The 1117190-nt window shown below is 46.2% G+C and overlaps 2 protein-coding genes across 8 annotated transcripts; one reads left to right on the forward strand and one right to left on the reverse strand.

Moving 5' to 3' along the window:
• The first annotated feature begins 44790 nt into the window (after positions 1 to 44790).
• Positions 44791 to 946761, forward strand: LOC144799177 (C-type lectin domain family 18 member A-like). 6 transcript variants are annotated; one of them, XM_078670425.1, is made up of 19 exons: positions 44791 to 44862; positions 93303 to 93385; positions 164827 to 164913; positions 269977 to 270078; positions 364218 to 364353; positions 367881 to 367965; positions 397068 to 397140; positions 441326 to 441368; positions 716167 to 716258; positions 719735 to 719968; positions 733671 to 733768; positions 786454 to 786575; positions 788462 to 788569; positions 805473 to 805565; positions 807476 to 807582; positions 849393 to 849522; positions 880266 to 880362; positions 914149 to 914240; positions 941469 to 946761. In XM_078670425.1, exons 9-19 carry the CDS (start codon positions 716247 to 716249, stop codon positions 941504 to 941506), a joined length of 1131 nt encoding a protein of 376 aa, XP_078526551.1. In that variant the 5' UTR covers positions 44791 to 44862; positions 93303 to 93385; positions 164827 to 164913; positions 269977 to 270078; positions 364218 to 364353; positions 367881 to 367965; positions 397068 to 397140; positions 441326 to 441368; positions 716167 to 716246; the 3' UTR covers positions 941507 to 946761. The 6 variants fall into 6 exon arrangements, with proteins under 6 accessions (XP_078526551.1, XP_078526549.1, XP_078526548.1 ...); XM_078670423.1 differs by lacking the exon at positions 164827 to 164913 and adding an exon at positions 533122 to 533308; XM_078670422.1 differs by lacking the exon at positions 164827 to 164913.
• Positions 269221 to 501097, reverse strand: LOC144799178 (fibulin-7-like). 2 transcript variants are annotated; one of them, XM_078670427.1, is made up of 8 exons: positions 500564 to 501097; positions 448113 to 448269; positions 435394 to 435600; positions 365464 to 365589; positions 364258 to 364371; positions 335582 to 335719; positions 335363 to 335501; positions 269221 to 270686 (listed from the first exon to the last, which is right to left on the reverse strand). In XM_078670427.1, the coding sequence occupies exons 1-8, from the start codon at positions 500627 to 500629 to the stop codon at positions 270326 to 270328; spliced, it is 1308 nt and encodes a 435-aa protein (XP_078526553.1). In that variant the 5' UTR covers positions 500630 to 501097; the 3' UTR covers positions 269221 to 270325. The 2 variants fall into 2 exon arrangements, with proteins under 2 accessions (XP_078526553.1, XP_078526554.1); XM_078670428.1 differs by lacking the exon at positions 365464 to 365589 and having other exon boundaries at positions 500564 to 501096.
• Positions 946762 to 1117190: the final 170429 nt, after the last annotated feature.

Raw genomic sequence — 1117190 nt, forward strand, 5'->3', positions numbered from 1 at the left:
TGGGAGGGGGGGATTGCTCGTGTGGCGCTCCGGACATGCTTCCGCTCAACATATACTGGGGGCCTGGCCACATCGGACGTGCTCTCTTATTATCAGGCGGCCCACCTGTTGGTCTTGAATGACTGGTGGTATAGTGACCCGGGTGACCCGGCCTATGCGGTGTAGCGATTCCTCATGGGTTCGGCGTCGGTCCACACGCTGCTGTATTTGGCAGTGCTCCGGCGGTGTCTTCCTTCGGCCACGCAGGTGGTTTTTTGCGTCTGGCGGAAAGCGCTGCGTAGAATGGGTTGGTGGAACGTGCTCACTCAGGAAACTCCCCTCTGGTCCAATGGTCGTCTGCCCCAGTTAGCTGCACTATTGGGTTTCCGGGGCTGGGATGCTATAGGCATCTCAACGTTGGGCGATGTGATGACAGGATGTACCCTTAAATCCTTCCAGGACTTGCAGAACGAATTTAAGATGCCCCGATCTCAATTTTTTAAATACCTACAGTTTTGGCACGCCTTAACGCCCTACTTAGCCGACCTTGAGCAGCTCCCTGATTTTAGTCCGCCGGAGGCTAAATTGTTTATGGGGGAACTACCCGATAAGAAACTCTCCCGTATCTATCAGACCCTGGTGCATCACTGCTCCTCCGATCTACACAAACTCAAGGCTGCGTGGGAGGAGGATCTCGGGGATTTGGAGGAAGAGGACTGGAATGAGGCTCTGGCAAGTCCACGGTTAGCAGCAATTTCCACTCGCTTGCGCTTGATCCAATTTAAATACCTGCATCGTGCGTACTTTACTAGACAGCGCTTATGGAGGGCGGGTATGGTGGGGTCCCCTGATTGTCTCCGCTGTGGTTCGGACGTAGGCACACTCCTTCATACTGTGTGGGGATGCTCCGCACTACAGAGGTTTTGGGATGGTGTCTTTCGATGCTTGTCTGAGGTGCTGGCCTGGGTGCTTCCACGAGTCCCCAGGTTGGCGTTGCTGAATGTTATGGAGGGTATAGGGGGCAATAGGTACAAACGACATTTGCTGCTTCTGGGCCTCGTCCTGGCTAGGAGATTGCCAGGGCCTGGAAGGCGCCACATGCCCCGCCCCTGGCCGCCTGGGAAAATGGTATGGACTTTTGCATGGGACTTGAGCAACCCATATTTTTGGCCAGAGGGTGCCCAGGCAAACATTTTAAAATTTGGAAGAGATGGGCTGAGTACCGAGGGCAGGACTTGGACCCTCCGCCTGATGTGACGGCTCTCCCGTCGCCTTGACATTTGGACATTTGGTAATACTGTGACGTGTCTTGAATTGACTATTTACGTTTTCTATACACGTATTTCTCATTTCTCTGTTAGCAGCAGCGCAATGGGGGGAGGTGGGGTTGGGGGGGTTAGTTTGTTCTGTAAATGTCTGCAGATGATATGCTTACTTTACTGATGTTGACAGAAGACTCCGGTGCTCAGGGCTATGCATTTTATGTGTGATCAGACAAATAAAAATCTGTTTAAAAAAAAAAAGAATGGAGTTCCAGGCAAGCCAGCCCCACCTGTGTCCTTGCCAATGGACAGCCCCAGCCTGGACATGCCCCATGGGACTCTTTAAAATGACTGTGATCCATGTGGGTGAGTGGTGTGAGCCTCACTACTTCCACATATTATTTGTGGTACATTCTACTTTCATTTGGCTGCGGCACACATTGACATTCTCATTGAATTTGGAGCTTTCTGACAAGTTGTACCACTCTGCTGTAAACTCACAAGTACTTTTTTGGTACTTTCCTCATCAATTTGGATCAAATGGTGTTGTGGTTGCTACAAGCATGCACGTTTAAAACAGCCGTCTAGACAAGGCGTTTTTTTTTGTTTTGTTTTTTTACTTTACTTCTTGTGTGTGATTCAGCCACATCGTTCTGCAGAGGCTTACAAAGAGAGTACAGCTTACTGATATTTGGAACTTAAATTTACGAGAGTCATCTTTAATGGTTAGTATCGATATGCACTTTCCTTGTCATTGTGTGTGCACTGGATCGGGATGTTTCTGCACTGAGCCATCGCTCTTCTCTCCCCTTACGTTTGTGGATTGTGTACACGCTTTGGACTGGAACCACTAAGTTTCACTGCCATGTTTTAGCATGTTTCACCTCTTCTGGCTTTTGTACAGTATTTTGTGATCTCGGTGCCGGCAGCAAGTGGGGGCCATCAGAGGGGAGACTTTGTGTTTGCCTCTACATTAAAGTCATACCCACTGTGTGCCCGGTTAAACCATTTTTGTTGCGGTTTAAATTTTATACATAGCGTGCGCACCTCACCGTGTTCGTGGTGTCACTCAAAGCAGCTGAGGAATCCCCAGTGATGACGTCCTCCATGTTCAGCTGCCAAGCGGTTGTCGGATGCCTGTCAGCTGGAAAATGCCGTGATCCACCCGGCGTGCATCACCGCTGCGTGCCGCCATCTTGTGGGAAGCAGCACTCGGATATCGGACCTCTGGAGTTCCCTATTTCAAAGCTCACTGTCGGATTGAGCATATTTCATTTTCCTGCACACAAGTTGTTTGCTCAAATGGGTAAGGTTCAAGAAAAGGTACATTTCAGGTTGTTTGACTTTCTTCGGTCTTCGGGTTTGTTCCGTTCGGCATGTTTGCCCTCACGTCTTGTGGGTGGAAATGATAACAGAAGTCTGCAAGGTTGCTTTTCGTTTTTTTTTTCCTGGGTAATGCTAATATTTCTTTGCCATTCCGTCACTGCAATTTTGGATATGCAATGGAGGACGTTTCTACTCAAGTAACCCGTGTGCTAATTAGTGAGGTCCTCTGGCTGCAGTTTCAGTATGACTTTTGATATATCCTTGTTTGTAGCATACATGTATGCAACACTCGTTACATGCATAGGTACCCTCACGCAAGGGGGGGGTTCTAGTCTAACAATTTTCGGGTGAGAGGTCGCTAACCGGTGATGGGGTACATGTTTAATATATCTACAAGTGGAAAAGAAGAAGAGTTTGCATTCCTTAGAATTTATCTTGTTGTTTTTTTCTTCTATAGCAAGTTATTTAGTGCTGCCACAATTTGGGTTTCTTTACACAAGGTTCGTTCTTGTCATTAAGCGGGTGGTAGTCACATTACACTACCTTACATGAGGGTTGTTTTGTTTGCTTTCTGGGTCCAGTGTTGGATTCACACTACGTTCTTTTGGTGTGGAGTTTACTGTGTGTATACAGTCTTCTCTGCAACCATAACATGGTCCATGTCCCCAGCCCACTCTTGCAGTTGTGGTAAAGTATCCGCTCCCCACTTCTGGGCAATATTTCTCTTCGCTATGCTCCACCCCATGGTGGCCCACTGTTGTTCAGCGTGAGTAAGGTCTGTCGCCTCCCAAATGTTGAGGAGGCAGAGACGGGGAGATGAGTGTATGGGTTTATCGCAGGCTCTAGTCATTTGCCGGATAACGTCTATCCAGAATCGTTGTATGTGGGGACACTCCCATATGATGTGTATAAATGTGCCTAATTGATTGCAGTGTCAAAGACAATTTGTATCTGGTCTCTTACCTAGCCTTTAGCATCGAAGTATACACGGTGTAAAATCTTAAGCTGGACCAGCCTAAGTCGCATCTGGATGGCTACCTCGCGTGGGGAGGATAGCGCTTCAATCCAGCCCTGTCCGTTATAACATCCAGGTCCGCCTCCCAGCTAGTCCGCAATTTCAGCATAGGATCCGGTCTGTTGTTAAGTTTGTTGTACGTTAGGGAGACAGCCTTGCTGTTCATTGGGTCCAGCAATAACCTGTCTTCCAGGGGAGAGGATTCCGGGAGGGGGGTGTCTGTGGGAAGGGCGCTGTCTATGGCGTGACTTATCTGGAGATATTGGAAATGCTCAGATGATGCTAGCTGATATTTGATTTGGAGTTCTGCAAACGAGGCCCTCTTGCTCTTAATCCACATATCTCCCACATTGGAAATCCCGATCATGTCCCACCTATCAAATCCGGCACACGCACTGAGGCGCCTCAGGATGTCGGGCTTCCACAGGGGGATAGCCTTTGTCAGGCGCCCACTCCATCCCATCCGCCGCTGGGCCCCATGCCACACCTCCACTGTACGGGCCGTAGGACCGGTCAGCCCTAGTTTCTTAGGGTTTGAATATAACGCTCTGTTGTAGCCTCCCTTCCCCATCAACCACAGATCAGTGCTAAAGCTGGGGTCTGTATGAGATCCAAACACCCATTTATTAATGTTGACCAGTTGAGACGCCTGGTAATACAGGCGCATATCTGGCAACCCGATGCCCCCATCGTACCACCCCATAGTGAGCTTGTGCATGGCAATCCGAGGTGGTTTATTATCCCATAATAGATTGCTAACTGTTACATCAATCTGCGAAAAGTAGGAATCAGGGACCGGAATGGGGGTGTTTTGTAGGGCATAAAGAAGGTGTGGCAGTGCGAGCATCTTGAATAGCGAAACTCTGCCCAGAAGGGTGAGAGGTAGGGTCTTCCAGTGGGTGACATCAATTTTAAACCTTTGCAGCAGTCCCAACAAGTTACGTTCATAAAAGGTTGCCTCATCAGTTGTTATAAAAATGCCCAGGTACCGAAATCCCTGGGTCACCACTGGGATGGTGAATCCCCGAGGACTCTGCTGTGGCTCTCCCCAAAGGGAATACATCTGGGACTTGGACGAGTTCATCTGGTAGCCGGAGTGGGCTCCGAATATGAGGAAAATGTGAAGAACGCAACGAAGTGAGCGCGCCGGCCAAGTGAGATATAGAAGAATATCGTCTGCATAGAGCAATATGCGGACTTCGTGTTCCTCTGTCCACTTAAAACCTCGATGCCCGGATCTCCCCTGATCCAGACCGCTAAAGGTTCAAGGGCCAGGGCGAAGAGGAGCGGCGACAGTGGGCAGCCCTGCTTCGTGCCACGACACAGAGAGAAGGAGCCCGAACGATGGTTGTTCACCGAGACGTGGGCGACCGGAAGAGTATACAATAATCTGACCCACCAAATCAACTTGGGCTCAAGACTGACGCAAGTCAGAACAGAGAACAGGTAGTCCCAGGACACGTTGTCGAACGACATTTTCGCATCTAGCGCGAGCAAAATCGCTTCATCCTCTATAGTCGCCACGCGGCCAATAATAGCACCATGCACGCGACGTAGGTTCTGTGCTGTGTTACGACCTGACATAAACCCCGACTGGTCCGGGTGAATCAATTCCGTGAGATACGGAAGTAGTCGGTTAGCCAGCACTTTGGCCAGGATTTTGGCCTCCACTGTTATCAATGAGATAGGCCAGTACGATGTGCATTCGTCCTCAGGTTTACCGGGTTTGTGGATAACCACAATGGGGGCCTCACGGATGTCGGCTAGGAGGAGGCCGGTCTCATAGCATTCATTGTACAGATTCAATAAGTGGGAAGCGAGCATCGTTGCCATTGCCTTGTCTGCCCGGATATCCTGAATTGCTTTCCAAACCTCTTCTACAGAGAAATCAGCATCCAAGGACTCCCTATCTTGTTGGGAGACAATTGAGACCACGATCCCAGCAAGGAGTTCTGTCACCAATGACGCTTGTGAATCCCCTGGAACTTCGTAAATTTGTACGGAGTATTTGGCGAACGTCTCCACAATGCCCGGAGAGTCAGTGATCAGAGCATCGTCTGGTCCCTTAATCGCGCACACCCATCTAGCCGACTGTTCTTTGCGTTCCAGCCATGCTAGCAATTTTCCAGTATGCGCGCCCTGTTCATATATTCTATGACGGGAGACAAGGATACGCCTGTTAGCGTCCTCGAGCAGCAGCTGCTTATAGTCATGCCTCTTAATATTAAGGTTGTGTTGAGTATCTTGATCAGGGTTCTGTGAGACAGATTGCTCAAGAGACTGGATGTCTTTTTCCAGTTCAGTCACACGCCGGTTGCGCTCTGCCCTATGGCCTAACATCAATGACAACGCTCTTCCCTTTATGACTGCTCCAAATGCCCCCCAGAGTGTTATTGCCGATTGCACCGATCCTGTATTTTCCTCAAAATAGTAATCAGTGTCTTTCCGAAGCTGTCTCTGACCTGTGGGATCCTCAATGCCCATGGCTGAATCCTGATGGGGCCTGGTTGTCTCACTCCGTGAGCCAGGAAGACAGTTACGACCGGAGAGTGGTCAGATATACCTCTCGCAAGGCAGGCTGAATTTGTAAAGTTATGAATGTGTTGTGCTTGGGTGAACAAGTAGTCAAGCCGTGAATGGCTGCCGTGCACACCTGAGCGGAACGTGAAGAGTGCACCCTGGGGGTGGTACCATCTCCAGACGTCCACCAGCCCCAGAGCATTGGTAAAGTCGTGTAGTTGCGAGTCATGTGTAGAGTCCCGTCTGGGTGGGGACCAGTCTATTTGGCCATCCATCACCAGGTTAAAATCTCCACCCATCACCAACGTACCAAGGGGTAGATTCAGAAGCATCGCACCCACGTCTGTCAGTGTCATGCATTGAAGACCCGGTGGGGCATACACTGAAATAACATTAAGAACTCTGCCCTCCCAGATGCCCGAGCAGGCTGCATACCTACCCTGCGGATCAGTCCACGTGTCTTGCACCATGTAAGGACAGCCCTTCCGGAGGAGAATCCCCACCCCTCTGGACCCAGAGGTAAAGCCCGAGTGCGTGATCATGCGATAACCCTTCCTATCTAGGGCCTTACAGGAGTTACCAATAAGATGGGTTTCTTGGAACAGAACCATATCCAGTCCCTGACCTCCCGCCAAGTGGTTCTGCTAGCGGTGCAATGTAGTGAACCAAGTGTTCCCGGTGTGCAAGGCTCCCCGTGGCGACTCACTGTGCTGCCTCAATTATGTTGCAACGCTCTGCGGCTTCATGAGTTGTAAGATTAGTGAACTGTGTGGCGATACTGATCTCAATGCCCCGATGCCAGGTGTAGTTTCGCACCAAGCTAGAACTGCATAGCCAATTACTGCGATTTGCTGCAAAGTAGCCCCCCCACAACTGCCCCCAGACAACGTAAACTCAAACTACCCCCATGACCCCAAACTTCCCCCCTCCCTGCCCCCCTGCTCAGCGAGACTAAAACCGCCCGTCACCCCCAACATGCAGAGTGCATGTCGCCCACCCATGAACAATCGTAGAGAACGGGGGAAACCCAACTCCCAGTTAGGATATTGTTATATGCAGGCATCCACCTCTACGTCTCCCCCATTATTGTCCCCGTTTAGAGGCATCTTCAGGAGGTCATGGCACCGAGACCATGAGGCTGCCGGAAAAAACAGTGCCAATCCCAAACAATCTTACCAACCACAGTCTCAGCGCCCTCCCGCGTGTCCCTGGGAGTCAGTATCAGAATGCGGGGGGGATCTTCTCTGTTGGTGCCAGTCAGTGTTATCATCTGCTGCTGAGAATGCCCTCTTGTCTTTCCTTTCAACTGTGCGCCAGCCATCAAGCCACTACCAGGCTTCCTCCGGACGGGTGAAAAACCGGGATTAACCATTTGCTTCCACACAAAGCTTGGCGGGGAACATCATTGCATATTTGACTTCTTGGTCTCGGAGAGTCTTTTTTACCTCCAAGAAACCCCGTCATTGTTTCTGGACTCTCATTGTGAAGTCTGGGAAAAATATGATTTTACTGTTCTCCAAGGTAAGTGGCGGGCCGCTCTTGCAGTCTGCAATATGACATCCCGATCTCGAAAGTTGAAAACCCTCGCCAGTAAAGGTCTTGGAGGAGCTCCAGGCTTCGGGCGTCCCCCTGGCACCCGGTGAGCTCTTTCAATCGTGAAGCACTTGGACAGTCCTCTGGGTTGGAGATGTTTCAGGACCAGTTCCTCCACAAAGAGATCTGCCGCCTGCCCCTCTACGCGCTCCGGTACACCAATAATGTGGACGTTGTTCCGCCTCTCGTAATCGTCCAGCTGTAGGGCCATCGCCTCGTGGGAGAAACGGAGGTCTTTGATTTCCTGCTGGAGCAGGGCGGTGTCCATGACCAACTCCTTAGTGGTATTCTCGACTGTACAAACCCTTTCTGTTATCTTCTTCATGTTCTCTCGAATCAGTGCCACATCCGTGGCCATTGTGTCAATCCGCACTTTGAGCGAGGTCGGTATCGCTGTTATGGCCTCCAGCAGAACCGTATTCCACGGCTCTGCTGTCTCACCCGGTGGTGCCACCTCTGTTCGGTCTTCATTTTGTTGTTTCTGCCAGGCGAACTTCTCCAAATTCGTCTGGGTCGTCACTCAGTTCGAACGGCCGGACACCATCATGAAGTTTCCAAGAGGACACTTCCGCTGATGTGGGCGCCGTCGCTACTCCTCGCCACCTGCGGTGAATTACTTCACCCGGCCTGTCGGGTTTCGCAGGAGGCACCTCACATAGACGGGTATCCGCTCAGGGCCGCCTGGCCGTGGCCGTGTATGGGGGGGTCAACACGTGCCTTTGTCCCAGCTATGGGCTGTCCTCCGGAGATCAGGGCACAGTTACTGTGACCGCAGGAGCTTCTTAGTACACGTGGTACTCCGTGCAAGCACTGGTAGAACTTCTGCTCCCACGGGTCAAGGGCTCCCCGGGTGAGGAGTGGTTATTCCAGGCATCCCAAGCGCACTTGTACCCCAACGCCGCTTCCGTGTCCAGTGCAATACTATCTAGGTTGGCGCAGTCGAGACCTGCTGCTGATAGTGTACGGTCCCACAGTCGTGACCACAGGGTCCCAGGGCCTCAGCAGCAATTAGCTTGGTTCCCTGTACCCCACCGGTCACCCTCCACCTGTCACCACGTCCGGCGCTTAGACACCGAGTCAGGCCACGCTCAGGGCTTCAGGTTGTGTCTCAAGGAGGCCTGAATCAATGTCTGTTGGACAGCCCCCGGCAGCGGAGCTGTGTGGAGACTCCTCTCATTGGAGATCACAGGCCCCTGCTAGCGTGTGTCCAGTAAAGTTAGTTGCCCCCAAAGCGGCTATTTAGCCGGTGGCCACTTCGTACACCCCTTCAGCCCGATGAAATGCCCCAGTGCCTTTCTGCCAGCAGATCGTGTATCACCCCCAGTTACCGGCCCTACTGCACGCTGCAACTCTGATCCGGGAGGGGATCCCCCGTGTGCACTTCTCTTTCAGCTGTACCTTCCCGCAATCAATTTGGTACTCTCGGGCCGTCCCAGGCCCCACACGTGCGTTGCGGTGTTGGCGCGCACCCCTGTACTCCTTGGGGGCCGCCGCACTCCACACCGGTCCCCCGCCACTCACAGGATCGTCAGGGGGAGCTCACAGCCCCTGCCGGAGCTCTGGTCTCTTAGGCCCCGCCGGGACGTCTCCCCCGTGATCGCCGGCAGCTCCTTCAATGTAGGCCGCAGCCGCTGCCTCTCTTAAATCTCGGGCAGTACGGCCTTGCTCCGCTGCCGGCTGGGTCACTCAGAAGGTCCCGGGTCCTGGAGCTCTCGTGAATGAGCCCGACCGATATGCAACAGATTTACTACGATGGGCACAGGGCACCCCAGGAGCACATCCCCGGCACCGGGCGGGAGGCGAGCCGATAGGAGCGGAGTGAAGCAGGATAGATCGGCAGTGGCGCTCCTGAGAGAAACTATGGAGCGGCCATTCCTGTTGGCGGTTAGCCACACCCCCAGAAATCTATTGTTTTTAATATAAACTTAAAAGGGACTTTCATCCCGCCTCCTCTCTTTCCTGGCTTCTCATTGGTTCCTGTGCTTGCAATTTACCTTTCCTCCATTTCTATTGCCTGTAGGATATTCGCCTGAATTTACCAATGGTTGTTCCTAATTTACGTCTCTTATAAATTTCCCGCCACCAAAATACTGTTAACATACGCTTTGGTGGAACTATATTTTCATAACGTTTTGGCTTTTACTCTTGTGACATATTTATATAACAATGTATCATCCGGAGAGATTAAGTGATTTTCAAAGAATCACAGGATGTCGCGCCGGGTCCCCAGCTCTTGAGTGAGCAGCTCTGCCCGCTGCGCCACATGCTCTCCCCCCTCCGTGTTATCTGTCAGGGAGCTCTTTCCTTCTCCTGGACGATGATTGAAGAAAACAGCTCTTTTTTCACTACATAGGCAAAACCGATGCATTACCAATGTTTGTTGTTTATGTTAGTGGGGAGAAATACCTGCTCGTCCTGCCAGACATAATCTGCCCCTTCACTCCCATACTCCCTAACCCCGTCAGACATAATCCGCCCCTTCACTCCTCAACCCCCGCTCTCCCCACACCTACCCAACATGAAGGCCCCATTTACATTGACCACATGCTCAAAGCAAGTGGTAAATGTTTTTGTTAAACCCCACCAAACTTGGTATTTTGTGTAGTTTCACGTCCGGTAAATCCGTTGCACACAGTAATTTCACATTTCATTGGTCTCAATTCTTAATTGCACGGTACTGGTGCAGCGTTACTGCACTGTACAATAAATTTTGCATGTGGATTTAGTTATGTAAAATGTAGCAAGCATCTCAGTCCATTTGGGGTAAAGTGAGCTCCTGATGTCAGATGGGGTACTGCAGTCTGGTCCTGTGAATAGAGAGGCAATGCCATGTCAGTCACTAATTGAGAGCCACAGGACAAGTTTATGTCAATGCATAACAACACATAACGTGTATTTGTAAAGCGCACGCCACCACGACGGGTATCTTAGCGCTGAACAACAGATATTTATTGTTGCCTACCTCAATGGTACTTATTTTATCGACCTCCGAAGGATAAAATGGACCCCCTGGATTTGAACCTATGACCATGAGGTGGAACACAGGGCCCCACAGTGGACGTATTAGTCCAAAAACCACCGGACCTTGCGCCCAAACACGTGTTTCCCCCATGAGAGCAAAAGCAGTCTCATGGACAGTACAGCATTTGGAATCGGGCACCGTTACTAAATCTTGGTGGTACTGTAGTTCTGGAAGGGCTCTCAATTTTTTATCGCGGCTCTGTACGCCGTTTTCCTGGGGAGGGAGTAGTCTAGGCGCCAGTATCTCTCTAGTTTTTTACATTGGCGTTTCTTTTCTTGTAAGTCATGGGAGTACAAGGGGGCGCTCTTAGTGGTGTGCTTTGGTTTCGTAACAGTAATGGGGAGAACGGAGTCTAGGGAATTTGAGATCCACTTGTTGAAGTTCTCATTGGCTGTGGAGGGATCCGCATTGCAGGGTGGTTTGAGGGAGTCTAAAGCTAATGTCCATTCTGCTAGGGGGAGTTGGGACCAGTTGCATTCCTTCCGGGTAGCTATATAGAATGCTTAATGGGGGGCTGGGCATCCCCAAGAGGCAGGGATTAGAAAATGGTCATTCCATGGCAGGGGCAAAGGGTTTCCTGCCAAAAGACCTGGACAGTTGGTGAAGATGGAGTCTAGGAGATGACCCTTAGAATGGGTAGGTTTCAGCACTAATTGTTGGAGCTGTAGTGCAGCAAGACTGGAAATTATTTCTAAGGCATTGTTGTCTGAGGTGTTGTCAAAGTGGATGTTAAAATCTCCCAGGAGAGTGAAGTTAGAAGAGCTACACACTAGGTTAGCTATGGAGGATGGTAGGGAGTCAAGGAACTGTCCCAGTCCCAGGAGGACGGTATATAAGTATTCCTGACAGAGTACTCGTAGGGGAGAAATCTAGGGTGAAATAAAAGACTTTCGCAGTTGGAGATTGGGTAAGGGGAGCTGCGGCAGCGATAGCAATCTTTGTAAATGATCGCTAAGCCGACTCCTCTTCCAGTTGTGCGGTCTTCACGCACAATTTGGTATCCTTTAGGTAGTGCCTGGACGATGTCGGGGTCTGACTCGAGATGGAGCCAAGTTTCGGTCAGAAACAGGGCGTCAGGACTATATTCTTCTAGTAATAGTGAGATCTGAATGGTGTGTTTTGGGAGGGATCTACAGATTAGAAGGATGATACTTTGCTGTGCAGTTTTGGTTAAGAGGACGGGGGAAGGCTGGAATCCGCAATGAGGGCATGTTAGGTTCTGGTGTGGTGGATTGCAGATGGTAGGACAGGGTGGTGGGACTTTTCCTCTGAGTTTGTGCAGTGAGTCAGAGCTCAGGGGTTGTGGCCCCTAGCCCCGGTCGGCCGCGGACGGGCGCAGACGGGCTTGCCATTGGCGCGCCTTCGGTGCGCCCGCTGCGCGGGACAGCCAGCATCTGATTAATGTAGAGGACGGGGCTCTTGGTCTCGTGACCGTCGGAGCTCCGCCTCTCTACGTCTCACCGGTAGGCAGGCAAGGGATTCAATTTCTACGTCACCCTCCACATCAATCAGGCGGTTAAGCCTGCGGTGGACTGGGGTGAGTACAAGTGTTTTTTTAAAAAGAAATAATCAGTGCAGTGCAGAGTGGTTAAAAAGAAATACGCCTAGAACAAGCACCGATTTTAAATCAATGTCTCCCTTAGTGCTTAAGGACTTAGTATGCTCGTTGCACTCTTGGCGCGCGTTTGCTGCGCGGGACAGCCAGCATCTTATTAATGTAGAGGACGGGGCTCTTGGTCTCGTGACCGTCGGAGCTCCGCCTCTGTACGTCCCACCGGTAGTCAGGCAGGCAAGGGATTAAATTTCCACGTCACACTCCACATCAATCAGGCGGTTAAGCTTGCGGTGGACCGGGGTGAGTACAAGTGTTTTTTTAAAAAGAACTATTCAGTGCAGTGCAGAGTGGTTAAAAAGAAATACACCTAGAACAAGCAGCGATTTTAAATCAATGTCTCCCTTAGTGCTTAAGGACTTAGTATGCTCGTTGCACTCTTGGCGCGCGTTTGCTGCGCGGGACAGCCAGCATCTGATTAATGTAGAGGACGGGGCTCTTGGTCTCGTGACCGTTGGAGCTCCGCCTCTCTACGTCCCACCGGTAGTCAGGCAGGCAAGGGATTCAATTTCCACGTCACCCTCCACATCAATCAGGCGGTTAAGCCTGCGGTGGACGAGGGTGAGTACAAGTGTTTTTTGTTTAAAGAAATATTCGGTGCAGTGCAGAGTGGTTAAAAAGAAATACGCCTAGAACAAGCGGCGATTTTAAATCAATATCTCCCTTAGTGTTTAAGGACTTACTGTGCTCGTTGCACTCTTAGCGCACGTCCGCTGCGCGGGGAAGCCAGCATCTGATTAATGTAGAGGACGGGGCTCTTGGTCTCGTAACCGTCGGAACTCCGCCTCTCTACGTCCCACCGGTAGTCAGGCAGGCAAGAGATTCAATGTATGTCAGTTACTCCCTCGCAAAACAGGCCCAAGGTCCCGCCATCCAGAGTAATATGGCAACAGGTAACCCTCTCATCTAGAGTGATATTTGTGGGAGAAATGACTTCAATGCTGAGAATTAAGTTGGTTGGCAAATGGAAGAGATGTGGAACTGGTTGGCAGTAGCACTTGCCACCTTGCTGACTGATTTAAGGTAATTGGCCGGAAAAGTATGGAACAATTAAAAGGAACGCCATGCAATGTGATAGGCTTACAGCCACTTTTGACAGCGAGGTTGTTGACTATTTGAATAAACAGTACATGTTCTGTTTAGAGGAGTACTTGACAATAAACTTTTCACAACTTAGGGTGTCCCATGATTTTGGACATATGCAGTCTGGCACTAAAGTGGAGGATAAATAATCTATGTTTTGTTTTGTGGCCTACCTCTCGAATTAGATACAAAAGAAAGGGGTGTCACTGCACACCTTACTTTTTTAATATAAACCTTGATAATACCAGTACTCCGTGGTTTAACTATGTATGCGTGCTACCGATATGTGGAGTGATTAGACCCCTATCACTCGGAATGTATGAAATGTGAAGAAGTCTCTGGACTACCAAAGTCTGAACACGGTGCACAGCTTAAAGGACAACAATCTGTTGTCTCTCCATTTATCTGAAAAATATTTTTGACAATAAACCAAAATGATTCGAATGTTCATTCAGAACAGTTGTTCATTATTTATCTGAAAATTTCAACACAGAAAAATAACTAATACATAGTCATAAATAATAAACAATTTGAACACAAAAGTGTCTGATGTGTCTCATTGAATTATTAATTTCCGCTAAACAACAGTACAACGAGGTAAATACTGATTAGAATAAACGAAAATCCCAATGCATTTTGGGTTCCAACATATGAACCCCTCGTCAGGGGAAAAAAAACAATGTTCATATATCAGCAAAATCCTCCAATTTTATCATCCGCAGGAAACCTGCAACACAAAAGTTAGCATCTATCAGCTCTCAGCTGTATGCATTATAATACACAAACCTTCACCTGTTACAGACTAGTGAAATAGAATTTGCCCTCACAGAATGTGTAGAACATGCGAAGAAATGAGTAAACGAAAAGAAAGAAACAACGGAAAAATATATGGGGCACCCAAAGGGTGAATAATGGTGTTACTTGTGCCGAACGCCTATGATACCAAATGCAGGGTGATGGTAGTGCGTGTTTTCCATGCTTTCTTTTCGTTTCGTTTCCTCTACCACCAGTCTGTTAAATTGTGCAAGGTAAACAAGCAGATCTCTATTCCCTTGGCGTAGATCCAGTAGTTCGTTGTCTACTGTCTGTGTGGAGGTTCGTTGGTCGAAAATGCGCCTGAGATCCTTCTCAAAGAGCTCAAAGGAATATAACACAGGATCAGCATTGGCCACAATGGTTGTGGACCAGGCTGCCGCATCCCCAGATAGATATGAAAGAATAAAGGCTACTCTAGACTCGGGTGTTGGAAACACAGCTTGTCTACATAAAAAATTTAATTTACAATGTGTAAGAAAAACAGGTAATTTCCGAGGATCCCCTTGATATTGCCCAGGGTGTGCCAAAGGAACCGCTATTTGTTGACATGCCTGTAAGTGGGAGGTATAAGTTCCACCCGTAGGAGAAGAGATCAAGAGTCAGCTCCCCCATTCTGTACTCGATCTAACCTTGGGACATCCCTATTACGTGTGACCGCAAGGTTTGGTTCTCCGCTCGCGCCAACTCTACCTGTCGTTGGAGATCCCTCAAGGTGTCGTTAAGAGCAGAAACGTCAAAAGAACCAGACGCCAATGTCTGGGACAAGAAAATAAAAGTTATTTGCGGTGGGGGGGAGGGTGTTTAGAGGCTTCGCATTCTATCAGGAACCAATCTGGAAAGATGAACCCGTTCTTCTCTCTGCTGGACACGCAGAGGCAGCTGGACCCCAACAATCCTCAGAAATCATCCAACGAACACTGAACCAGAGACACCAATGCTCATCCAATAATCTCAAGGGAAGGGGGTTTGGGAACAAACAATAAACTAAAATAAAAAGTTAAAACAAAATGCTAAAATTAAGAAAGAAACAACTGGTGCATGTTCGTGCCGGTGGAGAAGCAAACTCTGGGTCACAGAACAATCTGGGACATCTGTCCTAAAGCTAGGAATGAGTATGGAGACCAGCTCCTGCAGCAGTAGTAAAAGACATCAATAAGACCACAAATCATCAATGACATATATCATGCATAAACTTCTGCATTGGGTCACGATAAAAGAGTTTTTTTAGAATGATCAGAATAAATCGGAACTGCACTCACACCATATGGCGCTAAAGATAAATACACACTCACACAATATTCTGCCAATGAAGATTACACATAAACACACCATACATTCTTATTTCAATGAGATAAGACATAATCTGCATCCTTCAGCTGAAGTATGTCCAAGGCTTGAGAGCGTTACCAAGACCTTCTTTCAGCGAGAAAAACCAGAGACGTAACAGAATAACAATAAGCACTGCAATAATATTATACACTTCTATCAGCAAGAACTATGCACGAATTACATAACTGATATAAGGAGGAAATGACAAAAATCCAGGCAAGTAGCATAACGTAAGCTGAGTGGGAACAAGAGGGAACTGTGATATAGGAAGCAAAGTCAGGAAGTCTCTGAATGAGAAAGAGTTTTGTGTGCAGTTACCCAAGATCTCCCGATAACCAGGAATGAGCCAGGAGTCAAAACAATGGAATTCCACTGAGCACAAGAGTTAAATGTAGCCCAAAAAGGATTTAGACTTATCTGCGAGTAACAGCAGCAAAGATGGAACAGGACTTGTCCGACCAGCACCTGTATAGAAGAGCTGTCACGCTGCAGGATCTTCAACAGGAAACTCAAAGCGAAGCACTGAAGATGAGCCTGGGTGACAGTTAAATACCTTTTGCCAGGCTGATGAGTCATGGAGGTTGCGGAGTCATGGAGGCTTGTTGATTCACGGAGGTTGCTGTGTCATGGAGGTTGCTGAGTCACGGAGGCTGCTGAGTCATGGAGACTTGTTGAGTCACGGAGGCTGCTGAGTCATGGAGGTTGCTGAGTCAAGCTCTGGCGTGGCCTGGAAACAAAGATAAGGAAAACATCACCACATACCGAAGCAGAGAATTTAAGAAATATAAGTCAGCTTTTCTTCCTCAGGGAACACGGGGAGTAAAAGAGGGGACGAGCCGAGGGCGAGTGGCATGTGTTGAGAACCTGCTAGGAGCCCCAACCCGACTGCCAGTCTTCCTAGTTAGGGTGTAAGTGATTGAAATGCACCTAGCACCCTGGGGTTCACCCAGAATAGTTACCTCACTACTGCTGGAGTGCAGAAGGTGGTGGGAAGTCCGATGGATCCTGACATCTAGTAAGGCTGTTAGTGGAGTTGGGTGTATGGTTTGTGTTACCATGAAGGATATGTGTCGAAAGATCTCACCCCAATACACCAGAAACGGCCCGCAGTTCCATGCGAGATGCGCAAAGTCGGCGTTCACGGTGGCGCACCTAGCACACTTCTGTGTGGTGTTGGGATTGATCTTGCCCAACAATTGTGGTGTTATATAAACTCGGTGTAAATATTTAAAATGTAGGAGCTTAAGCTGGTAATTATTCGAGGGAAAGCAAGAGGAGGCTTGGGTCCTGTCACTGCCTGACCTGGACCACTACAATGTAATAAACAAAAAGAGATGGCCAGACAGGTTTGATTTTAACCACTACCCCGCCTAGTCTAACAAATTACTTGGTCGGACAACGATTTCGTTACGTGAGTTTATGCTTTATACAAAATTGTTTTGCAAAGAATTTTTCATATGTCATCAAAAAAGACACATTCATTGACGAATACATACATTTAAAAAAAATACACAAATGAAACAAATATATATCACAAATATATGTCACAAAAAACCACATAGACAACTGTACAATGCCTCTAATTATTTGATTACGAGGCACCAGTCCTTCATGTAAATACAAACAGACAAGCGGACATTTAAATTATTGCATCAGCCTACTTGTCTAAACCAGCCTAAGACTTGTAGTTTTACTCGAAAAGGTACTGATTATGGGGGCTAGGCAAGATGGATTATGCATTAGGAATACATTGTTTTGCCAGCCCCTTCTTTTTTTGTATCTTAGGCGTAATTATTCGAGACATAACGCATCTGTGCTCAACAATAATGCCATATTTCATCTGAAATCTGAATACCCAAAATCTCTCTCCCAGGCTGCATGTGCCCTAGCACCAACCACAGGTCGGAGAGATAGGGAAAGATGATACAAACGCAAAACTAAATGGGTAGTGTCCGAGGAAGCTATGACTAATGTGAGGGGTGGAAAGTCTGCTGGTTCCTTTTTCGCATCTAGGGATGTACAGACCCTGTGCTGGAGGAACCTGTCTGTGTAAGGAGCAATCTTTTGAGTGAGTAGCTCATCAGTGGTACACAAGTGGAAATATTTGAACAAGTCACCCACCGTACGGAGTCCATATTTAGTTAATGCATGTTTGGTGATGGTTTCAGTGGTGGGGGCAGCCACAGGTTATCCGCTAATGGTATATGTGCAGAATATAGAAAGTCAGTCTGGAAATATCTTCTTAGTTTTGTACAAGCCTAGCATGTGGTAGGTAGCGTCTGGATCTCAGTATGACAGTGAGGGAGGCACTGCGGCAATAAAGTGGATAAAGAATTGGGATGAATCTGGGATCTCTCCGGTTTAAGATACTGGAGTCGGGCATCCGGATGATACCAGTAATATATGAAATGGATTTGAGTGATAAGGTAATATACAAAAATCAGGAACTCCGAACCCTGCCCGTTCAAAGGGCATCAGGGTATTCCAGCCTATGCGCGGTTCCTTACCAGCCCAGATAAGTCATGCCATTACAACACTAAGTCGTTACAACGTCTTACTGTAGTGGGCAGAAGGTTTTGAATCCAACACTTTCCCTACTGTTGCACACACTGGAGTTGGAATAGTAAATTATACTTTTCCAAACTCCAGTGCCCCCCCTACAGCAAGTCATTGTAACAACTTGCATTGACTGGGATGTAACAACGCGTTGTTGTAACGACTTACGTTGTTATTGCATGCGTTGTAACGAGTGCTATTCACGAGGAAGTGTTGCTGTAGTTCATCTCCGACAGCCTTACGGAATTTGCTGTCTTGAAGGAACCAGGTGTTCAGCCTCCTGATGGGGCGTAGTGTGCCCACAGGTTCTCCTAGTCTGAGGAGAAGCGGTGAGAGATCCGAGATGCCCTGGGGCGGATGCTAATGTCGGAGACACTTCGGCACTCAGGGGCGGGCATGAAGACCAGGTCAATAAGTGCTTGTGTGTTGTGCACCGCGGAGGAGTGTGTATATTGGGAAGTTCTGGGGTTCAATGTCCTCCAGACGTCGCATATGCCAAGGTTTGCCGTCCATTCTGTCAATCTCTTTGCACATAGGATCCTGTTTGAGGAGGGGGTGCCTGTGGTGTCTAGGTGTGGCTGCATAACCGCATCGAAGACACCCTAATCACCGTCAAGCCCAGGGGTAGGGAAGATATGTTGTACATAGCGGCATTCAGGGTGGTTGTCAGGGTAGCCGGTGGCACATAGAGTGACACTAGGTTGATGACTGCTCCTGCCAGTGTCCTGGTCAGGGTCACAAAGCAGCTGTGAGGGTCACTTGTTACTTTAGTAGGTACGAAGGGGAGGGGGCACTTAAGAAAGATTGCTACCCCACGCGAGCCATGTTCAAAACCTGAGTGCCAGGCTCTGTCGAACCCATGTCTCGCAAGGAAGGGACAGTGGTTATCCATAAGGTGTTTCTCTTGGTGCAGAAGGGCGTCACAAGCATGTCTATGGGCATATCTCAGGACCGCTGTGCGTTTAACCCTCTCCAGAAGGCCATCGACATTTCAAGACAGGATTAGAAGGGGCGCACCCTTATATGGTGTATGCATCTTGGTCGGCATATGGAGACCCAGGAGGCTCATGATGCTGCTGGCCTGAAGGGTCAGGCTGGTCAGTGGGTAGGTGTGTGCAGAGCCCTAGTCGCCTGTCACGAGTGCTGTGTGTGCGCTTGTTCGGAGTGAGAGATTGAGTGCTGCGGTTGTTTAACAAAGGTGACACATATCTTGGGACAACGATCCTGAACCCCCGCCCCATCCTATACTTCTGGAAAGGAAGCATCTGTCACCCTGGTAACAGTGGTTTTAACAGAACTAAACTCTAAAGCTTAGTATGGAAGCTGTGTGGTGGACCCCTCCATATATCGGATATGTTCATCTCATCAATCGAATTCAGCTGGATACATCAGTTCTATTGGACAGTTCAACCCAGTTCCCAGGTAAATTAATCTCTGGGCGTATCAACTGGGATACTTGTCTTTAGATTGTTGGACTTTGGGAAAGATCGGTGTCCGTGGACCCAGCTCCTGGAGGCGTGGGGGGACTTCCCTCGGCAGTTGGTCTCTCAGCGGATCAACCTCGTTGTGGGGTTACATTGGCTGACGGTCCATGTAGTTTCCCCGGGTTATGGCTGGCAGCAGTGGGCGACGCCGATGGACCCCCTCAGGTGCTTCTACACCTGTGGGAGCAGGTGCGCCGCCTCCGAGACCCAGGGCTCGCAGACAGCACAACGCTGGATCGGGGCATCGAAAGGGAGACCGCCACTCAGGACCCAAGGGGGTGCTCCTCGGTCAGCCAGGTCCAGGCCGACTCGGGGGATTCAAAGAAGTGGGTTTTCGTCCTGGAAAATTACATGGAGACAAGCAGGGAAAAGCAGTGTATATTGATGATTGAGTGCAAGCAATTACTGTTTAACCTCTGTGTAGGATCGCTCCTGGAACTGTACTTCCCCGGTGTAGTCTGGGAAAATCATTATATTGTTGTGTCCTCTGTGGGTCAGGTTTGCCTGAGGCTGGGCCGCTTGTAGGATTGTGTCCCTATCCTTAAAATTGAGAATCCTAGCAATGATTGGCCGATGAGGGGCACCCGGCGGTGGTTTGGGTGCCAGCAACCGATGGGCCCGCTCCACTGCAACCATGCCGACAATGCACCCTCTGGTATCCAAGACCTAGTCCAGTTCTCGATACGAGTCGCTTCTTGACCCTGTTACGCCCCTTCGGGAAAGCCCACTAATCAGACCCCCCAGGATATAGCGGCATGGATTAGCAAATTTAGCGGCACAAAAATGGAAATTTAGCGGCACAAATATGGAAATTTAGCGGCAATTTTGCGGCATTTTATGTGGCCATTTTTCCTACAACAAACACAGATATCTTCGTTTTTTGAGTTATTTAACAACATGAAGCTATGTATATTTGGTTTCTTTACAATGTAGACACTTTGGGGCAGATTTACAAGCCCCTTGGGCTGCTTTTACGCCGCCGTTGCGTCACTTTTGTGACGCAGCGGCGGCGCAAAAGATGCACCATGGTGCGGGGTATTTACAACGTGACGCATCTCCCAGCCATTTCCAAACATATTCAACCGTTTGCAAACCTATCCATCATGTATCCTTCCATCTATCATTTCACTCATCCATCCCTTCATCCATCCCCTCATCCATCCTTTCACTCATCTCCGTTATCCATCCACCCTTTTACCCTATCCATTTGTACACTTATCCATCCACTCTTCATCCCATCCATCAATTCACTCATCCATTCAGCCATTTACCCTTTCACCAATCCAGCCATCCTTTCACTTACTAATCCTTCCACCCATCCACTCTTTTAGTCATCCATCCATCCTCCCTTTCTCTCTCCATCGACCCTTTCACTTAGCCATCCTTCCTTCCATCCTTTCACCCACCCATCATCCATCCATCCATCCATCTGTCCTTCCCCTCATCATCCATCCTTCCCCTCATCACCCATCCATCCTTTTCCCTCATCATCCATCCATCCTTTTCCCTCATCACCCATCCATCCTTTTCCCTCATCATCCATCCATCCTTCTACCCACCCACTCTTCATCCATCCATCCTTCCCCTCATCATCCATCTATCCATCCATCCTTTCACCCACCCCCTCATCATCCATCCATTCCCTCATCATCCATCCATCCATCCTTTCACCCACCCCCTCATCATCCATCCATTCCCTCATCATCCATCCATCCATCCTTTCACCCACCCCCTCATCATCCATCCATCCGCTGTGGAGCCAGAGAACCAGGTTAACAGAGCTGCACTGGCGCCAGAGTCAAGGTCATAGTTCAAGCGCTGTCCTCCCAAGTGGGTTTGTAAAGCTGCCAGGTGGAAGAAGCACATATACAACTGGAACAACAGCTATCTTTGTTTGACTTAGTAGTTTGTTGAGTAGCTTTGGCGACCGGTGTATGTAGTCAGAATATCTTTCCCCTCCCTTAACCTCTTTTACAAATTTGATTTGCATTGCAGTACTAATGTATCCTGTAACTGTAGTAGCTAGCGTTCTGATAGCTCACCGTGCCTAATTGAAACCAGTAATATGATCTATGAAATCTGCTATTCACCAAAAGACTTACAGAACAGTTGTGAAAATTGTCATGGTCCGATACTCAGTTAAATATAATTATAGTTCCTCTAGCATAGCAGATGTAGCAGTTTCAAAATCTGACATTTTTAATCCGCATTCACAGGGCCAAAAACTAAATTTAGCTAACCTCTCGATTGGGCATCCACATTGTAATTAGCACAGCAAAACAATTCTATGTATGAAATGTTAGCTTATTCTCCAGCAGGAAGAATTGTATGAGCTGACGGAGGTGCGGAGTGCAACTGCACACAAGGAACCCACCTGAAGTCAGCTGGAGCTCCACGCCACCCAAAGCTCCACGCACACTTCTAGAACAATTCTGAAGACCAAATTCCTTGCAAGTAAGAGCAAACTAAAGTAATTGTCAGACCCCATTCGGGTGCACGAGCAGAGGGCAGACGGGCTACTGCCACCAACTGGGGTGATTACGGTAATTAGGCAAACACAAAGAGATGTACGGAGCACTGAAGCTTTTCAGCCACTCGCCCCCAGTCACGGCGGAGACAGATTGCACAGACGGCGTGACTATCATGTATAAAGGAAGCTTATAGGAAACGCTCCAAAATGAAGAAATAATGCAGACAATATTGGGAAAATGTGTCAGACTTCATTTTAAGGCGTGTTTAATCTCAGTAGGCCCTGTATCCGTTATCGTGTAATTCTGCTCTGCAAGAATTCCTCACATAGTTTAATTACCTGCGTTTTTCTGCATGTCTTGGATGGCTCCTTTCCGCTTGTTAATGCTACACCACAAACGGTAATTAGGCAAACACAAAGAGATGTACGGAGCACTGAAGCTTTTCAGCCACTCGCCCCCAGTCACGGCGGAGACAGACACACCCTCCTTTCCATTGGCTCACGGCGGATTTCGCGGGCGTTTGTCCAAATATCGCGACATTTGCACGGATCGGCCGATTTCGCGATTTTTTTGCAAATCGCGAAATCGCGATAAGCTGGAGGGTCTGACTATTCAAGTTGCGCCTCGATCGGTTTTCTGAGTCTTCAGCCCTCTTATCCAGCTCTTTCATGTGGGATCGAAGTTGCGTGACTTGCTCTTCCAACTGGTGAACATCGTCTTTGACTGTGGAGAGGCAAGATTCAGCTTCTGAAATGCGGGCTGTGGCGTTTCGGAGGTCCTACTGTATGAGGGCCATGTTGACTTGCACCTCACCTATTTTGTTTTCAACAGAGGTCTGCGTGTGGCCTGTAGAATTGAAGATCTCCTTCTGGGAGGGGATTTTTCTCGATGACTGCATCGGCGGATCCGGGTCCATTTGTAGTGTATTGGTCTATTCTGGTTTGTGTTGCGGGTAGCTTCGCTCCTCTGTCTTTCCCCATGACAAATGGAAGTTAGGATCAATAACTCTTCATGGCCGTACTAGGACCACCCGGCCAGCCGCCGTCCAGGAACCTAGAACCAATCTCAGGCTTTTACCCTGTCAGTCATGGGGGTGCATATCCGGATCTCTTCGGAGGGGGGTGGGCGTGCGGTTGATTGCACCCTCCGCAGCTTTGGACGAGCGGACGCCCACTTGATCACCTTTTGGGGTGGCAGACAGGGCCTTCTGAGGGCCTGGGACTCTCAGTCGAGAAGCGCAATCTCTGGGGAGGGGGGTCCCTGGCAAGCAACCCCCACATTTCTTCCTTCTTGTAGTAGTCCATCAGAGGGCGCTGAGGAGGGGGCAATCGTACTACTATTTCTTCTCAGATCCGACCCTCCACCCGAGATCGTCTCACAATGATGGCGAGTATCTATTTTTCTTGTGTTGCGGATGAGCCAATAATCATCTAGTGCTGGCTTCTCTCCGGAGGGGCCTGCAACGTTGTCTTTCCCCTAGTTGAGTCCAGGGCACTGCGTCTGGTGCTCTCTCCCCCTTTCTTTAGGCTTGATCCGTTCACACCAGGGGGGGACTCCTATCTCCGGTGCAGGTTTGTTGCTTATGCGGGACCAACTTCCTCTCTGCAAATTGCCCAAAACCCACAAAGGGATGCCTTAGGGTCTTTTCCTCGATAGGCCCTTGCCCACTGCCAGTTCTGGGTCCCACTCTGCCTGTCAAGGGGAGGCACGTCAGAGGCTCTCTCCACTGCAGGCCTCTCCTCGAGGCCGCCCCCCAGGGCAGCGCCAGCCTCCATGACTTTGCTGAGCCAAGTTCTCTCTTGGGGGGGTCCTCTGGCCCCGCTGCTGGCACTCGGGGTCGCGAGGCAGACTCCGTCGCTTTGCTGGCATGCCCCCTCATGCTCCTTGCTTTCTGCCCCCTCGAGGTGTTTTCAGTGTCGGGTGGGGTAGGAGGTCCGCCACGGACCTCCCCGTCCCGAGGTCCGTCGCAAAGGAGGCAGATGCGCTGGGGCTCACCCGAAGGTATGGTGTCTTTACTTCATAGGGGGAACATTTGACAGCCCTCACACAGGCCCGGCACCTCGCCGTTCCTGCCTCCCTCAGCCGGCCTTGGGGCGTGTGCTCATCTTCAGAGGTTACTAGTGAAGGGTGGCTCCCGGGCTCCGCTGTCGTCTTGCTGCTTCCGCCTGTACCAGTCCCCCCCCGGGGGAGGGGGGGGGAGGGGCTTCTGCGCACCGCTGCTGTACCTCTGAGTCGCGAGGCAGGCTCCATCACTTTGCTGACATGCCCCCTCACGCTCCTACCTTTCCACCCCCTTTAGGTGCTTTCATGTCGGGTGGGGAAGGAGATCCGCTGCAGGCCTCCTGCCCCAGGTCTGAGGTCGATCGCAAATGTGGCCGATGCGCTGGGGCTCACCCGAAAGTATGTTATCTTTACTTCAGGTAGAGAGCGTTCGGCGGCATTCACACGGGCTCAGGGCCACACCGCTCCCGCCTCCCTCAGCTGGCTCCGGGGCATGCACTCCCCATCGGAGTTTGCTAGTGCGGGGGTGGCTCCCAGGGCTCTGCTGCGGTCATGCCGCTTCTGCCTTTACCGGCCTCCCCGGGAGGGGCACCTCACCGCAGTCACTTAGGGTCGCTAGAGGTTGCTAATTTATTTCAGCTCACCACTACGTGGACTAGGATCTCGGGTCCGCCATTTTGTTTTAGCTCGTCACTGCCGCCGCAGAGCCGGTCTACCCCAGAGATGTTGTTCCGCAGGGCCTGGAAGGTGAGTCAATCAGCTGTTACTGCTGGTGGACTGGCATCGGCTGTGTGGATTGCAGGATTATGCGCTGATGGGCCTGTGGACTCAGAGCAGATGATGGAGGGGTCCGGCGCACTCTTAAGAGAGTGACTGCCATCTTGACGCTCCAAGCCACGCCCAGCAGTAGTTTTCTCTTTAGTAGAATGCCCACCCCTGTGGAGCTTGTCGTAAATCCTGCATGTGCCACTATTTTATACCCCCACCAATCTAGGGCCCTATACGTGTTGTCCATTAGGTGTGTTTCCTTGATAAGTTCTACCCCAGGTGAGTGTTGTTTAATGAATTGTAACTCCTCGTTTTATCTTGTTGCCATGCCCATTTACGTTCCAGGAGAGGAAACAAATCTCTGGGTTAGTCAGTATTCCCATTTCCGCTCTTTACAGTGGTCACTGGTCGCTTAGTGACTAGCCTGTCTACATCTACACTGACATGTATACATTGTGCATCCCAAGTTTTCGCTTTTCTCTGTTGTAGAAAGTGATAAAACGTTCAATTCCCCCCTCTCCCACCCTTCATTCCCTCCCTTCCCAAACTGAGCTGCCCCAAACCCGCCTCCCTGCACAGCGAGCTCAAAACTATCCACCCCCCAAACTCTGCAGAGTGCCTATCACCCCCCCAACAACATTACACTAGAGAAGGGAAAGTGGGCCATCCCCCAGCTTTCACCCTGACCTCCTTTTATATTAGCACTGTCAAGAGCCAGGGTCTCCAACCGGTCGATCGCGAACTACCGGTAGCTCGCGGAGACCCCAGGAGTAGCTTGTGTAGCCCTTCAGCCTTTCCGGCTCCATTTGCCCGCCCTCACCCAAACCAGCCACTCGGATTGGAGCTAAGCTGGGGTGGGGGCAGGCGAAGAGGATGACGCTCCTCTCCTGGAGCTGCAGACTCCTCTCGTGAGAGTCTGACACTTGGGACGTCATTGTCTACTGAAAACGCGCTGGCATCGCACTGTCTGCCATTGTACGATGGGTGCCAGCGCGGAGCAGTAGGAGACGTAACTTCCACCACAGGTAAGCTCAATGGTGCTTTTATTGTTTGTAAGTGCAAAGATACTATATGTATTTTGACGAAGAAACAAAGGACATAACCAGAGGTTTGTTGCAGCGGAAACATATGCGGAGAAATGTTTGATTTTTGCAGTTCCAGAGGTCGGTTACCAGCTCCCAATAAAATGGCTGGTTAACCCATGGCAGCCATTTGTCAAAGGGAGGTGTCTACTCTGTCTGCACACTAGTGGATGTCCAGTGTTTACATCGGGAGATGACTTATGATAGTGCAATGAAAACAATCTCCATTGCTGAAAAAGGCACAAAAAACGAGTGGAACAGAGGGCAGAAGGGCTCAGAAAACGAAGGAAAAGCGAGTGGAACAGAGGGCAGAAAGGCACAAAAAACGAGTGGGACAGAGGGCAGAAGGGCAAAAAAAACGAAGCAAAAACGAGTGGAACAGAGGGCAGAAAGGCACAAAAAACGAGGGAAAAACTAGTGGAACAGAGGGCAGAAAGGCACAAAAAACGAGTGGAACAGAGGGCAGAAGGGCACAAAAAACAAGGGGAAAACGAGTGGAACAGAGGGCAGAAAGGCACAAAAAACGAGTGGGGCAGAAAGGCACAAAAAACGAGTGGAACAGAGGGCAGAAGGGCACAAAAAATGAAGCAAAAATGAGTGGAACAGAGGGCAGAAAGGCACAAAAATCGAGTGGAACAGAGGGCAGAAAGGCACAAAAAACGAGTGGAACAGAGGGCAGAAGGGCACAAAAAACAAAGCAAAAACGAGTGGAACAGAGGGCAGAAAGGCACAAAAATCGAAAGGAACAGAGGGCAGAAAGGCACAAAAAACGAGTGGAACAGAGGGCAGAAGGGCACAAAAACAAGGGGAAAACGAGTGGAACAGAAGGCAGAAGGGCACAAAAAATGAAGCAAAAACGAGTGGAACAGAGGGCAGAAAGGCACAAAAAACGAGGGAAAAACTAGTGGAACAGAGGCAGAAAGGCACAAAAAACTAGTGGAACAGAGGGCAGAAGGGCACAAAAAACAAGGGGAAAACGAGTGGAACAGAGGGCAGAAAGGCACAAAAAACAAGGGAAAAACGAGTGGAACAGAGGGCAGAAAGGCACAAAAAACTAGTCGAACTGAGGGCAGAAAGGCACAAAAAACGAGGGAAAAACGAGTGGAACAGAAGGCAAAAGGGACACAAAAAACGAGGGGGAAACGAGTGGAACAGAAGGCAAAAGGGACACAAAAACAAGGGAAAAACGAGTGGCACAGAGGGCAGACGGGCACAAAAAACGCATGGCACAGAGGCAGAATACAGAAATATAGGGGCAGCTAAGAACCGGACGCAGAACGGGCAGAGAGGCATGGGGGCAGCGAGGGGAACAGAAGGGAAAACGGGACAGAAGGAAAGACCGGGCAGAGAGAGCTGCGTTACAATGATTATTTCAATGACAACTATTACTGAAAGGTCTTAATTTTGGACCTTAATTTTGGACCTATTAATTGAAATGTCTTGAAGCGTCACAAATCCAAAGTCATTCCTTTTGGTGTTCTAGGGAACTCTTAAGTCAGGCCTGTCTTGGGTATTTTGTTCAAACCACAGTATGGGCTTTGATGAAATTAGGCTTAAAGTCAATTAAACTGGGCGTGGGGGGTCTCTCGGAAAAATGCGCGAGTTGCTTCGGGTTCAGTTGATCACGACGATTTTCACTGGCCAGAAGTAGCTCTGACTACACAAAAGGTTGGAGACCCCTGGTCAAGAGTGTCTAGATCCCAAAGCAGTTTCAATCCTAGGGGGTCATATCACAACCATTCATCTGTCTCGACTCTTTTCTATGTATTACCCTTCCATCCAGGACATCACGGTTCTCTTTCCAGCCTCTTGTCCTCTGCATCATACCATACATGGTGGTGCCTGTTCAGTAGATCCCCTTTCCACCATATATATTGTCTCTTATGTATCCAGCCATTCGGATGAAGCAGTTCATGTTTCCTACTTAAGGATCGTGTTCAGGGGACAATCTCTCGTCTTCTTGTTCTTTACTTCGGGGCTGTTGTCTTGACGGTTCTCCTGACCGACGTTCTTCCTGGGTCCTAACTCTTTGGTTTCCAATGGTTCTCCATCCAATTAGCCACTCCCTTGCCTCCTCAGGTGACTCAAAGAAACATGTTTTTCCCTCTGCCTCCACTCATAATCAGGCGGGAAAGGGCATTGCATATTTGAGTCCCTTGACCCTCAGTTCTCTTTTGACTTCAAGGAAACTTCGCCGAAATCTCTGTACCTTGAGCGTAAAGTCTGGAAAAAAGGTTATGCGCGAATTTTCATAGAGCACTCGGGGAGCACTCTGTGCTGTCTGTAGGATCACATCTCTATCCCTAAAATTAAAGATCCTGGCAATGATGGGTCTTGAGGCCCCTCCCGGTCGTGAGTGCCCTTCTGGTATTCTCTGGGCCCTTTCCACTAAAAAATATTTGGAACGTCCTCTGGGCTGCAGTTCCTTGGTGACCAAGTCCTCCACAAAGAGGTCTGCTGAGGGTCCAACTGCTCGTTCCGGGACCCCTAGTATCCGTATGTTAGTGCGCCACACTCTCCCGTTTAAATCTTCCAGGTGGGCCTCCACTGTAGCATTTAGCTTCTCATAGATCTTGGACTTACTTCTTATTGGTCTTCGTGGCTTGGTCTAGGGAGGGAGTAGTGTCCTCGATTTCTTTCACTCTGGAGTTTACATTTCGGAGGTCTGCCCTCATAAGTGAACCTTCAGTTGTGACCATGTCCATTCTAGTGTCAAGTGAGGTTCCTATCCCCTGAATTGTCGCCATTATATCTTGTAATGTTAGGGATTCTCCTTCTGCCGAGGTATGCCCCATTGCCGCCACTTGGTCTCGGACCTTATTACCTGGCTCTCTATCTTCTGTGAAGACAAACTGGTCTAGTTTTGCCTGATTAGCGCCTTTGTTGCATTTGCTGCCCACCATTATGGCTACCTCAATTTCTTCTGTAGGGACTAGCTACCAATGGCTCAGCTGGGAGAAAGGGAGGGGGGCTTTAAAAGACAGAGTACTCACCACCGCCTGCCTGTGGAGAGAAGGCTTACCCCATGCGGCATGTCTGTTTTCCCTCTGCCTTTGTGTAAAGTTTCTGCCCCCCTTGGTGCCACCGTTATGGACCCAGCTGTTATGCAACCTGTACTAAGGTACAGAATTCGGTGTGTCCTGAGTCGGTCTTAATTTGTGCACAGGTACTCGGTAAGGTATGGCCGGGTAGATTCGACTTTATGTATGCCAATCCACTTTGGGGCCAGTCTTGGTGCACAATCCGGTTGGTGCCACTTTACTTCCGCTTTGCTGTTCTCCTCCGATTCCTTACATGGATCAGCAATATCTACCTCACTGTTCTGGTTTTCCCCTCTCAGCTCCCCGCCCCTGTTTTGGCTTTGTGGGCCATGGGGGGATAATGCGATGCCTGCCACTGGTGGCATCTTCCCTGAGCGTCCCGAATCACCTGAGGGAGGTGCTTCCCCTCTCCGACCAGGCCGCCGGAGCTCCAAGACTCGCACCACCGATTTTCCCGGGACCACTGGGCTCCTCTGGATCCCCTCGATGACGCGATCAACACAACAGCGTCGGATCACCTGGCGGCGGTGCTTCCCCTCTTGACCAGGCCTCCAGAGGTCCAAGACTCGCACCACCTATTTTCTCAGGACCGCTGGGCTCCTCTGGTTCCCCTCGGTGACGCGATCAACTTGACAGCGTTGGATCGCTCCAAGGGGATGAATTATTGACGGAGAGTCAAAAAGGGTAGGTCAGATGTCGGAGCCACTTCACAGAGCGGCCATCTTTGCTGCCGGTTGGTCATGCTGTCGTAATTTGGCAGTACCTGAGTTAGCGTTAAGCTCAGCTACACGAACATTTCTGTTAACTTGACTAAACGTGCGGGGCCATTTTGTATTCGGTGGCTTCCATTTTGTATGAACATGCGGCCTCGTGGTCAGCGTGCCCTTTCGTGCTTCCTTCATGCCAATGAACCTTTACCCTGCCCAGCAACAGGCTATTTTTAGAACATGGTCAGTCTCGCGCATGCGTTCATCTGATCTTTGGACTAGAGAGTGGTCACTCCTTAGGAATGTTCCTCCCAACTGACCAGTGGTATTACACCCCTCCCGCATGTTGGCTGTGTTCCAAAAATGCCCTTATATGTACCTAAAACTGTTCTAATGTATACCACCTACCCTTTTATTGCTGTTAAACTGTATAAAAGAGGTCGCGCACCGATGTTCGGGGTGATACTTCTTGCATTACCGAAGGGTGCTGTAGGAATGTACCACCACCCCATGGGGTCCTAATAAACTTGTCTCTTTGCATTTTTAGTTTCCGTGCCAACTTCTGTTTTATGGTGTCCGAGTGTTTCTGCAAGTATGTAGACCTGATAGAACCCAATACCACAATTGGCGACCACGAAGGGACTCATCGGCGACTCGGATGCCCGAAGGAGAGGTCACGACGAAGGATTGGAAACTCGCTATGGACGCGTACGCTGCCACTGAGTGACCCGAGTCTTGGTACCCACGTTGTTTTTCCTTTCCTTCTGATCTGACCTTCCAGGTGGCGCCGGTCCCCGACTGAGATTCTGATCGTTTGGCTTGTCGTGTAGTGCCTGTTTTGGCTGATTCGGCTACGGAACTTGGCAGTTGGAATCTGGACATTTTTGAAGATATTTGGTAAGCTTATGTTTGGTAAGGTAGTCTATTGACACTTACTGTGGCTTTTTGAATTTGAATTTGAATTTATATGAGTTAGCTAACGTTTGGACCTATGACTTGAATTATATGTGGAGTGCACCTCACATAGGCAGGCATGTAGGGATATTTCTCTGCTTTTGAATTTGTTTGGACGGCACATCGTGCGTAAGTACCCTTAAGTGCCATTTTATGTAATATCGCGTTTTTCCGTGATATTTTGAACATGCCTGTTCTCAGCACACTCCGAGGAATGTGCTGCTTTGGAAATAGTACCACTTATCGATTAAATGAATCTCAGCCGGCTCCCCCATAGGGGACTCCTAATCGCGAAATGTACATTAAATTTGGCCTTCCTCCCATAATGTATAGCACGTTATGGCACAAATACACTAAACCTGATCGTGAATTGCAATGGCCACTACATGGGTCATTCGACTTGCGAAAAGTCCAGTATGTAGAACAGTGTTTGTTTCAGCGCAGGTCTAGACAGGATATGTTTGATTGTGTGCGTATGTGGGAGAAAGCGGTGCGTGAACGAATGAAGCGTGCAGAAGCCTTGGCGGACAAAGAGCAGCGAAAGGCTGCTCGGGATAAAGCTTTGCAGCTACAGGAGAAGGAATTGCAGGAACAGAAAGAGAAAGAGAGTCGAGAACGTAACTTACAGGTTAATGGTCAGTTTCCTATTAGACGTCCTCTTTATCCTGTCTTTACTAATGAATTAGATGATTTTTCATTGTTAGATCGTTGCCCGCCTCTGTATGTTCAGCCTACGGCTCCGGATGAGGACTTGGACGAGGATAGCCAGGATAAACAGCGTACCAGGTTACATACCGAGCGCATGACGGAATTACGTTCGATTGCTCGTAAACTTAACAGTGATATTATAACTGTGTCAGGGGTTAATGATCTTATGAGTCAGTGGTCTGACAAGGAACGGTTGTATTTTTTAAATCATTTTACAGATGAAGTTGTTGAGCGGTTTAGAAAACACTCTCCTGAGTTGGAACCTAAAGATATATCAGTTGGTCGTGAGAATTTTCGTAAAGGTATTTTTGCTCTTTCAGATGCGGACGAATTCTTCCGGCGGTTGGTTCAGTTACGAGATGAGGCGACACGATTGCGAGCGGCGAACAAGGCATCAGAGCAATCAGCGTCTGGATCGACGGAAAATACCCGAGTGTGCCCTATTTATGGATCAGATAAGAGTGTTGCGATTAATGTTTTGCCTATGCGGGAAGCTGCACCTTTGTATGTCCCTCCTAAAGGGGATGGTACGGATGAGGATAAGACGTCTAAGGATTCAAAGGGCTATTTTATATATAATTGGGTTTATACGCCATGGAATAGAGCAGATTTTATGGCACTTAAGAATGCTTTGCCTGACCCCCGTAAAAATCCAGCAGCTTTCTATGAAGGTGTGGAGGGTGCTATTTCTTCGTGTATTATGACGTTAGTTGATATCGATCTTTTCTTTGGGCTGATATTGCCTCCTGATATGTGGAGGATGATTCGTAAGTTTGACGATCAAACGATATTAGGTGCAGATTGGAAGGACATAGAGAGAGCTGATTCAGATAGGGAACCTGCATGTTAACCGTGTCAGTTGATTTTAGAATTACCAACAGCTATCTTGAATAAATTAAAAACGCTTGTCCCCCCTAAGAAAATAGATTGGACAGTGTTAGCGTCTTGTAAGCAGAAGTCAGACGAATCGGTTTCTGATTTCTTTTCACGTTTTGAGGAAGCATTCCATGATTACAGGGGTCAATCATTAACAGAGGACACGGGTAGGCACTTATTCGTAGATAAGTATGTGGCTAATCTCCTACCGGAGATTGCAAAGCGATTAAAGGCTAGTGAAAGTTCATGGACCACGGCAACGCCTGCCTCCTTATTGACTATGGCTCAGTATTATGAACGTCAGGAACTAGAGGCTAAAGAAAGTAGTGATAAGAAAGCGAAGGACTTAAAGACGAAAGAGATGTTGGCACAGGTTTGTGCTACGCAATCGAGAGGGAACGATAAGGGTAGACGAGGATCGTACGTTACGTCTCCCCCTCGTTCCGATATTTCTGAGGATCAGTGTGCATACTGTAAGCAGTTTGGACATTGGCCCGCAGATTGTCCGGTACTTCGTGAACAGCATAGTCAGAGGGGTCGAGGAAGTGGAAGGTCACGGAATAGTTATTCAGGATCAAGAGGTGGAGCGAATGATCGTGGTAGGTTTGAAGAGAGGGGTCGTGGTCAGGTTGAACATAATACTTTTGATCGGCGGAATCAATACCAGATAGCTGGAGGAGAAAATACTGAGTCACAGGATAATAGATATGCATAGGATTGCGTAGGATGGGGTGTGGAATCGGTTGAAGTACCAGTCGATCAAAGGGGTCCATATATATCAGCACATGTTTTGGGTTCTACTGCTCAGTTTCTGGTCGACACAGGAGCTACTCGTAGTGCTCTGTCTAAACACTTGGTTCCAAGGGCTCCCCTGTCTGGTGAAACGATTACAGCAATAGGGTTCGATGGAACACCTTCACTAAGCCCATTGTCTCAATCCCTTACATTTCATGTTGATAAATTCACTGCCCCATGTCCGTTTTTATTATCTCCAAATACACCAGATAATATTATGGGACTTGATATGCTAAAGCATTTTCGTGCAACAATACGCTGTGCCCCTGAAGGGGTGCGGGTCATTTTGAATGAAAACTACCCAGAAATTGAGAGATCGTGCCTCATGCAAGAGGCCGACGCATTAGCTTCCCTTCCAAGTACGTTATGGGCTACTTCCTATACTGATGTGGGTCAAATTATTATTCCTCCTGTGCGCATTACTGTGAAGGAGGGAGCGGTTTTACCTCGTGTTCCTCAGTACAAGATCTCTAGAGAAGGCGAAATAGCTTTGATACATATTGTGAATGACTTGATAACGGCAGGGGTGGTGGAGGAAGTTCCCTATAATGTTTGCAACAGTCCAATTCTTCCGATCCTAAAGAAAGACACAGATACTAAGATCTATCGTTTTATTATTGATTTGAGGGAAATTAATAAGATAGTTGTACCGCAGTATCCAGTAGTATCTGACATTACCACTTTACTTACTTTGGTTCCACCCACGGCTACTACATTTACAGTGATTGATTTGAAAAACGCTTTCTTTTCAATCCCTATTCATCCTGATAGCCGAAATTTGTTCGGCTTTACATTAAATAATAAATCTTATAGATTTTGTCGAGTTCCTCAAGGTTACACAGAAAGTCCTAGCATTTACAGTCAGGCTTTGAAAAGACAACTTGATTCATTTGATCTGCAGTCTGGGGTGGCACTAATCCAATATGTTGATGACATTCTGCTTGCAGCAGACACACAGGAACAATGCGAGGAGAGTACACTCTCCCTGCTTTCTTTCCTTGCGGAACACAATCACAAGGTTTCGCGGAAGAAGCTACAATATTGTAGACCAAAGGTGACATATATTGGTCATCTTTTGTCTAAGGAGGGACGTGCATTAACATCAGACCGAATTCAAGCAATCTTAGATACACCAGTCCCTTGCACGCAGAAGGATGTTCGTGCTTTCATAGGTTTGACGTCCTTCTGTAGGCAATGGATACTAGGATTTTCGTACATTGTAAAACCTTTGTTAGCGTTGCTGTCCAAAACTGCACCACTCCCCCTCGAATGGACGGACGAATGTCAAAATGCTTTTGAACAATTGAGACAAGCTCTTTGTTCTGCGCCAGTGTTAGGTACACCAGATTATACAAAGCTCTTTACATTGTATGTACATGAGAAGGATGGGTGCGCATTGTCAGTCTTGGTACAGTTACACGGAGATAAACAGAGGCCTTGCGCATACTTTTCAGCGGTACTCGATCCTGTGGCTCGAGGACTGCCTGGATGCCTTCGAGCAGTTGCAGCAACAGCAGTAGCTATACGGCAGAGTGAGGGAATAGTTTTGTCACACAAATTGTTGGTGTTAGTTCCCCATGCAGTAGATGCTTTGCTGAACCAAACGAAAACGCAACATCTAACCAGTGCCCGTTTAACGGGATAAGAATTAACACTGTTGGCGCCACACATTACATTGAAGAGGTGCGCCACTTTGAATCCCGCTACTTTATTGCCATATCCTGTTACTGAGGCCCAGGAGGAAGAACAACATGATTGTGTTTTTCTGACTGACGAACAAACAAAGGGTTGTGTCGATTTACAGGACACGCCACTTCCTGATGTACATGGGGAACTGTGGGTTGATGGATCGTGTGTGAGATTGCCAGATGGTACGGCTTCCGCAGCCTATGCGATCACGACACTTAAGACAGTGGTAGAAACAGCACGAATACCACAAAAATCGGCCCAAGCGGCTGAATTGATAGCCTTAACGAAAGCATGTGAGTTAAGCGCTGGTCTATGCGTGAACATCTATACTGATAGTCGTTATGCCTTTGGAGTAGCGCACGATTTTGGCCTACTCTGGAGGGAACGAGGGTTTATGACCTCACACGGAACACACATCATGTACGGAGAGTTGGTATGCGACCTCCTGAATGCACTATTATGTCCAAAGAAGGTGGCGATAATAAAATGTAGTGCACATAAGAAAGTGACAGACAAAATAGGGCAAGGAAATGCTTTTGCAGACCGCATAGCGAGAGAGACTGCCATGTTGCAAAATGACTCCCCTATGTATGTGGTGAAATCGCAAGCCGAGCGATGGCATGATGCTAGGGAAGAAATTCTAGACATACAAAAGTCAGCATCTAAAGTAGAACTTGCAACATGGGCAACAGAGGGAGTATTGGATGATGAGGGTTGTTGGAGAAGCAAAGACATGGAGAAATGGAAATTGCCTGCTGCTTACTTGCAAGCAATGGTTCAAATGACGCATGGGCTGGCGCATATTGGAGCTCTTGCAATTACGAATTTGCTTACACGAGTTTGGGAGCATCCTGAGATTGCCAGCACGGCTAGGAGAGTAGTGCAGACCTGTCTGATATGCCTACAGTACAATCCTGCTAAAGGGACCTCTACTCCTAAAGGAGGGTTTGTTCCACCTACTGCACCATTCAAAGTACTGCAAATGGACTATATCCAACTGGAGCGCTGTAATAACCTCAAGTATGATTAGTGGTGGTGTGTGCTTTTAGTAAATGGGTTGAAGCCTAACCCACAAAGGACAATACAGCATTAACAACAGCTAAGGTATTACTCAAAGAGTACTTCCCACGTTATGGTGTTTGTAAATTCTTGTGGAATGATAATGGTCCTCATTTTGTTGGGAAGATAGTGGAGCATGTCCTGATAGGATTGGGAATTAGACAAAAATTCCACGCTGTATTCCACCCGCAGTCAGCAGGTCTAGTAGAAAGGTATAATGCGATTCTGAAGCTGAAGCTAGCAAAGATCGTGGCATCCACGTCTTTGAAATGGCCGGATGCTTTGCCATTGGCATTATTGTCTATTAGATCAGTGCCACACTCTCGAACTGGCCTCACACCCTATGAGGTGGTGTTTGGAAGGCCCATGAATATCTGGGGAGTTCCAAAGCCTCGTTTGATACATGATGTGCCTTGTATAATGATGAACGATTATTTGGCACGATTAACAAATGATTTACTTTCTATTCATCAACAGGTTCGAAAAGCGCTCCCCGACAATTCCATTGGAGAGGCTCACAATCTTCGTCCTGGCGACCATGTCATGATCCGGGTGTTTGAGAGATCCAGCAGTTTGGAGCCGAGATGGCGTGGCCCTGAACAAGTGCTGCTAGCAACGCGAACGGCTGTGCGAGTCACGAATAAGAAGCGGTGGATACATTCAACGCACTGCCGACGTGTCTCTCCGGATCTGGTGAACCCTGAAGTGCTGTCCGATTACAGAGACATCTTGAATGCGGAGAAAAACCCAGCTGTTATGCCCAACGAGTCAGAGGGAGCCTTCCCGAATCACGCTATTTCTGGCGGAGTGAAGTACAATCTACGGCCAAGGAAATAATACATTTTTGTATTTTTGTGACTGGTTGGTAACCGTTCCGAGGTTTGTGAAAACGGAAGGCGGGAATATCAAGGGGGGGGGTCAGTTCTGTCCAGTGTAGCGACACCCGTCTTGAATCTCGGAGAAGACACCAGCGGCAGCCTCGGTTCTCAGCACCACATTCTTATTTTTAGTTTGGTTTTTGAAACTTTCGTTCTTTGTACTATGGCACCTATGACATTGAGAAATAGAAACATTTTGGGTGCAGTTCTTTTTGCTACGATTATGGTGGTAATAGCAGTAATAGCTTGGACTATAGAAAGACTGTTTCCTGCACGGGACTATTTACTGCCTACCACTCCAATTCCATCTGAACATTTCCATTTTACTTTGCCCTATCATGAGGAGAGACATAGACAGACTTACTTGAATAACAGTTTCATTCAAATTCTACATCACACACACAATATGACAAATACATCCAACTGTTGGGTTTGTGGGATGTTACCGGGGCATCAAAAGAAAGGAGGAACACCTCTTATTCCTCTTCCATTTTCCCACAATGGTTCATGTAATGCTTGGTAAACACTTCTCTTTACATTAAGATGGCCAACAAAAGGTGGACTACTTTTTCGATTGAACAAGGTTTGCTATAACGATCGAGATGGCTATCCACAAGCAGAAGGAACTAAATTCGAGTGGGAAGAATATCGACCGGACAATGTATCTACACCTCGTATCTTCACCAATCAGAGACTTACAAATATGACCAGTTTACATGTAATTACAGTTATTGATACAAAAGCAGACCTTTGTATTAGGAATAAGGGAACAATTCCGGTGGGAAGAAGTGAATGCAATGTTACTCTTGCCTTTGATACACCCAATGGTGTTTCATTTGTGGCCTCACGAAACACTTACTTTATTTGCGGTAATAAAGGTTATCATCGTCTTCCTCTTGGATGGTTAGGTACATGTTATATATCTTTTGTATTACCCCCTGTGTTTATTGCCCCACCTATGTACCATAATGATTTTGTATTGTATCACGATTTTATATTGAATAGAGTTAAGAGAACATTGGGTATTGATGATGTCGATCAAACCGACACCTCACTACAACAATATGTGGATTTTAATTTAGGGTTGTTCTCTTTTGTAGGTGCTGCCCTAAACAGCAGGAAAATTAGACGGTTAACACGTGTTGTGGAGGCAGTTGCTAATGAAACTGCTTCCGCTTTAGGGAATATAACTGAAGAGCTTCAGATTAAAAGAATCGTTACGCTTCAGAACCGGATGGTTCTGGACGTAGTGTTAGCTGATCGTGGGGGTGCATGCTGCATCATCGGAAGTAGTTGTTGTGTTTATGTGCCAGATAATTCGCCATCTGTGTATGATGCTATCTCTAGGTTGCACAAAATTGCCTCTGAAATTCACACTGACAATGGTACTTGGACTTTTTCTAGCTGGTTTTGGGCTCTGCTTAGTACCTGGGGCTGGAAACTGCTAACTGTTCTATGTGTGATTATTGGGATATTTTTCTTCTGTTGCCTATGTATTCAATGTGGTCCTACTTTATGTACTGTATGTATTACAGCCTGTATCCCATCCAAACGAGCTATTGCTAAAAATGCACAGATGAGTAATGCTGAAGTCAAGCAAATTATGCTGATCGATATTAATGATGAACATTCGGATTACTTCCGTTATGAGGTAGCTTCAGCTAAACGCTAAAAGGGTCGTCTGTCGTAATTTGGCAGTACCTGAGTTAGCGTTAAGCTCAGCTACACGAACATTTCTGTTAACTTGACTAAACGTGCGGGGCCCATTTTGTATTCGGTGGCTTCCATTTTGTATGAACATGCGGCCTCGTGGTCAGCGTGCCCTTTCGTCCTTCCTTCATGCCAATGAACCTTTACCCTGCCCAGCAACAGGCTATTTTTAGAACATGGTCAGTCTCGCGCATGCGTACATCTGATCTTTGGACTAGAGAGTGGTCACTCCTTAGGAATGTTCCTCCCAACTGACCAGTGGTATTAAACCCCTCCCACATGTTGGCTGTGTTCCAAAAATGCCCTTATATCTACCTAAAACTGTTCTAATGTATACCACCTACCCTTTTATTGCTGTTAAACTGTATAAAAGAGGTCGCGCACCGATGTTCGGGGTGATACTTCTTGCATTACCGAAGGGTGCTGTAGGAATGTAACACCACCCCATGGGGTCCTAATAAACTTGTCTCTTTGCATTTTCAGTTTCCGTGCCAACTTCTGTTTTATGGTGTCCGAGTGTTTCTGCAAGTATGTAGACCTGATAGAACCCGATACCACAATGCCCCCATCGGTGTGTAGTATTTTTAATACAGCACTAACCCGACTTCTTGGGTTGTTCATTTTCAAAAATCGCCATAGTAAACCTTTTATTTCCAGGGGGAACCACCATTTTCTGTGCTCTTACCTTATCCTACCAGCTCCTTACTACTCTATCCTCAGAGTAACAAATGGCAGAGCTGGAAAGTCATAATATGCACATTTGTAGATGTCAGCAAATTTCCAAGTGTCCCGAAATTCACAATGTCAGCTGATAAATACCCAAGAGTACTCACATGCTTTGTAGCAAGGCCGTATTTCTGCAAACGCAAATGTCTGACTCAGATGCATTTGATGCTTTTTCTATTAATTTCTCTATGGGGAAAGTATTCCCCTACACCACACCAGTTTGGTACTGACCCCGCCCCCCCTTATCTCGGGTGGAACTGTACCTTCCCACGCATGCTTGTGTGTGGGGAGGGGTGTCACCTTCCTTGTCAGGTACCCACCCTACAACGCCCACAACATGCCCTGTTGAAAAAATTTACTCACAAGCAAAACACAGAAAGAATTATAACTGCATTAACCTGTTTACTGTAGAAAAATCCAGGTCTTTTGAATCATTGATGTGACTTTGCACTCAAATGATGGTATTTGCATTCTTTAGCATCACTTAAGTGTGCAAATACCTTTTTGAATCAGGCCCTAAGTGTCTCCCTTCTGTTGGAGTCTTCGGCTAAGTGACGCCTATTGGATACTCTTGTGTTTAGATTTTAGATTGGAGCCAGTCAACTAAACCCAAGGATCTCTATCATCTCTCATTTATACATTACTATCAACATAGCACTCTGTCCAATTCCCATTCCTTCTACCACAACCTTCACCCCTTTCCTAATTAAGGCTTGCATCTTCTTATTACTTAATTGACAAGCGAGAAAGGCTGCTATGGACCTTGACACTTGTAGGTATTCATAGACCAACCTGGATGTCAATCCATGTTCTTCTTCACCTGAGTTGTGGTATGAAATATCTCTCACTCTCTCCTATTCTTCTTTTATTTTTATATTAACTTTCTAGAAAGCATTTTCTAGCAGAAAATCTAAAATGTACCCATGGCAGCTATGCAATTGTAGGAAGATCGCACTACATGTGTAAACTAGAAGAGCATTACTGCTTCTGATATTCAGCACCTCCATTTCCAGTGTTTACTTGTTACGTCTGATCATCTTGTCAAGAACCACTGAAAAATGTTTTAATTAAAAAAAGAGGTGGGCCCTTCTCAGAACCTCTACCTTGTATTGTACCACAAACAGCTGTTCACTATCAAATTGCTGCATTTTGATTGGCTGTTTGCTAGAGAATATCTACCAAGAAAAACCATAACTGGAAGCTGAGATGGCCTAAGAATATGCACATGCCACAGGTTCACTCCTGTGTGTGCAGAATAAACATTGTGGAATCAGCTGGCAAACTGTTGGGTCTACAAGAGTTTTCAGTAAACACAGGTTCTCAGGATCTGACTCGCGACACCTACTAAAATCCATTGCATAAGAAGATTCATGTTGTGTTGTTATTGTATTTTTCAGTTTTATCTCGGGGTAAGAAGAAAACCGAGGGCTCCTAATCATTAAAAACAAAGCATGAACTATGTTATGCAAATAGTGTGGCAATGGTGCATAAGTGCATAAGTGCATCAAAATCAGAGGTGCAGGGAAGGCTGAGAGCTTCTCAGTGAACTTAGTGCATTTCTAATGGTATGCTCATCAGGATCCAAAGGCAAATGGGAAGGCATACAGGACAGGGTGGTAGGAAGACTGTCAACAGGTTGATATTGAGGGGCTTATTTACAAGCCCCTTACGCCACTGGTGTGTCTTTTTCTATGCACCAGCAGCGCAGTGTCTCTGCCCATATTTACAAGGACACGCAAAGCCACCCTGCGTGGCTTTTCATGGCCTTATAAATACGGCTCCTTTTCACGCATCACTTTGCATGAAAGGGGCGTGCCATGGGTGTTGCTGTGGGTGTTCCCACACAACACCCATTGATTCTGCAGCAATCCCAGATTTATAATGCTTTGTATAATGTGTTAGAATCCTACAGCTCCCCTGGGCAGGCGTAAGGAGGCACAACAAGAAGAAATATTTGTATTTCTTCTCATTTTTTCCTCCTTATATGCGTGCTGCCATAGAAAGAGAAAAACCCCATCAGTGATTGTTTTTGTGCCGGAAGACAACAATCATCCCCGCGTTGGCACATGGCAGCCAATTGTGCACCAGCGCAAGAGAAAGCATAGGGATGGGTCGTATTGTAAATACGAAACATTCTTGTGCTTTTATTGTATTGTATTTTATTGTAAATGAGGCCCTGAGACTTTTGCTGAATTGATTGTCCCAAGGACAAAGTATTTATTTTTATTTTTTATTAGATTCAAGGTGACATAACAAGTTAATATATAGCATAGAGACAAATACATTATAAAGGCATGACAATACATATACCTGTGAGCACTCACATCACCAGTATCATGAATGCTGCTCAAAAATAACATTTACTAGAAGGTCAAAAGAACAGGGGGCAGGGTTACATACAGCTAGATTCATCAAAGACTCATTTTGCGAGTCTTTAATAGCGATTCATAAGGGATCGCTATTAAGGACTTGCAAAACGGGATTCATGTAGGAATTGCAAAAAATATTGCGATTCCTACATGTTCCTTATTTGCGATTAGCAAATTGCTAATCGCAAATAAGGAATAACTCCCCATGCATTCCTATGGGCCTACAGGCCCATAGGAATGAATAGGGAGTTATTCCTTATTTGCGATTAGCAATTTGCTAATCGCAAATAAGGATGCGATTTCAAGGGTGCCAGGAATGTCCAAAGGACACCCTGTAACACCCCTGAAATGCAACATTACACAGGTGTTGCGCACACACATGTCCAAAGGACATGTGTGTGTGTAACATGCAATAGAGAATAATGCACTAAAGTGCTTTATTCTATTTTTTTCGCTATTTACCACGAAGTCTGACTTCGTGGTAAATAGCGGCCAAATATTGCGAATTCGCAATTTCAAATTGATTAATGAATTGCATTTAAGGAATCTCAAATAGAGATTCCTTAAATGCAATTCCTCGCTAAAATGCGATTTCTATAATAGCGATTTTTGCATTTGGGATGATGAATCCCAAATGCAAAAATTGCGCTCGCAAAGGGCCAGATTCTCAGAATCCGGCCCTTTGCGAGCCGAATTCACGTTGATGAATCTAGCTGATAGTGCTTACAAGGTCGTAGACCAATGACCATCGTGGGTCCAGCTACACAGTTCAGGGGATCATTTGGCAGTATTGCCGGGAGTGGCAAATTGGGATCTTCCTGCTGGATCTAGGTTTGTCCTGTGTGAGGACTCGATTTGATATAGGCCTATTCGCTAATAGCAGGTACAGATGGGTGGTCCAACAGGTAGCCAAATATCCCGGGGCTGGAGGTTGCAATTTAGCGCAAAGTTCCATTTGTTCATTACAATATATTAGGTCTTTGAGCCAGTGTTTGAACTCAGGAGCTCTCTCTCTCTCTGCCTCATTTGCATGCCCCCAGTTGTTTGGCCAGGAGCAGGGCAGGGCTACAGACCTTCTCTGCTCAGCATCTATTTCTTTAACATATCCTACAATGGCAATTACTGAATTCGTCGGGACCTCCACCCCCATATTTCAGAGTTAGCACAACTAGGATCTCATCCCAGCATGTCATCTCAGCTTCAGCAGCCCAAGCTAAAGGGAGGAATCATGTCTCCGATTGTTTGCATGTAGTGCAGAAATCGATTCAAGGAGCAAGTATGAAGTGCAAAGGAAGATTGTTTCAGAGTCTTGGCTCATATGCAGAGAAACCATGCTGATGTGCTTGTTTTTTGGGACCCTTGAGGCCTGTCTGAAGAAATCAGTTTTCAGGTGTTTCCTCAAGATCAGTCTCTTAATGGTCTCTTGTGGGATTCAGTGTACTCCACAACAGAGATATTACTTCTTTGCAGTACTTCTACCTTTGAGGCCGCCCAACATGAGTTCCCGAAGGCTATCTACCCAACGTGGACAGCTTCTACTTTGCAAGTCTGTTACCACCTCCTTGAGGAGTTTATAACATTTCATTTCGTGGAGAAGTGTGGCTCACTGGTTAGAGGAGGCAGACCCTGAAGCAGAGGTCAGACCCGGGACCAGGGTTCAATTCCCGACGCGGCAGGGTCTTGAGCCCAAATATCCACGGACTCGATAGTTCTCGTTTCGGTGCCTACTCGAATCACGGGTTCACACTCTGCAGCTCTGGGCATTAGCTTGCTTAATCTCCACTACGGCCCCCCCGCGGCGGGATGCCTGGCTTTCACCTTGGGGATTCCCAGTACGAGTATCTCACAGGGAAAAAAGCCAGGACGGGTTCCCAAGGCAAGCGCCGAGATGCCTCCGGGTAATCGAGCGCTATATAAGAACGCATAATAATAATAATAATTAGTCTGGGACTATAATTGCGTTTGCAATCCACTGATACATCTCACTGTAAATCGCAAATAGGAATCAATTCGGATCACAAAATTGAAACTAAATTAAACGCAAATTAAATTTAAATTAAATTAGTTCAAATAATTGTAATACATAAAAAACACCATTTTGCGGTCAGAAACCTAGTTATTTGTGAATCACAGGGTCTGTGACGAAAAAATGGTTTCATACGCCTGACTCTTAATCTTAATAAATATGAAATGATAACAAGAAGATGTAACATAGTTAATGCAGCCACCCACCTAGGCCTCTGCCAGCAAGGGGTAATCATGTGTCCGTAAAAGCATCCTGGATGTTCCCATTTCCAGGGATAATATTGCCTGGGGCTCCAACAATCCTGGCAGCATATCACAAGCAAGGGTGTCAGAGTGTTTGTTGTAGAAAAACTGAAAATCAGCAACCAGAGAGGCCATGAGCTACAGGATCTGCTCTGGACTAAGGAAAAGAGATGGCTGAAAATCAGCAACCAGAGAGGCCATGAGCTACAGGATCTGCTCTGGACTAGGAAAAGAGATGGCTGAAAATCAGCAACCAGAGAGGTCATGAGCTACAGGATCTGCTCTGGACTAAGGATGGGATGGAGTAAATCAAGACCCAACATGGCTGCCAGAGAACGTGCATGGAAAGACGAGATTTGGGGAAGGCTCTGGCCTTACAAGAAGGTTGGAATTAAATGAAAAGGCCATGTGCTGCACCTTTCGAAATATTCAGAAAATGTAACCTATGCTCCCTAATTGTTCAGTGTCTATGTAGGTCCCACAAGTCAACAGCATGCTTGTAAACTGGCAAGCAGCGCCTCGTCGACACCGCCATCTCTGCTCCCATCACCTTGTTAATCCTGAATGGCAACCACAGCCCGCCGCCCCCGGGACCAGAACTCGCTGCCAGGCGGCTTGTCCAAACACCGACGCCCCCAGGGCTGCCCAGTAAAAATAGTCAGGTATGTGTGGCGAGTGGGGAAAAGATGACGCCTGTTCCTGACACCCCGTCCTTCTGTGCTTATTCCTGTCAGTGAGTTTAGGCATAACGGAGCCTAAGTAGCGAACACTTGGCAGACACGGGCACACTACATTCCTGCACTACCAAAGTACGTTTATGCCCCTGATTAGATTCATCCTTCTTAGAAGCTTAGAAAAATGTACTATTTCTGCACTAAAGAGTTTGTGACTGAGCGTGTCGTGAGTGCGGTGTGCACAGAAGGGGCCAGTGTGCATAAAAAGAGAAAACAGCACGGAATAGCATGACTAGAAAAGCCTAAAAACGTACCTGCACAAAGGCGCCAAGGACCGGAAGTCAAGTGTCAGTGAGTCATCGGAGGGTTCGCGAAGGTTCCATCCCAACGAGTCTATCATTGCGTATTTCCGCTTCTGCTACCGAGAAGCCTACTCTGCGCCGGGGGAGTTCTCCGGGTGTGGTCGCGTCTAGGGCAGAGACATGTAGGGTAAGAGGGGGCATAATCATTCAGACGTTTTGAACCAAAAAGGGCCACTGTAAACACAATCTCCCTAGGTGGGGATTTTTGTTCTTTTTTTATTTTTTATTTCAATGGAATTTTATTGAGAAAGAGTTTTGTATACAAGGTACAGTATACAGGAGTACAGCATAGGTCGCCCGAGGGGGCAAAAAGCTTGACAACATTATATGCCGGTTGGGTTACATACGGCCTTTTGTGAGAGCATGCGTGCTACATTCGTATACTCGGTGTGTGGCGTTATCAGCGGCCTGTGTATGTACCCCCAGGTGACGGGGAAAGGAAAGTGGGAAAAAGAGAAAGTGAGAAAGCGGGAGGAACACATTGTTCGAGTGTCGATGGAGTTGGCCAGGCTTTCCGCCTGCGGTGTGTGTGGTTGTATTATCCCCCTTGGATGACAACCTAGGGGGGCTTGTGTGAGGACAGGTAGTTGTCTAGGGAGAGCCACATTTCGCCTCTTGTGCAGGTTTTTGATGTGTGGTTTGCGGTTATGGTGTCCGCCCCCGCAGGAAGGTGATCCAGTTGAACCATACCCTGAAGGATGCTTTTCCCGTGTCCTTCCAGTTATTTAGGACTGTCTTGACCGCTGCTGTGAGTAGGAGGTCAATCAGCTCTCTGTCCTCTTTGGATTGGATTGATGGGGCCATGAAGGCCGTGGCCAACCCGTGGAAGTCTAGTTGTATTGAGAGACCTAGAGCATTGTTTATAAAGTCGCTTATTCTGTTCCAGTATCGTTTGACCTTAGGGCAGTGGAAGATTAGGTGTGCCAGGTCCCCTTTTTGTTTGTTACAATTCCAACACTCGTCACTGTCTCGTATCCGTATTGTGGCTAGGCGGGAGGGGGTCCAGTATGTCTTGTGTAGTAGCCAGAATTTAGTTTGTGATAGAGTGGTAGTGACTTTGTTGTGTGATGCTGACGTCCAGAGGTTAGACTTTTCCCTCTCGGTGAGACGCCTGTGGAGGAGTGACACCCAGTATTCTAAAGTTTTGTTATTGAGTTTGGATGTTCCTGGGTTTAGGAGCTTGTAGAGGTGGGACGTCTGGTGTCCTACCTTATTTAGGTTCGCTGCGTATTGTAGAATGGGGGGGGTCGCTTTGTTAAATTCTGCTCTTGTGATTGCCACCTTTATTTTGAGGAAATTGTAGAGCTCAATGTCGTTTAGTTTGTGTGTGTGTTTTATGGTGTCGAAGGTGATGTGTGTGTCTTGGGTGCTTAGTTGGTTGGGGGTGGAGATGGCATGTTTGTACCAGGATGGCATGTTAAGCGTTTTCTCGCGGTACTTTATTTTAGGGTTAAACCATATCGATTCCCACCTAGTGTTCTTAATGCTAGCGTCCATTTTCTTGTCTACTTTGAGGAGGGCGTTCCTGGTATTCTTAAGTATGGGATTGTTGGCAATTTCGGGGTGTTTGCTCGCTGTAAGTATGGCTAAGGGGTCAAGGCCATTTAACATTCTTTTCTCTAGTGAGAACCATGCTGGCGTGTTGTCTTGTTTTGGGACTAGCCAGTAAAGCCCCTGTTTGGCAATACATGCTGTTTGGAATGTCTTAAAATTTGTTTCGTTTAGCCCACCCAGGCTCTTGTTTAGCCTACGTTTTTGAAGGCTGATTCTGGGTCTCTTGTCTCTCCATAAGAAAGACCTCGAGAAAGCTGGGTGAGGCTTTTTGGTTCACTCTGGAACACAGAGATGGTCTGCCGAATGCACTACAGACAGTGGACTGGAGTGTGGTGACAACTGAATTTGCGTTCGCCGAAACATCAAGTATTTAAAAATGCTTCTAGGTTTTTCAGCAGATAGAATTCACCATTAATGATGAATTGATAAGTGGAAATATGCATAATGCTATTTAGTAAACCAGGATTCTTACAGCTGTTCTTGTTTAATGAAAGCGGATAATATCAGTTTATCCATTTTAACCCAATAAAGTTGACAACCAGGCAACCACACAGTCCCGGTTTCAGGAATTTTTATTTGGGTGGGCCAAGGGTGCACTGAGACGGGACGATAAACTCGGAAACGGGAGCACTGCAAATATGCCCAATACCTAAAGAAGAGATTTTGATGGTCCCGTAAATCACAATCGCTGAACCCGTAGGACAGAAAACGTGAAAGACGTCACGCTTAACTAATCATATTACGTCTGATATTATCCTGGTGACACAGATGGGAATACTGCTAAAAGCTGCACGTTAGAAGAAAGACTGAGAAGTTAGATCGAAAACAAAAACAAAAGGAATTGGAGGAAGGAATATATTCCCTGTATTGTGGTCAGATTGATATTTCTTGGTTCAAAAGACGCAAGGTGTATGTTTTACAGCTCAACCAACCTTAGAGCCCTGAAGAAGTCACAGTGGTGACGAAACGCGTTGGCTGCTAGCAATTTTTTGAACTTTCACCATGCTTATCCTTGAATAAAAAGCTCTACTTCATATTTGTCAAGATTTGGACTCCACTTCTTCCTGGAAAGCGTAAAAGTTGTATATGTGTAAATACTATTGCATAATTGAGCAAAAAATATAATGTATATATAATTTTCCTTGTGCGGGTCCTTTTGCTATTATCATTGGATGTGATGTTTTTCATCACACTTTAGGGGGTGTTTACGGGTCACGCCCTCGACCTATACGCACAGGCCATTGAGTACTAGATACTGGACCAAAAATAGTGGAATAGTGTGCAGGCAGTCAATAGCTCTGACCCAATTGTGTTGTGTTATTTATGCATTTGGGTGGGCCACTGCGAGCTCGATTTTTCGCATATATGTCTAAGCAGGCCTGCTTCAGGGCCCTCCTTTATCTCTTCTTAGTCTTACAAGGCCCAGTAAAACGCACTCTTTCCCAAATCTCTTTCTAAATGTGATCACTCTCAAAAAGTGTTTATTTCCATGTAATGTCCCTTTGATGGGAAGAGGAGGTTTCTGAGGTGGGAGTATGAGGCAAGTGACACTTCTCGGTCTCCCTCTGTGCGAGCCTTCAGGGAGAATCTGTCTTCATTACTACCTCCACCTGACCCCGGACTCTGCAACGCACTCCCTTACAGGCTTGATTATCCACTACTCCTCTCCAGTGCACCTTATCTCACAGATGGCCTTGGGTCCCAGCCCCCTATCAGGCACCATCGGGCTCCACTTTAATTTTTCCCGGTAAAAACATTAGGAAAATCACCTTCAAACTTAAAACATTGAATATAGCAGTAAATATAATTAGCACGCACTTTAAAGTATTCTCCACAGTAGCCCTTATGACCCGACTGCTAATTAAATAAACAAAAACAGAAAGGCCGGCTTCAACGCTGATGCGAAAGTTTTTTTGGGCGCTGCACCAATAACCTCTTTCTCCGTAAATACCTTTACTCCCACCTTCCAACAGTGCCCCTCATCTCCCAATGCTCCCTCTATTGACCTCCTCCTCGGATTCCCGCAAAGCCACACGCCACAAGTGCCCCTCCCCTCCTCATAGCCCCTCCCCCTATTGACCTCCTCCTCGGATTCCCTCAATGCCACCCTCCACCAGTGCCCCTCATCTCTCCCTAACTCCCCCTCCACCCCATGACCTCTTCCTCGGATTCCCTCACTGCCACCCTCCACCAGTGCCCCTCATCGCTCCATAGCCCCTCCCACTACCTCCTCCTCGGATTCCCTCACTGCCACCCTCCAACAGTGCCACTTATCTTTATGTTGCCCCTCTCTCATATGCATTACATTTGTTGCATAGCGCTACTCATATCAGTGTAGTGTGTGTCAGCACTTTACACAACGCACACATTATACAGATACAATGAATCATACAAGTATGTAAATCAGTCTATAGGGAATGTCACATAAGCCAATGAGGATTAAAAGGTGTATTAATCACATGTCATCCATACTGGTGGGCGGGATATTTTAAGAGGGTTTGGTCTGGGGAAACACAACCTTAGGATTTAAAGCGTATTCCATGGGGGTCAGCTTTACTGATAAAAATGTATATCTGCCCAAACATACTCATTTTAACAACATTAGAATAATGAAAGACTGGGGAAGTTCTAACTATATCACAAAACCCAAAAAGCGAAGTTCTAACTATACCATTCATGTTTGTATGCAGCTCTTAGATGACAGTTCATTGGTTATTGTCCTATGTTAAGATTGTAACTTCTGAACTGCAAGTAACACAAGGATCTCTGTGACAAAGGCAGTAACCCACTGAGCTATCAAGGGTTTTAAGTGGGCCAGGTCTCACTGGGTCTGAGCACCAGAAGTTTTTTTAAAGGGGCCTCAAAACGGGTCTCTATTGGGCTCTGTTTTGTGCGCTGGTCACAGGTAGTCCGTTATTTCCAGAACTGCAGTGAGAGCAGTCTGCTGTCACTGCAGTCCGGAAAAAAGTGCCAGGGCACAAAACAGAGCCCGATAGAGACCCGTTTTGCGACAGCAGGCACATCGGTGTACCCTGCTCACACTACTCCCAAATGGAATGTTACGGCATGACGTCATGCCAGGTGAGCGTTGTAGGGGGAAGGGAAATCCTTTAAAGAGTCATTTTCTCTCTGGATTTCCCTTCTCTTTTTGAAACTCAGGAGCAGCAACATTATTTTGATGTCACCAGTGCTTTAAGTGGAAGTTTTTGCAATTATATACAAATCAACAAGGAGAGAGGTAGGGAGCGAGCAACACTCTTTTTCCCCACTTGACATTATGAACAACAATGAAAGAGTGTTACTGGTTTGAAAACACAGGGGTATTCGAGCACATAGAAAAACAGCACCTATTTGGTGTGTCTAGAAAGCCCTCACTCACCGACCTGGTTGGTGACATGCTTTATCATTGGGCCCCACTGGGAGTGACCGAGTGCCACCCCAGTGTGCTTCAACGCCAGATTTACTGCGGAGCGGGTAATGTGATGATGTGGGAGCTAGGTGACAATCTAAGTGATTAAGGAAAGTGTGAAGTGGTGAGTTTAAAAATGTCTTAATTGTATCAAAAATTGTTTTATTGGCTGATCAAAGAGACATATTAAAAATGTGTTGGAGAACTAGACCAACTAGGTTGAATGGTCTGTTTCCAATAATATTAAGTGACGGTCAACATGTTTCTGCCAATGTCGGTTTTATTTACCTTGCATTCGTCAGGACCTATGGTGAATTATACCCCGGCGGTATGGACACGCTAAGGCCCACCCTACCAAGGGAGGTGAAAGTTAAAAGTCGTCTGAAAAAAGTGCAAATGAGTGGGACCACACAAATAACATTTTTTGGGTGGTTGGTTCCCTTTAGTGTCTCCGGATTCTTGAGACCACAAAAATTAAAATGCACTTGCGAGGTGAGAGAATATCACCACATAGACCTCGGGAGGGGGGGATGGCGTATTTGGCACACCGCCCGTGACGCCAGGCACCCGAATGTAAACGTGCACACTCCCTCTGAACCGGGTCTCGACGATGCAAGCCATAGTTGCTGTTATTTATCTTATGCAACTAACAACCATTGACAAAGCCAATAGTCCTGACTTGTAGGTATGATGTTACTTGTTGTATCAAATACCTGGCTGCAATGACAGAAACAGCAAAATACAAGTCGGGCCGCACACTGCTAAACACAGATTTTTAACGTACTGTTTTTAAGCCACGTCCTCAATTACATTGGCCACGCTCCTTTGAGAGAACCCCCAGTTTTTTCATCCCACTCAAAGCCCTGGAGCTATCCACATAAAATACAGTTCATCTGCATTTGAAAACTACTAATAGACAAATGATTGCTCTCCAGCAGGATTATTAATCACTAGCGTTATCTGGGCATTTTGTATTCTGATTGTTGTCCTGCATCGGCCATGATAATGATAAAAAGCATTTACAATGCAACGGTTTCGCCTTTGGAAAATTTAGAGCTATTGGCAATGTAAATGACAATGCCATTTATTTATCTGTTTTCAAAACCAACACATAAATACAAATTTTGTCATTTACAATGCCAATAGCTCAAACTTTTCCAAAGGCGAAACTGTTGCATTGTAAATGCTTGTTCTAGTTTCTGAATGAAACGTTGTTCTCCTGTTTCCTTAATATGAAAGACTCCATGCAGTCCTTTTGTATCTAACTGCTTAAACTAAAGCCTGTGAGCTATCTATAATCTCACCTCTTCATGATCGTACCGCCCCTAGCCCTAAAATGTAACTACCCACAGCCCTGCTCCCCCACCCCCAATCAGACCTGTGCCGATATACAAAACCCTTGTGTGTAGTTTTGTATATCTGTCTCTCTGCTTTCTGTAATTGTCTTCACCTATGCCCCGTCTGTGGCGCGCTGCTGTTTTCCACCTTTGTGTTTTATATTTATTACATACACTGCCTCAACTCAGTTTGAAACTCCTTGCTCCCTTCCAGCCACCCTGCTCCCGATTCTCTGCACAGCTTAATAATCCATCAACCAGCCCTCCGTATGTTACTGATGTCCCTTCTTTTGAAGTAAAAGTAATTGCAACTTTTCTGAAACGGGGAACAAGTTTCTCGTGATTTGTTTCCTACTGCATTCTTTTGCCTAATACTGTTCTCTCTTTCGCAATAAGATAGTGTTTCTGTGAATTCTACAAAAGATACACAGTGCAATGGGAGGGCTTCCGCTTTTAGTCCAGAAAATAAAATGCTCAAATCACTGATGCTGATCCTTTTTTATTTTAATAACTGAACAAACACTGTGTGCCTCAGTCACAAAGGCCCAAAGTGTTTAGTTATTTCTTATGTAAACGTGCGTTTGTTTAAGTGTCTGCATTTACACCCTTACAAAAAAAAAACACAGGGGTGTCCTAGGAAATGAGGGCACGTACTCCCCTCCTCATATCTTGGGAAAGAGTTTAACTCACTATCGCACACCTCAACACCACACAAGCAGAACGCCTAGGAATGCTGGCAGCCAGGAGCACTCAGCTGCTCTGGAGAGCGAGTAGGGAAATGTTATGCTAAATGCACTTGTACAGCGCTTAGTACCGCGTGCTCAATATCCACAGCGCTTAAATAATTCGTAGACGCAGATAACAGCAAGCTCAGGGAAGACAGACGAAAAATTCACACTAGTTGCTAATCCTGATGGCAGAGCGCGTTTAGTGGAATGTGTAACATGGAGCGGTGCGGAGAACTGCGGGACCCATGAAGGATCTCTCAATGTTTGTCCATGAAACATTTATGGGGGTGAATTTTTCGCATTCTTTAAAAAAATGTAATCCTACATTTCAAAGGCCCATGCTGTGGCATAGGAACAAAGACCAGCCCCTTATTCAAAACCTTTTCCTCGGCCTCTGATAATCCATAGACATGTTGACAAAACTTGAGGAATTCCTTGGGGACCCCCCAGCCTGCTGTGCCTTATTCTGGGAAAGTTGCTTGAGAAACAGGATCCTGTCTGCCTGGGCCCAACGTGTTTACTTCAAAATATCTCAACCCATAGGGGTTAGGTCTTCAGATTCCCTGTGATTGTGGCTGAGAGGAAACGTGTGATGTTCAGATCTAATCTTTGATTATTAAATGATGTAGTCAGATAATATATGAGCCGTTCTTGGTCGGACAGAGGTAGAATGCTGTAGCTCTCGGGGGGAGAGTAGGATTATTTTCGGATACTTAAGCACCAGTCCTAACACAAGAGATGCCCAGCATGCAGGCCCTGAATGGGTAAAAACAGGCAGTTCTCAGGATAACAAATGCTTTGGATATTTACATACCTATCTTGAAAGAAGGTTCATCCCGTTTCCTGGAGGGCAGGGGGTATTACCATGCAGCTCTCGGGATGATTTACGCTACTCAGATGATACATGGCCTGCTCCCAGGCATCACGGGGGTAAACCTTAACCGGCACTCGGGCTAATGATGTTTACGTTATTTTATTCCCCTTTGCGAGACCGCCGTGCTTCCGAAGAAATGTGCGACAGTAGTACAAAAAATCCACATAGGGTTTATTGATGAGGAAACGTGATTTTCTTTAAATCCATAAATTCTTTTTAAGGATCTGGAGTTCTAAAAGGTGTATACTGAGATGGGGGAAGAAGGTTGCAGGCAGTTAGTGGAAAAGAGGTACCCCTTAGAAAGCCTATAGTTGTTGCTCTCAAATTGGCAAGTAAGAATAACAAGGAAACAAGGAAAAAAGGTAGGAGAGGGTGAATGGTGCAAGAAGCAGACACTTCAAGGAGAATATCAAAGCGTTGGAGAGAGGCTTCATTTCCTAAGGAGGCCTAGAATAAACTCGTCATCACTTTTGTGCAAACAAAGGAGAGGAGAAATCACCTGCGAGCATATTGAAGAAAAAAAAGACGCAGATAAACAATCTCTCCTGCCAAGACACGGCAAAGAATAGCTCCTTCGCCACGCGATAAAATGCATTATACATTCTCCTAGATCACCTTTAAAAAGAGAATTCAGGCAATAAGTGGGTCAACATGTACGAAGATGAATCCCTGGTCCAAGCGCGTGCACAATTCTGCCGCTGTTGTAATGGAAGCAGTGCACGATTCCGATGATGGGCGAAAATGACCCATGCTTCAAGCAGGAAATCAAACAGCGCGTAACTGCTTAGAGTTAACACTTAGCAAGGAAAACATTTCTGAACTAGCTCTGGACCCAGTAGAACTGAAACAGAGAAAATAAGCAAACGCAGCCGTCCCTGTGCTGATGGTTTTCACGGAGCGCCGAGCCCTGGGGTACTGGGGTGTTAGGTCCGCCTGCGATCGGCGCTTCAACAGCAGACGTGGGAGGATACTCTCCAGATACCTGGCGCGAGCCAGACACCTGGGGGGGGAGCGGGACTTAGGAGAGCTGCGGGCGGGGGGAGGGAGGGGGGGAGCGGGACTAAGGAGAGCTGCGGAGGGAGGAGGGAGCGGGACTAAGGAGAGCTGCGGGCGGGGGGAGGGAGGGGGGGGCGGGACTAAGGAGAGCTGCGGGCGGGGGGAGGGAGGGGGGGAGCGGGACTAAGGAGAGCTGCGGGGGGAGGGGGGAGCGGGACTAAGGAGAGCTGCGGGCGGGGGAAGGGAGGGGGGGAGCGGGACTAAGGAGAGCTGTGGGCGGAGGGAGGGGGGGGAGCGGGACTAAGGAGAGCTGCGGGGGGAGGGAGGGGGGAGCGGGACTAAGGAGAGCTGCGGAGGGAGGGGGGAGCGGGACTAAGGAGAGCTGCGGGCGGGGGGAGGGAGGGGGGGAGCGGGACTAAGGAGAGCTGCGGACGGAGGGAGGGGGGAGCGGGACTGGAACAGAGCAACAGGTCATTTCGCATTCGGGGGCGTGTTTGCGTGCTCTCCCCTTCCCATTGGCTGGAAGGTAAAATTCCAGCCAATGGGAAGAGGAGAGGGCATGACTTAAAAAAAGACACGGAAACGCCCCCGAATCGCGTCAAGGCGGGCCCTGAACTCAGTGACGCTCCTCTCCTCCAATGGCTGGCCAGCATTTACGAGGCCAGCCAATGAACCCATGAGTTACTTTGATCGGAAAGCACATACGGGTTAGCTGTATAGTGGTGCTGAGGCTGTGGATGCAACAGAGTGGATGTAAACTAAGAAGCCGACAAGATCGATTTAGGTAAATTCTTTTATACTGTATGGGTTTTTGTAATGTTTATGGTTTTAATTGACTAATAAACTACCCTTTTTCGATTGTCATGTAATATTACATGTGAGTGAGGACAAGCCAAGACCAGGCTCAAGTCTGATTCTCTGGGCCCAGCTGGCCAAGGCACCAGTTGTACATCGACCCGGTCCAGCATGCCACAACAAACCACTCTGTTAAGATCTTGTGAGTGTATAAAATGGTAAATAACTTCAGAAGCATCATTTCTACAGGGGGCCAGTCAAATCCACAATAGAGATTTTTTTTCACATGCACTCTCAGCGTGGTGGCTGTGAACGCAGAGCAGTATACTCTTTTACTCGTTGGTGCTTTTCCCTGCGAACTGTGCATTTCCCTGCAGCTGAGGATTTACGGGAGTGAAGACCAGCAACATAGCGCTCTGATCGAGAGCAGCGCTTCCTGGATATTTACCGCTTGCCTTTGGGGGGACTGCAAGTCCCAACGTTCCCTCTGGCCCTGCACACCTGGCCCGGAACATCGCCATGCCCGCAGCCCCAGGCGTGATTTAACCGCCCCTATTTTTCCGCGGCGCAGGAGCGCGCAGGTGCGTCCCGGGAGAAGCCCGGGACAAGGGCGGGACCGATTGTGGCCGGAGTTGGCTAGGCTGGGCCCCCCCTCTTGGTCTCGCGGTAAGGGGTTTTTCTTGGACTTTCTCGGACATCGTTTCACAAAAGTAAGATCTACCCCTTGCTTGGTTTTCTTAAGTCTGGTCAACCTTGTTGATATATGCTATAGTGTAACTCCCTAGTGCAATTGTTTCAAACTTTGGAGTTTTTGTATTTGCCTATCTTTCATTGCTCCTTTTTAAACGCACAAACCAGGGGAAAAACAGCTTTTAGTAATGCCAGCAAAAAAGCAGGGGGTTCCCAAGCCTACGTTACCTAGTTTGACGGCCATCGACCGTATGCTCCAGAAAACTATCAGGGTGGTGGCTAACGCCATTGAGCATACGGAGAGACGTCTTTCACTTCCTGTTGGATCCCTCCTGCCTTTTCCAGCAACTAACACATCCACGACTACCATTAATTCACAGGGCTCACTTTTGGCCCCTTCCTTGTATCTCTCCCAGGCATTCACTACGTTCCAAATACCCACAGCAGCCCCCCTATTAGAGGCAACGTATCCCTAGAGTTCCCTCCCCCCACAACCAGATTATCTCTGACCCCCACTTTCTTCGCCAATGAGTCATTAACTGACCTCCCGCCTCAGGTTGAGGATCCTATAGCTACCGGGACCTGTGGTCTTTCCACAAGCCCAATTTCGACTCCTGCCCCTCCACCAAGTTTAAGGCATGTCACTCCTAGGGTCACAACCAGAGGCCAAAAAGCTAAATTCAAGGCAAATAACTGTAACTTAGAACATTCACTTACAACTGTTAAGAGGACAGCGGGTGCTCAGAAGCAAAAACTGAAACAGAAAAATACCGCTTCTATACTAAATACAACAAGGGGTTTAATAACAGAAAAAAGTGTGCCGGATGTTACCCCTGTTTCAATCAACCATAGCGGTCCTCGAGACAGTAGTAAGGACACGTTAGCCAGCCTAACTTTTCCATCACACAACGAGGGACTATTTAGCAAAATTGAGTTTCTAATGAAATCTCTAATGGCACCCCTCCTGGAAAGGGTAAAGCGCATAGGAGATAAATTAGACAACCTGGAGAATGTAATGGTTGTTGGCCAGACTACCTCAGGGCAGCCACCTAGAGTAGTACAGTCACAGCTCCCAACAAAGCAACTCTGCCCCCTAAACCGGAACACTCCTTCAAATAATAGGACTCAACCTTTACCTGACCGTAGCCGGTTAATAAAAAATACAAGGACTACTGAGGATCCTGAGGGTAGACCCACACAAAAAACCTTAAGAACAGTGGAACCAAAGAAATCGGGAGGGGTGGAGGCACTGCCAGGTCAAGGCATTAATCCAGAGGGACAGGCGGAAGCGACCCCTAGTGCAGTGAAGGACCTCTCTCCCCCTAAAAAGCCAAGCAGGTCCTTCACGCGTATAGATTTGCCCCCGCAATCTCTACCGTACACGGTAGTGTTGGTAGGTGCCCCGGAGCTATCCAGAGGAAGACTAGAATCTTTTCCCGAGCTACGAAATAAAGTGGCCCACTGGCTCAATAAGAACAGGCCCTTGCCTCCCGGCATGTCGGGGCAAATATTATTCGCTAGGAGGATAAGCTGGCTGGGTCATAGAAGAAAGGAAATCTCGGGGGATTGTATCGTCCTAAACTTTGGGGATAGGCGGGTCGTAGAACATATTTTCAGCTGGCCCACGCAGTTTACTGAGAGTAATATTCTCGCCAAGGACCTGAGCTTTTTCTACCCTCAACTTCCCCAATATATGCAATTAACCAACATAGAAGTTTTCCAAACAGAGTCTATCTAGATGGAGGGGGGGTGAGATATAATGTACCAACCTTTAATTATTTTGACAAGCTTTCGGACTTGGAGCAGGTAGATTGACTTATGTCCAGGTTCTTGATTCAACCTATAGTGGCCAATGTAACTGACAGCTCCTCACCCACACCTAGCTTAGAACATAGTGGTCCCATACTTAAAGAAGTTTTACCTAATCTCGCACAGCCCTGCTATAGCACGGTAGACACGGAAGCCGGCAGTAACTTTGTAACAATCCAGCTTGACCCTACTTTGGGCATCCTGTTTTGGAACATCGCAGGTTTACGCCTGAAGGTTGGAAACAGTACTTGGCTAGACTTTATCCACAACTACAGCATCATAAGTTTACAGGAAACATGGGCAATGGTGGAGCTCCACACACACAGGGGTACAGAACTTTCTTTTCCCCAGCCTTACCATCTACCTCGGGCAGGGCAAAGGGAGGACTGGACACTTATGTTTCCAACACCCTTCAACTCTTAAGTATTGACTCCGTTAAACTGGAATCAAATTATCAAATACTTACCCTTCATCAAAGTAAAGCTAGCGCCCTGGTAGTAGTAAATTTTTATAACAACTTACACGTGGACGACTTAGTAAAAACAATTAGGGAGATAGACAGTTGTCTGCACGAACTAGCTGCCAAAGTCCGTAAGGAGTTGATCATAATTTGGGGCGGAGACTTCAATCAGACCCTCTGTAAACATAGTGACAACCTACTCTGTGGGATTGTGGATGAAAACAACGACCCAATAACTCATTTTTCTCACACTCTTGTCGGGCACACCCTTAATGAAATCCTGAGTGGTCTAGTCCTTACCATCGTCAATGACCTGATAAATCCTCCAGTTCTAGTTGTCTCCACGTTTAACGGTAGAGGACGGCTAAGTACAATAGATTTTATATTTATATCAGGGACAGTTGGAACAGCCCTTATGAATTGTAAAATGCACGATACTGCCATTAGTGACCACTACCCAAACAGCATAACTTTAAAAGTCCACAAGGGCTATGAGAGGCCTAACATGAAATCCTACGAGCCCAGAACAATCTTCTAATGGACAGAACCAACGGCTATTCACTGAAATGGGAAAAAGTGGACCCGCAGGCTATTACAACAAGCCTGGTCACAAATTGCAGGCAAGAATTCGTAAATTGCTTAGATCCGGCGACCACTAGCGAGGGAATATTGGTAAACTTCTCTAAATTACTGACAGCAATCAAGGAAATTCTTTCTGTTAAAGTGAAAGCAGGGAAAACTAGAACTAAGGGGTGGTTTGACAGTTCATGCACCAAAGCACATCAAAACTTAAAAGTAGCCCTAAATAAAAAAAAAAGACAGAAACCCTAAGGATATTGCAGTTCTCAGACGGACTTACAAACAGGCCCTAAAGTCCAGGAAAAATATCCTCAAACAAGAACTCTGGACGCAACTTCATAGATCCTGCACCTTGAGGGACAGTGCTGCATTTTGAAGGGTCGTGAAGTCCCCCTTCTTAATAGACACTACAGACAAGCCCAGTATGGATGTAGCGATTGACGAGCACGTGTGGGTCGAGTATTTTGAGCAGATATTCGGCTCTTTGTTAACTGCAAATCAACCTACTCCACCTGGGCCAGAGCAGACCCATTTTCCATTGTCCATCCATATACTTCACGAGGAGGTAGAACTTGCCCTTAAGGCCAGCAAAAACGGAAAGGCCCCAGGCCCTGATGGGGCCCCAAATGATCTTTTCAAGTCCAACCTGGACCTATGGTCCCCTATTATAACAAGGGTTTTGCAGGCAACTTGCGATTTGGGGCTTATTGAATCCTGGTCCCAGTCAATCCTCATTCCCATCTTTAAGAAAGGGGTCCGGCAACTTCCATCTTGCTATCGACCAATCTCCCTTTTGGATTCGTTGGGGAAAGTGGCTGGTCGTGTCATTTTAGAATGCCTCCAATTGTGGGCCTCAGATAACAAAGTTCTCTCGGACCTGCAATTTGGGTTCCGCGAGGGGCTGGGAACTACTGAGCAAGCACTTAACTTATCCCTATTGATAGGGAAATATGTAAACGCCAAGGGAGGGGCTCTTTACATGGCATATGTCGACCTCTCCGCAGCTTTTGATTGCGTCAATCATAATAAGCTCTGGTCAATCCTGGCAGATATGGGTATAGAGTCTCCTCTTTTAATGTTTTTGCGTGAACTATACTCAGACGCAACTGCCATAGTTAGATACGGGGGGCGAGCTAACAAAGTTGTTCAGAGTGGATCGAGGGGTAAGGCAGGGTTGTGTCCTGACCCCGTTCCTATTTAATTTGTACACAAACGGCCTGGAAAATGCAATGCTGACGGGAAGCCGGGACCTCCCCACAATAAAAAAGCGCCCAATCCCGGTCTTACTCTACGGGGACGACGCGGTAATCCTGGCTCACACCCCCATGGAACTACAGTGTGCTCTCACAAGATATAGCACATATATGGCTAGCCTCAAACTAAGGATTAACATCAAGAAAACATTTGTCATGGTGGCAGGATCGAGGGCCAATAACATCAAGCCAGTGTTTGTCGATTCACAAAAGATAGAGAACACATCCACGTATCCTTATTTGGGAATAATATTTGACCAGAATAGCTCTTGGAAACCTGCCATAGAATCTAGGAAACTCTCCCTTATTAGAACAACTGCTGCGCTAGTTAAGTTTGCAAATAAACTGGGCAGGCCTATTGTAGAATTATTAGAAATCTACAGAGCTAAATGCACATCTAGTGCACTTTATGGGGCGGGTGTTTGGGGACACGCCAAAATTGATGAGGTACAAAAAGTAGAAAATACCTTCCTACGATTCCTCCTGGCAGTACCGCAGGGCACATCCACGTATTTTTTTTTTTGTAAAACTTTTTATTCGTGACTGTATCAGTTATTGTACATTACATTCACACATTACAAATCGAATCAGTCTTTTCCTTTTTCCTTAACAATAACTTTTGTAGCATATCATCCAAATTCACCGTCATCATGTCTTACAGTTCTCCGGGTAGTGCTCAATTACAGCGTTTAATTGTCTTACTTGTAACTTACATAGTCTGCTAAACCCCAACGTCCCTCCCCTCCCTCCCCTCCCTCCCCACGTCTCCTGGTCATTCTCGTACAGACACTCTATATGTCGGATCTGAAAGCTTCCGCCTGTGCAGGGAGCGTGACAGCTCGTAGGCTAGGTTATCCAGTGCATCATTTATCCGTGCCCGTGTACTTTGGCAGTCTATAGTTGTGTGTGTGTAATCATGCCGCTGGGTCTTGCGATATTTCTAGGTCTATCTCTTCCAGTTCTATCAGCATTTGGTCCCATTCTTGCGCTATGGGGTATTTGCGAAGGCCCCTGTCCTCCTCCCCACGCAGCGTTGCGAATTCAGCTTTGCCCCATTTCAGCAAGTCAGATCGCCATAATTCTGCATTCGGGGATCTGGGCGATTTCCACCTCATAGTAAGTACCCTGAGTGCCAATAAGAGCGCTAAGTCCATGAATTTCAGTTGTGCCTTACGTGTTTTGGGTCTGTTCCTGTGCCCTAACAGACAGGGCAGCGCCCCCTCAGGGATCTGCAGTGCTGTTACAGTGTGTAATGTGGTTTTGATCATCCCCCAGTAATCACGTATTTTCGGGCATGTCCATAGCATGTGAAGGATATGTGCTCATCCCCCTGGCATCTTGGGCAGCAGTGTGTAGTGGCAGGGAACATCCTGTGGAGCCTCTGGGGTGTGAGATATGCTCTATGGAAAACCATGGCCTGTATGAACTGGAACTTAACGTTTCTAGACACTCTCCTATGATGGCCAAGGATGAGTTTCCATTCCCCATCCGTTATGGGTTCCCCTGTGTCCGCAGCCCAGATCTCCCTGAGTGTGGGAAGGGGCGACGCCATATGCTCCCTAATGCCCACATAGAGCCATTTCACCAGGTGTCCCCCGTCCCCATATAATGCAGAAGGTGTACTAATTCATGTTGGTCTGGTTTTGTGCGTTGCGGAGCCCAAGCGCGCCGTATGTAGTGTGTCACCGAGGCATGTAAAAGGTATAGTCGCGGTGGGGCTCCCGTGAGCTGTACAAATGAGGCATGATCCAGTAAAGTGTCGTCTCCGAACAGGTCTCCTACTCTATCCACCCCAGCCTCTGTCCAGGGACGCAGTGTGCGTCGTGTCAGATTCCCTTGCGGCGTTGGGAGTCCCAGGAGGGGGATGTTATCCGCATAGGGAGGGGTCCCTGCTGTGTATTTCAGTGCCTTCCTCCAACAGGTCAGAGCCACATGTAGGAGGGGGTGGCAGTCTCTGGGGATCCTGGCAGTGGGTAGGAGGAGGGAGTGGAGATCCCCGCGTGCCAGCTTGCCCGTTGTGTAAGCGATCTCATGCAGGTCCCTGCCCGCCACACATCGTGTCAACCATTGGAGTTGGCTTGCATAGTAGTAACTCCGCAGGTCCGGTACGCCCAGGCCTCCCCGTCTGGTGTTCAATTGCAATTTTTTAAGACTAATTCTTCTCCTCCCCGAGCCCCAAATGAGGTTGATCAATAATGTATTTAGTGTGGTAAAAATTTGCTGTGGGAGTAGCACCGGCAGATTCACAAAATAGTACAGTATTCGGGGAAGTAGGACCATCTTAGAGACCGCCACTCGGCCCATTACAGATAGGGGCAGGGATGTCCAAAAGTTTACACTACCTCGGAGGCCATTGATCGCCCTTCGGACGTTACCGTCAATCTGGTCTTCCGAGTTCCGGTACACATTTATCCCGAGATATTTAAACGTGGTTGGTGCCACCTGGATCTCACAGGCACCGAACTGTATATGGGAAAGCTGTTGTCCGTCCCGGAAAAAGAAGCCTAGTGATTTTCCCGGGTTTATGGCTAAGCCGGATATAATCTCAAATCGTTCGAAAATAGTCGCCAGGTGTGAGTGGTCCCCACGTAGGTTCCGGAGAAACACCAATATGTCATCTGCATATATAGAGATCAAGTTATTGGTGTCTCCAACCGGTATGCCCTCCTCCGCAGCTCTAGTTCGAAGCGCAATTGCCAAGGGTTCTAGCGTCAGCACGAATAGCAGCGGCGACAGCGGGCAGCCCTGGCGGGTGCCCCTGTGAATGCCATAACTGTCCGAGGTATACCTTCCCGTGCGCGCCCTAGCTGTCGGGCTCGCATATAGCAAGCGAATCCATTTTATGAGGGCATCTGGAAATCCGAAGCGGCGTAGGACTTCGAACATAAAATCCCACGTCAGGGAATCAAATGCCTGTCGGAGGTCCAGGGCTATGCACCCAGCATGTGGTAAGTCCTGGGGGGTAGTTGACATTAGGGCGTGGAGTCGCCTCGAGTTTTGTGAGGTGTTCCTCTCCGGGAGGAAGCCACACTGGTCAGTGTGAATCAGGCCAGGGAGATGATTTTGTATCCGAAGGGCGATAGCTTTACTAAGGATTTTGTACTCCGTGGAGAGCATAGAGAGGGGTCTATAATTACTGACGTCCAGAATATCCTTGCCGGGTTTCGGGATAGATATCACCAAAGCCTGAATGGTCGTGGCGGGTAGGTGGCCAGCTTCGTAAGCAGTTTTATAAACTTTCTCCAGGACGGGTGCCAGTATGTCAGAGTACGTTTGATAAAACTCTCGAGGCAGTCCATCCATACCCGGAGTCTTACCCCTGTTAAGTGTGTGGATTGCTACTTTTATTTCCTGCTGCGTTATGGGTCCAGCTAGAGCCGTCTGGACTTCCCGGTTTAAGGCTGGGATTGTTAGTTCTCCCAGGAAGTCCATCATGCCGTCCCCGGCGTCTACAGGGGGAGGAGCATAGAGTTTTTCTAGGTGGTTCCTAAACACAGTGTTAATTTCTAGTTGTGTGTGTACCTGTCTGCCTGTTATATCCCGAATGCTCGTTATCGCAGGGCTCTCAGGGGCGTCTCTAATCAGACGAGCAAGTAAGGCACCGGATCTATCCGCTTCCGCCTGTTGGCGTTTCAGATAGTTCCTATAGTCCATCACCCTTAGGGTTTCCAGGAGTTCTGCGTGCTCAATGTTACATAACTGCAGGTCATCTTTACGATCAGGGTCCAGTCCTGCCGAGTTTCGAGTTCCCGCAAGCGACTTTCCACTACACAAAGTTTATCGTGAATTTCCTGTCTGGCTCCCACTAATCGGCCGATAGCAGCCCCCCTCACCACAGCCTTCATTGCATCCCACACTATCAAGTTCGAGGACGTAGAGTCCCAGTTTTCAGCGAAGTAGTCAGTCAAGGTGTCGGAGAGGTGTGTGTGCGAAACAGGCCATCCTCAAGTAGTGGAGGGTTAAGTCTCCAGGTAGGGACTGGCGAGGGTATCTTACCCCAGTGTAGGTCAAGTGTGAGTGGCCTGTGGTCTGAAAATGTTTTAGCAAGATAGTCCGAGGAGACACACTTGGTCGTGAAGGAGGTAGAGCAGACAAACCTGTCTATTCGGGTATGCAAGTTGTGCACAGGAGAGTAGTACGAGTATTCTTTGTGCATCGGATGTAGTGTACGCCAGATATCAGTCATTCCCCATCCCTGAAGCCATGTCCCAAACGACTCAGACAGTTTGTATATCCCTGTTGCCTGAAGGGGGGGGTGCGATCTGTCCAGGTCCACATCTAGTATCATGTTCCAATCACCACCCAGCAACCAGGGGACATCCACCCAGTCCGCCAACGCCCGGCCCACTGCAGTAAGGAACCTATCCTGATCAAAGTTCGGGGCGTAAATGCTACCCAAAACTACCACTTTCCCATACAGAGTGCCCCTCACCAGGACATAGTGTCCATGTTCGTCCGTTCGTCTTTCTAGCTCCACGAACGGAGTACCGTGGCGTACCCATATCGTGGCCCCCCTGGAAAAGGCAGAGTATGTTGTGGAGAATATAGTCCCTCTCCATTTCTTCGGTAGTAGGAGTGCCTCGGACTGTGTTAAGTGCGATTCCTGTAGGAATACTATGTGTGCCCTTTGGCGAAGTAAGAAAGCGTGTACTCTGTGTCTTTTCTGGACTGCCCCTAGCCCTCGCACATTCCAGGTAACCAGCCTATATTTCCCTCTTGTGTCAGCCATATCCCAATGTAGGTGTCGGAATGAGTGTCCTTGTATGTTGCAATATACATTTCTGCAGTGTCGACCAGAAGACGGTACCCTCCCTATCCCAAACCCCAACTCTTGAGGCGCAGCCTCTGAACCCTCCTGTGCCAAACAATAAACTTTGAAACAGAGCTAAACAAATTACGATGCGTACGCTTGTGGGGGGTCGGCGAAGCATGAGCCGTGTCCAAAGGGCCATACTCGTCCTTGCCGTCGGCTCAACGGTGCCGCCGGGAGAGTCATTTTGGAGCTGTCTAGTACTGGCTGCCGCGTTTTGCGGAGGGGGGAAGAGAGAAAGGGGGGCACCTCTCCATACAAATAATAATCTGCATCCGTGTATCTCAAGAGTGTGGGAGGTATGCGGTTCTCATCCTACGAACAATATATAGAAAGAAAGAGCTCCCTCCCCATTTTGGAACCATAAGTTACACATCATCAATGGAGAAACATATATATGTACCTTGTTCGTAGTTCCCCTCTCATCCCACCACCGTGCTGTATCAACAGATTACACATAAAAGGATACCAGTGTGACCTGAGTCTTCAGGTCCGTCCATATGAGGAGTTATTCGTGAGCATTGTCCAGAAGTTCTTCTGCCGTTCCGGGCGTTACATTCGGGAATAACACCATACTATTGTCCGAGTCTGAGTGTACAATGCTGTCTTCAGTGTCCGTGTTGATTGTCTCTCACTCCTCTCTGAAAGAACTCACCTTTGCAACAGCATCTTCTTGCCCCTGCTTCTGTTGGTGGACAGTAGGTTTAAGCCGTCTTGAGTCTTTATCTCGGGCGCCGGACCTGTCCTCCTCGCGAACTGAGCCTTCTCTGGATCCATTGGCCGGTGATCCTTGCGCTGAGCCCAGGGGCTCATCGATATCCATCACTTCCATCCACTCTTCCACGTCCGTGGGGCTTTCACAAAAAGTGAGTTTTGTTGTCGTGGATCACCTTCAGGCGCGCAGGAAATAACAAGGCGTAGCGAAGTTTGGCCTTCTGGAGCCTCTTTTTAACCTCGTAGTAGGAGGACCGCTGTTTCTGCACCTGGTTGGTGTAGTCCGGATACAGTGATATACGTTTGTTCTCGTACTCTATGATTGATTTTATGTGGGCTTGACTTAGTAGCATGTCCCTGTCTCGGTAATTCAGAATCTTAACGATCAGCGGTCGCGGTAGCTGTCCCGGTCTCGGTTGGCCAGTAGGGATCCTGTGAGCCCTTTCCACGCAGAAAAATGGCGACAGTCCCTCGGAGGCAACATTATCTCGGAACCACTGTTCCATGAATTCCGTCGCGTGGGATCCCTCACTGCGTTCCGGAAGACCAATGACGCGGATGTTGTTGCGTCGAATGCGTCCTTCGGCATCCTCCACGCGTTCCATCAGGGATTTGACCTGGTGTTGGATTTGTTGGATGGAGTCCGTGTGTTCCGCCACTGCCGGGGCAAGGTCCGCCAGCGTCAGGCCCTGGTCTTTATTTTTATCCACCAGCTTCCCGTGATCAGCTTTAAGTAAGTAGAGGTTAGTGGTGAGGGTGCCCATCTGTGTCTCCATCGCAGCCCTGGAGTCTCTGATCTCTTTGAGTATTAGATCTAGTTTGTCATCTTGCTGGGTAGCTGAGAGGGTGGAGGTCAATGTCAGAGGCGTAGAGCCGCCTGGGTCCGCATCCAGAGTGGGCCCCGTGAGTGTCCCATCCTTGCCCTCCGCGGCCTTCGCGCCCTTTCGTACCATGATGAGCGCCAGGAGGTCCGTGTATTGTCGGGGTCACGTCTTGGGGCGATCCTCTATCGTCCGCTGTGTGCCAGTCCCACAAGTGCTTGCCCCGCTGGCCACCTGTATCCCTAATACCCCTGTGCATTCGCTCTCAGGGCCCCAGCGCTCCTTTGGGGATCGTCTCCCACCTGTCCAGGGCAATTGCAGTTGTCTCCACGGCGCCCTCAATCCCAGCCAGGGTCTGCGTCGGTTTTCGGTGTCCCAGTCTCAGCAAGAGCAGTGGGGAGGAGGGGGGGCGAGACAAACAGAGGGGGGTGAGAAGGCCGATATCGCCAAGCAGTGTCGACTACAGTACCTTCGTGCCTTCCCCACTCATCGGCTCCAGTCGGGGGGGGGGGGGCTTCAGTGTTTGGGTCGGGTTCAGGGCCGTCCTCCAGCAGCTTCCACCGTCGGGCGGCAGGCCGTGTCCCCCAGCGGTCCCGCACCGGCGCCCTCAAGCCGGCGGCAGAGGTGTCGGGCCCCCGGCTCGTGGTTCCGCTTACCCGCTATTAAGCGGACGGGCATCTAGAACAGTGCTGCCAGACGGGCTGTAGTTTGCTGCGGCAAGCCTCCCTCAGCGTCTCGGGCCCAGTCTGCACTCAAGGCCCCGGTCTACAGCGTGGGACCAGGCCTCGGTCCCCTCCTCCTCCCAGGGCACTGGGATCTGCAACTCCTCGGCTTCACTCACCCACGCCTATGCAGTCGGGGTTACAGCAACAGGGATCGGCCACCGGCATAGAAGGCCCCACTCACCGCAATCTGTCTCGTCCTGTGCCCCGGGCACATCCACACTCGAGGTCCCGGCTCGTGTCGTGGCGCTAGGCCTCAGGGTCTCCCGCGCTGTCGTTCTGGGCCCTCCGCCTCCAACCTCCAAAACGTGCAGCGAGGCGGGCGGGGGATCTCAACAGCAAGTCGTGGTCGCCGGCGTGTCCAGGCAATCCCGCGCGTTTGCACCCGAGGTCCCGGCCTGCAGTCTGGGACCAGGCTCCGGGTTCCTCCTCCTCCCCGAGCACTGGGATCCCCAATTCCCCGACTTCGTTCCCCCACGCCTAGGCAGGCGGGGTTCCTGCAGCAGGGGCCGGGCTCCGGCGTAGGACGCCCTCCTGCACCACAGTCTACCTCGACTAGCGCCCCGGGCTCAGTCCGCACTCGAGGCCCCGGCTTGTGGCGGTGCGCTAGGCCTCAGGGTCCCACACGCCGTACTTCAGGATGCCTTAGCGGCAAGCCTCCAAAACTTTCAGCGAGGCGGGCGGGGAACCTTATCAGCAGGATGCAGTCTTCCGTGTGTGGAAACGACCCCTCGTCGCGGCCAACAGGATACTTAATCCCCCGGCGGCACCGGAGCTCTAACAGACTCCGTCCGCCATGATGACCTGCTAGCCACGCCCCCCGGGCACATCCACGTATGCCTGCCACTTGGAGGTGGGTATGTCCTAGATCTAATCCGGATTCAACCCCTCCTCCTGTGGCATCGCATTTGGACAGCACGCGAGACGACTCTCGCCAGGGAAATCATAGAGGATTGAATCTCCCTCGATATGTTACTAAAGATTAGCTGGATCGCTTATATTAGAAAATTCTTTAGTGACCTTGGCATGATTCAGTACTATCAATCCCCCACCACAATAGCTGTAATCCCACGTAAGAAGTTTAAAAAGATCTGTCTGGCCCATTTAGAATCTCTTCGACTTGTTAGTGAGGTTTCAAAAGTCTCGGTCCAGCACTCACTACAGATCCAAACAACACCTATGGTTCAGCCTTATTTAACATACAATTTCACGGGCTACGGAAAATTCCTAATAACTAGGTTCAGATTGGACAGCTTTCACCATCTGGTTACCTATCCTCAAATCAACATCTGGAAAAAACCTCTTCAAGCTTGTCCCTGTGATGACAGCCCCCCCAATCGACTATTCATATTACACTCTTCTGTAAATTCTATCAGGAACTGAGGTACTATTGGCTCTTGCCAATCCTCAAGATTATGGGCCTACGCAAGTGCTGCCCAGCTTACCTTGCTCTGCAATTCCTAGACGCTGAACCCTTCGCTAGAAGGGTAGCGATTTTTCTAAAGCTAGTCATCAAACATAGGCAGAACTTGCGCTGAACTAGGATTGTACTCCCTCGCCAGCTAGTCTTCCCCAATAACTGTCAGTATTGTAACTTGCTTATAGGGAGCCATCTTCTGAAATTTTAAAACTTCTTTTTAACTATTCATGTATTTTATCTGCTAGTACTGTTAAGAATCCTAACGTGTGTTATTTTAATAGTGTCTTCCTCTATATATTTATCTGTGGGATTTAAATTATTCCCTGACACAAAAATCCTATTGTATTTATTTGTCTAACAGCTTGTTTCTGGGTGAAACTGAATTATACATGCAATGAAAACACTTGATGTACAGTACGAAATTTTAATTTTTGCACTATGTTTATCCCCGTTTTACTAGTTGTCTCTTTAACGAAAAATAATTTTTACAGAAACATTTTTGTATATGAGTTTTACTATGCTTTTATGGTTGTTTTTCTTACACCCGAATAAAGCTTGTTTTGAATTGAATTGAGTCGCATCACTTTCTTCCACTGACTGTGATTTCCTGCTGCTCTACTTTCCGTCACCACTTGTCTTCTCTTCTTGGTTGCCCTCTTTCTGCCAGCTGTGTGTATCATAACCACTACTCGTTCTCCCCAGTTAATCACCTAGCAGCCAAGGAAAGTATGCACAACTAGAAACAACACTACGAAAGGTAAAATTAGTCAATGATTTAGACTTTGTGCTAAATATCATGGGGGGGGGGCAAAAATCAATAGGATAAAAAAAATCCTTGTACATCAGATAATGGCAGTTGACCAAAAACAGGTTCCTTTAGGAAGTTTGATAAGTCACAGCAGGAAGATGACAGGAAGGTTGAACAACTGCAGAGGGATGCAGGAAATTCAGGTAGGAGAACTAAAGTCAAACTTAAAAGACACATGCAGACTCACAAAACAGGGGACAAAAATTAGGCTGGTGGCGTGAATCCTTTCAGCCTTCATCCTACTCTGTTCAGGGTTCTTATTTTCTACGGTATTAACAGTTGATTTGTCATACCCTCGGAATCAAAACATTTCTGAAAGTTCACTATCAATAAGATTTTGCTTCTAGATTTGTCGTCTGTCATCTTTTTCTGTCCAATGGTTTCCTTTTAGAACTCGTGCAAAGTTTAAGGTTCTGACATGCACATTCTTCTGTTCCAACTTGTTGCCATTCCGACTAACTCCTCCACTTATTCTGGTGCCAGATTTAGCTAAAATGACCTCTGGTTTGCTAGTGGGGAATTTGGAGATGAATCTCAAATCTTTTAGTGCAACTCACATGATTATCAAATCGCCTTTTCTGCTTACCTTTCCAGACAAAAGTCAAAAAATCTCTGTTAATAATAATTTAGGCGCAGGCTTTGTGGTACTAGCTCAGTTGCTATCTGCTTCTCTAATCCATCTTTATCCTTCAGGAGGTGGCCCCTATAATCGGACACAACACTCTCGCTGATGCCGTGCAAGCTACTTTTTTTTAATAAAAATATATTTATTAACGACTGCAATGCAAAATGCATAGCATTCTGTTTGGCACAAAACTGTCCCCTGTATGGTAAACAGGCGTGAATCCCTGCCGAATTCATGTGAAAGTGGTACCCTGACTTTTTGTTTGGCCCTGTAACCACGCTAATTAAGCAGATGTGCAGAGGCCTGCACCTGTGCATGATAACACAATGTCCATAACCTGTTCTCTGACCTTGAGAAGCACACGATGCATGCCATCATAGTTGGCATAGGACTTTTGTCCACATCTTGGGGTTGTTATATAAAGCCGGGGTGGCTGCCTACCACGTTCTTTGGACTCTTTACTAATACCTTTTTATCTGTGTCAGGATAGAGCAAGGTCTACAGACCCCTCTCGTGTCAAGTTCTGCTTTTAAGTGAACCCCAGACCTTGTGCTGGGGATTTTGAGTAAATATTTATTGGGCATATGTGTTTAGACATGTAGGACATGTATGGTAGTAGGATTGTGCCTGGTAAGAGAGAGTCTGAATAGTGAGACAAATGGAATACTTTGTGCATGGCCCATGATATAGTATGGTACAAGACAGCTTTCCCAGGCAACGCAAGTGTATTGACTGCATTCCTGTGACTGAAAGGTGGAGAGCCTGACAGTGAAGTGAGAGAGAATGACCAGAGTGCTATGCTCAGAAATTCAGTGAGGGTGAAGGAAGTGACTCGAAACGGGTCACTCGGGCCGCTCACGACCACCTATATGCCTTCCCAAATAATGAAGATTCGGTCAGACAATTCGTTTATTCGCTATAAACTGCAGCAGACCCCAATCTGATCAGCCTCCGAAGAGAACCGTCGAGGGGTCTGATTTCTCTCCCCCTGGTCACATCAGTTATACATTTCTTACACTTTCAGAGACCTACCTAAACTGGAATTTTCCAGATCAGGCCATCGTGAACAATGGGGAACACATAAGATGGGCTGTGCCACCTGCCAAAGAACACGCTATCTTAGTCTCAAGGCCAGGCAGCAGCTCTATACTATACAAAACTGTGAGAACAGGCACATCTAATATCAAAAACACGTAACAATGAATAGCACATTCACTAGGACAGCGAAGCTTCAACCTTGAAGACTGAGAGTGAGAGGGGTGGGGTGGCCTGCTCACTGAGGCAAGCCTTACAGAGACAGACACTCGATCTTGGCTATGAAATAATATGGTGCCAATAAAGATGGAGCCATGCATGCTAACATAAGGAAAACGGGTTCAAACAGGGGAATAGAGCATGATAATTGCACGTGGTAAATGATTTATATTTCAAATCTAACAGACCCTCCTTTTTAGCATGCATCCTAAAGAGCTTTATTGGCGCTAGCAGGTCAGGGTCTTTAACAACTCTAAAGCTGGAGGCTAACGGTAATGGCCACAAACAAAATCAGTATTCAGATATTCCCTCATCAATATTAGGTAAATCATGTACTCCTTGCATCATAATGACTCGTGATCAGGATTTTGTCTTGGGGTCTGGGGCGTGGCTTAAACATTGATGAAAAGCATGCACAATTGGCTGGGAGACAGTGAATCCAGAGACAGCATGTCAAGATAACACCTGCAATGGCAATAAAGAAAGTGAGAATCTTCAAGCTCCAAGTAGCGAACAAGCCCCAGAACCAACCCGTAAGTGACCAAGTACCAATATCTTTGTGTATCTCAGATGCTATCTTATGTAACTTCTATATTGCAGAGTACACAGTGGGGGCGTGATCAGGGTGTACACACAGCAACTACTACAGATGATGCGACAGGCTCCACCCCGTTCAGCTAAGATAATGTCTAAAACCATCCGATTTTGAAGGGCAACAAGTCTTGTAGCCTGGACCTCTACTGTAATATTCGTTAGTATCCCAGCAGTTGTATTAATGACTCCTTCCACCACTCTTGTAAGTCTCCTAATATTGACACTATTTGTTATGGGACCCCATATAGGTAGGATACCTCTCATGGCATCTGTGAATTGTTGAATGTGCTGTCTGTCTGATCAGTGTAATCTGTGGTAATCATTCTCTTTATCCGGGGCCCAGGGGTGTCTCTTTGTGGCAGGCGATGGTCCTTGTGATTATTGGGAGGAGCTATGTACACAGACGGCAGAAGGTAAGGAAGGTAGCCCCTCCCCGACCACCCTTCAGGGAGCCACACATATCCATTAGACCCACAGACAAAATAAACACTGTGTGGTGGGATCAGGGGAGGACTTTGTGTTACTCTCAGATCGTAGGTAATGTTACACCTGCTGTCCCCTACCTTTATGTCCGCTGTCCTTTTAATATAAAAGGGAGCTGTAGGAGAGTAGGGTCTGCAATCCTATGATCACCCAGATTTTTGCTTTTTGCTGCACTGGTTTACGACTTTCCCTGGCTGTGGGCCTGCTAATCAGACCCACAGCCTAGCTGTTCTCTCTATCCAAATTGTACTCAGGTACTGAATTGGCACTGGGCCCTCTCCAAGTCCCTGTACCCAGGGCTGAGGTGCACCCAGAAGTCTCCCAGGGGCTGAAGCATGTATTATGCCACCCCTGGATTGACTAACTAAAACTGACACAACTGGCTGCACGACAGCTGGGGCAAGGTGGTGTACTCACCCTTTGCTTTAGATATAGTATACCTATATCTAACCCTAAAAATGGACACACAGATCTCCTATCAGTCACTCCTATAGCAGGCCTTAACGATCCTGAAGGCAGAGTGCTTGGAATCGTGTGAGATGGTGCTCTAGCATGAGCTGAGCCTGTCTGCGGCTTTCGGGATCCATCCCTTAGCCGTTTCCATGATATCGCATACCATATACTCTTAAGTGCATTATAATCCTCGCGGTTATGTGCCAACTCTGGTATCGCTTTATCAAAACATGTCGAGTAAGGTGTCATACGAATTGGAATACTAACCCCTCGCCAATTCTGGCGACGGGGTTAGCATTCCACCCTTCTAGAGGGACACGACATGCCTGTAACCTATAACCCGGTTAAAAGTCAGACAGAGCCTTAGCATCCACAAAATGGATGCTGCCACCGAGACACAAGTCTGCCCTCCTGCTGCTGGGAGTCCTCCCAGAGCAGGAGATAAGGACAAAGGGTTTCCTGCCAGGGGCGGTGCCAGCACCGTCCCAGACAGGGTTTTGTGTATTGTAGGTAGGCAGGGCTTTAGAGGAAGGTGACTGCACGTGGCACCCCGGTGCTCACTGTGCATAGGCTGGCTGGAACCAGTTCCAGGGTCACTCCAGACCCTGTGCTGGGGAAAAGCCCGCCAAGGAAGTGGGTGTAACCACCCCCCTCCTAGTCCCACTCATAGGGCAGGACTTAGTCGCGTGCCAGCCCCTTTTTACAGGATAAAGGTAGAGACTGGCCCCCTTCCAAATCAGATCATCTTTGAATCCTGAAACTACTTTCTGCGAAAGGAACTCAAGACTTCTTCCTAAGATTTCTCCCTTGTGACTAAGGAGTAGTCACCCTGCATCCGCAGGCACCATCTAAGAACACTGCGGTCTGCTGTAAGTCCTTCCTCCGGAATCCGACTGCCCAGCTCGACGAGAACCGGCTTCCCTGGCACCTCTGACCTCTACCCACCTCTACAGCCCAGCTGAGAACCGTGGGTGCGACGAGACCTCAAGGGACCGGCCATCTGCAAGACTGCACGACTTCTTTCCAGCAAGCCCGCCGAGTAATCTACTGGTGAGTGCTTTGGGGTCCGAGAAGCCCCGACTCTGAGCAGCTCCAGCTCCGAAGTGCAGCCCCCCAGCATCTCCATGATCTGCGTGGGGCCCTTCTGCTTTCCGCTGCTCACCGCGTTGTTTGGCTACTAGCCCGTTGGCTTGTGGCCTTCCTGACGACGCCCGACGACATTTCTGCTGCTGGTCTGGTTGCTCCAGACTGGCCCTTGCTCCCTTCCAGAAGAGGAGCACCCCGGACCCTCCTGGTCCACTCAAGACGCCATTTTGAGTCCACCGCGTGGGCTTGAATTAGCCAAGGCTTGTTGCCCAATCCTGGGTAACTTCGACGCCAACGACTTCATCCTTCGTGGGACAGCTCGCACCTCCATCCTGGTCGCCGACAACGCCTCCTGGTCCGAGAGACTGCAGAGCCCAGCAGCGCCCACTCACCTGACTGCGGTGACTTCGCCCGGTGCCATCCTGGTGCCCACTTAATCACTGGCTAGTGATTCAAGAACTTGGTCCACTCTGCTTTCAGGTTTTCTTCTTCCTTGATCCAGGCTTGGATCCATCGAACTTTTCTTCACTGGTCGCCTGCCAGCAACTTCTTCCTTCCAGGCTCCTGGTCCGGCAACGAGATCCCCGACGTCTTTTCAGACCTATGCAGCTGCAGCCCCTGGGCTAGGTAACTTCGGCACTCCGGTGTCCCAGCATAGCCTCACTATCCAAGGGTCAGGATCCACTGTCGTTTTCTCCCTACCAGGTCGGGTTCGCCCGTGAACACTAACTTTGTGAATTCTAGCTTCCATAGACTTTGTCCCGCATCCCGCGTGAGAGTGCACACTCTGCACCCGAGTCCCCTGGGCCTCCTAGTAGTAATCTAACGATTCCCTAGTCCAGTCCTAGCGATTCCAAAGCCTATTAGAACTGTTACTTACCTGCTAGTAATTCGCATTCCACTTTTAGCGTATATGGTTTTTCGTGCCCCTCGGGCATTTGTGTAACGTGCTAACTTAAAAGTATTTTTGTAAGAGTTTTGTTGTGTGCTTAGCTCCCTGTCTCATAAAGAGCCAGGGTAGTCTTGTTATAAATAAATACACTGTTTATTTTCATAACAACTTGTGTGGTGTCCTTTCACTGGGTGTTCAAGGGGTAATGTGATGGTAAAACAGCTGGCTTAACACGCCCTCTAGAGTCTTAGCCTTAGACTGCTCGTATCCATGCTACTAGGATAGCTGGTCTATAAGGTTGACTTACAACCAATCATCAATAAGGGTTGTTTGGACTGATATATAGTGATCACTAGAATAGTGAGCACTGCACATCAGGCCAACTTCTCACATTGGTGAGCAGCGGTTGGGATTTGAGCTTGCTGTTGTTTTACCACACATATCCTAAGAATATCTTGTGAAAGATCACATAAGTACTAAAGGTACATATAACTTAGCTTAGAATACTCTGAGTTCTACTGAACCAGCTGTTGTAGCTCCTAGGGCCTAGCACACCCTAAACTACAACTCTAGCAAGGGATCAGTAGGCAAACATATAGTGTAGGTAAGTGCACCACTTACACCTCACTAGAAAAGCATGTCGACTCAGGAGGACTCTACTGAGACTCCCCTGGTCAGTGTTGACCCTCCACAGGTCACTTCAAGATATGCAGCTCTCAGCTTTCATGAGATGAGACAGATCTGTGTCTCCAGAAAACTGAAGCAGGGGTCTAACCCCACCACTTCCTTTCTGATAGGTCTCTTAGAGACATATGATGCCAGAAAGCTTTCTCAGTTACATGAGAACATGCCAGCCTTAGAGGGAACCTCTGGGGATCCAGATCTCCACAACACTGATTCAGCAGTTGAGGAGGAGGATCAGGAGGTACTCTCTGGGGATGAGGTAGACAAGGGTCTTGAGGTAGTCAGAAGGCTAACTAGGACCAACTTAGACTTACTTGGGCTAGGATCTGGGGGCCCCCCAGTACTGACCCGAAGTGGGCCTAACCTTGGAGTTAGGAGAGATAGATCTCTTTCTAGGGACTCCAATAGATCTCTGCACTCTAATGCCTCTTCTCAGGGGAGAAGGAATCCTCCACAGAGGAGATTTACTTCCCCTCAGAGAAAGGAGCATGAAGCTAGGATGAGACAAGCTGAACTGAGGATTGAAAGGGAAGAAATTGCCCTGGCCAAAGAGAAGCTTGCCCTGGCAAGAGAGCAGCAGATGAGTGGGCTAGCTCCCACTGGTGGCAGCAATCTCCCAAGAGATAGAGAGAAGGGTTTAGATACTAAACACCTGACTAAAATAGTGCCCCCCTTTAAGCAAGGGGATGATATCCAGAAATGGATGGCTGCTCTGGAGAGGGCCTGCACTGTGCAGGGCATTCCCCAGAGTCAGTGGGCAGCTATACTGTGGCTCTCCTTTGATGGTAAAGGTAGAGATAAGCTCCTCACTACAAGAGTGGAGGATGCTAACAATTACCAGGTCCTGAAGAATACACTGGTTGATGGGTTTGGTTTAACCACTGAGCAGTACAGGTTGCTGTTCAGAGACACCCAGAAAACTCAGTCTCAGGACTGGTCTGATTTTGTGGATTGTGCCACTAAGGCTTTGGAGGGCTGGTTGCTGGGTAGCAAGGTTACAGATTACACAGGATTGTATAATCTAATGATGAGAGAACAAATTTTAAACAATTGTCAGAACCAGTTGCTGCACCAGCACCTTGTTGATTCAGATCTGACCTCTCCCCAAGAATTGGGAAAGAAGGCAGACAAATGGGTCAGGACAAGGATCAAGCAGAACCAGAACCAGAACCAGGGTGGTCAGAAGAAAGCAGACCAGAAGGGTAATGTTAAGAATGAGCAAAATGACCAGAAGTCTTCACCAGGTCCCCAACAAACCAAAGAGGGTGGGGGTCAGGCTTCCCAGAAGAAGAAGACTCAAGAAGGCCAGTCAAAAAGGTGGTGCCAGTACTGCAAAAGTAAATCTCACTGGTTTAGTGAGTGCACCAAAAGAGGAGGACAAACTCCTGCCACTACAGCTCCTAAAGCAACTGCACCCCCTAGTACAGTCAGTAGTGGTAGTGTCACTCCCAAGGCATTAGTTGGGTTAACCTTGGGTACTGAGGGGTCTGACAACTTAGTTGGCACACTCACTCAGGCTGTCCTTGTCTGTACAGGGGATATGGATATGTCCCCTGAAATAAGTCCCAATACTTTGGGCAAATACAGGCAGACACCTTTGATTAATGGCAAGATGGCTCAGGCCTATAGGGACACTTGTGCCAGTGTCACCATGGTGACACCTAACTTTGTGGACCCTGGACAGATCATGCCAGGTACTGATTTCCTGGTGACCAATGCCAGCAATGTCACTACTAGTCATAGTGTGGCAATTGTAGCTTTCTCCTGGGGTGGAGTGAAGGGACAAAAGAAAGTTGTAGTCAGTTCAGACCTCCCAGTTGATTGTTTGTTGGGCAATGATTTGGAGTCATCACAATGGTCAGAAGTGGAGCAGAGGACTCACATGGAGATGTTAGGCTTGCCAGCACATGTGCTTGCTGTGACTAGGTCACAGGCCAGAAGATGCCCTACTGAACAGGTGCTGGATCCTGAAATTATGGACCAGACACCTTCCAAGAAGAAGAGCAGTAAGGGTAAGGCTTTGCCTTCCCCCTTGCCCCAGGTTGAGGATCAAGTCTCTGAGGAGGCTGATCTAGAAGAGCTGAGGGAAACTGAGCCTAAAGAGCTTGAACTTGATCAAGTTGAGTTTCTGGGCTCAGGGGGACCCTCCAGAGCAGACCTGGGGAAGGAACAGTTGAGCTGCCCTTCCCTTGAACCCCTCAGACAGCAGGCTGCTGCTGAGGCTGCAGGGAATGCCACAGGTGCCCACAGGGTATACTGGGAAGATGGACTCCTGTACTCTGAGTCAAGAGACCCCAAGCCTGGTGCAACCAGGAGGCTGGTCATCCCCTTGTCTCTGAGAGGTTTCCTTCTCACCTTGGCCCATGAGATTCCCCTTGCAGGTCATTTAGGTCAGACAAAGACTTGGGACAGGCTTGTCTCACACTTTCACTGGCCCCATATGAATGAGAATACCAAATAGTTTTGTCGCTCATGTGTCACTTGCCAAGCCAGTGGTAAGTCAGGTGGCACAACAAAGGCCCCCCTCATACCACTACCTGTGGTGGGGGTTCCCTTTGAAAGAGTGGGGATTGACATTGTTGGTCCAATGGAACCCCAGACAGCATCAGGACACAAGTTTATACTGGTGGTGGTGGACCATGCCACCAGGTATCCTGAGGCTATTCCCCTTAGGACCACTACAGCCCCTGTAGTGGCAAGAGCCCTAGTTGGAGTGTTCTCCAGAGTGGGTTTCCCTAAGGAGGTCGTTTCTGACAGAGGTACAAACTTCATGTCAGGATATCTGACTGCCATGTGGAAAGAGTGTGGTGTGAACTACAAGTTCACCACACCCTATCATCCACAATGCAATGGGCTTGTTGAGAGATTCAACAGGACCCTGAAAGGGATGATTCATGGACTACCTGAACCTCTTAGGAGAAGATGGGATGTCCTGATCCCCTGCCTCTTGTTTGCTTACAGAGAGGTCCCACAGAAGGGGGTTGGCTACAGCCCTTTTGAGCTTCTGTATGGGCATCCTGTAAGGGGACCCCTGTGTTTGGTGAAGGAAGGATGGGAGAGACCTCTCAAAAAGCCTGCAACCAACATAGTGGACTATGTACTTGGCCTCCGCTCCAGGATGGCTGAGTATATGGAAAAGGCATCTAAAAACCTTGAGGCCAGCCAGGAACTTCAAAAAGCTTGGCATGACCAAAAGGCTGTACTGACTGTGTACCAGCCAGGACAGAAGGTGTGGGTGCTGGAGCCAGTGGCCCCAGCAGCTCTGAAAGACAAATGGTCTGGGCCCCACACCATCATTGAGCAAAAGGGAGAGGTTACCTACTTGGTGGACCTTGGAACTCCCAGGAGCCCTCTCAGAGTGCTCCATGTTAACAGGCTCAAGGCATATGTTGACAGGAAGGACATGAGCTTGCTCATGGCCACAGATGAGGGACAGGAGGAAGAGAGTGACCCTCTCCCAGACCTGCTCACTCAGAATCCTGATGATGGGTCAGTTGATGGTGTTGTCTTTTGTGGCAGCCTCACTGAACATCAGCAACAGGATTGCAGGCAAGTTCTGCAATCCTTTCGACATATGTTCTCTCTGACACCCAGCCAAACTGATTGGTGTACCCATGATGTTGACACTGGAGACAGTCTGCCTGTCAAGAGTAAAATCTACAGACAGCCTGATCATGTTAGAGACTGCATCAAAACTGAAGTGCAGAAAATGTTGGAACTGGGAGTCATTGAGCCCTCAGATAGCCCTTGGGCTAGCCCAGTAGTTCTAGTGCCAAAACCTCACACCCAGGGTGGTAAGAGAGAGATGAGGTTTTGCGTAGACTACAGAGGCCTCAATGCAGTCACTAAGACTGATGCCCACCCAATACCAAGAGCAGATGAGCTTATAGATAGATTGGCTTCTGCCAACTTCTTAAGCACATTTGATTTGACAGCTGGGTATTGGCAAATCAGGTTAGCTGAGGAAGCCAAACCTAAAACAGCATTTTCTACCCCTGGAGGGCATTATCAATTTGTGGTAATGCCCTTTGGACTGAAAAATGCACCTGCCACCTTCCAAAGGTTGGTGAATCAAGTCCTCACTGGGCTGGATGACTTCTGTGCAGCTTATCTTGACGATATTGCTGTCTTTAGCTCCACCTGGGAGGATCACCTGGTCCACCTGAGGAAAGTGTTAGAGGCCCTGCAAAAGGCAGGCCTCACTATCAAGGCCACAAAGTGCCAGATAGGGCAGTCACAGGTTGTATACCTGGGCCACCTTGTAGGTGGAGGCCAGGTTCAGCCACTGGAGAGTAAGATACAGGCCATCAAGGACTGGACTCCTCCAATCACCCAGACTCAGGTTCGAGCTTTCTTGGGCCTGACTGTTGTCAGAAATTATGGGTCCATAGTGACCCCCCTTAATGACCTGACAAGCAAGAAGATGCCAAAGAAAGTTCAGTGGACAGCAAGCTGTCAGAAAGCATTCAATGACCTAAAGCAGGCCATGTGCACAGCACCTATCCTCAAGAGTCCAGATTACTCCAAGCCATTCATTGTCCAAACAGATGCTTCTGAGTTGGGTGTGGGAGCTGTTCTGTCTCAACTGAATTTTGATGGTAATGATCAGCCTATTGCTTTCATTAGTAGAAGGTTGACACCCAGAGAGAAAAATTGGTCAGCTATTGAGAGGGAGGCCTTTGCTGTGGTCTGGGCCCTGAAGAAGCTGAGGGCCTACTTGTTTGGCACTCACTTCACCATTCAGACAGACCATAAGCCCCTCTTGTGGCTAAATCAGATGAAGGGTGAAAACCCCAAACTGCTTAGGTGGTCCATTTCCCTACAGGGGATGGATTTTACAGTGGAGCATAGACCTGGGACTGATCACAGCAATGCTGATGGGCTCTCCAGGTATTTCCACTTAGAGCAAGAAGACTCACCTGGTCAAGGTTAGCTTATTGTCCCAAAGTTTGGGGGGGGTCATGTAGGAGAGTAGGGTCTGCAATCCTATGATCACCCAGATTTTTGCTTTTTGCTGCACTGGTTTACGACTTTCCCTGGCTGTGGGCCTGCTAATCAGACCCACAGCCTAGCTGTTCTCTCTATCCAAATTGTACTCAGGTACTGAATTGGCACTGGGCCCTCTCCAAGTCCCTGTACCCAGGGCTGAGGTGCACCCAGAAGTCTCCCAGGGGCTGAAGCATGTATTATGCCACCCCTGGATTGACTAACTAAAACTGACACAACTGGCTGCACGACAGCTGGGGCAAGGTGGTGTACTCACCCTTTGCTTTAGATATAGTATACCTATATCTAACCCTAAAAATGGACACACAGATCTCCTATCAGTCACTCCTATAGCAGGCCTTAACGATCCTGAAGGCAGAGTGCTTGGAATCGTGTGAGATGGTGCTCTAGCATGAGCTGAGCCTGTCTGCGGCTTTCGGGATCCATCCCTTAGCCGTTTCCATGATATCGCATACCATATACTCTTAAGTGCATTATAATCCTCGCGGTTATGTGCCAACTCTGGTATCGCTTTATCAAAACATGTCGAGTAAGGTGTCATACGAATTGGAATACTAACCCCTCGCCAATTCTGGCGACGGGGTTAGCATTCCACCCTTCTAGAGGGACACGACATGCCTGTAACCTATAACCCGGTTAAAAGTCAGACAGAGCCTTAGCATCCACAAAATGGATGCTGCCACCGAGACACAAGTCTGCCCTCCTGCTGCTGGGAGTCCTCCCAGAGCAGGAGATAAGGACAAAGGGTTTCCTGCCAGGGGCGGTGCCAGCACCGTCCCAGACAGGGTTTTGTGTATTGTAGGTAGGCAGGGCTTTAGAGGAAGGTGACTGCACGTGGCACCCCGGTGCTCACTGTGCATAGGCTGGCTGGAACCAGTTCCAGGGTCACTCCAGACCCTGTGCTGGGGAAAAGCCCGCCAAGGAAGTGGGTGTAACCACCCCCCTCCTAGTCCCACCCATAGGGCAGGACTTAGTCGCGTGCCAGCCCCTTTTTACAGGATAAAGGTAGAGACTGGCCCCCTTCCAAATCAGATCATCTTTGAATCCTGAAACTACTTTCTGCGAAAGGAACTCAAGACTTCTTCCTAAGATTTCTCCCTTGTGACTAAGGAGTAGTCACCCTGCATCCGCAGGCACCATCTAAGAACACTGCGGTCTGCTGTAAGTCCTTCCTCCGGAATCCGACTGCCCAGCTCGACGAGAACCGGCTTCCCTGGCACCTCTGACCTCTACCCACCTCTACAGCCCAGCTGAGAACCGTGGGTGCGACGAGACCTCAAGGGACCGGCCATCTGCAAGACTGCACGACTTCTTTCCAGCAAGCCCGCCGAGTAATCTACTGGTGAGTGCTTTGGGGTCCGAGAAGCCCCGACTCTGAGCAGCTCCAGCTCCGAAGTGCAGCCCCCCAGCATCTCCACGATCTGCGTGGGGCCCTTCTGCTTTCCGCTGCTCACCGCGTTGTTTGGCTACTAGCCCGTTGGCTTGTGGCCTTCCTGACGACGCCCGACGACATTTCTGCTGCTGGTCTGGTTGCTCCAGACTGGCCCTTGCTCCCTTCCAGAAGAGGAGCACCCCGGACCCTCCTGGTCCACTCAAGACGCCATTTTGAGTCCACCGCGTGGGCTTGAATTAGCCAAGGCTTGTTGCCCAATCCTGGGTAACTTCGACGCCAACGACTTCATCCTTCGTGGGACAGCTCGCACCTCCATCCTGGTCGCCGACAACGCCTCCTGGTCCGAGAGACTGCAGAGCCCAGCAGCGCCCACTCACCTGACTGCGGTGACTTCGCCCGGTGCCATCCTGGTGCCCACTTAATCACTGGCTAGTGATTCAAGAACTTGGTCCCCTCTGCTTTCAGGTTTTCTTCTTCCTTGATCCAGGCTTGGATCCATCGAACTTTTCTTCACTGGTCGCCTGCCAGCAACTTCTTCCTTCCAGGCTCCTGGTCCGGCAACGAGATCCCCGACGTCTTTTCAGACCTATGCAGCTGCAGCCCCTGGGCTAGGTAACTTCGGCACTCCGGTGTCCCAGCATAGCCTCACTATCCAAGGGTCAGGATCCACTGTCGTTTTCTCCCTACCAGGTCGGGTTCGCCCGTGAACACTAACTTTGTGAATTCTAGCTTCCATAGACTTTGTCCCGCATCCCGCGTGAGAGTGCACACTCTGCACCCGAGTCCCCTGGGCCTCCTAGTAGTAATCTAACGATTCCCTAGTCCAGTCCTAGCGATTCCAAAGCCTATTAGAACTGTTACTTACCTGCTAGTAATTCGCATTCCACTTTTAGCGTATATGGTTTTTCGTGCCCCTCGGGCATTTGTGTAACGTGCTAACTTAAAAGTATTTTTGTAAGAGTTTTGTTGTGTGCTTAGCTCCCTGTCTCATAAAGAGCCAGGGTAGTCTTGTTATAAATAAATACACTGTTTATTTTCATAACAACTTGTGTGGTGTCCTTTCACTGGGTGTTCAAGGGGTAATGTGATGGTAAAACAGCTGGCTTAACACGCCCTCTAGAGTCTTAGCCTTAGACTGCTCGTATCCATGCTACTAGGATAGCTGGTCTATAAGGTTGACTTACAACCAATCATCAATAAGGGTTGTTTGGACTGATATATAGTGATCACTAGAATAGTGAGCACTGCACATCAGGCCAACTTCTCACAGGAGCCATAGCATCTACTACTGCCAAAGGAGTTGGCTTGTCCTCGGTAACATTGCGATCCTGGAAGTACTGATAGTACTCTGACGTGTTAAACTGTAGAATATTATCTCTCTCCACCTGAGACCAATTACCTGTCCTAATACCCTTGCTGCCTGTATGCAAGAACTCAAGAACAACCTACCAAACAGCTCTCTGCCTGTGGGGCACCAGGAGGGGCACTATGCTGGAAGCGCACATTTTAGGTCAAGGTATGAGATCTATTGTTGTTCTGCTCCTATACATCTGCCTGATGGGAAGAACGGGCCATGCTAAGTAAAGTGAACCATCCCTCACGGCTATTAACATGGGATAAGGGCATCAATAGTAAATTCTCACTTCTGTGGATCACCGAGGGCTATAATCCACATACCCAACACTTCGTCTTATTATAAGCAGCATGTGTCTGATGCAACATTTGAATGAAAACATTATCTTTATAGGACTTCCTGTGTTCCTCTTTGTGAGGCGCTAGAGTAACAAAAATATGTTCGGGGGGAGTAGGAGTAGTGCCAAGTAGAACACGGGCAGAATATTTCTCCTCAAGGAAGTATGTCAAACCAAGGACCAATATTAGGGAAATCAAGATGATCAGTATGAACACAACCTTATTTCTCACAGACCAGGTGGACCAAACGGGCCCACTTTGTGCAGAACACAAAGCAACAAAGCAGCAAAGGGCTGCTCCTCATTCTGTATGGTGTGGCAGAAAGGATACATGTATATCTTTTATGAATACAATAACAGAAAAGTCTTACACTTGGAGCCAAGCTGGAATAAAAGTGAAAAAAAGGAAAAAACCAAAGCAATGCGTTGTCTATTTATCGATGGCACTTTTGAGCACCGGCGTTGGAGCTTCGTCCAGCTCATTTTCCATGTTGCAGGGCAAACACCTCCTCCTCAAATACACTGTCTATTTACCCTGTTCGGTGACTGTCCGAGTAACGCACCACTTTATTTATCTCTAAAGCAATCGTTGGTACCACGGGCAGGGTACGGGTACCCTATTCTTTAGTAATGCAGTCCATCCCTACTAACCTAACTGCCCCTGTGGTGCTCTGTTTATTTCTTTAATTTTCCAGGGGCACAAATTGTATCTCAACACTCCAGGCACAGTAGGGTCGGAAAAGAGGGGGTCAGATTCAAGGGGACTAGAAGGCACAGAGGCAGACTCAGGTGAATTGGCAGATGGTAAACATGTCTCAATCAAAGGTGGACCTCCAGGCTGATAATCCTGGATGGTCTTAATTTCAGGTGGCACTGCTTCAGTCAGCACTGCATCACTTGCCTCTTCTGATGGTGCCCACGTAATCAGAGAATCTGAATAGGGAACAAATTGTGGCACTTTCTCTCCTTCCCATCTGCTACCCACTGATCATAGGGCAGCGGCAGGGGAATCCGTTTGCAATGGGTGGTATGGATCCAGTCTTTCCGACCGTCGACCTTAACGGAAGTCCTGGGAGCTAGAAGGACCTGCAGAGGTCCTTTCCAGCGTGGCTCAAAGCTGCTCCTCTGGAAGTTCCGAATTAAAACCCAATCCCCTGGCCGGATATCATGACCGGGAGTCTCTAGGTGCTGCTGCAGAGCCTCTGCAACGTGTTGGTAAACAGAACGTAGATTTTTAGTCAGCTCATAAAGATAGTTAATTAACAAGGGATATTCTATATCGGAAAATTTCCGAGGTCGCGGGACGCCCCAAACATTCACCAGGCAGCCAAACACAACCTCGTAGGGGGACAATCCTGTTCTAGAGTGTGCTGTGACTCTTGTAGACATCAATGCTAGGGCCAGAGTATCTGATTTGGTGAATTTTGGTGCCAAGTCAGGGAAATGTTACTGGAATCCTGGTGCCATCAAGAGTCTGTTGAGCATTTTGGTATCTACTGTTGAGAATTTGTCCCATTGAGATGGGAGGGAACTTCCAGGTTTTTCTGATTTTCTGAAATTAGTAACCTCATCCGTAAAGAAAGCCCTTCCTGTTAAAAAATCCACAGTAATCCCAAAACCCCTTCGGCAATTGAATATCGAAATAAATAAATTGATAGGGGATCAATATTTATTATTTAACCAGGAAAGGTATCACAAATTAGTTCTATTAAAAAGAAGGAGAACAAGGGTGAAGGCTAGACTGAAAAGAGATAAGGAAGATTCTTTATGGATTAAACTCCGGGAATCCTCTCATAAGGGTCAAGCCAGGACATTCTGGTCATTAATTGGCGAAGGTTGCGGTTCTAGATCCAGACCTACGCCAATTTCTATTGATGAGCAGACTTGGGTGCAATATATTAAGCTTTTGTTTAATAGTAATGGCTCGCAACGGGATTATGATTCTATATACGAGGACAATCTGCCCTATGATCCCCCATCCGAAAGGGATATAGAATTAGCTATCAAGGGCATGCGTTCTTCTGGCGCACAGGGTCCGGATGAGGTTCCTATTTCTGTTCTAAAACACCAGAGCGAATTATGGAGTAAAATACTTTACCCTGTGTTTAAATTTTGTTTTATTAGTGGTACTGTTCCTCCTTCTTGGAAAGGGAGCATACTAGTCCCTCTTTTTAAAAAAGGGGCCAGAGACCTCCCTCAAAACTACCGCCAAATCGATCTATTAGATGCTATTGGCAAGGTCTTTGCAAAATGTCTTCTTAATTTAAGTAACGATTGGGTGTCTAAGGCCGAAATCCTTCCCTATGAACAAACCGGTTTTAGGCAAAGGCACGGTACCCTAGATAACCTGACTGCACTCCAGGTTTTAACGGAGAAATATGTCAAGGTTCGTGGAGGGCGAGTTTATGGCGCCTTTATCGACTTCTCCACAGCTTTTGACAAAGTGTACAGAACTTTGCTGTGGGGAAAGTTATTCGATTCAGGGATGCCATCCACTCTTCTTAGATTAGTCCGTGCCTTGCATTCAGATACCTGGTGCAGAGTGTTGTTGGGAGGGGACAGAGGACTGTCTAGCATTATCCCAACAGCTAATGGGTTAAAGCAAGGCTGCCTATTGGCTCCTTTGTTTTTCTCCCTTTATATAGCTGATCTACCCCAGGATCTTTCTGCTAGTACAGGCATAGTTCCGAAACTAGGGGGCTCCCCAATCGTATGTCTTATGTATGCAGATAACATTTTGATTTTTGACCTAACGCCTAAAGGGTTGAACAATCGCCTGAATGCGTTGTACAATTATGCAGGAAAACATCATTTGTTGATAAATATTGTAAAAAGTAAAGTGATGTGTTTCACGGGTAGGAAGAACTCTAAATATGCGAACTTTCATTGGACTGTGGGGGGCCAAAAGTTGGAAGTAGTGCAAGCTTATACTTTTCTTGGCAAAATTGTTACGAGCAACTTAAGTGAAAAAGCTCACATAGCTAATAACACCCGGAAAGCTATTGTCCAGGGAAAGAGTTTGGCTTCTCTATATAAGGCTACAGGTAGAAGACATTTCTCGATACTGCTGGAAGTATTTTGAGCAAAAATTCCTGCCTCTCTACTGTACGGTATGGAGTTGATTGATATAAAAACCTGGAATTTCTTGAACTCCTCTGAAGGAAAAATCCTTCGTAGCCTTTTATCTGTCAATACTGCTAGTTCTACAGCTGCTCTTAGAGAGGAATTCGGACTACGTAGTAGCTGGGTTCAAGGTTTAGCGGGGAGTGTGCGCTGGGTCTTTAGCCTGGCAAAGGGTGAGCCTGGCACATTAAGACATTTTATAAAAATGGAGCTGCTGGGAAATTTTAATGATTACTCTTTCATTCTAAAATTTTTTAGATGTGCTGTGAGCCAATTACAACTAGATGAAGCCACTTTGTTTGCGTTATCTGCATATCAGTTGAAAACCCTCCTGAAGTCCGCATCTTGGGAATTAGGGTTTAGACTGGAGAGAGAGAATCGTATTCTAAAACAAGCATTGGCATAGCCAATAGGGCTCGCTTTTGGGACCTTATAAGTATTTAATTATCCAGCACGATATCATTGGTGCAACAACACTAACTGTTGCATGGCTAAACACTTATAAGGTCACAAAGGCGAGACCTATTGGCTATGCCAATGCTTGTTAGGACTTGAGCCCTGCAAAAGACTGTCGTCTAGATATACTTGAAAATGGATTTCTGCTCCTTGTACCACATCCGAGGGTAGGCCGTGGATACCCTCCCTAATGATATCAAACCATCGAGTACGAGTCAGTTATACATTTTGATCGACGGCATCGGCAATTGCAACATAAACCAGATTATTAATAACCTGCAAAAATATAGCGGTAGAGATGGAGCCAGTCTGCACCGTCATGCAATTCATTCCCGGTAAAGGATTCAGATCTGCCTGGGAAAAGCATACCTAGTACAATGTGTGTCAGTTTCATAAAGTTTGAAAAGTCAGTTTCCCTATACATAAAATTGACAGAATGCTCCGAGCTAACGATCGCACACTCTGGACATAAATGGCGCTTACATTCTTAAAATGTGGATGAACTGATGAGCGTTTAACTTCCTCCTTTACGAAGAGGCCTCATGGGGTGAAGCTACAGTGGCTGCATACCACCAGAGACCTACGCGCAGCAAGGGATGCGCAAGAGGCCTGGATGATGAAACCACCACAGCGTGTGACACGATTCGTGCTCAGGCCATAACAAGTTTAAGAAAAAAAAAAGTACACTGGGAGGGGGGAGAACGTGTTATCCAAGTGAAAGACAAGGGCACTGGGGGGGCGGGATATGGCGGAAGAGAAAGATGGGTTTGAAGTGACGGGAAGATGGTTGGAGTATTTAGAAGGGAGCAAAAGAAGTATGTGGGACAGAGCGAAACAAGGAGAAACACGAGAGAGACCTACGCGCAGCAAGGGATGCGCAAGAGGCCTGGATGATGAAACCACCACAGCGTGTGACACGATTCGTGCTCAGGCCATAACAAGTTTAAGAAAAAAAAAGTACACTGGGAGGGGGGGGGAGAACGAGTTATCCAAGTGAAAGACAGGGGCACTGGGGTGGCGGGATATGGAGGAAGAGAAAGATGGGTTTGAAGTGACGGGAAGATGGTTGGAGTATTTAGAAGGGAGCAAAAGAAGTTTGAGGGACAGAGCGAAACAAGGAGAAACACGAGAGATGGCCTGCGGCCGTCAAAGTGAAAGTACGGCCGGCGGAGGGCATTGCTGTGGGGAGGGGGGAGGAGAAATGCGACACGGCGGGCAGGGGAGGGGGCGGAGCGGGGAGAGCGGCATGAGGGTGTGAAGCAGCAGGGGCCCTTGAAGTGAAGCTAAGCTTCACTTCAAAGGTGTGGGAGGAGTGCTGCTGGTGATTGACTGGCGATTTGATGATGTGCACGCGCATTTTAGGTCAATGCGCAAGCGCATTGACCTAAAAGCGCACGGGCACAGCATCAAATCGCCAGTCAATCGCCAGTCTAGGTAAAGGTTATTTAAGCCCCTATAGTCTCGCTCTGCTCAATGCGCATGCGCATTGACAGGTCGCGAGACCTAAAAAGGCACCAGTCCAGTTATTGAATCCTGTCTGGCGGGGATTGCGCAACCCTATGTCTTTTGGAACATTCCTCATGGAGTTAGGCGTCTATTGTTTCTACTAAGGCAAGACTTACTTCCTTTGAAATCTCTCTTATCCAGATGGTATGGTTCATCAGCCTTATGTGACCTCTGCAATATGACAAATCAGGACCTGTTCCATGTCATCTTTGTTTGCCCAGCTCTAATGTCGCAAAGGCGAAAGTGGCTAAGACCCATATGTCTCCAATTGAATATTCTGTCTGCTCCTGCTTTTATTGCAGCCATGAACAACCCCCCTAATGAAATGTTTTGTTTTAAATTGTATAATTTTTTTTAATGTTTTCTGTCTTTGTATTAGGTGGGTGTTTCGACGTCCAGTTCACTCTGTATTTTTATCCCTTATTCTATGTATTGTAATATCACTTTTTAAATATCTTAAGGAATGTAATGATATGTTTTTTATGTGGATCTCAAAAGAGTTCCGTAAACATAAATAAATAAAACTTGAAACTTGAAGCCAGAGTATCGGGCCACTTTAATCCTCTACTCTCTTTGATCTTAGCCATTTTTAACTTGAGAATTCCATTATATTTCTCGATTTGTCTGGCTGATTGAGGGTGGTTCGCTGCATGAAACTTCTGTCTGATGTGCAACCCATCGCACACCAACTGGATGAATTTGGCATTAAAATGACTGCCGTTATCACTCCAGATCAAACGGGGCATCCCAAAGTGTGGGAAGAACTCTTTCAAGAGTACCTTTGCCGTCGCCATGGCGGTGTTCTTTTTTGTGGGATAAGCCTCAACCCATTTACTGAAAGCACAGACAACCACTAGTACATACTTCAGATTGTTCACTGTAGGAGAGTAGGGTCTGCTTCCAATTGTCCGCCCCACTTTTTGCTGTGATTCTCTGGTTTTTCGACTTTAATGTGGCTGTGGGCCTGCTAATCAGACCCACAGCCCAGCTGTTCTCTCTTTAAGTTTATACCATGTACTTACGGTACATACCAGATTGGTTACTGGGTCACTCTTGTGAGCCCCTGCATAGTGTACCATAGGTACCCAGGGCATAGGTGTACCCTAGGCCTACCAGGGGCTGCAGCATGTATTGTTTGCCTTCCAAACTGACACCACAGGTCTGTTCACACAGCCTGGGTAAGGTGGTGTAATCACCCCTTACTTAGATATAGTATACCTATATCTACCTTTAGATATAGACCCATTTACACCTATAAGCCACTCCTATGGTAGACCTCGACAATCCTGGAGGCAGTGTGCTTGCTTTTATGTTTGAGGGTGCCCTAGCATGAGCTGAGCCCCTCTGCAGCTTTCGGAACCATCTCCTTATAGCTGTTCTATGATATAGCCATACCATATACTCTTAAGTGCATCATAATCCTCGCGGTTAATGCTAACTTTGGTTTGGCTTTATCAAGACATGTCGTGTAAGGTGTCAAACACTTTGAAATTCTACCCCCGCCAATTCTGGCGACGGGGGTAGCATTCCACCCTTCTAGAGGGAGAAGACATGTAGTTACTGCTTTACCCGGTTAAAGTTAAACAGAGCCTTAGCATCACAAAATGGATGCTGCTGCCATAGACACAAGTCTGACCTTCTGTTGCTGGACGAAACTCCGGCAGGGGAGGCCTGGACAGTAGGTTTCCTGTCCAGGGAGGTGCTGGCACCTCCCCAGACAGGTGTTTTGTGTATTGGGCAGGGAGGACTGCATTCAGTGAATGGATCTAGACACTGCCTGGGGCACACAAGGTGCTCCATGCATAGCCCAGTTCAAACGAGTTGCTGGGGCACTCCAGCCCCAGCTCTGGCGCGAAACTGGATAAAGGGAAAGGGGTGTAACCACCCCCTTCTCATGTCCACCCATAGGAGGGAACTAGTCAGGTAATCCAGCCCCCTTTCTTAGTATAAGTATAGGAGTTGTGTCCCTGGGACTTTAGATTATCCTGGACGAATCTTTGAAAGACATATCTTGGACCTTCGACATTCCATTCTGACTGGAAGACGGAAGACATCTCCTTTGTGGTCAAGGAGTTACCACCCTGTGCAAACAGGCACCAACAGCAACTTCGCCGGTCTGCAGTTTCAAGGCTCCAACAGAACCCGAAGACTCTGCGACTCAAGAACTGGACTTCCAGACTTGTCTGACCCCGACCCACATTCACAGCAAAGCTGAGACCCGTGGCCGACACGAGAGACGTCAGACCGGACATCTTGGACATCCTGCATTTTGCTACCTGCACTCCTTTCCTGAAGCCTCAGTAAGTTGTGCATTGGGGGTACGAGAAGCCCCAGCCCCGAGCACCATTTGCACCGAAGCCCAGGCCCCCACACTCTGCGAGTGTCCCGTGGGCCCCGCCTTTGCATTTGAGCTCGACCCATCTTCCTGGTTCCTTACCCGTTGGCTAGTGAGCCCCCTAAAGACGCCATCTTGAATCTAACTTTCTTTCCTGGTTGCTCCAGGCTTGCTCCAGTTTCCCTGAAAAGGAGAAGCGCCACAGACCTTGCTGGTCTGCAACAGAGCCAATCTCGACATCCTGCGTGGATTGCGGTTGCCAAGGCTTGTTGGGTCCAATCTGGATACCGACACCGCAGTCATCTAGATCCATCATGGGACAGCTCGAATCCAGCGCCTGGTCATCGTCGATGCCTCCTGGAACTCGTGGCTGAAGAGACAAACTCACCTTCACCTTCAAGCACCCGACATCGCCTGGTTCCTTCCTGGTACCTTCCTGGTCACTGGCTAGTGACCCAGACTCTGTCCCCTCTACTTTCAGGTTCTTCACATCTCCGATCCACCCTTGGATCCACCCTGACAATTTTCCTCTGGTCGCCTGCAGCACTTCTCTGCAGCTCTCCAAAGAAAATGACGACATAACCCGACACGAAAATACACCTATGCACCCGGCTTCCCTGGGTGAGGTAACACGAGTACTCCGGTGCTCCCATGGGTCTTGACTCTCGAAGTGTCCTAGTTTAAATAAATCAAGCAAACCATTCAATACTTGACCAAATGCACTCCAACCTTGGAAATGTTATCATTTCGACATACGGGGTCAGCAGTTTGCAAATCCCTTTCACGCTAATGTGTGCAAGTCCATGTGCCATAGTGACCACAGGGAGGGCGTATGCATCTGGAAGCATCCATCTCTGCTCCCCAGATTTGTCTGTTCAACACCCATCCTCATCCAAATTAGCTGTGCTCTCCTGCCATATTGCTAACTCCTTAATTGTCACCTCACTCTAAATCTCTTTCACATTTTTTAGGGTATCCTCAAACATCCCTTTCTCAGGCACAAACCTAGCCGGGCCTGCTACAAACATCCTCTTCATCTTAGTCCAAGCACTCTCCTTCACTGTCTGATCCGCAAACGCATTCCCCCTCCCAAAATCATCTGTTATTGCATTGTCAGCACTGCATTTCACTGTTGCTAATTTCCTAGGAAGTGTCAAGGATGACAGGAGCCTGTGTATCAGGGGCCAATGTTGGACCTTCATGCCATGTGATGTCAAGAACCCCCTTTATGCCCAGAGTCACCCAAAGTTATAGGTCACTCCGAATGCATATTGGCTGTCAGTAAATATATTGACAGCCAATCCCTCGCTTAACTCACAAGCACGAAAAAGGGTCACAAGCTCTGCAGCTTGTGCTGACTGGTAGAGAACTTGTGATGTCTCAACTACCGTGCATAGGGTGGTAATATCATAGGCTACCGTTGTTGTGCCATCTGGTATGCCCAGACGTGGGTCCCTTGCTCACTTTGCCACTGGATTCAAACTAGCCTGGCTGATGAGGGCTGTTAGCCCGAAACCGGTCCCAGGATTCTTGTTTCCGGTCCAGGGAACATGGCTTGGCAATTCGGGCTGGACTGTTCCCATGAGGCACAGGGTCAAGACTGATTTGCATACAGCTATGTCTGAACTGGGATTCCAAAGTGAACTAAAGAATGATGATGGATTTAACCCAGATCTGTGACTAGGGGTGAGTGTTTGAAAAGTTTCAACACTCCGTCCATCATCTTTGGATTTGCTTTGTTCGCCCTAAATTGGCAGGGTATGCCCAGACGTGGGTCCAATGCTCACTTTGCCACTGGATGCAAGCCAGCTTGGCTGATGAGGGCTGTTAGCCCGAAACCGGTCCCAGGATGCTTGTTTCCGGTCCAGGGAACATGGCTTGGCAATTCGGGCTGGACTGTTCCCATGAGGCACAGGGTCAAGACTGATTTGCATATAGCTATGTCTGAACTGGGGTGGCAAAGTGAGCTAAAGAATGATGATGGAGTTAACCCAGATGTGTGACTGGGGTTGAGTGTTTGAAAAGTTTCAACACTCCGTCCATCATCTCTTTGTGTTTGCTTTGTTCGCCCTAAGTTGGCAGGGTATGCCCAGACGTGGGTCCAATGCTCACTTTGCCACTGGATGCAAGCCAGCTTGGCTGATGAGGGCTGTTAGCCCGAAACCGGTCCCAGGATGCTTGTTTCCGGTCCAGGGAACATGGCTTGGCAATTCGGGCTGGACTGTTCCCATGAGGCACAGGGTCAAGACTGATTTGCATATAGCTATGTCTGAACTGGGGTGGCAAAGTGAGCTAAAGAATGATGATGGAGTTAACCCAGATGTGTGACTGGGGTTGAGTGTTTGAAAAGTTTCAACACTCCGTCCATCATCTCTTTGTGTTTGCTTTGTTCGCCCTAAGTTGGCAGGGTATGCCCAGGTGTGGGTCTCTTGCTCACTTTGCCACTGGATTCAAGCTAGCCTGACTGATGAGGGCTGTTAGCCCGAAACTGGTCCCAGGATGTTTGTTTCCGGTCCAGGGAAGACATGGCTTGGCAGTTCGGGCTGGACTGTTCCCATGAGGCACAGGGTAAAGACTGATTTGCATATAGCTATGTCTAAACTGGGCTGGCAAAGTGAGCAAAAGAATGATGATAGATTTAACCCAGATCTGTGACTGGGGGTGACTGTTTGAAAAGTTTCAACACTCCGTCCATCATCTCTTTGTGTTTGCTTTGTTCGCCCTAAGTTGGCAGGGTATGCCCAGACGTGGGTCCCTTGCTCACTTTGCCACTGGATTTAAGCTAGCCTGGCTGATGACGGCTGATTAGCCAACAACCGGTCCCAGGATGCTTGTTTCCGGTCCAGGGAAGACATGGCTTGGCAGTTCGGGCTGGACTGTTCCCATGAGGCACAGGGTGAGACTGATTTGCATATGACCATGTCTGAACTGGGGTGGCGGAGTGAGCTAAAGAATATTGATGGATTAAACCCAGATCAGTTGACTGGGGGTGAGTGCTTGCAATGTTCAACACTCCGTCCATCATCCCCTTTGGTTTTACTTTATTTTATAAAATGCACATAATCATACCATGAATGTTATAAATTTCATTTTGTATAAAAGAAAAGTACATTTAGACTTTTAAAACATTTTTTAATCGATTTTACCACGGTTTACAATTTTTTTCAATGTGTACAATTGTCCTTTTTTCATTTTCACTTTTCCAGATGACGTACGCGGTTGAAAGTAACTTTCTACAGTTGATTGAGCGTCGCAGTGGAGATCAGATGCAAGGAAGAACTACTGTCAGGTAAGCAAGAATTTTCTTTTTAATTAAACATTGTGGCTTTTTTTCTTTATTGTAAGGGTAGTAGAGGGAGGTAGTTAGATGGATGCATGTATGTAGTTGTGTAATATAATGTTTTTAACACCAATTTAATTCCTATGTTTGTAGCAGTGTTACACAAACAAAAGGGTTTTAGAGTGTGATTTTTTTTATATTGAATTAATAACAAAAAATTAATATAAAAGGAAACTCTGTTTTTGAAAGATTTTCCTTTTTTAAACAAGCCATAGTGATTAAGTTGTAATGTATTTTGGCTGAAAACAAATTTTCAGCGTCGCATCCTTTTTAAAAAAGTGATACGTTTTCATGGATCTTCAACCACGTTGATTTTTGGTCTACGCCGAAGGGATTATTGTCATTTTTCGAATCTTTTTGACTTAAATTATTTTTTGGGTTAACATTTTTTTGAGGGGGGGAAGATTTTTAATGGAACCATTTTTTCCGTGGATTTTGGAGATTGGGACATTTTGGATGGCAAAGAAGATCATAAGTGGATTGCTACGCTGGATTTCTTGATGCGTTTTTTTGCCAGATTTGATCATTTTTTTGAGATTTTTTTTTTGGGACGTGTTTTTTAAAGAGGGCACACAGATTAATTTGCCCAAAAAACAAAAGACAATAGCAAACTGGGTTTATTTTTTAAACTTCAATGCGGGCATGGATGCAAATTGTGGATTATGGGAATACACTTTGGATATTAGGGGAGCTGCAGACTCTTGTTGGAAAGCTGATTATTAGATAGGAACAAGAGTTGAAGAAAGACGTCTGAAGGTAGGTACCCATTTATTCGAATCATTGTTTTAAAAATCTTTTTGATAATGAAATCCAATTACAGTGAATTTAAATAAACGCAAAACAGGCAAGTAAGATAAAGTTAGTGTTAGTGTTGGTCATTTTTAGAAATGTTTTATGTGAGCAATATTGTCTAGGTAGTCTGAAGCCACCATCAACAAAAACTGTTGTATTTGTCCCAATACTCTCTCAGACATTTCCTTTGTTTTTTTGTAATTCCTGAGTTCAGACTACCAGTCAATAATTGTGCTATTCTCATTTCTTTGAAACTTTGTAAGTTAGGGTGAGGTTTGCCAATTGATTTATTGAAGGAGTTGTGCCATCCCTCTATGGCATTATTGGTCTTTGCTCCTCCCTCTAAGCAGGACGTGTAACAGTTCCACCACTTGACAGGAAATCTCGGATTCCTTCTGCGACCGACCTGCTTAGATAGCCAATCCAGGTGCCTTAAAAGTAATTTAGTAGGATGCCCTGCAGTAAAATAACCTGATTCAGTAATTGACGTGTAGTATTAATCCATACTGTCAGGGGGAACAAAGCACAATGCTGTTAATTTTTTTTAAATTAAAATGACAATTTACTGTCTGATTTGTAATCCTCAACTAAGGATGTTTTTCGAATTTTTCGCCAGTATGCCTTTGAAAAGTGGAAAAAACATCCTTGGATTTAGGTTTCCGTGTAGGTTTTAGAAATCGTTTTAATCATTGATAATTCAAAGTCAACTATCACTTTTCTAGGACTTTTTTTTTTAGTTTTAGATTTTACTACTGATAAAAGTTCAGTGTAAGTTGAGGATTGTTTATCAAGGATTAAACAGTATACCAAAGGAACTACAGTGTTATTTATGTAGGCATGAATAGTGTATATTTGGGTGAATGGATGGGGTGTGGATCAAACATCCCATCCATCATCCAAATATCACTACTCTCCAATTTTAAAGGATTACGGGGTGTGCTAAACATTAGAATTATATTTTGAGGGGTTTTGTTGCCGTGCAATAAAAAGGTTTCATTAGTAACAGTGACAAATAGTTCTGAAGGAATGTTAACGTTTGGGGTGTTACACGTTGAGTGTTACTTGCCTGTTTTTTTCTTTGAAAAATTCTTCTTGAGTCTGGGATTGTTGGCATAGAACTAGCTACATGCATAGAAATGTATTGGGATACCTCCCTCAAAACTGTGCCACAGGGTTCATTGGAGGTTCATTCAAGTTCTTTCATTTGGTTAATGTTTTGTCTGACCTCAATCTCCATTGCAAAGGCAGAGTGGTTATGTTCTGTGGTTTTTTCAACACTATCTCCAAGAGTAACCGCTCTGCCTGTGCAATGGGATGCGTAATATGGCACACACCTCCACTAACTCCTGGGCACAGTTTGTCTCTCCTTACAATAAAGATAGCCACCATATTTTAGGAGACGATTTCCTCTTTTGGACATCAGATAGCTGGCTTGTCTTATTGATGTCATTATGGTGTTTTATGAAAAAGAAGATTGAAAAAAAGTTTTTTTGTAATTCCTTTCGAAAAGATTTTTTAGCCTGCAAATACATTTTTAGTAAAATGTATACATTTGTTTGTTGACATTACTGCAAACATAACCACAAGAAAGGAAGGTGCACTCCGATAGGAGTCAAACAGGAAACACACTTATAGTCCAAAAAAGTTATTCTTTTTATTCAAAGTTGGTTGATTAAAACCGGCACACAGCCAACGCATTTCGTTCCCTAGTGCCACGGGAACTTCGTCAGGGCTTCCTAAAATTTCTGAAAAAAACCACACATTTTCAAATACGGTCCTTTGGGGTGTGTATAAACACTAATACGAATAATTCGATTCAATTGGTCAACCTAATTCTGGATCATAAGACCTTAAGTCATTTCTTAAAAAAGGGAGAACGGCATCCAAAGTAGGTCACAAAAGTTAGAACAGTAGTTCACAATTGTAATGGTACATGTGTGCAGATAGAGCCCGCTATCAGTATCTCAGCGGCGGCAGACAGATGTCGAGCAGCATGGTAGCTAACGACAGCGTAAAATCAATATTACTAATACAATTGTGAACTACTGTTCTAACCTTTGTGACCTACTTTGGATGGCGTTCTCCCTTTATTAACACATTACTTCAGGTCTTATGCAAACCTGCTCTCTTGGATATTTCGGAGCCATTGCTTGAATCCATGCAAAAAAATGTTACGAATGGTTTATGATCCAGAATTACGTGGACCGACTGTATCTAATTATTTGTATTAGTGTTTATACACACCCCAAAGGACCGTATTTGAAATTGTGTGTTTTTTTCAGAAATTTTCTGATATTCCTAGTAATCCCTGATGAAGTTCCCGTGGTGCTAGGGAACAAAACATGTTAGCTGTGTGCCGGTTTTAATCAAACAACCTTGAATAAAAAGAAGAACTCTTGGGGGAGGAGCCAAGCTCCCGACCGTGATGGCCGCGTTGTAGCTCGGCTCCGTCGAACCTTCCTGCCTGAACTGTCTATCCTGCACCTTATCCTGCCCCGAGAAGTCTTATTTGCTGGAATATGGACTTATGACGTTTTGCTGGCACTCACCGTCTGCTCCGGATGTTCTTGAGTGCCGCGGATCCTGAGCTGCGCCCTTGTTCGCTTCGTGGCCTCCGGGGCGGGCAGGCCTGGTGCTCGTCTGCGGCACCCAGGCGGGGCGGAGCGCCGGGGCCGACCCCTTGGTGGAGGAGCGGGGTCGGCCGGAGCGGCCGTTGTGCGGTTGGACCGGTGGAGACTGACCGGGCCTGGTCTGGCTGTCTGGGGACCTGGTGGTGGAGTGCTGCCTTCCACGGACGGGGGTTGATCGAATGGACGACTCATCTCCCCTTTGTTCTCCTGTCCGGCCATCTTGAAACCGTCCGCCCGGTTTCGGCGGGCGGCGCCCGTGGGTCGGTGGCGCCGGCTGCCTCAATATTCTGGTGGCCTGCCTTTTTGCCCTGAGGGCTCCATTGCTTGTCGCCGGCTTGTTCCCATTGAGCTCTGTTGGTGGCCGGATTGGGGTCGGAGATTGTCGCGGCCGCGCCGGGCTGCAAAGATGGCGGCTCACACCCTGCATCTACGCCCATTTGGGGACGGCGACATTGGCTCGCCGCACGGCACGTTTGCTGAATACCGTAAAGGTGAGCCTACAGTTGGCGACGTTTTCGCCGCCTTGTGTTCCTGGCGTGCTTCCATGACTGTGCCTGTCGATGGGCTGGATGGTAGCCTTTGTTCCCGGCTCGTTGGGCCGTCCCCCGCGTGTGTGGCTTCGCCGCTTCATGGTGCTGTGGTGCCTTTCCTGGACATTGAAAATACTAAGGCCACCGCTTGTTTGGACGTACAGATGCCTGCTGCCTGGTATTGTCAAGAGTTCTTCCCTGTGGTGGATGCATTGGAGAGCCTCCAGCCGAGATCCGTCCGGATCGGTCTCGCCGGGTCCCCCGGTGATTTTTTGCCTCGGCCTGCCGAGCGGAGATCCTGTAACTGTTTCACCGGGGCAATTTTTTCCCCTTGGTCTGCGGAGCTGCGCTTGAGTTGCCTGCTGCTGTTGCTGTCCTTTTTTGCTCATCCGGTCCGAAGCCGTTATAACTTGTGTACTAGCTCGACGTTTGGAATCCCTGTTTTTCACCTCTGGCCCCTCATGTTCTGGTTCTTTGTGCACTCTGTGCCTATGGCACTGGACAGACGAGGACAGGGTTGAGATGAACTTGCACCGCCGGACTATTATTTTGTGGCGTGGCCGGATGACCGCCTTGCGGCTCTACATGTATGATTGCTTTCTTTCATATTCCTGGTACCTGTTTATTGTTTTGCAATGACTTTATCTTCTCGTGGGCTTTGAATGTGCTCAGACAGGAGAGTTGGGGGCTGATGGTTTTGATTATGTGTCTCCTCTCCCGATAGTTTTTTCCTTCCTTTCCCCTTCCTCTCTTTTGCCTATATGGTTTCTTCCTTACTTTGACTCTTCTATATTTCGGGTTTCCGGTTAGGGCGACAGGCACGCTGCTGGGGGGGTAGGCCGTAGCCTTCTGCAGGGGTGCAGGGTGGGGTGGGTGGGGGGGGTCTGTTTTTTTTGTTTTTCTCTTGTTCTTGGTTCTATGGCTCTTGTGTATTCTTTTTCTGGACGCTGCGTCTGCATGTAGGCCTCCTGGGGTGTTTTTTGCTAGCGTGGGCCCACGGCCTCCCTGCTACCGATGTTCATTGCGCATCCATTACTCCTGTTTCCTTTGGCTCCGTGGGCTGCCCCTTTTTCGTGTGCTTTACTTGCCATGGGGCCTATACTGTGGGGCCGCGTCCTCTTTTCCCTGTTTTTTTCAACCCTTTCTCCTGATGCTCTTTCCCTTTTTCCCCTTCCTTCTCTCTTTCCCTGGGTTGATGTAGCGGATGGCTTCGTATTGCAATCCTGACTTCCTTTCTATGTGTTGATGCGTATTTTTGTGGTAACGGGTGGGCGTTGGGCAGTGAATGGTATTGTTTGCTGATGTGGGACTCATGTTTTGCCGTTGCTATACTGTAGCTGTTCTTTTTTGAAACTCGATGTGTTTTGTTTCACTGCCTGTTGACGACCCGCCACGGACTTTTTGGACTTTAATAACTGCAATGTTCCTGCTCCTCACCCTATTATATTATAAAATTAACCTTCACTTTTCCTTCTCACTGTGGTTTCCTTGTGGCTATATGCCTCGCTTTGTTGCATTTGTTATATCGGAGACCTGCTGGAGTTTTTTTCCTGGCCTATGTGCTAATACAGTGTGGTGGCCGGCCCGATGGGTTGTAGGCCCGTATTTGTCAGCTATCTCTGCACAATAAAGGTTTTCAAAAAAAAAAAAAGAAGAACTCTTTTGGACTACAAGTGTGTTACCTGTTTGACTCCTATCAGAGTGCACCTTCCTTTCTTGTGGACTTTCTTACCAATTTGGCATCTTTCAACAGCGGATGCTGGGAGTCGTTGCACTTGTCTGTTGATAGATGTAACAAGTGGAATTGAGGTGCTTGACCTTGGTCAGCTGTTGTGTGCTTTATTGTTTTACTGCAAACATGTTTTATTTATTAGAGCTGTTCTTGAATGATTATCTATGTTGGCAATTTTTTTCTTTACAACCTGAAAAAGAATGACAATTCATTTTTTAGATTTCTTTTTGAGTGTTCTAAGAACTTGCTGATTTTATTTAGAAAAGATTTTTACTTTTCGTTGGTTTGATTGTCTGCTATGGTTTGTAGTTTGGTTCTTAGAAAAGAAAGAAAAATATCATTTTTTAAATGCAAAATAATTTTGCCTCACCTTAGTTAACTTGCTTGTCAGGTCTTTTGCAGTTTTTGCTTGTTATTTTCAAGTAGATTCAGTTGTTTTTATTCTTTTTCTGTGGTGTGACTTTGAGTTGGACTGAAATGAAAAGTTTTTTTTAAAAAGGTGATTTAGAAAACATTATCACTTTTGCTTCAGTTTTACAAATATTAATACGTTTGCAGTAACAGATTGTTGTTCATTTCAGTTCCTGCGTTGTAAGAAGAAATGTTGTGTTAAATTTATCTGAAAGAGACTATTAGTTATGGATCCCTTATCTTAGAATTACCCCCAGGCGTCAGACTGGATCTGGAGAATTTTTTCTCAGCAGTACCCCTGCGCATCGGTAGGTGGCATAGGTCAACTCCGCATTCGTCAATGGCGTTGTGATCTCCGTCGTGACTTTGCGGTATCTACTTAGACGCTGCCCCTGCGCGCTGATGTCTGTTCCTTCTTTTTAGGCACCAGCCAGCGGGAACGGTACCCATAGTAAATTTTTGACTAAATCATTTTTAGGTCGAAGCCTGCTAGCAGCGCATGCGCTGTAGCAGGCAAAGAGATATTGTCAGGAGGGGTTTTCAATGTGGCATGAAGCCACGCCCCTTTTTTCCATTGGTAGGCCTCTCGAAACGGAGGCCTGCCATTGGAAAAAGCTCCTGTTTTGCAGATTTGTCTGCTCTGGATACTGCCTCTCGAGGACTCCATGACCTGCCTTACGGTATCACGACAATATTTCTTGAAATATCGCCTTGGCAACCATGAGGCAGGTCAGGGAGTCCTGGAGGGGCGGGATTCAGTATCCTGTTTCCGCCCTGTTTTTTTTTGCGTTTGTGCCGTCATTTCGTTGGGAGTCCTCGGAGATGGAGGTTGTGGGGGTGAGGCGGTGCTGGTCAGTAAATGGTGCTTGTTTTAGATAGCCTTCCCTCTCCACCATCTTGTGATATACCTAGCTCGCATTTGGCTAGTTTTGCTCATTTGCCGGTTTCCATCAACTGTTTCCTTTTTAGTTACTCCCCTCTGATTTTGGCACCTTTTATTCTCACACTCTACATCATTACATCACCGTTTCCACCCCTAGCCATTTCATTGCTACAACCATATCTATTATTTCGCAGTCCGCTTTCTATACGCACTGTTGATGTACAGGTTTGTTTATATCCGGCGTTCAAAGGCCCGTTAACTTGCAGCGCCTTTCCATGCAGCCAGTACTTCCTCATGGATTACACCGCGTTCGCCACTTTCCGGTAAGATTTGGGCTTTTCACCCCACGCTCTGTGCGGTTTCCAGACAGGTATCCCGCAGGCACTAATTGGTCTCTCATTTATTTTTACAGCACATATTTGTGATGCTTATGAAAACGATATTCTGCCTTACTCAAGGTGAGCCACTGGACACTTTTTCACTCGCTTTCATCCCTATTTTCCAAGGAATTCGAGATTTTATACCATTACCATTATTTGTTTTCAGACTTTTAAATTGGTAATCCACATAACGAACATTTGGGTCACATCACTAAGAACATAGGTGAGCGATGTTTCCTTTTATTTATTTTCACCCTTGACGTTCTTTCGTCCCAGAGGTGTAACCGAGTCTCTTCGCAGACACCTTTTTCTTCCAATAAACGGGAGCACTAGGTGAGCCTTCATTCAAAAAGGTTGCGTTACACCAGAGCTTGATTCCTTCTCACTTATCTTCGCGTTTTTTTGCTTCACAGAGAGCATTGTCAGCGTCTTTTCTCTATTCACTAGGTGTTGGGATTTTCTTTCCTCTTTTTACCTATGACACTATATACGTTTGGAGGTTTCTGGACATTTACATTATGTTTCTGTATAATCGTATCAGTATTTTACCAAGGTTCACTGTCCACTATTTTGATTCCAAACAAGGCACTCCTTGGGGATTGTCTATTCTCCATGTACTTATGAATACATTTTATATTTTATATTATCTGCTTGATTACAGACCCGCCACTGAGGAAGGGTCCTGAAATGCACTGGGCTAGACATGAGGTCTTGTCATCAATGGGAAGACAGCAGAAAGTTCTATAGTCATTGGAATTTGGAAAAAAATGTTTGTGCTCTGTAAAACGTTTCGTTCGAACTGCAACTTTGTTTTATGTACAGCATGTACTGTTATTGATATTGAGTGGACTTTAAGCATAATGTGTTTTCTTAAGTTCACCAGTTTGATGTTGGGATTAATACAATAACAATTGTAACGAACATTAAGCTCTTATGAGTTTATTCATTTTGTACAATGTTTGGTATAGAAATTTATAACAAGCATTGGCATAGCCAATAGGTCTCGCCTTTGGGACCTTCTAAGTGTTTAGCCATGCAACAATTGAAGTTGTTGCACCAAGGATATTGTGCTGCATAACTAAATACTTATAAGGTCCCAAAGGCGAGACCTATTGGCTATGCCAATGCTTGTTGACTTTTGTCGACATCTTTTTTTGAGTCTCCGACTCCTGGTACACTTAGGGATGTCCTGTCCGCGGACCGGCTTCAAGCCTTGTGAGTCCTGTCACAAATTGATGTCCAAATATAATAACAAGTCAAAGAAAAAACCTGCCTATGAACATTCAATTATATGCCTAACTAAGAGGTCATTCAATAAACAGAACAATACCCCCCAGGACAGACCAAAGACATTTTATTACAAATATATAAAGATTTTATTAAGTCGCATAGATCATCTTCAATACATGAATATCAACCACATAGTGGATTGTTAAAATCAGATGCCAAAATATTCAATACAGTCCCACAAATAAAACATCAACTATCTAACCATCATACATGCCAAAAATTACATACAAACCATATCACATGCACGCTACGTATCAAAAGTACATAACAGCTCAGGCTGATCACGATGTAACAAATGAAGACAAATCATAGGGGAGATGGAAGGGAGATCAGTCGCAATATCCCCAGTGAGAAAACGCCAACGCGCGTTTCGGTGTGTGGCCCCAGCCGGGGCTACACCTTCATCAGGGCGGAGATGTACAAATCAAGTAGGACACAAAATCTGCGAACAAAGATATACATTTTAAAATTTTGCTTATCAGTTAATTCAAGATACATAACTGTCCGGGGAGCATAAAGAAAAATACTTCAAATGATTTAAAAAAAAACCACAAACAGCCTGGAATAAACTGCACCAATACACGTAATAGGAGACAGCATAGGACCTCAGACAAGTAAGCAACACCTGTGATGTTAAATAACAAGAAAAAGTGCAGTCTAGAAAGATAAAAAAAATACCCGTGTCAGATGAACACAGTGTGAGTAGAAATAGAACCAAAGGAATGTAGACCTATAGAGTCCATATACGCAGGCAAGAGCTGAATGTAGTTACATGCCAAAAGGACAAGAGATGAATAAGCAATGTTACAAGATAGAGTGTTGTACCATCACCCCCGTGACTAAAACTGATAATATTGTTGGTGGGTCTGAGGAGGGGTGTCTTACCAATTCAAGAAAGAGATATATCACATATCAGGAGGAGAAAAGCCCCCAAAGGATCAGCTAACTAGGGGCGCCTCAATTGCTGCTTCAGTGATATTCTGTAGAAAACATGGGAGTTATTAGAGCGAGCTAATGTTCCCTAAGAACATAAGGTACTATTAGGGTCCCATTCTATAACGACCACGTTCAGAGATAGCAATACCTACCGAAGTATAAAAGCCACAAGAGGTGTAAAATCACACTTGAGGTAGATGTATCCTGCAATAGGATACCAGACAATAAATCTTGATAGCAGGGAGCGAGGGGCTGAGGAGGCTTGCCCGGAGTCTGCTAGGCCCAAGTAGCAATGTCGAGTCTCTAAAAAAAAATTGATGTCCACCATGGATCCACACCTCGTGTGCCTGGACCACGACCCAAAGTCGTGCTCCGACTTTCGGGCCATGGCCCGAAGACTTTGCGGGAGAGGTCCCGAACGCTTCTGGGGGCCCGGCGGTCGGCTCCATGCCGCTCGAAGTCCCGGTCGAGAGGGAGGTCACGGGATCGGTCGCAGAGCCACCACCACCACCACCCGTCATCGAAGTCTTCGTCTTCGGGTAGGTCGAAGCACAAGAAGAAGTCGGGCCACGCAGACTCGGTTGTGGGCTCTAGGCCTTCAAGGCACAGGGCCACCGAGGATCCTAAACCTGGGTCGCTGCCGGTCGACCTCACAACTCCTCCACCGGCACGATTCTGTTGACAACTCGTCCACCTGCACCGGCAGTGCCACTGGCCAGCTTCATCCACTACCATCCCCTCGAATGAGAAACAGAGCCGGACCGGGGTCGACCAATACCGGATCCAGCGCTGGCAGGCAATTTTGTGCCTATTTTCTATCCTGGTATTCCCTTTCGCCCTGAGTGGCGGCCAGATGATGAGGATGAGGATTGGGAGGGGTCTGGAGACGCTTTAACAGACGAGCTCCAAGAGCCGGACTGGAGAGAGGAGTTTGGTGATGCCAGTGGTCTTGACACATCACCAGACCCTGGTATGCTTTCTCCCCCTACTGTGGCTACGGAGGAGGGAGCTTCTTACGCTGTGGTGTTGCGTAGGGCGGCTGAGGCCTCGGGCCTTGAGCTTCACATGGTGGCAGTCAGGACTAGCCTCCTGACTGAGGTGCTTCAGCCAGCGACAGCCTCTTCGGAGCCCCTATTGCCTTTTAACGAAGCCCTCACTGACATCCTACTGGGCACTTGGTCCAAGCCCAGCACATGGGCCCTTGTTTGCCGGGCACCACCGCCCGACTCCAGGCGACCCACTTTTCCTTCACCTGACTCTGGGTGACCCACTTTTCATCTCCCAACACCCTAACCCTGAGAGCTTGGTGGTCCAAGCCTCAATGTCTAAAGGCGCGCTCCCAACTGTTCCCCCAGATAGATAATCCAAGAAGTTGGATCCTCTTGGGAAAAAAATGTTTTCTTCCACCAGCTTAGGACTGCGGTCGGTGATCACTGCATGTCTCTTGGGCCGTTATACGTACAGGGTGTGGGATTTGGTCGCGCATGTGCTACCACAGTGCTCGGAGGAGGCCCAGACTGTACTCTCCCGTGCGCTTGTCGAAAGGAGGGACGCAGCAAAATTCTCCCTCAGCTGTGGGTAGGACACCGCCGACTCGCTAGGCAGGAGGATTTCCACGTCGGTAGCCCTGAGCCGCTATGCCTGGCTGAGGTCCACTGGGTTTTCAGGGGCTCACCAATCGACACTTTTGGACGTGCCCTTTGATGGCGGTCGCCTGTTTGGTGACAAGGCAGACAATGCGCTTGAGCGCTTTAAGGACTCTAGGGCTATGTCCAGATCCTTGGGCCTCGCTACCACCTCGTGCAACATGCAGTCTGCCTTTCGCCCCTTTCGTGGCTATGGAAGGGGTTCCCCACCACGTTCTGCCAGAGCCACAGGCCGGCACAAGCTACCCAGCCTCTGCGCGGCCTGGGACGTGGGACCCAGCGACTTGGTTCTGGGGCCAGCGGGTGGGCCGACCACCAGTGCCCACTCTACAGCAGCCTCCAAACCTTCCTAGTCCGACCCTTCAGGACCACCAGTTGCCAGTGGGCGGCAGGATCCGCCATCACCTCCCCCACTGGCAGAACATCACGTTGGACAGGTGGGTTTTGCAAATAGTCCAAAGGGACTACTCCCTCCCCTTTGACACTACCCCTCCATCCATGCTGCCTGCATCCTATCGCATGTCGGAGGATCACTTAGCCCTTCTCCATCAGGAAGTTGCGGCTCTCTTGCTCAAGGGAGTTTTCGAGCGCGCCCCTGTCCCAGAAGTAGGTTGTGGTTGCTACTCCCACTACTTTCTGGTGCCCAAGAAGGACAAAGGCCTGCGTTCTATTTTAGACCTCTGGGACGTCAACCGCTTCCTCCGGAAGGAGAAGTTCAAGATGTTTCTGGTGTGAACTTAGTTTGCAGACCCACCTCCAGCGTTGGTATAGCGGGGTATCTATTCTAAGGTAAGGAATCTATAACTAACTGTTTCTTTCAGATTAACAAGTTACTTACCTTCAGTAACGATATATCTGTAAGGATCATTTGTTAGTTATAGTTTCCTTACCGCCCCACCCATCCTCCCCATTCTGCAAACTGACTTCTAGGGTTAAGGATTTCATTTCAAGGGGCCTAGGTTTGTGAACCAGTGGTCAATGTCTTGCATGGCTCTGCGCTTCTGGCGTGGAAAGTCATGTACAGAACTGACGTCAGTAGCTATCGCGACTTCATCCCGGCAACCACGACGCAAACGACTAACGCGGAGTCGACCAACGCCACCTTCCGACGCGCAGGGGTACTGCTGACAAAAATCTTTCCGGATCCAGTCTGGCGCCTAGGGGTAATTTTAAGGTAAGAAATCTATAACTAACCTATGTTTCTTACAGATATATTGTTACTGAAGGTGAGTAACTTGTTCATCTATACATGTATAGATAACAATACACACATACATACAGTCAGATGTAAACATTTTAACCAAACAACACTGCATTGCAATGAAAGGTAGTTGGACAAATAAATGTGTGTTTCAAGGTGCAGTGTTAGTTTTTTCTGTGTCATCTCCTGGTACATTCAGTATCGGTTGTGCTGGGGGCATAAGGGAGGGCAGGACAAATAGCATTGGGGCATGTACCCCTTGTTATATTATGTTGTATGTATTTGTTGGAGTGGGCAGAATATGCTGAGTTTGTTTACGTGGAATCATGCTGAATCACATTAAAATTCTGCCAGATTCCCGTGAATTCTGCCACGGGGAGGAACGGACATTTAGTGCTATTTTCTTAGTGCAAAATGCACTCTTGTGTCCAAAGGTGGATGCAAGAATGCACTTTGCCTAAGAAAATAGCACAACCAAATACCACTCCGCGCCCTTGCATACTCTGCGGTGATTAAAACTTTTAATCACTGCAGATTATATAAGGGCACCAAGTGGTATGCAGTGGTTTCTAGACTTGAAAAAAAGACTTATTTTTTTATAGAAAGAAAGTAAAGTATGGAGGATGACAGGGGAGGGGAAAAGGAAGCAGTAGTGGGAAATAAAAGAAACACGACACAAAGTATAAAGGAGATACATGCAGAAGGAAAGAGATCACGAGGTGCTATAAGGATGAGGACGGCTGTAAAGGTGATAGAGAAGGGAGAATGGGAATAAAAAGGAGGAAAGGAATGAAGAGGGTGAGAAAATAGATTCAGGCGATACAAATGAGATAGCATAAAGGAAGAGCAGAGACAGCAAGAGAAATATGGCGTAATGAAAACCTAGCACCAGGATTAGAGATAAAATGTAGAAGATATGAATGATAGAGAGGATGGCAGAGAATGGAGAATACAGAGGCTGATCAGAAATAATAGTAAGGGAAAAGACAGGATGCGAAAGGGAGGAAAGCAGTAAAAAAGAGAGAGCAATAGAGAATAAAAATGTGAGTGTACAGAGAGAAATGCATAAATAGGGCGGGCAAAGGGAAAAAGAAAAAATGAGATGGGAGAGGAGAGGAGAGGACAGAAATGGAAAAAGAAAATATATTGGAATGAGAGATTTGTAAGAATGAGTATAGATTGGAGAGAAAAAATATGAACTACACAAATTGAGGAAGGAAGAGGATAGGAAGCGAGTGGTAGAAAGGGAGAGGAGATATTTGGGGAGAGGAGTTGGCCTAACGGCTAAGGCTCTCGACCTCGGACCTGGGGATCTGGGTTCGAGTCTCGGTAACGACGCCAAAAACCTACTGTGATTCTGGGCAAATCACTTAATCTCCCCGTACCTAAAATGAAAGTGTGTCCTCATGTAACGTAACTGGTGCTATGTAAAGCGCTCTGATACCTGATTCGGTACGGGTCTAGTTCGCGCTATATAAAACTCAAAAAAAAAAAATTTGAACATAGAATAAGTGTAGGCAGAAAAGAAATAGAGCTCAGCTTTGGAGGTAAGGTAGAAAGGGGGTTGAAAAGAGACAGGAAGAACATAAGGATGAATGAGGGATGATGGGAAGGAGAGAGAGTGGAAGCATCTGAGGAAGAAGTGAAAGGTAAGAAGGAGATGTGGAATGCAGATAGGAACTGAGACAGTGGCGTAACAATGGCCCTGCAGCCCCCACAGTGCAGTGGAGTCCGAGCATCAGGGGGCCCCCTCAGCATAGTACCACGGCCTGAGAGCTCCTGAGTGAGTCTTGAGGGAGGGGGGCCTCCATGTACTTTGCAGGGGGGGGGGGCTCAAGTTTTGTTACGCCACTGAACTGAGAGACCTGTAACCACAGAGATGCATTGGGTGCACTGGTGCTCAGTGCGGTCTCTAATTACAGACATTAGCTGCAGATGTACTGACCTTTACCAGCATTTTAGCTATACCAAATCTGCCAGTACCCACCAATAGTGCTACAAGACAGTGCAGAACACAAGTGCAAACAAAATTCATACTATCACTCTTCAAGACATGCCGGACCTCTGCATCAACTCACTTGGTATATTTCACACTTGTTCTTCAATAACTTAAGGAAAGTGACCACGAGACCTGCAAACACTTTCTTCATCACTACCCCAGGTCTGCAGACGGCTGGTAATGCTACTCCACTCTAAGCCGCTCCACTGTACAGCAATCTATGCCACTCTACTCCACTTTAGAACGTTCTACTCAACTCCTTCTATGCCACTTGACACAGCGTTGCTCCACTCTACTCTATAGCACACTACACCACTCCACTTTGCCACTCTGCGCCGCTCCACTCTATGTCACTCTATGCCCCTCCACTCTATGATACTCTATGCCACTCCACAACACTCTACTCCACTCTCTGCCCTTCCATTCTATGCCACTCCACTCTACGACACTCCACGACAATCGACTTCCCTCTATGTCACTCTACTCTACAACACTCTACTCCATTCCATGCAACTCCCTCTACACCACTCCATGCCACTTTACTCTGCTACACTCCATTCTATTCTACAACACTCTATTCCACTCGATGCCACTCCATGATATTCTGCTCCACTCTATGCCTCTCCACTGTACTCCTTCCACAACACTCCACGACACTCTATGCCACTCCATTCTGCTTTACTCTGTGCCACTTCACGATGCTCTATGCCACTCCACACGACTCTATGCCACTCCACACCACTCTGCAACATTCCACTCTGAGAATCTACTACGCTCTACTCAATGACACTCTACTCCACCGTACACAACTCCCTTTACGCCATTCCATACTACTTTGCTCCACTCTACGACACGAATCCACTCTACGAAACTCTTTGCCACTCCACTTTATGACTCACTACTCCACTGTAAGCCACTCCATGGACACACTACTCTACTCGTCACCCTACTCCACTCTACGCCTCTCCACTCTACAACACTCTATACTCTTCCATAACACTCCACTCTACTCCATTCCCTAACACTCTACACCACTCCACAACACTCTAATCGAATCTACTCCACTCCACTCTTATGCCAAACCACAGCACTCTATACCACACCACAACACTCTATGCAACTTCATGACACAGCACGTCACTCAACACCACTCCAGTCTACAACACTCCACTCTATTACACTCCACAACACTCTCCTCCACACCACTGACATTTACACATGCTGAAATACAGCCACTGGTTTACAACATGGCTAAAACAGATTGCAAAGCCAATTGCATAGGTGATATCTCTTGGCTTTGCCAATACTTGTTTCTCTTTGCTGTTAAATGTATCACGGGGACTACTGCTGATGCTGAGATCATTTGGATGCAGACAGCGAAAGTGAAGTGCTTCTACAGAGTAGTTAGCGACTGAGAAGGTATGGGCATTATGGGGGGCCCTTGAGTTCTTGTAGGGGGACCCCAAAGGTTTAGTTAGTAGTTACGCCACTGAATGGGCGTAAAATGGGCGTAAATGAAGGCCTTAGTTACAGCAGCTTCGAAGCCTTGAATCTATTGTAGCAGATTTCAGAGAACAGAATAGAAGAACTAGTACCTAATGAACATACGTTTTTTCATCCCGGAATGTTTTTTCATTCTCAGGCTTTTTTTTAAATCGAGTTCAAATGTGTTAAATAAACAGTGGCAAATCGAACAGGGTTGGCTTGTTTTTGAGCTCTTGCGATAATGTTAAGAATACAGAATCGATTGTTTTATGGATAGGATGCCCCTATGAGACAAATAATGTATTGTATGTGTGATGACCCAGAGTATTTTTGAACTGTAAAATTGGCCCTCTTGCATTTCAATGCAAGGACTCCATCAAAGAGCAGAAATACACCAAACCGCCAATAGCATGAGATGACACAGTATTACTCCTTTGGGCGAAGCCAGCGCCTACTCTATGGATTTTAAAAAATTGGTACCTATATGGCTAGGAGACAGACATACCTAGAAAGAGGCTCGACTTCAATGTCTTAGATTTCATCCTTTTGTGAAACAGGAAACACCTCTCACTGAACTGGGTACTAATGCCTTCGGTTAATTACAGCGCTTCGAAGCCCTGTAAAAGCCAGTGCTATGTTAAGAATAAGGGTTTCTTATCAAAGCCGCCCGATTCCTAAAGGACTAGCATCGACAAACCCTGAAACTCCCCCTGTCCCTCACTTCTGCCTTGAACGGCCACCTCTGCCCTATAGACAAACTCTCCCCTCAGCCCGAGGAGCGCCGCTGCTTTTAAAACATCTGTAAACATGTGTACACATTTCGTTGCAGTAATCAGCGTGGTTTCCTGGCGGGGCAGCGTGGGACAGGCCGTTCTCCTTGTTGACAGGGCCCGCGCTGGGCACCTGCACTGTTCCACTCGGGCAGGCCGTGAATGCAGCCCCTTGTGGGGCAGCACGGCTCACCCTCCGTGCCCTGTACCCTCCACCCACTCCTGCCAGCCAGCATCACTTCATCCCGCTGCACTACAAGGAGCGCTTTGTGGTGGGGAGGAGGAAAGGCAGGCAGGTCAGCGGGAAGGGAGCTTTTATATGGCTTCGCACTCACGGGCTGTTGGCAAATGGAAATTCAACATTGAGAAAGTGCACGTCAGAGCGAGACGCGACGCCCTAGCCACGAAAAGCAGGCTGGATAGGGCGTTCTGGAGTCTCCTGATGCCGAGTTATGAGAACATGGAGTGAGGACAAAATGTACATGTCCAATGCCCCTGGCCAAAGCTGATGTGCCGCCTTACCGCGCCTCCTCGAGGGGCTCCCGTACTCAAACAAAGGCCCCATCATGGTCATGCTGTCACGAGGGAATGGAGCACCCAAGCAGCAAATATCCCCCTGACTGAGTAGCCTCCCCGGGCTGCTGCAGGGCTGTGCAGAGGAAGGCACTCATTTATGTCCTTGCAGTGGACTTCATCTAATCTCTAAACAACTGGCGCAAGTTTAGGAGCTAGGGTGACCAACTGGCATGGGTGCAAATTCAGAACGGTGAGTGTAAAAATTCAGGACAAAGGGTCAAAATTCAGGACAAAAATTCAGGACAGGAGGTCAAAATTCAGGACAAAACTTCAGGGCAAAAGGTAAGTTTTACAGACACGTCAGGGGAGGTTGCGCATTAGTATAAAAGTAAGTAAATAGACAACCACTCAAGTACAAGTCAAAATAAGTTTATATTAGGTTGAGACAATCGTGCACTTCACGGTTATTCAGTATGCCCGCAGCTTGCTACCGTAGACAATTCAAAACTTGACAATGGTGAACCACACCTGAATACACACCTGAATACAAGTGGGGCCACTTTTATTGTTGATTGAAAACTACTGGATATACAAGGAACTTTGCAGTGCCAGCCCCCTTTACAGCCTCCCAGGGAAAAACCCGATGCCCGGTCCAGCCAGTCCGGCCTTGCTACCACCCTCCAATGGTGCCCCTCATCTTCATATAGACCGTCTCTTATGTGTATTTAAATTCTTTTATAGTGCTACTCATCCCAAGTATGTAGGGCAGGGTGTCGGAGTGCGTTTCATCACACACACATCATATAGAGACAATGACTCATATAAATGTGAAAGTCAATCTATAGGAAATGTTACTTAAGATAATGGGTGCTACAAGGTATAACCATTCTTTTATCTATCATTCAGTATTTCACCATTCATTCTGACCTTCCATCTGTATGCCAATCTATATCCAAACATATTCAACCATTTGCAAACCTATCCACCATGTATCCTTCCATCCATCATTTCACTCATCCATCGCTCAACCCCCCTTTCACTCATCCATCCACCCTTTCACCCCATCCATCCGTACACTCATCCATCCACTCTTCCACCCAGCCATCTATTCACTCATCCATCCAGCCATTTACCCTTTCACCCTTTCACCTATCCAGCCATCCTTTCACTTACTCATCCATCCACTCAGTCACTTATCCTACCACCTATTCACCCTTTCAGTCATTCATCCTCCTTTCTCTCTCTCCATCCCCCTTTCACTTATCCATCCATCCTTCCATCTACCCACCTACCCATCTATTCATGAACCATCCATTGGCCCTATTACTCATCCATCCTTTCACTCATCCATCCGTTCTCTCATCCATCCACCCTTTCTCTTCTTCACTCATCTATCCATCCTTTGTCCATCTACCCCTCTTTCACTCACTCATTAATCCTTACATCCACCCTTTCACTCATCCATCCATTCACCCTTTCACTTATCAATTCATCAATCATCCACCCATTCACTCATCCAGCCACCAATTCACTTGCCCATCATTAAATTCTTTCACTCATCCATCCATCCTTTCACTCACCCATCCACCCTTTTACCCATCCATCTACCCAGCCACCCATACATCCATCTATGTAACTTTTCTCTCAGCCATCCTTCCACTCACTCATCCATTCTTTCGTTCATTATCTATCCATTCACCCTTTCATTCATTCATTCATTCATCCTTTCACTAATCTATCCAGCTATTCACAGATTCCTTCACTTATTTACTCACTCACCTTTTCACATTATGAGCTGAGCCTTTGTCTGCAGAGTTGCAGACAGAAGAGGTCCATCAAGAACTTCACCCCTGCTGTAGTTCCTAAAGCAAGGGGTGGGGTGGGGGAGGGTTCACTTTGCCCCTGCACATAGGCAATCTGAAAACTTAGAAGTCATGAGTCATGCATGATGCACTGTGCCAGGATGTGTGTGAGGTGACTATGACGTGGTGTTGTTTCCAGGGCCTTAAGTGGGGTAACAAAAACTGAGGGGTCCCTTCAAAGGGGGTGTTTGATGTAATTAAGGGTGTGGCTTAAAACACCTAGGCTAAAAATCTGTGCTTAGCATAGTGTGCCGCCCGACTGGTATTATGTTGTTTCTGTCATTGCATCCAGATATATAATACAGCAAGTATTATTACACCAACAACAAGCCAGTACTATTGGCTTTGTCAATGGTTGTTAGTTGCTTAAAATAAAAAAAGCAGCAACCAAGGCTTTGTGGAATGTAATATTGAAAATGCGTCAGTTCTAAAATGATGAGATAGTGAAAGTACTATAACCCGTTCTTTTTAACTTGTTTCACAGGCTTCTTTATATGTACTGTATTCTTATGTTACAGCATGGGCGTTTTACCTTTTATACATCTAACAGAATGCCCTGCCGTACACTGAGGCAGGAGGACGCCACCACATGCTTTAACAGCCCAGCCCAGACTGCCCAGGGCCGGACTGGCTACCGGGCATTTTGGTGTGCTGCCGAGCTGGGAGCTAATTTCGTTGATGGGGACCTGCGTGTGCAGAACAAAGTTTGTTTTGCTTTTTTTATTTCAAAGGGCACGCAGGTCCCCATCAACGAAATCAGCTCTCACAGCAGAGAAATTAGCCCCCAGCTTTCCAGCACACAAAAACGCCCGGTAGCCAGTCCGGCCCTGAGACTGCCCCATTGTCATTCTGTATGTGACAATCACCCGCATACAGAATGACAATGGGCGTGTGGGACTGCTCTTGTGCTCGAGGACGAGTGGGAGGAGGCCCCATCAGGGGGCTAATGCTTCTTGCAGGGGAGCAGTGCTGCTCCCTGTATGGCCATAATTACGGACAAAAGATGTCCGTAAATGAGATCCTTACGGACAACGGACGTGAGGTCCAAATTACGGACAGTCTGTGAAATTTACGGACAGTTGGTCACCCTATTAGGAGCCTCTGCAACTCAGGCTCACACAGTGACTCCTCCTGCAGCTCCCCTCTGAGGGCACCATGTTGTGGGTGCGACCCTCTGACCATGAATGATGAGCTACGTCATCCGTCTAGAGGTCTCTCGCCAGCCTTCGTTTCAGGCTCTGGCACCAGCAGCCCAAAGATCGCTCATCAGGTCAGGCCACCCCCAGGAGCGAGAGTCTGTCCTTTTGAGCATAGAGAGATAATATGTGAATATAGGGGGCTGAGTGGCTGCCACTCCTGGGGTTCCAGCAGCGAATATTTCTGTCCTTTTCAATATCAACCAGGACATGTGTCCTCAAGCAGCTGCTAGGTCGCCAAGTGAGGGAGTTTGGTTTGGGACTTCCCAGCACACTTCTCAGCACACCGTGCATGTGAGATGACACTTTGCCCCTGAATAACCATATTACGAGTTCCAGAGAGCACTATTCCTGGTATAAACTCTGAGTAGTCTGGTGTCAAAATTACATGGTCTTGAAACACCAGACCTGATTGTACTAGGTGTAGATCCGCTCCTGGAAAAAACTATGTCTGTGCGTTGGGCAGGGGCTGCTCGCAAAGGCACAGCTCACCCTGCCTGTGCCCTCCTCTACTCCACCACTATGGAAGGAGCTGGCAGTACTCCCCTCAGAGAGGCCACAGGTTCCCCACTCCCCAGGCGCTCTTCCCACCCCTGCCCATCAGTCACCCGCACAGGACCCGCCACAGATATTTCTCGCCTCAGAGCAGGTGGTAAATATCAACATTAAGCTCCCTGCACATAAACTCTAAATAAGGCAGACATAATAGGTGCCAATTTTGGGGGGATGTAATGCAGCTGCTGTAGTTTTATAGGTCTCGCACACTACAATGCATGCCCTGCATGCGCTCTTGCTAGCGAGAGAAATCATATACAACAAGGGGCTTGCAGCCTGCCATTGCTTAACATTACTTGGCTTCATTATCAATCTTATTTGCTGCCTTCTATTGGCCAGCATTTGCTGGCTTCCCTTCCTTTTCTTTGTCTGGAGCATGGACCAAGTACTGACTGCTTCAGCTTGATTGCTGTCCTTTCACTGATAGCTATGGGATTTAGGCAATTACCGAAAGTGACAGCTCATGTAATAATTGAGTTTTATTGTGTTTTATTGTAAACTAGCAGCCCGTCCCGACGTTGTCCGGGTATGAAATAGAATGTGTGTAATGTGTGTATTTGGCAAGGGCAATTTATTTTAAAATCTCGCGGTAGACAACATTTTTTGTTTCATTAGAATAGGGACGGAGAAGGCCCCGCTGCAGCCCTGGTTGATGTTAGCAGGCGCGTGTAATTGGTGTAGTGATCCGCTGCCTGAGCCCGGCTACAGCCCTCGTTGATGTTAGCAGGCGCGTGTAATGTCGTTGAATGAGAGAGTTATCAGTCGCGGGTAAATCCGTTTAATGAGAGAGTTGAGTGACAGCGAGTAGGAGAGGCTGCAGTAATTGTCCCCGCAGACACGCTCATTTGCGAGTTCCCCCGCTTGAGGCCAAGATGCAGGCCTGTTTGATGTTAGCAGGCGCGTGCTCCCCCGCTTGAGGCCCAGCTGCAGCCCTGGTTGATGTTATCAGGCGCGTGTAATTAGTGTACTGATCCGCCGCCTGAGCCCGGCTAGAGCCCTGGTTGATGGTAGCAGGTGCGTGTAATTTCGTTAAATGAGAGAGTTCAGTAACAGCGCACAGGAGAGGCTGCAGTAACGTTACTTACCAGGCCTCCAGGTGAACGCGTTTGTCAGGCCCATAGCACACGGCCACAGCAGACGATCTTCTGATTAATGTACGACCCACATGGCATGAAGGGCGGAACGTAGCACACGCCAACAGAGTTTCTCACGCCCCCAGCGTGCCTCTTGATGCGGCGCAATTGCGTTCACATGGCATGAAGGCCGGACACACGCCCCCAGCGTTTCTCATGCCCCCATGGTGCCCCTTGATGCTGCGCAGCAACGTAATTGGCGCTTGTATGTACGACTCACATGGCATAAAGGGCGGACACACGCCCCCAGCGTTTGTCACACCCCCAGCGTTTGTCACGCCCACAGCCCACGATGTGATGACCGTACCACACGCCCCCAGCGTTAGTCACGCCCCCAGCCCACGCCCACAGCACAACGCAGACACGCCCACAAGGGAATACTTTGCTGGCACGGTTCTTTTACCTTTTAAATGTATAGAGGAGTTGGCCTAACGGCTAAGGCGCTCGACCTCGGACCTGGGGATCTGGGTTCGAGTCTTGGTAACGACGCCAAACGTCCTGTGATTCTGGGCAAATCACCTAATCTCCCCTTGCCTAACAAAAATGAATGTGTGTCCTCCTGTAAAGTAACTGGTGCTATGTAAAGCGCTCTGATACCTGATTCAGTTCTGGTCAAGTTCGCGCTATTTAAAACTCTGCAAAAAAAAGAAATATATATATATGGTGGCCGTCTGCATAGCCTAAGTCCTTCTGCTGCAGCTGCCCTTTCCAATGCTGTATTGGGTGTTGTGATTGGTGCTGTGGTTACTGAGATTACCCGCCTCAAAAGTTTGGGCTCTCTCTTTATAATATTAGTATGGATATTATTTCTGTGATCTTCTATGGTTTCTTGAACCGAAATAAAGATGAAATGATGATGATTATGGCACTACTTTGATCATTTTTCCTTCTTCCATTTCATTCTTGTTGAACTTCTTGCCATTTGTAGTAATGTTTTACTATGCCGCACACACTTCAAAGAAACCAGTTTCTCCTTTGAAATGGCTGTTTATTGTGACAACAGATGTTATGTGCTTTTATTATGACAACAGATGTTATCTGCTTCCAAATGAGATGGTATCTACTTCCAAATGTACTTCCGCTAAGGCATCGCGCATGTGAAGATGAACTGATTAGCTCAGAATCACAGAAATGTTGTGCTAGGACCTAAAAAGCATTTGCAAAGTCAATAGGTCTCACCTTTGAGATTATTGCCTCTGTCATTGCCTTTTGTTCATGCAGTTCAGCATGGGCATTGCCAATGATTTGTAGCCATGCTGTATAGCAGCGTGACTGTTGTGCAGCATGGCTAAAAATAATAATAAAAGGTCTGTGATGCATCAGCATGAATGCACTTTAAAAAAGGGTATAAGCCCAGGCCTCATCCTAGTGCTTTTTAGGTCGAGCCTAAAGTCAGTGTGCATGCGCTGCTCTTCGAGACTTGCTGTACTGGAGTATGAACATGAAGCTCCGCCCACTCTCCGCCCATATTTTTAATTGGCTTCTGTCTTAGTCCTTCGTAAATGCAGGTTTCTGATGCAGTAATCGGCTTGTTAGTCTCTCCATATTACCGCTTTGTCTTCATTTGTAACCTGATATGGCTACTGTTTCACGAGTGCCGCGCTGGTTTTGTTTTGCTTTTTTTGTCGTGTCTTTTTTACCTCTCCTCCACCCCACACTCTGCCCTCCCTCCCACTTCAAATAAGTAAGCAGGTTCCAGCCTTCATCACAGCAGAGCCAGAAGTACCGAGAGGGAGGGTTGTGCGGCAGCCTGCATCAGAGCAGGGGGCACTGCTGTCTGTGCCTGCCCTGCTCCTCGCAGCTGCCCCGGCCCTGGACTGGCTCTGGTTTCCGTGGAGAACTGCAGTATGAGGTCTTTATATCAGCGCGGGACCCTTTAACGAGTGGTGCGCTGGTTTTGCTTTGATGGGGGGGCTTGGTTATTAGGTCGCCTTTTGTCCTTCTATGTTGTGGCGTTTCTAAAGGGGTATTGGTTATTATGAAAAAATACATTTCCCAAGTCACTTCTTTACTACTGCCGGCCACGGTGGACCCTAATGTCCCTCGTAGTTTACTGCTCCATTTGGTTCGAGAACCACTTTCCGAACCCACCACCACCTGGGAAACCTTCCCTGCTGGAGCCGTATCACCCACCAGCCGGGCGGCTTCCGTGCAGCCGAACTTTCCATGAGCATACCATGGCCAAAACCCATGCTCTTCTTGCCAAGTTATGGGAGCCCGCGGACCGGACACAAAGTGCAGCCAAGCCTAGAGGAGCCCCCCAACACCTGCTCCCCTGATACCATCAGCCCCAACCTGGACTCGCCCAGCCTGTCCGAGAGTCCCAGATCTCCACACAGCGTCGCCTCGCGCATCAGCAACTACCTGCTGCTAGAGCCAATGGAGGGGGAACGCACCTTCCTGGCCATGGAACAGCACAGCGGACAACAGCTGCTCTGCAAGGTGAGTGTGCACTGCCCTGTTGTTACTGACCTATGAGCATTTGTGTGGTCATGCTAGGCATCACGTTGGCCAGCCGCCCAGCTGGCCCTAGGGTGTGCAAAGGCGACATGGCTATTTGGAGTTCTGCAAAACTGTGGGGTTGCGAAAGTTTGAGCGGTGGTTTCCGATACGGAGTACTGGCACTTAGTCATCAACACCGGCGTTTGAGCACCAGTTAAGGTTGAGCTGACGCCGAGACTCAAACCTGTCGCCATGTCACTTTAAAAAACAGCGGACGCCATTGTTTTTAAGCTTTCGGACGAAAACGCTCACAGCTGTCTGTCGTTTTAGTTTAATAGTTACAACTGTACTCCATAGGAGAGGCGGGTCGAGACACAATTTGGCACCCACACAATACCGCTCAAATTCTTTTCAAAGAGTGCTTATTAGGATTATTTTTTCCACCTCATTAATCATTGTATAATTATTCTTAAGGAAGCCTATGATTTGTCTGATGCTTAGCCACAAGCCTCGGCTTTGGGGTTCAAATTGCAGTACTAATGATTCCCATGCTCCATGCTATCAAATGAGTATAATTATAGAAATCACGTAGCTTCCAGAACCCTATATTGTTGTAGGACTGTAACACCCCCTGAGAAAACTGAAGACCCCATAACTTACAATCCTGAAGAGAGGTGTATGTGTGGCATATTGGGAGCTTATATGTTTTATAAAAATACTGAGTACGGGTTGCAATTGAAATTATGACCTTGTATCTTGTTTTACTTTGGTAATTTTGTTGTACGAAGAAACACTGGTAACTTAATTACACTTTCTATTAGCATATGATTTAACATAAAATGATCAAACTTCGAAGAAGAAGGGGCTACCAAATGTGTTAGCAAACTAACTAACGGGGCTTGGTAATAGGTGGAAAAATGTGGCAGTACTAACCCCCACTGCTCTATATCTAATTGTAACATGGCTTGTTTGCCCCTGTTTTTTTTACCCTTTTATAAACTCAAGAATAACTTTATCCAACTCCTTAATATATGAAACCAGCACTTTTAAAGGAAGATTTAAAAACAAAAATACCAGCAAGGGAAGTATTGACATTTTCACTAGGGAAACTCGGCCCACTAATGAGAGAGGCACTAACGACCATTTTTCTAGAAGCCTTTTTATTATCTAAGTAAGGGTATTTCCATAGTTCAGTTGAAATAATTGAGAGAAGTCAGCAGTGACATCCTAAGTATCTTATGGGTCGAGATGGCAAAAATGTAAGCCCAACTGGGAGTTCAGCTGCTGAAAAATTAAACAGGAGAGCCTCTGTTTTAGCCTGGTTTACCTTATAATCCCTCAAATCTGTAAACGCTTGGATTTCCTCCAACGCCATCTGGATATTTAATTTATCGGCCTTCAGATATAGAATCATATAATCGGCAAAGAGCTTGATTTATGCCATCCCTGATAAAGGGGCCAGGAATAATGTATTAGAGCGGATTTTTACAGCCAGTGGCTCAATAATAAGAGAAAATGGAGGGAGGACAGGGGGCAACCCTGTCTGGTGCCACGTCTAATCGCCACCTCTCCTACCTGATCTGCATTAATAATTATTTTTGCCACCGCCACATTATAAATTCCCCTTAGCATCTCAATTCAACAGGTTGGAAAGCCGAACTTCCCTAAAATTAAAAAAGGGCCTGCCAGTCCACAAGGTCGAATCCCTTTTCTGCATTCATCATTAAAATTGCCACTTTATCCTTGTTGACTGAAAAATAATCAATCGCCTGTAATAAAAAAAAAGTATCAGGTGCCATTATTCTACCAGGCAAAAAGCCTGTTTGGTCCGCGTGGACCACCTGTTGTGCACAGCCCGAGATCCTGTTTGCCCAGGTCTTCATAAAAAGCTTATAATCAACGTTCAGTAAACTTATTGGGCGATAGGAGGTTGGGTCGTTCGGGTCCTTATCATTTACAAGATGGAGATCACCACTGACTCCTTTAAATCTATCAGAAATAGGAGTCCCTGCCAAGATTTTGTTATACAAAGATCATAAAAATGGAGAGTGATCATCTAAAAACGTCTTATACACTTCCACCAGGATTCCATCATTACCATTTGCCTTAGCGCTAGCCATCCCTTTTATAGTTTCAATCAATTCTAAAAGTTCAATAGGTTTACCCAAGGCATTTGCTATCAGACTTTGTGATTTTAGGTAACTGCAGTTAGGTGAAGTTGTCCCCGAGATCATGTAGATCTACTATTTGGGTCTCAGCATAAATTTGCTTAAAGTGGGATACAAATATTTCAGCAATTTTGTCCTTATCCCCTACCAGATTTGCAGTACTGGGATCCCTTATTTGTGATATCAATTGCCTACTTTGTTGTGTTTTAGTAGACCATGCTATAAATTTACCTACGAGCTGGCTCTCTTCATAGACTTTCTGCTGAAATGCCTTACTCACAGAGATCTCTTCTAGGGTAAAAAAATGCTATTTTGCTCTTGATAGTTCCTGATGCAATATCTTTTCATTGGGATAACTTAAAGGAATAGAATTGAGATTTGTCCTAGCCTGGTCTACAGCTTTTTGTAATGATTCAATCTTTCGCATGCCTCTGTTTATATGTTTTTGCTTTATATGCAATCACCTCCCCTCGTAAAGAAGCCTTAAAAGCTTTTCACACCATAAAACCTGGGTCTGAATTAATATTTTCTGTAATGAGCCGCAGAATAAATTCTCGCGTTTCTATCAGCCATACTGGATCTGAGAGCAGTGCTTTATCAAAGTGCCACCTGGTGTTAATTATTTGGTGGGTGCAAAGGCGTATCACCAAAGAAACTATTGAATGGTCCGAAAAAGAGTTAGCAAAAAATATCAGACCCTCCTCTTACAAGTTGTTTATTTACCAGGAAGAAGTCAAGTCTTGAAGCTGTTTTAAACCTACCGGAACTGCATGTAAACTGTGTCAAACCTGGATGATCTACCGTCCAAGGATCTAAGACAAAATCTTCTTTCATAACTTTTAATAGTTTTGTAGTTTTTGTTTTTAATTGCTGCTTAACCTTATTTGAGATATCTAAACCTAGATCTTGTATAAAGTTACAATTTCCCCCCTAAAAGCACGCCTTGCTTGGTTAATGCACAAGCTCAACTTGTTAGCAAGCCAAATTGTGTAATTGAAACTTTAACAGAATTAGAATGAAAAGCAATTAAAAAGTTGGTTTTTATTCTGTATTCGGAGCATCAGAGCATCTCTCACAGTGTCCTTCTGAACTTGCTTATTGCTTTGGCAATCATTAAATGTCACTGGAGTCATGGACCTTCTGCCAATGTTACTGAAGCAGAGCACGCTGTAAGAATATTTTCAGAGCAAGTACTGGGAATGCTTTTTTGGTACAAAAAGCATTTTGTGATTATAGAATTCATTGCAGGTCTTAATGGGTTTTTTTTTTTTGCAGAGTTTTATATAGCGCGAACTAGACCCGAACCGAATCAGGTATCAGAGCGCTTTACATATTTTCCAGTTACGTTACATGAGGACACACTTTCATTTTAGGCACGGGGAGATTAAGTGATTTGCCCAGAATCACAGGAGGTTTTGTCGTCGTTACCGAGACTCGAACCCAGATCCCCAGGTCCGAGGTCGAGCGCCCAGCCGGTAGGCAGAGGTACAGATACAACCACAGTTCAAACACCAGAACTGAGAAGGTAAACATTTTTTTATTCTCTGGTTTGCACTCGACCATGTCACACACTGGTCTCTCTATTCGACACTGGTACATTTAAAGGCCTGTATGGAGACTAGAAGGGATTACATTTCATTTCTGATGTGCTCAGACCTGAATGTGTGGGGTAATTGGAATTGGATCCGGACCAATGAGAGATAGCACGGGTTAAGCACTGGAGGAAATCTCTTGGTTTTAGAAGCTAATGGAAAGATCTTGAAGCTGAAAGAGGATGCTGCTGAACCAGCACCAAAAGGACACCACAAAAGTCTGCAGTAGACGCTTGCACTTTTAAAGATTTCCTCGATGCTGAAGGAATGAGCCAGAAAACTTAGCAGGACGTCTCAAAAAAGTGATCCTGGCTCTTTTCTGGTATTTTCAAGATCTAGAATGAGACACCTGTGTGGATCATACTTGCATACGTGCAATTACTAACAAGGGTGTAACGAACCACCCGCTATTCCAGCTTAAGCGAGGGTGATACTCAGGGACATTACATTGTTTTATGGCACTTCTTAACATTTAACGTTGGCTGGTAGGTCAGCAGCAAGTCAGAAGTTAACAATAATAAATTCTGCAAAAATAAACTATAACAACACAGCAGTGGGGTGGAGACCAAAGGAAAACCTTAAAGCAGTCTAAAATGGCGACAGAGAGAAAGACAAACTAATAAAATGACGAGAAAGAGGCCAATGGATTGAGACAGTGCAAAAGAAATCAAGTGAAATGCAAATAACGAGGTACGGAAAAAGGAAGCATACAAGGAAAAGGGTACAAATAAACACAGGAAAAAAGATAATAAAAGAAAAGGAAGGAAGAAAATAAAGATTGAAGGGCGTAAAGAAGAAAAGGAAAGATCAAAGACATAAAATGAAAAAAACAAAGGTGAGAAAGAAGGAAAGCAGACAAATATAATGAAATAAAGAAGAAATGTTAGATTAATGGATTGCTGATTGAAGGAAAGAGAATGAAAGAATTGATGAATGTAAGGAATACAAAAAGAAAAGATACAAAGAAGGTGTGAAAGAATGCCAGGAGCAACATTAGAATAAACTTATATAAAGATAGTAGAAAGCTGGAAAAATGGACTGTTGGAATGAGGGAAGAATGGAAAGAAGGAAAGAAAGAATGAAATACAAATAAAAACAAAGAAAGATGATGTAAAGAAAGACCACTAGAAGCATGAAAAGAAAGACAATGGAAAGGATGAATAAGAGAAATAGGTCTATACTTATAAATGTGTAGTTTTTGGCCAAATCCCCTTTTAAAAGTGCTATAATAGTCATAATTTTGCACAATTTTCTATGAATTTTTCCCATGGTACAATTCCCATCGCACTTCATAGGAAGGGTTGAGATCCCTCACTTTACTCGCACATTTATTGCTAAGTATGGGTCAAAGTGAGGGGTATTTTATTTTCTGGCTACTCCCTTGATTACTAAGGTATGCACGTTTATGTGTGTGTGTGTCATGGTATTTCAGCCTTTGCTCACTAATGTTACTAACACAAAACCAGAATATAGTATAGTTAGAATGTGGTGTTAGTATCTTGAGATACAACCAACCATTGAAAGCTGTTTTAATCTAAGCAGTGACAAATATGGGGTCATATTTACTAGGAAACTGTTGGAGCGCTGCCATAAGCCAAAAAGGCTAACGCAGCGCTCTGACAGTTTACAAACGCAGGGATGCGCTGTATTCTTGTGAATACGGCACATACCTGCCTTTCCCTTAGCGCTGGCGCTAAATTTGGCTGCCTAGCACCAACGCAGGCACTCTTGCACCATTGTGCCTGGGTGCCTCGGTGGCAGGGAAAGATTGTTTATATGCAGGAAGGTGTCCCTTCCAGGACATAAACAATCAGTAATGGCGTTTTGTAACTTCTATGTGTGCTAAAGAATGCAGCACACATAGAAGTTGCAACTCGGTATTTCTTTTAATGATTGCTTATGTGCAGGAAGGGACACCTTTCTGCACCTAAACAATCAATGGCATATTGCTGTTCCTATGTGTGCTGCATTGCGCAGCACACATAGGAACAGCAATATTGAGGAGAAGTAAAGCATTTCTCCCCGTTTCCCCATGTTAAGACCAGGTTTTCCCTGCTCTTAATTTTGGTGCTGCCCCATATTTATGCCACCCTTGCAAATATGGGTCATTGTCAAAATCAATGGGTGTTAATTTCTCCTCGTATTTTTCTCTTTCTATGTATGCTGCATTCTGCAGCACGTATAGAAACAGAAAATCCTTTACAGATTGTTTATGTGCAGGAAGGTGTCACTACCTGCACATACACAATCACCCATGTAGCGCAGGCACCCTTGCAGCATGGTGCAAGGGTGCCTGTGCTAGTGCTAGGCAGCTTCTTTAGCGCCAGCGCTAGGGGAAACACCGGGGTGCACCGTATTTTTTTAAATAGGGCGCATGCCTGCATTTTGAAAATGTCAGACGCTGTGTTGCCAAATTTGGCTTTGCACTGTGCTCTGACATTCTCTTGTACATATACCCCGTGTGTTTTCAACTCAAAGGATTCATACCGTTGATCCTTACACCTGAAAGCAACAGTCACCCTCCCATGCCGTAGACATCCTTGAGCAGAACTGACCATATAATCATGGTTAATGTTCGGAGTGCCTAAATATTGTGAAAAGAGGGATAACAAACAAAAGGTGTATGACCAAAACTATTAAATACCTCCAGCTTAGCCCCCTCACTGCCACCAACTTCAAGGACACTCTTCAGTCGCTTCTCCCACCTCCGACACATTACAGTCAATATTTCCTCTTTCCTAGAGAAATGAGAACTGTATTAATGGATTGTATGATAGACTATCATATTGTAACATTTGTGCCCAGAGTTAAACCAAGAACTAGAATTTACTCAAGTTTGTGTAGCTTCCAGAAAAAACAAGCATTGGCATAGCGAATAGGTCTCGCCTTTCGGACTGTTTAAGTGTTTAGCTAGAGCTATGGGCTTAGTTATAAGCATTTCTGTTTCTGACTAACATACCGTTTGGACAGCTGTGCCTGTTGTGAGTTTGCCAATTTTTGGTAGTAGTTTTGTTGTAGAGTTGTGTTGTTGCTATGTAGTATGGCGAAACATATTTGGTGTAAGGGGGTGTTCAGTGAAGGTTTGTAAATTAGAGTGTAGAGTTATCGAGTGGTGTGTAGTGTAGTGGTGTAGAGTTGAGGTGAATGGTATGGTGTGTTATGGAGAGGTGTGTAGAGTTATGTATGTGTTCTGGAGTGTATGTATGTTTTATGTAGTGGAACTGCGTGGGTTGGAATTGTTAGTTGAGCAGCTTTAGGAACAAGGAAGCAGAGCGAGGAGAAGATCAGAAAGAGGCACAAGGAAGCAGAATGAGAAGAGTAGAGAGAAGAGCAGCATTAGCCACAAGATGGCAGAGTGAAAAGGTGAGGAACTTAAGCTACAAGGAGGAAAAGTGAAGACAAGAAGATCAACATGAGCCTCAAAGGAGCAGAATGAGGAGGAAAGAGCAGTATAAGGCACAAGGAAGGAAGTGAGGATGCGAGGATGGCATGAGGCATACGGAAGGAGAGTGAGGGGAAGAGAAGCAAGAGGCACAAGGAAGCAGAGTGAGGATGAGAAAATAGCACGAGGCACAAGGAAGCAGAGGTGAGGAATGGAGCAGCATGATGCACAAGGAAGCAGAGTGAGGATGAGAAAATAGCACAAGGCACAAGGAAGCAAAGGCGAGGAAAGGAGCAGCATGAGGCGCAAGGAAGCAGAGGTTAGGAAAGGAGCAGCATGAGGCACAAAGGAGCAGAGGCGAGGATGAGAAGAGCAGCAACACGCACAAGGTAGCATAGTGAGAAGAGGAGGGCACCATTAGTCACAAGAGGCATTGTGAGAAGCAGAGCAGCATGCGTGCAAGAGGGCGAAGTGAAGATGAGAAGAGGAGCTTGAGCCACAAGGAAGGAGAGTGTGGAGGAGAGAAGCAGCATTTGGCACAAGGAAGAAGAGTGTGGAAAGGAGAAGCATGAAGCATAAGTAAAGAGTGGGGAGGAGAGGCACAAGGAAGGAGAGTGATGAGAAGAGCAGCATGAGGCACAAGGAAGCAGAGGTGGGGAAAGCAGCAGCATGAGGCACAAAGAAGCAGGGGTAAGGATCAGAAGAGCAGCATACCACACAAGGAAGCATAGTGAGAAGAGGAGGGCACCATTAGTCACAAGAGGCATTGTGAGAAGCAGAGCAGCATGAGTGCAAGAGGGCAAAGTGAAGATGAGAAGAGGAGCTTGAGCCACAAGGAAGGAGAGTGAGGAGGAGAGAAGCAGCATTTGGCACAAGGAAGAAGAGTGTGGAAAGGAGAAGCATGAAGCATAAGTAAAGAGTGGGGAGGAGAGGCACAAGGAAGGAGAGTGATGAGAAGAGCAGCATGAGGCACAAGGAAGCAGAGGTGGGGAAAGCAGCAGCATGAGGCACAAAGAAGCAGGGGTAAGGATCAGAAGAGCAGCATACCACACAAGGAAGCATAGTGAGAAGAGGAGGGCACCATTAGTCACAAGAGGCATTGTGAGAAGCAGAGCAGCATGAGTGCAAGAGGGCGAAGTGAAGATGAGAAGAGGGGCTTGAGCCACAAGGAAGGAGAGTGAGGAGGAGAGAAGCAGCATTTGGCACAAGGAAGAAGAGTGTGGAAAGGAGAAGCATGAAGCATAAGTAAAGAGTGGGGAGGAGAGGCACAAGGAAGGAGAGTGATGAGAAGAGCAGCATGAGGCACAAGGAAGAAGAGTGTGGAATGGAGAAGCATGAAGCATATGGAAAGAGTGGGGAGGAGAAGAGCAGCATGAGGCACAAGGAAGGAGAGTGATGAGAAGATCAGCATGAGGCACAAGGAAGCAGAGGTGAGGAAAGGAGCAGCATGAGGCACAAGGGAGCAGAGGCGAGGATGAGAAGAGCAGCAACACGCACAAAGTAGCATACTGAGAAGAGGAGGGCACCATTAGTCACAAGAGGCATTGTGAGAAGCAGAGCAGCATGAGTGCAAGAGGGCGAAGTGAAGATGAGAAGAGGAGCTTGAGCCACAAGGAAGGAGAGTGAGGAGGAGAGAAGCAGCATTTGGCACAAGGAAGAAGAGTGTGGAAAGGAGAAGCATGAAGCATAATGAAAGAGAGAGGAGGAGAAGAGCAGCATGAGGCACAAGGAAGGAGAGTGTGGAAAGGAGAAGCACGAAGCATAATGAAAGAGTGAGGAGGAGAAGAGCAGCATGAGGCACAATGAAGGAGAGTGATGAGAAGAGCAGCATGAGGCACAAGGAAGCAGAGGTAAGGATCAGAAGAGCAGCATACCACACAAGGAAGCATAGTGAGAAGAGGAGGGCACCATTAGCCACAAGAGGCATTGTGAGAAGCAGAGCAGCATGAGTGCAAGAGGGACAAGTGAAGATGAGAAGAGGAGCTTGAGCTACAAAGGAGGAGAGTGAGGAGAAGAGCAGCATTCAGCTCAAAGAAGAAGAGTGAAGAGAAGAGCAGCATGAGACTCAAGGAAGGAGAGTGAGGAGAGAAGCAGCATGAGACACCAAGACGGAGAGTGAAAAGGAGAAGAGCAGCTTGAGGCACAAGCAAGGAAAGTGAGGAGAAGAGCAGCAGGAGGTAAAAGGAAGGAGAGTGAGACAGAGAAGAACAGCTTGAATCACAAGGAAGGAGAGTGAGGAGAAGAGCAGCAGGAGGCACAAAGAAGGAAAGTGATGAGAAGAGCAGTAGTTGGTACAAGGAAGGAGAGTGAAGAGAAGAGCAGCATGATGCACAAGGATGCAGATTGAGGAGAACAGTAGCGTGAGGCACAGGATGGAGAGTGAGGAGGAGAAGAGCAGCATGAGGCACAAGGAAGGAGACTGAGGAGGAGAAGATCAGGGTGAGGCAGAAGGACGCAGTGAGGAGGAAAAGAGCAGAGAGGCACAAGGACAGAGAATGAGAATGAGAAGAGCAGCGTGAGGCACAAGAACTGAGAGTGAGGAGGACAAGAGCAGTGTGAGGCACAATGAAGGAGAATGAGGAGAAGAGCAGTGTGAGGCACATGAAAGGAGAGTGAGGAGAAGAGCAGCATGAGGCACAAGGAAAGAGAGTGCAGAGAAGAGCAGCACGAGGTACAAGAAAGGAAAGTGAGGAGAAGAGCAATGTGAGGCACAAGGAAGGAGTGTGAGGAGGAGAAGAGCAACTTGAGGCACAAGGAAGAACTGTGAGGAGAAGAAGAGCAGCGTGAGGCCCAAGGAAGGAGAGTGAGAAGAAGAGCAGCAGGAGGTACAAGTAAGGAGAGTGAGGAGAAGAGCAGCAGGAGGCACAAGGAAGGAGAGCGATGAGAAAAATGCAGCATTATATACAAGCCGATTAGGAAGAGAGCAGTATTAGCTCAAGAAAGCACAGTGAACAGCCAAAGATGAACAGATCACATACTCGAGTAAGGGATGGAAGGAGTAACCACAGAAGCACGTTGTGGGGGGTGGTGGTAATTACCAGATAAGAACGAGCACAGCTCACTAATCATCTGGACGAGTGAGCTGGTGAAGAGTAGGCCTAGGTGGAGTTTGCAGAGTTTCACTTTGCGGAGTCACCAAAAAACTCAGCGGAATTCCACGGAGTTCTGCAGGCAGGTGGAGTATTGCGTGGCAACCCAGTGATATGCCGTAAAGTGAACACAATGAGCGACATGCTCCTGCCCACTTGCACTAACAGACAGAGACACTCGCTTTCTCTTTTGATTTTTGTGTTGTCAGTAGCATGGACTGACTTGATTACTATTAGATCATATGAGTTATATTTGTTCTTTTTATATTCTTTACAGCCCTGATGATGTCCCTGAGGGGACGAAACGCGTAGGCTGTAGCAGTGGAAAAATTATTTTTGCCTTTGAGAAATTTCTATGAATGACGGAAAGTTCATTCTCCTATACAAGTGGATGTTATGAAGTTATCAAAAATAAACAAGACTGTTGAATGAAACCATCAAGCAAGCCTGCTGAGAATTCTTTGTCTACATTTGAAAAGCAAAAATTGTGCTAAAAGTTATTTGTTTATTTGGACACTCCTTGGTTCACATTGTTCATAACAGACAGAGACGCTCGCTTTCTCTAATAGTCAAACAGCTGACACACTCATACCAAATAGCTAGCCCCTGGGCACATGGCTCTCCTGAGTGACTCCCACGTTTGTCTGTCCATGCTGCTGTGCTGGGCCATGCCCTGGTGTTGCAAGCTAGCAGCCCAGGAGTGGCGTCATGCGCCACTCAGGCAGCGGCACTTCTGAGTTCAAAGAAGGTGGAGGAGGGAGAGAGACTGGCGTGGGGTGTGAGCCAGGACAGCAGCTGCAGCAGGAGTATCAGGGCGGTCGCCTTTCCCTCACTCCTGCTTGCCAGCTGAGCTCACTGGGTAGCTTAACTGAGAGGCTTTTGGCGCTGGCTGAACAGGCTTCTCCATGTGCCCGGTCTGAGGTGTGATGACCATGAACTGCTGGATCATGTGAGTGACAATTTCAGACCTAATTACCAAGCAGTTTGTGTGTGCTTACTAAACGCTAAACATGAAGATACTTTTTGCACAGAACTGATTTCCAAGCAGTTGTGTGTACCTTCTTGACGCTAGTCCAGTATGTCCTAATTCCTCTCATACTCAGTCCCTGTAGCCTTATTTACACTCAACACCCCTCTGTTGAAACACCCGCTGCTTCCCCGTCTGTATTTACCCATCACGTTGTCCTTAGCTGCCCTGATTCAGTTTAGCCCCCTTTAAACTAATCCTGCCCTGAGCTCCCTTGCCTGACTACTATTTAAATGAGTGAATGAGGATTTTCTAAAGCACACAGCTACCTCAGCAGAGGGGTCCCGGCGCTAACAGAGTTCTTGCGTGTGGGCCAACTATCCCTGCCTGAAGAGCCAGGTTTTTAAAGCTCTCCAGAATTCTGCTTCTGATACCAGCAGAAGTGGGAGGGAGTTCCATGGTTTAGAAGACTGCACCGCAAAAGATCTGCCACCCAGTTGCGCATTACAGTATCATGGGACTTTCAGGAGTCGCAGATTTATGGATCTCAAGACTCGTTTTTGATGGTACTGCTGCAGACTTTTTTAGAGGTACCTAGGTCCCAAGCTTCTGGTGGCCCTAAATGCAAGGATCAGTGACTTGGATTCTATCCTCCTGATTATAATGAGCCAATGAAGATGCTTCAAGTGCGGAGAGATGTGGTGGCGCATAGGTACCCAACTGATTAGCCTTGCTGCAGAATTTTAGATAATTTGTAGCTTGCGCAATAGTTATCCAGATAGCCCCAAGTATAGGCTGTTTGCATAGTCCAGGTGAGATTGACTAACGCATGGACCACTTTCTTCCGATGTTCCTCTGGCAGAAGTTTAAGAATTTCCTTATTGCCCTCATCTTCCAAAAACAAGTGGACAAGATATGTTGTATCTGGGCAGAGAAAGAGAGCTCCTTGACCAGCCTGATTCCCAGATTCCTGGCTGATTCTGAGGGGGTGGGTTCAGTTCTGACGGCCACCACAGAGTGGGTGGAGGAGAGGACACTTCGCTAAAAAAGAGGACTTTTCATTTTCTCTGTGTTTAATTTCAGGCAGTTCTTATTCATCCATACTGAGATGCCTTTTAGGCATGCCTTAAAATTGTGAAAAGCCTCCACTGTGTGTTCTTTAAAGGAGAACACCAATTGCTTGTCCTCCGCTTAAGCCACCACTTTCATGCCCCAGGATTCGATCAGAGTAGCCAATGGGGCGAGGTAGATGTTAAAGAGCAACGGGCTGAGTGCCGAGCCCTGCTGCATAACGCATCTCAGAGGTTTCTGTGCTAAGAGAATAGGGCAAAGAAACACCTGTTGGGAGCGCTTCTCCAAAAAAGATCGGAGCCAGGATAGTGCTGTACCACGTACTCCGGCCTGATTGAGTCTACTGAGCAAGATTGGGTATAAAACTGTATCAAATGCTCCTGATAGACCCAACAGCACCAGCATGGCCGAGGTGCCTAAATCCATGGACTCTCGTATGAATTCAGATACTCCTGATAGAGCTCTCTTTGTGCTGTGTCCAGCTCTGAAGCCCAATTGGGAAGCATGAAGGAGACAGTTGGTTTCTATGAAGGTTGCCAGTTGCTTATGCACCATCCTATCCAAGATGTTTGTCTATACAGTTGAGGAATGTGGCGATGGGTCCATCAAAATGGCCTGTCTAGATCACCCTGAGGGACCCCTGCCTCCTTCCTCACAGACAAGTGTGAGAGATTCTGAAGGGCTGAAAGTAGGGAGAGAAGGGGGAGTGCATGGAGAACAGAGAGCCTCGGAGCCAAGACTAGGTAGGAAAGTACAGCCACAGAACAGGCCACCAGAGGGGCCCGCAAGGCTACCAAAAGCAAAATGTTCAAATTCCTGGTCAACTGTGTGATGAGTGAACAAAGTTCCAAGGAGTTGAAGTCACTGTTAAGCGCATGTGTAATGGGAATTTTGTTTTTATGGGTGTGGAGGCTGTACCAAATTGAGCTTGGGTTGGGGACCATTTAAGTGAAAGGCTGCAGTTGAAAAGGCTGTGACTTCCCGATCCTGGGCTAGTAAAGCAACCTCTGAAAGCGAGAGGTGAAGCATTTCGGACCCCAACATGGTTTACTGAGGGGTACATCTTTTCAAAGTTATATTGAGTAGGGGTGAGCGTCAGGCGGCAGCATGCCGGTAAACTCCGCTCCGCCAGGTGGGCAGAGTTTTTTGCTGAACTTTACACTCCAAGCGGAAAGCAGAGTGGCAAAAAATCTGTCGGTGGAGCGGTGTTTGCCACCAATCCTTAATGAAGAGGGCAATAGCACACAAGAAAAAAGCTAGGCTGAGGCTAAAAAGGAGACACTAACTGAAGGAAGGGATTATTAAAAAGTGAGCAGAAGTTAGGAAAGAATGGGGCAATTAAGCAAAAACAGAACTGGAGTAGAGCAGCCTGGGCTACGGAAGAGGAACTGCACTAGGCATAGTTGAGTAGCAGAAGGGTGAAGGTAAAGATCACATTATTTTCACTTGAGCACAGTAAGGAAGGACAGGATAGTGGTAATGGTGCAGCAGACGAGAGAGGCTCTGAAGTTGTGTTAAGTTCCAACACAAGCCCATCTATGTGAGGCTTCTGAAACGTGAGCTTGAGAGGTTCCGATTAAACGTCCAGACTGATCCCTTGAGCTCACAAGAGCACATAGCCAGCAAGCTTTGGCCGGTTATATGCAATAATGAGCTCTCGGTGTGGTCAACTCATAGTGGTGGTTGTTGCCATGGGCATTCATAAACAAAGCTGAAAGCCGGCCCGGCTTGTTAGGCTATGTGGATATTGGAGCATCACAAAAAACATAAACACAACAGGCAAGCTGCGGACTCTAACTCACATGGACCAGGTGCCTTCTGTTGTTTTCAGGGCTAGCAGTCGTTGATTAGCACAGGCCACCAGCTGATTGTTTTTTCCTGCTGCTGCATCCACTGAAACGGTCCCACAACACCTCTAGTGTTTTCTGACTGTGTGGCTGTCCTCTGCAACATCGGGTACAAGATGTTTTCACTGCTGGGGAATTGGTTTCCCCTCTAGATTACCAACGGCCAGCCCACCGGACACTTTGGGAAATGCAAAGGCATTGTTGCCTCAAGAGCCAGCTTGTTAAAGTGCCCCACCTGCCTTCCGGTCAATAGACCCACACCTTTAATGTAGAAGGTCCCATTTGGTCCGGCAGATGTCACGGCTGCACACGTAAAAGAGCAGCTAGGCTCAGGCTTCCCAGACTCCTCTGTTGACCACCCTGTCAGATCTGAGCCATGCAAAGCATCAGTACAGAGGCACAAACCTCCTGAGCACCAGAATGGTGCAGTCACTTGGAGCACAGTAAAGTCATCCCAGTGGGCGGCCGAGCGCTGTGAAAGTGATCCGGGTCTAAGCGTGTGCCCTCTTGCTGCCTCACTCGATGCACACGGAAAGGGAGGGGGAGGGAAACACTGTGTTTGTGCTTGGAGGGTAGGGGAGGGCTCCGAACGCAAAGCTGGAGGCGAAAAGCAATAAAAAACAAAGACGGGTTAAAGATCAAACAAGTAGATAAAGCTCTGCGTTCCTGAAACAGGCACAGTGCTGAGAGAAAATATTTTAAAGTCTCTTCAAAATCAATAAAAATAGAGGTGGGCGCGCTGTGCAGACAAAATAAAGGCGCAGCACTATACTTACTGATAGAGCGTGGCATGCCGTGCTGATCAAACAACAGCCAAAATTGCAATCACAGCTAAATAAATATAAAAAAGTGCCTTAAAACTAAACATATGGTTGTTAGTGAAAGGATCTATGTAGCAGGGGCAATCTCCAGAGCGGGAACAAAGCAGCTAAAAGGTGGGACCAATGTAAACATTCACCAACCGCAGCAAAGACATTTAGAAAGCCAGAGGAAGCAATCATTGAGAAGCACTGGGTGTGTTCAAAGCCCATAGAGTAAATACCATATGTCTCGAATACAACGCATGCGCGCTGCCTATGCTTGACCTAACAAGACCTTGGACATGCCCGCTGCACCATGTTCAGAGTGGCAGCCCTGCTAAGGGCCACTCATTGTGGGTTAGTATTACACATTTTAGTATCTCTCCCCTCATTACTGCACTAATATGCTATTTGTGCATTTAGGCTCCCTGTGGAAATTGCATGACGTGCTGGAGCTCAGCGTAGCAGTACAGCCAGCTCTGGTGACCTAAGCAGCTGTCAGAGTGTGAATCAGGCCCAGGCAGCCGCGGTGCGTCCATTGGGGCGTAGGGGCGTAGCCCCTCCAGCCACATGGACCCGCATCGCGGCCGCCGGCCGAAATCCTATCTAATACATTGCAACAGCAACACAGCAACAATAATCAGCCGCCGGGAGGGGGGGTGGCCTGCTGCAGCTTGAGTGACAGACAGTCCACACACTCAGGCTGCAGCAGACCGTAGTGCGCAAGTGCAATTTAGTTTGCAACTTGCCCAAGCATGCGCACTCACCGCACTGTAAGTTCCCCAGCGGGTACTTGCTCGCTTGCCACAGCCCGGGTTTACACAGGGCGACAGGGAGAGCAGCATATGTGCCACCCTAGCCAATCCTGGCGCTGCCTGCAGTGCCAGGATTGGCTGGTCCACCGTGCAGCATCCATCATTGATGCCGCGTGTGGGGGTGGCACACATACTTCAGCCACAACTTAATGGCCAATCACTGCATGGCTTCACAGTGAAGCCATGCAGTGATTGGCCATTTCGCCGGGATGCGTGGGTTTCGTTTACTGCGCTTCTGTTGTGACGTCGTGGTCCCTGGAGCTCAGCTCGTGACAACACCTCGCGCGCAGGCAGCAGAGATTGAAAGACGACCGCTGCCACCCTGTGCCACGCTATGCTGTCCTGCTGCACCACTGTTTACACCCTGGTGCCAGCCAGAGCCGGGTCCATGTGCACTGTGACCTGCACCAGAGGTAGAGAAGGAGCAATGCAAACGCAAACCCTGCCACATGCTTCTGTAACATGCTGTGCTGCTCACCCGTGCTGCTGTGGAGCACATGTTGAATACTCCACTATTCCACTGTCTTGTCTTGGACTCTGCCCCGCACGCCGCACCCTCGCCGGGGATGCACCACATCACAAGCCAATCCATTCCTGCCTGTTCATTGCTTACACTACACTGTACACATCAATCAATCAATCATGGACATTTATAAAGCGCACTACTTACCCGGAGGGTCTCAAGGCGCTTGGGGGGGGGGGGGGTGCCGCTACTGCTCGAACAGCCAGGTCTTGAGCTTCTTCCTGAAGGAAAGGTGGTCTTGGGTCAGGCGCAGGTCGGTCGGGAGGGAGTTCCAGGTCTTGGCGGCCAGGTGGGAGAAGGACCTTCCTCCTGTTGTCGATCTTCAGATGCGGGGGACGGCGGCGAGGGCGTGACTGGCTGATCGGAGGTGGCGTTTGGGAGCGTAGAAGTTGATGCGGTTGTTGAGGTAGCTCGGGCCTTGGTCGTGTAGGGCTTTGTGTGCGTGGGTGAGGAGAAGGAAGGTGATTCTCTTGTTGACGGGGAGCCAGTGCAGGTCTCTCAGATGTCCGGAGATGTGGCTGCGTCGGGGGATGTCGAGGATGAGTCTGGCTGAGGCGTTCTGGATCCGCTAGAGTCTCTTCTGGAGCTTGGCGGTGGTTCCGGTGTAGAGGGGGTTGCCGTAGTCCAGTCGGCTGGTGACGAGGGCCTGGGTGACCGTCTTCCTGGTCTCGGTGGGGATCCACCGGAAGATCTTTCGTAGCATGCGCAGGATGTTGAAGCATGACGAGGAGACGGCGTTGACTTGTCTGGTCATGGAGAGGGAGGAGTCCAGGATGAAGCCCAGGTTGCGTGCGTGGTCTGTCGGTGTGGGTGCGGTGCCCAGGGCGGGGGGCCACCAGGAGTCGTCCCAGGCGGAGGGCGAGGAGCCCAGGATGAGGACTTCCGTCTTGTCTGAGTTCAGTTTCAGGCGGCTGGTCATCATCCATTCGGCTACATCTTTCATCCCTTCGTGAAGGTTGGCTCTGGAAGCGGTGGGGTCGTTGGTCAGTGAGAGGATCATCTGGGTGTCATCGGCGTAGGAGATGATGTTCAGGTTGTGTTGGCGTGCGATGGGCGCGAGGGGGCTCATGTAGACGTTGAAGAGGGTGGGGCTCAGCGAGGATCCTTGAGGGACGCCGCAGATGACTTCGGTGGCCTCTGACTTGTACGGTGGTAGACGGACTCTCTGTGTTCTTCTGTCGAGGAAGGAGACGATCCATTCCAGTGCCTTCTCTTGAATTCCGACGTTGCTGAGGCGCTGCACTAGGGTGCGGTGGCAGACAGTGTCGAATGCCGCGGAGAGGTCTAGGAGGATGAGGGCCGCTGTTTCTCCGTTGTCCATCAGGGCTCTGATGTCTTCGGTGGCAGCGATGAGGGCGGTCTCGGTGCTGTGGTTGGCTCGGAAGCCAGACTGTGAGGGGTCGAGGGATCCATTCGTCTCGAGGAAGGCGGCCAGCTGTTTGTTGACGATCTTCTCGATGACTTTGGCTGGAAACGGGAGGAGCGAGATGGGGCGGTAGTTCTTGAGTTCGGTGGGGTCCGCTGTTGGTTTCTTTAGTAGAGCGCTGAGTTCGGCGTGCTTCCATTAAATGTGTGATGGCTGGCTTGGCTTACTAAGAGAGACAGTGATCTTCCAGCAGGAGACTTTGGATGCTGGCATAGGAGCCTCTTGATGGTCTGCTGAATGCAGAGACTTGCATCAAGAAACGGTGAAGAGTGCCTAGACCTCGAGTGGGCAGTCTAAGTCATCCTAGACCACACATTTATCAAATAATGCTGGCCGGGCAACTAAGAAACAGGCTGAGAACGAACACAAAGAAAAAGGTGCTAAAAAGACAATTACCTGAGAGCAAATGATATCTGAGCTGAGTAAACCGCAAGAGGCATAGAATGAAACCAAACCCCCCACAAAGACATGGCTCCCATAGGCGCATTTCTCGGGAGTTAACTTGTTGTGCAGATGAGTTTTAAACGCACACGTACATTGACTCGATAACGATGGAATATATTTGATGAATGGGTTACTGCTCTTTGCTGAGAAACATTAACTCCCAGCAAATGTCACCCAGTGGATATGAGAGACAGCATCCCGAGTAACACATTGTGGAAGGTAAGCTAATATATATTTCATGGCTTGTAACAGACATCTGTCGAGGGATCAGCTGCACTAAATAGATGCCTCGCTGTTATTTTCCCAGTTGTACCTTCTGGATATATTTGAACCAACGTTTAACAGTGTGCTCACCATGTTTAAGTAAGGAAACAGGTGGTAATTACTCCCTGGGTATCAGCAGCGCTGGGTGATGCGCTGTGCTCTGTAAACCCCTGCAGTCTTCAGTAGTACATACACTTCTGTTACACTATCGTACACTGTACCACCCTCCTGTCCCTGTGATCTGTTGCACTGCTTCTACTCCAGCCTCTCATACCGCCATTTGTTGTGGCACATACCACCAGTTGTGCAATGTACTGCATACTGTACTGTCTGCTCAATGAACCGTCCTAGAGTGCTGTCGACTACACTCTTCTGTACTGTGGCATTCAGTACTTTTACATAATGCTTGTCTGTTCTGTCGTACTGTGTACTGCCTTGCCAGCTTAGTCACACCATTCTGTTTTGTTATTCTGTCTTATTGCATCATCGTCTGCCCTACTCTGTCCCATCACAGTCCGTGTTCCCCTGTTCCAGCCTTTATTCTCTGTGGTGTATTTGTAATGCACAGACTGGCACGGGCTCTCTGCTCCTTTCCAAGGAGCTAATATCACACGCATTATTTCTCAGAAGTGGGGCGACTGCCCACCATGTTGGTGAAGCCCAGGTTAAAAAGGATTCATTTTCTGGAGGGTGTTGCACAAATTCATGTTCTGTTGTCTGAGTAACTGAAGTGGTGGTTGTCGGAAACATGTGCCGCTATGGGTAGAAGGTCGACCCTGTTTAATTTTACAGACTTAGTGTTGACAGACCTAAGCTGTAGAATCGAGAAGTGAAAAGGGCAAGCACGTGTATGGAACCTTTAACACACAATGCTGTCCTCTGAATTCATTTTTAGAATTAGGGTATTTATAGAAAGGCGTAGGTTACTGCACGCAGGGCAGCAGGCCTGCCCATATGAGCCTAGGAACCATCATGATCAGACAATATTTGGGTGCCAGACTGCTTCTATTGACGTTCTTCAGTACATTTTCCTTTTGATTCTGTTTTACCCTGTCTCAAGGTGCTTCAAATCAAATATAATTGCTTGCTGTGTATGTAGGCAACTGTGTGTTTCTATGTGTGTGAGCGGAAAGCAGACATAAATCACCTTGGCTAATCAAAGCACCATTGACCGCTCCACTTAGTACATGGTTTTGCAATTAGGAGGCTATTGAAACAGTTGTTTAGTTTTTTTTCACAGCATTAAGCTGTCGCTGGTTGTAAGTGCATGGCACTTCTTTTCCACTGAAGGGTTTTCAAGCAGCCCTTTACCTCTGTCTGAATTGTTGTATTGCATAGTGATTTGTTGGTGGCCTAAATGTTGACTTGGTAGTCGTGCCTACTGTCTTAGTTTGCCTCTTGAGTATTGAACGACCACTGATCTCTCACTGGCTGAAAGGACTTGTGTGACAAGCATCAGTTCCCAAAGTGGATGTGGTTTTTAATGGGATGGATGGATGTACGCTTTTAATGGGATATGCTAAAGTATTACCAAAGTATTCCTAAGTACCCCCGGCTCCTGGTTGTGCAAGCACACCCGCACACAGCAACCTCGAAATGGCAACAAAAACAAAAAAAACACTCAGAGATAGTGCAGGAGGCACTGAAAGGTTTGAAAAAAATGGAAGAGGAGTGTTGGGAAAGGGTTAGAAGGCATTGGAAGGTGTGCCAGGCAACAAATGGCTAGGGGCTAATGGGGAAAGGGTGAAATATTTTATAATAAGTTGAGCGGGATGGGGACGAGCGGAGGAAGCTATGGACGAGTAGAGGGAAGCAACAATGAAAGTGACGGGGTGGGGGAAACTAAAGGGGAAGCAGCACACAGAGGAGAGAGCAAGAGAACACACACATTCCTATGGTGTGTTGAAACTAAAAGAAGTATTTTCCCGAATTCAAGCAAATTCAGCAGTGGAGGGATATACAACCCAACCAGTGTGAGTATTGTTTCTGGGCAGGACAAATGCATGGATAACGAGGAAACAAGTAAAAAACAAATAGTTCCCTTAGTTATGCTGATTCCTCCAGTCTTAGTGGGTTTCTGCCTCACTATAGGTGTAGGACTCTGAATTATTCACACACAATCATCAATTCTCACTTTTAAGGATACTTGGCTCGAAGCAGAAAACCCCCAAAAAGCACTTACAATCTATAAAGTAAAAACATAACCATAAAGGAGTACATTCATCATTTTATTTATAGAAACATAGGGTGCAATGATAAACTAAGATCAATGAACAAAATGCTAGTGTTTTTTAGTTCGTTATTCTAACACAAATTAGATCTAGCTTATTTTATTTAATATCGCTATAATCCATCTCTCGGTTACACATTCAGTATTAAAAACAATTCATGATATACACTGTGTAAGTATAAGTGGTTAAAATGTTTTCACAAAAACAAATATTAAAAACAATGTCGACGCGTTTCGGTGGATCCTGTTGTGCGCACCACCTTCCTCAAGACAAATATAAAAACAATCTGTAAAAATAGAATTATAAAAAGATAGACCAAAGTCACTACTCATTTTTTGCAGTTTTATCGAGCAAGCAATAAAGCATGCACATTCCTACATCCTAACATTCTGACTTTACTCCTTGGTTATTCAATTCATTATTTTACTATGCATATACCTGTGTAATTGATTTGTTGGTCTCACTCCTAATGCCAGTATCCTCAGTTGTTTCACATTATTGGGATATTACTCACATCTCATTGACCCTCTTCTTACTTAATGAAGGGTGGTCATCCTCATCCATTCCAATTCTCAAGTATCATATTGATACTGAAACTCACAGCTCACATGCTTTCATCACTTATAAACACTTTTTTATTTATTTACACACCTTAATTTGGGCCGTAAAGTATTCCGGTTGTTAATTATTCTGGTCAATTCACTTTAGTTCAGCTACTTGGTCAGCTATTTAGAAAAATTGTAACCGGACAAAAACAAGGGAATTTTAAATTACTAAGTATATTCTGCCTTGCTTTATATTAGGTATTCTCTTTAGAGTTGGTACACTTACTCAGGACAGAGGCACTGAAAGGTTTGAAAAAAATGGAAGAGGAGTGTTGGGAAAGGGTTAGAAGGCATGGGAAGGTGTGCCAGGCAACAAATGGCTAGGGGCTAATGGGGAAAGGGTAAAATATTTTGTAATAAGTTGAGCGGAATGGGGACGAGCGGAGGAAGCTATGGACGAGTAGAGGGAAGCAACAATGAAAGTGACGGGGTGGGGGAAACTAAAGGGGAAGCAGCACACAGAGGAGAGAGCAAGAGAACACACACATTCCTGTGGTGTGTTGAAACTAAAAGAAGTATTTTCCCGAATTCAAGCAAATTCAGCAGTGGAGGGATATACAACCCAACCAGTGTGAGTATTGTTTCTGGGCAGGACAAATGCATGAATAACGAGGAAAGCCATTAAATCAGGCAGAGACAACTGAAATAGTCAACAAAGCCATACAATCACAAGCAAAGCGCAAACTCTTTTATGTATTGAAAACAATAGGTCTGCCTTCAGCCAGCTAAAAGCCAAAACTTAAAAAGAAACTCTACAAAAATAGATTTGGCAGCAAAACCAACCTGAAACATTAAGGCTTGCTGGAACCATTTTCAATGTAACTAAGAAAATGCAAAATGTAAACCAGTATCACGCTGTAAATTTTGCTCTGTCATTTCGCTTTTTTGCCCATGTAGGTTTCTTATTCCTCCCCTGTTTTTTGTTATTTGACTAGTTCATTCATCCTCTTTTGTATGGTTTAAGGGAGGGGTTTGTTTTGTTCTGCTTTAGAATATGCTGTAGAACCTTGCATGGTCATTCTGTGGTTATACTGAATAAGCAGCTACCTATGTTTTGCCATCTATTAATGTAATAACTGCACTTTCACAATTGCTTTATTAACCTTCCTGCTTTCTCAAATTTGCTTGAAAATGCACGATTTTTCTTCTTTTTTTTCAAAATTTTCTTGGGGGGGGTTATCCCCCCAAACCCCCCTTTTGGGGTTCGGGCTCGCTCGCTGCGCTCGCTACGGTGCTGTATGCAAATCACTTTGCGCCCCACCACTTTGAAATGTCACCCACCGCCCCTGGGCCCAGGGTCGAGAGCACGTGACTGGTAGCCATCAGTATCAAATCATCTCAACATGGGCTTGGCCTATTTACTTTATGTCTAGTATTCAGTCATTTACAGAAACTGTGTGCCAGATTCTGACCCTTTTTTACAAGTCGTCCAGCTCTCTATAAACTGATTGTGCCATTGTCAAGAAAGCAAGGGCATTATTTATCTGACCACTGGCCAGATACCGGTGGCACTGTGAGGCCTTGGATCAACATTAAGTGCAAGTTGCATGGTATGTTATGTCATGGTATAGTATGGTATGGTAGGGTAGGGTAGGGTATGGTATGGTATGATATCCCTACTTAGTAGATACCAGAATTTTAATAAGCAGATGCTGGGGAGAGGCACTCAGCAGTGATAGGCGTGCTTAAAAAGCCAGACGTTCAGGTTTCTTTGGAAATGATTAAGGTCTAATTTGTGAAGGTGATGATCTTGAAGAGAACTCCAAAATAGCGACGCCTATACCAAAAAATGACAGCCACCTCACTATTTTTCCAATATCTTGGAATAATAAGGAAATTACAAAGTGCAAATGTTAAAGTGCGTGAGGAAATGTATTTCTTAATCCTCCTGGCTACAAAGTAGTGTTCAGTTCCCCTTAGAGCTTTAAATATGAGGCAACTCGCTGTTTTATTAGTAACCGGTGTAGTTGGTTTACCAGCGGGAATGCATGTGTACATCTGGGAAGTTTGAAAAGTAGACGGGTAGCTGCATTTTGGATACTTGTAATCTGTGGAGGATGTTTCTAGGTAGTTGTAAATAAATGGCATTATCATAGTCAAGCCTGGGCAGGATGGTAGCCATATTTAAAATTTTCCTGACCTCAAGAGGGATGAGGGGGTGCTATTTTCCTTAGCGCTTTAAACAGAAATATGTGTTTTGATACGACAGACCCAACATGGACTATCATAGAAATATTGCAGTCTACAAGAACTAAGTGGGTTTTGGCAGATGTTCTGTGTCTGGGCAGCATCCGCAACAGTGAGTGCCTGCCTTATATGCTTGGTCGCTGCTGATTAATTTCTCAGCAGGAACATTAATCCCTTAAGGTAATCCATGTCAGTAATGCGGTCCCTCTTTACACTTTTATTTCATCTTGAATTCTCTAAGAATATTTATTTGCTTTTCTCAAGTGCCTCTGTAGGTTTTTCCCATGCAACATATGACTCTTGTATTATACATACTGTTGAGAGTTGCCTTTAGGTGGCTGGTGAGTTCAAGCTATGGTTCATGAAGGGGCACGATTAGAGCTCGGAAGTTGATAGCAGAGGCAGAGAGGGTTTCACTAATAAAACAAAAAATATTGGTGGACCACACAGAGTAGGCATTGCGTGAGGGGAATGTACATGCTAAGGTAAAATAAGCAGTCTATGGAATATGAAAACACACTGACTCATTTTAATAAGGTCAAGCTGAAGTTTATAGTTGCTGGTCATCTGCTTAATGCTCGGAATCCTACACTGTCAGCAGTTATTACTGAGACTGGGTATTTATAAAAAATATTATAAGCTTAATAGAAGATCTTGTTGGTTGACATTGATGGAATTTTGCGCCATGCAATCACCCCATTTAATGCTGTTATGTCTCTCAGTACTTGCTGAGAGGAAAGCATACCTCAAACTTTTGAATATTGAGGCTGGTCTGTGGTCAGTTAACGTTGCTTTTGATGATTTGTTTACCTTTACACTTCAATGTTTGTGGGGCTCTATTTTTTCACGATATTAGTAAGTTATTTGTGAAATTCCATTTAAATCCTTTTTAAGTCACATGATTGTTAAGTTTGTTTTTGTTACCATGAATTTCGGTGTATGTATTAGTAAAACACACAAGATGATGGACGGAATGTTGCACAATGGCTAAACATTCACCCCCAGTCACAGATCTGGGTTTAATCCATCGTTATTTTGCTCACCAAGCCACCCAAGTTCAAACATGGCCATATGCAAATCAGTCTGGACCCTGTGCCTCATGGGAACAGTCCAGACCGAACTGCCAAGCCATGTCTTTCCTGGACCGGAATCAAGCATCCTAGGACCGGTTTCTGGCTATCAGCCGTCCTCAGCCAGGATAGCTTGACTCCAGTGGCTTAGTGAGCAAGGGACCCACATCTGGGCATACCCTTCCCACATAGGGTGAACAGCAAAACACACAAGATGATGGACGGAATGTTGCACAATGGCTAAACATTCACCCCCAGTCACAGATCTGGGTTTAATCCATTGTTATTTTGCTCACCAAGCCACCCCAGTTTAAACATGGCCATATGCAAATCAATCTTGACCCTGTGCCTCATGGGAACAGTCCAGACCGAACTGCCAAGCCATGTCTTTCCTGGACCGGAATCAAGCATCCTAGGACCGGTTTCTGGCTATCACCCGTCCTCAGCCAGGATAGCTTGACTCCAGTGGCTTAGTGAGCAAGGGACCCACGTCTGGGCATACCCTTCACAAAAAGGGTGAACAGCAAAACACACAAGATGATGGACGGAATGTTGCACAATGGCTAAATATTCACCCCCAGTCACAGATCTGGGTTTAATCCATTGTTATTTTGCTCACCAAGCCACCCCAGTTCAAACATGGCCATATGCAAATCAGTCTTGACCCTGTGCCTCATGGGAACAGTCCAGACCGAACTGCCAAGCCATGTCTTTCCTGGACCGGAATCAAGCATCCTAGGACCGGTTTCTGGCTATCAGCCGTCCTCAGCCAGGATAGCTTGACTCCAGTGGCTTAGTGAGCAAGGGACCCACGTCTGGGCATACCCTTCCCACATAGGGTGAACAGCAAAACACACAAGATGATGGACCGAATGTTGCACAATGGCTAAACATTCACCCCCAGTCACAGATCTGGGTTTAACCCATCGTTATTTTGCTCACCAAGCCACCCCAGTTCAAACATGGCCATATGCAAATCAGTCTTGACCCTGTGCCTCATGGGAACAGTCCAGACCGAACTGCCAAGCCATGTCTTTCCTGGACCGGAATCAAGCATCCTAGGACCGGTTTCTGGCTATCAGCCGTCCTCAGCCAGGATAGCTTGACTCCAGTGGCTTAGTGAGCAAGGGACCCACGTCTGGGCATACCCTTCCCTCATAGGGTGAACAGCAAAACACACAAGATGATGGACGGAATGTTGCACAATGGCTAAACATTCACCCCCAGTCACAGATCTGGGTTTAATGCATCGTTATTTTGCTCACCAAGCCACCCCAGTACAAACATGGCCATATGCAAATCAGTCTTGACCCTGTGCCTCATGGGAACAGTCCAGACTGAACTGCCAAGCCATGTCTTTCCTGGACCTGGCTGAAGACGGCTGATAGCCAGAAACCGGTACTAGGATGCTTGATTCCGGTCCAAGGAAGACATGGCTTGGCAGTTCGGGCTGGACTGTTTCCATGAGGCACAGGGTCAAGGCTGATTTGCATATGGCCATGTCTGAACTGGGGTGGTGTGGTGAGCAACAAAACGATGGATTTAGGCCCAGATCTCTGTACTGGGGTGAATGTATGACGTTGTTCTGCATTCTGTCCATCAACTTTTGTTTTTGCATTATTATTAGTAATACATTGTTTCATTAGACTTTTTCTGTGTAAGCAATTACCATTTAAAAGATATGCATAATAATAACAATAATAATAATACATGTATTTATCGTGCCCTTGTTGCATTGATATGTGATCTAATCACAAGAACTGTCATACTTTGGGACATTACCAATACTTTATCATTTACCTTATAAAAAAGTTGTCATTTCTGTATATTATTTGTGTCTCCGTAATACATACAATATAATGACAGTGGCAATCTATTTAGTTAAAAATCATTATTTAAGCTGTTAGCGTTCCAGGATACCATTTGTTTTCGATTGGTCATTAGTTGTATTAAAAAATCAGTCTGCAGTGTAAGCAGTCTAATCTGTTCATTTAGTATTTGGTGGAGTAGATTGGCAGCGATCCCTCTCCACTATATGTCTCCCGCCCCAGGTAAAGATGTGGCACCTGATAGGTTTCTGATAACGGAGTCTCAGCTAGCATGCAATCAGAAGCTATGACCCTGCCCTGCATCCCATCTGACACAGGGCTTCTGGTCAAGGCGTCAGAATGTTCGTACTATCTAGAATTATTCTTCTGATGCATATAATTCTTGTTTATCCAAGGGGTATCCCTTACAAAAAAAACGTGCAATTTTTTTTAAAAAAGAACCCTCACCCACCAACCTAGTTGGTGGCATGCTTCATCATAGGGTTCCCACCCAGGGGGCCGAATGCCTTCTGGGTGTGCTACGATAACATTTGTAAGTTTAATCTTATCACATTTGAGCACACCTTAGCGTGTGTGTTCATATTCACAAGCTCAGGCTGAGAATTCAACTTGAGATTTCTGGTCCTGAAGAAAGCCAAACTATTGGGCTAGTATTGGTTGAAATATGTAGACCATTTTAATTTCTTGAGCACTTTTCACAAATTTTAAGGGACATACAAGATCATTTTTGCTCACAGACGTCAAATCTTTTAAGCCTACCCCAGGAATTGCACAATAAATGAACTTAGTACCCTGGAGGTAGTTTTCATTTATCATGTTCACACAAAAAAGAAAAAACCCTGGACTGCTGTAATCAGGCGTTGTAGCACACCCAAGAGGCATTCGGCCCCCTGGGTGGGAACCCTATGATGAAGCAGGCCACCAACTAGGTTGGTGGGTGAGGGTTCTTTTTAAAAAAACATTAAGGTTTTTTTTGTAAGAGATACCCCTTGGATAAACTAGATTTGCCAGTTGAGTCAGGAAAATACCTTTAGCTCGTTCTCATTGTTTAATATTTGAATTTGGGGAGACGAACAAGCCTTTGGACTCTCTCTTCTCTCACTCTTATGTTTGGTGCATATTATTCCTGCCCAGGGCCATCCTGCAAGGCATGGCAGGACGTGTGTCTTGGTTATGCTTTGCACTAGTAACTCATGTTATTGTGTAACACTGTCTGTTTTCCCTATGTTAAACTTGGCTCCTGTAACTGTTGGTAACTTTGTTAACTGTAACTCGCTGATCCTCATGTAAAGCGCTCTGATACCTCCGGGTCTAGCCAGCGCTATATAAAACTCTGCAAATAAAAAAATAAAAAAATTAATAAATGGCAGTCCTGGACAATAAAAATAATCAGTGACTCCACAAGCAGGATGAAAACACCTTATCATCACGGTGATTGATATTCTTTTTTAATGAGCTAAAGCCCTGGTTTGGAGTATTCTTTTTGAAAACCAAAGGAAAATGCTGACGGTTGTTATGATACGGTGTTTGGCTAGCCAAAATGTTCCCTAGCATTATGAAGGAGGTCTCTGCTTATGGGTCTTCTGCTGGGAAGGCAGAGGCAAGGTCATTTGCTGCAATAGTTAGCTGGAAGACTGCCGATGGTATAACTATATTTCATCAAGATCATAAAAGTGCATTTACATCATAAAAATAACAATCATGATATATTAAAAAAAACATACAGAATAAAAAAACAGCAGGGTTAGAAACTTAAGCCATTTGGCCGCTATCTCTTGGTGTAACAACACTCCGATTCCATTGATAACAAGATGATCAGGCCTATTCATTTCCATAGAGCAACGCAAACAATGCAGAATCATTTTTATAACAGACAAGGCATCAGTGCAAATTTTAGTAATAAAGTGCAATTTTCCTCACGTGAAAATAGATATTCTAGATTTTAAAATATAATCACACAGACGAAGAATAGAAACAGAAAAAAGCATTAAAAAAATCTACAGTATAAAATCAGCCATTTCTAGGCGTACCCGTCATTTACGCATAAGATTATTTAAATATTGTGGCTCGTGCTCTTCCATATGGATACACTTTCATCGCCATAACCAGTGGAAATATGATATTTCACCACTGAAAAAGTAACCACCCTGTAGCAATCAGTCTATAGCATCCTAGCTGAATCCAAGTACCTCCTAATGCCCAAATCTCTGCACAGCTGCAGCGGCAATTTCTTCTTCTGAAAGTCATAGGCTTAGCAGCAAAAATGGAGGTGAGTGATGTCTCCTTGGGGGACTTTGCAGGCTGGACAGTTTTACCGCTCCGGAATGAGCTAGTGCCCATTTAGCACATAAGACTGGTGTAGGGAGAGTATGGTACCTAAACTGCACATACAGTTTGCGAGCTAGGGGCGGACACATTTCATTAATTGACCTTTCATATGCAGGGAATGGTTTAAAATGTATACATTCTGTGGGTAAAATACCTCTGTTCCCTGAATGATATCAGTTGAAACATACTCCCAGTACATTGCTTTAGGATTCATTGTAGACAGACAGTTAAGTTCCTCCAGACAAGACCAGAATCTCTCGAGCCCCAATTTCCTTAGTGCCGACCTGACATAAGTTAGCCAAGGAATTTCTTTAACAGCTGGGGAGTACATGAGGTCCCTTATGGGTTTGCAGTAAACTTCTAGGGCAGACAAAGTCCATAGCCTGTGCCAGTATTGCAATGGCCTGAACTCAGCTTACTAGAGATCTGCCTAAAGGCCATGTCAGGAAACAGTGAGATCAAAGGCGTGCTCTGTGGAAGTGCGAAAAAGGACTTAATAAACCTGTTTTCCGATACAGTTAATATATTACACTTTGCATGCCCCCGATCTCCGAACTATATAAAACGGCTCCCAGGGCCTTAACATCATAAATCTCTATAGCGGGAGAGACCCATTTTTGAGTGAGTGACCTTCAATACTCTAGAAGTGTAGTGCAGTAGAGAGCAATTAGATTTTTGTACCTGTATGGTCCAGTCCAAGTTTGCTGTTAATCTTAGACCCAGGTAATCGAAGTTGCAAACCTGGTCTATGGGATCTTTGTTGACAAACAACTTACAATTAATGTTCTTACTTCGTGCAGGTTCAAGAACCATATATTTTATTTTTGCACTATTAAGCGCCAACCCACGCTCGTTCCAGAATTGTCAAAATCATGCAGGAGCTGTTGTATGTCTTTAAGTGATTTTGAGATCAGCAGTGTAGCATCTGCAAAAAGTAAGGTGGGTACATGCAGGCCTACAACTTTAGGGGAGTCACAACTGTCCCTATCGAGCCACATCACTACGCCATCTAAGTACAGCGAAAATAAGGTTGGGGCCAGGACGCAGCCCTGCCTCACCCCCTGCAATGTCCTTATGGGGTTGGTGAGTTGGCCCTGTTGCCCCCACCTAGCCCTTGCATAATGTTCTTCATGTAACCGTACAAGAATTGCCAATAGATTAGACGTGAAACCCATCTTATCTAGGGCTCCCCACAGCAGTGTTCTTGGGACTAGATCAAAGGCAGCACCGATGTCGATGAAGGCAAAAAAGGCACTCCTCTTTGATTGTTACCGCCTTCCAAAAGATACAACTGAAATGGAAGATCTGATCAACCATGCTAATGCCGCATCTGAACCCTGCCTAGAACTCGGAGGTTATATTTTTCTCCTTGGTCCAGTCCAAAACTTGCCTGCAGAAGATCTTCTGAGAGGGATCTATAAGACTAATAGGCCAGTCGGGATGGTATGTTGACCTTTCTTATAAATCAGAATAATCTCTGTGGTGAGCCAGGTAGGAGGGATCTTCATACCCTTTCAAATTTAATTTGGGAGATAGTTCATGAAGGGGCCCCAGATTCGCAAATCGGATTTAAAAAGCTCATTTGGGATCCCCCTTAGGGGCTGGCACTTTTTCTCGAAGAATGGACCGACCAGATGCCTCTGTAATTTCCCTGACCTCAAATTCCGAAGGTATTATGGTTCTCAATTTTCACTGCCAGAGCTACTTCAAAACCCAACCTTGCAGGGCCAGCACTGCATGAGTAAAAATTGCTAAAGTGCAATACCCAATCCTGGGGTTGTACAAAGTATTCCACTGGATTTCTCTCATCATATCCTCTCAATGCCAGAGTATTCCAAAATCTTCTGTTACCTTTAGAGCACATGGCAAAGGTCAACTCATACCAGAGTACATCTTCCCAAACCCTCTTGGCCTTGGTCACTTCTCTTTCGTAAATCGCCCTACAATATGCAAGTTGGGATTTATTTTTAGCTTTAACAACTAGCAGAAGCTCTGTCTTGGCCACCCTAAAGGATTTAGTATACCACTGGGCTTCCTTCTGGGGTTTAGGAGTACACTTAATGCCCTGCATCAAAGTGTCTCTTATTTAAGTAAATAGCGTTTCATGGGCTGTTTCCAAGTACGGGCCTCTCTCCAATGGAAGTAGACCAGCCAATATCACTAGCTGCTCCTTGGCATTGTTTACCACCTTCTTCAAGGCTCCTGGGTGTTTTTCAACCCATCCCCAACTGATAGCTTTTCCATTGTTGAAAAGCACCACATCCCCTAGTTGTGCATAGCCTTTGGTACGTGGGGCTTGAGCTAACAGGCCCAACATCGATAAACTAAGGGAATTATGATTGCTATTGATCCGTTCGACTTCTACCATATCATGCACGAGTGGCCATCCAGTCAAATTTATTAAGAAACAGTTGATCCGACTAGAATCGTCAGGTTGATTGTACGTATGGCTGCCCTTGCCATCCAACCTAGGTCTACTGTTTAGAGCCCTAAGGTAAAAATTTTGGGACAATGCCAACAGCTGTGCAGCCCTAGGTGTCCATTTCACTGTGGGAAGATCTATAGGAGGGATTTTCCATTTAGCATCCAGATCAGCTTTTAAATTTAAATGTGCAGGCACAAGTGGTTCAAACGTTATTGCAAGGGGTATGAGGGGCAACATGTAAACACAATAATTATAGGGTTTAAGTTTCTAAAACATTGAGTCCACATTGTAGTTTGTAGCTTTGGTGTGTCTTTATTACACAAGTGCTGGATTTTCATAAATGGACAGCCAACGCATTTCGCCCAAACATGGGCTTCTTCAGGGCGATTGCTTGGTGCTGTACTCTCGCCAAGGTTATAAAATAAGATCCGCAAATCTGTCCAGAAAGCCACCCCTTGCCTCTGACACAGACTAATCGCAGCAGAGACAGAGCACCCTGGTCGCTGACCCTCATCGGACCATGGGTTACCCTTAACTCAGGGAATATCTTCTTACAATTGCTATGTCCTGACGCGAACTGAACACATCGCCAAACCACCTGAAGGTCTTCCCCTGGGTGACAGGGTAGTGTCGATACAGAAAGAGGAGTACCCATTCTTAATGACCAGAGTTGTGCTCCAAGTCTCCTGGAAGAGAGAGATGTCATGGAGATCTATAAACTGCCCCCACTCAGAATCCCCAAGCTTAGGCCCAATACCAGCCACATTTCAAGAAAGGAAATTCCTCAAATTGGAGGTGGTAACTATGGAAGCTTCTTGTCCACCCAAGGCACTAGTCCTCTCCTGCATGTTTCCTCTAATCACCCATCGGAAGCCATTTGAGAGCTTGCACCCTCACTTCATATCAATTGGCTAGACACTCTTACGGTGGTTACTTTACGTTTTCCTTCAGGTATGTAAAGTTTGTATGAGCTTGCACTATCCATGGGGTCTAGATCTTGCACCCCATTCCCAAAGGAGTGATAGCCTACAGACGTTCCCTAAATATCAATAATGCCCAGTCAATCGATTTTGCCCAACCTGCCATACTCATGGGAGCTCTGATCTTCTGATCTTCGGGATTATAGGCAATCTGTTCCTTCCCTGTATTTAATATGTATTTGGGTGTTAGCAGTGCAGATTCTACGGGCATCCGTAGACTGAAGAACCATTCAGTGGTTGATGGTCTCCTGAGTCACTCTCACCAGATCACAGAGGATTCCAGGTATCACAATCTGCTCAACTCTCAAGATCTCGCTCTCCTAATGAGTGAGTGCCATTTTTTGACATTCTGAAACCAATTAATCACGTTATTGGTTAAGAAGTCCTGTCCTTCTCTATGTCTCTCTGTGACTTTGGGAATACGAGATAGGACGATCTGGGGCTGGTTTGTAAGTTGTGACTATATGAGCTGGGTCCCCCAAATACTAACCCTCCCTGCAACACTAACCCTCCCTGGCGATGATGATGGGGGGGGGGATGTATGCCTGGGACCTTATAATCCCTTATAGGTGCCATTGTATGAGTCTGAACTCCTTGTGATGTCACATCTTAGGTCACTTCTGCTCATATGCTCCCCACACACCCCTTCCTCCCTGGTGGAGGATATGAGTGTGCTGATGCACCCCTGAGCTCTCTAAGCAGTGATAGAAGAGAGTAACCAGATCGCAGATCCCCTTGATGTAAAGATCGAGGGGAGGGTTTCTAGTCGTAAGCCCCTGTGCTGGGTGGGGATTGAGATACCTTGGAGACATTACACCCCAATATACACATCGGTCTGTGTGACCGGTATAGGGCCAGGGCACAAGTCCTAAAAAAAGAAGTGGGGGGGGGGGGGGGGGGGGGTGCTGACGTCACGACAGGAAGTGATGTCACAAAAGGTGGCTTGCACCATCAGACTCATTGCCTCCCCTCGCTCACCCCTTAGATGCGATTGCATCAGAGAAGCCAGCGCGTGTGCAGCGTTCTGAATGGGCTCCGATCTCGCCCCAGAGAGGCCAAAGAGTGAATGTGTGGCTCCGTTTGCTCCAGTTATCGAGTTCCCGGTAAAAAAAAGTGGGGGACACCGTCCACCCGCGAGGTACCCTGACTCGAGCCCTGTATAGGGCTCTTATGCAACATCACCTTATGAATCTTCCCCTCCAAACCTTTTATAACCAATATCAGATCTTATCATGGCACAAGTCCTAAAAAGAGAGGTGGGGGGACACTGTCACCGGAAGTGACGTCACAACAGGAAGTGACGTCACGAAAGGTCGCTTGCACCATCGGGTTCATTACCTCCCCTCCTCACCCATTAGATGCGATTGCACCTGAGGAGTCAGCGCGTGAGCAGCGTGCTGTGAGCTCCGAGCTCCTCGTCCCAGAGACACCAAACTGTGAAGTCCAGCTGTTTGGCAGGGGGGACGGCATCCACCCGGTAAAATAAGTGGGGGGACGCCATCCAGCTATGGCCAGTCCGGGCCTGACCCCGACTCGAGCCCTGGATCTTATACCTCTTCCTTCAGGCCCACAATCATCTCCAACAATGTATCTGCATCGATGAGTGTCCTATGCACCTCTTGGTGAAGAAGAGTAGCCCTCTTCTCCCAACCCATACTCGTCATACCCTTGCATACTTAATATAGAAAATCTGTTTTCAGATATAACAGCCTATTGGCTAGAATCGGCGTCGTTTTCTCATTGGCCTGGTGTGCGATAGCTGGGGTCCAACAGTTTTTCACAGGAATTCAATCAAGGGTATTCCTTAATAAACACATCTGGCACCTTCTTCCTTGATTGGACCGGGCGATTTTGGATGCAGTGGAGGGGTTTAGTATCTCCTCAACTTCTCCCAATATGTCATCAGTTCTGGTCATCACACAGTTTCTCCTTGCTGATTTCAAACTTTCCTTTGCTATCAGAGAGCTAAAGGCAAAAGCAGCAGTCTTCCTTTTGCCAATTATCTGGGTTTAACGCTGGGGTTCTGTACGAGAAAGGATATCGGCCAGGCAGCATGCGCTATCAAAATGTAATTCGCCCGTAAATGGGAACTAGATAGTAGCAGTACATTTTGGGCGTGAAGTTAGAGGGTTGGGCTGGTCCGCCCTCGGCCGAGGCGTGTCCTGCGCAGTTGGGAAGCCGCTGAGGTGGGGTAGACCCGCCTATGGCCAACGTCGCGGTACTTGCGTCTCCAGGCGTGGGAATTTCTGGGAGGTGTAGTCTGCCCTAGCAGACTCCCATACTTGGGATCATGACCCCCAGCGGAGGTCCCACGCAGCAGGGAAGCCGGCGGTGCTAAAGTCGCTCGTCGGGGGTTGGCCCTCCCGCTGGGCAACGTCGCGATACTCGCGCCTCCAGGCGCAGGGATTTCTAGGAGCTGTTGTCTCCCCCCAGGCAGCAGCCACCAACACACGAAGGCACGGCCCCAAGCTGTCCAGGTCTAAATGGCCCTGTGAGTACATACAAAACTTTGTAGCAGTCTTTTCTCAATGCTTTTTTTTCTCTTCATCCCTCCAGCCCATTTTTGCTAAGTCATGAACCTGTTACCCTCTTTTTGATACGAACCCTGGCCCAAGGGCTCACAAAGCTATTATATATATATGTGTCACAACCACAGGTAGTAGGGGCTCCTACATCTATGTGGTTGCCAACTAAACAAGGTTTCTTTAAATGTACAACCTGCCGGGCCTGTAATTTTGGTGTAAACACTACTAAGTACAACACCCCTTTTAGTGATGGTGAACACAAGATTAAAGGCAATTATGATTGTCGTACGGAATTTGCTGTATATATACTTACATGTACGTGTGGGCTCAGATATGTGGGCAGCACTATCAAACCAGTGCATGTAAGAATATTGCAGCATATACGAGCGATCATCAATAGTGACCCCACCTACCCGGTAGCAAGGCATTTTAAAGCAATACATGACAAAAATATTAATTGCTTAAATTACTTTGTCATTGATGCGGTACCGGTACCCAAAAGAGGTGGAGACAGGGAAAAGCTTTTAAGGCAACTGGAGACGAAATACATTTTAAATCTGAACAGTAAGTCTCCAAATGGACTAAATAACACGGAAGACATGCACACGTTCCTATGAAAACTAATAAGTACACAGCAGAATACGGCAATAGTGAAATCAGATTTTTATGCAAATGCAGAAGTCAATCTCTCATTCCTAAGAAATTTTAAATACACTTACATTTTATCCATTATTTGTATATGCACAGAGCACTTTTTTGGACTAAATACAGATAACGTATGTGGTTTTGGGCCCGCGCTCGGTCCCAGAATCATAGAAAGTTATAGAATACTAAGTATGCTATATTAATTTTTTGGTGTTGAGGATAGTTTTCGATAGGCATTTTGCACATATAGGCGGAGGTTCCTCTATGTACTGTATTTGCGTAATTTTGCACATGTTTGGTTTTAAAGCATTTTATGCTGTTATTTCTTTAATAATTTGGTATTTTAGAAATTTATAATGAACCAATACGCAAGTTTGCACAACAGTAGATTGTTTTTTAAGCATTTAAAGCTGCTATATTTAATTATCTAAAATGAAATGAATTTTAGATTGTTTTAAATAATGTAAATACCATGAAATTGCATTTGCTCATATTTATTGTTTATTTAATATTTATGGCATATATTTTGCACATTCATGTAAAACGATCAATTATCAATGCCATTGAGAATATATAACAAAATGGAATTTTGTAAAGCATACATAAGAAGAAAAATGTATTGTCCTAAATAGTATTTCTTCACTTGTTATCACCACGTGGTGTAAATGGCTGCAAAAATTAAAAGTATTTATTGTGGAAGGCTACTGCATGGTCGCTATGTGATCAGGGTTACTTGGTAACCGAAACGCGTCATGCCAGAGAAGGATCGTGAGAAGAGAAAATAAAACTTCCTGAAATATTTACTTGCTGCGTGGTGGTCCGTTTTTCTGTGGTGTAAGCACGCCAGATACAGAATCTACAAGGATATATATATATATATATATATATATATATATATATATATATAAAATTGAGGGGCACGGATGAGCACTGATTATTTTGGCATGTAAAGGAATAGTTCAAAGTTCACCATGAATTTCCCTGTGTCTGCACTCTCCCTCCCTCTCGTTAGTTTAAAGTATCTTAAGCTAGATTATCATTTTTCTTGATTTCAGCCTTTCGTCTGCAAAACTACAAATGCCTTGGATTGATCTCAAGGGGGACCATGTTTTTGGCTGTGTTGTTCTTTAGGTTTCTCTGCCTCTCTCCAGTTGTAGATAGGCTCTGCTATTTGAGCTGATAGTGCCTTACAATGTTGGTCACGTGTTGTCTAAATTTTGGGATTTCAGTTGTCAGTGACGCTTCCCCACCTGAATCTGTACCGATACTGCGGATAGTATTTGCTTTTAGAAGCATGACTGTCCCCTTGGCTTTTGACTTCACAGCAAAAAAATGCTGGTTCGATTTAGCCTGCACCAAAGCGAAAACAGCCCTCGTAAATGCCTTAAAAAACTCTCCCTAGAGATTATCTCAAGATTCGTTCACTATGTAATGAGTATAAGTCATACAGTAGGGGAGGGTGAAAGATCTGAGAGCACAGGCGTTGGAAGACCTTGAGCAAGCAGCCAGTTCTGGCAGCAGCAAAGACTTCTGGGAAGTTGTAAACGCAACTTATTTTAAAGACATTAGTGACCCCGCACTAGATGTACACGTAGACGAAGAGGCATGGATGGGACATTTCGAAGGAATCTCTGGGCTACCAACTCCTCCACCTATATTAGTGCCCCCCCCCCCCCCAGAAATTTCACCGCAGGAAGGATTAACCTTCACTGTATCTGAGGTTCGAAAGGCACTAGAATCTTGTACCCCCGGTAAGGCTCCGGGGCCGGACGGCGTACCAATTGACTTCTTTCAATACGATTATGATATGTGGGCCCCCTTACTCACAAACATCTTTAACAGCATTCTGATAGTAGGTCCACCACCATCATGGAACCAGAGTGTAATTGTTCCGATTTACAAAAAAGGGGATAGGGGGTCCCCGAAGAATTACCGCCCCATATCCTTGCTTGATACCACTGCTAAACTAATGGGGCGGGTCTTACTGGCTAGATTGGAGGATTGGGCGGACTCGCATAACATAATCATGAAGGCACAGTATGGGTTCCGAAGAGGTATGGGGACAATTGATCGGTGCCTAAAACCTCTACCTAACCATAGGGAAATACTCGAAGGCTAGAAACGGAAGCTATATATGGCTTTCATGGACTTAACATCAGCCTTCGAGTGCATGTCACATTCTAGGCTATGGTCCATGATAGAGGTTATGGGCATAGACCCGCCGATCATTGGGTTTATCTGCCAGCTATATGCCAATGCTACTGCCTGTGTAAGGTATGGTAGAAAGGGGGAGTGCACTCGTCATTTCAAAATCAAAAAGGGAGTTAGACAGGGGTGTGTTCTCACCCCGTTTCGATTTTCAATCTATACGAATGGAGTCGAGTCCTCCCTGTCTGCTCTTTCATTGGATGTGCTAAAATTTGATCAAACCCCCCTCCCGATTCTGGAATACGCCGATGGAGTGGTACTGATGGCAAGAACTGAGTTGGCCTTACAAAAACTAATCAAAGCTTACTCCATCTTTATGGCTTCCCTTGACCTGAAAGTCAATGAAACAAAATCATTTATAATTGTGGCCGGAGAGGCTAGAGGTGAGAAACATCCCCACTTCAAGAAGGAGGGCAAGGAAATTAAGGTGGTGGACTCCTTTTCATATCTAGGAGTGCTCTTTGACAAGGACCACTCCAGGTCTAAATTAGTAAAAACAAGAGGCCAGGGCATGCAAAGAAGCCTCAACACTGTTAAGAGATTTGCAAAAAAGCTGGGCGTAAGCCCATTGGACGCTGTTAAAAACATATATTTAGCTAAAGTAAAGTTTAATATTTATTTATTTTAACCAATGTAAACATGTGTTCAATAACTTGAAATTATTTTATATGAGCTGTTGTGCTTTTATGGTCTATTTACAAAAGATCGAATAAAGCTGTGTGACTGACTGACTTCAGATTAGCGATTAATGTTGCTGGTTATTTTGTGGCCATGAAGAGGTCTCCTCATTTTCTAGATTCTTGAGAGACATATACTCAGAGTCTTTCACAGGGACAATTTCAGTGATATCTTTTGTGACTTATTAACTTCCTTAGCAGGTAAAAGCTACTCAATTTCTTGTTCCGCTGAGGTATTCTATTACAGTTGCCTCTGCCTTTTTTGCCGCCCTTCCATAATGTGCTATACATTGAGTCATACACTTTGTAGCAGAGGGTAGAACTTCACAAAGGCCCTCAAGTATATCCTCTACGTTTGACAATTTACATTTTGGGGTGTGGCTTTTCTTATCCCCTTCATGCAAAATATGATGTTGTCTTTGCGGAGGTTCACTCTCCATATCGGGTAGAGGATTTGCCTTTGCTTGAGAGTTCTTCTCACCGGGTGAGAATTTTGAAATCAGTGCTAATTGTTACGCGGACAGCTCAATGCTTTAACCACCTAATCATCTTCAGAACTGAATAGTAGTGATGCCTTTTTCAAAGACTGAACAGTGCTTGTATAGGGACTAACAAGAGACCACCTTGCAATATATTACGGGTGTCCTGGAATTAACCAGCATGTATGATAATTTTTTTATTCAGAATCTCCCTTAGACTGTGTATAATGTATGCTAATACAGATATCCCCTTACCTTTCCACCTGCATCCCCTTCCCTCATAACATCTACTGAGGGCCATCTATTGCGATATTTTTCCTACCGTAAATCATTTAAAATGTAACATTGTAATGTACTTTGCATGAAGAGCTATCAGTAGTAGTAGTAAGACCTGATTGAGCATTTTTACACAACTTAGGTGGAATTGGTGTACACTCCCAAGAGTCCGTAGAGTCTGCTTCTTTGGTGGCAGAAGTTGGCATTCATCTCAGAGGAGAGTTTTAAGCTGGTTTCTTTTATGCTCTCTTTATTTGCTTACTACGGGTCACTTCTGTTGCTTGCGCTGTTTATGCACAGTCGTACCTGGAAAGAGTTAGGCTGGTAATCAATGAGATAGAGTTGTGGAGTTTTGGGTAATGCTGAATGAATCCCTGAACTAATTCAAAGTAGGGTTTATTGTTACTGCTCTTGCAGCAGATTCTCATAGATTAATCCTGGGTTCCAAAGTCTGCTTGATTGTCTTTTGAGTTCCTTCAATTTCAAGATATTCTGCTGGGCCCATTGGCATCAGTTTCAGATGCGCTGTCATGCTTGGGCTATACTGTTGGAAGTATGTAATTCTCCTTGCGTTCCTTCAATTTCAAGAGATTCTGCTGGGTTTAGCTTCCCTTTCAGATGCGCTGTCATGCTTGGGCTATACTGTCGGAAGTATGTAATTCTTCTCTAGTTACACCTCCTGCCATCAGCAGGGTTTGTAAGAATAATTGTCTGTACACTCAGGATTTCTTTGACAATTTGAGTTTTAGGGAAGAAGTTATTTCTCAGACCGCCTGTCCCAGATTTGAACAAACACATCTTGATGCACAGGGGAGCTGGAATTCTGTATGTGTCCAGAGAACCCAGAAAGGTTGATCTGCAGTGTAAACCACCACCCTACAGTAGTTAATGCAGTCACTACATTTATCCAGTGGCGGCTGGTGACATTTGAAAGTGTTGAGGCGTAAAATGTCGGGATGGGGGTCCTATAGCAAGCAAGCCCAACATTTATAAGAGGCTTTCTCCACCCAAGAAAATGTTGAAAAAAAGAGTGAGCAAATGATGCATTTTCTAGCAAAGCTGAGAAAGCAAGAAGGTTAATATGGCGATTGTAAAAGTGTAGTTATGACATCAATAAAGAGATTTCATATGATAATGACGTAGGTATATCTCTCAGATTTCTTTGTTTATTGATATAGCTTTACAAAGGAAATCTGCTGAGGAAATGCAAGTTATTGTGATTTGTCGGACTGGATACAGAGACAGCAAGAAATAAATATGAAAAGGCAGTAGGGCATCCTTCAAGGCACTATAAGTCTCATTCAGGGGATGAAGACATGTTAGGATCAGCTCAGGCCACTGGCAACAGAAAACTGTCTTGGCTGATGCCTTGGGTTACTCTGGTCACGAGGTGACAAAGATGGTACCAAGGAGCATACAGATTGGAGAATTTCAGACTTAGGATAAGTAAGAAAAGAACAATAGAGAACTGTCAGGGAGTAATAGGAACAGGCCCTGCTCCTCAATGGCAGATGCAACTAACCGGGAGAGGCTGTAATGAAAAGTAAATGCTAACAGCAAGACAGTATTGCATACAAATCAGGGCCCTTGGCGGCAACAGGAAAAAATACTTCAACAATATAATAAATAAACCCAAGTCTGCAACATCAAAATACAAAGCACCCTGCCTAGTCTTTTTATGGCAGCCAGTCAAGGTGCCGCCACCCTGCCCACACTCCTGAAAAAGGCTGCGTCCGTTTTATGTCCTAGTGTACAATTGAAATGGATAAAATCAAGGCATGAGTGACCATGAAAATATGTGGTCTGGTGCATGACAAATGTATATGGTGAAAGTATATGTTTACTCCTGACTTACCAGGTGTAAGAAACACTTGCAGATAAAATTAAGGTTGTCCTATTCATGTGTCCTATGCTTTATAACTTTTTACATGTAGCTGTTGTGTCAAAATGCAAGAAAGTATTTAATTGCGTTGGTAGGAAAGCAACCGTTTAATGCACGCAGAGAAAGTAGTTAACCAATATGAGCTGTTTTGGAGGGGCAGCCAGTAAGGGGAGAAACTGCAGATAAATGCATCTTTGGAGAAAGCAAGGCCGTCTGCTCAATGATTGGTGAGGGCTCATGCTGTTTGTTGACAGTCACTGCTCCCTCTGAAAACACCCAAATAGTGTTTATTGAATTAGGGTGCCAACCTTCATTGCTCTGGAGACGGCCTTGCCTCTGACCTGCAGTTATCCTTCATTTAATTTTTTTCTTTGCTCTGCTCGTTTTCCAAAATTGAGAGATGGCATAATTTAATGATAAGCATCAGGATCAAACCCCTCATCTTTCAGATAAGGCTTTTGCTCCCCTGAACGAAATTTTCCTATAAATATTCACTGTCAAGCTAATAATTACATCTGACTCGGCCGAAGCAGATGCCTGCACTCCGGAATGCCCAGGCAGGCACTGTGGAAATCGCAGAAATTACCGTTAGCATAGACTGAAGCCATTTTCTTTGTGGTATCCATTTTAGTTAGCCATGTGTTAGCCATGTGCTTCTTCCGTCTTCACTGTTGCCTTCTTTTTTATTGTGCTTGAGTCATCAACTATAGTTAACTTTTTCAGTACTGAGCCAGAGCACTGCGCATGCCCAAAAAGGCCTGTAGCTGCTAGAATGCACCTGTCTTAGACGAAAACTATTACTGTCAGGCTGTTTTAACTGATGTAAGCAGAAATTTCTCCCCTCCCTCTTTGCTGACCAAGACATATTTGTATGCCCATGTTAGTCAATAACTATTCCTGCATATGCCTGTACCTCCTCTTTGAGTCTCCATGCTTACTCAGCGGTAAACTGAGTATATAAGGCCCATGGCCTCTGTATTCTTTGGACCATCTCATACAGTGCCCAAGGGTGTTGTATAGATGTAGTCCCACTCATGAGAGGTTGATAAATCTATTTCTTTGATATTACAGCTTCCGTGCCTATCTTTTCTTTGTTGGGTTAAGAACCAGTGGACAGATGAGGGTGAACCCCTGCACAAGTGAGCCCCTAAAAAGGCTAATTTCCACAAATTGGCACCCAATGTGGGACTCATCGGAGACGCGGCTATCCAAGGCAGTGGTCTTGATGGAAGACAGGAATCTACTGAGGAGGTACTCTGCACAAGGAGAAACTTTGTCTTTGCAGACCAACTTGTTTTCCGGTTTCCCCGATCTGACCCTCCTGGTGTTGGCCGGTCCCGACTGAGCTCTCCCTTGTTTTTTTCCCACTGACCATTAGCCTAGTTTAGCCCAGAGCTTGGCAGGTGGAGTTTGGAGACTTTGGTTTGGTAAGGTCGCTTAAGCAACACTCTTGTTTTGGATTTGCGTGGCCAAGATTCTGGTTTTGTTTTGTTTGTATATTGCAATTTACATAGGCAGGTAAAGAGGAGATGTTTTGTCTCTAATCTTGATATATTTGGGATAAGTACTATATTTGGGATAAGTACTACTTTAGTTATAATATTCTATTCTGTTATAATATTTTTGGCATGCCTGCTCCTAGCACACTTCGTAGAAAGTGTTGCTGTTTTGGAGGTACCAATATGGATCTAGAAAGTACTCAGCCGGCTCCCCTAGAAGGGGCACTTAATAAGTTTATGTATGTTAAACGGTATTTCTTCGATAATATATAGTACACTGTGGAATGAACATATAAGAACAAGGCCTTATGATATTTGTAACATGGAACAGTCTTTGGGCTGTTTACTTGTCTTGGTGCAGTCTCTGGACTGCTTTTCAGAGCTCTTTTGTTTGTAAATATGATTTACAATTGGTTTGGTTTGAGTACAGTCTGTGGGTTGCCTCTTCTTTTTGTTCTAGTGTTAATTTGTGGTTTGTGTGTTTGCGTGTCGATGAGGTTTGTGGACTGACACCGGTGGTGATGCTTGTGAAGTACTTGCTTGAGTGAGTAGTTACTGTACTTTTTGTGTAAGGATGGCTTGCCTTTGCAAACTGTGTTGTGTGTTATGAGTGTGTGGCCCCTTCTTGAAAATCTCTGGAAAGAGCTCAATTTGGTTTGTCGTCATTGTGTTCTGCAGAGGCCATTGGAAGAATTAAACTTTAAATTTCAAGGAATTATTTATATAAAATATGTTAACAGCTGCACGCTACTTTAGAGAGTAAAAGCAGTAACAAAGTATAGATGTGTGAACGTTCACCTATTATATTGCCACAATGGTAAAAAACTAGAATTAAAACTCAATAGGAAAAAGTAGGCCTCACAGAAAACAAAAAATGAATTTGCGTGTTGTACACAACTAGGACTCAATACAAAATGTTAAAGCATCATCCTTAGATGCATTATATTAAATATTAAAAGGCATTCACATTTTTTGAGTAATTGGTTGCTGCTAAAATAAAAGCGTCCTTATTTTACGACACTGCAGATAGATTTTGACTGGCTTGGAATGCCTGGTTTTTAACTAAGCCTCACTCCCAGCACCAGAAAGAGAACTTTTAACAGCTGCTCTATTTGTCTGTCCAGAGGAAGCTGTCTGTCAGAGCAGAGGTCATAAAACACAGCTGACGCAGTGGCAACTAGGTTTTAAAGCACGTCCATTAAAGACTACTAATTTTGAAAGTTCAAAATACAGCTTCATTATTGTGGATAAAAGAGAAAGGATAAAAGTAAGGATTTTCTTTCTTGTTGCTTTTCTAAAACGCACATCTGTGTATCTGATGGTAAATGATTACTGCTTTTTAAAAGACAAAGTGAAACACATTTTCTGTGATTCAGTAAAGCTCCTGTGCTTAGTTTCAAAGGAAGTTTTGTAAGTTTTATAAATAAATGCATTTAAAGACAAAAGGAAAGGAATTAGACTTGCTTTTCATATGTAGAAAAAAATGAAAGGGTTAGTGATCATTATTTATTTTTAAAAAAATGACTACATGAAAAAAAAAATTAAAAGTTATTGCACTAAAATCGTTTTTGCATTATTGTGATCTTTATAATGTCTAATAAATTCACTGTGAAAATTGAATAATATTCAGCACTGTAGAAAATTACCCCCTGCAAAGTATGTATTCAGATTTTAATGTGCACATTAAGATTTCTATCTCCAACTGGTTAAAATATGTTGTTGCACCACATTAAAAGGTTGAATATTAGTTTATCTAATAACACCAATATTACTGTCTCTTAGTGACAAACTTAAAATGTAGTATGGCCTAATGACTGCAGTGTCAAATACAAAGGCTATTAAAAGTAATGCAAAGAGTTGCTTTAGAGACATGTGAATTACATTGCGCGCCTAAATGCACGATAGTTCTGAGCGCATTATGGCTTTCTGAAAGCTGAAATTTTGAGCAAGTTCTTTCGGTACTAGAAAAGCACAGTGCACAAAAATAAAAAAAATAATAAGGCAGCAAAAGTTGCATCCTACCTTTAAAACTATCAACACGCAGGCACGGAGCAGGGATGCCCTTCAGTCATGCTTCTCGAGAGTTACTTTGAATTGTAAAGGCCGCATGGGAATAGCCTTGCTCAGACAGGGGACAACAGGTTTAAGGGTCAGAGGCCAAGTTCTGTATTTAGAACTGACCACCACTCATGAAAGCAAAATATCCACACAGGGAGTTTTGGAGCATTTTTTTAAATCTAACAGTGTGTGATTTCTACATTACACTATAAAAGCATCACAGCGTTTTTTGATTTGTACATGTACATATATAATTGTGTAAATGCAAGTTGTACATTTAGTCTTTAGCCCTTGTAGTAGTAATGCAAATAAATAAGTAAACAGGGCTGTATTTGATTGAGCGGGGAACATATTCCTTCTCAGCAGATTTGCTTCTATTTTGGTCTACAGCAAATAACACAGGTTAAGCAAATGCAAACTTCAGTGCCGCTTGTTCAACACAGGAAAAACATACATATAAGGTAAGTATACTTGTAAAGCGCACTGTTACTCCATCTCGGAGTGTCCTGGCGCTGTATACCGCTGGGGAACCCGTCCTGGCTTTCCCTGTGAGATGGTCCCTCCTGGGCACCTCCAAGGTGAAGCCAGGCATCCCCGGCGCTGATGGGGCTTGTAATGTTTTTTTTTTTTTGGTGGGGGGGGTTTAAATGTTTTTATTGATTTTGCAGTTTAAACAGAGCACATCATAAGCAACAATCCATCCTTATAATCTTTAGTACATGCTGACGACAGTCAACCTGCTTGTAATGTTGAAGAGTAGTTTAACAAATTAATTTCTTTGTATTAATTAAATTTCCTGAATCGAACATTGTAGGATAAAACACTATAGGTAATGTAAACTTTGCTCTAATGATGTCTGAGGCTATAATGTGCCTAGGAAAATGAGGGTCGAAAAAATTCTCAATTCGTGTTAATAATATTTAGGAAATCGTCATTAGTAATTTAACTACATTTAAGAAATGGAAGAATTTACTTTGTTGTTTCAATGAACTTATGGCCTTGATTAAGCCTTCTTGGAACAAGATTGGATACCACAGACCTGTTTTAGGTAACATTAGCTAAAGGAAATATTGCATATTCTGTTAGGAGCAGATGGGGATATCATTGTTTTCTTGAGAAATAATTCCAGTGTAGGAGATATGCAGGGTAGGGTTTATCCAATTGAATAACATTATCAAGGGGCAGGAGCGTCTGTGGGCCATGTGCCAAGAATAGCTCTGCCATGCATATAGAAATATTGATTTGCACTTAAAAATGTTGTGCTAGGGCCAGATAAAAAGGCCCTGAAATAAAGTTTGCATTAATGCGCTATTATGTTACACAGCTCAATAAGCTAAAGGAATTGGTAGTTGGTCATTAGATTAATGTTTTCTAGTTAGCCCAATGTGCTTGTACACCAAAGTTTAGAAAGTGTTACAGTCCAATAATATTGGACATGGCCTCTTTGGTGTGGTTTCTCCTAGTTATCCATCTCCTACAAGTCTGTCCGTGCCCAGCTGCCAAAAGGGGTGTGTATTGTCGACTGGAGGTCACCTGCTTAGGTTACCTGCTGTCAAAGGGGGGGAGGAGACTTGTAAGACATTGTCCTTTTTCTTGTTTTTTGTGCCTATTATGTGTATTATTGTGAGCTATTCTGCATGGAAAGTACGCAGGGCAGCTTGTTGTTGTGTTCTCTCTCTCTCTCGCTCTCTTGAGCTTGTTTAAGCTGCCTAGGAACGGCTATGAGACAATTGGTTGGGCTCGCTTTAGTCATTCATTTCACAACATGCTGTGCATATGTTCTTAAATAAATAGAGACAAAGCACCTCACCAGTGCACGTTTAATTGGATATTAAGTAATACTGTTTGAACAACTTGTTAGAATTAACCAAATGAATAAATAAATGACATGTTACTGCCCCTCCTGTCTGTAAACTGATGTAATATGGATAAGGATGAAAGGATGGCTAGAATAGACTGATGTTCCCTTATTTGACCTTTAAGGGGAACTATATGTGGGTAGTTTTTGTTCCAAATTCGCAGGTGGGAACACCATTATTGTTGATGTTATTATAGCACTACATAAGTCGCAGAGGTATCACGAGTCCCTCATTAGTTAGTTCATATAATTGAGCTGACAACTCTTGCTAGAGCTGGTAACTAGGTTTCTCCCCTGAATATGATATTACGTGGCCCAGATCATGAAAAGTATGATACATATGTGACACAATGCTAGGAAAGAAGCCCATATGCCCTTGGCACACATTTTTAAGAACAACATATTCTTTGCTTGTTTTCTTCTTTGCCACAACAAGTTCTGCTGGAGAGATGTATGTACTTACTATGTTAGGACTAATTGATCAGTTATTCATGTAATACAGATCTCTGTTACATTCACAGTTTTAGAGTTTCCCGCTACACCTATAATATGAGAGCATGGTCATAAAGCGCAAAACATTGTTGCTCTTACATAAGGAAAATAATTCTAGAAGTGTCCACAGTCCTGTACAATAGTGATAAAAAATCACAAGTAGAAGAAGTGTTGTGAACTATATGATTTATGGAACACAAGCTTGTTAACACAAGAAACACCAAATAATAGTTGTTTTGGAATTCCTTTTCTTTGAGGTTCTTCAGAAAAACAATATGGTGGCGTCTGAAATAGAATATCCTCTTTTGATTGATTATTTGTATGTTGTGTCTAAAGATTTTTGTTCTGTTTACTAACAGATATCTGCTGCCTTACAACAATTGCCAGAGGGGTCTGGACATCAGATCCAGCCTGGGGAGTCAGCACCAGTCCAGCTTGGAGCGGAGGTAATGGGAACCAGCACAAGCGTTGCTGGCAACTATAACAGCTGTGAAGGTGGAAGACCGGAAGAAGCATATACCCCTGCCACAGCTATACGACTCTTGGGCGAAAGACGGGGTCACAAATCAGGATGGAGAGCTGATTCCTTGCTTTGTCCCTTTTTTACTGATGCCCAGCTGAGAGAGGCACAGACCGTTAACAAGAGCAAGGAGGTTTTGTTTGAGGTGACCCCCCTCTGAAACAAGGGTTGCTTTGGATCAGTGCATCAGGTTTCTGAGTTTCGGTCCCCAACTGAAAGCAGGTCTGCACCTTTGTTGATAAGAAGGTGCCTGGGCACACTGGGTACAATCTGCGGTCCGACGAAAGAGCAGTGCGCCAGCGGAGCAACACAGGAGTTAGGGAAGGACTTGAGTTCAGGGTACAGGTGCTGTGCCTTTATTGCCTGTTAGATCAGAGTGGAGAATACTGATGTACTGCCTGAGAGACTGGACAGGATCATTGAGAGTATTCGCTCCGGAGGGTGATTGCACTATCCTGAAAGAAAGTTTTCCCTCAGCCTGGGCCGTGATTGTTTTTCCTGAGTTGCAAGTTGTGCAGCTCCACCATAGGCGAAGTGAACATTTGATGAACGATAGGAGCCTGCCTGTGAGGCTCAGATGGACACAGGGAGAAGACTCCCCTCTGGCTGGTTGTACAGCAGCTTCAATTCCCCAAGTACTTTTTTGTTAGCAATGTACCCCTTTGGTCGTCCCATTTTTGAGGAGGAGCAGCCCTTTGCAGCTCCTTGTCCTAATTCCCATGGCCCTGTTTGGTCCTCCTGGTCCCCCAACACAAAGATTGTTTTTGTGACAATTATTGTATTCGTATTCGGAATATTGTTGTTTCTGCAAAAAAAAATGGTGTGCAGTCTTTGATGAATACTACTCCGCTCCCCCCGAACATATCATTGGTACCCTAGCCCTCATAAAGAAGAACACCGGAAGGTCTATCAATTTCCACAGCACTAGGACTTCACTGAGCCACCCGGGCACACATCCTAGATTTACAAGCCAAATCATAAATGTGAAGACTGGCACTAAATGAGCCCTGTACTTTGGGCGAGTCAAATTAAATTATTCACCATAGGAATGTGAGCAGCTTTGCTATTTCACAACCTAACCGCGGCTACGTTTTAACGCAATTTTAGGCAGTGGAGTAGCAAAGTTGCTCCCATTCCTTTGAAGGAGTGAGACAGTTGTCTTCCAAGCAAACTTCTGTCGCGCCTACTTCTCTCACAGAAAGTGGCAAAAGTATGCTTCCTATATGATAGAGCCAGACAATTTTCCACCTCCACACAACCCACAATATCTCACTATTTGAAAACTGTTCAGACTTGCAACAGATGGAGCCTACTTGTCAACAGAGCAGTAGGTGTCGGGGCACCCCAACCCAGGGTGGAAAGGGCCCTCTGGTGGACGCCCAAATAAGGCTGCATTTTACTAATAGATTGTTAGCATAGGGCCTATTTCCCTTGCTTGCAGTTGGGCCCAAAGCATGCTTAGCTATTCCACTGTGCAATTTGATGCACTTAGTGAATGGAGTTAAGGATTTTTACCCCGCTGCCCTTCAAACATGCCCCATCCACAACTTTTATATAGTTTCTGGAGCTATTATGACCTTCGTGTAGGGTGCAGCACAACAAACATATGATTGTGTTAATATGTAGTAGGCACGTCAATAACATCCACGTGTTCACACCTGTTGATCTATGCTGCTAAATTGTGATTTTGCATTTGCAAGCACATGTACGCTTGCGATGTGCCCAGGCAGTCCGCCAAGATCTCCAGCAAAGGCAGAGCCAGGCTGTCTCTGCCCACATTTTTAGCGAACTCTTTCTTATACAGTTAGTCTCATGACTTTAAATTGGGATATTCAGAATAGAATTCACTAAAAATAGCTTGTGGCTTCCCTTCAGCCCTACACTCATTCCCAGATCATTGGGTTGGCTTTGTTTAGTTCACGAAGCTGGGGAAGGAAAGGAAACAACAGGGAAATTGAGATGTGTGAATTTATGGACTGTAGCCTCAAGATGGCGCAGCTCCTATTGCTTTTTTTGTTGTTCTTTTGGCCCTCATGTCCTTTCGTGAATAATTACTGTTTACATATGACTCGGCTGAAGCATATGCCGGCACTACGGTGTTATTCGGTCTGCTGAGCCACCTGGACCCGCATCCCAAATTTACAAGCCAAGCTGTTAAAGTGATAACTGGCACTATCAAGTCCACACGCTAATTTGACTCGGACAAAGCAGATGGACTCCGTAATGCCGTAAGCACCACTTCGCCAGTGTGCTATTCAGTCTGCTGAGCCAGAGCCGGGCCCACATCCCATATTTAAAAGCCAAATAGTGAAGATGGCGGCCTGAGCAGACGCTAGGTTGTCAGGCTCCCCGGCCCGGATCCCCTGTTTTGCCCTCTAACAGCGTATGGCCCCCGAGCTGGAGAGAGTCCTACCTCGCTGAGCATGGGCAGTGGATGCCCGTTACTTTGGTGGGGTGTAATCGCGGCACCATCGGTCCAAGAAGCCCTTTCCCTGCTGCACGGGTCCCCAACTGGTGCCCGGGAGTGATGGCGGCCTGACAGAAGAGAAGGCGCTCAACGTTTTTTCCCCACGGGTGCCCCACCAGAGAGCCGTCACTGAGGAGACTGCCACCGGAGCAGAGGCTGGGCACAAACACGGCGGGGCGAAGCAGCGGCGGTCTGGGGGACGTGCAGACGGCGGACGGAGTAGTCGCTAGCTGGAACTGCGCCTGAGTCGGTAGGTGCAAAAATCGAGCCCCTGGACCGTAGGCCTGAGACGGGCGGATGTGCTGGGCCCCGCCGAAGCTCTACCAGTGGTGAAGGGGCTTGAGTGGTGCTGTACAAAAGGGGGTGGTGATGGACGGAGCATCTGAACCAATCAAACACTCACATCCAGTCAAAAGATCGGGGTTTGACCCATCACTGTTCTTTAGCCCACTCTGCCACCCCAGTTCAGACATGGCTATATGCAAATCAGTCTGACCCTGTGCCTCATGGTAACAGTCCAGCCCGAACTGCCAAGCCATGCCTTCCCTGGACCGGAAACAAGCTTCCGAGGACCAGTTTCTGGCATTACAGCCGTCTTCAGCCCGGCTTGCTTGAATCCAGTGGCAAAGTGAGCAAGGGACTCACGTCTGAGCATACCCTGCCACATTTATGGCGGCCAAAAGAGGTACAAAAGGGGGTGGTGATGACGGAGCATCTGAACCAATCAAACACTCACACCCAGTCAAAAGATCTGGGTTTGACACATCACCGTTCTTTAGCCCACTCTGCCACCCCAGTTCAGACATGGCTATATGCAAATCAGTCTGACCCTGTGCCTCATGGGAACAGTCCAGCCCGAACTGCCAAGCCATGCCTTCCCTGGACCGGAAACAAGCTTCTGAGGACCGGTTTCTGGCATTACAGCCGTCTTCAGCCCCGCTTGCTTGAATCCAGTGGCAAAGTGAGCAAGGGACTCACATCTGAGCCTTCCCTGCCACACTTATGGCGGCCAAAAGCGGTACAAAAGGGGGTGGTGATGGACGGAGCATCTGAACCAATCAAACACTCACACCCAGTCAAAAGATCTGGGTTTAACCCATCACTGTTCTTTAGCCCACTCTGCCACCCCAGTTCAGACATGGCTATATGCAAATCAGTCTGACCCTGTGTCTCATGGGAACAGTCCAGCCCGAACTGCCAAGCCATGCCTTCCCTGGACCGGAAACAAGCTTCCGAGGACCGGTTTCTGGCATTACAGCCGTCTTCAGCCCGGCTTGCTTGAATCCAGTGGCAAAGTGAGCAAGGGACTCACGTCTGAGCATACCCTGCCACACTTATGGCGGCCAAAAGCGGTACAAAAGGGGGTGGTGATGGACGGAGCATCTGAACCAATCAAACACTCACACCCAGTCAAAAGATCTGGGTTTGACCCATCACCGTTCTTTAGCCCACTCTGCCACCCAGTTCAGACATGGCTATATGCAAATCAGTCTGACCCTGTGCCTCATGGGAACAGTCCAGCCCGAACTGCCAAGCCATGCCTTCCCTGGACCGGAAACAAGCTTCCGAGGACCGGTTTCTGGCATTACAGCCATCTTCAGCCCGGCTTGCTTGAATCCAGTGGCAAAGTGAGCAAGGGACTCATGTCTGAGCATACCCTGCCACACTTATGACGGCCAAAAGCGGTACAAAAGGGGGTGGTGATGGACGGAGCATCTGAACCAATCAAACACTCACAAGGGGCTGGAGTGGTGCAGCATCAGGGACTCCCTCGTTGTAGAGAAGGTGAGGCGCTGTGGCCCAGGCTCGGGGCGGGCCTGGCCCGTGCCAAGGGCGTGGAGCGCGGAGGAGGTGAGGCTGGAGGTGGAGGAGCGCCCTGTACGGGCGTCGTGAAAATTGAGCCCCAGGCTCTGGGGCCTACTTCGGCTGGACTGTCAACGCCACTGCGGCTAGGGTAGCGGGGCGGTGTCTGACCCTACGCAGCAGCAGAGCTTCACCTAGACCAGTCCAGGGGGAAAGCTAGCCCGGTGGCACGCACTGGCCCGGCGAGGAAGAGTCAGCACCCAGACGGTGAGGAGACACAAGAGGAGTGCGGAGGTACCTGCATAGCGCCCACAGCACTTTGATTACGCGGTGCCTAACATTGTCGGGACTCGGGGGGCTTGGGCCTGGCCCAGCAGACTGTGTGAGAGAGCGGCCTACCCTGCATTGTGTGGCTGCTGAGAGTGGGTTTGGGCGCACGCCTCCCACTGGCTTTTGAGTGTGACTGCAGGTGGCACAACAGGCCGGCGCGGAGAGGAGGGTGACTTGGGGGCCCGCGTTGCATCCTCCCTCGAGTGGACAGGCTGACGGGGCTTCCAGGGGGGTAGCGGACGGCGCATCATGGCCACGGTGGGGCGTCGAGGTGGGCGCACCATTACGGACATCCTTGTTAAGAACACCCCTAAGGGAGAGAAAGGCCCTCCAGCCCCAGCAGCAGCGAAGGAGCCCATGGGGCAGGAAGACGGAGGAGCCCCTATTACCAAAGCGTTCCTGGAGACTCTATTTAATTCCCTGCGCGAAGACTTCTTGATGCTCAAACAGGACATGGCCGGGGAATACCGTGAGCTACGACGCGATGTGGACGGCTTGGGAGAACGTGTGGCGACGATGAAGGACGCAGAACAAACCAGGGTCGAGGAGGTCGAACAACTGCAACAAGAAGTCATTCGCCTTCGTAAACAGCAAGTCGACCTTCAAGCACATGCGGAAGACCTCGAAAATGGCTCTCGAAGGAACAACATACGGGTCCGAGGCGTGCCATCCAAAGCGGAGAGGGACACTGTTACAAGATTTCTACAGGGCCTGTTCCGGGAGATTTTGGGGGAAATTGACGATTTTGAAATCCGTATCGACAGGGTAGGCCCAGCGCGCCGAGCACCTGCCTCACCACCGGACATCCTTGCCTTCCTCCCTGACTTTCCCTCGAAGGAACAAATTCTTAGAGAGGCACTCCAGAAGCAGCCCCTTCACCATCGAGGTTACCAGGTGGCGTTATACCAGGACCTCTCGGCCATCACCTTGCACAAGCGGAAATCCTTCAGGGTGGTTACATCGTTCCTGCGCGACAAAGAGATTCCATACTCCTGGGGTCATCCATTTCGGCTGATTTTCAAATGGCAAGGGGTCCTACATCAGCTACGATCCCTTCACAACACGTGTGCCCTGCTAGGCATTGAACTTGATGAAGACTCTGCGATGCAGGAGACACCTCTGCGACCCTCACAAGGGGGGTCATCGCGACCCTCTCGCGATGGTTGGCAACGAGTGGGCCGCAGGTGGTCACCCAAGGCCAATCTCAGGCCAGACCCGGCAACCATGGCCTGGGAGCAGGCATCAGCGTTCCAGGAGGTATCCAAGGAGGCAACGACACAGAACTGACGCAGCGGTAAAAGCGGGGCCTTCTTAGCACTGTGACCATGCGGGTTGGATGGGGGGACGGGAGGGGGGCCTACAGGGTCGCAACAGCCACATATTCCTCAACATGACGTTACCACAGGCCTGAACTGAGACTTGCTAAGCCTGGGACTATGACTTGTGTTTGAGGTTTCTTTGTTGGGGTTCGGGAGGGGTGTACTGAGCGAGTTACCCCGTTACAAGTTATTACCAATCACCTACGGATGATGGACAATGGGTTCTTGAACATTGGGTTTCAGGTTGGGGGGGGAGTTAGGGGGGGTCCTATTGTTTGGGGAGGGGGGGTGGGTCCCGTGTTCCTCGATCACAGTATGCATGGGGGAATTTTATTTGGCATTCAGTCTATGGTCCGCCTGGTACACTGGGCGTCTTAGTTTTAATGAGGCTGGGTGGTGCCAGTGTGAGCCTTCCGCTTCCTTTCCACTGGGTGGGGTAAATGTTGTCTACGGATATTAAGGTCCTCACTCTGAATGTGAGGGGATTGAATAACCCTGGGAAGCGCAAAGCGGTCCTCTCCTAATTGGAACATTCCCAGGCCGACATTTGTCTCCTGCAGGAGACACACCTCCTGCAGAAGGACTGCCCGCACCTGCGTTCCCGAAGGTTCCCTCACCAGATTTCTCCTCCGCAGTCACTAAAACGGCAGGAGTAGCCATTCTGGTGGCCCAGAGATTTAAGGAGAAGGTCATACAGAAGGAGGCCGAGATAAAGGGCAGGCTGTTGCTGTACAGGTTTGCATTGGGGGACCATACTTTCACTATTAGCTCAATTTATGCCCCTAACGAGGGCCAGGAAAGGTTTTTCCACTCAGCCCTTAGTGAGGCTACTGCCACACCAGATCATCATATTCTGTTGGGAGGGGACCTGAATTTGGTGTTTGACAATGTCCTGGATAGGTCATGTCAGCGCCACGCAGACCGGTGCGCTCTCGGCAGAAGGATTGGCCCGTCTCCGTGACTTGGGTTTTAGTGATCTATGGCGCAACTTCCACCCCCAGGGTCGCTCCTACTCTAATGCCCACAAAACATAAGCCCGATTGGATTACTTGCTAGCATCGGCTTCTGTACGGGCGATGGCGACAGAGGTTGAGATCGAGGCCGCCTCCCTCTCGGACCATGACCCAGTGACTGTAGTGTTGGCCTTCCCCACCATTCAGCGCGCGCAGCGAACATGGCGCCTTAGGGAGACTTTACTGCACAGGTCTGACGTAGTTACGAGAATACAGCGCGCCATAGCCGATTATCTTTCTCACAACAGCAATGCAGATACCACACTCGCCACGCAATGGGCGGCATTGAAAGCGGTCTTGCGAGGAGAATTTATTGTCATTTCAGCGGCAGATTATGTGGAGCGTAGTCGCAAGGAGCTCAGCCAGCGCACGAGGGAACTGGAGCAAATGCACCAGCGCACGGGGGCTCCACGCATTTGGAGGAAGCTTAAGGCAGTGAGGCAGCAGTTAGCAGCCATTGACCAGGACAGGGCGGAATTTACAGCATTGAGGCTTCGACATGCATATTACATGGGCGGGGACAGGTGTGGGAGATTGTTAGCCCACAAGCTGCGCGAGACTCGCCAATGCCATGTGGTTCGGGAAATACGCCGATCGGATGGCAGCTGTGTGTCTGATGACCCTAGTATCGCGGCGGCATTTAGCGACTTCTATACTGACCTGTACGCCAGCTCCCCTTTGAGCGCCTCGGATGCTGAGGCCTTTCTCGCCTCCGTCCCTCTGCCTGCCCTCACGACAGAACAGGCTGAGTATCTGGAGAGAGACATCCGTCCAGAAGAGGTCATTACTGATATATCGCGTCTTAAAGTAGCCAAGACACCGGGCCCAGATGGGTTTCCTGCACTGTTTTACAAGACCTTCTGTACGCAGGTCGCCCCTCTTCTCACGCGCCTCTTTAACACCTTCTCAGAGCCCGGGGCGATACCGGGGGATCTACTCCAGGCTTCTATAGCTGTGATCCCTAAGCCAAGGAAAGATAAATCATAATGTGGCGCCTATCGCCCCATCTCTCTACTTAATGTAGATCTCAAACTATATACTGGGATCCTGGCATCCCGACTGGTGCCCCATATGGCTGGCCTGGTTGATCCAGACCAGGCAGGGTTTATTCCAGAGAGGCAAACTTCAGACAAGACTAAGCGGGCTCTACATCTTATTGAGAAGGCGACCCGCATAGGTGGTGAATTTTTAATGCTGGCTTTTGACGCTGAAAAAGCGTTCGATAGGGTGCATTGGCCCTACCTGGAGAGAGTCCTGAGAAGGCAGGTTTAGGTGAAAAATTCCGCACGTATGTGCTGAACTGTTACAAGTTCCCGACGGCGGTGGTTCGGGTGAATGGGCACACGTCCCCTAGATTCCCCATAGAGAGGGGCACCAGGCCGGGGTGTCCTTTGTCACCTGTCATCTTTGCTTTGTACATGGAGCCCCTAGCACAGAGGCTGGAGGGGATTAAGTTTGGGAGCTTTGTTCATACGATCAGTCTTTATGCCGACAATGTCTTACTCTCCTTGTCTAATCCACGAGATTCCTCACCTGCCTGTCTGGAAGACCTGGAACTATTTGCGCGATGCTCTGGCTTCAAAATCAATATGAGCAAGTCTGAGGCCCTGGATTTATCTCTGGATGTCTCCACTCGAGAACACTTGCAACGTTCCTTCCCTATCCACTGGGCAACAGGGGCGATCCCTTATCTGGGGATTCAGCTGGCCCCTTCGCTCTCTGGCACAGTTACGATCAACTAGACTAAGCTGCAGCAGAAGATTCGACGGGAACTTGGGCAGTGGAAGCACTATCCTCTGTCATGGCCAGGCAAGATCGCGGCCATCAAAATGACAGTCCTCCCCCAGATTCTATATTTATTCCGTACTATTCCTCTCCGGCCACCGCCGGGTTGGATAAAACGGACTCAAGCGGAACTGGCCCAATTCATTTGGAATGGGCGTACACCGCGACTTAAACTAAGATTGGCGATGCTACCGCTGGAGGATGGGGGACTTGGAGTCCCGGTACTTCAGCTTTATTTTCAGGCAGCTCAATTGTGTCTCTTAGTGGAATGGAGTAGGTGGGAATCCGAGAAACATTGGTTGTTTCAGGACTAGGCTGTGGCTGGCCGCCCGCTACAGGAAATCCCATTTCTCAGGAGACAGCATCGTCCCCCCAACCTATATGCGTCCTACATCACGCGGGTTCCCCTGGAAGTTTGGGCCCAAACTAATGTCAAACATGAACTCACTACTTTTCCGTCCCCACTTACTCCCCTGATGGACAACCCGGATTTTACACCAGGTACCAACCCTGTGGCCTATGAGAGGTGGCGACCGGCTGGTTGTCGATGCCTCTTTCATATGTACTCACCGGACGGCGTGATTTCATTCACGCAGTTACGGCAATCACACGGACTGCCGGAGATTGAGAGGATGCGCTACCTCCAGTTCGTTACTGGGCACTTAGTGAGCAGGTGCACCTTGTAGCCGATAGACATCTATCATGCTATGAGCGCTGACTGATCACCCACACGACAGACAAGAAATTAATCTCAGACTTGTACAAAATGCTATTGGCTAAGTATACAAATACATATAATGCTGGTAAGGCGCTGTGGTAAAGAGAGTTGGGCAGAACGCTTAGCCATAAGAAGTGGGAGGGGATCTTCTACAGAGCGAGACACTCTGCATACCACATGGGGCTCACCGACACTCTCACGAAAATTGCAACCTATTGGTATTATACTCCATGCAATGGATTAAACCAAGTTGGCGGGGTTGCGGGCAGGTGGGTACGCTGGTCCACATCCTATGGGATTGCCCACACATTCAAGCATACTGGAAGCAGGTGTTAGATGCGGTTGATACGCATTTTGAGACTGACATCCCGCGCTTCCCATCCTATGTTCTTCTTCGACTCCCAAACCCTCTAACATATCCTTTGCGCTCTCGTAGGGGCCGGCTGATTGCTATAGCGCTAGGGTCTGCCATGCAAAATATTCTTGCACACTGGCGCACCGCACATATTCCTGCATTTACTGGCTGGCTTCACCCACTGTGGCATGTCCTTGGGATGGAAAAGCTCTCTCTCACCTTAGCCGGGGAGGGATCAAAGTATGTGAAGTTGTGGCAACCCTTCTTGTCCCTATTGGCCTCGGAATTCCATGAAGTCATGTGTCCCCGGTACCTCCGGCTGCTTCGCCTCACGGACACTTTGAATTCGACGGCGGATTGAGACTTGTCGGTATGAATGATATGAGTGGTGTGAATGATGGACTTGGAACACGGGGGGAGGGGTTGGGGGGGTCTGTTGTTTCTTTCTTATTTTTTCCTTCTTGCTATAATTCCAATGTAGGCATGGCCTTTCGTGCTGCAGAATAGCTTGCATGGACACAATCGCCTCTCTCGACATCATTTGTTGCTCCTTTCTCTTATTATCTTAGAGGTAATGTGCTAACTACAAGTGATGATCTTGTTTGCTATGTGCTGCAATTTTTCAATAAAAAAGATTTAATACTAAAAGCCAAATAGTTACGCAAATCATAAATGTGAAGACGGAAACCAAACAACTCACTCACTTATCTGTGTGTGGATTGGAATCAAGATGGCGATTGAAGTATGCAGCTCCTTTTCAAAGCAAGCAACGTATGCTTGCGGCCTCGCTATCTTCGTGCTGCACAGAGGAGCCTGAAACACAGCCTCCTCCCACCTCTGTATGACGTCACATGCACACACTCTGTGAATGTGACTGATCCTACTGTTACAGGAGCGCCTGGATTGACTGGGGCAGACAACTTCACTGCTCATACTGAGCCCGGGGGCTGCGGCGCCTTGAGTCACCCTTGGCTTCAGTATCACAGGTGAAGAGACACTGAGAGGCCTCCAATGCACATCAGGTTGTCCAGAGAGCTGCAGAAGCCCAACCTAACATTTATTTATTTATTTTTGCAATTTATTAAGCGCGAACGAATACCCGTAGGCGTCTCGGAGCTAGATTATTCACCTAATTTTCCCAAGATGAAAAAGGCTCCTGAAGGTTAGTTGTCGATATTACTGATTAAAAAGCCAGGTCTTCAATCTTTTGCGAAACTGCAAAAGTGAGGGGCTTGTCCTGATGTGCTGCGGCAGGGTGTTCCATAATTTGGGTGCTGCGACTAAAAAGCGGCGATCACCCCATGAAACTGTTTTTGAACGTGGAACCACTAGTTGGTTAAGAGTAGCAGATCGAAGCTGTCTGGCAGGTTTATAGGGTATCAGCTGATCCTTAAAATAATGTGGTCCTTGGTCATGAAGTGTCTTACATACTATGCAAAGTGATTTAAATTTGATCCGATTACGTATCGTCAGCCAATGATATTTCTTGATGGTGTCTGATATAGCCGAAAACTTGGGTGTTCCATAGAGCAGACGTACTGCTGCATTCTGTATTGTCTGAAGCTTATTGGTTACCCTGACCTGGGCATTTAAGAATAGGCCATTACAATAGTCAAGGGACGATAACACTAAAGAGCTAACCAATGTTTTAGCAGCTGCATCTGGCAGAAACGGGATGATTTTTCTGATCAGTCTTAATTTGTGATGGGCTGTTGCCGCTACTCTGTTCGCATGTGCCACAAAGTTGAGATCTGCATCAAAAGTTACTCCCTGGTTCCTGACCTTGAGGGCTAGACTAGGAGGGGCTCCAAAGGCTGATGGCCACCAGGTTGCTGACCAGTCTGGTAAAAGGGGTCCAAAGATGAGCACCTCAGTCTTTTCGGAGTTGAGTTTAAGGCAGTTGGATGCCATCCACTCTCCGATTGCTAGCATTCCGCGTTGGAAACGCTCTGCCACCTCGAGTCCATCGCCTTTAATGGCCAGAACCAATTGTGTCATATCAGCGTAAGAGGTTAGGCTCATCCCATATGCTTTGATGACATTAGCAAGGTCCGACACATAGATATTAAATAGTGTCGGACTGAGGGATGAGCCTTGAGAAACCCCACATAGTAGTGACAGCTTGGCAGATTGGTATGGCCCCAGGGTGACAGCCTGTGTTCTGTTGACCAGGAAGGATGCAAGCAGATCTCTCGCTGTATGGTGAATGCCCATCTTTCCGACACGGTCGACCAAGATCTTATGGTCGACCGTGTCGAAGGCCGCCGATAAGTCCAACAATACAAGTACTGCTGTCCCTCCCTGGTCTCGAATTGCCCTGATGTCGTCTGCAGCTTTGATTAAGGCGGTTTCAGTACCATGATATCTTCGGAAACCGAATTGTGATTCATCCAGTAGAAGATGTTTCTCTACATGCTCGACTAGTTGTTGATTCATGGCCTTTTCGATCACTTTGGCTAAAAATGGGAGGCTTGCAATGGGCCTATGGACTACTGTGCATGTGCACTTGTACTACTTCTGTCAGTCTGTCAATATTGTTAAGCTCCACCCCCTCCTCAGATTTGCACTGGCTTCTCCAGGCCTTGCCTCAGCCCTCGATGCTGTAACCAGCCATGGACGTGGCAGGTCTTCAATGTAATTCAAAACAGTTTTAGCAGTGTTATATTTAATTGAATTGGGGGGGGCAAAGGGGACCTAAATATGTGTGGCAACGCCCCCATGCCCTAACGAAGACACCGCCCCTGCACTTATCCCTCCACTGTCACTGCAATAGTGGCAGAGCCTTCAGCTCATCTGTATGCATTGTTGATGTCTTGTCCTGGATGAGAGGTTGTAAGCTACTACAGAAATGTAGAGAAGGAGGTGCTGGAGCCCTTCTCGCCTCAGACTCACAGCAGCCATCTTCCATAGATGATCAATAGAAGTGTTTAGAGATAGTTTGGTCAGTAATGACTCGCACCTTAGAATTGAGGCTTGAAAGCCCATTTTAGAGCGCTCACAGCCTCTTGTTCAGCAATTGCCTCTCTATCATACCCTAAATCCTTCTGACTCCTACTTGATGCTTTTTTAATGTACTTTATGGAATGTGTAAGGGCTAAACTGGATAATCCTAATTCGGTGACTTATATAAAGCAGTTTGATTGTGATGTTTGTCTATAGGAGATTTGGTCTGTTGACAATTTTTTTTATCAATGGTTTTGTTTCTTTTGTCAGTCATGCAATTGCGTCTCCTTGGGGTAGAGCTAAAGTTGGCCTACCCGTACTGATTGCTTTGAAAAGGGCCGGTGCAGTTCAGAATTCCCCATTTAAATCACTTCATTATTTGGCACTTTCTTTTGAACGACCACTGGTTAGGTTTAGATAGAATAGAATAATATTTTTATAAGGTTACATATTCAAATTCCCATGGATGATTTTAATGTATACTTGTGCAATTTACCCCCTGAAAGATGTCTGTGGGTTGGAAAAGTCCCAGGGGGCTGACCAAATGCATTTTTACAAACTTCAATAATATCATCATGAAAGTAAGTCTCCATTTCGTTTTTGATATCTGTAACACCTCATCTCCAGTAATTTCCACTTTTATTGGCAGGGGTCTTTTTTCTTCGATTGATTTTATGGTCATTTCAGATGATCTTTGTGCAAAGATGTTTGACTTTATGGTATGCCCTCACTGTGCTAGTAATCGCAGCCCTTTAATTCTGACCATGAGTGGTGGAGATGAACAAGTTACTTACCTTCGTTAGCGCTTTTACTGGCAGATACAATTTCTACCCGATGATTCCTCAACCTTTGAATATCACAATGTGCCAGCCTTACACGGAAACTTTTCTTGACATGTATCCCACGTTGATAAGGGCGTCACAATGCCCATTGCTCCGCTCGCGGTATCACGTGATGTCCCTGGAGCCATAAGAAGCCCTTGTCAGCATGCTGATGTCAGTTTTCACCCATTTTATTTGTGCCTTTGGAAGGCTTACTCGTGAAACCAACATCACAAATGCAATTTGAGATTCTAAACTTTAAATCAAAGATATATATCCTCGCATTTGTCTGTTGAGTGTTGTGGTAATATCCTTCTTTTCTTTCTAGCATTGTCACTGATGTCACTTATGGAATTGTCATATGTGTTGTAGAATGTTACACATGTAATGGAGAATGTTGTAGTGGACCTGAGTTCTAGATCAGAGAAGCGGTTGGAGCTGATCTGATCTAGACGCTTTGGTTTATGCTCCAGTGGGTCCTTGGATTTAACTTAAATAAATCCTATTTTAAACTTTTACTGCCTCCTCCGCTCTTTACAATGGCGACGAGGTTTATTTAATAATTTATGGACCCACTGTGTTACTGAGCGTCTTTTAAATTTCATCGATTTCATTTTAAAAAAAGAAACGGACCTACGGTGCGATCCTTTTCTGGTGCAGTCTGATGGGAACTGTTGACGGAGTTTTCTTGTGATTTCCAAGGTACTGTCTTTTCCATAAATATTAAGGATTTCGAGTCGCTGTCATTCAAGCGTCTCTACGGCAGTTGATCTGCTCGCGCTCCTGTGCGCTTCCAGTGTGATGACGTCTGTGATTGGCAACGGACTCCTGGAACGCATTGCTCATCTGGAACGCAGCGCTTGGTAGCACGCAACGTCACGGCCATTTTGGGAGTGCTTTTCAGACTCCTGAAACGCATCGTTCATCTGGAACGCACCGTAGCACGCAACGTCGCGGCCATTTTGGGAGTGCTTTTCAGACGATCAGCTGTTTTATGATGACAGCGTCGGCGATTGTCGAGCAGTGTAACGGCGTTTATCTCACAACGTCTCTCAAGCGGCAAATTGTGGTTTAGTGTCATCTTCACGGAGTATTACTTGCGAATTCAGTGATTCGCTCACTTTTATTTAAAATAAATATTTTGTAAAATAAACATTTTGGGAAGTGAAGTGTGGTAAGCTGGAGATCTTCACTTCTCTGTTTACTTCAGTGATGTGCACACTTTATTTATTTTGTGAAGTGCATGTTGCAGTCTTATTACTACTGTGATCTGCACACAATTTGTTTTCTTCTTTGATTGCTTTAACTTTAATCTGCACACGTTTTAAAAAGGTATTACAGTTTTATTGTTTTAGTTTTTGTTATGGCTACATCTCAGATTTGTAATCAACCCTCCATCTTTTTGGAAATTCCAGGAAAACCGAAGTTAAGGTGGAAGAAATGGATTGAGACTTTTGATAATTACATTGTTGCCATTGATGGTACTGGGTTTTCTGCTGCAAGGAAAAAAGCAATTCTTTTCAGTTATTTGGGCACAGCTGCTATTGAAATTTTCAAGAACCTTATACCTATTGCCCCACCAATTGAGGGAGGTGATAGATTAAATGTTTTTGTTGAAGCTGTTGCTAGACTTGAGAAACAGTTTGAACATGAACCTAATGTCATGATTAAAAGGCAATCTTTTCATAAGAGGAAACAGTCCGCTGATGAATCTGTTGAGGATTATGTAGCAGCTCTGAGGGTTTTAGCTGCAAACTGCGATTTTGGTGCCTATGTTGATACAGCGTTAAGGGATTAATTTGTGTTTAATTGTGCAGCTAAAAAAGTGCAAGAACGACTCTTAGCTTGTCGTAATCCTACTCTGGCAGAAGTAATTGATTTGGCCAAGGGGATTGAAAGATCAATTGAGTCTTCTAAGGTCATTGCTGCTAATGAAAACAAGAATACTAATGACACCTCTGTTTGTACTGTTCAAATGCATAGTAAGGGTAATTTTCAAACTAATAGAGTGTTAAGTTGTTTTAGGTGTGGGTCAAAAGCACATTTGGCGAACTGTCCAGATTGTCCTGCACTTAAAAAAAAGTGTACTAAGTGTGGTAAAATTGGCCATCTTACATCTTCATGTAGGATTCAAAGGAAAGGTGGTAAGTCTAATTACACTGTTAGTAGTGTTTCTTATGTTAATGATGATTTGGAGAATTTAGTCATCACTATTTATGATGATTCCTTTGATAGTCACATAAATAGTATTTCTCTTCCTTTCAAAGCTCCTTTAGGGATAGTTCATGTCGGTAAGATTGCCTTTGAAGCTATGGCTGACTCTGGTTCGCCGGTGACTATCTTATCAGATGTGTTCTTTTATGAAAAATGGAAAGGTGTCAAACTTGCTAAATCCGATATCAATCCTAAAGCTTTTGGTAATTTTGACATCAAAATGTTAGGTTTCTTTGAGGATTCGTTAAAATTTGAGACCCGTGTCATATTTACCAAAATTTATGTTGCAATTGATGGAAATAATATTGTTGGGTGGTATGATCTTGGTAAACTTGGCATTAATTTATGCCCAGGATCAGATCGTCCCATTCAGTTGAGAGAAATGCCTGTTAACAAGGTTTCTTTGGAATATCCTCTATCTTCCATTCTGAATAAGTATAAGAATGTTTTTGAAGATGTTGTGGGTGAGGTCAAAGGTTTGTCACACAGGATTAAACTTAAAAGAAGGAGCTTTACCTGTACAACACATAGTTCGTATGGTACCTTTGGGTGTGAGGGACAAACTCAAATCACATTTGGATGGTCTCTGTTCTCAAGGCATCATAGAACCTACTGATAGCTCAGAATGGGTTTCGGCTATCGTTATTGCTCTTAAGAAGAATCAAGAAATTAGATTGTGTGTAGATCTTCGATCTCTCAATAAAAACATTGTAGTGGAAACTTATCCTCTGCCAAGAATACAAGAAATGTTGGCTGCTGTCAATGGAGCGAATTTTTTTTCTATTATTGACTTGAAGGCAGCATACCATCAGGTTACTCTGGATCAGGATTCTAAAGATCTGACGGCGTTTATAACTCCGTTTGGGTTATTTAGATTCTTGAGGATGCCTTTTGGCCTGGCATCTGCTGCCAGTGTTTTCCAAAAGTTAATTGAAAATTTGTTTAGTGGAGTTAAAGGTGTCCAGTCTTTTCAAGACGACATTTTAATCTTTGCTAAGTCAATTGATGAGCATAATGTCACCCTGGAAAAAGTTTTGAAGATCCTAAGCAGCGAAGGCATGATGGTGAGCAAGGAAAAATGTAGATTCTTAGTTAAGGAAATTGACTATTTGGGCCATAAAATTACTCAGGAAGGGATTTGTTTGGACTGATGTCCATGATTCAGCTTTTCAGGGTGTGATTAAACTTATTGCTAGTGCTCCGGGTCTTTAAAACTTTTGATCCTGAAGGGAAGTCTTTTGTAACTGTGGATGCAAGCACGGTTGGATTGGGGGCTGCTTTCACGAAGATTGTTAATGGCAAGGAGAGAGTTATTTCGTTCATCTCAAGAGCGATTAGGGGTGCTGAAGTTCATTATAGTACAATCGAGAAGGAGGCTTTAGCCTGTGTGTGGGCTGTGGAGAAGTTAAAGAATGTTTTGTGGGGTAGGCCTTTTGTTTTGGTGACGGACCATAAGCCTTTGGTTTATATGATGGATGGCGTGAGGAGTGGTAGAGCATCTTCTAGGTTGGTTCGGTTGATAGCGAGACTGCAGGAGTTTAACTTTGAGATTCAGCATATTCCAGGTGGAAAGAATTTTGCTGCAGACTGTTTATCTAGGTTACCTCCACTTGGTGATTCTTGTGATGAGGTCACTGATTAGCAAGAGTGTGTAGTGGCTGCTTTGGATGCTGTAGAGTCCAGCAATTTTGGCATTAATGAGGATGAATGGAAGGATCATGTTGGTAAAGATAATTTGTTAGTTAAGTTCAAATCTTATGTTGTTAATGGATGGCCCTCTGTTAAAAATCTTGAATCATCATTGAGAAGTTTTGCACAAGTGGCGAATGAGTTATCTATTGAAAATGGAATTTTGTTGAGGAATGATTTATTTGTTCCACCAGGAAGTCTCAGGGAGAAGATTATCAAATTAGCACATTCAGGGCATCCTGGTGTTTCAGGTACAAAGAGGTTGCTTAAGTGTCATTATTGGTGGCCTGGTTTGGATGCCTCTGTTGAGAAGTTTATCAATAACTGTGCGGTGTGTGTTAGGTCTGACAAGCACTGGAAGGTTTCAACTGAACCATTGTCAATTTGTGAAGCTCCTACAGGTCCGTGGGAAAAGCTCTCTATTGACTTTTCAGGACCTTATGATTGCCTTTGCAGAGAAAATAGATTTTTAATTGTTCTGAAATGATTTTTCTAAATGGTTACATTATTCTTTTGTGGAGCATCCTAGTACTGATGTGGTTATTAGTTTCCTGGACTATGTTTTCAGGATTGAAGGGGCACACATTTCCATTAGGTCTGACAATGGTGTTCAGTTCGTTTCAAACAAAATGGAAATGTTTCTTAAAAAGTTTGGAGTGTCTGCCAAGAGGGCTCCTCTTTATAGTCCCCGTTCCAATGGTCAGGTCGAAAGGGCCAACAGATTTTTTAAAGAGGGGATCCAAGCTGCTTTGGAGAGTAATTTGGATGTTTTTGACTTTTTGAAAGAAAAAATTTTGAGTTATCATCTGACTCCTAACTCTTGTACAGGAGTTTCTCCTTTTTGTCTAATGAGAGGCAGACAAGCTAGATCTTTGTTTTTGCCTCAACTTAAAAACAGGAGCAATTTGACAGAGAGTTTTGAGTCTTCTATCTCTAAAGCTAGAGATAATATCACTTCTGCACGAATGTCAGGAAAGTCCTATCATGATGATTTTAATCATTGTAAGAACAAAGTTGTGAATGTTGGTGATTGGGTTAGGATTGTTAGTCCCTCTCACACGCCCAAAGGTATGTCCAAGTTTAGCAGGCCCTTTGAAGTGGAACAAGTTTCAGAATCCACTATTTTTATCAAGGGCAGAGGGTGGTGGAGTAAAAGTTCTGTGGTTGTTCTTAAACCTGGCCAAGAATTTTTTTTTGATAAAAGGGAAGAGGGTGAAGATGTTTGGTTTGATAATTCCTGTTCTGGTCCATTACAGAAGGAACAGTTTGCTTGTTCCAGTGATGGTCTTGGTTCTACTCTTCGTTCAGAGTCTGATCCTATTTTGGGTTCTTCTGTTTCTGATTGTGATGCTGGTACTAGTCCATCTGTTCTTGGATCACATGTTTCTCTTAAAAGATGTGTTAAGTTGCCAAAGAGATTTGATGATTATATTCTGGATTAATCTTTCTTTGTTTTGTTTTACTTTTCTTTTGTTTTGTTCTATTTTATTTTATTTTGTTTTATTTGTGGAAAAGATACATGTGGTAATATCCTTCTTTTCTTTCTAGCATTGTCACTGATGTCACTTATGGAATAGTCATATGTGTTGTAGAATGTTACACATGTAATGGAGAATGTTGTAGTGGACCTGAGTTATAGATTAGAGAAGCGGTTGGAGCTGATCTGATCTAGACGCTTTGGTTTATGCTCCAGTGGGTCCTTGGATTTAACTTAAATAAATCCTATTTTAAACTTTTACTGCCTCCTCCGCTCTTTACAGTTCAGTGCTGGGCACTGCTTAAGGAGCATGCTAAGCAGTGAATCCAAGGCACCATGGAATTGATCGACAGCGCTTGCTTCACAAAGTTAAAGGTTCAAGCAGTATTGAATGTAGTGAGCAGAGGTGAGCGCTGCTGTGAATATAATTTCAGCGTGGATGTTTTCAGCTGGCAGCAGTTGGATCAAAAGACACCCAGTTGAAAATTACTTATGATGTTTTGTAAATTTAAAAGACAATATAGGAAGCTGTCAGCAAAAAGATGCTGGCTTTTGGGAAAGGCTAAACAAACTGAGGCATTATAGACATTTTTTCAAGAATACAATCTGAAGTGCTAACATCAGGAAATAAATTAGACATAATGATTTTTACACAGTGGTTATCTAAATAATATAAAGTGTTCATTGCACTGTGAGCTATTTCCATACTGTCTTTTTAAAATTAGAAGAGTGGTTGGCAGTGGTCCGGTGAAAATACGGAGAGTTGTTATTTACGTCAAGAATCTGTGAAACAGTAAAAGACAATACAAGAAGGTGTGAGCTCTTGGATGCAGCCATGTGAGAAGGGCTGAATGGAAAGAATTGTTATAAGAGGAATTCCAACAATAAATTGTGCAGCGCTCTTGTTTTGAATGAACTATACTTCACAAATGAACTATAGAGGACGATTTCTACACTGTGTATATTCACACTGAAAGAACTCCACATTGCACAGACAATTTTATTTTATTTTCTTTCAACAAGTGAGTGCACAACAGAAAAGCATATTGACATTTAAGTTAATTCAAAGGAAAGACTGAATGAAAGTAACTTGGTCATGTAATTGGCATCACCTGTTGTGAGAGTTCAAATAGCGATGCAGAAATGGCGCACTTTGAGGTTGATCAAGGCTGCATGATCAGGCGAAATGCATTCCTGTTAGCAAGTGCTGTTTGCTCATAAAAATGACATTGCCTAAAGATATGAGTGCAGCTCTCTCATGATGTGGAAATAGGTGTTTTTAACATATATACATACACATATATATAGGTATATATATAGGTATATGTATATATATATATATATATATATATATATTTATTTATTTATTTATATATATATGTATATATAATCTTGCAGCCTCTATCAACCTCAAAGAAGATACAACCCTACTCCTCCCAGTTTGTTTATGCACCCCATTGCTGTAGTATTGTCTGTTAAGGCCTGCACGGACTGACCGCAACTGGAAGGGAGAAAGCCCTTGAGAGCCAGATGTATCGCCCGCAATTCCAACAGATTGATATGCTATTATCATTTTTCTGCAGACCAAAGTTCTTCTTTCTCCAGATCCCTCAAATTAGCGCCCCACCCTAGAGTGGAGGCATTTGTTATCACTGTGGCCAAACGGCTTACCTTGAGGCAGATCACTGGACACACCCCACCACTGAAAATCCGCTGCAGTATCTCTGGAGATCTTGAATGACTCTTTGAGATCTCAGTTGTGTTCAAACCACTGCCTGCGGAAGCACCACTGTAGTGCCCCCGTGCCAGCGTGCATGGGTTACCAACAGAATTTTGGAGGCTATCAGACCTAGCGGACACAAGACCTTCAGGACTGGAACCATAGCTCCATTCTAAAACATTGGGATCATAGCCGTAATATCCAGAATCCTCCTCCGAGGACAGTAGGATTGATTCACCGTAGTGGCCAGTACTGCTCCTATAAACAGACACCCGTCCTCCCACTGGTAATGCATGCTATAAGATGGGAAAACTAGGACTTCTTTCCTGTGACATTGGCTGTGGAGGAGGAGGAAGATGGCGGCTCCTCAATCTCTACCCGGCTCCGCCCCCTATAACTTCTGTGGAGGGATTGGATGGTTGCTGCTGCTGATATTGTTGCCTTCCACGAAAGGAGAAGTTCCTGCCAAACCCACAAAACCCAGAAACTGCCTGTATTCCCTGGACTGTGAATGAAGGCCCGAAGATCTAGCTGTTGCCTTTCTATCTTTGTCTCTTTCCAAGGGAGAATCTGCTTTGGTGTAAAACAGTCTTGAACCATCGAAAGGCAAATCCATCAGGGCATTTTGTATGTCCGGGGAGAAACCAGATCCTCTTAGCCAAGCGTGCCTTCTTGTAGCGACTGAAGTCCCCATCTCCCTTGCAACTGAATCGACAGAATCCAAATCGTACTGAATGACTTGTGAAGCTGCAGCCTGACCATCATTTAGCAGTTTGGTAAAGTGTCTCTGAACATCCTCAGGCTGTTTTGGGATTCAGTGACATACTGCCTGAGGAGAACACGTTCTTCAACTACTGCTCCATTTTTTTCGACTCCCTATCCGCTGGGGACGAAGGGAAAGACCCAGGAGTTAGCTTTGAAGTAGAAGCTTGTACCGCCTAACTCTCAGATGAAGTGTGAGAGGACAAAAGGAGTGGATCTTCTGGAAGTAGTTTATATCTTCGAGCACTGTGTCTAGAGACCGCAGAGGATGACATAGGCTTCCTTCAAATCTGTAGAAGAAGTAGAATGAAGTACTTTTGTGAGCAAATTAGACTTAAGCTCAGTAGATGGAAGAGGCAGTTCCAACATATCAGCCACCTTTCTAATGACTGAATGGTACAATGTAACCTCTGGTGGAGGAATGCCTTCTGGCGACAATAACTCCCATTCCGGGAAATTGTCTAAACCACTTGCCTCTGCTAAACCCTCAAAGTCTGAACCCAGAGACACAATCTCTCCTTCTTCCGGTTCAGGACCACTTTCACCAAAAAAAGTACTGCCCCTCCCCAGGAAGTCTCTGAGTCTTGCTTCAAAATCTATGTGTTGGTTTCAAAAGCAGCATTGGTAATGGTGCAGGTGATTTTGGTATCTGTGTCAAAGAGGCTATCGGAATTGGAGTCTGGAGTCGAGTGATGCGATGCTGGAGCCGTTACAGCCGGTGTTGGAGAGGGTGAAACGAACACCGGTAATACTTGCCGAACTCCATCTGGCAAAGGAGCCGCCTTCCTTGGCACAGGAGTTGGCTAGGAAACCTGGGACATCGGCATAAAAGGTAGGAACGATGCCTGCTGATATTGAGCCGGAAATCCTCCTAAGGAGTATGATAGCAGATTCATGAGGACCACAGGCGTAAAAGATGGAGTCATCGCCATGCTGAAAATGCTGTACATAACGTTAAAACAATTGGAAGGGTTGGCCCCTGGAGCACGGAAAGTTGGATACTTCTGTGTCTCTCGAGGAGATGGAGCAGGAGGAGGAAGTGGATCCACCTCCTGATGAGGACGTCCAGGTGAAGTCGTTGGCGGCCTTGGATTTGAAGGCGGTGCCGGAAAGGGTACTGGAGACTGGTCCGGTGTCACCTCACCTTGATCTTCACGCAACATTGGATGTGGCGACACCAACTTCGGAGACTCATCTCTTGCAGAAGACGGACATTGGAAACCATGATGCCGCTTATTTTTTTTCTCTTCGCTGTGACTTCCGACACCCTCTCGTCTCCTGTCTTGCTATGGCCATGAAAAGTTTCGCTTCTTCCTCCTTCACGTTTGCGGTTTATCTTTGGGCATGATGAACAGGCATCAAAGTTGTGGTCCGAACTCAAACACCAAAGACAGTCATCATGAGGATCAGTGATTGACATCTGACCCTCTCACTCTCTGCAAGGCTTGAGCCCAGATTTCCTAGGTGGATATATTTTTCCCAGCAACAATGTTGCAATTCCAGAAAAAACATAGAAAGAATCCTAACTCTCTGGAGAGGTTATCAGAAAACCGTTACACGTTGTAGGGACTGAAAAAAGGGAACTGACATCAGCATGTCAACAAGGGCTTCTTATGGCTCCAGGTACATCATGCAGTGGGCATTGTGATGCTCTTTTTGATGTGGGAGAGCTGTCAAGAAAGGTTTCTCTGGAATGCTGGCACATTGGGATATAACAAGGTGAAGAATCAGCAGGTGTGTTGCTGTGACCCAAAACAAGAACTAGTTAAAATAGAACTAGATCAATTCCACTGACCTGGCACAACTGGCACACAGCAGTGGTACCTATTTTTGACATTCTAGATGCCAATGAGGTCACCAATTTAATTCTAAATTCATTTGAGGAGATCAGCAAGGGTTTAAACAAATTAATGTCGGGGCTTCCTTGGTGTTCTGCAGAAAAACTGTGTAGGTGGTTTGATCATTCCTGTACAAAGTCTCCCAAGTCACTTAAAATTGCAGAACATAGACACCCATAAAATCCAACGAAAGTTAAATTATGTAGGGCTGAATGTAAAAGGGTGCTCAAACTTAGGCACACAGCCATCAGAGAGGGGGCCTGGGCTTTCTTAGTTTTTGCCAGTGCTTTGCTCAACAATGCCAAATTTTTAAAATGTTGTTAATGCTCCTTATTTTATGAACCTTCTGTTGTAATATGTTATCTTAATCTGCCCTCCGCCATCTCCCCACCTCCTCAGCACACCTCTCTCCTTACCTACCCAGTTGGTACCTTCCATCCTTAGAACAGTGATGTGAAGCCCATCTTAGAATGTTAAGAATCCTGCCTCCGAGTTGGTGTTGGAGGATCACTGAGAATAAACGTGAATACTTATTCTCTTGTGTCATCATTACTTAACATTTTGGCGACGATCTACGCTGTGTTGGGGGCAGATCCTGATCCTCTCCCCTTCATTCTGAGCCACCATGTAAATTTTGAAAGATCACTCTACATTACTCTTGAGATTCCCACGCAAGTATACGAAACGTTGACCTTATCAGTCATCTTGCGGCTAGTCCATCTTTTTCTGCTTCAACTTGTGTTGATTGCCACATACTTTGCCGGCTCTGGCACATCCGTTCTGATGTGTGTAGACTTTTATAATTTATGCCAATTTCTGGCTTGGCCTGAAGGATACTCCCATTGTTTGCTGTGTGTAAGGACAGTCTTTAGGTATCCTTCACCGGACCTGTACGTTGCAAAAAATGATCAGTGTTTCACGCTGTGTCTCCCTGCTTTCTGAGTCTTTCTTTACTGGGCTCTATTTACCGTTGAATCACCTGCCAGCCGTCTCCACAGCTAATTGACATTTTCAAGTGCGTGAGACAGTTTCCAACTCAGTTTCTCCTTCTTTATAACTCCACTCAGCTGTTTTTTTAGTTCACTCGCTGCAGTGTCTGTTTTCCTGCCTCCGTTCGCCATGTGTTGTGGAATGTGTTTCATTCCTTGAGGTGAACCACTGCCTTTCCCCCGCACAGAGGACAACAGCACAGCGGCCGATTCCTGTCAGCTGATCGACGTTCAGCGCTGAGGAAAATACCAGAGCCGCCTATTCCAGTCAGCTGACCGACGCTTCGCGCTGAAGAAAACACCAGAGCCGCCGATCCCAGTCAGCTGACCGAGTTTCACACTGAGGAACACAGCGAAACCGCCAGATTCCTTCATTCCACCACTTTTCCAGTCAGTGGACCAATGTTTCTTCGCTTCACCTCTAGCCAGTCTGTCTGCACAGGGTCACTCATAGTTCATTAGCGACGTCCCTGTGGTGTCTTCTGGTCGCTGATAGGCACAGCTTTCACTATTTTTCACCGTTGAACTCACACCTTGTTGTAGGCATTTACGCAGTGTGTTAAAACTGCTGTTTCTTCCCCCTGCTGCCTACCAAGCAGATTATCATTAAACGCCGCCCACACCAGGTTGAGTTTCAGCACCTCAAGTGAAAATTAACCTTTTATTGCCTGTCAAATCGCTGATAGGCACAGCTTCATTAGAGATATTCATTTAACTGCTGTTATCTTTTCTTTATCTCTACATAAAGAGAAATCCCTTATTTTCTCGATGCATTGAAAGAGGAACACAATAGAGTCCTGGAAGAGTCTCCTACGCCGACGACACCCAGCTGATCCTCTCCCTCACCAACGACCCCGCCACCGCCAGAGCCAACCTGCACGAAGGGATGACAGACGTAGCCAAATGGATGTCGAACAGCCGCCTGAAACTGAACTCGGACAAGACGGAAGTCCTCATCCTGGGATCTTCACCCTCCGCCTGGGACGACTCCTGGTGGCCCTAGGCAACGCACCCAAACCAACAGACCACGCACGCAACCTGGGCTTCATCCTGGACTCCTCCCTCTCCATGACCAGACAAGTCAACACCGTCTCCTCCTCGTGCTTCAACATCCTGCGCATGCTACGTAAGATCTTCCGATGGATCCCCACTGAGACCAGGAAGACGGTCACCCAGGCCCTCGTCACCAGCCGTCTGGACTACGGCAACTCCCTCTACGCCGGAACCACCGCCAAACTCCAGAAGAGACTCCAGCGGATCCAGAACACCTCAGCACGACTCATCCTGATCATCCCCCGCCGCAGCCACATCTCCGGACACCTGAGAGACCTGCACTGGCTCCCGGTCAACAAGAGAATCACCTTCCGGCTCCTCACCCACGCACACAAAGCCCTACACAACCAAGGCCCAGGATACCTCAACAGCCGCCTCAACTTCTACGCTCCCAAACGCCAGCTTCGATCGACCAGCCACGCCCTCGCCGCCGTCCCCCGCATCCGAAGAGCAACCACAGGAGGAAGGTCCTTCTCCTACCTAGCCGCCAAGACTTGGAACTCCCTTCCGACCCACCTCCGCCTGACCCAAGACCACCTCGCCTTCAGGAAGCAGCTCAAGACCTGGCTGTTCGAGCAGTAGCGGACCCCCTCCCCCCAGCGCCTTGAGACCCTCCGGGTGAGTAGTGCGCTATATAAATGCTGTGATTGATTGATTGACTGAGGAAATTAAGCAGAGCTGGGTTTACCACACAGCCAAATGCAAAATTGGGGTGAAATCCATAGTGTACCTTGGTCATACCATTACCAATGAAGGAATAAATCCCAAATCTAGTCTTTTGGATGTAGTTAAATTAGCACCAGCACCTTCCAACAAGGAAGAACGTAAGTCATTCTTTGGCTTAGTTGAATACATGTCCAAATATGTAAAAAAAAAACGTTGCTGATTGTGTACATTCCCTTGGGTCTTTATTAAAGAAGGGCACCCCTTTTGAATTGAATGTTGATTGTCAGAAAGAATTCTCACATATCAAGCAAGCCATCACGGAAGCACCTCTTTTGAGCATGTTTAATCCCAATGCCAAACCCACATTAACAACAGATGCTAGCATGAAGGGATTAGGTGCGTCACTCACACAGATTGTTGATGGGAATGAAAAAGTAATAGCCTTCGGATCTAAAACACTTAATGTCCCTGAGTGAAACTACTCCACCATAGAAAAAGAGGCTCTTGCCTGTTTTTGGGCGTTAAATCATTTAAAAACAATTCTACGGGGGTATTCCATTCACCATAAGAACTGGTCCTAAACCTCTTCTACCTTTGTTCTCCACCAAATGCATTTAGAAGGCCTCCCCGCATCTCTAAATGGGTGTTGGGTCTACAAGGTTTTAACTACAGTATGATATTTGTACCAGGTGAAAAGAACCAGGTTGCAAATTGTTTATCTAGACTTCGTATTGATGTAGAAGATTCTTACACTAAACCCTCTGAGTATGCTATTCTTTCTATTGTCATCAGTAAAGATGAGTGGGAGAAATGTGCACAGGACGACAACACCCTATTGCCTCTCAAATAATTCATTAGTAAAGGGTGGCCCAAGAACCTCAAAGAAGTTCTTGAGAATCTTAGACCTTTTTGGGTTGTAAAAGATGAATTGTCTATTATTGGTAACCACATACATAGGTGCAATAAGATCATACCACCTAAAGGCATGTATGAAGCCATCATTGAGATTGCTCACAAGGGTCATCCCGGCAGGAGTTTGACAAAAAGTAAGATCAGAAATGATTACTGGTTTCCCAATATGGACTTTATGACAGAAAAAGTAGTGAAGAATTGTTTGGCCTGTGGTTCCAGTGACGAAACCCAAATCACCCCTCCTTCCTATCCCTGTTTCATCCAAACCATGAGACAAGTTAGGACTTGACATTATTGGCCCCCCAAAATTTGCTTAATTTCTCTCAGAGATTCATGTTCATGTTAATTGACTATCATTCTCACTGGATTTACACCAAATCTGTTACAACTATCACCACTTCGGCACTTATTGAGTTCCTTTAGAACACATTTTCCAAACAAGGTATTCCCAACACCATAAGTACTGACAATGGAGTTCAATTTACTTCTGAAGAGATGAAACCGTTTTTGAGAACCTTATCCATCATTCACTTAAAATCCTCCCTTTTATTCTCCTAAGGACAATGGGTTGGTCGGAAGAGCCAATACGATGATAAAGGATACCATCCAACTGGCTTGTGTCTCCAAGAATTCTGTTGATGATGCCATAAGAAAGATGTTATGGTCATGCCACAGTACTCCGAATAGTGTTTCGGGGGTATCTCCTTTCACTTACCTCAAGGGAAGGCGTCCAGGCTCTAAATTGACTCCTAACTGGCTTATTGGGGGATGTCCTATATGGGTTGACAGAATGACAGTCTTAGACAAAGTTAATCTGTCATCAAACTGATTACAAATCCAAGTGCGATCAAAAATGGGGAACGAGCAACAGAGAATGGCACATTGGTCAGTGGGTTATTATCAAAAGACCTAATGTTAATCTTTCTAAAGTTTCTACTTTCTTCAAACCTTTAAGAATTAAACGTGTAAATAACAACTCTGTGTTATTGGAAGATAAAAGTACTTGGAGCATGGACAATGTTGCGGTTTGCTCCAAAGTGTGCACTCCTGAATTTAGCAACCTTAGAACCCTGATGTGAAGCACATCATAGAATTTTAAGAATCCTGCCTGCGAGTTGGTGTTGGAGGATCACTGAGAATAAACGTGAATTCTTGTTCTATTGTGTCATCATTGCTTAAGTCAAGTCAAGTCAAGTCATAACATTTATATAGCGCACTACATACCCAGAGGGTTTCAAGGCGCTTAGGAAGGGGAGGTGGATTATTTGTCAAATATCCACGTTTTAAGCTGCTTTCTGAACGCTAGGTGATTCTGGGTGAGGCGAAGGTAAGCGGGGAGTGAATTCCATGTTTTGGCAGCCAGGTATGAGAAGGATCTGCCTCCCATGGTGGTCTTGTTGATGCGAGGTACAGTGGCGAAGGCTTGGCTGGAAGAGCGAAGTTGGCGGGAGGGGGAGTAGAAGGACAGTCGAGAGTTGAGGCAATCTGGTCCGATGTCGTAGAGTGATTTGTGTGCGTGGGTAAGCAGTCGGAAAGTAATCCTCTTATTGACGGGTAGCCAGTGGAGGTCTTTAAGGTGACCAGAGATGTGTTCGTTGCGTGGGATGTCTAATATGAGCCTGGCTGAGGCGTTTTGGATTCGTTGTAGTTTCTTCTGGAGTTTAGCGGTGGTACCTGCGTAGAGGGTGTTTCCGTAGTCCAGTCGGCTCGTGACTAGAGCGTGGGTGACTGTTTTCCTTGTTTCGGAGGGGATCCAGCGAAATGTTTTTCTGAGCATGCGAAGAATGTTAAAGCAGGAAGAGGATACGGCGCTGACTTGTCTGTTCATTGAGAGTGAAGAATCCAGGATGACGCCAAGGTTCCGTGCGTGGTCTGTCGGGATGGGTGCATTTCCGAGGGCTTCCGGCCACCAGGAATCGTCCCATGCAGAGGGGGATTTACCTAAGATGAGGACTTCTGTTTTGTCTGAGTTCAGTTTCAGACGGCTTTGTTTCATCCATTCGGAGACTTCTTTCATTCCTTCGTGTAGGTTAGTTTTGGCGGTGCTGGGGTCCTTGGTGAGAGATAGGATCAGTTGAGTGTCATCCGCGTAAGAGATGATGTTGAGGTTGTGTTGGCGGGCGATGGCCGCGAGGGGGCTCATGTATACGTTGAAGAGGGTGGGACTGAGTGAGGATCCTTGTGGTACGCCGCAGATGATTTCAGAGGCCTCGGACTTGAATGGTGGGAGGCGGACTCTCTGGGTTCTTCCGGTGAGGAACGAGGTGATCCATTCCAGTGCCTTTCCTTGGATTCCGATGTTTCTGAGGCGTTGTAAAAGGGTGCTGTGGCAGACTGTGTCGAAGGCTGCAGAGAGGTCGAGGAGGATGAGGGCGACTGTGTCTCCATTGTCCAGTAGAGTTCGAATGTCGTCTGTTGCTGCGATGAGTGCGGTCTCAGTGCTGTGTTTGGCTCGGAAGCCAGATTGTGAGGGGTCGAGTGATTTGTTGGCTTCGAGGAAGGCGGAAAGCTGGTTGTTGACAGCTTTCTTGATGACTTTGGCCGGGAATGGAAGAAGTGAGATGGGGCGGTAGTTTTTGAGTTCGGTGGGGTCTGCTGTTGGTTTTTTCAGAAGGGCGGTGAGTTCAGCGTGTTTCCAGTCTTCTGGGAAGGTAGCGGAGTTGAAGGAGCAGTTGATGACGTCTCGGAGGTGCGGAGCTATGACGGAGTCTGCTTTGTTGAAGATGTGGTGGGGGCATGGGTCTGTGGGGGATCCAGAGTGGATGGAGTTCATCAGGCGGATGGTGTCCTCAGTGGAGATTGGGTTCCAGGTGTTAAGGGTGTTAACGGGGGGAAGATGGTCAGCTGATGGTAGGGTGGGTTGCCTTCCGGGTTGGTTGTCAAAGCTGTTGTGGATGTCAGCAATCTTGTTGTGGAAAAAAGAGGCTAGGGAATCACAGAGGGTTTGAGAGGGGGTGATGTCGTTGGAGTTGGCCGAGGGGTTGGAAAATTCCTTGACGATGTTGAAAAGTTCCTTGCTGTTGTGGGCGTTGTTGTCAAGTCGATCTTTGAATGCTGTTTTCTTGGCTTTTCGGATCAGTTGGTGGTGAGTACGGATGGCGCTTTTGAAGGCGTCCTTGTTGCTGGTGGATGGGTCTTTTTTCCAGGCCTTTTCAAGGGAGCGGCACAGTTTCTTGGATTTCTTGAGGTCGTCGTTGAACCATGAGGCCTTCTTGAAGCCAAGTTTATGTTGACGTTTTTTCAGTGGTGCTAAGGTGTGGGCGGTGTTGGATAACCAAAGGGTGAGGTTGGAGGCGGCTTCGTTGGCGTTAGAAGAGAGGGCTGGGGAGGATTGAAGGAGTGATGTGGAGATCTGCTCTGTGGTGATTTTGTTCCAGTTTCTTTGCAGAGTTGGTTGGGGGTGGTTGATGGGTTTCGGCTTGTTGTAGGTAAAGTGAACGCAGCTGTGGTCAGTCCAGAGGAGATCCGTAGTGTGGCTGAAGGAGACATGGTTGCTGGAGGTGAAGATGGGGTCGAGAGTGTGACCTGCGATGTGGGTGGGGGAAGTGACCAGTTGTTTAAGTCCGAGGTTGGCGAGGTTGTCCAAGAGGGTGGCGGTGTTGCGGTCGTTGATCTTTTCAAGGTGGAAGTTGAGGACTCCCAGAAGGATGTAGTCTTTGGAGGGGAGCGCGTGTGGGGTGATGAAGTCCGTGATGTCTTCACTGAATTTTGCGCGTGGTCCAGGTGGTCTGTAGAGGAGGGTGCCTCTGAGTGTGGTCTTGGGGTCGATGTGGATCTGGAAGTGAAGGTGTTCGGAGTTGGCGAGGTTGGCATCAGAGCTGGTTGAGATGCGGATTGTTTTCTTATGGACGATAGCGATTCCACCTCCTGTATGGTCGGTGCGGTCCTTGCGTGTGATCTTATAGTCATCAGGGATAGCGATGGCGATGTCAGGGGTGGAGGAAGCGTTCATCCATGTTTCCGTTAGGAAGGCGACGTCAGGAGAGATGGTGTCTAGTAGGTTCCAAAGGTCAATGGCGTGCCTGTGGACCGAGCGGGTGTTGAGAAGGATGCATTCTAGGTGGTTGGGGTCGGGAATCTGTGGTGTGGTAGTAGCGGAGATGTTGTCGGTGCCGCTAAATTTGCAGGAGAAGCAGGAGAACGGTCCATGGGTGCGTCCAGGAGCGGCTTGGACGCAGTTGGGGGCGCGACCGGGGTCAAGGGCTAGGAGGGTGGCGGCATCGTAGGTAACGCGGGGGGGCTGGGCAGCGCGAGGGGCAGGGGGTCTGGCGTTGGGCGCGGTCCTGGCGCGGACGGGCGTAGACGGGCTTACCTTTGGCGCACCTTCGGCGAGGCCGCAGCGCGTGGACGCTGCGCGTGGAGGCATTGGCCATAAATGGAGGGTGGAGGGGGCGGAGCGTGGGAGGGTCAGCAGTGAGGCGGGGTCTAGGTGCAGGGAGGGTCTGGGACGGGCCAAGGGGTCAGAGCAAAATGGCTGCAGGGTAAACAAATGTGCGTAGGTCAATTATCTCGAGCGCTGCAAACCTCGGTGTGCACCGCAGTGAAAGCGCTAGTGGTGAAAGTGAATGCCAAGTAGCGTTATCGAGCGCTGCCCCCAGAGTTACAGATTTCCAAAGTGAGTTGTTTTATTACACGAGCGCTGCACAGGCTTAACAGAACAACACAATGCTAATGATGTAACACAGGCGCGTGGATCACGAGCGCTACACAAGGCTGAGCATATACAGACAATGCTAATGATGTTACACGAGCGCTACACAAGGCTGAGCATATACAGACAATGCTAATGATGTTACACGAGCGCTACACAAGGCTGAGCATATACAGACAATGCTAATGATGTTACACGAGCGCTACACAAGGCAGATAAAAGAAATTAAACAGTGCGGCAGGTTAATTAGCAGTAATGAGAGCGCTGCACAAAGCTGATGCAAGAAATGAACAGTGCGGCGAGTTGATAAGCAGTAGGTCAACAATACCATCAGGAGAGGGAGGTGAGGGGAGCAGCCGTTTCTGCGCAGAGCAGGATGGCTTAACACTTTCCTTCGTCGTTAATCTTCTCTGTTATTGCCCCAATTAAATGGGAGGAACACTTTGTAAATAGACCACCCCTCCTGAGATCAAACCATGATTTTCAAACACGATGCTCTAGTGAGTCTTTTCTTTGAAATAGAGAATGTCAGGTCTGCAATTCATAAAAACGCAGGGAGGCGCCGGGTCCAGCTGGAGCCCCAGCAAATATTTTTAAGGATAATATAGATCTCTGGATACCAATCATTACAAATGTATTGAGGGGGTTATCAACACCCACCCACCGAGGGCTTGGAAGGAGTCTGTGATAATGCCAATTTTTAAAAAAGGGGACAAAGTGGTCCCAGCTTGTTACAGACCAATTTCTATCCTGGATTTGCTGCTCAAAGCGGCAGGGAGGGTTATTTTAGCCAGACTTGAATCATGGGGCCAAGATAATCATATTCTGTCAGCTGTGCAATATAATTTTCATTATAACTTGGGAACCATAGACCAATGTTTAAACCTTTATTTGTTAATTTGTTAGTACACAGTAGCAAGAACCGGGGCAATCCATTTAGCTTTGATGAATTTATCCTGTGCTTTTGAGGGAAGCTGTGGTACAAGATGTTGGACCTGGGTGAGGATTCTTCAGTTGTTAATTTTTGGCCCCACTCTATCCGAATACTTCTGCTTGCGTACGATACAGCCCTTCTGGTGAACGTTCAGATTCCTTTGGGATTGGGAGGGGTGTCAGACAGGTTGTGTCCTGACTCCTTTTCTGTTTACCTTATATATTAATGATCTTAATTTTCATCTTAGTTCACTAGGTCTGATCACACCCTAGAATGGCGCCCACTCGGTCCCAGTGCTCCTGGATGCTCCGCAGACAGGTTAAAAAAAAAAACACTGAATTCCTTTGTTAAATTTATGACGGACTTTCACTTGGACTTTTTTTTAGCAAAAACACGTGTGATGGTGTGCAGTCCCAGATCAACAAAATGGAAGTCTTTTTTTATTGATTCATTGCCAATCAATTTGGTTAAAATTATTCAATACTTAGGAGTTCCGATAGACTTAGGTCTCACTTGATACCACCTCACTACCATTAGAATGGAACAGTGTGAGAAGTACATTGAAGCCATTTTTAGATTTACAAAGAAATTATGCTTGAAAACAATAAAAGTAATCCTTGAGATGTATAAGAGTAAATGCATCTCGGTTACAAAATATGGGGCAGTACTCTGGGTTTATGCTGATCACAAGAGAATCCAAAGGCTAGAGCAGTGGCGGTTATTGTGTAAGGGCGTCGGGGCTCCGCCCCGTCACTTTCACCCCCTGGGTCGGCCATTGGATGAGTGTAGATTAAAAAGAATGGAATTTGTCTGTGTTTTTTATTTTTTTATTCACAACCACGAGACACACGCACCTCTTGTCTTTGTTGCTGTGGGTCTGATTTCTGATCAGTCTTGTGTCACTGCAAGCGGCACTGATCCTCTTAATTCACTAAAGATACTTGTGGGCGGGTCCTGCTGAGTCTTTTGCCGGGCAGACGAGCTCAAAGCCCTGAGGCCTGTGAGGTCATCAGCTCATCAAAAGACTTGCAGGTAGATTCATCAAGTATTTTTGCGAGCGCAAACGGTGCGAATTGCAAAAACCAGCCGTTTGCGCCCGCAAAAATGGCATTTGAGATTCATCAATGGTTCATGAACTCGCAATTTGAAAAATCGCAAATAATTGCGATTTATCAAATTGCGATCGCATTTAAGGAATCTCAATTAGAGATTCCTTAAATGCTATTCATGAACCTTTTAAAAATTGCGAAATCGCAATATTGGGCCGCTATTTACCGCGAAGTGTAACTTCGTGGTAAATAGCGAAAACTTAGAAAAATGACGTGTGTGCGCAACATCAGTCTACATTTACATTTCAGGGGTGCTACAGGGTGTCCTTTGGACACCCCTGGCACCCTTAAAATCGCATCCTTATTTGCGATTAGCAAATAAGGAATAACTCCCCATTTATTCCTATGGGTCTTTAGGCCCATAGGAATGAATGGTGAGTTATTCCTCAATTGCGATTAGCAATTTGCTAATCGCAAATAAGGAAGCTGTAGAAATCGCAATTTTTTTTGCGATTTCTACATGAATCCCGTTTTGCGAGTCTTTAATAGCGAATCCTTAATAATCGCTATTAAGGACTCGCAAAACGGGACAATGATGAATCTGGGGGTTAGCCTCGAGAACTAGTCTCCACCCCCTGATGATGTGGAAGTGAAGTTTTCCCTGGGTGCCTCAGGCTGAAACCCTGTTGTGCCAGGGGCTTCACGTCAGTCAGGGGATGGAGACAGAGGAGGGTTACCCCACCCTTTCCCAACTCCTCAGGGGGTGTCAGAGGGAAGATATTACTGTTTATCAGTGCCCATAAATCAGCAGCAGTGGTCACAGGGCTAGTCTTGAGAGATTTAATGTTCATGTGGCTGCGCCGCCTTAAATTTATAATACAAAACATATTTTCAGTTGAGTACAAAGCGTCTCCATTAGTGAATAAAGGGTGATTTATCAGTCTTAGAAAATAATTAAAGTCTCAGTTCTTTTAGAAAAGTAGCTGCGTAACAGCAGCTTTTCTGGTGAAAACATCCAATCTAATGAGTGGCTATATTATTAGAAGAGTGTGATGTTTGTAAAGTCTGGGTAACATTGCTTTTCGTGTATTTGTGTGTTTGGACATTGTCACTGTTGATCATGTTAGTGACATAAACAGACAGACAGGATAGCACGACAGACAGACAGGATAGCATGTGTGCAGTGAGGTTTTTTTGTAGCCTCTAGAGGGTTTTGGTATAACTCGAAGAATGTTGCTACTATGCACATAAATCAGAACCTGTATTCTGCCTCAGCAGTGAGTTACTAAACCTGCTGCATGATTTCTTTTTACATCTGTAGCAGAAAATGAGCTTGTGCTGTAAACCCCTCAGCTTGGTGGGGGTGGGGTGGTGCCAGATGGGAAAAAATCACTGGCCTTAAATCAGCAGCAGTGATTATGTGTGCTAGTCTGAGGCCCTGCCTCAACAGTAGTCAATCGAAATTTGCCTAGCGGCGTAACGGTAAGTTTCAATTCTATTAAGGGCTCGGAGGCGAGGATTATGCTTTTCTCTCTTCGCTTTTAATTTCATTAACCAACTCAGCAGCCAGAAAAGCAATATAAGTGACTTTTTTCTCACAAAAGCAAAGAAAAAATGCCATAAACACAATAACTTTCAACAACGCAGTCCGTGAACCACAAGTCGCATCAATCTCTGCCATACCGCAGCGTAGTCCTTTCACATTGTACATGGCCTCCCAGTGAAAAGGTCCTCCATCTTATGCAGCCCTCCTCTTTCTTCGCTGCTGCAGCTGGAGATAAGTACTATTTTTTCTTCCCTTATTGGATTACTGTATTATTTAAGAGTATTGGGCCGGTTATTGTAGGGATGTAGGTTATAGCTGCAAAGGCAGGTTTTTCCTCCTACAGATCCCCGTTTTTTTGCCGCGGGAGCGTTTCGAGCTCCTTTCGCGGCTGGCCCGCATAATCCGAGCCTCCGGTACTGACATAGAATTAGATTTTATGTGTATGTTCCTGCGCTTACATTTTTGTTGCTGTACTTTTTTGAACTTCTTCATGCTCATTCGTTGCCTGCATGATGTTTTAAAAAATCTCTAAACCATGCACTGAAGACTGCTTTTTTTGTTTTAAAATCTTTATCCATCAATGGATTGAACACTTTTGAGAGATGCTTTAAATTTGTTTGATTTGACAAGCCTTGAGACCTTATTTTGTATTGTCATTGAAAGTAAAAGTTTTTCTTTGTAAAAAAAAAAAAATTGCTAAACAGCAGCTCCTTTTGTGACATCTTTCAATTCAATGAATGACTGTGACGAGTGTGTGGTGTTCATATAATCTTGCCAACATCGATTTTTGTGTATTTATGTTGGGACATTGTTGATCATGTTAGTGTATGAACAGACAAAAATGCACAACAGGTGCAGTGTGGCCTTCGTGTGGAGGGTTTTGGTGTCACTGAAAGTATGTTGTTTTGCACATAAACCAGAGCCCAACCTCAGCAGTGAGTTACTTGGTTTGCAGCGTAAAGTATTTCTTTTCAGCTCTGTGTGGGTAAAGCTGGATCCAAAAGAGGGGCAACTAGGGATGCTAGGATTGTATGCAGCATCACCTCAAGAATGCAATTACTCTGGAGGGGGTGACTTCGGGACCACATTTTGCTGTTTGCTTCAATAATATGTTCAACCCTCACGATGAATCTTCTCCTTGCCATTGGTTAGTCAGATCCTTGAAATATGCGTGTTAACTGGCCTCCAAGTTTGCTGTCTCTCCCACTGAGAAACCAATCATGAAACGTCTTGCCATCTGCACACATTCCTTAAGAAGAAAGTCTGGCTTACCTACAAAGCTAGGAAATTTCCAAGGTACTTTAAAAGGTCGTGTACAAAAGCCTATGGAAGCTATTGCCTTTTGTTCCTTTTATCTTAAAGTTCACTGGAAATACATCATTTTATCCCATTGTTTTCTAAAGATTTACATGGGAAATCGTGAACAGCCTACCACAAATGCTGTGTCTCATTAAAGTGAACCCCAATGCTTTACCCTCCCTCCTCCGTGCACCGCCCAGCCTCACCACTCTCAAATTTCACTAGCTGCCACTGGGCTAGAGAGGCATTTATGCCAAGACTCCTAGCTGTTCCGTCTAGTAGCTCTGTTGTGGCTTGCCAATCCGAGCTGGAAGCCAGGTAAATTACAGATTTCATTAAATTACATATGTTGGCTTTTAATTTGGGGGAAATCTGAGAAATCATTTAATCACACTATTAGCTTAGATTGTCTCTTCTTGGAGAACAGCCTTCGAAACACATGGATCAGGTACATAAAGAAATGGGTTGGCCTGGATAGGCAACCCCTACATATTCTCTACCCCATTCCTGAAATCTGTGATCTCAGAGACCAAGTAAAACCACTGTTTATAGAAAAATGTCAAGAAACTAGAATTTTGGTAGAATCATCTAAATCCTCCATTGTAGATATTGTGCTCATTTCATCTTTCAATAATATTCAACCATACCTCTTGATTACACTTAATTCGTATCACAGATTTCTTTTTAGTCGGTTTAGGTTTAATGTAGTTCATTTTCCCTGAAAAGCTTATGTGGTCTAATCTACCCCCTGTCCATGCAATAATCGTTCTGTGCAATCATATATTCATTTTTTCTTTTTTTGTCAGCTTTACTCCAAACCCAGAAGGCACTTTCTGGTTCCAGTTCTATGGCACCTGAACATTAGGTCCTATATGATGGCATACACATGTTTACAACAAATATTTTTGGTGTTTGTGTTTTTCTCTTGTTCATTTTTTTAACTAACTGTATTAAAAGCAGGGGCTCCATTCATTGATGTACGTTCCACTTTTATGTTTTATCTATTTTAGCGACACATAAAGACGTGTTGTTATTAAGATTCTCTGGAAATTCGTTGTTATTGACTTTGTTATTAGAATGTCCTCATGGCAACAATGTCATGTTTTTTTTCTGTGTTTATGTATTATTTTGTCTTTTTTGGCATAGACATTGCAGAATAAAGTTGATTTGATTGATTGAGTGATAAAGCTATCTCTTCTAAAACAAGTATTTTCTCTATTTACACATAAAGATGCAGGGCAGGGTAGAAGGACAAGGGTGTTTAAAATTAATAACATAAAAAGCAGAATGGTGTAGCATATTTTGGGGGAAAAATCGATCCAAACAGAATTATATTGGTTATGTTTAATGGTGCCATAGAGTAGTGGAATTTGGCCAATACCAAACTATGGCACTTTGGTCACCCCAATATTATTTGGTTCCACTTGTTAGGACCCCCCCCCCCCCCTTTAGCCTAAAAAAGAAAATGTGCCCTAACAGAGAAAAGGACCTCTAATTAGTTATGCTCTATTAGACTAAGACTGTTGGTAGTAAGACAAACCTGTCACAGAATCGCTCTTCTGCATGTAAACATAAAATGGACTCTGTCCCATGTGCCTCAAAATCATTAAACACACACAATAGTTGTCATTTTACTATATAGAAGCTGGCTTGGTATATGGTGCACACTTATGTAAGTGGGCACCTTCAACCAATCTAGGTGACCCTTATGGTGGTTTTAGTGGTCTTTGACAACCTTAGAAAGCTCTCCAAGTGGTAGCTGTGGAGAGCAGCCTTCAGGCTTAGTCCAGAAGGACATGTATAGCAGCTTGTTTCACCTGAACATAATCTTATTGGTATTGATTAAGTGAAAAAGAACCACACACTATATTTATATAAATATGTATTTATTATAAGACATGAACGCATCTCTTATCTTATCTTAGGTGCAATTTGTAGAGCGCGCTGACGCCGAAGCTTCCTGGCGCTGGTAGACAGAATGGGTGGGTGAGGAGGAAGCGTGAGTGGCAAAGTTCTAGCTGAGGGAGGGGAAAAGGTGAGTTTTTAATAGTAATCCCGGGTCCGCAGCAGCGCTGGATCCGCTGCGCGGCGTGCTCGGGAGATTGAGTTTTGGTATGAGGAGCTTAGAGGGAGCAGAGTAAGTGGTTTAAAAACAGCAAAAGTGACACTCAAATTACTTTAAAACTAGCACAAAACACGCTCCCGGCTTTCCGCCTCAGGAGGTACAATCTATCGCATACAGATATCTCCTAGCCGGAAATATACACAATGCACCTAATACTTTTCAATAGAAACAGGTAAGTAGCACAGATACTCAGTGGTCGCCAGGGGGAGACCAAATCATTTACTAAAATAGTGGTATTTGAACTACGACTCAAGTCAAGACTATACCTAGAAGCCAAGGAACCACCGAGTTAAGTAACCAGGAACCCATTTGCCACAGGCTCAATACAAGTCAATGGGTAAGTCGCAGTTGCAACTTTAAAGAAGAAGGACCCTTCCCAGTGGACACTGAAGAAACCCAGTAGCAGACATAATGTTGGAGAGCCACCCCACCTGTGGATACCATAGGAACCGGGATACCTACACCAGGGAAGCTGGGTGCATAGGTGTGAAATGGCGTCGGAAACCGCCTTTAAACTCAGTGGAGGACTTAAGGAAGATGCTGCTGCTGGAGAAGGTGAAAGTGTCCGGTGGAACCCAAAGGTCGATTAAAGTTTAGACTTACCTGCAAGCAGAGGGGACAGAGTCTATGCCACTCAGGAGTGACCAGGAGACATGGAAGATAAATGCCCACCGATTTCGAGTGTTGCAGGAGAGCTGACGGTGACCTTGAAACTGCAGCTGGGAGGACTAGGTAATGCTGTGGAAGACCAGAAGCCGCTCACGAGCTGTCCCACGTCGGATGCCGAGAGTTGAGGGGCCGGTGGCTGATGGGAGCACCAACAAGCCTTTGCAATTGCAACCAACGAGGTAAGTGAAGAAGGTACAGTGTTGGGACCAGCAAGATCCAGGTGACTCATCACAAGCGGGGGAGTCAGGGCAGGCCCGAGCAATCAGGAAAGGCTGCAGAAATTAAAGGAGACCCTCAGGTGGACCCACAGGCTGGAGGCACTGGAGTCGCAAGAGGACCAGCTCATCAAAGGTGCAGGCCAACGGTGCAAGTGATGCGGTGAGGACTGGGATCTTGGTCACAGGAGATGCTCAAGGATGGGGCTACTTGGAGCCCGAAGATCTTGGAGGAAGGAGGCCAACAGGCCTTTGCAACAGCAAGTTGACACAGTGCATAGGGGTTCGGTTCCTGCGGCTCCGACGAGGGATAATGGCCTTAAACTTGGTGAGAGGACATGGCAGGCCTTGAGGAATGTAGAGAGCCACCACTTGTGTAGCTGCACCTTTCGGGGTCCGTGGGAGCCAGAGATCAGCACACCGGTCAGCTGAGTTGTGGTGCCTGCAGATGCAGGGAAGTGACTCCTTCACTTCAAGGGAGATTCCTTCAGGTGCCTTGGATGCCCACAGGACTTGGAATGTTCCTTATGGAGAACAGGCACTGACCTTGCAGCAGACAAGCAGGGCATCGAGATCAGGAGCCGCAGGAGTCTTCCCAGTTGCAGCCTTAATACCCAGAGAGAAGTCCAGAGTGCCCAGACGGTCGAAGAAGTGGTGTCTTGAAATTGATCTTGTCCCACGAAGAATCTAGGGACCCACCCTCCGGTAAGCCCTTAAGTACCCTAAGGAAAGAGTTGGGATGATTCAGGGTTGCCTCCCAGGTGAGGAGTCGGACAGTGGGGAAGATACTCCCATGTACTTTGTCCAGTTTCACACCAGAGTGGGAGCCGGTGGCTCCCTGAACTGGTTTGAACTGGACTATGCAAGGAAGGCACCAAATGTGCCCTTCAAGCAGACTGAGTGGCACTGGCATGCACTCCCACCTGGCACCAATACACTAAAACCTGTCTGGGAGATGGTCACATCTCCCAGTGACAGGATACCTATTGTCCTTCCTTCCTTTCCTCGAGTCTGGCTCAGCAGTAGGAGGGCAGAATCATCTCTCTGGTCAGCAGCAGCCATGTTGCGCTGTGCAGGTCTAGAAGACTGATACCATGAGCACTGAAGGCCTCCCGGTACATGGAATCATACCTCCCACACCGTTTACGGTGTGGGGGTCTTATTCCAACATGTTTGTATAGAATCATACCTCCCACACTGTTTACGATGTGGGAGGTATGATTCCCACATGTTTAATACCAAACATGACAGGGTTCGATACAGCCCGTTTAGAGATGGTCATTGCGAAATGACGCATGGCCACTCTAGGTATTGTAATACATGCACTTACAACCCGGGAGAATGGACTCCGAAGGTTGTAGGGGTGTCCTGCTCATGCAGGGTCACCCTCAGACTTAAAACCGAGTACCCTGACTTCAAGGTTGAAAGGCCTGCTTTAGGGGTGACTTATAGGTTGTAATTGCAGTGATCTTAGATATAGGGAAACCTGTATCTTTAGTAAGTGGTGCTAGCACCAGCTTACACAGGCAGCAATGGCAGGCCCGTAGTTTCAGTTTGAGTGGTTCCCTATGAGTCGCATAATGCATGCTTCGCCCATGGGGGACCCCTGGTGTAATTATGCCCTGGGTACCTTAGTACCATATACTAGGGACTGATAAGGGTACACCACTGTCCAATCTGGGATGTACCTAAGTACTTACCATACCAATTTAGGGGAGAAAGCACAGAGACTGGGGTCCTGGTTAGCAGGATCCCAGTCAGACTAGTCAGAAACAGCATAGCACCAGGCAAAAAGTGTAGGTAACCATAAACGCAGATCCTACTTTCCTACAATAGTTATGTATTATTTTTCTGCAGATGTGTGCATTAGAATGATGATTATTTTTAAACAACTGAGTGGGCATTATGCAAATTGGAGCAAATGTTGGATAAGGCCTGATCATAATTTGTCACAGGGTACTAACCGATTAGTTAATTCCATACCCAAATTGTCTAGAATGCTGTTTAGCCTTTTTACTGTATGGCTGTATTGCTTAACTAAATCTCAAATTATGCCACGCCGTGTATTGTTTCCCCACATTCCTCATACTTCCTGACATGCGATCAGCAGTCGGATTTCAGTGCTTCAGTATCTAGCTCCCCATATCAACCGGTTCATGTGTCTAACCACACCCTTACCTTGTACCTCTATGACTGATAATGTCTTATGGAACAAGGAGGGGTCACTTGTGATGAGAATTCTCGACCGGTTCGTATTATCTAGTTTCTTCTACCTGAGGTTTTTTACGGATTTTATTTTGCTGAGATAATTTTCGGCCTGTATGCAGTATCTAGTTTCTTCTACTGTATTGTATTCAAGCCAGGTTGGTCTGCGGTTGTGCTTTATATGCTGCTGTAATCTGGGGATTCAAAGACATGAAGGTTGGCCTTGTCTATGAATCGGGTAGTAACAACCATTAACCTTACCTTTCGCACTTTTGTAGATGGTACATCAGTTTGCTGAAGAAATGGTTTGCTATGTCTGGAAATATTGCACTTTACACTAACTTTCTTTTGTATACTCGATTTTAGATTATACGTTTTTAGGTCGAGCCTACAGCAGCGCATGCGCCGTTGATCGACTTTAAGTGAGGAGCTTTTCAAAGTCCTACCCACAAGCTTTTCCTGGCCTAAAGCTTGCGTGCATGTGCGCGTGAACAGGCGCAGCCACCATCTGCCATTCTTATCTCATTAAGCCTTGCTCTACTTCCATTACCCCCTCACTCCCCCCTCCTTTCTCCCCAGGGCTCGAAAAATCATAAAAAATGCAGTAGACCTGCAGGTCTAGTAACATACAAAATGTCCTCGACCTAAGTGAAATGCACTTGACCTCTGACTCAAAGCAGAGAAAATGTGACAAGTTAACAAGATTTAAAAGCATTTTTAGTGCTCATTTACTTTGTGAGTAATAAAGATGCTTTTAAATCTTGCTATCTTGTCACATTTCCTCTGCTTTCAGAAGCAGAGGTCAAATGTCAGTTTGTCTTCCTACTCGGCAGAAAGGGCGAGTAGGACCTAAAAATAGCTCGTCCTGAATTAATCTAACTCGCAAATGCAAGCGGTCGAGTGAATTTTTCGAGCCCTGCTCCCCCCGCCCTTCTCGTCAGTAGACATTTTCTGGTGCTTGTTTATCTATCCCTCGACCCTCCCCCTCCCCTCTGCTGTCCTTCCACCCTCCCGAGCTTATGCTTATTTCTTTCGTCTGCTCCTGCCCTTATAATTTTATGGAGAGGCATTGACTTCATTCACTTTCAGTCTGTGGCGCCTATTTCATTTGAAAATCTTACAAGCTGCTTTTTCTGTCACCTCTAATGTCAACTTCTAATAAAAAGAAAAAAGGTTCCTGGGTGGGGTAGAACTGAAAAATAAATAGATCATGTGAGACCACAACGCTTTTAACTTATTTGTTAACACTGTTTTTAAAAAAATATATATATTTATTTGCATTTTCCATCCACGTAAACATAACAAGCATGTCACATAAGATTGTCCATCATACCCTGCTCTCCCCCCACCCACCGCCCACCACTTCCAGTGCTGCACAAAACATAACACTTCATCTGCATATAATAACATGTCATCTACTTTCGGAACATGTAGCTGCATCCAAGTCCAAGTCCTTCCCCTGAATGCCAGGGCTGCTTGTAGAACAATCATCCCCTCCTCAAAGCCCCCCGTCCAGGCTATAATAACGTTGCCATTTCCCCCATACCCTATTAAACTTCTTTGGGCATCCTCGAGCCTTATAGGTAACCCTTTCTGCTGCCATATACATATCCATATTCCTCCTCCAGTCGTCAAGTCTCAGGGGGTTTGGAGCTCCCCAGACCCTAGCCATATCCCTTTCTTGGCCACCACCAATCCCAAAGTTAGAAAAATTACATGAGGTCAGGGCAAATCCACTTGACTCGTTATCCCCAGTAGAACCAGTTTAGGCTCCAGCTATAAGGTCGTTCCCAGTATGTTACCAAGCTCCCTCAGTATCTTGGCCCAGTAGCTCCGGATGACCCCACACTCCCAGATGGTATGATAAAAGTTTCCCTCAGCATGTCCACACCGCAGACAATTAGGCTCACTGGCTCTCCCAATCCTATGCAGACGGTATCTATCATAATAAACTCTGTGAAAATGTTTGAATTGGATACGTCGTAATCGGGATTTTATTGCCACTTCCCTAGGGTGCATCAGGGCAGTCTCCCAGTCGAGCGTATCCATCTCCACCAGATTCGATTCCCACGCACTTTTCAGTTTCACCAGTCCGTCCGGCATATTGTTAAGCAGGGTTTTGTAAGTCAAGGAAACTAACTTAGCTGGGACCTGGTCCTGCAGCAGGCGGCCTCTAGCGGAGCATACTCTGGCAATGGGCCCGAGAGCGCCTCTTCCGCCTGCCAGGCGTGGCGCACCTGCGCATACTTCAAAAACGTGTGTGGTGTAGGCCATATTCCGCCCTCAACACCTGGAAGGACTTCATAGCGCCCTGCTTCTGGAGGTCGCCCAGTACTGAAACCCCTATGTCGTCCCACCTTTTGAACCCTCTCAATTTATGGAGTTCCCTTTGCCATGTACAGGGCCATATTGGGGTTTGTCTCGACAGTTTGTGCTGCCAGCCAATCCTTCTTGTCGCCCTGTCCCATAACTCTACAGTCACCCGTGTCGCAGATAGTAGCGCTTCGTTCCCTTTACCCCATATATGTAGTGTAGATATGTGCGACGTTCCAATTTTTCCCTTTCCACCCTATATGTGGGGTGATCAACCGGGGCATGTAGCCAGTCATTTATCGGCACCAAATGTTCTGCCCAATAGTATGCCTCAATATTCGTTAGGGAAATCCCCCCATTGTACTGGTTCCTCTGTAGGGTCTCCAGTGCTATCCTAGGCTGTTTACCCAGCCAAAGCAACGTTCTAAGCCCCTCGTTTATTTCTTTAAACACCTGTCGAGGTAGGGGGAAGAATTCATTTTGCAAAGCATACAGGAACCGCGGCAGGGTGATAATTTCAAACATTGCCGCCCGTCCTAATATTGTGAGGGGGAGGGTCTTCCATCTAAGCGCATCATCCTCAAAGTTTGTGAGAACTCGTTGAATATTTTTCATATATGAGACAGAGCGGTCGCTCGTCATGTAGATCCCTAAGTATGTAAACCCCTCAGACGTCACCCGTAGCCCCCCGGGTATGGCCGGCCCCAAGCTGTCACCTCCGGGGCTGTACAGAACCGACTTATGCCAATTTATAGTATAGCCTGAGCGAGATCCATAGTGGCCCAACAATGTGAACAAACGTGGTATCGATACCTCTGGAGGTGTGATATATAGCAGGATGTCATCCGCGTAGAGCGAAATATTCTCTTCATAACCGTCATCTCGGGCAATTTTAAAGCCTGTTATCTGTTTATCTTGCCGTATTTCGCATGCCACCACCTCTATGGTGAGGGCGAACAGTAACGGTGACAGGGGGCATCCCTAACGGGTCCCCCTCCTTATAGGGAAGTCCCCAGATAACACTCCGTTAACCTTGACCCTCGCTCATGGGTCCGTATATAGAAGGGTCACCCATTTCCGAACTTCGGGCCGAATCCAAACTTTAGCAGTACTCCATCTAAAAAGGGCCAGTGCACAGCGTCAAACGCCTTTTCCGCGTCGAGGGAGAGAAATACATGGGGCTCCTTACGGTCACATACCTCCATCATCCAGTTATGTGTCCTCCTCAAGTTGTGCCTAGTTGCCCTGTCTGGCAGGAAGCCCGTCTGATCTAGATGGATCAGGTCTGTTACCAATTTTCTCAGTCGCAATGCCAGAATCGTCGCTAGGAGTTTTACCTCCACGTTCAACAGTGATATGGGGCGGTTTACCCTGCTTATATATAGGTACTATAGTGGCCATGCGTAGGTCTGGTGGGAACGTTCCTTCCTCCATCGCCCCGGTGAACAAAGCTAGTATATGCGTAGTAAGGAGGTCTGCCGTTTTTTTAAAGAATTCCGCGGGGAACCCATTAGAACCAGGAGATTTCCCCGGGCGTAGTTTAGCTATCGCCTCCCGCACCTCAGCGACTGTGATCTCAGCCTCCAGGCTCTCCCGAGCTTCCATCTCTAATCTGGGGGTCTCAACCACGTCTAGGTACTGACCAATCTCGGTCGTTGAGCCTAGCTCTCTTGCCTTGTAGAACTTCTCATAATAAGCTGCGAAAGTCTGCGCTATCTGTACATCCGTCCTTTGGGATTGGCCCCCCTTGTCCACCACCTGGTCTACCCACCTCGCCTCCTGCTCTCTACGACTCAGCCATGCCAAGAGTTTCCCGGACTTGTCCCCCACATCGTATAGTCTATGCAAGGTCGCCTGCGCCTGTGTCTTGGCTTCGTCGCTCGTCAGGGCCTCATATTGCTGCTGGGCATCCAGCACTTGTCGCAATGAACGCACTCCCCCGTCCACGACATGTCGCCGTTCGAGCTCCAAAATGCAAGCCTCAAGGTCACTAAGGTCCCCCTGCAGTCTCCTCTTGTCCTCTGCCAACCTATTCTGTACCTTATCTTGCATGATGGCCTTCAGAGCTTCCTAGATCGTCACCCGTGTCTGTACTGAGCCCAAGTTGTCTGCTAGGTACACCTTCACATCCGCCCTAAATCCCCACAACAAGTCCCTATTCTGAAGATCCCAGGCCGCCAGTCTCCAACTCTTGCCCTTCGTTCCTATTCTTGTCCCTATTGTCACCAACATTGGCGAGTGGTCCGAGATGCCCCGTGCCAGGTATTCTGCCCGGCTAGCAACATCCAGCGCACGGTGGGGTAGGAAGACATAGTCCAGTCTAGAATACACCTTGTGCGCCCCAGAGAAGTAGGAGTACATCCTAGCCTCCGGATGAAACCATCCCCAGGTGTCCGTCAGTCCCACCGTGTCTAGGAACCGGGCCAGAGGGGACTGCACCGAGGGGTCCGTTCTCCCTCCTGACCTGTCCAGCGGGGGGTGTACAACATCGTTGAAATCTCCTCCCACCATGTGTAGAGTGTCCGGCGTGTTCAGAATAATATCAGCTATTCCTGCGAGGGTTCTAGCCTGTAACTTAGGGGGCGCGTACACTGACAGGACCGTAATCTTCTGGCGTCTCCATGTCCCTGTTACCCCAACATATGTACCCTGTGGGTCCGTCCAAGTGTCTGTAACTATGATAGGGGGGGACTATCTAACCAGAATGGCCACCCCCCTGGAGCCCGATGTGTACCCCGCTTGGGCCAATACCTTATACGCCCCTCTAGTTAAAAAACTACACCGTGTCCCGTGCAAATGCGTTTCTTGGAGTAGTACTATGTCTGGGGCCATCCTCTTAACAAAGGCCATCACCAATCCCCGTTTTATCTTAGTGCCCAAGCCGTTCACATTCCATGTAAGGATTTTGATCGTTCCAGTGCCTTGCGCCTCCTCCCCGGGGCCACCTACTACTTCAGGGGACTTGGAACTGAGTCAGGACATGCCCTGGTTGGGCCCCGGTGTAGGGTGTACAGGTGTAGTGAACATTTTCCTATGTGACATGCTGAAAAAAGATAACCAGAACCATGAACCCCCCCAGCCTACCACCCACTGGCCCCCTCCCCTTCCCAACCCCTCTGCTAATTCCCCCCAGAAACTCCCCCCTCCCCACCCCTCTCCCCCTTTCAAACCCATCGCCATCATAAAGATAGAGATACAGCTGTCCAGGTGAAGGAGGTCTGTCACCCTCCCGCCACCACCCCAACTACTGACTTGCCTGCTTCACGCTCCTGCAAGAGAATTGTTAGAAGGCATAATCACAAAACTTGTAACTAAGAAAACAAAACGAAAGAAAAATTCAGTCCAATACAATCAAAACAAACAGATATAGGGGTGAGTGTTCAACTTGCGTGCTCTCGGCTTCAGTGTCCAAATTTGGCTGACCCGTGCGGTCCCTTCATCACGAGTTAGAGTCTTGTGGATCTCCCTGCGAAATCTCAGTGTCCTGGGTATTTCCCCGCTCCATGTCTTTTATGGCTGCCACCAGAGGATGCAACGAGCGCCCTTCCAGATCCTCTCCTTCTGAGTTGGTATCAACAGGTTCAGCCTCCTCCTCCGACCGCGCCTTTTCTGCCAGGCATCGAAAGCGTGAGCCCGTCAAGCAAATTGAATCCAAGAAGGCTGTACTTTTACGTCTCCTCCGCCTGGTTCCAGACACAGGGTATGGGGTCGCCGCAACCTCGCGGCTGTCACGTCTCATCAGTCTCTGCGGCTTCGATGACCATTGAGGATTCCCCCCAGGGTGGGTCCTGCTCTAGCAGCCTCCGCTCCCTCATCAGCTGCGGCCCCACAGGAGGGCGTTCCTCTAGCCATTGCCATGCCTCCTCTGGGGATTGAAAAAAATGGGCTTTCTCCTTATATATCACTTTCAGCTTTGCAGGGAATAACAGCATGTATTGTATTTGGAGGGTTCTCAATTTAGCTTTAACCGAATCAAAGCAGCGACATTGCTTCTGCACCTCTTGACTGTAATCCGGGAAAATCATTATGTGTGCATTTTCATGACGGATGTCCCCGAGCTTCCTAGCCTCCCGGAGGATCATGTCCCGATCCAAAAAGTTTAAGAGACGGGCAATGACTGGCCGAGGTCGCGCCCTGGCCGGTGGTCTCGCCAGCAGTGCCCTGTGCGCCCTCTCAATGACGAAACAAGTGGAGAATTTGTCTCTTGGGAATGTGCGAAGCAGCCAGGAGTGAAGGAACTCAGCCATGTTTGCCCCCTCAAGTCCTTCCCTAAAGCCCATGAAGCGGAGGTTATTGCGTCTCGCTCTATTTTCCGTTTCATCCACCTTCCATAGAAGCTGCTTATGTGAGGCTTGTAGTTCCACCCGGCCCTTTTTCAAGTCCTGCAAGTTGTCTTCCGCTTCTCCTATTCTGGTCTCCGAGGCCGTCACTCTTTCGGCTAAATTGCGGAGGTCCTGCTGCAGGAGCGTTTCTTCCGTTCCCACCTCCCCGATTTCGTTTTCAAGGGCCTCACTGGATGCTTCTATGGCATTCATCAGGAGGGCCGTGTCCGATCTCATGCCAGTCGAATCACTCTCCGCCACAGGGGGGGCCACGGCATATCTATCCAGGGTGCCCTGCTTAGGGGGTTTGGGGTCCAGATTCTTCTTGCCCATCATAGACCGTGGTACTGCCTCTTTCCCCCAGGGATCGCGCTGCCCTAGACCGGGGTCGTGCAAGGGTCCCAACAGCGCCACAGACCTCCGTCCTCAATACTCCCGGTCATCTCCGGTCAATACCAACCACTGCGCAGGCTTCACAGGTGGCGCAAGGGTACTCTTCACTGCCAGGCCCCTACGTCAGGCTCCAACCCCCTCACTGTGCCCACGACCAAGGGGTCTTACATCCTTGGTTGGAGATCCGTGCCCTCTCTATTCACAGTCAGCCAGGCCCCCCTTTCTAATATCTGCCTGATCACCTGTCCACCGGGGGGGGGGCAGGTGGGGGGCTTGCATCAGCCTCCGGTCCAGACCCTAGTCCCAACCAGCACTCCAACTCTCCGACTCTCTCCCCGTCTCCACTCTGCTCTGCTGGTCACTCCAGGTATCTCCAGTGAAGCAGGGCCTGTCTGCTCCGCAGGGGTCCTCACTCGCCGCAAGCGCAGGGAACTTCCATCTGTAGGTCCGGTCCCCGATCCGATCCTCTCTAGGCGTCAGCCATGAAGGCCTCTGGCACCAGGGCCGGCTCTTCTCCCCCCTCCGGTCTACATCAAGAAATGGTGGGCGTGGGCCGTCTCCCAGGGCCTCATCCGGGCCACTCTCACAGACTCTCTTTCAAAGACTCTCACAGACACTTACAGACTCACAGACACTCTCAGACTCTCACAGACACTCTTTCACATACACACTCTCACAGACACTCTCAGACTCTCACAGACACTCTCACACACACACTCTCTCACATAGACTCTCACAGACACGCTCAGACACTCTCACAGACTCACTCTTACAGACTCTCACGGACACTCTCTCACAGACTCTCTCTCATAGACTCTCTCTCACAGACTCTCTTTTACAGATTCTCACACTCTCTCTCACCGACACTCTCTCACAGACACTCTCTCCGGACTCTCACAGACACTCTCTCAAAGACACTCTCTTACAGACACTCTCTCACAGACTCTCACAAACACTCTCTCACAAGCACTCTCTCACAAACACTCTCCCACAGACTCTCTCCCACAGACTCTCTCCCACAGACTCTCTTTCACAGACTCTCTCTCCGACTCTCTTTTACAGACTCTCTCACACTCTCACCGACTCTCTCACCGACTCTCTCACAGACACTCTCTCGCAGACACTCTCTCGCACACACTCTCTCGCAGACTCTCTCTCTCAGACACTCTCTCACAGACACTCTCTCACAGACGCTCTCTCAGACTCTCACAGACACCCTCTCACACACTCTAACCACACACTCTCACAGACTCTCACACACACTCTCCCACAGACTCTCACAGACACTCTCTCACAGACTCTCTCTCAAACTCACAGACACTCTCACATACTCTCATTCAAAGACTCTCACAGACACTTAAAGACTCACAGACACTCTCAGACTCTCACAGACACTCTCTCACAGAGACTCTCACAGACACGCTCAGACACTCTCACACTCTCTCACAGACTCTCACAGACTGACTCTTACAGACACTCTCTCACAGACTCTCTCTCACAGACTCTCTCTCAGACTCTTTTACAGATTCTCACACTCTCTCTCACCGACTCTCTCTCACAGACTCAGACACTCTCTCAAAGACACTCTCACAGACACTCTCTCACAGACTCTCACAAACACTCTCACAGACTCTCTCCCACAGACTCTCTGTCACAGACTCTCTCTCACAGACTCTCTCTCAGACTCTTTTACAGATTCTCACACTCTCTCTCACCGACTCTCTCTCACAGACTCAGACACTCTCTCAAAGACACTCTCACAGACACTCTCTCACAGACTCTCACAAACACTCTCACAGACTCTCTCCCACAGACTCTCTGTCACAGACTCTCTGTCACAGACTCTCTCTCTCAGACTCTCTCTCTCAGACACTCTCTCACAGACACTCTCAAACAGACACTCTCTCACAGACTCTCAGACACTCTCTCACAGACTCTCACACACACACTCTCTCACAGACTCTCACACACACACTCTCACAGACACACTCTCACAGACACTCTCTCACAGACACTCTCACAGACTCTCACACACTCACACACACACACTCTCACAGACTCTCACACACACATTCTCACAGACTCTCACACACTCTCTTACACACACTCTCTCACAGACTCTCACACAGACTCTCACACACACTCTCACACAGACTCTCACACACACTCTCTCACAGACTCTCACCGACACTCTCACCGACACTCTCTCCGACACTCTCTCACCGACACTCTCTCAGACTCTTTCACAGATACTCTCTCACAGACACTCTCTCACACTCTCTCACTCCCACTCACAGACTCCCTCTCACAGACTCCCTCTCACACTCTCTCTCACTGACTGACTCACTCTCTCTCACCGACTGACTCACTCACTCTCACTGACTGGCTCACTCTCTCTCACTGACTGACTCTCTCTCACTGACTCTCTCACTGACTAAGCGCAACCACAGCATCACTCAGCAACACCACAGCATCACTCAGCAACACCACAGCATCACTCAGCAACACCACAGCACCACTCAGCAGCACCACAGCATCACTCAGTAACACCACAGCATCACTCAGCTACACCACAGCATTACTCACGGCCAACACAGCATTACTCACAGCCAACACAGCATCACTCACGGCCAACACAGCATCACTCACGGCCAACACAGCATCACTCACAGCCAACACAGCATCACTCACAGCCAACACAGCATCACATCACTCACGGCCAACACAGCATCACTCACGGCCAACACAGCATCACTCACGGCCAACACAGCATCACTCACGGCCAACACAGCATCACTCACGGCCAACACAGCATCACTCAACACCAACACAGCATCACTCAGCGCCACCACAGTATCACTCAGTGCCACCACAGCATCACTCAGCACCACCACACCAGTATCACTCAGCATCGCCTTTGCAATAGTACACCACCACATCATCATCACTCCGCAAGACCTAAGTATCATTCAGCATCACCTCAGTATTGTCTCAGCACCAGTCCCCACCACCACCACCACCACCACTACCACTATCACCTCAATATCACTCAACACCACCTCAGCCTGCTCTCGGACTCTGCCATCTGTTGAATTTCCCTTAGCGTGTGGCCACTGCTAATACAGGTACTAGTTCACAACCTTCAACTTCCAATTGTTTATGCCCCCTCAAAAAAAACTTTAATAAGTAAGTAAGTCTTTATTGTTTGATTATTAAAAATCTTACAATTGCAAATGCAGAAAACAAATTTAAATTAAGTTAAGTTTAAAACAGTTAAAATTACCCTTGCATCTTAAAATTCATTTGTTTCATAATAAATTACATTTTAAAAGTATTATTCTCCTAATTTCCTTTCCACTTTTAGTAGGAACCTTACAAAAGTAGCCCCCTCAAAAAAACTTTAATAAGCATTGCAAGAACAAAATAATAACGAGGAAATGTTTTATTGTACATACATTTTTTAATATGGTCGTTCTGTTGGACATAATGCCTTCTTGGTCATAAAAAAGGTAACAAAAATGCTTCTGGCACTTTTTTATTACATCTTTTTAGCAAGCTGCACAGCAGCCACACTTCTCTACAGCACAGTTTAATCACATTGGCAAAGTCAATAGCTCTGCCTAAACACTATAAGGCCCCAAAGGCGAGACCTATTGGCTAGGCAATGCTTGTTATACTGATTTTTATGTGTTTGTGCTCTTATGGTTTGATTTGTGAACTGAATAAAACTTTGATTGTTAGAAAACATGGAGTCGTTAAGCAGAAAATACAGCAATTGAGCATACAGTGTTAGCATTTGCATTAAAGCCATCTGCTTTCTTTAGGCCCTACCAGTGCTTAATTTGTGAAAGAATGAGTGCTGGTGCCCAAAGCCCTGCCCTAAAGCCTGCGACTAGTGCCATTGCACCTAACCACCTCATGTGTCTTTAATCCACAACCAAACACTCCATGCCCCTTTATCTCACTCTTGCTGGTCTAAGCTTTCTCTCTTTGTGACATATTTTTGTCTTTCTTGCCCCTTTGTGCATCATTCCCTTGTTTGCTTTCGGGAATTGTCTGATGAGGAAAGAAAAGTGCAGGTGCCCAAAAATTTGTGCTGCTGGGCCCCACCACCCCAAATTAAGCACTGGCTATGCCTACTACAGGCATTCCTTAACATTAACGCAGACATGTTCACATGCAATCAGGCCTGTCTTGTCCGTAACATGCATTATTATCACATGAAAACCCTGCAACTTAAAACACCCTCATCTTGTGCGTCGCTCATCATAATTAGGGCTCCCGGTTTTATGGTATTCATGTTTTTTAACACTTCCATCTGTATTTATCCATATTTATTTTTGGGCCATCTTATCGGCATTTATCCATATTTATTTTCTGTTTCAAAAATAAGTGTAGCTGTAAAATAGTATATTTCTGCGTTTATATAACTCTTCGACATGCACTAAAACATGGATACCTGTCACGTTTTAGCAAACTAAGCAGACACGTATAACAAAAGACTACACTCACAGGTACATATTAGCATCATACTACAAATGTTAACATATGCCTGTATTTAAGGAAATTTCATCCTGTATGTTAACCCGCAATGCTGTCTGCCTGCTTAGCTATTGCCTAGAATTCATGAAAGACAGCATGGAGAGTTTCTCACAAGAAGCACTATTTTCAGTATTTTTCCACTTTAAAAAATAAATTCAGACAGTAAACAAATTTTTTCTGTCTCTATTTATCTGTAAAAATCAGTATGACAATAATTTTTTGCTGTATTGAATGCAAGGTAAGACTTTGATCATTTAATTTCCCTGCTACTAATGTAGTAGTATTGTGTAGTGAATTGATGATGCTATAGGATAGGTTCTCAAACAGAAACAAATACCCTGTGAGTATTAAACTTACTACTCAGAGCTTCCAATCATCATCTGACGTTTTTTACGAGCCAAGGAAGTGGAGGTCCCCAGGGCCTGCTCTCAGTCTGACTCTTTTCAGTCTCTATGTGGTGTCAGTAGCAGATCTAATCACATCCTTCGGCTTCAAATTCTATGCTTATGCTGACAAAACTCAGTCACTAATTCTTCGTCTGCATGATGGACACGATTCCCTTCAAGTCTGCTTTGAATCTTGTATGGGAAAGGTTGCCAATTGAACGAATTCCAACTCACTCAGACTCAGATAAAACTGAGGTCATGGTGTTCGAAAATCCCTTCTGCTAGAACTCATCTTGGTGGCCTCATTCTTTGGGCGCTTGCCATTGTCCCAGTACGGTGTTAAGAAAAACAATGGTCTCATACAAGGTAAATTATTACAATATCACAATTTTACAATTAAGATTGGGATTACGAGTGTATCAATGGAAAGTTAAGAATTTTATTAGAAATTAAGTTCAACCCAAAAATAATATACGAAAAGGTGAGTGAGCAGGACATGACAGGGTAATGGGAAATCAGCCAATTTCTTTACCACAGGCAAGTGGCTTAAAAAGTGACTTTTAAATTTGTGAAAATGTAGGTAAGCAAAAAGTCACAATCAGAATTACATTTTATACTCCACAGTTAGATACAGATTACAATGTAGAGTTCAAAATGTGTGTGTTGATGACGTTTCGATCCCAGCTAGGTATTGGGATCTCATCAGGACTAAGTAATAAAACAAGCGCCTGAGAAGTTGCATGGATAAGTGTGGGGGGGGGAGGCAGGGAAAGGGTGTGGAGAGAAAACACGAGGAGGAAATTAGATTTAGAAGTATAACAAATGGCAAGGTCATGTATGGTTATAAGAGTGAAAATAGAATTAATATTTAAAGTAACAATATTTCTCTCAACTCTAGACCCCAACCCAATCCGACTTCTTTTATTCTCCATCTTCTGAAAATATGCCTTACTCGAAAAAAAATTCTGTTTAATGGAAACTTTTACCAGCAGGTCAAGAGTACTAGTATGGGCGCAGTTTTTGGTCCAAATTTTTTCTTACTATATATGGACTGGCTGGAAACACAGAGAATACTCCCCCCCCCCAATCTGTTCAGAATTAACATCTTTGAATGGAAGCGTAACATAAATGACATCTTCCTTATTTGGAACGGTACGGATGAAAGTCTGTTGGATTTTCAAGACTGGCTGACCACACACAGTAATGGCCTCAAGTTCACCCTTAATAAAAGTAAACATGAGGTGGCTTTCCTTGACGTGACCGTCATATCACACAATGGGACACTTGTGGTAAATAAATAATTAATTACGGTACTATTTTTCTATGCATTAACTATAACAGATAGCTCAATAAATAAGAGGCAGGATCCGTGATATCTGAGTCAGAATGGCTTTAATCGGATGGCTCGAGCCTAAAGACCATGATGTGGCATGGAATGGAATGGCAGCTGCAACGTCTCATTAACATTACATAGTATATATAGTAAAACAGTACAATTGCATTGCATACAGTAGGCGTAACAAGTGACAAACGTAAGATAAGAACATATGGGCGTACAAAGAAGGCGTGCACAGGGCGTGCACGAAGACATGTGATGTAAACGTCACAGAAGTGTCATGAGTGGGTGGATACATGGAGGGGGCTACCTGGGCAGCTGGAACCTTTAACCTACTGGTGCGCGCAAACGGGCCATGACGTGTAACTGGGGAGAGCTGGGGGCTCTGACTTCTGGCACTAGAAGAGGAGACTAAAGTCTGGGATGTCAGGACGACATGTACCTATAGCATATCTGATATCTCGTGTTTGGAGAACATGTTGCTTGATTCTAAAAGTCATCAGGGCAAAGGCTACTTGACACTAAGGCTGGTGCATGCATATATTTCTTTATGTATTGCGTGAGCTATGAATCTTCTATGGATACTAATTCAGTAATTCTCTTGCATGGAGACAGAAAGACTAGACTATAGATGAAGATGTTTATGCGGTTCGTTAGCTTAGGAATGTGAAGCCGGGGAGCTGAACTGATAACTAGGGCATAACATATTCTTGGCAGACAGGCAGGCAGGCCAGGCCGGGCACCGCGCTGCTTGGCAGTAAGTAAGTGAAGGGTCAGGGATGCGGGCGGGGCTGCCTCGCTCCTCGGAGTGATTCAGAAGACTTGAAGCTTGAATCTGGTGTCCGGACCCTATGAGGCCTAAAAACGGGGACAACTCGATGACTTTAACGTGCACAATGTAAAACGTTGGCAACATAGGCCTAATACTTGTTGCTTTCAGGGAGACTGGATAACTGGCATACTAACGTTGGACACAACTATAATTGCGTCTTTAATCTGGAGAGGGGGAACATATGCATATCGATCACGCACAAATAACATATAATGGGGAACACGTAGGGACACATGACAGGGCAAAATTCAATTTTCCTCATTCCCTCCTTGTTCCCTACGTTTCCTTCAGGAAACATCAATATTCATGATACCATCTATCTGTTCATACAGCATCATTTGCTCGTCTCAAATCTTTTTGGAACGGGACTTAGGACTTGGAATACAAGAGGTAGCGCACAAGCCGCAAATCGTAGGGCCACATTGTAAACATAGACAACAACTGAATATGATCATTACTACTATTCCTAGGAATGATAGTACTTTCCATCCCCAAGCAGATATTATACTCCAGAGCCAACCGGACCATGTCCAGGTGCCTGGATCCTGGTGCAACTGATGGGCTATTTTATGAAGTCTGGTGATAGCTGAATAAACAGACGGTGCGTTATTAGGAATGAAAATGCAACAACTAGATCCGATGACTCTACAAGCTCCGCCCCTATCGGCCAGTATGACGTCAAGAACGAGACGATTTTGAAGGACAACAAATCTCATAGCAGATTGTTCCTCAGTTAAGTTACCTAGAGCGGAAGTAGTCTCATTCACTACTGCTTCAAGGGTTCTGGTTAACCTACGTATTAGCTTACTATTCTGGATAGGTCCTATGAAGAAAAAGAAACCTTTATTGAAGTCTGTATACTGTTCTAATGCAGTTTCAGTTTGATCGACAATTGGGGACTCGATCTCCCTTCTATGTCTGATGTGTACTAGATGTGTATTTCTGTGATAATCGGATGGGGCTAGGAAAACTGGTGGCAGTAGGAAGGCAATGTAACATGTTCCATCCCAATCTAGGGGCAGACGTACATATGCGGTCTGACCACATACAAAATACGAATGACGTGAGGCTTTGAAATTAGATTTCCCACTGTCACTGTACTTGACCACAGTAGTACAATCACTGTGTCCTAGATGTACTGAACCATTCTTTCGGACACATAACTCGCCTTTTACTGGTAGGACTGTAATAGCAGGCAAATCTGGAGTAGTCTCGGACTGAACATTCAAAACCATGAAATTCGAGGAGTAATTACCTAGATCATATACTTCATTTTCTAGATCTAACCCTGTCCTATGGGAAAGACCTTCCTTGTCTGGGAAATATGTTCTATTCAAAAGGGACTTATCGTCTGAGGATGATGTTATCCTAAACCATGCTCCACACGTCCCATTGTGTGAAAACGGATAGGGAAAGAGTGGCAGAACTCCCTTCGGTGTCTGGTAAGGGGGGAGTCGACCACACACCCAACAATTAGTGGCATTGCTAGTCTGGTGTGAATAGTGTAACATTCGGATAAAAGTATTGTTGCGCATGGCAAGTCGGTAGGATAACTCGTGAGGAGGTAGTTCACTAAAGGTGTGCTCTACTGTATTATTAGAGGAAAGATGTACATGTGAATCAATAGAAGGAAAATATACATGTAAAACATAACTTATGCATGTAACCGTAAGACTCAGAAATAACATAAACAATAAAGTGATTACGCATCTGCTGCGCAAATTTTTACAATAACGTATTTTCTTAGAGTTTCGTCTAACTCTCTCACTAGGGGGGTCTATCTCATACATGTCAGGGACCTGTCTAACCGCTTCACCCGAGAGGGACTTAAACAATTAAACTGTCTGACTTGCTAGAGCGGAGCTTTAATTTATACTCCTGCTGCGGAGTTTTCTCTAACAAGGGGAGTTTAGAGTCAGTATCTGGGCAGTCCTTGAAAAAAGTCTTTGGACGGAGTCCATGAAAACGTTTAACGTGACTGGAGTGGAGCCATCCCTTGCGGCCCTCCACTTTGACGGCGGTCCTTGTGGTCATCAGAACAAGCTTCGGCTCTTTCCAGCGGGGTTCCAGCGGACTTGAACGATCGAAGTTTCGGATCAAAACCAGATCACCTGGAACGACCTCGTGCGGTTTCACCTGGGTGTTGTCTGGAAAAGCAGCCGCAACCTGTGAATGACAAGAGAGTAGTGCAGACATCAAGGAAGCCAGGTAATCTGTCAGCATATTACTGTCAACATCAGTAATTTTACGTGGCATAGGTGTACCCCACATGTTCGGGGGACGACCGAATACAACCTCGAAAGGTGACAGACCTGAACGGGAGTGAGCGACCATTCTCATATAGAAAAGGGCGACTGGCAGGGCTACCATCCAATCTACGCCTTTCTCGGCACAGACCTTCGCAATGCGTATTTTCAGAGTTTGATTATGTCTCTCAACGAGGCCAGCTGCCTCGGGGTGTCGTACACAATGGAACTTCCACTGGTACCCTAACAGAAGAGATACTTGTTTCATGAGTTCGGATGAGAATGGCTGGCCATTATCTGAATATACGACCCTGGGCAAACCATAGCGCGGGAAAAACTCACGAACCAACTGCCTGGCAGTGGTCGCGGCAGTGTAATCTGGGACTGGATATGCTTCTGTCCATCTGGACAAAGCGCATACAACTACGAGGACATACTTGAAACCTCGACATCGGTCCATCTGAATATAATCCATCTGGAGGACTTCAAAAGGGTGGTCAGGAGGATGGAATCCACCTTGTTCCACCGGAACACCTTTACCTGGATTGAACTGACAACAGATCATGCAGGTACGCACTTTCTGCTTGGCTGCTTCTCGTAAATGCTTGTTAAACCAAAGGTTCTGGATGCTGTCTAACATGGCTTTTTCTCCTAAGTGTGCTGGACTATGTGCGGTATTAATAATAACTTGAACCATAGAGTCGGGGAGAAACCATGTGGCTTTTCCCTTCGTCAACCATCCCTGATCTGTCTGGACCCCTCCTTGTTCAGACCATTTCTTGATTTCGTCTGGGGTAGCATGTGACTGTATGTCTAGCACGTCTTGTGTAGGGTCCTTGACTGTCATGCAAGTTGTCAGGACTGAAACGTCTGTCTTTGTCTTGTCAGCTGGAATGTCTGGAGTCTGAGCTGTAAGCTTGGCTTTTCGATCTGCTAAATCGTTACCTTGAGAAATGGTGTCAGTGGCTTTCGTATGTGCTTTGCGCTTCATAATGGCAATAGCTGTCGGTAAATGTATTGCTTCTAACAGAGCTTGAATGAGGGGGCCATGCTGAATCTTGGCTCCATGAGAGGTCATGAAACCTCTTTCTTGCCAGAGTACTCCAAAGTCGTGAACGACTCCGAATGCATAACCTGAATCGGTATATATGTTTACTTTCAGGTTCTTGGCTTGTATGCAGGCTTGGGTCAGAGCGATAAGCTCTGCTACTTGAGCAGACAGGGTGTCGATACGATGTGTTTCTATAACTTCAGTTTCAGTAGTCACTGCATACGCGGCGACTAGTTCTCCTGTACTTGTTCTCATACATGAACCATCCACATAAAGTGTCAGGTCAGGATCAGGTAATGCAATGTCTGTCAAGTCTTGTCTTGGCTTGGTCATGATGTTAATAACTTCCACGCAGTCATGTGTGGCAGGATTCGATGTAATCGAGGGTAACAGTGTAGCAGGATTTAATACGTTGCAGCGTCTGATTTCTATGTGTGGCTGAAACAGTGTCAATTCATAACCTGTTAAACGTGCAATTGTCAAGTGCTGAGTCTGTGTTCGGTTTAAAAGAACTTCCACGGAGTGTGGAACTTGTACTGTCAGGGAATGTCCTAACACTATGGAATCACTTTGTCTGATAGCTAGAGCTGTAGCTGCAACTGACTTGAGGCACGCAGGCAGTGCCTGGGCTACTGGATCTAATGTGCTAGAGAAATAAGCACAAGGCTTGTGTTGTCCTGCTTGATCTTGCGTGAGAACAGATAATGCTGTACCATCACCTTCAGTGACAAAAAGTGTAAAAGGCTTACTGTAGTTTGGTGTCGCTAACACAGGCGCATTACATAAAGCTTTCTTTAACTCGTTAAAAACAAGTGTATGTTCCTGGGTCCAAGGGAGGACAGTCGATGTGGCTGCCTCCTGTGTCGTTAACTGTATCAGTGGTTTAGCTAGATATGCATACTGAGGAATCCATTGTCTGCAGTAAGAAGTGAGGCCGATAAAAGCTCGTACCTCCTTCTGTGTCTTGGGCTGTGGAAGATGTGCTATTAACTGGATACGGTCTGGTGTCAACTGTCTACCCCTCTTGGACAGCAAGTGTCCAAGGTATACCACTTGCTGGACACAGAATTGCAGTTTGGAAGGGGAAACCTTGTGCCCCATTTCTGCCAGGAAATACAGGACTGTCAGTGACGCACGTTCGCAGTCACGTTCTGTACGGGCTGTGATCAATAGATCATCGACATACTGGAGCAGGGCAGTGTCAGTTGGCATGTGAATACTGTCTAGTTGTCTTTTAAGTGCTTGACTGTAAATACTAGGACTTTCTGTGAAACCTTGAGGTGCTCGTGTGAATTTATAGCTACGTCCATTTAAACAGAATCCGAAAAGGAACTGGCTGTCTGGATGAATGGGAACACTAAAGAATGCGTTCTTGAGATCAATAACAGTAAAGAACGTAGCTTCAGAATCAATGGCAGTCAATAGGGAGGAGATATCTGGAACCACTGGGTACTGGGGTATGATACACTTATTAAGTTCTCGAAGGTCAATCACTAATCGATAAACTGGAGGTGCATCTGGGTCAGTGCGTTTAAGAATCCGAATGATAGGAGAATTACATACATTGGAGTCAGTTTCTACAACTACTCCTTGAGCAATGAGCTCGTCAATAATTTTCGATAAGGCTGTTACAGCCTCAGGTGGTAATTTGTACTGGCGGATTTGTGGTAATACAACACCTGGTTTCAGAGTGACACGATATGGTGTAATATGCATACAACCTACATCAGTTGGACCTTGCGCCCATAAATGCTGTGGTACATTCAATAGTCTTGGATCAAAATCACGTAACACATAATGACCTTTAAAATCTCGTAAAAACAATCTCACTCCTTCCGGAGAGCAGCATATTACCGCTCCTAATTCTTTCAATGTTTTAATACCCAATAAATTTTCAGGACAGGATTTCGTAAGCAACAAATCTGTAGTTCGGGACAATGGACCAACTTCTAGGGAAACTGGTTTCGATATTTCATTAACAATAGGCTTTCCTGAAAATCCCAGGGAAACATTTCTTGAGCCTGAGAGTGGAGCCCCTGGAACCTCGTCATGACTGATGGTAGTCCTACTTGCCCCTGTATCAATCAGAAACTTTCTGTCTTTCCCTAATACTTGACTGTGTACATAGGGACCTCCCTCTTGATCTACAGGAACCATCGATGAGAGGCAAGCCAACTTCCCTCTCGAGGCTATTTCATGAATACTGCTGATATTCTGGATAATCTGACTGTGCGTACTGGTACATCTGTTGTGTAACGTGTTGTGTGGCAGCTATAGGCTGCGGTACTGTAACTGTCTGCTGTGCGTTCTGTGGTGGTTGCGTATTTTGCGGAACGTGTTCTTGTCTAGGAGGACGTGGTCTCTCTTTCGTCTTACCTGTAGCTATGTTATGTTTCAGAACTGCACATTCGTTTATATAATGACCTGGCTGTTTACAGTAATTGCATGTCCCTTTAACGGAAGCTGCAGAATGACTAGTCTGATTGTGGTAAATAAATAAATAATACCTCTATTTTTGACTGGATATACAATAACAGATAGCTCAATAAATAAGAGTCAAGATTCGAGGTAGCTGGAGTTTGCAGGTTTTAATCAGGCATAAAGGACAGGAACAGGACAACCTGCATGGGAATGGGATGGCAGCTGCCGGGGGCAGGGACAAAGGAATGGTAACTTTTAATAACAGTGCACAAGTATATATACTTAAACAAAATACATGGTATTCAATACAATAGGCGTAGCAGTGGGCAGGGCCTGTAGCAGTCGCGAAAGATAAGGCAGAAAGTAGGTGTAACAAGAGGCGTGAACAGGGCGTATACATAGACATGTGATGTAAACGTAACAGAATATGTCATAAATGGGGCGGAAACATGGAGGGGGCTACCTAAGGAGCCGGGACCTCTAACCTAGTGGTGCGCGCAAGCTGGCAATGACGTGTTACTAGGAGGAACGGGGGGCTATGACTTCTGCGCTAGAAGAGGAGACGGAAGTCTGGAGAGTCAGAGCGACATGTACCTAAACACTATCTAGTATCTGATGTTTAGAGAACATGTTGATAGAATCCAAAAGTTATCAGGGCAAAGGCTAACAGACACTAAGACTGGTGCATGCATTATTCTACATGTAGTGCGTGTTGAGGAATATTAACTGACCATTAATACAGTATTTCTCTTACATGGAGACGTAAAGGCTAGACGATGACTGAAACTATTGATGCGATTCAGTAGCTTTAGGAATGCAGAGAAGGAGAGCTGGACTGATAACTAGAATCATAACATACTCTTGGCAGACTGGCAGGCAGAGCCAGGCCGAGCCGGGCACTGTGAGGCAGGAAGTAAGTGAAGGGTCAGGGATACAGGTGGGGGCTGTATCGCTCCTCGGAGAGGGTTTAGGAGACAGGAACTGAATCTGAGTCCGGGCCCTTTTGAGGCCTAGAAACGGGGATTTTACAATGAAATAACGTGCACACTGTGAAACGTGGCAACATAACTTTACATAGGCCTGATACTCGTAGCTTTCACGAGAACTGGGAACTGGCATACTAGAGATGGACACAACTGTAATTGCGTCTTTAATCGATCATAGGGAATACATATTGCATATTAATCATGCACATATAACATAAGATGGGGAACACGTAGGGACACAGAACATGGCAAAATTTACTTTTCCACATTCCCTCCTTGTCACTACGTTTCCATCAGGAAACATCAATATTCATGATACCATCTATCATTTCATACAGTATCATTTGCTCGTCTCGAATTTTCTTGGAACGGGACTTAGGACGGGACTTGGGACTAGGAATACAAGAGGTAGCACAAATGCCGCAAATCGCAGGGCCACATTGTATACAGAGGCAGCAACTGAATATGATCGCTACTGCAATACCTAGAAATGACAATACTTTCCATCCCCAGGCAGAAATTATACTCCAGAACCAACCGGACCATGTCCAGGTGCCTGGATTCTGGTGTAACTGATGGGCAATTTTATGAAGTCTGGTTATAGCTGAATAAACAGACGGCGCGTTATTAGGAATGAAAATGCAGCAACTAGATCCGATGACTCTACATGCTCCTCCTCTATCGGCCAGTATGACGTCAAGAACGAGACGATTTTGGAGCACGACAAATCTCATAGCAGATTGCTCTTCGGTTAAGTTACCTAGAGCAGAGGCAGTCTCATTCACTACTGCTTCAAGAGTTCTTGTTAACCTACGGATTAACTTACTATTCTGGATAGGTCCTATAAAAAAGAAGAATCCTTTATTGAAATCTGTATACTGTTCTAGAGCAGTTTCAGTTTGATCGACAATCGGGGACTCGATCTCCCTTCTATGTCTAATGTGTACTAGATGTGTGTTTCTGTGATAATCAGATGGGGCTAGAAAAACTGGTGGCAGTAGGAAAGCAATGTAACAGGTTCCATCCCAATCGAGGGGCAGACGAACATATGCGGTCTGACCACAAACAAAATAAGAATGACGTGAAGCTTTGAAAATAGATTTCCCACTGTCACTATACTTGACAATAGTAGTACAATCACTATGTCCTACATGTGCGGAACCATTATTTCGGACACATAATTCGCCTTTGACTGGTAGTACTGAAATAGCAGGTAAGTCTGGAGTAGGATCAGACTGAACATTCAGAACCATGAAATTCGAAGAATAATTACCCAAATTCTAAACTTCATTTTCTAGATCTAACCCTGTTCTGTGGGGAAGACCTTGCTTGTCTGGAAAACATGTACTGTTCAGAAGGGACATATCTGTTGAAGATGACGTTAACATGGACCAGGCTCCACACGAACCATTATGTGAAAACGGATAAGGAAACAGTGGCAGAACTCCTTTCGGTGTCTGGAAAGGGGGGAGTCGACCACACACCCAACAATTAGTGGCATTGCTGGTCTGGTGTGAATAATGTAACATACGGATAAATGTATTGTTGCGCATAGCAAGACGATAGGATAGTTCGTGAGGAGGCAGATCACTAAACGTATGCTCTACTGTAGCATTAGGAAACTTATTTACATGAGAAATTGGAAAACATAAATGAAATGCATAACTCGTGCAGGTAATCATCAAGCTCAAAAACAATATAAAACTTAGAAAAACGATACATCGGATAGAGTTTTGACTAACTCTCTCACTATGGGGGTCTATCTCATACATGTCAGATACCTGTCTAACCGTTTCACCCAGGGGGACTTAGACAATTAAACTGGCTGACTTATTTTACTAGACCGGAGCTTACTTTTATACTCCTGCTGTGGAGTTTTCTCTAACAGGGAATCCTTTGAATAAGAGTCAATAGCGGGACAGTCCTTGATAATAGTATCTTGGCAGTCTTTAAAATCTTGACAATCCTTGGAAATGTTCTTGGAAACAGTTTTTAGTCGGAGTCCGTGAAATTTCTTGACATGCGACAGGTGCACCCACCCCTTCCTGCCTTCCAACTTGACGGCAGTACGGGTGGTCAGAAGGACTAACTTCGGTTCCTTCCAGCGAGGCTCCAGCGGACTTGAACGATCAAAATTCCGGATTAAAACCAGGGTGCCGGGAAGGACCTCGTGTGGCTTGACTTCAGTATTGTCGGGAAATGCAGCGGCAACCTGTGAACGACAAGAGTGTAGGGCAGACATCAAGGAAGCTAGGTAATCTGTCAGCATATTACTGGAAACATCTGTAATACTTCGGGGTCTACGTGTACCCCACATATTCGGGGGGCGGCCGAATACGACCTCATAAGGGGACAGACCTGATCTAGAGTGTGCGACCATGCGCATATAGAATAGGGCAACTGGCAGAGCTACTAACCAGTCTACACCTTTTTCTTGACAGACTTTGGCAATACGGATTTTCAAGGTTTGATTATGTCTCTCTACAAGACCTGCTGCTTCAGGATGGCGTACACAATGAAACTTCCACTGGTACCCTAACAGAAGGGAAACGTGCTTCATAAGTTCGGATGAGAATGGCTGGCCGTTATCAGAATACACGACCCTAGGGAGTCCATAGCGGGGGAAGAATTCACGAACCAACTGCTTGGCAGTGGTTGCGGCTGTGTAATCTGGGACTGGATATGCTTCTGTCCACCTGGACAAAGCGCATACAACTACAAGGACATACTTGAAACCTCGACATCGCTCCATCTGAATATAATCCATCTGGAGGACTTCAAAAGGGTGGTCAGGGGGTTGAAACCCACCTTGTTCCACCGGGACACTTTTACCTGGATTGAACTGGCAACATATCATACAGGTACGGACTTTCTGCTTGGCTGCAGCTCGTAAATGCTTGTTAAACCAAATGTTCTGGATACTGTCTATCATGGCTTTTTCTCCTAAGTGTGCTGGACTATGTGCGGTATTGATAATGACTTGAACCATAGAGTCGGGGAGAAACCATGTGGCCTTTCCCTTCGTCACCCATCCCTGATCTGTCTGGACCCCTCCTTGTTCGGACCATTTCTTGATTTCCTCGGGAGTAGCATGTAACTGGATATCTATGACATCTTGAGTAGGGTCCTTGACTGTCATACAAGTAGTCTGTTCTAGAGTGGATGTCGGTGTCTTGTTAACGGGTATGTCTGGTGTCTGTGCTGTAAGCTTGGCTGTTCGATCCGCTAGATCATTACCTTGGGAAATAATGTCAGTAACTTTAGTATGTGCTTTGCACTTCATGATAGCGATAGATGTCGGTAAATGTATTGCATCTAACAGAGCTTGAATAAGGAAACCATGCTGAATCTTGGTTCCATGAGAAGTCATAAAACCTCTTTCTTGCCAGAGCATTCCAAAGTCGTGTACGGCTCCGAATGCGTAGCGTGAATCTGTGTAGATATTAACTTTCAGGTTCTTGGCATGTATGCAGGCTTGTGTCAGAGCGACTAGCTCTGCCGCTTGAGCAGACAGGGTGTCAATACGGTGTGTTTCAATAACTTCAGTGTCAGTAGTCACTGCATACGCGGCTACTAGTTCTCCTGTGCTCGTTCTCATACATGAACCATCCACATAAAGTGTCAGGTCGGGATCTGGTAATGGAATATCTGTCAGATCTTGTCTTGGCATTGTCATAGTGTTAACAACTTCCACACAGTCATGTGTGGCAGGATTTGAAGTAACTGACGGTAACAGTGTAGCAGGATTTAGAACGTTGCAGCGTCTGATTTCTATGTGTGGCTGGAACAGTGTCAATTCATAACCTGTCAAACGTGCAATTGTCAAGTGCTGAGTCTGTGTTCGGTTTAAAAGAACTTCCACGGAGTGTGGAACTTGTACTGTCAAGGAGTGTCCTAACACTATGGAATCACTTTGTCTGATAGCTAGTGCTGTGGCTGCAACTGACTTGAGGCACGCAGGCAGAGCCTGGGCTACTGGATCTAGTGTGCTCGAAAAATAAGCACAGGGCTTGTATTGTCCTGCTTGATCTTGTGTGAGAACAGATAATGCAGTACCATCACGTTCTGTGACAAAAAGCGTAAAAGACTTACTGTAGTTCGGTGTAGCTAGAACAGGAGCTTGGCATAAGGCTTTCTTTAATTCATTAAAACTAAGTGTATGTTCAGATGTCCAAGGGAGGACAGTCGATACGGCTGCCTCCTGTGTCGTTAACTGTATCAGTGGCTTGGCTAGAAATGCATACTGAGGAATCCATTGTCTGCAATAAGAAGTGAGGCCGATAAAAGCACGTACCTCCTTCTGTGTCTTGGGCTGTGGAAGACTCGCTATTAACTGGATACGGTCAGGTGTCAACTGCCTACCCCACTTGGACAGCAAGTGGCCTAAGTAGATAACTTGCTGGACACAGAATTGAAGCTTCGAAGGGGACACCTTGTGCCCCATCTCGGCTAGGAAATACAGAACTGTAAGTGATGCACGCTCGCAAGCACGTTCAGAACGGGCTGTGATCAGTAGATCATCGACATACTGGAGCAGGGCAGTGTCAGTTGGCATGTGAATATTGTCTAGTTGTCTCTTAAGTGCTTGACTGTAAATACTAGGACTTTCTGTGAAACCTTGAGGAGCTCGTGTGAATTTATAGCTCCTTCCATTTAAACAAAAACCGAAAAGGTACTGGCTGTCTGGATGAATTGGAACACTGAAAAATGCATTCTTGAGGTCGATTACGGTAAAGAATATTGCCTCAGGATCAATAGCTGTCAACAGAGATGAGATATCTGGAACAACTGGGTACTGGGGAATGATACATTTATTAAGTTCTCGAAGGTCAATCACTAATCGATATACTGGGGGTGCATTTGGATCAGTACGTTTCATGACTGGAATGATAGGAGAATTACATACATTGGAGTCAGTTTCTACAACTACTCCTTGAGCAATGAGCTCGTCAATAATTTTGGATAAGGCTGCTACAGCCTCAGGTGGCAATCTGTACTGTCTGATTCGTGGTAACACTACACCTTGCTTGAGAGTCACACGATGGGGTGTGATTTGCATAAAACCAACATCAGTTGGACCTTGCGCCCATAGATGCTGCGGAACATTAGACAATCTTGGATCAAAATCTCGTAAAACATAGTGACCCTTGAAGTCACGTAAAAACAAACGTATTTCCTCTGGGGAACAACAAATAACTGCACCTAATTCTTTTAATGTCTTAATGCCTAACAAATTTTCTGGACATGATTTCGTGAGTAGCAGGTCAGTAGTTCGGGACAATGGACCTACTTCTAGAGTAACTGGTTTGGAAATCTCGTTAACAATTGGCTTTCCTGAAAATCCAAGGGAAACATTTCTAGAGCCTGAGAGCGGAGCCCCTGGAACCTCGTCATGACTGAAAGTAGTCCTACTTGCCCCTGTATCAATCAGAAACTTTCTGTCTTTCCCTAATACTTGACTGTGAACATAGGGACCCTCTTGATCTACAGGTATCTCGATGAGAGGCAAGCCTACCTCCCTCTCTAGGCTGTTTCATGAATACGCTTGATACTCTGGATACTCGGACTGTGCATACTGGTACATCTGCTGTGTAACATGCTGTGTTGCAGCGATAGGCTGCGGTGCTGTAACCGTCTGTTGTGCATTCTGTGGCTGAGAAGTCTGTGAAACTTGTTCTTGTCTAGGCGGACGTGGTCTTTCTTTAGTTTTACCAGTGGCTATATTGTGTTTCAGAACTGCACACTCGTTTATAAAATGACCTGGCTGTTTACAGTAATTGCATGTCCCTTTAACGGGAGCTGCAGGATGACTGGCTTGATTCGGACCCCTCTTCTGACTGTCTTGTGGAACAGATTGTGCAACTAATACTTTCATTTTCGTGTCTTTCATACGTTTCCTTTCGTGTTCTTGCTCTTCTCTGATTCTATTCTGGTGATACTGGAGCATCTGTAACATCTGTGACGGGGTACTAGCTTGCCATGTACTTTCGACTTTCAAAACTCGATTCTTAACTTGTGGACTTGAATTCTCGACTAATTTAGTAACAAAAAGATGAGGGTATGACTCGCTACTCGTCTTTAAACCACTGTTTATTATAAAACATTTCTCGAATCTAGAATAAAAATCACTAGTGTCTTCGTCTTGTTTCTGTTTACAGGCTGAGATTGCATCCCAGTCTTCCTTTTTAGTGGCTAGTAATCTTGGCAAAACTTGTATTAACAGTTCAGGTAATTCTTTACATTTATCTCCTTGACCGGTACCTGGTACACGTGTATTTTCTTCAGCTTCTAGAGCTGCCCAATCTATCTTTTTCTCTCCCACCTCCCATTCTTTCTCCTTGAGTTTTTCATATATGCCCGCGGGCAACAGGACCTTTAACATTTTAATTATATCTGGATACGTGTATTCTCCCATACGGAGCATGTCTTTTAATTCACGGTGGAACCCTGCTGGATCTTTGTCGTGACAGGGAATTAACTTTTTCATCTCTAAGAGTTCCATCTTTGTAATCGGGGTGTAAACAAATACTCGTTGCATTTCACCACCCGCTGTCCTAACTGGGTGTACTTCTCGTAACGGATGCTGTCTATCTATGTAAAACGGTTTACTTTCTGGAGGTGAGACATGAACAAAATGTGGGTTCAGAAACGTTCTATATTTATGGCGCTGTTCTAGAATGACACTAATTAAGTCGGTACCTAGACCTCTCCATTTATACTGGAGTAACTCGTTCAGAACATCATGTAACGGACCTGGATCGGAATGCTGACCCTCATACAATGTAATGAGGTGCTGGATCATATACATACCCACCAGTCGCTGCTCGGCTGGGGGCAGTTTCAGAAACATTTGTGCCACTATTTCGTCTGGAAAAGTGGTAGAATCAGTAATCCATCGGACTGCTGATCGGGCTAGTTCTTGTTCATGCATGGTACTAAGTTCACTATAACCGATTCGTGATTTCAGAATGTGATCGGTAGCTTGAAATACTTGCTCTAGAGAACCTTGTTCTGGTGCTGGAAGAGGAACAGTTTTCTTGTGTTCTAGACGTGAATGTCGGTCGGGAAGTCTAGCTTTACCTACATACGCTATTCTGGCGGTATTCTCGTCGTCTACCTCTTCAGTAGAAGAGTCGTTTTCTTTCTCGCTTACTTGTGCTTCTCTGCGTTGTTCGTGTAACCTTATTATTTCTTTACGTATTTTCTTGTACATACTCTCTATACTATTGAGTGTCTTGTGCTTACCCTCGGCTATATTATCACTCCACTTTGTCAGAACTTTCATTTCGGTCGGATCTTTAGTCGGGGAATCTTGTTCCCGTATTAAACAATTGATCAGAAACTTTAATAACATGAACTGGATCTCAGATTTTCTGTGAGACATGACTTCACCAATACTTTCTGGATCTTGTCCTTTACGAATGAAACGATACATTCTGTCTAGATCTTCTTTCATATTCGGTAGGGTGACCAAATACTCGGACACCTGCCTTATACGTACGGAATATACAACCATACTATCATCACCTGGGACCGGATCATAACGGCATTCGGTAAGAGCTCGTCTGATATCTGCAACAGACTGATGTTTGGGCGTGCGCTGTAACGCACGTTCATGTAACTCGACTGACGTTACACGTTTGTGTGGCGGCGGGGTTCCCGGAGGACCTCCTCCCGCGGCCCCTAAACTGGAATCGTCGACTGATACTCTTCGTGCTGGCAGAGTGACCAGTGTAGCGGGTACTTGTAATGTAGGCTGGACCGGGGGTACCGTAACAGGTGCTGTAACAGGTGCCCCGGTGACTGGAGGAGCATGAATTACATTATTTACAGGAGCTGGTGGAACAGGATTTGCATATTCTGGGACTGTGTCGTCCAAATAGGACGAGAGAAAAATATCAGCTGCGGTCGGTCTGTGACGTAGCTTGGTCGGAACTAAGGGTGGCGGAAAATTACTGGATGCCTCCGGGGTTGCTTTTGGCAAGCCCTCGGCAAGAAGAGGGTACATACCCTTAATAAGGGCATTCCTCTGTCTGTCTGACTGTTCGGATTTCCTTTTCGGTTCTTTTATGAGATTCTTTGCGCCATAACTCGATGGCATCTTTCTGTGACTGTCTGGCTTTCTTTTTCCATAATACTTCTTCTACTCGCATGATGCACTCGGCATCCCATGTGCCTGATACAGGCCATCTATATTTCTATTCTAATTCCTTAGTGTACTCGACCCATAAGTCTAGATATAATATGGCACTTATGCCATGCTTATGATACATAAAATGACCTGGACTGTCCCTAGGTGGGACAGGAACTGCTTCCTCGAGCAGACCTTTTCTAGTTCTTAACTGACGTAATTTTGAGAACAGAGGCATGACGTGAACTGGGATCTGGACACAATACAATACACAATGAACACAATAATGACTTGAGACTGATCACTCATACCACGACATGAAAAACACATTGAAATGACATTTAAAATAACAGTTCGAACAGAAACATTACCTGGAATACTTGAGAACAGAAACACATGAATTTCTTGAGACTAGAACTTACTAGAGTTACTAGATGCACTGCTGAAACAGTACGAAACATACCGGTCTCATAAAGAGACACGTCAGGACCCGCATCCACCTAGGTGGATACTTCGTGTTGGATTTGCGTACCCAAACCCATGGACCAGAGACAAATTAATTGACCCTGTCTAGATACTACCCCAGCAACGGTACTCACCGGGCAGCAAGAACGGAAGGCCTCGGACTGGACTGGACTGCTACGACGACGGACTACGAACTTCGGACTTCAGTTACGGGTGGGCCTCCGGATACCTCGGACCTTGGACTCTCGGCTTGGGCTCTGGTCGGGACTCGCCGCGTTCCTCCACCGCCTCGTCTGGATGCTGGACCGCAACCTCCGTCTCCTCCGTGGGCCTGAGGGATACTTGAAGCAGAAATATCTGCACGTGCACGGTATGGTTCCGTCACGGCTGCAGAGGGTCAGGGGGCTGGCGTGGCTTCTCCGGCGCGTGGGGAAAGGGCAAGTCCCTATTCGGGCGCCATTATGTGGTAAATAAATAAATAATACCTCTATTTTTGACTGGATATACAATAACAGATAGCTCAATAAATAAGAGTCAAGATTCGAGGTAGCTGGAGTTTGCAGGTTTTAATCAGGCATAAAGGACAGGAACAGGACAACCTGCATGGGAATGGGATGGCAGCTGCCGGGGGCAGGGACAAAGGAATGGTAACTTTTAATAACAGTGCACAAGTATATATACTTAAACAAAATACATGGTATTCAATACAATAGGCGTAGCAGTGGGCAGGGCCTGTAGCAGTCGCGAAAGATAAGGCAGAAAGTAGGTGTAACAAGAGGCGTGAACAGGGCGTATACATAGACATGTGATGTAAACGTAACAGAATATGTCATAAATGGGGCGGAAACATGGAGGGGGCTACCTAAGGAGCCGGGACCTCTAACCTAGTGGTGCGCGCAAGCTGGCAATGACGTGTTACTAGGAGGAACGGGGGGCTATGACTTCTGCGCTAGAAGAGGAGACGGAAGTCTGGAGAGTCAGAGCGACATGTACCTAAACACTATCTAGTATCTGATGTTTAGAGAACATGTTGATAGAATCCAAAAGTTATCAGGGCAAAGGCTAACAGACACTAAGACTGGTGCATGCATTATTCTACATGTAGTGCGTGTTGAGGAATATTAACTGACCATTAATACAGTATTTCTCTTACATGGAGACGTAAAGGCTAGACGATGACTGAAACTATTGATGCGATTCAGTAGCTTTAGGAATGCAGAGAAGGAGAGCTGGACTGATAACTAGAATCATAACATACTCTTGGCAGACTGGCAGGCAGAGCCAGGCCGAGCCGGGCACTGTGAGGCAGGAAGTAAGTGAAGGGTCAGGGATACAGGTGGGGGCTGTATCGCTCCTCGGAGAGGGTTTAGGAGACAGGAACTGAATCTGAGTCCGGGCCCTTTTGAGGCCTAGAAACGGGGATTTTACAATGAAATAACGTGCACACTGTGAAACGTGGCAACATAACTTTACATAGGCCTGATACTCGTAGCTTTCACGAGAACTGGGAACTGGCATACTAGAGATGGACACAACTGTAATTGCGTCTTTAATCGATCATAGGGAATACATATTGCATATTAATCATGCACATATAACATAAGATGGGGAACACGTAGGGACACAGAACATGGCAAAATTTACTTTTCCACATGATTCGTACCCCTCTTCTGACTATCTGGTTGAACAGACTGTGCAACTAGTACTTTCATTTTCGTGTCTTTCATACGTCTCCTTTCGTGTTCTTGTTCTTCCCTGATTCTATTCTGGTGATACTGTAGCATCTGGAGCATTTGGGACGGGGTATTAGCTTGCCATGTACTCTCGACTTTCAATACTCTATTTTTAACTTGCGGTAAAGAATCCTCAACTAGTTTAGTAACAAAAAGATGTGGATACGACTCACTACTTGTTTTCAGACCGCTATTAATAATGAAACATTTCTCAAATCTGGAATAGAAATCACTAGTGTCTTCGTCCTGTTTCTGTTTACAGGCTGAGATGGCATTCCAGTCTTCCTTTTTCGTGGCTAGTAATCTTGGCAAGACTTGTATTAACAACTCGGGCAACTCTTTGGCTTTATCCCCAAGACCAGTACCTGGGACTCGTGTGTTATCTTCGTTCTCTAACGCGGTCCAATCTATCTTTTTCTCTCCCACCTCCCATTCTTTTTCTTTAAGTTTTTCATATATGCCCGCAGGCAACAGGACCTTTAACATTTTGATGATATCTGGATACGTGTATTCTCCCATACGGAGCATGTCTTTTAATTCACGGTGGAACCCTGCTGGATCTTTATCGTGACAGGGCACTAACTTTTTCATTTCTAGTAGCTCTATTTTCGTTATAGGGGTGTAAACAAATACTCGTTCGAGCTCACCCCCCGTTCCCTTAACAGGATGCACTTCTCGCAACGGATTCTGTCTATCTATGTAGAATGGGGGTGAAACAGAAACAAAATGCGGAATCAGGAACGTTCTGTATTTGTGGCGTTGTTCTAAAATGACGCTAATTAAATCGGTACCTAGACCTTTCCATCGGTTTAGGAGTAACTCGTTCAGTACATTATATAATGGACCTGGATCAGAGTGCTGACTCTCGTACAGTGTAATGAGGTGCTGGATCATGTACATACCCACCAGTCGCTGCTCGGCTGGCGGTAGTTTCAGAAACATTTGAGCCACTACTTCGTCTGGAAACGTGGTAGAATCACTAGTCCATCGAACTGCTGTTCGGGCGAGTTCTTGCTCATGCATGGTACTAAGTTTACTGTAACCAATCCGTAATTTCAGAACTTTGTCGGTAGCCTGGAATACTTGTTCAAGAGAACACTGTTCCGGCACGGGAGGAGGAAAAGCTTTCTTGTAGTCTAGGCGTGTGTGTCTATCAGAAGGTCTCGTCCTACCTACATACGCTATTCTAGTGGGATTCTCGTTGTCTACCTCTTCGTCTGAAGAGTCATTCTCTTTCTCGGCTACTCTCATTGCTTCCTCCTTTTGGTGTATACTTATAATTTCTTTACGGATCTTTCTGTACATAGTTTCTATACTATTTTGTGTCTTGTGTTTTCCTTCTGCTATATTGTCACTCCATCTGGTCAGGACTCTCATCTCTTCTGGATTTTTATCAGGATGATCCTGTTCTCTTATTAAACAATTTATTAAGAATTGCAAAATCATGCCTTGAATTTCGACTTTTCTGTGTACCATAGCTTCGTGAACACTTTCTGGTTTCTCCCCTGTTCGGATGAAATGATATATTCTGTCTAGATGTTCTTTCATATTTGATATGGTAACCAAGAAGCTTGCAACTCGTCGTAAGCGTATGGAATATATTATCATACTATCTTCACCTGGTACTGGATCATATCTACAATCAGATCCGCAGTCATTGAAATATTTTCTGAGGGCTTCGTACGTAGTCACTTTCGGGGTACGTTGTAACGCTGCATCTCTCAGCGTCAGGCGTTTTGTTTGAGGCGGGGTGATAGGAATACCTCCCCCTGCCCCTCCTGAACTGGAATCGTCAATTAATACTGAATGTGCGGCTACTGGTAACGTGACTGGTAAAGCAGGCGTACGTAAAGTGGGTTGGTCCTGGGGTACTGGCACATTAACAGGACCAACGACTGGAGGCACAGTAATTACATTATTGACAGGGTGTTGAGGTTGAACAGGCGGGGTAGGATTCGGATTTGCATATTCTGGGACAGTGTCATCTAAATAGGAAGAAAGGAAAATTTCAGCCGCGGTCGGTTTATGACGTAGCTTAGTCGGGACCAATGGTGGCGGTAAATTACAGGACGCTTAGGCAAACCCTCGGCAAGAAGGGGATACATACCTTTAATAAGGGCATTTCTCTGTCTGTCTGATTGTTCTGCTCTAACTCGTTCACCTTCTTCTAGCAATTCCCTTTCTTGGGCTTTTTCGGAAGATTCCCTACTTAATTCTGCTTTTCTGAATTCTTTCTCTGTTCTTTTATGGGATTCTTTACGCCATAATTCTATGGCATCTTTCTGGGATTGTCTGGCTTTCTTTTTCCATAATGCTTCTTCTACTCTCATGATGCACTCGGCATCCCATGTTCCTGAAACAGGCCATCTATATTTCTCTTCAAGATGTTTGGTGTAATCCACCCATAAATCTAGATACAGTATGGCATCTAAGCCATGCTTATGATACATGAAATGTCCAGGACTGTCCCTGGGAGGGACAGGAACTGATTCTTCGAGTAACCCTTTTCTGGTTTTTATCTGACGTAACTTCGAAAACAGCGGCATATTTGAACCGTACTTGAACTTGAACACAATACACAATGAACACAGTGATGAAATAGCAAAACAATCACTCATACCACGACATCAAAAAACACATTAATAACAGTTACAACAGATACTACCTAATACATTGAAAACATAATACTTGAATTTCTCGAGAACAGACTTACTAGAATTACTGGATGCACTGCTAAAACAGTACAGAACATACCGGTCTCCTAAAGAGACACGTCATACCGTATCCACCTAGGTGAACACGTCGGACCGGATCTGTGTACCCAAACCCGTCGGACCGGGCACAAATTAATGAACCCGTCTAGATACCCCCAGCAACGGTACTCACCGGGAAGCAAACTGAAGGCCTCGGACTGGACTGCTACGACGTCTGGTTACTGCTACGCACTACGCATGCGCTTCGGGCTTCGGAAACAGGTGGGCCTCCGGATACCTCGGACCTTGCTCTCTCGGATTGGGCTCTGGTCGAAACGACCCGCCTTCCTCACCGCCTCGTCTGGATGCCGGACCGCAGTCTCCGTCTCCTCCGTGGGCCTGAGGGAGACTTGAAGCAGAAATATCTGCACGTGCACAGTAGGGGTCCGTCACGGCTGTAGAAGGGTCAGGGGGCCTGCGTTACATCGCCGGCGCGTGGGGAAGGGGCTCGTTCCTGTTCGGGCGCCATTTATGTGGTAAATAAATAATTAATTACCGGTACTATTTTTCTATGCATTAACTATAACAGATAGCTCAATAAATAAGAGGCAGGATCCGTGATATCTGAGTCAGAATGGCTTTAATCGGATGGCTCGAGCCTAAAGACCATGATGTGGCATGCAATGGAATGGAATGGCAGCTGCAACGTCTCATTAACATTACATAGTATATATAGTAAAACAGTACAATTGCATTGCATACAGTAGGCGTAACAAGTGACAAACGTAAGATAAGAACATATGGGCGTACAAAGAAGGCGTGCACAGGGCGTGCACGAAGACATGTGATGTAAACGTCACAGAAGTGTCATGAGTGGGTGGATACATGGAGGGGGCTACCTGGGCAGCTGGAACCTTTAACCTACTGGTGCGCGCAAACGGGCCATGACGTGTAACTGGGGAGAGCTGGGGGCTCTGACTTCTGGCACTAGAAGAGGAGACTAAAGTCTGGGATGTCAGGACGACATGTACCTATAGCATATCTGATATCTCGTGTTTGGAGAACATGTTGCTTGATTCTAAAAGTCATCAGGGCAAAGGCTACTTGACACTAAGGCTGGTGCATGCATATATTTCTTTATGTATTGCGTGAGCTATGAATCTTCTATGGATACTAATTCAGTAATTCTCTTGCATGGAGACAGAAAGACTAGACTATAGATGAAGATGTTTATGCGGTTCGTTAGCTTAGGAATGTGAAGCCGGGGAGCTGAACTGATAACTAGGGCATAACATATTCTTGGCAGACAGGCAGGCAGGCCAGGCCGGGCACCGCGCTGCTTGGCAGTAAGTAAGTGAAGGGTCAGGGATGCGGGCGGGGCTGCCTCGCTCCTCGGAGTGATTCAGAAGACTTGAAGCTTGAATCTGGTGTCCGGACCCTATGAGGCCTAAAAACGGGGACAACTCGATGACTTTAACGTGCACAATGTAAAACGTTGGCAACATAGGCCTAATACTTGTTGCTTTCAGGGAGACTGGATAACTGGCATACTAACGTTGGACACAACTATAATTGCGTCTTTAATCTGGAGAGGGGGAACATATGCATATCGATCATGCACAAATAACATATAATGGGGAACACGTAGGGACACATGACAGGGCAAAATTCAATTTTCCTCACACTACACAACACTTTACCTCAAACCTGCAGAGAAAAACACCCTATTGGCCTACAGCAGCCTTCACCCGAGATCCTTACGTGACTCTCTCCCATACTCACAATTCCTTCGCGTACGCCGTAATTGCTATCGCAAGGGAAATTATTTCATGGAAGCAAAGATCTTATCCAAAAAACTGACGAGTGGAGGCTACCCACGTAAATTAGTGAAAATAGCCCTCAAACGAGCCTGCTTTTGCCCCAGGGAGACATTATTGAGCTCCAAAGAAAGAAGCAATGGGGATAAAATAGTATGTGTCACCACATTTTCACCCATCTCCAATGCAGTGAGGAAATGCATCTTGAAACACTGGCCTACATTAAATGCAGGCAGCCTCAATTTAGAACGCCCTCTATTTGCTTTCAAGAAAATTAAGAGTATAAAAGACCACCTGGTAAGGGCAGACCTCCCCAGCACCAAAAGTAATCCCACTCTAAGGGAGGTGAGGGGGTTACCGCCTGTAATAGGCCACTTCAAATGTGGTGGGTGCAGCGTATGCCACCTCACTAGGGATACTAAAAAATGTGTGCATGCAAACATCAATGTCATTCTGACAAATTTTTCTAATTGCAACACTGTCAATGTAATATATGCTATTATTTGCCCTTGCAACTTAATGGATGTGGGCCAAACGACACAAAAGATCAGAATCCGGATTTGACATCACAGAAGCCGAGTGCGATGCAGAACACCGAATGCACCACTTGTTGAACACTTTACCGCCCTCAACCACACTGAAGATGACATAAGGTGGCAAGGGCTCACTGTGATTCAACAGCCCCCCAGAAGTACAAACATTGCAGGCATCCTCAATAAAGAGGAACTTAAATGGATCATACGAACGAACAGTCTCCACACAGGGCTTAATCGCTTGGAGGACTGGACCACTCTGCTATAACTTGGCTACTCTCATTGTTAGCATATGATGTCTTTATTTACTATGTATGCTTGTTGGACTTCTAACCCCTTGTACTGATACCATCTATATATGGATTACTGTTATTTTTACACCCTTCATTGTGATTAGGTTTCCTTGTAACCTTGGGATTCCCTAAACTCACCACTGGTTACCTACTGCTACAAGACTCATTGATTTTGCAACTGAAGTTTACCCTTTTTGTTTTTATTTACCCCTTTATCCTTTCTGTCCCCATGATGTACACTGTCGACATTAGGAATCGTTATTCTTCCTATCCTATCCTTCTATTTAATTGTTATCTGTCCTTCGTTTGTAGCCCTCACACTACCCTTTAACAACTCTTATCATTGACTCTATTTCCTACTGTAGACTTATGATTCTTGTCCCCCTAGTTACCAGGCAATTGATGCTAACCCCTTGTGCAATTAGAACTTCCATGTCCGTCTGTCGCATAATTTCCACACCTTGACTATTATGAAGCAAAATTAGCCTCACTGCCTTTGTTATTTTTGTATTTTTATTTATATATATATATATATATATATATATGTATGTATATATGTATTCTACCTTTCGTGCTTCTTCCCTTATCTTGGGTTCTACTACACTGCACTTACTACCTTGCACCGTCCACTTCCTATGCCCATTCAGGCTTCCTCCATTCACGTCATTACGCACACTTTTATTCCACACTCCCTTCCAAGATGGCCACCACTGTCCTCTATAACCTCTATCTGTTACACGCTCGCACCCTAGGGCATCGTCATATCCGGGCGCCGCTCCTACTTAGTGCTCATAGTCGCTGGTAATATCACTCGTATCATCTCTTATGGGTAGAGCACACAGAGCATTTGTTTCTTCTATTACGGGTAGAGCACACAGAGCCCTTGGCTTTTCGCCCTTCATTCTTGAAACACCGCCTATCCAGGTAAGCGCCCCTTGCAATTTACCGACCAAATCGGTTATTCCCCGTACCTTCGCCCGTTAATATACTCATTCCCCTCCCTCAGGCTTGGAACTACATTGCCCTACCGGCCTGGCGCCCTATCGTTCCCGGATGGGACACTACCTACCCTCCTTTGCCTCCGACATGCCGTTGGATCAGACCCCTCCACCTCTTCATCATTTCTCTGGTAGGACCTTGGGTTCTTTTTGCGCCCCCCCCCCCCTTATGTTTATCATATCCCCCTCAGGGTCCAAATTGATCTCTCCCTTCATTCCTAGATTGCTAACCCCCTCGTTGCCTCCAATTTATCTGGTATTTCTCCAGGCTTCAATCGACTTACCCTTCTAGTAAGTACCCGCTCATTTTTCCTTTCACTATAGCATATTCTCTGCTTGTTCCACCGCTGGTTTTTATCCGACCTTGTCACTCATATTGGTTCCACTGCACGTTGTTACCCGGCCTTCTCATTTATATTGGTTTTGGTCTGACCCAGTTGGAATCTGCCCTTTCACGCTTAGCGCACTATCACTCTACTCCTCACCTGGCCATAGCCAAGTGCATCCCCATTTTATTACAGGTTATTGCTCAATTCTCACGGTTCTGTTTACTGTCTTGCGTAATTTCACTTCTTATTCAATCTGGATTAATCGCATTGGTCACAAGCTTTCTATAGGACAGCGCCTTGCTCACGACCCTGCATTGCTTTAACCAATTTATGTATGTGCATTAATTGACCAGGCCTTTAACCTCCACCATCCAACACGTACTATTTTCCTGGTTGCTACAATGCCTCGTACGCAATATATCACACATTTATGCCTCCCGTGCCTTGTTTCTTGCTATTTATCCTTAGCATTGTTCCGCCGAGCGGTACTCTAACTTCAGTACCTTAAATGTTAATTCTATTTTGACTCTTATAACCTTACATGACCTTGCCTTTAGTTATACTTTTAGATATAATTTCCTCCTCGTGTTTTCTCTCCACACCCTTTCCCTACCTCCCCCCCCCCCACTTATCCAGGCAACTTCCCAGGCACTTGTTTTATTTCTTAGTCCTGATTAGATCCCAATACCTAGCTGGGATCGAAACTTCGTCGACACACATCTTCAACTCTATACTGTAATCTGTATCTAACTGTGGAGTATGAGATGTAATTCTGTGTAAGCTGGTCTATTGAGTCTATTTGCTGTGCCGCACCCATCACATGCACAGACTCTGTCTGGGCACCTTGCCGGGGAGAGAGCGGGGGGGGGCCAAGAAGGTGGGTGGGGAAGGGAAGGGGGGGAGGTCGGGAGGCTGGGTGGTGGGCGAGGGGGGAGAAAACAAAAAAAATGAGAGAGTTCTTACTGGTAATGTGATCATAAATGCAAAAGTAAATTTGAAACAAAGGATATATCTCCATCATGTATGTACTAGTTACTTGGACAGGTTGATGAGTTGGCAATGTTTGATATTCAGTTATGCCTAAGCTAAGGATTGGATCTCTTAATATAGGAGGATTAAATGATTGGAAAAAGAGGGGGAAGTTTGAACAGTACCTTAATGTGGTGAGCCTAGATATAATATGTTTACAAGAGACCCATCTACCCTGGAAGAAAAAACATTGGTTAAACTTTAAAGGTTATGAACTGCTGTCATGCTCATCCCAGACCTCCATGATAAGAGGGGTGGCCATCATCAGTAAAGTTGGGCTGGGGGGGCCAAAAGGTGTAAGGCGGATCCATTGGGTAGATGGGCCATATGTGAAATGAACTTGGGTATTACTATTTGCTCGGTATACGGGTCTAACACAGATGAGCCTGAGGTCTTTAGTCGTATTGAAAATGAATTAATTGACTGGCCAACCCCCATAATAATATGTGGGGATTTTAATATCTCAGCCAATTTCTCGGACGATAGTTCATACGTAGGTAGGAAGCCGAGGGTGTTTAGGGCGGTAACATCAATGATGCAGTCACATGGTTTAGCGGATGTGTGGGGAAATTTAGTGATAGGTGACCCAGGGTTTACTTACTTCTCGTATCCCTTCAATAAATACTCGAAACTGGATTACTTCATGGTCTCGACCACCCAGTTAAATAGGGTCCAAATAATTAAGCTTCCTAAAGTCCTGTCAGACCATAATCCTCTAGTTTTAACCATGGATATTAATAAACCGTACAAAGCCCCTAGGCCGTGGACCTTTGATAAAAAACTATTAGCAGATATGGTTTATATTAAATATATGAAAATATGGTCCCAGGCCTTTTTGATGCTAATAGGTACAGTGCATCTAGGGGAGTGGTTTGGGACAGCTTCAAGGCAGGATTAAGAGGTGAGACCATAAGTTATACTACTCGGGTTTGGAAAAAGTTCAACCGGGAAAAGGAAGTACTGATGGGAAAGTTGAGTGAGGCTTAGACACAACACAGACAAGATATAATTTTAGGTGTTCAATCTACGGAGAGTCTACAAAGAGTAAATTCCTTAAAAGCAGAGATCCAGAAACAGCTAGCTATAAAGGCGGCAGCTAATTATCAGTCGCAGAGATCAAGGCTATACAAAACAGGGGAGCAAGCAGGAAGAGCACTGGCTTTACGAATCAGACAGGTGGCGTCTAAGAATATAGTGACAGAAATAGAATACGAGGGCCAAAAATATGATAAATTTGATGAAATTCTAGAGGCCTTCAGAAAATTTTATCAAGAACTGAATCAGGAGGAGGTGGGTGCAGAGGTTCTAAATACAAGTTGGCCAGACATGGGTAGCAAATTAAAACAGGCCCATATCGATTCCTTGGAACAAGACATCACCATGTCTGAATTATTAGAAGCCCTGCAGGATTTGGCAAACGGGAAGGCTGCGGGTCCGGATGCTATACCGCTTGAGATGTATAAAAGTTTAAGAGATGAAACAGCACCGATGCTTTTAGATCTGTTTAAGGGTGTCATGAATACAGGCATAATACCCCAGACCTGGAAAGAAACCAACATAGTGATCTTTCATAAAAAAGGAAAACCAAAGACTAACCCTGGTTCCTATAGACCAATATCTTTGATCAATAGTGATAATAAGCTGTATGCAAAAATCATGGCCGTACGCATGGGGAGGATAGTTGCGTCCTTGGTTTCCCCCTGGCAGCATGGGTTTATCCCAGGAAGGGGTACCACTGACCATATTAGGAGAGCTATTACCCTATTTGATATCGGCGCTGCTAGGGGAGAGGAGGTCGCAATGATCCTCCTTGACGCGGAGAAGGCATTTGATCGCGTCAGATGGGGCTTTCTCTGGAAGGTCCTGGAGGCAAGGGGGTTTGGCCCAAGATTCTGCCAAGCTATCCAGGCTATGTACTCATCACCTATGGCAAGAATCCAACTAATGGGAGAAAGATCTGGTAAGATCAATATAACAAGGGGTACGAGACAGGGCTGTCCATGTTCACCAATTCTGTTTGCGCTTTATATAGATCCTTTAATTATACAAATGATGAATAGTGCGGCCATTAAACCAGTAGTCACTAATGGGTATCAGACTAAACTTCTCGCATATGCGGATGACTTAGCCGTTATTACCAAAGACCCAGAGTCAGCTATGAGGGAAGTAGTTAAGATAACCGGGCAGTTCGGAGGTGTGTCGGGTTACCGATTAAATGTGGACAAAACACAAGTATTATGCTCCAAAAAAATAGCTAAGCAGGATGTTAGATATGTGGACTCTGTAGTCTATTTGGGTGTAACAATAAACACAGAACCTGGAAAAATAATTAATGATAACTTTATACCACTCATGCATTCAATGGAAACAGATCTAAAAAGAATGGACTCACTCCAGCTGTCATTAATTGGGAGGGCTAACGTCATAAAAATGACAATGTTTCCCAAGGTTCTTTATAAACTTAGGTCAGTTCCATTTAAAATTGATGAGAAGGTTATTAAGCAGATCGAGGCCATATTTATGAAATTCCTGTGGCAGTATGGCAAAATAAGGCGATCAAATAGATATATGTCATTGCCACAAGAAAGAGGAGGGTTGGGACTCCCAGATTTAAAGAGTTATCATTTTGCATGTCTTCTTATAGATATGGCAATTCTGTTTCATCCAGGGGGCCCAACCCTCAGACAGGCGGGGATACCATCAATTTTTCAGCTACTATTGGGTAGTGAAGCAGTAGGGGTGTTATTGAGGAGAACCCAGAGGAGCTATTATAAGAAATATGGGTATAGGTCACTTGAAGATGTATGGCATATGTGGGCAATTGTTAAAAAAACCCTAGCTATACCCAGTTTTCATCATCTCACACCACTCTGGAATTCAACGTTATTCCCAAACCTTAGTAGGGATGGATCATGGCGCCACTGGGAGAATCAGGGCATCGTCACGTTGGGGCAAATAATGATTAGGGACGAGTGTAGATCCCTGGAAGAACTTACGCAGCATTACTCGCTACAAAGTTATCAAGAGTTTAAATACCTACAGCTTGTCAACAGAATTAAATCAATAAGGCCTCGTATCACTTTGACAAGGAGATGTGAACTATTGGAGTATTTAAAGTCGGGGGGTCATAGAATTAAGGATATATATAAAATATTTAGTGAAGCATCAATGGATGATATGGGTAAAATGGAAGCAGCCTGGTCCATAAAATTGGGGGATCCGGAAGTAGATCTTGATAAGGCCCTAGCGATGGATAAAAGATTTCTGCGTTCCTCGAATCTTAGGGCACAACACTATAAAACTTTATTTAATCTATACTACACGCCGGCAAAATTATTCTCCCGGGGGAAAGTGGCCGATAGTAATTGTCCCAGGTGTGGAAATGGTCCAGCTGACATTATACATATGTTCTATGGTTGTGAAAAATTAAATAGTATTAAAACTGAAATAGAGCGGTTTTTAGAGGAGCTGCTAGATGTTAAAATTAATCTATCCCCAACTGTGATAATAACTGGATGTGATGTGAAACTAAATATGAGCACTGAGGTTGAAGCTTTAGTTTTTATCTTTGTAGCAATCTTTAGGATTTTAATCAGTGCAGCATGGAAGGATACAGAAGCACCTACGTTTCAAATGTGGATGTGTAGAATGTTGGGTATTCACAACATTGAGGAAGCACTGTATGAACTAAAGGGAGCCAAGACAAGGGAAATGGGTATGCGACTTTGGGCCCCAGTAGCTGCCTGGAGAGCAGTAAGAGTTTAAAATGATTCCGTGGTATAGTAGCTTTTCAATCTGTTTTTTATATTTTTAAGGATGGTATATTTGTATGTATGTATTTATGATGGGAAAGAATTGGCTTTTACTATGTATCTGTAATCTATTTTGTATGAACTCTCAATTAAAAAAAGCAACAAAAAAAAAGAGATGTAATTCTGATTGTGACTTTTTGCCTACCTACATTTTCACAAATTTAAAAGCCACTTTTTAAGTCACTTGCCTGTGGTAAGGAAATCGGCTGATTTCCCATTACCATGTCATGTTCTGCTTACTCACCTTTTCGTATATTATTTTTGCTTTGAACTTAATTGTTAATAAAATTCTAAACTTTCGATTGATACACTCGTAATCCCAACCTTGATTGTAAAATTGTGATATTGTACTAATTTACCTTGTATGGGACCATTATCTTTCTTAACATATGTCCACCCTTGGTCCCTTCAGACTTTTAGGGTCTTTTTGTTTCTTTTTTTTAACTTGTCCCAGTACCAACAGCTGTAACACAATAGTCACCTTTGGTACCAATCTGTTTTTTAGTGCTTATATCCGGAAACTTACTTCCACTTCTTTTCTTATCATAAAAATACTAAAATAAAGTCTTACCACTCATCCCTAAAGCCTTCAGACAACAGTTTACCCAGTCAGTTATCATAAGCAGATTGGATTACTGCAACGCCTTGTTTGTGTGACTTCCTCTCTCTATGTCTCGTAGGCTACAACTCAATTTAAATGTGGCCCCCAGATTAGTATTGAATATTCCTAAATATTCTATCATCTCGCCGCATGTTAAAACACTTCACTTGCTCCCTATTAAAAAGAGATTGATCCATTTGTCCACACACAAGAAATATCCATCCATCCATCCTTCCCTCCCTCCACATGTCCCTGCTGGGCCTCTGCATTCTTCTACTTCTTATTTGGTCCCTCTTCCAAGGCTTCGGAGAGCCCGACTTGAGGTGCGTGTTCTTCTCTATGATAACCGTCAAGGCCTTTAACACTATCCATGTGGAACCAAATTTAATTCGGTTCTATAAAGCCTTGAAAACCCTTCTGATTTAATAATACATTTTGTCATTTGCCATTGTGTTTCAGTATATTTACTTATTGCATCGCCATGACACCTACAGGTGTTTTGCTCGCTGTACAAAACACAAACCAGTCAATCATCTCTTTATGGTGCTATCTGCAGGGAATTAGTAGAGTGCTGCGTCGCATCCCTGATGCACTTCTGTAGATGAAAGCTCTCAGGTAAGAAACGTGCAGACTCACAATAGTCTTTTCAGATGATCATCATTCTCAGTCGATGCATTGTGCTTGTGGGTTGTCTACAATCCATTCTTCATTTGCTACTTGTTTGATACTCAAAGCACCCTTTTCAGTCTATTGAACATATATTGTTTCTTCAGCACCCTCGCCACGTCACGGCTGATTCCACCTGTGCTTAGTAGACTAAATGTTATGCATCCGAGTGTTTGTGAAGCTAACGTTAACATATATTTGAATGTATTTAGAAATACATTTACTACTGCTTTTATGTGTGATACCAAGCCTGGTGGTTTTGAAACATGAAATCTAGTTTCTAGCTTTGAAGAAAAGCTGGCAGTTAGTTAAGTTGTCTTCAACAGCAGTGTATTTGTGTCTCGCTATGGGCAGTTTTTGTTGTATAATATTCGTTTGCTGATCCTACACTCCTGAGGCACAGCCGGGAGCTCTGTTCGCCAAAATTGTATTTCTTTTAAAAATTGTTGTTTTGAATTGTTTTTAAACTCACCACTCTCACCTTTTCTGTTCTGTTGGGGCACTTGTCGACACCCTGTGACACCCGCGCAGCTGAGATAAACGCTGCCGCGGGATTGAAATCTCCATTGCCGCCTTCAGCGAGCGAGCCTGTCTTCAGGCCACGCCCACTTTCTCGAGGCCACGCCTCCCCCTAGCCCCCCCCCGCCTACTTAACCGAGCTGACTAAGAGCTCGAATCAGATCCTACACTCCTGAGGCACAGCCGGGAGCTCTGTTCGCCAAAATTGTATTTCTTTTAAAAATTGTTGTTTTGAATTGTTTTTAAACTCACCACTCTCACCTTTTCTGTTCTGTTGGGGCACTTGTCGACACCCTGTGACACCCGCGCAGCAGAGATAAACGCTGCCGCGGGATTGAAATCTCCATTGCCGCCTTCAGCGAGCGAGCCTGTCTTCAGGCCACGCCCACTTTCTCGAGGCCACGCCCCCCACCTACTTAACCGAGCTGACTAAGAGCTCGAATCAGATCCTACACTCCTGAGGCACAGCCGGGAGCTCTGTTCGCCAAAATTGTATCTCTTTTAAAAATTGTTGTTTTGAATTGTTTTTAAACTCACCACACTCACCTTTTCTGTTCTGTTGGGGCACTTGTCGACACCCTGTGACACCCGCGCAGCTGAGATAATCGCTGCCGCGGGATTGAAATCTCCATTGCCGCCTTCAGCGAGCGAGCCTGTCTTCAGGCCACGCCCACTTTCTCGAGGCCACGCCCCCCCCCCCCCACCTACTTAACCGAGCTGACTAAGAGCTCGAATCAGATCCTACACTCCTGAGGCACAGCCGGGAGCTCTGTTCGCCAAAATTGTATCTCTTTTAAAAATTGTTGTTTTGAATTGTTTTTAAACTCACCACTCTCACCTTTTCTGTTCTGTTGGGGCACTTGTCGACACCCTGTGACACCCGCGCAGCTGAGATAATCGCTGCCGCGGGATTGAAATCTCCATTGCCGCCTTCAGTGAGCGAGCCTGTCTTCAGGCCACGCCCACTTTCTCGAGGCCACGCACGCCCCCACCCCTACTTAACCGAGCTGACTAAGAACTCGAATCAGATTCTACACTCCTGAGGCACAGCCGGGAGCTCTGTTCGCCAAAATTGTATTTCTTTTAAAAATTGTTGTTTTGAATTGTTTTTAAACTCACCACTCTCACCTTTTCTGTTCTGTTGGGGCACTTGTCGACACCCTGTGACACCCGCGCAGCTGAGATAAACGCTGCCGCGGGATTGAAATCTCCATTGCCGCCTTCAGCGAGCGAGCCTGTCTTCAGGCCACGCCCACTTTCTCGAGGCCATGCCCCCCCGCCCCCCCCCCGCCTACTTAACTGAGCTGACTAAGAGCTCGAATCAGATCCTACACTCCTGAGGCACAGCCGGGAGCTCTGTTCGCCAAAATTGTATTTCTTTTAAAAATTGTTGTTTTGAATTGTTTTTAAACTCACCACTCTCACCTTTTCTGTTCTGTTGGGGCACTTGTCGACACCCTGTGACACCCGCGCAGCTGAGATAAACGCTGCCGTGGGATTGAAATCTCCATTGCCGCCTTCAGCGAGCGAGCCTGTCTTCAGGCCACGCCCACTTTCTCGAGGCCACGCCCCCCCCCCCCCCCGCCTACTTAACCGAGCTGTCTAAGAGCTCGAATCAGATCCTAAACTTCTGAGGTACAGCGGGAGCTCTGTTCGCCAAAATTGTATTTCTTTTAAAAATTGTTGTTTTGAATTGTTTTTAAACTCACCACTCTCACCTTTTCTGTTCTGTTGGGGCACTTGTCGACACCCTGTGACACCCACGCAGCTGAGATAAACGCTGCCGCGGGATTGAAATCTCCATTGCCGCCTTCAGCGAGCGAGCCTGTCTTCAGGCCACGCCCACTTTCTCGATGCCATGCCCCCCCGCCTACTTAACCGAGCTGACTAAGAGCTCGAATCAGATCCTACACTCCTGAGGCACAGCCGGGAGCTCTGTTCGCCAAAATTGTATTTCCTTTAAAAATTGTTGTTTTGAATTGTTTTTAAACTCACCACTCTCACCTTTTCTGTTCTGTTGGGGCACTTGTCGACACCCTGTGACACCCGCGCAGCTGAGATAAACGCTGCCGCGGGATTGAAATCTCCATTGCCGCCTTCAGCGAGCGAGCCTGTCTTCAGGCCACGCCCACTTTCTCGAGGCCACGCTCCCCCCGCCTACTTAACCGAGCTGACTAGGAGCTCGAATCGGATCCTACACTCCTGAGGCACAGCCGGGTGCTCTGTTCGCCAAAATTGTATTTCTTTTAAAAATTGTTGTTTTGAATTGTTTTTAAACTCACAAATCTCACCTTTTCTGTTCTGTTGGGGCACTTGTCGACACCCTGTGACACCCGCGCAGCTGAGATAAACGCTGCCGCGGGATTGAAATCTCCATTGCCGCCTTCAGCGAGCGGGCCTGTCTTCAGGCCACGCCCACTTTCTCGAGGCCACGCCCCCAACCCCCCCATAAAAAAAATTGCATTTCACGGACGCGCAGCGGGCGCGCCGAAGGCGTGCCTAAGGCAAGCCCGTCTGGGCCTAGCCGGGCCCAGCCGGCCCCAGGCCCAGTCACTATGCCCAATTCTCCTGCTGGTCGTCTTTCCTACCCCAGAGACAGGCTCCTTGCACTTAACCCACCGAAAAACCCTAAGTGTAAGTACACCTATGCAGGAGAAAAACCTTTTATCAACTGTGACCTCTGCAACCCGGCGACTACCGTCGACGAACGCCAGGGCCTACAGCTCGGCCTCCTCAACTGCAGGTCCCCCCCTAAGCACTCCCATGAAATCAACCTCCTGATACATGACCAGGCCATCGATATACTGTTCCTTACGGAAACGTGGCTCACCCCCTGCTCTGACTCTGACATTGTCAACGCTCTACCACCTGGCTACCAAATACACACTCAGATTAGACCCCTCGGCAGAGGAGGTGGCCTGGCAATAATCTATAGAGAACAATTCTCCTGCAGAACCCACGACGGTAATATAGATAACTGTGAAAGCTGCCACTTTGCCTTACAGATATCCCCTGTAACCTCCCTCTCTGGCCTACTGATATACCGCCCGCCGGGACCCCCAGCCAAATTACCTAGCTCTCTTGCCGACACAGTCATCCAGATGGCAACCACTACTCCCAACTTTCTAATCCTGGGGGACCTGAACCTCCACCTACTTGACCCCAAGGATTTAACTGCCTCCGATCTTCTCCTCGACCTCACGTCCTATGACATCCGACTAGTGAACTCAGAGCCCACCCATGAAAAAGGACATCTCCTGGACCCCATTTTCACCAACATCCTCGACCTCAAAACCCACACTCCTCTTCCCCTACCCTGGACAGACCATTGCCTTATACCCATTCATTGGCATTTCTCTGTCCCACCTACCCTTTCGTCGAAAACCCGGGTCACCGATCGGCGTTGGCACAAACTTTCGCCAGAAGAATGGACCACTACACTCAGGGCCACTCTTCCCCCTCCGGCCTCCGACCCAGTCACTGCGGATAGTCAATTCAACACCTGGCTCACCCACTCATTGGACGATCTCCTCCGTAAAACCACCAGCTTAAAACGAGTCAAAAGAGTGAACCCGGCTCCCTGGTACACTCCTGATCTTAACCTTTTACGTAAGGAGTGCAAAAGAACAGAACGCTTATGGAGAAGGGATAAATCCACAGGTAAAAAAACCGCTTTTCGCACCTCCTTACAAAACTACAAACTCGCCCTTCGCAATGCCAAAAGCACTTTCTATGATGAAAGGATAAAAAACTCCTCCTGTTCCGCCAGGGAAACCTTCATCATTTTAAAAGAATTACTCAAGTCCCAGAGCCGCAACATGAGAAACTTCCAGACCCACAAACCTCTGAAGAGAAATGCCTCAACCTGGCCAAATTCTTTGATGAGAAAATTCAAAAAATTCTCGCCTCCCTTCCTCCTGTCGACCTCAGTCTCATCAATGAGAGCTGCACTGATTTGCACCCAGGCACCCCCTGCCTAAATTACCTTGGCCCAGTAACTATCGAAGAGGTTCTAACGACGCTAGCTACAATCAAAAGCGGCTCCCCTAGTGACCCGGTGCCCCTACGTATTCTAAAAAAAGTGGCCCCCACGATCGCCCCTCCCCTCACGGACCTTATCAATTCATCATTGCTCCAGGGAATAGTCCCCCCCAGCTGGAAAGCGGCCGTTGTCAAGGCGCTCCTTTCAAAACCTTCACTTGATCCCCTTGACCTGGCCAACTATAGGCCAATCTCCCTCCTCCCTGGAATCAGTAAAATCACTGAAAAGCTTGTCAACAAAAAGCTCTCGCAGTTTCTAGAGTCCAACAACTTGCTCAGAAACTCGCAAACTGGATTCCGCCCAGGGCAGGGCACAGACATCGCCCTGCTTGCGGCAGTGGAGGAGGCCAGAATCATCCTGGACGCAGGAGGATCAGTGGCAGTGATCCTCCTGGACCTCAGTGCGGCCTTCGATACTGTTAACCACCGGGTCTTAATCCAGCGACTCAAAAACATCGGTGTGGATGGTACTGCCCTGGCATGGTTCGCATCATTTCTAGACCACCGCTCCTTCCAGGTTTGGGAGAACGACACCCGCTCCCCCGCAACCCCCCTCCAGTGTGGAGTGCCCCAGGGCTCGTCGTTAAGCCCGACATTATTTAATGTCTACATGTCCACGCTGGAGGAGGTGGTCATCCCGTTCGGAGTAAAAATCATCAGCTACGCGGATGACACGCAATTAGTGGTGTCTTTGTCACATCCCAACCAGGAACCATCTAACCTCCATTGCTGTCTATCAGAAATTCAGGGATGGATGAACTGTTCGTCGTTGAAACTCAACGGATCAAAGACAGATATCCTAATCCTTGGCCAAAAGGGGACCTCCCTTCCCCCTAACATCTGGCCCCCCTGTCTGGGTGAACCTCCAGTCCCCAAAGCTGATATCAAAAGCCTGGGAATCTGGATAGAAAAAGATCTGTCCTTCAAGACCCAGGCCAAAAAAATCACTGGGATTTGCTTCGGGCTGCTTAAATCGATCAGGAAAATTTTGCCCCTGCTTCCTCCCGTCTCCCAGAAATTGCTCATCCATGGCCTCATCCTCTCAAGGCTGGACTATAGCAATGCCATACATCTGGGGGCCCCCGAAGCAACCTTCAAAAAATTGCAAAGGATCCAGATAGCCGCAGCACGGATCCTCACCAACACTCCGGCCAGATCATCGGCCAGACCAGCTCTGAAGTATCTCCACTGGCTCCCTGTGAGAGAGCGAGTCAAATTCAAGGCTCTCTGCCTGTACCATAAACTCCTGCAGGATAAAGGTCCCCCCCATCCTTAAGAAGTTAATCAGGCCCTACAAAGCCGCAAGATCCCTTCTCTCTGACCACAAACACCTTATCACTACCTTCATAGTGAAGAGGGCACGCACTGGCGGACGGCGTTTTTCGGTGAACGCGGCCCGCCTGTGGAATGCCCTCCCCCTCAATCTTAGGATGGAACCAGATTACCTCCGGTTCAGTAAATCTCTGAAAACTCACCTTTTCCCCTGATCTTTTCCCTTATGTCATCCTCTTGAGTGTCTTGATCTTAGCGCTCAGATGCTTACGGGTTACTACGCGCTTTACAAAACCTTAAATAAATAAATAGATTGCAATGCTATGCTTATTTCAATTTTAAGGAAACTAGGTTAACTAATTTGCCAAAGCCTGCATATGAAAATGTGTTACTATCTGGCCAGCGGAGTAAAGTAATTGCACTTTGCAATGGCGGATAAAGTTTATAACCACCACATTAAATTATTTCACATACAGTCACTAGATAACTACAGGCTTTCTTTAAAGAATAGCAAGTCTTTGCACATTTCACCAAATGTGTACCATTTTTCATTATCATGAAAACTTTAAAAAGATTTTTTTTTGTAGACACCTTCAATGTACAATAGATAATTAGATATCTTGGATTATATTAATTGTATAAAACAATTTGCATATATGCGATGTTAGTAAAGAAGTGGTACAATCCTCAGTGTTGAAATGCACAGGTTGTTCTTTCTACAACCAATGCAATGAATATGACTTCCTCCATGAATGATGCAGAAATTAATTTCCCAAATGGGTATACTCTTTTTCAAGAGGCTACCTTCGTACTGTAAGATGTCAACCAGTTTTGTAATAAAACCTTATTTAAGCCATGCAATACTCTTTTTCATATGGATTAAATGTAGACATTTCAAATTCCTGCACTGAGACTAAACTATATGTGGAGTCCCATTTACTCAACATCTTCTGATAATCATGTTAATTCCAAATTCTAAAGTTTGAAAAGAATGAGTTGTTGATGAGGTTCCATGGCACTCTGCGCGGTTTTATCACCTATAAAGAAGACTGTAATGCAAATATTGCTTTATACTGCTCTTCTTCATGCTTCAAATTTTCTAGTGTTTCTCTTACGATTTTTGAAGCAGACAATGTCAGTTCTAAAACTAAATAAATTTTTTCTATTACCATTTTGAAATAATCATCTATCTCTCTAATTTCTCTTGCTGAATCTCTTGAAGAATGATCTGATTTTTGCCATTCAGCCAGGGAAATCCAAGAAATAATATCTCTTTTGGACCTACTCTTTTGTTTCTGACCCCAAGAAAGGAACTCGCATCAATTTCTTCATGAAATGTTTATATGTGTTGTGTGACGGTGTCTAGTAAAGGATTACTAATGCCATGTTGACATAGTTTACCAATACTGTAAGCGTTAACATGGATCTTGCCATATCTAGGTTGTAGGATCCACTCTACTTCGGCAAATCTTTGATTATTGTCCCTTCTACGTAAGTTCTAATTACAAGTTCCTTTCTATTCAGTAAATTCTGTCTAGATATTGAATGGAATAAACAATCCTCCAGCACATAGAAAACCCCCAAAAATATTATGAGGTATAGTGATTCGAAAGATGAAGTATTTTGGGAAGTAACATGCAAGAAATAATGTTTGGTCCCTGAATTTGCCAACCGTCAGTCCCCACACCAATTTCAATGGTATTGTTTTTTCTGTGTATTCTACCACGAAAGCAGGTGAATATATTAATTTGAGTCTATAAAGAAGCACACAAGTCAGGTTTGTATAATTCTCATTAAAAAAGTAGGTGTTGGAATTGAATCAATGTTTTGAAGGGGGATTTACATAAGGGAATTGTCTAACACGTTCAAGTTTACTCTCCCACATTGGAGTGATGCAGTTGTCCCATTGATGGTGTGGGAGCACCATTTTTAAAAAACAATCAGCTTATTGAGTATAACGCCACAAATAAACATAGTTGTTCACTGTGAGATGGGGCTCTGCATCGTACATGGAAGCAAAGGTCTGTAGATCAGTTAGCAAGTTCTTTATAGTGATCCTATCCTATTTATTGCAGAACCGTTCTGGAAGTAGGGTGTGATCTAGGTTTATTGGAAGGTGTGTGGTAGTTGAATAGTCTTGCTAGGACCAGATCAGATAATCTAAGTCCTCCCAATAGGCATCATCTTGCAGCAGTGTGGCAGTCAGGCTCGAACGAGACTCAAAAAACACACTACGAGTGACTGTACAATCCTTGCTTACTTGGCATCCCAGCTGATAGATCACGAAATCCACTTTCTGGAACATATTCACCATATACCATCCGAATTAAGCACACCGTTGCCAGACAAATCAGGATTGAGATAACTGGCCTCATTATCCAGACATAAGTCCAAGGACACTTGGTGTAAGTCTCCATAACACACACAAACTCTATCTTCTATTTTGTTGTGAGTTCATAACTGGGAAAGTCTCACATTCTAATAGTTGTGAATTGGAATCTTTTGAATTTCAGACACTTGGATTAAGCAACTTTGCAATAGGTTCACAATTTAATGTTAATAGTGGTGCTGATGTTTCTGTAGCATTTATATTCAGTTCAGCACTTAAGGCATGTTGATTGTGCTCAGAAATGGTTGGTCTTCACTCTAAGGAGGTTCTGACTGGGTTTCATTTTTTGTCATCATCAATCGCACAGTCTGCATTTTTTTTAGGAAGTACCACTGGCCTGTTGTACTGCATCGACCATCTGATAAGGTTTCAGTGAATCAATGGACCGTTTTACTTCTTTACTGTGGTTATATCATAGTTCTCCAGTATTAGGGGTGTCTTTCATAGATTCACATGCTTGAATATCCCCCGTCGTCGAAGTGGGAGTCCCACGGTACATAAAATAGCAGTCATATATGCATGTATACATGAAAAATATAACTAATAAAAATATACATACATATAGTGCAGTAAATTGTAAATTCTAAAAGTACCATAGAACATAATAGGCCCATTGAAAAGCCTAAGGGAGAACTCACTTTAGTAGCATATCTGAGTCATTATGTGTTGGATCACATTCCAGCCAATCAGGCTGTAGCCTCATCTAGAACCTTCTCCTCAGAAGCCCAAGTCCTCAGATTTTCTACCGCACGTCGTGTGAAGGGAGTCTCCCTGAGCTCTGCTCAGTTTTCTTCAACTTTACCTGTTTTTTCTTCAAGAAAATGTCTTCAAACAAGAAATCCCTGTTTAAAGCCTGCCCTTTATGTGGTAAACTGCGCCTTTTCCACGAGGATCCACACAGTAAATGCATTTACTGTCTCTACCCAGACCATGAGGTGAAAAACTGTAAGTACTGTCGCACTTTCCCTCCTAAGACTCTGAGAGATAGAGAGGCCCGTCTCCTTCTGTGGCTACAGAAGTTGAAGACTTCGGAGTCTGTGGTTTCTGATGTAGAGAGCCTGTCATCTCTTACTTCAAAGTCCTCTCAGAAGCGTGGGGCTGAGACTGAGGTTCCTTCTCCTTTTCTCAAGAAGAGTAGACTGTTGGATCCCTCTAGGATTGTCTCCCCACAGGATTCGCTTCAGGGCACGTCTACGGGACCTGGTTCTCTGACGTCTGCGCCCAAAGCCTTACCTACCAGTAAGAAATCTGGTTTTGGCTCGTCGACGGGCTCGTCGACGCGCCCGTCGACGTCTTCAGCGTCGACGAAATCCATTTCTACCACCTCCACGTCGACGACGACATGTTCCATGTCCACCGGCGCTACGTCGACGACGACCACCTCGTCGACGGCGACCTCGAAGGTGAGACCCATCTCTTCAGTGGTGAAGATCTCGTCGGCGACCGTCAAGGATAGACCGTCGACGACGAAGCCGTCGACGCATCCATCGTCGGCGCATACACCGTCGACGAACACCAAGCCTCCACTCAGCGCCCCGTCGACGACGAAGCCGTCGACGCATCCATCGTCGGCGCATACATCGTCGACGAAGACCAAGCCTCCACCCAGCACCCCGTCGACGGGCCCGTCGACGGTGCCCCCGTCGACGACGCCTCCGTCGACCAGCACTACCTCGTCGACGGCCTCGTCGACGACTCTCACACCGTCGACGCCTTCGTCGTCGACGGCCAAAGCTCCACTCTCGTCGACGAATAAAGCCCCGCTTCCGTCGACGGGCCCGTCGACGGACAAGGAATCCTCGTCGACGAAGAAAATTCCGTCCTAGTCGACGCCGATGGCCTCGTTGTCGACAATGCACCCGCCTCAGGGTGTTGCTGACGGTGCCGCATTTACGCCAATGGGCTCGTTGGCGTCGCACCAACCTCTACCAAAAACGGCTTCCATCTACACAGTGGTTACTGCTTCTTCTTTGCGGACCATACCACTCATCCAACTGAGTCCTGTGAGGAGTGGCGCTCGTCTTCCAGACAAATTATTCCAGTCTGGTGAGGAAGAATCCGGAAACGATTCGGAAGTGGAAGGATTATTTACACAGGCAACAAGTCCTTCGGATTTGAACATTAAGTGCCAGGAATATAGTGACGAGGGTGATGTGGTGGACAATGTCGAAGATGGGACTGACTTGTTTCCTGTTGATACGTCCGAACCGGTGCCTTCAGAGCCTATTACCCAGATACCTCTGTCCTTGGTGATGAACCTTCAGCACATGCTGGATGATTATAACCGCAGGTTTCCTTCTTCTACTCCTGCTTCTCCAGCACCACTGCCTCCTCCGCAGCCTCAACCGCAACTCCCTCAGGCACCTACACCAGTTTCACCGGCTTCACCGGATGGTGCACGCCCTGACACTGGCGACGAGGATCCGGATCCTCACAACACAGATGACGACGACAATGACGCCGACATGGCTGAGTGGGACAATTATAGGGCTCAAACACCTTCCACTCCGCCCACCTCGCCTCTACATTCGCCCCCAGTGGACATGGCACATTTCCACAATTTGATGATCCGGGCTACAAAACGGTTTCATCTCAAAGTCGAACAACAACAGCATGAAAGTGACTGCTTTCTATATGACTTTAAAGACATCTCACAAAGGCAATCCCACACTATACCAATCGTGGAATATATTTGGAAGGAAGGCCTTAAATTGATGGAACGTCCCAATTCTGTTCCTGCGGTCTTACCCAGATTGGACAGGAAATACAAAGCACCGGCGTCTTCTCCGGCCTGCTTGGTGTCTCAACCGAAGGCAGATTCGGTAATTACTCAGGCTGCACAAAAAAGATCGCGCAATCCTGCAACGCCACTCACGTCTCCTCCTGATCAGGAAGGCCGCAAATTGGATTCCATAGGAAAGAAATTCACGACCATGGCGGCTACTACAGTGAGGGCGGCAAACACTCTGGCTATACTAGGCCGTTATGACCGCCAGATGTGGTCCGAGATTGCTGCATTGATTCCTCAGCTGCCTGAGGCAATCCGGACAGAAGCACAGGCGATTATTCACGAGGGGGAGTTGATTTCTTCCGAAATCATTGATTGTGCACTCGATATTTCCTCCACGGGATTTCGACAATTGGCGGGGGCTGCAGTTTTGAGGCGTCAAGGCTGGCTGCGCTCTACCACTTTCCGTCCTGAAGTTCAGGCAAGAGTCCTAGATTTACCGTATGACGGAGAATTATTGTTTGGCAAACATGTGGATGATGCCCTTGAGGCGATAAAAAAGGACACTGACACTGCGAAATCCTTGGCGAGCCTACAATACAAGAAACGGCCTTTTCGGGGTGCACGGGGTAGAGGCGGAGGCTCCTCTACTTTTCGTGGCTCAAGTCAATATCGTTCATTCAACACCTACAACGATAACAGACAGCGGGGTGCCTATCAATCTCAAACTCGACAATCCACCTCCAGGCCTTACCAAAGGAAATCCACTTATAGAGGTGGATCAAACACCAAAAAGCAGTGACTGCCTCAGACCCTTCCTTTTGCCGACCGTACATCTTGGAGGTCGCATCTCGAAATACTTTTACAAATGGTCCACAATCACCTCCGACCAATGGGTCCTGGACGTTATATCCAAAGGACATACCCTGGAATTCACAAAATTTCCACCCACTCATCCACCTTCGGGGCCACCACCCCCTCATTTCAAGGACCTTCTGGCCCAGGTGAACTTAATGATCAAAAAAGGAGCCATCGAACTAGTGCCGCAAGGTCAACGCGGCAAGGGGTTCTATTCCCGCTTTTTCTTAGTCAAGAAGAAGTCGGGGGAATGGCGTCCAATATTGGATCTACGAGCTCTAAACAAATTTCTAATTTCAAAAACTTTTCAGATGTTGACTCTGATCCAAATTCTGAATTTTCTCAATCCAAGCGAGTTCTATTCCACAATCGACCTTCAGGACGCTTACTTCCATGTGCCAATCCACCCCAGACACAGGAAGTATCTCCGCTTCACGGTCGGGCAGCTACACTTCCAATTCAAAGTCCTGCCATTCGGCCTCCGCTCAGCACCAAGGGTTTTTACCAAAATCTTGGCCCCCGTAGCTGCCTTCCTACGTCTCCAAGGTATTCAATTTTACCCATACCTGGACGACTGCCTCATCAAGGCAAGCACTTTTCACCAGACGGAGCAGCACACTCAAGTTTGCGTCTCCCTTTTCCACGCCTTGGGGCTGTCAATCAATTGCCAGAAGTCACACTTTCAACCATCGCAACGGAGAAATTTTCTCGGAGCCTTGCTAGATTCTCGGCAGGGAAAAGTGTTCGTTTCCCAGGAAAGACAGGACCGCATGTTAATGATGGTGCGCTCCCTCCAATCAAAACTGTCCGTTTCTGTCCGAATGTTCAAATCATTCCTTGGCATGGCCTCCTCGTGCATCCACCTCATTCCAAATTGCAGATTGCACATGAGGACTCTCCAGGAGGAACTGGACAGGCAGTGGAAACAGGTGTCGGGGTCCTTCGAGGACAAGGTCCTTTTAACACCTCGCATACAGAATGCGCTGGAGTGGTGGGCTCACCCTCCACACATATCTGCGGGCCGTTCATTCCAGGACGAACCCCCAACTCTGACGCTTACGACAGACGCGTCTCTCGAAGGCTGGGGAGCGCATCTCGACGGCATGTCTGTGAAAGGGAAGTGGACGGCAATACAACGAACTTGGCACATCAATCGTCTGGAACTCTTGGCGATTTTCTTAGCCCTCAAATCTTTCCAGAGGTTAGTGCGGGGACACACTTTGCTGGTGAGGACGGACAACACCACCAGCATGCACTACCTCAACAAGCAGGGCGGCACGAGGTCTCTTCCACTTTCTCAACTAGCACAAGAAATATGGGATTGGGCGATTCAACGTCAAATTCATCTCACAGCCATTCACGTGCCAGGTGTGGCCAATGTTCTGGCGGATTCTCTCAGCCGAGCATCATCAGACAATCACGAGTGGGAACTCAATCAGCCCACGGTCGAGTACATATTCCGGCGGTGGGGCCAGCCACGGATGGATCTTTTCGCGACTGCTGTCAACAAGAAATGCCCACGCTTTGCAAGTCGGCATCCCCACAGAGAGTCGAGCGGGAATGCATTTTCGATCGATTGGTCGAACGATTTCATCTATGCTTTCCCTCCACTTCCTCTGATCCCTCGATTGTTACACAGGATGAGGTTCCAACCTTGTCGCATCATCCTGATCGCACCCAAGTGGCCGAGACGTCCATGGTTCACGGACCTGCTCCTCTTCTCGCAGTCCGATCCGTTGCCACTCCATCCTCTGCCGCACCTCCTCACGATGCAGCAGGGACTAATTTGTCATCCGGATCCAGCATACCTTCAACTCCATGCCTGGAACCTGAGTACAATGAATTTGCACGTTTAACTATTGACAAGGACTGCAGGGAGGTGTTAGCGCGGGCTCGCGCACCCTCCACCATAAAAACGTACCAACTCAAGTGGAAACGTTTCTGTGTCTGGTGCCGCACCAAGGATTTGGACCCAATGACTGCAAAACCTGAACAAATTTTACCTTTCTTTTTATCCCTGGCAAAATCAGGTCTGTCCCACTCAACTCTTAAAGTGTTTCTGGCGGCGATTTCCCGTTTCCGCCATGATGGTTCCACATCTTTATGTTCTTCAAGGATCATTAAACAATTTTACAAGGGCCTTTTTAGGATGTTTCCACCTATCCGTCGCCCTCCGCCTGCCTGGCGCTTGAATTTGGTCTTATCTCAACTACTTCTACCACCATTTGAACCTATTCACTCGGCAACTCTTAAATTTCTCACGTGGAAAGTTGCTCTCTTACTCGCCTTAACGTCCTCAAGACGTGTCAGTGACATCCAGGCGTTTACCATACAGCCTCCTTTCCTAAAATTCTCCAACGAGGCCGTGACATTACGAACTAATCCTAAGTTCATCCCGAAGGTTCCCAGTGACTTTCATCTCAACGAACCTGTAATTCTGAAGACTTTCTTTCCTGCTCCGCAAACTCCAGCTGAGCGGTCATTGCATTCATTAGATTTGAAACGTTGTCTCAAATTCTACATTCAACGAACTGCACCTATCAGAAAATCGGATCAATTGTTTGTGGCATATGGTCCAACTTGCAAAGGACAACCTGTTACCAAGCAGACTATAACCAGGTGGATCTCCTCTACCATATCCTTCTGCCACCAACGGGCTGGAAAGCCCCTTCCTGCTCCTGTTCGAGCTCATTCAACTAGAGCAGTGTCTACTTCGGCTGCCCTTTTTGCGGGGGTACCCTTACGCCAGATCTGCAGAGCTGCTACTTGGTCGAGCAGCCATACTTTTACTAAGCACTACTGCCTGCAATCAACAGACGCCGCGGATGCGGCAGTGGGTCAAGCGGTGCTGCGGAATCTTTTCCAGTAAAGGTGAGCCTCTGTTGCTACCCGCCTCCAGTCATAAAGGTTTTTTCATAATTATGTTTTGGTATTTAGTGCATATTACCATATATATATATATATTTACCTTCTTTGCTTGATGTATTACCTTTATGACTCCTGTGATGTTTTTACTGCTTTCTACTCTATTCAAGCATGTGAATCTATGAAAGACACCCCTAATACTGGAGAAGAACTATAGTTACTTACCTGTAAACTGTGGTTCTCCAGTATTGGTGTCTTTCATAGATTCACATGCGACCCTCCCATCCTCCCCTCAGAGGCTCTCTTTCTCCTCAGGCACTTTTACTTACTCTGTGCTACGAAAATCTGAGGACTTGGGCTTCTGAGGAGAAGGTTCTAGATGAGGCTACAGCCTGATTGGCTGGAATGTGATCCAACACATAATGACTCAGATATGCTACTAAAGTGAGTTCTCCCTTAGGCTTTTCAATGGGCCTATTATGTTCTATGGTACTTTTAGAATTTACAATTTACTGCACTATATGTATGTATATTTTTATTAGTTATATTTTTCATGTATACATGCATATATGACTGCTATTTTATGTACCGTGGGACTCCCACTTCGACGACGGGGGATATTCAAGCATGTGAATCTATGAAAGACACCAAAACTGGAGAACCACAGTTTACAGGTAAGTAACTATAGTTCTTCTTGTTCCTTTTTTAGGTCGAGCCTGGGCAACGCATGCGCTGCTGGGAGGCATGCAGTAGTGGAGTAGGGCTTTTAAGCCCTGCCCACTCTCTGCCCTTATTTCTAACTGGCTTGTGTCATTCTCCTTCGTAAACGCTGGCTTCTGAGTAGTTATTAGGCATGTTAGTCCCTCCTTGGTACCTCCTTGTCTCCATGTGTTACATCCCATAACGACTGGACCTTTTACTTGTGTTGTTACATGGTCTGTCTTATAAGTTGGTGAGCACAATTTTATTTAATGCTCTTCCCCTGTTCCACCCAGTACCTCGCAGCATGCCTCCCGCTTATATTAACATTTTTACTAATGACGGCCCGCTTTAAGTATAGCGGCCGCATTTTGTATTTATTTTAGCAACGCGGTCCGTATTTTGTGGCAGCGCTTATTTATTTATTTTGCTTACTAGCGCCCACACGGCGCTTTCCCATTCCTAGAGGCAGCGCCCCTGTCTTGACACAAACTGCTCCAAAGATAGGTACGCAGCCGACTATATAGTGGAAGCGCGGCATGGGCGCTTTTACCTGGAAAAAAACATCTGTTTGTCAACTTGACAAACAGATGCTTTTCTTTTGTCAAAGTCCCCATGCCGCGGTTTCACTTTAATGTCGGACACGCACCTTTCTTTAGACGCGGCTTGTTTAACGAAAGGGATGCGGCCTTTATGAATGCGAAAGCGCTGCATAGGTGGTAGAAAAAAACTAATATTTGCAATGCAAAAGGTCTAGCATTTGCGAGAGTTTAAGCTATTGCATTGCCAATAGCTTAAACTCTCGTTAATGTGACACATATTGCATTGCAAATGATTGTTAACTAATACTACCACAGGTTCTCCATAGGCACACATAAACCCTTCCTTCATTCCAATATCTTACTTCAAATTCTCCGAGCTTCTGTAACCAGCCAGTTACAGCAGGCAATGATGGTCCTGTGGCAGACTCTCAGGCTTCATCAAGTACACTGCAAATCCTGTAACAGTTCAAGATGGGACATTCTTCCCTTCTGTGAGATTTGATGCATACATCCTGACTCCTAATATTTCACAAGGTGTACGGCTCAACAAAACATGTTGTGGCATAAAATGTAAAGCTCTGTGTGCAATATTTAGGTTATTTGTCTCCCCTTTGCCCTAGTTTTCTCTGAGGCCCTGGGTAGAAATTAAGTAAACACAATGTGTTTGAGAAGAAGGTGGCTCGGAATCCCCATAATGGCTCCAAAAAGCACAGTAGCCCAAAAACCTACACCCAAAATTAAAAAGTAACCACTGAAGTCAATTTTAATGATTTTATGGTGAAAGTTCTATTCCTAAAGCCTTGAAGTCTGGTTAATCCACTATGGATCCAGTAATCGGGGCTTGTGACACGTGGCACAGTTCAGAGAGAGAAGTTGGGGCTTCGAACTAGGGGTTGGCAACACTTGCTAAGAATCACTCTGCAGAATTCTGCATAGTTACAGAAAAAATCCGCAGAGTTCTGTGAGTGGGTAGAATTCGGCATGCCATGCTGCCCGTGCTAATTTTTAACACCAGGAGCTTGTTCCACGCCAAAGGACGCCGCTTTGTTCTGACGCTCGAGTATATTTTCTACTTGACCAATAGCTTTCTCTGCAGGAATGGTTGCAACTTGCCGCAACTGTCCACATTGAGGTCTCGCCGGGAGGCGTTCTAGTGCCTGTAAATCATGCTAGGGGATGGAAATTCTCGCACGCCAACTTAACGTTGGTGAGCTGCTTGGGAGAAAAAAACTCCTCCCCACTGCGGTTGGTGGAGTTTTGTCGGAACTTGCTTGGAAAGCGGAGTAGGCAAAACTCCACAGGCAGAGCAGAACGTTTACCCACCCCTACTTCTAACTCACCCCTTAAAGTCTAAGTTATGGGGACTGCTGATGCAAGAAACGTTAAAGGCCCATATCTTGATACTGCTGGTCTCAATACATGTTTTCGATTGAGTATGACATTTATGAGACCATCAAACCAACAGGATCCACCATATCATGATATCCTAAAATCATAAAGGGTAGAGGAAAATCCCATTGTACCAGAATCATGGTGACTCCCTCAGACAACAGGATGCTTCTCTTGAATCCAGTGGCCAATGCATTTGCCTGCAGATAAAAGGTATGCTTTATGCCAACAACTCTCTGGGCAGATGATTGCTGCTGCCATACTTGTTGTTTAATAGTAGTAGTAATTGTTGTAGTAGTAGTATTGGAGGTAAGAGCTAGTGTTGCAATAGATGGGTTTTGAGGGTTTTCTTAGGAGCATGGAAATGAAACACTGCCAATGCCTAATGTAAGGCTGTTACAAGCACCAGGCGCTCCCGCTGCAAATCGCCAGTCTCCTCTGCTTTTGCTTGTGGTTCTAGGTGTTAGAAGATGGTTACTCCCCGTGGAGCTGAGAGGATGGAGTGATAGGTAACTTTGTATCTTTTTTGGAGGTAGAGCCTTCCACACATTTGTAGATGAGGAAAGGGACTTTGCACTTGATTCTTTTTTGTAAGGAACACAAGTTCAGGCTTTTCAGGTGTGATATCACACATTATTGTTTTTTAGCTCAAAGATTAGGGGGCTAGATACAGTTTGGGCTTACTGCAGTTTTAAGATCTTGTACGAGGATAGACTATATACAGCACTGCCATAGTCGAGGCAGAAGTTGAACAGTACTCCTACAAGTACAAGTATTTATAGGGAAGTTACTGGTAGGCTTCTTTAAAGTAATTTGAGTTGTAAGAATTAGTTTTTTAGGTGAGCTCCCTTCTGAGAATCAAAGCCAAGGTCACCATCCCAAATGACTCCCACATTTTGTACTTTGGATTTGATAAGTATAGTCTGGCCATAGAAAGTAGGTGCGGTCAGACGGAGTTTGTTTGGGGAGGCATTGAAAGCCTATGACTTGAATTTCAGTTTTAGGCTCATTTAGCTTGAGGTTGGTTTGTCCACTCATAGTCTCAATACACAACAGACCTCTGGCGTCAGCTGTGAATTGACCCGTCTCTCCTGCGACTCTTGGGATATTTGAATGTCTTCCAGGTAGTATTTTAAGGTGATGGTAAAGGTGTAGGAGATTCTCGTGGAGTTTGATGTATATGTTTAATAATAAGTGCGACAGAGGCGATATCTGCCAGTGAAACCTCAGAGTTAATCGGGCTGGTACTCAGAGATCAGGACAACCCAAAATTAAGTATTATTTTCACGTTCAAAACCATCATTCATTGTCTTTGCTATGTGATCACTCCGCAATTATAGGGCCTGCTGTTTACTGCAAAATATAGACAGTCAATTGAAAGAGTGTGACACAGATATATCTCAAACATTAATTAATAAAGTGAGCAACACCAAATATACATGTTATTAGTTCTGTTCTTTATTTGATACAACCTGTAAAGTGTTATATTTTTCTGGCTTATTAATGTTCCACAGATAATGTCAATTGCTTGATTGGAAACTTCAATAGGTTTTAAAATGGAACATATTACATTTTCTTAATCCCCCTTGCGTTAGTGCACTGAGTGTACAGTACTTGTTTCTTCTGTTGCGCTCATGGAGTACATATTGCAAATGCGTAGTAATAAACTTTAGCTATAATGGATGTAAGCAAAAATCATATTAAAATAAGTAACATGTCTAAACTGTCTCCTTCTTAACTGCTTTTTCAGACTAAAACAATCTTGATTTAATGCAGTTTACTGTTGTGTTTCTAATTTGCATTTTCTTTAATGCCATGACAAATGAAGGTTATTTGCTTTTTCATTTCTTTCTTTCTCTTAACGTATTCCCTATTCTCCTGACCATTCTTTCTTTCCCGTGATATTGTCTCCCTTTTTTCTTTCATTCTTTCTGTTGTCATTCTCACTCTATTCTTTCTTGCTTTCATTTTGTCTCTTGCTCCGTCTCTGGTGATCTACACTCTTTATTCTGCATTCTGTCCAGTTTTAATTTCGCTATTATCAATACTATTACCTTCCATTATTTCTACTTTCTTTTCTGTTATATGACAGTCACATTCGTTTTGCTCCCCTTCATGATTGCACCCAATGCATTTTATAAATATATAGTGCTTTTGAAAGGAGCCACATGTTCAATATTGTTTTTCTTCAGGAATCAACAGATCAGGACATAATTGTGCAGAAGCAGCAGTGATATGAAACTGACCACAGTGCCTTCTCTGAGCAGATGGGACATCCTGGTGAAGGGTGACAGGTTAGTCCGTTTTAACAACCTTGCCGCTGTTATTCTTTTCTCTCTTCAGACTGCCAACATGATTTCAACCAAACTGGCTCTCTCACACATTGTTATTGTAATGCGAGTAACTTGGCTGTAGTACTATAAATGCTGATCTTACAATTTGAAAGGATCTCCAAGCACATGCGATTCAGGCCCAGGTCTCGAACCATGTTCAACAAATCCCGTTCCTCCAGTTGCCTCCATGATCTGTCCTGGTTAGCCTTTAGAAGTCATATTGGGATACAAAGATGGTGACATGAAAGATATGCCTTCCCAGAAGTGCCTTCCTAGACATCTCTGTCATTTCTAGCTCCACCTCTATGGTGGCTGGGCCAGTCACTGGGCTGTTCAGGGTGAGTACACCTGTGTAGCGGTCAGATCGCTCGACGGCAAGAGCACTGTGGCCTGTCCCACTAATGATGGCAAAGCGGAGGCTGTCCCCCATAGTGTGGCTGGTGGACATTGTGAAGAGGACCTTCGGCACTGACCGGTTGGAGTGGAGAGGTAGATAGTGGTAGGAGATGGAATTGGCAGCAATTCGGCATGATTTACTGTCCATTGGGCATGGGTTGCGCTCACACTGACTGAGAAAAGAAAAAGTGCAAAGTGAAAAAAAACAAAAACAAAAGATATAACACAACGCAAGTCACATATTTATATTTATATATTATTGACAGTTGAAGGACCACTGAAGCCTGTACTTCTGAGCAATGCTTTTATAACTATAAAAAAACTGTGAGGTATCTTAGAATGAAAATATAAATGTAATGATGTCCACTCTTGATGGACATTTCCTGCCCATATACCCACAATGTAAGCATACTTCTTTCCCTGCCTTGAAAGATTTGCTGCTACAAATAAGTTCTCTTGGAGACCTGAATTCAATCACCTCAGTTGTTCATAACCTATTTCAGTGCCACACACACCAGTCTTCAAAGGAACCAAAAAGACAATTGTCAATTATCAATTTTAATATAAAAATATATGTATAATCAATAAGTTCATCAACAAAAATCTCCCGCAACTCGAGTGAATTAATTAAAACTCATAGTGGAGAAATCCTTAACACCTATGCCTTTTTCTGCTACAACACAACAGAGTTTGCGTTAATGCCACACAGGAGGAACTTCTAAATTCAAGAGATTTTAGTGAAACATAAAGAACATCCCATTAGTGGCGTTGGCTATTGCTACATGTCTCGAACACATATTCTAAGGGTGGTCTTTATCGAAAATAGGATTTAGGGTTCATCTCCAAACTTAAAAAAAAGCCCGAACAGATTTGAGCTTGCCTTATCTTAGAGTGAATACAGGCACATACTGTTAAATCGTTAGGAGGGGTATATTCTTATTGTCATGAAGAATGTAGTCTTATCCTTTTATACCCACCCAAACGTGTCAATGCCTAGTTTTGTTAAATTTGAGGAACAAAGTTTCACATGTTGAGAAAAAATTAGACAACGTGTCATTTCAATGGATTTTTACAAATGAACATATTTTATGACAAATGTGCATGTCTTATGTGTTGCCTCTCCTGTTATTGTGTAGCTCTGATATATGTTTTTAATGATTTTGATTACTTGGTTTTATATTTATTTTTCTTGATTAACTTATATTTTTTATATTAAATTTGATAATTGAGGATTGTCTTTTTGGTTGCTTTGAAGATTGGTGCGTATGAGTGTGTCACACTGAAATAGGTTATGAACAACTGAGGTGATTGAATTCAGGTCTTCAAGCGAATTTATTTGTGATGGTTAAGTCTTATCTGGAACCCTATCTCTTGGAGTAGCGTGGCCCCTCTCTTTTGCATTCATGTTTCTGAAAGATTTGCCCCAACTCTAGTATATCTGCCCCTTTCTAATAACAGAAAGTAGCAACACTGGAGTTCCAAATCCACCGTAACCAGTTTCGTCTGGTGTGATGCTATGTTCACATTACGCAGCCAGCATAGCCGTGATCTTCAAAGCTTACCTATAATTCATGCTCCAGTCAGTGCAGTTTCCAAGAGTATACATTTGATCACTGGCACCTTTTAATAAAGGGTACTCCTTTCACATGCTGCATAGGTAAGCCCTGATCCACAATTTTCAGACTACAAATGCACAGACTATATCACTCCACTATTGAAAGCCCAACAGTGCTGTTGGTTTGAGGGCAAAACCTAGTTCAAGGCACCACAATGTTCACAAGGTGGAACTCCACTGATCTACACTACCTGATTAATGGCAATAAACCCATTCCAACCAGATACCTAAGGTCATTGGTTAACCACCTTCTTGCTGTTAGCCCAGCGAGGTACAAAAGTTTTGGGGATAGGTTACTACATGTACAAGGTTCTCCCCTGTAACCTCCTCCACATCCTTCCTGTCCTTGAAGCAGACTGCCTATGATTCAATAAGAAGCTCACATTAAACCTGTGCTGAATGGCATTTGGCCCAGACTATCCACGGAGGAGAGGGCTATCCTCAGATCCAAGGAACCTATGATTTCCTACGTTCTCATTCGCTCCGCCCTTCTCCAGCCGAGCGAATCACTCTGAAGAGCTAAAAAGTTGCATGAATGCTATACAACACATTTGAATAAAAAATGCTCCTTTTGTGCCTAACATGGACAACTATCAATGTCTCAGCGAGGAGCTTGCAGCTTAAATTTGATTGTCAAGGTGGTTCTATGTATGTATGCGGAGGCTGTCCTGAATTTACATCTGAGTGGCCCTCACTTCTAAAAGGTTGGCAGGACAATGTGAGAAGACTGTTACTGCAAACATTATGCTTTGGGGGACTCCACAGCAGAAATGGATAGTTACTCGCAAAGCAGTTCAGTCTCTGTTCTTTAAACTTTACAACTGTGTGCATTTCCCCAACCTACTTATATAATCCCTCAAATGATTTTGGGGTTGTCTTTTTAACTATTAATTGGCGTCCAGTGTAGTGGATGCAGTATGGGCAGATACCATGCACGATTTTTAGGATATCTTTGCATACATTTATTATAACTGGTTCCACTTTTTCCATATATTTCAAGTGAAAAAAAAGAAATATATATAGATATTGTCTGGATAGTCTTTCAAAGATAAAAACTTTTGCACATGGGACAAAGACACCAACAATATTTAAGTCAATTCGTTTACAATTTGAATATGCATGTATTCAGATATACACACACATTTCCTTCAATAATGTTCAGTGCTGCAGTTAGGATACGCTCAGTCCCAAAATGTGAAAACATATGTAAACAATGGTGCAGAAACAATTTGAAATAAAATTGTTCAAATTCAACCAAACAATAGCTTCAAGTGGTAAAACTTAAGTTAGAGGGCAGGGACCTCACACACGATTGCCAATTATCATAAGACATGAATCTTCGAAGCCACAGTCACTGATGAAATGATGACGTTCTGACCCGTGAGGAAGAATAAGAACGGTGATGACTAAACAAATATTTGAGAATGACGGAATGTGAAAGAGCGCAAGAATGGGGCTCTTGGGTGTCATGATCTTTGGCAAGGCCTACCTTCCTGCGCTTGGCAAGCGCGAGAGCGCAGTATTCTGAACTCATTGGTTCAAAGTTAATTCCAAGGAAGGAAAGGCTGGCAGGGCACTCGTAACATCAGAGCTGCTTGGCCAAACAGCTTGCATCTCTGGAGGATGCACTAAACATAAGCGGCGAACACGAGCTACATTTCTATTAAATATGAATCCACTGAATTCTCACAATACTTGGATGTATTGGTAGCCTTTTAAAGTTATCCAGGATGAGTTGCCTCGTAATTCTGAGCACCCTTGCTAGGCAATCAAGATACGTTGGGGTAGATTTACAACGCCCCTTGCGCCACTTTTATGCTGCCGTTGCATCACTTTTGTGACGCAGCGACGGCGCAAATCCAGGGCCATGGTGCGGGGTACTTACAACGTGACTCATCTGGGAGATGCGTCACGTTGTAAAGCCCTGCACCACATGTAGGCGTTCCAGCACGCGGGGCTGCGTTCCAGCGCAGGAACGCCTCCTAAAAGTGGCACTCAGCCACCTTTAAGGCCATGCTGCGTCAAAACCCTGCGCCTGCTTGAAGCAGGCGTAAGGATTGACGCAGCATTGTATGGATGGGCACCTCCCGAGCCTTGCTTGCGACGCAACTCCAGCAATGCGCCACCTTTACGGGACAGAAGCGTCGCGCATCTGTCCATTTTTGCCCCATGGTGTGCCTCATTGTAAATGCGACGCATCCATGGTTGCGGAGCCGTGACGCACAATACCTGGTGCATCCCTGCTGATATGCAGGGATGCGTCACTTATTGTAAATCTGCCTTGTTGTTGCTGAATCCAAGACCTTGTTGCCTGACCTTGTGGAAACCTTGCAGGCGGTTTTCTGTCGTAAAGCTGTTTTGAAGTTGAAGCTGACTGAATACAGCTAAGCATTCTAAAGAATTTGAACATACTCTGAATATGCGAATAGTTTGACAGTAGCATTTCAGAGATAAACCTTGAAGGAATATAAACAGTATTTTTGTTGCACTGTAGATAATAGGCTATTTTTTAAGCAAAATGTTGTGTTTGAAACAGTACAAACACAGCCCTGCCGGGTTCAACAGTGCAGTAAGGCGCTGTTATAGGTGCATAAAACAGTAATACATCTTCTAGTGCTGTAGACAACGTCAATGTTATCAAAGCAATGCACCCTACATTCATTTTTATAAAGACCTGTCGAAGTACAAACAATAACTCCCACCTACCCATCCACTTTTTCAGCTCTTCTGTGCCCCTGCCCCAATATCTAATAACATAGAAGATGCCAATCACACCGCAGCGTAAATGGATAGGTATGCCCAGTCCGGTCGCATCCAGCCCCACGTTGTGTGAAAAGAAGAGGTAGTTATGGCTGTCCCTCGTAAGGTACATTATCTGACACTGGTGAACGAGAAGGGGGATCCAATTCAGGTTGTTTGAGACAATACTGTAAGTGCTCCCAAGCCTGGCCCATCTATTGAGCCACGGCCCCATCTCACTTCCCAGAGTAATAGTGCACTCTTGTATCCTGCCCACCACATAAGTTACTCCCTCCACTTTGTTAATCTAGGGTCCCTAGCATCCTTCCAGTGCATACTAATCTCCCACTTTGCTAAGACCAGAGCTAAGTCTACAAACCTGGTGGTGATCTTACGTCTAGTAGGTCCCAGGAATCCCCCAACTAGGCAGGCCAGGGGGCTGCGTGGGATCGATCTTTGGGTTACATCATTAATACGTGCAACCAGTTCCCTCCAGTAATCAACCAGAAGGGTGTAAGCCCACACCATGTGCAGCATCTCTGCCCCATGTTCACCACACCTTGTACAGGACCCCTCAGTAGCTCGGAAGAGTCGGATGAGTTTATCGGGGGTGAGCTAAGCCCTGTGCAGGATGTAAAAGCAAATCAATTTAAAGCTGGCATTCCTGGACAGCATATATGTACCCATAATATTTTAGGCCTAGTACGCTTCTGTTTTTGGATATTAAACTATGTGAGAAATGGGAAGGATCCTCATCACTTTTAAATGCTGTTGGAATTGTAGGTTTCCGGACTATATGGTAGAATCAGAGAATGTGTACTCACACAACATACGTTCCAGGAATGACAGTGTTCCATCAATACTCCAGAGAGTCTGAGGCGTAGAGATTCTGTAGAAATATATCATTTGCTACAGCTAGGGTAGAGTACTCCAACCAGAGATACGTATTAATGATATTAAGATTATTTTTAGATGTCTACTGTAAACCAGCAAACTTGAAATGAAATGAAATGAAAAGTAAATTTATAAAGCGCAGTTGCTGCCCTGAGGCGTCCAAGCGCTAATGGCCAACAGTAAAATTTAACAAACAGAAAAGGAGGTTAGGGAGAGGCATTAAAAAGAAAAGTCTTCAGCTGTTTCCGGAAGGTGGAAATGTTTGTGTTGGATCTAAGTTCAAACGGAAGCGAATTCCTCAGATTGGCGGCGTTGTAACTGAACGTCCTGCCACCAGTTCTTGCCTTTTTTATTCTGGGGACTATAGCCCTACATGCCTGGCTAGAGCGGAGAGTTCTGCCAGGTTGATACTGTCTTGCTAGGTCCCGAGTGATGGCCGGTCCTGTGTCCCAAAAAGCTTGGTGGAATATACACAACGCCTTGAAGGCAATTCTTTGTCGCACTGGGAGCCAGTGCAGGCTAAGCAGATTAGACTTTGCCGACGTCCTTCGTGGCAACTGGAGCACGGTGCGAGCCGCACAATTTTGCACAATCTGGAGCTTGCGCAGTGTATAGTCCGGGGCGCCCAAGTAAAGGACATTATTAGAATCCAGGCGGGACTGAATTAGACCCTGGATGACCACCTGCTTTGCCACCACCGGCAGAAGGGGAAGAACTTTCTTCAACATCCTTAGGAGGCCAAAGCAAGTGGCCGCAAGTTTTATGGCCTGCGTATTAAATGAAAGAGTCTTGTCCATCCAAACCCCAAGGCTTTTTATATTATCCCTGGGTATTGGAGGGGTACCAAGACACGAAGGCCACAGGGAGTTGACCGCAATAGGGTTAGCGGGCCCCAGGAGCATCAGCTCAGTTTTATCCCCGTTCAGCTTGAGGAGAGAGGAAGTCATCCATCTCTTTACCTCCTCTAAGCATTTTAACAGACCACCTGGAGATGGCGGACCCGGCTCCTGCGCCAAACTTCAGTACCAGAAGAATAGACGTCAGCAACCAGCCGACTGGCAATACCCAGTGTTTTCTATCTCATTCCATTCCCTTTTCTTGGAGTTTACTCCGAACCAACATATTTCTATTGTGTATGGTTAACTGCAGATACGGAGAAGTGTGGAAAAGTATATTGCTCCCTTTGCATCTGGAATTGAGGGTAGTGCATTCTGACATTAGGTTGTATAACATCCAAGTGAGTTAACGCACTATTTTCAAATGATCAAAAGTAGAGAACTGAAAAAACAATTTTTAAAAAGGCTTTGCAATTTGCTGGTGCATAGTACATAGTCCAGTATGGCGATGCGGCAGCAGCTGTGACTGTGCGAGCTGATAACAAGTGAGGTTTCCCTGTTTTGTTTACATATCCTGAAAGTCTAGCATGGATTCAGCTATCCCTAATCAACGCTGGACATTACTGCACTTACTTAAACGTACTGTTGTATGGGGTGTGGACAAACAGACCACAACCAGTGGTGTAACATTAGCCCACACAGCCCCAGCGGTGCGGTTGGCCACCGAGCTCCAGGGTGCCCCCCTCCGGCAGTGTGCATGGGTGGTAGGGCCGGACTGGAAAGCCAAACCAGCGAAACCAAGCCCCCAGTAGCAAAAACAGCCCCCACCACTGCAAAATCGGCCCCCACCCTTCCCGCCTACCGGGGAATCGCCCCATGCCCGCTATGGCCAGTCCGGCCTGAGATCTCCCGACTGTGTCCGGAGCATGGAGGTCCCCTCCATGTACTTAGCAAGGGGACCCCCTCAAGTTTGGTTACGCCACTGACCAAACTTTTGTATTGGTTGAAGCTCAGCCATTATAGAAAATGCTGTTTTGTACTGCTCCTAGTATTTAAATTTTGTATTTAACTTTATAGATATTTTTAATGCTACAAATATAGTAGTTTCATTTTTCCTTACAAAGCCTTCTTAAAACATAACCTATAATAATGATAGAAATGTAAGTGATAAAGCCAGAAACATGAAAAGAGTGAGACACAAATGATACAAGTTATTAAATGAAAATCATTAAATGAATAGAGAAGTAATAAAGTTGGAACCTACTTATTAAAGACTTGCATGCAATGGGGTGCAAGAGCACGCAACACCTAAGTTAGATTTATCAAGCCACGCAAGGAAGCCTTCCTTGGCTTGACAGAGTCTAGAGTAACGCAACACATTGCAAGTCATTGTGTTGCGTTACTCTGCCCCAGGGAGGCATTCCATGGGTGAAGTGTGGGTGTTCCCACGCATCCACCTATGGCTTTTGGGTCGTTCCCAGATTTACCATTACTGGTAGACTGGGGAACGCTTCAAAATGCTAACCCTCCCCAGGGGAAGGGTAGCGAGGAGAAATATCTTTATTTCTCATCGTTACTTCCTTTTTCTATGTGTGGAGGAGAATTATTTTGTGCAGCAAGGTATCCTGCTTACAACGTAGGCACCCTTGCACCATGGTGCAAGGGTGCCTGCGTTGGTACTAGGTAGCTCATTGTGCGCCAGCGCCAGCGCAGGAAAGGGACAGGAATGCACCGTATAATGTTAGATACGTCGCATTCCTGCCCTTTCCCTATGACGCAGCGGAGAAAGGTGACTTGCTGCGCTGCATAATTTTTTTATAAATATGCCCCATAGTGAGGCTGCACTGGCAGGGGTAGCACATAACAAGATATAAAGAAAATGTTGATGTAATTGACTGCTTCACAAGGAGACTATGAAAGGCCAATACTGAACATTATTTTTCTAAATGAAGAACACATTTTTGTGACATAAGCGACCACCTGATAATATCAAACATTGGAGGATAAATTAGCACTGCTGGATAAAGAAAATAAGCATAGGAATGGTGGAAACAAGGTAGAAATCAAAGATAAAATCATACAGCATGGACATCCTTGACATGAAAGAGACTAAATATTAGAACATTTCAAACGTATAAATTACATATTAGCGTTTGTCAACTTGAGCAGAACCCGGTATTCTAGATGCCACTATTGAACTGTGAAACAGTGTTGAGTGTCTTGAGTTATCAATCCAGATTTTCTCAATTTATTTCCCCTACTTCTTCCTAATATGTGTGAGTTTTTCTATTGTAGGTGTTGGACTTGGCCCTCTCTGCAGGGTCAAGCCCAAACATTTTGCCTTCACCCATCCAGTTTTCGGAACCCATTGGAACCCGTTTCGGTTGGCTTTTAATACTCTGTGCACTTTACCACTGCCAACCAGTAGTGAAGTGCTTGTGCTCGCCCCCCAGAGCATTCTACAATTGGCTTACACCTGATTGGTATATTTAATTTACTTGTATGACCCTCATATATGGTACCACGGGTAACCAGGGCCTGTAAATTAAAAAATACTAGTGGGCAGCAACGCTCATTGTGCCACCCACTAAAAGTTGCCTTTTAAAACATGCCGCAGACCTGCCATTGCAGCCTATAGTACACTTTCAAACTTCAAATTCAACCTGGCAAAATAAACCTTTTGCCAGGCCTAAACCTTCCTTTTTAATGCATATAAGCTACCCCCGTATTTACTTTTTTTTAGCCGAGCATAACATGCAGCCTGTGTGAATATGTGGTATTTGTGACAGTTGGGTCTGCCAAGGTCCTGGCCTTTGCCTACAATGATTTTGTAGACATCATTGGAGTATGCCTGCTTTTCAAATCTGTAACAACTTGTGACCTGTTTTTGAATGTCTTAAGTGTGACTTCTGCCTCTGCTCCTATTAAATAAAGACCAAAATGTACTATACCAAAAGACACTTACCCAGATTAGAACAAGTTGATACAGAAGTTTAGATATGGTCAAGAAAAGCTTGGTGCTAGACCTTAAATGTAGCATCTGAAAGAGACTGTAGTTATAGATTCCTTACCTTAGAATTACCCTCAGTCGTCAGACTGGATTCGGCGAAATTACCCCTGAAAGTACCCCTGCTCGTCGGTAGGTGGCGTCGGTCGTCGTTGTCAGCGTCGTGGTCACTGGGATGACATCGCAGTGTCTACTTAGACGCCGCCCCTGCGCGCTGACGTCAGTTCTTCGTTTTCTGCACCAGAAAGAGCATATCCGGAGAGAGCGTGCCCCTTTAGTCTTTTTTGACTAAACCCTTTTTCAACTTTTTGTCGACGTCATTTTGAGTCTTTTGACTCCTGGTGTACGAGGGATGTCCCATCATCGGACCGGCTTCAAGCTTTGTGACTCATGTCACAAGTTGAAGTCTGTCACGGATCCGCACCTCATGTGCCTTTGGTGCCTGGAGCACGACCACGACCCAAAGTCATGCTCCGACTGCCGAGCCATGAATCGTAAGTCTGCGGGAGTGGTCCTGAAAGCTGTTGGAGGCCCGGCAGTCGGCTCTGCGCCGCTCGAGGTCCTGCTCGAGAGGAAGGTCACCGGACTGGTCGCGGAGCCATCACCACTCGTCATCGAAGTCTTCGCACTCCTCGTGTATGTCAAAGCACAAAAAGAAGGCGAAGAAGCATCATCGCTCTTCGCCTTCTCCAAGTCCGACGACCGACGTGACGCGGGACCCGTAGCATTGCCACTCTCCGGCTCCGCCCTCGGAGCCAGCTGGGACGGCTCTGTGCTTCCCTCCCTTTCGGGATGCCGGAGCATCCCCTGACAAACTTCTTACATTCTACGAAGCTCTCCACTCCATCTTTGGGCAGCCGGACTAGGCCGGCGTGCCTTTGGGCCCCGTGGACTCGGTTGGTGGTTCTAGGCCTTCGATGCTGGTGGCTCCAACCCCGGTGCCGCAGTACCCCCTTGGATCCAGGTCTTGATCCGGATCTGTGCCGGTCGACCTCATGGTGCCTTCCCAAGCAATGACTCAGATGCCGACTGTGACCCCAGCCGGTGTCGACCCCCAGCCTCACCCCTGACTTGGACACGGAGCCGGATGGGCACCGACCAACGCCAGTACCGACGCCGGGGAGTACTTTTATACTGCTGTTCTACCCTGGCGTTCCCTACCGCCCTGATTGGCAGGTAGACGAGGGTGATGAAGACTGGGAGGTGTGTTGCCCCTCTAGCAGACCAGATTGAGGAACCTGTGGGCTGGAAAGAGGAGTTGGGTGATGCCAGTGATCTAGATACCTCCGCAGACCTTGACATACATTCTTCCCCTACCGTGGCTACGGAGGAGGGAGCTTCCTATGCTGTGGTGTTGCGTAGGGCAGCTGAGGCCTTGGGCCTCGAACTTCCTACGGTGGCAGTCAGGATTACCTCCTGACTGAGGTGCTTCATCCAGCAGCATCCTCTTTGGCACTCCTACTGCCTTTCAATGAGGCCCTCACTGACATCTTTCTGGGCACTTGGTCCAAGCCCAGTACAGGGGCTCCTGTAGACAGGATGATTGCCCAACGCCACCGCTGCTCCGGGCCACCAAACTTTCCTTTCCCAACACCCTACCCCGGAGAGCTTGGTGGTCCAAGTCTCAACCTTAAAAGGCGCATTCCCTACAGCACCAACTGATAGGGGATCCAAGAAGCTGGACCATCTTGGGAAGAAGATGTTTTCTTCTGCTTGTTTAGGACCGAGGTCGGTGAACACCACATGTCTCTTGGGCCATTACTCGCACACTGTGTGGGACACGGTTGCACAATTGCTGCCACGGTGACCGGACGTGTTCTCCCACGCGGGTGCAGAGGGTAGAGACTCAGAAAAGTTCTCCATTCAGTGTGGGCTGGACACCGCCGACTCGCTAGGTCGAACGATTTCCACGTCGGTAGTCCACTGGCTTCTCTCGGGATGTCCATTTAACCCTTTTGGACATGCCCTTTGACTGCCGTCGCCTATTTGGCGACAAGGCAGACAACGCGCTCCAGCGCTTCAAGGACTGTAGACCTACAGCCAGATGCTTGGGCCTCACTGACCACCTTCCGCCCCATGCAGTCTGCCTTTTGTGGCTACGCAAGGGGTGCCCCGCCACGTTCTGCCCAGAGCCACAGGCCCGTGCAAACTAACCAGCCTCTGCTTGGCCGGGGACGTGGGACCCAGTGTCGTGGTTCTGGGAGTAGAGGGCAGGCCAGTCCACCAATGCCCCTCCGCAGCAGCCTTCAACCCTTCCTAGTCCGTCTCTTCAGGGCCACCAACTGCCAGTGGGCACTAGGATCTGCCATCTCCTCCCTCACTGGTGGAACATCACATCACACAGGTGGGTTTTGCAAATAGTCCGAAGGGGCTACTCCCTCCCCTTTGAGACTACCCTTCCCTCCATGCTACCAACACTTTATTGCATGTCGCAGGATCATCTGGCCCTTCTCCGCCAGGAAGTTATGGCTCTCTTGGCCAAGGGAGCCATCAAACACGTCCCTGTGCCAGAAGTAGGTCGTGGTTGCTACTCCCACAACTCCCTGGTACCAAAGAAGGATTAAAGGCCTGCGTCCCATCTTAGACCTCAGGGAAACCGGAAGGAGAAGTTCAGAATTCTAACCCTAGCTCAGGTCTTGTCTGCCCTCGACCCTGGAGACTGGATGGTACTGTTGGACTTGCAGGATGCTTATTTTCACATTCCCTTTCTGCCTGCCCACCGACATTACCTATGGTTGACGGTAGGCCACGTGCATTTTCAGTTTACCGGGCTCCCCCTTGGCCTTACCAGCGCCCCTCGGGTGTTCACCCAGGTGATGGCGATGGTCGCCGCTCATCTGCGCAGATCAGGAGTTACAGTCTTCCCCTATCTTGAAGACTGGCTTTTGAAAGTGGGCTCGCCCCTGGCTGTCATCTCCCACCTCCAGACTACAGCTGCCCTCCTGCATTTGCTGGGGTTCACTAGCATCGTGCCGAAGTCACATCTGATTCCCTCTCAGAAAACTCCTTTTCATCGGAGCAGTTCTGGATAGAGCGCAGTTTCTGGCTTATCCTCCCAAGCAGCAAGTCCAGGATATTCAGGCTATGATACAGATGTTGCAGCCATTATCCGGGTTTCAGTGAGATTGACTTTGAGGCTGTTGGGCCTCATGGCCTCCTGCATCCTGCTGGTAGATCATTCCAGGTGGCATATATGGGCTCTGCAGTGGGACCTGAAGTTCCAGTGGGCGCAGCATCAGGGGAATCTTTCCGATGTTGTCACATCAGCTGCAGTGGTGGCTCCAGAACCAGAATTGAGTCAACAACAGAACCCTCTACCTTCCCCAACCAGACTTCACAGTGGTTACAGATGCTTCACTTCTATGATGGGGCGGCCACATGGGAGAGGTGGAGAGCAGAGGTCTCTGGTCTCTGGCAGAGTCCGGGCTCCACGTCAACCTTCTGGAGCTTCGGGCGATTTGTCTTGCACTGAAGGCATTCCTTCCTTCTATCAAAGAAAGAGTAGCGCAGGTGTTCACGGACAACACCACTGCTATGTGGTACTGCAACAAACAGGGCAGGGTGGGGTTGGGTTGTGGACCCTATGTCACTGCTCTTTGCCTTTTGACATGGCTGAAACATCAGGGCATGACCCTGGTGGTTCAACACATTGCAGTCTCCCTGAACGCCAGGGCGGACGACATGATGGATCACGAATGGCGTCGTCACTTGGAGGTGGTGTAAGGTCTCTTTCAGCAGTGGGGAGAGCCTTGATTAGATCTATTCGACACCGCAGAGAACGCGCAATGTCAGCAGTTCTAAACATTGGAATTTCCATGGCGGCTAGCTCAGCTACACCTTTCGTCACGAGTGGAATTGCAGCCTCCTGTACGCCTTTCCGCCTGTACTACTTCTGCCCAGAGTGCTGAAGAAGATCAAGCGCGACCGGTCACAAGTCATTCTTGTGGCTCCGGACTGGGCACGAAGAGTCTGGTACCCAGAGCTCTTGAGCATGGCCATTGATCCTCCACTCAGACTGCCTCTTCGGGAGGATCTTCTTTCGCAGCAGCAGGGGACGTTCCTCCACTGAACCTGTCCAGACTCCACCTCCTTGCGTTGAGATTGAGCGGTGACAGTTGACAGCCTTCGACCTTCCTTCTGAAGTCTGTGATGTCATCTTGGCAGCCAGGCGACCCTCCATTAAAACGTTATACGCCTGTAGATGGAATAATTTGTGGCATGGTGCGCAGCAAAGGCTATGGATCCCCTTTCTGCCCCTCTTTCAGATCTCCTCCTCTTCATTCTTTCTTTATCCCAGCAGAGCTCTGCTCTGGACACTCTTTAGGACTATCTTTCGGCCATTTTGGCCTTTCTTCGCCTCCCTGATCAGCCTTCTCTTTTCAAGTCCCTGATTGTAAATAGATTTCTAAAGGGCATTACTCATCTCTTAACTCCTCCCTTCATAATGCCCCAATGGGACTTGAATCTTGTACTTACTTATCTCATCTGCGCTCCCTTCGATCCACTACATAAGTGTCCTCTTCATCTTCTTACTTTAAAGACTGCTATCCTGCTTGCCGTCACCTCTGCTCACAGGGGGAGTGAGCTTCAGGCTCTGTCCTCCAAGCCTCCCTTTCTTGCTGTTCATCCAGACAAAGTTGTCCTTCGCACTAGACCCTCTTTTCTGCCCAAAGTGGTCACCTCTTTCCACATAGGTCAGACCATCACACTGCCCACCTTCTTCCCTCCTCCACACCCTTTCAAAGAGAAGGAGAGACTCCACCATCTGGACCCAAAACATGCGCTGTCCTTCTACCTTGACCGCACCAAAAAGTTCCTGTGCACAAACATACCATCTCTTGATGGGTTGTCTTATGTATCAAGATCTGTTATTCTTTGGCAAAGAAGGAACCTCCGGTAGGACTGCATGCCCACTCTACCAGGGTGATGGCGGACACTACTGCTTTGGGACGTGGAGTCCCATTACTGATAACTGCCAGGCAGCCACATGGGCATCTGCACACATTTACAAAGCATTACTGTCTGGACAGCCAAGTCTTGAGAGACGGCTTCTTCGGCTGTTCTGTTCTCCTGGACTTCCTCATGTGAACTTAGTTCGCAGACCCAGCTCCGGGGTTGATATTGCTGGGGTATTTATTCTAAGTTAAGGAATCTATAACTACAGTTTCTTTCAGATGAACAAGTTACTTACCTTCGATAAAAATGGATCTGTAAGAGACATATGTAGTTATAGATTCCTTACCGCCCCACCCATCCTCCCCATTCTTGGGACTCACTTCTTGGGCCCTAGTAAGGTGCACCAGTGGTCAGTGGCTTGCATGGTTCTGCGCTTCTGGCGATGAAAGTGATGTCAGAACTGACGTCAGTGCGCAGGGGCAGAGTCTAAGTAGACACCGTGACGTCATCCCGGCGACCACGACGGATGAATGGCGTTGCTGTGCTGTACCTGTGAACTTCAGCAGTAGTATTGCCTGTTACATTTGCTGCATGGCTGACGTGTCCTCTGCAGTTAGAAAATGGTAGGGGTGATGCTGCAAGCGTCCAACTTCAGGCTGGTTTGCTATACGGATGAATCCCTGTCTGGGACACCACTCTTTATACTATTTCAAAATTCAAGAAATTTGCGTTTATATATGTAAGAATGTAGTGTTTTTTTGTTTACTGACGTGATGCAGCAACTAGCATGTTTCAACTGTGAGTGATTACCAAGCAGCTAAGTTTTTAGCATGCTCAAAGTCACAAGATGATGCTTTAATAAAGGCATACTTGCAGTTCCAAACCATATAACTCTGGTGCCGCTGGTTCTGTAGTAGGGGATCTCTGTGTATAGTCATAATCTAGTGAATAGTCCCGCCCATGTGCGTGGACCCCGGCAATCAAAAATAATCTCTTAAGTTGTCAAAAAATTGCAGAACTGCAAAGACACTTAAGAGAAAATTTAAAGACAAATAATGCAGCCTATATCCACAGGCTACACTGTCCAGTACTTCAACTAGAAATTCCACCAAAAATCCACAAACAGCAAAGCCTGTCCAGATTTCCCATGCTTTTACTGCAAAAAAAAACCCCTCAGAAATGATAGAGAGGAAGGCCTGGACAGACAAGCCCCATATGCTGCCATTATGTGGTTTAAACAGGATACTGTGCCTTTAAGGAAACCTTCTAGAACCTTCTCCCAGTATCCCAGAATGCATAGCAGGTCCCACTGACTTCAGTTCTTTTTTCCGGCTCCTGCTTACAGGACCCTGGCATTGAGCTCTCCCTTGTTTCAAGGGTTTATTGCATGTTTTGGCACTTTTGTATTCTAAAAGTGTTGCAGTTTACTCTCTTGGTTTTCTCTTCTCTTCTGTGTGCTGCTTCAGGTGTTTTAGGGCTCTAAAATGCCTGGACTCTTTGTGAAGTGTCCAGCATGTGAGAGGAAGAAGGCCAGAGGTGATCCACATGAGATCTGCATCGTCTGCCTCCCTGAAGATCATGTCCCTGAGGAGTGTGTCATCTGCCAGCAGTTTACAACTCGCACTCTGAAGGAAAGGGCGAAGATCAGGCTGTCTGGCCTTGAGGAGAGGCGCCTGCAGGCTGCAGGTGGGTCTGGGCAGTCAGGGAGGGTTCCCTCTGCCTCTGCTGAGGCCTCTGGGGGGCTCCCCAGAGGCAGGAAGCCCAGCAAGCGATCCAGGTCTCCGTCGACGTCGATAGCGTCGACGACGACGTCGAGAGGGATGACGGCGGTGTGCTCCCCTTCTCCCCGGGGCTCCGGGTCGAGACATCGGGACGACTCGACGTCGAAGCCACCGCGGACGAAGCCGCCGTCGACGTCGTCTTCGTCGTCGACGTCGAGGGCTTCATCCCGACGTCATGGACGGAGCAGGCATCGGCGCTCGCCGTCGAGGCGACACCGCCGGTCGACGTCGAGGGGATCCTCGACGTCGAGAGCATCCAGACGACGGCGGCGACGCTCGTCGTCGAGGGAGGACCGTTCGACGTCGCGGAGGCATGCGACGTCGCGGAGGAAGAGGTCGGCGTCGAGGGGTCGGCGTTCGACGTCGAGGGATCGGCGTTCGACGCCGAGGAAGAAGAGGTCGACGTCGCGGAGGCGGCGTTCGACGCCGGAGTCAAGGAAACGTCCTTCGACGCCGGAAAAGTGACGCTCGACGTCGAGCAGACGGAGGTCGACGTCTGGGAGTCGGTCAGGATCTCCAAAGCGTCGCAAGAGGGATTCTAGTCCCAGGAGTCACACTGCTTCCAGTGGGGGACGCAAGAGGAAGCGGTCTCCGGCTGAAGGGGCGGGCTCTCAGCCCCCTTCGCCTAAAGGATCACAGGGCACGGTGTACTCTGCGGTGTACACTCCTTCTCGGCCTCGGTCGACGCATACACCTGTTCCTAAGGCGGTCACTCCTCCTCATCTGCCTGAAGAGGATCCTCCGACACTGCCTCCACTTCCAGCGGACGACCCGCCGCCACCGGTCCCTCCGCGTGGGCCGGCACCGCAGCCGAAGGTTCCTCCGCCGAGGTCCACTTCGCTGCCGTTTTTGCCTGTACCTCCTAAGGGGACCCCTAAACCTGCACCCAAGGAGGCTCCGAGGGGGACCCCACCACGGAAACCGGTGGGGAGGCCACGGACTGGCAGGTCTCGCTCTCACTCTCGCTCTGGGAGGCGGGACAGGTCGCGACACAGATCATCCACGCGGTCGAGACGCCGCCATAGGAGGCGCGAGTCTCGCTCCCGCACGGGATCCTCTGGTTCCAGGGAGCGTTCCCCTACCCTGTCAGGATCACCGGATACGAGGGTGTCCCCAATTGATGACCTGGTGGCGTTCCAGGATGTCCTCTTGAGGGGCGCTGCGAAGCTGGGCATACCCCTGACGGTGCCCACGCCGAAGACGTCAGTGATCTTTGAGACATTGCACCAAAAACTCTCGTCTCGCCCTCTCCTGCCTCTGGTACCGGGCCTGGAGGAACCAGCTATGGATCTTTTCCTCACCCCAGCAGTGGCAAAGGCGGCGCCATCTAGGTTGCTGAGGAAGTACCGGGCCCCGGATTCGGATCCGGCTTTTCTGAGAGCGGAACCCCCTCCGGACTCCGTCATTGTGACGGCGGCACGCAAACAACATGCCTCCGCTCCGTCATCCACGGTCCCCCCGGATAAGGAGTCCAGGTGGATGGATTCGGCAGGGAGAAAGGTCTGTGGAACAGCCGCCACCTCCATGAAGGCTGCGAGTGCCACGGCGCTGTTGGGTCGGTACGCCCGCGCCCTCTGGGACTCCCTTGAGCGTTTTGCGGAGCACTTGCCTCGTGAACAGCGTGAGGATTTTCAGGAAGTGCTGAGTGAAGGGATGCTGGTGGCCAACCAGATCATCAGTGCGGCAGCGGACTCTTCCCTGTTGGCTGCTCATGGGTTTTGCCATGGGGTCAACCAGAGGCGTCACGCCTGGCTCCGTCTTACGTCCCTGAAACCGGACGCACAGCAGAGGGTGGCCAACCTGCCGTTCTCCGGCAAGTCTCTTTTTGGGCAGCATGCGGACGACGAGATGGCCCGCATGAAAGCGGAGGCCGAGACGCTCACGGCGGTGGGCCTCGAGAAGCCTAAGGAGACGAAGAAGCCGTACCGCCCTTTCCAACGGCGGTCCGGTGGACAAGGCCGTGGACGTGGCCAGGCTTCGGGACATTCGCAACAGCAACAGCAGTTCCGTAAGCCGTTCCAGAAGCGCCAGAGGGGCTGGGGAGGCCAGCAGTCGGCTCCGGCGCCCAAGGGCCAGGCTGGGTCTAGGCCCTAGGAACTTACTTCCCCCGGATCCGTTACCCACTCCGGTAGGGGGAAGCATCCAATTTTTTCTGGCAGAGTGGAGAAAAATTACTCAGGACAAGTGGGTGCTGAATATTGTTTGCAATGGATACAGTCTTCGGTTCACCAGCCCGCCTCCATCGATTCCTCCGGTCAGCTCGCGGTTTCAGCTGCTAGAGCTCCAGGTGGAGGCCGATACCCTGTTAAGGAAAAGGGCGATAGAAGACGTGCCTCTGTCCCAGAGAGGAAGAGGCCTGTACTCCCGGTTCTTCCTGGTTCGCAAGAAGGACAAGAACGAGTTCAGGCCCATTCTGGACTTGCGACAGGCAAACAAGTGGATTCGCAGGGAAAAGTTTTGCATGCTGTCGTTGCATCAGATTTATCCTCAGTTGCAACAGGGGGATTGGCTCTGTGCCATAGACCTACAGGATGCATACTTCCATGTGCCCATTGCACGCAAACACAGGAAGTTCCTGCGGTTCCAAGTCGGCACCAATCACTATCAATACACAGTACTCCCATTCGGACTGAAGTCTGCGCCGAGAACGTTCTCGAAGTGCATGGCGGTGGTGGCAGCGCACCTGCGGAAGAACAAGGTGTTTGTCTACCCGTACCTGGACGATTGGTTGATCAAGGCATCCTCCTTCTCGGAAGCGCGAGCACACTTCCAGAAGACGTGCGTTCTCTTGGACAAGCTGGGGTTGCACATCAACATGGCCAAGTCGGTCCCGACTCCGGTCCAATGCATACAGTACTTGGGAGCCTCCATCGATACGCTGTCAGCAAGCGTGTCTCCTTCGGAAGAGCGACGATTATCTCTCCTTCGGAAGGCTCAGGCTCTTATGTCGACTCCATCTACAACAGTGAGGACGGTGTCTTCTCTACTGGGTTCGATGGCCTCTTGTATCTTCCTGACGCCGCACGCACGACTGCACATGAGACCGCTGCAGGAGTGCTTGGAGGACCAGTGGGATCAGAGGAAAGGATCCTGGGACGACAGGATACGACTGTCTCTGCATGCTCTTCAGTCTCTGAAGTGGTGGTGTTCGGCGGAGAATCTCCTCAGAGGGGTTCCTTTTCACAAGGACATTCCCACGCAGACTGTCGTGACGGATGCTTCTCTCCTGGGATGGGGAGCGCACTCCGGGACTCTGCAGATTCAGGGAACGTGGTCTCCGGTGGAGGCCACTTATCACATCAACTTCCTGGAACTCAGAGCTGTTCACTTGGCACTGAAGGCCTTTCTTCCGTCCTTCCAGACCAGCTCCCTGCTTGTGCAAACGGACAACACTACCACAATGTACTACCTCAACAAGCAGGGGGGCTCGAGATCTCGCACTCTGTCACAGGAGGCGCAGGCGATCTGGCACTGGCTCCTGGCCAGAGGACTGACGATAACGGCTACCCATCTGCCAGGTGTGCAGAATGTTCAGGCGGACGAACTCAGCAGACTCATTCAGGAAAACCACGAATGGGTCATAAACGACGAAGTACTGGGAGAAGTCTTCGCAAGGTGGGGAACTCCAGACGTAGATCTGTTCGCCACCGCCGAAAACAGCAAATGCCGAGACTTCGCCTCCAGGTACTACCAGCCGGGGTCGCTGGGGAATGCGCTATGGATCAGCTGGTCGAACAGCTTTCTGTACGCTTTTCCACCCATTCCCCTGATTCCGGCGGTACTCATCAAGCTGGCCCGGTCCAGGGCTCGGATGATTCTCATTGCCCCGGAGTGGCCCAGGCAGTGGTGGTTCACGGACCTGCTTCACCGATCTCTCCTTCCTCACATTCGGTTGCCGTGCAGGCCGGACCTTCTCACGAAGTTCGGGGGGCGGATGTTACACCCCAGCCTCTCGTCTTTGAGTTTGGCGGCATGGCTCCTGAGATAGTGCAGTATGGACATCTGAATCTGCCCGAAGATTGCATGGACATACTGAAGGAGTCTAAGAGACCTTCCACTAGGACTTCATATGCTTACAAGTGGAAGAGGTTTTGTATCTGGTGCCAGTCTAGGAACCATGACCCTACAATCTGCAAGGAAGATGTCATCCTTCCTTACCTTTTACATTTGGCGCAGTCTGGCCTTAATGTTCATTCCATTAGGGTTCATCTTGCTGCATTGACTGCCTACAGGAAATGCCCTTCACAGACTTCTTTTTTCCAGATCCCTGTGATCAAAGACTTTCTGGAAGGATTGAAGAAGGTGTTCCCTCCTGTCAGGCTTCCCTCGCCTTCATGGGAATTGAATGTGGTGCTGTCCAGATTGATGAAGGAGCCTTTTGAACCCATTCACAAGGCTTCGTTGCAGCACCTGTCCTGGAAGGCGGCGTTCCTCGTGGCCATTACATCGGCCCGCAGGGTGAGTGAAATTCAGGCGTTGTGTTGTACTGAACCTTATACTGTGTTTCATGCTGCTAAGGTTGTGATGCGTACTCACCCTAAATTTCTTCCCAAGGTTATTTCTGATTTTCATGTCAACCAGACCATAACTTTACCTACGTTTTTTCAGAATCCTTCCTCTCCGGCGGAACGATCTTTGCATTCCCTGGATGTTAGGAGGGTGTTGAAATTTTATCTGGATAAGACCAAAGATATTCGTAGGTCAGACCAATTGTTTGTCAATTATGGATCAGTCAGGACGGGTCTTGCTACCTCTAAGCAGTCCATTTCTAGGTGGATTGTGTCCTGCATTCAATTGTGTTACCAAAAAGCTAATAAGACCTTAGGAGGTAAGCCTAAGGCTCATTCCACCAGGGGCAAAGCTGCCCTGACAGCCTTGCTCCGTAATGTGCCGATTGCAGAAATCTGCAAGGCCGCCACTTGGAAGTCGGTTCATACCTTTGCTAAGCATTACTGCCTGGACTCTGATGCCAGGGCAGACGCTCAGGTTGGGCAGGCTTCGCTGCGGAATTTGTTCGCACAGTAGTGGCGTTATGTTCTTTCTCCACCGCCGCTTTGGTGTGGGGATGGGCTTGCCATTCTATTCACTAGATTATGACTATACACAGAGATCCCCTACTACAGAAGGAGTAGTTTCTGTTCTGTAACTCCAGTTCTGTAGTAGGGGTATCTCTGTTATAGTCATAAGCGCCCGCCCTCCTCCCCGGTGGAGAATTGTTCATGTAAGTAATGCTACAGTTCTGGCGTTTTTACGCCTTCCAAAAGAACTGAAGTCAGTGGGACCTGCTATGCATTCTGGGATACTGGGAGAAGGTTCTAGAAGGTTTCCTTAAAGGCACAGTATCCTGTTTAAACCACATAATGGCAGCCTATGGGGCTTGTCTGTCCAGGCCTTCCTCTCTATAATTTCTGAGGTTTTTTTTTTGCAGTAAAAGCATGGGAAATCTGGACAGGCTTTGCTGTTTGTGGATTTTTGGTGGAATTTCTAGTTGAAGTACTGGACAGTGTAGCCTGTGGATATAGGCTGCATTATTTGTCTTTAAATTTTCTCTTAAGTTTCTTTGCAGTTCTGCAATTTTTTGACAACTTAAGAGATTATTTTTGATTGCCGGGGTCCACGCACATGGGCGGGACTATTCACTAGATTATGACTATAACAGAGATACCCCTACTACAGAACTGGAGTTACAGAACAGAAACTACTCCTTCCCCTCCAATGTATCATTTTCTTGTTCCAAGAAGTTTTCTGTTCATCCAGGGGAGAGTTACTGGACTTCACACCATAGATTCCAGCATTGCTTGCTGACTGCATTAAGAACTCACTAAAATAAACATTGGCAATGCAAACCTGTCGGGTTTCTAAATGCACTGTCAAACCAGACCAAAAAATGTATGAACGTTAATGACTGCCCTCCTCCCATCTGTGCTGCTGCTAGAGAAAAATGCCATAGATTTTCTAGTCATCTAAGACACTTTAATAGCACTGTAATGCCATGTGTGTTCCCCTGAAAGTTCATGCTCAAGCAGATGGATAAATAAACCAAATTATATATTTATTTATTTATTATTTTAGGAGTTTTGTATAGCGCTGGCCAGACCCGAGGGTGTCCGAGCGCTTCACAACTGATTTTAGAGCAGACACATATAGAGAGACACAAAAAAAAGGCAAAGGTATACGTAAAAGATCGACAGACTCCTTGAGTTTTGCGTCCTTGAGGTGGGGAGGTCCTAAAATAGCGTTGATGAGTGCACAATGTCCTGGGTTCAATCTCTTTCCTTGAGTTCTGCGTCCTTGAGGTAGGGAGGTCCTGACATAGCGTTATTGAGTGCACAATGTCCTGGGATCAATCTCTTTCCATGGGGAGGAAACGAGGAGGGGAGAGGGGATGAGGTAGATCGAGGGGGAACATTGTCAAGGGGTTTTAAAGTGCATTAAAAGGTAGGATTGAGGTGGAACATTGTGAGGTGCCAGCGGACTTCCGGTTTGTGCGTTTCATCGGCGATTCTCGTTTCAGGAAGGCACGGTTGAGGTAGAGGTCTTTTAGGAGGCTTTTGAATTTTATAAAGGAAGGGATAGTCCTGACATTGACTGGGATGGAGTTCCAGATTTTGGGTGCGATTCCAGAAAAGGATCGTGCAGCGGATTTTTGTTTGTGTGTTTTCATCGGGATGAGTAGGAGGGTGTCGGAACTCCTGAGGCTTCTTGTCTGGGCAGCTTTCTTGAGTTTGGAGGCTTCCCTGTGTGCAGGGCTTTGTGCGTGAGGCAGGCAGTTCTGAAGCTGGCACGCATTTCAACTGGGAGCCATTTTAGTTCTCTGAGGGCGGGAGATAAGTGGTCGTATTTCTTAACCCCGGAGACCATTCTGGCAGCTGCATTGAGGGTTGTTTTGAGTGGCGCTAGGTGGGATTGAGCTGTACCGGTGAGGGCTGCGTTCCCATAGTCGAGTCTAGATAGCACTAGTGATTGTGTGACTTGTTTGAGGTCCTTGGGCGGTATGAAGGGCATCATTTTGTTGAGAAGCTTTAGATTGAGGAAGGCACTCTTTGCGGAGTTCGTGATGTGGTCGGTCATGTTCAGTTTTGCATCAAGGGTGATTCCTAGAGATTTTATCGAGTTAGCTAGGATGAGATTGCAGTTGAGAGCATTGATTGATTTCAGCCATTCAACGATTTGGGGGTTCTCTTCTTTGTTGGAGAGAAGGAGGATTTCGGTTTTGTCTTGATTGAGTTTAAGGTGGTTTGTTGCTAGCCACTGTTAAATTTCTTTGAGAGTGTTGTTGAGTCTTTGAATGTCGTTGAAGGAGGAGGTTTCCAAGTGGATCTGGGTGTCGTCTGCGTATAGGTGAAAAGGGATGTTGGCTTCTTTGAGGAGGGTGGTGAGAGGTTCCATGTAAATGTTAAACAATTGAGGGGAGAGCACTGAGCCTTGGGGGACACCTCTGTTGACGGGGTGTAGCTCGGACGTGAAGGATTTGATTTTTATCCTTCGGGCGCGGTTGTGTAAGAAGGAGGAGACCCATTCTAGGACCACCTCATCTGCACCTACTCTGTCTTGAAGAGCCTTGATGAGTAGATTGTGATCCACCGTGTCAAAGGCTGCCGATAGGTCTAGGAGAATGAGTAGGCAGCATTTGTTAGCATCAAGGGATTTGTGGATGTCGTCCACGATGTTAAGGATCGCGGTTTCAGTGCTACAGCCTTTCCTGAAGCCTGATTGGTGGCAATCTAGTAGGTTGATTTTGTCTATGTGCTGCGTCAGTTGTTTGAGAACACACTTTTCCAGGATTTTTGATAGGAAAGGGAGGTTGTAAACAGGTCTGAAGTTGTTCAGGTCGGTGTGGTCTAGGCCTGGCTTTTTCAACAGAGGCATGACTTGGCCTACTTTAAGGCATTCTGGAATGCTGCCAGTTTTCGAGGAGCTGTTTATGATTTCGCTCCAGAGTGGGGCGAGTGAGAATTTCAACTTTTTGGATAATTGGGCGGGTAGAGGGTCGAGGGTGTGGGATGCAGGCTTAGAGGAGGAGATTAGTTTAAGAATCTCTACTTCGGGAACAAGGTCGAAGGATTTCCAGGCTTTCGATGGGGGCTTTTTCGTGTTGGTTTCGGTTGTTAGGGTTGGGTTTTTGCATGCGGGGTAGAGGTTGGTGTCAAGAGATAGTTCAATTTTGATGATTTTGTTGTTGAAAAAGTTGGCAAAGTTGTTGCACAGATCTTTGGAGGCCAGGACTGGGGTTGCAGAGATCTTGGAGGTCTGTTGCCTGATGATGTTAAAGAGTTCTTTGGGCCTGTTTTTCGCATTGTTAAGGGCGGTGCAGAAAAAGTTGTTGTTTTCCTTGTTGATATGTTTTTTGTAGTTCCTTTGAGTTGCTCGCAGAGGCTTGAGGAAGGATTGTTTCTTCATAAACGTTCAGTAGCTCTAAGTTGTCTCCTTTCAGCATTAATGTCCTTGTTAAACCAGGATCTTAAAGGAATATTCCTAGCTTTTTTCAGTTTCAAGGGGGCAAGTTGATTCTTTGATTCAGTGATTCTTCGGATTTGGAGCGTTCTTTTACCTGCAGTTTGCAGGGGACTAGTGCCATGAGTCCGGGGCATTCTAATGGTGCTTTAGGCTTCCACAGGGGTCCCTCTGTTTGGGGGAACCAAGAGATAGCCTAGGGCGAGTCTCAATCGGGCAGTTCCAGGAGTGTTGCCACAGGTGCAGGGTATGCCTATTTTGCTTGATGTTAGTCCTGTTGTCACTTAGACGGTCTCTTTGATACCGGTTGTTCAGAACTGAGGTTCTGGTGTCAAGGATGTCAATTAGTCCTAGATTTTGGGTAGTATGGGGTGGCAGTCAGCACAGTTCAAAGTTCAAAGTTCAAAAAGTACTTTATTCGGTTAAAAGACAATAACCATAAAAGCAACAACATGAAATTACAATTTACACAGGGATATTTTTAAAAAAAAGGATCTATTATAATTCATCGATACCAATTGTTTTCCGTAATTTAAAAACATGTTTAAAAAAGGCTAAAACTACTGCAACAGTTAAAACAGTGTCCATTCACTGAAATTCTAAAAATGCTGGGCGACATCTGTTTAAATTAATTTCTTTGAGGATTGGGATAATGAATTTCTTACGTGGTACAATATAAAATTTACAAAAAAATAAAATCTGCATATCAGATTGGGACGAAAATTAATCGCACGGGCACATAGGCAAATTTCGCAACCATGAATTCATTACTGGGAAGGACAAGAGTCTAAAAACAATATTTAGTCTAAAACGGGTCAAGAGAAATCGATCATAATTGGACATCGGCAGGGTTAAATACGGCTGTATTTTATCACCAGTTAATAACAGGAGATGCGAGATAACTGTCTTTTTCTTCATTTCATCTCGCCTTCTCTTCTCCTCGAGGTATTCCATACACAATTTTTTCAACAATTTTCTGGATATATTAACCATTGTGAGCGGATCATCGTAATAGTGTTGGCAACCAATTTCAATAAGAAAACGTTTAACGTAATCTAGCCAATAAAATCCACTCACATTTTCCAATTTTAACACATCCTGCAACATAGCCCGGTTCACGGCACACTCGTTTGTTGTCCATACCCTATGCCACAAGAGGATGGGTTGAGTTCTAATTATATCTGATATATGGGGTTGTCCAAGTTCAGTGTGGCAGATGTAGGTCGCAACACTTTGTGGTACTGTCAGAACATCCCTCATAAACTTATTTTCGGCTATTTGAATTGAATTTATGTTTGAATACCCCCAAAGACCCGAGCCATACAAAGCTACTGATGTACACGTGGCATTATATATAGTTAGGATTTCTCTTATTGGTTTCTTGCCCAACTTTTTAATAAAATTCTTTAAAGCCATTATTGTTTTTGAGAACAGAAGAGTTCTGGCCTTTACAGCACTTGTCCAAAACCCAGATTCATGGAACAAAATACCAAGGTAAGGGAAAGTAGAGGTGTTTTCCAAGGGAACATTATTTATCAACATTTTTCTCATCTGCTTTCCAGTTCTTGTACCACAGTTCATGGAGAAGGTTTTACTACAATTGATCTTTAAATCTAGACTCAACATGAACTTCTCAAAGGATGTTATTAAATTCTGTAGGGCCAAGGGAGTCCGTGCCATTAGGACTGCATCATCTGCATACAAGAGTGCAGGGATAGATCTTTTGCCAACCCTAGGCATATCCCTGCACTCCTGCAGCAGATGAAGCTCAAGTCCATTTATATAAACCAGAAATAAAAATGGAGCCAGGACGCACCCCTGGCGTACTCCGCGTCCAACGCCAAATTTTCTGGTACATTCGCCCCCCTTTCATAACGAACCAATGCTGTGGCTCCTGAATATAATTCTCTTAAAAAGCTAATGATAGAATATTCCACGCCCAGCCCTTTCAAGATAGCCCACAATTTAACGTGTGACACGCAATCGAACGCCGACGTAAGGTCGACAAACGTAAGGTACAGGCGTTCACCTTTTACCCTGGTATATTTTTGATGAACAATCATTAAATTTAAACATTGTTCGATTGTTCCTATGCCCTTCTGAAATCCAAACTGTAGGTCACTCATTATCCCATTCTCCTCAGCCCAATTTTGAAGTCTTTCCAGGATGACTCTGCCAAGGTTTTTATAGATGAATCTAGAAGGGAGATTGGTCTATAGCATACACAATTTTGTCTATCTCCCTTCTTGTATATCGGTACAATAACTGAGGTAAACCAAGACGGATTTAGTCCCTTTGCTAGTGCTGCATTGAAAAGTTGTACCAGCATGGGGCCCCAGATCTCGCTATTTGCTTTATACAAATCTGCTGGGATCCCATCAGGACCTGCGGCCTTGTCACCCTTCGTTGCTTTCAAAGCCATCATAACTTCCTCCAGAGTTACCACCAGCTTCTCGGCCCCTACCCCTATATTACCCATTGTACTAGGACCTATAGTAGGGCTTTCATCTTGGGACCTGTAAAGGTCAGAAAAATGTTCCACCCAATCCTCCTCAGCGATTGCAATCTCCATGCGCGCCTTAAGGTTATCATAGAGAAAAGGGGCATTTACGGCCCTCCAAAATGCAGATGCATCCTTGGACTGTGACGCTGCACATAGGGCTTCTAGGGCCTCCTTTTTTATAGCATTTTTCCTATTTTTTAAAGCCTCATTGTATATTTTCCTTAAACCTCTTATTTGTAAAGGATCTCGAGGTGTCCTATGAATAGCATGTTTGAAGTCAGTCAATGCCCTTGTACATGCTTTGTCAAACCAACTTTTATTACCCTTTGCCCGTTTCTTTGCCTCCACCCACAAACTATTTCTAATTGTTGAAGCTATAATGTTAAAATGCTCTATTATCTGTTCGCTATTAGAGTCCTCACCCAGGCAAATCGCGAAGCTGTCCGAACAAACATTTAACAATTTTCCTAGGAACATTTCTGGGACCACCTTACCCCATTTTAGATTATATCCATTCTGTCTCCCAAGGACCACATCAGGGACTGCACAGAGGAGACCCATCCTTATGCTGCTCGAAAAATGGGTTTTCAATCTCCATTATTTGCGGCCGATGGTCACTTAATGGTAACTCCATTGTCTTTAGCCTTTTAATCTTATGGCTATAACTATTTGAAGAAATAATGAAGTCGATAGTGGTCAATGCTCCTCTGCCAATCAATGTGGGCGCAAAGGGAGTTGGTTTTTGGGCAATTTCATTAGCATATCCCAAGTCGTACATAAACAATATTTCATTTAATAAGTCCCCGGTCAAGGAGTGGTCGAAATGTGTTAGATTGATCTCCTGCTCTAACATTAAACCGCAGATGCCTTGTTTGCCCTTTTTACAGAGTGGACAATTAAAATCCCCCCCAAAAAAATTATTACTTCCCTGTCATTGTTATCTATTTCATATTGTATATCCTCCCTCAGCATTTTTAGGATGCTAAGAATTTCATTTTTCGGGATATTATTGTAAAAGTGTATAACAACAAAATTAATTCCCTTCTTGTTGTTTATCATTATCACTTGATAGTAACTACATTTAGGCATAAAACAGACCTGCTCATACTTGAGCTGGTTTGAGAGGAACATAATTAGGCCTCCCTTTGCTCTCCCATGTTGGCCCCCCACGGCCGGAGTGAAGAAACTTCTATAGCCGCTTATATGCACTGGGTCAGTAGACCAGGTTTCTTGCAAGGCCAGAATATCGAGACCATTTATAACACTTTCCCAGGATGGGTTTTTAATTTTCTGCCTCAATCCTGCCACGTTCCAGACTAAAAGAGTACAGGATTTCCCATTTCCATTTACTGCATATTCACCCAAAGGGTCATTACCCAGATCCTTTCCGCATGACGGGGAACTAGCTCCTCCACATTTTCCCCCCTTCTTTAGGTCAAGGTTGCTATTCGTCTCGCAACCTTCCTCTTCGTTGTCGCCATAAGTTACTGCGGGCGCAATTTCTACTTGGATAATGTCCTCATTACCCTCCCATAGTTTCTGATCTTCTCTATTCCCCTTGATTTTATCAGTGTTCTCCCTTATTCCTAATGTTTTAATGAGGGGAGTATCCTTTTTGGGTCAATCCACAAATTCAAGGCCCGAAAATGCATCAAACCGATTGTGGGTTGATATATTATAAGCAGATATACCTCTATTGTCCCACAGGTAATTTTTTCCATAGTTAGGGCCTGGGGTTGGGGGATGAGTCAGCCTGGGATAGAAGTTAGATGATCTCTGTGGTTGGGAGAAAAAAGTCTGACTATGTCCATGATAGTCCAAACCAAAACTGTTTGCAGACTGCCTTTCCACTTCCCGGTCTTTCGGATATTGTGTTGGTATATATGGATAGAAGTAGCTACTGTGATGTGTAGAGATGGAATCACTACTTCTTGCATCGTACCAATCCCCGATGTGTCTGACAGCTCTATGATCTTTAAAATTTACGATGACTACATCCCCTTTCCTGTCTTTAGGTCGTGGACCCACCCAGATTGAGCGTCTAACATTTAAAATTTCCCCATTAATGTGGGCAGGCAAGGGTCTATTGTTACATAACCAATAGATAACTTTATTTCTTAAGGCTCGATGGTCTTCCTTAGTGCCTAAAGGGAGCTCAGGGACACCCGCCATAACAATCGCATAAGGGGCAGCTTCTGGCGGTAGATCTACTATTCTGTGTGATTGCCAGTTTATATTATACAAATTTCTTGCCCCATTATCCTTAAAAACCTTGCTTTGCAGGGGTTCTGCCTTTTCCTCTGAGGTCAGTTTATCCCTCCTTTGATCGCCTTCTTTACTTGGGAGTTGGGCTTTGGATACAGGCTTCTTCTTCAATGAGGGGGATGTCTGCACTTTTTTGGGGGAATCACAAGTTGGCTTTTTCCCAGCATGATTAGATTTTATAGAGATATTTGAACATAGTGGGGTTTGTTTTGTTTCTGACATCGTTAGGGCAACTGGCAATGCCATGTTGGTGGTTTGATATCTTAGAAAGGAACGTGGATCCACTCGCGTCTTAGTCGGCACTACCTCTGGGCGCATGCGTATAGCTTTGAGAAGATCATTGTTCCCACGGTTCCATGCTTCTCCACCAACCTGGCGATTTCACTTAGCGATACTATATGAGGCCCTGAAGAGAATCCTAAGGGAATAATTGGGATTCGAAACGCGTAGGCTTTCTGCCACATAACGTCTGCAAAAGCGGCTTGGTTATTTAATTAATTTTCTTACGCCGCTTGTACATTACTAATAACGATCTGTTTGAAGATTGAATTTATCTGATAAGAATGTACACCTGAAAAATTCTTTTTTTGTTATCATTCTAAAACTGTGACCGCAGATTGTGGCTTCATGCTTCTCTTGAAGTAAAGATTGTATATATATATTTTTTTAAGATTGTAATATATGTTTTTGTAGTCCTCTCCCTACTTGGTTTGAAAGTGTTTTGAATGCCTGAGATATGCCTGTAGCAGCGAATGATTGATGATTAGTACCCAGTTCTCCTATCTTTATGTGTCCTTTTTTAATATGTTCCTTTTGATGATCTAAAAATATAAGTCTGTTTTTCTAAAAATATGAAAATAAAAAGCTATTAAGTAGCAATTCCCGTTCTTGAATTCATTTTTCGAGTTCTGTTTGGTCCACTGTTTATTTAAATCAGTTGCATCAGCACTGGCACCCTATTCTTGTTTTTCGATAGTCTGGCTCAGCCTTGCTGATTGGAGCCCACCCGTAGTTGTTTTCTCATTATACAAACTCAGCAGATAAACGTGGGTACTGGTGGGCGAACTCAGCAGAGAAACATCAATGCTAAAATTAGCCGACACATCTCCTTTATCCTCAGTATCTCCGATATTCACTTGCCCAGTATGTTCTGCTATATGGTTTGTGGGATTTGGCGATAGCAAAGTCCCTATTAGCCCCAAGGATGATCGCTTTCCAGTCATTAAGTCCAAGGAGAGACCCCTCTTTAATTCGACTGTATCTACTCTTTTTTTGTAATGCTTCCCCCCACGTCTCAGTTGTGCTTTTCTATATTTTCTCGCCGGTTTTGGGGCTGGCGGTGTCTGCTCTATTTCCTCAATAGAGGTATCTGGCCGATCTTCATGCCTCTCAGCATGCACCTGAGCTATAGCCGTTATAACTTTCCTTACACCAGTAACGGAATTATTGGGCATAGCTGTATCCGCCACTAAGAGGGACATCTCTTCCTGTAACATTTTGGGACTCCCCCGCCCTAGAGAAGCCCTTCTATCATTATTAATCTGATTTACCTTCTTGATCATGTAATTATCCATGGTACCTAGCCCAGAAGCGATTTTGTCACTTTTACCTCTAAACATCTAATTGACTTATTTCTACCCTCAGTCTGAGAGCTGGTATGGCGGTACAGTCCTGAAACATTCGTCGCACTTTGCACGCACACCAAGTATTGTAATATGAGCTCTCACTTCAATACATATGGTCTTTCCCAGCAGATCCAAAGTCTGTGGCCCAGTTCAGTCTCTTCAGGCCTCTGAGGGCCACAGAGGGCCCGCCCTTTGCCCGGGCTTAGCCCGCGCGCGAGCCCTCGACGCGGGGATTGTCCTCCTTTTTCAAGCGCCTCCGGGCGCGGGAATCACAGCAGAGGACTCTGGGGGATGTAGTTTCCCCACCCCACGGCGGCCGCAAGGCTGTAGTTCTGCGGCGGCGGGGGGGAAACACCAAGGGCACCAGAGGGATCCTTTGGCCAACAATGAACAGGTAACAACGTTTTCCACCCACAACGAGTGATACTAGGACGCCCACTCCACCGGGGCTGTCCTCCTTTTTCAAGCGCCTCCGGGCGCGGGAATCACAGCAGAGAACTCTGGGGGATGTAGTTTCCCCACTCCACGGCGGCCGCAAGGCTGTAGTTCTGCGGCGGCGGGGGGGAAACACCAAGGGCACCAGAGGGATCCTTTGGCCAACAATGAACAGGTAACAACGTTTTCCACCCACAACGAGTGATACTAGGACGCACAGTGAAAGAGAAACAGAGAAACTGAGGCAACCAGTTGGGCAACCTCTAAGGTACCCACCTGGGTGCATGCCACATCACCCTCGACACAGGATTGGTGTCGGGGTGAGAAGGCACATTGTTTGATACCAAACATAACATATTTAGGCGGTACCATTCTGGACCGGCTAACCTTGGGCTTCCCTGGGTGCCAGTACATGTTATCCTGTGCACTGTCTGTCACTTATAGTGCCCTTCAACTGTAAAGGGCACAATAAGTTTATATAAGCTTGAACTTACATGTCCCCACCTTTGATTTCTTTTGTTTGATCTGTTTTTAGATTTTTGCAGTAGAAAAACACATTTCACCAGAATACTACATACATAAATGCCGCATAAATCCCAGTGTCACCTCAGGGAATCTCCTTAACAGCCCTCCACAGCATTTTCTATTTTTACATCATGCATGAAAAGCCATACGCATGCAGTGGTCCGTCTGTTCAAACTGACTGCACCTCTATAATCACGGGACTTGCAATTGCATCTGTAAGCTCAATCACATAATAGTTGGGAACCTGTGTACTCAAGGAGTACCTAGGTGAGTCCAAAGTTCACTTCACTTAATATGGCTGTCCCGTAAGTGAGAGCAAGTGCAGGATGCTATTATCCCCAGCTTCAAACATATTATGAAAGAACATACAAGTTGTAACCCATCAACAGAAACAAACTTTAACAAACTTCAGGCTGTTCCATACTCGGTGCCAATAGATTTTTCTAGTCATCTAAGACACTTTAATAGCACTGTAATGCCATGTGTTGTTATGTTTCATGTAGGTACCCTAGTATAGGCTCAGGTAGTCACGTGGCCTCTCACGTATATTCTCCCCTACCATTACACTACATAACGGTTCCTGGGACTGACCTTTACCCCGTTACGGTACTGCTTACAGGACGTAGGGTTTTTCCTGAATCCTAGCCTCAGTCATTATGCCTGCGGATTCTTGGAAACACAGCAGGACTAACATCTCCTGCATAATAACTATGTATAAGGGCATTCCTTTCGTCATCCTAAGTCCGACATGACACAGGAGGGTAGAACCCCTGCGGGTACCACTTTGGGTATATAAACACCATATCTTGCTGGGATAGACAGAGGAGAAAAGGACTTCTATGCCGACACACTGATGCTAGACGCTGAGGTTCCTGCACGCAGACACTCCAGCTCGCAGTGGTCTGACATCCCTTGTGGGGTGTCCATCTCGAGACCAAGACGGGGTCCCACAGTCTCTCACTTCAGGTAATGGGGTTGGCTTTGTCCTAGAGGGATTATTGGCTACACACCTCCATACATGCTAGGTACACTTAGGTACATCTAGTTAGGGTCGCATCGTAGGAGTACTCATTTTATTGTCATGTATTTTAATACTTCCTTGTATTAATTATTTTAGCACTATAGTCAAAATCTACCATCCTTTTACTCTGTTGGTACTTATAATCATTTATATCTGTTACTGTCTAATGGTTGTTTCAGCACACCGATTTTACACTAGAACGACACTGGTTCAATAAATGGTTATTGAAAAACGTCCCCACCGTTTATTCTGTGTATCTCTCTGAGACAAAGTGAACATGAGTGACTGAGCAAAAAGGGTGCACAGACATAATATCGACTCCACAATATCGAATGGACAAAATATCGAGTTTTAAATATCGTTTGGAGAAAATATCGACAGGACAGAATATCGACAGCCAAAATATCGTTTTTAAGGTAAGTGAAGTAATATCGACTGTAAATAATATCGAAAGTAAAAAATATCTTTTTTTATATAATATGTAATTATTTATAATGTTTTATGTCATAATATGTGTGAAAAGTGTCATTTTATGTTATAATTATTTTTAATTAATGATTTTTTTTTAATTATTGTGTAATTTTATTCTGTAGCGGGTTGTGGGTTTATAGGGGAATAGGGTGGGAAGTAATTTAATTATAATTAATTAAATATGTAAATTTATTAATTGGTAGTAATAATTAATTAATTGATAATTAAATATTATATGTTAATTATTTAAAATTTAATTGGTAATTAATTTAATTTAATTGATTAATTGCTAATTATGTAAATTAAAATAATGTATTTCCTGTAGCGGGTTGGGGGTTTATAGGGGAATAGGGTGGGAAGTAATTTAATTATTATTTATTAAATATGTAAATGTATTAATTGGTAGTAATATTTAATTAATTGGTAATTAAATAATATTTGTTAATTAAAATGTAATTGGTAATTAATTTTATTTAATTGATTAATTGCTAATTATGTTAAATTAAAGGGGTATTTTTAGGGTTCAGGGTCAGTTTTTAGTTTTTGGGTAAAGGGGTATTTTTAGGGTTCAGGGTCAGTTTTTAGTTTTTGGGTAAAGGGGTATTTTTAGGGTTCTGGGTCAGTTTTTAGTTTTTGGGTAAAGGGGTATTTTAAGGGTTCAGGGTCAGTTTTTAGTTTTTGGGTAAAGGGGTATTTTTAGGGTTCAGGGTCAGTTTTTAGTTTTTGGGTAAAGGGGTATTTTAAGGGTTCAGGGTCAGTTTTTAGTTTTTGGGTAAAGGGGTATTTTTAGGGTTCAGGGTCAGTTTTTAGTTTTTGGGTAATGGGGTATTTTTAGGGTTCAGGGTCAGTTTTTAGTTTTTGGGTAAAGGGGTATTTTAAGGGTTCAGGGTCAGTTTTTAGTTTTTGGGTGAAGGGGTATTTTTAGGGTTCAGGGTCAGTTTTTAGTTTTTGGGTAAAGGGGTATTTTTAGGGTTCAGGGTCAGTTTGGGGTTTTTGGGTAAAGGGGTATTTTTAGGGTTCAGGGTCAGTTTTTAGTTTTTGGGTAAAGGGGTATTTTTAGTGTTCAGGGTCAGTTTTTAGTTTTTGGGTAAAGGGGTATTTTTAGGGTTCAGGGTCAGTTTTGGGTAAATGATTTTTTTAGGGTTCAGGGTCAGTTTTGGGGTACAGGGGTACAGTGTAAAAATAAAGTAAAATTAAATGTACATTAATTTAATTTAATGAAATTAAATTAAATTAAAATATATTTAAATAATTTTAAATAATTTAAATTAAAAAAAAATATTATATACTTACCAATACTTACGTTGTAATGGTAGTGCGTTGTAAAAGTTGCGTTGTAACGTCATATATCCACTGTTATACTCTTTGCAGTGGGAATAGTAATTTTTACTCTTTTGTATTTGTACGTTAATAATATTGGCTATTATTTAATTAAATTTTGTTACTATATATATATATGTTTTAAGAAATATGATTAAAAAAATATTATTTTTGTACTTTCATTAATTATTTAATTATTAAAAGTTATTTTAAGTATTGTTAATTATATTTTAGTAATTAATTTTTTATATTAATGTAATTAAACATTGTTTTTATTAAAGTCGATATTTTTTACAACTATATTTTTGTTAACGATATTTTTTTACTTACCTGTTTGTACATACAAACTCGATATTTTGGTTGTAGATATTTTCTCGTCGATATTTTGGGTAGTCGATATTTTGGTAGTCGATATTATTTCAGTGATCCAGCAAAAAGTATTGCACTGTTTCCACGATCCCTGATGGGACAGAGTTGTCATGTTCGATAGTTGCTCAGAACTATTCTCTCCTTGGTAAGAGGGGTTTCTAGTGGTACTGTGACCTAGCTGGTATATGGGCTAACATCCTGGGTCGGGGTGTCTAGAATCAGTCCGGACACCAATCCTACAGTGTATGTTATCTAAACGCGCAGATCCTATATAGGTTTATAGGAACTATACAACATGGTGCCGCCAATGTTGGTTTGGTACTTATTTACCAGTCAAATCTGAGTAGTTCAGTTGTGTTGTTCTCAGAGACCCCTACTCACATTTCTCCAGAGGTGTCTGGAGTGGGAAGGGAACAATCCGCCACATCTGAGTAGGCTTATCCAATGTATTGGCTGTAGGTTTATCAAGCTTGAAGGATATAAAGTTCCTATTGTGCCGAAAACCTTATCTAAGTTTTCTTGAAAATTTTTCAACAATGACAGATAAAGATGACACTGCCCAAGCACTACGTGCGGGTGCAGGACTCGAGGAAGAACTAGAAGGCGACATTAACATTTCAGAAAATGTCAGAACTGCCCTTACTTTAAAACTAGCAGACTATGGAGTCTCAGCTAGGGGTGGGCCAGTCATATTGGTGATTGAGGCATACAGGACAGAGGTATTCTATTCATGGGTTAAATTTCCACAAGCAGATGCACAAACAAAAACATTTCATTCTTACACTGAAGATGAACCACCAGATGAATACTGTCCATACGAGGACATTGAAATTCTGCTCACCTACCAGGAGAACATAAACTGGTTTAAAGGCGCCCTTCTCCACACAAAAGACAAAGTAAGACTAGGTCCACTCTGAAGAGATGGAGCCACTTGGCCAGTCTTAGCGGCTTACACACCGCATCCAGACATTGATTCAATGCCTGTGGCAAACTTATGTCCACTTCATAAAGAAGCAATAAAAGTTTACAGAAACCTGACACAGTTTGTGATGAGAACACTCCACTTCAGTCAACAAGAGCTACACAAACAGGACAAATACATTGATCTACAACTAAAAGTACACCACAAGCGCTACACGCCATTATGGGTAAAATGCCCAGTAGATGTGAGCAAATGCCATTCTGGATATCTCAGAAAATAACACAGCCTAAGGCAGTATTTCCACACACAAGCCCTCAAGAAAAACACAGAATGTTAACAATCTGTTTGCCAATTAGGATGGCTCCTAAGATAGAGTATTGTACCTCTTGGGGTACAGTCTTTGCTGCCATATATATCAGAACTCATGGTGTCTCGTCATTGGCAGTAATACCAGATGTATTAAAACAATTACAGAATGAGTATGGAGCAGAACCTGCTCTGAACTTAGGGATGAAATTGTTATGAAAGTTTTTTCCAGGTATCATCTATAATATTAGCAAATATAAAAGGGGAGGCAGTGGCAATATGCCAACGCCTGAGTGATTTCACTCCTTTAAAACAGGAACGTGAATTACCTAAAATTATCAAAGACACCTATGCTGAGTTAGGTAGAGATAGTTTGGGAGCTAGAGCAACAACACCTCAACTCATGGGGGGTCCTGGAAATGAGAACACCAAGCAAGCACCCAATTCTTCCTAGAAGAAATGGGATAACAACAATAAAAAGCAAAAGAATAAATAAAAGATATCTCAATCCAGGCATGGGTCTCCTCAATAGGAGCCCTCAGAAAGGAGATACAACCTTAAGAATGGAGATAACATTAAAAAACCTGACAGGTATCAGGATACTGATAGACGTTCCTCTCGTTCCTTTCAGGGTTCACCAAAACACTCTGAGAGGGAAGGACAGTCCGAACACAGTCAAGAAGAAGAAGACTGTACAAAGTCCAGAGACAGACTATACTTCCAAAAAAGAAGAAAAGCCAAAATCAAAACCTCAATGTAAAAAGAAGGAAGTAGCAGGTCTTAAAGTTAGACATTCCCAGAATTCTTAGGACTCAACTTCTGAACGGGGAATGGGCTCTGACGATGCTATACAGCGCAGCAGAAGTAACAGTAGCTCGCCAGAACCTGATGGAATTTCTGGTGACAGCTGAGTAGAATGAGCATATCACGGTGGAAACACCTGATACAAGGGTAAGTGTCCCGTATAGGTTACATGAAATAACACTCCAGATGGAGTGGGACAAACCCAGAGTGGAGTGAGCGGTAGCCCTTGCTCCAGAATTATATCGCAACCATGTTGGGTGGGATGCTGAGTCAACTCACCATATAATCCAAGTAAAAACGACTCCAACTTTACAGAGACAGTACCCAATTAAACAAGAAGCGAAAAAATAGGTCAAGGAGTTCTTAGATCAACTTGAATACCAGGGTGTAATAGAAACGTGCACCTCTTCAATGAATAATCCTTTGTTTCCCTATATGAAACCCGATAATTTATACCCTCTAGTTTTAGACTACAGACATCTGAACATATGCGCTAAAATATTTGCAGTACAGAATGCACACAGTGCTGCATTAATGAATAACATTGTGCGGAAAAAAATACAAAACGACACTAGATATCTCAAATGGATTTTTCTGCCAACATATAGCACCTGAGAGCAGATATCTTACAGCATTCTCAGTGCTAGGTTCACAGCATCAATTTTGTCGACTCCCCAAAGGGTATAACAATAGCCCTGCGTTAATTTCCGCTAGGGTAACAGAGTTGTTTCAGAATTTGGATGAAGAGACATTGGCCTATGTAGATGATATTTATCTGACGGATAATGATTTATAGGATCACTTGACCAGGGTGAGCAACATAATTTAGGGGTTCGCCTCTGAGAGCTACGAATTCAACTTAAAAAAATACAAAATAGCCCACCTCAATGTCCTATTTTGGGATATGAGCTATCTAGTGAAGGGAAAAGCCTGGCAGCTAACTTTTTAGAAAAGTGTGCGCTGCTCCAACCTCCTAAATCTTTGAAGAACTCACAATCCATATTGGGATTTTAAAATGTTGGCAGAACATACATTTTAGATTACGCAGAAAAAGTAAAACCTTTCTACGATCTAATAAGACCTGATTTTCCATTTAGGCATTGAACACAGGAACACACAGATATCCTTTGTTCCCTACAAGCTGACATGATAGCTTCAAAACACTTGCAGACACGCGTAAATGTCCGCAACGTGGTGATCCGTATTATAGTGGATCAATCTAGGTACACTTACCTAACTGTCAAGGAAGGAGAAACAGTACCCAAAGCAAATAAATCACACTTGTACACAAATGCTGAAATGCGCTTTCCTTCTGAAGAAAAAATACTGACAGTAGTAGAGACCGCTGTTGTAAGAGAGAGAGCACTGGCTCAGGGAAAACGAATAATTGTCGTTTCTCCGGTACCGGCCTTAGAGGCAGCTACAAAGGCAAGCATTCCAAATGCCTTACATCCAAGATGGATACAAAAGGCTAATTCTCTCACTGCAACTGATGTAGAATACGGATATGATCCTAGTTTAAAAACACAAGCATTCCTGCAATATGAACAAGAATATCCTCTCCCGAATTAAATAATGCCTTTAGATCAGTATTAATATATCATTTACACTGACGGATATGCTCAGCCGGCCATAGGAAGTAAACCGCAATACAGTGCTGCATGCGCAATTGTGATGGGTTGTATGCAGGATGGCAAGTTCCATCCCAGCAGTACGAAGACAGTCTCTAGGAGACTGCACGGCACATCTAGCAGAATCAAAAGCCCTGTTACTGGCACTAATAAATACAGATCGAGAATTCCCCAGACTGATTGTGTCGATTCTTTTTATTGTGTCCAGTCATACAACGAATATCTTCACTACTGGGGTCAAAATGGGTATAAAGACTCAAACCGTGGCACAATTAAGCAAAAAATGCTATGGGAACAGGTAGCTGAGTTGAAAAACGAACACACTTGATACGCTGAGTGATCAACGTGATAGCGTTCACGTTGAAGGGAATTCATTGGCCGATGAAGCCGCAAAGTGGGCAGTACTTACTGCTGCCGTAGCTGCAATCACTCGTTCAAAAACGGAAATAGACGGACAGATTATGGTAGCTATCATTGCTTCACGCAAACACAGCACAGCCTTACCAAAAGGTTTTCAACTCCAGTATTCCTTCAAGTTAGATGCAAACAACATTCCGTATGCTCAAATTCCAGGAGTGGGGTATAGAGTAATTCCAAACATGGATCGCAGATTAGGCTTAATACTAGCTGCACACGAGGGTCTAGGTTCTGCACACACAGGGATTACAACAACAGTTTCTTTATTGAAACAGCGCTATTGGTGGACCACTGAGGCCCTCTACAATAGGATGGGGCTTACAAGTACATCTTAATGGAAGTGGATTCATACTCTAGATTCCTATGGGTATGACCTCAGCACTCTGCTGACGCTCGAACTGTTATAAAAGATTTGCTAGTCTTTATAGGGACATACTCATTTGGCATATTACATTAGGACAGTGGCCCTGCGTTTAGCTCTAGGGCTTACAAGGAAGCCATGGAAGGTTTGGGTATAGCATTGCAGTAGTCCTCTCTGTACCATCCCGAGCGAAATTCAGTTGTGGAAAGGAAAAACCAAGACTTAAAGCAATCTTTAACAGCAAGGGTATTAGGTTCAGGTGGTAGTTGGGTCAATCACTTATAAGGGGTCTAACGAGCCCTTATTAACATGCCAAGAAGTTCTCTAGGAGGCATCACTTCTTGCGAGGTCCTATTTGGGACAAGAATGTTGGTACCTGATCTCGATTATGAAAGCACAGTGGCGGATGAAAAACCATTTGACATCAATAAACATTTTGGCTGTTTTACAGGGTCTGAATGAATCCCGGGCACTACTAAGCAACGTACACGTAAAATGCACCGCCACTGGGGAAGTCCAATCAGTCACGGCAAGACCTGTCTAGATCCCAAAAGTCGGGGATCTGGTCAGAGAAAAGATCGAGGACAAAAAAGAATTTGGGCCATCATACAGAAAGCCTATACCTGTCCTGGCTGTCGAAGGAACAAGAACAGTACTACTTCCGCCTCTTGCTGGAAAAAAAGAAAAGAGATTTGTCTCCATTGATCTGATCAAACCACACTATGTGGCCGATACTGAATAGTAGGCCTAATGGGCTCCTGGGTAGGCGACGCTCTCCTCTCGTACCATGCAGGAAGTTCAGACAGAAAGACTCATAACATTTGAAGAGTCGCCAATAAAAAATGATGGAATTTCCAACAATGAAATGGAACTCGTTCCTCTGGAAACAGCACTTCAAAACACAAATGAAAGACAAATATCAATTCGGCATTAAACCAATGTCTACATCAATATGCCTCTACAAGAGACGTCTGCCAGTTCAACAAAACCTGCTGAGCTACCAAAGATAGATCGAACTGCATCTGGCTACTTCATAGATTTCGATACCTTCTCTCTTGATCCCAGTGAACCTGAGACAACGCCAGCTCCAGTTTCCCGTAAGCAACAAATTCATGATTTGTACACTTTTCTGAAAAAAACATATCTGGTATCACCATGGCTCCAGCTCTGGATAGTAACTGGAATACTGTTATTTCTGTTCTGGATTGGCCTAATGACTGTTTTTTGCTTACTCATAAATGGAAAATATTTCCCAGAATGCTCTGCAGTATCAAATGTGAACTTGGTTCTGAAACCTCATACATCATCTCATCGTGAACAAAGAGACCTGTTCTCCATGAACATTACAACTGTTCCAATTCCTGATGGTATAGTTTGGGACAAGGTTGATTATGATGTATTTGGTCTTACTGAACTTTTGAAGATGCCACATTTGTTTAAAATTTCTCTATATGATATCATTACCTCCAGTACATTTTCTGACGATTTGGACCTTCGAAACTGTAAATAATATGTTGTCTGATTTAGAACAATCTGCTGCATTTTCAAGCACTGAAATGTTAGAGGACATGGCTGATTTTGAAACTATGTACTGTTACCATCATTATGGTCATCACTTCCCACATAAGTCCAGTATCCCACAAAATGTTTTTACATACCACCAATGGGAACATTGCCCTACACCGCCAAAAGGTAGTTTGAAAACGTTTGCACAGAAATTTTTATTATTTTTCAGGGTTTAAAACTTCTGACCTGACCTCCTATTACTACAAGGTTGCATCTACAACTGCACAGAAAAATATGCTGACTAACATCAAACAGATGTATTCTGCATCCTTTATTTCCCAACTGTCTGAACAGGGTTTTGACTTATGAAAGGACACTATATGTGAGAAGTTGGCCTGGCATATGATGTCCACTAGTTCTAGTGGGCACCTTGCACCAGTCTAATCAACCCTTATTGATGATGGTTGTAAAGTCACCCTTATAGAGAGCTGTCCTATGGGTAGCAATGGTGAGCAGTCTTCAGGCTAAGACTTCAGAGAGCGAATTAAGCTAGTTGTTTTACCAATTATAATCTCTTGAGTACCAAAAGAAAGCACACCACACAAGGTATATATCAAATATATATGTATTTATTCTAAACACAACCCCTCTGCACTCTGTATGAGGTGAGAGGTAAAAGTACAATACAAGGAACTTAATTAGCATACGATAAGTTGCACAGTATATGTTATGCCCGAGGGGCCTCAGAAACCATATACTAAAATAGTGGTATAAGAACCACGTCTGAGATAGAAAGCAGGCCTAGTCCCTGTGGAATCGCTGGGGTTTCTAGGAACAACCAAGGGTTAGGAAGTAGGAGGCCCACGGAAGACGCGTGCAGTGTCTAAACACAACCATGGGTTACCATTGACTTTCTATGGGAAACAAACAAGTTACAAATTCACAATTTAAGGACACTTCTAAATGAACTACGATGAACCTTTTAGACTTAGACACTAGGAGGGCCAATACCCTCGAGATACCAGAGTACTCGTGTTACCTCACCCACGGAAGCCGGGTGCATAGGTGTCTTTTGGTGTAGGGTTTCGTCGTCAATTTCAGTGGAGATCTCCAAAGAAGTGCTGCAGGCGACCAGAGGAAGAGTGTTCGGGTGGATCCAAGGGTGGATCGGAGATCTGAAGAACCGGAAAGCAGAGGAGACAGAGTCTGGGCCACTAGCCAGTGACCAGGGCGGCGATAGAAAGATGCCACCAGATGTGGGTGTTTTCAGGTGAAAAGGTGAAGCTTGTCTCTTCAGCCACGAGGTCCAGGAGGCGTTGACAACGATCAGGAGCTGGATTCGGGCTGTCCTACGAAGGATCTAGTTGACTGCGGTGTTGGTATTTGGATTGGACCCAATAAGCCTTGGCAAATGCAATCCACACAGGATGCCGAGATCGGCTTCGGTGCAGACCAGCAAGGTCTGTGGAACTTCTCTTTTGGGGAGAAGTTGGAGCAAGCCTGGAGCAACCAGGAAAGCAAAGTAGTTTCAAGTTTTGTCTTCGTGGGGGCTCACTAGCCAACGGACTAGGAACCGCGAAGACGCGTCGAGCGGAAATGCACAAAGCTGGCCCACGGGTCACTCATGGAGTGGGGGCCTCTGAGCTTCGGTGCAAAAGGTGCTCGGGCTGGGGCTTCAAGCACCCCAATGCACAACTTTGGGATTCCTCGGGAAGTCGGTGCAGCTTGCAAAATGCAGGATGTCCAGGAGTTCCGGTCCCACGTCTCTCGTGTCCGCCACGGGTCTCAGCTTTGCTGTGAGCGAAGGTCGGGGTCAGAGATGTCTGGAAGTTCGTGTCCTGTGTCGCAGATTCTTCAGGATCCGGCGGAAGCCTCGAAAATGCAGACCGGCAAAGTTGCTGTTGGTGCCTGCTTGAACAGGGTGGTCACTCCTTGACCACAAGGGAGATGTCTTCCATTCGAAATGGAATGTCGAAGGTCCAGGATTTATGTTTCAGAGTTTCGTCCAGGGTAATTTAACGTCCTAGGGACTGGGATCCTATACTTATACTAAGTTTAGGGGTTTGACTAACTTGAAGGTCCCTCCTATGCGTGCACCAGAGGAGGGGGTGGTCACACCCCTTTCCCTTTGTCCAGTTTCGTGCTGGGGCAGAGGGCCCCAGCAACCGGTTTGAACTGGAAAATGCAAGGAGCACCTTGTGTGCCCTAGGCAGTGTCTGGAAAGCATTCACTGAATGCAGCCCTCCCTGCCCAAATACACGAAAGCTTGTCTGGGGAGGTGCCATCACCTCCCTGGACAGGAAACCTATTGTCCAGTCCTCCCCTGCCGGAGTTTCGTCCAGCAGCAAAAGGGCAGACTCGTGTCTGTGGCAGCAGCATCCATTTTGTGATTCTGGGGCTCTGTTTAACTTTAACCGGGTTTCACAGTAACTACATGTCTTCTCCCTCTACAAGGGCGGAGTGCTACCCCCGCCGCCAGGACTAGCGGGGGTAGTTTTCCAAAGTGTTTGACACCTTACACAACATGTTTTGATTAAGCCAAACCAAAGTTAGCATTAACCGCGAGGATTATAATGCACTTAAGAGTATATGGTATGGCTATATCATAGAACAACTATAAGGAGATGGTTCCGAAAGCTGCAGAGGGGCTCAGCTCATGCTAGGGCACCCTCTCACATAAAACCAAGCATTCTACCTCCAGGATTGTCGAGGTCTGCCTTAGGAGTGGCTTATATGTGCATATGTGTCTATATAGGTATACAGATATAGGTATACTCTATCTAAGTAATGGGTGTTTACACCACCTGACCCAGGCTGTAAGAACAGACCTGTGGTGTCAGTTTGGAAGGCAATCCAGGGGTGGCACAATACATGCTGCAGCCCCTGGTAAGCCTAGGGTGCACCTATGCCCTGGGTACCAAGGGTACACTATACAGGGGCTCACAAGAGTGACCCAGTTACCAATCTGGTATGTACCTAAAGTACATGGTATCAATTAGGAAAGAGAACAGCTAGGCTGTGGGCCTGATAAGCAGGACCACAGCCATACTAAAGTCGAAAAACCAGAGAATCACAGCAAAAAGTGGGGGTAACCATAGGAAGCAGACCCTACTCTTCTACACTATAGACACAAATTCAGTCTGGGGTTCTAAGGAATGGCAAGTTCAGGGAACAGAAGCACAATTTAGAGCGTGCCTCATTCCACAGCAGATAATATTTCTGAATGAAACTGTGCAACAAACTTCCTGTCTTTTGGATAACCAAGAACAAGAATTTGAACACACCTCTGATTCCCACACCTTCACACATCAATTTTACATCACGTGGAGCGGATACTATGGAATACATCATGAGGTACAATACTTCAGACCCCAATTGGAAGGGATGTTTAGTTTGGCCCACTGACACAAACAGATGCCAATCAAGATTCAGGGGTACAACTGAAGGGTTTAGGATCCATAGGCCAGACCAGTGCTATGTACAAAGAGAACATCCGGCGGTGGTGACATCATATGGTTTTGGGAAGTTGTGCCTTGATTGGATAAACACCTTGACACAGTCCCAGGTGAAACAGCACTTATCCTTTCTCCCAGATGAGGTGGATCTAAGGGATTTTTATTAGGTCCTTGAAAGCCACATCAGAAACGCTTCTATTACGCTGTCTATAATGAAATTTGGAAAATCTCTCAACAAGAAGCTGCGGAGAGACTTCGTGAAATAGATAGAATTAACCTAGAAAAGGTGTTAGCTGTAGTTGACAATGGTATGACTCCTGCTGGTGGTGATGAACTGTGCTTTTATGGATACTCGTATCCGAATAAAGGTTTAAAAAAAAATGGTATGACTACATTAAAATCCAGGATTTATTCACTGGGCAACATTGTATCTTCTGCTATATATATATTAGTACAGGATCTGTCCATACTACAGCACGGACAATCCTTGCTACGTTCTATTATGTTTTTAAGCTGGGTGCTGCAATCATTACGCGCTGGTAATGTGCCTTGGCGATTTATATAACAGTATGTCCCTATTTTTGGCATACCATCTAACGGAGAAGCAGATAAAGATGGCACAAAGGGGAGCAAAATATAGAATGCTGCGCATTGAAAGACTGGACAAGTTACCTTTTACTGTGGCAGAGCCACCATCCACAGAAGGGTTAATCCGTGGCTATATAAAACTACAGGTCACAACTTTCCAGTTTCAGTATTGCCTGAACAAAAAACAGGTGGGCAGATATGAAGTGATGGAATCTTGGGAATTGCCATACAGATTTCGATGCAGGATTGGGGACATGGAAGTGTTCCTTAGCGGTGCCAACTTTGAGAATTCTTTAAGTGGATCTCTCATATGCCAGGATATCATGCTTCACAGAACCTGTACCGGTTCAGTTGCTAACTTATCCTATCACTTGAAAGGCTCCCCAGCTGCCGTGATTAATCCATGTTCAAGATACTTTCGAATGGGAGTTACTTGATGCTGAATGACAAGGTTGTTGTGGGATGCTCACGGGCATTGCATATCCTGTCACTGTAAGCTCCAGGGTTACTTGCTGTATGCAAGTATTGTTTCCATCACCCATACAGTCAGGGAGGCGCTGTTATGGACTTTGTTTAAATTTTCCTTTTTACGGTTTGATACTCTGAGCCGAATGAAAGCTGTGCTTTTACAGAAAACCGTGCCTTTAACCTCCGCCCGAGAACTTATGATCTCAAGGTTGCAAGGTCCTCGGCTGAGATACAGGCACTAGTATGAACAAACTGCCCTTTCCATTTCACAGAAATAGTACAACTTATCTTTAACATGTATTCCTAACTTCATACACTCCATATTCAGGAGCATTTTTGAAGGGTTTCAGCTGATCCTGTTCCTCATAGCAGGTATCCCATTTTTCTGCTACGCAATGTATGTCCCAGTCACCAAGGAGATGGAAAAAAACTCTCTTGGAGCGCTGATACCGTGATCGCATGGTAATCCATCTGGACACACCTTGCCTTCGCGAACTAAGTGAATCTTGGTTCCTATCATTTAGATCAGTCTGGATCGACTGTATTATGCCTGTCCTCAGATGCCTGTCCTGCGGACAAGAATACGTGTTGGACCTCTATTTAACACTTCCAACAGTTGCGCCACCAGACGTTGATGCTTTACAGGACCGTATAATGGCCCATGTTCTGCAGTGTCCTCAGCGTATTCCAATTTTGATGTCTGCATTCTTAGAGCCACCACAGGATGCTTCAGGTCTTGTCAGAACGGATTCCGGCTCCTCAACAAATACTCAGGACTTGGATGATACACAAAAGGCACACAGATGATGGACGGAATGCAGAGCAAATGAAACATTTACCCCAAGTCAATAGATATGGGTTAAATCCATCGTTCTTTTGGATGACACACAGACATCCCCAGCAGAGTACGGTGGAACATCTGTGCTCGATTGACCTGATCTGCGAGGTGTTGCAGGGACCGTTGTCTGCGATTGAAGGACATCTTCCAGACAGAACACATAAACATTTGGCTCATCGTGTTCTGGGAAAAGTTGGCTTTTTCAAAAACAACCAAATTTGGAATTTTTCAACAAACAAGAGAGTTTTGCTAAAACTACATGGCTTTCAGTCGCTCATAGTTGTTCAAACTATATATACACAAACATATTTTAGTAGAACTTCGACAGCTTAAAATACGATTTTCGCAATTGTTTTGCATTTTTTAAATATTTTTTAACACACTAATGTTTTGAACTAATTTATTGTTTGCATACAAATGCCTACAAGTACATTAGAATTTTTCAGTATGTCGTCCAGTCGGATGAGGGGTGGGTGTTATGTTTCATATAGGTACCCCAATATAGGCTCAGGTAGTCACCTAACCTCTCACCTATATTCACCCCTACCATTACACTACATAACAGTTCTTGGGACTGACCTTTTACCCAGTTACGGTACTGCTTACAGGACATAGGGTTTTCCCAGAATCCTAGCCTCATCCATTATGCATGAGGATTCTTGGAAACACAGCAGGACTACCATCTCCTGCATAATAACTATGTATAAGGGCCATTCCTTCCGTCATCCTAAGTCCAACATGACACAGGAAGGTAGAACCCCTGAGGGTACCACTTTGGGTATATAAACACCATATCTTGCAGGGATAGGCGGAGGAGAAAAGGACTTCCTTGCCGACACACTCATGCAAGACTCTGAGGTTCCTGCACGCAGACACTCCAGCTCGCAGTGGTCTGACGTCCCTTGCGGGGTTGTCCATCTCGAGACCAAGACGGCGTCCCACAGTCTCTCCAAGTAATGGGGTTGACTTTATCCTAAAGGGATTCTTGGCTCCACACCTACATACATGCTATGTACACTTAGGTACATCTAGTTAGAGCCGCATCTTAGGAGTACGCATTTTATTTTTATGTATAAACTTGCTTGTATTCATTGTTTTAGCACTATTGTAGAAATCTACCATCCTTTTACTCAGTTGGTGCTTATAATCATTTATATCTGTTACTGTCTAATGGTTGTTTCAGCACACCTATTTTACACTAGAGTGACGTTGGTTCAATAAATGCTTATTGAAAAACGTCGCCACCGTTTATTCTGTGTATCTCTCTAAGACAAAGTGAGCACGAGTGACTGAGCAAAAAGTATTGCACTGTTTCTACGATCCCTGATGAGATGGAGTTGCCATGTTCGATAGCTTCCAAGAACTATTCTCACCTTGGTAAGAGGGGTTTCTAGTGGCACTGTGAGCTAGGTGGTATACAGGCTAACATACCCGGTGCGGGTGTCTAGAATCAGACCGAACACCAATCCTACTGTGTATGTTGTCTAAACGAGCAGATCCTATATAGGTTTATAGGAACTACACAACAGTGTGCGCCCCTGAAAGTTCATGCTCAAGCAGACTGATAAATAAACAAAATAATATAATATTATGTCCAGTGATTCTTCGGATTCGGAGCGTTCTTTTAATTGCAGTTTGCAGGGGACAAGTGCCACTAGTCCATTGCAGTCCAAAGGTGCTTTAGGCTTCTACAGGGGTCCCTCTGTCTGAGGGAACCGAGAGATAGCCTAGAACGAGTCTCGATCAGGCAGTTCCAGTCGTGTTTCATCATTGGGCCCCTGAGATAGTTTTAACTTATCACTTGTATTAATTTTGCACTCTGCCCCTCACTCACCCATTTGCTTAGTAGCATTCCCCACTCATAACACCTCAGCTCCTCGCCACCTACCCTTCTTGGTGGGGAGTCGTAGCCCTCATCCGGGCCATTGTGGGCCCGATGTGAGGAGGGAGCCCAATGATGAAGCATGTCACCTCCTTGAATAACTAATTTCCTGCCTGACCAAGTGCAAATGTGCCTGGGGCAGAGGGGGTCTGTTTCCTCCTCTGGGAGTCAGCCCTGATACATATCAGGGGCCATGCAGCCTTTGATGCGCACCACTTTGATCTGCCACTTCACTAGCCTGTTTGAGAGGAGAGAGCTGTGACCTCCTTCCTGTCAAGACTTTGTTCCTGACTCCTGGGAGTGATTACACTGCCTGGCAGGTGGTCAGAATCCTGTCTTGGTGGCAGCAAATGTGGGAAATGTAGGCTTGCCAGCCAGAGCACAGAGAAGCTGGGGCAACCAGGTGAGCAACCTCTAAGGTAGCCACCTGGTTGCATGCCTCATCGCCCTTGACACAGGATTGGTGTCAGGGTGAGAAGGCACATTGTTTGATACCAAACACAACATATTTAGGCAGTGCCATACTGGAGCTGCTAACCTTGGGGTTCCCTGGGTGCCAGTCCATGTTATCCTATGGACTGTCTGTCACTTATAGTGCCCTTTAACGGTAAAGGGCACAATTAGGTTATATAAGATTAAACTTGCATGTCTCCACCTTTGATTTTTTTGTTTGATCTGTTTTTAATTTTTGTAGTAGAAAAACACATTTCACTACAGAATACCACATACATAAATACCGCATAAATCCCAGTTTCACCTCAGGGAATCTCCTTAACAGCCCTCCACAGCATTTGCTATTTCTACATTATACATGAAAAGCCATATGCATGCAGTGGTCCATCTTTACAAACCGACTGCACCTCTGTAATCGTTGAACTTGCAACTACATCAGTAAGCTCAATCGCATAATAGTTATGAACATGTGTACTCAAGGAGTACCTAGGTGAATCCAAAGTTCTTTTCACTTAATATGGCAGTTCCGTAAATGAGAGCAAGTGCAGGATGCTATTATCACCAGCTTCAAACATATTGTGAAAGAACATACAAGTTGTAACCCATCAACAGAAACAAACGTTACCAAACTTCAGGCTGTTACATACTCAGCTCCAAGTTGAATACAGAGCGTGTCCAGGCTACTCGTGATGGTGAATATTTGGATTTTCAGCGTTTCGTTATGAGTCTCTTAGCCACCACCAGCCCCAAATCTATAAGTCAACTTGTGGCTCTGTACTTTTTGTCTTGTGTGAACAATCCTAATATACATGTTTCCAACTTGTTGGAAAGCCACCTTTTAGTGTGAGCAGCTAAGTGTTGACTCCCTCCCAATAATGCCTTAAAAAATGGCTATTGTATTAGTTGAAATCTGGCATTCCAAGGGACTATGAAGGGACTTGCCAGGATTATTTTCCATTCTGTGTTTGTGCGTGGGTGGCCTTAGTCAAGTTCCCATTTCGTCTGCAGCGGGGTGAGATCTGTTGCTGTGTGAAAGCGAAGCACATCTCAGAACCAATGGGTTAGATGCCTATCATTTCCCATGACATGTATATATTGGACTACTAGATTGGTTGGGGGTTCTTGTGAAATGTGCCCCCAGTTGTGTTGCAGTAGGCTCATCCACGAGGGATGCATGAGGAAGTGTCCTTGCGGTCATGTCCCCACCTTCAATATAAGGCACTCTGCCTCATGGGCTTTAAGAGGCCTTCCTTAGGGATGAGTGGCATATATCAAATATAGCACATTGATTTTCCTCACATGGTGAGGGCAAAGTCGAGTTCATGCAGTTTGCACTGCTCCTGCAGTCTGCAGTGATAGGCCTGCTGTCAGTAGTTTAATTGGGTCACTCAGGGGTGCAAGCCTTGGGGTCTCCTTTACCACCCATGCCCTGGGTACCACTTGTACCATACACTAGGGACTAATAAAGGGGTAAAGTCCTTGTTAAATGAAATTGCCAATTTACACATAATAGTTTTAGAGAGAGAGCACTGGCACTGGGCTCCAGTGTACTACCAGAGTCGTAACCCTCAGCATTGAAGCAAAGTGGGGGCTGACAATCCGAAAACTGCACTTTCCTAGAATCGCTGGTATTCTCACAGACTTTGCATATATCTCAACCTGGTTGTTTCTCCTTTCCTTAAATTATCTCTCTTCTCTGTTCATTTCGTCTAAGCCTGATAATGTCTTCCTGTCTCATGCTCTCATTGTCGGTCACCTCTCATTTTCACTTCTAGTCCAGCAACTTGTCACTGTCAGTCTTTTTGCCTCCTACACATTCTTGTCCATCATTTCAGACTCAAACTTCTCTTCCTCGCTTTCAAGACCTCTCATGTTACCTTTTGGGGACCCCTTCTCAGATCCTATTCTTGTTCTTTCTCCGCGTCCTCTCGATCTGTGTCATGAACCTTCGTAACTTCTCTCCTCCCTATTCCCATGGCTTTCCGAGTATCATATTCTTAATTCAGCATCATCTTCCACTTTCTCAACGGAGTATGCTTTGTCATCTGTTTCTTGTAGCATAGTTGGTGCTTGTCACTGTCCTTATCACGTTTCTCGCTCTGTTCCCAATGACTTTCTCTCTTGAGGCTATTGGTAGCAACTTGTCTGTTGTCTTCGCTCCCATATCTTTTGTTCTGCTTTTCTCTGTGCGCTCTTTCCCTACTCTTCTTTTTCTTTGTCTTGTCTTCTAAACACTGCACTACCCTCTTCAACTCTCATTGGAACACATATCAATGTCTGTTGTATTCTTGTCCCTATTGGACATTTGTCCTCTGTTGCTCTCTCTTTTTTCATCCCTTTCTCTCTCTGAACCTCGGTGCATGCTGCTCTGATTGCCGATACTTCTCAGTATTGCAATATATTTTTGTCCTTCATTCTTCAACACCATTTCAGCTCTTCTCTTTTTATTAGCCCAGTTCCCCTCATGTTGCACCTTTCCTGTGATCTCTCCTGTTCCCCTGTCAGGGCCCTTTCTACTCTTTTCTTTCTTTGTCTCCCATACCTGTTGTTCCTCTGCACTCCATCCTTCTCTCTTTAATACAACTTCTAGTGCAATATGCCACACTTTTCACTGAATTCTTGTTGGGTATGCTATCCCACAAATCTCTCCTGTCAGGTGTTTTTGTGCAGGCAGTGCCTGCTGCCAGTACCCCTGAAAGCGCTGCCCTCTTGGGAGTCCTGTGCTTCCCCCCTACTAGCAAGCACCCTCTCACCTCCTTCTCAGCCTCTTAAAGCAGCCTCCAATATCTTCTTCACCTCTGTAATTTCAGCTTTTGTCGGCTGTGTCTTACTCTCCATCTTTCTGCACGCTCAATTCCTGCTTATTAAAACAAAACTATAGGTGGTTTTGACCGAACTGCTCAATGTGAAGAACTATGTCACATAGTGGTAATTTTAAGTGTTCTGCATGTGCTCTTCCAAATGAGTTGTGCAGTCCAAAACAATTAAAACTGGACAGTAAATAGGATTATCCAGTTGTTCCAACTCAGCAGAATCTAGATATGGTGTAACCTCCTCGAGAAATACATTATTATCCATCACCGCCCCTTCCTGTTGCGCATATAATTCAGTGTAAAACTGATGAAAAATTGAGAAAATCCCTTGAGGGTCCTGACCCAGTGACCCAGACTTATCCTTCAACGCCACAATACAGCGAGAGGATTCTTTCATACGCAACCGTAATGCCAAGCACCTGCCAACTGCTTCCCCGTACTCATGATTTTGCTTTTTATAGACCAAGTATTTTCTCGCATTCTCCATATTCCACACCCCATGAATTTTAGCCTGTGATCTAGCAACGGCATTTTCTAACACCAGAATATTATTACCTCGCTGTGCTATCCCCAGAGTTAATTTTCCCTCAGCCTCTCTCAAAGCGAAATATAATGCCTTCATCTCTAGTTTGAACTTTCTTTGCTAATATAGTCAAAAACGTAATACTTCCTCCCTGAATCAGGCTTTAAAGGTGTCCCATATAATTGCATTGTGGGCTGACTGCCTATTATGATCAAGAAATTCCTTGATCCAACAAGACACATGTGCTCAGAAATCATCATTTAAGCAAAGTGGAAGAGTTAGAAATGGCAGTTAATAGTCTTGCCTTAGGGAAGTCTGCTGGACCTGATAAGCTCCTGGCGGAGATTTATAAGATTATTTTCAATCAAATAAAAGATTAAATGTTGACTACATTCAAGGCTGCACAGGAGGGATATGCTCCTAAATCATGGGTAGAAGCTACCATAGTGGTTTTTAGTAAAAAGGGTAAAGACCCCAAACTGGTTGGCGCATACTGAACAATTTCGTTGTTAAATTGTGACAGCAAAATATATTCGAAGATTTTGGCCACTCGTTTATCTAAGATTATTAGTTTATTAATCTCTAAAAACCAACATGGGTTTATACCATCTCGAGGGACAGTCACCCATGTGGATAAAGTGGTGACGCTTTTTGATTTAGCCCATACTGAGATTTAGGGTTAATTTTATTGGATGCTGAGAAAGCATTTGACCGGGTGGAGTGGGATCACCTGTGGAAACTGATGTCGTGACTGGGTTTTGGGAAAGGGTTTATGACTGCTCTACAGGTACTATTCACTTCACCGGTCGCTAAGATTGTTTCAATGGGCTTACTTTCAGAGCCAATCCGTATTACAAGATGCACCAGGCAACGGTGCCCTTGTTCGCTTTATACATTAATCCATTTGTCAAGAAGTTGGGTAACAGTTCCTTGTTTAAGCCCTTTTTTGTACACAATATTCCATATTCAGTTTTCGCCTATGCTGACGACATAGCGGTGACTTCGGTCGATCCATATTCTGCACTTCAAGAGATTGAGGGGTTAGCAATAGCTTTTGGTCCGGTATCTGGCTATAAACTTAATGTTACTAAAACTCAAATGTTATGCACTGATAATATTGCATTGGATGATGTCAGGGTTCTAAAAGAAGTGATATACTTGGGTATCAAAATGAGGACATCGATGCTTGAAGTGGTCGATGCCAATTGGACAGCGATGATACTTAGCATTAAGAAATCACTAGATAGATGGGGATGATTACACCTTACTCTAATCGGTAGAAGCAATATCATAAAGATGAATATCTTGCCTAAGGTTTTATATTTACTTGGATCTATACCTTTGGAAGTGTCAGGGGCCCAACTTCAACAGCTTCAATCTTTGTGTGCCAAGTTTCTTTGGGCTCATGGCAATCCTAGACGAGCTACTAGATTAATGACGTTACCAATTGAGCGAGGTGGCTTGGCTATCCCTGACTTTGCCTTGTATTTTTATGTGTGTTTTTTTGTTAAAGATGCGGGTATTATTAACTGGGGAGGATGTTGCTAATACAGCAGAGGCTCCTTTGATGTTTCAGATTTTGTTGGGGTCTGAGGCACGACAATGCTTTTTCAAAGAAATTGATGGCAGCTACTTTATGCGGATGAGGTTTAAAGTATTGGAAATTGCGTTTAAAGTATGAAAGAGAATACGTAAATTATGTTCATTGGAGAGATTATCTTATTTTACCCCCACGAACGCTATGAAGATGCTTCCTCCTATATTTTGGGATAGTGTTGCACTTGGCTGGAGGAGTAAAGGTATTCTACAACTAGGGGATTCTTTTGGCACCGGTGGGTTCCTTCTGTCCTATGAAGATTCAGTGAGACAGTATAATGTGTTTAAATCTCACTTTTTTAAATTCCTTCAAATTCGGGATTTCTTATGTCAGAAAAATGTTTTAGTAGCACCTAATTTACTGGCGACAGGAGAAAATCGGGGTGCTATATAAGATATTATCTTATAGAACAGATGATTTAGGAAAACAAACTTCTAAATGGTCTACGGTATTGGGGGTACACAATATATCCATAGAGAATGCCATATCAAGATCTATGGACACTCTTCTTTCCGCTAATTTGAAGGTGCAATTTTTTAAAACCGTTTTCAATTTGAATTATACTCCAGCACGTATGCTTAAGTGGGGGGTGGGTATGATGGCAAATGTTTTCGATGTGGGGGGGATAATGCGGATAGTCTTCATATTTTTTTAGTTGTAGTAAACTGTTAAGATACATCACGGATATTGAGAAATTTTTGTCTATGCTCATTGGGACTCCGATGAGTATTACGCCTGCTATCATGTTATTAGGGATCGGGCCAGATGTTGAAAAGGGGACTCCTTTGTACAAACACCGATATTTAATTGTTTATTGCCATGACGGTGGCCTGGCTGTGTATTGCCTCTGACTGGCTTAAATCTGAACCCCCTGCATTTGAGCGTTGGCGGGCAAAAATGTATAATTTATTTAATTTAGAACTGAGCTTATATTCGGTACAGGGGGCTCAGAAACTCAAGATTGGTTTATGTATCTGGGGGGATTTTTGTGACTATATGAATTTGTGACACTGTTAATTTATTTTATTCGTGTTACTGTGGAGCAATAAAATAAAAAAAAATAAAAAATGAATAAAACTGGACAGTAAAATTAGCCTTCAACTGAAGAAAATACTACCAAAGGTGTTTTCCTATATACCTTAGAGCCCTTTCAATATATTAAACAAAATGAAGGTGCTTTACCAGTAGCGCAAGTCAAAGCAGCTGCCTTTCTTGCTCAAAGCAACGTCTAATGGTTCTACTTTGCTCCTGTGTTGCTGTCCACCTCACCTCCAAGCCCCAGTGATCCGGAAAACGTGTCTACTGTGTTATCTAGGCACATGGTTTAAAGAGATGCAAACATGTGGCATAGTTAGATGCATTGGTATTCTCACCTTGAGTATGCACCATTCCACGTACAGATCTGGCGGCATCTATTCCATAAGTATCATTTGTTTTTTAACACAGAGAGGCTTGTATCAAAGGAGCAGAATTGGTCATGTATCTTCCTGGTGGCTTTTAAAGGCTTTTCATTTTGGTCAGACATATAATTACAATCATGGCAAGTGTCAGGGCAGTCAAATGTCATGCCAGTACCGCTACTCCATGACTGATTCCAGCCGAGCCCCAGCAGGGATGGGGTCGAATCAGTCATTACAGGGGAGTGCCTCTGAAAGGTTGGTAGAGCTGGGACAAATCCTGTTGCATACAAGGCTTCACCTCTGAGCCCCACATGCCCGAAGAAGGTAGACTTCTCAACTGGTCACCAGAGAAGCAGTCTACCGGATGACACATCTCAATCATGTGGGCAGTTGTACTGCTGTAGAACAGTTGGGGTCTAGCACAGTTTACATGCTTGCTTCAAGCCAAAGGCAAGTCCGTCTGTGTCAATCCATCCTGAGTCTGTGTGTCCAGCAACAAACTGTGGTGCCTTGAGCCTCGGAGACCTTTACAAAGGTTTAATTTGAAGAAATAGCTAGCTATGTGACTTTAGAGAAAAGTTTGCCGCTCTGATAAATACATTTCTTCAGCACATTATTATGATGCGGCTGTATACATCAGCTGTAACCAACCTTCCTGCCGAAATGTCTTGTTAGATCAAGAGAACATTGAAGTACCTGTCAGAACGCCCCCAGGGGAGGAATGCCACATGTGCCTGTCCAGAAGGGTGAAGCGTTGGAAAGTAAAGAAAATTCACTTAACTGTGCCCCACTAAACTGCTGCTCCTTGACCAAACATGAGTGACACATTTGTGATCTAATTGTCAACAAGCAGTGGGATTTGCTATTTCTTACTGAAGCTTTGCTGCATAATTACTTCCATTCTGAGGTAGCAAAGGTAACACCAAGACAGAAAGGGTAATTTAAGAATACTGGTGCTTCGCTGTTGATTTCATTGTACTGTTTTACTTTTCCTTCCCCGTCTGGAATTGGTGCTTCGTGTAAAGTAATTCTTGCCTTGCTGTATGTGTACTTTTCTAAATAAATAAAAATAAAAGAATACTGGTGCATCATAGTGCACTGAGTGGTGGTTTGAACAGGGTAGGCACCTCAGCTTTGTGAAACACTATTCCGTGTGGCCCTTGCCATGTAAGACTTCCTTCCATGATTGGGAGGATTAATAAGGTTGAGGTGTTGCCATTGTTTACAAATACCCCTTACCCTGCTACATCATTCTGGAGGATGAAGACTCTTGTAATGAGACACTAATTAGCCTTAAGTAATTTTGTCCTGATTATTTGGTGTTGGACACAGACCCCATAATGCAGCCAAAGAGTCCAATAGTGCTTTGATCAACCTGTATGGGTGATAATTATGGTCGTTTAGCAAACTTATTATGGCAGGAATTTTTTAGTTCCATTTTGATGACCTCATTGATAAAGATATGGCTAAATTTATGCAGTCCATAGAATCCCTTGACTTACAGCAGATTTTTATTAGGGCCACACACTGCAGTGGCGATACCTTTGACAGCATCTGGCCCACAGCAAACTTGGCATTGAGCAATTAGCTATTAATTTAGTAATGTAATAAAGAACTTATAGAACGCATGTTATATCAAAGGTATTGTTAGACTTGGCATCTTTTGGCGTGTTTCCCCTGAGTTTTTGCTTTCTGACCTCCCGATTTTGACTCTGTTTTTGCTGGCGTAGTGTTTCTGCGCACTTTTCTCACTGCTAATCAGTGGTAAAGTGCAAGTGCTCCTGTGGTAAATTGTGTTCTGGATTGGTATTTCCATGATTGGATATTTGATTTACTTGTTAGTCCCTAGTAAAGTGCACTGAGTGCGCCAGGGCCTGTGAATCAAATGCTACTAGTGGGCTTGCAGCACTGTTTGTGCCACCCACGTGAGTAGCCTTGAAAAGGTAACTCAGACCTGCCATTGCGGAGTATACGCGCAGTTTATAACTGCCATGTCGACTTGGCCAGTGCGCACACTTGCCAGTCCCTCAACTTCCTTTTTCTTACATGTCAGCCACCCCTAAGGTAGGGCCAAGGTTCCCCTGTGGGCCGGTTGCAGTGTATGTGAAAGGTATGACATGCCCTAGTGTGTGTGGCATGGCCTGATAGCAAATTACGGCCAATTTCTCACCCCTTACCTATACGCAGAGGTACGAGGCAAGGGTGCCCCCTGTCCCTGCTACTCTTTGCTTTGGCTGTAGGGCCCCTGGCTGTGTGGGTTCGGAGTGACCCAGTGTTCCGCGGATTTGAATGGTCTCAGGCAAAATCAGATCGCATTGCGCTGTATGCGGATGATGTCCCCTTCTTTTTAACAGACCCATGGTTCTCAGGCCTACGCTTCTTGCAAATCCACGGAATGTTTGGGGAAACTACAGGCCTCGACAATAAACCTGCTAAGTCCGTGCTTTTTCCAGTATGTGGCAAATAGGGGCAGGGCACCTGGGCGACGCAGCTATCAAACGCAACTGGGGTTTTTAAATATTTAGGCATCTTCATGTCACCCTGTCCAAAGATTTCCTGGGAACATAATATTTTTTTTTTTTAAATCTTTTTATTGTATAAAAATCAGCTCCAAAACATAGCACATCAGTTAGCGGTGGAAATTCATTGACAATGATTGACAAATGCAAGTACAGTCACAGTAAGATAATCAACCTACCCACCCTGGCCCACCCTCCCTCCAGACCTAGACCCTGCCCCTAAACTACCCCAATGAACCCCTCAAGGGATATCTGCAAGTACCGGAACCTCCCCCTCCCCGCAGTCCACTCCCACCCTGAAGATGACGCCCTGGTCAGTAGGGCTTCCAAATCCCAGGGGGAGGACAGGGCAGGGATGGAGCCGCCAATTCGCGGAGTTATAAAGGCACATCCCTCCGGTAGAAGGCTCCACCCCGTGCTCCTCTCACATCGGCTCCGCAGTCGGCTGCGAGTCCAGCCACTCCCCTCTATAGCGCCTCCAGGCCGCCCACACACTTTCCCATTTCGTAGGGCAACCTCGACTTTTGTAAATGACCTTTCCGCCCGCTGGCACCAATCCAGATCTCTTTCCCATTCTTCCACCGTTGGCGTTAGATCACTGCCCCACAATCGTGCGATGTTCCTTTTTGCTTCCATGCTCGCCAGGGCTAACCATACCTTGTCCCACCTCGGCCAGGTGATATCACTGGTAACTCCCAACACATGCCACCTAGCCTCCAGCAGCACCTCTGATCCCACCACTTCTGCCATGATGCCCGTTACACTCGACCAGTATGCCTTGATCTTCGCGCAATCCCACAGCATGTCCGGGACGTTGTTACTGAGTTTTTTATATGTGAGGGAGATTGCTTTATCGATCATAGGGTCCAATAACAATCTGTCCTCCAGTGGTGCATATTCCGGCAGCTTCTCCCCTGGGGTCAGATGACTGTGCAGAGCGAACTTGAGCTGCTGGTAGTGAAGGAATTCTCTGTTCTCCATCTGATATTCTGCCTGCAGAACGGTAAATTTCACCATCTCTCCCCGTTTCCAAACGTCCCCCAGCACGTTAATACCTATTAGGCCCCAACTGTGCAAGTCTCTCAGTTTCGCCACTGCCGGCAGGAAGGAGCCCGCCCATAAAGGAGTCTGTTCCATGAGCCGTGCCTCCCAACCGAGCACTTTAGTCGCTCGTTTCCAGACGGCGACCACCGCTGCCGTCTGGGGGGAAGAGGAGGACGGCCCCTCCTACCTCTCGTATATAGAGCTGCTAAGTACGTGTCGCTGCCAAAAGCCAGTCTGTCCACCCTGTAGGCTGGCTCCTCCAGCGGGGAGAACACCCATCCATTCACATTGATGAGCTGTGTCGCCCAATAATAGAGGCGGCTGTCTGGTATCGCCAGCCCTCCCTCATATGGGCCCCTTTGCAGTTTCTTGAGGGCTATCCGAGGACGTCCGCCACTCCACAGCAAGGAGCGCTGTTCAGACTCAATTGCCCTAAACACCTGGTCCGGGATAAGGAAGGGAGCGCATTGTAGAGCATAAAGCAAGCGAGGGAGGGCCATCATTTTAAAAAAGATGGCTCGCCCCATCAGCGAAAGCGGGAGGGACCTCCAATGCTCCACATCTCCGCGCAGCCGCTCCAGCTGCGCCCAAACATTCAGACGCAGGAATTCCACATCAGAGTGCGTGATCCAAATCCCCAGGTATTTGAAAACATCCTTCCAGGCGAATACTCCACAATCCGCCGGCAACTGGGGTTGTGGCCCCGCCAACACATGCCCCAGGGACTTGCTCCAATTTATGCGGTATCCAGAGTACATACCGAACTCTCCTATTATGCTCATCAGCCTCTGAATGGAAGCCGCTGGCCTCTGCACATACAGGAGGATGTTGTCAGCGTATAAAGAAATACGCTCCTCCCAGATCGATGCCCCACACCAGCGGATCCGTTCGGATCCAGTGCGCCAGTGGTTCCAGCGCCAGTGCGAACAAGGTGGGCGAGAGGGGGCAGCCCTGACGCGTGCCCCGACCAAGGCGGAATTCTCACGACAGCACTCCATTCGCCCGGACTCTCGCCAGCAGCGCAGTGTACAGCAGCCGCACCCATGCTCGGAAGTGTTCGCCAAAGCCCAATTTCTCCAGAACTGCGTAGAGATACTGCCACTCTATACTATCGAACGCCATATGCGCGTCGAGCGACAGCAGGGAGGCCGGCACCTCTGGTCTCGCAGAGATCCCCTGCACTACCCCAAACAAACGCCGGAGATTGAGACGAGTGCTTCTGTGAGGCATAAAGCCCGACTGGTCCGGGTGTATCAGGTGCTGTATAACCGCCCTCAGTCTCGTGGCCAGAATTTTACCGAGGACCTTGGTCTCGAAGTTCAGCAAGGAGATGGGCCTGTAGGAGCTACATAGCTCTTGCGGTTTACTGGCCTTATGTATCACCACGATCGTTGCCGACCGTAAGTCTTTGGGAAGTACCCCCACCTGCTTGGCTTCGTTGAACATACTCAGCATGTGAGGCGCCAGGCGGCTGGACACGCAACCAAATGCTTCCGCCGGGAACCCATTGGGCCCCGGCGCCTTTCCCACCTGCAAGTCTCCCATGGCGTCCTCCACCTCCTGGACCGTTATGGGAGAGTCTAGGATATCTCTATCAGCTTGTTCCAAGGCAGGCAGCTGCAAGGGAGCCAGGAAGTCGTGATACTCTTGTTCCTGTCGAACAGCGTGAGACCGGTAAACCGCCTCGTAGTATTGTGCGAATTCCGCCGCTATCTCCTGCCCCGTTACACGCACGGATCCATCCGGCCTTTGAATTCCCGGGATCCATTTACGATCTCGGTCCCGTCTCTCCAGCCAGGTTATCATCTTGGTTGCCTTGTCTCCCAGGTCGTATACTCGTCTCTGGACTGCCGGGGCATGAGATCCTGGGAACATAATATTAACTCGCTACTTGCAAGTCTAAACAAGGAAACAGCACTTTGGTCCTCCTTTCCCTTATCGTTCTACGGCCGGTCTGCCATTTTTAAGATGGTGCCCCTGCCAAGAATTCTCTACCGACTACAAAACTTTCCTTACAACATACGAGGTCCTGGTTTGCGCAAGTCAATGCCATACACAATAAATTCCTGTGGAACGGGGGAGCGATCCAGGTGGCACTCCATATATGCGCACAACCCACATACTGAGGGGGATCGCAGCAGCGGATGTATATACAAAATACGCCGCATCTCACCTCCTAATTATTAATGAATGGTGGTATAACTCCCCAACTGACCCGGCTTTTGCGCTGGAGCATGCAGCAATGGAGGGGGTTCCCCTTCTTCAGTTCCTATATAGCTCTAGGAATCTCAATATACTACCCCCTGCGAGTAAAACTGTAATTCAGCTCTGGTGGTACAAGGTGAGGCAAATAGGATGGCGTGGGACCCTGACCCAAAAAACCCTTTTGTGGCCAGGCACATACTTACGCCCAGTGACGGCCTTGCAGGGATTTCGCCAGTGGGACTTGGTGGGAATATCTACGTTAGGAGATGTGATGCAGGGCACTACATTGAAATCCTTTCAACAGTTGCAAGAGGAATTTCACTTAAGACACAATTCTATAAATATCTCCAACTGCGCCATGCGGGGAACGTCGTTTACGACGCAACTTTTAGTACGCAGTGCTATTACAACGCGGTCTTTAAATCGCATTCTATTACAACGCATGGCTCTGGGGGGCGCTCAAGGATAGGGAATACTTTTAATTTACTATCCAACACCTTCCCTAGTGTCAACGGGGACTGGTGTTGGAATAGTAAATTAAAATATTCACTATCCAACACCCTTTTCTGTTATGCGTTGTAAAAGAATGCGTTATAAAAACCGCGTTGTTACCGCATGCGTGCTAAAAGCATGCGTTGTAACAACGTACATCCGCGCCATGCACTGGACTCCCTGGTTCGTGCTCTAGAAACCCTACCAGAATTCCATCCACTTGAGGGCTGCCTACTGATGGGAGACCTGGGGCTCCATAAAATCAAGGAAATATATCAAACACTGACTACACACACACAAACAACACTTGATAAAACTAGGAGAGCAGGGCAAGACAATATCTCTGATTTGACAAATGCTTTCTGGGCCGAAGCCATAGTCAGCCCCCAGAGTGCCACGGTGTCTACACGCTACCGCCTCATTCAATTCAAGTACATACACCGGGCCTATTACACCCAATCCCGACTTTGGAAAATGGGAGTAATTAATTCCCCTACCTGTTTGAGAAGTTAAAGGAAAGAGGGTACATTTTTACACATGGTCTGGAGCTGTTCAGTGTTGCAGCCGTTCTTTAGGAGGTTGGCTTCTTGCCTTAGTGACATACTTTCATGGGAGCTCCTGCTAGATCCGAGACTTTTACTTTGACACAGCACTGGCTGGGTCGCGGGTAACAAATACAAAGAACATTTACTTTTTTTGTCTCTTACCATTGCCATACCCGACATAGCCCAACTATGGAAGGGGGTCTCCCCTCCGACTATGGGTAAATGGAAGGCTGAACTAAACAGTTGTATGGGTGCAAAGATTGCAGTGTTTCTGGCCCATGGATGCCCCCAGAAACATACAAAGATATGGACTTGTTGGGCGACATTCCGAGGGATAGACCTTCCCCCCTCCCATCTTTAGACCCCTGATTGAACTTACCACTCATACCAATGTTTGTTATACGTTTCATTCCGCATCATGTGGCTGTCTGCCTTAGGTCATATATAACTTTTACGCAATCACTGGGATCTAGGATTGTCTGCACTGTGTTTGTATTGTTATACCTGCAGTTCCTGCAGGAGTTACATTTGTTTAAATACTATGGTACTCCTGAATCATTTTGTTTCCTATAGGTACTTGTAGGGCAATGACCCATATTGCATCAGAAAAACCAAATCAAAAGTGTTATTTAAAAAAAACTAAAAAAACATAATACCTACAAGAAGTCAGGACTATTCGTTTTATCAATGGTTGTTAGTTGCATAAGATAAATAAGCAACAACTATGGCTTGTTAAATATAATATTGAAAAAGCTTCCACTTAAAGCCCTGGTGACACCACGACAATGTTGCGGCTCCTGAGTTTCATAAAGAGAAGTGAAATCCAGAAAGAAAATGACTGTTTAAAGTATTTCCCTGCCTCTACAACGCTCACCTGGTATAACGTCTTGCCGTAACTTCTCCACTAGTGATAAGTGAGTAGTGTGAGCAGGCGCACATCTATGTGCCTGCTGTCACTGCAATCTGGAAAAAAACAGACCGCCTGTGCCAGGGCACAAAACAGAGCCCGATAGGGACCCGTTTCGAGGCACCCTTAAAAAACTGCTGGTGCTCAGCACCGGTGAGATCCGGCCCACTTAAAGCCCTGGGCCAGGTGTTGGATAGACAAGCATATGATTCGCTAGAGGGAAATACAAGTGCTCTTTCTTCGGTTTCACTACAGTACGGTGCCTTTATATTCATTCCTTGCTCTTCTCTGCAGGATTGGGGTAATAAAGCCACTTTCATTTCAGGGAGGATAGCGACGCGGGAGATGAGTCTTCTGAAAGCTGATATTGTAGAGGAGCAGTAGGAATAACATGTATGTCACAAATGAAGCATCTGATAAACTGAAAATGGACACGTAGAACTTTTTTGTTTTTGCTCTTAGTCTTTCTTGTGAAATGTTAATAGATTTAGGTCTTGAGTTAGCAAAAGAATGGTCTAAGACAGCGTTTCTTAACCTTTTGACTTACGAAGGCACCCAGTGATTCACTACTGGAAGCCAGGGAACCCTGGTTTACCCATTTCTTTGATTCAGACCTCAAAACACTACACAAAACATGTATACATCAAATGTACACAAATTATGAAATTGATTTAATTCACATATATACAAAAATAAGCGAGCATCGACATTTTACTGTTGATGGGAAAGATAAAGCTTTTTAAAACCTAATTTTATTTTTAAAATACAAAGCAATATGCTAGCCTCTAGCATATCACTGTCTTTTTTGCTCCTCAGTTATGTTCTCTTTGTCAGCGCACAAGATTGCTGCTTCATCTGAGGTCACCAATAGTCCATACAAGAATTGCTGTATTTGTGCTTCTCCCACGAATCAAAATAATAATACCAATTTGATTTTTAGCTTCCAACTATCTCCACATATACAGAATGTTTTAAAAGTTTCAATTTGGCTTTTTTATGTACATATTTTATTAATCAGCTAATAATATTTAATTTTGTGAATAAATGCAGACCCTTTGAATAGGTGTCGCGGACCCCTAGGGGTCAGTGGACCACAGGTTAAGAACCACTGGACTGAGATGTATTCGGACATACAGTTCTTACCGTCTTAAATGACCCATATAAGCTGCAGTGATTCTAATAAGCGTGATAATATTATAAGGATATTACCTATGAACACATATAGCCCATTCCATGCGATAATGGTGTCAGATAACCAGAATCTAGGACACTTGTCAGACTATTCTTCCCAGTTGTGTATCATTCAGAGAAGAAACATCCAAGGTATTGCTCAAAAACTACAGTCAATTTATAATACAATTTAGAAAGATGGAATCAAGGCTCTTGGTTTACTTAACAAATGGATAGAAGACCTCCCAATTCCCAGTATTTTTTATGTAAATTTGATGTTTGAATAGGATAACAATTAAAGTCATGTACATAGCGTGAGGTGGTACTTGTGATGCCACTGCCATTGAGTTGCTATTCAACATTTCTTCCTCATGAAGAACCATGATAGCTCAAAAGTCTACACCACCAGTCATTTGGACCCGGTCCTCATGTCTTGGTTCTGCAGAGACAAAAGATTAGTATGCCACTAACGGAAGAAGACCACCATTTCAAAGAATCCCTGGTACGGAAACATCTCTGTGCGGGAAGGAACAGCGGAGCTAAGGCCTGAGAGGATCAGTGAATTACAGAGCGCACGGCATCTCCAGACATTGGCTTACAGCAGGATTCACTTTAGCAATTAAGAAGATACCAGCAGGATAGAAATGCTATGGGCCCGATTCACGTTTCTTTCAGTTAAAGGATGTGACTCAACCTGGAATGTTCAGCACTTTATTGTAGGGCAGCAAGAATACACCGATTTAATGACAGAAAAGAGCCATATATCAAGGCCTTCAACAGCTAAATCCATCCAGGGATGAATCCCTGTTGATATAATATATGCAAGGATCCGCCTATTCTATTGCTGTTAGAACTAGGGCCGACAAGATATGGAGAATCTTGAGCAGCTATGAGATGCTATGATACGCACATGGCCCAAGACTACGTTTCATACATAGCCATCATGAATTAGTAGGTCCCCAGGACCCAATATAGCCTTATTCTAGGAATGAGATCACAGAGATGCAATGTGGATATTACAGCGACTATCAGCACCTAGATGCGAATTCCTTCACGACAAGATCTAAACATGAAAAATTACTTACTTTTTCAAACTTTTCTGCCATGCTCAAAAATGTGTCCATACCTAATTTGAATGCAAGCACCACAGATAATCCACTCCCACTTGCAAATCTGTCCTTGTAAAATTTGTTTTAAAGCGTATTCCCTTCTGCTTCTTTTTTTTTTATCTTTGGAGACACACTTACTAGCTAGATGTCTTGACATAGCTGGTGTTCAAGCGTGTCTTTGGGCACTCCGGCCGCACGCACCGGAATCCCCCGTAGACATTGATGCACATCTCGCTCAGGCTGCAGTTGTGCTCATTATTGGCACATTCATCAATATCTGTAAAAACAGAGTAACACGCTGCAGGCGTATGCACAGGAAAGATCCATGACACACCATCTTCCAAAGACAGGACTTACCCTCACAACTGTTGATGTCTGTGTTGAGGAGGTATCCTGAGGGGCAGGCACAGCGATATGAGCCAGGAGTGTTGATGCACTCATAGATACATATACGGTTCTGGCGATTGATCTGGAATAGCTCACACTCGTCAACATCTAGAAAAAGGTGAAGCCATCTCAGTTACTGTTTGGAAACAAGTTTAAGGCGCACTGAAGCTGCTTGTCAAGCAGAGGTGTGATGGCCAGTGCCGAATTAGACAGTACGATAAGTGGCACATGGAATCAACCTCAGCCACTTTAAGTAGTCACGCTTGGCCACATTCCAATATATCTACCACATTCGCGCAACTACTGGCAAGGACCAACCATATGCAAATTAATACTGGACCTTCTCCAAAAGAGACAGCCCAGTTCTTACTAAATTTGGTTGACACAAACTTAAACGTAAGGTTCAGAACAAATAATAGTAGCTCACCATTAGTGCAACAACACTAAGCTGAAACAATCCAACGTCATTTCAAGTTTTGTTGGATAACAAACAAATAAAAGAAATTACCATCCAATATATTATTTTATAGCAAGATCAAGTAATGCAGGCTTAAAAATTAAATACAAAGGTTCCGAAAGGATCAAATATGTTTCTTGATGTTAGCGTTTTTGTGTGAACACTGACAGGACTCTAAAACGGCACAAGACATAGAAGAAATACAGGACTGATTCAGTCATTCAGTCACTTGATCTTTTACTTTTCAGTGTTCATATTACTTTGTTTACCCTCGCTGCCAGAGCATCATTACTTGGGCGCAGTCTACAGTACCAGCCAGCACATATCAAAAGCTCATGAAGTATCACATTGTTTTACAGCATATCCATCCTTATATTGATTACAACTTGATTATTATGAATCTGTACTGTTAATTGGCACATTGTGGGGTCCGTGTGGTGGCTTAGGTCACGCTTTGCATGTAATATTGGAATGTGGAAGGGGGCTGGGTTCTCTGGTCGGCAGTTATGCCTGGAGGCTAAGGGCAGCTGTACATATGGAATAAACTTCTGTTTTCCTACCAGTGTTGGCTTCCTTTCACTGGCAACTAGTGGCAGCACTGAGGAACTCACGAAGCGGAAGCCTCCCGGACAGTGGTCGTGGTCCTGGGCACCCGTGATGTTGACATGTCCTGAATTTGGCACTCTCATTTCCAGTCGGCGTCTACGTCTGAAGCGGATGTATGGTGGTTCCTGGTTCCCGGGTCCCTTGGTATTGGTGCGCCATTGATCCCGGGCAGATTTACAGAGGTTTTGGGTCAGTTTCACTTCCAATTGTTGTAACACCCTCATCAGCATCAGCAACATCCCGCCACCTCCATTTTGGTTTGGTGCAACGGCTAAAGTATTACGAACATCGCGTTGAAGTTGCACGCCGACGTCCAGTGCCATCTTAGTAAGGATTAACGTACGCCCCATCATTTACCTGTCTTGGATGCACGGTGACAGGCTCTCCTCTTCTCTTAAATGCGGGGGCACAGAAGGAGCTACTCACAAGTGGAAGCATCCTGTCTGTCTGCCTACATTCCGGCTCAAAGTGAAACAAACCATGACAAGCACACCCTGTATACAGTAATTTTTGTTTGTTAACAACAGAGTTAAGGGTAATTTTGCCTGCATTTTTACCCTCATTGGAACAAATGGTGACAGGCACACCTGGTATTCCGCAACTTTGGTGGTAATTTTGGGTTTTACGCCACAGTGCCATTTCAGCATTCCTAGTAGCAACTGTTTGGGCAACCATGGAAAAGATTTCTCCACCTTCAGAATTTTTGAGTGTCCCAGCGAAATGTGATTGCGGTACTAATTATATCCCATTTTTAAGATATCCTGGCTGCGAATTTCTTCATAATTAATGTATTTATCTTTGCTTATTGAGAGGTATATTTGTGCGGGTCTGTATGGGGCAGATGAATTTGTGGTAGCGAAGATCCTTAGATGTTTTTAGAGGCTAACTAATCTGCATATTTTTATTTTTATACCTGTTAATGTGTTCTTTTTGTATTGCTATTTTTAACTTGTTTTGAACTTTTATGATCTTTGTTTTAGTTGGATCGAATAAAGTAAATTGATGATGAAGATGAGTGTCCCAGGCACCCCAATATTAAGTTGGGAATGGTGGTATGAGGCATTTGAGGCCTATTTGGAGTCCATTGATGAGGATATGTTTACATCAAAGAAGAAAACATCTCTGTTGGTATTTAATTTAGGTGCTGCCGGCAGGAGTATCCTCAAGACATTGCTTGCTGAGACCGTACTGATGCGTGCAGGCACTTGTGAAGATGTAGGTGGTTATATCGTTGATGAGTATGGTTTTGTAGTGCTCACTCTGAATAAGCGATTTAACCTCAAGAAGAATGTGGTGTTGGAATGACACACATTTTTGCAATTGTTACCAAGCTCCAGGTGAACCTGGTGATGATTTTGTAGCCTTGTTACGCACCTATTGTGACCTCAAGGATGAAATTATAAGCGATCAACTAATTGAAAAAACTAACAACAAAAATATTCAACAGAGATTATTGTCCATCGAAGATCCTAGTCTGGAAGTAGCATTGACCATTGCTAGGAGTATTGAGCACTCTCAACACTGTATGAGGGAGATGGATGGAAGCATGTCTACGCATGAAGTGAACGCCATGACAATGAAATGTAGATGAAGGGAACGGAAACATTTTCAAAAAACCTTGTTTAGCCAATCCCTGGTCAAATGTTAAGATATCTAGTGAGCGTGTGGAAGTAGTGTGTTTCCACTGTGGTAGCCGAACGCATGTGAGCACCGCCAGACATTGTCAAGCTTCAAATGTTGTGTGTTTCAAGTGTGGTATACGGGGCCATTTCACAAGTATGTTTAAGTCATCCAAGAGTCAGAGAGGACAAGACAACACTGTCATTAAATTCATTGAAGATGGTGGTCAATCTAATGAAGATGGGAGTGTGATTCTAATGTTTTCTTCTTCATCATTGCATGTTGAGAATATAGTGTCACATGCATCACGTTGACAGAAGGAAACCTCTCATATGTGAGATTGTTATAAATGATGTTGAAGTATCAGTAATGCCTGATTCAGGTTTGCCGTTCATGTTGATTGGTGAATCTAATTTTGCCAGAATGAACATTTCTCGTTTGAGTGAATCTCAAGTGAAAATGTTTGTGTATGGGGGAACGAAGGTGGACGTTTTAGGTCAAGTTGAAGCTACATTGGGATTTGATAGCAAGACATCCACTGACACGGTCTTTGTAGCCACGGGTGGATCTAATTTATTGGAATGGAATGAGCAGGGAATTTTGGACATCATTTTGGACCCCAACCCTCCTGATTTGGTCTTATCCAGACAACTGTTACTGGAGGTATGTAACAAAGCGGTGTGCAATGTAGATGAATGTAAGTGGTTGGTGAAGAATCCTGGCATTTTCACTGATTCTCTTGGCAAGCTCAAAGGGTTTAAACATCGAATCATTTTAAAGGATAGTGCAGTACCCAAGGTACACAAAGTGAGGCGCATTCCCCTCAATATGAGGCATGAGCTTAAATTTGAGTTGGATAAGTAGTGCAAACTAGGCATAATTGAACCAATTGAAGGGTCTGAAGGGTTACCTCTGGTCATTTTAGCACGCAAATCTGACAAATCTTTGTGATTGTGTGTGGACTTGCGCAACCTGAATGCTACTATTTGGGTTGATGGGCAACTTTTGCCTAATATCAATGAATTGTTGTGTGGTATTTACAACTTTGGATATGTCGTCAGCCTACCATCAGGTGAAGTTATGTGAGGAGTCGAGACATTTGACTTCTTTGTTACCCCTGAAGGTGCCTTTCATTACAGAAAGATGCCGTTTAGCTTAGCCTCAGCATCTTCCAAAGGCTCATGAACAATTAGTTCAAGGGCATAAGTGGAGTGCTTTGCTTCCAAAACAATATTTTGATTTATGGAAGTAATAACAGTCAACATGATGATAGATTAGAGAAAGTGTTGGAAGTTTTGAATGCTTCTGTAGTGTAGTTCCTATATCCATGAGCATTGGAATAATATACACTATAGTTTTGACATAGGACTGAGGTCAGTATGTCTCTATTGAGTACATAAAACTTAATTACTTGTGTGTGCTAGCTAACTCAGAGGTCACTAGAAACTTCTCGAATGAACAAGAATGGATTCGTTTCTGACAACCGCATAAACATGACAACTTTGTTTCCCCTAGAATCGGAATTGTTCTCAGAATCGTGGAAACAATAGATAACAGTTTCACCCAGTCAATCGTGCAGGTTTCACTTCTACAGCGTTACACAGAAATAGATAGACGGGCGTTTCAATAAAAAGGGTCTTATTTCTCGTGCAAGAGATATGAACTGCTACAATCGTAAGGCAGAATGTGAAGTATAATACGTACAGCGTTAGAATACTGCTATAGTATGGCTTGTAGCTATGACATATATTCTGCTTTCTATTACCTGGCTGCTGGAGGAAACGCTGCCGGAGTGTCTGCCGCCTGTCACTTTGCCGCTTGACACTTGTTCGCCTTCCCGACCCACGCCTCGCGGCCCCCGCTCCGCGGGCGCCGCTCGTGGTTCCTGCACCTGTGCCTGATTAACTGCAGGGGGACCTGCCACTGTTTGCATCAGCTTTCGGGACTGCGAGGACCAGCAGGCGCAGCGCTTCTCAACTCGCCGCAGCTGGTCCTCTTCCCGCCCCTCCTGCCTGGACTTGAAAACTGCGGGTTGGAGGAAACTCTGCGTTGTGCTTTCTATTACCTGGCTGCTGGAGGAAACGCTGCCGGAGTGTCTGCCGCCTGTCACTTTGCCGCTTGACACTTGTTCGCCTTCCCGACCCACGCCTCGCGGCCCCCGCTCCGCGGGCGCCGCTCGTGGTTCCTGCACCTGTGCCTGATTAACTGCAGGGGGACCTGCCACTGTTTGCATCAGCTTTCGGGACTGCGAGGACCAGCAGGCGCAGCGCTTCTCAACTCGCCGCAGCTGGTCCTCTTCCCGCCCCTCCTGCCTGGACTTGAAAACTGCGGGTTGGAGGAAACTCTGCGTTGTGCTTTCTATTACCTGGCTGCTGGAGGAAACGCTGCCGGAGTGTCTGCCGCCTGTCACTTTGCCGCTTGACACTTGTTCGCCTTCCCGACCCACGCCTCGCGGCCCCCGCTCCGCGGGCGCCGCTCGTGGTTCCTGCACCTGTGCCTGATTAACTGCAGGGGGACCTGCCACTGTTTGCATCAGCTTTCGGGACTGCGAGGACCAGCAGGCGCAGCGCTTCTCAACTCGCCGCAGCTGGTCCTCTTCCCGCCCCTCCTGCCTGGACTTGAAAACTGCGGGTTGGAGGAAACTCTGCGTTGTGCTTTCTATTACCTGGCTGCTGGAGGAAACGCTGCCGGAGTGTCTGCCGCCTGTCACTTTGCCGCTTGACACTTGTTCGCCTTCCCGACCCACGCCTCGCGGCCCCCGCTCCGCGGGCGCCGCTCGTGGTTCCTGCACCTGTGCCTGATTAACTGCAGGGGGACCTGCCACTGTTTGCATCAGCTTTCGGGACTGCGAGGAAAAAATTTTAATATTTTATATTAATTCTTCTGGAAGTTGGTATTTTTGTATTACTATTTTGTGAGTTATACTCTTAAAAGATGTCTAAAAAATTGCGTTCAGGGAGGGAAGTTGGAGGCATATTAGCCTCACAAAAAGAGCCTGTCCGCATAAGAAATAAATCCGTGAACAACCCCCCATTGAAGGGTCAATGCCAACTACTTGATCTCTGGGATTTGCCGACCCTTAAGAACGATAATTTGTCGAAGAATAAAGCCACCGGTGTTAAGGCCCAGGAGGTTCATACCTCTGCCCTTATGTCTCCCCTGCCCACTTCGGTGATGCCTGCTGCATCACATTCTGTATTAGCGGTGTCCTCTCCTCTTGTTAATTTTGAAGGGAAGGGAGAAAGCAAGGCTGATCTTGTGGGACCTGAAGGAGATCATACGATTCATCCACTGCTGTCTTATACTCCGCAGATTGACAGGTCGGGTGGCGGTTTGTTGTCATTAACCACCGACCCTGAACTCTGTGGTCAATGTGTAAATATAGCTAAAGTGGAAACTCAGGCCCCCAGTAGAACCTCGGGTGGTGCGACCCCTTCCGGGCTTATGCTGTATAGTAGTACCCCCTCTTTAAATGATCAGGACACGTCTAATCTGTTAGATGCTTCTGGGTCTTTGGGTCTTAACCTATCGGGTATATGCCACCCTCAGGAGGCGTGTGAAAAACCTATCTCTGAATCCATGATTGCTCTGGAACAATTACTATCCTCGATATTAGCCCTATTGGGGAAATTTGTTGGCAGCTCAGATTGCATCTTGGATTCAGTTACCCAAATCTTGAAGGCTCTGTTACAAAAATCAACTGATATGAGAGGTGTCCCTCTCCCCATGACGGAATATAGCTTGCAAGCGGGAGAAATAAATGTCCGTGCACAAGTCGCTAATACGAAGGATGTGGCGACATCTCCCCAATTACATACTGTAGCTATCCCCTTAACTGCAGTGCCGAACTGCATTACGAACTCAGTCTTAGAGATTGAGGAAGAAAATAAATCCATTTCTGGTCTCAACGGGGTTCAAGACCTATTTCCCATCTTTACGTCTGAGAATAGAAAAGACGTGTATGATTCTAAACCTGTGGTAAAGGAAAAAATCGGCAAACATGGAAACAATAAAGGGAATAAAAAGAAACCAATTCGCAAATATAGGAAGAAAAGGCAGCGTCGAATAATATTTCAAAATTGTTCGGCTGAAGGGGAGAATGAAGTAGCTGATTTGGAACCCCGCTCATTATCCGCAAAGGCGGATGCTGAGTTGAACTCCTTCTTTTCTTCACCTTCAAATGGTGAATGCGAACCGGGTCCCTTAACATCTCAGGAGGTTTTGCTACGAATAGGGGGTCACTTGCCAAGTCAGTCTCTACCGCCTGTGAGTGGAGACACAAGTTATTTTCCACCTGGGACTCTTAATCCTTTGGCGCCTCCCTTTTCCATAGCTTTAGAGACTGATGATGGCCCTATAGTGGATTACCCCCAGTTTACATCAAAAGCTCCAGTGGACACCCTCGTCTTGGATTTTCTACCTTTATTTGATGTGGACCTTCCCTTAAACAGAGCCTGGCTACTTAAGCGCTTTAGTGAGAGTGAACGTCTCCACCATATCCAAACTAGGGATATTGAGTTGGTTACCCTGTTTGGTGAAGTCAAGGTTTCTAGTATAAGGGTTAAATTCTACTCACCTATTATTGTAAACCTGATACTGCAGCAAGCTGAGATCTTCCAACGCACGGGTATCGATATTCTCCCGATCTTTAACCTGGGCAACAATAAGTATGCGTCTGGGGAGGCATTTGGAGGAGATAAGATTAAGGGGGTACCCTCTTCGCTTGGGGATCTGAAGATTCAGGTCTCTAAGGGAAAACGTTTGGTCTTGCAAGCGGAACCACCCCCGTTAATGCAGACTTCCTCTCGTTTAGAGGATAATGATCGGTGGAACTGGCTGCACGGAGCCTTAACTACAAAAATTAAAGACAACCCCAGACTGTTTCAGCATCTTTAACACCCCGCTGAAAATTATTTCTTGGAATGCGTCAGGGAGCCATAGCAGCCCAGAGAAATTTGATTTCCTTTTTTCATTAGGAGCTAATGTGATTTGTTTACAGGAAACTTGGTGTGTCAATATGTTGAATGTGTCTAAAGATTTTTATGTCTTGGAAGTGCCTGCTGCCCCTTCCAAGAAAGGACACGCCAGGGGGGGAATTGCCTGTTTATTATCTAACAAATTGCAATGGAGATTCTCCCATCATATTGATTCCAGTAAACTTTTCCATGCTATAACTATTGAAAATTTGTTTAATGTTGGCATTAAGGCCCCTATCGTGATTTTAAATGTTTATATTCCTCCAGAAGAACGTTTTAATGTGTTAATGAAGCGGGTATTTCGCTATGTAGATCAAATCAAAAATGTTCCATCTCCCCCGGAGGTTTTGATCATGGGTGATTTGAATTGTAAGATTTCTAATGTTAGTCTGGAGCTTTTTAGGAATAAGTCTAAAGAAGAGGCGCACTTTGTTCCCCAAGCTCTCTTCCCTGAAAAGTCAGTGACAAATAAAAGAGGGAAGATCCTGTTAAAAGAATTAGCGGCCGTCGATGGGCTTATAGTAAATGGGAGATTCCCGTCGGACGTCCCTGCAAAATTTACTCATAAGTCTCCCTTTGGGTCTTCCATCTTGGATTATGTCATTGTTGACTATGGCCTGTTTCCATCTATTCTTGACCTTAAGACTATACCCACCCCCCTGAGTGATCATACTTTATTATTTGTAACTATTTCCTTAAAAACCCTGCCTACTGCACCTTGGTCCCTTAATGGCAGCGATGCTGCCTTCCATGTTTCGTCGGGAAGGTGCTATTGGAATTCCTCAGCCATTAAAGGGGTGCAGGAACTTTTATCCGATACCCTTTTAGCTCTTAATGAGTGGCGTGGAAACGAAATATTATACTTTGAAGAATTTTTGCGGAAGATTATTTCTTGTGCTAATAAATCTTCACGATCAAGAAGAGGGGTTGTAGTTCCCAGGACACTGTGTATCTTAAATAAGGAAATTAATAACCTTGTCCGGGAACAATATTTAGATAGAGGCATAGAACGTGGAAGAGAGATCTCCAGGCTAAAAAGAAAGAGAAGTAGACTTAAGCTAAAAATAAAAAAGGCTAAGGAAGACATTATCTGGATTGACTTACGGGAATCTGTTGTCCATGGCAGGATTAGAGATTTCTGGGCAATAATAGGTAAGGGGTGTGGGTCCAGATTAAGCCCCTCCCCTATTCCTATAGCGGAAGAGGTATGGACCACTTACATCCGGGACCTTTATGCAGGGAACTGTACTTCTGATACTATCGCCTCTGATGATATTTTAGGTGATGTTAGTACTATTGGTCTGATTGCGGATGGCCTTACGAACTATCCTTCAGTAAAGGAAATTGAGATGGCCATAAAAAATATGCGTGTCTCTGGGGCAATGGGACCAGATGAACTCCCCATGACGGTCCTTAAACAGGACCCGCTCGGGTGGAGTAAAATTTTGTACCCCTTGTTTAAAGTATGTTTCATGTCTAAAAAGGTACCCGCCTCGTGGAGGGGGAGTATCCTGGTCCCCATTTTTAAGAAGGGAACTAGGGATTGCCCAAGTAACTATCGCTTGATTGCTCTCCTCGACTCAATCGGGAAGGTCTTTGCGAAATGCCTTCTAGGATTCCTCTCCGCTTGGGTTGAGGAGAACAATATCCTGCCGTTTGCACAGACTGGTTTCCGCAGGAATCACGGAACCCTGGATAATCTTACTGCTCTACATGTGGTTACGGACAAATATGTACAGGTGAGACGGGGGACGGTGTATGCAGCTTTTATTGACTTCTCCACCGCATTCGATAAAGTGGACCGTGGAATGCTGTGGAGAAAATTGGCTGCGCTTGGTCTCCCGTCTCACCTGTTGGAGTTGGTGCGGGCCCTCCATACAGAGACCTGGTGTAGGGTCCTGTTGGGGGGTGAAGGGGGGCTTTCTGACCCAATCCCATCGGGTAATGGCCTTAAACAAGGCTGTTTATTGGCTCCCCTCTTATTCTCCCTATATACGGCTGATTTGCCCGCTGCTTTGTCTGCCACAGAGGGCATCGCCCCCTTGGTGGGGGGGACCCCTTTATCTTGTTTGATGTATGCCGATGATGTCCTCATTCTTGATCTAACCCCTAAAGGACTCTCAAATCGGCTACATGCTCTCCATAGTTACGCTGTGGCTCATTGCATGAAGATTAACATAACCAAGAGTAAAGTCATGTGTATAGTAGGTAAAAAGAGGTGTCGAGCTGCAGATTTTGGTTGGTGTATCGGGGGGCAAAAATTGGAGGTTGTAAAGTCATATATTGTTTTGGGGAAAATCGTTACGGCTAATCTGAGTGAGAAGCCCCATATAGAGCATTGCTCTCGCAAAGCTCTTGCCCATGGCAAAGGTTTAAACTTACTATACCATGCAACGGGGAAACGGCACTTTCCGATTTTATTGGAGGTGTACAGATCTAAAATCCCCGCAACAATTCTGTATGGCATAGAGTTAATAGAGGTGAAAAAGTGGGACTTCTGCCACAGGATTGAGGGGAAACTCTTAAGATCTCTCTCTGCACTAAATACTGCCTGCTCTCTGGCCGCCTGTAGGCTCGAATTCGGTCTAAGGAGCAGTTGGGTACAGGGTCTCTGTGCCCTAGTAAGATGGGTGGCCTGTCTTGCAAGAGCGGAAGTTGGGACACTGAGAGCACTTCTTAAAAGTGAACTATTAGGTAATTTCAATGAGTTCTCTCAACTTGTTCGTAATTTCAGAAAAGCCGTAACTCTTTTAAAATTAGATGAAACTATTCTTTTTGTGTATTCCCCTACACAGTTAAAACGTGTTTTAAAAACAGCCTCCTGGGACCTCTGCTTTCAATCGGATAAAAAATTAATTCATGGGAAAAGGAATGTAGATATCTTTCTTGACACTTATCTGATGAAGCAGCCACAACCTTATGTGCGATGGTCCCTCCCACACGGCATACGTAGATTTTGGTTCCTGCTACGCTACGATTTAATACCTTTAAATCTCCTGTTATCTAAATGGTATGGTTCCACCTCTTTGTGTAATCTATGTAATCTGAATATTCAGGATTGTACGCATGTTCTACTGATTTGCCCGGCACTATGTAAATTGCGCTCTAGATGGATAAAAGTTATTTGTCTCCGTCTTGGCATTTTAACCCATAAAGACTTTTTTCTTGCACTTTACTGTCCCCCCAATGAAATGTTCTGCTTCCACATTTTTAACTTTTTTAAAGGTTTTTTAGCTATTTATTAATAGTCCATGGAGATCCTCTTTTGACTTGCCAATTTTCTATTGCTGTGGTGTGTAAGTTAGTTTGTATGTAATTTAGGTACCTCTTGGGCGGACATTTGCCAGCATTTGTATTGCTTTGTACTGTATTTCTGTATATTTTATGTGGCCCTCTGTTGAGAGCCAAAACATAATAAATAAAATTGAAATTATGACATATATTCATAAATACATACATAAATAACACAAGCTAAAATGTGAATACTCGTCTGCTGCTTCTAGCCAGTTTTACCCCAGTGTACCTAACCTAAGTGTAGTACGAGGTAAGAAGTAGGTGCTGTTTTTCTATAGTCTAGTTTAGCTATAGTTAGTATTGCCAAGAGTCCCTCTAGGTTCTAGTATGCTTCATACCTTAGAATGAGAGAGTTTTGGAATCTCTTTCCGGGTCTCGATCTCGAACACCCCGCTAGGGGAGTACGAAACACTGGAGCTGGATTCTCTATGAGGAGGATGACAGCGTCTGGTCAGTGCATCAGGCGGGGACTCGAATTCCTTCCAATCTTGCCGTGGTGAGCAGCATCGAGCTGTGCAGCCGAGCCCTGGTTTGCCATGGCAAGTGAAGGTATATTTATACCTAGAAGGTGTTTAGGAATGCCAGTATTGACGTAAAAGTCGGGCAGAGGAACGTCATGAAAAACCCCTAAGGAATAGATGTTCATACATAATAAATGAGTTATTGGAGAAATCAATAATCCAAGCAGGGGAAGTCCTAAAGGCTTAAGAGTCTGGTTTTCCAAGAACTCGTTGTGACGTGGATGGACGGATGTAGGTGACCATGCCTGTGTTTGGTTAGCATGAGCAATGCCTAAATAAGGGCTGGATTTCTATGCCTAAATAAGGGCAATGGGAATTGTGCCTATATGAGGGCATAAATCGGGAAACCTATATACGGTATCTAAATCGACACACAACACTTCTGGTTCGACTTTGAAGAAAGAGAAATGTACCTTTTGCTGCGATGGGTTGGACTATCTTTGCCATCATGTTTCAAGTAAAGGAATCGAGCCCAAGTTAAAACTGTTAAGGGCTATTGAGGATGCATCTGTGCCTAGTGGTAAGGATCAACTTAGGTTGTTTCTAGGTTTGATCGAATACTATGGCAAGTTTGTGAGCAACATTTATAGCAAAATTGCATGTTTGCGGCAACTTTTGAAAAAGGTGTCAGAATGTTTTTGAATTGATAAAGAATGAGATTGTGACTACTTAACCCCTCAAACCATTCAACACCCACAACACATGCAATATCACTACCGATGCCAGCAACCATGGGTTGTGTGCTGTTTTGATGCAGAAAAGAAATTATGGCAAAAGGGAGATTATAGCTTTCGCGTCTAGGATGCTTCGTGGTGCTGAACCACCATGTTCCACGATCGAAAAAGAAGCTTTGGGTTTGTGTTGGGGGGTTTATACTTTAGGAATTTGGTGTGGAGCAGTCAGTTCATTCTATGTACTGATCACAAGTCTTTGGCTGAGCTTTTCAAAGCTGGCAGTGGTGGAAGGGCAACTCCTTGCATTGCAAAGTGGCAATATCGCATGTAGGAGTATCAATTTAACTTGCAATTTGTTACTGGCATCCGGAATTTCGCAGCGGATTGTTTGTCATGTCTGCCCATCAAAGAAGATATTGAGGAGAGTGAGGATGGTGAGGATTATTTGGAATTGGTGTGTTCTGTGAATGCTATTACTGGTGGTGTGTTGTCTGAAGAGGAATGGCATGCTGTTACTGACATAGATGAACTATTTTGCAGAAACTAATTATGTATGTGGTAGGGAAGTGGCCATAATCCTGTGCCATGGAAGAAGCACTAATCCCATTTTGGAGATCTTCTCATGAGTTCACTTTGCTTGGCGATGGCCTTTTTAGGTGTGACAGATTGGTTGTACCAGGTGAATTGAGGTCTAGATTTGTGGAATTCGCCCATGTGGGGCACATGAATATGCGAGCAATGAGAAGGAGAGTTTGTGAAGATTTTTGGTGGCCTGTGATTGACAAGGATGTGGAACATTAAGTGAGGGATTGTAGTGCGTGCATTTTGAGTGATAAGTCACTGGTTGTTGTGCTATTACCAGTTCAGGCTGTAGACGGCAATGGTGTGCCCTGGCATAAGTGAGCTTTCGATATATCCAGTCCGTTCGGAGTTCTTGGAAGTTCACCAAAGTACGCGTTGGTGCTGGTAGACTACATGTCCAAGTGGACTGATTTGAAATGTGTCAATAGTGTGAGTTCAAGTGTAATCATTAATTTCGTTCAGGAGAGATTTTTCAGGGAGGGTTTCCCTGAGGAGTTGGTGACTGATAAAGGTGTTCAATTGGTCTCCAAAGAGATGGATTAGTTTCTCAAATCTAATGCCATCAAACACATAAAAACATCTTTGTACCATCCTTGCAGCAATGGTCTTGTGGAAAGGGTGAACCGTGTAATCAAAGATCAACTGCAGCTAGCGTTGATAAATGGGTTGGATTGAAAGGAAGTTATTTGTGACATGTTATGGGCTATAAGAACAACTCCTCATGTCAGTACAGGTATGTCTTCATTTTCATTATTAAGTGGCATGGTGGAAGGTACCCGGTTCAACAGGGAATGGACGGGAAGAAACTTGATTGTGTGAAGGTAGGAAAAGTGTTGGATGTGCACAAGCATGTACAGGAAAAATATTGCGCTAAAGGTAATGGTCCTAAAAGAGACATTGACGTGAGCGTTGGTGATCTGGTCAGAGTTGTCATTCCTCGTCATGTGAAGAATGGTACCCTGTTCTAAGGTCGATTTTGTGTGTAAGAAAATGGGTGTGCAGTTGTTGGAGGCGGGTAGGTGCAGGGATATGGGTGGTAATCACATTAGCACTCCTCGAAAGAAGCGTGTACCCAAGAGATTTGAAGAATGTTATGTTATAATGCTGTGTAATTACTGTTGTGTTCATGCATTTTGTATCTTGTTTTTGTGATTTAGTTCCTCATTCTGTGGACACCCCATACCTTCTATGCCTTATACTTGTGTATGATGTTAGTTTTATTATAAGGAAAGGGTTTTGTGTTTTTTCTTTATTGTAAGGAAAGGGGATATGTGGGGTCTGTGCGGTGGCTTAGCTTGTGCTTTGCATGTAATATTGGAATTAGGCAGGGGGCTAGGTTCTCCGGGCGGCAGTTGCAGCTGGAGGCTCGGTGCTGCTGTACATATGGAATAAACTTCTGTTTTACTATCAGTATTGGCTTCCTTTCACACATCTCCCATTCCCATGCTCTGTTTAACAACTGCCCATCTGCCGTAGGGCTTTTGCCCATAATGTGTTAGCGTGGTCTGCCCTACTAAGCAAGAGCCTCTGATCGTGGATTTTCTTGACTCTCGTGTTGCTGAGCAGGGTAATTCAACAATGGCCCCCATGGGCATGGCGAATAATCCCGGCGTCTCAAGGCCATTGTTTTTTCAGTCCCTCTGGACACACTTGATATGGTATCTAGCTCTATTGGCTAGACCATTTCATCCTGACTCTGAAACATTTCAATAATCTTAATTTGCTATATTCTTTGGGAGGCATTGTCTTTGTCTTTTAAATCTGTAGTCAAGTCCTAGGCCTAAAGTGGGATGTGGTAAAACTAGTGACTGCTGTGGGTGCCAATAGGCCTGTAAGTAGCCCTGCTTAGTTAAATATTGACTGCAGCTGTTACATTCAGAGATACTGATCTCTACAGTGTAAGTACCTTTGAGACTCCACAATGGGTGCTAGTCCAATAGTGTATGTGACCTACTGCACTGAACAAATCACAAGCAACTGAGTCCAAAAATGGGTGCAGGACTCCAGAGCATTGGACTGTGTCTTAGCTGGACACGAGTAATCAAACCCCTGGTCACCAGTTACTTTGTCACCCGATCTTATTTATTTATTTATTTTTAGCATTTGTAGAGCGCACTGCAACCCTACGGGCATCCTGGCGCTGAGACAAAAAAGAAGAGAGCTGGACAGAGGAAGAAGAAAGAAAAAAGCAGCTAATATGAGAAATCATGTAACTGAGTCAGGGATCAAACTTTGGGGAAAAGCCACGTCTTGATTCTCTTACGAAGCAGAAATAGATTCTGTGTGCCCCTGATTTCCAGGTGAAGGCAGTTCCAGAGGCGGGCAGCTGCCACGCCAAAAGCTCTTCCCCCCCAGGGTTACTTTCTTTATCCTGGCAAGGCTGGCAGTGGATGAGCGAAGGTTACGTATAGGTTCATACCATTGGAGCCTGTCTTGAAGCAGTTTTGGTCCCTGTCCATGAAGTGCTTTGAACACTATACATAAGAATTTAAACAAAATCCTTTGAGTAACTGGGAGCCAGTGCAGTTCCACCAATGCTTGTGTCGTCGACGAGCGGCGTGCTCGAGGCAGAGCCAGCTTTTCTGCTGCCGGCTGGATGCTCTGGAGTCTGGCAATCAGATATCCAGGAGACTCTAAGAGCAGGGCATTACAATAATCCGGGCGGCTTAGTATAATGCTTCTGACTACCATGGTTCTAACCTGAACTGGCGGCAATGGTAGCACTTTCCGAAGTCCTCGGATGAGAGTGTAACAATCTCCCACCAGTTTGTTAACATGGGACTCCAGATTCAGCTTTTCGTTAAAGCTGATCCCCAGATTACGTACTGTGCTCACTGGTGTCAAAGGGCCATCCGTGGTTATTGGCCAAAAGTCAGTTGGCAATCCTCGTGGGATCCTTCCCACCGTACAGTGTAAAATTTCTGTTTTCTTGCTATTGAATTGAAGCAAGTTGTCTATAGCCATTTCACTATTTCAAGCATACAAACGTGAAACCTTTCCAGGGGATCAGCCTGGTTGCCGTCCAGGGACACCATGAGCTGGGTGTCATCAGCGTAGTTGACCACGCTGATGTTATACGTTTTTTTAATCTCCAGCAGTGGTCGCAGAAATGCGTTAAACAACATAGGGCTTATTGATGACCCCTGAGGTACCCCATGTTCATTTTTCACAAACTCCGATTGATACGGAGGGAGCGCTACGGCTTGCCATCTAACCGATAGGTAAGAGCGCATCCATCTCAGTACCCCACCTGTCACTCCTAGGATTTCCAGCCACGAGAGAAGTATATCATGGTTGACCGTGTCGAAAGCGGCGGACAGGTCTAGCAGTATTAATGTTGCCGATTGAACCCTGTCTGCCCACATTCGAAGGTTGTCTAAGACGGTCACCAAGGCTGTCTCCGTTCCGTTACCAGGTCTGAACCCGAATTGCTCCTCTTCCAGTTTGTTGTTTGTCTCCAGAAAGAGGGAGAACGCCCTACTAACTAGACATTCCAAGATCTTAACCGGGTAAGGTAATTGGGAAATAGGCCTATAGTTCTTCTGGCAGCCTGGGTCCAGTGTGTTTTTTTTAATAGCGGCGCGATAATGGCCTGCTTCCAGCTAAGTGGCACCACTCCGCTGTTAAGGGATTGGCAGCACAGCTGATATAAGATAGGAAAGATCCCTAATTTGAGTTCCTCCATTATCTTGTGGGGGATAGGCTCCAAAGGTGCCCGGAGGAGATTCCTAGAGCTACTCGGGCAAACTCCTCTTCCGACGATATCGTGAAACCATCCATGGCGACCTTAGGTACAGCCAAGTTAGAATCACTATCACAATTAAGGTTGTTCTCACAAGTCTCCCACTTTTCCTGCTCTGGAGGACCAGATGTGGTCATGTCTTTCAGGCCTTCCACGATCTTCTGGATAGCACGTCTTTGCGGAGGGTTCTTGATTGGGTTGGTGGACTTTTGGACATAGGGAATTCTAATAGGAAACATTATTTTCATTGTGTACTGGAAATGCAGTAAGTGTGGATTCAGCCCACTGAGTCATAAAGTATGGTACCCAGTGAAGAGAACAGTAACATATTTGGGTGCACATTCATTACATCTGAATCTCATGCACAACCCTGAATCTCTTGCAGGATAACGCCCTTACAAGAATCAATACATACCGAAGTCTGAAGATCACAGAGTCAATCCAAACACAGTGACTCAGGTTAACTATGGTCATATGACCAGTGTTGTAGAAAATGCGGCATGTACAACAGAGGGGCAATAAATATTTCAAGTTCTATCTGAACCCAAGAAAATGCTAGCCTCCTTGTGTTTCTGCATCTTACGCCTAACTGTTCTATTAGTATATCTGCCCATAAAATAGTTGTAGTCTTAAATATGACTGCATTTGAGTTTCCCATACTGACCATGTCCTTGAGTAAACCTTAACTACTCACCTCACTGCCTAGAGAGTCAAGTATCCAAAGGTTCTAACTTGGCTATCGAGTTAGAGTTCAACAGTATTATGGCCTTGCGCCATCCATTCGTAATGCCAGCACCCCCTAAGTATACTGCCCAATAAGTATTGACTGCCTAAGGACCCAAATAAAGGGCTTCACAATGGTGATCACCACATTCCAGAGTTTAGGTGACACTAAACACCACTTTAACAAGAGCCAGTTTATCAGCAGGAGGAATTAGTTAAGGTGACAGATAATATAAGGCAAAACCAAAGGGGATGATGGACGGAGTGTTGAACATTGCAAGCACTCACCCCCAGTCAACTGATCTGGGTTTAATCCATCATCATTCTTTAGCTCACTCCGCCACCCCAGTTCAGACATGGCCATATGCAAATCAGTCTGACCCTGTGCCTCATGGGAACAGTCCAGCCCGAACTGCCAAGCCATGTCTTTCCTGGGCCGGAAACAAGCTTCCTGGGACCGGTTTCTGGCTAAATAGCCAGGCTAGCTTGAATCCAGCTGCAAAGTGAGCAAGGGACCCACGTCTGGGCATACCCTGCCAACTTAGGGCGAACAAAGCAAAACCAAAGGGGATGATGGACGGAGTGTTGAACATTGCAAGCACTAACCCCCAGTCAACTGATCTGGGTTTAATCCATCATCATCCTTTAGCTCACTCAGCCACCCCAGTTCAGACATGGCCATATGCAAATCAGTCTAACCCTGTGCCTCATGGGAACAGTCCAGCCCGAATTGCCAAGCCATGTCTTCCCTGGACCGGAAACAAGCATCCTGGGACCGGTTTCTGGCTAACTGGGGGTGACTGGGGGTGAGTGCTTGCAATGTTCAGCACTCCGTCCAACATACCCTTTGGTTTTTCTTTGTTCGCTCTAAGTTGACAGGGTATGCCCAGATGTGGGTCCCTTGCTCACTTTGCCACTGGATTCAAGCTAGCCTGGCCGATGGCTGCTGATTAGCCAGAAACAGGTCCTAGGATGCTTGTTTATGGTCCAGGGAAGACATGACTTGGCAGTTTGGGCTGGACTATTCCCATGAGGCACAGGGTCAGACTGATTTGCATATGGCCATGCCTGACCTGGGGTGGCGGAGTGAACTAAAGAATGATGATGGATTAACCTTGGCTGCTAAGGCAATTCCCGCTGGGCGCTGAGCATCCTGGAAACCCATTGTTCATGACAAGGTCAGCTCGTCATAAGCACAGCTCCAGTGTACTGCATGATGAGCTGGCCTTGTCATGAGCATCCAAAAGGTTAAACCCAGATCAGTTGACTGCGGGTGAGTGCTTGCAATGTTCAACACTCAGTCCATCATCCCTTTTGGTTTTGACAGATAATATAAGTCATGAGTCCACAATGAGAAGCCTGAAACTGCTACTACTGTAGGAGAACTGTAAAGCCAGAGGCCTTTAGCCTCCTGCTCCTGGCCTAAATATTGATCAGATGCTGGCTACTTTTCTAGCCTCCCAGTCCACTGGGGATGGATCCTCTCAGTTAGAAAGAAGTATTAGAGCTAAGCCATCAGGGTATGTAGTCATTAGCCCAATCTCCACAAGTGCAGCAGTCCACAATACCACCTGTGCTTACTTTGAGGTGGTGGTTGCAGGTACCCCCCACCGGCACTCATTTTTGGGGAACGTCACTTATTTTCCCTCATCAGAATTTCACCCAGAGCTAGAGAGAGAAAAACACACAAGGGGAAAGAAGGAGAAAAACGGATAAGAGTGATGAAAAAGTGAGATGCAGAGGTAGGGAGTAATTGGTGGCGGATGAAAGTGCTATGAGGTGGAATCAAGACTATGCAGCCTTGGAACTTGGCACTCTGATATTTGTTCGGACTTCTGAACACAACTTTGAGCACCAGCCCTTAATCATTTACAAATTACCCACTGAATATCACCTTCCCCTACAGCACTTTCCCGTACTCAGGGTTAGGGAAGGCATCTGTAGGTTTACCACTCTGACATCCTAAAGTTTAGGAAAAAAGAAATGACCATCCTTGAGGCCAAGGCTAGTCGATGAAGAGATTGCCAGGAAATTTTTAGCTCCAGTAAATCAGGTTGACACAGCAGGATAAAGATGGCGAAGGAGAGGGACACATTTCTTGAGGAGAAAAAAACATGCAAACATCCTGAATATTAAAGCGTTAGAGGTGCTACTATAACCCATCCACCATCCAAAATGCCTGTGCAGACAGTGGTCACTCCACTTTCTGCCTCAATGTCCCTAGGGAGATTGTACCCTCAAAGCTCCAAAAAAGAGTGTACCTTCCTGCACTATTGGTGCTGATGAGTTGGGATTGATGAAAACTTTCAAATTGCAATGTAAAACAAAGAAGCTGGCTTTAGTTGAGAAGCAGCTCTACTAAGCCTTATACCCCTTAGGTGTTACAAGGCTAAATTTGAATTAAAGGAGGACAAGCATTTGAAGTATGAGAGAGGATAAAGCGCACAGACTATACTTTGTTTTGCAGCCCTTCATAGGTTGAACAACTAAGAAATTGATGTTCACTGGAGCTTAAGTTGTATTTGACTGACTTGAAGGAGTCTGCTCCCTAACAGCTAGTAATAGCTGTTTAAAAGTAGACAGCCATAGGTTTGGTTAAATAGAATATGAACATCAGTCTGCCTAGCCCAAGAGAAAAAAGCTCTTCAGCACCATGGCCAGAGGCCTGAAATAAAGTGTAATTGTCTATTCCTAGCATTCCAAACCAGGACAGAACCAAGGGGCAATGATACTTTCACCAGGGCCACAAGAGATGTGGGGCAAGGGAACCATCTCCTCGAAAATTGTTTGCTTTTTGTGTGGCTACAGGAGCCATGTAAAACAAGATTACTTCAGTAAGAATTCCACTCCAATCACTCAAATAGCCAGCCTCTTATTCCGCATTAAGAACTAAACCAATGGCCCAGTAGAGGTTGCCACAGTATGTTTGGACATGTTGGAGCCTAATCCTGAAATTTTAAATCAGACCCCAGTTAGCAGACACCAGCGACCCTACAATGTAATTTTAGATGGACAGGTCGTCAAGGCTGGGACTTTCATAATCATGTTCAAAGAAAGGTTTGTTGACCCCTAAACTTGTATTCTTGGTACAAGGAATAGGCTGCAATCAAGCTTTCTATATACTCACTGGTCCCTGCACAGCTGTAGATGCATGACATCTTGGAGTGGATACTAGTGTGAGTCAGGAACAATATTGGAATGGGCCTCCTGTTGGGAAATGACCTGATTGAGTTGAGGGTAGTGGACAGAGTTCTAACTTGTTCTCAGACTACTGACTACCTAGGAGCAACCAAAGAGGAGCTGTCTTATGCAGAAGGGCTACCTCAAATCAAAGACAACATGCTATTGCTATGGAGTCTCCACGGATACACCAGTGAAGAGCCCATTAATACCTGCTCTAGAAACAGTATTCTGAGCATCCTGCACTTGACTAGATGGTGGAGTCTGGATCCCTAGATGAGCAGCAGTGTTGCTGGAGGCCCCAGTTAGAGATGAGTTTTGGAAGACCTACTTATACTGTCACACTCCATTAAGCTTCTGGAAGCAGGCTGGTACCAAGGTGCAGTCAGAGAGCTGTAGGTGCTTATTGGTTGCTTGGGAAAATGGGGTCCCTTGTGATCCTGAATCTAATACTAGCACAAGGCTAGCAGTCCCTCACATCCACAGGAACCTGATGCAACTGGTCTATAAGGCACCATAGCTGGGCACCTGAGCTTGAAAGGTGTGAGCCAAGGCCAGACTGGCTGTATCGGGCATCAGGTGTTTCCTGGGGAGGCTGGAAGGGTAAGAGGCTGGTTTTGTTACTGGATGGCCGGTTTTGTTATTGGTAGGCTAGTTTTGCACTGTCGGCCCTTAGTAACAAAATCAGCAGAACAACAAAAGAAAAACAGAACTCACTTTCGTTTCCAGGCTCCCTGTGTTTTTAAAGCAGTGGCTGCAGAGTTCTTTGTATATCATTATCAAGCAACAATAAGCGTGTCATGATATCTCAGGCGATTAATCTTCCTGCTGGAGTTGTGTACCACATGAATAGGACACGTTACAACGCATACAAATACATTGCATGCCATTACAAAATGGTCATTACAACTACTGCGTTGTTACATCATATACCATTACAATGTAAGTCGTTACAGCGACTTGCTGTAGGGGGAGAGCTGGATTTTGGATAGTATAATTTACTATTCCAACTCCAGTTTGTGCAACAGTAGGGAAGGTGTTGGATTTTAAATCCAACACCTTCTGCCCCCTACAGCAAGTCATTGCAAGGACTTGCGTTGTATTGGTTTGCGATATAACAACGCGGTCTTTGTAATGGCACGCGATGTATTGCATGCATTGTAAATGATGTTTCCTGTACCACAGAGTTCACATAAATGTACTTAATGTGCATAGCTCTATGGGTTACTGCTTTTGTCATAAAGATCATTTTGTTACTGTGCAGTTTTTATGTGACACTAGTAATCCAGCACAGTTAACTATTGGTGTTCTCCTTGGAGGGGAAAAGAGCGGTATCTATTGATACCTTCCAGGAGTGCATGTGTCAAACTGCAGGCTGGCTTAAGAAAAACGCCCTACAATTTAATGAGGGAAAAACGGAGGTAATCTATTGTCCCACCACTAGATCGTCTCGACACCTACCAATAGAGTTTAAGCTCACTCCTGAGGGTGACTCTTTGGCTTGGCTAAAGTGGTGCGCAATCTGGGAGTTATGGTAGACGAAAACCTCCAAATGGATGTGCAGGCTAATAAAACTGCCAGTGTCTGCCTCTCTTTGCTACGAACATTAAGGAAAATCCTTCCCTTACTCCCTGCCGACACTCGTCCTCTTGTAGTGAGGAGCGTAATATTGAGTAGGCTGGACTATTGCAACTCCCTGTACTTGGGAGCACCACAATATATTGTACAGGGGTTTCAGAGAGTACAGTCGATGGCAGCAAAGCTGGCTTTAAATAGACAACGTAGGTCCTCTACGGCACTGGCCTTAAGAGACCTTCATTGGCTGCCCATTGGGGAGAGAATTTGTTTCAAATCCCTCTGCACTGTATATAGGGCAGTACATGGCCAGGGCCCAATTCCACTACAAGAAACATTCACCTGGTACAATCCAAGGAGGCAGCTCCGTTCTTCAAATTCTAGTCTGATTACTACCACCAGATTCAAGAGGTCTCGGAAGGGTGGTAGAGCTTTTGGAGTGATGGCCTCTCGCATCTGGAATGAACTGCCCCTGACCTTAAGACAGGCCAGCTCGCTGATCGGCTTCAGGAAGAGCCTAAAAACTTGTCTCTTCCCAAGGAATGTGTCTTAGTCTGTCTCTATGGATAATTGATTCTGGTTTTTCAGGACCCTTGTTTGATCCAAGCGCCAGGATACCCGTAGGGTGGCAGTTTTGCGGTATATAAGTATTCGTTCCATTCCATTCCATTCCAACTATGAACTGCCATCAAAGAGCTGCATGCAACCTACATGGGACAGGTTAGAAAGTTATGTTTTTTCCAGTCTTTCATTATCCTAATGTTGCTAAAAAGGGTTTGTGTAGGTAGAAATAAATTTGTATTAGTAAATGTAACCCTAATCACTGTGTTAAGTTTTGAATACCTAGTTTGTGCTTCTCTAGCCTAAGCACTCTCAAAAAATGCCTAAACCTCGTAGTGCCCTGGGTCTTATGTAAAGTTTTCTGTACATTGACTTACACATATATTACTCATTATTCTGTGTGTTTGATGTAGAGTGCTCTGACACCATAATCTGGTATGAGAAGCGCTATAAAACAAATGAAATACATGAGAGAGGGGCTAGGGAGAAATGAGGGGCACTGTTGGAGGGTGAGAGTGAAGGTACCATTGAAGGGTCCCAATAACGACTGTTGTATCCTTGTGCACTGTAAGCCTTTCATTTACTATGCTTTAAAAGCTAATACAATTGAATATATATATTGAATTGAAAAATGTGTTGTAGAATGCATCATTTTTGCTATTTCTCCCCAAATTTTCTTGGGGGGGGGGGGAGAATCCTCCAAACCCTACATGTAGTGGTTGGGGTCGCTCGCTAAGCAACCTAGAGAGGGCTGGTCTGACAAAATTTGCCTGGCTGCTTCGGATTGCCAGTCCGGCCCTGCCACTAGATCAGTAGCAAGTCCTATTCGGTTATGGCTGATTTCTGTCTAGAGAGGCATAGCGGGCATAAAAATGAACAACTGGAATACATCCGACTAATAAGCAGTGGTTGAGATTATTTCAAGCATTCCACCCATCACATTCGTTTTTCTAAGTAAATGGAATTAATGGCAACCGATTTGTAGTCCTGAAAAAGAGACCTTTTACAAGCATTGCTATGGAGAGACATTTCACTGGCTCTCTCTGGTAAAAGTCCCCATAGCAGGGATTATGTGTGGGTCATCAATCAGGGATCTGTATTTGATAGGGCGAGATTTACTGATGCTTGGTGAATAGTTAGGTCCATTGGGACCCCATGTGCTTGCTGTACAATGTGGTGGCATTCCTTAGGGTGATGTTGGACATGTCTGCTTCCATTTTCTACTTAAGATCCTCAGCCCTCACCCCTCACCAGCAAAACCCTAATTTTAAGAACAATTTTCAATTACATGTGCTTAAAATGACAAATGTTTTACAGGCTGTCCTGAATTGGCACTTATAAAATATTGCAATACTTTTATGTTGTCCCAGGCAAGTATGACTTTTTCAGTGAGAATGGGATCTGCTCCCGACCTCTCTGGTGTACATAGAAATAACAGCGCTCTCAGTTGCTTCTCCACTATCAGCAATGCGATTTTCCATGATCTGCTAGTGAAAGTTAAATCAGGTGACCCGTCTGACTGTTGTCACCCTCATATACTCAAGGACTGTCTCACAATTCATTCTGGCCCTGCACTTGCCTTATTGAATGAATCTTTTACATCTGGCATAGTCCCGTTGGCTTTTGAGAAAGCAGTAGTGGTACCCCCCCTGAAAAAAGCTGGAGCTGATCACGCGCTTCTATCTAACTACCGCCAGATTTCCCTGCTCCCTTTCTTGGCAAAGGTTCTAGAGGGCCATGTAGCCAAATGTCTTTCCAACTTTTTAGAAGAGTCAAAATATCTGGATCCTCATCAGGCTGGCTTTCAGCCAGCTCACTCTACCGAATCCGTGATCCTTGCGGTCATAGACACTCTCCGGGACAACGCAGATAGAGGCTACCCGCAGGCACTAGTTCTGCTGGATCTCCCTGCAGCTTTTGACACGGTCGACCATACTATCTTGGCCGACTGTGTCAGACAGGCTGGTGTTCAAGGGGCGGCAGCTCGCTGGCTCACTTCTTTCTTGGAGGATCGCTCACAGGCTGTCCGTCAGGGACACTTTCTGGCACCTCCACGAAAGACCATCTGTGGGGTCCCACAGGCCTCGGCCCTTTCCCCACACCTGTTTAATCTTTATATGGCGCCCAAGATCCAGTCTCTCAAAGATGGGAAGGTATCGGTTTTCAACTATGCAGATGATCTATAGCTTATCTTTAGGATTGACAACTCGCATAGCTCTGTCACCGATTTCCAGGACACCATGTTATACATCCAATGCTGGATGGATCACAACCATCTTAAATTAAATCCTGGTAAGACAGAGATCGTCCTTACCGGGGACAGCCATAAACACTGAGGCCCACACTACCGGCCACCTGAGCTTGGATCCCCTCCCCTTCCTTCTACATCGGCTAAAACCTTAGGAGTATCTCTTGACAGCGACCTCTCATTGAAAACCCAGGTTGGCGCGATTGTGTCCAAGTGTTTTTTTCAAATGCGTAAAATTAGGAAAATACACCGCTTTCTTACTCAGGATGCTCTGATTCAGGTCATATTAGCTACTGTCTTATCTCACTTGGATTATGCCAACTCTATGTATTTAGGCATGCCACACTACCTGCTTAAACGATTGCAGATAGTCCAGAACCATGCAGCCAGACTGGTCTTTAGACAACCTAAATGGCAATCAGCAACCCCTCTGTTGAAGAAACTACATTGGCTCCCCATTTCCCAGCGCTGTGTTTTTAAAACAGGGTGCTTTATTTTTAAATCCCTGCATGGCATTAGCCCGCCCGGTGTTTATCAACAGTATGATACTCCGGCACACCCCTTTGCGCAATTTAAGGTCTGCCCATCTTTCACTTCTTTCCCTTCCGGCGTTTAAACGGGTCCGTCAAGGTGGCCGCAGATTTGCCACCCTTGCCCCCAAACTGTGGAACTCCCTCCTGCTGGAAATACGGTCTTGCACAGATCTCTTGCTATTTAGGAAATCCCTGAAAACCTGGCTATTTGCACAGGGCTAGCTTTCATGTTCCTCTCTGACAGCTTGCGGAGCCTTTAGCGCCATTAATCCACCTGGCGTACATGCGCTCTATACATTTTTATTAACATTAACATATGCACCCCCAAAAACACTTGTTACAAAAAGTTTTCAAACCAAAATAATTTTCATTGTGATTTCTCAAAAAATTGGCTAAATAATATAGGTTGTAAGGGCAGTTACAATAATCTGGTAATGCATGCTTACATTTCATTCTATATGTTTAAGAATCTTTGACTGGTCGTTCCTTGCTTCTACCCTCCATCTATCTACTTTATTCATATATAATGAAGCGGACCATAATTGGAACCATAAGGTTACAATATTCTTTCAGAATCTAGTCTCACTCAGCAGTACAAAGGACAATGGCATCATCAAACTTTATTTTTGGGGGGAAATCCTATAAAATCCTTACATACAAAATATATTCAGTGAAGTCCCAGTTAAATAGAATCATAATGAAAATAAAATGTTAGATCATATCATTGATAACAATTCATAATGCTTAGAGAAAACATATTCTACATTGAATATCCATATTTCTTACATTCCTGTGTAATAAGTAGCAGCATTACTCAGATCAAAATTATCTAAATAGTCTAACTTCACATTAACCTTGGAAGTCACCATTTAATCAAATAGTATGCTTTATCACAATGGCAATTATATAAACTGCTGGGTTCTAGATTGTGTGCCAATACACTTATCAGTGCTCTCAAAGTATTTCCCCATAGTCTCCACTAATATAGAAGAAGCAGAGAAACCCTAACATCCAAGGTCAAAGAGAACACAGATTTATAGAACAATATGTCTTCTTGATAGGTATTAATGCCTGTCAATGTACTAACAAGTCCAGAGAAAGCGTGAGTATTTTTACAGAAATCACAGGAATCAGAATACAGAAAAATGTAATTCCTTAGTCCTTCATTAAGGATGCAACTGATAACATTCCACTATGACACTTTTCAAACATAGGGTCCCTTTCAGGAGACATGGCCAACTGACCCCGCTAACCGTAGTTCAAGGCCCCAATCACTCTTTATCAGCAAAACCTAATTTGATAATCGGTCAGACTCATGCTTGCACACCACTGGTTTGTAAACCACTACAATACTTTTCTTTGAACCCGGGTAACACCTTCTTACTTACAGCTGTCAGAAGTCAGACGGACTGGAATGAGACAGCAATGAGTGAAGATAAAGAATCAAGGAAGATGCTTGGTTTGATTGTCCTCTAGGAGCTCTTTGATAGATACTGTTTGGTTTATGTGCATGTGAGGACCTGGATGATGCTATCACGCTCAAGATCAAAAGAAAGGAACACCTGGGGAAGACTAATCAATCATCTAAGAACATACGTTTTAATAACAGCTAACTGTATGTAGCTGAAGTTTCCCCGGATCATTTCTCTAGATACAGATACTTTAGAAAGTTGTATTGTAGGCTGTATGACTATAATATTTGGGAATGACCCTTCACTCGAACTCCTAGCTAGTCAAATCTGTAACCCCTTTCTACAGGAACTTGCTACAATACAAGATTAGACTTGAAGGATTTGTGGAACTTCAAGGTTTTGCTTCTGTTGCTGGTCAAACACCTTTCTAGACAGATACTTGCAAATCTTTCCAAAAGAGGTAATAGGCCCTTGGAAAGAGAGCTGCGTCATCAGCAAAAAAGGGTGGTAACCACCAATCCGAACAGAGATGGAGCTTAAACGTAAGAAATAGTTAGCAAGCCAGAAAGATCGTGGAGTAAAGAGGAGCAAAAACAAAACCCTCATTTAATTAGAATAAAAGTAGAACAATAACTAGTTTGCTCTCAGTTAGGTCTGCAGCCAACCCAAGCAAAATTACTAGACTACAGGGAATGTAAACCACGTAAAAGACTATTTGCTACTGCTATGTCATGTAGCACAGTCCAATGTTTGGATCTCAAGCCTCTGTCAAATAAACTTTTCATATAAACAAACGTTTAAAGAGAGCTTTTTTCTTAAGGGTCCCATGCTTGATGATCAGGACATTTAATTGATAAACCTACCTATAACAGCCCAGATTCTTCTGAAAACTAAGAGGGAATTGAAATATAACATTATTGCATCTGATTCGTTCGTCATGGCTTGTCTTCAAGACCTTTTCATAGATCTTCAGTACAGTCTGTGAAACTGATTGGAGAAACTTCCTGAACCATTTTTAAAGATCAGACCCATTTCTGCTTCTAACCATGATTTGGGGAGTTGGTCCTTCATAACAAGCATGTTATTTTATCTTGAAACACTTCACCAGCACTACTTTCTGCCACACAGAGGTGCTGCTGAAGATTCCTGATTCAGTCTGATGCCTGGGGAATATTCCAAAGGTGAGGAATCTGCGGCTAGATACAGCCTCTACCAGAAAGAGTGTTACCGAAGGTAAGTAACTTGTTCTTTGGGGATCCAGGACAGTCTTGCACAAAGTTTTCTCCCTGCGTTGGGGACTCAATTCTGATCTGCCTTGCCCTGGTCCAAGGTGCTTTACTTGGCAGACCTGGGCAAGGAAAATCTGCGTCAGAAGGCACACCCTTAAAAGGATGGGCCTTTCAATACTGTACCCTAGCAGCCTTGTGGTAGATGGGTGGCTTGGAAAGGTTTTCTAATGGTGAAGCCATCAGGGGCTGAGAATCCACTGTTAGAAACCAAAAACTTTCCCCATCTTAACCTCAGGTGGGAGAACCACGATTTGGCAGAACCGGAGTTTTGGAAATGCCTTATGGATGACCCAGACTCTGTCTGATCCACAAACTCTACTCCTATTTCGAATTTATCTAGAATCAGTAGAATTAATTTATTGTGGGGCCCTCCTGTTGATATGTATTCAGCCAACGCACTGTGACTGCATTGCACTGCAAGCTATTTATTTGGATAATTTAATGATTTTTAAGATGACAGGATGTACTTTGCCTCCCTGTTTATGTTTATGATTATAATGTGTACTTTAACTCAATTATTTAATACAACATTTTGAAAACAAAAACATGCCTGAAAACCAACGCAGTGACTGCTATGTTTGATGCCTGGGATTTCCTGTCTTGCTTCCCACAGAATGATGGCAGCACCCCGCTAAGGTGTTTTACCGCCTTACCTTGGCAGATGCCACCAGCCTTGATCAGGAAGCCGCTGTCACAAGTGCACTGGCGGGATCCACCTGACTCGGCACAGCGGGGCTGGCGGCTGAACGGTGAGTTGGTTGCCGCGGCTGCAAGAGAGAAAACAGTACTTCAGTTTTTTCCACTTGATTTTATTTATAAACTCACTGTTTGCTAATCGGTAGGCCCATAGACACTGCTTGCAGAACAGGGAGCTCTGATTCAGGCCCTGCCTTGTAGTGACTCTACTGAGACACTGGAGATAAAGGTAAAAAGTCAACTAATATCCTGAAACAATCTACACCTACGCTGGCTGTAGTTGTCCACGGTCACACAAGATCTGACACTCCAATGGTTGATCTTTAGGGCCAAATTAACAAAGACTTTGCGATGACTCCTTCTTGTAGTCCTGCTTGAACTAAAGGACTACTACAAGAGTCACAACTACTCATAGCAAAATCTTTGTGAATCCGGCCCTTGACTTTAAAAAAAGAACAAACAAATTGAAATAACTGTGCTAAAGTAACCCTAGTAGTATCGTTCAGTAGCAGAATGTGAGGACATTCAGGAATGGGATAAAAGTAAGGCTTTTATATTTACTCTTTGTCAAGTCATTATATTTAAGCGAGACACAGATTTGTGGATTAAACTGCCTCCTAATCTCTTCTAAAGTTATTTCCTAGACATATGTTATTAAACCCGTAATAAAAGGCTCCAAGTACAATTTCTCCTCCCTAATCTTCTTTACAAAAAAACATCCTTTGAGCTACGCATATTTCTTCCATTTGTATTTCCTTGCTCGCTGGATGAACAAGATAGATGACTGTGATCAATATAACAAACACAGAGCCTCGCTGCAGAACTGCTGATTATATGTTCTGCCATGGCTTAATGTGAGTCTCTTGGTGGAATACTTAAGTGACTGCCTCGCTGCTCTGTAGGCCAGGCATCCTCCATTGACCTCCTCATCTTTGTTAGAAGGAATTAAGATGGAATTCCTAGGCATTTTATTCTGGCATAAAATGGCAGAATGGTTGCATACCTCATTGTGTCTCCACATGAGAGTAACACAACACTCAGGACTACCCCTTGTCTATCCTAGCAGAGACTGTATGTGCAATTGCATTTTGCCTACTGCTGCTTAGTTTGCATGTGTGACATGTATGTGCACGAATGTGTAGAGAGAGGATAGGAGCACCCACTGGGATAGACAGAGCTTTGGCAGTAAACCCCAGACCAGCCGCTGGGACACAGGCAGGCGAAGCGCTGATTGTCATTCACACAGGTGCCGCCGTTGGCACAGGGGTTACTAGCGCATTCATCGAGATCTGTGAAATAGATAGAGACAGAGACACTTTAGGCAATGGGCATAATTTGCAATCCAATTTTCTGCTCCTCTTGTGCAGAAGACAAGAAAAAAACACAGAAACATCAAATGTGACGGCAGGTAAGGAGTATCAGACCCACCTACTGTTAGGCACTCGTTCTCTACTCACAGACACTTCAAGTTACTGTTTCACCCTTGTTTACTGAGTGCAGTTGTTCCACTATTTCAGACTGAGGCCTTTTTAAATTTTTGTCTTTGTCTTCACTATTCGAGCTGGGTGGACTGTTCCATGCTCTCAATAACCGTAAGATATGTAAACGTCAAACGCAGTGTTTCATTTTGTTTTTGAGTCCCCTTCCCAAAATAAAGTCTCATAAAGAGCTTCAGGATTTTGCCATATGATGTATAAAAGTAGTGCAGAATAGATGTAGCACCAACTACAGTTTTTATATTATGTTTTAAAGAATTTCCACAGAAAGTTGTTTATATTAAGTTTCTTGCCGTGCACTCATTACAAGCTGCAAGGTGAACTTTGACTGATGACTCCCACTACAGCTACTAGTGAAGGCAGATGTGCGTTATATTGGCATGCGTTGTTTTGTGGTAGCAAGAGAGCACATGTCTGTACAGGGCGGGAGTGAGCAAGCTAGTTGTGTATGGGATGAACTGCCATATCCAGGAAGGTATCTCCTTTCCCCTTCCATGCCATCTGCCCAAATCCAAGGAATTCTTCTTATGCTGGCCCTGCAAAAGGAAAGACAAATCAAAGGACATGGAAACTTAGTTCTTGAGCTCAAGAGAGCAAATGGCTTTTTGGAGACCTGGCTAGTTCACCATGCAAATTACCACATTGTTCATACCCACATTATGTGCCTTGACCCACTGAGAGTCTTTCATATGGATCTTTTAAATGCAAAACATAGGAACCACTACAGTCCTTGTATTCCTGTGTAAAGATGTCCTGTTTCTCTAGGGACTCTGTCTCTTTATTTTCAGTTGCATTTCAAACACATCAAGAGATTCAGCCTTCTCTGACGGTGATTTCTAGTAATGGCGATTGCATCTTCATTCAGGGGCACTTCTGCATCCCCGGGTAGATGACCCATCAAGTTACGTGCAGCATAAAATGCCACTCTTCTGTGATGCATGGGCCTCTTTCAATGTTGACTGAATTACCTGTGGGTAATTCTGGATTCTCATTCTTGCTACAGCTGCATAGGAGTGAATTTGCTGACAGTCTCAGATGGAAATAGTGCTGGAAGACTGTGTGCTGGCCTAATAATGTGGTGCACATATAAAAGCCTTTTGCTGTCAAGCTACAGGTTGTGCCTACCAACTAGCAGACACAACGGATTCACTATGCCGAACACCATCTACAACTTGATATGGCAAAAACTAGTTGCCATTCTGCAGAGTGCACAGAAAGCCGGAGTTCAACCTGACACTTTTTTTGGGAAAAGCGACTGTGTATCAACAGGCAGTCAATACATTGGCTACCAGCCCAAACCAGGATAAAATCTAATTTATTGACTTCATTTGAAATCCGTTAACCCCAGGATACCTGCAATGGGAAACAGTGCACTTTTCCCACCAAGCCACTTATGCTATTCAGCTTGGAATGTGAACTCATGCATCACATCATCTTGTCTAATTGGTGGCCAAAGATTATCTTTGTTTGAATCTACTCTGTAAAATAAGAACCTACATAATATTAGGTTAGCATCTTTGTTAACACAGTTCAGATCCTTCCTGAAGTTCCACCTAATTGAGCGGTCATTTAGGGCTTCAGCACATAGCGATTGCTTCCATTAAAACCCTTTTATGAGTGTTTTCATTTCATCTCCCAAAAAGTGCAGAGCATTTCATATTTGCAGACAAAATGCAATTTTAAGATCTCTTAATAGATGAGGAGTAAAGGTTCATAAAAGCCCTTTTGTTTTTTTGCAACAAATCCTTCATGGCCTGTAAAATATAACATAAAAATATAAATACATGGGAGTGCTTGTCTCAAGATCTTTTGCAATTATAACAGACAATATTTATCCTCTAATACTGAAAGTTGTGAATAAATGGACTAATATCAGACAGTTTTATATTAGAAAACGGCTTAAAAAGTGTCCTCTTTTTCCTCTTCTTTTTAACATTGAAATTGAGAGCCTAGCAAAGATCTAACTGTTGCTGAGTAAGAATATAATGTTATCCTACATGCAGACATGTTTTTAGTCATGCCTAATCCTGCAACATGTATTTCTGCTTAAGTTGATATTATAAATGCATCTGGTTAATTTGCAGGCTACCAAATACTTTGGACAAAGTACAAAGTAATGAGCTTGATGGAGACTTACAAGAATCGAAAGACTGTGAATGGAAAATGGAGGTAGTTCAAACATCATTTAAATATCTGCGAAAGCTTATCTTAAGATCTTTAAAAATATTGTATTAGACAATTTATCTCTGTTAATAATGGAAATCAAAATAAATATGAACAGATCTGCTCTAAATTGAGAAATCTGGGAGGAAATCAGTAAGATAAGTGAATGAATATTATATGTGATACGTAATTTATATTTACATACACACAGTAAGTTCTTGACATAGATAAGATGTTTAGGAACTTTATCTGGAATCAGAAGAAACCATGTTTCTTCACTTAATGAACTGCACATTAGTGCACAAAATGGGGGGTTCATTATATGCAACAAAGCTTTAGTGGAGAGTCAAGTCTTGATGAAAGCCAACATTTCAATCAAAGCAACAGAGGATAAAAACCTAGATGGGCCATGCCAGAAAATTGCTTCTTTGGGGTGGGTGGTACAGAAATACTGATAAGATCATCAAAAAGCTAAGTAATAGTGATATTCTGTATGAGGTCAACCTAGGCATGGAGGTAAGTTGCCCATTACTAATGGAGGTCATCAGGAGGATTGGGGTGGGAGAGACATTCCTTGCCGTGGCTTGCAGTAGACCACTAGCTTACGTGCCAAGGGAACAACAAGCGGGTATGCTATGCTACACAGGCCGTCCAGTCCTGCCCTGTCTGTATGCTGATAATATCCTTTTGTTTGTCAAATTAGTCAAATTTTTATTTATTGCACAGTTACTTAAAACCATTTGCAATATAAATGCAAGGGAGTGATTCAATGACAGTTATAACTTTTTTCTTTCCGTAGCAAAACATAAAACAGTATAAAAGTTCAAAAGTTAATTAAGTTTAAAAGACATTATCACCGAAGTGTCACTTCTTTTGTACAGATTGAGAGTATTTTTGTGCAATTGTCTGATTCATTGTCTTTGTCAAGTCTAGAGCGAACGTCCTGCATATATCTCCCAATTCTGACCAGATCAGTTGTTAATGTGCAAATGAATATGGCTGTAACTGCTTATTATTGTCGTTCTAACACCTTTACGTAGCCATATGGGTTTTAGTAGCTTCCGCCGGGATTGTAAGAGCCCCGTGCAACAGCACATCAAAGGTGGCAGTGATTCTGTTTTGAAATCGCATATTCTGCATCGAATTTTATTTTCCAAGGTTTTCCAGCCCGGATTTAGCTCTTTTATTGGGAGAGATACAAGTCTAGCCCATTGATTTTTTTTTAGGGCCTTTCTCCCAAGTGCTTGATCAAGATAAGGCTGGGATTTATATTCCTTGTAGATTGCTATCACCCCAGATTGACCTCTTCCTTTTTCAAGATTTGTTAAATCGATTTCTCTTGACAATCTATTCCAATGTTTGTTTATTGCCTTTTTAATAATCGGATAGGATATGCCTTCCTGGCTCCAGTTTTGTATTGCCAAGTCCAAAACTTCTACTGCTTCCTGCAGATAAGCCTGCCATGGGTTGTGTGAACCATCATAGATGGATTTTAACCTGCTCTTCAAGCTCCCGTCCGGCGCTTTAAGTACAGAAAAGTAGTATTTTGCATGCACACCTAGGCATTCTTTGCTCTGGTGCACCAGGCCAAATTCCAGGCGAATCCCGCTATTGCGTGTGTATTTCGGTATTTTGAAAATACGTTTATACGCCCCACACTGTGCTTTATCCATCATTGTATTCATTTTGCCGGGGAAAGCCTGCTGGGCGTATCCCACGACTGCCCTTATTTTTGAATGTAATACCTTTCTGATTGGAATGGTGGTGGGGCTCTGCATTTTCTCTTGTAGCTTGCACAAAGCATATATTGTTGATTCCTCCTTAGATTTCATTTTATGTAAGTGCATATTAGATTTTCCTGAGTCGCTCAACCAACACCCAAGGTAATTGTAGAACTTTGAGACGGTTATTGTCTCCTTTCCCACGTGCCATTTTAGGAGTGTTTTTCTTTTACAGTTCCCGAAGATCAGAACTTTGGTCTTTTCTGGGTTTATCTTTAATTCATTATTCAGATTGTCGGCATTTAGAGCATTGAGGGTCTTTTGTAAACCTGTTTTTGTGTGATCCATCACCTCAAGGTCATCCGCATATTGTAAGATTTGAATTTTGCTGACACCAATTTTTGGAACTGCTAGGTTTGCACTTTGGATCATCTTGCCCAAGTCCGCTGTATATAAATTAAAAAGTGTTGAGGCAAGTACGCATCCCTGTTTTAAGCCCCGATTTGTAAAACACTTTTTTGTTGTGATGTTGTTTACCAGTTTGACTCTGATCTAAGTATTGCTATATAGTGAGATAATGGCATTAAGGAGGCCAGGTGGTGGTAATGGCAGCGGGAACATTTAAAGCGGTCACCTGCCTACATTCTCGAATGTTGAACGAGGGTTTGGAACCACTGACGGTACTGAAGCAAAAATGGGAGGCGAGTGTGGGAAAGCCCATACCGGACACGACATGGGGTAATATTCTGAGGAGGACGTGGAAGGGGAGCAGAAATGCTCGGTTTCAGCAGGTGCATTTCTTCGTGATGCATAGAGCTTACCTTACCCCGGGAAAGATCCGGAGGTATTTCCAAGTGCAGGACGCAGCGTGCCCTAGATGTCTGATGCCTGGTGTGGAACTGGATCATATGCTGTGGGACTGTCCGAAACTGGGCCTGTACTGGTCTGAGGTGGGGGAGCTTCTTAATGCAGTTACTGATCGACAGGTAGAATATGACATGGCGACATGTCTGTTGCTCTGGTTTCCTCATGCGCCCAAAACAAAAATCACTAGCAAGTTCATTGATTTGGGCCTTATCTTAGCCCAGAGGGAAATAACCTGGCACTGGAAGTCGAAAGATGGTCCATCTAGTAGGAGATGGGCGAGTGAATTACATAAATGGGCCCGTAGCGAAAGTACTGTTAGACTAAGGCAGGCCACCCGTACAGCAAATGAAAAGAGTTTGGAAATGGCACAGGCGTGGGAAGAGCTAGTGCGAGCGCTCAAGAACTATCAGGCAGAGGAGGAGGACTAGGTAGGGAGAGCGTTGAATAGAGCTCCATGAGACACAACAGTAGATGTGTATTGATCCGTCAGGTCTCTTCTGATTGTGGTTATGTATGTGTGCAATAGGCCCACACCAGCAGCAGTTAAGGGGGGAGGGATATGGGTGGGTTAGTTGGGGGTTCTAATGAGGGTTTAAGGAGTAACTGAATGCTTCATGAGTCATATGTTGACCCCTGTGCTGAATAGCAGATTACAGTGCTAGCTAACCTGAGGTAAGACACGCTGTGCTTAGCATGCCGGGAGACTCCTCAGAGAGGGATAGGGGGGGTAGACAGGGGCAATTGAATTGCGCTAGCACTGACGTCCACAATTGCCTATTGGGGTTTATGACCAGTTGAATGTTGTGAACGAGGGACAGGGAGATACAGAAAAACAGATACAAGACCATCTTGCCGAATAGATGCCATTGTTTTTCACTTTTATGTTTTTGGCAGTTCCCTAGCTAACGCCGCCCGGCCTCCGGGATGTGGGCTAAATGGCTGTGTGATGTCTATTTACCGACCTGTGATCTGCAGCGATCAGAGGCGGGGATGTCTGAAAACTGATTATGTATCTTATGACTCTGCAATAAAAACAAATTTTCCCCAAAAAAATTAAAAAAAAATTAAGGAAGCCAGGTGGAATTTGCCAGTTGCGCAATTTGGACCAAAGCTTGCCAAGTGGCACTCCGTTGAACGCTGCTGAATAGTCTACAAAGCAGGCATAGACTGGTTTCTTTTCCCTGCAATTGGCTTGCTGACCTAAATATGATATTGCTGTAATGTTGTAGCTAGTCGAGCAGCCTTTGCGGAACCCTGTTTGATAGAAGGGGATAATTTCATTTTCTTCGACCCATCTGGTTAATTCTGTCAGCAAGGTATTTGCATAGGCTTTCCCTTCGATGTCCAGCAGGGCTATTAATCTATAGTTCTTTGGTTCTGTGTTATCGCCCTTCTTGAATATGGGTTGTAGGATTGACCCGCGCCACGAGTCTGGCACCTTGCCCTGTAATCGGCATTCGGTGAATAGGCCGGATAGGACTCTCCCCCAATAATTTGGATCTTCCCTGAACATCGCAGCCGGGAGACTGTTGGGTCCTGGTGCCCCATCTTTCCTTATCTTTTTAATCACCTTTTCAACGACTCTTACGTCCTGGTCTTTAAGCATGGCTGTGTTTGTGGGTTCCGCATCGTTGTTTATGCTCTCTGTATACAGCATAGTGCTTCCACGTTTAGTGCATTCTTCCTTTTCCACGTATGTTGCGTCTACATGTCTCACCCATGCGTCGGGGTGTACGGCATTACTCCGGACTGCTCTATTATTATCCAGCTCTGCTATATATTGCCAGAGTTGTCGTTGTTTGTGAGGTTTTGTTAATTCGTGGATTTTGATCCACTCTTCTTCAAGCCTGTTTTGCTTGATTGTCCAGAGCAGTTGTTTCTGTTCTTTGTGCAGTTCGTTGTACTTATCCTGTGTATTTTTCGAGACGGCGATCTTATATGCTCTTTTTGCCCTTCTTAAATTACGAGTTATATCAGCCAATTTTTTAATATTGTCCGTGGATTGTGTAATGGTCTTCTCCTTAGGATTGGGCTCAGCTGTCTTTAGTCATGTTTTCAGATCATTTGTCCACTCTGACCAATTTTCCCTATTGGGCGCAACGCCTGGGTTGTTCCCTGTGTGTTCTTGTTTTTCATTCAAATATTTTAGAGCCGTCACCTGATGAGTGTTCCATTTTTTTCTTCTCACCAGGGCGTGTTCTTTGGCGCCTGCTGATTGGGAGACCGTTCTAATTCTTTCTCGTTCTTTGGTAGTAACATTAGGTTCTACCTGGAGTAATGCATGATCGCTTGTGTCATCTCTCTTGATTTCAAAATCTTCAATTTTGGGGGCTAGCTGGTCACATAGAAAAATATAATCAATTGTGGAGCTGTTCTTAAATGTAGTTCTCCTTTGGATGTTTAGGTCTGGCCTTTTTTGTAAGTACTCCGCTGAAGTAAGTTCGTAATCTAGTAAAAAGTTATTGAAAATTCTTTCAGCACCAGTTAGGTAATTCCTTTCGCACTGTTTTGTTCCTAAGTGGTGCAAATTGAAGTCATCCACAAGCAGTTTCGCCGAAGACCGATATGTGCATAGAATTTCCTGTATTGTTGTAATCAGATATTTTGTAGCCTTTAGTTTCCATTGGGCTGGTGTATTTAAATATACATTAATTAAAAGCAAAGATACAATGTTTTCCTTGATGCTTTTTCCTTCCATTAGCAGTGCTTGTAACATGCTTGAATTGGTGTTTATATTCCTAACAGTTAATTGTTTTGCGTGTTTGACATAAATCGAGATCCCACCTGATGGTCTTCCATGACGTTTATGTTTGGTGGCAAGTTTATGGAAACCCGCGTACCCTTCCAAGTGTAACGGTTCAGTTGCCCAGGTTTCTTGTAGGCATAAGATATCGCCCTTTAGCAATTTATTTTTTGCTGTCACTTGTCTAAGGGCTTTTTGTAAGCCAGCCACATTCCAGGAGACAAGTTTGAGACTTTGGTATATTTTTTGCACTTGACCGGGTTTGCTAGTGTTTCCCTCTGTTAACAAGTTTATCTGGACTTAGCTTTAAGATCCCCCGAGAAGTCCGCCTTGTACTCTTTAGTGTCAGGTATGACGAATGGAACTCTGTGTGTCACTGTAATTCCCATTATATTTCTCCCTCCATTGGGTTTTTTGGGGTGCCTCTTCTTTTATTGTTCTATGTGCGGTTGCTTCCCCCTTTTGTTTGTCAGGGATCAAGGGGTGAACCTCTGGCCCACTGTCAAAGTGGTAGTAGCTTTTGCAGAATTGTCTGAATTAACTGGAATAAATTGAAGCGTATAACCCTGCCAAACACTGCTAGCCTAATCGGAGAGGAGTTGGGTTTTGTTTGGACTACAGATGGCATCTGGGATCTGATATTAGTTGTGTGTATCTCTTTATTCGTATCTATTTTGAGACGTGGTAAGGGAGTTGGAGCATGGTCTCCCTAAAGCAGTGAGGCAACTGTTACATCTGGTTGTCCACCTATTGGCGCCGAGATGCTCCCTGGAGCGATTGTTAGCGCGGTACAAATGAGCCTTACATTTACATTTAAAGAAGAACTTTGTTTTTTTTAGGTGCTCCAGTACCTCTGTTGTGCATGATCTTCCATATCAGTTAAAAAGTATCTCCATACATTTGATTTGGGCAGGGAGGACAACCAATGGTGGTCTGGGGCACACTTTTGTACGGTCTTATGATATGTGTGTCCAAGCAGTACAAGACTTTCAGGTAAATTATTTGGTAGCTCAGGCTCACTATTGATGTACTCGTTTTCAGAGGCTGTGGTCCAGCCACAGGTGCAAATAGAGAGGGCATTGGCTCATCCAGCTGGAGTGACAGGAGGTCTGTGGGTCAGAGCATGGTTGGGTGGGCATGGAGATTGCTGGTAAAGAAGCTAGGTATGAAGATGGTTTACACCCCACAGTTGCAATGTGTGAATATCCCAGGAGTGCCGGTATCCTCGATCTAAGGTTTTATAAACGTGTGCATGAAGTGAACATTGTACAACTGGGTAACCTCCTCCAGTAAAATCAGTTTAGCACTTTGGCAGGTATTAAGGGTAAACTGGGGTATGTTGTTTTGGATGCGTTTTTGTATTTTAGAATTGAGCAAATGTTTTAGGCCTGTCTGTTGGGGTTCCCTGAGCATTCCCCACATTCTGTGTACTTGACAAAGCCAGCTGTATGAAAGGAAAATTATAGACTTGTCTCCACTCTGTATAAAAATGGTTTTGAGCTTACTGAAGGTTGACTTTGGACGAGTAAGGATAGGTGGAATGAAGTGGTACATGCACCAGTTACAACGAAGAATGGTTATACCTTTGTAGGCAGACTAAATCTATATCATGCAACAATAGGCACACGTTTCTCCATCTTAAAGAGCACCATTAAGTGTACTACCCCTGGCAGGTTTACATAACATGTGCGAAGACTCACCGAGGCAGTGTAATGCAGGTTGTTATTTCATGGTGTGGTACTGCAGCGAAGCCCTAGTGAGTTTGTAGGCAACAGCTGGTATGGGTAGGTGGTGTGGATGACATTTAGGTTGGTCACTTGAAAATGAAATGCTATATGAATCACTGTGAGGCAAGTAAATCCTCAGTTCAACATATCCTAACCATCCAGATCACTATGATCATTCAACCTTATTTAACATTCAAACTGAGTGGTTACAAAAGATTTCTATTGACCCGTTTTAGGTTTAACATCTTTCATCGATTGGTGACCTTTCCTCACACAAATGATTGGTCTAAGAACCTAGCGTTTCGTCCTTGTGATGAAGTATCCCTCCAATCCCCGATCCATATAGCCTTATTTTGACAATTTTACAAGGAACCGAGGAAATGGTGGTTACTGCCAATTGTAAACATTTTGGCTCTCCGTATATGTCGCCCTGCTTTCCTCGTTTTACAATTTCTGGAGGTAGAATGCTTTGCTAAAAACATTGCCTGTTTTCTCAAGTTTTGTATTAAGCACAGATCAAATCTTGATTAATTTCTGTTCTGCTAAAACTGCTTAAACAAACTTCGCACTATCCTCCAATTTATAACCTGTTTCCTATTGTTATCTCAATGTGGATTTTAATTCTGGGATCGGCTGGCTCGTCATCCTTTTTAACCTCTGTAATTTTAAACATGACAAAGTTTTATTCATTGTTTATATACATCTATTTATATATGTACTTTTATGTTTTTTTCCAACTTATAAAAAATCGAATAAAGGAATTTGAGATTTGAGAATGCATATTTATATTTAAACAATGAATAAAGTTTATTAAAACATAGCAATAAAGTCTTTCCCAAGGCTGGGTCCCTTTTAGGGGAAGGTATCATTATATATTTGTACTAATTATGTCTCATTGTAATTTGAATGTTAAAGCCTGCCTGCTTCACTACAATATAGTTTTCTTAGTGTACGCCTCTTACATTGCTCTCACCATACAGCAAATTAGATGAAGTAAGCTTGCGCCTAGCTTTGTAGACTCTTCAGCAAGGAGGGTAAAAGCCCATCTGTGACAAGTTGATAAGCAAGTGACAATCAGCCAAGCGATAGCATGAAATAATATTCAGCGTTGTCCAGTTGACTATTCATGTGTGAGACCCAATACTGTATTAACAGCCTCTCAATGACGCGCTCTACAGTAGTGCAATACACAAAAGAAAGGAGTGAAGTGACTGTGTGTTCTAACCAGGGAGCAAGCCGGTGCGCATAAAAGTAGGTACCTGGCAAGCAGCAAGAATAGAAAAATGCTAGATATGGGAAAATTATGACTGATCGCCAGAGAGATTGACTTCTGTAAAGACCTGACAGCGTTGTCTAAAGCCCTAATTATCGTTGCTGCAGGAGCAGCCAACCAGTGTTACACCTGACGGAGTCCCTGTGTGTGGAGAAGCGAGGCCGCAGCGGAGGCGAGAGGCGCGGCCCGGGGACTGCGAGGGACAGCGTCAGTAACATCAGCTGTTCCCTCTTCCCGCGTGAGCCGCGCCCCCTCCCAGTGCCCCGCCCCTTACAAGGCGTTTAAAACCTCTCGCGGCCCCCGCTCCGCGGGAGCCGCTCGCCAGAGAGACTGACTTCTGTAAAGACCTGACAGCGTTGTTTAAAGCCCTAATTATCGTTGCTGCAGGAGCAGCCAACCAGTGTTACACCTGACGGAGTCCCTGTGTGTGGAGAAGCGAGGCCGCAGCGGAGGCGAGAGGCGCGGCCCGGGGACTGCGAGGGACAGCGTCAGTAACATCAGCTGTTCCCTCTTCCCGCGTGAGCCGCGCCCCCTCCCAGTGCCCCGCCCCTTCCCTACACCTTACCTACTTAAACAGGGCCTAGCACGCGCATCGCGGGACGCGCGCGGGCGAAGCCCGGGCAAAGGGCGGGCCCTCTGTGGCCCTCTAGGGGCCTGAAGTGGCCGGGTCGGGCCACCCCCCTAAGTTCGCTCTTCGGAAGTCACAAGTTAAACCTAGGCTACACTCAGAGGAAAGTGGTAGTTAACACAAGTCAAGGATGACTAAAACCTGCAAAACCCCGATGGCCACTCGATCAACCAGCAGATTAAAAACAGTGAGTACACCTTTGCCCACTATAACCGCTATAGATAAAATGCTCCAAAAAACTATCAACGTAGTGGCGGATGCCATTCAAAATACTGAGAGGAGGCTCTCTCTGACGCCTAATCTATGTTTCCCAGATCTGTCCTCACATACTAGTGCAGAAGACCCAAACATGGAGGACTCAGTTTCATCACAGGAGTCCCTTCTTATGCAATCATTTTCAGAACTACCAAGATCGCATATTAAAGAAAAACCCTCTAATTCTTCTTCCACTGACCTATTAGCGAATACCCTGGATAACAGCCTTATGATTCTAACTAGTAGTGCAAATAACATTCAGCAAGAAAAAGATCCTGCTTCTGCACTGAAAGCTCAAACCGTGGAGATTGCCCCATTAGCTATTGCTATAACTGAAACCCAACCGTCAAAACAATGCAACACTCCAAAACTCAAGAGAAAAAGGCCCAGAATCATATTTCCTAAAAGGAAAATCCACCATATATTAGTTAAACCCAAGCGATCGCTCAAAGACATGTGGCAGAAGAATAGTCTAGAGAAACTCCCTGTCACAAAGCGGGGTGGGCCCCTATCAACTTCCCAACTAGTCTACGATGCAAGTGGGTATACCAATCCCAAAACTAGTATCTCTCTAGTTAATGAGGAAACAGGACATATCGAGAAGCAGAGTAGTGCAATCTTGCCAACAATGAGAGAGATCGAAGCCCTAATTAAAACAATATTACAACCCATTCGCCATCAGATCGACAATATAGAAAGGGCGCTGAGTAAATTTGAGAGAGCGCAAAATGACATATCCTCTAGTATCCTCAGATTGCTTAAAACAACTAACATGCCCACAACTTTTGTTCCATCTTCATCCACACTTAATGTAAAAAACTCAATAACAGTGAAAAAAGTAGACAATACATCAAAGAACATAGGAAAGACAAACCATGCACAACCTCAGAGATTACCCTTAACTGTTCACACACCAAATTCTCAACTAGCTCCTACCCCTACTGTGATCCCAAACACACCTATGCTTAACACACCTAATACTCAAATAGATGAGGATGATAGCGAGTGGGCTGCAGAGGGTCACCTACCTAGCTCCAACGTAGGTAAATCTGAGGACAAAAGTCGTACGGCCCCTCCCAATGGAAACACCCAACTCAAAGACATTGGAACACAGCCCCCCAGACCTACTACAACATGTCCACTAACACATATTAATCTGCCACCACAGGCCAACCCCTATACAATAGTTATGATTGGGGTGCCAAAACTTGCTGCTAACAGGGAAGAAACACGGGAGGAATTGAGGAACAAAGCAATGCAATGGCTTTCCATACATAGGCCTCTCCCCCCAAATATAACAGGCACCATCCATCATGTCAAAAGAGTAGAGTGGGTGGGTACTCGCTTTAAATCTACAGAGGGTGACTGTATTGTGGTCACCTTCAAATATCTAGGACCGGCGAAATTCATCGCAGGATGGAGAAGCACAGGGACAAAAAGCTTGATTCGAACCATGGGACTTAGCTACTTCTACCCAGTCCGTTCAGATCCCTATAGGAATAAAACAAATTATCACTATACCCAAGAAGGATCTTACAGGACACAGCAGAATAATCAACCCTGGCTGGCCTTTGTCCCACCCTGCCCAGATGCGCCAATGGGCCTAGACCAACATCCATATTCTCACTTATGGGGAAACAAAGTCCATAACTATCAACCAATTGAAACAGCTGAACGCCACGGGCATGGTTACCACCGGGCCTTTAACCACACAACCTCACAATATAATGACTACGGGTTCCCTACAGCCAATCGTTACGATGCTTTCCTCAGCTACGACCTACTGGAGGAGGTAGACTGACTGCCATTTGACCTGTTCCCTGTTTCACTCTCTGCTAAATCAATCTGCCTGGTAGGAAATATGAAGACTCCACTTAAAACTTCTAATCCCCTAGTGGCCATTTCTCCTAATATCACTTGCACAACGAACTCAAAATACTTAGTCAGCCCTAAAGCAAGCCATGATCTGTCCTCCCTAGTAGACGAGGCAGGTATCTCTTGCTTACCAACAGCTTGTAAACCTCATGTATCACCTGTAACTCCAAGAACGAACCTTGTGTTAAGGGACAACCTAGATCTGTGCTCTCCATTTGCTATAACACCTACATCAAACTTAGCACACTATGCCCCTAACACAATCAAGATACTGTCTTGGAATCTCGCAGGTTTGGCCTCAAAAATTATTGACCCGTCGTGGGAAATTTTTGTCAAAAATTACACCATACTGTGCTTCCAAGAAACATGGCTAATAGAAAACAACATCTTTATTGAGGGCTACCAAAGTTTCTTTGTTCCCGCATCTCCCTCCACCAGTGGCAGAGCAAAGGGGGGATTGGCAATATTCATTAGTCTGTCTCTTAAAATGCAGATCAACCAAGCACAGCTGGATAACAGGAACATGCAGGTACTGTCTCTCAGAAGGGGCAAGAAAGCTATAACTCTAATAAACTTCTACAATTCTGTCGCTAATTCAAACGATTGTAACCTTGTTAGACTTGAAAGTTACCTAAATGAATTTGGTTCAAAACTACCACAGGATAAAATCCTTCTTGGTGATTTTAATACACACATTTGCGGTAATCCTCTCTCAACCATCTTGGGATCCTTGGGCTGCGGACTCAGAACAGGTCCCCACTTCACACACTGCCAGCGAGGAACTAAACTAAACACTCTAACGGATACCATGAACTTGACCATGGCACTATCTATGAAAGACGACTCTTTCTCCTTTAAAGTTCCAACCTACAAAGGATCTGAGTCAGGGTCTTTTATAGATCATATTCTTCTTTCTGCTGGTGTTGCCCAACAGGTTTTAAACTTTGACATTATTGAGAGCATCCATAGTGATCACAATCCTTTGCACCTTGAATTGCAATGCGGCCCCTCAGTGCTCCATAAAAATATTAAGGACCCTGGGGCTCTTAAGTTGGTCAACAATAACCGCCGCTTAAAGTGGAACTTGGTAAATAGCGACAACTTGTATGAGGATGTTGCTCTATATTGTGAACATGAACTTAAGCTCTGTGCCTCAAATTCCGCTTCCCCAGAATCTATTTTATCCGCCTTTGCGGTTGTGTCCAAAAGAATAGAGCAACTACTGACGGTAACAACCAAAGGATCTTTTGCTCAACACCCTCGCTGGTTTGATCATGCTTGTTCCTCTGCAAACCGCAAATTAAAAGCTGCTCTTAAAAACAAACCGAGAGACTCTGCACTTATTAAGGCCCTTCGAACAGACTACAAAATGGCCCTTGCCTCACGCAAGAAGTTAATTAAAACTAAAACATGGGAATCTTTGCTCGACCCCTCTACTTTGGGCAACAGTTCAAAATTCTGGAGCATAATAAATAAACCACTTTTCGACAACCCAAATGATGAGAGTCTCGGTACAGTTATACCGGAGGATGACTGGATCACTCACTTTGGAGCTATCTTCAAGAGCGACGCCCCACAGTCTCCAGAACCATTTCATTTACCTGTAAGCAACCCGCTACAATTCTCGACTAAAGAAATTGAATTAGGGATACTTGGTCTCTCCAGTAACAAAGCCCCGGGCCCTGACGGTCTTCCACCTGACCTATTCAAATCTAACATCACTTTATGGGCTCCCATTCTTACATCTGTCATCAATGCCGGGGTCGAAGTAGGGGCTCCTAAATCTTGGGGAGCTTCTACTATCGTCCCCGTTTACAAAAAGGGGGACAGAACAAAAGCGGCCTGCTATAGACCAATCTCCTTGATAAACTCTGTTGCGAAGGTAGTGGGTGGGATTCTACTAAAGAGGCTGAATGCATGGGCCAATCAACACAACATAATGACCCCTACACAATATGGATTCAGACCAGGACACGCAACAACCACACAGTGTCTGAATCTGTATCTAATTAGTGGTAAATACACCCAAGCAAGAGAGGGAACTTTGTATATGGCCTTTATGGACCTTTCCTCTGCTTTTGACTGTGTCGATAGGAGCAAACTATGGGAAGTCCTGCAAAAAATGGGCGTAGAAAATAATTTGATCAATTTTCTGGCTGATCTACACAACGACACCCGTGCTAATGTGCGTTTTACAAGAGACATGAAAGTAACGAGAGATTTTAAAATCAATCGAGGAGTCAGGCAGGGCTGTATATTAGCACCTTTTCTTTTTAACTTATATATTAATGGACTTGAAGATCACCTGATAAAAACAGACACGGATTACCCTCGAATTGGCAAAACAGGCGTACCGGTCCTGCTGTATGCGGACGACGCTGTTCTTTTATCCAGAACCGCACTCGGACTCCAAAAATTACTGGATTCTTTTCTTCAATTCATGTCCTTACGTGGCCTAAATATTAACAATTCCAAATCTTTTGTCATGACGGTTGGTTTAACTCCCAAAAAACAATACCCCTTCTCAGTCAACGGGGAAAACATTCCACTTACAAAAACATTCTCGTATCTGGGTGTACTTTTCGATCATAAACTTAAATGGGGCCCTGCCATAACTAAAAAGAAAGGCGAAATACTGAGGACCAATTCTGGTATAATGGATTTCGCTCGCAAATTGGGTAACACTCCAGTGTCGGCCGTGTTGAAGCTTTATCAGGCAAAAAGTGTTGCGGTGGCATGTTACGGAAGTGAACTATGGGGGTTTTTACCAGTAGATACCCTAGTAGCTCTCGAAAATAACTTTCTGAAACAGGTTATTAGCTTACCAAAGAGTACCGCAAACTTCTCTATACATGAGGAATTGGGCACCCCGTACCTAGCTGACAAAATTGCTGCAAACCCTCTGCTTTGCTGGTTAAGCTGTTGGCGCAATACAGCGATTCCATTAACTCATAACATCCTAGCTGAAGCCCTTACTTGGGAAGGACAACTTAAGTTACCCTGGATGAAATACATTCGTAACTGCTGTAAAGATCTGGGCAGATTAGATCTTTACTTAACACCCCAGAATGCCACCAAGCAAGATGTCAACTTTGTAAAAAACACCTTTTACTTGAAGCGACAACTCTACAGGGAAGAAACTGAGCTCAAAAAGCCCAGCGTAAGGAGCCATGCACTAACAAAGACCTGTGTGTTCTCTGAACCTTATCTATCGTGGAATATATCCAGATACGAACGCTTCCTGCTGAGCAGATTTCGATTTGATCTCTATCATCTGCTTTTAGCTGTACCAAGTGGAGCCCATAGAGGTCAAGTGTTGCCAGCTTGCGGCTGCGACAACAAGTCTCCGCAAGACTTGGCTCACTTTTTATTCCTATGTCCTTATTACTCAAGTCCACGTAATATGTTTTTAAAACCGATGCTTAAAAAGATGAATTTTACACAAATTAAGCCCGCACTTCTATACCTTCAAATGTTGCATGAAGACAGTACTTTTTTTATCTGCAAGTTTTTAAAAACAGCCTTAAAGTATAGATCAAGTATGGAAGGATGACTCTAAATTGAATTATAATACAGATACAATTCCGTCTTGATTAAGTATATGCACATAGGACCACTGCATCATGTCTTTTTAATAATCGCTTATTACTTTTCTCTTTTAAGACTACTGGAAGATATATTTTTCCTTCTATGAATGAACTGTATTTTATTGTATTGTGTGCTTTTATGACTGCTTTCCTGTCAGTCGAATAAAGAAACTTTGATTGATTGATTGACTGATAAGGATTTTTTGAACTTGATGTGTTAAAGACAATCTAGAGAGGAGACGAGGCCTGGAATGCTAAATTGTTGTGTGTTTAATCTGGAGTCTGACATAACTTAACTGTGTATTGTTATGCCCCGTTTCCCTGATTGGCTAAAATTAAAATACTCATGAAAAATGACTAGAAAAACTCAAGCATCTCCCCCCAACTGATCGAGATTTCAAGCCTAGCCTAGTGGTAAGACCCAACAGATTCTGCTACTACAAACAAGACTGGAGTCTGCATGCATCACTATATCCATTCTTTGCACTTTAACGCTATCATATGACAATGGCCCATCTAACATGGCTTAGAATTACAATCCTCGCAATGCTAGCCTAAGCTTATTTTTAACAATTCTGTTAGGGCACATGCAACATCTAAAAATTCCATATTCACCAAAAGTGCTAGTGCTTCGTTACGGAGGTTTATATTATATTTCCTAAAAAGTGGTTTTAAAATCAAACAACGACTCCTATAAAAATTGAGACAATCTATTAAAAGATGAACATTACATTTTGGAACCGTAATCCACACTTACAGTTATTTTCAGCATCCAATTGTGCATCACTTTCTCGGACCTTAGATACCAAGGCCTTAATTACGATGCTGGGCAGACTTGAGTCCGCCCGACACCGTTTCAGTTTGGGAACGGGCCGACCGTAGGTCGATGGTTCTGAACACCCTATTACAAACTCCCATTTTGCTATGGAAGCTTGTGCAACGTCGGAAACCAGCCGAAGCACAAGCTCCCATACAGAAATAGGAGTTCCTGTAAATCCCTGCACCGTGTGGCAGGCACCTCACGATACCTGCGACATGGTGCATGGATTTACAGGGGGGCGCCATAGATGTCCCCCAACGCCAGGCCGCGAATGCATGGGCGCCCTGCTAGGGGCCCCCAAAGTCACTTTCCGACAGGCTTTTCCTGTCAGAAAGCCCATTTCATAATCCCGGCGGCCTCCGACTATTCAATTGGCTCCTTGAGCCCCTCGGAAGCCAGTCGGTCCAACCGGCCAGTTTAAACTCCGACAGCCTACATTGTAATTAGGCAGTTGGACTTTAAATCAAGGATGTCGGTCGGAGAGCCTTTGACCTGTGTGCGGAGACTTTCCGACTGACTTCCTAATGAGCCCCTGAATATTTAAAGCAAGCCAAAACTTTAATAATAATAGGTGTAGCTGGGCATCCAGGAGTGTTGATATATAAGGGATATATATAAGGGAACACCATAGGATTTTCCCAGGATTCCAACATATAGCTTGCTGAGGCCTTCCTCCTTATATACTCTACATCAAACGAGTGTGATGCTCTTCCACAGGTCTACTTCAGTTCACTTTTGGAGAGGAGAGATGCCTCAGTCAGCTAAAATGCCTCGATTTGTAAAGCCGCAGCGATTTTCGTTAATGTATTTCAGACCTGCACTGCCTATTTGAACTCACGCCTTACGATTTTGTTAGCGCAAAGGACAAATACCTTCTGGATCTCTGAGGCTGAGATTTTGTCCTAAAATCGCAGGGTTGATTTGCAGGCCAGGAATTTCCAGGCCTGCAAATCCACCGATCCACCTCCAATCTTATTGCCGGGCCCATTGCACTTTTTGGGAGACCGAACAACTTCTTCAAGCATTTACTCTCACGCTTCTCCCAGCTTGCCACCTTACTTAGGGACAACAACTCAGCCCCATAAAGGCATTGTGAGGGAACTATTGCATTATAGGCGGTTAAAAGAGGCCTCCAAGACGGACCTCTAAAGATGTATTTAAAACGTACTAGGCCTCCTATAGTTGAAGCTGCCCGAGACTCCACTAGTTCTTTATGTAGGGCTAGTTCAACCTTTTAGAGAATAACCTTCCTAGATATGTATGAGGCTACCACCTCCACCTTCTTTTTACCCAGCAGCCATTTAAACAGTTTTGAGTGTTTCCCAAAGGCAACTATTTTCGTTTTCTCCAGATTAACCTTAAGTTAATTTTCCTCACAATAAGTATTACATCTATCCAATTTACTCTGTAGATCTACTTGAGTCAAATCTAGGATAGCCAGATCGTCTGCATAGAGGAGGCACGAAATGTGCCTACCCCCCATTTTCAGAGAGAATGAATTGTGGAAGCAAGCACTCCAGGGAGATCTGCAAGGAACAAAGAAAACAATGTTGGTGCAAGGACGCAGCCCTGCCTTAGCCTAATTTCTAAGAGAATTCATTTCAACAGGACCCCATTTAGGTCAAGCTCAACTTGGGCACAATTCTGTGAGTGTAATCCCTGCTAAATTTGAAGTAAACTGGAAGGTTTTACCTGCTGAAGTAACTTTGCCCACAGAATACTTCGATCCACAAGATCGAAGGTCGAACTAAAGTAGACGAAACAGAACAAATTCCCTGTCTTTTCCATTGCCTTTTTCCCATGGCCCACAGGCTGAGACAGTGATCAACCATTGAAGGCCCTTGCTTGAAGCTGCCTTGTTCCATAGGGATCCTATCATTGTTCTCAATCCAAATCCTAAGGGAGATAAGAATTACCTTAGAGTACAATGTCGCACCAATGTCAAGAAGTCTTATTAAGTGGGAATTACACAAGACATCCATCTCCCTATTTTTTGGGAATTGGCTTGATTATTGCACCCTTCCAGCTTGGCAGGAATATACCAGACTTTGTTATAGAAACAAAGACTTTAGAAAAGAAGATTGCCCCCCACATTGGATTTGACTTTATAACAGTTGCAGGAAGATGATGTGGCCCTGCTAGAAATCTTGGAACTCCTTGTCCGAGAGGGAGAGAAAGATTAAGCAGTGAATGTCCTTTGGGTCAGAACTGATACTACTTGGTATCAGGCAGCTCAGGATCTTGGCTACCTAGGTGAACTCCCTTCAGTAACCGAAACATATCAGCAACATATTAGTGCCAACAATCCACAGCAAGACTAATGTTCCTTTAACACGACAGGACAAACACTTTTAGCAGAACTCCTTCTACTCTATTGAAGTGGACCAGCACTTTTCAGCATGGCTACCATCCTTCAATTGGTTTTAATAACGCATCCCAACACATATGCTATGCTATTAATGGCCCAGGACCTGCGCTTCTCAGGAAGGCTGATAACTTTTAAGACGACAGTAAAAGAACGGTTGAGCAAGACTTCCATAATTTTATCAATTAGTACTAAAACTTCTCAGAAGAGCAGCTTTACGTCATATGGACAGAATGAACACTACTTTAGGACTAATGGACATTTGTTGTGGTTCTCAAGCTACAGTATACATTTAGAGATCACTGGCAAACAAACCTAGAGCATAGACTGGAACAAAAGCAGTGGTGAACATTGAGTGATTTCACGATTCACATAATAGAAGGATAAGACTTTTTCTGTGAAACCAAGTTTATTAAATTATATTAGCAGATTCTAGAAAACCGTAATAGATGGGATACACAATACGTGTTCTTGTAGGCATAGCTAATAATACAAATTTTTACTGCTTAAGTTGGATTTCTCCCTGCTTGCAATCTCTCCATGCGAAACACAGTATATAGAGAACACTCATAGGATATTTTTTGAGAGCGAGAATAAATCATATGCATTGTTTGTGAACACTAGCATGTTTTAGAAATCTGAAATGTGAAAATTGGCACGTACACTCCAATATAATTAATACTCAAAATGTATTATAATTAATAGAAAGAGTAAGCCAACTGAGACTTTGGAAGATGTTGGTGATCAGGTCAATGGGAGGGGAGTATTTTATATGTTACCTTTCAACACGAATGGGTACTACCTCTAGTTAGAATTTTACATTGTATAGTAGCATTCCACTTTGTTCATCTGACACCAATGTAATCTGCGTTGAATCCATCATCGTTCTTAAGCTCAATTCGCCACCCCAGTTCAGACCCAGCCATATGCAAATCAGTCTTGACCCCGTGCCTCATGGGAACAGTCCAGCCTGAACTGTCAAGCCAGGTCGTCCCTGGACCGGAAACAAGCATTCTGTAACACCCCTCATCAGCCAGGCTAGCTTGAATCCAGTGGCAAAGTGTGCGAGGGACCCACTTCTGGGCAACCTTGCCAACTGAAGGCAAACACAAGGATATGATAGACGGAGCAGCAAACTTTTCTGACACTCTCCCCCAGTCACAGATCTGGGTTGAATCCATCATCATTCTTTAGCTCACTTCGCCACCCCAGTTCAGACACAGCTATATGCAGCATTCCTGAAGACCACATTGTGTACAGCACATATTACAGGGACACCCTAACCTGCCCAATTCCATGTAGAAGTGAAGGTGTGACCTCCTGACAAGCACAATTTCCAGGGTAGATTCCTAACTCTACTGCCCAACATTCACTGGACACTGAGCACCCCTCACTCACACCCTAGATTGGTTTGCTTGAATCGTAGGTGCTGAGTTGGTCATGTGTCAGATGTCTCAACCTTTCCTTCCTCGTAGTGGCTTTCCACATGTATGCTGGTAGACAGCTGGTAAAACAAGTGTAAGTCTCGACTGAGATTGAAAGTTTGATTAAACACTAGCTCCATGACATAATGATCACTTAACCCCAGATCAATAACCTAAAGGTTTGCTGCTACACCAAAATGTTCCATTGAAACAAAGATATAATCTATATGTGCTTTATTCCAATCATATGTAAATATAGTAGATGCGGGGCTGTCATTTGCAAAATGGCCATTCAATTTGATCAAACTGTGCTGCAAAAGGACTGATGTTAACTCCTTGGCTTTATTTGAGGGTTTCACACACAGAGACAACACACAAATGGGATCTCATAACAACACAATGAATCCTGTAAACAGCCATCAAAAGAAAAAAGTGGCATTTTTAAATTGAAATCTCCAACTAAAATCAAAATACACATTTAAACAAATTAATAATCCATTAGCTCTTTAGTCATGTGTTAATTGAATTAAAAAAAACTAGCAAACGGATACAGGACGTCTCTAATAAGGTGACCTTTTTGGTACTAAGGGCTAAGACAAATGTTAGCTGTCCTCCTGAGGCCCGACCTACTGTGGAAGACGATATGGCAACCAACTAATAACAACAAACTCTTCAAATGAGCGGCTCCCACAGCCAAATTTCTTGCAACATAAATATGGACTACTCCTCTAAAGTGCATTTACAGACAACTGAATTTCTAAACGTACTAAAACCATGAATATTCCAAATCAAAACTGTACTCGCTGCAGGTTGCCCAGGCATCTAATTATAATACCACTCAGTTCTTCTATTTCTGAAATTGTGCCTATTGCCTACATTATGCTTATGCTCTTTTATAAATCCGTACAAATCCCTTCTACCTTCCACTTCATCGTTGGTGAATGTTACTCTTATGATGTGCTTTGAGGAGTCCTCTCTTTCATAACACCGGCAATTTTCCTTACCAATATTGAACCTTGGCCGGTGCAGTAGTTCAATTTGTGTGGCGACCAAATCTCCCCTGTGATTTCTTAACGTTGGCTTAACAAATGAAGTAACATTTGTATTAATATAGCCGTAGAGCCCGCCGTAGCGGGCTCTACGGCTATTCAAGACCCGTTCCAGAGTTAAAGGCCTGAGCTGAAGACAGTGTGGGGGTTGGGGGGGGGGGTTTGAAGAATGTTTATGCACACAACTAAAGTAGCTACTTCGTTTTTGAGTTCAGTATGCTTTCATTCAGCTTCAGCCTCTTGGTAGTTATGCACAAAATTACTGGTGAGTGAATTTAGAAAAAGAAATAGCACTTTAAAGTTTAAAACTAATAACGGTGAACTGAATTTCAGGATTATATTGGGAAGTTTTTTTTAATTGACATTTAAAGATTGTTTAGTAACACAGGAAAGGAAACATACTTGTGGTGCAACTTTCAGGATGTTATAAGTACACCATCGACATCAGAGTGTCAATATCAGTGATCAATGCATCCGCCCTTATGGTCAACAGTCCCAGCCCATCTAGCCACACCACCGGCTGTAGGCAGCTCTCAAGCATACTGGAAAGTTAATCCCAAATCCAGATAAAAGCTACCTGAGAAAGAGGGTAGAAATCGCTAGGCAGTGTGGCAAATTTGTTGTGTAAAATATCGTCATATAAGTTCAACCAAAAACCCCATTATAGCAAGATTTAGCTTTCTACACAGATCCCGTAGATGTTCCATAAAGGATTATCTCCCTAGCAGTGAATTGGTGAACAAGCAACTCGTAACAGTTATTTTCTCTCTATCCCATTCCCATTACCTTTACGTCCCTCGTCCTCGACCCAGTCATCACTCATGAGGTATTCCATAGACAGGAAACAAAACAGGAAACGCTTTTAGGCTCCACCCCCCCTCCTGCCAGGTGCTATTTCATGCCCAACCACCAGAAGCACATCCTGTTTTGTTTCCTGTCGGTGGATTACTTGATGGGAGACGCTGGGGTGGGTGCTGGGCACTTACCTCCATCTTTGTCCTGTGGTTCCTCCTCTGCTGGGCTCTGGGAGGCTCCCATGGACCTTCGTGGGACTCTTTGGAGTGGGACTGCTGGGCTTCCCTGTCTCCTCCTTGGCTTGGTTGACCCGAGCTGCTGGGCTTCTCTGGTCTTCCTTCTTCTACTTTGTTCCTGGTATCCTGCTCTTGATGTCTACTGGCTCCTTGCTCTCCTGCTGCCAGGTAGGGGTGGGGAGTGCTGGTCTGCTTGTGCGCGCTCCTCCCCGGGGTGTTCCTTTCCCCCACCCCCTCCCCCCGGGCCTCTCTGTGGTTGTGGGGGTCCGGGGGTGTTTTTTATTGAGGGGTGCTTGCATTGAGGAGCGCTGTTTTCTGCGCGCTCCTCTCCGTTTTCTGCCCCCACGTCCCCGTCCTCTGTGCTGTGGGGGCCGGGGGGGGCTTTTCGGCCGGCGTTGGTGCTCGCGGTGTCCCTACGGCCGGCTCTGTCTTCCCGGTTTGCTGTGGCCGGGCTTCCTCGTTCTGTGGAAGCCCGGCCTCCTCTCGCGATGCGTTGTTTCGCGCATGCGTGGTGGTGCATTTCCTGCCTGACCTCGCTATAGACGGACGCCCGGGTGGGCTCCGGGCGCTCCGATCGTTGGGATTACTTTTGGTTGGGCCGCCGCCGGACCCTGGGCGGTTTCGGCGCCCCTGCTTCCCGCTTCTGGCGTGAGCCTTCCGCTTGCAAATCGGTGAGTCGTGCATGGTTACGGCATGAGGGCTGTTCTGCTCTCTTTTTAATTTCCTGTCCCTCCCTCTTCTCCGGCCTGGCCTGTTGGTTGGTTGGGGGGATGGGCCTTGCCTCCCTGTTTGTTTTGTGGGGCTGTCTTTCGGGTGTTTTTGGCATATCCCGGTCCTCCCTGTGGGGGGTTAATTGGGGTGTGCCCTATATATATATATATATATATATATATATATATATATATATATATGTGTGTGTCCTCTGGGGGGAGGTGTGTGTATGCTCTTGTGGTGTTTTTTCCTTCAGTACTGCTTTGTACTTTGGTTATTTGTCATGGGCAAGCACCATCGCAAGAGGAAGCATTCCTCTCCTGTGCCTCCCTCTTCCTCGGATTCCATTGGGGCCTCATCTCCTCCTCCTGTGAAGCGTGCCAAGGGGGTTGGTGGTGATAGGATTAAGCGCCTTATCCTGGAGACTCTTTCTGATATCAAGGCGACCAAGAAGGGTGCTGCTGGTCTTTCTGGTTCTGCTGCGCTTTATTCTGATATTTCGTCCTCTTCTGAGTCTGATGAGTCTTCTTCGACTACTGTTGAGCTTCAAGGCAAATACATTTCCAGGGATCTCTTGCCTGATGTCCTTTCCCATGTGAGAGTTAACATGGGGTTTCCTGATGTTTCTACGTCCAGTACTTCTCAGGATTCGCTCTTGCCGCAGTTTAGGAAGCCTGTTGCCTCTTCCTTGCCGGCCCATCCCTTTGTCTCTGATGTCCTGCTGAAAGAGTGGAAGGACCCTGATCATATTTCCATGCCCAGGTTTATGTCCAAGCTTTATCCCTTGCAGGATATGGCGGAACATTTGCCTGATTCCGTTCCTGTGGACTCTGTTGTGGCCAGTCTTGTGGGTCGTCCTTCTATGGCGGATGATAACATTCTGAAGGACGGCGTGGACAAGAAGGTGGATTCTGCCCCGAAGAAGTCTTATGCCGCCTCGCACCTGGCTATTGGTTCTGGCGTTTATGGGGCGTATGTTGCCCAGTCTCTGCTGACTGATTTCAAGTCCCTGTTTTCGTCTATGCAGGAGGGTGCCAGTTGTCCGGAATTGCTGGAGTCTATGGAGCGCCAGGCAGAATTCCTGTCGGACATCGCCTTTGATTCTGTAAGGGCTTCTGCTATGTCCTGTGGTTCCTCTGTGGCTGCCCGTCGTAACCTGTTGCTGAGGGATTGGAAGACGGATGCGGCCCAGCGTTCCATAGCTTTGAGGCTGCCTTTCACTGGTGCCCGTCTGTTTGGTGACTCGCTGGAGGAGAAACTGCACAAGGTCTTCAAGGAGGGCAAGCATTCTTTGTCCTTTCGTGATCTTCCGCCCCGTAGGGGTTCCTCCTTCTCTGGTGCCAGGTCTTTCCGCATGCCTTCCAGATTTCGGCAGTCGTCGTTTCAGAGTCAGCGTGGCACTGGCCGGTCTTTTCCCTGGAAGTTTCAGAAGAAGTCCCAGAGGGGTGCCGGGTCTGGTCCGCAGCGTTCCTGACTATGCCAGCCTAGGGGACGTTCTCGCTGGTGGTCCGCCTCTGGTTGGTGGGAGGCTTCGCCAGTTCCTTCCTGCTTGGCGACTGACGACCTCCGACAGATGGGTGCTGGATGTCTTGTCGAGGGGCTACCGGATCGAGTTCCTGTCCCCCCTCCCCCCTCCAGGGTGGTGGTGACCCCTTCTCCTCGGGATGCCTCCCGCCGTCTGGCCTTGTCGGACCGGGTTCGTTCTTTGGTCAGCAAGCTTGCAGTTGTCCCTGTTCCGCTGGCGGAGAGGGGATTGGGGGTCTACTCCATCATCTTTGTGGTGCCGAAGATAACGGGAGGCTTCCGGGTGGTCATCAACCTTCGGGGTCTGAACTTGTTCGTGAGGAAGATCCCGTTCAAGATGGAGACTCTCCAGAAGGTTATTCCGCTGATCCAAGTCGGTTGGGTGTTCTCCACTCTGGTCTTCGGTCCGCCCCCAGGGTGTTCACCAAGGTGGTGGCTCCCTAGGTGGCCCATCTCCATCTCCTGGGGGTGTCGGTGTTCCCGTATCTCGACGACTGGATGGTTCAGGCTCCGTCCCTGGAGATCATGTCTCGCCACCTTCTCTTGACCACGTCTACGCTCAGGGATCACAGGTTCTTGATCAACTTGCCGAAGTGCCACCTGGAGCCTGCCACCCGGAGGACCTTCATCGGTGCTGTGTTCGATTCTGTGTTGGACAAAGTGTTCCTGCCGGAGGCCCGGATTTGTCGCCTTCAGTCTTTGCTGAGGAAGTTGTTGTCGTGGACCTCGGCTCCCCTCCTTCAGTGGCTGGAGGTTCAGGGCCACATGGCAGCTTCTGTCTTCACCGTGCCCTGGGCCAGGGTTCATCTGCGCCCTCGGCTGTGGCATGTGCAGCGGTGGGTCCCCTTTCCTGTCCTGGATTATGCAGTTCCTGTGCCTGTGTCTCTGGACATTGTGTCTGCTCTTCAGTGGTGGCTGGATCCTTTCCACCTTTCCGTGGGGATGTTGTTCCGTCTGCCTCCTCCTCTGGTTCTGACCACGGATGCCAGCGCTTCCGGCTGGGGGGCGACTCTGGACCATTGGGCTGTTCAGGCTCGTTGGCTCCCGTCGGAGTCTCGCAGGTTGTCCAACTGGAGGTAGTTGTCTGCGGTGGAGAGGGCGCTCCGTTTTTTCGAACTTCATCTGAGGGGTTGCCATGTCCTGGTGAGATCGGACAACAACGTGTCTGTGGCCTATATCAATCACCAGGGGGGGACCCGCAGTTCTTCCCTGAATCTGGTGGCCTGCTCCATTTCGGACTGGGCGGAGAAGAATCTTCTGGCCCTGTCTGCTCAGCATATTCGAGGTGTGGACAACATGGTGGCGGATTCGTTGAGCCGGAGGTTTCCTTCGTCTCTGTCCCTGTGCCTGGCTCCCCGGACTTTTTGCTTGCTTTGCCTGAGGTTCGGGACTCCGGGTCTGGACTTATTCGCCTCCCGGTCAAATGCCCTGGTTCCCCTGTTCGGCTCCAGGTCTCCGGAAGTGGGCTCTTGGGGAGTGGATGCCTTGTCTCTCTGGTGGCCTCCTTGGCTTCTTTATGCCTTTGCTCTGATTCCAGCCTTCTTGCTGAAGGTTCAGCGGGAGGGGGCTCAGGTGGTGGCTGTTCTTCCGCACTGGCCGAGGAGGTCCTGGTTTCCTCTGCTGCTGGGCCTAGCGGTGGGCCCTCCTTGGCTTCTGCCCCGCTACCCCTCTCCTCTGAGGTCCCCGTCCCTTCTTCTGGTTCCCCTCTCCTTGGCGGTCTGGAGGTTGAACGGTTGTCTCTTGGGGTCCGTGGTCTGCCCGACCACATCATTTCTGTGATGCAGGCCTCTCGTAGGCCGTCTACTTTGTCTTCCTACTCGAAGCACTGGTCTTCCTTCTCGGGGTGGTGTTCCTCTTCTGGTTTGTCTCCTACCTCTTGCCCTGTGTCTTCTGTCCTTCAGTTTTTTCTGGATGGCTTTCAGAGGCGCTTTGCTGTGTCTACCTTGAGGGGCCAGTGGGCTGCTATCCGGGCCTTCCGGGACCCGGATTCTTTTCTTTCTTCAGATGGCCTTTTGGTTTCTCGTCTGTTTCGTAGTTTTTCTCTTTCTTCCCCTTCTGTTCGTTCTCTGGTCCCCCCTTGGGATCTCTCGCTGGTGTTGGGTGTTTTGCAGTCTTCCCCCTTTGAACCTTTGGAGACTGTGGACCTTAAATTTCTGTCCTACAAAGTGGCTTTTCTGGTGGCCATCACTTCTGCGAGGCGGTTGGGGGAGCTTACGGCCTTGCGTTGTTCCCCCCCGTTTTTGCGTTTTCTGGATGACGCTGTTGTGCTCTCTTTGGATCCTGGTTTTGTCCCCAAAGTCCGCTCCCGTTCCTCTCAGGAGCTGGTTCTTCCTTCTTTGTGCCCTTCTCCTTCTTCTCCTTCTGAGCTGTTGCTTCATTCTTTGGACCTGAGGCGTGCCTTGTCCATTTATGTGGCTCGTTCTGGGGAGTTTCACTCTTCTGACTCTCTCTTTGTCACCTTTGGTTTGGCTGGTAAGGGTAAGGCTGCTTCCAGGCCCACCTTGGGTCGCTGGATTAAGGCTGTCATCACTCTTGCCTATCATGGTGCTGGTTTGCCTTGTCCGGCGAGTGTTCAGGCACGTTCCACTCGGGCATGTCTGCCTCCTGGGCTGCTTACCATGGTGTGTCTCTTGATGAGATTTGTCGTGCTGGGACCTGGGCCTCCGAGTCCACGTTTGTGAGGCACTACCGGTTGTATGTGCCCTGTCTGACCGGACCAATTTTGGTTGTGGGGCGTTGCAAGCTGTGGGGGTTCCCCCTCCGCTCTGAGTTCTGTTTGTGTATTAAACTTTTTCACTTGCTGCACTCCTTTGTGTCTGGTCTGTGTTTTGCTGTGTTTGTGTTGCCAAAGGCCTGTTTGGGCGTTGCTTTGGTATGCCTCATGAGTGATGACTAGGTCGAGGACGAGGGACGTAGAGGTAATGCTATGATTACGTACGATAATCCTCATTACTCTTAGTCCTACTCGTCCTCGACCCAGTCATACTTCCCACCCTCCCTCCCTGTCCAGGCCTTTGTTGCGTGGTGTGTCAGGATGTGCTTCTGATGGTTGGGCATGATATTGCACCTGGCAGGAGGGGGGGTGGAGCCTAAAAGCGTTTCCTGTTTTGTTTCCTGTCTATGGAATACCTCATGAGTGATGACTGGGTCGAGGACGAGTAGGACTAAGAGTAATGAGGATTACCGTACGTAATCATAGCATTACCCTCCATGGTATTGTGGCTGCTCAACATTCTGTACGCAGTTATAGTGTTGTTATCTTGTGGTGCTAGACCATCCCAAAATACTGGAGCTCTGCCTTTCAAAAGAACAATACATGGCTCAATCCTTTTAAGGTTGAGCCTGAGCTGCGCATGCTCTGCGGCTTGCTGTATTGGAGTATGGAATAGAAGCCACGCCCACTCTACCCATATTTGTCATTGGCTTGTGTCATTGTCCTTCGTAAATGCTGGCTTCTGATTAGTTAATAGGCTTGTTAGTCCCTCCGTAGTACCGCCTTGTCATCATTTGTAACCTCACATGAGGACTGGCCCTATTATTACGGTTCTTACATGGTACGTCTATATTAGTCTGTAAGTACTAGTTTCTTAAATGAGTTTCTACTACTGCAGGCACAATATGCTTTCCTTCAACATTCAGTTCGCCATGCGTGTTTTCACTTTCCGAGCAGCTTGGGACTTTGGCGGGCGCTTCTTTGAATAGGTCTCACATTTACAAGAGTTTAAGCTATTGCCATTGTAAATGACAGTGCCTTTTATTTATGTGTTAATTATCAAAACAGATAAATAAAAGGCATTATTATTTACAATGCCAATAGCTTAAACTCTGGCAAATGCGAGACCTATTGCATTGCAAAGGCTTGATTAGAAAGTGCGACCAAAGTCTGGAACTCCTTACCTCCGAACCTATGTACCACTACCTCACAGGCTATCTTTAAATCTGAACTGAAAGCTGTTCTATTTGAAAGACATTTTAGTTTATTTCTTTTTTCCATTCTACACCTTGCTGACTTAGTTTCTGTAAAGGTGCCGTAAGTCTTATCTCTCTACTTCAAATTCAATTGACTCCTTGTAGCTGGCACATCTGTTACTCAATATTTATAACAAGTGTAATGTATACCTTACGTTAATGCTCTTTCAGCCAGATTCATCAACGGAAAATCGGCTCGCAAAGGGCAGGATTCTGAGAATCTGGCCCTTTGCGAGCACAATTTTTGCATTTGGGATTCATCATCCCAAATGCAAAAATCGCAAATTGTGAAATCGCTAAATTGCGAGGAATTGCATTTAAGGAATCTCTATTTGAGATTCCTTAAATGCAATTCATGAACCTTTTTAGAATTGCGAAATCGCTATTTTTGGCCGCTATTTACCGTGAAGTCTGACTTCGTGGTAAATAGCGAAAACTTAGAAAAATGCACTTTAGTGCATTTTTCTAAATTGTATGTTACACACACACATGTCCTTTGGACATGTGTGTGCGCACAATCAGTCTACATTTTCATTTCAGGGGTGCCACAGGGTGTCCTTTGGACACCCCTGGCACCCTTGAAATCGCCTCCTTATTTGCGATTAGCAAATTGCTAATCACAAATAAGGAAGCAGTAGAAATCGCAAATAATATTGCGATTTCTACATGAATCCCGTTTTGCGAGTATTTAATAGCGATTCCTTAATAATCGCTATTAAGGACTCACAAAACAGGACAATGATGAATCTGGGGGTAAGTCTATTGTAAATTTCCCAAAACCAAATACCTTGAATAATGTAATTTAAATGTTTATTTTGTTTGTAAAGCGCTGGAACACCTTTCGATAACATCCGCACCACCATATACAACAATATACATGAATAAATGAAGGGACAAGGAGTCAGGAAGGAAGGAAAAGGAAGTGGTGAGCGCAAATAGAAACAAAGGGGAGGGAGAAAAAGACCCTAGAGGGCGAGGGGAAATATAATGTGTATTTGTAAAGCACATGTTCACCCTGAAGGTAGGTCGGCACGGAAATAACAGACATTTATTGTTACCCGCCTCAATTGTACTCATTTTATCGACTTTGGAAAGATGAGAGGCTAATTGGACCCAACAGGATTCAAACAATGGGGTCGAACGGAGAAGCCTGCAGTGGGTGGCGGGTGCATTAGTCCACTGCACCTAGGATGAAAGGTGAGGGGATGAGAGTGGAGGGTGGCATTATAAGGAAAGGGGAGGAAGAGATAAAGGGAAGGTGATGGGGAGGGGAGAGTGGTTGAAGGCATGGGAATAAAGAGGACATCTGGCTAGGAAAAGAGGGAAGCAAAGAAAGATTAGAGGAATGGCTGGGTGGGTGAAGGTAAGGTATGAAAAGGAATTAACAGAGGGAAGGGAATAAAGCGATCGGTAGGTAGAGAAATCACACAGCACAAGCACAAGCACAAATATACAACACACTTCTACTGGGGACTACATTTTTATGTGCCACACAGGAAGCGTACCCTCTGTAACCCAAATTGTTTTCATATCCCACAGGCTCGAGATATCACAGAGCAGCTTCTGTTTGACATCGTCACTGTTGCCCCAGAGAGTTCCTTCCACGTGTAAGGTAAGGAGACTTTCATACGAATGCTCCAGGAAAGGAATTTCGTATTTTGACTTCGTGTACAATGAATATATGAATGTTATATTTTTACATAATGCAGTATGAGTTTTCTCAGTTGTCGACAGGCTGACAACGGCCATAATAGTTTGAAATATGCTGCGGGCTGGACTGCTCCTCAATCTTTAATAATCCCGACCCACCCACACTGTTTCAAGTCATCCTACTGGTACACGTGAATATAAAGAGATGAAGGCACCAGACCACGAGGTCCCAATAGCTCCCCTTCTGGAGCAGTGGAAGACATATATTTAGTTCACAGCTTTACCCAAAATATGAGCTGTAGGATTTTTTTTCAAATAGTTTTTTCCTATCACACTTTAACGGTTCGCTTGAATTCTGAATGCTGCCTCCTTGTAAGGGGCCAAGATCCAGTTTCAAGTAGCAATTAACACTTCAAGCCACCCTGGATTAAATGTTTTCATACCTGCCCTCTTCCAGGTTCTACCCTCATCACCTCTCGTCAGCCACACCCAAAATGAATGGCATGCCCAAATCAACAATCTAAGTGTTCCTCCTAGAACATTAATTTCCTTTCTCCGCATCAGACATTGCAACTTCTCTTCAAAAATCACTACATGTAAACACACCCTTTCTTCACTACTTACCTCTTGACCTCTATCCTCTTAGATCCCTACTTCTCTCCAGTTGGCACCCTGCTACTCTTGCTGATTTTCCCTCTACACTCCCAAAAAAGTAACCCAATGCTCATGTCTGAAAACCCTTTGTGCGCCCATTATAACCCTTTCAGTCCCTAAACCATAAAGCCTCTTGCTCTACCTCCAATGTGCTACCCTGCCTATTCAACCACTCACTCCTGTCTGCTCCGTGCTGCCTCATTCTGTTTAACTGCAGTGGTTCAACCCTTACTTACAAAAAAACTATAGTTGACCCTGCCACCCCTTCTACCGCCTGGTGTCTGCTTCCCTTTTTCTCCAAAATATCTGAACACCTCTTGTTCAAATGGTTATCTCATGTATAACAACCTGCTTAACCCTTTCAGTCTCTTTTTCAAACCCACTCCGCTGAGGTAGCCCTCACTCATGCAGGTGACTTCATCATCTGTGCCTGCCACAACAACCTCTCCGCCATCCTCATACATCTGGATCTGTCTGCTGCCTTTGATACGGTTGACCACCCTATCTTACTCAACACCCTTGGGTCCCCTAGCATTATTGGTTGAATGTTTAATTGATTTCCTTCTACATCTCAGACCGGGAGGTCCATCACATCACCTGCCAACCCATTACCAGACATTGTACCCCAAGGGCGTCTCTTGGGTTCTCTCATTTTCTCGATCTACACTACCTCTCCTGGTGAGATAATCTTCTCGTTTGGATTCTCTTGCTACAATACCCTTGTCCTTCCCAACTTCCTCTCCCTTTTTGCTAACTAGGATATCAGAATGCCTTGGTGCCGTTTGTCAGTGGATGGCCTTATGCTGCATCACGCTGAATTCAGCCAAATCGGAAGGCCTATTCTCTTTTGTCTCCCCTAGAGCTAATTCCATCCCCAATTCACCTTACTACAACACATGCTCACTTTTGCATTTCAGATAAAAGTCTAGGTGTAGTCTTTAACCCCTCCAAGCGGCTGGAATCTTTCATCACACTATAGCCAACCCAGCAAGACATCACATCCTAAATATACGCAGACTCTCTTCTCATATTCCTTCCTAACGGCACCATAACTGCCCTGCCCTTACTGTGATCCTCCCATCTTCTTGGACATACTTACTGGAATGTTTTTCCACTGAACCGCTATCTGTGCCTGCTCAACCCCGAAAAATTATAAGATAAAACAGAAACTATTCCTCTTGAAACTTGAAGGCCATTGGGATAAATTGTAGCATGGGAGTGACCCAAAATGTGCATATGTTGACTTTATATATATGTGTATAAATTATATTTTCCCTCTATGCTGAAATGGTGTAGATAGGTTTGGCTGTATGGTACTATGATGTCTGTTTGCCTTTGCTATTGCTTTTCAGACAATGTACCCTCGCAAGTTATAATCTTATTGGGTTGTGTTACTGTAATTAATCCATCTATTGTCTTTAAGTGCAGCAACGGAAACTTAGTTTTGTAAGCAATATTCCTGATCAGCATTTTACTTGATTCTCAAATTAAGTGGAATAAATTAAATACATATTGTCTACCACGGTTGAAGCCTGGTTAGTGCCTGGTTAGTACAAGTGACCGGTGGCAGGCCCTCTCCCCTTAGAAGTGGCTAACAAAGCTTGCCCACGCCTCAGGCCATGAAGCATGTTGGGAGACATGACCAGGATTAGTAAAAGTAATATGAGGTGGGTTATGGAGGAGGAGGCACTATTCCCCCTAGAGATTGTAAGGAGTGGCTCCATTAATTAATGTTTTATGCTCCGAGCTTCCAGGTTGGCCCATGCCAGGTGTGTGTTGCTCACCCAGTCTTTGTTCTTTTTCCATTATGGATGCAGGACTACAAATACAAGACTGCTCATTGAAAACCAGGAAGGCTTGGAGTACCTGGGAGGTCTCTGCTCAGTATTTTTAGAGCTAAAGTGTACATGACCTTCATATATAATATGTAACAAAGACCCCTCCTTATAGATGAACTATGAACTAGAGGTGTTGCTTAACACTAGATGTTTTATCTTTACTTTTAAAATGGTATAATGACGTTACTGCTCTGCCAGAATTTGCTATCTGTGCAAAACTCTAAGGGCCAGAAGTATTAAGCTAAATTGCGATCGCAAATGCTGAAATTCGCAGAATTTCAGCATTTGCGATCGCAATTTAGCTGTGTGCAATGTAGGCGAGCAAAAACCTACTTGCAAAATAAGGAATCGCAAAATTTGCGACTCCCTATTTTGTGCATGCATTTAGGGATTCGCAATTTGCGATTCCCTAAATGCTATTCTAGTAGGTATCGCAAATTGCGATATTGCTGTAAGGATTTGCAAACTACCACCAACTTCAAGTTGGTGGTAATTTACGAATTGCCCGAAAAAAGCACTTTTTTTATCCAGTATTGGGTATCTTTCATAGATTCACATGCCTGAATCATTCCCCATCGCCGAGGCGGGAGTCCCACGGTAATAACATATACCAAAGGAGGGCCTTAGTAGAAAAAACTGTAGTAGGCTGACAAGACACTAGGCCCAAAAAGGCCCAGAGCTTAGTAGCCTATTTACCTCATTGTTTGAAAAAAACTGAAAATTAGTTCCAACCAATCAGCTGCTAGCACCCTCTAGAACCTTCTCATCAGAGGCTGTTCTCCTAAGATTTTCACCGCACGTCGTGTGGAACGGTGTCTCCCTGAGTGCCTACTCAGTTTCTACTATTTCTCTTCAGGATGTCTGAAAAGAAAGCTCTCTTTAAAGCTTGCAGGAGCTTGCAGGACCTGTGATAAGAAAAGGGTCCATGTAGATGATCAGCATAAGGACTGCATCTGCTGCCTACATCCTACATCCTAACCATATTGTTAAGGATTGTAGGATTTGTAGAACCTTCCCTGCCAAAACCATCAGAGACAGGGAGGCAAGGGTTCTTGTATGGCTCAAATCAACAGATGAAGAGGACAGAGCCTCTACATCCAGCAAAAGAGCCAGATCCAGAGACAGCTCTTCTCCCGAGGGGAGGAAACACCACAATTCCTCTCATAGAGCTGCAGACCAGTCAAGGAGGTCGTCTTCTCCTCCTTCTGGATCAGCTTTATCTCCGTCTTCTGAGTCTTCCAAACCTTCAGCTACAAAAACAGTGAGTAAAGACCAGGTCAAGACTCTTTCTCTGGTGTCTGCTCACACAGTTTCTGTCATCTCTTCTACTTCAACTTCTTCATCTACGGTCGTTACAAGGGCTATTACTTCTCCTATTGTGTCTTCGAAAGTCTCGGCTTCAATGAAATCTTCTGTGGATAAGGAATCCTCTGCTAACTCTAAGTCGCCGTCGACGACAGAGTTGACGTCAATTTAATCAACGACGGTTCCTTCATCTTCGAAATCATCGTTGACGAAAACCCTGTCGATGTCGAAGACATCTTCGACGAAGAGCCCGTCGACGTCGATGACATCGTCGACGAAGAGCCCATCGACGGGAGCCCCATCAGCGAAGAGCCCGTCGACGACAGCCCCATCGATGACGAGCCCGTCGACGGCAGACCCGTCGATAAAGAGTGCATCGACGGCAGCACCGTCGACGACGATTCTGTGGACGTCGAGTCCGTCAACGAAGATTCCATTGACAACATCATCGTCAACGGCCCAGTTGTCTGTAATGCCTTTGGTCAAGATGCCCCTGTCGACGACGAAGAACCCATTAATGACCAGAAGTCCACCTACAAGAGGTTGGTCAGCAATTCCACAAGTATCTCAGGCGTCGCCTGTTACGTTCACCCACTTTCAACTGAAAACGTAGCATAGGCAAGACTATACCAATATATCTCCATTGTTGCCATCACATATTTTGGAGACATATGTGGAGGAGGAGGAATCTAATGAAGATGACTGGGAGGATGAAGGTCCCTTTGGGGTTGCACGCCACCCATCAGAGTTACAAATAAAGTGCCAAGAGGAGGATGAAGAGGAAGACTACCAAGACCATTTTTATCAAGAGGACTTGTCTACACCTTACCATAGACAGTCACATAAGGTTCCACGTTCGGAAGAAATGAGTCATCTTCCCCCTTCTCTAATCCAATATCTGCAGGCCATGTTGGCTGATTATCGGCAGAGGTTTCCACCCGCACCGACTACTCCAATTTTACCACCCATACCGGCGGCTGCACCTACACCACCACCGATAGAAGATCCTATTTCACCAAGACACCCTTCAGAAGCTATACCACAAGGGGGTCAGGATACTTCATCCTCTAAACGATGAAGAAAGAGAGGAAGGCGAATTACCCAATGATAATGTGGCTGGGGATCCTTGGGATGAATAATTCCCATGCCCTCGCCTCCTATGCCTCAACCTTCCGATTCTCCACCTGAGGATATTGACGGCTTTCATAACATCATGCAATGGGCTGCAACACGGTTCGAGCTGCCAGTCACTATCGAACAATCTGAGTGTTTTCTACTTGACTTCAAAGAAGGTTATAGGAAAATCACCAAAGCAATACCAATCATAGACTTCATTTGGATGGAAGGCCTTAAGGAAATGAAGACACCTGCCTCCATACCTGCGGTACTTCCTCGAATTTAGAAAAAATATCGAGCACCGCCAGAAACTCCATCTTGCCTTGTGGGACACTCTCGTCCGGATTCTGTAATTTCACAGGCTGCGCAGCAGAGGTCAAAGAATCCGGCCACCCCAATCTCGACTCCACCCAATAAAAAGGGTAGACGAATGGATCTGATAGGCAAGAAATTTGCCACCAATGCTGTATCATCCATCAAAATAATTTACAACAAGGGGTGGTGATGGACAGAGTCTCTGAATTAAGCAGAGTACTCTCACCCAGTCAAGAGATCAGGGCTAGATCCAACACCGTTTTTTAGCTCATTGCACCATCCCAGTTTCAGAACCTGGCTGTATGCAAATTAGTCTGTCCCTGGCCCAGTGCATCATGGGAACAGGGCAGACCAGACTACAAAAGCCAATTCTTACACTGGGAAGGAAACAAGCTTCCGGGGACCGGTTTCTGCCATTTCAGGCGTCTTCGGCCCGGCTTGCTTGAATCCTGATGGTGCAATGAGCAAGGGACTCACATCTGAGTATACCCTTCCACGCTTAGGGTGGACAAAATAATTTACAACAAGGGGTGGTGATGGACAGAGTCTCTGAATTAAGCAGAGTACTCTCACCCAGTCAAGAGATCAGGGCTAGATCCAACACCGTTTTTTAGCTCATTGCACCATCCCAGTTTCAGAACCTGGCTGTATGCAAATTAGTCTGTCCCTGGCCCAGTGCATCATGGGAACAGGGCAGACCAGACTACAAAAGCCAATTCTTACACTGGGAAGGAAACAAGCTTCCGGGGACCGGTTTCTGCCATTTCAGGCGTCTTCGGCCCGGCTTGCTTGAATCCTGATGGTGCAATGAGCAAGGGACTCACATCTGAGTATACCCTTCCACGCTTAGGGTGGACAAAATAATTTACAACAAGGGGTGGTGATGGACAGAGTCTCTGAATCATCCATCAAGGCAGCAAACTCTCTGGCGATTTTAGCACGTTACGACCTCCAGATGTGGTCAGATTTGTCTGAGTTCTTAGACCTTATACCGGAAGATCATCAGAAGAAAGCACGGAAGATAGTGCTGGAAGGGGAACGGACGGCATCAGAAATTATTGACTGCGCCCTAGACATTGCGAAAAGTAATTTTCGGCAGCTAGCGGGGGCCGCTGTTCTCAGATGACAGGGATGGCTCAAAGCAACCTCTTTTAGTCCAGAGGTACAGACGAAAATACTGGACATGGCTTATGATGGCGACTCACTATTTGGTAAACATATAGATGATGCCTTGCTGACTATCAAGACCGACACGGACACTGCTAAATCGCTGGGTACCCTCCAGTATAAAAGAGGATCTTTCCGGGGATCAAGAGGTCGTGGTCTTTCCTCTGGAGGAAATTATCACAATCAACAAAACAGGCAATACCAATCTCAATATAAACAGCCATATTACCAGTCCACTTACAGACAATCATCTTCGAGCAATTTCTCTCGTCAGGGCGGACGACGACGGTCGAACAATCAGGGCCGTGACTCAAATAGAAAACAATGAGCTCTGCCGGACGCCAGTCAAACCTTCTCCCCTCCCTGTGGGTGCAAAGATCTCTGCCTTTTTCCAACAATGGCAGCAGATCACATCAGATCAGTGGGTCCTCGACCTTGTTCAAGGAGGTCACACTCTGGAATTCCTAAAGAAGCCACCTATGACCCCACCCAAGGGTCCCCCTTTCCCTCGTCTTCACTTACTGTTCAGAGAAGCTTTAAACATGTTCCGCAAGAAAGCGATAGAAAAAGTTCCAGTCTCGCAAAAAGGGAAAGGGTTCTACTCTCGTTTCTTTCTCATAAGGAAAAAAATCAGGGGATTGGCGCCCGATTCTTGACTTGCGCAAGCTCAACAAATTTCTGAAGAAGCAAAGTTTTCGAATGGTGACACTTGTCGATGTCTTGAGCTGTCTCAATGAAGGGCATTGCAAATACCTAAGATTCACAGTGGCTGGCGTCCCCTTTCAATTCAAGGTGCTCCCGTTCGGACTAAAATCAGCACCAAGAATCTTCACAAAATGCCTAGCTCCAGTCTCTGCCACTCCGAGGTCTCAAGGTATTCAGGTCTTCCCATACCTCGACGACTGGTTACTCAAGGGACCATCAAGGCAGGCTACAAGAAAGGCTGTCAAAAGTTGCCTTTATCTATTTTCAAATTTGAGACTCACTCTCAATTCAAACAAGTCACAGTTATAACCCCTCCAGGTTCTAACATTTCTGGGAGCGACGTTAGACACCAAACAGTGCAAGGCATTCTTGTCAGAAGGTCGCCAAAACAGTTGAAAAGTCTGGCAAAGTTAATTTCAAGAAGAATGTCAGTTTCTGTCCGAACATTCGCTTCTCTTCTGGGGATGTGCTTTTCGCCGATCAACCTAGTCCCGCTAGCAAGGCTCAGGATGAGACCTCTGCAAGAAGAACTACACCGGCAATGACAACAGGCCGTAGGGTCATTCGACGATTGCATCAAGGTGACATCACGAATGATACATGCTCTTCACTGGTGGTCAATAAAAAGCAATCTGTCTCCGGGTCTCACGTTCCTGACTACCTCCCCAGAGTTTGTCCTAACCACGGATGCATCCATGGAAGGTTGGGGAGGACATCTCCAAGACCTTCAAATTCAAGGACGATGGTCTCAACAGTATCAACAGAAGCACATCAACAGCCTCGAGCTACAGGCTCGAGACTACAGGCATTTCTTTTTCTACAGGCATTTCTTCAGAGGATCGCAAACTCTTCAGTGCTGGTGTGTACGGACAATACCACCAGCATGTATTATATAAACAAACAGGGGGAACGAGGTCTCTCTCCCTATCACAGGAAGCTCAGGAGATGTGGGAGTGGGTTATAGAACATGGCATAACCCTCAGAGCAGAGCATGTCATGGGAATTCAGAACTCTTTGGCCGACAACCTCAGCAGATCTCTCACAGGATGTCACAAGTGGGAATTGGAGTAAAAACAGGTGGAGAAGGTTTTTCGGATGTGGGGCACACCAACTCTAGATCTGTTTGCAACAAAACAGAACAGCAAATGCCTTTATTACGCCAGCAGATTTCCTCAACGGGGGTCAAGAGGGAATGCCCTGTCCATGCGATGGTCAGGGATTTTTGCGTACGCTTTTCCCCCGATACCATTGATACTGAGAGTGCTGCAAAAGATGAATAGAGAACATTGCAGTCTAATTCTAATTGCTTCTCGCTGGCCGAGGCAGTATTGGTTCCAGGAGTTACTCCTGTTATCACAAAAGCACCCTGTTCGTCTAAAACCAACACTCAAGATGCTGACGAGAGAGAGAGGTCAGATTCTACACGTGGATCCGCAATCGCTTCACTTGCACGCCTGGCTCCTGACTTCCTAGAATTTAAGGATCTCAAAATATCTTCAGGACTGTCAAGAAATTCTATCTAAAGCCCGTGCCCAAAGAACTATCAAATATTTAACGAAAAAGAGTGCCAATACTGTTTTCCTATTTCTACTTGACTTAGCTCAAAACATACGATTTAAACACTATGCTTTGTTATCACATTTTTCATTGAATAAATCTTTTTATTATTTTGCAAAAAAAAATTCTTCATAAATTTGCTTATCATTTCACCAATTTCCACATTTCAAAAGACCATCTGTACACAACATAAACATTTTTACATAAAATTGTCTTGACACATTACCCTATGTACATTTTCAATCATTCATTCCAAACTCCTATCATTCAAGCATTCCCTCTCATGCATCCACAGACATCACACATTGATATTTTTACACTGGAATAACAATATTCTCAGAATGCCATAGATTACTCTTTTTGGAAACACTTTTTTTGATCAATTGTGTCTTGGTTATTTGATCTTATGGCTCTAATTACAGTCAAAGAACTATCAAGACATATCGTTTGAAATGGAAGCGCTTTTGTCACTGGTGTGAAACAAATAATGTTCCTCCGCTCCAGGCTCCACCAGAGGATATTCTTCCGTACTTATTATCTCTAGCCAAAGCAGGTCTGGTATTCTCATCTATCAAAGTCCATCTCGCTGCAATTTTCAGATTCAGAAAAAGTTCTAACAGACCATCACTCTGTTATTCATCTCTTATCAAGCAATGTTTTAAAAGGACTTTTTCGAGCTTTTCCTCCAATTCGGCCTCCACCTCCAGAATGGGATCTCAATACAGTTTTATCTCAACTGATGAGGAGACCTACACAAGGCTGAACTCAAATTTTTTACCTGGACGGTGGCACTTTTATTAGCTCTGACTTCATCCCGGAGGGTTGGTGAAATCCAGGCTTTCACGATTTCGGAACCCTTTCTACATTTCACTAAGGATTTCGTCACGCTACGAACAAATCCAAAGTTAATTCCTAAAGTACCATCTCAGTTCCATCTAAACCACGGATACTCATGGTACGGCCCGCGGGCCGCCAGCGGCCCGGCAAGCCTTCCCTGGCGGCCCACAGACCTTGCAGACATCGTACCCGTGTTTTTGAAAAAAATGTTTAGAGTGTCTGTAAACACTGAGGGTTTCAGCAGCGCAAGTCTGAGAGACTCTGCTGCTGGGCCGGGCCGATTCCAGTGTTAGAGCGGAGCTGCAGGGGCCTAAGAAGAGGTGAAATGCAACACAGCCCCATTAACATGCTAATGGTGTTTTAAAGACCTGTGAAGTGCTCGGGTGCGGCTGTGTGTGTGTGTGCCCGGAAGCTGTCTCAGCCCGGGCACACACATGCAGGTCGGCCGAAAACGGACTGGGCGGAGCTGCTGCAATTGCGGATGGTAATGCCCGACAGGCACTCAGGGTCTTGCGGAGCTGGGAGGAGGGGTCCTTCGTTAGAAGATCGCCCCAAGAAGTCTGGGGGCTGTACGATGCAGATTGAGACCCCCTGCTGGCTGGTGAGGTGGCCCAGTCCTCTGTGCTGCTCCGTGATGCTGTCTAAGAAGCGAGGGTCGGGGGAGAATATGGAGCTCTACGGGTGCCCCCCCACCAAGACCAGTGAGCGCGGAGGATAGTGCAGGGAGCAGGGTGGTTCCCGAAGCAATTCCTGGCCAGAGAGCTCAGCTCGCGGCTGCACTCCGGGGATCTGGACATCACAGTGGGATCTGTGAGAGCGCAGCGGGATCCCTCCTCGTCGTGCAACAGAAGAAGGCATAAAATATGGGGGATGTCCCAGCCCGACACGAGTGCTCCCTGCATCTGAGTGGCGTGTCCTCCTGTAAAGCACCATTGACCGCATACAGTGTGCCAAGCTTAGCTGTACAAAAGACCACAGGAGCCGCTCAAACATTACCGTGAGCTAGGAAATAACGCTGCCTTGCACGCAAAAGGCCAAGGGGCCCTGGAGAGACACATCGCAACCTTGCCAATCCTCGTCCAGCTGCACATCGTCAAGATAGCAATAGCCTGAGAATAGGCGGCCTGGGGGCATAAAGGCAGTGATTTATCGTTGCTCGTACCTGTGAAGCATGGGAAGGGGCCACACCAGCAACCTGAGGAGTGAGGGGGTTGCTACCTACCCCCACTAGACCAACAAGCTAACAGGCGGGACCAGGGTGCGCAGTGGACACAAGCCCATTCAGCTGAGACCCAGAGCCCTGCAAACCCCCGCCTGGTGCTCAGTGACATCACAACCCTTGGAACCAACATAGAGCACAGGAGGATGACAAGGAAGGCGTTTTGAGGCAGCGTGTCCCAGACGGAGGGACTGGGAGACAGAGGGAGGGAGGGAGACAGAGGGAGGGAGACAGAGTGAGGGAGGGTGACAGAGGTAGGGAGACCGGGGGAGGGAGACATAGGGACGGAGATTGAGGGAGGGAGACAGAGAAAGGGAGAGGGACGGAGTCAGAGGGTGACAGACAGAGAGTGACAGAGGGAGGTTGATAGAGGGAGGTTGACAGAGGGAGCGTGACAGAGGGAGGGAGACACAGGCACGGAGATGGAGAGAGGGAGACAGAGGGAGACGGAGGGAGGGAAACAGAGGGACGGAGATAGAGGGAGACAGAAGGAGACAGACAGAGGGAGGGCGAAAGACAATGGGAGGGCGACAGACAGAGGGAGGGCGACAGACAGACAGATGGAGGGAAGGAGACAGACAGAGGGAGAGAGACAGACAGAGGGAGGAGAGATACAGAGAGAGGGAGACAGAGGGAGGGAGACAGAGCAGTGGCGTCACTAGGGTTGGTGTCACCCAGTGCGGGTAACTCATGGTGTCACCCCCTCACAACTTACCCCATGTCACTTCCTTTCTCTGCACACCCGTCTTCCCATATTACCCGCACCCCATTCCCAGTTCCCATGGCCAGACTCTTTCTCAGCAGTCCCTGTGTGCCCCTCCTCTTACCTCCAGCCCCCACCCCCTCCAGCAGTCCCAGTTTGTCCTCTGCACTCACAGATTCTCCTCTGTTTCAGCCCACAAATCCCCTTTCAGCAGTCCCAATATCACCTTCTGCCCACCCCCTTCTCAGCAGTCTTGTTTCCCCCCTCTATGCTCCCCAACACTCTCTGCAGTGCAATATGAAGCAAGCCCCCCCTGTGCCCACCACACCCCGTCGGCACTCTGTGGTCTGTATGTGCGCCCACCGGCTCCACAGAACTCCCCCTCTGAATAAACCTAAATTAAAAGAAATCCCACCTTGGGAGTAAAATTAACCCCAAAATAAAGGTACATTTCGATTCCGGAGTCGCTGTACTTCGGCCCCTGCAAACTTGTTACACCGATTGTAAACGTTAATAATCAAATATCATTTGTAGAAGCGCTTAGATTGTCACACCATTAAGCGAAGCGCTACCATAAGAAAACACAATAAAGCAATGTGTCCCTTTTAAATGTTGTCCTGCGGCTGGGGTACCCTATTGGAGTACTCGCCACACAGATAGCACGGTGGGTTGTGCGCTTGCTGCACAGATCAACTGTCTGCCCCCCATGGCACCGACAGAGCCGGCCACCCTCCCAGTGCTTGAATAACTAACAACATTCAGTTGCGTATTAACAACGCACACTGGTGAATCACGCGCGGGCAATTGTGCATGTGGTGTCACTGCATAAAATACCCCCATTTTTTATTATGAAACCGATCAGACTTGAGTTATTTTGGGGGTACATTTTGCTGCAAAGTAAGACTAGATCAATGGTGTGGTGTGTGGGGTGGGGAGGGGCGTGCAGTTAAAACCAAATTAAAGGGAACATGTACTTGGCACAGTTCTCCTCAGCAAGCTGTAAAGTAGGGGGGGCGCACATTTAATTTACATATATTTAGAATGGCACACATTACTTCGGACAATGCACAATCCTATGGGACACCAGTGTGCACAGGCAGAATGATCCCTGTTTTTTTTTAAAATCCGTTCAAGGTTTGGGGCCCCAATTGTCACCTGATTACCCAGTTTCCTCTCAGGGGTCCTGGTAAAAGACCTAAACATGAAGACCCTCAAGCACGGTGGGGGGCGAGGGCCAATCGGGGGGGGGGGGGGCAGTAAGTTGAGGTATAAAGGGGGCGAGACACTAAACACACATATTAATGCATGTGGAAGCTGCAGGGGGTAGGTGGTCGGTCCACTGCATGGTCAGTATGTCTGATCACCATCCCAAGTGGATCAATTGCCTCTTGGGTGCAAGGAGTGACGGAGGAAAATGGCGCGTGCCCCCGGGGACCCAGTTGTTTTGTTGTTGCAATACTGGGGGTGTTTCTGTATTTTACATTACCAGGCTCATCTCTGTAGTCTGTACGCAGCGCGTTTGAAAGCAGCGACCGCGTGCCTGAGCTGACCGGCGTCTGGAACTAAGGGGTTTAAACCCAAGGTGATATGTTTCTTTACTGGCCCAACTCACGTGGCGTCACTGCCAATCTATAAAGGACACACCACAAATAGACATATGTATTTTAAGTGCAAGGTGCTAGGATAGCCTATTACGATGGTACTCCTTTTAACAATACCCGCAAAGGATATGCTGAGGCTGCCACCGTTGAAATAACACACACTACTCTGCGGAGGTTGCACGCCAATCGCCGCAGCATTAGCCCAACCCGCAGAGATATCTTACAAATCAACCACGCACCGGAAGAATGCCTCACATTTTATTAATAAAACGGCTCCTGGAGGAAAAGGATAGCCTGCAATCAGCGACTGAAAGGAAATATTATTTATATCCCGCAGACAATACAATACATTTTAGAGCATTATAGGGAGTGCAAAATGTGTGCACTGTATCACAAAGGTTTATTTTATGGTTAAATGACTCTTTCAATGTTCTGGCATCTCTCGCCCAGATTATATTGGGGAAAACACTTTACTGTCACTCGTGAAATCCATGTAGGCCATCACCAATCCCTGTGCACCTAACCCAGGTCCACAAAGAATATTTTACAGAGAGTCTACGAGGAGACACTAAAGCCCTAGCGCCCAGAGGCGTTTAAGCCAGCAGTAGCAGCTGTGTGGCAGAAGAGTGTCTTCTTGTAGTTGTACCTTCTTTTGCCTGGGGGGAAGGGGAGGGTCCTGGTCAAATGATGCATGCATGATACATGCTAAGCGGGGCATGTGTATATATCGCGTACTCTCCACGGCGCCGAGGCGCTTTGCGAGAGGTTGCATGCACTGTTATCTGAGGAAGGGCTTCTCATGCACGAGTGAGCCCAGGTGCACTTTCACACCTGTGCATTGCTTGCTTTGGTACAGTGACGGGCGGCTTTGGCTGCACACAGCCCGGGCCTCTGCACCTGAGAAGGAGTCGCGCTCCGCCCTGCCCCCAACCCCACCCCAACCCAACCCGCTTCCTTACCTGCTGCTGGTGGTGGTGATGAGATGATGATGGACCGCCTGGACGAAGAAACAGCAGTGTCAGTACTTAAATTTTAACTAGCATGTGTAGTGGTGGGAGAGGGCAGTGCGGGCAGATGAAAATGGCGGGGTCTGGGAGCGGCACGTCACGTGAGTGACGTTTCCAACGTCACCGACGTCCGGACGCCAATGTCGACTCGTATTATATCTAAAATTTAATTGGACAATAATCATAGCAGAGACATAGAATCGACGGTGTCACACCCCTGCTGGTGTCACCCGATGCGGTCCGCATCCCCCGCACCCCCTAGTGACGCCACTGAGACAGAGGGAGGGAGACAGAGGGAGGGAGACAGAGGGAGGGTGACAGAGGGAGGGTGACGGAGGGAGACAGAGGGAGGGAGACCGAGAGAGAGGGAGGGAGACAGAGAGAGAGAGGGTGGGAGACAGAGAGAGAGAGAGCGAGAGAGAGAGAGATCGAGAGAGAAAGAAAGAAAGCGAGAGAGAGAAAGAAAGAGAGATGTGTGTATGCCGGGTCTGGTAACTCAGTGGACGAAGGCGTCCGCTGCAGGAACCTGTGTTCAACCTCATGGTCACAGTTTTTTTTGTTGCTCTAGCCCCGCCCCCTTCCCCACTGACCCCGCCCTCACTGGTGCGGCCCTTGGACACAAACCACACTGTATATTTGGCCCCCGAGAAAAAGTTTGTGAGTACCCATGATCTAAACCAACCTGTAAAGCTAAAAACCTTCTTCCCGGATCCAGTTACACCGGCGGAAAAGGCTTTACACACTCTTGACATAAAACGTTGCTTGAAATTCTACCTTCAAAAGACTAAGGATATTAGACTATCCAACCAATTACTGGTTGCTTATGGCCAAGCCACATTGGGACAGGCCGTGACGAAGGCAACAGTAGCCAGATGGCTATCTTCTACCATACAATTTTGTCATGATAAAGCCAACAAGCCTTTGTACAGAAAGGTCAAAGCACATTCTACCAGAACTATGTCGGCTTCTACAGCCTTATTTGCTGGAGTCACATTAGAGAACATCTGTCGTGCTGCGACATGAAAGAATGTCCACACGTTCACAAAGCACTACTGCTTACAGTCTGTGTCGCAGGACGATGCAGCAGTGGGACAAGCTGTTCTTCAGCATCTCCTTCATTAAGGTTAGAATTTATAAATGTCTCTCATATTGCATTTATGTTGTGTGACAATGAACATATTCTCTATGATGTTTCTGGTTGTCAAATGTTGTTTATTAACATACAGTATGTAAATTGCTATAACTATTTATTTCAAAAGGTTTTTGCATGTATATGTATTTTTATATTCTAGTGCTCTACAACCTTCTGGATGCATGGGGGATATTTAGAATTACGCTCTGTCTCCCACCTTCCACAAACGACAATATTGGACTTACTGCTTGCTATTCTGATTCAGGCATGTGAATCTATGAAAGATACCCCAATACTGGATAAGAAAACAAGTTAATTACCTGTAACTACAGTTATCCAGTATTAGGGGTGTCTTTCATAGATTCACATGCTTGAATATTCCCCGTCGTCGAAGTGGGAGTCCCACGGTATATAAAAAAATAGCAATAATGCTAATATAACATAAATGATAATATCATATAATAATAATAGAGATAATACACTGTAAAAACCTCTACAATGGTAACTTCCATAGGAAGACAGTATAAGAGAAAAAACTCATTTGTAACATATCAGTGTCATTATGTTGGTCCAAACTGCAGCCAATCAGGCTCACGCACCCTCTAGAACCTTCTCCTCAGAAGCTCAAGCCCTCAGATTTTCTACCGCACGTCGTGTGAAGGGAGTCTCCCTGAGCTCTGCTCAGTTTTCTTCAAAGTTTGTCTCTTCAAATTATTTTTCCAAGAATGTCAAGTAAGAAGTCCTTGTTTAGAGCTTGCTCTTCATGTGGGAAACTGCGTTTGTTTGAGAAGGACCCCCACCAAAAGTGTATTTACTGCCTGTACCCTGACCACAAGGTGGATGAATGTAAAATCTGTAGAGCTCTTCCTTCTAAGACTCTCAGAGACAGGGAAGGTCGCCTTCTTATATGGTTGAAGCGCCTCCAAGATAAAGAAGATGTTCTGTCAGACGCAGTAAGTCTTCAGTCAGGCTGTTCCACTGTTCCTTCCAAGCGTGGGAGTGTTCAAAACTTGCCTTCTCCTTTTCTTCAGAAAAAGAAAAAGCTGGCTTTGCCTGTGGCACAATCTTCAAATTCTATGCCTTCTGTGTCAACGCCCACGAGACCTGGCTCTCAGGCGTCTTGTCCAGGCTCTATCAGTATTCTGACAGTCCTGACTCCCAGGTCGTCGACGGGCTCGTCGACGACCGTTCCGTCCACAAGATTGGCTTTGCTGTCTTCGTCGACGACCTCTGTGACGACGACGTCTGCTTCCTCGTCGTCGACGACGGTGATGTCGACATCCTCGACGTCGACGAGAACTCCTACGATCCCGTCGACGATCCCTATTGTCTCGTCGGCGACGAAGTTGCCGTCGACGAAGAAAACCTCTTCGACGTCGAAGAATTCCTCGTCGACGAAGGTCCCGTCGACGTCAGCCTCTCCGTCGACCACCTCGTCGACGTCGGCATCGTCGACGAAGAAGGCAACGATGGTTCCGACGACGAGAGCCCCGTCGACGTCGAGTGCTCCGTCGACCAGCTCCATGACGACGGCGTCGTCGTCGAAGAAGGCGACGCCGGTTCCGTCGACGAAGGTACCGTCGACGAAGGTACCGTCGACGACGATACCGTCGACGAAAGTATCGTCGACGAAGATACCGTCGACGAAGACACCGTCTCCTCAGATTCCAGCAAAGACGGCTCCGTCGACGCACGTTCCGTCGACGACGATACCGTCGACGACGAATCCCTCAGTGGGCCCTACCTCGTCGACGATGGCGATTTCTTCAGCGGCATGTTCAGGATCCTCGTCAGGATCGGGTTCTTTTGCCACCATGCCTCTGGTACCACTGCCTTCCTTGACCTCTGGCAGGGATTCTTCTATGCAGCTGCCGCCTCCTGATCTCCAATTACCCTCGCCTTTGATGGCAACTGATCACGAGACTGGATCTATGGGGGAAGATGATGACGATGAAGCTCACAGTCCATCAGAATTGATTATAAAATGTCAAGACTCCAGTTCTGACCAGGAGGACGTGGAGGAAGTGGTCCAACCGGATGACCAATTTGTCCAGTTGCCTATGGCATCTTTTCCAGTTTCTTTGTTTTCAAACCTCCAGCATATGCTGGATGACTACAACAGAAGGTTTCCGCCTACCCCTCAGGGTACTCCAAGCCACGCTCCTGCGGAGGACTCCGGCCCTGCCACCCATCCACAGTCTTTGGAGCAGCCTCTTTTGACAGAGCTTCCCCGCCCTCACCCCCCTCTTCTTCCGCAACCTGGTGCGCACGGGGTGGATGAGTCGGACAGTGAAGAAGGGGAATTACACCAGGATACTGACGATGATCAGGATCCAGATATGGCGGATTACGACGACTATCGGATACAGACACCTTCTCCGCAACAGCCAGAGGCGGGTGATGCGCCTACCATTGATACAGCAAGCTTCCATGTGCTGATGAATAAAGCGGCGGACCGCTTTAAATTGCCGAGAGAACAACGGCAAGAAGATTGCTTTCTCTACGATTTCAAAAACAAACCATGCAAACAAATTCACACCATACCAATCATAGAATTTGTATGGAAAGAAGGGATAAGAATTATGCATTCTCCTAACTCCTTGCCGGCACAAGTCCCTCGCCTGGAAAAGAAATACAAGGCTCCTGCGGGTTCACCTGCTTGTTTGCTGTCGCATCCCAAACCGGACTCGGTTGTCACACAGGCGGCACAGCGACGATCACGTAATCCGGCGACTCCTCTCACTACTCCACCTGATAGAGAGGGTCGACGTTTGGACGCCATTGGGAAGAAATTTTCCACCATGTCCTCTACATCGGTACGCGCTGCAAATGCGTTGGCCATTCTAGGTCGCTTCGACAGGCAAATGTGGTCGGACATTTCCGCATTCGTTTCTCTAATTCCAGAAGCGTCCAGAGCGGAAGCCCAGCAAGTTCTCCAGGATGGCATGAGGGCGTCAGAGGAACTGATTGACTGCGCGATTGATGTGGCGAGTACGGGATTTCGCATCCTCGCCAGTGCTGCGGCTCTCCGCCGCCAGGGCTGGCTTAAATCCACTTCTTTCCGGCAAGAAGTCCAGTCGAAGATACTCGACATGCCCTATGACGGTGAATCTCTTTTTGGCGCTCACATTGACGAGGCGCTTGAGTCAATTAAAAAGGACACCGATACAGCAAAATCGCTAGTCTCCTTACAATTTAAGAAGCAGCCCTTTCGTGGCGCCCGTGGAAGAGGTTCGTCTTCCACGAATTTTTGAGGAGGACACACTCAGTACCGCCAATTCAACCAAGGCAATCAACGTTACTCCTCTCAGCAGTCTACTCGCCAAAATCAGTCACGACCCTATAAAGGAAAACCTACTTATAGGGGTGCCAACAACAAACGCCAGTGACTCTCATGTCACACAAGGAGTTGGAGGGAGAATCTCGCGGTTTTATTCCCAATGGTCTCTGATAACATCGGACCAATGGGTATTGGACATTGTTCGCAAGGGTCATGCCTTGGAGTTCACAGAGATTCCTCCTCATTCTCCGCCATCAGGCCCGCCACCTCCCCATTTTCTAGAATTGCAACATCAAGTTCGTCTTCTCATACTAAAAGGTGCAGTCGAAGTGGTTCCTATATCACAACAAGGGACAGGTTTCTACTCACGTTTTTTCCTCATTGCCAAGAAGACGGGAGAGTGGCGGCCTATACTGGATTTGAGAGCGCTCAATTTCTTTCTGAAACAGCAGTCTTTCCGCATGCTCACATTGTCAGAAGTCTTGCGGCTTCTCTGCAGCGGAGATTTTCTGTCCACAATAGATCTGCAAGACGCCTATTTTCATGTGCCGATTCTGCAACAACATCGCCAATTTCTGAGGTTCAAGGTGGGCGCTGTCCATTACCAATTCAAGGTGCTGCCTTTCGGCCTGCGTTCGGCACCTCGTGTTTTCACGAAGGTCCTGGCCCCAGTCATGGCTTATCTACGTCTTCAAGGAGTGCAGATTTTTCCTTATCTGGACGATTGCCTTCTGAAATCTCCGTCTCCTCTTCAGCTGGCTCACGACACAAGTCTCTGCCTGCGGACTTTCGAGTCGCTGGGGTTGACCATCAACGTGGACAAGTCACACTTAACACCATCACAACGAAGGAACTTCCTGGGTGCCATTCTCGACACGGAATTATCAAAAGCCTTCGTTTCCCAAGAACGACAGGTGAAAATAGTACGTCTGGTCACCCTCATCCGTTCAAAACAGTCAGTTTCTGTGCGCATGTTGAAGTCCTTTCTGGGGATGGCGTCGTCCTGCATCGCTCTGCTTCCGAACTGCAGGCTCCGCACTCGCCCTATTCAGGAGGAACTAGACCTGCAATGGCGCCAAGTGTCAGGATCCTTCAACGATCTAGTGAGAGTCTCGTCTCGCATGAAAGACAGTCTCCTTTGGTGGAGAGAACCATCCAACCTAAACGAAGGAGTTTCCTTTCTGGCCCTTCCTCCGGATCTAACGCTGACCACAGATGCATCCATGGAGGGTTGGGGAGCTCATCTCCTAGACCTTTCAATCAAAGGGAAGTGGACACCGTCGCAACGAACATGGCATATCAACAGATTGGAGCTGCTGGCGATCTTCCTTGCTCTCAGATCTTTTCTGCCAGTAGTGCAAGGAGAGTCCGTGCTGGTTCAAACGGACAACACAACCAGCATGCACTACATGAACAAACAGGGCGGCACAAGATCTCAGCCCTTGTCTCGGCTAGCTCAGAAGATCTGGAACTGGGCTCTTCATCATCGAATCTCCCTGACGGCGGTCCATCTGCCGGGGGTTTCAAACATCCTAGCGGATTCGTTGAGCAGGTCCACATCGTCTACCCACGAGTGGGAGCTTCATCAACAAACTCTGGACATGGTGTTCCGCCGTTGGGGTCGTCCCCTGATGGACCTTTTTGCCACTCCACTGAATCGGAAGTGCCCCGCCTTTGCGAGCTGGCATCCTCATCCGGGGTCCAGCGGCAACGCCCTTCTCATGGACTGGAGCGGCCTGTTCGCCTATGCGTTTCCTCCCATACCATTGGTGCCGAGGACGTTGTGGAAGATGCGCAGGCAACCCTGCCACTTGATACTGATTGCACCTCGTTGGCCCAGACAGGCTTGGTTCTCGGAACTTCTTCTGTTGTCCCAATGCATGCCCATTCGTCTGCATCCACGTCCAGATCTTCTGTCCATGGACGAGGGCCAAGTCTGCCATCCAGACCCGACCACTCTTCAGTTATGGGCATGGAACCTGAATTCCTCGAATTCGCGAATTTAGAGATGCCCCAGGAATGCAGAGAGATTCTGGCTTCTGCTAGAGCTTCCTCAACTGTTCAAACGTACAAACTAAAGTGGAAACGGTTTTGCCATTGGTGCGCAGAAGCAAATGTCCACCCACTCACTTCTGCCCCAGAACAGCTGTTGCCCTTCTTTCTAAGCCTTGCTCAGTCTGGCCTCTCTCATGCCACCTTGAGGGTCTTTCTGGCAGCTATTTCACGTTTCAGACATGATGGCTCAACCTCTCTCTGCTCATCCAGAATTATCAGACAATTCTTTAAAGGTCTCTTCAGGAAGTTTCCTCCTATCAGACGCCCGCCTCCGACATGGCAGCTCAACGTGGTATTGTCACAGCTCATGAAGCCTCCGTTTGAGCCAATCCACAGAGCAGACAACAAGTTTCTTACCTGGAAGGTCGTTTTGCTTTTGGCCCTAACGTCTTCTCGCCGTGTCAGCGATCTTCATGCTTTCACAATCAAGCCTCCTTATTTGCAATTCAAACCAGATGGGGTGTCTCTTCGGACCAATCCCTCTTTTTTGCCAAAAGTGCCTACAGATTTCCATCTGAACGAACCTGTCTTCTTGAAGACTTTCTTTCCGAATCCACAGTCACCGGCAGAACAACGCCTTCATTCCTTAGACATCAGCCGTTGTCTAAAGTTTTACATTTCAAGAACTGCCCCCTTCCGCAAATCAGATCAGCTTTTTGTAGCATATGGAAGAATGCGAAGGGGACATTCAGTGACAAAACAGACACTTGCAAGATGGCTCTCAGCAGCCATATCCTACTGTCACCAACAAGCTGGCAAGCCTTTACAGGGTCCTGTAAAGGCACATTCGACGAGAGCGATGGCGTCCTCCACCGCCTTGTTTGCCGGAGTGCCTCTACACCAGATTTGCCGGGCGGCAACGTGGTCGAATAGGCACACCTTTACCAGACATTACTGTTTGGATTCCATCAACGAGGCGGATACCGCAGTGGGGCAAGCAGTGCTTCGCCATCTCTTTAAATAAGGTGAGCCTCTGTTCCCTCCTCCTTTCTCTTCTGTGATTGCTATATGCTTTTAAGCTATGTGTTTACTTCTTGTGAAGATGCTTGCAATCCCAGTGCTAAGGAGTTACTGCTATCTATTCTATTCAAGCATGTGAATCTATGAAAGACACCCCTAATACTGGAGAAGAACTATTGTTACTTACCTGTAAACAGGTGGTTCTCCAGTATTGGTGTCTTTCATAGATTCACATGCGACCCACCCTTCCTCCCCTCAGAGGCTCTCTTCTCCTCATACGCTATTATTACTAGTGCTACGAAAATCTGAGGGCTTGAGCTTCTGAGGAGAAGGTTCTAGAGGGTGCGTGAGCCTGATTGGCTGCAGTTTGGACCAACATAATGACACTGATATGTTACAAATGAGTTTTTTCTCTTATACTGTCTTCCTATGGAAGTTACCATTGTAGAGGTTTTTACAGTGTATTATCTCTATTATTATTATATGATATTATCATTTATGTTATATTAGCATTATTGCTATTTTTTTATATACCGTGGGACTCCCACTTCGACGACGGGGAATATTCAAGCATGTGAATCTATGAAAGACACCAATACTGGAGAACCACCTGTTTACAGGTAAGTAACAATAGTTCTTATCCAGTATTGGTATCTTTCATAGATTCACATGCACCAACCCTCCTCCCTGGCAGGACAGTTCTCTATTTGGGATATCTACTTCTCACTTGTGGTAAGAAAATCTGAGGAGAACTGCCACTGCTGGGAAGGTTCTAGAGGGTGCTAGCAGCTGATTGGTTGGAACTAATTTTCAGTTCTTTTCATACAATGAGGTAGATAGGCTACTAAGCTTTGGGCCTTTCGGGGCCTAGTGTCTTGTCAGCCTACTACAGTTTTTTCTACTAAGGCACTGCTTTTGTATATGTTATTACCGTGGGACTCCCGCCTCGGCGACGGAGAATGATTCAGGCATGTGAATCTTGAAAGATACCAATACTGGATAACTGTAGTTACAGGTAAGTAACTTGTTTTCTTACTTTTTTCAAAGTGCCATGTGGCACACATACATGCCCTTAGGGCATGTATGTGTGCGAGACATGCACATTTCAGGGGAGCAACGGTGTATCCTTTTGGCAGCCTTGAAATTGCGTGCACAATTAATTGCGCACGCAATTCCCATTCATTCCTATGGGCCTCTTGTCCCATAGGAATGAATGGGAAGCCATTCCTTATTTGCGGCTCGGAATTTGCGATTCGCTAATAAGAAATGCGTAGGGATAGCTATTTTAAATGCAAAACCTACCTACATAGTAGCGATTCGCAAAAAAATGCTATTAAGGACTCGCAAACCTGTTCTTTCATACATCTGGCCCTAAGCCTTTGTTGTCTTAAATACATAGCGTACATATCCTTGTTCTCTTATTTGACCTGCTGCCCCAGTCTTGCACAGTGTATACAATCCATACAAAGAGGGAGGGGGACTTTTCTGAGCCCGACCTAAGGACTCACCCATCCTCCTCCGTTCTTCCTACATTCAGTCGGATCTTCTGCATTCCAGAATCCATGCCGCTTTCAAGCATGATTGTCAAGTAGGGTGCTCGGCCTGCCTGTTGGTGCTTGGGGTGTGAGTGCGGTTGCTGCTCTCTTCCTACACAAAAACGTATATTAATTTTGTTTGTATGTGTGTGAGGGTGTGTGTGTGTGTACTAGTGAGTGTTTGCACGAGTGTGGGCATCTGCCTATGTGAACATGTGGACGCATGAGTGTGTGTGCATGATTGTGAATGTGTGCTTGCCAGCCTGTGTATGCACATGAGCGTGTGTGCATATGTGAGTATACACACATGATATCGTGTGTGTGCAGGATAGTGTGCAGGGTCGGACTGGCCTGTAAGGCAACCAGGCAATACCCGATGGGCTGGTCTGACAGGTCAGTATGTGGGTAGGCTTTTTTGAGTGCCGGTTTTATGGGCTGCTGGGGCGGTTTTAACTGCTGTTTTCCCTGATACATTGCCTGCAGCAAGATCTAATTCACACAGCCTTCTATACCATGCAGAACACTTACACATTGTGTTTTAAAAGTTCAAAACTGCTCCACTTTGCAAACATGCACCACTTTTCAGCTATCTAAATCACTAATGCGGTCCTCTTTTATTTTTGAGCTTGGGGTATTTTCTGTCCCAATCCGACACTGATACAGTGTGCTCATAAGTGTGTGCACAAGTGTATATGGACATGATATTGTGTACGTGTGTACGTGAGTGTTTGTGAACATAACTATGTGAGTGTTGTGGTATATAAATAAATAATACCGGATCTATTTTTGAATGAATAAATGAATAACAGATAGCTCAATAAATAAGAGTCAAGATTCGAGGTAGTAGGAGTTTTGCAGGTTTATTACAGCATAAAGGACAGGAACAGGACAACCTGCATAGGAATAGGATGGCAGGGCCCAGCAGCTGCTGGGGCTGGATCTGGGATGAGCGCGCTAACATTTAATAACAATACACGATCATATATACTAAAACAGTTGCATTACAATACATACGATAGGCGGAGCAGTGGGTGTGGTCAGTAACAGTCGCGAAAGATAAGGGTGAAAGTGGGTGTAACAGAGGCGTATACATAGACATGTGATGCAAACGTAACAGAATATGTCTTGAATGGGGCGGAAACCATGGAGGGGGCTACCTGAGGAGCCGGGACCTCTAACCTGATGGTGCGCGCAAACTGGCAATGACGTATTACTAGGAGAAGCTGGGGGCTTCGAACTCTGTGCTAGGAGCAGAGACTAAAGTCTGGAGAGTCAGGGCGACATGTACCTAAGCAGTATCTAGTATCTGATGTTTAGAGAACATGTTGATAGAATCCAAATGTTATTGGGATAAAGGCGAACAGACTCTAAGACTGGAGCATGCATTATTCTACATGTAGTGCGTGATGAAGAATATTAAATGATCATTAAATGCAGTATTTCTCTTACATGGAGACGTAAAGGCTAGACAATGACGGAAACTATTGATGCGATTCAGTAGCTTTAGGAATGCAGAGAAGGAGGACTGAACTGATAACTGGAATCATAACATACTCTTGGCAGACTCAGAGGCAGAGCCAGGCTGAGCCGGGCACTGCGAGGCAGGAAGTAAGTGAAGGGTCGAGGATACAGGTGGGGGCTGTATCGCTCCTCAGCGAGGCTTCAGGAGACAGGAGACAGGAGCTGAATCTGGTGTCCAGGCCCTTCTGAGGCCTAGAAACGGGGACTTTACAATGGAATAACGTGCACACTGAGAAACGTGGCAACGTAACTTTACATAGGCCTGATATTCGTAGTATTCACGAGAACTGGAAACTGACATACTAGATTTAGACACAACTGTAATTGCGTCTTTAATCGAACATAGGGAATGCATATGCATATTAATCATGCACAGATAACTTATGATGGAGGACGCGTAGGGACACAGAACATGGCAAAATTTACTTTTCCACATTCCCTCCTTGTCACTACGTTTCCATCAGGAAACATCAATATTCATGATACCATCTATCATTTCATACAGTATCATTTGCTCGTCTCGAATTATCCTGGAACGGGATCTAGAACGAGGCTTGGGACTAGGAATACATGATGTAGCACAAATGCCACAAATCGCAGGGCCACATTGTATACAGAGGCAGCAGCTGAATATGATCGCTACTGCAATACCTAGAAAGGACAAGACTTTCCATCCCCAGGCGGAAATTATATTCCAGAACCAACCGGACCATGTCCAGGTGCCTGGATCTTGGTGTAACAGATGGGCAATTTTATGGAGTCTGGTTATAGCTGAATAAACAGACGGCGCGTTATTTGGAATGAAAATGCAGCAACTAGATCCGATGACTCTACAGGCCCCGCCCCTATCGGCCAGTATGACGTCAAGGACGAGACGATTCTGTAAAACGACAAATCTCATAGCAGATTGCTCTTCGGTTAAGTTACCTAGAGCAGAGGCAGTCTCATTGACTACAGCTTCAAGGGTTCTGGTTAACCTACGGATTAGCTTACTATTCTGGATAGGTCCTATAAAGAAAAAGAAACCTCTGTTGAAATCTGTATACTGTTCTAGGGCAGTTTCAGTATAATCGACAATGGGGGACTCCCTTCTATGTCTAATGTGTACTAGATGTGTATTTCTATGATAATCAGATGGGGCTAGGAAAACTGGTGGCAGTAGGAAGGCAATGTAACAGGTTCCCTCCCAATCGAGGGGCAGACGAATATATGCAGTTTGACCACAAATAAAATAAGAATGGCGTGAAGCTTTGAAAATAGATTTCCCACTGTCACTATACTTGACAATAGTAGTACAATCGCTATGTCCTACATGTACGGAACCATTATTTCTAACACATAATTCGCCTTTGACTGGTAGTACTGAAATAGCAGGTAAGTCTGGAGTAGTATCAGACTGAACATTCAGGACCATGAAATTCGAAGAATAATTACCTAAATTGTACACTTCATTTTCTAGATCTAACCCGGTTCTGTGGGGAAGACCTTGCTTGTCTGGAAAACATGTACTGTTAAGAAAAGACATATCTGTTGAGGATGACGTTAACGTGGACCATGCTCCACACGAACCATTATGTGAAAATGGATAAGGAAAGAGTGGCAGAACTCCCTTCGGTGTCTGGAAAGGGGGGAGTCGACCACACACCCAACAATTAGTGGCATTGCTGGTCTGGTGTGAATAATGTAGCATGCGGATGAAAGAATTATTTCGCATAGCGAGGCGGTAAGAGAGTTCATGAGGAGGCAGATCACTAAACGTGTGTTCTACTGTAGCATTAGCAGACTTATTTTCATGAGAAACTGAAAAATACAGATAAAATGCATAACTGGTGCAGGAAATCATAATGCTGAGAAATAATATGAAACATAGAAAAACGATACATCGGATTGAGTTTTGACTAACTCTCTCACTATGGGGGTCTATTTTATACATGTCAGAAACAGTCTAACCGTTTCACCTAGGGGAGGACTTAGACAATCAAACTGGCTGACTTATTTTACTAGACCGGAGTTTCAACTTATACTCCTGTTGCGGAGTTTTCTCTAACGGGGAGGGTGCAGTATCATTGTTCTTTGCGGGACAGTCCTTGAAAATAGTACTTTGGCAATCCTTCAAATCCTGGGAAATGTTCTTTGAGACGGGTTTCAGTCCATAAAATTTCTTTACGTGCGAAAGGTGCACCCAGCCTTTGCGTCCCTCCAACTTCACGGCTGTACGGGTGGCGAGGAGGACCTGTCGGGGCTCCTTCCAGCGAGGCTCTAGCGGACTTGAGCGGTCGAAATTGCGAACCAGGACCATGGATCCTGGAACGATTTCATGCGGTGCCACCTCGGTATTGTCTGGAAATGCGGCGGCAACCTGTGAACGACAAGAGTTGAGGGCAGACATCAAGGAAGCTAGGTAATCTGTCAACATATTACTTGAAACATCGGTAATACTTCGGGGTCTGGGTGTACCCCACATGTTAGGGGGGCGGCCGAATACGACCTCATACGGGGACAGACCTGATCTGGAATGTGCGACCATGCGCATGTAGAACAGAGCAACTGGCAGAGCTACTAGCCAGTCTACACCTTTCTCTTGACAAACTTTTGCGATACGGATTTTCAAAGTCTGGTTATGTCTCTCTACGAGACCTGCTGCTTCAGGATGGCGTACACAATGGAACTTCCACTGGTACCCTAACAAAAGGGAAACATGTTTCATTAACTCTGAGGAGAATGGCTGGCCGTTATCAGAATATACGACCCTAGGGAGTCCATAACGGGGGAAGAACTCACGAACCAACTGCTTGGCAGTGGTCGCGGCTGTGTAATCTGGAACTGGATATGCTTCTGTCCACCTGGACAAAGCGCATACAACTACAAGGACATACTTGAAACCTCGACATCGCTCCATCTGAATATAATCCATCTGGAGGACTTCAAAAGGGTGGTCAGGAGGTTGGAATCCCCCTTGTTCCACCGGGACACTTTTACCTGGATTAAACTGACAACCTATCATACAGGTACGGACTTTCTGCTTGGCTGCAGCTCGTAAATGCTTGTTGAACCAAATATTCTGGATACTGTCTAACATAGCTTTTTCTCCTAAATGTGCTGGACTATGTGCGGTATTAATAATGACTTGAACCATAGAGTCGGGGAGAAACCATGTGGCTCTACCCTTCGTCACCCATCCCTGATCTGTCTGTACCCCTCCTTGTTCAGACCATTTCTTGATTTCATCGGGAGTAGCATGTAACTGGATATCTATGACATCTTGAGTAGGGTCTTTAACTGTCATACATGTAGTCGGATCTGGAGTGTGTGTCGGTGTCTTATTTACTGGAATGTCTGGAGTCTGTGCTGTAAGCTTGGCTGTGCGATCTGCTAGATCATTACCTTGGGAAATAATGTCAGTAACTTTCGTATGTGCTTTGCACTTCATGATAGCAATGGATGTCGGTAAATGTATTGCATCTAACAGAGCTTGAATAAGGAGACCATGCTGAATCTTGGTTCCATGAGAAGTCATGAAACCTCTCTCTTGCCAGAGCACTCCAAAGTCGTGTACGACTCCAAATGCGTAGCGTGAATCTGTGTAAACATTAACTTTCCGGTTCTTAGCGTGTATGCAGGCTTGAGTCAGAGCAACTAGCTCTGCTGCTTGAGCGGACATGGTGTCAATACGGTATGTCTCGATAACTTCAGTATCAGTAGTCACTGCATACGCGGCGACTAATTCTCCTGTACTTGTTCTCATACATGAACCATCCACATAAAGTGTCAGGTCGGGATCTGGTAACGGAATATCTGTCAGATCTTGTCTTGGCTTTGTCGTAATATTAACTACTTCCACACAGTCATGTGTGGCAGGGTTTGGATTAACTGACGGTAACAGTGTAGCAGGATTCAAAACGTTGCAGCGTCTGATTTCTATGTGTGGCTGAAACAGTGTCAATTCATAACCTGTTAAACGTGCAATTGTCAAGTGCTGAGTCTGTGTTCGGTTTAAAAGAACTTCCACGGAGTGTGGAACTTGTACTGTCAGGGAGTGTCCTAATACTATGGAATCACTTTGTCTGATAGCTAGTGCTGTGGCTGCAACTGACTTGAGGCACGCAGGCAGAGCCTGGGCTACAGGATCTAATGTGCTCGAAAAATAAGCACAGTGCTTGTATTGTCCTGCTTGATCTTGTATGAGGACAGATAATGCTGTACCTTCGCGTTCAGTGACGAAAAGTGTAAAAGGCTTACTGTAGTTTGGTGTAGCTAGAACTGGAGCTTGACATAGGGTTTTCTTTAACTCATTGAAACTGAGTGTATGTTCAGATGTCCAAGGGAGGACAGTCGATACGGCTGCCTCCTGTGTCGTTAACTGTATCAGTGGCTTGGCTAGAAATGCATACTGAGGAATCCATTGTCTGCAATAAGAAGTGAGGCCGATAAAAGCACGTACCTCCTTCTGGGTCTTGGGCTGAGGAAGACTCGCTATTAATTGGATACGGTCAGGTGTCAACTGCCTACCCCTCTTGGACAGTAAGTGTCCCAAGTAGACCACTTGCTGGACACAGAATTGAAGCTTCGAAGGGGACACCTTGTGTCCCATCTCGGCTAGGAAATACAAGACTGTAAGGGATGCTCGCTCGCAAGCACGTTCAGAACGGGCTGTGATCAGTAGATCATCGACATACTGGAGCAGGGCAGTGTCAGTTGGCATGTGAATGTTGTCTAGTTGTCTCTTAAGTGCTTGACTGTAAATACTAGGACTTTCTGTGAAACCTTGAGGAGCTCGTGTGAACATATAGCTCCTTCCATTTAAACAAAATCCGAAAAGAAACTGGCTGTCTGGATGAATGGGAACACTGAAAAACGCGTTCTTGAGGTCAATTACAGTAAAGAACGTGGCTTCGGAATCGATGGCTGTCAATAGGGAAGAGATGTCTGGGACAACTGGGTACTGAGGAGCGATACATTTATTAAGCTCTCGTAGGTCAATCACTAATCGATATACTGGGGGTGCATTTGGATCAGTACGTTTCATGACTGGAATGATCGGAGAATTGCATACATTGGAGTCAGTTTCTACAACCACTCCTTGAGCGATGAGCTCGTCAATAATTTTGGATAAGGCTGCTACAGCCTCAGGTGGCAATCTGTACTGTCTGATTCGTGGTAACACTACACCTGGCTTGAGAGTCACACGATGGGGTGTGATTTGCATATAACCAACATCAGTTGGACCTTGCGCCCATAGATGCTGCGGAACATTAGACAATCTGGGATCAAAATCTCGTAATACATAGTGACCCTTGAAGTCACGTAGGAACAATCGTATTCCCTCTGGGGAACAGCATATAACTGCACCTAATTCTTTCAGTGTTTTAATGCCTAACAGATTTTCTGGACATGACTTAGTAAGTAACAGATCAGTAGTGCGGGACAATGGACCTACTTCTAGAGTAACTGGCTTTGATATCTCATTTACGATAGGTTTTCCTGAAAATCCAAGGGAAACATTTCTTGAGCCTGAGAGCGGAGCCCCTGGAACTTCGGCGTGGCTAATTGTGGTCCTACTTGCCCCTGTATCAATCAAAAACTTTCTGTCTTTCCCTAATACTTGACTGTGAACATAGGGACCTTCTTGATCTACAGGTATCTCGATGAGAGGCAAGCCTACCTCCCTCTCTAGGCTGTTTCATGAATACTGCTGGTACTCTGGATACTCAGACTGTGCATACTGGTACATCTGCTGTGTAACATGCTGTGTTGCAGCGATAGGCTGCGGAGCTGTAACTGTCTGTGGTGCATTCTGTGTCTGAGGAATCTGTGAAACTTGTTCTTGTCTAGGCGGACGTGGTCTTTCTTTAGTCTTACCGGTAGCTATGTTGTGTTTCAGAACTGCACACTCGTTTATAAAATGACCTGGCTGTTTACAATAATTGCAGTTTCCTTTAACGGGAGCTGCAGGATGACTGGCTTGATTCGGACCCCTCTTCTGACTGTCTTGTGGAACGGATTGTGCAACTAGTACTTTCATTTTCGTGTCTTTCATACGCTTTCTCTCGTGTTCTTGTTCTTCCCTGATTCTATTCTGGTGGTATTGGAGCATCTGTAACATCTGGGACGGGGTATTAGCTTGCCAGGTACTTTCGACTTTCAAAACTCGATTTTTAATTTGTGGGCTTGAATTCTCGACTAATTTAGTAACAAAAAGATGAGGGTATGACTCACTACTTGTCTTGAGGCCACTGTTGATGCTAAAACATTTCTCGAATCTGGAATAATAATCACTAATATCTTCGTCTTGTTTCTGTTTACAGGCTGAGATTGCATCCCAGTCTTCCTTTCTCGTTGTTAACAATCTGGGTAAAACTTGAATCAATAATTCAGGTAATTCTTTACATTTCGCTCCAAGACCGGTACCTGGTACTCGTGCCTTATCTTCAGCTTCTAGAACTGCCCAATCGATCTTTTTCTCTCCCACCTCCCATTCTTTTTCCTTGAGCTTTTCATACACCCCTGCGGGCAACAGAACCTTTAACATTTTAATTATATCTGGATACGTGTATTCTCCCATACGAAGCATGTCTTTTAATTCTCGATGGAACCCTGCTGGATCTTTATCATGACAGGGGATTAATTTTTTCATCTCTAGGAGTTCCATCTTTGTAATCGGAGTGTAAACAAACACTCGTTCTAGTTCGCCACCCGTTCCTCTAACTGGGTGGACTTCTCGTAACGGATTCTGTCTCTCCATGTAAAATGGTTTACTTTCTGGGGGTGAGGCATGAACAAAATGCGGGTTCAAAAACGTTCTATATTTGTGGCGCTGTTCTAGAATGACACTAATTAAATCGGTACCTAAACCTTTCCATCTATACTGGAGTAACTCGTTCAGGACATCGTGTAACGGACCTGGATCAGAATGTTGACCCTCATACAATGTAATGAGGTGCTGGATCATATACATACCCGCCAGTCGTTGCTCGGCTGGGGGCATTTTCAGAAACATTTGTGCCACTATTTCGTCTGGAAAAGTGGTAGAATCAGTAGTCCATCGGACTGCTGATCGGGCTAGTTCTTGTTCATGCATAGTACTTAACTCACTGTAACCGATTCGTGATTTCAGAATGTGATCGGTAGCTTGAAACACTTGTTCTAGAGAACCTTGTTCTGGTGCTGAATGATGAAAAATTGACTTGTGTTCTAGGCGTAAATGGCGATCTGGAAATCTAGATTTTCCTACATACGCTATTCTGTCGGGATTCTCGTCCTCTACCTCTTCAGTATCAGAGTTACTTTCTTTCTCGCTTACTTGTGCTGCTTTACGTTGTTCGTGTATCCTTATTATTTCTTTACGAATCTTCTTATACATACTCTCTATAGCACCGATAGTCTTGTGCTTACCCTCGGCTATATTATCACTCCACTTTGTCAGGGTTCTCATTTCGGCTTGATCTTTGGTCGGATAATCTTGTTCTCGTATTAGACAATTAATCAAAAACTTTAATAGCATGAGCTGGACTTCAGCTTTTCTTTGACACATGACATCACTAATACTTTCTGGATCATTCCCTGTACGGATGAAACGATATATTCTGTCTAGATCTTCTTTCATATCTGGTAGGGTGACTAGATACTCGGTCACCTTTCTTACGCGTAATGAATATAAAACCATACTATCCTCGCCTGGGACTGGATCATAGCCACATTCGGTAAGGGCTTTTCTTATTTCTGCAACAGACTGATACCTGGGCGTACGCTGTGACGCTTGTGCATGTAATTCGGCTGACGTTAAACGCTTGTGTGGCGGCGGGGTTTGAGGAGGACCTCCTCCTGCGGCCCCTAAACTAGAATCGTCGACTGATCCTCTTCGTACTAGTGTGGCAGGAAATTGAAATGCGGGCTGAACTGGTATGGCGGGCTGGACCGGGGGGACCGTAGCAGGTACTGCAAGGGGTACCCCGGTGTCTGGAGGAACGGGAAGTGCCTGATTTACAGGGACTGGCGGAGCGCGAACAGGATTTGCATATTCTGGGACTGTGTCGTCCAAATAGGACGAAATAAAAATATCAGCTGCGGTCGGTTTGTGACGTAGCTTGGTCGGAACTAATGGTGGCGGGAAATTACTGGATGCCTCTGGGGTCGCTTTTGGCAGGCCCTCGGCAAGAAGAGGATACATACCCTTAATAAGAGCATGCCTCTGTCTGTCTGACTGTTCGGTTTTAACTCGTTCACCAATCTCGATTAATTCCCTTTCTTGGGCTCGTTCCAAGGATTCTCTACTTAATTCTGACTTTCTGATTTCTTTTTCGGTTCTTTTATGAGATTCTTTGCGCCATAACTCGATGGCATCTTTCTGTGACTGTCTGGCTTTCTTTTTCCATAATGCTTCTTCTACTCGCATGATGCACTCGGCATCCCATGTACCCGATACGGGCCATCTATACTTTTCTTCTAACTGTTTGGTATACTCTACCCATAAATCTAGATATAATATGGCACTTATGCCATGCTTCTGATACATAAAATGACCTGGACTGTCCCTAGGCGGAACTGGAACTGCTGCTTCCAGCAGACCCTTTCTAGTTCTTAACTGACGTAACTTAGAAAACAAGGGCATGACTGGACTGTAATCTAGACACAATACAATACACAATGAACACGATACTTATTCCCCATTCATACCACGACATTAAAATACATGAAGAACATTTAAAATAACAGTTCGAACAGAATACTACCTGGAATACGGAACACAGAATACATGAATTTTCTCGGGAACAGAACTGACTGGAACAGAAACTAGATGCACTGCTGAAACAGTACGAAACTTACCGGTCTCATACAGAGACACGTCAGGACCCGCATCCACCGAAGTGGACACTTCGTTTGTGGGTCTGTGTACCACCAACCCACGGACCAGAGTCGATTAGATTGACCCTGTCTAGATACTACCCCAGTAATGGTACTCACCGGGCAGTAAGAACGGAAGGCCTCAGACTGGACTGGACTGCTTCGACGTCGGACGGACGAACTTCGGACTTCTGTTACGGGTGGGCCTCCGGATACCTCGGACCTTGGACTCTCGGCTTGGGCTCTGGTCGGGACTCGCCGCGTTCCTCCACCGTCTCGTCTGGATGCTGGACCGCCTCCTCCGTCTCCTCCGTGGGCCTGAGGGATACTTGAAGCAGAAATATCTGCCGGTGCGCAGAAGAGTTCCGTCACGACTGCAGAGGGTCAGGGGGTCGGCGTGGCTTCACCGACGCGTGGGGAAAGGGCAAGTCCCTGTTCGGGCGCCATTATGTGGTATATAAATAAATAATACCGGATCTATTTTTGAATGAATAAATGAATAACAGATAGCTCAATAAATAAGAGTCAAGATTCGAGGTAGTAGGAGTTTTGCAGGTTTATTACAGCATAAAGGACAGGAACAGGACAACCTGCATAGGAATAGGATGGCAGGGCCCAGCAGCTGCTGGGGCTGGATCTGGGATGAGCGCGCTAACATTTAATAACAATACACGATCATATATACTAAAACAGTTGCATTACAATACATACGATAGGCGGAGCAGTGGGTGTGGTCAGTAACAGTCGCGAAAGATAAGGGTGAAAGTGGGTGTAACAGAGGCGTATACATAGACATGTGATGCAAACGTAACAGAATATGTCTTGAATGGGGCGGAAACCATGGAGGGGGCTACCTGAGGAGCCGGGACCTCTAACCTGATGGTGCGCGCAAACTGGCAATGACGTATTACTAGGAGAAGCTGGGGGCTTCGAACTCTGTGCTAGGAGCAGAGACTAAAGTCTGGAGAGTCAGGGCGACATGTACCTAAGCAGTATCTAGTATCTGATGTTTAGAGAACATGTTGATAGAATCCAAATGTTATTGGGATAAAGGCGAACAGACTCTAAGACTGGAGCATGCATTATTCTACATGTAGTGCGTGATGAAGAATATTAAATGATCATTAAATGCAGTATTTCTCTTACATGGAGACGTAAAGGCTAGACAATGACGGAAACTATTGATGCGATTCAGTAGCTTTAGGAATGCAGAGAAGGAGGACTGAACTGATAACTGGAATCATAACATACTCTTGGCAGACTCAGAGGCAGAGCCAGGCTGAGCCGGGCACTGCGAGGCAGGAAGTAAGTGAAGGGTCGAGGATACAGGTGGGGGCTGTATCGCTCCTCAGCGAGGCTTCAGGAGACAGGAGACAGGAGCTGAATCTGGTGTCCAGGCCCTTCTGAGGCCTAGAAACGGGGACTTTACAATGGAATAACGTGCACACTGAGAAACGTGGCAACGTAACTTTACATAGGCCTGATATTCGTAGTATTCACGAGAACTGGAAACTGACATACTAGATTTAGACACAACTGTAATTGCGTCTTTAATCGAACATAGGGAATGCATATGCATATTAATCATGCACAGATAACTTATGATGGAGGACGCGTAGGGACACAGAACATGGCAAAATTTACTTTTCCACAGTGTAGAAATCTGTTTTTGAATCTCAGTAGCTTCACGCAGCCTTTCAAGCTGCCGAGGTCATTAAAATGAGTACCACTGAGTTGGGGTAAATGTGTACCTTACAATTACATGATTTATGTTTGCAAAGAATGTGTGCATGTGACAGTCAGTGCACATGAGTGTGCGCACATGTGCATCTGTGCACATGATTGTGCTTATGTCTGTACCAGCGTGTGTATGTGCACCTGAGTGTGAGCAGAAATCTGTGTTCCAATCTCAGCAGCTTCAATCAGCCTCTAATCCTTCTGAGGTAAAACAAAAAAAGGGTTCTGTTAAGTTGGGTTACCATAATCATTCTTTTAATCAGTGCCAGGAGAGCGTCAGAGGTTGAGGTGTGCTTTTGCAAACTCATATTATGCGAGTGTGCAAAGAGCGTCTGCATGTGAATGGTGCTGCACATGAGACTGTGTGCGCACGTATGTGTGAGTGCATGAGTTGGTCACAATGTTTGGTGCAGCACCCAGAAGTTCAAAATTGAGTGCATTAGCAAAACCAATCAATCAATCAATCAATCAGCGAATTTGTAAAGCGCGCTACTCACCCGTAAGGGTCTCAAGGCGCGGGGGGGGGGGGGGGTCCGCTACTGCTCGAAGAGCCAGGTCTTGAGCTGTTTCCTGAACGAAACAGCTCCATGAGTTTTGTAAGTCATGGATGGCTTCTCCAATTAGGGATCTAGGTACATTAGCATCTGTAGGTCTGTGTGCATGTCATTTATAGTATGGAGCAATGGGATGGGCAATTCATATAAAAATACTATGGCATGGCTCCTTGTGAGTTACGGAGGCATGGAATGGAATCCTTCCCAAGAGGGCTACTTGTCTTACTGTGGGGACCGAAGCATCTGCAATCGGAGGCACCAAGTGAAGATTCAAGGGAAACCTGCCCATTGGACCTCACAGCCTGGGGACTGCAGATGCTGCCTGAGTTTCCTCTCCAGCATCAAAAATAGAAACTTTGGTTATTATTTCACGTTTAGTAGATGAAAGATGTTAACCAAAAATAGAGGATGTCCAATCTGTCCTTTTTAGGTGTATGCAAATCTACATTTAAAGTGTTTACATTTGTACATACCGTAAATAGGGTGGATGGGACATCAGTCACATTTTGGCAGATATCCCTCATCCCCAAACTATAAATAGTCCCCTTTGTTCTTCCCATTCCCCCAAATACATTCCTATACTAAGCCACAATCTCCTTTCCTACCCCCAGCATTCTTGGCATCAAGGTTAGGTATTGAGATCTTCCCCATGAAGGGCTTTGAGGTTATGGAAGGACACAAAGGTGTTTTTAATGACTTTGAAAGTGTAGAGAATACAACACTGGGGACTCTCAAGTCTTGGGCACAACATTTATGATTCATTTCTAGTCAGTACATGTTCTCCTGTTTTGAAAGCCAGTGAACTTATTCAGCAGGGTGCCATAAACCCTTACCGTCCCACACACAAAATAATTGTTCCTTCATGGTCACTGGTTCCCAAAATATCAAACTCTGAAGTCTCAACTACATTGCCACTAGCAGCAACTGGGACTCCGAGGGGAATATATTTTGACCAAAACCAGACATATTCAAAATATGAATTGGTGAATATCCCAGTACTGCGAATAGCCTCTTTCAAGCTACTGGCCTTGATTTCCAACTGGTATAAGATGCATAATGAAAGTCAACATACCATATACCTTGCATACACTTTCCAAAGGAAAGGGTCATGTTACCTATTGATCACCTACTGACCACAGGAGTGGGAGGATTAACCTTTCACTGGTTTCTATATTTTATGTCATACCGACTTCAATCAGAATGTCTTGACATTGCTGCTTCTTAGTGGTGGAGGTACCGTGTGGAGTCCTTCAAGGATATGTCCTAGCCCATCCTGTTCCACCTGTACATATAACCCCTGAGGGTCTCATTCACTCTCTCGGATTCTACCCCTAACTTAGGCCAACAAATCTGTTTAAGTTTGATGCAAATGCTTGTAATCCATTAGAGAGCTTAGAGAGTGGCTGTTGCGTATCCAGTGATGTTGCTTTGAAACTGATCACAAAAGAGATTCTCTTAATTGGAGGCAATTCCATTTGCTGGTCAGTGTACTTGTGCCTATCAATCTTTTTCCGGTGTCTAAGGTAAAGAATCTGGTCATCTGGCTTGACCAGTATCCTTGTTACCTCATATCTAGAAGAGCTAGGTTGAGCATTTTCCCAACTTAAAATGCTGAAGAAGACATTTCTTTACATTCTTCCAGATAAACATAAACAAGTGGTCGTGGTGTGTTCTCTTCTACCCAGATTAATGTAATAGTCATTACTTTGGTTTGCCACAGTTTCAGCAACTTTGAAATATGGCCATGGCCATGTTTTTTAAGCTCGCTGCAACTTTTTATTGGACACCAGTTAAACAGACAATCCAATTCAATGTGCCTTTCACAACAAGCCTTCCACAAAACTAGACCTATATTATTATCATGCAAAATGACTCAATCCATGGCAAGCAGACCTCCATGATCTGACTTTCTGCTCTTCTGGAAGTCCTATTTCAATTGTTACAGAACTGGATTTAAGACCTCTGTGTGTTGGGACCCAAAATCTGGAAAAACCTCCTCTTAAAACATCGGGACTTCACCAATTCAAGGGTTATCTCAAGGCCCACGTTTTTTAGCTGTCCTTCCTGAAGTGATCTCTCTTGCTCTAGTTCCTAGCACCAGAATGCTTTAGTGAATGTGAACTCAACAAATAAATATTCACTCAGCCATGCAGTGCCCTCTCCACTCTACCCTGTCCATTCTACCCACTCCTGACTCATTCTTGCATTCACTCACCTATTCGAATAACCAAACACGCAATCTCACTAATCAACGAATAACTACTTTACTAACACAAAAAAGCCAGACCATTGGATGTGGAAATGCCTGTCTCAGGATTTTTCAACCATGGCTTCTGTGGCAGACTTTCACATAGGGAGATAGTTTTTCACTGACCTGTACAGATGCAAAAATCTCCTGGTTTACTGTGTGAAATACAAGTAAACACCTTTTCTTTTATTATCTTTCCCCATATAACTTGATAGCTCTAAACGTGGCATACAGAAAGCCTTGCCCAAGTGAAAAGGTAGAGATGAATTCCCATCTAATGCTATTCACTAATTCCCCACTTACCACCGCCGCCCCAAACTCTCCTTACCACGGGAACGTGTTGTGGGTGTAGTAGATACTAAAGTCTTGCAGTGGGGTTGCTGCCCGCTCCAGGTGCGGTTGCTTTGGCATGTTCTGGACTCTGACCCGATTAGCTGGTATCCTGGGTCACACAGGAAGTGGACATCATGTCCTACAACAGCCTTCCTGCCCAGCTTCTTCCCGTTCACAGGTGCTGCTAGCGCAGGGCAGCTGTCTGATCCAGAGAAAGAGAAAGAGACCAGGTGAAGACCATGGTTCACAGTTTCAAAAACAGTAACATTGCCAGATGATTCAAACACTACTCACCAATTCATCCTCACTGGAAAAATCTGCATCACCCTCTCAAACATCATTCACAGTTGGTGACTTCAATGGGCCAACCTCCTAAACATCTGACATCATCCTCCGTAAACAGACAACAGTTTTGAGAGATACCTGATTGTAAATGTTTATGATTTTCCTTTTAAACTGATTAAAAGTGCTGAACCATACACTTTGAGTACAAAAGTGTCAGTAACTTGCAACAATGTAGAGCAGTAGACTTTGAAAGTGGATGTCAAAAGAAATGTCTGTTGTCACATGTTGCACTAACAATTTCCTCAACATGGACGATTCAGCTGGACACACACCCCCAATGCCATAGGTAGCATGATAAATTTTACATTCTAACTTTGTGTGACATTGTGCATGCTTTGGGTGCATGGAGCAAGTCTTGTTAGCTGTCCACTACAGATAGCTGTAGCTGTCTAATGTTGAAAGACATATTGTGTACAATACCAGTCCTTTGAGTGGTCTTTGGGTGAGCCTATGGCTTACCACTGGTTTACTTTTGGGTCTCTCTCATTCGCTTGCTTCTTGTTCTATGGCTGTCTCTGCGTAAGTTTGTCTTTCCCTAGAGCATAGCTGTGTTGCAGTGTCTCTGATTGGATGGGTTGTAACCTTCCACTGTTTATATTCAGGGAACATCTTTCTTTTTATTTCAGCACTCCATCATATTGCTTGTTTTTCTTGCTCTCGCAGATGGTTGCTGTTTCCCCTCACTCATTCATGCCCCCTGTGCTGACGGCTGTTTGACAGTTGCATGTTTATCCAGTGACACCAAGGCTGTAGGCGAAGTCTGTGCCCATGCCTGTGTGGGAGTTGTTGACGCTGTGCATGCTCAGTCGTTCTTGACGCTGTGCATGCTCAGTTGTTCTCACCTCCCGGTTGTGGCTACAGCTGCAGCGTTACCTCATTTGTGTCCCTGGGAGACCAATTCATAGTACCCGTATGTCCTGGTGAGAGGCTGCTGTTAACACCCATGGGGGGAGTGGGCATAGGCAGGCGTTTTGGCTGCCTTGGGCCTCTGGAGGACTGCTGAGCTAGGTGGCTTGATGTTCAGGCAAGCCGGGTGCTGTGGTGGTGTTGCAGAGGAGGTGGGTGCTTGAGCAGGGTATCTGTCTCTGGAGAGGATTGTACTGTCAACTGCCCACATGAATGGCAGTGAAACTGAAATTAAGACCATATTATTGGGGTAGAGGTATTTCAGAGTCAAAGTAGTATGCATAAATTGACATTGTATGCCTTTCCAGGGAAGAAGGAATTGCCTTTCCTGGGGGAGAACGAAATTTTTACAGCAAGAGCAATCCTCCCAAAGAGAGTAGTGACTTATCTTGCCTGTTAAAGAAGTTGATCACTTGTATTTTCACCTTTCTTTTTTACTTCCAGACTCAAAGAGAAGTATAATGTATCTGCTATGTAAGAGAACTGAACTAAGGCAATATTAAGTTTAAAAATGAAAACATAAAAGTCCTTGATAAGCCTAATGTGAGCAGGAAGTTAGTAAAGCCTCTATGTCCTAAAAGAATAGAGACGATAAAAACCAAAACAAGAAATTACGAGAACAAGAGGGTGGTGTCTCAGTTAATAAGGAAGATATAGGCTTGTTAAAACATCAGTGGTACCTCAATTAGAGGCTTCGGTTTCACCTTCTACTATCACAAACAAGGGGGAACTCGGTAAGCCAATGGCATCTGGGTAAGTAACATATTATTAAAAAAAAGCGATGCCTTAGGTCTAATTAAACCAATCTATTTATGAAAGAGCAATATAAATTATCTCCTCCTAAATGAAACTAATCATATTCACGAAACAAATTCTACCTCATTTATATACCTCCATACCCAATCCCGAACATAACACAAATTTCTGACTGGTACTTTATTTTTTGTCAATTAGAAAATTTTACCACAAGGGTTTGTTGATTTACAAACCAATATTTAGATACAATGACAAACCAAACATATATATATACACACATTACTTTGTACACATATATATATATATATATATATATACACATATATTAACTTTTTTGTATCTTTTTCAAGTATGTTAGCCCAAATTTTTTGAAAAAGAGGATGCTATATACATGTACGGCTAAGCATTCCTGTAAAACAAGATCTAACCAGAAATCAAAAGAGCAAGGAAGGTCTATATTGTTTCAACCTATCTTCTTATTATACTCTTTTTAAATATATATTTTCACAACGTAAGATTTTTTAAACTGGTGTCTTCTCGTGGGTTTCACCTTCAGCTCCCTCACTTGTCACTTCAATCAAATAAAGTTTGTTGACCATTACCTTAAACCTCTAAGTGAGAGGGAACCACCTTCTTTGCATCTTCCTAATATGGAAAGAGGTGGTAGTATTGGGAACAGTGAAACTGTACAATTAGGAACTGATTAATTAGTAACCCCGGAGACAGTATCATCTGACTTGTTTATTGACTGTGATTTGTATCCCTTAGAGCTGTGGCATTCATCTTCACCGCAAATTGGAATTGAAACCCACAACTTAAGTGATATGAGTAGAGAATTTATTTTTAGAACGGAATCCTGGGAAAGAAATACAGAAATAGGAGTGGGTGAAAGAAGTCTGGGAAAGACCCATAGTTATCAGGAAAGGAAGGTCAAGATTAGTCCACCTCTCATAACGTTTCTGCCACCTCCTCATCTTTAAATCTAGACATTTTGCTTATAATACAAAAAATGCACAGTATTTTCGAAGCAGTGGTCCTGAATAATGATGCAATACAATTCCAAATTAATTTTTTTAATTGTATTGTGATAGAATTGAGAGCAATAAATAGCTGCATGCCAGCATTAGTATGGAAATGAAGCACCACAAAGTAATGGGAAAAAATAAAGAATTTCAGAGGGTGTGGGGAAATAATCAGTATATATTCCATACAAACCATTGCTAGTAAAAAGATGATGAGATTTTGTCTTCTATAAGAAAGGATGTACAAGTAAATATGGTACTTCTAGAAAAGCAAATGGGGGGTTGAGTCCTCCAATTAAGACCATAGGTTTTTGAGGGAAAATAGGGAAAGGGATCTATGCTATAACAAGTTCAGGGAAATGGTTAATAAAAAGGATGGAATAGTAAATAAAATAAAGATAGAAACATCATATGATGTGATGATTATTCCTTCGCAAGAGAAGGACACCTCTTTTAAAATAAGTAAGAATTAACAAAAGAAAAAGAAAGAAGTTGCTGCCCAAAGGAAAATTTGTTACTGCTAAACAGCTAAGAAATATGGAATAAGATTTCCATGAGAATGAGACTCCTTATGATTGTGATGTAAAAAGGAGTGTAAAAAAAGAAATATTTGGATCTTCTTAGCCAAGGCATAGGAGTGAAACGAAAAGGGTAAAAGGAGAAGTAAAAAGCCTATGCGTATATGCTGATTTATGTAGAATAGGTAAAAGGAAACTAATGTACAAAGCCATTTAGCATTTTTTAAAGGGCCAAATCCCAATTTGGGTCCGTTAAGAATGTACAAAGGCCCGAAATCGGTTGCAGTTTGCAATTTCTACCCGTTAGAAATCACAAACTGCAACCACGATTTAGGAATTGCAAAAAGGGATTACCCATATGCGATTTCCTCAAGCACAAAGCATTTCCTAAATTCAAATTGGGCATATAGGAAATGCTATTACCATTGACTTGGAGTCGATGGTAACCGCGTGCAAAATTAAAACATGCATTTAAAAATGTGATATTTAATGTGGCATGAAGCCCACAAATTCCCCCAGGGCATATGTGCATTTACATGTGCACCTCCAATTTCGGGGTGCCTCAGGGGGGCCTTCAGGCCAGAGGCACCCTTAGGTTTGGATTTCCTAAATTGTGATTTCCTATTAGGAAAACGCACTTTAGGAAATGCAAAATCATTCATACTTATAGGCCTTCAGGCACATAGGAAAAAATGGTTTACGATTTCCTAATAGCGATTCCTATTCTGTAGGAATCGCTATTAGAGAAACACAGGGTATGTACATATTAATTTGTATTTCCTAAATATCATTTTCTTCAGAATCACTATTTAGGAAATGCAAAAAGGAACCTTCGTACATCTGTCCCCAAGACCACTCAATAGGCCAAGATTATTTCAAATCTTTGATAAATGTGCCTTCTTATTTCTAATCTATTCCAACGACTTGAACCATAAGTTTTTATTCACACCTTGTCAAGGACGTGATTTTGAAAGTAGAAGAGTAATGCATTGAAAACGGAGTATGGATAATTGACAACATAAGTACAGAAAAGGAAATAAAAATCTATTTTTAAAATAACCATGCAGCATTATCTACGAGACAAATTTGGCAGCATGTGATTGAGTAACAGGTAAACCCAAAGAAAGAAAAGTAGATTAGGGGGATACCAGCAGTGTATAAAATACAAAAGTAATTGTCATGAAACCTTAAGCTGTGAATAGGATAAGACATTTTGTTTAAGTGATGTGGATTAGGATAGGAGTTCCTTAAACAACCTGAGATCTGTAAATTGGAATATGCACGAATTTAAAAGACTACAAAATACGAAGTGCATTGATAAATATTAATTCTATTTATCTAGTAATAGATAACATGATAAAATAATACAATATAATCTGCTCTCAAGACACATGGATATGGGGGGGGGGGGGTAATATCCCAGTATTCATGTATTCAAAAAAGCTTCCGTGAATCTGGTTGGCCGACCCTAAGTTCAACTTAAGTTGTGAATTATGTATCACGTTGGGAGACAAAATGTGATTAGATCCAAATCATTCAATGTTTCTTACAATACTCGACTACGTGTATAATAAGAAACAGTTAGATGCTTTGAAGTGGACTTGAAGAATCTAATCTATCAATCATTCAAAAGCTTGGTTATCTTATTGGGAAATTTAATGCAAAATTATATCCCAAAAAAGAAGATGGTTGTCAGGGATAAATTATGTCTGCGTACAGTGCTTAATTTGAACCACTGGTTACTGGTGGAGCCCACTGACACTTTTTTGGAAACCGGCCCATATTTTTCCACATTAGACATTTACAGAGAGCAAGGGGGAAAAACACACAAAGTAAAAGGTGGAAAGATGAAGGAAGAGAACGACAGAAAACCCCTCATAAAGAGAGAAAGCCGAAACCTGTAACAGTGAGATAAAGGGCAAGGAGTGTCTGGTAGAGAATTAAAGTGACATGACGTGGATTCAAGACAACGCAACCTTGGTATTTGAATTCAAAAGCACCTACCACAGGTTTCTGAGCAGAGCTTTAGACGCTGGCACTCATTCTTTTACAAATTTAGCACTGTTTGTTTATGAAAGTTGATCTCCTCAGCTGCACAATGACGAAATTTGATAGAGACTTGACTGTGGTGTTAAACAATTTAGGATTTGTATGTCTGAATGGCTGTTTTACAGATCAAATCCCTGCTTCCAAAACCTTTAAGTAAGGAATGCCAAAATGCCTAATTGATTATGTGTATCTTCCATTCTGGTATTTTGGATTAATAAAGGGGTTTGTTTAGTTTACAAAAACAGCGTGGAAGCAACCACTTCCCAATAAGTGTACAACTTTGTTTTTGCTTGGTGATAATGAACGGCAAAACATACTTTTCCCATTACAGGTTGAATACTCAAAGAATAGTTACCCGCCTTGGTGAAGAACAGGTAAGGCTTCTGCCCAATTTCAGTTGAAAAGTTCCTTTGACAGTATAGCGGAAGTCTCAGCTGACCTACATGCTTGGTATAACAAAACTGTACAGTGTTCTGAAATGTTTGAATGTAGAGATTGGGAAGAGAATGCACACAGAAAAAGGCAAGTGGAACCGGAAAGGCCCAGGATGGTTTAATATTCATTGTTTGCATTAAAAAGTAAACTAAGGAAGTTAAAAAAGGGGAAAAATGAGGTTGGGAGCAGCAATATAGAAGAAGAAATTATAAGGATTAGCCTTCAATATAAATCCTTCATTAATCAGAAACGAGAGTATTTTAAGGATAAATGGGAAACAATGGTGTCTGTACTGAGGGTCAGTTCAGTCCAGTACCGGAAATGGACTCAGTAAAGTAAATGTTATGTTCCCAGAAGATCAGTGGGTAAATTATTTGAAAATCATTAGAGAAATGCATAGAGGAAAGTGGACCTGAGTCATAATAAAAACGATCTTGTGGATTTACCCTCAGTTCTATCGAGTACTCGTGTATTGTCACCGTATGGGAGGAAGACTGTGCCCTCTCTACCTTTTATATGCTGATGCCCTGGTAATCATAGATGTGACACAAATAGGGTTAGAAAAGAAATTGGATGCTTCTCTAATTGTTATGAGAAAAAGAAATTAACAATAAATATGGAAAAAGCCAAAGGTATAGTTTTTGGTTGTGAAAATCGAAAGTACCAATGGTTCTTAGACAAAACAAGGAGAGAGGAAGTGTCAACTTACAGATATTTCAGAATGCCCTTATGTATGATTTGGATTGGAAGATGCATTTAGATGTAGTAAAAAACATGTTTACCAAGCATAGAAGTGCTACAGAAGTTCAATAGGGATTATGAAGCCTCCCCCTTGGTGCCAATTTTAGCTGCGTTTAGAGAAATCCTTGAAACAAAATATCTATATGGTACTGAAATAATATATGTTTCAAAATTGGAATTAATTGGGGGCGGGCAGTGTTTAAAAGTGTATCACCTATGATACAAGCAATGATGATGGAAACAAGACTGGTTTACTGGTATTTTGTATTGCTAAAGTTGATGCTAACATTTTGGAATAGATCACTAGCATCCAGAGAAGACAAAATCACCTTTTACTGTAAAAATTAACCTTTGAGTGGTGAGCTTTGGTGGGCTGCGAATCTAAGAGGGAAGACAAAAAGAATAGCTGATCTATCTTTAGACTCTCCCACCTTGGATGCTCTGGTGAAAGTTTCCCGATCAGACTTAAATATGAAAAAACAATGATGTCCCGGGAATATGTTTTGAAATATTTCCAAACAAAGATTGTAGTACCCTAACTGATAGACTCTTGGAGTAATTATGGGGTATTTATGTGCATTTAGTGTCAGGGCCGGCCTAAGGCATGTGCACCTGCACAGGGCCGCCAAACCCCAGGGGCCGCCACGCCAATATATATCCTTAGATACATATTTGCGTGGCCGCCCCTGGCAGGGATTTGGCGGCCTCGGTCCCGCTACCTACACTCCCTGCTCAGGGCCTCCGTGAGCCTAGAGCCGGCCCTGGTAGTGTTACTAGATCAAGATATGAGATACAGAATTGCAACATTTAGGATTGAGGTCAACCCTATATTTGCCTTTTGTGCATTATCCAATTTGAAAAAAAAAGCAAGGGGGGATTGTAAATACTGTTTGAATATGAAATTCTAAAATGTACACACGTTGTTTCATTGTCAATTTTACAAAGTAGAAAAGTGGAGAATTTTAAAACTGATTTTTATTAAGTATAATGTCAATTAATGCCAGAGAGCCCTGAGCTATTTATTCACTATGCATTCCTTGGATGTAATATTTGCTGCGGGCAAATGTTTACAGATGGTAATAAACAAGAGATTCGGTACAGCTAGGTTTTATAAAAATGTAAAGATAATAATGACTGGCTATGTAGGATTTTAAAAAGCTTGGAGTATTTTATATGTATTACGCCTCACGGATTAACTATATGTACAAAGTGATGATTTTAGCAACTTTTTTGACATCTAATGCCAATTTCCTTTCATTATATTTTGTAGTGTAATTGTTTAATGGACTATAGTCCCACCAAACTGAATTTTTACTTGATTTGACACTGTTTGAGAGGTGTCTGTTGCTCACTTTCTTTTTTTATTTATGCATTTTCATAACATTTACAACCAAAAAGGGTATCTGCATTTGTGTAGGCTTATATATCATAAATGTCGAGATCAGCACATTACATCAATCTTCCATGAACAATGTTATAAGAGCAGGCAACAGTATGATAGCAGTAAATTATAAAAACCAATTTATCAGACCGTTACAGTGCAGGAAAAGACATCAATCAACATTCATAGTAAGCAAGTAAGAGGTTAATGGGCCCCATAAGTCACAACGTTCTGAGGCACTGGGCAATTCTTCAGCGTAGCAGGTCAGTTGATCCCGACCGTATACCATGTCCTGCAACCATTTCTTATGCGTCGGCACGGGTCTACCGTCCTAATGTATAGAGACTCTATGTTTAGCTAACAGCAACACCACGGCCACCAATTTTCTAATAGAGGCTTCAATATCGGCGACATTTCCCAACAGACACAGTTGTGGAGTGCATGCTATTGGTATCCACACCATTACCGTCAGACTGCGCGCGACCTGTGTCCAAAATGTGCCAACCTTCGGACAGGACCACGCTAAATGTTGGAAATCTGCATTTGTTGCACTACATCTTACACAACTGGCAGACTCTCTTTGACCATATTTATAAAGCTGAGCAGGTGTATAATACATTTGATGTCAATATTTAAAATGAATCGATTTAAGATTGCTGTTAGCTGTCCTCTCCAAATGCAGCACTCCCTCCAAACCTCTTCAGAGAGTGGTTCAGAGAGAGTCGCATTCCACTTGTTCAGTGACTCCCAACCCCCTGTGGCTGCCCCATCTTTCTGTGAGGCGCGATATAATTGTGTGAAAAGCTGTGATCTCCATGGAGTTGTGTAGATGAGCTGCAATGCCCATAGGGTATTGTGGGTACAGTGTGCGAAAAGCGGATCGCAATCTGGTGTATATGAATATCCGCATTGCAGCATTTTTCCATCCTCAATGAACACTGAGACCTCTACAAATTTTCCCTCTGGAAACACATCACCCATCATGAGCATTCCTACCTCATTAAGGACTTTAAGCGCACGAGTTTCCCCGGCTTTGAAACTGCGGGATGGTGCAAGAGTGGCATATTTGGTGCGCATAGCCGCAATTTGTGTGCTCGTCTCCCAAGTTCTTGCCATGCGCTGGCTGTGCATTGCACCGTATCTATCTCTCCCTTTTCAAATATGGAATGCGTGTTTACAATCATAGCTTTAAGCGGTATCGGATTCACGGCACCTGCCTCTACCGCAACTTGAGGAATGTAAGCCGGGCCTGTTGCCAGTAATAGTCATAATGCGCCTGCGCGCAGAGATAGTACAGCTATAAATCTGGAGCGGTGAATCCACCTACGTCATAGGAGAGCGTTAATACTTCCCATTTTACTCTCGTTTTTTTCCCTCCCCATGAGAGTGTAATCTGTAAGGAGCGAAGCGTAGCAAAGAAATGTTGCGTTAGACGAACAGGAATATTCATAAATAAATATAAAAACTTTGGGAGTACAATCATTTTATTGAGTGCTATCCTGTCAGCAAGTGACAGTGGCAGTTTTATCCATAGAGCCACTTGGTCTTCCAGCTGTGGGACGGCTCTCCCATAATTAGTTTGGACAACCACCTGTGAGTCCCTGTGAATCCATATCCCCAGGTATTTTACCGGGTCTGTGCTCCATTCCAGCGGATAACCAAACTCTATCCGTTGCGTATTACTGGTCAGGGGTAGGACAATTGATTTAGCCCAGTTTATACCTAGCCCCAAATACCATTCAAACCGTATATATTCTCTGATAAGTTGTTCTAAATAGGTTTTGGGGTCACGAACGTAGAGCACCATGTCATCTGCGTACATGAAAACTGCTAGAGGTCGCTGATAAAAGCGCAGTGCTGCCTGTGCATACCGCTGTCTTAAGATGCATGCCAATGGTTCTAACACCACAGCAAATAATAGAGGCAACAGCGGGCACCCTTGCCATGTACCACGTTGTATCCTAAATGCACCCGACGTCGGTCCATTGACCCTCAAGCGCGCTGTAGGGTCCGTATCTGTTGCTCACTTGATTTGTGCTGAGAGACATGAGCTGCCTTGTCTTTTTTGTTGTTCGCTTGAATTCTATCTGATTGTTTTCTGTTTGATTGCATCTTTGTGGTTTGTGTTGTGGTGGGTATTGACATCTATGTATGACTGTTTTGTGTTAGACAGTGATAGGGGACCTGTTCTGATTGGACGAAGACAAGATCCACAGATCTCTTTTTGGCTGGCATGTGTTGGTGTCTGATGAGATTCCCTAGGGACTGGATTCTGACCGTTGTGTTTGGCTGCCATAAGACATGGCTCAATCTTTGCTAAGAATGTGTTTCTAGGGATGTGAGGAAACACCAAAAGATCAGTGAGTGGCTGCTCTGTGTTGGCATGGGAGGAACTTTCTTTGCACGATTGTGGAGAGGCTTGCAGTTTCCCTTTCACCAGTGTGTACTGGCTGTTAGAAAGGCTAAAGGAATATAAATCTCTCATTGCTTAGTGAGCTGGACTGTGTGGAGAGGCCTTAAAGATTATTTAATATCATGTTTTTGTCATTTGAAAAGTGTGTAGTAATCTTTTTTTAGGCCTCGTGATGCTTTTGGCAGTTCGCAGGTAACTTACCACACAGTTCCAAATTTCCATTTTAGATTTAAGTATGAATCTTTGTGTTATGCAGTGTTACTGACATTGTGTTCTGGTATGCCTATTTAGTGGTAATGTCTAATCCATTAAACTGTTGTTGTATGATTTGGTGTTTGAGTTATGATGCCAGAAAACTTTACCAACTACTTTACCTATTTGTACCCATGTACGTATCACTAATGCCACACAGAGGAAGTATAGTGTGTTGTTGCTTGGTATGGGGCATGTTTGAGCTGTATTGATTTCGGTATGGTATTTAAGTTTGTCCTATGTTTTTGTGATGTATGTTTGTGAGATGTTCTACTTTATATATTCTGTTGTATGTTTAAAAAATATAAACAAAAACTGTGCTGGCGCTCAGACAAAGCAGCACAGAACTTTCAACTGGTGGGCTTTCAGAAACGCTTTGAAGTATTGGGGTATACGTAGTCCTTGCACATTTCACTTTTTTCACTCTTCATTTATAGTAAACTACTGATCAGTTTTCAAAAAGTATTCGTTCATGTAAATGGTTACGCTGCCTGCAGTTTGACCTTACTCACGGTACCCACCTGTAAAAAGTTCTCTGCTCCTTTGTCTGAGTGGTATCACAATCTTTGTCTTTGAAACTTGTGACTTCCAGGTCAGTGATCTGCAATGGGGGCTAATAACTTGTTGGAACATGTACTTGGGTATTTTGCTACTTAAATTAATCTTCAGCGTTTGAAGTATGCACCACCTAAAAAGATTACCTGGAATGACCTCCCCCTTTACATCAGGTCCTCCTTGCTCCTTGAATTTGGCAAGAATCTGAAGACCTGGCACTTTGACTAATTTCAACCTCAGACTGATGCTTGCACACCTGCTCCAGCGCCCGGTTACTCTACTGGGCGATAAACTGCGCTATACAAATCCGCATAACATAACTATGTTGTGTTGTGTATATGTTAGTAGTTCTGTCTAATGCCAATGTTTTTTTCTTTTGGATGTTTGTCTGTGGTGTATCATGATAGAAAGTTCTGCTTGGAGGAAAATGACAGCTGATGACATCATAAACCTTTGCTTTGTTGGATGTTGAAAGTAGAAGAGGTTTTTCATTTAGTGTGTTCTGTTCAATGTTTCTATATTGCGTATATTGAGGAACCATTATAATGTGATTCATGTAATAGCAGTTATGTCCTAAAAGGGTTTTGTTGGATGTAGGTGGTATGTTGATGTATGACTAGTGTACAAGTCTTGTGAAGTGCGCCATGGATTTCTTGAAACCACTTGTGTTTGGAGTTGCATGAAAATCCTTAGGATAATTAATGATTGGTAGATTGTGTACAGGACCCAAAGAAAAGGCGTAGGGTTCTTTGCTGAATATTCAAATCCTATATTGCGAAAACAAGATGATCTTGGGTTTCTGGAAGGAAGATCATATGCAAGGTTTTGAAGGAAAGGCCTAGGATTCTCTGGTGGGTGACTGTCAAAAACCTAGCTGTTTTAGTTGTTAGATGAGTTATATGTAGACCAAGCACCGAGATACACCTTTTGGGTGTGATTTGTTGCCCTATACTAAGTGGATATAACATAACACAGCTGTCAGCGTGGTAGGAGAAGGCCCAAGTTCTCTGGTGGATGACTGTTTGATATTGTAGGAGAACTCCTCAGATGCTGTACAGGATTGTGGGGTGCAGGCCTGCAGAAGGTTGGATTTTTTTAAGTGGGATGACTGTGTTTTGGGTTCTAGGAGAACATGTTGGATAGTCTAGTGGATGGTTATGTGCTGGTCTGTGGAAAAAGACTTTAGGTTGTCCATTGAATGCCCAATAGGTAGGCTATGAGTGGAATCATCAGTTTGTTTGTGGCATGGTTTTGTGCTGGACTGAGAAGGTGATCATATATTGAGTAAGGAAGGGATCATATATCACATCCTATTTGTGGTGAATCAAACAACAACGTTACCGTTGCTCTTGGAAGCCTGCTTCTGGAGTTCACTTTGCAGCATGGTCAACTGTTTCTTCATGTTTCGCACACCCTGAAGATAGGAGGCCTCTTGAGTGGACAGCACTTTCTGCATCTGCCGTACAGCACTCATCACTTGATGTTTAGTCACACAACCCTAGACATAAAAGAATATTAAAAGGCTATAAATAGTTTCTGTGTATGACATCATATGTGCAGTTTAGGAACATATCACACAGCAGAAGCATAGCACATAACTTTGTCCTCAATGATGAGTCAATAATCCGCAAAGACACAGTTTAAGGAACTGCAAAGCTAATATATTGACACATAACTGATTTAACACATACTTCATAAACTGGTATGTACATAATGCCATTGAAAAAGGCATTAAACATTGTGCAGTGGCTAAAATACTAAAGGTATTACAACAAACATAAGAACAGTATCTTAACGTCTCCAAGGTAGCTCAGTTAGCTAAGCTCTCACTAAAATCTCTGTGTAAAAATTCATGTGATATTTTCAAATACCTTCATGGTCATTGAAATGTTCACCCTTTTGCCCTTAGTATTTTGAAACTCGAATAATATTACCAGCTGTTATTAACGGTGCGACAAAAAGTCAAATGTGTGTCAGCAAGTGATTTTGGTATCATGCAAGCTTAAGGTGGCATGAAGCCCAACAGTGAATGTGTGTCCGGTTTTAGGTACTTGAAAGAACTCAGTCTTCCTGCTCTTTTGAATAGTTGTATATTTTTTAAATTCATAATATGTGGGAGAGGGTAACTTCCCTGTAAACTAATGTACATTATGTTTTTATTGCAGTTGCGTATGGGTCAAACTCTCAAAAGGTGATGGGAGGAATGCTTGCTATAAGTCCAACGTGGTGTGTAAACCCTTGTATAGTGCATAGAGTGTGTAGGCCCCAGGGCTTGACCCACTTCTGCTCTTTTTTGCAGATGTCTAAACATCGGCAAATTTAAGCACGTCCAAAAATTAACTGGCCTTGGCTCCCCTCCAGATGAGTTGTCCTTTGTCACCTCCTTACCAGACGGGGACGACAACGATTTCCACAGGGATTTGAATGAGGAGGCGGCCCCTCTAGGCCCTGGTGTCCATCCCCTGTCGCTACCCCCTCCATGCCCTCACACGAGGCCCTGGGATTGGGGGACCCCTCAGATAGGTTGGATCCTGATTATCTGGTCCATCCCGCTCTGCGGACAGGTTCCCCTTAACCAGAGTGGCCAAGTATGTGGTGAATCGCCTCAGGAAGCCTTTATTTAGAGAAAGAGCTGAGAGCATGCCTCAGAGCTTGGTGCCTGTGCCCTTGTTGCCCTCATGCTGGACATAGACAATAGAAGGGCTACGTTTCTGGTAAAATGTATATGACCGTAAGAAGGGTATAGACGGGTCATGGACAAACTCCTGACCATCATTGGCCCCCTAACACAAATCCTAGAATTGGCGGAAGAGGCCAAATCCTCAGGCAATCCAGTCTCCCAGGAGCTCCTTTCCGGGTCGGCACAATGCGCAGGGATATTTCTTGGCAATGCCAACTGTGTGCTGTTCACTGAGAGGTGCCACTCTCTATTAATTAAAGTGGACTACAAGTTGGGGAATTTGACAGTCCACGGAAGAGGGTGCAGTGGCCCAAGTGGGATGTTCGGGGAGCCCTTTATAAAAGAGCTGGGGAAATTAGTTTCCACATTTACATCACGACTAGGCGCAGGCTTCCGTGAAGATCTTTCATCCCCAAATTTTTGACAGGCCAGCCGTGGCAGGGGTTTCTTGGCTGGCTACTTGTACACTCAAGGCCCTCCTCAAGGCTACCAAAACTAGCAGTGGCAGGACCAGCCCCACTCTGGGGAATTCCCCCCCTCCAGTAGAGGCCAGAGAGGTTGCAACGCAAGAGGCTCTTGCAGAGGGCAATTGCACGGGTCCCAGTCAGGTGAGTGTTTGCCCTTTTTCCCACAAAAAGTGTGTTAGATAGTTTGGCGTTTTTTCTACACAACTGAGAGGTACTAACCTGATACTTGTGTGTCCTGCAGACAATTCAGGGTCTTTACATCGACGGCTCCGTAGTACAGCGCTCTCATCCACGTCCGTTGTTTTTTTTTTCAGGGAATCAAGCTACCTTGATAGAGCAAGAAGGGGCGGATTTATCTCTGGAGAAGGCAAAGGGGCTGCCCATGGAGTTACATCCTCGGCTGGTACTCTTGGGTATATGGGGACCTACGGATCTATCCCGATATCAGAAAATTCGAGTAAATCTGAGGTGCATGGTGGCGAAATGAGACATTGCTCAGAGGTGGGGTTCCAGAGTACCCCCAGGCACCAAGACTAGGAGTTAGGAATGGAGCATTATAAACGTATGGTACGGGAAGCTTACAAGGGATGGGGCTGCCAAAAGAAATTTGATAAAATCTGGGGTGGTTGGGTGGCGGAGGCTGATTGAGCGCTTGGACGAGGTGGCTACTGTATGTCTATAACAGGCTATGAGAGTGGGGGTCGTACAATCAAGTAGTCTTGGCATGTGCGAGAGCCAGGGACACAGGAAGGAAGAAACTGGAAGCGGGCAATGAAGAGGAGAACATTAATCTACAATTTTGGTGTACCCCGGTTTTGGGTAATCGCGGTGGTCATGGGGCTTGTTTTGATAGGTTGTTATTCATTTTTTTTTTCCTCATATACCACCTAGGTTTTGATTGTGCAACCTATCGGTATACAAGCAACATCCTGCCTCAGTTCTTTCGACTGGGGGGGGTGTAGAAATGGAACGGGGCGTTCATCCCTCAGCACTAGTGCATAGACCAGCATTGATCGCCAAGACAGAAAACCATATGGAGGTCTTAGGAATGCAGCCAAGATGCTGATAAAGCATCAAAATTCGGCTATAGCCAAAGATGGGAATGATGGCTCAATCATTGGACCTGGGGGAAAAAAAAACAGCTTCTCAATGATCCCACTTCAGGAGATGCCAGAAAGATCTTTTGTCACTGTTCCCAGCTCTGGCCAAATCTAACCTGGAGACCTGTAGGGCCGAGGTGTACCAGTCATTAATTGAGGGAGGTAGAGAGTCTTTCCATTTCTTACATATCTCCCTCCTAGCAAGCAGGATAGAATAAAAAATCAGCTTCCTTGCCGATGTGGAACCCTTTCTACAATGCCAAAAATTACCGAGGTAAGGTCAAGAACAATATTGGTGCTGACTGATGTTGAAAGGGTCTTACTTTTGGCTTCCCAAAACAGGGAAAGATGAGGGCACTCGAAGAACATGTGGGTGTCAGCTGCGGCTAAGAGACCGCATCTCGCACATGCCACCCTGTTTCCCTGATTAAATTTAGAAAGTCGCAAGGGCGAATAGTAAGCTCGGTGAATAGTAAAGATGTGGTTTCTACGTAACCATGCCGGCTTGACTATATCCCACATCATACCACATGATGTAATCCAAAGGTCTTGCAGGTTGGGGTTATTTAGATGTGGTGACCAAAGCTGATCCGGTAGCAGAAATTCGCCATCCACTTCTTCCAGAATTAGATTATACCAAGATGAAATTTCCTTTTTAGTGGGAGGCTTGTCAACTAGAAGGGTGATAAGGTTACTATGTGTACCCAAGGGAAATTTAGTTCCTCGAGATGGTAAAGCGTTATATGATCTAGACCAACTGGATATTTGCAAGTATTTAAGTCTGGCAAAGTTCGGACCAATTTTGTTTCTTAAGCACTCCCAGGGTAACAGAACAACATCAACGAATAATTCTCCCCATACCAGAAGTCCAGCATCTCTAATAGATTGAGCAAGTACATCTCCCAGCCAAGCCGGACTATCGGGAAGGCCCCACAGAGGAGTTCAACTAACATAGTACCATATTTTAATTACTTTTGTTAGCTGGGCCCAAATTCTTGCCATACCCCGTAAGATTTTCAGTTTGACTTTTTTTAAAAACTTGGGATCTCCAAATTTAAAGAGGAAACTTGACTGGCTCACCCCCTCTGCCATCAACAATGTAGAATAAATATAACCAACTCCATGGTCAGATGGATTCTTTAATAACATCCTAGCATGAGATAGCTGGAAGGCCCCAGCGTTGATCTGCAGGTCAGGGGTTGCAAGCCCACCCTTATCCCTACGTCTCCTAATTTTCTTCCACGAAATTCTTGGAAGGTGTTTATTCTAAATAAAGGTGTTGATGTCGGCCTGTAATTTTTTAATAAGAGAAGGTTCAAAATATAAAGGGATAATGTTAAATAAAAAGGTAATCTTTGGTAGAATGGACATCTTAACAAGATTAATCCTACCCAGTAAAGACAACGGGAGATGAGCCCAATTTTGGAGCAACTTACGACATTCCTTAGCCACTTTCGAGAAATTGTTAGTGGCGATCTGATCTATATCCCCAACAACATCAAGGCCTAGATACCTCATCCCCTTACCCGGCCGAACGCCAGAACTAAATGAACTCGATGTTCCAGGTCATCATCTCAGTTTTTAATGTATTAATCTCGTAGCCGGACACCTCCCCAAATTCCGATGCCAGTTTAAATATTGCAGGAAGGGCCAAATGGGGTGCGGACGTGAAGATGAGGATGTCGTCCGCATATAGGGCCACCTTTCTCTCCCAACCCCTACATACGAACCCTTTGATGTCAACACTATCCCTCAAACTCTGGGCAAATGGTTCAGCATATAGATCGAAAAAGAGTGGAGAGAGTGGCCAGCCCTGCCGAGTCCCCCACGAGATGTCAATGGGGTCCGACAATACCCCATTGACCAGAACGCAGGCCCTGGGATTCTGGTAAAGAAGACCGATTGCTCGACGGAATCCTCCTCCCACGTTGAACTTTGCCAAGGCCTCCGACAGGTACAACCAGTTGACCCTGTCGAAGGCCTTAGTGGCATCCAACGTAAGAGCCGCCAGTGGGAGAGATTCCAAAACTGCCAGATCTATAGCTCCTATTAAGTCGATGCTTAATTTGAAGAGCTGTCGCCCCTTGACGAACCCCTTCTGATCCGGATGTAAAATGGAGGGTGCCACTAAGGCTAGTCTATTTGCAAGAATGGATGGGAATATCTTGTAATCCCCATTTAGAATCGAGATTGGTCTGTACGAACCGCATGCCGTTGATGGCTTCCCAGGTTTTAATATTACAGTAATGGAAGCATTATCCCATGACACTGGAGGAGGCACCCCATCCAGAAGGATCTGGTTAAACAGGATTGCCAAAAACAGGGACAAGCTCTTGCTCCAAAGTTCTATAGATTTCTGCAGGTAGGTCATCTGGCCCAGATGCCTTCCCTTTCTTGGCATTCTGAATGGCTCTCTTCACTTCGTCTTCCGAGATTTCACTCTCTAGCTTCTCACTCTGGTTAACAGAAAGAGATGGGAGGGAGATTTTACCAAGCCAATCTTTGATGGTAACAGGATCTAATATTTTGTCCTCCCGGTAGATGGCTTGAAAGTATTCTCTAAAGGCTGTTCTGATATCAACATCCACAGATAGAGGGACATCATTAACTTTGATCAGGTCAATGTTGTTACGGACCTGATCCGTTTTGGCCTTCCGTGCCAGTAACTTCCCAGCCCCCTCCCCATACTGGAAGTGCGCAATCTTACTGGCCTCCCATCTTTCTTGTAATCTCTGGTTAAGAGTTGAGGCTAGTTGACCCTTTAAGGAGAGTAGTTTTTCATGCAGAGGTATCAAAACATCATCCGTGGAGATAGTATTAGAGTCAATCTCAAGCTGGACCATGGTTATATTCGCCTCCACCGAGGCCACGGCCTCTCTATACTCTTTTCTTCTATAGGCAACTTTAGCTGTAATTAGGCCTCTCAAAAACGCCTTAAGAGAGTCCCAGACAACTCTTATACTAGCAGAACCTACATTTATCTTCAAGAAAAGCACTACCTCAGTCTTTAAGAATAGTACATCTTCAGAGGGAGAGAGTAGTGAACGATCAAAAGACCAGATCCTTACCGGCGCTGTTAAAGGGGTCGTAAGTTCCAATAGCACAGCCGAGTTGTCTGATAAGTGTAGGGGGAGGTATTTAATGGTCTTCACAGCGTCTACCAATCTCTGGTTAATTAATATGAATTCTATTCTCGATTGGTGGTGGTACTTATGATTCCTGAAAGAGATGTCCTGCTGTTGGCCTGCCCATAGCCTCCAGATATCCACATACCCATATTGCTTCATTGCATTTAAAAGAAAGGATCTTGACTTCGACGCGACTTTGGATCTATTATTGTGAGTTTTATCCAAAATGGGGTCTAAAACAATAGTAAAGTCCCCAGCAAATATTACAGGCTCAGGGAAGAACAAGAGATGGGAAAATATGGTTATCAAGATAGATGGATCATCTTGATTAGGCCCATATTACCCCACTATAGTCAGTTGAAAACCCAAAATAGAAAGAGAAGCAATAGCCCATCTACCATCTGGGTCCACTTTTGAGTCCAGGAGCTTAGCCTTAAGATGTTTCTTAAAAATAAGCGATACACCTCTAGAGGTCAAGGACTGAGAAGTAGAGATCGCAAAGTCAATCCATTTGTTGACCTTAACCAATGCATCGATTTCAACCTGAACCAAATGTGTCTCTTGGAGGATGATGACCTGAGCGTCTGAGTCGCGAAGATACTGCAAAAGAGTTCTAGCTCTGGGTTTGGGTCTCAAGCCATTAACGTTCCATGATATTATCTGTAATTTAGTCATCATAATCGTTCCAGACTCCGCCCAACCTCAACTCAATATAAGAATCAATGATGTGCTGAGCGCCCCCGATAAAAATGATAGGTTGTTATTCATGTATACTCTGTTATGTATAAAAACAATAAACATATATTAAAAAGAAAAGAAGTGGAGTATTTACTACAGAAAAACTCAATTGCCTCCTCGCCTCTCCGTCCGCGGGATTTCCTCAGCAACATCTTTTTGGTGGAAAAGTGGGATGGTGTTCAGCGACCCTTGATGAACCGCAAGGAGTTCAATGGGCGGGTGGTCATTTCAAGATGGAAGGTATCCATCTCTTGCTAGATCTGTTGCAGCTGGACAATTGGATGGTGTGTTTGGATTTCAAAGACACATTCCTGACTGTTAATGTTTTTGCACTCCACCGCAGGATCCTGCAGTTCCAATGGAGAGGGCAAGTGGTCAAGTTCAAGACCCTGCCTTTCGGTCCCTACTTTGCGCCCTGGTGCTTCACCAAGATGTTGAAGCCGGAGATGGAGTACCTCTGAGCTCAGGGCTTTCTTCAAATAATCTACCTGGACAACCTCCTGCTGCAGGATCAATGCCCCAATAGACTGAGGGAACATTTACAAATGACAATTCACCTGCTGGAAGGCTTGGGTTTTGCCATCAACAAGAAGAAGTCCCTCTTGACTCTGTCCAAAGAGACAACTTTACACAGATTCGTCATCAACTCATCAGAAAAGACTCTAAATCTTCCTTTAGGTATATAGTAAAGATTTGGAGAGAACTGGAAAGACTTTGTCCAGGCCAACAACTTTGTTGCATCAGATTCCCCGAGTGGTAGGTATTGTGTTATCCTCATACATGCAAGCTACTTATGACCGTTGCATTACAGGGCCCTTCAATGGCTCAAGGCCTTCCACCTTCGCAGGGACCTCCCGTATTTGAAGCTGATTCCTTTAATGGAGGACATCAAGGACAAAATGAGGTGGTGTCTGGCACATATGGAGGCATGGAATGACAGGGCCATTTTCGGTTCCAACCTGGATATTATCGTAGAGTCCGATGCCAGCAAGTCTAGATGGGGAGCGCAATGCAGGGACTCTCACAAACCTTGAGAGGACTGACCCACTTCTACTAAGACTCCAAGACTCCAAAGAACAGCGGTTTTGTCCACTAAAGAAACCAAGACAAAGACTTCCAGGCCCTTTGGAACCATGAAAGTCTCACCTCCCGGACCTACTTCTGCACCCGGCTCCCATGACCTGAGTCCAGGAGGCCCTTCAATCCAGTAGATGTTCACCAGCTGTTCTGAGTCCGAATCCAGTGAGGGGTGTCTCCTCCAAGCCCGTGTCGACACCTGCAGCCTCAACACAGAGACCCACTTCACTGTAACGTGCTTGGTAAAGAGAAATCCGATGTCTAAACACACGCCTCTGGCCCTGGTACCTACCGACCAGTTCCAAAGGTCTCCTGACATCCCCGCATCCAAAGTTACTTACCTGGCTGTTGGTTTCCCTTGTCTGGCTTCCTGACAGATACCTGCAGCCTGAAACTGATTTTGAGTATCTCCATTGAAAAGCATTGGGCACCCGATGCAGTGTACGCACGCTGCACCTGGCCGCTCCATGCCCCTGGTGGTGCAGTTTTGATGCTGCCGTGGGTCCCCCTTTGCCCTCACCTAAACCTCAAGAGATCTGCTTCCTAGCCCAATTTGCCTGCCTGTGAGCAGCCTCAATATGCGGTGCCCTTAGCCCCATTGGCTAGAATTGGCCCCTGTACCTAATTTTGCACTTTGTAACCGGCGGCCCTAGTACCGCTGGCGGTGCAGGCCCAGTGCAGAACCGAACCTTGCTGAACCCTGGTTCAGCACCCAAAAGATATTTGATGTAAACCATTTTACTTACCTGCAAGTGCTGACTTCATTTTCCTCCATAGGATTGTATGGTGGGTTTTTCTATGAAAAATGCACTAAGTGATGAGCTGTCTTGTACTGCAAACCAAAGTAACTTACGGCCACATGCATCTAACGATTTTGGAGTCGCAAACGGTGCAAATCGGAAAATTCGCCCGTTTGCGATTCCAAAATCATTTTTTGGTATGCATGAAACATTTTTCCAAAAACCGCAATTTTTGGGAATTCCTAAAAATGCGATTGCATTTAAGGAATCGCATTTGTGCGATTCCTTAAATGCAATGCATGATTTTTTTTAAAAATGCGAATTTTCAAATAGGAGGTGCAAATTAACACGAGGTTGACCCTCGTGTTAATTTGCGAAATCCTCCAAAAAAGCTCAAAAAAGCATTTTGTAAAGTGTCATGTTACACATACACATATCCTTTGGACATGTGTGTGTGAAACTTGCACTTAAAAAAACATTTCAAGGGTGCAGGGGGGGTCCTTTGGACCCCACCTCAGCACCCTTGCAATGCATCAACAAATTGCGAATCCTAAAAAAAAATGCAAAACGGCATTGATTCCTGGCCCATAAGAATCAATGTAATGCCATTCCTTAATTGCGATTCGCAATTAAGGAATCGCAAAATCCGAAAATTAAGAAATCCCCAAAAAATTTCGGATTTGTTGATGCATAGGATTTTGCAATTCCTAAATTGCGATTCCTTAATTTTCGCAATTTAGAGAAATGCAAAATCCTAGAATGATGCATGTGGCCGTTAGTGCCTTAAAAAGAGTCAACCTGTTTCCTAATGTCCTGTGTTGCTTAGACTATGTTATGAGTTTGTTTAATGCCAAATTTGAAAAGTTATTGCAAAGTAATCTAAAAGTTATCTAGAGGTAGCTTCAAGTGTTTTTGAACAGCTTACAACTCATTTTCTCAACTGCAAAAGTAATTGGAATGTTGCTACAAAACCAGTGTTCACTGTCTTTTGAAAAGTAACACTATGGAAAGTATCACTTACCTGCTACTAAGTAAACCTTGGTTCTAGAAATAAAACAACAAAATAACTTTTTATACAAACAATTGGTCTGGATTCAGTCTTTTAGTGTGTGACATAATTTCTTGCCGGAGTGTGTACTACAAATGCTTAACACATCCAGTTTGTACAACTCATATAATGTTTTGTTCATACTAGACCTACTAAAGTTGAGTTATTTGTATGACAATGGCATTGGTGGAAAGAAAATGGTGATATACCTAAACTGTAGCTCTAAAAGATGTGGGTGGTGTTCCGAACTGAGATCGATCTTTAAGAACCAGCAAGATCCTTTGACTTCGGCCAAAAGATCATCCACTGCTGGAGTGGGATGGTGTTCTCTCTTAGTTGTGCTCAGGAGATGTATGTCTATGCATTTGCGTACCTTTAGGTGTATGAATATGCATACAACTAAAGGTGTATGACCCAGAGGTTTTCCGGCGATGACAATGGATGAAACCCACAATGTTGGTCCAGTGTCTCGTTCTATTACGTCAGATTTTTCAAGTTTTTTAACAGTTCTGCTTCAGACTTGGACTGTAGGTGGAAGGCCACTTATCTGTAGCGTACTGCAACTGGTCGAATAGATTAATCAGGGTGGAGTTTCACAGTCTTGCCTTTCAAGCATCCAGTGCCGTTGAATATGTCCTCAAACTCTCTCAGTAGGGTTTCTATGGCACTATTGTGAATGCAGTAGGTGAGCTGTATCAACTTTCACTGTTCATCCGTCTGTCTATTTAGTAGATTAGCCGACCACTCTTGAGTAGCATATATTGCTGTCACGATTGACTGGTCATCATAAGATAACTTAATAGGGAAAACACCACATGAAGGGTAGAGGTGCTTTATTGCCATAGGCGTAAACCGTGCTTAATTTGTGCTGGTGTTTACAGGTATGTTGTGTGTTGCATTTTTTACCGCATTGAATGACACAGAGGAATCCAAATTGACACAATGGTTGGAGAGTAATGGGTAGTTGTTAATAGTGGCAGTAGCTTTTGGCACCGGTAGTGGTTGATGCAAGTTGCACTGGCTGTCTGAGAAATATCTTGGGTCCTGGCACTTATTATTCTTTTACAAATTAAGTCCTTGATTTTAAATCTTAACTTTTGTAGGTCTCAGTTTCACCACCACGTTTATACTGTCAGTTAAGGCATCCAGCTCCGAACCCAGCTTTGCTTGACATTTTGGCTGAGATTGGTCATGTGTTTATACTTTTCCGCATGGCATAGACAAAGAGCACCATTCCTTCATTCCCCTCGTCGTTGTCATCCATGTGTTCATTGGAACATTCAGGCGGAGGAGATGCAATGACAGTGATCGCTTTCTTTGATGGGATTTTGCGGCCTGGTGGTAGAGTGCTAGATTTTTGCAACATGATTGGATTTTCCGCAGGCCACACACTTCTTTCCTTGGGCAGGGCATTCACTGGCATGCAGGAAAGTTCCCCCACAGTGTCTGTGGGATCTTGCTTTGGCACATCATATAGTGGATATTGGGTGTGTGGCCCTTTTTATTGTTTGCAAGTCAGGTTCAGCTTTTATTGGCAACTTCCATGTACGATGCCCTGGAGCTAGAAAGAGAGACATGGCCAGGGTCAGTATGCCAGGTATTGCTGTTTCCCTTAGGATCTGCCGTCTCAGTTTTGCGGATGTGAATTCTTGGATAAACTTTGCAAGGATGTTCACTGTTTCCTTGTGTAGTGTCCTTGCGCAGCTTTACGGGTAGCGCTTTGAACCGTGAGTGCAAGGCATTAGCAGATTCATCATGACCTGGCTTGATCTGGCACTCAAGGAATCGTCATAGTCTGGGTTGGCTAATGGTGCTCTGTATTTTTGAGGATAGCTACAGTTCTGACTTAGGTGTTTAGTGAGCCAGCCTCCAGAAATGTGGGAAAGACTGAAGATACCTTCCCATGCCCGATGTAGAAGCATGGCCTCTTTTTCGCTTTAGGTTCATCTTCAGTGGCGAAATACATCTGCAGGCAGGGGCAACTCCCCCTCAGGAGCAAAGGAGCATTGCCCCGCCTGCTGCAAGCACAGCAGGCAAACACAAGTAAATAAAATGGCAAGTGAAGGCCTGCAGCGCGAGGGTGGGAGCTGGACTGAATCCTGCAAATGCAGGATGACCGCACTGGTCTACAGTGTGCATGTCGGTTTGGCTGGCCATGTTGCGACTTCTAGTCCAAAATGCGCACTGTAGACCCAACAATCCAAAGGCTTTGAAACAGCCTGAGGACTGCTGGCACCGCCCCCAGCCTCAAAATGAGCGCTGGGTGAGCCTGCTTCCACCAATCCTGGACCTGCTTTCACAGCATGAAAGCAGCTCCAGGGTTGGTTAGAGTTGCATTCCACGAGCAGGAAGGAAACCCTTCTTTTTCTTGCTCATGGGAAGGAGAAGTTCCGCACCTGTCGTGCTCCAGCTCCTCATTTATGGTGAGTCGAGTGCCTTCACGCCCCACCAGTTTTTAGGTCTCGGCAACGAGAACTATTGTCACCGAGTAAGCTCGCAAGGGAGTACAGAGCGGTGCACGAGCCGACCAGGGTCTGTGGACACGCACACACCCAGGCAGGCAGGCAGGCACGGAAAGACACACATAGACAGACAGGCACACGCACGCACACGCACGCACACACACACACACACACACACACACCCTCCCTCCCTCTCTGCCCACTCCCTCTCTGCCGTCCCCCCTCTACCCCCACTCACCGGGCTCTTTCCCTCCGCAGCGGGTCAGTCATGGCAGCAGGCAGACTCAGTGTCTTCTCCGGCGATCTTCAGCTGATGTGCACGCCCACGCTGCGTCTAGTGCGCGCCCACCACGCTGTTTCGCGCCCGTTGATCCTCAGCTTGTGATTACTACTCCTTCTAACCCGGATTCTAAATTACTATTTCTTGGTTCTCTAACTCCTCCTTCGTAACAAACTGATATTCAGCACATTTCACAGTCTCGCTTTTGCTTCTCATAAATACAATAAGATTATTTTAAGCAAATGTCTACCCTGCTTTTGGTCCTGTGCCTATTATGCTTCGGACTATAGAGTTTTAGAAAGTGTGGTGGAAGATTCCATGAGTGCAGAGTGTGAGTGCAGAGTGAGTTTGCAGAGTGCAGAGTGAGTTTGCAGAGTGCAGAGTGAGTTTGCAGAGTGCAGAGTGAGTGTGCAGAGTAGTGAGTGTGCAGAGAGAGTGTGCAGAGAGAGTGTGCAGAGTGCAGAGTAGTGAGTAGTGAGTAGTGAGTGCAGAGTAGTGAGTGCAGAGTAGTGAGTAGTGAGTGCAGAGTAGTGAGTAGTAAGTGCAGAGTAGTGAGTAGTGAGTGCAGAGTAGTGAGTGCAGAGTAGTGAGTGCAGAGTAGTGAGTAATGAGTGCAGAGTAGTGAGTGCAGAGTAGTGAGTAGTGAGTGCAGAGTAGTGAGTGCAGAGTAGTGAGTGCAGAGTAGTGAGTGCAGAGTAGTGAGTAGTGAGTGCAGAGTAGTGAGTGCAGAGTAGTGAGTAGTGAGTAGTGAGTGCAAAGTAGTGAGTGCAGAGTAGTGAGTAGTGAGTGCAGAGTAGTGAGTGCAGAGTAGTGAGTTAAGAGTAGTGAGTAGTGAGTGCAGAGTAGTGAGTAGTGAGTGCAGAGTCGTGAGTAGTGAGTGCAGAGTCGTGAGTAGTGAGTGCAGAGTCGTGAGTAGTGAGTGCAGAGTAGTGAGTGCAGAGTAGTGAGTGCATAGTAGTGAGTGCAGAGTAGTGAGTAGTGAGTGCAGAGTAGTGAGTGCGGAGTAGTGAGTAGTGAGTGCAGAGTAGTGAGTAGTGAGTGCAGAGTAGTGAGTGCAGAGTAGTGAGTGCAGAGTAGTGAGTGCGGAGTAGTGAGTAGTGAGTGCAGAGTAGTGAGTAGTGCGTGCAGAGTAGTGAGTAGTGAGTGCAGAGTAGTGAGTAGTGAGTGCAGAGTAGTGAGTAGTGAGTGCTGAGTAGTGAGTAGTGTGTAGTGAGTGCAGAGTAGTGAGTAGTGAGTGCAGAGTAGTGAGTGCAGAGTAGTGAGTAGTGTGTAGTGAGTGCAGAGTAGTGAGTAGTGAGTGCAGAGTAGTGAGTGCAGAGTGGTGCAGAGTGGTGAGTGCAGAGTGGTGAGTGCAGAGTGGTGAGTGCAGAGTGGTGAGTGCAGAGCGGTGAGTGCAGAGCAGTGAGTGCAGAGTAGTGAGTGCAGAGTAGTGAGTAGTGAGTAGTAAGTAGTGAGTGCTGAGTAGTGAGTAGTGTGTAGTGAGTGAAGAGTAGTGAGTAGTGAGTGCAGAGTAGTGAGTAGTGAGTGCAGATTAGTGAGTAGTGAGTGCTGAGTAGTGAGTAGTGTGTAGTGAGTGCAGAGTAGTGAGTAGTGAGTGCAGAGTAGTGAGTAGTGAGTGCTGAGTAGTGAGTAGTGTGTGCAGAGTAGTGAGTAGTGAGTGCAGAGTAGTGAGTAGTGAGTGCAGAGTAGTGAGTAGTGTGTAGTGAGTGCAGAGTAGTGTGTAGTGAGTGCAGAGTAGTGAGTAGTGAGTGCAGAGTAGTGAGTAGTGAGTGCAGAGCAGTGAGTGCAGAGCAGTGAGTGCAGAGCAGTGAGTGCAGAGCAGTGAGTGCAGAGCAGTGAGTGCAGAGTAGTGAGTAGTGAGTAGTGAGTGCAGAGTAGTGAGTAGTGAGTGCAGAGTAGTGAGTAGTGAGTAGTAAGTGCAGAGTAGTGAGTAGTGAGTGCAGAGTAGTGAGTAGTGAGTGCAGAGTAGTGAGTGCAGAGTAGTGAGTGCAGAGTAGTGAGTGCAGAGTAGTGAGTAGTGAGTGCAGAGTAGTGAGTGCAGAGTAGTGAGTGCAGAGTAGTGAGTAATGAGTAGTGAGTGCAGAGTAGTGAGTAGTGAGTGCAGAGTAGTGAGTGCAGAGTAGTGAGTAGTGAGTAGTGAGTGCAGAGTAGTGAGTGCAGAGTAGTGAGTGTAGAGTAGTGAGTGCAGAGTAGTGAGTGCAGAGTAGTGAGTGCAGAGTAGTGAGTGCAGAGTAGTGAGTGCAGAGTAGTGAGTAGTGAGTGCAGAGTAGTGAGTAGTGAGTGCAGAGTAGTGAGTAGTGAGTGCAGAGTAGTGAGTAGTGAGTGCAGAGTAGTGAGTAGTGAGTGCAGAGTAGTGAGCGCAGAGTAGTGAGTAGTGAGTGCAGAGTAGTGAGTGCAGAGTAGTGAGTGCAGAGTAGTGAGTGCAGACTAGTGAGTAGTGAGTGCAGAGTAGTGAGTAGTGAGTGCAGAGTAGTGAGTGCAGAGTAGTGAGTAGTGAGTGCAGAGTAGTTAGTGCAGAGTAGTGAGTGCAGAGTAGTGAGTGCAGAGTAGTGAGTGTAGAGCAGTGAGTGCAGAGTAGTGAGTGCAGAGTAGTGAGTGCAGAGTAGTGAGTGCAGAGTAGTGAGTGCAGAGTAGTGAGGGGTGAGTAGTGAGTGCAGAGTAGTGAGTGCAGAGTAGTGAGTGTAGAGTAGTGAGTGCAAAGTAGTGAGTGCAGAGTAGTGAGTGCAGAGTAGTGAGTGCAGAGTAGTGAGTGCAGAGTAGTGAGTGCAGAGTAGTGAGTGTAGAGTAGTGAGTGCAGAGTAGTGAGTGCAGAGTAGTGAGTAGTGAGTAGTGAGTGCAGAGTAGTGAGTAGTGAGTGCAGAGTAGTGAGTAGTGAGTGCAGAGTAGTGAGTAGTGAGTGCAGAGTAGTGAGTAGTGAGTGCAGAGTAGTGAGTGCAGAGTAGTGAGTAGTGAGTAGTGTGTAGTGAGTGCAGAGTAGTGAGTAGTGAGTGCAGAGTAGTGAGTAGTGAGTGCAGAGTGGTGCAGAGTGGTGAGTGCAGAGTGGTGAGTGCAGAGTGGTGAGTGCAGAGTGGTGAGTGCAGAGCGGTGAGTGCAGAGCAGTGAGTGCAGAGTAGTGAGTGCAGAGTAGTGAGTAGTGAGTAGTAAGTAGTGAGTGCTGAGTAGTGAGTAGTGTGTAGTGAGTGCAGAGTAGTGAGTAGTGAGTGCAGAGTAGTGAGTAGTGAGTGCAGATTAGTGAGTAGTGAGTGCTGAGTAGTGAGTAGTGTGTAGTGAGTGCAGAGTAGTGAGTAGTGAGTAGTAAGTAGTGAGTGCTGAGTAGTGAGTAGTGTGTAGTGAGTGCAGAGTAGTGAGTAGTGAGTGCAGAGTAGTGAGTAGTGAGTGCAGATTAGTGAGTAGTGAGTAGTGAGTGCTGAGTAGTGAGTAGTGTGTAGTGAGTGCAGAGTAGTGAGTAGTGAGTGCAGAGTAGTGAGTAGTGAGTGCTGAGTAGTGAATAGTGTGTAGTGAGTGCAGAGTAGTGAGTAGTGAGTGCAGAGTAGTGAGTAGTGAGTGCAGATTAGTGAGTAGTGAGTGCTGAGTAGTGAGTAGTGTGTAGTGAGTGCAGAGTAGTGAGTAGTGAGTGCAGAGTAGTGAGTAGTGAGTGCTGAGTAGTGAGTAGTGTGTAGTGAGTGCAGAGTAGTGAGTAGTGAGTGCAGAGTAGTGAGTAGTGCGTAGTGAGTGCAGAGTAGTGTGTAGTGAGTGCAGAGTAGTGAGTAGTGAGTGCAGAGTAGTGAGTAGTGAGTGCAGAGCAGTGAGTGCAGAGCAGTGAGTGCAGAGCAGTGAGTGCAGAGCAGTGAGTGCAGAGTAGTGAGTAGTGAGTAGTGAGTGCAGAGTAGTGAGTAGTGAGTGCAGAGTAGTGAGTAGTAAGTGCAGAGTAGTGAGTAGTGAGTGCAGAGTAGTGAGTAGTGAGTGCAGAGTAGTGAGTAGTGAGTGCAGAGTAGTGAGTGCAGAGTAGTGAGTGCAGAGTAGTGAGTGCAGAGTAGTGAGTAGTGAGTGCAGAGTAGTGAGTGCAGAGTAGTGAGTGCAGAGTAGTGAGTAGTGAGTACAGAGTAGTGAGTGCAGAGTAGTGAGTGCAGAGTAGTGAGTGCAGAGTAGTGAGTGTAGAGTAGTGAGTGCAGAGTAGTGAGTGCAGAGTAGTGAGTGCAGAGTAGTGAGTAGTGAGTAGTGAGTGCAGAGTAGTGAGTAGTGAGTGCAGAGTAGTGAGTGCAGAGTAGTGAGTAGTGAGTGCAGAGTAGTGAGTAGTGAGTGCAGAGTAGTGAGTAGTGAGTGCAGAGTAGTGAGTGCAGAGTAGTGAGTAGTGAGTGCAGAGTAGTGAGTGCAGAGTAGTGAGTGCAGACTAGTGAGTAGTGAGTGCAGAGTAGTGAGTAGTGAGTGCAGAGTAGTGAGTGCAGAGTAGTGAGTAGTGAGTGCAGAGTAGTTAGTGCAGAGTAGTGAGTGCAGAGCAGTGAGTGCAGAGTAGTGAGTGCAGAGTAGTGAGTGCAGAGTAGTGAGTGGTGAGTAGTGAGTGGTGAGTAGTGAGTGCAGAGTAGTGAGTGCAGAGTAGTGAGTGTAGAGTAGTGAGTGCAAAGTAGTGAGTGCAGAGTAGTGAGTGCAGAGTAGTGAGTGCAGAGTAGTGAGTGCAGAGTAGTGAGTGCAGAGTAGTGAGTGTAGAGTAGTGAGTGTAGAGTAGTGAGTGCAGAGTAGTGAGTGCAGAGTAGTGAGTGCAGAGTAGTGAGTGCAGAGTAGTGAGTAGTGAGTAGTGAGTGCAGAGTAGTGAGTAGTGAGTGCAGAGTAGTGAGTAGTGAGTGCAGAGTAGTGAGTAGTGAGTGCAGAGTAGTGAGTAGTGAGTAGTGAGTGCAGAGTAGTGAGTGCAGAGTAGTGAGTAGTGAGTGCAGAGTAGTGAGTGCAGAGTAGTGAGTGCAGAGTAATGAGTGCAGAGTAGTGAGTGCAGAGTAGGGAGTGCAGAGTAGTGAGTAGTGAGTGCAAAGTAGTGAGTGCAGAGTAGTGAGTAGTGAGTGCAGAGTAGTGAGTGCAGAGTAGTGAGTGCAGAGTAGTGAGTAGTGAGTGCAGAGTAGTGAGTAGTGAGTGCAGAGTCGTGAGTAGTGAGTGCAGAGTCGTGAGTAGTGAGTGCAGAGTAGTGAGTGCAGAGTAGTGAGTGCAAAGTAGTGAGTGCAGAGTAGTGAGTGCAGAGTAGTGAGTAGTGAGTGCAGAGTAGTGAGTGCAGAGTAGTGAGTGCAGAGTAGTGAGTGCATAGTAGTGAGTGCAGAGTAGTGAGTTGTGAGTAGTGAGTAGTGAGTAGTAAGTGCAGAGTAGTGAGTAGTGAGTGCAGAGTAGTGAGTAGTGAGTGCAGAGTAGTGAGTAGTGAGTGCAGAGTAGTGAGTAGTGAGTGCAGAGTAGTGAGTGCAGAGTAGTGAGTAGTGAGTGCAGAGTAGTGAGTGCAGAGTAGTGAGTGCAGAGTAGTGAGTGCAGAGTAGTGAGTGCAGAGTAGTGAGTAATGAGTAGTGAGTAGTGAGTGCAGAGTAGTGAGTAGTGAGTGCAGAGTAGTGAGTGCAGAGTAGTGAGTAGTGAGTGCAGAGTAGTGAGTGCAGAGTAGTGAGTGCAGAGTAGTGAGTGCAAAGTAGTGAGTGCAAAGTAGTGAGTGCAGAGTAGTGAGTGCAGAGTAGTGAGTAGTGAGTGCAGAGTAGTGAGTGCAGAGTAGTGAGTGCAGAGTAGTGAGTAGTGAGTGCAGAGTAGTGAGTAGTGAGTGCAGAGTAGTGAGTAGTGAGTAGTAAGTGCAGAGTAGTGAGTAGTGAGTGCAGAGTAGTGAGTAGTGAGTGCAGAGTAGTGAGTAGTGAGTGCAGAGTAGTGAGTAGTGAGTAGTGAGTGCAGAGTAGTGAGTAGTGAGTGCAGAGTAGTGAGTGCAGAGTAGTGAGTGCAGAGTAGTGAGTGCAGACTAGTGAGTAGTGAGTGCAGAGTAGTGAGTGCAGAGTAGTGAGTAGTGAGTGCAGAGTAGTGAGTGCAGAGCAGTGAGTGCAGAGTAGTGAGTGCAGAGCAGTGAGTGCAGAGTAGTGAGTGCAGGGTAGTGAGTGCAGAGTAGTGAGTAATGAGTAGTGAGTGCAGAGTAGTGAGTGCAGAGTAGTGAGTGCAGAGTAGTGAGTGCAGAGTAGTGAGTAGTGAGTAGTGAGTGCAGAGTAGTGAGTAGTGAGTGCAGAGTAGTGAGTAGTGAGTGCAGAGTAGTGAGTAGTGAGTGCAGAGTAGTGAGTAGTGAGTGCAGAGTAGTGAGTAGTGAGTGCAGAGTAGTGAGTAGTGAGTGCAGAGTAGTGAGTGCAGAGTAGTGAGTAGTGAGTGCAGAGTAGTGAGTGCAGAGTAGTGAGTGCAGAGTAGTGAGTGCAGAGTAGTGAGTAGTGAGTGCTGAGTAGTGAGTGCAGAGTAGTGAGTGCAGAGTAGTGAGTGCAGAGTAGTGAGTGCAGAGTAGTGAGTGCAGAGTAGTGAGTGCATAGTAGTGAGTGCAGAGTAGGGAGTGCAGAGTAGTGAGTGCAAAGTAGTGAGTGCAGAGTAGTGAGTAGTGAGTGCAGAGTAGTGAGTGCAGAGTAGTGAGTGCAGAGTAGTGAGTAGTGAGTGCAGAGTAGTGAGTAGTGAGTGCAGAGTCGTGAGTAGTGAGTGCAGAGTCGTGAGTAGTGAGTGCAGAGTAGTGAGTGCAGAGTAGTGAGTAGTGAGTGCAGAGTAGTGAGTGCATAGTAGTGAGTGCAGAGTAGTGAGTAGTGAGTGCTGAGTAGTGAGTAGTGTGTAGTGAGTGGTGAGTAGTGAGTGCAGAGTAGTGAGTGCAGAGTAGTGAGTGCAGAGTAGTGAGTGTGGAGTAGTGAGTAGTGAGTGCAGAGTAGTGAGTAGTGAGTGCAGAGTAGTGAGTGCAGAGTAGTGAGTGCAGAGTAGTGAGTGCAGAGTAGTGAGTAGTGCGTGCAGAGTAGTGAGTAGTGAGTGCAGAGTAGTGAGTAGTGAGTGCAGAGTAGTGAGTAGTGAGTGCTGAGTAGTGAGTAGTGTGTAGTGAGTGCAGAGTAGTGAGTAGTGAGTGCAGAGTAGTGAGTAGTGAGTGCAGAGTAGTGAGTAGTGAGTAGTGTGTAGTGAGTGCAGAGTAGTGAGTAGTGAGTGCAGAGTAGTGAGTGCAGAGTGGTGCAGAGTGGTGAGTGCAGAGTGGTGAGTGCAGAGTGGTGAGTGCAGAGTGATGAGTGCAGAGTGGTGAGTGCAGAGTGGTGAGTGCAGAGCGGTGAGTGCAGAGCGGTGAGTGCAGAGCAGTGAGTGCAGAGCAGTGAGTGCAGAGTAGTGAGTAGTGAGTGCTGAGTAGTGTGTAGTGAGTGCAGAGTAGTGAGTAGTGAGTGCAGAGTAGTGAGTAGTGAGTGCAGATTAGTGAGTAGTGAGTGCTGAGTAGTGAGTAGTGTGTAGTGAGTGCAGAGTAGTGAGTAGTGAGTGCAGAGTAGTGAGTAGTGAGTGCAGAGTAGTGAGTAGTGAGTGCTGAGTAGTGAGTAGTGTGTAGTGAGTGCAGAGTAGTGAGTAGTGAGTGCAGAGTAGTGAGTAGTGAGTGCAGAGTAGTGAGTAGTGTGTAGTGAGTGCAGAGTAGTGAGTAGTGAGTGCAGAGTAGTGAGTAGTGAGTGCAGAGTAGTGAGTAGTGAGTGCAGAGCAGTGAGTGCAGAGCAGTGAGTGCAGAGCAGTGAGTGCAGAGTAGTGAGTAGTGAGTAGTGAGTGCAGAGTAGTGAGTGCAGAGTAGTGAGTAGTGAGTAGTAAGTGCAGAGTAGTGAGTAGTGAGTGCAGAGTAGTGAGTAGTGAGTGCAGAGTAGTGAGTAGTGAGTGCAGAGTAGTGAGTGCAGAGTAGTGAGTAGTGAGTGCAGAGTAGTGAGTGCAGAGTAGTGAGTAGTGAGTGCAGAGTAGTGAGTGCAGAGTAGTGAGTGCAGAGTAGTGAGTAATGAGTAGTGAGTGCAGAGTAGTGAGTAGTGAGTGCAGAGTAGCGAGTGCAGAGTAGTGAGTAGTGAGTGCAGAGTAGTGAGTGCAGAGTAGTGAGTGTAGAGTAGTGAGTGCAAAGTAGTGAGTGCAGAGTAGTGAGTGCAGAGTAGTGAGTAGTGAGTGCAGAGTAGTGAGTTCAGAGTAGTGAGTGCAGAGTAGTGAGTGCAGAGTAGTGAGTAGTGAGTGCAGAGTAGAGAGTAGTGAGTGCAGAGTAGTGAGTAGTAAGTGCAGAGTAGTGAGTAGTGAGTGCAGAGTAGTGAGTAGTGAGTGCAGAGTAGTGAGTAGTGAGTGCAGAGTAGTGAGTGCAGAGTAGTGAGTGCAGAGCAGTGAGTGCAGAGTAGTGAGTGCAGGGTAGTGAGTGCAGAGTAGTGAGTAGTGAGTGCAGAGTAGTGAGTGCAGAGTAGTGAGTGCGGAGTAGTGAGTAGTGAGTGCAGAGTAGTGAGTAGTGAGTGCAGAGTAGTGAGTAGTGAGTGCAGAGTAGTGAGTGCAGAGTAGTGAGTAGTGAGTGCAGAGTAGTGAGTGCAGAGTAGTGAGGGCAGACTAGTGAGTAGTGAGTGCAGAGTAGTGAGTAGTGAGTGCAGAGTAGTGAGTGCAGAGTAGTGAGTAGTGAGTGCAGAGTAGTTAGTGCAGAGTAGTGAGTGCAGAGTAGTGAGTGCAGAGTAGTGAGTGCAGAGCAGTGAGTGCAGAGTAGTGAGTGCAGGGTAGTGAGTGCAGAGTAGTGAGTGCAGAGTAGTGAGTGCAGAGTAGTGAGTGCAGAGTAGTGAGTTGTGAGTAGTGAGTAGTAAGTGCAGAGTAGTGAGTAGTGAGTGCAGAGTAGTGAGTAGTGAGTGCAGAGTAGTGAGTAGTGAGTGCAGAGTAGTGAGTAGTGAGTGCAGAGTAGTGAGTGCAGAGTAGTGAGTAGTGAGTGCAGAGTAGTGAGTGCAGAGTAGTGAGTGCAGAGTAGTGAGTGCAGAGTAGTGAGTGCAGAGTAGTGAGTAGTGAGTGCAGAGTAGTGAGTGCAGAGTAGTGAGTAGTGAGTAGTGAGTGCAGAGTAGTGAGTGCAGAGTAGTGAGTGCAGAGTAGTGAGTGCAAAGTAGTGAGTGCAGAGTAGTGAGTGCAGAGTAGTGAGTGCAAAGTAGTGAGTGCAGAGTAGTGAGTAGTGAGTAGTGAGTGCAGAGTAGTGAGTAGTGAGTGCAGAGTAGTGAGTGCAGAGTAGTGAGTAGTGAGTGCAGAGTAGTGAGTGCAGAGCAGTGAGTGCAGAGTAGTGAGTGCAGAGCAGTGAGTGCAGAGTAGTGAGTAGTGAGTGCAGAGTAGTGAGTGCAGAGTAGTGAGTGCAGAGTAGTGAGTAGTGAGTAGTGAGTGCAGAGTAGTGAGTAGTGAGTGCAGAGTAGTGAGTGCAGAGTAGTGAGTAGTGAGTGCAGAGTAGTGAGTGCAGAGCAGTGAGTGCAGAGTAGTGAGTGCAGAGCAGTGAGTGCAGAGTAGTGAGTGCAGGGTAGTGAGTGCAGAGTAGTGAGTAATGAGTAGTGAGTGCAGAGTAGTGAGTAATGAGTAGTGAGTGCAGAGTAGTGAGTAGTGAGTGCAGAGTAGTGAGTGCAGAGTAGTGAGTGCAGAGTAGTGAGTAGTGAGTGCAGAGTAGTGAGTAGTGAGTGCAGAGTAGTGAGTAGTGAGTGCAGAGTAGTGAGTAGTGGGTAGTAAGTGCAGAGTAGTGAGTAGTGAGTGCAGAGTAGTGAGTAATGAGTGCAGAGTAGTGAGTAGTGAGTGCAGAGTAGTGAGTAGTGAGTGCAGAGTAGTGAGTGCAGAGTAGTGAGTGCAGAGTAGTGAGTGCAGAGTAGTGAGTAGTGAGTGCTGAGTAGTGAGTGCTGAGTAGTGAGTGCAGAGTAGTGAGTGCAGAGTAGTGAGTGCAGAGTAGTGAGTGCAGAGTAGTGAGTGCATAGTAGTGAGTGCAGAGTAGGGAGTGCAGAGTAGTGAGTAGTGAGTGCAAAGTAGTGAGTGCAGAGTAGTGAGTAGTGAGTGCAGAGTAGTGAGTGCAGAGTAGTGAGTGCAGAGTAGTGAGTAGTGAGTGCAGAGTAGTGAGTAGTGAGTGCAGAGTCGTGAGTAGTGAGTGCAGAGTCGTGAGTAGTGAGTGCAGAGTAGTGAGTGCAGAGTAGTGAGTAGTGAGTGCAGAGTAGTGAGTGCAGAGTAGTGAGTGCAGAGTAGTGAGTGCAGAGTAGTGAGTAGTGCGTGCAGAGTAGTGAGTAGTGAGTGCAGAGTAGTGAGTAGTGAGTGCAGAGTAGTGAGTAGTGAGTGCTGAGTAGTGAGTAGTGTGTAGTGAGTGCAGAGTAGTGAGTAGTGAGTGCAGAGTAGTGAGTGCAGAGCAGTGAGTGCAGAGTAGTGAGTGCAGAGCAGTGAGTGCAGAGTAGTGAGTGCAGGGTAGTGAGTGCAGAGTAGTGAGTAATGAGTAGTGAGTGCAGAGTAGTGAGTAATGAGTAGTGAGTGCAGAGTAGTGAGTAGTGAGTGCAGAGTAGTGAGTGCAGAGTAGTGAGTGCAGAGTAGTGAGTAGTGAGTGCAGAGTAGTGAGTAGTGATTGCAGAGTAGTGAGTAGTGAGTAGTAAGTGCAGAGTAGTGAGTAGTGAGTGCAGAGTAGTGAGTAGTGAGTGCAGAGTAGTGAGTAGTGAGTGCAGAGTAGTGAGTAGTGAGTGCAGAGTAGTGAGTGCAGAGTAGTGAGTGCAGAGTAGTGAGTAGTGAGTGCTGAGTAGTGAGTGCAGAGTAGTGAGTGCAGAGTAGTGAGTGCAGAGTAGTGAGTGCAGAGTAGTGAGTGCAGAGTAGTGAGTGCATAGTAGTGAGTGCAGAGTAGGGAGTGCAGAGTAGTGAGTAGTGAGTGCAAAGTAGTGAGTGCAGAGTAGTGAGTAGTGAGTGCAGAGTAGTGAGTGCAGAGTAGTGAGTGCAGAGTAGTGAGTAGTGAGTGCAGAGTAGTGAGTAGTGAGTGCAGAGTCGTGAGTAGTGAGTGCAGAGTCGTGAGTAGTGAGTGCAGAGTAGTGAGTGCAGAGTAGTGAGTAGTGAGTGCAGAGTAGTGAGTGCATAGTAGTGAGTGCAGAGTAGTGAGTAGTGAGTGCTGAGTAGTGAGTAGTGTGTAGTGAGTGGTGAGTAGTGAGTGCAGAGTAGTGAGTGCAGAGTAGTGAGTGCAGAGTAGTGAGTGCGGAGTAGTGAGTAGTGAGTGCTGAGTAGTGAGTGCAGAGTAGTGAGTGCAGAGTAGTGAGTGCAGAGTAGTGAGTAGTGAGTGCAGAGTAGTGAGTAGTGCGTGCAGAGTAGTGAGTAGTGAGTGCAGAGTAGTGAGTAGTGAGTGCAGAGTAGTGAGTAGTGAGTGCTGAGTAGTGAGTAGTGTGTAGTGAGTGCAGAGTAGTGAGTAGTGAGTGCAGAGTAGTGAGTAGTGAGTGCAGAGTAGTGAGTAGTGTGTAGTGAGTGCAGAGTAGTGAGTAGTGAGTGCAGAGTAGTGAGTGCAGAGTGGTGTGTGCTGTTGAGTGCAAAGTGGTGTGTGCTGTTGAGTGCAGAGTGGGGTGTGCTGTTGAGTGCAGAGTGGTGTGTGCTGTTGAGTGCTGTGTGCTGTTGAGTGCAGAGTGCGGTGTATTGGCAATGTAAATGACAATGCCATTTATTTATGATTTAAAGAAAAAAAAAGAAATGTCATGAGCAATGCCAATAGCTCTACCTTTAATGATGCCGAGACCATTGCATTGTAAATGCTTGTTATTGAAGCTAGCTGTCACGGTCTGAAGTTGCTCCCTCAAGAATTTCTATTTGGGGGCTTTGGATGAGGGTGTTCCAGAGAACTCAAAAGGTATTATCCCTACAATAGACAATATATCAGCTGTTTCTCAAAGGCTTTCGGCGGAAAAAACCACTGGCAACTAGCTTATATAGTTCCTTGACTGAGACCGATCTGCGTGACTTTCAGTAGCGAGCTCTCGGTTAATGAACAGGTGACCTACAGTAGTTATGGGGCTACATCCATTGTGAGATGTCTTTGTGTGAAGTATGGTGGGTAACGATAACTGTCTCTTGAGTTTTTATTTTCTTTTTTTTCACACACTCATGAGTTTCAGTCCAAATGTACATGTGCTGATTATTTACCTGCATGCTGAATTCTTGCTTTGCTTTCACTTGTGACTGCTCACACTTCTGGACTACTGGCATTTCCACAGTGCCAAGAGGCAAACAGGCCATGAGTGGAACGTATAGGGCTTTTCTCCACCATGAGCAGGATCTCCACCATGAAGTCAGCTGTGGAGCTGGAGAATGGTTTGCAGAGAGCCGCAGGCAGTGATGAAGTGGCGCCTTGGGATACTTGGGTGTTGTCAGCTGAAGGAGCGGTCAGGAGCGCTTCCTAAAAAAGGTGAGCAGTGGAGTTGTCACCTTGGGTTTGATGCAGAGCCAGGGTCGGATTAGTCTAAAGGCAGGGCCACTGGAATTATGCTGCAGGGAATGGCCAAATTATGTGGCAGATTTGAATAAATTATGCAGCAAAAAAGTCAAATTACGCTGCATAATGCGCCACATTTTGTAATAGTATTACTCCATTATTTTGTCATTTTTTGTTCTTGGCTTGTCAAGGCATGCGCTTTCTTGAAGAGAATTGTTGTGTTCCGTTTGTGGGCTTCCAGGCCGTCCTTCTCCTACCATTAGTAAACTTCAGCATCACACTCATTTTCTTTGATGCCATTTGTCATGGCATGCGTGCGTCAAGCCTTCTTCTTGTGTTTGGCCCTCCCATAACGCGTGGACCAAGTACATGTCTCCTTACACTGCTCCCCGTTTGCGGAGATATTTTTTCTTTGTTTTCAAGCACTCCATAGGAGTACTTTTTTTTTTAGACTGTCTCCCTTGTCCACATACACAAATACCACTAAAATGCATGCAGGTGTACATAAACTAATGCATTTCTTTAAAAGTTGTTAAAACACGAACAGCACTTGTTTATATTTTTGTACAATCCGATGATATTGGAGCGCTCACTCCGTCCTCCATCATGCCATAGCGTTAACAAACAGCGATTGGTATTGGAGTGCCTCCTGCCCTTTCCTGTTGTTGCTTGCTCATCTCTCTATCCCCTCCTGCTTCTCTGCTTGACCCGTCCCCCCACTACCTCCCTCATTGCAGCTGCTTTTATTTTATTTTTTGCATGATTTGATGGTATTGGAGTGCTTGTTCCATCCTCCATCTTGCCATAGTGCTAACACCTGCAGATGGTATTGGAGCGCTTTCAGTGCTCACCAGTTACATTACACAATGACACATTCATTGTTGTAGGAAGGGAGAAACTGTGATTTGCCTAGAATCACAAATTGTTCAGCCGACCCGAGATTGGAACCTTGTTCCCCAGTTCCCCTATTGGCAGCTCTGGCCGTTACGCCACATCCCCACTTCACTTCGAAGCTCCTCAACTGTTTCCCACTATCACTTCCATGTTTGTTCAGCAAGACCACGTCACCACTGAACAAGCATTGGCAAAACCAATAGATCGCAGCAATGCCCGAGCTATTGGTCTTGTCAATTTGAATGTCTTTTAATTTGAATGTCTTTTAGCCATGTTGTCTAGTAGCACATTTTCTGGTCAGCATGGCGGAAAGTTGCTGAAAGAAATGCTATGATTCGGCCAATGCAGGCAATGTCATAGCACTTTTCTGTTCTAGAAGGGGCAGGACATTAAACTCAACATGAGAGGTGAAGAGACTCTGCGTCTGCTGAACATCCTGTGAGTCTGGGCTTTCAGTAACTTTCAGCCATGCTGCACAGCAGATGTGATCCTAGACAACATGGCTAAAAGGCATTCACATTGGAAAGGCTAATCGCTCAGGCATTGCCAAGACCTCTTGGCTTTGCTAATGCTTGTTAAACTTATCTGAAAGAAACAGGTTAGTATTAGACTCCTTACCTTAGAATACCCCCAGTTGTCAGACTGAATCCAGAAACTTTTGCATAGCAGTACCCTTGCGCGTCGGTAGGTGTCGTCTGTGGCTCCGCGTCCGTCGTCAACGTCGCCGGAATACTTTGACGCCACCCTCGCGCTCTGACTTCAGTTCCTATTTTTTCCGCGCCAGCAAGCGCCGATTCGGGAACAGTGGTACCTTTTAGTCATTTTTTTACTACATTTTTTGATCTATTTGATCAAATTTTTCGAAGTCAAACGACTCCGACGGTGCCGGTAGGGATGCCCGGGTTTAAACCCTACGTCGACTGCAACCGACTGATGTCGGTTACCGACCCCCATCGCCGGTGTCTTCATTGCCTGGGGCTCGACCACGATGACAAGTCGTGCCCCGACTGCCGGGCCTTGATGTCGAAGGCTAAGCCGGAGCGGTCTCGCAAGCGCCTCGAGCTCCGGCAGTCGGCCCCGTGCCGTTCGAGGTCCCGGTCCAGACGGAGGTCGAGGGACAGGTCGCGGGGCCGGAGTCATCACGGCACGGAGGATCGTCACCACTCCTCGAGCTCCAAGTTCTCAGCTAAGAGGCACAAGAAATCGAAGAGATGACATCGCTCTTCCGACTCCCCCCGACGCTCGCGCGACGCGGCCGGGGGTTCGGGTGACACCGCCCACGCAGCTCCATCGGAGCCGCAGGCGTCGCGGCCTGCTCCATACCCGCCGGTCCCTGGGCAGGACGCGACGCCGGAGGAGATTGACGCCTTCCTCACGGCCATGAGGTCGCTCACTCCTCCGTCGGGTTCCGCGGCCCCGACTGGGAGCCAAAGCGGGCCAGGGGCCTCTGCCGGATCCGGGTCGTCGCCGGTCGACCTTACGACCTCGCCGGCGCCAGCTGCTAGGGTGTCGCTCCCGGCGCCGACCACGGTCGACGCTGTCCCCAGTCCCCCCCTCGGTCCGGTTCCGGCGCTGGAACAGCGTCGCTCGACGCCGCTTTCGGCGCCGATGGGAGATTTTTACTTCTATGATCCGGCCCCATCATTTGACCCTGCAAACCAGGAGATGGGTGGCGAGGAGGATTGGGAGCGGACTGAGGACCCTCTGGCACGGGAGTGCCAGTCTTATCAGGACTGGACAGGTGAGCTTGGGGACGCCAGTGGTCTGGACACTTCGCCAGACACTGGTTTTGTCTCCCCTCCTACCGTGGCTACGGAGGAGGGGACAGCCTATAGTGTGGTGTTGACGCGGGCGGCCAAGGCCTTATCCCTTGAGCTCCCCGTCGCGGCCGTGAGGACTAACCTTCTCACTGAGGTCCTTAAACCGCAAGCAAGCTCTTCGGAGCCTCTGTTGCCGTTTAATGAGGCCTTGTCTGACGTTCTTCTGGGTACCTGGTCCAGGCCCGCTACAGGTCCTCCTGTAGATAGGAACGTGGCCAGACGCCACCGACTGGCTCCGGGCGACCCTTGCTTCCTGTCCACCCACCCCACCCCCGAGAGCCTGGTCATACAGGCCTCTAACTCCCAGAACGCATTCCCGACGGCTCTCCCCGATCGGGAATCCAAGAGGTACGAACAATATGGCATAAAGATGTTCTCCTCCCTGAGTTTGGGGTTGCGGTCAGTCAACACCGCGTGCCTCTTGGGCCGTTATACCCACTCTGTGTGGGACACTGTCGCGGACGTGCTGCCACAATGTCCGGAGGAGGCCCGGACTTACCTCGCCCAAGCCCTTGCGGAGGGTCGAGATGCGGCACGGTACTCCATCAGATGTGGACTGGATCCCACGGACTCGCTAGGTAGAGCGATGGCAACGACAGTGGCGATTCGTCGCCACGCCTGGCTGAGGTCCGCCAACTTTTCGGCTGATGTCCAAAATACCCTTATGGACATGCCGTTTGATGGACGTTGCCTCTTTGGCGACAAGGCAGACAGTGCGCTTGAGCGCTTTAAGGACTCCAGGGCTACGGCCAAGTCCTTGGGCCTGTCGGCCCGCGTCAGCAATCTGCTGCCTTTCGCCCCTTTCGTGGCCAAGGAAGGGGCGCCCCCACACGTCCTGCCAGCCACGGGCCACAGACTAACATCCAGCGCGGTGGCGGACGTGGTAACCGCCGTGGCAGTGCCCGGGGACAACGGCGCGGCCAGTCCACATCCACCCCTGCAGCATCCGCCTCAAAGCCTTCCTAGTCCGAGCTTTCAGGCCCACGAGACGCCAGTGGGGGGCAGGGTTCGCCATCACCTCCTCCACTGGCACAACATCACATAGGACAGGTGGGTGTTGCAAATCGTCCGAAGGGGCTACTCCCTCCCCTTTGAGGTGACCCCTCCAGCCATGCCATCGCAGTACCATCGCGTGTTGGGGGATCACTTGAATCTTCTGCGAGAGGAAGTTACGGCCCTCTTGGCCAAGGGGGCCATTGAGCGCGTTCCTGGGCCAGAAGTAGGGTGTGGTTGTTACTCCCACTACTTTCTGGTTCCCAAGAAGGGCAAAGGGGGCCTACGCCCTATCTTGGACCTGCAGAACGTCAATGGCTTCCTCTGGAAGGAGAGGTTCAAGATGCTGACATTGGCTCAGGTCTTAGCTGCCCTGGGCCCAGGAGACTGGATGGTAGCGTTGGACTTCGAGGACGCTTATTTCCACATCCCCGTCCTACCTGCCCACCGGCGCTACCTGCGGTTCACCCTAGGCCACGAGCACTTTGAGTTTACCGTGTTCCCCTACGGCCTTACCAGCGCCCCACGGGTGTTCACGAAAGTGATGGCGGTGGTCGTAGCCCATCTGCGCAGGTTAGGGGTGTCAGTCTTCCCCTACCTCGGCGACTGGTTGTTGAAGGCGAGCTCGCCCCAGACAGTCGTCAGCCACCTCCAGACTACAGCCGACCTCCTGCACCTGCTGGGGTTCTCCATCAATGTGCCGAAGTCGCACCTGTGTCCCTTTCAGAAGCTCCTCTTCATCGGAGCGGTTCTGGACGCGGCGCAGTTTCGGGTTTATCCTCCCGAACAGCGGGTTCGGGATATTCAGGCTCTGATTCCGATCTTTCAGCCTTTATCCAGAGTCTTGGTCAGGTTGACACTGCGGCTTCTGGGCCTGATGGCCTCCTGCATCCTTCTGGTGCATCATGCCCGGTGGCGAATGCGGGCTCTGCAGTGGGACCTGAAGTTTCAGTGGGCCCAGCATCAGGGCAACTTGTCCGACCATGTCTTGATCTCGGAGGCTACTGCAAGACAGTTGCAAGTGGTGGGTCACGGACCGTGATTGGGTCAGGGGCAGATCCCTCTCCCTACCCCAACCGGAGCACGTAGTTGTGACGGACGCGTCCCTCTAGGGCCAGGGAGGCCACATTGGAGAGGCTCCATATCAACCTTCTGTAGCTGCGGGCGATCCCACTTGCACTGAAGGCATTCCTCCCCTCTGTCTGGGGGAGTGTAGTGCAGGTGTTCACAGACAACACCACCGCCATGTGGTACTGCAACAAACAGGGCGGTGTGGGGTTGTGGACCCTATGCCAGGAGGGTCTGCGCCTCTGGCAGTGGCTGGAACATCAGGGTGTGACCCTGGTGGTTCAACACCTGGCAGGTTCCCTGAACGCCAGGGCGGACGAACTCAGCCGTCGGTGCATGATGGATCACGAATGGCGTCTGAACTCGGACGTGGCGCAAGGCCTCTTTCAGCAGTGGGGAGAGCCTTGGTTAGATCTATTCGCCACAGAAGAGAACGCGTCATCAGTTCTGCGCGTTGGAATTTCCAGGGCGGCACTCGCTCAGAGATGCTTTCCGTCGCGAGTTGAGTTGCGGTCTATTGTACGCCTTTCCGCCTATACCACTTCTGCCCAGAGTGCTGAAGAAGATCAGGCGCGACCGGGCCCAAGTCATCCTTGTGGCTCCGGACTGGCCACGGAGGTTCTGGTATCCCGAGCTACTCAGCATGTCAATCGATCCCCCGGTTCGTCTGCCTCTTCAGGAGGACCTTCTGTCACAGCAGCAGGGGACGGTCCTCCACCCGAACCTGTCCAGTCTCCACTTACATGCGTGGAGATTGAGCGGCGGCAGTTGAGACCATTTCAATTGCCTCCTGAAGTCTGTAATGTCATTCTGGCAGCCAGGCGTCCCTCCACAAAATCGGTATACGCCTGCAGGTGGAACAAATTTGTGGCATGGTGCACAGCAAAGGCTGTGGATCCCCTTTCTGCCCCTCTTTCAGAGGTTCTCCTCTTTCTTCTTTCTCTTGCCCAGCAGGGCTCTGCTCTGGGCACTCTGAAGGGCTACCTCTCGGCCATTTCCGCCTTCTTAAGGCTACCTGATCGGCACTCTTTGTTCAAATCCCCAGTTGTAAATAGGTTTTTGAAGGGCATCACCCATATGTATCCTCCAGTTCCTTTCGTGATGCCTCAGTGGGACTTGAACCTTGTTCTAACTTATCTGATGTGCGCTCCCTTTGAGCCACTTCATAACTCTCCTCTTTGCCTTCTTACTCTGAAGACCGCCTTCCTGGTTGCCATCACCTCTGCCAGGAGAGTGAGTGAGCTCCAAGCCCTTTCTTCTAAACCTCCTTTCCTTTCAGTCCATCGGGACAAAGTTGTGTTGCGGACGCGATCCTCTTTCCTGCCCAAGGTAGTCACAGCCTTCCATATCGGGCAGTCCATCACTTTGCCCACCTTCTTTCCGCCTCCGCATCCCTTGAAAGAGGAAGAGAGGCTCCACCGTCTGGACCCAAAACGTGCGCTCTCATTCTATCTAGATCGCACACCCCAGTTCCGGGTGGATGACCAACTCTTTGTTGGTTACGTGGGCACCAAGAAGGGACGGGCGGTGCACAAACGAACCATTTCTCGATGGGTCATCTTGTGCATCAAGGCTTGTTACTCTTTGGCTCGAAAGGAGCCTCCTGTGGGGCTTCGTGCCCATTCCACATGGGCCACGGCGGCTACTACTGCCTTGGGCTGGGGAGTCCCCTTGCAGGACATCTGTCAGGCAGCTACGTGGGCCTCGCTGCACACGTTCGCAAGACACTACTGCCTGGACAGCCAAGTCCGGAGAGATGGCTTTTTCTGCCGTTCCGTTCTCCAGGACTTTCTGGTGTGATCATTGGTTCGCAGACCCACCACCGGGGTTGGTATTGCTGGGGTATCTATTCTAAGGTAAGGAATCTAATACTAACCTGTTTCTTTCAGATGCACAAGTTACTTACCTTCGGTAACGATATATCTGTAAGAAATAGTAGTTAGTATTAGATTCCTTACCGACACACCCATCCTCCTCGTTCTGCGAATCGATATCTAGGGTTAAGGTCATCCCCTTTCAGGGCCCTAATTCTTATGGCACCAGTGTTGGTTTGTATCATAGCTCTGCGTTTTCTGGCACAGAAAAGCTGTGTATAATAACTGACGTCAGCGCGCGAGGGCGGCGTCTAAGTACTCCGGCGACGTCATCCCGACGCTGAGGACGGACGCACTGCTCCGCCCATGGCCTATTGGTGTCTGTTACGCACACCGCTGCCATGTGGTTTCAATTATCGTGCCCAGACACGGGCTCGATAATTTAAACCACATGGCTCGTATGGGCGCATCAGACCCTGGGCAGTCGATGCCGCAGTAACCAGGCAGCAGCTGCTAGTTTTTTCCTCCCATGGTAGTAGGCCTAGGTCCAGAAACGTGCTCGTGGTTTTTGTCTTAGGAGTATGTGGAAACCAATGCAATATACAGGTGCCCCACAAAGTATTTCGACTACTGGGCGGTATCCATCTGAAAATCCCGATTAATCTTGCCCAGGGTTAAATAAGCCCTATGCAATATAAAGAAGTGTATTAATTGAAATCTGGCATTCCGTGTACTCTTCCAGGCCCTTCGAAACAGTTGGACCCACGTTGATTCCGGTATTTCCTTCCCAAGATCCTCCTCCCACTTTCTCTGTAATTCCGTCAGTGGGTGCAGGCCTTCTGTGACCAATCGCCTACAGATACAAGTAATCGCCTTAAACGTCCCTGCCGCCATCCCTACATATTGACCGCCATAGAGGTCCGGGGTTCTAAAAGCCCTTCCCTCCAATGGCGTTGTATTGCTGAAACCAGAGCTGCATGCAGCAAATAATCCCCTTGTGGTAGGTCATACCTTTCCTGCAGTGTTTGAAAAGGAAATAGGACCCCATCTTCATACAAATCACCCATTACCTGGACACCCATCTTCTCCCAATCTGCCAGTGCCGACCAATCCCCATGTGGGAGGGCGGTGCACATGCTCAAGGGAATCTCCGGTGCATACGGGCGATTAATGCAGGCCCTGCGCTGACTCTGGTTCCAGCACTGTCTCAACGTCCGCTCCTCAGCAGTAAGCGACCCGCGGTGCAAGCGGTGCTGTAATATTGTAAATCAGAGCACATGACGCGGGATACACTGACCCTCTGGACTATCCTGGCCCCGAAATTCTCGAGCCACCGCCTGTGTGAGCCACTGCAGCTGAGCCGCCAAGCAATAAAGTTCGAAGTACGGCACCACTAGACCCCCATCCTCTCCAGGTCTCATCATGGTAGGCAAAGCCACCCGCCTTCTGCCGGTACCCCAAAAGAAGCCACTAACCATGGATCAAATCTGCTTGAATATTGCCCCCAGTATCCAAATTGGCAATGTCCTAAAATAATATAGCGGGCGGGTGGCGCCACCATCTTCAGGAGTGCCACACTGCCAGCTGCCAAAAGTGGCAGAGCACTCCAAAAAGTCAGGTTCCCTCGCAGACCTCGCAAGGCCCTTCCCACATTCCCTTCCAGCAAATCAGCAGGTTCATGATATACATTGGTCCCAAGATAGGGCAAACATGACGATTCCCACCAAATTCCTGCTACCCGATCAGGGCCTATCGCTAATGGAGTCACCGGGAAGAGACAAGTCTTCCCCCAATTAACCCCCAGCCCTGAAATCCCTCCGAACACCCGCTGCAGGCACGTCGCTCCTTCCAGCGCCTCTCCTGTATTGGCCAGGAAAATTAGTAGATCATCAGCATATAGGGATATATACTGTTCATCGCCCCGCAGGGTCAGACCCTGGTAATGTCGCCCCAGTCTAGCATGTGAAGCCAGTGGCTCAATGGCCAACGCAAACAGTAGTGGGGACAGTGGACATCCCTGTCGCGTTCCCCGACCTTCTGAGCAGGGGAGGTAATCACCACCCATGTCTGCACCCTTGCCGTCGCAGCACTATACAGTAACCCTGTCCATCCCACAAATGCCTCTCCAAGGCCAAATGCGCGCATAGCGTGGTACAGATAAGGCCACTCCAGGCTATCAAATGTATGGTGCATAAGATCTATCTAGTGTGGGGTTTAGCGGTGTGTTAAAATACCTGTCCCATATAATCAATTTATTTGCCAGGTCTAGGAGCTGCCTGTAAAGGGAGAGAAAGAAATCTAGGTCGTCCACGTTCGGGCCATAGAGATTCATCACAGTTACGTGTTTGGATTGGAGCATGCCCTGCACTATGACCAATCTTCCGGTGTCATCACTTAATGCCTTAATCAAGTGAAATAGAGTACCCTGCCTGACCAGAATAGCCACCCTCCTTGAGTGGGATGACAGGATACTTAGTGCTGCCTATTTCTGGAATGCACATGTGTTAGCATGGGGGAGGTTCAAACGCACTGTCCACATTTTCTCGGTGCAGGTATGCATGCACCATCTTCACTTTTCGGGGGTTGTTGAGCCCTCATTCATTCCATGTGAGAAACTTACAGGGTCTACTTTCAGATGGACTAGGCAACATAAGTGCAGTGTATCTTGCATGTCATGAGCGTGAGTGCAAGTATGAAGTGGTGCCAATGCATTTGTAGGATAAAATGGTCTACACTCACGAGACCTTATGCGCAAGGAGGTTTAGATATCCCAGACTTTGAAGTGTATTTTTTGTGTGCACAAGCTCATTATGCTTATTACTGGATTAATCCCCCCAGATACAATGCACAGGTGGCGGCGGAGCACTGGCTTGCTGAACCCATCCCCTTGGATGGAATAATACATGCACCTATTCGTGCTTGCGACACACCACCAACTACGGTCACGGGCACGGTGGACGCATGGCATCGAATTACAGATCTTCTTGGTTCCCCCTACTATATTCACCGCGGCTTCCCTTGTCCTATCATCCCTGCATGCCCTACTTCAGGAACGCGTTTTTCACAAATTATGTAAACGTACCAATGTTACTAAATGGGACGATCTCTTTCAAGACAGTATATTCCGCTCCCCAGACCAACTCTTTCATGAGCTTCAACCCTCGTCCCTCGATATATTCTTATATGTCCGACTCAGGCAGGGAATCGGTTCTATTGTCCCAGACTTCCCGCTGGATACCCACAAACGTTACCCCTTTACATCAAATGCTGGGATCCACTGATGCGAAACACTTGGTATCCAAGCTCTAACACAACATACGCACACAACAAACAGGGACCACTAGCACAGCCCTTGCACAGTGGAGTACAGATCTGGGGAGGGAGGTAACTGACGAACAGTGGACATATTGCTATCTCGAAACCTCACAAATCTCTGCAAGCTGTAGATTACGTGTAATACACTATAAATTCCTGCAGGGTCTCTATTACACGCCCACCAAAAAGTTTCGGTTCAAACTGACAGATACTGATTGCTGTGAGAGATGTAACAGGCCAGGGGCTGGATTCCTACATCTAGCATGGGAATGCCCAAAGATACAGGAGTACTGGGTACAGGTCTTCAAAGCCCTGGAGAGGATGACAACTCTCCCACTGGAGGGTGATCCCTTACTTGTGCTTCTGGGCTACACCGAACACGTCCCTAAGCTTTATCGCAGGTTCATTTCCACATCGTTACTATTGGCCAAGCGTGGCTTGCAGATGGGTCAGGGGCGAGCCCCGAAAGGAGTGGCTAGATGACCTAATCTATTGCCAAGAGCAGCTGACAACATGCACTGAGACGCTCCCACATGCCTCCAGGCCCAAGTATATATGGGGTCCTCTCCAAAGTTATCTTTTGATGAGGGTCACAGACCCCCCTTCCCCCCAGGAACGGATGCTTAAATGGTGACACTTTCTTTCCTTTCCCCTGTCCTTCACAACCCCTTTTTTAATATAAATAGTACGCAAACTGTCATTTGATGGAACTGTTTCATGCTCTATCGGCCCTCATTTTACCACTGATGTTCACCTCCTTATGTTATGCAAGTTATATGGCATGTGAGTAGTATATTATATACACTCCTAATGTGTCGATTGTCATTCTACTGTGCTAAAATAGAAGTGTCAAGCCTTGCTCTGTTGGTGTACCATTAAAGACTTATCCATTTACTTTTTACTCCTCCCCATTCCGAGACAAGAACGATGAATTTGCAAAATTAATATATGTCTGTAACTATGGTTATCTTAGTCTGTACTGTATGTTACATATGATGAAAATTGATGAATAAAAGTTTTTTTTTTACAAATATATATATATATATCTGTAGCGATCTGCATCACCATCTTTAACCTTTATCTTTCCAGGAAGTCCGTTGGTCTTACCATATCTATGTCCACTAGACCTAGAAGGAAACATGACATAAATTCCCTTCAAACTAAGCTCACTGCTACTTCAATCTACACTACTAGCTTTCAACATTGTTGCTGTAAGAAAGAATGGTTAAATGGTCAAACTCGAATGTAAAATTACAAAGAAAGAAAATCAAAAGCCTTGAAAGACAATATAGGACATCACACAACTTGAAGCATAAGACCTGCTTCCAGAGGCATTACAGGATATACAGAACATCCCTCAAGAGAGGAGGAGATCCCACCAATCTCACTGCATCGCATAGGCTAGATGCTTTACTAAAGAACTATTCCAAATACAATCTGAATTCTGTAACACAACCTGCCTCTCAACCGGCCAAGAATACACGTAGGAACTATGAAATTCTTTGGCAGATCACTTTATCAGTAACAAAGCAGCAAATATTGAATCTCACTTTCTCTAAAAATCAGGCAGTAACTCCTATCCTAGCTGAATAATATTACCTAAATTCAACCTACGCTTCTTTAACCTGCTAAAGTTAAAAAGAAAAGCTGAGATAATCAATACCTTAAACATATCTGACTCTCCAGCAGACCTATACCCACTCAACATACATAAAAGTATTCTGCAGAAAACCTCTGCTGCCATGCGGTTAAAAGTAATCTTCAGTTTGTCCCTAACAACTGTAGAGTTCCTGATTGCCCTGTACACATCTTATATTAAGCACATACTAAAGAAGCAGGGACTTCTCTGTCTGACCCGGCAGACTGTACACTAATATCCAAAGGACCATTTCTTTGTAAAGTCATTGATAATGTGGGTCATCAACTTCTGGTAGGAAGACTAAACACCACAGGAATTGGGCAAAGTTCTAAACTGTATAGAATCCTACCACTCTGACACAGACCAGCTTTTTACATTCCCAGTGTTTTGCTAATCACCCTTCCCTTTCAGGTATGTGTCCCTCGGGGCTCAACAATCGACCATCACCTGTTTGTGGTACACCTGACCCCTTTCCTCACTTAGTCAACTCATTCAAGCTAACCTGCTACCACTATGCCAGTGACACCGAAAAGGATCTTAAAACTTGTTAAAACAATCTCAGTCCTGAAAACCTCCTCCTTCAGGAAATGCATGTTAACAACAGAACATAGAATGCTTATGAACCACATACAGTTTAACTCATCAAGAACAGAAATACCAACCTTAGGAACAGAGCAAAATGTAGATTTTCATCAGCTTGGTTTCTAGAAAATCTGGATTGTATTAAAGACATTGAGGCTAATAGTATAGCATTACTTCTATAATGCTCCACACACAGTAGCACCTTTAAATAAATAGAACTTTACATCTTAGAATTCCAATACTGTAAAACAGCAGAACACTCCTTTCTCTGCTTTCTTTTGCTATCGCCCTTTAACTTAAACAAACATTGCATAAACATGTCCATAACTCCAACATAAGAGAAAAAGAAATCTTTAGAATCCATAACTCCTCCATGAAACATCGTCCTTCCTATCCAATGCATCATTGTTGATTTTGAGCCGAAATATAAAATACATCCTTAAAATCCAGGCTCGGCTCTGGGCGGGAGTAATATTAGCCTCTGTGACATTTTATGGCAAGACCAGATGCTAATATTATTGCAAGTTTAAAGTATTTCTAACAAAGTAGCACAATCTACAGGTTTAAAATAAAATTTCATGAATACCTTGTCACTTAACTAATCTGCACACCTCAAAATATCTTGCAAAGCACCTCCCAGTAGAAAAGCCTTAGATGCAGACGCTCCTCTCACAGAATTAGCCCCAGACACTCTCACATCCACACCTGCGCATCTCATAACTTCCTTCACCCAACGAGCCAAAGTGGGTGAAGACAATGCCTTAAATAGAGTTCTAAAAGAAATAAGCAACTGATTCTCACCACTCACTCTTAGGAGAGATGTCCTCCTCTCATATTCTTTTACTCCTCGTACAACACATAAGTTCTCCCTCTTAGAAAAAAAATAAGGGTAAAATATTGGAAAATAATTTGTTTTTGTTCTCCTACTCAAATGAAAACAAGCCCCTCAGGTGAAAAAATTCTACTTGACACATCCAAAGCTCTTACATCCAATACTCTTCTAAAAGAAATCAAACACAGCAACATGGTCACCTTTAGTGACAGCATTTTTAAACTTAAAAATTCATAACTGTTCAAACTTTCGAAATACTGCAATACTCTAGAAACATCCCAAACTGAATTATATCTTGTCACTGGTGGTTTAGAAATCCTTATACTGTGCAACAACCTTCCAACCAAAACATCTTGTCCCAACGTAATTCCATTAACCAACATATGTCCTGCAGCTATTGCATATCTACAACTATTAATAGTTCTAGTTCTATAAGACAGTCCCTTCGCAAATAAACTTGATAGTTTACTATTTCAACTACATCAACTGAAACGGGATCAAAATCCCCCTCCATGCAACAGCATACCCATTTGCACCAAGTCAATCTATACATTTTCCTTGTTCCAAGTGCCTAGAATTCTTTAATATAATTTGTAGCCGCATGCAAAAATCTAAGCACTTCCCAAACACTTAGAGAGCAATTGGTGCGCCAATACATTAATACATTAACAATCTGTCTGTATCCAAGATTTGGTCTTCAAGTCGTCTTTTATAAACACTGTTCAGCACCATATGCTATGCCGGCACCAAATATGTTGTGTGGTCTATAACCTTCCGGAGTATAAGGCCCAAATTTTAGGTACTTCAGCAACAAATAGAGCACCATGTATGAAATCAGCAAAACATTTTTATTTTGGATTTATCAAATAGTTCAGCATCATGTTAAGCGCAAACATTGAGGGTAGTCTAATCTCCGTTCTGTCGCGGGAGAACGGAGATTAGACTATCCTCGATGCCGGCCTCTCATATGGTGCTGAACAGTGTTTATTTTAGGAATTGATTGCCATATCGACTCTTGAATTGTGCCAACCACACTTGGATTAAATATGTTTTATCTCTTCTGGATGCATTGTATGCACCCAGCAACTGATCCTTGAATATAGTTGTTTACAAGTATTTTAAATTATTATCGGGGTGACTGAGCCATCCGATCTTCAGTCATCTACTTCAGCCACAGATATATTGGCCCATCGCTTAGAGCGAAACCACTCCTGCCCTGAAGAACCCCGTCTCTTTGAACAAAACGCGTTGGCTGGTCTACCCTATATATTGCTTGATATTCCTGATCAATAAAAGACTACTTGAAGAACAAATCTCGGATACAGACTGTATAATTGTTAATGTACTAATGTGTTGGTGCACCAATTGCTCTCTATGTGGAACATTTTTGGTCCATTAGGACTGCACCTTGACAGTGGGTGCTTATTTTCAGTGCACACATCTTGGGGTACATTCCCTTTGCTTTGAAGTAATATATTGGGGACAATAGGTTAGGTGCGAGCCAGTATAGGATTTCACTGTCAACATTTGTATGCACTTCCCAAACACGCCTAAAATTTTCCATGCCACCAGTCTCAACTGACCTGACTTCACTAACTTGTGTATTTCTCCCAAAGGATTCATTAAAATATCCTGAAACACTGGGAGCAAAATTGGCTCCTCCACTGCTAACTCCAGGAGTACTGGATATCAAACTTATGACCTCCAAAGAGGCGTCACCAAAACCAATGTTCCCTTCTGCTTCTGTAATTGACCAGTCAGCCGAGTGATTATTGAAAATGGGGGACAAGCATACGCCCTGAGCCCCCTCCGATTCTGATGAAAAGCATCCACTCCCAGTGCCTCCGGAAGCCAACTGTAAAATCTCTCTATGTATTAAACCTGTTCGCAAGGGTCCCTGAGATACATTAATGTCCGAAAAACCTGACTGTTCAACTGCCAATCGCTACCATCCCTGTAATGTCTTGAGCACCAGTCCGCTTCCACATTTTTCATTCCAGCAATGTGTTCCCCCTGAACTCAAATCTTCCTTTGAAGACAATAATCCCCGAAAACTTTTGCCAGATCTGCAAGATCCTTTGACTTCTGACCCCCCAATTTGTTCACATATCTTCCAGCTGAAACATTGTCCATATTTGGAAGAACGGAGCTCCTTGCCTTGTCTTTCGTTAAACTCCTTATCGCAAAGGGACCTGCTTAAAGTTCCAGACCATTTATATGCAGTTTCCTTTCCTCCTCCGACCAAATTCCTCCAGTCATAACAGATCCACATTGTGCTTCCCATCCTTCCAGACTCGCATCTGACTCTATCTCCATCTCTGGACATTCCCCAAATATAGCTTTCCCATCCCATGCCTCCAAATTCCTTAACCACCAAACCAATTCCTCCCTGCACTCCTCTGTGAGAGCAATCTCCTCTGAATATTTTAGACCACTTCTCAAATGATTTGCTTTCAACCCCTGGAGAGCCCGATAATTCAAGGGTCCTAGAAAAATAGCTTGAATAGTTGAAGAAAGTAAACGTATCATCCGCACCAATGCTCTTAGCGACAATCTTTCTGAACTTGACACTTTCCTAATTTCCTTCTTGATAGGTTTCAATTTCTCCCCTGGTAGCTTCAATTGCCCAACCACTGTGTCCACCAAGAACCCTAAAAACTAAGTCACCGGACCTGGAACCAGACATGACTTTTCCTTGTTCACTACAAATCCCAAACTTTCTAATAATTCTACTGTCAAAGTTGTGTACTCCACTAGTCTTTACTTGCATTGATCCATCAACAGGATATCGTCCAAATAAATAATCATCCTTATCCCCTTTTCTCTCAAGTGAGCTGCCACTGGTTGAAGCTCCTTTGTGAAACACCATGGGCAAATGACAGACCAAACGGTAGGCACGTAAACTTCCACATGATTTCTCCCCATCTGAACTTGAGACATTTTTGAGGAAGCTCCCTTACTGGGATTGTCAGATAGGCATCTTTTAAATCTAGACGAGCCATCCAGTCCCCCATTTGTAAAATATCTCTCACCAAATGTACCCCTTTCTTTTTTAAATGGTGATATTCCACCCAATCGTTTGAGTCTCTTAAGTTTATTACTGGTCTCATACCCTTGTCTTTTTTCTCCACCAAAAAAATGTTGCTGACAAAACCTCATACATCTTCCTTTTCCTCCACAATCCCAACTTTGGCCATTAATTCCTGATCCTCCCTGTCCACTAATGCTGTGAGGTCCGCGTTGAATTTCACCCCTACAGGGAGACGATTTTGAATTGGTTCCTCTTTAAAATCTCTTCGGTAACCTAAAACTGGTTGCAAGACCCAAGGATCCCATGACACCCTTTTCCAATTTAATATAAATTGGGTAAGTCTTCTGCCCAACTTTTGAGGGATAACAAAAGGGTCTTGTCTTACCTGCACCTCTTGATCGACTATTACCTCATCCACCTCTGTCTCTACTCCTTTGTCTTTGTGGGTAGAAATGTCCTGCCTGATAAGAGGTCTGATGTAAACTGTGTCTAAATGATACCCTAGAAATTCCTTGACCTTGGCCAAGGAACCGACGACCTCTTGTTCTCCTGGACCCACCAAACACACGTTTGTCAAAGACTTTCTTTATCTCTCTCTGTGACTTATGTAAAGAGCTAAAAGCCCCTACATACTTGGACATTTCCTTAATGAAATCATCCCTAAACAGTAAACCATTTGTTGATTGACTCCTTTTGTTACTAGCAAGCTCTACTAGTTTAGGTCTGTCTTCAAAAGAATATTTTTCCTTTGTTTAACGGATAAAGCAGTGTTTGCATTTCCCAGCAAACATACTGCCCTTTGTACCCAGTGTCACAATTCCTCAATATCCAAAGACGTATTACCCACATAAGTCTCTTCTACCATCTCAAAATGTTTTGCCAATGGACCTGATAAGTCCAACAACCGATCCTGGCCCATTTTAAGACCTTTATCCAGACCTTTTCTGGGATCCCATCCTCCTTTATTTATGAATGCAGTTATTTTTGCATCTAACTCAGACGTTACCATGACCTTGTTTGCCAAACTAGGTCTTTGACATTCAGATCGCAAACGTATACTAACATCCTTAGGGATCTGCTTTCTCAACCAAGCTTCCATGTATTCTGCTACATGTGCCATTGGTGCCCATTCTGTAGATAATGTTTTTTTTATTAACATTGGATCAAACATAAACTCACCCAATGGATCCATAAGAGCCTCATGCTCTCCCATATTACCTGTCAAATCTACAGGTTTCTTTATATTTTCGCTATCTTCCTCAGATTCAAACTCTGAAGAACAACTTAATTCCACCTCTGCACTACCACAGGATGCATCACACAATACTAAGGAATTCTTGCGAACTACAATGTTCTTTTTCCCCTGTATATTCTGGACCCTTAACTTGGTCCCCATATGTGTCCATGACACCATCATGTTTCCTATAACCACTCAATGTTTTATCCATATTACTAGGGGTAGGTGGAATTTGCGTAGTCGCTTTACGCAAAGCTCTGCGAAACGGTAAAAAATCTCCGCGAACATGTGGAATTGCTTGTTACGCCCGTTCGCTATGTTTTTTTCCTGTTCGTGAACGCTGTTTGCATGCTTGGGGAGAAATATCTTGCAAACACACATTTTGAAAGCGCTAACAAGCAAAAAATTCTGCGAAGCATGGAATTTTTGGCAATTCCACGTTCTCCGCAGAACGCAAAATTACCCAAATTCCGATAGCAGAACGGAATTTACCGCCCAGGCCTACATTACCTTGCTTAAACTTTTTTGTCACATTTCTTACTTCCACCAGGCTTTTCCTACTTACTTTTCCACTTGATATTGCTTGTGGACCTTCCCAAGTTGAGTAATATATCTTCCTGAACAGATAATCCCTTACTCTGAATTAAATAATCCAATTTCTTTTCCATATTACTATTAAAATCTGTAGAGAATGTATTCACCATATTAAAAATTCTCCCTTCCATTGTACTGTTCTCCAAACTCCCTAAATTACTTGACTCAGTTATTCTGATTCACCACTATTACAGTTGCCTTCCTCACAACAATGCACTAGCCCTTCATACAATCAAAGCACTCAAATCCTGTCAGTGGTCGTTATTTCAACTGTCATCACGATTGAAATTAGCCCAATCCTTCAAACTCATTTCCACATACAATCATATTAAAATATTCCCAATCTCTTAAAATGGCCGACACTTAAACGTGTCGACCTGAAGTCCTTCTTCACTTCTCTCTACTTCTTTTCAGGAGTGGCTCACACGAGCATGTGAGAATATCCTCTCCGTACGCGCTACACACCCTGAATTAATTCCTTCACGCGACTAACGCGCGCTGCCCCACACGTCATGCCTCAACTATTAACATTTGATAATATATAGGTAAGCCAAAAAACTTTTAATTAACCCCTCCGCTGCGCCGAACGTTCCGCGCTGGTGCGGAACGTTCTATTGCGCGGGCAGGGCTGGAACGTTCAGCGGACGTGCGCAGCACCACCGAGGTAGTGCACGCGACGTCCGCTGAACGTGCGCCGCACAGAAGGGGTTAATTTTTCATCCATATTCCTAACAAAACTAACAACATACGTTTCTCTACAATTTACTTTATACATATAAATTCTTTCACATCAAGCATACTTATTAAAATAAGAATACCTTTTGTACCGGAAAGTTCACTCTTCAAAATAAATCTACTCGCAAACCCAAACAGACGGAAAAAAAAACTTCTCCTATAACGACTCATCACATAATTATAGTTAAAAGCAAGAGCTGCTTTTTTATACTTATCTCCGTGCAGCAGCAAAAGGGAAGGAAGAGAAAGAAGTGTTCTGCTATTGGAATTCTAAGATATAAAGTTTTATTTATTTGAAGGGGCTGCTGTGTATGGAGCATTAAAGAGGTAATGCAATAATATTAGCCTCCGGTCTTGCCATAAAATCAGTACCCTATTTAAACATGTCCCCTTGAGTCGGGACTTTAAACAAGTACACTGAAAGAAGTAACCTTTCTTGGTGCAATCATGAACTTCAAACTCTCAACCCATAACCAAGTTAAAGTGACCAGAAATTCTTCCTTCACAATAGGAACTCTTCAGCATATCTTCTGTTACCTGAGCTTATCACACAGGATGCTGACTTCAAATTTGCAAGTATTGTCACATGTTAATTACCCCAATTGCCTCCACATGAGACTTCCTTAAAACTAGACAAGCTACAAAAATTAAAATGAGGTAACAAGACAAGTCATACTCTGTAGTAGACAGGATCACATTAGCTGGTCCCTCAAAGCTCTAACCTGGCTACAAGTAGCAAGAAGAATCTCTTACAAATCACTCTGTCCCACACAAGGTGTGTCGTGTGGGCGTATCTTCCTTTAGTCCGCACACAAACTGTACAGTCAAAAGGGAAACTAAAATCCAAAATGGCTCCACTCCTGATCATCCTCCACTTTATATATGGAGGAAACTTCTCTGTGAAGACATGCAAGTTCTGGACCTGTTCCAGAAAGAAAATAATAATCACCGCTCCCTAAAATTCAGTAAAGCAGTAAAGACCTGACTGTTCCAAAGATAATGGTAGAACTGTCCATTAAACTACAAGTTGACCCTGTTTTGTGTACACAACCAGGTATTATATCCCTAAAATCCATTCTCGTTAACGCTGGAGACCAACCCCGAGACTCGTGCTAGGCACCAGAAGTAACCACGCCCAGGTGACACTCCCACCAACACCTTCCTCCAACCATACACAAGAGAGTAACTAATATATATATATATATATATATATATATATATATATATATATATATATATATATATATATATATATATATATATATATATATAATGATACAAACATGTATTATGCACAGTTGGTGCAATGCAAGATTTATTCACACACACATTCCCACAAACACACTAGTGTAGCACAGATCAAGATTATGCATGTTACCAAAACCCATAAAGACCAATACATCTAAACAGACGTGCACATTTCCCTCACCAGTAAGGGCTACGTAGAGCAATGTCAGCACACAAAAGCAGAGAACAGGTATTAAAAGGCATAGGCAGCCAAACCCTTAGATGTGAGGATGACAAGATGTGGCAAACTCCATTGCCACCGATCGCCTGTGTGCAGTTATTCAGTGCAAGTTAAATGCACTGACACTAGTACTTCTCTGACGATTCTTGATGACAGAACAGGCTGTTTCCTAGTACTGGTTCTAACCTGGGGCGGCCCCGTTCACCCTTGTGGACCACAGCTGACTCTCTTTGTCCTGGTCCCCTTCTCTCCCTATGTCCCAATGAAAGGTCATTCCACACAGCACCCTAGATGACAACTTTGGTAATTGTGCTGATCTGGCTGATTTGTTTGTTTATTTATTTACTTGAATGTATGTATTCATTCAGTTTTACTATTGCATGAATGTGACTTTGAAAATGGTGTTAGAGCGCTGTAAAAAAAAAAGCTCCTTAGAAACATAATCTTGGATACAAGGGAATAATCGCCATGAAGCATCATTTGGCACTTGAGTCCTATCCAGGGTCAGAACAAATGAGCGCGGTTTACAGACTGTGGTGAATAAGTGGGAGGGCGAACCAAATATTTAAGGGAAGAACCAAGCCCAACAGCATATTTGGGTTAGAGAGCTAGCCTTCTGGCTTTCCAAGAATAGACCCCTACCACCTACCATAGATGGCCGTATCCTAAATGTTCGAAGGGTGGGGTGGCTCGGCCGCAGGACTAAAGATATATCAGGCGATCTGTTTATCGTTAACTTTAGGAGTACCCACGTAATTCCATTTCTCAGAGGCTGGCGTCCACAAGTTGGTGATGACCCTATTGTAACGTGGGAACTCTCTGACTTTTTTCCTAAAGCCCGCCCTAGCATTAATGTGACACCTTTGCTACCCAGGCCTAACAATATCCCTCTCGGGGCCGGACAAACCTGCTAGGCGTTGAGTCTTTGATCTCCGCTGGGAGATATGCTCCATTGTCTTACCTTGATGGAAATGATTGACTCATTGCTGGGCAGGTTCTATGTAATACAGGGGAAAAGGGGGGTTTCGCACCAGCTGATATGGGTACGGAGGTTTCATCCATTGCTCAGTGTTCTGAACCTAGTATTAGTGTTAGTACAACAACGGCACAAGATAATATCTCATCCATTTCCCCAGTTACTGCGCCAGCCCAGCTCGCGGTAATAAACCCCCATTTGTTGGACTCCGCCTACACTAAGTGTGTAGGTTGGAACATAGCTGGGCTTGAGTCCCGTTTGTGCATCCCTGATTGGGTGGATTTTATAGATCAAGGGGATGTTTGGTCCTTTAAAGAAACATGGGCACTTTTGCCGGTGTTCCGGGTGGGGTTTCTAAATTTTAGTAAACCCGCTACAAAAGGACAAAAAGGGCGCCCCGCTGGAGGGCTGACAACTTGGGTTCGCCAATGTGAGGGTGTATGGGCTGAGGAAGTTGCCATAGACAGTCCAGATATATTAATAATTAGGATTAGATCTTCCAAAGGCTTAAATATCCTTTTAGTTAATATTTATGTTAGGGGCCTCCAGGGTGGAAGGGTTTCACCAACCCTTCTCCTCCTGGACGACTCCTCTCCTTTTCCGGAAAAAATTGAAAACGCTGCTGTTCCCAAAATAAAGTCCCCTCCCCCTCTGGTCTCCACAAATGCTACAGCGTGGGGATGCCTCCGGGTCACCAGGCGCTCTATAAATCGCTAAATAAATAAATAAATAAATGTAACTGAAGAGGGGTATATGGTTGTGTTGGGGGATTTTAAGTAAAAATAGAGAGAGAGGGACCCCTTGGAATAGTCAAGGGAAATAGGGTATTGAACCTAAAGAAATGAAACCATTCCCTTGAAACATATACTGGATCTAGCTATAATCTAGCTATAAAGCATTCATTGATAAAATCACAAAAACATAAAGTGTTATTCCAAAAGTACAAAAACATTTATTAAAAATGACAAAAATAAAAACCAATTCACAATTATCGTTAATACATTTCATAAAAAGCACATAAAATTATTCGTAAACTACTAAAATAGTTGGACAATTTCTTGTGACCTACACAATATAACAGACAGACTAAAGTTGCAAAACATGAAAATTGTTAGATACGGGGTGTACATTCAATACTGCAATTTGATCTCTCCCTAGTCTTGTACACTGAGACTTGTATATCGACAGGGGAAGAGGAGATTTGAATTGTACTGGGTTAGGCGTCGACGCGTTTCGGTGGTTGTGCAGTATTGATCTTCCACCTTTTTCAAGACTACAAATTCGATGTCTGTCTTGTTTCAGGGTCTTTGTAAATATCCTGTGTTAACGAATGTCGTTGCAAAATTAATATAAGCCACCGCGGTGGATAGTTGAATAACTTCTCACAGCTGTCAGCAGTGTTTCATCTTCAGATGTAGATGGTGTCGTTTAATATTTAAAAGTTCTATTAATTAGGGTTTAACACGTGAAGTTGATTGTCCTTATTGCCGCAATCACATAGGAATCATGTATATTGCTTCTGGGCGTCTGGGTGGAAAACCTCAGAAGGAGAGCAATTCACTCCTTCGAATGCGGATCAATCACGCTGCCTCGGGGTTTCCGGTTTGGAGGATTTTAATACATGCTTTGAGCCCCTGGGTATTGAAGAAGGGGTCCCTTACAGAGGAAGAAGACATGTCGTGGGGAATACCACAGCTCGAGTTACCACCAATTGGGAAATGGTCTTGCTCCGCCACATTTATCAAGGGGTTGTGCCTAGATCAGGGCCTGAGAGCAACTAATGGTAGGGTAAGATCAGACAGGAAGGGTAGGCACACATTCAACAACGGCAGACACAGCAGTCGCATCGACTACATTTTAGTCGATGTGCAGCTGTGGGTTGCAGTTGTTGACATGGAAATCATTGAACGCCCCGAAAGTGATCATGACCCGCTTGTATTGGCTTTAAGGGACCTTAGCTTTCAAAGGACCAAGAGTTGTGAGTCAAACGTAGTCCCAGCTGAGGTTACCCTAAGTAACGATATGAGAAGGGTGCGCTGGCCTAAAATTGCTGTGGATGAAGGGTCGAGAAAGGAGATTAGATCTTTAGTGTCCAGCTCTTTGGAGTTTTTGGATAATTGTGGGTCGCAGGACGAGATTAATGCAAATCTTACAAGTATACATACCAATTTGTTTCTGGGCCTCAAAAAGCTGTTTATTAAGACTATCCCTAAACAGGTCAGGAAGATGAAGCCTAGAGTAGTCACATGGTATGATGATGAGTGTCGACGAACACAAGGGGACTTGGTTTTAGCTATCAAATCTAAAAACCATGGTCGAATTAGGTCCTGTAGAAAAGTTTACAATGAAGCTAAACATAAGGCTAAAACTAATTGGGATGAGGACCCGTGGTTAACTCTGACCGAAGCTTGTGGCTATCGAAATATGCAACAGTTTTGGCACCTACTAAAATGGGGGAAATGCCAGGATGATCACCCTAGCCCAGCACATGTTGGTCAACAACAGTGGGTAAGCTTCTTTGAGGAACAATTCAGGAGTAACAATGTTGTTTTGGTTGATCTCCCATGCTCCGTTTCTGAGGAATCACTCACGTTTTCTATCTCTGAGTTTAGAAATATTATGAAAACAATCCCGAGAGGTAAAGCACCTGGCCCCGATTGCATTCCGGCTGATGTATTTCTGCAGGATCAGGATCTCTGGGCTCTGTATATCCTCCATCTGGTAAATGCACTTGCTTCTGGAGCGAAGGTCTCAGATTCCTGGTACGGGGCAGAAATTCTACCAATTTATAAGAAAGGGGATCGCTCGGTTCCCTCAAACTACTGACCGATCAGCCTCATCGATGCGGTGCAAAAAATAACAGCCCGCCTCGTATTAGGTAGGATCCAGGAATGGATTTATGATTTTGATATTCTCACACCTATGCAGGCAGGTTTCCGGTCCCATGTGAGCACTCTTGACCAAGCATTCCGTTTTGTGCTCCTATATTGGAAGACAGTTGTTTTTGGGAAGGGCAAGCTTTACGCAGCCTTTGTGGACCTAAGGTCCGCATTTGACCTCGTTCCTAGGTCCAAGCTGTGGGAATGCCTATTGAAACTGGGAATGCCTGCTGTTCTTGTGCGACTTTTAGTGAATTTACATGCCCACACTTTTGCACAAGTACGTTGGGGTAAGCCTGGGGAGGTTACGGATAGATTTCCAGTTGCTAAAGGTGTTAGACAAGGGTGTGTTTTGGCCCCTACTTTGTTTTCCCTATTTATTAATGGGGTCACCAATTATTTTGTGAACCACCCCACGGATGCTCCTACACTGGCGGGGATGAAAGTACCTCTGCTCATGTTCGCGGACGACACCCTGTTAATATCCCAGACGAGGCAGGGTCTCCAGCAGGCCCTGTCAAGATTTGAGTTGTTTTGCCGCGAGCATGAGCTGGAGATCAACGTATCCAAAACAAAGTTTATGGTGCTGAGAGGAACATCTCCAACTGCTGCCAGGGTTACAATGGGTGGCACCACCCTTGAGCAGATTACGTTATTCACATACTTAGGTGTCACTTTTAGTGAAAACCTTAGTTGGAAACCGCAAGTCGAGCTCTTGGCACTAAAACATGCACAAATAGGAGGAGCCCTCCTCAAAGAACATAAAAGTTCTTACACCCGGCCAATGTCCCCGCTCATGAAAATCTATGGCACAAAAATTTTGCCCTCTGTTCTGTATGGAGCAGAGCTCTGGGGCTTCAGTAATCTGGATCCCCTAAAGGTAGCCCAAAATAAATTTCTCAGGGCGGCGATTGGACTACCGAAATGAACTCCGCGCATCCCGCTCTTGTACGACCTAGGGTGCCAACCAGTGGAAGACCTAGCGAGATTCAGACCCCTAGCATTTTGGCGGCTCTTGTGGACCACACCAGAGCTACTGCTCTACGCCAAAACATGTCTAGAGGTAAGGGATTTCCTGGGCTCTGACAATATAGGATGGTTCAAAGGGGTAAGATCTACTCTGTGCGCCATGGGGCTTGGTGAACTATGGCATAACCCTGACTCGGCCACCTTTCCTCCCAAAAAAGAGCTGAGAAATCTATACTGGGAATGGGTTGTTGGTAAAAGACACTCGGAAATGACAGGAAGTTCCCTAACAACGACATTTGTTCTTCTGAAGGATGTCTCTTCCTTTGAACTGTACTGGGATGTCATCACCAAGCCCCTGGATCGCAAACTTTTCCATCAACTGAGAGTTGGCTCGTTACCACTGAGGTGCCTAACTACATCATGGGGTAAGGGAGGGCCAGAGCACTGCCCACTGTGTATCAGGCAGGGTGAAACTGTATCTCATTTTCTCTTTGTATGCCCCCTGTATGTTGCCCCTAGAAAAAAGTGGCTACGTCCACTATGTAGAAGTCTGGGCACTCGTTCAGCATCTACAGCCTGTAGAATCCTATAATCTGATCTATCGCCCTTGATAGTAATAGGGTTGCAAAATATCTTGGTTGGGCTTGGATTCTACGCTTGAGGTTGATTAACTCGCATCAAGGTCCCAGTTAAATAAGCATCAAGGTCCCAGTTAAATAAGCTACAAGGTCCCAATTAGACTGTGACATCCTGTAATAACTGTTTTTTTATTACGTTTAACTTTTAACTCTGCAAATGAAGTCGTGTATAAATGATTTAATTCTGTCTTAGTTCATGTTTTTAACTTCATATTAATTTATTTTTTAAACAACTATCCGTGCACTTTAGAAATTGAGACATAATGTTGGATGTGTAGCATGTCTTTTAAGATGAACAATCGAATAAAGACTTCTTTTGACTTGACTTGACATATATATATCGTCTGTGAGCAAGGGCGGATGCCCGAAACGCGTCAGATTCGTTAAGCTCAACTTTTAATAAAACTTGGTGCCTTCATCTATATTGGATTCGTGTGGTTTTCCTGGGTCGTCTTTGCACGGAGCTTTGGGAGGCTGCAGCTGCTGCATATATATATATATATATATATATATATAATATGATACAAACATGTATTATGCACAGTTGGTGCAATGCAAGATGTATTCACACACACATTCCCACAAACACACTAGTGTAGCACAGATCAAGATTATGCATGTTACCAAAACCCATAAAGACCAATACATCTAAACAGACGTGCACATTTCCCTCCCCAGTAAGGGCTACATAGAGCAATGCCAGCACACAAAAGCAGAGAACAGGTATTAAAAGGCATAGGCAGCCAAACCCTAGATGTGAGGATGACAAGATGTGGCAAACTCCATTGCCACCGATCGCCTGTGTGCAGTTATTCAGTGCAAGTTAAATGCACTGACACTAGTACTTCTCTGACGATTCTTCATGACAGAACAGGCTGTTTCCTGGTACTGGTTCTACGCCTGGGGCGGCCCCGTTCACCCTTGTGGACCACAGCTGACTCTCTTTGTCCTGGTCCCCTTCTCTCCCTATGTCCCAATGAAAGGTCATTCCACACAGCACCCTACATGACAACTTTGGTAATTGTGCTGATCTGGCTGATTTGTTTGTTTATTTATTTATGTACAGGAATTTTATATAGTCATTTACTTGAATGTATGTATTCATTCAGTTTTACTATTGCATGAATGTGACTTTGAAAATGGTGTTAGAGCGCTGTAACAAAAAAGGTCCTTAGAAACATAATCTTGGATAAAAGGGAATAATCGCCATGAAGCATCATTTGGCATTTGAGTCCTATCCAGGGTCAGAACAAATGAGCGCGGTTTACAGACGGTGGTGAATAAGTGGGAGGGCGAACCAAATATTTAAGGGTAAGAACCAAGCCCAACAGCATATTTGGGTTAGAGAGCTGGCAACAAAGGGCCTGGATGAAATCTAAGTCCCCACTGGCCCTCATATGTATGTCCATAGAACCGGCTGCGTGCCCTCTCCCTCAATTTCTATATCCACTCCGCCGGAAGGTGCGCCAGCTTCCTATGAACAAAAGGATGCGCATCCCACCTCATCGTTTATAAAGACAAGAGCAGGGGACTCGACTTTTGTCCTAGGAGGCCACCGCGGGCACTTCCAAAGCTGCCGAGTCTTTCTGCCACCTCTTGCCTCTTTCTTCTATCTGCCTCCACTATCTATCGTTTTATCTCACTCGTGCACGTCATTGTTCATCCCTCCTTGCTCCTATTTCACTTTTTTCCCCCCGTCTTTCTCTTGTCGATGTTTTCGCCCTTGTCTGACCATAACTCCTGTTCTGGGTAAAAGCCTGAAGATGAACAACAAATCCCGCTTCTCATAAATTATTGCCAGTGCCCACCCCAGCACGCATTCCAACCCTAGCGGGATCACACCTGCAAGTGCGGTGCACGCACCCTCTTCCGCGACACCAGAGCGCGTGATCAGGTACCTCTTCCCTGGGGATATTCTTAAACTGAGTGAATTGAGGCTGTTGCAACAGGGGCTCATTCTCCATGTGTTCAGTCTTTAAACTCTATGGTACAATTGGTAACATGCGAACACTAGACTAGGGTTCCTGGTGTTAAACAGGCACAAACCACTCCGTTCATACTGAGCACAGCAAAATAACACGGGTCCCTGATTCCGCTGGTGGTGTTTAGACCATTGTGCCCTGTCGGGGAGGAGGCTGGAGACAGAACCGACCCCTACGACAGAACAAGGCACACTCCTGCGTCTGCAAGGCGCTCTTCAAAGAGTGCGCATCCTTGGGTGGCCACATACCTGTCCTTCGCTGCCTTCCAGGCGCAGGAGGCCCAGCACAACGAGGGCTAAAACTCTCAGCATCATGGTGTAGGCTTCTCCTCAGCAGCAGCAGCAGACGTGGGGTCCAAGGTTACTGGTAGCACCGTAGCGCCTCGTGGCGCTCTCCCCGGCTGCTGGGGTCCGTCGGAACTCCCCGGAGACAGGACTTGTAGCAGTTAGGCGCTTTGAGGTACAGTGGTCTCAACTAATAAGTCCTCAGTGGCTAGGAAGGCATGAAGGTGCTAGAGATGGAATTCTCCGCGCCAGACACTCCAAAGGACGTTGTCGTCTTTTTGTTGTTTCTTCAAGCTTGACCCCAGAACTCTGCTCCGGCTGGAAACGTTGATCTGGGACCCAGCCACTCCAAGTGTGCTAGGTCAGCGAGGGCTTCCCTTGGCTTTTATACCGCAGTGCGGAGTGACAGCCCAGTCATGACTGGCAGTGCTGCCGGGGCGTAGGTTTGGCGCCCTTTCTAGGGTGGGCCAGAGGACACTCGTCCATGCCTCCTTTCTCCACCTTTCTCCACCTCACTCTGTTCCCTAGTTATGCTTGGAAATTAGCTTGGTCAGGCCGCCAGAGAGAAACCGCCAACCTCCCGCTCTGACTCTGAGAGGGCTTTCAGAGGCTCCACGGTTTGTTTACCTTTTATTTTCCGAACTCAGAATAACGAAATGGCTCGTGTTTTGCATTTCTGGGCGCGAGCAGGCATCCTGCATCTCAAAGTTCCCTTGTGTTGCTGTGTTTGAAATGGTGGTCTGTGTAAACATCCAAGCACCTATATAGAGGTACATACAGACTATCTCTTGACACACCGGCAGTGAGGCCCATAAACAAAAATATAAACATCCTCAGATTTCGATTGGCTTAGCCTTTTTATCACAACAATCAATACTTTACAGATAATAAAAGGACAGACACTTCATCGTCAGACATACCTATGTATGCATGGAGTCCCATGCTAAGAGGCGCATTGAACGGTTGAGCACCAATGTAAACATACATCCACACCAGGACGTCCCAGCAGACCAACATTTAAACATGTGGCACACCACACACACATAGAGGTGGCTGAGCCAACAAATTAACAAGGAGAGCTAAGCCGAGCCAAGGGGTTGTGTGATGGAATAACGCATGCCTCAACAACGCATGCCGAAACCACGTAGTGTCAACCATGACTGTGTCTTTACCACGCTTGCCTTTACCATGCAATTTCATGGTAAAGACATGATTGGTAAAAGGACATGTGTGGTAAAGATCACACCTCTGCCCTAAAATTCGGCCTTCCTGTTGTGTATTCTACCCGCTACACCCATATAAACAAACCAACCCCTATCATGAGCCTTAAAACCCAACCCTCTAGCTAAACAAAATAACTCCGTCCTAAGCAGTCTCGCCCTGAGCCCTTAAAACTACTCCCTAGCCCTGAAAACTGCCACTTCCCACCTGCCCTGATCCCTAAAAACTGCGCCCTTAGGCCTGAAAACTGCCCTTACCTGCCCTGAGCCAGAAAACTCAGCCCCCTAATAGATAATTAGACCCCAGCCCCCCCTCCCTGAGCCCTAAAACCAGCCCCACCCCCTAAAACCTCCCCCACCTCCCTCCAGCCCAACTGCCCCATAGGTCTGAAAACTGGCCCTTTCCTGCCACCTTTCCTGAGCTATAAAACTCAGCCCCCTAAAAACGACTCCAACCCCAGCCCCTCCTCCCTGAGCCCTAAAACCAGTCCCCACCCCCTAAAACCTACCCTCACCCCCCCCCCCCCGACCCCATCCCAACTTATCCAGCCACATCCCGGTCTGTCCTTCCTGTTTCATGCCTTCCTGTTCCTCTTCAATCCGCTGAGACAGCTAGAACGCCAACTGCCTTAACCATGAGGCATCTGCGTGGTTAACGCCGTTTCCCGAGCCAAGGGTCTGGCTTGGCGTTAAGAGCCAGTGCATCGAGCTTGGAAAATATTTGGTAGCTAACATCAAATTAAAATATTAAGGAGCCTATCAATTTTTTTTAAACTGTATTTCTTTAAGATGTGGAAAAGTTTCAGTTTAGTACATCAGAATGTATTTGCATCGAGAGGTATTTATTAAAAGTGAGAAACATTCCTGCCAGCTTCGACTTCACCAGACTTACGATGATGCTCCTAAGAAGCAATTTAGTTGTCATGAGTACCCTATATATGGCCTAAATTCTTATTACGGATAGAGAAACATTATATTAAATCAAACCAAGAGGTTTTTATACAGCGCACATCCTGAAGTCAAGCGTTTGAATGTGCTCTCATGTGATAACCAAGGCCACCAAAATTATGCATTAGGGGAAAGTCAAAATTATGCGGCAGGGTTGACTAAATTATGTAGTAAAAAAATCCAAATTATGTACCGTAATTTGACACATTCTGTAACAGTATTACTTCATTTTTCTGTAATTTTTCACATGGTAACACTGTCAGTGAAAATATTTCACCTCATTAGCATACGTTTGACAACTAAATACAGCAAAGAGCAACTGAAAAAAGACTAGTCAACATTTGTAAAGTGCTTTAGGCTGTGTTGGACGGAAAAAGGAATAGATGATGGACGGAATGCTGAACAAATCAAACATTTACCATCAGTCGCAGATATGGGTTAAATCCATGATTTTTTTGCTCACCACGCCATTCCAGTTTGGACCCAGCCATATGTAAATCAGTCTCGACCATGCTCCCCATGGTAACAGTCCAGCTCAAACTGCCAGGCCAGGTGCTCGCTGGACCAGAAACAAGCATCCTGGGTCCAGTTTCAGGGTATCACCGCTCATCAGCCTGGTCAACTTCCAGTGACATATCAAGCATGTGGCTGGGTCCCATCCATCATCTGTTCAGCAAGAAGTATTGTTACAGAGTTGCCTCTCATGCGAGACAAGAGATGGGCACGCGCAAGAATCGGACTGGCAATGTGGAGGCGCGCGTGAACAGGAGATGTTCACGTGCGTGGGGCTCAGCTCACTCCCTCTCTCCCCCTCCCTCCCTGTCTACGCGCACGCTGCACAGGAGATATATACGCGCGCATCGCGTGCTTTCACTCCCCCCCCCCCCCCCATCGACTCCACGGAGAAAGCTTGTTTTAGCTGTTGTGTCCCTGAGGTACTTTAGTGTTTTTCTTTATTCAGTTCAACGGTCTCCGGATTTGCGCCTGGAAGGGGGCGCGCGGGCAAAGCCGCCTTCTTGGAAAAACAAGCCTCTGACGGCACAGGTGTCACTGTTCTCACAGGTGGACACAACAGCGGTTCTAAGTGCTGCTTTTAGCCGGAACCGTCGTAGACAGCGCCTATTATTAAATTTATAAAGCGCCTGGTTAGACTAACTAGTGTGTCCCCGCGCTATAACTAGCCCCTATTGACTTGTTCCGCCAAGATCTTTAACGGCAGATCAGATGTCCTTTGGGAACAGAAAGGTTTTTAACTCTTTGCGGAAGGCCTGCTCTGATGTTTCCAGGCGTAGCTTCTGTGGTAGTTGATTCCATTGCTGGGCAGCCAGGACTCTGAAGGAGTGTCCACCCATTCTCACTCTGCTAAATTTGGGAACAGCTACTCGTCCAGTCCCGCACGATCTTAACTGACGGGTAGGGTGATAGGAGCTTAACAGATTACGGAGATAGGTGGGTCCTTTCCCCTGTAGAATGCGATGTCCTACACAGAGGGCTTTGAATTTCACTCGTTCCCTAATAGGTAGCCAGTGCAGGGATTTGAGTGCTCTCTTAGAAGAGGCCCTCCTCGGCAGCAGGAGAACCAGCCGGGCCGCCGCATTCTGTACCTGCTGTAGCCTATGAATGCATTTTGCACTGGCCCCCAAATACAGGACGTTACCATAGTCCAATCTGGACGAAATGAGGGCATGCACCATGGTTTTTCTGGCAGGTAGGGGGAGAATATCCAACGTCTTCCTCAAAACTCTCAGGATGCCAAAGCAAGTCCCTGCCAGCTGTTTCGTCTGTTGCTCGAAAGATATTTTATTGTCGAGCCATACCCCCAGATTTCTCACTGGGTTACTGGGGGCCGGTAGGGGACCCAGCTCAGAGGGCCACCATGACGAGGTCCATACTGATGGCTCCTTTCCCACAATCAGAACCTCCGTCTTATTGCCGTTGGGCTTGAGGCAATTACTTGCCATCCATGCAGCAAGCTGCTGCAAGCACAAGGTGAAATTCGTGGCAGCCAGCTCCTTTGATTGTGTCAGGGTTACAACCAGTTGTGTGTCGTCTGCATAGGTCACGGCCCTTACTCCAAAAGAGTCCGTTATTTTTGCCACGGGAGCCACACACAGATTAAAAAGAGTCGGGCTCAAACTAGACCCTTGCGGCACTCCCTGTTTTAAACTAATGCTTTTAGAGCGAAATGACCCCTGTGCTACTTGAAAGCTTCGATCAGACAAGAAGGATTTCATCCAATCCCATGCCTTACCTACCACTCCTACCCTCTTCAGACACTGTAGCAGTGTGTGGTGGGCTACCGTGTCGAAGGCGGCACTGAGATCGAGCAAGATCAGTGCTGCCGTTTGACCATCGTCAGCATATTTCCTTAAGATCTCAGTTGATACCAGAAGTGCTGACTCTGTTGAGTGGAGGGGGCGGAAACCCGATTGTGTGGGGTGGAGTAGTCCATTTGTCTCAATATGAGCAGACAACTGGTTATTCACTACCTTTTCCGCAATTTTGGCAAAGTATGGCAGGAGTGAAATGGGTCGTAAGTTCTCAAGATGTTCAAAGCTCAGGTTGGCCTAGAGTGAGCGGCTTCGTGGCGCTGGCCGGTCGTCAGGGAACGGGAGGACAGGAGCGTCTCAGAAGTATCCTATTCGGCAGACCTGACCCCGGCGGCACCGGAATCTGAATCCGCTGGGTTAAATGGTGAACTTGCAGTAAACCTGCCCCCTCCAAGGCCGGGCATTAAATAGTCAAGGCCATCTGAGCAGGAGGCTGTCTCGGAGCGGGAGGCTGTCTTGGAGCGGCGCGGTCTCCTGCCAGACCCGTCTCGGCCACTCTCCATTTCACTGATGCCCTGCCAAAAACCCCATTTAACGCCTTCACTCCTTGCCAGGCACAACAGCTCTTGGTTGATGCTCGGTGGGTCAATGCACTGGGTACTGCCAGTGTAACGTCCACGGGAAACCACCCCATCCCGGCAATTTGTGTGCTTGGGCGGAACAATCTATTTCGGGAGCGCCTCTGAAAATAGTTAGCAGCACTTTCTTCAAAGTGCTGGACAGAACGCTCTCACTCTTTCCTGCAGCGGGCCTATTTTCATGGGAGGACAGGGTCAACGACCTGGGGATTTATTTTCACCCATAGCACCCCCCACCCCCCTCTCCTTGTGCTGTGGGAATCTGCGAGCAGACAGTTGGGTTAAGTGGGGTTTGGTGGCCCCCGAGCTGTCATCATGAGGGTGTACGTCACTCGGTGTCGGTGGCACTGACTGGGCGGGCGATTCATACACGTTTTGGAGACGGTAGTTTCAGTTCAGAACCTGCCGCGTACCAGGCACACAGACACACCCCTACCACACAGAAACACACACACACCAAACATTGACAGACACACGGATACGAATGAGCACAGACACGCAACAAAGTCAGACATGCACACCCACACACAGGCGCACCCCACACACAGGCGCACCCCACATAAAACACCCAAGCACAGACACGGACACACACCGCACACAAATACACCCCATCCATTGACAACAAATTCAAGTGCCACGCACAACTCAGGGGCACGCAGTTACACCACAAAGACACACACTTGGATGAATACATACCGGATGGGGACACCGTATCTCACCGGACAGAGGCATCACAGACCAGGCGCTGTTCTTTCAAGGCAAACCGACCAACTACTTGCCGCACCCGCTTCGCGGGTGCCGCTTCGCGGGTGCCGCTTCGCACAGGAGTGCGTGGAGAAACGTTTTCCGGGGAAGAGGAGCAGTAAGGCGGCGGCTTGGGCGTGAGGCTCAGCGGGGCTGCGAGCGTGCGGGGACTCCAGCAACCAGGAGTCCCTGCGAGACCGGTGAGCCACCATCCGGTCCGCTCTCCCTGCTGGCCCGCCCCCGCACACCTGAGGCTTGTAAAGGCGCCCTCCACCTTCACTTGTTGGGACACCGTATCTCACCGGACAGAGGCATCACAGACCAGGCGCTGTTCTTTCAAGGCAAACCGACCAACTACTTGCCGCACCCATTTCGCGGGTGCCGCTTCGCACAGGAGTGCGTGGAGAAACGTTTTCCGGGGAAGAGGAGCAGTAAGGCGGCGGCTTGGGCGTGGGGCTCGGCGGGGCTGCGAGCGTGCGGGGACTCCAGCAACCAGGAGTCCCTGCGAGACCGGTGAGCCACCATCCGGCCCGCTCTCCCTGCTGGCCCGCCCCCGCACACCTGAGGCTTGTAAAGGCGCCCTCCACCTTCACTTGTTGGGACACCGTATCTCACCGGACAGAGGCATCACAGACCAGGCGCTGTTCTTTCAAGGCAAACCGACCAACTACTTGCCGCACCCGCTTCGCGGGTCCCGCTTCGCACAGGAGTGCGTGGAGAAACGTTTTCCCTGGAAGAGGAGCAGTAAGGCGGCGGCTTGGGCGTGAGGCTCGGCGGGGCTGCGAGCGTGCGGGGACTCCAGCAACCAGGAGTCCCTGCGAGACCGGTGAGCCACCATCCGGTCCGCTCTTCCTGCTGGCCCGCCCCCGCACACCTGAGGCTTGTAAAGGCGCCCTCCACCTTCACTTGTTGGGACACCGTATCTCACCGGACAGAGGCATCACAGACCAGGCACTGTTCTTTCAAGGCAAACCGACCAACTACTTGCCGCACCCGCTTCGCGGGTGCCGCTTCGCACAGGAGTGCGTGGAGAAACGTTTTCCGGGGAAGAGGAGCAGTAAGGCGGCGGCTTGGGCGTGAGGCTCGGCGGGGCTGCGAGCGTGCGGGGACTCCAGCAACCAGGAGTCCCTGCGAGACCGGTGAGCCACCATCCGGTCCGCTCTCCCTGCTGGCCCGCCCCCCATCCACCACGCCCCTATATCACGACATCAGACTCCCGCAGCGCGGGACGCAGCTCGGGGCGAAGACCGGGCTAAGAGCGGGCCGTTTGAGGCCGTTCGAGGTCTAAGCGGTCTGGTCTGGGCCCCTCCTCTTTCGCTCTAGTTTTGCCATCTTCTAAACCCGTATTGTCCTATCCTACTGTCTACACTGGTAGTCTACATTATTCCATATGTGCAATCGAGCTAGCCACAGCAGGGCTGCTAAGGGGGGGTTGGTACACAATGGTCCTATGGATGATTTTATTACACGCACAAACATCGCCATAGACCAAGAGATTACCAAACTTCAAACTCGAGTTTCCCTTGACTTGGCGGCTGCTAGGAAATTGTCCCTAGATTTTGCTAACTCCAAGAAATCTTCCCTAGGCCACATAGCATTAGCCATTACTCCGAAGCGTCTGAACAACCAACACTGTGTAACAACGCTGGCGGATGTCCATGCCACCCCGGTTTTGCCTATCCGTTCACCACTCTTGTGTCCCGTACCTTTGTCTGTAAGCCCGTCCCCATCCGTGGTTAGCCCTCACCATCAACTTACCCCCATTCCTCATTCCCCAGATATTTCCGATGCATCCACCTCCTATGGCACCTTCACTAGAACTAAGGTCAATCTGCACAAAAGGAAGCGTGCCCCAAAGTCGGCTTTCTCACGTAAGAAGGCCAAAATTGTTGGGGCACACCCACTCAATGTTGCTAATATCCCTGTGAATGACAGTATAGGAGGGCATGGTACCCCGTTACAGGCGCGTCGGGGTATTGATAATGATGGCGTAGCACCCGCAGCCACTAAAGGAAGCATTCCGAAAGAGAAAGCAGATCTCTATCTTAAGGACCAGGAGGGGAGGGAAGGGGAATTTATAGGAGTTGTTTGGGAAACCTTAAAAAGTCTCCTTTCTCCCCTGGATTTAAGACTTTCTCGTATTGAGAACCATCTACTAGAGATGGAAAAAAGCATCATAGCCTTGGCTAATCTTGGCTTACGAGGTCTTGAACACCAAGGTCTGATAGAGAATAATATAGCTCCACAGACTCTAACCCCTCCCCCCACAGCCCCGCTTAGTTTAACTTCTCATCCATCTGCCACAAGCCCTACACAGCCTATCCCTAAACCTCGTACCAAGGGAGTCGCAATTAAAAACCCTGCACCCCTGTCTGGGGCTGATATCTCAAAGGCATCCACTTCACAAACTTTCACTCGTACCAATACGGCTCCTCCTAGGAGGCAGAATCCTAGTAGTACCTCCCACCGTTCCACTCATGGCTCACAAAACATTACTTCCATCCGGCCCATCTCGGGCTCACATAATAAGAGCAATTTTCGAGGGGGGTATATCGATCTTCCTCCAGAAGCCAATGACTACGTGGTGGTATTGACGGGTGTGCCGGAGGCAGTGAAGGGCCATCATGAAAATCATTGGTCCTTAAAGAACAAGGTCATGCATTGGCTCAATACGCACAGACCGATTCCTAATGGCCGGATAGCCAGAGTTAAAATGGTGCGTAGAGTTTCCTGGGTGGGTTCCTCACGGAAATCCTTACCAGGCGATTGCATAGTCGTGACGTTTGAAGACTCACATACGGCTAATCATATTTGTTCATGGGTTGCTGAGGATGAGGGTTTATCCATTGCCCCGAGGCCACTGTCCTTTTTTTATCCACCCCGAGATGTATACTCTCACGGGGGCAATTGGCCCATGGTTCACCATCAGCCCAGATGGGGGTATTATACCAAAGAGCACAATCCAACTAGAAGCTGGTTTGGGATAACAACCTCGAACAGATACGACTGTCTCGAGGATGTGGATTGACTGCCCAAGCCCCCTGAGATGGTATCACCCTCTATGCTTTCCGCCCCTCAGGTGGAAGTTGGCTCTCTTCCTGTGTTGACTACCCTTGTTGGGAATAGCCCTGCCCCCCTTATCCCACTTATGGAAGAGGCTTTGGCAGCACAGGGGGCGCTGCATTCTCTTAATACTAATAGTGTTAATACAATTGCCTGCGAGACAGTCGCTGTTCTGACGTCCCTTACGACTCCTCTCCAGTAGTCCCTGCTTGTCGGCTTTAACACTGACCCCCCTGTCCTTGCCCCTTTAACCTGCAAGAGTTCCACGGATAATTCCCGGCTGAAGATCTTAAGTTGGAATGTGGCAGGGCTCGCACGGAATATCGATAAGCCAGATTGGATCTCCCTTGTTGACCCTTTTGGGATCTGCATCCTACAAGAAACTTGGTGCTTGGAGCCCCTCCACAGGGTAGGTTTTACGACCTACACCGTGCCAGCATCCAAACCACAGGGCAGCAAAGGCCGCCCATCGGGTGGCCTTCTTATCTGGGTCAGTATTGCTCTGGGATTATCTATAAGACAGATAAACACCCACTCTCCTGACCTCATGAGACTCACTATACAGTGTCCCGGGGGCAGGAAGTTAGAAGTGTTTAACCTTTATCTAAGGGGGGCCAGGGGGGGGGGAATTCCTTGCTATCCTCAACTGGAGTTGAAGAGGAGCTTAGCGCCTGCAATATTGACTCTCTTGTTGTCCTGGCTGGAGACCTTAACTGTTGTTTTGAACCGTTAGCCAGCGAAGACATCCTGGACATCTGGGAAGACGATGTTAAGAGAGGTATTCCTTTGCTCGCTCTTGATCCGGTTAAAAAATGGACCCAGAGTGTTATTGATCTCAACTCACTCTGTTTAGAACACGATCTTAGAGCCACCAATGGTCGATCTAAATCAGATTCTGGGGGTGCGCACACCTATAACAGGGTGGGTCACACCTCTAGAATTGATTATATATTGCTAAATCATAATCTATGGCAGTACTTCCGTGACATGGAAGTCTTACAAACATCCGATAGCGACCATAATCCCTTGGTCCTAACCCTCACCCTTCCGTGGGAAGAAGGGAATTTAACTTCGTCTCGATCCTTCTGGAAATCTTCCCACGAAGTTGTACCATCTAATTGGGGTAGGCGATTAAAATGGGCTAAGGTTGTTGCGGACGAGGGGAGATTGGCTCAAGCTGAGATCATAATGTCAAACGTAAAGCGCCATCTTGGCGCATCAGACTTTTCTAACGATGTCCTTACGGCATTCACAGAGACCATCGCAACCCTGAGTAATTTGTTTATAGTCCCTCAGGGTAGGGCCAAGGCTTTTGGGAGAACGGCATCCAAGGGTAGAGACCAATGGTACTCCTCTGCTTGCCGTGCTGCTAAAAGTGAACTTATCCGGGCGGTGGAAATTAAAGACTCAGTTCAAATCAGACTCGCTAGGAAAAGTTACAAAAAAACCCAAGCTGTGGCAAGGGAAGCTCATGAAACCAATTTTTGGAGAGACCTAATGGACGCTAGCTCCAAAAAAGATACGAAGGGTTTCTGGGATTTGCTCAGAGGTAGGGATAGGCCTGTCGACTCCCAACTGACTTGCAACATCACAGGGGAGGCCTGGTTTGCGCATTTTTCCAAGCTCTACTCCATTCCATCAGGGGTTCCAGGACAGAATAGGGGTCCCAGGCATAGAGTGTCGACCGTTAATACAGACAATGACCATACCTTTGCACCCAAGGAGGTTGAAGGAGCAATTAGGTGTCTTGTTGCTAACAAGGCTGCAGGTCCAGACGGTATCCCGGGTGATCTGCTTTGGGTTAACATAGAGGTGTGGAGCACACTCATCGCCCTACTTCTGAATGAGGTCATGTCTGGTGGATATTTTCCGGACTCGTGGATGGGCGCGGAAGTTGTCCCGATTTTTAAAAAAGGCTGTAGGGACGACCCTGCTAACTATCGTCCTATAAGCCTGCTTGATTCTACCCAGAAGGTTGCAGGCAAAGTAGTCCTAGGAAGGATCTTGCAGTGGGCCGAAGAAAATCAGGTTCTGTCTGACTTCCAGGCCGGTTTTAGATCAGGAACAGGCACTATTGAACAGACATTCCGATTTTTAATGCTCTATTGGAAAGTGGTCGTACTTGGCAAAGGCAGTCTGTATCTCACATTCATAGACCTGCGGACTGCCTTTGACCTAGTCCCACGTGACCAATTGTGGGATGTCTTAGAGGGTTTGGGTATCCCCCCGTACTTGCTGTCTTTGCTTATTAAGTTCCACGAAAGCAACTTTGCACAAATCAGATGGGGCGAACAGGGCCAAAAAACATCGCGCATCTCTGTAGACAGGGGTGTCCGCCAGGGCTGCGTCCTAGCCCCCACTCTGTTTTCACTCTATCTAAACGGAGTGGTGGAGCATCTTCTTAAACATCCAGCAGACGCACCCTCCCTGGCGGGCAGGAAGATACCAACTCTCCTGTTTGCAGATGATACCCTGCTGATTTCGAAAACTCCGGTAGGCCTTCAAACGTTGCTTTCTAGGTTCCAGGGCTTTTGTGATTCCAGGGGTCTGGTGATTAACATAAGCAAGACCAAATTCCTGGTCTTGAATCCCCCCAGGAAGCCAGTCCATCCTCCAACCCTAGATTCAGTCCCACTTGAAAGGGTAAGGGAATTCGACTACCTAGGTATTCGACTCTGCGACTCTATGAGTTGGAAGGCTCACCATCAAAAAATCATTCTGACTCATAGGAGGGTTACAGGGGCATTATTAAAAGAACATCGCGCCTCACCCCTCAAACCCATTGGGGTGATATTAGATATTTACAGGGCAAAGGCGGTGAGTGCGGCGCTGTATGGGGCTGAACTGTGGGGTACGCAGAGATTTGATGCCTTGACCCACCTTGAGAACAAATTTCATAAAGAGTTAATGAGGCTACCTCACAGCACTCCCACTCTCCCTCTGTTATTTGACGCAGGTACACGTCCCATATCCGAGCAAGTAAAGCTACGTCCTCTCTTATTGTGGGCTCGAATATGGAATGTACCAGAACTCTCAAGTTACGCAGAAGCCCTACGTGAACTCCTCTCAACCCCGGGCTGGCATATGGTTGGATGGCTCACGGAAGTAAAGCGCCTCCTTTGTGAACTGGGCTTGGGAGACGCTTGGGCCAACAGAACATCCCCACCTAAACAGCTGCTAAAGAAAATATTTTGGTCTTGGGTGGCAAACGACAGAGCGAGTAACTCCAAACTATGCAGATCTGCCGTTGAGTTCTTGCTTATTAAAGATCTCCCTTTTAGAGAACCTTACCTGGACTTGATCTCCAACCCGATGGATAGGTCATTGTATTTTAAATTTAGGGTGGGAGTTCTGCCTCTAGGAATGTGGACTGGAAACCACCTTGGCAAACTATATCGTCCTGCCCTTTTTGTGTCAATAGGGTCGAGTCTATTGCCCATCTAATGTTTGAGTGCCCAGCGTATGTAGCACCTCGCCGTAGATGGCTGAAATCTCTTTGCATAAGTCTGGGCACTCGGTCACACTTGGAGGCTCTACAGATTTTAAGATCGGACGCTCGTCCTGTGTTTGCATGCTGCCTGGCAAAATTTCTGGGCTGGGTTTGGAGGATAAGATCTGTGAGGAAATTGCTCCTCCAGTAAGGCTATCCTCCTAGACTTAACTTGTTTAACCATCTGATGCTTTGTTTCCCATCCCTTACCATTTTACCAATGAGTGTATATTACTGTTTATTGTTCAAAATGTTTAGAGGGTCTAATTGCCAAATTGTTTTATATTTTTATCTGGTTTTTGTACTGTAATGCTTTTATGAAATGATAAATATTTCGAAATAAAGCTATACAACAACAACAACAAGAATACATACCATCACAAACCATGCCGAATCACCTACGCATGCAGACATCCCTCATAGAAACACACCGCAAACATTGACAACTGCTTAAATACACAGAGATACAACAGGTGCACATATATATCACAAAGACAAACGAACAACACGCACAACAACATTTGGCGCACACCTCGCCGGATCTAAACACGCACACACACCAGGTACAGACACACATAGCCAGGCGTGACAAAGGCACGCACCAGGGCGCGCTCACGCACTTCCAACATGTCCACGTAGACTCACCAGACGGTCTTCGTACACCTGCAGACACATCATACACACACACATATCACACACTGCACACTGAATGAAAACACACAAGTACATTGGCGCAGATCCGTGTCTAAACATGCACCCAACGTGCACGCACCCATGTGCAGGGTCTTAAAAACACGGTCAGTAACAATAAAATATAAGTTGTGTTTAGTTATACAGTGAAGAACACACTGGCACCTATAACCATATAGTCACTTCCTTATATTAAGGGCAGATGCATGCATCCCTATAATTTTTATGAGGCAAACACACGTACACAAATAGACAACGACACACAGCCACAGGCATGCATACGCAATCACGTTGACTCATGGACAGACACACAGACATCACACTGACAGACACGCACACACACGCATCCCTGCAAAAGACACACAGCCTCCTGGAAAATGCCCTCTGCCGCTCCCCCTTTGAGGACCTCACCGTTCTGTCCCTCTGGGGGGGGGGGGAGTGGGGCAGAGACACACAGCCCCTCCCAGACAGGTAGAACTGTGTCGGGGACCCCAGAGCTGAGGCCGTTTATAAAGTGATCCCGCACCTGGGTCCGCTGCTGCTGTAACCCGCAGAAGTGACAGTCGAAACACAGCGGACGTAACACGCATGCTCTCTCCTCGTGGGGATGCTGAGAGGGGAGGATTGTTAGGCTCGAATCGTTCCTTTAGTGCCACAAATAGTTAGTTAAGGAGGGTGGGTTCTGTTAAGTTAAAAACAAAAAACTCCGGCACCTGGGAGAGGAAAAATGAAAGAACCTCATAGAGATTTTTTTTGCGTTTTCTTTTGTCCCGTGAAAGTGCTCCAGTGACAAGTGAGCTCGTGGCAAGAAGCTCCGGGGGGACTTTTTAACGCTGCGCAATATCGTCCATCATCTAAGTACACTACATTCGTGGCCTTACAAAGGTTTCATTTGCCCTGAGAGAAGTAAGTCAAAGGAAGCCCCGCCCCTCGCTGGATAGTTAGACAGCCGTAATTGGGGTGTGGTGAGCTTCTTACACGTAGCCAACACTGCTTCTGCTGCCGCAATGACAACTATGCCACTGCACTACACAGTTCATTTTCCCGCCCAAAATGTACTTTTTAGTCACCGTCATCTGGTCAAAAAATGACGTACCCAATTGTTTAACTGAAATTAATAGATGCTCTAAATCCTGCACAATTTGAACCAACATGCCTAGTGCATATACAGTGATAAACAACACACACAACCACACACACAACCACACATACAACCACACACACACCACACACACAACCACACTATCAGTGCACCCTTTCACCAGAAACAGACACCATCAGTCGTCAGTGCACACTTTCACCGGGCACAAACACCACCAGCCTTCAGTGCACGCTTTCACCAGGCACAAACACCACCAGCTGTCAGTGCACGCTTCCACCAGGCACACACCACCAGACGTCAGTGCACGCTTTCCCAAGGCACACACACACCACCAGCCGTCAGTGAGCGCTTTCACCAGGCACACACACCACCAGCCGTCAGTGCACGCTTTCACCAGGCACACACACCACCAGCCTTCAATACACGCTTTCACCAGGCACACACACACCACCAGCCGTCAGTGCAAGCTTTCACCAGGTACACACACCACCAGCCGTCAGTGCACGCTTCCACCAGGCACACACACCACCAGCCGGCAGTGCACACTTCCACCAGGCACACACACCACCGCCCATCAGTGAACAATTTCTACAGGCACACACACCACCAGCCATCAGTGCACACATCAATTTAATTTTTAACACATCCACAATTAACTATTGTAGCAATCGCAGTATGGCACACTTTACTTTTAAACATATTCATCTAAAGCGCAGCATGCCACCATTGCTACAAAAATAAATACACATTTTTTTTTTGCCTACAATTTAAAGGCTTTTGTTGCAATTGGTGTTGCAATATTTAGCAATGCCAATAGCTCAAACTTAATTAATGCGAGACCTATTGCATTACAAATGCTTGTTGCTTTTGTCGCCTTAAGTGGGAAGAGTATGCCCAGACGTGGGGTCCCGTGCTCACTGTGCTACTGGATTCAAGCTAGGCTGGCTGATGAGGGGTGATACCCCGAAACCGGTCCCAGGATGCTTGTTTCCGGACCAGGGAGACCCTGGCCTGGCAGTTCAGTCTGGACTATTCCCTTGGGGAGCAGGGTTAAGACTGATTTGCATATGGCTGAGTCCAAACTGGGGCTTGCAGGTGAGCAGAAAACGATGGATTAAACACAGATCTGTGACTGGGGGTGAATGGTTGATTTGTTCAGCATTCCGTCCATCATCTGTTCTTTTTACACTGCATTGGAACACTTGTTGCTACAATGTTAGTCATTTTTTATCTGTCTGAGCTAGAATTATTTTGTTAAAATCTACAGATTATGGACTGCATGCCAAATGCAGCACATCCATACTTATGTTAAATACCGCGGAATTGCTTAATTCCAGTGGCCCTGGTGATGATAATGAACAAAAATGAGACCCGGAGAAATTAAATATTTGCGCAGGATTATTCAAATTGGTCAAACAGGGAAGCCAGTATTGATCCCATATTTTCCATTTTCACACTGTGCAATTCAACCACTTGATGTAACCTTTAGACAGAATATCTGAAACAAAAATATCATGGTAAAATGTCGAGAATATCTAGGACAAAAATATTGTGAAGGTAAGTTTCTACAGGTAAACAAAGTCTAACTATATATAACTCCACATTTGTGTACTTTGACAATATATATATCATCAAGTTATATTGATGTGGAGTTAAGAATAGCAAATCTATACTTACCTATTTGCACTTACCTTCTCCATATTTTGGTCATGGAAAATTTTGACATAATATTGTGTCCACACAATATTTTTGTTTCAGATATTCAGTCAATGATCCACTAGATAGGTATCTCTTTCCCACATCAAAGGAGTTTAGTTTTTAGTACATGAGTGACATTCGGAATTCTCATGTTTGTTGTTTTTGTTTGCAGTTTGACAACATGCACAGGCTACGTGTACATCTTTTGCCTTTTTGGGAGAGGGAAATTTGCAAGACTCCACAGAATACTGACCCAAAGGCTGGATTCAAACCTGGTTCTGCATGTTGGCAGCTGTAGCCAGAGGGCACCCCATCCCCCCCCCCCCCGAAAGCTCAGCTCATTTCGGGCTTGTGGGTCCAAGAGGACCTTGAGCTGAGAGACGGGCATCTAACTCGAACCAGGCCTGAACATGGCTCACTCACCTCTACACACACGCACCTATACTGACATACATACATCAACTGACAGCAATTGCTACGTGAAGTGGGAATGGTCACGTACACAGACAAATGCTTTCATACTGACACATATAGAAGCATACAGATTGTAATGTAAGGCAATCATTCACATGCAATATTCAAGCACCCACATGCAAACGTCCATGTACAGACAGCACTGATACAGAAACATGTAAACACAGCAGGCATGCACATTCTCAAAGAAATACAGATACACACACAAATGCAGATGAATAGACACTTGCACCACATGTATTCAGACACATTAATAGTGCATACACTCATACAAAGGACATGACTATACCATCAACAGACATTGAAAAGATAACCCCAATTAAACAGACAATGCCCACGTAGACTCACATACATAGAAGAGGCACTCGACACAGATCCACGCAAATGTGAAAACATTCACATAAACACAGACATATAGGCGCACAGATAATCTCACATTGCCTGAACCACGTGCAATATCATTCGCTCACTGCTCCACAATTTTTTAAAAGCAAACTAATTAGTGGAAGAAGGTAAATTATTAACTGGGGTGGATAGTAGTCTTCCACAAGTAAGAAAGTCACTAACCAGTCAGGTCCAGGTGAAGGTATCATAAATATAAACGTGAGCTCAACCTAAGGGTTGAGCTCAGGTTTATATTTATGAAACCTTTACACATAGCACAGAGCAGACCGGATTGACTTGGACAAAATGTTTGAAGCATTTAGAAGTACTAAAACAGTTAAAAAAGTAAAAAACACAACCAAATAAAATTCCACCCTTAATTTAGGAAAATGGAAAAGTAACAAAGACACAAAAGGGGCAAAAATCCAATAAGGGAATCCAGAGGTATGAATTTGTAAAGATTTAAGAGAAAAAGCTCAAAGAAAAAATAAACGTGCCAATCAGTAGTCCCTGCTCGCAGGTTGCCACATGATAGAAGTGATTTCAGACCAAATGCAATAGAACACAGTTTAGATACACCAAGCAGGTTTGTCCCAATCAAAGATTTTGATTTAGTACATAGTCTCTGAAAATGGAATTCAAATTGCTCCGGTGGTGCTAGGTTGTTGCTTGCATCCATGGCAGTCCATTCAAGATTTCAGCATTCGGACTTAGTCGCCTTTTCGCAGTTCAGATTCCTCCATTGGGACAAGGCTGTATATGATGATGAGTTCCACGGGGCTGGATACCTTCTCACAGAGGGCCCGCTGAAACTTATTTTCTGCTGTAGGTAGCTCCAAGCTGGACCAATCTGATTTTCCTGCCAAGCAAGTTCGCGTCTTTGGCAGATAGACTTGGGTAGTTGGCACCGGTCCTCCAGAAGTCTGGAAGTCCAAAACTGTTCTAAGTCAAAAATGTTCAGCGATTTTGGAATAAGGTAATGATTTAGCGTTTGCCAGGTGGGTATTTACTCTTTATGGGCAATGGAGTGAAGTTGCCCTGAGGGAGCACCCATCCACCATATTTTGAGATGTTCGCCAGCCCAGTGGACATCTCTTATATTTACAGGAACAGCCATCATGGTAGTTCTTCTAAATGCATTGAAAGTTTGACGGTCAGCTCGTAAACATGATGGAGCCATGCAGCAAACTTTCAATTTTTTTTCATTGTCAAAAAGAAAGGCCCAAAGCTAGATTTTCTTTTTGAAAATAAAGGAACAATTACCCCCACACTACTGGAGTTTAACTATAATGGTGTGGGGGTCATTTTACTATTTTCAATCGCTTACCAGGTAAAACCTGGTGGTGACGGACAGGGGAAACTGGCCATTTGCCCGCCCTCTCTAAATAGAGTGAATAGGCAAATGGTCAAACCTTCAACGACCCTTACTCTGAAGGCCATCTGAGGGTCTGTCGGCAGTGGAGACGGAGTAGTCTTTGCTATTGACATACTGAATGAATGAATAAGATTTATAAAGCGCACAAATACCCTGTGGCGTCTTGGTGCTGAGCGGAGCTAAAGGGAGCAGACAAGATCAAAGTGCGTGACGATCACTGGTTAAATAACCAGGTTTGAGGCTTTTCTTGAAAATCATGAGTGAGGGTACTGTTTTCAGATTTAGTGGCAGACAGTTCAACTGAAGAGCTGTGAGCCTGAAGAAGCTTCTTCCCCCCAAGTGGCGTGTTTAAAGGATGCAACCTTCACCAAGTTGGCTGAGCAGAGGCGTATTGTTCTGCCGGGGTTCTGTCTGAGGCTTTTCCATGAAGAGTTTTATAAGCTAGGCAAAGAGCCTTAAAGGTAATCCGATGGCAAACCGGAAGCCAATGCAGTTGTCTAATAGAAGCCCTGGCTGATTGATGTTTAGGAATTCTCCGAAGAAATCATGCAGCCGTATTTTGGATGGTCTGCAATTTTTTGAGTGGACCTTTTGAAAGGCTAATGCAGAGGCTTTTGCAGTAGTCCATTTGCGACAGAACTTGGGCGATGACCACTGCTTTCAGTAGATTAGCCGGAAGGAATTTTTTAATTTTCTTTATAATTCTAAGGCGATTAAAAGAGGAGGAGGTGATCTGGTTAATTTGTTCTTTGTATTTTAGTTCACTGTCCAAAAGAAACTCCAGATTTTTTACTTTGGGAGTTGGCGTAGGTGCTGTGTCCATGTCGGACGGCCACTAGTGGGCAAACCAGATGGCTGGATTGTTGCTGAGCTGGATAACTTCAGTTTTGGAGGAGTTAAGCATCAAGAGGCGTTTGCCCATCCAGTTACTCACTACACTCATACAATTATTACACGTGACCCTGGATCCGCTTTCATTTTATGCCAATAAAACTATGATCTGTGTGTCATTGGCATAAGATGCCAATGACAAACCAAAATATTTACTCCAAACAGTGTGACATAAAGATAAGACAGAGTGGGGGACAGGGAGGATCTCCGAGGAACCCCACATGGCAAACAAAAAGATCCTGAGTCAAAAGCGCTGAGTGACATCACTTGCTGGTGTCCTGAAAGAAAGGATTTGAGCCGCGCCAATGCTAGGTCTCTTATCCCTAATTCCCTCAGTTGGTCGAATATTAATTTGTGATTGACTGTATCGAAAGCTGCTGAAAGATCCAACAGAATCAAAACTGCATTACCTCCGCAATCAAGAGATGAACAGATTTCCTCAGTGGCTGTGAGTAGGGCAGATTCAGTACCATGGGTTTCCCTTAAGCTGAACTGCGTATCATCTAGAAGATAATTAGCCTCCAAAGAGGAGGAGAGTTGGATATTCATGATTTTTTTCTGCTACTTTAGCCGGAAAGGGAAGTCTAGTACTGGGTTGATAATTGTTGGGAGAGAGTTAAGGGTGGATGTTTTTCGGAGGGGGAGCACTGGCACTGCTTTCCAGATGGTAGGCAAAACGCCAGTATTAAACATTGTGGAGAAAATAGAAAACAGGTGTCCTATGACTTCAGGAGCCATATGGATGATCTTATGGGGGCACAGGTCAACAGAGGATCCTGCTTTCAGTCAGTCAATTTAGCTTTATTCGATTTTGTTTAAAAACCATAAAAGCATACATGTTAAAAAAGAAAAATAAAATAAAACATTCATGACAAAAATTTCATACAAAATGCATAGAATGACAGGAGGATAAAACATTTGTATATGCTGCATCAATAAATTCTATTCTTTAGCAGTCATTGTTTCCCATGCCCATGTCCAGAGTACATTTTTTCGGGATGATTAAGGGCGGGAAAGCCATGGCCACCGAGTACACGGGTAATTCTGCCCTTCGGATGAACTGACTCGGCCCTTGGTTTTAGGCGGGTGGTATATGCCATACTTGGGTAAAAGTCACCAAGATCCCAGACAGATATAGGGCCAACACCTTCACGGGGGTACGAAGTTCGCATGTAGGGAACGACTAAACTGCTTCTAAATTTAATTAGAACAAGATCACCATCAATGTCTTTTTTAAGGGGACCTAGCCAGCCCACCCTTCTAACGGCCATGATGGTACCGTCCAATCCTAAGGGCAGGGGCCTGTTTTTAGTTAGCCAGTGCGTGGTTTTGTTACGTAAATCTTCGTCCCGCTCAATGTTCCCACGTTTGAGTACTGGAACTCCCGCAAGAACACACACAAAGGGTGCAGCCTCCGGGGGTAACTGTATGTGTGCTGTATTATTTGGCTCTACTCTTGTAGCTGGATGTTGTGTAGGGCCGGATTTGGGGTTAGCTTTAGGGGCATTGGAGGGTAAATGAATAGGGACTACATGGTGAGGTTGATTGTTACTGGTTGTAGCAGATGGATTGGGACAAGTTGGTGCTAAAGGTTTATCGGCACATAATTGGTTGGACTTAATACATTTCTCTATGCCCAGCAACCTATCCTCTAGGGTGGAAATCTTGGCAATCAATGGAGAAATAAGTGAACCGACCATTTGTTCAATCTGAGACAAAAGATTTGAGTTGTTACCAATTGGTCCATTTTTTCTTCCAGTTTTAGAAAGGGATTAGTTGGAATTAGTGGAGAGCTAAAAGACAATTTTTGTTGTTTTAGTTTGTTCCCTGTAAGGTTAAGCCCATCCCTCTTCCTTTTGCTAGTTTCGGACTGAGGGTTAACTGTGGTTGGTGTATTAACGTTTTGGGTTTTTGGAGGATGTGCCAGAGGACTTGGGATTGGTGTTGACATAACAGGGCAAGGTGAGAGAATTTTAGTGTCATTTCTCGGTACCACAGTGGCATAACTAGTTTTGCAAAGAGAATTTAGCTCGTCCAACAACGAGAGTTGCACTATACCATTAATTGGATCTAGGGACTGATTAGTGAGTATGCTAGTCATTGCAGATACGTTCGTTAGGGTAGTAGGTGGAGATGGCATACAAAGAACTTGTGACCCTGGGAGCAACCCTCTATGGCTGATGGGTTTATTGGTCATTCCCTTGTGAGACATAGTAAAATATGCAACGTTAGACTCTAACAAGGCTGCAGTAAAAATCAGAAAGTGTAGGAGCAATTAGCAACTTAGGTCCAATGGCCAATCTCTTGCCGGAATGTCAGGTAGATCTACCAGTTATTACCTTGGCAGTGTATTAAGGGTCAAAGGGGCTGGCCCCGTCCCGTCCTCCTCGTGCCTCTGAGGGCCACAGAGGGCCCGCCCTTTGCCCGGGCTTAGCCCGACGCCGCCCGCGCGCGTCCCGCGAGGCGAGGCTCCCAGGTGTATTTGAGCGCCACCGGGCGCCTGGACAACGTAGGCGGCGTCCTGGCCGCAAGATCAACCGGGTAATGTAGTCCCTTGGTCCCGGAGTAGGCGGGAGGGGTCAGGAGCAGGAGCACGGACTGCCTGGTTGTCCGGGCGGCAGAACGCAGTTTGCGGGAGCAGCGTCCTGCAGGTGAGTGCCCCCAAAGACTCTGGCAATATCCCCGCTTCGCCGGGGCTCCCAGGTGTATTTGAGCGCCACCCTGCTTTAATTGCGGGATGAGTTAGGTAATCTGTGCCACTGAGGGAATACTAAAGTACCTAAAACTACTTAGCTTAGGACTGGGATGTGATGCCCTTTTTGACAGGCCGCTAATAATGAAATTATTGATAATATTTAACACTACTTCCTGGGACGTGCTGACGAAAGAGTTGCAGAAATCTGGTATATTGATTGCCGCGTCTGCTTGCCTAGGAGTGATCAATTGTTTAATGGTTTGGAACAAAGTTTTGGAAACATTGCTGGCAGTGTTTATTTGTGATGTATAATGTTTGGTTTTGGCCACCAAAATTGATTGTTTTTAGTTACTTAGGCAAACTTCATACTTGTCTCTCTCCTCTCTGCTATATTTTATCCACCTCTTGCGCCCTTGTCTGTGGCATTCTTATTTTATGATTTAAGTGAGTCAGTAAACCATGGCTGAGAGGACTTTCTATAGGTTGTTTTCAAGCTTCTGGCTGTAGCAAGGACATTAAGGGCTAAGATAAACCAGTTATGATAGTCCTCTGCCATCCGATCTGTGCTAGAATCCTTGATAGTAAGTGATTGAGAGAGTTGAGAGACAAAAACAGAGGATTGAATTTTAGTCCACGGTCGAAACGTCTGATGCCAATTCTGGATCCTAGGGGGAGGATTGTAATGTAGTTTTAGATTCCATAGTACAGTGTAATGATCTGTCCAGGTTAATTGCATGGTATGAGTAAAATTAATGTTTGGGTTGTTGGTTAGAATACCATCCAATAGATAGCCGGCTGTGTGAGGGAGACCTTCCACTATCTGGGCTAGACCAAGGTCTGACAGTGTATCTATCAGATGCTCTGTATCAGTCAGTGTCCAAACGATTTTCCAAGTGGAAATTGAAGTCCCCCAAGACCGTGAAGTTATTCTTCAGTATGCATGATTCCAGTACTTGGCTGGGTTTTCAATAAATAGAATTTTAGTCCCCCCGGGGCAATAAATCTGCAGGCCATTGAGTGACTGAATTTTTGACACCTCGATATTAAAAATTACCACCTCAGTGCCATCAATACTGACTGATTTGAACACTGGGTCCGGGACTCGCTTTCCCAGGAGTCCCGGCTTCCCAGAGGCCAAGTCACCTGGCCCGCTCTCCCTGACCGCCCCGCCCAGCAGAATCAGGTGAAAAGGACTCTGCCCGCTTAGGAACCCGGGAACGCCACACTGACTTTTTGCCCTGTGGAGGAAGGAAGGAGTTGACATCGTCGAGGGAAGGATTGACCAGCAGCTTGCGGAACCCGCTGCGCGGGTCCCGCTGCGTTGAGGCTGCACATCCGTTTCTTGGCCCCTGCTGGGTGAGAGAGTGAGAGACAGGGCTGCGAGCACTGGGTCCGGGACTCGCTTTCCCAGGAGTCCCGGCTTCCCCGAGGCCAAGTCACCTGGCCCGCTCTCCCTGACCGACCCGCCCTAATTACTAACGCCTATAAGAATCGGACCAACACACTGCGCGGGAGCGCGCGGGAGTGCCCGGGCAAAGGGCGGGCCCTCTGTGGCCCTCAGAGGCCAGAGGAGGCCGGGCTGGGCCACTGACCCTGGTCGATTGTAGCAATCTTGCTCGCACTTTGCATCCCTAGGGCATACAGGTTATGTCCACTCGAAAAACTAGAAGTATGGCTGTTGCTAGTGCTAAAAAACTTACTGGGACACTGGATGACTTTATTACCCGCACACACGCACTAACTGACGAGGGAATCGTATTAATGGACAGGAGAGTATCACAAGATCTGGCCATGGCCAAACGCTCATCATTGGGTCTGATTGCGCTGGCCCAAACCCCTACCACTGTTTGCCGGCCAGAAACCCAGGCTCTAATACATAGCAACGGAGATATTGGGGCTATGGATGGCTCTAATAGTAACACTGACATCGTTCAGGACCTGGAGGCTTCACCTAACCTTAATATTCTAACTCTGAGTGGTACACAACCGCAAGAGTCACACACCTGTGATACCACCGATGTTAACGTTAGAAGTGAGAGGGGTAAGATTGAAGGGGCTATTCCTAAACAGAAACAGAAGGGGAACAAACAAACTACTCGTATACGAAAGAAGGGCCAGACACACCCCAACCCTAATTCCACTAACCGCGAGAAGCTCTCTGAGGTTCAAACTAGCTCAATAGAGGGGACACTCCCAAACAAGGTTGGTTTACCCCTAAATCTACCAGACGACACTTTAATTGATCCAAGCCTGGAGGAAATTTTACAGTTTAGTGTAGTCGCTGATAATCCTCCTCCATTAACGCCACCACAGGAGGAGGATGGTTTAACTATTAACAACTCTGTGATTTTCAATATGTTGAAATCACTGCTAGAACCCATAGAGGTAAGACTACGCTGTCTTGAAACTGTCCTTAAAAACATACACAAGGATATAAGTGCCCCTAGTTTCTCCTTAAATAATAAAACTGCCCAGATCTCTAATCAGCCTAAACCACTAAAACCCCAGGCGATTTCTACAAAAATATTGGAGACCGATAAAGGGTTGCCTAAGAATAATAGTAATACCACAATTCAAACTATTTCTAACAATAAGCCCCCTTCAGCAGTGGGAACTAAGAAAACTGCCTCCGGCCATACACCTTCAAAAAACAACTCAAATTTAACTCTTCAGGCTACCTCCAGGGATGGTCTATTCCAACCGACAATCCCTGAAGCTCTTGATAATGTTAAATGCAAGGTCCGGAAAAATATCCATTTGCCTCCAGATGCCTGTCCCTATGTTGTTATACTTACTGGGGTCACAGAGATACCCGCAACTGAACAAGAGTCATATCAGACCCTAAAAAATAAAGTACGCCACTGGCTAGCCAATAATTATCCTCTCCCTCCAAATATTCCCTGCAATATCTTGATGATAGAGAGAGCTCCATGGGTAGGACATAATAGGAAAAATCTTCCAGGGGATTGCGTAGTGATTACCTTCGAGAATACTGAGGTCGTAGATTTTATTTTTAGCAGAAGGGCCCCGAGATACCAGGCGAACACAGTAACTGCTAGACCTCTCTCCTATTTTTATCTCCCATACAATCAAGCTGACAATCGATGGAGTTGGCTTAAGGGTTCTCACGATCGTAAACCCAGACAGAGATTCAATCCTCCCTGGATGCCACAAACCCCTGGATGGGAGGAGGAATGGGATGGGGGTTGGAACCTGGTTGGGAATAGAGGAGGCAGACCACCTCAAGGTGGCCCTTCCTTTGGTCCGCATTCTTCTCAACTATATCATTTCCCCCAACAGCGAAATGGACCTCCCAATGCTCTGTACTTCCCAATGGCGAATCGTTTTGAATGCCTCTCAAACACAGACTGGGTGGACTGACATATGCGGGGCTCTCCAAAGGGAATGGGGCATCAGTCCAGTCTAATTACCCCTCATAAGGGAGTGGCAACATCGTTTTTGATTACTGACAAACTCCCTTCTACTCCCTCTGATAGTTCGTTGGAGGCGCAGAACCGGGGCACACCATCTTTTCTCCCAGTCGCACCTCCCCAACTTTGTAAATTCCTTACCTGGAATGTGGCAGGCCTAAATGCAAAGGCGTTGGACCCCATACGGCAAGAGTTTGTAAAACAATACGACATAGTGGGTCTGCAAGAAACCTGGGACACCACAACTAATTTTGCACTAGATGGCTTTCGTAGTTTTTTTACCCCAGCAACCTCTAGTGCAAGAGGTAGGGCAAAAGGTGGCCTACTTACATTGTGTTCCTTGGAGTTGGTAGGGGCATTCAAACAATTGGAATCTGCACCTGCAAACACGCTAGTCGTGGAATGGACCTTACCTGGCTTCCAACCTCTCTTAGTGGTTAATTTTTATAATTCCAGGGAGTCTTTATTTGTGAATGAACATTTGACTTCCTTACTACAATTTTTGTCAGCCTATAGAATCGACTGCACCTCTTCCCTAGAGATGATTATTTTGGGTGATTTTAATATTCACCCCTGTGAGGGTGATTGCCTTAATGATAGTTATGGGGGCTCACCGACGGAAGCCATCCCCCATTTTGTGCATACAATTGAGGGTGAGTGTCTTGAGTCTTTCCTGGCGAGTTTAAATTTATTTGAATTTGCCCAAGGTAGGAACGATCCCAGAGCTCCAACCTTCGTGGGGAAAGACGCTAATACTATTATAGACTTCATTTTTGTTTCATCTGGGGTACTAGCCAAGGCACGCGAGTACATGGTGGTCACTGCTAGTTTCAGTGATCACAATCCTGTCCTCCTGATGCTGGACCTAGACTGTTTCCGGACCCATAATCCATCAGATGTGGCAGCCCCAAGGGACTTGATAACTAAAGACCAGGGAAGGCGCCTAAAATGGGAACAAATAGTCCCTGAACACTTCTTTCATTCACTTGCCCAAGAGTCAGAGGCGGATATGGCAGTATGTCTGGACCCAACTGCTCGAGGCCCGGATGTAGTAGTCGCATACGAGGAGATATGCGGAAGGATTGCTAAGAACTTGGAGCTAAGGTCTATCGGGCTAAGGAGTAAGAAACCCCAGAAATGGTTCAATAAAGAATGTTCCCAGAAACATAGTGCTCTGATGAAAGCTCTAAAACAAAAACCTAGGGACAGGACGTTGGTGGCCAATTTAAGGAAGGATTACAAAACTGCAGTTTTTAAACGTAAATCTGGAATCAAGGAAGAAGCTTGGGAGAGCCTTTTATCTACGGATGTACAGAGAGACAGCAAAAAGTTTTGGGCCATTGTGAACCAACCCTTCTTTTCTAATGAAGGGAAGACCGACATGGACTGGGTAATAGAAGATGATAGATGGGTAGCCCACTTCGAAAAGATCTACGAATCCACAGCACCTGGTCTAACCGATAATGTCCACAAATCCCCTAACCTGGTTATGGAATTTAGTAGTTTGGAGGTTGAAAGGGCGATTAGAGACACAAGCAAACACAAAGCCCCGGGCCCTGATGGGGTTCCTGCAGATCTCTACATCCAATACCCCCAATTCTGGTCGAAGATATTAATGAACGTTTTTCACGCAATACCCACAGCTGGTTTTCCTTCCTCTTGGTCCACCTCTATCATTGTGCCCATATTTAAGAAAGGGAACAGGGGGGACCCGGCTTGCTACAGGCCAATCTCCCTGCTGGACTCTGCCGTCAAGATCTTGGGCAGGGTCATTTTGCAGAGGCTTGAGGATTGGCTTGGAGAGAGCAGGATCCTCTCGGAGTTACAGTATGGCTTCAGAGCACACAGAGGGACCATGGACCAGTGTCTCAACCTCCACTTAATTATCAGCAAGTACACAGTGGTGAAGGGGGGACTCCTTTATTTGGGTTTTATGGACTTATCATCTGCTTTTGATTTGGTCAATCGCACAAAACTGTGGTCTATTTTGGGTAATATGGGTTTGGACATAACTTTGGTTAATTTTCTGCACGACCTTCATTTAAATTTATTTGCATCTGTTAGGGTGAACAGGGAGGGAAGGTGCACAGCAAAGTTTAAGTCTGGAAGAGGTGTCAGACAAGGCTGCATTCTGGCACCTCTCCTTTTCACACTGTACATCAACTCCCTAGGTAATTCTTTGAATTCAGTCACCCCAGATATTCCGCGTATGGGGGGGGTTCCCATTCCGGTCCTCCTATACGCGGACGACGCCGTCCTCTTAGCTCGGACTGGCACAGGCCTTCAAAAACTCTTAGATCACTTTGGCCTCTTCATGGAAGCTCTCGATCTTAAAATCAACTCGACCAAATCCCATGTTATGGTTACAGGCTCACGGAAAAAACACACGAAGATCAGATCTTTTAGCTGTAATAGTTCACCAATTTCCAGGGTCCCTTTCTTTTGCTATCTGGGCGTCACCTTCGATGAGAAAGGAACATGGGGTGCACAAATGAGATTAAAACAGAATGGAGTTACTAGATCCACTACAGCCCTCCTGCACTTCTCTAAAAAACTGGGATCAAAACCTATGGAAGCTATGACCCGCATCTATAAAGCTAAATGTTTGGCAATTGCCTCATATGGGGCTGCCATATGGGGCTATGTTCCATGCCCAGGCATTCAGATCGCAGAAAATAATTTTTTGCGAGCCTTATTATCACTACCTAAATCTTCCCCTATACACACAATTCATAACGAATTAGGCTTGGGTCACGTTACTGACCTCTTAAAAATGGCCCCAGTGATATATTGGGTTAAAACGTGGACAAACGAGGAAATCAGTTTAAATCATTGCATCCTCAAAGATTGTCTGTCTCTGGATAAAGCCAATAATATCCCGTGGCTGGCGTATGTTAGAGCGGCATGCGCGAGACTTGGGCGTCCAGAAATGTACTCTTTACCCCACAATTTAAAAAAAGAGGATGTAAAGTGGGTCAAGCTGCATTTCCAAAACCTGTTGGAGGCTGAAAGGGAAACGGTAGAATTAGGTAAACCAATGGTACGATCACTTTTTCAACTCTCCTCAACTTTAGCCATGGAACCTTACTTGAAATATGTTACTAAGCCTTACCATCGCTTTTTACTCATAAGGTTCAGGTTTAATCTAATACACCTTGTGCTTGGCTCACAATCAAAGTGGGGCTCACCAGAGAACTTACCCCTCTGTACCTGCGACTGTTTTTCCATACAGGACACCCTCCACTTAGTTATGCTTTGTGAACATTATTTGGTGGCTCGCAAAAAATTCCTGGTACCTATTCTGAAAAAATTGAACTTTGTCCAGGTACGGCCAGCATTATTACATTTACAGATGCTGAACTCGGTACAGACAACATATGGGGTAGCTTGTTTTCTGGCAGCAGCTGCCAGACAAAATAAACTAAGAATGGCTGCTATTTCTAACAACCAAATTTTGACACTTGTATAACTTTTGTTGGACACCATGTAAATTTGCTCTTACAGTCATCTATTTTTAATAATATTCGGTTCTTTGTGTTTTTTATGAAAGTGTAGTAATGTCTTTTTATATAAGTTTAATTGAATTTTAAACTTGTTTTGTATACCATGTCTTGCTTTTATGGTTTTAAATAACCGAATAAAGTTTCTTTGACTGACTGACTGACTGATTTGAACACTGCTTGCAAGTGTTCTCTATAAAAAATATACCAAGCCCTTCTCCCCTCTTGATAGGTCTGTCGAGGTGAAATACAGTGAAGCCGACAGGTGTAGCCCCAATGATTTCTAGGCTGGAAAGGTCATCTGCCCATGTTTCTGTGACAAAAAGCATATCTAAGTGCTGATTAGAGATCAGGTCAGAAACCTCCATGTGGTGTTTTACTAATGATATAGCGTTAATAAGGGCACAGAGCAACGCTGAGCCATCCTTTTGAGGGTAAGTGCTATTCGCAGGGGTTTTACAGGTAGTGCACTCCCTGGGTGAACCCACCTTATGAAAGTTTGTTACACGTAGGGCTAGACAGAAATACAGAATTTAGCATGTCTTCTGGTTTCATTGGAGGACGTGACAAAGATATTTGTGGTGTTAAGGTTTAATAAAGCCTCATGTGTATATTCCACTGGTTTAGGTATGGGTGGGCAAAAAACGCCAGGGGGTCCAGCACTAGGGACTGTCCAAGTGCGGATGGGCGCAGACAGGCTTGCCTTTGGCGCGCTCTCTGCGGGCATCCGCTACGCGTCAACGCCATTGTCCGATTTTATCCCGGAAGGAAGTTGTATAGGAGAACAACTAAACCACTGCCCTCCTAAAGTGGCGTCTTTAGCTAGGAGGACGGAAGGAGTAAGAATAGTTTACCCTCCCTTCACTCAAACAGCTTGCAAATGCTGCGGTGGACCGGGGAGGAGGAAGAACCACTGATTTCTCCTGTAAGCAAAAAGCAAAAGACTTCACACTTGTCAATTACAAACCCCCTTGAGCCTAAAGAGTTCAATAAAATGTTAAACATATGTAAAAGCGATTGATAACACCTTGTTTGCCTCGTTGCAGCTTCTATCTGTCTAAAGGAGGTGTACAGACCATCAGTTTGAGGGAGGGGGTACTCTGTCACTGTTGCGGAAGAGCACCCTCTACGCCAAACTACAAATTGTTCCCTAAGCCTTTCTGAACACCACCAAGGTTCCCAGAACTTCTGGGCCAGCACTGAGGTGTAAGTATTCACTCCAGCAGAGGCCAACAGCAGGGTTCAGTTCCCTTCCAGTTGCAATATTCGCTTCAGGAAAATGATCTCATGCAGGTTGTTGTGTCCCTATAGACACAGAGGTTGTCAGCCAGCTGACTCTTGAAGTCCACGTCTTTGTCCTGGGTACAAGTGGGAGCAGGTCCAGTTGCCTCACAGGTCTCAACTAGCAGTTGCAGTCCTTCTCTTTGTGTTCTGAGGAGGGTGCCTTGATCTGCCACATTTATGGCTGGCACTAGCAAGTGGTTGGGGATGACTACTGGCTCCTCCCTAACCAGTTGGGTAAAAGGTCTCTGGGGCTGCCCTGCCCACATTTGCAGCAGTTCTTATTTGCACTACTGTAAACAATACCACAGCACGCCTCACTCCCAAAATGGGGGAACCCTTTCTCCATTGTGTAGAGCCTGTACCCATACCAAGGGGTGTGGTCCGAGAAATGAGCAGTCCCCTCTTCTGTAGTCACTCAAAACCGTTTCTGGGGGCAGTTCCCATCCACAGGATTTAGATTCAGTCTGGCTGGGGTAACACAGGTTTGCCTTCTCCAGGTTCCACCCCTACACTAGTTAATGAAGTTGCTGGGTCCATCCTATGTGGTCTTCCTACAATGTGAAGATAAACACTGGCCCACGACCAGGCAGTTGCCTCTGCTCCAGAAGCAGTTTTCTCACCTCATTATGGTCAAGCACTGGCTGGACAGCTGTAGGGAGGTAAAAGGTAACTTTCTAAAAAGTTACTTTTCCTAAATATTTGTTAAATATCATTGATTTTTTCTAAACAAATACCTTAAAAATAGTGGTTGAATTATTTTTCTAGCTGGGCCCAAACCCGAGATAGCAGAAGTATTCTTTTAATGTATACTCTAGTTTTCCTCATAGACCAGCCAGACGCTTCCACAGTGTAAATTGTTTTTGGGGCTGTGTCAATGTAGGGACATGGTAACATTACATTTCAACATGTCTCACTTTAAAGACCACACCCCTTACCCTTTAGGCTACAAAGCCTAAATAACTATTAATAGTTAAAAGGGAGTTTTTCCCCTGTTAAAAATGTAAATGGTTAATTTTGCAGAAAGGGCCACTTTCCCATACGAGCCTTCGGGAAATACACCAACAATAATTTCTGTTCCCTCAGGCTGCTACAATTAAATCCAGAGATTGGTGGCATATGTCTAAATGGAAGTATCCTCATTGCAGTTGTTGTGCCTTGGATGATAATGGAAGATTAGATAGGGTAGGGGAAAGGTAGTCATGTCTGTAGAGTTCTGAGGAGAAGAAAGTATTAAAAATTTTAAACCTCTTTGACAGAAAAAACAATGTTAGATTGAAATGAAGTCAGCGAGTATACATCCAGTATGATCTCATTGAACATGCGGTATGTCCTTATCAGGGAGACACTAACAGAATCATTGCTAAAATGGCAAAAGACTGAGGAGGGTTGGAGGATCTAAATGTATATGGCAATGAAGGAGAAGACTATCAACATAAAGGGGCCAAAAGAGGAAGGCCAACCTCTAGGTAAGAAGTAAAGATATAAGAGGTGGTGGAAAGGGAAGTTGGTAGTGTGGAGAAAAACAAGGCAGCCATTATTTTGGATGTAGGTAGCACGACAGGAATGGTGATGAGAGAAGAGGACCCAAGCAGGCAAACATTGAGTGAGAGCTCAAGGCCACTAGGAGGGTGTGGAGAGAACCAGTTGTTGATAGAAAGTGAAAGGGGTGAATGCGTGAATAGGAATCTGGAAGAAATTAATTCAAAATACTGCTTTGGGGGCAAAACGGTGTTCGAAAGTAATAATAGTAAAGGTGAATGCCACCCCGTTGTCTTACTAATGCTGTAGCTTTGTGAAAAGACTAGAGGCATGGATTAGGCAAGATGTGCCTTTTCTTACTTGTTTAAATCTTTTTATTTTATTTTTATTAACATTTTTAGCATTTTGCACAGTTTTAGGAAAAAATCCCGACAACGTACAGTGTGTATGTGGCAGCGTTAGTCAATAGAACATGTACAAATGCGCCACCAATCAATGTATGACTTTTGAGGTACATGGTAGTCCATTGCAAGAGTCCAAGAACCTAGCCCACGGATAGAAGGGGGTATCTAGCCCCAAAGACCGCATCGCCAGAGTATATGAACACAGCCAGAATATGGTGCGTTATGTGTCAACCGTGGACATAGGGTACAACATACTGTGGACAACATAACATAACGAGGGGTGGACAGAGTTGCCTGTGACCTGTTTCTGCGCCTAGCAGAACCCAAGGGGGTGGGGGTGGGGGGGAGAAAAGGACTTGAGTTTGCCAAGCCCAGTGACACGAACAGGATTCAAGACGCTTGGAAATCAGTGCTCTTCAGTCTATGTGAGGGCCAGAGACGAGCCTTGAGTGCCAGCCTCCATCAGCTCGCACGAACCCCCTGCGCCAGTGACCATATCCTGGAGCTTCAGTACCATAGAATCCCACTGATACACTATGAGGGAGTTTGCATAAGCCAAGGAGATTTTTCCTTTGGAGTGCCATCCCCTCCACCCTAGCCTAATTCAGTAGAGATCGTCACCAAGCAATTGTGGGGGCAAGGGAGGAGACTTCCATCTCTTGGTTATGAGACGCTTTGCTGTTATTAGCCCCAGGTCAAAAAATCTAGAGGTGGCCTTATGTTTCTTGTTTCTGCTGAATAGATGCTCGAGGTGGAACTCCCAGCGGAAGTGGATCACAAGCCGCCAAGAAAGTTGATACATGGGACCAGTAGACGTGCAGGATAGGACAAGACCATAACATATGGAGAATGTCAGTGTCTATATGTTGGCAACGGGGGCAGTTCGCGTCATTTCGACGGAAATACCTGTTGACTTTGGCAGGAGTGAGGTAAGCTTGGTGCAAAACAAAGAATTGTATCTGTTTAAACCGTTGGTTGCGCGGAATGTATTTGGGGCTGCCCCGAACAGTGGTCCATTCTTTATCTGTGAACGCCCTGCCCAGATCCTCCTCCCAGTGTTGCCTAAGCCAGGTGAGATCAGTTTCTGTGTGCTGTCTAATGGAAGGTGTGAAAAAACGTATCAGGTGTTGCCCTGTCCCTATCACATGAAGGTATTGTAGTGTGTAGTGCATGGGTGGTTCTTGCTCAAGGGTCCCCCACGTAGACGCCAGGGAAGCAATAAGTGCTCAATGTAGTAGGAACTGCCCAGGGCGTAGGTCCCCTTCTGATATGAGCTCCTGATAGGGGATAAGGGAGCCATCCTGAAAGAAGTCGCTTATGTCCACAATACCCTCCGAGGCCCAATATTGTAGCTCTGATGTTGAGGTGTAGATGTCTCCCCGCGGAGTTCCCAGCAGTGGGATGGCAGGGGCGTATGGAATAGTGGCCCTAGTGATAAAAAGACATTTTCGGAAGCATCGGTATGCTACGTTGAGCAGGAGCACATCAGGGGTTTGGGTTTGGAGCAAGGATGGAAAATCCGTAACAGGGAGCTCTGGGACAGCGGGTGTTGCAGGGAAGCTGTGTCTAGGAGATATTGAGATGACATCCATCTGGCAACCCACTGCAGCTGGGATGCCAGATAATAATGTTCAAAATTAGGGACTGGCAGACCACCTAAGGCGGCAGGGAGGCAGAGTTTCCCCATGGATTCTCTGTGACGCGACGTACCCCATATGAAATCCCTCACTGTCTTTTCCCACTGCCTGAAGAAAGAGGGAGGGATGATAAGAGGTAAGGTGGTAAAGTTGTAAAGAAGGTGAGGAAGGGCCTCCATTTTTACACGGGCAATCCTTCCCGAGATCGCCAGCGGGAGAGTCTTCCAAAAACTCATTTGTGACCGGATTGCCATGGTAGCATTTTACCATCAAAAAGATCAGCTTTAGTTCTGTATACTCTAACTCCCAGGTAACGAAAAGGATCTACACACCAGGTGTTCGGAGTACCTCCCAGGACGTACCCCGGATCCGGTGTCTCCCTTATGAATGGGGAGAGAATAGATTTTGCGGCATTGACCCGAAGTCCCGATGCGCCCGCAAAGTGGCTCAGGGCCCGGTCAAGCATGTCGGGAATGTCGTCTAGATCACGCGCATAAAGCAGCAGGTCATCTGCGTAAAGCGATATGGTGTGCTTGTCCTCTCCTAAAGGGATTCCCATGTCTACATGGGCGCGTATGTGAGCCGCCAGCAGCTCCACGGCCAATGCAAATAAAAGCGGGGAGAGCGGACAGCCCTGCCACGTCCCGCGATTCACCTGGATGGGGTCGGATAGATGGGGCCCTGTTCGAACCCGAACTGATGGTCCTTGATACAGCAACCGCACCATACTAAGAAAATATGGCCCCACCCCAAATCTGACCAGCACGGCGAACTTGAAACTCCAGGCCAGCTAATCAAAAGCCTTCTCGAGGTCTAACATTGTGTAACTTGATCGGGCCAGGCTGCCGGGGCATATTCCGCCACCTGGAAGTAATCTCAAAGGTTTAGGGCCGTGTTGCATTGGGGGACAAAGCTGTTCTGGTCAGAGTGCACCAGCTCAAGGCTTAACAGTGCCAAACGGTTGGCCAATATTTTCGCGAGGATTGTGTAATCCGTGTTTAGAATCTCGATCGAACTAAAGGAGCTCGGGATGTTGGATCTTTGCCAGGTTTGAGCAATGAGACCACGTTGGCTGTGCGCATGGTTGGAGGAGGCGCCCCCCCGAGACAGCTGTGTCGAAAAGAGAAAGTAAATGCGGGGTCAAGCGATTGGCGTAGGTTTTTAAAAACTCAGCCGGGAGGTCATCTGAGCCCGGCGTTGTCCCAGAAGACAGAGAGCGCAGCGCCTCCTTTACCTCGTCCTCGGTAAGTGGTGAGTCCAAGTCGAGGGACTGGTCTATGGTAAGAGTAGGTAGCTCCACAGTGTCCAAGAAGGATGCCACACTCGGAGCGTCTCCACCCCTACAGACCACATATAACGCGGCGTAATGCTCCGTCATCAGCACATGAATGTCTCTCTGGGTGTGTCGCTGACGACCAAGATCGTCCACTAGTAGCTGTATGGGGTGCTGCGGGTGCTCCTGCCGGATCAGGTAAGCCAATAGTTTTCCAGCCTTGTCCGCCGAGGAGTGCGTGCGGGCAGAATGTGCTAGAAGGTTGTGGCACTGCAATTTCTCAAATAGGACCACGGGTTCCGAATGAGCTGACTCGAATTGGACTTGCCTGTCTAGGCCAGCAGTGACCTGCGTTTCGAGCCGAAGTAATCGCTTCTCAATGGCAGAGAGCAAAATGTCTAGCTGTCGGCGAACGTTCCAGGTTAGCCCAAGGCAGTGTCCCCTGATCACCACTTTGAAGGTCTCCCATTCATTGAGGAGCGAGTCCGCGGAACCCTCATTAAGCCCGAAGTAAGAGGCCACCGCCGCCTCTGGTGCACCCTGGAAGTAGGGGTCATCCAAGGCAGTTGTTTGTAGTCGCCAGATCGAGGCTGGGAGAGGCTGCGCCTCCCAGACTAAACACAATACCAAGGGGTTATGATCCGAATGCGTCCACCCAAGATAGTCAACAGATTAGGCGTACATCTAAGTTATGGACCAATGAGTAAAAGGAGTAGACCCCGGAGTGAGGGTGTTGCTCTCGCCAGATATCTGAAAGTGCCCAGTTATCCATCCAAGACTTAAGCAAGTGTGCGAGGAGGACGTAGTGGTATTAAGAGGGGGAAAGGAGTGGTCATGGGTAACATCTAACACAGCATTAAAATCGCCGCTGAGTAGCCACGGAACTTCCCTCCATCTAAGTAGTGCCCCTGAAAGGTCCTGTAGGAAGGTGCCCTGTGCAGTGTTGGGTGCATATATGGATCCCAAGACCGTTGGCTGGCCATTCAGTTTGCCCTTTATTAGAACATAGCGCCCACCTAGGTCAGTCAGGACTTCTTCCTCCTCCCACGCGACTCCGGCCTTGATCCAGACCACGACCCCTCTGGCCATAGCTGAATAGTTGCTGCTATAAATCTGGTCCCTCCAGCAGCGGCGGAGGAGGGCTGCCTCCTGGCTCGTGAGATGTGTCTCTTGCAGTAGAGCCACATTAGCGACATGTCTTCGGAGACGTGCGTATATTGCATATATTCTAGCAGGTGTGTGGATGCCCCTGACATTCCCCGTTATTATGTTAAGGGTCATCATTAGGCTTATTCAAAGCAGTGTGCCCCCAGTATGTTGCAACCCCCATGGTATGGTATGGCCCCCGGGTGAAGGTGTGCCGAAGTACAACAGGTCGGTGGACATGGCGACTCAAGCAAGGGAAAACAAAGAAAAAGAGTGCTCTGAAACAGTATTAGAGCAGATCCCCAACAGGGGGAGCTACCCAAACAATCGCGCCATGACATGGCAACTAGGTATGTGTCGCTGAGCGACTTCAGGAGGAGTACCAACGGTATAGTACGAAACTGCTGAGAAAAGATATATATCAGTGAAATCAAATAAGAGGAAACAAGAAAAAGGGGGGAATCCGGGTGCAATTACCATCCCTCGCAGTTACCCTGAGACGATAAAAGAAAGATCATCTTATAAGAGGAGAAGAAGCAGCGAGCCTCCGGAGGGCCAGCCGTCTCAGCCAAAGCCAGGCACATGGAATCAGTAGGCGGAGACGGGCCAAGGGGCAACTAAAAGCGGCAGACTGCAGAAACACTAAATTCGCTAGGAGGGTCCTGAGTCAGACGATATCATTCGCAGTTTGAGGAGTGACCTTTGGAAGCGGGAGGAAATCTGCGTCCATGGACCATTCAGGCGTGGAACTTGAAGTCCCGGATTTCGACTGGGAGCTGGTAGACCTAGCCGGAGAGAGGGATCTGTCGAGTTGGAGGGATGTCACCGTCAGCAGGGCCTCCTTACGTTCCTTTCTCATCTGGTCCGTGGATGGGGCCGCCGCCGATGAGCTCGCGCCACCACTCTTCCTCCCCCGCCTGCCATGACGGGTATGCCCAGGTTGCTGATAGTCTTCCGGAATGCGTGGTGCCGACCCCAGACTCAGCCCCTCTATCCAGGCTCATGCCTTGGTGGGGGAGTCGAAGTAGGTAGTGTGACCATCTTTAATGACTCGGAGGCTGGCGGGATAGAGCAGTGAGTATTTTCAGTCTAGAGCCCGCAGCTATTTTTTAACGGCACCAAAGGTAGCCCGTCTCCTCTGGACCTGGGCTGTGTAGTCCGGGAAGAGAGAGAGAGTGACATTCTGCACCTGGGGTCCTGGATGCTTGCCAAGTTCACATAGGATTACGTCCCGGTCCCTAAAATTCATCACACGAAACAGGAAGGGGCGGGGACAGACCCCCGGCGGAGGTCTTTAGGCAGGCACCCTACGGACCCGTTCCACCACAAATTGCGGAGAGAGCGCCCCGGAAGGTACCAGTTCCCTCATCCAGGATTCAACAAATGTCTCCGGCTCCCGTCCTTCAGCCCCCTTTGGCAGGCCAACCACGCAAATGTTATTGCGGTGACTCGCCCCTCCGCATCGTCCACCTTCTCCTCCAGGGTGCATACCCGATCCAGCAAGTCCTGCAGGGCAGAGGTGCAGCTTCTGGTGCGGGGATTCAGATCTGCCAAGGTGGTCTCCGTCTCTCGGACCCTGTCCGAGAGCTTGTGCTGATCCGCTCGGAGGAGCGTGAAGTCAGAGGTGATGGTGTCCATTGTGTTCTCGAGGGAGGCGCCGGTCTGCTCTAGTGCGTAACCGATCCGCTCCACCGCTGCGAGGGCGGTGTCTAACTTGGCTGCAATGGCAGGCTGGTTCATCGCTGGCGTAGGTCCTTGTGCCATGGGTGTTTCTCCACCCCGATCTCCAGAGGGCATGTCCCGCTGGGCAGTGTTACGAAGATGGTCCATCACAATCTGCTGAGCGCTTCGCATAGGGAGCCCCGTACGCCTCTCGACCGTAACGCAGGAGCTCAGCGTGTGGCAGAGGTGAGGTCAGTACAGCCTAAGCTGCCCCCCCACTCCGCATGTGACTGTAGCTAAGCCGCGGTAATCGCCCTCAGGAGGTGCAGGAACGAGGAAGCCTAGGCCCGACCGACCTCCAGGCCCCCCGCCTCCACTAAGACGTGTCGCCACGGGCCGGCAGGTTGCGACCTAACCACGGGTCCGGTGGTGAGAGATGGAAGTGCCCTGCAAAGGCCGCCGTAGGCCTAAAGCCTTATGAGGCGTTGTCCGGGCCCGCTGCCAGCGTGACAGTACCTCCTAAATGTCGCACCCCGTTACTTTACGCTCGAAGCACCCGCTGCGGCGGGCAGGTAAGGTGTGTGTTTCCCCCCCCCAGTTCGAGTGCAGTTCAGGCAGTTTGGGGCACTGCCATACAGGCACAAGAGTCATTTCCAAATTCCTGTCCCAGAAGAAAGGGGGGGGGACATCCGACAACACCCGGAAAACACTGCCAATTCCTTCCTCTATCCAACTTGCACCCTTTCCTACCTATCTTCCCCACCCTGTTGCCCATCACAATTTGCATCACGCTTATTTATCTCCACATTGTTCGCCAATTCCTTTCCGTGACCCACCCTGTTCTCTGCTATTCAATCCCTTCCCTTTTCTGTCGATCTTCCCTCTGTGGTCCTCCCATTTTCCCACTGCAGTCTGCAGCACCTTTATTGCACTTCTTTCTGGCAGCTCCTCTCTATTTCTATCTCCTGTCTCCTGCTCTCACTCCTTGCCTGCCATTTTTTTCTCTTTCCCTCACTGTCCCACGCCTTTCAGCTTCTTGGCAATGGAACAATACCAGGCGTCCTCCCCTTTTCCAGCACTAGACCGTAGTCTGGGCCAGGCACATTGATATTTTACTGTGGTGGACACCAGATAAATGGGGGTAGCAGAAGTCCTTGACTTATTTCTGACGTAATTTTATGTATTCTGGCAACAAGCAACCAAATTCTGAAAGAGTAAAGGAGAGAAATTCTGGATAGAAGAGTCTAGAAAAGAAGGACATTCATTATCCATAAATCTGAGCGAAGCGTGCGGGCATAGGTTACACTAATGGCCTAAACCAAGAACATGGAGGAGCCCACAAGGCTGCTAGTGGCAAAGTATGAATCACAACAGTTATGATAAGGAGACAGATGGTGAAAATCCACATTTAAGGGGATCCAAAACAAGTACCATAGCAGCAGGTTGGTTGATACCAAGAGGCACCAAACGACTTAAATAGACTCAAAGAACAACTTACGATGATTTCACTTGTTACGCAAAAGAAAGAGGTTGAAAGACCTGACATCAGGTGTTAGGTGGGAATCTAACCTCCTCTAAAAAGTCAAATAGAAATTGAGCCTGTTGGAATGATATAGTTACAGACATCTGCCGCACTGCTACCGAGATAGGAACAGAACTTAGATGAACTCTTATGAGGGGAACGTAAAGATCCCTGCCAAGAACCCATTGCTGCCATCCATAAAGAAGAGTCCAGAAGATAGTGGGGCTTCAAGTGATCAAACATTGAGTAAGGAATATCCTGAGATGTAAATCATTATTGAAGCCTTCACTTAGAGTGCACCCAAAGTCAGGATTTATTTTATGAGGACTGACATCAGAGGCCTCAAGGATTAAGATAATGGCATTTTTGCGAAAGGAATTCGTTTCACACACGTTATGAGCACAGGACTTGAAGAAGGGAAGTAGTTTCACACACGTTTTGAGTACAGGACTTGAAGATGGAGTGACCACATCTCAGTGGGTTTCCAGTGACAACGTTTTCATTGGATATGGCAATAGTAACCTACTAACATCTATGAGCTGCAGCAAAGATGATCAGAATAAAATATTGAAACTCAAAATATTTCTGAAACTTTCAGTATGACAGTAGCCTGCAAACACAAGCTGCATATGTGAGCAACACCAAACCACAGATGTAACACATTTGAAAGAAAGTGAGACTATATAAATAACACAGACCCACAGTCTCAAATATCATAACAACTAGGGGACATATCGGATCATATGAGACATAATAGGAAAATAAGAAGATCAGTCTACAGTATAGACTCTCCCCCATCTAACAGACCATGGCATCTACTTTAATCCCTGTCCTCCTTACTTGTGCTAGGACCTCTCGGCAAAGACATCATACGAATGCCTCACGCAACTATTCACCCCATATCTGTTTTCCGAATCTTGTTTTATGGTTTTGAATACCAAATGTATTTAAACATGTGTCTGATGCATCAAAGGCTCATGCTAACGTCTGTTCACATAAACATCTTGTAAGCTGAAATAGATAGGTGAACAATAGGGTATAGTAGCTACAGTTTGAGGGTATCAATTTTTGGGAGGCAGAAGTTTAAACCAAGCCCGAGGAAGAGATCAAGAGTCTCATGAAGTAAAAAGTGTAGCTGTAAACATAACAGAAAAATATTGCGTTAATTTATACACATTGAAGAGAGGCAAGTCCACGACGAGAACTAATAAAAACAAATTATTAATCCTAAACTACATCATCATGAAACTAAAAAATACAAACAAATTAAGACTTACAATGATGTACATCCATGCAGTTTTTAATCTATACCTAAACAGACCATCACTGTAAATGAGTCACATTATTTCCGAACAGCAGGCATGCCAAACTAGAAGTCCAGAGTAACGGGGCCTGAGTTTGACTACAGTTTTCAGATTTTCTGTCTGTCACATTGGTGTAGTTCCAATTCTTGCTCAAACAGCAGTTATACATCTGCCATTTTTAGGGCTTGTTGCCCGGGTTCAAAAACGTCTTCATCAATGGGTACGTATCTGCCATGGGAAGAACGACATTCCTAGAGAACACTTTTTGCAGAAAATCCATGTTTTCATGTAGGTGGGCACTATAAATTAACTCTGAATGTGAGGTGCACAGTCAGTGCATCCCATTGGCAGTGGTTTCTCCTTTTGTGTCGGAGTCATTTCTGAGGACCACTATGCCAACATGAACATACATTCATGTCATCATATCGTGGTAAGTTATGCAATCAGATTTAAATATATCGCATGAGTTTGCGCTCCAGCAGTGGACCATTCTACCATATCCTCATGACTCAACAAATCATGCAAGCCTTGCCTGTACCCTCAGGGCAGCTCCATTTCAGGCTAGGCTTTCAAAACATACAAATCAACGTGAGAGACGAGCTGCACAAGCATAAACAACCGCAAACCCAACCTACACCAGTTTGAAAACTCTATACATAGCACAATATATACTGCTCTTAAAGTGCCCTAGTCCTCTTAACCAAACAATTAAACATTGGCACAACATCAAAATGCAGAGACCAGTTCGGGCAACCCCCAGAATCTCATAACATTAACTCTTCCTATGTAGGCCACACACCTAAGGCTGGCTGGTGGCACCCTGTGCGACAATCTTTGCTGGCCCCCGCATGACCCCCTACTACCACCCTCCAACAGTTCTCATCTTTATATAGCCCCTCTCTCACATGCATTTCATGTGTTTTACAGTGCTACTCATACCAGTGGAGGCTGCCCGAGCGCTTTATATCACACACACATTATCCAGAGAACAATAATAATACTTGTGTAAATCTGTGTATAGGAATGTTACATAAGACAATGTAACTCCATGTAGGACATGGAATATGTGACTCCTACAAGGTGTAGGAGTCACATGTCATCCATACTGGTATGCAGTATATTTTAAGACAGTTGGGTCTGGAGAAGCACAAACTCAACATTTTAAACCTACTACAGTGGACGTTGTTGGCGTTACTAATAACAAGCATTTGCAATGCAATAGGTCTTGCATTTGCAAGAGTTTAAGCTTTTGGCATTGCAAATAACAATGTCTTTTATTTATGTTTTGCTAATTAACATATACATAAAAGGCATTGTCATTTACAATGCCAATAGCTCAAACTCTTGTAAATGCAAAACCTATTTAAAGAAGCGGCCGCCATTTTCGCAGCTATTCTGAATGTCTGAATGTGAAAGTGAGCATGGCGCGCTGAATGTTGCAGGAAATCATGTTGTGCCTGCAGTAGGAGAAACTCATTAAAGAAAATTGTGCTTATAGACTAAAAAATACGTACCGTGTAACAACCGAAGTAAAAGAGCCAGTCCTCATGGGAGGTTACAAATGAAGACAAGGCCATACTAAGGAGGGACTAACAAGCCTATTAATTAATCAGAAGCCAGCATTTACGAAGGACAATAACACAAACCAATAACAAATATGGGCGGGGCTTCTATTCCATACCCAATGCAGCAAGCCGCAGAGCATCGCATGCGCTACCCAGGCTCGACCTAAAAATATACAATAACCCCCAAGCCTGAGAGGTAATTCCCAGGGTGTTTGAGCCATTCTTGTTTTGTCTTATAACAAAAATTTGCTTTGAGAGTTTGCTGTTAACAAAAAGTTTGCTGAGTGGCCGCATGAAATATGTCGATGGCTCCGCAAACTAACACTGCCTTCAGAGGAGGTGCTGTGTATCCTCTGCTCTCTAAATGTCGCGGGTGGTAGTCGACTAGGGCATTGGCGGTCTTCTGCCTCCTGACTGATGGCAGGCCATCTGCCAAACTCTAACTGAGGTCATTTGTTGTTTGATTCCGAAGTCTCAGACCTAGAATAAGAAGTAGTATGTGATGTTCATGGACTTTAGATGCTTGAATACCCTGAGCCCTGTAAATGATTGAAAGTTCTTGGTGATTGAGCTCTTAATCACTCTTTTCCTTTTCCTCCCTGCCCAGAGTCCGTTACTCCTGCACTACATCCCTACACTTCCTACATTTAGGGCATCACTGGAAGCACGCTTCTCCTTTAACGATTGTTATTTCATGTCCTTGTATACAATCATATTAAAAAGCTGCTGGCCACCCAGTAATCCGCTGGCACACAAACACAGAGCCATGCAACTGCAGCCAGCATTCTAGAACATTTCTTGCCATCTGGTAATCGCCTAGCATGTGAGCCAACTGCAAATAACCACTCCATCAGTCAACTATCCACTCTCTTTTACCCTAATGCATTCACTCAGAAAGAGTATACCCTAATGCATGCACTGAGAAAGAGTGTACCCTAATACATGCACTCAGAGTGTACCCTAAAATATGCCCTCAGAAATAGTGTATCCTAATATATGCACTCAGAAAGATAGTACCATAAGACATGCACTCAGAAAGAGTGTATCCTACTGCATGCACTCAACAAGAGTGTATCCTAATATATGCACTCAGAAAGAGTGTACCATAATACATGCACTCAGAAAGAGTGTATCCTAAAAGATGTACTCAGAAAGTGTATCCTAATGCATGCAGTCAGAAAGAGTGTACCCTAATACATGCACTCAGAAAGAGTGTACCATAATACATGCACTCAGAAAGTGTATCCTAATGCATGCACTCAAAAAGAGTGAATCCTAATATATGCACTCAGAAAGAGTGTATCCTAATGCATGCACTCAGAAAGAGTGTACCATAATACATGCACTCAGAAAGTGTATCCTAATGCATGCACTCAAAAAGAGTGTATCCTAATATATGCACTCAGAAACAGTGTATCCTAAAATATGTACTCAGAAAGTGTATCCTAAGGCATGCACTCAGAAAGAGTGTACCCTAATACATGCACTCAGAAAGAGTGTACCATAATACATGCACTCAGAAAGTGTATCCTAATGCATGCACTCAAAAAGAGTGTATCCTAATATATGCACTCAGAAAGAGTGTATCCTAAAATATGTACTCAGAAAGTGTATCCTAAGGCATGCACTCAGAAAGAGTGTACCCTAATACATGCACTCAGAAAGAGTGTACCATAATACATGCACTCAGAAAGTGTATCCTAATGCATGCACTCAAAAAGAGTGTATCCTAATATATGCACTCAGAAAGAGTGTACCCAAATATATGCACTCAGTAAGAGGATATTCTAATGCATGCACTCAGAAGTAGTGTATCCTAATATAAGCACTCAGAAAGGGTGTATTCTAATGCCTGCACCCAGGAGTGTATCCTAATGCATGCACTCACAAAGAGTGTACCATAATGCATGCACTCAGAACGAGTGTATCCTAATGTATGCATTTAAAGAGTGTACCCTAATGCATGCACTCAAAGAGTGTACCCTAATATATGCACTCTGGAAGATTCAACTGCAATCCAAATCCCTGACACATAAATAAAAAGCCACGTAACTGAGGTACTGGGTTTTTCAGAACCGGTGCTTAACCGGTAACCCAGCGGTGTCAGGGAATACACACCCAAAGACCTCGAGTCCTTTTCCTGATTCAGACCACAGAAACTCAGAGTCTTCTAGGCGAAGTCAAAGATCGGTTTTATTGGCTGCAACCAAGGTAACAAGTGTCCTAGAAGTACAACACATGGAAGTATGTTCTCAGGAAACTGCTTCAAATCACGAAGTCAGGCTTCTCTTCTTATACAAAATAATAAGCTTCAGGCAAACATTCCTAGATTTTCAGGATACTATTCACATGTTTCGAACACGAATAAGTAACAGAGTTATGATGACAAGCTCACATTTCGTTTGTCTGATACATAATAAATTACTCGGCAAGGTCCGGTATTTCAATCAGATATCGGTGTTCCCCAATAAAATGAGCACGTTCTCATCATAAAACAAGTAGGAAAGAAGGAGCGGGGTCAGGTGTGGGCAAGATTCGGCAGGGTGAGGATGTGATGAAAGGGTTTTATGGCCGGGTGCGCCTAGATGCTATCTTGACCGGCCACTGGGAGAGGAACTGATCAAATGGGTTGGCCTGGGGCGAATGGTTTCAACCTGCCCAGGTCATCAAAAAGTCAATCGAGGAGTGCTTGTCCTTATGATATTGGATTAAGCCTATGTGAAGGGCAACATACAGAATGGCTGCAGTATACAAAATGGAAGCCAAGGGTTCAGGGTATAAGTGATGATTTCGAGGTGAAAGCAACCTTCGAATGCGACGAAAATGGTTGTACATAATGTACTCGCCATTCTCGGTCTTTTGATACTAAATCTGTTGTGATACGATGAAGTTTATTCTTGCATCTGAATGGTTACACGAGTTTGGATTTTCCGTACTACAAACCCTCCTTTTGCCCTTACATAGGCAATTTAACCTACTCTCATGTTAATCTGAGTTTAGGTCGATATTCCTGAAGTCATTGAGATGTTGCTGTAACATCATCCTAGTACTTAGCTCGTCTCTTGATACAGGTTTCCCTATACATGATGTGACACAAAGGCCACATATTGCAGGAGCACACTGCACAAACAGACAGAACAGGAAAAGGATGGCTAAGACCATCCCAATGACCATCAGGATTTTCCATCCCCAGCTGGATATTAGTTCCCAGAACCACCCCATTAACGACCAATCTCCTTTATTCATATGAATAGATTCGGAAATCTTATGCAGTTTGGAGATGGCTTGGTACACTGTTGGAGCGTTATCTGGGATACAAATGCAGCAACTAGATTGGATCAATCTGCATACCCCACCTCGGTCTGCAAGGATGACATCTAAGGCGACCCTGTTCTGAAGTGTCATAAGACGATCCGACTGGAGCTCAGCAGTCAAGTTACTAAGGGCACCAGCAGTTTCAATCACGGTGGACTCAACTACCCTTGTCAATTGTCTTATGTTCCTGCTGTTAGCCATGGATCCCCAGAACGGCAGAAAACCTTTTGCAAAGTCACCAAATTCTTGACCTGCAGTGTCCTCTTCACTCAAGACACCTCTAACTACCCTTGTCCTGTGGTAATCCGCCGCTGCTGTGTAGGTGGGAGGTAACAGGAACGAAACGAAACATGAGCCCGAGAAGTCAGGGGGCAACCATGTATAGGCTCTATCATGACAGATGAAATAAGTACCCTTAGCTGCTAAAAACGCAGGGGATGTCTGAGACCCAAAGATATATGTTTCTGTACAGATACTTCTCCCTAACTGAGCTCTGGGATTCCTGCCAATGCCTTGCAGACACAAGTTACCTTGATGGGGTACAATCCAGATCGGGGAAGATTTCTTCGCTTGCTGTTTCTCACTTAAAGTAGCTCCATATCCGGTCACGTTCCAACCTACATATGCAAGTATCTCGTCATTAGGGGTATTTTCATAAGAAGTTACTTCCTTAATCATGTCAACTATGCCTTTTACTAGGGCGCTAGTCTTGATGTTGTCTTTTACAGAACGTAGGGGTTGGATTTCTCGTGCATATATGAACATCGTTCTGTATGCCCACGCAGAACCATTATGACTGAAAGGTAGAACTAGATAAGGGATACCTTTATCCGTCGTGTGAGGCATAAGTCCACATACCCAACAATTAGTTGTGTTCATTACTAACTGGTGCTGGTGCAGGAGCTGAATGAAGGAATTATTAATGAATTCTAATCTCCTATGGGATTCATGGCCAGGAAGGGAGTGGAAAGAATGAGGGGAAACAGTAGTAGGAGGAGGTGTAGGGGATGCAGGTGGTGCGAGTGTTACATGAAAAGAGAATCCTATCAGAAATATCATCACACTGGATATCATAAAAATGCATACTATTAAAAAACTTTTCCTTGTCGCCACTGTACACAACTGGCGTCTAGAGTTCATTTGTTTGGCAGGCCTTTCCATTTCAGAAAACTCCATCCTTTCTAGAGTGCTGCCCGCGGTGGTAGGTTGATTATGCTAAAAGATGCTTCTGTCAGTCCAGGGCAACTCCCTTAGACCAACCAGAACTCCCGACCTAACGTCGTTAGCTGCACCCAAAAGACTTTTTAGGCAACCACGGCCCTAGCAGCGGAACCCGGAAGGCGGTTCGAAAAACAAAAATGAGCAAGTTTTCTTCTGATGGAGGAGCTGCCTTTTCAAAAATAGTACTTGGAGGGAAAAAATAATTCTTTATTAGTCCATAGGTTTTTGCTTTAAAGTGGAAAAAGAAGTTTAATTTATTAGTTCGTATTTCTTGGTCTCAAATCGTATCTTTGTCTTCCCGGTACTGTGTTGTCCTGGAACAACAGTTCAGGCTCTGGAGTGTTCAATCGTTTTGACGGTGGCACACCTTCTTGAAGAATGTTCTCGTTTTCGCGCTCAGAGTTAGTTCCTTTTACTTGTGCATCACTGAAAGGTATGAACCGAGGTACTGTGTCTGTTTCTGAGTCGCCGACACCTTCCTGGACCCACTGGTCATATGGCAGAGGAAGAGGGACCTTCTTGCAGTGGACCCCGTGGATCCAGGCCTTTTTCCCTTCCACTCGCACTGCCGATCTTGTAGAGAGAAGGACACGGTGTGGCCATGTCCACCTGGGCTGGTCGTTTCTGGTCCTCTGGAAGTTTCGCACCAGTACCCAGGATCCAGGGTCAATGCTGTGTCCCGGAGTCTCAGAGGCCGGAGGCAGGGTGTCGTTGACCTGTTGATGTAAAACACGCAATTTAGCCGTCAATTCATACAGATAGTCAAGTAGAACGGGGTGCTCGAGCTCGCTAAACTTTTTGGGCCTAGGCACTCCCCATACGTTGGCCGGGCGGCCGAAAATAATTTCGTAGGGGCTGAGTTTCACTCGCGAATGCACAGTCATTCTGGTGGATAGGAGTGCTAAGGGTAGAGCGTCAGGCCATTTAAGACCTGTGCTCGCTTGTATTTTGGCCAATTTTAACTTAAGAGTGCCGTTGTAGCATTCTACTAATCCAGCTGATTGGGGTGATTTGCAGCGTGGAACTTCTGCCGGATACCTAGTCCTTCACACACTCTCTTCATCACACGACCCACAAATTCACTCCCATTATCAGACCAGACCATTCTAGGCATTCCGAATCTAGGGAAGTACTCTTTCACAAGGGCCTTCGCTGTGGACAGGGCAGTATTGTCTCTCAGGGGGTATGCTTCTATCCATCTCGAGAAGGCACAAACAACAACGAGCACATATTTTAAACTGTTGCACCTTTCCATATGGATGAAATCTAGCTGCAAAACCTCGAACGGATACGTAGGAGGTGCAAAATGACCAGCTGGAGTTGGGGTTCCCCTACCAGGATTGTGTTGCAGACACACCATGCAAGTCTTGACCACGTTTTCTGCACACTTGGGAATCCCTGAATTCTCCCATACTGGAGCCAGCAACTTGCAAATCCCTTTCACGCTGATATGAGCCATACCATGAGCCATTGTGACTACTGCAAGCACGTACGCATCGGGTAACAACCACCTCTGATGCTCTGACAATTCAATCCAGCAACCACTCGCATCCATTCTACCCGAACTTTCTCTCCACGTACTCAACTCTTTCTCTGTGGCTTCGGCTTGAATGGACGTCACACTCTCTATCGTGTCTTCACACATTCCTATGTCACCAACCCATCATGCAGGTCCTGCAACATACATTCGGCTCATCACATTCTTCGCAGTTTCTTTAGCCATTTCATCAGCGAACGCATTTCCACGACCAACATCATCAGTCACTTTCTTGTGAGCGCTACATTTCACAATCGCTACTTGTAAGGGCAAAGTCAGTGATTCTAGAAGCTCATTTATCAACTGACCATGCTTAATTTTAGTTCCATGCGAAGTCAGAAATCCACGTTCTTTCCACAATCGTCCAAAACTATGGGCCACGCCGAACGCGTACTGGCTGTCGGTGTAGACAGTTACTTTCATTCCTTTCGACAACACACATGCTCTCGTGAGTGCAATTAGCTCCGCTGCCTGAGCTGAATTGTGTGGGATGCGTATAGCTTCAACAATCGTGTGCAAAGTCGTGACAGCATATGCTGCAGTCGTATCGCCATTCGGAAGCTTGAAACATGAACCATCCACCCACAATGTACTATCACATTCAGCAAGAGGAGTGTCGAAGAGGTCTACTCTTCCTTTCGTCTCTTCCTCTGTTCTATAAAGACAATCATGCTGTTCTGAAGCATCTGATTCTTCTATGAATGGTAACAACGTGGCTGGGTTAAGGGTGTTGCACTTTTGAATGTGCACATGACTTGCTAGCAAAGTCAGTTCGTACCCTGACAATCGAGCACTGGTTAAGTGCTGTGTCTTGGTTCTATTTAACAATGTGTCTACTGCATGTGGGACCATCACGATTAGTGTATTATTCATTACTAGACCAGCAGACTGTCGAATAGAAACGGCTGCTGCTGCTGTGGCTCTTAAACAACTTGGCAATGCTCTAGCTACCGGGTCCAAAGTTGACGAGAAATAGGCGCATGGGCGCTGCCTATCTCCAAATAGCTGAGTCAACACAGACAATGCACAGCCCTCCTTCTCGGGGACATACAATGTGAAAGGCTTACTGTAGTTGGGGGTACCTAACACAGGAGCCGAACATAATGCTGTGCGTAATTCAGAAAAACTGTTCTGACACTCATCAGACCAAGGAACGGGATTGGGTGTATTTTTACACGTTAATGCCACCAAGGGTTTGGCCAGTAACGAAAAATTAGGAATCCACTGTCTACAGTACGATGTAATGCCCAAGAAAGCACGCACTTCTCTCTGAGTTCTTGGCACATTCAATTTCGCTATTGCCTGAATTCTTTCTGGGGTCAGTTTCCTTCCCTCCTTCGATAAGAGGTGACCTAAGTAGGTCACTTCTTGTCGGCAATATTGCAGTTTGGAAAGTGACACCTTGTGATGAAGATCACACAGATGACGCAATAATGACAGCGTGGCCTTTTTACAAATTTCCTCAGTGTCTGCAGCAATGAGTAAATCATCCACATACTGTACAAGAGTAGCACCTTCAGGTAAAACAATCGTATCAAGCTGTGTTTTTAGAGCTTGACTGTATATTGATGGACTTTCACAGTAGCCCTGAGGAGCGCGCTTAAAGCGGAAGCTGCGACCTCCTAAACTGAAGGAAAAAATATCCCTGCTTTCTTCAGCAATCGGAATGCTGAAGAAAGCATTCTTCAGGTCAATCACGGAAAACCAAGAGGCAGATGCTGGAATCATAGTCAATAATGTGGTAATGTCGGGGACAACTGGGAATTGTGGCACAACTATTTTATTCACCTCTCTAAGGTCAATCACGAATCTGTACACAGGTGGCTGAGAGGGGTCAGTCCGTTTTAAAACAGGCAGAACAGGACTATTGCAAACATTTCCTCGTGTTTCTTCAATCACATTCTTTGCAATTAATTCGTAAACGATCGCTAGCAAAGCTTTTTCACCCTCACTAGAAATCCTATATTGTGGAATTCATGGCATTTTAACATTGGCTTTCAATGTTACAACATATGGTGGAATTTCTAAGAGTCCCACGTCATTAGGGCCAGCGGCCCAAAGAATGTCTGGAAGAAACGACAATTCTGCTGGAAGTTTGTCCCTCGACAAATACATGGGAGAAACCACTTTCTTACCTAAAGTAAGTTGCACTCCTGAAGGAGAACAGTACAAAGTTACATACAATCTTTTTAACAAATCCAATCCTAGCAAATTTTCACCACAACCTGTTGTCAGAATAAGTGGTGCTTCGAATTCGCAAGGACCAACAGAAAGAGACAACGGGTCAGAAATCGGGTTCCTAACCGGGGCGCCAGAAAAACCTACAGAAACGTTTGTTTCGCCAGACAAAGGTGCACCAGGGAGTTTGGAGTGCATAATAGAACTCTTTGTAGCACCAGTATCCAACAGAAAAGGCTCTGACACACCAGATGTAATCACCTCAACGTAGGGTCCATTCTGATCTACTGGAACTGAAACAACTCCCTCTCTTTGTCTATGGCTGTCCTAGCAATCATTACTGCTCCATTGCTCGCCTTCTGTATAGTAATCATCTGTATAGTACTGAGCTGTCCTACCAGATGCGTTGTTCTGCTGATCGAATTTATTCATAGAATTCTGTGGTGGAAGAGACTGCGCATTCTGGGGGACGTTTCCACGTCCTCTACCTCTAGGTGCTTGCTGAACGCCTCTACCTCTTGCGTTCGAAACACCGTTCGCACGTTGTAACAAGATAGGGCAACTATACTTGAAATGACCTTCTTCCTTGCAATATGAACACTGGTTGGGACCTATATTGACACGTGGCTGATTATACTCGACTCTTTGTGAGTTCCCTTGATACTGTTGTGGCTGCCGATAGTTATTCTGATAGGTGTTCTGACCACCGTTATTCTGGCCATTACCACCACCACGTGGCGGATAGGCCTGCTGCAGTAAAACCTTAGTCTTTAATTCTTTCGTTTTCTTTTCTACTCTATCTTTCTCGTCTTTGTCTCTATTCTCGTAATATTGCGCAGTTGCTAATATCTGTGCTGAAGAGGAAACAGCCCAAGAACCCTCCGAATCTTTTAACTTTTTTACACAATTCTGGAAGCAGATTGTGCACGAACTTATCGACAAATAATCGCTGACCACCTTCTGTGGTCATGTCTTGGCCACTATGATCGACAAACGTTTCTTCGAACCTGGTGAAGAAATCTGAGACCGTCTCGTCTTTCTTCTGTTTACATGCAGATAACTTATCCCAATTCACACGTATTGCAGGCATTATCGTTTTCATGTAATCAACTATTTTACCAGGAAGTTCTGCTATTAATGGCTCAGGTTTAGCACCACCAACTTGTCGGGCATCTACAGCAGCGATATTGGCCCATGAATCGCCTAATTCCTGATCATGATCTGAATAGCGAATCTTACTCCATAAAGGCTGTGGAACAACGTTCCCAAATAACATATCGATATTGGCTAAGTTCATTATACATGACCCAGCAGTCTGCGACAATTCCTTGTAATACCCTGCAGGATTCTTACGCGGATCTGGTAATGTCTGTTTAAGTGCTAAAACTTCAGCTCTCTTCCATGTGACATGTACCCATACACGCTGAAAGTGTGGCGGAATAGGAGGTTCAACAGATGTGTCACCCTCCCTCCATTGCGGGGGAACTTCTCTCATGGGATACTGTCGTGCCTTTTTCCTAGGTGTATCGCGCTCAGACTGTGAACCAGAAGTGTTCCCTTTACTCCGATAAGACAACAACATCTCAACCGCTTTTTGGACATCGGGACCTACGATCATTCCTTCCCCAAACTTGAACCGTACATGACACAACTCCTGCGGGTTACTTTCTAAATCATTATCTTCTAAATCCTCACTGAGAAAAACACACATTTGTTCAAAAACATATCTCTGTGTCGGTGCTTCCCCCTGAAGGAAGACTTTCATGATAGATTCAACGTCATACTTTGCAGTATCTATGATCCATTTACGAGCTAAACGATTCAATACATCTCTCTCTTGGTAGTCAGGCAGTTAACTTCGCAGCTGTCTTCGTTCCGTGTTAGGGGTCGTTTTAGGCGACCGAAAAAGGGGTGAAGGAATGTTAGTGACAATGCTGGCCATTTTATGCCCAACGGAAGGTGAAAGTGAGGGAGGAACGGGTGGAAAAACAGTGTGAGATAAGGCTGAAGTAGAGGTAATAGCAGAGGGAGCATTATGAGAGATCGAAGATGCACTAGGCAAAGTCATAGAAGGTGTAAGCGAAGTAGATGTAGCCGGTGTGCCTTGAGGAGGCTGCACCGGAGGAGCGGAAGCCAGCTGAAGAACAGCTGGTGGGTGCTGTAGAAGGGCAGGCATAACAGTCATGGGCGGCGCAACTAAGGGTTGCGGAGGCGCCGTGGCTGTTTGTGCATAGGGGGGTGGTGAACTTAATAAATGCGACATTAATGGGTCTTTTTCACGTTCTTTAGCTGTCTCTTGCTGAAGAGACGGCAAAACTGGATAGCATTTGTCTGTTGCCATTTTACGTTGCCTGTGCAACTGCTCACTCATCTGTACCTCTTCTTTGTCTTTAAACCGCATAGCAGCTTGTATTACTGAAATATTCCCTTCTCTCTTATTTTTTTTCTCTAATTTGATTTCTTTTTGTTTGGCTTCTTTACGCCATAAGCGGAAAGAGTCAAACATCGCCGGCCGGGCTTTCTTTTTAAAGAGTTTAACTTCAAGGTTGTCTAAGATTTCGGAATCAAAGCTACCATATTGGGGCCATTTTAGAACACCATCTTTACTTCGTTGTAGGTGATGGGACCTATCCCATGTTTCACATATAGCTCGTAAGTCGGAGTTCCAACTGGAGGAACCGGACATGAGTCCTCCAATCGGGAGTCCCTATTATTATAACCAAGACAAAACAAATTCTAAGACTAGGCATCTCTGCTCTCTAGTCTAGTTCCAAACGTCGAAGGATTATCGATTACGATATTTTCTCGTGAAAACACGAGTCCTTCGGTTTTGGTGCTTGCAAGTACCAACACAAAACTTTCCCAAAGGATACCCAAAACTAAGAACCAACTAAGGACTGGGAGACGCTCCACTTATACTTAACTGAAATGTCGATAACGTCACTAGAAGACTCGTCTTAGTGTTTCGCTCTACCAAACTTCAAGGGTCCAAATCAGGGCGATAGCCAGGGCAGCATTTCTTTGTAGCCGTCGGGAAGCGGGGAACCTCGCAGCAAAGACCTTCGGACCACGTTGACATGCAGGGGTCACTGAAGTGGCGGCCTTCCTCCGGAATTTTCACACGAAGCTCCTCACGAACCTCTGGCTGGACCGGTACCGCTGGAATCGCCCCTCGTTGGGCGCCAACTGAGGTACTGGGTTTTTCAGAACCGGTGCTTAACCGGTAACCCAGCGGTGTCAGGGAATACACACCCAAAGACCTCGAGTCCTTTTCCTGATTCAGACCACAGAAACTCAGAGTCTTCTAGGTGAAGTCAAAGATCGGTTTTATTGGCTGCAACCAAGGTAACAAGTGTCCTAGAAGTACAACACATGGAAGTATGTTCTCAGGAGACTGCTTCAAATCACGAAGTCAGGCTTCTCTTCTTATACAAAATAATAAGCTTCAGGCAAACATTCCTAGATTTTCAGGATACTATTCACATGTTTCGAACACGAATAAGTAACAGAGTTATGATGACAAGCTCACATTTCGTTTGTCTGATACATAATAAATTACTCGGCAAGGTCCGGTATTTCAATCAGATATCGGTGTTCCCCAATAAAATGAGCACGTTCTCATCATAAAACAAGTAGGAAAGAAGGAGCGGGGTCAGGTGTGGGCAAGATTCGGCAGGGTGAGGATGTGATGAAAGGGTTTTATGGCCGGGTGCGCCTAGATGCTATCTTGACCGGCCACTGGGAGAGGAACTGATCAAATGGGTTGGCCTGGGGCGATGGTTTCAACCTGCCCAGATCACGAAAAAGTCAATCGAGGAGTGCTTGTCCTTATGATATTGGATTAAGCCTATGTGAAGGGCAACATACAGAATGGCTGCAGTATACAAAATGGAAGCCAAGGGTTCAGGGTATAAGTGATGATTTCGAGGTGAAAGCAACCTTCGAATGCGACGAAAATGGTTGTACATAATGTACTCGCCATTCTCGGTCTTTTGATACTAAATCTGTCGTGATACGATGAAGTTTTATTCTTGCGTCTGAATGGTTACACGAGTTTGGATTTTCAGTACTACATAACTGTAAACAACTCGAATAATTCCTTGGAAAATTATCTCAGAGCCACGCAACTTCAAACTAGCATGCTGTAAAGCATCTAGCCACTTGGTAATCCCCTGGCACACGAAGGAAGGGCCAGCGAACTACAAACCTGCATTGTGTTTGTTCAGAGTACTCTTTATATTTTCCACAACCCTTCCATCTCACTTAAGTGCTAAAAAGCCTACTTTTGGGTAAGTATATGTCACTCTTCAGAACATCTTTTGCCATCTATGTTTAACGTCCTTCTTGTGCTTATGTTTCCTTCCACTTTTTCTCCCCTCGTCTGCATGGGTCTCGCATCCCTGCCTAGCCAGCACAATTTGAAGCAACATTCTGGGGCATAAAAGCCCTCCTAACGTATTGAATGAAAACAATACCAGCCATCCTACATTTTCAATTCATAGAAATTAATGTATTGTTAGAATATTTAATCTTGCCCCCAAGTATATGCACTTTCCTCAGTGTGAGTAGGACTGGAGTTACAATAGTATATTTGACTCACCCTAATGTTTGCTGCAGACCTATAGCCAGGGGTAGATTTTTTTGGGGCCTAGCCTCAAATGATAACTTCAGCATATATGGGGTCTCAGGGTGGACAGTATGGGGCTGACTTAGAGTTCGGTGGATGGGTTACTCTGTCACAAATGTGACGGATTTCCCCTCTACTGTATTACAAAGACCATTGGATATTATAAACTTGTTATATTGCCGATCGGATATCTGTCAAGTCTGTGATGGTGTCACCCATCCGCTGAACTCTAAATCAGGCCCTGTATTTTAAAAAGGAACAATATATAGAGATTTTAAAGGTCTCTTATAACTAGTATTAAATGGTGCCATTATAGGCTCAGTGAGATAGGAACATTGTGAATGCTTCAAGAAATATGTGTCAAATGGTTTTTTGGAACTGTTTGTGGGCAATGAAATTGATGACAACTGAATAGAACATAAATGCAATTATACATGGAGTTGTGAGGGGGCGCTAGAGGGCGCACGGCAAGATGGCCGCACCAGTGTGAGGCTCTGCTCAGCTGAGCAAAAACCCCCCAAATATCCACCTGAAATCCTTGCCATCTGGAGGGGGCGAATTCAAAAGCATTAACCCCCCTGCATTGATTGCAGGGCTTCCTGGTTCCCATCTGGATTGGCGGTGGCACATTCGGAGCTAGTGACTCCGCCAGCAAAATTGACCGGGCTGCAGCGGACTGCTGATCTTGGGGCACTGTCGCGGGCTCCGTATCCTACGAGGAGCACCAACGGCGAAAGGCGGAGAGAGGGCCCCCCGAGACTGAGCGCCGCAGAGAGAAGACTGATGGCGGCTCTTGTGGTGCTGGTGGCGGTGAGTGGGGACACGACCTGTGCTGGGCCTGCATTCGTTGAGGCGGGGGTGGGCCTAGCGCGGTCTGGTGCTGGGGTGCTCGAGCTGCTACGGCGGCGTAGCTGGGCCGGGCCGTTGATTGCCGCAGATCCACATCGTGGGCCCCTGGTGTTGATTCCCCCGCAGTCCGTCAAAAACAGTGTTTGCCTAGGGGAAATGCGAGCAGAGACATGGATGGCCCAGGCGCACGCTCGCTGCTGAACATCACAGGATATCCCCAATAAACAGAGACACTATACTTTTCCTCCCTGGTGCCGTTTTACTACGTTTTCTGGTGTTGCCTGCAACCCTGATCGAGAGGTGTATATGGCTTCAGCTAGTCCCGCGCTGGCGGCCTTGGTCATGACATCGTAGCTTTGCGCCTCTTTCCCCAACACAATAAACTACTGGTCTCATTGGTTCCCTGAATTCGTGGACATGCAAGTAGACTGGTGAGTTGGCACTCTGGGTTAGAGGGGTGCCCCTCTAATCCTTATGGCTGAGGGTCGTGGAGGGCCTGGTATCGCTTGCCGCAGCAGCTAACGGTTCATTTCACTGTACTGTTGTGCGACTTAGGGGCGCTGTTCCCCCCTGGTGCTACAAGGTGCTCCCACTGGCCGCCAGTATGGGCCGGACTGACAAATCGCAGCCTCGCCTCACGTTTGAGGCGTGCAAAGCCCCCAAGCCCTCACAAAAAGCAGCTTGGACTCAGAGGCTGATGCCCAGGATGCTGGACAACCTACATTGGAAACCACACTTCTTGCTATGCAGCGCAGCCTTCAATCTATAGAGGGCACGATGGTGGCTGTAAACCAACGTATTGATGATATGTCGTCCCAGCTCGAGAAACAATGCCCGCATGGGGGAGGTTGAGCAAAGGGTATCTGCCACGGAGGATGGGCTGAGCGAAATTACAGGGAAAACTCTCAACATGGAAAAGGTCCTCTCTCTGATTCAGGCAAAGAACGAGGATTCGTAGGCTTGTTCCCGGTGGAACAATATTCGCATCACGGGGCTGCCAGAGTCCACGAATGTGGGGAAAATGGAGACATTTGTTGAAACATTGATCTCAGATATTTTTGGTACTGACCAACTGTCACCCATGTTTATTATTGAACGCGCTCATCACTTTCTTGCAGCTCGACCGGTCCCGGGTGCCCCACCGCGCCCCGTATTTGCTCAGGTGCTCACCTACGGGGACCGTGACACTATATTGCGCATGGCCAGGGTAAAAGGGACAATCGAACATCAGGGAAACACTCTCTCTTTCTTCCCACACTTCACCATGGCTGTGCAAGCGGCGCGTAGAGAATTTGGCGCTGTCAAAAAGTTTCTGCAAACTGAAGGGGTCCCATACGCTATGCTTTACCCCGCCCGCCTGAAGATAGGCTCAGACAGCGATTACAAGATATTCACAACTCGGAAGGCCGCATTGGAACATACTAAACAATTGAAAAGGAGACGACGAGAATCTCAAGCAGTATCTGAGAATCAAGATTGATGATGGCAGAGGGAGAGTTTATTATTGTTTGACACATTGAGTATCAGATTGGGAAGTCACAGCCCTCTCCGATATAGATATATGTTGTTTTCAGGTGATGCGTAAAAACATTTCTTGTAGATGGAGGGTCCTCTATGAATCAAATACTATTGCTTTTTGGGGCTTCCAATATGTTTGGTACGGGCTTGGATTTCAGGTGCAGCAATCGCTTGGCTCAGCCACCGCCTACCAGATAGGAGGCCAGAAGCTCTCAGACGCCCCCAATGGGTGTTCCCCGTTTATGTTCTTATCTCTTTGTTCGTTGTTTAGGTTGGGATCTGGGGGATGGGATGGCTTTGGTAAGTTGGGGGTGCTGAAGTGGGAGGGGGTTGTGGGTGGAGGGGTAGAGGGGATTCTTTGATGGTATGGCAGAATTGCAATGGGACTTTATTCAGTACTCTTTGGTCCGTAACGCTCGGTTCCTTCAGACCTGCATTCTATGTCCTAGGATATTGGTGTTTTTTTTGTTTAGTGATGATGGTTTATCAGTATGAATACTAATATTTGATTCCTCACCTGGAATGTGCGAGGGCTCAACACTCCTTAGAAGATTAGATCAGTTTTTGCATATTTGGACCGTATGGGTGTGCACGTGGCCTTACTGCAAGAGACACGTTGAATCGGCAAAAAAGGTAGGAGCACGTTGGGCGGGCGCTAAAGTTGCATCCTCTTATTCTTCCCACTCTAGAGGGGTGCTAATCCTGATTAAAAAAAGGTGTTCCGTTCACTGTGATTCGAGCGGATGTGGATGAGCAAGGATGAGTGGCGCTTTTGCATGGATGCTTGGGGGATATGAGTGTACTGTTGGTAAATGGTTATGGTCCAAACACAGACAACCCCTCCTTCTATTCAGAAGTGTGGCAAAGAATCTCTTCATTTCCCCCAACCGCGCTCATTTGGGGTGGCGATTTTAATGTTTGCCTAGACTCAACCCTGGATAGAACTGGCAGTAGCGAGGCGAGACCTAAACAAGCCTCGGAGGCGATACAGGGGATATGTGAGGCAGATAATGTGCATGATATATGGCGACTTCGACATCCAGCGAGCCGGGAGAGTACGTTTGTCTCCACGGTCCATGGATCTTGGTCCCTTATAGACTTCTGGCTGGTTTCTGAGGAAGTTTGTACATGGGTAAGAGACGTGAATGACAAAGCGCGAACACTCTTGGACCACTCTCCAGTACCTCTAGACCTGCAGGTCCCAACTTGTGAAAGGCCACCCTTTGCGTGGCGTCTACAGCCTCCTGAATTAGCAAATCCAGTCTTCAAACAGACAATTGCCGAGGCAATCAGGACATTTTTTAGGGCGAATGAGGGCTCTGTAGACAGTGCAGGAGTCCTTTGGGAGGCGTTCGAAGTCACCATTAGAGGGGCTTGCATTGGGGCACAGTCGGGAGTGCTGCGTGACATCAGGCGTCGCATTAAAAAGCTGGCATCTGATATATCCACACTTGAATGAGAATATGAGGCTAACCACTCACCAACTAAATTGGCGGACATACGAGTTCTTGTCACGGAACATAACGAAACAGTTGACCAGGAGTTGCTACACTGCGCTCGCCGCAGGACAGCTCGCTACTATGGGGAGGGTGGTCGCCCAAGTAGATCCCTAGCACAAAAACTAGCAGTGCCGAGAACCCAGGAGCATATTACGGAGATGCAGGACACGGATGGGGTTGCTCATCACTCTACTCCTGAGATTACTGCAGCAGTTGTACAATTTTACACCCCGCTGTACGCTGCTAAAAGTGCCCTGTCACCTGAAGAGATTGGCGCATACCTAGATGATGTGGCATTAGGTTGGCTTTCTAACTCAGACCGAGAATAACTAGTACATCCGTTTGATGAAGAGAATGTTAAGATGGCCATAATGTTGTTGCCGACTTGCAAGGCAGCTGGTATGGACGGCCTACCCAGCGAATTTTATAAGGCATATGCGTCGGAACTGACCCCCGATTATTAGAAGTATATGCCGAAGCGTATGACATGGGCAAGCTACCACCTTCCCTCAAGGGGGCTCTGCTGGTGACTTTGTTGAAACCGGATACGCCTCCAAATAAATGCAAATCTTATAGGCCACTCTGGATTAATAATATTGATGCGAAGATTCTTGCAAAAATGATCGCCACTAGGATGCAACCACTGGTTCCTCTCTTGCAGTGACGAGCGAGACCAGTCCGGGTTCGTCAATGCGCGCTCCACCACACATGACCTCCGAACTATTTTTTCCACTTTACATTATTTTGACCCCGACTTCCAGGCAGTTGCTGTGGTGCTAGATGCAGCAAAAGCTTTTGACTCTTTATAATGGCCATACATGTTCATGGTTCTGACCCAGATGGGATTTCCTCCTTTTTTTAAAAAATGGATCAGGGTGCTTTATGAAAACCTAACTGCTCAGGTGCGAGTGAATGGGTGGGTGTCGTCTCCGATCCCTATTGAAAGTGGCACACGGCAAGGGTGCCCGCTGTCACCAATGCTATTCTCGTTCGCTCTTGAGTCCCTAGCCTGCAAACTTCGGCAACAGCATGGGGCAGCTGACTTGCGATTCCGACATAGACCGCTGGTCATCTCTCTGTATGCGGACGACATGCTACTATATGTACGCGACCCTGAGGTGTATTTACCTGAGCTGCTCCGGGAGTACATTAAATTTGAACGGTTTTCTGGCCTCAGGATAAACCTGTCGAAATCAGTGGTGTTTCACCTGACGGCACACACTAAAGAGATTGAGCTGGAATATCCACTAACTTGGACGTTGGACCCTGTGAAATATCTAGGGGTTTGGCTACATAGAAATCCGGAGGTGGTGGTCTCCGAGAACTATGGCCGCGTAATCACGCATATTACAGATCAGGCAGAGCGGTGGGCACTAGAGCGGTGGGCACATCTGCCTCTCTCCTTGGCGGATAGAATAGCAGTTGTAAAAATGCTTTTTTTCTAAAACTGCTTTACTTTTTCGTCAATATACCTATTAAGTTAAATATGGCGCTCTTCAAAACCCTTCAGTCTGCATTATCAACATTTGTTTGGGGCGGGAAAAAGCCAAGGTGTAGGTGGGATCTTTTGGTGCAGCCATTTGAAAGGGCAGGATTTGAGGCCCCAGATTTCAGACTGTACTACCTTTATGCACAGGCTCAGTTTGCGCATTATTGGCACTTCCCACAGCAGTTTCAGCCTCATGTGGCGATAGAATCAGATGCAGTGCTTCCAATGACAGTGCAGGCGGCAACCCTGTCGGGGGGCACGGGCGGCCCACGGACTGAGATAAACCCTGTACAGTGCACCTTGTGGTCCTGGCGTAAGTTGGCGGAAACGGCTCAGTTATTTTATCTTTATGCTCCGTCACTGCCCCTGGCATCGGATCCCGATATCTCAGCGGCGCGTGAGAGGCAGGCTCTCAGTGAATTGGCCAAAGTAGGAATCTCGCGGCTGGGAGATCTATATACAAATGGTCAGTTTAAATCATTGCAAGCTGCGCAAAAGGGCGCAGACCGAGGCTTTATGTTTGGCTTTACATACATACGAGTGCGGCAGGCCATTAAAACTGTATATCCGGACTACCCGGCTGAACCTACGACTCTACGGGCATTGCAGGCGATGCTGGCGGGAGAAGAGCGACAGGGCCTAATTACTAAACTTTATAACGCGTCCTTGCGAGAGCGGGAGCAGAATGAGCACCCCTCCTGTGTTAGATGGCTTGGGCGGGACGGGGTTTGTTTCTTATTACTCCATTGTAACAGAACTCTTGATATTTGATGTCATTGCTTTGACTGAAATTAATAAACAAATTTTAAAAAAAATACATGGAGTTGTGTATTCTCCATCAAGACAGCTTTGGAAAAATGTATGACAAATGCTGCATTGCTAGGTGCATTTTAATAACAGCCATAATAATTGAATGGGTTTTCAATCAATCATTCAATAAAAACTATATTCCATAATATATATCAATTCGAACGGACGCTCGCAGCGCAAGCAACCAAAGGACACTCGTGGGATGATGCAGTAGACTCAGTTTGCTTTATTATCATCAGACAGGCATTTGATTTAGAGTGCAGCTGTCCCCAATCCTGAGCACTAATTTCATTTGTAGTCAGCCATCAAAGTCATTTAGCTACAATTCCCAGAAACCTCTGGAAAGGTACTCACTATCGCTGGGGCTTTTCAACAGCTGGGTGATGTTGTCCCAGTAGTCCGATGCTGAGTTATTTCCTGTTCCACACACCACCCACAGACGTTTCACCTCATTAGAAACTTCTTCCAGATTTTGGTCACGGAAGACATCGAACAGTGCCCGTCTTCCTCCGTTATTTCCGGCTTGCCACTTGTGCATATGACCTTTTTTGCTGGGTAGGTTTTATGAGGTGGTCCGAGTCACAATCCAATACCTTGGGTAACTTCCTTAATTGCCAGAACTCCCTCGGACACTTTGAAACGGGTCCTTTTCACACGCTCCTGGTATGCGTGCTGAAATATCAATTCGAACGGACGCTCGCAGCGCAAGCAACCAAAGGACACTCGTGGGATGATGCAGTAGACTCGGTTTGCTTTATTATCATCAGACAGGCATTTGATTTAGAGTGCAGCTGTCCCCAATCCTGAGCACTAATTTCATTTGTAGTCAGCCATCAAAGTCATTTAACTACAATTCCCAGAAACCTCTGGAAAGGTACTCACTATCGCTGGGGCTTTTCAACAGCTGATTTCGTGCCCTGTAGAGGTGGGTGATGTTGTCCCAGTAGTCCGATGCTGAGTTATTTCCTGTTCCACACACCATCCATAATATATATATATATATATATATAATCATAAAAGTACAAACACATACATTTATGCAAACAGTAGTTTAAAAAATCATAGACTTACAGCATCTCACTACAGATTGAAAAAAAGATCCAACAACATTACAAACATCATGTTCCAGTATCTGTAAAAACTGCAATGCAGGTCTCCATTTGTTAAAGCTATATTGTTTAGGCAGAGGAAAAAAAGTCAATGGCTTGGGTTTTAATGGAAGTTCACTTTGGCACAGTTTTGTGTACACAGACGAAATGCAAAGTTAAGGTCCCACTCTCATTCAGCAGTACTATGACTACCTGGCTCCTGTTGGAGGGACCCCAATGTAACAGACAGCAGAACAGAAATACAAGGAAGGCATAGGGTGTTAGGGGAGCATGGGCACATGTCAGGCAGTAAGTTTAGTAGTGTGACCAATTCCACTAGTCAAAAGAAGTTAGAACTAACCTGGCAGCCACCCGTCCATTGTTCCAGTGGCATGAGCCTAGAGCTTAATTTGTATGTGTGGTTGGAGGTGGCAGTCACTCATTTTGGGGACCCAGACTTATTTTTCATCATTAGACTTTGACCAAGACCAAAAGAGAGGGAGGGTTAACGAAGGTTAAAGTGAAAGAGGGAAACAGTAATGATGGGAATAGCAGGGATGAAATGAACCTGCAAGAGTGACGAAAAGGTACATGAAGAGTAGAGTTGTGAATGAAAGAGACGCGAGGTGGTGTCCAAACTAGGCAGCCTTGGTATTCGGCAGCCCTGGCATTTATTAAAGCTGTGACGGCGTCCTAGTGTCCCAGTATCAATATTGATAACCCTATGTTCTTGTGTCAACGTATCTATCTCATTGCTCTTATGTCATTATCTCTGAATCAATATCCATCAATCAGTATTCATGTGCAAGTGGTAGTGCCTTAATATGTATCTCCCCCCCTGGTAGTTTCCTTGTGTCAGGTGTGGTGTTCTAGTGCCAGTGACACAGCGTCAGTGCATTCATATTCCTGTGTCATGTCACTTCCTAGTGTTAGTATCTATGTGTTGTAGCACCCCGTTCCAGTGTCCCAAAACTGGTGCACTTATGCCCATGTCTCAGCATTAGAGTGTGTAAATGTGTTATTGTTCCTGTGTTAAGTGTCCACAAGTCAGTGTTACAGTATAAGTGTCCCTCTGTTATCCAGTATTTGGGTGTCTTTCATAGATTCACATGCCTGAATCATTCCCCGTCGTCGAGACGGGAGCCTCCGGTAAATAAAAAAGTAATGTCCTATAGACATACATAGAGAAAATAGGCCCAAGGGTCTCCCCTTAGTGGCCTTTCCTTGTCCTTATGTAAAAAGGACCAAACTCTTACAGTCAGCCAATCAGCTCCGACCTCCCTCTAGGACCTCCCTGGGAGGAGCCCCAGTCCCTCAGATTTTCTACCGCACGTTGTGCTAGGGAGTCTCCAGCTTGAGCTCTGCTCAAGATTACTTATAATCATCTAAACTTTCTTCAAAAGTGATTCCTCGCTCTCAACCCTTCAAGGATTCTTCACTACACTGTTTGCAGTAAGTGGCTTCTTTCCACAAACTTCTTCCATGTCGGAGTCACAGAAGAAAGCCCTGTTCAGGGCCTGCTCTTCCTGTGGGAAGAAGAGGATCCATGTGGATGATAAGCATGAGTTATGCTTGTACTGCCTTTACCCAGATCATGTCTCGGACAACTGCAGGATCTGTAGGTCTTTCCCTAAAAAGACTGTGAGAGACAGGGAAGGACGCCTTCTCATCTGGCTGGACAGGCTGAAGGTTAGAGACAATCTTGAATCTTCTGAGAGCAGTGTTTCCAAAAGCTCAGAAGTCTCTAAAAAGAGGCCTAGGGTATCTTCCCCGGGCCCCTCAGACACTCCTCCTAAGAAGACAAAAAAGTCTTCAGAGGCGAGATCTACGTCATCTTCAGTGTCTGTTCAGGCTGATCACACCTTCAAAAGACCTGCTCCATCGTCTACCAGACAGACCCACAAAACAACCTCTGTCACAACCACTGTGTCGACGACATCAGCGTCATCGCCTTCAGCGTCGACGACGACGACTACTTCCTCAACATCATCAGGTAGACCTGTTTCCTCTATTATATTACTGCAATCGTCGTCGACGACGAAGACCCTGTCGACGACGAGAACCACACCATCGACGACGGCATCGTCATTGACGAGCCCACCGTCGTCGAAGAACTCGCAGACGAAGACACCGTCGACGGCGGGCTCGCCGTCGACGAAGGTACCGACGACGACAACATCGTCATCGAAGTCGTCGACGACCAAGGTACAGTCGTCCACGCAGTCGACGACGACACCGTCGACGACGACACCGTCGACGAAGACACCGTCGACGAAGACACCGTCGACGCCGACACCGTCGACGAAGACACCGTCGACGAAGGGACCGTCGACGAAGGAACCGTCGACGAAGGAACAGTCGTCGTCGACGAAGGGACCGTCGACGAAGGAACCGTCGACGAAGGAACCGTCGACGAAGGAACCGTCGTCGTCGACGAAGTTACCGTCGACGAAGGGGTCGTCGTCGACGACGCCGACGACGAAAGAAGACTCGTCGTCGGAGATGGCATCGGAACCATGGAAAAAATCCGACCTAGTAGAGATGCCGACCCTCATGCCACCGCCGTCGACGACGCACTCGACGTCGACAGGAACACATGCTGCGTCTAGCAAGTCTAGAAAAACGCAAATTACCCCGGAAACCACGTCTCCGAGCAAAGTGGAGATGCAACCACCTCACGACATCTTCCAAAGTGAGGAGTCCGAAGAGGATGACCACTTGGGTCCAGCTACCTCCATCTCGGACCTCAACGTCAAGTGCCAAAGCACAGATGAGGAGCAGGAGGACCTAACTTTTCAGGAACACTCCATCCACACTAGTGTCCGCACGGAGGTCACCCCCATGATATGCCTGCCGGCAACTCTGGTCAATGACCTGCGGTTCCTTGTGCAAGACTACAAGCAAAGATTCCCGGATGCGGACAGTGGTCATCAGACACCGGTAGACCATACACCAGCGTCTGCCCCAAAACGGTCTCAAACTCAACCCCAACCCCACCGTGAGACCCAGCCTCAGGTGATGGACTCCTCGGACGACGACGAGGAGGAGGAAGAATTGGAGGAAGGAGAAGTCCAGGAAGTCCACTCGGTCCACTCGGACCAGGATGGAGATAACGAATATGGAGATGACGAGTATGTAGCGCCATCCCCGGCTTCACCTGAACCGCGACAGGCGGATTCGCCACCTGTGGACATAGCAGGCTTCCACAAACTTGTGGAACGGGCAGCGAAGAGATTCCATATGGTAGTGGAATCGACGGAAACGGACTGCTTCCTGCATGACTTCAAAGAGCAGACACAAAAGGCAACCAAATCTATTCCAATCATAGAGTTCTTGTGGGAACAGGGCAAGAAATTGATGCTGACACCCGCTTCCGTGCCTGCGGTTGTTCCGCGCCTGGACAAAAAATATAAAGCCCCACTTAAGGCGGCGGCTTGCCTCAACGGGCACCCAAAACCTGACTCGGTAGTCACGCAGGCGGCCCAGAAACACTCCCGCAACCCTTCCTCCCCACTGTCCGCTCCTCCGGACAAGGAAGGCAGGAAGCTGGACACGATAGGGAAGAGATTCACGTCCACGTCGGCCATGACCATCAAGATCGCGAACTCCATTGCCTTGTTGGGGCGCTACAATCGCCAACTCTGGGAGGACATAGCCCCATACCTGAAGGAACTGCCTGATGCCGTAAAGGGGGAGGTCAAGGCTCTCCTGTCGGAAGGTCAATCTTCGGCGGCGGAAATAATTGACTGCGCGATAGATGCAGCCATGACTGGCTTCCGTCAACTAGCCGGAGCGGCTGTGCTACGCCGTCAAGGATGGCTGAAGGCGACGTCGTTCCGCCAGGAAGTGCAATTGAAGGTGCTGGACATGCCCTTCGACGGCCAGCATCTCTTTGGGGACAAGATCGACGAGGCACTGCAAACTATCAAAAAGGACACCGACACTGCAAGGGCGCTAGGCACGTTACAGTCCCGGAACCAGTCCTTTCGAGGGAACCGATCCAGAGGTCAGTCCTCTTATCGCGGTTCCTACCAGAACCGGTCCTCGTATTCCTCTACCAACAAAAATCAGTACCAACATAAACAACAACAAGCCCGTCAATCTTCATACGGACGATCTACCTTCAGGGGCAGGAATTCCAAAAGGGGCACTGGCGGACGCCAGTGACCGATTACTCCAGCCAGTCCCACCACCCTCTACATCCTTTCAAATTGGAGGAAAGCTGACCCATTTCCTCGACAATTGGCAACACATCACCACGGACCGATGGGTTCTCCAAATTATAAGATTCGGACACTCTCTCGAGTTCACGTCCCTACCTCCCAACACACCTCCCAAAAGGCGGACGCACAAACATCTACGGCTCCTTACCCTAGAACTCGCTATAATGCTACAAAAAAGAGCAATCGAACGAGTTCCAGCATCCCAGAAGGGGAAGGGGTTTTATTCACACTTCTTTCTTGTAAGACAGAAAGAGGACAAGTGGAGGCCCATTCTAGACCTTCGGGCACTCAATGCCTTCCTACGGAGCCAATCGTTCAGAATGGTGACGATTCAAGAAATCCTGGGCACTCTCGAACAAGGAGATTTCATGACATCCTTAGATCTCCAGGATGCCTACTACCACATCCCCATCCTCAAGCGTCACAGAAAGTTCCTGCGGTTCGAGGTGGCGGGCCGACATTATCAGTTCAGAGTCCTACCATTTGGCCTCAAGTCCGCGCCGCGGATCTTCACGAAGTGCCTAGCTCCGGTGGCGGCATATCTGCGTCAATTGGGTCACCAAGTCTTCCCTTACCTAGACGACTGGCTGGTGCAAGCACCCTCAGCCGAGGACGCGGCAGCGTCCTCCTGCGCCTGCACCAATCTTTTTCAGAGACTAGGATTAACCATCAATCTCAAAAAATCCTGCACCACCCCTACGACAAGGATCACCTTCCTAGGGGCTGTCCTGGACACGGAGTGCGTGAAGGCCTTTCCCTCGAAGGAGAGGGCGGACAAGATACTATCTCTGGCCACGGCTGTGGCGACAAAACCATACATCAAAGTGCGCACTTACACATCCCTCATGGGAATGATGTCTTCGTGCATCCTCCTTATCCCTCACTGCCGACTCAGGATGCGCCCATTGCAGGAAGCTCTCGCAACCCAATGGACCCAAAGCACTGGCTCTTTCGAGGACATTGTGCAAATCACACCAAAAATGTCCACAAGCCTAGCTTGGTGGAGGAATCGAAAAAATCTGAATGTAGGATTACCGTTTCTCCTTCCGGCGACACCTCTGGTGGTCACCACGGACGCCTCCTTGGAAGGATGGGGCGCCGTTCTACAAGATCTTCGAATCAGCGGCAAGTGGGACCCTCAGGAAAAACTGCTCCACATAAATCTCTTGGAGCTGAGGGCGGTCTATCTTGCTCTACAGGCATTCCTGCCACGCATCCAGAACTCCCCAGTGCTCGTCAAAACGGACAACACCACGACGATGCACTACCTCAACAAACAGGGGGGAACGCGTTCGCTCTCTCTATCACGCGAATCGCAGAAAATCTGGAACTGGCTAGTGTTACACGGGATCCAACTCAAGGCGGACTATGTCCCCGGAAAAGACAATACTATCGCGGATGCCCTGAGCAGGCAAAGATCCCTCTCCCACGAGTGGGAGCTGAGCGACAACGCCCTGGAGCACGTCTTCTCTCAATGGGGAGTCCCGAACATCGACCTGTTTGCCACCAAAGACAACGCCAAATGTCCGCACTACGCAAGCTGGCATCCCCAACAAGGGTCTCTGGGGAATGCATTCTCCATCGGATGGTCCAGCGCGTTTGCGTACGCCTTTCCTCCGTTTCCAATGATCCCGAGGCTCCTCAGGAAGATGAAGGCGGAGCCATGTACCCTAATCCTGATTGCCCCGTTCTGGCCGAGACAACACTGGTTCTCGGATCTACTTCGACTTTCCATCAGGTCACCGATCCGTTTGAGGCAGCACCCGAACCTCTTAACAATGTCCAACGGTCAGGTGCAACACCCGAACCTCCAATCACTCAGGTTGTCGGCCTGGCTCCTGAGCACAGGGAGTTCAGTGGACTAAATATCCCGCAGGACTGCAGGGATATCTTGTCGAAAGCGAGAGCGGATAGTACAAACAAAGCCTACTCTCTCAAGTGGAAACGGTTCTGCATGTGGTGTGTGGATCGGGATCTAAGACCACTCTCAGTCACCCCTGAACAAATACTACCGTACCTGCTGCATTTAGCACAGTCAGGCCTGGCACATGCATCCATAAAGGTTCACCTCGCAGCTATCTCTAGATTCACTAGGACTTTCACAGGACCTTCTCTGTGGTCCAGTAGACTAGTCAAACAATTCCTGAAGGGACTCTACAGATCCTTTCCGAGGCCTCGGAAAGTCCCTCCGACATGGCAACTGAATCTGGTACTCAACCAACTCATGAGAAGTCCATTTGAACCCATTCATCGAGCATCCATCAAACACATCTCCTGGAAAACAGCACTCTTGCTCGCTCTAACATCAGCCAGGAGAGTTAGCGAGCTGCAAGCTTTGTCCATTCAAGAACCATATATGCAATTCAGACAAGACAGGGTAGTGCTGAGACCAAACCCTAAATTCATACCTAAAGTCCCTTCGGACTTTCATCTCAACGAGCCAATTGTCCTCAGGTCCTTCTTTGCAAATCCGTCCACAGCAGCGGAAAGAGCGCTGCATTCTCTGGACCTTCAGAGGTGCCTAAAATTCTACCTGGACAAAACTAAGGCTCTCAGGAAATCTTCACAGCTGTTTGTGGCATACAGCAGACCAAGAGTGGGCCTGCCTCTCACGAAGCAAAGCATCTCCAGGTGGATATCCTCAGCGATTGCATTCTGCCACGACAAGGCCGGACGGCCTTTAACTGAACATGTTACTGCTCACTCCACCAGGGCGATGTCCACGTCCGCAGCATTGTTCGCTGGGGTGCCAATCTTGGACATTTGCAGAGCGGCGACTTGGAAGTCACCGCACACTTTCTCCAGACATTACTGCCTGGATATCGAACTTCAGAAGGATGCGGCAGTGGGCCAGGCAGTGCTTCGCCATCTCTTTCAGTGATGTGAGCCTTCCTACATCCCGCCATCCAGGTATGCACGTTCCTTGCTATTGTGATGTTACTGTTATGCTGTCCACATGTTGTATGACGACACATGCATTGTCTACTGTGACTACAGAGCATTTCCATCACGCAGGTGCATATCTGATTGCTAGCTATTCTGATTCAGGCATGTGAATCTATGAAAGACACCCAAATACTGGATAAGAAATGCGTTACTTACCTGTAACAGCAGTTATCCAGTATTGGTGTCTTTCATAGATTCACATGCAACCCTCCCGCCTCCCCTGGAAGGTCTCACATCCCTCTCTAACAATATTACGCCAACCTAGTTGGGTGCGTACGAAAATCTGAGGGACTGGGGCTCCTCCCAGGGAGGTCCTAGAGGGAGGTCGGAGCTGATTGGCTGACTGTAAGAGTTTGGTCCTTTTTACATAAGGACAAGGAAAGGCCACTAAGGGGAGACCCTTGGGCCTATTTTCTCTATGTATGTCTATAGGACATTACTTTTTTATTTACCGGAGGCTCCCGTCTCGACGACGGGGAATGATTCAGGCATGTGAATCTATGAAAGACACCAATACTGGATAACTGCTGTTACAGGTAAGTAACGCATTTCTTTTCCCCCTGAGTGTTACAGAATCAAGACCAGTGCTCTTAAATCTCCAGTTGAGTGTTGGAGCCCTGGTACAGAATCCCAGTGTCAGTGTCCACATGTCAGTTTGTGTGTCATTTTTCATGTGCAAAGGGCAACACCCCAATGTGAATGTCTCTGTGTCAGTGCCCTCTTGTCCCATTGTCAGTGTTACCAGGCAGTGTCAATGAGGCAGGAACTCTTTGGAGTGTTGCAGTGCTCATGGTCCATGCTAGTGTCCCAATGTCAGTATCAACACCTCGGTCACTGTGTCAGTATCCTTGTGTCAGTGTCTCTATGTCAGTGTCCTTGTGTCAGTTTCCCATTGTCAGTGACCCATGTCAGCAACCTCAGGTCAGTATCCCAGTGTGGTGTCCATCCTGTCAGTGTTCCTGCATTAGTGCCTGTGAGAAGTTGGCCTGGTGTATGATGTTCACTATTCTAGTGAGCACCTTGTACCAGTCCAAACGACCCTTATGGTGGTGGTTGTAAAGTCAACCTTATAGACAAGCTATCCTAGGGGTAGCATGGACCTAAGCAGTCTTAGGCTTAACTCAAGAGGGCATGTGAAGCCAGCTGTTTTACCATATGCAATCCTTTTAATACCAAATGAAAGGACACCACACAAGTTATATATTATAAAAATATATGTATTTATTACTAGAATAATCCTCTGTACTCTTTATGAGGACAGAGGCACAAGCGTTTAAACAAAAGCACAGTTAAACATACAAAAGTTGCACAATTATGGATAGGCCCGGTGGCCATTAAAACCATAAACTAAAATAGTGGTTTAAGAACCACGTCACGAACAATGGTAAGGCCTAGGGCCTTGAGAATCGCTGGGGCTACACTGGACTAACTGAAGTTAGGACGGGAGCGTCCCACAGGATGTGGGTGCAGTGTCTAAAGCACACGCGTGCACCAATGCAAAGTCAATGGCGCGTAAAAGTTACAAAGTTGCAGATTTAGGAGCCTTCCGACTGGACTAGAACTTAGCCACTTAAAACTAGGACACTAGAGGTGTAAACCACTACAGGAACACCGGAGTACTCGTGTTACCTCACCCACAGGAAGCGGGTGCATAGGTGTCAAAGTGTGTCGGGTTACGTTGTGGAGTTCTATGGAGCCTGGAGATGAAGATGCTGCAGGCGGCCAGGAGAGAACAGTCCGGTTGGATCCAAGGGTGGATCGAAGATGTAGAGTACCTGAAAGCAGAGGGGACAGAGTCTGGGTCACTAGCCAGTGACCAGGATGGAACCAGGAAGGAACCAGGTGATGTCGGCGCAATCAGGTGGTTGTCGAGAAGCTTGTCTCCGCTGCCAGGTGGACCCAGGGGCATCGACGATGACCAGGAGTTGAACACGAGCTGTCCCACGAAGGCTCTCTCTGTCGGCGGTGTCGGCTTCCGGATTGGAGTCAACAGGCCTTGGCAAATGCAACCCATGCAGGAATCGAAGATGGCTTCTGGTTCAGATCAGCAAGGTCTGATGGGCTGCTCCTTTTCAGGGGAGCAAGGGCCAGTCTGGAGCAACCAGACCAGCGGTGTAAATTCAAAGGTTCGTCGTCACAGAGGCCACTAGCCAACGGGCAAGTGACCGGACAGACGTGGGGAGCAGGAAAATGCAAAAGGGCCCCACGCAGCACTCGGTGAGTGTGGAGAGGTGATCTTCGGTGCAAAAGCTGCTCGGGCTGGGGCTTCTCAGTCCCCAATGCACAGCTTCGAGGGTGCCTCGGGAGCTGCACGTGAAGCACTTCGCAGGCTTTCCAAGATGGCCGGTCCCAAGTCTCACGTCCCCTCCACGGGTCTCAGCTTTGCTGTGGCTGTGGATCGGGCTGTTGGATGACAGGGAATCCGGTTCTTGACGATCTCTGTCGCTCGAGCTCCGGCGGGAGCTGCAACAAAGCAAACCGTTGGGCGCTTGATGGTGCCTGCTTGCACAGGGTGGTCACTCCTTGACCACAAGGGAGATTCTTCAGTCTTCTATATCGAGTAGGATGTCGAAGGGTCCAGAGTTTCGTATCAAAGTTTCAGTCAGGATTATCTAAAGTCTATGGACACAGCTCCTACCTTTATTCCAAATCAAGGGGCTGGATTACCTGCTAGGTCCCTCCTATGGGTGGGACCCAGGAAGGGGGTGGTTACACCCCTTACCCTTTGTCCAGTTTCGCGCCAGAGCTGGGGCTGGAGTGCCCCAGGACCGGTTTGAACTGGGCTGTGCATGTGACACCTTGTGTGCCTCAGGCAGTGTTTAGTTTCACTCAGCCCTCCCTGCCTCAATCCACTATCTCCTGTCTGGGGTGGTGTAACACCTCCCTGTGACAGGAAACCTTTTGTCCAGGCCTCCCCTGCCGGAGTTTCGGTCAGCAGCAGGAGGCCAGACTTGTGTCTGTGGCAGCAGCATCCCTTTTGTGATGCTGAGGCTCTGGTTAGTTTTAACCGCGTTTAAGTAAAGTAACATGTCTTCTCCCTTTAGAAAGGTGGAATGCTACCCCCGTCGCCAGAACTGGCGAGGGGGTAGTATTCCAAAGTGTATGACACCTTACAAGACATGTTTTGATAAAGCCAAACCAAAGTTAGCAATAACCGCGAGGATTATAATGCACTTAAGAATATATGGTATGGCAATACCCTGGAACAGCTGTAAGGGCATGGTTCCGAAAGCTGCAGACAGGCTCAGCTCATGCTAGAGCACCATCTCACATAAAACCAAGCACTCTGCCTCCGGAATTGTTAAGGCCTGCCATAGGAGTGACTTATAGGTGTATATGTGTCCAGATATAGGTTTAGACATAGGTATACTATATCTAAGCAAGGGGTGATTACACGACCTTGCCCCAGCTGAGTGATCAGCCAGTGTGTCAGTTTAGATGGCCAGCCAGGGGTGGCAAAAGATATGCTGCAGCCCCTGGTAGGCCTTGGGTGCACCTATGCCCTGGGTACCTATAGTACACTGTACAGGGGCTGATAATGTGACTCAATATCCAATTAGTTATGTACCTAGGGTACATGGAGTCCATTTTACAGAGAGAACAGATAGCCTGGGGCCCTGATTAACAGGGTCCCAGGCCAACTAAGTCGAAAACCAGCTAAACACAAGGCAAAAATCTGGGGTAACCATAGTCAGATATCCATCCTCCTACAGTGCCCCTGTACCATTTCATTGTCTTGGCGTTGTGTTCAAATATCAGTATTTTAGTGTGAGTTTTCTAGTGTCCCTTTTAAATCTCCCAATGTCACTGGCCCTTGCCATTCTCTCAGCGTAAATGTTTGTTCCCCACATCACCATTCTAGTGTCACTGTTCCCATGTCCGTGTCCCAGTGATAATATTTTTGAGCCATGTCAATGTTCCAGTTTCACAGTCCCCGTGTCAAAATCTCTATTTCACCTCTGGTGTATCTGTGTTCTAGTGTCCTTGTCTCAGAGGCAGTATCCTGGTGTCTGTGGCTTTGTGTTAGATCCCACCCTGTCAGTATTCACATTTCAGTGGACAAATGTATCAACCCCACCAGTTAGTGTCTATATCGTGTTATGTCCTAGTGTCAACATCTCTGTTTTAGTGTCCCTGCGTCAGTGTCCCAGCATTAGTGATTGTACCCCATGTCAGCACTCCAGTGTCCCTGCTCCCATATCAGTATTGGTGCTCGTGTTGTAGTGCCCCGTGTGCCAATAAGTGTTGATTTGGTTGTATCCCTATCCTAGTAACAGTACCCATTTGACATTGCTCTTGTGTTGGTGTACCCTTCTTAATGTCCTATAGGCAGTCTACATTTGTTGCTGTAGCCATGTCAATATCCCCATATCAGTGTTGGTGTTTCTTTGTCAGTGAATCAGTGACAGTGTTGGGATAACTTTCTCAGGGGTTCTGTCTCATTGCTGGTATACCCCTGTCAGTTTTCTAGTGTCCGTGTCAGACCCCCCTTGTCTGTGTACCAGCCCGAGAGTCGCACATGATGTCATTGTTTGCTTATAAACTAGGAATCACTCACTGGGATAGAATGAGCACTGGAAGGGAGGAGTTTGAGAATAAAGATGGATAGTTCTGGTGATCTAAAAAATAGACCATGCATGGTGAGTATTTTAGGAAGGATAGCTTTAAAAATCTGTGAAATAATGAATTTACTAAAACAGCGCAACTCTACACAGCAACCAAAATTGATGTACTTCATTGCTCAAGGGGCAGAAACCAGCGCAGAGACATATTTACTAAAAAAAATATCCTGTTGCTTTTTTCTTCCTCAGAGCTAGCACACAAACACACTGCCTAGCACCTTGCACACAATTTTGCACCATGGGTCAAAGGTATGTGTATGTGTGTGATATCTAACAGTGGGTTTGTAGTGGAAGTATACATCTCCAGGACAAAATACCATGTCTAAATAATTTTACCCATAAGGTCAGATAGCTGTTGGATGAGGTCGTGAAGCCATTTGTTTATCACTCAAAGTGGGAGAAAATCTTATTTTGTACCCAGGAAAGGTTCCTATACGGATGGATCATGTTGGTGCCTTCCCCTAGTCAAGATTTCTTTGTCCGCACTTAGTCAAATATTTTTTAGCTTGAATTCCTCCAGTGAGGCAAGGGTGCAGTTGGTAGCCGAAGAGGGCTCCATGAGGCCGATATCATCTCCACCAGGTCCTTCTGTAGTTGATTTGCAGTTGTGAAAAAGCTCTGAGCGGGGAGCCCTGAATCTTCAGCCAGCGGCAATGCACCATGGTTGGCTTAGCTTAGCAGGTTTGTCCTGGTACTGTGAAAGTCTTTGGAGCCAAAAATTGTCTAAGTTCTGTATTTTCATGTGTAGTAGGAGACGTCAAGCCAGACACAGCAAGGGTTCCAGAACCTTAGGAACAGCACTTGGGGGACAAGATTCACACCAGTAGACACCAACAGCAGGGTCTAGGGTAGGTCCAGTCGGAACTGTTTAGCTGTGCAGTTGCAGAGAAAGTCTTTTGTAGCATGTTGTATCTCTGTAGCTTGAACAGGAGGTCAGCCTTATGACCCTTAAGTTCCACTTCTTTGTCCTGGTTGCAAGAAGGAGGAGTTCCACTCCTTCAGCGCTCCTCTCACGTTTCAGCAGATTCAGTGCTCTTCTGATCTTCCTCCGGTGTAGTGTTCGTAGGAGGGTACTGGAGATGCTATACTTATGTCTTGCACCAGCTTGTGGGTGGGGCTAACTCCTTGCTTCTCCCCAACAAGACTACAGAGGTTACCATACCCACATTTACACCATTTCCTGTGTGACCTGTAGCAAGCAATCCACAGCGCCTCTCTCTGTCTAAACGCAAGAAGATGAAACCACCCTCCCCTTGTGCAGAGCCTGTGTGCCCACCTAAGAGGTGTGGCCATGGATATCTGCAAACCTTCCTCTGTGGGTCACTCCGAATTAATTCTGATTGCAGCTCCCTCCCCAATCGATTTGGTGACTGGGTGAACAAAAAAGGGGCCTGTCCATTTGTCATCTGACATCTGGCTGTGACAGGGGAGGCCCCATTGGAGTAAAATAAAGTCTTGAACACTACAAGGCTTGGAAGGAGGAATGATAGGATTTTGAGGATAGCCACAAGCATGACTATGTGTGGGTGTTCACAAACCTTCAAGGCTAACCACGCATTGGAACGCCCATATTCTCTTAGTTTAAGGGGAATTTACAGGTTTGGAAAACTCCACACTTGTGGTAGAGATCTCTGCACTTGTAAATGAGCTTTCGTATGCCAGGAATCTCTTTGTGAATGACTGCAGACATACGTAAGGAAAATCTGGTCTTAACCAGTGCTTAAATTGATCCGGTAGTTGCTGGTAGGGCCGTCACCAATTTTTGCAGACTGGCACTCATTCTTCCATGTCTGATATTTTCAGAGAGCAAAAGTGGGAAAACGCATAAAGGGGAAAGAAGGAGAAAGAGAAAGACGAAACACTGTCACAAAGGGAGAAAGCAGAAACCGACATGAGTGTGTTGAAGAGGCTGGGAGTGACTGGTAGTCAATTAAAGAGGCCTCAGGAGGATTGCAGACAACCAACTTTAAGATCCAGTGTGTCTGCGCCGGCCACGGGTGTCTTAGCATCCACACTTATTCTTCTACAAACTAAACACTGGTCAAAACCTTATGTTTATGACTAATTTACCTTTGTCAGAAGCCCCCTTAGCCACTTGTTTGTTCATGGCAGCCTACCTGGGTGACAAATGTGACTGCGGATACCTTCCCAAGAGTTCTCACAGCTCCAGCTCCTCCTCTTCTCATCCAGATTGCCTTGGTTTAAGCTCCCCAGGCACACACACCTGGCTGTCAGCACAAGGCTGTTGCCGGGCTGGTCTCTAAAATATATGCGTCAAGGCCCTATAGGGGTCAGATGAGGACATGTACCCCAATTAGTGCACCACAGGGACTCAAACTACACCTCAGTGATGATGTTATGCCCCACAAGACTGAAACATGTTTGGTCTGGAGATGATGAGAGCATACAGCATACTCGGACTAAGAATCGATGATGAATAAAGGACTACAAATACTTGAACACTCTGGTGCCACACTGGAGACCAACTCCTGAACACTGATGTGAAACAAAAACCTAATTACCAGAACTCTGTGAAGAACCAAAGGAGACCATCACAAATGTCTGAGGAAGGAAGGCGTTTAACCATACCTGTCTGAAGCAATCAAAGGAGAGCACCTATAGAGAAGCTGAGATCCTCTTGAGTCTGCTAAGGCTGGCAAAACTTTTGTAAGGAGAATGCTTAAACATGTTGTGAGATTGATGCTGATTTATGGCAAAAATGTGAAACACCATGTGAAGGACTTCCAGTACTAGAATACACTGTGACATAAAAAGTAGCTCGAATTTAAATATAAGTACAAGTGAAAAGGTTAAATTAAATGGGTGTACTCAAACCCTTTTTAGGTCTCGCCTGACCCAGCGCATGCACTGGTCTGGCGAGACTTTTAGTAAGGGCTTAAAAAAATGCTACCATGGTCGGCCTACAGCTTGTGTGTATGTGCGCGAGCGCACGCTTTCACGGCCACGTTACTTTTACGGCCGTGCCTTGCGTGCTTTTTGAAAAAAAAATATTTGCGCGCGCATAACTCCCGGGCTTGCTACTTTCACTTTTTCAGCATAGAAGGCGTTTGTTGAGCCTCCGTTGTAAGATGTGGAGTCTTGTATATCAGTAGGTATTATACCAATTTTTGGGGACAAAATCTGTGCGCGACAATCATGGTTATTAGTGCCTGGAATATGCTTTTCACTTTCAGATAAGGCAAGTTTCTCCGATTTTGAGCTGTGATGTGTTTCAGTGACTGTAAATTTAAACTCCTTGTTTTCCTAATCTGCTGTACATGCTGATCCACCTAGCATTTCAGGAGGAAATTATCCTGTTGGCGACCTCAAATAGAAAATGTATTGGACTGTACTTACCACCGCTGCTCGGCACACTACAGAGGACCTCTGAGCTAATTAGGAATAAGCACTTCGCTGCCACAGTTTGTCTCCAGAATTGTATCAGTGAATCGTCAGTCCACTCTGACCCATAGTTTGTGCTGATTTTAAACTCCCTCCTGCCCCGCCCCCCAAAAAAACTATGTTTTGGGTAGCTTGGTATTATACGTTGCCATTTAATGTTGGCTAATGGATGTGTATAACACGTGTACTTTGTCGAATAGTAAGCATATATTGTTATTGTAGGTAGAACCAATTCCCAGAGAGGTTTTTTGTTACATTTCCTCCTCTACCCCACTGAACTGTCATGCTGTGTTTCCACACACTTTTTGATCCATGGATTTTATTTTTGTTGCTTGCAGAGGATTGCTGGTATCTTATTGCGTGTAATTTGGGACCGTCTAGTATGGTATAAAACGATAGTACCTAGTGCTTCCATTGGAAAAGAAGTATTCACCTGGTGGCTGAAAAATGCAAACAGATTTTTTTAGTTTTAATAAAGGACTGGTGGCACTTCAGTACTGTCGATTGGAAACTCCTTGATGTGATACTGCCTATTTAAAGTCATATAAACATACATCCCCGCTGTTCATACACCTTTCGAGTTGCATTTGTATTTACATTTAATGTCAAAAGATGATGATCAATGTCTCTTGTCTGGATTTGCCAAGGCAGGTGATTTGAAAAAAGCATTATTTCTAGACATTTAAGATTCAGCCGAGTGCTCAGAAAATGAGATTTGTTAACATTTTAATGGATCTGAAGATTGATACATTTGGATTTTTCTAAAAGGATGTAAATACACTTTCGCTCAATACATTTGTGGTTTATATTAAAGTGTTGTCATTCTTTTTATAGATTTCGACAGACTACTTAAGAATAGTCCAGCATCAACTAAATGCCAACAGTAGAGAAGTATAGTGGTATCTCGTTTTTTACTACACAAGTCTTTCAATCGCTTCAGGCAGTGGGCGTTTACATACAGTTGCACAAGTCGCCCAAATCTAGGGTTTGTCATCTTCATTCCATCAGGGACTTGCTCCGTGCAACGGATGAATTGAACTGGTACAAACCATGGAGCATTGCACTTCAAAGATTTCTGGGCATCTAAATTGTGTGGCATATTTGGAGTATGCAGATCTTTCATTTAATGTAAACTGATTTATGATTCGAGAATTGTAGGTGGAGAATTGTAGCCTGTACAAGAATGCAAGGTGCTTCTATTTTTTTGCCTGTGATGCCGTAAGTATGGTGGCTTTCTGAATTCTGAAAATGTACATAGCAGGGCGCACAAACCTTCTGTCTGGACATATTGTCAAACTGAAGACGAGAGGTGCTGTCAGATTTAATATTTGGTCAGTATTCTCTAGGCCAGGGCAAAATGTAAAATGCGCCGTGTAATTTTGGGAATTTCATGTTGCGCTTGTTATACAACTTTCGAAATCACGCCATTTTTCCACTTAGTGGAATTGATTGACATTCACAATAAAAATCTTCTGGGATCCGAATGCAAGCAGCTGTTCACTGCTTTTATTAAATGTCCTTGCAGCGAAAATGGACGCGAGGAGACATTTAGTACTAAAATAGTGCAAAATATCAGATTTTTATTTTGCGTAGCTTTGCTGAAATTTCATTTAATTACACTGACACCCCTAGTTTTCTCTCACTTCCTCCCGTAGGAGGAATGAGTACATTTTCATCCTAACAGATGTTTTGTACACATGACCACTGATTGTGCTCATTTGGTTACACATTGCAATATTAAGCAGACAGATTGGTTGTATTGTGTAGCATCCATTCCAGTTTTCTTTTACAGTAACATTGCATTATGAAATTCTTTCTAAACAGTGTGGTGCATCTGTTTTGACTCCATCACTGTATGGTTATATTAGACGTTTTATTACTATTGCAGCATTTGCTCTTATTCTTTTTATGCTACAAATGGTGGTCAGGTTTTTTTGTGGCATTTTAACTTTGGCAAAAAAACCATTGGCATAGCCAATAGGTCTCACCTTTGGCGCCTTATAAGTGTTTAACCATGCAACAGTTAATGTTGTTGCACCAAGGATATTGTGCTGCATAACTAAATACTTATAGGGTCCTAAAAGCGAGACCTATTGGCTATGCCAATGCTTGTTCATATTGGGATATGGATGGTTCTGTGATCCGCTGGGCTGAGAGGTGCACCATGATTAAAATAGTTTAAGCTAATACATTTAATGGTGGCGTTTTACCACTCTCGGAGCATGGACATCAATTCACCAAAATGCCATGGGTAGTGGAAGTGACTTCACATACCCCTTGACCTTCACTTTCACTCACACAAACATATACATTAACACATACACACACACTGCCTACACATGCACACACTCCCTTTTACATAAACACGCTCAAAAATGCAAGCACGGACCCAACATACATACATTTAAAAGCATTTTTTTTTTTACTTACCTCAGCTGCCAGGGAAAGTCATATTCCATCTATTTGTACTCCATCTATACTACTATTATAAAGAGAGAACTGTGTCCTTTGAGCCAGGTAAACTCGAAAAGTACACCACCAATGAAAACACCCAAGACATCTTTGAAAACCTCAGGGCAAGCAGAAGGACATAGGCTATTAAAAATAAAAAATATACGTTGTTTAAAAAAATTTGAAATAAAAATGAAGTAGTCCCTTGCAAGTAGCGCCAGCCGCGACGTATGCGTGATGACATCATTTGCGTTTGCGCTGCCTGGCTACACTTCCTGAAATGGCGCCGAAGATCGCGACCTGCTGGGAGGAGCACTAGCCTCGATCAAAACAATCCCTCCAATTACAGACCTATCTCCCTACTTCCCTGGCTCAGCAAACTACTTGAGAAGTATGTCAATTCAGCCCTGACACACTTCTTAGAATCAAACGACATACTTGATTCCTCACAGACGGGTTTCCGGTCCCTTCACGGAACCGAAGCAGCCTTGGTCGCAGTGACGGAGGAGGCAAGAAGGATCCTGGACAACGGTGGGTCAGCAGCCATCGTTTTACTCGACCTTAGTGCCGCCTTCGACACTGTAAACCACAGGATTCTTCTCCATCGCCTCAGTAGTATAGGAATCAGGGGAACGGCACTCACCTGGCTGAGATCCTTTCTTACAGATCGATCTTTTCAGATATTTGAGAAAGACTTTACCTCCTCCATTAAACCCCTGAACTGTGGAGTGCCTCAGGGCTCCTCCCTGAGCCCCACCCTTTTTAATGTTTACCTCAGCCCTCTGGCCGACGTCGTCCGCCCCTTTGGAGTGAAAATTATCTCCTATGCGGACGACACACAGCTGGTGGTGGCGCTAGACCCCCCTCTTAATTCCAACCACAGCTTATACAAATGTTTGGAAGCAGTCGCCGCCTGGATGTCGGCCTCCTGCTTAAAACTAAACGGGTAGAAAACAGAGAAATCCATCGATTCCATCTGGCCCCTGTGCCTAGGCTGTACCCCGGAACCCAAAGAACAAATCAAAAGCCTCGGCATCTGGCTAGACAAAACACTCAGCTTTAACCACCAGGCAACTAAGCTTGCTGCCACATGCTTTGGACTCCTGAGGCTACTTCGCAAAATCCTCCCTCTCCTCCTGCTCCACTCAAGACGGATCATGATCCAAGGACTGATTCTCTCTCGTCTTGACTGCGGAAATGCCCTTTACCTTGGAGCCCCACAGTCCACGCTCAATAGACTCCAAATTGTCCAAAACTGCGCCGCCAAGACCCTCCTCGACGACTCTCAGTTAAAGCCCGACTGAAAGAGCTCCACTGGCTCCCTGTGAAATCGAGGATTGAATTCAAGGTCATGTGTATTGCCCATCGCTCTTACTGGGGAACAGGCCCTGCGATCAACCGCCTCCTGGTAAATGCCTATCATCCCAATCGTCTCCTCAGATCTGGGACGGCTTGTCTCATCACAGTGCCGCGTATAAAAAGAGCCAGGTGTGGAGGCCGGTCGCTCTCCCACAACCTAGCCAAAATCTGGAACACCCTCCCCCTCTCAATCAGATCTGAGCCTAAACTACTTACCTTCCGTAAACTCCTTGAAACCTGGCTTTTTAATAATTCCTCCTTTAAGTAACCTTCTTGAGAACTCCGTCTAAATCCAGCGCGCTCCGCTTTAGCCCAACCTCTGTAGCGCTGGGACGCCCCTGGGTAGCCATCGCCCTTTATAAATTATTTTTTCATTTCATTTTTCATTTCATTTAATTTCATTTCAGGAGTGCCGCGGCCCTGCTCGCTGCTGGGCGAAGTGGCGGCCTGTGCGGGCGGGGCGCCTGGAGCGGGACCGGCGGCTCAGGTAAGGATCAGGCTCTCCGGGACACGGGCGGGAGGGGGTCGGGAGGGGGCCGGGGGCGGGAGGGGGCAGGGGTCGGGAGTGCACGCAAGCCTCAAATGCCGCCCCCAGCACCTTTCTGCCCCAGGCAACGCTGGGGCGGGCTGCTAGTTTATTAATACACTAACAGCGAATAATGTCATATTCCCTATTAGTTTAATGAAAAATTGACAAAAACGAGGTGAGTGAAGACCCCGCCGACGTCTATAAGGACGAGCTGCTTCTGTTCTTGCCACTTATTTTGCCCCTGCTGATGCTAAGGCTCGCAAATGGTGCCAGGGGTTGCAAGGGGCATGCAAGGGGTCGCAGCAACGACCCCTAAATGACATCCATGTCTCAGAAATGTTTCTTGAAGGGATGGAATGAATCCAGGGCAGATTCGTGTCTTGCTGCTATTTTTGGGGATTCCATTTCTTCCTTGATCTGCACTTTCCTATACAGGAGTCTTGCTAGCCCTTAGAAGTATTCATGCATAAGACTTTCTTTATTCATGGTAGGATGCTCTGAGACTCGTCCTCTCTCTTATCTAATTCACTTACTATCATCCTTGTGTACAACATGTGTGAGAAGTTGGCCTGATGTGCAGTGCTCACTATTCTAGTGATCACTATATATCAGTCCAAACAACCCTTATTGATGATTGGTTGTAAGTCAACCTTATAGACCAGCTATCCTAGTAGCATGGATACGAGCAGTCTAAGGCTAAGACTCTAGAGGGCGTGTTAAGCCAGCTGTTTTACCATCACATTACCCCTTGAACACCCAGTGAAAGGACACCACACAAGTTGTTATGAAAATAAACAGTGTATTTATTTATAACAAGACTACCCTGGCTCTTTATGAGACAGGGAGCTAAGCACACAACAAAACTCTTACGAAAATACTTTTAAGTTAGCACGTTACACAAATGCCCGAGGGGCACGAAAAACCATATACGCTAAAAGTGGAATGCGAATTACTAGCAGGTAAGTAACAGTTCTAATAGGCTTTGGAATCGCTAGGACTGGACTAGGGAATCGTTAGATTACTACTAGGAGGCCTAGGGGACTCGGGTGCAGAGTGTGCACTCTCACGCGGGATGCGGGACAAAGTCTATGGAAGCTAGAATTCACAAAGTTAGTGTTCACGGGCGAACCCGACCTGGTAGGGAGAAAACGACAGTGGATCCTGACCCTTGGATAGTGAGGCTACGCTGGGACACCGGAGTGCCGAAGTTACCTAGCCCAGGGGCTGCAGCTGCATAGGTCTGAAAAGACGTCGGGGATCTCGTTGCCGGACCAGGAGCCTGGAAGGAAGAAGTTGCTGGCAGGCGACCAGTGAAGGAAAGTTCGATGGATCCAAGCCTGGATCAAGGAAGAAGAAAACCTGAAAGCAGAGGGGACCAAGTTCTTGAATCACTAGCCAGTGATTAGGTGGGCACCAGGATGGCACCGGGCGAAGTCACCGCAGTCAGGTGAGTGGGCACTGCTGGGCTCTGCAGTCTCTCGGACCAGGAGGCGTTGTCGGCGACCAGGATGGAGGTGCGAGCTGTCCCACGAAGGATGAAGTCGTTGGCGTCGAAGTTACCCAGGATTGGGCAACAAGCCTTGGCTAATTCAAGCCCACGCGGTGGACTCAAAATGGCGTCTTGAGTGGACCAGGAGGGTCCAGGGTGCTCCTCTTCTGGAAGGGAGCAAGGGCCAGTCTGGAGCAACCAGACCAGCAGCAGAAATGTCGTCGGGCGTCGTCAGGAAGGCCACAAGCCAACGGGCTAGTAGCCAAACAACGCGGTGAGCAGCGGAAAGCAGAAGGGCCCCACGCAGATCGTGGAGATGCTGGGGGGCTGCACTTCGGAGCTGGAGCTGCTCAGAGTCGGGGCTTCTCGGACCCCAAAGCACTCACCAGTAGATTACTCGGCGGGCTTGCTGGAAAGAAGTCGTGCAGTCTTGCAGATGGCCGGTCCCTTGAGGTCTCGTCGCACCCACGGTTCTCAGCTGGGCTGTAGAGGTGGGTAGAGGTCAGAGGTGCCAGGGAAGCCGGTTCTCGTCGAGCTGGGCAGTCGGATTCCGGAGGAAGGACTTACAGCAGACCGCAGTGTTCTTGGATGGTGCCTGCGGATGCAGGGTGACTACTCCTTAGTCACAAGGGAGAAATCTTAGGAAGAAGTCTTGAGTTCCTTTCGCAGAAAGTAGTTTCAGGATTCAAAGATGATCTGATTTGGAAGGGGGCCAGTCTCTACCTTTATCCTGTAAAAAGGGGCTGGCACGCGACTAAGTCCTGCCCTATGGGTGGGACTAGGAGGGGGGTGGTTACACCCACTTCCTTGGCGGGCTTTTCCCCAGCACAGGGTCTGGAGTGACCCTGGAACTGGTTCCAGCCAGCCTATGCACAGTGAGCACCGGGGTGCCACGTGCAGTCACCTTCCTCTAAAGCCCTGCCTACCTACAATACACAAAACCCTGTCTGGGACGGTGCTGGCACCGCCCCTGGCAGGAAACCCTTTGTCCTTATCTCCTGCTCTGGGAGGACTCCCAGCAGCAGAAGGGCAGACTTGTGTCTCGGTGGCAGCATCCATTTTGTGGATGCTAAGGCTCTGTCTGACTTTTAACCGGGTTATAGGTTACAGGCATGTCGTGTCCCTCTAGAAGGGTGGAATGCTAACCCCGTCGCCAGAATTGGCGAGGGGTTAGTATTCCAATTCGTATGACACCTTACTCGACATGTTTTGATAAAGCGATACCAGAGTTGGCACATAACCGCGAGGATTATAATGCACTTAAGAGTATATGGTATGCGATATCATGGAAACGGCTAAGGGATGGATCCCGAAAGCCGCAGACAGGCTCAGCTCATGCTAGAGCACCATCTCACACGATTCCAAGCACTCTGCCTTCAGGATTGTTAAGGCCTGCTATAGGAGTGACTGATAGGAGATCTGTGTGTCCATTTTTAGGGTTAGATATAGGTATACTATATCTAAAGCAAAGGGTGAGTACACCACCTTGCCCCAGCTGTCGTGCAGCCAGTTGTGTCAGTTTTAGTTAGTCAATCCAGGGGTGGCATAATACATGCTTCAGCCCCTGGGAGACTTCTGGGTGCACCTCAGCCCTGGGTACAGGGACTTGGAGAGGGCCCAGTGCCAATTCAGTACCTGAGTACAATTTGGATAGAGAGAACAGCTAGGCTGTGGGTCTGATTAGCAGGCCCACAGCCAGGGAAAGTCGTAAACCAGTGCAGCAAAAAGCAAAAATCTGGGTGATCATAGGATTGCAGACCCTACTCTCCTACATGACCCCCCCCCCCAAACTTTGGGACAATAAGCTAACCTTGACCAGGTGAGTCTTCTTGCTCTAAGTGGAAATACCTGGAGAGCCCATCAGCATTGCTGTGATCAGTCCCAGGTCTATGCTCCACTGTAAAATCCATCCCCTGTAGGGAAATGGACCACCTAAGCAGTTTGGGGTTTTCACCCTTCATCTGATTTAGCCACAAGAGGGGCTTATGGTCTGTCTGAATGGTGAAGTGAGTGCCAAACAAGTAGGCCCTCAGCTTCTTCAGGGCCCAGACCACAGCAAAGGCCTCCCTCTCAATAGCTGACCAATTTTTCTCTCTGGGTGTCAACCTCCTACTAATGAAAGCAATAGGCTGATCATTACCATCAAAATTCAGTTGAGACAGAACAGCTCCCACACCCAACTCAGAAGCATCTGTTTGGACAATGAATGGCTTGGAGTAATCTGGACTCTTGAGGATAGGTGCTGTGCACATGGCCTGCTTTAGGTCATTGAATGCTTTCTGACAGCTTGCTGTCCACTGAACTTTCTTTGGCATCTTTTTGCTTGTCAGGTCATTAAGGGGGGTCACTATGGACCCATAATTTCTGACAAACTTCCTATAGTACCCAGTCAGGCCCAAGAAAGCTCGAACCTGAGTCTGGGTGATTGGAGGAGTCCAGTCCTTGATGGCCTGTATCTTACTCTCCAGTGGCTGAACCTGGCCTCCACCTACAAGGTGGCCCAGGTATACAACCTGTGACTGCCCTATCTGGCACTTGGTGGCCTTGATAGTGAGGCCTGCCTTTTGCAGGGCCTCTAACACTTTCCTCAGGTGGACCAGGTGATCCTCCCAGGTGGAGCTAAAGACAGCAATATCGTCAAGATAAGCTGCACAGAAGTCATCCAGCCCAGTGAGGACTTGATTCACCAACCTTTGGAAGGTGGCAGGTGCATTTTTCAGTCCAAAGGGCATTACCACAAATTGATAATGCCCTCCAGGGGTAGAAAATGCTGTCTTAGGTTTGGCTTCCTCAGCTAACCTGATTTGCCAATACCCAGCTGTCAAATCAAATGTGCTTAAGAAGTTGGCAGAAGCCAATCTATCTATAAGCTCATCTGCTCTTGGTATTGGGTGGGCATCAGTCTTAGTGACTGCATTGAGGCCTCTGTAGTCTACGCAAAACCTCATCTCTCTCTTACCACCCTGGGTGTGAGGCTTTGGCACTAGAACTACTGGGCTAGCCCAAGGGCTATCTGAGGGCTCAATGACTCCCAGTTCCAACATTTTCTGCACTTCAGTTTTGATGCAGTCTCTAACATGATCAGGCTGCCTGTAGATTTTACTCTTGACAGGCAGACTGTCTCCAGTGTCAACATCATGGGTACACCAATCAGTTTGGCTGGGTGTCAGAGAGAACATATGTCGAAAGGATTGCAGAACTTGCCTGCAATCCTGTTGCTGATGTTCAGTGAGGCTGCCACAAAAGACAACACCATCAACTGACCCATCATCAGGATTCTGAGTGAGCAGGTCTGGGAGAGGGTCACTCTCTTCCTCCTGTCCCTCATCTGTGGCCATGAGCAAGCTCATGTCCTTCCTGTCAACATATGCCTTGAGCCTGTTAACATGGAGCACTCTGAGAGGGCTCCTGGGAGTTCCAAGGTCCACCAAGTAGGTAACCTCTCCCTTTTGCTCAATGATGGTGTGGGGCCCAGACCATTTGTCTTTCAGAGCTGCTGGGGCCACTGGCTCCAGCACCCACACCTTCTGTCCTGGCTGGTACACAGTCAGTACAGCCTTTTGGTCATGCCAAGCTTTTTGAAGTTCCTGGCTGGCCTCAAGGTTTTTAGATGCCTTCTCCATATACTCAGCCATCCTGGAGCGGAGACCAAGTACATAGTCCACTATGTTGGTTGCAGGCTTTTTGAGAGGTCTCTCCCATCCTTCCTTCACCAAACACAGGGGTCCTCTTACAGGATGCCCATACAGAAGCTCAAAAGGGCTGTAGCCAACCCCCTTCTGTGGGACCTCTCTGTAAGCAAACAAGAGGCAGGGGATCAGGACATCCCATCTTCTCCTAAGAGGTTCAGGTAGTCCATGAATCATCCCTTTCAGGGTCCTGTTGAATCTCTCAACAAGCCCATTGCATTGTGGATGATAGGGTGTGGTGAACTTGTAGTTCACACCACACTCTTTCCACATGGCAGTCAGATATCCTGACATGAAGTTTGTACCTCTGTCAGAAACGACCTCCTTAGGGAAACCCACTCTGGAGAACACTCCAACTAGGGCTCTTGCCACTACAGGGGCTGTAGTGGTCCTAAGGGGAATAGCCTCAGGATACCTGGTGGCATGGTCCACCACCACCAGTATAAACTTGTGTCCTGATGCTGTCTGGGGTTCCATTGGACCAACAATGTCAATCCCCACTCTTTCAAAGGGAACCCCCACCACAGGTAGTGGTATGAGGGGGGCCTTTGTTGTGCCACCTGACTTACCACTGGCTTGGCAAGTGACACATGAGCGACAAAACTCCTTGGTATTCTCATTCATATGGGGCCAGTGAAAGTGTGAGACAAGCCTGTCCCAAGTCTTTGTCTGACCTAAATGACCTGAAAGGGGAATCTCATGGGCCAAGGTGAGAAGGAAACCTCTCAGAGACAAGGGGATGACCAGCCTCCTGGTTGCACCAGGCTTGGGGTCTCTTGACTCAGAGTACAGGAGTCCATCTTCCCAGTATACCCTGTGGGCACCTGTGGCATTCCCTGCAGCCTCAGCAGCAGCCTGCTGTCTGAGGGGTTCAAGGGAAGGGCAGCTCAACTGTTCCTTCCCCAGGTCTGCTCTGGAGGGTCCCCCTGAGCCCAGAAACTCAACTTGATCAAGTTCAAGCTCTTTAGGCTCAGTTTCCCTCAGCTCTTCTAGATCAGCCTCCTCAGAGACTTGATCCTCAACCTGGGGCAAGGGGGAAGGCAAAGCCTTACCCTTACTGCTCTTCTTCTTGGAAGGTGTCTGGTCCATAATTTCAGGATCCAGCACCTGTTCAGTGGGGCATCTTCTGGCCTGTGACCTAGTCACAGCAAGCACATGTGCTGGCAAGCCTAACATCTCCATGTGAGTCCTCTGCTCCACTTCTGACCATTGTGATGACTCCAAATCATTGCCCAACAAACAATCAACTGGGAGGTCTGAACTGACTACAACTTTCTTTTGTCCCTTCACTCCACCCCAGGAGAAAGCTACAATTGCCACACTATGACTAGTAGTGACATTGCTGGCATTGGTCACCAGGAAATCAGTACCTGGCATGATCTGTCCAGGGTCCACAAAGTTAGGTGTCACCATGGTGACACTGGCACAAGTGTCCCTATAGGCCTGAGCCATCTTGCCATTAATCAAAGGTGTCTGCCTGTATTTGCCCAAAGTATTGGGACTTATTTCAGGGGACATATCCATATCCCCTGTACAGACAAGGACAGCCTGAGTGAGTGTGCCAACTAAGTTGTCAGACCCCTCAGTACCCAAGGTTAACCCAACTAATGCCTTGGGAGTGACACTACCACTACTGACTGTACTAGGGGGTGCAGTTGCTTTAGGAGCTGTAGTGGCAGGAGTTTGTCCTCCTCCTCTTTTGGTGCACTCACTAAACCAGTGAGATTTACTTTTGCAGTACTGGCACCACCTTTTTGACTGGCCTTCTTGAGTCTTCTTCTTCTGGGAAGCCTGACCCCCACCCTCTTTGGTTTGTTGGGGACCTGGTGAAGACTTCTGGTCATTTTGCTCATTCTTAACATTACCCTTCTGGTCTGCTTTCTTCTGACCACCCTGGTTCTGGTTCTGGTTCTGCTTGATCCTTGTCCTGACCCATTTGTCTGCCTTCTTTCCCAATTCTTGGGGAGAGGTCAGATCTGAATCAACAAGGTGCTGGTGCAGCAACTGGTTCTGACAATTGTTCAAAATTTGTTCTCTCATCATTAGATTATACAATCCTGTGTAATCTGTAACCTTGCTACCCAGCAACCAGCCCTCCAAAGCCTTAGTGGCACAATCCACAAAATCAGACCAGTCCTGAGACTGAGTTTTCTGGGTGTCTCTGAACAGCAACCTGTACTGCTCAGTGGTTAAACCAAACCCATCAACCAGTGTATTCTTCAGGACCTGGTAATTGTTAGCATCCTCCACTCTTGTAGTGAGGAGCTTATCTCTACCTTTACCATCAAAGGAGAGCCACAGTATAGCTGCCCACTGACTCTGGGGAATGTTCTGCACAGTGCAGGCCCTCTCCAGAGCAGCCATCCATTTCTGGATGTCATCCCCTTGCTTAAAGGGGGGCACTATTTTAGTCAGGTGTTTAGTATCTAAACCCTTCTCTCTATCTCTTGGGAGATTGCTGCCACCAGTGGGAGCTAGCCCACTCATCTGCTGCTCTCTTGCCAGGGCAAGCTTCTCTTTGGCCAGGGCAATTTCTTCCCTTTCAATCCTCAGTTCAGCTTGTCTCATCCTAGCCTCATGCTCCTTTCTCTGAGGGGAAGTAAATCTCCTCTGTGGAGGATTCCTTCTCCCCTGAGAAGAGGCATTAGAGTGCAGAGATCTATTGGAGTCCCTAGAAAGAGATCTATCTCTCCTAACTCCAAGGTTAGGCCCACTTCGGGTTAGTACTGGGGGGCCCCCAGATCCTAGCCCAAGTAAGTCTAAGTTGGTCCTAGTTAGCCTTCTGACTACCTCAAGACCCTTGTCTACCTCATCCCCAGAGAGTACCTCCTGATCCTCCTCCTCAACTGCTGAATCAGTGTTGTGGAGATCTGGATCCCCAGAGGTTCCCTCTAAGGCTGGCATGTTCTCATGTAACTGAGAAAGCTTTCTGGCATCATATGTCTCTAAGAGACCTATCAGAAAGGAAGTGGTGGGGTTAGACCCCTGCTTCAGTTTTCTGGAGACACAGATCTGTCTCATCTCATGAAAGCTGAGAGCTGCATATCTTGAAGTGACCTGTGGAGGGTCAACACTGACCAGGGGAGTCTCAGTAGAGTCCTCCTGAGTCGACATGCTTTTCTAGTGAGGTGTAAGTGGTGCACTTACCTACACTATATGTTTACCTACTGATCCCTTGCTAGAGTTGTAGTTTAGGGTGTGCTAGGCCCTAGGAGCTACAACAGCTGGTTCAGTAGAACTCAGAGTATTCTAAGCTAAGTTATATGTACCTTTAGTACTTATGTGATCTTTCACAAGATATTCTTAGGATATGTGTGGTAAAACAACAGCAAGCTCAAATCCCAACCGCTGCTCACCAATGTGAGAAGTTGGCCTGATGTGCAGTGCTCACTATTCTAGTGATCACTATATATCAGTCCAAACAACCCTTATTGATGATTGGTTGTAAGTCAACCTTATAGACCAGCTATCCTAGTAGCATGGATACGAGCAGTCTAAGGCTAAGACTCTAGAGGGCGTGTTAAGCCAGCTGTTTTACCATCACATTACCCCTTGAACACCCAGTGAAAGGACACCACACAAGTTGTTATGAAAATAAACAGTGTATTTATTTATAACAAGACTACCCTGGCTCTTTATGAGACAGGGAGCTAAGCACACAACAAAACTCTTACGAAAATACTTTTAAGTTAGCACGTTACACAAATGCCCGAGGGGCACGAAAAACCATATACGCTAAAAGTGGAATGCGAATTACTAGCAGGTAAGTAACAGTTCTAATAGGCTTTGGAATCGCTAGGACTGGACTAGGGAATCGTTAGATTACTACTAGGAGGCCTAGGGGACTCGGGTGCAGAGTGTGCACTCTCACGCGGGATGCGGGACAAAGTCTATGGAAGCTAGAATTCACAAAGTTAGTGTTCACGGGCGAACCCGACCTGGTAGGGAGAAAACGACAGTGGATCCTGACCCTTGGATAGTGAGGCTACGCTGGGACACCGGAGTGCCGAAGTTACCTAGCCCAGGGGCTGCAGCTGCATAGGTCTGAAAAGACGTCGGGGATCTCGTTGCCGGACCAGGAGCCTGGAAGGAAGAAGTTGCTGGCAGGCGACCAGTGAAGGAAAGTTCGATGGATCCAAGCCTGGATCAAGGAAGAAGAAAACCTGAAAGCAGAGGGGACCAAGTTCTTGAATCACTAGCCAGTGATTAAGTGGGCACCAGGATGGCACCGGGCGAAGTCACCGCAGTCAGGTGAGTGGGCACTGCTGGGCTCTGCAGTCTCTCGGACCAGGAGGCGTTGTCGGCGACCAGGATGGAGGTGCGAGCTGTCCCACGAAGGATGAAGTCGTTGGCGTCGAAGTTACCCAGGATTGGGCAACAAGCCTTGGCTAATTCAAGCCCACGCGGTGGACTCAAAATGGCGTCTTGAGTGGACCAGGAGGGTCCAGGGTGCTCCTCTTCTGGAAGGGAGCAAGGGCCAGTCTGGAGCAACCAGACCAGCAGCAGAAATGTCGTCGGGCGTCGTCAGGAAGGCCACAAGCCAACGGGCTAGTAGCCAAACAACGCGGTGAGCAGCGGAAAGCAGAAGGGCCCCACGCAGATCGTGGAGATGCTGGGGGGCTGCACTTCGGAGCTGGAGCTGCTCAGAGTCGGGGCTTCTCGGACCCCAAAGCACTCACCAGTAGATTACTCGGCGGGCTTGCTGGAAAGAAGTCGTGCAGTCTTGCAGATGGCCGGTCCCTTGAGGTCTCGTCGCACCCACGGTTCTCAGCTGGGCTGTAGAGGTGGGTAGAGGTCAGAGGTGCCAGGGAAGCCGGTTCTCGTCGAGCTGGGCAGTCGGATTCCGGAGGAAGGACTTACAGCAGACCGCAGTGTTCTTGGATGGTGCCTGCGGATGCAGGGTGACTACTCCTTAGTCACAAGGGAGAAATCTTAGGAAGAAGTCTTGAGTTCCTTTCGCAGAAAGTAGTTTCAGGATTCAAAGATGATCTGATTTGGAAGGGGGCCAGTCTCTACCTTTATCCTGTAAAAAGGGGCTGGCACGCGACTAAGTCCTGCCCTATGGGTGGGACTAGGAGGGGGGTGGTTACACCCACTTCCTTGGCGGGCTTTTCCCCAGCACAGGGTCTGGAGTGACCCTGGAACTGGTTCCAGCCAGCCTATGCACAGTGAGCACCGGGGTGCCACGTGCAGTCACCTTCCTCTAAAGCCCTGCCTACCTACAATACACAAAACCCTGTCTGGGACGGTGCTGGCACCGCCCCTGGCAGGAAACCCTTTGTCCTTATCTCCTGCTCTGGGAGGACTCCCAGCAGCAGGAGGGCAGACTTGTGTCTCGGTGGCAGCATCCATTTTGTGGATGCTAAGGCTCTGTCTGACTTTTAACCGGGTTATAGGTTACAGGCATGTCGTGTCCCTCTAGAAGGGTGGAATGCTAACCCCGTCGCCAGAATTGGCGAGGGGTTAGTATTCCAATTCGTATGACACCTTACTCGACATGTTTTGATAAAGCGATACCAGAGTTGGCACATAACCGCGAGGATTATAATGCACTTAAGAGTATATGGTATGCGATATCATGGAAACGGCTAAGGGATGGATCCCGAAAGCCGCAGACAGGCTCAGCTCATGCTAGAGCACCATCTCACACGATTCCAAGCACTCTGCCTTCAGGATTGTTAAGGCCTGCTATAGGAGTGACTGATAGGAGATCTGTGTGTCCATTTTTAGGGTTAGATATAGGTATACTATATCTAAAGCAAAGGGTGAGTACACCACCTTGCCCCAGCTGTCGTGCAGCCAGTTGTGTCAGTTTTAGTTAGTCAATCCAGGGGTGGCATAATACATGCTTCAGCCCCTGGGAGACTTCTGGGTGCACCTCAGCCCTGGGTACAGGGACTTGGAGAGGGCCCAGTGCCAATTCAGTACCTGAGTACAATTTGGATAGAGAGAACAGCTAGGCTGTGGGTCTGATTAGCAGGCCCACAGCCAGGGAAAGTCGTAAACCAGTGCAGCAAAAAGCAAAAATCTGGGTGATCATAGGATTGCAGACCCTACTCTCCTACAACATGTATCTGTTGTCTATAGATCAGAGGAGCCAAATGGAACAAATGTATATGTTCCCTTCAACTTTGGATGATAAGACAAACCCCTCACTTTGTCCGACACATCCTAGGGGCTATGGCATTGATTTTGAATCCTGGAGACCGGATTTCTAATCCCAGATTTGGCACTTGACCATTAAAACTTATTCTGAGCCAGTCCCTTTATCTTCTTTCTCCATCAATTGTAAAAATGTGTAATGCAAAAAAACAAATGTAAATTGTACTGTCTGGTACTGTCCCAATTACATACTGCATCTCTTAACATCATATCCTGACCTGATTTTTAAATTCTGGCTTCTAACTAGAGCTCCCTCAAACCGGTCCCACCCTACCCATACACACATTACTTATTTGATACAGCACCTCATGAGTGAGGCACTTTTCATGCACATAGATCTTCTCTGTAAGGTGAGACTTTAGCTAGGTATCTGGCACTAGCTATATGAAATACCTGGAATAAAAGTATTGCCAGCCATGTAACGATGGTTGCAGTAACTGCCCCTCTCCGCCCCAGCCCCTTGACGTCTCTGTTACAGGTATAAGAAGATGCGTGCATAAAATTCTTGTTGCAATGGAGAAAGGTTTATATGCACTTTCCTCACTGTGTGTGGGACTGTGGTTAGAATGGTAAATCAGATCCCACTTTTTGTATGCCCCTTTTTGGTTGTATAGAGGAGGCTTGTAAGGAGCATATGAAATAATTTGGCCAATTGTCACTGGGATCCGTTTTGTATTTGCTACATCTAAGTGGCACCTGAGATAGATGGTTGAAAAGAGTCCTGACAGCAAATTTGAATTGCAGGGCTCCTCTGAGACCTTCCGGGGATCTTTGGTAGGGGTCAGAATTGCATGTGGAGAACAGAAGACCGAGGACCCCTTTGGAGCTAATGATTTTCCCTTAGTTTTTTCCTGGTCCTGGTTTTCTGTAAAGGCTACCCCTCACAGGTTAACAGATATTTAAGTGGTACAGCCTACCTTTCTCTTGTACCCATTTTTGGGATTTTTCCTACCTAGAGATTCCCATCTCCCACCCATACCTTCATGCTTGCACCTTGTATCAAAGACCTTGGCTGAACCAGTCTGAGTGGAAAAAGCAAAATGGCAGAAGGGGTCAGAACAGGTCTCAGACCCAACTGTTGGCAAACACAACTACTATGTGCAACTGTAGCATATAGAGGCAAAAGCTTCCACCCACAGTGTTAATATTTCTCTGCCAGAAACCGGGGAATCCACACTCGTGGCGACTAGAGAACTATTTTGTGCTCCAGGGTTGGGGTAACCACCCGCACCTCCACTTGTCAGGGTCAGGACTAAACATGGAAACTTCAACAAGATTGCCCGGAGGGTTTATTAGACCCAGCTTCAAAAGATCTGGTTAAAGCTATGGTGGGGCATTGGAAGTGCCCTGCACATGGAAGACGCTGCTCAGAATAGGAGGGCCATGAAGGAGCTGAGGTGTGACGAGTCGAAGAAGCCCACTGCTGCTTCAGAGAAGGACCTGCACCGCTATGTAAGGATAGGGCCTGCGGATCTCAAAGTAGCCCCAGAAGCTAAGTGGAACTGCATGGACAGAGTATTGAGGAACTGGTCTCTAGTTGAGTTCTGCTGCAGTTTTGAGCAGAACAAAACGCCAAGATGTCACATAGCAAGTCAAAAAAACGTTTTTTCTGCAATACTGCCATAAAAGCACAATAAGAAATCACATCGTTTTAAGAAAAGACGTAAGATAGCTTTTTACATGGTGTAATCAATTTCAGTAATTGTTTTTTACACATTTAAACCCTTGGTAACAGAGGCTATGCAATATAAAAAGAGAAGAACTCCACCGCTTGCGTTTGGGCCTAGGGGACTTTTAGGGAGGGACAAGTAGATAGCAGTCTTTAAAATCAGATTAAAATACTACCATCGTAAAAAATAGTAAAAATTTAGATGTTAAAAAAGTAAATAAGCTAGCGTAAAAGGTTAAAAATTACAGCATCGATTAATACCTTTTGGAGTTGGGAAATTCACCATTAGGAAAGCGACGCACATTAATTTTTTTTTTATTTTAACATTTTTATTGAAACAATATAGGACAATCGGCAATCAATAGAGACAAACATTGTGTGCAAAAAATTGATCATCACATTCGGCACAACAAGAATCCCCACATAAAACCAGCAGTTTGATGTACATTTCAAATGATATACGTTTTTGTCTCTGCCCTCCCTTGCTTCATTCTTCAGTTTCACTTCCCCCATCCATTGTAGGTGGTTCACACAAATTACCTCTATATTTATTCTAAGCCCCCCATACTTTTTCCCACTTTCGGGGGCACCCTCGGTGCAGGTACACTGTCCTTTCTGCCATCATAGCGGCATCTAAATCCAGGCACCAATCCCTCAGTGTCGGCACTCCCTCTGCCCCCCAATATTTTGCTATATTGCGTTTGCCGTGCATCATACTCAGCGTTGCCCATTCCTGAGCGGGGTGTGAGAGGTCATTTGGTTCCCATAAATTCAAAAGACAACATCTGGGCTCTGGGAGAAGCGTCTCCTCGACTACCTGCGATATGGTTCTCATAATTTTAATCCAGTACCCTGCAATCTTGGGGCATTGCCATACTGTGTGATAGAATGTTCCTACCTCCCCACAACCCCGGCACATTAATTCTTAATCCAAAGATCTCACTAAACATCTGCGCTTACACCACATAGCAAATAAGAATTTCGCTATGGCAACGACAACAACCGGATACGTGTCATACTTTAGTAATCTATAAACCTCTCTGTAGTTCCTTGCTCCTAAATTCTTACAGAGTTGAAGAATCCATTTTGATCTGGACAAACGGTATGCTCGACAAAAAAAGATCACATGGATCTTCTTTCTCGTTGCACCCGAGACATAAAAGTTTGTTAGCTCCCACCCACATATTAGTAAATGCAAAAAGGGGGAGCGTCCCGTGCCTGAATTGGACAAACAGTTTCTTGGCTACAAGGGGTTGTATCATATCTAAAGCTGGCTCCAGAGTATAAGGCAATTTAACATCCAGAAATCTAAAGGTTAAACTTGATGACTCTGTTGTTTGCATGATTATTGTCAATCTGGATTCCTTCAAGGCAGAGGTTAATAATTTTTTAGAGATAGCAGTACAAGTCTCCTCTGGGGCAGACCACAGGTCACTTCTACCTGTTTTACAAGCAGTTTCCCTAATGAATGACAACCAGGGGATCTTACCCGCCCCCAAGGTTGACATGGCCGACTTCAGTTCTTCTCTATAGTCCACCAACTCCGGCGTACTCCATAACAGACGCCAATAGAGTAGTGGACGGGGGGCAATCAGGTCAGCGATGGGACGAATTCCCAAGTCCATCCTCAATGGGATTAACGGGGTACTCTGGGGTAAGCCCAGTAAGTTCCTTAAAAGCGATTTTCCGTGACAGTCAAACTATTAGTTGAGCAGTGGCCCCGAAGTTCTGCGCCATATAAGGAAACAGCCCTTATCTGAACCCTATATATTTCAGCTGGTGGGCCAATGACTTTAGCTGCACAACTACTATACACTTTCAAAATTCCCCCACTGGCTTGAGTTAATTTTAGGTTCGCCTTAGAGATCTGTGGACCCCATTCCATTCTCTCATTCAAAGTGAGACCCAAATAATCAAAAACTTGCACCCGTTCAAGGGATCTTAAATCCATTTTGGGGTGGGGACAGTTGGTGGAATCTGCATGAAAGACCAAAACGCGCTAAATTCATCTAGGACACGCTGCATCCCCATAGGTGTTTTAGACAGGAGCAGCGTGTCATGCGCAAACATTAATGCTGGAATTCTACGGTTAGCAAGCTTTGGCGAGTCTATATCTTTGACAGCTAAAAGGTCAATAATAATCCCTTTTTTAAAAAAAAATATCTTTATTCACAACTGCAGAACCTGAAATGGAACATTACAGTAAATATTTGTAGTACAACAGCTGGTGTTTTGTTTTTTCACCCCTGTGCATATTTCCCCACCCCACAATATTAAGTCCAACAGAGGACATCCGTGTGAATGATACACAATAACTTCCATATTGTCCCGATAACATCGGCATCATGGGAATACACAATAATACTGTCCAAACATCCCGTTGCCCACCCTCTTACTTACGTTAACTACCCGTCTCCCAGTGGTCTATCAATTACATCCATCTAAAAGAAAGTTGAGCTCCTCCGGCTACCTTAGGTGTCAGTGCATGCTGAATCATGGAATGGTATAGTGTATGGCGTAAAGGAATCTGGGGTTCTCAGTCCCTTGCAATACTGCTTGTGACCCCTCCCACTCATCCCTCTGGTCCGTGGTCCGCTGCCTGGGTTAGGTCCACACTCTCCAGTGTGCTGAGTATAACCTCCCAATCCAGGGAGATGGGGAATTTCCGTTGACCCTGTACTTCTTCCCTCCTAAGTGTTGCCCCCTCAGCTCTTCCCCACTTAAGGACCTCTGCCTGCCATAGGTGTGTCCCGGGCGGTCTAGGAGATTTCCATCTCATCGTTATTGCCCGAAGTGCCAATAATAATGCTAGGTCTAGTAATTTCAGTTGGGCTTTCAATGTCTTAGGCCTTTTGCGCAACCCCAGTAAACAGTACATCGCTTCTTCCGACACCGGTAGGTTCGTGACCGTTCTCAGTGTCCGGCACACCCCCATCCAGTACTCACGGAGTCGTGGACATGACCACATCATATGGAGGAACCCGGCCTCTTCCTCTCCACATCGCGGGCAGTTGTGGGGAGAGTCCGGGAAAATTTAATGTAACCGTTTGGGGGTCAGGTATGCCCTGTGTAAAAGCATGACCTGGATAAATCTGAACCGGGCATTGTGTGATACCCGCCTGGGGTGTTCCTGTATCGTGATCCAGTCCCTTTCTGACAGCGCCTGGTCTATGTCTTGCGCCCAGGTTTGCAGAAGCGCGGTGAGTGAGACTGCAGCGTGCGCCCTGACCCCGTGTACAGCCACCTTACTAGATGTCCTCCCAGTCCCAAGGGATACAATAGGTGGACTAATTCATGCTGAGGGGGTTGGAGGCGTTGAGGTGCCCATCTGTGTTGTACATAGTGTGTGACAGTGGCATGTAACAGGTACAGTCGGGGAGGGGCACCAGTGACCTGCAAGAAGGCCTCATGAGTAAGTAGGTTGTCGTCTCCGAAGAAATCACCAACTCCCACCACCCCTGCCTCCTGCCATGGGCGTAGCACTCTGTCCGTAAGTCTGCCTTGTGGCGTCGGGATACCCAACAAAGGGATGTTTGCCGCATACGCCCCAGCTGAGGACGTGTATGCTAGGGCCTTCCGCCAGCACATCAGAGCCGTACGGAGGAGCGGGTGGCATTCCGCCGGAAATAATAAGCCCATTTAGGAAGAGGGAGAAAAGAGTTGGTGCGAACACACAACCTTTCTCACTCCCTTCTCTACCGGGAATGGCGCAGAGAGTTCCCCGCTTTTCCCAAATCTTATTTTAGCAAATGACCCTTCATGTAAGCGTTTAAGCTAATGACAAAGATAGACAGTGGCCCCCATTTCAAGCAAAAAATCCCACAATTGGTCTCTATCTACCATATCAAATGCGGATTTAAGGTCCACAAACGTTAGATAGAGAGAACCTCCCTCCAGCAATATCGTTTTTCCAGTAGATTAATTGAAGTCTAAACAACTGGTCTATAGTGGAGGTTTTAGACCTAAAACCCGCTTGCAGAGTAGTAAGTATATTATCGTCATCCATTCAACTCTGCAGTCTTCCCAGGAGGACCAGAGCAAAGATCTTTTGAGTTACATCGATAAGGCTTATTGGCCTATAGTTTGCCGGATCTAAGGGAGAGCCTTTTTATGGATGGAAATAATCTCCGCACCTGCCCACGTTTGCGGGGGTGTCAGGCCACGAAGAATTGCATTAAATAGACACTGCAGAGAGGGAACCCATACCACCAATTCAGATTTAAACAGGTCTCCAGGGATCCTATCCAACCCGGGTGCCTTATTTGGGAGAACTTTCGACAGGGCCACTGAAACGTCAGCCAGTGAATAAAGGGGTATATCTACCTGCGGTACAGAGATAAGATCAATGGTCGACAGCCCCGTCGGAATATCTTCTACTCGAGGCTTGGAATACAACGGTTCAAAATGAGAGCGCCAAACCTCCTCCCCAAGGTTTGGTTCGATGGCACTCATGCCATCGGTCGTTCCATTTTTTACCAAGTTCCAGAATCCTCTAGTATCCTTATCCTCTAGGGCTTTCTGTATCGCCTGCCATCTGTCAATTTCCCATTCTGCTTTTGCTTCTAAAATACATTTTTTAAAAGATGCTCTAGCCCCCCTTATTCGTACTGTGTCACCCTGTCGCAAGTGGGTCAGGAGGGCTTTCTTTGCCTCTTTACATGCCCTATTATACCAGAGGTTATTAGTTCTGTTAGGGTTTTTTTACGGGTTGATACACTATAAAAGAACGGTGCTAGAGTATTGACCATAGGCACATGGTTTTCCCCCAGCGCTTCTAACAAATCGATGGCACCATTACTATCTGCAAGTACACTTGCCTCAACTAAAAAAAGGTAAAATTGAATTACACAGGGACGCCTTCGCCTCTGGAGATTGCAAAAAGGTGCCCCAACGAATCCTTTTGCCTCCATCAACAGAAAGCAATGCAGGGGAAGGGGAGGTCGTCGCAGCCTGCACCTCTGCCGAATGCTGCCACTCCAAGGTGACAACTAACGGGTTGTGATCACTTTCGGCACGTGGGTGTACTAGGAAGTTTACAATCCTATACCACATCTCCACGTTGATCATGATATAATCTATTGCGGAGGAATAACCTATCCTCTCAAAAGTGTTTTTCCCTGGGTTATCAGCAGATAGGCGACCATTACATGCTCTCAGGGAATAACTGAGAGTAAGGGTGGTCAGTTGCAAAGCTAGAGGGGTCCAAGCCCTTACTGGGTAGTGGTTACACACTGGGATTCCCCACGACGAATCCTCATCACTCGTAACAGAGTCATAAGCAGTATTCAAGGGTTCAAAGTGGCAATTGAAGTCCCCACCGATGATGGGAACAACTCTATCCGGTAACATAGAAAGAAGAGAAAAAAGGTGGTCTAACACCTGCGAAGTCTGACCATACCTAACCGGGCGGGAGTAAACATTAATAATAGCCACCTTTGGAAAATTAGAGAGTGAGAGAATAATACAAAGGATATCAGGGCATTTAGTTTCAATATCCTAACTGTACAGTCTAGGTGCACACCAACCCAGATACCCATCCCACCCGATAACCTTCCCCTCGCACCCTGTACCGCAGGTTTACAATATGAGACAAACCCCACTCTGTACATGTGCTTCAGTGCCCATGTTTCCTGAAAGAGACAAATCTCATGCATATCCACGAATTCACCCCAATCGGGAAGATCCATTTTGGCACTCAGGCCAGCTATATTCCAGGAGAGAATCTTTAGGCCCTGTGCTATGGGTACCTTGTTACATTGAGGGTCTAAAGTAGAATGCGCTATCTCAAGCTGCATGGACAGGTCTTCCTCATTGTCAGAGACAGTAGTTTCGACAATGTCCTCACAATGACGAGAAACAGACCTGTTGAGATTCTCTATTGCGGCCATAACATTGCCCAACTCTACCACATGTGCAGGAACCTTGTTTACCTGCTGACCTCGGACTCCTGGAACCTGGTTTAGTGGGGTGGAGTTCCTACTATAGATCCCAATAAAATTAGCCCTTACCATGTCCAACAGTACACAACCTTGATCAGTCAATCCCATAGACAGTTTCTTAGTTGCAACTTCCCTATTTATTATTGGTGATGGCTCTTGGGTCACAACACCCTCTTCTGGGCTATTGGTACATAGCAGATGGACCACGGGAGTTGGATAGTGGCTTCTGATGGATTGTCAATCAACCTGGTCTAAAATGCTAAATCTACTACTAGTGGGAAAGATAGCTAGTAGAGAAGAGTCATAGAAACAATGCCCATTAGAAAAGCTTCCTACCTGCGCTCTCAAGTCCCTTCCTGCCCAATTTTCCCGTAACCCACTCCTTCCCTCAGCTAAAGGCTGAAGAGGGGATGGGGGATAAAAATGTAACAGGAGGGAATGAATCCGAGTTGAGGCCCACGTCGGCTTCCAATGACAGATATGCTCTACCACCCGCCTGTCCCTAAAATTAATCAAAATACAGTCGCCCTCAATATCTTTTGCTCTTTGACCCACCCAGTTGACTCTGGACAAATAGAATTTCACTGTGTACCTGCGGGGGAAGTGGCCTATTAGAATTCAACCAGTGAATGCATTTGTTTTTAAACTCAAAGTAAGACTCCTCCCTGTCATGATCCAGGGATGGAACGCCAGCAAGCACAACAACATACGGAGTCGAGGCAGGGGTTAAATCTAAGTTTGGCAAACGCGGTTTCTTAGTGCCCCGGTTCATCAAGCTCATATGCGAAGCATGGGTTTCAATTCTTTGGCCAATTACAGATGCTACACCACCCTCAGGTTCGGTCGAAACCACTCCATCTATATTCTTAATATTATTTACCCCCACAGATGGCATACAGGTTGGGTCTATAGTTTTCGGAGCCCCAGCGCTCCTACTACAGGCGGCTGGAGGTAAATTGGACTGGGCTGGGGGGGTGAGCTAGGGGGTAGGACTGAGGGGATGCACAATACTTTTGTTATAGTCTCAAAAGACCCAACGTCCCTCCCCCTTAAGTTAGCAATATTAGTACAGTCAGAAGCATACAATGTCTCGTGACGTAGGAGCCTTTCCTCCAATGAAGAGAGTCTTTCCAGGAGAGGAGAGAATGATCAAGCCAATAACTCCTCCATGCTAACCAAAAAATCCACTCCAGTCTGGCAGTGTTGGACATCACCCAGATTTGATACAATCATGGCCTCTAAATGGGGCAAGGGGCTATGTTCTGATGTCGTTTCCGCTTCTGTTTGAACTGTCGCTCCTGTATTCGTTGATTTTCGAATTTTGGCATTTTTATTTCTCTGATGTCCCCCACCCCGCTTTCTCTTGGCAGCCAACTCTCGAGCTTGGGTCCCTGTTTGCAGTGAACTACTAGCAGACCTAGTTAATGTTCGAGTGGCACTAACGGACTTTTTAGTTGCATTATCAATAAGCAAAGACGCTGTTACAGACTCCAAAGGACAAGAAGAGGTCACAGAGTTGTTCACTGGAGTCACTATTTGCGTTGCGTCATAAGGTAACTGGCTGGCGCCTCCTATAGAGGCCAATGGAGCAATGGCCGAGGCTGAAGCTTGATTGGGTGACCTTGCGTACATTATCACACCCAGGGATGAGCGTTTGGATAGCAAGGGATCCAGTGATAGGCGTAGTTCAGTTAACTCAATTTCGTGCTCCAAAACCGATGTCGCTCTAATTAGAAACTGGTCCAGAGTCCTCACCACTGACCCACAAGTAGTGGGATTCCTCTTGTTACTTACCCTATTGGTCATCGCTAATTTAAAACCAGCCATCAACCAACCTCAAATTATAAGCAGCCAACATTAATACGAGAAAACTATGCAGGAATCGTTTGCTCACCAACCTGACAATGCAGATGTCAGAGAGGGGAACCAACCCGGCCTCTAACGGGTACAAACGGGCCCGCCCTTGGCCCGGGCTTCGCCCGCGTGCGTCCCACGTAGCGGGGCCCGCGAGCAGTAAAATAGCGCTTGCGGGCGGGCGGGCAGGCACAGGTGATCAAAGTTGCGGGACTCCTGGTCCTCTTGTCACATAGCGCTAAAGATGACCGGAACACAGTCTGCTGTCCCCACAGGGAAGAACCAAGTGTACCTAGGGGGAACCACAATGACCAAAACACTTTTATCTAGAACAAAGAACTTACCAAAACCACGAAAAGTGGGCGCCTACCTTGTTTTGGGCAGTTGGTTTTTTGTTTGGGCCAAAGGAAAACACATGCATCAATAGCCAGCGATCCATTAGCATGGCTACTCCAACCAAGCCTCAACTGTTACTGGTGCTGCCGTTTACCTCAGGCCATTCCAGATATGATGCTCATGAACCAAGCAAAACAAACAAATGATGGACGGAATGCTGAACAATGCAAACATTCACCCCCAGTCACAAAGATTTGGTTTTAATCCATAGTTCTTTTGCTCACCATGCCACTCCAGTTTGGACCCAGTCATAGGCCGATCAGTCTTGACCCTGTTCCTCATGGGAACAGTCCAGCCCGAAATGCAAAGCCAGATCCTTCCTAGACCAGAAACAAGCCTCCTGGGACCGGTTTCGGGGGCATTACCCATCATCAGCCAGGCTAGCTGGAATCCAGTGGAACAGTGATCACGAGACCCACGCCTAGGCATAAACTCCCCATTTAGGGCGGCAAAAGTAAAAGGAAAAAATATTATGAACTGAATGCTGAACAATGCAAACACTCTCCCCCAGTTACAAAGATCTTGCTTTAATCCATCATTCTTTTGCTCACCACGCCACCTCAGTTTGTACCCAGCCATATGCAAATCAGACTTTATCCTGTTTCTCAAGGGAACAGTCCATCCCGAACTTGCAAGCACCATGGTAGGATCACCATTCCTCCCACTCTGTAGGCTATGCAGTGCTCACCGCATCGAGCAGTGCGCTGGTGTGGCCTGCACTGCTGGCAGACTGAGATAAGAGAAAATGTACTGTGCACACCTGTGGACTCAATAGGGGTTACACAATATTCTGGTGTACAGCCCTTCCCCGTAACCCCAGATAACAGACATCTTCAAGAGTAGCCCCAGAGACTTGCACTACTGCACAGACAGCACCCTTGGAAGTTGTCCCACTGGAGCAGGATAGGCTGCCTCCCCAGATGTTACTGGAGATTATTAGTACTACTCACTATCATTTGTTCTTTCTGTAATGTTATATACAGTATTTTGTTGCGTATGATTTGAGCGAAATTAGTATTTTTTTCAAAGAACAAGCATTGGCTGAACATTGAATTGTTAACTAGTGTTGGTTGTTTATGGATTCCTGAGTATCAAATCTCACACTACCTCCATGAGTAAGCCTTGGACTGCTCGACTTCACTGTATGAAAATCAAGTGCTAAAGAGGTTTACTTGGTGCTCCCTTTAAAATTCAACAGTAAGGATCCGCAGGACACCAGTGGTAAAAGGCTTTGATTGGCACAATCTGAGCCCCATAATCCCAGACTGTATTGGACCTCCTGAAAAAGTTCCCATGGTACTTATATACAATTTGAACTTCAAACCTGCTTTATAAAAGTTGCTGGCGCCTGGTGTCTCCTTAGCATCTTTAATGTGTATACCAGAACCCTGGACAACCCTTGTACGTTTGATATTTGCCCCATGCAAGGTTAAAAAATGACTCCGTGTCATCTGGACACTCTTCCTGTCTTCGTTATTCTTTAACAATAGGAGGCTTTCTGAGAGTTGTAGGCCTGGCTCATTTCAACTGAACCAATTGGACTAACCGATCTGCAAAAAATGCTTTGTAATAACCATTTAACAAACGTGTGTCCTTCTTTCGAAGGGCGCCCCCTGCAGTATGTCTCGTTCCCGCTTTCTTGAACAGTCAGTGCCGACACAAGGCATCACCTGTTCTTTGCAAACTGTATGCTGATGCTATTTTCATCATAGACACTCCTCTCTTTTAATGCCCGCTCAAGCTTTGGTGCAAATGTAGGCTGAACCAGCCTGTGATAAATCTGCAGATTTCACAAATAATGAACTGGACTGGTGGTGCTCATTGTGGTGGTATATCCGCCGATTTCACCTGCACTACAAGTCCCTCAATAGAGGCCTACTTCAATGCATATCAGTCAATCTGATTCAATCTATGTTATATCATGTTCTATTTAACGTGCAGAATGACAAGCATATAATGAGAAAGCCACGTCTTCCCCCGTGGTTTATACTTCTGTGGCACATCCGGCTCCTGATCAGCCCCGGTCCAGTGGTATATGACGGAGCGGCGCTTTTGATCAGGCCTGGCGTCTCCATTAGTCAGGAAAGTCCATCAAACATTGGGCCCAACAAGTGGCAATACACGGCAAACACAGAGCCTCACAAAGCACTACTTTTATCTGCCATCCACCTCCTTTCATACAGACGTTCAAAGGCCGATCCCATGCCCTTACTCCAGACAGGGCGTGCACAGTATTCGGTCTATTTGTGTTTGACTCGCGTGGCACCGTGCCAGGGTATCTCATTACTTGGGCTCTATCAAAGGCCTTGGGAATTCATGGGCGAGTGGCACCCCTACGACAGTAAGGCAGTAAACAGGCTGTCAGCATCTCATGGGCCACGGGCTGGAAAGATACAGCGGGGTGGTGCCATGGCTGGAGGGCGCACAATTCTTTGCGCTCCTTTATTGTCCTCCAAACAAGGCTGAATTTGCGAGGGAGGGCTCAGGCACACACTGTGTTGAAGTAAATTGGGTGAGGAAGGGAGGGCAGCAGGTTGTTGGCCTGAGTGGCAGGTTAGGGCTCCAGAGAGTGATTAATTCGCCCCAGTTCCGTCCCTCTGGAATTCTGCAAGGGGCCGTCGGCCTTGGCTGAAAGGCACCCCGCCATTCCACCATTGTCTTCATTCCCAGCGGATGGGGGTGAGGGGGGCATTTTAGGGATTCCGCTGGAAATATGTGCCTGTCCCCCACCTCCCCCCGCCTCTTGGCAGGGACTGGGCCCTCGTCCTTTGTGCTCGACTGGTCAGTTGTTGGGAAGCCGTTTTGACAGGGCTGGTGCTCGGGAGCGCCCATCTTTTGTCTAATCCGCCCGGTGTCGCACATATCTGAGCCATGACTGGGCCTTAGGAGGCAGTCACTGGCGGAGGCTTGGAGAGGAGGGAGCTTTAAAGCACCGGCTCAGACGCCCACATACGAGCTCCGCAGCGACTCCTCCTGGACCCTCGGAGCGCCGCAGCGGCTCCTCCTCAGCCCTTGAAGATGGCGGCTCCGCGCTCCTTCCTTCCAGCGCCGGCTCCGCGGCCCTTACTCCTGGCCCTTCTGTTCAGCGCGCTCTGCTGCGGCCACCAGGAAGCTTCGCAGCCCGAGAAAGCTTTGAGCGCCTCACTCCTGTACAGGGGTAAGTCACCCGTTCCAGCGCTACGACTGGGCGCAGCTCCTAACTATGCAGCAGGTGCAAAGTCCCGCGGCGGCCCCCGAGATCACGTGACCACCGGGCATGCTGATAGCAAGCGTGCGTGCACTGATGATTGAGCCGGGGCAGCGAGCTTATTACCTTGTGCGGACTGTATGTTGGATGCACAGAAAGCCACCTAAGGGCCACTAGACTTTGTAGTAGATCTTTCCCAAGCCTCCTGTGACTTTGGGGGAAAGATGTCAGTGTGTCCGTGCCGACGAGAGCAGCTCTGTCCTGCGTCGCCTTGCATTCTGCAGTTTCCTTTCTGTCGTCTTAACTCCAGAATTACAAGTACAATAATGTATTGAATACACAGGATTGTGTGAGCCTTCGTCAGACAGTTTGAAGCGGCCTAAAAGACTCGGTAGTCACCCCAAACTCCAAAGGGGAGGGGAGCGACGACTAGTGTAAACTGCGTCTGCCCTTCCACTCATTACACGGACCTGTGGCACGACTCCTGATAAAAACTCTACCCTGGCCACTCACTCTTCCTAGCAGGGCTCCTAGCAAGTGGAATAAATACCCTTTTAACCAAGCACTTGCCGTGGTGATATGTGATGCGCACCGGCCCTGTCAGTGGGGTTAGGTATGAAGCTCCACACAAAAACAGTGCTGCCCAGTCGCCCATCCTGTCTGCTCGTATGCTATACTGCTGTTATGCATGGGTCCTGACCTGTGCACGTACATTAAAGCACCTTTTTTAAAATCCAGTAATCAGTTGGTCTGACATCACAGTAGAGAAAGAACCTATAACCGCACATGGTGTCTTAAAAACAAACTAGGCCTCGCCTATAATAAATTCTATCGACACTTTGAAGAAAAACATATTTTTGACATTATTAAAGAGTAATGATTTTAACCTGCGAACTAAAGAAAATACAATGATAAAAATGTCATAGAAGTAGTAAATCAATCGTGGATGGGTATATGTGACAAATGGGCTGTTTATCTCACCTCAGAATGAAAGTGACAGTGCAGGCAACGTGTACTTGGCACTTGTCATCTGTGATATCTTTCGGTACTCTTCTGTTACAATTTCGAACACTCTCTTTGTTTACTGTCACCTGTCTTCAGTAATATACATGTGGTTCTGTGCAGCGGCTTTCCCACAGCATGCCAATGGGAATACTTTAATTCACACATTTCCCAGTCTGTAGTTCTGCCTGGAACCCTATACCCTGCATCACCCTCTCAAAACCAGTGTCAGATTCTTTCTGCAACCAAGTGCACACTTACCCCTACCTTCAAGCATGTGTACCTTAATGACTTCTCCCGCCCACCTCTCCTGCGCTCTGTAGCTTCTCTTGCTTGCTTGAGCGACCTATATAAGCTAATGAGTGAAATATAATAGTTTATGTTGTGCCACTGTACTACAGAGCTGGAGATGTTTGCAATAAGCAAATTAGGTCGACTTCATTGTAGGCGCTAGGCCAAATTTCCCAGTATAGTTTTAGTACATGCAGATTATAAATGTGTTCCCTAGTGCAGCTGCACAGAAAGTAAAGCATTTCACTGCAAAGAAAGTTCAGCAATGCTGGGTTGGGCGAATTCTTTCTTCATGAACTGATGTTTCAGGACAGGTCTCTAAGATACTATTGGAGACAGTCACATCCAATATAGTATTGTGTGTTAGAATTCCACCATAACCACGTCACCTTTTGCAGAGGCTCCGGCATGTTAGCAGTGATACCCACCTTCTGTCTTGAGCTGTAATTCAACAACCTCATGCTTTCTGGGAGTTGTAGTCTTTGCTTACTTCAACAATTTGTCTTAAGTCCCAGACTATAAACAATAGTTTGTGAAAGAAAAGTCCAGGCTGGCAAACTGGACTCCTAGTGACATGAAGTCATGTGGTCACTTCTCCAGATGAGATATGAGAGATGAAAGGAACGCATGCATGGCTTCGCTCTCCCCCTTCCTTTTTCCCACCCACTAGTGTCAGGGCTGATTGCGGTTCATTAAATTGATTAACACCAAATCGCTTTGGCCATTATTGTGAGCGTTTGTGTCAGTTCTCAGAACCTTTTCATGTCTGGAGGTTAATGCCATGGATATTGACTGAGTAAATCCCTGGTTTAAAGACTTTCTTCCCATCGCCATTACGTGTGATCTTGTGCTAGAAACATTATCTTCTTGCCCCTGAACGAATTGACCTTTAATCACTTAGCACCCAGTGACTGCCTCTGTGGTTATGAGATACAATGGCTTGCTTGCATGTCCGTGTGATGGAAATGCACTAATTAAAGTAGATGGGTTTCAAGAAATAATTGCATCACATGAATGTAGAGCTCTTCGTTTATTTTAGCTGGGTGCTCTAAGCCTTGAATGCATGCTTGGTGTAGATGTTATGCACTTGTGTCCCAAAACAAATCGATCTATGGTCGGGGAGTTGAGAAGGCGATGAGGGCGACTTAATTTTTTCCAGGTCACCTTGACTCAGGTCCTTGGGTTTTCATCATTGAACAAAGCATTGTGTTCTCAGGGTTCTAGACTTTGTTACCGGAAGGTTCGAACCTGAGGGACTGGTGTCCGGCTGGCATTAATTCAGTCTGTGCAGTTGATTAGATCGCCTTATCCTCATACTAAGTGAGTTAACACGATTTGGCGCATCTCAAGTTTCACTATCAACTGGGATAAATCCACCATCTTCCCCCTAAAGGATGGAACTAGACAGGTAGATTAGATTTCCCACTGGAGTGGAACACAGGCACAATTAAATACTTGGGGGTGCGGTTGAAGAGGAATAAAGAAGAAATAATGTGGCTAAACCATGGCTGTGCGATTACTGATCTTGTATACAAGATAGATAGGTGGCTGAAACTGCTGTTGTCCATGTCCGGCAGAATGGGACTAATACAAATTGTAATCCTCACCGAACTATACTACTACCTCATCAATATACCTATTATACTCACCAAATAATTTTTCGATCTGTCACCTCAACGCTTACCAGATTAGTCTGAGCGAATAAAAAACCAAGGATTGCTTGAAAAATCCTAATGTTTCCATAGTTGAGGAGGATTCATATTCCCCAACTTGGAGCTGCATTATCTATGTGCACAAGCCAATTTTGCCTACTATTGGTTAAAGCTACGACATTACACTCCACACCCAACAGTTGAAAAAGACTTAGCCGATCCCATCCCTCCTTCCCATGCCCTACGGTCCCTATGCCCGGGTGCACAGGAAGAAGTAAATACCATCCATACTACAACCGTGGCATGGGAGAAGCTTAGGAACACAACCTAATGGAACTTGTTCTAAACTCCCCAAGTGCCTCCTCCGCAGCATCCTCTGTTCTTCTTGCTAACCGAACACAAGGCAATTACATAGATTAAACCTTAACACCGGAGGAGACCTGTATGAGGGGGCAGAATCATTACACTGGAATGCCTAGAAACATGCACTGCTCTTAGTTCGCTTTAGTGATTTCTCTACTATAGGATTAGAGTCACAAATTTCTGAGTGTTCTCGAGACAAACCATAACGTTTTGGCCCACTAGAGAGAATGTTAACACCGTCTCTTCCAAACAACTTATAACATCCCTATATTACCATACTCCCTCACAGCTTGCTACCCCGGCTCACACTGGGTGGAATGTAGAACTGAGCTCCCCCCCCTCTGAGAGCAGAAGTACTCCCATATTTCTTCAGACTGGAGAACTACTCCCATGTAGCAAGTTGCGCCTGACCCTTTTCAGATTTCTACACAGGATTTACTACACCCCGCTGCCGATTTATAAGTGGACCCTGAGGGACTACTCACGCTGTGAATACAGTGGGGAGGAGGGTGCAGGGTTCATTATTCACCCGGTGTGGACTTCCTAGGCATATTTAAGTATTGGACACGGATCCTACACACGTTGCAAGATATTGTTGATTTGCCCCTGCAGGTCTCTCCAATTGTTGTGCTTTGATCTGGGTGAGTAGATTCCATACCCAAAATGGAAATTTGCTGCTCTTGCCCTAAATATGTACAGCACACTGGACATGGCACTGATAGAGGGGGCTTCAAAGTTGAATGTACGGTAGGAACTAGTCAATGCATTTTACAGATCGCTTCTGTCTTCAAAAAATGTAATTCTATTGGTCGTTATCATCATTGTTGTTTCTAATTAATTGATTTAGTGCGAAGTTACAGATTTGTTGCGAAATAAAGAATAAAAAGATAGACAAGCATTGGCAAAGCCAATAGATCACAATGCCCGAGCTAGTGGCCGTGTCAATGTGAATGTCTTTTAGCCATGTTATCTAGCAGCACATCTGCTGTTCAGCATGGTTGAAAGTTACTGAAAGCCCAGAATCACAGGATGTTGAGCCAACGCCAAGTCTCTTCGCCCCCTTGTTGAATTTATTGTCATGCCCCTCCTAACACAAAAAAGTGCTATGACGTGTTCTGCGTTGGCCGGATCATAGCATTTTTCAGTGTCTTTCAACCACTCTGCAATTTGTTAAAATCTGGCTCTAATCCTATAGTAGAGAAAGCAATCAAGGGTATTAAGAACAGTGCATGTTTCTAGGCTTTGCCAGTGCTTGTTCTATGTTGTTGGGGTCTTGCTGAACAAAAGTGGAAGTGATAGCGAGAAACAGTTGAGGATCTTGGAAGTGAAGCAAGGATGTGGTGTAACAGTCAGAGCTGCTGACAGGGGAAATGGGGAACCAGGTTTGAATCTTGGGCTCGGTTGAACAATTTGTGATTTTTGGGCAAATCAATTACGCTACCCCTGCCTATGACAATGAATGTATAACTGCATAATGTAATTGGTGAACACTGAAAGCGGTCCAATACCATCGGCTGGTGTTAGCGCTTTTGCAAGATGGATGACGGAACAAGCGCTCCAATACCATTGAATCGTGCAAAAAAAAAGCAGCAGTGACGAGGGAGTTAGTGGTGAGACGGGTCAAGCAGGGAAGCAGGAGGGGATAGAGAGATGGACAAGCAACGATGGCAAGAAAACCTTAAATGAAGCAAGATCAGCGACAAATATGAATGCATCAATGTGTAATTTAATCAGTAGTTAAGCCTAATCTGTAAATCAATTTCATGTACACAAGTTAAAATATAGGTTTCCTAGGTAGCAGTATAAACAGATTTAGTTATTTCAAGCCAGCAGTTGTTCGCTAAGGTGGCAGGATCAGATGAAAACATAGAGTACATGTGTGAGAAGTTGGCCTGATGTGCAGTGCTCACTATTCTAGTGATCACTATATATCAGTCCAAACAACCCTTATTGATGATTGGTTGTAAGTCAACCTTATAGACCAGCTATCCTAGTAGCATGGATACGAGCAGTCTAAGGCTAAGACTCTAGAGGGCGTGTTAAGCCAGCTGTTTTACCATCACATTACCCCTTGAACACCCAGTGAAAGGACACCACACAAGTGTTATGAAAATAAACAGTGTATTTATTAGAATCACAACAACCCTGTACTCTTTATGAGGACAGGGTGCTAGGCACACAACAAAACTCTTATGAAAATACTTAAGTTAGCACGTTATACACAAATGCCCGAGGGGCACGAAAAACCATATACTTTAAAAGTGGAATGCGAATTACTAGCAGGTAAGTAACAGTTCTAATAGGCTTTGGAATCGCTAGGACTGGACTAGGGAATCGTTAGATTACTACTAGGAGGCGCAGGGGACTCGGGTGCAGAGTGTGCACTCTCACGCGGGATGCGGGACAAAGTCTATGGAAGCTAGTAAAGGCAAAGTTAGTGTTCACGGGCGAACCCGACCTGGTAGGAAGAAAACGACAGTGGATCCTGACCCTAGGATAGTGAGGCTATGCTGGGACACCGAAGTGCCGAAGTTACCTAGCCCAGGGGCTGCAGCTGCATAGGTCTGAAAAGACGTCGGGGATCTCGTTGCCGGACCAGGAGCCTGGAAGGAAGAAGTTGCTGGCAGGCGACCAGTGAAGAAAAGTTCGATGGATCCAAGCCTGGATCAAGGAAGAAGAAAACCTGAAAGCAGAGGGGACCAAGTTCTTGAATCACTAGCCAGTGATTAAGTGGGCACCAGGATGGCACCGGGCGAAGTCACCGCAGTCAGGTGAGTGGGCGCTGCTGGGCTCTGCAGTCTCTCGGACCAGGAGGCGTTGTCGGCGACCAGGATGGAGGTGCGAGCTGTCCCACGAAGGTTCTTGCTGTCGACGTCGCTGGACCCAGGATTGGGCAACAAGTCTTGGCAAATGCAAGGCCCACGCGGTGGACCTAAAATGGCGTCTTGAGTGGACCAGGAGGGTCCAGGGTACTTCTCCGATGGAGGGAAGCAAGGGCCAGTCTGGAGCAACCAGACCAGCAGCAGAAATGTCGTCGGGCGTCGTCAGGAAGGCCACAAGCCAGCGGGCTAGTAGCCAAACAACGCGGTGAGCAGCAAAAAGCAGAAGGGCCCCACGCAGATCGTGGAGATGCTGGGGGGCTGCTCTTCGGTGCTGGAGCTGCTCAGGGTGGGGGCTTCTCGGACCCCAAAGCACTCACCAGGAATTCACTCGGCGGGCTTGCTGGAAAGAAGTCGTGCAGTCTTGAAGATGGCCGGTCCCTCGAGGTCTCGTCACACCCACGAATCTCAGCGTGACTGATGATGCAGGTAGAGGTCAGAGGTGCCAGGGAAGCCGGTTCTCGTCGAGCTGGGCAGTCTTGATCCGGAGGAGAGACTTGCAGCAGACCGCAGTGTTCTTAAGATGGTGCCTGCGGATGCAGGGTGACTACTCCTTAGTCACAAGGGAGAAATCTTAGGAAGAAGTCTTGAGTTCCTTTCGTGGAAAGTAGTTTCAGGATTCAAAGATGATCTGATTTGGAAGGGGGCCAGTCTCTACCTTTATCCTGTAAAAAGGGGCTGGCACGCGACTAAGTCCTGCCCTATGGGTGGGACTAGGAGGGGGGGGGTTACACCCACTTCCTTGGCGGGCTTTTCCCCAGCACAGGGTCTGGAGTGACCCTGGAACTGGTTCCAGCCAGCCTATGCACAGTGAGCACCGGGGTGCCACGTGCAGTCACCTTCCTCTAAAGCCCTGCCTACTTACAATACACAAAATCCTGTCTGGGACGGTGCTGGCACCGCCCCTGGCAGGAAACCCTTTGTCCTTATCTCCTGCTCTGGGAGGACTCCCAGCAGCAGGAGGGCAGACTTGTGTCTCGGTGGCAGCATCCATTTTGTGGATGCTAAGGCTCTGTCTGACTTTTAACCGGGTTATAGGTTACATGCATGTCGTGTCCCTCTAGAAGGGTGGAATGCTAACCCCGTCGCCAGAATTGGCGAGGGGTTAGTATTCCAATTCGTATGACACCTTACTCGACATGTTTTGATAAAGCGATACCAGAGTTGGCACATAACCGCGAGGATTATAATGCACTTAAGAGTATATGGTATGCGATATCATGGAAACGGCTAAGGGATGGATCCCGAAAGCCGTAGACAGGCTCAGCTCATGCCAGAGCACCATCTCACACGATTCCAAGCACTCTGCCTTCAGGATTGTTAAGGCCTGCCATAGGAGTGACTGATAGGAGATCTGTGTGTCCATTTTAGGGTTAGATATAGGTATACTATATCTAAAGCAAAGGGTGAGTACACCACCTTGCCCCAGCTGTCGTGCAGCCAGTTGTGTCAGTTTTAGTTAGTCAATCCAGGGGTGGCACAATACATGCTTCAGCCCCTGGGAGACTTCTGGGTGCACCTCAGCCCTGGGTACAGGGACTTGGAGAGGGCCCAGTGCCAATTCAGTACCTGAGTACAATTTGGATAGAGAGAACAGCTAGGCTGTGGGTCTGATTAGCAGGCCCACAGCCAGGGAAAGTCGTAAACCAGTGCAGCAAAAAGCAAAAAATCTGGGTGATCATAGGATTGCAGACCCTACTCTCCTACATGACCCCCCCCAAACTTTGGGACAATAAACTAACCTTGACCAGGTGAGTCTTCTTGCTCTAAGTGGAAATACCTGGAGAGCCCATCAGCATTGCTGTGATCAGTCCCAGGTCTATGCTCCACTGTAAAATCCATCCCCTGTAGGGAAATGGACCACCTAAGCAGTTTGGGGTTTTCACCCTTCATCTGATTTAGCCACAAGAGGGGCTTATGGTCTGTCTGAATGGTGAAGTGAGTGCCAAACAAGTAGGCCCTCAGCTTCTTCAGGGCCCAGACCACAGCAAAGGCCTCCCTCTCAATGGCTGACCAATTTTTCTCTCTGGGTGTCAACCTTCTACTAATGAAAGCAATAGGCTGATCATTACCATCAAAATTCAGTTGAGACAGAACAGCTCCCACACCCAACTCAGAAGCATCTGTTTGGACAATGAATGGCTTGGAGTAATCTGGACTCTTGAGGATAGGTGCTGTGCACATGGCCTGCTTTAGGTCATTGAATGCTTTCTGACAGCTTGCTGTCCACTGAACTTTCTTTGGCATCTTCTTGCTTGTCAGGTCATTAAGGGGGGTCACTATGGACCCATAATTTCTGACAAACTTCCTATAGTACCCAGTCAGGCCCAAGAAAGCTCGAACCTGAGTCTGGGTGATTGGAGGAGTCCAGTCCTTGATGGCCTGTATCTTACTCTCCAGTGGCTGAACCTGGCCTCCACCTACAAGGTGGCCCAGGTATACAACCTGTGTCTGCCCTATCTGGCACTTTGTGGCCTTGATAGTGAGGCCTGCCTTTTGCAGGGCCTCTAACACTTTCCTCAGGTGGACCAGGTGATCCTCCCAGGTGGAGCTAAAGACAGCAATATCGTCCAGATATGCTGCACAGAAGTCATCCAGCCCAGTGAGGACTTGATTCACCAACCTTTGGAAGGTGGCAGGTGCATTTTTCAGTCCAAAGGGCATTACCACAAATTGATAATGCCCTCCAGGGGTAGAAAATGCTGTCTTGGGTTTGGCTTCCTCAGCTAACCTGATTTGCCAATACCCAGCTGTCAAATCAAATGTGCTTAAGAAGTTGGCAGAAGCCAATCTATCTATAAGCTCATCTGCTCTTGGTATTGGGTGGGCATCAGTCTTAGTGACTGCATTGAGGCCTCTGTAGTCTACGCAAAACCTCATCTCTCTCTTACCACCCTGGGTGTGAGGTTTTGGCACTAGAACTACTGGGCTAGCCCAAGGGCTATCTGAGGGCTCAATGACTCCCAGTTCCAACATTTTCTGCACTTCAGTTTTGATGCAGTCTCTAACATGATCAGGCTGTCTGTAGATTTTACTCTTGACAGGCAGACTGTCTCCAGTGTCAACATCATGGGTACACCAATCAGTTTGGCTGGGTGTCAGAGAGAACATATGTCTGAAGGATTGCAAGACTTGCCTGCAATCCTGTTGCTGATGTTCAGTGAGGCTGCCACAAAAGACAACACCATCAACTGATCCATCATCAGGATTCTGAGTGAGCAGGTCTGGGAGAGGGTCACTCTCTTCCTCCTGTCCCTCATCTGTGGCCATGAGCAAGCTCATGTCCTTCCTGTCAACATATGCCTTGAGCCTGTTAACATGGAGCACTCTGAGAGGGCTCCTGGGAGTTCCAAGGTCCACCAAGTAGGTAACCTCTCCCTTTTGCTCAATGATGGTGTGGGGCCCAGACCATTTGTCTTTCAGAGCTGCTGGGGCCACTGGCTCCAGCACCCACACCTTCTGTCCTGGCTGGTATACAGTCAGTACAGCCTTTTGGTCATGCCAAGCTTTTTGAAGTTCCTGGCTGGCCTCAAGGTTTTTGGATGCCTTCTCCATATACTCAGCCATCCTGGAGCGGAGACCAAGTACATAGTCCACTATGTTGGTTGCAGGCTTTTTGAGAGGTCTCTCCCATCCTTCCTTCACCAAACACAGGGGTCCTCTTACAGGATGCCCATACAGAAGCTCAAAAGGGCTGTAGCCAACCCCCTTCTGTGGGACCTCTCTGTAAGCAAACAAGAGGCAGGGGATCAGGACATCCCATCTTCTCCTAAGAGGTTCAGGTAGTCCATGAATCATCCCTTTCAGGGTCCTGTTGAATCTCTCAACAAGCCCATTGCATTGTGGATGATAGGGTGTGGTGAACTTGTAGTTCACACCACACTCTTTCCACATGGCAGTCAGATATCCTGACATGAAGTTTGTACCTCTGTCAGAAACGACCTCCTTAGGGAAACCCTCTCTGGAGAACACTCCAACTAGGGCTCTTGCCACTACAGGGGCTGTAGTGGTCCTAAGGGGAATAGCCTCAGGATACCTGGTGGCATGGTCCACCACCACCAGTATAAACTTGTGTCCTGATGCTGTCTGGGGTTCCATTGGACCAACAATGTCAATCCCCACTCTTTCAAAGGGAACCCCCACCACAGGTAGTGGTATGAGGGGGGCCTTTGTTGTGCCACCTGACTTACCACTGGCTTGGCAAGTGACACATGAGCGACAAAACTCCTTGGTATTCTCATTCATATGGGGCCAGTGAAAGTGTGAGACAAGCCTGTCCCAAGTCTTTGTCTGACCTAAATGACCTGCAAGGGGAATCTCATGGGCCAAGGTGAGAAGGAAACCTCTCAGAGACAAGGGGATGACCAGCCTCCTGGTTGCACCAGGCTTGGGGTCTCTTGACTCAGAGTACAGGAGTCCATCTTCCCAGTATACCCTGTGGGCACCTGTGGCATTCCCTGCAGCCTCAGCAGCAGCCTGCTGTCTGAGGGGTTCAAGGGAAGGGCAGCTCAACTGTTCCTTCCCCAGGTCTGCTCTGGAGGGTCCCCCTGAGCCCAGAAACTCAACTTGATCAAGTTCAAGCTCTTTAGGCTCAGTTTCCCTCAGCTCTTCTAGATCAGCCTCCTCAGAGACTTGATCCTCAACCTGGGGCAAGGGGGAAGGCAAAGCCTTACCCTTACTGCTCTTCTTCTTGGAAGGTGTCTGGTCCATAATTTCAGGATCCAGCACCTGTTCAGTGGGGCATCTTCTGGCCTGTGACCTAGTCACAGCAAGCACATGTGCTGGCAAGCCTAACATCTCCATGTGAGTCCTCTGCTCCACTTCTGACCATTGTGATGACTCCAAATCATTGCCCAACAAACAATCAACTGGGAGGTCTGAACTGACTACAACTTTCTTTTGTCCCTTCACTCCACCCCAGGAGAAAGCCACAATTGCCACACTATGACTAGTAGTGACATTGCTGGCATTGGTCACCAGGAAATCAGTACCTGGCATGATCTGTCCAGGGTCCACAAAGTTAGGTGTCACCATGGTGACACTGGCACAAGTGTCCCTATAGGCCTGAGCCATTTTGCCATTTATCAAAGGTGTCTGCCTGTATTTGCCCAAAGTATTGGGACTTATCTCAGGGGACATATCCATATCCCCTGTACAGACAAGGACAGCCTGAGTGAGTGTGCCAACTAAGTTGTCAGACCCCTCAGTACCCAAGGTTAACCCAACTAATGCCTTGGGAGGTGCACTACCACTACTGGCTGTACTAGGGGGTGCAGTTGCCTTAGGGGCTGTAGTGGCAGGAGTTTGTCCTCCTCTTTTGGTGCACTCACTAAACCAGTGAGATTTACTTTTACAGTACTGGCACCACCTTTTGGACTGGCCTTCTTGAGTCTTCTTCTTCTGGGAAGCCTGACCCCCACCCTCTTTGGTTTGTTGGGGACCTGGTGAAGACTTCTGGTCATTTTGCTCATTCTTAACATTACCCTTCTGGTCTGCTTTCTTCTGACCACCCTGGTTCTGGTTCTGGTTCTGCTTGATCCTTGTCCTGACCCATTTGTCTGCCTTCTTTCCCAATTCTTGGGGAGAGGTCAGATCTGAATCAACAAGGTGCTGGTGCAGCAACTGGTTCTGACAATTGTTCAAAATTTGTTCTCTCATCATTAGATTATACAATCCTGTGTAATCTGTAACCTTGCTACCCAGCAACCAGCCCTCCAAAGCCTTAGTGGCACAATCCACAAAATCAGACCAGTCCTGAGACTGAGTTTTCTGGGTGTCTCTGAACAGCAACCTGTACTGCTCAGTGGTTAAACCAAACCCATCAACCAGTGTATTCTTCAGGACCTGGTAATTGTTAGCATCCTCCACTCTTGTAGTGAGGAGCTTATCTCTACCTTTACCATCAAAGGAGAGCCACAGTATAGCTGCCCACTGACTCTGGGGAATGCCCTGCACAGTGCAGGCCCTCTCCAGAGCAGCCATCCATTTCTGGATATCATCCCCTTGCTTAAAGGGGGGCACTATTTTAGTCAGGTGTTTAGTATCTAAACCCTTCTCTCTATCTCTTGGGAGATTGCTGCCACCAGTGGGAGCTAGCCCACTCATCTGCTGCTCTCTAGCAAAGGCAAGCTTTTCTTTGGCCAGGGCAAGTTCTTCCCTTTCAATCCTCAGTTCAGCTTGTCTCATTCTAGCTTCATGCTCTTTTCTCTGAGGGGAAGTAAATCTCCTTTGTGGAGGATTCCTTCTCCCCTGAGAAGAGGCATTAGAGTGCAGAGATCTATTGGAGTCCCTAGAAAGAGATCTATCTCTCCTAACTCCAAGGTTAGGCCCACTTCGGGTTAGTACTGGGGGTCCCCCAGATCCTAGCCCAAGTAAGTCTAAGTTGGTCCTAGTTAGCCTTCTGACTACCTCAAGACCTTTGTCTACCTCATCCCCAGAGAGTTCCTCTTGATCCTCCTCCTCAACTGCTGAATCAGTGTTGGGGAGTTCTGGATCCCCAGAGGTTCCCTCTAAGGCTGGCATGTTCTCATGTAATTGAGAAAGCTTTCTGGCATCATATGTCTCTAAGAGACCTATCAGAAAGGGAATGGTGGGGTTAGACCCCTGCTTCAGTTTCCTGGAGACACAGATTTGTCTCATCTCCTGAAAACTGAGAGCTGCATATCTTGAAGTGACCTGTGGAGGGTCAACACTGACCAGGGGAGTCTCAGTAGAGTCCCCCTGAGTCGACATGCTTTTCTAGTGAGGTGTAAGTGGTGCACTTACCTACACTATATGTTTGCCTACTGATCCCTTGCTAGAGTTGTAGTTTTAGGGTGTGCTAGGCCCTAGGAGCTACAACAGCTGGTTCAGTAGAACTCAGAGTATTCTAAGCTAAGTTATATGTACCTTTAGTACTTATGTGATCTTTCACAAGATATTCTTAGGATATGTGTGGTAAAACAACAGCAAGCTCAAATCCCAACCGCTGCTCACCAATGTGAGAAGTTGGCCTGATGTGCAGTGCTCACTATTCTAGTGATCACTATATATCAGTCCAAACAACCCTTATTGATGATTGGTTGTAAGTCAACCTTATAGACCAGCTATCCTAGTAGCATGGATACGAGCAGTCTAAGGCTAAGACTCTAGAGGGCGTGTTAAGCCAGCTGTTTTACCATCACATTACCCCTTGAACACCCAGTGAAAGGACACCACACAAGTGTTATGAAAATAAACAGTGTATTTATTAGAATCACAACAACCCTGTACTCTTTATGAGGACAGGGTGCTAGGCACACAACAAAACTCTTATGAAAATACTTAAGTTAGCACGTTATACACAAATGCCCGAGGGGCACGAAAAACCATATACTTTAAAAGTGGAATGCGAATTACTAGCAGGTAAGTAACAGTTCTAATAGGCTTTGGAATCGCTAGGACTGGACTAGGGAATCGTTAGATTACTACTAGGAGGCCCAGGGGACTCGGGTGCAGAGTGTGCACTCTCACGCGGGATGCGGGACAAAGTCTATGGAAGCTAGTAAAGGCAAAGTTAGTGTTCACGGGCGAACCCGACCTGGTAGGAAGAAAACGACAGTGGATCCTGACCCTAGGATAGTGAGGCTATGCTGGGACACCGAAGTGCCGAAGTTACCTAGCCCAGGGGCTGCAGCTGCATAGGTCTGAAAAGACGTCGGGGATCTCGTTGCCGGACCAGGAGCCTGGAAGGAAGAAGTTGCTGGCAGGCGACCAGTGAAGAAAAGTTCGATGGATCCAAGCCTGGATCAAGGAAGAAGAAAACCTGAAAGCAGAGGGGACCAAGTTCTTGAATCACTAGCCAGTGATTAAGTGGGCACCAGGATGGCACCGGGCGAAGTCACCGCAGTCAGGTGAGTGGGCGCTGCTGGGCTCTGCAGTCTCTCGGACCAGGAGGCGTTGTCGGCGACCAGGATGGAGGTGCGAGCTGTCCCACGAAGGTTCTTGCTGTCGACGTCGCTGGACCCAGGATTGGGCAACAAGTCTTGGCAAATGCAAGGCCCACGCGGTGGACCTAAAATGGCGTCTTGAGTGGACCAGGAGGGTCCAGGGTACTTCTCCGATGGAGGGAAGCAAGGGCCAGTCTGGAGCAACCAGACCAGCAGCAGAAATGTCGTCGGGCGTCGTCAGGAAGGCCACAAGCCAGCGGGCTAGTAGCCAAACAACGCGGTGAGCAGCAAAAAGCAGAAGGGCCCCACGCAGATCGTGGAGATGCTGGGGGGCTGCTCTTCGGTGCTGGAGCTGCTCAGGGTGGGGGCTTCTCGGACCCCAAAGCACTCACCAGGAATTCACTCGGCGGGCTTGCTGGAAAGAAGTCGTGCAGTCTTGAAGATGGCCGGTCCCTCGAGGTCTCGTCACACCCACGAATCTCAGCGTGACTGATGATGCAGGTAGAGGTCAGAGGTGCCAGGGAAGCCGGTTCTCGTCGAGCTGGGCAGTCTTGATCCGGAGGAGAGACTTGCAGCAGACCGCAGTGTTCTTAAGATGGTGCCTGCGGATGCAGGGTGACTACTCCTTAGTCACAAGGGAGAAATCTTAGGAAGAAGTCTTGAGTTCCTTTCGTGGAAAGTAGTTTCAGGATTCAAAGATGATCTGATTTGGAAGGGGGCCAGTCTCTACCTTTATCCTGTAAAAAGGGGCTGGCACGCGACTAAGTCCTGCCCTATGGGTGGGACTAGGAGGGGGGTGGTTACACCCACTTCCTTGGCGGGCTTTTCCCCAGCACAGGGTCTGGAGTGACCCTGGAACTGGTTCCAGCCAGCCTATGCACAGTGAGCACCGGGGTGCCACGTGCAGTCACCTTCCTCTAAAGCCCTGCCTACTTACAATACACAAAATCCTGTCTGGGACGGTGCTGGCACCGCCCCTGGCAGGAAACCCTTTGTCCTTATCTCCTGCTCTGGGAGGACTCCCAGCAGCAGGAGGGCAGACTTGTGTCTCGGTGGCAGCATCCATTTTGTGGATGCTAAGGCTCTGTCTGACTTTTAACCGGGTTATAGGTTACATGCATGTCGTGTCCCTCTAGAAGGGTGGAATGCTAACCCCGTCGCCAGAATTGGCGAGGGGTTAGTATTCCAATTCGTATGACACCTTACTCGACATGTTTTGATAAAGCGATACCAGAGTTGGCACATAACCGCGAGGATTATAATGCACTTAAGAGTATATGGTATGCGATATCATGGAAACGGCTAAGGGATGGATCCCGAAAGCCGTAGACAGGCTCAGCTCATGCCAGAGCACCATCTCACACGATTCCAAGCACTCTGCCTTCAGGATTGTTAAGGCCTGCCATAGGAGTGACTGATAGGAGATCTGTGTGTCCATTTTAGGGTTAGATATAGGTATACTATATCTAAAGCAAAGGGTGAGTACACCACCTTGCCCCAGCTGTCGTGCAGCCAGTTGTGTCAGTTTTAGTTAGTCAATCCAGGGGTGGCACAATACATGCTTCAGCCCCTGGGAGACTTCTGGGTGCACCTCAGCCCTGGGTACAGGGACTTGGAGAGGGCCCAGTGCCAATTCAGTACCTGAGTACAATTTGGATAGAGAGAACAGCTAGGCTGTGGGTCTGATTAGCAGGCCCACAGCCAGGGAAAGTCGTAAACCAGTGCAGCAAAAAGCAAAAAATCTGGGTGATCATAGGATTGCAGACCCTACTCTCCTACAACATGCATTTCAAAAATGCCCCTTGCAACACCATAAACTGTCTTTGGAGACCAAACTCCTATCTTATTTCAGCTTGACCCTTTGACGTGGGGATCCCAAAAGTTGCTTTATAAGCCTTAATTACTAATAGATCCAATAGTTTTGCATCTTTCCCCCTGGTGATAGGCGAGCTGTAAGTAATAGATGGATGGTGCTTTGCTCTCATGACTTTGAGTAGATGATCATATTATTGGCAATTCAATGATTTATATAGGCATTTCAAAGCATGAATTGAGGTAGCAGTTTTCGCCCTTAGATCTTTGAAATGATTCTTAAACAAAACTCTATTTCCAAATAAAATCCCTAAATGTCACATTCAATTGGCCCACCTCTGGTCCTCCATGAATTAGTCTTTAACTGTGTGATGTAACTGGTGAGCACTTAAAGCGCTCCAATACCATCGACTTGTGTTCGCACTATGGCAAGATGAACGACGGGGCAAACGCTCCAATACCATCGGATTGTACAAAAAAAATAATAAACAAGTGCTGTTCATGTTTTAACAACTTTTTAAAAAAATGCATGTGTTTATGTATGTGTGTATGTGTACAAGGGAGACTGCCTGAAAACACAAGTACTCCTATGGAGTGCTTGAAAAGAAAGAAAAAAATAGCTCCACAAACTCGGAGTAGGGTAAGGAGATATACACTTGGTCTTTGCGCTATGGGAGGGCCCAGTGCAAGCAGAGGGCATGACGCCGGCATGCCATGACAAATGGCATTAAACAAAATGAGATCAACGCTGAAATTTATCTGTGATAGGAGATGGGCAGCCTGTAAGACCACAGATCGAACACAACACACCTCGCTGTCTAGCCGTGACCTTAAAAAGTGTCCTTGCGGTTGAGACACCAGGAAACTTTTATCAGAACACAGGATATTCTGCAATGATAGATATGGAATATCCTGGGATGAACCTTGAAGCCATGAGTTTAGCAGAGGTTCAGGTCAGGCTTTGGCAGACCAAGCTGCGGAGTCATCTCAAGTCTCACTGATCTGAAGGGGTCTCCCTCATGATTACCAATGTCAGAGCTACCACCCTGGCCAGTTTTGGGTGTGAGGGACTCCTCTCGTCTTGTTTGTCATTACATTCGTGTGCTTGCAGTCCAAAGGAAAACTCAAAGAATCAAAATGAAAATAAACTAAAACAAATACAGGGCTGGGCCAGGCGAGTCTCCCTGACACGGCACAAAATACATCTAAACCCACCCCCTAATAAATACTGTAGTCACTTCTCATTGCCTTGAGGTTACTAATACAAGCCAAAAATGTCTATAAAAATAAAAAATCAAAGAGCAATCAATCATTTATCCAGTAATTGAACTATATAACTTTGCAGATAAGCCTTCTTTATAGTGATCTTCCTGAAATGAGCTTTTTTGAAATAATTGAGCCATTATAAATATAAATGAAGCTAGCAAGAATACAAATAAAATGGTTATAATAATAACTTATTATCATTCATTATTATCAATAATAATAATAATAGGCCAGAGAGAGAGTATGTGGAAATAGCAGGTGTTTAACCATTTGCTTTTTTTACTTGAAGTCGGTGTTCCGTGAGGCAGCACATGTGACGCAGTGAGTGAGGTGTCTTCAGTACAGGCCTGGCCCTCTCAGCCATAAAAGGACTGATACCCACAGATGACTTGCACCGGAATCAGCGCGCTCCAGAGGGCTCGCGCCGGCGATGCGCTCTCGGAGCAGAATGTGCAAAGTCCGCGCACGCCTCAGCACACAATAAGGATTGGGAGGCCCGAGCGATAGCCGCTTTGTTTGATGCTCCGTGGGAGGGTTTTCAAACATTCCAGTGCCGGCGCAACGCCGAGCTGTCAAAGCATTCCATTTACACAGCACCCTGGCGTATCCAAGCACTTTTATTTTTGGTTGACTGGGTTTGGAGAGGCTTCGTGGCGCGTACTTCAACTTTTTAATTATCGGTGAGGCGATTTTTTAAAGAGTTCCTGGAAGGTAAATATGCGTGTTTCAGTCAGAAGAGGGAGCTATGTTCACACCGTTTATTGGGTCTTATGTGACATGCTTGACTCCATTCTACCCATACCTCCTCCTCCATAAGAAACAAGCATTTACAATGCAATAGGTCTCGCAGTATTCAAGTTTGAGTTATTGGCATTGTGTATGACAATGCGTTGCATCACATTTTTAGCAAACTTTGAATTGGTGAGCAGTGTGAGTGTGTGCAAGAGTATGCTGTTCTTGAAAGCAGTGTGGTAGAGAGTGCAGGAATTTGGGTGACCTGAGCAATGGGGATGATGCACCTCACGCACGGGGCTGATGCTGTTATTATTCACACAGCTCTGATGATGCACCTCGGGTACGGGCTCACCGCTGTTATTATTCACACAGCTTTGATGATGCACCTCACGCACGGGGCTGACGCAGTTTTTATTCACACAGCTTTGATAATGCACCTCACGCACGGGGCTGACGCCTCCTGAAAGTGCCTGTATTTCTGAGACTCCCTTGAAACTCGAAAGAGAGGCAAATAAGTGATGCACCTCATGCACAGGCTCACATCTGTTATTATTTACACAGCTCTGATGATGCACCTCAGGCACGGGGCTGACACAGTTATTATTCACACAGCTCTGATGATGCATCTCAGCCACGGGGCTTACAGCTGTTATTATTTACACAGCTCTGATGATGCACCTCACGCACGGGCTCACAGCTGTTATTATTCACACAGCTCTGATGATGCACCTCACGCACGGGCTCACAGCTGTTATTATTCACACAGCTCTGATGATGCACCTCAGGCACGGGCTCACAGCTGTTATTCACACAGCTCTGATGATGCACCTCACGCACGGGCTCACAGCTGTTATTATTCACACAGCTCTGATAATGCACCTCAGACACGGGCTCACAGCTGTTATTCACACAGCTCTGATGATGCACCTCAGGCACGGGCTCACAGCTGTTATTATTCACACAGCTCTGATGATGCACCTCACGCACGGGGCTGACACGGTTATTATTCACACAGCTCTGATGATGCACCTTGGGCACGGGCTCACAGCTGTTATTATTCACACAGCTCTGATGATGCACCTCACGCACGGGCTCACAGCGGTTATTATTCACACAGCTCTGATGATGCACCTCATGCACGGGGCTGACGCAGTTATTATTCACACAGCTCTGATGATGCACCTCAGGCACGGGCTCACAGCTGTTATTATTCACACAGCTCTGATGATGTACCTCTGGCACGGGCTTACAGCTGTTATTATTCACACAGCTTTGATGATGCACCTCAGCACGGGGCTCACAGCTGTTATTATTCACACAGCTCTGACGATGCACCTCATGCACGGCCTCACAGCTGTTATTATTCACACACAGTGATGACCCCGGGGGCAGCCTGCACCTTCCTACGCTACTGTCTCTGCATATCACAATAAGTCTCGTAATGGGCAAACTGTCCTGGTTGGCATGACATGAGGAAGTCTGGTAATGGGCAAACTGTCCTGGTTGGCATGACATGAGTAGGGAAATTTGAAGGAAAAAAAGGCAACATTCATTTTCACAACCTCTTCCTTGAACTTTGCCAAGCAAACTATTTTAAAAAGACCCATGAAGACGCCCGCCTGATTTTTCCACTATGTGCTAGCAACATATGGGGAAAGGCTTAAACGAAGGGCCACAGCTAAAGTGCACTCATTGGATTCAAAACAGAGTTGGTAGGATCCTGGCATCTGACACATTTACACTTCTTAAAACGGCACCAGGGACACAAACATCCAACAATATCCAGTTTGCTGTGAGAATAAGCCATCATTTTCCCTTCGAATATTAAGTAATTTAAATGTTACTGCAAGCAAAATGATCGGGGAAAATACATGTACTGTATGCAGCCTATGCAGTAAAATCAGAAACATTGACCCTAGTAATTCCCACTAATTCCCCCACAGCAAGTTATCAGATGCTTTCATTACAAATCCAGATTGCACTTTAACTTCATTTTAAAACACATCAGCACTGCAATATGGTGGCTCGTGAACAGGTAGGTGTACAGTAGCCATAGCTGCCAAGGTTTGAGATTGCTATGTGTGACATTTTCATAATTTCAGTGTAATTATGAGTGACATTTCAACATCTATGAGTGACACTTTCTCATCAGAAAAATCAAGCAATGAAGACGAGGGGAACATATTAATATCATCACTAACATCAACAAAGTGTATTGTGCACAATTTATATCAAAGGCACGCGCAGCACCAACACAAATAGAGGCTCGCCATGCACAATACATACACAAAGCAGTAGTACTTTCTGCATCGTTGACACAATTCCATTGTGCACAGCAAAGAGACAAGCCAGGAGAGCAAGGTGTACATCTTCCACACAGTCCGATGTTGCACTGTGCACAGCAATGGCATAAGCGAGACACTGCACATTCCGCACTACAGTGAGACAACCTTGAAGTGCAATGTGTACAACACTTACACAAGCATGAACGTTATTATGCACAGTAATGAGACAAGCAGTAATACATTGTACTCTGCATTCACATGCCTCCAGTCCACTATGCAGAATACTGAAACTAGTTATAGGTGTACTAATCATGACATTGAGAACAACTAGAGTTGCACTGTGCATAGTATTAAAACACGGTCTGAGCTGAACTGTGCACAGCATTAACACAAGTCAGAGGTGCATAGTGGACACTACTAATATAATCCAGGGAAGTAACATGTACCGCAAGGATAAAAACCAAGAGCATGTACTGCATAATAAATAGCCAGGGCAAGAACAACAGCATTCTCAGTGCATAAACAAAGTAGCAGTGCTTTCAGCACAGCACTGACACAATTCCGTTGTGCACGCCACTGAAACAATCCATGGGCGCACAGCACTGACATAAGGCAGGAGGGCAGTGCAAACGGCACTGGGACAAGCCAGATTTGCCAAGTGTACACCATTCACAGAAACTGCACAACCCTGAAATGCTTCAGAGGGGCACTGTGCACTGTGAAACAAGTTAAGGTGCATTGTGCACAACATTCACACAGTCAGAGCTCTTTTGTGTGCAACTGTGAGACTGACATGTGGTGCACCATTCAGTTATGCCTGATATGTATTGTCCACAGCACTGAACCAAGGAGCATTGTGCCCAGTATGCACAAAAGGCTGACGTGAATAGTGTGCACCACTAATACAAGTCAGAAGAGCACTATGTACTGTTTGTCTCATTCATACACTGGAGGGGTGAATTGTGTGCAGCACTAACACAAGCCAGCATAGCGTCCTGTGGAGCATAGACACGACCCAAAAAAGGGGTATGGTTCACCATTTAGGGCCAAGGCTAGCACAGTACCAGCCTGAATAGGGTCTCACCGTGCAAAGTCCGCATACAAAGTGGCAATGCTTTCTTCACTGCACTGCCAATGCAATGTTGCACTTGAGACAGGCCAGGGGTGCAAAGTGCCCAACATTCACACAAGCTAGTGATGCAGTGTGCACAGCACAGACATATCCATGAGTGGAACTGTACAGAGCCCTGAGAAAAGGCTCAGATTAGTGCACTCTGTGCAGCATTCATACAAGGCCGACATGCATTATGCACAGAACTAACACAAGCCAGATGTGCATTGAGGGACAACACTAACAGAAGCCAGAGACACATTTTTTAACTTTACAGAGAAAAGCCTGGTGTGTACTATGCACTTCACACAACCAAACAAGTCATGTTCAGCAGTCACAAACCAAGCATGCAGTTTGCACAATTTAGATCCAAGGCAGGCACAGCACCAATACACATAGAAACGCACCATGTGCAGTGCATACACAAAGTAGTGGTGCATTATGCACAATACTGACGTAATTCAGTGGGACACTGTGCCCAACCCCCAAATAATCCAGGGCACACTGTGCACAACATTCAAACCAACCAGAGCTGCATTGTTTGTGGTGCTGACTTAAACGCAGCACTGAAGCAAGTTAGTGATACATCGTGCAGAGCATCCACGCGACTTGCTGCGCTCCTGCCCCGGTACCCGTGCACAGCAATGACACAAGCTGGAGAGATGATGTGCAGAGAACTGAGACAAGTTAGAGGTGGGACGTGCGCACTAGGCACACAAGGCTGGGCGCACTATATACAGCACTAACACAAGCCATGCAGGCACTGGCAGTGTAAACAGCACCAACACAATCTAGAGGCGGCACACTGAGCAGAGACACGCTGGATCATGCGCATAGTACTGACACAATGAGCAGCACTAACACAGGCTTGGCAGGGCAGTGTACAGCACTGCCTTAAACCAAAGGTGCGCTATTCACAGTTTTGTCCCAAGACAGGCACTGCTTCGACAGAAATACGGATAGACACAGTGCAGCAGTGCACCGAGCACAGCACTGGCATAATCCAATAGAGCATTGTCCACAGCACTGAGGGCACGCCAAGGGTGCACTGTGCACAACCGTCACACAAATCTGAGGTGTACCAGGCACAGCTCTGACACATTTCACGGGGGCACGCCCGGTGCACGGCACTAAGACGTGCAGCTGCATTTCACACCACACTGAGATCAGCAAGCGTGCATTGTGCACAGCACTCACCCCAGCTTGAGGTGAACGGTGCACCGCAATGAACCAACTGGTGTACCGTGCATAAGAATCCACAGAAGCCCGTGGCCCACTTTGCAGATCACTGTCGTAAATGAGAGATGCCCTGTGCACTGCACTGAGGCAAGTTAGAAGCACGTTGTGAACAGTATCCTATACTATTTTCTCCAGCTCTGGGTTCATTGTGTATCTTGTATATGCCTGCTACGCCTGGAGTGCCTGCTCCCTTCAGCTCGAAAAACATACTCTTCGCGCTCGGCGGCACTGAGACGTGCGCACGCAATTACAAAAACGAAACCTATCGTGGGGCGGGACTTCCGTCTTGTGAAACCCGTGCCCACGGAGTGCCTGGTAGTGGTGACGCGGGGCTCCCATGCCTGAGGGAGATCCCCGCGGAGGCTGGAGAAGTCCGGAGTGGCGGTAAGTGGGGCTTAGTTGTAGGGGGAGGGGGGGTGCGCTTGTGTGTTTGTGTGTGTTTATGTGGGGGGAGGAGAGCCGGGGGTCTCTGTATGTGTGTGTGCGAGTGTGTAGGTGCGCTCGTGTGTGTGCGCATGCGTAAGCAGGGGGAGGTGTGGCTGTCTGGTACAGCTCTCCAGGAGAGGAGACAGGAGCTGGGCACATCGAGCGCGTTCGCGTGCGCGTGGCCCGCTCAATTCCGAGCGTGCGGCCAGCTCCTGTCCCCTCTCCTGGAAAGAACACTTGCTGACAATAGGTCTTGGCGAGACCGCGCTTTCCCGCGGTTACGCGAGACCTAAAAAGGCCGTCCATCCCCAGGTCCCAGACTCAGTGTTTTTATTTATTTCAAGATGGTCATGGTTCGCTCCCTCCTTGTATCGCCTTCTCCTTCTCTCACCTCCTTCACATCCATCTTCCCTTTCTATCATCATTTTCCATGGCTACCTGTCTAGCTAACTTTCTTTTTCACCATGTGGCTACCTCCCTGTGGATGCCTCCCCTCTATCCACTTGTTTTAACCTCCATTCTTACAGCTGACTCATATTTCTAGCTCATCTCTTATCCTTTCCCCCTCTCCGGCCGTAGTTAAACATCACCTTTCTCACTCTCTGCTGCTCCCTCACTATTTCGCTCCAGGCTCTCTTGTGCTTTCCTGCGCCCCTTTCTGGAATGTTTCAATTTCTTACCAATAAGAAAAGCGAGATCTGGCCTAAGAATAGCTCCATCCTCAAAACACAACTGAGAAAAGTCTCCCTGGCAATATAAGCTGCAATCTCCTGAATTCTTCTGGCCGAGGTGGCTGACACTCAAAATGCAGCCTTCAAGCTCACAAACGTATGTCAACTTGCTCCTGAGGCTCAGCAGGGAAAAGCAGACAGAGCTTTCAAAGCACACGGTAAATACCACAAAGGATACAAAGGTTTCACCACCAGACAGGAAAGAGAAAAACTCCTCTAAACAAATCATACAAGTCCTTCAGATTCTCTCATTGATCTCTAAAGGCCTTCGCAGCTGACCATTGAGCATGCAAAGTGGAAACTGATAACTGTTTCTCAAAACCCTCCCAAAGGAACTGAAGAACATCAGGCAGAGAACAAGCTACTGGACAGATACAATGCAAAGAACAGCACTTCTGAAAATGTGTTCAATGCCTCCAATAATACTTCAACATGGAAGGATGACACGAATTCTGAACTGACAGGGCCAAATGGCTAGCTAACTGCTTGTGTTGCCAACCCCTCCTCTCAACTTCCAAATTGACAACTGAAGCTGCTGGTGAGAGATCTATGTTCGAAAATCTCAGAGGAGATGGAAGAAGAGACAGTAACCACAGGTCCTGAATCTCTAGAGACCTGAGAACGGGGAACCACGATCTTGTAGGCCAGAAAGGAACCACTACCAGCATCGCCCCGTCCTCCCCCTGAATCCTGACAGAAGTTTGGAAAACAGAGGGTTTGTGGGAAGTGCATACAGAAGTTGATTTGGACATTTAATTGTGAGGGCATCCACCCCAAGCACCCTTCTGCTGGGCCTGGATCCAAACCACGGGAGCTGAGCATTGACCTGAGAGGCAAAAGGGTCCAGGAATGGGATCTCAAACCTCCTGAACACTTTATGAAAAATAGGGACTGGCAGAGACATCTCTTGTGACAATGGAAACACGCGGCTCAGGGAATCAGTCACCACCTTGTCTGACCCCTTATATGGACTGCTGCAAGGGAAAATTATGACGTTCCACCCAGAGTAGTAATTGCAGCGCCAACGAATCCAAGATTTCAACTTGGTGTCCCCCTCTTATTGTTTACATATGCCACTGCCAACATGTTGCTGTTCTGACCAATAAGTGGTGACCCCTGAGAGTCTCTTGAAAATGGATCACTGCCCTCAGGAAAGAAGTGAACTCTTTCCAGTTGGAAGATGGCCTGCTCTACTGAAGTGTCCATCTTGCCTGAGTGGATAACGAGTCCAGAGTCACTCCCCATCCAGAAGAACTTGCAATCTGTCGTTAGGACCCTCAGAGGGACCAGTTGAAGTTTCTCCCTCTTGGTTAAGGACTCAGGAAGAAGCCACCAATTTAGCTTCTCTCTTATTGACTGTTGACTGGGACTATGCTCTTGAACTCCTCCGATTTCGGATTCCAAAAAGCGTGTAGGTGACCCCTTAGGGGAAAAAGGTGCACCCTGGCACAAGGAACGGCGAAAACTGCTGCCAGCATATGCCCCTGAAGCTTCAGCCACTGCCTGATGGAAAGAGATTGACGCAGCACCGCTTCTAAAGCCAGTTCCCTCAAAGTTAAAGCTCTGACCTCAGGAATAAACACCCTATTCAGATCTGTCTGGAATATTGCACCCATGAAGGTCATGGCCTGTTTACGGTTGAGCTTGCATTTCTACTAATTCAAAAATAACCCATGAGACTGAACCTGGTGCAATACTACAGCCAACATCATGTGTAGCTGCTTATTGGACTTGGCCCTTTTTGCAGGGTCATCCCTGAACTTTTTGATTTCCTCCTGATGTTTTTTTTCTGACCTGGTGTTGGTGGTTTAAAGACACTGGGCACTTTATCACTGGTGCCCTGTGTTAAAGTGCATGTGCTCTCTATGGTAAACGTGGTAAGATTAAGTAATTTACCTATCAGTCCCTTTTAAAGTGGTATCACATATACCCAGGGCAGGTAAATTAAATGCTACTGGTGGGCTTGCAGCGCTGCTTGCGCCACCCAACAAAGTAGCCTTTCAAACCTGTCTAAGACCTCTTCCATTGCAGGGCCTGTACGCGTAGTTTACTGCCGCTGTGACATGGCACATAAAGTGGGTATTCACAGGAGTAGGAATGCCCACCATTTTTTTTACTCACTTTCCAAACTTTATACAAGTACGTCCTTTGTTAGCGTGCCATTTGGCTAGGTACCATGCCCGCACAGCACCTAGGTAAATGACATTCTCAAAATAGGGGCGCATTATCACCCCTGCCAAATGCACAACTGGAGTTGCCTAGTGCAGGCAGTAGTCCAACTATTCAAAATAAATCCGTATATTGCGGTGTAATCCAGTTCATGCACACTTTTATCCAATTTTTCAAACATTTTCTCTCCGCACGCGGAGTGGATTTGCCAATTTTCAAGGTTTCACATGTTGGGGCCGGGCCATCCGAACCTCTAGCACAGAACACGAGTAAAGCAATTTCGTCAAAGACAGTGTAGTTTATTTTAACACCCATAAAGTGGGTGCCACGTCTGTGACTCCCCTTTTACTACATATCAGTTACCCCTAAGGTAGACCCTAGCTAGCCCTATGGGCAGGGTGCGCTGTAGGTAAAAGGTAGGACATGTGCCTTGTTGAGACGAAGTGTAGCAATAATCTTCAGGATACAAGCTGAGTTGAGAAGAAGATTTAATGGGAAACACAACCTGGCATCCGACCACCTCGACGATCCAGCAGCAACTGACAAACATTGAGTGCCGTCAGCCTCACATTCTAAAGGAACACAGAAACGTGAGCATTCCATCATGAGGTATGAGAAACACCATAGAAGGAAGACTGTGTGAAAAGATAAAAGGGAAGTAACATCACAACACATCCTCCTCCTTTATGAACAAAAGAAAAAAACAAAAGAGATCAAACAGTGACATAGTCTTGCAAATATGAAGGAGGTCTGCGGGTGCTCCGATTATCTGATCCTGTATCATGAATTTTAACAAGATGCCCAGAGTCACCAGAGTCTATGCTACGTTCAGCAACGACATCATGACCAATCCCCTCTGGACCAACATTAACCTGCTTATCAGGGATAAACATTGTGCCAGAACACCCTTCATCATGACAAGATTGCTTGACTACAGAGCCCCTCCTCTGGTAAAGAGCCACTCTGCTTAAATTCCATTTTTGTCCACCTTCCACAACAACAAAATGTTTGGCAACCCTGATTACTCGACAAGGACCTGAAAATTTGCTCAGTCCAGCTTTCACTTTACCATACTTCAATTTAACCTAACCACCCACCTTGAATTTGGAATCAAAGAACTCTTCAGGATGTTCACCTCCAGATAACACCCAATCTTTCAGCCACGCCAGAACCAAACGAGAACCAGGTACTCGTCCTCTCATGCTTTGGAAAGGTGACAAGGGGGTAACACTATGCTCGGTGGTGCAATCCGCCCACAGCATCTCTTCAATCAAACGTCTGGGCGATTATCCACTGGCCACGCCAATTGAATCATTCCCTTTACTAACCTGTTTGCCCTCTCCACCATTCCATTTCCCATGGGATTGTAAAGAGAGGTGCAAGAATTTTTAACTCCACACTTTTCGAAGAAACAACGCGTCACCAGAAGTCAACTGTGTACCGTTGTCTGTCAACAGCATATGCGGCACTCCTTCATCCAAAACATTTTTTCTAAAACTTCAATAGTGTACTGAGTAGTGACATCCTTAACACATTTTACTACAAGCCATCGGGAATGAACATCAATAATGACTACTGCAAAACGCATATCCACTGAAAATTCAAAAAGAGGACCAATAAAATCTAGACAAATTGTGTACCAAGCCTTCCCAGGATCGGTAATGTGCCCCATGCTTTTCTGCCTGCCAACGTTGAGTCTTTTTTCACTCTCTTTGCACAAAACACAAGTTTCAACCCACTTACGAATCTTATCATCCATTCTAGGCCACCAAAATTCTTGTTTGATTCTTCTGATAGTCATACCTTGGCCAAGATGACCCTCATGAGCGAGTTTGAAAATGTGTGATCGAAGTCCATCCGGAGGCACAAACCTGTCACCTCTCATGACTACATCAGATCCACTAACAGATGACTCATCTAAGAGTTTCCAAAATGGCCTGATCGCAGCTGGTACCATATTTTCACGGGGGGCACCTTTCTTAATTAAGGAGATAACCTCCCTCAAGGTGGTATCTGCCTGCCTTTCTTGCAACCACTGTGTTTTTGAAAAAGCACCCAAACTGCATTCACATACTTCACTCACCAAAGCCACAGCTTCTTCAGATTCAAGTTTCTTTACAACATCTTTGTCTACAACTTCCCAATCTAAGGACATACGAGACAAACAATCTGCTTTCAAGTTTCTCCATCCGTGAATGAATTCAATATCATATGAGTATTCTTGCAACCTGGCTGCAAATCTGGCCAAGCGAGCAGAGCCCTTACCAGCACCTCCAGCAGACAAGATTTTCATCAGAGGTCTGTGGTCCGTCTTCAAAACAAATCTGGAACCCCAAAGGTATACTCTGAAGTACTCAACACCCCAGGCTGCAACCAGTGCCTCCCTCTCAATTATGGAATAGTTCCTTTTTCGCTTGTGTTAAGGTTCTAGATGCAAAGGCAATCGTTCTCTCCACCCCTGTTGGTTTTGAGAAAGGACCACACCAATCCCAGTGAGACTTACATCTACTGTGAGAGAAGATTTGCATTCTGTCCTAAAGAAAGCCAAAATACCTGCATCACCGATCTTATTTTTAATGTTTGAGAAAGCCTCTTGCTGTTTCTTATTCCACACATATTTGGTTCCTTTTCGCAAAATACATCTCAAAGGTTCAGAAATGTCAGCAAAACCTCTCACAAATTTGGAATAATATTCCACAAGGCCTAAAAAAGACATGAGCTGATCTTTGTCCTTGGGACAAGGTGCATCTTTTTATAGCTTCCAAGAGATTGTGTTTGGGATGTAACCCTCCACTTGAAATGGTATACCCTAGGTATTCGACTTGTTCAATTAAAAATTTAAATTTTTCTTTGTTGAACCAGCTTGTTCAAGTTTCCACAGAACTTGTCTAAGAAGAGCGTTCTACTGTTTTTCCTGAAACGAGAATGTCATCTTGGAAGTAAACCACCCCACCATACCTTTGAACATGTCGGACACTCGCTGCCGACGCCAAACCAAACGGCATGCGAGTAAATTGGAAAGTGCCCTCAGTGGTAATAAAAGCAGTAAGTGACTTGGAATCTGGATGTAATTTAGTCTGGTGATAAGCACTCCTCAAGTCTATTTTAGAGAAGTACTTGCCACCACCCACAGATTGTAATAACTCATTAATATTGGGCAATGGAAAAGTATCCATGACAATAACTCGGTTGAACGATCTTAAGTCGATGCAAAATCTTAAACGACCATCAGATTTAAGCGTCAAAACCACTGGTGAAATCCACAATGACTGTAAAACAAACGAGTATCTCTTCACACAGTCTTGTGTCGGATGTCATAGAACCAGTAGAGGCGTCATCATGGATTTCTGTGTAAACAGTAGGAGGCCCCCTGGGTCAGCACATAAGGGACTAGGGGAGACAGCTGTAAAACAAATGAGTGTCCCTAACGGTCAGGATAAATCCTGATTCTGCCTGAGTTATTCACAACAACAGTTTCCACTTTACTCCTACATTTGGGGCCTAACCTGCAACAGCCAGTGCTTGAATGTTATAACAATCTCCTGTATCTGATAGTAATTATGTGTCTCTTTGTAGAGAATACAGTCCTGAAGAAGGTGGTCATCAGAGACACCGAAACGCGTCGACACTTTATATTTGTTCTCTGGAGCAATTTTTAACCTTTTTTAATATATTCATAAAATGTCTTGCTGATAAAATTGTGCGATATTGTGATGCTGCTACATTGCTTTTATATTGTTTTTTTACATTTTATGCTGTGCGGCATTGGCCGAATAAAGTATACATTTATTACAGAAAGTCTTTTGTTGGACAATTTTAATATGTTCATATTTGTCTAAATCTTGTTGTTACCCTGTTTACATAAGAGTAAGTCATCTTTTGGTGGGATCAATATTTTAATAGCACTGACTGTTGCAGGTTAGGCCCCAAATGTAGGAGTAAAGTGGAAACTGTTGTTGTGAATAACTCAGGCAGAAACCGGATTTATCCTCACCTTTAGGGACACTCATTTGTTTTACAGCTGTGTCCCCTAGTCCCTTATGTGCTGACCCAGGGGGCCTCCTACTGCTTACACGGAAATCCATGATGACGCCTCTACTGGTTCTATGACATCCGACACAAGACTGTGTGAAGAGATAAAAGGTAAGTAACATCATAACATGCCTTAACTGTGTGGCATGTGCTCGTAGTGGCAAGCAGCCATTTTGTTTTTTCACTACTGTGAGTCTGTCCTCTCGTTGGAATGCATTGGGGACTCCCTTTATGTGTGTTTCAGTGGTAATTCCTGACATTATAGGAGTAGCGTGATCAAGTTTGGTATGTTTTGTAAAGTGGTAATAAATGCTGCGCAATGGTGTTCGCAGATTTATTATCACTATTTTAGAAATGCCACTTTTAGACGTGAGAAAAAGTTAAGAAAGTAATGAAGGGGGAGGAGCCGAGATGGCTACCGAGATGGCTGCGTAGACGCCCGGCTCCGTGAGCCTTCTCACCCCGCGCATACATCCTGGCACCTATCTTGCGCCGTACCGGCATATTTAAGTAGGCGACGAATACCTTTCACTTACCGTTTGCTCCTGAGGCTTCTACGTGCGGCAGACCCGTGGAAATGTCCCTGACTGTTTTGCGGCCTTCGCAGAGCTGGGACCGGGGTTTTGAGTGAGGAGAGTAGCCGGCCGCGACTTCGACAACAGCGGCCTCTGGTGGAGGTGAGAAGTCGGCCGGTGGCGAACCGGAGATCTGTTGGGCCGATGGCGACAGTGCCGACCCAGTCCATCTAGCGGAGTGCCTTGTGGGACGTGCGGTACAGCAGGATCGAGGAGAGTGCCCTATACTTGGCCCCCCTTCCACTGTTGTGCCCAGGCATGATTCCTGACTTCTCCCGGAATCGACGGGCGGCTCCCAGGGAGCGGCGGAGATTTTGTTTAGCCTTTTGGTGACCCTCCGCTGGGAAGCCTGCCTTGACTTTCGGGATCCTCGTGATTCATCCTGTTGCTCCCTGGTGTGGGGCCCGGTCCCGAAGTGAGGTGGAGAAGGACGAGGCCAGATCAACTAAGATGGTGGATGGCGCCCTCCTACGCACATCACACCCAGGCAGAGAAGCTGCTGTGCGAAAGTGAAGCGACACGAGAATGAACCCACGTTCAGAGATGTCCTGGCTGCGCTAACAACCTTGAATACGACCCTAATCAGGGACGCCCTGGATCTGGGAAGAAGGATGGCCGCCATTGTTGTCCCGCCGTTCCACACGGGCATGGCTCGATCTTTAGGAAGTGCCGTGTGCCCGCCTCTGCGTCCGTGATGAGTGCTCCAGCTGCGCCTATGTTCGTGGAGACGCTGGAAGGCCCGGTTCATGAGATCGCTTTGGACAGATCTGTTGTACATGTGAGTGACTTGTCGGCGCACTTCTCTATTTGGCTGCAGGGTAAACAACGTCGATCTATGGTTTGGACTGCCCCGGCGGCGTTTCGGCGCTTACCGGAAGGTGTGATTCTCTCTCCCTGGCTGGTGAAACTGTGTTCGGACTTGAGGGTGTTTTCGGGGTCGATACTGACACTGACAGATTTCCGCCATACATCTTCGGCTGGGTTTTGTTGGCTGAAGTCCCATGGAGTAACAAAACTGCCCGGTCCGCCCGGATCATTCGGACCCTCCACGCTGCTCTGTCTGCTGTTTGATATGTGGACGTACGTTGGTACTACTGATAGGAAAGGCCAGGGGTGAGACCGTCTGGGTCATGGTGGACCTTATTGTTCGCTGCGGTGATTTGGGGGATACTCTGCGGGGAGGTTACTGACTGTGCTATTGGTGATTACTGTTTCCGTGGCTATTCTGATCTTGCTTCTAGGGTGTTTACTGTGCGCGGTGGTGGGAGGGGGCCGGGTGGCTCGATTGATGGCCCTTCCCCACAGTTTTTCTCTTTTTCTTCTTTTTCTCTTCTTCTATATTTCGGGTCTCCTATTTAGGGTGACAGGCACGCTGCTGGGGGAGGATAGGCCGTAGCCTTCTGCAGGGATGCAGGGGGGGGGGTAGGGGGATGGGGTTTGTTCATTTGTCCTTTCTTTGTTTCTATGGCCCTTTGTCTTTCTTCCTTTTTGGTGTCGTCGTCTTCCATGTTTCCTACAGTATGTCTCGTTTTGAGGGGTGGGGTGCAGCTCGTTATGAAACGTGTTTGTTTTTACATTTATCCTGCCTCGTATGCCTTACCCCCAATACTTCAAACGTATTTGCACTACTTGCGGACTTCCTGCTTCATGCTCGCTATTGTAGGACCATGTATGATTGTATGGCACTGATTCTGCATTTTTCTTTATTGTAAAATGAACCTTCTCGACTCCTGATTATTGCACAGCACGCTTGAATACAATTTATATCCTGGACATTTATTAGACCCCGATTTTCGGGCTGCTGTATTTTTCTATATTGCTTTGCTGTACTTCTGACTTGACTAGCGGCCGGCCGGGGTGGTTGTAGGCCCATGCTTGTATTTACTTGAAATAACAATAAAGGTTCTCCAAAAAAAAAAAAGAAAGAAATGAAAACAATTTAGGTCAAAATTACAAATAACTTTTTAACAAGTGATACCCTACACAATTTCACAAAGATATAAAAAATTGTAATAAGACAGTAATTATAATAACCATATAACAACAATGGCGCTCAGTAAGTAAGTTACACACAAAAACATAAAGACAATGGACTGTATATACAAAAAGAGTGGCTGAGGAAAATTACCTATATGTGGTCTGTCCAAAACAAAAACAAAAGATGGCAAGAAATGCGTTCTCTTCAACTAAGGCCACATGAAGGCATCAAAGCACTGAGGGTGGAGGGTCCAAGGGGAAATTTACCGACCTACCTGCTACGGCCCCTAATTACATAACTACACCAACAAAAAATAGCAGTAGGTCAACACAACTAACTAAAATATGTATCTATATGTGAACCTTGATATAAACAAAGGCAGAAACGTGAAATCTTGCCTGTGGAACTTCATCCAAATGTGCGAGTTCCCATCAGTCAACTAACAAGACCGCCCTTCATCATCTGGGGACCCTCACGTTTAGAAGGTCAAGTACCCACAATAGATTGGCAGGTGTTGTAAACCTAATCTATACCAAACAAATCATTAGTAGATGAAAAGGGAAGGTAAAAGTGTCTGTAAATGACTGAGTAGCAGTGCCAAAGAAAAGAGTGAAAGTGACTCAGTGAACAATAAGGAAAGATTATGTTAAGATTGGGTAGTGACAGGAGAAAACCATTTATTCTGTACCCCTTCAGTCCCAAATCAATAAAAACAGTGCAAGTAGTAGTGTAACAAATAACTACTAGGAAGTATCTTAGGTCGACATGTTTCTGCAGACAACCGGAGCCAGGTGGTCGCCTGCTGCTTCTTCAGGACCATTAATGCTACTGCTAATGATAAAAAGAAATAATATCACCTTAGACGTGATCTGTTACCATCTTCCTGACTTTGTGGCAGGAAGGAATAGCCCCACCTCACCTGGCTTCAGCTCAGGTACTTGGAGCACCGCTCTCTCCGTCGGTACCCCGGACGTCCCTCTGGGCTGTCTGTTGGGGACAGCCCAGTAGCATTAATGGTCCTGAAGAAGCAGCAGGAGACCACCTGGCTCCGGTTGTCTGCAGAAACATGTCGACCTAAGATACTTCCTAGTAGTTATTTGTTACACTACTACTTGCACTGTTTTGATTGATTTGGGACTGAAGGGGTACAGAATAAATGGTTTTCCCCTGTCACTACCCAATCTTAACATAATCTTTCCTTATTGTTCACTGATTCACGTTCACTCTTTTCTTTGGCACTGCTACTCAGTCATCTACAGACACTTTTACCCTCCCTTTTCATCTACTAATGATTTGTTTGGTATTAGGCTTACAACACCTGCCAATCTATTGTGGGTACTTGACCTTCTAAACGTGAGGGTTCCCAGATGATGAAGGGCGGTCTCGTTAGTTGACTAATGGGAACTCGCACATTTGGATGAAGTTCCACAGGCAAGATTTCACTTTTCTGCCTTTGTATATATCAAGGTTCACATACAGATACATATTTTAGTTAGTTGTGTTGACCTACTGCTATTTTTTGTTGGTGTACACATGAAGGCATCAACAGCTTTTCAACCACATTAAAATTCGGTGGTCATCATCAGGAACAAACAATAATGAATATCAGAGCGCCAATAGAAAATTCCAGTAAAATAATCTAGAAAACGAGCATAAACATAGGGGTATCAGATATTGTCTGGAGATCATATAGCAGGAGAAGAGAAAAAATTACTTTAAAAATTTACCAAGTACCTAATGGGAAAAGAAAATAAGAAAATAATAAATGAGACCTAGGAAAACCAATAGTCTTAATCAGCGAAGGACTCCCATTCAGTGGAAGTACAAAAAAATGAGTTTTTCAAAAGCCAAGCAGAAAGATATAATCACAGACTTATGTTCTGACGGAGTGCACCGCTTGGCCTTTGGAACACCTACACTATCTGCTTGGCCAGGGGCTCAGTTTTTTTGACTTGGTATTGATCTATTGGGAGTTGTCCATTGTCTCCCCCCCTTCCTGACCGGCCACTGTCCGTCTCAGCGCTGTTTGGCCCCGTGACCAGTTGCAACGATCCTGAGAGTGCTGTGCACCCATGTGTTGAGTTCATCCATCAGCTGCTGGGTTTTAGTTGGCAAGCTCTGAAGCTCCTTGGTGGTGGTAGCACCCTCCTTGCCTTGGGAAACATCATGGGCAAGCCGGATAAAGTGCAATTCAAATTGAAATTTGAGCTACGCAAGTCTAGAGGCAGAGACAACGCCTCTGGGACCTCCGCTCCCGCATCTGGTGACGAATATGATGTCTCAAGCAGCGGCTTTAAGCATATCCTAGCCACCATCCAGAAAAGCCTTTCCGCAATAGATAGTAAGATTGACGCCTTATCTTACCAAATGGACCGTATGTCTGAGCGTCTTGATAAGCACACAGAACGCCTCGTTATGTCTGAGCGGCGGATCACTGAGGTTGAGGAGGCGCAGATGGAGGTGAGTGGCACGCAGAAGCAAATGGATAAAGCGCTGGCCATCCTTCAGGACAAGGTGGAAAGTTTGGAGGCCAGGTCCAGGCGCAGTAACCTGCGCATTAGGGGCCTTCCGGACTCGACCACCATTTGCGCCATGGAGGTGTTTGTGGAGAAACTTCTTATAGACCTGCACGACGCTGAGACCTTTTCTCCTATGTTTATTGTGGAACAAGCACACCGCTCCTTGGGTCCTCCCCCCTCCTCCGGGTGCCCCTCTGCGCCCCATCATTGCCAAGTTGCTCAACTACCGCGACAGGGATGCAGCTCTTAAGAAAGCCAGAGACGTAGGTGGACTGCAGTTTGAGGGCTCTACACTGTCTCTGTTTCCTGATTTCACGATTAGAGTTAAGGAGGCCAGGAGGCTATTCGTCTCAATGAAGCTTAAGCTAAAGGAGCATAACATTGAATATACTATGCTCTACCTGGCGAGGCTTAGGGTTGTCATCAATGGCTCCACGAAGATATTCACTGACCCAAAGGTTCTTCAAAAAGCTCTCAAAGACTGGAAAATAACAGAGCGGAATAAGAAGTCCTCGTGCTCCGGAGATGCTGAGGCAGTGGTAACCTGGACGAAAATAACTAACTTTGTAGAAAGATGCAAGTGCCTCAGTGGTTTTTATTCTCTTGTGGTCGGCTGTGTACTATTATACCAGTCGCTATTGCAATGGTGATGTTCTTATCCTATTCCTAATATTACAGCTGAGGGCCATTCCACTGACTCTTGTAATGAACCGCTGAATTAAGCCTGTGCTGAGTCATGCCTATACTGTGTGTAATGTACACCCAGAGGGACAGGGTCATACAAATATGGTGAGGGTGATCTTCTCCCAGAGGTGGGGTTATCTTCCTGTTTAGACAGCACTGCTTTTAGTTGTCCGCGATATACTATTATGCATGGCCACATCCGCCTCCATGGATTACCCCCAAGAAGTGTTATTGGTCTTTCTTTTTTTATCATGGTTGTTGTTTTTAGTTATTGGACCATTTTGGATTATGTAGCAGGGTGGGAACGTGGTCGTAGATGCCTAGTTGGAGAAGGCATTGTGTGGGTGGAGGTGAGTTGGAATTTTCCTCTGTATCTGCAGTTGGTGTACATGATTGCTATGTCCAATGTTATCACTTTGCAGTCCTATGCTATCGTCTGCAGGGGCCCATATGAGTAGGCAGCGACAGCCCTTAGATGACACTCTTAGGCGTATGCCAGGGAATGTCAGGTTCGCCACTTAGAATATCCGGGAGCTCAATGATTTCAGGAAATTGCGTAAAATTCTAGCGTATCTCAAACATCATGATATAGCTATTGCATTATTGCAAGAAACTCATTTAGTCCCTACCAATTGGTTTCTTAATAACAAGCGGCTGCAAGGCACATTTCATGCAGCGGGGTTCACCTCTCACGCCAGGGGTGTCCTTACCTGGATCAATCCGAAATCAGGCTTCTCGATGACGGTGTTTAAAACCGACCCTAATGGCAGAGATGCTGTTTCAAGGTGTCAGGGCTCTGGGTTAGATATCCAAGTTGTTAACATATATGGGCCAAACTACAATGATCCCACCTTTTATCATTCATTGTTAGCCCATGTCTCTAATGGTCCGACTATGCCACAGATATGGAGCTGTGATTTTAATTGTATTTTGAATCCCATCCTAGACAAGTCGGGTGGACCATGTACCTCTGCTGCAGCTAAGGCCATTTCTGACATAGCACTGCAGTTAGACCTGGTAAATGTATGAAGGGCTAGGCATCCGGAGGCAGGCGGATTCACTCACTACTCAGCCCCTCATGATACACATACCAGAATCTATTACATACTATTAGACAGGTCGCTGCTCCCCACGGTTTGTTCCTGCGAGGTTATGCCCTGTACTTTTTCAGACCACTCTCCTATAATTTTAGAGGTTGAGACGCCTCCGCAGGTGGTGGCCCCATTTACATGGAGATTTCCCCCTTGCTCCTTACTGGACACTGCGTTCAAAGGTGAGCTAGCCGCTGCTATCACTGATTTTTTTGCAATTAAGATTGAATCTGTTAGACATGTCACCACAGTCTGGGAGGTGTTTAAAGTATACATAAGAGCTTTCACCAATAGCAAGCATGCCGGGGTTGCGCTCTATCAGGGGTAGACTTTCCACCTTAGAGAAAAAGCTTGCAAAGCTGGAATTGGCTCCTCAGGGATGCAGCGATCCCCAGATTGCAGAGATTATGAAAGAAACGCTTGAATACAGCGCAGAGGCTGACGCAGCGGTTTGGCATATGGGGAAGTATGCCATCTCTAAATCCTATGGTGAGGAGGACAGGCCAGGCACTGTGCTGGCTGCGTTGGCCGATCGACAGAGGGACACAAGGGGAGTTCCCGACCTAGACAGTGGAGACGGCAACATCCTGACTGATCTATCGGAGACAGTTCAGGAGTTTCGCCGATATTGCAGCGAGCACAGCGAAAATCGTATATGAAATTCGCATTGCCTTGAATTTTATGTGGTACGACAGTGCCCCAGGTTTGGACGGTCTTACGGTTCCTTTTCATAAAACATACGTGGGTTTTTTACTACCCCATCTTAGTAAATTGTTTGAAGAAATAGCAGAATCAGGTGTAATGCCACAGTCAATGAGGGAGGGGCTCATAGTAATCCTTCTAAAACCGGATAAAACCCTCGCTTATGCGCATTCTGTAGACCCCTCTCCCTCCTAAATGTGGACACTAAAGTATTTGCTAAGATTCTCGCCAGCACCGGTACTTATTTCACTGGGCCGGGTCTATATGATTTTTCTCCTATGACTCCGGCAGATGGCCCGGTAATTATTAAAAATCACGCTCGTCTTCTGTTGCTTTCTGGTATGTCCTCATAGGAAGGCCCACCCTGTTCCAGGCATATTGAAGGAGCGTGATCATCACGTTAGTGATGTCACGTCAGCAGATCGCGCCTCCCTCGGCTCCCACAAGGAACATTGTTTCATTTCCGTTAGAGGAAGGCCGAGGGCGGACGTTTTGCTGAACTGGGGCAAGGCATGCTGGAAATGTGGAGAACTGTGGAGGACTGCAGGTTAAATGTTTTACAATACAGTCCGTTAAGAGGAAGTGAATTTAAACGAGTGCCCAAGAGCAATACAGTTATGCTTTTCATAGTTTGGATTTACTTGCTTCTTTAAAGCAACAAGAGCTGCACAAAAAGTAAATACATATCCGGTATTAAAGCTCATTCGCCGTGTAGCTCACTCAACTATTACAAATTTTACCCCCGGCTGCCCTCAAAATATTACAGCCCACTCGAGGGAGACCAACTAAGTTAGTGACCTGGTTGCAGGGCCAAGTGGTCGCCAAGACAGTCTCATTGGACAGCCCCGCTCGGTTCCTGGAGACAGCCAGGACAGGTCGATCATTGTGGAGATACTGGATCTATGAAGCTGGGCTGCAAACCTCAATTGCCGCCTCCCGTGGTGTCTCGCTCCTTGCCTGTTCAAGCTGAGCCTGCCTGCAACCAACCCTTGCAGACCAGACCACCACCCGCCTGCACCACAGTCCAGGCTCATCTGAGGCCAGGCCATGGCCCAGGACAGTAAGTTCCACCCATTGTGAGTCTCTTATGTGTTTGTTTGTAAGATAATAATGATGCCAATGCCAGCACTCGATCATATCAAACAGCTGCATCCGTTGCCTGCCGGTGTTAAAGTTCTTACTCTAGGAGGGTGACCTAGGTGGATGAGTCCGATCGACCGGCGTGATTGGTTTCAGGAATAAGTTATGGTTATGTGGCACTACCATGGAGAATGTTGTTAAAAAATTTGTTACTTTCTCTGTAACTGACAGCTCCGCCTGGGAACTGGAGCCAGTTCATGTTGTTGTTGGGCCTCTGGTACCTCCCGTCCCCGTGCCCAGTTGGACGGGTCACTCCCTTGATGTTAGAGGCCTTTATCTTGATGCTGTCCTAATTTTGCCGGCAAGAAGGGGGGCCCCACCACAAAGGGTGGCAATTTGTGTTTTGTTTTTTCTGCAGGCCTGCGCGCCTAGGAGCAGTAGGTACCAGAGGAGTGTGTTGTTGCACCTTCACACATCCTGTTTGGGCCGTGTCCCACGAGGCAGAGAGGCCCTGGATGGAGTGATGCTCAAAGCAGCATCTTTAATTATGAGGTAGGAGCCAGGGGGCCCAGTCCCAGTCACCTAAGGCTGGAAAGAAGGACTCTCCCAACCTGCTCAGCAACACAGATGTCCAAGCAGGTCCATGATGTTTTTGTGCCTCAGTTGGGGCCTCACGCATCCCGTTTGGGCCAGGTTATTTATATTAGGTCGAGCTGGTGTAAGCAGCGTGAAACGCTGCGTCCAGCGAAGCGTCTTTTGTTATCCACTTGCTGGGAAAGTGGGATAGGGGATGGGCACGCGCAGGGCCGTCGGCGATTTCACCATGTGTGCGCGCACGTTCACCCAAGCGCCGTGCAAATCTCCTGTCCCAGCTTCCCAGCAAGTGGATAACACATACACAGACACACGCGCACACACTCACACGCACAAACCCCCCCCACCCCCAGCCACGGTCCAACTAAGTCAGCCTCCTGCAATCGCTCGCGCGCGCACACACACACACACCCCCGCTCCTACAACTAAGCCCCACTCACGGGGCTACAGGCTCCGTCACGGTCAGGAGTCCGCAGCTCCTCCTTACGTGCGCAGCCACAGCGGGGGTTTTCGGGCCGGCGGCGGTAGTACATTCTTGTTACTCGCGCCCGCGTTTGATGCTGTTTACTAATTCGCTGCCGCATCTGAGGTGTACTCGCGGCAGCGTCTAATGTAAACTCGCAGCTGGTTCCTTACCGACAGGACAGCAAGCTGTCTCGCTGAGCATGTTTTGGCCTGGGATTTGTTTTAAATTAATGCTTTTAGATCATAAGAAAGGAATGTTAACGTTATTTTCCTTTGCCGTGTGTCTCCCAAAGTGGCAACATTAGGACCGCATTAATTTCACCTTCTGCAGCCTGCTCTACCAAAATATTTTGGTAGAGCAGGCTGTAGAAGGTGAAATTAATGTAGCGCATCAGCGGCCCTGTCACACTTGCAGCTCCTCTGCACTTCAAACTTTGTTTAAACGGTGCAGCTCGTCCAACTCTAGCTTCACTGCACACAGCATAATAAAGTTATTTAAAAGCAGTGCAACTAGTATTGCCTCGGGAATGATCAGCCGTGTTTGCCCACCCCCACCACCCCTCCAAGATCGCTGTTATTCCTTACAGCGCTTGCACACTATTTGTTAGAAAGGCGATACCTACGCCGTGTTTAGACTTCCATCCTGTGCCACCCAGCCGTGAAGTGCTGTATTACATGTACCGAGCTGCAGCACCCTCACTTTCCCCAATTCACTCTGCTTGTTGTCGGTACTTACCGTGGACTCTGCTCTGCAGCCACATAGGCCCATCGCCACACTGCCTGCTAGGTAATAATGACTGCCGCCTGGTCTGGCGTATAATTTCCCCGTTTACCTGAGTGGCCTATGAACAGTCTTCAGCGCATTTCAACATCGGCGGGCGAGGCAGAGCACTGCTCGCATTTCCCTATCATCCTCAGCGAGAAAGGAATCACGCCACCTTGGAACCATCGCCAATCCCTGAAGATCGGGGGATTCCCAGCAACCGCAAACATAAACACAGGTGAGCCATAACATAACAACCATAACTTTTTTGTTGTTGTACAGTGCTAGCTTGTATTTAGAGGCCACTGCGCAAAACATAACATATAGCATAATTCATAAAAACAAATAACAAACTAGGTCTTCTTGGAGACATTACATTGACACCAAATGTAAAAAATGGAAAGCGGCCTTCTGAGACTCCGTAGTAAATGGCTTTTCTATTATCCCGTGTCAAAACGTGAGCAGAGGCAGGAGGCCTAATGGAAATAGAAAGAGCCTTGAAAAAGCTCTGACAGCCTTGCTCCCTGCCATAAATTATATCATAGCCTATGAAACGCCCGCCGCCCTACTGACACCCCTCCTAGCTGTCCGGTACTGGCTGCCTTTACTATGATGCCATCTGCCTTCCCCAGCATCCTCTTGATGGTTACTACGTGACTTCCTGTCCTGAAGGGCGTAAAACTCCAGTGCTGGATTTATATTTAACAGCACAGTGCATTCTGCTACTTGTAGTGTTTCAGTCAAACAGAGCAAACGGGGTGAGCTGTCACATTACAAAGGGCTGCAGGAAGAAAGCCAAGATTGGTGACATCGACTGTATGCAGTCTGGCGCATCGATGCGCCTGCTAGGGTGTCCCTGCTGATGACTGCAAGGTTACCCCATGGACTGTCCTGGCATCATTCAGGCCTGCTCAGGTGTCCCTGAACTGCTGACTGTGCAGCCTGCCTCAAACCACACCTGCCAGGCACCTCTTGAAAGAACAGTTCTGGACGTAGCCCATGTACCAAATGTTCAGGAAAGGAGGGGCGAAGGCCACGACCGCCCCTCCCCCCCTCATTATAATGTACCAGCCCCACACGCTGCACCTGCGGATAACAGGGCTGCTGGCCATCCACACAGCCCACAAACAGAGCATCTTACCTGCAGAGCCTGAAGTCCGTGCCAGCTCTTCCAGTGACTGCTACTCCTCCCTGTGCTCTGTGGTTCCTGTACCTCTCGTACCTGCTCCCTATACCTCCTGTGATTGTTGCACCTCCCTATGCCTGGTCCTGGCGCCTCTAGGATCCTGAGGCTGCTACTTCACCTCCGGGCGCCTGGTCGCTGCCCCCACTGAGGCACGTCCTGTGCCCGCTACTTGCACCCCTAGCGGTGGTTTCATCCACCCCTGCATGCTCACTGCACCCCGTGGTGGCTGCAGGTCCTTCCCGTCCTCCTCGCTCCTCGTGCCTTCCCTGCTCGTGCTTGCTGCGCCAGTGCCTGCTGCTCCTCACTCCCCGGGTCGCCTTTGTTTACAGCGCTGCCTGCTGCAGGGAGGGGAGCAAGTGGATTTCATCTTGTGGGATTATTAAAACTATTTAGAGTTATAGGGACTCATTCGAGTTGTGCTTGAGGTAATGCCTTTGAAATGCATGGGGTGTGCCTTGCGTGTTTGCCATACCTACGTCCTCCTTCCCATGAAGTCAGTGTGGGTCATGGAATGTTCCAGCTTGAGGCTATGTCCCTTGAGATAAATGTCATAACAATACCTGACCCGCAATCTGTCATTCACATGTTGCCGTGGGCACCTGCGAAATGAGCTCACGTTCAAACTACAGAAAACACATAACCAAGTAATCCTTGAATTGGTGTGGAAAGATCAAGTGACTCACTTCTTATTTTGTGGAGCATGTATTGCCGGTCTGCAATGCACGTAAATCACAGTTACGCTTCTGTGGCCTATGGTTTCACACCTCAGGTCCTGGATGTTCAGCGATGCAATACATACTTTTATCTATGTTTATCACTCCTACTCTGATGCTAACTTTCTTTTTTCACTGAACCTAATAATCGTATCAATACCTTTCTTTCTGGTTTATTTAAACGTTATCACTGAACTGAAGACAAGACATCTACTACCATGAGGCAAGACAGGGCTGACATCTGTGCATTAGGGTCTGGGAATTTATAAACACGCTCTTGTTAAATGTTTAGGTTTTTCTTGATATGTAGCTCTCCTCTTCTCTAACCATTGTAGTGTCCCCCTGTCCCAACTAGGGGAGGGGAGACTAGGAAGATGAGAGGAGGAAAGAAGGAACATACCCTGAGGCTTACAACGGTTCCATGTTTAAATAGCGAATACAAAAATATAGACAACAAAAATATCGATGTAAAAATATCGATTACAAAAATATCGACTCCCTATACTTAAACAGGTAAGTACAATAATATCGACTCAAAAATATCGATGTAAAAAATATAGATGTAACAAATATCGACTTTAAAAAATAACATAACTTAAAATAAATTAATTAAATAATGTTATTATTACCAAATTAAATTGAATATATATTTTAATTAAAACAAATACATTTAATTTAATAAATATAAACACAAAAAAGTATACATATACATATATTTACTTAAATACATTTTATTAACTATTATCTTTAGGCCTCTTTATGACCTCACTAGATCTTAAAATAAATGCCAAAAAGTCACAAATGATGATAGTGGGTAAAGGCAAACGCTGTAAGAAAGCTAAAACTTTCTACTGCAGTAAAGCAGAAGTGCAAAGAGTATCGACATTCCCATATTTGGGGGTCACTTTCGAAGACAAGGGAAGTTGGGGCCCTCAAATAAGAAACCGAAATAGTGCCCTAGTAAGATCATCCTCTGCCATTTTAAGTTTTAGCAGAACGCTGGGGGCTAGGCCAATTTCAGCCCTTATGGCAATTTACAATGCTAAGTGCCTGTCTGTTGCCACCTATGGCTGCTCCCTATGGGGCTACGGACCGATAGACTGTCTTCAAGTTTCTGAAAACAAATTTTTCAGATCAGTCCTGTCTGTGCCCCAGTCTACCCCTTCTTACTCCGTTCATTCTGAGCTTGGGGCCGATTTTATAACGGACAAAATTCGAGTGGCCCCTTTAATCATGTGGCTTAAAATTTGGCTAAATAATGAACTATCTTTAAATCAGGCCATCCTGAAAGACTGTCTCTCACTTGATAATGCCTACAAAATCAAGTGGTTAAATTATATAAAAAATGGCTTCAGCGCCCTGGGTAGACTTAACCTCTTTTCCTCACCGGAGTCAATATCCCGGAACGATATTGTTAAAATTAAAAATGACATGCATATGAGGTTGTCCCTAATAAGAGAGGAAAAGGAGCTCACAAAACCATCTGTTAGAGCGCTCCTTTTGGTTGCAAATCCGCCTGGCCCAGAATTTTACCTTACTCTGGTTAACAACCCTTTTCATAGGTTTTTATTAACTCGTTTTCGCCTAAACATGATACACCTGATATTAGGTCAGTATACAACGTGGTGTAAACCAGATGAATTTTCACCTTGTTCTTGTTATAGTTTTTCTATTCAAGATACTATTCACTTCACCATGTTTTGTGGGCACTTTATAGTTGAAAGGAGGAAATACCTTGTGCCAATTCTTAAAAAGGCAGGGTTTCTGCAAGTTAGACCAGCACTTCTCTATCTGCAGTTATTAAATAATCCCAGCATTGTCTCTCATGTAGCCAATTATTTAGTGTGTGCGGTGCGCACAAAGAAAAGACTCATGGGGAATGGGTAATTGGTCACATGGTTCTGATGCTTTACACCTTGCACTTTATTGGTTAAAACGGCACTTTATATCAGGAATTAGGCTGTTGGAGGAATGATAATTTTTAAATATTTTATGATAAAATTCTTATGAATTTAGTGATGATTTTAATTTTTTTTTTACTTCTTGTTGTCTTTGTCTTTTTGTAAACATGCCGTGGGCTTTTTAATATTTTTTAATATTGTATAATATCTGTTTTTACTGTCATTGCATATTTCTTTTTGTACCGTGCCTTTTTTTGATATTCATTTATCGAAATAAAGATTTTTGACTGACTGACTATTATCTTTATTTCATTTATAAAATGTATTAATTTAAAAAAATAAAATAAAAACATATAAATATTTTAAAATAAAATATTCTATATTTAATTAACACATTAAACTCTGAAAAAAACAATACAGACATTTAATAACAAAATAAAAACATTAGTAGTTAAAAATTTAGCAGCAGAGTCAAAATTACTATTCCCACTCCAGTGAGTGCAAAAGTAGGAAAAGCGCTGGATAGCGTAGGGGTAAAATTTACTATTCCCACTCCAGAGAGTGCAACAGTAGGGAAAGCGCTGGATAGCGAAGGGGTAAAAATTACTATTTCCACTCCAGTGAGTGCAACAGTAGGGAAAGCGCTGGATAGCGGAGGGGTAAAATTTACTATTCCCACTCCAGAGAGTGCAACAGTAGTGTGGTAAATTAAATTTACTTATTACCTCATTTCTGAATTTCTATGCTTAATAAATCATAATTTCTTGTCAATGCAAAGCGAGGAGTCCGTGGTGCTCAAATGAAGGAAGAGAAGACCAATAACTCGAGTTAAGGGGAGCGCTTCCAGCACCAAGCGGGCACAGGAGCAATCTCTCAAGTCCCTCTCTTGAAGTGGGGGGTCTTTATTTTCAACAGCAGAATATTTATACAGTCTTGGTCACGAGGCAAAATAGAGGAACAAACAGGTCGTGGCAGATAGAGGAACAAAGATCAGCAAGAGGAGCAGAGTGTGAAGAAATGGGGGCGTGTCTTAGGCTTCGTGAGGGGACTTGCGATGTGAAATAGTCTGACAGTTGGAAGGGGGAGGCTTCCTCATTTGGGGGTTTGTGCTCGTGCTTCATGTCAGAAACATGAACCATCTCTGCGGGGGAGCAGGAACTCATGTACTGGTTTCCCGGACTTGGCAGAAACCACAGAGACAGATGGTGAAAATGAGGAAGGCCAGGTGCAGGGGTGTCGTGCTCGTGCTCGGGGTCTTGGGACACCAAAGGGTGAATTAAAAACAAAATGGTGCCGGCTTTTAATGTGGGCAATTATTAATCGCACAAAGGGGATCGCGCAAAGGGGCATAATTAGATCGCGCAGAGGGCAGCGAAGGGGCATAATTATAGATTTTATTTCCACATTCCCTCCTTGCCCCAGAGTGTACCTACATTATATCTCAATTTGCATGAAATCATTTATACATTCTTGTAACATGATTCTTTCCCTTTCTCTCTGCTGGACAAGTGTTTAGGAATGCATTTTGCAGCGCATAGACCGCACAGGGCAGGACCACATTGGATGCAAAGGCAGCATCCAGTTATTATCAGGAATATTATACCTGCTGCTGACAGCAGTTGCCATCCCCAGGACGATATTATCTTCCAGAACCAGTCAGACCACGTCCAAGTGCCAGGTTCTTGATGTAAACTTACGGCTATCTTGTGTAATTTTGTTATGGCCGTGTATACAGATGGGGAATTATCAGGAATAAATATACAGCAGAAAGAGCCTATAATTTTACAGGCTCCGCCTCTGTCAGCCAAGATGATGTCAAGGACATGGCGATTTTGGAGAGTAACCAATCGTATGGCAGACTGCTCCTGGGTTAAGCTCCCCAGGGCAGACGCCGTCTGGTTTACAACAGCCTCTAAGGTCCTTGTCAACCTGCGTATAAGCTTGCTGTTCTGTACAGGGCCAACAAAGAAGAAGAACCCTTTGTTAAAATCTGTATACTGTTCCCATGAGGTTTCCGTTTGGTCAACCAAGGAGGTATCGATCGTTCTTTTATGTCTGATCGGTGGTAAGTGGATGGGGCCACAAAGACAGGGGGTAACAGGAATGATATATAGCAAGTTCCCCCCCAGTTCAAGGGCAGCGGCACATAGGCCGTTTGGCCACAGATGAAATAAGTATGGCGAGATGCTAGAAATGAGGACTTTCCTCTGTCTTCAAAACTTATAGTGGTATGACAGTCACTGTGTCCTAATGGAACAGAGCCATTTTTCTGGATGCACAGGTGTCCTTTTACTGGTGAGACCGAGATGGAAGGGGGACCAGCATTCTTTTTAGGTTTGGTATTTAACATCTTGTAGGACATGGTCATGTTCCCTTGCTTGTATTCTTCACTTTCTAGGACTGTACCGGTCGCCTGAGGAGCTCCCTCCTTATTAGGGTAACAGGCAGTATTGAGTACCTTGTTTAAATCCCCCCAAGGCCACCAATCTTGCATTAATTATTTCCGTCAGGGCAGGAGGTGGGGGTAGTATCGTCAGCTGTTATTAGGGCGAACTAGGCTTCACAAGTTCCATTATAAGAGAATGGGAAAGGAAAAAGAGGCATCCCTCCCTTTTTCTGATGAGGTGGGATGCGGCCACATATCCAACAATTGGTGCTATTACTGGCCTGCTGAGTGTGGTGTAGCATCTATATGAAGGTATTGTTTCGCAAGGCTAGTCTATGGGCTTGTTCATGAGGGGGTAGGTCGTGATAGGTGTGTTCCTGAGTGCTGTTGGGTGTATGAGAGGTGTGTTGTGTTGGAGGAAAAACAGTGTGGAGAATCCAACCAAGACACGTCATAACTGCCATGAGGAAAAATAATACTGTCAAACATATAATAGGACCATTATGTCTTTTTCTAGAGTTCATTTTTTCTTTCTCCCACATAGTCAAGGTGTTAAAATCCATTCCCATGCTCCAACCGCTTCACCACTGGACCGACGCCCAATGGACTTAATTAGCCAGAGTCCGAATGGCAGACCTTAACTTTGATTTGTAATCCTGTTGTGGGGTTAGTTCCAAAGGCAATAAAGATTGTTCAGTCACAATGTCAGTGGGATTGGCAGGGCCATCAGCAACAGTGTCTTTTTGTCCAAAATGTTTCCGGCAGTGGCTTGCGTGGAGCCAGCCCTTCCTGCCCTCGACCTTCACTGCTGTCCGTGTTGTTAGTAGTACGAGTCTTGGCTTCTTCCACCTGGGCTGGAGGGGACTGGTCCGGTCGAAGTTCCTCACGAGGACCCAGTCCCCGGGTCGGATGGCGTGTTCTTCTGGGTTGGTTTTATCAGGGAAGGTGGCAGCAACCTGAGAACGACAAGATTGGAGTGCAGACATCAAGGAAGCCAGGTAGTCAGTCGGCATAGTACTGTCAACATCAGTTATTCTTTTAGGCCTTGGCGTACCCCACATATTTGGTGGTCTGCCAAAGACCACTTCATATGGAGATAAGCCAGTTCTGGAATGGGCTACCATACGCATGTAGAAGAGGGCAACCGGTAAGGCTACCATCCAGTCCACGCCTTTGTCAGTGCATATCTTGGCCAATTTTGCTTCAAAGTTTGGTTGTGCCTTTCTACTAGACCTGCTGCCTGAGAATGTCTTACACAGTGAAACTTCCAAGTGTACCCTAACAGAAGAGACACTTGCTTCATGAGTTCAGAGGAAAAAGGTTGGCCGTTATCTGAGTAGATGACACGGGGCAACCCATACCTCGGGAAAAACTCTCTAACTAATTGTTTAGCAGTTGTCGTTGCAGTGTAATCTGGGACGGGATAGGCTTCTGTCCATCTGGTCAGAGCACACACTACAACTAGCACATACTTGTGACCTCTACATCTCTCCATCTGGATATAATCCATCTGGAGAACTTCAAATGGATGGTCAGGGGGCTTGGAATCCTCCCTGTTCCACCTTTGTGCCTTTTCCTGGGTTGAACTGATTACAAATCATGCACGTTTTAACTTTTTGTTTGGCTGCAGCTCTCAAGTTTGTTGTGCCATATATTCTGTATGCTGTCTAACATTGCTTTTTCTCCCAGATGCGCTGGTCCATGTATGGTGTTTACCATAACCTGTACCATGGCATCCGGTAGAAACCATACTGCTCTTTCAGGTGTCATCCAGCCTTGATCTGTAAGGACCCCTCCTTTTTCCTTCCATTCTAGCAGTTCCTGTGGTGAGGCGTGACTTTGGACATCCTGGATGTCAGAAAAGGGGTCTCGTATTGTATATTGGCGGTGTGGTATACTTAATTCTGTGTTTGCTGCTAACTTGGCTGCACTGTCTGCAGAATCATTTCCTTTTGATATTTCATCTGTTCCTTTTGTGTGCGCTTTACATTTTAGCACTGCGATTTTCTCTGGTAACTGACTGGCCTCTAAGAGGGCAGTGATGAGTGTAGCATGCTGTATTCTGGACCCATGTGATGTGAGAAATCCTCTCTCTTTCCATAATGTACCGAAGTTGTGTACAACTCCAAAGGCATATTGTGAATCAGTGTAGATGTTAACTGACTTTCCTTTTGCTAAGTGACATGCTTGTGTTAGGGCTATGAGTTCTGCTGCCTGTGCCGACAGTATCTCTATCTTGTGTGCTTCTAAAGTGTCTGTACCATTTGTGACGGCATAGGCTGCTGCTAATTCTCCTGTGGGGAGTCTCATACATGAACCATCAACAAAGAGTGTCATTTCTGCCTTAGCAAGGGGAGTATCTTGTAAATCTGGTCTTGGTTTGGTCACTAAATCAATTATGTCAATACAATCGTGAATTTCTTCAGTAGGAGAGGTCAGTGGCAACAGTGTTGCTGGGTTTAAAATGTTGCAGCGTCTAATCTCAATGTGTGGCTGAAAAAGTGTCATCTCATATCCGGTGAGTCTGGCTATTGTCAGATGCTGTGTTTGTGTTCTGTTTAACAGAAGTTCTACAGCGTGTGGGACCTGAACTATCAGATGATGTCCCAATACAATAGAATCGCTTTGTCTAATAGCTTGTGCAGTAGCTGCTACTGATTTTAGACATACAGGCAATGCTTGTGCTACTGTATCTAATGTGCTTGAAAAATAACCACATGGTTTATGTTTGTCTGCTTGAAGTTGGGTCAGAACTGATAGTGCTGTACCTGAGTTTTCTGTTACAAATAATGTAAAATCTTTGGTGTAATTAGGTGTTGCCAGCACTGGGGCTTGACACATAGCTTTTTTAAGAGACTGAAAGGCGTGCGTGTGTTCATCTGTCCAGGGTAATTGTGGAGTAGCGCCAGCTTCGAGTGTTGTCAGCTGCACTAACGGTTTGGAAATGAGTGCAAATTGTGGGATCCACTGTCTACAATATGAGGTGAGACCAACAAAAGCTCGAACTTGTTTCTGTGTTGTTGGTTGTGGTATTTGTTGTATGAGTTGGATGCGTTCCTGTGTAAGCTGCCTACCCTCCTTTGACAGCAAGTGCCCTAAGTATGCCACTTGCTGTAAACAAAATTGGAGCTTACCAGGGGAAACTTTATGGCCATTTGCAGCTAGGAATTCTAGTACTAGTAGTGATGCGTCAGATCTGGCCGTAATGAGGATATCATCAAAATATTGTAGTATGGCTGTATCCGTGGGCATTTGAACAGTATCTAGTTGTCGTTTTAATGCTTGGCTATATACGCTTGGACTCTCTGTGAAACCTTGAGGAGCTCTTGTGAATTGGAAACTTCGTCCTTGTAAGGAGAAGCCAAAAAGGTATTGACTATCTGGGTGAATAGGTATGCTAAAGAATGCGTTTTTCAAGTCAATGACTGAAAAATGCGTTGCTTCCGCATCTATGGCTGTGAGTAGGGTGGAGATGTCTGGAACTACAGGGTGTTGTGGAACAACACATTTATTGAGCTCTCTCAAATCCACCACTAGTCTGTAGACAGGTGGTGTTCCTGGTTCCACTTTTTTATGAACTGGAAACGGGGGAATTGCAAATGTTAGAAGTTGTTTCCTTAATCACACCTGACTGTATTAGGTCCTGAATAATTAACATTAATGCTTGTTCAGCCTGAGGTGGAATTTTGTATTGCCTTATGCGTGGTAGTTGGGCTCCCTCTTTCAGTGTAACCTTGTGAGGTGTTATTTCCATACATCCTACTGTGGTGGAATCAGTGGCCCACAGGGTGTGTGGCAAATCTTTCAAACGCTCATCTAATTCTCTACTTGTGTAGTGGCCCTTGAAATCTCGCAGAAATAGTCTGACATCTGTAGGTGAGCAAGCAATGACAGCTCCTAATTCTTTCAATGTTTTTATACCAAGCAAGTTTTCTGGACATGATTTTGTCAATATAAGATCTGTAGTTGTCATGAGGGGACCAACCTGCAAGGGCAGTGGCTTTGACGTGACGTTTGTCACAGGTTGTCCCGAGAAACCCAGAGAAATACTTTTTGAACCCGAGAGAGGAGCCTCTGGGACCTCTTGATGGCTTATTGTTGTTTTACTGGCCCCAGTGTCTAGTAGAAACTTCCTATCCTCCCCAAGAAGTCGGATCTCTATAAATGGACCTGTCTGATCTACTGGAATGGGGATTAGGGGCCGTTTGTCATCTTCTCTCTCTGGGCAACATCATGAAAAATCTGGGTAATATTCAGTGTAGGCGCTGTCTATAATATTCATTTGGCCATTTGTGTTGTCAGTGGAACTGAAGGTGTTGAACTGTCTAGGGAACCATTCTGTTTTGGCTGATATGGGTGTGGCTGGGTCTTACCAGTAGCCAAATTGTGCTTTAAGACAGGGCAATCTTTAACGAAGTGTCCCGTCTTTTTGCAATAATTACAAGTGCTTTTTATATTTGTCTGGCTACTTGGTGTCTGTTGACGCTGGGTGCAGTTTGGGCTACTAATGCTTTCATCTTTGTGTCTTTCATGCGTTTCTTATCATTTTCTTCTTCATCCCTAATGCGATTCTGGTGATATTGTAGCATGTGTAACACCTGTGGAGGTGTATGTGCTTGCCAGGTACTTTCTACTTTTAGTACTCTGTCCTTAATGGCTGGCAAGGCGTTATCTACTAATTTGGAAACTAACAGATGCGGGTAAGCTTCACTTGTCGGCGTAAGGCCGCTATTTACCGCAAAACACTTTTGAAGTCAAGTGTAATAATCTCCTATGTCTTCACCATGTTTCTGTTTGCAGGAGGAAATGGCATCCCAGTCCTCCTTTTTCACTGTTAGTAACTGTGGTAGCACCTTTAAAATAGTGCCAGGAAGTGCTTTTAGTCTGTCTCCTATACCTTGACCTGCTACTTTAGTATTTTCGTCATTCTGAAGTTCAGTCCATCTAATGTGCTCACCTGCTACTTCCCAATCTTTTTCTCTTAGTTTGTCATATATACCTGATGGCAACAATAATTTCAGAATTGCTGTGATATGTTATGTTATGTTATGTTAAAAAAGCTTAGTACCGCGCACATACACCTAATTGGTTTCTTGGCGCTCAGAGACAGAGGAAGGACACAGGGAAGTGAGTGCAGCTAGCCATGAGCCAGAGGGAACAGATGTGTTTTCAAGAATTTACGGAAAGTAGGATAGTCAGGAGTGAGACGAATAGAAAGAGGAAAGGAGTTCCAAGTGGACGGAGCAAGAAAAGAGAAACAGGCACCACCGTGCTTCTTACGATTGAACCTAGGGGTAATCAGAAGATTGTGAGCAGAGGATCTAAGGTGTCGGGAGGGAACATAGGAGTGCAAACAGATAGAAATAAAAACAGGAGCAGAGGCAAAGAGAGATTTGAAAATGGTGCATCCCATTTTAAAAATACAACGTTGCGCAACCGGGAGCCAGTGTAAAGTTTTTAGCATCGGGGTGACGTGTTGGCGTTTGGGCTGCTGAAAAATTAATCTGGCTGCCTGGTTTTGCACCAGTTGGAGTCGGTGAAGATGACAAGCAGGGATCCCCACGTATAGACAGTTGGCATAGTCTAACCTTGAGGTGACCAGAGCCAGAATAACAAGGGTGAGAGCTTCTGGTGATAGGAACCTTCGGATCTTCCCGATTCTGCGGAGATGATAGAAGCAGGCCGAGGAAACTGCGTTGATGTGTGGCCGCATCGAAAGGTCACTAGAGATAGTAACACCTAGGCTCTTCACAAAGTTGACTGGGCAGGGAGGGGGACCAAGGGCAGGGGGCCAGAAGTTGGGAGTCCAGGGATGTTGGAGCCCGCCAAACAAAACCAGCTCTGTCTTGCTAGGATTGAGCTTCAGCTGGCTGAAGTTCATCCACTCATAGATGGTAAGCATTGTAGTTTGAAAATTGGAGCAGGAAAGAGGGGAAGGGTCGATGGGGAAAATGAGTTGCAGATCATCTGCATAATTGAAGGTGGTGACAGAAAAGTGACGGAGACAAGGAGGGGCTGCATGTAAAGATTGAACAAAAGAGGGGACAGGGCAGAACCCTGGGGAACACCACAAGAAAGTGAACTTAGGGGAGCAGAGAAGGAAGACAGGTGAACCGATTGGGAGCGAAGTTGGAGAAAGGATAGAATCCAAGACAGGGCCAGGCCCGAGATGCCAGCATTTCTGACACGGCCGACCAAAATATCATGGTCGACCGTGTCAAAAGCGGCCGATAGATCTAATAGCACTAGAGCCTGGGCCAGGTTCTTATCAGCCCCCTGCCTCAGCGTATCCATGACCGCCACCACCACTGCCTCCGTGGAATGGTGAAGGACTGGGTTCTTTAAGGCCCAGCGGTGCCAGGGAACAACACCTGAAACCTTCGTGGGTTACCTGCTCTGGCGTACAAGTGACAGAGACACGGGACACTTCCTTCGGCGTCAAAGATCAGCGTTTATTACTGCAGGGATACAGAAATCGCAAGAAGTACAACATAGTGTAGGTTCTGAGAGTCTGCTTCAAATTGCAAAAGGGAATCGCTCCTTTTATACACATTTTCGTCATTGCTCGACATAACGAACAAAAGGTTACAACTCAGTTCCCACAGTAAACTTCAAAAGGATTGCATTCATGTTTTCAGAAGCCCGGAACATGATTATAGTAACATTGCCGGTTCCCAACTGTAAAAGCACATCATCTCGCCATAAGGCACATTCCACTCTAGTTGTAAACATAAGAAAGAAAGAGACAGGAACAGGTGTAAGAAAGACAGACAACCGTAACAGAAGAATGTGGGGGCAATATCGGAAGCGTGATCACAGGATCAAAGGACTCAAACCTAACATGTGTAAAGCTGAAACAATAGACCAACACGGCAGAATAAGCCTCAAGCTGAGCCATCTGCCTTTGCCGTGTCATTCCCCCGGTCGTAAAGACGACCCCAAAGAATATTCATCTTCCGCCAGAGCTTGGGAATCCCAGGGTCACGAAGCGGACATTGTCCCTTCGCTGGCTACGTGAGGGCAAGAAACAAAATGGATGCCGTATCTAAAATGGAATCCGAGGGTTCAGCTGGAAAAAACCCATAAAGGAGACGAACCCTTCTAAGTAGTGTAGCGTAAACGCATACACCTACTAATCTCGTCATTTACGGTTCATAGATACCAAACTCGTCCATATCCGAGAATGCCCAAAACGTCGTAATGATTCTCACGGAACCTCAGACGCTCCTTTTGCCCTCAGGTAGGCAAGCACTAGTCGAAATCAGAATCAATTTCGATATTCATCAGATCATTCAGGTGTTGTTGAAACATCATCCTATCCATCAATGTCTCTTTGGTCACAGATGGCCTTCTTATACACGTTGTAGCACAAAGGCCACATAAGACAGGACCACACTGCACACAAAGACAACACTTGAACAGAAACGCTACAACGACTCCTATGATCATCAGAAGCTTCCAACCCCAAGTCGACATTAGACCCCGAAACCATCCTAGAAGCGTCCAATCTCCCTCGTCCACGTGTATGGACTCCGAGATTTTATGCAACTTTGAGATGGCTTGATAAACAGTTGGAGCATTATCAGGGATGAAAATGCAGCAGCTCGAATGGATTACCTTGCACACACCACCTCTATCTGCAAGTACAACGTCTAAAACCATACGGTTCTGTAGCGTCATAAGTCTATCCGCTTGAAGCTCTGCTGTCAGGTTACCAAGGGCACTTGCAGTGATATTAGCAGTCAATTCCACCACACGAGTCAACTGTCTCAAGTTCCTACTATTAACCATAGGACCCCAAAACGGTAGGAAACCCTTAAAGAAGTCTCCTGCCTCTTGACTGGCAGTGTCCTCTTTACTAACCACGCCTCTCACAACTCTAGTCTTGTGATAGTTTGAGGCAACCGTAAAAGTTGGTGGTAAAAGATTCGCGATATAGCAGGTGCCTGAAAAGTCACGAGGCAACCACGTATAAGCACGATCGTAACACACAAAATAAGTACCCTTGGCAGTCAGGAAGACAGGGGAAGAGAGCATCGGTAAGACATACGTCTCAGTACAAGCACTCTTCCCAAGCTGAGCTCTTGGATTTCGACCAAGGCCTTGCAGACAGAAATGGCCAAGATGAGGTACGATCCAAATCGGAGATGAGCTTTTAAGCTGTCTATCACTTACTAACATACTATACTCAACCTCACTCAGATCCTTGTAAGCTCGCACCTCTTCCTCTGGGATAATTGTTGCATCAAAAATATCTTTATCTAAATCAGCAATCGCTATCGCCAAAGGCTTGTGGTGCGGGCCGGGACTAAGGTCTGTGGAGCGAGGCTCTCGACGGGGGTAGGAATCTAGTGCACTACGGAACATAGTTTGGAATGCTCGAGCTGACCCCTGGGTGCTGTAAGGAAGAACCAAATACGGAATACCTTTATCCATAGTATGTGGCATTAACCCACACACCCAACAATTGGTAGTATTCATCACCAACTGATGCTGATGCAGGAGTTGGACAAAGGAATTGTTCATAAATTCCGCACGTCTGGCCTGTTCATGTTGAGGCAGAAGATGAAAGGAATTTGGTGAAATAGTGGAAACAGAATTTAGGTCAAGTGAGAAGGAAACGGGTGAAATGGAAGGCAATAATAATTGAATCCCAAAGTACACTCCACCCACTAGTAGCATAGAAACAGTCAAGAACAACATAAAAACCTGAAACAGAAAACATTTTGTTCGAAACATCTTATGCAATTTGGATCTTTGTACCGCCATTTTGTCTATGTCCGACAGCTTAGAAAACTCCATCCTCTAAAAACCGTCCGTGACGTTCTTGACGCACTTCGTTCTGAGTAGCGATTATCAATTCCCAGGAGTTCCCAGAAATTGACAAAAGGCAATCGACCTAGTGTCAGAAACCTGCTAAACAGAAGGAGGTACCCGCACGGCCCTACGGTCAACCCAGATGGTAGGTCTAATCAATTTATCTTTTAATTAGCATAAGTCTCCTAGCTGCAAGGGAAAAAAGTACACACACAATATGCAAAATCATAACATTCATGGCAACTGTAAGGGGTAACGTGAATTCAAAAATAAACAAATGCATTAGTCTTTATTGCGCGATCGAAGAAAATATCGAGTTTTTTCAGGTTGAGTATGCTCTTCAAATAACGGTTCTGATGGCAAAACAGTGTTCGATTGTTCAGGTAACAGTTTAGAACTTGAACTCTCCAATGCTGATGATAACGGTATTGTTTTCGATGATTCGACAGGGATATCTGATTGAACTAAATCGTTCCCTACAGGCTGGGCATCACTAAATGGTACATAGTACAAAGGGGTCTCTGTTTCAGTCGAGGCGACTCCTTTCTTCATCCATGTGTCTACTGGCAAAGGAAGCGGAACCTTCTTGGTGTGGGTGGCATGCACCCAGTGCTTTCTTCCTTCCAGTCGAACTGCAGTCCTCGTCGCCAGTAACACCTGGTGGGGTCCCACGAATCTAGGCTCAAGATTGCGTTTTCGTCCAAAATTTCGGGTAACGACCCAGTCGCCAGGTTGGAGCCGATGACCAGGACCTTCTGTTTGTGCCGGTAGAGCCTCGTAAACCTGTTGGTGAATCAAACTCAATTTAGCAGTCAGATCATGAAGATAGTCAATCAACATTGGATATTCAAGTCTGCTAAATTCCTTAGGCCTTGGGACTCCCCAAATGTTCGCAGGACGGCCGAACACAATCTCATCTGGGCTAAGCCCTACTCGAGAGTGCACAGTCGCTCTGGTCGATAAGAGGGCTAGAGGCAAAGCATCTGGCCATGATAAACCAGTCGCGGCCTGGATTTTGGCAAGTTTCAGTTTCAGGGTACCATTGTATCCTTCCACTAAACCCGCCGACTGAGGATGATTAGCACTATGGTATTTTTGATGAATACCAAGCAGACCCCCCAGGATATAGCGGCATGGATTAGCAAATTTAGCGGCACAAAAATGGAAATTTAGCGGCACAAATATGGAAATTTAGCGGCAATTTTGCTGCATTTTATGTGGCCATTTTTCCTACAACAAACACAGATATCTTAGTTTTTTTTAGTTATTTAACAACATGAAGCTATGTATATTTGGTTTATTTACAATGTAGACACTTGTTTCCCTCGAGCGTGTGCTTCACAATTATGGGCTGCTGCAGTTTCACAGCAAATTTACAACTAGGAAGGAATATTTCTTTCCTGTCCATATTTTATTGTATCTTGCTCCCCGTCCCATCCTTCCCCTGTTGTTGCAACAACACCTCCTCACTGTACAGGAGTTTTTTCCAGCTAGTACTGCAGCCACTACGTCTGGTGCACTACGTGATTTTAACATGGCAGCTCCCAGTCTACCAACACATGAGTTGGTGAGCGCCCAATGCCTCTATACAATCTATTCCAATATGACGACAGCGGTTTTCCGAGTCAGATTGTTGTACATTGAATGGTGAACTCGGTCTTTTGGTTTGTTGCACCTCTTTCCCATTGAATGTATAAATATGATATTGAGTATTGTGAACCACTAGTAACTCGATTGCTCTTGACGTTCACTCACACATTTGTCTAAACCATACCTAGGCATCCTACTGGCCCCCACACCGGTGAAGACACTTTCAGCCAAATAAGGCCCCTTCTCGCCCAGACCAACACAACGCTCTCTGCATGGAACCGCTCAGGGCTGTCATGGTCCGGTCCTATTGCGGCTGTCAAAATGACAATACTCCTGCGCATTCTTTTTATATTTCAGACCCTACCATTAACCCCATTGCCAGCGATCCTCTGTAACCTACAACTCATCATTAACTGGTTCCTCTGGAAAGGCAAGAATCTGCGTCTTCACCAACAACTTATCCGACCCAAATCGGAGGGAGGAAGGGGGCTTCCCCTGATACCACGGTATTTCCAGGCTAAACAGTTATGCTTTATTATGGAGATGTACAAACGAAGAGTGCTACATTGCTGCCTGCAGCTGCCATTGCTTTAGATATTAATTTTAGAATCTTGCGCTGCTGTTGATTATGCTGTAAGCAGCATGTTTCAATGTCTCTTAAAAGCACCCATTTGAACAATGTTATCAATTGCTTGCTACGTGCTTCTTTAGTTGTTTGGTGTTTATAGCCGTTTGCATGTATGTGTGTGTTGTTTTTCAGTTGCCAATAGTGACCAAGCATTTCAGGCCCGAGAATATAATTAGAAATTCGTCGGGTGTGGTTCTGTTTTTTTTGTTGTTTTTGTTTTAGTTCCGCCAATTAAATGTTTTAAACCTTGCAGGTGGGTTTTCATGTCAGTTTGCCTCGAAGGCCGTGTGGCAAAGCCCTTGTTGTTTTCTCTTTGTTGTAGTGACATCCGCCGATGTATTCTACCTGCTGCATCTATTGCTATCAGTCACCCACATATTTTTCTGTTTTTTAAAGGCAAACCACTATGCTAATTATATCTGGTTGATCTTTCCAGTACATTTAGACAACGACCCCTGCCTACAGTGATGAAACATAAAGAAAGGGGTTGCTATTTTGTAAAGAAACATAAATCCTGATTTGCTTAAAAAAAGATTAGCAGGTCACTAGAGGGCAGCAGAGCAGCACGGAGCACCAATTCCAATCTTTCGCAACTGAGAATGAATCCAAATTTGCCGAATAAACGAATAAAGTTTCCCTTAACTTTCCAAGGACGTTGTCAATTCGTGTCTCCAGCTTGTTGGATGCAAAAATGGATTGGATGAATATGGAGGGGTGGCATTTTCCAAATTTCGCGGCCAGTTTTGTAAAAATCGCGGCATTTTTACAAAACTGCCGATTTCGCGATTTTTTTGCAAATCGCGAAATCGCGAAATCCTGGAGGGTCTGACCAAGGCCACTGCATACACTTTTCATCACACTTCCCACAAACTCACTTCCGTTATCCGACCATACAATCCGTGGCATGCCATACCTAGGGAAATACTCTTTGAGCAACACTTTTGCAGTAGATAGGGCAGTATTATCTTTAAGGGGGTAAGCCTCAATCCATCTAGAGAATGCACAAACTACAACCAAGACATACTTCAGGTTGTTGCATCTCTCCATATGGATGAAATCCAACTGAATAATTTCAAAGGGACATGTAGGAGGGGCAAAATGACCAGGTGGAGTAGGAGTGCCCTTGCCAGGATTGTACATCAAACATATCATGCAATTCTTAACCACTCTCTCCGCACACTTAGTAATTCCCTCATTCTTCCATACTGGGGACAACAACTTACATATGCCTTTTGCGCTAATATGTGACGTGCCATGAGCCATGGTAACAACGGCAAGCACATATGCATCCGGTAACATCCATCTCTGCCTTTCTGACAAATCAACCCAACATCCATTCTCATCTAACTTCCCCGTGCTCTCTTTCCACTGAGTCTTTTCCATCGCGGTAGCCTCATTCTGTATCTCTTTCACACTCTCAACTGTGTCTTCACACATACCAGTCTCCGCTGGCCATCTTACTGAACTCGTAACGTCCATTCGATTTGTCAGATCTCTAGCTGTCCCTTTAGCAATCTCATCCGCAAACGCATTACCGCGGCCAACATCATCTGTCACTTTCCGATGCGCACTGCATTTGATTATTGCCACCTGTTTAGGCAATGTAAGTGCATCCAAAAGGTCATTCACAAGTTGTCCATGCTGTATCTTCGTGCCATGCGACGTGAAAAACCCTCGTTCTCTCCACAATCGACCAAAACTGTGCGCTACGCCAAATGCATACTGACTATCGGTAAACACATTCACCCGCTTTCCTTTAGACAACACACACGCTCTCGTCAACGCGATCAATTCAGCTGCTTGGGCCGAATTCTGACTCAATCTCGCAGTTTCCACAACCGTACTCAACGTCACTACAGCATACGCAGTCGTCGTATCACCATTCGGCAACTTGAAGCACGAGCCATCAACATACAAAGTACCATCGGGATCTATCAATGGAGTGTTTGTCAGGTCAATGCGACCCTTCGTCTCTTCTTCAGTTCTCGAGTAACAATCATGTGGTGCTACATCATCTGATTCCATGTCGATCGGCAACAATGTTGCTGGGTTCAACACATTACAACGCTTTATCCGTATATGACTTGCCAAAAGTGTCAGCTCATACCCAGACAACCTTGCGCTCGTCAGGTGTTGAGTTTTCGTTCGGTTCAGAAGAGTGTCAACTGCATGCGGAACCATCACCGTAAGCATATTATCCATGACCAAACCTGCGGACTGTCGAATGGACACCGCAGCTGCTGCTGTTGCTTTCAGACAACTCGGTAATGCTCTAGCTACTGGGTCTAAGGTTGAGGAAAAATACGCACATGGGCGTTGTTTGTCGCCAAATTGTTGCGTCAAGACACTCAACGCACAACCATCCCTCTCGTGAACGTACAGTGTGAACGGCTTACTGTAATCGGGAGTACCTAACACAGGAGCCGAACACAACGCATCACGTAATTCCGAAAAACTTTGCTGACACTCTTCAGTCCAAGGCAAAGGAGTCGAAACATCCTTGCACGTGAGAGCTAACAATGGCTTCGCTAATAATGAAAAATTTGGAATCCATTGTCTGCAGTATGACGTAATACCTAGAAAGGCACGCACATCTCTCTGAGTTTTTGGCACAGTCATTCGAGCAATCGCTGCAATTCTTTCTGGGGTATCCATTGTCTGCAGTATGACGTAATACCTAGAAAGGCACGCACATCTCTCTGAGTTTTTGGCACAGTCATTCGAGCAATCGCTGCAATTCTTTCTGGGGTCAACCTTCTCCCTTCTTTTGACAATAAGTGACCCAAATAGGTTACTTCTTGACAACAATATTGCAGCTTAGAAGGTGACACCTTGTGATGTAAGTCACATAAATGCTGCAACAACGACACTGCAGTGGTTCTGCAAATAACCTCGGTATCAGCAGCCACTAATAAGTCATCAACGTACTGAATCAAAGCTGCACCCGTCGGTAATACAAATTCATCCAGTTGACTTTTAAGGGCTTGACTGTAGATCGATGGACTCTCACAATAGCCCTGTGGTGCACGTTTAAATCTAAAACTGCGACCACCTAGTGAGAATCCGAATAGATCTCTGCTTTCCTCAGCAATCGGAATGCTAAAGAAAGCATTCTTTAGGTCAATCACCGTGAACCAGGAGGCAGAAGCTGGAATTAAGGTCAACAAGGCCGTGATATCTGGCACCACAGGAAATTGTGGGACCACGATCTTATTCACCTCTCTTAAATCAATTACAAAACGGTACACAGGAGGTTTAGATGGATCAGTTTGTTTCAGGATGGGTAACACAGGACTTTTACACACATTTCCCCAAGTTTCTTCAATGACATCCTTTTCGATCAGGTCATAAACGATCGCTAATAGCGCTCGCTCACCATCAAGAGAAATACGATACTGAGGTATACGTGGTAATCGCACATTTGATTTCAACTGAACCACATAAGGTGGAATGTCCAACAAACCCACATCATTGGGGCCCGTGGCCCATAGTGACGCAGGAAGGGAACTCAGTTCCGGTGGGAACTTATCGATCGATAAGTACATAGGAGAGATTATTCTCTGACCTAGTAAGCTCCACTCCCGCAGGAGAGCAGTACAAAGTCGCATATAACCGTTTTAACAAATCCAAACCCAAAATATTCTCGCCACAACCAGTGGAGAGAATCAAGGGAGCCTCCAGCTCACGAGGACCAATCGTAAGGGGCAAAGGGCTGGAGACAGGATTGCTAACAGGGGCGCCAGAGAATCCAACGGAAACATTCGCTAAGCCGGACAAAGGTGCGCCAGGGAGTTTTGAATGCATGATGGAACTTTTTGCTGCACCAGTGTCCAAAAGAAAAGGCTCAACTACGCCAGATGTAGCAACTGCGACGTAAGGCCCTCTCTGATCAACCGGAACTGACACTACTCCCTCTCTTTGTCTGTGGCTGTCCTAGTAACGATCACCTGCCTCAATCTCATGTCCAATGTAATAATCGTCCACATGGTACTGTGCCGATCTATCGGACCTCGCATTCCGCTGATCAAAACAATTATTCGCATCCAACGAAGTAGAGGAGCGCTCATTCTGATTCTGAGAGTTACCACGACCTCTACCTCGAAATGCCTGTTGGGGACCACCACGTCCCCCTCGAGCCAAAACATGATTATAGCGATCACGTAAAGTGGGACAATTAAATTTGATATGTCCCTCTCCCCTACAATATGCACACTGATTATATCCAAGCATAGATCTAAAGTCAGAGGAGTCAGAGCGTGACTGCATCCTGGAAGACTGTGCCTGTGGCCGATACTGCTGTTGCGAATCATTTTGATTCGAACGCGGAGGATACGCTTGTTGCAACAAAACCTTCGTTTTAAGCTCCTTCGTTTTCTTATCTAAACGATCACTTTCTTCTTTTTCCCTATTTTCGTAGTATTGAGCCGTCGCTAATATTTGAGCAGTGGTTGAAACGGCCCATGCACTTTCTGAATTTTTCAATTTGTTGCATAATTCAGGCAACAAATTTAACACAAACTTATCAACAAATAACCGCTGTCCTCCCTCCGTACTCATGTCCTGACCACTATGATCAATGAATGCTTCCTCAAATCTAGTAAAGAAATCGGAGACACTTTCGTCTTTCTTTTGCTTACAAGCCGACAATTTGTCCCAATTCACCCTCATCGCTGGCATAAGCGTTTTCATGAGCGTAATGATTCTTTGGGGCAAATCCGTAATTAACTGCTCGGGCTTAGCCCCACCAATTTGTCGTCCATCAGCCGCTAATAGCGTAGCCCAATCACCACCCAACTCAGCCAAATGATTCTCTTGGCGGATTTTTGCCCAAATCGGTTGCGGTACAATATTACCAAACAACATGTCGATGTCAGCAAGGTTCATAATAGAAGCATCCACCAGTTGGGATAACTCCTTATAATAACCTGCCGGATTTTTGCGTGGATCAGGCAAGGATTGCTTCACCTGTAAGACTTCTGATCGCTTCCATGGGAGGTGTATCCAAACCATTTGGAAATACGGCAGAACCACAGGATTAGCGTTCGGATCCCCTGGCATCCAAACTGGCGGAACCTCTCTCATAGGATACTGACCGGAGTTCGCTGTTGGAGTATCGGAATCGTCATCAAATGATACCCGGGAAGGCACTGTAGACCTAAAGGCTAATAATCGCTCTAATGCACGTCGTACATCTGCACCTACGATCATACCATTCAAAAAACGACTCTGAAGTTCGGTCATCTCGGGCGGTACATCATCTAAGTCATCATTATCCCACTCTTCCCTCAAGGAGTTGCACATTTCTTCAAACACAAATCTCTGTGTTGGCTCATTGAACTGAGAAAATGTATCGAAAACTATGCGTGAGGTGTATTTAGCAGGGTGTCTAATCCATCTACGCGCCATAGTTTCTAACGTCGCTCTCTCTCTTCCACCAGGGATTTGACTTCGTCTCTGGGGAGTTTCAGAGACATCGGATTGAAGTAACGATCCGGAAAGTGGGGAGTAGAGGGTAGCAACAGAGTTAGGGATACGATTACGAACGGAAGGAGAAGAGGAAAAAAGAACAGGAGCAACAGCATTAGAAGTGGTTGTAGGATCAGTGGGGGTAGCAGGAACAATAGACTGAGAAGGTACAGGCAAAGAAGCAGTAGGAAGAGGAACAGGTAGAGGAGCAAGAACAGGACCAACAACAGGCTGAACAGTAGCCGCCAAAACAACAGGAGGGGGAACAGGAGGAACTACAGGAGCCGTAGCACCCTGTGCATAAGGAGGTGGTGATTTCATTAAATACGCTAACAAAGGATCCTCTTTCGAGTCTTCTTCCTTTTTATCGAGATTTGACAATAACACCGGATAACATTTATCCGCCCACATGTGATGCAGTCTAACTGAAACTTCCGTTTCTTTATCTGCTTTATCTTGATGGTGACATTCTGCATCTTGCATTATCGTAATGATACTACTTTCTTTCTTATTTTTCTTAAGCTGTTTGATTTCTTTCTGCCTGGCCTCTTTGCGCCATAACCGAAAGGAATTGAACATAGCCGGCCTAGATTTTCTTTTAAACAGTTTCGCTTCGAGATTATCTAAAATTTTAGTGTCGAAACTTCCATGTGATGGCCAACTAAGGTCACCGTCATTTTTCGTATAACGAATCCAATATTCATTATATATAATAGGGCCCACACCATGTCGACTATAGAGCTCATATATCGGAGTTCCAACTGGAGGTATCGGACACGAGTCCTCCAACCGGGAGTCCATACTGTGACATTTAAAGAAACCAAGGAAACCACTATGGCCAGGCATCTTGCACGCTAACCTAGTATCAACCTTCAAGGGTTATCGAAGTACAAAATCTTCGTGAAATACAAAACCCTCGGTTTTTGGCAATTGCAACTGTCAAATAACAACTAAGAACCAACAACTAAGAACCACAAATGCAATGGAACCATGCAAAACGACTAAGCACCAACAACAACCAAGGATACTGGGAGCGACCCACAAATACTTAACTGAGAACTCAATGGCGTCACCAGGAAGGCCCGTCTGTCGTCTCGCCGTACAAAGGACTACGCCAGGCGCCAAAACAGGTCGACAGTCACAGCTTCGGTCCGTCGCAACCATCAGGAGGCGGGGATCTTCGCAGGAAAAGTCTTCGGACCACTTATTTCGACAACAGGATCGATGAAGCGGGGTGCACCTTTCCTCGGAGATTTCACACGAAGTTCCTCACGATCGTCAGGTTTTGGACCGGTACCGCTGATGTCGCCCCACGTGGGGCGCCAACTGAAGGACTGGGTTCTTTAAGGCCCAGCGGTGCCAGGGAACAACACCTGAAACCTTCGTGGGTTACCTGCTCTGGCGTACAAGTGACAGAGACACGGGACACTTCCTTCAGCGTCAAAGATCAGCGTTTATTACTGCAGGGATACAGAAATCGCAAGAAGTACAACATAGTGTAGGTTCTGAGAGTCTGCTTCAAATTGCAAAAGGGAATCGCTCCTTTTATACACATTTTCGTCATTGCTCGACATAACGAACAAAAGGTTACAACTCAGTTCCCACAGTAAACTTCAAAAGGATTGCATTCATGTTTTCAGAAGCCCGGAACATGATTATAGTAACATTGCCGGTTCCCAACTGTAAAAGCACATCATCTCGCCATAAGGCACATTCCACTCTAGTTGTAAACATAAGAAAGAAAGAGACAGGAACAGGTGTAAGAAAGACAGACAACCGTAACAGAAGAGTGTGGGGGCAATATCGGAAGCGTGATCACAGGATCAAAGGACTCAAACCTAACATGTGTAAAGCTGAAACAATAGACCAACACGGCAGAATAAGCCTCAAGCTGAGCCATCTGCCTTTGCCGTGTCATTCCCCCGGTCGTAAAGACGACCCCAAAGAATATTCATTTTCCGCCAGAGCTTGGGAATCCCAGGGTCACGAAGCGGACATTGTCCCTTCGCTGGCTACGTGAGGGCAAGAAACAAAATGGATGCCGTATCTAAAATGGAACCCGAGGGTTCAGCTGGAAAAAACCCGTAAAGGAGACGAACCCTTCTAAGTAGTGTAGCGTAAACGCATACACCTACTAATCTCGTCATTTACGGTTCATAGATACCAAACTCGTCCATATCCGAGAATGCCCAAAACGTCGTAATGATTCTCACGGAACCTCAATGGGCAGGTCTAAAACCTGCCTGTCGATCATCGAGGAAATGAGTTTCCTCGATGAAAGTGCTCAGGCAGCGGGTGACGTAGGTCTCCAGGACCTTCCCCAAATAAGGGAGGAGGGAGATGGGTCGATAGTTACCCAGGATCGCAGGATCAGAACCAGGTTTTTTTAAAATGGGTACCACCACAGCGCTTTTGAAAGCATTAGGGACAGAGCCTGTAGAGAGTGATCGATTTAGAAGGTCAAGAGGAGGGCCGGGGCAGGCCATAAAAGCATCTCTTAGGATTGAAGGAAGGCAGCAGTCATTAGGAGAGCCAGAGCCGACAGCCTGGAGTAATGAGAGAAAGGTATCCAAGGAAATAGGGGGAAATTCGTGCAGGGAGTGAGGATTAGGAGAGGGAAGGGCGCTGTCCTGAGACATAGTGGTAGGGGGAATGTTATTTTTAATTGTGGAGATCTTGTCGATAAAAAAAGAATTAAGGGAGTCACACAAAACTTGTGAGGGTAGAGGCTGAGGTGTAACTCGATCAGGTAGGGAGAGTTCAGCTACAATGGAAAAAATTACTCTAGTTTTGGATGCAGAATTAATAACTTTCTGGGAGTAATGGGAAGATTTGGCCAAAATAATCGATTTTTTTATAGGATTTTAATAGATCGGTATAGGTGGACTTTAATAAAGGATCGTAGTTGCGCCTCCAACGGCGCTCAGCCTGTCTGAGAAGGAGTTTGTCAGCCTTCAGTTGATCAGTAAACCAACGCTGAGCGTCGTGAGGGCGTTTAGATTTAATAATTTTAATGGGGGCGACCACATCACTGGCTTGAGAGAGCCATTGGTCCAATGTGGTTGCCTGAGAGTTCAAGTCAGAAAGAGTATATGTTCCCATCATTAATACATCTCCTAATTCCTTAAAGAATCCAGCAGGATCCTTTGAGTGGGAGGAAACCATCTCTTTCATCCTTAGTAACTCAAGTTTTGTCAAGGGTACATAAATGAAGACACGTTGTAGCGCTCCATTTGTGTCAGCTCTGGGGTGGCCCTCTCTCATGGGGAACTGGCGTGTTTGAGGAAGTCTATTAGTTGATCCACACATATTATGGGGAGATCTATATCCAGTCACTTTCTGATATTTCTGTCTAAAATCTATAAATGTGTTGAGAAAAACTGAACTATTGTGGAGGAACATGTTATCAGCGCAGTCAGACAGAAAATCTTCGAGTCTTGGATCATGTTTAAAATGAGTGTCATTGAGTGTGATCAGATGTTGTACCATGTAGAGACTTGCTAATCTTTGATGTGAGCGTGGTAATGCTAGAAAAAGCTTGGCTATGAGATCATTGTCATATATCTTATATTGAGAGACCCATAGGGTCGCAGTTCTGGCTATTTCCTCCTCCTCCGGTGTAAGCGGAGTTTCCTGGTCTAACCAGTAGTCTAATGCATTGGATGTATTTTCAAATAACTCATCTGGAGATGACCGTTCAGAGTGACCTTGGAGGAATGTAGGCGGGAGTGTTCGTGAATTAGGGGCGGAAGAACGAACGGGTAAGACTTTTTCAGTAGGTTCAGTAATTTCCTCCTCAAGTTTCTTATTCTCTTCATTTGTTTGCAAGTTTTGCAGAATACGGGTCACATTACGGGTGAACCTGTCTAGTGCCTCATTTATAAGTTCTAGACTAGTGTGGTCGGATGCGGAATCTAATAAGTCAAAAAGTGAAACTGGTACATTTCTTTCCTCTGCTTGTATGTGTTTTATGAAACAGCAAAAGAGGAACCTATACATGTGCATTTTTACAGGGTGTGATCTTCTTGTAGTCATAGCGTTAATGGCTCGTGAGTTCTCTCCAGTACGAAGAAACTCAGAGGCCGCTTTAAGAAACGTGTCAATTGCTGGTAGATGTCTTATTTCTTCCCAGGAGTCATGAAGTATTTTACTTATTCGGCCCGCCTCCCCTGTGTTGCTCGGAGTCGGGTCATAGGGGCAGTCGGGAATTGTTTTACCTGGGTCTGGACCTACGGCACCCCCTTCTGGAGTGAGAGGTTGTGCGTTATGTTGTGAAAGGGGTGGCGGAGGCAGAGGGTGTTGAATGACTGGAACTTCATAGGGTGGTGGAGTATCTAAGAGAAAATTGATAAAAGTATCCTCTGGTAGTGGGGCTGTAGGCTGTGCTGATGCAATGTTAAGGTTTTCAGGTGCAGATGGCAATACAGGATAAAAACCAGTAGAAATGACTGATTGTTCCCTTTTATTCCTTTCACTAACTACTTCTTTCCCTATTTCTTGTAACTGTTCTTTCTTGGCCTGCTCTGACATTCTCTTACCCTTTTCAACTTTATGCAATTCCTTCTGTTGCCTCCTATGGGCTTTTTTTCTCCATAATTCTACTGAGTCACTCTGTGACTGGCGGACTCTCTTTTTCTTCCATAACTGTTCCTCTAATTTCATAATACACTCCGTATCAAAACTACCATTTTCAGGCCATCTATATCTGAGTTCTAGGTCTTTAGTATATTCTACCCATAGATCACAATAAATAAGTGCACCGACACCATGTTTTGCATACATGAAGTGTCCTGGAGTATCCCGAGGAGGAAGGGGAATTTCCTTCTCAAGAATACTCCTTTTGGTTGCCATCTTACGTATTTTCGAGAAAATAGGCATGATGGCAAGACTTTCAAAGATTTTAGAAGTGAGAAAAACACAAACAGAACAAATATCTTTACCGTACCCACGAAAGAGGTGAGTCCGTCTTTTATACTAGTTTAGTAGTCCTCACAAAATAAGTGAGAAACCCACAAAAACATGTATCTTTACCGTGCCCACAAGGTAGTGAGTCCGTCTTTTATACTAGTTTTAGTAGTCCTCACCAAAGATAGGTGAGAAACCAACAAAACGCGTATCTTTACCGCCCCCACAAAAGCTGTGGGTTCGTTTTTATACTTTTCAGCAGTACTCACCGAAAAATAACTGGAAGGCCTCTTGAAGATTTTGGGAAAACGCGGCGCGCAGTTTCAAGGTGGGATTTGTAGAACCTCGGACTCGTCTGCTTCGCAGGTTGGGCTTTGGTTCAGGACGTTCCGCTATTTCCTCACCGCCTCGTGTGGATGCTGGGCCGCAGTCTGTCCCCCTCTTCGCCTCGAGCGAGTTAGCGGGAATTTCCCGCGTTGTGCACTTTTGAAGTCTGTCAACGGTCAGGAGGGGACAGTACCGGGTCCAATATCGCCGGCGCGTGGGGGAAAGGGAAGTTCCCTGTTCCAGGCGCCAATTAATGTGGTAAATTAAATTTACTTATTACCTCATTTCTGAATTTCTATGCTTAATAAATCATAATTTCTTGTCAATGCAAAGCGAGGAGTCCGTGGTGCTCAAATGAAGGAGGAGAAGACCAATAACTCGAGTTAAGGGGAGCGCTTCCAGCACCAAGCGTGCACAGGAGCAATCTCTCAAGTCCCTCTCTTGAAGTGGGGGGTCTTTATTTTCAACAGCAGAATATTTATACAGTCTTGGTCACGAGGCAAAATAGAGGAACAAACAGGTCGTGGCAGATAGAGGATCAAAGATCAGCAAGAGGAGCAGAGTGTGAAGAAATGGGGGCGTGTCTTAGGCTTCGTGAGGGGACTTGCGATGTGAAATAGTCTGACAGTTGGAAGGGGGAGGCTTCCTCATTTGGGGGTTTGTGCTCGTCCTTCATGTCAGAAACATGAACCATCTCTGCGGGTGAGCAGGAACTCATGTACTGGTTTCCCGGACTTGGCAGAAACCACAGAGACAGATGGTGAAAATGAGGAAGGCCAGGTGCAGGGGTGTCGTGCTTGTGCTCGGGGTCTTGGGACACCAAAGGGTGAATTAAAAACAAAATGGTGCCGGCTTTTAATGTGGGCAATTATTAATCACGCAAAGGGGCATAATTAGATCGCGCAGAGGGCAGCGAAGGGGCATAATTATAGATTTTATTTCCACAGTAGGGAAAGCGCTGGATAGCGTAGGGGTAAAAATTACTATTCCCACTCCAGTGAGTGCAACAGTAGGGAAAGCGCTGGATAGCGGAGGGGTAAAAATTACTATTCCCACTCCAGAGAGTGCAACAGTAGGGAAAGTGCTGGATAGCGTAGGGGTAAAAATTACTATTCCCACTCCAGATGGTGCAACAGTAGGGAAAGCGTTAGATAGCGGAGGGGTAAAATGTACTATTCCTACTCCAGAGTGTGCAACAGTAGGGAAAGTGCTGGATAGCGGAGAGGTAAAATTTACTATTCCTACTCCAGTGAGTGCAACAGTAGGGAAAGCGCTGGATAGCGGAGGGGTAAAATTTACTATTCCCACTCCAGTGAGTGCAACAGTAGGGAAAGCACTGGATAGAGTAGGGGTGAAATTTACTATTCCCACTCCAGAAAGTGCAACAGTAGGGAAAGCGCTGGATAGCGTAGGGGTAAAAATTACTATTCCCACTCCAGTGAGTGCAACAGTAGGGAAAGTACTGGTTAGCGTAGGGGTAAAAATTACTATTCCCACTCCAGTGAGTGCAACAGGAGAGAAAGCGCAGGATCCCCCAAAAAAAACGATCAAAATTTTTATTCATTGTAATTTCCAATTATAACATAATTAAAAATATAATTATATATATATATATATATCATTATTAACAAAGATTAAAAAAATACACATTATTTTCCACTATAGTAGCCACAACACACACCTAAAATTAATTACACAATTAAATTTAATATTTACTAATTAATTAATGAAAATTAAATCATTCATATTTATTAATTAATCAATTACATATTACTTAGCACACTATAATATCCACAACACACACCTAAATTTAATTACACAATTACATTTAATATTTACTAATTAATTAATGAAAATGGATTCATGAATATTTATTAATTAATCAATAAAAAAATAATTACTTACCAGCTTGCACATCATTTACACATTAAAACACCACAACACACACCTAAAATTAATTACACAATTACAATTAATAATTACATATTTAATAATTAATCAATTTAAAATTAATTACTCACCACTCTTCACACCATGTACACATACAAATACCACAACACACCTAAAATTAATTAAACAATTAACATCATTATTTATTAATTGATTAATTAAAAATAATATACAATGAATTACTAATTAATAAATTAACACATTAATTATTCAATTAATTTTATATAATTTAATTACTTCCCAACCTATTCCCCTATAAACCCACAACCCGCTACGGAACTAATAACGCAAAATTAAACTTAAAATACATTTATAACAAAAAAAAAATATATATACATTTATAACTAGAAAAATTCTAAAACATAATAAAATGACAAACAATTCTTATTAAAAACACTAAAATACATAACATTATTAATAAATCGATATTTTTGTAAACGATATTTTTGTAAACGATATTTATTACAACTATATTTTTGTAATCAATATTTCTTACCCGTCAGTCGATTTTCTTGTCATCTATATTTTTGTTGTCGATATTTCTTCAGACGATATTCTTCTACGGCTCTCCACACTGGCAGAAAGCATGCACATTGTCTCAGAGAAAGCGAGATATGGCTTGCATCACTATGCGCTACCACAGCATCACTGAACGCCACAGCATCAATCTATGCAACCATTCAACAACAACTGGTTCAAATATGTTCTCTTAATGTTTCAAGCTTTATTACAAATGTTACAAAAAGATGTTAATATTTCACTTCTGTTCTTGGATTTCGTCACAATAAAATACACTGAACATAATCTTCACAAAAGTTATTTACAAAAGTTTAAGCTATTGCCATTATAAATTACAATAACTTTTATTTAATTATTAATTATTAGAAAAAATTAAAAGCCATTATTTTTTGTAATATCAATACATCTAAGTCACGTAAATACAACACATATTGCATTACAAATGCTAAACGTGTCACATTTGCGAAAGTTAAAACTATTGGCATTCTAAATGACAAAGCTATTAATTTTGCTATTTTCAACACCAACACATAAATAAAAAATTTGCCATTTACAATACCAATAGCTCAAACTTTCATAATGCGAGACCTATTGCATTGCAAATGCTTGTTTTACCTTGTCGTCATTGCTTGGTTTTGTTCGTGAAAAAGTCTCACTCATCGTCGTTGAAATGTCACACTGAAATTATGAAAATGTCACACATAGCAATTTGAAACCTTGGCAGTTATGATTCTATTAAACTTCTGTCTTTTGTGCTGAGGGCCTGCACTTCAGATTTAGTGCCTTTTGAAATGCGGCCCATGGTTGCCAGAGGCTGCGCCTGAGACACATAGTTTGGGTTTTATAGCAGGATGCTATGAAACTCTCTGTAGATTTATTTTGCTGCCATGCCTTTCTGAAATTAAAAAAGAGTGTGTTGCATTCATTTTTATCGCACTGGCCACGATCTGTCTGTAATTCTGCATTCAAAGTGCTAATGGCCCACCACTAACCATGGTGTGCACGTGCTGCTCTTCACTTAGAAACTGCCAGCACTAATTGCGTGGCAGTGGCACAGGCCGTGGCAGCATTACAGGGAGCAGATGGGCAGCAATCATGGAAGGGCATGCTGAACCCAATCAGCACAACGTGATGCAACACAATATGACTAGCCCATCACCTCTCAAGGATAAGCTAAGTCGTAAGTGGAACAAATCGTTTTCGGCACTGGGAGGGCCCTTGCCTTCAAATGAGGATACTCTGTCTTTGGATGTCCCACCCCACCAACGGCAGGGTGGACCTCTGTCGGGGGACACTTAGACCCTGTGGTGGGCTCAGGTGAGGAAGGGAAAGGCCAAATTGGGGAACTTCTGTGAAAAAACATTACTAAATAATGCATACAACTGTGAACCTTAGCCATGGACGTTTGGTTTACGACCCAGTGGTCACTTAGTGAGTATGCCTCAAACTCAATGGCAGTGCTGTCCCCCATGAAAGTGTTTCTTGTCGCACATCTCCCATCTCACCATGCTCCCCTTTTACTATCGGTATCACTAGTACTTTAAATAGAAATGCGGAAGTTCAGGTACTCACTGTCTAAGAGTACATCTTTACTAATGAGATGTGTTGGCACTCTCTCATTATAAGGATTGCTCCAGAGATGAGAAGTGTTAGTACTGTGTTTGCCTTGAAAATGAGGACATGGTGCATTTTTGTAGTGTTTCATTTTCTTTGCGACAGATAGTTCGCACTGGCTCAGATCTAGGATACAAAAAGTCCACATTTGTTAAAAGCAATAGATGAAAGAAATAGCTGATATCTGAAAAAAAGGCTGTTTCTTAATCTACAAGTTGCTTTTGACTTTACCAAATCAAAAAGACTGGATAACGAGAACCCTAACCAAAGGAAGCTTTTAAAAATGATACCTATCATCCAGAATCACAAGTGTATGTGCTTCGTGATTTACAATGCGGTTGTCAGGGGGCTGAAACAGGTTAGTTAATAGCAGGAAAGTATTTGTCTTTTTTGAATTTCACATACTTACCTCATTGTCTCTACAAGTGTCTCATTCAATTTCTACTAAATTCAATTACTAGATGAATGAACACAACAGCTTAAACCGATTGATCTAAACATACATGCCAGCTGATTAAAGTGTCCAAAAGCAAAATGGGCAATAGTATGCTGGAGAAAACATTGCCCGTCTCCTTTATTAAATCCACTAATGGTAAAATGCCACCCCTGACCCACTACACTGTATGTAATTGGCCTATTATGAGATAGAAAGGGTTAATTGTTTTGAAAAAAGAGTGATCATTTAAGAGCTAAATTGAAAGAGTCATATATGACTTTTTCGTTCTTCCACCACTGTTGCCTCTTAGGTACTGTAGAGTCATTCATGTTGTGCAAAGGATTTGTGCACACTTGTTAAAATGTAGAATGTTTAGGATACACTAGACTAGAGGTAGACCTGTGCATACACGCCTGAAGTGGACAAATTGTAAAAGGAAGCCGTAATTTAAAAATATGATAACGTTTCTATCTTCACAAGCAGTTCATTTGTGATGTATTTTTCAATACTCAATGTGTGAGTGGTTGAATGAATGAGTTTCTAAGTGAATGTGTTGGCAGCGCCGGCTTTAGCCCTCCTGGAGTCTGGTGCAACAATTGCTTTTGGCAGCGCGTACACCAAGCTGGAGGAGGTGGGGGGCTGCCATGTTCATATACACTCTGAAAGAACGGATCCTTAAAACTAACAATGACACGTGCTTTCACAGTACATGTGCAAATGGTGTGCTCCCAAGCTTGCCACTCACTGATATGGTGTCCTGAATCGCTATTGTGTGTCTTGGACAGCACAGCTATGCATTAATGAGACAGGCCAAGAATGATACAGCTCGGCCCCCCCTTAACTTTACATCATTAATGACTCTGTACTTAAAGGAGAGGTGTAGTGTTTTCTTGCTCTTCATCAGTATCTGCTTTTCTTCCTCCCCTTCACACCTTACTCCTTCCCTTCTCTCCATTCTTTTTCACTTACTGCCCTACGTCCACGTTTCTTCTTAATCGTCACCTTCCCTCATGAACTACTTTTAATTTTTCACCTTCTCATCTTTCCCTTCCACTTCACGCACTCCCCGCTGTCTGCTCATCTTCCCTTTCTCCTCTTTCCTTTTTTCATTATCATGTTCCACTCCAATCTCCCACTCCCTATCTCTGCTTTCCTCACTTCTCTTCAAATTCTTTGTCTACCGTATCTATCTTTGCTTGCAGACCCCTCCTCCTTCCTCACTCTCTCTTTTATGTTTTTCCTTCTTGCGCATTTCTTTATATCCACTCCAGGAATCAGTGTTTGTTCTCAGGGTCATAATTTTAAATCTTGGTGCGGCAACTCAGTCTTTTATCTTTCTGAGGTTGATGAAATTTGTGCTGTTGAGCTGCATAATAACAACATTTTAAATTTGTTGTCAAGGCCCCCTTTGGTGAATATGTGCTTTACAAACATACATGGTATGTTAAGGACATAAATGTATTTTAATCTTTTGTTTTTCAATTTCTTTGCAATTTTAAACTATCATTATTCTCTCTGTCCCTCCTTGACCCAGTACACTTCATACTCATATCCATTCCCCTTACCGCCTTTCTTTCTTTCCTTTTTTCTCTCCCTCAGCACCTCCAGCCATGCCTCCTTTCCCTTGCTTCTTGCTTGCTTACACCCTCATTCCGTTCTTGCTTCCTTACACCCTCATTCATTCCCCATCCTTCTTCCCTTGGTGCATTTAATTCTTCTTCCTCCATTCTTTCCTTACTGCTTATACCTTCACCTCTTCTTTCATTTCTTCCTTTCTTATCAACTCTTCCTTATGCTTATCTTGCTCCTTTCCTTTTTCTATTCATCCATCACACATCATTCACTTCCTTTCTCTCTATTCCTTCATTTCTTTCTTTCACATTCTTTTCTTATTTCCTCCTTCTTTTATCCATTACTCATATATTTCCTCACCCCAGTACTCCCCTTCCTGCCTGCATTTGTTGCTGCCTTCTTTAATGTATTCCTTCCTTCACTCCTTTCTTTATTTTAAACAGCACAGTATAAGCACAGTCTCTTTAGTTTGCAAAACTACCTCAAGTACTTTAATAACCTTTCCTAAAGCTGTATTTTGAGATTTACACACATTCTGTAATTTGAAGGTATTGTCATTGGGTTACATTATGTTATGTTATACTGATTTGTACACTAATCACCCAAGAAGGTATCTATGCACTTGGGCAGGTGTGTAGGTGGGGGTCCCCAAGGTGCTTTTGTGAAGAGCCAGGTCTTCAGCTTCTTATGGAACTCGAGATGTGAGGAGGTGGCTATGATGTGTTGAGGCTTGTGGATGTGGGTAGAACCAAGAAAGGAAGTGGGTGGAGCCTCTGGAGGAAGTGGGTGGAGCTGGAAAAGTGGGTGTGACATCCTAGAAAAAATTGAGCACCTGCACCTAATATTTTACAAATTAAGCACTGGGGACGCCGAAAAGGCTTTTGGTTCTGTTGAGTGGACGTTTATGATGGCAGTGTTACGTAGGATGGGGTTGGGAGATATCATCATTAGTTTGGTTTCGGTATTATATAATCAGCTGACCGCAAGGGTTAAAATTGGTAATTGTGTCTCACCCTCACTAACCATTACCCAGGGTACGAGGCAAGGTTGCCCCCTTTCTCCGTTATTAAACGCCATAGTGGCATAGCCCTTAGTGCGTGCATTGAGGGAATATCACGGGCACCGTGACATTCGTTTTCCTAATTATAACTTAATCATGTCTGCCTATGCAGATGAAATGTTGCTATACGCCTGGGATCCCGCTATGAACCTTCCTCCTTTAATTCGTGATGTTATAAAATTTGGTGGGCTTTCGGGATTAAAAATTAATTGGGACAAATCCATCATATTTCCACTCACTCCCTCGATGGTCCTCTTCAACTTGGACTTTCCTCTTAAATGGACCAATGAATCGGTCCGATATTTAGGTATACAGGTTCACACTGATCCCGAAGTAGTTTTGCGTGACAAATACGGCAGGGCAATTGCCAAGCTGGAGAGTGACTTTGAGAGGTGGATTAAGTTACCACTTTCTCTGATAGGCCCCGTTTCTCTGATGAAGATGATAGTCCTGCCTAGACTGTTGTTCCTCTTCACTAATATTCCTTTGAGGATTCCTCGTAATTTCTCCAAAAACCTCAAGGCTTTGATGATTCAGTTGGGGTGGGCGGGGAAATCCCCCAGGGTTAAAATGGAAACTCTCACACTTACCTACTCTATGGAGGGGCCTGGGTGCCCTGGACCTGGAACTTTACTACAGAGCCGCTCAGGGCTCGCATGTTTATTGCTGGAGTTATGGTCCGCACACTCTACCCCATCTTTTCATAGGGAGAGTGTCCTCTGTCCCATCCCCTTTCCTCCGGCAACTCACTCAGTCTCCCATCAGATGTTATGGCATTCTTGATTCTATAAATTCAGTTGTTCATGCCTGGAATGAGCTATTAAAAAAGGAAAGCAGGCTCTTTGCTCTACTCTCCGCTACTGCTGTTGGATTGGTGTCAATGGTTCCCACTGGGCACGGAAACTGCTCTCAAGGTAGCACTTAGGACTGTCAGTATTACGAATATGGGTGACATCTTCACCGAAGCCAGAGCTTGGATGTGCTATGAGGTTGCTGCCGCAGGTCAGGATGGCGGCCACCTAGTGCACTTTCAATATTTTAGGGCACGACATGCTTTGAGGGTGCTGCTGGGTGATGAATATTTGGAGCCCCTTGCTCTCCCGTTCTTTTCTTAACTGTTACCCGCCAAAACGCCTTACAAGTTGATTCCTAACATATACACTGTCTCAGGAATACTGCTGGGCCAATTACTCCCCGCAGAGGGCACAGTGGCAATCAGACTTTGAAGTTCCCATTGATGATAGTGTATGGAGGTACTGCTGCGAAGTCACCCAATCATTGTCCTTAAATGGGAAGCATAGATTGATTCATTTCAAGTTTTTGAACAGAACGTATTACACACGGCCTTTATCAGTATGTCTTATGTGAGTCTGACAGGTGTGAACGCTGCGGGGCCAGCGGTGCTGATTTCTTTCATATGGCATGGATATGCCCACATATTGCCACTTTTTGGGAACATAAATTTACGGAATTGGGGAATATTGTTGGCACTCCACTTACTCCGGATCCCTTATTAGCCCTGTTTGGATACGCTAAACCACACCCTAAAGGGATCAGGAAGCTACTGGGATTGGGCCTCCTTTTGGCCAAATGGCAAACAGCTATGTGCTGGGCTCGGGGCCCTCCTCCATCTAAGTTAGTGTGGGAAAGAAATTTGATTTTTTGTAATACACAATCCAAAATATACAGAGAATGAATGCCCCCACGGAGTCGCCCTAAGGATTTTTGGGAGTTGTATAAACAGTATTTGCTGTTACGAGAGGATGCTGTTAAGGGCAATTTATAAATCTTCACTATGCAGGAATATGTCTACCAACTTTTGATATGATTCAGGAAATGTGAATGTTGGATATGTGTATATTTCCTTTACTATTTTAAATTGATTGATGTCTGGGGCTTGTATGTCCATGTCAATAGAAGGTTATCAATAAGTTGCTGCTGTCTCCTCCACATAATGATGGGATATTTTGTTTTCTTTTCTTTCCTGCACTGCTTATCCTTATTCTTATCTGGCTGACTGCATGATATTCTTCCACTTAATAATATTGCTGACATTGTGTTATGTACACTGCTGTGGTTTGTTTAGTAAACTTAAAATCAAAAATAATAAAAAGCTAGAGCAGGGGGAAGCTAAGGAAAAGAGGGGAAGAAAAGGATTTTCGAAAGTGACCAGAAAAAACAATCACCTATTCCGTACCAGACTTGAAATTTGGTAGGCTCATCTTGCTCCAATTAAAAATGCACCAGGGCAGGAATGCAAATGAAAAGGCTCCATCTAAAGGTATAAATACTGGCTGAATGTAGTCAATTAAGGCACCTGGCAAAGATCTATGTAAGTTATATGGTGGATATGTACTCACTTTACCTTGCGTTTATATCAATTCTGAGCTTATCGAAGTCACAAATGTGGTCACCATATACTGGCAACAAATGGCCTAACATTAATTCAATGGCGCTCGGGCCAAGCAAAGCTAGGATCAAAACAAAATAATGTTTTAAATAACGTGCCGCATACCTGTGGCATAAAGGTCTTGAACAGAAAAAGAACCCTTACCTGCTCCCGCTTCGAGCAAGTATATATCGCGGGCCAATTATGAAATAAATGGTCCAGCCAAACTAAAAAAGAAATGACAAAAATAATGAGCGGTATCACACTATGAGTGCGTAGAAAACTATGATAACCAAAAAAGAAGAACAAAGGTTACACTTACCTAATCAAGCCGAGGACCAAATTACAAAAAGTACACCATCCTGGTTGAGTAACCCTCCCAACAATTAACCGGAAAATACTCAATGGCTCTGGCATGACGTTAAGATGGCTTCGAATGCCGGACGGGAACATGAAGCTAGAAAAAGGACTGCTCGTAGCAGCTATCGTAAAAAAAAATCAGGAATCAAACGAAAATGTAATTTAAAAAAGACCTTAGGATCTGTACGGCTTATTCAAAGATCCAAAAACCTAAATTAGTATGCTGGAAACTACGCACTCTGAGTATAGAGGTGCAGTGGACCAAGTGCATAAAAGAGGCCAGGCAACCAATATACGTACATGGCCAGCCCCAAGTATAAAGGGACTCCCTCTGGATTGAGAGGTATATGAACTTTTTGCCACAAGATGGAACTAAAAAGAAGAAAGGAAAGACACTAAGTCCGCGCGCAGTGCACAGAAAAATAGGAAGTACAGGAAATAATAAAAACTAGTGCACAGAGGAGTGGCTGAGAGAATAGTGAAGAAAATAATGATGCAACATAGGTTGAAAAATAAAATAAGGAATATGTAAGAAGATAAAGAAAGGATAAAGAAATATTTTGCTCTGTATGACTCCAGGGGACAAAAGGCTATTATATAATAACAGTCAACTATTGTATACAAATCCAAGAAGCGAGATCCCGCATCTTGTTGTTTTATGATTGTTTTATGATTGTTATAATTAAATGTCTTATTAAAATGTGGTATATCTTTGTGAATTGTGTAGGGGTATCACTTGTTAGAAAGTTATTTGTAATTTTGACCTACATTTTTTCATTACCTTCTTTACTTTTTTCTTACGTATTTTTTTATATTATTTTATTTCACCTGAACCTTTGTTAGGATTTCAATCTTTACTTTGCCCCTGGTTCAGGGCTTAAGGCTGCCCCTGTTGTTGGTGATAACTACTTTTAGAAGTGAGCATTTCTGTGTGCTATGTGTCTTTGTGCCTGCTTGTTGTGTATTGCATGTCTGGTTCTGGGTGACAGGGGCTCGGGAGGTGCAGTGGCTCCAGAGGGTCTGGGCGAGTCAGTGCTAGGCTAAATAGGCCAATCTGCATTTGGAGTAGTGGAAGGAGTAGCATCTGGGCTTGAATAGGAATGGGCCTGCCTTACACAATGCTGCCCCCCCCCCTGTGGTGTATATGGGGTCAGAGCCTGCCTTGACAAAGGAGCATGTTTTGCACTGTAAAGAAATGTGTAAGTCCCCGCAGAACTGGTGTGGACCGGGCACAGAGCCCTGTGCCGGGGGAGAACAAAGACGTTTGGCGTATAAATATTGGGGCTATGACCTCATGTGTGTTGAACTTTTGGAGCTGGGTGCTTACCTGGGACTTGTGGCCGTCAGGCTGCTTGACTGCCAGGAGGAACCACTGCTGGGGGATTGACCTGTTGCCCTGCTTGGCAGCTGAAGGGTCTGCTTCTCTGTCCAGGAGACCCAGGGTGCTGGCATGCCTGTGCCACCTCTGCCTTTGCCCTTTCTTGGAAGAAAAGCGCTGCCGGCTGGTATCTGGGAGTGGGAGACAGGCGAAGTGCTGCATGTTTTGATGATTTCCCTGGCCCTGGAGAAAAGAGCGTTCTTCTAACTCTCCTCTTTTAGCAGACGTTTGGTGAGGGCTGAAATTGGTACCGAAGCCAGAGGCACGGGCTCACAAGCTAATTGGGCAGCAGGAGAACACAGCAGATACCACGTTCGGGCGGGAGCCTACCCAGCACTCTGGTGGAAGTCGTGGCTTTTTGTCGCTAGCACTGGAAGTCAGGCGACAACCTCGGCCTGACTGTGGGCGGGGCCCACAGCCGTCCGAGAGGCCAGGAGAGACAGAGCCAGAACCTCGCAGGCTCTGTTGCCTCTCAAAGGAAGTCAGGCAGCTGAGCCTGATTATGGGCGTGGCTAGCGGGAAGCTCGAACGGAGTCGGAGCCTCACGGGCTCTTTGAGCAGCTAGAGGAAGGACCGGAGCCCTGCGGGCTCTCTGTTGCAAACTTCCAGCCTTCCACCCATAGAGGATAGTCGCCCGCTGAGGAGAGGCCCTGGTGTGTGGGGCCTGCGTGGCACACTATTTGTGCCAAATTGTTGTCACAGCTGCGCCGCCGGATTCTGGGCAGCTGCAACGTTGGGAACATTTTCTTCTAAGGAGAGACCAGGGTGAGTTGCACCCTCGCCCCAATTGTATTACGGGCCGGTTGGGGACATTGGTTTGGCTGTGTCTGCAGCTAGGTGGCTAGGTGTTTAGTGGAAAGCCTGTGTCCAGGGAAAGGGACACTCTTTTTTATAAAGCCCAAGCCCCCCTTCCCTACTTGTAACGAGGGCATTGCGGGGCAGGGCCAGAACAGGGCCCCCGATTGGGAACACTGATTGGGAGGACAGTAACCCTGTAGCAGGTGTGCAATAGGGTTCTGCTGCTGATGACGTTTAGGCCTAAGGTGGGCCTGGTGTACTGCACTACTGCTAATTATGTTTTGCATAACATGTTAGACTAGGAAGTGCTATGGTGATCATGCTTCATGATTTAAGCATAATGTGTTTATGCTAAGTACAATGTCTACCAGTAGTTACTGGTTGTCCTCACTAATGGTGACATATGTGATGTTATGACAGCTGCCCGATTGGCCCTGTAGTGTATTTAATCCTTGTAAAGTCATGACAAGTGCTAGGTGGCACAGTGTATATATGTGATTAACTTCTAATGGTTTTATGAGTAATACAAAGGCTATGTTTGATATAACCTTGTGTGGAGTTTCTTTTGTGGTGTGCCTAGTGTGTCACTGCTGTGTGTGTGTGTGTGTGTTTGTTGTGCAAACGCTTTACACGTTTCCTCTGGGATAAGACTGACCGCTCTGTCAAGCTAACAAGGGGGTGAGCAGGGGTTATCTTCGGTGTGTAACTCCCTTGCCCTGACTAGAGTGGTGGTTTCTGCCTGCTTAGGCGCATGCCCTAGTCAACCAGAAATCCCATTTCTAACACTGCTGTTCCAAGGGCAGGTGGCAGATAGGGAAAAAGAGGAATCCCTTAAAGATGCAGAGTGGCAACTAGCGAGGCCTTGCTGAACACCAGAGGAGCCGTTTTCAGACCAAAGGAAAGCACATTGAACTGAAAGTGGTTATCTTTGAAACAAAAGTGCAGAAACCTCCTATGAGGAAGATTACTCCGCACATGGAAATAAGCATCCTGTAGATCCAGGGTGACCATAAAGTGCCCTCTGCACACCAAAGGAATGAACCTGTGTGGGATCTCCATCTCGAAAGAGAGAGTCTGGACAAACGTGTTCAAATGTTTGAAATCCAGAACCATCTGAAAACTTCCTATCAACTTTTGGACTAAGAAAATGATCGTGTAGAACCCCAGACTCGGAGATGCTCTGGTAATTTCTGAAATCGCCTTCTTCAGTAGTAGGGCACCTATTCCCTTTTGGATGGCCAACTGCTTGCCAGCCATAGACTTGGTCTCACTCATGTGTCCTCAGGGAGATAAACAAACATGATCTTGTAATTGAGCCTGACAATCTGAAGCATCCAACAGTCTGAAGTAGATTGAAGTCGAGCCTCCATGAAATGCAGAATTCTGCCTCCTACCACTATGGCTTGACCATCCTGTGATAGTCAGAGCAATCTTTTGGGGGGATTTAGACTTCCTCTCAGGCTTAGTTCATGGTCTAAATTTCCCCTGATAATCTTGATGATGCCTGTGAGCAGCCTGATGAAAAGAAGACTTCTTCAAACAGGATTTATAAAGCGTGACTAATCACCTTCTTAACTTTCTGTGGAAAATACCTCTGCTTAAAAGAAGAGGAATGCTTCTTTTCCTTAAAAAGCATACAATGCTTATCCTCAAGCTCTGTCCCAAACATATTAGTACTCTCAAAAGGCAAACTTAAAGCTAATGCCTTTTGGCAAGATGCGATTCCAGTCTTTGAGGAGCAAATTATGCTGTGCAGCAATATATCTTCCTGCAGACAGGGCATTAGTTCTCACAACATCAAAAGGTATGTCAGAAAGATATACAGTTTGTCTTGCGATGCCTTCCAAAATTACAAAACCTTCTGTACCATCCTAAACAGCCTTGAACAAATGCTTAAAATCCAAAATCTTGGACGGCATGACATATGTCCCTTAAAATTCCGGCCCTGAGAGCCAGATGGGCCCCGAATAAACCTTCTTCAAGGCTGACACTATTTTTTTTTCAGCTTGATCTCGAATCACTGAAACCCATGTAAGAGAAGTTCTCCCCACAAGACTGGCCACAAAGGAGTCAATTGGAATGTTATCAGACAGAATTATCTGCATCTCTGTCAGAAGGTACAATTTTGACATGAAGCAGGGCATAATAATCTTATCACGGTCCTTCCTGGGAAATCCATTTGCAAGGACCTCTGGAATTGTCTCAGCAAACCATCAGCAGAAGAGGAAGAAAGTAGAGGGGTCTCATCCATCGGAAGACCCATGTTCTGTTTCACATGGGACAACAGTTCAGGAAGCAAATCCTTTCTGATATATTTACAATTTGGATCATCAGTCGTCTGACCCTCCTCCTCCTTGGATGCAGAAGAAACATTAGAAGACAATTCCTCATGCTCAGACTTACTAGGAGTCTTGACAACATTGAGCTCCAGCGAGGTCTCCCTAATAAGTTGTTTACATCTTTCGTCCTCTCAGTCCTTAACCCCTTCCCTGCTGCCGTTGGCTGTCGCGAGCACTACCTCGCTGGTGCTACGAATGGCCGACACGACCCCGCCCATTTCGTGGAACCGCCGCACTGCAGCGAATCGCGGCCGCGGCTAAGGGGTTAATAGTCTTCTTGGGAGGAGGAGAGGAAGTTGAATCATATTACAAAGAGGAGGACTCCACATGGTTCTTCTTCAGAAAATTATTTTCCATAAAGCAGTCACAAAAAAGCAAGCCAAGAACACTAGTATTCTGCATCGGCTATGCAGACCTACTGTTTCCCCCGCAGAGCACTAAATTTCTCCTGATCTCCACATTTCCTTATAGCAAAAGGGCGAGACTATGCATGCTCGACCTTCCAAGGTTACCAAGTATGCGCAATCACTGACCCAGATGAGCCACAGCAAGAAGCAAGCCAAGCTCCAACCCAGAGCTTGTGTGCCATTAATTAGTCCATTGAAACCTGTTGACATGTCCAGTAAGGCAGGACATATACCCGATACATGACCCAAGCTACCGAAACTCCACCTATGTTGTGTGTCAGAACTGGACTTCAGCGCTCGATCCAAGAAATAATTCCAGAGATCAGGTAAGCATTCTGTTGATACACCACATACCACCTTGGGTCTGAGAACTCGGGTGCACAATAAGCGAAAGGGGACCAGCTAAGTAGAATATATGTCAACAGGTTACGATAACAACCACCTCATCAGTAGAGGAGAGAGCTTTCACTGCCAAAACCCATCATTCACAAATTGTGAGTTATCAACATTTGGGTCTGGCCTCCTCTCATTCGGGTACTCAGTCTAGGGAATTGACTCCGATACCCGCAGCTGTTTCAAAGACAGAGGATGGTTGAGTATACCAAGAAACCCATGGGCAAAGATTCTTGCAACGTGAAGAGGGTTTCTAAACAAGGAAGTGCAGCGCTAAATAATACGAAAAAGTGACTTAGTTGCGGTGCCTGCGAATGCAGGGAAGTGACTCCTTCGTTTCAAAAGAGATTCCTTCAGTTGTCTTTGATGCCCACAGGCCTTGGGAGGGTTCTGTATGGTGCACATATATACAAACGTACACCATGGGTCAACGCACTTCATCCATTGGTCTGTTCAAGTGTCCTTCATGTTTGGCACCACAGCATATGGCGTGGGCCAGCTCATTTCAGCCATTGTCTCTCTTGCACAATGAGTTGCGGCACTTTGCCTGCTGAAATATGCACAATGGTCTCAAACAAATTCCAGCTCAATTCCACAGTAGTGTGCCTGAGCTGTTGGGCCCCTCCTTTGTTTTATAATTTTGTATATTCTTACAAATTACCTTCTGCCTATTGTAAGTAATGGCAAAAAAATACAAAGTTACTCATGCTTGCCATGCGGACGTGGCTAATGCTTGTTTGTCTATCTGTGAAGACACTGTTCCATAAATTCCTGAGCCTTTGAACGTTTTTTGATCCTTAATCTTGTTCGGGAGGTTATTGTGCTCTCTTGATATTTATAGGGTAAATCCTGGGTGCTCTGCAGGATCCTTATTTTAAACCTGTTGAAGAAATGTTCTTCGATCGCCTGATTAATAAGTTGGTGTCCTTTGTGACTGTCATTTCCTTGCAGTCTTTGGGTGTTTTGGAATCCTTGGTGTGTTCTACCTTTATTTATGCCTCTTTCCTAACGTGATATTCTTGCAGGTTGGTCCAATCTTTTTGCTCAAAAAAAGGTGTCGGAGCGCTTTTACAGAGTAGAGGTTTTACATTTACCTGAATGGCAATAACATATTTATGGATATGATTAATAGTCACATGTGGTGTAGTATATGTTTAATTGTGGTTTGAGGAGACTAAGGAGTGTTTGTCCCTTATCACATAAAATGTATGGCCGATTTAGAGTTTGGCAGACAGGGTACTCTGTCACAAACGTGGCAGAGTACCCTGTGCCAACAACTTGGTTCCCCTGCTCTATTTAGAGTCAAGCGGACTGTCGTCTTTCAGGTTTTGCCGGTCTGCAGAGTTCACTGTTGGAAAGCTTACTTGGACGGCCCAATGGCACATGGGCTGTCCAAGCAAAGACATTAGACCGCTTGCCCTGTTTAGAGCAGACTGTTAATTATAAGGATAGTCGTTTTCTGGTGAATGTGGAGAAAACCAAGTGTCTACGTTTTACTGATGTTGCTTGATGCAGAATTGGAACAAGGTAGGAATTGCAACTGGTGCAATTCTCGGCCCATTGTAACTGGTTTCATTAACATCTGAAGGTACACCAGAGTAAAGGGATTTCCAGTTCCCTTTTAAATTTTGTTTAAAAGATAAGTGTCAAACTCTGGGTGAACTTCCAGAGAAGGACGGCTTCAATGTGTTCAGTTTCTTGCAGATGTGTGTTTCAAGAACAAGGTTGTCTGAGCTCCTCAGTCAGCGTAGACCTTCTGCAACCATCCATTTGTGGATCAGGTTGATTGGAGTAGCTTTAAGTTGGGCAAGGTAGACTGCAGGAATTCCAGACAGTATCGTGTAATCGGAGTACAGCTATGAGAGAAGAAGTGACAAGACAACCTGTTTGGAATAAGGGGTTAGGATAAAGTGTTTGATTTCAGGTACAATTTTTAGTTTATATTATGCCCCCTATGACCAGAGAGTTGATGTGATCTTCAAAGTTCAGCTTCTTGTTAAGGACTTTGTCAAGAAATGTGCTTTCAACAATGTCTGGGTTGCAGGTAACTGCTGAGCACTCTATAAGACATTTTTTGCTGGTGTGAAGTATTAATGGGGTGATATCAGGAGCAACTTTTTTTTTATGGGCGTTCATGTTTAGGTGATGACAAGTCATCCTGGACTGGATCTCATCTAGGACTGTAACCTCCTTGGGCTGGAAATTTTAAAACTACGTTGAGTGTCTCTGGTTTAGAAATTATAAGAGATGTTCAATGTATTCAGACTTTAGTTGAGCAGTACTATGTAAAGCTTGAAAAACCTTGGTAATAGTATTGATCCTTGCTGTATCCCTTGGTGCAACGTAGCTGGGTTAGAGGTTGAGTTGGCGATTTTAAATAATTACTCCCAGCATTCCAGGTAAAAAGTTAACCATTTGAGAATTGCATCATTAGGGGCGTTTCTCCCCTTGAGCATCTTCAGGGGCAAGAGGTGGTCCACCATGTTGAAGTCCCCTGATAGGTTAAGTAGGATCAGCGAGTATGACTTAACTTCATCCATCATTTGCTGAGCGTCATCTGCTATTTTTAACGTTGTTATTTTAGTTCTACATCCTAATCTGAAGCCTAATTAGAGTTTGTTCATTAGGTAATTATTTTCTATGAAAAGTGAGAACTATGTGTCTATGCAGCTTTCTATCGCTTATCTTAGAATGGTAGGCCTGAGACTGTTTTGACATTGTTCGTATCTCTTTGCTCCACACCCATTCTCTTTTTAGAAGTGGTGCAACCTGTGCTATTTTTAAGCTGTTTGGATCTGTTCTTTGGGCAAGTGATGTGTTGTTCAGTTCAGATAATATGAAATGAGTGAGCAGAAAATGCTGGGATCAGAGAGGGCGGCGAGGTTCTGATTTGGCCATCATCTGGGGTGATTTCTCTAGATGGTTTCTCAAGATGTGGACCATATTGGTGTATTTGAGGTTTTGGTATTTTTTTTGGTCTGACCTCTGGTGATTGAGTGCCTGATTTTTTAAAATCTTCTCAATGAAAAAGTAGGATACCTCTTGACATTTTCCTTTGGAGATATTTGTGATTGTGTTTCTGTGAGTGCAGTTGATTGTTTTTCAGGCAAAATAGCTTTTAGGTCTGCTTTTTGCTGAGTCCATGGCAAGACTAGTCTTTGAATGCCTGTTTTTTGTACTTTGCGCTTTCCAAGCGGAATAGTGACAGGGTCTTAGGTGATAGGTTTTAGTGTCATTTTTCTTTTTTTTGACTCTGAGGAATGTCCTTTCCCCGTTAAGTTCTGGGCATATTCTTTTTAACTTTTGTTGGTGCTATGATATCCATGATCTCCTCCATGCTTTTGTTGTATTGTTCTGTGAGTTCCTCTTTTTTCTAGAGGCAGGGATGCATTGTAAATAGAGGGCTACTTGGTAGGAAAGTGAGCCAGCTTCCAGGTTTTCAAGGTGCCTGGCCCAAATTGTAGGTGGTTTGGTTGCTCTGACGTTAATATTTTTGTTGCGTTAAGTGAAAAGAGTACAAGGAAGTCACCAGTTCACTGGGATAATAGTCTATTTCCAGCATTTCCTCCTTTGAAATGAAGAGGTCTTTTGAGTGTGTGCGAGATGTCTAGTTAAATGCAATTGTTCTGGTTTAGAAATTCTGCCCGTATGTCATCCAAATAAAGCCAATAACTATTGGGATGGGTCAGGGCATTTGACAGGTGCCTAACTAGTCCTAGGTTGTTGCTAGCCCCATAGCTGGTAGCATGTGGACAGAAGGTTAAACAGGGCCATAACATAGAAGTCACTGAAGGCTGTTCTTCAGTTATAACCCTGGGTAGCAGTGAAGGAGGAGGAGAACACCTTCACATTTGATTCGTAAACACATATCCTCCAGTTAGTATACTAGCCTGATTTCAGACTAAGGTTAGGTGCATGATCTTCCCACTAGGGGGAAACTTCTAGATCAAGGGACAGGATAGTTTGGGCAAGCTTGTTTTACAAGAATTCAGGAGTGTTGGGTTAGGCTCTAGTCTCATTAACCATAATCCTCATGGGGGTATCTCTATGTGTGAGAATTGTCAAATGTGCAGATGCTTGTAAATGATGCAGTCTTGTTGCGGAAAGTCTGTGAGGAACTCATCGTCAAAAAGTGATCTTTACATTTGTCCACATGGGAGAACAACATGCACCAATTCATGTATATTTCAAATAAACTAATGCTCATCTGTGATAATCTGGTAAGGGAGATGCAGTCCTCAATCCGCCTTAAATCAAAGTGGAGTCTTGAGATGGGACTGTACCCTCACGATAAACAGGCATTTTCCCCCGGCACTCAGTAACCCGGCAGCATGTGAAACTAGTATCCTGACTTTTTAGTTGGCCCAGCCAGCTTGCTAATTAATTGCCTGCTCTCATGCTTATGCCTCTCCATGGTAATTCCAAGGTCGAGAACCTGTTTTGTAGCCTGGAAGGGTGCATCAAGCAAACCCTCTTTGTTGACGTGGGTTGTTGCCATGAAGTGGTGGTGAGTAGTAGCTTATTATGTTTTGTGAGCTGATGGAACTGAGCTGACCTTTTTTAGGTCGAGCACGAAACACCTATTGCCGGCGTGTTTGGGGGAATGTGAGACAGCGTTCAGGCACGAGCCTCGCTGTCCCAGATTCCTCCTCGAGGGCGCGCACGGCGCCGTGCACCTCCCCTGCCTCGCATTCGCAGCCTCTCTCAATCACACACAGTCACGCATGCGCACACACATTCCCACGCGCACACACTCTCCCCCCCCCCTCCCCCCCCCTAGGCATACACACACACACAGGCAGGCACGCACACACACATACACACACACGCACACGCACCCCCCTCCCCCCACCACTCACGGGGCTCACGCGCACACACACGCGCCAGACACACAGACACACATATCCCCCCCTCCACTCACCGTGCTCTTTTGTCGCGTCGCCTCGCTGAGCTTCTTTTCTCCGGCGCATCTCCACACGCGGGGCACTTCTCTAGATCTTCACGCTACCGCGGGGCTCTCCCTCCATGATGGGAGCCCCGCATCAACGACCAACACCGGCCTCTTCCGGCCGCGTCACAGGCCCCGCCCATGTCACGGGCAAGGATGCCTGACTTCCTGGTTAGTACTTTAGTTTTGCGCGCTGCCGCTGCTGTTCCTTTGGTTCTGGCTTACGGCAGGTATGTGTACTCTGGGGCCGACAGATGATCATCCTTTACAGTCCCAGGCAGTAGCGTTTTTCTCATGTATGGATGATGTCCGAATGCCAGAGAGTTGAAGCAGTTGAAGAGCATTTGAATGGCTTAGAGAAGTAGGATGTCCATCTCGGGGAACGTGACCAGGGAATCCGCTTAGAGAGACGGTTTGATCGTGTCCCGCACTTCCTCCAGCAGCAGTCCCTGTGTACTGGAGGTAGCGGGGTCAGTTCCTTTGAATGTGGGGGTGTGGTGTTCATCTATTCTTGATCCAGTTCTAACGGCAAGGTAATGCCTACAGATCCCCTCTACTCCTCTATGATTTATCCTCCAAAGCAGGGATCTGGAACCTCCGCCAGTAAAAGGCCTGTAGGCACAGCTGTGGCAGCCCTTGTGTTACGGGAGCAGCACTTTTGGGTCGATCGCAGGGCTGAAAAGTGTTTTGACGGTGCTTCCAACTGCTGATCGCTGATGTATATGGCCAGCAGTTTATATGTTTGCAATTCTTTGGCTTCCTACCAAGGGCTCGTGCTAGAAAACGTGAATGCAAGGTATGAACCTCGTTGCGAAAAGTCAAATGAGTCTGGCAGAGAGTGCAACTAATCTCCAATGTGTGAGACATGATGTCTCAGGGTAATGGGGGAAAAGTATTACAAATGAGTTTCTGACACCGTGGAGGCACTACAACACTCTACACATACACACATTTGGACTTGTGTTAATCGTTTTCAGTATGTGTTTTAAGTTCTTTTGCAAAAATGCGTTTTCCCCGCTGGAATGTATGTTTTTTTTTTTAGAAATGCGATTACTTTATAGATCTTTCGAGGTCTGGGTTCCATGTGATGGTTGGCAAGTCGAGGACACCCCAGAAATGTTGATCCTAGCTAAATCACCTGCATGTAAATAAGCTTTAGCTTGCGTTTAAAATGTTTAAATTTGCTTAGAGAGAGCACGAGTGTGTGGATGTTTTACCCGTGATTGCAAACAATTACTTGCAGCCAAACAGTTGGTGACTAGCTGTTGAGAGGGGGGAATCAAATATATCCATGGAGAGTAGCTGAAGTAGTTCGCAATCAATTATTGTATTATCCACTTATTCCACATTCCCTAATACCTTGCATGTTGCTAGCATGCACGTCACAAGTGTACACAAATCTTGGGGGGCTGTATGTGCAATGCAATAGTTCTCTCAATTGCGAGAGTTTAAGCTATTGGCATTGTAAATGACAATGCCATGTATTTATCGGTTTTAAAAACAGCACATAAATAAAAGCGATTGTCGTTTACAATGCCAATAGCTCAAACTCTCGGAAATGCGAGACCTATTGCATTGGAAATGCTTGTTCTTTCTTATGAACCATGCAGTCTTCTGGCCCCACTTACATACATAGAGGTCTGCTTTATTGTGACGCCCAAACCCTTGCACTGACATCCTGTATGTATATTGAGTTACGTGTTTTTATGGTATGGTTGATAGCAGGACTGATCTTGTGGTGAGAGTCTGAGTACTAGGATGAGTGCCATCCATTTTGGATAGCTCTTGGTGTGAGATAGCACACGTTGGACGACGGATACAGCTTCTCCAGACAGTGGAAGCGTATTGCTTGCATTTTTTTTTTTTTAAATCTTTTTATTAACTTTGCTGGATGACTCAGAAAATACAGAGCAGTGTTCAATTGGCATGTAAAATGATAACAATTCATTGTACATTCATTCGAAGGCATACAGTACAGTATTGTAGAACAACAACCGTTATCACTCTTATCCCGCACCCCCCATGGCTCGGTACTTCCGCCAGGGACCCCAGATCCTCCTCCATTACTTCACGCAACCCCTAGCCTTGTAGATCGTTTCTTCCGCCCTCTGGCGCCAATCCAAATCTCGATGCCACTGGTCCCATTGTGGGGCCTCCGGCGCCCCCCATCCACAAGCTATATTTCTTTTAGCCACCCCGGCAGCCATGGCCAGCCAGATCTCGTCGTACCTTGACCAGTCCGTCGACCCTTTAATCATTAATTGAAGCCACCTGGGTTCCACCGGGACTGGCGACCCCACTACTGTCGCCATAGTACGGGCCACCTTGGTTCAGAAAGATACTACATTCGGACAATCCCAGGGAATATGGAAGAAGGTTCCCTCCCCTTGACAACTCCTCGCACACATGGGAGGCAGGCTCCTGCCCCATGAAAACAGGTGAGTTCGCGAGTAGTACACCCGGTGCAAGATTTTTAATTGGACAAGACGGAACCTAATCCATATCGCGATTTCACGGGGGCTCTGCAAGGCATCCTGCCAATCGTCATCTTCCAGGCTGCCAATATCTTCCTCCCATCTCGCCCGCAGGGACACCAGGGGGTCAGGCATATTATTTATGAGTTTGCGATAGACAGTGGACGTGGGCTTCTCCAAGATGGGGTCAAGCAAGAGCCTGTCCTCCATAGGCGAGTACTCCGGGACTGAGGTGTCTGTGTGTATATGGGTGCGTAGGGCATGGGTGAGGCGCAGGTAGTGGTAGTGTTGGGAGTCGCGCATTTGATACTCCTTTTTGGGATAGTCGAAGGATCTAGGGGCGCCCCCCTTCCAGACATCACCCAGGTATTCAATCCCTATCAGCTTCCACCCCTTGAAGCCGGCTAGTCTTTTCACCTCCGTTAATTGGTCCCCAAACCATAGCGGTGTCCTACCCGTTATAGTGCCCGCCCACCCCAGGAATTTATTGGCCTCCCTCCAGCACTGAAGCACCACGCCTGTAAGCGAGGGTAAATCCCTATGATTAAAAACAAGATTATTGCACACAACAAGAGAGTAATTCCTTCTCTATTTCATTAGTCCGTGTCTCAATGGACACATTTCCAAATTAATACACAATTACAGTGAAGAATTCCGCCCTGCCCCTAGTGACATACACCCCAAGGTATTTAAATCCCTCAGTAACGACCGAGGCCAGACACCACGTCTGGACCCGCGGGGGAGGACCCGAGAGTGGGTAAATCAAAGATTTGGCCCAATTAATCGTGTAGCCGGAGTAACTACCAAATAGTTCGAAGAGATGCGCCTGCGCCATTGAGTGGATGGGTCTGGCCATGTAGAGGACGATGTCGACGTATAAAGATATAAGTTCCTCCCACTCATCCGTAAGCGCCAGGCCCCAGAAAGACTGGTCTCTTCGGATCCAGTGGGCCAGTGGCTCCAGGGCCAAGGCAAAGAGGAGTGGGGACAAAGGACATCCCTGTCTGGTACCCCACTGCAGGGAAAACGTCCGAGACATCGCTCTGTTTACCCTCACCCTTGCCACCGGCTGCTCATAAAACAGGCGCACCCAGCTGCAGAAGACCGTCCCGAAGCCCAAGCGCTGCAGAGCCATGAATAAGTACGGCCATTCGATGCTGTCAAAGGCCAATGAGTTGTCCAGCGTCATCAACGCCGTTTGGGTGTTGCCCACGTCCTCTGTCATGTATAGAACCCCGTAGAGCCGTCGTAAGTTGTGCCGAGTGCTCCTTTGGGGCATGAACCCCGACTGATCCACATGTATCAGGTCAGGCAGAACTGAAAACAGTCGCATAGCCAAGGCTTTAGCCAAACCCTTGGCCTCCACATTGAGGAGTGATATAGGTCAATAAGACGAGCATTGGTCAGCCGGTTTCCCAGCCTTGTGGATGACCACAATCGTGGCCTCCCGCTGATCTGGCGAGAGCCTCCCCACCTTTTTCGTTTCAAGGAACATTCACCTTAGGGGTTCAGTCACAACATTGGCTTGCCTCTTGTAGATTTCAAATGGGAGCCCATTGGGCCCCTGCGCTTTCCTGGCCTGAAGTGCATTAAGGGCTTCACCCAGTTCCAAGACCGTAAGGTCAGCCTCTAGGCTGTCGGTCTGCTTCTGGGATAACGTGGGAAGGGCGAAATCCCATAGGAACTCCTTACAGTCAGATTCTGATCTGGTGCACACCGGGGTGTACACCCTCTCATAGTAAGACGCGAAGGCCTCTGCTATGTAAATCCCGGCAGATACCAAGTAGCCCGTCTCGTTCCTCACTTCTGTGACCCAGGATCGCACCCGGTCCCTACGCTGAAGCCAAGCTATTAGCTTCATGCTTTTATCCTCGGCGTCATATATCCGATGTTGCGTGGCGAGGGAATAGGGGTGCGTCTCGCCCTCCGCCAGTGAGCGAAGTTCCTTTTGCTTGAGGGCAAGCTCGTAACTGTGCTCCACCGAGGGGGCCCCACCTACACCCAGTTCCAGCGCCTCAATTTCCCGCTCCAACTGTGCGATCTGAAGTACTTCTTCCTTCTTTTGAGCGCCAATAAGCACCTGAACCTGGCCCCTCAAGACTGTTTTAAATGCTTCCTACAAGGTTAACTGTGAATCGACCGAGCCCTGGCTCTCGGTGAAGTATAGTTGGGAGCCCTCACGCTACATATCAACTATAGAATCGTCTTTGAGACGCCATGGGTCTATCCTCGGGAAGGCCTATTGCTTGCATTCTTGAAGCTGAAGGGAATAGACTCAGACACTGAAGCTAGGGAGTATGAAGCCGGTGCAACACTTAGAAATTCTATGAGAACCTTTTAGCAGGGCATTGCTGATGAGCCTTCTGAGCACTGCCATTTGGTGGATAGCAGAGGGAAGGGGGAAAGTCAACCGATTCATTAAGGCTGAGGAAGTTAATAAAAACTGGGGGCCCTTTTTCCTGTCCCTGATTGGTGCTTTAGGCAGGCTGATGATAACCAGGTGCAGAATCCTCACACTTCATTGTGTCCATGTTTTGGATTCCCCTACTTTGACTCAGCTTTGTCATGACCTCCTGTGAGAACCAACTAACAATTGAAAGGGAGCCACCTCAAATCAGTTCCAGGACTTTCGACAGTAGATTAACATCTCCTGTATAGAAAATGAGCATAAAGGTGGGATGCAAACCATCTCTTTCTTCCAAGTTCTTCTTGATAATAGACGGGAGTGCTCTAGAGAGTAGTTGTTGAGCTGCCCGTGCTGGTGTCAGCCAAACTCTTAGATGAGGAGCTGTGGGACTGTCTAGCACCTAGAAGCCTGCCTGTCTGCTCAGGGAAAGACAGTGCCTGACCCTGCAGGATGAAAGCCTTTCAAGGAGAAGAAGCTCATACAGAAGAAGCCGCCTTGTGTTCAGGAGTGTGTCTGTTAGCGACCCAAGCTGAGAGAGGTCTCCTGGCCTCCCTAAGAGGTTTGTCTGGTGAACCACATGAAGTGACAGTAACTCCAGCACAGCACCCTCCATCTCTACCATGACCCCCAAGTGCCTGCCTTCTACTGGCGATGTGCTGCAAATCCAGTCATCTAGGTCGCCTCAGCTAGTGGATTCCCCTATGGCTTGCAAGCTGCAACTGCTGAAGGATGAATGCAGACCAAGGCTTGATGTGTCGTATCTGCAAGTGTATGACCCAAAAAATGGGGCCACCTCCACAAATCTTCTCCAGCTACCTAATACACATCTGCATGATTACGAGGGGCATCATTTTCTCGTTGCAGTGCCAAGCAGCGCTCTGCACAGACTGGTAAAACACAAGGCCGTGTTTGAGAGACTGTGTATTGCACTCGAACTGCGTGCAAAAAGGAGGCACAAGTGTTGCTAAGAATTCTATAGCAAGATATAGACTGAACTGACCCACAGTTCTCCTCATTGGGCAATTGGACACAAAAGCTAAAAGCCAAGTAGTGTAATCACCAATTCTCGCCCTATGTTTCCTTTTTAGGGCTCGCACTGCGAATCGATCACGAAGCGATCGTCGCTGCAAGACTCCTATTGTGATCATTTCTGCTTTCAAGGAGCCAAGGGAGACAGGAGACAAGTGATGTGCACACGCGCGTAAACGGATCAGGTCGCGCGCACTTCCTGTCTCCCATGGCTCCTTGAAAGCAGACACACAATCACGCACACACATACAGAACCCCCTCCCCTCGCCGCCGCGCACACACATACAGAACCCCCCCACCCCCGCGCATACACACACAGAGAACGCCCCCACCCCACCCCCCCCCCAGCGGCGCACACACACATAGAGAACCCCGCCGCGCATACACACACGCCCCCGCCGCACACATACACACACACACGCGCGCGCACACACGCGCGCGCACACACACACACACACGACGGTGCTGCCTGCTCTATGTGTGACCCCGGACTTCGGCTCCTGCCTGCTCCGTGTGTGTAAACACGAGCTGGAGGCTGCAGTGGTTGTGAGTCTGCAGCTCAGGCTGCGGGCTGCCGAAGATCACATGCTGCCCCTCCCCCTCACATGCTGCCCCTCCCCCAAGCCTCGGGATTGGTTTCCCTGCAGCTCACATTACCCAGAGCAGGGCTGCTCTTCCCACCGGATTCCAGTGGTGCTGGTGGGCATCTGTGGGGTCCCTCCCCGCCTGCTGAAGTGTATGCATCTCAGCTGGAGCCGCAGCTTGTCAAACTTCACTCCCCCTCCCTCCTGCACCCCCGCCTCCAGGGCCTCTCAGCTGGCTCTCGACCCCTTCCCGCCCCCGAGGTTCCACTTGTACGCACTCCCCGGAGCCAGAAAACCCTCCTCCTAGTTCTCCATTTATTTGTATTTTTACAGTTTTATATAGCGCGATCTCCACGGCATTAGAGCGCTCTGAACATGTGCCTACACAAGGCCAGTGCTTGTTTTAAAGGTAACGGGGATATGATGTGCCCAGAATCACAGGCTGTAGAGCCGGCGCCGAGACTCAAGCCTGGTTCCACAGTTCTACACTCAATAGTACTGCCTCATCTTCTCCAGTTTTGTTCCCGATATTGGTGATAATTCTGGCTTTCAGGATGAGAGCAGTTGTGCTACTGTGTGCTTTGCCTGTGACCCGCCACGCCGCCACCGATCTAAAAACAGAAAGTGTAACACCGGGTCAAGGTATCGCCCGAAAAATCTGTAATAGTCGTATAAGCATGAGAAAAATTTTGAAAGCTTGATTAGTAGCTCGAGAAGCGAGTGTTGCGCACCACCGATCTAAAAACAGAAAGTGTAACACCGGGTCAAGGTACCGCCCGAAAAATCTGTAATAGTCGTATAAGCATGAGAACATTTTGAAAGCATGATTAGTAGCTCGAGAAGCGAGTGTTGCGCACCAAACCGCTTAGCATTCTGGGACTTGTAGTTTACTATGACAACAGTAGAACAATAACGTGAATGTGGAGAATAAAATATAATGAGGGCTGATTAGCTGTTCGCGACTAAACAGGCCTAACTTCAGAACTTTGCCAAAAAGTGTATAATACCTCTATAGTTGGCAAGTTTTACCGTCCATGCGCGACTAGTTCTGCCAGGTCTGTTGTTTTCCTTTTGATTGTTTTGCTGTATGTATATATAAAATCACAAAAAACAGAACTGTAAAGCGCTCCGATACCTTCGGCTCTAGCTAGCGCTTTATAACACTAAACAAATGAATAATTCTGGGCCATTTAGTCTTGGTTTTATACATGGTTAAATGAGACTGCAAGTCACATAATTGCAAGGAGAACCGGGCCTGGCCTAACATGTCACTCAAGGACCTGCTAACCTTAGCAGCTATGTACATGTATGATGCGTGGCGATGAGTGAGGGTACAATTTATACATCAGTCACATTAGATCGAAGGGCTTGATGTTCTTTTGATTTTTGCTGTAACTGACTTTCAGTGCTGTGTAGTGTATGTGGTGTTGGTGTGTGCTGCTGGCTTTTAGTGGTTATTGGCTTTGATGTGTGGTGGTTGTCTATGTTATAATCACTGATTTTTTTTGACGTTTTGAAGTATTGTTTTCACAATAGACCAAGCAGAGAAACAGCAGGCTAGCAAAAAAGCACTAGCAAATGTGACCCCCCTAAAGAATGATGGCTATTGCCAGCCCTAAATACACTGAGGTAACAGGGGAGCCATCAATAAAATGTCATGTCTTGATTAAAATACAGGCCCAACGGTGCAAATGTGAAAAATATTTAAAAGTTTGGTCTGGACTTAGTACTTTCAGACATTAGTGGGGACAGTACTACCATCTAATTATTTCACCTCTTATTTTGCTAAAAGGGCATCGCACTTCATTATCATTAGGGTAAAGGAAATCTGACAGCGTTACCCTTTAGCTGGCCACATGCTTATCCCATGGCTACCAACGATGATCATATAATGTACTACCTATACTGCACCATATTCAAACGACTCATATGCATATAAGAACATCTTAAAAGAGCCCCTGGGTCCGCATTTAACCAAAGCAAATATGCTACCAGTAAAAATGAAATGAAAAAAAAGCAAGACCAATTTTTCTCTCGATGCCTTGAACTTTTACTTACATTTAAGTGTGGGGTGGGGCACTCTTTACGGAGATGTATTGGCTAGGTTAAAACAGCGCATGTCTCCCCCCCTCACCCTCACTCACCCCGTCACCCTAACACCCCCTCACCCACGCTCACTCACCCTTACAGCCTCACACCCCTCACCCTCACAACCCTCTCACCCTCACACCCTCATCCTCACACACCACATCACTCAGGAACACCACCACATCACTCTGGGACACCACCACATCACTCAGAGACACCACTCAGGGGTACCACCAGGTCACTCGGGGACACCACCACATCACTCGGGGACACCACCACATCACTCGGGGACACCACCACATCACTCGCTGACCCCACCACTCATCACTCGGGGACACCACCACTCATCACTCGGGGACACCACCACTCATCACTCGGGGACACCACCACTCATCACTCGGGGACACCACCACATCACTCGGGGACACCACCACATCACTCAGAGACACCACTCAGGGGTACCACCACATCACTCGGGGACACCACCACATCACTCTGGGACACCACCACATCACTCGGGGACACCTCCACATCACTCGGGGACACCACTACATCACTCGGGGACACCACCACATCACTCGGAGACACCACCACATCACTCGGGAACACCACCACTCATCACTCTGGGACACCACCACATAACTCGGGGACACCACCACTCATCACTCGGGGACACCACCACTCATCACTCGAGGACACCACCACATCACTCTGGGACACCACCACATCACTCGGGGACACCACCACATCACTCAGAGACACCACTCAGGGGTACCACCACATCACACCCCTCACCCTCACACCCCTCTCACCCTCACACCCCTCTCACCCTCACACACCACACAGGAACACCACCGCATCACTCAGGGACACCACCACATCACTCAGAGACACCACTCAGGGGTACCACCACGTCACTCAGGGACACCACCACATCACTCGGGGACACCACCACATCACTCGGGGACACCACCACATCACTCGGGGACACCACCACTCATCACTCGGGGACACCACCACATCACTCAGAGACACCACTCAGGGGTACCACCACATCACTCGGGGACACCACCACATCACTCGGGGACACCACCACATCACTCGGGGACACCACCACATCACTCGGAGACACCACCACATCACTCGGGGACACCACCACATCACTCAGAGACACCACTCAGGGGTACCACCACATCACTCGGGGACACCACCACATCACTCGGGGACACCACCACATCACTCGGAGACACCACTCAGGGGTACCACCACATCACTCGGGGACACCACCACATCACTCAGAGACACCACTCAGGGGTCGCACCACGTCACTCATTGACACCACCACATCACTCGGGAACACCACCACATCACTCGGGAACACCACCACTCATCACTCTGGGACACCACCACTCATCACTGGGGTACACCACCACTCATCACTGGGGTACACCACCACTCATCACTGGGGTACACCACCACTCATCACTGGGGTACACCACCACTCATCACTGGGGTACACCACCACTCATCACTCGGGGACACCACCACTCATCACTCGGGGACACCACCACTCATCACTCGGGGACACCACCACATCACTCGGGGACACCACATCACTCAGAGACACCACTCAGGGGTACCACCACATCACTCGGGGACACCACCACATCACTCGGGGACACCACCACATCACTCTGGGACACCACCACATCACTCTGGGACACCACCACATCACTCGGGGACACCACCACATCACTCTGGGACACCACCACATCACTCGGGGACACCACCACATCACTCGGGGACACCACCACATCACTCGGAGACACCACCACATCACTCAGAGACACCACTCAGAGGTATCACTACATCACTCGGGGACACCACCACATCACTCGGGGACACCACCACATCACTCGGGGACAGCACCACATCGGGGACACCACCACATCACTCGGGGACACCACCACATCACTCAGAGACACCACTCAGGGGTACCACCACGTCACTCAGGGACACCACCACATCACTCGGGAACACCACCACATCACTCGGGAACACCACCACATCACTCGGGAACACCACCACATCACACAGGAACACCACCGCATCACTCGGGGACACCACCACATCACTCAGAGACACCACTCAGGGGTACCACCACGTCACTCAGGGACACCACCACATCACTCGGGGACACCACCACATCACTCGGGGACACCACCACATCACTCGGGGACACCACCACTCATCACTCGGGGACACCACCACATCACTCAGAGACACCACTCAGGTGTACCACCACATCACTCGGGGACACCACCACATCACTCGGGGACACCACCACATCACTCGGAGACACCACTCAGGGGTACCACCACATCACTCGGGGACACCACCACATCACTCAGAGACACCACTCAGGGGTCGCACCACGTCACTCATTGACACCACCACATCACTCGGGAACACCACCACATCACTCGGGAACACCACCACTCATCACTCTGGGACACCACCACTCATCACTGGGGTACACCACCACTCATCACTGGGGTACACCACCACTCATCACTGGGGTACACCACCACTCATCACTGGGGTACACCACCACTCATCACTCGGGGACACCACCACTCATCACTCGGGGACACCACCACTCATCACTCGGGGACACCACCACATCACTCGGGGACACCACATCACTCAGAGACACCACTCAGGGGTACCACCACATCACTCGGGGACACCACCACATCACTCGGGGACACCACCACATCACTCTGGGACACCACCACATCACTCTGGGACACCACCACATCACTCGGGGACACCACCACATCACTCTGGGACACCACCACATCACTCGGGGACACCACCACATCACTCGGGGACACCACCACATCACTCGGAGACACCACCACATCACTCAGAGACACCACTCAGAGGTATCACTACATCACTCGGGGACACCACCACATCACTCGGGGACACCACCACATCACTCGGGGACAGCACCACATCGGGGACACCACCACATCACTCGGGGACACCACCACATCACTCAGAGACACCACTCAGGGGTACCACCACGTCACTCAGGGACACCACCACATCACTCGGGAACACCACCACATCACTCGGGAACACCACCACATCACTCGGGAACACCACCACATCACTCGGGAACACCACCACATCACTCGGGGACACCACCACATCACTCGGGAACACCACCACATCACTCGGGGACACCACCACATCACTCGCTGACCCCACCACTCATCACTCGGGGACACCACCACTCATCACTCGGGGACACCACCACTCATCACTCGGGGACACCACCACTCATCACTCGGGGACACCACCACATCACTCGGGGACACCACCACATCACTCAGAGACACCACTCAGGGGTACCACCACATCACTCGGGGACACCACCACATCACTCGGGGACACCACCACATCACTCGGAGACACCACCACATCACTCGGGAACACCACCACTCATCACTCTGGGACACCACCACATCACTCGGGGACACCACCACTCATCACTCGGGAACACCACCACTCATCACTCGAGGACACCACCACATCACTCGGGGACACCACCACATCACTCGGGGACACCACCACATCACTCAGAGACACCACTCAGGGGTACCACCACATCACACCCCTCACCCTCACACCCCTCTCACCCCCTCAAACACCACACAGGAACACCACCGCACCACTCAGGGGTACCACCACATCACTCGGGGACACCACCACATCACTCGGGGACACCACCACATCACTCGGGGACACCACCACATCACTCGGGGACACCACCACATCACTCGGAGACACCACCACATCACTCGGAGACACCACCACATCACTCAGAGACACCACTCAGGGGTAGCACCACGTCACTCATTGACACCACCACATCACTCGGGAACACCACCACATCACTCGGAGACACCACTCAGGGGTACCACCACATCACTCGGGGACACCACCACATCACTCAGAGACCACATCACTCAGAGACACCACCTCATCACTCGGGGACACCACCACATCACTCAGAGACACCACTCAGGGGTACCACCACGTCACTCAGGGACACCACCACATCACTCTGGGACACCACCACATCACTCGGGGACAGCACCACATCACTCAGAGACACCACTCAGGGGTACCACCACGTCACTCAGGGACACCACCACATCACTCGGGAACACCACCACATCACTCGGGAACACCACCATTCATCACTCTTGGACACCACCACTCATCACTCGGGGACACCACCACTCATCACTCGGGGACACCACCACTCATCACTCGGGGACACCACCACATCACTCGGGGTCACCACCACATCACTCAGAGACACCACTCAGGGGTACCACCACATCACTCGGGGACACCACCACATCACTCGGGGACACCACCACATCACTCTGGGACACCACCACATCACTCTGGGACACCACCACATCACTCGGGGACACCACCACATCACTCTGGGACACCACCACATCACTCGGGGACACCACCACATCACTCGGGGACACCACCACATCACTCGGAGACACCACCACATCACTCAGAGACACCACTCAGAGGTATCACTACATCACTCGGGGACACCACCACATCACTCGGGGACACCACCACATCACTCGGGGACAGCACCACATCGGGGACACCACCACATCACTCGGGGACACCACCACATCACTCAGAGACACCACTCAGGGGTACCACCACGTCACTCAGGGACACCACCACATCACTCGGGAACACCACCACATCACTCGGGAACACCACCACATCACTCGGGAACACCACCACATCACTCGGGGACACCACCACATCACTCGGGAACACCACCACATCACTCGGGGACACCACCACATCACTCGCTGACCCCACCACTCATCACTCGGGGACACCACCACTCATCACTCGGGAACACCACCACTCATCACTCGAGGACACCACCACATCACTCGGGGACACCACCACATCACTCGGGGACACCACCACATCACTCAGAGACACCACTCAGGGGTACCACCACATCACTCGGACACCACCACATCACTCGGGGACACCACCACATCACTCGGAGACACCACCACATCACTCGGGAACACCACCACTCATCACTCTGGGACACCACCACATCACTCGGGGACACCACCACTCATCACTCGGGAACACCACCACTCATCACTCGAGGACACCACCACATCACTCGGGGACACCACCACATCACTCGGGGACACCACCACATCACTCAGAGACACCACTCAGGGGTACCACCACATCACACCCCTCACCCTCACACCCCTCTCACCCTCACACCCTCACACACCACACAGGAACACCACCGCACCACTCAGGGGTACCACCACATCACTCGGGGACACCACCACATCACTCGGGGACACCACCACATCACTCTGGGACACCACCACATCACTCTGGGACACCACCACATCACTCGGAGACACCACCACATCACTCGGAGACACCACCACATCACTCAGAGACACCACTCAGGGGTAGCACCACGTCACTCATTGACACCACCACATCACTCGGGAACACCACCACATCACTCGGAGACACCACTCAGGGGTACCACCACATCACTCGGGGACACCACCACATCACTCAGAGACCACATCACTCAGAGACACCACCACATCACTCGGGGACACCACCACATCACTCAGAGACACCACTCAGGGGTACCACCACGTCACTCAGGGACACCACCACATCACTCGGGGACACCACCACATCACTCGGGGACAGCACCACATCACTCAGAGACACCACTCAGGGGTACCACCACGTCACTCAGGGACACCACCACATCACTCGGGAACACCACCACATCACTCGGGAACACCACCATTCATCACTCTTGGACACCACCACTCATCACTCGGGGACACCACCACTCATCACTCGGGAACACCACCACATCACTCGGGGACACCACCACATCACTCAGAGACACCACTCAGGGGTACCACCACATCACTCGGGGACACCACCACATCACTCGGGGACACCACCACATCACTCGGAGACACCACCACATCACTCAGGGACACCACCACATCACTCGGGGACACCACCACCTCACTCTGGGACACCACCACATCACTCGGGGACACCACCACATCACTCGGAGACACCACCACATCACTCGGGGACACCACCACATCACTCAGAGACACCACTCAGGGGTACCACTACATCACTCGGGGACACCACCACATCACTCGGGGACACCACCACATCACTCGGGGACACCCCCACATCACTCAGAGACACCACTCAGGGGTACCACCACGTCACTCAGGGACACCACCACATCACTCGGGAACACCACCACATCACTCAGGAACACCACCACATCACTCGGGGACACCACCACATCACTCGGGGACACCACCACATCACTCGGGAACACCACCACTCATCACTCGGGAACACCACCACTCATCACTCTGGGACACCACCACATATCACTCTGGGACATCACCACTCATCCCTCGGGGACACCACCACTCATCACTCGGGGACACCACCACATCACTCGGGGACACCACCACTTCACTCGGGGACACCACCACATCAGCTAACCATTCACAAACAATGTTTATATACCAATTGCAAATCAAAAAAAAATAATGCAAAGCATTGCGATTTACAATGCCAGTAACTCAAACTTTAATGCTGCGAGACCTATTGCATTGTAAATGCTTGTACTATTAGGTCCTCACAGTTGAGTGGCTGCAGCCAGAGTGCTAGACCTCTGTATTAGGACAGGAATTTCCACTCCCAAACTAGGATCATGGGGTGGGTGCAGTAGCGACTAAGTGGTTCTAGCCTGTAGTTGTTGGAAAACCCTGTAGCTAAGACCCATTTCTGTGTGTAGTCTCAGGTTTTGCTGCGCTATTGAAACGCTTCTCTTTTTTAAGGCAAATACTGAACTGTATCTTTAAGATGAATGCGGAGTACTCTCCTCCCCACACATGTTCTTTGAGAAACCTTTGACTGCTCTCCCTTGCTACCTGTGCGCAAAGGGTATATTTTCCCAGTTTGCAGAGCCAAAGTAGTACGACCCCAGGACACAAGAGGCAAACAACCCCAAACACCATGGTTGTGGCAGAGTAACCTGTCTGCCTTTCATGCCAGAATTTGGTCTGACATGGAGGCACAGAATGTGTTGTTTGGGCCATGAGGCCCCAGATATATTACCCGCCGGCCTAACATCAACTTTCCCAGTATTCAGTGAGCCTGCACTCATGGCGGCTTTAAGGGGGATGAAAAAAGTGGGGGTATCTAAAAGGGATGTGGCATATGTAATTGGGGGCGTGGCTTAAACATGCAAACTAAATTTCGGAGATTCTCATAGAAAGGCACCCAAACGGTATTCTCGGTCCTCTCTTGAGCTTTCTGCCAGTGGCGGCTGGCATGACTCTCAGGGGGAGGGGCGTGAGGTAAACGTAAAATAATTTTGTTTTGTTTTTTAATTATACATTTACCTTGCTGCCGGGTCCTGCCACTGCATTTCTGCTCCTTGAGCCTGCTCTCCTCGTGGGACTGGAAACCAGGAAGAACAGCCAGGCTCCCCAGACCAATCACAACGCTGCAGTGCAGTGTTGTGATTGACTTTGAGTGTCCTGGATCGACGCTCAACCAGGGAATGGGGAAAGTGCCCATGACTGGTTTGGGTGGCCCGAGAGGGATGAACAAATAGTCATTGCGCACTTAGGAGTGGGCAAAGCACTCCTCCCCTGCCCCGCTCCGTGAGCCAGAGCAGCCCCGACCACCTACCTGCAATCAAAGGAAACATAAAATGGTAACTCAAAGTTATCACTTTATATTTCCTTTCCTTTGCTCAAAAGCATAGCGGAGGAGCCACCACTGCTTTCTGCTATCGTATTCAGTTATTAAACACAAAACCTGACAAAACCATCCACGACCATTAGCTTTGTCAACGGTTGTTAGCTGTTTAAGATAAATGAGTAACAACAATATTGTTCTAAATAATCAATATTCAAAAAGTTTCAATTCTGAAAAGGTGAGACAGTGAATTTAACAATACTGAAGTCTCTGGAAAGGTTAGTGGTCTACAGAGTTTCCGGATCACACCTGTCATGTTCACTCTGGATCCTGAACACCTTTTTCAGCCACTGACAGGCACAGTGAGAAACTTGCACTGGCTTCAACCTCAGCTCCAGAGTGTTCAAACCTGTTATAAACATCTGGAGGCGGATCGGGTCAGAGTATGCACTACACAAGTGTAATATGCTATTCGAAACAAGCACAGAAAATCCTGGAAACATCTAACACTCATTTAATTTGAAAAATTAAGTAAAAGATGTAAAATATAAACGGGCACTAAATCGTTCACATTGATTGTCTTTTTTTACATCCATTGTTCATCATACAGTTTTGCCATTACTACTAAGGACATGAATAGAGGGTCCGATAGGGAACCAATCAATGTCCGTTTTCAAGTAATACCGGGTCTGACCCCGGAGGGACCCGGCCCACTTATAGCTCCCCCTCTGCTGATATACTGGACATGTTCTGCGCTTAGTAAAGGATGAAGAACAAAGAAATCTGTCACTTGTGTTCTACTTGACAGGGCCTTGGTTCTGTCACTCATTGGGAGGAGAAAGTAGATGATGATCATGTAGCTGTAGTACCATTTCATCTCTGCCTTCTTCGGCCCTGTTTCTATTTTTCGCCAAAAGTACATTATGGTTTGTTTTACCTGTTATAGATCATTATTACTCCAATTTTTTTTCAAGCACAGCCCTGCTGGATAGAAGGTCAGGACTGGCCGAAGATATTACTTAAAATGTATAGAATGTTTCCCGTGACACTTCAATCAAGTTCAGAATTGTTTTGATGGGGCCTCTTGGTCCACAGTTTTGTCTTAGGCATTCACTACAGAGAGCAATCATAGTTTGTGGGCCTGGGTCGGGTAAAATGTAAGATTACCCAGGTAAATGTTGCTTAAAGACCTCCCACTTTCCGATGGTGTCTAAGTTATTTAAACATTGTAAAACGTTACCTGCAGTTGAAAGTCTAGCAAAATATTTCTGCTAAAGAATTTCGCTTGAAAATGATTTTGCAAGAGAATTATCTCACGTGAAGGAAGCTCTTGCTTAAACATCTTTCAGCAAAGCCTATTTGTATGGGAAGATTTGTCACGTAACTTAAAACTAGTGAAGTTTTGAAAAAAAAAACGACCAAGTTCGCAGATGAGCATCGGTGCAATGTCACTACTTTTGCGCGGTTACCAGTTGATTATGGCCAAACTATTAGACCACTATGAATAATGATATTATAAACCCATCGAAGATGAATTTCCGCTTGGATTTTTAGGTCTTGCCTGCGTTGCAGTGCATGCGTTGCTCGCCTTGGCAAGATCTATTGTTGTTGGTTTTCTGTCTGGTATCTTTGGAAGTGGGGTTGGTGACTGCCCTTTCTCCCTTAGGCTGGCGAGATCTATTGTCGTTGGTTTTCTGTCTGGTATCTTTGGAAGTGGGGTTGGTGACCGCCCTGTCTCCCTTCGGCCTGCCCCACCAGGACTGGAGGTTTAGCTCGCGCACACTCGCCCACCGCGTCTCTTCCAGACAGCATCTCAAATAACATGAGGTCACTTTGGCATCTATAACATGATGAAAGAATGGAATCACCCGATGCTCGTAAGTGAGAGGTGGGATCTCGACATATTTCCATAAATGCACTGCTTCACTGATATGATTAAATGTGTGGTGACTAGTAGAGCCCCAGGTATTCCCTACACTCATGGTAACGTGAAGGAACTCACAGATGAATTGTGGCATACTGTGTTTAAAATAACAGAATTGTCCGCTTCGTTGCTCGTAGCTCAAGGCCGGTAAAAGGAACACACACCGCTGACACAAAACAACGGACTACCACTTCCTCTACAACGTAGTCTTGCAAACCTCGTTCCCCGGCATCCAAATTGGCGTCAATACAACCCACCACTGACTCCCTCTGAGGTTTTCGAACTCAAAGCCATGTGCCGCGAGAGCAGCCAATGGCAGGAGGGGTTCGGTTTTCTCTCCGCACCTGACAGGCTAGAACGACACTTCAGCGTTATACCGCCAGCTCGCGCTCCTTTGCCATTGTCTGCTACTTTTTGACGACTTGAGAGGAGCTTGCTCGCGCGTGCACGAGAGGAAGCGGGGGCACCTAGGCGAGCGCGAGCTCTGGGAAGCCGAAGAAGATAGCCGTCAAAATATATACCCTTCCAAAAAAAAAAGAGCCTGACGGGGATTCTGGCAATAAGGAACCATGGACAGTCTCAGCTTGCAACCCTGGAACAACGCCTGACGAGCAGCTTTGTGAAGATCCCACCAAACGAGGAGCCAAAATCAGCCCCTGGTTGTATGTGTTCTTTTCCTAGCACACCGCCCCAGAGGGAGGAGGCTCTGTCTGTGTATTATCACCTGAGAGGAGCTCTCCATCATAGTCTGGAGTCGCACTCAGGGGGTTGAGGATGAACCAGGCTGAAGGTAAGAGTAGGAGCTTTCCAAAATACGTCAATTTTGCCATTGAATCCTGTAAAAAAGGGGAGGGTCAGGTGTATGGAGGCTACAGCAAAAGCAATACTAATTTTTAATTTGTGGTTTTACCCTCCATCCCTTGAGCAGCATTCTCGGCATATGCACCATTTCTCTGTTAAGCGCAGGTGAGCGCAACGTCAAGAGTCACTGTAGGTGTGTTTTTTCTGCAACGACTCTTATCCCCCTACTGAGAGGAGCACACTGATACCAGAATGCACACATCCTCTCCGTTGCAGTGCTTACTTTTTATTATTTTGCGTTCTGCAGGTGTGTGCAGTACAAGGGAGTGACCGTGTAATTTTATTGCCAGGCTAATGAGCTACAAATTGGGTGAAAACTGGTAAAGTAGGAACATTCTTTGCTCTTTTATGATGTGTAATGTAAGATAGCTCTGGACAGCTGTTGCCGCTTTACATAAACCAATATCTCAGTTGAAGGTTTTGACTACAGGTTTCTCTTTTCAGTTGAACCTTCACCCTTCATTTGTATTGATGGCCTTCTTTTGAGGGGAAAAAACACCCACGTTTGTACCAATGCTTTGACGTGCGTTGCTCATATTGTCAGATCACATGACTCTTTAAATGAAAGTTGTTCAGAGTGGGTGGTTTTAAGTGTGCCAAACATTACCATACAAGTGTCTTACGTTACGGAAGACTATGCATCGACAATTTTTTTTCTAGATTGGAAGTCACTTTCTTTGCATGAAAAGATCCACATCATTTGCTGGACGTCAGTGTGTTTTGAAATGCTTTATCATTCAAAAAAGTTTGTCTTTCATTTAGCGGAATGTTGGTCTTTCAGTATTTCTGTTACCCACTTGATGGGTCGTTGCCTGCTATGTCTGTCTTTATGCTGCAGAAGGGTGCATATGTATGCCATTTTGCTGTTTATATTTGAATGTGTTACCGTTGCATTACATGCATTCCTGTGAATATTTATCAACTAAGGTACTGTGCGTAACCTTGCTTTAAGTGTTATATTGCACCTCTCTTTTGCTGTACTAAAATACTCTATGCTGTATAGCCATTTTTAGATGAACAATGTTTAGAATGTGTCGATAATTTTTGATTCATGCTTTTTAATAGCTGATTATGCCTGTGTTACTCAACATGTGAAATGTTTCTGTAAATGGGGCCATTGTTCGTTTACAGCAACATGATTCAATTTTAAACACTCTTATTTCTATGTGAACACCTGTTCCTATTTGAACGTATACCACCGACCTCTGTGTTATCGGCAAACCGCGACCATCAAGATGCTATGTTGCAGACTTTATAACAAAAAAAATTAGCAGTGCCTTTTTTTGAAGACCCCTTTTTCAAAGTTGCTCTCTGTAATTTCCACATATGTCTGCTAGTTCCACTTTTATGGTGAAGTTTGTGGCGGATTTTACTGCACCAGTCATGTCACAGTTTCTTTGGTTATTTTATGTGTTTTAAAATTGAGCAGCATGGTTGTAGGGTATTTTTTGGACATAACTGTACTTCTCAACAAGCAGGTCTCGCATTTGTGAGAGTTGGTGCTATTGGCATTGTAAATGACAATGACTTTTATTCATTTGTTTTTAAAACCTGCAAGCTGTGCATAAACACGTACTTTGTACATATAGTCCTTGCTTACGAGAAGCAAGGCTGCCAGTAAATGAGACTGTCAGCCTTGCTTCTCATAAGCATGGACTATAAGTACAAAGTGCTTGTTTACGCACAGCTTGCAGGTTTTCAAACGCATAAATAAAAGGCATTGTCATTTACAATGCCAACAGCTCAAAGTTTCGCAAATGTGAGACCTATTGCATTGCAAATGCTTGTTACACCTGTGTTCTTGCCTGCTCAGCATAGGGGGCAGACTGTTGCACACCCAAAGACTGTGTTTCTGTGGTGATGCCAGGGCTGCTGCCCGGCAATGTGATCTGGGTCCGTAGAATGTGTGCCCGTGTGTGTCCGTATCCTCACACTGCCTGTCTCTCCCCCAGCTCCGAGCGCCAAGGAGAGCTTCCTGCTGCTGTCCCTGCACAACAGACTGAGGAGCAGAGTGCACCCGCCTGCTGCTAACATGCAGAAAATGGTGAGTATGCGTGACTTTCTCCCATGACTGCGCGCCGCCTCGCGCGCCCATGACGGCTCCTAGCGGCAAAGACAAGTAATGACCGTACACGAGACGGGGCACGCGCTAGGGAGCGAGGCTCGGATAATCCGCTCGCGCCAGTGAGGCTGCGATAAGATTGGTTGTACAGACCTTGGCCAGGGACTCGCGCCACTGAGGCCTTGTCAGACCTTTGCCAGGAAAAATTACGTTGGCAGAGACTTGCACTACGTGGCTAAAGACGGGGGTGGGGATCGACTGCTGGCATCCCTTCCGGCACCTCTCCTACACTCTCTGTTATTGGTGGGAAACCAGAATGTTTCGACATGGTCCTGTGAGAAAGGTTGACCAATCTAATCCTGTTTGTTCCCTTGGAAAGTTACTTAAAACACGTTTCACTCTTCACCAGTGGTAGGTGCAGACATCCGGCGTCATATCTCCTCCTACACGTCTGTTGCGTCACATTTCTGGCTTGAGACTCAAAAGGGCACTGCAGGTCAGGAACGATGCACAATGTGTTATGTTGAGACACAATAGTCTGACTCCTTTAATTCACACATACACCTCTTGTACCCAGCGCCTGTCTGGAAAACAAAATGTGCCATGGCAAGTGTTCCATACAACCCTACACTGCAGGTAATAGTGAGTAAAAAGAGTTAATGGGGGTATACTGGAGTCAATGCAGCCCCTCCTGCTTTGGAAGCACTCCCTCCAGGAAAATGCCGGAGTGGCCGCTGATGATTGACACGGGCTTTGGTGCCACTTTCTTAACTCTGCGACCTCTATGTATGCCAGTCCGTGCCCCTTCGCATGGCATACTTCTTGCTATCTTTCAGTCTCGTCATGCTGCCCTCTTAAGCAAGCACAGGTACAGCAGACATAGTTTGTTTACCTGATATTGCTGCTAATGTCCCACACGCCCGTTCATCACCAATGTCCAAGCCCGCACAGTGTGAATGAACATCTTTTCAGTGCTATCTATGCTAAAGTGCTTTTCGTTTGTCTGCCACATGAGGTATCATACCCAAATCCTCATCCTCCCTTTACTTTTAGCCCTCCTGCATTTACGTACATAAAGTGCATATTCTAGATTGTAAACATATAGGAAGCGTCCTTTCCATCGCTGAAAGGTCGGGGTCAAGCCAGTGATGGATTCAAATTAATCTGAAAATACTGATTTTTCTAATAATCTAATACAGTGTAATAGCCGGCTACCAAGGGCTATACCGATTGCTAAAGGTTCCCTCCCCGAGTTATATTTTCAAGCCTCAGAAGATGGCCTATTACAAGGTGAGGACATTCAACCCCAGGTATAGCCGAGGCATTATGAAAACAGGGCTTTTAGAACATTGGCACCCCTCAGGATAAAATATCCAAGAGGTATTGTGGTTGATTTAATTATTGGCAGACGGAGAAATTACCATCTCCATGGCACAGTACTTTACTTCTACCATCGCATGGGTACACGGCCCTCCTTATTTAGAGATCTCGGCAGCCCTGCAGACCTCTATGGGATAACCAGGAACCATCAACATAATGGAGACGTAGATCAAATGTAAAACTTTTTTCTATTTTCAAATAGAAAATCCCAAAGCGGGATTTTCTTTTTGAAAATACTGAAAACAGTGACCCCTTGCCATGAGAGCATTTTTCCAAGTCGAGGGGGTCATTTAAAAGTTTATACTGCCCCTTAGCCCCATGCGTTTCACTGTGGTGGTGGGCGGTGATAACTGGCCATGTGTTCGCTCAATCTAAATACTGCGTTCGGACACATGGCCAAAATCCTGACAGCCTTTACTCCATCTGGCCGTCGGAGTTGTTTGTAAGCTGTGTCATCTATACACTTAAGGGCCACTCAAATCTTTATGAGACAGGCGGACCTTCAGGTTGGTAAAAAGGGTACACCGTCGCTACAGAGTCCCATTTCCTCTAATCTATAAGTCAAGCCCATCGTCTAAGCTCCAGGAGAAGACCTTTAACAAATGGTATAGCCAGAAGCAGTACAGTTATAATGCTATCATAATATTCCAGAGGCAAAGAAAGAAAAGCAACAAAGAGAGAAAAGAAAGAGAATGAGAGAGAGGAGTAGACGAGAAGGAAAAATAGCAGGACTGTAGTGTCAGAAGAAAAAGTGAAGGGAAGAAAGATAGGAAGGTGAGAGAGCTCAATGTAAGAGGAGAACAGAAGGGTGGGTAGAATATGGGACAGTTGAAATACATTACTGACTACAAGCACAGCTCTACATTTAATGCCCTACAGAGGCATCTTCTAATTGGCTAACGGACGTCACATACAGCTCAGCCGATCCCCACCAGCAGCACTCCATACTGTTCTGTTACATGGACTCCATGCACAGCTTAGCCAATCCTGACTTCAACCTAGACTGCTATATCTGCGCTGGGCCTCCTCGTGGCTGTATGTCAGAACAATAACACAAATATTGTCTAGCAGAAATATAGCATCCTAAATATTGTTCACAAAGATGGCACTCCTTTGGGTGTAGATTTTCCAATCCCTCCAATGGAGCGATATTTTTGTAAACAATATTTCGGACAAAATGTTCAGTCAGTTAATATTTTGTCCATAGTATTCTGGTACTAGACCCTTCAGTAACTGTTTAGCCAATCCTGACCTGAAGCCAGGTTTCAAAGGGCTTTAAAGGGAGTTCAGCCAATGTCTTTAATCTTCACCTGTAACAGCATTTTTGATTTAGGTACTGAATCTCAACTCTGCTCTGAAACTACACCTCAAATATGACCAGCAGAATCCAATACAGAAATATGTCTTTTACAGTTGTTCTGTGAAATACTGACTGCCGGGTCCCCTTGTCATTCTACTACTGGGACAAAACACTTGGCTGCCCACACACCTCCAGCTAGATCTGCAGCACTACCTGCTACTCTGAAAGTAGGCGCCCACACACCATCGATGTCAATTCACCTCCATCCTTATTAGGGATGTCCTCAGTGAAAATTACAAGGTAGTTGTTCATGTTTTGAGAATCTGGAAAGGCCAGGAGCTGGTACTCTACACATGAACTTCTGCAAAATCATATTTTTTCCTTTATAGCACAGCAATTCTGTCTCGTTGTGCTTTAACATTTGTTAAGGATTTGTTAAAGCGATTTTTAAATACTTTTGAAGACATTTATTCTATCTGCTGCTGTACGTTTTTCATTCAAAGTGGAGAAATACTGGATTTTGCCACTGTTTCTATTTTTTACCTGGTTTCACAAAAACAATTCCGGCCCTGCAGATGAAATGCCCCGATAACATCCTTAACCCTAATAAGAAATCTTAAAATGTGACATAAAATGTAGAAATCGGGAGATCTGAAGATTGTTTTGCCTTTTTACAGGTATATTGAGTCTGTGCTCCATTTTAACATTAACCCCACCAAATATTGCACAAGTGTACCTTAGACATAGGAGTCTCATGCTGTCACTTTCTCTGTCTTAGGAGTGGAGTGAAAAGCTCACCCTCCTGGCACTGGAGCGGGCAGCGGCCTGCCATCTGGATGGTCCGCACCTGAGCAGGACCCACGCTCAGCACATCGGCTGGAATATCCTCCTTCTCCCTCTGGGAGCTATGAGTTTCTCCGAAGTCATTGAACTGTGGTTTAGGGAAAGGGAGCAGTACAACTTCCACACCGTCCAGTGTATAGATAACACCACCTGTAGCCACTACACTCAGGTAAGTGGAGAACATGACAACTAGTGTGTCTCGGTCAAGTGATTCACACACTTATTCATGAAGACAAGCACGTTCTATATTGAGTGAAGCAGTGCCAAACACACACTGAATCTATTTGGAATTAATAAGAACAGAATACCTCCACCAGTGGTTGTATGTGCTTACTGCCTGTTGAAAAAAACTTTCGACCAAGTTAATTGGGGATTCCTTTGGAAAAGCTTGGACTTAGTACTAATTCTCGTTGCCTCTATTAAAAGCGTGCACTAACTATGAATCATCCCTGGCACTAGGGTGTCTATTAGTGGAGATTTGACATGATATTGATATTAAAATTAGCATGTATCAGGGAACTCCCTTCTTACCTTTGCTTTTTGCAAGGGCTCCATAAAGATTGCAGCAATGCTGTGCAAGGATAACGAGCTTGGGCTAAAACGATCAAATAACTGAAAAAGGAAAGTGTTAATATGTGCTGTCAGATGGTTGTTGATAACATCTGACATGGCAATGACATAGCACAGGTAGTGGTGGCATAGGCTGTCACACACCAATCCTAAGGTTGCAATAAGGTGACAATAGTAATCAATATTTGCGTGCTTATAGTGTGCTCGTGATGCCCCTCAAGGTAAGAAGTAACAACCCACTACCCAGATTGTTGGTTTAAACTGAAATCCCAAATGATAACAGTAAAAATAGGCTGACTGTACAATTGTTATACCTCGGCACTCAAAATGTGTAACACAGAAGCAAGTGCAACTGTGAGGAAAGAAGTTGTTAGAACTGACCTTTTTACAGAATCATGAATTTGTGAATGAACAATGAACACAGACACATTCAATATGAGACCACTTATGGAGAGAACATCCAAGAAGTTATGATTATATTCTGTTTTAGTGTCATATTAGACATGATTATCAGTCAATCGATGTCAAATCAATAACACATGTTTTGAAACATATATTAGACACAATTCTCAGTCAAGCGATGTCAAATCAATATCACATGTTTAAAAGCATGTTGTCAGAAAAAGTTCTTCCATGTGTGATTTTCAAAAAAAGGACACAACGGGTAGCCGACACGTGTTTCGTTACTAAACAGTAACTTCCTCAAGGCTTATTGTTTGTGTCGAAATAACAGGGCAAGAATACAGAGTTCGAAAATGTATTCTGTGTTCCCTCACAAACGTAGGTGAGAAATCGAAGTTTGCAGAACCTCAAAATGAGGGTAGAGTAGCCTCTCTATCATGGAGATCTACTGAGTATCTTGGCGGCGTATAATCCTTTAATTACATTTTTTTTATATGTAAACCACCATAGTTGAGTTCAATACTATCACAACCCGATGTTGTAAAGAGGTCCAAACACACCTGAAAACGCGGCAGAGAGATTCAGAAAATAAGTCCACAAGAGGTATATCTCAACCAAAAATAGTAAAAAGGTCCAAAAACACCTGAAAACGCAGCAGAAAGATTCGAAAAAGAAGTCCACAGGAGTTAAAATGAAATGGAAGGATTCTGACCCCCCAACCAGAGAAAGTTGGATTAAATCCGCTGTGTGTATGGCGAGTTTAGAGTATGAAGAATCATCAACATATATCTGGTCCCCCCTGACATCGTGGGGACGACGCCTGCATATGATAAATGGTTAAGGTCTGCAGAGAGCGGAATGTAAGTCCAATGATTATGCCCAGTCCTCGGGATAAAGAGGAAGGCCGTGGATGGCTAGATGGAAGTAGTAAGCCAGAGGGAGCACGGTTATTATTAAGCGGCTTGTTAAAACAACTGAGTCTATGGCGATATGAGGGAAAAAAAAAACAGATGTGTTTTAGCAGTCAAGGATAAAATTGCCAAAATGATATGACATACATGTGTATTTTATACATAACTTATCATAAAACTCAGACAAAAATAACATCAAGGTTATTACCTTGATCAAAATCTCATATCTCCTCCTAACTTGCTAGACACAATGAATACATTTGGCAACTCCAAAAACTAAGGCCTTATCTGGAGTTTGGTGGATAGGATACTCTGTCAAAATATGGCAGATATCTATTTTGCCATATTGCAAGTGGCGTAGGCTATAATGTACTTATAATATGGCAGAGGTGGCCTATACGCCACATTTCTGACTGAGTATCCTGTACACCAAACTCTTGGCCTGTGTGCTTCTGTCAGGAGTGCCCTTGTTGGCTCCGTCAAAGGAAAGCTTACTCCAAAGGCCTAACAGAGTGCTAGCCATCAGAGTAAGGGTGTTACACCTCCTGCCCTACTTAGAGCAGACGTTCTGATTGACCTTTTTTCCTATCTGTCACTGCCCCACAGCCAGGGGAAAAAACCCTAGGTGTAGGGAATTATTAATCTTTTGTTTTCAAAAATCTCTATGTATGTAAAATTTTGGAGTTTTGGTATGAGATGTATTGCACTAAGAGTATAATAGGAATAGAGTTGGGTGGGTGCTGATAGCCTAGAAATATGTGAAGAGGGAATATTGGTATGCCGTGACCAACTCTGGAGTGCATTTGGGCCTCATGGAGCCTCTGCGGATACCGTTTGGATTCACATCAATGGGTTTTCCCTTGGCTCCTTTTGCCTCCTTTTTGCTACGCCAGGCGGTGCTATCGACATTACCATTGGTTCCAATGCTGATTCCGCAGTGGCTTTCTCCTGTGGAATCGCCAAAGCTGTTATAAGTGCTTCTAATGAGCCATTAGTTGCATCACCCTGGGTACTCCTGTAGGTTCCCAAAAACTATGACTCCACAAATTGCATGTATTCTTGTTCATCAACATTCATTTTATTTTTCAAACTTGATTAATGAAATTACTTCATCATTTCATTATTATTCTTCAATTTGTAACTTTGCTCCTAAGCATTTCGGGCATAAAGCCCTTCCTTGGGGATCATCACTATAATTCAAAAATGACAGTATAACTATTCATACATGGATTGTCAAAAACATATCACAAATTCAAAACAGAAATAACCCTGCTGTCAAATCATATGATACTTGTGATTAGCATCCTCCAAAAAAACATTGTTTGAAGTAATTCAGAGTCGAACAACCCTGTGTGTATTTTGTGAAAAAATACCCGTGTTTGTGAAATTTGTGCCCGTATGCAGTATTACCGAAGCAGATAAGTGCTCGCGTTTTCCAAAAGAAAATGACCCGACGTCAAAACTTACATGCCGTTCCTCAAATCGGGATTCTGTAATCAGAACGTAAAAACATCATTTTCGTACAATGTAAACAAACCGCTACAATCGAGTTGTGAATCCGCTTAATAAACTCACTGAATATGTATACGAGCCAGTTTTCCCGTCTCCGCAAACAAACGCTGGCAGTGCTTCCGTGTTTCTGCCTTGAAACCATCCCGTATTAGACGCACGCTATAGGTCACGTGCAAGTGAACTAGTTAACAGACTTCTACGCGGTGATGCTAAAAAAACAGCCGCCGTTCCCAAACGATACTCCAGTGGAGGAATTCATGGAGTGATCAAATAACCTCTCTGCTCAATATTAAAAGGGATAGAAATAAACGGTGTAAAAAACGGTGTAAAAAGAAGAAGAAAAATATGAGATAAGAACAGGACAAAGTACAATGGAGTGCCAAAAAAACGGATTAAAAAAGAATGGGTTCAAAAAGACCAGTTCATAAAACAAAACTGAATGTCCTAAGTGTGTGAACTATGAGTGCATTCCAGCCAATGTGTTGACTGCTCATGGTAATCCTCTTAAATAAGATGATAAATGTACACAGGTCATCCCCAAGTGGACCACAGGTTCTATACAATTACAAACATTTATTAATGACTGTTATCAGTTCAGTTATAGGTAGCATGCAAACTCTATACGGTCATTGAGACCATTCAGCTTACTAGAGTTCATTTTGTGTATCCAGACGTTCTCTCGTGCAACTAGTACTTATTATTGTCTCTCCCTTCTGTCTTTTCTACAGTCTCTAATATCAAAAATTTTAATTGTGAGATATGATGTTCCTCTGTAAAGTGCGTGGACACAGGAGATTTTATGTTCCATTTGCGTATGTTGGATTTATGTTCATTGATACATGTCTTTATTTTTCTTTCTGTCTTCCCCATGTATACCTTCCCACATGGGCACTTCAATAGATACATTACATTATCTGTGTCACATGTAGCAGAACTTTTTTCAAAAATAATCCTTTAACAACTTTAAGACTGTGCACTTGTACCAAATAATAGTATTATTCAGAAACGAATCGCCAAAGCTGACACAATTGTAACCCCACAGCTTTTGGCGCTGACACTGGCTCCAGAACAGTCCATTACTGGCTCAAACACTGGCACCTGTGCATAGGTCCAGAAGGAAGGCACAAAGTTTGTTGGAGGAAAAAGATGCTTGAGAGCTCACCTCTCTGTAGGATTTGTTTATCACCTGTTCAGATCAGGAAGATCTTCAAGAGCTATTACAAGAGTTTCAAGGCCTGGGTGAGGCTAGTTGCATTTTCACTTCTCCAGAGCTGGAATCTTTTGAGCCAGGGGCCATTTCCGCCCGAGAGCATCCTTCCATCCCTTTGTAATAAGATATGCTGCAGATGTTCTAAAGTTACCTCTACATTAAAAAAATATATATGTCTGTTGGCAAGTTCCCAGAGGTATGTAATAAGGATAACATCGTCCATGATACATTTTGATATGTAAGAATTTCAGTATACAATAGCATCCATCTTAGGATGTATGACGGTACGACGCGTACCGTCACAACGCGTTCTCTTACAACGCGTCCCTTACAACGCAAGTCGTTACAACGACTTGCGTTGGGGGCGCGGATTTAGAATAGTATAATTTACTATTCTAACACCAGTCTCCGTGGACACTAGGGAAGGTGTTGGAATAGTAAATTTACTATTCTTAATCCTGCAGCGCCCTCCAGCGCAAGTCGTGGTTACGGCTTGCGTTGTAACGGACGCGTTCTAAAAGCCACGCTGAGTAAAATCTGCGTGGTAAAGGATGTTTCCCTCCATCTTACTGAGGTGTTTTTTCATTCATAGGTTCACATAGAGACTATTATGCAATTTTTATGTATATAACTGAGAGATACAGAAAATCAAAATTGAAATATATTGTAACTAAACGTTAACAATAATGCAGTCCCCTTCAGGGGGGGTTTAATGTAGTCTTTCCTAGATTGCGTTGTGTCACACACCGCTCATTCCACAGCCCGGCTATCAGGAATTTGTGGATTCCCCTAGCTTCTTCTCTGTTTAACGCTACACTTTTATTGCTGCCTCCCATTGAGTACCTCATAAGCCTTATGCAGACTTCCAATACATAGCAATGATCTGCTTTGTCACTATTAGTAATACATTTGCAATTTAGCCCCAGCATAGCTCTGCGTAGGGCGTGGAGCAAGGCCTATAAGACAAGCCTCAGGGTAATGTAGCCATCCCTACCTGTCACCTTCTTCAAGGTGCCCTAGACCTCCTGCCAGAACAGAGTTACTACCAAACAAGATCACATCATTTGATAAAAGTCTGCATTTTCAGCATGGCATCAAGGGACAAGTCGTGGTGCCATTAGGTTGGACTTTACTGACCATGTGAAGGAACATTAAGGCTCTGTGTGTTTGATAATACTAGATCTGCTGGAGGCAGGCGTTGCACCAGACCCTCCAGGGATGGGATCCAATCGCTATCACAGAGAGGATGGTCCAGGTATTTTTCTCAACGGTTCCTCAAAATGGTCAGAGGGAGGGTGAATGAGGTCATCAGGGAACGGTATAACCAAGTAATGAGCCTGTGGGCCGTCCGCATGATACAAGAAATTTGGATACATTCCGTCGGCCACTTCAAGGTTGCTCGAGTCTCTCTAGGGTGACAACCATTCCATATCAAGTCCAACAGTAGTTCCTCAAGCTCCTTAAAGTGGTTTTTGGGTATAACTAAAGGTAAATTAGCATACTGATAAAGTAAATGGGGTAATACTACCATCTTAGTCGCTATTCAACCTGTAGTCACTAGTGGTAAGGAGTGCCAGAACGTCACTGAGGACCTGAGCAACCACATTGCCCTCCTTGTATTGTCATCTATCATATTGTTGATGGTAGGAGAGATCTGGACTCCAAGATATTTAAAAGTGGAGACCTCCCAGTTGGGTAGTATTAACATGGGGTTCTCCCATGCACAGGGAACTTAGGGTCTCAGAGGGTACATGCTAGTTTTGTTCCAATTCATATATTTGCTTTTTATTAGTCCTGGGAAGATTGTTTTATGGCTTTCTGGATCTGTTGAAGAGTGCCTTTTAGGTCCACAATGTCTGTCAAAGGAGCCCAGGTATACTAAATGGTGTACATACTTAAAGGGAAAGGAAACGTTTAAGAATTTAAAAAAGGAGCGCCAGGGATTCGTTTTTTTAAAACATGTTTTTATTCATCCTAATTTTAGAAACCTACATTGCTGTCAAAAATCAAGAGCCTTGATGAGAGTCCGAATATTTTATATCAGAGACTTGAAACGCGTTGGCTTTATTATGATTTGTGGTATGAACATGAAGGAACTATGAATGTATTTGTTGTCAGGATATAGATAAAACTCCCATGTAATTGACACTAACGTTTTCCCCGTGCCTGCTCATTTTTTCATGTTTCCTTAATTGAAACGCTGATACATACAACATTTGTTGAAAGTTTATGAAATAATATGTATATATGAAATAGGATTTTGATATAAGACTACTAAGACATTAGGATGTTTGGTTTATGATTTTTTCACATTAATATTTATTTAGATTGCGTGTTTAAAACACAATTTTGTTGTTCAATGTTTTGTTAATCATATGTACACAAGTATTTTCTGTATATATTTACATTATTGTCTTTTTCTGTTCCAAATATGCAACAAAGAATTTTAAAAAAAAGTTGAAGAAAAAGGTATAAATAAAGTACCAGATCAAATAAAAGAAATAGTTTGGTCTAGCGCTAATTCAAGACGCAAAAACAACATAGGTCCTGGCCCACTTCCCTGCTACACATTTATAAACGGCCCAGACAGAACCTGGCCCAATGGGCCTAACTTCACTAGTTACAGAGTGTCAAAGGATCCCAGCATCTTTCAGGGTTTGGTAACCTGGCAAGAAGTCTGCCAGATATGTTGTGTTCCGTGTGCTGTCGACCCAAGTAGGAAGCATAGTCTAATGAACATTGTCATTTAACAATGCGAAATGTTCCTCTCTAGCTGCCTGCAAGAGTGTCAGGGATGTATTAGTGGCAACTGACTTTGCCAAGTTAGTCTTGTTTGTCTAGGGCAGTGAGCTCTTAGTAAATGGCCCTTGCTGCTGTTTGAACACATTGGCCCATGAGTGTCTCTTTGAATGCCTCCCACGTGGTGGGAAGGGTATTGGTAGAGCCCTTATTCTCCTCAAAGAAGTGTTCTATGCAGCGAGGCACAAAATGTGTGTCATGGGGCAAGGCACAAAAAACAAGGTATTTGAGTCTGCATCGTTAAAGATGCCATGTGTGTATGGTGTGACCGCTTCCCCAGGATATATGCAGAAGCAAGGTATTATGGTCAGAAAGCGTTCAGCTTAAGTATTCTGTTCATCCCGCTTCTGTTAATAGACTGAGATGGACCACAAACCAATCTATTTGAACATGTACATCATGTATCCCCGAGTAACATAAATATTCCTTAAGTGGAGGGTGATTTTGGCACTAAATATTGTGGAATTACCAATGTAGTAGCCAGTCCTTATGGTCCATCCCTGTGGAGTGTTAAATTGGGGGGCAGAAGTAGGCTCTGTTTAAGTGTATACCTAAAACCCTATTGAAGCCCCCACCCCCCAAAAGCATTGGTCGGTCCAGCCAGTTCACTAACAAATGGGAAAGAGATGCATAAAAAGTCAGTTGACGTACATTAGATGCATAAATACTACTCTGTTGTAAGGGTTTACGGTCCAGTTTGCCTTCTAAAAAAGACATAGCATCCCTCGGTGTCAACAAGTTAATTAAGGATTTCCATTGAGACCCCATACTGATTCAGAGTGCCACTCCCCTAGCATATGATGAACACCCTGTGGTCATCACTCACTCTTGCCACCCAGCCTGAAGCCTCTCGTCATCCCTGGGTGCTGGGCGGGTTTCTTGGAGCATGGCAATATGGAACCCTCTATGATGTAGATATAAATGCACTTTGAAACGTTTAGTAGTGGTAGCCACCCCCCTGACGTTCCAGGATATTAATTTGTATGTGGTCACCCCCATCATTTAACACAGTAACAAAATGTCCACTTCTCCCCAAAACCTCCATTAAAGCCATAGACCATGTTAAAAATTGCAGTAAACAGACCAGAAATACCATTCCTCAAAAAAGCCATCCATCCCCCCCCCCCCCCCCCCCCCCCCCCAGGGCAGGAGTCACAACTGCCCCTCCCAATTTTGAAATAACTGATATTGCAACAGAACAGTATACGAGATGTATACGTTGGACTCTAGTCCCTAAGTATAGGGGAAGCCTCGCTGTGACCCAGAATCTGGGTGGGTGTAGTTTGGCTGGTCGCTCTGAAGGCAGCTGATTATAAGAATGCAGAAAGAGTATTCCCTGCTGGTCCGGCCAAGGGGTGAATGAGTGCAAGTATAATTGAGGGAATTGTCCTGGGGAGCCACCCAATAGATAAGACCTTACTGGAATGGGTTGCGGTTAATGGGAGATGGCCTAGTTGGCCGGGGACCCAACCTCACAAAGGTGAGATTCATAGGATCTCATTGGTAGTTTGTAGTGTTATAATATGAAGACCTGTGGAAGTTTTGCTGCCAGAGTCAATGTCAGTTTTTTTTTGATAATCAAATTTTATTTGCATTTATATAAGAAACAGAACAAAATCCAGCACATGTCAGCATGAATACACAATAGCCATGTACAACAAACAGCGTAATCCGGCTCTAGGGAATGATAGCATATCTTCTTATGGCCATACATAAGGCAACATGTACATTTACATTTGGAGGGCAAGATGAACATTAAGAAGGTAGCAAATTCAACCACTTGCCCCATATCCTCTGGAACTTTCACGGACAGCCCTGGGCCTCAAAGAGGGGTTCTTCTTGGGTGGTGCACAGATCCACCCCTCGTCACCAATTCCGCAGGGTAAGGGATCGGGTGCTTGCCCATGCCGCCGCTGTCAATGTCAGTTTTATTAGTGGAGAGTCTGTACCAGTATCACCAGATGCACAGGATGCCAATTTAAAGTGATGGGTTGCTGCTGTGGCGATGGCATCTTGCTGGTTTAATTGAGCCTGTGAAAAGAGGGGAAATCAGTTAGATGAGTCTTTTTATGACAGAGATCCCACTTGTACCCAGATGGGTGGGTCCTGAGGCTCGCGTCTTCTCCATGCCGGATCGCCCAGCATTCGAAACTCAGCAGCCCTCGACCCATTCCCATGCTTCAGCCAGGTCAGTGAAGAAAAGGGACTGTTGATTATCCACTATTTTCTACCTGTCCGGGAACAAGAGGGCATATCTCAAGCCCAATTTACAGTGCTTCCGTTTGACTTATGTGAAGCTGGTTCTGCAGTACTGGCATGTAATCAGGGAGTATTGTAATCTTTCCTGAGTCAACATCAAAAGGTCTTTCTCTTTGGGCCCACTGGGTTATAATGTTGCGGTCCCTGTATTTGGGGATCCACGCCATCACGAGGTTGGACTCTGGGAGGGTAGGTCTTGCTGGGACGTGGTGGGCCCTCTTGTCTGGTAACTGAGCAGAGAGTTCTCTTAGACCCACTATGTCAGAGAGCCAATTTTCGATAAAGCTAGTAGGGTTATTGCCTTATGCTCCCCTGGGCAACCCCGCTATTCGAATATTGTTCCTTCCGGCTCGTCCCTCAATGTTCTCTGCTCGTCCTTCCAAGAAGCGTGCCTAATCGGTCAACTCCTGCATTAGTTTCTGGATATCCAGTGCTGTGGTTAGAGCTCCTGGAGCACTGACTCAGTGTTCCTTACTTTGTTGGACAATTTCCCATGGTACTCTCACATGCGGCCTACATCGATGACCATCCTATCAACTTTTGCCTCTAGGGCTTCAATGGTGGCTGTGTGCCCCTTACTAGGGGCCCAGTCAGCGGTAATGTCTTGAAGCAAAGGTTTCAACAAAGCTCTGGATTGGCCCATTATGCTGCAGCGCACCAGCCTGCCAAACCCAGACAGGCAACCAGAAAGGAGTACCCCCAAACTGTAGGGTAGAAGCGAATCTGGTGCTACAGTAAACTTGGATGCACAGTCAGCGGCACTCATTGTGGTGGGTATGCCAGCTTAAAGAAGGTAGAATATGATCCTTGGGTACTCCTGGGTGATGACTGGGTAACAAAGACTGGTTTCGCTAAGAATTCGCTGTGGTACACCAGGTTACCCTGCTGTAGGGGAAAAGGGGCCAAGTTATTTCAAGATCAGTGTTGGGGACGATCACTCAGCAGCTTTCAGGGGCTATATGAAAGTAATGGTCAACTGACATAGAAGGTCTAGAGTTGGGCCCAAGGCCGCCTGTCATTCGGCAGGCCCAAGCATAGTCATAAACTCTTCGGCTCCTTCCAAGAACCATCGCTGAATGGGCTACGCCTCTAGAAGAACTGCCCTGAAAGGTGAACCTAATGGCTCACAGCAGAAAGGGAGGCACCAAGGCCCAGCGGCCACCCCTGTGGAGTGGGGGAGGGTGGTATCCTATTGGGCCATGTTAGCCCGCTCACTGAGCCAGGATCAGGCCAGGGCTCACCTCTGGCACCACAGTATAGTGGCGGGCGCTGACCCCTATCAGTTAACACACTCACCCACGCTTTGCTTCTGTTAATCCTCTCTCCAGGCCCCCCTCTGGGGGATGTAGACAGGAGCCTGGGGCCTGCCAAGAAGGGGTAGACCACTCTCTCAACTTATAGGAGCTAGTTGTCTGGAAGCCGGTGAAAGACAGAGAGGTCCGTCTCTAGTCTGGGTCCTGCTGGGTGCCGGTCTTCACAGCAGCACACAGCAGTGGTTAGAAATCTGTGGCCATGCTATGAGCATGTCTCAGCCACTGGATGCCATTTTTCCTTGGTCATACTGGAGCGGGCGCCATTCAGGGGTCCTGATGGGGCTCTGTGGAAATGTTTATCTCCCTTTCTCCAGTGCTCACACCTCTCATATGAGCTTGAACCGATCATTGGACAGTCCTAGGATCGCACTTGTCTGACAGGGGGCGAGAATGGCCGAGCCGACACAGGAGCCTAACAAGTTGCAACTGCAATGGCTTGCAGCCAAGCCACACTCCCGTAGTTATCTCTATCTACAGTAGAAACTAAATCAAAGATCCTCACAGAGGTTCTACAGCTCCCAGCCTACACCTTAAAGCTCCTTCCTCCATTTAATTAGGCTCTTCTAAATCCTGTACTACTAACAAGGACCAAGCCAACCTTTTCCTCTGCAGTCAGTGGGTCTATCACCATTAGCGATAGACCAGTCCAGGTGACTCTTCATTTATGTTGGAGCACCCTCCCCCGAAACCATTCTTATTCAGGCTATGTTCTCATCTAGACTGACTCCCGGTACTTTCCCTGTGACACTGGACGATAGGGATTAGAAAAAAACTGGAGGCTTGGTCCAAGAAAGTCTTTGTGGCTGGAAGCCTAGTCCTTAAATACTCTGTGTCTACGTGGAGGATAAAAGCACGCGCTCTGGGATATGGCGGGCAGTCTCATAATTGATGTCAAGGAACTCCAGGTTCAATTTTGAGACCTCATCAGAGATAGGCAAGTAATCCAATCTAGTCTGGATATAGCCGATTCGGTTGCCAGGTCTATAGGGTATCCATCACTGTTCGAAGACACGCCTTGCTGAGAATGATTGGATTCTTCTCTGACCTTCCCCTTGAAGGCACAACACTATTCGGGGAGAATGCCAACTCAGACATGGAATCTTTTAAGGCAAGCTGTGCCCCTGCCTACTCCCTTGTTCTGCAGCCCCAAAGAAAGATTGTATTGGGTTTTGGAATTTTTGTGGCTAAGCAATAATAACATCATAAGACCTCAAGTCTGACCTTATACACTTGATCAAACCTGAGTTCCTGGCCCACATGACAGTCACACTCTTCCATCCAAATCACTCGTGCAAATCTGCTATGTGAATGCAAGTAGGTTGCAGTGCAATCCTGCAAATATTCTTTCTCAATTTGGTCTGCAGTTTCACTCAACTTTTTCTCAAAACGTGACGGGACACCAACTGTTTGCCGTTTATCTGCTTAAGCTTGACATTAAAGCTCCAGGACAGACTTGATTCGCTTTTATTTCAGTTGTACAGCACAAACCGCTCCAGCTCTTTGGCACAACGGACCTGTTAAATGAATTCTCAGTACCTGCTGTCTGTACCTACAAGCCAAGGAAGGGTCTGTAGAACACCTATGTTTTTATAACGACTGCGACTAGGAGAAGTAATCAAGAGCTCAAGATCATGGGCTGAGACTCCCAGGTGACCCGGCCCTGTGAAACTACAGCAGGGGATGTCAGAAGGCAGAGGTCACCAACTGCTGCTTTATGCCAAGTGCTGGTCCCACTCAGTATTGTCCCAGGCCCAGAAAACAAGCCACCACCAGCCTCACTCCATTATCCCTTCTCTGTTTCCCCATCACGTGTTCTCTCGTTGCTTGGGCAGGTATTTATTCTGAGCTGTTTTACCAAAGGATATTGGCAGTTCCATTTGTGAGAAACTTTCAAACGCTTCCCTCGCTTTTGAGAAAATACTGTCTCCCATGGTCTCGCACCTGCTCAATCGGGGTATATTAGAAGCAGTAGGTTAAAGGAATGATGAGGCTAGAGTTTTGTCATAAAGAAAGGGAGAGACCGAGATGGGTAAATTATTTTTTATGTACATTCATTAACTTAAATCAGCTGATAATAATGAAACCTCAATAATGAAGCCGTATATGCTAATATGGAGACAACGCCTGACTTCAATGGCAAAAGTTCCTCATTTTGAGTAGTTTGGTAAAAGTGCAATGAAATCCCTCTTCTGGAAATATTTATACCTTATGGTAAATGGACGGAGTTGTAATACTGAGAAAAAAACTTGCACACAATACTGTATTTTTAGATGTGGCGTTACCTTATGCGAAATTAACACAAGTGGGTAAATCGCTATCAAAACTTTGGATGCACTAAAGCCGCTTATGGTAAAATTACCCACGGACTTTGTGATCGAAGCCATGGTATTATGCATGTATACATTTCCCTGTGCAATGACAATGAGTACTTTGTTTGCCCCTGATTTCACTCCTCAGAACAGGGTGTCCCAGTTCAACCGTGCCCACATGTGCCGAAGTCAAGTCAGTTTTTCTGGGTCACCACTGTCTATGGAAATGATTCCCATTTAGATAAATGTATTTGATGTTGATATCCTGAGATCAGTGCTGGAAATGCTGCTAAGAAAGCAGGCAGAAACCCTTGGTGCGCGACCTGGAGGCGCGCTGCAGGTTTCCAGAGCTGGTCATTCTTTTACAGTGAAAGACTGTGAGGACAGTGAGATTTTTTGAGAAAGCATAACATATTCTTCTATAAAAGCATAAAATATTCTTTCATAAAGTATCTCTCCAGTTAATGTGGACACTAGTGCCCTCTTATTTCAACTTCCCGTGAGAGAGCTTCTGATTGGAACCAGTAAGACAAATGTTTGAGTTTATTTTTTTAATTTCTTTGTCTCCTGCTTTTTTGCATCTTAGCTGGTGTGGGCGACCTCTGGAAAGTTAGGCTGTGGGAAGCACACTTGCACAAGCCACCAGATGAAGATGGAGGCATTTGTCTGCGCGTATTCCCCTGGGTGAGTCTCTCCTATCAGCAGGTAATGACTGTAAGAGAGTTAGGGTTCCAGCCCGATAGGATGGTGCTGTTAAATGAGTAGAATACACTTGCTTTGCCCTCTCTGCATTCAGCCAGCCATTTATTGTCTTAGGTTAGGCTAGCAGAAAGATCCTGTTTTCAAACACGACCCTCGTAAATGAATTTTCCCTTTATTATTTTCCTGTAGATATTTTCATCATTATTCCTCACTTGATATCAGGTCTTTCCTACCATCACTGGCATGTCTAGCCATTCCCTGCTTAAAGGCATCCTAAATACAGCACCAGTAAGGGTGTCCAGAAAGCTTGCTTCTTCTTGTAACTATCAGCTCAGCATATGAGCACGCCTGTAGGAAAGTGCCTCTTTTGACATGGTTAGCCCCTCCTTTTTGCCTGGTGCATGATGTGATTTCGAATGAAAGAGCACTGGGTCCCTGGTAACCAGGTTCCCAGTGCCAGATCTCATTTCTAAATTTGTACCATAATTGGCACAACTTCAGCAACCCCTATAAGACCCTAGTAAATGATACCCCTGGTACCTAGGACATTGGTACTGAAGATGGTCCCCTAGGGCTACAGCACAAATTGTGCCACCCTAGGGACCACTCACCAAGACCATGCAAACTGCCATTGCAGGCTGCGTTTCTTGGTGCAAAGAAAACTGAAGAGTTGACATGCCACACAGACACTGCATGAGGTATAGGTAAGTCAACCCTACTGCAGGCTCTGCTGCACTATATCCCTTGTGTGGACATATCTTCATGAGCAGATATGACTCTACAATTTCTTAGGTCATTCTTGGATATTGTAAGTTCCCAGGGAAGCCATAGAGAGTACATGGGTTGGATACTTGTCATTACGAGTTATCCAGTATTGGGGTATCTTTCATAGATTCACATGCCTGAATCATTCCCCGTCGTCGAGGCGGGAGTCCCACGGTAAAATATATACAATAGCAGTGCCTAAAAAATTCTTGTAGTAGGCTGGAAAAGCCTAAAGGCCTAACTAGGCCTCAAAACTTAGCAGCCTATCTACATCATTATGTAAAAAGACCTGAAATAGTAGCCTCAGACAATCAGCTGTCCTCACCCTCTAGAACCTTCCCAGCCCAGGCAGTTCTCCTCAGATTTTCACCGCACTTCGTGTGTAAGGGAGTCTCCCTGAGTGCCTACTCAGTTTTTTGGCTTTTTTGGCTTTTTTCCTCAAAAATGTCTGAAAAGAAGGCTCTTTTCAAGGCTTGTGGAACCTGCTATAGGAAGAGGGTCCATGTGGATGACCAGCACTCTGACTGCATTTATTGTCTGCACCCCTCACATGTTGTGAAGGACTGTAGAATTTGCCGTACCTTCCCTCCAAAAACACTCAGGGATAGGGAGGCAAGGGTTCTTTTGTGGTTGAAATCTTCTTCCACTGATGATGAGGACAAGGCCTCTACCTCCAGCAAGAGAGCCAGATCCAGGGAAAGCTCTTCTCCTAAGAGAAAGAAAAAACTTAAATCCTCTCAGAGCCTCAGAACCCTCAAAGAGTGCATCTTCTCCTCGGACGACTACTGTGAGTACAGCCCAGGCTAAAACTGTTTCTCTGGTGTCTGCTCGTACTACTACTTTGACTTCTACTTCTACAACTTCTTCTACGGTCACCACTTCAGCTATTACCTCACCTATGATGTCTATAAAGATTTTGTCATCACCTGTGAAGTCTTCGACGACGAAAACCAAGTTACCGACTGTCCCGTCGTCGACGTCTCCGTCGACGACGGCCCCGTCTACCAAGACTTCCGGCCCGTCGACGACAATCCCGGCGAAGGTCTCGCCGACGAAGACACCAACGACGCTCTCGTCGACGAAGGACGCGTCGACCAAGAAACCTTCGACGACCTCGTCCACAAAGGACTCGTCGACGGAGACACCATCGACGGCCTAGTCAACGAAGGACTCGTCAACGAAGGACTCGTCGACGAAGGACTCGTCGACGAAGACACCATCGAAGCCCTCGTCGACGAAGGGCTCAAAGACGCCATCGACGACCTCGTCGACGAAGGGCTCGTCGACGAAGACACCATTGACGACCCCGTCGACGGCAAAATCATTAGTTCCGTCAACGGACAAGCCATCGACGGTTCTGTCGACGGAGCATCCGATACCAATGGCTTCATTGTCATCAACTACGACGACAGCAGTGGCATCTGCTCATCTGTTGCCCAGTTCTACCCCTACGAAAGTCCAATATACGCATTTTCAAATGAAAACGTATCAGCGAGATTATTCCCACATTTCTCCACTCTTACCATCACACCTTTTGGAGACATATGTGGAGGAAGATTCAGATGACGGTGAAGAGGATGAGGGTCCTTTTCGGATTGCCCGTCACCCGTCTCAATTAAATATCAAATATCAGGAGGACGATGAGGATGATGACTATGGTCATTATGCGCATGAGGATTTGTCGACACCATATCAATCACCCCGTGCCAGACCTCATCTATCGGAGGACACTACTCACCTGCCATCTACTTTAATTCAGGATTTACAAGCAATGTTGGCCGACTATCGCCAGAGATTTCCTCCAACTCCGGTTGCACCTGTGGTGCCGGCTACCCCAGTTAATTTGCCAAGGCCTCCGTCACCGCGGGCATCATTGTCCCCAAGACAGGATGCTGGTCCTGCACCTCAACATGGCACGGATACTTCTTCTCATGATGACGATGATGACAGGGAAGAGGGCGAATTGCCAGATAATACACCTATAGATCCATGGGAGGATTATGTCATTCCTATGCCTTCACCGCCTGCGCCCCGCCCTTCAGATTCTACACCTGAGGATATTGGCGGATTTCACAATATTATGCAACGTGCAGCTAATAGATTTGAATTGACCGTCACGGTGGAGCAGTCTGACTGCTTTTTGCATGACTTTAAAGAGGGATATCGCAGAGTTACCAGGGCTATCCCCATTATTGAATATATATGGAAGGAGGGCCTCAACATCATGAAAACGCCTGCTTCCATTCCTGCAGTCCTTCCACGAATAGGGAAAAAGTATCGAGCACCATCGGATACTCCATCTTGTTTAATAGGTCACCCTCGACCAGACTCTGTCATATCCCAGGCTGCACAGCAGAAGTCCAAGAATCCTTCTGTTCCCATTTCAACACCACCTGACAAGGAAGGCAGGAGACTGCCATTGGAAAGAAGTTCTCTGCAAATGCAGCAGCCTCCATTAAAGCTGCTAATTCGTTAGCTATCCTGGCCCGTTACGATAGGCAGATGTGGTCCGATCTGTCTGAATACCTTGATTTGATCCCTGAGGATCATCAACAAGAGGTGCGCAGGATCGTACTAGAGGGAGAAAGGGCAGCTTCGGAAATCATTGATTGCGCCCTTGATATTTCGAACACCAACTTCAAACAATTGGCAGGAGCAGCAGTACTTAGGCGTCAAGGTTGGCTCCGGGCTACCACCTTCAGGCCTGAAGTCCAAACAAAAATCTTGGACATGGCGTACGATGGAGATTCACTTTTTGGAAAACACATCGATGACGCTTTGCTGGCAATAAAGACAGATACAGAGACAGCTAAATCCCTTGGTTCCCTGCAATACAAGAGGGGGTCCTTTAGAGGAGCAAGAGGCCGCGGTTACTCCTCCAGGGGGAACTATTCCAACCAGCAAAATCGCCAATACCAATCTCAGTACAAACAACCGTACTATCAAACCTTTTACAGACAGCCTGCCTCTGGATCTTTCTCTCGTCAAGGAGGGAAACGACGCTCAAACAATCAAGGGCATGATTCCAACAAGCGCCAATGAGCTTTGCCGGACGTCAGCCGTTCATCCTCCCCTTCCTGTGGGCGCCAAAATTTCCGCCTTTTACCTACAATGGCAGACAATAACTTCGGATCAGTGGGTCCTGGATCTTGTCAGGAATGGACACACTCTGGAGTTTTTACAGAAGCCACCAACAACGCCGCCCAGAGGTCCCCCTCCCCCTCGTCTTCACTTACTCTTCAAAGAAGCCTTAAAGATGCTACACAAGAATGCGATAGAACGAGTTCCTCCTTATCAGAAAGGGAAAGGATTTTATTCTCGCTTCTTCCTCGTAGAGAAAACTTCAGAAGAGTGGCGTCCAATACTGGATCTGCGCAAACTCAACAAATATCTAAAGAAACAGAGTTTTCGCATGGTAACGTTGACGGACATTCTGAATTGTCTCAACAAAGGGGACTTTATGGCTTCTCTGGATCTGCAAGACGCCTACTTCCACATCCACCCAAAACACCGCAAATACCTAAGGTTTCAAGTGGCTGGCGTCCACTTTCAGTTCAAAGTTCTTCCATTTGGCCTCAAATCAGCCCCCAGAATCTTCACCAAATGTTTAGCCCCAGTGGCAGCAATGTTGAGGTCCCAGGGAATACAAGTTTTCCCATACCTCGACGATTGGCTGTTAAAAGGACCATCGAAAAACTCCACAATGGAAGCGGTCAAGAGTTCCCTCTCCCTCTTCTCGAATCTGGGTCTGACTCTCAATTCGAAGAAATCTCAGCTTCAACCTCGTCAGGAGTTGACCTTTCTAGGGGCGGTCTTGAACACATGCCAGTGCAAGGCGTTCTTGACTCAGGAGCGGCAGAACAAACTATTAAAACTAGCAAAACAAATATTTGCAAGAAGGTCACTTTCAGTTCGGACATTTGCTTCCCTTCTAGGGATGTGCTCCTCTGCAATCAGCCTCATCCCTATGGCGAGACTCAGAATGAGACCGTTACAGGAGGAGTTACTTCGCCAGTGGAGGCAAGTCGACGGATCGTTCGACGACCGTATCAAAGTAACTACCAAAATGAAGCAAGCCCTTCTTTGGTGGTCGAAGGCACACAATTTGTCACCAGGCCTCACCTTTCTCCAAGACATTCCATAGTTCACCCTAACTACGGACGCTTCCATGGAAGGTTGGGGAGGTCACCTTCAGGACCTTCAGATCCAGGGACGATGGTCTCGTCAGTACCGGCAGAAACACATCAACAGCCTAGAGCTGAGGGACATTTTTCTGTCCCTGCAGGCCTTCCTTCCAAGGATTGCGAATTCGTCCGTGCTGGTGCGTACGGACAATACCACAAGCATGTACTATATCAACAAACAGGGAGGAACAAAATCTCTCCCCCTGTCGCTGGAGGCTCAGGAGATGTGGGAATGGGCCCTACGCCACGGCATATCCCTCAGAGCGGAACATGTGCAAGGCGTCCAGAACTCTCTAGCCGACAACCTCAGCAGAGCTTTCACGGGCTGTCACGAATGGGAGCTCGAACAACATCAAGTAAAGAAGATCTTTCAAACATGGGGAACACCAACGCTGGATTTGTTCGCCACACAGCAGAACAGCAAATGCCTGTTTTAAGCCAGCAGGTTTCCTCAACAGGGGTCAAGGGGAAATGCCCTTTTGATGAGATGGTCCGGAATATTTGCGTACGCTTATCCTCCGATTCCGCTCATTCCGAAGGTACTGCAAAAGATGAAGAGGGAACATTGCACTCTCATCCTCATTGCTCCCCGTTGGCCAAGGCAGTTTTGGTTTCAGGAGCTCCTTCTGCTATCTCAGCAGCCTCCACTTCGTCTCAACCCGACAGTGTCAATGTTAACAAGGGAGGGAGGCCAGATCCAACATCCGGATCCTCAATCACTGCACTTGCACGCTTGGCTCCTGACTTCCTAGAGTTCAAGGATCTTAACATCTCCTCAGACTGCAGGGCGATCTTATCGCAAGCCCGTGCTCAAAGTACCATCAAGACCTATCGTTTTAAGTGGAAACGATTCTGCTCATGGTGTGAAGAAAATAATGTTCATCCACTTCAAGCTCCTCCTGAAGCCATCCTTCCATATCTGCTGTCTTTAGCTAGGGCTAGACTGGTTTTTTCATCCATTAAGGTGCATCTGGCGGCGATATCCAGGTTCAGGAAGAGTTCCAACAAACCATCCTTATGTTCGTCATCTTTGATCAAGCAATTCCTTAAGGGGCTGTTCCGAGCTTTTCCACCAGTTCGTCCTCCTCCTCCTGAGTGGGATCTTAATATTGTTCTTTCTCAACTTCTAAAAAGACCTTTTGAACCTATTCACAAGGCGGATCTAAAGTTTCTAACTTGGAAAGTGGCTATCTTACTGGCTCTCACTTCAGCCCGCGGAGTCAGTGAGATACAGGCCTTCACCATTACACAGCCTTTCGTACAATTCTCCAAAGACTTTGTGACGCTTAGAACTAACCCAAGATTCATTCCAAAAGTACTAACTCAATTCCACATCAATCAACCGGTCAAACTCAAAACTTTTTTCCCGGGTCCTAAAACTTCAGCGGAGAAGGTTTTACATTCTCTGGATGTGAAACGGTGCCTGAAGTTTTATCTTCAAAAGACAAAGGACATCCGCAAATCTAATCAACTTTTTGTTGCTTATGGTCGAGCCACCTTGGGTCAAGCTGTAACAAAGGCAACTATAGCTAGATGGTTTTCTTCTACGATTATCTTCTGTCATGACAAAGCCAACAAACCTTTAACAAGAAAGGTCAAAGCGCATTCCACCAGAACAATATCAGCGTCAACGGCCCTTTTAGCTGGAATGACGCTGGAGAACATTTGCCGAGCTGCTACGTGGAAAAGTGTGCACACTTTTACCAAGCATTACTGTCTGCAGTCGGCAGTTCATGATGATACAGCAGTTGGAGAAGCGGTACTGCAGCATCTTCTTCACTAAGGTTAGACTCTTTACAGTCTTTTATTCTTCATTTGCCTGTTTTAATAATATGTTTTCATTATGATGTTTTAGCATTTTCAAAAGCTGTCATATATATAATGTACTTATGAAGGTTTTGATGCATATGTTATGTTAACAAGTTTGTGCTCTATAACCTTCCTGGTTGTGTGGGGATATATATGGTTTATTTTGTCTCCCACCTTCCTCTAACGACAGACATGATGTCACTGCTTGCTACTCTGATTCAGGCATGTGAATCTATGAAAGATACCCCAATACTGGATAAGAAAACAAGTTACTTACCTGTAACTACGGTTATCCAGTATTGGTATCTTTCATAGATTCACATGCACCCACCCTCCTCCCCGGCACGGCAGTTCTCTTTTATGGATACTCATTCTCACTTGTGCTGGGAAAATCTGAGGAGAACTGCCTGGGCTGGGAAGGTTCTAGAGGGTGAGGACAGCTGATTGGCTGAGGCTACTATTTCAGGTCTTTTTACATAATGATGTAGATAGGCTGCTAAGTTTTGAGGCCTAGTTAGGCCTTTAGGCTTTTCCAGCCCACTACAAGAAATTTTTAGGCTCTGCTATTGTATATATTTTACCGTGGGACTCCCGCCTCGACGGCGGGGAATGATTCAGGCATGTGAATCTATGAAAGATACCAATACTGGATTACCGTAGTTACAGGTAAGTAACTTGTTTTCTTTCCTAGCTCCATGATGGCTTCACTGTACCCTAAGATGTTTGGTACCAAACATCTTGCCTTAATAAATCCCCACTGATGCCAGCATTGGAGTTATTAATACATGCACATAGAGGACACCTTAGAGGGTCCCCTGAAATCCTACCAAACACTTGAGTGGTCTCTGACTAGTGTTAGCCAGCCTGCCACCACCAGACTTGTTTCTGACGTCCGAGCCAAGGAACAAAGCCTCCTCTGGGCGGAGGTACTTCACACCTTCCCCAGGCCGGAATGGCCTTCCAAAACTACAAGCTTCAAAGGTGATGCCACCTATGAAGGGCAACCCAAGCATCTCCTGGTATTGGAGGATGCCAACCCTCCTGTCCTGCTCCCTATTTGGCAGGAGGACAGGCGGTAAAATTAGTTCGATTAGGAGGTGTTCCCACATTCAGCCAGCACCACCCCTAAGGTGGGGCAGGCCATGTGGACACTACTTTTCCAATTCCTCCATCTTGAGATGGGAGGATTTAACCTAGCAGGGCTAGGGTAGTGCCTCTTCCTACAGGAAGTGGTCACTTACAGTGTGTAGATACCCGAAAGGTAAGTAGCTCATTGGCTACTACTTGTCTCTCCCTTTAACATCCCTAGATTTAGTATTTAGGTGGGGTCCCTGGACCCTGAACTTAGATTCTACGGATTACAAAGATGACACGGACAAAGAAGAGCTGCTGACCTGAGAACTGAAGACCTGCTGCTCTAATTTTGGCACAAAACCCTGCCTGCTGCTCCCAGGACTCAGCTATTGTGGGGTGCTATCTCGTCCTGCAACTGTGAGGCAGCCAAAAACCTCAAAGCACCTACAGCCCTTCGCCAAGGACCAGAGAACTCCCTTGGGGTAGAGGAGCTACTCCGCTGCAGTCAGCAGCCTCCGAACCCGCAGAGTCCAGATTACCAACTTGCTGGTCCCTGGTGATTCCGACGCAGCATTGAAGTAAAAAGAGGTACATCAGCTCCGGAGGGTCAGATCTGTCTCCCTACCGAGTTTGGAGACACCAGGAGCTACCAGAGCCATGTTGCACCAATAAATGAGGTACCAGGCCCCTTACAACTTGCACTGAGATGAAAGAGTCCAATCCTCACTCCAACTGCCCAGGAAGCAAGCACCACTCTGTTTGAGTGGCCCAGCTGTCCCGTAATCGTCCTTTCAACCTGCCTAACCCTGACTGCAAAGACATCTTGATGCACACCGCCCGGCTGACCTATCTGCTCTGCACCCAGCACACCTAGCCTGGGTACCAACAAACCAGCAGTGCTCCCCTGGCCCTGAGGCCCTGAGGCCCTTGTAACCTGCTCCATGGAGTGGAACCCCTGGTACTTACCTTTAAGTCCTCTTATGCAGTCTGTTTTCTGGTGTCCTCCTTCTCCATAGCGCCTCTTACCAATGACTTCAGCACTCTGCTCCCGGCTGAATCCGGTATGCTCCCAAGAATCCGCTTGTGGACGTTGGACCTGGCTTTGCTACTTACCTAAATCCGGAAGGTGACCCTCGAGGTCCAACTGTATGACTTTATATGCATTTTCTCCTATAGACTTTTATGATGCGTAATTGCACACAAGTTTGTGTTATTTTGCAAACTTTGAAAATTCATGTCTAAAAAAAGTACTTACCTTAGAACGAAGTTCTTGGTCTGAAACATTATATAAAAATCGATTTTATTTTTGCAAATTGGTCTCAGATTTTTTTCTTGAGTGCGTCTCATTTATCGCCTCTGTGAGTACAACAAATGCTTAGCACTACCCTCTGATAAGCCTCACTGCACGCCCAGACTACCACAAATACAGCATTAGTATTATCTACTTTTGCCTCTGTATACCAATCTGGGACGAACCAAACTCTCTGCACAGTGCACCTCGTTTTAGTGCACTATATAGAGAGCCAGCTTCCTACAAAGCCTTCCAAGGCCTCCCATTACCTACAGCACCCCCGAATCAACAGAAGAGGCCCTCATCTTCCTAAAGTCAATCTCCCATTCCAAGAGCCGAGATTCCAATTCAGATTCTCCAACTAAAGAAAAGGCCTAGAATGAACAACGTACAACTGCATGTGTTAATCCTTGGGTGCATTTGGCCACAGGCTACTGGCCGTAAACCCAGTCCTTTGACTTTCAGCACAAGGTTTCAAACACACACCTGCTTGCGTCCTGCTTCTTGTTTTGTATCCGACAACCGTCAGTCCAGCACTGAAAATCAGCCGCCATGAATCCACTGATGCGTTGAGGCTCTTCACATCTGCCTCAGTCAGCATCATTCCGCCCTTCCATTTCTAGCTAACCAACGATCATTCCGTTCATATCTCCATCGAGCCATCATCTCATCGGGATGACGTTTTCTTCCTCTCACGCCTACCTCAGTCCAACCATCCGTCTTTTTAGTTATTTGCCCCTCAGTCCAGACACAAACTTCTAGCCCCTCACCTACACATACATCCATGCATTAGCTAAAGTCAACTCATTTCTTGGTCTAGGCATCCACCCCTGTCCACCCATCTCTCTAGCAGTGCGTCCCTCGCTGCATACATTTCTTATCAGTCAACCACCCCTTTGTAGATACATCCCTCTATCCAACCCTTAATCTATCAGTTTACCCATCTCTCTCTCTAACCATCCATCCTTTGGTCCCCACATGCCTTTCTGTTAACACAGCATTTGTAAAGTAACAGTTCACAATGTAACACTTGTAAAGTATTACTTCTAAAAACAAATAGCGAATATTGAACCCTTCTTTAAATCAATCGAAAATCAGGAGACATAGGGAATAAGTACACAAAGGAAAAAGGTGAGGGAAGGAAGAGGGATACAAGTGGGGTAGGTTGGGTTTCTGCCTAAATGGTTAAAAACAAGAAAAAACAAAAGGAAAATAAAAACAATTTGAAGGAGACAGGGTAAAAGGGTGAAAACATGAAAAGATGAGAAATAAGAGGGCATGAGTGGTAACCCCAAAAGAAAGAAATGGAGTGGAAGGCTAAAAAAAAGACAAAAAAGGGTAATGTAACAACTTATGTACAGATGGGAGAAGATGATAAAGAAAAGTAAAAACAATAAGTAAAACAAACATAAGGTAAAAAAGTGAACAATTAGAAGAAATGGGTCATAAATCGTTTTCTAGCCACCCACCACGCAGCCCACTGATCTACCTATCTAGCCTTCCCACAGTTCGCCCATCTTTCTAGTTAGCCGTACAAGCCCCACTCCACCCATCTCTTCACCTAGCACTCATCATTCAGTATACACATTTCTGTCCAGCTAACCGTCCATTGGTCCTGCCATCTATTTAGGCATCTGAGAGCCAGCTCAGGCTCTCAGATTTTCTACCGCACGTCGTGTGAAGGGAGTCTCCCTGAGCTCTGCTCAGTACTTCACTCTTTTGGCTGGTTTTCACCCACCTTTTAGAATGTCATCTTCTAAAAAGTCTCTCTTTAGGCCTTGTGATTCTTGTGGGAAGCTCCAGCTTTATAAAGAAGATCCCCACAAGAAGTGTATCTACTGCTTGTATCCGGATCATGAGGTGAGGGATTGTAAGATCGGCTGGACCTTCCCTCAGAAGACCCTCAGAGACAGGGATGGTCGCCTTCTTCTGTGGCTGCAGAAGATCAAGGATCAGGACACACCCTTGTCTGAGGTGGGAAGTGTGGCCTCTAGGTCATCTGCATCCTCTAGGAAGAGGATGGCACAGGAAGATGTATCTTCTCCTGGGGCTAAGGTGTCGAGAAAAGCTCAATCCATTCAGGGTTCTAGCTTGCCTTCCTCTTCTTCCTCAAAAAAGGCTTCTCCACTTTCAAAATCTAGACCTATTACGCCCCCGAGAAAGTCTGGAAAGTCTCTGGCATCAAAAAGACTTCCTGAGAAAGTTTTACCTCAGAAAATGACTTTGTCGACAACAGCATAGTCGACGGCTCCTCCGTCGTCGATTATCGTCGTCGACGCTACTTCAACCATTGACAGTCACCTTTTCCTCGCCAAGGCCTAAAATGATAATGTCATCGGCCTCTTCTTCGTCAACGCTGGTCTCTGTTACAGTTCGACCCATCTCGTTGAAGAAGGTAATGCCATCTGTCATCGACGCTTCATCGTCTACAAAGGGCAAGAAGATCCCGTCGAAGAAGACCTCCTCAACGGCGACTACCCCGTCGACGGATTACTCGTCGACGAAGACCAACTTGCCGTCGACGACTTCACCGTCGATGAAGACTACCTCATCGTCGACGGCCACATCGTCGACGAAGATTGCATCGTCGTTGAAAACATCGTCGACGCGAAAACATCGTCGATGGCGATTGTCCCGTTGACGAAGTTGACTGTCTCGTCGGCGGTCACTGTCCTCACACCATCTCCATCGAAGGTACCGTCGACGGAACAACCGTCGACGCCTCTTCTAGGGCATTCAAATCGTCCCATACTTGGACGATTGCATTATCAAAGCCAGTTCTTTTGCAACAGCAAGTGCACACGTTCAAAGATGCCTGTCACTATTCCAGTCTCTGGGTCTTTCCATCAACTTCGACAAATCCCATCTCATTCCGTCTCGAAAGAAGTCATTCTTGGGAGCCACACTGGACACCCAACTCACTCAGGCTTTCGTCTCAAAAGAAAGACTACACAAAATCTGCAAGATGGCTCGCCTATTGCAAGAAAAAGAGTATGTTTCAGTTCGGATGTTCAAATCTTTCCTAGGGATGATCTCATCCTGCATCCCTCTGATACCCAACTGTCGACTCAGAATGAGACCTCTACAGGAGGAACTCAACCTACAATGGTTACAGATTTCGGGGTCATTCGACGACATCATTCAAATAACTCCTCGGATGCGAGAAGTCTTTCTCTGGTGGGCTCAGATAAGGATTTTACAAGAGGGATGTACATTCTGGCGGAAGTACCAAATTTTACCATCACCACGGATGCTTCTCTCGAGGGATGGGGAGCACACCTTCAGGGAATGGCTGTCAACGGAAAGTGGAATGTGCAACAAAGGAAGTGGCACATCAATATCCTGGAACTATGAGCCATATTCTTGGCCTTGAAATCCTTTCCATGTTCCAGGGATTTCCAATGTGCTAGCAGATTCTCTCAGCAGATCTGCGATATCCAATCACTAGTGGGAGATCCATCAACCAACGTTGGACAGAGTCTTTTGGGAATGGGGTCACCCCCATTTGGACATGTTTGCAACAAATCAGAACCGCAAATGCCTGTACTTTGCAAGCTGGCTTCCCCACAAGGACTCATGCGGGGATGCGCTTTCGATGAACTGGTCTCAGATATATGCATATGCCTTTCCTCCGATTCCGTTGGTTCCCAGAGTCATCCGCAAGATGAAAAGACAGCCTTGTCGCCTCATTCTCATTGCTCCCAGATGGCCTCGCCAATACTGGTTCACCGAACTTCTCCTCCTTTCGGAGTGCGATCCCATTCAGTTCCCACCAATACCGAACCTTCTGACCATTCAGTAGGGTCAAATCTGTCACCCGGACCCAGTCTCCTTGAAATTAGCAGCTTGACTCCTCAACAGATGGAGTTCGCACACTTCGATATCCCTGCGGATTGCCAAGAAGTGTTAGCCAATTCTAGAGCACCTGCCACAGTTAAAACTTACAAGCTCAAATGGAAAAGATTCTGCACCTGGTGTCATTCTGCCACTTTACATCCAATTCATGCCAGGCCAGAACAGATCTTGCCATTCTTTCTTCATGTGACTATATCGGGTTTATATTGTTAAGTATACAAAGCCTCTGACACCATGGATCGCACAGGTTATTTTTTGTTCAAGTCCTATTTATTGACAATGAACGCTATTATATTAGCACATTATTTTGGAGTTCAAAAGGGTACACATTGGGTGTGAACAGCTCAGCTTGGAATATCTCCTTATGACATAAAGTACATTTACTATTTACAACAAATAACTTGTTTAAGTAAATCAACGTGAGGAAAACACAATGACAAAATTACAATGAAAAAATTAATAAATTCAAACGATCCACAAAAAAGAGAAAGAGAAAAGTGAGTTCATGTGACAACAAAATATTATTTACAACTGGTTTTTCAAGGTCCTACTATAAATCTAAGGGAGATTATGTTAGTGTCCCAGGGGAATATTATCAATTTGTCCCTCAAAGGGAAAAGTTAGTTATCCTGTATCTCGCCAGGGACAGTCATGTATTCAAAGGTGTTAGATGCCTAATTGTGAGATACGTCTCTCACTATATGTCCCAAGTATTTGGTAAGATCATATGGCAAATGTCTCTCCTGGCACTGAAGTTGAGCCTACGCGTTTCGACCTGGATGGAAATCTTGACAGGATGGGAAGTTTAAGCAGGTCTTCATCAGGGCTCGCAGTAGGTGTTGGGGATCATCATGTCACACCTACGGGAGATTTTTAATGGGCATGTTTTAATGGTTGAGTATGGGACATGGGACCAGTTACAGTGCTTATAAATAGTATTTACAAATAAGTGTAATTGTTAGTTGTTTAGGTTGAAGATCACGTACCCAAGTGAGGGAAAATCAGTACTGCATTCCTTGAGTACAGTTGAGTAACAGGAAGCGGGGTTTCTCACAAGCCGGTGTGTTGAGGCTGTGTGTCCGCAGTCTTTAGTTACTGTGGAGAGAAGCAGGGCGTCTCATACCTGGGGAATTCGATGCAAAAAGGAAAATGCTCCCATGGTCTCCCACTGCATTGAAAAACAGCACGGTCCAGATGACCTGAAATGGACTGTGGTGAAACAAGTGAAAGGTAAAAATGTGGCTGATAACTTGTCCAAGCAAGAAGCCAAGACAATCATGTATGCAGTACTGATTTTCCCTCACTTGGGTACGTGATCTTCACGTTGATGATCCCCAACACCTACTGCGAGCTACAGGATAACTAACTTTTCCCTTTGAGGGACAAATTGATAATATTCCCCTGGGACACTAACATAATCTCCCTTAGATTTATAGTAGGACCTTGAAAAACCAGTTGTAAATAATATTTTGTTGTCACATGAACTCACTTTTCTCTTTCTCTTTTTTGTGGATCGTTTGAATTTATTAATTTTTTCATTGTAATTTTGTCATTGTGTTTTCCTCACGTTGATTTACTTAAACAAGTTATTTGTTGTAAATAGTAAATGTACTTTATGTCATAAGGAGATATTCCAAGCTGAGCTGTTCACACCCAATGTGTACCCTTTTGAACTCCAAAATAATGTGCTAATATAATAGCGTTCATTGTCAATAAATAGGACTTGAACAAAAAATAACCTGTGCGATCCATGGTGTCAGAGGCTTTGTATACTTAACAATATCTATTCTGATTCCTGCCTCTGATTACCTAAACAGAATCAATCCCCTGTGATTTTTGTTAAATCGGGTTTATCTCATTCAACGTTGAAAGTGTTCTTGGCAGCTATCTCGATGTTTCGTCCGGATGGCTTTAACTCTCTCTACTCTACTAGAGTTATTCAGCAATTTTTTAAAGGACTATTTCGAATGTTTCCTCCTATTCGACATCCGCCTCCATCCTGGCATCTGAATGTGGTACTCACTCAGCTCATGCGTCACCCTTTTGAACCTATTCATAAAGTGGATCTTAAGTTCCTTTCGTGGAAGATATCTCTGCTGTTGGCGCTGACATCAGCAAGACGGGTCCGCGACATTCAAGCATTCACAATTAAGTCACCTTTTCTGCAATTCATATTAAAGTCAGTGATGCTTCAGACCAATCCCAGCTTCATGCCTAAGGTTCCAACGGATTTTCCCCTTAATGAACTGATAATTCTGAGAAAAAAAATTCCAAATCCATCAAACAGCGGCAGAGAAGGCTTTGCATTCCCTTGACATCAGGAGATGTCTCAAGTTCTATCTGCAACGAACTGCAACAATTCGAAAATCAGATCAACTTTTTGTAGCATGTTGAAGACTGCATCAAGGTTACTCTGTATCCAAGCAGACCATAGCTCGTTGGATGTCCTGGACGATTAGTCTGTGTCATCAACCGGCGGGAAGGCCTCTACGCACCACGCCGAGGGCACATTCTACGAGAGCGATCTCCTCATCCACCGCTCTCTTTGCTGGTGTGCCTCTCCATCAGATATGCAGAGCGGCAACCTGGTCCAGCAGGCACACTTTTACCAAACATTACTGTTTGGACACTGCAAGTGATACAGATATGTCAGTGGGACGAGCAGTTCTCCGCAATCGTTTTAAATAAGGTGAGCCTCTGTTCTCCCTCCTCCTCTTTGCTCTTTTAGACGCTTATTCATAAATTGTTTTTTATTCTACTCAGTATGCATATGTAAATACTATTGTATTTATATACGTTTAAGATTTTATTCATGATGCATTGATATGCGTATGTACATATATACTGTTGTATAACGAGCATCTAACGAGCATTATGGTTTGTACTGCTATCTACTCTGATACAGGCATGTGAATCTATGAAAGACACGCCAATACTAGAGAAGAACAATTGTTACTTACCTGTAATCTGTGGTTCTCCAGTATTGGTGTCTTTCATAGATTCACATGCACCCGCCCACCTCCCCTCAGAGGCTCTTTAGGCTAAGAGGTTTAGCTTCACTCCTGTGTGAGAAAATCTGAGAGCCTGAGCCTCTGGTGAGAACATTCTGGTGGGTGCTGTCGCTTGATTGGCTGCAGTTTGGACTATACAAAAGACTATGATAGCTATGAGTGTGGAAGTTTTTGCTCTTGTAGGTTAGGGCTACTTTACTTCCTAGTTGTTCATTACCAAGAATTTTTGGTTATTAGGTGCATATTATTGCTTTTTTATGTACCGTGGGACTCCCACTCCGACGACGGGATATGATTCAGGCATGTGAATCTATGAAAGACGCCAATACAGGAGAACCACAGATTACAGGTAAGTAACAATTGTTCTTCTCTCACGTTTAGGTTAAGTTTGAAAAGTATTTACTGCAAAAATGATTGAGTGAACCGACAAAGGGATTCTCGTACACCAGTAACAGAGACAAGCTCCTTGAGTGAAGGCAAGATTCACATATACCCTTTGCAACAGTTCCTAGTAACAATCACATGACTTATTTCCGATCAAGAACACATGCAGGTGAATGAATGAGCTCATCTAAGAGTTAATAAATGGCCTTAATAAGTAACAACAATACACTCGCTTTCTGCTGCGCTAGTTCGAATTTGCGAACTCATGCCTTGGGTGCTAAAGTGCATCTCATCTTGACGGCAACATCCGGTGAGGAGAAAAACATGGCTGTTATGAGGTACTATAGTCAATCATTTGCATTTTAATTTTACACAGCTATCAGTACACATATCTCTCTAAATGTACTTCCATTGGGCTACCCATCTCTTTAGACATGTACTTGTCTGTCCATACCGCTCAATTTGTATCCATCACGCACTGTCCTTCTTTCTGTCTAGCTACCTTCCAATCAGTTCTCGCATCTCATGATCTAGCCAACCTACTTTCCTTTCCGCACATCCACCTTGCTTTTAAAAAAAAATCTTTTTTATGGCATTTTTAATTTTTTTAGGCATTCAATCCGAGCAATGCCAGTTCATTTTGAATAAATGTTTGGCAGTAGCACAGAATCAAGTTCTCCACAGGAGAGGATGTAGCAGGTAAATTGCATAACAATGACAACAAGGAGCTCAAAGACCGCCGTACCACAGCTTGATGTGTAGATAAGTCAGACATTGTACAAATTGCATCAACTGTGAACGTAGGGTGCAACAAAAGGAGAACAACATAAAACAAGAGAAGGTAAGAGAGTCGCTGGAGACCTGCCGCCACATCTCGTGCACATGAAGTGGGGCGGGGGGCTGGATCCATCAGGACCCAGCGATAATGAGTGTTCTATAACCATAAGGTCAGGGTATCTTGGAAGTCGGCACTATTCAGTGCCCTTATGGGCGGAGGATGAGCCGCGGATATCAGCCTAAGCTAGTGTGTGGGCCCCCTGTGTTAGTGACCAATTCCCAGAGCTTCAGTACCATGGTGTCCCACTGAGGCGCTATGGGAAATTTGCTGAGACCAAGAAGGTCTTCCTGACGGAGTGCCATCCCCTCTGCTTCAGCCCTGTTAAATAGGGATCGGCGCCAGGCGGCAGAAGGGATTTTCATTGCTTGGTAATTAAGCTTTTAGCCGCTATAAGACCCAGATCCAGAAACCTAGTGGTGGCCCTGTGATTTTTGTTCCTGCTAAATACGTGCACTATGCAATCCTCCCACTGAAATGAAATAGCCCGAGAGGTGCAGGCAGTCAGGATAGTCGACACAATACTCCAGTATTCGTTTAAAACCGGACAATGCCACAACATATCGAGAATGTCAGAATCTAACTGCCGGCAACAGAGGCAGGCCGCATCAGCACGGAGGACGTACCTATTGACTTTGGCAGGGGTAAGGTAAGCTCTATGAAGCCAAAGAATTGAATCTATTTGAACCATTGATTGCGTGGGACATATGTGGGACTACACCGGACAGTGGACTGTTCCCTACTTGTGAATGCCGTACCCAAAGCCTCCTCCCAGTGATGTCTAAGCCTAGTGAGATCGGTTCCGTGTGTTGTCGGATGGAAGATGCAAACCAGTGTGTCAAGTGTCTCCCTGTACCCATCACGTGGAGATATTGCATAGTGTCATGCATAGGCAGCTCCTGCGCAAGAGTAGCCCATTTAGACGTTAAGGAAGCTATGAGTACTCAATGCAGAAGAAACTGCCCGGGGTGTACGTTCCCGTCCATTATGAGTTCTTGATATAGGATGAGGGAGCCATCTGGTAGAGGTTCCCAATGTCCTGGATTCTCTCTGAGGCCCAGTGTTGTAGCTCTGCCGTCGTAGTCTACATGCCCCCTGTTGCGTTCCCAGCAGTGGGATGGCAGGGGCGTAGGGGATGGTGGCTTTAATGAGGAAGAGACTCCATCGAAAGCATCTATAGGCTACGTTGAGTAAAAGGTTGTCGGGAGGTCTAAACTTGGAGCAAGGATGAAAAATCTGTAAGAGGACACCTTGCACCAGCGGAGGTTGAGTGGAAGCTGTGTCGGGTAAATGGCGCGATGCCAGCCACTGAGCAACCCATTGCAGCTGTGAGGCTCTGCACTTCCACCTCTCTTGTCATCTATCCGTATAGCCGCCCATCACTTACTAATTGGAAATCGCTTAGTCGATCCGTTTCTGCATTTAACCTCCCATATCTTCCTTCTTCTGTGTCTTCATCTTGTCACCTTTTAACCAAACTCTCTAATTGTATTTAATGTGTTACTAAAAGTCTGCCAAGTCTACCTACCAGAATTGTTTTTAACATTAAGGGTTAGGGATGGGTGATATATGGGAAGGTATGTCGTGTGGTATACAATACAAATGGTATAGCCCTTCTGTTCTCTCACACACCTCAAATCAGCTTTTCACCCCTATTCCCTTGTCCACACTAAATTTAATTCTGTAGTAGGGGATCTCTGTGTATAGTCATAATCTAGTGAATAGTCCCGCCCATGTGCGTGGACCCCGGAGCAATCAAAAATAATCTCTTAACCTCTTGCATGCTCATGACGAGCTCAGCTCGTCATGAGCTACAGTGCTCCTGTGCTCATGACGAGCTGAGCTCGTCATGGCCTTTAGAACGCTCGCACGCTAATTCCCCTGCTGTGCGAACGTTCTAAAGAAACGGGTGCGGCCATGACGAGCTCAGTTCTTCATGAGCACAGGAGCACTGTACTGCATGACGAGCTGAGCTCGTCATGAGCATGGGGGCGCTGTGCGCGCCCGCCCCCCAGCTCAGCAGGGAAGGGGTTAAGCTGTCTTCATTGCAGTCCTGCATAGATACTTAATTAAGAGAATTAAGACAAATAATGCAGCCTAACATATACAAGGCTACAAAGGCCACCACTTCATCCAAACTGTGAAAAGGATAGCCCACCCTGTCCGGTTTAACACTATTTTACCAAATTTTCCTCCCAGGGAAAACTCCCCTTCACCAAATTCCTTGAAATGATAGAGAGGAAGGGTTGGACAGACAAGCCCCCATAGGCTGCCATTATGTCTCTTAAGGAACTCTCCAGAGACCCTCGGTATCCCAGGATGCACAGCAAAAGCTCTTTTACTTTCAGTTCTTTTTTCCGGCTCCCGCTAGCAGGACCCTGGGGCATTGAGCTCTCCCTTTTTGGGTGTTTTTAATTTTTGGGCACTTTGAGTGTTTTGAGTGTTTCACTCGACGTCTGACTGCTTATTCTTCCTTTTGCTGGGGTTTTTGGCCAGTTTTGGCCACTTTACTGTCAAATATGCCAGCCTTGTTCGACAAGGGCCCGGAGTGTTCCAGGAAGAAGGCTAAATCAGACGCTCACAGAGTGTGTATCCTCTGTCTGCCATCCTCTCATGTCCCTGAAGACTGTGAGATCTACAGATCCTTCTCCAAGAGGACCCTGAGGGACAGGGAGAAAATCTGTCTCCAAGGCTTCGAGGTAAGGAGACATCAGGACCATAGTGGGTCTGGGCATGGAGGGATTGCGTCCTCTGCCCGTGCTTCGACCTCTGGGGGGGCTCCCCAGTCAAGAGAAGGCCAGGAAAAGGCACAGGTCTCCGTCGACGTCGATAGCCTCGACATCGGCGTCAAGAGGGATGACCACCATCTGCTCCCCGTCGTCCCAGGGCTCTGGCGCGAAGCGACATCGCCGTTCGACGTCGAGGGAAAGATCTCCTTCTAGGGGGTGTTCAAGGGCCAGGACCGTGTCCTTGGCCTCAGTGGTCACCGTGTCCTCTCCATCCAAGAGCCCACGGTCACCGCGGCGCCGGCGCTCGGCTGCAAGGAGGTCGGCCTCGAGTACTTCATCGGCAAGGCCTGCTCAGAAGAAAAAGAGGAGAGTGGTCAGGTCTTCGGATTCTGAATATTCGCAGACCTACTCGCCTTCTAGGCCTAGGTCGCCTACGCCTTCTCCATTGCCTAAAGAGACTCCTCCTCGTATTCCTACTCCTCCTCCAGTTTCCCCTCATCAACCTCCTCCTCAACCACCGCGGCCTACTCCGCGGTCTCTATCTCTGCCGCACCTCCCGTCACCACCCACGAGGTCTTCTCAACCTGTGGTTCCGGTTCTGCCTCCACAGCTTCCGCCTCCTGTACGACCAGTGGATCGCCCGAGGCCTAGGAGGTCGAGGTCATGGTCCAGACGGAGACACTGGTCAAGGAGTGACCGTCGGTCTTCGACACGGTCCCGGCACCGTCACCAGAGGGACAGGTCAATGTCCCGTCATACGGATTCTTACAGTGCCAGGGATTACTCGCCTACCTTATCGGATTCCCCCCGTACGAGGGTGTCACCGGTTGATGACATTGTGTCTTTTCAAGAGGTGTTATTGAGAGGGGCAGCGAAGCTGGGGATTACGGTAACGATTCCCACACCTTCGACATCGGTGATTTTCGAGACCCTATACAAGCGGCAGTTGTCTCGACCCTTGTTGCCCTTGGTACCAGGGCTGGAGGCTATGGAGCTCTTCTTGACTCTTGTAAACGAAATCCGCTCCTTCCCGGCTACAGAAAAAGTACAGGGCCCCAGACTCCGATCCGGCATTCCTTCGATCGGACCCAGTGCCGGATTCGGTGATCGTCACTGCGGCCAGGAAGCAGCACGCTACTGCCTCGTCTTCTACGGTGCCTCCGGATAAGGAGAGCCGTCAGATGGACTCAGTGGGACGAAAAGTCTGCGGTACGGCTGCTATGTCCATGAAAGCCGCTAGTGCCTCGGCTCTCTTGGGTCAGTATGACCGGTCTTTGTGGGAGTCCCTGCAGCAGTTTCTGGAGCACCTTCCGAGGGACAGGAGGAAAGACTTCCAAGAAATCATCAATGAGGGCATGATGGTATCCAATCAGGTGATCAGCTCGGCTGCAGATTCCTCTCTCTTGGTGGCTCATGGATACTGCCATGGGATTAATCTGAGATGTCATGCCTGGTTGCGTTTGACATCGCTGAAACCAGAGGCGCAGCAGCGAATCGCCAAGTTGCCTCTCTCAGGGGCGACGCTCTTTGGTAAACATACGGATGAGGAGATGGCCCGCATGAAGGCGGAGGCAGAAACCCTGATGGCTGTCGGGTTAGAAAAACCAAAAGAGCAGAAGAAGACCTTTCGTCCCTTCCCCCCAGGGAAGAGGGCAAGGTCGCCCAGCTGACCAGCAGCACCAACAGCAGCAGCAGTATCAGCGGCGGCCATTCCAGAAGCGCCAGAGGGGCAGAGGCGGCCAACAGTCCTTCTCGACGCCCAAAGGCCCGGCCGGGTCTAGGCCCTGAGGTGCTACTTCCCCCTCGTCCGTTACCCACTCCGGTGGGGGAAGCATACAACATTACTTGGCCGAGTGGAGAAAAATTACTCAGGACAAGTGGGTGCTGAATATTGTTTGCAATTGATACAGTCTTAGTTTCGTCAGCCCGCCTCCAGCAATTCCACCGGTTTGCTCGCCGTTCCAAATGCGCGAGCTGCGGGTGGAGGCGGATACCCTGTTAAGAAAGAGGGCGATAGAAGACGCCCTTTTGTCTCAAAGGGGAAAGGGTCTTAACTCTCGGTTCTTCCTCGTGCGCAAGAAGGACAAGAACGAGTTCAGGCCCATTCTGGATTTGCGTCAATCAAACAAATGGATTCGCAGGGAAAAGTTTTGCATGCTGTCTTTGCACCAGATTTATCCTCAGCCGCAAAGGGGTGACTGGCTTTGCGCAATAGATCTGCAATATGCGTACTTCCATGTGCCCATTGCACGGAAACACCGGAAGTTCCTGCGATTTCTAGTCGGCACCAATCACTATCAGTACACCGTACTACCGTTTGGACTGAAGTCTGCACCCAGGACGTTTTCAAAGTGCATGGCAGTGGTGGTAGCGCACCTGAGGAAGAACAAGGTGTTTGTCTACCCGTACCTGGACGACTGGTTGATCAAAGCTTCCACCTTCTATGAAGCACAACTGCACTCCAACCTGACGGCCGTTCTGTTGAACCAGCTGGGGCTGCACATAAACCTGTCCAAGTCTGTTCTGACGCCTGTCCAGTGCCTGCAGTACTTGGGAGCCTCCATCGATACTCTTTCAGCAAGCGTGTCTCCATCGGAGGAGAGACGCTTATCGATCCTTCGGAAGGCTCAGGCTCTCATAGCTGTTCCTTCTACAACAGCGAGGACGGTGTCTTCTCTACTGGGGTCGATGGCCTCTTGCATCTTCCTCACGCCACACGCACGCCTACTTATGAGGCCGTTGCAGGAATGTCTGGAGGATCAGTGGGACCAGAAGCGGGGGAGCTGGGACGACAGAATCAAGCTGTCCCTCCACGCTCAACAGTCCCTGAGATGGTGGTGCTCCGCAGAGAATCTCCTCAAGGGGGTTCCATTCCACAAGGACATTCCCATTCAGACTGTTGGCACGGATGTTTCTCTCCACGGCTGGGGAGTGCATTCAAACCATCTACAGATCCAGGGAACGTGGTCCCTGGCTGAATCCACGTATCACATCAATTTCCTGGAACTCAGAGATGTTCACTTGGCACTAAAGGCCTTTCATCCGTCCTTCCAGACCAACTCCTTGCTTGTGCAGACGGATAATATGACCACAATGTATTACCTCAACAAGCAGGGGGGCTCGAGATCGCGCACTCTGTCACAGGAAGCGCAGGCGATCTGGCACTGGCTCCTAGCCAGAGGACTGACGATAACGGCTACCCATCTGCCAGGTGTGCAGAATGCTCAGGCGGACGCACTCAGCAGGCTGGTGCAAGAAAACCACGAGTGGGTTCTAAACGACGAAGTGCTAGGAGACATCTTCGACAGGTTGGGCACTCCGGGCGTAGATCTGTTCACCACCGACGAAAACAGAAAATGCAGAGACTTCGCCTCCAGGTATTACCAACCGAGGACCCTGGGGAATGCGCTATGGATCAGCTGGTTGAACAGCTTTCTGTACGCTTTTCCACCCATTCCCCTGATTCCGGCGGTGCTCATCAAGCTGTCTCAATCCAGAGCACGGATGATCCTCATTGCTCCGGAGTGGCCCCGACAGTGGTGGTTGACGGACCTGCTTCACCGGTCTCTCCTACCCCACATGCGGCTGCCGTGTCGGCCGGACCTTCTCACGAAGTTCGGGCGCAGATGGTGCCCCCCAACCTCTCATCGTTGAGTTTGGCGGCATGGCTCCTGAGAAAGTGCAATATGGACACTTGAATCTCGCTGAAGATTGCATGACTATACTTAAGGAAGCTAAGAGACCCTCCACTAGGACTTCCTATGCCTCCAAGTGGAAGAGGTTCTGCATCTGGTGGACTTCCAAGCATTATGATCTGACAACTTGTAAGGAAGACGTCATCCTTCCATACCTTTTGCATTTGGCTCAGTCTGGCCCTAATTTTAATTCTTTTAAGGTTCACTTTGTAGCATTGACTGCGTATAGGAAATGCCCTTCACAGATATCCTTCTTCCAGATCCCTGTGATTAAAGATTTTTTGGAAGGATTGAAGAAAGTGTTTCCTCCTGTTCGGCGTCCTTCGCCATCATGGGAGCTGAATGTGGTGCTGTCCAGGTTGATGAAGGAGCCTTTCGAACCCATCCATAAGGCTTCTCTGCAGCACTTGTCATGGAAGGCGGCCTTCCTTGTGGCCATTATATCGGCCCACAGGGTGAGTGAAATTCAGGCGTTGTGTTGCCAAGAACCTTATACTGTATTTCATGCTGCTAAGGTTGTGATGCGTACTCACCCTAAGTTCCTTCCTAAGGTGATTTCTGATTTCCATGTCAATCAGACCATAACTTTACCTACGTTTTTCCAGAATCCTTCTACTCCAGCGGAAAGGTCTCTCCATTCCCTGGATGTCAGAAGGGTGTTGAAATTCTACTTGGATAAGACCAAGGACATTCGTAGGTCAGACCAGTTGTTTGTCAATTATGGGTCGGTCAGGACTGGTCTTGCCACCTCAAAACAGTCCATCTCTAGGTGGATTGTGTCCTGTATTCAGTTATGTTACCAGAAGGCTAACAAGATCTTAGGGGGTAAGCCTAAGGCTCATTCTACCAGAGGCAAAGCAGCTACAACAGCTTTGCTTCGTAATGTTCCCATTGCAGAGATCTGCAGGGCTGCCACTTGGAAGTCGGTCCATACCTTTGCTAAGCATTACTGTCTGGACTCTGATGCCAGAGCGGATGCTCAGGTTGGGCAGGCTTCGCTGAGATATCTGTTTGCACAGTAGTGGTGTTATCTTTTTCCTCCACCGCCGGATTGGTTGTTGGGATGGGCTTGCCATTCTATTCACTAGATTATGACTATACACAGAGATCCCCTACTACTGAAGGAGTCGTTTCTTACCTGTAACTCCAGTTCTGTAGTAGGGGTATCTCTGTTATAGTCATAAGCTCCCGCCCTCCTCCGTGGTGCAGAAAATGGTACTGTACTGTATGCTACAGGCCTTGCTTTATACACCTTCAAAAAGAACTGAAAGTAAAAGGGCTTTTGCTGTGCATCCTGGGATACCGAGGGTCTCTGGAGAGTTCCTTAAAGGCACGTTATCCCTTTTCAAGACACATAGGGCCAGATGTAGGTAATTTAATTTTACCACCTCTTAAATACCGAATCATACCGATTCGGTATTTAAGAAGTGGTAAAATAGAAGTACCGAGATGTAGGTAAATACAGATGTGCATTTACCGAATCGGTAAAATTCGGTATTTACCGATTCGGTAAATACCGACCGGTAAATGCCCATTCATTCCTATGGGCTTTGAAGCCCATAGGAATGATTGGGCATTTACCGGTCGGTATTTACCGAATCGGTAAATACCGACTTTCACAAGGGTGCAGGGGGTGTCACTTTGACACCCTCTAGCACCCCCAAAACGGGTTCAGGTGCCATGTGGCAGGCATACCTACCCTAAGGGCAGGTCTGCCTGTCATATGGCACAGGTGTGCATGCACACATGTGCATGCACACCTGAATCGGTATTTTACCATCAACTTGTATTTGATGGTAAAATACCGATTTTGTAGGGCTTGTGGGACTCAGAAGAGTCCCACCTACATCTCGATTTTACCGATTCTGTATAAATACCGGTCGGTAAATTTACCGACCGGTATATTTACAGATTCGGTAAAATTACCGAAATGGCCTGTTTTCAGGCACCTACATCTCAAAAGCCAAATACCGGTCGGTAACGGCCGAATTCGGCCGTTACCGACCGGTATTTGGCTACCTACATCTGGCCCATAATGGCAGCCTATGGGGGCTTGTCTGTCCAACCCTTCCTCTCTATCATTTCAAGGATTTTGGTGAAGGGGAGTTTTCCCTGTGAGGAAAACTTGGTAAAATAGTGTTAAACCAGACATGGTGGGCTATCCTTTTCACTGTTTAGATGAAGTGGTGGCCTTTGTAGCCTTGTGTATGTTAGGCTGCCTTATTTGTCTTAATTCTCTCTTAAGTGTCTATGCAGGACTGCAATGAAGACAGTTTAAGAGATTATTTTTGATTCCTCCGGGGTCCACGCACATGGGCGGGACTATTCACTAGATTATGACTATAACAGAGATACCCCTACTACAGAACTGGAGTTACAGGTAAAAAACTACTCCTTTTCCACTGTCGGAAACAGCTGAGTAAATAGTGCACTAGTTTATGCGGTAATGTAACACGAAAGGGAACAACCTGATTTTGCCACATCTTTTCTTTTTTTTTTTTTAACATTTTATTTTAAGTTGGTGGAGGAAGAAAGGACATAAGTCACACCATAATGCATCACATCATAAATTACCAAGCCTGGCAACAGGGTCCATCTTGTGAATGCCAAATGGTTAATACAGAAGAAGAATAAGTCCATGACACTGAAAATGTAAGGTACAAAGGAAGTCAACCCCATCCCCCCCCCCGCTCCACATCCTTTACCAGGTATCGTAACATGCATTACCAATGGCATTGGCCCCTCCCCACAATCCAAACCAGGATTAGGCATCCCCCCCCCAGGCAGAGCTACCGCCATCGAGCCGAACCCATCAGCTATTAAACTCGGTAATGTGTAGGACCAACGTAGGGGTCTCTCAGATGCCAGCATGTGTAGGTGCAGGGCTCTGAAAACCAGAAGCCACTGCTACATCCCTGAAGAGGAACCAGCGGGCGCACCGCCCACGGGGACGCGTTTAAAAGCACCAGGGAATCAGAGCACTAAGGCCAAAAGATACATGAAGCCAATAGAGACCTACAGCAGCTACAATAACAACACCAAACACCCCCCCACCCTCCCACCAATGTGCGCAACCGTCCATGGAGTTCATACCATCACACAATTTAGGGTCAGCAGGCATGAGTACTGAGGATATATAGAAAAACAAAGCCACCAAGCCACCCCCATCCCTGGCTCCCACTTCCCTCCCAGCCCTCCTAACCCAAGCATATCCCCCCCCCCCCTCAACAGGACATCGTGGTCACCTCCCAGGGATATCAGCGGGCACAGCTGGGGCATCCAACCACGACACCCTAAAGTCGGCCCACCTCTTCCATATTTTATAATGTTTGCGCGGGCAACCACGGGCCCGGAAAATGGCCTGCTCCAGCCCCATATTAAAATCAAGGCCAGTTTTCCAGAGCCGTAGAGGCGGATCCTGGGCATCCTTCCATTTCCTCACGATATCTCGCTTCGCCAAGGTGAGCCCCAGAAGCAAGAGGTGTCGCTTATAAACATTACCCCCAGCGCCCTCCATGACATGCAGAAGAGCGAGCTGGGGCGTCCGCGGGAGCTCCCAACCCAGAACGTCCGCTAGGCAAGAGAACAACCCCCTCCAAAACCGATCTAAAACTGGACACGTCCACACCGTGTGTAAAAACGTGCCGTCCTCCCGGCCACATCGCAGGCATTCAGGAGAGGCCACCATACCCGCTCGCCATAGTCGGGCCCTCGTGAAGTAAACCCTATGTAGATATTTAAACTGTATCAGGCGAAGACGCATGGCTATTGCCGCCCCCGCGGAGCAGCCACCGCCTCCCTCCAGTCCTCCTCCTCGAGAGCGCTGATGTCAGCCTCCCAGGTCCGTCTCAGATCGTTGAGGGTTGGCGCGCTGTGGGTGACCAAAGATTGATATATGTTCGATATTTTTTTGGTCTCCAGGTCGCCCATGAATACCTTGGCCTCCAGGGGGCTGAACTCCGGGAGCGTGGTCACTCCCTCCAGATAGGGGGACAGTGCGTGTCGGAGCTGCAGGTAGCAGAAGAACTGGGTCTTTGACATGCCAAATTCCCGCTGAAGGTCCGTGAAGGACTTAAGGGTCCCCTGCCGGAGTACATTACCCAGAGTCGAAACCCCGATGGTGTCCCATCCCCCGAAGCCTTGGAGACCGCCAGCTCCGGCAGACGCCCATTATGCCATAACGGGGTTTCCCCCGTTAGGGTATTCCACCACCCCTTTTGTTTCAGCGATTGCCTCCAAATGTGGAAGATCAGTTGCGTGCCCGGCGGCAGCGCCCGTAATAAAGGCGCCGAGTACAGAAGTGTATGAAGGGAGTGTGGGTCCATCAGGCCGCGCTCTAGCGCATAGGCCGGATCCTCCCTGTCCCCATACCACCAGTCATTTAACACCAGAAGGTGGGCGGCCTGGTAATAGGACTGAACATCAGAGGTTGCCAATCCTCCGCAGTAGGTGCAGAGGAAGCATTTACGGAGTGCCACCCGCACCACACCCCCAGCCCACAGAAAGGGCCCCAACGCTGAGTTAACCTGTTGGAACCATTTGGGCTCTATCGGATACGGATGGTTCCGAAGTTGATAGAGCAACCAGGGAAGGGCGACCATTTTAAATATAGCCGACCGGCCGTAGATGGTAAGTGGCATGCGCGACCATAGTTTCATGTCGGTCCGGGCCCGCTCCCACACCGGCGCCAGGTTCTCTCCCACGCCAACTCCGTCCTCTCAGTAAGGAACACCCCCAGGTATCGGAGACCACCCTCTGCTCGCTGCAAGGCGGAGGCCCAGGGACCCACCAACCCGGGGTCACCCAGGACCCATAAGGTGGACTTCTGGGGGTTCATATACAGCCCGGAGGATTCCCCGAAGATGCGCATGATCTCCAAGATCCTCGGGCCCGACCTATCCACGTCCGTGAAGAAGAAGAGGACATCATCGGCATACTGCGCGATCCTGTCCGAAATCCCAGGTGCCCACTCTAACCCTGTCAACTGCGCATCCATGCGTACACAGGCCGTCAGCGGCTCCATTGCTAGGGCGAAGAGATAGGGCGATAGGGGGCAGCCCCGTCTGGTTCCACGCTGCACCGAGAAGCTTGATGAAATAGCCCCGGCAACCCTCACCGAAGCCGTCAAGTCGGTGTAGAGGAGATGTATATAGGACAGGAACCTGGGGCTGAGGTTAAGTCGACACAGAAGGGCGAATAAGTACACCCAGCTGAGGGAGTCAAACGCCCGATCCATGTCCGCCAGTAAGAAGGCAGCCGGCACCCCCAGCCTCCTTGCCGTCGCCATTGCCACATGGGCACTCCGAATATTATGCCGGGTCGCCCGCTGGGGCATAAACCCTGCCTGATCCGGATGCACCAGGGCGGATATGTGTGGTATGAGGCGATTCGCCAGGGCCTTGGCCAGGACTTTGGCCTCAACGTTCAGCATGGAGATCGGGCGGTAGGAGGCATGCTGAGGTACTGGGTTTTTAAGAACCGGCACAGGACCCGCAACCCAGCGGTGTCAGGGTACACCCAGAGACCTCGGGTTCTTCCTGATTCAGACCACAGAAACTCAGAGTCTTCTAGGTGAAGTCAAGGATCGATTTTATTGGCTGCAACCAAGGTAACAAGTGTCCTAGAAGTACAACACACGGGAAGTATATTCTCAGGAGACTGCTTCAATTTACAAAGTCAGGCTTCTCTTCCTATACAGAATTTTAAGCTTCAGGCAAACATTCTTAGTTTTACAGTAAATCATTGACATTTTTCTAGTACAAAGAAAAAGCAGAGTCATGATGACATGTCCATATTTCACTTCGTGCTGCCTACAACAAATCACCCGGCAAGGCCCAACATTTCATCAGATATCGGTGGACCCCCAATAAAAACAGGCACCTCCCCACCATAAAGCAAGTGAAGCAAAAAGAGCAGAGGCAGATGCGAGCAAGATACGGCAGGTGTGTGCGCTGAAAATGGTTTTATGGCTTGTTGAGCCTTGATGCTATCTTGTTCGGCCACTGGGAGGGGAACTGACCTAACGAGTTCGGCCTGGGGCGATGGTCCCAACTTGCACAGGTCACAGGAAAGTCGATGAAGGTGTACGTGTCCTTTTGGGATCGAATCTGGCTGGATTAAGGCCTATGTAAAGGGAAACACACAAAATGGCCTCCATACCCAAAATGGAAGTTGAGGGTTCTGAACTAAAATGACGATTTCGAGGTGAAATCGTCACTCAAATTGGCTGGAAATGCTTGTACATAGTGTACTCGTCATTCTCGAACTTTTGATACCAAATTCGTCATGTTTCGACGAAGTTTAATACTCGAGTTCAGAATAATTACACGAGTCCAGAGGTTTCAGAACCACAAACCCTCCTTTTGCCCTTACATAGGCAATTAATCTATCCTCATGCTAATCTGTGTCCAGATCTATATTCCTAAAGTCATTGAGATGTTGCTGTAACATCATTCTAGTACTTAGTTCATCTCTTGATACAGGCTTCCTTACACATGATGTGACACAGAGGCCACATATTGCAGGAGCACGCTGTATGCATAGACAGAACAGGAAAAGAATGGCTAAGACCATCCCAATGACCATCAGAATTTTCCATCCCCAGGCGGATATCAGTTCCCAGAACCATCCCATTAACGACCAATCTCCTTTATCCACATGAATAGATTCGGAAATCTTATGTAGTTTGGAGATGGCCTGGTACACTTTTGGAGCGTTATCTGGGATGAAAACGCAGCAACTCGATTGGATCAATCTGCATACCCCACCTCGGTCTGCAAGTATGACATCTAACGCGACCCTGTTCTGAAGGGTCATAAGTCGATCCGACTGGAGCTCAGCAGTCAAGTTACTAAGGGCACCAGCAGTTTCCATCACGGTGGACTCAACTACCCTTGTCAATTGCCTTATGTTCCTGCTGTTAGCCATGGATCCCCAGAACGACAGAAAACCCTTTGCAAAGTCCCCAAATTCTTGACCTGCAGTGTCTTCTGTACTCAAGACACCTCTAACTATCCTTGTCCTGTGGTAATCTGCCGCTGCTGTGTAGGTGGGGGGGCAACAGGAATGAAACAAAACATGAGCCCGAAAAGTCAGGGGGCAACCATGTATAGGCTCTATCATGACAGATGAAATAAGTACCCTTAGCTGCTAAAAATGCGGGGGAAGTCTGGGCTGCAAAAACATACGTTTTAGTGCAGATACTCTTCCCTAATTGAGCCCTGGGATTCGTGCCATTACCTTGCAGACACAGATGACCCTGATGGGGTACAATCCAAATCGGGGAAGATCTCTTAGCTTGCTGTTTCTCACTCAGAGCGGCTCCATATCCGGTCATGTTCCATCCTATGTATACCAGTGTCTCATCTCTCGGGATAGTCTCATAAGAAATACCTTCCTTAATCATGTCTACTATACCCTTGACTAGAGCACTTTTTCTAGGATTGTCTGTTACAGAACGTAGGGGGTAGATTTTGTGTGCATATGTGAACATTGTCCTATATGCCCATACAGAACCATTGTGACTGAATGGCAGGACCAGATAAGGGATACCTTTACCCGTTGTGTGAGGCATAAGACCGCACACCCAACAATTAGTTGTGTTCATTACAAGTTGGTGTTGGTGCAAGAGCTGAACAAAGGAGTTATTAATGAACTCCAATCTCCTTTTGGATTCATGGTCAGGAAGAGGATAAAAAGAATGAGAGGAAACAGTAGGAGGAGGTATGGGTGATGCAGTGGGTGCAAATGTTACACGAAAAGAGAATGAAACGTAACTTATAAAAAATGTCATCATACTGAATAACATACAAATACACAATATTAAAAAGCTTTTCTTTGTCATCACTTTACGTAATTTGTGTTTAAAGTTCGTTGGTCTGGCAGGTCTCTCCATCTCGGAAAACTCCATCCTCTCTAAAGTGCTGCCCGCTGTGGGAGGTTGACTCTGCTAAGAGATGCTTCTGTCAGTCTAGGGCAACTCCCTTGGACCAACCAGAACTACCGACCTAACGTCGTCAGCTGCACCCCAAAGACTTTAAGCAACCACGGCCCTAGCAGCGGAACCCAGATGGCGGTTCGAAAAACAAAAATAAGCAAGTTTCTCAGATGGGAGAGCTGCACTTTCAAAAAAATGGTGTTTGGAAGGAAAAAAGAATTTTTATTAGTCCATGGATCTTGGTCTCGAATTGCAAAAGAAATCGCTTTATTAGTTCGGATTTCTCGGTCTCAAATTATACCGTTGTCTTCCAGGGACTGTTTGATCCTGGAACAAAAGTTCAGGCTCTGTAGTGTTCAATCGCTTGGATGGTGGCACGGCTTCGTGCGAAATGTTCTCATTTTCTCGTTCAGAGTCAGTTCTTTTTACCCGTGCATCACTGAAAGGTATGACATGTGGCACGGTATCAGGTTCTGGGTCAGCGACACCCTTCTGGACCCACTGGTCATAAGGCAGAGGGAAAGGGATTTTCTTACAATGGATCCCGTGGACCCAGTTAGCCTTCCCCTCCACCCGAACGGCTGATCTTGTGGAAAGAAGGACGAGATGCGGTCCGGTCCACCTGGGCTGGTCGTTTTTCGTTCTCTGAAAGTTTTTAACAAGAACCCAGGAACCAGGGTCAATGGCGTGACCCGGAGTCTCAGAGACCGGAGGCAGGGTGTCGTGAACCTGTTGATGCAAAACACGCAATTTAGCCGTCAATTCATAAAGATAATCAAGCAAAACAGGGTGTTCAAGTTCGCTGAATTTTGTGGGTCTATGCACTCCCCATATGTTGGCTGGCCGGCCAAAAACGATCTCATAAGGGCTAAGTTTCACTCGTGAATGCACAGTCATTCTAGTGGACAGGAGTGCTAAGGGTAGAGCATCAGGCCATTTAAGACCTGTGCTCGCTTGGATTTTGGCCAGTTTAAGTTTTAAAGTGCCGTTGTAGCATTCTACTAATCCAGCTGATTGGGGGTGATTTGCAGCGTGGAACTTCTGCCGGATACCTAGCCCTTCACACACTCTCTTCATCACACGACCCACAAATTCACTTCCATTATCAGACCAGACCATTCTAGGCATTCCAAACCTGGGGAAGTACTCTTTCACAAGGGCTTTTGCTGTGGACAAGGCACTGTTGTCTTTTAGGGGATAGGCTTCTACCCATCTTGAGAAGGCACAAACAACAACGAGTACGTATTTTAAATTGTTGCACCTCTCCATGTGAATGAAATCTAGCTGCAAAACCTCGAACGGATACGTAGGAGGTGCAAAATGACCAGCTGGAGTTGGGGTTCCCCTACCAGGATTGTGTTTCAGACACACTGTAGGAGAGTAGGGTCTGCTATCCTATGTTCACCCCAAATTTTTGCTTTTTGCTTCACTGGTTTTGGACTACTGAGGCTGTGGGCCTGCTAATCAGACCCCCAGCCTGCTGTTCTCTCTCTAAATTATTAATACATGTGCTATAGGTACATACCACAAATTGGAAATGGACTCCTTGTCAGCCCCTGTACCATGCACTATAGGTGCTCAGGGCATAGGTACCACCAAGACCTACCAGGGGCTGCAGCATATCTTTTGCCACCCCTGGCTGGTTCTTAAATTGACACAACTGGCTGATCACTCAGCTGGGGCAAGGTGGTGTAATCACCTCTTGCTTAGATATAGTATACCTATATCTAAACCTATATCTGGACACACATAAACCTGTGAGTCACTCCTATGGAAGGCCTTATCAATCCTGGGGGCAGAGTGCGTGGTTTAATGTGAGATGGAGCTCTAGCATGAGCTGAGCCTGTCTGCAGCCGTCGGGAACAAATCCCTAAGCTGTTTCAGGATAATGCCATACCATATACTATTATTATTTTTTTTAATTATTTTTATTAGAGTTTTTATAGGCACACGTATGGCGTTACACAGAATACGCAAAATACAAGTACATATGTAAATCAAACGCTAAACAGAAATTATTCAAAATAAAGCACTTTGCTTCCATCTATACCACAAGACATACCAACAATAATTAAATCAATTATGACTTTCATTTATCCTTTCTTTCCATCGATGAACTGGTTCCCAAATTTTCCTTCCCAACCTCCTTGCCCTTCTTCCTTTCCTAACGTAAATGCCTTTTTCTATATTAAAGGTCCCCAATAACAAGGCAATCCATTGTTGAGTTACTGGAGGTGTTTTTTCCAGCCAAGCTCTGGCGATCAACAATCTATACACCGCCATTGCTACAAACAAAAATTCACAATATTCATCATCAAACCCTCTAACCCCTAACATAATTACAATTGGTGTTAACGTGACGTCCAACCCAAGTGTACGACCCAAAAATTCTTCAATACCTTTCAGCAATACTCTTAATTGAGGACATAACGCAAAAATATGTATACTATCAGCTGCTGGAGTGCTACAACGAGGGCAGGTAGTCCCTGCAATACCTCCCCACTGTGCAATGCGATCCGGTGTATGGTAGAGTTGATATAAAGTTTTATAGTGTTGAGATTGGAGTGGGGCAGAGCAAAGAACGGAGCATCCTAATTCCAACGAGTCCGAGAAATATCGGCCCTGTATTCCTAATTTCCCTGCCCATTTATTCTCGTATTTTTCGATATCGTCTAACTTCAACTCTGCCAAGATGGCGTAAAAATGGCGGATAGAACACACCCCGCCTTGTTCTATAGCATCCAGAATATTATTTTTTGCAAAGCCAGCCTCTCCCCCATTTTTTGTACTGAGAAAACTCCTGACCTGCAAATACTTAAAGAAGCTCTGCCTAGCAATATTAAACTTTGCCATCAAGTCAGAAAATTGCAATAACTTCTCGTCTGGGCCCAACAGATCCCCTATTTTTGTAATTCCTTTTCTAGCCCATTCTGCCATAGTAGCATCAGCAAAAATTAAAGGTGGGAGGGTTTTATTCCTGTAAAGTCTAGTGTATCTATTAAATCTACCCAACCCACACTTTTTAGCTACAGCTGTCCAAATGTTATGCGCCGCTAAAACAGTCTTAAATCGGGTACGTTTATAATATGAGAAATCAGCGCAACTTAGGAAAGCATTTGTTGTTTCAGAACCCAACACAATAGAGTACACCATGGTCGAAAAGGCGTTAACATTTAAATCCACTCCGCTTGCACCAATCAAGCCCTGCATATATTGAAGAGCCGAAGCCCAATAATATAATCTAAAATCTGGGACCCCCCCTAACCCTTGGTAGAGTCATGAATTTATAGGCCCGCCTGGTCTTCCCATCTGACCAAATAAACTTATTCAAAATTGACTCAAGCTTATTGAACCAAGAGGACTCAAACATTAGGGGTATTGTTCTAAAAAAATAAAGAAACTTAGAGAGTATAAGCATTTTAATCACATTGGTACGACCCACTAATGAGAGTCTAAGGTTGTTTATCCTAACCAAATCTAGGCTTACTTTCCTCACTAAAGGAGACATATTCCGTTCTACCACTGTCTCAAGGTTAGCTGATATTTCAACCCCTAAATAAACTGCTGCCGGGACCACTCGTATGTCATCGCAGCATGCCGTTGAATTCTTAATGATTTGTGTTTTGGCACTGTTAAGCTTATAACCAGAGATTATGCCAAATTTTTGGGCCTCTTGCTCAATTTCTCCAATTGCCATAGATGGATCCGGAGTAATTATAGCAACGTCATCTGCGTATGCCAACACATTAATCTCTAGACCATTCGAACAAAGGGGAGGAATTCTAGGATTAAAATTGAGATAACGTAGATAAGGATCCATATAAAGTGCGAAAAGAAGTGGAGAACTCGGACAACCTTGCCTTGTCCCTCTTTTTATCTGTACCGCAGCTGTGAGTTCTCGATTAATTCTAATTCTAGCCGTTGGTGTCTTATATAAAACCTGGATTGCTCTAATAAACCCTTCACCAAAACCATAGTGCCGCAGTAACTCACACAAATACCCCCAGGCGACCCTGTCGAAAGCCTTCTCGGCGTCAGGAAATAAAGCTGCAACAGGGCCGCCTGAAATTTCCATAGCATCGAAGGAAGTAATCACTGTTCTAACATGTTCCGTAGTACCCTTCCCGGGGATAAAACCATGTTGGGCTGGGGAAACTAACTTCTCTATAACAACCGCCAATCTTGTTGCCAGAATTTTCGAGTATAGTTTCACATCCGCATTCATTAGGGCTATAGGTCTATACGACCATGGGGCTGTAGCTGGTTTGCCTTTTTTCAAAATAACTATAATTTCGGTGCCTCCCCATGAGTTTGGAATCGAAACCTCCCTCTGAGCTTGAGTAAGCATGTCCATTAACTCCAACCTAAGAGCCGCCAGGAATGTTTTGTAAAACTCCACAGGGATCAAATCTGGGCCTGCAGCCTTTGATGATGGAAGATCTGATAGGGCTGATGTCAGTTCTTCAAATGTTATATTAGAATCCAGTTTTCCCCTTTCGGCTGCCTCTAGCTCATTAAATTGGATATTTCCTAAATAGTCCCTGATTTTATCGCGACACTCCTCAACTTCCGAATCATATAACTCTGAATAGTATTTCCTAAACTCTACTCTTATATCTGCGGGATTAGTAATCAAATTGCCTAATCCATCTTTCATACTCTTGATATCTCCTGCAGCGATCTTCTGTCTCGTTCTAACAGCAAGAATATGCCCCACTCTCTCGCTCAGCTCGCAAGCCTGTTCTTTCTTTGCCAAATAGTTTGCTGCTGTTTTATTAGCAATATTTTCAGCTATTCCAGCCTTTAATACCGTAATTTCCAGCAGCTGTTGGTCCAAGGGGCTTCCAATCAAAATTAACCTACCCAGCTCCTCCTCTGCAGCTAAAAGAGAATTAACTTGTTGTTCTACCCTTTCTCTTTCCACTTTCTGCCTAAACGTTGTAAAGCTAAGCGTCTCACCCCTTATCCCTGCTTTAAACGCATCCCAAGCATTGCCACTACTAGTACTCCCCTTATTGATACTCCAGAACTCTAATCCACCCATCCATATGGTTGCAATACCCCTCATCTTTTAGAAGAGCTCTCTCGAATGTCCACCTATATACCTTCCTTACTATCCCGCTTAGACTAACTGACAAAATTAAAAGATTGTGGTCTGAAACAAGACGGGGTAGTTTCCTAGCCTGTGAACTTGAAAGCAGGGAATTGGAGATTAGAAAGTAATCCAACCTTACCATTATTCTATGAGGGGCAGAAAAAAAAGTATCGCCATCTGCCTGAGGATAAAGATTGGCCCAAACATCAGACATAGCATTATGTAATGCCATGTCTACTATTGCCCTATGCACCCTCTTCTTACGCCCATTATACCCATGCTCAACTTGCAACTCAATCCCAGAAGGACGATTAATGTTAAAGTCCCCACAGCATACAATGGGTTCGGGCCAGGTTGGTAACTCTTGATCCAAGAAGTGAAATATATCGGGATCATCGCCCGTTGAACCATACACAGAAACCAATGTAAACCTGGCTCCTCTAAAACTTACCTCTATTATAACCCACCTCCCCCATATGTCTTCTTTTTTCCTAGAAACTATACATTCCCTACCTCTCCCTAGTATAGCTACTCCGCGGGTCTTTGAACCTTGTTTTGTATATGCTAGTACTTTAAAACCCAACTGTTCTAACAGATATCCCTTTCCTCCCTCCACGTGAGTTTCCTGCAAGCAGATTAAATCTGGATACATTGATTTGCAAAATGCTGAAACACGTAATCTTTTCTGAAGATCATTAAGGCCACAGACATTCATCGACATAATTCGACAAGACATTAAAAAACATCTAGAATTGGTACCAACTCTCTGTTCCATCTCTCGGTTTCTTCCCTTACTTCCCCCTTCCAAAAAATAAACAGGTCCTGTGACTGTTTCTCTAGCTGTTTCATAATGTAATTCTGTGTGTGCAGCATGTGCCTTTTTCTCCCCTCCCCCTCCCTGGACCCCCCCCACTCTACCCCACCCCCACCCTCCCCTACAGGCAAATAGGTCACCCATGACCTATGTGTGGACGCTAGGGAAACAGCTGTCGCCACCCCCTCCCCACCACCGTTCGGTCACCCAGAGAGATCCCTTAACTGTTACTCCTTGTACCCCAAAACTTCCACCATATATGCCTTCGCTTTAATTTCAGAAAAGAACATTTTGAATTGACCTTTGGTAACTATCTTCAATTTAGCAGGGTACAACAAATAAGCCTCGGACCCCAAGGCCTGAATGTGGGGAATCAGCTGCCTCAGTCTCCATCTGCGCTCGACTGTAGTATGGCAGAAATCCGGCCTTGCAAAAAAGCTTACATTATTGAATGTACGTCTAGATTCTGGTTTAGCCTTATCCAATATGAGTTGCCTCAATAAAAAATTCCCAACATAAATCAACAATGCCCTCGGGCGCCCCTCTTGGGCACCTGCTTGACCCCTTTTGACAACAAACGGAAAACGGTGGGCCCTTTGAATCTCCGTCTCCCACTGCCAGGTTGCTAATTCAGGAAAAGCCCCTTTTAGGAGACTAACAACAAACAATCTGGGGTCCTCCCCTTCCAATCCTTCTGGCACGCCTAACAGTCTAAGATTGTTGCGGCGCTGCCTGTTTTCATAATCCTCCAGCTTCCAGTTAACATCTTCAGCCACCTTTTGATGCTCTTGTTTGTACATTCTCAGATCTCTCAGCTCATCTTCTACTTTACCAGTTCTTTCCTCCACGTGTGTAACCCTCTCCACCACCTCATCCTGTCTTTTGCTTATTTTCCTCAGTTTGTTCTGGATTTTCCTTGACTCCTGTCTTGCTCTCCTACTTTCGCCTCTAGCCTCAGATTTCATTAATTTAAGTGTATTAAATAGTAAATCGAGCGTGACCGGAGGTTGAGGAGATTGTGTTGGATCTTGATCGCCAGTCAACATAACAGGACTGTCTTGCTTTATAAAAGATAGGGTGGTGGTAGAATAGTCCCAGGCTAGCTTTTTAGTAGGGTCAGTAGTGCTGCCTGTAGTAGAGGGCTTTCTTTTAGATAGGCGCTTCTTCTGCATGTTTCTCTGTGCCGGCGAACTACTGCCTGTGTCTATACCAGTGGACTCATCTGTGCTAATTTCATCTGAGGGCAAAGACTGAGACTGAGACTGTGACTGTGAGTCTTCATTAACAGAATAGAATTTATCTGGGGAGGCGGCGCCATCGTCGATACCCACTTCGGCAGAAGCGGAAGACTCTTCTCCTAATTTAATAGAACTGCTTTCCAGGTCCATGGTTTCCGCCCAATCTAGGGTACAAGGTTCAACCACTGATTGTACAGCACATGTTGCATCAGGCAGCTCAGTAGTCCCTGCAAGGCTGTCTATCGTACTTTTGCACACACTTGTCTTCTCAGCCCGCTCCATGCCTGGTTTGTCCGGTTTGGCTAGCCCAGCCCAGGTTGCCTCCAGATCTGGCTCAGGCGCTAGCTCTGGCCCCTTTGCTACAGCCACAGCGGCCGGAGCGACTACAGCAGGCATTGACTCCGTCAGCTTCGAATCCGATAGTCTCTCAGGTTGCCTAGCAACCACAGCTCCGGCTCCGGCTCCAGCTCCAGGATCCGAGGCGTTTGTGGCTTTCATGGCGGCAGCGCGAGTACCTCTCACAGCCAAAGTTCCGGCAATACTGCCATGCACCCCACCGCCCGCAGGTACGTTTGCAAAGCTCTCTGAAACCGTGGGTTGGCGCAGGGCATTTTCCTTTGTCTTTATTTTATTCGTACTCGTCGGTGTCTTTAGCCCCCCCCTTGCCATCTTTTGCTTCATTCCCCCTCTGCGTGCGGGGTGACATCCCAAACCAGGTTCTCGAAATCAACCTGGCGACTCCAACTAGTTTCCTCCGTAAATGGGAGAACACTTGGATTAGGATCCCTCTTTGACTTCGCCCGGATACTCCTATGGCTATCTTGCAGTCACTGAGAGTTTGGGACTCGTAATAGCCAGACCCAGCAGCAGTCCAGGGGGGCCCGATCATCGAAAAAACACGATGGTGGAGAGGAGGAGAGAGTGCGACTCACTAACTGCACACCTCTAGCGGCCATCTTGCCCAGCCTCCATGCCGCCATACCATATACTATTAAGTGCATTATAATCCTCGCGGTTATATAGCAACTTTGGTTTGGCTTTATCAAAACATGTCGTGTAAGGTGTCATACGATTTGGAATACTATCCCCTCGCCAGTTCTGGCGACGGGGATAGCATTCCACCCCTCTAGAGGGTAAGACATGTTACTTTACTGAAATGCGGTTAATTTCTAAAAGGGCCTCAGATCCACAAAATGGATGCTTCTGCCACAGACACAAGTCTGACCCCCTGAAGCTGACCGAAACTCAGCCAAAAGGGCCTGGACAAAGGGTTTCCTGTCGCAGGGAGGTGTCACACCCCCCCAGACAGGAGATAGTGGATTGTAGCAGGGAGGTTTGAAAGAAACCAGACACTGCATGGGGAGCACAAGGCTGCCCCTTGCATAATCCGGTCAAACCGGTTCTGGGGCACACCAGCCCCAGTCCCAGCACGGCCTGGATCAAAGGAAAGGGGTGTATCCACCCCCTTCCTGGGTCCCACCCATAGGAGGGGACCTAGCAGGTAATCCAGCCCCCCAGATTCGAATAAGAGTGGGAGCAGTGCCAATGCACTTCAGATTATCCTGATGAAACATAAGAAACGAAACTCTGGACCCTTCGACATCCTACTCAACGTAGAAGACTGAAGAATCTCCCTTGTGGTCAAGGAGTGACCACCCTGTGCAAACAGGCACCATCCAGCACCTCGACGTCTGCTTTGTTGCAGTTCCCGCCGGAACTCGAGCGACAGAGATCGACGAGATCAAGCTTGCCTGCCTTCTAACAGCCCGATCCACAGTCCCTGCAGAGCTGAGACCCGTGGAGGCGACCGGAAGCGTGGGGCACGCCATCTTGGAAAGACCACGAGACGCTGACCGTGCAGCCCACGAGTGACCCTCGAAGCTGTACACCGGGGTTTGAGAAGCCCCAACCCTGAGCCACTCTTGCACCGAAGTTCAGCCCTCCACACTCGACGAGTGATGCGTGGGGCCCTTCTGCTTCTTTTGGCTCAACGCGTTGGCCAGTCCCTTGCCAGCTGGCTTGTGGCCCCTGTGCCGATGAAAAACGAAATACAACTTGTGATTCTGGTTGCTCCAGATTTGCACCAGCTCCCCTGGAAAGGAGCCCCCACTCTGACCTTCCTGGTCCGAGTGAGAAGCAATCTTCCAGTTCCGCGTGGATTGCTTTTGCCAAGTGTTGTTTGCTCCAAACTTGAAGCCGACAGCGCCGACAGCGAGAGCTTTCGTGGGACAGATCGTGACCTGCTCCTGGACTTCGTAGATGCCCCAGAGCCCACGTGACAGCGGAGAGAAGCTCCTCGACAACCACCTGATTGCGCCCGACATTGCCTGGTTCCATCCTGGTTCCACCCTGGTCACTGCTGAGTGACCCAGACTCTGTCCCCTCTGCTTTCAGGTACTTCTCGACTTCGATCCACCCTTGGATCCCACCGGACACTTCTCCTTCACAGTGCCTTCAGCCTCTTCAGCTCCAAGCACCAAGAACCAGCGTGACGAAACCCAACACTACTTCGACCCTGTGCACCCGCTTCCTGTGGGTGAGGTAACATTGCAACGCCGGTGTTCCCACACTGGTACACACCTCTAGGGTCTGTGTCTTAAGTTTTCTCTTTCTAGGTTCAGCGGAAGTGTCCTAAAACTCTATTTGCTTAACTTTTACGCACCATTGACTTGCATTGGTGCATGCGTGTGCTTTCAGCACTGCACCCGAATCCCGCGGGCTTTTCCCGACTTCAGCATTGCTTGTCCCGACTGCTCCCAGCGATTCCCTAGGCCCTAGGCCTAACCACTGTTCGATTGGTATCTCTTATACCACTTTTTTAATATATGGTCTGAGTGGCCCCTCGCCCTCATCCATAATTGTGCAACTTTGTATGTTATACTGTGCTTTTGATTTAACGCTTGTGCCCCTTTGTTCATAAAGAATACTGGGGATTGTTTTTAGTAATAAATACATATATTTTTATAATATATACTTGTGTGGTGTCCTTTCATTTGATATTACAGGATTGTATGTGGTAAAACAGCTCGCTTAACACGACCTCTTAAGTTAAGCCTTTAAGGCTGCTTAGTCCATGCTACCCCTAGGATAGCTTGTCTAATAAGGTTGACTTACAACCAGACACCATAAGGGTTGTTTGGACTGATACAAGGTGGTTCCAGAATTGGAAACATCATATATCAGGCCAACTTCTCACACACACCATGCAGTTCTTGACGACATTCTCTGCACACTTGGGAATCCCTGGATTCTGCCATACTGGAGCCAACAACTTGCAAATTCCTTTCACGCTGATGTGAGCCATTCCATGAGCCATTGTAACCACTGCAAGCACATATGCATCAGGTAACAGCCATCTCTGATGCTCTGATAATTCAATCCAGCAACCATTTGCATCCATTTTACCCGTACTTTCTCTCCACGTGCTCAACTCTTTCTCTGTGGCCTCAGCTTGGATGGACTTCACACTCTCTATTGTGTCTTCACACATTCCAACCTCACCAGTCCATCTTCCAGGGCCTGCAACGTACATTCGGCTCATTACATTCTTTGCCGTTTCTTTCGCGATTTCATCAGCAAATGCATTTCCACGACCAACATCATCAGTACCTTCTTGTGAGCACTACATTTCACAATCGCCATTTGCAGAGGCAAGGTCAGTGATTCAAGAAGCTCATTCACCAACTGACCATGCTGAATCTTAGCTCCATGCGAAGTCAGGAACCCACGTTCTCTCCACAATCGTCCAAAACTGTGAGCCACTCCAAATGCATACTGACTATCAGTGTAGATAGTCACTTTCATCCCTTTAGACAACACACATGCTCTCGTGAGTGCAATAAATTCTGCTGCTTGAGCTGAATTATGTGGGACACGTGCAGCTTCAACAATTGTATGCAAAGTCGTAACAGCATATGCTGCAGTCGTGTCACCATTCGGGAGTTTGAAGCATGAACCATCCACCCACAACGTACCATCACATTCAGCAAGAGGAGTATCGGATAGATCTACTCTCCCTTTCGTCTCTTCCTCTGTTCTAAGAAAACAATCGTGCTGTTCTGAAACACCTGATTCCTCTACAATTGGCAACAATGTGGCTAGGTTTAAAGTATTGCACCTTTTTATGTGCACATGACTCGCTAACAATGTTAATTCGTAACCTGACAATCGAGCACTAGTTAAGTGCCGTGTCCTGGTTCTATTTAACAGCGTGTCTACTGCATGCGGGACCATCACGACTAGCGTATTATCCATTACTAGACCAGCAGACTGTCGAATAGAAACAGCTGCTGCTGCTGTGGCTCTTAAACAACTTGGCAATGCTCTAGCTACCAGATCCAAAGTCGACGAAAAATAGGCACATGGACGCTGCCTACCTCCAAATAACTGAGTCAACACTGACAATGCACAGCCCTCTTTCTCGTGGACATACAATGTGAAAGGCTTACTGTAGTTGGGAGTACCTAACACAGGAGCCGAACATAATGCTGTGCGCAATTCGAGAAAACTTTTCTGACACTCTTCAGACCAAGGAATGGGATTGGGTGTATTTTTACACGTTAATGCCACCAAGGGTTTGGCTAATAACGAAAAATTCGGAATCCACTGTCTACAGTACGATGTAATGCCCAAGAAAGCACGCACTTCTCTCTGTGTTTTTGGCACACTCAATTTCGCTATTGCCTGTATTCTTTCTGGGGTCAGTTTCCTTCCCTCCTTCGAGTGGTCAGTAGGTCACTTCTTGTCGGCAATATTGCAGTTTGGAAAGTGACACCTTGTGATGAAGATCACACAGATGACGCAATAATGACAGCGTGGCCTTTTTACAAATTTCCTCAGTGTCTGCAGCAATGAGCAAATCATCCACATACTGAATAAGGGCAGCACCTTCAGGTAAAACAATTGTATCAAGCTGTGTTTTTAGAGCCTGACTGTATATTGACGGACTTTCACAGTAGCCCTGAGGAGCGCGTTTAAAGCAGAAGCTGCAACCTCCTAAACTGAAGGAAAAAATATCCCTGCTTTCTTCAGCAATCGGAATGCTGAAGAAAGCATTCTTCAGGTCAATCACGGAAAACCAAGCGGCAGAAGCTGGAATCATAGTCAATAATGTGGTAATGTCGGGGACAACTGGGAATTGTGGCACAACTATTTTATTCACCTCTCTCAGATCAATCACGAATCTGTACACAGGTGGCTGAGAGGGATCAGTTCATTTTAAAACAGGCAGAACAGGACTACTGCAAACGTTGCCTCGTGTTTCTTCAATCACATCCTTTTCAATAAATTCGTAAACGATCACTAGCAAAGCTTTTTCACCTTCACTCAAGATTTTGTATTGGGGAATTCGTGGCATTCTAACATTGGCTTTCAATGTTACAACATATGGTGGTATTTCTAAAAGACCCACATCATTAGGACCAGCGGCCCAAAGGATATCTGGAAGAAACGACAATTCTGCTGGAAGTTTATCCCTTGACAAATACATTGGAGAAACCACCTTTTTACCTAAAGTAAGCTGTACTCCTGAAGGAGAACAGTACAAAGTCGCATACAATCTCTTTAACAAATCCAATCCTAGCAAGCTTTCGCCACAACCTGTTGTCAGAATAAGGGGTGCTTCGAATTCGCAAGGACCAACAGAAAGAGACAAAGGGTCAGAAATCGGATTTCTAACTGGGGCGCCAGAAAAACCTACAGAAACGTTCATTTCGCCAGACAAAGGTGCACCAGGGAGTTTGGAGTGCATAATAGAACTCTTTGTAGCACCAGTATCCAACAGAAAAGGCTCTGACACACCTGATGTAATCACCTCAACGTACGGTCCACTCTGATCTACTGGAACTGAAACAACTCCCTCTCTTTGTCTATGGCTGTCCTAGCAATCATTACCCTCCAAATACTCATCTTCTGTATAGTAATCATCAACATAGTATTGAGCTGTCCTGTCAGAGGCGTTGTTCTGCTGATCGAACCTATTCATAGAATTTTGGGGTGGAAGGGGATGTGCGTTCTGGGGGACGTTTCCACGTCCTCTACCTCTAGGCGCTTGCTGAACACCACGACCTCTTACACCAGAAGTACCATTTGCACGCTGTAACAAAATAGGACAACTATACTTGAAATGACCCTCTTCCTTGCAATACGAACACTGGTTGGGGCCTACAGGGACACGTGGCTGAGTGTACTCGACTCTTTGCGAGTTCCTCTGATACTGTTGAGGCTGCTGAAAATTATTCTGATAGTTATTCTGACCACTATTGTTTTGGCCACCACCACTACGTGGCGGATATGCTTGCTGTAACAAAACCTTCGTTTTCAACTCTTTAGTTTTCTTTTCTGCTCTATCTTTCTCGTCCTTGTCTCTATTTTCGTAATATTGTGCAGTAGCCAATATCTGGGCTGAAGATGACACAGCCCAAGAACTTTCCGAATCCTTTAACTTTTTACTCAATTCTGGAAGCAGATTGTGCACGAATTTGTCGACGAACAATCTCTGACCACCTTCTGTGGTCATATCTTGACCGCTGTGGTCGACAAATGTTTCTTCAAACCTGGTGAAGAAATCTGAGACTGTCTCTTCTTTCTTCTGCTTGCATGCAGACGACTTATCCCAATTTACACGTATTGCAGGCATTATCGTTTTCATGTAATCGACTATTTTACCAGGGAGTTCTGCTATTAAAGGCTCAGGCTTAGCACCACCAACTTGTCGGGCATCTGCAGCAGCAATATTAGCCCATGAGTCACCTAACTCCTGATCATGATCTGTATGACGAATTTTACCCCATAAAGGCTGTGGAACAACATTCCCAAATAACATATCGATATCGGCTAAATTCATTATACATGATCCAGCAGTCTGTGACAACTCTTTGTAATACCCTGCAGGATTTTTACGCGGATCAGGTAATGTCTGTTTAAGTGCTAAAACTTCAGCTCGCTGTGGCAGAATAGGGGGGTCGACAGTGGTGTCGCCCTCTCTCCATTGTGGGGGAACTTCTCTCATGGGGTATTGTCGCGCCTTTTTCCTACTAGATGCACCAGGCTCAGATTGTGACCCAGAACTGCTCCCCTTACTCCGATATGATAACAATATTTCAACTGCATTCTCCACATCGGGACCTACAATCATGCCCTCTCCAAACTTGAACCGTACACGACATAACTCTTGCGGGTTGCATTCCAGATCATTGTCTTCCAAATCCTCACAAAGAAAAACGCACATCTGTTCAAAAACATATCTCTGCGTCGGTGCTTCCCATTGATGGAAGACTTCCATGACAGACTCTACATCATACTTTACAGTGTCCATTACCCATTTCCGTGCTAAACGATTCAATGAGTCTCTCTCTTGATAGTCAGGCAGTCAACTTCGCAACTGTCTTCGTCCCATGTTAGGGGTCGTAGTAGGCGACCCAAAAAGAGGTGAGAAAAGGTTAGTAACAGTGCTGGCCATTTTCTGCCGAATGGAAGGTGAAACTGAAGGAAGAACGGGTGGAAAAACGGGGTGAGATAGGGCAGAGGCAGAGACAATAGCAGAGGAGGCGTCAGGAGAAATAGAAGGAGCACTGGGCAAAATCGTAGAGGGAGCATTATGGGAGGTAGAAAGTACATTAGACAAAATCGTAGAAAGCACAGGTGAAACAGGTGTGATCGGTGGGCCTTGAGGAGGCTGCACCATAGGGACAGGAGCCAGCTGGAGAACAGCTGGTGGGTGCTGCGGAGGAATAGGAGGCACATGTTGCACAACTAAAGGTTGCGGGGGTGCCGTGGCATTTTGCGCATAGGGGGGTGGCGAACTTAATAAATGCGACATTAAGGGATCTTTTTCACGCTCTTTTGCTGCCTCTTGCTGAAGAGACGGCAAAACTGGATAGCATTTATCCATTGCCATTTTACGTTGCCTGTGCAACTGCTCACTCATCTGCTCTTCTTCATTGTCTTTAAACTGCATAGCAGCTTGCATTACTGAAATTCCCCCTTCTCTCTTATTTTTCTTAGCTAATTTAATTTCTTTTTGTTTGGCCTCCTTACGCCATAGGCGAAAAGAGTCAAACATCGCCGGCCGGGCTTTCTTTTTGAAAAGTTTAACTTCAAGGTTATCTAAGATTTCGGTATCAAAGCTACCATATTGGGGCCATTTTAAAACACCATCTTTTCTTGTGTATTTGATCCACACTTCATTATATGTGATGGGGCCTACCCCATGTTTCACATATAACTCGTAAGTTGGAGTTCCAACCGGAGGAACCGGACATGAGTCCTCCAAACGGGAGTCCCTATTATTACAACCAAGACAAAACAAATTTCCAAGTCTAAGACTAGGCATCTTCGCTCTCTAGTCTAGCTCCAAACTTCAAAGGGTTATCGATTACGATATTTCTCGTGAATACACGAGTCCTTCGGCTTTGGCGCTTGCAAGCTCCAAATCAAAGCCAACTAAGGACTGGGAGACGCTCCACTTATACTTAACTGAGATATCGATGACGTCACCAGAAGACTCGTCTTAGTGTTTCGCTCTACCAAACTTCAAGGGTCCAAATCAGGGCGACAGCCAGGGCAGCAGTCCTCTGTAGCCGTTGGGAAGCGGGGAACCTCGCAGCAAAGAGCTTCGGACCACGTCGACATGCAGGGGTCGATGAAGTGGTTGGCCGTCCTCTGGAATTTTCACACGAAGCTCCTCACGAACCTCTGGCTGACTGGTACCACTGGAATCGCCCCAAACGTTGGGCGCCAGCTGAGGTACTGGGTTATTAAGAACCGGCACAGGACCGGCAACCCAGCGGTGTCAGGGTACACCCAGAGACCTCGGGTTCTTCCTGATTCAGACCACAGAAACTCAGAGTCTTCTAGGTGAAGTCAAGGATCGATTTTATTGGCTGCAACCAAGGTAACAAGTGTCCTAGAAGTACAACACACGGGAAGTATATTCTCAGGAGACTGCTTCAATTTACAAAGTCAGGCTTCTCTTCTTATACAGAATTTTAAGCTTCAGGCAAACATTCTTAGTTTTACAGTAAATCATTGATATTTTTCTAGTACAAAGAAAAAGCAGAGTCATGATGACATGTCCATATTTCACTTCGTGCTGCCTACAACAAATCACCCGGCAAGGCCCAACATTTCATCAGATATCGGTGGACCCCCAATAAAAACGGGCACCTCCCCACCATAAAGCAAGTGAAGCAAAAAGAGCAGAGGCAGATGCGAGCAAGATACGGCAGGTGTGTGCGCTGAAAATGGTTTTATGGCTTGTTGAGCCTTGATGCTATCTTGTTCGGCCACTGGGAGGGGAACTGACCTAACGAGTTCGGCCTGGGGCGATGGTTCCAACTTGCACAGGTCACAGGAAAGTCGATGAAGGTGTACGTGTCCTTTTGGGATCGAATCTGGCTGGATTAAGGCCTATGTAAAGGGCAACACACAAAATGGCCTCCATACCCAAAATGGAAGTTGAGGGTTCTGAACTAAAATGACGATTTTGAGGTGAAATCGTCACTCGAATTGGCTGGAAATGCTTGTACATAGTGTACTCGTCATTCTCGACCTTTTGATACCAAATTCGTCATGTTTCGACGAAGTTTAATTCTCGAGTCCAGAATAATTACACGAGTCCAGAGGTTTCAGAACCACAATGCTGTTCGGGTGGTCTGCCCGGTTTCTGAAAGACAACTACCTCCGCGTGACGCCAGTCTGGGGGGAGCCTACTAGACTCCCTGGACTCCTCAATCACGGCCCGATAGTGCGGAGCCAATTGGAGAAAATACCATCTGAAGAATTTGCAGGGGAACCCATTCGGACCGGGGGCTTTCCCAGCATTCAGTTCCCCCAGCGCCCCGCCCAGCTCCTCGTCCGATAGTGGAAGATCTAAGAGCTGTCGCGTCTCATCCGAGATCGCCTTAGGCGGCAGGTCCGCAATAAACCTGTCCACCCACTCTTCGGTCAGGCACTCCTGTGGGGCATAGAGGGCCGCGTAGTAAGCGGCGAAGCTGTTTGCAACAGCCTGGGGGCCCGCCAGTGGCGTCCCGTCGGCGTCGAGCACCCCTGGAAGGGTTTGGGGACTAAGTGTACCCTGACAAAGCCTGTGCAACATTTTGCCCGATTTGTCTCCCCACTGACAGATTCTGCTCCGAGTCGCCAGCCATACCTGCCTCGCCTCGTCCAACAAAAGGGAGGCGTATGACTGCTGCACCTGCATCAAACATCGCACCCCCCTACCTCCATCCACCTCCCCACACAGGCGTTCCAGACGCACTATCTCCGCCTCAGCTTTAACAAGCGCCTCCCGTCGCTGCCTGAGAGCCTCCGTACACCAGACTATGTCCACCCCCCGAAGGGTGGGCTTCATGGCTTCCCAAACATTCGTCACTCCCGATACAGAGCCCACATTTGTGACAAGGAAATCTGATATCTCCTCTCTCATTTGGTTGTCGTAGCTTTCATCAAGTAAATGTCATACAGAGAGGCGCCAAAGAAATGGAGAGCGCCGCCCATCTAGCTGCACCACCATGTAAATGGCCGAGTGATCAAAAAGCCCCCGTGGATGGATGCCCGCTGACACTATCCTCGGGGCCACCCCTCTAGGGACGAAGAGGTAATCTAGTCTGGAGAAGGACGAGTGCACCTGCAATACATACGTGAACCCGCTCTCAGTACCGTGACAGAGACGCCACGTGTCAACCCAATCCAGGCTAGAGGCTTCAATTTCATGGGTGAGGAGCCTCCCCGATATCCACCCGCTCTATGTCTATCGCGAGAAAGGTCCATAACATCATTCCAATCCCCCCTATGGCAGAGACCCCTTCAGGGATACCGGCCCATACCGTCAACAGTTTTTCTACTAGAGGCCACTGCAGGGGAGGGGGAGCGTACACACTACCAAAGACCACAGGGGCCTGTCCAATGGTACCCCGAATAAAGACATAGCGCCCCTGCCCATCCACCCACTGTCGAATGTGAACATAGGGGATCCTCCGGTGTATCAGAATAGCTACCCCCCTGGACCCCTGAGTAAACCCCGCATGATAAATATATTGATAACCATACCGCTGCAAACACATGACTTTGGAGCCCAGTAGGTGAGTCTCCTGCAGCAACAGGACATCAGCGCCTACTCTCTTGGCTTGGCGGAGCACCGGCTCTGGTTTAATCTTATCAAGAAGTCCCCTAACATTCCAGCTGACAACACAAAGCGGACCGACAGGACCCGGGGCCGTCAGTCGTGTACTAGCCATTCAAACACACATTCCCCCACCACCCCGTCCCACAGACCCATTAAGAAGGATATCCTCCCACACAAACCCCGTACGGATGCACAATTCAACCCCACAACAAAACCACCCCAACAGCCCCCCCACCCCATACCTCACGGAACTCTGAAGTATCTGTCGCGGCGAGGCGGGGACCAAGCCCCCAACTGGGGGACCCAAACCCGCTCCTCCAATGGATCCCAAACTTACCAGCCATTACAGTCCCACTAGCTGACTATGGGTGTAAAATCAGTAGGGTAGGAGCCCACCTCAGAACTCCCTCTGACATGTTTAGAGCCAGTGTCCCACCAGGTCCATTCAGGAGGCCCCATCTGCTTGGTGACTGCCCTCCAGGGCGGAAGCGCCAGTGTTCAGCAATTGTGACCCGTCAGCCCCCTCCGCCCCTCCAATGCCGGACTGCGGGACAGCGACCGCCTCCGGGAGCGAGATCGTCTTGAGCCATGCCGTCGCCGCCTCTGAGAGCCCTTCTGCAAGCCCTCTCCCAATGACAAGTCTGAGTGGACCCCCGGTGGGGAGTGAGGCCGTACACACACTGTCTCGTCTGTCCATTCGAACACCTCCTTCGGAGAGTCAAAGAACAATGTGCGGGACTGAAATACCACCCGAAGGCGCGCCGGGAAGAGCAGGGCATATTGTAGCTTGAGCTCCCGCAGCCGGCCTTGGCCGCCTGGAAGGACTGGCGCTGCTGCTGCACCATGCGCGTATAGTCGGGGAACACCATGATGCGATGATTGTCGTAGAGCAGCTGTTCTTTAGCCCGGGCCTGCTTCAAGATCGTGTCCCGGTCGGGATAATTCAGGAGCTTCGCGATAACAGGGCGAGGCCGGGCCCCAACCGGCGGTTTCTGTATTAGCGTACTATGGGCCCGTTCAATCACGAAGCAGCGGGACATGGCCTCCGGAGGGAGCCAGCTCTCCAACCACTGTGTGAGAAAGCGCTCCATATTGCCAGATTTGCATCCCTCCGGAAAGCCCACAAAGCGCAGGTTATTGAGCCGTGCCTGTCCTTCAGCATCATCAACCCTCAGCGCCAGGCCCTTCTGGTTACTCTCCAACTTTGCCACCTTCTGTTTAAGGATAGTGAGGTCGTCTTCCACTCCGGACACTCGCACCCCCGCTTCCGTGATCCGGGACACTGCGTTGCGTAGGTCTTGTCGAAGCAGCATCACGTCTGACCCAACCGCACCAATCTTGGCATCCAGCACATCCCACGACTGAGTGATCGCTGCCAGTAAAGCTGCGTTGTCCGGCAGGGTCCCCGATGCCGAGCCGGTTGCACCCCCCCCCCCCCACGCCGGGGCCCGCAAACTTATCCATGGGCCCATGTGGGGCTGTACTGCTGCCTCATTCGCCCGTGTCATGGTTAGCGCCCACCAGCAGCTCTTCGGGGTCCCTAGAAGGCAGGCCAGTGACTCCCCCGCTCAGCAGCCCCAGTGCAGGCCGAACGCCAGTCTCTACGCCTCCTCTCAACAGAGCCCCGCACCTTCGCGGCAAGCGTGCCACCTCCGGGACTGCCACCAAGCGATAGGCACCACCGCCTAGTGGGGGGAGCAGGAAGGTCGCCTCACCTATGACCTCGTCTGATTGTCCACCTCGTCTGCCCCTCTCAGAGTCCAATGGCCGAGCTGCACCGCCAGTGTTACAGGCGCAGGGAAGTGGGGGCGGGGGGAGACCACCTAGCATCCACTGCCAGGCGCCAATGCCCTCCGGGGCTGCACCCTCTGGGAATGAGCCTGGCCGGTATCCCCAGCGGTCACCACTGCTCTCCGCACGCCAGCGTGGCCCGACCCGGCCACCGAGCACCAGCCCGTCTCACCTCTACCCCCTCCTCACTCACTCCGGCACAGCCTGCGCAGCAATATGGACGCCCGGGGGTCACAGCTCTTCAGGTCCCGCGGCCGCCAACTCCTCCACGGGGCCCAACACGGCCCCACACCACTGCCCAGACTCTTCCTCCCCTCGAGCGCGGACCCGCCAGAGGTCCAGGTTACTCCGCAGTCGGCGGGGACACAGCAACACCCAGACGCGGCCTTCAAGCGCCGTTACGCCGACCGCCGGCAGCCACTTCCGCCCGAGTCGTGCCCTACTCCACCTCCCGGCTGCACCCGCGGCAAGTAGGCCGTAGATCTCCGGGCCGCCACACCAGCCCACAGCGCCGCCGGCCGCCGGGAGCAGAACCAAATGAATGCCTCCGGGGTCCGCGGGTCAAACGCTCCCTCCAGGACCCAAAATACGTCCAAGGGAGCAAGGCTAGTTGCAGGATCAATGAAGGGCTAAACGGAGCTCATCAGCACACGTCCGCCATGTCGGCTCGGCAAGCCACGCCCCCTTGCCACGTCTTTAATATATTGAAAGTTGGTGTAGGTTTGGTGTGAAATATCAGCCTGCTTAATTTCTTGCTAGAATCAGCAAACGCAATGCAAAGTCATGTTGTTCCAATCGTCAAAACATATTGCTGTGCTTTTAAAACTCATTTCAATGTTGTTGTTGTTAAATTACCTAATATTGCAATTTGTAGTGGTGTATAATAGTATTTGTGAGACCTTTGCATTAAAAGAAAGGCCAAAGCGTGCCTTCTTGTTGCAACAAGCTTCTCGTGGAACATGTGCATTGACACTCAACTGTTTCTTTTGTTGTGTCTGCTGATGGTTTGTTGACTCTGTTTATTATTTGTCCTTAGGGGAAACTGGGAAATTGAGGGCAAAACCATTGTCCCTTACAAGAAAGGGGCCTGGTGTTCCCTGTGCACCTCAGGCAGAGCTGGCTGCTTCAAGTCGTGGGACCACCTCGGGGGACTCTGTGGTGAGTGTCTCTGCTATTATGGGGAAATGATTGATGTGCTACTTACAAGAAATTAACAATGATAACTCATTTACTACACACAGGTTAGCACCAGATGATTGAACTGTAAGTCAGACTTGTCTGAAAAGATGAAAAGGGAGGTGGCAAGGGGACCTCTGGAGTTGATGTTGCTTACCTTCAGTTCACAGCATTGTTTGTTTTGGTCAAAGTCACAGAAGGATCAATTGGACAATTACCAAAGGGACAATTAGTACTAAGGGGCCAATTACGGGTTGCACCTTACTGGCGTGATGCAAACTCTGCACCCCGGAAACACTGGTACCTGGTACCATGTGAAACACCCCAACAGTACCATGCAAGTATGAGTTAAACACCACTGAATGAGGAACAACTACCAGGAGCCAGGCTTACCAGGTTTAAAATAATCCCAGGCCTCTCAGTCCAGTGTCGATTATGGCTCTGGGCAGGGGGTAAAATGCGGCGGGTGGGGTGGTTTGGGGCTAGGGATGTAAGGTGGGGCTGTGAGCTGGGAGGGAGGAGTGTTCTATGTTCTCTCATGCCATAGTAGTGGGTTGGGTGGGCTTGCCTCAAGCTGCACTTGCAGCCAGAACTGCACTTGGGTTTACCAGTCTGAGTTTACCGCTGGTAAAAAAGGACCTAGTGTACCCACACCTCATGAAAACGGGTGCGGGAGCTATGGCCGATATCAATCAGCCAGAGTAGAACCCCACCCGGAGTTGCCAGTCTGTCCTAATCATAATCTAGTCCTGAATAGGATAAAATGGTGGAGGAAGAGGCAGAGAATGTCAACATAACAAGGTTAGAAAATAGTGACCACCCCTGCCAACTAGGGGTGGGCGGAATTTGTGTAGTCCCGCTACGCAAAGCTCCGCTAAACGGTAAAAAATCTCTGCGAGCACGCAAAAGTTGCGCAAACACGGGGACCTGCTTGTTCCGCTTACCGTTCACAATCCCTTTTTCCTGTTCGCGAGCGCTGTTTGCGTGCTCGGGAGAAATACCTTGCGAACACGTATTTTGAAAGTGCGAACAAGCAAAAAATTCCATGAAGCCGCGGATTGTGGAATTTTTGGCATTCCCGCGTTCTCCGCGGAGCGCGAAATTACCCAAATTCCGTGAGCGGAATGGAATTTACAGCCCAGGCCTACTGCCAACCCCACTCCCATCCCCTGGATACAAATGTCTGAACCTGAAAGTGGTGAATACATTAAGACAGAAAAATATTTCACTCCTATCTCCTTCATTTCCCATGAGGCTACTAAAACCGGTCCTTGAGCCCTCTGGTGTTCATGGTTGGCCGTGGTGGTCTTACTAACATGGCTTGCTTCTTGAAGCTGCCTGAGACCACCGATCCGTTTCAGACTGACCTTGAACAGCTTCTGAAGCATAGTGACTTTCAACCATTATAAGTTGGGATGTGATTAACACCTGTTATCTTGAGCTCAAAGATGTATGCCTGAGTCGAAGGTCGTCATTTAGGCATTGCTGTAGTTCACATTGACCGCCTGATGGTTTGCGCTCTTATTCGTAGTCCTGTTCTGACCACATAAAATGTACCCTTGAACTGTTCCTTCTCGGCTGTTTTTGCTGGCAAGTCCTGTGAGTATATTTTCAGTTTCTATAAAAAAAAATCACTCTGGGATTTGAGCTTACCTCTGACTGACATCTTGCTCCACCTTCTTAGCCAGGTTGACTAATGGTTAAATTTGCTTTAGTTATCTCCGTAGCATGATTTATTTGATATCTTAAAGAGCTGCAGGCTAGCTCCATCCATTAGAAAGTGCTAATTTGCGGTACATTTATAAAGACATCAGTTCTCTTGAGTGCAGCATCTCGTGTGTACTAAATATTCCATCTCTTTCTATTAGAAGTCCCGAGAAACCCCTGTCGCATTAGCTGCGGGCTCAATGGACACCTGAACATCAGCAGCTGTCACTGCGAGTGCCAACCAGGGTATACCGGCCGCTACTGCCAAGGTGAGTGAGGGTCAGTGGTCTCTGTCAGTGTCCATCTTTCAAGTGCCAGGCAAGCATCAGGCGTACCTGAAGGTATTGTGAAGTCCAAGGTGACTTTTTATAGGCCAGGGTTGAAACCCTCTCTATCACATTGTGGGAAGTGTAGGCTTTGTGTGGGGGAGAGGCATAAACTGCTTAGGTATGGCACTGGGGCAGTGCTTAATTTGAGCCGGTGGTGTCCGCTGCTCGGCACAGAAAATTACCAGCGATTATGACTGTCTGCCACATGGTGGCGCTGTCTGACTGATTAAGGTGTGAGCACAACAACACTTGTTTGTTCATTCAATTTACAATGACTAATACCTGCCTCCCAAGCCATCCTCTGGAGTAGCCGTGCGCTATAAAAATAAATGTATAACATAACAGTACAGAAATCATCTCGTCCTTTAACGCTACCATTCTTTTTCACTCTTCTTCACTCTTCTTCTACACTTCCTAAGCAACTGGCCCGTCCAATCCTCAGAGCGGCCACTATCACACCGGCCCTGCCCGGTCACATGATCATTAAGCAGACTTTACAGTTCCGTGCTGAGTGAGAAAGATGTAAACACCCTACGCGCACACCTCCATGCGACTGTAATCTAGTTATTCTTCCCTTCTTTTGCAGTAGTGGTAGCAGAGATGTTTTTATTCAAATACCGTGATAAAAACAAAAGAGCTGCAGAACTGGCGGACCACTGAATCTCTTCACTGATGCGCTGCTGGCTGTAAGCATGGCTGTAAACATGGCATAGATGTGAGCAGAATGTGCTCCTGAACGTTCACTTAATGGACTGCATGTGTACCCCCTGAGATGTACACACACTGCTCCTGAGATACAGGGAAATGCTCACAGAAACACGCATGCACACAGCTATGTATTCACTACATATGTGCCTTAGAAGTATACACACGCTGATACCCGAAGTACACACTGGCCCACCTGCTGTACCCCGCTAGTGGGGATACACTCTGTGCCCCCTGAAGTATTCACACTCTCTACCACCTGACGTGTACATGCTCTATCTCCTGGAACACACCTGGAAAAAATGCACATAGACAAACTTATTTCTCTGAATTATACACACACTGTATTCTTCTTAAATATCTGCTACATGTGCCTCTTGAAGTATACACGCAGCCAGTTCCTCTCAAGTATACAAACTTGGTTGTCCCTCAAATAAACATAATCGCTGCTCTCTGAGGGTGTGCACCGACCAGTGTGAACGAGACACACAACCACATTTACATTGCACACAGTGTCCTCAGAATGTTGTGTGTGGTGGTGTCTTCTGCCACAGGAGGGTTCACTTATCCAGTATTGGGGTATCTTTCATAGATTCACATGCCTGAATCATTCCCTGTCGCCGAAGCGGGAGTCCCACGGTATATAAAAAAGCAGTGCCAAAAGTAAATTACAGTAGTAGGCCCTATGAGGAGGCCTAGATTGTAGTAGCCTATCTACCTCATTATGCTAAAAAGACCAAAGTCTTTGCTCCAACCAATCAGCTCACAGCACCATCTAGAACCCTCTCTGCGGAGCCAGTTCTCCTCAGATTTTCACCGCATGTCGTGTGGAAGGTAGTCTCCCTGAGTCTTGACTCAGTTTTCTCTAAGCTTCAGGATGTCTGACAAGAAGGCCTTGTTTAGACCTTGCAGAACATGCGAGAAGAAAAGGGTCCATGTTGATGACCAACATAAGGACTGCATTTATTGCCTTTATCCTAAACATGAGGCAAAAAGTTGTAAGATCTGCCGCAACTTCCCTTCTAAGACTCTAAGGCAGAGGTCTTCAAACTTTTGTAGGTTGAGCCCCCCCCCCCAGCTGATTTTTTTTAGATGTTGGGCCCCCCCCACCACCTGACAAAAATTTCTGGATTCGACCGCCGCGCGCACATTCCGGGCATATTCAGCGAATAACATTCAGTACAAGAGTGCTAAGTAAACTGCAGGTTTGTGAGTAGGTGGGTGTGGTGAAATGACAGAGGCTTATTACACAGCTCAATACACCACTTTCCAAGATAAAATTGGGGGTGCATGTTAGTGCAGAGTGGGACAAATTAATGTATGGTTAGTGGTGGGCTTACTGGAGTGAGATTGCAGATTGAACAGTGAGGGGGACAGGTGAGTGAAGTGTCATGAGTGCAGGTTGAGTAGTGTGCTTGTGTGACTGCAGGCTGAGGTACAGGGTGAAAAGCGCAAGTGCATTGTGAGTGCAGAGTGATCACTGTGAGTGGAGGGTAAGTGGGTGAATGGTGTGAGAACATGGTGATCAGTGTGAGTGCAGGGTGAGCGGGTGAATGGTGTGAGTGCATAGTGATCAGTGTGAGTGCATTGTGATCGCTGTGAGTGGAGGGTAAGTGGGTGAATGGCGTGAGTGCATCGGGGTCAGAGTGAGTGCTGGGTGAAAGTGAAGGGCGAGAATGAGGAGTGAGTGGTCTGAATGCAGGGTGCATTCCCAGACACTTGAAGTAACTCAGCATATTATTGACGGCAGCGTAGGGTTTCAAATGTGTTAAACTATTGATATTATGGCAGTAACCAGGAATCAGGGTGGAGGAAATAAATAATGTGCTGATCCCTCAACAAACTTCCAGTCTTGTGATTACGGTTGCCAGCTCATTATTTTGATGTCACAGATGGTATAAAAATAAGCAGTCACCTAAAGCTGTATTTTCAGCACTTGTCTGTGCATACTTTGAACAGCAAATATAAATAGAAAGAACTTTTAATTGTTTTCTAGAGCTGCATGAATGATCCATGACTGATAATAAAAGGGAACAAAGATAGAAAAGGCACATTACAAATGAATCAACAAAAAGAAGGGGGACCGGGAGCTCGTTAACATTACAAATGAATACATACTTCTTATTTATAATCATATTTAGCAAGTTGAAAGCTGTTTAAACACATGGCTGGCTGGCATTTTGCGTGCCTGCCTGTGTAATTTTAAAATAAACTTTCAGGGACGTTTTAAGGATTTTGGGGCCCGTGGGCCAAATTTATTTTTGGGACCCCTGTTCGGACGAGCTTTGATTTTATGATCTAGTCTCAGCTCTTTCATGCCTTCTTTGGTCAAATACTAAATGTGTGTACATCGGATATTCAGGGACAGTGATGTGTGTTTTCAGTATGTAACACAACAGCAGTTCACTAATATTACTGTAAATAATGTGTCACCACCTTCTATTTCTCATATGTGAGGTCATGTATTGATCTAAAATAAACTTTTTATATGGAAGTCGCATGACGCATAAACACATTTTGTCTGCAAAATGTATGAAATAGACTTTTACACATTAAAAATGAATGATTGAAAAACGATATTTACTACATTGTGTTTAAAAAGGATTCAAGGTCATGAGGGCAAGACTCTGCAGAATAGAGCTGGCTCTTTCAGTCCCCCCCACCCAACCCCTTTATTTATTTATTTATTTATGCGTTTTTATATAGCGCAGACTTTACCCGAAGGGGTCAGAGCGCTTCACAATAGGAACATAACTGATACATGAGAACATTACAAGTGAACAAATTACAAACACAAACGCTAAATTACATGAGGCAAAAGTGCCAATCATGAGCAAACAAATACAAGAGGTAGCAAACGGAGCATTATGTCCCTGGAAACTTTGTCTCCGTTCTGGAAAGAGCTAACTCTCCCAGAAGGGGGTTAATTCACAGAGCTGACATGCTTCAGGTGCAGTGGGGAGCGAGGGGTCTCCTCCTCTGTTAAAACCAAAAGCGTGTCCCACTGCAGCTGAAGCTGTCAGCTCTGTGATTAACCCCCTCCTGGGAGAGTTAACATAACAAAAGAACGGGCACCTCCTGCCCCATCAATCTCCCCTCCCTCCCCCTTCCACATACCGGAGTGCTTCAAGAAGACTTGCACGGGCAGATGGACGATTACAGGGCACAAAGGTCAGATTGAAGTGGTGTGCGCGCCCCCCCTGGGAAGGTGTCGCTCCCCCCAGGGGGGCGCGCCCCACAGATTGAAGAACACTGCTCTAAGGGATAGGGAGGCCAGAGTCCTTTTATGGCTAAAATCCTCTTCTACTGATGATGAAGACAGATCCTCTCCCTCCAGTAAGAGAGCGAAATCTCAAGAGGATTATTCAAGTGAGGGGAGAAAACATGTTAAAACCTCCCACTCCACTTTAGGGTCTTCACAGAGATCTCCATCTTCTATCTCCGGAGCCTCAGCTCTCAAGGAATCTTCAAGGAAAACCGTGAGTAAGAGCTCTTCTGTCTCCTCACCTGTGACTTCCATCTCAACTTCTACTTCTTCTTCAATGGCTATGATCTCTACTACAGTCATCACCTCTCCTATCCTGTCTACTAGAATCTGCATTGTGGCTAAAAGAACTCTCGTCAACGACCCGTCGACGACAGCCTCGTCGACGAAGAAGCACTCATCGACAAAGAAGCCCCCGTCGACGAAGTCATCTAAGGTACCGTCTACGACCGTCTCTTCGACGAAGAAGCAAGGTCCATCGACGATCAGCCCATCGACGGCGGTCCCGTTGACGTCGAGTCCATCGCGGCGGTCCCGGCGACGTCGAGTCCATCGACGACGAATCCTTTGTCGTCGACGATTAACCTGTTGTCGACGACTGTGACAGTACAGCTATCAAAGTCACCATTATCACCGGTGTCATCAAGACCAATAGATACTGCTTCAGTTAAGCCTTTAACTGCGAAACAGGCTTTCTCTACACCACTTTCTTCAAAGACATTTCAATTAGTAACATACCAGAGACAGCAAGAATCTTACATCTCGCCACTTATGCCCTCTCATCTCCTAGAGACTTATGCTGATGACGAAGAGGAGGATTTTGAGGATGATGACAATGAGGGAGCTTTCGGAATAGCTCACCATCCCTCAGAATTGAATATTAAATGCCAGGAGGATGATGAAGAAGAGGATACTTATTCCGGGCATTATTATCAGGAGGACATTGTAGTACCTCATCATACAGAATACCAGAGGCGGTCTCAGGTTTCAGAGGCCAGTCATTTACCACCAAGCCTCATCCAGGATTTACAGGCTATGCTGGCAGACTATAAACAACATTTTCTACCTCAACAGGTCGTGCCTCCAGCCCAACCTGCTGTCCCCGTTCCTCAACCTGAGGTTCCACCGCCCAGGTCTCCGGTCACGGAAGCTCCACAACCTGCTTTGCCTACACAGACCCCGGACACTTCTTTGGATGAAGAAGTAGAGGAAGGAGAGTTACCTAATAATCCTCAGTTGGATCCGTGGGATGACTATGTTATTCCCATGCCGTCTCCACCAACCCCACAACCTTCAGACTCGCCGCCTGAAGACATAGGTGGATTCCATAATCTCATGCAGCGAGCTGCAACTAGATTTCAGTTGCCGGTAACAGTGGAGCAGACAGAATGTTTTCTTCATGATTTTAAAGAAGAAACTAGGAAGGTGTCAAGAGCCATTCCTATTATAGATTATATCTGGAAAGAAGGTGTCAAAGTGATGAAAAACCCTGCTTCTGTGCCGGCCGTGTTACCAAGGAGTGATAAAAAGTATCGCGCTCCTCTCAATAGTCCTGCATGCCTCAATGGACACCCGCGGCCAGATTCGGTAATCTCGCAGGCCGCGCTACAAAGATCCAAAAACCCAGCCACCCCCATCACTACACCACCTGATAAGGAGGGGTGTCGTTTGGACCTTATTGGTAAAAAAAATTCCACCATGGCTGCTGTAGGAAGGTGGACACCTGACTATGGTTACCCCAGATTTTTTGCCTTGTGTTTAGCTGGTTTTCGACTTAGTTGGCCTGGGATCCTGCTAATCAGGGCCCCAGGCTATCTGCTCTCTCTATAAAATGGACTCCATGTAGCTTAGGTACACACCTAATTGGAAATTGGGTCACTCTTGTGAGTCCCTGTACAGTGTACCATAGGTACCCAGGGCATAGGTGCACCCAAGGCCTACCATGGGCTGCAGCATATCTTTTGCCACCCCTGGCTGGCCATCCAAACTGACACAACTGGCTGATCACTCAGCTGGGGCAAGGGCGTGTAATCACCCCTTGCTTAGCTATAGTATTCCTATACCTACCATTATATGTAGACACATATGTACCTATAAGTCACTCCTATGGCAGGCCTTAACAATCCTGAAGGCAGAGTGCTTGGTTTTATGTGAGATGGTGCTCTAGCATGAGCTGAGCCTGTGTGCAGCTTTCTGAACCATGTCCTTATAGCTGTTCTATGATATAGCCATACCATATACTCTTAAGTGCATTATCCTTGCGGTTATTGCTAACTTTGGTTTGGCTTTATCAAAACATGTCGTGTAAGGTGTCATACGCTTTGGAATACTACCCCCTCGCCAGTTCTGGCGACGGGAGTAGCATTCCACCCTTCTAGAGGGAGGAGACATTTTGTTCCTACTAATCACGGTTAAAGTTAACCTGAGCCTCAGCATCACAAAATGGATGCTGCTGCCACAGACACAAGTCTGACCTCCTGCTGCTGGGAGTCCTTCCAGCGAGGGAGGCTTGGACAATAGGTTTCCTGTCTTGGGAAGTGCTAGCACCACCCCAGACAGGCCATAGTGTATTGGGGCAGGGAAGGCTGAATGAAATGAGACACTGCCTGGGGCACACAAGGTGTCCCATGCATAGTCTGGTTCAAACCGGTGCTGGGGCACTCCAGCCCCAGCTCTGGCACGAAACTGGACAAAGGGAAAGGGGTGTAACCACCCCCTTCCCTGGTCCCACCCATAGGAGGGACCTAGCAGGTAATCCAGCTCCTAAATTTGGTATATAGGTAGGAGCTGAGTCCCAAGACTTTAGATTTATCCTGACTGAAACTTGAAATGAAACTCTGGACCTTCGACGTTCTACCTGAAGATAGAAGACTGAAGAATCTCCCTTGTGGCCAAGGAGTGACCACCCTGTTTAAGCAGGCACCAACAAGCGATCAACGGTTTGCTTTGTCGACGCTCTCGCCGGAGCCCAAGCACAGAGCCTGACAAGACCCAGACTTCCAGACTTCCAACAGCTCGATCCACAGCAAAGCTGAGACCCGTGGAGGCGACGAGAGACGTGGGACCGGCCATCTTGGAAAGCCAGCAAATTGCTTTCTGTGCAACTTCTGAGGCACCCTCGAAGTTGTGCATTGGGGATTGAGAAGCCCCAGCCCCGTCACCAACTGCACCGAAGATCAGCCCTCCACACTCCACGAGTACTGCGTGGGGCCCTTCTGCATTTTCCTTCTCGACGCGTCTGTCCGGTCACTTTCCCGTTGGCTAGTGGCATCTGTGACGACGAACCTTTTGATTTACACCGCTGGTCTGGTTGCTCCAGACTGGCCCTTGCTTCCCTGAAAAGGAGAAGTCCATCAGACCTTCTGTTCTGATCCGTAAGCCATCTTCGATTCCTGCGTGGGTTGCCTTTGCCAAGGCTTGTTGACTCCAGTCCGGAAGCCGACACCGCCGACAGTGAGAGCCTTCGTGGGACAGTCCGTTTCCAGCTCCTGGTCGTCGTCGACACCTCCTGGTCCACGTGGCTGCAGAGACAAGCTTCACGACATCACCTGATTGCTTCGCGACATCGCCTGGTTCCTTCCTGGTTCCTTCCTGGTCACTGGCTAGTGACCCAGACTCTGTCTCCTCTGCTTTCAGGTACTCTTCATCCTCGATCCGCCCTTGGATCCACCCAGACACTTCCTTCCTGGTCGCCTGCAGCATCTTTCTTCAAGGCTCCATAGGATTCAGCGACGAAACCCGACACACTTTGACACCTATGCACCCGCTTCCTGTGGGTGAGGTAACGCGAGTACTTCGGTGCTCCTGTGGGTATTTACTATCCAAGTGCCTAACTTTCAAGTAGCTTTCTCCTTGTCCATCCGGAAGTGACCTAAAAGAACTAGTTTCCAATTCTTTCATTTCCATTCTAGCTCTATGGTAACTCGCGTGCGTGTAAAGACACTGCACGCGCATCCCGTGGGCCTCCTGCTCCCTATCCTTTGGTAGTACAGCGTAGCCCCAGCGATTCTCCAGGCCCTAGGCCGATCCTTTGTTTGTGACGTGGTTCTTATACCACTATTTTAGTATATGGTTCGAAGTGCCCCACTTTTGTGCAACTTATTGTATTATAACTGAGTATCTTGTTATGTGTTTGTGCCTCTGACCTCATAAAGAGTTCAGAGGATGGTGTTAGAAATAAATACATATATATTTTGATATACAACCTGTGTGGTGTCCTTTCACTTGGTATTAAAGGAGTTACATATGGTAAAACATCTGGCTTCACATGCCCTCTTGAGTTTAGCCTAAGACTGCTTTGTCCATGCTACCACTAGGATAGCTGGTCTATAAGGTTGACTTTACAACCATCACCATTAGGGTTGTTTTTACTGGTGCAAGGTGCTCACTAGAATAGCGAACATCATATACATACCAGGCCAACTTCTCACAGCTGCTGCCTCGATCAGAGCTGCAAATTCTTCGGCAATTATAGGGCGCTATGATCGCCAAATGTGGTCCGAGATGGCTGGTATGATTAATCAACTCCCAGAGGATAAAAGGCAGGAGGCACGCAAGATCTTAATGGAGGAGGAACGTGCAGCTGCAGAAACCATCGACTGCGCTTTGGTTATTGCAAATACGAACTTTAGACAGCTGGCAGGAGCTGCAGTTCTCAGACGACAGGGCTGGCTAAAGGCTACCACCTTTAGGCCCGAAGTCCAACTAAAGATCCTGGACATGGCTTATGACGAAGAGTTTTTTTGGAAACACATCAACGAGGCTCTCCAGGCAATCAAGACGGATACTTACACCACAAGATCCCTAGGTTCATTACAGTATAAGAGAGGATCTTTTAGAGGTGCTAGAGGACGTGGATACTCCTCTAGAGGAAGCTACTACCAACAAGGCAGACAATATCAGCCTCAGTACCGGCAAAATTATCAGTCTTCTTATCGCCAGTCCGGAACAGCTAGTTTCTCTCGCCAAGGCGGACGAAAGCGCACAAACAATCAAGGGCGAGACACTCACAGAAAACAGTGAGATCAGCCGGGCGCCAACATTATTTCCTTCCCTCCCTGTGGGCACGAAGATATCTGCCTTTCAAAAATAGTGGCAGCGGATTGCATCCGATCAGTGGATACTGGACTTAGTTCAACATGGTCACACCCTGGAGTTTGTCACCAAACCACCAATAACTCCGCCCAGGGGTCCCCCTCCCCCTCGTCTTCACTTATTTTTCAAGGAAGTTCATTCAATGCTCCTCAAGAACGCTATAGAAAAAGTTCCAGTACATCAGAGGCGGACAGGCTTCTATTCCCGTTTTTTCCTCATAAAAAAGAAGTCAGGGGAATGGCGACCGATCCTAGACCTGCACAATCTCAAAAATATCTCAAGAAGCAGGGTTTCCGCATGGTCACTCTTTCGGAAATTTTAAATTGCCTCAACCAGGGAGATTTTATGGCTTCTTTGGACATAGAAGACGCATACTTCCACATCCCAATTCACCCAAAACATCGAAAGTATCTCAGTTTCACTGTGGCTGGCGCCCATTATCAATTCAAAGTACTCCCATTTGGCCTCAAGTCGGCTCCAAGGATTTTTACAAAGTGCCTGGCCCCGGTAGCTGCAGCACTACGCTCATCAGGGATCCAGGTTTTCCCGTACTTGAACAACTGGCTAGTCAAAGGTCCATCAAAATGCAGGGTGCAGAACGACATAACAGTGTGCCGCAATCTCTTTGCATCCCTAGGTCTCACTGTCAACGAAAACAAGTCTCATTTGATCCCGAGAAGAATCCTGCTTTTCCTAGGAGCTTGTCTGGACACAATACAATGCAAGGCATTCTTGGCAGCTCCGTCTAGAGGCATTGGCCATAAAGCTATCAAAAAGAAAGTCACTTTCTGTTCTGGGGAGGCCATCTCCAAGACTTGCAGGTGCAAGGCAAATGGTCTCAGAAACACAAGAAATGCCACATCAACAGTCTAGAGTTGAGAGCCATCGTTCTATCTCTACAAGCGTTCTTCCCCAGAATCGCGGGGTCTTCAGTCCAGGTCGGAACGGACAATACCACCAGCATGTTTTAGGTAAACAAACAGGGAGGGACAAGGTCAGCTACACTATCAAAAGAGGCTCAAGAGTTATGGGAATGGCTGACGCTTCACAACAGAACTCTCAAGGCGGAACATGTCAGGTGTCTGCACAATACCCTGGCAGACAAACTAAGCACATCCTTGTCGGATTGCCACGAGTGGGAGCTGGACAACACGCAATTGATCAAAGTGTTTCAGACTTGGGGCAAACCAATGTTGGACTTATTTGCGACACAGCAGAACAAGAAATGCCGGAATTACGCCAGCAGATACCCTCAACAGGGATCAAGAGGGAATGCCCTGTCCATGCGATGGTCAGGGATCTATGCTTACGCCTTTCCTCCGATCGCACTGATTCCACGAGTGTTGCGCAAGATGAAATTGGAGAGCTGCCGTCTCCTTCTAATTGCTCCCAGAGTGCTTCGTCAATATGGGTTTCAGGAGCTCTTGTTGCTGTCACAGGAGCCTCCAATCAAACTTCTACCGGCTCCAACACTACTGTCACGCAACGGGGGTCAGATACTTCACCCAGACCCCCAATCTCTGAAATTACACGCATGGCTCCTAACTTCTTAGAATTTCAACACCTCCAAATTCCTCAAGACTGCCGGGACATCTTGAAGAAAGCACGAGCCCAGAGCACGTTGAAGACTTTTCGTCTCAAATGGAAGCGTTTCTACTCCTGGTGTACTTCAAACTCTTTACACCCTATCGAAGCTGAAACGGAAAAAATTCTGCCTTATCTTTTACATTTGGCTCGCTCTGGTCTTTCTTTCTCGTCCATAAAGGTCCATTTAGCGGCTTTATCCCGTTTCAGGAAAGTGGCTGACACTCCATCACTATGCTCTTCATCGCTAATAAAACAATTCATGAGGGGTCTTTTCCGGACTTATCCTCCAGTTAAACCTTCACCACCGGAATGGGAACTCAACACTGTTCTCTCACAGCTGATAAAGCACTCGTTTGAACCGATCCACAAAGCCGACCTCAAATTCTTGACATGGAAGGTCGCCCTACTTTTAGCCCTAACTTCTGCCAGGAGAATAGGAGAAATTCAGGCTTTCACTATAAAAGAACCTTTCTTACATTTTTCTCAAGAGTATGTCACTCTTCGAACGAATCCAACTTTCATACCCAAAGTGCCTTCTCAGTTCCATCTGAATGAACCAGTGAAATTGCGGGTTTTCTTCCCAAATCCTACAACCCCGGCGGAAAGAACACTACATTCTTTGGACATTAAACGATGTTTAAAGTGTTATCTTCAAAGAACAAAGAACTTCAGGAAGTCAGATCAGTATTCGTGGCTTATGACCAAACTACACTGGGAAAAGCGGTCACTAAAGCCACAATTTCCAGATGGATAGCCTCTGCGATCCATTTCTGCCATGTTAAGGCTAACCGACCACTACAAAGGCCTGTAAGGTCTCACTCTACAAGGGCTGTGGCAGCGTCTACAGCATTGTTTGCAGGAGTGACGCTAGAGAACATTTGCCGTGCTGCGACATGGAAGAATGTCCACATTTTTACAAGACATTACTGCCTGGAATCAGCAAATCAAGAGGATGCGGCAGTTGGTCAAGCGGTTTTACGTCACCTGTTTCCATAAGAACATATTCAGGTAACAATGTTTGGTTCATTTTATAACTAAACTATTCAATATTTTTGTAAAGATAAAAGAAATACATGTATTACAGTTTACTTGTTTATGTTATGCTAATATACCTTCCCTGTGGAATACTATATGACTACTCTGGAATTTAGTCATGGTTTTTTTTTATTAGTAAATCATTTACTTTGCAATTGTTGGTTGTTAAACATAAGTTTATGGGGGTGTAACACGATAAGTCTCCCACCATCCGCAACCGACTTTTGCCTGGCTTACTGCTTGCTATTCTGATTCAGGTATGTGAATGTATGGAAGATACCCCAATACTGGATAAGAAAACAAGTTACTTACCTGTAACTTCAGTTATCCAGTATTGGTATCTTTCATAGATTCACTTGCACCCACCCTCCTCCCCGGAGAGTCAGTTCTCTAATTTTGGTATACTCATTCCCACTTGTGCTAACGAAAATCTGAGGGAAACTGGCTCTGCAGAGCGGGTTCTAGAGGGTGCTGTGAGCTGATTGGTTGGAGCAAAGACTTTGGTCTTTTTAGCATAATGAGGTAGATAGGCTACTACAATCTAGGCCTCAGGCCTTCTCATAGGGCCTACTACTGTAATTTACTTTTGGCACTGCTTTTTTATATACCGTGGGACTCCCGCCTCGGCGACGGGGAATTATTCAGGCATGTGAATCTATGAAAGATACCAATACTGGATAACTGAAGTAACAGGTAATAACTTGTTTTCTTCTTTGCCACATCGCCTGGTGATTCCAGAACAGCACTCGATGTGCCAGGGCTTCTCTGGAATGTCCTATCCACCATGCCAGTGTATATTCGTAGCATGTGTTGGTCCTAAATACATATGTTTAGCATTATCCTGCCATCTAGTGTTGGCTCGGACATTTAAAAGTTGTATTTCTTTGAAGAAGTCGTTGAGTCACGAGCTATAGGGACTCCTCCTCCGTTATGTATTGCGCATGTTGCTTGACTTCTTTATTAGATTGTTTATTACACCACCAGGTTTGGACGTTGATATAGCAGCTCCAGGACCGAAGCTTCATTTCTCACCAAGGCCTTTGCCAGAGCTTGGATTTTTCTCTCCAGTCCAACACATTTCTGATCCGAACAATAGCTTTTAGGCATGATGTCTTCCTTTATAGCCATAGTACTACACGCCTGTCTACATATGCGTCCCCTTCGACGCACTCTGAAATCTCAGTAGTCTCAAGTGGAAGGACATCTACAGGATCTAGTGTGTGTATGGCCACCAACTAATTTTTTCCTGCAGTGGTGGAATAACAACAACTTGTTGCTAGGCTGGCCCTACAAAGCCCCAATTCCACAAATCACAATTACCACATATGCATCCCTTCCCGGGATGACGAGCACATATGCAGGATCTCAAAGTTCACTGTCTGTAGACAATAGCTCAAACACATCTTCATATCAGTCATCTACTGTTATTAGCAATTCAGCTAGCACTCAAAGCTTTTCGCAATCACCTACACCAGAAAGTATTGCTAATACGAACAGACAATATGACTGCAATGCATTGTACTAAAATACAGGGGGGGGCATATTCCTCACAGCTATCCCTCCTATCAGAGTGCATCTGGTACAGGGAAATCTATCACAAAATCCACATCTAACAGAATACCTACCTGGGGTAGACAACAACTTTGCAGATCTGCTCATCAGGATACATCAGCAGATGCACAAGTGGGAGATCAATGTGTCAATACTCCACTCTTATGTCAAAAGATCAGGCACGCCAGACATACACTTGATTGACACTCATCTCAACGCCAAATGCAAAAACTTCACCTCCAGGTTCCCCCACCCCCAATTCAAGGGCAATGCTCTATGGATGAATTGTTCAGGAGTATTTGCTTACACTTTTCCTCCTCTCCCACTTATTCCATATGTAGTTCAAAAGTTAACACAAACATCTGTAATACTAATCCTAATTGCCACAACATGGGCGTGGCAGGCATGGTTCATAACCCTACTGCAACTGTCTTTAGTGTCACACAAGGAATTGCCTCTTTGGCCACACCTACTAACTAAAGATCAAGGAAGAGTGATGCACCCTAATCCCAAACAACGCAATCTAGTGATGTGGCTCCTGAAATCCTAAAATTTGGGCATTTAAAATGACCACACAAATGTATAGATATCCTTAAACAAGCTAATAGGCCTACTACTAAAGCATGGTACACTTTAAAAAAGAAACGATTTGCACATTTCTGTACAATAAACACATTTATCCTTTAGCACCTACAGTACAATACATTATAGGGTATCTTTTCCATCTGCAGCAAGCAGGGCTTGCCTACACATTTATCAGGTTACACTTAGCAGCACTAGCTGCCTACATGCAAACCAGGGAATGTATGTCCCTGTTTAATATACCAGTATTCAAAGCATTCATGGAAAGACTAAAAAGAGTTATCCCACCTTCCACTCCACCAGCCCCAGCCTGGAACTTGAACATTGCCCTTACAAGGCTTATGGGGCCTCCTTTTGAACCACTTCACTCATGTCAACCTCAATATCTAACTTGGAAAGTTGCCTTTCTTGTGGCAGTCACTTCTCTCTGAAGGATAAGGGAATTACAGGCACTTCGTCTGCAGAAATCTTTCTTTAAAATGTACCCCAAAAATTAATTATGTGAACTAATCCAAAATGTGTACCTAAGTGGTCTCAACCATTCACACAGTCACACCATATAGTTACCAGTGTTTTTATAGTAAAACAAACAAAGTAGCAGAGCGGGCCCTACATAAATTAGATGTTAAAAGGGATATCATGTCTACATTGACAGAACAAATTATTTTCGAAAGACACAACAGCTTTATGCTGCTTTTAACAAATCTCACCAGGGGGCACCAATATCCAAAGTAGGAATTGCTAGATAGATAGTCGGATGCATTCAGACATGTTATCAAAAATCCAAAAGGGTGCTGTGATCGTGGGGCAGTGGCGGACCGGAATAACAGGCGTGAGTTGCGGCCGCTCCCCAGCCACCTCCTGCGGACTCCACCAGTCCTCGCTCCAAAGTCTCCCTCCTCTTCCGTGGTCGCCTCCTCTGGTTCCGTGTTCGTTCGAGCCTCCTGCCACGAGTTCTCCGCGTTGAACACTCCTCCCTCCTCGGCTCCGTCTTTTCCGTGTTCCGGCTCCTGGATTAGGGAGGGACTTCCGGGGTCACGGGATTGTGCTTCCGGTCTCACCCCAGTTTCGATTGGGTCCTACAACGAAGGACAGAGGGGTGGAGTCCCGGTTGTCAGGGACGCTACAGGGTCGGGTTCTGAGGCAGGGGATCTTGCTGGAGGACGCTGTATCGGAGAGGTAGGGGACGACGCTGTATCACAGGTGCTTAAAATACCACCAAGGGCTCATTCAACACGTAAACAAGGAGCCATTATGGCTTTCCAAGGAATATCCCTATGAAGGATATTTGTAAAGCAGCAACATGGAATAACCCACATAATTTACAAAATACTACTGTGTTGTTTTTAAACCATCAACATGCAAGAGTGGGTCAAGCTGTACTTAAAGCATGATTTCAAACAAGTACTTCAACCAATCGCTTGCCGCCACAAAAGAGAGAACTGATTTACATTCGATGCTAAGCATATGTATCTACTGCCAACACGTGCTACAAATGGAATATGTCATATACCCTGTAAGCATCTATTCGAAGCGTGTAGTGCCGTAGATTTATATGGACCCGCCCTCTTTCCCATAAGCTTTTGGTTGCATTACTTCATAATATTTTGAAACCAAATTTACACATTCACAATTATACACACTGCTCTGTCACTTTATTGCTCCTTTTTCTAATGCTCATCCAATGAGCCAAAAACAATCTAACAAAGGAGCCAAGCCCCATGCGCATTACACACCGGAGGAGGAGTCACTATACTTCGTGACTCAAAGACTTCTTCGATAAAACAAGTTGTAATCACCCGAGCCCATCACTTAATGGCAGGATAGTGCTAAGCATGTGAATCTACAGCCCTACATGCTACAAGTAGATGCTTACAAAGTAAGTAACCTATCCCTTTCATTACAGTGTCACAAGAGCTCCTCACTGTACCAACGCACGTGCCGGTGGAGTTCAGGCTGTGTGCCACAGTACAGTGTCCCACCGCTTTACACCACAACTGAGCTGGAACACTCTTTCCCTCCAAACTACCCTCCCATCCAACAGTAACTCGTCCCCTCTTTCTGTCTCCGCTGAACAGCTGACATTAAAGGCCAAGTCATAATTCCTGACTTCATGGGTACAATATTACATAAATATTCACATGGGATTGGATGACTTGTAGTCTGTTATTTAGACACTAGGCCATAACTTGATTTCCGTAATCTGTTTGTGATACCGCAAAGGCAGCCCCGACATACAGTGTCAATCTGTGGTGAGTTTTTTTTCAATAGTTTCACACTGACATATCTGCTCCTCCTTGTTCTCTAAGTTGTAGATTTGCATCGATCTTGTGGTCCTGATTTCTGTCTGCCCTAAATGGCCCAGGACGTTCACCTATTAGGTTAGGACATAATGTAGATTTCCATGGATCCACCATCCCTCAAGCAAACAAGATGGCTGACTCGTAGTTAAGTTTTGGCCAGCAGTTCTCAGCTCTCTCCTCCACCTCCCACATGCATTATTTTAAACCTGCCCGACGCCCAACCTGTCTTCACCTTTAGGAGGATTCAGTTGCCACATGCATACATATAAAAATGGAGTTCAAAGGAGCAAATTAGATTAGCCAACTGAGCGATGTTGACATTGAAATGGTATGGTGAAAGAAGAGACCCTTGTGAAACACCTCATGTTAGTTTGCAGATTTATGATGCAAAAAAAGGGCTTGGTTACCCTTTGGCGCTTTCACTTAAGGAAGCATGGAACCATTGGTGTGCAGTCGCTGTGATTTCCCATACTCCGCACTATGTATGTGTGTCCATAAGCTAGACCACTGACTGACACCGCAACATGGATTCAGGGCCTCCCTAATTTAACAATCGTCAGCCATGACACAGAAACGCACTCTGTTCAGAGAGACAGCGGTGGGACTGGTGGTGCAGGATCTGAATTCAACTTTTGGGAGGGGCTGAGGGCACTGTAAAACTTTTTTCTAGTTATTAACGTCAGTAAAATAATCTGTTGTATTTATTCCTTTGTTTTTCCAGTGAAATGCAGCGTGGAGTGTGTTCATGGCAAGTTTAAGGCCGACGAGTGCTCCTGCCTGTGTGACGTCGGGTATGGAGGCCCCCAGTGTGCTAGTGAGTTTGCTGCTTCTGTCATGTGTTAATACTGCTCCTCTTTAGGCTTTTTAAAAATTAAATATGGCATGCCTTTATGCACTTTGGATAAACCTGATGTGGGTGAAACACACAGTAACAAACTTGAATATATTTGAAATCACATTGCTTTTTTCGTGAAAATATCGAAAAGGGACAGCTGACCTTAAATTGTGTTTAAAAAATAACATTTGTACGTCCCTCTCCCCCTTAAAAATGTTGGTGTCATCCACCAGGAGCTGGAGAGCCAACGTTTGCGGGAACAAGAGAGTGATGTCTTGATTACTGATTGAAATCTTTGTTACTCTGAATGTCATTTCTTGTCCCAGTACATACATTTTAAGGTGTTCCACACCTCCCCCAGACACCACTTTACTGTTGACACTAATAGTCTTGAGTCCAGGATGGATTCTTCTAATTCAGCCTTGTTCAGTGAAGAACACTCAGTGGTCTCTGCTGTCTCTGAAGAGACTTCAACTCTTGCTATGGAGTTTGAACCTGGGGTCAACAGAACATTAAAATCTCTAACTCCTTCACATTATCCATACAAGAATCCAGAGGGGGTTTCACTGCTAAGGCCTAAGATTATCATTGGTAGTCTTCTTTTGTAACTTTTAGAGCCTGAATATGATGGCGGGCGGACCACCAGCGACAGGCGGTAGGTCGCGGTCTTCCAGCCGACAGACCCTCGGTCCAAACCGCCAGATTACAGTACCGGCAATTGGACCCACAGTAGCCAGGGGTAAGAGCGCCTCCTCCCCAGGATCAGTGATTCCGATTGGGAAGCGGTCGTAATCATAGTCCCGAATGGCAGCAGTGCTGAGGCAGGCATCGCCGTAGGGATTTTGATATCCCTTTTTGACAGCCTTTCCATGGCAGGAAGACTGCTATGAAAAGTCTTTTGGAAATGGATTTGGAGGCCCCCAAACAGGGCCCCCGTACACCGTGGGCCAATGCAAAGTTGCCCTGGGGGCACATGTAGTGCCCATCCCACGCACCTTCATGCACCACATGGCGCATGCACACTGTACATGGATGTGAAGGAAGTGCTCCATTTTCATGGTGGCTTGTGCTGGGGCCCTTTTTCTGGGCCGCAGCACAAGCCACTGTGAAAAGGAGCACTTGGAGACCACCAGCTCAGCGGTCGCATTGTAAGGCGACGGTCAGACCACCGCCTACTTGTTGGTCTGTCTCTTGACCACCACGATTGCAGGCAGCGGTCCATCCACTCCCTATCGTAATAACCCCCTTAGTGTAAGAAAGCAGTGCTACAAAATGGACTGTACAATTCTTACAGGGTGGTTTTGATTCAAGACTGTCAGTGTTACTCTTAAGGGAAGTGGGCAGCAGTTAAAGCCATTGGTTCTCCTTGAAGAGTCCTGGAAAAATGGAGGACTTGGGAGCACATTTTTAAAAATAATTTTCTTCTGAAGAATCCTTCTCCCAAGTCCTGGTATAACAGAGAAAGCTTAGAAATTGGAGTTAACAGAAGTGCACGCTGATCCTGTTTTTACATAGCAGTAATTGCTGTGCTGGAAGATCAGATTGAGGTGAATCAGTGTTTACTGTGGGATTCAGCCATAGAGCAGCACAAGCTCTGCCTCTTAGAATCAGCAAGTCTGTGAGCGCAGTTGCTAAGTCCTGTACCGCATGCTAAATATACTTTAGGCAAATACACAGTAGACAAGCAGGTTAGACTGCTGAGGTTCATTCACACACATGCCTCCATTTTTATTCTGAAGCGAGTTTTGTGGGTGTTTGCCACGGGCAGAGCCCGTTTCAGAGGACGTAACTCACTTTGTAGAACCACTGCAAGTACTTTGAGAGAAATTGTGTGACCTTGCTAGTAGCCAATCTGATCCGGTGTCTCACTATCTGCTTCTCTTGTGCAGCTAAGGAGGAATTCCCCTTTCACAGCTGTGATGTTCAGATAGACGGGGACTGCTTCCAGGTCTCCTCCGAGGCGGACAACTACTACGGAGCGAAAATCAAGTGTCAGGTAGAACCCAGTGCTATCTCAGTTGGTGGTAACACTGCTGGAAGTCACTTGAAACGTCTTAGCAGTGCCCCTGTTATTGCTTTTGGTTGTGCCCCAGTGCAGAAAAATTGACCTAACAGATGTAACCTTGGGAGCAATTTCCTTGATGGGAAACATGCTGTATTTGACACAATTTCGGTTAAATTACATAAACAGGGTTGAGAAGTTTAGAAAATTGGCACTTTAGAGCAACACATCAGACAATTTCAAGATGCTACAACCAGCTAGTGATCTCTTTTGACTTGTAAATGTTTATAGGAATGTCAAAGGGATCAGCATTTTGGGATAAGGTATATGGCCATACCAGGGCACATCCAATAATCAAAAACCTGAAATACCAGTTAAATAATCCTGAGAGGTATATGCTGGGTTTGTAATCATTGTTACCCAATAGGGTTTCAGAACATTTTCTGGGAAATGCCACATTGCCATCAACTCTCCTGGCCAGCTGACCATTAAAGTCTTGGTCTGTTGTGTGTTTCATGCATTGCCCATTGTAGTTTTCCCTATGTTAGCCTAATTGTGCACATTGTAGGCCACATTTAATTTCGAACACTTTACTATATAAACACGCTTTCTTTTTGTGCCAGATTGTATTTTCACACAGAACCTACATAGGTTTTCGCACCTTGCTCTTTTTCTGGGATTTAGTCTGAAAGCCATAGACAAGGTCAAACAGCAATACCCCTTGTTATTCTTTCTGGTCAGGCACTAGCACCTAGACATAACATGAGAGTGCAGCTGATATTTGTGAGCAAACATACCTTTTCATATAACTGAGAGCAGGGTTTCTAAAACACTGAGCAAAGGTCCTGAGGCAAGATTGCTGCATTAGCTGAGATGTAGAACACCCATCTTTGCATGCTATGGTGCGGGGTCTGCCACTTATCCCAGAGATCTATAATATATAATCATTAAGCTTCAGTAGAGGAGGAGGTTAGGCTATATGTCTTTTAATATGACAGGACGTTTGTGATCTATGGTTTGTTAACCATGCTTACAATATTTTTATTATGCATTTGTTTCCCAATTGTCGCACAAATACTGCATCTCAGAGAATGGTAGTTTAAATAAATATTCTAAACTTCCGTCATGGCTCTTGTATATTTTATTCTGGACAGGTACGAGTGAGAGTGAAAGGGTGTGTCAAATTGCCGCTATCCCGGAGTGGGTCAAGAGTGTTGTGTTCTGGGGTGCAAATGTGTTTGTTTCTCTGGAAAGGTTAGGAAGACCAGTGAGGCACTATAGCTAGTCGGACTTGGGCTCATAGATACTGAGGTAGTATGGTGATTTAGTCCCTGCATTCTGATGGTTATTGTCCCTAGCATAGGTCTGTTCCTGGGCAAAATCCCTCCAACTGGACCTTCAGCCCATAAATACCACAGTGCCATTACCTGGCAAATGTCTGAGTGCCTTCAGTTGAAGTATGGCCCTGTATAAACAAAACAGGAACGCTACACTTGCAAGGTCCCAGGAATTCCCCAGTTGCATTACCCTAATGTTTGTCTAAGTGCCCTAGGCCTGAAGTGCCAGAGTTCCATGAGCCCAGAAATATCCCAGTACCACAAGCTCAGAAATACCAAATTTGTATCTCTTTAGAAATGCCACAAGAGCCTTAGAAATATGCTGGTAACATTAGATCAGATGTGACTTATTGCCAGCACACATAAAATGCCCCATTGTTCTTAGCTCAGAATTGGCCAGTACCAGAAATAGCCCAGTATCATTCGCTCAAACATGCAGTGCCATTATCTGTGGGATGCCTCAGTGATTGAGTGCCATCCTCTCAGGAGTATTGCAGGGCCCAGCCTGTGGTGCCTCAGGGCTATCAACACTGAACAGGACAATAAAAGCAGTTGATGGCTGCCCAGTTCAGCAACACAAAAGTGCTCCATTGTCACCAGCTTACCGTGCCCCATTGCCAACATCCTAAATATGCCCTAATATGGCAACATATTTTGTTCAAACAAAAACACACACAAAAAGAAATGAGTTTGTGCCATCACATCTAAAAGGCTCCATTGCCTTTACGTTAGAAATGTTCCAATATCGTCCAATCAGAAATGCCCCCCTTTTCATTTCGTCCCAGATCCTTCATCCCAAAATGGAACAAGTTTTATCAGTTTCAAAGTGCACCACTGACATCCTCTCCTAGGCTCTGCTGTGCCATCAGCCTAGAATTGCAAGAGTGCAATCCCCTTAGCTGTTCCACAGTCACATATGCTTTGAAATGTTCCAATCACATCAGCTCAGAAATGGTGCAGTGTAACTCCCTCAAATTCCCCAGCTAAAATGCATTTTTGGAAATGTTTCACCCTGCCTTAAACTCCAGGCAGGGCTTCTCAGCAGCATCCTTAATGATTAACTGCCGGTACTCATTATTGGGCTGGTGGATCGCTTTTTGATAGTATATTGAGTAAAGATTGTGCATTTCAAATTATAATCTGTACAACACACAACTTCTTCCATCCCTTTATGGAGATGACAGAGCCCAGAAGCAAGGCATGAGCCAAGCTGTGTGAGATGTACTTTGATTTTAGGTGTTGAATCTGGCAAGAGAGCTTCTAAATACTAGTTGGTCCTGGTTCCTTTTGTATTAGCACTCAGGGATCTTCCTGGGATCTGGGCCCTTTCAAATGGCTGTGGGCCGTACTGCATGCCCTCTTTTTTGGCGCATTCAAGAGCAAGAAGCTCTCTGACATCCAAAAAATAGGTGCTGTAGCCACACAGAGAAATGTTAGGTTGGTACTCAGATGTGCCCTCTAGAGAAAGATGGACAAGAGTGTCTGCATACATTGGAAACTAAACGTGATGTTTCTCGATGATTATATGGGGCAAAGAAGTGCAAACTTTAGGATACCAAATATCATTTTATTAGTACTGGACATCAATTTGCCCTCCTTCCCTTGTTGACTATGGTCAAAATACATAATCCATTGAAATACAATCTCGTGAGATCCCCCTCTCTTTCTCTAGGTGGGTGAGCAGCAGCTGTATAGAAGTCCAAAGAGATGGTTCTCGTCTGGTATGAGGAGCAGGTCCTTTGTACACGTCTATAGTAACTGTTTCTGTTCCTTTAGCTGGTCTGATCATTGCTAGCGGTAGTATGGTATTACCACAAATGTGTTTACAACTGATGCCTTTACCATGCATCCTTCACCACGCAGTGCCTTTAACCTGCATTGGCTTTACCACTCATATACCTACACTAGGCATACGTTTACAACACGAGGTAAGACTATATAAGGGTGCCAGGATACCCCCTCGGGGGATTTGTGCGCTATAAAAATCAGCATAACATAACGGGATAAGTGAAACCCATATATATATATATTATACACACACACATGTGTGTATTGGGATCCCCATAACCCATTTCTCTAATTTGTGTTAATTATAAAAATATATATTTTCTTTTTGGGGGCAACCCCCCCCCCCCTTTTGTAACCTTACCTTACCATCCTATTCCCTTATCCATCATCAAAACCTAAAAACACCGTTAGCCACTCTGGGCCCTAAAAACACCCTTACCACCCTATGCCCTTACCACCCCTAAACTCTAAAAACACTATCTTCCTGTGCCCTTACTTAACCATAAAACACCCTTACCACCATATTCCCTTACCCACCCCTAAACCCAGAAAACTCCCTTAAAACCCTATATAGTCCTGGCCCCTTGTTATACCTCAGTAAAAATAAATATTATCTAGAGATTATTTTTTTTGTATTTGTGTATTGTATCATTAGAGAAGTAATTTAACTTGGGGAGACATTACTAATCCGGGTCAAATTTTTCTGGACTAAGTTTTTAAAAATGGCAGATGTGTTCCAGTGATGATGTAATATTTCAGGAACCTTGAGACTTATACATTTCATTTTGGTGTCAAAAGAAAGGTTTTCGGGGTTATGTGGTCTTATAGAGACAGAAAGCAACTCCTCTGAGCAATCCTTCCGCCTTTTTTTCAAAATGGCGGCTCTATGTTGTTGTGTTTTAGCCATCATATTGGTAATTTATTGTAATAATGTTTTTGTTTCAGATTTTCTCTTGATTCAAATTTGTAAACATGAGAGAAGCAGGTGATAGCAGAGGATCTTTACCGACTTATGGAGTGTTGCTAACTAAAAAATCTGAGGACTCCTTCAACAAAGAAAGATGTGTCATATGCCAAACTAATCTGAAAGAAAAGCTGACATCAACTGCAGCTGGACATAAGAGAGTTTGAGATTGCTGCAGAAATACGACAAGATGAAGTTCACAAATGACTGAAACTGATGGGTGAAGAGGATCAATATTTTATCATTGTAAGAGCAAGTGGTAGGAGTCGTATACAATTGGAAAAAAGCCTGGAAATCTTAAGTCTGGGAAGCAAGATGGTGGCCGTAACACACCTCTGTGACCGGCTGATGGACAATCTGCACTAATTGAGAGGAGGAGAATAAAGTTTTTTTTTGGTTTTTTTAAAACATTTTTTATTGGTTTTGTGAGCATATCATACATTCCCGGGCCACATGCCCGTCCGTTCTTAGCGCCGTCAACCATAACACTGCTTCACATACCCCAACAACAGATCCTAATCCTGTTAACCCACCTCCCCCTCTACCCCCACACCCCCCTTGTCAGTGTGCCTTCACGCTCTTGTTGTGAGTATCATATCTACCCTACGAGCAGCAGGCGTCACTCCCCTCCAAATCACATCCAGACAGAGGTCTAGGTACTGTCCAGTGCTGCAGTCGATCCCCACTTCGTCTCCGGGTTCAAGGGAACCGTGCAGTCCGCCCTCTCCCATCACCCAAGCTCATCACCTAACTCCCCCCCTCCACCGCATCCACCTCCATCACCCTCCGCCCCGCGCCCCCTGGCTCGTCATCCTCCCCACCGTCGCCAGCCTCCATAAGCGATTGTAAGTCCGTCACAAGCGCATTCCACGCTCTGGCAGTATCTAGCGCCTTATCGTTGGCCGTACGCCTGGCTAATTGCAATCTCAGGACACCTTCGCACGCGGCCCACTGCTGGAAGCACCTCCGCCACCTCAGGTAGTTAGGTCCCCCTCTAGACTTCCAGTGTAGTGTAAGTTCCCGCTTGGCCATTATGAACCCCAAATCATAAAACTTGCTGGTGATTTTAGTGGCAGGAGTATGGGGAAACCAAAGTAGCAGGCATGCTCCCGCGTCCGCTTCAACTTGACGACCCGTAACCGCATTCAGGCAAGCGAAAACATCAATCCAGTAAGTGCCAAGCCCCGTGCACGACCAGAACATATGCTTAAAGTCAGCGTCCTCCGCGGCACAGCGCGGGCATAATGATTGCGCACCTCCAAAGATCCGCTGGATCCTGGCAGGGGTCCAGTACGCTCTATGAAGGGTGTAATACTGGACCAGTTGAAACCGAGCATTACGGGTGCCCTTCCAGGCCCTCCGTACAAGCTGAGACCATGTCGCCTCTGGTATCTGCTTACCAAGATCGACCTCCCAGCGCTCCCGTAGCCCGTCAAGCGGCGGGGGATCAGCCAGTGCCAGCCTCCGATATAGGCATGTGATGGCCTTATAAGTGCCAGCCGCCATCACAACATACTGGCAGCCCGGCGACGTGGGTGGTTCCACCAGCCCCATCTTCCAGCGCCTCTGGATCCCAGTAACCAAAGCCGCATGCAACAGGAAGTCCCCCCTCGGCAAATCAAATGCCTCCCGCAAGGCACTGAACGGCATCAAGACACCGTCGCGGTACAAATCTCCTAGCATGTGAAGCCCGGAGTCCTCCCAACCGGCAAGCGCCGACCAATCCCCACCATGCGGGAGGGCGGTACACATGCCCAGGGGAATCTCCGGTGCATACGGGGCGCGACACCCCACCCGCCTGTGGCCACGCAGCCAGCAGCGGCGAAGGGTTCGTTCTTCAAGAGTCAGCTGCTCCAACCGAAGCTCCTGTTGGAGCACAATGAAGGACAGGACATGGCGCGGCACAATCCGACCCTGCGGTCCCTCCGGTCCCCTAAATTCCCTCGCCACCGCCTGCGTGAGCCACTGAAGTTGAGCAGCCAAGTAATACCATTCGAAGTCCGGCACGGCTAGGCCACCCTCCTCTCGGGACCTAAGCAAAGTATTCAGGGCTACGCGTCGCCTGCCAGAGCCCCAGATAAAACCTATCACCGCAGATCGTAGCGTCCGGAAAAAGGAGGGCGGTATCCACACCGGTAGCGTGCGGAAAAAATATAGCAGGCGCGGCAGGACCACCATTTTCAACAACGCAATTCGCCCGGCCACAGACAACGGGAGGACGCGCCAAAACCTCATGCTACCTCTAATGTCCCTCATGGCTCTACCCACATTCCCCTCATAAAGGAGTGAGTGGGTGTGATAAATATGGACCCCGAGGTACTGCAGGCAATCCGGTTCCCAGCGCAGGCCATCCAACACCTCAGGCTGGGCGCAGCGAGACGTCAAGGGGAAGAGACAGGTCTTAGACCAATTAACCCGGAGGCCCGACAGATTCCCGAATTCCTGGAGCAAGGCCCGTGCTCCCGTCACTGATTCATCCACATCAGCCAGATATAACAAAAGGTCGTCGGCATATAATGAGATATAATGTAAGCCGCCGCGTGATGGTACCCCCTCAAAGTACCGGCCCTGCCGGGCCCGCGCCGCCAGTGGTTCAATCGCCGAAGAGGAGCGGGGATAATGAGCAACCCTGTCTGGTGCCCCGACTTACCGAGCACGCCGCAGAAACAGAGCGGCCCGTACGGATCCTAGCAGTAGCCGACTCATAAAGCAGCCTAGTCCAACGGACGAAGCCATCCCCCAGCCCGAACCGAAGGAGCACACTGAACAAATAAGGCCATTCCACACTATCGAATGCCTTTTCGATGTCCACCGATAATACGGCGCCCCCGCGGGGCCCTCCCCATCAATATCCATGACCCTTAGCAGGCGCCGTATGCACGTCGAGGTGTTCCTAGTGGGGATAAAGCCCGACTGATCCGGGTGTACCAGAGAGCACATATGGGCAGTCAGCCGCGTCGCCAAGATCCTGCTCAATACCTTGTAGTCCACCGTGAGCATTGACAGCGGGCGATATGCCGTCCTAGCGGTGGGGAGGCCGCCCTTTTTCAACAGCGGGACTACGATCGCCTCTCGCGCCGATGCCGGCAATCTACCCTGCTCCCAGGCCTCCCCATAGATCTGGTGTAAGCGGGGCATCAGGAGATCTACGTATGCAGCATAGAACTCCACCGGGAGGCCGTCCCCCCCGGCGTTTTCTTCCTGGCCATATGCTTGATCGCCGCCCTGATTTCCCCCTGCGTGATAGCCGTCCCCAGCGTGGCGCCCAGCTCTGGGTCCAGCCGCGGTAACTGAGCCTCTTCAAGAAAGGCATCCAGTGTCGCAGGGCACGTCGCCATCCTGCTCCGATAAAGTTCCTCATAGTAATCCTGGAACTGAGTGTTGATCTCTCGCTGCGAATGGACCAAGTCTCCAGTCGGAGTAGCCAGCGAGAGGATCGGCGTACCCCTAGTATCAGGATTGGTCAGCCATGCCAACAGCGACCCGACCCGACCCCGTTCCGCATGTGCCCGGACCATGTATTCCCGGTAGTCATGGCAGCGGAGCCCCTCCACCTGGGTGGCCACCCGCTCTCGAGCCGCTAACAATTCCTCCCTATTGCCGCCCGCCCCATGGCCATCCCTCTCCGCCTGCCGCAAAGCGGCCTCTTCTCGTGTGACCTCAGCCAGCAGTGTCCGGCGAACCCCCAACGAGGACGAGAGGCATGCGCCTCGCACCACCACCTTAAAGGCGTCCCACTCAATCGCTCGAGTGGACGCGGTACCCGAGTTTTCAAGGAAATAGCGCTCGATGCAGTCCTGCACTTCAGCGTGGAAGACCGGGTCCTCCAGCGTCAGCGGGTTCAACCGCCATGTGGGAACCGGTTGCCTCTGTCTAGTCCAAAGGACCGTGAGCAGGCAAGGGTTGTGGTCCGATATGGTCCGCGCCAGGTACTCGCAATCACGCGTGAGTTCCTGAGCCCCACCCGAGCAGAGGAAAGTGTCAAGACGCACATGTAAATCATGCGGCACCGAATAGAACGAATAGTCTCTACTCGTAGGATGGCACGTCCGCCACGCGTCCTGGAGCCCCCACCGATCCTGCCAGTCCCTCCGGGCCTTAGCCACTCTGCACACCGCCGACTGAGCGAGCGGAGGATGGGAACGGTCCATCTCAACATCTGCCACAGAATTAAAGTCCCCTCCCATGTACACCGTACCCACGAGCATATCCGGCAGCCGGCTTGACAATACGGAGAAGAACGCAGCCTGATCAAAGTTAGGGGCGTAAACACAGCAAAACGCTACATCCCGGCCATCCAGCCTCCCCAACACTGCCACAAACCTCCCTTCCGGGTCCACCCTAGTGGTCAAAGGCTGAAAGGGGACACCCGCCCGAATCCAAAGTAGCACCCCTCTAGCATGCGCAGAATAAGTAGTATAGAAGAGTTGCCCCCTCCATCGCCGCTGCAGCGCCTGCCCTTCAGCCAACGTTAAGTGCGTCTCCTGTAAAAAAGCCACCTGGACCCCCCTCCGGACTAAATATGCATGCACTTTGTATCTCTTCCTCATGGAGTTGAGCCCCCGCACATTCCAGGTGATGCATTTCAAGTCTAATTTAGCCGCCATCAATGGGCACATAGCAAAGTCCAATCCCCCACAGTCTCATCGGCACACTGACAATACCCAAAAACTTCGGAACCCCGAAACAACCCCGACCAACTCCCACCCCACCCACCCCCAGAACAGGCATCAAACAGTTGTCACCCATCCAAACCCAACCCCCGAGTACGAGGGAAACTCTGGAAGATACCAGAGACTCACAAGATATGTGAGGTCGAGGGGAGACTCCGCACCAGCCGGCCGGACAATCAAGACCCGTCGCACCAGGAAAGGTCGATCCCGACTAAGAGTCGTCCTCCCCCATCCCCCTCCCAGCAGCACCACCCCCCTTAATAAGGCCAGGGACCCAGCACCTCCCCCAGGGAGCAAAGTACAGGTACATCCCCATCCGCACAGAAAGCAGGACCCCATCCGCCCCTCATGTGTCCACCCCACAGGGCCAGCACTCCCCCTTACTGTCCATCACTCAACGTCCCGTAGTCACTCATCCAGGAGACCATCAGCTGTCTGCGGGGTGATCCGAGGCAACTCCCCAGTTTCCTTGTCCGAAACCTCGTCCGAGCCACCCGGTTCCGCCTCATCCGAACCCAGCCTGGAGCCTGAATCTACCACCTGGGTCTCAGGCACTGCTCCGGAAATGTCCGACACCGCCTGTAAGGCGGCCCTCCTTTCCTGGTCCGTCTGCGAAGCCGAGGGGGACCTCCTGCCCTGTTCTCTCCTTCGATTGCGCCTGTTCCTGCGCGGTTTCGGCCGGTCCTCGGCATTCCCTGTCCAGGCACCCGCGCCGTCCTTGCCCGCTCGATACCGCTCCAACCATTGCCAAGCGTCATCCGGGGAATCACAGAACGTGGCCACTCCGTCCACCAGTATCCTCAGGCGGGCCGGGAACAGCAAAGAGTACTGTACCCCCTCATCGCGGAGAGCCCTCTTGACGGTGACGAAGGAGAAACGGCTGCGTTGGACCTCCTGGGAGTAGTCAGGAAATATTGACACCGATGCGTTGTCTACCTTGTAAGGACCAGCCAGTCTGGCCTGCCGCAGTATAATGTCCCGGTCCCTGAAGTGGAGTAGCCGAGCTATCACCGGCCGGGGAGGCCGTCCCGGGGCAAGGGGGCGAGCCGGGACCCGATGGGCTCTCTCCAAAGTGTAGAAGTGCGTCAGACCTTCAGGGACCACCGCATCCTGCAGCCAAGACTCCAAATACGCGACCATATCATCCCCTTCAATATTTTCGGGGAGGCCAACACGCGGATATTGTTGCGTCTGTTGCGCCCTTCCGCGTCAGCCGCTCTCCTCTCCAGTTGCAGCACCCTGCGGGTTAAGTCCTCGAGCGTGGCATCCGACGCCTTCTGGGCCGGTTCCAATACCTCTATAATCAACTCTGCAGCCTTGACGCGGTCAGCAAGCTTGCCATGGTCCGCCTTCAGAAGGCCAAGGCTCGTGGATACCTGGGCGATATCTTGGCGCAACGCCTCTCTCGTGTCCCCTATGGCCTGAAGAATTTGGTCCATTTGTTGTTGCTGCAGCCCAGTCGCCCGATCATCCGTCCGTTGCAGGTCCTGGGCGTCAAGGGAATCTCCACCTTGGTCCGGCGGTGCTGAGCCCGTCCCCTTCCGTGGCTTCCCCATGGAGGCCAGCCGGCGACCACCTTGGCACCAAGCACTGCAGAGCCGCCCCAACTCGTGCTCCAAAGAAGGCCAAAGACGTTATCTCGCCCGCTCGCCTGATGCAAGGGCAAGGTCCAACACGATGAGGGAAAGAGAAGTGGGGGAGGGGCACAGCCGGCAGGCACAGCCGAACCACGGCACTGACACCCCCAGTGGGGGCTCCCACTGCTCCGTGTCCCCACAGCCGAATCCACCAATAGTCCCCCACCGCTCCGGGCCCCCTCAAGGGCCGGCAGGTCCAAATGCCAGTGTCCAGTAAATCAACATAGTGGGCCCAGGTCCCCGCTCAGGGTCAGACGGCCGCCTCGTGGAGCGCGCAGCGCCCCCGACGTCCCGCAGTCTGCAATCAGCGGGGTGGTGCCAGGTTCGTCGGAGCCAGGATCCGCTGCGGGCCAGAAGGGGACTCCCCAGACAAATTCGGGGCCCTACCAGCGTTGCAGCCACCAGTCCATCCGCTACGCCGCCTCAATCCCACAGAGCCGCAGCCGAGGCGGCATCCCCGGCTCCAGGCTGGCCCCACATCTCCGATGGCGCCGCAGGGTCAGAGCGCCTGTCGTCCGCAGCCCCGCTCACCTCAGACGGGCGCCTCCGCTCCCGGAGCTCGCTCCGAGCCGCTCCGCAGCTCCAGCGCCCCGACACTCCTTGTCCCAGTGCCCGGCCCGTCACCGCCTGTCCGTCGGGCTCCCAGGGGGTGCTCCTCCGCTTCCGGGGCCAAGGTACCCACCAGCACCGACCCTCAGGCACTCGCAGCGGCCCGGTCTCTGGCCGCCCCTCCGAAATTGAGGCCGGGGATCAGCCGCAAGGCGCAGGCCCAATCAAAATGGCCGGCGGCCGCCCCTGCAGCTCCTCCTGAAAGGTTAAGGTCTCAGCAGCCACGGGACCCAGCGCACTCCTGGTCGGCGCAAGGGTGTCCCGCTGCAATCGGGAAGCAATCCCGGGTGGTGGCGCCGCCAGGGGGGTCCACATACAGGATAAACACCGAGACCGACCCGGAGCTCAGGGCTCAGGCGTCCATGCTCGGCAGCGTCGTAGCCACGCCCCCGGAGGAGAATAAAGTTATGAAATAAATTTTTTTTAAAAAACCCTGTTGGAGTATGCTGATGGTAGCTGCAATTGAGTTTTGGCGGCAGCTACTTTATTGACATGGCTTACCGGCAGAAGGCGAGGAGATGCATTGTTGCGGAGGAAGTTTCTCTACGCCTGTCAGTGTCTACTTGTGGCAGTGTTTACGCCCAACAACTGTAGTTTACGTAGCGGTTGCGCCCAAGAGAACAAAATGGGCCTGAAGGCAATGGGAGCTGGAGCAGGCTGTCAAAAAGTTGAAGATGTAGCCTCTCCATTTGCCCAACCGGCCGCAGCTGTGCCAGTTGGGCTCAACCGGCCGCCCAGTCACTGCAGAGCGTGCGGTGTCTCCTAACTACGGCCAGTAGAGATTCGGCTGGCGAGAAGGGGAAAGAGGAGCCCCCTGCCTCTCAGCGTACACCGGGCACTCCGGTCTTGGAGCTACTTTGTGGAGAAGTGAACATTACAGAGGGGTCTAAACAGCAGGAGAAGGCTGAGGGGAGTCCTGCATCTAAGGAAACACAGCTGGACATAAGGGAAAATCTGTCTAAGGGCCTTACAGAGATGAGCCCTCAGGAAGATGCTCCACCTAAGAGATCGGCTCAAGAGGCACCAACTACAACAGGCAAGGTAAATAGCAGTACCTCTAATGCATCAACTGAGTCGAATGAAGGGGGACTAATTAGAGAACTGGCAGGCTCTTCATTAAATGCAGATTTGGGGAAGGTGGTGCATGGTGAGGAAAAGCAAAGGATTCCCCCGAAACGTAGTGCTCTTGGTAGATCCCTCCAAGCCAGTAAAAAAGTACAGAACCAGGCAGGCATGGTCATCTCGGATCCTGACATGAGCAATTGTTTTATTTACTATCAGATAGAGCAGATTGGTCAGCGTATGGCTTGTAATCATTTATTGACTCTAGTGAAAGTGATAGTTTGCCTAAGGATCAGATGGGCAATGCGTCCATTTCAGCACTGAAGGTGGGCAAACAACTTGAACAGCTGAATCCGGAGGAAAAAAGGCTAAAGTGGGATTATTCACCAACTCATCAACTGGTGGGGGCCACGGTAGTTAACGGTCAAGAGGCTCCTTGCTCGAGCCCTCCCTCCCTAGACTCAATCTATCAATGTATCATGTCTCACAGAGAAGAGACCCATTTGGACGGCCGAAGATCTCAAGTAGCGATTCGCAAGAATCAAGGGGCAGTACTGAAGGTGGCCAAATCAGGTAGTGCTATAAGTGAGCGCTTGACAGATATCGAACTAGAGCCACCGCTCTTGAAATGAGTGTGGTGGGAGCCTGTGGTCTGGTGAAGTCCAACAATGCCCACATTCTAGACATTCAGTGGAAATTGGAGGATCAGGAGAATCGACAAAGATGTAACAACCTATGGGTGCTTGGTGTGCCAGAAGGAAAAGACGGATCTGATGTCCGTGCTTTTATGGTGGACATGTTTTGCCAGGCATTTCCTGAACTTAAGGGATGGAACTGGCCCCAGGAGGTACAAAGAGCCCATTGTATAGAAACAGCTGGCAAGGGAGGACAGGAAACCACGGGCTATACTAGTGTACATAGGGAACTTTTGTGTGAGGCAGTCAATCTTCGAGAAAGCCTGGCCCGAGGCTTAATGCACAGTAGGAGAGTGCTCTTTCTTCGTTCGGCTTGACTTTTGCCATATAACAGTGTAGCCGAGATGGCGTCTGTGACAACTCATTCAACCTTCCCCAGACAAAGGAGCCCAGGCTTACTTATTAAACCCAGCTCGCCTGAAAGTAATTTGAGGGGACAGGACATCGTTTTTTATGTCTGAAATCAAAGCTAAAGAATTTTCACATGGCTTTAAAACTTCTCACTTTTTTGTACACTAGATAGTATGCTGAACAGTAGTAGTATGATGTATTTTCAGAGGTCTGGTGTTTTTTTATCACCACAGACCTATACTTGGTCTGTTAGGTTCTTATGGGTGGAGGGACGGAGGTTGGTGGGGTTTGGGGGTGGTCAGGAAGTGGGGAGGGGTGGCAGCCTGTGGGAAGGTGGGGTGCAAGAAAAATATTAGAATCCAAAGAGAGAGCAAAAAAAAAAAGGAGGGACCATTATGGATGGTATAGTTGAAAATGGTACAGAATGGACATTGGGGCAAGGACTCGTATCCCGAATGGGTAAATTAACTAAATGTTCGGTTAATATGGGGGGTCTAAATCCCAGAGATAAGTGGCAGCGGGTGGAGGAAATATCTGAAAGAGACACGTTAGTGATAGATTCCTTACCTTAGAATATCCCCAGGCCGTTGGACCATGTCGGGACGGACCCGCGCAGCGTGTCTCTCTTCTGCTTTGGGCACGCCATCACCCCGAGACATGTCCCGATGGTCGTGCCATGGCGCAGTTGGCTTGTGGGTGCGTTCCCGGAAGTTGTTGGAGGCCAGGCACTCTGTATCGCGCCACTCAAGGTCCTGCTTCCGTAGGAGGTCGAGGGATCGCTGGCGCCGCCGACACCATCGTTTATCGGAATCGGGGGCAGGTAAGTCCAAGTGCCATTTAAAGTCAAAGAAGCGACGTCACTCTTCATCTGTCCCTCACCGGTCGCGGGACTTGGTAGAGGGTGTGGGTGGTTGCTCCCCCGCGGCTCCTCTGGGGTCTCTGTTGTCGCCTGCGGCCTACCCGCCTTTTTAGGGTCCGTACGCGACTCCGGCAGAAGTACACGTACTTCAGTCGGCCATGGGCTGTTTAATTGTCCCATCGGGTCCCTCCGTTGACTCCGGCCTCGGCACCGGTGTTGGCTCCGGCCTCCGCACCGCGGTTGGATCCGGACTCGGCACCATCGTTGGCTCCGGACCCAGTGCCACCATCGATCCGGCCTCAACGCCACCATGGATCCGGCCCTGTTAAATGGCCCCAGATTCGGCATTGCCGTTTGCCCGGGCCACAACATCGCCTTTGGATCCAGCATTGGCGACTCTGCTGGCTCCATCTTCGGCACCACCCTCGGCGCTACCTCCAGAGCCGGTCAATATTGAGCTCAGCCTCTCTACTGGCAAGTAGACGATGGGGAATACTGAGAAGAGTCTGAAGAGCCTCTCACAGCTAAGTGTGAGGATGTACCACACTGGATTATCGATCTGGAGCGTCCAGTACAGCTGGACTTATCTCCAAACCCTGGGCCACTATCCCCTTCTTCCGTGCCTACAGAAGTGGTTGGTTCATTTTTTGTGGTGTTGCGTTGGGGTGGTTCTTACCCTCAGTGCCTATCGGGACACTCTCCTTCCTGAAGTGCTTCAAACGGTGGCTTCCTCCACAGAGCCACTGCTGCACTTTAATGGCACACTCACAGCGGTTCTGTTCAACGGCTAGCCCATCCTAAGGGGCTCCTGTGCATTCCAGGCAACACCGGTTACGTCACACAACACCCATAGCCAGAGTGTCGGGTTGTCCAGGTCTCTGCCTCTCTGAATGGCCTTTGCACCACTATTCACGCTCTATGTAGGGCACTGTGGCACAGGTGCTGCCTCAGTGTCCGTTGGTGGCTCGGACAGTGCTCTCCCAGGCAAATGCCTAAGGGGACTGTAGGAGAGTAGGGTCTGCTATCCTATGGTCACCCCAAATTTTTGCTTTTTGCTTCACTGGTTTATGACTTAATGTGGCTGTGGGCCTGCTAATCAGACCCACAGCCTGCTGTTCTCTCTCTAAATTAATGCCAATGCACATTAGGTGCATTACGAAATTGGAACTGGTTCACCTTATTGGCCCCTGTAACAGTGTATCCCAGGTACCCAGGGCATAGGTGCTTCCAAGGCCTACCAGGGGCTGCAGCACGTATTGTGCCACCCCTGGCCTGGCCTCCATATTTGACACAACTGGCTGATCACTCAGCTGGGGTAAGTCGGTGTAACCACCCCTTACTTAGGTGTAGTATGCCTATGCCTAACCTAAAATGGACACATATGTTCCTATCAGCCACTCCTATGGAAGGCCTCATCAATCCTGGAGGCAGAGTGCTTGGAAATATGTGAGATGGTGCTCTGGCATGAGCTGAGCCTGTCTGCAGCTTTCGGAACCATGTCCTTTAGCTGTTTCATGATACTGCCATACCATATACTCTTAAGTGCATTATGAACCTCGCGGTTAAATGCTATCTTTGGTTTGGCTTTATCAAAACATGTCGAGTAAGGTGTCATACGAATTGGAATACTACCCCCTCGCCAGTTCTGGCGACGGGGGTAGCATTCCACCCTTCTAGAGGGATACGACATGTACCTAACCTGAACCCCGGTTAAAGTTAAACAGAGCCTCAGCATCACAAAATGGATGCTGCCACCACAGACACAAGTCTGACCTCCTGCTGCTGGGAGTCCTTCCAGCGAGGGCAGCTTGGACAAAGGGTTTCCTGCCTTGGGAGGTGCTAGCACCACCCCAGACAGGATTTTGTGTATTGGGTAGGACAGGGCTGAATAGAATCAGACATGCCTGGGGCACACAAGGTGTCCCTGTGCATATGCCAGTTCAAACCGGTGCTGGGGCTCTCCAGCCCCAGTCTTGGCGCGAAGCTGGACAAAGGAAAGGGGGTGTAACCACCCCCCTTCCTGGTCCCACCCAGAGGAGGGACCTAGCAGGTATTCCGGCCCCGAAAAATCCAAATAAGAGTAGGAGCTGTGTCCCAAGACTTCAGATCATCCTGAACTCGACTTGAAACTAAGAAGAAGACTGACTTCGACATTCTGCTGCACAGAAGACTGAAGAGAATCTCCCTTGTGGCCAAGGAGTGACCACCCTGTGAATACAGGCACCAACCAGCAACTCGACATCTGCTTTGCCGCCGCCGGAGCCCGAGCCCAGAGCCTGACAAGACCCAGACTCCCAGACATCTCAGAGCCCGATCCACAGTCCCTGAAAAGAAGAGACCCGTGGAGGCACCGAGAGACGTGGGACCGGACATCTTGGAAGACCCCCAAAGAGCTGACTGCGCAGCACCCGAGGCACCATCGACGCTGTGCTTTGGGGTTTGAGAAGCCCCGACACCGAGCAGCATTTGCACCGAAGATCAGCCCCCCAGCATCTCCACGATCTGCGTGGGGCCCTTTTGCACTTTGCCACTCGACGCGCCATCCCGGTCACTTGCCACGCGGCTAGTGGCCATCTTGGCGACGAAAACTACGACTTGCACCGCTGGTCTTGTTGCTCCAGACTGGCCCTTGCTCCCCTGAAAAGGAGCACACGCTCTGACCTTGCTGGTCCGAGTGTTAAGCTTTTTCCACTTCCTGCGTGGCTTGCATTAGTCAAGGCCTGTTTGCTCCAATCAAGTTGCCGACACCGCCATCAGCTAGAGCCTTCGTGGGACAGCTCGTGATCGACTCCTGGACGTCCTTGACCTCTTCGTGTCCACGTGGCTGCGGAGACAAGCTGCACTCTTCACCTGTTTGCACCCGACATTGCCTGGTTCCATCCTGGTTCCACGGTAGTCACTGGCTAGTGACTTTGAACATTGTCCCCTCTGCTTTCAGGTCTTCACCTCTTCAGATCCACCCTTGGATCCACCGGAACTCCCCTCGACGACCCGCCTGCAGCATCTTCAGCTCCAAGCACCATCGACCTGCGTGACGAAACCCGACACTACTTCGCACCTGTGCACCCGCTTCCTGTGGGTGAGGTAACTCAGCAACGCCGGTGTTCCCACACTGGTATACACCTCTAGTGCCTGTGTCTAAAGTTTTATCCTTGTAGGTCCATCGGAAGGTTCCTTAAACACTAACTTTGTAACTTTTACGCACCATTGACTTAACATTGGTGCATGCGTGCACTTTAAGCACTGCACCCGAGCCCGCGGGCCTTTCCCGACTTCATCACTGCTAGTCCTGAACAGCTCCAGCGATTCCCCAGGCCCTAGGCCTCTTTCCTTTCCCCATAGTGGTTCTTATACCACTATTTTAGTATATGGTTTAGGTGGCCCCTAGGGCTCATCCATATTGTGCAACTTTTGTATATTTAAACTGTGTTTTGTTTTAACGCATTTGCTTCTGTGCTCATAAAGAGTATAGGGGATATTTGTGGAAATAAATCTATATATATTTTCAATATTTATCTGTGTGGTGTCCTTTCATTTGGTATTCAAGGGGATTGTGTATGGTAAAACAGCTTGCTTCACATGCCTTTACAGAGTTTAGCCTAAGACTGCTTTGTCCACACTACTAGGATAGCTGGTCTATTAAGGTTGACTTACAACCAATCATCATAAGGGTTGCTTGGCATGGTACAAGGTGATCACTAGAACTAGTGAGCATCATATACCAGGCCAACTTCTCACAGGGACGATGCGCCACCATCCGTCCAACTCCATAGGCAAGGGCCTTCGCAGCCTAGTAGGCTGTTTCGGGCCCGCCAAACGAAAAGGGGTGGCAGGATTCGCCATCTATTCCTCTGGCGCATCCATCACTTCGGACACATAAGTTCTGCAGATGGTCCGAAAGGTCTGCCCCCACCCCTTCCACACTACCCCTCCAACCATGCCAACTCCGTATCCCCATGTCGGGGTCCCTCTGGCCAAAGGGGCCATCAAGCGCCTTCCGACTCCTGATGTAGGTCGTGGTTGTTATTTCCGCTACTTCGCTGTGTCAACGGAGGGCAACACCCTACGTCCTGTCCTACGGGTTCGGGACGTTAATCGCTTCCTCCGAAGGGAGAAGTTCAAGTTGCTCACACTGCCTCAGTTCTTGTCTGCACAAGTCTGGATGGTACATTATGCCTGCTGGACGCCTCCTTTGCACTTCCCGTCCTGCACGCCCTCTGGCTTTACCTACACTATGGCTGACCCCTGCATCTGCTGGGGTTCCCCATCAATGTGCACGAGTCACATCTGCTTCCCTCTCAGAGGCTCCTCTTCATTGGAGTGATTCTGGACGTGGTGCAGTTTCAGGGTTATCCTCCCGAATAGCGGGTCCATGGCATTCGGGCTATGCTTCCCATCTTTCAGCCCTTATTCTGGGTTTTGGTCTGCACAACACTGAGGCTGCTGGGCCTCATAGCCTCCTGCATCCTGCTGATCAATCATGCCAGGTGGCGTATACGGGCTCTGTAGGAGGCCTTCAAGTTAAAGTGGACGCAGCATCATGGAAACCTATCCGCCTACGTCAAGATCTCGGAGGACAGTGCACAGTACTTGCAGTGGTGGCTCACGGACCAGTGTTGGGTCAGTGCAGCTCCCTCTCTCTTCCCCAACCGGGGCATTCAGTACTGACGGATGCGCCCCTCCTGGGTTGGTACGGCCGTATATCACGGGCGGAGATCAAAGGCCTCTGGTCTCGGGCAGAGTCCAAACTCCATATCCATCTTTCGGAGCTAAGGGAGAACCTACTTGCGCTGAAAACATACCTTCCCTCTGTCCAGGGAAGTGTAGTGCAGGTGTTCACGGACAACACCACCGCCATGTGGTATTGAAATAAGCAGGGCTGGTGGGGTCGTGGACCCTATGTCAAGAGGCTCTGCGCTTCAGGACGTGGCTGGCACATCACAACATTACCTTGGTGGTTCAACACCTGGCGGGTTCTCTGAACGCCAGGGCGGATGAACTCAGCCGCCGGTGTCTGATGGATCACGAATGGCGTCTGACCTTGGGCGCGGCACAAGGTGTCTTTCTGCAGTGGGGAGAGCCTTGGTTAGATCTATTCGCCACCTACGAGAACGTGCAATGTCCTCAGTTCTGCGCGTGGACTTTCCAAGGCGGCACTCACTCTGCGACGCTTTTTGTTACGAGTGGAGTTGCGGCCTGTTGTACACCGTTCTGCCAATACCGCTTCTGCCCAGAGTGCTGATGTAGATTCAGCGACCTGATGAAGGCAGAATGCCGAAACGCGCGTAGTGTCAATATTCACCGCTTTTGCCCACTACAATAAGACTACTGACCGATTTGTCTTTGTTGGTTTTTGTGATATGTGTTTATATATCTTTCAAAAGCTTCCTTTATAATTGTATATATCTCTATCAAATGAATTATTAATCTTTATAAGTATAATTTTCTATCTAAAGAGCCTACATAGGACACCAAAAATAATCAGACAACTACTGTGATAAAATAAAAATAAAAGATTCATAAAAAATATATATCTCTTTGTGATCTTATAAATATAACACTGTGTCAATGTCGTAGCTATACACACGAGGGTGTGCATGAGAGGTTTGTGGCGTTCTTTTATGAAATGTTTGCTATAATTTCTTTTCAAAACTGATTCAGCGACCGAGCCCAGTTAATCCTTGTGGCTCCGGATTGGGTGCGAAGATACTGGTATACAGAGCTACTCACCATAGCGAGCGATCCCCCGATCTGACTGCCTCTGCGGGAGGATCCTCTGTCGCAGCAGCAGGGGAGGGTCCTCCACCCACACCTGTCTACTCTCCACCTCCATGCGTGGAGATCGAGTGGCGACAGTTGACACCCTTCGACCTTCCTCCCGAAGTCTGTGATGTCAGTCTAGCAGCCAGGCGTCCCTCCACTAACACAGTGTACGCCTGCAGGTGGAACAAATTTGTGGCATGGTGCACAGCTAAGGCTGTGGCTCCCCTTTCTGCCCTGCTTTCTGAAGTTCTTTTGTTCCTTCTTTCTTTGGCCCAGCAGGGCTCTGCTCTGGGCACTATCAAAGGTTATCTTTGAGCCATTTGCGCCTTTTTACAGCTTCCTGACCAGCCTTCTCTTTTTAAGTCCCCTGTTGTTAACCGCTTCCTCAAGGGTATTACGCACACGTTCCCACCTGTGCCGTTCATAATGCCTCCGTGGGACTTAAACCTTGTCTTGTCGTTCCTGAGGTGTGCTCCCTTTGAGCCCCTTCGTTCCTGTCCTTTGTGTCTTCTTACTCTCAAGGCGGCCTTTCTGGTGGCTATCACCTCTGCCAGGAGAGTGAGTGAGCTCCAGGCTCTTTCTTCCAAACCTCCTTTCTTTTCTGTTCATCTGGACAAGGTGGTTTTAAGGACCCTCCCTTCTTGTTTGCCGAAGGTTGTCACGCCCTTCCACATCGGGCAGACTATCGCTTTGCCCACCTTCTTTCCGCCTCCGCATCCTTCAAAGGAGGAACAGAGGCTCTGTCGGCTGGGCCCGAAACGGGCGCTCTCGTTCTACCTGCAGCGCACACAACAGTTCCGGGTGGATGATCGACTCTTTGCTGGCTATGTGGGCGCCAAAAAAGTTCGGGCGGGGCACAAACGGACCATCTTTTGGTGGGTCGTTCTCTGCATCAAGGCCTGTTACTTGTTGGCTAAGAAGGGGCCTCCTGTGGGGCTGTGTGCCATTCTACCAGGGCAATGGCAGCCACTACTTGCCTCATGACGCGGCGCTCCCTTGCAGGACATTTGTCAGGCAGCTACGTGGGCCTCGCTGCACACGTTTACCAAGCATTACTGCCTTGACAGTCTGGTCCGGTGAGACGGCTTCTTTGGCCGTTCTGTTCTCCGTGGCTTTCTGGTGTAATTTTGTTCGCAGACTCACCACCGGGTTTGATATTGCTGGGGTATCTATTCTAAAGTAAGGAATCTATCACTAACGTGTCTCTTTCAGATGCACAAGTTACTACTTGTGTAACGATATATCTGTAAGAAACATTAGTTAGTGATAGATTCCTTACCGCCCCACCCATCCTCCCCGTTCTGCAAACTGATAACTAGGGTTATGGTCATCGCCTTTTAGGGCCCTAGATTTATGCACCAATGGTCAGTATCTTGCATGGCTCTGCGTTCCTGGCGTGGAAAGTCATGTACAGAACTGATGTCAGCGTGCATGGGTGGTGCCTAAGTAGTCTCCGTGACGTCATCTCGGCGTTTACGACACCAGTGACAGGTGCGGAACCGCAGGACGCCACCTACTGACAAGCAGGGGTACTGCTAAGCAAAACTTTCTGGATCCAGTCTGACGCCTAGGGATATTCTAAGGTAAGGAATCTATCACTAACTAATGTCTCTTACAGATATATCGTTACACAAGTAGTAACTTGTGCTTTAAATTCACTGGGGCCAAAGGTGATATGTCAACAGGAAACTCATATTCCATGGGGTAAGAGAGAATTGTTGACTATAAGGGGCTTCAAATTAGTAGCATATACGACTCAGACCTCATTGATACGGGGTTTTGCTATCTTAGTTAAAAACAAATCTGGCCCACTAAGAGAGAGAGGTTGATGAAGTGGGGCAGGTGGGCAATTGTTGAGTTGCCTTGTGGGTTAACTTTGTGTTCTATTTATGGATCTAACTAGGACAACCCTATGATATTTACAGATTTAGAGGTCGAATTAGCTTCCTGGCAAGTTCCATTAATTATATGTGGAGACCTAAATATACATCATGAGGTGGGAAGGAATTAGAAGACTAAATATCAGAGGAGAAAACCTTGAGTTTACCGGGCTTTAGTGTCACTTATGGAGAACCATGGCTTGGAGGACATTTGGGATACTCGTAGAGCCCCTGATCCGGTATTTATGTATTTTTCGGTGCCACATAGAAAATGAATCCGGCTAGACTATTTTTGGGCTTCAGCCAGATCATGGGGCAATGTTAATATTAAGAAATCACCCAGGGTTTTTTCTTATAATAATCCAATAATATTGGAAATTGAAGGCCAGGGCTACATTAAAACGTAATCAAAATGGACTTTTGATAGTAAGCTAATTTTAAATAATTCATTTATTGAACATATCAGGAAGTGGGTTGTGGAATATTTCAATTTAAACAGATATAGTGCTTCTAGGGGAAGACTCTTTTAAAGCTGGATTGAGAGGGGAGGTTATTAGTTTTGTTGCGTTTAGTAGTAAGGAAGTAGAACGCGAAATCAGATGGCAGTATAGCAAGTTAGCAGCGCTGGAAGAATGCCACATGAAGCAGATTTTGCAGGGGCAGGAGGAAGGCCATGTATTTTTTTTAATTATGACAGTTAAAGCTGAGATAAACAGTTATTACCTTAACCCCTCCCATGCTTGTGACGGAACCGTTCCGTCACGAGCCTCGTCACGAGCCTCGGGTGGGCTGTGCTGGTGACGGAACGGTTCCGTCACGGCTCGCTCGCCGCGCCTGCGCGGCGCGAATTCCGCGCCTGCGCTGACGTTCTAAAGAGCGGGCAGGGCGGTGACGGAACCGTTCCGTCACAAGCACAGCTCACCCGCGGGCCGTGACGGAGCGGTTCCGTCACGAGTACAGGAGCGGCGCGCGGCCCCGCTTCCCCCTTAGCGCTGTGGCGGAATAGCCGCCGCAGCGAAGGGGTTAAGAAGGTGGGGAGGGTTACCAAGTTCACAAAAATGAGATTTATGAATATGGCGAGTCAGTAGGCAAAATTCTAGCGTTCTGTACTAGACAAAGGGAAACCAGAAATCGGATTGAGACTTTTTTTAAAACGATGGGTCGTATGCCACTGAATCTAGTGATGTTAAAACTTTTGAAAGTTTTTACAAAGCACTATATAGGGATGGTATATCCTATACTAGCTCGGGGGACTAGCAGACGGGATTGAGGAAGGTCATGGCCATCTAGGACCAGATATCTGTAGGTAATTGGAGGCGGATATCACCTTAGAGGAAGTAATGTTTGCACTGCGTCCAATGGCAGCAGGTAAGGGGGCTGGGCCGATAGAATTCTCCTCGACTTGTGCTCAATGGCAGCAGGTAAGGTGGCTGGGCCCGATAGAATTCTCCTCGACCTGTGTAAAGTTTTATAGGTAGAATTAGCTCAGTTTTTGCTAGATCTTTTCGTAGGAGTACAACATAGAGGGGAATCCCCTGCGCCTTGGCAGGACACGAATATTATTGTCTTTCCAAAAAAGGGAAGCCCTTGGTAATCCAGCCTCATATTGGCCTAGCTCCTTGATAAACTCAGACGCCAAACTGTATTCATAAATTTTAGCACTGTGCTTGGGGGATCATAGCTAACCTGGTCATACCATGGCAACACGGATTCACACGGATTCATACCTGGCAGAGGAACAACAGATCATATTAGACAAGTGGTAACTTTATTTGATATTGTTGAAGCAACAGGTGATCGGATGGCTATGATCCTCCTCGATGCAGAGAAAGCGTTTGATAGAGTGTCGTTGGGGTATCTGTTTTGGGTTATGGAGCAAAAAGTATTTGGTCCATGCTTTATTAAAGCCATAAGGGCTGCATGTACTACCCCCTATGCTAGGCTGCAAATTATGAGTCAAGAGACAGGGAGAATTGAAATCAAGAGAGGGACTAGGCAAGGTTGTTGCTGCTCCCCAATTCTGTTTGCCCTCTAAATAGACCATTTTATTCTACAAATTGCCAAAAGTGAAGGTATAAAATGCCAGTTAACATTAACAGATATGACACTAACGTATTGGCATATGCAGATGACATTGCAGTGATAACTGTAGATCCTGAGAAGGCTATAGTCAAGATTAAGCAAATCACAGGGGAATTCAGGAGTAAATCTGGTTATTTACTGAATAGTGAAAAAACCCAGATTATCTGTGCAGACAATGTCTTATTTACAGATGCTTGCCGCATGGACACATCAACATATCTAGTGATTAAGATCAGCCCTAAGGTATCTACTATCTATCACATGACTCTGCAGCCACTGAGTGGTAAGGATGCTTTTTTTTTAAAACACTTTATTAAAGCAGCTGAGGCAATCCACATTTGTAAAGACCAATTACATAGCAGGTGTAAAAGGACATCAGGTACCATACAGAATATTGCAAGAAAAACATTGGCGAATTCAGTAGGATTGCGTGTTTGAACATAGAGAATGAAACAAGGTGTGTATTTTCTGATAAGGCAACAGAAATTCACAAAGAACATAATGGATAACTCAAAAGATGAAAGCAAGATAAAAGGAACAAAAATCATATCTACGATGTTGCAAGACCAATACAGCAAGTCGGCTCGTATTGCGTCAACCACCTCATCGGACAATGTCCCCAGCCCGGGCACAGCAAACCCCATCCAGCACCTCACAACCCGACCCCAGGCAGCATAGTGCAGCCAACATGGGCGGGGGGCGACAAGCAGGGCCGGAGAACCGAGCAAGCACAACACAGTCCCCATGAAGATGAGGCAAGGCACCCCAGGAGCCACAAGGCAATGTGTCACCGGACGACCAAAACCTGGCCATGTATGTCAAAGGGCACATGGGAGTCTGTAACTGAGTGGTAAGGATAATACAGAGTTATGGTATATAAATGGGCTGCACGTATCTATTGTTGGTAGGTTCAATATGTTGAACATTTTAGTATTGCCTAAAGTGCTTTATTTATTTAGTTCTAACTCTCTCAAGGTTGGCGGTCCTTACTTAAGAATTTGGATGCCATTTCCTCTCATTTTATTTGGCAAGATCAGGAGATCCCTTAAGGTTTTAATCCTTCCACAGGAACGGGGAGGGTGGGCAGCTCCTAGAGAGTGTATTGATTACCGAAGGCAGCAGGAACGGGAAGAACTACGATATTGTGTCATTCAACCTACCATTTATGAGCTGGCACTTGGCAAAGCTGCTTGGGGGTGTCTCCTTTGACAAATCGAGCAGATTTACGTTTAAAAAGTGTGGTTCAAGACTGTGACCACTGCCTAGAGAGTCTGGAAAAAGGTTCAAAACCTGATGAAGATTAAGCGATACAATAGATATACTCCTCCAGGGCGATCACGGATTATTCCAGCCAATTTTTATGATGGAATGGGGAAACAATGGGAACAATATAGGCTCATCAAAGGTTAGGATCTTTACTCTGCCAACCACATGTATTCATTTGTGGAGCTCCAACATGATTTTGGGCTAACCGAAGGGTCTTTCTTTAAGTATGTGCATGTAAAGGAATTTTTTACTCAAGTCAGAGATATCATTAGAAAGGATACCCTTTTTGGACACTATAAGTCATCCGGATTGTAGGATAGGACAAATATATAATCTTTTAAGGGCCACTGGCTCAGATGATTTGGAGAAGACAGAATCAAACTGAATGAGGAAACTAGGAGAAGGGGATGTGGATTTGTATATGTCCATAGGGCTGAATGCTAAGGCTTTTCTCTCAACTAATCTGAAAGCTCAGCATTATAAAATGATTTTCAACCTTTAGTATACTCCGGCGAGGCTGTTTAGTTGGGTTAAGAGGGAGGATGACAAGTGCAGCAGGAGTGACGAAGGCCCTGCAGACACGATTCATATGTTTTATGGGTGTGAGAAGCTGCTATCTTTAAAGCAAGGCATTGAGCTATATTGGCCAAAGCTGTTTTGGAGGGGGATAAGTATAAGCCCATCAATGATTCTCTTTGGATACGACAGCCGAATGGATAATGGCTTGACTCCAACCAATTTTGTATTTGTATGTTTGGCAGTTTCTCAAGTTAATCGCTACAGTTTGGAAAAGTGCAGAACTTCCCATGTTTCAGGCATGGCTAGGATGATTAATGGGCTTCTACCATGTGGATAGGTCCTTCACCAACTGTAAGGGTAAGGGAGCTAGGAAACTGGCAAAAAAATCTGGCTCCCTATGATTAACTGACTGATGGATTCCCATGATCGTATTTTATTAACAAACCTATTCGATGTCGGTTATGAAATGGAAAAGAGAGGGGGGGTTCTTTTTTTATTTGCTTTGTTACTATGATGTAGGTATAACAGCGATTTGATCTTAAATTGATATCATCGTATTTCATTGTATGTTGTGGAGGCTGCGCCGGATTATAAATCCCTTTCAAACCTAGGGCTGTGAAGCCTTCTTGCTTTTCCCCGCCCGACTTAAGATCATTTATAAAGGGAAGGCCAGGATGTTCTTTTCGGAAATTAAAGCCCAAGCTTTCCTTACAGAAATTATTGAAGCACGAGGGGGAAGACCCTTGGATCTGGCGAAGGGAATAGGAAGGGCAGGAAGTACAGAGTAGGACTGAATTTTAAAGTATCATTTTTGACAAGTTGAAACTGAAACCTATTCTAATTATTTATTGCAATTTGGGGTGTAGGGGCCCTGTTTGAGATGGTTGAGTAAGAGACTTTTTTCTCTCTTTCGTATGGGTTTAAATTCATGCAGGAATTAGCTGTGTGGTGTCAGGCCCTTTTTCTTTTTGGGGGAAGGGGAACTATGTTATACATTTGCCTGAAATCAATGTGGGAGGGGAGGTTGGTGCTGATGGGGAGCGAAGTCAGTGGACACACCTAGATCATCATTGACCTGCTTGCCTGTATGGGAGGTTGGGGGGGGGGCGTGGTGTGGGGGACAGTGCTTGGGGGAGAGCTAGGCAGGACATCAGTACTACAGGATGTGCATTGGGATGCAGGATTGGTAGGGATGAGATATTTGTGAGGTCAAGGTGAATTTGTTTGCTTATGCAATGTGTTTTGTTCTATGAAAAGAAGGGAAATACGGTGGGAAGATACGTTAACATCAGATAGGCTTAAACATAGGGAAACTAGCAACTTTGTCACATGAGTTTGCGGATTTCAACCGTTAACATATGTGGGCTTAATGACCAGCATAAAAGGAATAAGGAGGCTATATAGTTGAAAACTCCGGTTAGACTTTTTGTGTATACAGGAGACGCATGTAGAGGGCTGTAGAGCTCGTATTATGGAACAAATTGGGTTTAAACTTTTGGCGTTCACAACACAGGGTTCTCGCACTCGGGCGTGGCAATTTTTACGCGGAGGATCAATATCAGGGTCCTTAAGAAATCAGTGGATCAGTGGGGGCGCTGGGCTATGATTGAATGCTTTGTAAATAATCTGAAGTTTACACTTTGCTCAGTGTACGGTTCAACGTGTGATGACCCAAAGTTAATAGAATATCTAGACTCCATCTTAGCGATCTGGTCTCCTCCGATAATTATGTGTGGAGATTTCAATATAAATGGTTTAGGGGTACAATGGGGTGTTTCAGGAAAAAAAATACTTAGGAAAGAAAAAAAAGGTGGGTTTGGCCTTATCCAATCTAGTTCATAATAATGGCCTGCTTGACGTTTGGGCTTACTTGAATCATTCTCAGGGAGTAAGTACCTTTTTTCTCAGCGCCTCACAAGGTTGTCTCCCGTTTGGATTATTTCTTTGTATCAAATGGAGTTAAGACTAAACTAGGTGTTGAGAAGCACCCACGTGTAATATCAGATCATAATCCGCTACTTCTAACTAAACTTTTTGGGAATGGAAAAAAGGAATGTAGGCTGGTCGTTTGAGCGTAGATTGTTATATGACCCTGACTATATTACTTTCATGAAGGGATGGATAAAGGAGTTATGGGATTTTAATCGGGGGAGCACCGGGTTGGGAATTGTTTGGGATGCCTTTAAGGCGGGGGTGAGAGGGGAGACATTAAGTTACAGTTTACGTCGTCACAAGCAGGAGCGAATGCGGGAGCTAGAAGTAAGAGAAGAATTAAATAAAATGGAGGCAACATTAGCTAGGATTGTCTGTCCCGGGGAACCTGCTGATAGGATAATGTTGCAGCTGGCTCTAAAAAAGGTGGAGGTAGGGGACCATCTTGCTAAAAAAGCTGCTGAGATATACTTATCAAAGAAGGAACATTGTTACGAGTTTAATGAGCGGGTGGGGCATACTTTGGCTGTAAGAGCCAGGCAAAAAACATCAGGCGGGGAGATAACTGAAATTAACGATGCTGGAAAGAAAGTTATTACAGAGGCATCAGAAATACGTGAAGTATTTAGGCTCTTTTATCAACAGCTATATGCTGCAGGCTTAGCTATAGCGTCAAAGGAGGTCAGTGAATATCTCAATAGGATATCTAATAAAAAAAATAGACGTTATAGATAGGGAGGATCCTGAAAGGGATTTTTGCCAAGAGGAGATCATAGGGGCTCTACAGGACCTGCCCTCCGGAAAAGTTGTTGGACCCGACCAAATCCCATTAGAGTTTTACAAGATCTTTAAGGATTCTATTGAATCAGATCTCATAGAGCTAATTACACTAGCTCAAAAGGGTGAATCTGTTCCGAATACCTGGGCGGGAGCCGACATCGTGGTTTTTCTAAAAAAAGATAAGCCACCTAGAGAACCAGGGTCATACCGCCCGATCACCCTTATGAACAGTGATGTGAAAATGTTCTCCAGAGTTTTAGCTACCCGCTTAAATACTATCTTACGAAAAACCATACACCCGAGTCAGCGCGGGTTTATTATTGGGCGAAGCACAACTCAACATATACGTCGAGTGATTACTCTTTTTGACGCAATGGAGATCTCAGGAGACCCTTTGTCTGTTTGTCAAGGGGTCACTGACACGGACGGCCGAGGTGCGGACATTAATTCCTGTTCATTTCCGCCCCGTCCGCAGGACCCTATCAGCCCCTTTAACGTTTCCTGGGTGACGTCACCAGACTTGCCCTCGGCAGCGGCGTCATCTCTCGGAGGCCAATCAGCAGAACCGGCGTCATCGCCATTGTACCAATTGGAAGTGTCGGGGGCGGATAAGGAAGCTGGTTCTTTCCAGGAACACGCAAACGCCGGGGACGGAGGTGAAGCCGGAGAGGAGAGAGTTGCGGTAGCCGACGGATTGCCTGACCCCGCTGTGGCCGACGACCTGGTCCTCCCTGCCGACAAGCCAGGAGGCCACCGATACCACGCGCCGTCCCGCCACGCTTCTGGAGAAGTGTGGCTGGACAAGGTACGGGGCCGCTTAAGGGGTCTGTTTTCTTCACGGGGTAGGACGGGTTAGGGGTGGGTGAGGGAGGTCACGGGGCTGTTGTTCGTTCGTCTTCCTTTCCACCGCTTCACGGCTATTGTCTGGTTTTGTTTATTGGTGGATGTTGGAACCCCGGTGATCCCCTCATGTCCCCATCCCTCCTCCTTCTAAATTGAATCCCCCAAGACCACACAGTAAAACAGGGTGTTCTTTTCTTTTCTTTTGAGCCAACCATTTAGAGAAGTATCCGGAAGTCCAGAGACAGCTGTGTGTCGTCAAACTCTCTTCAGGAGCTTCAGCCAGAGCCAAGACTGGAACTTAGTGTGGAGCTCATTTCTTTCTATACATTGTTTCAGTTGTTTCGGTTTGACACCCTTGTTGTAACTGAATAAAACAAAAGACGCCACTATAGACTGAAGCCTGCTTCTTAGGTCCCTACCCCAGCCAGAATCTCACACTGTTTTGCTATTAGACGCTGAAAAAGCATTTGATAGGGTCTCCTGGGATTTCCTTTGGGGAACAATGAGATGGTTTGGATTGGGGAGGGATTTATTAAATCTATCCAAGTCCTATATAGGGTCCCCAATGCCCGATTAAAAGTTAACTGCAACTACACCCTTTCTTTTAACATACAGAGGGGGACGAGGCAGGGATGTCCTTCTTCCCCACTGTTATTTGCCATATACATGGATCCCTTTTTACGGCTTCTGGTGGCTAATAATGGAATTCGTCCGGTTATAAGTCAGGGGCTGGAAACAAAAGTCCTTGCCTATGCGGACGACGTGGCTATAGCCACTGCTGATCCACTTATGGCACTGGAATCGGTTGAGTCTATCGCCACAGAGTATGGCAAGTATTCAGGCTATGCATTAAACACCACAAAGACTCAAATAATAAAGAACCAGTGGATAAGTTGTGAAGACTTACGTGTGGTCGACTCAGCAGTATATCTTGGTATAAGGATTACAGCAGATCTGGAGAAACTGGTAGATATGAATACTGAATCAGTAGTTAGGAAAGCAAGAGGGGAGTTTGATAGATTGAACAACCTCCATTTGTTTCTTATCGGTAGATGTGACATCATTAAGATGCTGTTTTTACCAAGGATGTTGTATCTTTTTGGGGCGATTCCATTAGAATTCCACAGATCATGGTTTGTTACTTAGGAGGGTTTAGTTAATAGATTTATGTGGGCACAGGGGAAAACTAGGTGGGCACTTAGATTTATGTCTCTACCACGGGAAAAAGTTTTTTTTTCGGTTCCTGACCTTCGAAGTTATTATTGGGCAGCCGGCTTACAATACATGGGGATACTGGTTGGAACAAGCTCAGGAGAAATGGATATTGAAGGCCAAATTGATCTTCCCGATGTCTATAAATTGTTATTGGGAGACAACACAGAGAATTGCTTTTTTAAGTTTACAGAGCCAAGTTACTACAAGAGGAAAAGATTTAACAGCCTGATTCATGTACGGGACGTTTTGCGTGTCCCTAATAGCGATTCATAGCGACTCGCTAATGAGGAAACGCAAAACGGCATTCATGTACTTTTCGGTGAAAAAATAGCGACTTGCACGCGGGCTCTAAATCCGTTAGCGACCAACTAAAAACGCAGAAAAATCGCTATTCCCGGTTACCTGCGTCGGGATTGCGACTCGCAATCTCGTGCGATCGGGATTGCGACTCGCATTCTCGCGCGATCGGGAAAACGGGAAGTCGCTTTCCGAGCACAGTGATGACATCACAACCAGGAAGCAGGCAGTTCCCACCCCCAAACACCACAGCGAGGCAAACCTTCGAGGGAGCAAGTCGGAAAGCAGACGCTAAACCAGCGATAGCGACTTCTCAACCGACTGAAATAGCGACCGATCTGCTGCCATGTCTGAAGAACCTGTCCCTGGCCCCAGCAACAGCGCAGGACGAAAGCGAAAGCTCAAGTTCTCAGAGCAGGAGCTCGAGAACCTTATTGAAGGGGTGGTGGCCAACCATGACCGGCTGTTCGCGATCAACTCCAGGAAGGTCCCAGAGCAAGACAAACGCAGGATCTGGCTGGGAATAGCCTCCAGCGTGAACTCGGTGGGTGTGGCCGATAGGTCATTGGAGGAGCTTAAGAAGCGATGGTATGACCTCCGAGGTCGTGCCAAGGAGAGGGTGGCGGAGCGCCTTGGAGAGGCATCGGGCACTGGAGGTGGCGGACCGACAGTCCCACCCAACACACCCTTGGAGGACCAGGTCGAGAACACCCTTGAGAGGGAGGCGTGCGTTGGCGTCACCCCTCTGGACTCCTCCCGCCCCACCCAAGACACCCAAGGTAAGTGGCATGCGACTGCGACCCTGTCCCCTATGACCGTCCCTGACCAAATAGGCTCACTCATTGGCCCTTAGTCATGCCTTTGTTGCGCATCAGGGAATGCCCTGAAGCATAGTGGGAGATGTAGTATGTCCACAATGTAGTAATACCACAATGCAGCCAGACAGGTCCCAAAGTACGCAAATCCACAGCCATCCAGGGAATGTCACCCAGCATGCATGTAACATCAGCACGTCTGGCAGTCACATGCAACTAATGAGTATCCACTTACCCTCACAGGTGGCGCAGAAAGCAGTGACAGCGAGAGGCTGCAGATAGATGAGGAGGCCCAGGAGGAGGATTCACAACCAGAGACCCAGGCACCAGCCCCTGCCGCTGCAACAACACAAGCAGCCAGGCCCCCCACCGTTGTGGCCTCTGCTCCTGCCATCACACCCGCAGCCAAGGCCAGGCCCCCCACCGTTGTGGCCTCTGCTCCTGCCATCACACCCGCAGCCAAGGCCAGGCCCCCCACCGTTGTGGCCTCTGCTCCTGCCATCCCACCCGCAGCCAGAGCCAGGCACCCCACTAATGTGCCTCCAGTCCCTGCCACACCAGCAACGCCTGCTGTGACACCACCTGCAGCTGGTGCTGCGTCATCTGGGCCTGCGACAGCGGCAACACAGCGGCCAGCCACTGTGACAGGCCAGCAGAGCAGGCGTGGGAGCACTCACGGTCACACCACAGCTCCAATCAGCAGGAGAGGCAATGGACATCTCCATGCCTGTATGAGCGTAGAGAGGCGCATGCTCAGGATCCACCAGCGCCAGTCACAGCAGCAAGGTGCCATACAGCTCCAGCTGCACAAAATTGGGCGCAATGTGGCGGGAGTGGGAGACCGCGTGGACCGCATGACGGCGGCCATGGGCCGCATGACTGCAGCCATGGAGGCAAACACTGCGGCAATGAGCAAGCAGCGCAGGGCAGCAAGCCGGCGCCACCACCAACTCATGGGCCGGCTGGCCTCCTACAGCCGGTCTAATTATGTGGCTGCAAATGCCACCTCCCAGTTGTCACGCCGCTCCCTCACACAGCAGCACCAACTAGTTCAGTGCTGTGAGGACATCACCAGGGTCCTGGAGCACCTAACCACCGCGGTGATGGCACTACACCCTCCAGCTGTACCTGCCACTGTAGGGGGTGACGATGGCAGTGAGGGGGCTTCAAGCGTCAGCAGCCAATCTGCAACACTGGTCCCGCCACTTAGGCGCAGCACCAGGGCAACGCCTGGTACAGGTGCCCCGGAGGAGGATGAGCCTCAGAGGCGGCTGGGCATCACGCGCAGGAGGCGCACTTGACTCTGCCCAATATACACAGGCACAGGCTGACTATAAGCCTGCCATGGACTTGCACAATGCAGTATGAAGGAATACTGTTGGTTGTAAATAGTTGTACAGATTACCTTTTTCTTGTGAATGAAACAAATATATTTATTTTGCTGCACACATTAGCCTTGTGTGATCATTACATTTTGCATGCAATTGTGATATGTGGGGTGGTGGTAGAGGGTGGGCTAGAAATTGTTCGCTGTGATGTGGTTGCGACGTCTGTGGCCTTCAGCTGGGTTCTCCCCGCGTGCATGGTGCGCATGTGCTGGTGGCCGGTCGTCCCCTTCTGATTCACTGCCTGAGATCTCAACAGGTATCCGGCGCTTGGTTGCAATGTTATGAAGCATTGCACAGACAGCCACAATGCGGCAGCAGGCAGCAGGACTGTAATACATGGCCCCACCTGTCTTGTGCAGTATACGGAACCTGCTCTTGAGCAGGCCAAATGTCCTTTCTATACAGTTCCTTGTCCGGATGTGCGCAACATTGTAGCGCCGTTGCTGAGGTGTGGCAGGGTTGAGGTAAGGGGTCAGAAGGTATTCCCGTAGGGCGTAGCCACTGTCACCTGAATGAGAGGAGCAGATGTTGATTGCCTGTGCAGCGCAGTGCCTTCATTGCAATGTGACATTGTCGACAAAGTGTACTTACCAAGTAGGTGTCCTTCCCCAAACTCTCCCCTGAGCAGTCGTGTGTGGAGTCCGCTGTGCCTGAAGATAAAGGAGTCATGGGTACTCCCTGGGTACTGGGCGACAATGTCAGTGATGATGGTCTTGGCATTGCAGACCATCTGTATGTTGAGGGAGTGGTAGGACTTCCTGTTGCGGTACATATACTCCGTGGCAGCTGGTGGGCAGATGGCGACGTGGGTACAGTCTATGCAGCCGAGGACATGGGGAAAATGGGCTACATTGTAAAATTGAAGTTTTGTCAGGTCCAATTCCTGTTGGCTCGTGGGAAATGTGATGTGGCGGTGGAGCTGGGTGAGCATGGCGTCAACGAAAGTGTGGAGGCAGCGTGACATGGTGGGCTGGGATATCCCCCCAGCAGCCGCTACTATGCCCTGGAAACTGCCGGAGGCCAGGAGGTGCAGGCTGCACAATACCTGCACATGTGTAGGCACCGAATTGTTCCGCCTTGTTGGGTGCTGCATGAGGGGGTCAAGTTCATGTATCAGCCAGGTGATCATTTCCCCATTCAGCCTGTATTTGGCATATATCTGTTCTCTGGTTTGGCCCAGCAAGGTGACCCGCTGCCGGTAAATCCTTTCCTGCCTCATGCGTCTCCTCCGTGCTGCTCGCTGTAGCCTTCGCCGCCTCACCACCATGTACATTCCTGGCATTGTGGAACGCCTACTGCTGCTGCTGAATGTCCTTATGTGTGATTGGTCAGGCCTGGACCTGTTGGTGATTGGCCAACTGTTTTTCAAATTTTTGTTAATCATGGCTTTTATGGTTACCACCTGCTTTGAGTTGTCCTTAATTTGCGCCGCGCTAAATTGCGATTTTGGGGTTTTCCGCTATTGTATATTTTTCATGAATGCCGATTGAGAATATATTGCGTTTCGCTATTCATTTCGCAGATTCCGTGGTTGGTCGCTATTTCCGTATCGCAAATGCGCGACTACCGGGAATCTGCGACTATTATAGCGTAATCGCTATTTAAATCGCTATTCTGTTTTTGCGAATTCGCTATTTTGTACATGAATGCCGATTCCGTGTTTTGCACCCGCAATTGCATTTTCGCAGCCATTGCGGGCGCTATTTCGCTTCATGAATCAGGCTGTAAGACTCTTATTGCTGCCTTTAAAATTTGGGAGGGAGTAAAAAGAAAGATTGGTTTAGGGAGACTCAACCATTATACGGTTTTATATAGGAATCCTACACTTCCAGGAATCTTCTCAGATGAGACCATGGCAGGGTGGACCAGAAAGGGGATCCGAAAGATTGGTGATCTAATTAACGAGGTAGGGTTTCGTCAATTCAGCGATCTACAGATGGAGTTTGGGCTAGACAGGACTGACTTTTTCAAATACTTACAGCTGCGTAGCTTTTTGGGAAATGAAAATGGGGGGTTAAGTGGGTTTGGCAGTAGCGTAATAATTGATATCATCAGAGGCCGGACTAAGGGGGTCATCAAGGCAATATATGGAGAATTAATAAATTTGAAACCGGATGATTTGCTTAAACATGAGGTTAAATGGGCAGAGCGGGTGGGTGCTGCTTCCAACGCAGTTTCGAAATCTCTGGAGTTAGCTCAGTTGGTGCTTTGTTCTGCTAGCCTTCAAGCCCAACATTTTAGAACGGCTTTCTCCCTATACTATACCCCGGCCAAAATTGCACAATGGGGTGGAGTGTCGGGGATCATGTGTCCCAGATGTGGTGGGCTAGAGGCGGATCTAGTTCATATGTTTGCTTCATGCCCGCGGTTACAGGGAATCCTGGAATCAAATATGGAATATTTCGATCGCTCACTTGGGGGAAAAGTTGTATTAACCCTCGAAATAATTTTGTTTGGGGGTAAGTAGCATGAGTGAGACTCGTACTGTTGATCGCTTTCTTTTTGTATCTATGGCAGTACTAAGGATCAACATTGCCTCTGCCTTGCTTGATCCTCTCCCCCCTACATTTCAGCAGTGGTTAGCTCGATTACTCGCTACATTAAGATTGGAAAGAGCGATATATGAAAGAAAGCAAAATTGTTGGGGCAGCAAATTTGGGCTCCTCTTATAAGATGGAAGGCAGCAGCTTAATGGAAATTAATAGCAGTGGGATCAGGTTGACCTAAGGTGGCGAATTTGATTTGTAAATGAGGTGTGTGACAAAGCAATCTTGTGTCTCTCTCTTAAAAAGCTATAATGGAACGTTTTTCTCTGTGTCTTTCCCTTTTTCTCTGTTTCCTTGTCTTGTTTCGCTTCTTTTCCTTTCCTGGATGTATTTCCTATTAGATGGACCCATGAACCCTTTAAATTTAATGTATTGTATTGTTTTGTTCTTGTTGGTCTTCTTGACCAGCTTCTGCATCTTTGCTGTTCTTATGTTGAAGTGAATAATCCTTGCATTTCTGTCTGGTTATGTTTGAAATGATACTGTACTGATGTAAAAAACAAAAAAAAACAAATTGATGCTCTTGATAATTTTGAAGACAGCTCTTTTTTGGTCGGGAACATCCAGCACACATGATACTACATGGTGCTTTTTCAAGACTGTACCAATGAAGTAGCTACTGATAAACAAGCTGTGTCAGCTGTAGGCATAAACAAACAAAGCTGCAAACTTATAACCCAACTGCCTTGCTAACATGTGCATAATCACTACAAGCCATCCCAATCTACCAGAATGTTTCAGAGTGACTGAGGACGTGGATCTTGTTCTACCTGATGCTGCGGTCCGCAAAACTGATTTAAATGAATTTATCACATCGCTTTTTCGGTACGGACTGAAGGATGAAGAAAAGCCAGTTCCTCCGTGGGCCGGAATCCATGCTCTAATCTTCCATAATACCGTCCCACTGAAGAAGATTGGGTTTGTACCAGTAATGCCATCTCCAATATAAAACGATGCAACAGTATACACAGGTGTAATACATTTCCAAAATGGGCATGCTTAGCTTCAAGATCTTTCTGCGATGGAGGCGTTTTCCTTCTTCTACTGCTTTATCCAATGATGGGCATTTTCCACATGACAAAAGTTGCGTTGTGGTGTACAGGAAATTATCTCAGTGATGTGACATAGACAATGCACTTATTGAGGCAAAAATCTTTGAAAGCAAAACTGTCCAATCAATATTGAGTGGAACTCATTATGTTTGTTTGTTACAAGGTATGCTCATAATATCTGAGGCTATAGAAACTTTGCGTTGGAACGAGAATGTCAAATTAGGTTTTGCATATCTTGTCTCAGAGGTGAACATGGCACAGGGTGCACTTCATTCAAAAGACATAATGCAAAGCCAAGCAATGTTCAATACACTCAGTTCCTAATCAGAAAACCTGAAAAACAAGTTTGTAGAGTTTGTCAAAGATTGTGAAGAAAAATCAGAACTTGGTGAGCACGGGGAAAATGTTGTACACATGATAGCTCCATGAAAAACGTGGTACATACTGATAAGGAAGGTGATTGGAAGCTGCATGTGAAGACTGTGGAGTCACTGTTTACTGTGTTTTGCGAATTTGATTTCATAAACTACCTGAGATATGGGTCCCGTTATTTGGAAAGAGTGAAGAAGCTAAAGGTGGAAAAACCACATCTCCACAGAAAATTCATCCAAAGACATTTTGTGCTAAAAAAGACACGGGGAAGGTTCAATGCTGTGGCACCAGATATAAAACTGGAACAGACAATCCAGAGATCACAGAAAAGCTCCAAGGGAATTGTTGGTCAGGCACGTAAAAGTGAATATGTTTCTCAGTGGCAGCTAGTTTACCATGAAGTCCTTTCTATTCGCAATGTTTTCAGAGAGATGGCAAATTACAAATTAAGGCACTATCGTGAAACCCTTTTGAAATGACTGAGCCTGTGCAATTACACAACTTTTTGACCAAACAATATGTGGATAACGATATAAAGACACGTCTATTAGATTTCCTGGAAATTGGATCGAAACTATACGCAGGTTGGAAGCAAGAGAGATTTGTATTGAAAGAGAAAATGCTTTTTGACCTAATCACTAAAGCTAAACTTCCATGCTTTAATTACCATAGTAAGAGTTTTGTCCATCCAGCCACTACAAAACAGGTTATAAAAAAACAACTTTTGCAAGCACATAGATGGCTGTAGGAAAACAAAGGGTTGAATATATCAAGGACATTCTGTTGAAAATGACGGAAGGGATGCTCTGAAAAGCTATTTTCTGTGTCTATAAGACTTGAACCCCAAAACCTATGTTTTGACACCAAAATGAAGTATATAGGTCTCATGGTGACTAAAATATTATATGATCAATGCAACACATCCGCCAGTTTTAAAAATGTCGTCCGGAAAAATTCGGCTCGGTTCAGCAAGTTCTACCCAAGATAAATTACTTCTCTAATGGTCCAAAAACACAAATCAAAAAATTAAAATCTCTCAACAACACTGTATTTTATGGAGGTTAATAAGGGGGCCAGGATTAATACCCTAACCCACCCTCAATACCTAAAAACACCCATACCCTAAAAACACAGTTACCACCATATGCCCTTAGCCAGCCCCTAAACCTAAAAATAACCTTACACCCAAGGTAAAGGATGCGTGGTAAAGGCATGTTGTTGTCAAAACAGTGTTGTACCTACCAGTCGAACTCAACAAAACACTGGCACGACAATTAATTCCCTACATGCTCCCGATGTATAATGACTGCCTGTCGAGAGGTGAGCTCGCACCTGACCAACGACTGGCCACAGTAGTCGTGGTACACAAACCCGGTAAACCACCTGAACGGGCATCCTCTTATAGGCCGATCTCCCTTATGAATGTGGATGCTAAAGTTCTGGCAAAAATTCTGGCGCTGAGACTGCAGCCCCACCTCACAGACCTCATACACCCGGACCAATCGGGCTTTATGCCTGGTAGGAATACCTCACTTAATCTACGGCGCATTAATGGAGTCCTATATCGTGTTCCCATTCTGCGGGAAGACGCGGCCATCCTCTCTCTTGATGCCACAATGGCATTCGACCTGGTAGAGTGGCCATTCTTATTCGCGGTCCTCAGAAAAATGGGCTTTGGCCCTAAATTTTGCAGTTGGGTCAAATTTCTCTACACCGTGCCGACGGCACAGGTGGTAGCCAATGGCCACACCTCCCGCACATTCACACTAGGACGAGGAACGAGGCAGTGATGCCCTCTATCCCCGCTTCTCTTCGCGCTTATTCTAGAGCCCCTGTCGGTGCAGGTGAGAGTAGACCCCGTAATTAGAGGAATAACATGGGGGACCGGATGGGAAGATCGCATCTCCCTCTACGCGGACGATGTATTGATCTATTTGATGTCCCCCACCCAGTCCCTGGCGGCCTTGCTGGACCTACTCAGGGCCTACGGTGAGGTATCAGGCTACACCATTAATTGGACCAAATCGCTTCTTTATGTCTTAAGAGGTCACACACCACAGCTGCCCCCTGACTGCACCCTACAGACGGTCACCAGAGGATTCAAATACCTGGGAATCTATGTCACGCCACAGGAGTCCTTATTCATGGAAGAAAACTTGATGAAACCCCTGCTAAGACTAAAATCCCACACACTGGCGCCCTTTACCGCTTACTTTGCTGGGGAGGGCCGCATTATTTAAAATGCTTTCACTCCCTAGATTTCTTTATGCATTGCAAAACACGCCTTTCCCAGTCCCTCTCACCTACTTCAAATCCATAGACACAGAAATCTCGGCACTCCTATGGGATGGGAAGCCGGCCCGTATAGCACACTCTAAATTAATCAGGTCCTGGTATGACGGCGGGATTGCCTTACCTAGTGTTAAATTGTATTACTGGGCAGCACAATTAATAGTGGTTAACCAATGGTTACACGCCCCGCAACTGGACCCAGCCTTCCGACTTGACCGCACTGTGCTGCCGCCTGACCGACTTCTACGGGCACTATACACGAACAAACGACGCCACACCTTTACAGGCCCAACAGCCCACACGATCAAAATCTGGCACGTAGCGCAGAGAGCCTTGGGATGTGAGGGAGTGCTCACGCTCGCCACGCCACTTTGGGACACGCGGCGTCTAGGTACCCTGGCAAACACAAAGGGCTTTCGGCAATGGGACCTAATTGGTATATCCAAAATAGGGGACTTATGGAAAGGAGGTGAAATAATCTCATTCCCAGCCCTTCAAGAAAAATATGGAATGGCAGACACCGAACGCTATCGCTATGCACAAATAAAGCATGCACTACAGGCGACTATCCCGGCAGGTACACAACTGACTGAATCCTCCCCCCTAGAAGACAGGCTCCTTACTGAATGCCTGGACAAAAAGGCGATCTCCCTCACATATCGCAAACTTATCAATAACATGCCCGACCCCACGGCTGTCCTTCGGAGCAAATGGGAAATAGAACTAGGGGACATAGGGGATGAGGAATGGCTCTACGCTCTAGCATCTGCCAGGGAGGCCTCCATCCCATCACGACTCAAGCTAGTGCAACTGAAAATATTGCATAGAATATACTATTCCCGCACACTCCTACACCGATTGGGCCGCATCCCGGAACCTATCTGCCTGCGCGGCTGCGGTCTCCCGGGCACATTTTTCACATTGTGTGGGACTGTCCCAGGATCCAATCATACTGGGGCCGAATACTTTCCGAAATATCGGAAGCCAGTGGAACTGAACTACTAAGGGAACCTAGATGTTGTTTATTAAATATTTGGTCGACCACTGACTTGAATAGAGGAATGCAGACATGGGCAACTTTGGGTTTAGCCCTTGCTAATCGGAACATTGCCAGGAACTGGGGCTCGGGTGTGACACGCACATGTACGCAATGGGGGAAAGATATGGACATAGCGATGTTGGCTGAAAAGGCGGTATATGTGCATCGAGGATGCCCCAAAATATGGACTAGGATATGGGGGAAATGGAACGAATACAGGGGCCAACTGTGCGACCCACCACAAGAAATGTCTGATCTTGAAAATAGCCCATGAAGGGGATGCACTGAAGTGCTAAACATACGCTGACTCAGGGGGTGGTTGCCGAAGGGAGGGAAGTAGACATTATATAGCTAATATCTGGAATAATGGGGAAAGAGCAAATGTACATGATGTGAAGGCGCCCCTCCCCCCCACCTTTGCAGCCTGTTTTTAGAACACACCCATGATCTGATATGTTGAACTATCACTAGCTAGGATCTGAGGTCACCTGCAGTATGCCTCTTGTATGAAACAGAAATGTGCATAGTAAAGAATATATAACTGTATCCTGTATCTCAACCGAAATGTCGAATGTTGTGTGTAACATGTAAAAGCCAATAAAATGTGTTTAAAAAAAAAAAAAACAGTGTTGTAATGGCTGTCTCCTCCGCTAGAGGATTGTGGAAAATATTATGATTGGCCTTTCTCCTGAAGTTGGCAACTGACCAAGATCTTATTTGTGAATGATAGCTTGGAAGTTGGACAACCAACAACTTAGCAGTTATGGTCTGCAAGCATCTAGGAACATTACTTTGAAAAAGGGAGACTTTCAATCCGCCAGTTAAGTCAGATGCTAGAGATTTGTAGTATTTTGTTATCCTCTATGACATGTAAAGTTTAGCTCAGACCTTGGACACACTGATCCTGGGAACTGCCTCTGTTGCCTTGGATGGGCCTATAGCACAAAGCAAATTAAGGAGGGATGCAGATATGTATGATGTGTGGAGCGAACTGTGACTTGTCTGTGTTGTTACAGGTTGTGTACAAAATGTTTATAAGTTTCACCCCGAAGAATGCCAGAAGGCTGAGCCCAAATTATTTCTTATTGGGATTGCAGGACTACTTTGTGAACGACTTTGAGCAGTTTCAGTTTCAATTTGGTTGCCTCTGTACTAAAGTGTCCTCCAAATCGACCTAGAGAATTGCGCTCATTAATTCACTCCTGTCCTGATAATGACCTTAGACTAAGTAGAGGCCGAAACACCATCAATTACAAATGCAATATAGACTCTAATTGACCCAACTCTGGAGTCCAGAGTCATACGTCTTTTTCATTTTGTTTATATGCACTTGTCACTTTTCTATTCGCCTTGCACTTTTTCACTATTTGAGCGCTTTTTTATGCAATCAAAATGGTTTTTTCTCCACTATTATCAATCTTGTTAATAAACTGTATTTAGTATCCTATTGCAGTGGTTGGTTTTTAATTACTCTGAATTATGCTCTTTATTCGTTATTGCATGGTTAATGTCTCTAATGTGGATCGTAGCTACACCTATTAATTGTTTGAATATTATTTTGCAACAAAGTCGACAGTGAACCATTGTTGTCTTGTATTTACTAGTGTCCCAGGTTCCTGTTTTTAGCAAAATGGGCATTCCCCTGTTTATCCCTCAAAGTTCTTCTGTTTACAAAGCACATAGCATGAGAATCAATCCACTTGACATCATTTTGGATTCATTGCTTCCGCGTGTTTCCACTTTCACAGGAAAAGGGAGGCGTGCTGGCTCAGATAAAGAATCAAAAGGTTCAGGACATCTTGGCATTTTACCTTGGGCGTTTAGAAGCCACCAATGAGGTTACAGATATGGACTTCGAAACAAGAAACTTTTGGATTGGTGAGTGAATTTGAAAGAGCTAACATTGTAACCAATTACTCCGGCCTTATCGCGTATTAGGAAGCTTATCGCTTTTTGTTTACTGCATGAGCTCAGCTTGCTAAAATGTACCAACCAAGCATGCAAGGTATTTGTTTTCAAATGTTTGATACTTTAGTCATTCCTACGCTTGTTACCATTATGCATAGAAAAGACACAACTGATTTACAGCTAGTAAAAATAACTTATAAATGTTTTTCTCACATTTTTGCTTGTGATGATATATACATATATATTAAACCAACTTTCTCCACCAGGAAGAAAAAACGGGTCGCACTACCGATTATAGTATTTACAATCTTCTTTTATTCAGCTTCGTTACAGGGCATGTAGCCCATTTGATCTACGCGTTTCGGTGTGACTCCACCTTGCTCACGATCAATGGGTTGCCCCACCCCACATTAATTTAAATGTTTTTTACTTCATCATGTTTCCTGTCACATGTTCCCAAGGCTCATGGTCCTTGTAGTTTCAGTCATTTGACAAGGTATACAAGTCGTGCAATTATCATTTCATTGCCAAAGTGATATTCTATTCATATCTACTCTTATTTTTGTCAACATATATTCTATTTTGTTCCGCCTTCCAATAGGCTGTTTCATGTTTTCATTTCTTTAAAGTTTTGTTGCTACTTCTTATCAATTCATATTCAGGAACATTGGTATTTACAAATGCACGTATAATTCCTCCGATTGATTTAATCCGTTTGGATGCAGCGTTCTCAAATTCAAAATGAATCTTGATTCAATTTGCCGAAGTTTCCTTTCACGGTCACCTCCACGTTCTCCTTTTGCAATTGTCTGAATTCCATAAAATTTCAGTTTTTGCCAATCTCCTTGATGGAATTGTTCCATATGCTTGGCTATGGCATTTGACCGGTCCTTGTGAATTGTTGCCCTCATGTGTTGTAGGATCCTATTTTAAAGTTCCACTGTTGTGCTACCTACATACAACATTGGGCACGGGCATTCCACTATGTAGACAGTGAATGGAGTTTTACAAGTGATGCATTGTCTGATCTGCCATTTCTTTTTGTTTGCCAGTATTATTTCCTTTGTAGGTTTTGCTATCTGGCACATGTTGCATCCATGACATTTTACGAATCCTTTTGTTTTCAGCCAGTCATCTTGTCTTTTCTTTTGAAAATGACTATGGATGGCCCGTGCCCAATGTTGTATGTAGGTAGCACAACAGTGGAACTTAAAAATAGGATCCTACAACACATGAGGGCAACAATTCACAAGGACCGGTCAAATGCCATAGCCAAGCATATGGAACAATTCCATCAAGGAGATTGGCAAAAACAGAAATTTTATGGCATTCAGACAATTGCAAAAGGAGAACGTGGAGGTGACCGTGAAAGGAAACTTCGGCAAATTGAATCAAGATTCATTTTGAATTTGAGAACGCTGCATCCAAACGGATTAAATCAATCGGAGGAATTATACGTGCATTTGTAAATACCAATGTTCCTGAATATGAATTGATAAGAAGTAGCAACAAAACTTTAAAGAAATGAAAACATGAAACAGCCTATTGGAAGGCGGAACAAAATAGAATATATGTTGACAAAAATAAGAGTAGATATGAATCGAATATCACTTTGGCAATGAAATGATAATTGCACGACTTGTATACCTTGTCAAATGACTGAAACTACAAGGACCATGAACCTTGGGAACATGTGACAGGAAACATGATGAAGTAAAAAACATTTAAATTAATGTGGGGTGGGGCAACCCATTGATCGTGAGCAAGGTGGAGTCACACCGAAACACGTAGATCAAATGCGCTACATGCCCTGTAACGAAGCTGAATAAAAGAAGATTGTAAATACTATAATCGGTAGTGCGACCCGTTTTTTCTTCCTGGTGGAGAAAGTTGGTTTAATATTAGTGGAGTGGGTTCAGCCACAGGACAACGCACTCACACGAGCGCTGCACATTCCCGAATGGTGAACCGACGTGGAGGTGATATATATATATATATATATATACACACACACACACACACACACACACACAACCCCTTCTTCATAGAGAAGCAAGCACGCACACGAGAAGCGCTAGGGTAAGGCGTCTTTAATTACATATGCTCTCCTCCGACCCATCCAACAGAGGCGCGTTTCGGCTGGCACAGCAATATATATATTATTACCTACTGGCGGTCGCCAGTAGGTAGTTATAGTTATGATTGATTTCCATAGGAAATCCGCAACATTCTATTGAGAATAACTTTGGCGCCAGTGGACGAATCTTCGCAAATTTCTCTGAGAAGATGGCCCGCTCCGCTCTGCTCCTTCCCTGAAAGTTTGGGGGGGATTCGTCAAGCGGGGGCCGAGATAAAAGGGGGGTCCCAAAACGTGTTTTCCCCATGTTAATTTCCATAGGGCGGTTGGACTCACTTTTAGCCCGAACGGCTGAATGGATTTCCACAAAACTTGGCAAAATTGTAGGGACTGGTAGCCCGATGTGCCTTTGCTATGTCTCAAGATATGTGCTCCAGTGGATTTTGAGTAATTTAGGTTAAAAAAATATATATATATCTGGGCGGAGCCTAACCACACATCTGATCTGATTGGCTGTCAGCACTTCATCCAAGAAGTGTTGGCAGCCATCTTGGGACCAATATACATGATAGCACCTCATTAAAAAGCATTGTAGTTAATAGAGGGTTTTAGGACTTTAGTTACATTATAAATCATTTGTTGATGGTACCATACTCATTTTAGGAATTGTGGTGTGTTCTAAGGTGATTTTACCATGTGAAAAAGCCTTCTGCTGTGATATCATGAATCATGTTTGAAAGAAAACTAATATCTCAGGATTTTCCCACAGTGGTTTGGAAGGGGATCTATAAGCTAAACTGAAAGCATATTTTCTGTAAATTCACATTATCTTTCTCAGTCATGTGAGAATGAAGTCTGACATTCTCAGTAAAACATGTACATCCAACAAGGACAGAGACTGTCAGTTGATTCCTTTGTGTTCTACTGCAGCCTCCTAGAGTGTTCTAAAGAACAACTAGAGCGCTAACAGTCCTACTTATTACAAAGGTATAGCACACCTGAAGCCATCATGATGGGAATAAAGTGGTAACTCTTAAAACATTTAATTTAAAAAGGAACAAAATGAGGGGGTATATTTTGCCATAGAAAGTATTATTAGTGCTGCAGAAAGAAATATTAGGGCACATTTTGAGTGACTTCTCAAATCCTCTTCAATTTCATTAAAGAAATTCTGACATGCAGACTGAAACATGCACTTTGAATACCAGCAGCAGACTTCCCTGGTGAGCAGTAGCTTTACTACAGTGATCTAATGAGCAACTAGAGTGCTAACATTCAGAATTTATGGCAAATGTGTGACACATCTGAATGCCTTCTTGATGGAACCAAAGTAAACAAGCATTGAAAATGCAATAGATCTCGCCCTCGTTTAAGTTAAAGCCATTCTGTTTGTAATGAGGTGGCTTTTTAGCTTTGCTTTTATTAGTGTTTTTTAAACTTTCATGTAAATAACATGCATCTGTATGCATATGTGTATATGTATGCATGCATTTATATTTGTATTTATATAGATATACAGATTATATATGTTTATATATGTATGTATATACATACACATACATATATATAAATGCATATGCATATATATATGTGTATATGTGTGCGTGTAGAGAGAGGTAGAGAGGTAGCGGTAGAGAGGTAGAGACTAGTAGAGAGAGAAGTAGAGAGAGGTAGAGAGTGAGTAATAGAGAGTAGAGAGTGAGTAGTAGAGAGTAGTAGAGAGCAGTAGAGAGAGTAGCAGAGAGTGAGTAGTAGAGAGTAGTAGAGTGAATAGTAGAGTGAGTAGTAGAGAGTAGTAGAGAGTGAGTAGTAGAGAGTAGTAGAGAGTAAGTAGTAGAGTGAGTAGTAGAGAGTAGTAGAGAGTGAGTAGTAGAGAGTGAGTAGTAGAGAGTGAGAGAGAGAATAGTAGAGAGTGAGTAGTAGAGTGAGTAGTAGAGACTAGTAGAGAGAGAGTAGTAGAGAGTGAGTAGTAGAGAGTAATAGAGAGTGAGTAGTAGAGAGAGAGTAGTAGAGAGAGAGTAGTAGAGAGTGAGTAGTAGAGAGTGAGAAGTAGAGAGTGAGTAGTAGAGAGTAGTAGAGAGTGAGTAGTAGAGAGTAGTAGAGAGAGAGTAGTAGAGAGTAGTAGAGTAGTAGAGAATGAGTAGTAGAGAGTGAGTATTTGAGAGTAGTGGAGTAGGAGAGAGTAAGTAGTAGAGAGAAGTGAAGAATATTCCAAAGTTTGGCACAGCACCACTTGCACAATAAGTCCAATCAAATCATATCACTTAGAGTCCTTATTGAAGCGCTGAATCTTGGTGTATATTCAAATGCTTTTATTTTCCTTAAGTTTATGTACCACAGCCAGCTGAAACGTTTCGTTCTGTACAACAGAACTTCTTCAGGGCGTTCTTATTTCCTTCAAGTTATGTCGGTATCCTGTTGTCCTATAACTAGATATTTCTTCCAAATGTTAGACGAGACGTAAGTACATTCTTATTCAAAGTGACTAGGTATCAATTTTACCCACACAATTCGGGCAGACTTGAGTAATTTATAGCATCCTCAAAGTCAGTCTTTCAAAAATTCCAAAGTATAGGACATGATAATCCAAATCCAAATGTTTCTCAAGAAAAGTCATTTTCAATCGTTCGGAATATCGGTGTTTGGGCAGATATGACCCAGGGACCCCCAGTATGCAAGGGGAATTAGTCCCCCCTCTGCAAACGCGCCAGTGGCCTGCGTTGCAGAGAGGTGTAAAAAGGGGCATAGCCTCATTACACCTCTGTGCAATGCAGCCCCCTGGCGCATACTGGAGGTTCCAGGTGGGCTAGTTGGCCCCCAGGGTCCCCTAGTATGCAAGGGGAATTAGTTCCCCCTCTTCAAACATGCACGGGGGCTGCGTTGCAGAGAGGTGTAAAAAAGGGTGTGGCCTCATTACACCTCTCTGCAATGCAGCCCCCTGGCGCATACTGGAGGCTCCTGGTGGGCTAGTTGGCCCCCAGGGACCCCCAGTATGCAAGGGGAATTAGTTCCCCCTCTGCAAACGCGGCAGGGGGCTGCGTTGCAGAGAGGTGTAACAAGGGGCATAGCCTCATTACACCTCTGCAATGCAGCCCCCTGGCGCATACTGGAGGTTCCAGGTGGGCTAGTTGGCCCCCAGGGGCCCCCAGTATGCAAGGGGAATTAGTTCCCCCTCTTCAAACATGCACGGGGGCTGCGTTGCAGAGAGGTGTAAAAAGGGGCGTGGCTTCATTACACCTCTCTGCAATGCAGTCCCCTGGCGCATACTGGAGATTCCTGGTGGGCTTTCAGGTCTTATATAGTTAGGAATTAGCATTAAAAAAACCTTTGAAATTCACTGAAAAAAACATAGGTTTCAGGCCTTATATAGTTAGGAATTAGCATTTAAAAAACCTATGAAATTCACTGAAAAAACCATAGGTTTCACACCAGTTATAGTTAGGAATTAGCATTTAAATAATCTATTAAATTCACTGAAAAAACCATAGGTTTGACACCAGTTAACAGTATAATGAGTGATGTCACTGACCATGTCATGAGTAATGTAATATGTGACGTCATCAGCAGTGCATTGCAGGCGCGCAAGTTATAGTGAGTCCAACTCACTATAACGTGGGAATTTCAATGGTTTTATGTCAGTAAAATTTCCAGCTAACTATAACTGGTGTCAAACCTATGGTTTTTTCAGTGAATTTAATAGGTTTTTTAAGTGCTAATTCCTAACTATAACTGGTGTGAAACCTATGTTTTTTTCAGTGAATATATATATATATATATATATACACATATATATATATATATTTATATTGCCTCCAAATGAGGACACGCATCTACGGTAGGTTAATCACCTTTAATTTGAGAACTGCAACGGACTCCGTTTACATGCTGACAGTCAATATCACTTTGGCCATACGCGTTTCGGGCACTCCACTGTCCTTGTTCACTGGCTATTGCACACAGAATAGCAGCAGCTGGCAAAATGAGATCCCTGATTTGAAATCGATAGTCCCGCCTAATTAAGGCGTCACCTTTGTGGGCGTGTGCACTATTGCACCTTGGTCTTTGCAGTCCATTCATGCTAATAGTCCCAAGTGGGTGCCGCTGCACCCCGTATTCAGTGCCTCATCTTACCCCAGTGGGTTGCTGGTACCCGTAAAACTAGATGCCTGCCCATACCAAGGTCCTCAAACGGGGCCCATCGTTCCAACAACTGGCACCACGTTTTGCACTGTGCCGTGGACCCGCTGTATCGGCTGTGGCGCGTCTTCGCGGCTGAGGCAGCTGCTCAAATCCAAGCACAGAAATTGCCTCCAAATGAAGACTCGCATCTACGGTAGGTTAATCACCTTTAATTTGAGAACTGCAACGTACTCCGTTTACATGCTGACAGTCAATATCACTTTGGCCAAACGCGTCTCGGGCACTCCAGTGCCCTTGTTCACTGGCTATTGCACACAGAGTAGCAGCAGCTGGTAAAATGGAATCCCTGCTTCGAAATCGATAGTCCCGCCTAATTAAGGCGTCGCCCTTGTGGCCATGTACACTGTATATATATATATATATATATATATATTCGCCACAATGTGATCCTCTGCAGCCAGTTCAGCGCTCCACAGCTGGTGCTCAGTGTTGGGGCCGGATCCTGGCCCCCAACAATAACTCTTCACGAAAGACACGGCACTCCAAAGTAGGTTACTCAATGGTATTTTATTTTACCATACACCAACTCAACCAACGCGTTTCAGCCTGGATGGCCTTAGTCACGGTTGGTGAGTCCCTTTTCTCTTTCACTTTAAATACCCATATCTGTCACAATGAGGCATTATGGGATTTGTAGTGTTTAAAATAAAACTTTATGCAATTATTTACAAAAGGACATTGTGTGAATGGGGTGTTCATGGTGATTACATTATTATTTCATGTATCTCTCATTTTCCATCCTATAGTACTGATGTTTTGTAATGTACATTATTATTTCAACAATGGCAGTCTTGCGCTATTTTCAATGTCTAGTACAATTTAATCAGCGCTATATTTAGTTTCATTTATTCTCAGAAACGCATACTTGAACATATTCGAGCTGTCAAAAATGGGAACTTTGCCTACGCCACAGCAAAACATCTTGCTCAATGCCAAAAGGGAAATTGGAAAGCAATGACATACCATGCAATACACATGATCCCCCCAGGAGAGCGAGGAGGGGACAGAACTAGGAAACTGCGTCAAATTGAATCAAAATACATCATACGACTCAGAACGAAGTATCCTCGTGGGATTAACTTCGACGAAGAACTTTATGTTCACCTTCATTAAAGAGACACAAAAACGGGAGAATGAATAAACATGTACCTCAGAATTGAACTTGGTGAAAAGAATAAATAATCAGAAATTGAAACACATGGGTACTATACCCTAAACTGCATTACAATGGAACTGAGAATAAATATAGCGCTGATTAAATTGTACTAGACATTGAAAATAGCGCAAGACTGCCAAAGTGAAAGAGAAAAGGGACTCACTAACCGTGACTAAGGCCATCTAGGCTGAAACGCGTTGGTTGAGTTGGTGTATGGTAAAATAAAATACCATTGAGTAACCTACTTTGGAGTGCCGTGTCTTTCGTGAAGGAATATATATATATATATATATATATATATATATATATATATATATATATATATATATATATATATATATATATATCGCTCCAAAGTTTGCCCCACAGGCGAGGCGGCACGCAACCAGCAACGAATACCAAAAGACCATCACACATCTCAGGAATCAGCCTTACACGTTTCGGGAAAAAAATCCCTCCTGACAGGCTGGGGTTCACAAAGCTAGCAGCGTTTCCTGGCGCACCTTTATTTATACAATTGCCTTCCGATAGGCTGCTTTTTGACTAAATAGTCCTGCACAGAATTGTGGGATTCGTAGTGCTTTAATCATACTCAAATGAGTGCTGCGTGCAAAAAGTCCCCTAAACACCCTGAGATGTGTGTAGTCTTAATCCTGGAAGTTGCTGCCCCATACAGGAACTTGAAAAATTTCGAGTCTCATGGCCCGACATATGATCACTGCGGTGGTGCCCTCCTCCACGGCTGGGCTGCCGTGCTTATATAACGCTCCAAAGTTTGCCCCACAGGCGAGGCGGTACTCGACCAGCAACGAATACCAACAGACCATTGAACATCTCAGGATTCAGCTGGATGCCTTTCAGAAATAAAATCCTTCCTCATAGGCTGGGATTCACAAAGCTAGCAGCGTTTCCTGCCGCACCTTTATTTAAACAACTGCCTTCCGATAGGCTGCTTTTTGACTAAATAGTCCTGCACAGAATTGTGGGATTCGTAGTGCTTTAATCCTACTCAAATGAGTGCTGTGTACAAATAGTCCCCAATACACACCCTTCGATGAGCCCTGAGATGTGCATAGTCTCAATCCTGGAAATTTCTGCCCCATACAGGAACTTGAAACATTTCGAGCCCCATGGTCTGACACACGATCACTGCGGTGGTGCCCTCCTCCTTGGCTGGGCTACCGTGCTTATATAATGCTCCAAAATTTGCCCCACAGGCGAGGCTTCACTCGACTAGCAGCGAATACCAACAGACCTTCACACATCTTAGGAATCAGCCTGACTCGTATCGGAAATAACATCCTTCCTCATAGGCTGGGGTTCACAAAGCTAGCAGCGTTTCCTGCCGCACCTTTATTTAAACAATTGCCTTCCGATAGGCTGCTTTTTTTGACTAAATAGTCCTGCACAGAATTGTGGGATTCAAAGTGCTTTAATCCTACTCAAATAAGTGCTGCTTGCAAAAAGTCCCCAATACACACCCTTCGATGGGCCCTGAGATGTGCATAGTCCCAATCCTGGAAGTTGCTGCCCCATACAGGAACTTGAAAATTTCGAGCCCCATGGCCCAACATACGATCACTGCGGTGGTGCCCTCCAACATGGCTGGTCTGCCGTGCTTATATAACGCTCCAAAGTTTGCCTCACAGGCGAGGCGGCACTCGACCAGCAACGAATACCAACAGACCATCACACATCTCAGGAATCAGCCTGACACATTTCGGAAATAAAATCCTTCCTCATAGGCTGGGGTTCACAAAGCTAGCAGCGTTTCCTGCTGCACCTTCATTTAAACAATTGCTTTCCGATAGGCTGCTTTTGACTAAATAGTCCTGCACAGAATTGTGGAGTTCGTAGTGCTTTAATCCTACTCAAATGAGTGCTGCGTCCAAAAAGTCCCCAATACACACCCTGAGATGTGCATAGTCTCAATCCTGCAAGTTGCTTCCCCATACAGGAACTTGAAAAATTTCGAGTCCCATGGCCCGACATATGATCACTACGGTGGTGCCCTCCTCCACGGCTGGGCTGCCGTGCTTATATAACGCTCCAAAGTTTGCCCCACAGGCGAGGTGGCACTCGACCAGCAACGAATACCAACAGACCATCACACATCTCAGGAATCAGCCTGACGCATTTCGGAAATAAAATCCTTCCTCATAGGCTGGGGTTCACAAAGCGAGCAGCCTTTCCTGCCGCACCTTTATTTAAACAATTGCCTTCCGATAGGCTGCTTTTTGACTAAATACTCCTGCACAGAATTGTGAGATTCGTAGTGCTTTAATCCTACTCAAATGAGTGCTGCGCGCAAAAAGTCCCCAATACACACCCTTCGATGGGCCCTGAGATGTGGGCCACATGCTTGACAATTTTGCAAGTGCACCAAGTTGGAAGGAGACAGAGGATTAGTCCATTGAGGACCTTAATTCGATACAGCCAAATTACAAGTGCATCCATTCAGGATTGTAAATAAAGGAGACACACTACATAGTCCATAAGACTGTACGTTTTACTCATTTGAGCAGCCCATTGGAGGGCATTTAAATGGTGGGTGTGTCAGTACACACATGGTTATGCCGAGCCTCTGAAGAAAGAGCGAAGGGTTCTGAAACGCGTCAGGCTTCAGACAGCATCCTGCAGTGGTCGAGATTGGTGTGCTGAGCAGTGTTTACCGAATTTAAATGCCTTCACAGCGAGTCTCCTTCCGAGTGCGTTGCTGCCTGGGGGCAACTTGGAGCTTTGATGTTACGCAGCAGTCCCGCCGCGAGAGTTGCACCACCCCGTAAGGACTGGGGGCCACGTGCTTGACAATTTTGCAGAGCGCCCCTCACCTGCCTGCTGCCGTTGGAAGAGGCGGAGTGCGGGCCAGTGAGTCTGGGAAAGCGCACGCACAGCTAGGTGAGGCCGGCCGCCATTCCGCTGTCCCCGGTGACACCTGTTACTGCAGCAGGGGAGCAAACGGAGGTGAGAGCCCGGAGCCCGCGCGCCCGCTGCACCCAGGAGCAGTACGGGGAGGGAGAGTCCTGGGAGCCGGGGTATGCAGGAGACCCATGCCCGTTTAAAGGTACAGCAGGCAAGCGGCTGAGCTCACCCTCCCCCGCGCTGAAATGTTCAAACAAAGGTGGCTGCCCCGGTGGAAAGGGGGCTTGTGTACATTCGGGGGGCTGCATATTTCCGTGTTCCCGTTGAGTGTCCGAGGAGATTCCAGTGCAGGTTGCCGTTTGCGTGTCTTCTGCTTTGGAAGCTGTCCCTATTTTTGCGCTTTTGAAACGCTCTGCGTGCAGTTTGGTTTTGCTTCCGCTGCTGGGATGCCTCCGTGCATTCCTGCCTGCTTGGGAAGCCTCTGTGTTGTGGTCTGTGATATCCACGCGTTGCTGCTTGTTTACTGCCGGAGTCTGATGCCTGCATGTGATTCCTGCGTGCTTTCTCCGCATGTTGTGTGCACTAATGCCTGTGGCTCTGTGCTGCGCTCGCAGGGCTGTCTGCACACCGTTGCTCCTGCTTTTAATGTCAGGGTATGGGGGCAGCCTATTTGATGCTTCTTTGCTACTGCACGCAATATTTGGATGTTTTTTTTCTCTACTAGTGATGGTTGTGTGTTCGTGCCTTTGGTGCTTGTGTCACACTGCCCTTTTCCTGCAATTCCTGTATTTGGATGCCCCTGGCTGTATGCAGCTCCTGCACGTATCCACTTCTCGTCATTTTTCATGACGGGAGGCCATATCTAGGCAACCAATTACCCTGTACTGACGAGAGAAACGGCTGGTGCTGAGTGCCATTAAAAGTGAAAGGAGCTCCTGCAAGTAATTTACACTATAGTTCACAAGAAGGTTTGCCCCCATAGTTCGAAGTATTATAATCATTCCCTCCTCCAACCCCACCCATCCCCCCCGCTAGAAGTTTGTGTGTAGTTGCGTCCAGAGGTCAAGTGGGCGCGATCTGTGGGTCACGACATGCCCACACTTTTTTATTTTAGCAAAAAAGTTCCCTTACTTTTTGCTAAAAGAAAATCTTCCTGGGCGGTTAACAATCAAAATAGTAGGTTGCCCCAGTATTGGAACTTTCATAGATTCCCATGCTTTGTATCATTCCCCGTCGTCGGAATGGGAGCCTCGGTAAATAAAAAATACCATAGTAGTAAGCACAAAGTGAAAAAGTAGGCCTAGGCCTCATCTCATTTTGTAGCTTATCCACCTCTTTTTGTAAAAGAGACCAAATTCTTGCAGTAGCCAATCAGAGTAGCCTCACCCCCTAGAACCTTCCTGAGAGAGCCTCAGAGCCTTAGATTTTCTACCACATGTTGTGCAAGGGAGTCTCCATTGAGCTTCTGCTCAAATTTCTTCACTTCTTAGTATTTTTCTTCAACTTGTGCCTAATTTTTCGTCATGTCTGACAAAGAGAAGAACACACTTTTTAGAGCCTGTGCTACTTGCTCAAAAAAGAGGTTGTTTGTTGAGGACAAACATCAAGACTGCATATATTGCTTATATCCGGATCATAAGGCCACGGACTGCAAGATTTGCAGAACCTTCTCCACCAAGACCTTGAGGGACAGAGAGGGACGTCTCCTCACTTGGCTACAGAAAATGAAAGACCGCAAGGAACTTATATCTTCTGACAGTGAGGGCTCCTCTTTGATGGTGTCGTCAAGAAGGTCGAGGAAGAGGGGTCGGTCTCCCCCTGCTACATCTGAAGAGCCCCATGTCAAGGCCTTACCTGGGACCTCTGATAGGCCTGCTTCCCAAAAATCTCCTCACCACGGTGAAAAGGAGAGGCAGGGTAAGCTTGAGGAGTCGCAACCTTCAAAAAAGGCTAGGAAGATTGTCCCTGTGACTTCACCACCCTCTGACAAGGATAGAGGGGTGAAAAAGCCTTCTACTGTGACTCAGGAGGTCGTTTCAGACAAGAAACAGCGTTCGTCGACGGTGAAAACCTCAGGTACGCCGACGATTTCTATCAAAAAAGACTTGTCTGTAAAATTGCCCTTGTCGACGGCGGCTACGACGACGGCACCTGCGCCGTCGACGATGTTTAAGACGCCGGATGCCTGTTCGTCGTCGACGAAAATTACTTTCTCCACATCGATGACGATGACGACGAGAGTCGCTGCGACGACGAGGACAACGTCGACGACGACCGTGTCGACGACCCCTGTCTCTTTGCTGCTGACGACGAGTTCGTCGACGGTCCCGTTGACGATCCAACCATCGTCAACGATGACCATCTCCCCGTCGACTACTCCATCCTCGACGACGAGCGCAGTTTCTTCGTCGGCGCCTTCGTTGACGAAACAGTCTCTGCAGATTCAACCGTCGACGACGATTCCGTCGACGACTTTGTCGACGACTGGAAAAACTGTTTTTTCTCACAGAAAGAGACAAATAACACCGGAAATGACATCTCCACGACGAGTTACGACGTTACCTCCTACCTTATTGCTGGATGAGGATTCTGATGAAGAAGCTTATAGCGATTTTGGCCAGGCTTATAGCCCTTCTGACTTACAAGTAAAGATACAGGACATCAGTTCTGAGGAAGGGGATATGGAGCAACAACAGTATGTTCAACAACAATGTTATGAACAACAGGACATGCCAAGCATGCAGGTGCCTTTCCAGAAACCTCCACGTCCATCTCAGCAGGAGATGGTGGCAATGCCATCCACTCTCATCTACAACTAATGTTGCAGGACTATCAGAGGCGATGGTGTGGCTCACTGGTTAGAGGCAGCAGACCCGGGAGCAGAAGTCGGCCCGGGACCAGGGTTCAATTCCCGACGCGGCAGGGTCGTGAACCAGGGTCAGCGGACTCGACAATTCTCGCCTCGGTGCCTACTCTAACCTGGGGTCCCACTCGGCAACTCTGGGCATTAGCTTGCCTAATCTCCACAACGGCCCCATCAATGCCGGGGATGCCTGGCTCCACCTTGGGGATTCCCAGTAGGGACCATCCCACAGGGAAAGCCAGGACGGGTTCCCCAGCGGTATACAGCGCCGGGACGCCCCTTTGCTGGGGCAGCTGTGCGCTTTACAAGTATACGACATTTAACATTTAACATTTAACATTTCCTACTCCTCAGGAGGTTCAACAGGTAAGCCCTCCTACACTGCCGCCTCAGTTATCTCAGCCTGTGGCAGGACACTCTTTGCCTTCAAGAGGGCGTGACACAGAGCCCGTAGAACATCCACAGGAGGTGGTACCCATTCGGGATGATACAGATGATGACAATGCCTCATCGGATGTTGATCAGCAAGTGGACCCTGACCAAGAGCAGAATGTAGACTGGAATCAGGATGACCTTCGAGATCCAGACGTCACAGGGCCTGATACCGCAATCTCTCCTCCAGCAGATATCGGAGGTTTTCACAACTTGATGGAACGAGCTTCCAAGAGATTTGGTCTTCCTGTTACCACGGTTCAGTCCGAGTGTTTTTTGTACGATTTCAAAGAACCATTCCGGAAATCCGTACGTTCAATCCCCATCATTGAACATGTTTGGTCTGAAGGCCTAAAAGCTATGCAGAATCCGGACACAGTCCTCCCGGTACTCCCTAGACTGGAGAAAAAATATAAGGCGCCAGACGGCAGCCCGGCATGTCTACTAGGTCAGCCAAAGCCGGATTCGGTCATTTCTCAGGCCGCACAGAGTAAATCTAAAAACCCATCCACGCCGCTAACGACGCCACCGGATAAAGAGGGCAGGCGTTTGGACAATGTTGGAAAAAGATTCTCCACAATGGTCAGCCTCCTTGTTAGGGCGGCTAATGCTTTGGCGATTCTAGGGAGATACGATCGCCAGATGTGGTGTGATCTCTCCCCGTTCGTGGAAGAACTTCAGGATACATCTAAGGACGAGATAAAAAAGATCTTACTGGAAGGAGAGCGAGCCTCTACTGAAGTAATCGACTGCGCTATGGATATTGCCAATACGGCCTTCCGAGCGCTAGCCGGCTCGGCAGTTCTGAGACGCCACGGTTGGTTGAGAGCCACGTGGTTCAGACAGGAGGTACAAAATAAAATTCTAGATCTGCCATATGATGGGGAGATGTTATTTGGCAAGCACGTGGATGACGCCCTACAGGGCATAAAGAAAGATACGGATACGGCCAAGTCCTTAGGAACTTTACAGTACCGCAAGGTGCCCTTTAAAGGAGCAAGAGGAAGAGGATTCTCCTCCTATAGAGGCGGCAATCAGCACCGCTACTCTTCCAACTCCCAACCTGGCCAGACATACAAACCCCAGTATTCGCAGAGGGGTTCTTTCTCTCGCCAGCCACCGAGAGGACGGCAAGGGCAGCAGAGGAGGGATACTTCCAAGAGACAATAGCGGCCAGAAGGCTCTTTCTACTGTTCCTGTGCCCTCATTAACACCAGTGGGAGGCAGGATTGCCCATTGCCTCGACAACTGGATGGTCATAACAACAGACCAGTGGGTCCTAAACATCATCAAGAAAGGACACACGTTGGAGTTCCAAGATCTTCCTCCAACGAGAAGACGTGAAGCTAAGGGTTGGTGGCAGCACCCTGCTTTACTTGCGGAGTCCGTCTGCATAGCCATTGAGAGCCTGACACGAGCGGAGAGCTCGCTATTATTTTGCATTGATTCTACACCAATTTAATACGTCTTTTAAAAATTGTATGTGCGCATTTTAAATTTCGTTATTCTCTGTGACTAAAGTTTTTTGTTGTGCAGGTTCGCTTCTTGTTGCCTCTCGTGGCACACTCTCCCCGGCCATCAGGGTCTGGAGAGGGGAGTGCGAGGCGCCATCTTGGGTGGGTGTCTCCCGGGAGCCTGGACGCAGTCAGCGTTCTAGTGCTTCCCGAGGGAGAACATAAGAGGGCCAAGACGACGGGGCTCGCGGTGAAGCTAAGGGTTGGTGGCAGCACCCTGCTTTGCTTGCGGAGTCCGTCTGCATAGCCATTGAGAGCCTGACACGAGCGGAGAGCTCGCTATTATTTTGCATTGATTCTACACCAATTTAATACGTCTTTTAAAAATTGTATGTGCGCATTTTAAATTTCGTTATTCTCTGTGACTAACGTTTTTTGTTGTGCAGGTTCGCTTCTTGTTGCCTCTCGTGGCACACTCTCCCCGGCCATCAGGGTCTGGAGAGGGGAGTGCGAGGCGCCATCTTGGGTGGGTGTCTCCCGGGAGCCTGGACGCAGTCAGCGTTCTAGTGCTTCCCGAGGGAGAACATAAGAGGGCCAAGACGACGGGGCTCGCGGTGAAGCTAAGGGTTGGTGGCAGCACCCTGCTTTGCTTGCGGAGTCCGTCTGCATAGCCATTGAGAGCCTGACACGAGCGGAGAGCTCGCTATTATTTTGCATTGATTCTACACCAATTTAATACGTCTTTTAAAAATTGTATGTGCGCATTTTAAATTTCGTTATTCTCTGTGACTAACGTTTTTTGTTGTGCAGGTTCGCTTCTTGTTGCCTCTCGTGGCACACTCTCCCCGGCCATCAGGGTCTGGAGAGGGGAGTGTGAGGCGCCATCTTGGGTGGGTGTCTCCCGGGAGCCTGGACGCAGTCAGCGTTCTAGTGCTTCCCGAGGGAGAACATAAGAGGGCCAAGACGACGGGGCTCGCGGTGAAGCTAAGGGTTGGTGGCAGCACCCTGCTTTTCTTGCGGAGTCCGTCTGCATAGCCATTGAGAGCCTGACACGAGCGGAGAGCTCGCTATTATTTTGCATTGATTCTACACCAATTTAATACGTCTTTTAAAAATTGTATGTGCGCATTTTAAATTTCGTTATTCTCTGTGACTAACGTTTTTTGTTGTGCAGGTTCGCTTCTTGTTGCCTCTCGTGGCACACTCTCCCCGGCCATCAGGGTCTGGAGAGGGGAGTGCGAGGCGCCATCTTGGGTGGGTGTCTCCCGGGAGCCTGGACGCAGTCAGCGTTCTAGTGCTTCCCGAGGGAGAACATAAGAGGGCCAAGACGACGGGGCTCGCGGTGAAGCTAAGGGTTGGTGGCAGCACCCTGCTTTGCTTGCGGAGTCCGTCTGCATAGCCATTGAGAGCCTGACACGAGCGGAGAGCTCGCTATTATTTTGCATTGATTCTACACCAATTTAATACGTCTTTTAAAAATTGTATGTGCGCATTTTAAATTTCGTTATTCTCTGTGACTAACGTTTTTTGTTGTGCAGGTTCGCTTCTTGTTGCCTCTCGTGGCACACTCTCCCCGGCCATCAGGGTCTGGAGAGGGGAGTGTGAGGCGCCATCTTGGGTGGGTGTCTCCCGGGAGCCTGGACGCAGTCAGCGTTCTAGTGCTTCCCGAGGGAGAACATAAGAGGGCCAAGACAACGGGGCTCGCGGTGAAGCTAAGGGTTGGTGGCAGCACCCTGCTTTTCTTGCGGAGTCCGTCTGCATAGCCATTGAGAGCCTGACACGAGCGGAGAGCTCGCTATTATTTTGCATTGATTCTACACCAATTTAATACGTCTTTTAAAAATTGTATGTGCGCATTTTAAATTTCGTTATTCTCTGTGACTAACGTTTTTTGTTGTGCAGGTTCGCTTCTTGTTGCCTCTCGTGGCACACTCTCCCCGGCCATCAGGGTCTGGAGAGGGGAGTGCGAGGCGCCATCTTGGGTGGGTGTCTCCCGGGAGCCTGGACGCAGTCAGCGTTCTAGTGCTTCCCGAGGGAGAACATAAGAGGGCCAAGACGACGGGGCTCGCGGTGAAGCTAAGGGTTGGTGGCAGCACCCTGCTTTGCTTGCGGAGTCCGTCTGCATAGCCATTGAGAGCCTGACACGAGCGGAGAGCTCGCTATTATTTTGCATTGATTCTACACCAATTTAATACGTCTTTTAAAAATTGTATGTGCGCATTTTAAATTTCGTTATTCTCTGTGACTAACGTTTTTTGTTGTGCAGGTTCGCTTCTTGTTGCCTCTCGTGGCACACTCTCCCCGGCCATCAGGGTCTGGAGAGGGGAGTGTGAGGCGCCATCTTGGGTGGGTGTCTCCCGGGAGCCTGGACGCAGTCAGCGTTCTAGTGCTTCCCGAGGGAGAACATAAGAGGGCCAAGACGACAGGGCTCGCGGTGAAGCTAAGGGTTGGTGGCAGCACCCTGCTTTTCTTGCGGAGTCCGTCTGCATAGCCATTGAGAGCCTGACACGAGCGGAGAGCTCGCTATTATTTTGCATTGATTCTACACCAATTTAATACGTCTTTTAAAAATTGTATGTGCGCATTTTAAATTTCGTTATTCTCTGTGACTAACGTTTTTTGTTGTGCAGGTTCGCTTCTTGTTGCCTCTCGTGGCACACTCTCCCCGGCCATCAGGGTCTGGAGAGGGGAGTGCGAGGCGCCATCTTGGGTGGGTGTCTCCCGGGAGCCTGGACGCAGTCAGCGTTCTAGTGCTTCCCGAGGGAGAACATAAGAGGGCCAAGACGACGGGGCTCGCGGTGAAGCTAAGGGTTGGTGGCAGCACCCTGCTTTGCTTGCGGAGTCCGTCTGCATAGCCATTGAGAGCCTGACACGAGCGGAGAGCTCGCTATTATTTTGCATTGATTCTACACCAATTTAATACGTCTTTTAAAAATTGTATGTGCGCATTTTAAATTTCGTTATTCTCTGTGACTAACGTTTTTTGTTGTGCAGGTTCGCTTCTTGTTGCCTCTCGTGGCACACTCTCCCCGGCCATCAGGGTCTGGAGAGGGGAGTGTGAGGCGCCATCTTGGGTGGGTGTCTCCCGGGAGCCTGGACGCAGTCAGCGTTCTAGTGCTTCCCGAGGGAGAACATAAGAGGGCCAAGACGACGGGGCTCGCGGTGAAGCTAAGGGTTGGTGGCAGCACCCTGCTTTTCTTGCGGAGTCCGTCTGCATAGCCATTGAGAGCCTGACACGAGCGGAGAGCTCGCTATTATTTTGCATTGATTCTACACCAATTTAATACGTCTTTTAAAAATTGTATGTGCGCATTTTAAATTTCGTTATTCTCTGTGACTAACGTTTTTTGTTGTGCAGGTTCGCTTCTTGTTGCCTCTCGTGGCACACTCTCCCCGGCCATCAGGGTCTGGAGAGGGGAGTGCGAGGCGCCATCTTGGGTGGGTGTCTCCCGGGAGCCTGGACGCAGTCAGCGTTCTAGTGCTTCCCGAGGGAGAACATAAGAGGGCCAAGACGACGGGGCTCGCGGTGAAGCTAAGGGTTGGTGGCAGCACCCTGCTTTGCTTGCGGAGTCCGTCTGCATAGCCATTGAGAGCCTGACACGAGCGGAGAGCTCGCTATTATTTTGCATTGATTCTACACCAATTTAATACGTCTTTTAAAAATTGTATGTGCGCATTTTAAATTTCGTTATTCTCTGTGACTAACGTTTTTTGTTGTGCAGGTTCGCTTCTTGTTGCCTCTCGTGGCACACTCTCCCCGGCCATCAGGGTCTGGAGAGGGGAGTGCGAGGCGCCATCTTGGGTGGGTGTCTCCCGGGAGCCTGGACGCAGTCAGTGTTCTAGTGCTTCCCGAGGGAGAACATAAGAGGCAATGTGCCTCCGGGAGCGCAGCGGACGGGCGCAGCGGGCGCGACGGTGGCGCGCCGAAGGTGCGCCTAAGGTAAGCCCGTCTGTGACCGCACGGGACCAGGGCCATGTCACTCTGCCCGCTCTCCTATCCACACATACACTACCCAGGAACTCCTATACCTTAGACCTCCAGCGTCCCTTTGCGCCTCACTCCCCTGCTACACGCTTAAACGCCTGAGCGATCTAGGTATTTCTCAGGTCATTTTACCACCTGGACCGAATTATAAACGCAGTATGGTATCCATTAAACCCCCTATTAGCTCCAATCTACCTCTGCTCAATTTGGATTGTATTTACCTTAATACTAGATCTTTGGTGAAGCATCAATTGGACATATTTCTGCTACTTACTTCGCAGAAACCCGACCTATTACTACTCACTGAGACCTGGCTTACTGAGAATTCGCAGCCCGATATACTGGCCTCACTCCCATCAGACTACTATATATTGGCAGTAAATCGCGCCCCAGGTAAAGCTGGAGGGGGAGTGGCGGCCATTATTAATAAAAAACATAACTTTATCAATCGCCCGTCCCTGCTGCTACCTGGCACTGAAAATCTAGTCATAAAAACTGATACTGAGAAAGGCGCCATAGCCCTGGTTTTACTCTACCGTCCCCCACAATCTATGCCCGCCTTTTCCTCAGGACTCGCCAAACAAATAGTGTCAATCACTATGAAATACCCTCATACCATCCTTATTGGAGATTTTAATCTGTGGTTTGACAACCTGGACACTGACACCCAAGCTAGAGAATTGTTTGATTTACTCACCGACATCAATATGACCCAATTCATACAGTCTTCCACTCATGAGAAAGGCCACCATCTTGACCAATTATGGTCGCATAATCTCCCTCTATCATCTATCCTGATTCAGCCCTGTATTTGGTCAGATCACCATTTTGTTTATTTTTCCCTTCAAGTAAGGAGACAACATCAGACTTCTTCTCAGCCTGGAGGGGAAACTCGCAAATGGGGGGCGATAGATCTTTCTGCTTTTCTGGACACTTTGTTTCTACTCTGCCACCACTTGACGACATGGGGGACGTAGATGATATCTATGAGGCGCTCTTCTTGTGGATCCAAAGTGCTGCCAATATTCATGCCCCTTATGTAAAATTCCCCCGCTCACGCGATAAAGAGGCTCACAAATGGTTCTCTGCGGACCTCAAACAACTCAAACTAGAGGTCAGGCAAAAAGAGAGAATCTGGCGCAGAAATTATCTTCCACAAGATAAAGAGGTCTACTGCCTGAGCCGTCGTCTCTACCAAAAAACCATCCTTAAGAGGAAGACCGATTATTTTTCAGGCATAATTCTGAAATCCCAGAATCAAACTAAAGACATCTTTAGAATAGTGAACGACCTCTGTAACGATGAGCGTACGTCATTACCTATCGCACAATCTCAAGCTTTATGTGATGATTTGAATAATTACTTTATTAACAAAATCATTACAATCAAACAAAATATACCACTACACCCTGCCAGCAACATTACTGAGGACACATACATGAATCCAGAGATCTTAGACCGCATCCCCCCGATTGATTCCAAACAATTGTCAGAACTTCTTCAACGGATCAAATCAGGGTCACCTAATGAAATCTGTCCCCCTTCTATCTTTAGAGAATTAGGCCTATCCCTCCCACATGCATTCCTGCCTATTCTCAATGAATCCCTCAGACAAGGCAGAGTCCCCACAGATTTTAAAAAAGCTCTCCTTATACCTTTGGTAAAAAAACAAGGGAAGGATCCTTCAGATCTTACAAACTACAGACCTATCTCCCTGCTGCCCTATCTCTCAAAGGTGTTGGAGGCTCATGTCTCTAAGAGTGTCTCTAATTTCATCGAGACCACCAACTACTTGGAGCCTAATCAAGCGGGGTTCCGCCCGGGTCACTCAACAGAGGCGGTGATCCTGGCGGTTCAGGACAACCTTAGAGCCAATGTGGATGTCGATACACACCAAGCCCTGGTGCTGCTCGACCTCTCGGCTGCGTTCGACACGGTTGACTATGACATCTTGCTCAACCGTGTCGAACAGGCCGGCCTGAGAGGACCAGCGTTGAGCTGGATTACATCCTTTATCGAGGGCCGGACTCAGGCAATTCAACTGGGCAGCTTTATAGGCACTAGGCATACGTCCACCTGCGGAGTTCCGCAGGGGTCGTCATTATCCCCCTTATTATTTAATCTTTATCTCCGCCCTCTTCTTTATTCCCTTAAGAAGTTTAAAGTCACAGTGTTCAACTACGCGGACGACTTACAGCTATTATTTCATCTGAACATCCCTGATGCTGTGTCCGAATTTCAGAACACCATGAAACACATCCAATGCTGGATGAACGAAAACCATCTAAAACTCAACCCGGGCAAAACAGAACTACTTTTGCCCGGGAACAGTTTATCCAGCTGAAGTGTTAACTTCTGGCCAGCAGACCTGGGCATCCCCCCTGTAAGGTCCACTGCTGTAAAGAGCCTAGGCATCACGCTTCACTCGGACCTGTCCTTAAAAACCCAGGTGGGCGCCGTGGTCTCAGCAAGCTTTTTCCAAATGAGGAAAATAAAAAAAATTGCTCACCTCCTCACCCAGTCTGCCTTAATCCAGGTTACTATCGCCTTGGTCATGTCCCGCCTGGACTATTCCAACAGCGTCTATCTGGGACTCCCAGTGGGCCTGTTGAAGAGACTTCAACTTGTCCAGAATCAGGCGGCTAGACTCATTTTACAACAGCCAAAATGGTCTTCTATTAAACCAGGACTAGAAAAGCTACACTGGCTTCCGATTTCCCAGCGCATAGCCTTTAAAGCAGGTTGTATTACCTTCAAGGCCACACAAGATAAAGGCCCTGCCTTTATTCATCGTCTGATTTCTAAATATATACCCACCAGAAGTCTGCGCTCTGCTCATAAATCCCTACTGGAGGTGTCTCGCTTTAAAAGGAAGCGACAGGGAGGCTGCTGCTTTCGCCATCTAGCAGCCTCACTTTGGAACTCCATCCCCTTACCGATTAGGCAGAGTAAGGATCTACTCACCTTTCGTAAGGGATTAAAAACTTGGCTGTTCTCTCAAGCCTACCATTAGCCATTGTTAGCTTAGTGTTATGTTGGACGGATTCTTCACTTTTCCTATAGCGCCATGAAGCCCACGGGCGTACGAGCGCTTTACAAATTGATTTTAACATAACATAACATAACATAACGAGAGCTCCAGACGCCTTTACACCCAAACATCTCAAACTCCTTCATCTCGAGGCCCACCAACTCTTCACCAAGGGGGCAATAGAACCTGTGCCTCTCTCCCAAAAGGGGAAAGGGTTTTATTCCAGGTTCTTCCTGGTTCGGAAGACGAAGGACAAGTGGCGTCCGATCTTAGATCTACGACAGCTCAACTCTTATCTCATCAAGTTGTCCTTCAGGATGGTCACTCTTCAGGACATCCTCCGCCTTCTCAATCCAGGGGACTACATGGCGACCCTAGATTTGGAAGACGCTTACTTCCATGTACCCATTCATCCAGCTCACAGGCAATACCTTCGATTTACAGTAGGCAAGAGCCATTTTCAATTCAAAGTACTGCCTTTTGGTCTCCGGTCCACTCCGCGGATCTTTACCAAGGTACTGGCTCTGGTGGCAGCCTTTCTCAGAAAGCAGTCTTTCGAAGTCTTCCCATATCTGGACGATTGGCTGCTAAAGGCTCCTTCCTTCCAAGAAGCGTCCAGGGCAGTCACAACCTGCAGACAGCTGTTCGAGCAACTGGGCCTTCGGCTCAACAGAGAAAAGTCGATTTTGCGCCCCTCCAAGACAGCGAGGTTTTTGGGTGCAATCCTGGACACGGAGTGCTGCCTGGCTTTTCCTTCGGAAGACAGCCAGACCAAACTGATTTTCTCTGCTCGCCTCCTACACACACGGAAGTTTCTGTCAGTTCGCCAATACAAATCGCTTCTCGGATCGATCTCATCCTGCATACCATTAATACCACACTGCAGGCTGAGGATGCGTCCACTGCAGGAACAGTTGGACAAGCAATGGCTTCAGGTGACAGGCTCCTTCGACGACAAAATAGTAATTACTCCGGGAATGCGAAAGGCAGGCAGCTGGTGGTTGCTAAAAGACAATCTTTCAGTGGGCTTGCCATTCCAACTTCCTCCATCTCCCATGGTATTAACAACAGATGCTTCCATGGAGGGGTGGGGAGCGGTCCTCCAAGAACTGAAAGTCAGTGGTCATTGGAGCTCAGTCCAGGTCAAGTTCCATATCAATGTACTGGAGCTTATGGCCATTCGTCTAGCCTTACAGGCTTTTCTTCCGAGGATCCGCAACCGTGCCGTGCTGGTTCGTACAGACAACACCACGGCCATGCACTACATAAACAAGCAGGGTGGAACCAGATCTGGCACCCTGTCAAAGGAGGCACAGAAGCTTTGGAATTGGGTGATCCAACACAATATCACTCTGTCGGCGGAACATCTGGCGGGCACTCTCAATGCCACAGCAGACGCTTTGAGTCGCAAAAGGAATGTCAGCCACGAATGGGAACTGGACCAGACTGTTCAGAACGAACTGTTTCATCGTTGGGGGACCCCAACCATCGATCTGTTTGCGACTCCTCAGAACGCCAAATGCCAGTCCTACGCAAGCAGGCTTCACCATCAGGGATCCTTGGGGAATGCGCTTTTGATTGCCTGGTACGGCGCATTTGTTTACGGCTTTCCTCCTATTCCGCTAATCCCGAAGCTGATCCGCAAGCTCAAAGCAGAGCCATGCAGAATGATTCTCATTGCACCAGCATGGCCCAGGCAGTTTTGGTACACAGAGCTTCTTCTGCTCTCCCAGTATCAACCAATTCTCCTGCGTCCTGTTCCAACGCTGTTAACAATAGCTCACGGGCAGATTCTGCATCCAGACCTGCAGTCACTTCAATTGACAGCGTGGCTCCTGAGTTCAGAGAGTTCCAGGATGTAAATCTCTCAGGAGAATGCAAAGACATTTTAGCTCAAGCCCGAGCACCAAGTACGAATAAAACCTATCGGGCGAAGTGGAAGAGATTCTGCCTTTGGTGTCAGAGACAAGGTCTACATCCATATACTTCTGCACCACACCAACGTTTGCCTTACATCCTTTCTCTTGCAAAATCTGGATTGGCTCATTCTTCTATAAAAGTACATCTAGCTGCAATATCTAGATTTCGACGATCATCATCAGGTCCTTCCCTTTGGTCTGCAAGGATCATTAAACAGTTCCTGAAAGGTTTGTTCAGGGTTTTTCCACCAGTCCGGCCTCCACCGCCAGCCTGGCACCTTAATTTGGTACTGTCACGTCTAATGAAGGCCCCATTTGAGCCTATTCATAGGCCGAACATGAAGTTTGTTTCATGGAAACTGGCTCTTCTCTCGGCCCTGACATCGGCTAGAAGGGTTAGTGAGCTCCAGGCTTTCACGATTGAGGAACCTTTTCTACAATTTAAAAATGAGGTTCTCATCCTACGTACGAATCCTAAATTTATTCCTAAGGTCCCCTCAGAATTTCATCTGAACGAGCCGGTGATCTTAAAGTCCTTCTTCCCACGGCCCTCCACGCCAGCAGAGAGGGCTCTGCATTCCTTGGACATTCACAGATGTCTCAAGTTCTACTTGGAGCGCACAAGACTGTTTAGAAAATCTTCCCAGTTTTTTGTTTCATACAGTGCTCCACGTAAGGGTTGTCCAATTTGTAAACCCTGCATTTCCCGGTGGATATCCAGCGCAATCCAGTTTTGCCATCAAGAAGCGGGAAAACCTCTTCAGCGAGCAGTTTGTGCGCATTCTACGAGATCAATGGCTTCATCAGTGGCTCTGTTCTCAGGTGTCCCGATCAAGGACATATGTAGAGCGGCGACATGGAGCAGTGTCCACACCTTCACTCGCCACTACTGCTTGGATTCTTCTGTGAAAGAGGATGTGGCAGTGGGCCAGGCTGTCTTGAGGAACCTTTTCCAATAAGTCGGTGAGCTTTCCTTACTATCCCGCCTTCCTTATTGCATATTTTGTATTACTTGTTGTTGTTCTGCTTTGTGATGCAAATGTGTTGTTTTCTTACCAGAATTACGTATGATGTTTACAGATACATATGTTACAAAATATGCTTTTCTATTTACTGCTAGCTATTCTGATACAAAGCATGGGAATCTATGAAAGTTCCAATACTGGGGCAAGAAAACAAGTTACTTACCTGTAACTTTGGTTCCTCAGTATTGGTAACTTTCGTAGATTCCCATGCGCCCACCCTCCTCCCCTGGGAAAGCTCAGCCTTATTACCCAATGATGTTGCTGTTCACAACGGCTACGAAAATCTGAGGCTCTCTCAGGAAGGTTCTAGGGGGTGAGGCTACTCTGATTGGCTACTGCAAGAATTTGGTCTCTTTTACAAAAAGAGGTGGATAAGCTACAAAATGAGATGAGGCCTAGGCCTATTTTTTCACTTTGTGCTTACTACTATGGTATTTTTTATTTACCGAGGCTCCCATTCCGACGAATGGGAATGATACAAAGCTTGGGAATCTATGAAAGTTACCAATACTGGGGAACCGAAGTTACAGGTAAGTAACTTGTTTTCTTCCCGCGCTCTCCGGTGAGCGGCACATTCCACACCAAGATACTGGAGTAATCTCTGCTGGCCAACCTACACAAAAGGGGGTGGTGATGGACGGAGCATCAGAACCAATCAAACACTCACACCCAGTCAAAAGATCTGGGTTTGATCCATCACCGTTCTTTAGCCCACTTTGCCACCCCAGTTCAGACATGGCTATATGCAAATCAGTCTGACCCTGTGCCTCATGGGAACAGTCCAGCCGAACTGCCAAGCCATGCCTTCCCTGGACCGGAAACAAGCTTCCGAGGACCGGTTTCTGGCATTACAGCCGTCTTCAGCCCGGCTAACTTGAATCCAGTGGCAAAGTGAGCGAGGGACTCACGTCTGAGAATACCCTGCCACACTTATGGCGGCCAAAAGCGGTACAAAAGGGGGTGGTGATGGACGGAGCATCTGAACCAATCAAACACTCACGCCCAGTCAAAAGATCTGGGTTTGATCCATCACCGTTCTTTAGCCCACTCTGCCACCGCAGTTCAGACATGGCTATATGCAAATCAGTCTGACCCTGTGCCTCATGGGAACAGTCCAGCCCGAACTGCCAAGCCGTGCAAAATATACAGGCAACCCCAATGTTATTTAAAAACAATCTATTGGGGAGGAGCCAAGCAGCCATCTGAAATGGCTGCATAGTCGCTCGGCTCCGCGAGCCCCTTCGCCCCACACGACTATCCTGCCGACTATCCTGACCCAAAGTGCCCTCCTTTGCCTCCGGAGAGAAAGCGAACACCTACCGTCTGCTTCCGGAGCGTCTACGTGCCGCCGATCCTGAGAAATCTCCCCGTCTGCTTTGCGGCCCGTGTGATGGTGGGACCGGGGCGTTGATTAGGCGGGGCCTCCGGCCTCGGCCGCAGCATCGACGGCCGTCGAGGGTGGAGCGGCGCCTCGCCGGTGGGGACCGATGTTCTGAACGACCGCTGCCAGCGATAACGACACAAACTGATCAACGTGGACCCTCGTAGGACAGAGTGGCGGCGTGGGATCGGAGGGGGCGATTGACTCCTGCCCCCTCCCCAACGTTTGTTGCCCAGGCATAACCGGAGATCGCTCTGATATAGGTGGGCGACTCCCGGGGCCCGGCGGGACTTTAGCCTTTTGGTGGCTCTCCTTTCTGGACCCTGCCCCACAATTTGTTTGTCCTGGAGATGCATCCTGCGGTGTCCCCACGGTGCAGCCCGCTCCCTGGATCTGTGCAGGGGACCGGCACCGATCGGCTCAAGATGGCGGCTGGCGCCTTTTTTCGCGGCTCACGTCCGGGCCGGGCGGCTGTTGCAGAGATGGGACAGGGATGCCCGCATCGCACGATGGAGTTCACACCCCGAGATGTGTTGGCTGCCTTGACGACTTTGCAGGAGACTGTTGATTGCTACGCCCAAGTTCTGGGTACAGGACTGGACGCCATTGCTGTTTCGCTACCTATGTCGACCATGGTCCTACTCCGGGAGTCGGCCGCTGACCATGCTGCTGCCTCTGTGGGGAAGGTTTTGGTTCCTCGGAGGCTCCTCGGACCGCTTGGAGCCCGGACTTCTTTGCCCGTGCTGGCCGTCTTGATCGCCTGTATGACTTTGTCCTCGGGGCACATGTTTGACTGGCGGCTGGGAGTGGAGCGCTGTTTTCCGTCTTGGACTGGCCCCGGGGGTCCGTGGCCATGGCCGGACTGTTTGACTTTCTCCTCCTGGATGCTGTTCTTTTGTGTCAGCTTTTGGAAGTTCATGGGCCCGGCGCTGTGGTTGCCTTATCTTTACTGTCTGTATTTGGGTGGCTTTGAATTATTATGGTTTTTTATGGCCTTGTTCCGTCCGGGCCCGCCTATCCTGTTCGGACCTTCGAGACTGTGCTTCCCATTGCTTATTGATAGAACTTCAGGCAGTATTCTTATCAGACAGGGTCAGGGCTGAGGTGGCCTGTCCTCTATTTGCTTTATTATTGACGGGCGGGGTCGTGGATATCTGTGATTGCTATTTCTTTGTTCCTGTACCCAGGCTCTATTGATCTTCTTTGTGGTGTTGACTCCTTTTTGGGATTTTTGTAGTGTTGGGGTGCAGGGCGGGGCCGAGCGGCGCACTGGGGGTCCTCCTCCATTTTTCTCTTTTTCTTTTTGTTTTCCTTCTTTTCTATCTTTCTATATTTCGGGTTCTATTAGGGCGACAGGCACGCGGCTGGGGGGTAGGCCATGACCTTCTGCGGGTGTGCAGGGTGGGGGGTTGCGGGTGGGGCGTATGTTTGTGTTCGTTACTATGGCCCTTTAGTCTTTCTTTTTCTTAGTTGTCGTCGTTGCCTGTGTTTCTTGCGGTGTGTATGGCGCTGAAGGGTGGGTTTGGACCTGTTCTATGCTGGGGCTGTGCCTTTGCTTCTCCTGTTATGTATATTTTGTCCCCGGGGGCCCCCCTCATCGTATAGACACTGTTTCATCTATCCTGATTTACGCACTATCGTGGGAATGCGTGTGACTGTGTGACGCTTCTTTTTGCTCCTTATTAGTAAAATGAACCTTTCATATCCTTACTCGAGCTGCTATGCCGCATCCGAATTCTGTACTGTTACTGTATTATCCTGTGTCTTGACTTGTTGCCACAATGCTTATCGCTCGCAATGTTTTGACTTTACTAGCGGCCGGCCGAGATGGTTGTAGGCCCATCTCTGTACTCTGATTTGCTACAAATAAAGGTTCGGGAAAAAAAAAAACAATCTATTAAGTTTTTACTTTTTCTGGAACTCACTTTTACAATTAAATGAATGGAGAACTGATGTGGAAAAAACTGGTTATTCCATATTTACTTAAAGGGCACAATGGCATCATAAAATAGCCAGACCAGCACCCATGTGTCTGTCGGAGAGCAGTCTGAGCAGCGCAGGCCAGAAGCGACCACACCGTCACAGAGGTAAGAGGCACCATGGCACAACAGGGGCTCACACACCTCAGGACCTGTTCACCAGACTCTCTCTGCTCTGTCAGTGGAGGGCAGAGCCTATCTGGCACCTCTGCCTACCATAGGCAGCTCGGGCCGCGCCTCCATCCGATTGGCTCGTGATATCATCTCAGAACACCAATGAAGGAGAGTCCACCCACTGGGTCATTCCCTATTCTGGTTTAGCAAGTTTTCTGAGTGAATCTCTTTTCAGTCAGCTGGGGACCGTGGGCATGGGCAGTGGGCTGATGAAACCGGCGGGTCCGGTGGCTGATGAAAACATCGGGTCCGGGAGCCTCCACGTCACGTGAGTGACATTTCGAACGTCGTATAATAGCTAAAATGTAATTGGGACAATAATCTCATAGCAGAAAGACATACAATCATAGACAGACAGTAATTATTACTGTCTGTGTATGATTATATGTCTCTCCGCTATGAGATTATTGTCTATTTTGCATTTTGGTGTCACCCCATGTAATGGTGTCACTCGGTGCGGTCTGCACCCCCCGCACCCTCCTAGTGATGCCACTGGCTATCCCTCAGTTTACATATCACTCTCAGGCCTGGAACAGCAGAGGTATCTGTCAGCTCACACAAACAGCTGGGCCATCCCAAAGCTCACACAGACCGCACAAGTCCGGGACTGTAGATTTGTTCTTCAGCTCAAACAGATTAGACGTTTTCTAGGGGTTCTGAGGCAGTCATTGGTTACCATACGTGTAGTAACTTCTGTCCGTGGTACTGTCTCTCCATGGTGTCCCACAGTACTGGCGCTCTCAGGTGCGTAGCTGAGTGACTCACCTTTAGCATTTCATTTACTCATGCGTTCAGAGCAGTAGTAAGAGTGTCATTTATTAGTACCATTAGGCTGGCTCTGTCTGTGTGTGTGTGGCACTGTGTGTGTGTGGTTCTGTCTGTCCGTGTGTGGTTCTGTCTGTGTGCGTGTGGCTCTGTGTGTGGCTCTGTCTGTGTGTGTGGCTTGGTCTGTGTGTGTGTGTGTGTGGCTCTGTCTGTGTGTGTGGCTCTGTCTGTGTGTGTGGCTCTGTGTGTGTGTGGGGCTCTGTGTGTGTGTGGCTCTGTGTGTGTGTGGGTGCGTGTGGCTCTGTGTTGCTCTGTGTGTGTGTGTGTGTGTGTGTGTGTGCAAATGCAATAGGTCTCGCATTTGCGAGAGATTAAGCTATTGGCATTGTAAATGACAATGCCATTTATTTATATGTTTTAAAAACAAAAATAATGTCATGAGCAATGCCAATAGCTCTAACTTAACAAAGATGAGACCATTGCATTGTAAATGCTTGTTCTTGCTCGCATTTGAACCTCTCTACTCTACTGCTGGAAAAAGCTTATGGCCAGGTTAAGCTGGATTAGTCACACTGTAGGGAAAGGGGAGTCCCTATGAGGGAGTAGCATGGGGGGGGGGTTGGGGGTTACAGGGCAGGCTGCTATTGCACGGTTCTGAGTGAATTATTTGCAGAGTTCCAGTACTTTAATTACACTTATCCAGGATTTGGGTGCAGGAGCACAGTCACATGGTAGTTTCAGCAACTCCGGTACCTGTTGCACCCCTGCATCAGCGTTCACAGCTGACTTTGAGGAGTGGACCATTGGTGGTGCTCATACATAGGGTCCTGCTGCGAAGGGCTGCAGCGCGTTGGCGAGGTGGTTGTTGGAACGAAGTGCTGAACTGGAGGGAGTGCTGGACATCAGGGCCAAGGTGTACTCACAGAGTTGTGCAGGGGCTTTTGCTGTTGGGAGAGAAGATGTGCAGCATCTGAAACATGAGGTCCGTTTCCAAGGCTGCGAGTGACTCCGGCACTAGAGTACGCAGGGGCTGATGGAGGCCAGGACAGTGGTGCACCGGTGGGGCTCCTTGTGTTGAACCAGTGGACTAAGGGGCTGAGGGGGGGTCGCCATTACAAAGCACCAACAGAGCAATGTTTGGGCTCAGAATACTGGTCAGTAAAGGCTGATGGAGGTCATGCTTTTATTTTCATTGACAGTCTTGTGCGGGGTTCCAGTTCTAAACATAATAAGGTTGTTTCTGCACAGGCTTGAATTGCATTTAGAGAGTATCATATCAAGCATCAAAGTAGAACATACATTCAAATAGGGTCAGAGCATGTCATTTGGAACCAGAGATTTCTGGAAACTGCTCCTAACAGTCTAAGTAGACCCATGTGTCTTGTTCTTATTCTTATTCTCTTCCATCAGGTCTCACCTACAAAACTTCCAAGGACTCGTTCCGGTGGGACACCGGGGAGCAGCACTCTTTCTCCAGCTTTGCTTTTGGACAACCTGACAACCAGGGGTAAGAGAGGAACATGTGACTGTGTGCACAGTATGAGTCATTAATATGCCAGGTCAGATGCAGTTACATAGCACTAACAACTCTACCATTTATGTAAGTGAAGCAACTGCAGTGGGAGTGAAATTTACAATATTACAAAGTGTCAATAAAGAGCCATGCACTTAAATCAGTAATAACCCATCCAAAGGTGCCTTGGGGCTCAAAATCCCATTTACTGAAAAAATACCCACATAATGTCAATCTATTCGGAGCTACTGAAGGAGCTATGAAGCAGGCAATAGTCACTTTCTGAATTTGGGCAAGACGGTTCCTTTTGAAATTGCAGAGGCATTTTTCTCCTATTTGGCCGCAGCAGGCAAAGTGACCTGCTGGATCTTCGGGATGCTGAATAGAGATGGGTTTTCTGATCATAGCATATGTTTTGGCTTGATTAGGACGAGGATCATAATGTGATCTGTGTACAAGGCATTAGGACTTGAACATTATTCTTTGAGTCACTGTGAGGAAGTGCAATTTAACCGAAGTCAGTTTAATTGAATACATTTCTTTACATCCAAAACCAACCTAAACATTCCATTTTGCACCAGTTGGAGCTTACTTATTGTAGTACAAGATAAAGAGCATTGCAATAATCAGAGATAAACGTGTTTACGATCTGAATTCTCGGCTTTGTAATAAAAAGATAGATAATTTGCCTCATTGTTCGTAGTTGAAGGAAACTAGACTTTACTACAGAGTTGGCTTGATCTTACATGGTAATGTGCAGGTTAGATTTTACTTCCAGATTTTTGACTAGATGCACTGCTTGAGGCCTCTGACCAAGTGAGGGAGGCAAGACTTAAATATTCCATACTGGTGGAAAATGGGCAGGGTTTCAGTTTTTCACCGTTGAATGTGAACTGATTTTGTGACATCCCTAACTAGACAATGTTCATACCGTTGTATAGGTTTTTAAGTGTTTATGCTGGGAGTTCTTTGTGAGAGGCTGGCTTAGTATATGGTGCACACTTATTTAAGTGAAACCCCTGCACTAATCCAGACAACCCTTATGGTGATTGTAGTGGCCATAGACAATCTTAGAAAGTGGTAGCTGTGGATAGCAGCATTCAGGCTTAGTTCAAAATCAGTGTAAAGCAGCTTGTTTTACCAGTACTTTATCTTATGTTATAGGTTAAGTAAAAAAGAATCACACAGTGTAGTTATAAAGATAGTTTATTTTATTACAAACACTCACTAACACAATGTATTATCTCCGATCTGGAGATATAAACACAATACACACAATACTTGGGAAACAGAACAGGTAGCAGTATAAATACACAGTGGTCTTCAGGGGGAGACCAAACCATATACTAAAATAGTGGAATGCTAACCACAACTCAAGTCTAGAATGGATCCAGAAGACGTAGAAGGAACCACTCTAGTTGAGTATCTAGGAACCCCACAGTGGGCGTGTGCAGAGTGGGAACACGACCGCATGCTTAATGTTAGTAAATAGGTAAGTCGTGGTTGCTTTTTTAAAGAAGGGCCCTTCCCAGTGGACCCTGGAGAGACCGTGTGGAAGATGGAAGGTTGGAGTGCCACCCCACCCGTGGATACCCAAGGAACCAGGATACCTACACCAGGGAAGCTGGGTGCGTAGGTGTTAAGAGACGTCATAAACCGCTGTAGACCACAATGGAGGATTAAAGGAAAGATGCCACTGGAGAAGAAGACAAAGGAGCCCGGTGGAACCCAAAGGTGGATTCAAGATGAGAGGTACCTGCAAGCAGAGGGGACAGAGTCTATGCCACACAGGACTGATCAGGTGACACAGAAGACGAATGCCCACGGTTGTCGGATATGTAGGAGAGGTTGACGGTGCCCTTGCAGTCGCAGCTGTGTGGGCCAGGGGACACTGTCGAAGACCAGGAGCCATTCACGAGCAGTCCCACGTCTGATGTCGAGAGCCCAAAGGTCAGTGTCCGGCAGGGGCACCAACAAGCCTTGGCAGCAGCAAGCAGCGTAGTCAATGTAAAAGGTGCTGTGTTGGGGGCAGCAAGGTCCAAGTGACTCACCACGAGCAGGTAAGTCAGAGCAGGCCCAAGCAAGCAGGGGAGCCCACTGAAGCCCAAGAAGACCCTCAAGAGGACCCACGGGCCAAAAGCACAGGAGTGCAAGAGGACCTTGAAGAGCTCACCAATAAAGAAGGCCCAAGTGCAGAGGAAGCGATAAGGGTGAAGATCTTGGCTGCAGGAGTTGCTGGAGGTTGGAGCTTCTTGGATCCCGATGATCTCTGGCGGGTAGAGTCATCAAGCCTTGGCAACTGTAAGTCAACGGGGTGCACAGGGGATCTGTTCCAGCAGTTCTGACGAGGGATACTGGCCTCAAACTCGGTATGAATACAGTGCAGGCCCGGGGGGGTTGCAGAACCACCACCTGTGTTGCCGAGCCTTTTGGAGTCAGTGGGAGCCCAGGATCAGCAGACCGGTCAGTTGTGGTGCCTGCAGATGCAGGGGAGTGACTCCTTCACTCCAAGGGAGATTTCTTCGGGTGCCTTGGATGTCAAAAGGCCTGGTGAAGAACTTGTATGCAGCACGTGCACCAACGTTGCAGAAGACAGCAGGACGATGAGACCAGGAGCAGCAGGAATCTTCCCCATTGCAGTTTCAGTTACCAAAGCGAAGTCCAAAGTGTCCAAACGGTCGAAGTTGAAGTGGTGAGAGATCTGAATCTTGTCTTACGACGAATCTAGGGACCCACCCACGGGTAAGCTCTTAAGTACACTTAGGAAAGGGTTGGGACGATTCAGGGGTCCCTCCCAGAAGAGGTCCTGGACAGTGCAGAGGATACTCAAATGTCCTTTGTCCAGTTTCATGCCAGAGTGGGAGCTAACGGCTACCTGAACTGGTTTGAACTAGAGTATACAAGGAGGGCACCAAATGTGCCCTTCAAGCAGAATCAGTGGTGCTGGCAAGCACCCCCACCCTGCCCAATACACTAAACCATGTCTGGGAGGTGGTCACAACTCCCTGGGACAGGATATTTTTTGTTCTGCCTTCCCCTGATCTAGCTTGGCTCAGCAGCAGGAGGGCAGAAACATGTCTCTGGTCGCCAGCAACCCTAGCTTGCTGTTCATTACAGCCAGTTTAGAGATGGTCATTGCGTTATGATGCATGGCCACTCTATATGTCATAATGGCTGATGTACTTACAACCCGATAGAATTGACTCCAAAGGTTGTAGGGGTGCACTTCTCTTGCAGAGGCACCCTTACACTTAGGACCCAGCACTCTGCCTTCAGGATTGAAAGGCGTGCCTTAGGGTGACTTTTAGGTTTTAAATGTAGTGCTAATACCGACTTACACAGGCTGCAGTGGCAGGCTTTGAGTCACAATGTAAGTGGTCTCTCAAGGGTGGCATAATGCATGTTGCAGGCCATGGGAGACCTCGGGTGTACCTTTGCCCTGGGTATTTTGGTACCATTTACTAGGGACTTATCAGGGTACACCTGTAGCCAATCTGGAGTGTACCTAAGTGCTCATCATGTCCTATTTAGTGAAGATGCAGAGAGACAGGCGTCCTGTTTAGCAGGATCCCAGTCAGACTAGTCAGAAAAACATAATGACACCAGCAAAAAGTGGGGGTGACCATGTAAGCAGATCCTACTTACCTATACCCATTGACCAAGAAAATTATCTGGGTATCATCGACATATATAAACGGAGTTGATCCAAAAGACTGTATCAAGTAAGCCAACGGGACCATATATATGTTAAAAAATGTGAGAGATAGCACTGACCCTGTGAGGCCTATAAGTTCTGATTCAGACACATGGGGCCCATCTTGATTTGCATGGTGCCCTCTGACAAAACATTTTATAGTGAGAAGAGAATAGTGCCACAGATAATATAGCAAGCCAGGTCTTATAACAAAACCTGATGATCTACAGTATCAAAGGCTGCTGAAAGGGTCTAGTAAAAAAAGTGCTGTAGGCAGATCTTGGTCTGCTCAGATCATCTGATGCTTCTATTACAACACCAATGTGCAGCAGCCAGCGCATAAACCTGCCTGCAGTGGGGAGAGCACATTTTGTGATTCTAAAGATGAAGACAATTGATTAAAGACTACACGCTAAAGTAAGGGTCACGAAAGGCTTGATGTCAGAGAAACAACCGGGTGCACAGCCTAATATAAACGCACTGGATACTAGTAAGCTGTTATTGGGTGGTGCAAAATGGGTGAGTGGAGAGCCCTTGGAACCACTCAAAATTAAGTAGACTGAACTACCAACTGCAGAAATTACGGGGTTACCCAATGCACTCATTCACAGATAAAACATATGTTATGTGACATGCGAACGTTTTCAACAAAAAACAAAGCAACAGAAAATTCTAGGAATCTCCAGAGGGAGAGTGGTCCGTTGGAGTCCTTTATTAAGTCAAACAGCCAGCCGACACGTGTTTCATCGCTATTGCGAATACTCAGGGCTATATTGGCTGTATCAGAACCAGAAGGTCGCACAGCTGGTGATAATTCCGACCCAGCCGGGCCCGTGACCGTCAACGTAGTGAACGCAGGGAAGGGATCTCCACACCAGTGTGAAGATGCTGAAGAAAAAAACGCTGTATGTCCTACGCCACGTTGCTAGATAGAGTGATCTTCTGATTAGGTCGTATTGTACACTTATAGCATTTTAGTAGCGTTCTAAAAGGGGCATCATTTCAAAATACACCAGCCTGGAGTCGGGTACGACTTCAGTCGCTCTCGAGAGGACGCCAGATTCTTAGTTTTACCAAGTGCGGCAAACGGCGTGTACTTTCCTCGGGCCGTGTTCCTATTTGGACCTCCAGGCTGGTGTATTTTGAAATGATGCCCCTTTTAGAACGGCACAGGCGCTCCCCCCGGATAGTTACCTCCAGGAGGCCATGACTTCCAGGCTCGCGTGAGACCAAGCAGCGAGTCGGGACATTCCGATTCAGGTTGAGGAAGTGGTGTCTGCTATTTCCCAACATAACCTATTTAGGTCCCCTGGCCCTGATGGGTTTCCTGCACTTTTTTAATTAAATATTCTGCCTCATCCTGGTCCCTGTACTCATTAGAGTCTACAATGCTGTTGGGGTCTCTTCCGCTCTTCCACAGATTATGCTGGGTGCCTCCATAGTCATCCTCCCTAAGCACCACTGCGCCTCTTATAGGCCGATTTCCCTACTAAACGTTGACCCTAAATTGTTCACAGGGATCCTGGCTTTGTGAATAACCCCTCTCTTGCCTTGCCAGATAGACCCAGACCAGGCGGGGATTGTCCTCCATAGCCAATGTGGCGATAATACAAAGCAGGTTCTTCCCCTTCCGATAGCTTTGATACTGAATGAATGCTTTTATCCATCGATGCAGAAAAGGGATTCAACAGGGTTCTCTGGCCTTATTTGGGAGACACCCTTCGGCACTTTGGATTTGAAGCCCCTTTCATCCAGTGGGTCCTGAGCAGCTAAGCAGGGCCCTTGGCATCGGTGAGAGTGAATGGTTAAACCTCTGCCCCTTTCCGATCTGTAGACGTACGAGACGAGGCTGTCCGCTGACACCCCTCTTATTTGCCCTATACATGGAGCCTAAGGCTCCAAGGGTACACAACAACTCTCATATCTGGGGTTCGCTTAGGGAGGACAGACATACGATTAGTCTATTTGCAGACTGCGCCGTAGCTACTTTGGAGGACCCTCTGATCTTCCTCCCGGCATTCATAGCTGAACTTAACCTTTTCGCCCCGGGGATGGGATTTAAGGTCATTGTCCATAAGTCCCAAGCTCGTAATCTATCACTCTAGACCTCTACACTTTCCAAGCTACAACATTCTTACCCTATTCAATTGGCCCTGACTGCGGTCCCTTACCTCGGGTTGCAGTTCACAGCGGACACTCAAAGCATGGCGTCCCCTTAGAATCAGCAAATACAAGAGGGCTTGCGCTGCTGGAGACCACATACCCATTCTTGGCTAGGTTGAGTAGCGGCAGTAAAGATGGCCATAGTGCAGAAGATACTCTTCTTGTTCCTTCCAGTGGAACCTCCCTCCAGATCTCTCCAGCTTTTACAATGGGAGATCGACCACTTTGTATGGGCGGATAAGAGGCCTCGTTGGTAAACAAACCTCTGTGACAGGTCCCCAAAGGAGGGAGGTCTGGGGGTTCCGAATCTGCGGCAATACTACTGGGCCGTGCAGCTTAGGACTTTAGTGGGTGGTCACGCCCAAATCTGAAAAGCATTGGCTTTTTATGGATAGGGAACTGGCGGGGCAATCTTTGTGGAAGATTCCGATCCTCCCCAAACCGGCATGGCCTAAGAGTCTGTACTTGTCTCCCATCATGCAGGCCCCTCTAGCTGTAGGGGACAAAATTGCTGAGATATGGGGTCTCACCTCATTCCCATCGCCACTGGCACCCATAGTAGACAATCCTGATTTCACTCCGGGCCTCTCTTCGGAGAGCTTCGCTCAGTGGAGACAGAAGGGCCGCAGATCCATTGGAGACATCTTCGAGAAGGCCGAACCACTGTCTTTCGAGGACTTCCGCTCACAACAGGGCATCCCTGAATCCGAACGATATCAATATCACCAGATCAGACACATCCCTGAGCCAGAGGAGTTGGAAGTCTGAACTGGGCCGTTCCCTTACACAATGGGAATGAGAGGTTCTCATCCAGGGGATACTCATTAATAGTCATAATCTATGAATAATCCCCGCCCATGTGCGGGATCCCAGAGCATATAGAAAATACACATATATATGTGTGTGTGTGTGTGTGAAAACATATACATGCAGCCTAAAATATTACCAAAATGGCAAAGATGCTGATATTACATAGGTTTGCATAGAAGTAGCTATACTCTCCCAACCCCTAAGGAAGAAAAAGGGAGCAGTAAACATTTGTCCTACAACAATGCTTTATTGCCATAGAAAAACCTGTAATTGCAGGCATTTGCCAGTAGGCTGCAGCAGAGTATAAAGAAAACAGACACCTTGCCTTTAAGGCATTAGAGTAGGGGTACCATGCCTAAGACCTGAAGGTGACCCCCTGCTCCCATGATGCACCACAGGTGGCAGTTAGGTCAGTTCTTTTTTCCGGCTCCTTCTGAGAGGATCCTGGAGCTTGAGCTCTTCAGTTTTTTTACTAAAACTGTTTGTTGAAGAGAATTTTTCAGAAAATTTGACATTTTCTGGTTTATAAAGGCTTCTGCTACTGTTTTTGTGGAATTCCACTGATTTTTTCCAGTCAGAATGCCAGCTTTATTCAGGAAGTGTCCTTCCTGTGACAAGAAAATGGCACTGGCAGATCCACACTCGGTGTGTATTGTGTGCCTTCCATCTAAACACAATCCTGACCAGTGCCACCATTGTCAGAAGTTCTCCAGACGAACCTTACATGACAGAGAACAGATAAAACTCCATGCTATGTTGGAAAAGGACAAGAGTCATCAGGTGGGTGGCCATGAAGGCCACAGGACATTGTCTTCCAGCAAGCAAGGCCAAAAACGGCGTCGTTCCACTTCTCTTGACTCCAGGAAGGGAAGAAGAGAGTCACCATTGACGTCGAAGTCGCCGTCGAAGAGGCCCAGACACTCTCCAGGAACACCATCGCGACGTCGAGAGTCTCCGCCGCAATCAAATAAGTCGGCGTCGAGGCACCACACTTTGGGCTCGAAGTATGTGGCTGCTGACAAGACCAAGTCGACGTCGAGGATTCCGTCGACGTCAAGACACTCTCCGCCACCCTCGAGGGGGTCAGCGTCGAGAGGACTGTCGGCTGACATATTGACGCCGACTGGCGTGCCGCCGTCGAGAGGATCGTCGAGATCCCACCACTCGACGTCGGCTGGCGTGCCGCCGTCGAGATCCCACCACTCGACGTTAAGGAGATCGACGTCGATCCGGCGCCATGGAGGGTCGCCGTCGACACTCCGTCGTGGAAGATCGCTGTCGACACGACGTCATGCAGGGTCGACGTCGACACGGCGGCGTGGAAGATCGACGTCGAGATCACCTACTCGATGCCGAAGATCGCCGTCGAGGTCGCCACGTCGTGGACGTTCGACGTCGAGACCATCAAGACCTCGCTCAACGCCAATGGTCACTCAGACATCGTCGTCGTCGAAGCTCTCGACGTCGAGAGAAGAGGTCACAGGCATTGCAGAGTCACCGACGCGATCACATCCTGGGTCCAGAGTATTATCAGGAGACCGGTCATCGTCTCCTGGGCTACATATTGTGGAGATCTCTCCAGAAGTCTCCCCCAAATCTGCGGAGGGGAAATCCAGCAGTGCGTCTCCTCGCCGTCCACAGGGTGCTGTATCTGGTGGTCGCAGTAGTCCGGGCTCGGATTACTCCTGCACATACTCGCCATATGGTCCAAGGACGAGCACTCCAGCCAGACCATCAAAGTCTCCCCCTAGGAGGCCAAGATCTCCTGCCAGGCCAATATTTCCTGCCAGGTCAAGAACACCTCCCAGGCCAAGATCACTCTGCAGGCCAAGATCGCCTTCTAGACATCGATCTAGATCCAGGGGTCGGCACTGCCGTCATTGCGACAGGCCCCATAAGAGGAGGCGCACAAGATCTCCTACATGGTCTTCGTCTACAAGATCTACGGTCCGGGACTACTCTCTGACATTCTCCTCCACACCGCCTTCAAGGATTTCACCCATAGATGATATCTCTACATTTACAGATGTTCTGGGTAGGGGGGCAAAGAAACTTAACATCTCTTTGCATACCCCGGTGGCTCCCACATCAATCATGTTTGATACCCTGCATCACCGGACAGCTCCCAGACCTCTGCTACCTCTGGTGCCCGGATTCCTGGAACCGGCGATGGCCACTTTTCTTACTCCTGCGACGGTGGGGTCTGTACCCTCCAGAATCGCCAAGAAGTACAAGGCTCCAGCGGAGACCCCCTTGCTCCTCAGGACTGATCCATCAGCTGATTCAGTCATCGTGGCGGCAGCCATGAAATCCCACTCTGCTTCCACCTCATCCTCAGTGCCCCCGGAAAAGGATAGTAAGCAGATGGACTCATATGGGAGGAAGATGTGCACCACTTCAGCATCATACATGAAGGTTGCCAGTGCCTCTGCCCTTCTCGGGAGATACGACAGATCTCTCTGGGACTCTCTTACTCGTTTCACCGAGAAGCTTCCCAAAGAAGACCGTCAGGATTTCACCGAGATCCTACAGGAGGGAGGTCTCGTAGCTAATCAAGTCATAAGTGCTGCAGCGGATGCTTCCGACCTCGCTACTCATGGCTACTCCCATGAGGTCTGCTCACAACGCTCAACTTGGCTGAGCCTCACAGGCCTCAAGCCTGATGCTCAAAAGAAGATACTAAACCTCCCTTTTAATGGCTCATCTCTGTTTGGGTCTCAAGCTGACGACGAGATGACCAAGATGAAGGCTGAGATGGACACTGTTAAAGCTGTGTGCCTGGAGAAACGCAAGGAGTTTAAAAAGCTCTTCCGTCAGGGCGACAGCGGTCTTACCAGCAGAGGGTTCAAACCCCTCAGTGGTCCTCCCAAACACAACAAAAGTCTCAGTTCCAGCAGATACACCCTAGTAGAGGCAGAGGCAATAACAATAAACAGTCCACCTCCAAGCAGCCTGCCAAACCTTGAGTCGTTGCTTACTCCTCAACCGTTCGCCACTCCGATGGGAGGGAGTGTAGCATGTCACCTGGAAGAGTGGAAATCTATAACAAAGGACAAATGGGTGCTGAGTATTGTGCAGCATGGTTACTTGCTGAGGTTCAAGTCCCCGCCTCCGCAAGTGTCCCCTCAACTCAAGCACCTTCCTCGACTTCAAAGTCAGCTGTTTAAGGACGAAGTTTCTACCCTTCTCTGGAAAAAAGCCATAAAGGAGGTCCCTCCCATGTGAAGAAATCAGGGAGTATACTCCTGCTACTTTCTCGTCCAAAAACGAGGAGTAGCCAAAGAGTACAGACCTATCCTCGACCTACGTCTACTGAACAGGTTTATCGAAAAATTGTGTATGCTAGCCCTGCACCAGATCTTTCCACACCTTCACCAGGGAGACTGGATGTTTGCCATCGCCCTGCAGGATGCTTACTTTCATATACCTGTCTCAGTAAAGCATCGGAAATTTCTCAGGTTTCAGATAGACCGTCACCACTACCAGTATCGAGTGCTACCGTTTGGCCTCAAATCCGCCCCACGGACATTCTCCAAGTGCATGGCGGTGGTGGCTGCCTTCCTCCGCAGGCGTAAGATCTTCGTCTATCCATATCTAGACAACTGGCTCCTGAAAAGCTCCACACCTGTTCTGCTTCAGAGCCATCTATCTTACTGTCTCAATCTGATGCATTCCTTGGGGTTGCGGGTCAACTACAAGAAGTCAGTACTCAATCCCACCCAACGAATACACTACCTGGGCGCCTCCATGGACTCCGCAGAGGCAAGCATTTGTCCTACGGAGGAGAGGTTGTCATCCATGCTTCTGAAGTGCCGCACCCTGCTAGACACCCAAAGCCGCACAGCCAGGCAAGTGTCGTCACTACTGGGATCAATGGCCTCGTGCATCTACATCGTGCCCAATGCACGCCTTCACATGAGGCCTCTGTAGCAGACTTTCGAGGCACAATGGTCTCAGAGATCAGGCCACTGGGAAGATCGTGTTTCTCTCCACCAATTTGCCAGAGACTCCATCAGATGGTGGATGAAACGTTCTCACCTTCTGCAGGGAGTCCCATTTCATCAGTCCCCTCCATTGCAGACAGTGGTCGCGGATGCCCCAATGCATGGCTGGGGTGCTCATATGGACCAGCTTCAAGTACAAGGTCTCTGATCCGAAGTTGAAGCAAGTTACCACATCAACTTCTTGGAGCTCCGGGCTGTCTATCTGGTGCTCAAATCCCTCTACCCGTCTCTGCGCACCAACCACATTCAAGTTCGGACGGACAACACAACAACAATGTTCTATCTGAACAAGCATGGAGGCACAAGGTCACGAGTTCTGTCTCTGGAAGCTCAATCCATTTGGCGCTGGCTCCTAGCGAGAGGTCTCTCCATTGTGGCAGTTCACCTGCCAGGAATCCTGAATGTCCAGGCGGACGGCCTAAGCAGAGATTTTGTAGAAGCGCACGACTGGGTGCTCAACGAAGAGGTCCCGCAAGAGGTGTTTCGGCAATGGGGCGTACCAGACATAGATCTGTTCGCAGACTCGGCAAACGCAAAATGCCCCGTCTTCGCTTCCAGATTCCCCCAGCAGGGATCACGGGGGGAATTCACTTTTGATCAGCTGGTCTCAGACATTGCGGTACACCTTTCCTCCCCCACCTCTGATCCTGGCGGTGATACAGAAGTTCTACAGGACCAACACCAGGATGATCCTGATAGCGCCGGAGTGGCCACGCCAGTGGTGGTACCCGGATCTCCTCCAGCTATCGGAGATCCCTCACCGGAGACTGCCTTGCCTCCCAGACTTGCTGACCAAGGACGAGGGGAGGGTGTTTCACCCCAACCTTCCTTCCCTTCGATTGACGGCATGGCTCCTAAGGTCATCCAATATGGCCACCTAGACCTTCCAGCTGATTGCATGAACATTCTTAAGGAGACAAAGAGGCCCTCCACTAGAAAGTCTTATTCTTTCAAGTGGAAGAGAGTTTACATTTTGTGTATAGACAACTCTCTTGATCCTGTCCACGTTCAGGAGCAGGTGATTCTACCCTACTTATTACATTTGGCAAGGTCAGGCCTGATGTACCCCTCCATCAGGGTTCACTTAGCAGCAATTACAGCCTATAGGAAGTCTCCTTCTCAGACCTCATTCTTCCTCATGCCTGAGGTCAAAGATTTCTTGGAGGGGCTTAAGAAAGTGTTTCCACCAGTGAGGTCCCCCTCTCCTCCCTGGGAGCTTAACATTGTACTTAACAAATTGATGAGTGCTCCCTTCGAGCCTATCCATAAGGCTTCTTTGCAGCACTTGACCTGGAAGGCTGCCTTTTTGGTAGCTATCACCTCTGTCCATAGGGTGAGCGAGATCCAGGCCCTGTGTTGCAAGGAACCTTACATAGTTTTTCATGGCAATAGGGTGGTGCTGAGGACGCATCCAGGCTTCCTGCCCAAGGTGGTCTCGGATTTTCATATCAATCAGACCATCACTCTGCCTACCTTTTTTCCTCAACCAATCACTCCCCCGGAGAGGTCTCTACACTCTCTAGATCTCCGGAGGGTTCTGAAATTCTACCTGGCTAAAACTCTTCCATTTAGGAAACCTGACCGGCTCTTTGTTAATTATGGGTCAACTAATACCGGTCTGTCAGCTTCAAAAAGATCTATTTCACGATGGATCGTCTCCTGTATAGCGCTGTCTTACCAATTAGCAAACAAAGCTTTACAGGGCAAACCTCATGCACACTCTACCAGAGGGAAAGCTTCTGCCACAGCTCTTCTTCGCAATATTCCAATATCTGAGATTTGTAAGGCGGCTACATGGCGTTCAGTACATACCTTTACCCGCCATTATTGCCTAGATTCAGATGCACAGGCCGATGCCCAAGTGGGACAGGCCTCTTTGAGAAATTTGTTTGCATAACTGCATTATAAATATGATGTTGATTCATGTTTTTGCTGTATACTTGATTGCTCGTCCGCAAGACTTTGGGTATGGGCTTGCTACTCTATTCGTAGATTGTGACTATTGATGAGTATCCCCTGGATGAGAAGGATTAGTTACTTACCTGTATTCCTAGATCTCATCCAGGGGTATACTCATCAAAGACATAAGCGACCTACCACCTTCCCGAACGAGCATTATTGCAAAGTTATGGTGTGTTACTTACGCATTTGCTCAGGTGTTTATACAACTCCAAAAAGAACTGACCTAACTGCCACCTGTGGTGCATCATGGGAGCAGGGGGTCGCCTTCAGGTCTTAATGGCACGGTACACCTACTCTAATGCCTTAAAGGCAAGGTGTCAGTTTTCTTTATACTCAACTGCAGCCTACTGGCAAATGCCTGCAATTACAGGTTTTTCTATGGCAATAAAGCTTGTTGTATGACAAATGTTTACTGCTCCCTTTATCTCCTTGGGGGTTGGGAGAATATAGCTACTTCTATGCAAACCTATGTAATTTCAGCATCTTTGCCATTTTGATAATATTTTAGGCTGCATGTATATGTTTATGCATATATATATATATATATATATTACCTACTGGCGGTCGCCAGTAGGTATATATAGTTAGGATTTTTTCCCTATGGGATTTTTGAAAATTCTATGTCTAATAACTTTGGCGTTTGTGGACGGAATTGGCTGAAATCTTCAGGAAAATGGAACATTTTGTTTCTGAGCAGCCCCTGGAAATTTGGGGGGGGTTCGTCAAGGGGGGGCCGAGAAAAAAGGGGGGTCCCAAAACGTGTTTTTCCCATGTTAATTTCCATAGGGCGGTTGGCCTCACTTTTAGGCCGAACGGCTGAATGGATTTGCACGAAACTTGGCAAAATTGTAGGGACTGTTAGCCCGATGTGCCTTTGCTAGGTCTCAATATATGTGCTCCAGTGGATTTTGAGAAATTAACGTTCAAAAAAAGATATATATCTGTAAGCGCGCTCCAGGCAGCGCTCCGGTTCGCGTACTTGACGCGTAACGGAATTTCGCGTAGCGAAGCTGATTGGCTCTCCGGTGTCTGTCAACATTCTAAACAGTCCGGAGCGGCCGCCATCTTGTCTCTCGGTAGGATCGAGAGACAAGAGGAGGCCAAAACAAAGGGGGAAATGACCATAAGGGGGCATAGTAGATCCTCCCTGACCCCCTAGGTTTGATGTGGAGGCTTTAAAAGGGCCCCTTTTTTTTGCGTGGGGTGCGCCCGGTCCGCGAACCGGGAAGCGTTCTGGGGAGCGTACTATAAGGAAAAAAGAATGATAGACTTTTCAAATACTGTATGTTAATTGATTGTTGGTTTTGTTAATTATTTTTTAATTTCTTTATTTTTTAAGCAATTATTTATTATTGTGATTGTGTTTCAAAATTTAATAACATTTCTAACATTTCACTGTCTGAAATGTCGTCATTTTCATTGAACATAGCTTGTAATCTCTGAGTGTGTAAAATGTCCTCATTTTGAAGGAGGTCATCTACTGCTTGCACACATTGCAGTAGTTCTTGGTCCCAAGTTTCATCCATAAATTCAATATAATTTGGATCAATTAATTCTTGGCTGCTCTCTTGCAGGACAATTTGAAATGAAACTTTCTGTTCGCCTTCCATGTTGCCTGAAATTTGGATAAAAAAAATATATATTAGTAGAGATAGGGCACTGTTGGGATTAATTTTAGATAGGCAGTTTTTATCAGTGAATTTATCTTTGGGCAGTGTATAGTATCAGAGTGGAAGTAGGAATATAAAAAAGTGTATGTGATTTAACGTAAGTAAATTCATAATTATACAAGAGAAACCTAACTCCATCCATAACTATAACAGAGAAGTCTATCTAAATCTATAACTACTACAGAGGGATAGTATATAACTATCAGAAAAAGTTTACCATATTAACTGATAGTGCACAATATACTTCAGTTTTTAAAATAACAACTTACCTTTACAAAGAAGTTGAAGTGATTAGTGAAAATTCAATTGAAATGTACACCAGGAAGTAGTAGTCAAAATGGCTGTTTCCTTCTCTTCCTTTATATATATTCAGGTATATAACCAATCAAATGTCAGGTAAAAAAAGTAGAAAATGAAAGTAACATTTTCATTGGTTGTCAATTCCAACACTTCAGATGTGTTTTGTGAAGTAATTTACCTCACGGTATTTAGAGAGGTCTACAGGCTAAATGGCTAAATGGAATTTCAATCAAATTTGTGAAAATGATAGGGATTGGTATGTAGTATGAGCTAATCTATATTTGGTGAAAGTGTCTCCAGTCGTTTTTCTGTAAATTACTTTCCCACCTTTTTTGATGGAGCGCTTCCCGGGGAGCGCCCCGGTACGCGAACTGGCGAGCGCCCCGGTACGCGAACCTGAAGCGTTACGGGAGTCCACCATTTTGTGTTTCGGTCGAATTAAGATACAAGATGGAGGGCAACTAATGTTCAGAATGGGTAGAAGGGGGCACGGTAGACTTATCTTGACCCCCTAGGTTTTCTGAGGGTGGCTGAGGAGGCCCATATGTGCGGAAAAAAAACATTTTTTTTTAAAATTTCGCGAGGTTAGCTTCCGGTCCGCGTACCGGGTAGCGCCCCGGGGAGCGTATTTTGTGGAAAATTAGTGAAAAAAGTTAGAGTAAAATAATAATTGTGAGTGATCAGATGTAGGGTAGCTCTGAGAAGAGCTTTTGGGTTTATGGTACATTTAGGTACTTATAAGTAGGTACCAATGCACAGTCTTAAATTCAGAATGAAAATTCTGTTGCCCTCATCTGAGAAGTGAACTCCATCTCCTCTGTAGATATCTTGCATGTAGTAACGCAAGTTATTGTTGTACACGGAGCCCATTCCATGGTCTCTCATGTAAGCTGAAACAGATTTGTTTACATGCTTCCTCGACTTCTCAATTTGTGGACAAAATTGGTTCGACCACCTCCATTTCTGTCTTTGGCATATATTTGAATATACCAAGGCAGTCTGAGGAAAAAGTGCCATTAATTGCTCAAAGGTGTCCTTTAAAAGCATTTCCAGACCTACCCCAGTCAAAGTGCCCAAGTCATTACCTCCACAGTGCACAATTAACAGGTCAGGTTTTGGCAAATGCATAAAGGTTTTCACCAATGGTATCAATTGGTGACATTTGAATCCTCTGTGGCCAAACCACTTAATTTCCACATCTTGTAAATTGAGGTTAGGTAAATTTCTGTTATAAGCATACCTCTGAGCCCAGTAGATGTAACTATGTCCAACAATCCAGACAGAAAACATGGTGAGAGAAGGTTCTGCTGCAGTCAGATGAAGTGTGGCAATGAAATGGCAGTTGAAAAAATAAGAGTTTAAAATGAAAAAAACTGTGGAGTTTCTGTGTTAATGAAGCAGTAACAGTGATTGGTGGATTTTGATTGCTGAAAACAGAAAGTTAGGGTGCATGGATGAGTTCTTTGAAAGATGTATTTTGAGTGGTCAAGAAAAAATCATTAAATGAAAGATTGCACTGGATATGCAGGTGCACTGAGAGTTCAGAGTTCAATTGAAACATTGTTGTGTGAACTTGCAAACACCAGAGGTCTTCCAAGAGGTGGTTGCTATGAAAAAAAGGCAGAGAGGGCAGAGGGGGGAAGGGTTTTGATTTGAAAAAAGTGAGGGAAGAGTTTTGATTGGGTGACATGAGAGATATGTGTGAAGAATTACAGCATTTCTGTGCTTTTGATAGCTGCAGACTCTGGAGTGCATACCTTTTGCTCTGCTAAAGACAAAGTGGTGTGTTTCTGAGACTGTTTTGAAACTCATAAAGTATTTGCTAAGGTGAGAAAAGATTTATTTAATTTAGATAGAGAATAGTGTGCTTTAAGGAGAAAATTATGAAGAAAGTTGTGTTTTTAAAATGTTGCTTTGCCTCAAGTGTTTTACAAATAGATTTTGTTTCTTTGAGAAATTGTAATTGGAGAAAATGTGAAGTATTAGTACTGACAGGGTGTTTTTGTGCATAGGAGCTGTGCAGTGTTTTCAAATTATGACTTGAAAATCGTTTTTGAGGAAAAGGAATGCTTTTAACATTTATGAGAAGGACATAATGGTGTCTGCTTCTTTATAAGGCATTGGAGTGTCTCTGATGTTATTTTCCCCATTTTAATGTAAGACCTTTCCCCGTGGTGCAAATTCCTTGTAAATATGCTCCCACCTGTGCTTGGCAATTTTAGATTTTGAATGTTTGAGTTACATAGCCATGTTAAAAGTGACCCTAAAATGCTGCAAAGGCAATCAAAAAACGCTTCCATGTGTCTTAAGGACATTTTAAGTCATTTCCCCATGTGCAGTGTTTTCAAATTATGATTTGAAAATCGTTTTTGAGGTAAAGGAATGCTTTTAACATTTATGAGAAGGACATAATGGTGTCTGCTTCTTTATAAGGCATTGGAGTGTCTCTGATGTTATTTTTCCCATTTTAATGTAAGACCTTTCCCCGTGGTGCAAATTCCTTGTAAATATGCTCCCACCTGTGCTTGGCAAATTTACATTTTGATAGTTTGAGTTACATAGCCATGTTAAAAGTGACCCAAAAATGCTGCAAAGGCAATCAAAAAACGCTTTCATGTGTCTTAAGGACATTTTAAGTCATTTCCCCATGTGCAGTGTTTTCAAATTAAGACTTGAAAATCGTTTTTGAGGAAAAGGAATGCTTTTAACATTTATGACTAGGACATAATGGTGTATGCTTCTTTATAAGGCATTTGAGTGTCTCTGATGTTGTTTTTCCATTTTAATGTAAGACCTTTCCCCGTGGTGCAAATTCCTTGTAAATATGCTCCCACCTGTGCTTGGCAAATTTAGATTTTGATTGTTTAAGTTACATAGCCATGTTAAAAGTGACCCAAAAATGCTGCAAAGGCTTTAAAAAAACGCTTTCATGTGTCTTAAGGACATTTTAATTCATTTCCCCATGAATGTAGGTAGGCCTCACCTTAAACAAACCTCTGGATAGGCCACACCTTATCGTCATCCTGAATCAATCATTTAGCATGTTAGGGACAGATTTATGATAGCCGTGTGCCTCTTTTGTGCCGCTGTGCGTCACTTTTGTGACGCAGCGGCGGTGCAAAAGATTTGCTATGTGGCGACATATTTAAAAATTGATGCATCTAGGCAGATGTGTCATGCTGTAAAGTCCTGTGCCACATGAAACCTGCGTCAGTTTTCATATAGGTGTTTTGTTGCAAGGTATGCATTAATTTGCAAGAAAGCCCTGTAAAACTAACAGTGAAATTTAGAAGATTTCACCGACTCAGCTTTATAGCATTGCTGAATCAAATCATTACGCCTGTTTGAAACAGGCATAAGGAGTGATGCACCATGCAATGTGTGGCTTGCTCCTGTGCATTGCAGTAGACATGTTGCGCTTACGACGTGATTCCTGCAATGTGCTGCTTTTGCGGCACAGATGCGTGACGTATCTGTGCTGTTTTCACTCAATGGTGCTCCACATTGTAAATGCGGCACACCATGGGTGGCAGAGCAGCGGTGCACATTAACTGGTGCATCCCTGGGAATGCGTCAGTTAACATAAATCTGCCACTTTACATTTAAGTATGAGCAGGGGACACAGAGTTGGTGAGGCTTATCCAAGGTTAAGAAGAGATGAGTCCTGTTCACTGAAAACTTGGACATAGGCCTTACCTCCTCAGCATCGCTGGTCATGGCTAAATAATAGCTGCAAAATGTTACTCTTGTTAAACAATTTTACTATTATAGTCTCTGAGATTTGTGCCTTACTCTGCAACATCTCATTGTTGTTCTCTTTCTTTAAAGATAACGACAACATCAACATGAGCGACAATCAGCAATCAGTTGATCTCGACCTCATAATTGAACTCGTAATTGAAACATCAGTGGAAGTAGATCCCTTGGATGATTTAAATCCTGAGGATGAAGAAGAACATGATGAGGATGCAGATTTGTCAGAATTGTATGACATAGGGTGGGAAGCTGACGTGCGTGAGCCTATGGAACTATAAACATTTATTTTTAAAAATTTATAATAAATGAAAAGTAAAAATGTAAACCGTTTCATTTAAAAATAAAGACACCTTCAAAAACAGGTTATGTGTAGTGTCTTCAATAAAATATTAAAATATGCTCATAAAATTAGATCAGATTCACATATAAAACAGCACAGGTAAAATGAATATGAATTCCATTTCTTTTCTGCTATTTCTGTATTCTAAATTTGGCAAGCACTAAAAATGTCAAGTAGTGTGTTAAGTTTTTGATGACTGTTATTGATTTACTGTTTGGTAATAGTGGTTAATAACATTTTTTATTATATTTTACCACAGATTCAACTGCAGATCATTTCAAGATTTCAGCATGCCAACTAAAGAAAGACTTAGAAAGGCTGCAAAACGTCAAAGACAGCAGGTACATGATATAATGCAGCAGTCCTCTAACAAAAAAACTTGTCAAGTCACCAAGAAAGCACCGGGTAAGAGCACAAAAACATTTATAAGAAATATTTGTAGTAAAAAAAATATTACTACAGAAAATGTTTCAGTCCAGAAAAAGAGAAGCATTTTAAACGGAAAGGAAAGGCCAATCAAAAATGTTACTGCTAGAGCAAGAGATAACTCTGTGCATGATAGTAGAAGGAAACAACAGTTTAGGGACATTCGTAAACGAATGTTCCGCAACAGGATAATTGGCAATTTGTTAAAAAATATTAAGAAAGGTCAACAGAAAGTGGTTTTTTATAAGAGAAAAAAAAAGTTGAGAAAGTTATTGATCAGGCATTTGAAATTAAACGTAAGTTATTTATTTTGATAATCAATAGAATTAGGAAGCTAAACAAGGCAATTTATGATTTCAAAAGAAATAGTAGATGGAAGAGAATAGTTAATCGTAGTAATTTTTGTGAAGTTTTTTCCGGAGAATGGATGCATAGTTCAAGTTGTGAGGCATTTTTTAATGAGGAGAGTTATTTCCAGGATAATGATTTGGTGCATGCAGTTGACACCAGTGGTCGAGCTTATGAAGTGAAAGATGGTTGTCCAGTTGAAAAGGAAAAACTTGTGACAACAGAGACAGAAGAGGTGTTAGGTAATGAGGTTTTAGGAAGACGTCCTAAGGGTCCTGTGTACACCTGGAAGTGTAGTAGTATTTGCAGTGTGCGACAGGATTCCATCAATTTGCTTTGTGATTTTGTACGGACATTTAATAAGAAAAGTTTGAAGCAGAAAATGAAGTTGTTGCAAGAATTAGATCCTTGCAGAGTGAGAGAAGTGACAGGTTTGCATGGTCATTCACTGGCTTGTCTTTCCAGGAGGTTATGCCAGAGTGTTTTTCATCATTTCAGGATGCTAGCAGTGCATCATAATAAAGTGAGGAAATTAGTTAGAATGTTGTATTATGCTGAGTCCAGCAATTATGCTTAAACAATTATGCGCTGCTCTTTTGCATGGTTCAGAAGTAGATGTGAAGAATATTTGTGCAGAAATTGAGTTTGGTTACCTTGGAAGTAAAGAGGAGAATGTTGAAATTGACCAAGAAGAAGAGGGTAATGTGGAAGATAGAGTACAGGTTTCCAGTACAGATAATTTTCAGAGGGAAATTGCGACATTTCAGGTGAAATCAAGTGAGAGGCCTAATTTCACTTGTGTGTGTTGTCGACGCACTTATTATAAGAATCAGACTAAGTTAGTGGATTTATATACAAAAAGTGAAAGGGAAAATAATAGTGAATGGAAGGATTTCACAACATACTTGATGGTAGAAAATTGTTTTGATTTGGGATCGGATCAACGTGTGTGTACTTATTGTTGTAGCAAATTAAATCAAAACCAGATGCCTGCTAGAGCAGTTCATAATGATCTGGAATTGGTTGAGATTCCTTCTGAATTGAAGGATTTAAATACTTATGAATCTATTTTGATTCAAAGTATCCATCCCTTTCAGGCTATTGTAAGAATGGAGCCAAAGACAGGGAAATTGCCTCCATCAGATTTACAGAGAGGATTAAAGGGAAGAGTTGTTTATTTGCCTCTAGATTTGAAGAAAAACATTAACACAATTGGAGTAGAAAAAGTGGAAGAGGAACCTCTGGTTATCTTAGTTAATGGGGTTCCGACAAAGAATAAGAAAATATGGCAAGATTTAGTGGATGTTAGGAAAGTCAAAAAGGCAACATTGTATTTGAAAAAAAATAATAAGTACTATAAGAATGTTTATGTTGCAGAAGAGGAAGTAAGTGAGGAAGAGGATAGCGATTTGTGTGCTGGTCAAATTGAGAAAGTAGAACGCTCTACTAGTGAAGAAATATATGAACATTATAGTGTTCATCCTTTGCATTCCAAGGAAGTCATGGGGAATGCTATTGAGTTGTTTCAAATGAAACAAGCCAAAGGGAGTCCCATTAGTGTTTGGGAGGAAAGTTTGGAAGCTCGGTGTTTCCCACAGCTTTTTCCAACAGGTCAGGGAGGAAGATATGATGAGCGACCTCATCAAATTCCTGCTTCTGAATACCGGACTTTGCGATTGTATGCAGGAGATGCTAGGTTTCGACAATGTATTCCCTATTTGTTTCATCTCCTGTTTGAAAGCGATCTGTCTGGACTGTCATATGCAGTGAACCACATCTTGAAAAGTGGTATACACATGCAAAACATCTCGGCAAGTGACTTTATGGATAAAGTCAATGTCCAAGACAGTATTTTGGATTCTCACCTGATTAATCTCATGGCGTGTCAGCGTGGTACTAATGAGTACTGGTACCGTCGTCATGGTGATTTAAAATGTATGCTGAGGAACTTAGGAACTCCCACATGGTTCCTCACTCTGAGCTGTGCCGAGTATGGCTGGGAAGACTTACTTGAATTTCTACGAGAGGCAAATGGAAACATCGAAAACATCGAATTCAAGACACCCGGAGAACTGTGCTCTTTGGATCCAGTCAATGTATGCCGGTACTTCAATCATAGATTTGAAGCTATGATGTCTTTCATCATGAATAAGAAGAATCCACCTCTTGGAGAGGTGTTGGATTTCTTCTGGAGAAAGGAGTACCAAGCAAGAGGTGCTCCTCACATACATATGCTGTTGTGGATCAAGGATGCACCTAAATTTGGAACAGATCCAGAAGACTCAGTGATGAGTTTCATACAACAGTATTCTACGTGTGCTGTTCCAAACGCAAAGGAGAAGAAAAGCCTAAGAGAAAAAGTTCTACGTTTCCAAAGCCATCGTTGTGGAAAGTACTGTCGTCGTAAATTCCGAAACAAGGACAAGTTCTACACCAAATGTCGTTTCGGCTTTCCACGACCGGTGATTTCTAAAGGAAGAGTAAACAGTTTGATGTCTTCGTTGCGACATAATGTGATGAAGAAATCACCTAAAAACACATACAATTTGAAGAGGAACGAAGAGTCCAAGTACATCAACGACTACAACCCGGTGATTTTGTCCATGTGGAATGCTAACATGGATATACAGTTTGTGGCTGATAACTGTATGGCTGTGGCTCGGTATGTGACATCTTACATCACCAAAAAAGAGAAGACAGAATTGAAGGATATGTGGGAGGACATTTCCCATGAAAAGAGCCTCAGCAAGAAGTTGTACAGTTTCAGTCTGAAGATGTTGTCGCATCGAGAAATCGGAGCTTACGAATGTTCTGACCGGTTGTCTTCAGCAAGTCTCTATGCCAAATCCAGGAGTATCGTTTGGGCGAGTCTTGGTCTTGCTGCAACGCGTAATCGAGTTCTGAAACCTGTGCGGGAAATTGAGTATTTGGCGGAAAAGGAGCCAAACAGTACCGACATTTTGAAGAGCAACATGTTGGATACATATTATCCAAATCGAAGCAGTCACCTCGAGAATGTTTGTCTGTATGAGATTCTTCAAAATTACATATTCAAGAGGAACATCAAAGAAGATACTGAGAAAGGAGTGTATGCTGTAATTGGAAGTGAGGGATGTCTGGTCAAGCAAAGAAAATGCCACTTGGTAAACCATCGAAAATTGAGTGGCGAATCTCCTGAAAAAAAGGAGTTTTTCTATTTAGCACTTTTGCAACTTTTCAAGCCTTGGCGTGCAGAAGAGGAACTGCTTGGAGATTTCCTCTGTTACGAAGACTCTTTCACTACCGCCAAGGAGACCATAGAATGTCCTGCTTTTCCCAAATATGTAGAAATGTTGAATGCGGAAATCGAGCAGAAAGCAACGATTGCAGCCGAGATTGCCAGAGACAGTTCTCAGGACAGTCAGAGTTCTGCTTCATTGAGTCAGGATCCACTAGGAGGACCTGTTATTGAAAATGAGGCTGCCACTGCTATGAATGAAGTGGAAAGAGCCATGGCACATGCTCAGGAGGATGCGGTTAACTTAGAAGCGTTGGAAAGACAACTCAACGTTGAGCAGAGGAAAATATATGACGAAGTTACCATGCAAATTGATCATGGATTAAGTCATGAGAAGAAAGAGTGCTCATGTACGTCGTTGAAGCCTGTCCGACTCTACGTGAGTGGAGAAGCGGGAACTGGAAAAAGTTTCCTTATTAAAGCAATTTCATGTTATTTGCAGGAAAGGACTGAGTCATCGCTGTCTTGTGTTGTCACCGCTCCAACTGGACTGGCAGCACATAACATTAAAGGGATTACTTTACATCGTTTACTGATGCTGCCAGTGGAGCATGACTACAAATTACAATATCACAAGCTATCTGGAGATGCTTGTTGTGAAGTTTCAAGAATCTTGAGGAAAATTAAACTTCTTATCATTGACGAAGTAAGCATGGTTTCCAATGTCATGCTTGCCTTTGTGCATTTGAGAATGCAAGAAGTTCTCAAAACAGAGTATGATGTGTTATTTGGTGGCAAACACATCATTGTTTTCGGAGATCTTCTGCAGCTGACACCAGTGAAAGGGCAACCTGTGTTCAAAATGCTCACGCATGAAGATAGCAGGAAGTGCCTAGGGAGCATTGGCAACGTCAATATATGGTTAAACTTCAATTATGCTGAACTGCATGAAAATATGCGTCAGGCGAAGGATGAAGTTTACAAGAATATTCTACAAGATGTTAGAATTGGAAAAGTGACCGAGCATGGGAAAGAAGCTTTACATGCACGATTACTGTCAAATTTATATCCAGAACAAGATGTTGTGCCTGAGAATATTTTTCAGAAAATTACTGAGAAGAAATCTGGAATATGTATTATGCCAACTCTTGCAGAATGTGCCATCTTCAACAACAAAATGTTGAATTTAGAAAAGCAAGAGATTGTGAAACTGGAAGCTATTGACAGAGTAGAGCATATGGGATCAACAATTATTTTGTCTGAGAATTTGAAAACAAAATTGTATTCATTAGAGAAGACTATATCTAAAACTGCAGGTTTTGAAAAGACTCTGAATGTGTGCTTGAACTGCCGTATAATTTTAAGAAGGAATTTACATGTTGAAAGAGGTCTGGTAAATGGATCAATGGGTAATGTTGTTGATTTTGTGAAATACAGAAATAGAGATGGAATTGAATTTTTAAAAATTAAATTTGATGGCATTGAGGAAGTACAGCTAATTGGTCGTTGTTCTGCTAGATTTTTGTTTGTAAAAGACTTATATGTTCGCCGTAAGCAGTTTCCTGTTTGCTTGGCATATGCGGTGACAATCCATAAATCGCAAGGTTTAAGTGTAGACAGTGCATTGGTGAATATTGGCAGTTCTGTGTTCAAGGAGGGTATGGCATATGTGGCATTGTCAAGAGTTAGAACTTTATCGGGATTGTACTTGATTGAGTGTGATTTCACAAACATTTGTGCGGATCTAGATTGTGTTAAGGAATACAATAGGTTGAGAAGAGAGTATGCGCCACATTTGCCTCAATATCCTTTGTTTGAGAAACGTGTGGTAGGCCGGAAACGAAGAAATGTGACCAATACTGGGGAGGTTGTAGCAAAAAGACGAAAAGTCGATGAACCTGAAATTATAAGCAGAAACAAAAAGGATTCTGTTGAAGATGTTGTTGGTTTTCAATTTGAAAACAGTTCTGGTGTCAACTGCTATGCTAATGTAGTGGTTAATGTTTTGTTTTCTCTAGAAAATGTAAAAGAAGAGATTGTGGTCAATACTGATCAAAGATTATGCAGTTTGTTAAATTCTGTGTTAGAGAAATGTAGCACTGATAGAACAAAAATAGAAAGTGTGTCTGAAATTCGAAATCTGTTAGACAGATGTTCAGGCCAAACACAATTCTCTCAAAATATTCAGCAAGATTGTCAGGAGTTTTTAATGTATATGCTTGATGTATTGCATGCTGAAGGTGTAGATGTAGATCACCTGTTTGGGCTTTCTTATCAATGGCAGCATGACTGCGAGAACTGTAGGGTATCAAGTACTACTAGTGTAGACTCAGAAAGATTTATATATTTAACTTTGCCAGACAGTAAATCAGTCTCCTTTAATAAGCTAGTAAAAGCAGCTGATCACAACATGGAATGTAGCCAATGTAAATCTGAAATGATGTCAACCTTATTTATACGAATATATGGCCAGTATGTCATTTTAATGTTCCAACGATGTAGGTCTGATGGAACAAAATTGACAACTTTAATTAAAAATTTTGTGGCTTCACAGTTGTCAATATCAGGAAGGACTTTTGTAACTGTAGCAATTATATATCATGACGGTCCTTCAATAACATCAGGACATTACACAGCTTATTTAAAGTCTAGAAATGGCTGGTCATTCTGAAACGATTCTGTTTTAATTTTCAAAAAAAAATTGCCGTATGACCCTAAAAATTCTTACCTGGTGTTTTTAAAACCAAAATTTTAGGGAAAGAATCTCGGGATGTGCTCTGAGGAATTTCAAGAAGTTCTAATGGCTCCTACACGATTTGGCCTTGAGGATAAGTGTAGTACAGAGACATAACTTCTTACCATAACACTGGACGTCATGGAAAAATAAGTGCACTTTGAATGAGTTCAGAAAAACTATTTCTTTTTATAAGCTAATTCAAGCAGCCAATCAAAACATGGAGTAGAGGGAATGTAAGTCTGCAATGCTGTCTACTGTTTTATATTGCTTTGTGATTAAAAGTGATGTAGAGAATTAAATAATTGTAGTAGTCATACAGGTAGTGTAAGTCTGCTTCATAGTAAGCAGTATCAGTGTCATAGGAAATGTAGAACATGAGTGAGCAAGAAGGGTAAGATATTAGTAATCCAGGATTGTGAAAATGATCTTCGACATTTTAATTCTGAAAGTTGCGGAAATACAACATGACGGGATTGGCTTACAAGAATTCCAAGAGTTATAAATGGCTCTGACATGATTTGGCCTTGTGGAAACGTGTGGTAGAGAGCGAGAAGTCATTTATTGTATGTAACATATTTTTCAAAACGATGGAGGTTTTCTTTCAGAAAGTGGCGGGCTGAAAGTAATAACAGCACAACAGAGTGTAAGCTGTTCATAGGACATCCTTCGACGTCATGGAAAGTAAGTTAACTTTAAGGAGTTCTGAATTCTGATTTGTTATGTTGTATGGGTTTTTTAAACACAATCATTTTGATTGTGTTTTTTTTCCCCCGCTGTTATATGATGAATACCTTCAAGTCACTGTTTTTAGTGAAATTTGATACATTCTGAGAACAGCAAAAATAAACCATTTAACATGTATAATTAATTCTGTACTGTTTGCATTTATGATGTACATGTAGAACTGTGTAGGAGGCATGGAGAAGGTGAGGCTTCTGTAAGTGTCAAAGTTGTTGCATACAGTGCTCATATTCTACGTAGTCTTTCATATGATAGACTACATTTCCACAATGAGATACCTAAGCAAAGGAAACACAGGTGATATGATTGTGGAATGAGCAAAAAAAATTGCACGTTTTTCAATTATATTACCTGTGTTTCCTAACATTACACATCACATTGTGTAGATGAGGTTTAGGCCTGTTCCTGGAGACAGAGGAGGTCTGACATTTGTTCAAGAGTGCAGTGGACATGACACACTTGGTTGGTAGGCCTGCACATGTATTATCTCCTCTGTATTCTTCAACAAACCTAAATTTCATCTGCAACTCTGAGTAGGACTTACCTGAAACAAATCTGTGGATAGGTTACACCTTATCGGCATCTTGAAACAATGATTTAAAATGTTAGGGTCAGATTTATGATGGCCGTGCGCCTCTTTTGCTCCGCTGTGGGTCACTTTTGTGTAAAAGATGCACCATGTTGCAAGATAGGTTTCAGTTCATCTCCAGCAAGATACCATCAGTTTGAAATGTATATAATTAGCACTGTGTAGGGGGCATGCAGAAACTGAAGCTTTTGTAAGTGTCAAAATTGTTGTATACACTGCTCAACTTCTGTGTACTGTTTGATATGCTAGACTCCATCTGCACTATGAGATACCTAAGCAAAGGCAACACAGGTGATGTGATTGTGAAATGAGGAAAATAAACTCCACATTTTTCAATTACATCACCTGTGTTTCCTAAGTTTACGAATGACATTGTGCAGATGAGGTTTAGGTCTGTCCACGGACACAGAAGAGGTCTGGCCTTTGTTCAAGAGTGAAGTGGAAATGACTTACTTCATTAGTAGGCCTTCACATGTATTATCTCCTCTGTATTCTTCAACAAGTATAAATTTGATCTGCAACCCTGAGTAGGCCTCACCTTAAACAAACCTCTGTATAGGCCACACCTTATCGTCATCCTGAATCAATCATTTAACATGTTAGGGACAGATTTATGATAGGTGTATGCCTCTTTTGCGCCACTGTGCGTCACTTTTGTGACGCAGTGGCGGTTGAAAAGATTTGCTATGAGGCGACAAAATTACAAAATGATGCATCTAGGCAGATGTGTCATGCTGTAAAAAAACAATGCCACATGAGACCGATGCAGCAGTGATGCAAAAGATGCACCATGTTGCAAGATAGGACTCACTTCATCTGCATCAAGATACTGTTAGTTTAAAATGTATATTTTTAGGACTGTGTAGGGGCATGGAGAAGCAGAGGCTTCTGTAAGTGTCAAAGTTGTTGAAAAACTGTTTGTCCTTCAATCTTTTCCCTTGTCTTTTCTAATTTATTAAAAACATGTTTTAATATTTTTCAAATGTTTGTTCTCTCTTTCACAGATTGAAAGTATAAAAATAACAAATGACTAACTTAACGACAATTACAAGGTAAATGTTTTGTACTCTTTTCGTTATATTTCTATCACATTTAACTTCCATTAGTTCCACTGCTTCATTTCTTCAACCATCACTTTCCTGCCTTTGCTACTTCTCTCATTCCTTTCTCTATTACTTAATTACTCTACTCCTTCCACTATTTTTCTTAGTCCCTCTCTTCTCATACTTCTTCACTCTTGGTCACTCACTCTGTCTCTATTACTGTCACTGTTTCTGACTGATCAAAATTTTTTTTTTTAAAAGAACAGTAAGTATAAGGGAAGGAAACAGACAGTTATGTTAAAAGAAAGACAGCTATAGGGAGTAAACTAGGGATACTGTTACCCGCAATCCTCTGCTGATGATGTCACTGACCATGTCATGAATGATGTAATATGTGACATCATCAGCAGTGGATTGCGGGTAACAGTATCTCTAGTTTACTCCCCTATAGCTGTCTTTCTTTTAACATAACTGTCTGTTTCCTTCCCTTATACTTACTGTTCTTTTTTTAAAAAAAAATGTTTTGGTTCGCTCTCGGTTCGCGTACCGGCGAGCGAACCGGGAAGCGAACCAAGAGAAATAGAGGTTGGCAGAGTTCCAAATATTCTACCAATTTTTTTATAACGGGGAGGTAGTTCTGAAAAGAACTTTTTTTTTTATTGTTTTTGTTGTTTTATATTTTTTTTATTATTTTTCTGAACATTTTTTTACTTTTTTTGAATTTTTCTGAACGGTTTTATATTTTTTTTGGTTTTTTTTGGGGGGGGAAACGAAAACGATTCATTGTAAAGGGCTCAACAGGAGCAACAAAAAAAAAAGAATTTATTGTCTGGGGCGTTTCGGACAAACATGATTATCGATAGCTCTGTTGATTAACGTGATGCTACTTTCTCTGTAGCAAATGAACTGATTACAAAGTACGCAGACTTGTTTTACTTCCCCGAATCTCATTTGTATATTCGGGACCATCTCCCTCCCCTCTGGTCCCGTCACTTCCGGTACAACAGATCTTCTGGCCATAGAAGGGGGATTATCTTGCTCGTTACGTGACTGTGCAGCACTGTAATTGTTAGGATGCCACCTACTCATATGGCGATGCATTGTGTAGTTTCCGTAACTGTATTTCTTCTCGGTCCCTCTTGACAGTCTATCTTGACATATAAGGCAAGTTACGTACCTTGCATTGACTTTTTTCTGGCCTCGGGGAAATTTAAAAAATTGCCAAATAAAGTTTTCTTTCAGGTGAGACCTCCTGGGCTCCTCAGGCAAAAACTGCCTCTCTTCCTGCTCTTCCTCCTCTTCCTCTTCTTCCTCTTCTTGCTGAATTATAACTCCAGCAGGTGGTCCTCTCTTCCTTGGATGTGGTGGAGGTGGTGGGGAAGCACCAGCTGAAGCTACTAATGAAGCCATTGCTCACTGGTAACAAAGGGTCTTTCTCTCACAAAGATGAAAGTCAGAGTGAGGAAAGAAGGAGGGGTTTTCATCATTTGGGAAAAACAATAGTTCTAAACCAATGAAAAGTGTTAATTTTAGATCACATGACCTAGTCTTACATCATTAGGAAACCAAAAGTGAAATGAACCAATGAAAAGTGTTATTACCAAGTCACATGATCTGCTGTGTTTACGTTACGCGCTTTGCGCCGCGTCCCGGTTCGCTTCCGGGAAGCTGCGCTTCGCGCCTCGCTTCGCGTACCGGTTCGCTTCCGGGTACGCTAACGTGGCACGTCATATGACGTATCACGCGACAACGCGAAACGTCATGCTGACGCGACGCGTCACGATGTTGTTTTCTAACACGACAGTTGCGCAAACGGAACGTTTACCGGTTCGCGGACCGGGTCGCGGCTCCGAATTGAGCTAACAGGAAGCTAACCGGTTCGCGGACCGGCAGCGAAACAATAAAAATAATTTAAAAAAAATTGTATTAAAAACATGTACAAAATATTTTTCGATTTTAAGAAGAATACATTGTAAAGGTTTTGATATTTGCTATTAAAAAACCATTGAAATTCACTGAAAAAACCATAGGTTATAGACCATATATAGTTAGGAATTAGCATTTACAAAACCTTGAAAATTCACTGAAAAAACCATAGGTTATAGACCATATATAGTTAGGGATTAGCATTTAAAAAACCTTATTTTACTCACACAAAACCATTGAAATTCCATATATAGTTAGTTGTACTAACTATATATCGCGCACCCGCAATCCACTGCTGATCATGTCACATATTACATCATTCATGACATGGTCAGTGACATCACTGATGACATCACTGATGACATCTCAAATGACATCACTGATGACATCACTGATGACATCTCAAATGACATGACTGATGACATCACTGATGACATCTCATTTGACATTACTGATGACATCACTGATGACATCATTCATGTGATAATACGATGAACTTCTTCAGACTCTAAAATAACCTTAGATACACTCAGTGTAAACAGACACTCACAGACTGTCACTCATCCATGGAGTTACTCACACACCTACTCAGTCATGCAAAGAATCAATCACACCTCCATTTCCTCAACTATACAGTTATACACACCTTACTTATTCAAACATATACTAACAAATATTTACTCTCTTATACAATCCCTGATACAAGTTCACAATGATCCATACAGCCACTCACACATTCACTGGCTCTTATGCACAGTTATTTATATATGTCAACTCTCACATGTACTGTGTTTTACATATGTACTTACTTTGACATGTAGCACTGAGATATCCATTCACTCACCAATACACTCATGCACACAGTCAACCGCCCATACAGGTGTTTCCACATGCACTTTTGAACCCATACATCTAGTGAATCAACTGCTCACACATCTATGCACAGAGTCATACACCTCCCAGCCACCCACACACACACTCAGTCTCCCATACAAATACTTGGGCAACCAATCAATAACCCATATAGTTAGTCATATAGCTAATGATCAACACATGCAGCAGATTACAGCACAACAGACACAATGATGCACAAATTAAAACAGTTTAGTCACTAACCCATGCACTCAGTGAGACACATTTAATCACACACTCATACAGTCAGTCATGAACCTACTAAATCCTTCATCCAGACACTTATACATCCACTCATTCTTCAATATGTAAGACATATTTTAACTTTACAGAAACATACAGTCACTGGATGTTGTCATCAGTGATGTCATCAGTGATGTCATTTGAGATGTCATCAGTGATGTCACTGACCATGTCATGAATGATGTAATATGTGACATGATCAGCAGTGGATTGCGGGTGCGCGATATATAGTTAGTACAACTAACTATATATGGAATTTCAATGGTTTTGTGTGAGTAAAATAAGGTTTTTTAAATGCTAATCCCTAACTATATATGGTCTATAACCTATGGTTTTTTCAGTGAATTTTCAAGGTTTTGTAAATGCTAATTCCTAACTATATATGGTCTATAACCTATGGTTTTTTCAGTGAATATATATATATATATATATATATTGATATATATATGTAATTTCTATATGCCCTGGATCCCGCACATGGGCGGGGATTATTCATAGATTATGACTTTGATGAGTATACCCCTGGATGAGAACTAGGATTACAGGCAAGCAAAGAGACGGCAAGCAAAATTGCTACTTATTGGTATCAGCCCCCCCCCCCCCACACACACACCCGCCTGCACTGGGGCAACCCCACCTGCGTCCCCTGTGCTGGCACAACTGTGGTTCTCGGGGTACCCTGACATAATTGTTGGGGGATTGCACCAAAATCGCTTCCTATTGGGTGCAGGTGCTGGATGACATTGATACACATCTTAACACACAACTTCCTCTCTTCCCTGCTTACACTATCTTGGGTTTGCCTAACACTCTCACATTTCCTCTCAAGTTTCGTAGGGGGTGACGGATAGGCTTAGCATTGGAAGCAGCCCTTCAGAATGTCCTCTCACATTTGGGGTCGGGATGCGTCCTCACTCATGTGGGTTGGTTACATAGCCTCTGGTACATCTTGGGTATGAAACTTCTCCCTTTCCTTGTCCCACCGAGGGGGCCTCATTCCCAGATCTCTGGTGCCCCTTTCTATCATTGCTTACCACGGAATTCCAGAAACTTTCATGCCCCAAATATTTTCGGCTTCTGCGACTTACTGAGCCCCTACCTGCCGTACCTTAGCGGTGACCTTGGTGCCCGCACTCATGACCTGTGATCGGAGGGATGGCAGATCGGATGGATCCATGGGGGGAGTAGATAGGGATTTAGATTAGGAGATATGTGTTTTAGGATTGTCTCTTGATTTGTTGTATTCTTGTTATTTTATTGTGTTTTTATGGGTTTTTTGGAATCCGAATAAAGTTGATTTGAACTTGAACTTGAATAAAGCCATAAAGAAATGTCAATCTAAAATCTCGGCACAAAGATTGCACCAATGTCCTGAACCTTCTGAAATTGGTTCAGTGCAAAAATACATACAACCCTCTAAGACCTTTAATCATGCTAAACACTGGTTTGGGAACATTAGGTGCAGAAACCATTTTCTGTGAAAAATATATAGCCATAGTAGCTTTTCTCGCCTTCTTGTATGAGTTGTTAACAACAAGCTGTCCCTTCTAAGCACTGGGGAAGTAGTTCAAATGCCAGGGACGTTCTTATTGACACAGTCTGTGTCTCACTGTGGTCAATTCCTCAGTAAGCCGCTTATTTTGTTTCCTGTCAAATTGACAGCGTTTTATCTGGTAGAGGGCCAATTCATCAATAACTATGGAGAGATTTTTTTAGGGGGGACTTTTATATAGCACAGACTCGCCTGAATGTACCGGAGCACTTTACAGGAGCACCAGTTGTGAATCATTGGGATTTACCTTGAAACTATTGACCAGTGCTCCTGATTGCAATTTCTGAACCAGTTTTTACATTTATGAACTGGGAGGACAGTTGCTTATTTCAATTGTCTAGTACTCTTTTCTCAAAAGCCCAACTAAATGGTAGAACGCAAGGCACTGCAAATTATGATCGTGAGGTTTAGCAGAGATCACTAGCGCTGCAGATTATGGGAATCCTGACTGTGCAGGAGCAGAATTAGGATTGGGTTCTTGCAAAGATGTGAGAAAGTCCGTGACATCTACGGAGGGATTTCTAAGCAGAGGTAATACCTTTGCATGTTTCTGGTTGAATGGAACATTGCCTTACTCAGCCGTGTTTGAGTTTTGGGGAGGTATTCCCCAACCCTCTACCAATAATTCATAGCATTAAACTAAAAGGTAAATGTCCATTTCAAGTTTCTACTTACCCATTGTTGTCATCATCAGCCCCTTTGTGTCACATTGTGTTAAGGAGCTCAGTAACATGATAATGATAAATTACAAGAGCAGAGAGAACCTTACCACCATACTAATATCTTTTAAAGCAACAACAAATAGCTGTCTGGCATCACTAAGGTCCATCCTGTGTGTATACTCTTACAAGAAACCATCCTTTTATTCAGTAACCTTGCTGTTTTGCAGTGTGGTACTAACAGGTTCCATGGCTGACTACCATCTAACTTAAAGGGACTGCATTCTTACATGACTAGAGAACTTAATAGCACCCACACATTGCAACACAGTGACAAAGGACATTGTGCTGTCATGGAGGAGAACCTTCTTTATCACCTGATGGCAACATCCCTATATATCTGTAATGCTGAGATTGTATATGCTGCTTAATGCCCTTTGCTGCACAGTCACGCAGCTCCACCTTATTGTGGTATTTTTACGAATATTCTTATAAAAAAATATATTTACATTAGATGAGGGTAAGCCTGTCATTTTGGATGAATAATTTTTATCTGACAGTTCATTGTAGAAATAATATTATTTCCATCTACCAGGAAGAGCCTGCTGGAATTGTTAAAATATACTCTTTGTGAGAAGGGTTGCACTGAGCCATAATGTCCAAATATAACTGTGGCCCTTTCTTCCAGTTTTGGGAACTGTGTGGAGATGCAAGCATCTACAGCCTTCAACTGGAATGACCAGCGCTGCAAGACTCGTAACCGATTCATCTGCCAGTTTGGTGAGTAGTGGACCTCTTATCTTTTCTGCTCATTAACTTGTTTTAAAACAGTCTATTTAGTCATTCCTCAATGGAGGAAGAGGGGCTATATCTCATGACTTCATCATTTTTAATTGCTCAATGATAACAGTAGCTCATTCTAACTAAAATTTGTTTGAGAATAGGCTCACCGTCTATCTGTCTGGGAATTACACTTTGGTTCATGGACTACAAACCTTGGAAGAACTTCCCTTGGAAATCTGGAGAACTGTGTTTGTTAATTGACACACGAAAAAGGTTAAAAGCTTTGGGTTCATGAAGCAATTTGTAAAGTATGTATGAGCCACACAATTGTCATCCTACACATTGTATGGTTTTACCTTCGCAAATGAAAAATTGCACAATATGCATGCCAACTGATTGACTCAATAATGCTGGGTAACCTTGTATGGGGTCCTGTGGTAGGCAGCAGATCTCAATATCACATTTTGCAGTGTATTGTTAATAATGAAGGATCATAACAGCCTATCCTCGTGTTACAACCCTGCTTTAGAAACAGTATCCCTCAGGAGGCTTCCTTGGAAGTGGTGAAAAGAATTCTGATAGTAGGATAATTCCATGTCAGGTCACTACAGATTTATAGTCTGATTTGTGAAATTGACACTGATGGGCAGTTATTTCTTTGGCTATAAGAAAAAGAAAGGAACTAGTATGGGGGCAAACTTCCCCTGCCAAATAGCACATTTATATATGTCTGGTTTTGAAGAAAACGTGTATATATAGCGACTCCAATCCAAACAATGTGTGTTTGATGGATTGGAAGAATTATACAGAGGATACTTTCTTTATTTGGAAATGAGAAAGCAATTAAACCATTTTCATGACATATACGAATGGTCACTACAAGAATGTAAAATGCTTGTATGTATACACATGATAATGAAAAGATTCCTCTGCCTATTCACAAAGGTAAGTTTACATGTGAATAAATCTGAACACGTAAATTTACACTTGCACTGTGTACTGCATTTACTGGCTATTAACCATTTCTGGGTGTGAATTTACTCCAAATTGTAGATTGTATGCTTCCACCATAGGGAACGGAGCCACATTTTTGAGCTTAAAGTTAATACTTGTATATTTTTACCAGTAGGATGAGTTCTCTGCCACTGAGGCAGAGTCCTCCCAGTGGTAAAATATAGGGGAAAATGTTAAAGTTTATTAAAAATGTAAAACAAAACTAGTAAAAATATTTTTATTTTAAATTCATTGCTTTTGTGTATTTTAAATGTAAAGCAAAACAAAATATGATAGCACTGTTAACTTTGAATTAAATATTTAATTTATGCATATATATTATTACTTTTTTGTAAAGTTTTAATAAAAAGGAATCCCTCCTAAAGTAAAATGATTAAATTTATTTATGTATAAAAAAATAAACAATATGTGTGGAATGAATTTAAATTAAAGAAAGTATTTAAAAAAGTTACATTAATTTTTAAATTAAAAAAACATTAAAATATTTCTCATAAAATAGTGAAGTGCAGTTTGTGCTACACCTTTGTGTGTGGGTGTCTGCCTCTCCCTGAACCCCTCCTTAGCCCTCCCTAGACCACTCCTTACTCCTCCCTAAAACCCTCCCATTTAGCAGTAAATATTCCACATGTTCCAGCCTCTTCCCCGAACCCTTCTAATAAGTAGTAAACGTACATATGTGAGGATCTCCACATAAAATATATATGAGGAAGAGATTGCCACCCCAGGGTTTGTAAAATGTACTTCGAATTAAGTTAACAGTACTATTGTAGTACTACTTTACATGCTACAAAATGGTGTTTTGTGAATCAGACCCTCATTTTTTAAATCTGCCAGCCTTTGAAAAAGAAGGAAAATTACAAACTCAGTTACTAAATCAGCAGACCGTAACACATTGTTACTTTATACAAGCGACCGCATGAGGATCAGTAAAGAGAGTATGCCACATGGACAATTTTCTGTCCTAGAAGAATTATTTCATTAAGGAAATGATGTGAAATATATTCCACACATGTTGAAGGAAAGGCTGTTGTTAAGATGATATTCCAAAAAAACAATAAGGACATTCAAATAAGCATATTATCAGAACCAATGGGATATATGACAGAACCACGACCGCTGGAATGACAACATACCTTTACAACAATTGCAAAGGTTGACTGGTCACTTTTCTGTAGTTTATTGCTAAATTTTGGTGGTGTTACACTGGTACTAAAGAGGTGCAACTAATGCCCAGACAGTGTTAACAAGTTTGAAATTGCTAAAATAATGAAGTAATATTATAACAAAATGTGCCACATAATGCTGCATAATTTAGCGTTTCTTGCGACATAATTTCCTCAACCCTGTCACATAATTTGACCCTCCGCTGCCACATACTACCAGTGGCCCTGCCTATAATATGCTTCATTTCGCCAGGCAGCGTTGCATCCATTTCAACAGACACAGGCTGATTCCGCCAAAGTTTTCCTACCGGTTTTGGACATTCTCTCGCCCTTTTTCACAGGAAATGGCTTTTATGGAGATATGGCATCACAGGTGAGTCTTATAACGGTGTTCACATTGTGCTTGAAAGGCGTGTCTGCGTAGTGCATTGTGGTACCAGTAGTCTGTTTAATCATCCCTGCGTGGGACCTGCTGCCAACTCGCCTAACTTCAATTGTAAAGAATGTCCGAAACCGGTAGGAAAACTTTGGCGGAATCAGTCTGTGTCTGTTGAAATGGATGCAACGCTGCCTGGCGAAATAAAGCATTTTCCACGACGTGTGTGGTTCTCCAACTTCTTTGTATATCCATCTTTGTTTGGATATAGATATATATATATATATATATATCTCCACAGTCCTGTAGCACATGGACCCAAAAGGCGAACACGAGCACAAACAGGTACAGACCACAGCGATGGATGGTGCAAATAAAGTACCTTTATTCCGAGATGGGAAGCAGCATGACGCGTTTCGTCTTGATCACATGATAATAAAAAAAATATATATGTATATTTTTTTTTATTATACAATTTATGTATTGGTATAGTATTTTTTTATACTTCATTTTTTAATTCATCTGCCTATATACGATAACTACATTCACTTCAAAGCTTGCTGCTTTGATGTCCTTGTGAAATACTTACATTTTCTTTGTAAAGACATTTGTAGTAAAGGCATTTTTTTTTTGTGTTGACATTTTTTATTAGAAATTTGAAGATAAAAGTACAGATGCAAATAATGAAGCAGAGAAATATCTTTGAGAAATAAAAATAGTACTTATGTAACCCTTCCAATATTTGATCCCATTGAGTATTGGAATATGTAACCGAGAGGCGAGATTGCCATTTGTACTGGAGAGCTTGTGAGAGAGGTTGTGAAAAAAAAGGATGCAAAAAAGTTTTATAAAGGCCAGAAGTCACACCTTTAAGATTCCCCCATAACTGTAGATAGGACAAAAGAGGAGATACAGATAACAAGTCAGGCGGGGGGCCTAAATGTTTTGTGAGAGCTTGCTGGAGCTGGGTGTATTTGCAGGATTGTGTGGATGGCAGATGAAATTCCTCACAGAGTTGAGAAAACGATTTAAAAGTGTTATTGTGAAACAACTGATCTACAGTCTGTATACCAGCTTCCTGCCATATGGGCCAGGACAAAGTGCGACCCCCAACACGAACGGCAGAATTAATCCATAAAGGAGCTTTGATATGGATACGCGATTTAGATTTAAGTATACGATGACTACTCTGCCAGGATTTGTACATTGCAGATAAGATAGGATTTTTAGGATCAGAAGAACTGACCCCTTTACCATATAGCAGGGATAAACCAGGACCAGAAGCCAATAATTGATGTTCAAGGGGGACCCATTGAGATATATCTTTAGATTTAGGTAGAAAAGACAAGTTGCGAAAGATGAAGAGCAAGTGAGTAATGTTCGATAGAAGGGAGGCCCAGACCCCCTTGTAACTGATGAGATTTTAATTTTGCAAAGGCAAGACGCGGTTTAGCCGTGCCCCAGACAAAAAGTTTAATTTTGGAGTCAATGGATCTCAAAGTGGTTAAGGGGATGTGAAAAGGAAGCATACCCAAGACATAAAGAAATCGAGGAACCATCTTGACCGCCTGGACCCGCCCCCACAAGGATAAACCCAAAGCCTTCCATTTATCAAAGTCCCTTTGCTTTTGCGCGATTAAAGGAGTCCGATTGTCCGTGTCCAACCCTCTATTAATTAAGATTCCTAAATACTTAAGCCGGGATGACTGCCAATGGAAAGGGAAATCAGAAATCACGTTTTTTGTTGTACCAATGGTCATGGGTAATGCTTCACTCTTATCCCAATTGATCTTGTAACCAGAAAAGGAAGAAAAATCAGTAATGATGCGGAGGAGAGCAGGAAGAGAGCGGGGAAGATCAGTGAGTGTGAGGAGAATATCATCCGCATATAAATAAATTTTAGAGTGACCAATTGGAAGGGGGACACCGACCACCGCAGTAGATTGTCGTATCGCAGCAGCTAAAGGTTCCATTGCGAGAAGAAAAAGAAGAGGGGAGAGTGGACAACCTTGACGAGTACCTCGTCTAATTGGAAATTGGGTAGATAGGAAACCGCCGCAATTGACCTGAGCCGATGGGTCATCATAAAGCAGCCGCACTTTATCTATAAACTGGTCGCCTAACCCAAACCTTTGCATGATAGAAAAAAGGTATTCCCACTCAATGCGATCAAACGCTTTTTCAGCCTCTAGAGAAAGAAGTAACGCATCGTCAGTGAGATGTTTAGCTGACCATAAAGTATGAGATAGAGTGCGTAAATGGTTACAAGATGACCTGCCTGGGACAAAACCTACCTGTGAATTATGAATTAAAGAAGGTAAAACTTTACAAAGACGTGATGCAAGAATGCTAGCAAGTATCTTAACATCAGAATTTAAAAGGGATATGGGCCTATAACTACTACATAACAAAGGATCTTTGCCAGGTTTCGGTAAGACAGCTATAACGGCCTTGTTGGAAAGAGGACCAAGAGAAGACTCCTCCACCGCCTCCCCAAACACAGCATGTAAAGTGTCGATCATACTCTGACCGGTCCATTTAAAAAATTCAGGAGGAAAGCAATCATCTCCCGGAGCTTTATGATATGGCAATGCAGCTATTGCTGAAGAAATTTCATCCTTCGTAATAACACCATCCAGTAGGGCTCTACCCTCATCAGAGAGTTTTGGGAGATGTACTGCGTCTAAAAAATTGGACATCGCAAGTGTGTCTATATGAGTTCTTGGAGAATAAAGAGATCTGTAGAATGAAGCGAATTCCTCAACGATTTCCTGTGGTCGGGTAAGTACGTCACCACTACTTGATTTAATAGCTGGAACTGTCATAGCGGCCTCCCTCTGTCTCAATTGCACAGCTAATAACCGACCAGCCTTTTCCCCTTGCTCATAATGACGTCCTTTCATCTTTTGCAAAGCGTATTCGGCTTTAGAAGTAAAAAGATTATTAAGAGATATTCACGCTTTCTCCAGTAATTTACGAGTCTGAAGGGTTGGATTTGAGATATATGATTGAGAAAGTTGGCGAATGTCGTCCTCCAAAGCAGTCTGTTTAACTGCATTTTCTTTATTGCGAAAAGCAGCGTCCCGCATGAGTTGACCCCTAATTGTTGCCTTGGCCGCTGCCCAAACCACTCTCTTAGAAGAGACTGATGTAGCATTGAGATTAAGGTAATCTTGGAGATGTGATTGCAAAAGGAGTTTACCTGCTGGAGCTCTATACCTAGCTATATTCAAGCGCCATGGTTTACGGCCTTGTTTGGAGAGACCCAAATCAAGAGATAAGAGAACAGGGAAATGGTCGGAGATGGCTGCCTCCAAGATCTGGGACTGTGTAACCAATTGGACTGCCTGTTGTGAAAGAAGAAAGTAATCAAGACGTGAGAACGTACCCTGCGTAGGGGAGAAAAACGTATATTCTTTGTCCTGAGGGTGACTCAGCCTCCAATGATCAACTAGACCAATATCAGCAAGAATATCCCGGAGAAAGGCTCTATCTGGAGCATTAACAGTGTCAAAACAACCTGTTCTGTCCAGAGCCGGATACGGTGCCAAATTCCAGTCTCCTCCAATGAGAAACTGGGAGGCGTTGATTTCTGTGAAAAGGCGGTTCAGACGGAGAAAAAAATGTTTTTGGGAGCCTAAAGGGGCATAAATAGAACCAAGGCAGATGACGGAGTTCCCAATCTTCAACTTGGCAAACACATATCAACCTTCCGGGTCAGACCACGTTTTGAGAATTGTGAAGGGAAGTGCCTTACGAAGAAGTATGGCTACCCCGCACTTGCGAACAGGGTTAGGGTTGGTGGGATCATGCTTTGAGACACTACTATGAATCACTGTACCGCCCCAATCTCTGCTGAGTTTACTAGATTCAATATCATCTAAGTGCGTTTCCTGCAATAAAGCAACGTCAACATGTTTAGAGCGTAAGTATGTTAGTACTTTTTTGCGCTTGATATAATGAGTGAGACCATGAACATTCCAGGAAATCACTGACAGCGAATTAGGAGAGGACATGGTAAGAGAATTCAAGAGGTAGATAGAAAGGAAAGGAAGCAACTGGACAGGAATTAGAGAAGAAAGATGTTGCACTGGGAAGCAAGAGATAAAGTGAGTCGAAGAAGAGAAAAACTAGTAAAATGGGAAAGAAGAAAAAGAGAAAAAAGGAAGAAAAAAGGGAAAACGAAAATACAGAAGTAGTTTAGAAAAGCAAAGTGAGTATCTAAGAAAGACAAATCAGATAGAAACAAAAGAAAAACAATAAGATAGGAAAAGAGAAGGGGACCTAGACTGTTATCTACGGGTCTGGGCGCACTGAAAGCAGCGCCAAGGGGTAATCGGACCCCCTCCGAGGAAAGAAGAATGGGGATCTAGAGAGCAAAGGATAATATGGAATATACGAGACACAATAGAGCAGGTCAACATTATCAAAGATCGTGTGAAAACGTTAAATATCATCATAGAACATAGCCAATGAATAAAGAGAATGATTAAATGCATGGTATAAATATCATACAACAAATAATAACTTGATAAGGAAAGAAAAGAAGACTAAAGGAAGAGAAATAAATGAAGAAACCCCCATAACATACAGTAAAAGAAACAAATAAGATATATTAATGAAACATGGGAAATAATGTATGAAACGGAACCAAGTCAAGAATGCCATATAGAGAAAGAGAAAAGGAATTAGTAAACAAAAGAAGAAAAGCACCTAAAAGGAAACATGAGAGCAGTAATAGAGACAGCATAGATATAAGTGAGTAGAACAATATAATAAAATTACATTATGTCAAAATCAAGGTATCTGATGAAGCAGATGAACAGTGTGAATCTAAACACAATAACCACAACATGGAAAAGGGCATGAACAGGGAGCGAGTCCCGCATGTAATACGTAATGCATATGCAATATAGAATGAGCGAGACCTAAAATGCGTAAATACTCCAAATTGTTGAAAACTCACAGGATAACAATAAGACATATAGCACAAAATAAAACAATGCCACAATGCGCATAGTTCATAATACTAGAGAGCACAGGTAATTAAGTTAACAGTGAAAACATCAAATAATAGGAAGTATCCTAATCTATAAAATAGCGAGAATACAATAAAGCAGAAAAATCTATCCGCATCTGAAGGCTGTTTAAGAGATGACCTAGACTTGTTCCTTTGTGGCATGTTAGTTAGGGAGGATACTGAGTGCAGTGCCGAGGTCTTATCATCCTGAGAACGAGGCAAGCGGGTAATATCCCTGCCACGTTGCCGAGGGTCATTGGAGGATCTCAAAGTAGACGCTGTAGGATCTGCAGACGACGCCTTGGACTGAGAAGTCTGAACACAGGAGGAAGAGTGAGTGTCCATATCATCAGTCGTGATGGTATCCAAAAATTGCTGAAGAAGAGCAGGATCCTAGAAGTCCTTAGAGTCTCCATTCCTGGTTATACGAAAACGTGCAGGGTCGAATAGGCCATACTTGATGTCCAATCTGCGCAACTGAGGCCGTAGAGAGAGGAACGTCTTTCGTCTTTCATTTGTCTCTTTGGAGAAGTCCGCCGCCATATGAATAGGATGGCCTCGAAATAAGAAGGAGCCACGTGAACGAGCCATTGACAAGATCTGTCGAGTGTGCTCATGACGAAGAAAGCAAGCAATAATTGGTCTTGGTCGAGCAGAAGCATCAGAACGTGGAGGCCCAAGTCTATGAGCACGTTGTATTTCAAGAGGAGGAGTAAAAGAAATACCAGTCAGCATAGGAAGAGTCTCACAAAGAAAAAGCTTCATGTCTTGCTTTTCAACATTTTCCGGAAAACCAAAAAATCGAATATTGTCTCTACGACTACGATCCTCCAAATCAATAATTTTGCTGTGCAAAAATAACAGATCTTGATCTGAGCCATGGACGGTATCCAGTCTAGTTTCCATATCTGATATCTTAGAGTCAATAGCATCGATCCGTGTATGGAAGATAGTAAGCTCAGCACGAATAGACTTAGTCTCAGTAGCCAAAGATGTCATTGTGATGTCCAGCCCCTCCAATCTGCGGTTGACACCAGAAAGCTCTAGCAGAATACGTTGCGTAGTATCTGACAAAGACTTGTCGCTCTGAGGTGATGCAGTTGACGATGTGGGGGACGATGTAGAGCCATTTCCTTTCACCAGTGTATTAGAATTGTGTTTCACCACTTCAGTAAAAAATGGCGGTTTGGGACCACGACCCCCATTTCTGTTATTGGACATTGTAGCGCTCCGTAGTAGAGGTGGTCTACAAAAACAGATTGAGAAGGTAGTGGAGTGTGAAGCAATGATGAGACCTAGAGTACATCAAATAATGAAATGCAGAGAAGTATATGCAATAAAGCAGTGACCATCATATGCAACAAAAGAAAAATGCAATAAATTGAGGAATCACTATGACATTACCACAAAATAGCAAGCAGTACAATATGAAACAGGTTCAAAGTAAGAGCAGCATGCTTTGCGCGCCAAATCCCCCCCCCCCCCCTGATGAGGAAAAGCATGTGAGGCAATAGAGTAGCAGGGCAGTCATCTAGGGCTATGCCGGGCAAAACAAGTCACATGAGCTAATAACATATAGCGGTGGTTGTAAATGAAAATTCAGCCCTTTTCCTTTTTTCCCCCATCTGCCTCTTCCTTTATAAACGGAACTGGCAAGGTGTCACAGTAGAGGAACAGGATGACATATTAAAGAGAAGTGATAAGACTGATAGAGCCAAGTAACTCTGACCCAGATGTCATATATGTCTCCTAAAGCGGCGAAGAAAAGTGCCAAAGCCAAGTGGTTAGAGTCAAAGAGGAAGATGGAACAGCACTGCTGCAAGTAAATCTGCCTGTACCATGAAGATTAACTTTTTCAAGGGATATTCATATCCTGCTTCCGTATATAGTAGTAAGTAGTAAGTATTAGAAAACAATAAACCATGCAACTGGAGCCCTGCAGGTAGTGCTATTTCACCTGGGCACTAGTACACATTGGACTAGAAAAAAACGCTCGTCATTAGAAGGACGAATGTGTTAGTCCTGCAAATGTCCTTTCCTTTCATTCAAAGTGCCTTTTCCAATGAAAATCGCTGGCAGTTATGAGAAAAACTATGTCGACACATTCCTGAGGAGGGCGCTGCTTACTTTAAGATGTAGGCAAAGGCATTGATGGGAGCAGACTGTGGCCTCGGTGAGGCGCGCCCCCACCGTCTGAGGAGGCGCGGCCTACAACATAAGGAGGCACGGCCCTATAGTAGCGAGGACTCCGCCCTCGCTGAGGAGAGACGCGGCGTCAGAAGCGCGCTAACACCGCAGTGTACGGCGTAGAATCCAGCCGTCTCACCGTTACTCTCCTAACGCGGGAACGGAAGCCGCCAGCCGAAAAAGAGAACCACCGCAGCAACTCCCATGGTCCCACGAGTGCTGCAATCGCCCCAGAGACGACCCACACGAGCAGGTAGGGCAAGGAAGCTCGTCAGGGGTCCGTCCCTCGGCGGAGCTCTCCTAGCAGGCGGCCATCTTCCTGCGTGGCCAGACCACGCCCCCCTAGTAAAGGCATTTTCGTGGTAAAAAAAAATGTTGGACAGACTTTTGTTGTAAAAATGCATTTGTTCTTCAGGCATCATTGTAAAGGCATGTCATTGTTCTGGCATCATTGTAAATGCTGTTTCCTGGACCCAGTGGTACAAAAGGGGGTGGTGATGGACGGAGCATCTGAACCAACCAAACACTCACACCCAGTCAACAGATCTCGGTTTAATCCATCACCGATCTTTAGCCCACTCTGCCACCCCAGTTCAGGCATGGCCATATGCAAATCAGTCTGACCCATGCAATAGATAACACTCCCAAAAATGATACAGAGGAAAAAATAGTGGCGGAATGTAGCTACACTTATATGAGAAATTGTTTAAATACCTTGATCAGTAACAAATGGGAGATTCTGAATGTTAGTACAAAAGGAATGGAAGATCAATAAGGGATAGACTTGTACATTCGCACTCATGATAAGAGTAGAGGCGATAATTTGAGACAACTATGGAGACTGCTGCCATTACAAGGACTTCAAAGCTGCAGGCTTTGTAGGTAATGTAATTATTGTATATAGGCAGATTAATTAAAAAAATAAAGTATGAGAAGGTACTATACCAATACACATGTGATATAATAGAATAATATGGTGTACAGAATGTTATGTGGTGTACAGAATGTTTGTTGTTGCAAAGCAATGCCTATAGGCAGAGCCACTTGAATTATGTGACAGGGGAGGGTCAAATTATGCAGCAAGGTTGAGTAAATTATGTGGCAAGAAAAGGCAAACAATGAGGCATTATGCAGCACATTTTATGATAGTATTACTTCATCATTTTCTCATTTTTACACTTGTTAAGACTGTCTGAGTATTGGTTGCACCTCATTAGTAACATTTTAACACAGCCATATTAGCAATAAGCTAAAGAAAGGTGACCAGTCAACCTTTGCAAAAGACATTCCAGTTAACTGCATCATGTGTCACTGCGCTTTTACTTACTTTTGAACCATTTGAGCTAGAAACAAAATGTATTTGTGTTACAATCTGCAGGTTATGTGGTAGATGATGGATTATGTGGCAAATGCGGCAAACCTACAATTATGTGAAAATCACCATGGCCGCACAATGGCATAAATCCAGTGACCCTGCCTATAGGGCAGATTATGGAGAAAGTGGGAGCTTGAATACAAGAACATAGATCAACTATATGACATTTTCGATCAAATGTGCCTTTTCTCAAATGCTGTTCAATAACAAAAGATTATATGAATTTAAAACACACTTGAAGAGAGATTAGATGATTTATAATAGATGAGATACATGGTAACAAAAAGAATTATATACAGGAACTATTGCTAGTAAATGAACAAAAATAGATTTTAATGGATACCCACAAACTAGGTTAAATGAAGAAATGGATTAGATTACATTGACCACTTCTTGAGTATCTTGGAGTTTACCATTGGTGTTAAGCAAACTGAGTAAATAAAACAAGAATATATCAGATAAATGAACAAGAAATTCTACTATAGCATTTAACTTAGATGATTACAGAGAGAAATTAATAATTATATTATGACCAATGTATTAAACAACCAACAACATAGGATTGGATGCTGTACTACCTTCTACGTCAAAGGACTTCAAGATGAATATCTTTACCACGTAATAGACAATGGAAACATGTTAGAAGAGGGTTTAAGTTAGTCAGAGGAACACAAGATACTTGGGGTGATAAACATTTCACTACGAGAAAAAAGTGTTCATATGACATGCCAAACTTACATGCAATTCTCTGTTGAAGACAGGTATGATTGTGGGAGTAGGTTTTCCACTATGCAAAAGAGTAATAGACAGGCTAAACAACAGGCTAAATAAAGGAAATGGAATGTAAAACTCTAAAGCATGAAAAGTAGTGTGCCCTTCACATAATGGAGTTTCAGATAAATGCTGACCGTCTCAGAGACACACATGTACTGAAGAGTACTATTGACAATATACACACGAGAAACAAGTACTGACAAGATCTTGAAGAGTCCGTTTAGACAAATTGGTGTTTGCCTGAGAGAAAGGTGAGTGAGACTAGGACATCATCCATAATTGTGATCTGGGGGCAAGGGAGGGTGGAAAGTAGGATTTGAACCTATGCTGTATCAATGGCCACTGAATATTTCAAGAGAACAAGAGGTTTAGGGGTCTCCACTGTCAATTATCCAATCACCAGTTTGATTGATTTTTCAGAGGTGTATCCGAGACAGAACCTGGACTGGTATGACTGTGCCAGCTAGTGGCAGTCAGTAGCTACTGTAGTTTGATGGCAACAATCTCTTTAAGACTTTCTCTAGGGGGGGTAGGGTGGTGATGGGTTAGTCACTGACCTTTTATTGGGGTCAAGTTTAGGGTTTTTTTAGAGAGCGATCGAGTTGTCCCAGTTTGATGTTGGAGGAGGAGAAGATGTCATTGTTATATGTAGCACCTTTTAATAAATTAATGATGCTAGCTAACTAAGGGTTTGTGGCATGTGTGCTGTAGATAGACATGCTTTGCATACTCCTGCCATCTAGTGTTGGGTCCAGATGTTTGCAAGTTGTTTTTCTTTGAAGAAGTGTTTTCTTGTCACGAGGTAAGGTGACCCCTCCTTTCAGTGATATTGAGCATGGGCATCGACTCCATTGTTAGATTGTTTTCTTTCCGCCATCGGGTTCGGACGTGAATTGCGGTGCTCCGATTCGAAACCGTCTTTCAGGTTCCCCTCGGTGCGCATGTACCCTCGTCGGAATTGTTCTCGCACGTGTCTCACTATTCTCCCTGTATCAAATAGATCAGAAAACACTTCATCTTCGATCGAGAAGACATCGTGGGAGGCCTTTGGGCTTAGCTGCGTCGGTTGACTTCCACTCTGTTACATATCAGCTAGTCTTCGCTGATGGAACAGACTCTGCTTCAATTCTGTCCTCGGTTCCACTCCCAAGTACCCGCGCACCGACCTTCATAAAGTCTGCAACTTGTGCTTCTCACCAGAGCACAAAGAAGAGGATTGCGACGGTTGTTGATCATTCCGATCGTCGGTCTTGACGAAGGGGCATGCAGCGACAAAACATTGAACACACTCCGGATATCTTCGGGGAAGACACCAAACACAAAGAGATGGAGGCGTCCGTGCTAGAAGAGAAGGAGGCCTCCTCTGTCCAAAAATCAGACTCCGAGCTGGAAATCGAGTCAGAGTCCGAAGACGTTCCACCAGGATAGGGTGCCGTGAGTAACAAAGCCCCTTTGCTTCTCAAACTCTCTTCGATTAAACAAAAGGATTTGGCACCACCACTGCTTTCTGGCCATGGTCGGCACTGAGACGCTGCTTCCAGCGTCTCGCCCTCGGTCTCAGCACCTAAACAGTCAGTCAAGCCTTTCGGCTTGGGACAGATTAAAAAAAAGAACCTCTTTGGAACTGAAACCTTCGGAAGACAAAAAAGACAAGTCCGGTTCAGTATGGAAATCAAAAGAAACCCTTCAAAAGCCTCCAGAACCTATCCTGGAGATTATGAAGGACAGACTGGACCCTGAGCAAAAGAAAATTTATATTAATCCAGACGCTGGAAATATTTTGGCTAAAAGTGTGACACCTTCCAAAAGAAAGATAAACTCAGAGGACACTTGCTACAAAATTCTTCTAAAAAAGAAGTACCTGGCTACAAGTCCTATCTACCCTAATCCTCAATCCCCTCCATCCCCTCCACCATCCTCACCACTACCACAATTGCCAAGCTCCGATCCTTTACACATAACACCTCAGGGTTCTCCACACACACAGCCTGATATATGGGATGATGATGATAATGGCATTAGTCCACTACCAACAGACCCATGGGATGACTATAACATCAATCCAAATCCCTAGAGGGTTATAGTCCTAGTTGATGACCTGTACCCTTTTTGAGAGGCAGCAGAGACAACAAGTGGTTGTTTTAGAAGACCCTACCCACCTACCTAGTTGGTGGCATGCTTCATCATTGGGGTCTCAGCTGGATTGCTGAATGCAATCCAGCTGTGCTTCAATGCCTGATTTACAGCGGAGCAGGTTTTTTTGTGATAAAGGCATGATGAGGCATGCCAATTACATTTTAAAGACCCTATATGTGCCCATATATTAATGCCTAGGATTGACAAAAAACACAAACCTTCACCGTCTGATCCCATTTTTAGTAAACGGCAGTTACCTTTAGATTCTTTAGTAGTACCTAATGCTTGCAAAAGAGCAAATTCACAAACTTCAGCAGATGCACCTCCTCCAGACAAGGAATCCAAATTGATAGATGCATCAGGTAAGAGTAGCTGCTCAATCTGCTAACCAATGGCACATTGCCAACACACAAGGCTTATTAGCCGGGTACGAAAGGGCCCACTGGGATGAAATGGAAGACTTGCTCCAACACATCCTAGCTGTGCATAAGAAAAGAGCCCAAGAATTAGTACAAGAAGGTAAACTGATATCTAATTCCTCCATTAGATGTGCTCTAAATGCTGCTGACACTGCAGCAAGGGGAATTAACACCAGCATTCTCCTTATATGACATGCATGGCTTAGGATTTCAGGATTTAAACCGGAGGTTCAGCAATCTATCCTCAATACTCCTTTTGACAAAAAACACCTTTTTGGACCTCAAGTAGATGAGGCACTCGAAAAAATGAAAAAAGACATAGAGGTAGCAAAATCTATGGGAGATCTTCAGTCTCCATCTAACAGAGGATCCTTTTGTCATTCATTCTATAGAGGACAATCCAATGGCAGTTCTTCAGACCCTAATGCTCCCTTATATAAATCCAACTATAGGTTTCTAGTGAGGTAGGTACAGAGGAAACAATTTCAAGGGTACAGGTACACCAACATGTACCTCCCTATCTCCCAATAAGCACTGACTTGGCTACAATTACCCCAATCATTTTACACCTGTCGGGGGAAGACTTCAACAATTTGTTCCCATTTGGCAATCGATAACATCAAAAAAATAGGTATTAGACATTATCCAATATGGTTATTGCCTGGAGCTTACCAGCAACCCTCCCAATATTCTACCTCACATTCACAAACTTACCTTACTGAACCTATAGCTCCTCAAACAAGAAGTACAACCTCTTTTCATAAAAGGAGCTATAGAACCAGTTTCATTACAACACCAAGGGTCAGGTGTTTACTCACTGTACTTCCTGATCCCAAAAAAGGACGGGTCCCTAAGGCCAATTTTGGACCTAAGGGTGTTAAAGCTATACATACTGTCAGAACATTTCCATATGGTTACGCTTCAGCAATTGCTTCCACTTTTACAGCAAGGCGACTATATGTCAACATTAGACTTAAAAGACCCATACTTTCACGTTCCTGTTCACCCAGCACATCGCAAATATCTCAGATTTGTGATAGCAGGAATTCACTATCAGTTCAAATACTTCCTCTCAGAGTTACTACTGCATCCAGAGTGTTCACAAAATGTCTTTCTGTAGTAGCAGTTCATCTCAGAAGACAACAAATTCATGTCTTCCCATATCTAGACGATAGGCTCATCAAAGCCAGCACATAGCAAAAGTGCTTGTAACACAATTAAATTACATTACACCTTCTCCAGCAATTGGGATTTACAGTCAATAGACAAAAGTCCCATCTTCAACCATCACAAATGCAATCCTACCTAGGAGCGACTCTAAACACTCACACAGCTCTAGCCTCTCCCAATGTAGCCAGGGTACGAAATAGTCAAACTCTGTTACTACAATTTCAAACCAATCCATACTTAACAGTCAGGACTTTCATGCAATACTATGGATGATGGCATCATGCATTGCAATAGTGCCTCATGCACGATTACACATGCGTCCCCTACAGGAATGCTTAGCACATCAGTGGAATCAATCACAGGGTCAATTAACAGATCTAGAGTTGGCAGACAGCTGCACCCATCGTTCTCTGCAGTGGTGGAACCCACGAAAGGGCAACCCTTCATCGACTCTGTTCCACAGATCGTACTAACAGGAGACGCATCTCTCACAGGTTGGGTTACCCATCTTCAGAATCTAACAATTCAGGGTCTATGGGACAGCAAGCAACAAAATCTCCACATTAACTATGTAGAGCTTCTAGCTGTTTATCTAGCACTAAAAGCTTTTTCACATCACCTGACAGGGACAGTTGTCCTAGTCCACACAGACAATATGACAGCCATGTACTAAAACGAGGGGGGGGGGGGGGGCACACATTCTCTACAACTGACACTCCTCTCTCAGCCCATTTGGCAATTGATCCCAGAATTCATATTCTGGCAGGATACCTCACAGGACTAAATAATCAAATTGCCGGCCTCCTCAGCAGGATGCAGCAACAAATACACAAATGGGAACTTCATCCCCAGGTTCTCCTTCCATACTTCCAAAAATGGGGATTCCCACAAATAGATTTGTTCGCCACAGTAGACAATTCAAAATGCCCAAACTTCGCCGCCAGGTTCCCACACCCTCTATCCAAAGGCAATGCCCTATGGAATGAACTGGTCAGGGATATTTGCTTACGCTTTTCCGCCTCTCCCTCTCCTTACATTTCTGGTTCAGAAACTCAGGCAGACATCACACTCATTTTAGTGGCTCCCACATGCGCTCGTCAACCATGGTTCACCACACTGTTAGAAATATCAGTGATTCCACATCAAAAACTGCGCCTCAATTCCAGCCTTCTCACTCAGAACCATGGAGAAATTAGACACTCAAATCCCAAGGAGCTCAACCTAGCGATCTGGCTCCTGAAGTCAAAGAATTTGGATACTTAAATTTACCACCAGATTGTATGACAATTCTTAAAGAAGCAAGAAAACGTACTACCAGGGCATGTTATGCGGGGAAATGGAAGAGATTTGGTGTATATTTTAACAAGAACATTATTAATCTGTGTGATGGAGACGGAGGTTCGGGGTCTCAATAAGACATAAGGCCCACTCCACGTCGAGTAAGACTAGGTTTTATTTTGCAATATATACGTCTCTTATGAGTCGCCAGAGTTCTATATGAGGAGTATGGATAATTCTTCTTTCCCGTATCTTCCTGCTTTAGGTCCAAAGCTCCTTCCGTCTGCTTCTTTCTTCAGAGGCAGTGGTCCCTCGGGCAAAGAAGACAAAGGAGGCAATATATGAGACTTACTGTCATCACACAAGGTTGGGAAAAAGGGAGTAAGGGATCACCGGTGCAAATTCTCAGGTCTAGGGATTTGTGTACGTGATGAGGAATCATCGGGAGAGGGTAGATAAGTTAATGGGACTTTACGCGCTGTCCTTCTCCCCCCTTCAACCCACCCCGCGAAGCGATCCTGTACCTGGTGAAGCCACGCTCCTCCTGAAGCGTGGCTGGGCGAAACAAGAGGTCATTGGCCTCCTGGATCTCTGCTGGCTCTCGTCTCCCAGGGGCTCCGGGTCCGCGGTAGCTGTCCGTCTTCCGGCGTCTCCTTCCCTTCTCGAGTTGTGTTCACGAGCGTGCCACCTACGTGTCTTCCGGGGTTTTCAGCCACACTCCTACAACAGGGACTCCACTGGATTGGTCCAAGGAGGGTGACGTCAAGTTCCTGGATGGAGGGTTCACTGGGTTCCCTTGCGTTAAAGAGACAGGACTCCGAAACAGGGACGGTGGTATCCCATGATACACTATGTTCGATGTTACAGTCTTCCGGCTGTAACGAAAGGAGATGACGGGTTTCAATAGGGATGGACCACCATTCGTCCATATGTACATCTCCCTCTTTAGCTTTCACTTTGTCTTGGGGAATGTTGTAATCTTGACACACCCTCCCCCTGGGATTCTCCTGATCGGGGAGAGGAATTATCCTGGACAAAAAGTCAGCGTTCTCATTCTCGGTCACTCTCCTGTGCTTAACCTAAAAGGAAAAAGGCTGAAGGGACAGAAACAAGCGTAGGACCCGGGGGTTATGGCCCATATTCCTACTCATCCATTGTAGTGGTGCATGGACTGTGTACAGGGTAAAGTGTATTCCTTCAAGATAATATCTCAGCTTATCAATACCCCACTTTACTGCAAGACATTCCTTTTCTATTGTTGGATACTTCATCTCCCTGGGAAATAACTTTCTACTTATAAAGATGACAGGATGTTCTATATCGTCAGGGATAACTGACAAATCCACACCTAACCCACAGTCGGAAGCGTCAGTGTGGAGGACAAAGGGTCTGGTGAAGTCAGGAGAGGTGAGGGCTGGACTGGTGGTGATGGATTCTTTAAGGCGACTGAAGGCCTCTAACAAGGTCTCTGGTGGGTTTAAGAGAGTCTTGGCTTGTGGCTCGTACATCTTTACGCAGAATATCTGTAAGGGGGCCTGCTATTTCCGAGTATTGGGGTATAAAACGCCTGTAGTACCCCAATAAGCCCAAGAAGGCCCTCACTTCTCGTTTGGTAGTGGGAAAAGGGGTCTCTCTGATGGCCTTTACTTTCTCTCCTTGCGGTGCTATCACGCCATGGCCTAAAACATACCCCAGGCACCTGACTTTCTGGAAACCTACACTGGATTTCTTTGAATTTATGTGGAGACCAGCGGTTTGTAGGGTCCATAGTATTTGTTGGAGGTGTGTGAGGTGGTCCTCCCACGTGGCACTGTATACCACAATGTCATCTAGATAGGCTGACAAAAACGTTTGGTGGTCACGGAGCACCTTATTCATGAGGCGTTGGAATGTAGCGGGTGCCCCGTGAAGACCAAATGGGAGGACTGTGAATTCATACAGTCCATCGGGCATGACAAAGGCTTTTCCCTATCTGATTCTTTGAGCGGGACCTGCCAGTAATCCTTTGTGAGGTCCACAGTTGTTATGTACCTAGCCTCTCCCAGTTTTTCGATTAATTCATCAATCCTTGGGATGTGGTAAGAATTGAATTTGGAGACTGAGTTAAGGGCTCTGAAATCCATGCAAAACCTGGTAGACCCTACAGGCTTGGGTGCCATCACTATGGGGGACGACCATTCGCACTGGAAGGGGCGAATAACCCTAATTTCCAGCATGATCTGTACTTCATTACTCACTGCCTGTCTCCAGGCTGCGGGTATCAGGTAGGGTCATTGCTTTATTACCCTGCATGAAATGGTCTTGATGCATGTTCTGTTAGTGTGGTTCTCCGTGGTTTGTCTGAGAACATAGAGCAGAAAGGTTTAAGCATGGCATCCATGGACTGTCTTTCCTGATCCCCCTTTTGGACCAACAGCTGGTGGTCCAACCAATTGGGTCTGTTGCCTAAGCCTGTACCCAAGGTGAAAAATCTCGGGGTGCTTTTTGACGCAAAGCTTACTTTTGAAAATCAAATCAATGCCGCCACCCCAGCTTTATTTTTCATTCTGAAGATTCTGAGGAAAGTCCTCCCGGTAATACCGATAAACCTAAGGAAGACGGTGGTATCAGTCTTGATTTCTTCTGGACTTGATTATTGTAATGTCCTCCTTTCCAGGGCTCCACGCCGTAGCATCAACAAACTCCAAACGGCTCAGAACGCAGCGGCCAGGCTATTGCTAGGCATCCCGAAGTTTGTCTCTGCCTCCCCGGTGCTTACTAAACTAAATTGGCTTCCAGTGGCCAAGAGGATGCAATTTAAATCATTATGTATCGCCTTTAAATGTCTCAATAACATGGGGCCAACACAGCTGACGAATCTTCTGAAACCCTATGTCCATGCAAGAAGTCTTAGATCAGCCTCACTGAGAAACATAACTGTACCCAGAATCAGCAAGGCAAGATGGGGGGAAAGAGTTTTACAGCCATAACGGCAAACCTGTGAAAATAGCATCTTCAAATTCAGGAAAGGCCTTAAGACTTGGCTGTTTTCAGTGTAATTGGTTTACCCCCCCTCTAGAAACTCGTAATATGCTTGACAGGACCATGACGGTCCCGCCAAGCATATTGCGGCATCAAGACCGCAGCTTCAGTCGGTTCCAGGGCGGTCCGATAGCCCGAGTCATAATACTGCAGTCAGAAGACCACCAATACCATGCTCTGCAAGTCTGGCGGTCCGTGGACCACCAGACTTGTAATAAGCCCCTAAGTGAAAAAAAGGGGATAAATAACAAGGGGGAATTTAAATTAACAGCATCAGTTGTTCCCCACCGTTTCAGCACTGGGCCTTCTGGAGAGCACAGCCATTAAACAGGGAGCATGTTGGCTGTCCTGGATGATGTGAGGGCTCACTGTGCCCTCCTCTGCACCTTTTTCACTCTCTAGATACGGTGAGGGCTCACAGTGGCCTTCTCTGCTCCTCTTGCACCCTCTAGATGCTGTGAGGCCTCTCTGCTCCTTTTTCACCCCGTAGATGCTGTGAGGGCACACTGGATTTCCTGCTCCTCTTGCACTTGCCAGGTGCTGTGAGGGCTCATTGCTCCCTACATTGCTCCACTTTCTGCTCTCTAGATGTTGAGACAACTCGCTGCACCCTCCTGTTGCACCCCTTAAGATACTGTGAGGGCACACTGTACCCTCCTCCGTTCCAAAGTTGGCAGTTTGGACCGATAGGCCACATCCTCTCCCCTGAATGCAATATGCAACACTTTAATAATCTCATCAAACTCATACCATTTTAAGAATGAATAGGAGCCCTGTTTGCATTTATTGCACGGCCGACAGCTCAGTTTGGGTCCCACTCATATTGTCCGACTCTGTCTCTAATTCCAACGAGGAATAAAATTACGAGTGCCTTTAAAGTCCAACGTAGCTGGTAGCAATAGCAGAGATTGTATCCGGAGCAATCCAGACACTGCTTCCTTGCTTTTTATGTTATCAAATCGCATGGAAGCAGCACCAGGATTGGCTGGAGCCGGCAAACTCAGCGCTCCTCAGGAGACCGAGGGGTCGCAACTCCAACATCCCCCGGCTCACTAATGTGCTTATAGGAGAAGCTTCAAGTGCGCATGTTTGCTTGGAGGCAGAAAGATATCCGTCCAATCCGACATGCGCACTTTACTTCAAACAATAACTGCTCTGAAGCCCTACCCACAGCTGCCCCCCTGCGCTCTTACTCATTTTCATTGACACCTGCCCTAAAATGAAGAAATCGCGGCCGTTTGGACAGAAAAAACAACCTAAACTGTACTTCTGGAGCCAAGGGGGCAAACATTTCAAGGCGCGACGCTCTGGCGCTCCAATGGAGCAGTCCCCCTGTCTAATACCAACCTTCTGCTGTCATCCTAATATTCAGTTACAATGCACCGGTCCTGATAAATGTTTTGGAGGCACGGGAGAGTAAAATAGTCATCCTCGAAGTAAGAACAGTTCAGCATGCTGGGGTCTGCCTGAAATAGTGGCGTTCATGCTGATAATTGACATAGTTTTCGCCGACATAAATAGGAAAGTTGCAAATAACACTTTAACTCTCATGGATGCTACACAGAAAGAACTGGAAACAAGCATCAGCGCAGCGCATTCTGGGGTGATTGCGCTAGAGAGGGCGCTGATTCTGTAGCACAGCAGTCTGGAAAGTAGGCCCATGCAAAATGCCCTATATGCGCATGTATTTGTTCCGATTGTTACATGAAATTCTCCAAATTACACTGTTATGCCATGTTGCAGCTGTTCGCGGCATTTATGTTTTTTACACTATTTTTGTAGTAAAAACGCCTCCTCGTGTCCAAAGTGGATGCAAGGACACATTTTGTTCTAAAATATATGGCCAAATGCTGGTTTTGCTTTTTCACTTAATCATGGTTGATTTTTCTGAAATTTCATGTAATTACATAAAAGCACATTTTACGAATTTCGCACACCCTTACGAAATATATAGTAGTCGGCCTGCTTTGTCTGTGTTTGGATTGGGATTGTACCTGGATGGAATCCATGTAATCCGAGTTTAAGCCAAGGGGTCAGATTGCTGCTTGTGCCCAAGACTCTGTTTCGAACTTGCTCTACTTTCACAGCCACATTGTACCTGAGATAAAACATGAGCATTGTCTTGTAAACCGCTAGGCAAGCGGCATGTTCATATCAAAAATCTTTTCTGATAATCGAGATGTCTCGTACATACATGTAGTAGAGTAGTTACTGTGGTTAGAAGTCAAAAAGTGTGCAAATCACCTCTGCTTAGATTAGACACCTGCACGCCCACCGCTTCAGTTTTGCGTAACATTATTCGACTTAATAAAGAGCGGGAAATAAATTGCTGTTCTGCTTGTTAGACAAAGAATGAAGACAAATCTAGGGCATTAATCACAGGAAGAAAGATAAACCTTTTCGAGAACATTATTCCATCCCAGGATAGAACATCGAGAAAATGGGTATGATGCCCTTAATTGGAGCCCCAAAAGGCAAAAACAGCGGAACTTACGACAATTTGAGACTTTGTAAATTGGATTAAACGGGAACAAGTGTTTTATGCCTAAAATCCCAACATGGCCCTTTTCTCTACAATTCTTCCATGCCCACAATCTTCACACAGTCCGCAGAGACGACACAGAAACAATGAAATTCCCAGATTGTTCCCAAGTGAATACCAAACAAGCATTTGCAATGCAATAGGTCTCGCATTAGGAAAGTTTGAGGTATTGGTATTGTAAATGACACATTTTTTATTTATGTGTTGGTTTTGAAAATAGCGAAATTAATAGCTTTGTCATTTACAATGCTAATAGTTTTAACTTTCGCAAACGTGACACCTATAGCATTTGTAATGCAATATGTGTTGTATTTACATGACTTAGATGTATTAATATTACAAGTAACAATGCCTTTTATTTTTTTAAATAATTAATACTTAAATAAAAGTTATTGTAATTTATAATGGCAATAGCTTAAACTTTTGTAAATAACTTTTGGGAAGATTATGTTCAGTGTATTTTATTGTGATGAAAATCCAAGAACAGTAGTGAAATATTAACATCTTTTTGTGAAAGCTTGAAACATTGAGAGAACATATTAGAACCAGTTGTTGTTGAATGGTTGCAAAGAGTGATGCTGTGGCGTTCAGTGGTGCTGAGTGATGCTGTGGCCTTCAGTGGTGCTGAGTGATGCTGTGGCCTTCAGTGGTGCTGAGTGATGCTGTGGCCTTCAGTGGTGCTGAATGATGCTGTGGCATTCAGTGGTGCTGAGTGATGCTGAGGCATTCAGTGGTGTTGAGTGATGCTGTGGCACTCAGTGGTGCTGTGGCATTGAGTGGTGCTGAGTGATGCTGTGGCGTTGAGTGATGCTGTGGCATTGAGTGATACTGTGGCGTTGAGTAATGCTGTGCCGTTGAGTGATGCTGTGGCGTTGAGGGATGCTGTGCGCTGAGTGGTGCTGTGGCAATGAGTGGTGCTGTGGCGTTGTGGGGTGCTGTGGCATTCAGTGGTGCTGAGGGATTCTGTGACGCTGAGTGATGCTGTGGCGTTGAGTGGTGCTGTGGTTTTGAGTGGTGCTGTGGTTTTGAGTGGTGCTGTGGTGTTGAATGGTTCTGTGGCGTTGAGTGGTGCTGTGGCGTTGAGTGGTGCTGTGGCGCTGAGTGATGCTGTGGCGCTGAGTGATGCTGTGGCGTTGAGTGATGCTGTGGCGTTGCGTGATGCTGTGGCGTTGCGTGATGCTGTGGCGTTGAGTGATGCTGTGGCGTTGAGTAATGCTGTGGCGTTGAGTAATGCTGTGGCGTTGAGTGATGCTGTGGTGTTGAGGGATGCTGTGCGCTGAGTGGTGCTGTGTCGTTGAGTGGTGTTGTGGCATTGAGTGGTGCTGTGGCGTTGAGGGGTGCTGAGTGATTCTGTGGCGCTGAGTGATGCTGTGGTGTTGACTGGTGCTGTGGTGTTGACTGGTTCTGTGCCGTTGAGTGGTGCTGTGGCGTTGAGTGGTGCTGAGTGATGCTGTGGCATTGAGTGATGCTGTGGCATTGAGTGATGTTGTGGCATTGAGTGATGCTGTGGCATTGAGTAATGCTGTGGCATTGAATAATGCTGTGGCATGAGGGATGCTGTGCGCTGAGTTGTGCTGTGGCATTGAGTGGTGCTGTGGCATTGAGTGGTGCTGTGGCGTTGAGTGGTGCTGAGTGATGCTGTGGCATTGAGTGGTGCTGTGGCATTGAGTGGTGCTGTGGCATTCAGTGGTGCTGAGGGATTCTGTGGCGCTGAGTGATGCTGTTGCGTTGAGTGATGCTGTGGCGTTGCGGGATGCTGTGGCGTTGCGGGATGCTGTGGCGTTGAGGGATGCTGTGCGCTGAGTGGTGCTGTGGCATTGAGTGGTGCTGTGGCATTGAGGGGTTGTGTTGGAGGGATGATTTGGAGGGTGGAGTTTGAGTTGGAGGGTAGAGTTGTAGGGTGCAGTTGTAGGGTGTAGTTGGAGGGTGGAGTTGGAGGGTGGATTTGGATGTAGGATTTTGATTTGGATGGTGTAGTTTGATAGTGTAGTTTGATGGTGTAGTTGGAGTGTGTATTTGGAGGATGGAGTTGGAGGGTGGATTTGGAGGCTGGATTTGGAGGGTGGATTTGGAGGTTGGAGTTGGATGGTGGAGCTGTAGGGTGGAGTTGGATTTTGAGGGTGGAGTTGGAGTCCGTAGTTGTAGTTTGCGGGTGGATTTGGAGGCAGGAGTTGTAGTTGGAGGGTGTATTTGTAGGGTGTATTTGGATGTTGGAGTTGGAGGGTGGAGTTGGATGGTGTTTTTGGAGGGTGGATTTGTAGTTGGAGGAAGGAGTTGGAGTGTGGATTTGGAGTGTTGAGTTGGAGTATGTAGTTGGATTGTGGAGTTAGAGGGTGTAGTCGGAGGGTGTATTTGGAGGGCGTAGTAGTGCTTGGATGGTGGATTTGGATGGTGGATTTTGAAGGTGGAGTTGGAGGGTAGAGTGGTGGTGCTAGAGTGTGGGCCCTAGAGTGTGGGCCTAAGAGTGTGGGCGCTAGAGTGTGGGCGCTAGAGTGATGGATAGGGTGGTGGCGCATAGAGTGGTGGCGCATAGAGTGGTGGCACTCAATTACATTGTATTTTAGCCGTTGGAAGAATTATTATTAAGATTATATCCTGATCAACGTTATTTTTTTTCCTTTTATGTGACCTATTCCCCTTTTCAATATTGGTTGCTTAATGTAAAGGACATTTGTTATGGTTTTAATTAACTAAACAATAAAGTTTAAAACAAGAGTGGTAGAGTGTTGATGGAGAGAGTGGCAGAGTGGTGGCGGTAGAAGGCTGTACTGTGTGTGTGAGAGAGAGAGTGTGTGTGTGAGAGAGTGTGTGTGAGAGAGTGTGTGTGTGTGTGTGTGTGTGAGAGAGAGAGAGAGTGTGTGTGTGTGAGAGAGATAGAGAGTGTGTGTGAGAGAGAGTGTGTGTGAGAGAGAGTGTGTGTGAGAGAGAGAGAGTGAGTGTGTGTGAGAGAGTGTGTGTGAGAGAGAGTGTGTGAGAGAGAGTGTGTGTGTGAGAGAGAGAGAGAGTGTGTGTGTGAGAGAGAGTGTATGTGTGTGTGAGAGTGTGTGTGTGAGAGAAAGAGTGTGTGTGTTAGAGAGAGAGAGAGTGTGTGTGTGAGAGAGAGAGAGAGAGAGAGTGTGTGAGAGAGAGAGAGGGAGTGAATAACAAGAAGCCAGGCAGCCCGGAAGGCGTCTCAACATCCTGTCCGAGTACAAGCAGAACAGGGACACCAGCCTTCACTTTCGTAAATCCCAAGCAGTCTACTTCTTGATAATAACTCAAGGGAGGCAGGAAGAGGTGAAATACCTTCCAGTTTGAAGCACCATCAAAGGGCTTTCAAAATCGGATGCGAAGTATACCCTTATTTGTGAATTTTAAACGCTCTGGCATTGTCAATAAAGCATTCTCAAATTGAATTGCATGGGATAAAAAAATGGAAAGCGAGCGCCAGAAATCATAGCCAAGTGGAAAGAGTCCCTGTCTAATCTGTAGTAGATTCTGCTCTCTTGCATAAAAGCGTAGGATGTCTTACGCCAGAGCCGCGGATTTTGAAACTGAGCAGCACCCTGTGATTCTGGGCAAATCACTTCATTTTTCCGTGTCTAAAAAACAAACACAAACAAGACCGAAAAATTCCGGCGGAAATTACACAAAAGGAAGGGGAAGGAAAGAGAGACGAGGGAAAGATAACGAGACAGAGAATGAAAGATGAGATGAAGGAAAAAAAGAAAGGTGGTGAAGGGCGAAGCGACTAGCGAGGGAGAGAAAACATAGAAGGGGAGAAGAAAATGAGAGAAGAGAAAAGGAGGGTAAAAAGAAAGAAAACAGCAGCATGTCTTATTAACAAGACTGAGAGACAGCGGAAGATTAATGAGAGAGAGGGCTGTGAAGAGAGAGAGAAAGGGCGAGTGAGAGAAAAATCAGAGGTAAATTCAGCGCACTCGATTAAGAAGCAGCAGGCCAAGGGAAGATAAGTGGGCATTAATGAGAGGCCACGGGCTTGGAGGGAGAGGATATGGGAGGGGGGAGGAGGGAGAGTAAACATAAGCGAGTGTGTGAGGGAGAGTAAATGAGAGGAGGGAAGAAGAGTGCGTGAGAGAGAGGGGGGAGAGACAGGAGGCGAGAGCATATGGGCATTGCTGTGGGGGGTGGGTGGGCGGGGTAGCAGCAGCCTTTGATGTCTGGTGGTGTGAGAGACAAATGTTGGTGTGCGAGGCTTCCTTTCAAGTCGGTGGGGGGCGGGGGAGCAAGCAAGTGGGAGGGAACGAGCATATGGGGTGTGAGTGAGGCCAAGCGCGCGCCTGGCGAAGCTTCACGCTTCAGTAGACAACATGCATTGGGAGAAATCAGCTTGTTCAAGAGGGTTGTTTCAACTACAATAGTTCAGAGCTATAAATAGCTTGACCTAAAAACTGTTTTTCAAGGGGAACGTGAACATTTTCATTGAGATTGTTTTTCCCATGGGTACTGTTTGTACCTCTGTGTTGTTGTTTTGTGGGTACCTTCTTATAAGGACAGTTGAATGGGAGCCATGGTAATACCTGTTTACTTTTCACAGACTGTAAAATTAAATTGGGTTGCTCTTAGGGAAGATGCAGTTGCATTAAAACAGCCTGAGGAGGGACCTACATTGTCCTGATGACTAGCAGCTAACATCTGAATGGTCTTAGAAAGGCATCACATGGTGTTCTTTGCTTTTACGTTTCACCTCAATGACACATTGTTTAACCTACTGTTTAGTTTTCTAACTTTAACCTGCTTTTTCTTTCAGCTCCAGAGCACATAGCCATGTGGCACAACGGGCGGTGAATTGAGGCAGCAGATTATGTAACTTGCTCAAACTGTGGAATTAGGGGACCCACCACTCCAGATGTATCCTTCGACACTGACGTACTTATTGGTGTCCCGGATGAGATTCCGATGATGGCTTCTGTGCCATAAACTGACTGTATCCTGAATATTTGTAGATCTCTTTGGAAGTCTCTGGAAACCGTATCATCTTGTTAGGCTTGGTCTGGACTGATGAAAAACAACTAAGTTATCAGCTACTTCAATTCTGAGCAGTAGCTCTCAACCGCTTGAGTTTTCTTACCATTTGTGGACAACACACTGTGCAGGGGACTTTTCTGTCCATAGACATTGCTCAGACCTTGCATACAAAGACACGAGTGGCACAGTCTGAACTTCAACAAGCCTTAATAGGAGGTCATCATACTGCTATACTGTGGGCAACGATTACTCATGGCGCCTCATCACTTCTAATTCAAACTCTGCCACTCGTATGAAGAGGTTGGTGTTACATAAAGCTCTGCCTCCCATTTAAGTAAGCTTCACATTCCCTGAAGTTTCAGCTCTACCTCCCTTTCAAGAACCCACCAGCTCTAAGCCCTTTCTGAAGAGAGGTCACATGTCATCTGTTTCCAACTGTAAATCAAATCTGAAGAGGAAGTGGAAGTACATCACTCCCAGCTCTTCCTTCCCCATGAACTTCTAGCTGTACATCACTTATAGGTGCGCAGTCTCTTCATTATGAAGAAGGACAGTATCACTCCAAACTCTGTGCAATAGTTCCAGCTCAACCTACGAGTCGATGGCCTGCATTGCTTCCCATTGCGTTCTCTTGCAGAGGTTTTGCAGCTCTCCTTGCATCAACAGGAACTTACTCCTAAAAGACAACAAATTAAACGGCATATAACTTTACCTTCCACAGCGGAAGGCTCTTCATCTTCACCCCTTCAACTGTACTCAGGGGCACAGGGTCATTCCCCATTCCAAGTCTATCTCCCTGCACAGAAATTGTTAGTTTTCCAATCTACATGTTGTTCCAGGGGCATCTTACTGTTCACATCTGTTTTTGTTCTGGTCTGAATGGCATCTCATGAGTACATTGATTGCTTTAAGGGATATACCAGTGCTATTGACAAAGTTTACATGGCAGTATATTTAGGATTAGAAGTGGTAAGTTAGGGGACTGCCGTTCAAAAACATGCGTCTTTGCTTACACGGTGTAATGAGCAGTTGTACGTCAAAACGTCAAGGTCAAGAATCTTGACTGGCTCCTATACACTTATATAGCAGCAGAGCATATCATTCCAGCATATTGTCAAGGTACACATACATTGGGTAGTTATAGATTTGATCTTCTAACTCCACAGCTTGCCTTAACAATTAAGTTGATAGTCGATATAAGTGCAGGTCAATATGAAAACCTTGATATTTTGGTGGAAACCATGAGTTATGGTTCCTTTGCTTTACATATTATACGAATTTATGTCAGAATCCTTTAACTCACGAGTTAGTGCAAGTTTTTTCAGACACTATTAAATCACAAATGATGAGGTGGTTGAGGAAAACACAACATTTCCTGCACTGAAGAGGTGCCAAGATGAAGGCTTCATTCTGCTGTATGTTTTTCATATCTTCCACCAGGGTGTGGGGAGCAAAGATAATCCAATAGATCACTGCATAGTTTTTGCTTCAAGGAGCCCATGTTTTGTGGTTGGGAGACCAGAGATTTTAAAATTGATACAGGTATTCCTGTGTGATATCATTCACTGTTAAGAACATTTTGTTTACGTATTGCCTCTTAGATGTGTGATACAGAAGGAATTCCATTTTTGATTAGTGTGTTGTCCGCATTGTAGGATGTTACTAGCCGGCAGTAACTGCATATGTCTCAGGCTGGTCACTTTTGAGCAACCAAAGTCCTGTTTCTTTGGCTTAGGGAAGAAGTTTATCTTCATGACCTCCTTTGTTGTATGTAGAGGGTAGATGCACAGAAGCACATTGCATATAATTCATGACCAGCGATACCACTGCCCGGCTCTTTCTTATGCATGCTATGAAGATTGACTCAAGCTTTACACTCTTATCTCTCCCACAATCTGCCTTTTGGCTGCCTTCAGTGGCTAACCCTGGAGTTTGTCTGACAACATTGGCTAACCTGCAGGACTTCACAGAGCCAATGTCAGACCCCAAGCTGACTGGAACTGTACTTGTGCATGGGACCAATTTGTAAAGCGGCTCAGATTTTGCCAATTCCTCTTCCTTGGTGTGTCATCTCCTTTGCATCTCATGGAAAGTTTTCCTGGCAGTGCAGGAGGAGCCTGAGATCTTTGCTTTTGAATGGTGCCAACAATTGGTCAAAAATTACAATGGGTCGATTAGCTCATGAATTCATGCTCACTTGTCCTCAAATTGTGAATACTTTGAGATCTAAAACATTACTCATTGGGTGTTATTTCTTCTCCAAACTAAGGGTGAGCATAATTCATGTAATTTTGTGTAAATTACACATAATTCGCCAAATGTATCTTACTCTTAAAAATGTCCCGAAAGCTCCACTCAGTTCAGGTAAAAATTAGACTGGAAATGTAAATTAGAGTTGATTTTCGGTTGCTCGCATTCAAAACAGTGCTCTTCATGTTCAGATTTGTAGTTTTGCGCAAAACGTTACCATAATGGTCTGCTCCAGCACAAAAATGTACATTAAATGTTTGTTAACCACCCTCATTAACGGAAATGTTGGTAGCTTCTAGGATTTATAGTTGTGTGCTAAAGAATTACTCGAATTGATGCTCTTGTTAAAAAATTACCCAAACGGTACATGTAGTGTAAAATGTCTCCCTGAAATAATGCGATGAGGCAAAATAGCGCAATATTTGTCATTTTGCAAGAATTGTGTTATGCAAAATTATACCAATTACTCCAGCCTAAATACAATTTTGTCCAGACCTACACCAAACCAAAAGGTGGGGATGATGTTTACGGGGGAGCCACCATTTTACAATACTCACACGTCAGACCAAAGAAGCAGTCATACATTTCACCTTACATGTTCCAATACAATGCTTCTAAGGCCAAAAGCTTTGATTCAGTGTTTTCTCAGTTGCTAAAAGCAGTCTTATTCGTCGTGACTGGAATTACAGAAAATATTATATAATGCTCCAGAAGATTATAAGACAAGTAGAATCACTAAAATCCACTTGTAAGTAGTCGTCCATTAAATGTTGTGGGTGAATTCTTATTTGGCCCTAAACGAAGAGTTTTGCAGGACAACCCACACATCCGATATTCCCCATTACCCTGTGAAATGTCAACAGCGAAGAATAATATCCCTACTGAATGTAAAACTGCACCAATGTGCGTGAAACAGATTTCCACAGTTCTTTCTTATTCCAAGGGCAAACTCATAATCAGTAGGGAATCTGACACCCAGTAAGTTCTAGCATCCTGTAATTACCAGCTGTGGGATTTCCAATCCTATTAACACCCAATCTAAAATATAGTGTATAGTACCCAATTTATAATATAGTGTATAGTGCCTTACTGGAGATATCACTGTATGGCTTACAGTGCATTGTTAATTTCATTTTTGTAAAGTATAGCCTATTGGTTATACAGTTACTCGACTCATTTGAAAAATGTAATGCTGCTGCTATTACTCTTACGAGTAATAACCTATGTATTATTTTCCAGGTGTGCATTCATTAATATTTTGCATAATTAATGAGGTTCGATTGTGTGAGGATAGCATTCCTTTGTGTTACATGGTATTTCTCACTACGTTCCCTAATACTGCGGATCTTTGGTCCTGCTCTAAAGTCCTCCGATGAACTGTTGCAATTTCCTGGATTCAAAAAGAATACAACACACATATATAAAGTAACACTTTCTGATATTTGTGTCTTCCATCTACAGGGCATGCACTTCTTCTGTGCATTTATCACACTTTATGAATTAGACCCTTGTAGTCTTTTATACACCGCACAATAGCCAATGCAGAGATCACGCCAGCAGCCTCCGTTATCCTAGCTGTGAATTATATGCTACTTCTGTTGCTCATATTCATTGAGTAGCCCCTTTTCCCTCGTACCTGCCAGCCACCTCATCTTTGCTGCTGATTCTGTATATATATATATATATATATATATATGTGTTAACCTTTGCCATAAAACAGGAGTAGGCTCATGTCCTGAGCGTATCACCTAGATTTTTACTTAAGGCATTACTTGGGCACTTGTGCACCACTGCACAATTTTGTGTTGCACCCATGGGCCTTTGATGGTAGGTAAATTGATGTGGTGCTTTGCGCCCATTGAAAATGTTAATAAATACCCCGCTCCCATCTTCCCGTCCGCGTGTGCACCAGGCTGTATTTAGGTATGTTATAGCAAATGGTACTTGGGATCAAGATCTCTGAAAACACTAATGAATAAATAAGTTCACACAGTAGGCCACGCAACTAACTCTGGTAATTTGCGACCCAGATGTGCTGATGTGTCTTATGCGGGGTGCCAACATGAGTCATATAATTGATTCCCTAGATATATATTTTTATTTCACTGTAAAAAACAAAGCTTAAATTGACGTTATAGTTAGGTTTATTAATAAGATGTTTATGTGAAAAAAACGAGAATTTCTGTGAAAAAAACAAAGGTTAAAGTGTCATTATAGTCAGGAAGATTAAAAACTCGTGTTTAATAAAAAAAACAATTTCATTCACTTTTTGTGATAGTATTATTTCATTATTTTGTAATTTTTACACATGTCAAAACTGTCTGGGCACAGGTTTCACCAGTTACAAACCCAAATCCAGCAATAAGTAACAGGGGGTGACCAGTCAAACGTTTATGAAGGGCCTTGCACTGTGCTGCAACACGTGTTAATGTGTTTTAAGTAGCTTTTCATCTGTTTGAGCTAGAAAAAAAATGTTTTGTTGTTAAAATCTGTAGATGATGTATTATGTGGCAAATGCAGCAAATTCATAATTATCCAGAAAATGCAGCAGCCACAAAATGTCATATTCCCAGAGGCCCTGGTTATAGTTCACTGAGCTAACTATAACTTGCGCCTTCTCCATGCAGGGCTTTTTTTACATCTCATATTACATCACTCATTACATGTTAAATTATATCATTGCTGACATCACTGATGACATCTCAAATGACATGAGATGCTTCCATGTGTAAAGCAATTGTAATATGCAATCTAGTTGGTAATAAACAGTGATTCTCTCATATCAAGTTCGCTCTACTGTGGAAATAAACTCAAATTTCACCTTTGCCCTCTAGTAAGAAGTGTTTGAATGTGGGTTTATTAATACAGCTGCTCTAAATAACAAGTTATTGTGCTACATTTATTTTCATGTCATAAATATATGCTGCTTCTTATAAGCATCACATGGGAGATGAGGCATCAGTTACACACTTATGATTGACACTAATGTCCTTTCCTCTGACCATTTTTTATCTTTCACGCTTGGAAGCTTAGGCCTGTTGGCATGCCCATGCAAGTCAATGGGGCTCTCACCTGCCATTGTTTGACCTTGTGAGTACCCCCTTCTTCTTCAGGATGCAGATAAATTGGTGAGGCTAGAATGGGGTTGTGTCAACCTGTGTGAAAGGCTAACCGCTATATCATAGACAGGTGTGCTGTTATAGATATCTTTATTTGTTCAATTAATAAAAATCAGTACTAATGTGTAGCCTAAATGACATTACATCAGTCACATTGTAAAAATGTACTATATATCTAGTTCGGCAATAAAACACTATATAGAACACAACATTCATGTTTTACCCTAACAGCGTGTGTTACTAAGTTAAAATGTTCAACAAACAAGAGGAACTCAAAATTTAAACATCACCTGGTCACCACTAAACAGAATACAGTGCGATTGTGGAGTAGAGAAGAATTTGGTCCCTGAAGGCATACTCAGTTATTCTAGCCACTCCACCAGATAACAGAACATTGACACAGAGACTTTAGGGGGAATATAACTGATCCAAAATACCTACTTTACAGGTCAGTGCACTCAGCAAAGTATAAATGCACGAAAGTGTAAATACTGGCTGACTGATTCCTTATAGTTATTTCAAATCTAAAATAAACCTGCTAATCCCTAAAGTGTACTCTTCACTTGTTCAAAACACTTGACAAGAGTGAACTAGTACAAACAGTGAAACGGATCCTAAGTAGCACCCGAAAAACGTACTTTTCTGCTCTAAATACTGATCAGAATACAATGTACAAGAATGCTAGAGACAGGCCAATCCCTAAAGTGCATTAATTTCTGTTTAATGTAAAAAAATACTGTGTAATAACTAGTACTTAATTCACTTACACATTATCAAGATTTACAATACTTTAAGAACTTTGCTAAATAAAATACTATGCAATTACAGGTCAGAAAGCAAGATAATGCATCCTTAAATTGTATTTTGCACTGGATAATACAGCAGAAAAGTTGAAGAAATTGAAATCAATATCTAAAGCTTCGCCTGTTTAAATACCCCAAATGAGATAGTACCCAAGTTGTGTGCTTCACAGCGATAAAAAATCCATAGTTGAAAAAGATGCTATTCTATATATAAAACTTTGTCACTTTACATATCTTAAGTCAAATCAGATCGTACTTCATGGAACAGTAAGCATTGGACAACAAACATACTACTAAATTACATACATTTAACTGGCCAGATTTCCACAATTTGACATTCACCTATAAATTGATTCCGAAAATGCAATTAGTTCCTGATCGTAGGCCCGATTAATAGGGCCAAGAAATCTTAATTTCACTGATCAAAACAGAAAGCTACACATATTCAAAAGAGTGCATTAACTATCTGGTCAAAATCACAAGGTTGATTTTTCACAAGCTTAATACTTCATCTTCCGAATACAATTTACTGAACCATTTATCAAGTTATTTGATTGCCAAATCCGTACATTTAACCCATCAGCGAATTGTTTGGCAATTAGTACTCTGTAGACCTCTGCGTATGGGTTTTTACAACTGAGCAGAGGCCCAGTCTAATAAAACATGGTCGCAGAAAGTTTTTACAAAGGTTCAATAGATATAGACAGTTACAAATGGCTTGCACCATCGATTCAAGACGATAGGTGCATCCTCTGCAACTTTTGCAGGAATTAGAGGCAGATTTATAAGAGGCTTGCGCAGTCAGGGTGTCATTATTTTTGATGCACTGAAAGCAGAAGAGATTCAAGTTCATTTATTTAAGTGTTCGGTCTTTGAAAAAAAACATTACACCAAGCAACATATTTAGCAGCACTAAAAAACGTAATTAATAGATTTTTAAAACAATTGGGGCCAGGTGTAGGTAGGCATTTACCGGTCGGTAACGGCCGAAAATCAGTAAAATCGGCCGTTACCGACCGGTAACCATGAAATGAGATGTAGGAGCCCAATATTTACCGAATCGGAAAATACGAGTCGGAATAATACCGACTCGGTAAATAGGAGTCGGAATAATACCGACTCGGTAAATATGAGTTGGAATAATACCGACTCGGTAAATATGAATCGGTAAATTACCGAGGCGGAATCTACCGAATTCTAATATACCGAATTCTTATTTTCCGAATCGGTAAATAAGAAACGGTAAAAACAGGCCATGGAGATGTAGGAAAGCCCAAAAATACAGAATTTGCTGAAATTCGGTATTTAAGAGTCGGTATTTACCATGGATTGAATGCAGGTGGTAACCAGGGGAGGGCCATAAAAAGAGACCCAAAATGCACCTCTGGAACCATAATGGCGGCTTTTTACGTCATAGCAAGACGGCAAAGACTACAGGCAGCAGGAGAGAGAGAATGGCAAAGGGAGGAACAAGTGTACAGGCAGAGTATAACACTGTTCCAACTGACAGAGCTTGAAATACTCCAGAGGTACAGGCTACATCCCCAAACCATCAAGGACTTGATCAGGGACCTACAACCACTCCTGGAGCACCCAACACCCAGGGCCCACGCCATCCCACCCCATGTCCAGGTGCTATGTAGCCTACACCTGCTGGCCTCTGGGAGCTACCAGAGTGTGATAGCTGCAGTCGTGGTGTGTCCCAGGGCTGCCTGCCCCGCTTCTTCAGGAGGTTTCTCGACGCAATGATGCAGAGGATGGGGCATTACATTTCATTCCCTGCAACACCAGCAGATTTAGCCAAAACCAAGACAGACTTCTATCACCTGGCACACTTCCCTCACGTGATAGGCTGCATCGATGGTACCCACGTCCCACTCTGTCCACCTGCAGCCACAGAGCACATATACAGAAACCGCAAGTCGACGCACTCCATCAACGTCCAGGTCATATGTAACGCAGGGAATCTCATCACAGACATCGTTGCCAAGTTCCCCGGAAGTACCCATGATTCATATGTATTCCAGAATAGTGGAATATACACACGCCTACTTGCCGGAGAATTTGGAAATGGATACCTGCTAGGTCATTTACATTGACACACCATGACACTCACAGCAGATCTACGTCTCATGTACATGCAATTAATGTCATTCTTTCTCCCCCCTAGGCGACAGTGCATATGCCCTGCGGTCCTTTGTGCTCACTCCCTACCTCAACCCATCCACCAGGAGTGAAAGGCGCTACAATGTGGCTCACAGATCTACACGAAATGTAGTGAAGCGCACATTTGGACTCCTTAAGAGCAGGTTTCGCACGGCACGGCAGTACACCCCTTTAATCTGCTGCAAGATCATAGCACCCTGTGCCATGTTACATAATCTCGCAACAAAGGAAGGCACGGAGGTGGAGATCACATTTCATGAGGACATAGATGACGACACAGAGGAGGCAGAGCCCCATGCTACGGTGGCAGCAGCAGCTACAGAGGGGAGACTGAGACGGGAAGAGATTACACAGCAATATTTCTGAGTGAGTAATGATACACAGGCAGGCAAAGTAATTTGTGTAAGTAGTTTAATTTGCACTACGCTACTGCATTGATAGCACACATTGGGCACACAATGTCAAACAGTCCATGACTGTGTTGTCACGGTTAACACCACCGTGACTTCTTCCTTGGGTGGAGGGCAAAGTCATTGTTTGTGGCCACGGACCACAGGGCGGGACTGCTGTGGCTGTGAGTCAATGTTCTCAGTGTGGCCTGGCTCACTTCCCCGACGCCTGCCGCTCCGACGTAAGTCTTGCACAGGAGTGCTTGCACCACTCCTGCTGGTGGACCCCTCACTTTCCAACACACAAGTGTCGCCTCCAGTGCCAGTCTGTTGAGCGAGCACGAGCTCCATTGCTTAGGTCATCCTGGCCATTCCTTCAGATAAATTGTTGCAGCACTGCACTATGGCATCCTGCATCGTCACTGACCGTCTGCACAGCACGGTGGTAGCAGTGGCAAACCTGTTCAGGGCCTTTGTCTGTTGCCGCACATCCACACGGGCCTTGCGTCTCTCTAAATGGTCCCTGTCCAACTTGTCACACAGGACAGTCATGCACTGTGTGATGTCAGATATGCCAGACGCCATAGACTGCATGCTCTCTGCCATTTCCCCTATGCCCTTGCCTACTGCATCTAGCTTTTTGTTTGTTGTGCGTGCCTGCCTTTGAACCCCCATCATCGCTTTTACCTGCAGGCGCTGAACTTTGACCATGGTGGCCTCCAGTCCGCAGAAGACACCCTGCACCTGACGCACATCCTCTGCCTCCCGTGGCCTTCGCCCTCGGACACTGGCCCGCGTAACTCTGGGAGTGGGCAGCTCTTCGGTGTTGCCTGTTTCCTGTGTGTCACCCTCCACCTCCTCCTCCTCCGATGTTTCTAGTATTCTGCGAGGGGGCACATCACGGCACCTTGCCCTTCCCAGCACTGGGGATGGTGTTGTGGGGGTGGGTGAATGTCCAGCCGCTCCTGTCTCCTGACTCTCGAATAAGAGAGGGGACTGTGGATGTGGTGATGTAGGCTCCTCTGGTGACACGGCTGCCTGCTCTTGGTCCTTCCCTCCGTGTGATGTGCTTGGTCCTGCTCCTTCCCTCCTCTTCTCTCTATCTGCTGCTGTGCTGCGCATTGACTCTCCTGTGGACAGACATGGACATTGTGTCAGTGGAGTTTTTCACCTGTGTCTCATGATAAAACACACTTCTATTGCACCTTTGCCTGTCTCTCATTTGCCTATGCTAGTTGTCTGTTGGTCCCCTTGCTGCAATGCATGCTGACTGCTCTGAGGTATCTACACATGACTACATTTCCCAGGATGCATTGCAGGACATTAGTTAAACCTGTTCTGGAGTCTGATTAGGGCACACAGAGTGTGTGAGGGGAATAGGTAAATGGGTAAATGACAATGTTCTTGCATCTTACCTTGTTTTTTTGCGCCTCTTGCTGAGCTGTCTGCGTCCCCGATGCCGTGGATGCATTCCTGCTCAAGGGTGGATGCCACCATCTCCTCGATGTCGCTGAGTCTTGGGGCTCGGTTTCTTCCTCCCCCTGTTGCATCACTTTCCTTGCGGTGGGCTGCAAGTTTTTTCTTTGTAATTATGCGGATGTCATACCACCGTTTTTTCAGGTCTTCAAGGTCACGGTGGGTGACACCAATGGCATTTACCTTGCCTTGTATTTCCATCCAGGTGCTGCGTTTGATGGATTCTGCTACATGCAGGGATAGCTTTCCAAAAATGTTGCTGTAATTGCTTGTCACCTCTGATACAAGCACATGAAGTTCTTCCTGGCTGAACTTCTGCTTCCTCTTGCGCTCTGCAGCATCCCTCTGTGCCTCCTGACTCTCCATGGCGCGGTGTTGGTTAGCTCAGGGAAGCCTGCTCCACACTCTGTCCTCCTGCTCTCCTGACTGTTGGTTTCTGCACCTGCATGGGCGTGGCCAGTCCCAGGTACTGGGGAGGGGTGCTTGGATCTGATTGGTTAGTTCCCCAGTGGATTTGGATTTGGGTGTGGTTGGAGTTCCTGATTGGTTCACAGGCTCACATGTTTGTCACTTTCAAATTACCGATTCGGAAAATACCGATTCGGTATTACCCATTCATTCCTATGGGCCATGGACCCGTTGGTGTGATTGGGTTTTACCGATTCGGATTTTACCAAGTAGGTAAATTCCTACTCGGTAAATACCGATATCGGATACCGACTGGTTCCGATTCGGTAAGTTTTACCGATTTTTTATCTACATCTCATTTTCCGATTCTGAAATACCGATTCGGTATGACTCGGTATTTTAGAATCGGTAAATAAGATTTACCTACATCTGGCCCTTAGTCTTTGTTCTACATCTAAAATACAATTCTAAAAATTATTTTGATAGTAAAAAAACAGTGTCATTGTAAAAAAACGTATGTAAAACAGCTTATTTTCTTTACAAGTTATTTTTTAGTATTCCAGTAATTCTAAGAATCTGTTTGGGACTCCAAAGGATTTTGACCAATTTCCTTTAAATACAGATTTAAAAGTTTTACCCCCCTGCAGACTAGGGGGATTGAGGACCCACCAAGCCAGGTGATTACTGCTTCTCTACTCGTTAGAATATTCATGTTGTTAGATATTACTTTTAATAAAATCTTAATTACTTTTAGTAGTTTTGTGAATGCGCAGAAAATATGTTGAAGTGATTCATATTTATAGCCACACAGTCTGCAGTCTCGGTTTTGCCTTTTTTCTTTCCATGAAAGGATGAGATCCTTTGTTTCCCACATGCCGAAACGTAGTCTTGTGAATTGGTGTTTTAGGATCATAGAAAAATGAGCTGATAAATATTCCTGAGGCTTCCTTGTGCCATATGAGCTGATCGCCGTCCAGGTGTGACGTCTTTGTAATAAAGAGTTCTCATCTGTTGAATTTGCCAGATGTTTTATTGTGGAATTGATTTGTTTGTTAAAGCCCTTTTTCCCAATGCTGGCGTTCCAAAAGTCTTGAGCACGCAGGTTCTCTATCACCTGGTTTAGATAGCAGACTCAGGATCCTTGAATTTTGAGTGTTTTTTGACTATCTATTTCTTTCCAGCACAGATGGTCAATGGAACCGATTTCTGTTGCAGGCAGCCTCCAACATAATTTGATGAATGCACCTTTACTCCGTAATGTTTGGTTTGGCAGCCCGAACTCAAGACGCACGTGGGATGGTGATGCACTTTGCTGTATGTGGAAAACGTTTTTATAAACTTTTGTTTGTATCTTATTCAGGGCTGGGCTTTCACAACCCCTCATTATTTCTGTGCCGTAGATTACTGTTGGCATTAGCTGAGCAGGCATGACAGATAGTAGGTTGCCATGGGATGGACAACTTAGTTTCTTTTTTAGTAGATTAAAGCCATATATAAGGTTTTGGGTTTTGGTCCTTATCGCGGTGTGCTGTGATTTATAACTCAATTTTTGTTCCACCTTAAATCCAAGATATTTGTATGAGGCAACTGCCTCTACTTTGAAACCCTTGAGGTGCTATATGTATTTCTTATATTTAGCGTCCACTAGTTGTACTAGCTTTGTTTTTGATAGATTTAATTCTAGCCCTTGCACTTCCATGTATTTGGCTAATGCGCTCATTCCACGTTGTAAACCGATTGGAGTTTGGCTTAATAAAATGATGTTGTCCGCATACTGAAGGCACCTGATTTCCTCATAGACTAACAATGGTGCATGGCAGTTAGTGTCCTGGAGGGCATCTACGAGATCAGATAAGTACAAATTGAAGAGGGTGGGTCTAGCACGCACCCCTGTTTCAATCCGTTATGGGTGTCTATTTTCTTTGTTATCCTCGTGCCGTCCCCTATTTTTACCCGCGTCCAGGTGCCTGTATATAATTCTCTGATGGTGTTTAATAATTTTGTTGGGGTACCCCAACTGTCCAGTTTTTCCCATAGCCGTTTTCGGGGTACACTGTCGAAAGCGGACTTAAGGTCCACAAAACAGGCGAACAGGCGGTTATTCTTATGTTTAGCGTTTTTGGCTAATAGCGTTAATGCTGTTAGATTTGTTAAGGTGCCTGCGCCGGCCCTGAAACCTGTTTGTGACCTTGAGATACAAGTGTTGTCATCTGACCATTTTTTCCAATGAGTCAGCAAGCAGCTCGCATATAACTTGGCTGTAACGTCTATTCGAGCAATTAGTCTGTAACTTGGCGGCTTTGTTGGATTTCCACCTTTAAAGATTGGATGGAAGATGCTACCCCTCCATGATTCTGGAATTCCATTTGTCAAAAACAGCTCATTGAAAAATGGAGTAAAAAAGTGAGCCCAATATGATACTTCTCCCTTGAAGAGTGCATTTGGGATTCCATTGGGGCCTGATGCACCCTCTGTTTTTAGTTTCTTTACGATTGTTGTCAGTTGGTCAACTTCTGTTAACTTGTCGATGTTTTCACCCTGGGGAGCGATTTACTTATTGTTCATGTCTGTGACCCCAAAGGGAGTCTGCGTTACTTGTACTCTGCTCCACCTACTGTTGATTCTTGCAATTTGACTAACTGGAATTGTTTTGAGCTCTTTTTCTTTGTACATTGCCGTTATGTGGGTACCTATATGTCCTCATTAATCCCTGTGTTAGGTGGTCTATTTTTCCCAAATGTCAGGGAGTTTATCTGATGCCAAAAATGTTTTCCATTCCGTTGTTTGCTCGCCAGAAGAAGTTTGTTCCACATTGTGTCGCGGTATCTGATTTTTTGCTTCACAACAGTTTTTCTTGTATTGTGTTCTTAATTTTTTAAGCTCAGTTACTCTCTGGCCTTTTCCCTTCTTTTAACCGGTTTGATACAGATCTAATTTCTCGTGTTATTAAACATTTTTGCTTGCGTAATTCGGAACTGACCATTACGCAACAGAAGCAAAGAGGGGAAAAAAGCACAGGTTACCCTCCACTCACAATACTGAAATCAACAAAACCTGCCACATCTCTGATAGGATCTCTCAAGCAGCACCTACCTCCTTAATTAGTGAGGATATTTATAGTACGCGACATTTCTGCAGTACTAACAGAGGGTGTACCTATCTCATTTCTAAAATCCTAGTTGTGTCTGTGTCTCCTCAAATTTCAAACACCCTTCCAATTATAGGAGTGTTCTCAAAAAGTGTGTGCAAGTTGGGAAGGAACCTCACGGAAATAACCGCCAGGGAACTGCTGCCAGGTACTCATCAGTGTGTTCCACTTATCATCATTGGCGCCTTCCCACCGGAAAGTAAATACATGTGTAAGTAATGCGTGTAACTTAATAGTGAAACTAACTACACATACCTACTGCAACCCGACCCCCTAGGCTAGAACACCTACAGTCAGTGTTCCAACCCGCTAAAACTGAGCTAGACACCACTAGCACTATGATCAACTTTATTCGCTGCTGGGTATCTGCTCACATGCAAAAGCTACTGTTGAGCTTCGTTTTAATATATATGAGAAGCCAACATGTTTCGTTGCCTATCAATCTTTGTCGGCAACTTCTTCAGGGCTCTGGGTCAGTCCACACCCTACTGCAACATTACAGCAATGTAACCTGTGGAACACAAACACAAATACATAGAGACATACACAAAGTGACACTGATCAATGGTTGCCCCAGAAAAACAAATGTTCAATTATATTGTAATTACTCAGTGGACATGAAGTTTTACTTGGTGGTTGCCACTCTCTGGCATACCTGCAGCCACCAGTGTAACGGACATGTATATATCCACGTCTGGTAGTCCCAATCGCACTCTGTCAACCTGTAAACGGGATACACACACATACTACCGATTCAGGGCCCACGGGGTTACTATTAGTTCACCAGTTATGTATCATTCTCATCATAATCTAATTCACCCCACATCACTTTTTAGCCCCCCTCCCCTGGTGACCTCACCTCTGCGCTCTGCCTATTTGTGGCGCATGATTTGTAGTCTCGGTATCATCCGAATTAGTTAGTTAATTAATTCTGCCCACAGTGCTTTCACTCCCTTGTCTCTTCATCAAGATATTCATGCCCCTAGGTCGAATAAACATAACCCCCACAAAGGTTATTCAATTCCAAAACACTCGCCCACATCTGCCATACATTTCTTTTCTAATGTGCCAGAAACATGCACTGTGCGCTACAAAGGGCGCCCGCATTGTACTTCTTTAACGGTAGCCTCCAGCTGTACACACACTCTTACCGGACCAGTTACCAGCGCGTTCGGTATAAAACTCCTCGCTCTGCTGTTCCTCTAAAGCGGGACTTTTTAAACAAACTTTACTCCGGGCGTGATCATACGCCGTTGCAACACGTACGTGCGCCGATCACGTGGAGCGCGACAATGGCAGCCATCTTAAAATGGGAAGGAGAGTACAATGTACCTTCCATACACGCATTATAGTCGAGAGATACTAATTAACAAATTATATTGGACTCTTTCTCTTATGGACCTATTATTATGCGCAAGTTTTTATGGCACAATTTTTAAAGAAACACACAATGGGGTATATTTTTATTTTTTTACCAGAACCAGGCACATCTTTTTTATAGATATAGAAGAAACTGGACATATCATTAATGGCAAGGCACTGGGATCACCCAAACATTTATCACAGAGTTGAGGGCCAGTCTTTGTATTTCTAAAATGTTTATTTAAACACAGGGCATTTCTCCCATCTAAACATGCAAGACCCTCAAGGTTATTTACTGGTGCCCAGCCGGGCAACCAGCAATCAACCGCACGGGGAACCATGTTTTCTGCATCCTAACAAACTCCCCCTCAACAAAGACACAGGGGTAGGGTGGTTGAAAGGAGGAAAGGGAGCAAGAAAGGTGCAAACTTATAATGCCCCCCAAGAGACAGGGATTGTACAGGCGACCGCTGAAGAATTCCGCTCGTGAGATAGAAGTTGCTGTTTGCCTGATCTGCACTGCTGTGCTTTGCCTGCTGTATTTTGGGAGCCTGTGAAGCAGTTTACCTGCAAACTCGTCGCTGGATTTGCCTAAAGTCAACTCGAGGCCGCAGAGGAGAGAGAGGCGCCGGCCCCGGGACTGCGAGGACCAGCATTCAACACCTCCCAGCTGGTCCTCTTCCCGCGTGAGCCGCGCCCCCTCCCAGTGCCACACCCCCAGCTAGCCTGATAACTTCTCGCGGCCCCCGCTTCGCGGGAGCCGCTCGTGAGATAGAAGTTGCTGTTTGCCTGATCTGCACTGCTGTGCTTTGCCTGCTGTATTTTGGGAGCCTGTGAAGCAGTTTACCTGCAAACTCGTCGCTGGATTTGCCTAAAGTCAACTCGAGGCCGCAGAGGAGAGAGAGGCGCCGGCCCTGGGACTGCGAGGACCAGCATTCAACACCTCCCAGCTGGTCCTCTTCCCGCGTGAGCCGCGCCCCCTCCCAGTGCCACACCCCAACTATTATCTTTCAAAAAAGAGTTTGGCCCATGTGGACAGAAGTGGGGTAAGGGCCCAAAATACTTTTGAAAAAAGAAAAGAAACCCACACTTCACTTTTCACACCATGCAATTTTGGTTGAAAAAAAGATAAACAAAATTTAATATGTTTATCCTGGCAATTAATTGCCTCGTTTTATTCAATAAAAAACAACCTTTGCTGACTATTCATAAAGTCTAGAGAAATACCATTGCCTTTCATGTACTAGCCATAAATGTCGCGATGTCTAATTGGTACAACACAGAAAATTGAATCAAAATTAAATATACAATGTGCAAGAAATTTGAATCAAAATTACATATACAATGTGCAAACATATAAATGATGTGCAAAAAAGTGATACCATATCACACAACAAAAGGGGAAGAAAAAATCAAAGTATTTTTCAATCAAAACATAATGGGTACTTAATCACAATATTTGACCAACAAGCAGACTATCAATGCGTCTGCTGAAAACACCACCACCATTCTGTAGAAGTGTTAGTAGGCTACAAGTTCCTAAGCAGTTTAACTATGATTCCGGACTCAGGACTTGATCCTGTTTGCCTACGCGTTTCGAGTTTGGGAGGGTTCTTCACAAACTCTCATCAGGGCCAAATGAATTCTTTCCCTCGTTTCTTAAACCTCAGGGGACTTGAGGTAAGTTCTGTTCATCCAAAGCAACTTTCATGAATTTGAGGAGTCTGTGCGTCTTTCTGAATTTAAAATGAGGGGGGAGCCTGTTGGGTTCCTGCCATTTCCTATTTTCTATTCCGGAATTTTGCGCCACTCGTTTTTTAGAAGCATGCGTTTGTATGACTCATTTGTGATTGGGGGCGGCTCGCGGGCCTCTCAAGAACGTCTGAGTTTCCTGAGTTTCAAGAGTGTGTCCAGTATCTCTTACGGCTGCAACCAGGTACAGAGATCCTGGGGGTTTGGCCGCGCCTTCCACTTCCTCATTCCATCACACCCCAACTATTAGTCACATCAATCCTACTTAAGTAAGTCTTGTTATGCGCATCGCGGGACGCGCGCGGGTCGAAGCCCGGGCAAAGGGCGGGCCGTCTGTGGCCGTCCGGGGACGGACGTGGACGGGACGGGCCATTCCACTTATCTCTGTTGCACAAATACCTAATCCACTGAGATCTTACAAAAGCACGGTCCTCATCGGAAAATAAATAATCACAAAAAATCTGCATAAAATCGTTATCTACACTAACGTGAAGTATAATAGAGGAACGTCAGGAATCTACCTCTAACAGAAACCTCAATTCCTGGCGAAATTAGATACTAAGATATCATATCAATCCAAAAAAAAAGCTTAGAAATGGGTTTCAAAAAACTGCGGTCACGTACAGTATTTATGAAAAGAATGGGTACTGAGAACGCAGTACGGAAATCTTCAGACAAAGCTATTAAACAAGGTCGATTAACTCACACCCCGGCAATCAGCACATATTTTTCAGCCCTTACAACTAAAGAGGAACCTGAAATACAAACTTCAAAAAAGGAATTTACTCTCAATTTATCAGTAACTAACGGGGTAGCAGAAAAAACCTTAATGAAACTCCAATCACAACTAGAATCACCCGTTCTGGACTCAGTGTTAAGTAAAAAATTAATCTGCATGCCAAAAGTCCTTCAATCCTCGGATCAAGAGGCAACCCACCTAAAAACCTCAACTCCTATAAAAAGCTGTAGGAGCTCATCGTTACTAGAGGAATTATGCACTAATAAACCAAATTCAATAAATCAAAAGTCAGAGCTTAGGTTAAGCAGCAGTCCTTTAAAAAAAACGTTTTCTCAAGCTCTTTTACTCGACTCCTCATTGGACCCTTTTGACCTCAAAAATGATAATATCATTAATACAGTTACACCATTGTCAAAGGCACTCTTTTCGCTCCAAGAAATTCTGGAATCTGTTTTATCCTTTCTGGGAAACATCTTAGAAAATTCTGACCAAACCTTGGACGCTCAAATAGGTATATTAAAACATCTAGTTGAAGAAAAAAGGAAAAAATAACTATCCGAAGCAGAGAAAAGTAATTCGAAATCAAAAATTAAACATGTGCAACAGACTTCTTCGAATAGAAACAGCAATGATAAGGAGGAATCAAAACGGGACTTTGGTACTCAGACGTCGGAAATCCAAACAAAACAAAAGCAAAAATTGGACACTCAAAACGATTCAGTAATATATTCTATAAAAAATGTATTCAAAGAAAAACATCAACAAAAAAATCAATACCCAATTTTTTCTAATAGAGGTATAATAGATAAACAAAAAAATGATTCCGTAGTAGATGACCAGAATATATGTACCAATAATACATCAAATAATGAAAATGGAGAAATACCTGCGAATAAAAAAACGGAAAATGATCAAAAAGGAAGAAAAAAGGGGGAAAAAAGTAATTAGAAGGATCCAAAAAAAGAAAACTTGTAAACTAAAATTCCAAAAACTTACTGTCACCCATAAATCACAAGAAGAACAATCTGATGATAACATAAAGTCTCAATCTTCTGATAAACAGGAAACCGGAAACAGAAATCATGAAGATAAGAAGAAGAAAGCATTGGATCCTAGAGCACAAGAGTACGCTCCACTCAGATCATCAGTACAAACATGCCAAAGAAACAAAAAATCAAGTGAAGAAATCATTAGGTACAGTCAAAAGGGTGAAGAGTCACACTCTAAAACTCTACAATTTGAGGAACTTTTTCCTACCGACTCAGCTCCACTTAATAGAGGAAGGATTATTAATCTTTTACAACACATAAGGTCATTACAATCTCTGACCAGCAATGAACTTGACTTGGTGATCTTTCCCAAAAAAGAAAATATCAAATTAGTGACGGTAACATTCTGGTCATCAGTTATACCAGGGATCATACTTAATGAAAAGGAGATATTACACAAACATGGATATGACGTAGTTGAAAAAGAAGACCTACAAGTAAATAAAAACCCAATATGGTATAATGACCAAATACGATCAATTTCCGATTCTCACGTCAAAACATTTAATAGAAATGGAAACGTTAAAGAAGATCTAGGTATAGCGCATTTAGGAATAACCGGCTTTGGGAAAGATATCCTAAAAATTCAGGTGGATAATGGAGAAAGGGCAGTATGGTGCTATGACACAAATGAAAACGAATATAAGAATAGTATAAAATCTTGGTCCTGGGTCTCGGAGAACTTAAATAGCAACAAAGTCACGACCACTCAACGACAACCTGTTTAGCACTGGATTAAACATCATATCCTGGAATATCGCTGGCAGAACTATGAATAAAATGTCTGAAGTTTCGATCAACCAGCCTGATATCCTGATGTTACAAGAAACCTGGGCGACTGATCCCTTTTTCGAAAAAGGCTACTATGTCTATAACATTCCAGCAATATCCGCCAAACGTGGTCACGCAAAAGGTGGTTTGGCTATTCTACTGAGGGAAGAATATTCGTGGAGGCAGGAAATAGTGGACACAAAACTAGATAATCTACAATGCATCAAAATCTTCTTAAAAATACATAGTACAGTCGCCGAAAAAGCAATCTTGCTCTTCAATGTATATGCCCCTCCAGGTAAAAAACTAGATATCTTATTTCTAAATATCATGGAAAATATTATGAAGATAATAGAAGACCAACATTATCTGCCTTACTTAATAGTGGGAGATTTCAATGGGAAAATATCCAATTCTGAAATCAACAGGTGGACAAAATTATATATAGAAGAATCAATGGATGTCACGGTCCCAAATTTTCCTAAAGGAATATTAACTGACAAAAGAGGCAAATTGTTGTTATCATTATTGCCAAACCTAAATGGGGTAATACTGAATGGCAATATGGAAGGAGACATCCCGGCAAATTACACCAGGAGGGGCAAGGGGACACTCTCCATTATCGACTACATCATTAGTCCTATGGATCTATTGGAAACAATTACAAATCTGAATATTCAGTTTACTCTTGAGAGTGATCACGCACTAATGCACTTAACCACAGACTGGATACCCAAATCTAGTCCAAACCGTCATATCATCTATCATAAAAGTACCATAATGATAAAAAGTGAACAGAGACGTATATTCTGGAACTCTTCGACGTTGGATAAAATCTCTGCATTAATCGATCACTCTCAATTCCTAGCAAAAATATACTCGGATAACCCAATTGAAAATTTTGACCTTATTATCAAAGATATCAAAAATTTTATTTTAAATGTGATACAACAGGGAACAATAGGAAAAAATGAGAAGAAAAACAAAAATAAAAATAGTACTCAGAGTTCAGTTATAAAGAAAAAGCTCAACAAACTTATTCGAGCTCAATATTTGAACTCCTCCCTATCAATAAAGAAGGAAATAAATAAACTAAAAAATCAAGTGAGACGAGAGAACCAAAGTCACAAAAAAGCAACGCAGGATCAAAATTGGGTTAATCTTCAAGTAGCAGCTAAAAAGTGCAATCAGCGCAGATATTGGTTTTTAATTGCAAAAATAACAGGAACTAAAAAAATAATTCAATCTATACCGGTCCCACCGAATGATTGGGAAACTTATTTGACGGATCTTTATAAAGCAAATCTATCAAAAACTGAGAACGAGGATTACAACAAAGAAAAAGATAATCGACCAATAACCAAAACCACAGCAATCTCTGTTGAAATTAACATTCGAAAAGCAAGAAGCACAGGTGCCTCCGGCCCTGATCAGATTCCGATCAAGGTTTTGCAACAGACCCAAAGGAGTGGAGTCAGCTGCTAAGTCCCTTATTTAACCATATCTTCAATATCGGCCAAGTACCTAAGTCATGGCAGGGGAGCATCATTATCCCCATTCATAAAAAGGGGAGCAGGACCCAAGCAGGAAACTATAGACAAATAGCTCTTATGGATGCGGCAGGAAAAATATTTGCAGCAGAAGTATTACATCGCTTGAAAGAATGGGCTTTTTCGTTGGGTCTGATACCAATGTTTCAAGCGGGTTTCAGACCGAAACATTCTGTTACAGATAATATTGCGATTATCCAGGCCACCCTAGATAAATACGTAACTCGAAAAACCCAGGTTGTATATGCAGCATTCATCGATTACTCTACGGCATTTGACCGCGTTGATCGTCCAACATTATGGAAAAAACTAAGGAAGTTTGGAATTCACGAGCAACTGTTGCAAACTATAGTAAACCTCCATACTAATACTTGGTGTCAAGTCCAAATGGGGGGAGAAAAAGGCCTAACAAAAATAATTAGAACTGATAATGGACTGAAACAAGGGTGCCTTTTAGCCCCGATGCTATTCTCCCTATATCTAAGTGACTTGCCACATCATCTGCAACAGGGCACTAGCTTGCCTCCAAAAATCGCTAAACAAAACATACATGCATTGCTTTATGCCGACGATATAGTGCTGTTAGACTTAACCCCTTTCGGACTACAAAGATCTTTAGATATTTTGCACTTATATTCCAAAGAAAATTGCTTAATTCCAAATATAAATAAAACAAAAGTTGTAGCTTTCTCGGGGAGGAAACATAGCGCGAAATACAGTTGGAAGCTTGGAGGAGAAAAGATCGAAGAGATTAACGAATATCCTTATCTTGGCAGGATCCTTTCGAAGAATCTAACAAATACAACCCAGATAAAAAAACTTCAAAGGAAATCCGATTTACATGCCATAGCCCTTTTAAGACTCTATAGCGCCACTGGTAACAGGCATTTTTCCTCAATGCTAAAAATTTACAGAGTAAAAATACCGCCTGTATTATCTTATGCAACAGAGTATATCCCAATAAAGCAATGGGGCTTTATGGACCGCAAAGAAGGAAAAATCTTAAGAAGGATCATGAAGGTCTCAGGCTCTGTACCTGTTCAAGCACTGAGATTAGAATTATCCATCACAAGCGCTTATGCCACAGCTGTGGCTAACATAATCAGGTGGGCCTACAACCTATTGCACGCTAAAGAGGATACTCTAAGATCATTGCTGAAAAAAGAGACTTTTGGGCTTGAAGCAAAAAAACAAATCTTTCAAGAGAATATGATTACCGCATTTCAAATGGCAAAAATCAGTCCAGATATTCTGCTCACCTGGTCACCAGCGCAAATGAAACTTTTCCTAAAATGTTTCACCCCAAAACTGAGCTACGATCTGGACATCGAACATTGCAACAAACTATCTATTTACAAACCCTTTGCAGACTCACTGGAATACAAACAAATCCAGCCATACACTGGGTTTACCTTAACGCATGGTGCAAGGAGGCTGATCACTATGCATCGATTGGGCATCCTACCTGTATTAGCATTTACATCGAGATGGCTACATGGAAGATCGCCTAAATGTATATATTGTGCGAAGGGGGTGATCAGAATGTTGAACACTTATTATTTGTATGTCCTAATCTTAAAGTAACCATAGCTCGTGCAAGATACATAGACCCTATCTATCGTTCATGCAGAATTACAACGGTGAGAGAACTTGTGATACTGTGTAAGCAGCCTCCGAACGAATTTGTATGCTATAATTTTTATAAACTCTTAAAGTTTTTTTTACCTCTATATTAAAATACAATCTTGAAATTTGTAAATACTTGAATGTGTAAATGTATAATTTGTGGTCCTCTGTCGAGTACCAACACAAATAAAACTTTTTTGACTTTTGACTTTGACTTTGAAGAATTCCACAAGGGTTGACTCCATCCAATGCTCATTGTAGTAAAAATACTGTTCTATATGTGGCTATGTGCGTACTATTACTTTATTCCACTCAATCACATCGTTCAATCCAGGTTTGTCTGCCTTCTCCTGGTATATCCAACGTGCCTCATTGGAAGTCAATCTGTTTTCGATACACATGGGTCAGCCCATACTTTTTCAAGAACCACCCATCTGATGTCCCTGAAATCATATTTTTGTTCACGATAATGCACTACCAGCCGGGTAGTCAATTTACTAGCTTTGATAGTGCTGAGGTGTTCCTGTGTGCGAATTTTAATCTTACGTGTAGTAAGACCAATGTAATAGAGCCCGCAGGGACAAGTCAATCGATAGATAACATTGGCTGTGTTACAATTGGTGAATTTATTCAAATGCCACGTTTTTCCGTCCACCAATTGTATACTGTTCACTCGCTCCGTCAAATCACACACGGATGGTGCCCTGCTAGAATGTCCAAGGTGTTCGACACTTGTCTGTGGTGAGAGTGTACCAATCTATCCCGCAAGTTCTGAGATCTTTTAAAAGCAAACCTGGGGGCTGGCATCTTGAAACAGTTCGTACTCAGAAGGTGCCAGTGTCTCTTGATGATTTGGCGAATTTTCATAGACAGAGGGCCAAACGTGGTAACCACCGGAAGACAATCTCCTTTCTCTTTTTTGTTTCTTTCCAGTAACACCGTTCTTGGTGTGTTCAATGCCCTCTTCCGGGCATTTCTCACGATCTTTTTGGGGTATGTAAGTTTTTCAAGTTTCTCTGTCAGCTCATTGGCTTGTTCCACAAATGTTTCCGTGGTACTACAATTCCTCCGGTACCGGAGAAATTGGCCCACTGGCAGATTGTCCCGAAGGGCACGCGGATGGAATGACCTATAATGAAGTAGAGAGCTCTTATCCGTCGGTTTTTGGTGAACATTAGTACACAACTGTTTCTCCACTGCAAAGATTTCCAAATCCAGATATGTTGCTGCATTCCTGCTAACCTTCCAGGTAAATTTAAGACATTCATCCAGGCCATTCAGCCAAACCAAGAAATTCTGGAGTTCAGTTTCTGTGCCCGTCCAGATACACAGCATATCATCTATAAACCTCTTCCAGAGACAGATGTTATTCTGGAAGGGGTTAGATGTATGGTGAATGTAATGTGCTTCAAACTGGCCCACTTAGATGCAGTTTATTGAATAGAACAAGGGAACCCGAACAGTTTGCTGAGGACCGTGGGTAGTTACTGTTATTAAAGACAAGGGTCCTTAGCTTTCAAAATTTAAAACTACACCCAAGCCCTATGCAGGACTCATACACCTCTTTTAGACCTCCCTCCACTTTTTCACCAACGTCAACCATGATACCCCCTGAGATCGTGACGTTTGAAAAACTAGTACTCAATGACCTTACGTCAATTCAGAATCAGAAACTTTTCATTCCCTACAATATATCGCTTCAAGAAAAAAATGCCATTGAGACATTAAAATGTAACAATAGCATAATTATCAAAAGTGCAGACAAGGGAGGAGGTATTGTTATCCAAGAAATTGAGACATACAAGGCTGAAATCTTACGCCAACTGAATAACGCTGAGCACTACCAAAGGCTCCCTGGTAATCCCACTAGACAAATACAAGAGACCATCTTGGGGATAACTTCCCAAGCGTGTAAAGATGGATACCTGAGTAAAAAGGAATACAACTTTCTCAACACCAAGTCCCCACGGGTCCCGGTAATATACACTCTGCCAAAGATACACAAAAGCCTCACTAGCCCACCAGGACGACCAATTGTTTCAGCCTGCGGCTCTGTCCTAGAACCACTAGGAGCCTATGTTGACTTTTTTATCAAGGACTTTGTGCCTTCCACGACTTGTTACATCAGAGACATCATGTCTATGATCAACATGGTGGAACATCTAGATTTCGATCCTGTGCATGAAACACTCTGCACATTAGATGTGGAATCTTTATATACAAATATTCCACAGACTGCAGCCCTGCTAGTTATCCAAAAGATCCTAGACACACGGCCACGACCACACAGGGTTCCTTCTCTGTTTATCCTTCAACTGCTAGAACTCTGCTTGACAAAGAACTTTTTCTGCTTTGACAACACCTACTATCAGCAGATCAAGGGCACCTCTATGGGAGCTATTTTTGCTCCCAACCTGGCCATACTTTTTATGGACCAGTTGGAAGTAGGTTCTATTCTGATGCCCGCTAACCCCTTTCTCCCTGGCATCAAACTGTGGCGTCGCTATATAGACGACATTTTCCTCATTTGGAGCCAGAGCATTGAAACTCTACAACAGTTTCTCCATTGGCTGAATAATAATTGCTGTGGTCTGACCTTTACTTTGACTCACGACAAATCATCAATAGCCTTCCTAGATCTCACGATTTATCATGCTGAAGGTGAACTCCTAACCAAACTATTTAGGAAACCCACAGAGCGCAACACGCTACTGAATTACAAAAGCAGTCATCCCAGGGCCCTCCGAGATTCGCTACCTTATTCTCAGTTCCTGGGGATAAGGCGCAACTACTCCTGTAAAAATGATTACTTCAGAGAGGCAGCTATACTCTCGAATAAGCTCAAGGAGAGAGGATACCCCAAAAGAATAGTGAAACAAGCTTCGAAGCGGGCGTGGTACTGCCCTCGCGAAATCTTGCTGTCCCCAAAGGACAAGACCAAAGGAGAAAGAATAGCTTGCGTGACCACCTTTTCTCCAATATCCAACAAAATCAGGAAATCCATCCTAAAACATTGGCCCACCATAAATGTTGGTAATATCAAAATTGATAAACCACTTTTTGCATTTCGCAAAAATAAAAATTTAAAAGACCACCTAGTAAGGGCAGCCCTACCAATCATAACGCAAGACAACACACTCGAATCAGCATGGGGCTTACCCCCTATTATCGGTCATGTCAAATGCGGAGGCTGCAATGTGTGCGAATTCACGGTGGAGGGTAAGAAGTTCACTCACCAAAACACCACGTATGAAAGATGATCATTCTCTAATTGTAACACATCAAATGTTATTTATGTTATTGAATGCCCTTGTCCCAAACTCTACGTGGGACAGACGACACAGAAAGCAAAGACCAGAATCTGCCAGCATAGGAGTCGAATTCGATGCAGAACAGCAAATGCTCCCCTAGTGGACCATTACATCAATTCTGGACACAATGAAAATGACATCAAATGGTCTATTCTCAAGGTAATAAAACTCCCCCCAAGAGGCGGCAACATTGGTCAATTGCTGAACAGGGAGGAACTGAGAACTATGATACAATTCGATACCATCCAAAATGGCCTCAATCGCCTGGAAGATTGGACCAGTCTTCTATGAGCGCACCAAACTGAATAACACTGACACTTGCCCTGCGCATACCACGTGTGATTACATGGACAAATAAACTGCTCGCTGCTTCAGTATAACCAAATGTAAAAATGGTTTTATGTAAGTCACCCAATGCCTTGTGCAAACCATGTGGGATCACATGGAAAAATGAACTGCTCGCTGCCTTAGTATAATCAAATGTAAATATGGTTTTATGTAAGTCACCCACTTAAGCGCCGCCAGCACGAATTTCACTAAACATATATCACATTATTTCACCACCTAAAATGTAAATATTGCACAAACTGTCACAATACTACGATTTGACCTCCCCAACATGGTGTAAACTACTGCCCATGCAGTCCCCAACCAAGATGGCGGCCGTTTACGACCCATCTTCTCTTTCGACGACCCAATCGTACCCGTGCATATAGCACGAGTCATTCAACAGAGACGTTAGCTGACAGAGGGACACTGCTCCTTCAGCTCCGAGTTTGCAGATCAATGCAACACGAGGGCGCCCCGCCACAAGGTAAGCTTCGTCCCATCCAGGAACCCTCTAGATATGTAAGCTTTCTGTCCCCACGACAGAACAGCACACTCATTCCTTCTCTCTCCAACAGGAAAAGTATCCGGTTAACTTTAAACCTGTCCCCCGCCATCCAAAAAGAAGTGTGGACATCCGCACAACACTAGGACTTCCCACAGGTAATCCCGAGACTCCATTACGCATGGCACCCCTGTATCTCTCTCCCGCCCGGGGATATTACTTACTAGGTCCCTCTTCTATTCCAGGTGGGCACCCAAAACACGCAATCCTATTGAATAGGGTCATCTTAACCCCAATCAGGGTAAGTCCTCCACCCGCAAGGCCTACCGTCTAAGCCCCCCAAAACACACCGCGCCCCAGCCGACGCACAATGCATGACAGAATCACGGTTTTAAGTGCATGATCCTGAATACAGTTGAAATGTAAATAGGCGCTCTTTAATTAATACCTTAAACCATTTTAATTTCCGAGGCCGAATGTAAGGCATGAGACATTCATGTACCAAGTTTTCATATCTGTTTAAGAGATTTTTACCCATTAGTATTCACAAGTCACAGGCACACCGACCGGCTCCTGCCCGCCACCCACGAGTGAAACACACTGTATTATGCACGAATAAGTCGAATCCGAGTAACTGTGATGGACCTCTAAAAAGTACTTGGACTATCAGGAATATTGTCTTTTACTTTATGTTTGAGTCACTAATTGAATGTATCCCCTTCAGAATAATTTTCTAAGCTACCTACCTCTCTTTCTCTCCCCCTTCTTACAGGCGGTTAATTAATTGTATTTTAACCTGTCAGGCAAACGCTGTAAAATATGTCAGTCCTGATGATGATCCCATACAATTGAGCACAAGGGATCGAAACGTCGACTTTGTAAAGTGCCTTCACAACCAAACTATTATGTCTAATTCAGTTGTGTCTGGCGCCTTTTTGGCAATACTTTAATTTGACACTGATTTAAAAGTGGCCATTTTTGCTCATTTCTTTTGCCTGCTCTAAACTTTTGAATTTCTCTCTAACTTTCTTGTATGTTCTCCGAATTCTTTGGTACAGGATTGTGCCTACTTTGATGAACTACAATTCTTACATTGTTGAAAATAAATATCCTGTCCGGCTGGACAGTGATGCATATAGTCGCCTATCATGGTCTATATCTTATTCCACTTAGATGCAGGCCAGACTGGGGGCAAAAGGCGCCTCCATTGAAGTCCCGGGTACCTGGAGGTACAGCTGTTCTTTATACTTGATAAAATTGCGGTTGAGGGCTATCTCCACCCACTGGAGTACAAATGATTGGGGCATGTCATAAAACCACTCACATGATGTGCAGTGTAGTAGTGGTAGTATGTGTGTGTATCCCATTTACAGGTTGACGGAGTGCGATTGGGACTACTAGACATGGATATATACACGTCCGTTACACTGGTGGCTGCAGGTATGCCAAAGAGTGGCAACCACTAGGTAAAACTTCATGTCCACTGAGTAATTGCAATATAATTGAACGGGTCGGGTTGCAGTAGGTTTGTGTAGTTAGTTTCACTATTAAGTTACACGCATTACTTACACGTTTATTTACTTTCCGGTGGGAAGGCGCCAATGATGATAAGTGGAACACACTGATGAGTACCTGTCAGCAGTTCCCTGGTCGTTGTTTCTGTGAGGTTCCTTCCCACCTTGCACACACTTTGAGAACACTCCTATAATTGGAAGGATTTGAAATTTGTGGAGACACAGACACAACTAGGATTTTAGAAATTAGATAGGTACACCCTGTTAATACTGCAGAAATGTCGCGTACTATAAATATCCTCACTAATTAAGGAGGTAGGTGCTGCTTGATAGATCCTATCAGAGATGGGGCAGGTTTTGTTGATTGCAGTAATTCGGAACTGAACCAATGGTGATAACTGTCCGGTTTAGCTTCCTCTGGTGATATTGAGGCTGGTGCCTCTTTTTGTGAGGAATGCTTTCCAGTAGGGCACCTGTTTTTAATTTTCCCAAGCTTTTAATCTCTTACCCTTTGCTGCTTGTAATGACTCTTAGTTTTCTATTTCCTTAATTCGTCCTTTTTTTGTTCCAGCTTGGAAGTAAACTTCAGCCACCATCTTCTTGATCCCTGTTCCTCTCCATTTCAATCTTTTTAAATTTCATGCGCGGGCAAGGACATTAGTTCTTTGGTTGCTGTCAACCGATCTGTAGTTTGCCCCAATTGAATTGTTTGTGGAAAATGATCGCTCTCCGAGCGTTGCGTAATTTGGAATTTTAGCATCTGGCGAGCTACGTTTTCACTCACTAGGGTATGGTCCATAGTTGAGTTTTTACTCCTACTTATAAAGGTGATTGCTGCCCGTGAATCCTCTTTTGTATTTCCATTTAGGTGTTTTAAGCCTAGTGTTTCGAACTGACGTCTGAATGTTACCCTTTTTATGCCGATTCCCGGGGGTGTTACATAGATTAGTATTGTAGTCACCTGTGATGATGAACTGTGCTTTACAGTATTGCTTCTGCAATGATTTTATCATTTTAAACAAGTTCATGTGATCGTCATTTGTCTCCTTTCTTGGGTGGATATAGACGTTAGGAGGAATGTTGTCAATGCCACATCTGTCTTGTGATATTCCAACTTTGTTACAAGAACCCAATTTGTCCCTATGAGTAGTTTTTCTGATGACCAATCTAGTTTCGTTGAGAGATACGTCGACAAACCCCCCTTAGGGTGGCCAAATTTTGATGATTTTGTTGCTGGTTCGTAATAATCGGTACAGCCTATAATGTGATGGGGTGCTGTGCTCCAAGTTTCCTGAACCAAGATAATGTTGTGATCTTGGGTGAATTCCAAAACGTCTGGGTTTTCTAAGAGATCTTCTAGGCCATGGGTATTCCAAGAGCAGATGTTAAGTAATTTTTGACAGCAGAAGAGGTACTCCATATTTAAAATATGACGCGTTTGTCCAGGTGTGTTAGTTTTTGGACTCCAGCATTGGGAAAAAGCTGGCCCTATACCAGCTGCTAACAGCACAAGATTGCACCCCTGGATCTAAGGTGAGAAAAGAGTGCAGGGGAGTCCCTTTTAAAGCACGGTTTCCCTCACCCACCTGTGGGTGGCATGCTTCATCATTGGGTAAAGCCCTCGCACTGTGAACCTAGTCGCAGTGCGGGCTACAACCCCCTCACTGCGACTAGGGAAACCGTCCTTTAAAAGGGACTTCCCCGCTCTTTTCTCGCCTTAGACCCGAGGGGTGCATGTTGGATTACATTAGAGGGGAGTTGCCCCATGCTGTTCTTTAAACATCCTCAAACCTCTTTTGTGTGTACCCCCTAAACCAGCTGCTCCATGCACATGTTAAAATATGCCAGCTAGGTGTTTCAATGCAAATACTAACGTTACTCCAACGCAGTGACATTAATGGGAATGGCAATATTTGACGCATTGTTGGCAAGCGGCGCGCACAGGCTGTAAGGCGTCAAAATTCCTGTGCATCGACAACCCAGGTGCAGGAAATTACTCCGTGGCTGTGGTATAACAAGATAAACCACACAACACAATTTGACAAGCTCAACTACTCCATGGAGCTGGTGATTCTGCAGCTGGGAGTCGCTAGGAGACCAATACTAACACCACTACATAGGCAGCGAAAGGGAAGGGAGCATGTGTTTCGGCAGCGCATATCCCTCATTGACCTCCGGGAGGATGACATAATCAAAATTTACCGACCCTTGAGAGAGTCTGTCATACAATTGCTCCACCAGATTGGTCTAAGTCTCCAGCCACCAACTGTCCGGCACAACAACATCCCTCCTCCGGTCAACTGTTGGCCATGTTCCACATGATGGCATGTGGTACCTTCCAGATCACAAGAGCCAGATTGGCATGAATATCACAGTTATCACTTGATGCATTCCTACCCTCAGTCCTGGATGCCTTCATCAGGCTCACACTCCAGTACCTCCTCTTCCCCAAGACCCAACAACAACAGCTGGACACCAAGCAAGGTTTTGGGATTTCCCCATGTCTTAGTTGCCACTGAACACGTGCAATTGGTTCCCCCTGCATAAACATCCCACCTGATCACACAAGATGATGGATGAAATGTTGCACATTGGCAAAACATTCACCCCCATTCACAGATCTGGGTTTAATCCATCGTTATTTTGCTCACCACGCCACCCCAGTTCAGACATGGCCATATGCAAATTAGTCTTGACCCTGTGCCTCAATGGAACAGTCCAGCCCTAACTGCCAAGCCATGTCTTCCCTGGACCGAAAGCAAGCATCCTAGGACCGGTTTCTGGCTATCAGGCATCATCAGCCAGGATAGCTTGACTCCAGTGGCGTAGTGAGCACGGGACCCACGTCTGGGCATACCCTTCCCACATAGGGCGAACAGCAAAACGCACAAGATGATGGACAGAATGTTGCAAATTGGCAAAACATTCACCCCCAGTCACAGATCTGGGTTTAATCCATCGTCAAAAAACGATGGATTTAGGCCCTGATCGCTGTACTGGGGTGAATGTATGACATTGTTCTGCATTTTGTCCATCAACTGTTGTTGTTTTTGCATTTGTCGCCCCGAGTGGGACGGGTATGCTCAGACGTGAGTCCCGTGCTCTCCATGCCCCTGGAATCAAGCTTTCCTGGCTGATGAGGGCTGAAAGCCCGCAACCGGTCCTAGGATGCTTGTTTCCAGTCCAGGGAGGACCTAGCTTAGCAGTTCGGACTGCCAGGGTCGAGTCTTAACTGCTGTCATTCTGCAACGGGACATCATTTTCCTTTCCGGACAGAGAAGTGTAATGAGCACCGCCTTGCTATCTGTCTATGTTAGTGGTAGAATTTTATCCAAGCTGATATGGGGGTTATTTGTAAAGATGCCATCTAATGTGTGACCGGCATCGTGAGTGGGCCCAGTGAATATCTGGGTCAGCCCAAAACCCTCCATATTATTTAACAGTGTGAACGTGTCTCCACTGTTCCCGGACTCGAGGTGAAAATTGAAATCACTGAGAGCCGTAAAGTTCTGGGACTCTAGACAGGATTCCATGAGAGTTTGCAGTGATAGTTTAACCGCCTGCGCGCTAGCGGTTTTCCCGCTGCGCACTGCGATTTTAAAAAACCTGCGTTACGTGACGAGCTCAGCTCGTCATCAGCATAGGGCAGTTTACGCCCATGACGAGCTGAGCTCGTCATCAGCCCCGAAGGGGTTAAAGGGGCTCGAGGACCCGTTGGCCAGTAAAGGAGCAGACCTGGGAAGGCTAGAGTGTTATTAATTTTAATGTTAGACGTCATAGCTTCTGCGCCAACCAGGTGAATTGGGTCGCAAGTGGTTTTAAAGCACAAGCGATAGATGATGGCAATACCATCTCCCCTTTTGCTTTCCCTATCCATACGAACCAGTTCATATCCTACTGGCAGTGCCACATTCCAGTTGTGCTCAGACGTTTCCTTGGCACAGGTTTCAGTCAAGAAAACCAAGTCAGGGTTGGAAGTCTGCATCAAGTGCTTGAACTCAAATCTGTGTTTGATCAAAGATCTGTTGTTCCACAACAAACATGCAAGTGTTCTTCCCATACCCTCATAGTTGTTTTTTACCCTCAGACAGGGATTGGTAGGGTGCTCTAGTGTACAGGAGGCTACCGCTGCACTATCTAAAAGGTTGGTGGCTCTTATTGTAAGTCTAGGATCATGGCCCCTCGAAAGATTCACTGCTGAGTCTGAGCATAACAATGATAATCCACATCCTTTACAGTGATAGGGGTCCTTACACTTCTTCCCATCCCATATTATTGAGTAACAGCCCTTACTTTTGTCCAGGACAAGAAGCTGATCCCCTGTGTAAACATGTGTGGTAAAAACGACCAGCGGTCTTGGCGCATGGCGCATTCCAGGCACTGACGGGCGCAGATGGGCTTTTGCGCTCCAGTGGCGGTGTTGCGTCAGCATGCTCTTTTATGCCCCACGTAACCCAAGATCTAGAGCTTTGACCTTGTAGAAGCGAGCCCGCACTTACATAAGGGCACCGCAGGTCAGTTTGAACAGCTCGACTGCGCGACGGCAAAACAGGTGCAAATCAGTATTTAAAAATTCAGGGCCCAGTCCCTAGGATGCACACCTCAGGCACCAAGATCCATGACCCAGGCCCCATGACCCATGCCTCAAGACCTAGTATCCAGTAGTAAGGACTCAGCCCCTAGGACTCAGGATCCATGACCCAGAGCCTTTGACCCAGGCCCCAGGACCCAGTACCCAGGCCCCAGGACACAGTCCCTAGGCCCATGGACTCAGGAGCCAGACCCATGACCCAGGCCCCGGGACTTAGGACCCAGGCCCCAAGCCCCATGACTCAGGCCCCAGGTCCCATGATCCAGGTCCCAAAATCCAGACCAATGACCCAGGCCCCAGGACTCAAGACCCAGGCACCAGGACCCAAGTTCCATGCCCAGGACCTGGGCTCCGGGACACAAGCCCAGTGACCCAGGCCCCGGGACCCATGACCAAGGACCCAGGCCCCATGACCCAGGCTCCAGTACCCAGGCCCCAGGACCCAAGTCTCAGGACCTAGTCCCCAGGACCCATGGCCCAAGACCCAGGACCTAGGACTGAGGGCCCAGGAATCATGACCCATGACTCAGGCCTCGGGACCCAGGCCCTGGGACCCACGCCCTAGGACCAAGGCACCAGGTCATAGGACTCAGGACCCATCAACCAGGCCTCAAGACCGGAGACCCAGGCCCCAAGACCCGTGACCCAGGACTAAGACCCCAGGACCCAGACACAATAACCCAGGCCCTAGTACCCAGGACCCAGGACTCAAACCATAGGAAAAAGGCCCCAGGCCGAAGAACCCTGGACCCATTACCCAGGACCTATGACCCAGGACCAAGGCCTAATGCCCCAGGACCCAGACCATAGGCCCAGGACTCAGGATGCAGGACCCAGGCACGAGGACCTGGGCCTCAGGATCCAGGGCCACGGGCTCAGAACCCAGGATCCAGGAACCAGGCATTAGGACCCAAGCCCCGCAACCAAGGCTCCACGACCCAGGCTCTGGGACAAAGGTCCCTGGACACAGGTCCTAGGACCCTTGACCCAGGACTAAGACCCCCAGGACCCAGACACAATTACCCAGGCATAGTATCCAGGACCCAGGACTCAAGCCATAGGAAAAAAGGCCCCAGGCCAAAGAACCCTGTGTGATGTGTTCCTATAGGTACTGTATCGATTCCCCTATTCCTGACCCTGGTTTGGTTAATAATTAACTAGCAGCCATCCAACGGTGCAAGAACCGTTATCTGATTAAGCCACACCACGGCACAGAAGCGCGTTATCTGATTAGGTCATAACGCATGCCATCTAATTAGACAAGCGATATTCCTCCAGCCCCTGATAAGGCATACGGAGTTCTCAAAACAAATCAAACCTACAGCGACCTGGGAAATTCCCATAACCATTGTTTTGATTTCACCGAGAACTTCAGCAAAAGAATGTGCGAACGAGCCCGTTCATATGACATCCTTATTGACGTATATATGTCCATCCTTACGTCAATCTCGGCACCTTTCAGGTATAAATATTACCGACATTGCCTTAAGCAAACACATGCGGTGGTGACGAGATCGGAGCAGCGAGACGTGCTGAGGAGCCCAGCAGAGAGCGAAGCCCACAGACGCTGCCCCGCCTTCCTGACGCGCTGAGAACGAGACGCTGTCTTTCTCCTGCCGAGAAATCCAGCTCCGGCGCTTCCATGCAGCCCTCGCAGGCAGCTGGAATATCAAGACCTGGGATAAGAGATACCAGCCCTCCATCATTCTAGATCTCAGGTACAGAACTGAATAACCCCTTGCAGAGAATTCTCGAATCAGTCCCTTGGCAAAACAAACTTAACTTAAACTGCTACTTATCTACTCCCGCCCACGTATTAGGCTTAGGTCAGGTACATTGGGGTAGGCGTGGTTAGAAGCACCAGTTGAGTACGATTAGTCAAATGTATATATGTATGTATCTATTTTATCCATTTTAAAGTATCATATGGCTCAGAAACCATATCAATGCTTTTACAGTATTATTTTATAATTCTGTCTCTACTGTATGCACTTTACTTAACTACAAGTATTGCAATAATAGCGATTCATTTCTCTTGTATGAGAAAAGAGACTGATCAATAAATAACATCTTTTATTGAACCACGCCCATCTCTTATTTCTCTACAAACTGGTGAAACTAAGAATGCACGTACTGACTGAGTAAAATAAGTTGTCTATTGTTTTCACACGACTCTAGAGATACACTCTTAATTAGGGGAGAGCAAAGTTGTCATGTTCTATGGTTGTCAGAAACTAAATCCCTTCTTGTCTATCCAGGGAGGTTAAAATCCTCCTTGTCTATTCGAGAAAGTTTCTAGTGAACTCTGAGCTAGCTGGCAAACACAAACCTTTAAGTCTAATATCGTCGGTAGAAGACCTAGTTAACCTCTGCCCTAGGTCTATACTATTGAAGATATTATTCCAATGCGCAGAGCCTATTTGGATAATAGGAACTACACTACATGGCGCCCAACCGTTTGGATAGGCGATAAAACTAACGCAAGACATTAGAGTAACTCAGTCGTGCTTTTTCACACAGAACCCCTTTTTTCCCATAATACTCCAAAGACGTTTGGAGTGGGTGAAAGGTCATATCCGCCAAACCTCGCAGGAGGAGACTCCTATGTATGGTTCATGGTTTACTCAACGTTGAAGGATACACTGTTCCCAAATATTGTGCATCTAATCTTTGTTTCCATAGAAACCTGATCTGCAAACAAACAGAATAACCTTCTTGACAATAGTATGTCAGAAACTGAAGAAGAAAGGGAGACAGTTAGACTAGCAGCTGAACTCCTAGAAGCAGATAATACTCTGCAGCAAAATGACCCGGATATAATACTCATCCCGGTCAACATAAGAAAATCTATAACCCTAAAGCTTATAGAAAATGGACTGACACCAAGAGGTGGTACAGTCATATTCGTAATTGAGGCACACGAATTTCGGCAGACAGAGGTATTCTATTCATGGATAAACTTTCCAGCAGCAAACGCTGTAACAAAGGACTTCCACTATTACAAAATAGAGGAACCTCCTAATGAGTACACTCCTTTCGAGGAGGTGGAAATACCACTCAAATTCCAAGAGCACCTGCTCTTGTTTAATGGCGCCCTAAAACATAATAATCACATCACCAGGCTCGGTCCACTAGGTAGACCAGGAGCAACGTGGCCGGTCCTAGACGGATACACACCACATCCAGACATTAAAGAAATGCCTGCACCAGAACTTTTAGCACAGCTAAAACAATTAATAAAAATACATAGACAATTAGTCCAATATGTAATGCGGACTTCAACTATCCAACCAGCAATTAAAATTCCACAGTTGACCAGTCATCAGGGGAACACAAATAAAATTACACCACAGAACATACAGTCCTGTCTAGGTAAAGTACCCGCAAAACGGGAATAAATTCCTTTCTGGCTAGCACAAAAAATAACTCAAATAGAGGCAGTGTTTCCAGATACCACCCCTGTTGAGAAACATAGGATTCTGACTATCTGTCTTCCAATGGGAATCGCACCACATGTGGAGGACTGTGACACTTGGGGAACAGTCTTTGCTTCCATTTACACAAAAACACATGATGTACCATCCATGTCAGTAATACCAGATGTGCTAAAACAGATTCAAGATGAATACGGTCCAGAACCCGCTTTAACTCTCGGTATGAAATTACTGAAAGACTTCAAGCAGGTCTCTGCAATATTATTAGCCAACATAAAGGGAGAAGCAGCAAATGTGGCGATTCGCCAGAGGTTAAAAGAGACAAATATAGCAGACCAACCATCTGAAATTGCCAGAATCATAGAAAAATCCTATGAAGAACTAGGAAGAGATAGTTTGGGTGGAATACCAGTGAAACCCCAACTAGTTGAAAGTCCTGAAAAGGTATTTATAAAAAATAATTTAAACACTCAAAAAAAGAGCTGGGATGGAAATAAACAATCCAATCCTAAAGAAAAAAGATTCCAGTCCAGAGGAAGGTCTCCTCGGCGGAGAGAAAGATCTCCCGACCAAGGACGCAAGTCTCCCCAAAGGGAGCCCTCTGTGAAAAAATACAACCTTAGAAATAGGGATAATATAAAGAAACCTGATAGATATCAAGATATTGATACATGTCCCTCTCAATCTTTTCAGACTTCCTCGCAGAAATCGGAAAGAAGAGGACGATCAGAACAAAGGGAAGAGCACGTCAAGTCCAAAGACAGAGAACCTGCTCATCTGAATAAAAAATTACAATTTCCAAAAAAGAAGGTAGCCAGTATTAAAGTAATCAACAATGCCGAGAATACTGAGGACACAGCTGAAAAACGGAGAATGGGCTCAGACAATGCTAGACAGCGCAGCAGAAGTGAGCATAGCTCGCAAAGTCCTTATGAATCATCTGGAGACAGTGGACACGAATGAAGACATTCACGTGGAAACTGCAGATACCAGAGTTAGCAAACCTCATAAAATATATGAAATAACATTGCGTATAGAAGGGGATAAGACTAGAAAAATAAGGGGACTATTTTGGGATAATCTGTCCAAGGGCTATGACATCCTTCTAGCTGAACGAGACTGGCCTCCAGAGTTTGTCAGGGAGTGCCCACATGGCGAAGAAATAATTATGCCTGCCTTCTCAAACCATATTCCAATTCATAAGAAATATACACTTGCAAGAAAGTGGGCAGTAGCTCAAGCCCCTGCCTTATATAAAAAGCATGTGGGATGGGATGAGGACTCTCCTCCTCACAAAATCCAGTTAAAATCACAACCTACTGCACAGAGGCAGTACCCGATTAAGCAAGAAGCTAAAAAACAGGTAAAAGAGATCCTAGATCAACTTGAATACCAGGGGATGATTGAAACTTGCACCTCACAAATGAATAATCCTTTGTTTCCTGTCTCCAAGCCAGACAATTCATATCGTCTTGTTTTGGACTACAGACACCTTAACTCATGTTGCAAAACATTTGCAGTACAAAACTCGCATAGTGCTGCACTAATGAATAACATAGTGCGCAAAAAATACAAAACCACATTAGACATTTCTAATGGATTCTTTTGTCAAAATATAGCACCAGAGAGCAGATATTTGACGGCGTTCTCAATAAATGGCACGCAAAAGAATTTCTGTCGTTTGCCCCAGGGGTTCAAGAACAGCCCAGGATTATTCTCAGCGAGAGTAACAGAATTACTACAAACATATGATGACGAGGCATTATCTTATGTCGACGACATCTATCTAACAGATGATGACTTGGATACTCACTTGAAGAGAGTAAACACCATAATACTTGGGTTCGCAGCAGAGGGTTACAAATTCAACTTTAAAAAGTCAAGAATTGCCCATCTAACAGTCCTGTTTTTAGGATATGAACTATCAAGTGAAGGCAAAAGCCTGGCTGACAATTTCCTAGAGAAATGTGCTGTAATCCAAGCACCTAGAACACTGAAAAACTTACAATCAATTCTAGGCTTCCTAAACTTCGGAAGAACTTACATTATAAATTATGCAGAGAGAATTAAACCTCTCTATGATCTAATAAAACCAGATTTTAAAAGAATCAATTGGACTCAAAAACACACCGAAATTTTGAGATCGTTACAAACAGATATGTTAGTTAAAACAAATCTACAAACACGTGACAACACACGCAACCTTGTGATTCGAGTCATCCCAGGAAGATGCGGATTCACATACCTGACCTCTAATGAGGGAGAGAAGGTACCAATAGCATACAAATCACATTTGTACACAGAAGCTGAAAAAAGGTTCAGCATTAAAGAAAATATTGTTCATGCGGTTCAAACAGCTGTAGTAGAAGCAACATACCAAGCAGACGGTAGACAGGTTACAGTCAGAACAGCAGAATCAGCTTTTGAGGGATTAACACCACCATGTAATTTACCGACAACTGCACTGAATCCAGAATGGATACAATGGGTAAATTCTGTTGCTACAGACAAAGTAAAATACTATTTTGACCCAGAAATGGAAGAATTAAAATATCTAGAATATGAAAGAGAATACCCTCTGCCAATCGACATTCTGCCTTTACGACAGTACGCCTGTGTAATATATACAGACGGGTATGCTCAACCCTCAGTTTGGGGAGAGCTGGCTTACAACGCCACATGCGAAATTGTAAAAGAAGTGTGGCGCGGAGGTAAATTAAGACCTCTACTTACAAAAACACACTCAGTGAAAAATAATTCAGAACAACAAACGGAAATAATTTCATTAAAAATGGCGCTAGATAATGCCGATCGCAAATTCCCGACACTTATTGTGTGCGATTCGTATTACTGCGTCAAAACATACAATAACGATTTGAAGAAATGGATTCAAAACGTTTACAAAGATGACACAGGTGCCACAATAAAGCAGAAAGCACTTTGGGAACAATTAGTTCTTTTAAAGAAAGAACTACCAAAAACTCACGTGATACATTCACTGAGTCATCAGCGTGATGGCGTTCACGTTGCAGGGAATTCATTGGCTGAGACAGCCACAGCGGGAGCAACTAAACCGGCTTCCGTAGCTACAAAAAAGCGTACAGTAAAACACATTGACGGTGAAACTGTGCTGGCGGTGAAAACGTCATCAAAAGGCGACTGCTCAGCGTTACCGATCAATTATCCACTCAATTATACATACATAATCGATGCAAACTCAGTCCCTTTTGCTCGAATCCCTGGAGTGGGGATAGAGTAATTCCAAACACGGACAGGAGAGGCTTGTTAATAGCAGACGCACATATGGGTGACGGTCTCAGACACCTTAAGCAAAAAGATTCTCTGGAAGAATTACAATCAGTGTACTGGTGGCCAGGCATGAGCTTGCATCATCCCATTTTTGTAAAAAACTGCCCAGACTGCAATAGAGATCGCAGTGGCGAGCGGGGAGGACTATTGCCATGGCATTTCACTCCAGATAAACAACAACAATAAGAAAGCACCCATCATGAAAAAAGCGCTATATTAACATAAAAAGACTAATTTTCACTTATAATGTAGACCCCAGCGCTCGGCTGACGTCTGGACTGTTATAAAAGGATTTGCAAGTCTATAATGGCATATACGCTAGGAGCATGCTACGTTTTGACTAATGTATTCCTTTTAGCCCTCAAGCTTATGGGGAAGCATGGCCAAATGAGCATTGCATAGCGGGACTCTTCTCACTTCCTTCCTGAGGGATACGGGATGGTGTAAAGAAAAAACCAAGACATAAAGCAATCTATAACGGAAAAGGTATTAGGTTCGGGAGCTGGGTGGGTCAAACATTTAATAAGTGTCCAACGTAGTCTAAATAACCTGCCAAGGAATTCTCTGAAAGGGTTCAGTCCGTACGAACTATTGTTCGGGACTAGAATGATGATCCAAAATCTTGATAGTCAGACTTCAGTGGTTAAAGACAAAAGCTTTGATATCAAAGATCGTTTGGCTATTTTACAGGACTTAAATGAAACAAGAAAAGACCTGAGCAACATAAAGCTGAAACAACAGCCAACAACCACTGAAGAGAAACCACCTGTCCCAGCAAGGCCTGTCTGGATTCCAAAAGTCGGGGATCTAGTCAGAGAAAAGATCGCGGTAAAGAAGGAATTTGGGCCTTCTTACAGAAAAGCAGTTCCTGTCTTGTCTATCAATGGGACAAGATCAGTAGTACTACCGCCCCTTGCTGGTAAAAAGGAGAACCGAGTTGTATCCATCGACCTGGTTAAACCACAATCATGTGGCCGATAACAAACAGTAGGCCAAGTGGACTCCCAAGAAGTAGCAGAACACCAATGTTTGCTACGAATACAGAGGCTCAAACTGGAAGACTGATCACCTTTGGAAAATCTACAGTGAATCAACAAGGACTATGCAACAAAGCAATGGAACTTGAACCTCTTAAAACCCAAATTAAAACTTTTCATCAAGAAACAACAACCTATGATGATGTAACTGCAGACTTTGCTAATGAAACAAAGCAAAATCCAAAAGCAATTGGAACAATTGACAGAACAGCATCCGGCTACTTCATCAACTTCGATGATTCATCTGAAGACCTGAGTGAAGCAAAGAAACAGCCATCAGCAAAAACTTTTAAAAACAAAGCTAAAGAACTTTTTCAACAGCTGAAAGAAACCTATCTGATTTCTCCATGGATTGAATTTTGGGTGGCCTTCGGTGCATTTATCCTCATTCTTTGGCTCATCTTAGTACTATGCTTGGGACATTTCATTGAAGGAAAATATGCTAAAATGGACACAGCAAGCCAGAAAATCAACTTGGTCCTTAAACCACACACATCTTCACACATCGAGAAAAGAGAACTTTCTTCAGTGAACTTCACAGCCAATCCTATACCAGGCGGTGTAGCATGGGACAAAACTGATTATGAAATCTATGGTCCGGTTGAAATCCTGAAGTATCCACACCAATTCAAGATCTCATTGAGTGACTTTGTAAAACCGAGCTCATTTGCTGATGATTGGGACTTTGAAAGTATTAATGATATGATGTCTGATCTTGTGATGTCTGCTAAATTCACAGAACATGATTATTTGCAGGGTTCGTCTAATTATGATCAGATGTTCTGCTATAACCACTATGGTAACCATTATCTACATAAATCTGCACAACCTAGAAATGTTTTGAATTATAACCAATGGGAACATTGTGCTACTCCTCCAAAAGATAGCTCGAAAACATTTTATGATAAATATTCATACTTTTCAGGGTTTAACATAAGTAATGCAGAAACATTTTATTTCAAATTGTCAAATAAGACAGGTATGAAGACCATGCTTACAAACACAAAATTGATATATTCCGATTCATTCTTTGAACAAATGAATACATTTGGGTTTGATTTCTGGAACAATAATATTGAATCAAAAACTGTCTGGGGTACAAGAGATTGGCAAGTACAAGGTATAGAATCATTGTTTAGAGCCTGCATGATCCCAGAACAAATTATATTTTTGAACGACACTATTCAACAAACTACCTGTCTTGGCTTAGCCAAAATCAAAGATTTGAACAAACCGTCTATTCCAAAGCCAACAGTGAACAGTAATAGCTCTAAAGATGTTGAGATAGACGTAAACCATATTTTAAACCAAAACAGAACAGATCCTGAATGGAAAAAATGGTTGATCTGGCCCACAGATACAAATAACTGTCAAGACAGATTCCTGAACAAAATACAGGGGTTCACATTGACTAGGCCAGACCCTAGATATTCCCAAAGACAACATCCAGGGATAGTAACCACCTACAGCGTGGGCAAGCTCTGCCTTCAATGGCTACAAACGTCCACACTGGCTGAAATTAAGCAACACCTAACTTTACTTACAGAAGGTGCTGACTTGCGTGATTTCATATTGGGACCACGCAAACAGCGTCAAAAACGTTTCATAGCGGCCTCTATATATGCAGCTTATAACGAAGTTTGGAAAGTAACTCAAATTGAGACAGCAGAAAAAATACGGGAAATTGACCGTATTAATTTGGAAAAATCACTTTCTGTGGTGGACAATGGGTTAATGACTCTGTCCAGAATATATTCTCTGGACAGCATTGTGTCTTCAGCAATCGATATAATATCGCAAGACTTACTGATGTTACAACACGGTCAGTCCCAATTGCGTTCTATTGTACAGCTTGGCTGGACGTTACAAAATCTGCGTTCTGGCTATGTGCCCTGGCGTTTAATCAACACAACGTCATTATTTAATATCTTTAACCTCACTGATAAACAAATCAGTTTGGCACAGAAGGGTGCTGACTATACAATTCTGAGCATTGAAAAACTTGAGAGATTACCATTGACAATGTCAGAATGACCTGTCATTGAATGGAAGCTATGGGAGGTTCTGCATAAGCTAGGAGTACCCCCCCACCTTCTTAGTATCATCATCAGGTTGCACGAGAACAACTTTGCACAAGTAAGGTGTGGGAGGGATGGAAAGCTCTCGGGTAAATTCCCAGTCCGTCGAGGCGTCAGACAGGGCTGTGTCCTGGCCCCGACCCTGTTCTGTCTGTACATCAACAGCGTCATTCAACATCTTGACGCTGTTAAAGACAATGATGCCCCGCTTCTGGCAGGCAGGAGGGTCCCGGCAATAATGTTTGCTGACGATACCCTCCTGCTTTCCAAATCCCCCATGGGGATCCAGAGGATTGTGGATGGTTTTGGCCTTTTTTGTCGCCAGCATGGGTTGGAGGTGAACACGGGAAAAACTAAGTTCATGATCTTCAACCCCCCCACTAAAACTAGACCCAATCCTACACTGGGGGAAACTACTCTTGAGAGGGTCTCGACCTTTATATATTTGGGGGTATCACTTCAAGAAAACTTATCATGGGACTCCCAGGTAGCGAGATCTAGGCCGAAACTCTCCCAGCTATCGGGCGCACTCTTGAAGGTGGCTAACAAGTCCACCTTTAAGCCTGTAAGCCCGGCCCTGGAAACATACAGGTCCCAAGCGAAGGCAGCATCCACCTATGGCAGTGAGCTGTGGGGACACAAAGCAGGGAAGGTTATGGCAGGGGTGGAAAATTGTTTTTTGAGACGCCTACTTGCTCTCCCGCAAGGTACGCCACTCCTCCCCTTAAGATTCGACCTGGGCCTTCCCTCTATTGCTGAGGATCTTCTGTCGAAGCCTGTGAAGTTCTGGCATTGGATTTGGACCACCAAGGAACTGTATCATTATAGACAGGACCTTATTCATGTCATGAGGTTGAATGCCAACTGCAAAATTCCCTGGCTGGCATTTATCAAGTCGGAACTGTTTAGCTTGAATTTGCCAGACTTATGGGATGACCCAGCTCAGGGCTGCCAAAGGATCTCGCGTAAAACCCTTGCCCAGCTGTATAAGAATAAATACCTTGCTGACATGGTTAATGCTCATGATAGTGGCACTTTGACGGGACGTTTTTTGGAATCCAAAAATTCTTACGTGTTTGAACCTTTTATGGATTTTATTTTTCCTCTCTTGGCGAGGAAACTGTTCCTGCAATGGAGGTTTGGTACACTCCCTACTAAAGTATTCACCTACAAATGGTCTGCAGGGGGTGACAAACTCTGTCCATGCTGTAAAGCCCATGACGAAGATGATCTGCACATAATGTTTTGCTGCCACGCTTACCGGAGCCCGAGGAGGCGCTGGATAGCACCCCTGTGTCGGAACTTGGGCTTTAGGAGGTACCCACAGGCCTACAGGGTCATGAAAACCAACACTCTGGGCCATATTGTGTTCGCGGTTTCTAAATTTTTAATGGCAGCATGGATAATAAGGAAGAAAATGTCCCCCTGACTTACATTACCTCGTATCTCGTACCTTATGCAGGCCCAGCAGGACCTTTTATTTGTAAATACTGTGTTTTAAATCTATGTACTGTTTTTTATTGCATCTTTTATGGCCCATGTGGCCGAAATAAAGATTTTTTGGAATTGGAATTGGAATTGGAATTGGATAATACATGGGATAATAAATATTCCGATAACTACTTTCCAGTTTCAATTCTGCCAAAAATATATACAGGCAGGCCAGTATGAAAGGTTGGGTAAAGGATACATTAAGTCAATATGGAACTTGCCCTATACACACGAATGTGTAAGTAATAAAGGCCAGAAAGTGTTTCTCAGTGGCGATAATTGTGCAAGATCACTAAGTGGTACACTTCTGTGTCAGGGTATTAGTTTGCACGGAGCCTGTGAAGGGACTTCAAATAACCTTTCATGTTACCAGCTAGGCACACCTGCAACACAAATAGAACCATTCTTTAGGAGACTCTCGAACTGGAGTTACATTCTAATAGTAGATCGCAGATGTTGTAGTTTGCTGCCCGGAAAACCTTATCTCATAACTGTGACTAGGAATGTCATGTGCTGTGAACATGTATTGTTCCCCAGCGATTCTCCAGACAGGGAGGCAAGGTTATGGCCCGATTTGAAAATTGCTTCTATTCGAATAGATACTTTAAGCAGAATGAAGACTGTGCTCCTACAGACGCCGACAAGGCTCACGTCATCAAAAGAAACGTATGATCTCCAAGTTGCAAGGACAACAGAAGAGATTCATTCATTATTATCAACTAATTCCCCCATACATTTCGCAGAAATACTGAACGAAATCTTAAATATTTCTGATACCACTGGTATCTCCAGTGTATTTAAAGCAGTGTTTTCGGGTGCTTTAACTCCATTCAAAGCCATCCTGGGTATTTTTCCAGACTTTGTCCATTCCATTTTTGGCGGACTTCCTCTCCTTTTAGGACTAGTAGCGGGTATTCTATTTTTGATCCTGTTATTTCGCTATGGCAAACCATGTCACAGACAAAACACCTGCGACAAGGGAAGAAATGATCCTAGCCATTGGCTACCGGGACCGGGTAACTAAAATCCTTGGACTATCCCGGCTTAGAGACCTGAACATGACCTGGTTTCTTTCATTTAGACCAATGTGGCAAAGTTGTGTTATGCCTGTATTAAGATGCTTGCTATGCGGCGAAGAATGCGTGTTGGACACCTGTCTGGCACTACAATCGGATGTGCCAATGGACGCAGATACCTTGTTGGGTCCGGTAACGGCTCATGCATTGTGCTGTCCCCAGCGGCTACCAATCCTGATGACGGCATTCGTGCAGTCTTCACCTACTACGATTGAGGGGTAGTGAAGTACAAGATGAAAGCAGCATCAATCAGGTACGACCTTCAGTCAGCTATGCTGATCAAAACATCAATGGAGGCAATCATGCTCAGGCTCATGAATGCATGGTAACAACTTTTTCCGAATTAGTGGAACTTACGCAAGAAGCTGTTGACAGTTTTTTCAACAGTCTAAATGATATGATGTTTTCACCAGAGCAGCAGGAATAACTTTGAGCAAACTAGCACTCGGAGTTCCTCACATCCTGAATTTGGCCTTCAACTTTTTAAAGAAAAGCAATATGAAAAATGTTCTCATCATTTTTTTCAGACTGCGAGAACTTTTTCCCCAATTCCAAAATATTTACGATTTTTGGGACACTTATCTTCTGCTTAAAGTAGACATTATTCTTAGAGAACTAAATTTCTATTTTAGGTAGTCACGAGACATTCGCTATCCTCTAGCACTATTATACATAACTTTATGATTGTGATGAAATGGTCCCGCATTCTTTTTTCTGTATTAAGAGCCATTTCATGTGTGGTTTTTGCATTTATTCATGCTGAATTTAAAAATATGCATTATATGTTTAGCATTATTAGACTGCTTGTGCATATAGTACATGTGATTGTGTTTCATATATTTTATAATTCCAATTTTCTGAATACATATGATTGTATTTTGGGGTGGTACGGTATACACAAACGCTACTGGTTTCACTATGCCTAGATTTGTAAATATGGACATAGTCTACGTGGAGTGGGTGTGATGTATTCCTATAGGTACTGTATCGATTCCCCTATTCCTGACCCTGGTTTGGTTAATAATTAACTAGCAGCCATCCAACGGTGCAAGAACCGTTATCTGATTAAGCCACACCACGGCACAGAAGCGCGTTATCTGATTAGGTCATAACGCATGCCATCTAATTAGACAAGCGATATTCCTCCAGCCCCTGATAAGGCATACGGAGTTCTCAAAACAAATCAAACCTACAGCGACCTGGGAAATTCCCATAACCATTGTTTTGATTTCACCGAGAACTTCAGCAAAAGAATGTGCGAACGAGCCCGTTCATATGACATCCTTATTGACGTATATATGTCCATCCTTACGTCAATCTCGGCACCTTTCAGGTATAAATATTACCGACATTGCCTTAAGCAAACACATGCGGTGGTGACGAGATCGGAGCAGCGAGACGTGCTGAGGAGCCCAGCAGAGAGCGAAGCCCACAGACGCTGCCCCGCCTTCCTGACGCGCTGAGAACGAGACGCTGTCTTTCTACTGCCGAGAAATCCAGCTCCGGCGCTTCCATGCAGCCCTCGCAGGCAGCTGGAATATCAAGACCTGGGATAAGAGAGACCAGCCCTCCATCATTCTAGATCTCAGGTACAGAACTGAATAACCCCTTGCAGAGAATTCTCGAATCAGTCCCTTGGCAAAACAAACTTAACTTAAACTGCTACTTATCTACTCCCGCCCATGTATTAGGCTTAGGTCAGGTACATTGGGGTAGGCGTGGTTAGAAGCACCAGTTGAGTACGATTAGTCAAATGTATATATGTATGTATCTATTTTATCCATTTTAAAGTATCATATGGCTCAGAAACCATATCAATGCTTTTACAGTATTATTTTATAATTCTGTCTCTACTGTATGCACTATACTTAACTACAAGTATTGCAATAATAGCGATTCATTTCTCTTGTATGAGGAAAGAGACTGATCAATAAATAACATCTTTTATTGAACCACGCCCATCTCTTATTTCTCTACAAACTGGTGAAACTAAGAATGCACGTACTGACTGAGTAAAATAAGTTGTCTATTGTTTTCACACGACTCTAGAGATACACTCTTGATTAGGGGAGAGCAAAGTTGTCATGTTCTATGGTTGTCAGAAACTAAATCCCTTCTTGTCTATCCAGGGAGGTTAAAATCCTCCTTGTCTATTCGAGAAAGTTTCTAGTGAACTCTGAGCTAGCTGGCAAACACAACCCTTTAAGTCTAATATCGTCGGTAGAAGACCTAGTTAACCTCTGCCCTAGGTCTATACTATTGAAGATATTATTCCAATGCGCAGAGCCTATTGGGATAATAGGAACTACACTACACCTGGACCCATTACCCAGGACCTATGACCCAGGACCAAGGCCTAATGCCCCAGGACCCAGACCATAGGCCCCAGGACTCAGGATGCAGGACCCAGGCACGGGGACCTGGGCCTCAGGACCAAGGCCACGGGCTCAGAACCCAGGATCCAGGACCCAGGAACCAGGCATCAGGACCCAAGCCCCGCAACCAAGGCTCCACGACCCAGGCTCTGGGACACAGGTCCCTGGACACTGGCCCCAGAACCAGGGCCCAGATCCTAGGTCCGAGGACTCAGATTCTAGGCCCGAAGACTCAGGACCTAGGACCCAGTACCCAATCACCAGGACTCAGGTCCCAGGACCCATCCATGTGACCCAGACCACAGGACCCCAGCACCAGAACCCATGACCCAGGTGCCGGTACCTAGTTTCCAGGGCCCAAACCCCAGGACTCTGGACCCAGGACCCAACCCCTAGGACTCAGGACTCAGCCCCTAAGACTCAGGACCCTTGACCCAGAACTTAGGACCCATGAATCAGTACCCTTGATCCAGGCCCCAGGACCCAGACTCAAGGACTCGGGACTCATGACCTGGCTCAGGACCCAGGACTCAGTACCCAGTATCTAAGCACCAGAACCCATGTTGCAGGACCTGGGCCACGGGAACCAAGCCACTTGACCCAGGCTTCTGGACCACGGGCCCAGGAGCCTTGACCCAGCCCCAGTGACCAGGCCCTAGGTCCCAGGACCCAGCCCATAGGACTCAGGACCCATGAACCAGAACCTAGGGGCATATGTATGAAAAAAGATTCTCAAAATGTAATTTTTTGCGCATCTCATTTTGAGAATCGCAAACCGCGATGTAAATAAAAAGTCGCAAACAAATTGCGATTCCCAAAAATTCTCCGAATACACTGTGAATCCTGTTTTAGCGATTCCTTATTTGCGAATTTCGCAAATAAAGAATCGCAAAAATAGAGAATCTGCAATTCAGGTGCCGCTTGATGACATCACACCCAGGAAGTGGGAGTGCCATGCTGCACCTGATTGCCTGAGGCAGAGTCAGAGGCTGTGAGGAGAGGCAGAGAAGTGAGCACAGCAGTTCTAAACACCAACAATGGATCCCAGGAGAAAGAGAAGGACAAGGAGGGGGCAGTGAGAAAGAGAAAGTACAAGTTCAGCGAGAGGGAGCAGGAGGTGCTGATAGAGGAGATGGTAGTAAGCCATGGACTATTATTTGGCAAAAAAGGCCCTCCGTGTCGCTGAGTCCAGCAAGAGAAAAATCTGGCTGGATATGCAGGAGAAGGTTAATGCTGTTGGTGTGACCCAGCGGACTGTCGAGGAGCTGAGGAAGAGATGGTACGACTTGCGCCAAAAGTGCAAGGACAAGGTGGCAACTAGGCTGGCGGATGCCAAGAAGACTGGTGGGGGAACATCAACTGCAACCGAGTCAACAACCCAAGAGCAGTTAGTGGAGTCCACCCTTCTGCCCGAGAGCGTCAGTGGAGTGGCTGACACAGACCGCTCTGACCCTGCAAACACCAGCCAAGGTAAGATGCACCCAGGAATGTACCAAACACAAAGTACTCCTGCTACTCTGGTCCACTTTTTCCAGTACACACAGCAATGCATCATGGGAGATGTAGTCAGATGCATCACACAGTGGGGAAAGAGACAGCAATGTTGAAGCAGTATGGGAAATCATGTAAAAGCAAAAAGCAATAGATAGCAGTTAGCCAATACAAATTGAGAAAACTTTATTGAGTGAGAAATGCAGACCATGTCACAAAACCAAAATGTGCCTTCTCATCCACAACCTTGGACACAGGATGACAGTGCAGGAGCCGAGGAGGTGGAACAGATGGATGAGCAGACAGGGCTGGGGGACCCCGACAACACCATAAAGACCACACCTGTCTCACCGATAAAGCGCACCATTGTGGCCCCACTGCCACTTTTTGAGGCAGAAATACAGTCCACAGGGGAGGATGATGCTCAGGCTGAGTCAGGGCAGCATGCGACACAGGACCCATAACAGCACACACTGCAACATAGACAGAAAGGACCTGTGAGACGCAGGCCAAGGGCAAGCACCAGCGCTGCCGCAGATGATGAAGTGTTTTCTGGACTTGAGGGCAGCATGCTGAAGATAAAGCGCCTGCAACAAAAATCAATGCGTTCCATTAACCGGCAGCTGGTCGCAGTTAACAACAGCCTACGTTACATGGGGGATGGCATTATGGACATGGCCGGTGCTATCCGAGAACTGTGTGCCACATTGAAGAAGGACCAGGCAGCCAGGCGCAGGATGAGCCAACCTTCGGACAGCCATTTGCACACCTACGCCAAGGCGGCTAACCGCCTGTGCACTGCCACAAGCCAGCTGTCACGTCGCACCATGAACATGTAAATGGAGATGGCCCACTGCAGCCAGGATGTGGCAAAAGGCCTGGTGCAGCTCACCACCGCTGTGAACATCTGCAGACAGCCAACGTAGGTGGCACAGCACTAGGAGCGAGGAGTTATCCAGCAGGAGCAGCATTACCCCACTAGTGCCAGAAACAAGACGGCGCAGTGGGAGACAGGGTGCAACACCAGAGGAGTCAAGGGAGGGCAGTCAGCACCTAGAGCAGGCATCAGCAGGCTGTTCCAGGAGGAAATAAACTGCCATCACTGAGTCAATCAAATGGGTGAAGCAACCCATTCAAACCGGACTCCTGACTTGCATACATACCTGCATTGTGGACACAACATGTGCTACATATAGCGACACTCATGGAGTCTGTCAGGCTGTGCGACGTAATATTATCCTGCACCTAAGGGTTTGAATAAACACAGACCTGCAACAAAATATCTTTTTCGTCATGTCATTATTACTCACCTAGAAGTAGTTCTGTGTGATCTCATCACGTCTCTGTCGTCCGGCAGCTGCCCCAACTCCAACTGCTGGTGTGCCAGGGGGTCCTGGGCCCTCATCGTCAGAAGTATCAGAATCAGGTCAGTTCTCCTGGGATGCCTTTTTTCATAGCTATGTTGTGGAGCATTGCACAGGTAGCCACAATCTTGCAGCAGGTCTCATGGCTGTATTGGAGTGCTCCTCCGCTTTTATGCAGGCAGCAGAAACGTCTCTTCAGGAGCCCAAATGTCCACTCTATTACACAGTGCGTAGATTTCTGTGCACTGTTGTATCTCCTCTCCCTTGCATTGGCTGGATTTAGGTATGGTGTCAGGATGAAGTCCCGCACTGCATATGCTCTGTCACCTGCAGGAATGGAAACGAGAGGTGAGTCAATGTTCCCCACCCCAGTGATGTACTGTATGTTGGAATGTGTGACATGCATTTACCTAGCAGGTAGCCCTCACCAAACTCGCCAGCATTGAGACGTCTGTATATCCCACTATGTCTAAAGATAAAAGAGTTGTGAGTACTGCCTGGGTATTTAGCTACAACATCATTGATGATATGTTTTGCATTGCAGACGACCTGAATGTTTAGGGAAAGATATGATTTACGGTTTCTAAATACATATTCATTGGTTGATGGGGGTGTGAGGGCCACATGGGTCCCATGTATGCAGCCAATTACGTGGGGTAATTGAGCAATCTGGTAAAAGTCCAGTTTTGTTTGCTGTAATGCCCGTTGTGTGCTGGGGAATTGTATGTGATGTTGTAGCCTCTATAGCATTGCATCTTGGAATGCATGGAAGAAGTGCGACAGGCAACGCTGGGAGACCCCACCTGACACTGCTATCACCCCTTGAAAACTCCCTGAGGCCAGTAAGTACAGTGAGGGGGTTTCAGCTCCGCTATCAGGTCTAAAAGGGTCTTTGAGTCCAGCCTGTACTTCTCATGGATATCCTCCTCAGTCTTCTGGAACAGAGTGATGCGCACTCTGAAGATCCGTTCCTTCTCTGTGCTGCTGCCAACATTTGCAGCCTCCTGGCTATCACATATAGCGTTGCCAATGTGGAAGTCCCTGTTGCATTGTGGGCTTGTTTATATAGCTTGCACCTGGTTACCACCTGCATTGAAATGGTGGTAAATTAGTTGTGCAAATTTTTGATTTTCTAGAATTCGCAATTTGCAAATTTTTCATACATTGCTTTGCAAATTCTCTAACTGCGATTTCTCTATTTGCGATTTTTGCAGGCTGCATATCGCAGATTGCAAATTGGCTGGGAAATTCGCAGACTTCTGGCCTCGCAAAATAAGAAATCTCTAAAATTGCGATTTTATTTTTATTTTGCGTTGCAAAAATGTGTCATACATCACGTTTGTCCATTTGGGGATCGCAAACACTATTTTTCTGCGATTTGCAGTGTTTGCGATCGCAAAATAGTTTCATACATATGCCCCCTAGTACTCAGGTTCCAGGACCCAGGAATCAGTACCCTGGATCCAGGCCCCAGGCTCAAGGAAATGGGACCCAGTACCCAAGGCCTCTCCCCAGGACTCAGTACCCAGTATTTAAGCAGCATGACCAAGGTCGTAGAGCCCTGGGCCCCGGGAACCAAGCCACGTGACCCAGGCTCCTGGACCCCGGCCCAAGGAGCTGTGACCCAGCCCCAGGACCCAGATACTGGACTCAGGACCCAACCCCTAGGACTCAGGACTCGGGACCCATGACCTAGAACCTAGAACCCAGGACCCATGACTCAGGCTCTAGGACCCAGGAATCAGTACCTGGGACCCAAGTCCCAGGACCCATGTTCAAGGACCCAGGACCCAGGCTCCAAGACTCAGACCCCTGTACCCAGGCCCAAGTACCCAGACCCCAGGATCCACGACCCAGGATTCAGGACCCATGACCCAGGCCCCTGGCCCTAGGACCCAGGCACAATGACCCGGAACCCATGACCCAGGACCTAGTCCCCAGGCCCAAGGACTCAGGACCTAGGACCCATGACCCAGGCCCTAGGATGCACACCCCAGACACCAAGACCCATGACCCAGGCCCAAGGACCCAGGATTCCGGATTCGGTGCCTAGGACTCAGGACCCATGACCCAGTGGAGGAAGTGCCCCGATTAGGGTCACATGCAGTCACTTACGACCTCCTCTCAGCCTTCCATACAAATGAAGAGTCGGTCAGACAGTTGAGAATACAAACCAATATATTTATTCAGATAACTTGAGCGGAGCCCAGTCTGCCCAGTCTCTCTGGATTGCTGCAGAGGGACTGACATCAGCAAACATGGTTATACATTATGTACGATTCAGAACCAATGAAGGCACACCCACAATGGAATTTACGAGGCAGATGCAGCTACACAAAGAAGTAAAGAAGGATACATTTCGATCCTGAGGCCAGGCGCACAATATCTACTACTCAAGGTCGCTCCGTCAGTGCCCACCGCTAGACTAGTGGGAGAAGGCCATTATCTAGTGGGAAAGGTATGCGCTAATAAGAACAGTGTATTCATTAGAAAAAATCAAGGCCCAACCTTTGAGAAACGAGACTTCCCAAAAGCTGTTTTTTTCAGGAAGAGAAAGATTAGTTTCAATCATGGTTCATAATGGCGGGCAAACATAAAATGGTGCTGCAAATGCTAACTTACATAGAACAATACATAATCAACACAGCCAAAACATTTTTATTCTAACATCAGAACCTAGGACAAAGGCCACAGGATCCAGGAGTCAATCCCCGGCACCCAGACCCCAGGACACAAACACCAAGCCCATGGACTCAGGAGCTATGATCCCCAGGACTCGGGTCCCAGACCCTGGGACCCAGGCCCCTTGACTCAGACCCGGGACCCAGGTCCCAAGATCAGACCCCATGACTCAGGCACCAGGACTCAAGACCCAGGCATCAGGATGCAGGCAACAGGACTCTGGACCAAGGCCCCGGGTCCCAGGACCTAGGTGCCAGGATCCATAACACGGGACCCAAGACCCAGACCACAGGCTTCAGTACCCAGGACCACGCCCCATGACCAAAGCCCCAAGGCCCAGGACCCCGGCACCAGGACACAGACCCCATGCCCATTGACTCAGGAGCTATGATCCAAGACCCAGACCTCAGGACTCAGGTCCCAGGCCCTGAGACCCAGACCCGGGACCCAGGTCTCAAGATCAGACCCAGGCACCAGGACCCAGGCATCAGGACTCGGGACCAAGGCCATGGGACCCAGGACTTTGGTGCCAGGATCCAGAACACGGGACCCAGGCCCCAGGACCAGGTCCCATGACCAAAGCCCCAAGGCCGAGGCACCAGGACCCATGCACCAGGACCAAGGCCACAAGCCCATGGGCTCTTGACCCTTCACCCAGGCCCCATGACCCAGAACCAAGGAGCCATGACCCCAGCCCCAGGACTTAGGCCCCAGGACCCACGCCCCAGGACCCAGTAACAAGGCACCAGGTACCCAGGACCCATGACCCAGGCCCACACCCCAGGATCCAGGCACCAAGACCCAGAATCCAGGCACCAGGACCCATGACCCAGTACCCGAGTCATGACCCACACACCAGAAATCAGAACCCAGCCCCTAGGATTCAGGACCCATGACCCAGAACCTAGGACCCAGGCCCCAGGAATCAGCACCTGGGACCCAGGCACCAGGCCCATGGACCCAGTACCTAGTACCTAGTACCCATGACTCATGACCCAGGCCCCAGGACTCAGGACCTAGGACCCAGGGACCAAGGAACCAGTACCTGGGACACAGGCTCAGGACCCATGACCCAGGCACCAGGACCTACATCCTTTCCACCAGAACCCAGGACCCCTGATACAGAAACAGGACCTAGGCTGCAGGATCTGGGAGCAGGCACCAGGACCCAGTACACATGACCAAAGCCCCAGGACCTAGGACTGAGGACCCAGGACCAGGTCAGAGGGCCCAACACCCAAGTGCCAGAACCCATGGCCAAGGCTACAGGTCCCAGCACCCAGACGCCAGGAGCCATGACCCAGGCCTCAGTACCCAGGCCCCAGGACCCACGCCCTAAGACCCATGACCCGCCCCATGACCTAGTCCCCAGGACCATGCCCAAGGACCCAGGCACCAAGTGTCAGGACCCATGACCTGGGCCTCAAGACCTAGTACCCAGGACTCAGGACCCAGCCCCTAGGACTCAGGACCCATAACCCAGAATCTAGGACCCAGGCCCAAGGACCAAGGAATCAATACCCAGGCCCCAGGGCCCATTACCCTTGACCCAGGACTCAGGCCCTAGGAAAAAGCCCCAGGCTGAAAATCCATTACCCTTTAACCCAGGACCCAGGCCTCCTTACCCAGACCCCTGGACCCAGGATTCGGGCCCTAGGACCCAGGACTCAGGACCCAGGCACGAGTACCTTGGCCTCATACTCAGGACTAGGGCAAGGGACTCAAGACCCAGGTCCCAGGACCCAGACCCCAGCACCCATGCACCAGGACCCAAGCCCCAAAGCCCAGGCTCTGGGACCCATGCCCCAGGACCTAAATCCCTGTCCCCATGACCCAGGAGCTAGGCTGAAGGACCCTGGCCCTGTGAGCCAGGCGCCATGACCCAGACACCAGGGCCCAGGTACTGGGCACAGTACCTGGGCTACTGGACCCAAGCCCTGTGACCTAGGCCCCCATGACTCAGGACCAGGCCGCAAGCCACATGACGCATTACCCAGCCCCCAGTACCCAGGCCCCCTGGCTCAGGAAGGAGGACCCAATCACCAGCACCCAGGCCCAAGGACCTAGGCCCTAGGATACACACCCCAGGATTCAGGCAACAGGACCTAGAACCCAGGCACCAAGACCCAGGACCCATGACCCAGACCCTAGACCCTAGACCCTAGGACTCAGGACTGATGACCCTGAACCTAGGATCCAGGACCCAGGCACGAGGACCTGGGCCTCAGGACCCAGGACCAAGGCAACAGACTCAAAACCCAGGATCCAGAACCCAGACCCCAGGTTCCATGCACCAGGACCCAAGCCACACAACCCAGGCTCTGGATCCCAGGACCCATGACCCAGGCCCCAGGACTTAAATCCCTGTCCCCAGAACTCAGGACCCACGAGCCAGGAATCAGGAGCTAGGCAGAAGGACCCAGGCCCTGGGACCCAGGCCCCAGACACAATGACCCAGGTACTGGGCACAGCACCTGGGCTACGGGACCCAAGCACCATGACTCAGCTCCCAGGACCCAGTTCCCAGGCCCCAGCACTCGGGAAGGAGGACCAAGTTCCCAGCACCCAGGACCCAGGGCCCAGTCCCAGGGCCCAGTCCCAGGACCCAGGCCCCAGGACTAGGACCCAGGCCCTAGGACCCACACCCCAGGATCCAGGCACCAGGACCCAGGACACAGACCTCAGGACCCAGCCGTTAGGACCTTGGACCCAGGACTCAGGACCCAGGACCCATACCCTAGGACTCAGGTCTGATGACCCAGAACCTAGGACCCAGACACCAGGAATCAGTACCTGAGACCTAGGCAGAAGGACTGGACCCATGACCCAGGCCACAGGACTCCAGCCCCAGGCACCGGGTCCCACATCCCAGGATCCAGGCATCAGGACCCAGAACCCAGGCACCAAGACCCAGCACCCAGACCACAGGACTCAGGACCCAAGGCACAGCCTCTAGGACTCAGGACCCATGACCCAGAAACTAGGACCCCAGCCCCAGGAATCAGTACCTGGGACCCAGGCCCAAGGATCCAGGGCCTAGTACCCAGGACCCAGGCCCAAGGACTCAGGACCGAGGACCCAGTACCCAAGCACCAGGACCCAGACCCCAGGACTCATTACCCAGTACCCAGCCCTCAGGACTCACGACCCATCACCCAAAACATAGGACCCAGGCCCTGGGACACAGGAGCCAGTACCTGGGACCCAGACCCAGGACCCCGGACCCAGGCCCCAGGACCTAGATCCCTGGCACCAGAATCGAGGACGCTGGACCGAGGAACCAGGACCTAGGCTGCAGGACCCAGGCCCTGGGAGTCAAGCGCCAGGACCCATGACCAAAGCCCCAGGACCTAGGACTCATGACCCAGGACCAGGCCCCAGGCACCAGGACCCATGCCCAAGGCCACACATCTCAGGACTCTGGGCCCAGGACCCAGAACCCAGGACCCTTGACCCTTGACCCAGGTCCCATGCCCCATGACCCAGGCCCCAGGAGCCATTACCCAGGCCTCAGTTCCCAGACCCCAGGACTCAGTCCCCAGGACCTAGTCCCCACTACCCAGGCCCAAGGACTCAGGACCTAGTCTCCAGGACCCAGCTTCTAGGACCCAGGCCCAAGGCCTAAGGACTCAGGACCAAGTACCCATAACCCAGGCCTCAGGACTCAGGGCCCAGTACCCAAGCACAAGTACCCAGGTTCTCTGGGACTGGGCCCTGGTACCCATGCTACTTGACCCAGGACGTCACATCCCAGAACCCAGGACCAGGCCCAAGGACTCAGGACCCGGAACCTAGGTACCGGGCCTCAGGACTAAGGACCCAGTACCCAAGCACCACTACCCAGGTTAGCAGGGGCTGGTCCCTGGGACCCACTCCACGTGACCCAGGACCCCAGCCCCATGAGCCGTGACCTAGGCCCCAGTACCCAGGACCCTGGACCTAGATCCCTGGCCCCAAGACCCATGACCTACACCGCAGGACCCAGGCTAGGGGAGCCAGGACCGAGTCCCCATTAACCAGGGCCCAGACCCCTGGACTCAGGACCCGGCCCCTAGACTCAGGACCCGGCCCCAGGAGTCACACCTTAGGACCCATGACCCAGCCCTCAGGACCCAGTACCCAGGACTCTTGACACTTGACAGAGGATCCAGGCCTCATAGCCAAGCTGCAGGACCCAGAGCCCAGTCCCAGGACCCAGGCCCCAGGACTAGGACCCATGACCCAGGCCCTAGGACCCACACCCCAGGATTCAGGCACCAGGATCCAGGCACCAGGACCCAGGACACAGACCTCAGGACCCAGGACCCATGCCCTAGGACTCAGGACTGATGACCCAGAACCTAGGACCCAGGACCCATGAATCAGTAACTGGGACCTAGGCAGAAGGACTGGACCCATGACCCAGGCCACAGGACTCCAGCCCCAGGCACCAGGACCCACACCCCAGGATCCAGGCACCAGGACCCAGAACCCAGGCACCAAGACCCAGCACCCATGACCCAGGACCCAGACCACAGGACTCAGGACCCAAGGCACAGCCTCTAGGACTCAGGACCCATGACCCAGAAACTAGGACCCCAGCCCCAGGAATCAGTACCTGGAACCCAGGCCCAAGGATCCAGGACCTAGTACCCAGGACCCAGGCCCAAGGACTCAGGACCGAGGACCCAGTACCCAAGCACCAGGACCCAGACCCCAGGACTCATTACCCAGTACCCAGCACTCAGGACTCACGACCCATCACCCAAAACATAGGACCCAGGCCCTGGGACACAGGAGCCAGTACCTGGGACCCAGACCCAGGACCCCGGACCCAGGCCCCAGGACCTAGATCCCTGGCACCAGAATCGAGGACGCTGGACCGAGGAATCAGGACCTAGGCTGCAGGACCCAGGCCCTGGGAGTCAAGCTCCAGGACCCATGACCAAAGCCCCAGGACCTAGGACTCATGACCCAGGACCAGGCCCCAGGCACCAGGACCCATGCCCAAGGCCACACATCTCAGGACTCTGGGCCCAGGACCCAGAACCCAGGACCCTTGACCCAGGTCCCATGCCCCATGACCCAGGCCCCAGGAACCATGACCCAGGCCTCAGTTCCCAGACCCCAGGACTCAGTCCCCAGGTCCTAGTCCCCACTACCCAGGCCCAAGGACTCAGGACCTAGTCTCCAGGACCCAGCCTCTAGGACCCAGGCCCAAGGCCTAAGGACTCAGGACCAAGTACCCATAACCCAGGCCTCAGGACCCAGGACCCAGTACCCAAGCACAAGTACCCAGGTTCTCTGGGACTGGGCCCTGGTACCCATGCTACTTGACCCAGGACGTCACATCCCAGAACCCAGGACCAGGCCCAAGGACTCAGGACCCGGAACCTAGGTACCGGGCCTCAGGACTAAGGACCCAGTACCCAAGCACCACTACCCAGGTTAGCAGGGGCTGGTCCCTGGGACCCACTCCACGTGACCCAGGACCCCAGCCCCATGAGCCGTGACCCAGGCCCCAGTACCCAGGACCCTGGACCTAGATCCCTGGCCCCAAGACCCATGACCTACGCCGCAGGACCCAGGCCCGGGGAGCCAGGACCCAGTCCCCATTAACCAGGGCCCAGACCCCTGGACTCAGGACCCGGCCCCAGGAGCCACACCTCAGGACCCATGACCCAGCCCTCAGGACCCAGTACCCAGGACTCTTGACACTTGACTGAGGAACCAGGCCTCATAACCAAGCTGCAGGACCCATGACCCAGGCCCCAGGACCCACACCCCAGGATCTAGGGACTGGGAATCCAGGCACCAAGACCCATGACCCAGGCCCCACACCCCAGGACTCAGGACCCGCAACCCAGTCCTACAACCTAGGACCCAGGATCCAGGTACCAGGAACAAGGCCCCAGGGCCTAGGCACCAGTACCCAGGCCCCAGTACCCACACCCCAGGACTCAGGTCCCAGGACCCAGCACCTGGGACTCCGGACCCAGAACCTAAGACCCAGGACACATGCAAGAGGGCCAAGGCATCAGGACCCATGACCCAGGGTCCAGGACACAAGCCTCGCAACCGAGGGGTCGGGACCCAGGCACTTTGTCACGCAGGAGGCCTTAGGACCGAGATCAGGATGGAGGGGCTCCCACTCCAGGCCTGGGCCATCTTGTCGCTGGCTGAGAAACGCCAAACCACAAAGGGTCCAGGGTACCATGTCCTTAGTAATCCAGAGAATGGCTACCCCCCTTTCTTTTAATCCATGGGCAGTGAGTGAAAGAAGGGATTAAAGGCTGGAATGCACCTGACCTTCTGGAGCCCTGGTTGGACCCATGGAAGCAAATGAGCTCTCAGCTGGACTTACAGGGCAGCCTGGCCATCATTTCGCCTCAGTGGAAAGCATGGCGTGCAATCAGATGGCCAGGCTCAGGGGACCCTTCGTCCTAGGTTTTCGGAGCCCCAGCTGGGCTTCAGGTACAGGGCTGCGAGGGGGCCATGGTGGAGCACTGACTTGGGGACCGCAGGCACCTCTACATGTAGGCGAAGTGGAGGAGGCTTCCCCAGGCCTGATGGACCCCAGTCCTGGCCCCTTTGCCACCTTGGTGGCCGGAGGGCAGAGCCCAGGATAGGGGGTCCCCAACCCAGGGCCCTTCGGGCCCTAGTCAGAGCTCCTGAACCAGGCCAAGCAGGGGAAGCCTCCCTGGGGCCTCATGGTCAGAGCCCAGGGTGGGAGTACCCGCCACAGGGCTTCAGAGCGCCTGCACCCGGCCACACAGGGAAGGTCTCACTGGCCTGAGGAACCCCAACCTGGGCATTTTGCCACATGGCGGGACTGAGGACAGAGTCCAGAACAGGGGGCTCCCACCCCAGGGCACACCAGGACCCCTGTCAGAGCTTCTGAACCCAGCCAAGGGAAGCCTGATGGATACCAGCCAAGGTCCTTTTCGGTGCCGCAGACTGTAGAACAGAGCCCATGACTGGAGGGCCCGGTCAGAACTCCTGGACCCGACCGCACAGAGGAGGCCTCCCCGAGCCTTTAGGGGCCCTATTCATGGCACTTTGCCATGCTGCGAGCCGAAGGATGAAGCCCAGGATGGGGGCTACCCCCCTAACCCCCCCCCAAGGCCCAGCCAGGGGCCCGGTCAGAGCTTTTGAAACTGGCCAAGAGGGGCAGCCTTGCAGTAAACAGCAGAGGGGTTTCCTGGAAGTGTACAGAGGACGTAAGGGTTCCGTCCTCCGCAGACTCCAACCATGGTAGAGGATGGAACCGTTACATCCTCCGCAGAGAAGGGGTTAAAGGCTTGTTATGATCTCATTGTTATTTTAAAAATACATTCTTTTTTTAACGTATTGTCTCTTTATAAAATCTTATTTGAGCATGTTATTGAAATGTGAATAGAATTGAGGTTTCACGCGTTCGCCAAATTATGCAAATATCTTGTCAGCAAACAGAACTTTACGCTGTGAAGGAGGCTTGAATACTCGATCTTCAAAATCAGAATCCTTGACCATTAGGCATCAGATGGCATTCTACTAATTGTCATGAAAGGCAGTAATAAAATGCAATATGAAAATAATGACATTTTCTTCATTGTTGGCTTCAAGATCCACATACGTATTAGGAGAGGAAGATAAGAGAGAGAGAGATATTTATGTATGTGTATTTCAAAGTATTCATTTGCTGACAGACCACAAATAACATAGCATTTGTGAAGTAATAAAACACATATCAAACGTATTTTTTATCCTAATCTTCTCTCTAGAAATGAAGGAATGGTTCTAGATGTCCAAAGCTTTTAATCCAGATTAAGGGCCATCAGGCTAATCATGGTCACAACCAGTGGCAGCTGGTGATCTTTGAAAGTGGTGAGGCATAATTCCTGGACCAAATTTCAGCAACATCGTCCAGAGGGAAGGGGTGCAGGAGTGCTTATGCCCTGATTTTCGTTTTTAAATGAGGTGAAATAATGCACTTTCCAGTGCAATTTTCATAGAAGCTAAAGGGCAATAAGCTCTGCAAGAGCACACTAGGAGCAAGCTGGTAATCTAGTAATACACAATTATAATTCTGCCATTGGGTAGTGTTGATTGGGAACACACACAACAATTTTGACCCACAAGGATGCCTATCATCTTCAGTTGGAGTTTCTAGTGCTTATTCCTAAGAAGGATAAGATTCCCCAACTTAATAAGTGCGAGATATTAAGTATAATCATGAAGAAACTATCTGGGTGTCATATTATTGGTCACAGAGCAATCAAAGTGATTTTAACAGTCTCGGTTAAAAATATATCTCTTTGAGTGCTTGATATGATGCAGACTGAGAACCTAAAGCATCTCTGGCAAATTTGTTGTACCAGACCCTCTGTAGAGGGGCTGCAAGTGTGAATATGTTTAATATGGAATGGAGAATTAGAGTTTGCTCTAGGGCATTCGACTCATATGTCTAAAATATTTTTGCACAGGAAAAGATTCTCTGAAAATGGGTATATGTGATTGATAGCTTGCCATGACAATAACTCCCCAACATTCTGGAGTTAGAGTTATTCCTTTTTCCCGACTCACTGGCTTCATTATCCTAGGGCATTTCTCCACCCACCAGGATGCGCATGTGTGAAAGGTGGGATAACCACATAGCTCAGGCTTAAATGAAGCAAAGAGGTTAGAAGGTTGGGTGGAGCCTTAGTGGAATCTGTGTTTTTGCTAGAACCCAGTGCTACGCACATGCAGTTTCTAGCCATTGACTTATTTTTCAACCGTTTTGACCTGGTACTTAAGCCCAATTAGCTGAATGGAAGTCACCCAAAACTACATCTCCCAAAATGCAATAGGTTTACAGATCCAAGCCTAATCTGGAGCATGCTTATGTGAACTCCACCACTAAACAAAGTATGGTTTGATTGTGGCGTGAGTTAGAATGCAAGAATAAATCAAACAGATGAGCAGTAGGAAAAATATTCCCCCCAACCAAAAGAAGGAAAAAATAATCGCAGGTTTGTTTTTCCACAAACCATAAAAACACGTTATGTGATAAAAAAATGTGATTTCGGCATTGAGGTTGTGTCAAATAAGTGAAGCAATCCTGACGCAAAATCTGGGTATATATATATATATATATATATACACATACACACACACACACACACACACATACATACATACATATACACACACATACATACATACATACATACAGGGCCGGTCCTAGGATTTGTGGGGCCCTGGGCAGAATAGGAACATGCGAGGCCCCTCATAGGAGGTAATATCAATTGGACATTAATTATATGGCATTGTTTGAAGCCGCTTTGCAAGAAGCAACTTACCTAGTTTTGATATAAGTAAAATGGTTAGAAATAGCTTTAAAAATCCTAATAAAATAGGTACATGAGTGGAAATACATTAAATGAATTTAACCTAGTTATTGTTCTCTTGAATGGGATGAATGAAAATGATATCCAAATCGGGAGTTTTGGCACTAAGAGAGCTCCAAAGAAGAGGTGCAGACTTTACTAATGTGGAGAAAGAATAGTTTTAAGTGTTTTCCCAAAAATTGGAGTCACGTCATAGCTCTGGAGGGAGAGAGTCTCACCCCAGCACAACTAGAAAGGAGAAGGCTCTGTCTCCAATCAGGACCATCTAAATTTTAGGATGACACAGGAGTTTGGATGGCACAGAGAATAGGATTCTGGAATGAACAGTACGGAGTGCTTTCGAAAGAAAGGACCCTTTTAATGCAGTGCACAATGACAAATGGATAGTGACCAAAATGGGGTCGCACACTGCTAATACACCAGCGGGATCGCCCCTAAGGACCATGGTAACTGTAGTACTATTCTCTGCGATGCATCTTCTTTCGAATTCTCGCGTATCTTCAAATCTTCGCCATCCCTATACACGTGTTTCGGGGTATTTACCCCTCATCAGCAGGGATTAGGCCATCTTCTTATCTTCTGGGGTTGCTGCGTGCTGCCAAATATTACCAGGTATAGTACCACACAAAGGCGCGCAGGTGCGGGGTCCCGAGCTCGTCAGCTCAAAGCTCCAAGGAGCATAAACATTCACCAAAATGGGGTCGCACACTGCTAATACACCAGCGGGACCGCCCCTAAGGACCATGGTAACTGTAGTGCTGTTCTCTGCGATGCATCTTCTTTCGAATTCTCGCGTATCTTCAAATCTTCGCCATCCCTGTACACGTGTTTCGGGGTATTTACCCCTCATCAGCAGGGATTAGGCCATCTTCTTATCTTCTGGGGTTGCTGCGTGCTGCCAAATATTACCAGGTATAGTACCACACAAAGGCGCGCAGGTGCGGGGTCCCGAGCTTGTCAGCTCAAAGCTCCAAGGAGCATAAACATTCACCAAAATGGGGTCGCACACTGCTAATACACCAGTGGGATCGCCCCTAAGGACCATGGTAACTGTAGTACTGTTCTCTGCGATGCATCTTCTTTCGAATTCTCGCGTATCTTCAAATCTTCGCCATCCCTGTACACGTGTTTCGGGGTATTTACCCCTCATCAGCAGGGATTAGGCCATCTTCTTATCTTCTGGGGTTGCTGCGTGCTGCCACATATTACCAGGTAGTACCACACAAAGGCGCGCAGGTGTGGGGTCCCGAGCTCGTCAGCTCAAAGCTCCAAGGAGCATAAACATTCACCAAAATGGGGTCGCACACTGCTAATACACCAGCGGGATCGCCCCTAAGGACCATGGTAACTGTAGTACTGTTCTCTGCGATGCATCTTCTTTCGAATTCTCGCGTATCTTCAAATCTTCGCCATCCCTGTACACGTGTTTCGGGGTATTTACCCCTCATCAGCAGGGATTAGGCCATCTTCTTATCTTCTGGGGTTGCTGCGTGCTGCCAAATATTACCAGGTATAGTACCACACAAAGGCGCGCAGGTGCAGGGTCCCGAGCTCGTCAGGTCAAAGCTCCAAGGAGCATAAACATTCACCAAAATGGGGTCGCACACTGCTAATACACCAGCGGGATCGCCCCTAAGGACCATGGTAACTGTAGTACTGTTCTCTGCGATGCATCTTCTTTCGAATTCTCGCGTATCTTCAAATCTTCGCCATCCCTGTACACGTGTTTCGGGGTATTTACCCCTCATCAGCAGGGATTAGGCCATCTTCTTCTCTTCTGGGGTTGCTGTGTGCTGCCAAATATTACCAGGTATAGTACCACACAAAGGCACGCAGGTGCAGGGTCCCGAGCTTGTCAGCTCAAAGCTCCAAGGAGCATAAACATTCACCAAAATGGGGTCGCACACTGCTAATACACCAGCGGGATCGCCCCTAAGGACCATGGTAACTGTAGTACTGTTCTCTGCGATGCATCTTCTTTCAAATTCTCGCGTATCTTCAAATCTTCGCCGTCCCTGTACACGTGTTTCGGGGTATTTAACCCTCATCAGCAGGGATTAGGCCATCTTCTTATCTTCTGGGGTTGCTGCGTGCTGCCAAATATTACCAGGTATAGTACCACACAAAGGCGCGCAGGTGCGGGGTCCCGAGCTCGTCAGCTCAAAGCTCCAAGGAGCATAAACATTCACCAAAATGGGGTCGCACACTGCTAATACACCAGCGGGACCGCCCCTAAGGACCATGGTAACTATAGTACTGTTCTCTGCGATGCATCTTCTTTCGAATTCTCGCGTATCTTCAAATCTTCGCCATCCCTGTACACGTGTTTCAGGGTATTTACCCCTCATCAGCAGGGATTAGGCCATCTTCTTATCTTCTGGGGTTGCTGCGTGCTGCCAAATATTACCAGGTAGTACCACACAAAGGCGCGCAGGTGCGGGGTCCCGAGCTCGTCAGCTCAAAGCTCCAAGGAGCATAAACATTCACCAAAATGGGGTCGCACACTGCTAATACACCAGCGGGATCGCCCCTAAGGACCATGGTAACTGTAGTACTGTTCTCTGTGATGCATCTTCTTTCGTATTCTCGCGTATCTTCAAATCTTCGCCATCCCTGTACACGTGTTTCGGGGTATTTACCCCTCATCAGCAGGGATTAGGCCATCTTCTTATCTTCTGGGGTTGCTGCGTGCTGCCAAATATTACCAGGTATAGTACCACACAAAGGCGCGCAGGTGCAGGGTCCCGAGCTCGTCAGCTCAAAGCTCCAAGGAGCATAAACATTCACCAAAATGGGGTCGCACACTGCTAATACACCAGCGGGATCGCCCCTAAGGACCATGGTAACTGTAGTACTGTTCTCTGCGATGCATCTTCTTTCGAATTCTCGCGTATCTTCAAATCTTCGCCATCCCTGTACACGTGTTTCGTGGTATTTACCCCTCATCAGCAGGGATTAGGCCATCTTCTTATGTTCTGGGGTTGCTGCGTGCTGCCAAATATTACCAGGTAGTACCACACAAAGGCACGCAGGTGCGGGGTCCCGAGCTCGTCAGCTCAAAGCTCCAAGGAGCATAAACATTCACCAAAATGGGGTCGCACACTGCTAATACACCAGCGGGATCGCCCCTAAGGACCATGGTAACTGTAGTACTGTTCTCTGCGATGCACCTTCTTTCGAATTCTCCCGTATCTTCAAATCTTCGCCATCCCTGTACACGTGTTTCGGGGTATTTACCCCTCATCAGCAGGGATTAGGCCATCTTCTTATCTTCTGGGGTTGCTGCGTGCTGCCAAATATTACCAGGTATAGTACCACACAAAGGCAAGGCGCGCAGGTGCGGGGTCCCGAGCTCGTCAGCTCAAAGCTCCAAGGAGCATAAACATTCACCAAAATGGGGTCGCACACTGCTAACACACCAGCGGGATCGCCCCTAAGGACCATGGTAACTGTAGTACTGTTCTCTGCGATGCATCTTCTTTCGAATTCTTGCGTATCTTCAAATCTTCGCCATCCCTGTACACGTGTTTCGGGGTATTTACCCCTCATCAGCAGGGATTAGGCCATCTTCTTATCTTCTGGGGTTGCTGCGTGCTGCCAAATATTACCAGGTAGTACCACACACAGGCACGCAGGTGCGGGGTCCCGAGCTCGTCAGCTCAAAGCTCCAAGGAGCATAAACATTCACCAAAATGGGGTCGCACACTGCTAATACACCAGCGGGATCGCCCCTAAGGACCATGGTAACTGTAGTACTGTTCTCTGCGATGCATCTTCTTTCAAATTCTCGCGCATCTTCAAATCTTCACCATCCCTGTACACGTGTTTCGGGGTATTTACCCCTCATCAGCAGGGATTAGGCCATCTTCTTATCTTCTGGGGTTGCTGCGTGCTGCCAAATATTACCAGGTATAGTACCACACAAAGGCGCGCAGGTGCGGGGTCCCGAGCTCGTCAGCTCAAAGCTCCAAGGAGCATAAACATTCACCAAAATGGGGTCGTACACTGCTAATACACCAGCGGGATCGCCCCTAAGGACCATGGTAACTGTAGTACTGTTCTCTGCGATGCATCTTCTTTCGAATTCTCGCGTATCTTCAAATCTTCGCCATCCCTGTACACGTATTTCGGGGTATTTACCCCTCATCAGCAGGGATTAGGCCGTCTTCTTATCTTCTGGGGTTGCTGCATGCTGCCAAATATTACCAGGTATAGTACCACACAAAGGTGCGCAGGTGCGGGGTCCCGAGCTCGTCAGCTCAAAGCTCCAAGTAGCATAAACATTCACCAAAATGGGGTCGCACACTGCTAATACACCAGCGGGATCGCCCGTAAGGACCATGGTAACTGTAGTACTGTTCTCTGCGATGCATCTTCTTTCGAATTCTCGCGTATCTTCAAATCTTCGCCATCCCTGTACACGTGTTTCGGGGTATTTACCCCTCATCAGCAGGGATTAGGCCATCTTCTTATCTTCTGGGGTTGCTGCGTGCTGCCAAATATTACCAGGTATAGTACCACACAAAGGCGCGCAGGTGCGGGGTCCCGAGCTTGTCAGCTCAAAGCTCTAAGGAGCATAAACATTCACCAAAATGGGGTCGCACACTGCTAATACACCAGCGGGATCGCCCGTAAGGACCATGGTAACTGTAGTACTGTTCTCTGCGATGCATCTTCTTTCGAATTCTCGCGTATCTTCAAATCTTCGCCATCCCTGTACACGTGTTTCGGGGTATTTACCCCTCATCAGCAGGGATTAGGCCATCTTCTTATCTTCTGGGGTTGCTGCGTGCTGCCAAATATTACCAGGTATAGTACCACACAAAGGCGCGCAGGTGCGGGGTCCCGAGCTCGTCAGCTCAAAGCTCCAAGGAGCATAAACATTCACCAAAATGGGGTCGTACACTGCTAATACACCAGCGGGATCGCCCCTAAGGACCATGGTAACTGTAGTACTGTTCTCTGCGATGCATCTTCTTTCGAATTCTCGCGTATCTTCAAATCTTCGCCATCCCTGTACACGTGTTTCGGGGTATTTACCCCTCATCAGCAGGGATTAGGCCGTCTTCTTATCTTCTGGGGTTGCTGCATGCTGCCAAATATTACCAGGTATAGTACCACACAAAGGTGCGCAGGTGCGGGGTCCCGAGCTCGTCAGCTCAAAGCTCCAAGTAGCATAAAGATTCACCAAAATGGGGTCGCACACTGCTAATACACCAGCGGGATCGCCCGTAAGGACCATGGTAACTGTAGTACTGTTCTCTGCGATGCATCTTCTTTCGAATTCTCGTGTATCTTCAAATCTTCGCCATCCCTGTACACGTGTTTCGGGGTATTTACCCCTCATCAGCAGGGATTAGGCCATCTTCTTATCTTCTGGGGTTGCTGCGTGCTGCCAAATATTACCAGGTATAGTACCACACAAAGGCACGCAGGTGCGGGGTCCCGAGCTCGTCAGCTCAAAGCTCCAAGGAGCATATGCATATGTATATATATATATATATATATATCCCCATAAAATATGCAGACTTTGCAATCAATTACGCAGAACAGATCTACTACCAGGCTTCTCCCTGTTCCCTTGTGGCATGATTTGAATTCAGGATTCATCAGCTCCAAAATCAGGACTCATCTGCTGATTTCAATGTTAGCAAATTAAAGTTACAAATTACAAGATGATTTGAATTCAGGATTCATCAGCTCCAAAATCAGGATTTATCTGCTGTTTTCAGTGTTAGCAAAATAAAGTTACAAATTAACAAGATGATTTGAATTCAGTAATCATCAGCTCGAAAATCAGGATTCATCTGATGATTTCAGTTTTTGTAATGTTTGCTTATGTAGCAGCAACATGATTTGAATTCAGGATTCCTCAGCTCCAAAATCAGGACTCATCTGGTGATTTCAGTGTTAGCAAAATAAAGTTACAAATTAACAAGATGAGTTGAATTCAGGATTCATCAGCTCCAAAATCAGGATTCATCTGCTGATTTCAGATTTTGTTATGTATGCTTATATAGCACCAACATGATTTGAATTCAGGATTCATCAGCTCCAAAATCAGGACTCATCTGCGGATTTCAATGTTAGCAAAATAAAGTTACAAATTAACAAGATGATTTCAATTCTGGACTCGTCAGCTCCAAAATCAGGATTTATCTGCTGATTTCAGTGTTAGCAAAATAAAGTTACAAATTAACAAAATGATTTCAATTCTGGACTCATCAGCTCCAAAATCAGGATTCATCTGCTGATTTCAGATTTTGTAATGTATGCTTATATAGCACCAACATGATTTGAATTCAGGATTCATCAGCTCCAAAATAGGGATTCATCTGATGATTTCAATGTTAGCAAAATAACATTACAAATGAACAAGATGATTTGAAATCAGTAATCATCAGCTCAAAAATCAGGATTCATCTGATGATTTCAGTTTTTGTAATGTTTGCTTATGTAGCAGCAACATGATTTGAATTCAGGATTCATCAGCTCCAAAATCAGGACTCATCTGCTGATTTCAATGTTAGCAAAATAAAGTTACAAATTAACAAGATGATTTGAATTCAGGATTCATCAGCTCCAAAATCCGGATTCATCTGCTGATTTCATATTTTGTAATGTATGCTTATATAGCACCAACATGATTTAAATTCAGGATTCATCAGCTCCAAAATAGGGATTTATCTGCTGATTTCAATGTTAGCAAAATAAAGTTACAAGTTACCAAGATGATTTGAAATCAGTATTCATCAGCTCGAAAATCAGGATTCATCTGATGATTTCAGTTTTTGTAATGTTTGCTTATGTAGCACCAACATGATTTGAATTCAGGATTCATCAGCTCCAAAATCAGGACTCATCTGCTGATTTCAATGTTAGCAAAATAAAGTTACAAATGTGCAGGATGATTTGAAATCAGGACTCATCAGCTAAAAAAGTCAGGATTCATCTGACAATTTCAGTTTTTGTAATGTATGCTTATATAGCAACAACATGATTTGAATTCAGGATTCATCAGCTCGAAAATAGGGATTCATCTGCTGATTTCAATGTTAGCAAAATAAAGTTACAAATTACCAAGATGATTTGAAATCAGTAATCATCAGCTCCAAAATCAGGATTCATCTGATGATTTCAGTTTTTGTAATGTTTGCTTATGTAGCAGCAACATGATTTGAATTCAGGATTCATCAGCTCCAAAATCAGGACTCATCTGCTGATTTCAATGTTTGCAAAATAAAGTTACACATTAACAAGATGATTTGAATTCAGGATTCATCGGCTCCAAAATCAGGATTCATCTGCTGATTTCAATGTTAGCAAAATAAAGTTACAAATGTGCAGGAGGATTTGAAATCAGGACTCATCAGCTCAAAAATCAGGATTCATCTGCCAATTTCAGTTTTTGTAATGTATGCTTATATAGCAACAACATGATTTGAATTCAGGATTCATCAGCTCGAAAATCAGGATTCATCTGCCGATTTCAGTTTTTGTAATGTATGCTTATATGGCAACAACATGATTTGAATTCAGGATTCATCAGCTCCAAAATCAGGATTCATCTGCTGATTTCAATGTTAGCAAAATAAAGTTACAAATTAACAAGATGATTTCAATCAGGATTCATCAGCTCCAAAATCAGGATTTATCTGCTGATTTCAGTGTTCGCAAAATAAAGTTACAAATTAACAAGATGATTTGAATTCTGGACTCATCAGCTCCAAAATCAGGATTCACCCGCTGATTTCAGATTTTGTAATGCATGCTTATATAGCACCAACATGATTTGAATTCAGGATTCATCAGCTCCAAAATAGGGATTCATCTGCTGATTTCAATGTTAGCAAAATAAAGTTACAATTTAACAAGATGATTTGAAATCAGGACTCATCTGCTGATTTAATTGTTAGCAAAATAAAGTTACAAATTAACAAGATGATTTGAAATCAGGACTCTTCTGCTCCAAAATCAGGACTCATCTGCTGATTTAAATGTTAGCAAAATAAAGTTACAAATTAACAAGATGATTTGAAATCAGGACTCATCAGCTCCAAAATGAGGACTCATCTGCTGATTTCAATGTTAGCAAAATAAAGTTACAAATTACCAAGATGATTTGAAATCAGTAATCAGCTCGAAAATCAGGATTCATCTGATGATTTCAGTTTTTGTAATGTTTGCTTATGTAGCAGCAACATGATTTGAATTCAGAATTCATCAGCTCCAAAATCAGGACTCATCTGCTGATTTCAATGTTAGCAAAATAAAGTTACAAATTAACAAGATGATTTGAAATCAGTAATCATCAGCTCCAAAATCAGGACTCATATGCTGATTTCAATGTTAGAAAAATAAAGTTACAAAATAACAAGATGATTTGAATTCAGGATTCATCAGCTCCAAAATCAGGATTCAACTGCTGATTTCAGATTTTGTAATGTATGCTTATATAGCACCAACATGATTTGAATTCAGGATTCAGCAGTTCTAAAATAGGGATTCATCTGCTGATTTCAATGTTAGCAAAATAAAGTTACAAATTACCAAGATGATTTGAAATTAGTAATCATCAGCTCAAAAATCAGGATTCATCTGATGATTTTAGTTTTTGTAATGTTTGCTTATGTAGCACCAACACGATTTGAATTCAGGATTCATCAGTTCCAAAATAGGGATTCATCTGCTGATTTCAATGTTGGCAAAATAAAGTTACAAATTAACAAGATGATTTGAATTCAGGATTCATCAGCTTCAAAATCAGGATTCATCTGCTGATTTCAGATTTTGTAATGTATGCTTATATAGCACCAAAATTATTTGAATTCAGGAATCATCAGCTCCAAAATCAGGACTCATCTGCTGATTTCAATGTTAGCAAAATAAAGTTACAAATTAACAAGATGATTTGAAATCAGTAATCATCAGCTGTAAAATCAGGATTCATCTGATGATTTCAGTTTTTGTAATGTTTGCTTATGTAGCAGCAACATGGTTTAAATTCAGGATTCATCAGCTCCAAAATCAGGACTCATCTGCTGATTTCAATGTTTGCAAAATAAAGTTACAAATTAACAAGATGATTTGAATTCAGGATTCATCAGCTCCAAAATCAGGATTCATCTGCTGATTTCAGAGTTTGTAATGTATGCTTATGTAACACCAACATGATTTGAATTCAGGATTCATCAGCTCCAAAATAGGGATTCATCTGCTGATTTCAATGTTAGCAAAATAAAGTTACAAATTACCAAGATGATTTGAAATCAGTAATCAGCTCCAAAATCAGGATTCATCTGATGATTTCAGTTTTTGTAATGTTCGCTTATGTAGCAGCAACATGATTTGAATTCAGGATTCATCAGTTCCAAAATCAGGACTCATCTGCTGATTTCAATGTTTGCAAAATAAAGTTACAAATTAACAAGATGATTTGAATTCAGGATTCATCAGTCCGAAATCAGGATTTATCTGCTGATTTCAGTGTTAGCAAAATAAAGTTACAAATTAACAAGATGATTTGAATTCAGGATTCATCAGCTCCAAAATCCGGATTCATCTGCTGATTTCATATTTTGTAATGTATGCTTATATAGCACCAACATGATTTAAATTCAGTATTCATCAGCTCCAAAATAGGGACTCATCTGCTGATTTCAATGTTAGCAAAATAAAGTTACAAGTTACCAAGACGATTTGAAATCAGTATTCATCAGCTCGAAAATCAGGATTCATCTGATGATTTCAGTTTTTGTAATGTTTGCTTATGTAGCACCAACATTATTTGAATTCAGGATTCATCAGCTCCAAAATAGGCATTCATCTGCTGATTTCAATGTTATCAAAATAAAGTTACAAGTTACCAAGATGATTTGAATTCAGGATTCATCAGCTCCAAAATCAGGATTTATCTGCTGATTTCAGTGTTAGCAAAATAAAGTTACAAATTAACAAGATGATTTGAAATCAGTAATCATCAGCTCGAAAATCAGGATTCATCTGATGATTTCAGTTTTTGTAATGTTTGCTTATGTAGCAGCAACATGATTTGAATTCAGGATTCATCAGCTCTAAAATCAGGATTCATCTGCTGATTTCAATGTTAGCAAAATAAAGTTACAAATGTGCAGCAGGATTTGAAATCAGGACTCATCAGCTCAAAAATCAGGATTCATCTGCCGATTTCAGTTTTGTAATGTATGCTTATGTAGCAACAGCATGATTTGAGTTCAGGATTCATCAGCTCGAAAATCAGGATTCATCTGCTGATTTCAATGTTAGCAAAATAAAGTTACAAATGTGCAGGATGATTTGAAATCAGGACTCATCAGCTAAAAAATCAGGATTCATCTGCCAATTTCAGTTTTTGTAATGTATGCTTATATAGCAACAACATGATTTGAATTCAGGATTCATCAGCTCGAAAATAGGGATTCATCTGCTGATTTCAATGTTAGCAAAATAAAGTTACAAATTACCAAGATGATTTGAAATCAGTAATCATCAGCTCCAAAATCAGGATTCATCTGATGATTTCAGTTTTTGTAATGTTTGCTTATGTAGCAGCAACATGGTTTGAATTCAGGATTCATCAGCTCCAAAATCAGGACTCATCTGCTGATTTCAATGTTAGCAAAATAAAGTTACAAATTAACAAGATGATTTGAATTCAGGATTCATCAGCTCCAAAATCAGGATTTATCAGCTGATTTCAGTGTTAGCAAAATAACATTACAAATTAACAAGATGATTTGAAATCAGTAATCATCAGCTCGAAAATCAGGATTCATCTGATGATTTCAGATTTTGTAATGTATGCTTATGTAACACCAACATGATTTGAATTCAGGATTCATCAGCTCCAAAATCAGGATTCATCTGCTGATTTCAGAGTTTGTAATGTATGCTTATGTAACACCAGGGGGGGGGCGTGGCTAGCAGCCGATGCAAGCGGATGCAGCCTAGTGAGGCTCCCGGCCCTCGGCCCATTTATCCGAAAAATATCCGGAATAAAACGCGGAATCCCCGTGAAACTCGGATCGATTCCGCATCTGCCATCGGTGCCTGCCCAGAGTGAGTGGCTGGCGCGCTGACCGCCCACAGCCGGCGTTGCGAGCTGTGAGGAGCCCGAGAGGACGGAGTGCAAAATGGCGGCGTAAGGAGGCGGAGGACAACGGACTGTCGCCGACGGAGGCCCGGGGTGCAGCTATCTGCGGCCGGCAAACTTGTAAGGCGGAGGTTGCTCCCGAGAAGCGCCCCGGCGGCGGCGGACTATGCAGGGGTGTGTGCGGAGCTGCAGTGCCCAGTAGAGACTAAGGCCCCGGGGAGCCCGAAAATCGACACCCCGGCTTGTGGGCCTGCGACCCTTCCGACGTTGGCGCATTGGCGCTTTCAGGCGAGGGGCGAGCGGAACCCCAAGCGGGCAGCGGGAGAGCCGACGAGCCCAAGAAATAGGCGGATCATCGCTGCGGAGGTACGAGGGCGGCAGCGACGGCCGGCGGTTGGGGACCCTGGAGAGGTGAGAGCAACAACGGAGGGCGGAGCACGGGGCCTGCCCGGGGACCCGGCTGTTTCATCTTGTGAGGCCTGGGAGGGGACCCAGCCAGCTTCCTTGCAGCACTGCTGGACTGTGTGGAGAGCCCTTGATCCTAGTACTGGACCCAACCGCCCTGCACACATACCCCAGGGTACTACTCCCAGGAGCAACTGAAGTGGAAAACGGAGCCCTACGTCCGCCCGGAGGGGCACTCAGCACTGCACTGACCGACGGAGCAGTACTCCGGCAGAGGGGTGCGCTGGTGATTGCAGGCGTCACCAACCTCGGCGGCTTTGTACCCGACCAGGGGCCGCGAGACCTCCGCACTGAGGGGAAGTGGAGACCGGCTGGCGACCTTGGGCCGGTCCGGTGTGCGGCCTAGGTGGTGGGTGGCAACGGGGACTGGCTGCCCCACTCCCGAGAAGACGACCCGATTCCCCACCGGGGGTTCCGCTCCAATAAGCGGACGAGAGTGCAGGTTCGGAGGCCTGGTGCGCCGGCCACTAGCGCAGCGACCCTCAGTGAGGCACGGAACACGGGAGAACAGCCCCGGGGTGCGGGATAGGAATCAGACCCGAACGACAGCTGCGACCAGGGCGTAACGGGGCCGCATTGAGGAGAGGGACGGCCACAGACCCCCCTCCCACGCTATTGAGGGAGATGCGCGCGGGTGCAGCGGCAGGGCCCCTGGGGCACGACTACCACTACCGGCGAGTGGTCCCTGACTGCGCGGACCGCGGGTCGCGGCTACCTGGCGGGTGACGGCTCTACCTGGGAGGAGCGACCCGGCAACCTACTGAGTGGATTATCTATCACGACCTGCCCAGATTAGTCCAGCTGTTCACCAGGAGGTGGCATGGGGAAACGGAAGGGACCGAAAGGTGAGGGGGGGCCGGCCACAGAGGCTCCAGATGCCGTGCAACAGCCCCAGTCAGAGTTGCAAACGATGCAAGACAAAATCCTAGAAGCTATTGCAGCCACGAAGGACGCTCTACAGCGCGACATTGCTCAGGTATCGACGGGCCTGGGGCTCCTGAGAGCTGACCATGGGAAGCTAGCAGATAGGGTCAAAGAAGCAGAAATCACTCTGAAAGACATAGTGCCGGGACAAAAAGCTCTGGAAGGGAAACTTACGGACACCCTGGACCGCATCCAGACACTGGAAAGGAGGGCAGAGGATGCGGAAAACCGAAGCCGGCGAAACAATGTACGACTGGTGGGCCTTCCGGAGAAAAAGGAGGGGACGGACATAATGGGTTACGTGGACAATTGGCTGCGAACAGTAGTGGCGCCGGAGGGACTGTCCCCTTTCTTCACCTTGGAGCGGGCACACCGTGTACCTGCCCGGCCCCCGAAACCGGGGCTCCCCCCGCGACCGGTGGTGATTAAATTGCTCCACTACAGGGACAACAGAGACTGGCTTCTGCAACGAGCGAGGGAAGCGGGGCCATTTCAGGTTGATAATAGTAAAGTCACGCTGTTCCCGGACTACACCTTCGAAACTCAGAAACTACGAGCTTCGTTCCTGTCCATTAAAAAAGAACTACGAACGGAGGGTCTGCAGTACTTGCTTTTATTCCCGGCCAGGCTCCGAATTTCATTGGATGGGAAGGCACTGTTCTTTACGTCATCGGCGGATGCATGGGCCTGGTGGGACTCTTACAAGGCTGGAACGGATGGGGCCCGCTTAAGAGCTGAGGAGGACTTCCAACAGAGCTCGGTGCGACGATCCAAGCGGCTTCGGAAACGTGGTCAACACCGGAAAAAACCGACGGAATCACAGACGGAAGTGGAGCGGAAAGCAGCACTGCAAGCGGTGAAGGAGGTCTCAGGTGTGGTATCGCCGCAGCTGGGGGGAGAATCGATCTCGGAGAGCAGAAAAACGGGGTCGGAAACGGAACTATCGGAGGTGGACAGCACGAGGGGCCCGACAGTAACGCCACAAACGGCAGAGGAAATCTTCGGCAGCTAAACCATGAACCGTGGGGGGTCTGGCAGCGACAGCCTGGCTGGGTTGGCGTGTCCGGCCTCTGGAGCAGGCAGATGTAAGACTGGACAATCGTGAGTCTGGATGCGTATTGCGGGGCGGGGGAAAAGGGAGGTGAATTCCATAGGGGAAGCTAGTTCACGCGCCCAGAGGCCCATAAGGCCGCCGCAGTACAGACTGCGGAGTAGAAAGTTTTGAGAGCACTTTGCTCGATTGTTTGGACGGGGGTAACTCTCTTGTAGTTAGGTCCTGTTCTAGGAGGGAGGATGTCTGGAGATGTTGGGGTAACTCAGGACAGGGGTGGGGGAAAGGGGGGAGGGGCAGAGCAGGGGGGGGACGGGGAGCGGAGAAAGAGGGGGACGACACTGTTGGGGATAGCTGGAAGGGAGGTCACTTCTGGTGTCTGGCCACTGTTGGTCAGGGCTCACAGCCGACAACATCGAGATAATGGATAGTGTGGGATCATTACAATGTGTGTCCTGGAACGTGCGGGGTCTGAACTCGATGACTAAAAGGCACAAAATTCATTCTTACCTGGTCCGCAGGGGGGTTCACATTGCCTTCCTGCAGGAGACTCACCTAACTAAAAAAGAAGGGGCCGCACTACAAAGAAGATGGAGGGGTCACCTGTTCTATACCACATATTCAGCGTTTGCCAGGGGGTCCTAATTTGGATTCGAGCCGGGGTCCCCTTCCAAGTCACTAAGCACACTGTGGACCCGGAGGGGCGATTTGTAGCTGTTAAGGGAGTACTCAGGGGCCGTGACATAGCACTCTGCGGCGTTTACGCACCGAACACTGAGCAAGCGGCATACTTCACTAGACTGTCCAAGCACTTAGCTGCCTATTTAGCTGGCCCTATATTGATGGGAGGAGACTTCAACTCTATTGAGGACGCCACCTTAGATAGATCGCACCCGCCACTGCACACTTCCCCAGTACATAGATTGGCGAAACACAGATCGAATTGGCAGGAACAGTGGGACATAACTGATGTGTGGCGCTTACAACACCCTGTAGAGAGGGACTATTCATTCTATTCCAGCATGCACGACCTCCATGTCCGTATAGACGCATTCCTATGCTCCCAACAAGTATTACCGATGGTTGCCCGTACAGAATATTTAACGCGCACAATGTCAGATCATAATCCCCTACTACTCACACTAGCCTGAATGAACGGGACAGCGCCGATCCCGACGTGGCGGCTCCGGCCAGACACGTTGGATGACCCACCGTTCAGCGCAGACTTAGAACTCAGACTCACTCAATACTTTACAGAGAACGAGGAGACTACCTCCTCAAGAGCCGCTGAATGGAATGCATACAAGGTAGTGGTTCGGGGACACTGTATAGGGAAATTTGCAGGGGCACGACGAACGTTGGTAGAGGACTTAGACAAGGCTGAACGGACATTGAGGGACGCTGAGAAATCGCGGCCCAACCACCCCGAATTACAGGATAGGGTTTGTGCAGCGCGAGAGGCGGTGGCTGTTGAAGTGGAGCGCCTACGCAGCTTTGATTACAAATCTTGTTTGACTAAGGCTCTTGCTGAAGGGGATAAGACAGGGACACTCCTAGCCTGGCTGGCCAACCCAAATAGGGGCGCTACCCCGATACTATCCCTACAGGGATCGGGAGGGGAAGTGTACAACACCCAACTGGACATAGTGAAGTGTTTTAAAGACTATTACGACAACTTATACAGGAGGGGCATGGAGGCTCGACCCGAAGAGACAGACGCCTTGTTAGCAGAGATCCAGCTGCCTCGGCTAGACGCGGAACATGCTAAAACCATTGGTGGCCCGATCGACCTTGCGGAAATTAGGGGGGCCATAAAGAGAATGGCGCGTAACAAAACACCAGGGATGGATGGGCTGCCTATTGAGTTCTACGCAAAGTATATGGATTTACTAGCCCCAAGGCTACGACTGGTATATAATGAAGCCAAAGAGAGGGGCGAGTTGCCCCATTCGATGCGCGAGGCGATCATGATCCCATTGCTAAAACCGCGCAGGGATAGCACAGATCCGGCTTCATACCGACCGTTGTCAATGCTGACGACGGATTACAAAATCTTAAGCACGATCCTAGCCACGAGACTGATAGCTCATATGAAGGGTCTGATTCATGAGGACCAATCGGGCTTCATCCCCACTAGAAACACATCCCACAACATTCGCCGGTTGCTTAGATTAATAGCGGACCCTCCACAGACAGCAAGAGCCCCCATGGTGCTGTCTGTCGACATTGAAAAGGCTTTCGATAGCCTGGAATGGGACTACCTCTATACGGTGATGCAGTGTTTTGGTCTAGGGGATGATTATATAAAATGGACCAAAGTGCTTTATGCATTGGCAGGCGCTAGGGTGAGAGTGGGAGCTTTAATATCGGATCGCTACGAAGTGAACAGGGGGACGAGGCAGGGGTGCGCGCTCTCTCCTCTTTTATTTGCTCTGGCGATGGAGCCATTTGCAATGCTGGCTAGAAGAGGTGAGGCGTACCGTGGACTTGAAGCTAGAGGGACCGACCACCATATATCGCTATACGCAGACGATCTTCTGTTATTCTTGGATAATGCCGGAGAGGCGGTTAAGGGTGCGGAGGATCTACTAATGAGATTCGGGGCAATCTCAGGCTTAAGGGTGAACTGGGCGAAAACTTGCCTCTTTCCGCTCCGAAAGGCGGAGGAATGTCCTACGGCCAACATTAATATGCGATGGGAACCAGATTGTCTGCACTATCTGGGGGTTTACATCTACCACAATCCCGCCAACTTATTGGACGGGAACGTCGGACGCTGTATTCGAGCATTGAAGGGCAACATGTCCTTCTGGGCTACCCTCCCCCTATCCATGACAGGACGAGTGTCCCTCCTTAAAATGATCGCCCTGCCACGACTGTTGTACTTTTTCAGGACCCTCCCGGTCTGGATACCGGGAGACGTGTTCAGGCGCCTGAAGTCTACCATAGTATCCTTCCTATGGGGAGCGGGCAGGCGGCGAATCGCATTGGCGACTCTCATGCACCCGAAGGATCAGGGCGGACTAGCGGTCCCAGACTTCGAGCTCTATTACCTAGCAGCGCAACTGCAATTCTTCACGCAGGAGGTGGCAATAGTGTACCGGGTGCCTGACCAAGAGAGAGACGCGAGTACACCCCGCCATGTGTTGGCATATATAGCCCTACAGCAGAAATTGATACTCAGAGGGTTGACCCAAGAAGAAAGGACGCTGCGGCTGTGTTGGAACCGCATGCAAAAGCGTGCCGGTCCTGGTCACCCATATGCACCAGAGATACCATTAGGAATGTTAACGGCCCTTCCGCATGGAGGGGATTGGTCAAACCTCCAAGTGTGGGAGGAGGCGGGACTACAGATGGTGGGAGACCTATATACCGACGGGGTGCTGACAACGTTCCAGACTCTGCAGGAGCAATATGATCTCCCACGTGGAGACTATCTACTGCATGCGGCGGTTGTGAGGACTATTCAGGCACATTGGGGGGAGGGTCTGCTTGAACCTAAAACATCACTGGCATGCCAATACACGATGATGACAGCAGGAACAATCAAAGCGGTTACATGTCTCTACTCCAGAATGAGCACGGAAAACATCCCACCATTGACACGCCTCAAAACACAATGGGAGACTGATCTGCACAAAGAAATCCCTGACACAACATGGTCCCACTTGATTCAGAGGGCTCAGAAAAGCACTAGGAACGCCCATTTCCAATTAATACAACTTTACGTCCTTCATAGGGCCTACCTCACTCCAAATAAAATAGTGCGATACTTTGGCGCAGAAGATGCAGCGTGCCCCAGATGTGCGCTAGCAGGCGCTGACTTAATACACATGCTCAGGGACTGCCCTCAAATACAGGAGTACTGGATAGAGGTGGGGGACACCCTGAATGAGGTTACAGATAGAATCCTGCATTATGACAGCGCGGTCGTCCTTCTACATTGGTTTCCACACACACGCAGAACTAAACTGACGAGTAAATTTATAGACATGGGCCTACTTATTGCAAAGAGGGAGCTCACCAAGGGTTGGAAGTCTAAGACAGCACCGACACATCAAAAATGGTTGAACGAATTTCTGAAATGGGCTGCGGCGGAGAGCACACTTAGGTACCAGCTGGCCCGGCGTAACGCAGATGAGAAAGCTCAGGAAGCGGCACTGGCGTGGGAGATCCTAGTCCAGGCGCTTAGGGACAGTAGAAGTGCGAGGGGCGAAGAGGAGGAACTAGTAAACACGGAGACCCCGGGGGGGAGGTGTCGGACCCAACACTAACGCCGGACGCACACATTTAATAATTGATTTCATAATCCTAGCACCACCGACTCAATTAAGTTTACGACCATAACACATAGGCTTAGACACCAGGGAGAGGGAGAAAAATTAAACTACTCCAGATGCTGAAGAGGGTACTACACCCCTACTGGACGATGGGGAACAAAAGGTATAGAAAACTTAAAAGCGGAGGGTGATGAATCGATGAGGGCTTCTGTAAATAGAGACTGAAGCAACCTGCTACGTGAACATGCACCACCCAACCTCCGGGCTGTGGGTTATGAGGCTGTGTACATAATGATTGAATGTAGAGAAATTGCTTGCAATTCCGAAACCACTCTGACGTGAATGTTGTATAACTCACATTACCTCTGCAATAAAAAAAAAAAAAAAAAAAAAATGCTTATGTAACACCAACATGATTTGAATTCAGGATTCATCAGCTCCAAAATAGGGATTCATCTGCTGATTTCAATGTTAGCAAAATAAAGTTACAAATTACCAAGATGATTTGAAATCAGTAATCATCAGCTCCAAAATCAGGATTCATCTGATGATTTCAGTTTTTGTAATGTTTGCTTATGTAGCAGCAACATGGTTTGAATTCAGGATTCATCAGTTCCAAAATCAGGATTTATCTGCTGATTTCAGTGTTAGCAAAATAAAGTTACAAATTAACAAGATGATTTGAATTCAGGATTCATCAGCTCCAAAATCCGGATTCATCTGCTGATTTCAGTTTTTGTAATGTTTGCTTATGTAGCAGCAACATGATTTGAATTCAGGATTCATCAGCTCTAAAATAGGGATTCATCCGCTGATTTCAATGTTATCAAAATAAAGTTACAAATTAACAAGATGATTTGAATTCAGGATTCATCAGCTCCAAAATCAGGATTTATCTGCTGATTTCAGTGTTAGCAAAATAAAGTTACAAATTAACAAGATGATTTTAAATCAGTAATCATCAGCTCGAAAATCAGGATTCATCTGATGATTTCAGTTTTTGTAATGTTTTCTTATGTAGCAGCAACATGATTTGAATTCAGGATTCATCAGCTCTAAATCAGGATTCATCTGCTGATTTCAATGTTAGCAAAATAAAGTTACAAATGTGCAGGATGATTTGAAATCAGGACTCAGCTAAAAAATCAGGATTCATCTGCCAATTTCAGTTTTTGTAATGTATGCTTATATAGCAACAACATGATTTGAATTCAGGATTCATCAGCTCAAAAATAGGGATTCATCTGCTGATTTCAATGTTAGCAAAATAAAGTTACAAATTACCAAGATGATTTGAAATCAGTAATCATCAGCTCCAAAATCAGGATTCATCTGATGATTTCAGTTTTTGTAATGTTTGCTTATGTAGCAGCAACATGATTTGAATTCAGGATTCATCAGCTCCAAAATCAGGACTCATCTGCTGATTTCAATGTTTGCAAAATAAAGTTACACATTAACAAGATGATTTGAATTCAGGATTCATCAGCTCCAAAATCAGGATTTATCAGCTGATTTCAGTGTTAGCAAAATAACATTACAAATTAACAAGATGATTTGAAATCAGTAATCATCAGCTCGAAAATCAGGATTCATCTGATGATTTCAGATTTTGTAATGTATGCTTATGTAACACCAACATGATTTGAATTCAGGATTCATCTGCTCCAAAATCAGGACTCATCTGCTGATTTCAATGTTAGCAAAATAAAGTTACAAATTAACAAGATGATTTGAATTTAGGATTCATCAGCTCCAAAATCAGGATTCATCTGCTGATTTCAGAGTTTGTAATGTATGCTTATGTAACACCAACATGATTTGAATTCAGGATTCATCAGCTCCAAAATAGGGATTCATCTGCTGATTTCAATGTTAGCAAAATAAAGTTACAAATTACCAAGATGATTTGAAATCAGTAATCATCAGCTCCAAAATCAGGATTCATCTGATGATTTCAGTTTTTGTAATGTTCGCTTATGTAGCAGCAACATGATTTGAATTCAGGATTCATCAGTTCCAAAATCAGGATTTATCTGCTAATTTCAGTGTTAGCAAAATAAAGTTACAAATTAACAAGATGATTTGAATTCAGGATTCATCAGCTCCAAAATCCGGATTCATCTGCTGATTTCATATTTTGTAATGTATGCTTATATAGCACCAACATGATTTAAATTCAGGATTCATCAGCTCCAAAATAGGGATTTATCTGCTGATTTCAATGTTAGCAAAATAAAGTTACAAGTTACCAAGATGATTTGAAATCAGTATTCATCAGCTCGAAAATCAGGATTCATCTGATGATTTCAGTTTTTGTAATGGTTGCTTATGTAGCACCAACATGATTTGAATTCAGGATTCATCAGCTCCAAAATCAGGACTCATCTGCTGATTTCAATGTTAGCAAAATAAAGTTACAAATGTGCAGGATGATTTGAAATCAGGACTCATCAGCTAAAAAATCAGGATTCATCTGCCAATTTCAGTTTTTGTAATGTATGCTTATATAGCAACAACATGATTTGAATTCAGGATTCATCAGCTCGAAAATAGGTATTCATCTGCTGATTTCAATGTTAGCAAAATAAAGTTACAAATTACCAAGATGATTTGAAATCAGTAATCATCAGCTCCAAAATCAGGATTCATCTGATGATTTCAGTTTTTGTAATGTTTGCTTATGTAGCAGCAACATGATTTGAATTCAGGATTCATCAGCTCCAAAATCAGGACTCATCTGCTGATTTCAATGTTTGCAAAATAAAGTTACACATTAACAAGATGATTTGAATTCAGGATTCATCAGCTCCAAAATCAGGATTCATCTGCTGATTTCAATGTTAGCAAAATAAAGTTACAAATGTGCAGGAGGATTTGAAATCAGGACTCATCAGCTCAAAAATCAGGATTCATCTGCCAATTTCAGTTTTTGTAATGTATGCTTATATAGCAACAACATGATTTGAATTCAGGATTCATCAGCTCGAAAATCAGGATTCATCTGCCGATTTCAGTTTTTGTAATGTATGCTTATATGGCAACAACATGATCTGAATTCAGGATTCATCAGCTCCAAAATCAGGATTCATCTGCTGATTTCAATGTTAGCAAAATAAAGTTACAAATTAACAAGATGATTTCAATTCAGGATTCATCAGCTCCAAAATCAGGATTTATCTGCTGATTTCAGTGTTAGCAAAATAAAGTTACAAATTAACAAGATGATTTGAATTCAGGATTCATCAGCTCCAAAATCAGGATTCATCTGCTGATTTCAGATTTTGTAATGTATGCTTATATACCACCAACATGATTTGAATTCAGGATTCATCAGCTCCAAAATAGGGATTCATCTGCTGATTTCAATGTTAGCAAAATAAAGTTACAAATTAACAAGATGATTTGAATTCAGGATTCATCAGCTCCAAAATCAGGATTCATCTGCTGATTTCAGATTTTGTAATGTATGCTTATATACCACCAACATGATTTGAATTCAGGATTCATCAGCTCCAAAATAGGGATTCATCTGCTGATTTTAATGTTAGCAAAATAATGTTACAAATTAACAAGATGATTTGAATTCAGGATTCATCAGCTCCAAAATCAGGATTTATCTGCTGATTTCAGTGTTAGCAAAATAAAGTTACACATTAACAAGATGATTTGAATTCAGGATTCATTTCGGAAAGCCGAGAGGCAAGATTGCCGCTACAGGGCTGTAGAGGGAAGTCGCACATTACTCTCTCTCCTGCCTGAAGAATGATGCTGTTAATATGAGCTCTGATATGCTGTTATCCTGTGGGCTGAATCGCATCCATGTAAAGAGCAGCATTGGCAGTATCGGAGGCGAGCGCTGGTTTAAGCAAGCGGTTTGCTCTGCACTTCAAGCCCTGAAGAATTATTGGAGGAGTGTATTCAGCGGCACTAAAACATCCCGGGAAATGTCTCAGCGCACAAGACATGAAAAGGAGAAGCCTCTGCCGCCTGTAACTGGTACGACTAAAGGGCCAGGACAACGAGACGGCTCAGGACCAGGGGCAACACCAAAATTACCAAAAATACCGACCACAAGTAAAAAGCTGACCCCTGCAACTAGCGTACTGTCAAAGGCTCAGCAGACGAAAGCAGACAGATTAACACACGCCGCGGCGAGCAAGACACAGAAAGAGTTACAGCAGGATGTCGGCTCGTGCGGAAAAGAATTATCCAGTTCTCAGCAGGCGAACCCCCTCCTCAACAAAGATATGATTGTTCTTAGGCAGCCTACCTTAACAGAGTCTTTTGCTGTCAAACTACTGCCTAACGCCCCGGGACTAAACGAGGAATCAGCCAGCTATATGATGAGTCATCCCTCCTCGATAGACGCTGGATCGGAGAAAGCTGTCCTCGAGGACGCAAGCGTCACAGTTGCTGAGCAACCGGTAAGAGCAGCCCCAGAAGACACGCTTCCCGCGGTAAACGCCAGGCACACAAAAGGAGCGGCGAACACAATATCAGTGAGCGGGGGGGACCTGGGGGGACTGAAGCTACTTCTGAGGCTTTAGAAAGACAGAATAACACGCAGATGCTGGATGCCTTGCTGCTAGTCGAGGCAGGACTAAACACTGATCAGAGCCAGAGTCACAAACACAAATGGGGGAGCCTGATAAGCCTAGACGCACAGCATGAGCGGGCTGAGAGTAAGGGAGCAAGAGGGGGCTCTCCAGATCTTTTTTCTGCTAATGAAGGGTCAGACTCTACCTGCACAAGTGACCGTGAGGGGAGAGCTCCGCAGACCTTTCCACAGACTCAGATAGGAGTGGAGGCTCCAGGGACAAAAGCACACAAAAGAAAAAGAAACTTGTGGCAAGACGGGAAGGAGGGGGTCTCCGGGCAGCATGAATAAAAAATTATTGTGGGACTATTCAGCCACCTCTGGTGTATACCAGGAAAGCAGTCAGGGAGAAGGGGCGAGTGGAGGGACGAATAAAAGACCTCCTGCGCAGAATGTAACAATGGATCTGATGTTTAATACACTGAAACAGATACAGTCTGAGGCCAGGGCGGAAAGCCGGAGAGCAAGGCAAGATACAAAAAAGATCCAAGCATCGCTCAGGAAAATAAACAAGAAGTACATAGAGGTTGAGGAGAGGGTTTCTCAAGTGGAAGAAAGAACTGGCAGATTGGAAGATGAGGCAACGGACTGGCAGGCTTTCAAAATGGAGCAAGTGAAGGTGGTGGAAGATCTTCAATGGAAGATCGAAGATTTTGAAAACCGCCAGAGGCGTAACAATGTGAGACTTCTTGGATTAGAGGAAGGGGTGGAAGGGCAGGATGCAAGAGGGTATGTTATCAAGCTCCTGAAGGGGGCCTTTCCTGAGTCCCAGTGGCAATGGGAGACGGAGGTCCAGAGAGCGCACAGATTCCCACTAACATTGAAGAAGAAACAAGGGGGTCAACAAGATATTTTGCCTAGGGCGATGTTAGTGTTCTTAGGGAATTTCCTGGCAAGACAGGAAATCATGGATAGAGCCAGGCCTGATTCCAAAAAAACATATGATGGGGCTACATTTTTTGCTAGGCCCGACTTCTGTCACGTAACAATTGAGAGAAGATGGAAGTTAAGGCAATTGATCACCCCTTTCCAAAAACAAGGTGCTGAGGCATACTTAATGTTCCCGGCAAAGCTAAAAGTCATTAACGGGGGACAGACTAAAATGTTCTTCTCAGAAATCAAGGCGGGGGAGTTCCTTCTGGAACTTACTGAACAGCACAGGGGGAGGAATAATAGAGGGAAAAGTCCCGCCAAAACTCCATAGGATAGACATAGTTTATTACCAGCGCTAAAATAGGAAAGTAGACACGGGTAGGAGAGAGAGGTGACACTACAACCTATAGAGGCTACACATAGGTCATGCTTGACCTATTTGCCCGTAGAAGGGGGGGGTCTTAGGGGGAGGGAGGAGGAGAGGGGGGAACAGAGAGGTAAGGACGATTATTTGGTAAATACAGCACGAGAGGAGAAATTACATAGTCACAATTCTTTTTGGATAAATGCACTGAACACATTAACTGAGGAGAGGAATAGCGGGGATATCAGAAAGGAAACATTTAGCAAGTATAGATGGCTTTAAGGATCGCCTCCATAAATATTTGCAGTTTAAATGATGGGGGGAAGAGACAGAAAGTGGCCGCTATGTTAAGAATGTTGAAATTAGACGTAGCCTGCCTCCAAGAGACTCATATTTATTTATTTATTTATTTACCGGATTTCTAGAGCGCATGGCTGCCCGTGAGCATCCCAGCGCTGAATAAGTACAGGCAGAGTTGGAAGAGGGAGGCTCACGGAAACAGCCAAGTTTTCAGGGACCTACGGAAGGCCAAGAGGTTGGGTTGTACCCGGATATCAGGAGGAAGGGAGTTCCACAGTCTGGAAGCGTTGTACGAGAAACGTCGACCTCCTGATCGTGCTCTCCTGATCTTAGGGGGCAGAGTTAAATGGGCGTTGGTGGATCGGAGGGGTCTGGCAGTGGTATATGGAGTCACCAGATCTCTGAGAATGGGAGGAGCTTTCCCATTGAGGGTTTTGTGCGTTAGGCAAGGCGCCTTAAACTGCACTCTTTCCGCCACAGGCAGCCAGTGGAGCGCTCTGATGGCGGGCTTAGCTGAGCACCGACTCTTGGTATTAGTCAAGATCCGTGCGGCCGCGTTCTGCACTACCTGGAGTTTCGCAACGACTTTCCGAGGGGCGCCCAGATAAAGTGCGTTGCCGTAGTCCAGCCGAGACAGAATGAGGCCTTGGATGAGGAGTTTCCTTGATGGAAAAGGGAGCAGTGGTAGGATTTTCCGAGTGGAACGCAGAAGCCCGTGGCAGACCCCGGCCGTTTTCCTCGCTTGGGTATGCATGGTCAGATTTTGATCAAGCCATACTCCGAGGCTTTTAATCTCGGATTTAGGGGTTGGGGGCTTACCCATGCATGGGGGCCAAAGAGTCTGGCCGGAAATGGGACTGATTCCCCATTACCAGTATCTCAGTCTTGTCGCTGTTAAGCTTCAAGTGAGAACTGTCCATCCAGCTGACTATGTCTCTCAAACAGGAGGAAAGATCGGTGTTAGGGTTACTCTGCTGAGAGAGAGAAACAACCAGCTGGGTGTCGTCGGCATACGTTAAGAGTTTGATGCCATGAGAGGTGACCATTTTTTCCAGCGGGGACATATATACGTTGAAGAGCGTAGGGCTCAACGAGGAGCCCTGTGGCACTCCGCAACGTATCGGGGTCTCCCTGGAGGTATAGCTACCCTCAATCACCTGGAATGAACGATCATGCAGGAAGGATTGAAGCCAGGACAGGGCAACATCGGTGATCCCAAGATCTCTGAGTCGCTGGCTCAGGATTTGGTGGTTGACCGTGTCGAAGGCCGCGCTCAGATCCAGGAGGATCACTGCCACTGATCCTCCTGCGTCCATGATCTTCCTGGCCTCCTCGACCACCGTCACCATTGCAGTTTCCGTGCCCTGGCCGGGGCGAAAACCTGTCTGTGATGGTCTGAGTAGTTCGTTCGATTCAAGGTAGTGTGACAGCTGAGTATTTATGAATTTTTCTGTCATTTTACTAATGCAGGGAAGGAGTGATATAGGCCTAAAATTGGCAAGATTGAGGGGATCAAGGTTCGGTTTTTTTAATAAGGCTCTGACCTTCGCCTTTTTCCAGCTGGGGGGCACCACACCGTCTGTAAGGGAGGCATTGATCAAATTTACCATAGGTGTAAGGATGGTAGGTGCTACCTGCTTTAAGATCTTAACTGGGGCAGGGTCAGATGGAGAGCCACTTTTCAGAGATTGGAAAATAGGGGCTAGGGTGTCCTTACTTATAGAGGTGAACGTCTTCAGTCTTGTCTGAGGGTTCTGTGCCTGAATTAGAGGGGTGAGAGGTTGGACCAGAGGGGGAGTAGGCGGGAGTTGCTGGAGAATAATCTGGATTTTTTAATCAAAATACGTCGCCAACTTGTCACAGTGGTTGTCAGCGAGGTCAGTTAAGCAAGTGGGCTCTGGGGTTTTCGAGAGCAGTTTTACAATGCGGAAAGTTTCCTCCGATGAGCAGGATGCAGCGTTAATTTTTTCTTGGAAAAAAGTTGTTTGAGCATTTTTCAAGGCTTTTTTATAATTGAGGATGGCCGCTCTATATTCTTTCTTGCTATTAGGGTCGAAGTCCTTCCGCCACGTTCTTTCAGCCCTTTTGCAGAGCTTCTTCAGGAGTCGGGTTTCCTGAGTGAACCATGGGGAGGAAGTTTTCTTGCGGGATGAGCGACAGGGTTTTTTAGGAAGGATGGTGTTGAGGGAGTTCTCGATCCAAGAGGAGAACTCCGTGTCCGCTATTACTGGGTCGGTAGCATGGCCAGGCTTGGAGAGATCGAGGGCCTGCTCCCATTTTTTAAGGTCTAGTTTTGCCCAGGGGCGAGCCAATCTACCGTGAGGTTGACTATGTGGCGGGTTGGTCGGAATCTCCCATCTAAAGGGAATAAGCATGTGATCTGACCACGGTAGAGGGTCGGGGTGTTTGTTATCAGGGTGTTGATGTTACAAAAAATGGGATCGAGTAAATGTCCACGATTGTGCGTGGATTGATCGTTCTGAAGATGAAGGTGGTGGGTGGCAAGGTCTAAGAGTAACTCGGAGGCGGCCGTATCATCCTTATTGTCGAGGTGGATATTGAAATCCCCTAAGATTAGCAAGTTGGACAGGGTACTCGTCAAAGCTAATGAGACTTCCACAAGGGAGCTGCAGAATTGACCCAAGGCGCCTGGAGGGCGGTAAATGAGGACTCCTGAGAGTGAGTTACATGGGGACAATTGAATGCTAAAATGTACATTTTCACAGTCAAGCAGAGGACTATCCTGGAATCTGCATGAAAAATGTTCCTTATGGATAGTCGCTATCCCTCCTCCCTTTCCCTTGGCACGGTCCAGTCGCTGCATAAGGTAACCCTGTGGCAGCGCCTGAACCACATCAAAGTCTGAGTTTGGGGTGAGCCAAGTCTCCGTGAGGAATAAGATGTCTAGTTGCTCTTGTTCTAGGAGCATGAAGATTTCATGGCTGTGTTTTGGCAGGGATCTGCAGTTTAACAAGGCCATCTTAATGATGGTCCGAGGCACTCGACTTTTCATTGCAGGGGTGAGTTGGAATGCACGGTGAGGACAGTGGGTAGAGGAGCTCTCACCGTTAAAGATGGGCGTGCAGGAAGGATTGAGGGGCTGGTTCAGTTGAAGTAGAGCTTCTCTGGCATATGATAAGGTAGGTTGGATGGAAAGTTCCAGGGTCCCTGACCCTAGGCCCGTCCTGGCGCGGACGGGCGCAGACGGGCTTGCCTTAGGCGCGCCTTCGGCGCGCCCGCTGCGCTCATCCGCTGCGCTTCCGCCACAGGCACATGTTTATAGTCCCGGAGGGTTAAGGGGAGGGCGTGGCCTCAAAAGGGGGCGTGGCCTCGTTGCACGCCGGCAATGGCGTGAGCAAGTGATTGTTCGTTTGGGTCCGTGAAGCGATAGAGTCCGCTGCGCGGGAGCCCAGAGTAGAGGGTTCTGGCCCAGGAATGTTAACCAAGGTGAGATAAGTTTTTAAAACAATTATACACAAGTGACACTCAAAGATTAAAAGAACAAGTGAAGCTCCCGGCTTTCCGCCTCAGGAGTACAGATTCTAAGCAGCGCTGGTGTTCAGCGCCTTTTAAGCAGGGCGGGGGGCGTGGCCTCAAAAGGGGGCGTGGCCCCGTTGCACGCCGGCAATGGCGTGAGCAAGTGATTGTTCGTTTGGGTCCGTGAAGCGATAGAGTCCGCTGCGCGGGTGCCCAGAGTAGAGGTTTCTGGCCCAGGAATGTTAACCAAGGTGAGATAAGTTTTTAAAACAATTATACACAAGTGACACTCAAAGATTAAAAGAACAAGTGAAGCTCCCGGCTTTCCGCCTCAGGAGTACAGATTCTAAGCAGCACTGGTGTTCAGCGCCTTTTAAGCAGGGCGGGGGGCGTGGCCTCAAAAGGGGGCGTGGCCTCGTTGCACGCCGGCAATGGCGTGAGCAAGTGATTGTTCGTTTGGGTCCGTGAAGCGATAGAGTCCGCTGCGCGGGAGCCCAGAGTAGAGGGTTCTGGCCCAGGAATGTTAACCAAGGTGAGATAAGTTTTTAAAACAATTATACACAAGTGACACTCAAAGATTAAAAGAACAAGTGAAGCTCCCGGCTTTCCGCCTCAGGAGTACAGATTCTAAGCAGCGCTGGTGTTCAGCGCCTTTTAAGCAGGGCGGGGGGCGTGGCCTCAAAAGGGGGCGTGGCCCCGTTGCACGCCGGCAATGGCGTGAGCAAGTGATTGTTCGTTTGGGTCCGTGAAGCGATAGAGTCCGCTGCGCGGGTGCCCAGAGTAGAGGTTTCTGGCCCAGGAATGTTAACCAAGGTGAGATAAGTTTTTAAAACAATTATACACAAGTGACACTCAAAGATTAAAAGAACAAGTGAAGCTCCCGGCTTTCCGCCTCAGGAGTACAGATTCTAAGCAGCACTGGTGTTCAGCGCCTTTTAAGCAGGGCGGGGGGCGTGGCCTCAAAAGGGGGCGTGGCCTCGTTGCACGCCGGCAATGGCGTGAGCAAGTGATTGTTCGTTTGGGTCCGTGAAGCGATAGAGTCCGCTGCGCGGGAGCCCAGAGTAGAGGTTTCTGGCCCAGGAATGTTAACCAAGGTGAGATAAGTTTTTAGAGGGGAGGGGAACAACAAATTTATGTTGGATCAAATGGGCTTCGATGTGCTAGCATATACAAGACAAGGATCTAAGACAAGGGGGGTGGCTATACTAGCTAGGAAGGGTGTCTTCAAAACTAAAAGAAAAAAAGAGGATCAGTGGGGGATATGGGTTATGATCGAGGGAGAATCAGCGGCGGGATGTTGTACAATTGTTTCTGTTTATGGCTCTACTGATGATGAACCAGAGATTTTTGAATTCTTAGACCAAGATTTGCCTTTATGGCCGGAACGAATCATATGTTGCGAGGACTTCAATATTAATGGTCTGGCGGGTTTGGGTATGATTGGAGGGGGTACATATGGGGGGAGGAAGAAGAGAACATGTAAAGCTATATGTAATTTAGCGCAACATAATGTACTAGTGGATGTGTGGGCTCAGAACAATCCGCTCGGGACAGGGAGCACATATTACTCGGCACCACATAGAATGGTGGCCAGGTTAGATTACTTTTTGATTTCAAGCTCTCTGCTAAGTGGAAGTCAGCTGGAGAGGCTCCCCAAGATATTGTCGGACCATAATCCGCTCGTGTTAACTCTTACGCTGGCCACTGGGGGGGGGGGGGGAGAAAGCCTTACACCTGGACTTTTGAGAGAGGCCTCTTAAGAGAAGAAAACTATGTTAACAGAATGCGGATCTGGATCCATCAGTTTTGGGAGATTAATAAGGGCTCAGCCTCCGCTGGAATGGTCTGGGACGCCTTTAAGGCCGGAATCAGGGGAGAGACTCTCTGCTACACGCTTCAGAGGGCCAAGAAGGAGAAAGTGGCAATGGATAAAAAGTTCAGGGACCTAGCAGACTTAGAAGACCGCTTAATTTTAGCCATCTCCAACCAAGACCCAATAGAGGATATACTATTAAACTTAGAAGTGAACAAAGCAGAGGCTAGCGAAAGTATAGCAAGGAAGACGGCAGGTAATTACCTGGCCAAAAAGGAAAAATGCTACGAACACAATGAGAGAGTAGGTCATCTCCTGGCAATCCGGACCAGACAAAACTTAGCGGCAGGGGAAATAAAGGAAATAAATAATGGGGAAGGAGGCGTAGTAAATAAGGTAGCAGATGTTCGGGAGGTCTTTAGGAAATTCTACGCTTCATTTTACGAACAGACCCTTAGCACCACAAATTCAGAAATCATGGAGTATTTGTCAGACATACCACACGTAGAGTTACAGGATGAGGAGAAGGAGGAATTAGATCTAATACTGATCTTACAGGAAGTACAGGATGCGGTGGTTAATCTCCCCTCTGGGAAAGCTACTGGTCCGGATCAAATTCCGGCAGAATTTTATAAAACTTTTTGGGACACATTGGGGAAGGACATGCACGAGACTCTTACACAGGCACAGTTAGGGAATTCAGTTCCACATTCCTGGGCAGCGGCAGACATCATCGTGATACTTAAGAAGAATAAACCCCCGCTAGAACCAGGGTCTTACAGGCCAATAACGCTTATGAATGCGGATGCCAAAATTTTCTCTAAAACTCTGGCACAAAGGTTAAGTAGGGTTATTGAGCAATTAGTTGGCACATCACAGCACGGGTTTATTCCAGGGAAAGGTACCACTCAGCACACAAGACAGATGATCACTATCTTAGATGCCACGGGGGTTGCAGGGGACCCTGTCGCGGCTGTATTCCTGGACGCGGAGAAGGCCTTCGACAGGGTCTCCTGGAACTATCTGTGGAAAGTGATGGAGTGGTTTGGTATTGGCAAGGGATATATTAAAGCAATCAAGGCCCTATATTCAGATCCTACTGCAAGAATAAGAATTAATAAAGGCTATACTGAGGCCCTGCAGATAAGGCGCGGGACAAGACAGGGCTGTCCAGCATCGCCCCTCCTGTTCGCCTTGTACATTGACCCTATTCTGCGTAGGTTAGAAAGGAATAATATTATCCCCCCAGTAAAACTGCACTGCAAAAATTACAAAATCTTCGCGTATGCGGTCGATGTTGCCATTATTACAACTAATCCAGAATGGGCTATACTGGAGATAGAGAAGGAAGCATCGAACTTTGGGGTAGTCTCAGGATACCTGATAAACAAAGGGAAAACGCAGATAGTACAGAACAGATTTATGACATATCAAGACATTAGAGTGGTCGAGGAAGCCACATATTTAGGGATAAAAGTCACCGCTGATTTAGACAGACTGGTAGAGCTTAATATGAAACCCCTATTAAGTAAAGTAAAAGAAAATACTGAAAGGATGCACAATTTGCATTTGACCTTGATGGGCCGTATAAATGTGATCAAGATGATTACATTCCCGAAGTTCTTGTATATGTTAGAGCCATCCCACTGCTTTTTGACCATTCATGGTTCAATAAAATAGAAGCAATATTAAATAAATTCATTTGGGCACAGGGAAAGACCAGGAGAGCCTATCAACACCTTACATTACCTAGGGAAAAGGGGGGATGGGGGCCCCGGACTTTAGGCTTTATTATTGGGCTGCAGCTATGCAGTATTTCCAAGGGCTTATAGGGAGTGGAGGAATCGAGCAAGGGGATGACACACCTGGCTTCACCAATGTATATACTGCACTGATCGGTGATGGGGCTGAGAACGGTTTTCTGAATACAATTGATTTTAGCTACTTCAAACACACAAGGTTCAAGACATTACGAGCTGCTTATAACATTTGGAAGGCGGTCTAAAAAAAAAAATGGGTTTAGGCAGATACAATAGCTATACACGACTATTCACGTACCACTCTTTACCGGGGGATATTTTTAGGGCTACGGTCATGAGGGATTGGGACAACAAAGGGATCAAGAAGGTTGGGAACCTCATGGATCAACAGGGGGGTATCCTGCAGTTTCATGATCTCCAAATTAAATTTAAGTTAGCAGGCAGTAGCTTGTTTAAATACCTTCAGGTAAGAAGCTACCTTTTGAATAAACAGGTGGATGCATTGGGTTCCGGCACATGCCGCATAATGGACTACATAGAGCGCTGCACTCACTGTACAATTCGGCAGCTATACTCAGAACTCTATGTATATAAAAGTGACGACAGGGTTAAGTTTGCCACGAAGTGGGCAGAAAAAGTGGGATCGCAGTTGGAGGGATTTCAGCTCTCCTTAGACCTGGGTCGTACGGTTCTATGCTCAGCAACTCTACAGTCGCAGCACTATAAGACCCTGTACTCGCTTTACCACACCCCTGCTAGAATTGCACAATGGGGAGGCAACTCGGGAATAACATGCCCAAGATGTGATTCAAGTAATGCAGATATCGTCCATATGTTCTCGCAATGCCCACAACTGTATTCTTTTAAGGTTGCTATCGAGAATTTTATTGAGGGTTCATTGGGACTAAAGATCAAGCTCTCAGATGAATTAATATTGCTGGGGGTACTGGCAGGGGCAGTGGATATTCCCACGGAGTTCCTCTTTATGGTAACTGCAGTTTATCGAATATGCATAGCAAGATCATGGCTAGATAGGGTACCACCAACCTTCCAAAATTGGATTGCCAGGTTACTCTCAACTTATAACTTGGAAAAAGCAATATATGACAGAAAGGGACGAAGAGCTAAAATACTGAGCGGAAAGATATGGCACCCTATAGCCAACTGGAAAAACGTAACGATTAACGGAGAGCGGATTGATGCCACTACTGGCAATATACCTGCCAACAGGGTCTGAAAAATGTAAATATTTGGGTTTTATCCGTATTATTCAGGGTACAATGAAATAATTGATGAATATTTGTGACATGACAGAAATGATATAATTTGTAGAAGTGTGCTGTAACACTGTCTTTCTTGGAAAAATTGTAAACTTTTAATAAAAAAAGATTTAAAAAAAAATGAATTCAGGATTCATCAGCTTCAAAATAGGGATTCATCTGCTGATTTCAATGTTAGCAAAATAAAGTTACAAATTAACAAGATGATTTGAAATCAGGACTCTTCTGCTCCAAAATCAGGACTCATCTGCTGATTTAAATGTTAGCAAAATAAAGTTACAAATTAACAAGATGATTTGAATTCAGGACTCATCAGCTCGAAGATCAGGACACATCTGCTGATTTCAATGTTAGTAAAATAAAGTTACAAATGTGCAAGATGATTTGAAAACAGTAATCACCAGCTCGAAAATCAGGATTCATCTGATGATTTCAGTTTTTGTCATGTATGCTTATGTAGCAGCAACATGATTTGAATTCAGGATTCATCAGCTCCAAAATCAGGTCTCATCTGCTGATTTCAATGTTAGAAAAATAAACTTACAAATTAACCAGATGATTTGATTTCAGGACTCATCAGCTCCAAAATAAAGACTCATCTGCTGATTTCAATGTTTTCAAATTATCTTGTTAATTTGTAACTTCATTTTGCTATCAGAAGTCATCAGCTCGAAAATTAGGATTCATCTGCTGATTTCATATTTTGTTATGTATGCTTATATAGCACCAACATGATTTGAATTCAGGATTAATCAGCTCCAAAATAGGGATTCATCTGCTGATTTCAATGTTAGCAAAATAAAGTTACAAATTAACAAGATGATTTGAAATCAGGACTTATCAGCTCTAAAATCAGGATTTCTCTGCTGATTTCAGGTTTTGTAATGTATGCTTATTTAGCACCAACAGGATTGGAATTCAGGATTCATCAGCTCCAAAATTGTGATTCATCTGCTGATTTCAATGTTGGCAAAATAAAGTTACAAATTAACAAGATGATTTGAAATCAGAACTCATCAGCTCCAAAATCAGGATTCATCTGTTGATTTCAATGTCAGCAAACTAAAGTCTGCTGATGTCACTTTGTAAAATATGCTTATAAACTAGCAACATGCTTTGAATTCAGGACTCATCAGCTTGAAAATCAGGATTCATCTGCTGATTTTTATTTTTGCAAAATATGCTTATAAACCAGCAACATGCTTCAAATTCAGGATGGGGGCGTGGCCAACTGACAAGCATGGTGGAGGCGAAGTAGGAGTGCTCCGTGCCCCGATTGATAAATCCTGCAATAATCCTGCAGTAATTATGCCTGAAACGTGCCATAAGCTGTGGAAACATTTGCTAAATACCTGATACGCGTGGATATTGATGCTGCGCTGATCAGAGCTCGAGATATCGTTGTATGCAGGACAAGCTCTGCCTGCGGGGTGAGGACCGTGTGATCAGCTGAGCTCGGATGCTGAGGGGGAGGTGAGGACTTGTGGCGGCGGCCTCCATGTCGAACTGCTGGAGATTGATGGCTGCGACAGGCCCCCCGGGACACATCCTGTTGTGAATGGGGTCTGGATCTCCGGAGTTTGGATAGTGCTGCTGGCCCTGGACGTTGCTGCGGACTATGACCTGGCTGTCCATGGTCCCTGCTGCCCCTCCCCCTGCTGACTATGAGGAGGATTGACGGGGCCCCCTGTGTGTGCGACAAATGGATGCCTAATTTCAAAGCTTATGGAGAGTGCTGGATGTGCACCCACTGGCAGGCAGCTCGATGTCCCCACTCTTCCATTGTGTTCCCGGGCACTAAGAGGCACTTCTCCAGCACAGGGACCGCTCCCGGTGGCCAGTTCCCGGAAGCCAGTCGCTGCCTCACAGAGGAATGCTGTGGTATACAAAATAAGAGGGGAGGAGCGTGTCAGAACAGGAAGAGGAACGTATTACTGAGCAGCTGGAGTGACATCCTTGGCACACCAGCAGTGCTTAAGAGCCGGAGCTCTCCTGTGGACCTGAAGTTCCCTGTGCGAGTGTGGAGGCGGATGTCAATGGCGGCCCGGCGGTGAGAGGGCCTGGGCTACACAAAGCAGCGCAGGAATCTGAGAGGTGGCACTGATTGGTGCCGAAAAGAGACTGCCCCATGACTGTTGGAGTGTGACGGAGCGCTAGAAAACCGCGAGGACTGCGGAGACTAGAGTGACTGAAGCGCCCCCCCGTCCTGGGCTCCCCGCCCCCGCGAGAGCCGGCTGGGCCACGAGGGGGGCGGGAGCCGCAGCGTCAAGCCTGGGGACGAGAATCCTTGTAGTGGGGACGAGGATCATACTTGAAATTGTGAGGACGCGTTTCCTGCGCCGTCGCCCACCGCTGCTGCAGCTCTTGGGTCGCATTCTGCCCGGGCATTGGCGTGGTCAGACGGGCGGCCGGCCTGCTGGCGGGGGGCCCAGGATGGGGAGGCCGCAGAAGAAGCGGGGATTCACAGTCCTCAACGTGGAAGTTCCTGAACAGCACTCTGATGAGGAAGAAGAAGTCCCTGACCCACAGGGAAAGCAAGTTACCAGAAAGCCCACGTTAACCGATATAATGCAGGCCATAATGGCCTCCAGAGAGGCAGTGGAGGGGAAGATAGACGCTATTCGCACGGACCTGAGCTTGCGGACGGCTGATCCCCGGAAGCTCAAGGACAGAGTCACACCCGCCGAAAAGGAACTAGGTGGACTGCCGGCCGAGGTGCAAGAGATGCGTCGATCCCTGACAACACTGGAAGCCAAAGTGAAAACCCTTGAAATGCGCGCTGAGGATAGTGAAGGGAGATCGCGGCGCAACATCCGGGTCATCGGGCTACCCGAAAAATCAGAAGGGGCAGACATGGTCAGCTACCTAGAAAACTGGCTCCGGAGTGAGGTGGCCCCGTAAGGTCTGTCCCCCTTCTATGGCCTGGAGCACACTCATAGAGTACCGGCCAGGCTGCCGAAGCCAGGAACTCCCCCTCGACCAGTGGTAGCCAGACTGTTACATTTCCGTGATAGAGACCATATTCTACAATGTGCCCAATGACAACAAGCCCTCCGCATTGATAACAGCAATGTTATGATTTTTCCAGACTTTACTCGAGAGGTTCAGCGCAGCAGGGCCTCGTACATTGCTGTCAAGACCAGGTTACGTCAACTGAACCTGCCGTACGCAATGTTGTACCCTGCTCGTCTCAGGGTGGCGGATCCGGCGGGAGCGCCATTCTTTAGTTCACCGCAGGAGGTGTGGGACTGGCTGGAAACCCATGGCCCACCGGAGCAATCAACCTCGGCTACAAGACCCTCGCAACAAAGCCCGGGGGGGCGGGGAGCTAAAGCTCCTTCACCCAGGGAACTCAGCCTGGAACGGCGTAGAGCTCTGCAGGCGGTGGTGTCGCACAGTTGGAGCAGCCCGGGCTCATCGCCAGGTGGGAGCATACATCTGAGCACTGGATCGGAGATCTCCATGGATCGCAGCGACAGGGAGGGCGTGGGAGCAGACATGCCGAATATCATGCCCCGATCAGCGGATGATTTGAGCTGAGAGGAGCGGTTTGTGTGTTCTGAACAGTCCTGCTGGGGGCCTGGCGTTCCTGCGTCGAGGGTGTGACCTTCTTGAACTGGTGGGAACCTCACTAGGACTATTAGGTAACAGACAACCGAAACGGGGACTTCTAACCTGGACAAATGGTTAGGGAGGAGGCACCTTAGGAAACCTTGCCTAGATAAATAGCAGAAGTCATTCCCCTTCTTTCATTTCTAGATGTTACTGGATACTACCATAGTTTGGATGGGAATGCCTCGTTGGGTGCCTATCCTGGGGAGGGGGAATTGGGGATGTTTTACTTGTTGGGGGGGCCTTTTTTTCAGGGGATCCAGGCGTGTGGTGAGAAAGGCTATGTTTCCAGGTGTACCAAATAAATATCTGCGATGGGACCCCCACTAGGTTTAGCATGTCTCTCGTGGAATGTGCGGGGCATGCATTCTATGTTCAGGCGCCACAAGATACACTCCTATTTGATTCGTAGGGGCATCCAGATTGCATTCCTCCAGGAAACCCATCTTCTGGCGCAAGAGGGGAGAGCGTTGCAGCGCCGCTGGAGGGGACAGGCCTTCCACACCGCATACTCTGCATTTGCAGATATATGCAGGTATCTGCTGATATATGCAGGTCACGGGAACCAATTCTCCAGTGCCGACTCTTCAGACCAAACGGTCAGATCCAAGGGTTTCATTGTTGAAGACTCCAGTAGGGATGACCACTGGGCGGGGCACCGTCCGGCGGGACAGAAGGAGCAGCTGTGATTATCAAACACTCTTCATGCAGGGATCCGTCAGTCCGACCAGACGATGGCCTCAACCTTCCTTCCATCTGCGGAAGTGGATGGGTCACACACCCGAAGGAGTCCCAGTTCGGGCGCCAACTGAAGGAAGTGGCCAGATTAGGGTCAACCGGGTCACTCACGATCACCTATTAGCCTTTCATATTAAATGAAGAGTCGGTCAGACAGTAGAGAATACAAACCAATATCCGTTTATTCGGATACATTCAGAGCGGAGCCCAGTCTGCCCAGTCGCTTAGGAGTGCTGCAGAGGTACTGACATCAGCCAGCATAAAGATACATTATGTACATTTCAGAGCCAATGAAGGCATGCCCACAATGGAATTTTCGATGCAGATGCAGCTAAACAGTGAAATACAAAAATTAAGTTTTGATTCTGGGGCCACACTATCTACTATCCAAGGTTGTTCTGCCCGTGCCCGCCACTAGACAAGGGGGAGAAGGAATCTATTTAGAGTGAAAGGTATGCACTAATAAGAACAGTGTATTCATTAGTGAAGCAAAACCTAACTTTGGAGAAACAGAACCTAACCAAGGCCTTTTCTCGGAAATAGTAGAGTATAAGTTTTGATTATAACACAAAATGGCGCTGGCATAGAAAATGGCGCAGCGAATGCTAACATACATAGAACAATATTCAAACATAAATATTTCCATTCTAACATATGTACTTTTCACTCACCTCTTTTTCGGTTCAATATTCTTACATGGGACACCTAAAGTCAACACCATCCTAAGAGCCACGTCGTGAGTCCCATTGTAAACATTGGAATAAGCCCCATTGGACAAAAAATAAAACCTAGGATGCACGTATATCGGCCCGTCATAATTTACTGCTGAATACCTGGAATTAATTCCAAGCGTATCTGGATCCGATTCATGCTCTAGGGAAAATGTTTGCTTGTACAATATTGTTCCTGAACAATTTATATACAAAGAAGTATCCGTAAAGTTCACTATGGGGCAATAAGCAGCATAATAACCAGCTTGTCGGGGTACTGTTACCACTTTATAATGCCAACCCACAAGTGTTATATTCTGTTCTTCCATTTTGAAATTATCACAATACGTTCTGTTATCACAACCGGGGTAACCCTCAGCCTTTGGTTTTCTGTAATACAGACATGGCCCAGGATAACCAAGTCCAAACATACCCTTGACTTCGACAAAATCTGGCGGCCGAGTGTACGTGTAATTAACAAGTGACAGAGGATATGCTGTCCAGAGGCTAGCAACAGAACCAATAGGATAGCAGGCAATCCAATTCCCCAAAAATCTTGTATGCGCTGCCACAAACAGATTATTCGTTGTAGCCCTCTTGTCTCTTCCCAAAGAGACGGGTCCACTCAAGTCTAGTGTGGGTGCATCATATTCATCCTCCAACAACCATAACACCCCCCCATACTGTTATCACCACCATTACCAGAGCAATAACACATACAATTTTACTTCAAATGGACCATATTACATGACGTTGACTTGGAATTATTGGCTGCTCCACCTAATCGACTGGTCCACCAAAAGGATGCATAATGCGATAAAACAAAGAAATGCAAAGTGATAAAGAACAAGAATGTTCCCAGTGTCCGTCAGAGTCTCACTGGTACAGGGCCCTATTGTCCATCAATCAGTTGGCACTCTTGAGCACCGGTGGTGGAACTTGCTGTCCTAAGCTCATCCTGCTCTATTCCACGTCGACAAAAGTTGTATACACTCAGGGAATACCTTTATCCCTAACTAATGTTCAAACAACAAAAGCAAAGCAAATGCAGAATATTTTAAAACCTATTGTCGGCACTTCTACCCAGTACTGGCCTACCTCATTCAGTCCATCCCTGATCTTTTTTCTAATTCAGCTCAGTGGTCCTCAGCAGAGGACGTAAATTATACCTGGCACCAGGCACCGTAGAATCTGGAACCAGAGGCTCTTGGATAGCTTGTATTTCAGGTGGAACGGTCTCATTCATAACATCATTCTCCTGATCTGTTCTGGTCCATATCAGTCGGGCGTCGCTGAAGGGCACAAACCAAGGCACTTGCTCACAAGCTACATCCCTTACTCCTTCCTTAACCCACTGGTCGTAAGGTAGCAGCAGAGGTACCTTCTTGCAATGTACAGGAATTTATATATGTACAGGAATTTATATAGCGCAAATCACCAAGCGGTTTCTAAGTGCTTGCTTAGGGAACCCGTCCTGGTATTCCCCTGTGAGATAACCCCGGCAGGGTATCCGCAAGGTGAAAGCCAGGCATCCCGCCGCGAGGGGCCGTTGTGGAGATTAAGCAAGCTATTGCCCAGAGTCGCAGAGTGTGAACCCGTGAATCGAGTAGGCACCGGAGCGAGAATTGTCGAGTCCATGGACATTTTAGGACTCAAGACCCCGCCGAGCCGGGAATTGAACCCTGGTCCCGGGCTGACCTCTGCTTCCAGGTCTGCCTCCTCTAACCAGTGAGTCACACTGCAATGGGTGGCATGCTCCCAATTCTTCCGACCTGCAATCTTCACAGCCGTTTGAGTGACAGGCAGAACCTGCTCAGGACCTTTCCATCTGGGTTCCAAAATTCTTGATGAACACAAAATCCCCAGGCTGTATGTCATGACCAGGTCCCTCAGGTTTCTGAGGTAGGGAATCGTGAACCTGTTGGTGAATAGAACGCAGACTTTCTGTTAACTGGCCAAGATAATCAAGCAACACAGGATATTCAATTTCTGAAAAACGTTTCGGGTGGGGGACACCCCAGACATTTGCTGGGCACCTGAAAACCACCTTGAATGGGGACAAACCAGTTCTAGAGTGTACTGTGGTTCTAGCTGAGAAAAGAGCCAATGGAAGAGCATTCGGCCATTGCAACCCTGTTGTCTTTTGAATTTATGTCAACTTCAATTTGGGCGTACCATTGTACTTCTCAACAAAGACCGCTGACTGCGGGTGGTTGGCACCATAACATTTCTGTTTAATGTGCAAATGTTCAAAAATGTATTTAATCACTTTCCCATTAAAATGAGATCTGTTATCACTCCTGATAACTCAGGCATTTCAAAACGAGGAAAGAACTCTTTAAGGAGTACTTTCGCAGTTGTAATGGCCTAATTGACTTTAGTAGGGGGTAAGCCTCAACCCATTTACTGAACGTACATATAACCACTAAAACACACTTAAGATTATTGCATTTGGAGGACCTCATATGGAAAAGTGGGTGGTGCACAATTACCGGGCGGTGTTGGGGTACTCTTACCTGGATTATGCTTCATGCAAATCATACGTTTCACCAAATGTGCAGTTTTAGAAATGTTATCAATATGCCAAACTGGAGCTAACAATTTACAAATGCCTTTTGCACTAATATGGGCTGGACCACGCCCCATTGTAACAATAGTTAGTACATATGCATCAGGTAACATCCATTTCTGTTCCCCAGATTTATCAATCCAACATCATTCCTCATTTAGCTGTTCTGTACTTTCATGCCATTCCACGAATTCCTCTATCGTGGCTTCACTCTGTATCTCCTTTACACTCTCAACTGTATTTTCAAACATAGCAATCTCGGGAACCCATCTAGCTAGACCTGCAACAAACATTCTATTCATTTTACTTTGAGCGGTGTCCTTAGCTACCTGATCTGCAAATGCATTCCCTCTACCCACATCATCAGTGATCTTTTTGTGGGCACTTCATTGATTATTGCCAATTTCTTAGGAAGCGTTAGTGCAGATAACAATTGCAATATAACGTGCCAATGCTGGATTTTAGTGCTATGAGAAGTAAGCACCCCTCTTTCTGCCCACAATCCACTGAAATTATGGGCCAACCCGAATGCATGCATTTATCAGTGTAAACATTGACAATCAACCCTTCACTCAATTCACAAGCTTGAATAAGGGCAGAGAGTTCAGCGGCTTGAGCTGACTGATAGGGGACCCGTGATGTCTCTACCACGTACGCAACGTAGTGAAAGCATAAGCTGCAGTGGTGGTGTCATCTGGTAATTTAAAACAAGAGACATCGACGTACAGTTCTCCTTTGGGGGCAGATAAGGGAACATCAGTCAAGTCTACCCGTCTTTCTGTCTCTTCTTCTGTTCGAAAAATACAGTTCTGTTTGTCAACTGCATCATTCTCAGAAGGGAGAGGTAGTAACGTGGTTGGGTTCAAAGTGACATCAGTTGATTGTGATAGGTTTCGCAAACAATGTCAATTCATAACCAGTAAGACGTGCACTGGTGAGTTGCTGTGTCTTTGATATATTCAAAAGTGTATCCACAGCATGGGGTACCATGACTGTGAGGTCTGTATCGAGTACGAGTCCAGCAGATTGTCTGATTGAAGTGGCCACAGCCGTGACTGCTCTCAGATAGCTCAGAAGGGCCGGTTTAGTGCCGGGAAACCCTTTGTGGGTAGCTGTTCGCGCTTAATAAATTTAAATAATAAATAAAATAAATAAGGGCCCTAGCAACAGGGTCAAGCACAGCAGAGAAATAAGCACAAGGTCTCTATCTATCCCCAAATTTCTGAGTCAAGGCAGAAAGTGCGCAGCCAGCCACCTCGTGGACATAAAGCACAAACGGTTTCCTATAGTTAGGTGTGCCAAGCACTGGAGCCAAGCAAAGCGCAGTTTCTAATTGCTCGAAAGATTGCCGACATTCTGGCATACACGGCAAAGGTTCATGTACTGTTTTCGTTGTTAATGCAAGCAAAGGTTTGATTAATAAGGAATGGTTTGGAATCCACTGTAGACAGTAGGAAGTAATACCTATGAAAGCACGTATATCTTTTTGAGTTTGTGGAATGGGCATTTTAACAATAGTCCTAATACGCTTAGGGGCCAACCTCCTACCCTCCTTTGACAGTAGGTGACCTAAGTAGGTAACCTCTTGTCGACAATACTGAAACTTCGAAAGAGACCTTATGTCCATGATGTGCCAAATGCAACAGCAGTTTCACTGTACTGTCCTTACAGCATTGTTCTGTATTGGAAGCAATTAACAGATCATCAACATACTGCACCAATACATTACCTGGGGAAAGCAAGAGTGAATCCAACTGACTCTTTAATGCCTGACTATAGATATTAGGACTCTCCGTATAGCCTTGAGGAGCGCAACAGAATCAAAAACTCTTGCTGGCCAGTGTAAATCCAAACAAATACCTACTATCTGGATGAATAGGAATACTAAAAAATGCATTTTTTCAAATCAATAACAGAGAAGAACTTAGTGGTAAATGGAATCATTGTTAAAAGTGTGGTAATATCAGAAACCACCAGAAATTGTAGAGCTACTATGTTATTGACCTCTCGCAGATCACTCACAAAACGATAAACATCTTCAGTGGCATCAGAAGAACCAGAGGGTGCCCTTTTGAGGACCAGAAGAATAGGACTATTACAAATGTTGCCAGACATTTCCTCAGCCACTCCCTTACGTATCAAATCCTGAATAATCTGGAAAAGGGCCCAATCTCCGCCTGCGGTATTTTATACTGAGGAATGCGAGGCAAAATGGCATTGTCTTTAACTTGTATAGAAACTGGTGAGATATGCAATAGACCCACATCAGTTTCACTAGTAGCCCATAGCGTGGGTGGTACCTAATCAAACTCAGCTTGAACAGGCGCATCTTGAGATATACACTGTCTAGTACTCAAATTCGGACCCATGGTAATATAATCAACATCAGGAGAACAATAGATAGTAGCATGGAATTTTTTCAATAAATCCAAACCTATTGAATTCTCACCACAATTTTAAGTTAATAAAAATGTGGATTCCACGGTAAAAGGACCAACAGTAAGTGCAAGGGGTCGTGAAATGGGTCTTACAACCGGGACTCCAGAAACACCCACCAAAACATTATTATGGTCAGATAGGGCCGCTCCGGGGACCATATGTCGGGAAACAGAACTTTTTGTCACATCTGTATCTACCAAAAATTCCTTAGTCGAACCCTGCAAATCTGCTTTGACATAAGGACCATGCTGATCTACAGGTATCTGAACTGGTCCCTCATCCTGTCTCTGGCTGTCCTAATTATAGGACATACCTATCACATCATCAAAATCATAATCATCATTGTAGTACTGTCCATCTCTTGGGTCATCAAAATAATAATCAGAATGGCCCACAGGAGCCACAGTATTCTGGGGTCTATCAGTCCCACGGCCCTCACCACCAGAACCTCGTCCTCTAGGGGGACGAAACCTTCGGCAAAAGTACAGGACACTGGCTGCGCCAACGTCCTTCCTCCTTACAATACACGCACTGATTCCGTCCCAAAGATGATGTTGAAGGCTGCCTAGTACGAGGGAGTTGTCGTAAAGGAGCTCCCCGTCCTCTGGTGTTACCCCGATATACCTAGTGCAACAACACGTTTGTGTTTAAATCCTTATGCGTCTTATCATTTTTATCTTTTTCTTCTTTATCTCGGTCCTCATAATATTGGGCCATATTTAAAATAACAGATGGGGAAGATGTAGACCAAGTGCTTTCAGACGCCTGCAAACTGGACATTATTTCAGGAAGGAGGTTAGTGACAAACCTGTCAACAAACAAACAGACTCCCCCTTCCGTGGACGTATCCGGCCCACTGTAATACAAAAATGTATCTTCAAACCTAGTAAAGAAATCGGACACACACTCATCCTTCTTCTGTCGACAGGCAGTTAATCTATCCCAGTTTACCTTGTTAGGTAGAATAAGTGTATGCATCTACGTAATAATACGACTAGGCAAGGCAAGTATCTCAGCACATAATTTATCTCCTGGCTTCCTATCTCGATCCCATCCCCTAATCACAACCCATGTTCCGCCCAACTCGGCGACATGATCTTGAGTGTGCAACTGCCGCCAAATATCAACCGGAACAAGGAGACCAAAGAACATCTCAATGTCAGCAAGAGTCATTACAGTAGAAGAAGCAACCTCTGCCAATTATTTATAATAGGGACACTTTCTAGCGTACCTTGTTGCCTGACGGAGGAGAGTTATTCACAAGCTGCCCAGCGGACCTGCTTCACCCCCACGACTCGCCGGACCCGCTTCGCGGGTCCCGCAGCGCGTCGTCGCTTGGCTGAGTCTGCCCAGAGGACCTAAGGAGGAACGCGGGGGTAGGTAAGAGAACCAGCGGGGCTGCGAGCTAAGCAGGGGACTCCAGTGACCAGGAGCCCCTGCGCGCCCAACTAGCAACACCTGGGCTGCTCTCCCCGCTGGCCACGCCCCCCCGCCAACGGAGCCTAAAGCTGCTGCTGCCCCTGTGCTCGTGGGACACTTTCTAGCGTACCTTGTTGCCTGACGGAGGAGAGTTATTCACAAGCTGCCCAGCGGACCTGCTTCACCCCCACGACTCGCCGGACCCGCTTCGCGGGTCCCGCAGCGCGTCGTCGCTTGGCTGAGTCTGCCCAGAGGACCTAAGGAGGAACGCGGGGGTAGGTAAGAGAACCAGCGGGGCTGCGAGCTAAGCAGGGGACTCCAGTGACCAGGAGCCCCTGCGCGCCCAACTAGCAACACCTGGGCTGCTCTCCCCGCTGGCCACGCCCCCCCCGCCAACGGAGCCTAAAGCTGCTGCTGCCCCTGTGCTCGTGGGACACTTTCTAGCGTACCTTGTTGCCTGACGGAGGAGAGTTATTCACAAGCTGCCCAGCGGACCTGCTTCACCCCCACGACTCGCCGGACCCGCTTCGCGGGTCCCGCAGCGCGTCGTCGCTTGGCTGAGTCTGCCCAGAGGACCTAAGGAGGAACGCGGGGGTAGGTAAGAGAACCAGCGGGGCTGCGAGCTAAGCAGGGGACTCCAGTGACCAGGAGCCCCTGCGCGCCCAACTAGCAACACCTGGGCTGCTCTCCCCGCTGGCCACGCCCCCCCGCCAACGGAGCCTAAAGCTGCTGCTGCCCCTGTGCTCGTGGGACACTTTCTAGCGTACCTTGTTGCCTGACGGAGGAGAGTTATTCACAAGCTGCCCAGCGGACCTGCTTCACCCCCACGACTCGCCGGACCCGCTTCGCGGGTCCCGCAGCGCGTCGTCGCTTGGCTGAGTCTGCCCAGAGGACCTAAGGAGGAACGCGGGGGTAGGTAAGAGAACCAGCGGGGCTGCGAGCTAAGCAGGGGACTCCAGTGACCAGGAGCCCCTGCGCGCCCAACTAGCAACACCTGGGCTGCTCTCCCCGCTGGCCACGCCCCCCCCGCCAACGGAGCCTAAAGCTGCTGCTGCCCCTGTGCTCGTGGGACACTTTCTAGCGTACCTTGTTGCCTGACGGAGGAGAGTTATTCACAAGCTGCCCAGCGGACCTGCTTCACCCCCACGACTCGCCGGACCCGCTTCGCGGGTCCCGCAGCGCGTCGTCGCTTGGCTGAGTCTGCCCAGAGGACCTAAGGAGGAACGCGGGGGTAGGTAAGAGAACCAGCGGGGCTGCGAGCTAAGCAGGGGACTCCAGTGACCAGGAGCCCCTGCGCGCCCAACTAGCAACACCTGGGCTGCTCTCCCCGCTGGCCACGCCCCCCCCCGCCTATCACATAGCTGCTGCCTCTTAAGGAGTGCAGGATCACCGCTTCGCGGGAGCGAGCGGGAGCGACCGGGAGAAGCCCGGGACAAGGGCGGGACCATCTTAGGCCATCAGGGGCCAGAAGAGGCCGGGCCGGGCCACATCTCTTGGCTCCGGAAAGTGGACACGAAACTAACGGGAAAATGGCTTCAGGTACCCGTTCTAGCAAGATTAAGAAACCTGCGGGAGACGTTGTTACAGGTACTATGGACCAATTTATAACCCGAGCAGTTACATTAGTAGAAAAGGAGATAACCCTAGCTGAACAAAGATTATCATGGGACTCAGTGGGTACGCCCGACAAGCGTTCATCTTTAGGTGCTATTGCCCTGGCTCCTAGCCCCGTGCATGCTACTCCAACCTCATTGGTGATCATTGATTCCTCATTTATTGATGAGAGATTAAGTCGAATTAGGGCAAGTTTAGAAAGGGTGACCACTACCGCACCAAGCATAGTTCTTGACCCCACACTTCATATTTCATCTCCCATCACTGATGTCTCGCTGGGGGAACAATCTTTGGATTCCAACTCCGTAACCCTCATAGCCTCTAGTCCACCTAAATTGCCTAGCGAGGCTAGTGAGGCCCCAAACACACCATCTCTAGTTGTACACACTGTAGCTAGCACTCCCAGAGTAGTGGTTCAGCATAATACACTTGTAGGGAAGGCAGTTTTAGGATCATTCCAACAGAAAAAGAGAAAGCGCCTTGCAAGCCCCAGCAGGGGGGGCTCCCAAAAACCACGCAGGAAAGCTATGAGGCACACCATGCTTAAAGGGGGTATCGGTACATATCAAGTCCCACAGCAAAAATCAATAACGAGCTTTATCAGAGCTTCCGCTGTGGAGGACACTTCTGGCCCGTCGGCCTCAATAGATACCAGCATTCTACCCCAGGTTGAGCGCTTAATCAAGTCTGTGGTGCTGCCCCTTGTTGAAAAGATTGATAGTCTCACACGTAAACTAGCTACATTTGAACAGTCAATGCTGGACAACTTTTATGCTGTGAAATCCTTAGTTAAATTTCACGCCAAGGCCCAGGTTGAAGAAAATGGAGGGTTGACAAGTGGTGCTGTCTCTATAGCTCCCCCTGTTTCTAGGGCCCATCCAGAGTCTTTACCTTGTCAAAAGACGCCTATTCCAGCTACGGTTTCTCAACCCAAGCATTCTAAGAGTGGAACCCCACATGGACAACCAGTTCTAAACCCTGTGCCTAGTTTGGCCCCTGCAAGGAACAAATCTAGCACCCAAGCCCCTAAGGCTCTTAAGGTCAACCCTGTTTCAAACACTAAGTCCTTAGTTCCAACTGCCACGGCAGCAGGAAATATATCGACCACAACAAAGGGTGATACTACACCATCCCCTCCCACTCCTGCTAATAAGATTGTATCCAACCCTCCAGCAAAAATTGTAGTAAAATCCCCTGTTAAGGATAGGGCAAAAAGGCAAACCCCTAATGCTAGCCTCCCCCCTGGTTGTAAACCCTATGTGGTGATTTTAACGGGGGTTCCTGAGCTTGAAGAAGGGTCTAGTGAGTTATATTCTGACCTTAAACATAAAACGCTATCCTGGCTCAAAGCAAATAGACCCCTCCCAGGGCACATTGATGGTAGAATAGCTTTTGTCCGACGTGTGGGTTGGATTGGTAACAGGCGTAAAAACCTAATGGGGGACTGCGTGCTGATTAATTTTAATGATCCTAGAGCAGCAGGCATGATTTGCAGTCAGCAGTCGCAACATAATTTCTGCGACATCCAAACCAGGGATTTGGGGTACTTCTATCACCCCCCTCCCCTAATGGGGTATAAGAAATTCTCGCAAGATGGGGGTAGAGGGGGATGGCTCCCACATAACCCAACTGTGGATGCCAGAGCTAGGGCGTGGACACCCACCCAAGCAGCCCCATTTCAGGGTTGGGGTTGGTGACTTGGTGATACAGTAGTTTCTAACACCCCCCTGCTTAGGGTTAATACACCACACATAGTCGAGCGGGTAAACCTGTTTAATGTTCCTGTACCCCAACCCTCGTTTAATCCAATCGTGCCTTCCCTCTCAGGCGATCGGTCTGAGACTATTGAGTTAGTGGATGGAGCACAATCTCTGACTATACAGGGTAGGGTAGAAGGTTGTGTGGAATCTTTGCATCATTCAATCTTGAAAGTTATTAGCTGGAATGTGGCAGGCCTAAATAATAAATTAGATACCCCGGACTGGGTGGCGCTTATTGAGCCCCACTCAGTCTGTGCATTTCAAGAGACGTGGTGCGTGGAACCAAGGCACAGAGTGGGTTATGCCACTTTTTTTGTCCCGGCAGGCATCCCAGTATCGGGAAGAGGCCGCCCTTATGGAGGTCTCTTAATTTGGGTAAATATTTCCTTAGGATGGAGAGTATACCATCATCCCCAAAAATCCCCAGATTTGATGCGCTTGACCATAATATGCCCTGGGAAAGCCGAAAAACTGGAGATTATTAATATCTATACACGTGGGCCACTGGGAGAGCATTGTCACCAACTCTTTCTGCTCTAGAGATAACTCTAGGTGAGTGCAGTGGAGACTCGTTAATTATGGTTATGGGAGACTTCAATTGCACTTTTGAACCTCTGTTGCCAGATGAATCTCTGGATTTGTATGATGAAGACTCAAGGAGAGGCGTCCCGTCATTAGACCTTCCGATAATAAATAGATGGACGCCCAGAATTATTCAGCTAAACTCCCTTACACTTGAGTATGGCCTGAGAGCAGCCAATGGGAGAACACGCTCAGACCTAGCAGGGGAACATACATACAATAGGGTTGGGCACTCATCCAGGATAGATTACATCCTTCTAAATTTCTCTTTTTGGGCCCACATGATGGACATGATAGTTTTACCCTCCTTGGACAGTGACCATAATGCACTCTCCCTATCCCTAACACGCTGGTGGCGGGAGAGTCATTTAGTCAGTGGAGACCGTGATGCACCTGAGCCAATGCCTTTGGGAGGGGTGGTCCCCTCAAACTGCCTAAGACGACTAAAGTGGGATAAAGTGGCAATCGATGAAGAAAAACTTTCCTGCATTTGTGCTGTTGCCTCTGCGGCCTGTGCAATTTTGGAAAATGAGCCCGTCAGTCCTAACCATATTACAGCAATGTTTAGTGAGGTTTCGTCGTCAATTGGGGGCCTATTTAAAGCTAAGATAAAAAGGGGAATTAATAACCCTGATAAGCGGCATGGGAATTTTGGCTGGTACTCAAAAGAGTGTAGGGCTAGAAAGAAAGCACTAATATTGGCTGTAAAAAGTGGAGATGCTGCCCTAATAGCCACCGAACGCAAGAGCTACAAAGCAGAGCTAAAGTTGGCAAGGAGAGACTGGGAAGACGCATTTTGGCAGGAACTTCGTGTTGCCAGTGGTGGAAAAAATGCAAGAGGCTTTTGGGACCTAATACGCAAGAAAAACAGACCCCTAGACACTGTCATCACTTGTAATATAACTGAGGATCGATGGTATTTACATTTCTCAAAATTGTATACAGCTCCTGTAGCAGAGGTAATGGACTTCGCACTACCTCAGATCTCTCAAGGTGATGGGAGTCTCGAGGAAAGCCTGTTTACTAGGAAAGAAACAGAAGGTGCAATAAAATCTCTTGTTCCGCGCAAAGCGGCTGGTCCCGATGGCCTTCCTGGTGACCTGCTTCGTATGGACTTGGGCAATTGGAGTATGTTAATTGCATCAGTTTTAAATGCTGCTATGGCGGGTGCACCCCTGCCCGCCTCATGGATGGCTGCGGAGGTGGTCCCTCTGCATAAGAAAGGCTCAAGAGAAGACCCAGCGAACTACAGGCCAATTAGCCTGATCGATTGTTCGCAGAAAGTAGCAGGCAAGGTACTTTTAGCCAGAGTCCAGCAGTGGGCAGAGGAAAACAAGATTCTTTCAGATTTCCAGGCTGGGTTCCGAGCTGGCACGGGAACAATTGAACAAACATTAAGGCTACTTATGATTTATTGGAAGGTGGTCGTGATTGGGAAGGGTACCCTATATCTGGCCTTCATCGACCTCCGCACAGCCTTCGATTTGGTCCCTAGAAATAATTTATGGAAGGTTTTGTGCGACCTTGGCATGCCATCTTACCTGCTCCATTTGATTATGAGGTTCCACGAAAAAAACTATGCCCAAATTCGCTGGGGGCCGAATGGTGAAAAGACCTCAAGAATAGACGTGAACAGAGGTGTAAGACAGGGGTGCGTACTTGCACCAACACTCTTTTCGCTCTACGTGAATGGGGTGGTGGACTGTCTGAATAGGATACCAGCTGATGCACCCCGTCTGGCAGGTCGCTTAATTCCCACCTTGCTTTTTGCGGACGATACTTTACTTCTGTCAAAATCCCCGATGGGACTTCAGCAGCTTCTCTTTGGTTTTGATGCCTTTTGCAAGCAAAGAGGACTCTGTATCAACACAGACAAAACAAAGTATCTTATCCTGAATCCCCCGCAAAAACTTGGCCCCCCGCCAACATTGGGGTCTGTTGCATTGGAAAGGACCAAGACGTTTGATTACTTGGGTATCCGGCTGGTAGACTCGATGAAATGGGACCATCATTTGACCAAAATGTTGCTAAGTTTGAAAAGAGTAACTGGGGCTCTGTTGAAAGAGCAAAGAGCAGCCTCTACGAAACCCATAGCAGCAGTAATGGATATTTACTCGGCCAGAGGAGTAAGTGCCGCTCTTTATGGGGCAGAACTCTGGGGAACGTCAAACATGAAAGATCTTACTCGAGCTGAGAACACCTTCTTGAGAAGTTTGATGTCCCTCGGTCCCTCTGTCCCTATCCTGCCGTTGCAATTAGACATGGGCTGTCGGGCGATCGAGGACCAAGCCAAGTTACGCCCTTTGCTTCTGTGGACCCGCATCTGGAGAGTCCCTGAGCTGTCAAGTTATGCGGATGGCCTGCGTGAGATCATTAAATCCACTGGCTGGACAAAAATAAAATGGTTATGGGACATCAAAGTATTACTTGCCAATCTGGGCCTAGAAGAAGCATGGCATCAACAGACGGCTCCGCCCAAACTAATGTTAAAACAACTCTATTGGAAATGGGTGGCAAATAAAAGAAACTCTTCTGTAACGATTTGTAAATCGTCTAGAAATTTTATGGAGTTTAAAGATGTCCCCCTCAGAGAATTGTATTTGGACATTATTTCAGCCCCATGGGAAAGATCCTTGTATTTCAAATTTAGAATAGGTCTTCTTCCCTTAATGGAACTCACAAGCCATTGGAAAATTCCCTACCAGACTGCCCCGTGGTGCCCTTTCTGCCCACAACGCTATGAATCTGTCCCTCATTTTTTATTCGAGTGTCCTGTCTATAAAGTTCCTCGGACGAAATGGCTAAAACCCATGTGCCTTACACTGGGAACAAGACATTGTAATATGGCACTAAGGATACTACTTTCAGACACTCGTTCATTTTATGCATGCGCCACCTCGAAGTATCTTGGGTGGGCATGGAGGATTCGGTCAAAAAGACTTAGACAAATAGTTTAATCATGTTTTTATTTGCTGATTTTTATCATGCAAGGAGTCTTTTTTATATGTCTTATTCTTATTGTTTAAAATGAATTTTAATCGTATGTACGCTTTTTAAGATATTTTTATGTCGAAATAAAGCCTTTTTTGACTTGACTTGACTTGACTTATAATAGGCAGTAGGGTTTTTTGCTAGGATTGGGCAAAGTTGTCTTAAGGGCTAAAACCTCACTCCTTTTCCATGGAGTATAAACCCACTACTCCTGAAAGCGGGCAGCCACGGCTCGTCTAGTCATTGTTCTGTGCTGATCCGTCAACGCAGTTACTTCTGGATGATAAATTGGGTGGACTTTACGCATAGGGAATGTGTTAATTGAGTAGGACTTTTTTCATATAACCTGCCTCTACAAGAGAGTATAGTGGAAATATTACCAAACGCTTGTTCTGGTGCCAGGTCAGTAACATAAACACGGTCTCTGATATCAAATAATATTTGGGGAGCCTCTGTTTTAATATGCGTATGCCAAAGATCAATCAATGCAGCAGACATTGCTTAAGGGCATGTTGCTGTATAAAAGGTTCGAAATAACATACAACCTGCCAAATATCCTCAAAACTATAGATGGCATTATTAGCCCATCGCATTGCCTGACTTGCTGTAACCCTCTTCCCATCCTCCCCCACTTCAGATCGCACCAACGGACCTGTCAGTTCCCTGAATTCCTGTCTTCAAAACCACGTACAGGTGTTTCAGTACCCAAAGACAATGGAGGATAAATAACCAAAACAGGAGTAGTAGGTAGGACTGCGGTCAGAGATTGTACTGGTGAAGAAGGAATAGAGGGCACCAAAACTGGAACAGTAGATGTAACAGACGTCACTGTCGTCAAAGATGGTGAGGGAGAAGAAAGAGTAGGGGGCACAGTAACCGGAGCGGTGGGTATTACAGCCGTAGAGACGGGGGCACTGTGGGCAGGTGGCTGAAGCTGAGGGGGAACCATAGGATATACTCTTTGCGGGGCATAATGGGGCGGGGGTGGGTATCTAACAGAGCCTCCACGAAAGTATCCTCTTCCTCCTTGGCCACGTAAGACTTATCAATATGCAACCAAAATCTCCTATCTTCACATTCTACTCCTGTCTCTCTTTGTCTTACACTATAGCCTTCTGTGTAAGGGTTTGCATCCTTCCTTTCCATGCATCTCTCTCCATCTTTAACCGCCTTTGTCTTACCTCCTTCTGCCAAGTCCAGAGAGAGCCAATCACAGACGTTCTACATCATCTCTTAAACAATGTTCCTGGAGAAATCCAATCTTCTGTTCATCAAAAGAGCATGTCAAAGGTCTCTACAACTCGGCATTGTCCCTCGTATATTTGTGCCATAATGTACTAAATATAATAGGGCCAAGGCCATGTTTCCTACACATATCAAAGTTAGGGCTGCCTTCAGGAGGCACAGGTTGAAATTCTTCCAACTGAGCAACTGAAAAGCAACAACGACAATACAAACTCCAATTTTTGCTAAAACCAGGCATTGCAAAGGAAAAATGTAATCGTTATTTTACCTGGCAAAGTATTTGCAAACACTTTTCATCAAAACAATCCTTACACTAACACAACCTCAAACCACAATGATACCATATCCTCATAGAACTGAAACAGACTCACCTGATATCAGAAGTACAAACAAACCAGTTCTCCACTGCCGACTCTTCAGACCAAACAGTCAGATCAAGTGTTTCGTCGTTCAGGACTTCAGTCGGGATGACAACTGGGCGAGGCACCCTCCCTCCGGTGGGACAAAGGCAGCAGCTGCGAGAAACAAAGCTCTTCATGCAGGGATCCCTGAGCCATCAGTCCGACCTAATGATGTCCTCCCCTCTATCTGCGGAAAAGGTATGGGTCAATAACCCGAAGAAGTCCCTGTTTGCGCACCAACTGAAAGAAGTGACCCCCTTGGGGCCACCTGGGTCACTGATGACCACCTCTCAGCCTTCGGTATCATATGAAGACAGTGGAGAATATGAACCAATAACTATTTATTCAAACTCAGGACCCATGACCCAGGAAGCAGGACCTTGGCTGCAGGACCCAGGCCCTGGGAGCCAGTCCCCAGGCAACAGGAACCCAGGACCCAGGCCCCAGATCCCAGATCCCAGAACCCAGAACCCAGGATCCATGACCAAGGCCACAGGTCCCAGGACTCAGGACTCAGGACCCAGGACCCAGGACCCAGGACCCAGGACCCAGGACCCAGGACCTTGATCCAGGAGCCTGGCTCCACGGCTCAGGCCTCAGGACACAGGCACAAAGACCTGGGACAAATGACTCAGGCCCCAGGACCTAGTACCCAGGACACATGTCCCAGGTCTCAGGAGCCAGGACCCAGTAACCATAACCTAAGACCCAGACACAAGCCCCTTGACTTGGGCCCTGGGACCCAGGTCTCAAGACCCAGACACCATGATCCAGGTACTAAGACCCAGGCCCCAGGGGGAAAGTTCCAGTCCCAGGACCGGGGCTCCGGGACACACGCCCAGTGACCCAGGCCATGGGACCCATGACCAAGGACCTGGGCCCCAAGACCCATGACCCAGTGCCCAAGCACCATGACTCAGTACCAAGGCCACTGGACCGAAGACCTAGATCACCCAAGCACCACAACCCAGGCCCCAGGAGCCATGACCCAAATCTTGGTACCCAGGACCCAGGGACCAATGACCAAGGCACCAGGCCGAAGGACCCCGGAACCAGGCCTCATGACCCAGACCCAAGTATTTAGGACCCAGGCACCAGGACATATGACCCAGGCCCCAGGACTAAGACCCCAGGCACAAGGACCAGGGCCCTAGGACCCATGACTCAACCGAGGACCCAGGCCCTAGGAACAAGGCCACTGTCCGAAGAACTCTGGACCCATGACCCAGGCCTCATGACCCAGACCCCAGGACCCAGGGCTCTTGCCCTAGCCCCCAGGACTCAGAACCCAGGCACAAGGACCTGGGCCTCAGGACCCAGGACAAAGGCCACGGAATTAGGACCCAGGTCTCGGGATCCAGGACCCAAGCCCCATGACCCTGGCTCCGTAACCCAGGCTCTGGGACCCAGGTCCCAGATCCTAGGACCAGGACCCAGTCCTCTGGACTCAGGACCGTAGACCCAGGCACCTGGACCCAGTACCCATGACCAAAGACCTAGGACCCCAAGGCCCAGGCACCAGGACCAATGCCACAGGCCCAAGGACTCTGGGCCCAGGACCCATACCCATGACCCATGACCCCGGCACCATGACTCAGGCCTCAAGCCTCAGGACACATGACCAATGACCCGATCCCCAGGAACCAGGACTCAGGTCCCAGGCCCCAGGATCCATGACCCATGCCCCAGGATCTATTCCCCCAGGCCCCATTCCCAAAGACTCAGGACCTAGGACCCAGGACCCAAGGCCCTAGGACCCACGCCCCATGATCCAGGCACCGGAACCCAGGACTCAGGCACCAAGACCCAGGCCCCAGTACCCAGGCCCCAGCCTCTAGGACTCAGGATTTAGGACCCAGTAATCAGTTCCCGGGCCCCAGGCCCAGAAACTCAGGACCTGTTACCCATGACGCAGTCCCTAGGACTTAGGACCCAGTACCCAAGCACCAGGACCCAGACTCCAAAACTCAGGACTCAGAACACAGGACCTAGTACTCAGGACCCATGACTCAGAACCTAGGACCTAGATACCTGGCTCCAGAACCCAGGACCCAAGAACCAAGAACCAGGCCCTGAGAGCCAGACCTCAGTACCCAGGCAACAGGACCCAATACCCAAGACTAAAGCCAGAGGAGCTAGGACCCAGGAACGAGGCCATATGACCAAGGCCACAGTTCCAGTACTCAGGGCCCAGGACCCAGGCGCCATCACCCAGGAGCCATGACCCAGAACCAGGACTCTGGACCTATTACCCATGACCCAGGCCCTGGCACCCAGACAGAAGGAGCCGGGACGAATGACCCAGGCCCTAGTACTCAGGACCCAGGCCCAAGTACTCAAGACCTAGGACCCATGACCCAGGCCCTAGGATGCACACCCCCAGGACCCAGGCACCAAGACCCAGCACCAATGACCCAGGCCCCCATATCCAATACTCAGAACCCAGGACCTAGCCCCTAGGACTCAAGACCCATTACCCATAACCCCCAGGACCCAAGAACCTGTTCCCAGAGTCCTAGGAGCTGGACCCTGAGTCCTGGAGTCTGGGTCCTTGGGCCTGGGTCTTGGTGTCGGAGTCTCGGGGCTTGGTGTTTGGATCCTGAGTCCTTGGGCCTGGGGACTACGTCCTGGGAACTACATCCTGGAGCCTGGGTCTTGGTGCCTTGGTCCTGGGGCGTCGGTCCTGAGTCCTGGGCCTAGGTCCTGAGTCCTGAGTCCTGGGTACTGGGTCCTGGTTCATGGGCACTGGGTTCTAGGTTCTGGGTTCTGGTTCATGGGTCCTGGAAACCAAGTCCTTGGGCCTGTGGCTTTGGTCCGGAGTCCTGGTGCCTGGGCACTGGGGCATAGGGGCCTGGGTCCTGGGACTATGGTCATGGGTCCTATGTCCTTGGGTCTGGGGCCATGGTCCTGGGTACTAGTTCCTGGGACAGGGGTCATGGGTCCTATGTCCTTGGGTCTGGGGCTTGGGTCCAGGGTGCTGTTTCCTGGGTTCCTGGGCTTGGATCCTAGGTTTTGGGTCATGCTTCGGAGTCCTGGGGGCTAGGTCCTGAGTCATGGAGTCTGGGTCCTGGTTCATGAGGACTAAGTCCTGGGGCCTGGGTCATAGGGAATGGGTCATATGGAATGGGTCCCAGGTGCTGGTTTGTGGGTCCTGGGCCTGGGTCCTGGGTACAGGGTCCTGGGGCCTCGCACCTCGGACCTGGGTCCTGGCGTCTGGGTCCTGGGTACTGATTCCAGGGTCCTATGTTCTGGTTCCCGGCTCCGAAGTCCTGGGGTCTGGATCCTGGGTTCTGGGGCTCAGTGCTTGGATCCTGGGACGTGGGTCCTAGGGCCTGGGTCATGTGTCCTAGGTCCTGAGTTTTTGAGCCTGGGACCTGGGGCCTACATCCTGGGTCCTTGGTCCTGAATCCTGGGGCCCGGGTCTTAGGTCCTGGGTCATGGGGCCTGGGTCATGGGTCTTGGCTTCTGGATCCTGGTCCCCAAGTCCTTGGGCCTGTGGCCTTGAACCTGGGTCTTGGGTCCTGGCACCAGGGCACGGGAGCATGGGTCCTGGAGACTGGTTCATGGCTCCTGGAGCCTGGGTCATGGCTTCTGGGGTCTGGGTCATGGCTTCTGTGGCCTGTGACGTGGGGCTTGTCCCCCAGGGACCGGGGTCCTGGGTCATGAGTGCTGGGGCCTGAGTGCCGAGTGCTGGGGCCTGAGTGCCGGGTCCTGGGTACTAGTTCCTGGGGCCCTGGACATGGGTCCTGGGACCGGGGTCCTGTGTCCTTGGGCCTTGCTTAGTCCTGGATCCTGGGACCTAGGTCCTCAGTCCCGTGGTATTGGCCCCGATTCCTGGTGCCTGGGACCTGGGGCCATGGGTCACGGGGCTTGGGTCGCAAAGCTGAGGTCCTGGGCCCGGGAACTTGGGTTCTTGTGCCTGGTTCTTGTGTCCGGGGGCATGAGTCATGTGGCATGGATCTTGGGGCTTGGATCCCAGGGCCTGAGTCATGGGGCTTGGGTCCTGGTTAATGGGTCATGGGTACTGGGTCCAGGCTCCTGAGACTCTTGGTCCTGCGGCCTGGGTCACGGGTCCTAGGTTCTGGGTCATGAGTCCTGAGGCCTAGGGCCAGGTCCAGGGTACTAGGTCCTGAGTTCTGACTCATTGGGCCTGGGGCCCGGGTCCTAGGGACCAGGTCCTTGGGCCTTGGGCCTGTATCTGGGGTGCTAGGGCATGGGTTGTGGCTCCTGGGGCCTGGTCACTGGTGTGAGAAGTTGCCTGGCATATGCTGTCCATTACTCCTAGTGGGCACCTTGCACCACTCCAAACAACCCTTATTGATGATAGGTTTAAGACAACCTTTTTTGAAAGTTATCCTAGTGGTAGCTATGGAGAGCAGCCTTCAGACTAAGTCTTGAAGGAGTGCAAATCAGCTTGGTTTACCAGATTACAACCTCTTGAATGACCAAATGAAAGGAGAACCACACAAGGTATATATAAAATATATGTATATATTACTAACAAATGACTAAACACTCTCTACTAACCTCTTTATGAGATTAGAGAGCAAGATACACAATATCAGTACGATAGAACTTCAGTAAACAGCACAATATACAGAGGGGCCCCAGGGGGAGACCAAACCATATATTAAGAAAGTGGTAAAAGAACCACGACTTGACTAGACAGTGCCTAGAGCACATAAAATCACTGGGACCCCAAGGAACCACCTAAGGTAGTAACACAGGGGACCCACGGGGGACATGTGCAGTGTGAGAACACAGCTGCGAGCTCCGTTAGCTTCTATGGGGAAAGTCGCGGTTGGGAATTTAAAGTTAAAGGACACTTAGGAGAGGACTTTGAGCAAACCCCTTTAGACTTAAGGGGTTCTAGGGCTAACACCCACGGGAGCACCGGAGTACTCGAGTTACCTCACCCAGGGAAGCCGGGTGCATAGGTGTCAAATGGTGTTGGGAATTGTCGTTGATTTCAATGGCGAGCTGCTGCAAAGTGCTGCTGCCGTGAAGAGGAAAAGTACCCGGTGCAATCCAAGCCTGGATCTAAGATGGGAAGAACCTGAAAGCAGAGGGGACAGAGTCTGGGTGATTCAGGTGCGAAGAAGTGAAGCTTGACTATGCAGCCACCAGGAGGCGTCGATGACTACCAGGAGCTGGATTCGAGCTGTCCCACGAAGGATGTCAAGTGCTGCGGCATCGGAGCTCGGATTGAACACAACAAGCATTGGCAACAGCAACCCACACAGGAAGGCAAAAGATGGTTTGGTGCGGACCAGCAAAGTCCTGGGGACTCCCAAACGATGGAGAGTCAGGGCACGTCTGGAGCATCCAGGGAAGCCCAAGGAAAGTTAAAGCTGCCTTCTCAGGGACCCACAGGTCGACGGACCAGGGATCGCGAAGGGGCCTAGAGAGAAAACACAAAGGGCCCGCTCACGGAACACTCGTGGAGTGTAGGGCGGCAATCTTCGGTGGAAATACTGCTCGGGGTCAGGGCCACAAGTAACCCAATGCTCAGCCTCAGGGGTCCCCGGAAAGCTGATGCTTCTGAAAATGGTTTCAGTGTCCAGGGGTTCGGGTTGCATGGTCTCCACGAGGGATACAGCCTCAGACTTGCTGAGCACGCAGATCGACCTCAGAGACCACCGGAACCCACCTCCTGTGTTGCAAAGTTCTTCAGAGTCCTCTGGAGCTTCGGAGATGCAAACTGGACAGATGCGTCTTTGGTGCCTGCCAAACAGGGGAGTAACTCCTTTACTCCAAGGGAGATTCTTCAGTTACCTAGCGCCTTGTAGATCATCGAAGTTCCAGGATTCAGTATCAGAGTTTCGTCCAGGTAAATCTAAAGTCCTGTAGTCAGAGGTTCCTACTTTATACCCAAGGAAGGGGTGGGACAAACTCTGTCGACTCATCTATGGGAGGGTCAGGAAAGAGGGGTGGCTACACCCATTTCCTTTGTCCAGTTTCATGCCAGAGTAGGGGCTGGTAGCCCCTGCAACCAGTTTGAGCTGGACTATGCCCACCCAGCCCCAATACACTAAAGCCTGTCTGGGAGGTGGTGACACCTCCCTATGACAGGAAACCTATTGTCCAGGCCTCCCCTGCCGGAGTTTTTTCCAGCAGCAGGAGGGCAGACTTGTGTCTGTGGCTGGCAGCATCCATTTTGTGGTGCCAGGGCTCTGTTAGCTGGTACAGAGTATTTTTAATGTTATTTTATATAGAGCAAACATTACCCAAAGGTGTCAGAGCGCTTTACAAAAGAACCAGATGCGTTACATAAGGACTTTGGATTACTTTGGATTCCTTAGGGGTTCATTCATGACATTCATATGCCCGACTTTATACCAATGCTGGCATTCCTAAACACCTTCAAGGTATAAATATACCTTCACTTGCTATGGCACAGCACGGTGTGGTTCGGTGCAGTTCAACTACCTACTTGCACGACGCAGCTTGCCACAGCAAGTCCCGAAGGAAGCCAACTTTCCAGCTGACGCACTGACTAGAAGCGGTCATCCTCCTGCTGAGAAATCCAGCTCCAGTGTTTCTGACTCCCCTTGCGGGGTGTTGGGAAATCGAGTCCCGAGAAAGAGATACCAACCTCTCTCATTCTAAGGTATGGAGCTGATTAGAACGTAGAGAAACCTTTAGCAGATTCTTGGCAAAACTAAACTTAAGCTAAACAGCACCTACTTCTTCCTTCGTACTAGACCTAGGTTAGGTACACTGGGGAAGTGTATTTTAGAAGCACCAGTTGAGTATTTTAGCCTGTGTTATTTATGTATGTATTTATATATGTCATAGCAACAGACAATGCTATTACAGTATTATTTTATATTACTGTTTATGCTGTACGCATTATACTTTGCATTCTGTCTAACGATTGTAGCAGTTCATATCTCTTGCATGAGAACTAAGATTGTTCAATAAACCCTTTTTATTGAAACGCCCATCTCACTATTTCTATGCAACTCTGTAGAAACGAAGCATGCACGATTGAATTAGTGAAATAGTTATCTATTGTTTCCACGACGCTGAAGATATTGTTTCGATTCTAGGGGAAACAAAGTTGTCATGTTTATGTGGTTGTCAGAAACGAATCCCTCTTGTTTATTCGAGATAGTTTCTAGTGACCTCTGAGTTAGATGGCACACACACAATTAAGTTTAATATACTCGATAGAGACATACTGACCTCAGTCCTATGTCAAATCTATAGTGTATATAATTCCAATGCACAGAGCCTATTGGGAATATAGGGACTACACTACATGGCGCCCAACGGTTTGGTAAGGCACTAATTTAACGCTAGATACTGGAGTAACTCAGTCGTGCTTTTCTCAGAGACCCCTTTTCCCGTAATACTCCAATAGACGTCTGGAGTGGGTAAAGGATACTATCCAATTTAGCTGAGTAGGACGAAAAATCCTATGTATTAGCTTTTTGGTTTGTTCAACGTTGAAGGATACAGTGTTCCAAAATATTGTGCACCTTATCTTTGTTCCCTTGAAACTTGCTCTGCAAACTTTCAGTCAACAAAATGGCCGACAAAAATAATCCCAGGGCCAGTGGAGCTGAGGCTGATCCAGCCAATGCAGCTTTTAACTTCATAGGTTTCCAAGAAACTGATGAGAATGCTGTAGTCATTCCTCAAAATATAAGGAATGCCTTCACTATAAAACTTATAAAACATGGCCTAATATCAAGAGGTGGTAGGGCAGTTTTTGTGAAAGAGGCCCATGAATATCACCAGACAGAGGTATTCTATTCATGGATAGTCTTCCCAGAAGCAAATCTAGTAACACACGTTTCACTTCTACAAAGAAGATGAACCACCAGAGGAATATATCCCTTTCGAGGATATTGAAATTCCACTTACATACCAGGAGCATGGGCTCTGGTTTAAAGGCACCCTAAAACATTTAAATCACATTACCAGGCTTGGTCCACTAGGTAGACCAGGAGCAACCTGGCCGGTTTTAGCCAGCTATACAACACATCCTGACATTGACAACCTGTCAGATGCAGAATTACTAACTCAACTCAAAGAGTTAATCAGAATTTATAGACAATTGGTTCAATATGTTATGCGGACTCACAGTCCAACCTGCAGAAGTTATTCCACAACATACCTCTCACCAGGGCAATACACTAAAAATTACACCACAGACTTTACACACAGTCATAGGTAAATTACCTACAAAACGTGAACAAATTCCATTCTGGATAGCTAAAAATGTTACTCAAATAGAAGCAATATTTCCTAATACTAGCCCTCATGAGAAACATAGGATTTTAACAATCTGTTTACCAATGGGGATCACACCACATCTTGAGGACTGCACCACTAGGGGGTACAGTCTTCGCTGCAATCTACACTAAAACACATGGTGTTCAGTCTATGGCAGTAATACCTGATGTCCTGAAACAGATTCAAAATGAATACGGGGCAGAGCCTGCTCTAAATTTAGGTATGAAACTACTGAAAGATTTCAAACAGGTCTCAACAATAATATTAGCTAATATTAAAAGAGAAGCAGCATCAGTGGCAATCCGCCAGAAGTTGAGGGAATTTGGTATATCAGAACAACCATAAGAACTAGTCAAAATGATAGAAAAATCCTATGAAGAATTAGGCAGAGACAGTCTGGGTGGTAAACCAATAAAATCACAATTGTCTGAAAATCCTGAAAAAGTCTTTACTAAAAACACTCCTACTCCTTCAAAAAAATAAGTAGGAAAATAGCAAACAAACTTCTAAAAAGAAGCGTTCTCATTCCCGAGGAAGGTCTCCTCAAAAGGAGCCCTCTGAAAGGGGATAATTTGAGAAAACCTGATAGATATCAAGATACTGATACACGTTCCTCTCGTACCTTTCAGACTTAATCACAGAAATCCGAAAGAAGAGGACGGTCAGAAAAGAAGGAAGAACCCGTGAAGTCCAAAGACAATCAACACGTTCAGAAAAACAAGAAACCTCAATTCACCAAAAAAGAAGGTAGCAGGTCTGAAAGTCAGAAATGCCGAGGATCAGTAGGACAACTCAAGTACGGAGAATGGGCTCAGACAATGTTGGACAGCGCAGCAGAAGTCACAATAGCTCGCCAGAACCTGAAGGGTCTTCTGGAGACAGTGGACTTGAATGCATTCATTCAAGTTCAAACTGCAGATACCAGGGTTAGTTCTCCACATAGGTTATATGAAATAGCACTCCGGATGGAGGGAGACCTACCAAGAAAAGTGAAAGCACTCTTTTGGGAGCGACTTTCTAAGGGTTATGACATTCTTCTAGCTGAGCAAGACTGGCCACCAGAATTTGTCAGGGAGTACCCACATGGCGAAGACATCATTATACCAGCCTTCTCTAAACATATTACAATACATTTAAAATAAACCTATGCCAGGAAATGGGCAGTCGTCCGAGCTCCTGCATTATATAAAAATCGTGTAGGATGGGATGAGTATTCCCCTCACCATAAAATCCAGTTAAAAAAAAAAAATCAACCAACTGCACAAAGGCAGTACTCAGTTAAGCAAGAAGCAGAAAAACTGGTCAGGGAGATCTTAGATCAAATTGAATACCAGGGAGTGATTGAAACATGCACCTCATCAATGAGCAATCCTTTCTTTCCTGTCTCCAAACCAGATAATACATATCGTCTAGTATTGGAATACAGACACCTAAACTCTTGTTGCAAAACATTTGTAGTGCAAAATGCACACAGTACGGCATTAATGAATAACATTGTGCGTAAAAAATATATAACCACATTAGATATTTCTAATGGTTTCTTTTGTCAAAACATTGTACCTGAAAGCAGGTATTTGACCGCTTTTTCAATCATGGGGACACACAGTCACTTCTGTCGTCTCCCTCAAGGATTCAAGAATAGTCCTGGGTTATTCTCAGCAAGGATAACAGAATTACTACAAACTTATGATGATGACGCACTGTCATATGTCAATGACATCTATCTGACAGACGATGACTTGGATAGGCACTTAAACAGGGTGAACACCATTATACTGGGCTTCGCCTCGGAAGGGTACAAATTCAATTTTAGGAAATCAAGAATTGCCCATCTCAACGTCCTTTGTCTAGGATATGAGTTATCAAGTGAAGGCAAAAACCTGGCAGTCAACTTTTTAGAAAAGTGTGTGCTGCTCCAACCTCCAAAAATGCTGAAAAACGTAGTCAATTCTAGGATTCCTGAATTCCAGAAGTACTTACATTCTAAATTAAACAGAAATGGTTAAACCTCTCTATGAATTAATCAAACCTGATTTTAAAACTGTGAATTGGACACAAAAACACACAGAAATTTTGCGTTCACTCCAAATAGACATGTTCGCAACAAAACATTTGCAAACACGCGTAAATGTGCGCAACTTAGTGATCCGAATAATTCCGGGTCAGTGCGGATTCACCTACTTAACTTTCAACGAGGGTGAAAAAGTACCAATAGCTTACAAATCACATTTGTACACACAAGTAGAAATGAAATTCACTTCTACAGAAAAAATTGACACAGCTGTTAAAACTGCTGTAGAAAAAGAAAAAGCCCTCGCACAGTGAAAACGCATTATGGTCGTGTCACCTGTACCTGCCTTAGAGGCAGTGACAAAAGTGAGCATTCCAAATGCCATTTCATGAATGTATATTTTCGTGAATTCATTTAGTTGGCATTTACAATGTAAACATGTGCTTAGAATGAATACTTGCTTTAATGTGTACAGCACCAATGCTTTCGTTTGGATACATCATTACAATGTATTTGAAACATGCTTTTAGCACTTCATGTATAGATATGATTTAGATATGTTTAACATGTTTAGACCTTAGTAATGTCGTATATAAGACAGTGGAGTGGGTATTGTATGTCGATTTAGATTCCGTATGAATTTTCCCGATTCATGCCCTTATATAGGTACATTACACATTGCCCTTATATAGGCATAGATATTCAGTCCTTATTTAGGCATAGTCCATGCTACCCGAATACAGGCAAGGCTACTTCCATCTGTTCATCTACGTCGCAACGAGTTCTAGGAAAACCAGACTCTTAAGCCGTTAGGGACTTCCCCTTGCTTGGATATTGATTTCTCCAAGAACTCATTTATTATGCATGAACATCTATTCCTTAGGGGTTCATTCATGACGTTCATATGCTCGACTTTAATTCAATGCTGGCATTCCTAAACACCTTCAAGGTATAAATATACCTTCACTTGCTATGGCAAAGCACAGTGTGGTTCGGTGCAGTTCGACTACCTACTTGCACGACGCAGCTCACCACGGCATGTCCCAAAGGAAGCCAACTCTCCAGCTGACACACTGACTAGAAGCTGTCATCCTCCTGCAGAGAAATCCAGTTCCAGTGTTTCTGACTCCCCTTGTGGGGTGTTGGGAAATTGAGTCCCGAGAAAGATACCAACCTCTCTCATTCTAAGGTATGGAGCTGATTAGAACCTAGAGAAACCTTTGGCAGATTCTTGGCAAAATCTAAACTTAAGCTAAACAGCACCTACTTCTTCCCTCGTACTAGACCTAGGTTAGGTACACTGGGGTAGGCGTATTTTAGAAGCACCAGTTGAGTATTTTAGCCTATGTTATTTATGTATGTATTTTTATATATGTCATAACAACAGACAATGCTATTACAGTATCATTTTATATTACTGTTTACACTGTACGCATTATACTTCGCATTCTAACGATTGTAGCAGTTCATATCTCTTGCATGAGAAATAAGACTGTTCAATAAACTCTTTTTATTGAATGCCCATCTCACTATTTCTATGCAACTCTGTAGAAACGAAGCATGCACGATGGACTCAGTGAAATAGTTATCTATTGTTTCCACGACGCTGAAGATATTGTTTCGATTCTAGGGGAAAAAAAGTTGTCATGTTTATGCGGTTGTCAGAAACTAATCCCTTCTTGTTTATTCGAGAAAGTTTCTAGTGACCTCTGAGTTAGATGGCACACACACAATTAAGTTTAATATACTCGATAGAGACATACTGACCTCAGTCCTATGTCAAATCTGTAGTGTATATTATTCCAATGCGCAGAGCCTATTGGGAATACAGGAACTACACTACACCTCTAGAAGGGTGGGATCGTGCTCCCACACCAGTTACTGGTGTGGGGGTCTGATTCCAAAGTGTTTGACACCAAACACGACATCTTTCCATGCAGCCATTCCAAAGTTAGCCTTCACCGGGAGGTTATAATGCACTTAAGAGTATATGGTCTGGCTGCATCATAGGATAACCTCGGATAATAGATTCCGAAGGCTGCAGAGGGGCCCTGCTCATGCATGGGCACCCTCTCACACAAAACCCAGCACCCTGCCTTCCGGATTGATAAGGCCTGCCATACGGGTGACTGATAGGTTTATATGTGCAGTGATATAAGGTAGATATAGGGAACCTACATCTCAGTAAGGGGTGCCTATACCACCTTACACAGGTTGCTGTAGCTGACCTGTGGTGTCATTTTAACATGCGTCCCAGGGGTGGCATCATACATGGTGCAGCCCCTGGTAGGCCTGGGTACATAGTATATCATATACCAGGGACTCACAAGCGTACCCCAGACCCCAATCTGTAGTGTACCTAGAGAACATTCAATCATTTTAGAGAGGAAGCAGCTAGGCTGGGGTCCTGAATAGCAGGCCCTAGCCAGACTAAAGTATACAAACAGTGAAACATTAGCAAAAAGTGGCTGAGACCTGGGTCCTGAGTCCAGTGTCTGGGTCACGCCTCCTGGGGCTGTGCTCCTGTGTCCTGGATCCTGGGTCCTCGGTCCCGTGGCCTTGGTCCCGAGTCCCGAGTCACTGGGCGTGTGTCACGGAGCCCAGGTCCTGGGCCAGGAACTTGAAACATTGAAATCAGCAGAGGAGACACAGCTTTGGAGCTGATGAATCCAGAATTCAAATCATATTGCTGATTTATAAGGATATTTTACAAAAACTGAAAGCAGCAGATGAATCCTGATTTTGGAGATGATGAATCCTGAATTCAAATCATGTTGCTTGTTTATAATCATATTTTACAAAAACTGAAATCAGCAGAGGATTCCTGATTTTGGAGCTGATGAGTCATGAATTCAAATAATGTTGCTGATATACAACTTTATTTTGCCACCAATTAATTCAGCAGATAAATCCTGATTTTCGAGCGGAGTCCTGAATTTAAATCATTTTGCACATTTGTAACTTTAATTTGAAAATGATGAATGAACCCTGAATTCAAATCATGTTGCCGCTTTATAAGCATACATTACAATAACTGAAATCAGCAGATGAATCCTGATTTTCGAGCTGATGAGTCCTGAATTCAAATCATCTTGTTAACTTGTAACTTTATTTTGCTAATATTGAAATCAGAAGACGAGTCCTGATTTTGGAGATGATGAATCCTGAATCAAATCAGGATGCTGGTTTATAAGCATATTTTACGAAAACTGACCTCAGCAGATGAATCCTGATTTTCGAGCAATTTCAAAATTCCATCTTAATCTGCAGTGCAGGATGGCAGAAGCATTTTCACATTTCTATTTGGATGTCAGTATCTAGCTACACATATCACACCCATATTTTTTACATATATCGTCAGTAGTATATAGTGGTAATTCAGAAGATGGCCTTTTAATATAAGTCCCTCCCTTTGGGTTTTCGGGAAAACTCTAGCAGTACATTCGGTTACCCAGGCTGACAACTGTTTACCTGGTAGGATCAGTTGTATGCTTACCTGCATTCCCAATGGTGTGGGACGGGGTAATAAATATGACACGCACACAAAGCTCTCCACTACCAAGGCCTAAGATACCTCAACGACCGCCTGACCTTCTACACTCCCACCCGCCAGCTCCGATCGACCAACCACGCCCTCGCCGCCGTCCCCCGCATCCGAAGAGCCACTACGGGAGGAAGATCCTTCTCCTACCTGGCTGCCAAGACGTGGAACTCCCTCCCCATTCACCTCCGCCGGACGCAAGACCACCTCGCCTTCAGGAAGCAACTCAAGACCTGGCTGTTCGAGCAGTAGCGGACCCCCCTCCCCCAAGCGCCTTGAGACCCTCCGGGTGAGTAGCGCGCTATACAAATGCTTTGATTGATTGATTGATAGGGGCTCCCATATATCTCTAGGCCTGGAGGTTGGCGGCAGTAATTCTAAGTATACAGACATTCGTTTCTGGCAGCATATTAAATCATTTAGCCAATCTTTAAATTTGGGAGCCATCCCACGTCCAGACCTACATGCAACTTCTAATTTGTCTAGCAACAATCCCAGCAAAACAAATATCCTAACTGACAGCTCATCAGTTTCCGTGTATCCCAACAGTGCCACAAGTAAATTGTGTCTGTGTTCCCATCATTTGTGTTAAGTCTGCTGTTACCTTTTCCCAGTAATCTGCGTTCGAGCTGCAAGCCCATGCCAAATGGAGAAAGTCAGCGTCTTCTGTCCAATACCCGTCACAATTGCAAGCGATATTGGTGTAACCTAGCTGGAGTGTAGTAGACGAGATGTAAGAATTTATGATGGATGATACGTAAGCGGCTTATAATACCTGTCTGCTGGCAGCAGTAGGTCCATTGTTTTTCAAAGAGGGGAATCCCCAGTTCTGCTTCCCATCCTAATGCGTGACCCACACAACACTCCGGCCTGTTCGGTCTGGGTGCAGCAATATAGCCGCGAGACTACGTGCGAAAGGTTAGGGTCTGCAGCAGCGTATGCAGGGGGGCAAGCGTAGGGGGCTCACTCGAGAAATTAGGATTGGCTGTCTTGATATCGTGTTTCAATCGAATGTATAGAAATGTCTCCACTGGGGTTGGAGCGTGATTTACAAAGAATTCCCCTGTTTCCGAGGTTGCCTTCCTTATAGAGGTCCCCCAGGTGTGCATGCCGAAATTGTGAAGCATCTGGCAGCAGACCGCCTCTTGTGTAACTGGAAGAAGGGGGTGGTAGGAAAGTCACATCAGTGGGGAATAAAGCATAGGTACCCAGAGCCGCCTTGCGAGCCCCTGCCACACTGCTGTGGTACAGGCCACCGTTGTTGTGTCAATTCTCCTGCTCTGAGACCATGTCCCAAGATGAGCAACAGCTGGGATTAGTGCCATATATCCCTGCCTTCTTATATAGGGGGGGTGGGTGAAACCAGTAAGTCGCAAAGTGCACTTGGGCACATAAGAAATAGAACTCCAGATCCGGGACTTCAAACCCTTCTTTCAAGAATGATTGTCCCAATATATCCGATCGTAATCTCGGTTGCTTGCCTCCCCAGACCAAGCAAATTAGTTGAGCACTCATAGTTTTAGAGAACTGTCAGCCAGGGAAATAAGGAACCAACTACTGTTTATTTCTGGACTTCAAGCCAGCTTGGTGATTTACAACTGTTTTTTTTTCAGCAAACATTGTAATGAGCAGATATCTTGATTCCCTAAATGAAACTTGAATGCAGGAGTCAGTACATTTTAAATTGAACTCATCTTTCAGATCTTAAACTTTATATTGCAAACAACAAATTTATCAGATGAGTCCAAACTTCCTGAACTTAGTTTTCAAAGAGACTAATTTAGGAAGATGAGGCTTCATGACCGGATGAGGCTCAGGACAATATTTGCAAAGGTTTGTATGCACAAAAATATGCCTCAAAAATATTGTAAAGCAATACAAAAGGGGATGACGGACGGAGCGCTTGAACAAATCAAACACTCACCCCCAGTCAACTGATCTGGGTTTAATCCATCACCATTCTTTAATTCACTCAGCCACCCCAGTTCAGACATGGCTATATGCAAATCAGTCTGACCCTGTGCCTTATGGGAACAGTCCAGCCCGAACTGCCAAGCCATGTCTTCCCTGGACCGGAAACAAGCATCCTGGGACCGGTTTCGGATTCATAATCCTCATCAGCCAGGCTATCTTGAATCCAGTGGCCAAGTGAACAAGGGACTCACGTCTGAGTATACCCTGCCACACTTAGGGCGAACAAAGCGATACAAAAGGGGATGACAGACGGAGCGCTTGAACAAATCAAACACTCACCCCCAGTCAACTGATCTGGGTTTAATCCATCACCATTCTTTAGTTCACTCAGCCACCCCAGTTCAGACATGGCTATATGCAAATCAGTCTGACCCTGTGCCTTATGGGAACAGTCCAGCCTGAACTGCCAAACCATGTCTTCCCTGGACCGGAAACCAGCATCCTGGGACCGGTTTCGGATTCATAATCCTCATCAGCCAGGCTATCTTGAATCCAGTGGCCAAGTGAACAAGGGACTCACGTCTGAGTATACCCTGCCACACTTAGGGCGAACAAAGCGATACAAAAGGGGATGACGGACGGAGCGCTTGAACAAATCAAACACTCACCCCCAGTCAACTGATCTGGGTTTAATCCATCACCATTCTTTAGTTCACTCAGCCACCCCAGTTCAGACATGGCTATATGCAAATCAGTCTGACCCTGTGCCTTATGGGAACAGTCCAGCCCGAACTGCCAAGCCATGTCTTCCCTGGACCGGAAACAAGCATCCTGGGACGGGTTTCGGATTCATAATCCTCATCAGACAGGCTATCTTGAATCCAGTGGCCAAGTGAACAAGGGACTCACGTCTGAGTATACCCTGCCACACTTAGGGCGAACAAAGCGATACAAAAGGGGATGACGGACGGAGCGCTTGAACAAATCAAACACTCACTGGGGTGGCTGAGTGAACTAAAGAATGGTGATGGATTAAACCCAGATCAGTTGACTGGGGGTGAGTGTTTGATTTGTTCAAACGCTCTGTCCATCATCCCCTTTTGTATCGCTCAAAAATATTGTAGCCAGAATATTTTGACTTTAAGCACAGATTTACTATTCTTAACTTTACTTCTAGTACGTTGACGATATAAAAAATGTCCCAGTACATGTATGCGGGTTAAGTACAGTAAATATAGGACTTACCAACTTACTCACCTGCGTAATATTTTAGTAGTCAATATCCTGTTTATATTTTGGTAGCACAATATTTACACTCTGCATTCAGGTTGCACACATCACAAAGGGGCCCAAGAGCCCCATGGTTATTTGCACCAATGTGTTTGGGCTCTTACAGGCCTCTGATGTTCCTGAAGAATGCCCATACACTATTGTGACCCCTTGCTGTAATATACATTGTAGAGGTTCTGAATTTGCCTAATACAAAGGGGGAGTATCAATTTACGTGAGGCATGGTCCCTTGCATCATAGTGAATGTAAGAGGTTTTGGGCCCCAAAGGACAGACAACTCACTTTAATGCCAAAGTATCAATTGGAATTATCATAACCTGGTCACCATGGCTCTGTCTCAGATAATTGTTAACTGATACAAGGATCCTGGTACAATCATATCGAAAAGTGAGACACGTATTTGCTTTGCCGTTTGGTGTATTACTCGATATCTGTCATCATCATAATAATATGAGCCACCAAACCACTCTGCAGAGCTTTACCATTGTCAGCTACTAGGATTTTGCAGCATGGAGGGACAAATCATGTAGCAAGCTTGTCTAACTTATGTGGCAAAAAGGGGAAATTATGCAGCACCTTCTTTGGAAGCATTATTTTAATTTAGCTATAAACAATATCTTTTTAGAACTCTGCAAATCATGCAGCAAATGTGGTAAATCCATAATTGTGCAGCTACAGAACCACATAAATCACCTCAGACTCACCACTTTCTGCTGTTTTAGCAATAATGTATTAATTCTAAATCCTATTAGAATAGTGCCCAATGTTAGTTGCACTTTTAAGAAAACAGTGTGTTTTTCAAACTAACCACCCCAAAATAAACGTTATATTCAAATTACATAATAGGTATTAGAACATTGGAATGTTGGGAGCTCCATTGAAAACAATGGAGTGCTCTGGGCTTATAATGGCTGGTATAAGCCTGGAGCTCCAACATTCCAATGTTTCTTTGTTCACAGCTCTGGCTGTGAACAAAGACTTCAGGGAACCTTAGGGGTTTCCAATCCCCTCACGCTCCCAAAAGGCTTTGTTTTTTTTGTTAGAACATTCTGTCCTCTAGTGACAGAATGTTCTAATAGCCTTATAGCCCTTCGTAGATGGGCTATACCGCTATTAAAGTCCCTCTCCCTTGTTAAAGGCCCTCGCCTTTGGCTCGGGGCCTTTAACGCTGGAGAGGGCCTTTAATAGCCGGTATAGCCCTCTACGGCGGGCTATAAGGCTATAATATAGTCATATATTATTTTCTCAGGGCTCTGGTGACATTTACAGACCACTTGGCTTTCAGTCTCATCGTTTATGTCACCAAAATCCCTCTATACAATATTTGACCATGTTATACAACTATACATACTACTTGACTTTCCCTCCTAGTTTCTTCCTTGATCTGTGTGTTAAGCATTCCAGCTCCAGCATCCATTATGTCTTAGCAAAGTAGTGAAACCAGATTCCTTCTCCCCTTAGCAAAGAGATATTATACATCATAGACTGAACAGAGGGTGCTCGGAGACAGCAGTAATCTGCTGTTGTTTTATAAGCTGTTTTTTTAAGAGATTGCACAATCGTACCTGAAAGAGACTGTAGTTATAGATTCTTTACCTTAAAATTACCCCCAGGTGTCAGACTGGATCCAGAGTAATTTTCTCGTAGCAGTACCACTGCGAGTCGGTAGGTGGCATTGATCGACTAAGCGTCTGTCCAGGGCGTCGTGGTCGCCGGGATGACGATGCGGTGTCTACTTAGACACCGCCCCTGCACTCTGACATCAGTTTTTTTTTGTTTACGCGCCAGCCAGCACAGATCAGGAGAGAGCGTGCCCCTTAGTCACTTTTTGACTAACCCTTTTTCGACTTTTGTCAACTTCTTGAGTCTTCTACTCCTGGTGCACGAGGGATGCCAAGCAGTCACCGTGGTTTCAAGCCCTGTGACTCCTGTCACAAGTTGATGTCTGTCACCAACCTGCAACTCGTGTGTCTCTGGTGCCTGGATCACGACCACGACCAGTAGTTGTGCTCCGACTGCCGGGCCCTAAACCCAAAGTCTTTGCAGGAGCGGTCCCAAAAGCTTTTGGAGGCCTGGCAGGTCGCTCCACGCCGTTCGTGGTCCCGGTTGAGGGGAAGGTCACAGGATCGATCACAGAGTCACCACCATTTGCCCTCGAACTCTTTGCATTCCTCGGTTAAGTCGAAGCACAAGAAGAAGGCAAAGAAGCACTGTCGCTCTCCGCCTTCACCCTGTCCGTCAGCCGACATTACGCGGGACCCAGAGCGGCATCGCTCTCCGGCTCTTCCCTTCGTCTCCTGGAGCGTCCCCTGCCCAGCTTCGTGCATTTTACGAAGCGCTGCACAGCATCTTTGGGCAGCCCAACTCTGCAGGCGTGGCGTCGGGTGCCCCGAACTCAGATGGGGGTGCTGGGCCTTCCATGCCGGCGGCTCCGGCCTTGGCGCTGCAGGGTCCCAAAGGATCCAGGCCTGGATCCGGATCGCAATCTGTCGACCTCACGGTACCTTCCCCGGCGCTATTCCAGTGACAACGCCCCTGACGTCTCTTGCGCCTCCAACCTGCATAGACCCCAGCCTCACCCCCGACTTGGACACATCGCCGGACAGACGGAACCGGCACCGGAGGATACTTTCGTACCGCTGTTCATCCCTGGTGTTCCCTACCACCCTAAGTGGTAGCCAGAGGAGGGTGAAGAGGACTGAGAGGGGTCTGTTGACCCTCCAGCAGACCAACTTGAGGATCTGGATTGACGAGAGGAGTTGGGTGATGCCAGTGGTCTGGATACCCCCCCAGACCTTGGTATGCTTTCTCCCCCGACCGTTGCTACGGAGGAGGGAGCTTCCTAAGTTGTGGTGTTGCGTAGGGCAGCTAAGGCCCTGGGCCTCGAACTTCCTACGGTGGCTGTCAGGACTAACCACCTGACTGAGGTGCTTCAGCCCGCAGCATCCTCTTCAGAGCCCCTGTTGTCTTTTAATGAGGCCCTCACTTACATTCTTCTGGGCACTTGGTCCAAGCCAAGCACAGGTACTCCTGTGGACAGGATGATTGTCAGACAACACGGCCAGGTTCCGGGCGACCCACTTTTCCTCTCCCAATACCCATTAGCACTGCTGTCGGGGAACACCGCATGTCGCTTGGGCCATTATACACGTGTGGGATACTGTCGTGCAAGTGCCCGGAGGAGGCCCAGGCTGTGCTCCTCCCCGCTGTTGCTTAGGGTCGAGACCCAGCTAAGTTCACCATCTGGCGTGGGCTGGTGACCGCTGACTCACTGGGTAGGACGGTTTCCACCTCGGTAGCCCTGAGGCGCTACGCTTGGCTGAGAATGTCTGGCTTCTATGGGGATTTCCAATCCACACTTTAGGACATGCCCTTTGATGACCATCGCCTTTTTGTGACAAGGCGGACAGTGCGTTTGAGTGCTTCAAGGACTCTAGGGTCACAGCCAGATCCTTGTGCCTCGCAGCAACTTCTTGCCCCATGCAGGCTACCTTTCGCCCCTTTCGTGGCTATGGAAGGGGCACACCACCACGTTCTACGTACAGCCACAGGCCGTGCAAGCTATCCAACCTATGTGTGGCCGGGCCACCAGTTGCCAGTGAGTGGCAGGATCTGCCATCACCTCCACCACTGGCACAACATCACGTTGGACAGGTGGGTTTTGCAGATAGTCCGAAGGGGCTACTACCTCCCCTTCGAGACTACCCATCCCTCCTTGCCACCAACACTCCATTGCATGTCGGGGGATCACTTAGCCCTTCTCTGTCAGGAAGTTACAGCTCTCTTGACCAAAGGAGCTATCAAACGAGTTCTTGTGCCAGAAGTAGGTCGTGGTTGCTACTCCCACTACTTCCTGGTACCCATGAAGGACAAAGGCCAGCGTCCTATCTTAGACCTCAGGGACGTCAACTACCTCCTCCGGAAGGAGAAGTTCAAAATGTTCACCTTGGCTCAGTTCTGGTCTGCCCTCGACCCTGGAGACTGGATGGTAGCGTTGGAATTGCAGGACGCTTATTTTTACATCCCAATCTTGCCTGCTCACCGTCGTTACCTACAGTTCACGGTAGGCCACAAGCATATTTAGTTTATCGTGCTCTCCTTCGGCCTCACCAGCCCCTCTGTTGTTCAAGAAAGTGATGGCAGTGGTCGCAGCTCATCTGCGCCGATCAGGGGTTCCAGTCTTCTCCTATCTAGACAACTGACACTTGAAGGCGAGCTTGCCCCAGGCCACCTCCAGACTATGGCGGATCTCTTGCATTTGCTGGAGTTCACTATCAATCTGCCGAAGTCGCTTCCCGATTCCCTCTCTGAAGATCCTTTTCATCAAAGCAGTTCTGATACAGCACAGTTTCAGGCTTATCCTCCCGAGCAGCAAGTCTGGGCTATGCGGGCTATGATACCGATGTTTCAGCCTCTATCCCAGATTTCGGTGAGAATAACCGTGAGGTTGCTGGGCCTTATGGCCTCCTGCATCCTGCTGGCAGATCATGCCCGGTGGCATATGCGGGCTCTGCAGTGGGACCTGAAGTTCCAGTGGGTGCAGAATCGGAGCAATCTTTCCGATGTCGTCCAGATCTCGGAGGGGACTGCAAGTCAGTTGCAGTGGTGGCTCACAAATCGGGATTGGGTCAACAGCAGATCCCTCTCCCTTCCCACACCAGAGTTCACAGTTGTGACGGATGCTTCACTCCTAAGATGGGACGGAGATCAGCTGTCTCTGGTCTCTGATGGAGTCCGTGCTCCACATCAACCTTCTGGAGCTCTGGGCGAATCATCACGCACTGAAGGCATTCCTTCCTTCTGTCAAAGGACGAGTGGTGCAGGTGTTCACAGACAACACCACCTCCATGTGTTACTGCAACAAATAGGGCGGGGTGGGGTCGTGGACCCTATGTCAAGAGGCTCTTCGCCTTTGGACATGGCTGGAACCGCAGGGCATACCCCTTGAGGTTCAACACCTGGTAGGTTCCCTGAACGCCAGGGCGGACGAACTCAGCCGCTGGTGCATGCTGGATCACGAATGGTGTCTTCACTCGTGGGTGGTGCTGATGGAGCAAGGATACGCACGTTACGCGACTTGCTTGTACTCATGAACCTCGAATAACTATAATGAATTAACTCAACATGTTTGTCTTATTAATTTCCCCGTTATTCTGACATTTTGGGTGTCCCAGAGACGCTTGCCTATGTGTTTATTAACAACGCTTGTCATTAAAAATGGCCGCTGCTTGGCGGGGTTTTCTTCTGCGCATGCGTTGGTCACAATCACGTGACGTGACGTACTCGCAGTTCTGGTAGGAATCTCTGCACTTGCGCACTAGCATTAAGATGGCCGCTTTGTGTTCTCACATGCCGAAGCTTGCGCTGCTGCTTTTGCGCTACTGTTCGTATGCCTTTAACACTAATGCTATAGTTATTATAAAGTAAGGGGTATAGAGTAGCTATTCATGGTATACAGTGTATTCATTTATTTCTGTGTTTTAATTTGTTTTCGCTTACTTTTCATGTATCGTTACTCTTGGGCCTGGGAGGGAAGCAAACCTCATCTTAAAAGTCCCTACTGCGCATGTCATCCTGGCAGAGGGAAGAAAACCTTGTACCAGTGGAACTCAGCCAGCTGGCAGCCACAGCCAAGATGCTCCTGAAAAAGTGACCTGCGACCCAGCAGAACGAAGCTGAACTGTCCTGCAAATGCAACAATTGTATATAATCCATTGTATTTTGTAGAACATGTCATGGGAACCCCAAATTCAAATAGGCGGTCCCAGAGTATGTAAATTAGGTCTTGTAGAAATGAAATGTGGTTGGTGTGTTAACCTGGCCTACTTGTGGACCAATCGAAATTGGGAATTATTACACTTGCAACATTTGGGGGGTTGTACACTGACCCGAAAACAGTATAACTAGCCTAGGTTTAGCTAGAGAAATTGTCCGACTTGTCCGAATAGCTGACCTGTCACTGACCCATCGCACTCAATAGGTGACTTGATACAGAGGGCTGCGGAGCACTCTGTCCGAAATTTCCATAGACTCAAGAGGTTTTAAACCTTAAGTGCTGGCGGAGCACTTTGCTGGTGAATTCGATAACCCAATCGGGGTTCTGACCGATAGCTGCAGAGAGGGTGGAGCGCAGGCGTTGCTTCTGAACTGCGGGTGCTGGTCGTGCCTTGGTGGTCCTGTCCTGATCCTAATCTGTGTTTCCTGTCCTGTCCTGGGGTGTCCCTTCCGTATTTGCTGTCCTACTGGCGACTGTCCTTTCTTGGGGTTCCTCCCGTCCATAACTGACCCGTGGCCAGGGTTGGTCTTCACACCACTCTAGGTAAATATAGTGCTGAAAGTCTACTCTGCACCTTCTATATTTTCCGTTCTTTTGCTTTAATAAAGACATACTCTTGCATATTTGATTTCCATGCTTTCCGCAAAGATCATACCTTATGATTGTAATTCTAGCATGCTCCTTATTTTTTCCCCGTCCTTTAGTCACTTCATATTAAGTCTAAAATCTGAAACTGCTGTCTAGCATGTTCCCTGTTCTTACCTTCCTTTAGATTCACAAATGGTTGGTTTCATTTACTTCCTTTATGGGTATGTGCTCTTTATGATCTTGGTTATCGACTGTTTACTCACTGTAAACCTTATGCTTTCTGATATTGATGAATTTTAGATAAAGGTTTTCAAAACTTCTTGAGTTGTGGTTATTATAAAAGTACAAAATAGAATATATAAAGTATAGGTGTTTTGGTGTCTGCCTTTTCTTTACAGCTAGCTCCCTGATCCATTGTGGTCATTAGGTACCCACAGCAGTGGAGTGGTAAGTCGGGTACGCTGGAAATGAAATAGGAAGGAACTGGGATACTGGTAGTAGAGCGTAAGGTTACCTGATTTATGATTATGGTGAATTGAATTTTATGGTAAAATTAATAGTCGGGTGACCTGCGCGCTCTATCAGTATTTTTCTGGTAGCCAGAGGATGGTTAGGGACTAGTTGAAGATTAGGTTAGGGACTAGTTAAAGATTAGGTTAGGGACTAGTTAAGATAGATAGGTAGGTTACTTGCTGCTAATTGGAAAAAAATGTTTTTATTGCTGCTATACGAATTTACAAATGTTTTATTGCTTTGAAAATTATGAAATGTTTTAAATTGTTTTTCTTGTTGTTATATTGATAAATGTACTAATACTACTCTTAGTGACTGTTATATGTTTGTCTGGAATCCCCGGGGAAATTGAATAACGGGTGGTGAGGAGAATCCACACCGTAGAGAGGTCACTTGCTAGAGGAAAATTGGTGCAGGTTAGGTAGAACTGGAAGCACTAATTAGGGTTTTCTGAATGTATGATTGAATAAATGGTAGCGAAGAGTTCGCTGGCAAAACTTCTATTGTGATATAACCTAGTAAGGGTCACACGGAAGGAGTAGCAGGTTCGTCTAAGCTTGATTGATAGCAAAGGAGTTCATTAGTGAAACTTTAGACTTAGTAAATATCCCGGAAAGAAGTGGATGAGTCGAAGAAGTAGCAGGTTCTCTAATGTTTGAGTGAAGGGTAGGCAGAAGAGATCTACTCGTAGTATTTGAAAAGTAGACAGAAGAGGTTTACTTGCAGTGAAACAAGTCTTTTCTTTTTAGACACTCGAGTACAGTGGCGAATGTTTTTACGTTGTGAATTAAATAAAGCACTTGCACTTTAAGAAAGAAATCAAGTTTCCGTTACCTTATGAAGGAGTGAGTCAGTTGCGGAGCTGCTCTGACGTCACTCTGTGCCGCGCTAGGATTGGTAGAAACAGCGGGTGTGTAGCGGAGCTGGTATTGTAAAGGAGGGGTGAGCGCAGAAGCGTGAGAACTTGTTTCATGAAAAGGCAGCGCACCCATTGGTCAGAAAATTTTGCAACCACCGTGTTGATTGGCTGTAGAAAAATAAAAGACGCAATTGGATTGGAAGTGACTGGTAAACAAAGTCGCTTGCGGGAAAGTATATGTGGCATATAACTAACCCAGAGACTAGACCTGATCCAAAATATTTAGGATTTGGGAAAGAGAAGTGGAAAGGTCGTAGATACAACATTATGTACGGAAACAAGAGGAAGATGACCTTAGTAAACAAAGTGAGGAATTATTTCAAAAAGGATAAGCCGATCAAAACTAGAGAAAGAGTTGTCATTCCACCACCTAACACTCCTGCATCATTCATGATGTTTGATAAAGGGTACCACTCTTGTGTGTGGTTGGAGAATTGGGTGGAATACACTAAAAATGATGGAGTTTTGGCATTTCCATTAGAGGGTACGTTTAATGGCAGGAATCTGTTCAACTTGAGAACCTGAATGAACGATTTACATCCCAGACCCAGATTAACGCAGTACGAAGCCCTAGAGGAATGGGAGATAAAGGCTTTTGAAAGAGACAAGCCCCGAATGGATAAAGGGTTGACCAAATGGTATCCTAAAGTGAAACCCGAAACCCGAGAGAAAAGAATGAAACAGTGGAGACAGAATATGATAGTAGAAGGACTGTATCCTATGATGGCACTAGAAGAACCTGTGGGAGGGAAAAAGACAGAAAAGGCCAAACATTGGGTGACCAGTGGGGATTCAGATGACGATTATTTGGATGACTTATTCATGAAAAATCCACCTCCTTATAATGAAGGACCCCGATCCTCTAGTGTAGGGGATGCTGGCCTGAGACCTTCTTACCAAGAGGGGTCTAGACCTGCAACTGTAAGAGACTGCTGTCAAATACCTCCTTATCAGGAGATGCCGAGACCTTTAAGCACAGGAAATCCATTCATGAAACCTAATTATGGTGAGGGACCAAGTACGACGCATCCAACTGCCCCAACTTTGACTCCGCAAATAGTACCTGAAGTAAGCCTGGAAAGAATACTGCAGGAAAGAGAGCGAGAGGCTATAGCCAAACAGAGAACAGAATTAATTCAGAAAGTTTCCCTGTTAAACACAAGTCCTGAAGCTTTGACAATCCCAGTGACTATTGGACCAGTGGTTCCTTTGTATGGGGATAAGCAGGGGTGTCCAAAAACTCCAATTATTTCCCCAGCTGTAGTACAGCCGAGAAAAGAACCCCTAATTGTAGATGATCAGGAAAGTGAATGTGAGTCTGTGATTTCCTTAATGGACTTACCGATAAGGAAACCAGAAAGGGGTTCAAGAAAGAAGAATACTCCTTTCAGTTCAGGAGAAGTGCAGATTGAGTCAGCTTCTGGTACTAGAAGTGCCACCGTAGTGACTCCTGAAGAGATCGAGAGATGGAGTAGAGAATTAGAGAAACAAACTCCTCAATCAAAACCACTAGATATTTACAAATTAAGAATAGAATTAGAAGAACTGATGGCTGGAAATGTGGGGTTGGACAGACTAAATACCTTTTCTGAAGAAGAACTGTTGTTTATCTGTAAGAGCATTACCTGTAATACCCGAGTGTTCCATGAGAAATTAGTGGACACCGCGGCAAGTATGGGAATTGATATTGGGAAATCTAAATCGTTGCAAAAACCCTACAGAGCAGAATTCTCAGACAAAGATTTAGAAAATATGAATGTGTCAGGGAAGAAGGTACAGATCAAAGAATTAGTGAATCTGTTGCAAAAATGGGGAGACTTAGAAAAGTGGAAAGCCAGATGGGCAAAGAAAAAGGAGGAAATTAGGTCAAAACAGATGGCTTCCGAATTCGTCTTAAAAGAAGCAGACCAGGCAGAAAAATTATATCCGATGCGAGAAGTGCCAGGTGGAAAGTATGTACATGTTCCATGGTCCCGACAGGATATTGTGTCTTTTACCAATGATTTCCCAAAACTACGAGAGAAACCAGTGGATTGGTACAGGCAGGTAGAAAGGTTTGTGAAGGCACAAAAGTGCCTGTGGAAAGATCTGGATGGGTTTTTCGATATCGTAGTTCCCGTAGATTTGTGGACAGAATGTAAAATTGCCATTGGTTGGCCTAGTGAGGAATTCCAGAGGGACCCTATTACAGGAGCTCCTTCTGATGAGGTAATGAAAAAATACCAGCAAGTAATGTTACATCTGAAAGGGAAAGTGCCTGCAAAAGAAACTGATTGGACCCGAATAGATAGAACTACCCAGGATAGGGATGAAACTGTGCATTCCTATTACGAAAGACTGTTACAGGTGTTCAAAACGTACAGTGGTATAGATAACATTGAGATGAAGGACATGACCCATTTCATTTACAGGTTTGTAAACGGTTTAAGACCTGAAATATGTCAGTGGATCAAAGACAATAAAATCTGTTGGCAGTCTAAGAAAATTGATGAAGTTTTCAGATATGCAAAATACTGCGAAGATGAGATGGCTGACAAACGAAAGGCCTTAAAGGAAAAAGTCATGTGGGCACAAGTAAAATTAGCTGAGCAACAAGAGAAGCAGTTAAGTAAAATGAATAGTAACACCCAAAACCAGGGTTCTGGGGGTGGAGGGAAGCCCAAAGTAAAAATGAGCCGAGAGGAAGCCAAAAAGAAGTTCCCCTGTCACGGGTGCGGACAGATAGGGCACTGGAGAGACGAGTGTCCATACGCACAAAATAGTAATCCACAAACTAATGATTTAAATCCACAGACGCAGAATGAAAAACCAAGAAAGACCCAGCAACAGGTAAAACCGAATCAGTTGCCCCGAGCACCTAGACCGAACTTTAAGGGTAAAGCACAGCAGGGTGAAGACATAGAAATTTGGGGAGGAAAGGAGGATAGAAATGCAGCAACTTCACAATTTTTGTTGAATGACACCTTCCTCTGTGATGAACCTTACTGACGGTGCCTGAGGGGGGAGGACGAGGAGTGCGTACTTGGCGCCTCCTTGCCGGTAGGCCAGTCAGGGCCATACATTGAAGGAAAGGTTGAAGGCAATGATGTCACCTTTCTGTTGGACACTGGGGCTACCCGTTCTACTGTAAGAACAGCAGACGTTCCAAACCTACCCCTCTCGGGAGAAGCGATCCAAGTAGTGGGTGTATCTAATCAATTGATTAGTACCCCAGTTACTGAGCCCATGGAGATTACCATAGGGAATTTCAAAGAAATACACAGATTTGTTGTCTGTGATTCCAGTCCTGTAAACCTACTGGGACGTGATTTGTTGTGTAAAATGAACTGCACCATCTTTTGCACACCAAAGGGCGTCGAGATTCAAACCCCAGATGAAGATGGAATATACAAATGAATGCTAATAAGACCTGACTCAGAAATTAAAAGGCTGACGATACAAGACTTACCTGAAGAACTCCAACAGACAGTGAAACCAGAAGTATGGGATTTTACTGGAAAAGATGTAGGACTAATGGCAAATGTTGACCCAATTAAAATAGCCATAAAGGAAGATGCAGTTTACCCAAATACTAAACCATACAAAATGAGTGCAGAAGTGAAAGCAGGAGTTGCCGTTGAAATAAAAAGATTGCTAGAAGCAAACATCATACAAAAAGTGTTGAGTAGTCCATGTAACTTTCCCATAATCGGAATCAAGAAACCTAGTGGTAAGTCCAGGGTAGTGCAGGACCTACGAAAGGTAAACAAAATTGTTGTTCCTTGCTGTCCTATTGTTCCGAACCCAGCAGTGATTTTATATCAGATTCCATGGGATGCTGAATGGTTCACCGTTATTGACCTATGTCATGCATTTTTCTCGATTCCATTGCATCCAGACAGCAAATTTCTCTTCTCATTTGAATTCGACAGTCACGTGTTCGTTTGGAATCGCCTCCCTCAGGGGTATACAGAAAGCCCCTCAATATTTAATCAGATTCTGAAAAAGTGCCTTGAATCTTTGGTTTTACCTAGAGAATCAGTTTTGGTGCAATATATAGACGACCTCTTGGTGGCGTCTAAAAGTCAGAAAGACTGTGTTGTTGACACCATTGCCTTACTGAACCACTTAGGTGAAGGAGGAAACAAAGTATCACCTGACAAACTACAGTTCTGTACCACTTCAGTAAAATATCTGGGGCATCAGATAGAGAAGGGTATCAAGAAAGTTACTTCAGAAAGGATTAGGATAATTCGAAACATGCATTTACCCAATACTCAGAAAGAGATCAGAATGTTCCTTGGAGTTGTAGGATACTGCAGACAGTGGATTGTGGGATTTGCAGTCCTAGCAAAACCTTTGATAAAAATGACAAGGAAAGGAGCAAAGGACCCAGTAGAATGGGATGAAGAAAGCATGACAGCATTCACTAAATTACGAGAATGTCTATGTACAGCCCCCGCCTTAGGAATGCCTGATTATTCAAAGGAATTTGCACTATTTTGTGATACACGAGACAATTGTGCACTGTCAGTCCTAACTCAAGAGCATGGCTTGACTAGACGTCCTAAAGCATATTTTTCTGCTACTTTGGATCCAGTGGCTGCTGGATTACCTGGATGTTTGAAAGCAGTAGCTGCAACTTGAACGAGTCTTGAGCAGAGTGAATCCATCGTTATGGGACATCCTGTAACTGTGTATGTTCCACATGCAGTTGTAATCCTACTGACCAGAACTAAAACCCAGTATCTCACACCTAGTCGGCTGACTAAATATGAGAGGATTCTTGTGGGTGCTGCAAATGTGACAATTACTCGTTGTAACATTTTGAATCCAGCAACCCTATTGCCAGATGCACTGATTGCAGAAGCAAAGAGAGAGGTCGAGCATGACTGCATTGACCTGACAGAGTTTAGTACCAAACCACGCCCAGATATCAAGGAAATGCCCCTACCAGTAGAAGATTACGAACCGTTTGTGGAAGGCTCATGTTTGAGACATGAGAATGGAGGCTTAAGTGCTGCCTATGCTGTAGTCACAGTATCACGTGCTGTAGAAGCATCCTATCTATTTGGAGTAAAGTCTGCACAAGTAGCCGAATTGATTGCATTGGCAAGAGCCTGTAAAGTTGGGAAAAATAAAAGAGTAACCATATATACGGACAGTCAGTATGGTTACGGGGTTGTGCATGACTTCGCCCAATTGTGGCTGCAAAGAGAGTTCCTGACTTCTTCGGGTACTCCTATCAGAAATGGAAAAGTGGTACAAGAATTACTGGAAGCAATCCAGTTACCAAAGGAATTGGCAGTGGTCAAGTGTGCTGCTCACAAATCTGGCGATGACAATGTGACAGTGGGTAATCGATATTCTGACCAACTGGCCAACATTGTGCAAGACATCAAATGTCAGTCAACATCAAATTGGGAGGGAGCGGAAACAGCTGCCAACTTATGGTGTTTGAAAGTGTACATACGTGGGAGGAGTTGAGAGAGTTACAGGATGCAGCAGTACCCAAGGAAAGGAGAAGATGGAGAAAGTTTGGGTGTCACCAGAGAAGCGAGGATTGTGTCATTGTATGCCCTGATGGTATGCCTGTATTGCCTGACAGGTTGCTTAACCCTATGGCCCGGCTAATACATGGAAATACACACATTGGTAGGGATGCCATGGTTCGTGTTTTTAAACAGACATGGTTCAATTCGAAATTCAGGAAGGTAGCGGAGAGACTCTGCCAGAGGTGCTTAACATGTCAGCAATACAATGCTGGGAAGAGAACAGTAGTTTCACTGGGTAAAATTGGGAAGGCAGAAGGTCCTTTTATAAGACTAAAAATTGACTTCATTCAGTTACCCCTTTGTAGAGGAATGAGATACGTCCTTGTCATTGTTTGCCTATTTTCAAAATGGGTAGAGGCGTACCGAGCCAAGAAGAATGATGCCATCACTGTAGCTAAATTGTTATTATGAGAACTAATACCTAGGTACGGGGTTCCAGTCACAATTGAATCAGACAGAGGTGGGGCATTTTCAGAATGAAATCTATCAAATCTGTGAAGCATTCAAAATTACTCAAAAACTGCACTGTGCATATCGTCCAGAGGCTTCTGGAGTGGTGAAAACTGAATGGCACTATCAAGTCGAGACTAGGAAAGATGTGTGAATCTACTGGCATGAACTGGATAGAGGCTTTACCTCTTGTACTGATTGGAATCAGAAGTATTCCAGACCGAAAAACAGGCCTGAGTCCCCATGAGATCCTGATGGGAAGAGTAATGAGACAAGCATGGGTACCAGGACACAAACTGATTAGCATTTCTGATGATTTGGTACTAGAGTACTGCAAGCAGCTGGGTGACCAAGTGCGTTCTATCTCTCACCAGATTGGGGAAGACGCCGTCGCCAGGCCAGCAACTCCAGTCCATAATCTGAATCCAGGTGACTGGGTGGTACTTAAGAAGCACACTCGATCAAGTTGCCTTGCACCGAAGTGGGGAAAGCCAAGACAAGTAATTCTGGTGACCACGACAGCGGTGAAGTGTGCAGGAGTACCAAAGTGGATCCATGCCAGTTATACGAAGAAGGTAACCGAAGACGAAGAAACTGACGCTGAAGATTGTCCAGCTGAGGGGTCTCCAGATGTTGGTCCTGAAGTAGCTGATGATGAACAACCGAGCACCAGTCAAGATGAATGGATCCCAGTAATCGACCTGACCGTTGATCCAATAAGAACCAGAAGCCAGACATACCCAGGTAGAGAGTGGGATAGTGAGGAGGAGACAGGAATAGAAGGAGATAATCAGATCATCGAAATCCATGTCAAATTTGATGAGGAGGAAGGTCAGATAGGGACAGAACAGGTTATTGACACACTTCCAAGAACTCCTGAGATTGAAAAGGGACAGATAGAAACTAGGGCGAACGTTCAAGCGGAAGAAAATCAAAGGTTCGAAGTGCTTGAACAGGATCAGATAAAAATAGACGAATGTGTTCAGGACGCAGAAATTGAAACGTCCGAAAGTCAAATCCAGAATACACCTGAACAAGGCCAGTTTAGTAACCAGGCAGAAGAAACTGAAATAAGACCTGGGACTAGTCAGATAGAAAGAGAAGAGGAAAGAGAAGCAGAAGTGCCACAACAGAACAAAAATAAAAGAGGATTAGACGAAAGCCCAACAACCGTGCCAGTTAAAAGACTCAAGAAGAAAAAGAAAGAACCAAGGTACATCAAAAGACAGACTGAAAACAGTGGAAGAGAAACTTGAGCAAAGAAAGCAAGGTTCCAGTAAAACAGAGCCGACTGGAGAAAACACTAAGCGAAGAAGTGCCCGAATAAAAAGATTGAACGAAAAGTATCAGGATCCTGAATGGACTTTCCTGGTGTTAGAGGAATTTGAGAATCTTGAAATGAGTGACGAAAGTGATGAAGAAGTGAATGCTGACCAGTCCACCGAAGAAGAACCAACCTGAAGTTGCCCTGTGTAAGCAACCTGTGTAAAGTTACAAAGAGGGGTTGGAAAGCTTCTTTTGAGCAAAAATGTCTGATTCAAGTGTGAATGAAAGACCTAAAGGTAATTGTTGTAAAACATGCTGCAAGGTATGTGTATGTAGTGTAGCCTTAGTATTAATATTATGGATAGGACTAACAATTACTATTCCTTATATGATGAGTAAAGATACTGATATTGACTCTACAAAGACTGTGACGAAAGACACTGACGAACTAACACCACAAAGTGTAGATGAACATGAGAAAGCACTTGGCATTAGGCAAACCAAAATGGACTTAGAAGCACCAGATGAGGAAGGACTACATTATCACAGAATCAAGAACAGGACTCATTTAAACGTATTCGCAAACCTTTTAGTACATTATGTAGAAGCCATGGAAATAGAAGATTGTTATGTTTGCATGAAGCTACCTACTTCTGTAGCTGAGGGAGTGACTTATCACTTGCCATTAACATATGGAATTTCTTGTAGTATTTTAGCTAGCTTATTCTATAAGAGAGGACAGTTACAGTACTATTACTCTAACTCAGACGTGATATTTTCTGAACTTCCTATACGTGGAAATCTGAACCCTGTACATACGAAAAGTGATGTAACACGTTATATGGGAGAATATTTTCTGACTATAGGTACCATAGATTTAGGTGAAGCACATAGAGATAACTTGACCTGTTCATTACATGAACAAGAGAAAATGTTTCTAAAGATGGCAGAGAAAAGAAGGGAAAGTTTTCAAAGAAAGGCGAATGATAAGAGGCAGAGAATTCCTAAATGGGCTGAAAACATGGGAAGCACCTCAAATGGTGGGGCTAATCCTGCTTTGTTGCTGGATTTCGAAAGGAAAGGGAAGCTTTGTCTTCACCGAGAAAAGACTAGTAATTATAATAACATTTTCATTGGTTCCAGTCAATGCGAACACAATTATAAGGTAATTGGAGGCTGGGGTTTCAAAAATGGGTCAGAACCTGTGTTTCCCGGAATTTATTACATATGTGGAAACAAGGCCTATTTCAAATTGCCGGATCACTGGTATGGAAGCTGCTATATTGGAATTGTCTTCCCGAAAATATACCATGTGAATGAAATTGCTGGAAGCAGTGAAAGCACTAACGGTTTAGTACGTAGTAGAAGAGAAAGTATAGGGGAAATAATGGGTAGTATATTTAGTGCATTGATACCTGCAGTGGGAGTGGTTCTGAACACACACAGAATTTGCAAATTGTCTACAGTAGTGGATCGGTTATCTACTGACACTGCAAGTGGATTTCTGATTATAAATACCGAAATGGTTGCGATCAGATCTATGGTTTTGCAGAACCGACTTGCCCTTGACACCTTATTAGCAAAAGAGGGCAGAGTCTGCCGAATGTTGAAAGCACAACATTGTTGCACTTACATACCTGACAAAAGTGTTGAACTCAAAAGGTATGTGAGTAACATTACAAATTTGGAAAAGGAACTCAAACCACTGGAGGTTGATAGTGCCTGGAAGAGACTTACTGATGGTCTCTCCGCTGTAGGTCATTGGTTTTCCAATTTAGGTAAAAGTTTATTGTTTAAGGTACTGATGCCAATTGCAGGAATAGGTTTTGTCATATTCCTCATATTTGTCTGTTGCAAATGTCGCAAACACCAAAAGAAATATACTGTGAACAAGAGAGGCATGAAACGGAGTGTGGATGAACTTGAATTAGAGGAACTGAATAATCAAATTTATAAAAGGGTGAAAAATTCTCACCCTAACAAAGAGACCAAAGAGAAATTGAATCGAATGTTGGAAGAGATTGAATTGGGAAAAATGTAAGTTGACATCTGGTTCTATTGTTTTGTGATGATAGTAAATATCATCAAAGAGGGGATTGATGGAGCAAGGATACGCACGTTACGCGACTTGCTTGTACTCATGAACCTCGAATAACTATAATGAATTAACTCAACATGTTTGTCTTACTAATTTCCCCGTTATTCTGACATTTTGGGTGTCCCAGAGACGCTTGCCTATGTGTTTATTAACATTAACAACGCTTGTCATTAAAAATGGCCGCTGCTTGGCGGGGTTTTCTTCTGCGCATGCGTTGGTCACAATCACGTGACGTGACGTACTCGCAGTTCTGGTGGGAATCTCTGCACTTGCACACTAGCATTAAGATGGCCGCTTTGTGTTCTCACATGCCGAAGCTTGCGCTGCTGCTTTTGCGCTACTGTTCGTATGCCTTTAACACTAATGCTATAGTTATTATAAAGTAAGGGGTATAGAGTAGCTATTCATGGTACACAGTGTATTCATTTATTTCTGTGTTTTAATTGGTTTTCGCTTACTTTTCATGTATTGTTACTCTTGGGCCTGGGAGGGAAGCAAACCCCATCTTAAAAGTCCCTCCTGCGCATGTCATCCTGGCAGAGGGAAGAAAACCTTGTACCAGTGGAACTCAGCCAGCTGGCAGCCACAGCCAAGATGCTCCTGAGAAAGTGACCTGCGACCCAGCAGAACGAAGCTGAACTGTCCTGCAAATGCAACAATTGTATATAATCCATTGTATTTTGTAGAACATGTCATGGGAACCCCAAATTCAAATAGGCGGTCCCAGAGTATGTAAATTAGGTCTTGTAGAAATGAAATGAGGTTGGTGTGTTAACCTGGCCTACTTGTGGACCAATCGAAATTGGGAATTCTTACACTTGCAACATTTGGGGGGTGGTACACAGACCCGAAAACAGTATAACTAGCCTAGGTTTAGCTAGAGAAATTGTCCGACTTGTCCGAATAGCTGACCTGTCACTGACCCATCGCACTCAATAGGTGACTTGATACAGAGGGTTGCGGAGCACTCTGTCCGAAATTTCCATAGACTCAAGAGGTTTTAAACCTTAAGTGCTGGCGGAGCACTTTGCTGGTGAATTCGATAACCCAATTGGGGTTCTGACCGATAGCTGCAGAGAGGGTGGAGCGCAGGCGTTGCTTCCGAACTGCGGGTGCTGGTCGTGCCTTGGTGGTCCTGTCCTGATCCTAATCTGGGTTTCCTGTCCTGGGGTGTCCCTTCCGTATTTGCTGTCCTACTGGCGACTGTCCTTTCTTGGGGTTCCTCCCGTCCATAACTGACCCGTGGCCAGGGTTGGTCTTCACACCACTCTAGGTAAATATAGTGCTGAAAGTCTACTCTGCACCTTCTATATTTTCCGTTCTTTTGCTTTAATAAAGACATACTCTTGCATATTTGATTTCCATGCTTTCCGCAAAGATCATACCTTATGATTGGAATTCTAGCATGCTCCTTATTTTTTCCCCGTCGTTTAGTCACTTCATATTAAGTCTAAAATCTGAAACTGCTGTCTAGCATGGTCCCTGTTCTTACCTTTCTTTAGATTTACAAATGGTTGGTTTCATTTACTTCCTTTATGGGTATGTGCTCTTTATGATCTTGGTTATCGACTGTTTACTCACTGTAAACCTTATGCTTTCTGATATTGATGAATTTTAGATAAAGGTTTTCAAAACTTCTTGAGTTGTAGTTATTATAAAAGTACAAAATAGAATATATAAAGTATAGGTGTTTTGGTGTCTGCCTTTTCTTTACAGCTAGCTCCCTGATCCATTGTGGTCATTAGGTACCCGCAGCAGTGGAGTGGTAAGTCGGGTACGCTGGAAATGAAATAGGAAGGAACTGGGATACTGGTAGTAGAGCGTAAGGTTACCTGATTTATGATTATGGTGAATTGAATTTTATGGGCCCGATGCGTGTATGGTAAAATTAATAGTCGGGTGACCTGCGCGCTCTATCAGTGCAAGGTCTCTTTCAGCAGTAGGGAGAGTCTTGGTTGGATCTATTTGCTACCTAAGAGCACGCAATGTCAGCGGTTTTGCGCATGGGAGTTTCGAAGGCTGCGCTCGCTCGGCGACACCCTTCGTCGCGAGTGGAATTGCGGCATCCTGTACGCCTTTCCGCCTGTACCACTTCTACCCAGAGTACTGAAGAAAATCAAGCGCGACAGGCCCAAGTAATTCTTGTGGCTACAGACTGGGCACGAAGAGTCTGGCACCCTGAGCTCTTTAGCATGGCCATCAATCTTCCAATCAGTCTGTCTCTTCGGGAGGATCATCTGTAGCAGCAGGAGACTGTCCTGCACCCGAACCTGTCCGTCCTCCACCTCCTTGCTTGGAGATTGAGCAGCAACAGTTGACAGCTTTTGACTTTCCTCCCGAAGACTGTAATGTCATCTTGGCAGCCAGGCGTCCCCCCACTAAAACGGTATACGCCTGTGGATGGAACAACTTTGCGGCATGGTTAACAGCAAAGGCTGTGGATCCCCTTTCTTCCCCTCTTTCAGAGGTTCTCCTCTTCATACTTTCTTTGGCCCAGCAGGGCTCTGCTCTGGGCACTATTAAAGGCTATCTTTTGGTCATTTCGGACTATTGTAAACAGATTTCTGAAGGGTATTACTCCACTCATTCCTCCTTCTCCCTTCGTAATGTCCCAGTGAGACTTGAATCTTTTTCTTACTTATCTTATGTGTGCTCTCTTAGAGCCACTGCATAATTGTACTTTGTCTTCTTACTTTAAAGACCACTTTCCGGCTTGCCATCATCTCTGCTCGCAGGGTGTGTGAGCTTCAGGCTCTGTATTCCAAACACTCTTTCTTGCTGTCCATCCGGACAAAGTGGTCCTTTTTACTAGCCCCTCTTTTCTGCAAAGTAGTTACCTCTTTCTACATAGGTCAGACCATCACATTGTCCACCTTCTTCCCACCCCTCCAAGGAGGGGGGAGAGACTCCACAACCTGGACCCAAAACGTGCGCTGTCCTTTACCACACTAAAGACTTCCAGGTAGGGCCGTGCACAAACATACCATCTCTCGAGGGGTTGTCCTATGCATCAAGATCTGCTGTTCTTTGGCAAAAAAGCAACCTCTGGTAAGACTACGTGCCCACTCTATCAGGCCAACGGCAGCCACTACTGCATTGGGACATGGAGTTCTGCTGGTTAACATAGGCCAGGCAGCCACGTAGGCATTCCTGCATACGTTCACAAAATATTACTGCTTGGACAGCCAAGTCCGGAGAGACTGCTTTTTCGGCCGCTCTGTTCACCAGGACTTCCTGATATGAAATTAGTTCACAGACCCACCACCGGGGTTGACATTGTTTGAGTATCTATTCTAGGGTAAGGAATCTATAACTACAGTCTCTTTAAGATGAACAAGTTACTTACCTTCGGTAACAATGTATCTGTAAGAGACATATGTAGTTATAGATTCCTTACTGCACCACCCATCCTCCCCGTTCCGCGAACTGACTTCTAGGGGTAAGGACTCCCATAAAGGGCCCTAGTTATGTGCACCAGTGGTCAGTGTCTTGCATGGCTCTGGGCTTCTGGCGTGGAAAGTCATGTCAGAACTGACTTTAGCGAGCAGGGGCATCTAAGTAGATACCTCGATGTCGCGGAGTCGACCAACGCCACCTACCGACGCACAGGGTTACTGCTACGAAAATATTGCTCTGGATCCAGTCTGACGCCTGGGAGTATTTCGAAGGTAAGAAATCTATAACTATATAGGTCTCTTACAGATACATCGTTACTGAAGGTAAGTAACTTGTTCTTTTGGCTAGGAGAGTAAGCAAAGTTTTGGACAAAGTCTCTCCTATGAGATTCTGAATTGAGGCGCAGCTACCAGCCCCCTGGCCAGCAAACATTGCCTGAGGTCGCAGGGGGCCTTATATAGGCTGCTATTGGATGCTACATGTGCACTGATTGGTGGTTGTATCTGGTGTTTCTATTGGATTAGGGTTAGGGTCTCATTGGCTGAGCATTTGTGGGTGCTAATTGGTTCCTAGATCAGTGAGTCTGATGTAGGGCTTAGGTTTAATGATCTGATTGGTGGATAGGTTTAGATTTTCAGATTGGTTCCTGGACCTGGGCTTTCTATTGAACATGCGGTTTATGGTTTCCTGTACAGTTGGTTGCTGGGACTATGGTTGGGACTAGGGCTGAGGTTAGGCGTTCTAGTAGATGTAGAACTTAAGATTTCCTGTATGATTGGCTGCTGGGACCAGGGTTGAGACTAGGGCGGGGGTTAGGTTTTCTATTGGACGTAGGGCTTAGGGTTTCATGCCTGACTGGCTGCTGGGACTAGGGCTGTGATTGGCTGCAGGCTGGTGTCCTTTTGGTTCTAGGGCTTAGGGCTAGTGTTGTGATGGGCTAGGGTTCTCACTAGCTGAAGGGGTCACATGATTACAAAGACTACTTAAGGCCAGGGTTCAGGGAGTCTGCGTGTTGAGGACAAGGGCAGAGAGGACAAGGGAAATTGCCTGTTTGAGGCTGTTCAAGACTGGTTGGGGCTAGGGCCAGGATTGCTGCCCAATTTCATGTACACCAGCACCCACACTACCCCATCCACTACCATAGTAACACACTCGCAACACATGTACTCTACTCATTTACTACAAACCAAACGTGGACAATGTTCAGTGTCTCAGCACCCACTACAAAACTCCAGAAATCAAACCTATGCACATTTCTTTCCCTGCAACCACAAATTACCACCATCACCGTCAAACAGTACACCACTCTATCCTATACCCCTAGCCAGTCCACTCATCACTAACACAACACAACTCCACACCATACTTAACTACATCCCATCCAGACACACACTCCCTGCTAAAGTTACTCCTAACAGACCCCTTTTTGTCACTAACAAACCTATACTCAGCCTTCCATCATTTCTCTGACCAACACCCTCCTCTTCTTTCTACCATGATAATACAACTGCACAACACTTACACTCCAGACATATTACCTCTTGCAGCAATCAAGTCTAAGACAAACACTCTTAACTCTACTTCATCCCCTCTTACACACAACATACACTCTAATCACAAACGCACCACCACCCCGTTAGCTTACAACTGCCACTTACAAACAAAACAAATCCATCTAAAAAACAAAAATACATGAGCACCTCCTTTCACTACTCCTCAAAAACAAAACATAACATGCACAGCAAAATCTCTCAAGTACAACACCTCATAATACTTTCCATCACAAATTACAAACATATACTCACCTTTCTTTCTTCGGAAATAAACTCCAATGTCAACCTTCCTCTTTTTCAACACACCTAACACTTATACAGCAACTCTTTTAACCGCCTCTTATTCGTTGGACAATTTAAAACCTTACTACATGACCCACAAGCTGCACCACCACCCCTAACTCATACACCTTCCTCCCTAAACTGACCAACAAAAAAAGCAACATGTCACACTTCTCTGTGTCTACTGCACAACAAGGTTACGCTACAAAAACAACACAGCACACCAACTCACTCTAAACCACCATCTACATACGCAGACCCATCAAAATGCTTTCTTAGCCTTCTGGACGAGGAACATGATACAGAATAGCTACACAATTGCCCTCCTCATACAGCTAATACCCACACTAAGGACACACCTGCTACAAGCCCACAAAATACGGCTCACTCTTCTACAAAACAAAGTCACACTATTGCCAAAGCACATTCTCTAAACTGTCTACTAATAAATGCTTGATCCCTCTCTAACAAACATCACATTTACGACCTTCTCAGTGAAGAAAATCCTTACCTACTTGTAATAAATGAATCATGGTTGGGAGATGATATGTCTCTAGTCCTTCATGAAGCAGTTCCAGTACAGATCTAGTCAAATTCTGTTAAACTATATGAGTGACTACAGCAGGCTTTAGATATCCTAATACCACTATAAAAAACACAACAGAAAACAAGCACCTTGGAGAAATACAGAGATAAGAGAAAATTAGAAAGCTGCAACATGCCTGGCTCAAAACATACACAATCAAGACAAATTTCACCTACAGAAACTGAACAGATTATACAAGTAAGCAATCAAAAATGCTAACAAGAGGCACTAATCAGACAGAATTCAAAATGCTAAATTTGCAAATAAAGATTTTATAACATTCTCAATGAATTTCGTAAATCAAATTGCATAGAAGGAGCTCATCCCTTTACTCAAGATTTCACAGACAAACTGGCAAATCATTACATGGTCAAAGCAGACACATTGGATTCATATTTAAAACAACGACAAAGCACCAGCAAAGACCCATTTCCAAAACAACAATCCTAGAAAACATTTCAAGCGATGAATTTATGGAGCTGGTCAAAGCAAGCAGGCATGCCAGCAGCCCTTCTGACCAGTGTCCACTGCAAACCTTCAGGACAATTCTTCTAACAACCTCTGCTACAGCCACCTGTAAAAAGGATCAAAAATTCCTTAACTAAAGGAATATTTCCAAAAGAACTCAAAAAGTCATATATATGCCCATTACTGAAGAAAACAAATTTGGGCCCGCTGAACCCTTACAACTACAGACCGGTTACAAATTGACCTTTCCTGGGCAAACTGATCGAAAGAGCAGCATTTGCCCAGATGCCACAATTAATTGAAGATAATGCCATACTTTGGACTTCCAAATGGATTCTGTCCAGGAAGCGGCACAGAATCTGCCCTCGTTGCCATCTGGGATGACCTGAACAACACAGCTGACCGCAACGGGGTTGCTGCGCTACTTCTCTTGTGTAGGAGAGTAGGGTCTGCTTCCTATGCTCACCCCCACTTTTTGCTGTGATTCTCTAGTTTTTCGACTTTAGTGTGGCTGTGGGCCTGCTAATCAGACCCACAGCCCAGCTGTTCTCTCTCTAAATTGATACCACGTACTTTAGGTACATACCAGATTGGTTACTGGGTCACCCTTGTGAGCCCCTGTATAGTGTACCATAAGTACCCAGGGCATAGGTGCACCTTAGGCCTACCAGGGGCTTCAGCATGTATTGTGCCACCCCTGGTTTGCCTTCCAAACTGACACCACAGGTCTGTTCACACAGCCTGGGTAAGGTGGTGTAATCACACCTTACTTAGATATAGTATACCTATATCTACCTTTATATATAGACCTATATACACACCTATAAGCCACTCCTATGGTAGGCCTCGACAATCCTGGAAGCAGAGTGCTTGATTTTATGTGAGAGGGTGCCCTAGCAAGAGCTGAGCCCCTCTGCAGCTTTCGGAACCATCTCCGTATAGCTGTTCTATGATATAGCCATATCATATACTCTTAAGTGCATTATAATTAGGGCTCCCGGTTTTCCGTTTAAACGGATTTTTACATATAAATACAGACGGAAAACAAGTTTTCCTTTGTCTGTATTTATATGTAAAAACGGGAAAATACAAGCACATTTTGTGGCGCTGTCCTGCTCCAGCAGAGAGTTGCAAAACAGGTATGGTGATTCCTCACAGATCGCATCTGGTGTTATCAGTATTTATGGGGTGATACAAAGCCATTCAAGAAACAACAAGGCCTCGTTAAGAAGTGAATGGTCTTTTAAAGACCAGTGAAGTACTCGGGTGTTTTTACCAAAGAAAATAATTAATTAGTATGTAGCATCCAGTTCCTGTGAGGGAAGAGTCAGTGCAGAGTGGAGCAGAGTCAGAGCTCAGTGCCCCCTAAGCCCCCAAAGGTCGAAAGCGTTCGGTAATATGCTGAGTGCATCGGGGCGCGGGTTGTTTGTAAAATTATCAACATGAAGTAGGGCACACACATCATGTGCATGTTACCATAACACCTTTCGTGCAGTCCAAATAAATAAAGCCTTAACAAACGCCCACTAACTGTATTTTTATCAATGCCTTCCATACAATGTACGTAAGGGGAGAGTAGGGAAATAATATATATTTCAATGTTAGAAAAAGGCTCAGTCCTAAACTATGATGCTCAATAGCGTGACTTATTTTAAATCACAGCAGGATTATATTTTAATGATAATGGGCCTGCTGTATATTTAAGAATGTTTGAATGTGAACAATGAATTGGGGCTTGCTCCAGTCTGGCCTGGTGCTAGATTCCCCCCTCCCGTCTCCCTCCTGGTGCGATACTGCATCAATCACTTTTAACAATTCAACTTGACACCTCTGTCTAAACTTAAATCGGGGAGACAGTAAAATCAGCCCCGTTCGCACTTCTCATGGAGTGACTGCCTTTCGTGACCGGCTAGCTTCCCTCTGTCCAAGGGGGGAGGTTTTGTGCTTACGGTTTCGGTGCACCCCCAAAGCCCCAGCTCTGGAAGGAAGTGCAGAGCTGTCACCACGTGAACTTGGCCTGCTCCCCTCCCCTCCTGCTCCAATTTCTGCACTGTGGGCCTTTATTAGGGATATTAGTTTTTTCACAATTAAAAAATTATAGCATGCTGTTTAGAAAGCAGTGCAGGGCACATACAGACATTCTTTTTCCGGCAGCATGTTACTCTTGTCTAGTGCATAATTTGAATTGAGTTGCTTCCAGGTGTTTATAGTGGGACACAGTTGGGTTTTATCTGAAGGCAGTGTGAGTTTCTCTCCGTGGGGCAGTATAGTGTTCAGTGTGGGAGAGGATGAGGCACTCTGTGTCGAAGCAGAAACTGCAAGGCTCTGAGACAAATGACTTTTGATAGCACTTTTGGGCGTATTTGGGACATTCCGCAGATGGCAAAGTTTTCAGATGAATGTATTGTATTGTGTTGACCAATAACAAACGAGTGCATGTGTGCATTGTCAATTTACATTAATGTGGAAAAATACTAGCTGCAACGTCGTCTTTTACTTGTGGGAAAAATAAATGTGGATAAATACAGAAAAAATGGCGAAAAAATAAATATGGATAAATACAGGCGGAAATGGCAAAAAAATAAATACCATAAAACCGGGAGCCCTAATTATAATCCTCGCGGTTAATGCTAACTTTGGTTTGGCTTTATCAAAACATGTCGTGTCAGTTGTCAAGCACTTTGGAATACTACCACCCTCGGCCAATTCTGGCGGCGGGGGTAGCATTCCACCCTTCTGGAGGGAAAAGACATGTAAGTTACTGCTTTACCTGGTTAAAGTTAAAGTTAAACAGACCCTCAGCATCACAAAATGGATGATGCTGCCACAGACACGAGTCTGACCTCCTGTTGCTGGGGGAAACTCCAGCAAGGGCGGCCTGGACAATAGGTTTCCTGTCCAGCGAGGTGCCAGCACCTCCCCAGACAGGGGTTTGTGTATTGGGGCAGGGAGGGCTGCATTCAGTGAATGCATCTAGACAATGCCTGGGGAACACAAGGTGCTCCATGCATAGCCCGGTTCAAACCAGTTGCTGAGGCACTCCAGCCCCAGTTCTGGTGCGAAACTGGACAAAGAGAAAGGGGTGTAACCACCCCCTTCTCAGGTCCACCCATAGGAGGGACCTAGCAGGTTATCCAGCCCCCATCCTTAGTATAAGTATAGGAGCTGTGTCTCCAGGACTTTAGATTATCCTGGACGAATCTTTGAAAGACATATCTTGGACCTTTGACATTCCATTCTGACTGAAAGACGGAAGACATCTCCCTTGTGGTCAAGGAGTGACCACCCTGTGCAAACAGGCACCAACAGCAACTTCGCCGATCTGCAGTTTCAAGGCTCCCGTCAGAACCCGAAAACTCTGCGACTCAAGGACTGGACTTCCAGACTTCTTTGACCCCAATCCACATCCACAGTAAAGCGGAGACCCGTGGCGGACACGAGAGACGGGGGACCGGACATCTTGGACATCCTGCATTTTGCTACCTGCACTCCTTTCCTGAAGCCTCAGTAAGTTGTGCATTGGGGTACGAGAAGCCCCAGCCCCGAGCACCATTTGCACCGAAGCCCAGGCCCCCTCACTCCGCAGGTGTCCCGTGGGTCCCGCCTTTGCATTTGAGCTCGACGCGTCTTCCCGGTTCCTTGCCCGTTGGCTAGTGAGCCCCCTGAAGACACCATCTTGAATTTACTTTGCTTTCCTGGTTGCTCCAGGCTTGCTCCAGCTTCCCTGAAAAGGAGAAGCGCCACAGACCTTGCTGGTCTGCAACAGAGCCAATCTCGACATCCTGCGTGTGTTGCGGTTGCCAAGGCTTGTTGGGTCCAATCCGGATACCGACACCGCAGTCATCTAGATCCATCGTGGGACAGCTCGAATCCAGCGCCTGGTCATCGTCAATGCCTCCTAGACCTCGTGGCTGAAGAGACAAACTCACCTTCTTCACCTTCAAGCACCCGACATAGCCTGGTTCCTTCCTGGTACCTTCCTGGTCACTGGCTAGTGACCCAGACTGTCCCCTCTGCTTTCAGGTTCTTCACATCACCGATCCACCCGGACACTTTCTCTGGTAGCCTGCAGCACTTCTTTGCAGCTCTCCATAGAAAACGACGACGAAACCAGACACAAAAAGACACCTATGCACCCGGCTTCCCTGGGTAAGGTAACATGAGTACTCCTGTGCTCCTGTGGGTCTTGACTCTCGAAGTGTCCTAGTTTAAAAGGGTTCCATCCTAGTCCATCCGGAAGTGTCCATAAATTGTAACTTTGTATCTTTTACGAACTCCATAGAAAAATGATGACCCGCTCGCCACCTGGCCCGAGATCTGGGAACACCGCCTAAAGTATCAAAGGAAGTAAGAAACCTCGGAATGACCATGGAGTCCAAGCTATCAATGAATGCCCAAGTGGACAAACTAGCAAGATCAAGCTTTATTACTATAAAAACTCTGCAACATATCTTCCCCCATCTGGGATTTCCACACAAGGTCCAGGCTACCATCTCTCTTGTTCTCTCCAAACTTGATTACGCTAATAGCCTCAACCACGGATAACCTTTAAAGACTATGAAAGGACTACAACGGATTCAGTACTCGGCTGCCAGACTACTCATATATAAAAGCCGCAAGACCACATCTCCTCTGCGTGGAAAGCCCTGTATTGGTTACCGGTTGCCAGAAGATCCACGTTCAAGGTGCTTTATATCACCCACAAAGCGATACATGGAACAGTACCTCTCTTCATCAGGAATTAAATCACCAAGCACATTCAACAAAGGAACCTCCGCTCTAGAGTGGCATCTCGCCACAAAATCCCAATATGCAAGGAACAACCTATGGAACCCTTTGCACCCAACATAAGATCCATAAATAATTACCTTATCTTCATAAAACTACTCAAGAATTGGCTCTTCCCTATATAACCACCATACGCAAACAGAAATATACAGCATATCCCTCTGTATATAAGCATTTATTTGTACTAAAGATATGCACAGATATAGATGTATATTGCTTGGTATAAACGTGTAGAGTATGTTTCTGCTTAACAAATGTTTCTGCTTAACAAATGTACATATTACTGTTACAATATTCTATGTCGAACATGTATATAAGTGACTGCATAAATAAGTCAATCTTTTATCATACCTATTTATATACAATTGTTTCACAATTGAAATACATAGATCAATAAATAAAATGAATTTTAAGTACAACACTTGAAAGCCAGAGTTTATTTAATCGATCTTTAACCCCTTGGCCGCGGCGGTAATTCCACCGCGTCGCTAGTGGGCAGGGGGGGCCGCGTGGCGCCGTCATGCTCGTGACGGAACCACTCCGTCACGAGCCGCGGTGGCGCTATGCTTGTGACGGTATGGTTCCGTCACGGCCCCGCCCGCTCAATAGAACGCGCTGCACAGGCGCGGCGGCCGGGCCGTGACGGAACCATTACATCACCAGCACAGCCCCACCGTGGCTCGTGATGGAATGGTCCCGTAACGAGCCCACAAGGGGTTAATCTACATTTACTACCTTCCTTTATGCATCTATATGCCTTCCATGTACTTATGGATCCATATATTACTTTTCTTCTAATTGAGCATATCCAATGCACTACCCTATTACTCGGTCTATACTACTCTCAATATATCCTCTACCTCAACTCATCTCAAACCTTTCTACATCACTTTCCAATTAACTACCCCTATTTCTCACCCTATACCTCTAACAATATATCCTCTACCTTCACTCTTTCATCCTAAACCCCACACCACTACTACGATCACCAAAATAACCTTTCTAGACTCTTCCCCACTCTACCCCTCCTGCATTCATCTCATACCTCTTATTATTCTGATCCCAAAAACCAGCCTTTATAAATCCTTACTGCTGGCTCTTTCCCTTCCACCTCCCTTTTACTCACCTTTTGCTAATACTTTATGGTTTCTGGAGTAGCGTGCTATTCGCAGAAAAAGCGATTGGACACCTCATTAAGGGTAGCAAGAGCTATATAAAGGCAAACATTTTCCCCCCTCTTCTACCACTCCACTATTGTTCTCAATCCAAATAACTAACATCCACCACTCGAATTACTTTCATATTTTACTATACTAATTTACCACTAATCCATTATGGGTTCCAGAGTAGCATGCTACTTGCCGAAAAAATGATTTGACGCCTCGTCAGGGGATGTAAGCGCTATATAAATGCAATTCCAATACTTATGGTCACTAAAGGAGGCTGTATATGCATGCAGTGTTCGCAGACTTTGGACGGATCTCTTGCTTAGCCATAAATTAATCAAAATAGACAGTCTTGTTTTTTCAAGCCCAACCATGCACTGACAGAATATCGGGTTGCTCTCCCTACCCGTAGCGCAGCACACGTTTAAATATCTGGGTATCAATGTATATCGCTCCCATGCGGACATGCTGGATGGAAATCTAAACAAGCCCATCAGGGGAATACGCTCACAGGTGGCTTTCTGGACCACGTTGCTTCTCTCGGCAATGGGTTGAGTGGCAGTGTCTAAGATGGTGGTGCTACCAAGGCTCCTTTATTATTTTAACAATTTGCCAATTATAGTACCCCCAATCATTTTTAATACCCTCAACACCATACTATAAGACCTCATTTGGGGTACGGGTCGTCGCAGAGTGAGCCATAAAAAATTACAAATAGATACGAGGGGAGGGGGTATGGGAGCGCCGGACTTCAGGGCCTATTTTTTTGCGAGCCAACTGCAGTGGCTGTCCTACTGGGCGGCAGGGTGCAACTTGCATGAGATCGGCTTCACTAACAGAAACATTGAACAAGGACAGCTACACGCAATGTTATTGCCACAATGTAAAATCCCCATGACAGTACCGCCTTTATTGCACGCCGCACTGACATGCTGGAAGTAAGTTTTGAAATACACGTCTAGTTGCAGCCCTTACGCAGATACCATCCTCTTAGTGGGGATCCCACTTTTGAGCGGTAGAGTCATGAAACACAAACTCAGACTGTGGCTAGATGCAGGGGTGAGTAGAGTAGGGGCACTCTTTAGCGGGGAGACCCTGATGGACCACGATAATTTCGTACAGAAAACAGGGGCACCAAACACATTGTATATGGTTCACGCTGCGCTACTGCAATAGGTTAAGAAACACTGGTCTCCACACCGGGAAGAACCCAAGATGCTTGAATTAGTTAAATCACTATTATATGGGGCAGGGTAGTCACCTTATCAAATGGCTCTATTCGAGCATCCGGGCACACGTTAAACTGCCCCTGGACGCCCTTCGGGCTCAATGGGTGGCGATTGCGGGCAGGGAACTCAGGGATAGGGAATGGACGGATATCCGGGAATACCCACGGAAGGTGTCCCATAATGCCAAGTTTAAGTCCATACAATATACGGTCCTGCACAGAGCTTACATAATACCACGCCGCCTACAGAAGTTGTACCCGGACACAACACATCACTGTCCCCGCTGCAAATTAATGGAAGCGGACCTCATACATATGCTATGTGCTTGCCTGTGCCTTGAAGAGTTCTGGGGTGGGGTTAAACGAATAATAGAAGAGAACATGCACCTTTCAATAGATGGCTCGATACTGGAGTGCTTGTTGGGCCTCCGTAAAAGTAGGAAGTCACAGAAGGTCCATCTTCTTTTCCTGGATTTAGAATTTCTAGTAGCTCCATCACCAAGCGCTGGAAATCCGCTAAACCTCCTGCAATACACTCCTGGCACATTGAACTCACGAGATGGCAGAAAGCCGAAGGCATTACTCAATGGAGGGAGGAGGACCGAGGGCTTAGGAAGAACCAGATTTCATTGGACTGGAACACACTGCTAGAAGCCTTCAAAGGCACTAATCCGGGCGACATTTGCCAGCCAGAACACAATAGACACGGAAAATTAGGAAGTGTACATAGTTCCTGTAGAATAGGTGAGCAGAGGGTCAAAGTACAAGTTTGTGCACAGCACTGGCGAACAACACGTATACAGACGTAATAGTGGTCTAGGATACGGAAACTACTGCCAGGGCCTGTGAAGGAGGGAGTGGGATATATAGGATGAGGTTACACGTTCAAAGTTAATGATCACTATACATACTTGTTGATACTGCACACAGATATATACGGATTAGATACCGGTTATTTTTTTATTTACTGGATCAGGCAAAAGGTCATGAACGCAATGTACACAATGCCATGTTGAAAATGCAATTGTACAACTGAACCAAGTTGATGGTATGTAAAGGTATTAAATGAAAATCAATAAAGTATGTTTTTAAAAAAAAAACATGGAGTGTTTTTGTCATGAACAGCAAATTTTCAGTTGTTGGGAGAGATTTGCAAACTGTGCTCATATCACAAAATGGCACCGAGAAGTCTCAGGGACACCATTTCTATTATACAACATTCGACACCTCTCCGCCCCCAAAGGAAAACCTGAATCATCAATCCAGTGATATTCCTGGATACTCTCCCTATGATTGCTCAACCTTTCTTCTATGTTCTCTTGCACTCTCCATAGAGATGCATCAACATACCTCTGACCCCATTGGCAAAAAAACCCAACCCACAATGGTAGTTACATTAGGGAGCATTGCAGGCTTAGGTCTACACCATAGTGAGTGATATTGACTCCACCTGGGGGGACGTACAACCAGAAAAAAGTCTAACATTCCCGTACCCTACAACTGAATGGTAAAATAAAGCAAAGCTAGAAAAGGTTTACGCTACAAAACATCCTAAAAACAGTCCACATTCACCACATTTTATATATTGCACACCCAGTCATGGGGAGGTTGCAGTTTAAGACTGAACCCAATTCATAAAGCAGTTTAAAGTAGAGCTTATTTAAAAAAACATCTAGAACTTTTCCAGAAGGCAAGCAAGTTTAAATCAGCGGATAAGAAATTACGAATTTGTCCAACCATAAAGCATCCGGAAGAAAGAAGATTGAAGGGCTTTCCCTAGAGAGGCTTGCTCACTGCGGATTTCCATAGCCAGTGAACGGACACTACAGAACAGCTTGTTTCCTTTAAAAGGATGCTGAAAAGTAATTTGTTGTGCGATTTGGTAGCACTAGCTATCAGGTGTTTATTGCTTTTTAAGTGCACATGGGCAGTAACACCTGCTCCATGAAAGGCAAAATCAAACGCAGGAAGATGAGTAGCAAGGCAAAATATGAACCACTACAGCACAAAATTCACAAGGCAAAGGGTCAGCCCATGGGCTGCTAGGACACATTGACACTACATATTCAATCCGAACCACAAAGCGCCACCTTCAAAAGAACCTATTTATTTGATGGCCAGCTATGCAAGCATGATCACAAAGTTTTTTTTTTGGGGGGGGGGGGGGCAGTATCTTGTTTTAAATGCTCTTACCCTACTCCCACTGTCAATACGGGCTAGTACTGTATTTTTAATCTACACAAGATACATTATTGAACAGATCTTGACACATTTGATGCATCCATTCGTTTTGTAAAGAGTTCCAGCAGTGTGTATCTGGTGCAGTAGAGAGCATCCTAAATTGCCACGCTGTATCTGTCAAAATCCATTCACTCTGAACCTATTCATGGTTGTAGCCGACCATACAGCACAGTTGTCCGGTTTGCAAACAAAATCTAGGGGACATTCAGAAAGCTTCCCTGGGAATGCATTCCACCCATTGCTTACCATTGGCTTTGTAACTCACATTTGCTTGCTTTCCATTTGCTGGCTTAATTTGTTTTAAGATGTGCAACTCTAGTCCGTCCTATTCCTTGCCCAAAAACCGGTTTACTGTATTCTTCCAACCAGTACTGAATTTCTGTAAGCAGCCTTTAAATGTTGCTCTTATCTGGTCACATTTGCTGTCCTTCCAAAGACAGAGGTTAAATGTCAGGCTTTTTCTTCGAGGGGGCTTAGCATTTACTTTTCTTCAACTGCCTTCAGAGTGAGAGGAGTTATTTGACAATCATATTGGCTACTGGGGTGTGCTGTACGATATTTTTTCTAGCTCAAAACAAAATTCAAATGTCTGAAAACGAACTGTGCAGGTATTTCAGAATATGGAAAGCAGCACAAAGGAAGGTATAAGCAAAAGGTGTGCTGTACCTATAATAGATAGAGGAGAGGGGGGAACGGGACAGAGGGAACTGATCAATCAGGGCAAAGGGATCTGATTAATACGAAGCAAGAGCCCTCACATACCCAGCTTGGTGTCAAGTGTCCTTATCGGGCAGCTCCCAGTTGGGCTGGCGCTGCCAGTGCCCAAAGGGCCCCTCAAGGAGGCTCTTGGCTGGCGATCTTATAAGTAGATTATTTAATGATTTCAAAAAGCTATGATGAAGCATGTGTGGCGGTGCAGTGTGTGTAGATTGGTGATAAGAGTGAGTTAAAGTGACTAAGAAGAACCTATTATCTTTATTAAGCAGGTGTCTACTGTCTTGAATAAAAACAGCATACAGCGATTTAGGAGGTAATGATCCTTCACAGCTCAAACAGTGAAAAAAGGGGGTCAACATGTTTCTTGCCGTTAATAAGTCATGGTTGATGTAGGCAAATAATCAGGACCAAAAAAACACCTACTCTACAGCTGATCGGGAATAGGAATAAGGTGTTAAAAATGACCCAATCATAAAATCCCCCACATGTGCAGTGGTGAAAGTGGTACCTTGTCTAGCCAGTTGTGCATTATCCAACCCTGATGGAGTAAGATACGTGCCCCTTGGGTGTTTGCAGAGACCCGCGCAAGCTGGGGTATAAAAGGCATTCTGCACGGGAAAACTCTCCGCAACCCTGTTAAGCACAAAGGAAACACATTTTGGGGTAATTCTGGAGTGTGGTGGAAGCAACATTTTTAATACATTCAGAATCAATACATTTAGATAACATTTACAAACATCATTTGTGCTCTGTACTTTCATAAGCAAAACTGTATGTCAGTGCAAATGTAAGAAAACAAGTTACTTACCTGTAGCTACAGTTATCCAGTATTGGTATCTTTCATAGATTCACATGCCTGAATCATTCCCCGTCGTCGAGGCGGGAGTCCCACGGTAAAAAATATATACAATAGCAGTGCCTAAAACCATTAGTAGTAGGCTAGAAAAGGATATAGGCCCAACTAGGCCAAAAACTTAGCAGCCTATCTACCTCATTATGTAAAAAGAACTGAAAATGTAGCCTCAGCCAATCAGCTGACCTCACCCTCTAGAACCTTCCCAGCCCAGGCAGTTCTCCTCAGATTTTCCCAGCACAAGTGAGAAGTAGTAACCATAACAAAGAACTGCCCTGCCGGGGAGGAGGGTGGGTGCATGTGAATCTATGAAAGATACCAATACTGGATAACTGTAGTTCCAGGTAAGTAACTTGTTTTCTTATCCAGTATTGGGGTATCTTTCATAGATTCACATGCCTGAATCAGAATAGCAAGCAGTAATAACCATATCTGTCGGTAGAGGAAGGTGGGAGACAATCCAAAACCATATATCCCCACACAACCTGGAAGGTACTAGAGCAAGAACATATCTCAGTACATATGCATAATCATGACAATACCTTCAAATAATATATACAGTGTATTAAAAAAGAAAACAGTATTCCAAACCAGTTTAACAATATAGAAAATAAGGAAAAAAACCACCATTAAACTCTAACCTCAGTGAAGAAGATGCTGCAACACTGCTTCTCCCACTGACGTATCTTCATTTACAACCGACTGCAGGCAGTAGTGCTTGGTAAAAGTGTGCACACTTTTCCATGTAGCAGCACGGCAGATGTTTTCCAGGGTTACTCCTGCAAAGAGGGCTGTTGACGCTGACATCATCCTGGTGGAATGCGCCTTAACCTTTCTCGTCAGAGGTTTGTTCGCCTTTTCATGACAGAAGATAATGACAGAGGAAAGCCATCTGGCTATAGTTGCCTTTGTCACGGCCTGACCACGGGTAGCTTGGCCATAAGCCACAAACAGCTGGTTAGATTTGCGCAAAGCTTTTGTCTTTTGCAAATAGAATTTGAGGCATCTTTGGACATCCAAGGAATGCAGCATCCTTTCTGCTGGAGTCTTGGGGTCCGGAAAGAAAGTCCTGAGTTTCACCGGTTGATTGATGTGAAACTGAGTCGGAACTTTGGGAATGAACTTAGGATGAGTTCTAAGTGTCACACAATCCTTGGAAAAATGTAGGAAAGGTTCCGAGATAGTGAAAGCCTGTATCTCACTTACTCTACGGGTTGAAGTGAGAGCCAATAAAATTGCCACTTTCCAAGTCAAGAACTTAAGTTCTGCTTTATGAATGGGTTCAAATGGTCTTTTTAGTAATTGAGATAACACAATATTGAGATCCCACTCTGGAGGAGGAGGTCGTACTGGAGGGAAAACTCGAAACAATCCTTTAAGGAACTGTTTTATTAGAGAGGAAGAGCATAACGATGGTTTGTTGTAACTCTTTCTGAATCTTGATATGGCCGCAAGGTGAACCTTAATGGAAGAGAAAACGAGACCTGATCTAGCCAGAGACAACAGATAAGGGAGAATCTGCTCCGGAGGAGCCTGTAGCGGATGGACATCATGTTCTCCGCACCACGAACAGAATCTCTTCCGTTTGAAGCGATAAGTTCTGATGGTACTCTGGGCACGAGCCTGAGAAAGAACAGCTCTACAATCTGGAGAGATCTCAAGGTCTTTAAACTCTAGGAAATCAGGAGCCAGGCGTGCAAGTGCAGCGATTGAGGATCCGGATGTAGTATTTGACCTTCCTCCCGTGTTAGCATTGAAAGCGTTGGCTTGATGCGCAGTGGAGGTTGATGAGAGAGTAGGAGAAGCTCTTGGAACCAATACTGTCTCGGCCAGCGAGGAGCAATTAGGATTAGAGAGCAACGCTCTCTCTTCATTTTCTGTAGAACCCTCGGTATGAGAGGGATCGGTGGGAAGGCATACGCAAAGATTCCGGACCACCTCATCAACAGGGCATTTCCTCTCGACCCTTGTTGGTGGAACCTGCTGGCAAAATATAGGCATTTGCTGTTCTGTTGTGTGGCGAACAGATCCAGCGTTGGTGTGCCCCAGATCCGAAAAATTCTGTCCACTTGGCATTGTTCGAGTTCCCACTCGTGACATCCTGAGAAAGACCTGCTGAGATCGTCGGCCAGAGGGTTATGAACTCCCTGTACATGCTCCGCTCTGAGGGAAATTTTGTGATGGATTAGCCATTCCCACATTTCCTGTGCTTGCAGTGACAGGGCCAGAGATCTTGTGCCCCCTTGCTTGTTTACGTAAAACATGCTGGTGGTGTTGTCCGTGCGCACCAGCACTGCAGAGCCTGCAATTCTTGGCAGGAAGGCTTGCAAGGACAGAAAATGGCCCTCAACTCGAGGCTGTTGATGTGTTTGTTTGTACTGATGAGACCATCGTCCCTGCACTTGAAGGTCTTGCAGATGGCCTCCCAACCCTCCATGGAGGCATCTGTTGTCAGAGTAAACTCCGGTATGGTCTGAAGAAATGTGAGTTCCGGCGACAAATTGGTCTTTGACGCCCACCATAGAAGAGCCTGTTTCATCTTGGGTGTGACCTTGATGCGGTCTTCGAATGAGCCGTCTATCTGCCGCCACTGCCGATGCAATTCCTCCTGGAGAGGTCTCATTCGGAGTCGAGCTAGTGGGACTAGATGGGGTGCAGAGGAACACATCCCTAGCAGGGAAACATATTGTCGGACCGAAAGAGACTTTCTTGTCCTTATTTGACTTGCCAGCTTTGTGATCCTGTCTTGACGAATTTGGGTCAAAAAAGCTTTGCACTGAGAAGTGTCCAATACTGCTCCCAGAAATGTTAGAATTTGTTTGGGTTGCAGTTGAGATTTGGTGACGTTGAGGGTCAGGCCCAGATTTGAGAACAGTGATAGAGCACTCTTGACCGATTGCCTTGTTGAACTTCTTGTTGGACTTTTTATTAACCAATCGTCGAGGTACGGGAACACTTGTATTCCCTGTGACCTCAACGCAGCTGCAACCGGAGCTAGAGTCTTGGTAAAGATTCTCGGTGCAGATTTCAGGCCGAAAGGGAGCACTTTGAATTGAAAATGGACACCAGCCACCGTGAATCTCAGATACTTGCGGTGGTTTGGGTGTATGGGAATGTGGAAGTAAGCGTCTTCCATATCCAGGGAAGCCATGAAATCCCCTTTTATGAGGCAATTGAGGACATCCGTGAGCGTCACCATGCGAAAACTCTGCTTTTTCAGATATTTGTTTAATTTTCGTAGATCCAAAATTGGACGCCACTCTCCTGAAACCTTTTCCACAAGGAAGATGCGAGAATAAAACCCCTGATTTTTCTGGGATGTTGGAACTCTTTCTATCGCATTCTTGTGCAGCATCTTCATGGCTTCCATGAATAACAAATGAAGACGAGGGGGAGGTGGACCCCTGGGCGGTGATGTTGGAGGTTTCTGCAAGAACTCCAGAGTGTGTCCGTTCTTGACTATGTCCAGGACCCACTGATCTGAAGTTATCTTCCGCCACTGTTGATAAAAGACGGAGATTTTGGCACCCACAGGAAGGGAAGGAAGGATGGATGGTGTCCGGCAAAGCTCACTGGCACTTATTTGAATCGCGTCCCTGGTAGTTAGAACGTCGCTTTCCTCCTTGACGAGAGAAACCCGCGGACGATGATTGCCTATAGGACTGTTGGTAATACGGCTTATTCTGAGTTTGATACTGGCGGTTTTGCTGATTCTGATAATGTCCTCTGGAAGAAAAGCCACGGCCCCTTGCTCCTCTGAAATATCCTCGCTTATACTGTAGGGTACCAAGCGATTTGGCCTTATCAGTATCCGTCTTGATCGCAAGCAAAGCTTCATCTATGTGCTTGCCAAACAACAACTCTCCATCATAGGCCATGTCAAGAATTTTGGTCTGAACTTCAGGTCTAAAAGAAGTTGCCCTGAGCCATCCTTGACGTCTGAGAACTGCTGACCCAGCCAATTGTCTGAAGGCTGTATTAGAGATATCTAGGGCGCAATCAATAATCTCTGAAGCCGCCCGCTCCCCTTCCATGACAACCTTCCGGACTTCTTGAACACTGTCCTCAGGAATAAGGTTGATGAATTCTGACAGATCTGACCACATTTGTCTGTCTTAATGTGCTAAAATTGCTAAAGAGTTAGCAATCTTAACAGTAGCAGCGGCATTAGCTGAGAACTTCTTCCCAATCGCATCCAATCTTCTGCCCTCCTTGTCAGGAGGTGTTGAAATTGGAGTTGCTGGATTCTTGGATTTCTGTTGAGCCGCCTGTAAAATTACTGAATCAGGTCGTGGGTGACCAATCAAACACGAAGGAGTATCCGGTGGTGCTCGATACTTCTTGTCCACTCTTGGAAGAACCGCCGGGATGGAAGCTGGCGTCTTCATTATGTTAATCCCCTCCTTCCAAATATATTCAATGATAGGTATAGATCTGGATACCCTTCTATACCCTTCTTTAAAATCATGCAGAAAACAGTCAGTCTGCTCAACCGAAACTGTAATTTGGAATCTAGCGGCTGCCCGTTGCATGATGTTATGAAAACCTCCGATGTCTTCTGGCGGAGAATCCGAAGGACGTGGTAAATTAGGAGAGGGCATAGGAATGACGTAATCATGCCACGGTTCCGTAGGCGTGGAATCCGGGATTTCACCATCCTCTTTCATCCTCATCTGGAGAAGTGACGTCAACATCACCCCCAGTCTCAGGGTCAACCTCCTGCCTTGGAGACTGTGAAGGATGTGGTGGAGAATGCGTCGGCATCTCCACTGGCACAGGCTGCTCGTTCGTATTAGGCAGAGTTGGCGGAAACCTCTGGCGATAGTCAGCCAGCATGGCCTGCAAATCTCGAATCAAAGAAGACGGAAGATGGGCTGTGTCCTCCGTGCGTTGCGTCTCAGGATGATAAGGAGTTGCTAAATTCTCCTGATAATAATGAACATCATCATCGTCATCCTCTTGATATTTTATATTCAACTGGGAAGGGTGATGGGCCACTCCAAAAGGCTCTTCATCATCCCCTTCATCGTCAGAGTCTTCCTCCACGTAGGTTTCCAAAATATGTGAAGGCAAGAGAGGAGATATACGAGATTAACTCTGCCTGTGAAATGACTTCATCTGGAAATGGGTATATTGCACTCTTGCCGGAGATGTGGGCAATAGATGCGTAGACGGCACATTCAAAGAAACCAGTGCTCCCGTCGACGGTGTAATAGAAACCGATGCGTTCGTCGACGGAACCGTCATCACCGTTGTCGTCGACGCCTTCTTCGACGACATCCTCGTAGACGAATCCGTCGACGGACTCTTCGTCGTCGAGCCTGTCATCAATGGAGCTGAAGTCTTCGTCGACGGGGCCGTCGACGGGCTCGTCGTCGACGGGCTCTTCGTCGACGGAGCTGATGAAACCTTCGTCGACGGGGGAGCCGTCGACGAGGCCGTCGACGGAACTGATGACGAATGCTTCTTAGACGGTGATTTGATCGTCGACGGAAGACCCGTCGACGACGGGCTTTTCCTCGATGCTTTTTTATCAGATGAAGCAGGTGAAATGACAGGTACTGAAGAAATCCTGACAGACATCACAGGAGAAGTAATTGCTGAGGTGGAAACTGGGCTTGAAGATGTAGAGGACGTAGAATAGGTGGTGACAGTATGAGAGGACACCAAAGAGACAGTTTTAGTTCGGGCTGTACTCACAGTTGGTGACTCTGTTGACGCAGCACTCTTTGTGGAATCAGAGGATATGTGAGAGAGTTTAGGTTTCTTCTTTCTCCCAGGAGAACACCTCTCTTTGGAACTGGCTCTCTTACTTGAGGTAGAGGCTCTGTCCTCGTCATCTGTGGAAGACGACTTCAACCACAAAAGAACTCTTGCCTCTCTATCCCTGATGGTCTTAGGAGGGAAGGTTCTTCACAACATGTGAAGGGTGCAAACAATATATACAATCAGAGTGCTGGTCGTCCACATGTACCCTCTTCTTGAAGCAGGATCCACAAGCCTTGAAAAGAGCCTTCTTTTCAGACATCTTGAAGAAATTTGAAGAAAAACTGAGTAGGCACTCAGGGAGACTTCCTTACACACGAAGTGCGGTGAAAATCTGAGGAGAACTGCCTGGGCTGGGAAGGTTCTAGAGGGTGAGGTCAGCTGATTGGCTGAGGCTACATTTTCAGTTCTTTTTACATAATGAGGTAGATAGGCTGCTAAGTTTTGGGCCTAGTTGGGCCTATATCCTTTTCTAGCCTACTACTAATGGTTTTAGGCACTGCTATTGTATATATTTTTTACCGTGGGACTCCCGCCTCGACGACGGGGAATGATTCAGGCATGTGAATCTATGAAAGATACCCCAATACTGGATAATGGTAATTTCAATTGAAGATGTGTTGTTTGTAATAGAAGTGCACTACCACACCATGCATACTCCACTTTACCCTACTCCACTAAACTCTACTCAGCATGACAACACACCACTAAGCACTACTCCACACTACGTTACTGCACTCTACTCAGCTCAACTCCACTGTGCAGCACTTCACTGGACGTGCATCTGGTCTACACCACTCTACTCTATGCCAGTGCACTCTATGCCAATCCACTCTGCACCACGGCACTCTACAACACTTCGCTCTACTCTGAAATAAACTACTCTAGGCCATTGCACTCTACATCACTCTATTCCACTCTACACCACTGTAGTCTACTCTGCGTTCCTCCACTCTATTCTAGGGCACTGTACTCAAAACCAATACACTCTACACCTATGTACTCTGCACTGCTGCAACATACACCACTATATTCTACAACTATGCACTCTACACTAATGCACTCTGCCACTGAACTCTGCGCCACTCTATGCCAATGCACACACCATTCTAGTCTGCCGTGCACCATTGCACTCTACGATACTTCACTACACCCCTCTACTCTGCACCACTCAACTCGATGCCAGCGTAATCTACCCTGTCTACTATGCACAACTGCATACTTTGCCGCTGCACCACTCTATTCTATGCCACTTAACATTTTCCACCACTGCACTCTATTCTGCACCACTCAACTCTGCCCCACTACACCTCACTCCACTCTCTATTCTGCGCCACTGCACTTCACTCGATGCCACTGCACTTCACTCTACCCTGCACCACTCCACTCTGAAACAATCTACACTATACTAAGGCAGTCTACACCACTGCAATTTACGCTGCACCAAATTACTGCTGTGAGAAAATGGGGTTCTGTAGCACTACCCCCCACTTTTTGCCTGGAGTTTGATGCAACTTTGACTGTAGAGTACTGGGTTCCTGCTGTTCAGGTTCCCAGTACCAGGGTTCTTTCCCTAAAAACATTTCCTCAAACGGTACTTCCGCCCCTCTGTAAGTCCCTAGTAAGTTGTACCCTAGGTACATATGGCCTGGAGGCTGAAAAGGGTCCCTTGGACCCCCTCACTAGGACCATGCCAATGCCCCTGCAGCTGGCAAGCCCCTGTGAGGTGAAAAAATGACCAAGTCGACATGGCACACTGCCTGTGTGACATGCTAACTAGCTCTACCCAATATATAGGGAAGTCAACCCTCTAGCAGGCCTTACCAGCCGTAAGGGAGGGTGCACTATATCCCAGGTGTGGGGATAGCTGCATGAGCAGTTAGGCCGCTACAGTATTAGGGTATATTCCTAATATTGGAAGTGCCAGGGAAGCCATAGAGAGAACATGGGCTAGGATCTTGACAACTCATGTTTCACAGCACCATGATGGCTTCAGTAGAGCCAGGAATGTTTGATACCACACAGCTCCTTGTAATACATCCACACGGATGCCAGTGTGAGGTTTATTAAAACATGTACTCAGAGGGCACCTCAGAGGTGCCCCATGAAAACCACCCCTGGTGCGGTCTCTGACCGGCTGTAGGCAGCCAGCCACCAATAGACCTGTTTATGGATACCTGTGTAGAGAGACTCTGCTCTCTGGGACCCGAAACAATGCACATCCTGGGTAGAGGTGTCATGCCTACTCCCTCAGAATGGGCCAGTGCTCTTAGAGGAGAGATTCAAAGGCCTGCCGCTTTTGTAATGCGACCCCAGCCTCTGCTGCTAGCAACAGATGGCAGCCCACGGTTTACAACCCAATTTGGGCAGGAAAACTCAAGAAGAATAGGTGTGCCCACCTCTACCAACTCCACCCCAAAGTGGGGGAGGCCAGGTAAAGCACATCTTTTAATCCCCACCACCTTGAAGATGGGGGGGCAATCCCTCCAATCAGGGCTAGGTCTATGCCTCCCTCCCAAAGGAGGGTGGCATATTAGAGTGTAATCACCCCAGATAAGGTGCCCATTGGTCCTACCAGCTACTCCCCTAAATCTGGTATTTAGGTGGCTCCCCTAGACCTGGAAACTAGATCTGTGACAACCTAAGAAGCAAGAAGAGGACCCTGCAGACAAGACTAAAGAGGATGACTGCCTTCGGTGAACTTGCAACCTGTCTTGCAGCCAGCGACCTCTGAAAACCCTGGGTGGACTGCTGCCTTCGAAAAAGACTCCAATCTCCCGTGGGCAGCGGACCGGTCCAAGAAGAAACAAACTTCAAGAACCCCCAGAACCAGGCGTATCTGCGTCTCCTGCCCACTCTGCACTCAACACCCACGGCCCAAGTCTGAGTGGCTCACCTGTTCAGTGAAGTTTCCCTGGAGATCCTCACCTCATGTCCAGCGTTGGCTGACCTCACCAACCCCTACGCCGTCGCCTGCAGGGTAAATCCAGAGGCTCCCCCTGACCGCAACCGGCTCCAGTAAGAAGACTCCGACGTCGAAAGGCACCCATGCACCCGAAGCCCCTAGGCCTTGGTGAGCTGAACAGATGGTGCTCTGATGACTCCCTACATCTCTTCTTGCCTCTGGTGTTGTTGGTCTTCCACCTGCTACCTCCGGTGCCTCGCCTGCAGCCTCTTTGCCAAAAAGAGAATCTCCATAGGGAAGCACTGGGCACCCAATGCTGATTTTTTACCCTGCACCTGGCCGTCCCATGTGCCGCTGATGGTGTATGTTTGGTACTGCTTTGTGCCCCCCCCCCTGCTGGTGCTAAGCCCCAAAGTGTGGCCCCTGCAATCACTTTGCCTACCAGTGTGGCTCCAGGCACCCCCCATTTTAATTGAAAAGCATTGGTCCAA

Source organism: Lissotriton helveticus, chromosome 12 (genome assembly GCF_964261635.1).
Source record: "Lissotriton helveticus chromosome 12, aLisHel1.1, whole genome shotgun sequence".
NCBI classification, from domain to species: domain Eukaryota; kingdom Metazoa; phylum Chordata; class Amphibia; order Caudata; family Salamandridae; genus Lissotriton; species Lissotriton helveticus.

Coding starts and splice junctions, on each gene's coding strand:
- LOC144799177 (XM_078670420.1), top strand. CDS start 606,368: ATGGCGGCTCCGCGCTCCTTCCTTCCAGCGCCGGCTCCGCGGCCCTTA. Junction 606,507..716,166: donor CGCCTCACTCCTGTACAGGG/GTAAGTCACCCG, acceptor TCTCTCCCCCAG/CTCCGAGCGCCAAGGAGAGC. Junction 807,583..849,392: donor GAGCGAAAATCAAGTGTCAG/GTAGAACCCAGT, acceptor CCACTTTCACAG/GAAAAGGGAGGCGTGCTGGC.
- LOC144799178 (XM_078670427.1), bottom strand. CDS start 500,629: ATGATGCTGAGAGTTTTAGCCCTCGTTGTGCTGGGCCTCCTGCGCCTG. Junction 335,502..335,581: donor AGACATCAACAGTTGTGAGG/GTAAGTCCTGTC, acceptor CTGTTTTTACAG/ATATTGATGAATGTGCCAAT. Junction 270,687..335,362: donor TATGTCAAGACATCTAGCTA/GTAAGTGTGTCT, acceptor TTCTTTTCTCAG/TCAGTGTGAGCGCAACCCAT.